Source organism: Lissotriton vulgaris, chromosome 9 (assembly GCF_964263255.1).
Source record: "Lissotriton vulgaris chromosome 9, aLisVul1.2, whole genome shotgun sequence".
Lineage (NCBI taxonomy): Eukaryota > Metazoa > Chordata > Amphibia > Caudata > Salamandridae > Lissotriton > Lissotriton vulgaris.
In genome coordinates, this window is record NC_141697.1 from 912,181,005 (window position 1) to 913,241,207 (window position 1,060,203).

At 44.8% G+C, this 1,060,203-nt stretch overlaps 2 protein-coding genes across 3 annotated transcripts; both read left to right on the forward strand.

Moving 5' to 3' along the window:
* Positions 1-58,651: 58,651 nt before the first annotated feature.
* Positions 58,652-75,813, forward strand: LOC147692500 (cytochrome P450 2C15-like). The gene is made up of 3 exons (XM_086938713.1): positions 58,652-59,073; positions 68,506-68,647; positions 75,182-75,813. The coding sequence occupies exons 1-3, from the start codon at positions 58,957-58,959 to the stop codon at positions 75,376-75,378; spliced, it is 456 nt and encodes a 151-aa protein (XP_086794839.1). The 5' UTR covers positions 58,652-58,956; the 3' UTR covers positions 75,379-75,813.
* A 285,229-nt stretch (positions 75,814-361,042) lies between these two features.
* LOC147692501 (cytochrome P450 2G1-like) lies at positions 361,043-952,677 on the forward strand. 2 transcript variants are annotated; one of them, XM_086938711.1, is made up of 13 exons: positions 361,043-361,193; positions 553,118-553,318; positions 563,088-563,250; positions 615,322-615,471; positions 616,559-616,719; positions 695,595-695,771; positions 764,695-764,824; positions 829,120-829,307; positions 877,427-877,568; positions 940,851-941,705; positions 941,747-941,920; positions 942,061-942,569; positions 950,196-952,677. In XM_086938711.1, exons 2-10 carry the CDS (start codon positions 553,142-553,144, stop codon positions 941,039-941,041), a joined length of 1,479 nt encoding a protein of 492 aa, XP_086794837.1. In that variant the 5' UTR covers positions 361,043-361,193; positions 553,118-553,141; the 3' UTR covers positions 941,042-941,705; positions 941,747-941,920; positions 942,061-942,569; positions 950,196-952,677. The 2 variants fall into 2 exon arrangements, with proteins under 2 accessions (XP_086794837.1, XP_086794838.1); XM_086938712.1 differs by lacking the exon at positions 361,043-361,193 and adding an exon at positions 361,311-361,520.
* The last annotated feature ends 107,526 nt before the right edge of the window (positions 952,678-1,060,203 follow it).

Sequence of the window (1,060,203 nt, forward strand, 5' to 3'; positions counted from 1 at the left end):
TTGTACACTTTTGATCAAAGTCCCATTCTTTCCACACCTTCTCAGAGACACAGTAGGCTACCACATCCACAGGTTTGGACAGGTAGACTGTGACTCATGACCTGTAGGGTTTTGAGGGATGTTGGCAAGTGCATGTAATTTTGCAGCAAGCTGCATTCTACATACAACAGGCATTAACCTCCAAAACTCACAAACAATATTCTTCTGCCTGGTAACGATGGGCATGTTAGTGCAACAAATGAAGTGTCAATCCCTTTAGGGCCAGACCTGCATATAGTGTTCATTTTTTGAAACAGTTGGTGGTGGATGGTTTGGCTTATAGGTCAGTTAATACTTTCAGAATCCACTTTTTTTTGAGGACATAACCCAGTAGATGATAAAATGTGGGTGAACACCCCTTAGTGTGTAAGATGATGAGGGAATAAGAATTTCCAACCCACTCAAAACTAGATATTCTATATTATTGTATGTCAATATAGTGCTAAGTTCATGGAGTGATGGCCAGAAAATCTTTATTTAACCAGAAAATGATTGTCCGCCAAATTGACAATGCTTTTGTGTCTGATTTCCTGCAGAAGTGCCTCTGATGTACAACCCTGGATTTAACAGATGGAGTGTTCTCTCTAGAAGGAGTGTTTTTTCATATTTCCAGATGTATTTCCTACCCAGCATGTTCAAATAATCATAAACTATCTGTGGTATAATGTTTAAAAGCATGGGAGGATAGTACCAGAGAATTTAGGCATGTTTTGACAGGGCTACTTATTGCTCTTCAAAGAAAATGTTGGCCAGTGACCTCAGTAACCTTGTCCATATAGTAAGATGGCTCTTGTCTAAAGCTAGAAGTGATGTTTCCACATTTGGCACATATTCAGAGGGACATGCTATAGCCTGAAAACCTAGGGGCAGATTTATGTTAACTGGCGCATCCCCAGGGATGCGCCAGTTAACGTGCGCCACAGTGCGCCACAGCTCCGCCACCCATGGTGCGCCGCATTTACAATGCGGCGCACCATGGTGCAAAAACGGCACAGATGCGTGACGCATCTGTGCCGGAAAGGTGGTGCATTGCTGGAGTTGCGTCGCAAGCGCGATGCAACTCCAGCAAGGCTCGTGGGTGCCCCATCTTCACAATGCTGCGTCAAGACCTACGCCTGCTTCAAGCAGGCGCAGGGTTTTGACGCAGCATTGGCCTGAAAGTGACTGAGTGAAATCTCATAGATTTCACTCAGCCACTTTCAGGAGGCGTTCCTGCGCAGGAACGCCCCCCCCCCCCCCCCCCCTGCGTAGTTTAGTCTGCCCTGTTCCCATGATGCACTGGGCCAGGGACAGACTGATTTGCATATAGCCAGGTTCTGAGCTGGGATGGTGCAGTGAGATAAATAACGGTGATGGATCAAGCCCTGATCTTTGGACTGGGTAAGAGTGGTCTGCTTAATTCAGACACTCTGTTCATCACCACCCCCTTTTCTGAATCGTTTTTGGCCACTATAGGTGTGGCAGGGTATACTCAGACATGAGTCCCTTTCTCACTGCACCATCAGGATTCAAGCAAGCCGGGCCGAAGACGGCTGAAATGCCAGAAACCGGTCTCCGGTAGCTTGTCTCCTTTCTGGTGAAGAATTGGCTTGGTAGTTTAGCCTGCCCTGTTCCCATGATGCACTGGGCTAGGGACAGACTGATTTGCATATAGCCAGGTTCTGAGCTGGGATGGTGCAGTGAGATAAATAACGGTGATGGATCAAGCCCTGATCTTTGGACTGGGTAAGAGTGGTCTGCTTAATTCAGACACTCTGTTCATCACCACCCCCTTTTCTGAATCGGTTTTGGCCACTATAGGTGTGGCAGGGTATACTCAGACATGAGTCCCTTTCTCACTGCACCATCAGGATTCAAGCAAGCCGGGCCGAAGACGGCTGAAATGCCAGAAACCGGTCCCCGGTAGCTTGTCTCCTTTCTGGTGAAGAATTGGCTTGGTAGTTTAGTCTGCCCTGTTCCCATGATGCACTGGGCCAGGGACAGACTGATTTGCATATAGCCAGGTTCTGAGCTGGGATGGTGCAGTGAGATAAATAACGGTGATGGATCAAGCCCTGATCTTTGGAATGGGTAATAGTGGTCTGCTTAATTCAGACACTCTGTTCATCACCACCCCCTTTTCTGAATCGTTTTTGGCCACAATAGGTGTGGCAGGGTATACTCAGACATGAGTCCCTTTCTCACTGCACCATCAGGATTCAAGCAAGCCGGGCCGAAGACGGCTGAAATGCCAGAAACCGGTCCCCGGTAGCTTGTCTCCTTTCTGATGAAGAATTGGCTTGGTAGTTTAGTCTGCCCTGTTCCCATGATGCACTGGGCCAGGGACAGACTGATTTTCATATAGCCAGGTTCTGAGCTGGGATGGTGTAGTGAGATAAATAACGGTGATGGACCAAGCCCTGATCTTTGGACTGGGTAAGAGTGGTCTGCTTAATTCAGACACTCTGTTCATCACCACCCCCTTTTCTGAATCGTTTTTGGCCACTATAGGTGTGGCAGGGTATACTCAGACATGATTCCCTTTCTCACTGCACCATCAGGATTCAAGCAAGCCGGGCGGAAGACGGCTGAAATGCCAGAAACCGGTCCCCGGTAGCTTGTCTCCTTTCTGGTGAAGAATTGGCTTGGTAGTTTAGTCTGCCCTGTTCCCATGATGCACTGGGCCAGGGACAGACTGATTTGCATATAGCCAGGTTCTGAGCTGGGATGGTGCAGTGAGATAAATAACGGTGATGGATCAAGCCCTGATCTTTGGACTGGGTAAGAGTGGTCTGCTTAATTCAGACACTCTGTTCATCACCACCCCCTTTTCTGAATCGCAGTATTTAGATAGACATTCAATACAGGTTGCTTTACTGCAAGAAACACATCTTCGTCAGACGACTGATCCTACATTTGGGAGGCAGTGGACTGCAGTGAGGAGATTTTCATCATACTCATCATATGCACGTGGCGCTGTTGTACTGATTAAGAAAACACTTTCTTTCCAGGAGTTGGGGGTGCGAGTGGACCCGGATGGGAGATATGTGCTACTGTGGGGGAGGCTTGGTTTGGATACTGTGCTATTTGTGAACTGTTACGCACCGAATGTTGATACTCCTGCCTTTTTTCTTACACTCTGGGGTCATGTTATGGCTGTGGAGGCCACGCATATTGTTTGGGGTGGTGACTTCAACTTAGCGATGCGGGCAGTGGAGGACAGGTCTGCTGGGAGCCCTCAATACAATGTGCAGGCTAGAGATGTGTTGCAAGGCATGGTGGAGGAGGCGGGCCTGGTGGATAGCTGGAGGTATGCTCACCCGGGCGGTATGGAGGGTACACACTTCACGGTGCACGCTCGTACCTGGGCACTATTGGACTATGTGTTTCTGTCAAGGGGGCTTGTTGTTGGGATACATGAGGTGTGAGGTTCCGTGACGATTGTAAGTGGTGTTTTCGACTCGCACGAATATGGTCGAGTCTGGTATCTATGAACCGCAAATGACAAGTTTAGTGGGTGTGCGCAGTTTCGCTGTGCTAACCTGAACCGTTCGTTTGTTTCGTGGGTTTCTATCTGTACCCACGGGTTCCATCTTAGATACGGCATCCATTTTGTCTCTTGCCCTCAAGTAGCCAGCGAACGGACGCTGTCCGCTTCGCGACCCTGGGATTCCCAAGACTCTTGCGGAAGACACGTTTCCTTTGAAAGTGTCTTTATGATGAGGGGGATGATACTGTAAGGCAGATGTCCCCGCTCGAGGCACATCTTGCCGTGCCGGTCTATTGTCTTAGCCGTGCATCTCATTAGGCACGTCCCTTTGATGCCTGCAGCTCGTGTTTCCCGATACCACCCCTTTTACACCCTTTCCGATCTCCCCACTGTTTCTGCCTTCCTTTGCACCTGTCCTTGTTCCTTCTTCGATCTGTTTACTGCCGATTGGAATGTACTAATGGTGGGAAGATGGGTTTTTACAGTTGGGAACCACCGAATGTTTCTGTACTTATGTTCCGGACCTTGAATACATCAAAGCGACCCCTCTTGGGGATAATGATGGGAACCAAGTTGTAAACCTTTGTGTACTATGTTAACCTATGAGAGAAAACTGTATAAAAAGGAGCGATCCACAGTAGCAAATCGAATCAGATCCCGCGAACTTACATGCTGTGCACTTCACGTGACTTCTGTGTTCCCTGCAGTAAATAAACCTCGAATCTTTGACGCCGAAGGAAGTGTCCCGTGTCTCTGTCATTTGTACGCCGGAACAGGTTACCCACGAAGGTTTCAGGTGTTGTCCCCTGGCACCGCTGGGTCCTAAATAACCCAGTCCTTCAGTTGGCGCCCAACGTGGGGCTGCATCAGTGGTACCGGTCCAAGCCCGACGATCGTGAGGAACTTCGTGTGAAATCTCCGAGGGAAGGTGCACCCCGCTTCATCGATCCTGTTGTCTAAATAAGTGGCCCGACAACTTTTCCCGCGAAGATTCCCACCTCCTGACGGCTGCAACGGACTGCTGCCCTGACTGTAGACCTGTTTTGGCGCCTGGCGTAGACCTTGGTGCAGCGAGACGATTGACGGGCCTTCCTGGTGACGCCATCGATCTTTGAGTTAAGTATTTGTGGGTCGCTCCCAGAATCCTTGGTTGTGGTTGCTTAGTTGTTGCATGGTTCCATTGCATTTGTGGTTCTTCGTACTTGGTTCTTTGTTGTAATATTTGACGACTGCAGCCGCCAAAAACCGAGGGTTTTTGCTCTTTGCAGGGACTTGGTAAATCCCGTAACCCTTGAAGTTTGTGAAACTCGGCTAGTGTGCAAGATGCCTGGTCGTAATACTTTGTTCAGTTGTTTCAGACGTTGTGGTACGGATTCCCGACTGGAGGACTCGTGTCCGATACCTCCGGTTGGAACTCCCACTTATGAGCTTTACAGCAAACATGGGTTAGGTCCGATTACCTTTAATGAATATTGGATTCGCTACACCAAAAAAGATGGTGTCCTTAGTTGGCCACCTCATGGTAGTTTCGAGACCCCGATTTTAGATAATCTTGAGGCTAAATTGTTTAAGAAAAAATCAAGGCCGGCCATGTTTGATGCCTTTCGGTTATGGCGCAAAGAAGCCAGACAGAAAGAGATCAGACAGACAAAACGTAATCAGAGAGATGGTGTTGCTACCATTGTAAAGAAAGCAGAGCAGTTTCAGCGTGATAAGGAGGAAAAGGAAAAGGAAGTTTTTGATAGGCTTCAGCGTATGACTATAGATAAATGTTATCCCGCTTTGCCAATGGAGTCGGATAAGAAGGAGGAATTAGTTGAGGATCCTTTAATGTCCTATCTTATGAAGTCGCCACCTCCGTACGCACAGGGTACCGCAGCTCCCGTGGTTCCTCCTGTACCTGCTCCTGTACCTGCTCCTCAACCTGCTCCTCCGACTGTTCCCATTCCTTTGCCTACTTCTGTTCCTACTGCTCCTCCGCTTGTACTTCCTCATACTCCTGCTCCCGCTACTGCTCCTGTTCTACTTACTCCTGTTGCTTCTTCTGTTCCCGATTCTTCTCTTGTTACTACTCTATCGTATACTTCTCCATCTACCCGACGTCGTACCCCTTTAGTTGCTGCTAACTTTGTTAATTCTCTTGGACCTATTCCTGAGTCCGCTGGTTCGGACGGTCCACAAAGACGTAGTCAGCTTCCTGGTAATAGGGAACGTGCTGCGCTGTACAATATGGTGATGGCATGGATGCTGCACCCCTATAGGAATCCTCCACGTTCGGTAGTGAATACGTTTAGTCAATTCAATATACCGACACAAAGATATGTTTTTGAAGAAATGTGCAAGGCTTTGCGTGACCAAATATCGGCTGATGCATCGGATGATGTATTAACTGCTTTGACCAACCTACAGCTCCAGTTTTCGAGCGGAATGATAGTGGGTACTAATGTTCTACGTGCTGTTGAGCAATTATTGGCTCTTCGCCCCTCTATGATGCCTCAAGCATTGTTCGTTGAGGATATTGAGAGACCGTTAGATGCGTCTGGCCAGTATCCCATGCGCGAAGTTCCACCAGTGTGGATGCCAGGTGATGCTAATGCTGTTCCTATTATCCTGCCACATTTCCAGAGAGTATGGATACATCTCCCATGGAAACGATCGGAAGTTTTACAGGTGAAGCAATCTTTGCCTGACCCTCGCAAAAATCCTGCAGGGTATTATAAGGAATTGTCGCAGCTTGTAGATGCTACGATAATGAATCTTGCCGATATCGATATGCTGTTTGGCAATGTCGTACCGCAACCGGTATGGGCCAAGATTCGTCAGGAAGATCATGCAAACGAATTAGGTGGTGATTGGGCTGCTCTTACTGCGGCAGATACACGACAAATTGGTGGGGCTAAGCCTGAACAGCTTATTACTGCTCTCCCTCAGAGAATTATTACCCTAATGAAAACACTTATGCCAGCTATGAGGGTGAACTGGGACAAGTTGTCAGCTTGCAGACAGAAGAAGGACGAGAGTGTCTCTGACTTCTTTACGAGATTTGAGGAGGCATTCATCGATCACAGTGGTCAGGATATGGGTACTGAGGGTGGTCAGCGGTTGTTTGTGGATACATTTGTCTCTAACTTATTGCCCGATTTGAGCAACAATTGAAAAATTCTGAGAGTGCGTGGGCTGTCTCTACCTCTGCTCAAATATTGGCTACGGCACAGTATTATGAGAATAGGGAGAAAGAAGAGAATGACCGCGCCGATAAAAAGACGAAAGAACTTAAAACTAAAGTGTTGTTGCAGCAGGCGTATCCTCCGCGTTCGAATCAGAATGAGTCGCAGCAACGTAATCGATCGCAGTCGCAATCTAATAGGTCGCAATCGCGAAATGACTCCTCTTCGCAGAGATCTTTGTTAGGGTACAATCAGTGTGCCTATTGTAGACAGGAGGGTCATTTAAAATTCAACTGTCCAGTCCTCAATGAGCGTAACAGTGGTAACATATCTAGAGGAGGTCGTGGTGGTTCTCAGCAGACATCACGTGGTAGGGGTCGTGGTGCTCCAAATGATCGTTCAGACAATTCGTCAAATTCCAATAATTGTTTTGATCAACGTGGATCATCGCAAGGACGATCTGCGCAGTATAACGTTGATGACTATTACGTCGATCAGGGAACTGACGACGGTAATTACTAGGACAGCCATAGACAAGGAGAGGGAGTAGTATCAGTTCCGGTTGATCAGAGAGGGCCTTACGTCGCAGTTGCCACATCGGGCGTCGTTGAGCCTTTTCTGTTGGACACTGGTGCAGCGAAAAGTTCCATCATGCATTCGAAACTCCCTGGCGCACCTTTGTCTGGCTTAACAAATGTTTCCGTTGGATTCTCTGGCGCCCCTGTTAGCAATCCGGTTTCGTGCCCTTTGCCACTTACAATTGGGCCACTGGAGCTGAAAGCTCCATTGATTTTGACCACTGGTTGTGGTGAAAATCTTTTGGGCCTGGATTTGCTTAAACGTTTGTATGCGACTTTGTACTGTTCTCCTGCGGGAGTGAAGCTTACTTTGGGTGAGAGAGTGATCTCTCCAATGTACTTGTCTCTCGATAAGCTTCCACCGGAATTGAGTTCTCTTCCTGCATCTTTGTGGGCAACAGGTCCCAATGACGTGGGCCTGCTTGACATCTCCCCTTATGTTGTTCACTTGAAATCTAATGTGCGACTGCCACGTATTCCCCAGTATCGAATCTCTCTTGACGGTGAACGGGCACTGTTGGCGATCATCTATGATTTGATCGAGAAAGATGTTATTGAGGAGACTCGGGGAAACGTGTGCAACAGCCCTGTACTGCCTATTTTGAAACGTACCGATCCTTCCAAACCACCTGTTTATCGTTTCGTTATCGATTTACGGGAGGTGAATAAAATTGTGATTCCTCAGTTCCCTGTTGTGCCTGACATCACGGCGCTACTGACTCTGATTCCAGCCTCGGCATCATGGTTTTCAGTGATCGATCTGAAGAATGCGTTCTTCAGTATTCCGATTGCTGAAGAAAGCAGAGACCTTTTCGGTTTCTCTCTTGGTGGTCGTAGCTTCCGGTTTAAACGTGCTCCTCAGGGCTACTGTGAGAGTCCATCGATATACAGTCAAGCCTTGAAGGGCCAGCTAGATGCATTTGTGTTGCCGGCTGGTGTAGCCTTAATCCAATACGTTGACGACTTATTGGTGGCTGCAGATACTCAGGATATTTGCAAAATTGCTACGGTGTCGTTGTTGCAACATCCCTGTGACTTACATCACAAGGTGTCACCTTCTAAACTTCAATATTGTTGTCAAGAAGTAACCTATCTAGGTCACTTATTGTCAAAGGAGGGAAGACGGTTGACCCCAGAGAGAATTGCAGCCATTGCGCGAATATCTGTGCCAACAACCCAAAGAGATGTGCGTGCCTTTCTAGGTATCACGTCATACTGCAGACGGTGGATTCCAAATTTTTCATTGTTAGCGAAACCATTGGTGGCTCTTACGTGCAAGGATGTTTCAACTCCTTTACCATGGACGGAAGAATGTCAGAAAAGTTTTTCTGAACTGCGTGACGCATTGTGTTCGGCTCCTGTGTTAGGTACTCCTGACTACAGTAAGCCGTTTACATTATACGTTCACGAGAGGGAAGGTTGTGCGTTGAGTGTCTTAACGCAACCCTTCGGTGATAAGCAACGTCCATGTGCATATTTTTCCTCGACCTTGGACCCGGTAGCTAGAGCATTGCCGAGTTGTTTGAGAGCAACAGCGGCAGCTGCGGTGTCCATCCGACAATCAGCAGGATTGGTCATGGATAATATGCTTACGGTGATGGTTCCACATGCAGTTGACACTCTTTTGAATCGTACGAAAACCCAACACTTAACGAGTGCGAGGTTGTCTGGGTACGAGTTGACGCTGTTGGCAAGTCATATTCAGATAAAACGTTGTAATGTTCTAAACCCAGCGACCTTATTGCCAATCAGTGCAGAGTCAGATGAAGTAGCAGCGCACGACTGTTACTTAAGGACTGAGGAGGAAACAAAAGGTCGAGTGGACCTTAAAAACACTCCTTTGGAAGATCCCGATGGAACTTTGTATGTGGATGGTTCATGTTTTAAATTGCCAAATGGTGATGTGACTACTGCGTATGCTGTGGTAACGTTGAATACTGTTGTGGAAGCTGCGAGATTGAATCAGAACTCTGCCCAGGCTGCAGAACTGATTGCTTTAACTAGAGCGTGTGTGTTGGCGAAAGGGAAACGAGTGAATGGGTTTACCGACAGCCAATACGCTTTTGGCGTCGCCCATAGCTTTGGACGGTTGTGGAGAGAGAGAGGTTTTATGACGTCGCATGGTACAAAGATTCAGCATGGACAGCTTGTGAATGATCTTTTGGATGCACTTACGTTGCCTAAGCAGGTAGCGATTGTTAAATGTAGTGCGCATCGTAAGGTGACGGATGATGTTGGCCGTGGTAATGCGTTTGCGGATGAGACTGCTAAGGAGACTGCCCGGAACCTTAGCACTAGAATGTATGTGACGAGTTCGGTTAGGTGGCCTACAGAGACTGGTATGTGTGAGGATACTATCCAAAGTGTGAAAGCAATTCAGAATGAAGCCACTGATACTGAAAAGACGAAGTGGAAAGAGATTACGGGAAAGTTGGATGCGAATGGTTGTTGGGTTGATTTGTCGGAGCATAAGAGATGGATGTTGCCAGATGCGTATGTGCTGGCTGTTGTGACCATGGCACACGGGTTAGCACATATTAGTGTGAAAGGTATTTGTAAGTTGTTGTCCCCTGTGTGGAAGAATGATGGTATTACGAAATGTGCTGAGAGATTGGTTAAGAATTGCATGATATGTATGTTGTACAATCCTGGTAAGGGAACCCCTACACCTCCTGGCCATTTTGCTCCCCCTTCATATCCCTTTGAAGTGATCCAGCTAGACTTCATCCATATGGAGCGATGCAATAACCTGAAATACGTTTTAGTTGTGGTTTGCGCATTCTCCCGATGGATTGAAGCCTACCCTCTCAAAGACAATACTGCCCTGTCTACTGCGAAAATCCTACTGAAGGAATACTTTCCTCGGTATGGAATGCCCCGAATTGTATGGTCTGATAACGGAAGTGAGTTTGTAGGGAGTGTGATGAAGAGTGTGTGTAAGGGCCTTGGAATTAATCAAAAATTCCATAGCGCCAATCATCCCCAGTCAGCAGGTTTGGTTGAAGGGTATAATGGCACCATTAAACTCAAACTAGCTAAGATTCAGGCTACGACTGGTCTTTCGTGGCCTGACGCTTTGCCCCTAGCTTTGTTGTCAACAAGGGCGACCGTACACTCCCGAGTAGGGCTTAGTCCCTATGAAATAGTGTTCGGCCGTCCTGCCAATGTTTGGGGGGTCCCTAGACCAAGTGTGTTTTCTGATCTTGAGTACCCAATGTTGATTGATTATCTTCATGATCTGACTGCTAAACTGAGGTTAATTCACCAACAGGTTTACGAAGCATTGCCGACGCAGACGGAGGGTCCAGGCCACCAGCTCCAACCGGGAGACTGGGTGGTTACACGAAACTTCGCTCGCAAAAAGAATCTTGAGCCCCGTTTCACTGGCCCTTTTCAAGTCCTCCTTGCCACGAGAACTGCTGTCCGTTTGGAAGGTCGCAAGAATTGGGTGCACGCCACCCACACCAAGAAGGTACCTATACCTTTACCGGCGGACTCGTGGTTGAGGAAAGGCATTGCTTCATCTGAAACAGAGAAATTCCAGACCTTCGTACCCTTTAGCGACGCTGAACCTGCTGGAGAATCCTCAGTGCAGCAGAACGACATTGTTGAACATTTGTCATCAAAAGACACAAGATTTGAACAATTGACTGATCAACAGAACTCTGTTCCCTCATCGGATCCATTGTTTGATGAACAGACACGTCCTGGGAAAACTCGATACTTTTTGCGATCCAGCACCAAAGACTAATACATTTTCGTTTTGTCCCTCGACATCTGCATTATCCCATTTGCCACGATCAGTCTGAACCCCCGTATAATTGTGATTGTTTTTGTAAATATTGAGTTTCGTTCCATATATGTGTTTTTGCTTCCACAGATGAGAGACTTTGTACATATTTGTGAATAAGATACCTTGCATCCAGGTGTACCGTAGGGCTGCGCGTGTACTTCCTTCTGGTTAGTAGGTCTTGACACTAGGTCAAAGACCGTCGGTTCCTGGGAACTCCTAGGGATTGACTACTGCTACACAGAACGAAGTGTGTCAAGAAACGTTGCGGACGGTCTTAGGGGATGGCGTTTTCGAAGCTGATGGATTTGGAAGAAGCTCAGGCGCAAAGATTTAAACTACAGCAGATAACTCGTACCAAATGTTTTATGTTTCAAGTGTTCCTTCTGTTTCTGGTTCTGTCTTCGTTATTGGCGGGTGGGGTGTATTACATGCTACCGTACTTCCTACCCTCTGCCATACCTATTCCTACTTCTGAACCTAAATCTACCTCCACTACATCCGCTCATTCTTTCCATATCTTACCCGAACACGAACAGGCTAGACGTGTGGAATTCCGAAATAATTCCTTTATTCAGCTCCTTCATCAGCATCAGTTAGTGGTTAACACTACTAATTGCTGGGTGTGTGGGTTAATGCCACATACCACGGATAAGGGAATTCCATATCTGGCCCTTCCTTATAGTTCCCAGGGTTCAGCTCGAGCATTTCAAGCAATGTTTCGAAGTGCACTAGATTCCAACCCTAATCGAGAGCCACATCCTTCTTACTCTGGTCCTGGTTCGTACCAAAAGCCTTTGGCTATAGCGATAGATGATTTAGATAGGGATATCTATGAACCGTCGCTTATCCCAGAAGAAGAGGTACAAGCCTATAGGGTCCTGAGTAAGGTCGAGTATAGTGCGCTCACTGGTGAAAAACAGCTTAGAAGCTCGCCTCCGATATGGGTCGTCCCCCACCTTGGTAATTTCTGTCTACTGGGTCGTGGCCGAAGATCGAGAGCTCGTCTTGGAGAGAGTGCTTGCTCCGAGACTTATATCCTGCCAATGCTCTCTTCCCCTGTGTTTCTGGCTGCCAAGGGTACGTACTTTGTCTGCCATGATCGTGCGTATACATGGTTGCCCTCCGACTTTGTGGGCTCATGTTATATCGCAAATCTGTTGCCTCCGACGTTCACTGTTGATGCAGACTATCACAAGACTAGAGTTGTGAGAGGCGTGATTAGCGAAGAGGACACTGCCGGTCAAGAGGCAGGAGACTTTTTTAAGGGTTTCCTCCCGTTTTGGTGACCTATGGTTAATAGTAGGAACCTGAGACAATTGACTCGAGTGGTGGAATCGACAGCTAATATCACTGCCAGTGCCCTTGGTAATATCACCACAGAACTTCAGGCGGATAGGCTTATGACGTTACAAAACCGTATGGTTTTAGACTTGGTCTTAGCAGATCGAGGTGGAGTATGTAAGGTGATCCATTCGAGCTGCTGTATTTTCATTCCAGATAACGCTCCGACTGTCTATCAAGCCATCTCAAAGTTGCATAAGATCTCTGAGTCCATATACGTGGACGTAGGGGATTGGACGTTACTTGGGTGGTTTTGGGGCCTGATGTCGACTTGGGGTTGGAAGATTCTGATGATCATCGGAGTTGTAGTGTTTCTGTTCACGTGTTGCCTTTGTGTGCAGTGTGGTCCTGCCTTATGTGGCCTCTGTGCTACGACGTGTATAAGACAGCCGCCTGTTACCAAAGGAGCTCAGTTGGACAGGGTTATGTTGCAGCAACATCTAGATGGTCTGATGAATATCGAGTATGATTCTGACTAGTGCTTGCCTACATGAGGGCAAAAGGAGCGTCTGAGGTTCCGTGACGATTGTAAGTGGTGTTTTCGACTCGCACGAATATGGTCGAGTCTGGTATCTATGAACCACAAATGACGAGTTTAGTGGGTGTGCGCAGTTTCGCTGTGCTAACCTGAACCGTTCGTTTGTTTCGTGGGTTTCTATCTGTACCCACGGGTTCCATCTTAGATACGGCATCCATTTTGTCTCTTGCCCTCAAGTAGCCAGCGAACGGACGCTGTCCGCTTCGCGACCCTGGGATTCCCAAGACTCTTGCGGAAGACACGTTTCCTTTGAAAGTGTCTTTATGATGAGGGGGATGATACTGTAAGGCAGATGTCCCCGCTCGAGGCACATCTTGCCGTGCCGGTCTATTGTCTTAGCCGTGCATCTCATTAGGCACGTCCCTTTGATGCCTGCAGCTCGTGTTTCCCGATACCACCCCTTTTACACCCTTTCCGATCTCCCCACTGTTTCTGCCTTCCTTTGCACCTGTCCTTGTTCCTTCTTCGATCTGTTTACTGCCGATTGGAATGTACTAATGGTGGGAAGATGGGTTTTTACAGTTGGGAACCACCGAATGTTTCTGTACTTATGTTCCGGACCTTGAATACATCAAAGCGACCCCTCTTGGGGATAATGATGGGAACCAAGTTGTAAACCTTTGTGTACTATGTTAACCTATGAGAGAAAACTGTATAAAAAGGAGCGATCCACAGTAGCAAATCGAATCAGATCCCGCGAACTTACATGCTGTGTACTTCACGTGACTTCTGTGTTCCCTGCAGTAAATAAAGTGTCCCGTGTCTCTGTCATTTGTACGCCGGAACAGGTTACCCACAAAGGTTTCAGGTGTTGTCCCCTGGCACCGCTGGGTCCTAAATAACCCAGTCCTTCAGGTGGTACATCTCCCCAGGACATACTCAAATCATTGCCCGGTTAAGGTCACGCTAGCGGTACCGGGGCTTCATAGACCGCTGTTCCCTTCCGCCCTGTTAGATCCCATATTCAAGGCAGAGCTTGGAGAGGAAATTGAGGCATTTTTCCCCAGGAATAGGGGATCAGTAGACAGTGTGGAAATGATATGGTAGGCGTTTAAAGTAACGATCAGGGGTGTCACGATATCCAAGAGTTGTGGGGTGCTCAAGACTATTGTTCGTACTCTCTCCGGTTTGGAGGCTGATTTAAAGCGTTTAGAAAATAGAATGCGGACCAGCCCTGACCCGGAACTTAGGCATCAGTTTAGGGACAAATTGTCTGAGTATGAGGAAGAGGCGGCTAGGAAGGTCAAAGACAGAGGGAAATACTGGACTGCGAGGAGGTACTGTGAGGGTGAGAGACCGGGGAAGGTGCTTGCTGCGCTCACGAGACACCAACGGTTTAGCACGGATGTGTTGGAATTGGTCATGCCAGATGGTACGCGTTGTCGGAACACGACGGAGATTCAGGAGACATTTGTGCAACACTATACGCAGTTATACACCACACAACAAGCGGGAGAGGTTCGATATGGGGGATTGATGATCTTGCTTTATGCTGGCTGTCGGACGATCATAGGGCGTTTCTCGGTAGGCCCCTTGAGGTGGAGGAAATCAGAGGCGCCATCATGTCCTTGAATAATGGAAAAGCTACGGGGTTGGATGGACTTCCTGCCGAGTTTTACAAATGCTATGCGGATATTATGGCTCCTGTACTCAGGGAAGTCTTTGAGGAGTCCCTGGAGGTGGGGGTACTACCGGGGTCCATGAGGGAGGTTGCAATCACCTCTTTACTTAAACCTGGCAAGGATCCCCTAGATGTGGATTCCTACCGGCCCCTGTCGCTGCTTAACTGAGATGTCAAAATACTGGCGAAAGTTCTGGCGGCGCGGCTCTCAGAGCTTATGCCCACCATCGTGCTGCCGGACCAGTCCGGTTTTGTGCCGGGACGTGCGACCTCGCATAACCTTCGCACTTTATTTTCTCTGATCCCGACGATAGCTCCGGACCTCCCTGTGGCCGCTGTTTTTCTGGACGCTACGAAAGCGTTTGATTCTGTGGAGTGGAATTACCTTATAGATGTATTATTATTTTTTTTTCCAATTATTTATTTAAATATGATTTTGGAACTCCTTGGAGATCCACATATTACATAGTGACAAACAAAATATAATAAAATGAAACCATATGTAAACAACTTATACTAGCAAAGAATATACAAAGTTAACGTACCATTCGTCTAATACAATTCTAAAAAACATTTGAAAAAATTAAAAATTCTGTTACAAAAAATTTCATTTGGAGGACTAAGGATAGCATCTATCAGAGATCTTGCAGATAAAATACCAAACTGAACACAAACAGGCTTTACCCAGAGACGGCGATAAGCCATTAATGCTGGACAAACTAGCAGGACGTGTATAGAGTCTTGAACTGAGACATTGCAGAAGTTACATACATTAGATATGCCGTGCCATTTGGTCAACAACTTATTCAGGGGAAGGAGATCCTGCCTAAGAAGCAGCCAAAAACGGCGTAAACCGTGGGGTATGTTCCAGGAAGCGTAAGGTTGTATTTGTCTAAATAAACAAGAATCAACAGCTTGCGTAACCCCCTTCTTTTGTATAATCAAGTTGCGATCCCTTTCGTAGCTTAGCTTCCATGTGGCTTGTTTTAATGTTAATTTTAATTGGTGCATGGAAAGGTCTAAGAGAGTGGCTTCCTCCAAGTCCAAGAGTGTAATGGCCTTCCTATAATTCTTTATAAGAATCGAATGCTCTTTTAGGGGGCCCATCAACTCTTTTGTGATTAGGGATCTTAGAGTGGCTGGTTTTCCTTTGATTAAACAGATAACCCAGCGAATAACTCCTGCTAGGCCCTGTGCCCAGCTACTTCTTAGACCGAATTCTAAGCGAAGGGCTGCTGCACTGCAACTATTATTAACCGAAGTTAAGCTTCTCAAGAGGATGCCCTCGATAGTGTCCAAGAAACCCCATTCGAGAAAGTCGATTAATTCTACGCAGTAAAGCAGAGTTGGGGGGACTTTTGCCCGGAAAGCCTCCAGCAGGTGGACAAAGTGTCTTTTGCCGGTTGATTTGTACAATGCTCTTAAGCCATTTCCCTGAGACTTTGCCTTACGGGAGCTATTTTCTATGTGGGATTTGTTGCTCAAGTTGCTGTTAACAACCTTGCCCAGGAATACATATGTTTTTACTCTTTCTAATTTTTGGCCTCCCAGCTCCCAGCTAATGTGCTCCAACTTCAATTTTTTCTGCCCCTCCATACACATTATCTTGCTTTTGGAGATGTTTATTTTCAGGAAATGCTCTTCGGAGAAAGTGTATAATGAATGCAGACGGTTGTTAAGACCTTTTGGGGTAAGGTCTAAAATTAATATATCGTCCGCATACATTAGACAAGAGATATATCTGTCTCCCAGGCGTGGCGCAATTCCTTCACATGCAGATAAAGTAAGGGGGAGATCACTAACGTAAAGCGAAAATAAGAGGGGAGCTAAAAGACAGCCCTGTTTAAGGCCATTCGCCGATGGAATGAGCTGGGATAGGCCCCTTTCTCCCCCCAACAGCACATTGCACCACGTGTTATCATGCAAATCCTGTACCAAACGTAAGAGTCTATGAGGCATTCCCAGGGCATATAGTTTTCTCCACAGTACTTGTCGGTCGACCTTATCAAAGGCCGTGGAGAAATCTATGAATGCCGCATAGACTCTTCCCTTTCTGGCTCCGATATATTTGTCGATTATTACCTGGAGGGCGGTTAAGTTGTCCATGGTCCCATGGTTTTTCCTAAAGCCTGTCTGCTCGAGTGGGAGAATATTTGAAGACTCCACCCATGCGTTTATTCGTTTGAGTAGACATCTTGTAAAAACTTTGCCGATTGCATCCAGTAATGCAATCTGGCGGTAGTTCTGAGGGGATAGGCGAGCTCCCTTTTTAAACAATGGAACCAGGATACTTCCCTTCCAGGAGGGTAGGACCTTACCTCTTAGTAAACAGATGTTAAAAATTGGGCAGAGAAGCGTACTCCATTTAGCCCTGTTCTGCTTTAGTTCGTTAATGGGCAATTCATCTGGGCCCATAGCCCCTGAACGCCTCATTTCCCCGATAGCTAAGTCTATGTCCTTTTCTGTAAAAGGCTCTAAAAGTAAACTCATTTCAATTGGCCATTCTTGGGGAGTCACCGCATTATTGCTTGCATAAAGGTTAGAGACAAAATCCCTCCATATTTGTTCCTCAATAGGGATGGGTAGAGGGCTAGTTCTCAGTCCGCACCCCTCACCTATAAGGGATCAAAATTGCCTCATTTCCCCGTTAATAGCAGCTTCTCTTATTTTTACCCATATGGCGTCCTCTTTTTCTTTACGTAGTGAGGCTAAAAGCCTTCTCCTTTTCCTTTTTAGCTTTGTTATTTGTTGTGCTATAACACCTGTTCTATTTAAATATTGGGCCCTTACTAATTTATTAATTTCTATGTTAAGCAGTCTCAGAGGGCAGGGGAATATACCAATGGACTTTTTCATATTCAGCTTTTTTGTCCCTGTTATCACTGACTTCAAGAACAGGGAGAAATTTTCAATTTCAGAACCATACCAGGAAGGAAGCTCCGATATTGCTACATCGAGCATTGCTTCCAAATTTCGATGTGCCCTTGCATTCCAGTAGCACCTTCCTGATTTAGTACCGAAGTTTGTTTGATCACTATTCAGAGTCCACTGATCACATTTAGAAGACTTTACATTCATCGAGATGAAGAGGATTCTATGATCACTTAACGGTGTATCGATCACATTGATGTCCTTCAACAACTCAAATGATTGAGTCCCCAGTATTACATAATCAAGAATTGATTCCCCTTGGTAGGATTTATGCGTGAAACTAGCTGGGGAATCCGAAGGGAGTCTCCCATTTGCAATAATCCCATCCGTTTCTGCCAACTCATTTAGTAATAGTTTGCCACGTTTGTTTGTTTTTATATTTTCAGGGAACATTGCTCGAGGAATATGGAGAGTTTCTTCTCTCATTTTGTCACAGAATAAGTTTAAGCTAAAGTTGGAGATCTTGCAGTTCAAGTCACCAACTAAAATTATAACCGTTCTTGGATCTTTCTCCCTGATACTCTGGATAAGGAGGAAGACCTTTTTTAAGATTGCATTAAAACCAACTTCTGGAGGTATATAAGCATTTATCAGAGCCAGACGGTTACCAGCTGTAGGATTACCAGACCCAAATAAAGTTACTACCTGAAAGAGGTTACTCGGGTCCAAAAAATGTTCGTAGTCCCAATTTATTCGGTTTGATAAGAGGCAAGCTATACCACCGCTGGCATGTCCTTTTTTATTTGAGGAGGCGCTACCTTCCAATGCATAATAGTCTTTCCCTATTTGAATGTTATCAGTGCACCATGTCTCCTGGAGACATATTATATTTGCCTCTAGGGACAAAAGGAATGCTGTTTTCTCCGGACTGTTTTTTAAACCGGCTGCATTCCAGGATATTATAGATAATTCTTTGCTAAAGGTGCGGATTGGATAGTTGATTACTTAAGGATTTTTCAGCGAGTACTCTGGGAAGCCAATTCCATTGGGCATTTTCCTCTCCAATAGCAGATTGATAAGAAAGCAAGGTAGGGATAACGTAGGATACTACACGGGAATCCTTAGACTTACATATTTTTAACTCTGTAATCCTTATTTATATTACCTGTTGCTGCTTGCAACAGAGAAAAGGGGGGCTTCTGTTGATTTTGGAGTTTGGGAACATTGTTTTGTCTAGTATGCCCTAACACCGGAATTACATCTATTCCTCTACTCTGCAGATCTTCTGAGCGTTGCAGAATTAGATTGGCTACTAACTTAGAATGAAACTTCACCCTAGTTATCATCCCCACTTCTGATTTTAATAGTTGAACCCTATCTAGATCGGCTGACTGTATAAGTTTCAGGTTGGCAGATTCTTGAAAATATTTAAGCAGGAGGGATCTATTCAGGATGCATTCAGCATCGAAGAGTGGAGAAAATTCCACCCATACGGTGTCAATATTTTTCTCCTTAGATTCTATTGAAGAGACACCTCTTGCGGCTGCTCCCAGAAAAGATGTTGCAAGAGGGTTAAGTAATGGAGCTACTTGGCCAAGAGGATTTTGCTCATGTCCTGAAGATGTTAGATTTTTTTTTCCAATTATATCCCTATTGTTGGTAACTTGTTGACAAAGGGTATTTATATCGGTTGTTAATAATGGAAGGGGGTTGGGACTAGATATTAATGCTGGAGTAGCCAGAGGCGGGGGGGCGATATTTTCTTTAGTAATCTTATTTTCGGGTTTTTTTTCTTTTTCAGCTGCCACCTGAATTTGATATACCTCGTTCTGTAAGGGGGAATTTAGATGTTTTCTAAAGAGGATTTTCCTCCGCCTATTTTTTTCTATCCGTCTCAATAATTTCCTTTTATTCTTTCCATTCTTTTTTATTATCTCAAACTTCCCTTTATTGCTATTCTCTTCCGGGATAGCGTCCGCCTCTCTGTCCCCTTCTCCCTGTTGATTCTTAAAAATAGGGAAGAGGTAATTCCCAGTTTTTAGCGGGTGTTCCCCATAAACTTTATTTTTCGAATCGTTAACTAAAGAACAGTTTAGGGTGGGGGAAGGCTGGGTAGCACTTATTTTTACATCCTCATGTACTCCATTTGTGACATTGTTAGCTGCTAGTGATTGATCTTTTATTCCTACCTCAACTGGAGCTAAAGAGGGAGAGGACAGCTCCTTCGGGACTGCATCCTTCTCTTTTTGGCTCCCCAACAAGACTTTTAAAATTTGGGTCACTGTGTCAAGTACACAGTCGGATCCCCCCACAAATTTTTCCAATAATTGTAAGATGGACGACAGTAGGTGTTCTAGTATATGGAGGGAATCAGAAAAAGGTTTGTCAGTCCCCTTACATTGGAGTGCATTTATCCGGGTCAGATTTAAATTTGGACTCATGGAAAAATTTGAGTGTGAGGACTTGGAAGGGGTACTGCTGTAAAGATGTAAACCGCGAAAAGGGGAAACAAGGGAACCCTACTCACAGCGGAACCAGGGCAAAGTGTATATCCAAAGAACAATGGTTCCTGTGGCATACCAATTTATAGAATATACAATGCTAAACAGCTTAAATAAGCAATATTAACTTGTAGCAGAGAAGGGTTTGGCAAGGAAAGAAGCACACGTATGCAAAATTTATAAGAAAGACTTCTTATATTTCAACTCATGAAAGTGTCCATATTTACAACAGCAACACATATACAAAAAGTTATATATACAGGAAAGTGCAGTGCGTCCCAAGTGATTTCGTGAACAAAAACAAAACAAACACAAATAATAAGTGATCTGTACAGTTTTGCGTTATGGGTATTAACACAGGGAAATGACCAAGCAATATAATACAGTAATTGCTAACAGTGACTATATGAAATCATAAATCACTGTGTTGCTGTTGTAAATATGGACACTTTCATGAGTTGAAATATAAGAAGTCTTTCTTATAAATTTTGCATACGTGTGCTTCTTTCCTTGCCAAACCCTTCTCTGCTACAAGTTAATATTGCTTATTTAAGCTGTTTAGCATTGTATATTCTATAAATTGGTATGCCACAGGAACCATTGTTCTTTGGATATGTAAAGATGTAAACCAGCATGGTTCGACATTACCGGGGTGTTCTGGTCCATCTCAGCTTTGGCCGGGTCAGTCTCTAGATACCTTTGACATAGGTCTTTATCTAGGATCATTGGAGACAGCCCATTGTTGAATGACACTTTTGTTGGTGATATATTTACTGTCTGGAGGGCATCATCATGTGGAATTATCCCAATATGCAAGTTATCTTGTTCTGTGTCTTTTTTTGTTTTTATAACTACCTCTGGTACAAGATCAATGTTGTTTTTCATTGTGGAGAATAGGGGTGGAGAGAAACCACACTCGGAGGATAATGGTGCTACTCTTGTTGCCACTGAACTATTGTCCGCAATTACCTTGCTAATTTCAGGCATCTCTCGCGAGGTATTGGGTACAATGTCCAAATGGATAGCTCCAGAATCCTTAATGTCCTCTGCCTTATTGTCCGCCCCTGTAGCTTTGTTCTTGCTCCTTTCCCAGAGATTGAAAAGCTGGCAGGTGCTTTTCAGATTAGTGGCCTGACTAAGTTTATTTCGGAGGGGATTCGATCTGGTTTTTGAGCCTGATCTTCCTACCAGTATTCTCCCAGACCTTAATTTCTTTGTCATCATCTCAGTCAGACAATGAAAAACGGTTAAGCAGTGTGGGAGAAATTGCTATTAGTACACCTAAGCTGAACTACTTGGTAGTATTTTTTTCTGAGATCTAAATTTCATGAACTACACCTATATCAGACAATCTATCTCTACAGAGTCTATATAGGTATCACAAACATTCTATAGCATTTCTCAAATGGGTCATAGAGGTCGAAACAATATGTGGGAAACCAGAAGTTAGAGGACTGGCCTAGCCTAGCCTTCTCGTGCCTCTGAGGGCCTCAGAGGGCCCGCCCTTGTCCCGGGCTTCTCCCGGGCGCTTCCCGCGCGCTCCCGCGCAGCGGTGCAGTGACCCGTTAGATATAGATTGGGTGTAGAGGGGGGCGTGGCCTACAGGGAGAGCGTCACCAGGTGGATTCGGTGAGGGAAACTGCAGAGACTCTTGGGAGTTGGAGTCCTGCAGTATTCTCGCTCGCAGCCCTGTCACCCAAATGCCCTCAGTGCAGCGTGACCAGGATTCAGCAATTCACAACAGCGTGAAGCGGGACCCGCGGAGCGGGTCCGGCGAAAGGTAGCGCCTTTACAGAGCGTTGGTGTTGAGTCATAGAGGCGCTTCCACAGTCCTTACAGAGCGTTGGTGCTGAGTCTCAGGACGCTTCCACAGTCCTTCAGCGTCAGGCACAAACTCCAGCACAGCAAATCACAGAGGAATGGTATTATGTATTATGTAGAATGGGTTTTCCCCGGATCTTTATTTCATGGGTCAAACTGTTCAGCGTCAGGCACAAACTCCAGCACAGCAAATCACAGAGGAATGGTATCCGCCGAGGTTCAAAGTCCGGGGTGTTTTCACTAATTGCAGGGGGGCGTGGCCTACAGGGAGAGCGTCACCAGGTGGATTCGGTGAGGGAAACTGCAGAGACTCTTGGGAGTTGGAGTCCTGCAGTATTCTCGCTCGCAGCCCTGTCACCCAAATGCCCTCAGTGCAGCGTGACCAGGATTCAGCAATTCACAACAGCGTGAAGCGGGACCCGCGGAGCGGGTCCGGCGAAAGGTAGCGCCTTTACAGAGCGTTGGTGTTGAGTCATAGAGGCGCTTCCACAGTCCTTACAGAGCGTTGGTGCTGAGTCTCAGGACGCTTCCACAGTCCTTCAGCGTCAGGCACAAACTCCAGCACAGCAAATCACAGAGGAATGGTATTATGTATTATGTAGAATGGGTTTTCCCCGGATCTTTATTTCATGGGTCAAACTGTTCAGCGTCAGGCACAAACTCCAGCACAGCAAATCACAGAGGAATGGTATCCGCCGAGGTTCAAAGTCCGGGGTGTTTTCACTAATTGCAGGGGGGCGTGGCCTACAGGGAGAGCGTCACCAGGTGGATTCGGTGAGGGAAACTGCAGAGACTCTTGGGAGTTGGAGTCCTGCAGTATTCTCGCTCGCAGCCCTGTCACCCAAATGCCCTCAGTGCAGCGTGACCAGGATTCAGCAATTCACAACAGTGTGAAGCGGGACCCGCGGAGCGGGTCCGGCGAAAGGTAGCGCCTTTACAGAGCGTTGGTGTTGAGTCACAGAGGCGCTTCCACAGTCCTTACAGAGCGTTGGTGCTGAGTCTCAGGACGCTTCCACAGTCCTTCAGCGTCAGGCACAAACTCCAGCACAGCAAATCACAGAGGAATGGTATTATGTATTATGTAGAATGGGTTTTCCCCGGATCTTTATTTCATGGGTCAAACTGTTGTACACTCAGCCGATGGCGAGGGTGATTGTGAATGGTGTGCTCTCCCCCCAATTCTCAATAACGAGGGGGACCAGACAGGGCTGTCCTCTTTCCCCCCTTTTATTTGCTATTGCCATAGAACCGCTAGCCTGTAGAATTCGGCAATTACATAAACACAGTGCGTTTAATTGTTTCCAGCGCCAAATAGGGATTTCGCTATACGCGGATGATGTCACGTTGTATGTGAAGGATCCGCAGGCGAGAGCTCATTGCGTTCGGAGGTATATCTGGCATACATATTAATTGGCGTAAATCTCAATTTTTTCCGCTCGCTGCAGCGGTTTGCCGGTGTCCTCTGGACTACCCCCTGGAATGGTGCGACTCGGATCTCCGCTATTTGGGCATTGTGGTGTCCCTTGACAGGGAGGAAACACTTAGGCTCAATTATGGCGTCGCTATTACTAAATTGTCGGACAATATTACTAGATGGGTGTCTTTACTCATGTCTATGGCGGGTAGAGCGTCATTAGTGAAAATGGTGATACTACCCCGCTTCCTGTACTTGTTTCAGAATATCCCCTATTACCCGGGTGCATATTTTTTTAAACTTCTCCGCTCTGAGCTGCTTCGACTGCTCTGGGGGGGTAAACAACCGAGGTTGGCATGGTCTACTTTAATACTGCCGTACGATAAGGGTGGGTTTGACATCCCGGATTTTGAAATATATTATGTGAGCGCTCAAGCGCAATATGCCTATCACTGGATGAGACCCACGCCATTTATGCCTCAGATAGCTACTGAGCAGTGGATTGCGCATCCCCTCCCGTTGGAGGGTATGGTGTTGGGGAACGTCAGTGATGTGGATACACATCCTACCACTGTGACTTGCACGGTTGACGCCGGGCGTGTGTTGCGAAGACGCTGGACCTCACATTCCTTTATTCACCGGCACTGCCTTTGGCTTATCATCCTGCCCTGTCCTTGCTACAGGAGGCAGGGTTTCAGCGCATGTGCAAACGACATGGGACACTTACGTGGGGGGATTTGTTTCGGGAGGGCACTTTTCGTACCCGTGAACAATTTTTTGGTGGAGCGGCGCCTTCTCCATTGGATGTGTTTTATTATGTCCGTCTGCGACAGGGCCTGCGGACACTGCTACCTGGGTTCCCAAGGGAGCCGGGAGTGGTGCTACCACTTCACGCGATGTTAATATCTGTCGGACGTCATTTGGTCTCTAAATTGTACAGCACCATCAGGAAACAACGGGTGGCGCCGGCTAGTCGTGTGCGAGAACATTGGAACCTCGAGCTTGGAGTGGAAATCTCTGATGAGCAAAGGGCTTACTGTTGTGGCGTAACTGCGAATATTTCTTCTAGCTGCCGCCTAAAGATCATTCATTACAAAATCATACAGAGATTCTACTATACTCCGGCTCGGAAACTCAGATTCCACTTAGCGGAGGACGATAGATGTATACGATGCCGGGCGGCGGGGGCTGATTTCCTCCACTTGGCATGGGAGTGTGGAGCCATACATGAGTACTGGGTGCAGGTTCACGACGCCCTGCAGGTTATGACTGAAAATGCAGTGTTGTTTGACCCCGTAGTGATGCTATTGGGGTACACGAAGGAGGTGCCGGCACTTTACCGTAGGTTTGCGGATATGGCTTTACTGTTGGCGAAGCAGCGAGTGGCCTGTTGCTGGGGTCGAGGCAGGGCGCCGAAATTCAAGGAATGGTTGGACGATGTCATATATTGTCAGGATCAGTACAATGTATATGCTGAAATGATGCCTGTGCGCTGTAGGCCTAAAGATTTCTGGAGCCCGCTGCAGGTTTATTTATTGACTGAGGCTGTGCGGGATACAGATTCAGAAAATGCAGAGCGGGTTGGGGTTGGTTAGTAGCGCAATGCTTAACAGACAGATAGCTATATCTTTCGAGATGCGTGCACTACTGCGGGTGGGGTTGACACTGCCCTGATGGAATGGTGACTGGATGGTCGTTGTCGGCTGCACGCCGCAGATATGGCGACTGGTTGCTGGGTGCTTTGTCAAGGGTGTTGCGGGTTCCTCGGCCATGCATGCTACCAGTGGTGGGGGAGCTCTAACCACATCGACTTTGATTTGCTGGGCTGTGATCTGCGGGATTAATATCCACAGTACTGTGATTCATCATTGACCTCTGCAATTGTATTGTACGCTACCTGCAGGCTACACTATGAACTCCTGATTATGTCTGTAACGCATTGTGACCGGGACGTGGGACAATGATTGTTTGTATCTGTTGCTGGAATGTACTTTCTTTACTCATGTGCCAGTTCTGCATGTACACCGCTGATATCACCTGTCTTCTTTCCCAATAAAGGTTTAAAAAAAAAATATATATATATATATATAGAAGAAAAAAGACACCCTAGTCATGACATCCTCAGAATTATAATAAAGTTATATCTGATTAATTTATTTGTGAATATAAGTAAGACTATCTGTGCAGGGATAAATGAAAGAACCCAGGAGATTATATTTGTTTTTTAACTAATGCAGCTGTATTAAAAAAGTGTGTAAAACAGCATTTAAAAGCGCAAACTGTCCCTTTATGAATATTCTCCGTGTTATTTCTAAAGAGGAGGAAGTTGGGTGGGTCACTCACTAGTCGCTGCAAGGGGAAGAGGGGACACGTACCTCAATAAAAACGTGGCAAATTACTTCTGCAGCTGCTGCAGCCATTCTTAAGGATTATAGGCAGCAATTCCATTACACCCTGGTGGGAACTATGAAAGAAAGCGGACAACTGGCATTGCAAGTATCAATTGTTTTCTATGATCACATGCTTCGTCTAGAGGAACGGTGTGGTGTTCTGTTAATTTGGCAATGTTAATTTTTCATTTTGCTAAAAATACCCAATCATGCTTTGACATTTAAAGTCAATTACCCATGTCCCCATTTCTGTTTTTTATGTAACCGTGTGAATATTAGGCAATATATGAAGTGATTACGTTCTGCAGAGATGATGTTCGGCAACCACTCCCTTGCTTTATTGTCAATTTGGGTGATATGTGAGTGTCTATTACAGACATTTTGTAGCGAAATGTCGTGTTTATGTTATATGCAAGAGCCATAAAAAACGTTTCTTTAAGATCACATATGAGAAATGTCAGTGTCACAGAGATTATTTGCAGTAATATTAGTGAATTGCTGCTGTGTTACAATATTGAAAACGCACATCCTATCCCTAAATATTACATGTAAACATAATTTGAATTTGGACCAGTGTGTCTGTGCACTGTCTCTGACATGGCCAACAGGGACATGAAAGAGCTGAAACTAGATCATAAATCTAAAACTGTTCCTAACAGGGGCCCCCAAAAATGCGTGGCCCAGGCCCCCAAAATCCTTAAGATGTCCCTGGGGCCATCTGTAAATATGATGGTCATTGCTACCACATGTGCCAGCACTTTTAGGCCCATCATGGAAAGGACATTTCCATTTCTCTTTGTAGTACAAGTGTGCTCACATCCCATTCCCTCAACGTGAAAAATTACCTTACTGAAAGAGTATCATGCTGCAGAAACAAACACTACATCTATAGATATATTTCATTCATACATCTCTGGGTAAATTAAGATGGGCAAATTCTGAATTGGCTGAAATTCACAGAATTCGGGGATGATTGAGCCCACAAAGCATTTTTCAAATGCAAGCTTGTGGTTTGTGCGATGCATAGTGGGTAATCTGGCATTTATTTTAACTACACTACTCCAACATGTAAGAGAAATTTGTAGTAGTCAGAAGTACTACACATGATTGCACCTACTTCCTCTTCTGTAGATTGCCTAGTGTCAAATAGAAAATATTGTTGCTTCATGTCATCAAGAATGGTACAACAAGATGAGCAGCGTGACAAAAACTACATTTTAATTAAATGCATGTATTTTTTAAACATAATATTCATTCACATATGAGGTAATAATGCCTGTCCCCTATGTTATTTAATACAAACTCATGAAAAATATGTTGTATGAACTGGGGCGTAAATAATGCCTCCCTAGCACAGTGGCCTGGAATCCTGAAGTCAATTGGGTGGTAATGAAGGAACACAACACTACCTGGCTTCCTTGAATTTGAGATACCCTCCAGGCATTTTTATCAACAGTTGGCATTGATGATGACAATCACTTCAGTGGAGGTCCTGGGGTTGACAGTGATTTGTGGTTTTCAGACCTGCCTCACACATGGTACCCTCGAAATATAGAGTGTCAGCCTGAATCACGCTGTGTGCTTTTGTCCTCCACTAGCATTTATTTTAGCTTTTAATGAGACTTTAAAGAGTTTCTCATTCCATTGCAAAGTAGTAAAGAGTGAAAGTTATTTTCTGTTAGAAAGTCTGAGCCATCTTCATTTATTTTCTACAGTTTGTAATCCAGAATTTTTCTAAGAATACAGTGTTAAGAACAGCTTGCACTTTGCGATACTTTGTGTCAAGGGGGGTACTATAGGTGGACCATGGGCAGTCCCATGCAACCAGTGCTTTAAATGGGCAGGTGCTGCCTGGTACTGAGTGCCTGCACTTTTAAAATTTGACAGGGAGAGTACCTGCACTTTTCAGCACTGGTGCACTACATTTATTGGGAGGGTATCTTCACTTCTCAGCGCTAGTGCAATACGTTGGAGGCCCATAGAAATGAATGGGAAAGTATTCCTTAATTGCGAATTCGCAATTTGCGAATTTGTAATTAAGGAATATCAAGAAATAGCTAAAAAATTGCGATTTTCTTGATACATACCAATTAGCGATTCTGAAATAACGATTTCTTAAAAATCACTATTATGTTATGTTATGTTATTGTTATTTGTTGTGCGCACAGCTACTCCAGCCAAGGAGCGTCCTGGCGCATAGACAAGGAGGAACATAACATAACAGGAAGAAAGACAAGGACTAAAAAGACAAAAGGGGGCGGCTAAAACAGATGGGTTTTTATTGCTTTCCAGAAGGTCAGAAGGTCCTCTAGCAGATGAATTTTGACCGGAAGAGAGTTCCAGGCTGATGCCGCTTTTACGCTGAAGGAACGCCCCCCCACACGGCTGAGCCTAAATCTAGGAACTACAGCAAGGGCCTGGCTTTGAGAACGGAGGGTGCGTGTTGGGACATAAAGAGAAAGAAAGCTGGACAGGATTTCGGGGCCTATACCTCTCAGAATCTTAAAGGTCAAACAGAGGACCTTAAAGAGAATACGCTTCCTCACTGGAAGCCAGTGTAGGGAGCGAAGAACACTCGCCACCGGGCAAAATCTGGGCAGGCCGACAATCGCTCTGGCCGCAGCATTTTGGACCCGTTGCAGGCGAGTGAGCTCAGCCTGGTTGGCCCCGACCAGGAGAGAGCTAGCGTAATCCAGGCGAGAGATGATAGTGGCCTGGATTACCAGCTGTCGGGTTGGGGCATCGAAAAATTTGAGGACTGGTCTTAAGCCTCTCAACAGTCCAAAACAACAGGCTGCTGTTTTTTTAGTATGTCCTACAAAGGTAAGGCCAGCGTCCAGCCAAACCCCCAGATTTTTCAGCTCCGACACCGGGGTCGGGGTTGGTCCCAGCTCAGGTGGCCACCATTGGTCACCCCACAGCTCCACTCCCCTTCCGACAATCATTACCTCTGTTTTAGTGGCATTGAGCTGGAGACAGTTTCCCGTCCCGTATTACAGAATCGCTAATTGGTATCTTGATACATATGGCCCATAGATTCTGTCATTAGGTACTTGCTGATATGCTTTGTTTGTATGCTACATGCTGTGTTATTTATGCTTTTGCTTTCTCTTGTCTGTAAAACATGGCCCTTAAATCTTGCAATAAGTATTGTTTACACTACAGAAATGATACCTTAAAACAGACAAACATCTGCAACTATGTTCTGAAGCATCCAAGTACTTTTCATCATCAGCCTCATGTACCTGCCTTTTTTTGTCCTGCTTACTAATAAAGACATGATGGTAGAAATTAGAATTGCTTCCTCAGTTCATGCTATTATCATGCACACCCTTGACAGTTGCAAGTGTGTGGCATGCAGATAATTCACTAGTTTATCTCTCTTGGGGCTGGCATGATACTGACTTATATCTTGTGTACTTCTCATGTATATTGTCAGTCAAGTCTGTGAAATTGCAGGTTTGGGTTTGTCTTTCAAAGTTTTAAGTTATTGTCTATCAATATAAGTTCTAATTCGGACCCTAACTAGTTCTTTGTTCTTCAGCGATAGGCAGTTCCTAAGCGATGAGGACCACTCCTTGGCATTGTTCTGATTGTTGTCTCAGTTAAATAATCTGCTCTTGACAATAATGTTACAAATGGTGTAGTTTATATATTAAGAGTGTTTCCCACTTTCTTATTAAAGCTTTGAACGAGAGGCTTTTCATTAAATGTTGGCAGTTTCAAATACAAATATAACAGATTTTTGGGTGGTGGGGAAAAGAGGTAGATGGTGGACTGGGCCGCTGGTAGGGGGGCCCCCTCCACATACTTTGCAGGGGGCCCCCTCAAGTTTCATTACGCCACTGACTGCCCTGGAACCTAGTACAAATGCAAAACAAAGTACGAACAAAAAGAATGCCAGCTCAAGCCAGCTAGGTGTCTACCTTCTATTCAGATCAGCGTTCAGACAAACAGAGGAGGTACTTCTGGAACCGGCCTCTCAATTACTAGATATACCAGCAGTTAAAAAACAACCCACCTCTAGTGTTAACATAGGGTTCACTACTCATCATGCTCGTGAAGAGCAATCCATTCCCAACACGGGGAACCGGTAATGACTGAAGACATGAGGGATGCATCGCTGAAGTCTGAAGAAGCAAAATCCTGCTCAATAGGGCCTGCAACGCAACACTGCAGAAGCATCTTTGGCCCTCAAACCAGAGCAACATCACTGGCCAGTGCCTTTCCAGGAAACGCTCAGCAAAACAGGCGATAACCCAACCTCAGCAACAAGGGATAACCATGTCAGCAGGAAGGTCCAACATAGATCCAGCCAACGTCTGGGCAGCAATCACTTGCCTTACTGCTTTAATGGCTGGCATCACAGAATTAAGGGAAAGGGGGCTCAACTCATCAGAAGACCACAGACTAATCACACGATAACCCTGGGGAGCTAAACAGCAAAGTCAGGTTTCGCCAGAAACACAGGAAGACACAAATACATTAATCCTTATGCCAGAGTATAAATCTAGGGAAAATGGAGCCATTTGGAATAGGGGGAACATGTTATTGTTACTATCATTAATTTTGAATATAGCCGGCTTAAGGTCAACGGACATCACGTCGATTGACTTTGTCCACATTGATGACCTCCCAGAGAGCAAAGCTACCAAGGACACTTGGAGAACACCTGCAATTGCCCAGAAAGTGCTGCCAGAACAGTCGAACTTTAAAACATGGGGAAAAAACCTTATCCCTTATTACAAACCAGACTACCCCGTACCTCTGCTTCTCTCAGATCAAACAGGAGCAATCGCAATATCACCCAAATCTACACCCTCTGGGCCATATTATCAAGAAAGGGCGATACATTATCGCCGCTTTTATCTTCAGAAAACTGCAGCTAAAGTAGTGATAAGGGGCTTGATAATATGCCCTAGAGCACAGCTTTCCAAACTGTGTGGCGCGACACGTTACTGTGTCGCGACTAAGCATGGGACAAAATCCGCGAATTCTCGCGAATTTGCGGATTTTATTGTTTTTATATTGTTCGCAAGGGTTTCTGCCAGTTCGCGAGGATTTTGTACCAGTTCGCAATTGCGAACTTACTTGTCGGCACGCAACGGTCGCGACTATGTTGTTTCTACGTCTGGTTCATCATCACAGGTTCACAGCACCCTCTGTTTCAACACTGCCACCCTCTGTTTCACCCATGCCACCCTCTGGTACATCAATGCCACCCTCTGGTTCATCATCATCACTGTAGATTATGGGGGGAAAAAGCAAGCACACCTGCCCTGCTTCAACTGACATGAATTAATTTGGGGTTGATTTATTAATGTGTCACTGTTTTAAAATTCCAGTCTGGCACCTGCTTCCTTATCTGTCATTTGCTTTCTGTTGCAGTGCAATTTTTTTTTTCCAGGACCTTTGTGGCCTACTTGTAGCTATTCTATGATCTGGCTGTGAGGGTCAGAGCAGGGTCATACAATTGTTGCAACTAGCAGCTGAACTCTGGAGGGGCCCCAGTCAGGAAGCACAACAGGGAATGGTTACTAATGATGAATTTGAACTTTTGCACCTGCAGAGTGCTTTCAGTTTAGCAAAACTCGTTTTTCTGCAGAACGGCAAATGTAATGCCCCAAACAAACTTACTTGTGAAAGTTGATTTCTAATCCAAAAGTGATCCAAAGAAAGTCAAAAGGCCTCAAATCCAAAAAAGGGCAGGCAAATGTCAACCTGAGGAGTTATTCTGATAAAAATCATCATTTTCAGAAGGTCTATGCTGCTTGCTAGTGGATTTCTTGTGCAGAATTGCAAATTTTGTAATTTCGCGAGTGCGAGATTGTTGCTGCCCGCCGCACCTACATGTTCGCAATTGCGAACTTACGCCGCACGCCGCAAAATTGTATCACCAAGAAAAAAAATCTGCTGCGTGCGAATTTGCGGATTTTCGGTAAATTCGCAAGCGTTTGCGAATCGCGAATTTCCGCAAAATCCGCGAGCGGAACGGATTTTCCGCCCCTGCTTAGTCGCGACCCACACGTAGGTGTGTCGCATGATGCGACGCGATGACGTCTGCCGACCGTGATATCGAAGCCGCCTCTAACCCCACCATCTCAGGCGTCCAAGCCACTCATTTAAACAGCATCATGGGATGTCTGGTTTTCACCGGCGGTCATTGGCTCTTTGGTGGGGACCGTCCCAGGGCATTGCCTCGTTGGGTTCCTGCGGGGTGAGGGCTGAGCATGTACTGTCTGGTCTCCGTGCCGGATGCCCCGCATAGCCGCTCAGGTTTCTTGGTCGCCCAGTGTAATTTCCGTGAGCCGTCTCTGAGGGAAGCAGGGGGCGGAGGGCAAACTTCTGTCAGCCGTGCTGCTCTCCGCATCTTAAGGACCGCATCCTAGGGCTGCGAAAGGCTAAGCAGCATCTCACTTTCGCCCCGCGCCCCTGTGAATTAGTGTGATCCTCTGCAACCAGAGGTCTCTGACTGCTTCCAGGTGGTCGTAAATACAAGACAACTGCCCCATTTTGAGTGACCCCTCTCGGACCTCAGCACGCCCACCCTGGTGATGTGAGCCATCCAGGCCTGGACAGGCTTTTATTTGGCATGCCAGCAGTGCGTCTGGACTGCAGCCTCCATTAGGTAGGATCTGGGAGGGAGTGAAGCACACGATGTGGAGAGGAGAGGTTAAAAAGCAGGGGGCAGAGGAGCAAGAGGTAGGAACGGAGCGGGGGAAAGGGCAGGTGCTGTAAAAATAAGCACATAAGATGCGAACTTAAGCTTTGCAAGGCAGCACAAAAGGTAACAAGAGGCAAAAGATGGCAAGAGAGGAAAGAGCCACAAGAAGATGGCACAAAGGCAGATAAAGTCGGCATAAAAGGAAACCAGAGGCAATAAGAGGCACAAGGAGTGACAAAAAGATGGCAGTAGAGATGTGAGGAAGAGGCAGTAAAGGTGTAAGAGGCACTAATGTTATGAGGAAGGACAGAGAGGTGCTATAAGAGGCAGAGCAAAATACATGGAGAGAGAGCAGGAGTATATGAGAGAGAGAGAGAGTGTGAGTGAGTGAGTGAGGGTGAGTGAGTGAGTGAGAGAAATGAGGTTTAGGAGCCTAGACCTTTGTCTACCCAGATGACATCACAGAAAGGGATGCCATGTAACCTTTGACCCGGTTGACATCACAGACCACTGTTATATCAGTGGTTTGCTTACAGAAATAACAGAAGTGCAGCCATCATAGGCATAATGTCAGATACCCTGGCACAGCTTTGAATGCTCAGGCACAGCCATGATTTGGTAACCACAACCATCATGTTCCTAGCAGTGGCGGCTAGTAAGGAACGGGGGTGGTGTGGCAGGGAGGACAGGGGTGTTGAAAAATATTGTTTCTAAAACCACTTACGGTTTCCACCGCCTCTCCTCTGTCTCCACTTCTCAGCTCTTCTTGACTCCAGTCGGGAAGAAACTGCAGGAAGCACCCGGGCACACAGGCTCCTGTGTGTGTGGGGTGTGTGTGTGTGTGTGTGGGTGGGCGGGGGTTGTGCGTGTGGGGGGCTGTGTGTGTGGGGGGTTGTGTGTGTGGGGGTTGTGTGTGGGGGGGGTTGTGTGTGGGGGTGGGTGTGTGTGTGTATGTGGGGGTGTGGGGTTGTGTGTTGGTGGGGTTGTGTGTTGGTGGGTGGGTGTGTGTGTGGCAGTATGCAAGTGACATCATGGTGCATGACATCGCATGAAGTAACATCACAGCGCGTTACCGTGTCCCTGAAATTTTTATCACAAAAGGTGTGTCTCCAACATGAAAAGTTTGGACAGCTGTGCCCTAGAGAATTCCCATAGAAGCCCAGGTTAGATGTCTAACCTGGTCTTCTATTGGAATTCTATAGAGCATATTATCAAGCCCCTTATCGCTGCTTTAGCGGCAGTTTCCTGCAGATAAAAGCGGCTATAATGTATTGCCTTTTCTTGATAATATGGCATCCTGTGCTTAAGGGGGCTCTGGGGAATTCACCAATGAAGAGGGCAGCATCCAACGACTAGCAAGATTGACATTCAAACAGAACTTGACCACAAGATCTGGATTTAAGGTGGCTCTCATTAATAATAAACTGCTCATCTTGCAGCCCATGACAAAACAATGGGGCACTCACCAAGAACAAACAAGGCCTCTTGTGCTTATGCTCTTGGAATGTCATTTGCCTTGCCAGCAAAACAACTGACCTTGATTTTCTTCAGCACGTTCCATCTTTTGACCTCATCCTTCTGCAGGAGACATGGCTTGCGGCACCACTCCATATACAGGGGTTCACAAGCTTCTTCGCCCCAGCTGTCTTAAGGTGTCTTGGTGGCTTGGCCCTTTACGTCTCAATTCCTTGCTCAGTGTCTCTAAGAGCATTGTATTCTAACTCACTAGCAATTATTGCAATCAAGATCAACATTCCCAATCATAATGTCAAACCTGAGGTAGTAATTATTAATGCTTACATTCATCTAAAAAGAAGACCAAAGGCTTAGTGACAGCATGTGGAACAATGATGGAAGTACTTAGGAGAGGATGAAACCTCAAACTTCATCCTTTAAAGCAACCTGAATTTGTACCTTCTTGGCTCCTCCTTGGATGACTGTGCTAGCCCAAACTTAACACTGGGACTGGGACTCCTTCGGTAATATGAACATAACCGGCAGAAAACTACTGGACGATCTAGAACATTTCAGCCTTAGGGCTCTCAATGGCAGGTTCACAGAGGATAACCTGCCGGCGGCTTCATTCCACTCCACTACTATCAACTCGAAATTAGATTGCACCTTTGTTACCCTCTCGCTGCTCCACCGTGTCCACTCATTCTGCTTAGGGGACAAAGTCCACAGAGATCACCTTCCGCAAGAGGCCGCCTTTCTTGCCACTCCGCCCACATTTAGTCGGACAGCAGAGGTACCCCGCTTCATGTTTACAGTGAATTTTAAGAGAATTAAATACTCACAATCAAACATAGAGAATCTGTCTACATCAGCAAAGAAAATGCTACAAGGATTGACGGTAACATCTACTTGCACTATAAAAAGGTGGGAGTGTGTCACCAAAAAGCTGGCAGCTACTTTTGCTTCTCCAGTCAAATCAAGGCCTCAACTAACACTCACTAGGCATGGCAGCATTCCCTGTGCCCAACTAACACAACTGAAGCAACTCATAAAGGCAATAAACAACACCCTAAGAACTCTATGACATAAACCGGGGACACTGGTCTTTAAACAATGCTAAGACTACACAAAACTTGGCTCAAGAAGTTAAAGTGGGCAAAAGGAAGATGATATGGGCCAAACTGAAGCACAATGACAGCCACTCGACTGGGAGACAGTCAACAAGTTAATGCGCCAACCTCAGAGGTATTACTTCATATATACCTGAGGAAACCTGGGCAATATTTCTGGGTGATCCCTTTAAACACCAATCAGCTGCACGTGCCTTGCGGCAAGAACCAACAAGAATTCTAAAAATAAACTCCAATGATATCTATTCAAAGCCAGCTAGTCTGACTCCAGATTCATCTCATCCTGCAGCTAGTGAACAGAACACTTCCAAATTGTTACACATTAAATCAATCAAATTCCAAATTGCAAAAGAGAGGGGGCTCCAGGCCCTAAAGGCATCCCCCCTGCCGTCTACAAGTGAGACTTAGAGTACAAAGGGTACGCATTGGCACCAGTCTTCTTACAAATTATGCTTGTGGACACACTACCAGCCTCATGGAGAGCTATTAAAATCTTGCCCATCTTTAAAAGAGGGGACATATCCTTGGCAAAAAGCTATTGTCTGGTCCTCATCGGCAACCTAGCTAATTATTTCACCAGTACACCGTTAGACTAATTAACATCTTGGGTATCCAACAACACTATACTCCTGCTGAACCAGACAGGGTTTTGTAAGCTGACAGGCACAACAGCTAACATCATGGCCATATCACTCATTATTGATGCAACAAAAGGCTCCTGGATTCCCTCTCCACCTCTGATTTACCGACTACAAGGCAGCCTTTGAGCATGTGGTCCTGGGCAAACTCTGGAGCAAGCTGGCTCACTGGAACATCCCTCAGTCCTACTGGATATACTTATAATTCTTCACACAGAATTGTGGGTTCAGGTCCAGCTGGGCACCAGAACACACCTCTCTAGACAAATACCAACAACCAAAATACGGAAGTCGGGGTGTGTTCTTGCACCTACCCTATTCAACCTCGCTTTGGCTGACCTGACGCAGAGCCTAAACACCTATAAATCCCATGGCCCAAAATGTAGGGGGCATGACACTCTCTAGCTTCCAATGCTGATAATGTGATCCTGGTGAGCCACAACCAGCTGTGGCTGCAACACCTTCTTAATACAACGTACAAATCCTCTCTTGAGAACAGATTGAATATCAACCTTGAAAAAATATAAACAATGACAACAAATATTAATAAACAAAGCACACCTTCCAGGTATTTGACCACTTCACAGATTGAGGTAGTAGAAAATACAAATACCTGGGAGTAATCATTGATAAACATTGCCTATTTGCCTGCCAATTTCAGTGTAGGGGGCATAGACACAGCCCTGCCAAATGCCTTAGACCCACAGCATATTAGAGACAAAAACCTTTTTGGTATAATATTTGTACAGTGATTCATGCAGGTCATTACACCTAAGTATGCCTCCTGTATTTGCACCTTGGTAATCTTTTAATCAACCAGGGATACCACTAAATTAAAGGATGCTTTAATGGATTATCCCATGGTTTTTTAAAGTCATAAGCTGGACCTAAATCATTGTCCTGAGAGAAGAAATATCGAAGAACTCCCTCAGGAAAGCCCCATTCTGAGGTCGAGTCTGCCCTGGTAGTAACATCCTGCCAGAGTGGGATGAGGTAGCAAATAATGATACTTGTCACACTACTTAAGTGATCCATCCTCGTCCAATTCTTGGAATTGCCTTGAATTTAGGTAACAAACAACTAGCAGCACAAAACGAACTCTTTGGGTCTCTGGTACTAACCTGCTGCCTTGCTGATTAAGCAAACAGTATTTCTCTGGGGGTACCATGCCACTTTTTGTGTTTATTTGAGTTAATAAGGGCAGGCGTTATCCACATAATGCCCCTCTTGTCTCCACTTTGTGATATTATACTCACTCACTATCACTCACTCATTCACTCTGATTAACTGTTTCATTCACATCCATTCACTCATTCATATGTAATCACTTACAGTCATTTTCACTCACTTCTTCTCTCACTCATTCTCACTCATCTTCACTCTGACTCATTTATTCTCACTCACAGTTACACTCACTTACTCTAACACTCAGTCCCGCGCACACTCTTATACCCCCTCACACTTATTCCTATTCATTCTTGCTCACCAACTCTCAATCACTTGCAGTCCTTCTTACACTCACTTATTATAAGAATTTGGGTTATTAGTTGACCAGGATGTGAGGCCTGTGCAAGTAATAGGTCCAAAAGTGTCACTTACCAGGAACCAGGCACACCATTGTAGCACTTCACTTTCTTTGGGTAGTGAAGTAGAGGAGTCTGAGGCCTACTCAGGGAAGGCGGTTCGGGCTACTAATCACCATTTACTGGCACTGCAATAATAACACCAGACATTTGATTGTCCAATCAGTGCTTTTTCTTTGAAAAAGGAAAAGTACATTTATTACACACACACTACAAAATACTACACATTACATTAGAAATGTATACATTAAGCAGATTGAATTACATTTGGTGACATTCTCAAATCTCATTAGACCCCAAAAATCACAGTCCCCCACATACACCAAATTGCAAACTACCACATAGGAGGTTGTCACTTTAAATAAAACAGACCTATTGGTTTTGTCATAAATCACCACTTCAATATGTGAGGCAAGTCTATTGGCTTTGCCAAGGGGTCACCACAACAATATATAAGGTAGGTCTATTAGCTATGTCAAAGGTCACCACGTTATTATATGAGGCAACCATGTTGGTTTTGTCAAAGGTTCACCACATTAAAAGACATAAAATCCACATTAAAAAAGTACCGTCATATAATTAAAATGAATAATCATGTTTAGATGCAACCATTATTGTCAGTAAAGCATTTAAAGATTCATCAGAAATCCCTGTCTGCAATATACTGTCAACAAAGCATTGAAAATCAACTTCACATTGTAAATTGCAAATGTAGTTATATATAGCTCTTATGACCCCTGACGAGGCATTGAAGCTTTTTTCGGCAAGTAGTAGGCTACGCTCGAACCCAAGATTAATAGTGAGTAGGATAGTGCAATTTTTTTCTTTTCTTGTGCATTCGTTGTGTTAGGTTTGTGCTCTTGATTTCCTGTATGGTTAGTAGCTTATGGAGTAAGGCTACAGTGATAGGAATAGATTTGAACACACCTTGGCAAAGCCAGTAGTTTTGTCCTGTGAGAAATCTATGCAGCGCCTCAGGGGTTACTCCCACCGTAGTAAATAAATAAAGGCTGATACCACTTAGTGGCAAACCTTAAGATAAGTTCACGTAGAAATTCTCGCAGGCTTCAAACATTTCTTAATTACCCACCTTGCAGAAAGTAGCCATGAAAACAATGTGTACGCTAGTAAATAATTTCTCACCAGAGAGGCCAGCAAGTGTTTATGTGTAATTTGGGAAAGATGCAGCCTGTCTCGTCTACCTAAAAACACACATGATAGTTCCTGTAATAACACCAAAACTCGCTTGAGTGCTTCTGTAGCACTTACATGCCAGTGAATTGCAGCTTCGATAGGCATTGTTCACGAAAGCCGTTGGAAGGTTAAATGTGACCAGGCCTTTAAGTGGGCTGAGTCTCACCGGGTCTGAGCACCGGCAGTTTTTTTCAGGGGCCCACGAAACGGGTCTCCATCGGGCTCTGTTTTGTGCCCTGGCACAGGCGGTCCGTTTTTACCAAGCTTTATAGGGGAAGGGAAATCCTTTAAAGAGAGTCATTTTCTCTCTGGATTTTCCTTCTCTTTTTGAAACTCAGGAGCAGCAACGTTGTGGTGGTGTCACCAGGGCTTTAAGTGGAAGTTTTTTTTTAATATTGAGGTAGGTACCACTGTCCAAATAGGGACCCTTGCTTCTAGTCAGGGTAAGGAGGAAACCCTCTGAGATAACCCCTGCTCACCCTCTAGGTAGCTTGGCACGAGTAGTCAAGGCTAATCAGAAGGCAATGTGCAAAGTATTTGTACCAACACTCACAGTAACACAGTGAAAACACCACAAACTGACTCCACAACATTTTAGAAAAATAAAGGTATTTAATCTAAACTACACAAGACCAAAACGACAAAAATCCAACATACACAGTTCAAGAATATGGTTGCAAAAGAGTTCTTTAGGTTGCGATAAAAAGAATCCACAGTTGCGTGAAAAGTTCACAGTTGTGCCACGCTTAGTCGACAGTACCTTTAGTTGCGACAAAGTTACAAAAGCAGAAGCTGGTGTGGTGGAAAACAAGCAATGCGTTGCTCTTGAGACCTTGGGGAGGCAATGCGACAACCCCGCTGCAGCAGTGGGTGTGTTGCAACAAATCCCAGCTGTATGGGGAGGAAGGCCACTTGTATGGATTCCGGTGCGTAGGTTCCGTAGGAAGTTTGTTCTGCCAAAGGCACGATGCGATGATCTCGTAGGGTCTGAGACGAACTCCGGGGCGACGATGCGCGATCCAGCGGATATCTCTCTCTCGCAGCTCCTCGATGCCATGGCTCTGCGACGATGCTCGCAGCAACGTGATGCGTTCCGCAAGCAAGCGGTACGGCGATCTCACCCAGCGATGACAGGCTCTGCGACGACACTCGCAGCGATGTTAGTCTTCCAGCACCGGTCTGGTGTGTCCCGCAAACGAAGGATGTGATGGCTCTGGAAGCGGCAACAGGTGCTGCGACGATCTCGGCCTTCGTAGCGGCGGGAATTTCCTCGCACTGTCGGTGATGCGCTCCGCAGCGAGCGATGCAATAACTTTTCTGTAGCAAAGTCTTTAAATCTTGGTTTCCTGCTTCCCAGCACAGGTACAACTTCCAGATGCACCACACATGAGACATGCACTGTAGGAAAGCCAGAACTCTTTCAGTAGAGCTCAGGGGAAGCTGGGGGTTAAGTCCTTTTGTTCCTGGGACTTCAAAACAGGGAGCCAGCTCTTCTCAAGCCCTTGGAGATTTCTTCAAGCAAGGGGACACAGCACACAGCACAGTCTTTCTCCTCTCCTTGGCAGCAAAGCAACAGCAGGGCAATCCAGCAGAGCAACAGCTGGACAATCTTCCTTCTTCAGTTTCAGCTTTCTCCTTGGCAGAGGTTCCTTATTGATTCCAGGATGATCTGATTTTCTGTTGTCAGGGGTCCTGTACTTATACCCCTAAAAGTCTTTGTTCTCTTTGTGCAAGTGGGCCCTGAGCCCGGTCTGAACCAGTTCTGGGTGTTCCTTGAGCACTTTGTTTTTATGGCTTCTCCTTTCCTTTCAGAGTGAGGGGCAGGGTCGTCAGCCGCCCAGCAGGAGGTGGAGCCTGCATTGTGGAAGGCAGGCACAGCCCTATTCAGGCCCAAGTACTATCTCCTCCCACCAATCAAGTTGCAAATGCAGTCATTCAGCCTAGGGCTGACTCAGCCAGCCTCCTGGGGAATCCCCAGCCCCTGTCACTCGCTAACCAGACAGTCAATACACAAACAGGCCAAGGCACACAGAAAGGTCAGACAAGAGAACAGCAACTTTCTAAAAGTGCTGTTCTCAAACACAGGATTTAAAAACAACCTTTCCTAAAAGATGTGTTATTAAATTCTGAGTTCAGGGATACCAGACTTTTATGTCCTATCTTGTTCCTATGGGAAGATCTGCTGGTAGCCACTGTAGCCAGCATCCGCCATGATAGCCTATGGAGCGAGGTAGCCTTGCAGCAGAGAAAAAACGAAAATGGCTGTAATTCACTACCAGGGCATGTCACCTGCACAAGTATATGCGTTACCTTTCACATACACTGCACCATGCCCAAGGGGGTGCCTTGGACCTTCCATAGGGGTGACCAATGTGCACAAAAAGGGAAGGGTTAGGCCTGGTCAGTGGGGACACTGACCAGGAGGACATGGCAGTTCACAGACTGCACACAGGCACTGCGGTGGCAGGCCTGAGACACTATTTTAGGGCTACTCATGTGGGTGGCACAATCAACGCTGCAGGCCCACTAGTAGCATTTGTCATCACCAGCCCTGGCACACCCAGTGCACTTTACGAGGGACTTCATGGTGATACAAATATGCCAATCATGTACATCCAATCATAAGAACAATTTACCCAGGGAGCACTTACACTCTGGCACTGATCAGCAGTGGCAGAGTTTCCAAAGCATCTAAACCAGCAAAAACGAAATCCAGCACAGCATCAAAAAATACAGGAGGTAGAGGCCAAAAAGACAGGGGAAACCACGCCAAAGATGCCAGGTCTAACACCCGCCAATTGCAGTGTAGGGGGCATAGACACAGCACTGCCGAATACCTTAGACCCACAACTTATTAGAGGCAGAAACATGTTGGCATAGGAATTTGTACAGTGATATATACAGGTCATTCCATTTAAGTATGCCTGCTGTATTTGCCCCTTGGCAATCTTTTAATCAACCAGGGAAATCACCAAATTAAAGGATACTTTAGTGGATTATCCCCTGTTTTTTTAAAGTCATACACTGGACCTAAATCATTGTCCATGAGAGAAGAAATATCGAAGAACTCCCTCAGGGAAGCCCCATTCTGAGGTCAAGTCTGCCCTAGTAGTAACATCTTGCCAGAATGGGACAAGGTAGCAAATGATGAAGCTTGTCACATTACGTAAGTGACCCATCCTTGTCCAATTGCCTTGAATTTAGGTAACAAACAACTAGCAGCACACAGAGAACTCTTTAGGTCTCTGGTACTAACCTGCTGCTTCGCTGATTAAGCAAACCGTATTTCTCTGAGGGTACCATGCCACTTTTTCTGTTTGTTTGAGTTATTTAAGGGCAGGCATAAGCCCCATAATGCCACTCTTGCTCCACTTTGTGATAGTATACTCACTCACTATCACTCCCTCATTCACACTGATTTACTGTTTCATTCACATCCTTTCACTCATTCAGATGTAATCACTTACAGTAATTTGCACTCACTTCTACTCTCACTCATACTCACTCATCCTCACTCTGACTCATTTATTCTCACTCACAGTTACACTCATTCACTCTAACACTCAGTCTCACGCACACTCTTATACTCCCTCACACTCATTCTTATTCCTTCTTGCTCACCAACTCTCAATCACTTGCAGTCCCTCTTACTCTCACTTATTGTTAGAAATTGGGTTACTAGTTGTACACAGGATGTGAGACCTGTGCAAGTAATAGGTCCAAAAGAGTGCCTTACCGGGAACCAGGCACACCATTGTAGCACTTCACTTTTTTATGGTAGCGAAGTAGAGGATTCTGAGGCCTACTCAGGGGAGGCAGTTCGGGCTACTAATCACCATTTACTGGCATTGCAATAATAACATCAGCTATTTGATTGTCCAATTAGTGCTTTTTCTTTGAAAAAAGGAAAAGTAAATGTATGACACACACACTACAAAGTCCTACACATTACATTACAAATGTATACATAAAGCAGATTGAATTACATTTGGTGACATTCTCAAATCTCATTTGACCCCAAAAATCACAGCCCCCCACATACACCAAATTGCAAACTACCACATTGGAGGTTGGTACTTTAAATAAAACAGAACTATTGGTTTTGTCATAAATCACCACATCAATATATGAGGCAAGCCTATTGGCTTTGCCAAGGGGTCACCACAACAATATATAAGGTAGGTCTATTAGCTATGTCAAAGGTCACCACGTTATTATATGAGGCAACCATGTTGGTTTGTCAAAGGTTCACCACATTAAAAGACAAATAATCTACATGTTAAAATTAGTACCGTCATATAATTAAAATGAATAATCATGTTTAGATGCAACCATTATTGTCAGTAAAGCATTTAAAGATTCATCAGAAATCCCTGTCTGCAATATTCTGTCAACAAAGCATTGAAAATCAACTTTACATTGTGAATTGCAAATGTAGTTACATATAGCTCTTATGCCCCCTGACGAGGCATTGAAGCTTTTTTTCGGCGAGTAGTATGCTACGCTCGAACCCAAGATTAATAGTGAGTAGAATAGTGCATTTTTTTTCTTTTCTTGGGCATTCGTTGTGTTAGGTTTGTGCTCTTGATTTCCTGTGTGGTTAGTAGCATTTGGAGTAAGGCTACAGTGATAGGAATAGATTTGAACACGCCTTGACAAAGCCAGTAGTTTTGTCCTGTGAGATATCTATGCAGCGCCTCGGGGGTTACTCTGGCTGGTTTGGACCCCACCGTAGTAAATAAATAAAGGCCAATACCACTTAGTGGCAAAACCTTAAAATAAGTTCACGTAGAAATTCTCGCAGGCTTCAAACATTTCTGAATAACCCACCTTGCAGAAAGTAGCCATGAAAACAATACATACCCTAGTAAATAATTTCCCACCAAAGAGGCCAGCAAGTGTTGATGTGTAATTTGGGAAAGATGCAGCCTGTCTCGTCTATCTAAAAACACACATGATAATTCCTGTAATAACACCAAAATTCGCTTGAGTGCTTCTGCAGCACTTACATGCCACTGAATTGCAGCTTCCATAGGCATTGTTCACGAACGCCCCCGGAAGGTTAAATGTGACCAGGCCTTTAAGTGGGCCGGGTCTCACCGGGTCTGAGCACCGCCAGTTTTTTTTAGGGGCCCTCGAAACGGGTCTCCATCGGGCTCTGTTTTGTGCCCTTGCACAGGCGGTCCGTTTTTTCCAAGCTTTATAGGGAAAGGGAAATCCTTTAAAGAGTCATTTTCTCTCTGGATTTCCCTTCTCTTTTTGAAACTCAGGAGCAGCAACGTTGTGGTGGTGTCACCAGGGCTTTAAGTGGAAGTTTTTTAAATATTATATACAAGCCACATAGTTGCTGCTTATTTATCTTTCGCAACTAGCAACCATTGACAAAGCCAATAGTCCTGACTTGTAGGTATGATGTTGTGAGAAGTTGGCCTGATATGTGATGTCCACTATTCTAGTGGGCACCCTGTATCAGTACAAGCAACCCTTAAGGTGATGGTTGTAAATTCAACCTCATAGACCAGCTATCCTAGTGGTAGGATGGACAAAGCAGTCTTAGGCTAAAACTTCAGAGAGCATGTGAAGCCAGCTGTTTTACCATATGTAACCCCTTGAATACCAAATGAAAGGACACCACACAGGTTATATATAAAATATATATGTATTTATTACTAACACAACCCCTTTGAACGCTTTATGAGGTCAGAGGCACAAGCATATAACAAGATACTTAATTAGCATACAATAAGTTTCACAAAATACAGTAGAGCCCTAGGGGTATTGCAAACCATATACTAAAATAGTGGTATAAGAACCACGTCACGAACAAGGAATAGGCCTAGGGCCTAGGGAATCACAGGGGCTACACTGAAGTACCAAAGGTTAGGAAGCAGGAGGCCCACGGGAAGCGGTGCAGTGTCTAAACACATACGCAGGTTCTCTTAGGAATACAATGGGAACGAAAGAATTAGAAAGTAGTTGATTTAGGACACTTCCGGATGGACTAGGAGAAAGCTACTGAAAACTAGGACACTTGGATAGTCAATACCCACAGGATCACCGGAGTACTCGCGTTACCTCACCCACAGGAGCCGGGTGCATAGGTGTCAAGTTGTGTCGGGTTTTGTCGCTGAATCCTATGGAGACCTGTGAAAAGATGCTGCAGGCGACCAGGAGACAAGTGTCCAGTTGGATTCAAGGGCGGATCGAGGATGAAGAGTACCTGAAAGCAGAGGGGACAGAGTCCGGGTCACTAGCCAGTGACCAGGAAGGAACCAGGATGGAACCAGGTGATGTCATGAAGCAATCAGGTGATGTTGTGAAGCTTGTCTCTGCAGCCACGTGGACCAGGGGATGTCGACGATGACCAGGAGCTGGATACGGACTGTCCCACAAAGGATATAGCTGTTGGCGGTGTCGGCATCCGGATTGGAGTCAACAAGCCTTGGCAAAGGCACCCCGCGCAGGAATCAAAGATGGCTTCTGTCGCAGACCAGCGAGGTCTGGGGGGCTTCTCCTTTTCAGGGACGCAGGGGCCAGCCTGGAGCAACCAGGCCAGCAGTGTAGATTCAAAGGTTCGTCGTCACAGAGGCCACTAGCCAACGGGCAAGTGACCCGACAGATGCATTGAGCACGTCTCAATCCCCAATGCACAACTTCGAGGGTGCCTCAGAAGCTGCACAAGTAGCAATGAGCAGGTTTTTCAAGATGGCCGGTCCCACGTCTATCGTTGCCTCCACGGGTCTCAGCTTTGCTGTGGCTGTGGATCGGGGTCAAAGAAGTCTGGAAGTATGGTTCTTGTCAGGCTCTGTGCTCGAGCTCCGGAGGAGAGCGTTGACAAAGCAAACCACAGATCGCTGAATGGTGTCTGTTTGCACAGGGTGGTCACTCCTTGACCACAAGGGAGATTCTTCAGTCTTCTATTTGCAGTAGAATGTCGAAGGTCCAGAGTGTTGTTTCAAGTTTCAGTTCAGGATAAATCTAAAGTCTCTTGACTCAGCTCCTACCTTTATACCAATCAAAGGGGCTGGATTACCTGCTAGGTCCCTCCTATGGGTGGGACCAGGGAAGGGGGTGGTTACACCCCTTTCCCTTTGTCCAGTTTCCTGCCAGAGCTGGGGCTGGAGTGCCCCAGCAACTGGTTTCAACCAGACTATGCATTTAGCACCGTGTGTGCCCCAGGCAGTGTCTCATTTCATTCAGCCCTCCCTGCCCCAATACACTATGGCCTGTCTGGGGTGGTGCTAGTACCTCCCAGGACAGGAAACCTATTGTCCAAGCCTCCCTCTCTGGAAGGACTCCCAGCAGCAGGAGGTCAGACTTGTGTCTGTGGCAGCAGCATCCATTTTGTGGTGCTGAGGCTCTGGTTAACTTTAACTGGGATTAACAGGAACAACATGTCTTCTCCCTCTAGAAGGGTGGAATGTTACCCCCGTCGCCAGAACTGGTAAGGGGGTAGTATTCCAAAGCGTATAACACCTTACACAACATGTTTTGATAAAGCCAAACCAAAGTTAGCATTCAACCACAAGGATTATAATGCACTTAAGAGTATATGGTATGGCTATATCATAGAACAGCTATAAGGACATGGCTCTGAAATCTGCAGACAGGCTCAGCTCATGCTAGAGCACCATCTCACATAAAACCAAGCACTCTGCCTCCAGGATTGTTAAGGTCTGCCATAGGAGTGACTTATAGGTGTATATGTGTCTATATATAAGGTTAGATATAGGTATACTATATCTAAAGCAAAGGGTGATTGCACCACCTTGCCCCAGCTGAGTGATCAGCCAGTTGTGTCAGTTTGGATGGCCAGCCAGGGGTGGCATAATACATGCTGCAGCCCCTGGTAGGCCTTGGATGCACCTATGCCCTGGGTACCTACGGTACACTATACAGGGGCTCACAAAGGTGACCCAATTCTCAATTGTAAATGTACCTAAAGTACATGGAGTCCATTTTACAGTGGGAGCAGATAGCCTGGGGCCCTGATTAGCAGGATCCCAGCCCAACTAAGTCGAAAACCAGCTAAACACTAGGCAAAAAGTTGGGGTAACCATATAGTCAGATATCCACCTTCCTACAGATGTTACTTGCTGTATCATAATTGTGGACGTAATGACAGAAACAGCAAAGTACAAGTCGGGCGGCACACTGTGCTGAACACAGATTTGTAGCTTACGTGTTTTAAGCCACGCCCTCAATTATATTGACCACACCCCTTTGACACACCCCAGTTTTTTCATCCCACTTAAAGTCCTGAATGTGACTGACTGATGCACAGACAAATGCATTCTATGCCAAGCAGCATGTAACAGAATATACATAGTAAGAAGCATTGCCCACCAGAACTGAAACAGATGAAGTCAGTGGATAAAATCATGACCAAACCAAGGAAGGCAACCCAACTGTCTGGAAATACCGAGAGCAGAGCTGCGCCGCCGGCTATCCAGGAGCACGGCAAGCAAATGGGAAAGTTGTGGCATTAAGGCTAACGCTGATGATTCTGGATCTGGGCAACCAGGTTTGAGTCTCTGCACCGACTCACCCTCTTGTGATTCTGGGCAAGTCTCCTCATGCTTAAAACAAAAAATATAAAAACCGCAAGCTCCACAATACCTTCGGGTCAAGTTGGCACTACATATCAAAATGCAGAAAAGGGACAGAAACACCTAAACCAATTCACAGAAATGAATAAGCAAGCAATGCAAGCTTTCAGGTTAATAAAGAGAGTTTTGATGCTCACATGAGGCACACTCATTGGGTACAAAACAATATTCATTTATGTTTTGTATGTGAGCAAGGTAGCTTATACACGGCATAACCTCATTACAGTAGTAGACAGGGACATGTTGACATGTCGTGTGAGGGCTCCTATGTATGGTGATGAGTATGGTGCCAAGGGTATTACTCAAACAGGAAATGCACAAAGCCTTAGAACAAGTTTATACGAATGAGTAAAAAACGTGTATTCAGGGTGAAAGATTGCAACACCGCAGCATATAGTTCATGGGCAGCAAAGCTCATTTTAACATGCCTACATGCGAATCTCGCTGCTCGGCTTGAATCCTTCTCCTCAGCATCAGCAGCATACAACACAACAGAGGTGAAAATTCCCAATCTGCACAAAGGATAAGTGGGAAGAATATGGTGTTATGAGCAAAGATGCCGACTTTGAAACTGCTGAACCCGTTTTGAGTCTCGGCGCTGTCTCACCATCCTGTGATTTTGGGCAAATCACTTGATCTCCTCCGCCTTTATATATAAAACATGGTTTAAAGTAAAAAAAAAAAGTGCTATGACGCGGCCTGTATTTAGTGAGAAAAACTGAAATGCGGCCAGCTGCCAAGAGCACGTCCATTCGCTTTGCTGACCTATTAATATATGGAACACTTATACAAATATGTCAGCCTATGTCCATTTGCGAGGAGACAAAAACACAAAAACTTTTAAAGAAAGCAATCTTAAGCGTTGTTGGAGCTGTCTTCACTAGCCCACATGAGAGGTGTTACTTTGCAGCGGCCTGAGTGACACAGGAAGATTTATGATTTAAATGTTGTGCATGCTTGCCTCTAAATTAAAATATCCAATACCAGCACACAGAAGCAGGCTTCGTGTGTTAAACTCTGGATACAGACATCAATAGTAACCTGCAGGTCACAAGTTCAAACAAGCATCTAAACAGAAGGAATGCGAAGGAGAGGGGGGAGACCTTCCGAAAACATGTGCCAACTTATGGAGTGGTAGAAAGTAATAAAAAAAAATGATGAAAAGTTAAAAGGCAGGCAGCCATGGAGAGATTATGTGAAGGTCGGAGGACTAAAATAAAATCACATGCAGTCACCAAACCCGCTTGCTCACAAATAACAAAGAAGTTCGTAAAGTGGATGAAAAGGAGTACTTGGGCTAAGCTCCACTGATAAGAAAAATACACAAAGAACAACAGGAAATGGAATGCTACAACTAATAGAAACAGAGGAAAAGTATGTGGCAAGCACATAAACAAATGAAAAGTAAGGGCAGGATTTAAGCCCCTTTTAAGATTTCTGTTGATTACAATAGATTTCACAAGCACAGCGCAAGCGATAAGCAGGCGAAACCAAAAAGGGGGAGCGTGGAGTAGGGATAAAATGATAGGAATGGATTTGAAAAGGGGGAGTACTTCGTTTTTTTGTAAGTTATGGTCGTGTCTGCTTGTTAGATGATTGGAATGGCTAAAAAGGAGCAGTAAAAGTTTAAGAAGGATGTTTGGGAGTGAATAGTAGTCAGAAAAGTTTGGGATGAGAAACAGCGAGGAAGGATGGGAAGGAGAGAATGGATTTGGATGATGAAGAGGCACAAGGCTTGGTTGCCCCAGTCGCCTATATGTTTCGCTTTGGTGCAAGAGCTACTTGCATGAGGGATACATAAAGATGCATGAATTCAGGTTGTGCTGTCACTACTACACCAGGGTCATACAAAGCAATATATTCCCATTTTACCAGAATAAATTATGTCATCATGTTAAAAACGCGCTATTGGGATTACCTTTTCTTGCCGTTGTTGAGGGCACAGGCTTCTTGCTGCTTGTGATTCCGCCCCGCTGTTCCCGCTGGTCGCGTCCCTCCCGCCGCCGCAGTTCCCAGCATATCGCGGCCGCAGTGTGGAGGGGACGCCGGAACTACAACACCCAGCACCCCCAGCGGCGGAAGTGGTCATCGGGAGCATCGCGCCAGGAGGCGCATAAAACTAAGACTTGCCCCGGCGGAGCGTGTGACGCTATTGGGATTACCTTTTCTTGCCGTTGTTGAGGGCACAGGCTTCTTGCTGCTTGTGATTCCGCCCCGCTGTTCCCGCTGGTTGCGTCCCTCCCGCCGCCGCAGTTCCCAGCATATCCCGGCCGCAGTGTGGAGGGGACGCCCGAACTACAACACCCAGCACCCCCAGCGGCGGAAGTGGTAATCAGGAACATCGCGCCTGGAGGCGCATAAAACTAAGACTTGCCCCGGCGGAGCGTGTGACGCTATTGGGATTACCTTTTCTTGCCATTGTTGTGGGCACAGGCTTCTTGCTGCTTGTGATTCCGCCCCGCTGTTCCCGCTGGTCGCGTCCCTCCCGCCGCTGCAGTTCCCAGCATATCGCGGCCGCAGTGTGGAGGGGACGCCGGAACTACAACACCCAGCATCCCCAGCGGCGGAAGTGGTCATCGGGAGCATCGCGCCTGGAGGCGCATAAGACTAAGACTAGCCCCAGCTACGCGGGACAAGCACGGGCAGGCGCCGGGCTAAGCCCGGGCAAAGGGCGGGCCGTCTGTGGCCGCCCGGGGCTGGCCGAGGCTGGGCTGGTCCACCCCCCTTGGTTCCTTCTAATCAACTCTGTACCGTGATCCAAAAGGTACTCTTGTACAGCTCACTGTTTCTTGTTGGTTGAGTTATGGGGAAAAATACTCCTGTCCAAACAAGATCTAGCCTCAGACTAAAAAAGAATGTTACAACCTCATTGCCTACTCTAACCGCGATTGGTAGGATGCTACAGAAGACAATTGGGGTGCTTGTCACCGCCATCAAGAACACAGAGAGACGCCTTTCACTCCCTCCAAACATGTGTTTGCAGCAATTACAAACTAACACTACTCTGACACAGGCAAACAATTCTATTTCAATACTCGTGGACTCGTACACAGATCTCCCCAGGACTGAAAATAACTCTAACAACTTACCTACACAAAATACTTCCTTGGGGTTACACCATATTGATAGCAGCCTTTCGCACCACCAAATCTGCATTTTGAAGATCTAAGTGCAGCTCTCTCCCTTCTACTGAACTCCTCCCCATTAGGGCCCGTACCCCAGTCTGATTGCCCTAATGTACCGGTGGGATCAGCGGTGTCGTACATTAGTGAGGGCTCCCGCCGGTCGGGTACTGCTGAACAAACAAGGGTGCAGGAGACCCCCCTAATTATTGATACTGCTATACCCGAACCGGTCAGTAAACAAGCCCAAAACCGAGCAAGTTCTAGAGACACCACAAAAAGAAAAAAGACTGAAACCACACAGAAAGGGAGGCAACAAAAAGTTTCGAAAATGACGGATTCCGCCATTCTCGAACCAGGTGTACAAGTAGATAAAGTGTTAGTAAGGCCGGATACTACTCAAAGGGAACCCACCAAAAATACCAGAGACAATTATGTAGGGAAGGCCTCTTCGGCTCCCATAGAGGAGGTTGAAGTGTCAATGGCACAGATAGAAAAGGTTGTCAAATCATTGATTCTCCCTCTCCTTGAAAGGATAAAAATGGTAAACAATAAATTGGAGAAATTCGAACAGCTAAAGCTAGACAATTTCACCTCGTTAAAAAATCTGTTAAAACTTGAAGTTAGAGGACGAATGGAGAATGTGGTGCCTCCTCCAAGGGAACCTGCTATAAACACTATAGGATTCATAGCAGGTCCAACTACTAATAAAACTACAGAGGTAGGAATCCCAAAGGGCCCTAGTACTAATAAGCAGCCGAACAAACAAACTAAAAAGTCCTCTGAAAAGACTGCTCAACACACCACACCCTGTATAGTTAACGATGCACCAAAAAATGTTGCACGCCCAAAAGACACTGGAAATACTAAAGAGAAAGACGTTAGCACTGTAAGAGCTCCCCTGGCCACGGTTGACCTACCACCCGAATCATTACCATATGTCATTGTACTCACGGGTGTCCCCGAACTAAAAAATGGGAAACCAGAATCTTACCAAGAACTAAAAAATAAGGTGACATTCTGGTTGAATAATAACAGGCCGATCCCTAGACATCTGAATGGCGAGGTACTGTTCGTTAGAAGAGTCAACTGGATAGGTAGAAGGCCAAAAGATATTCAGGGAGATGCAATTCTTGTTAACTTTAGAGAGAGTAAAGTAGTGAGCCTAATCTGCGAAGAATACCAGTATATGGACAAGGGCCCAATTTGCACGAAAGACCTCACTTATTTTTACAGCCCAAGGGCTATGCAACATTATGGGAGCCAGCAAATTTCCACCCATAAAAAGATGTCAGATGGCTTTGCCACCTATCCTTGGGTGGCCACAAATAACCGATTTGCACCACTCTATGGGTTAGATGAAGCTTATGGACTGGGAGATACACACGAAACAGGTGAAAGCACAACAACAACAGACTATACCTATGTAAATAACCACAGGTGTAACACAAGAGAAGCAGCTAACCAGGTCAAGTATCCCACTTCAATGAACAAGGGGGGAAATTTAAATTTACCAACCCCAAAAACTAAAGAGAATACAAGTGTGACTATTAAATTACTAGCCACATTTGCTAAGGATGAGGATAAGTGTAAGGCGATAATAATTTCCTGGAACATTGCCGGCATAGGGAAAAATATGCCTGATCCTGCATGGCATGATTATATCAACAGGGGGGATTTAATCTTGTTCCAAGAAACATGGGGAATAGAAAATGTTTTTAAAGTAGGGTATAGATCATTCTATATTCCGGCTAATAATCTGAATAAAGGTAGACCGTCTGGTGGCCTGATAATTTGGGCAAGAATAACATTAGGTATTGATGTCAAATAGATAGATTTTAATAGCCCGGACATTTTGGCTATAAAATTCCGGGATGGAAAAGGTTGGCCGGTCTGTATTATTAATATCTACAACAGACCACAACCGCCTAACAAAGAATCTGAAACAATAGTCCAGCTAGCCAATTTTATCTCTAGCCTAGATCACAAAACCAAGCTGATCATTGGAGGAGACTTCAATAGGAAGTTTGAGCCAGTTGTGGGGTAAGAAGATATTTACGGGGAGGAAGATAGCGCCAATAATATTCCCCGTATTGATGCAAGTGGTACTGCTGCTTGCTCAAAAGGGGCTCTGCAACTACTAAAATTAACAATGGAATACGGTTTGCGCACCTGTAATGGGCGGCTTCTGTCAGATTGTCCAAGCAATCCTACCTTTAAAAGAGGTTGTTGTGCCAGCCATTTAGACTATATATTCGTCTCTATGTGCTCATGGCCAATGCTTCAGGATCTGAAGGTGGATAATCGTATAGAAAGTGACCACCTCCCCTTAACTTTGACTATCTGTGGTACGTTATTTGCCCCCTTAAGGGAGTTAAATCTCTGTGGTGACACTCGAACTGAGGACCCCCTAGCATCCAATAATCGTAGGTCCTTAAAATGGCCTACTGTTATGGCAACACGAGTATCATTAAGAAAATCTATGATTCCTATGTAACTCTAATGTCCCCATTAGTTGATAACAATGGAGAGGGCATTTCACTAGCCGAGGTGCATGAGAATTTGATGCCACAGCTTAGAGAGATTTTCTCAAAAGGGACCCATCAAGCACATTCTGGCCAGAAAAAAATGTATTTGAAGGAAGGCCGCTGGTATAACACAGCTTGTCGTCGTGCTATAACCGATTTAATTCAAGCTGTAAAAGTTAATCAGATTAACATTTATAGAGATAAAAGAATGCAGTATAAAAATACACTTGACCTTGCAAAAAGGGAATGGGATGGTAGAGTCTGGTCAGACCTGCTTTTAGCATGTAAATCAAAAGATCAATCCTTCTTCTGGAAGCTGATTGTGAGTGGTACTAAAGATGGAAGTCCATCAAGGGATAGATTCCTTGAAGAAAGTGTCTGGGTCAAGCACTTCTCATCCCTGTACTCGTGCGGTGGGGAAGATGAAGATGAGTGGACACAAGGGAATTTACAACTAAACCTGTGCATCACTCCCCTAAAATTTAGTTTGTCTGATACCATACTAGCTATCAAAGCAGTCAAACAGGGCAAAGCTCCGGGCCCAGACAGAATACCTGGCGATCTCTGGAAACACGAAAATCTCCTCTGGGCCCCATATATCAACTTACTTAGTAATGACATCCTAAGAGGGACCCAATACCGGAGACGTGGCGGAGTGCCGAAATCGTAACCATCTTCAAGAAGGGAGACAGACTTAATCCATCCCATTATAGACCAATTAGTCTGTTAGATGTACTCCAAAAGATTTTTGCACGTCAACTTTTAAATAAGCTAAACATTTGGATTGAGAATAATTTTATTTTAACAAAATATCAGGCAGGATTCAGAGTTAACATTAGTACAGTGGATCAAGTTTTTAGATTTTTATGCTTAGTATGGAAATACATTATTATAAGGAACTCTCACCTATAAGTAGCTTTTGTGGACCTCAGGGCCGCCTTTGATTTGGTCCCGAGAGGCAAATTATGGAAATCACTAAGAGATATGGGAGTCCCTGATGACATACTACAACAACTAGTCAGGCTGCACGAGGGGAACTATGCAAGAGTAAGGTGGGGACCTAACGGGGAGTTGACGGAAAAAATTGACATAAAGAGAGGGGTAAGGCAAGGCTGCGTCATGGCGCCAACCCTCTTCTCTCTTTATGTCAATGACATCCCTGAAACCCTCTTGGGCTGCGAGCATGACTCTCCCAAGTTGTGTGGACAAGCCGTTCCGGCACTACTATTCGCGGACAATACGATTTTAATCTCTCAGACGCCTAAAGGATTACAGAATTTATTAAACAAATTTCATTCATACTGTTTGGACAAAAATCTTGAAATTAATTCCTCAAAAACTAAGATTATGTCCATCAGTCCACACAAGAGTTTTAACAAAGTTTTTAGTGTAAATAATGAGAATATTGAACAGGTCCAAAATTTTAAATATTTGGCCATTAGCCTTGATTCTAAAATGAATTGGGAATTGCAAATAGAAAAATCGAGGCTAATGTTAATACAAAACCAAGATCCTATAATAAGGAAGCACAAAAACAGCTTCCTTAAGGCAGTATCACCAGCAATTGAGCTATTTAAGTATAAAGCTCAATCGGCCACCCTATATGGGGCAGAATTGTGGGGCCATGTAGCCAGAGACTCCTTTTCAGTACAGGAAAACAGCTTTTTTAGACAACTTTTAGCTGTCCCAGGTTGTACTCCTTTAATTCCCTTATTAATTCCCTATTTGCCTCCCTACGCCCGCTGCTCTACTGGGTTTGTCTTTGGTCCACTGATGAGCTAGTGGACTATAGAGCAGCACTAAAGGAAATCTTACAGATAAAAAATATTGTTAGAGTAAGCTGGCTACTGCATATTGAAAAATGGTTTTTAAAACTAGGCTTATATAGTTTTTGGACCGATCCCGATTCTCTTACTCATTGTTCAAAAAAGTTATTGAAGGCACGATATTGGGAACATATTCACAGTTACCCACTACAAAACTCAAAAATCGGGAAATTGACACTTAAATTCTTTGATGTTAAAAGCTAATGTAAATTTGAATGTTTTATGGATGAAATTCTACCTTCAATGGCAAAGTCACTGTATTTAAAGTACTTTTATGGCATTTTGCAATTAAAAACTAGAACTTCTAAGTGGGTGTGTAAGACAGATCCTATGAGTAAATGTGATACTGATCTTTGTGAACTTTGTGATATGGGCGTTAAAGAGGATGAGGCCCATGTCCTATTTATATGCTCTGCATATCTGCAAGCAAGGAGGAAGTGGATTAAGCCTGTCTGCCTTCTTCTAGGCTTTCGGAAAATCAAAGAGGGGGAAAGAGTATTCAAAGGGGATACCTCACAGACCATAGTATTTAGTCTGAGTCGGTTCCTTCTTGCAGTAGCAATAGTTAGGAAGAAGAAAGGTCTAAAAATGTAAAAGCACGCTTAGGTTCTGTATTAACTTACAGCATACCAAAATAAAATGTATTGGTACTACAGCAACCCCCATACACTCTAGTCTGAACTGCCCCCTGTAAAACGGCCCCTGACCTCTTAAACTCAAACTCTTATCAACTGTACTTATATAATGCTGTTTTTTTGGTACCTGCCTAACATTTTTATAAAAGAAAAATATTTATTGTATTAACCCATTTTTTTTAATCATGTATTACCTCAATGATGGATTTATACTGTATTGGAAGAGTTTTAAACCCTCTATAAACCTGATCCTCCTAGCCAATTCTTTTACATATTTAAAATGCTTCAGTATCTATGCATGTCTTAAACAGCTTTTACTCGGATTACCAGTACACGATGTATATGTTGATGTTTTTAATATTGTATTGTACTCTTTTATGATTACTCAACCGAAATAAAGAATTAATGAATAAAAAACGCGCTGACACACTTACATACATTAAATATAAACGTAGCACAATACATCTGCCCATAACTGTTTTGTTAGTATGTTAAAATACAAAAAGATGTATTACTGCACCTAAGGCTTCACATATGTGTCTAACTCTAAATATCTCCGCTGTAATACAGGAATGGTAGCTTTATAATGACTAAGTATTGCTGACTGAATATTCAACATAAATTATGATGTTTTGCAAACTGGCTGCAGAGGTACTGTGAGATAAGTGCTACAATGTAAATGAAAACAACATCATTTGGTTAAAAAGTCCAGGGGCTGTGGTGGTGTCGGAGGGTTGAGACAGAATCTTGTTGCATGTAGATAACAATTTGTTGCATATAACAAACCCTGACATGACTAAATAAATTACTCAAGGTCTCGTGTACTTTGCCAAGTCTCTGGCTTCGAACTCAACTGGGACACATGAGATACATCAATTCTTGGCCCAATAGGCAATAGTCTGGTCGTCTTTCTCATCAATCTCACTTGCTTGTGTCTTAATTAAGTGGTCACCCTTTCTTATCCTAAACACCCCTCGTTTCTCCTCATGTTTTGTTGCACCACTCTTCCATACCTGGTGCCATTATTTATACATGACTAGTACATATGCTGTTGACCACAACAGTGGGCATTTTAGATACGGTTTTCATTTTTTCTTTTATGAACACTGTTATCGCATCTGCTGACTGAACCTGGTAAATTCCAATCTTCTTCAAATTCATTTTATGTATAATTGTAATGCTATCCTGTAAATGTGTCTCTCGGTGCACTTTGTTGACCAACAAAATGAAAACAAAATTTGCAAAAAATGAAGTGATCAATGGCTTTCCTACCTCTTGTTTTTCACTTGTATCCTTCCACTGTTTACATTCTGGGAACGTAATTTCTCTTTTTCCATCGGCACGCCATGTAAGTACATGCATTTTTAACTCTCTACCTCGAGTGCTGCGTCCCCACTAAAATCCCTGATCCTATTGCGCCCTCCTTGCTGATCACCTGTCAGACCCGAGGTCTCCTACAAATTCCTCTGCCTAATTGTTTTTATGTAAAAACGTAACCACCCCAATTAGCTCCTCGGTTGCCACATCCTCCAAATGCTCATTGGCGCTTATGCCAGCCACCTATCCAGTTTTTTTTTAAACCTACTTTAGAAGTCCTTCTTCAACACCTTTAGGTCACATAAAATGCAGCCAAGACTAAACCCCTGGGGTCACTGCACTCCCTGGCTGTAGAACAAAGGTTACAGCCTTTGGAGTAAGATAAAGAAAGTTCTGGGAGTCATGCATTTCATTACCCCATACACTTAGGATTACTTTTAAAATCTTTTGGAGGTGCTGCTGCACTCCTGCAGCCCCCACAATTCTCTTTAACATGTTGGTGTGCCCCTGCCACTCAGGGTCCACCTCAAGGGAGAAAACGTTGAGGTCCCGGGCCCCTTTCCTCTGCTGCAGGTAGTGCAATGGTGCTATCTCCTGTTTTCCTTGGTTATCAGGGGCTTCTGGGGAGGGGTCTCCATGCATATCCCCTTCCTGGGCAATTAATTATGAATTAATGAAGCAATACCCGGGCCCGGGCACACCCCAGGGGATACTTTGAAGACTTGCAGTGGAGCCCCATGCACCCCAGCGCTCAAGCAGGGGGTCAAAGGATAAATCCTATTCCCTTTGATATCTCAGACCCTTTTGGGCTGATATCCACAAACGTTAGAACATTTTGCTCCTGGTAGTGGCCCTGAGCTACCTGGAGCTTTTTCCGCCAGCCTCCTGGCCTCTAAAGCAGAACTCTTTGCGGGGAGCTGGATCGTCTGTCTCCTTGTGCCAGCTTTCCTAGTCTTTGTCTCTGGTGCTATTCTCTTCCTTTATGGGGACAGAACTCCAGATCTTTCCTCAACGGGTCATTAGCAGGTGTAAGGGAACCAGCCTCCCTGAACCTGGAAAGACTTCCTGGTCCTGGGGACAGCTGTAGGTAGAGTCCTTAGTCACATTGGGCATCAGGGAGTGTTTCCTTCCTGCTGTGCATGGTTTCTGCTGCCATTCAATTGCAGTGTCTACATGTGGGTGGAACGTTTTAAATGTGAGGCACCCCCGACCACTCCTAAGGTTCGACATTACCCTTCCACGCCCAACCCAAGCCGGAGAAATATGACAATTCTTGATGACCCATAAGGTGTACATGTAGGTGCTTGGGGCTTGGATATTCAAACTTGATGCACACGTTTAATCCCAGTTTGATACCTTACTGGGCTTTGTAGGCCTAAAGAAAGCAAAAACTGCACTTTAGGACAGATTTCCCCCATTTGTATAATATAGTGACACTGCAGATAAACCGGTCATCCTACTGACCTTACCTATGAGTACCCACTAATATTATAAGGCCTACCCCATGTCAACATCTAATCTTTCAGAGTCCTCTCTTCCACCAAGATACCTTCAAGGAATTACCGGGCTGTGTACGTCAGTAGACTCACAAGTGCAGTCTCTACATTTGTGCCTACATGTGTGCACATGTTCATGTGTAACTAGACCAGTGTCTCTTATCCTAGCTGTGGTACATCAGCATTATCTGAAAAGGTGGACACTGACAGTAAACAAGTACAGTCCATTAATCATGTGATTAATGTGGGTGAGACACAAATAATGAGACTCATCCACAGTAAAAAAAAGTTCACAATGGGGTGACCAAAAAGCAAAACGACTGGGTGCACTAAATGGGCATACCCATTTGCCACACATATTCATTCTCACTGACTCTGGCTCAGCCATACCTACTGGCATCAATCTCACTCATTCTCACTCACTACCTTTCACTAACTCTCATTCCCTTTCATCGACACACACACATGCACACACATACAGACACCCAAACTCACATATATGGACTTCGTCTTTCTCACACAAACACACTGTCACCCACAAGCATCTGCCCAAACAATTTTTCTTTTCTTGCCTGAGTTGCCAGGAAAGGTCTCATTCCAGCTCCTGGTGCTCCATTTGTTTTTGCATTATTAGTAAATAAAACACTATTATTTACTATTAGTATAATAAATAAATGGGCAGAAAACAAGGGGAGTGCAGTCCCAACAACGATAAGAGTTGCCCCTGTGTTTTTGGTAATGATTTTGCCATCTCTGAAGTCAGGGGTCGCAAAGACAGTGCTAGAGATTGCAAGGGGCATGCCTGGAGTCGCAGCTGCGACCCCTGTATGTTGTCCATGCTTTCTGCTAGAACAAATGACTTCCACTTACCATTCACTCATTTGGTCTGCATTTCACCAATATGCAACAATGGAAAGAAAAGCAGGACACAAATTAAAAAATAAAATCCTTTATTACAAAAAGCACTACAGGACTCTCCGCAAAAAAACAAAGAAAATAAAGAAAAATAAAATAAATACAAATTCAAAGCTCAAGCTATATTTTTATTCTGAGCCTCACCACCTCAGACTATGTAGTTTAGGTCATTACATTACAGCATGCAGTCTGAGCCTGGAAACTAAATGGTCTCTCTGTTGGTCTTCCAGCCAAGCTTCAGCAGGAGATTGATGATGTGGTTGGACTCACGCGCCACCCCAGCATTGATGATCGAGTGAAGATGGCGTACACAAATGCTGTGATTTTCGAGATACAACGTTTCCTTGACATAGCGCCAATTGCTCTTCCACACTCCACGACCCGCAACACTGAATTCCATGGCTATCACATTCCGAAGGTATGGAATGCACAGATGCCACTGGTAGCAACAGATTAATTTATTTTATGCTTTATCAGATTGTTAGACCTGACATCTTAGGTTGGTCTTCCGCCAAAGTTTTTGCCAGCTTACCTCCTCTTTTTGCTGATTCTTTTTTTGTTGGTCTTATGGCTCTGAGCACTTTACCAATGCTAACCAGTGCTAAAGTGCATGTACTTCTCACCTTAACATATTTACATTCGGTATATTCACAATTGGGATGTTTATTTTATTTATAAATCCCTAGTACAGTGCATTAACTTTGTCCAGGGTCTGTCAATTAAATGCTACTAGTGAGACTTTCTTCGTTGATATCATGACAGTTTTTTTCTTGATATATGTAACGTTCCTCTTGTAGATTTGTTTTCACAATACGAGTAATTTGTATGTCTAACTGTTGAAATGAAATCATTTTGTTTCCGTTGTTCTGAACATTTAAAAAACAAATGACTTCGTTTTGAAATAATGAAAAAATTTGTAAATAAATACTCCAGACCAAAGGAACTGGTTCATGGCCTGTTGTTCGAATTACTGTCAGTGATAAATGTGAAGACTAGACAATTTGTTGTTCGACATATCGGCCCCTTTCTATTTGTCATCTCCATGGCCAACCCCATCAGATATAAAACGAGTGGGCCTGCAGCACGATTGTGCCACCCACACAAGTAGCCCTTTAGACATGTCTCTGGCCTGCAACTGCAGGGCCTGTGAGTGCAGATTTGCTGCCATTTTGATTGCCATGCAAAACCCTTTGCCGAACCTTAAACTCCCCTTTTATTACACACTAGCAGCCCGTCCCGACATTGTCAGAGTATGAATTGCTGCAGGCCAGGAGTATATTGTTTTGTAGGATTTCGTTTTGATAGCATTTCTTATCTGTGACAGGCCTGTGAAACGCTCCGATTCACAGTGCACTGCTGATGCACTTAAGAGTGAACGTTCACTAGTGTGTGAACTCGAGTTTCCTACTTTATTTTTCCTTGCAATATTATATAGCGCGAACTCGACAACATGGCATGAGCACAATTTACATTACAGAAGAACACATTCATTTGTGGTAGGCACGGGGAGACAAAGCGATTTGCCTGGAATCACAGGATGTTGAGCTGATGCCGAGATTCGAAAGTAGCTCCCCAGCTCTAAAGTTCGCAATTCTAGAACTTGTGGCGGGAGGTGGATCTAAAAGTGTATGTCGGTGCTGGCCATCAATGAGAGAGACCTGTGCATTTTTCAAATCGGTGGTGAAAAAATATGAGTATGTTGCTGGAGATGTGGGCTGCCATGCCACCAATGTACTTACCGGGGAGGGTAAACACCCATTAATCCGCAACTTTCTTTCCGCATACTATCAATCCGCATACTTTCATTACGAAAGTACCATGATTCCGCAATGCCATTATAACTCATGGCTTTACATTTTATATGCTTTTACCACGCATACATTTACAACGAAATTCGTTGTAAATGCATGAATGGTAAAAGCATGTTTTTTTTAAATGTTTGGATAAGGTAAGTATGGGTATAGGGGTATATGTTTTGGGGTACTGAGGTATATGTTTTGGGGTGTTTGGGTATTTTAAGGGTTCAGATATAGTTCTGGGTTATTGGGTACAGGGGTAGTTTTAGGGTTTAGGGATAGGTATGGGTTTTTGGGTACATGGGTATTTTTAGGGTTCAGGGCTAGGTTTGGGTTTTGGGGTATAGGGGTATTTTTAGGGTTCAGGGGTAGGTTTGGGGGTACAGGGGTATTTTAAGGATTCAGGGCTAGGTTTGGGTTTTGGGGTACAGGGGTATTTTTAGGGTTTAGGGCTAGGTTTGGGTTGTGGGGTACTGGGGTAATTTAGAGTTCAGGGGTACTTTTGGGTTTTAGGGTACAGGGTTATTTTTATGGTTTTGGGCTAGGTTTGGGTTTTGAGGTAAAGGGGTATTTTTAGGGTTCAGGGGTAGGTTTGGGTTTTGGGGTACAGGGGTATTAAGGGTTCAGGGCTAGGTTTGGGTTTTGGAGTGCAGGGGTATTTTAGGGTTCAGGGGTAGGTTTTGGGTTTTGGGGTACAGGGGTATTTTTAGGGTTCAGGGCTAGGTTTGCGTTTTGGGGTACAGGGGTATTTTTAGGGTTCAGGGGTAGGTTTGGTTTTTGAGGTACAGGGGTATTTATAGGGTTCAGGGCTAGGTTTGGGTTTTGGGGTACAGGGGTATTTTTAGGGTTTAGGGATAGGTTAGGGTTTTGGGGTACATGGTATATTATAGGGTTAAGATGGGTTAGTGTTTAAGGGTGTTGGGGTATTTTAAGGAGTAAGGGTGGGTTATGAATATGGGGTGCAGGGGTATTTAAAGGGAGCAGGGTGGACACCCGGTTCTGGAATGTACAGAACCTGGGAAGAAAAAACAATGAAATATTGGGCACAACGCTCTCTTTTTTTCTCCGTAATCCCGCGCCACGCCCACGCCCCCAGCACACGCCCACAGCACATGATATGAGACATGGCATGAAGGGCGGAACGTACCACACGCCCCCAGCATTTGTCACGCCCGCAGCACACGCCCACAGCACAAAGCAGACACGCCCACAAGGGACTACTTTGCTGGCACAGTTCTTTTACCTTTTAAATGTATATGGTGGGCGTCTACATCGCCTATGTCCTTCTGCTGCAACTGCCCTTTCCAACGCTGTATTGGGCGTTGTGATTTATGCTGTGGTTCCTGAGATTACCCGCCTCAAAGGTTTGGGCTCTCTTTTTATTATATTAGTTTGGATATATCACCCCTAAGGAATACCCTAGTTAGCCCATAGAGCAGGGTGCTATGTAAGTAAAATGTAGGACATGTACTTTTAAGTTTTGCATGTCCTTGTAGTGAAAAACACCTACATTCATTTTTCACTACTGTGGGGTCTACGTCTCTCATAGGTTAACATTGGTAATTCTTTATTACACTTTTAAGCTGTAATTACTGATTAGAAAGGAGTGGCTCTGTCATGTTTTATGTTCTATATGTTTGGGATGGTAAAGATAAATCCTCTTTACTGTTAAAGTTGGATTTAACATTACTATTTTAGAAATGCCACTCTTACAAATTGAACATTTCTGTGCTCTTAAAGCTCTGTGTGCCTGCAGCCTCTCTCCAATACACATCTGGGGTGGGTGACAGCTTCACTTTGTGCATTCCCTTTAGACAGACACACACAAAATAGGGTTAGGTCAATCAATCAATATGGGGAATTGTAAGCTCGCTACTCACCCGTGAGGGTCTCAAGGAACTTTGGGGGGTGGGGGGGGTGGGGGGGGGGATGGCAGCTCTGTTCAGTTGAGGAGCCAGGTCTCGAGTGTCTTCCTGAAGATGTTCAGGGTGGGGGCGCATATGATGTAGATCGCGAGCTTATTCCAGGTTTTGGCCGTGATGTAGGAGAACGCTCTCCTGTCCTGGGTTTTGGCGAGGTCGGCGGATCTGAGGTTTCTCTTGGGTACGTGAAAGGAGTTCTTCTCGTTGAGGTATTTGGGTCCAGTGTTGTGGCGGCATTTGTAGGTGTGGGTGAGAATCTTGAAGGTGACTCTTTTCTCTATAGGGAGCCAGTGGAGGCTGCGCAGATGTTGAGTGATGTGTTTGTGTCGAGGGATGCCGCGGACGAGTTTGGCAGCAGTGTTCTGTATGGTTTTGTAGTTTGTGGAGCAGAGACTTGTTGATCCTGGTGTAGAGGGCCTTTCCATAGTCCAGTCTGCTGGTTACGAGTGCGTGTGTGAAGGTCTTCCTTGGTTCTGTGGGGATTCATTTGAAGGTCTTTTGGAGGATGCGATGGGTGTGGAAGCAGCTGGAGGCGACGGCGTTGACCTGTCGGGCCATGGAGAGGGAGGAGTCAAGTATGATGCCAAGATTTTGGGCGTGGTCTGTGGGGGTTGGATGGCTGCTGAGGGAGATGGGCCACCAGATGTTGTTCCATGGGGTGGGAGGGGTCCGAGGACGAGGACCTCTGTCTTCTCTGAGTTGAGCTTCAGGCAGTTGCTACTCCTCCAGGATGAGACGTCCTTCATTCCTTCCTGGAAGTTGAGGCTGGTGGTGACGGGGTCCTTGGTGAGAATGAGCTGGGTGTCGTCAGCGTAGGATACTATGCTGAGTCCATGCTGTCTGACGATGGCAGCGAGTGGGGTCATGTAGATGTTGAAGAGTGGGGGGCTCAGCGATGATCCTGGGGGCACTCCGCAGTTAATATTCGTGGCTTCAGAGAGGAAGGGTGGCAGTCTGATTCTTTGTGTTCTGCTGGTGAGGATGGAGCGGATCCATTCAAGGGTGGTTCCCTGTATGCCGGCGTTGCAGAGTCTGATGATAAGTGTACGGTGGGAGACGGTGTCAAATGTTGCAAAGAGGTCGAGTAGGATCAGGGCTGCGGTGTGTCGCTGGTTGAGGATGGAGCAGATGTTTTCTCTGGCTGCGAGTAAGGTGATGTCAGTGCTGTGATTGCTTCAGAATCTGGATTGGGAGGGATCGAGGATGGAGTTTCTTTGATGAATGTAGTTAGCATTGCTGATATTCTTGGTGACTTTTGCCGTGTAGGGGAGGGGGGAAATGGGTTGGTAGTTCTTCAGGTCCGTGGGGTCTGCTGACGGCTTCTTGAGCAGGGGTCTGACTTCTGCATGTTTTCAGTCATCGGGAATGGTGCCTTTCTTGAAGGGGGTGTTGATGGTGCGTCGAAGTTCGGACGCGATGGCGGTGGTGGCTCTGTGGAAGATGTGCGGTGGGCAGGGGTCCGTGGGGGATCCTGAGTCGATGCCTTTCATGGTCGAGGGGGTGTCCTCAGTGGTGACTGGGGTCCAGAAGGAGACTGTAGGCCGGCTGGTGTTGCTGGAGCGGGAGGTGGTATCGGCGTCAGGTGCCTGGTTGTTGAAGTGGTCGAGAGGCCCTTGATTTTCAGATGAAAGTAGGATCCGAGTTTTTCGCAGAGGTTCTGGGAAGGGGTAATGTCTGTGGTTTCCCTGGGGGGCTTGGTGTACTCCTGGATGACGCTGAAGAGTTCCTTGGAGTTGCTGGAGTTTGCAATGATCTTGTTTCGGATAAAGTTCATTCTGGTGTTTCTGATGTGATGGTGGTATGTAGTAATGGGGTACTTGGTGGTGGTGCGATCTTCTAGTGTTTTGCTACTTCTCCAATTCCTCTGGAGACACCTGCAGGTGAGTCTGGATTCCTGGAGGCCAGTGGTGAACCAGGTGGCTTTCCTGGGGCGCTTTGTGTCCGAGCTGCGTAGGGGTGCAAGTTTGTCTGCTCAGTTGAAGATCCATCTGTGGTGTTTTTTGGCTACTAGATTGGCGTCTGTCGAGGTGGGGGGATGTCTCGGTTGAGTGTGTGGTTGAGCTGTTCCTCTCTGATTTTGCTCCAGTTCCTTTGTGGAGTGAGTGTTGCTATTTTGGGGGGGTGTGTACGCAGCAGTGGTCCGTCCAGGGGGATTGTGTGTTGTGGCTGAAAAGGATGTTGTTACCTCCTACGAAGATGGGGTTGAGGGTGTGTTCTGCCTTGTGTATGGGCATTGTGATGAGTTGTTTCAGGCTGATGTTGGCTAGGTTGTCCAGGAGGGTGTTGAAGTTGGGGTCACAGGGGTTGTCGAGGTGGAAGTTCCGGTCTTCGATGAGCATGTAGTCCATGGAGGCGTTGGCGTTGAGTGTGATAAGGTCGGCAATGTTTGTGGCGAGGGTCCCGAGAATGGTGGTTCTAGGACTGTCTTGTATCTGGAAGTGAAGGTGTTCAGTGGTGGGGAGGAAGTCGTTTGTGGTGGAGGTGAAGAGTCTGAGGGAGCATTTGTGTGTGATGGTGAGTCCTCCTCCTGGGCGGTTGGGGCGGTCTTTCCTTTGGATCTTGTATCCATCAAGAATGGCTGTGGCAATGTCAGGGGCAGAGGAGGCGTTGGTCCAGGTTTTACTGAAAAAGGCAACATCGGGTGAGAGGGTGTCGAGGAGGTCCCAGATCTCAGCAGCGTGTCTGTGCAGGGAGCGCACGTTGAGGAGGATGCACTTCAGGGTTTTAGAGGTGTTGGCGTTCGGGGCGGGGGTGGTGGTCATGGGGGTGCTGGTGGTGTGGAATGTCTGGCGGCAGTGGCGGAGGAGAACTATCCATGGGTGGTGCTCGGCGCGGACAGCTGGCCGTTGTTGTTCCTCCCTGGGTTGAGTGCGAGGAGGGTAGCTGCATTGTAGCGGTTGATGGTTAGAGATCCAGTGATCCTGACACTGGTCGCGGTCGGGTTGCGGACGGGCACAGACGGGTTTGCCTTTGGTGTGACAGCGGCGCGACCGCGATAGGGAAGGGGCAGAAAAGCGCAGCTAGGAGGCGGGGCGGGAACCGGCAGGGTGGAGGGGCCGCAGGGGAAGCAGCAGCCGGAAAGGCTGGCAAGCAGGCATGGAGAACACAATTCACAACCACAAGGGCACAACAGGGGCACAAGATGAAGTAAGAGGCACAAAATCAGGCACAAATATGGAAAAATAAAGGTGGTAAAGAAACCACAATCCAGGAGTACCAACAAGGAACAATACCATAAATGGGCATAATCATGGAGACTGACAGGGACAGACTCAAACCTGTGAACGGCTGTGAGGCGGGGTGAGCATCAGTGGCACAACAGCAGAGCTGAGGAGGAAGAGCAGGTCCCTGACCAGGAGATCAGAGGTCTTGCTCTAGGTGTGTCTGAGTGTCCATCTGCATCCTGATAGTGTATTCTGGAAGGGCAGGATGGGAGGCATGGGCTGACACTAGCACCTGAATAGGCATTGTCCTATCCCCACACAAAGGGTTTATTACCCCCTGTAGTTACCCTGGAGCCAGGGCTGGAAAAAAAAACGTCTGTGCACTTCAAAGACCCTTCTTTAAAGTCACCCCCACTTCAAAGGCACAACTGGGTATAAGTAGTGTTTCTCTGAGCCCACCAAATCAGACACTTCTGGACCTGTAAAGAGCCTCTGTCAGAAAAACTGAAGTGCTGCTACATGGACTGTCACTTTGCTGGACTGCTGGTCTGGAAGAACTGCTTTTTGCTGGGCTGCCTTGCTGTCTGCTGCCCTCTGACCCTCCTGAGGAAGAGCTTGACTCTGCTGTTAACCTAGAGGGACCTGCAAAGGCTTGTTGGCTTGCCTCCTCTTTTCTGAGACTCAAGGATGTCACCCTCTGCTCCTGTGCCTGGTCCATTGGAAGTGGACCCAGGTGCTTGCTCCAGTTGAAGCGAGGCATCTCCTGTTTGCGTGTAGCAGAACCGATGGATCAACACTTGCAGGAGCAGAATCAGCACATCGCACTCGGAACCAGTGCATCACCGTAAAGACCTGATGTATTGGAACTAACGCATTGCTGCCACTGCAGTGTGGGAAGATTGAGCAATCCACTGAAAGCATTGAGAAACTCTGTGCATCACCCATGGATCCACTGCCTCTCGGTTCGGCGCATCATCTTCCGAACGAATGTGTCTCTGCCACTGCATGAGGAAAATTGACAAATGTGGGGGACTGCAGGATCAGCATGAAGCATCGCTCAGCTGCACTCCCTATCTCGCTGTTGTAACTTAGATAAAGGTACTGCCTTTAGCAGCCTTGCATGGCCCCTGTATCTGGCCCGTGCTCCATTTCGGTCAGCCAGGAACTCTTGACTTTGCCCTGGTCCAGCGCGACCAGATAACCCCCATTGGCACTTATTGCTTCTAAGCGCTACAAATATTTTTATTCTTTAAACATTTCTATCCCAACTTCTATTCATTTGATTTTTCTCATTTTCATCTTATTTTAGTTATAAAAAGCATATCTATTTTTCTAACTTAGTCTGGAGCCATTTTGTGGTGTTTTCATTGCTTTACTGTGTGTAGTGTTGCACAAATACTTTACAAATTGCTTCCTAAGTTAAGCCTGCCTGCTCAGCGCCAAGCTGCCAGAGGGTGAGCACAGGATAATTTATGGTGTGTGATTGACTTAACCTGACTAGGATCGTGATCCCTACTTGGACAGGGTGCATACTGCTGCCAACTAGAGAACCAATTTCTAACATATATTATGTCCTGGTATGGAGTTCCTTGTTGAGCACGGTTGATGTGCTCTGGTGTCATCGTGTTTGGTCAGTGAAGACTGGTGTGTTCAACATAGTATTTAGCGAAGTTTATATTGATACATTGGGAAGAATATAATTCGTCCCACTCAACATGAGATCTTTGTAGCAGGTGTTCTTTTTGAGTGGATGCATGTGCAATAGGTGAATGTCTAAATACTTGTGCACAGGACAGTTCCTCTCAGATATTGGCATCAAAACTAGGCCTGGGCCGAAAACTACGTTACGCTTGCGTAGTTTGCGCAACTGCACACTACGCCAATTGCATGTAGCACAGTGCAAAAACACGGAGCGTAGTTGGCATTTTTTGCTCGCTTGTGGTCCTCAACGTCAAGTTGGCGACGGCGAGCGAGCAAAATTACATCCCTGCGAGACTTTTTCCTCATTCGCAGTCAGCAACATCACGTTGCCGATCGTGTGCGTGGAAAATAAACCTCCCGGCGAGATTCCTAATACGGGGAGGTCAGGTTTCTTATTGCGAGTGGTCACGTATGCTCGCGACCGCTCGCAATGAAAAATTACCAGACCTCGTTGAGAAAGCTGCAGCTCGAGTAAAAATCTACTCGAGCGGCAGAAAACGACCGCTTGCACTCTGTAAGATGCCATTTGCAATGATTGCACAGTGGGGACAAGAATCCAGCACTGTGCAATCATTGTGAACTGCATTTCCCTACCGCACTACGCAGTTCACGTAGTGCTACGTGTAGCTCGCGTAGTGCGAAGTGCACTTCGCTTAGCTGCGCATAGCGCTACTACGCAAACTACGCCCAGGGTTAACAAAACCTACCCAAAAATATTCTCTGACTCACCGATTTCAGCACTTTTTCTAACATACTAAAGTCCCCTGACCAACTTGAAGTCTATTGGAATGGAACTAGATTACTAAATCATTTATGCATACCATAGGTTGCTTGACATGCCTGTGGACCTGCAGATAGATAAGTGTCAACTATTTTTAATGTCAGTTGCAGCTGGGTACAGTGTTAATCAGCCATAGGCGTATTTGGGGCGCGTACTGGATGCGTAATAGGAGTTGTATGTAATGTATAGTGTTTTACTTTACTGTTTGGTAAGCTGGTAAGTAGTGCTGATGTTAGCACAGCCATAGCTAACTATATGGCATATATGTGCTAAGTTGGATCCCCAGAAAATGTGTTGTCTAACATGTCCTCTTGAATGTCCTATGTGGGTCATCCCTTAGAGACGAGGGCATGTGTGCATCCTAGAGGCGAGTAACAATTGAGTGAGTAAGTGAATGAGCTAGCGATGGAATACTCTGCCCATCTGCAAATAATATTGTACAATACAGATTGTGGCTGACTTGTGTATCATGAATTGTTATTCTAGGGCACAAAAGTCATCCCAATTCTCACCTCGGTTCTGCATGACCCTAAGCAGTGGGAGACCTCGGATGAGTTTAACCCGGCACACTTCCTGGATGAAAAGGGGGCGTTAAAGAATTCAGCTGCTTTCATGCCTTTCTCTGCAGGTAACACATTAATTTTCAAAGTCAGTTGCTGCTGTGGAATACTGACTATTAGAGGTACACATAAAAGCACAAACTACTGAGAGATGCTTAGTAATAATATACAATGGGCCAGATTCACAGAACTAACTTAAGACAAAATCCTAAACTTACAACCATTTTGGTATTCACAGAAGGAACTGGGGGGCATATGTATCATCCGTTTTTTAGTCGCAAACGCTGCAATTCGCAAAAAAGCAGCATTTGTGACAAAAAATTCGGAAAATGCGATGTATAATTAAAATCGCATTGCAAAATTAAGAAATTGCAAAATTTGCGATTCCTTAATTTTGCATCAGCATTTAAGGAATCGCAAATTGCGATTACTTAAATGCTATGTATGAAGCACCCAAGTTGTGCAATTTCTCATTAAGAAATCAAAAATTACAACCAACTTGAAGTTGGTGGCAATTTGCGATTTCTTTCACAAATGCATTTTTTGCCATTTGTGAAGGTGCCATGTTGCGCACATACATGTCCTTAGGGCATGTATGTGCGCCATATGCGCACACATGTAAATTTCAGGGGTGCATCAGGGTGTTCCTATGACACCCTTGCACCCTTGAAATTAACTTCCCATTCATTCCTATTGGCCTCCGGGCCCATAGAAATGAATGGGAAAGTATTCCTTAATTGTGATTTCGCAATTTGCTAATCGCAATTAAGGAATATTAAGAAATTGCTAAAAAATTGCGATTTTTTACATACATCCCTTTTTGCAATTCTCAAATTGCGATTTCTAAAAAATCGCTATTTGAAAATCGCAAATGAGGGTGTTGATACATATGGCCCTTACTCATTTTGGTATTCACAGAAGACACTTACTCATTTCAGTATTCACAGAAGTTAGGAGTCCTAACTTTAGGACTCCTAAATGCCTTCATTGAATACCGAAAGTCTTAAAGTTAGGATTTTTCTCAGTTTAGGAGTAGTAAAGTTAGGACTCCTAACTTTACTACTCCTAAACTGAGAAAAATCCTAACTTTAAGACTTTCGGTATTCACAGACGGCATTTAGGAGTCCTAAAGTTAGGACTCCTAACTTCTGTGAATACCAATATGAGTAAGTGCCATCTGTGAATACCAAAATGAGTAAGTGCCTTCTGTGAATACGAAAATGGTAGTAAGTTTAGGATTTTGTCTTAATTTAGTTCTGTGAATCGGTCCCAATGTCTGTTAGTTGGTAGTCAGAGCTTTGCTATTGTAATCTTGGCATCTTCTTACATCACAGGAGCTTCCAGAACGCTAATGACTTTGCTAGGATCTCTGTTATATGTTAACGTATCTCTGAATTCACTCATCTCACAGCTAGGAGGCTCAGAAAGTTGTGCTACCTGATAGGATGTCTGAATGAAAACGTAGTGCACATCTATATTATTCTTTTTGCTTATAGACAGAGGAAAATCTCATAGCTACTGATGCTGTATCAGTTCTGTACTTGCACTGGTGCTACCTGACCTTGCCTGCCTATTTTCCACTTGGGGTTCCAAAACTGATCCCTTTACAATTTGCAAGACAAAGTTTAAAAAAAAACAGTCGGAACAATACCACGAATTCCGTTGACTAATAACGCAAGCTAGCCCAATACTATCTTGGAAGGTTTCGTGAATTATCTCTGCCTTGAGGCAATCTTTAAACAAGGCATCTCCAATGAGTAGCTTGTGAGGTATTCATAGCTGTCCAGCTACCTGTGAGTAGCTCTCCTGTGTGCATCAGAACCTACTAAATTAGAAACTTTTGGTTGGTTGAATAAATATATGTATATCGAGATTGAAAATCATGTATTCAAGAATATAGTGGGTGTATTTTCAGAACTCAACACCTGTTGTTTGGAGAAAAATGGTGGAATTTCGAGAATACCTTTACAGCTGATATTTGCGTAATAATTAGGGAGGTGTTGGAAACACTTATTACTCACTTTAGGACTGGTTCCAGTAGCATTGCATCTGTGGCTGTTATGTATTGTTGTTCATATAGTCATTCCAAATGATCACTGCTCAGGTGGCCACTAATGTAATCTTGTCTAATGTCACTTTTACACCACTAGCAATATTACTAGCTCGGGATGATATTCATTGACCAAAAGTAGCTCCTATTACATAAAAGGTTGGAGACCCCTGTTTTAAACTAATGGGGCCAAATAGTACATTTAACTGTTCAATGTGTAAAGAATATGGCCTTTAAGTTTCAGTATTTTTCTGGGTAAATATTCATTAACCCCTTCGATGCTCATGATGAGCTCAGCTTATCATGAGGCACAGTGGAGCTGTGCTCATGACGAGCTGAGCTCGTCATGACCACACCCATTTACATTAGGGCCCAGCATAGGAGAAGGATATCATCCGCAGGGATGAGGTTAAGTAATCTCCATCACCAAGAGTTGCCTGCTGAGGCTGACCTTTCTTAGAGAGGTCAGGAGAATCACAGCTTCCAGGTACAGCTTGAAGCACTTTGGCCACTTTGTGCCTTTTACAGCACAATCTTGAAATTCCTAAGATAAAAAGGTTATTATAGCCGGTTCTGAGGGGTTACTCATGAGAAAATAAAATATTTTGTTTTTGTGCTAGACAAGCCTAATTTTTCTCAGAGGTTTTTGGTGGCCCAATCCCCTCCCCTAGAAACAGATCTCCACACACGGTATAAAAATGAAATAAGTTTCAGTCTAGTTTCCCTGAAGTTGTCTAAAAGCCATAGATTTTCCTTTCAGTTCAAATCATTTAGTATCCATTTTGACATAAGTTCCTACGGTTTTTAAGATTGAACTTGCCCTATTTTTCATTTTCCTTCATTTTTGTTTCCACCTCCTTTAATTTTTTGCCTCTTTTCCTATTCAGGTAGGTCTGCTGTCATATTATCACTGATTGTCTTCTACTCATGGCAGGGTGAAGATAAAAAGCTAGCCTGAATTAGTAGGTTGCTCTTTGACCAGAGCTACCGCTCAAGTAAAATGATCGATCAGACAGGACTAGGACACACGCCAAAAGACGGCTCGAAAGGAGCCCAGATGTTTAAACAGGGAATGAACCGAAAAGAAGAATTTTGAGAAGGAGGATCAAACCAATTGCCCTGATGAGTAACTATAAGGGATGAAACACATTTGGCGGGGTCTGTTTTAAGTGTTATGGAATTGGATACTAAATAAAAAGAACTTTATGGAAAAAGACACCAACATCTGGAAATTAATTGAAAAAGAAAATATGGAAATTAATTGAAAACAAGAGTGATTACAGATACATGCAATTCAAATTGGAAAGTTTAATGTGAACACGGAAATTAGGTTGCCCTCCTAATATTGTGTAAACAGTAACATAGCATTGTTCATTAAAGTGAAATATACAAAATAGGCAGACAGTTGGTGCTGAAAGCAGGGAAGAAGAGAAAAAGTAATATAAGGGGAAGTTTTTCCCAGCAGGAAGTAAGTTTATACTCAGAGTTCAGTAGTGGGAAGGTTTATATTGGGTGAGTTGTTGCTTGTAAAAGTATCTTTAGCCCATTCCAGTAGTAGAAAGACTTGTGTTCTAATCTATACTAATATAATAAAGAGAGAGCCCAAACCTTTGAGGCGGGTAATCTCAGGAACCACTGCACCAATCACAACACCCAATACTGCGTTGGAAAGGGCAGTTGCAGCAGAAGGACATAGGCTATGCAGACGCCCACCATATACATTTAAAAGGTAAAAGAACCGTGCCAGCAAAGTAGTCCCTGTGGGCGTGTCTGCGTTGTGCCGTGGGGGTGTGCTAGGGGCGTGATAAATGCTGGGGGCGTGTGGTACGTTCCGCCCTTCATGCCATGTCTCATATCGTGTGCTGTGGGCGTGTGCTGGGGGCGGAGGCGTGTGCAGGGCGTGGGATTACGGAAAAAAAGCGAGCGTTGTGCCCAATAATTCATTGTTTTTTCTTCCCAGGTTCTGTACATTCCAGCTCCAGGTGTCCACCCTGCTCCCTTTAAATACCCCTGCACCCCATAATCATAACCCACCCTTACTCCTTAAAATACCCCAACACCCTTAAACACTAACCCATCTTAACCTTATAAATATACCCTGTACCCCAAAACCCAAAACTATCCCAAAACCCTAAAAATACCCCTGTACCCCAAAACCCAAACCTAGCCCTGAGCCCTATAAATACCCCTGTACCTCAAAACCCACACCTACCCCTGAACCCTAAAAATACCCCTGTACCCCCAAACCCAAACCTAGCCCTGAACCCTAAAAATGCCCCTGTACTCCCAAACCTACCCCTGAACCCTAAAATACCCCTCTACCCCAAAACCCAAACCTAGCCCTGAACCATAAAATAACCCTGTACCCCAAAACCCAAACCTACCCCTGAACCCTAAAAATACCCCTATACCCCAAAACCCAAACCTAGCCCTGAACTTTAAAAATACCCCTGTACCCCAAAACCCATACCTATCCCTAAACCCTAAAACTACCCCTGTACCCCATAACCCAAAACTATATCTGAACCCTTACAATACCCAAACACTACAAAACATATACCTCAGTACCCGAAAACATATACCCCTATACCCATACTTACCTTCTCCAAACATTAAAAAAAAAACATGTGTTTACCATTCATGCATTTACAACAAATTTTGTTGTAAATGTATGTGTGGTAAAAGCATATAAAATGTAATGCCATGCGTTATAATGGCATTGCGGAGTCATGGTTCCTTCGTAATGAAAGTATGCGGAGTGATGGTATGCGGAAAGAAAGTTGCGGAATAATGGGTGTTTACCCTCCCCCGGTAAGTACATTGGTGGCAGGGTGGCCCACATCTCCAGCAACATACTCATAGTTTTTCACCACCCATTTGAAAAATGAACAGGTCTCTCTCATTGATGGCCAGCACCGACATACACTTTTAGACACACCTCCCGCCACAAGTTCTAGAATTGCGAACTTTAGAGCTGGGGAGCTACGTTCGAATCTCGGCATCAGCTCAACATCCTGTAATTCCAGGCAAATCTCTTTGTCTCCCCGTGACTACCACAAATGAATGTGTTCTTCTGTAATGTAAATTGTGCTCATGCCATGTTGTCGAGTTCGCGCTATATAATATTGCAAGGAAAAATAAAGTAGGGAAACTCGAGTTCACACACTACTGAACGCGCACTCTTAAGTGCATCAGCAGTGCACTGTGAATCGGAGCGTTTCACAGGCCTGTCACAGATAAGAAATGCTATCAAAACGTAATCCTACAAATCAATATACTACTGGCCGGCAGCAATTAATACCCGGACAACGTCGGGACGGGCTGCTAGTGAATTATATAGTCAGTAGTAAATAAACAATGTTGAGAGATTTCAACATTTTGGGCAAGTATGAACACAGGTTCCCCTCAATAAAAATAGTTAGACCTTATAGAGGTGTGTTATGGTCAATTGCTACCAAGAACTGTACCCTTTTCTGTGATGTTGGAGTTTTCACTGAATGAGATTTGCATCTTTTGTTCCTCTCTTATTTTGTATTTTATGTATTTGGTTTTAGTGACTTAAAAACAAGCTCACACATGATAGTTAAGTGGATACTACAGTGCAGTGTCACCAGCTACACACCACAATGGAGATAAAAGCATAGTCATTGCTATATATTGACTATTCCTCAAACACAAATACAGTTGTCATGCACTGCTCCTCCACAGAAAAGAGAGGTCGTTCCGGCCTTATTTTTGTGACCTGTACGGCTTTCCCTGCAAGATCCTCACTACTCTACATTCTAGTTTCCTCATATTTGGCTAAGTGGTTGAGGATGAATTGCATGTGCCTTTTGTTTCCAAGTTTGCATGTTTGTGAATCAGTGTCATGTTGGTTACCTGCCCAGTGCTGGCTTAAGTCCATTGTAGGCAGCTGTCTTGCAGCAAAATACTAAAAAGCTACAAGAGAGAGACATATTGCAATGAATGTTTCAAAAAGGATCTTGTTGATAGTGAATGGTCGATGGGATGAAATAGTAGTTCTGAAAACTCTTACCCTTGAAAATGTTATCCTACTTGCATTTTGTCATTTGTTGGTGTCAGTGCTTAATTTGTAAAATAATAAGTGCCCAGGTCCTGAGGAGGGGGCCACTGCACGTTGCACCACACATTGGTCCTACCAGTGCTGCCAATGACAATACCAAAACAACTACTAACCATCTCTCTCGCCACAGTTCAGTTTATTCCAGGTCCCCAGAGTTAAAGGAAGGGCTTGGGAGGCAGGTATTAGTAATTTTTTTTATGTACATTGCATTCCTAAACAACCATTGTTCTGCTCATCTCTAAATTAGATGAGCAGCTCCACCATGGGGTAGACTGTCATAAGTGCAGTCTTGACAATTAAGTGTGGGTGCTGAGTACCGCAAACCAATTAAGCGCAGGTGCCCATCACTGAAAAACACTGGCTCAAGTTAAGCACTGGTTTGTCTATGTTTACCTGTTTTTAGACCTTTTGGGAGATATACTGCTCAGAAATGTTTACCTAGCTCAGTGTCTTTATCCCTCTCACTAGGGAAGCGGCTGTGTCCAGGGGAGGGCCTGGCCCGCATGGAGATCTTCCTCTTCCTCACCTTCCTCCTGCAGAAGTTCACCTTCCAGTCTGTTGCTGACCCCGCCAGCCTCGATCTCGCTGTCCTGAGGAGAGCATTTCGTAGCACGGGCCTTTCCTTCCAAGTGCGCGCTGTCCCCCGGCACATCACACAGGCCTGAAAATGGAACAGAGAGAACTGCTAAAGAAATCATGAAGATTACACATATAAAGATTAGCATAAATCAAAACGGGCATTGTATGAGTTGCATTGGTGCTTAACTAACATGAGTTACTGTAAGTTTTAAGCTATTTATTATGTTCTCTCTCCTTATATGTTATTCATATTTGGATTTGTGCTTCTGTTGGAAGGAAAGGGGATATGTAGTATCCTGCATTTGTGATGTAATGTATTTACACCTCCTGCTCAGCCAGTGCTTGCTCTCTGTGCTCAATAGAATGTTAAAGTCATGATGTGCCTCTGAATGTTGGGACACAGAGAGTTGGAAGTGACAGTTGGGCATGGGCTGAGCAGTATATAGGCTTCTCCTGGTGGGGCTCTCCTTCAGAACTTCACTACAAATTATATATTTATAATAAATAAAACAGTTCAACTCAAGGAACCTTGTGTATTTTCTCAGGCAAGGGAGGTATGTGAATCCCTCACTATTTAACTCTACCTTAGATGTTCTAATTGATGCCTACTTCCTTTTCTCATAAAAAGGGACACATTTGTTTCACAGGTGTTGTAGGAGGATAACAACTGAGTCCACATTCACCCAGAAACAATTGATGCTGTACAATGCAGACATTCACCCCCAGTCACAAGGATCTGGGCACACCCTCCCTCCCTATTGTCACTTTTCTCACTTTCACTTCTATGCAGTACACACAGGAGAGGCAAGGTGAGGTTACAGTACAGTATTCTTATTCATTGTAATGAAGGCCCATCGGCCATGGAGGTCTGAGTACCGCTATACTTAGGGGGCTTCGCGGTTACCGGGTCTCAGGAAATGAAGCATGAAATATGCAGCTGTGGACTTTGAGTTTCACTCACATGGGGCTGCCATCCCTCTGGATCCTGGGCTCCAAACTGCTGCTCTTCCAGTTCCAAATTGACAAATCACCTGCCTGAGGGTTTAAAGCTGTCGTTTAAAGCTGCTTCGCAGCTAGACCGGTTCAAGTTTTCGTTCCCGTTTCTTTTTCTTTTTTGATCATGGCTGTATCTTCCTCCATTCCTTTTTGGTTTTCCAAACTATTTGTGTTTCCTGTTGTGTGTTTTGATGTCATTTCCTTTTCCTGGTATTTTACTATGTAAAGGCTTCAATCCTGTTGGAGGCTGTGACACCACAAAGCCGTATTTCCGCCCTTGTTTCCTTGCTTCCTCCACTTGCTGATCCAAACACCTCGCTCCTGAAGAATCCAGTTTCCTAGTCTTCTTCAATCCCTTGAAGTCTTCAATCCTGTGAAGTCAGTAACTTTACTACCCAATAGCCAGCCTTCTAGAGCCTTAGTGGCACAATCAACAAAGTCAGCCCAATCCCGAGACTGAGATTTCTGGGTGTCTCTGAACAGCAACCTGTACTGCTCAGTTGTTAAGTCAAACCCATCAACCAGTGTATTCTTCAGGACTTGGTAATTGTTAGCATCCTCAGCTCTAGTAGTGAGGAGCTTATCTCTACCTTTGCCTTCAAAGGAGAGCCACAAGATAGCTGCCCATTGACTCTGGGGGATGCACTGGACAGTGCAGACCCTCTCCAAAGCAGTCATCCATTTGTGGATGTCATCCCCTTGTTTAAAGGGGGGCACTATCTTACTCAGGTGTCTAGTGTCTAAACTCCTGTCCTTATCTCTAGGGATAATGCTGCCACCAGTGGGGTCTGCCCCACTCAATTTCTGCTCTCTAGCAAAGGCAAGTCTCTCTTTGGCCAGGGCAAGTTCTTCCCTTTCAATCCTCAGATTGACTTCACTCATCTTAGCTTCATGCTCTCTTCTCTGAGGGGATGTCATCCCTCTGTGAGAAGAGGCCTGAGAGCCATTGGTACGAATGGATCTGTTAGAGCCTCTGGAGAGAGACCTAACTCGTCCATTCCCAATGTTAAGCCTGCCTGAGAGTGGGCATGGGGGTCCCCCAGTTCCATTCTCATGCCTGCTTAAGTTGGTCCTGGTGAGTCTACTGACTACTACCTGACCTTTGTCTGCCTCATCCCCTGACAACTCCTGATCCTCTTCCTCTCCTTCACTTCCTGTTCTATTGAGGTTGAGGTCAGGGTCCCCAAGGGTTCCCTCTAGGGGGGGGCATGTTCCCATCTGGATTAGAAGGGCCTGTGTTAGAAGCCCTCCTTGCATCATAAGTCTCTAAGAGACCTATCAGAAATGGGATGGTAGTGTTAGAACCCTGTTTTAGCTTCCTGGAGGTACACACTTGTCTCATCTCCTGGAAGCTAAGAGCTGCATATCTTGACATGACCTGTGGAGGGTCAACTGACATAGGGGGAGCCTCTGAGTTCTCTCCTTTGTCAGACATGTTTTTCTAGTGAGGTGTAAGTGGTGCACTTACCTACACTATTTGTTTGCCTACTGATCCCTTGCTAAGAGTTGTAGTCAGGGTGTGCTAAGCCCTGTTACACTACAACAGCTGGTTCAGTAGAACTCAGAGTATTCTAAGCTAAGTTATATGTACCTTGGTACTTATGTGATCTTTCAAATGATATTCTTAGGATACGTGTGGTAAAACAACAGCAAGCTCAAATCGCAACCGCTGCTCACCAATGTGGGAAGTTGGCCTGATATATAGTGCTCACTATTCTAGTGATCACTGTGTATCATACCAAACGACCCTTATTGATGATTGGTTGTAAGTCAACCTTATAGACCAGCTATCCTAGTAGCATGGACAAGAGCAGTCTTTAGGCTAGACTCTAGAGGGCGTGTTAAGCCAGCTGTTATACCATCACATATACCCCTTGAACACCAAGTGGAAGGACACCACACAAGTTGTTATGAAAATAAAAGGATATTTATTTATAACAAGTCTACCCTGAACTCTTTATGAGTCAGGGAGCTAAGCACACAACAAAACTCTTAAGAAAATACTTTAAGTTGCACAATTTACACAAATGCCCGAGGGGCACGAAAAACCATATACACTAAAAGTGGAATGCGAAATACTAGCAGGTAAGTAACAAGATCCAGAGGCTTCAGGATCGCTAGGACTACACTACTGAACCCTAAGGTTAGGAGCAGGAGGCCTAAGGAGATCGGGTGCAGAGTGTGCACTCTCACGTGGGATGCGGGACAAAATCTATGGATACTAGTATTCGTAAAGTTACTGTTATCGGACAAATCCGACTAGATAGACTGAAAACGATAAAGGATCTGGACACTTAGATAGTGAACCTACGTTGGAGCACCGAAATGCTCGGATTACCTAGCCCAGGGGCTGCGGCTGCATAGGGTTCAAAAGACGTCGGGAATCCTCGTTGAAGTCTATGGAGCCTGAAAGAAGAAGTTGCTGGCAGGCGACCAGTGAAGAAGTTCTATGTGATCCAAGCCTGGATCGGTGATGGAGACGACCTGAAAGCAGAGGGGACTCAGTTCTTAATCACTAGCCAGTGATTGTGTGGGCACCAGGATGGCACCGGCTGAAGTCACCTCGACCAGGTGAGTGGGCGACGCTGGACTCTGCAGTCACACGGGTTAGGAGGCGTTGTCGGCGACCAGGCTGGAGGTGCGAGCTGTCCCACGAAGGTATCTGCTGTCGGCGATGCTGGACCTAGGATTGGGGCAACAAACCTTGGCAAAGTCAAGCCCACGCGGTGGAGACAAGATGGCGTCTGGAGTGGACCAGGAGGGTCCGGGGTGCTCCTCTGTTGGAGGGGAGCAAGGGCCAGTCTGGAGCAACCAGACCAGCAATGCAATCGTCGTGGTTCGTCGTCAAGAGGGCCACAAGCCAGCAGGCAAGTGACCGGACAACGCGGTGAGCAGCAAAGAGCAGAAGGGCCCCACGCAGATCTCCTGGATTCTGGGGGGCTGGACTTCGGTGCTGGAGCTGCTCAGGGTTTGGGCTTCTCAAATCCCAAAGCACTCACTCGAAGATTCCTCGGCGGTCGTGCTGGATAAGCGTCGTGCAGTTTTGAAGATGGCGGGTCCCTTCAGGTCTCGTCACACCCACGAATCTCAGCTGGGCTGATGATGCAGGTAGAGGTCAGAGATGCCAGGGAATCCGGGTCTCGTCGAGCTGGGCAGTCTTGATCCAGGGGATGGACTTACAGCAAACCACGATGCTTAGATGGTGCCTGCGGGTGCAGGGTGGCTACTCCTTAGCCACAAGGGAGAGTCTTCAGAAGGTATCAAGAGTTCCTTTCGTGGAAAGTAGTCAAGATTCAGAATTATCTAATTTTGGGAAGGGGGCCCGCTCCTACCTTTATTCTAAAGAAAGGGTGTGGCACGCAACTAGGTCCTGCCCATGGGTGGGACCAGGAAGGGGATGGTTACACCCCTCTCCCTTGTCCGGACTTTCCCCAGCTCAGGGGCTGGTGTGCCCCTGGAACTGGTTTAAGCCGGCATATGCACAATGAGCACCGGGGTGCCACTTGCAGTCACCTTCTTTACAGCCCTGCCTACCTGGGATACACAAAACCCTGTCTGGGATGGTGCTAGCACCGCCCCTGACAGGAAACCCTTTGTCCAAGCTCTCCTAGCTGGAAGGACTCCCAGCAGCAGGAGGTCAGACTTGTGTCTGTGGTGGCAGCATCCATTTTGTGATGCTGAGGCTCGAGTTAGCTTTAACCGGGGTTCTCAGTTACATACATGTCGTGTCCCTCTAGAAGGGTGGAATGCTAACCCCATCACCAGAATTGGTGAGGGGTTAGTATTCCAATTCGTATGACACCTTACTCGACATGTTTTGATAAAGCGATACCAAAGTTGGCAAATAACCACGAGGATTATAATGCACTTAAGAGTATATGGTATGCGTTATCATGGAACAGCTATTAGGACTTGGTTCCGCAAGCTGCACACGGGCTCAGCTCATGCCAGAGCACCATCTCACATAATTCCAAGCACTCTGCCTTTAGGATTGATAAGGCCTGCCATAGGAGTGACTGATAGGAATACATGTGTCCATTTTTAGGGTTAGATATAGGTATACTATATCTACAGCAAGGGGTGATTACACCACCTTGCCCCAGCTGTCGTGCAGCCAGTTGTGTCAGATTTGGATGGCCAGCCAGGGGTGGCATAATACATGCTGCAGCCCCTGGTAGGCCCTGCGTACACCTATGCCCTGGATACCTAAGGTATACTGTACAGGGACTGATAAGGTGACTCAGTATCCAATTAGATATGCACCTAAGGTACATGGAATCCATTTTACAGAGAGAGCAGTAGGCCTGGGGCCCTGAATAGCAGGGTCCCAGGTCAACTACGTCGAAAAACCAGCAAAACACCAGGCAAAAAGTTGGGGGTAACCATAGTCAGATATCCACCTTCCTACAAGCGGGACACTCAAAAAATCATATGACAGTCCGAAACAGCTACCTCCCCACATTTAGGGCATGCTACCTGGCTCCCCTGTGTAAATTTCGAAAGCCTTAATGGAGAGTAGTAGGCCCTGTGGATAGTAAAGATGTGATTTCTACGGAGCCAAGAAGGTTTCACCACATCCCACAACATTCCACAGGATAGGCTCCAGAGCGTACGTAGATTATGCCCCATTATGGTTGATGACCAAAGGTCCTCTGGTAATGAGAAAGCTCCATCCCTTTCCTCCATAATCAGGTCGTACCATGCTGAAATTTTCTTTTTAGCGAGAGGTTTATCGACCAAGGATGATATTAATTGGCTGTAACCTCCTATGGGGAATTTATTTCCACGCGTTGTACGAGAGGCATATGCGTGGGACCAGCTAGCTATTTGCATATATTTAAATCTAGCAAAGTTTATGCCAATGATGTTTCTAAGACACTCCCACGGGAGCAGCTCTCCTTCTGTGAACAAATCCCCCCAAACAGCCAACCCAGCTTCCTTAATTGGTATCGCTAGACTGTCTCTCAACCAAGCGGGAGTTTCAGGGAGATCCCACGTTGGAGTCCTGCTGTTGTAATACCCTACTTTAATGGTTTTAGTTATCTGTGCCCACATTTTGGCCATTCCTTGCAGGATCTTCAACTTAATTTTTTTTTCAACTTGGGGTCCCCAAACTTAAACAAAAACCCTGAATGGCTAACCCCTTCACCTGTGAGAAGGGTGGAATACAAAGAACCGGCCCCATACTCTGATGGATTTTTTAAGAAGCACTCTGACATGTGATAGTTGAAATGCCCATGCATATATTTGGAAGTCTGGGGCCGCAATTCCACCGTTTTCTCTGTGCCTCCTAAGCTTTTTCCAGGAGATCCTCGAAAGGCGGTTACTCCAGATAAAGGAGTTAATATCCGATTGTAGTTTATTTATTAATGAGGGATCAAAATATAACGGAATTGTGTTGAAAAGAAAAGAGACCTTAGGTCAAATAGACATTTTAATTAAATTAACCCTTCCTAAAAATGATAAGGGAAGTTGTGCCCATGACATTAATAATTTAGGGCATTCCTTAGCTACAGCTACAAAATTTATCTTGGCGATCTGATTGATATCTTTGATGATGTTAATACCCAGGTATCTCAACTTATTCCCCGGGCGTATCATAATATCTGCTGGAATCTGATCTACGTTCCAAATCAACATCTCTGTTTTGTCAGGGTTGATCTCATACCCAGAGATTTCTCCAAACTCCGAGGCCAACTTTAAAACTTCTGGAAGCGCCGTGTTTACCTCTGAGGTGTATACCAGAATATCGTCGGCGTCTAGGGCCACCTTTCTCTCCCACACCTTATACATGAACGGTCTGATGTTAACATTCTCCCTTAAACTCTGGGCAAATGGTTTAATGTATAGATCGAACAAGAGTGGGGAGAGAGGGCAGCCCTGCCTAGTACCTCCTGAGATGTTCAAGGACTCAGATAGAATGCCATTCCTCCCTCATTATTGCGCTTATCCGTAATTTGTAAAATGTTATTCCTCTCTGATATTAAATTTCAATGTTGTTACATGTTTTTTCTTTTGTAGCTCCCTGTGATCTTTTGTCAGAATCCTGATGTTGACGTTCTTAAGTTTTTTTAGATTCTGTACTTTTTTTTGCAAGTGTACATACAGTTCTGCATCCAGATTATGACCATATGGATTCTCAGTTCCAATAGCTAAAATATAAGGATACTCTGTTTTTCTCAGGTCCAGAATTCTCTCACCTCCACGTTCTTTTTGTTTTACTATTTTCAAGCCAAAGTATATTAATAGTTGGCTGTTGCATGAGTGATGGTCCGCAATGTGTTTGGCCATGGGATATGAGAGATCTTTGTTCTTTACAGCTCTGAGATGCTGGAGTTTCCCTCAGCTTCAGTTTGTTAATGGTACTGCCAACATATTGCTTTTTGCACAGACACTCCAATATATATACCACGGATTTGGATTCACATGTAATGTCATCAGTGATATACTCTGTTTTCCCATTTTGAAGTTATAGAGAACGAGTGTTTTGACCATGTTCGCATGCCTTGCATTTTGAACACTTACAAAATCCAGGAGTGTTTAGCCATGTAGGTGTTTCCAGTTCTCTGATCTCCAAGTGGCTATGGGACCGGAGGTCACCTAAGGAGGCAGTTTTCCTATACGTGATATTAGGACTAGATGGTAATTTTCGCTTCAATGTTTCATCGAGTAATCTAATATTCCAGTTCTTTCTGATGACATTCTTTAGAATCTCATTTTTAACATTGAAGTCCATGATCAGGCATGTTACATCATCTTCATCTTGTTCTTCCATCGTATCTAGTAATTCTGATCTTGATTTAAGTTTAACCTTAGCTCTTGCCGTTTGTACAATCTCAAGACGGTAACCCCTCTCCGGGAATCGTGTACTCATCTCATCAAGATTCTGTTCAATGTCTGACAATTCTGAACAATTTCTCTTAGCCCAAAGCATCCCTCCATAGGGTATACTACATTTTACATTTTTCGGGTGTCCACTAGTGGCGTGGAGTATACTATTACAGGCAGTTGGTTTTCGATGCATCTTCATGAATATTTTGTGATTTTTGATGAATACTTCCACTTCTAAGAATGTTATTTGGTGTCTACTATCTGTTGATGCGAAAGATATATATATATATATATTGTGGCACTTATAATGTTCATGTTCAAATTTACTGCAGCCTATGGGGTCTGTGTCTTCATTTCCACAGCGGGAGTGTGCTGTTTGAAGATTTTGCATATATATATATATATATATATATATATATATATATATATATATATATATATATATATATATATATATATATATATATATATATATATATATATATATATCAAGTTAATTCCCAATAATCACTTCTTCAGTCTCTGCTGCACATCAACATGAATCCACTGGGGAATCTAATTGATAAAATTAGAACTGTTAGGGTGTGATCTTTTTGAGTAGCAGTGACGATAACTGGTTTGGCTTACTGATGTCATCAGTGGTGCTGATGTACTCTGGAGATAGGCCGTGGACACCACAATATGACTGGATTGTTGTCCTTGCATTTGAACTGTAGTGTCTTATAAATAAAGAATGACAAAACTCTTTTGCCTCCAGGTGGACTCCCCAGACCTGTGACATATGCATTGTAGGGTGATGAAGTGAATTAAGGTTTAGAACGTTGAGATCTTACTTACAAACTGAAGAACGAAGACGTGTATAATTACTCTCAATGTGTGGCATAGTAATTGGTCAGTACACGGGCTGGGCCGGACGCTACAACTGGCGATAAGTAGGGGATAAGTAACTTGTAGATAAACAGAACACTCCGAGGGAGTTTCCCATGGTCCAGCAAACTGCTTGAGCATGTCACATGTGCTTCTGTTGAAGTGCAGTATTGATGCTGGCACCTGTGGAGTCTGACTTGTGCAAAAAAAGAAAACATCAGAGGTTGAAGGACTGGGCTTTTCTAAGGCCCAGCGGTGCCAGGGGACAACACCTGAAACCTTCGTGGGTTACCTGTTCCGGCGTACAAATTACAGAGACACGGGACACTTCCTTCGGCGTCAAAGATCGAGGTTTATTTACTGCAGGGAACACAGAAGTCACAAGAAGTACAACGTATGTAGGTTCTAGGAGACTGCTTCAAATTGCTAAAGTGGATCGCTCCTTTTATACAGTTTTTAGTCATTACACAACATGGTGAACAAAAGGTTACAGTTCGGTTCCCACAGTAAACTTCGAAGGGTCGCTTTCATGTATTCAGGGGTCCGGAACAAAATTACGGTAGCATCGTCGGTTCCCAACTGTAAAAGTACATCATCCCACCATTAGTACATTCCATTCCGGCTGTAAACGATTTAAGGAAGAGTCAGAAAACAGGTGCAAAGGAAGAAAAAGATAATCAACAGATTAAGAAGAGTGTAAGGGGGGTGATATCGGAAACACGATTGCAGGATCAAAGGAGACGTGCCTAATGAACGCACGGCTGAAACAATAGACCGGCACGGCAAGATGAGCCTCGAGCGAGGCCATCTGCCTCTGCAGTGTCATCCCCCTCGTCATAAAGACAACCTCAAAGGAACACGTGTCTTCTGCAAGAGTTTGGGAATCCCAGGGTCACGAAGCGGACAGCGTCCGTTTGCTGGCTACTTGAGGGCAAGAAACAAAATGGCTGCCATATCTAAAATGGAACCCGTGGGTTCAGATGAAGAAACCCACGAACAAGATGAACGGTTCAGGTTAGCATAGCGAAAACGCGTACACCTACTAAACTCGTCATATGCGGTTCATAGATACCAAACTCGTCCATATTCGAGCGAGTCGAAAACAGCACTTTAATTGTCAAGGAACCTCAGACGCTCCTTTTGCCCTCATGTAGGCAAGCACTAGTCGATATCAGAATCGATCTCGATGTTCATCAGACCATCCAGATGTTGCTGCAACATCATTCTATCCATTAATGCTTCCTTGGTAACAGGTGGCCGTCTTATACACGTTGTGGCACAGAGACCACATAAGGCAGGACCACACTGTACACAAAGACAACACGTGAACAGAAATGCTACAACAACCCCAATGATCATCAGAATCTTCCAACCCCACGTCGACATCAGGCCCCAAAACCATCCTAGTAGCGTCCAATCACCTACGTCCACGTGTATGGACTCGGAGATCTTATGCAACTTCGAGATGGCTTGATAGACAGTTGGAGCGTTATCAGGAATGAAAATGCAGCAACTCGAATGGATCACCTTACATACACCACCTCTATCTGCAAGAACAACATCTAAAAACATACGGTTTTGCAACGTCATAAGCCTGTCCGCCTGAAGCTCTGCTGTTATATTACCAAGGGCACTTGCAGTTATATTAGCAGTCGATTCCACCACGCGAGTCAACTGTCTCAGGTTCCTACTATTAATCATAGGTCCCCAAAATGGCAAGAAACCCTTAAAGAAGTCTCCTAGTTCTTGACCGGCAGTGTCTTCTTCGCTAATAACGCCTCTCACAACTCTAGTCTTGTGATAGTCTGACCCGACTGTGAAAGTCGGTGGCAACAGATTCGCAATATAACAGGTGCCTGAGAAGTCACGAGGCAACCATGTATATGCGCGGTCATAACATACAAAGTATGTACCCTTGGCAGTCAAAAGAACAGGGGAAGAGGCAGTTGGTAAAACATATGTTTCAGTGCAAGTACTCCTCCCAAGCTGAGCTCGCGGACTTCGGCCAAGGCCTTTCAAACAGAAGTTACCGAGATGGGGTACGATCCAGATCGGAGACGAGCTTTTAAGCTGCCGATCACCCACTGACATGCTATACTCAGCCTCACTCAGATCTCTGTATGCTCGCACCTCTTCCTCTGGGATAAGCGATGCGTCAAAAATATCTCTATCTAAATCGGCAATCGCTCTTGCCAAAGGCTTGTGGTACGGGCCAGGACCATGATCTGCAGTGCGTGGCTCTCGATGGGGGTAGGAATCTAGTGCGCTACGAAACATAGTTTGGAATGCTCGAGCTGACCCCTGGGAACTATAAGGAAGGACCAAGTACGGAATTCCCCTATCCATAGTATGTGGCATCAAACCACATACCCAACAGTTGGTAGTATTCATCACCAACTGATGCTGATGAAGAAGTTGGACGAAGGAATTATTCATGAATTCCGCACGTCTAACCTGTTCGTGTTGAGGCAGAGGGTGAAAGGAATGTGGGGAAACAGTGGGAGTAGATTTTGGTTCAGAAAAAGAAGTAGGTAAAGCAGAAGGCAATAACGATTGTATTCCATAATATACTCCACCCACCAATAGCATGGAAACAGTCAAGAACAGCAGGAACACCTGAAACAGAAAGCATTTAGTTCGGACAACCCTATGCAGTCTAGATCTTCGAGCTAGAGTCTTCTCCACCTCCGACAACTTTGAGAATTCCATCCTCTAAAAACCGTCCGCAACGTTCTTGACGCACTTCGTTCTGAGTAGCGATTTTCAATTCCCAGGAGTTCCTAGGAATCGACAAAAGTACCGACCTAGTGTCAGGAACCTGCTAAACAGAAGGAAGTACCTGCACGGCCCTACGGTCAACCCGGATGTGAGGTTCTTTAATCTAACATTCAAGTGTAATACAAAATCTCCTAGCTGCGGAAAAACACACGTGGAAAAGAACTCACGAATTAATAGCTGCTACAATGGTTCATAATGTTCAAAATGACAATAAGGGGTAATGTGAATTTCAAAAAGGGGGGAAAAAGACAAAAAGTGCTTTATTAGTCTTTGTTGTGAGAACAAAGAAAATATCTGCTTCTCCCAGAACGAGTCTGCTCTTCGAATAATTGTTCAGATTGTGGAACAGAGTCCTGTCGATCAGATGATAGTTCAAGTCTTGAGTTTCCCAATGATGAAGGTTCAACAAAGTTATCTGATTGCACTGAAGTGTCTCCTACAGGCTGAGCATCACTGAACAGCGCAAATTTCACCGGAGTTTCTGTTTCTAATGCGGCGATACCGGCTCTCACCCACGAATCCGCTGGTAAAGGTATTGGCACCTTCTTTGTGTGGGTGGCATGCACCCAGTTTTTGCGGCCCTCCAGACGAACTGCAGTTCTCGTGGCGAGTAGAACCTGATAGGGTCCCACAAACCTCGGCTCCAAGTTCCGCTTCCGACCAAAATTTCTGGTGACGACCCAGTCGCCCGGTTGGAGCCGATGTCCAGGACCCTCTGTCTGTGCCGGCAGTGCTTCAAAGACCTGTTGATGAATTAACCTCAGTTTAGCAGTCAGATCATGAAGATAATCAATTAACATTGGGTACTCAAGACTGTCGAAGGACTTAGGCCTAGGAACCCCCCAAACATTCGCAGGACGGCCGAACACAATCTCATATGGGCTAAGCCCTACTCGAGAGTGTACAGTCGCCCTGGTCGACAAAAGAGCCAGGGGCAAGGCATCAGGCCATGCTAAACCAGTCGTAGCCTGAATCTTAGCAAGTTTCAGTTTTAGAGTACCATTGTACCCTTCAACCAAACCCGCTGACTGGGGATGATTGGCGCTATGGAATTTTTGTGTAATTCCAAGGCCCTTACACACACTCTTCATCACACTCCCCACAAACTCACTTCCGTTATCAGACCATACAATCCGTGGCATTCCATACCGAGGAAAGTATTCCTTCAGTAGGACTTTCGCTGTGGACAGGGCTGTATTATCTTTGAGAGGGTAGGCTTTGATCCATCTGGAGAATGCGCAAACCACAACTAAAACGTACTTCAAATTATTACATCTCTCCATATGGATGAAGTCTAGTTGGATAACCTCAAAGGGACATGTAGGAGGAGCGAAATGGCCAAGTGGTGTAGGAGTGCCTTTGCCGGGATTGTACATCATACATACCATACAATTCTTAACCACTCTCTCAGCACATTTAGCAATACCATCATTCTTCCATACAGGGGACAGTAACTTGCATATACCTTTCGCACTAATATGTGACAAGCTGTGTGCCATAGTCACAACAGCTAGCACATATGCATCCGGTAACATCCACTTCTGACTTTCCGACAAATCAATCCAACATCCGTGCGCATCCAACTTTCCTGTGCTCTCTTTCCACTTAGCCTTTTCAGTTTCGGTGGCCTCATTCTGAATCGCTTTCACACTCTCAATAGTGTCCTCACACATACCAGTCTCTGTAGGCCACCTTACTGAACTCGTCACATACATCCTAGTTGCAAGATTTCTAGCTGTCTCTTTAGCAATCTCATCCGCAAACGCATTACCACGACCAACATCATCTGTCACCTTACGGTGTGCACTACATTTAATAATCGCCACCTGCTTGGGCAATGTAAGTGCGTCCAAAAGATCGTTCACGAGCTGTCCGTGTTGGATCTTCGTGCCATGCGATGTCATAAAGCCTCTCTCTCGCCACAATCGACCAAAGCTATGTGCAACGCCAAATGCGTACTGACTATCAGTAAACACATTCACTCGCTTTCCCTTCGACAAAACACACGCTCTCGTCAACGCAATCAACTCTGCCGCCTGCGCAGAATTCTGATTCAACCTCGCAGTTTCCACAACCGTACTCAATGTTACCACAGCATACGCAGTCGTCACATCACCATTCGGCAACTTAAAACACGAACCATCAACATACAAGGTACCATCGGGGTCTGCCAATGGAGTGTTTTTTAGGTCAACACGACCCTTCGTTTCTTCCTCAGTTCTCAAATAGCAATCATGTGGCGGTACGTCATCTGATTCCATATTGGTTGGCAACAACGTCGCCAGGTTTAGGACATTACCGCGTTTTATTTGAATATGACTTGCCAACAGTGTCAACTCGTAACCAGACAATCTTGCACTCGTCAAGTGTTGAGTTTTTGTACGATTCAAGAGAGTGTCAACTGCATGCGGAACCATCACCGTAAGCATATTATCCATGACCAATCCTGCAGATTGTCGAATGGACACCGCAGCCGCCGCTGTCGCTCTTAGACAACTCTAGCTCTAGCTACTGGGTCCAAGGTCGAGGAACAATATGCACGTGGACGCTGTTTGCCGCCAAATTGCTGTGTCAAAACACTTAACGCACAACCCTCTCTCTCGTGAATGTATAGTGTAAACGGCTTGCTGTAGTCAGGAGTACCTAACACAGGAGCCGAACACAACGCATCACGCAATTCAGAAAAACTTTTCTGACACTCTTCCGTCCATGGCAAAGGAGTTGGAACATCCTTGCACGTGAGGGCTACCAATGGTTTCGCTAGCAATGAAAAATTTGGAATCCATTGCCTGCAGTATGACGTGATACCTAAAAAGGCACACACATCTCTCTGAGTTGTTGGCACAGTCATTCGAGCGATCGCTGCAATTCTCTCTGAGGTCAACCTTCTTCCCTCCTTTGACAATAAGTGACCTAGATAGGTTACTTCTTGACAACAATATTGCAGTTTAGAAGGTGACACCTTGTGATGTAAGTCACAGAGATGCTGTAACAATGATACTGTAGCAGTCTTGCAGATCTCTTTTGTGTCAGCAGCCACCAGCAAGTTATCCACATACTGGAGCACCAGCCGGTAACACAAACGCATCAAGTTGACTCTTCAGGGCTTGGCTGTATATCGATGGACTCTCACAGTAGCCCTGAGGAGCGCGTTTAAACCTAAAGCTACGACCTCCTAATGAGAAACCGAATAGATCTCTGCTTTCCTCAGCAATCGGAATGCTAAAGAAAGCATTCTTCAGATCGATCACTGAGAACCAAGAAGCAGAGGCTGGAATCAGAGTCAGTAAGGCCGTAATGTCGGGCACCACAAGAAATTGCGGAATCACAATTTTGTTCACCTCCCGAAAATCAATACCAAAACGGTAAACAGGAGGCTTGGATGGATCAGTACGTTTCAAGATAGGTAACACAGGACTATTACACACGTTTCCCCTAGTTTCCTCGATAACATCTTTCTCGATCAAATCATAGATGATCGCTAACAATGCTCGTTCACCATCAAGGGAGATACGATACTGGGGAATACGTGGCAATCGCACATTCGATTTCAGTTGAACAACATAAGGAGAGATGTCAAGCAGGCCCACGTCATTGGGACCGGTTGCCCACAAAGATGCAGGAAGAGAACTCAATTCCGGTGGGAGCTTATCAGATGACAAATACATAGGAGAGATCACTCTCTGACCCAAAGTAAGCTCCACTCCCGCAGGAGAACAGTACAAGGTCGCATATAACCGTTTCAGCAAATCCAGGCCCAAAAGATTTTCACCACAACCAGTAGTCAAAATCAAAGGAGCTTTCAGCTCACAAGGCCCAATTGTAAGGGGCAAAGGGCTAGAAACCGGATTGCTAACAGGGGCGCCAGAGAATCCAACGGAAACATTCGTTAAGCCAGACAAAGGTGCGCCAGGGAGTTTCGAATGCATGATGGAACTTTTCGCTGCACCAGTGTCCAACAGAAAAGGCTCAACTACGCCCGATGTGGCAACTGCGACGTAAGGCCCTCTCTGATCAACCGGAACTGATACTACTCCCTCTCTTTGTCTATGGCTGTCCTAGTAATTACCGTCGTCAATATCACGCTCGATATAAAAATCGTCCACATGATACTGTGCAGATCTACCTGACGACGAACCACGCTGATCAAAACAATTATTGGAATCAGACGAAGTATTAGAACGCTCATTATGATTCTGAGTAACACCACGACCTCTACCACGTGAAGCCTGTTGGGGACCACTACGACCTCCTCTAGCTGAACCACCATTATTTCGGTCGCGCAAAACCGGACAATCAAACTTCAAATGACCCTCACCTCTACAATATGCGCATTGATTGTATCCGAGCATAGATCTCGGCGTAGAAAAGTCATTCCGCGACTGTGACCTAGCAGATTGTAATTGCGGTCTATTCCGCTGCTGAGAATCATTTTGATTTGAGCGCGGAGGATACGCTTGCTGTAACAGAACTTTAGTTTTAAGATCTTTTGTTTTCTTATCTGCACGATCATTTTCCTCCTTCTCCCTGTTTTCGTAATATTGAGCCGTGGCTAATATTTGAGCAGAGGTAGAAACAGCCCACAAACTCTCAGAATTTTTCAATTTGTTGCTAAGGTCAGGCAACAGATTCGATACGAATTTATCTACAAACAACCTCTGACCTCCCTCTGTGCTCATATCCTGACCACTGTGATCGATGAATGCCTCCTCAAATCTCGTAAAGAAATCGGAGACACTCTCGTCCTTCTTTTGCTTGCACGCAGACAGTTTATCCCAATTGACTTTCATCATAGACCGGAGTTCCAACTGGAGGTATCGGACATGAATCCTCCAATCGGGAATCCGCACCACAACCTTTAAAGCAGCTAAACAAAGTACTACGGCCAGGCATCGTGCACACTAACCGAGTTTCACAAACTTCAAGGGTTATCGAACTATGATATCTTTGCAAAAAAAAATGCAAAACCCTCGGTTTTTGGCGATTGCAATCGTCAAATAAAACAACTAAGAACCAGATACTAAGAACCACAAATGCAATGGAACCATGCAAACAACCAAGCACCAACAACAACTAAGGACTCTGGGAGCGACCCACAAATACTTAACTGAAAGAACAATGGCGTCACCAGGAAGGCCCGTCAATCCTTTCGCTGTACAAAGGTCTACGCCAGGCGCCAAAACAGGTCGACAGTCAGGGCATCAGTCCGTCGCAGCCGTCAGGAGGCGGGGGATCTTCGCGGAAAAAGTCTTCGGGCCACTTATTTCGACAACAGGATCGATGAAGCGGGGTGCACCTTCCCTTGGAGATTTCACACGAAGTTCCTCACGATCGTCGGGCTTTGGACCGGTACCGCTGATGTCGCCCCACGTTGGGCGCCAACTGAAGGACTGGGCTTTTCTAAGGCCCAGCGGTGCCAGGGGACAACACCTGAAACCTTCGTGGGTTACCTGTTCCGGCATACAAATTACAGAGACACGGGACACTTCCTTCGGCGTCAAAGATCGAGGTTTATTTACTGCAGGGAACTCAGAAGTCACAAGAAGTACAACGTATGTAGGTTCTAGGAGACTGCTTCAAATTGCTAAAGTGGATCGCTCCTTTTATACAGTTTTTAGTCATTACACAACATGGTGAACAAAAGGTTACAATTCGGTTCCCACAGTAAACATTTGAAGGGTCGCTTTCATGTATTCAGGGGTCCGGAACAAAATTACGGTAGCATCGTCGGTTCCCAACTGTAAAAGTACATCATCCCACCATTAGTACATTCCATTCCGGCTGTAAACGATTTAAGGAAGAGTCAGAAAACAGGTGCAAAGGAAGAAAAAGATAATCAACAGATTAAGAAGAGTGTAAGGGGGGTGATATCGGAAACACGATTGCAGGATCAAAGGAGACGTGCCTAATGAAAGCACGGCTGAAACAATAGACCGGCACGGCAAGATGAGCCTCGAGCGAGGCCATCTGCCTCTGCAGTGTTATCCCCCTCGTCATAAAGACAACCTCAAAGGAACACGTGTCTTCTGCAAGAGTTTGGGAATCCCAGGGTCACGAAGCGGACAGCGTCCGTTCGCTGGCTACTTGAGGGCAAGAAACAAAATGGCTGCCATATCTAAAATGGAACCCGTGGGTTCAGATGAAGAAACCCACGAACAAGATAAACGGTTCAGGTTAGCGTAGCGAAAACGCGTACACCTACTAAACTCATCATATGCGATTCATAGATACCAAACTCGTCCATATTCGAGCGAGTCGAAACCAGCACTTTAATTGTCACGGAACCTCAAGGTGGCACCTCCGCTATGGCGGAGGAGCGTCACCCTCCCACCTCAAAACATCAGGAAAGGAATAATAAAATGATAATAAACACTGTTTATTGTCATTTTATTTTGCTTTCCTGGCGAGTCTTTGGGTCTGGTCCAGGGGGATGACAGGCACGGGGGGAGTGGTAGTGCACTAGTGTCAGTGCGCATGATGGTTTGGCCTGCCGACTCAGGCTGGCTAAACCATCATGCGCACTGAAGCTCTATCCAAACTCAGCTGCATTTTTGGTTTGGGGAGAGTAGGCACAGGCTCCCAGTCTCCCTGGGAGTGCAAATTCAGAGGGCTCAGGCCAATTCTGATTCTGCTCTCATTTCATGAGAGAAGTGTCAACATTGGCCGGAGTGGAGGATGGGAGCCTCTGCCTACAAGGAGAGGAGTGGAAGTGAGCTATCAGGGGGTCTGCAGGGGCTTTTTTTAATGTCTTAATTGTTTTGTTTTGTCCTGTGACCCCGCCTGCTCTGCCACTCCTACACAACACCGGCCAGTACTGGGAAGCATCATTGAAAATCTACACATCGGTGGCTTAGCATAAAATGAAAACGCTGCAAACAGAGGTACTAAGCTACTACGAAAATGACTGCTATATGTCATACGGAGTGATAATTCTAAAGGCAGATGCAACCATGTCTCGAAATCACTGCTTATTGTGACAATCCGGTGCAAGTTAAATTGTAATCTGATGTGCTATAAAGCAGAGATCCATCAGGTGGTTTAAAAGGAGACATTTAAGCGCTAAGCCAATTGAATATCATAATGTTATCTGCTTATCAATTAATTTGTTAATGAAAAGACAAACCACTAAAGAAAGTCATCAGATGAGCGCCTGCTGTGGAGTGGCCCCAGTGAGAGGGCCGGGGTTGTGCATGCAGAGCTATTTATAAGGGAAGCGCTCCACCACCAAAAGCTGCAGAGTGGGAACTCAGAACAACTCTACAGATCTCCATTAAAATAAAGTGGTCAAATGGAGAGCAGGGGCTAGGCCAAAGCTCTTCCAACTGTCAAGGTTGACCCTGAAGTCAAGACGTCACAAGGCTCTAGAGATGGTTTGTATGAGCAAGTTCACCAAGGTGCGTTAGAGAGAACTACGTTTGCCCACTAGTGGTTATACACTGCTGCTGCCTTCTAAAAACCACCATCATCATTTGAGACTGCCAAAAAACACAATATTAGCAATTGATGGGCTGCTTGGATAGAGACTTTTGAAGATTTCATACACGCAATCAAGGAAACAGATAACAAAAAGATTATCTAGTATCTGAAGAACATCGCTGGTGAGGGGGTAAAAGAGGCAATTCAACTGAATAGTGCCACGTTTTTCTCCTGAGTCGACTCAAAGGATATCACCAGCTGGAACTTGAAGAGGATTGCATGTACATAACAATCTTTTCTGCACACATTGGTCTGGTTCACTATAAGCGACTGAGTATTGATGCATCCTCTGATGCAGAACTTTTCCAAGATGTCAATTGACGTATCATACAGCCTGTTGTAAATGACTTCAACTATAGTGATGACGTATAAGTCTTCGGAGCTACTCAGAGAGAGCATGACAAAGCATCGTCCAGGTATGTTGTTTGCTAAATAATGCTGGTATGACTCTGAATGCTGAGAAATGTGAATTCTATATGACAAAATTGAAATTCTTTGGGCCATATCATTTCTGATGGGGTTATGACACCTGATCCAGCCAAAGTATGAGCGCTAACTAATGCTAACTCCCACAGGACATTTCTATGCTATGTTCATTCCTTGGGATGACCAGCTACTGTTCTAGATACATACAAGACTTTGCCATGATCAGTGCACCATTATGAGAATTGGCAAAAGAAAATGTATTGCTTCATTGGTCACGTGAGTGTGAGGAAAGTTTCAAGAGAATCAAACAAGCCATCGAAAATGCTACTGAAATGGCCTCATTTGATCACAAACTTCAAATAGAGGTTGTGGTTAATGCTAGCCCTGTTATGTTGTTTCCAATTCTTGCACAGCACAAAGGACAGCCAAATGCTCGAAGGCATATCAAGGCTTACGCCAGTAAACGCTTGTCACAAACGGAGAATGCTTAGTCACATGAGAAATAAAGCTTGCCAGTGGTGTGGGCTTCTGAATATTTTAATTTGTTCTTATATGAAAAGCCTTTCACAGTAGTGACCGATCATCAAGCCCTATTGACAATATTTGCAATTCTAAAGCCAAGATACCTCCTCGTATTGAGCGTTGGGGTCTGAGATTACAAGAATTCAACTACACAATTGTTCACCATCCAGGGAAAGATAAAGGTCCTGCTAGTTATTTTTCAAGAGTGCCATTAAAATGCCCTGAAACCCCATCTAAGACAGCTGAAGCCTACATACATTTTATTGTACAAATCAAACATACCATCATTTCATTAGAAGAAATTGTCACTGCTACGAGCCAAGATATTGACATGCTGAAATTGAAAGACATTATTGCTCACCAATTCTTGAAACCAGCACTCTTGACCGCTCACCATTAACAGTGAGTACTTAAAATAAAAAAATGTCAGAGATGAACTGTCTGTAACTCAGGAAGGCCTCTTGCGAGGTACACAAATTGTCATTCTGGAGAGTCTATGACAACAAGTAATTGAAGTAGCCCATGAGGGACACAGGGGAATACTTGCCACAAAGGCAGCTCTTCAAGGCAGAGTCTGGTTTCCTAATCTTGATGAAAGGGTTGAAAGAGAGTTAAAGGCCAGTCACTTATGCAACTCTCTCATTTCACACCTTACTCCTTACCTGTTAAACATGTCACAGTTTCCTAACCATGCTTGGGAGAGTATTGCTGTTGATTTCATTGGTCATCTTGAGAATGGACGTCATCTATTGGTCATTGTTGATGAATAGTCCCGTTTTCCACTGGTAGAAGAACTTTCATCCATTACTCATGAAAAAAATTATTGAAAGATTAGATGCCATCTTTGCATTATGGGGTGTCCCTGTTATCTTGAAATCTGACAATGGCCTGTCCTTCAATAGTGGAGAGTTCACAGACTTTCTCAGCCATCTCAGCATAATGCATCAGAAAAGTACTCCTCTTTGGCCCAGGCCAATAACCTGGTGGAAACAATTCACAACTACTCTAAAGAAAGATGTGCAGCATTCTGAATTAGAGAAGCTTGACCTCAAGGTTGTTTTGAATAACACTCTACGAGCTTACCGATCGAACTCTCACTCGACTACAGGTACATGCCCTGCAACTTTAATGATTGGGAGAGCCATTACAACCAAGTTACATCAATGGATCAACCTCAGGCCAAAGACTGAAAAATAAATTTGCACAGAAGAGTCTGGTTGCAAACAGAAAATGAAAATCCATGCTGACAAGCAACATCATGGGAAAGATATCATTTTCAAGAGAGAAGATCAAGTCCTACTTTGACAATTCAGAAAAAAAAATCTGATGCGAGTTTTGAGGCCGAACCCTTAACTGTCATAACCACCAAAGGACACATGGTTACTGCCTATTGTCCTGGGAGGTGCATTGCAAGAGATTCTTCTCACATGTGGCTCATCACTCACTAAACGTCAATGTCACCATACAGACTGGGTCCAGACAGTGGATCCAGCAACTGCTGGTGTTTTCGCTTCATCTATGCAGATTACTGACACTTCGACTGCCAGCTCCCAGTTCACAGTGACCCGATCAGGATATGTGATTCAAGCTCCAAATAAGGATCATTGAAGAGTTATTAGTGCATACGTATGTGTAATTATTTCTGAATGTATTTATTTATTGTAAAAAGTTGTAACTTTTTATTTAACGAAGGGGAAGATGTAGTAGTTTGTAAATAAAGAATGATGGAATTATATTGGTTCCTGATGGTCTCCTGTGACATAAAGCTTTGGAGGGCAATGAAGTGAATGCAGGTTTAGAACGTTGAGTTCTTCTTACACGCTGAAGAATAAAGACATGTATAACTACTCTCCCTGTGTGGCATCATTGGTGAGTGCCCGGGTAGGGCAGGATGCTACATGAACTATCATACATTTTTAGTCCTTTAGTTTTTCCCTACATGGTTCTGGAGATCCTTATTCCCTGCCCTGTGTTACACTGTTGTTAATGTCAATAAGCATCATGCAGGTTATTTATTTTGTGTGCAAATGATAGAACTCCCACTTTACATTGTGTCTGAGCAAAACCTTACGTAGTAAGGATAGAAGAGTTGGACGTTTCATTGAAGAGCATTCTCTAATACCAAATTGCTTCAGGAATGCAAAAATTGACTCAAATGCAGGGTATGCTCTTCCTCCAACTGCAATTTTGGCAATCTGGTCTCAGTTGTATTTCTATTTGTGAACTTGCAATCCAGTACTGGTAATGCAAGAGAAAAACTACAATAACACAAGTATAAATAGGATTGGAAGCGCTTCTCACATCTAACATGAAGAAATAGTAGACAAACAAGTTAGCCAGAGGCAAATTTCATCATGAAAGTGATCTACTTGGAGAATCGGAGTTTAGCCTTGAGGTGCAGACATCTTGTTCTATCATAGAATGAAGGGCTATGACACCCAGCGTTTCTTTACAACACACACATGATATTCTCAGGGTCATTGGTAATATCTAATAATTGAGGATTGAATTCAGTGAGAGGGTGGACTGAATTATCGACAAAGAAAGGCAAAGCAAATGATTCAGCATATTAGGCAATTCATGGCAAATCGTGTGGCACATTCTGTTACCTTACGTCTGTCAGTTACAAAGTCTGCCAGCTATAATCAGTCATGTGACCCAAGACAGGCTGCAAGCTCAAAGGGCTAATGGCAGGAAAATTTAAACTTTCTAAAAGTGGCATTTTCAAAACTGTAATGAAAAATCCAACTTTACCATTAAACAGGGTTATTATTGCAATTTCATAGATACCAAACATGATATAGCCACCTGCTACCAATTGGAAATTAATGCCTATTTAATATTATAAGGAATCCCCAATGTTATCCCATGGGAGGGGTAGACCTCACAGCAAGAAAAAAACACATTTGGGAGTTTTTCACTACCAGGACATGTACAACTTAAATGTATAGGTCCAACCTTCTAATTACAAAGCAGCCTTCTCTATGGGCTACCTAGGGCCGACCTTAAGGGTGACTTATGTGTAATAAAATAGAGTTTGAGGCTTGGTAAGTGGGTTTAAAAGCTAAGTCGTCAGGGTAGTTTAAAACAGCATTCAGGCTACAGTGACAGACCTGGGACATGTTTTAAGGTGCTACTTATGTGGATGGCATAATAAGTCCTGCAGGCCCTGGGTATAAGGAATACTATTCTGCAAGACACTTGTAAGTAAATTAAATATGCCAGTTGGGTAGATGTCAATCAAACCATGTTTAAGGGAATTAACAATAACACTTTAGCACTGGTTAGTAGTGGTAAAGTGCATAGAGTCCTATGGTCAACAAAAACGAATTTCAGCAACAATTGGAGGCAATAGCCAAAACGTTTGGGGGACAACCACCTTGAGGCTGACAGGTCTAATTGATAATCATCGATACCCTGAGAGCCAAGTATGGATAGGGTTGTATTTGGCCTATTTTCTAGAGCCATGCTCAAATAGACCCTTAGACAGCAGTGGTAAATCACTTCAACCACCAAGGTTGAGAACCCTTAGCCTCTGTCCGTCCTGTACCTTCCCCTCCCCTGCCGAATAGAGTCTGACACAGCTAATTCAGCAGGTATATTGATGTGCTCTTTCCATTTTATAATTTATTTTTTTCTTTCTGAGATTCTGGGTTGGGACCACTGACCCGATGCCGGTCAGAAGCAATTCTGCATGACATTGAAATCCGTCCCTTATTCTATCTTAGGGGCTGATCACGATGGCGGTTCTAGGCATCTCCGAGGTGCTGGTGGAAAATTTCCATTTACTCACTACTGTGGCAGTCCTCGTGTCTGCCATATTACAAAGGGCAAAGATAGCCGCCGGACAAATCACAATACCTCAAACAGCCCATCAGAACGCAGTGGAGAAACCAGCCACTCAGAGATGGCGGAAGCACAACTGTGGAGGTAAAAACTCGAATCCAGGGCACCTCCACACATTCCTGACCACCATGGATCCAGCTCTACAAGCCCTTCCGATGCTGTACCTGATCCACTACCAGTAGATAAGACGCCTCCGTGGTCAACACCGCAGGTATGTAAATAACACATCTCTGCATACAACCACAACACACAACTGTTGTGCTGAAATATGTTTCCTGTCTACATCAGACACCCTAATGGAGACAGGAACATATCCCCCAGTGTACTTACACATGTCCTGCTTATTATAAATTGACACCTCACCATGTCCTGCTTATTATAAATTGAAACCTCTGCATCGGGGTCACCCATCAACATAGAAATCACTGCAAGGTCCAGCGGTGAAGCCACAGGAAAACCTGCCCATCATGTAGTAAGAGTCCAGGCATGGCCGGCGCTAGTCAAGGGCAATGTGGGCCGCTGCCCAGGGCCTCTCATTCAGCCTATCAGCATGGGGCCCGCACTGTAGTGTAGTTCCTAGTTTCCCACTAGGCCCTGCACATTGGAATAACATAAACAGTAGTATCGACGTGGAACTGCGGATATTCCAGGCCTCCACTGACTATGCTAAACTTAATTGGGTTGTGTTACCAACTAGCTCAGAGGTCACTGGAAACTTTCTTCTCTGCATAGGAAGTGATCAGCTTCCTTGGCACAGACAAGAAGGGATTCAGCTTTCCAACAACCGTGCAACATGACAACTTTGCTCCTCAGATCAAGAGTCAATCTCTAGGGTCGTGTGAAACAATAGACATGTATTTCACTCAGTCAGTCTAGTGCAGTTTACTTTCACGAGATGTAGAGAATAGAGAGACGGGCGTTTATCAATAAAGGGTTAACATTTATTGAACAGTCTTTCTTCTCGTACAAGAGAAATGTATTGCCACAATTGCAATAATTGTTATTATAAAAAGTACGTACAGTAAGATAAGTATTGTGAAATAGAACTGTAAAAGCATTGATATGGTTTCTTAGCCATACAATGGTTTAAAAGTAATAAAACATATATACAGTCATATATACATTAGGCTAACATACTCAACTGGTGCTTCTAACTAAGCCTACCCCAGTGTGCCTGACCTAAGCCTAACACGTGAAAAGGGGAGTAAGTAAGTAGCTTTAAGTTAAGTTGGTTTTGCCAAGGTTTGTTTCAAGAATTCTCGTCTAAGGGTTTAGTCAACACCATACCTCTGAAAAGAATTATGGAGGATTGGTATCTCCTTCAGGGGTCTCTCTCGATATCCCAGTCACCCGCGAGGGTAAACCGGAAACGCCGTGGCTGGATTTCTCTGCACGAGAAAGGCAGCGGGTCTCTTCAGCGCGTCGAGGAAGGAGGGGGGACAGCGTCCGCGGGCAGCTGGATCTGCTGGATGTCTTCGCAGAGGACGGCTGTTCAGCTCCTTAAGCGTACTGCACCATAGTTCGCGCTTTAGCGGCGATAATGGTATCAGCAGCTTCACCACCACAGGATAGCAGGCTGCAGCGACAGAGTGCTAGATTTACCAACACGGGGTCGTGCAGGCAGCTGGCTTCAGTAGCTCGTACAACAGGCATTGCTTAAGGCAACGTTGGTAATATTTATACCTGACAGGTGCCGGGTTTGACGCAAGTTTGCTGGACATAAGACGTCAATTAAAGATGTCACTAGGAAGTGATAGTTATCAGTTGCTCATTAGAGTTCTATTACTAATCAAAACATAGCAAGCGGGTATTTCCAGGTTTGCTGAGTTTTTATCTTGTTGAAGAACTCGGAGTGTTATCTAGGAATATCAGATAGTGACTACTGCTCTGTCATTGCACTAATTGGTCGCAAAGGAAGTGGCAGAGGGAACTATGCTGGAATGTGGCTCTGTTCGTGTGAGGCCAGAGATGACTTTTCAGAAAATCGCACTTGAACGGTTATGCCAATATAGGGAATAAATGGATTTATAGCCGAATAGGGGCATAAGGTCACAGTATCGATCAGGAACCTAGATAAACACGCAACACCCACTCCACGGGTTAATGTCCATCAAAATTACTAAAACTAAAGCAATTAGATGCATGTGTAACATTGCCCACCCCAAAATACATAAATGCATTCGAAATAGGCGTACTTGTAATACATGAATTTAGGTACTGTACGTTTTTTAAAGCATAGTAATCATTCAAAAAATTATTGCATATGAAATCAATGAACGATTATGCAAAAGGAATTACACATGAAGTATCTCTGACAGAAGAAAAGCGAGATAAATCATCACATAAAAATGCATTGTAATAACATGTGTGCTAGAGGCTGGTGTAATGTTGTTATGTCTCTAGATGTGTTTAGAAATAGAAGTGTGAAGCTTCTGTTCTCTAAGAAAAGTTTTTACGTTAAGCAAAGAATTGTTCGTGCCAAAAAGGGTCAATATTAGAAAAATTGTCCAATTCAAAGAAAATAGATTTCCAAAGCTCTTGGCAGTTTTTGTTGATCAAAACTGAAGGCCGAATTCAGAGTTCATGGGAACACTGTGTGTCGGAAAGCTTCTAAAAGTTATTGTTTCTCTACGGGTGAGAACATTGTATCAGACAGGCTCTCAAAGAATTGGTCTACAAATTCAGGTGATAGTTCAACCAAATTAGATAGCGCTGTAACTTGGCAGGTGTGAGAATGATTGCTGTCATCGAAGGCAGGACCAGCAATGCTCACAGAACGTTGTACCTGGATGATGTTGCTTTTGTCACTCGCTCCACTGTTACCACTTGGCTGTAGTACAGGAGTCTCCACGAATGCCGTCATCAGGATTGGTAGCCGCTGGGGACAACACAATGCGTGAGCCGTTATTGGACTGAGCAAAGTATCGACCTCCATTGGTACTGCTGATGGAAGTGAAAGACAGATGTCCAACACGCATTCATCGCCGCAAAGCATACACCGTAGCACAGGTAAAATGCAATTTTGCCATATCGGTCTGAATGAAAGGAACCAGGTCATGTTTAGATCTCTCAGCCTGGCCAATCCAAGGACGTTAGTTATCCTGTCCCGGTAGCGCATTGCTAGGATTGTCTCTTCCATTCCCATGGGAGCTATGTCTGAGCCGAGGCTTGCCATAACGTAGCAGGAGGGTCAAAAATAGAATCCCTGCGACGAGTCCCAAAAATTTTGGTATGCCGCAAAAAATGGAGTGCACAAAATTAGGAAAGATTCCCAAAATTGCCTGGAAGGGTGTTAGCAGTCCCGTAAAGACTGTCTTAAATATGCCTGGGATGCTTGTTGCACTAGACATGTTAAGGAGTTGGCTGAACATTTCTACGAAATGCACGGGGCAATTTGTTGATAAAAGGTCATGAATTTCAGTAGCTGTCCTTGCAACTAGAAGATCATACGTCTCTTTAGATGACGTTATAGGCACTGTTGTCTGTAAAAGTACAGATTTCATTTTGCTTAATGTATCAATTCGTATAGAATAGAGATTCAGACGAGGCCAGATGGGAGTCACTATGTCTGGAGGCCCACTCGGAAACAATGCTTGCATACAACATTTGACCATGGACGTTACTTCTATTAGATAACTTTTCCCTGGCGTGAGGCCACAACATCTGTGATCCGTTCTAAGAATGTAACTCCCGTTCGAAAGTTGCATAAAGAAGGGCTCTATCTGAGTTGCAGGTGTGACTAGCTGGTGGCATGAAAGGTTGTTTGAATTTCTATCACATGCTCCGTGTAAATTAATACCCTGACACAAAAGTATACCGCTTAGTGAATGTTTACAATTTTCACCACTAAGAAATACATTTTTGTCACTGTCACTATAGCAAGAATGAGTGTAAGGTAATTTCCATTCGGATTTTACATATCCTTTACCCAATTGTTCATACTGGCCAGCAGGTATGTACTCAAGGCACTTTTTAAATCGGAAAGTTGTTATCGGAATTGTGATAATTCCGTGTATTATCCATTCAATGACAGGACTCTCTGACATTGTCAATGGTAATCTCTCGAGTTTTTCGATGCTCAGGATTGTATAGTCTGCTCCTTTCTGTGCCAAACTGATCTGTTTATCAGTAAGGTTAAAACTGGAAAATAATGACGTTGTGTTGATTAAACGCCAAGGCACATAGCCTGAACGAAGATTTTGCAGCGTCCAGCCTAATTCTATAATAGAGCGTAATTGAGATTGGCCATGTTGTAACATTAGCAAATCTCTGTCTATCACATCAAAGGCAGAGGATACAATATTGTCCAAAGAATATATTCTGGAAGACAGAGTCGTTAACCCATTGTCTACCACAGAAAGTGATTTCTCCAAATTAATACGATCAATTTCTCGTATTTTTTCAGCAGTTTCAATTTGCTTTACATTCCAAGCCTCGTTGTAAGCAGCATAGATACTGGTCGCTATGAAACGCTTTTGACGCTGTTTGCGTGGTCCAAGAATGAAATCGCGCAAATCAGCACCATCTTTTAATAAAGACAAGTGTTGCTTAATTTCAGCCAGTGTGGATGTTTTTAGCCATTCAAGGCAGAGTTTCCCTACACTGTATGTTGTTATAATCCCTGGATGTTGTCTCTGGGAATATCTAGGGTCTAATCTGGTCATTTTTAACCCCTGTGTTTTATTCAGGAATCTATCTTGACATCTATTTGTGTCTGTAGGCCAGATTAACCACTTTTTCCAATCAGGATGTGTTCTGTTGAAATTTAAAATGTGTGACACGGGTAACTCAATATCTGTGGTTGTATTCTCAGGTATTGGCTTCGGAATAGACGGTGTTTTAAGGTCTTTGATCTTAGCTAGGCCAAGACAAGATGTTAGGTGTATTGTGTCATTTAAAAATAACATTTGTTCAGGTATCATGCAGGTTCTAAATAGTGCTTCAATGCCTTGCACCTGCCAATCTTTTGTACCCCAAATTGTTTTCGTTTCAATATTATTTTTCCAATAATCAAAACCAAATGTCATCATTTTGCCATAAAATGCTTCTGAATATATCAATTTAGAATTTGTCAGCATTGTTTTCATGCCTGTTTTATCTAACAGTTTGTAATAAAACCTTTCTGCATCACTGGTGTTAAACCCTGAGAAGTATTTGAATTTCTCAAAAAATGCTTTAGAACTGCTTTTAGGTGGTGTAGAACAATGTTCCCATTGATTATACATAAAAACATTTCTAGGCTGTGCAGATTTATGCAAGTAATGATCCCCATAATGGGTGTAACAGAATAACTGCTCATAACTAGATGAACCTTGTAAATAATCATGATCTGTGAATCTAGCTGACATTACTAAATCAGACATCATGTCATTAATACTGTTAAAGTCCCAATCATCAGAGAATGTACTTGGTGTCACAAAGTCACTTAAGGAAACCTTTAGTTGATGAGGATACTTCAGGATTTCGACTGGACCATAGATCTCATAGTCTGTTTTCTCCCATACTACCCCACCAGGTATTGGAATTGCCGTGACATTTACTGTTGACAGTTCTCTTTTCTTCACGTGGGATGATCTGTGTGGTTTCAGGACTAGGTTGATGTTCTGACTTTCTGTGTCCATTGTAATATATTTTCCCTCAATGAATTTTCCCAAACACAGTACCATGATGAGCCAAAGCAGGAGGAAAAATACACCTAGACCGAACCAGAACTCTAGCCAAGGGGAAATTAGGTAGATTTCCCTCAGTTGATGAAAGAGTTCCGTTGCTTTTTCTTTAAAAGTCTTTTTTGTTTCTGGCATTACTTCGGGATCGTTTTGATCTTCAGAGAAGTTGTCGAAGTTGATGAAATAACCAGAGGCAGTTCTGTCAATTGATGGGATTGTTCTTTCAATCTGTCTCTCGGTAGCACTTTCTGATGCCACATCATTGTAGACTGGTGTTGTTTCTTGATGAACTGTTTCAATCTGTGTTTCAAGAGGCACGAGTTCCATGGCATTATTGCATAGTCCTTCATTGTGCACTGCAGGCTGATCGAATGTGATGAGTCTTTCAGTTTGAACCTCTTGGATTGTTGCAAGTTTGGGTATTCTGTTGTTTCTTGGGAGTCCACTGGGCCTACTGTTGATTATAGGCCACATGCTTGTGGTTTTACCAGATCGATAGACACGACTCTGTTCTCCTTTTTACCAGCAAGGGGCGGTAGCACAACTGATCTTGTTCCGGTGACTGCTAAGACAGGTACTGCTTTTCTGTAAGAAGGCCCAAATTCCTTCTTAACCGCGATCTTTTCTCTGACTAGATCCCCAATCTTTGGAATCCAGACAGGCCTTGCTGGGGCTGTTGCGGGTGGTGCCTCATCAGTGGTACTTGGCTGTTGCTTTAACTTTATGTTGCTTAATGATTTTCTTGTTTCATTCAGTTCCTGTAAAACAGCCAAACGATCCTTTACATCAAAGTGCGTTGTTTCTTCTTGTACCACTGGCATCTGACTATCGAGGTCCTGAACTCGCATTCTAATTCCGAACAATAGTTCGTATGGGCTGAAACCTTTTAGAGAATTTCTTGGCATGTTGTTAAGACTAGTCTGGACACTTATTAAATGTTTGACCCACCCAGCGCCTGAACCTAATACCTTCGCTGTTATAGATTGCTTTATGCCCCGGTTTTTTCTTTCCATCACACTTTTCCCTTCCGGGGTATGATGGACAAGAATACCGCAACCCAATTCCCATGCTGGCCATGGCCTCCCCATAAGCTCGAGAGCTGAAAGCAGGACCCTGGTCAGAATGGAACGTGGTAATTGCGTATATGCCGATATGGACTCGCAAATCTTTTATAACCGTTCTAGCGTCAGCCGAGCGCTGGAGGCCTCATTTTTTAAGTGCTTTTCGTCTTAACGGTGTACACTGGGACGCGCTTCTCTTCTTTGATTGCGCAGATAGACCGCCTTATGCTGTCTAGAAGGGATCCTGAAACTACACTGGCCTGTTCATTTCTGCGATCTCGGTTGCAGTTTTCACAATTTTGAGCAAAACATTGAATATCTATACTCATTCCTGGCCACCAGTACTCTGATTGTAATTCTTTCAGAGAGGCTTTGATTGTTTGGTGTTTCAGACCCAACCCCATGTGTGCTTCCAGTAATAGGAAGCCCCTCCGGCTCCTGTTTGGAATTACTCTGTCCCCCACTCCAGGGATTCGAGCAAAAGGAACGGAGTTTGCATCGATTACGTATGCATAATTGAGTGGATAGTTTACGGGTAGTGCTGCATAGTCGCCTTTTACGGTCGTTTTTACTGCCAGCATGGTTTCCCCGTCTATGTACTTATCTGTACGCTTTTTTGTGGCTACGGAAGCCGGTTTAGTTGCTTCCGCTATGGCTGTATTAGCCAATGAATTCCTTGCAACGTGAACGCCATCACGTCGAAGACTCTGTGCGTGAATCACGTGAGTCTTTTGTAGTTCTTTGTGTAAAAGAGCTACCTCGTTCCAGAGCAATTTATGCTTTATTGTGGCACCTGTGTCATCTTTGTAGTCGTTTTCGATCCAACTCTGCAGTTTATTGTTGTAAGAGTTGACGCAAAAATGAGAATCGCACACTATAAGTGTCGGGAATTCACGTTCTGCATTTTCGAGCGCCATCTTTAAAGATCTGATTTCAGTTCTCTGAACCGAACAGTTTCTTACAGATTCAGTTTTTGTTACTTTCGGTCTGAATTTACCGCACAGCCAACGACCTTTAATGATCGCACATGCTGCATCGTAGGTTTTTCTCTCTACGTTGAAATGCTGTACAAAGCTATCTGTATAGATTATACAGGCGTATTGTGGGAGAGGCAGAATTTCGATTGGCAGAGGATATTCTTCTTCATATTCTAAAGTATTCAGTTCTTCAAATTGCGGTGTGAAATAGTATTTCACATCTTCCGCTCCTAGAGAATCTATGCACTGTATCCATTTCGGATCCAGTGACACTGTAGGCAGGTTTACTGGGCTGAATAGCGCCTCGAAGGCGGATTCCGCTGTAAGGATATTAATCCGTTTGCCGTGTGCTAGTTCTCGTTCATTTGCTAATGCGATTTGCACTGCTTTCACAGTTCTTTCTGTGTGACTGAATGTTTTTTCTGCTTGTGTGTACAAGTGAGATTTAATTGAAATAGGTACCTTTTCTCCCTCATTAGAGGTTAGGTACGTGAATCCGCATCTTCCTGGGATGACTCGGATTACAAGATCGATCGTGTTGTCACGTGTATCTAATTTTGTTTTTGCTAACATGTCTGTTTGCAGTGATCTCAAAATTTCTGTGTGTTTTTGAGTCCAATTGATTTGTTTAAAATCAGGTTTAATTAGTTCGTAGAGAGGTTTAACCCTCTCTGCGTAATTTAGAATGTAAGTTCTTCCGAAATTCAGAAAACCTAGTATGGATTGTAAATTCTTCAGCGTTTTTGGAGCGCACTTCTCTAAGAAGTTGTCCGCTAGGCTTTTCCCTTCACTTGATAATTCGTACCCTAAAAATAGTACTGTCAGATGGGCAATTCGGGACTTCTTAAAGTTGAATTTGTAACCATCTGCTGCGAACCCAAGTATAATGGTGTTCACTCTTTTCAAGTGAGTATCCAAGTCGTCGTCTGTGAGATAAATATCATCTACGTAAGACAATGCTTCATCATCATAGATTTGTAGTAACTCTGTTACCCTAGCTGAGAATAGTCCTGGGCTGTTCTTGAACCCCTGTGGGAGTCGACAGAATTTTTTCTGTGACCCAAATGCAGAGAAAGCGGTCAAATATCTGCTTTCTGGTGCGATGTTTTGACAAAAGAAGCCATTAGAAATGTCTAATGTCGTTTTATATTTTTTCCTAACTATGTTATTCATTAGGGCTGCACTATGCGAGTTTTGTACTGCAAAAGTTTTGCAACATGTATTAAGGTGTCTGTAGTCCAAAACTAGACGATATGAATTGTCTGGCTTGGAGACAGGAAACAAAGGATTGTTCATTTGAGAGGTGCATGTTTCAATCACCCCCTGATACTCAAGTTGATCTAAGATCTCCCTGACTCGTTTTTTAGCTTCTTGCTTTATGGGATACTGCCGTTGGGCAGTTGGTTCACTTTTTAATTGGATTTTGTGAGGAGGTGAATCCTCATCCCATCCTACATGATTTTTATATAATGCAGGTGCCTGGGCCACTGCCCATTTCCTTGCATATGTGTATTTTTTGTGAATCGGAATGTGATTCGAGGAGGCAGGCATAATCACTTCTTCGCCACGAGGGCACTCCCTGACAAACTCTGGGGGCCAATCTTTTTCAGCTAACAGAATATCATAGCCTTTTGAGAGCTTATCCCAAAATAGACCCTTAATTTTCCTAGTCTTATCACCCTCTATACGCAATGTTATTTCGTATATTTTATGGGGCTCGCTAAGTCTGGCGTCGGCAGTTTCAACCTGAATGAATTCATTCGTGTCCACTGTCTCCAGATGACTCATCAAGATCTTGCGCGCTATACTGATTTCTGCTGCACTGTCCAACATTGTCAATGCCCACTCCCCGTTTTTCAACTGTGTCCTCAGTATTCTCGGCATGGTTGATTACTCTAATACTGGCTACCTTCTTTTTCTGAAATTGAGATTTTTTACTCTGAGCAGGTTCCTTGTCTTTGGACTTGGTGTGCTCTCCTGGGTCTGACCGTCCTCTTCTTTCCGAATTCTGTGGAAAAGATCGAGAGGGACGTGTATCAATACTTTGATATCTATCAGGTTTTTTCAGATTATCCCTATTTCTAAGGTTATATCTTTTCTCAGAGGGCTCCCTCTGGGGAGACTGGCGTTCTCGAGTCGGAGTTCTTTCCCTCCGTCGAGGAGACCTTCCTCTGGACTGGAAAACTTTTTCCTTGGGAGTGGATTGTTTATTTCCATCCCAGCTCTTTTTAGGAGTGTTTAAATTATTTTTAATAAATAATTTTTCAGGATTTTCGAGCAGTTGGGGCTTTACTGGTTTTACACCCAAGCTGTCTCTACCTAATTCTTCATAGCATTTTTCTATGATTTTTGCCAGCTCAACAGGATCTTTTATATTAGATCTTTTATATCTGTTTCCTTCAACTTCTGGCGGATCGCCACAGATGCTGCTTCTCCCTTTATGTTGGCTAATAATATAGCCGTGACCTGCTTGAAGTCTTTCAGTAATTTCATACCTAGATTTAAAGCGGGCTCTGGACCGAATTCATTTTGAATCTGTTTTAGCACTTCTGGTATTACCGCCATAGACGGAACACCGTGTGTTTTTGTGTAAATGGAAGCAAAGACTGTACCCCAAGTGTCGCAATCCTCCACGTGTGGTGCGATTCCCATAGGAAGGCAGATGGTCAAGATTCTGTGTTTCTCAATAGGGGTAGTATCAGGAAATACTGCCTCTATTTGAGTGATTTTCTGGGCTAACCAGAAAGGAATTTGTTCCCGTTTTACGGGTGTTTTACCAAGACATGACTGTATGTTCTGTGGTGTAATTTTATTTGTGTTCCCCTGATGAGGGGTCAGCTGTGGTGTATTAACAGCTGGCTGGACTGTTGCAGTCCGCATTACATATTGGACTAATTGCCTATGTATTTTTATTAATGTGTTTAGCTGTACTAACAGCTCTTCTCTAGACATTTTTACAATGTCAGGATGTGGTGTGTAGCTGGCTAGAACCGGCCACGTGGCTCCTGGTCTACCTAGTGGACCGAGCCTGGTAATGTGATCATTGTGTTTTAGGGCGCCATTAAACCAGAGCAGGTGCTCTTGAAATTTAAGTGGAATTTCAATCTCCTCGAAAGGAGCGTACTCTTCCGGAGGTTTCTCTATTTTGTAATAGTGAAACTCTTTTGTTATAGCGTTTACCGCTGGAAAGTTTATCCATGAATAGAATACCTCTGTCTGCCGATACTCGTGAGCCTCTATCACGAAAATTACTGTACCACCTTGTGGTGTCAGTCCGTTATCTATAAGTTTTAAAGTTATAGATTTTCTTAAGTGGACCGGGATGATAATAGCATCCGGGTCTGTGTCGAGGAGACTCGTGTCTTCCTCTATCAGTAGGGTTGCCAGTCTAACTGCTTCCCTTTCTTCTTCACTGTCTGTCATTTTTTAAAAATGCAGGCTTTGCAGAGTTGGTCTCCAAGGAGACAAAGATTAGGTGCACAATATTTTGGAACACTGTATCCTTCAACGTTGAATAAACGGTAGGGTGTTAAAATATCGATTACAAAAATATAGCTGACATAAATATCGTTGCAAAAATATCGTTTACAAAAATATCGACACCCTATACTTAAACAGGTAAGTACATAAATATTGACTCCTAAATATCGTTGTAATTAATATAGATGTAAAAAATATCGACTTTTTAAAATAATTAAAATTACATTAAATAATAAATAAATATAAGTACTATTAACAAAATACATTACATTACTTTTATTTTTTAACTATTTCAAAAAAATTTACTACACTTTTTAATTATAAACTTAATAAATGTGGACATATAAATTGATTTCACACATTACTTTATATAACAACAATAATACATATATATAATTAAAATACCCCTTTACCCAAAAACCCAAAACTGACCCTGAACCCTAAAAATACCCCTTTACCCAAAAACTGAAAACTGACCCTGAACCCTAAAAATACCCCTTTACCCAAAAACATTTTCACTAAAAAAATCCTGTACACACACCTAAAATTAATTAAAAAATTAACATAATTAATTACATAATTATTATTCAATTAACTAATTAAAATTAATTAACTATTATTTATTACACTATTTACATTTATTTAAAACATTAATTAATCTATTATTTCATTATATTTAAAAACCCCTTTACCCAAAAACTGAAAACTGACCCTGAACCCTAAAAATACCCCTTTACCCAAGAACTGAAAACTGACCCTGAACCCTAAAAATACCCCTTTACCCAAAAACTGAAAACTGACCCTGAACCCTAAAAATACCCCTTTACCCAAGAACTGAAAACTGACCCTGAACCCTAAAAATACCCCTTTACCCAAAAACTGAAAACTGACCCTGAACCCTAAAAATACCCCTTTACCCAAAAACTGAAAACTGACCCTGAACCCTAAAAATACCCCTTTACCCAAAAACTGAAAACTGACCCTGAACCCAAAAAATACCCCTTTACCCAAAAACTGAAAACTGACCCTGAACCCTAAAAATACCCCTTTACCCAAAAACTGAAAACTGACCCTGAACCCTAAAAATACCCCTTTACCAAAAAACTGAAAACTGACCCTGAACCCTAAAAATACCCCTTTACCCAAAAACATTTTCACTAAAAAAATCCTGTACACACACCTAAAAATAATTAAAAAATAAACATAATTATTTACATAATTATTATTCAATTAACTAATTGAAATTAATTAACTATTATTTATTACACTATTTATATTCATTTAAAACATTAATTAATGTATTATTTCATTATATTTAAATTACTTCCCACCCTACTCCCCTATAAACCCACAACCCGCTACGGAACTATTAATACTAAATTCAACTGAAAATACATTATTAAATAATAATATACTACTAACAATACTACTTTGACTAAAAATATTCATTAAAAACACTACATTACTTATAATTATTTAAAAAACGATATTATTGTAAACTATGTTTTTGTAAACGATATTTATTACAACTATATTAATGTTAACGATATTACTTACCTGTCTGTCGATATTCTGGTCAGACAATATTTTTGTCATCGATATTTCTTCCTGTAGATATTTTTGCAGCGATATTTAGGTTAGTCGATATTTTTACGACGATATTCCTGCTCTGTACCGAATAAACCAGAGCTTTACATAGGAATCTCTTCCTACTGAGTTCGGGTGGATTTTAACCTTTCACCCACTCCAGACGTCTATTGGAGTATTTACGGGAGAAAGGGGTCTGTGTGAAATATGCACGACTGAGTTACTCTAACTGTCTTGCGTTAGTTTATCGCCTTACCAAACGTTGGGCGCCATGTAGTGTAGTTCCTAGTTTCCCACTAGGCCCTGCGCATTGGAATAACATAAACAGTAGTATCGACGTGGAACTGCGGATATTCCAGGCCTCCACTGACTATGCTAAACTTAATTGGGTTGTGTTACCAACTAGCTCAGAGGTCACTGGAAACTTTCTTCTCTGCATAGGAAGTGATCAGCTTCCTTGGCACAGACAAGAAGGGATTCAGCTTTCCAACAACCGTGCAACATGACAACTTTGCTCCTCAGATCAAGAGTCAATCTCTAGGGTCGTGTGAAACAATAGACATGTATTTCACTCAGTCAGTCTAGTGCAGTTTACTTTCACGAGATGTAGAGAATAGAGAGACGGGCGTTTATCAATAAAGGGTTAACATTTATTGAACAGTCTTTCTTCTCGTACAAGAGAAATGTATTGCCACAATTGCAATAATTGTTATTATAAAAAGTACGTACAGTAAGATAAGTATTGCGAAATAGAACTGTAAAAGCATTGATATGGTTTCTTAGCCATACAATGGTTTAAAAGTAATAAAACATATATACAGTCATATATACATTAGGCTAACATACTCAACTGGTGCTTCTAACTAAGCCTACCCCAGTGTGCCTGACCTAAGCCTAACACGTGAAAAGGGGAGTAAGTAAGTAGCTTTAAGTTAAGTTGGTTTTGCCAAGGTTTGTTTCAAGAATTCTCGTCTAAGGGTTTAGTCAACACCATACCTCTGAATAGAATGATGGAGGATTGGTATCTCCTTCAGGGGTCTCTCTCGATATCCCAGTCACCCGCGAGGGTAAACCGGAAACGCCGTGGCTGGATTTCTCTGCACGAGAAAGGCAGCGGGTCTCTTCAGCGCGTCGAGGAATGAGGGGGGACAGCGTCCGCGGGCAGCTGGATCTGCTGGATGTCTTCGCAGAGGACGGCTGTTCAGCTCCTTAAGCGTACTGCACCATAGTTCGCGCTTTAGCAGCAATAATGGTATCAGCAGCTTCACCACCACAGGATAGCAGGCTGCAGCGACAGAGTGCTAGATTTACCAACACGGGGTCGTGCAGGCAGCTGGCTTCAGTAGCTCATACAACAGGCATTGCTTAAGGCAACGTTGGTAATATTTATACCTGACAGGTGCCGGGTTTGACGCAAGTTTGCTGGACATAAGACGTCAATTAAAGATGCCACTAGGAAGTGATAGTTATCAGTTGCTCATTAGAGTTCTATTACTAATCAAAACATAGCAAGCGGGGATTTCCAGGTTTGCTGAGTTTTTATCTTGTTGAAGAACTCGGAGTGTTATCTAGGAATATCAATAGTGACTACTGCTCTGTCATTGCACTAATTGGTCGCAAAGGAAGTGGCAGAGGGAACTATGCTGGAATGTGGCTCTGTTCGTGTGAGGCCAGAGATGACTTTTCAGAAAATCGCACTTGAACGGTTATGCCAATATAGGGAATAAATGGATTTATAGCCGAATAGGGGCATAAGGTCACAGTATCGATCAGGAACCTAGATAAACACGCAACAGCACTTATCGTATGTCCTGTTGTTTCCCTGCCAATCTAACCACAAGAAAGGTGTCTCCTTGCATTTAGGTTCCTTGGGAGGGGTACCCTCCCCGGGCCTCCCAGAAATGGCACCTAGGGGAGGGATACCTTCCTCCTGTCCCAATTGCAAGGAGACCATTCAGAGACATTGTGGGATGCCCAGTGTCCAGCATTTTAGCACCACCACGTTTTTAACTCTTAGCCCACAAGCCATTCTTACACCTATCCATTGAAGGTGTGAGAATTGCTTGTGGGCTTAAAGTAAACAAATTTGGGGGCGCCAAAATGCTGGTCCCTGGCCGACCCGCAATGCCTCTGAATGGTTTCCCTGCAAGGGGTCAACTATGTAAATTAGAGGGGCCTCGCACATTCCCTTTAGGACCAGGGCCCATGAAATCCTATAACCGGCTCAGAGTCCAGAAAATTATCCACACAAGCAAGACCAACATCACAACATCCACACCACATGTAACATAAAAGCAGCACCACTCAGCACAACATATTTGCAGCAAGAAGTCACGTGTAGATTCACTGACTACTGCAACCTCTCCTTTAGATCATCACCAACTGAATAGGAATATGAGTGTGGGGTGAGGCAAGAGTCCCTCCAAAATGACTGAAGTCATTATTGTACACAAATAAGGGTCAGTCCACATACAATGTGGAGCAGAGGAGGGCAGACCAAGTAGTGTGTGTCTGTGAACTTCACAGTAGGCCAACAAGGTGTTGGAATGAGTCAGTGAGCCCAGGTAGATGACACAGCATATTACATTCCACTGCCACACAATCACAAATCACCACAACCCCTAAGCAGACATTGATAGGCCCATCACATACCATGCAACACAGGACAACATTTCTGACTCACGCAGTAAACTCAAAGTAAGCACTACTGTGCATTTCACCTACAAGTGTACTGCTGAAATATATAGGACACCATGTGTGTATGTCTAGTACATCAACAACACTGACCACTGCCAACTCACAGAACCCCCACACACCATCACTCCACCTCAACAAAGGGAGAATCAACTACTAAGTGGTGAATGAATGCCAAAGTGGCAGGAAGAGTTCATCTTGACAGCAGGAATCTCTGACCTGACACTCAGGACAACCCACCTCCTCATACCTGCCTTACACTCAGGTGAATCAAGGTGAGTACATTAAGAAATGAAGAGTCACTCTGCAGATTAATAACCATGGAACTGTTCACACTGCATGCCAATTCCCTCAGACAGATCACACACTGAAACTCTGCCACATACGCATACCATAAGTCAGCAGCAATGTATGACAATAAATAGACTAGCCTAAAGTGGAATGCACAGTGCAGGAAAAACATGGAGCAAGCCACATAGCATTTGTGCATGACATGCAAGAGGAGGAACATATTACCCTACACTTAGGCCATAAAATCAGACATGGATGGCACAGTGATTGAAACTGAACTAAAGTAACATCTGTGCAATATCTGTGGGATAGAGCAATGCAAACTATACATTGGCCCAGGAATGATAGAAAATGTCAGAAGTCATAAAGTGACCAACCACACATTTGTGTCAACTACCTTGACATGTGTATGCCATCAGCACAACACACATAGCTATTGTCACACTCCCTGACTGTCAAGCCCAAGTATGACCTTCACACAAATGCCTCATCTACCCATCTAACATCTGCACTACTCAACACCTGTGATAAACACATATATAGGTGCAAATAAGGTCCTCTGAGGTTCCTGATAACCAATGACACACCCTGTTGTGTATCTACAAATGTCAGAATCCCACTCAGGGATGTCTGAACCAATGCTGATCACAAACCAATAGCCAAACACAAATCTCACAAACAACATCCAAAGACGGCCAAAAAGCTCAGCCAGGTGCAGGCAAACAGTGGATAGGCAATGTGACCTTTGACAGCACAGGAATACAACATTTCCACTCTGGCCAAGTGCACAGACACCATACCCCAACCCAATCATACAATCATAAAATGCAGTATCAAATGCCAATCCTGAACACTAACTGTGATCAATAGGACACATCAGCTAACACAGACATAGACACTACACCAGTTACCAAGTGAGCATGGTGTCAATGTGTAGCACAAGAATGCACATGCACACTCCTGACAAGTGACAGATCAAATATAGGAGGACATAGCACAATTGTGCACTCAAAAGAAGCTCATGAACAAGAATCCACATTACTCCATGTGACATTCACACAAGAAATGCTCACTACAAATTCAACACACATCTGAATGTATTACAATGCAAGCTACTCACACACAATGTCATGCAAAGAGAACATCACACACACATGGGCCTGTCAGTAGAAAGAGCCAACACAGGCCAAACACTGCATCCATCAACAACAAATACACAACATATGCACATACCAATTCATCACATTGCAATCTCAGCTGAACATCAGGGGAATGCACAACAGGCAAATATAAGGCAACATACTCTGACAGCAGTGCATGCATAGTAAGCACTGTGTTAACACCAAAAAAACAGTATCACACATATCTGAGTGCTCCAACATGAACTTTCACAACACAAATCATCACAGGCCACAGATCACATCATACTCAGGAAGGGTAGCAGTACCTCAACAAACAGACATACACCTTAGCTATCACCCACAGCTGCACGACTCAGGAAAACCCAGATGCATCCAACATGACTAGAGCACACACAAATTTAAAAAATATTCTTCACACTATCCCGAGAGATTGTGAGGTCATTAGGGAGGCAAGGAGAACATATAAACTAGCAAATAAGGGGAGAAGTGACAACCTGAAAAAGGAAGCCTGGGAGTCCCTCTATTCGGCTGCCTTAAGTAGGGATAGTAGTGCCTTCTGGAAGAACGTAAAAGCACCTTTGCTGAAACCAGAAGGGGGCCCTTCCATTGAGATTGCTATTTCAGAGGAACTGTGGTTTGGGCACTCTACAGAGGTCTTCAGGGGGATTGATCGGCCTGCCAACAACACCTTATCTAGTAATAAATCATTTAATACTGACCTTAAATTCACCTTAGATGAGGTGTTGATGGCAATCTCCAATACCTGTGGAGAAAAGGCGCCTGGACCAGACGGGGTCCACAGTGACCTCTTTAAGTCAAATTCTTCTCTTTGGGGTCTGATTGTTACGCAACTTTAAAAAAGGAAACCCTCAAGACCCTAGATGCTACAGGACCATTTCATTACTGGACTCAATGACAAAAATCCTAGGTCGTGTCATTTTAGTAAGACTAAAAGCCTGGGCATCTGATAATAAGATTCTTTCCGATTTACAATATGGATTTCGCAAAGGAGTGGGAACTATCGAACAGTCTCTTAACCTTTCCTTATTGGTGGGAAAATATGTTTGTGTGAAAAATGGTAACTTGTTTTTAGCCTTTGTAGATTTGATAGCTGCTTTTGATTCGGTACGACACATTAAACTGTGGGAGATTTTAGAAAGGATAGGTGTGGATCATCAAATTATCCACTTTTTAATGCAGTTTTATTGCAATGCCCAAACCAGAGTCCGCTTTGATGTTAAGGGTGGGACGACAACTCCCATTCCAATCCGTAGGGAAGTCCGACAAGGATGCGTCCTCGCACCATTCCTTTTTAACTTGTACATAAATGATTTGGAGGGCGCATTACTTGAGCAAAAGGGTGACTTCCCTAAGATCAATGGTCGTTCAATCCCTGCCCTTTTATACGCCGACGATGCGGTTTTAATGTCCAGAACCCAAGTCAGCTTACAGAGAGTTTTGACTGGTTTTAACGATTTTATTAGGGACTGAGGACTAACTGTGAACATGTCTAAAACTTACTTAATGAGCTGTGGTGTGGGGAGGAAAAAATTTTGTGAAGTGTTCATTACGGATCAAAAGATTGACACAACAAAAACTTTCTCATATCTGGGTGTTATGTTCCACGAAGAGGACATGTGGGCACAGGCAAAAAGACTTAAAACACTTAGTTTTACTAACACAATATCTGCACTCACCCAGTTCGTGAAAAGATTAGGGCTACAATCACCAGTGAAACTTTTACAAATTTATCAGGCAAAATGTACTTCCACCGCAACTTACGGGTCTGGATTCTGGAGTATTGCAAATACTAACTCCCTACAAATAGTGGAAAATTAATTTGTAAGATATTTATTGTCTGTACCAAGAACAACACCTGCTTACATATGTCATGCAGAATTGGGATTAACATATCTGAATGACATTATTAAACTTGAGCCAATTTTATTGTGGCATTGTGTATGGACTAAAGAAGAACCCACATTAAATAGGGATGTTTTAAAAAATATTTTAAAATTGGAAAAAGTTTTAAGGATACCCTGGATTCATTATGTTTCTAATTTTATGCATAATCTGGGTCATCCTGAGTATTTTACTGACCCTGAATCGTTGCACTCAGTAAGCAGGAAGGAACTGAAAAAAGAAGGTATTGCTATGCTGGATATGATGAGGCTGACAATGGAAAGTCTTAAACCCTCGGTACTAGCTAATCAAATGATTTTAAGTGTTTTTAAAATACAGACCTATCTAGCCATAGTTCCAGCAGAGTCCAAAAGGTTCTTAGTAACAAGATTTCGACTCAGTATATTTCACAGACTCACTAGCTTTGCTCATTTGAATAATTGGAGTCGCACTCTGATAGCATGTCCTTGTGACGATTGCTCATGTCAATCCACCATCCATGTAATCTTTTTTTGCGGTTTTTACTCTGAAATTAGAAAAGCATGGATTCGACCAATGTTAAAAATGATGGGACTTAGGACTTGTTGACCTGCGTACATTGCACTGCAAACCCTGGACAATGCTGATATGATCTGGAAAGTCGCAATGTTTTTGAAAAGGACGGTCGCCTATTGGAAGAGCTTAGTGTTTTAATTAAATGTGGATGTGAAGCCCGTTATCCCTGACTATATTTATGTCTTTTTAACTTTCATATATGATTGATACCAATGGAATTACATTTTTTATATTGTCATTTTGATTATATCAATGTCTGTACTGCTTTTAGGATTGCACAATTTTACAATCGAATAAAGCATCTTTGATTGATTTGATTGATTGACTAGAGGACGGTGCTGGTCAAACATATGCACTGCACATGAGCAACCATAACTGCAATCAAGTAGAAGAAAATACCACATACCAAATTGTGAAACTGTCCTGAGTGGCACATTGGTCCTGTACACAGATCATCCTCCCACAGTATAGTGTCACACTTTGAAGTGGTGTGGAAGGTCACACACTGGCAAGGCATGGGGTGGAAGATATTAGACTGTAGAGGTGTGTACATAACTATTGGACAGGTGAGGAGTGTACTGTGCAAAAACACATAGAGGAGTCACAATGTGTGGGCATCAAAAGCACCTATAGGGGATGGTATGGCTCTTCATACCGCATTCTTGTCCCAACAATGTGTCAAGTGACAGCAATGTATGAGAAAAGTCACATATAATGTCAGTTTGCCTGAGCAGGTCAGGACATTGAGCACAAACTTAAACAAGAGCCATGGCTGAAAAAAAACACGACACAGACATTACAGTGACACACTCTGCATACTCACAACTGACAGCGATAACAAGTAGGTGTACCCCAGGATTGCAAGGTCGCACCAACACACTGCACAGTGCTCAACCTACAACTCCTACATGTGCCCACAATCTGAAGCACATGTCTGATAATGTAAACAAACAGGCACTCATTACCTGGATCATACATGTGTGTAGGTGTCATGTGCAGGGGCACATACACCTCAACCCTTCTGACAAAGACAGGCCAATCACACTGTATGACTACTCAAGTGCACACATTCAAATGTACCCATGTGACTAGACTATGAAGACAGGCCTACACAAGATCACTACACATCTACACTGCTGTTCACACATCAAGAAAGATCCCAGAGATATGATGGACCCTGTTCACCCCGCAAGTTATCCTGTGGATAGAATTCCCTTCTGTTGTGGTACTGCATCCGAATATGACATGTCTACAAAATTGGAGACCGGACAATAGAATGATTAGGATAAGAGTAGATCATCACAGACAACCGTCATTGCACCCTCCAGCCTCAAAGTCAAGAAGCTCAAAATTGTCTGTACCTCTGGCAACCTCTGAAAAAGAAAATCAAGTAATTGCCAATGTAAATAAAAATAAATCGTAAATCATACGTTCTTATATAGCGCCTTTCACCGTAAGGGCTCAAGGCGCTTGCTTTGGGAACCCGTCCTGGCCTTTCCCTGGGAGATTACCCCTACTGGGCATCCCCAAGGTGAAACCAGGCATCCCATTGCAGTGGGGCTGTAGTGGAGATTAAGCAAGCTATTGCCCAGAGTTGCAGAGTGTGAACCCACGATTCAAGTAGGCACCGAGGCGAGAATTATCGAGTCTGTGGACATTTTTGAGCTCAGGCCCTGCCGCGTCGGGGATTGAACCCGGGTCTGACCTCTGCATCAGGGACTGCCTCCTCTAACCGGTGAGCCACACTTCTCCAATGTGAATGTGGTATACAGAACATGTGTCACATGAACATATACACATACATTGCGCTTTTTCATTAGCAAGGGCAACAACAAAGCACACAACATCAGTAACAGTCTTTATTACATTCTCTCTGGATAGGCATAAAAAATGCAAAACATCAAGTTCATTGGCCATTCCAATTTTCTAGGCCGCACATGTGTGCATGAGAACTTGCACATCAAATAGGTAACATAGTCCACTGCCATGGGAATCACCACAGTTCGGGGGCTTTAAATGGACAGTCCAGGCTTTGCTCTGGGAGAAATGGTGTGGGAAAGGGGGACTTGGCTTCAACTTTGGCTTTAAGTTGAACTGGGAGGAGACTGATTGTCGGGGCCAGTTGAAGGACTGGACCTGGGATAGAGAGAACTGGCTGAGGTAGAGGGATCCATGGCTGTGGGAGCCTGAGGGCTGCCTGGACCGGGGGGAGTGGTGGCACAGGGAGTTGTAGACATGCTGTGTGGAGGCACAGTGGCTGAGGGTGAATGTTGAGAGCTGGGTCTCAACTGTTCCCGATCTGATAGCCCACAAGTATCTTGGCCAGAGTGAGAAGTGAGGTGGGCACAACAGCCTCACTTCTCCCCAAAGGTGTAGCAAGTGCAGGTGCAGGTGGCTCTCCCCGTGTGGATTTGCTAGACCTGGTGGTATGCTGGGGGTGACCTTGCTCTTCCCCTGCATCCCCTGTTGTCAAGTTAAACACCCCACTTTGCTCTCTGGTCCCTACTTCACTGGGTCACTCTATCACAGTGTGAGCAGGAAGCACAGAGGGCGCTAGAGAGCAGCTACAGACCAGCTACAGACCAGCAGCAGCAGGAGTGGTGGTGAGCGGAGAGCGCCGTGGCGTGCGGTGAACAGCAAGCAGCAAGCAGGAAAACGTTGCCGCCGCCGCCGCCGCCGAGACCCGAGACCCAAGACCCGAGACCAGAACCGGGATCTGAAAGGCCAACTTGAAGGGCTGATCGAAGGGCCGCAACCCGGGGGCCGGGGGCCGGGAGTCGGGAGCCGGACTCCGTACTAAGGACCCGCCGCCACTCCAGCCATCGTCGCAGTGCCCGCTACACCCTAACACCCCAAGTCACAGCCTCATAGCCTACAACGGAGGCGAGGGGGGCGTGAACAACGTGAAGAGCGAGGCGGAGGCAGAATGCAGAGATGCAGTAAGCGGTAAGCGGAGACCTGCACCTTCACCGCACTGCACCTGCACCTGCACCCCACTGCTGTACCGCACCGCCAATCACCACGCCACTTGCCACATTCGCCCACACACTACCTGCCCCTCCCCGGCGTCAAGCAAAGGATAGCTGGCTGAAGAGCAACAGCTATAGTGGCAGTGGTACTAAACAGTGGCAGCAAACAGCGATCAACTAATCAAATGTGCACAAGCACAAGCACAAGTGCAGCAGCAGCAAGCAGTAAGCAGTAAGCGAGCTGCCTATCAGCCTTCCAACCTACCAATCCGCCAATCCAAAGTAGCCAAGCAGCCAAGGCGAGGCGAAAACTAGCGCTAGGAGTGAGGCGCGAGTGAGGCGCGAGGATCCCTCCCGCAGCCGGCAGCCGGCGGACCCTACCGAAAAGCGCGTGGCAAGAAGTAAAGAGTAAAGAAGCGACGCCAAGGAGAGCAACGCAGCCCCTCCACCGCCTGCACCCTTCTGAGCGACCCTCGCCCGGGGGCTTTGGTTTCCTCCAATCGAGTAGCAGGAACCCAGGAGCCGGCAAACCTCCTAAGCCACCTAGCCAACCACCTAGCCTACCCAAAATGAGGACCAGAAATTTGACCCTAGTCCAACCCCAGGAGAAGCCCCGGCCACATAGCTCCGCCAAGAGAAGGAAGGCGAAGCTATTTTACCCCCCAGTACTAGAGCTAGGGGGACCTTACCAAGGCCCAGGGCCCTGGGACGAGGAACAAGCAGGGGGAGCGGGAGCGACTGGGGCTACTCCAACCTTCCCGGGACAAGACATCGACTTCACTGTGGAACTACCTGCTACTTCCCTCCCACCCCACCCCCCATCTGACATCAGGGGGAAGCCTCCTAGCACCCCGAACTCAAACATGCTCAAGCCCAGGCTCAGCATCAAAGACCGCTCAAACTGTCCCGCCGGGAACACCGGGAACAGAGACATAAGAAGCTTCCTGAACCCAAAAACATCCTCTACCCCCACTTGTTCCAGTTCTTCGGACAGCCTGCTCGCTATCAAAGTAACAGGGGAAGAAGAGTTGAACTTAACACTTGCAAGCCCTCGGGCAAACAGGATACCCCTCTCACCAACAATACTTACCCTCCAGAGTGGCACGCGATCCAAACCTTTGACACTGGACACGGAGGCACTTGGGCTCACCCAACCAAACACAACAGCCCAGATTCTCCCCTCCTCAGCGGACTGCCAGCGGAGCAGCCCCTCCGCAGCTACAACGAGTACATATGTCACCTCAGACAGCTCCCATGCCGACAAGAGAGGAGGCACAACCCCCACCACCACACTAACGCACACAGAATTCTTCTATGACTCGCCGGCCATGGAGGAAGGTGCAACCCGACAATTATTCAACAGGACCCCAAAACACTTATTGAACTCACCTACATCGGGCCTCCAAGAAAATGATAAAACGGGCCCATCCCCGCCCTCGGATAGCGGCCCTGCAAATACTAATCATTTACTATCAATCAGTGAAGCCCTCGTCTCAATGACCGGCGCAGCGATAATGCACGCGGACAAGCTTGATGTGCAGATCAACATTCTACAAATAGTGGCAAATCTGATATCGGGGATAGACTCAAAACTGGACAACTTGAATGCCCTGATACGCAGAGCGCAGGACGGCACACAATTCAAACAAGAATCATGCAGTTGTAGTCCGATTCTGCATAGTCTAGAAAAGCTTCCAAATATTATGACCTCTCTAATAGAGGACCTCAAGGGTGAAGCAAATAAAAAACACGGTCTGCTGGCGGCACAAGTCTAAACCTGACAAAGGCTGAAAGTCAGGAACACCAACCAACCCCCAAGCCGCCCAGCTCAGAGTCACAAAACTTGTCAAGGAAAAACAAGAAAAAACTAAGAAAACTCAACAAGGAGAAGAAAAATAACGCATACGCCAACAGCGTTATTCACAATTGGTTACGACCCAACAAGCAGCCTACCCTTGCAGCCCCCATGCATACAGCAGAAGCCACAGGATCATTGATCGAAAATTTGCACATCTCCACCTCAGCTCAGGACCCAAGCTCGCTTGCTCCCCCCCTGGCTTCTCAACCCGCGACAGCGCCAATAACACAAAAACATGCGCATGATTCGCAGGTAACCAACCTTGTTGAAGTCAGGCAACACCTACAAGAGCCCCGCCAAACCAGATCTGAGAACCCAGCACAAACCAAGCTCACATTGAGCAAAGTAATAGCCCCCGACAATCCAAAAAGTATCAACGTCATCAACAGTGATTCTCAGAGTGCCCCCCATGGGCCAACCCCGTTTAAACCAGAGCAAGTCGTCGATAGGCAACGGAATAAGCACTGCTCCTCTAGCACAACGCCCATGGAGGCACCTCAAGTGACAATAGGACCAAACCAGCAGACAAATTCTCACCTGCCCGGGCTTAAAAAGGCCATTCCAAGCCAAGCAAAGGAAGAGGACCGGAAAATACTGTTATACCCAGAATACATCTCTCAAGGAAAATGGGACATCTTGAACCGAAGTAATCTCTTAACACTCTGCACAAATCTGCCGGGACTGGAAGGCATAAAAACCAAAGACATCGAGACCATCTCTTTTCTGCCCCCAGACACCGAAGAAAAAAACGAAACAACGGAATTAACCTTCATCAGACCAGACCTGGCGGAGGCACTGAGGAGCCAACAGCCACTACTAGAAAGCTGGGGCATAAAGATAAAGGTAAAGCCGACCCAAAAGTATCCCTTAATCTTAAAAGCATCGATTCCACACCCTAAACCGGACAATCAGGCACAGGACATGGTTGACTCTACATCCATAAACGCTCCTACTATCCATCGGCAAAAAATCGAGTCCGTTCTCCAGGGGTGCAAAGGTAGCATAAACAACAGCCCAATCGATGGCACCCCAATTAAGATCACAACAAACCTCACTCAAGGAAAACGATTGTGCACAACCAGGGGCCCCTCATGCAACGACTGGTCCTGGCTGCCATCTGCACTAAATTCCAGCTCCTAACACAGCCCGCCCCGCAAATTCAGCTCGTACATCTCAATATGCTGCCAGCGAGCGAGAAAAAAATCTAAAGAAAAAAGAGAAATTCACCGAGAGTCTAAAAATACTAATGTGGAATGTCTCAGGACTCAAAAAGCTGCTACTAAGCCCAGCTGCGGTGAAATTCTTGGAGGAAGCAGACATTATTTGCACACAGGAAACTTGGCTGACTCACCCACTCTCGCTAAGAGGATATGCAGAATATAGTAAAGCGGCCAAAAAGACCAACATATTTGGAAGACCATAAGGAGGAAAGTGCGTCTATATAAAACATGCCTTGAACATAGAATTCTTGGAAATACATGATTTGCCAGACACCCTACAGGCGGGTATTCTGAAATTCCCTAACTCGACCAACGGAATCCCACCAATACTATTAATCAACATCTACCACAACTCGCAGGAGAACACAATTAACTCGCTCACACTCGCAAATCAACTAGAAACTTTACTGCTAGGCCACCCATCATTAGACAGCATTATCCTCGGTGACTTTAACATTCATAACATAGGGGTTTCAACCAAGCAAAAACAACCCGCAGGGGGACCGAAGCACTAAATGAACTCTTAAACTCTCACAAACTGGCGACGGCCCACACATTGCTTTTAAATAACACCCCGGGAGCCTTGATCGGTCACACGTATAATAACCAAACGACGATCGATTACATCATCTTAAGCGATAACCTGCAAGACAAAATGATAAATTTCATGGTTCACCAACGTAATGATAGCGACCACGCAGCTTTAACAATAACCATGAACTTATTGGTGCAATCACGATATCAGCCGATATGTGTGGGAGCATCGGACGGCCAAGAATTAACAAAACTGCCCAGAAGAATAAAATGGGGGCAGGTAGCCACAGCAACCTTTAACAACTGGGTAAACACGTGGGCAGGCTGGCCCCCGCGTAAACACAATCAGGAGATGATAGCCACATGGGAAGGAATCACTTTGTCACTAGCGGCAGAACTTAGGGGAGGTGGAGACAATCCCAGGGCAATCCGCTGGCATCCTCCGACCACACTTGGATTCAATGCAGAAATTAAAACCAGTGCAAAGGACTTAAACAAAAAACGTAAAGCCTATAGTAAAAACCGCACAACTAAGAACAAAATCCAATTGCAAGAGGTTGCAAAGAGCCACTCCATAAAAGTGTGGGCTGCAAAGCGTAATCATTGCGAGGCCCAGTGGCTGAAAATTTTCGATCTACTGAGCCCCGGAAAATCACAAGAGTTTTGGAGTTACATCAGTCACCTTGGTCGAGGCACGAATCATAGAGAAAACGCCCTCGAGGCATCTGTCTGGGTTCGCCACGTAACAGCACTTTACCAGGAAGAAGGACTTACCATCAAGCCTCACAACACGACCCCACAAAAATTGGACCCGGCTTTAACTACTAACATAACATCCCCTCCTGGAAAAACTCTAGTGTCCAAAATATTGAAAAAAATTCGAGCAAACGGCGCACCGGGCCCTAACGGTCTACCAGGCCACTTATTCAAATCAAACATCGAATTCTGGTCCGAAAACCTGACCCACCTATTTTCTGACTGTTGGCTGTCGGGGGCTGTGCCTGACTCATGGCGAGGCTCGCTCCTGCACCCAATTTATAAAAAAAGGACCAAATCAGACCCAACAAATTACCGTATGATTGCCCTGCTGGACATAGAGGGTAAAGCTTATGCAAGTGCAATCCTGAAAGATCTCACAGACTGGGCAAGTGAAGAAAATCTCCTGCCATTCTGCCAAACCGGTTTCAGATCAGGGTCCTCGACCGCGGACAACATCACTGCACTCTCTTATCTAATCAATCGAGCACGGCTGCGTAAAAGCCTCCCCTTATTTGCCTGCTTCATTGACTATTCTGCCGCGTTCGATGGGGTAGACCGTACCATCCTTTGGAGAAAGCTGGTCCACTGGAACATTGATCCTTCCCTGTTAAGAGCGATACAATCCCTGTACCAAAACACCTGGGTAAGAATCAAACTTTCAAACGACTCCGCAACTGATAAGATAGACACGAACCGCGGTTTAAAACAAGGGTGCGTGTTGGCGCCCCTACTGTTCAACTTATATACAGCAGACATGGAGACAGCCTTGCAGGGGGCCACCTTAGTAACACCAAAGATCGGGGCAACCAAAATACATTTCATGCAGTATGCGGACGATCTCGTAATTTTGGATCACACAAAAACAGGACTCCAAAAGGCACTCACTGCCCTCGCAATATATAACAACAAAAACAGGCTGGTGGCAAACCCGACTAAATCAAAAATAGTCATTTTTGGGCACTACCCCCAAAAAAAAAAGAGCAAAATGGAGCCTTGGCCATTTAACCTTGGACAGTACCCAGAAATACTTATACTTAGGGGCTTCCTTTCACGAATCAGGGTCGTGCAGTGCCCACTTAAAGAAAGTTCAGGGTAAAGGTAAGTCCATCACCTTCGCCCTATGCAAACTACAAGCTCTTATGCATAGTCCATCAGCAACGGCCATCCAAAGAGTCCTTAAGGCCAAGCTAATGCCGGCCCTTAACTACGCACAACAGGCGTACCCAGGCAAATTAAATAAGGAGCTGGAAAAAATCCATTGCGGGGCATACAAGAGACTGTATCACCTGCCGAAATGTATAAGAAACACTCTAATCCGTTTGGAATTCGCCCTTAACCAACAAACTTTGGAAGAAATGGCAGCCCTAAGCAAATATTATTACCTCGCAACAGCGGCACGCAATAACACACTAAAGGCTGTCCTGAAATACATCTTTACGGAACCAGGGAACCCCTGGTCAGTTACCATCGAAGCTGCCATGACGCAATTGAACCTGGCGATCGAGTCGTGGAACCCAGATCTTGTCAACTACACTACCATCAAACAAGTGATAAAGAGACAAGTGCGTGCACGCTCCCGGGAGCTGGACCTGGAGTCCCTCAGGAAAAGAGCCTTCCATGAGTCCTTATGCTTGCCACACATCGCGCAAAATCCTCGAAATCATCTCACGCAGGCCGTGGGCCTCCCAGCACTCCATAAGATCCTCGCCTACAGATTGCACCCCCTGCCGCTCAATGAACTATATCACCCGGAAAATGCAGGCGCAGGAGTCCGGGATTGCAGACTCTGCAACTATAAACGAGAGTCACTGGCCCACTTACTATTTTGCTGCCCCGCCCTACGTGCACCCCGCACTCTCTACCTTAGGCCCATTCTGAGGGATGCTGGGACACGTACAGTCAAGGAAGAAATCCATCATCTATTCACCTTGAGCGTAGTAAAACAGATGGCCTCATTCGGAAAATTTATTCAACAGACCCGGCTCGAGTTGACAGCAGTAAGGGCCACGCAGGAATAGAGACCTTGCCGTACGAACCCCCGGTGGACCTCTCAGGCCCCTGACCGCGTGTGCCCGTACGAACTTTGGGAACTCCTTATAAATGCTTGTCACCAGAAACTCTGTGGCCTTTTGCCCTCACGAACTTTGGGAACTTTTAACATACGCTTGACTACTGGAATTTTGTGGTTTTTTTAAACTTTTGTAATTTTATACTTGATCTTAATGTAATGGTTTTAAGTAACCACACAATAAAAGTTATTCATTCATTCATACTTCACTGGGGTGTGGGTGGGAGTCAATGTTTTGGGTGAATCTGTCTTTGGAATGTGTTTGGCCTTAGTTGTAGCAGGCACCAGGTTCACAGCGGACAGGGCAAGTGTTTGTGGGTCTTTGGGATCAGGTGTGGGAATGGGAGTGCCCTTGGATGGTGATGATTTTGATGAATGCGATGTTGATGCCTTCTTTTGTGCCTGATGCCCCTGAGTGTCATGTGATGGGCTTTTTGTTTTGCGCTCATGTGTGCCCGTTTTGTGTTGTGGTGATGGTGTCTGTGGTCTAGTACGCTTAGAGTGCTGCTGTTGTGTGCTGCATATGGATGACTGGGTGCCTGAGGGCTCTATCACATGTTTACTCTCATCAGGTGGTGCCACTGGCAGGGTGGTTGCTGAAGGGACAGGAGCTGGACTGGGAGCTTGGGACTGCTGAATGGCTGCCCTCACTTTGGAGGACAAAGACTGGACAGTTCGGTGTAGGTCACCCACGTCAGAATGAATGCCCTCCATGAAGGCAACAACCTGTTCCTACTTGCTGCCATGATCCTGGAGGGCATTCAGGAGAGCAGTCTGACCCACACACAGCTGGTGCAAAATGCCTACTGTCTCTACACTGAGGGCAGCAAGGGAGACAGGGGCAGGGGCAGCGGTGCCGGGGGGTGGGGGGGGCAGGAGACTCTACCCTACCTAGGGCTGCATGCATGGACAGCACTTGGGGGAGCATCCTGGAGGGTGTGCACTGGGCGAGGTGTGGCGGAAGAAGATACAGATCTTAACCTTCCTGTGCCCACCAACACGGAGGAGTCACCACTGGATTTGGAATATGTGGAGGTTGGTGTTTCTGGATGGGAATCATACAGGGCTCTCCTGTCCCCCTCCAAGGCGCTGGTCCCCTCTGTGTCACTGAACAGCAGTCGTGCCAGTAGCTTCCTCAACGGTGTCTGGCCCCGTCCTTCCCTGCCCTTGGTAGATTCTGCAAAAGACAGAGACATAGGTTCAGTATAGTGCCAAACTCACAAACATCATATGCAAGCAAAGCATCAAACTTTAAAATGAGACTCCCATGTTGAACTCCTCCATGTACTTTCAGCATATGCTACATTTATGCAATCATCAAATGATGCATGGAAACATGCATAGTTGATAGTAATGCTCCATTTTGCGTTGACACAGCCAAATAGCTGGGCCTGTGCCTCCCTGTAACCACACATACAATTGTCTGTATGCATACCTACGTGCCTGTAGGTGAGGTAGCTATACATCAAAACATGTTGTCTCAGTCACACATGGAGTCTCTTTGAGGGAACACCACAGATACAAACTCCAATATGTCCTTTTGCAATGGCTACCAGCTCCTGATATCTACCATGTTGGGCTTTGAAGCACAACTAGAGTTGTCCATTGGTGTTAGCTGTGTAGATGTTACAATTTATCTTTTGTGCACAACACACATCTTTGAATGCACACTAACATGATGCTCACTGGTGTTCATTGCCAGTTGATGTCTATTACACTCACACTGCAGCATATGTCACAAGGCCACATTTTATCTGTCAATGAAGGGCCAGTGAGGACCATTGCACAATATAGTCACAAACACAAAGCACTATAGCATGGGAATGGGAAGTTAATTCAAGGCCTTCATAGGTTTTGACATGTCACATACCAACATATCCACAAGTCCCTGACAGTCCCTCATTTATCCAAGGCAGGATGGTGTCTGCTGTTGATGATGAAGTTGGTGGACTCCATAAGGACAGCTAATGTGTTACAATACCTAGGGTCTGGCATATGACATCCCTATGTTGTGCTGACTGATGACATTGAGGACACATCAATGTGCCAATAAGTCACACATTGATTAAAAGCATTAGCCACAACTTAACCATGCACTGATGCACAAGGACACCCCTCCACAATCCACACATACTGAGGGCTGACACTCCATAGTGCCTACATTTTTTTGCAATAGCCAGGTTCTGCTACATTGCATTTAAATCACAAAGTCTAACCATCCCAGTCATGTTGCCATGTGCACAAATGGCAAAGGTAAATCAGCCAATGCATCACTGCAATTATCACCATCTACCTTTCAGCACCTGTGTGCACTTGCTGTCACTATGGCAGGTAATTCCATCATGTCATGTCATGCAGCTGATATTGGGCTAATATACTTTTAAATGGTGCTGTCCTCTCTATCATTGTGGGAAAAGGGACCCATGGGGCAGGTGTGACCCTTACCAACTCACTGCTCCCTAAGTCCACATCTGTGCATGTCTGTAGCCACTAACACATCATCAGATGAGCACACTATTGAGCTAGCCACACAGCGCACACAAGCACGACAATTGTCATGGGCTACCCACTTCACAGAATGAATTATCTTGGGGGGTATCAGTGCAGACAACATTCATGCAATGTGAGTTAAAAAGAATAAATGTGACAAGGTTCATGGGTTGTTGTCACATGATAAACAAAGTGTCGTACAAATGCAGAACAGCTGCACTCAACACAGAGGCCACTTAGAAGCCATTGCATCACACTAGAGACATCACAGCGCTCCGCACTGGCTCTGGGTTGGGGTTCATGCAGTCACTCACAAGCAAAGTCACACTTTGCATAATACTCACCCCCAACTTGCTGCTGATGGGCCCTCAAGTGTCCATCCAGCTCTGGCTCTGTCACTGCCAAGATGTGGGCCTTTAGTGGTGTCATGCTCCTGCGCTTCAACCTGCCACTTCGAGGGAGCACCCCAGCATCATCTCTGCCACATTTTTGCTCAGCCGGCAGATGTCATTCCACCTCTTCTGGCAGTGTGTAAGCCGTTGGTTGGAGACCGCACCTTGCGTGCAATGGCCCTCAATCTGGCCTTACTCTGATGGACCTTAAGCTGCAGGCATGGGAGACAAGAAGAGGACGTTTATGTGACACTGTGTTGTGTATCACTGTGTGTCAGTACAGGAGAATGAACATACATATCACACTAATACATCAATGGAGAGCAGAGCCCATACAGCATGACACATAGTACACTTGGATCAAATAATATTTTAGCAGGGTATACTTGTATGATGATGGACCCACTACGTGGCCATCTCATACACATGCAGAGTGCCAGCACAGAAACCAATGTAAAAATGGCCCTTATCTGTGATGCACTATGTGAGTGAGCATGACATACAATACACTGGAAATGATGTGTTGTGGCAGACTCACTGTGTCCTACACTACACACCCCTCAATGTCCTTGACCATTGCATAGCTACATGTGTCATGGTGGGCACATTTAGGGCCATGATCTTACATTCTCACACTATTGTAATAAGGTGGAGTCCTGTCTAGAGCAATCCTCAGGCCTGAGATACCTCATTGAGAAATAAGGTTGTGAACAAAACATATGTTTCACTCAGTCCTTTTGGTGATGGGTCCTTGTAAGATTAGGCAGTTTCTGTGCAGGCCAGAGGGCCTCACACTGAGGTTAAATATGGGCCATCACAGAAATCCCATGCATGTACAATATGAATGGAGAAACAGTGCCTACACATGCGAGACTCAACACATCATGGAATCAATAGAAGGATGACATGTCCACCTCATATTTATCTGATGTGTCATAGTTGAATTACCAGCAAGAGTGTTACACTCAGACATTGTATACTCTTGTGCATAATAGACACATCTCCATAGGGTGCATTTGAAAACTGTACACACATTATTCAGTACCCTCTGGCCAAAATACATTTGTGATGTCACAAATGAGCATATGAACACCTAATGGACTATGACAGCACATAGCACACGGAATGTGTGTTTCAGACTTCGAGTGTCTCAAACCAGCAGTATAACTGCCAAACCACAGTAGTTCACTCCTATTCTTCAATGCAGTTATGGATCTGTGGAAATAAGGCTACACACCCCATTGATATGAAGTCTGCATGCTAGGCAGGGTATCACACATTTACATTATCCAGTCTCCGAACAACATGTGTTTGGCTTAAGAAAAGCTGTACAAGTGTCCATGTTGCCATCCTCTCCACATACTCAAATTCAATTTGTAATAGCCCTATCCGACAGCTTTGATGCCAACAATGGCTGCACTGCATTTGTTTGCCAATGGTTCATTTCAGTGCACAGTGGCCATCGCCGGTGGGATGTCTCAAGCTATGTTCAGCATGGTGCTGCGTGATGTCCTGTCCGCAGTGTTGACCTACAAGGACCACTACATTCACTTACCAAGGAGACATGAATTGTCAGATGTGACGGGTGATTTTTATGACCTTTGACACAAACCTAATGTTGTTGGAGCCGTTGACTGGACACACGTTGGCCTAGTTCCACCCCAGGCACGTGAGCACATCTACCGCAACAGGAAGCATTACCATTCCATTAACGTGCAAGTGGTATGCCAAGCGGATATGATTATCTCCCATGTCTGTGCCAAATTTCCAGGTTCAGCACATGACTCCTACATACTACATAACAACATCATCCCAAAATTGAATCTGCATCCGGAGAGTGCCTTATTTGTTGGTGAGTACGCTGTCAAGTAATGTGCTGTATGTGTAATATGCTGTTTTCGTCAACTGTTTGAATTACAAGATTGATCTGTGTATCTCACACCTGGGTGACTCTGCGTATCCCAACCAGCCTTGGTTGATGAGCCCACTGAGGAACCAGGCCCTCAGGGGAAGTCCGCTACAATGATGCAAATGGGAGGACACATCGTGTAGTGGAGCGTGCTTTTTGGCTTCTGAAGTCTAGATTTCGATGTCTGGAGAAGAGCGGTGGTGCACTACTCTACTCTCCCTTAAAGGTGTGTCAGATCATAGTTGCATGCTGCATGCTCCACAACCTGGCCATGCGCAAAGAGATCCCCCTGCACCTGGACGATGATGAGCAGCAGATGTCCCCCCCTGCAAATCCACACATGCCCAGTGACGGTGATAGTGGAGAAGAGGAAGGTGTTGACCTGCGTCAACAGCTCATCGACAACTACTTCCCTTGAGTGTAAGTGACATTGTACAACAGCGACATTGTGTGTTGGCTTTGATGGTAGTGGCAAGGCATAGAAGAGCTTTTTAGTTGCTGCCTGTTGTTGGCTCTCTGCTAATGGCTAATGTGTGTGGCACAGTGTATTGTTTACCACATACCTCATGTCTACATTGATGGTGTTGGTCACTGTTTTGTGTGATGGGTAATGTACGTTGTTGACTAGTGGTGTGTTTTTGCTGTAACAGCATTACCTGAAAAGTAAAGGTCATTCTATTGTGTCTTTCTAGGTTCCTTCACCCTATCAATGCCTCGACACAATCAGAGCGTGTCGTTCATTGGAATCTGACTTGACATTGTACTTACTGTGATAAACATGGAACTGACACAAAGGCATAGGTGTGTAAAGAGTGTTTATTTTAAATACGTTTTTGTGAAAGAGAAGTTATTGTTTGTGAAATTGTGCAAAGTGAGGTTATGAGTTGTAAGTGATGGTAAATGAGACAAATAGAGCAGTCACCACATTGATGTAATTGCACAGTCCAACAAACTCCTGCCATCAACATTTCAATGTGGGTTAGGATAATTAACAAAGTCAATATTAAGGGAAGAAACAAGTTACTTACCTGTAAATACTGTTATCTAGTATTGGTATCTTTCATAGATTCACATGCCTGAATCATTCCCCGTCGTCGTAGTGGGAATCCCACGGTACATAAATAACAAAGTAGTAAGTACTAGATAATACCTTTGCATAGGCTATATGGTAGCAACCATCTTTTTCTATAGCCATTAGTCTCCTTTTACAAAAAGGACCAAACTGAAAACTCAGCCAATCAGCACACAGCGCCCTCTAGAACCTTCCCAAGAGAGGCTGAGTTCCTCAGATTTTCACAGCACTTCGTAGTGTAAGGGAGTCTCCCTGAGCTCTGCTCAGTTTTCTTCAAATTTCTCAGATAAGTCTCTTTTGGATTTCTTTTTGAAGAATGTCTGATAAAAAGGGATTAGTCAGAGCCTGTAAATCCTGTGGGAAGAAGAAGGTGCATGTAGATGATACACACAAAGCGTGTATCTACTGCCTCTATCCCTGCCAAGAGGCTGAGTTCCTCAGATTTTCCCTGAGATGGGCTGAAAATTCGTTCCGCTTGCGGAATTTGTGAATTTTGGGCAACTTTGCGGTCTGCGAATCGCGCGAAATTGCCAAACAATCCGCAATTCGCGAGTTGGCGAATTTTTTTTGCTTGGTCGCGCTTCAAAAATACAACCTTGCGCGCGCTGCTTTGACTTACCGTGATTCTGAGTTCGCTGAGTTGTTTTCCTCCCGGTTTGCGTGCGCTGCGCCATTTTGGATCTGGCTGCGTGATCACGCGAGACTTTTCGACCATGAGCACGTCATGGAGTCCCGCCATCTTGCACTGCGAGACTTTGAGAACGCGAAAACGTTATAAGGGCCCGCGATCACGCATCGCGAGTAGCGAATACGTAGATGCAACGCGCAGCTGACATCAGGCGGGAGATTTGAACAGTTCGCTTTCCCGAAGTCGCAAAAATTGCAATTCTGCACAAGAAATCTACTGCAGGCAACATAAACCTTCTGAAAATGATGATTTGGATCAGAATAACTCCTCAGATTGACATTTGGCTGCACTTTTTTGTGCAAGGAGTCCATTTTTGGGGGGTGGAACTAAGTGCCCCAGAGTCTCCAACTTCCTGTTCCTGTCCAGCAGGCTCCTCCCAGTGCTTTGTCAATGTCCTGGTCACTTTTCATTTGGATCTGGAGCTGGAAGGATTACTCTTTGTGGCTGCTGCTGGATATTTGTATTTGAGGAATATTTGTTTGGATCACTTTTGGATTTGAGATTTTACAAGTAAGTGGGTGTTGTTTGTTTGGGGCATTGCAGTTGCTGCAACTACAATTTATAAACTTGTTCACAACTTAAAAAAATATATATTGTGGGTAGCCAGAGTATCCAGTAGGCCCAGGGTTAGTCATGGGTGCATGATACAACTGTTTCTGTGAGTTTTGTTGAACTTAAATATCATTTACGGCATGGATGGCATGGTATTGAATAGCTCACTGTTATAGGTAGAAGTTTGTTTTAATTTTGGGGTGCGTATTAAAGCCACACTAGCCAGTAGGCCCAGGGGTACTCAGTGGTGCCATGGACCAAGTCTTTCTGTGGGGTCTCTTGAATTTAAAAATCATTTAGGGCATGGATGGCATTAGATTGAGGTGATTTGTGTGTGTATTTCGATTTTTTGGGTGTTGTTGGGGCCTGGTCCAGGGCCTGGCCATGTGGGTGGGGGCCATTTTGAGGCCTGGTCCAGGGTCTTGCCATGTGGGTGGTGGTCTAGGGGCAATTTTTAAGCCAGGCAGTGTGCTTTGTGCCATAGGCCTCCACCCAGTCTGCCTTGCTTTCATCCATTATGCCCAAGGGTAGTCAGTGGTGCATGGACAAAGTCTTTCTGTGGGGTCTCTTGAATTTAAACATCATTTAGGGCATGGATGGCATTGGATTTGAGTGATTTTTGTGTGTATTTCGAATTTTTGGGTGTTGTTGGGGCCTGGTCCAGGGCCTGGCCATGTGGGTGGGGGGCATTTTGAGACCTGGTCCAGGGCCTGGCCATGTGAGGGGGGGGGGGGGGTCTAGGGGCCATTTTGAAGCCAGGCAGTGTGCTTTGTGCCATAGGCCTGCACCCAGTCTGCCTTGCTTTCGTCCATTATGCCCAGGGGTACTCAGTGGTGCATGGACCAAGTCTTTCTGTGGGGTCTCTGGAATTTAAACATCATTTAGGGCATGAATGGCATTGGATTGGGGTGTTTTTGAGTGTATTTTGGATTTTTTGGGTGTTGTTGGGGCCTGGTCCATGGCCTGGCCATGTGGGTGGGGGGGGGCATATTGAGGCCAGGCAGTTTTTGCCATAGGCCGGCAAGCTTGTGGGCCAGTAGGCCTAGGCTTATGAATGGGTGCATGAAACAACTCTCTGTGTGTGTGATTAGAATCGCAATTTTTATTTTGGGTCTTTCCGATTTTGGGTGTGTTTTGTTAATAATAATAAATGCCTTGTTGCAATAGTATTAATTGAAGCACGACATATGCAACATTTATTTAACAGATGTTCCTCTGGCTTCAGTGCAGACATGGCTTGCATATGGCCATGTCTGAACTGGGGTGGCGGAGTGAGCTAAAGAACAGTGATGGATTAAACCCAGATCACTTGACTGGGGGTGAGTGTTTGTATTTTCAACGCTCCGTCCATCACCCCCTTTGGTTTTTCTTTGTTCGCCCTAAGTTTGCAGGGTATGCTCAGACGTGAGTCCCTTGCTCACTTTGCCACTGGATTCAAGCAAGCCCGGCTGAAGATGGCTGGAATGCCAAAAACCGGTCCTGGGAAGCTTGATTCCGGTCCAGGGAAGACATGGCTTGGCAGTTCGGGCTGGACTGTTCCCATGAGGCACAGGGTCAGACTGATTTGCATATGGCCATGTCTGAACTGGGGAGGCGAAGTGAGCTAAAGAACGGTGATGGATTAAACCCAGATCATTGGACTGGGGGTGAGTGTTTGTATTGTCAACGCTCTGTCCATCACCCCCTTTGGTTTTCTTTGTTCGCCCTAAGTTGGCTGGGTATGCTCAGACGTGAGTCCCTTGCTCACTTTGCCACTGGATTCAAGCAAGCCCGGCTGAAGACAGCTGGAATGCCAGAAACCGGTCCTGGGAAGCTTGATTCCGGTCCAGGGAAGACATGGCTTGGCAGTTCGGGCTGGACTGTTCCCATGAGGCACAGGGGCAGACTGATTTGCATATGGCCATGTCTGAACTGGGATGGTGGAGTGAGCTAAAGAACGGTGATGGATTAAACCCAGATCACTTGACTGGGGGTGAGTGTTTGTATTGTCAACGCTCCGTCCATCACCCCCTTTGGTTTTCCTTTGCGGGGACCAAGCTGGGAGCAGCACCTCCGCTTCATTGGTCTCAGTGCCACCACGCCAAGTTAGGTCCAAGCCCATGAGTGCCGCAGAGGCAGCCACTTTAATTGCTCTTTCACCATCGACCAGTGATGTTGACGTTGACTCATCACAAAGTAGCATCCAATCAACGCAAGGTGTAACTCATCTGACGAGTGTTCAACCACAGCCGCAACGACAACCACAGGTGCAACAAGGAGAGGCGCAAGGAGAGGCACAAAGAGAGGCGCAAGGAGAGGCGCAAGTAGAGGCGCAAGTAGAGGTGCAAGGAGAGGCACAAGGAGAGGCACAAGGAGAGGCCCAACTGCCCACAATACTTGTTCCTCCAGAAGTAGCGGCACATCTGGAAATCGAGATTCATGCGGAGGTATCAGCCGAGCAAGCCACTCCTGATGATCCATTGTCTTCCAGATCCCCAGCAAGGAAAAGGTCAAGGAGGGCTAGTACAACTTCTTCTTCAAGCCCCCTTCCTTCTGATGATCTAGATCTTGATTGGCACCCACCAATTCAGTCTGAGAGTGAGGCACATCATGAGCCGACAAAGCTAGGTAAAAGGAAGGTTCCCGCAAGACTTTCAGTTATCGGTGATGACGAAGAACAAGTAGAAGGGGTGCATTCTGCTGCTGATGAAGAGTCTGACGGTGACAACCCAGTCATCACATTCGTCACTCCAGCCCCAGCGGGCATGCAGCAAACAGACATTTTTACACTATCCCGAAATGCTGCGCAGGATGTTGGCGGCGTGGCACTGGTACCACCACCAACACAGTTAACTACTACACCAACACGACCTACAGCTTCCATATTTTCTCTTCAGAAGGGCCGGCAGGGACCTCCATCCAGCTCGACCTCCATTACCTCAAGTAGTGGTGCTGTAAGTGCTCAACAGAGTCAAATTCCACCATGCCCATTCTCCACTTCATCTGGCATTGAAAGTGGCACCTCCACCACCACCACCAGAAATCTCAACTCCCCAGTTTGGGAATTCTTTAGTATTAGCAAAAAGGCAGAAAACCAAGTTATTTGTTCGATTTGTAAACAAGTAGTTAGTCGGGGTAATCTTGGTACCAACTATGGTACCGGAGGCCAGATAGGGCATCTCCAAAAACACCACAGCATCCAGTGGGAGGCGCACCTAAGTAACATCCGGAAAGCCAAAAGTAGAAATCCAAATGTAGCCATTGAGATTGCATCTGATGACGAGGAGCTGATCGTGCAGGGAGAGGTGAAGAAGCGAGAGACATTTTTTCTGGTACACACAGTACCTCTGGCAGCAGCACTGCAGTGGTAGGGCCCACACACTCTACCCCAGCAACATCTAGGTGGCACAGTAAGAGTCTGGTAGAGACACCAATGAGAAAAAGTACATCAATGAGCCTAACTGGGTTGAAGAAGTGTGGATCATCATCACATATGAAAACGGTCCAGACCACCATTAAAAGCATGTTTTGGTCGGAGGCGCTATTGGAATGCAACCACCCAACGGCACGTCTGTGTAATGCAATGCTGGCTAAAATGTTAGCGCTGGACCTTCTCCCTTTTTCTTTCGTGGAAGGGGTGGGTTTTCTAGAATTTGTGGCAACAGTCTGCCCTAAATGGAAGGTTCCTAGCCGGTCCTATTTTGCCAAAGTTGCGGTTCCAGCACTACATCAAGTTGGCTGGACGTGATTGGGGCAGCTTTGCAGAAGAATGCTGTTCACACTATCCACCTGACAACAGACATGTGGACTAGTTGCCAAGCCGTTGATTACATGTGCTTCACTGCACACTGGGGCTCTTTTGCAGGGGTTAGAGAGAAGATAGCTGCAGGTGTTGACAGTGTCATAATTTTTCAAGCATCCTGGTGTTTCTGGAATACACACATTTGTTTAAAATACATCTCACACACCAAAAGGGCCCTTGGTGTCATGCTTCATCATCGGGGTCTTCCCGCCCGGCTGCCGGACGGGGCAGTGCTGCGACAAGCGACTACGCTGGAGCACCTTTTTAATGTGGGTGCTATGTGAGTGAAATGGAGTGAGTGTCAGTGAGGTCAGGAGTGATAGGAAGGTGATGTTAAAAAATACCTGGCCTAGTGATACAAAAACTATTTAATAAACACTGGCTGGTATTATTAAAAAAGTGAAATCGGAAAGGATAAGCGGGGTTATGTGCTTACTTTCCTATGTGGGTCGACATGTTTCGGGGCTCCATGCCCCTTCGTCAGGACCGGGGTTAATGATCCCCCTGTCACTCACTAGAAAGTCGCCACAATGGGTGTATTTACAAAAAAGTGAAAGGAACTATGTGTATGGATATACAATTAATATTCTAACACACAACCCTTACTAACAAGATACTCATGTAGTATGCCTAAAAAGACAAGAGCACAGAGTTATTATTGCGCGGATCCCAAAGCGCTATTAACTAGGTACCTGTAAAGAAAGGGACAAACAAACATATAGTTGTTCTCCATTCTTAGAAAGAAAACCTGGGAGGGATCTGTACTTTTTCAATGGTAGTCATACACACACACAGAAATCACACATTCTATACATTTGTAGTAGAGAGAGGTTGGCTGTACATACTTATTATGATGAGGAACAGTGCCTCATGGGCCAACAGTAGATGGAGGGGTATTGGGGGGGTCCAGCTGTAGGTGCAATAAAAATAACACAGAGATGCATATGTAGAAGGTTCCTAAAAGGTTTAACAATGGCACCTCATATGCCTCTATTTTCTAGTCCTTTAATTCGGCTATGCCGTACTTACTCAACTCCTATATGTTTGTTTGTCAACTATATGTTTGTTTGTCCCTTTCTTTACAGGTACCTAGTTACCTATGTACCACATTAAAAAGGTGCTCCAGCGTAGTCGCTTGTCGCAGCACTGCCCCGTCCGGCAGCCGGGCGGGAAGACCCCGATGATGAAGCATGACACCAAGGGCCCTTTTGGTGTGTGAGGGGTATTTTAAACAAATGTGTGTATTCCAGAAACACCAGGATACATACAAACAGACCCCCTTTTGAGGTGGACCCTTTTTGATTATAGTTACTTGTGCATGAGGAGGACGTGCCCACCTCTGTGCCACGCGGCACTACCTCTTCCTCACCCTTGTTGATCTCCTGATAATTTTTCAAGCTACTCTGAAACATGCAACAGTAGCCATGTTTGCCATGGAGAAATCGCATACTGCAGTAAACATTTTGGAGGAGTTTAACAGTAAGGTCTTTGAATGGCTGCAGCCAAGAAAGCGCATGATTGGTTATGTTTCCAAGGATAATGGCAGTAATATAGTTAAGGCCATGGCTGATGGTGGCTATTTCAGAGTGCCGTGTAATGCCAGAAACCAGTCCCCGGAAGCTTGTTTCCTTCCCAGTGAAAGAATTGGCTTTGTAGTTTGGTTTGCCCTGTTCCCATCATGCACTGGGACAGGAACAGACTAATTTGCATATAGCCAGGTTCTGAGCTGGGATGGTGCAGTGAGCTAAAAAACGGCGTTGGATCTAGCCCTGATCCCTTGACTGGGTGAGAGTATTCTGCTTAATTCAGAAACTCTGTCCATCACCACCCCTTGTTGTTTAATTATTTTGCCCACCATAAGCGTGGAAGGGTATACTCAGATGTGAGTCCCTTGCTCATTGCACCATCAGGATTCAAGCAAGCCGGGCCAAAGACGGCTGTAATGCCAGAAACCGGTCCCCGGAAGCTTGTTTCCTTCCCAGTGAAAGAATTGGCTTTGTAGTTTGGTTTGCCCTGTTCCCATCATGCACTGGGACAGGAGCAGACTAATTTGCATATAGCCAGGTTCTGAGCTGGGATGGTGCAGTGAGCTAAAAACGGTGTTGGATCTAGCCCTGATCCCTTGACTGGGTGAGAGTATTCTGCTTAATTCAGAAACTCTGTCCATCACCACCCCTTGTTGTTTAATTATTTTGCCCACCATAAGCGTGGAAGGGTATACTCAGATGTGAGTCCCTTGCTCATTGCACCATCAGGATTCAAGCAAGCCGGGCCGAAGACGGCTGTAATGCCAGAAACCGGTCCCCGGAAGCTTGTTTCCTTCCCAGTGAAAGAATTGGCTTTGTAGTTTGGTTTGCCCTGTTCCCATCATGCACTGGGACAGGAACAGACTAATTTGCATATAGCCAGGTTCTGAGCTGGGATGGTGCAGTGAGCTAAAAAACGGTGTTGGATCTAGCCCTGATCCCTTGACTGGGTGAGAGTATTCTGCTTAATTCAGAAACTCTGTCCATCACCACCCCTTGTTGTTTAATTATTTTGCCCACCATAAGCGTGGAAGGGTATACTCAGATGTGAGTCCCTTGCTCATTGCACCATCAGGATTCAAGCAAGCCGGGCCGAAGACGGCTGTAATGCCAGAAACCGGTCCCCGGAAGCTTGTTTCCTTCCCAGTGAAAGAATTGGCTTTGTAGTTTGGTTTGCCCTGTTCCCATCATGCACTGGGACAGGAACAGACTAATTTGCATATTGCCAGGTTCTGAGCAGGTATGGTGCAGTGAGCTAAAAAACGGTGTTGGATCTAGCCCTGATCCCTTGACTGGGTGAGAGTATTCTGCTTAATTCAGAAACTCTGTCCATCATCACCCCTTGTTGTTTAATTATTTTGCCCACCATAAGCGTGGAAGGGTATACTCAGATGTGAGTCCCTTGCTCATTGCACCATCAGGATTCAAGCAAGCCGGGCCGAAGACGGCTGTAATGCCACAAACCGGTCCCCGGAAGCTTGTTTCCTTCCCAGGGAAAGAATTGGCTTTGTAGTTTGGTTTGCCCTGTTCCCATCATGCACTGGGACAGGAACAGACTAATTTGCATATAGCCAGGTTCTGAGCTGGGATGGTGCAGTGAGCTAAAAAACAGTGTTGGATCTAGCCCTGATCCCTTGACTGGGTGAGAGTATTCTGCTTAATTCAGAAACTCTGTCCATCACCACCCCTTGTTGTTTAATTATTTTGCCCACCATAAGCGTGGAAGGGTATACTCTGATGTGAGTCCCTTGCTCATTGCACCATCAGGATTCAAGCAAGCCGGGCCGAAGACGGCTGTAATGCCAGAAACCGGTCCCCGGAAGCTTGTTTCCTTCCCAGTGAAAGAATTGGCTTTGTAGTTTGGTTTGCCATGTTCCCATCATGCACTGGGACAGGAACAGACTAATTTGCATATAGCCAGGTTCTGAGCTGGGATGGTGCAGTGAGCTAAAAAACGGTGTTGGATCTAGCCCTGATCCCTTGACTGGGTGAGAGTATTCTGCTTAATTCAGAAACTCTGTCCATCACCACCCCTTGTTGTTTAATTATTTTGCCCACCATAAGCGTGGAAGGGTATACTCAGTTGTGAGTCCCTTGCTCATTGCACCATCAGGATTCAAGCAAGCCGGGCCGAAGACGGCTGTAATGCCAGAAACCGGTCCCCGGAAGCTTGTTTCCTTCCCAGTGAAAGAATTGGCTTTGTAGTTTGGTTTGCCCTGTTCCCATCATGCACTGGGACAGGAACAGACTAATTTGCATATAGCCAGGTTCTGAGCTGGGATGGTGCAGTGAGCTAAAAAACGGTGTTGGATCTAGCCCTGATCCCTTGACTGGGTGAGAGTATTCTGCTTAATTCAGAAACTCTGTCCATCACCACCCCTTGTTGTTTAATTATTTTGCCCACCATAAGCGTGGAAGGGTATACTCAGATGTGAGTCCCTTGCTCATTGCACCATCAGGATTCAAGCAAGCCTGGCGGAAGACGGCTGTAATGCCAGAAACCGGTCCCCGGAAGCTTGTTTCCTTCCCAGTGAAAGAATTGGCTTTGTAGTTTGGTTTGCCCTGTTCCCATCATGCACTGGGACAGGAACAGACTAATTTGCATATTGCCAGGTTCTGAGCTGGGATGGTGCAGTGAGCTAAAAAACTGTGTTGGATCTAGCCCTGATCCCTTGACTGGGTGAGAGTATTCTGCTTAATTCAGAAACTCTGTCCATCACCACCCCTTGTTGTTTAAGTGTTTGACGCACAGCATTAACATTATTGTTCAAGATTTCTTGAAAAAAGAAAACACAGTCAGCAAGTTACTGAACACCTGCCTAAGAATTTGCACACATTTCAGCCATTCTTTTAAGGCCCGGAAGCAGATGAGGATCATTTAACGTGACCGTAGAGTGCCAGTCAGAGGATTCATCCAGGAGGTGGCAACACGTTGGAACTCAACCTTCTACATGCTTGAGCGTCTGTTTGAGCAGTAGTTGGTAATCAATGAGTATGTCTTTCACGCACGGGGTGCTTCTATGAAAGACATGAGGCTAGAGGTGGAGGAATGGGACTTAGTTAAAAGCCAGACAGACATGCTTCGTCCTTTTGAGGTGTTCACGCGTGAAGTCAGCAGGGAGGACTGTACTTTGGGCAAAGCTATCCCATTGTTGCGCATGCTAGAGCACCAACTAAAGGCAGGGTCTTCAACCTTATGAGTTGATGCTGAAAAACAAGACGCATATCAGTTAGCGGAGAGCTTATTGAGCCACCTAGTTGACAATGTAAGGCTTAAAGCAATACATTCAGAACAACATTACATTTGTGCCACTATTCTGGATCCACAGTACAAAAAGGCACTGGCCAGCAATACATTAATTCCTTTTTCTGAAGCAGATGTTTCCAAGTACAAACATTGGCTAGCTCTGTAGGTTCGAAAAAGAGTGGCAAGAAATTGAAGGACCCACCACAAGTACTATTGAAGCAGCAGGCCACCCGGCATCAAGGTCCACTTCTGTGGCCGAAGGTAGTCACTTTCCCTCAGAGCCCTTACCAACACCAGCAACCCTATCATCATCACCTGCACCAGGCCCAGCCATAAGATTGTCGGAATTGGATTGGATAACTCATCAAGGGTTTGCTCGTTCCAGTGTTGATGCAGAGGCAACAGATGGTATGCAAAGAGGAGCACCCCTGGAGGACCTTGAGTGGATGGAGCGGGCCTATCTGGATGACCCAACAGAGGAAATCTTTGATCAGAACCCATTGGTGTATTGGTATGGGAAAAGGCCTCAATGGCCAATGATCACCAAGCTGGCTATAAATTATTTGGCTTACCCACTCGCAAGCGTGTCTTCAGAACGTGTTTTCAGTGCTTCTGGTGCCATTGCAACTTCAAAAAGGAACCGTCTCTCGCCCAAAAATGTGGAGAGGTTAACAATGATCAAGATGAATCAGCACTTCATACCACCAGATTACAAAATACGTAAATCCACGCAGGAAGAAGAGGACACCGACTTAGGTGACGGATGTTCTTCTCTGTTAGCTGACCTACTCTTGTTTCAATTCACAGAGTTTGAGGACGAGCTCTACTTCCCTGACACCTAGGCTTGAAATACTTACTTTTTTTTTTCGTCCTTATTCACTTTTATTTCTGTGTGTCTTTCTTTATTTTGCAACTTTTCGCACAACAAAACTCTAATCACACCATATTCATCATCAGCACTGTCTTCGTCTTATTTCCTTATTGAAGGTGTCGCTGTCTGCATTCCTGAAGTTCACAACTCAGTCATGCTCCTCTCCTCCTCCTCCAGACTCCCCCTATCCATTTCCCTCTAGGCAGATGGCCGGATTATGCAGAATCAAGAAACTGTCTCTTCGTAGACGAGTCCTATCAATAGAAGTGGGACTGGAATGACTGACTAGGCTGACTGTTACTTCTGAAATTGACACGAGAGGCTGCCCTGTGCCCCTTCACTTAAGAATAAGATGCTGACAAAAAGTGGAACAGCTAATGAATGATGAGATGGCATGCCCTGGACAACACTGGCTGTCTGGCTCTTATGAAAGCAATTGCTGTTTGTTTGTTGTGCATGAAATGAATCCTATGTGTGCTGTTATTATTTAATCTTTTACACACTAAATGTAACTCAAGTCTACTCTGTTTACCTTGTTTAATGCAAATTGTACTTCTACTGCAGGGGCCACTACGTTGCATTTTTTAATATGGAAAATGTCCTTGGACTCACTGTGTGTAGACTGTGACTGCATGAACAACATTGAGTTTGCCAACACCATGATGATGATGAGTCATGATGACCAAAGTTATATAATATCTTTACAGTCAGTCACTGGGATGGATGGGTCATCATCGTTGATTTACGGAAGAACTATGGCCATTTCGTGAGTGGCAAACAGGTAAACAAGTCAACAACAACCACAGCAGAACTACATGCCTGTCTAGTCGTGGTATGGAGTTGTTGTGCCAGTGTAGTGTTATGCCAGAGTCCAGACAGCGGTTCATGTAAAATTGCGGCTATGTGGCTTGCTGTATAAAATTAGATCTGCTTTGTCTGTCTGTGTCAAAGAGGTATGCTACATGGAGGTTGGTTCACTCAGTGGTGCCTACCTTGACTGTCTGCATGGTCCTGGCTTCATGTGTGCTAATTATTATCCTGGAAACAGAGACTCAGAGTAGGCACTTTAGAAATGATGCATGAATGTAATTCTGTCGCCTCTGAAAGTGAAAGTGTTATTTTTGAACTAAACACTGTACCCTATATTTTTTCTCCGGGGCGTTTTAATATCCCTTTCTGTTTTTCCATCGGCAATTACAGGCCGGCACTTACCCTGTGCAATGGGAAAAACATTAACTCAGGCTTACCATAGCAATACGCAATTCCGCATCCGCCAGGCAGGCAGAGAACAGTGTGGTCACCAAGATTGATCGACGGAGCCCCCGATGGAATGGAGGAGTACCGCGAATAAGAGGAATGGCTGGATGCATGCAATTTCCCAATTTGACTGGGACAACTACAAAATACAGTTACAGTATCCACTTCACTTGTCCTTATCTTTTAACCCCTTCAGCGCGGCGCAAATTTCCGCGCTGTGCTGAAGGTTCTAATGAGCCTATCGGCTCATGACGGAACGGTTCCGTCATGAGCACAGCTCAACCGACGCTCATGACGGAACCGTTCCGTCATGAGCATGGAAGGGGTTAAATAATGTTATTGTTGTGAACTTCCATGAATGCGACTATGTGCATTTGCTCTCTGCTTCAAATTCATCCCTACAGCTATTTGATAAGTTTCTTTGCTATTTTTAAAACTAATGTAATGTACTACTAAGTGTTTATTCTCTCTGAGGGCAGACAGGCAAGTGAAATTGCGTAATTAATGCAGCCCTGTACTGTCTAATTGTTTAGTACTAGTTAGTAAGTTGTAGTAAGTACTACTTTTCAGTAACGTAACCATCCATTTAGCAAACAACTTCATGCATGCACTTCCTTTAGGTCCCTTAAAAGATTCATGGATATCTTCGTAGCCAAAGATTTGTTTTTCTTCATTTGTTGTTTGTACATGCTGTGTTTTTTTTTCTCTCTCCAAAAAACTTTCCCCAAAACCCCCATTCCTATCCATTTTTCAAACCCTAACCCTCTTCCCCCGGGCTGTGTGGTTTTCATTGAGGTTTGACTAAATGACACCAATAATTCCACACGCTTGCTGGGGAGGATAAGGTCAAAAGCAACAGAAAATCAATTTCAAGGCAGGTCAAGGAATCCGAGGATATATTCTTATTCTGCTTGACACACACCCATGAGTATTTGCAAATCAATTCAGAATGTCATGTCCGCCATCGAGTGGATTCATCATCAACAACATCCTCCTACCTGTGACGAATGCTTACGCTGCTTTGTCCTTCAGTGCTAGTTCTTGTAGTAGCTATAATCCAAGCAACTAGTAGTTAAATTTTGATTGAATACTTTAGCATTGCTTAGGCTACAATGTATGGCACTGTTCTTGTGTACTGTACTATCGTACTGTTCTAACGCTCCTCTCAGGCCACTCAATGTCTCATTTCCTTTTTTTTCAGATGCTGCTACTGCCAGTGTGTATCACTACTACTACCACCACAACGATGCCATTTCATCCGTCCAGGATTCCATAGCCAACCTTAATCGCCATTTGCCATGCAGCCAGCCCTGTGCCTAGCCCTACTCTCAAACACGAATCACAGGTAAAATAAGCATTTTGGGGGAGGAAGAATAATGGAGAAGGAGGAGAGGAGAGACTGACGGTAGTATTAGTAAAGTAGTAGGACAATTGAATTCACTAACTCTGTCAGTGGTACTTTTGTACAAATTTGGGCGATTACTTAGACAATTTGAATCAACCAGCCAGTTTAGTTTCAAGAAAACAAACGTACAGTTACCCTCCTGCCTCCCCCACAAAACAGTAAAAACGCGTATGCTATGTTTAAGTGGAAAATAAATAATTATTTTTCGACCCTAACAAAAATAAACTATCCCACAAGACCCGACCCACCCCCCTCCCTAACCCCAACCAATGTCCATGAAATGTCCCCAAAAGTCCAAAAACCCCAACGCCTAATTCACCCCCCCCCCCAAAAGTCTTTAAAAAAGGGTCATGGGACCGTCTCTCTCTACTTTGGCCGGCGGTGTCCTGTGGCCAGGTGGTCACGCAGCTCTCTACGGAGGGCCTTGAGCAGGACTTTCTACCTCTCCACCTCCTGCTCAAGGTAGGCCACTCGCAGGGTTAGGAGGTGCACACGCGCCTTGTAGGTACTGTGGGGGGCAGCTGTTGGTTTTGCTGTCGGCGGCGACGGGTGGCTGCCGGACCACGGCGCCGTACCGCTGGAGGATTGCGCTGGCTGTATGACCCAGGGGCAGTGGAGGAGGATGCAGCTGTTGTTGTAGACTGCGAGTCATCCTCCTCCACCTGAGCCCCCAGCCGCCGATATTCGGCGACAATTGCCTCCAGCTTCCGTTGCCCGGCCCGGATAGCCAACTCCTTGCTTGATAGTTTAGAAGGAGTATCTATATGAAGAAAGAAAAAAAACTGTAACCAATACTCTTTAAGATTAACACAAAATAATTCAACAGTAAGTTGTGTCACAGTAGCACTAGCAACTTGCAAGCACAGTACATAACATTTGTGGCATGTATCTATCTAACCTCCCAGTTTGTCGGCCTCTGCTCTAACATTAGTGGGAGTTTTAGGAATTCGACTAGCACGATGGACTCACTACATTAGACTCAGACAGTACACCAGTCTTCTTCTTCTCTCTTGTTTAGCGAAATTAGTACGTAAACGGGAAGCCGAAATAATGCCAACGCAGTCAGCTTGTACCCAAAAAAAACAGACGCAAGCCATGATGACGCAGACTCACGTTACTGTTACCAGTACATGCAGGTGGGGAAGCTCTTACTTTTCTATTACGGGTGGCACTGCCCATACTCTGTTACAAGTTACAACAAAGGCTACTGCTCAATTAATTTAACTTTCACCCTGCCCTGCCCCTGACTACTACAAAATGAAAATGAAGAAGATAATACGATCATCTATCCCTTCACATGATATTTGCTTATATAAGGGATGACTTTAGGTGCTTTGTTTTTATTGATTGAGTGAACAGGGATAGGCCACACATGAATGACAGAGTTGAAAAAAAATTATTAACCTAGGTAGTGAGTGGTCCCCGTAATTGCTGGAGGAAGGCACTTGTGACTTGACTTGATAACGTGAACTATACAATATAGATACACAAATGCTGTGCTTGCAAACTACTGTTAGTCAAGGGAGTATTCTGAAAAATTACAACTTCTACTTTCCTCGGCTTTCCTACTCTGGCACGGACGTGCGGTGTTACATGCTCTTCAAACTAACACTCTTCATCCAGTGACCATCTACTCTGTCTACTCTATATACACCTATTCTATCTATGAGGAAGATACCATCCAGGCATCCATCCATTCAAAGTAAATGTCAATCGACCTTCTTAATGTCTCAACTGGACAAACCTTACTTTTTCTCACCGAAAAACACCCTTTTTATTTTATTTTGTAAACCGCCACCTATGCATCCGTGCTTGACTTGCATTTGAATTTGACCCAAAGGATATATTGCGCACACATACAGTTTCTGTTTCACCCACCCAGGCAGTCCTCTTTTATTTCTCCTTCCACCCATCCTTGCTTCAACCAGCCATGCATCAGATTCCTACCAGCCACCTCTGCCTGCATTCAAAAACACGTATCATTTGTTGCCTGTCATTAATTTAACTTGCTCGTCCTTCCTTACACCCTTCTTTTCCCTTTTCGTTCATCCCATCCCTCAAGTTCATTTCTGATCTGACTTGGCTTCTCGCTAAAACTTTCACAGCTGAGTTGAAATCAAAGTTAGAGGAGGCCATTGGTTACTCGTCAACTCCCGACGCTAATGCTATTGCTAATGCGAAGTCAAGGGTGACTGTCTTCTACCTGGTTGACAAAAACATAGTTCTAAATTTGTAAGTCTTCTAACAGTAAAGTGTACTAGTACTGTACAACATATACACCCCTGCAGCGAGCCTACTCTGCAATCTCAATAAGTATGGAATACAATAGCTTACCACTGCCCGCCACTACCGAGGCATCCCCCATAGCAGAAGTTCCTGCTGGCACTGGTGGCACTGCATCCTCCCCTGGAGTGACCACCTCCGCGCTGACCCCGGCACTGGTGGTGGGCTGGGCCGATGGTGTTCTGCCTAGAAAAGACATTTCATATTTTTAGATGCCATATACACCACTCCCTATTTTGTCTAGGAATGAAAACAAATGTTACTATAAACAAATGTAATTATTTGTGACTCTCTAGTCTAAACTAAAAATTCCCCTTTCGGAAGGGGAAGGTGTTTTTATTTATGATTAGCCAGAACATGCTACACTTTTTGGCACAACTGATGAATGCTTGCTTTTTAACACGCACCATTTTTCTCATAACAGACAGAAGCTTCCCTTCTACGAACAAGAGCAATATGTTTCGGATCATCATCACCACCAGTACTTTAAGTTCCAACCAGGTGAGGGGTCTCCCACAATTAATGTGTAAAATCAGACACTGTTCAGTTTTCAAGAGTTCACCGTTTCTCTTCTATGAAGTTGATTTTAATAATTTTTTTTATATAATGCACAATTGAAAATTAATATACAGAGTACACACATAGCTAGTTGTTTTACTTTTAATAAAGCTTTAAAACTTACATAGACTCTGTGGTTTCTGGTCATGAGTGAGTGAGCGAAAGGGTTTGCAATTTGCAAGCATGATTCCGTGACTCTGAGAGGTCGGGACTATGACTCTGTAGTCTTATGTTCTGGGTGGTATAATCATTGGGGATCATCGCTGCATTCGGGAGCTGAATAATGATGACTCTGACACATTAGCTAGTCAGTAAGGAGATTGGGGGTTCAACTTCTGTTATGACTGAAGAATGTGGAAAGTCTAACTGCGCCTATTATCGCCAATGCCCTATTTCTTGTCCATAGTGCGGTATGTGCAGAATAGTCCCTGCAACAGTAGTAGTATGTCCTCCTATCCAATCAAAAAGTAAACTTGTATCTTATTCTTGGTGGCCATTGACATTTTATTGTCGGGAATTGTCAAAGCATAAACATTAAGAAGGCGTTTATAACTTGGTTAATAAGTTTTGGATCTATGGGTGCGTACGTTTATGCAACTTGGCTTGGACTGGTGCCCTTTTTGGGTAAATGTCTTTTTAATATCTGTTAAATACTTATACATGTCAATGTATTTTGCAGCCCTGATGAAATTCCCAAGGCACGAATGGGAATGAAACGCGTTGGCTGTGCCGCTGTACGTGAAAATAAAGAATACTTTTATAAATAAGAACCGAAGATCTACAATTCTTTTTGGACTTTCTTACACTATTGACTTCACTGTGTGCGCCTCTCTGCTCTTACATAATTAAGAAGGCGTCAATACACATTATGGACAGCCCAGAGGACTGCACTCAGTGCCTAGAGCTCTTGCTGAATAGGAGCTTTGTTTAACACCTTTTGCCAACTGTGCAAGCTTAGCTACCGACTAATAATAATAAATAGTAGTAGCACAGAGAGTCATATAGTAGAGGCAGGATAATAATTTAGAAACAGTCTACAAGAAGATCAAAGACGATTTAGGAAAAAATAGAATTATGATGAACGTTTGGAATAAATAGGTGCAGTAAAAGTTAGGGAAGTATAATTATTAATATTAACAGGAAAACTTACTGGGGCCAGCAGAAGAGCCCTCGGCGGACCGATCCTGGCCTTCCTGCTCTGCCGGCGCCGCCACTGCCACCTCTGTCCTCTTGCCCCTGGGAGGAGCTGATGTACATGAAAGAAAGACACAAACATGGATGATTGTTGTCAACGAAATCAAACATTTCAAAAAAACAATAACACATTATTTTGGGGAAATAAACAACAATTGCACTAAATGTATTGACCTATCTGATGTGGTCTACTAGGATATTAGTATTGCTGGATTAGCGGACCGCCTACTTGGAAAGTTATGTAACTCACTAAACCAACTACAAAAAGGTTCTACTAGGACTGGCAGCACTCAGCAGCACGCGAAGTGACAGACACAGTTTGTCATGATTGCAGACCACTAAAAATGTCCTACTAAATAACAAGACATAATATACTCAAACTATCAATCCACCACCACTATCTCTTCTTAGTGGCAGGAGCACAAAGGAAGGACTGGACTTGAGGACTGGACTTGAGTCTCTAGTCTCTCTAGCATTACGCAGTTCTGTAAAGTACACTCATACATAATCACTCAGGCCAAATGAGCACAAAACTGAAAACAAGTAAGCATAGTAGCACCGCCACTGACTGAGCAGGCGAGCCCCTGCAATCACAGAAGCTTTTGAAACATAATTTACCTGCAATGTAATTGGCAGCATTCTTGCTCTTCGAAAAAAACATATATTTGCAATATAACATAGAGCAGAAAAAACAAAGTAGTTATTAAATATCTACTAGTACTCAGCAAGCCCAGGGATCTCGACACCAAGCAGGTCGAGCAGGTCTTGTTCCTGGTCCAGTATGCCTCACCTGGTTGTAGGTGTGCCGGACACCTGACTCCCGATACATGGACCAACACACCTTACCCCATAGCTGGCGACGCTCCCGGAGGCTGTACCCGGTACCGGGCCTGCCGCCTGCTGCGACGGTCTTGGGGAGGTGGCGCTGCACAAAGAAGACCAGTGCGGCCACCTCCACCGCACTGAAGGTCTCCCTGGGACTTACAGACTCCCCCCTTAAACGCCCGCAAGGGAGCTGGCTGCGTGGTGCTGCACTCTTCACCTTGGACTTGCCGGCTCCCTTTGCCATGGTCCTGGGTTAAAGAATGGAAAAATAGGAAAGAATAGGGGAACAAAAGTAAATAAAAGAAAAGAGAGAGCTAAAAAAAAGTAGTTATTAAAGTAACAAAAAGTAGAAAAAAACACAAAATTTAGATGTACAAAAATAGAGATAGCTAATGAGTAAAAAAGATTAAAAAAAAGTTCAAACAAACAAAGGATTACAAAGATTAAAGCAGGATAGAAAAGGCATGCCCAGAACCATAGCAATGAATGAAAAACAAGATGGCCGCGCCCATTGCAACCACGTGGGTAAGTTTGCGCAATATTTTCCCCGCGAGCATGCAAAAATGGACGTGAACACACAATTGTGCCCCGCAACAAGAAATGCACAACGCAGCATGCAACTAGCGCCCGGAAACAGAAATATGCAATGCAAACAGTGAAACATATACGACCGCATGGGTAACTTCGCGGTAGCCGCAGTGAAAAAAATCCAGCGAACTCGCAAAAATAAAAAATCCACAATCTTCCGAAAGTTTGCGAATTTTGCAAACCGCAAGTACGCTTTCGCGTGAATTTGCGTAGCGCGAATTCGCAAAATTCACCCATACTCAAGCACGAGTAAGTAAGTACAGAAATTAAATGCTTTTAACGAATACTGCAAGAGTAAACTGCTAATAGTAAATATGGACAAAACAAAGGTTATGTGCTTTGGTAAAAAGCCAAAGAGCTTTTGCTGGTATCTAGATAAAACTAAATTAGAAACAGTAAAAGAATATAAATATCTGGGCCTATGGTTCGAATCATCCTTAAAATGGAACAAACATGTAGAAAACCAAAATGCAAAAGCTTCTTCCTCTATTTGTGGTTTGAAAAAATGTAATAAAACCTACGGAGATATGTCACATAAACCCATGATAAAAGCTTTCTCAGCCATGGTCCCCCCACAAGTATTATATGGGGCAGAGGTCCTATTCCTTAGTGGTAAAGGGGATTGGAATCGGGAGGAAGGTAAAGCGGTAAAAACGCTACTGTCTTTGCCAAAGTCAGCCATGCTACAGGCAATTAGACTCGAAACAGGACTGATAGGGTGGAATACCCAGACCAGAATGGCTGTGGCTAGATTTTGGAAACGGCAATCTCTAGAGGAAGCGCAAAAGGTGTCACACTGGTGTAGTGGGGAAATACAACATAGCAATCTAAGATGGGCAGCTGAGGCAAAAAAGAAGATAAAAGAGACAATTTGTTGCCTAGATGTAGGTACAACCCAAAACCCCTTAGAAGCAGTCTTTACAAAAGAGACACTTAGACAAAAAGGAAGGGAGCACTCAAGGTCACAGGACCTAGGTTATCTAAGAAATAAAAAATCGGTAAAAAACATGATAGAAGTGTGGGAAACCGATATAGGATATCCATACCTAGAAGCACTCCTGAACTATGGATTTAGGTGGGATATTTTAAAAATGAGAATTGGCATTATCCCCTGGCGAGTGGAGGAGAAAGTCACGGTAGAAATGATGTACCCAGATGGTTTTTGCAAGTGCGGTATGGGGTCTAAGTGTGAGATAATGCACATTCTTCTTGACTGTCTCAGGTATGTTGAAGTGAGAAAACGGATTCTGCGGCCCATATTCAGAAAATATAAAACAAGAGCGAGAGCCCAAGCAATCAATTTAGTGCTAAGAATGGAATATCTAGAAATAGCTATAGCTCTGGGTTATTACCTGAAAGAAATCATTCAAATGGTCAGGGTAAAGCTCAAAGAAGTGTAGTGAGAAACCCCAGTTACCCTGTATACAATAAAAGAAGAAGAGTAACCTAGGCAGGACAAGTCCAATGGGTTTTAATACCTTTTAATCTCCTTACAGCAATGGTGGACTGCTGAAGATAAGGAACAGCCTTGACTTTAAAAGTCAAAGATGATTCGGATTTTAAGTAGAATGTTCTGTATGTTTTATACCTTTTTAAAGATTTTAACAAAAGTTGTACACTGTTTTACTAATAACTAATTATGTATAATATCCTGAATTTTATTCGATTTGGTTTTAAAGACTAAGGTCTAAATAAACAGAGTCTTTCTCTCTCTCTCAAAAAAAAAAGTAAGTACTGTATCCTAGAGGTGCCTCTCTGGGGAGGAGGGTGGTTTGCATGTGAATCTATGAAAGATACCAATACTGGATAACTGTAGTTACAGGTTAGTAACTTGTTTCTTTTCCATTATTTTGGTATCTTTCATAGATTCACATGGCTGAATCAGAATAGTAAGCAGTTCCTAGTCTGCATATACGTATATAAATAATGTTATATATATATAAACCATGCATGAATATGCGTAAAATGCAGACTCGTACATATCTACATACCCTAAAGAAAGCACTCTTGTGGATGGTGGGTAGCGCTACAACAATTTTAACACAATAGCAAACCCAACAGGACAGATCTTAATAAAAATCAGTGCGTATAATACTTGCAATATTAATAATCAACTTATAAAGAAGACATAGAGGGGTCGATTTCGATTCGGGAAAATGCGCTCTGAATAGTTGTACGGAGCGTAATTCCCGTACGAATTGTACACCTTCAACTGCCCCGTACGTACGAACAAGTACAATCCTAACACAAAGCTGATCCCCGTACGACCCGTACCAAACACCGTACAACAACAAAGTACATACGGATTGTATCCGGGTGACGCTGTACGCTACGTCCATACGTAAAAATGCGGCAGTATCCAGACCAGGAAGTACGATTCGTTCCAGCGACACTCCGTACCACCCTTCTCCTATGGGACCTGAAAACAGCCGTAAAAGCACGATCCGGTCCGAACCTTACACCGGTACACAACATACACGACATGAACCCCCATCGTCCGTGTCATCCCAGTCCTGTACGCCTACAACCTCGTACATAGAAACCGACGACGGCGCAGACGGTGAGTACAAAGTACCACAACAACGGAAGTGCACCTGTACGTTGCGTCACACGCTAGCGCATATCACCATTGCAATAGTAATACGTTATGTTATGTTATGTTATGTTATGTTATGTTATGTTATGTTATGTTATGTTAGTGCTATTTGTATTGCGCACGGCTGCTCCAGCGAAGGAGCGTCCCGGCGCACCGACAAGGTGGCGAACACAACACAACTGGGGAACAGAAATAATTTTTAAGAAATTGGGGAGTGAAGGATTTAACAAAGCTCAGAAAATAAATGAGTTTTAGCGGCCTTGCGGAAGGAGAGCAGGTCACCAAAGGTCCGGAGTTTCAAAGGGAGAGCGTTTCAGAGTGCGGCTGCCCGCACCTTGAAAGAGCGGCCCCCCACCGACTGAGTTTGAACCGAGGGGCTACCGCTAATTCTTGGTCTAGCGAGCGCAGAGTGCTGCCCGGGATGTAAGGGCGTAAAAGTTGGTGCAGTAAGGGAGGTGATAGGCCCTTCAGAATTTTGAAGGAAAGGCACAAAACTTTAACCACTTGGATGCTATGGCTCTTCTGGCTCTTCCATGTAATTTCCATTGAAATCAATGGAAACTCCATGACGAGCTGAGCTCGTCATGAGCGTCGAAGGGGTTAAAGTGGATCCGCTGCCTAACGGGTAACCAATGCAAGGCTCGCAAAGATGGACCGGCCGAGCAAATCCTAGGAAGACCTACGATCGCTCTGGCCGCAGCGTTCTGCACTCTTTGAAGTCGGGTTAACTCAGCCTGGTTTAATCCTATAAAAAGGGAGCTGGCATAGTCCAACCGCGCCAAAACCGTTGCTTGCACCACCAATTGACGAGTTGCGGCATCGAAGTATTTAAGGGCAGGGCGCAGATTGCGCAGGATGCCGAAGCAGCAAGCCGCCGTCCTTTTGGTGTGGCCAACGAAGTTGAAGGAAGGGTCCAGCCAAACACCAAGGTTTTTGATCTCCGCAACCGGAGTGGGGGTCGGCCCCAGCTCAGAGGGCCACCAAGTATCTCCCCATAGGTCCGTCCGCTTCCCAAAGATCATCACCTCCGTTTTTTTGGCGTTTAGTTGGAGACATTAATGGAGTACGTGCCGCACATACGCCATAAATGTCGGGGTACAATGCGCCACACGCTAGCGCATATCACCATTGCAATAGTGATACGTGCTGCACATACGCCATTAATGTCAGGGTAGGTTGCGCCACACGCTAGCGCATATCACCATTGCAATAGTGATACGTGCCGCACTCACGTCTCTAATATTGGGGTACGGTGCGTCACATCTGAGTGGGGGGTGGAAAAGACTCCCAGCTGTGCCTTACAGTATGGGGGTGGGTGACTATGACTCCCAGCAGTGCCTAACACTATGGGGGTGGGTGGCTATGACTCCCAGCAGTGCCTAACAGTATGTGGGTGGGTGGCTATCACTCCCAGTAATGCCCATTGCAACCACGTGGGTAAGTTTGCGCGATATTTTCCCCACGAGCATGCAAAAATGGACGTGAACACACAATTGTGCCCCGCAACAAGAAATGCACAACGCAGCACGCAACTAGCACCCGGAAACAGAAATATGCAATGCAAACAGTGAAACATATACGACCGCATGGGTAACTTTGCGGTAGCCGCAGTGAAAAAAAATCCAGCGAACTCGCAAAAATAAAAAATCCACAATCTCCCGAAAGTTTGCGAATTTTGCAAACCGCAAGTACGCTTTCGTGTGAATTTGCGTAGCGCGAATTCGCAAAATTCACCCATACTCAAGCACGAGTAAGTAAGTACAGAAATTAAATGCTTTTAACGAATACTGCAAGAGTAAACTGCTAATAGTAAATATGGACAAAACAAAGGTTATGTGCTTTGGTAAAAAGCCAAAGAGCTTTTGCTGGTATCTAGATAAAACTAAATTAGAAACAGTAAAAGAATATAAATATCTGGGCCTATGGTTCGAATCATCCTTAAAATGGAACAAACATGTAGAAAACCAAAATGCAAAAGCTTCTTCCTCTATTTGTGGTTTGAAAAAATTTAATAAAACCTACGGAGATATGTCACATAAACCCATGATAAAAGCTTTCTCAGCCATGGTCCCCCCACAAGTATTATATGGGGCAGAGGTCCTATTCCTTAGTGGTAAAGGGGATTGGAATCGGGAGGAAGGTAAAGCGGTAAAAACGCTACTGTCTTTGCCAAAGTCAGCCATGCCAGAGGCAATTAGACTCGAAACAGGACTGATAGGGTGGAATACCCAGACCAGAATGGCTGTGGCTAGATTTTGGAAACGGCAATCTCTAGAGGAAGCGCAAAAGGTGTCACACTGGTGTAGTGGGGAAATACAACATAGCAATCTAAGATGGGCAGCTGAGGCAAAAAAGAAGATAAAAGAGACAATTTGTTGCCTAGATGTAGGTACAACCCAAAACCCCTTAGAAGCAGTCTTTACAAAAGAGACACTTAGACAAAAAGGAAGGGAGCACTCAAGGTCACAGGACCTAGGTTATCTAAGAAATAAAAAATCGGTAAAAAACATGATAGAAGTGTGGGAAACCGATATAGGATATCCGTACCTAGAAGCACTCCCGAACTATGGATTTAGGTGGGATATTTTAAAAATGAGAATTGGCATTATCCCCTGGCGAGTGGAGGAGAAAGTCACAGTAGAAATGATGTACCCAGATGGTTTTTGCAAGTGCGGTATGGGGTCTAAGTGTGAGATAATGCACATTCTTCTTGACTGTCTCAGGTATGTTGAAGTGAGAAAACGGATTCTGCGACCCATATTCAGAAAATATAACACAAGAGCGAGAGCCCAAGCAATCAATTTAGTGCTAAGAATGGAATATCTAGAAATAGCTATAGCTCTGGGTTATTACCTGAAAGAAATCATTCAAATGGTCAGGGGAAAGCTCAAAGAAGTGTAGTGAGAAACCCCAGTTACCCTGTATACAATAAAAGAAGAAGAGTAACCTAGGCAGGACAAGTCCAATGGGTTTTAATACCTTTTAATCTCCTTACAGCAATGGTGGACTGCTGAAGATAAGGAACAGCCTTGACTTTAAAAGTCAAAGATGATTCGGATTTTATTTTTTATATTTATTTTTTATTTTAAAATTTTTGAAAACCTTTATTTCACAAGAGCACACAGCTATTCAGCCTAACATCCCGGAGGCAAGGCAGCATAGTAGGCAGAGCATAATAGTGCAAGTCAGGTACGGCAGGAAATTATAGGTTTATTTTATAATTTTATAACAAGAAGAAGAAGACGCCAAATGGCGCCGAAGAGTGGCAATGGGAGAAGAATACAGCAAGGAATAGAAGGACGGGAGGAGAAAGAGACCAGCAGCTCAGAAGTACAGAAGAGTGGAGGATGATAGGAGGGGGGGGGGAAGCAGGATCAATCAGTTATCGTACACAGTCGGTGTCATAGGTCACAGTGACAGGTGCTCATCCAATGAAACAGGCTCTGGTGGCAGACACACCTCACCCCGGTAAGAGTTCCAAGCGCCCCACACCCTGTTCCATTTGTTAGGTTTACCCCTGGCAACATAGACTGTCTTCTCCCGGAACATACACCAATCCATGTTGGCTTTCCATTGTACCACAAGGGGTGCCGTATTGGCCCCCCACCTCTGAGCGATGTCTCTCTTGGCCACCATATTGCCTAGGGTCACCCACTGAGTTTGGGCTGTGTTGTGATCTGTTGGCTCCCAAATGTTGAGGAGGCACCTACGAGCTTCTGCCCCAATCCCCACTCCCGACACTTCGCTCATGACCCTGTGAATCCTCCTCCAGTAGGACGCTATGGCCGGACATTCCCACAATATGTGTAAGAAGGTAGCGAGGGCACCCCAGTCTCGACGACAGAGGCCGTCGGGCGAGTAACCCATGTGTATAAGGCGGGGGCCAGTAACGTATATCCTATGCAGGATTTTAAATTGGACCAGACGAAGCCGAGATGAGATGGCAACCTCCTTAGGGGAGGACACTGCACTCTGCCAGTCCTCCTCGTCGATTTCCAGGCCATCCGCCACCCACTGATCTCGCAACCCAAGGAGAAGGTCAGTGCGGACATTAATTAGTTTTTTGTAGGACAGTGAGATTGCGCTATCGGGCATATGGCCGTCCAGCACTCTGTCCTCCAGCGGTGAGCTTTCCGGGATGTCCTCCCCAGGGGTCATAGCAGAAAGCAGGGCATGCCTCAGCTGGGCATATCGGAAGAACTCCGAGGCACCCAGCTGGTACTCAGTCTGTAGCTGGGGGAAGGTCTTGATAGTCCCTTTGGAAATCACATCCCCCACCCTAGAGATGCCAATGAGGTCCCATTTGTCAAAGCCCTTGGTGTGCCATAATCTGCCCAACATATCGGATTCATACAGAGGAGTGAAGCTGGTCAGTCTGCCCTGCCATCCCTGCACCTTGGTGATCGTACGCCAAATAGAGACAGTCGTCCTCGTGGGACCGGACATACGCCGGTCCAGAGATCTGGAGTAAAGGGCTCGATAATAATTACCACCACTCATAAGCCACCTGTCCATAGCGTAGCCAGGGCTATTCACCGGCCCATAAAACCCGTGATTGAGGGCTGCAAGCTGGGAGGCCCAATAGTACCTACGAACATCCGGTAGTGCTATGCCCCCGTCGTACCACGGGAGCGTGAGCTTCGTGATCGCCACCCGAGGGCGGCCATCCCAAAGTAGGGCCCGCTGAAGACTCTTAACTTCCCGGAAATATCTGGCCGGTACCGGGTCTTGGGTGTTTTGTAGGGCATACAGGAATCTGGGCAGGGACATCATTTTAAACAGGGCCGCTCGGCCAAGCAGGGAGAGCGGGAGCTTACGCCAACCCTCCACGTCGCGTCGAAGGCGCTGCAGTGGGGGGAGCAAGTTCTGGTCGTATCGAACCTTCGGGTTCCCAGAGATGTAGATCCCTAGGTACTTGAAGCCCTGTGTGGCCACCTGAATGTTGCAGCCTCTGGGGAGGCGCGGCGTGTCCCCTTTCAATACGTATAGGGAGGACTTGGCCCAATTGATAATCAGGCCAGAGTATCTCCCAAAGTGTCCGAGCACGTCACAGGCAACAATGAGAGACTTGTACGGGGACGTCAGATATAGGAGGATGTCGTCTGCGTACAGGGAGATACGGTCCTCAAAATCAGGTGCCCAGGTGATACCATGGAGGTCGGGGTGGAAGCGCAGTGTGGCCGCCAAGGGCTCGAGAGCCAGGGCAAAAAGGAGAGGCGACAGGGGGCAGCCCTGCCTGGTACCCCTGTGAAGGACAAAAGTCGTCGACAGGTGACCATTCACGGATACATTAGCCATTGGGCTGGCATAAAAAAGTTTCACCCAGCTAAGGAAGACCGGGCCAAAACCGAGCTTAGCTAACACTGCCCAGAGGTAATTCCACTCAATGGAGTCAAACGCCATGGTGGCATCGAGGGATGCCAGCACAGCTGGCTCCGTAAGAGTGTCCGCCCTAGCCAGGGCGCCGTGAAGCCGTCTCAAATTGAGGGCAGTGTTGCGATGCGGAATAAAGCCCGACTGGTCCGGGTGCACCAAGTCGCCAATGACCCCAACCAGCCGGTTGGCAAGCAGTTTGGCGAGGACCTTGGGTTCGGTGTTCAGGAGGGAGATAGGCCGATATGAACGACACGCATCCCTTGGTTTACCGTCTTTGTGGATGACCACAATAGTGGCCACCCTCTGGTCCAAGGGGAGAACGCCGGCGTCTCGCGTCTCCAGGAACATAGTTCGGAGATGCGGGGAGACCACATCAGGCCGTATCTTGTAGAGCTCAGCCGGGATTCCGTTGGGACCCGGCGCCTTGCCAGATCTCAAGGAGCGGATCGCTAGGGCAATCTCGTCAGAAGATATGTCCCTGTCCAGATCATCGCGATCCGCCTCTGAGAGACAGGGAAGATCCACGGTCAAAAGAAGTTCTGCCGAGTCGGCCTCTGTGCAGTCAGAAGTGGAGGTGTAGACACCCCTGAAATAGTCGGCAAAAGACTCAGCAATGGCGGAAGGGTCAGTGACAGGGGTTCCATCCGCCCCCAGGATCTCAGGCACAACCCGACTGGCCAACTCCCTCCTGTCCAACCAGGCCAACAGTTTGCCAGCCTTGTCTCCCACGTCGTAGATACGACCCTGCTGTTCCCTAGCCAGGGTCTGGGCGGCATTCGTAGCGAGATCACGGTACTCCAGTTGCTTTAGGGAAAGCACATGGAGGAGGTCTGGGTTAGGGTCAGGGTCCAGTTGGGCATCGAGGTCCAAGATCTCTTCCTCGATACAGAGGAGATCGGCATCTCTGTTCCGACGGGCTTCCACTATTAAAGCAAATGCCTCGCCTCTCAGGACGGTCTTGAATGCCTCCCACAGGGTCGCGGCCGACCCGACCGAACCCTCGTTCTCAGAGAAGTATAGATCTATAGCCTTGGCTAGTAGGGCACGGGTCTTTGGGTTACGAAAATACCAGGGGTTGACCGTTGCCGGTTGCACAGACAAAGCAATATCAAAGTCAAAGGAGACCAGGAGCGGCGAGTGATCAGACACTCCACGCGCCAGAAAACGAGCCTCAGACACGGCCGTAGCGTGAGCCGCCAAGGTAAGGATATAGTCTATACGGGACAAGCTACCATGTGCGCTAGACAGGAAGGAGTACTGACGAAGTGTAGGATGTAAGAGTCTCCAACTATCCACCAGGCCCATTGAGTCTATAGATGAGGGCAGCCACAATTGTGAGTGGCGAAGATCTCTAGACGGTTGTCGGTCCAGAGTGCCAGAGCAGACGGAGTTGAAGTCACCCCCAACAATAAGTAAGCCGTCAGGCAGAGCTAAAATGGCGCCACCAAGGTCCTGGAACGTGCTGGTCTGTAGACCAGGCGGGACGTAAACTGAAAGTAGGATGAGGGTCCTCCCCTCCCACCGCCCAGCCACCGCTGCGTACCGTCCTCTATCATCTATCGTAGTGACGTCAATCTCCAGCGGCATGGAAGCCCGAACAAGAACGCCCGCCCCCCGAGAGCCTGAAGTGAACCCCGAGTGTGCCACCATCTTGTACCCATTGCGATTGAGCGCCTTACATGAATTCCCAATCAAATGGGTTTCCTGCAGAAAAACCACATCAGGCATGTGACGCTTGAGCATTTGAAGCACAATTCCCCGTTTGATTCGGTCACCCAACCCGTTGACATTCCAACTGATAACTTTTAATTTCTTACCCCCCATCATCGTGGCACCCTCCCCTACCCGTCCCGAGGGACCCTTGCAGAATCAAAAGTACAACAATATACATCACCCGTTGCCGAAAGAAAGAAAACAAAATCACTCTAAGAGACATTCGAACTTGTCCCAAAACACCCCCCACCCTGCACCCCTGCATCAGACTAAAAAGCCCCCCCAACCAGCAGTGTGCCTGTCGCCCCATTAACTAGTCTACAGAAAGCCCCAAGAGGAGTAAGGATTCCCCGCGGACACCCCCCCGCTGCCCCCCATGAAACGACAGGAGCTCAAATTGCTATTATACTAAAAAAGAGGACGAATGTCACATATAGCAGGACCTCCAACCGCCAGTGTCCACTTGGTAGAGCCAGTTCTCACAAATCTGCACCACCAGCCGCGCCCCCTTCGCCGTTCTCCCGGTCATCGCTTCGCTGTGGTAGGGTGTTGAGCCATTCGCTTACGTTGTCCGGAAAGTCAAAAAACATTGCACGGCCGTCGTGCTCGACCCGCAGTTTGGCCGGGAACATCATCGAATACTTGAGTCCCATGTCCCTCAGTCGCCGTTTCACTCCCCCGTAGCTCTGGCGCTGTCTTTGTACCGCTCTGGTAAAGTCAGGGTAGAAATGCACCTCAGAGTTCTGGTACTGTAGCGGTCCATGCCTCCTGGACGCCTGTAGAATTGCGTCCCGGTCCCTGAAGTTGAGGAACCTAGCAATGATGGGTCGAGGTGCCGCGCCCGTCTTTGGCGGGCCACCTGGCACCCGATGCGCTCGCTCCACCGAGAAGAATTTGCTCAACCCGGGGGGAGTAAGATGGTTCTGAATCAGGTCCTCAACGAACAGGTCCGCCGATGCATCCTCCGACCCTTCCGGAATGCCAATGATACGGACATTCTGTCGCCTGGCATGACCTTCATAGTCGTCCAGTCTCCTGAAAACTTGGTCGGAGGCGAGTCGTAGGGTCCGGACCTCGGTTTGCAGGTCCGAGACGTCGGTGGTAAGGCTCGAGGCTTTCAAGTCCAGCGATTTCACCCGATCGTTGGTTTTACCCAGGTCAGCTCTGATGAGGGTGAGATCCACCGCCAATGTGTCCACCTTGTGGGTCAGGACCTCATGCTGTTTCTGCATTTCTGCTCGGATGCCCGAGATGGCCCCCATAACATCACTGAGGGTGGGCTCGGACCCATCCGGCGAGCCCGATACGGAGATGTCCTTAGTAGAGGCTCCCGGTGCAGGCGATATGCGGAGTTGAGCATATCTATCAATCCTGTTCTGCTGCACTTGGGACTTGCCTCGAACTCCTTTGTTCGCTGTCTTGTCCGGGTCGCCCTTGCCCGCCATGTTGGGTCCGATGAGACCGTGGGGCCACCACACCCAGCTCCGAGCCCAAGGTGCGCCGAGCCAAGGTTGTAGAGCAGAGGTGTAGCAAAGTCCAGCGGTAGATGGTACAGTGGTATAGGAAATTCCGCAAGTGGGGATCACCACCCAGCACTACGCATCCCAAGCTTGCGGAGTGGCGGAGACCAAGGAGACAATGGCGCTTCCTTGGCAAGGGGCATCACACGACGTAACTCAGCGTAGGAATCTCCGATTCGAACGCGGGAGGCAGTGCCCGCATCAGTGACCCGTCAGCATTCGGAATCCACCTACATGGAACAGGATTTCGAGCAGGATTATTGCGGAGGGCCGGAGGGTCTGCGGAGCTCCGAGCTTACGCGGCCATCTTGCTTGCCCGCGAAGCTCCTCCTCCTCGATGATTCGGATTTTAAGTAGAATGTTCTGTATGTTTTATACCTTTTTAAAGATTTTAACAAAAGTTGTACACTGTTTTACTAATAACTAATTATGTATAATATCCTGAATTTTATTCGATTTGGTTTTAAAGACTAAGGTCTAAATAAACAGAGTCTTTCTCTCTCTCTCAAAAAAAAAAGTAAGTACTGTATCCTAGAGGTGCCTCTCTGGGGAGGAGGGTGGTTTGCATGTGAATCTATGAAAGATACCAATACTGGATAACTGTAGTTACAGGTTAGTAACTTGTTTCTTTTCCATTATTTTGGTATCTTTCATAGATTCACATGGCTGAATCAGAATAGTAAGCAGTTCCTAGTCTGCATATACGTATATAAATAATGTTATATATATATAAACCATGCATGAATATGCGTAAAATGCAGACTCGTACATATCTACATACCCTAAAGAAAGCACTCTTGTGGATGGTGGGTAGCGCTACAACAATTTTAACACAATAGCAAACCCAACAGGACAGATCTTAATAAAAATCAGTGCGTATAATACTTGCAATATTAATAATCAACTTATAAAGAAGACATAGAGGGGTCGATTTCGATTCGGGAAAATGCGCTCTGAATAGTTGTACGGAGCGTAATTCCCGTACGAATTGTACACCTTCAACTGCCCCGTACGTACGAACAAGTACAATCCTAACACAAAGCTGATCCCCGTACGACCCGTACCAAACACCGTACAACAACAAAGTACATACGGATTGTATCCGGGTGACGCTGTACGCTACGTCCATACGTAAAAATGCGGCAGTATCCAGACCAGGAAGTACGATTCGTTCCAGCGACACTCCGTACCACCCTTCTCCTATGGGACCTGAAAACAGCCGTAAAAGCACGATCCGGCCCGAACCTTACACCGGTACACAACATACACGACATGAACCCCATCGTCCGTGTCATCCCAGTCCTGTACGCCTACGACCTCGTACATAGAAACCGACGACGGCGCAGACGGTGAGTACAAAGTACCACAACAACGGAAGTGCACCTGTACGTTGCGTCACACGCTAGCGCACATCACCATTGCAATAGTAATACGTGCCGCACATCCGCCATAAATGTTGGGGTACAATGCGCCACACGCTAGCGCATATCACCATTGCAATAGTGATACGTGCTGCACATACGCCATTTATGTCAGGGTAGGTTGCGCCACACGCTAGCGCATATCACCATTGCAATAGTGATACGTGCCGCACTCACGTCTCTAATATTGGGGTACGGTGCATCACATCTGAGTGGGGGGTGGAAAAGACTCCCAGCTGTGCCTTACAGTATGGGGGTGGGTGACTATGACTCCCAGCAGTGCCTAACACTATGGGGGTGGGTGGCTATGACTCCCAGCAGTGCCTAACAGTATGTGGGTGAGTGGCTATCACTCCCAGCAAGGCCCAGACATAGGAGTGATGGGTGGCTATGACTTCCAGCAAGGCCCAGACATAGGAGGGGTGGGTGGCTATGACTCCCAGCAAGGCCCAGACATAGGAGGGGTGGGTGGCTATGACTCCCAGCAGTGCCCAGACATTGGAGGGGTGGGTGGGTATGACTCCCAGCAGTGCCTAACAGTATGTGGGTGGGTGCCTATGACTCCCAGCAGTGCCTAACAGTATGTGGGTGCGGGGGGAGATACCTTGCATACCGGAGCTTGCCAGGAGGAGTCCTTTCATCCTGCCGACAGAGTGTCTGCTTGCCTGCTGACCTGGGGCGCTGTTGTTTGGACCTCGCCGCCGCCGCATTCCACGCCATCTACTAGCGGCCGCGGAGCGGGAGGACCACAGCCCCCAGAATCCCTGGCGTGTTGGCCACGCCCACCGTGACGCGATCTTTGGCGCCCGGAGGCGCATTTAACACCGGCACTCCCCCGGCAGAGCGGGGGAGATACCTTGCATACCGGAGCTTGCCAGGAGGAGTCCTTTCATCCTGCCGACAGAGTGTCTGCTTGTCTGCTGACCTGGGGCGCTGTTGTTTGGACCTCGCCGCCGCCGCATTCCACGCCATCTACTAGCGGCCGCGGAGCGGGAGGACCACAGCCCCCAGAATCCCTGGCGTGTTGGCCACGCCCACCGTGACGCGATCTTTGGCGCCCGGAGGCGCATTTAACACCGGCACTCCCCCGGCAGAGCGGGGGAGATACCTTGCATACCGGAGCTTGCCAGGAGGAGTCCTTTCATCCTGCCGACAGAGTGTCTGCTTGCCTGCTGACCTGGGGCGCTGTTGTTTGGACCTCGCCGCCGCCGCATTCCACGCCATCTACTAGCGGCCGCGGAGCGGGAGGACCACAGCCCCCAGAATCCCTGGCGTGTTGGCCACGCCCACCGTGACGCGATCTTTGGCGCCCGGAGGCGCATTTAACACCGGCACTCCCCCGGCAGAGCGGGGGAGATACCTTGCATACCGGAGCTTGCCAGGAGGAGTCCTTTCATCCTGCCGACAGAGTGTCTGCTTGCCTGCTGACCTGGGGCGCTGTTGTTTGGACCTCGCCGCCGCCGCATTCCACGCCATCTACTAGCGGCCGCGGAGCGGGAGGACCACAGCCCCCAGAATCCCTGGCGTGTTGGCCACGCCCACCGTGACGCGATCTTTGGCGCCCGGAGGCGCATTTAACACCGGCACTCCCCCCGCGTCGCGGGACGCGCGCGGGAGCAGCCGGGCTAAGCCCGGGCAAAGGGCGGGCCGTCTGAGGCTGGACAAGGTTGGGTTGGGCCTGGACTCTTCTGCTCTCCGCCCTGGAACTGCTGTTGACGTGCTGTGACACTGCCGACCAGCCGGATACGTAAGTTATATTGACTCTGATCGTCCACACAGTTTATTATGCCCCCTAAAAAACTACCAACGCCTACTAACACTATGGAAAATTATCTGGTGCAAGTAGTAGAAAAAATCAATCTTGATAGAAGAGCCTCCTTGGGAATAGACCCATCTGTTCAATCCCCTTTCATCGACATTGAGGATGATGACCCTTTTGGCCTTTTAATAAATAACAGCACTAATAGTGCCACCCCAGATTTGTTCTCAGACACTATTACTATTCAGCCAAGTGGTACTGTTGCTGTAGCAGAAGATCTGAGTGCCAATAAGGTACTGGCTGATATTACTATTAGCCAGGATCAATCTATCTCTCCACCAGCACCGATTCTGGGTAAACGGGAATGCCTTAGGTCAGCCAAGAACCGAGTAGCAAACCCTCCGAGGAAATACTCTGAGGAAGAGGAGCATGATTTGGCTAGTGAAGCGTATATTACACTCTCGAACGCTCAATTTAATAAATTGATGACCTTACTGGACTCAAAAATCAAAGGTGCAATGAAGCCCTTAGTTAGCAAAATAGACAAGCTAACCTCTGAGGTCAACCGTCTGGAAGGTTTACTTCTAAAATCAATAGATGAGACTGGGAAAGCATCAGAAAATGCTCTCATAAAGATAGAGGAATCTGTCAATAAATCGGTAATCGCGGCCATTGGTGGTCTTAACACTGTCACTGCCCCGGTAACGACCATCCCAATGGCAAGCAATAATCCTATCCCAGGTGATTCTCATACTGCCTCAATCCCTGTTCCTGCTGCTGAAGACACGTTTATCGAAAACGGGACTTTTGAATTAGTGGTTGAAGCGTCCCCACTGGTACTTGTCCTTGCCAATGTTCCAACTTTGGCTCAAGGTGAGAGGGAAACAGAATCATCTCTACGAAATAAATCTTTATCATGGTTAACCACCAACATGGTAATTACTCCTTGGGGAAAGCAGCAACTTTCAGAAGAGCTTGTTAAAGCGCGAAGGGTTCAGTGGATAGGGGATAGGGTAAAAAAGTTTAAAGGGGAGTGTGTTGTTCTTCACTTCTCTGACCCTGGGGTCTTGCCTAACATCCTACCAAATATCCTGCCACCACAAAGGCGAACAACTTCAATTGTTCCTTTGACTTTGGACTTCTTTTATCCAAGAAAGGGAAGCGGACCAAATTCTAGTATTCTAAGAACTAAATGGAACATTGTGACTAAGAGGGGGAGGAAGGATGTGGCCTCAGTTGACTGGGGTCTGGGGCTAGAAAATCGTTTTTCATCATTAACCAATTTAAGTGACTGTGATTGACTACCACCTAATTGTAATGCTGTGATTGCACCTGCTCATGCCTTGAGTTCATCATGCTTGGCTCATTACCCTATAACAACTAGCCCGTTGGGGCCCATGATTGTTGATCAAACTAGGGCACCGAATATTACGTCTGAAGGGCAGGGCTTAGGGGTTAATGTGCCAGACATGTGCTCAACAACCAATGGTTTGCCTACAACTCCAGTTTCTGGAAATATCCTCTCATGGAATGTAGCAGGTATATCTTCTAAAATGGAAAGTGCAGAATGGTTTGAATTTATAAATAGGTTTGACCTCTGTATTTTTCAAGAGACTTGGGCGTGTGAGACTACTTTTGCTTTGGGGTATCTAAACTTTCATGTTCCGGCCACCAAGGGTCCTAAAGGGCGACCTATGGGGGGCCTTACCATATGGATTAGGCAGTCCTTAAAGATTACTGTAAAAAATGTGGAACTCGACCAAAAAGATATTCAGCTTATACGACTGTCCAGTGATCTACCCCTCTCCATGGATGTATATAATATCTATGCCAGAGGTGGTAGTAAAGGTAGATCCGAGGTTCTTATGAGCCTTTCTAACATTCTTGAGATTGAATCTGCAGGAAAAAACATCCTAATTGCAGGTGACCTGAATAGGACATTTGAACCTCTAATCACTAGTGATTTTCCTCTGGGATCTGAGGAAGACAAACTTTGGGACATTCCCACACTTGAGTCCCCCCCGATAACCAGATGGACAGCTGATATCTTAGGGCTAAATGCCATGTGCTTGGAGCATGGGTTACGTGCCCTGAACGGCCGAACCCAATCTGACCGTGTACTCGCCATGACATTTAATAATGGTCGAAGTAAAAGTCGTATTGACTACGTTATTTGTAGTATATCGCTATGGCCATCCCTTATTGATATGGTAGTCACTGCCAGAATTGAAAGTGATCATGACCCGCTATGCGTATCACATAATTGGTGGACATCTAATGTAAACCTTCCACCGAATTGTAATCTACTTGTGCCGCCAACGATTACACAATCCAACAATATGCGTAGGCTTAGATGGTCCGGTGTTAAGACGGACCAGCAGGCCCTGGAAAAGATAGGTGCAGCTGCAGACAAAGCCATTCAGGCACTGGAAAATATCACTGATTTAGAAAATGGACAGGCTGAGGCTAAAAATGTTCACACGTCACTTTTTGACGAAGTTAAAAAAAATTTTTTAAAGCCCATACGAAACAACAAGGTTTGTCCATTTAAAGCAGCAAAGTGGTATAACCAAGATTGCAGGAAAGCAAGATCGAAACTAGGAGTTGCAATCAAAAATAACAATCTGTCTGAGACTCGGTCTGCTAGAAAGCACTACAAAAATTGTATCGCCAGGGCAAAAAAAGATTGGGACGAAGAACATTGGCAGAAATTGAGATGTGCTAGTGAAAGTAAAAATTCTAGACAATTCTGGCACATCGTCAAATGGGGACATGATAGACCTTCAGAGCCTCCTAATAACAATGTCCCTCACGACGCCTGGGTTACGTTTTTTAAAGAGCAGTACTCTTCTAGGGGTCAGCCTGTTAGTAATATTAATCAAACTTATGTGTTTGCAGACGAAGACATTTTTGTGCTAGGCGAAATCCAGTCTGCTTTGAAATCTGTCCATAGGGGCAGAGCTCCGGGTAACGATGGTGTCCCGGCAGATGTCTTCTTAGACGACACCGACCGATGGAGTAAGTACATCTGCCTTTTATTAAACCTCTTAGCCAGAGGTGCCGAAATTCCGGTTTCTTGGAGGGGTGCCGTCATCATACCTGTATTTAAAAAGGGGGATCGTGCGCAACCCTGTAACTATCGCCCAATCAGCCTAATAGACACGGTCCAAAAAGTGGTAGGACGTGTTATCATTAATAATCTGCTTGATTGGGCTGAGGAGCAGAACATTTTATCCCCTTTCCAGGCTGGCTTTCGCAAAGCAACAAGCACTGTAGACCAGGTCTTTCGCTTCCAACTCATACAATGGCGGACAGTGGTACTGGGTGAATGCAGTCTGTATGCAGCTTTTGTTGACTTGCGGGCTGCATTCGACCTGGTGCCGAGGGCAAAATTGTGGGAGGTGCTGGCCGCCCTAGGGGTCCCGTTGATTATCTTAACTCTGATTATGAGACTCCATGAGGGGACTTATGCAAAGATTCAATGGGGAGGCTATGGCTATGATACTATTGACTTCCCTGTTGAGCGGGGGGTTCGGCAGGGTTGCTCAATGGCTCCAACACTTTTTACTCTTTTTATAAATGGAATAGTTCCCCTTATGCAAGCTGAGTCTGTAGATGCTCCCTCACTTGCTGGTGCAAAAGTTCCAATTTTAATGTTTGCAGACGACACCCTTATTTTATCAAAATCCCCAAGTGGTCTGCAAAAGGCATTGTTAATCTTTGATAAATTCTGTTGTGATCATGGCTTGGAGGTAAATACAGCGAAGACAAAGCTCATGGTTTTTAATCCTAGTAAGAAATTTAAACCAAAAATTACCTTGAGTGGGCGCTGCCTTGAAGTCGTGAACTCCTTTACTTATTTAGGGATACATATCTCAAATAATAACAAATGGAACCATCACTTAGACTTAGCTACTTTAAGACATAAACAGCTTGCTGGTACCATTATCAAGGAGCACGCGAAATCCTTCACCAAGCCAATCAAACCGCCACTGATCATTTATGAGGCTAAAGTAATAGGGTCTGCACTTTATGGGGCAGAACTGTGGGGGCAAGAAAATCTCCTGGAGTTACAGAGGTCAGAGAATTGCTTCCTCCGTAAACTAACTGGTACCCCACAGAGTACTCCCCTCTTGCCACTCAGATATGAACTTGGTAGAAAGGAAATTTCTGCAATGTGTAAACTTCGACCAATATTATACTGGCGCAGATTATGGACCACCCCTGAATTAGCACAATATGCAGAAGGATTTGCTGATGTAATCAAGGCAGATCGATTTCATGTAATTAAATGGTTTACATTTCTGAAAACTGCATTAACTGAATTAGGGTTGAGCGAACTGTGGTCGGATCCTACCGGGTCCTCCTTTCCACCAAAGTTGTTTATAAAAAACCTTTACTGGGAACATGTCGCAAATAAGAGCCTTCTCAGTAATAGTAACGGGTCTATGACGATTGCCTTCCTCGAAGCTAAACTGTTTCCAATGTTTGAAATGTACTGGGATATTATATCTAAATCCCTGGATAGGAAACTGTTCTTCCAACTGAGGGCTGGCTCATTACCTCTTGGCAACTTAACATCCAAATGGAGTAATAGAGGTCCAGCAACTTGTTTAGTATGTGGGGAAGGGAATGAGACTTTGGGGCATTTTTTGTTTGTTTGCCAAGCATACTCTGTTCCGAGACGTGTCTGGTTGGCTCCTATGTGCAGGAATTTGGGGACTAAAAGCTCTATGGTAGCCTTACGAATTATTAAAACTTCGCCTCTAAACTGGATTATCATAGCAACTGCTAAATATTTGGGGTGGGCTTGGGTAATTAGGCAGAGATTGCTAGCAGTGTGACTACTCTCTGCCTAACTGCACAGGGACTGCTAGTTTATCTATTCCCTGATCCCATGCCTGGAGTTCTTCTGATGAAAACTTATTTAAAATCATGTACGTTTTTATAATATGAACTTTGCACCTTGATTTTTTATAAGTTGATGAAATTTGTTTTTTAAATGAGGAAATACTCCCTTTTTAATGTGACTGTGCTTTAAGTCATCTTGACTTTGTAATTTAATTGTATTTTATTATATGTTTGTTTGTCTGCTTTTATGAGTAATTACTCGAATAAAGCACTTTTGACTTGACTTGTATGTGGGTGGGTGGCTATCACTCCCAGCAAGGCCCAGACATAGGAGTGATGGGTGGCTATGACTTCCTGCAAGGCCCAGACACAGGAGGGGTGGGTGGCTATGACTCCCAGCAAGGCCCAGACATAGGAGGGGTGGGTGGCTATGACTCCCAGCAGTGCCCAGACATAGGAGGGGTGGGTGGCTATGACTCCCAGCAGTGCCTAACAGTATGTGGGTGGGTGGCTATGACTCCCAGCAGTGCCCAGACATAGGAGGGGCGGGTGGCTATGACTCCCAGCTGTGCCTAACAGTATGTGGGTGGGTGGCTATCACTCCCAGCAAGGCCCAGACATAGGAGGGGTGGGTGGCTATGACTCCCAGCAGTGCCCAGACATAGGAGGGGTGGGTGGCTATGACTCCCAGCAGTGCCTAACAGTATGTGGGTGGGTGGCAATGACTCCCAGCAGTGCCCAGACATAGGAGGGGTAGGTGGCTATGACTCCCAGCTGTGCCTAACAGTATGGGGTGGGTGGCTATGACTCCCAGCAAGGCCCAGACATAGGAGGGGTGGGTGGCTATGACTCCCAGCAGTACCTAACAGTGTGTGGGTGGGTGGCTATGACTCCCAGCAGTGCCTAACAGTATGTGGGTGGGTGGCAATGACTCCCAGCAGTGCCCAGACATAGGAGGGGTGGGTGGCTATGACTCCCAGCTGTGCCTAACAGTATGGGGTGGGTGGCTATGACTCCCAGCAAGGCCCAGACATAGGAGGGGTGGGTGGCTATGACTCCCAGCAGTGCCTAACAGAATGGGGGGTGGGTGGCTATGACTCCCAGCAGTGCCTAACAGTATGTGGGTGGGTGGCTATCACTCCCAGCAAGGCCCAGACATAGGAGTGATGGGTGGCTATGACTTCCAGCAAGGCCCAGACACAGGAGGGGTGGGTGGCTATGACTCCCAGCAAGGCCCAGACATAGGAGGGGTGAGTGGCTATGACTCCCAGCAGTGCCCAGACATAGGAGGGGTGGGTGGCTATGACTCCCAGCAGTGCCTAACAGTATGTGGGTGGGCGGCTATGACTCCCAGCAGTGCCCAGACATAGGAGGGGCGGGTGGCTATGACTCCCAGCTGTGCCTAACAGTATGGGGGTGGGTGGCTATGACTCCCAGCAGTGCCCAGACATAGGAGGGGTGGGTGGCTATGACTCCCAGCAGTGCCTAACAGAATGGGGGTGGGTGGCTATGACTCCCAGCAGTGCCCAGACATAGGAGGGGTGGGTGGCTATGCCTCCCAGCAGTGCCTAACAGTATGGGGGTGGCTATGACTCCCAGCAGTGTCAAGACATAAGAGGGGTGGGTGGCTATGACTCCCAGCAGTGCCTAACAGTATGGGGGTGGGTGGCTATGACTCCCAGCAGTGCCCAGACATAGGAGCGGTGGGTGGTCATGACTCCCACCAGTGCTCAGTCATGTGTGTTTTGTCTGATCCCACATGCATATCCACCCATGGAGTTGGCAGGCACCCACACTCCCCTCCATCATGACTCAATAGTGTGTAGTCATGTAACAGACCACCAAACAAATGAAGCACAAATGGACTAATAAAGTGTCATGTACATCCCGCCCATGATATGAATGTCCAGGTGGTGAAACATGTACTCCCTCATGGAAGGAACAGGGTAGAAAACCCTAGATACAAAGCACCGAAATGTGATTCGTGTTCACAAATTAGCTGCATTACAAATTGAATCATAAGGTCAAGCCTGATAACATTGTCATGCATACTGTGAAAAAGTATGATGGTCTCCCTGAAGGCATTACTACATACTACAAACCCAAGCACAGTGAGTAGCATGGATGGCACAGACTGATGTTCAGAATTCATTTGTGAGCAGGCATGGCCATTGCTGAAGGGAATGTACAAAGAAATAGGAAATCTACATAAAAGTCAACACAACAATTGTGCAACTGGCTGTAGTGAAGATCACATGTGTCACTGAGGAAGTGACACACTTTGGAACTATGTCTGTATGCAAACTGAACACACACAAATAAAGAGCAATTGCTGCAACATTGTGAAGGCACATAGATACCATGGTCCAACACATCAACATCATTAAATAAACATCTTACACAATCCCAGCACCTAAAGAAAGTACCAGAAATCCAAATGTTTGGAAAGAAAAATAAAATGCTTTATTCAGCAGCAAAGGAAAAAGATGTTAGTAATCAGTCCTGGATATTACTAGGCCAATGGCCAGTCCAAAATCACATTTGTTGTTGGGGGAGATAGTGGAGTCTCACAATCCCAAAATTGCCTGCACACAAATGAATCAAAGGGTCGGTGACCTGTGGGGGGCATCATCAGGGACAGGGTCCGGCACCGCAGGGACAGTAGGGGGAAGAGTAGGTGTTGTGGGTGCAGGGATGGTGGAATCCTCCTCAGTGGTGAGTGGTTCCGAAAAGCTGCTCACAAACACACTGCTGCACACAGCAGCCAGCTCTGCCAGAGTACCACCTGTACCCGGGGACCTCATGGGAGTGGAGGTAGAGGGTTCTGCGTCTTGCGGAAAATTAATATGGCTGCGTGTGTGATGTCTGTCCCCTCTCCCTGTGGGTGTGCCTACATCCCCCTGAGATTGGGTGCCTGAAGATCTGCGCTTTGACTTCTGTGTGGGTGTGCTGGGTATCTCTGTTGGGGTGTGTGATCTGGTGCGTCTGCGTGTATGGTGGACAGGTATGGCAGAGGGGGATGTGGATGGGTCTGAAGGAGTGGGGGGGTGATGCTGCAGGAGGGCAAGTGCTGCCGTCAGTGTTGACTCTATGGAAGACAAACTCCGACGTTGATCAGACATGTTAGCTGACATGCCCTCCATGAATGACAACAACTGTGTCAAAATTCGTGTTTGACCATGGAGGACAGTCAGTATAGACGTCTGACCAACCTGAATCTGCCGGAGTAGGTCCACAGACTCAGCACTGAGGGCAGCAGGGGAGACAGGGGCAGGGGCTGCGGTGCCGGGGACGAAGGAGACACGGGGGCAGCACGGACCAAAGGGACCCTAGCAACTGGGAGGGTGGAGATGGGTCTGGAGGAGGAGGAGACAGACAGAGTGGGCGTAGATGCTGTAGCTGCATATTCCCCCTCCTCCTGGGAATCTGAAGGAGAGCCGTCCGCATGGTATGATGTGTCTTGCTCATGGGGTCTGGCCGTCTGACTCCCCTCACCTTCTGTGCCACTGCCTCCCTCCGACTCCTCAAAGCTGGTGGCACTGTGGCTGGGTCCCTCTGTCTGGTCCGTGCTTGTGTTTCCTCCAGTTTCGGTTGATGATGCTGTTGGCAAGGAGAAAGTAAAAAAAATTATCAGTCACCTGTACACATCCTACACATGAGCACAACATGTTTTGGGCACGTTTCAAATCATGGCATGCATCATGAGTAACATGCTACATAACTCAGCACATATTTAAGACTGTTACTGTGCAGTTGTAATAGACACAACGCTCCTTGGATACAAGGATACAAGTAACAGACCACAACGTGAATGAGAGTCACAATGATGATCCACTGTATGTCAAGAGATCAGGTTTTGATCCATCACCATTCTGTTGCCCACTCTGCCACCCAAGTACAGACATGGTCATGTGCCAATCTTAATGACCCTGTGCCACAGGGGAACAGTACTGCCCGAACTGCCAAGTAATGCCATCCCTGGACCGGAAACAAGCTTTCTAGGACCGGTCACTGGCATCACAGCCATCTTCAGCCAGGCTTGCGTGAAACCCTGATCTGGATTCAAGCAAGCATGGCTGAAGATGGCTCTAGTGCCAGAAACCGGTCCCAGGAAGCTTGTTGCCAGTCCAGGGAAGGCATGGATTGGCAGTTCGGGCTGGACTGTTCCCATGAGGCACATGGTCAGACTGATTTGCACATGACCATGTCTGAGCTGGGGTGGCAGAGTGGCCAACAGAACGGTGATGGATCAAACCCTGTTCTGTTGACTGTGTGTGAGTGTTTGATTGGTACAGATGATCCCTCCATCACCACCCCCTTTTGTGACACTCCTCACAGGGGCATCTATCACCAGATCATACAGTTGCTAGCACATAACACACACAGGCTGTCAAGTGAATTGGCCCACATGTCCAAAATCCGGACAATGCGTAAGCTAATGTGCCTGCAATTGTGAATATCAAAATCATTGCAGCATTGTAGACACACCTTCAACCAGATGGGAAATGTGAACACAGTAGTGTGCACACCAAGACAAAACTGCGTTGCAACACCAATACATACATGTTGCACAAATCTATGCGGAAAAATCATCTCTGTGAGCAAACAACATAGCCTGTAAATCCACCAATGACAGCATTGTCCAGCATCACTGGGTAAGTGCATAGAGATGACTTCACATCATATATTACATACACAGCTCACCACTGACAAGGCTAAACAGGCAGGCCCATGGCACCTCTCCTGCCTAACACACCCATCACTTCGTCAATGTGAGTGATACAGCTCAAGAAGTGAAAACTCAGAATCAGGGTATCAAGGTCACCTCGTGTGCCTGTCCAGCCATATTAGTCACAAACAACCAGTAACATATTCTTGTGAATAGACACACAGGCACTGCCCAGTGTGAGTATGCCCAAGCCAAATTTTGTATACATGGACAGTGTTCACATGTAGCTAATACATGAGAAATACAAAGTATACCAGGGACAAATGCCACTGAGGCATACCCGTGCTGAACTCCATGTTGAGACTCATGATCATTCACAAAAATCATGAAGGGCAAACACAGTGCACAGGTTGCGGAACAGGTAAGGTACCAACACGTGTCACAGACCTCCCACCAACATGATGATGTGCTAAGCAATATGCATACTAACGCATTGCACCCTAGGAGTACATGTGCAAAAACAAAATACACAAGGCAGGGGACACATGTGGAGGAGGGGAAGGGATGTAAAATAGCATCAGCCTAATATGTGGATTTGAAAATACAATGCATACATTGCCTGTCTGACCGACCACCCCACCTGTGGGAGTGTTACCAGGCTTCAGAGCACTGCAGGTAGCTTGTGACACACATGACAACAAACAGACATGTACCATCCCCCCTTCTTGCTGCTGTCCCTCCTGCAACTGCCTATGGAGGCCAGGAAAAACCACTTCCAGGACCCGGAGCATGTGGGGGGTGAGGTGACGGGTGCCGCCATGCCGGCGTGGAGCTTCAAGCTTCAGCTGGGCCCGGGCAATACGGCGGGTCCAGTACCGGATGTCCTGCCACCTCTTCCTGAGGTTACGGATCCTTCAGCGAGGGCCCCCCACAGACCTGACAGCCCTGACAGCCCTGGCGATGTCTGACCAGATCTCCCCCTTCTCATAGGCAGTTACCTGTCAGGAAGACAAAGTGAAACAACATAAGTACACCTGCTCCATGTCCCAAAGACATACACTTGCACCACATTGACCATAACCACAGGGCATAGGATGCTGACAGGACTTGCAATATTGTCCATGTGAATGTGGCCTGTGAGCAAACACGAATGCACTACATGCTTTTTAAAGGCAAAAGGTGTGAAAACCACTCACTGAGCATGTAACACACTGAACAAGACATGCAACAGCAGGTTGGTGGACAGCACGTGACATGCTGTCACGTATCCCACTACACCCAAGAACCCTCAGCAGACCACACATACACACCTTGGCACACATCATCTGCTTGTCAGTGTCAACAGTGCATACAACCCTCACTTTGTACATGTCACACTTGACAAAGATGTGACACAGGCGTCATGCTAACTGTCCAAGTCATGCACACGACACTGCATACTTGTCACATCAGATGGCTACAGCTGTGGCATATGCCATGCAGCTGTGTTGCAAAACATCACATACACACTTTGCCAGGTGACAACAAACATTCACACTCTTCAATGTCCATGAGTTCAAACCATGCATTTGGCCAACATCCACACAGGTCACAAAAAACAATTAACACCAGTGAGTACATTCATCTGTCACTCTGGGGGGAACACTGTTATACCTCAGCAAATCATGTACAATAGTGAAACGATGCGCACACACACACGCAATGGTGGGGTACGGTCCGCTCGCGTATGGCACGATTACAATAGTGAAACGATGCGCACACACACAAGCAATAGTGGGGTACGGTCCGCTCACATATGGCATGATTACAATCGTGAAACGATGTGCACACACACACGCAATGGTGGGGTACGGTCCGTTCACGTATGGCACGATTACAATAGTGAAACGATGCGCACACACACACGCAATGGTGGGGACGGTCTGCTCATGTTTGGCACGATCACAATAGTGAAACGATGCGCACACACACACGTAATGCTGGGGTACGGTCCGCTCGCGTATAGCACGATCACAATAGTGAAACGATGCGCACACACACACACGCAATGGTGGGGTACGGTCCGCTGGCGTATGGCACGATCACAATAGTGAAACGATGCGCACACACACACGCAATGGTGGGGTACGGTCCGCTCGCGTATGGCACGATCAAAATAGTGAAACGATGCGCACTTACACACGCAATGGTGGGGTACGGTCCGCTCGCGTATGGCACGATTACAATAGTGATACGATGCGCACACACACACACGCAATAGTTGGGTACGGTCCGCTCGCGTATGGCACGATCACAGTAGTGAAAAGATGCGCACACACAGCAATGGTGGGGTACGGTGCGTTGTACAGGGTGCGTTCCACAGGCTGGAGTTGATGCAGGGGGCGGTGCGTTGTATAGGGTGCCTTCCACAGGCTGGAGTTGACGCAGGGGGAATGTACATTGTACACGCTCACGTATGGCACCATCACAATTCAGAGACAATGCGCACACATGGCAGTGATGTGATGTGACATGGCTGTGTGCCTTGCAGTCAGCTGTCTGGATGTGATGCCAACCTTCTTATGCAAGTCAGGTGAGGTGTGTGACTAATGTGACATATTGTCCTGCTTACTCCGACCAGCACAGCAGCTCATTTGTGTGCATGTGATGTCCATTTCACAGACAACAGGTGTATCTATTGTCATGGTGGAGTGCCAGCTAACTGCCATATGTGTCCTGGATGTATTGGCCACGCCAGAGTCAATAGTGATTTGATGTGTTGTATTATGCTATGTACATTGTTATCGTAGTTGTCTGACAGTATTTTCTCCAATTACTCCTAAATATGTCGTGCAGGGCACTGCCTCTACCAAGGCCTTTTGCAGACTTGGAGTCCATGAGGGAACGTGACTGCATCCGCCGTTACCGATTCACTCGGGAGTTGATACAGGACTTGACGGACAGGCTGGAACCACATCTCCAACCACTACACAGGTATCCAACAGCGCTGACACCCAAGCTAAAGGTGATGGCAGCCCAACATTTCTTTGCTACAGGTACGTTCCAATTCACCATAGCTGATGTGGGGGAGGGATGTCCCAAACCATGTTCAGCCGTGTCCTACGTGATGAGTTGGGTGCTATGTTGGGCCACATTGATGAATTTATCAAATTTCCTACTCAAGAAGAGTTGACAGATGTCAAGGGTGAATTTTATGCCTTGAGACAGATGCCACATGTAATTGGCTCACATGTGGCCTTGGTGCCACCGCAGGCTCAGGAACAGGCCTACCGCAACAGGAAACATTACCACTCTATAAATGCTCTGGAGGTGTGTCTTGCTAACATGCTGATTTCCCATGTTTGTGCACGTTTTCCAGGATTGTGCCATGATGCATTCATCATGAGGCGTAGCAGGGTGCCACAGATGATGCTGTAGCTGCGCAACCATCGGGCATGTCTTGTTGGTGGGTATACTCTGTTTCTCATGTATGTCTCAAGGTCATAGTATTTTCAAATGGCATCTCATGACACACTCATTGACCTGATGAATATTTGTAGGAGACGCGGGATATCCCAATATGCCGTGGCTCATGACTCAGCTACGCAACCCGAGAACAGCTGCAAACCACTGTTACAATAATGCACACAGGCAGAACAGGCGAGTGATCGAGCGGACGTTTGGACTCCTGAAGAGCCGGTTTAGGTGCCTCGATAAGACTGGCGGATCCCTCCCATACGCCCAGGTCAAGGTGTGTAGCACCTTCATCGTGTGCTGCATGCTGCACAACATGGCAGTAGAGAAGGCCGTACCGCTCATCCTGCATCCTGAGGAGCTGGAACATCCACCCGTTGAGCAAGAAGGCCTTGGCCAGGATGCAAGCGATGGGGAGGAGGAGGAGGAGGAGGATGAAATCCGGAGTCAGCTCATACGCAACTTTTTCTCTTTATGTTGAGTCACTTGAAAATAGTGTGCTAGCTTGGACCATAGAATAGCATGTGTAGCATAGTGGGTGTCCAGCTAACTGTACGCAATGTCACTTTGATATTTTTTGTGATGTGTCACACAAGTACTGATGTCATGACACACAGATGCACAATGAGTGATATTGGAATTGACAAGTGTACTACATTGTTAGTGTAGTCTACATGACCATGTCTGTATGGAAATATTCTGGACGTTAACGCTTGTGTGCCTGTCATTCTCAGGTCACCCTGCCTGTTGTCTGTCTGTGTCATCTTAGTCCTCCCGCTATTCCTCATGATGATTGCAACGTGTGGCGATTCAGCGTTCCATGCATGGACCTGTGGAAATGTCAGTTTGGGTAAGGAATACAAACAGGCCATTTTGGATTGGCATGGTGTTTGAATGTGTGGAAAATGTTCATGAGCATGTTGTGTGACCATACATACCTGTCTCATTACCATGGAGGAAATTTCATGTTTCTACACTCCCATGACAGGACAGTCACCATTATTGACAGTCAACTGTTGGGTTGTGACTCTGGTGAATACATCAATGTATATTAAATAAGCATGGGCGAATTTTGCGAATCTCGCGTTCGCGAATTTTTTGCGGATTTGCGAACTCACAATCCGCAAAATCCGCGAATTCTCGCGAATTTGCGGATTTTTTTTTGTGTGTTTGCGCGGGTTTCTGCCAGTTCGCGAGGGTTTTGTACAATTTCGCAAATTGCGAACTTACCTGTCGGGTCGCAAGTTTCGCGAACTTGTTGTTTCTACGTGTCCAGCCTGTTTGGGACACTCTTCTTCATCACTGCCACTCTCTGTCACCACTGCCACTCTCTGATTACTCATGCCACCCTCTGGCCCACCCATGCCACCCTCTGTTTCATCACAGCACCCTCTGGTTGTCCAGTCAGTGTACATTATTGTGGCAACGCAAGCACACCTTCCCTGCCTCAAGTGACCTGAATTAATTTGGGGCTGATTAATGTGTCACAGAATCTTTTTTTAGCTGGCACCTGCTTCCTTAGTGCTTCCTGATTAGTGATCTTTTGCACTTGCTAAGTGCTTTCATTGTTGCAAAATTAGTTACAACACCTGCCCTGCCCCAACTGACAATAATGAATTAGGGGCTGATTAATGGATTTGAACTTCCAGCCTGGCTCCTGCTTGTCTCCCTTAGCTGTAATTCAGGACCTTTGTGGCATATGTGTAACTATTCTGAGGTTCAGAGCAGGGTCACATAATAGTTGCAACTGGCAACTGAACTCTGGAGGGGCCCCTCAGGAAGCACTACAGGAAATGGCTACTAATGATGAGCTTGAACTTTTGAACCTGGTAAGTAGTTTCAGTTTTGCTAAGATCGTATTTCTGCAATTTTGCACTTATTCGCGGGGCGCGAAGTTGTACTGGGAAGCCGCGAACTCACGCGAACAGTGCGAGCAGTGCGAGCAAAATCCGCTGCTCGCAGATTTGCGGATTTTGCGGGAGATTCGCGAATCTCGCGGATTGCGAATTTACCGAAAATCCGCAAAATCCGCGAGCGAAACGGATTTTCCGCCCATGCTTAATATTAAACTGGCCAATGCCACATTGCTGATGGCACGTGTTGACATTGTGTGGGACATCACAACCTCAGGCTTTGTTGGGAATTGCAGCCTAACTGTGTGCAGCTGGATGTGTCTGGCTCATCCCCTCAACCTTGTGGACCAGTACAGTTGAATTTCCTCAAAACCATGTTGTGTAGGTGTGTTCCACGGTATGTTCCACATGTTCGGTCAACTGTCCTGTGAGTCTGTTTGTATGGATGCATTACCCCTTGTGCCAGTATGTCATGTCACTGTCATGTCGAAACCGCAGTGCCGGTGGAGAACACAGCTTTGCAAGCCTTCTCTGTAAGTTCAATTCCCATGATGCCAGGTATGTTGTGCTGATGACATCATAACCTTGTGCTGTAGCAAATCTCCAGTGAAGAATTGGCTTGGTAGTTTGGTCTGCCCTGTTCCCATGATGCACTGGGCCAGGGACAGACTAATTTGCATGTAGCCAGGTTCTGAGCTGGGATGGTGCAGTGAGCTAAAAAACAGTGATGGATCAAGCCCTGATCTTTGGACTGGGTAAGAGTGGTCTGCTTAATGCAGACACTCTGTTCATCACCACCCCCTTTTCTGAATCATAGCAAATCTATTGGCTTCCGTGGAACCAGTCGGGTGACGTTTATCCCAGGATCCTCTTGTGATGTGCTGCATGTCCTGGTCACTGTAGGGGTGGTAGTGTTTGTCTGCTACTCATTGCTCACAGTTAAGTTTGTTCCCACCTGCTTGTCATGTTTAGTATTGTTTTTCACAGTTGGGAGAGCCAGTGAATGGCTCCTGCAGGCCTTCCTTGTGTTTACATAATTCCCTTCCTCGTTAGATGAGCTTCTTATGTATCTTGCGGGTGATGTGTAATTTCCATTCATGACCCTCAACGTTTCACAGGGCGAACTACCCATTGTTGGCTTTGTGGGAGTAGCACTGCTACACCTTAAATTTGATCAAATTTGAAGCCGCAATCATACACTGTGACGTAGTTGATGACTGCCAGGATCTAATTGCGTTGGAGCAGCCATGTGACCATTACACAGCCTTCATTTATGTGGCAAACTCTGCTTCCCATTATGTTTGCTTGTTCAATCCTCAGATCTCATATCATTGCAAAATCTGTGATCCAAAATATGATTCTGTGGCTGTGGTCACACTGCACAGCTCTGACTTTTACAGTATATTTTTCTGAGGTATTCTGTGACTCACTGACAAGAAGTGTGGAATCCTTATGCTTGTTTAACTTTGTTTCAGATCTCCCTCCCTGCTGTTCCCATCCTCTCCTTCCCTCGCCTGATCACCCTTTTGTGTCTGTCATGTGGACTCAGACCGAGAGGCTATTGGGAGATGGACCCCTTTCAGCATCGCACCACTCTGAGGATCAAAGGTACTGACAGTCCCTGGCAGTAGTGTTGAGATAGTTTGACCAGCATTACAGGTAACATCATTGCATGACTGTTATTGTCTTCAGAGCAATGCCACTGGGCATGTACATTTTCTACAGCAGCATGGCCTCACAACAAACTAGATAGTAATGTGTATAAACTGTGTTTTACCACAGTACATTGTGCCTCATTGATGTAACGTCAGCTCTCCTGCCAGTCTGCATGTGTCATATTTGGCATTGTTTAGGTTGATTCTCCATATGTGGTTATGTGTACTGTGGCAACATGCATGCTGTTTGTAATGGGTAATGGACCATATTGTGTATGATCTACATGGTTGGGTATGTGTTGTTTAGCTTGCTACCCACAACGTTCAGGCTACACCTGATGACGCTGTGTGTCCTGTGGCCCACTTAGCCTTTTGTTGTCTCATCCTGTGACCATGTTCATTGGTGATTGTTCAACAATTTTCTTGCAGTGACCCATGGGTAACCAGACACTACTTCCTTTACATACACATGTAACTTAGTGCCTTGCAATAATACTTGTCTTTGTGTGTTACTCTAGCATGTTGTGTCAACCCTTCTGCCGTCATGTGTTCACTTCCTCCTGCTGCTTCATCCCCAGTGACAATGCTACATCGAGTGCCCCGATTCTGCAACACACACACACCTACAAGATACTCCTCCAACGATCCATTCCAGAAGCATGCCACAGCTTGTCTGTGCCACTGTTGCACCACCTCCATGCCATAGGCAGAACCGTCAACACCTGCAATGTGCACACTGAAAGACACTCTGGTCATTCCATGATGCAGGTGACACAACAGACTCATGCTGATGCCACCCTCCACACAGTGAACACCAGACAATCATCCACCTGGTATCAGGCAACCCCTAAGTGCACCCATCACAGCTTCTCAGGCTGTGTGTGCAAATGATACAGACAACACTGCGCTGCACCACATAACAGTGCATGTACAATAAACCAGGTCATGTGCCTCGTACTGCACACACGCTACTTCCACCAGCACCACTTTGTACTCTGTTATCTCATCAACACAACAGCACCACACATTGGCTTCATTACTGTGACATGGTAGTACGCAACTTCAGCACACTACTTCTACACTGCCATCACAGACAGATAGTAGACCAACCGCAGTGTACTCAACCACAATTCAGGATTATGATAGGCCAAAGTTTATGAGGTACACCCTCAGAGTCACATTCAACACCAAGGACACACTCAGCCTTGTCAGACATCTGCATATCCGGTTTTACACCAACACCCTGACCACCCTCAGTGTAACTATCATCTTCAGATCTCCAAGCCTACACACACAATTTGGCTAAGACATCTACAATGATATTCATATTCATTTATTTTCCGTAAATTTTACCCAACGTGGGGTCCTTTTGCATGCAGTTCTTAAAGTCCACACCATCACTCCCTCATGCTGCAAGTCTCTACACATGCTGGACATGACCTTCAGCTAGATCCACTCCTAGTCAAGACAGACAGACAGACACCCAAGTCTACAACACCAGCCACCTCAACTACAGAGAAACCTCTACACAGTAACAAGGGCCAGACTCCAGGAGTACTTGTACACATCCAGGGTGCATTCACAGACCTCATCCTCAACATCCCCTGCCACTGCCACATGACCGTCCACCTGAGATACCTACAATAGTCCCACAGTCAACCACATGATCACCTTCAAACTCCTCATCCACACTCAGTAGGCACTCCACAATCCCAGTCCAGAAACATATATGGATGTCTACCATCTAACACCCCGTTGTCTTAAGTCCGTCCTGCCACCCTCGCCCTGGGCCAGATTTATCACATCAACAGTACAACTGCATGCGGGAGAAAGTTTTCCTACCTCAACAGACAGTCCTGGTACTCCCTCCGTGGACACCTACACATTACCCATGACCTCTACACCTTCATGTGAATCTTCTGTAAATGTCTGTCATAGGAGTATGGCAAGCCACCAGCCACTTCAGCAGATAGTATCCATCACGGGTGAGTTTTGCCCTCAATGTTTGTAGTTAATGATATATTGTGACCTATGTGTGTCCTCAACCGGACTCACATCCCAGTGCATGGATGGCTTGAGTTAGTTCCACACTCTGGCATACTTTGACATATCCACACACATGTTTTGTTGACTCTAGATACAAAAGTTCTACGCCAATGCGTATTGTGTTTGTCATATTTATTATAAAATCTTGTGCAGGAAATGTGAGTAGGTGCTATGTGTGTACAAAAATGCCAGAAATCCAAAGTTCACAGCGGGAGATGTGATGCCTTACAGTTTGGGTCAACAGAGTCCAGCCCACAGTGCTTGGCATCATTGGTCAGACTACGACCACCAAGTGCATGTGGGAGAGTTGGACAGTCAATAAGGTTAGGCTGTTGCACATATAGGCAATATGCCAGACCAGGTGACCTGGGAGTTGCGCATAGCCCACTGCCTCTCAGTGTCTTTTCCGTGGACGATCCACCTTCCTTGTGGGACCCTCATGTGCAGGCCTTGATGATGCCTGGGACGCTCCATCGGACAATTCCTCCTCCTCCTCCCTCCCTGTGCCTGGTGTTGTTCTTTGCCTACATGTTTATAGCCTGGTGACACAGGGAGGGTGCTGCATGTTGTCAGTAATCCGATGAAGAGACTGGCTTATGTCCCTCTGCACCATCAAGAGCTCATCCAGTCTTGCCTCCATCGGTCCTTGGTGTCGTCGTTGACTGGCGTGTTGCTCGGCATGCTGCTTTTGGATTTTGTTGAGGGCCACCACTACCTGGCTGAACTCCCTGGTGTCCCGCCGGTATGCCTCCATGATGTTGTGCAGTCCAGACACAACGGGCCCTGCAGCTGGCTGGTCAGGTTCTCACCTCCGCCTTGCACCACTCCCTCCACCCCTGCCCACTCGAGCCTGGCCTGCTGTTGTTGGCACATCGGTTCGACGGGACCCCTGAGACATGGCAGTGGTGGTGTCGTCTGCCAGCTCCTGGGTGCCCGGCGAACCTTGTCCCTCATTGTTAGACTGGCTCAGTTGTGGAGTGTGGGCAGGGTTCCGAGCTGTCTGCTGGAATGTGGCGGGAATGGGTGTGGTGGTTGGCACAGATGTGTCTGATCCAGCTGCTGCAAGGGTTGGGGCTCCAGAAGGGCCAGGTTGGTTGTGGACATCCATGGTGTGTTGAGAGGCGTCACTGTTGGTGGGACCAGGGTCCTGCTGAGCCTGGGACTGGGATCCATCTCCCCCCTGGTTGGGGGTAGATTCTGCATGTTGCCCTGTGGGTGTGAGAGACAGACAATGTTAATGGCATTTCATGCAACATCATATTTTCTAATCCATTGTCGTGAGCACTGTTCCACCTGCTTTGGATTGTTGTCATTGTTCACTTGTCGGTGTGTATGTTGTGTGGTCAGATTGATATGTGCTCAGGGTTCATTGACATGTGATAGACTGTTTGCAATGACTGGCACAGCCATTGCTGTGGCTTGTGTCGCCGGTGCTACACAGATCCAGCTATGCTCTGTGTGGCACTTTTGGCACAATGCAGCGTCAATCCTTATGCCTGATTCAAACATGCACAGGTTTTTAAGTCTGCATGTGCATGGATGTGACTGATTAGATTATTTATGATTTGACTTATCAACTTTTGGGAAGTGTTGCTGAGCTGTGAGGGCCACCTACTGACCACCCCCCTGGACCGGTACACCAACTTCTGACAGAGGGCTTTAGGATGTGTAACATCTCCAAGATGAATCACCTTGTCAATACCCAGCAACATGACCCTACTTTAGAGCGTCAGCTGCGTCATAAAGCTGTATGTACGGCATTGTGTGGGAGGCCCAAGGGACGTGCGATTCAGAACCATGCATTTTTTGCTTGTATGCGTCATCAGTTCTGTTTTTGCTTTGTTGTGTTACATGACAATTGTGACAGTGGGGCACTCCATTGGCTGTCCACAGAGGCTATGTTTCTGTAAGGGGTGTGTGACAGGCCATGCTGGTAGTTTGAGTCTGATTGAGAAGTGGGCGTCCCTCCTGGTGTGGCTGTACCCCCATGGAGCATGCTGCCATGACAGTGGTTGTGAGTTCCTGTGTAAGATATCTGACCTTGTCCTGGTGTTAGTGTTTGCACTGGTCCCTGGAGGGACTTGTGCTGCCTACACTAGGACCCAGTGTCAACTACCTTGTCAGTACTTTCACACTCACTATGCATTGAGCATGGTGAATGGGTGTGTACCTGGGCCATATGGGATGTGTGAACACACCTCACATTAACCTTGAACCCTTCCACCCTTGCAGCCTTCTGTCCCTCCTCCTTGTACCCACACCCATACTGTTGGTCACTTCTGGTAGGCCTGTGCACCCACCCCATACTGTTAGGCACTGCTGGGAGTCATGGCCACCCACCCCTCCTATGTCTGGGCCTTGCTGGGAGTCCTCTGCATACACCCCCATACTGTTAGGCACTGCTGGGAGTCATAGCCACCCACCCCCATACTGTTAGGCACTGCTGGGAGTCATTGCCACCCACCCCTCCTATGTCTGGTCCTTGCTGGGAGTCCTCTGCACACACCTCCATACTGTTAGGCACTGCTGGGAGTCATAGCTACCCACCCCTCCTATGTCTGGGCCTTGCTGGGAGTCATAGCCACACCCCCCCATACTGTTAGGCGCTGCTGGGAGTCATAGCCACCCACCCCTCCTATGTCTGGGCCTTGCTGGGAGTCAAAGCCACACACACCTCCTATGTCTGGGCCTTGCTGGGAGTCCTCTGCACAAACACCCATACTGTTGGGCACTGCTGGGAGTCATAGCAACACACACACCCCTCCTATGTCTGGGCACTGCTGGGAGTCATAGCCACCCACCCCTCCTATGTCTGGGCCTTGCTGGGAGTCCTCTGCACAAACACCAATACTGTTAGGCACTGCTGGGAGTCATAGCCACCTACCCCTCGTATGTCTGGGCCTTGCTGGGAGTCATAGCCACCCACCCCCATACTGTTAGGCACTGCTGTGAGTTATAGCCACAAACCCCTATACTGTTAGGCACTGCTGGGAGTCATAGCCACCCGCCCCTCCTATGTAAATGTAAATGTGTGTGTCTTATAAAGCGCACTGCTACCCGGAGGCGTCCTGGCGCTATAGACCGCTGGGGAACCCGTCCTGGCTTTCCCTGTGAGATGTTCCCTCCTGGGTATCTCCAAGGTGAAACCAGGCATCCCCGGCGTTTGGGGGGGGCCGTTGTGGAGATGAGGCAAGCTAATGCCCAGAGTTGCCGAGTGTGATCCCTGGTTAGAGTAGGCACCGAGGCGAGAATTATTGAGTCCGCTGACCATGGTTCACAACCCTGCCATGTCAGGGATTGAACCCTGGTCCCGGGCCGTCCTCTGCTTCCGGGTCTGCCGCCTCTAACCAGTGAGCCACACCCTCCTATGACTGGGCCTTGCTGGGAGTCATAGCCACACACCCCTCCTATGTCTGGGCCTTGCTGGGAGTCCTATGCACCCACCCCCATACTGTTGGGCACTGCTGGGAGTCATAGCCACACACCCCTCCTATGTCTGGGCACTGCTGGGAGTCATAGCCACTAATCATGGGCGAATTTTGCGAATCTCGCGTTCGCGAATTTTGCGGATTTGCGAACTCGCAATCCGCAAAATCCGCGAATTCTCGCGAATTTGCGGTTTTTTTTTTGTGTTCGCGCGGGTTTCTGCCAGTTCGCGAGGGTTTTGTACAATTTCGCAAAACGCAAACTTACCTGTCGGGTCGCAAGTTTCGCAAACTTGTTGTTTCTACGTGTCCAGCCTGTTTGGGACACTCTTCTTCATCCTTGCCACTCTCTGTCACCACTGCCACTCTCTGACTACTCATGCCACCCTCTGGCCTACCCATGCCACCCTCTGTTTCATCACAGCACCCTCTGGTTGTCCAGTCAGTGTACATTATTGTGGCAAAGCAAGCACACCTTCCCTGCCTCAAGTGACCTGAATTAATTTGGGGCTGATTAATGTGTCACAGAATATTTTTTTAGCTGGCACCTGCTTCCTTAGTGCTTCCTGATTAGTGATCTTTTGCACTTGCTAAGTGCTTTCATTGTTGCAAAATTAGTTACAACACCTGCCCTGCCCCAACTGACAATAATGAATTAGGGGCTGATTAATGGATTTGAACTTCCAGCCTGGCTCCTGCTTGTCTCCCTTAGCTGTAATTCAGGACCTTTGTGGCATATGTGTAACTATTCTGAGGTTCAGAGCAGGGTCACATAATAGTTGCAACTGGCAACTGAACTCTGGAGGGGCCCCTCAGGAAGCACTACAGGAAATGGCTACTAATGATGAGCCTGAACTTTTGAACCTGGTAAGTAGTTTCAGTTTTGCTAAGATCGTATTTCTGCAATTTTGCGCTTATTCGCGGGGCGCGAAGTTGTACTGGGAAGCCGCGAACTCACGCGAACAGTGCGAGCAAGCCATAAAATCCGCTGCTCGCGGATTTGCGGATTTTGCGGGAGATTCGCGAATCTCGCGGATTGCGAATTTACCGAAAATCCGCAAAATCCGCGAGCGAAACGGATTTTCCGCCCATGCTTAATAGCCACCCACCCCTCCTATGTCTGGGCCTTGCTGGGAGTCATAGCCACATACCCCCATACAGTTAGGCACTGCTGGGAGTCATAGCCACCCACCCCCATACTGTTAGGCACTGCTGGGAGTCATAGCCACCCACCCCTCCTATGTCTGGGCCTTGCTGGGAGTCATAGCCACACACCCCCATACTGTTAGGCACTGCTGGGAGTCATAGCCACCCACCCCTCCTATGTCTGGGCCTTGCTGCGAGTCATAGCCACATACCCCTCCTATGTCTGGGCCTTGCTGGGAGTCCTCTGCACACACCCCCATACTGTTGGGCACTGCTGGGAGTCATAGCCACCCATCCCTCCTATGTCTGGGCCTTGCTGGGAGTCATAGCCACCCAACCCCATACTGTTAGGCACTGCTGGGAGGGCAATTGTACGCGCTGTATAAATCTCAAAAATAAATAAATAAATAAATAAATGGCCACACACCCACATACCACCACCATACTGTTAGGCACTGCTGGTAGTCCCCCCATGTTACATGAGTTGTTTGTATACTCACCAGGCTCCACGGCTCCTTCAATTCCGTGAACTCCCACTGGTGGTAGCAGGGCCATGACCTTCTCCTCCCAGGGATGGTATTGTGCAGGTCTGAGGGGACCACTACCTCCAGTGTGGTGTGCTTGGGTGTAGTCTTCATCCATCTTCCTCTTGACCATCCTCCGCAGATCGTACCACCTGGCCTGGCAATCCCTCCTGGTGCGCCTGATGGGTGCAACAGCATTGATCCTATTGACGATCTTCTCCCACAGGCGTGTTTTTTCAGCTATGCTGGTCTGTCTGACCAATGCACCAAACAGCTGTGGCTCAACTTTGATGACTTCATCTGTAAGGATCTCCATCTCCGGGTTTGTGAACTTTGGATTCTTGGGTGTGGTCAAGGTGTGGGGTGTATGTAATTTGGGGGGATGGTGTGTATGGATGTGGGTGTGTGGTTTGATTGTGAAGGGGTGGTGTGGGTGTGAATATGATAGGGGTGTATGTGTGAAGGTGGGTGTGTGCAGTTGGTGCATACTCAGTGTCTGTTGTTAGTCTCTTTTGGCAAATGGGTATGTTGCAAAGGATGATGAGTTGTGTGTGTGGACCCTTTTATTGGTCCATTTGTGGGTGTGGCTTATTTAGAAATTTTGATGGGTGTGTTATAAGGGGTGGGTGTGACTGGGGCCCTCTGTTTGCCTGTTTGGATGTGGACAGGACATGTGCTTTTGATGTTTTGTACACAAGAGTCATATTTTGTGGTGCTGTGCGACTCTTTTGCACCCTCCTTGTGCTGTTTTCTGGGTTCGCCTGCACTTTATGGGGGGGTGCGTTTCGTATTTGTTAAGACAGCTCGCTGATACTGGACGTTTTCCGGGAATGCGCGTGCACTTTATTGATGAGGGGTGCGGTTCGTATTTGTTAATGCGGCGCACTCATACGGGGCATTTTCTGGGGGTACGCGTGTACTTTATTAATGGGGGGTGCGGTTCGTATTAATGCGGCTCGCTCATACGGGACGTTTTCCGGGGGTACGCTTGCACTTTATTCATGCGGGGTGCGGTTCGTGCGGTTCGTATTTGTTAATGCGGCTCGCTCATACGGGACGTTTTCCGGGGGTAGGCGTGCACTTTATTAATGGGGGGTGCAGTTCGTATTTGTTAATGCGGCTCGCTCATATGGGACGTTTTCCGGGGGTACGCTGTCAGGTCTCACGGCGGGGTCTAGTCTCGAACCCTGCCTTGAGACGCATGGCTGTAACTTAAAACTACATTTCCCATGTTTCCAGGGTCAGCGCGCGCGACGCCCGTGGTGATGACGTCACACGCGCAAGGAACATTACCGGTGGAGGAAGAACAGCGCCCGCCGTTGATTCTGGTTGTGTGACGGTAAGGCTGTTCCGAGCGTTACCAGCGTATCCTTTTGGGGTTTGTTCTATTATCCGGCTGGTGAGTAATTTTGGAGCGTTCTGCTTCTGTTGGTGTGTTGCGCCTTGCGGCGCCTTCCATTCCTGGGGAGTCCTCGGCTGAGGCTCCTGTTCTTGAACTTCCCTGAGGTCTGCCATTTGCCTAGCGGCTTCTTCAGTGTATAGCTGTTGGGAGGATTATCGGGTGAGCATCTGTGATCCGTTTACTGCCATCCTAGGCTGTGGTGAATTACTGGCTTCCTGACTCACAGTGCAATTGTTCTTGTCACTCGTCTTCCTCTTGCCTAAATCCTCTTCGGAAAGGGGGAATTTTGGAATTACCTGCATGAGACTCTGATTGCCCAGAAGTGCCTTATTAACTTTGGGAGTATTGTCAAACTGAAGACGTATTCAGCTTTTCAAGGCTGCAGACTAGTATTTGCATAAGGATCCAGAACAATCAGGTTACTCTTTGTATGCAGTATCGTGTGTATGTCTGGTGAAGTAACCTGGCGATACATATCCAGTGTATTAGACAATAACTATTGTCTTTGTTTCTTTATTTTGTGCAACAGGGGCTTATGAGCTTCGCCTGGCTGGCTAACTACCATACTGACCCCTGTGGAAGCCATCTTAGACATTTATGTTGGTATGTGATTTAATACTGTTGTGTTTAGTGCACTAAAACATCACAGAGGAAAGACTGACCACAGGGTTCTTGTGTTTTAGATTAATAATAATAATAATAATATGAAATTTGTAATGCGCTCAGCTTACCCGGGGGCATCCCGGCGCAACAGACCAGAAGGAGAGACTCAGCTAATCACTACTATGGAAACAAATAGGTCTTAAGAAGTTTCCTAAATGGTAGGATCTTGGGCTCTGAGCGGATCTTGAGGGGCAGAGAGTTCCAAAGAGAGGCCACTTGCACAGAGAAACGCCTGCCCCCAGAACGAGCTCTTCTTACTCTTGCTAACTGCAAAAGGTGTTTTTGGTCCGAACGCAGCAGACGTGGGGGTTTGTAAGGACGGGCCATGTTAGCAAGGATGGGGGGGCCTTTGCCATGTAAAATTTTGTGGGCTGTACATAGCGCTTTAAATTTCACCCGCTCCTTTACGGGGAGCCAGTGAAACGCTTTGAGGGCTGGAGCAGCAGACTGCCTTCTGGGAACATCCATAAGGACTCTCGCAGCTGCGTTTTGCACCTGTTGGAGGGTTTTAAAGGTCGCTTCGGGAGCACCGAGAAATAGCGCATTCCCATAATCGAGCCTCGATAGAATTAGGCCACGTATCAACAGTTTCCTTGCTGGATCAGGGAGCAGATGTAGCACTTTTCGGGCTGATCTCAGTAAGCCAAAGCAAACCCCTGCGGTCTTCCTGGCATGAGTCCTGAAGGACAGATCTTCTTCCAACCATACTCCCAAGGACTTGATCTCCTTCTTGGGGGATGGTGGGTCACCAAGAGACCGGGGCCAATAGCTCGCAATAGTGGAGGGGCTGGAATTGCCCAGGAGCATCAGCTCGGTTTTACCTCCATTAAGCTTTAGAGCGGAGATAGACATCCAACGATAGACATTGGCAAGGCAGTCGTGTAACACCTCAGGTTGTTCCGCCAGCTGAGTGAGGCCCACCACTAGCTGAGTATCATCAGCATAACTGATGATCTTCACCCCTGAAGGGGCGACCACTCTTTCAAGTGGAGTCATATATATATTAAATAGGGTAGGGCTCAGTGATGAGCCCTGCGGGACTCCACATTGAAGAGGGATTAGGGCAGATTGCTCTGACCCTTCCCAGACTTGGTAGAAACGGTCAGAGAGAAAAGATCCCAGCCATTTCAGGGCCGTCCCTGAGACACCTACCTCTGACAGACGTTGGAGGAGCACCTGATGACTCACGGTGTCAAAGGCAGCACTCAAGTCCAGGAGGATCACTGCCACTGACCCTCCTGTATCTAGAGTGCTCCTTGCCTCCTCCACTACTGCCAGCAAGGCAGTGTCAGTTCCATGGCCGGGGCGGAAACCAGTCTGGGAATCTCCTAGCAGGTGGTTAGACTCAAGATGGTGAGAGAGCTGGCGGTTGACCAACTTCTCTGCAATTTTGCAAGATTGAGCTACAAGTTCAACTTTTTTGATTGCCAGGCAAAGCCATCCAATTATTCCTTTCCAGGTATACCGCCTTCACTTCACACTAGGGTGGGGGTAAAAGGTTACTTAGAAGTGATTTTGTACATATAGTCTGTGCTTGTCTCATGGTGCCTTGTTCTCGTTTCAGCTTCCCCTCCCAGCTGCTCCCTTCCTTCCCTTCCTGAATATCCCTCGCTCGACCATTCCTGTGTGTCTGTTCACATTCAGACCCAGGGGCTGTCGGGAGGTGGACCCCATAGAGCATTGTGAGATCCCGAGGACCATTGGACCTGACAGAATCAACGGCCCAAGAAATTTAGTCCTCCCGATTTCACGATATAATGTCCACTATGGATGATATATTGGCAGCCCTGGCGCTGGTCCAAACTGAGCTGCAAGCATCTAGGACCGAGACTGCGGCATTGCAGGCTCAAGTGGATAGGTTGAGTCGTAACCCTTTCAGTGCTGGTACTCAGCAGGCATCTTCTGTCGTAGTAGAAGTTCCCGCCCCGATACCCCTGGCCCCCCCAGAACGTTTCCATGGGGATAGCAGTAAGGTGCAGGTGTTTCTTACACAGGTGTTGTTGCATTTTTCCTGCAAGCCCAAGGTATTTAATACCAATCACGCCAGAGTAGCTTTTCTCATCTCGTATCTAGCAGGAGATGCTGCGCAATGGGCAGTACCATTAGTGAAAAGAGATGATCCTTTGTTAAGAGACTGGGAGGCCTTTCGGGCCGATTTTGAGAAGACTTTCAATCGCAGGTCAGCTACACTAACAGCAGACAGGGAGTTGTTAGGCCTGAAACAGGGTAATAGAGATTTGATATCCTACCTCAACGATTTTAGAAGGCTTATCGCGGAAACGGATTGGCCTGAAGAAAAAAGACATGCCATTTTCTATACCGGCCTCACAGAGGAAATGAAAGATGTACTTGCACAGATCGATCCTCAGCCCAGTACCTGTGAAGACATGATTAGCCTAGTTTTGAGACTAGATCATCGCCTAAGTGATCGTAAGGGTGACAACCGAAGAAAGGACCGGATAACCCCAAGATATGAGAATCCCAGAGGGCTGGAGGGGGCAAGCCAATCTAAACCTGAACCCATGGAAATAGGAGCCGTGAGGTCTCCGTTAACTTCGGAAGAAAGGGAATATAGAAGAAAGAAAGGCTTGTGTCTATATTGTGGCCGGAAAGGGCATTTCATTCGGGAATGCACTAACAGGAACAAAACAAGAACAGATTACAAGAAGGTGTCTGTGGTTGCCGCTGAACAAGAGTCGGGAAACGAGAAGGCTTGAAGGTGGAGGAAGGGATTCCTTCAAGTACGTTCATTATCCCTTCATTGGATGGAGATAAGAGACAAGAAGGTCTACATTTTTTTGTGGATGTTAGGTTGGAAGTACAAAAGAAGACGTTAACAATAAAAGCTATGTTGGATTCGGGAGCAACCGGGTGTTTTATGGATCATGCCAAGGCTATTGGGTTAGGACTTGCTCTAGAAGAAAAAGAGATTCCCGAAGCAGTGTATGCCGTGGATGGCAGAAAGTTGGATTCAGGTCCCATCTGACTTCAAACCAGGGAGCTTGGTATGACAATGGTTGCTGAACATCAGGAAAGGTTGTTTTTTAACATCATTCATGCACCTCAGTACGGAGTGATTCTGGGTCTTCCATGGTTGCGTAGACACAACCCAATCATAGATTGGGAAAATCAAACCCTACACTTCACGTCGGATTACTGTCAACAAAACTGTAACCAAGTGAAATCAGGACCTGCGTCTGGTTTAGCTAGTATACATCACATAGCCACCGCTGTCGAACAGGATGTAGAACTGCCATTTGAGTATCGTGAATTGTCGGAGGTGTTCAGCGAAAGAAAGGCAGAAACTTTACCACCGCACAGGTCTTACGACTGTCAAATTGACCTAATTCCAGGTGCTAAGATCCCAGCGGGGCGTGTGTATGCGCTTACTGAACCAGAAACGGTACATCTCCGTGAATACCTAGACAACCTTTTGAAGATTGGTTTTATTAGAGAATCCAAATCCCCAGCAGCCTTTCCGTTGTTCTTCATCCCGAAAGCTAATGGAGAACTCCGCGCTTGTGCAGACTATAGGGCTCTAAACGCCATTACAGTCAAGAATAAATATCCTCTTCCACTCATCAACGTGTTGTTGGAACAAGTTAAAACTGCAGTTGTTTTTACGAGGCTGGATCTCAAGGGGGCTTATCACCTGGTTCCGATGCGTTCAGGCGATGAATGGAAGACGGCCATCAAGACCCGTTTTGGACTTTACGAGTACCTGGTGATGCCCTTCGGGCTCTGTAATGCGCCTGCCGCCTTCCAGTTCTTCCTGGATGATGTACTCAAGAACTATTTAGATCGTTTCGTTGTTGTTTACATTGACGACATCCTGATCTATTCCAACAGCACAGAACACCATGTGGAACATGTGAAGGCTGTTTTGAGAACATTACTGGAACACCATCTCTACTGCAAACTCAGCAAGTGTGAGTTTAACACTACCTCGGTGGAGTTTCTAGGGGTGGTGCTCACACCCCATGGTCAAGAAATGTCTGAAAGAAAGATTCTGGCAGTGAAGAATTGGCCCATACCCAAGACTGTAAGGGACATTCAATGTTTCATCGGGTTTGCGAACTTTTATCGTCGGTTCATTGAAAACTTTTCAGCGATGGCATCCCCAATGACAAGGTTGTTAAAGAAGAAGGTGCCCTTTGAATGGACGGAAGATGCTCAGAGGGGTTTCGATGAACTAAAGAAGGCTTTTGTTTCTGCTCCTGTGCTGGTGCACGCTGATCCCAGTAAACCTTTTATCATAGAAGCGGATGCTTCCGATTCTGCTGTAGGAGCAGTATTGTCCCAACGTCACTCTGATACCGGCCAGTTACATCCTGTAGCTTACCTCTCTCGCACCCTGAATTCGGCGGAGCAGAATTACGTAATAGCTGAAAAGGAGTTGTTGGCAATAAGAACCGCTTTTCTGGAATGGAGACATCACTTGATGGGAGCGAGACATGTAGTAACTGTGTTTACCGACCACCGTAATCTGCAATACATGACTGCTGCACGCCATTTAACACCTCGGCAAATGCGTTGGATGATGCATTTCGCGGACTTCGACTTCATTGTCACATACCGACCAGGAAGGGATAACAGAAAAGCGGACGCATTATCGAGGCAGTTCACCAAGACGGAACCGTCCGACGCAAGGGAGGAGTCCATAATCGACCCAAAGAAGGTGATCGGCGTCACCTGTACCCAGATGTTTCTCAGAAGTGTTATCAGAAATATCCAGAAAGATGAATGGAATAAATGGTTAGGTGAACACAATGAGTGGAAGATGGTTCAGGGTCTTCCGATGAGACAGAGACAGCTGTTGTTGCCCATCCAAGCCTTAAGGAAGCAAGTGTTCCAGTGGTGCCACAGTGCACCGTGTGCGGGCCATAACCGAATCAGCAAGACTCTGGAACGAGTACAAAGACAATTCTGGTGGCCCAACATTAGGAAGGACGTGGCTGCGTGGGTGGCTGAGTGTCCTATATGTAATCAAATGAAGGTACAACACTCCAGACAAGCAGGATTGCTACAACCACTTCCCACTCCTGAGTTGCCTTGGGAAAACATTTCAATGGACTTGGTGGTGGGCATGCCGAAAGATCAGGGGTGCACTGCCATCCTGGTGGTGGTCGACTACTTAACCAAAATGGCTCATTTCATCGCCTGTAAACAGGTTCCTTCTGCTAGCTTGTTAGCCAGACTTATTCTCACCAACATAGTGAGGCTACATGGATTACCCCGAGTGATAATCTCCGATAGAGGCAGCCAGTTCACCGCAAGGTTCTGGAAGACATGGTGCAAAGCCTTAGGAATAACATCTAGCACCTCTACGAGTTTCCATCCTCAAACCGATGGGCAAACTGAAAGGGTCAATCAAACTCTAAAGCAGTACCTGAGATGCTATGTAGAGGTCACTAAGATAGACAGATTATGGCTAGCTGAAATAGCATATAACAGTGCAGTACATGGTTCCACCAAGACAGCTCCGTATTTCAGCACATATGGTTTTCATCCTAATTTCCTGCCTTTTCACCATCCTGCAACAGCCACCCCTGTCCCTGAAGTACAGGAAAGACTACAGATCATTCGTAAGACATGGCAGCATGTCAAGAGTCAGTTAAGATAGGCCAAGGCGAGGTACAAGGCCTATGTGGACAAGCACAGACAAGCAGGGCCGGTATACAAGGTGGGTGATTACGTTTGGTTATCCACCAAAAACATACGCTTTAAGCGTTATAGTGTTTTCAACCCCAAATATATAGGCCCGTACAAGATTATCAAGCTAATCAATCCTGTGGTGGTTAAACTGGCTCTGCCATCTTCCTTGCGCATCCATCCTGCCTTTCACGTGTCTTTGGTGAAACCCACGCGAATACACAGAAAACTCGTTCCTGCTGAGGTCGTCGTGGATAACGAAGAAGACTATGAGGTGAGAGGAATTGTAGACTCTAAGATATACCGCACCAGATTGTGGTATTTGGTAGCATGGAAGGGTTATGGTAATGAAGAAAATTCCTGGGAGCCTGCCTCAAATGTCCATGCACCCAAGTATGTGAGGCAGTTCCATCGACGCTTCCCGACCAAACCATGCCTCTGTCAGTGTTCTTCGGGAGAGGGATGTACTGTCAGGTCTCACGGCGGGGTCTAGTCTCGAACCCTGCCTTGAGACGCATGGCTGTAACTTAAAACTACATTTCCCATGTTTCCAGGGTCAGCGCGCGCGACGCCCGTGGTGATGACGTCACACGCGCAAGGAACATTACCGGTGGAGGAAGAACAGCGCCCGCCGTTGATTCTGGTTGTGTGACGGTAAGGCTGTTCCGAGCGTTACCAGCGTATCCTTTTGGGGTTTGTTCTATTATCCGGCTGGTAAGTAATTTTGGAGCGTTCTGCTTCTGTTGGTGTGTTGCGCCTTGCGGCGCCTTCCATTCCTGGGGAGTCCTCGGCTGAGGCTCCTGTTCTTGAACTTCCCTGAGGTCTGCCGTTTGCCTAGCGGCTTCTTCAGTGTATAGCTGTTGGGAGGATTATCGGGTGAGCATCTGTGATCCGTGAACTGCCATCCTAGGCTGTGGTGAATTACTGGCTTCCTGACTCACAGTGCAATTGTTCTTGTCACTCGTCTTCCTCTTGCCTAAATCCTCTTCGGAAAGGGGGAATTTTGGAATTACCTGCATGAGACTCTGATTGCCCAGAAGTGCCTTATTAACTTTGGGAGTATTGTCAAACTGAAGACGTATTCAGCTTTTCAAGGCTGCAGACTAGTATTTGCATAAGGATCCAGAACAATCAGGTTACTCTTTGTATGCAGTATCGTGTGTATGTCTGGTGAAGTAACCTGGCGATACATATCCAGTGTATTAGACAATAACTATTGTCTTCGTTTCTTTATTTTGTGCAACAGGGGCTTATGAGCTTCGCCTGGCTGGCTAACTACCATACTGACCCCTGTTGAAGCCATCTTAGACATTTATGTTGGTATGTGATTTAATACTGTTGTGTTTAGTGCACTAAAACATCACAGAGGAAAGACTGACCACAGGGTTCTTGTGTTTTAGATTGAGCTACAAGTTCAACTTTTTTGATTGCCAGGCAAAGCCATCCAATTATTCCTTTCCAGGTATACCGCCTTCACTTCACACTAGGGTGGGGGTAAAAGGTTACTTAGAAGTGATTTTGTACATATAGTCTGTGCTTGTCTCATGGTGCCTTGTTCTCGTTTCAGCTTCCCCTCCCAGCTGCTCCCTTCCTTCCCTTCCTGAATATCCCTCGCTCGACCATTCCTGTGTGTCTGTTCACATTCAGACCCAGGGGCTGTCGGGAGGTGGACCCCATAGAGCATCGTGAGATCCCGAGGACCATTGGACCTGACATACGCGTGCACTTTATTAATGGGGGGTGCGGTTCATATTTGTTAATGAGGCTCGCTCATACGGGACGTTTTCCGGGGGTGCGCGTGCACTTTATTGATGGGAGGTGCGTTTCGTATTTGTTAGTGCGACTCGACATTACGCAATGTTTTCCGTACAAATCATGCTTCATACGCGAGTTGGTTTACCCGTACGATTCGCTTTCTCATTTGCGGGTCTGGATCGTACTTGTTGGGTCGTACGGCATGTTTACGAATCGTACGGTTCAATTTCCGAGTCCGTACCGTACGGATCTTCAATTGTTTTTCGTACGGGTCGCAAACCTTCGGGCGTAGTTTTGGACAACGGATCGTACTACGCAATTCGCACGGTATTTTACGATTCGTACGGAAATGGCTAAGGATACGGATCGGCAGACCTTTTTTTTCCCAAATCGGAATCAAGCCCAGAATGTAATCAAACCTCTCTTAGAAGAGGCTTACCTTAAGAAAATAGGTTACTTAACACTGCCTGTCCCACAGATACATCAGCATGTTGAGATGACTCCAGGCAATAGTGCTGTGCAAACGTGTGCGTTGTCTTCCACGTAGCAGCTCTACAAATCTTTCCAGCGAGACTCCTGCATATAGGGCAGTTGATGCTGACACTGCTCTAGTAGAGTGCGCTTTCACAGTACTTGATAAAGGCCTGCCAGCCTTGTCATGGCAAAATTGAATCACACATGCTATCAATCTGGAAATAATAGCTTTGGTGACAGCATTACCTTGAAGGTTCTGACCATAAGCTACAAATAGTTGATTAGATTTCCTGATGCCCTTGGTTCTTTGCAAATAAAATGTAAGGCATCTCTTGAGGTCCAGAGTGTGCAAAGCTCTTTCCGCAGGTGTAGAAGGGTTAGGAAAGAAGGTCCTCAGAATGACTGGTTCATTTAAATGGAATTGCATAGGGACTTTAGGGATAAATTTGGTGTTCGTTCTCAGAATGACTGTTTGATCCGTGAACCTCAGGTATGGATGAGATATGGTGAAAGCCTTATTTCGCTAACTCTTGTTGTTGGAGTTAGTGCTAAGAGAAGTGCTACCTTCCATGTCAAAAACTTTAATTCTGCCCTGTATATGGGCTCAAACAGTGGTTTTAACAACTGAGCCAATACAACATTAAGCTGCCATTCCAGTGGTGGAGCCTTGATAGGTTGAAAAGTACGAAATAGACCTTTCATAAACTGTTTAATGACTCTTGTAGACCATAGAGACAAAGTATGAGGCGCTCGTCTGTCCCTTGATATGGCTGCCAGGTGAACTCAGACTGACAAGTGCGTTAAACCAGATTTTGCTAGTGAAAGCAAATAAGGTAGAATTTCCTCTGGAGCAAAAAGAAATGGGTAAATTTCTTTACATTTGCACCATACGCAGAAACGTTTCCATATAAGCTTGTAAGTTTTATTGGTGCTTTCAGCTCTAGATTTGCCAATGATGTCTTTGCAATCTTGTGGAATCTTCAAGGGCCAGATGTAGGTAATCTCAATTAACTTATTCTTAAATACCGAATTTTACTGATTCGGTATTTATGAATAGGTAAATGGGATGTAGATAATTTTTCCGTAAAAATTACCGAATCAGTAAGATTCAGTAATTAAGAATAGGTGTTTACCAATTCGGTATTAACCAATTCGGTAAATACCGATTCAGTAATTCCCATTCATTCCTAGGGACCTGGAGTCCCCTTGGAATGAATGGGAGTTACCGATTTGGTAAATACCGATTTGGTAAATACTGAATCAGTAAATACCGAATCAGTAATAGGGGGAACCTTTTCAAGGGTGGCAGGGTGTCACATATGACACCCTGTCGCACCTCTGAATAGCAATGTGAAAAAATATATTTCCTAGGCAATTATAAGATAATAATAACAATACTGCATGGAGGGCTCAACAAAAAACAGAATCCAATGTCAAAAGTACAGCATATTTTATTGTATAGTATGTACCAACTCTAGTATATTGGAGAAGAATGACATAACAAATCAAATCTAATTAAAACAGTACATAAAAACCACATAAAAAATCATCTGAAATGAAAAAATACACAATATAGTAGTAATTATCGATGCGTGTTTCGGCGTAACATACGCCTTCTTCAGGAAACTACCACACCTGTAATAAATTAAGAATATTATAAGGGAGAATTGACATTTATATAAAATGACAGCATTTCCTAACAAAGTTCAAATTCATATAATCTAATACATAGTTAATCAACATTTTTATATTATCACAATATTAAAACAAATCAGAAAATACATAGTCCTATTTCTGAGAGTACCTCCATCAGTTTTTTTGTATGACCAACATAAAGTGCATATTGCATACCTGTCTATTAGGAGTAAAACATTGCATCACCATAAATAAAAAAGTTAATTAGAGTGCTGAAAATCACTCCCATTATTAGGAATCCAAAATTTTCTCCAGCATGACATACTTGATTGCCAAAAAAGAGGGTCCTGCATTGATATCGAATTTCTAAGTAACATACCAAATAAAGATCAGTGGAGTATGCTTAATCTGTTCTAATAAGTGAAATAGGTATCAACTTACTTAAAGCAGAGAAACACAGCAAGGCATGGATCGCTCTGCTATAATTTTAGAAATGATGTAGTTCTTAGTACCTATAGTTATGAAAAGCACAAAATTGCAATGTTTAAATAATCGTAAAGTGGTTATCCTAATTATAAATATTAGTTTTCATGCTCATGTGTGATGTAAAACTTACTTGGAAAGCTACTCTATAATGATGTTGCTTTCTTTTATAATCTTCAGGGCACACAGTAAAATAAAACAGAGTCGTGAGATACGAATAAAATTATTTCTGTGAAAAAAATAGAATAATGTGTCATCAGAAAATACGAATTGACCTTGAAATACATATGCAATTCTTAAATGATTTCTACAAAATGCTATAGTTCCTATTGAGCACCAGATTCAGGCAAGACCTCAAGATTATTTTAATTGAACCTGTTTTTACGGGGACAAGCCTAATTCTGACCACCTTGAGTATAGAATAGTTTGTCATTCCAAGAGAGAAGGATGCATCATGACAACCACCTGAATCCTGGGCTAGTACATAATTCTTCTGTTAGGTCATTTATAAATCACAGATATAATGTTGACTAGAAAAATCCAAATCAGTATTTAACATTTATTAACATTTATTAAAATAGTCTAATTGCGTGTTCACTTATGTTTTATATGGAAAAGGACAAAAAGGTTTAATTTCCCCTTTCTTATATACAGCACTTCCTATTTTAGTGTGTCTAAGCTTATATCTGAGAGGTAATCATAAAAACACGATTACTAAACTGGAAACGGGTCTATGCAAAATTTGGTCATACCTTTCAATATGATAATATAAACAGGCGTCACGGAGCTACAGCCGATAAATTAGTGGCTCGAATACATCGTTATGGAGACTGACAGAATGATGATGGTCTTAGTATATAGAACCGGCACACGTATATCATTCAGCCCCGATATAGGCTCTGGATTATAGCTGTGACAACGATATAAAAATAGGACATACCTTGATTATTTTTATTCAGAGGCTAAAAGTTCTTATGTTACAATCTATAAGCTACGAGTAAGATTCATCAGGGCGCACGAATACCTGTATTTTGGATGTTTGCTGTAGCAGAGCTCCGATCTGCAAAACGTCCCGCGTCTGACGTCACAAACGGAAGTGGTCTACAAACCCTTTCCGGGTTTTCTGTGGCTATATATAGTCCACTTTTAGTGTCTATTGGTCGATTACAAACTCATTCAATAAAGTTACCTAAATATAAAAAGTGAACGAAATAATGAATGGGTAAAATAAAACGTAAGAGACAAGTGACCTACAGCAATGTGTAGATAATTGTATTATACGGGATATTAGATTTTTTTTTTTTAAACGTCTGTAATGAGACCCATAAAAAACAGACAAGAGATGTCAAAAGCTCAATTTAAACATCTGGTATACCGACAGACTTCATGGATGACCCATTAATGTATAGATTTCTATAAACCTAGAAATCCATAGCCTCTAGCGTTTAGCGTTGTATGCATATATATAATATTACTATAACGATTATATATGATATCTAGACCAGTAAACATGAAAAAAAACACGATTAACGTAAAATGTAACCTAATAAAGGGGGGGGGGTTAGTTCCGAATTATTTTTATCAAATATCCACAAGAAAGGTACAGGTCTGATTCCTAACGGTCTATTGTCGTGTGGATATTTATAACTATACCAATTATTTATGATATCTATAAATAATGAAGTAGTGGGGAATAGGATACTAAAAAGAACAAGCATCAGCAAATCCAATAGGTTTCGCCTATGTGAATAATAAAACATTTTTTGTAAGTGTGAGCAGTTGGGTGTCTGGGTTAAGGATGAGCGGTGTTTTTGTGCAGTGTCAGTGGTGAAGGAGTGTAAGTGGAGCACTAGTTGAGAGCAGAACTTCAAGAGTGCAAGAGACGCAGTGTGTGAATACAGGGTATATAGTGGGTGAGTCGTGGGTAAGAGGAGAATAAGGGAAGGGTACTAAGTTTGTGATTGCAGGTTGAGAGGCGAGTGGTGTGCCTGTGCTATTGCAGGATGAATAAGTGTTAAGGTGAGAGGTGTACCCATGTGAATTCAGAGTGAGTGGCATCTTTTGTTGAGTGCATTGTGTGGCACATTCAATTCAAACCTATTAGCATTGTCAGTGCTTGTTTTTAATGCACATCCACCACTACTGAATTCCTAGTTATATTTCAATCGCTGTGAAACAAATAGGCTTGCAATGTGTAAACAGATTTTACATCTGCAAACGGAGAGACTTTACTGCGCTTGCAGAGTTGTAATGTGGCTGTTGCTAAGCAACACACATACAGACTCCACATGTTTACTGAGAAAGATGTCATCAAACTCGTTCCAGGTATAATCTCCGAACACCATGCAATGCATGTTAAGTAATTTTAAGTTGGGCTTTCACATCATCTTTCTTGACAGCGCTACTAATTTCTGATAAACTTTGATGTGAATCTGCTTATATTTGGCAACGCCTGTTTCAATCCACGGCCTGCGTCTTCCATGGTTAGTGCAATATTTGTGTTTGCCGCCGATATAAGTCCCCAATCAAGATCACTTTGCCTGATTGAAATGCAAAACAATTGTTGAGCAGAGGGAGTGAAACTAACCCATGCTGTATTTCCAGCGGTGACTGACAGGAACAGGTTGATAGGGCGTTTCACCATATTATCCCATGACACAGAGACGTTTTAAGGCAAGGGCAAAGTGGGCACTGGCCCAGGGCCCCAGCCTTTCAGGGTGCCCCCTGGGAGACTCAGCTCTGTTCTGCAGAGTCTTACCCTGATGACCTTGAATAATTCTTAAAGGACTATTTTAAATAAGTTTTCCTTTAATTCATTTTTAATGTGGATGATATGTGAGAGCTTTTTACACACATTTTGCAGAGGAATTCTGTTTGTTTCAAGCAACATACATACAAAAAAGTTTCTTTTAGATCGAAACAGGACTTCAAATATAAGAAATGAGAGGGTGTCACAGAGATTATTTGCAGTAATGTTGGTGAGCTGCTATTGTTGCAATACTGGAAATCCAGGTCACTATTCTTGAATATTAGATGTAAACAATTTTAGAATTTGGACGAGTCTGCCCGTCAGAGACCTGACTGAAAAGGCATGAAAGAGTTGAAATTAGATCATATATTCAAAGATGTTCCGAACAGGGGCCCCCAAAATACGTTTGGCCCAGGGCCACCAAAATCCTTAAGATGTCCCTGCCTTGACATGCCAAGAAAAAAAAAATAAATAAGCGGACATATTATGGGACAGTGCACTTATGCAGTACATACAGTGCGAACACTGCAGGTGGCATTCTTTATGCACTGTGCTAGTGAGAGATCTTGCACCTGTAGAGGAAAACATCCCTGCATACACCCTGCATCAGGTACCCAGCAATATATTCATGTAGATTGTTCGGCTATTTAGTCAAATTTAAAAACAAAAGTCTGGAAAATGCACAAGAGGCCACTGGAGCCCTGAGGAGACACCCCGGGGCCTGTCCATTCACCGGTTGTTAACACCTCTCATATCAATGTCAACTGTGGAATTACCTGGATGCTTTGGTTTGCAGGTGCTAGTGCTGTGTGCCACTCTGTGTGGTTACCCTTTAAGATGCCAAAGAAAAAGTTGGTAAAAAAATGAAGAAAAAAAGCAATAAACAACACCTCCTAGATCGGCCATAATTTCGAAATTGCCCAGTGAATGCTTGAATCACTTTGTTCAAAACTGTTCTTGACTATAACTGTGCTCAGACTCACATTGGTAAAAGACAAATTGCTGGCCTTCACTGTTTTTAAAATCAAACAGCATTGTGATGTAAGTGACAAAGTAAGAAAAAATACCTGATATTTACAAAAGAAGAACACACAAACCTCTCAAAGGAGAGACTTTTTCAGTAATGCTGATGGGTATATTTATGTTTGAAACAACGCGTCGTAGCCACCGTCCAACAGCCACACCACCCCACGTCCACATATGTACACACTTTCCTTGTCAGCTTACATGCACCTCTCCAAGTCGTTCCATGATTGTACGAAGTACAAACCCACTCATGTACAGTGAAAGCTATGAACTTAATACCACCAAAATCAGATCGAATGTGCGGGGGAGCCTTACCATCCTGCATGGTGCAAGCACAATCGGCGACTGATAGAAATGTTGTGCAGCTGCCGCACAAACGTTTTTACATTTTGGAGAAAGTCTGCGAAAGCCATTTGCTCCAGAGGCGGGTTCCCAATGCCAATACACTTCATGAATATCTTGAATAGTGAAATGTTCCCTAGGCAGCCAGAACCATGCCAAAATAGCTGTCAGAAGAGAGAAATCGTATAATAGGCTCAGCGGTATTTTACCCCGCCAACATGATCATACCATCTTGCATTATGTCGCCTTAAAGCTCTCTGATACCTTTGCGTCGAGTTTGTACTAAAATTGCAAAAACAATAAAAACAAGTTAACATGTGAAGAAGTTCTTTGCTCAGGAGTACCTCGGTGTTTTTTGGCACTTTCTGCTCTGTTCGACTCTGTGTGACCCTGGGCATGAATTGGTTTGCTCTTTGAAAAGTTTCCTCTTCTAGTGCGGCTCGCACCGATTCACTTTGGTGAACCCAGTGAGGGGTCAAACACGAGGATTTATTTGTCTGCCTGTATGAAGGGCAGGTTTTGAAATATGCAACACTGTCGGACAGCGGGCGGGAGGGGGCGAAAACAAAGACACAGACAGCGGGCGGGAGGGGGGCAAAAACAAAGACACGGACAGCGGGCGAGAGGGGAGCAAAAACAAAGACACGGACAGCGGGCGGGAGGGGGTGAAAAAGACACGGACAGCGGGCGGGAGGGGGCGAAAACAAAGACACGGACAGCAGGCAGGAGGGGGCGAAAACAAAGACACGGACAGCGAGCGGGAGGGGGCGAAAACAAAGACACGGCACAACTTACCTCATAAAGGAGAGAACAAACAAACAAGTCAGGTCCCGGGCCGGCAGCCAATCACAGCGCGGCCCGGGGAATGACGTCACGGGGGTGTCCCGGGCGGCAGCCAATCACAGCGCGGCCCGGGACACACGGCAACAAGGGGGCGGGGCTTAAAAAAAGAGTCAGAAACGCCCACGATTCGCGTTCTGACCGTGAAAAAGTAATTGACAACGATGTCTTCCAATGGCTAGCCTCCATTTATGGAGCTAGCCAATGGAAGAAGGGGAGTGTTCAAGTCCCCCATACTGTAAACAAAAGCTTTCGCCCTGGGCGGAGCACCTGCTTTGCAGGTGCTACGGCCAGGTCGAAACCTAAAAAGGGATACATAAAAAAACTTTTTGGGGAAAAGATGGTACAGACTTAATAGAAAAAACAAGTTTAAACTCAAGATAATTTATATAGAATATCAACAATAAGAATCCTGGTCCGATTCGTTACAGTCTAAGCATACGATTCAGCAAACATGTCTTTATTTCAAAAAACGGAAGAGAGGGGGGGGAGTTTTGGGGTGGTTAGAGTTTGAGCGAGGGAGGGGAAGAAGGAATACGGAATCAGATGATCGCATTCTCCCAAGGTGTATCACTATTCAAGCCATTCTTGTGGGTGTCTAGAGAAAAAATCCAGAAAACTTCTCGTTTCTTTTGGATCTTAAGACCTCCTTTATGGTCTGGGATTCTGATTTTTTCCAATATTCTCCATTGGAACTCGTCTGGTTTGTGTTCTATTTCTAAAAAATGTTTCACCATAGGTGCTAGGATTTTTTTAGCCCTAATTGCTAATCGATGTTCTGTCAGCCTTGTCTGAATGGATCAAGATGTCTCCCCTACATATCCTTGTGCACAGGGGCATAGGATGAAATAAATAATATTGAACGTTTTACAGTTCCACATTCTTGTGGCCTTACTCGTGTAACCATTATGAGTAAAGGTGTTACCTTTTATAATGGTATCACATGATTTGCATTGTGAACATCTGACAGTTACTCTCATTGGAGTAGTGCTGTCTATGGTTTTCTGTATAAAACCACCAATCGTGGTTTTATCTTGAAATCTGGAGCGTACAACTATGTCTTTTATATTCTTGTTTCGCCGATGGGCAAACAAAGGTTTCGGTAGTTTGAGTTTATCAGTAGGGTTGCTATTCAGAATATGCCAATTACTGTTGATAATTTGCTTAATTTTTGCGTCCATGGTAGAATGCCTGGTCACGCATACAAGTTAAGTATTAGAGGGGGTATTTTTAGATTTAAGAAGATGATCTCTATCAAAGAATCTTGCTCGCTTGTTGGAGTCCCTGATTAATCGATGTGGATGGCCCCGATCAAGGAACTTCTTTCTCATAATAGCTGCTTGTCTGTCATAATCCATCAGGTCTGAGCAATTCCTTCTCATGCGAAGAAATTGCGAAAAAGGAATGCTCTGCTTTTGGTTCCTCGGGTGGAAACTATTATAGTGCAAGAGAGTGTTCCTTGCAGTGGGTTTTACGTAGAGATCAACTTTAAGCTGACCTTCCTCATGTATGATATAGATGTCTAAAAACTCAACTTTATTAGCATTAATCTGAGCTGTAAACTTTAGATTTGAATCAATGGCATTAAGCCACTTAAGAAATTCTTCTAAAGAGTCCGTTCCACTGGTCCAGATAAAGAAAATATCATTGATATTGATATATCAGTGCGAGACCGACTCAAAGAAGGGGGCAATCTCATTGTATATGTAACGATTTTCAAAGGCCGCCATATAGATATTGGTGACAGATGGTGTTACTGACGCGCCCATACTGACGCCTTTAATTTGGCGAAACAAACAATGTCCAAATTCCAGGATATTATCAGTGAGCACGATATTAAGACAATCTAAAACAAAAGATTTGGGACAGGGTATACAATAATTATCAATAAACCAGTTGGTAGCTTCCATAGCTCCTTCAAGGGGAATGTTGTTATATAAAGACTCCACATCTAGAGTAACTAAAAGATCTTTGGTATTATTATATGTCATATTCTCAACTTTATTTATCATTTGCCCTGTATCTTTATTGTATGATTCAATTTTTGGAATATGAGGGCGTAGGATATAGTCTATAAACTTCGATAGGGGCTCAGTATTGGTGCCGATAGTAGAAACTATGGGCCTATACGGGGGATCTACTGTGCTTTTATACACTTTGGGCATGCCGTAGATACATGCGGTCTTACCTTGGTGGTGGTTCAAATATTCAGATTCTTTCATGGTGATCTCACCATCCAAAAAGGCTTTATGGGTTAGGTCTTGAATTTTTTGTGAGACCGCGACTGAAGGGTTAATTGATATAGGGTGGTAGAAGTTTGTGTCACTCAACATAGTTCGCATTTTATTTTCGTAGTTATTGACATCCATAACTAAGATACCTCCTCCTTTGTCGCAACTTTTTTTTTTTTTTTTTGAAAACCTTTATTTGACATTTTCAACTAGATACAGTCATGGGCCTACAACCCCCTGGGATGGCCGCTAAACAATTGCAACACAATACTACGATCAAAACTTCAGACCCAGCCTCCCGGGGAGCATAGTCGCTACATCCACAATACGCACTGGTTGGAAGACATATCAAATTGGGAACAGGATACAAAAGGTTTCATTTTATAATATAAAATAGAAGGATCAGTTGCCATACAATATCTCAAGCTAGGAAGAGGGGGCGAGCGAAATAGCAGTGTGTCCAAAGTTAATTAGTTTTCATGTAGATCAGTGGCGTTACAGCAGACGACACCCGGATAAACAAGCGTACTAATACGGTTCGCGCCAACATTTATGCCCACCCCGTGGCCCCGAAACATCGCGAGAGTTGAGGCACAGATTTGAAAGCAGAGATGGACCAAACAATGAACCCACTACACTGACCCGGAAAAAGAGAAAAGAAAAGGCCAAAGAAAGATAAAAGAGAAAAAAGGCCATAGAAACAAAGAAAAAACAAAACTCCCATCCCCCAGCCCCCCACCCTGCACCCCTGCAGATGACTACAGCCTACCCCCCTAGCAGCGTGCCTGTCGCCCAAGAACCGAAACCCGAAATATAGAAGGAACGGGGAAAAAAGGAAAAAGAAATTAAACCCCACCCGAAGAGGGGAAATGGAGGAGGGCTTTATTCAACGCACTCCCGGTCTCTCGTCCCCGTCCTAACCAACCCCGCCCCGGACTCCGTTAATTCAATAAAACATTCCCGTTAACCATAATACCACAATGAACAACCCAGACAACAATCTCAGCCTTGGCCCCGTCGATTAAATTTGCTGAGTCCGTCAGGGGAAGAAAGCCCCGTCCTCAAAATGTCAAAAGGTACACAGAAGTTGGCAGAACAGGGGTCCACAGATGAAAAAAGAACGGCAAGTCCCAAAGTAGTCGTCTGGTACCAACGATGCCCCTCCCAGTCTCCGAAGCCCGTCTTTATCCCATCCGCCATCTTGATAGACCGACTGAGGAGGGGGGTCGACACAGTACAAAACAGTTCACAGTACCGATTAAAAGGATCCGAAGTGGGGACAGCATGTAAATGTTCCGACAGTTGCAAAACCGGGGATTCCAACGGATTAAATGAGTCGCCAAGCACAGTACTTTCGGGTAGCTCCACTGCGATAGGGGCAAATACAGCTTCCAGCGCCGGGTCTAAGTACGCCACCGGGGCGTCAATCGAAAGGCGAGCTGGCCGCCGGGTCTCGGGCGTCAAGCCAGGATCCGGTCTCAGTCCTATGATTCCATCCGCCGCCAACAACAGGCTGCAGGTCTGGGCTTTAACAGTCTCCTGTAGTGCCACAAGGGCCTCCAGCACCGTCCGCAATGACGGGCCACTTTGAGCCTGCTCCGTCAGCCTCCATTCTTCCTCAGGCATGGTGTTCCCCACGGAGAGGCGCCTTCTCCGGGGGAAGATTAGGCGGAGCAGGAATGAGCCATGAGGGACAGACTGTTAGCGTGCAGTAGCGCGCGGTGAGATTCCAACCCAAGGGGCGGTCTCACAAAAAATTCAAGACCTAACCCATGAAGCCATTTTGGATGGTGAGATCACCATGAAAGAATTTGATGAACCACCACCAAGGTAAGACCGCATGTATCTACGGCATGCCCAAAGTGCAAAAAGCACAGTAGATCCCCCGTATAGGCCCATAGTTTCTACTATCGGCACCAATACTGAGCCCCTATTGAAGTTTATAGACTATATCCTACACCATCATATTCCAAAAATTGAATCATACATTAAAGATACAGGGCAAATGATAAATAAAGTTGAGAATATGACATATAATAATGCCAAAGATCTTTTAGTTACTCTAGATGTGGAGTCTTTATATAACAACATTCCCCTTGAAGGAGCTATGGAAGCTACCAACTGGTTTATTGATAATTATTGTATACCCTGTCCCAAATCTTTTTTTTTAGATTGTCTTAATATCGTGCTCACTGATAATATCCTGGAATTTGGACATTGTTTGTTTCACCAAATTAAAGGCGTCAGTATGGGCGCGTCAGTAGCACCATCTGTCGCCAATATCTATATGGCGGCCTTTAAAAATCGTTACATATACAATGAGATTGCCCCCTTCTTTGAGTCGGTCTCCCACTGGTCCAGATATATCGATGATATTTTCTTTATCTGGACCAGCTCAGATTAATGCTAATAAAGTTGAGTTTTTATACATCTATATCATACATGAGGAAGGTCAACTTAAAGTTGATCTCTACGTAAAACCCACTGCAAGGAACACTCTCTTGCACTATAATAGTTTCCACCAGAGGAACCAAAAACAGAGCATTCCTTTTTCGCAATTTCTTCGCGTGAGAAGGAATTGCTCAGACCTGATGGATTATGACAGACAAGCAGCTATTTTGAGAAAGAAGTTCCTTGATCGGGGCTATCCAAATCGATTAATCAGGGACTCCTACAAGCGAGCAAAATTCTTTGATAGAGATCATCTTCTTAAATCTAAAAATACCCCCTCTAATACTCAACTTGTATGCTTGACCAGGCATTCTACCATTGACGCAAAAATTAAGCAAATTATCAACAGTAATTGGCATATTCTGAATATCAACCCTACTGATAAACTCAAACTACCGAAACCTTTGTTTGCCCATCGGCGAAACAAGAATATAAAACACCTAGTTGTACGCTCCAGATTTCAAGATAAAACCACGATTGGTGGTTTTATACAGAAAACCATAGACAGCACTACTCCAGTGAGAGGAACTGTCATATGTTCACAATGCCAATCATGTGATACCATTGTAAAAGGTGACACCTTTACTCATAATGGTTACACGAGTAAGGCCACAGGAATGTTGAACTGCAAAAACGTCCAATATTATTTATTTCATCCTATGCCCCTGTGCACAAGGATATGTAGCAGAGACATCTCAATCCATTCAGACAAGGCTGACAGAACATCGATCAGCAATTAGGACTAAAAAAATCCTAGCACCTATGGTGAAACATTTTTTAGAAATGGAACACAAACCAGACGAGTTCCAATGGAGAATATTGGAGAAAATCAGAATCCCAGACCATAAAGGAGGTCTTAAGATCCGAAAGAAACGAGACGTTTTCTGGATTTTTTCTCTAGACACCCACAAGAATGCCTTGGATAGTGATACTCCTTGGGAGAATGAGATCATCTGATTCCGCATTCCTTCTTCCCCTCCCTCGCGCAAACTCCAACCACCCCAAACCCCCCCTCTTCCGTTTTTTGAAATAAAGACATGTTTGCTGAATCGTATGCTTAGACTGTAACGAATCGGATCAGGATTCTTATTGTTGATATTCTATATAAATTATCTTGAGTTCAAACCCGTTTTTTCTATTAAGTCTGTACCTTCTTTTCCCAAAAAAGTTTTTTTATGTATCCCCTTTTCTTTTTAGTATCCTATTCCCCACTACTTCATTATTTATAGATATCATAAATAATTGGTATAGTTATAAATATCCACACGACAATAGACAGTTAGGAATCAGACCGGTACCTTTCTTGTGGATATTTGATAAAAATAATTCGGAACTAAACTCCCCCCCTTTTATTAGGTTACATTTTACGTTAATCGTGTTTTTTTCATGTTTACTGGTCTAGATATCGCATATAATCGTTATAGTAATATTATATATATGAATACAACGCTAAACGCTAGAGGCTATAGATTTCTAGGTTTATAGACATCTATACATTAATGGGTCATCCATGAAGTCTGTCGGTATACCAGATGTTTAAATCGAGCTTTTGACCTCTCTTGTCTGTTTTTATGGGTCTCATTACAGACGTTTAAAAAAAAAATCTAATATCCCGTATAATACAATTATCTACACATTGCTGTAGGTCACTTGTCTCTTACGTTTTATTTTACCCATTCATTATTTCGTTCACTTTTTATATTTAAGTAACTTTATTGAATGAGTTTGTAATCGACCAGTAGACACTAAAAGTGGACTATATAGAGCCACAGAAAACCCGGAAAGGGTTTGTAGACCACTTCCGTTAGTGACGTCAGACGCGGGAAGTTTTGCAGACCGGAGCTCCACTACTGCAACCATACAAAATACAGATATTCGTGCGCCCTGCTTAATCTTACTCGTAGCGTATAGATTGTAACATAAGAACTTTTAGCCTCTGAATAAAAATAATCAAGGTATGTCCTATTTTTATAACATTGTCACAGCTATAATCCAGAGCCTATATCGGGGCTGAATGATATCCGTGTGCCGGTTCTATATACTAAGACCATCATCATTCTTTCAGTCTCCATAACGATGTATTCGAGCCACTAATTTATCGGCTGTAGCTCCGTGATGCCTGTTTATATTATCATATTGAAAGGTATGACCAAATTTCGCATAGACCCGTTTCCAGTTTAGTAATCGTGATTTTATGATTACCTCTCAGATATAAGCTTAGACACACTAAAATAGGAAGTGCTGTATATAGGAAAGAGAAATAAACCTTTTTGTCCTTTTCCATATAAAACATAAGTGAACACGCGATTAGACTAGTTTAATAAATGTTAATAAATGTTAAATACTGATTAGGATTTTTCTAGTCAACATTATATCTTTGATTTATAAGTGACCTAACAGTAGAATTATGTACAAGCCCAGGATTCAGGTGGTTGTCATGAGGCATCCTTCTCTCTTGGAATGACAAACTATTCTATATTCAAGGTGGTCAGAATTAGGCTTGTCCCCTTTAAAACAGGTTCAATTAAAATAATCTTGAGGTCTTGCCTGAATCTGGTGCTCAATAAGAACTATAGCGTTTTGTAGAAATCATTTAAGAATTGCATATGTATTTCAAGGTCAATTCGTATTTTCCGATGACACATTATTCTATTTTTTTCACAGAAATAATTTTATTCGTATCTCACGACTCTGTTTTATTTTACTGTGTTCCCTGAAGATTATAAAAGAAAGCAACATCATTATAGAGTAGCTTTCCAAGTAAGTTTTACATCACACATGAGCATGAAAACTAATATTTATAATTAGGATAACCACTTTACGATCATTTAAACATTGCAATTTTGTGCTTTTCATAACTATAGGTACTAAGAACTTCATCATTTCTAAAATTATAGCAGAGCCATCCATGCCTTCCTGTGTTTCTCTGCTATAAGTAAGTTGATACCTATTTCACTTATTAGAACAGATTAAGCATACTACACTGATCTTTATTTGGTATGTTACTTAGAAATTCGATATCAATACAGAACCCTCTATTTTGGCAATCAAGCATGTCATGCTGGAGAAACATTTGGATTCCTAATAATGGGAGTGATTTTCAGCACTCTAATTAACTTTTTTATTTATGGCGATGCAATGTTTTACTCCTAATAGACAGGTATGCAATATGCACTTTATGTTGGTCATACAAAAAAACCTGATGGAGGTACGCTCAGAAATAGGACTATGTATTTTCTGATTTGTTTTAATATTGTGATAATATAAAAATGTCGATTAACTATGTATATGAATGTTAACTTTGTTAGGAAATGCTGTCATTTTATATAAATGTCAATTCTCCCTTATAATATTCTTATTTTATACAGGTGCGGTAGTTTCCTGAAGAAGGCGTATGTTACGCCGAAACGCGCGTCGATAATTACTACTATATTGTGTATTTTTTTAATTTCGGATGATTTTTTATGTGGATTTTATGTACTGTTTTAATTAGATTTGATTTGTTATGTCATTATTCTCCAATATACTAGAGTTGGTACATACTATACAATAAAATATGCTGTACTTTTGACATTGGATTCTGTTTTTTGTTGAGCCCTCCATGCAGTATTGTTATTATTATCTTATAATTGCCTAGGAAATATATTTTTTCACATTGTTGTTTTCCCTGTCCTAGGAATTTTGTGACTTAGAATTCAGGGGGCCTTTGATATTTACAAATTATGCACCCCTGAATAGTGCATGGGTGCACATGTGGCACACACACACGCCCTAAGGGCATGTATGTCTGCCACATGCCACTGAATAAAAAGCAAAAAATTGCTTTTTAAAAGTAATTCGTCATTTACCACCAACTAATAGTTGGTGGTAAATAACGAATCCTTAAATGTAAGAAGCCTTCACTTGAGTGCTCCCTACATTTCAGGATTCAGTAATTTACCGATTTCTTAAATTACCAATTCGGTAAATTACTGAATCCTGAAATGTGGCCTCCTGCATCTGAAAAGCCTAATACCAGTCGGTAACAGACAAAATTCGGTAATTTCGGCCATTACCGACCGGTATTAGGCTTTCTACATCTGGCCCCAAATCTCTAAATTCCAGGAATTCAGGAGCCACGCATGCAGCTGCAGAGAAGCTGGTTCCGGGTGACGCACTTGGCCCCTGTTCTTTGTCAACAGCGTTAGCGTTGGTAATAGACGAATGGGATGCGCTTCTGAGAGAAGGAAAAGCTCTGTGTACCAGTGTTGTCTGGGCCATCTGGGGGCTATCGAGAGAATCCGGCAGCACTCCCATTTCATCTTCGTGAGGATCCTGGGTATCAGCAGAATGGGGGTAAAAGCGTAAGCATAGATCCCTGACCAACAAATCAAAAGAGTATTCCCTCGAGAGTACGGGAGAGGGAACCTGCTTGCGAAGAATCAGCACTTCGAGTTTAGTTGTGTCGCAAATAGGTCTAGAGTTGGTTTCCCCCAGACTGCAAATATTTAGTCCAGTTGTACTTGTTCCAGCTCCCATTCGTGACAGCTGTCACTCGTTCTGCTCAAGGTGTCCGCCAAGGTGTTTCGAAGACCTGGGAGATGTTCCGCTGTGAGAGAAATGTTAAAGTAGCGTCAACCAGTTCCATAACTCCTGTGCATCTTGAGACAGGGTGAGTGATTTTGTACCTCCTTGCTTGTTTATATAAAACATAGTTGTGGTGTTGTCCGTTCGGATCAACACTGACGATCCCTGTATTCGAGGAAAGAAAGCTTGAAGAGATAAGAAAATGGCTTTGAGTTCCAGTCTGTTTATGTGCATCTGCCGCAGGGAAAAGGACCATCTTCCTTGTACCTGCAGTTCTTGCAAGTGTCCTCCCCAACCTTCCATAGAAGCATCTGTTGTGACGATGAAATCCGAAAGCACTGTGAGAAAAGACTGTCCTTGTCTGAGATGAGAGGTTTGAATCCACCACTTGAGGGCTCCTTTCATCCAAGAAGTTACTTTGATTACATCGTCGAAGGAGCCTGAGGTTTGAACCCATTGAGTCTGTAATTCCTCTTGAAGAGGACTCATGAGCAATCGAGTTAGAGGACAAGATCTATTGCAGAAGAGAGCATCCCCAGCAAAGATTTGTACATTCTCACTGAAACTTACTTTTTTCTGTGCAGTTTGAGTGCTAATGCCAGTCAGTCAGTCAATCACTTTTATTCGATTAATAAAAATCAAAAAAAGACACAGGGTACAAATAATCATATACAATACAATACAGCAGAATATACAATTACAATTAATAATAAGCATAGAGAGTATAAATGACATTTCATATTTAAAATGGACGCATTTCATGAGTTCAATAAAAAAAAATGTAAATGAAAGATTCCATTTAATGAATAGGCTACATAGTTTTTAATAAGGCAACGGCACTACGGGCATGTTTCAGTTATAGTATGTTTGGGCAGTAAATTGGAGCGCTTCTTATTTATGCGAACACATGCCACTAAAAAGCTCGCTACACGGAATGTTACACGTGCACTAGATAAAAGTTGTAAAAACAGGAGTGCTGGCCTGACCTGTAAAAAGCCCGCCTCCCGCAAAATAGGTAACAAATATTTTTTTCTTATTTGTGCATAGTGTTCACAGTGCTTATGCTCTTAACCAATGTTGCCTTTCTTCGGAGAGAAAAGCCTTGTTTTGGATGGTGTCTAGTTTTGCTTCCAGAAATGTCCTTATTCGATTTGGGTATATTGAAGATTTTTGAAAATTGTCCGAAAGACCCAGCTTGTGGAAAAGAGTGAGGCAGTCCTTTGTTGCTTTTTCCACTAAGCGAAAAGATGGAGCCTTTAGCAACCAGTCATCGAGGTAAGGATATACCTGATGATCTTTGTTTCTCAAGACTGCTGCCACTGGGGCCAGGAATTTTGTGAACGTTCATGGAGCCGATTTGAGGCCAAATGGAAGAACTCGGAATTGATAGTGGCTACCGGCCACTGTGAACCTCAGGAACTTCCTGTGTTTTCGATGAATAGGGACGTGAAAATTTGCATCCTCGAGATCTAATTATGTCATGTAATCACCCCTGTTGAGGCGACACAGGGTGTCTGAAAGAGTAACCATCCTGAATGTCTGACTCTTTAGATATTTGTTCAATTTCCTGAGGTCTAGGATAGGCCTCCACTCTCCTGATTTTTTGTGAATGAGAAAGAAATGGGAATAGAAACCTTTCCTCCGTTGGGAAAAAGGGACCTTTTCTATTGCCCTTTTTTAGAAGCATTACCCATGCTTCCTTTTTTAGTAAGTGAAGGTGAGGGGGTGCAATCCCCTGTGAGGAGTATTGGGCGGTTTATGGAGGAATTCCAATATGTGGCCATAAGAGATGAGATCCAGGACCAACTTGTCTGTAGTGATGTTTCTCCACTGATTGATATGCTTGGAAATCGTCCCATCATTTTTGGGAAAAGAATGAGCAGCTGGTGCCCCATTGAACTCACTGCTTCGTCCAGTATCACAGCCTTCTGATCCACCTCTGCGTTTAGCACCCTGTCTGGAGAAACCAGCTGTATTTGCCTTACTGTAGGACTGCCTTTGATACCCTTAACAGTATTGCGGCTGATAGGTCTGATACGACTGGGATCGATGATTATTTCCTCTATAATTGGAGTAGCCCCTACCTCGGGCTCCTCAAAAGGGATGTTTGCGATACTGCAGGGTACCAAGAGCCTTAGCCGTGTCTGTGTCTTTTTTTATGGCTGTAAGTGCCTCATCAATATGGCTTCTAAACAAGCTTTGACCATCATAAGCCATACCCAATATCTTGGTTTGGACTTCTGGATGGAAATTAGTTGCTCTCAATCATCCTTGACGCCGTAAAATGGCAGCTCTAGCCAACTGCGAAAATGAACGTCCGGGAGGTGTCCCAGGAACCAAATGCACTGCGTCTATCACTCACACGAGTGGAAACCTTGCTTAAACATTCGGTAAAAACAGTATTTTTCAAATCACTTTAACATTTTAGAACTGTAGTGAACATAAATTTGAACATTTAAATATGTTTTATGGCACACATCAACTTCATTGTTTGGTTGCTCAATAAAGTTTTATTGAGTATTCTTCACTGAGTTTGTTGAACATTCACAAAGTCGTGACACGAAGAGAACAAATTCAATTACACATCCCAATGCATTTAGGGCATCTGTCTGCCCTTCGTCAGGGGAATCTAAGAAATAATAATAATGTACATTACTACACAATAGGCAGTCTATTCGCGGCTGTACAATCAAGGGGGGCAGGATGAGTTAGATAAATGCTGCAAGAAGGTGTTTACAGAGCCCAATATGAAAAACCAAATATATAAAAAACCAGATGAAAGGCGGCGTTGTCTGTAATCCTATATACAACACCTGGGTACAAACTGTGTGAGTGAAGGAGACAGGCAGAGACCCGTGAACCAAACGAACCAGTCAGGAAATGAGCTGACAATGATGCGAGGGTGCGCAATGATGTGTGAGGTGGGGAGGAACAAAAGAAGTGACTGAAAGAGCAGGGAAAAGGTGCAACGAAAGTAAAGATCAAGAAACCTAGGTGAAGTGAGCTTACTTTGTGTCGGCTCAGAGATGCTTAGTCGCCCATAATGGGTAAGTCTTCCTCGTGACACTGTCTGAACATTAAAAAACAGCGGAGGAACAAAGTAAACAAAACATTACTAAGTGGCATCAGCCTACATTTCGGACACTCAATGAAGACTGAAGTATACAGAGACTCACCCGTTAGACTCGTGATGCGGTTAACGGGGGAAGAGTAAGAGAGGCGTCCCTGTAAGGGAAGATCACTCTAAGTTAAATGGGTGAAAGTAGGAGTAAAAGGGTGGAAGAATGGCGCAATGTGGAATCGGCACCCACCTCTGAAGGGAGCGCTCCGTTTCCTGATACCGGCAGAGTTGCGAGTCGTGACAGGAAATGGGTGTTTCTAACTTAACTCCAAAGGAGAAGTGAAAAGAGGACTGGCTCAGCGGGCGCCATATTGAAAGGGGGGATAATCGTGATGTCGGGAAAGAGGAAAGTGAAAGGCACCGAAAGGTGAACACCAACATATTTGCAACAAAGAAATGTCAATTATAATACATATAGCAACATTATTTAAATCAATTAAACATAAACAGCAAGAGTAGATAAAGCGATGTAAATGACAATGTAGTTTAAATCGAAGCACATCAGGCTTAGTCCAGACAATGCAGTATATAATACAGTAGAGATAAATAGTGGTGAAAATGGCAACAACAGATAAAAGAACGTCTGCCACAGAGTGTGTGCACAATCTACTGAGGTTAAATGTGACAGTCCAAACAGTAGTAATGACCACATTGCCAAATAGACATATCAGGGTTCAGAGCACTATGTGTTGCAAGTAACATAATAATTCAAATTTATCATTCAACCCAGTGGGGGTCAAGCTCTGCATGAACCAGATCCAATATGATTCTCGCTGTGAGAGAGTAAGCGCTCGATCGCGTTCGGGGTTAGGCTCATTTACCTCCAAAATGCCAAATTTTAATTGCGCAATATTATGTCTGCACTTAAGCCAGTGTTGCGCCAGTGGGGAGTTTTCGTTCTGGGTGCGGATTCGGCTTTTGTGTTCTGTGATGCGTGTGCGCAAATTTCGTTCTGTCTTCCCTACATAAAAGAGGTCACAAGGACATTTAATGTAATACACAACAAAATTGCTGTTGCAAGTTGCTGTGTATTTGAGAGATATAGGTTTGCCTGACCTGGGGTGGTTGATGGTTTTGCCTGTGATGGCGTTGTTGCAGTTGGAACAGTTTAAACATCTGAGTAGACCTTTGTGTTGTAAATTGGTATTGGGAAGATTGGCATTGAGTATTTCTTTTAGGTTGCAAGATCGCTTATACGCGAACAATGGAGGAGAGCTGAAATCGCCACCGAAATCTGGTTCAGATTGTAGTAGAGACCATCGGTTGAGGATGATAAATTTAACTTGCTTGGATTGTGTGGAGAAAGTGGATACAAACACTTCTCGGTTAGACGTTCTGGGTTCAGTTCTTTTGCTCAAAAGGGTTTCACGCGTTACTTTTGTAGTACGAGTGATTGCCTGTTCAAGAATAGTATTGGGGTAACCTCTCTGTATGTATTTATCCTTGAAGACCTCAATGGTCTGCATGCCAATATTTTGGTCTGAATTAATGCGTTTGATCCGCAAAAACTGGGAGTAAGGAAGATGCTTTTTTAGAGACCAAGGATGAAAACTGTCATAAGCAAGAGCATTGTTTCTGTCTGTGGGTTTCGAGAAGATGGAAGTTTCAATTCTACCATTAGATATGGTAATGAGAACATCTAGGAATGGAATGTGAGTTGCTGCGATATGGTGTGTGAATTGGATTCTGGGATTGATTTTGTTCAACTGGGATATGTTGCTTTCCAATTCATGGCGTGGGCCCTTCCATATAATGAGAATATCATCGATGTACCGCTTAAAAGCGAGCAAATGGTCAGTCCAGTTAGGTTGTGTGAGTACATGATCATGTTCGTACTTCATCATGAAGATATTCGCATAGCTGGGGGCTCCTGGAAAGCCCATGGAAGTCCCATTAAGTTGTTGGAAGTATCTGTCTTTCCAGTTAAAGTAGCTATGGAACAGGCAGAAGTGTAAGATCTCCATGAGGAAAATATGATTGGCTTTTAAAGCTTCAGTTCTGAGAAGGGCCCACTCTATGGCCTCCATTCCTTCCATATGTGGGATGGAGGTGTACAATGCGACTACATCAACAGTGCACAACCAGATCTGTGCATCTGTTGGAATAGTGATGTCTTTCAAGATGTTGAGTAGGTGTGTGGTGTCTTGTATGTATGTACCGCTGGCTTGTACTATCGGTTGTAAGAATGTGTCTAGGTAGCGTCCCAGTGTGTCATGAATGGAACCACGTCCCGAGACGATGGTTCTCAGGGGAGGATCTGAAAGTGATTTGTGGATTTTGGGTAACATGTATAGCCTGGGTCTGCGGGGAAATCTGTTGTATAAGTATTCCTTGGTCTTGATATCAATCCATTTCATTTCAAGAGCATTATTCAAGATGGTATCGAGTACCATCTGAAAATCATGAGTGGGGTCATTAGTTAAAGGTAGATATGTGTTGGTGTCTTGTATCATACTCTCAACTTTATTTTCGTAACTGCACTTATCCATGATAACTAGGGCACCACCTTTGTCAGCCTTAGTGAAATGTAGCGAGGTGTTTGCTTGAAGAGAGCGCAAGGCTGACTTTTCGCTAACAGTAAGGTTAGTGTGATGTTTAGGTTGGTGCGATATTTTGGCAATATCCTGCTTAACTAGTGATTCACACAGGTCAATGGTCTTGTGTGACGTGGGTGCCATGAAGGTGCTTTTTGGTTTGAACACTTGATATTCTGTGGCAGTCGAACTCGATGGTTCAAAGAACTGAGAAGTAAAAAAAGTGTCTTAGTCTGAGTTTGTGGGTAAATCTAAATACATCTATTTGTGCCTCAAGGATCCTGGCTGAATTAGTCGGAACAAAGGAGCATCCTTTGTTGAGCACATTTATTTGTTTCTTGGTGAGTTCTTTAGAGGAGATATTGACAACTAGTGTTTCTTTCTCCGGGTTGGTTTTGCTTGACCCACTTCCTCTCCTGGTTTTGTGATGTTGAGATCTAATGGTGGTTGGTTTGCTGCTGGGCTGGTGGATAAAAAAGCCGGCTGTGTAGTGGTGGAACTGTCGCTGGGTGCATTTTTATCAGAGGTTGTTCCAGTAGTTGGCAGAACAGGAGGGCGTGTCATGCGGGTATCAGTATCAGATACTACACTCTCTTCAGAGGATGTTTTCCCTGGTGGATTCCAAGTGCGTTTTTGTGCGTAGACTTCAGCCCACGAATACACTTCGTCTAACTTGTAGTCGATAGTGTCGCGGCGGAATTTACGAACTTTACGTTTGTGAATGTCTTTAGCATAACCATCAAGCTTGTTGTTAATCTCTTCTAGGGTAGAGGACCAAGTGTCAGCTTCCATGCGTTGTATAAGGTTGTTCTGCAAAATTTTAATTTCGGACTCAAGTCCCTTAAGAACTTCTGAAAGTTCCTCAACTATTAAAAGAATAAGGTCGAGAGAACACTTATTTAAAATGGAGTACCATTTATCCATAAATTTTTTGTTCATTTTGAAAAGCATGGGTTTGATGGCAAGACGTAGCCCCCGCGGGATACAGCTTGCTCGATGATATTGAATTAGTGTAGTGGCATGCAGATGCTGGTTGATCTCACGTCTCATGAGGTATTCTAGTTAGTTGATCTGCTGCTGGATGGGGCCTGAAGTGACATCGAATTTCCTGACCTCCTTGATGAGGCCGTAAATATCTGCCGCTTCTTCTGTGGAGTATACTTTAGTCTGTGCTTTATTTTCAGTGAGGTGCAAAATATCATCAAAAGTGGCCATCTTTTGGGTTTGCGACCTGTATTCTGGGTGGTGCAATTGCTGTCTGCTAGGCAGAAGTACGTAAAACAGGAAAGATGATGCAGCAGCGTGTGCACTCGCTAGTCTATTTTTAAACACTTTACTAAGTGGATTCACTTAAACGGTGTTATGTTCGCTGGCGTGCAAAAGGTGAAAGGTTCTGCTAGACCTTTAAGCTTTAAGCGAAAATGAACGTCCGGGAGGTGTCCCAGGAACCAAATGCACTGCGTCTATCACTCACACGAGTGGAAACCTTGCTTAAACATTCGGTAAAAACAGTATTTTTCAAATCACCTAACATTTTAGAACTGTAGTGAACATAAATTTGAACATTTAAATGTGTTTTATGGCACACATCAACTTCATTGTTTGGTTGCTCAATAGAGTTTTATTGAGTATTCTTCACTGAGTTTGTTGAACATTCACAAAGTCGTGACACGAAGAGAACAAATTCAATTACACATCCCAATGCATTTCGGGCATCTGTCTGCCCTTCGTCAGGGGCATCTAAGAAATAATAATAATGTACATTACTACACAATAGGCAGTCTATTCGCGGCTGTACAATCAAGGGGGGCAGGATGAGTTAGATAAATGCTGCAAGAAGGTGTTTACAGAGCCCAATATGAAAAACCAAATATATAAAAAACCAGATGAAAGGTGGCGTTGTCTGTAATCCTATATACAACACCTGGGTACAAACTGTGTGAGTGAAGGAGACAGGCAGAGACCCGTGAACCAAACGAACCAGTCAGGAAATGAGCTGACCATGATGCGAGGGTGCGCAATGATGTGTGAGGTGGGGAGGAACAAAAGAAGTGACTGAAAGAGCAGGGAAAAGGTGCAACAAAAGTAAAGATCAAGAAACCTAGGTGAAGTGAGCTTACTTTGTGTCGGCTCAGAGACGCTTAGTCGCCCATAATGGGTAAGTCTTCCTCGTGACACTGTCTGGACATTAAAAAACAGCGGAGGAACAAAGTAAACAAAAAATTACTAAGTGGCATCAGCCTACATTTCGGACACTCAATGAAGACTGAAGTATACAGAGACTCACCCGTTAGACTCGTGATGCGGTTAACGGGGGAAGAGTAAGAGAGGCGTCCCTGCAAGGGAAGATCACGCTAAGTTAAATGGGTGAAAGTAGGAGTAAAGGGTGGAAGAATGGCGCAATGTGGAATCGGCACCCACCTCTGAAGGGAGCGCTCCGTTTCCTGATACCGGCAGAGTTGCGAGTCGTGATCAAGCAAAACCAACCCGGAGAAAGAAACACTAGTTGTCAATATCTCCTCTAAAGAACTCACCCAGAAACAAATAAATGTGCTCAACAAAGGATGCTCCTTTGTTCCGACTAATTCAGCCAGGAGCCTTGAGGCACAAATAGATGTATTTAGATTTACCCGCAAACTCAGACTACAACACTTTTTTTCTTCTCAGTTCTTTGAACCATCGAGTTCGACTGCCACAGAATATCAAGTGTTCAAACCAAAAAGCACCTTCATGGCACCCACGTCACACAAGACCATTGACCTGTTTGAATCACTAGTTAAGCAGGATATTGCCAAAATATCGCACCAACCTAAACATCACACTAACCTTACTGTTAGCGAAAAGTCAGCCTTGCGCTCTCTTCAAGCAAACACCTCGCTACATTTCACTAAGGCTGACAAAGGTGGTGCCCTAGTTATCATGGATAAGTGCAGTTACGAAAATAAAGTTGAGAGTATGATACAAGACACCAACACATATCTACCTTTAACTAATGACCCCACTCATGATTTTCAGATGGTACTCGATACCATCTTAAATAATGCTCTTGAAATGAAATGGATTGATATCAAGACCAAGGAATACTTATACAACAGATTTCCCCGCAGACCCAGGCTATACATGTTACCCAAAATCCACAAATCACTTTCAGATCCTCCCCTGAGACCCATCGTCTCGGGATGTGGTTCCATTCATGACACACTGGGATGCTACCTAGACACATTCTTACAACCGATAGTACAAGCCAGTGGTGCATACATACAAGACACCACACACCTACTCAACATCTTGAAAGACATCACTATTCCAACAGATGCACAGATCTGGTTGTGCACTGTTGATGTAGTCGCATTGTACACCTCCATCCCACATATGGAAGGAATGGAGGCCATAGAGTGGGCCCTTCTCAGAACTGAAGCTTTAAAAGCCAATCATATTTTCCTCATGGAGATCTTACAATTCAATTCAATTCAAAAATGCTTTATTCGAGTATTTACTCATAAAAGCAGACAAACAAACACATAATAAAATACAATTAAATTACAAAGTCAGACATGACTTTAAGCACAAACACAGTAAAAAAGGGGTTTAAAATAACATTTACATCTAGCTGTTTACCATAAGGTGCAAAGTTCATATAATAAAGGTCATATTTAAAAGCAATCCTACTTCATATTTAAAAATTGATATAAAATTTTTTTTTCGTCAGATAGACACCTGGCATGGGGACAGAGAATAGATAAACTAGCAGTCTCTGATCAGCTAGGCAGAGAGTAGTCACCCTACTAGCAATCTCTGCCTAGTAACCCACGCCCACCCCAGGTACTTAGCAGTCGCTATAATAATCCAAATTAAGGAGGTAGTTTTAACAATGCGTAGAGCTACCATGCTGCTTTTAGTACCCAAATTTCTACACATGGGGCCAACCAAACACGTCTAGGAACAGAATATACATGACAAACAAACAAGAAGTGACCCAACGTCTCTTTACCTTCCCCACAAACTGGGCAAGTAGCTGGACCTCCATTTCTCCAATTAGATGTTAAATTACCAAGAGGTAGAGAGCCAGCCCTCATTTGAAAAAACAGCTTCCTGTCCATGGGTTTGGTTATAATATCCCAGTAGATTTCAAACATTGGAAACAGTTTAGCTTCAAGGAAGGCAGTCGTCATAGACCCATTATTATTGTTAAGGAGACTCTTATTTTCAACCTGTTCCCAATACAGGTTTTTTATAAACAACTTAGATGGAAAGGATGACCCGGTTGGATCAGACCACAATTCGCTTAACCCTAGTTCACTTAATGCTGTTCTTAATGATCTAAACCATTTGATTTTATGGAATCGATCTGCTCTGATCACATCAGCAAATCCTTCTGCATATTGTGACAACTCAGGGGTGGTCCAAATTCTACGCCAATATAATATCGGTCTAAGTTTACACATAGCCGAGATTTCCTTCCTGCCAAGATCATATCTGAGTGGCAAGAGGGGACTGCTCTGTGGGGTGCCAGTTAGTTTTCGGAGGAAGCTGTTCGCTGACCTCTGTAGCTCCTGGAGGTTTTCTTGCCCCCACAGCTCTGCCCCATACAGTGCAGACCCTATTGCTTTAGCCTCATATATGATTAATGGCGGTTTAATTGGTTTAGTTAAGGATTTCATGTGCTCCTTAATAATGGTACCAGCCAGTTGTTTATGTCTTAATATTGCCAGATTTAAGTGGTGGTTCCATCTGTTGTCATTTGAGATATGTATCCCCAGATAAGTAAAGGAATTCACTACTTCAAGGCAGCGCCCACTCATGGTTATTTTGGATTTGAAATTCCTACAAGGATTAAAAACCATGAGTTTTGTTTTAGCTGCGTTTACCTCCAAGCCATGATCACTACAAAATTTGTCAAAAATTACCAATGCCTTTTGCAGACCGCTAGGGGATTTTGATAAAATTAAGGTGTCGTCTGCGAACATTAAAATAGGAACTTTTGCACCAGCGAGTGAGGGAGCATCTACGGACTCAGCTTGCATACGGGAAACAATTCAGTTTATAAAAAGAGTAAACAATGTCGGTGCCATTGAACAACCCTGTCGAACCCCACGCTCGACAGGGAAGTCAATAGTATCATTGCCGTAGCCACCCCATTGGATCTTAGCATAAGTGCCCTCATGGAGTCTCATGATCAAGGTTAAAATAGTCATAGGGACCCCCCAGAGCTGCCAACACCTCCCACAATTTTGCCCTCGGCACCAGGTCGAATGCAGCCCGTAGGTCAACAAAAGCTGCGTAGAGACTGCATCCGCCCAGGACCACTGTCCGCCATTGAATCAATTGGAAGCGGAAGACCTGGTCCACAGTGCTAGTTGCTCTCCGAAACCCAGCCTGAAAAGGGGATAGGACGTTCTGTTCCTCAGCCCAATCAAGCAAATTATTAATGATTACACGTCCTACCACTTTTTGGACCGTGTCTATTAGGCTGATTGGGCGGTAATTACAGGGTTGGGCACGATCCCCCTTTTTATATACTGGGATAATGACAGCACCCCGCCAGGATACCGGGATTTCAGCGCCCCTGGCTATATGGTTTAGTAAAAGGCAGATGTACTTGCTCCACCTATCGGTGTCATCTAAGAAGACATCCGCCGGAACTCCGTCATTACCCGGGGCACGGCCCCTATGCACAGATTTCAGGGCAGTCAGGACCTCGCTTAGCATAAAAATATCTTCATCTGCGAACAGGTATGTTAGGCTTGAGTTGCTAACAAGCTGATCTCTGGAAGAGTACTGCTCGCTGAAGAATTTAACCCAAGCATCATGAGGGACATTATTGTTGGGAGGCTCTGGTGATCTATCATGGCCCCATGTGACAATATGCCAAAATTGTCTAGAATTTTTACTTTCACTAGCACATCTCAGTTTCTGCCAGTGGTCTTCGTCCCAGTCTCTTTTTGCCCTGGCAATACAGGTTTTATAGTGCTTCCTGGCAGACCAAATCTCACTCAATTTATTACTTTTAATTGCAGCTCCTAATTTAAAACTCGCTGCCCTGCAATCTTTATTGTACCACTTTGCTGGTTTAAATGGACAAGCCCTATTATTTCGGGCGGGTTTTAGGAAGAAGTTTTTGACTTCATTAAAGAGAGTCATATGAACTATGTTGACATCTTCATGTCCTTGTACATAGTCAATAATATTTTCCAGGGCCAGAATGGCCTTGTCTGCCGCTTCTCCTATCTTTTCCAGGGCCTGCTGGTCAGTCTTAACACCAGACCATCTTAACCTACGCATGTTATTGGATGGCGTAATCGTTGGGGGGCCAAGTAGGTCACAGGGGTTTGGAGTAATTACGTTAGGCGTCCACCAATTATGTGAGACGCATAGCGGGTCGTGGTCGCTTTCTATCCTGGCTGTAACTACCATGTCACTGAGTAATGACCATATCGATATACTACAGATGACGTAGTCAATGCGACTTTTGCTTCGCCCGTTATTAAACGTCATGGCGGGAACACGGTCTGATTGGGTTCGGCCGTTCAGGGCTCGTAGCCCATGCTCCAAGCACATAGCGTTTAGACCTAGGATGTCAGCCGTCCACCGAGTTATCGGGGGGGACTCTAGTGTAGGAATGTCCCAAAGCTTATCTTCCTCCGATCCCAGAGGAGAATCCCCAGTGATGAGAGGTTCGAATGTCCGATTCAAATCACCTGCAATTAGAATGTTTTTTCCTGCAGATTGGGTCTCAAGAAGTGTAAAAAGGCACATAAGAACCTCAGATCTACCTTTGCTGCCACCTCTAGCATAGATATTATAAATATCCATGGAGATGGGTAAATCACTGGTCAATCTGATAAGCTGGATATCTTTTTGGTCAAGTTCCACACATTTTACAGCAATTTTTAAAGACTGCCTAACCCATATAGTAAGGCCCCCCATCGGCTGCCCTTTAGGGCCCTTAATAGCAGGAACATGAAAATTCACATACCCCAATGCAAAAGTAGGCTCACACGCCCAAGTCTCTTGAAAAATACAGAGGTCATACTTGCTAATAAATTCAAACCAATCAACGCTGTCCATTTTGGAAGATATTCCGGCCACGTTCCATGACAAAAGATTCCCAGAAATAGGTATCATAGAAGTACCGGGGTTTGTAATATGCTTGTTTGGCATCCTACCCCCAGTAGCCTGGTTTGTGGTTATAACATTAGATAGCCCAGGTAAATCGACAGTCAGAAGCCCCAGAGGGCTAGTTGTTGGTAGATTACAGGCTAAATCAGGTGTACTTTTGGCACAGAGGGGCACGGTAACAGGATTACAGGTGGATGGTTGTCAATCGCAATCGCTTAGGTTAGACAATGCAGAAAAACGATTTTCCAACCCCAAACCCCAGTCCACTGAAGCGACATCATTTCTCCCCCTCTTAGTCACAATGTTCCATTTGGTTCTTAAAATACTTGAGTTTGGTCCGCTTCCCTTTCTAGGATAGAAGAAGTCCAAAGTCAATGGAACGATTGAAGTTGTTCGCCTTTGTGGTGGTAAGATATTTGGTAGGATGTTAGGCAAGACCCCAGGGTCAGAGAAATGGAGGACAACACACTCCCCTTTGAATTTTTTCGCCCTGTCCCGATCCACTGTACCCTTCTTGCTTTGACGAGCTCTTCAGAGAGTTGCTGCTTTCCCCAGGGAGTAATTACCATGTTGGTGGTTAACCATGATAAGGATTTGTTTCTTAGAGAAGATGTTGTTTCCCGTTCACCTTGAGCCAAGGGAGGAACATTGGCGAGGACAAGTACCAATGGGGATGCTTCAACCACAAGCTCGAAAGTCCCTTTTTCAGTAAATGGGTCTTCAACAGCAGGAGCAGGGATCGAGGTAATATGGGAATCACCAGGTAAAGTACTGTTACTTGCCATCAGGGGGTTTGATACAGGGGCAGGGATGAGACCACTAATAGCGTTGGTTACTGATTTGTTTAAAGATTCCTCTATCTTTGCAGAGACATTTACCGGAAGTTCCCCTATCTCACCCATGGTTTTTTGTAATAGACCTTCCAGTCGGTTAACCTCAGAAGTTAACTTGTCTATTTTGCTAACCAGGGGTTTGACCACACCTTTAATTTTTGTGTCCATCAGAGCCAATAGTTTGTTAAATTGGGCATTTGAAAGTGTAACATACGCCTCGTTAGTCAGGTCATGCTCCTCTTCCTCAGAGTGTTTCCTCGGGGGATTTGCTACTTTATTCTTAGCTGACCTGAGACATTCCCGTTTACCCGGGACAGGTGCTGGAGGGGAGGTAGAATGATCCTGACTAATAATAATATCAGACAGTACCTCATTGACGCTAAGGTCTTCAGTTCCAGCAACGGTACCACTGGGCTGTATAGTGATAGTATCCGGAAACAAGTCAGGTGTAGCACTATTAGTGCTATTGTTGATTAGAAGGCCAAAGGGATCGTCAGCCTCAATGTCAATAAAGGGAGATTGGGTAGATGAATCTATTCCCAAAGATGCTCTTCTGTCGTTGTTAATTTTTTCAACTACTTGTACCAGATAGTTCTCAATAGAGTTACTAGGAGTGTTTAACTTTTTAGGAGGCATAATACACTTTGTACACAGCTGTAGTCACAATGACTTACGTAGCAGCCTGCAGAGATGTGTTGTTATGCAGAGGCGTCGGTTCCAGATCAGCAAACCAAGAGACCAGGCCCAACCCAACCTTGGCCGACCTCGGACGGCCTCAGACGGCCCGCCCTTTGCCCGGGCTTAGCCCGGCGAAGTCCCGCGCGCGTCCCGCGTTGCCGGAGATGCAGCGCCTTTTTAAAGCGCCTCCGTTCGCGTTTAGGGGGCGTGGCCAATGCGATTGCACCTGCAAGTTGTTGTGCCTGATTCCCCCCACTCTGCGGCTGCGCCTGATGGATTGCGGCGCCTGCGGCGGGGGGGAACGGCTACAGGGCAGAGAGTCACCAGCAAGCACCCCCGGTAAACAGCGTAGAGGGGCCCAAGTCCAGGAGATAGCAGCGCCAGAAAGTTTCAACGCCAGGAAGTGTCAAGCGTCAGCAAGGCAAGTTTCTGCGAGTCCAAAAAGCAACTCTGGTTGTGCACTGTTGATGTAGTCGCATTGTACACCTCCATCCCACATATGGAAGGAATGGAGGCCATAGAGTGGGCCCTTCTCAGAACTGAAGCTTTAAAAGCCAATCATATTTTCCTCATGGAGATCTTACACTTCTGCCTGTTCCATAGCTACTTTAACTGGAAAGACAGATACTTCCAACAACTTAATGGGACTTCCATGGGCTTTCCAGGAGCCCCCAGCTATGCGAATATCTTCATGATGAAGTACGAACATGATCATGTACTCACACAACCTAACTGGACTGACCATTTGCTCGCTTTTAAGTGGTACATCAATGATATTCTCATTATATGGAAGGGCCCACGCCATGAATTGGAAAGCAACATATCCCAGTTGAACACAATCAATCCCAGAATCCAATTCACACACCATATCGCAGCAACTCACATTCCATTCCTAGATGTTCTCATTACCATATCTAATGGTAGAATTGAAACTTCCATCTTCTCGAAACCCACAGACAGAAACAATGCTCTTGCTTATGACAGTTTTCATCCTTGGTCACTAAAAAAGCATCTTCCTTACTCCCAGTTTTTGCGGATCAAACGCATTAATTCAGACCAAAATATTGGCATGCAGACCATTGAGGTCTTCAAGGATAAATACATACAGAGAGGTTACCCCAATACTATTCTTGAACAGGCAATCACTCGTACTACAAAAGTAAACCCTTTTGAGCAAAAGAACTGAACCCAGAACGTCTAACCGAGAAGTGTTTGTATTCACTTTCTCCACACAATCCAAGCAAGTTAAATCCATCATCCTCAACCGATGGTCTCTACTATAATCTGAACCAGATTTCGGTGGCGATTTCAGCTCTCCTCCATTGTTCGCGTATAAGCGATCTCGCAACCTAAAAGAAATACTCAATGCCAATCTTCCCAATACCAATTTACAACACAAAGGTCTACTCAGATGTTTAAACTGTTCCAACTGCAACAACGCCATCACAGGCAAAACCATCAACCACCCCAGGTCAGGCAAACCTATATCTCTCAAATACACAGCAACTTGCAACAGCAATTTTGTTGTGTATTACATTAAATGTCCTTGTGACCTCTTTTATGTAGGGAAGACAGAACGAAATTTGCGCACACGCATCACAGAACACAAAAGCCGAATCCGCACCCAGAACGAAAACTCCCCACTGGCGCAACACTGGCTTAAGTGCAGACATAATATTGCGCAATTAAAATTTGGCATTTTGGAGGTAATTGAGCCTAACCCCGAACGCGATCGAGCGTTTACTCTCTCACAGCGAGAATCATATTGGATCTGGTTCATGCAGAGCTTGACCCCCACTGGGTTGAATGATAAATTTGAATTATTATGTTACTTGTAACACATAGTGCTCTGAACCCTGATATGTCTATTTGGCAATGTGGTAATTACTACTGTTTGGACTGTCACATTTAACCTCAGTAGATTGTGCACACACTCTGTGGCAGACGTTCTTTTATCTGTTGTTGCCATTTTCACCACTATTTATCTCTACTGTATTATATACTGCATTGTCTGGACTAAGCCTGATGTGCTTCGATTTAAACTACATTGTCATTTACATCGCTTTATCTACTCTTGCTGTTTATGTTTAATTGATTTAAATAATGTTGCTATATGTATTATAATTGACATTTCTTTGTTGCAAATATGTTGGTGTTCACCTTTCGGTGCCTTTCACTTTCCTCTTTCCCGACATCACGATTATCCCCCCTTTCAATATGGCACCCGCTCAGCCAGTCCTCTTTTCACTTCTCCTTTGGAGTTAAGTTAGAAACACCCATTTCCTGTCACGACTCGCAACTCTGCCGGTATCAGGAAACGGAGCGCTCCCTTCAGAGGTGGGTGCCGATTCCACATTGCGCCATTCTTCCACCCATTTACTCCTACTTTCACCCATTTAACTTAGCGTGATCTTCCCTTGCAGGGACGCCTCTCTTACTCTTCCCCCGTTAACCGCATCACGAGTCTAACGGGTGAGTCTCTGTATACTTCAGTCTTCATTGAGTGTCCGAAATGTAGGCTGATGCCACTTAGTAATTTTTTGTTTACTTTGTTCCTCCGCTGTTTTTTAATGTTCAGACAGTGTCACGAGGAATACTTACCCATTATGGGCGACTAAGCGTCTCTGAGCCGACATAAAGTAAGCTCACTTCACCTAGGTTTCTTGATCTTTACTTTTGTTGCACCTTTTCCCTGCTCTTTCAGTCACTTCTTTTGTTCCTCCCCACCTCACACATCATTGCGCACCCTCGCATCATGGTCAGCTCATTTCCTGACTGGTGCGTTTGGTTCACGGGTCTCTGCCTGTCTCCTTCACTCACACAGTTTGTACCCAGGTGTTGTATATAGGATTACAGACAACACCACCTTTCATCTGGTTTTTTATATATTTGGTTTTTCATATTGGGCTCTGTAAACACCTTCTTGCAGCATTTATCTAACTCATCCTGCCCCCCTTGATTGTACAGCCGCGAATAGACTGCCTATTGTGTAGTAATGTACATTATTATTATTTCTTAGATTCCCCTGACGAAGGGCAGACAGATGCCCGAAATGCATTGGGATGTGTAATTGAATTTGTTCTCTTTGTGTCACGACTTTGTGAATGTTCAACAAACTCAGTGAAGAATACTCAATAAAACTTTATTGAGCAACCAAACAATGAAGTTGATGTGTGCCATAAAACACATTTAAATGTTCAAATTTATGTTCACTACAGTTCTAAAATGTTAAAGTGATTTGAAAAATACTGTTTTTACCGAATGTTTAAGCAAGGTTTCCACTTGTGTGAGTGATAGACGCAGTGCATTTGGTTCCCGGGACACCTCCCGGACGTTCATTTTCGCTTAAAGCTTAAAGGTCTAGCAGAACCTTTCACTTTTGCACGTCAGCGAACATAACACCGTTTAAGTGAATCCACTTAGTAAAGTGTTTAAAAATAGACTAGCGAGTGCACACGCTGCTGCGTTATCTTTTCAGCTCTAGCCAACTGTCTGAAACCAGTTGTGGCAATGTCCATAGCTATATCAATGATCTCAGAAGCAGCTCTCTCTCCCTCCGTGAGCAACTTAACAAACTCTTCCATAGAGGTATCTGGAATTACCTCTTTCAGTGCACCAATGTCAGACCATATTTTTCTGTCATAACGTGCTAGGATGGCTAAAGCTTTAGCCGCCCTGACAGAGACTGCCGCCATAGAAGAGAACCTTTTTTCAATCGTATCCAGGCGTCGACCTTCCTTGTCTGGTGGAGAGAGGATAGGCGTAGATGGATTTTTCAAACGCCTTTGCGCTGCCTGAGAGATCACTCAATCAGGCTTAGGGTGACTTGTAAGTCATGCTGGAGAGCCCTCCGGCGCTCTATATTTTTTATCCAACCTGGGAGGCACTGGAACTACAGAAGCCGGTGCCTTCATAACCTTAATCCTTTCTTGCCAGATATGGTCAAATATGGGTATCGATCTGACGGTCTTCCTTTCCTGGTTCTTGAAATCATATAGGAAACAATCCAACTGATGGACCAGCGTAGGTAAATGAAAACAGTTAGCAGCCCTGTCCATAATATTATGGAATCCTCCGATATCTTCAGGAGATGAATCCAAAGGAAGATGAGGTGGCGGTGAAGGAGTTTGCGCTATGTAATCATCCCACTCATACGCTGGTGGAGAGGGGTCTGGAAGCTCAACTTTTTCATGTTCCTCTTCCAACGTAGTAGGGTCGTCTCTGGGAGGAGGAGGAGGAAGTATGGAAGCTTGTGCCATTACCGGATTAGCCAGAGGTGGAGGTATTGGTGTTTGCGGAGCTTCCTGCGGAGTTGGAGGAGGTATAACAACATCCTCCTTAGGAAGAAACCTTTGTTTATAGTCCGCCAACATGCTCTGAAGATCCATGATTAACTCAGGAGGGAATTGAGCAGACTGCTGCCTGGGATGTTCGAAATATTGCTGGTACTGCACTGGAGGGGCAGAATATTGATGGTAGTATTGATCCTCCTCATCATATTCGTCATCATCCTCCTGATATTTAACGTGTAACTCTGAAGGAGTACGTGCAGCACTAAACTGACCCTCATCATCATCAGAGTCCTCAAACGTAACAGATGGCTAGGAGGAAGCTGAGAAATTTTTGGTGTCCTAAAGTGCTGTTACACTTATTTATTTATTTATTTATTTATTTATTTAAAAGGTTTTATATAGCGCTGGCTGGACCCAAGAGTATCAGAGCGCTTTACAGGCATTTAGGTAATACAGGCTAGGTAAAGAACAGAAATTACAGTATGTCTTAGTACATCAGGATCCAGAGACGATTAGAAGAATAGAGATATAAAAGACTTGAATGGAGAGAAATTTGCAAGGGACGGGAAGAATGCGAGGTTAGGAGAGAGGGAGAGGAGGGGGGAGGGCCGGAGAGTGAGGGCAACTAGGGATGGAGAGGGGAAGGAGAGAGCTGGGGTAGGAAATAAGGTTAATCCTGGGAAGTAGGGCAGGGGTGGCCTGAATGAGAGAAAGGGATGGGATGGGGGGGCAGACACATAAAAGAGGAGAGAGTAAAGAGGTTCGGAAGGGAAGTAGGTAGTAGCCAGTGACGATATCTTAAGGACCCCGGTATTTGTTGAGAAGTACAAGCTTGAGGTCGTTTTTTAAGCTGGAGTAGGAGGAGTTGCAACGTAGTTCTTTGGGGAGTGCATTCCAGATGGAGGGTGCGTTACCAGAGAACGATCGAGATTGTGTAGAGTTCATTTTTAAAAGAGGAGGGACAAGGACAAGAGCGTTGGTGTTCCTTAATGATCTAGAACAACCAGCTTTGTGGAGTTTGTTGGAGAGGTAGGATGGGGTATTTTGATGGATAACTTTGTGTGTGATGCAAGCAGTCTTGTGGGTGAATCTTCCTTCAATAGGGAGCCAATTGAGGTCTTTGAGGACGGGAGAGATGTGGTCAAAGCGCTTACAGTCAGAGATGAGCCTGGCAGCAAGGTTCAGGATGGATTTGAGAGGGGCAAGGTGAGCTTTAGGAGTACCGGTGAGAGTGGCATTGCCGTAGTCGATTCTAGACAGGACCAATGATTGTACCAAAGATTTTAAGTCATCAGCAGGAATAAAGGGTTTAATTTTTTTTAGATGATGTAGGTCGAAGAGAGCACCTTTGGCCGAATTTTTTATGTGGGGTGTGAGACTGAGGTTCAGGTTGACGCTGATGCCGAGAGATTTGACAGAGTTAGAGATGGAGAGAGAGCAGTTACGGGCTTTGATGTCAGAAATTCAGAGTTGAACAGGGAGAGAGTTGTTTTTGGGAGAGAATAAGATGATTTCTGTTTTTATAGGGTTAAGTTTCAGGTGGTTGCACTGGACCCACAATTGGATCTTGGACAGGGCATCGTTCAGATGAAGGACATCAGTCTGAGATTTGATCTTATAGTAAAGATGGGCGTCATCAGCATAGAGTTGATAACTGATTTGAGCTTGTTTGAGAATGAGGGTGAGGGGTTCTATGAAGAGGTTGAAAAGAGTGGGAGAGAGAATAGAGCCCTGATTACTGAAATGGTGTTGATGGACCAGTATAACATACTGGATGTTTTATTTTTGACAGTGAAATTTTCGTCATCGACGGTATCGTCGTCGGTGGTAGCATTGTCTTCGTTGACGGTGGTGCAACTGTCTACAGTGTCTTCGCCATCGACGATGTTGTCGTCGACGGTGGTGACATCGATGGTGTCGTCAACGGTGGTGTCGTCGACGGCGGTGTCAGCGACAATGGTGTCTTCGTCAACAACGATGCCTTAGTCAATGGTCTCATCGTTGATGGTGGTTATAGTCGATGTCTTCTTTGTCGACGGCTTAACTGACAGGCTTGTCAATGATGTGGTCTTGATTCTTGCTGACGGCACAGTAGTCGATGACAAGGGCAGCTTCAACGGTATAGAACCTCCAGAGCTCACCGTTGATGTGGTAAACGCCGTCGACGACAAGGTACTCACTGTGGTCGTCGTTGAAGTGGGAACAGGCGTCGATGGTGAACCTGCGCCTGATGAAGACTTGTGGCCGCCTTTACCTTTAGAATGTATTAAAGGAAACAATGGCTCCTGTGGATAGATAAGACCTTTTTGTGATAGATATACCGCACAATGGCAATGTGGGTGATTACGAGAGATGTCAAACAAGGAGGCTGCGCATACACAGTGAGAGTTTGCAAAGTTTATATAAATATGTATCGACAATTTATACAGATTATCAGCAACATTATATACAAACATATAATCACAAAAGTGATAGCGTGTCCCAAGTGAATATTACCAAAAAAGAACCTAAACTACTAAAGTGAGACATAATATTGTATAGAAAACAAGGTTTCAAGTTTACATTCAATTTGTAAGAGAAGACCAAATCATATATAAGCAATCAAAATACAACAGTTGGAAAGTATAAGCAACTGCTGTACACAGTCTGTCTCTTTTTTCACTGTCAATGACGTTTCGACCTGAATAGGATATCAGGTCTCTTCAGGACTTGTCAATGAGGGGCACCTAAGAAGTGTAATAGGTATATGTTAGCCAATGGGCCAGCCATAACGATTTACCAAAATCTGATCAGGCAATGTTAAATAGGAACTATGTATAAGAATACCTTAAAAGAGCTTGCGCTACTCAAGGAGTGGACAAGGGTGGCACCGTGAGGTGGTGGTGAAAATAAAGACTTACAGGGACCCCAGCCGGGACCTGTATGGAGTTTCGGAAAGAGAGGAGGGTAAAATGAGAAACAGACCATGAGGTCATGGAATCTTACATATGCATCACTGGGCAATAGGAGGACAATAGGCAGTACTTACCCCTGGTAAGGGTGAAGTAAGCAGGCAAACGAGTGTGAATGTCGGTCCTTAGATCCGTGATATAAGCAGTATAGAGGCGTAGGAGGAGAGGCACGGGACTGGGAAATGGATTAAAAAAATACGAGTCAGGAAGTAGCCTCTTAAATCGTACACTGAGAGGGCGTGGCTTGGATGCCGCGCAAGATGGCCGGCTAGGTACGGAGCTCCGCCGCATCGATCACCTCACGGCGTATTTTTCCCGATGTAAACGGGACCGCTACTGAGCACCGTCGCTGGATTTGGCTGGCGGAACATTAACGGAATCAGCGGAGCAGCTTTTCACCGCTTGTGGAGCCGTTCTCGCCCCTCTCCGCGATGAAATCCCTGCCCCTCACGGAGCCGCCATTTTGAAGCTCTTCCGAACATCGGAGCCTCTGCTGACAGGAGCTGTCACTACACGACGTGTCACTGGACACCAACGAACTTTCAGACACCGACTTCACTTCAGGGGTGAGATTTATATATATTGTGCAAGACGCCTTTACTGCATTTTTTCTCTCCTCTTCCACATTAGAGGACACGTCTAAATACGCAGTTTTACGGCGCTTCACCCCTGACAACTGCATGTTTCCCGCCCTAACATGCTCACTACTCTGAAATACTTTTTATCCTGAATTTCTTCCTCATGGCGCTATGACAACAACATTCTCTGAGACTTTCTGTCCGTTTCTCCTGCGCCTCAGCTACTTCAGGATGCTCCTTCCTGTGCTTCCATTTTAGTCATCCTCCTCTTTTTTGTACTCGTTATTTAGCACACTCTAATTCCCTGTCGCCTTTTCCACTGAGTTACGTCTGGGTGCTTCACCCTCTCTTTGGATTTCTGGAACATTTCACATGCACCTTTAGTCGTCTCACAGGGAATTGAGAATATATTGTCGCACGTTCATTTCTTTCTATGGTCAATTTACGCAAACCTAAATTTGTCTTCACATCATCGGGGAGTACTTCAGGAGCATCTTCATCTGGTACAAATAGAGCCACTGCATCTGCGAACATGACGACTCCAAAATCATCATTGGCTCATACTAATACCAGTAAGTCTTCCCCACCCGCTCCGGCGGGCAAGCGCCTCAAGCAAAATTCTCCTACGCCAGAAGACAATCCTTCACATTCTTCTACTGACCAAATTCTAGAGGAACTGCGTGCGCTGCGCCCATTTATTGAAAAAACGAGTACAGATATGCAGCTTTTAAAGGATAAATGGGAAAATATGGATGCCCGTCTTTCTACTGTTGAACAGCAACTTCCTGAAGTTCAGTCCAACACACAACGTATAGACTCTTTAGAAAAAACGGTCCTCTCACTCCAAAAGCATACAGAGGATTTGGAAAATCGAAATAGGAGGAATAACCTCCGTATTTACAATCTGCCGGAAAATCTTGAGGGGGATAATCCAGTAACTTTCTTCACCACTTTCTTGCCGAAACTTCTGGACCTACCACCTTCCACCTCCATTAGTATACAAAGAGCCCATAGACTAGGTGCCAGAACGGGCTCCTCCTCAAAACCTCGTGGAGTCATCATTTTATTTCTGAAATATACAGATCTTTTATTGATTCTCTCAGCTGCGAGGAGTAAAAAACAAGTGTCTTGGCAAGGTCAACGAGTATATCTATCTCAGGATGTCTCTAGCGTCACAGCCTCCAGACGTAAAGAATTTCTGGCTATGCGTCCCTCTCTGCGCGCCTTGGGAGCAAGATATGGCTTGTTTCATCCTTGTACTCTCAGAGTCACCTATCGAGAAAAGTCTTGGTCATTTCAAGAACCTGGAGAATTAAGGAACTTTCTTCTTCTACACAGTGAAGAAGGGATGGACGCCTCCTCTTCTGCTTCGACCAGTGGCTGAAATTGGACTTTTATTGTTTAACTTGTTTGTCGTCCTAATGGCTTGTCTTTGACTTCATGTATTCTCCTTACTTCTCATCTCAGTTCTTACACTCTCTTTTCGTATCTTTCTTCCCTTTATCTATTTCTGGCATCTCCTATATATCCCTCTATTTTCTTTTTCTACTTTCTGGACTTCTGCTTTTACGTCTACATGTTATGTATGTTAACACCTTTTTTCCCTTTTTTCCTCCCCAGACGGATATGTATCGGATTCCTCTCAACACCTTGTCCCATTCCATGTTCCTTTTGTGCGGTCTCGATGTGGTTCTCCTCCTGATCCTGGTCCGTACGTCTTGTAAAGCATCACCACCTCCCCACCTTCCCTATGTGTATTTTTTCTCTTTCAGGTATGTTTAATGCAGTCATCCTTTTGGATTTGTACTGTCTTCTATGCATTCTCTCTTTTCTTCCTTCTTCCTTCCCCACTGAGCTCCCTTCCCTTTTCCCATCCCTCTCCTCCTCCCTTTTCCTTTTTCATCTTCCTTCTCTACCTGTTCTTCCTTCTTCCTTTTTGAAGAGTTTTATGGTTAATACTTCTATACAGTTTGAATTATTACATGTACAGTATGTTTTTGCAATTCTTGATTTAGATCAGTTTAGTAAGTTTTCACCTTCAAAGTTGTTTCATGGAATGTGAAAGGATTTAATCACCCTATCAAAAGGCAAAGAGTACTCTCCCACTTTTCCTCTTACAATCCAGATATCGTCCTTATCCAAGAAACTCACCTATCTGACATCGAATCTTTAAAGCTAAAGCGATTATGGGTTGGAACTGTTTTATTTTCTCCTGCTTCCCAAAAAAAGAATGGAGTAGCCATTTTGATTCATAAGCGACTCCAGTGTAAAGTAGTTCTAGAAGAAAAGGATGACGAGGGACGCTGGGTCTTAGCTAAACTACTAATTAACAATATCCCACTTACGATATTCAATGTTTATGGTCCTACATGTTTTGACTCCTCTTTTTGGCCCTCCATTACAGCAAAATGTATTCAACATAAAGATGATGCTTTTCTATTGGGTGGAGATTGTAACCAGATCATTGACCCATTTTTAGACCGAAGATCCTCTGTTCGTTTTTCCCCTCATAAACCACATAAACAATTCCTTGACACTATTACCCAAACTCATCTTGTAGACTCATGGAGACTCACTCACCCAGACGTCATGGATTTCTCCTTCTTCTCTCCTCCTCATGCTTCCTTCTCTCGCTTAGACTATATCTTTCTCTCTTCATCTCTTTCTCAACACCTTATTTCTTCTTCTATAGAACCGATTGTTATCTCTGACCATGCTCCTGTTATTACTGTTTTTGACCTTCTTCCTCCTACCCCTAAATCTTCTCGCTGGCGCTTCAACCCTTCTCTTCTTACTGATCCTCTTTTTTCCTCCTCTTTTCGTTCCTTTGCTGCTGAATTTTTTCATCTTAACTCTACACCTGATACCCCACCTCATATTCTTTGGGATTCCTTCAAGGCCACAGCCCGAGGTTTTATTATTGATTTTGTCTCTAAAAAGAAGAAAAAATTCCTTCAAAAACGTAAAATCACCCTTGCACATATTAAATCTCTGGAACATCAATTCTATACTTCCTCTGATAAGATTATGTCTCCTGAATTGCTTAAGGCTAAGATTGCCTTTAACAAACTTACCACAGACTCTGCCTCCTCTTTTCTTCTCCGGACCAGCGCGCGATTTTATGGAGGTCGAAATAAATCAGGTAAACTGTTAGCTAACTATTTAAAATCTCGTAAAGAACGTACTAATATTGATTCTATCTATTCCCCCTCTAATGTACTTCTTCATACCAATGCAGAAATTTTGGAACAATTCCACTCTTTTTATGAGACTTTATATACTCCCGAAAACCCTCCCACCCCAGAGCTTATTCAATCCTACTTTGACAACATACCTCAACCAGATACTTCCCACCTTAATATTTCGGCCGTTGACTCTGATCTTACGATTTCGGAACTGTCCTCTGCTCTATCCTCCCTCACTAAGGGGAAAACCCCAGGACCTGACGGCTTCCCAGTTGAATTTTACCTACATTTCTCAGACCTTCTTTTACCTCACCTTCTATCTCTATTTCAGTCTTTTTGTTCTACTGGATCAGCCCAAGGCTCTTTCCAAGACGCTACCATATGCCTTATCCCTAAAGAGGGTAGAGACCCTAAGTTCTGTAAAAATTATCGACCTATATCTCTAGTTAATGTTGACTATAACATTTTTGCGAAACTATTAGCTCTTCGCCTTGACCCGCTCCTACCACATCTTATAGGGAAAGAACAATGCGGCTTTGTTAAAGGCCGCTTGACCTCGGATAATTCTAGACTCTTCCTTAATGTTTTAAGTAAAGCCCCTTCACTATCGATTCCCCTTGCAGCCATTTCAGTAGATGCTGAGAAAGCCTTTGACCGGGTCGACTGGTCTTTTCTTCTGGCCTCCTTAAAATGGCACGGCTTTAACCCCAAATTCATATCTTATATTTCTTTGATATATTCTATGCCCAAAGCATCTGTTCTCGTTAACGGTCAACTCACTTCCCCATTCACACTCCAACGTGGTGTCCGTCAGGGCTGTCCCTTATCACCTCTTTTATTTATTTTAGCGCTTGAACCTTTCCTTACCTCCATACGCAATAATCCGTCCATTTCTGGCTTCCCGTACGGTGAACGTCATCTTAAATTGTCTGCATATGCTGACGATATTCTTTTATTTATTTCTGACCCACCTACCTCAGTCCCCGCATTACTAGACGAATTTCAGAAATTCTCCTTGGTCTCCGGTTACAAAATAAACTCGGACAAAACAGAGATTCTTCCTTTAACCAAATTTTGTCTCCCCCACTTTTTCACGGCCATTGGCTTTGCTTGGAATTCTACAAAAATTAAATATCTCGGTGTTCTTTTTTCTAGCTCTATATCCTCCTCCATTCAACTCAACATGAATGCAGTCATATCTAGGATAGACTCATTACTCACCTCTTGGAATCCACTATTTCTTTCCTGGTGGTGCCGTCTTGACTCCATCAGAATGATGATTGCCCCTATTTTAATTTACTTATTATCCATGCTCCCACTTCGTATTCCAAACTCCTATTTCCGTCGCATTGATTCTGCGTTGTCCAAATTTCTTTGGAAGCAGAAAAAAGCCCGCATATCGCTCTTCAACTTACGTAAATCTAAACTTAATGGTGGTACCAACTTTCCAGACTTTCGCCTCTATCATAAGTCCTTTTCCCTTCGACAGGCTTCCCGCTGGTTATCTCAGGAACCCTCCCCTTTTTCTCCCCTCTGGCTTTCTGTTGAACAGGAACTACTGCTTCCGTACTCTTTCCAAGAAGTAATTCGTTTTACCTCTAAAGCCCCATGCCTTAATCCCCTTTTATTCAAGCATACTTCTTCTCTTCTGCGCCCTTTAGTTTCACCTTCCTCAGTAACGCAGGAATCCTTCCTACTATTGCCTATATGGTACAATTCACTTCTATTAATTAACAACCGACCTATTGCATGGCCCTCATGGAGAGCGAAAGGTATCATTTGGATACGTCATCTTTTTGATGGGTCCTCTCCTTGCTCATTTCCTGCATTTCGGTCTCAATTCCACTGCCCTCCATCTTTTGCAAAGAAATTCCCTATCCTTATGGAAACCATTCTAGATCGTTATTACTCTCTCCCCTCTGAAGATCTACCCACCTCATCTTCCTCTTTACTCACTGTCCTTTCTACAACTCCTAAAGCTTCCATCATTTACCGGTACTTTTCAGCCCCCAATCCAGATCGTCTCAAATCAAAATTAGAATTGTCCTGGGAGACAGACTTACATTCTTCATGGCCGACTTCTCTCTGGGACAAAATATGGGCTCGATCCTTGAAGACTTCCCGTACTGCCTCTCTCACTCAATCCCTATTTTTCTTTTACCACAGACTATACCTTTCTCCTCTTTCTATCTCTCGCTTTCAACCTGATGCTGTATCTAATTGTTGGACCTGTAATGCCCCTTCTGCGGATCTTTTCCACCTCTTCTTCTTCTGTCCTTCAACTCGTCTTTTCTGGTCTCAGCTATTCTCTCGCCTTTCTCGCATTTTCAACCTCTCTATTCAATTTTCTCCTTCTTTGGTATTTCTTGGTAGCCTTTCAGAGGATTTAGACCTCCCCCCACATTCTCGCGGTCTTTTTGACCTTATGCTGGCTCTGGCATTACAGCATATTGTCTCTAATTGGAAATCTCTGAACAAATTGTCTCTCAATTGTTGGTGGAATCTTGTATGTCACTCACACAGACTTGATGTAGCCTTTGCTTCCTCCTGTAAACCCTCCCGAAATGTTGAATTTTACTGGCTACCTCTTACTCTATACCTTGATCAATCCGCCAAAAAGAGTTATTCTCCAATATCTTCGGGTAATTTCAAGCCCCCCTGAACACATGTACTCTTGCCTGCAGTTTTTCATGATATTTTTCAGTCTCAATATTGTAATTATTTAGCTTTATATTGACCTTTTTCATACTTCTTTTTCATACATACAATTACTCATATGATGGGTTTTTTTTTACTGTACTTTTTGATTACCATTTACTGTATTTCCTATTATTGCTTATTCATCTTCTACGATAAATACCATGTTTTTGTTTTCTTCTCTCCTCCCTTCCCTCCCCTCCTTCCCTCCCCATACCTTAAAATGCTTTGTTTTTCATTGTGATATTGGCTGCTTATATTTTCTTTGTCCCATCTTATACCTTTTTTCTCATATTTGCTGATGTCACCTTATTGTAATACTAATTTTTCTCTAATAAAGCTTTCAAACATAAAAAAAATCGTACACTGAAGTAACTGGAGTAAGAGGTAATACTTACCAGGATACACACGAGGGCGCTCCTGGTATGGAAATAGTTGATGTTATCGAAAATGGACTTCTTCTCGGTAAAACAAGCGAGGCTCAGACGGTGCTGGCGCTGTGAATAAGAGTCTACAATTAATCTATTATGATTCTTAAGGTGCGAACATGAGTTCGTGGGGTAAGACCTATTGTCAGAACCTCAGTTATGGCGCGAAGATCGGGGTCGGTCCCAGTGGTGTGTCCTCTCCTCTCTGTGCGATGACAAGGATTGTCTCGCTCTGCGGTGCATTTTATGAAGCCACTGGGCTTGCCAGCAGATCACAGATAGTTACGGCGATCACCGAGTGTGTGATCGCATGATCCCGGTGTGTATAGACATAACCAACAGACCGCATTGTACTGTGACGCGAGCTACGGAGTTGCAATGGTTTAGATGTTACGTGTGGTAGCACTAGACCTTCTCTTAATTTATACTGATAGTATTCAGTAAGCGTAAATGCAATGGTTCCTGTGTAATATACATGTGTGCAAAAATCTGTCATTACCATGATAATTGCATCGTGCACAATGTATTAACCTTAAATCATTCGCGATGCTAGCCAATTAGTACTGCACAATAAATTGATCGTGGAAGGCAGCTATATCATTGTGCCAGTTTTTCGTAACTTAGTGGTTCTATTCCATGGATATGTTGTTTCCTTTCCCCGTTTACCTTTAGAGTGGCCAGAAGACTGACTTTTTCTTAGATGTTCCTTGAATCTGAGGGGATCCAATCTCTGAGGAGATTTTAGGTTATTTCTCCTTTTTAAGAGACTCTTTAGGCGCTTGAGAGGTTTTAGATTGTTTCTTCCTCTCCTCAGCCTGACCCTCAGGTGACCTGGGCCCCTTGAGTGGCATAGAGGACGTGTCGCTGTCCACATCAGAAGACGCAGATTGTCTTTTCTATCGGCCAAATTAGAAGCCTTCCTTCTCTATTCCTCAAGGTCTTAGTGGAGAAGGTGCAGCACGTTTTACAATGTTTTGCCTCATTGCTGGGATAGAGGCAGTAGATACACTTTTTATGTGTATCATCTACATGCGCCCTCTTCTTCCCACAGGATTTACAGGCTCTGAAAAATCCCTTTTTATCAGACATTCTTCAAAAAGAAACCCAAAAGAGACTTATCTGAGAAATTTGAAGTAAACTGAGCAGAGCTCAGGGAGACTCCCTTACACTACAAAGTGTGGTGAAAATCTGAAGAACTCAGCCTCTCTTGTGAAGGGTCTAGAGGGTGCTGGGTGTTGATTGGCTGAGTTTTCAGTTTGGTTCTTTTTGTAAAAGGAGACTAATAGGCTATAGAAAAAGATGGTTGCTACCATAATAGCCTATGGAAAGGTATTTCTAGTACTTACTATGCTATTTAACACCATCCCTGCTAATGGAATTTCCCTCCTGTGCTGCCCCTCATTGAAATGGGTGTGGTTGTGACGGAACCATTCCGTCATCAGCACAGCCCAACCGTGACTGATGACGGAATGGTTCCGTCACAAGCATCAAAGGGGTTATGTACCGTGGGACTCCTACTACGACGACAGGGAATGATTCAGGCATGTGAATCTATGAAAGATACCCCAATACTGGATAAACACAAGTGCCATCATGGCTGGCTCAGCGACTTGGCTTTGGTTGGTGCTTTGTCACGTGATCCTCCCGTGGTCTTTCTCGGACGTGCCCGCATACGTTTGGCAGTGGGGCCTCTGCTGCAGGCTCAGCGATGTCTGAGGAGTCATTGTCTTGCAGCTCACCCCTCTCTGTGGCCGTAACTGTGGTGGTGGGAGTATCAGCAGACTGGCCATTGGAAGAGAGTTGAGCCGTCATTTGAGCCGCATGTCTATCCCTTAGAACAGCCACAAGCTGGCCCATGAGACCCACAAGTTGGCCCATACATGTGTCCATGGACCTCAGCAGCAGGGGGAGCTCACACACTTCTTCAACAACCTGGCCCATCTGTCCCTGGTTCTGTTCATATAGACCAAGGACTCTTGCAACAGTGGCCAGGGCTTCTGTCAGTGTCTTCCTGTGATTGTCCCCCGGTTGCCCTCCCACCTGCCCTGCTGACATGGACCTGTGGCGTGGGGACCCGGCGCACCCGCACACTCTCTCTGGCATCCTCGGATTGTGTGGTGGTGTTGGTAACCACTGAGGCAGGGAGAGTGTTGCAGGCAGCAGTGGTGATGGTGGAGGCAGCTGCCGCACAGGTCATTGCAGCAGTGGTCAGCAATGTTGTTGTCGCAGTGGTGGTGGTGAGGACAATGAGGCCCTGAGATGTAGTGCGCCCTGGCAGTCCTGAGGGGCCAGGTTGTTGATTCTCCTCCGAGAAACGTAGGGAATCTGCATCAGAGAGTTCACGTTCAGGGGGGGAGACAGGCTCTGCGGGTTGGTGGTGTTTTCAGCTGCAGTTGCTTGTGCATCTCCTGTTGAACAGAGATTAAAAGGTCAATTAGGTGGAGTCCACAAGCTTGTTGTTAGACTTTTGGATGTTACATTTGATACACCAAACATTTTACATTGCAATCACTTGGTATGTCTGAAAGATAATGAGCATCATGACATGATGTTGAGGTACCTACATTACTTGTCCATAGTGTGACATGTAAATTGAAACCATGTGCCACGTACAGATTGTGTGATTACATGGACATGTCATCTACCAACTTGGTGCACATCAATTTTTGATAATATGTCATTTTTGTTTACTCTTCATGGAATCAGTTCAGCTATGCAAAAACTAGCCATTGGAATGTTACAAATGTTCTTTCATATCATGTACTTTGTTTGTTTATCAGATTGACCGTGCATGTTTTGGGTTCATATGGGCCTTCATGCTCTGACACCATGGCACTTACACATTGCATTCTGTGCTGTGCATGAATGTGCCCTGAATTTCTTTCACACGTGAATTGGTGAGGCAAAGTGTAATTTCTGTGACAGTTAAATGTGCTTAGCTCGCTGCACACTTTATGTAACTTTTGAACTATGACGAGTTGGCTGACATGCGAGGGATGGTGTGGTCATATGGCACCATGCATTTTGAGAAGGATGGCAGTGTGCATCCACTGACTACTTTATTTATTTATTTAAAAAGTTTTATATAGCGCTGCTGGACCCAAGAGTATCAGAGCGCTTTACATAGTGATGACAAATGAACAGAGCAGGTACATATTAAGTAAAATAAACAGTTAGAAATGGGCAAGATACAGTGAGAGAAGTAGTCGTTAGAGCAGATTAGAGGTGGAGCAGGGGGAGTTGAGGATAACGCTAAGGGAGAGGGTGAGGAGGGGGGAGGGTGAGATGAGAGGGGGAGAATGTGACAGAGAGAGAGTGATAGATGGGCGATGAGGGAGTTCAAGGTCAGTAAGAATTAATTAATTTAATTATTGAGGAGAAGAGCTTTGAGACTCTTTTTGAAGAGAGGATAGGAGGGGTTACATCGAAGGTCTTTGGGTAGTGCATTCCAGATAGTGGGGGCATTACCAGAGAATGCACGAGATTGGGTCTTTTTGCATTTAAGTTTGGGAGGGATAAGGACTAGGGAGTTAGTACTTCTCAGCGATCTAGTGCTCCCTGCTTTTTGTAGTTTACTTGACAGGTAAGAGGGGGTGTCTTGGTGAAGAGCTTTATGGGTAATGCAAGCAATCTTGTAGGTGGAGCAACCTTCGATTGGGAGCCAGTTCAGGTTTTTGAGGACAGGGGAAATGTGGTTGAATTTTCGACAGTCAGAAATAAGTCTGGCGGCTATGTTGAGGACAGATTTAATTGGTGCCAGGTGGACCTTGGGGGTGCCTGCCAGAGTGGCGTTTCCATAGTCGATCCTGGATAGGACAAGAGATTGTACGACAATTTTTGAAATCCTCAGCTGGAATGAAAGGTTTAACTTTTTTGAGGTGGTGTAGGGTGGAGAGAGCACTTCTTGCTGTATTTTTGATGTGGGGGATGAGGGTAAGGTTCTGGTCAATGCTGATACCCAGGGATTTTACCGAATTAGAGGTGGAGAGGGAGCAGTTAAGGGCAGTGATGTCTTTAGTCCAGAGTTGAATGAGTAGGGAGTTGAGTTTAGGAGTGAAAAGGATCATTTCAGTTTTTTTAGGATTGAGTTTGAGATGATTAAGGTGGAACCAAGCTTGGACTTTCAACAGAGTGTCATTGAGGTGAAGGATGTCATTGTGGGTTTTGATCTTGTAGTATAGTTGGGTGTCATCGGCATATAGGTGGTAACTGATTTTGGCTTGTTTGAGAATGAGAGTGAGGGGTTCCATAAAGAGGTTGAAAAGGGTCGGAGAGAGGATAGACCCTTCTGGGACTCCAAGAGCGAAAGGTTGGGGTTTAGAAAGGCAGTGACTGAGTTTAATTCGTTGGGATCTGTTCTGGAGGAAGGAAGTGAACCATTGGAGTACAGTGCCTTTAAGACCAAAGCAAACTTTTAGGGTGTTCAACAGGGTGGGATGGTGTACGGTATCAAATGCCGCTGAGAGATCCAGGAGGATTAGTAGGGAGGATTCGCCCTTGTCAAGAGAACGATGAATGTCATCAGTAATATTGAGCATGGCTGTTTTTGTGCTGCATCCTTTTCTAAACCCCGATTGGAAGGTGTCAAGTAGGTTGAAGGAGGAGATATGGTTGTCTAGCTGTGACAAAACAAATTTTTCAAGGGCTTTAGAGAGGAAGGGAAGGTTGGAGATAGGGCGTAGATTGTTCAGATCGTTAGTATCGGCAGTAAGGTTTTTTAGAATAGGGGAAATTTGACCTAGCTGTAGGGAGGCTGGAACGTAGCCAGAAGAAAGTGAGGAGTTGATGATAGCGGTCCAAATTGGGGCAATGATGTATTTGAGTTGTTGAACTAAGTGGGCGGGGAGGGGGTCATTAGAATGTGAGGACAGTGTGAGTTTGGCAATGATGTTGATGATAGTGGTTTCCGAGGTAGGAATAAATACATTCCATGAAGCGTTATTTTTAGGGAGGGAAAATGTAGAGGAAGAGTCCTGCGGGATGAGAAAAGGGAGGGGTAGGGTGGAGTCGGGGTGCGTGGGGGAGGAGGAAGTAGGTGAATTGGAAGTGTTGGGGAATGAGATTTGGATGGGAGGAGGTTGATAGGTGAGAGGAGAGAGGAGAGAGGGAGGGGGAAGGAGGTGAGATGGGCCTATTAGGTAAGGTGGGTTGGATAGAGGGAGGTTGGAGCGAGAGAGGAGGGGAAGAGAAGGATTGTTCAATGGAGTTGACTTTGTTTGAAAAGAAACTGGCAATTTCTTCACATCTATTAACAGAGGCTGCAAGTTTAGGAGGGCCAGAGAAAGTTTGTGTTTTAATAATGTTAAACAGTTCCCGGGGACGGTTTCTGGCCTGGTCAAGTTGAGACCGGAGGAAGGTGGCTTTTTCGTTAAAGATATGTTTTTTGTAATGAGCTCTGTTGGATCTCAGTAGGGCCAGGTTTTCAGAGGAGGGATGATTCCTCCAGGCGCGTTCGGATTGTCTGAGGGTCCGTCTTTCGTTATTGAGTTCAACGTTGAACCAGGATTTTGGAGGGATGTTTTTTTGTTTTTTTAGCTTAACCCCTTCCATGCTCATGACAAGGTCAGCTCGTCATGAGGCACAGTGGAGCTGTGCTTATGACGAGCTGACCTTGTTATGATCCATGGACTATTTCAATTTCCATCAAAGGGGGGGAAAACCCCTAGCAGCCAAGGTGTTAATGGGGGCAATTAAGTCAAGGGCATCAAGGATGGATTTGTTATAGTGATCAGTGAGATCATTGGTGCCAAGAGAGGGTGGGGGAAGGAGTAAGCGAGTTTTAATTGCTGATTCCAGTTCCTCAGGTGGGATGAGGTGAAGGTTACGAGTGGGTTTTCTGGGAAAAGTGTTGATAGGGGCGGGGGGAGTGGAGGGGCTGTTTAGGGTGAAGAGGATGAGGTGATGATCAGACCAATCAACCGGTGTTATGCTCGAGAGAGAGAGGCCGAGTCCTTGTTCGTCAGGATAGCATCTAGGGTGGCGCCTTTGATGTGAGTGGGGGCAAGGCAGAGTTGGGTCAGGTCAGTGATGTCAAGGGTTTCATTAAAAAGGGAGACCGCAGGGTCATCTTTTTTATTCCAGTGGATATTGTAGTCACCCAGGAAGACATTTTTGGGGTGGGAGATTGAGGCTTGGATAATAAGATCAGTCATCTCTTCTGTGAAGGGAGACAATTTCCTGGGGGGTGGTAGATGGTGTGTAGCCGAGTGGTGGGAAAGCCAGGAAAAGAGAGGTCGGCGCAGAGATATTCAAAAGACGAAGGGTCTTGGAGTAGGACGGGTGATATGTCGAGATTCTCCTTAAAGATAAGGGCAAGGCCTCCTCCTAGTTGTTTGATTCTGTCCTTCCTGATAATAGGGAAGCCAGGAGGGATAAGCAGGTCGAGGATAGGGGTGGAGTGGGAGTTGAGCCAAGTTTCAGTAAGGAAAGCGATGTCAATGTTTTCACTGAGAATGGTTTCAGAAATCTCAGTTGCATGGCAGGAGGCGGATCTACAGTTTATCAACATGCAGCAAAGGGGAGAGAGGGCAGTAGGAGGGGTGGGAGGACAGGGGGGATAGATCTAAGTAGTTGGGGGGTCTAGGAGATGTCGTTTGAGGGGGGAGTCTGTTCGAGTTAACGAGAACAGGTATTGTGGATGAGCAGGAGATGGTAGGCGGGGATGGAGAGGGGGAGTCAGGGGAGTTAATAAGAGAGTTGGTTCCCAAGATTAAGTTGCTAGTATCAGGATGTGGTGGAGAGAAAGAGTTACAGTTGCTGGGTGGGGTGCTAAAGGGGTAATCGTTCTGCTTAATTCGGGTAGTGAATTTACCGGGGAGGAGAGGGGGGTCGGTGAGGGTCGATATAATAGGGGGTTTGCTAGGGGGTGGTATGAGGAGAGTGTCAACTTGCAACGGGACGGTGCAATCTGATGTCATAGAGGTGTGGTCGGAAATAGAAGGGTGAGTTTTAAGGAGGAGAGAGATATCAATTCTGAGTGCGGAGAGTTCTGAGATGAGGGACGAAAGTAAAAGTTCAACATTAAGGAGTGATTGGGATGGAATTGAGGCGTAAAGTGTATCGGATAAATTAAAGAGATTGGTGGGGTACGGGTTATCAAGGTGGGGGGATGCATGGGGCGGAAGGGAGGGAAAGCCTGGAGGGGGGAGGGGAATGTGGTGAGGTGGTCGAACATTAATAGAGGTAGGGGATATATTAGAAGTAGGTGTGAGGGGGGAATTCAATTTACTATGGTTGTTAATAGAGGTGGTGGGTATATCAGAGGTAGGCATAGGATGACCAGCTTTTGGAGGACCAATAGGTGAGAGAGGTGAAAAGTCAGTAAGGGATGGTGAGTATGGAGACACGTTGGAAGAAGGAGGGGACAGAGGAGGGAGCATGGTGGGCGTCAATGGGGGAGGAGGTAGAGAGGTGAGGGGGGGCTTTGGGGGGATAGGAAATGAGGCGAATCAAAGGGTGAGGGAGAGTGGGAGTAGGTTGGAGGGAGGGCGTTAAGGGAGAGCGAAATATTAGAAAAGGGGGGGATAGAGGGTAGTTAGGTGAAACTGGAGGGGTAGAAGCAGGGTTGGATAGTCTTGAGGATAAGGGTGGAATGGTTGAGAGGAGATCGTCAGGCGTGGGGGTATTAGGGGATATAGGTAAGCATGGGGGAACAAGGGGTGAGTCGGAGGGAGGGGGTAGGGTACAGGAGAAAGCATTGTTAGAGAAGGGGGGTGAGAGGGGGTCGGTGGTCGATGCTGGGGGTGTGGTAGAGGTGTTGGAGAGAGAGGAGGTAGTGGGTGGAACAATCGGGGGGAGATCGACAGGCGGAGAGTGAATGGCCATAAAATGAAGATTAGAGTTTAGGGAAGAGGCCTGAGACGGTGTGGAGGAAGCAGGAGGTAATGGCGATTTAGGGGTGGTAAAGGGTGTGGAGGGGGGGTAGAGTTGTGTGAGAGGAAGGGGGGACAAGTATATTGGAGGGCTGGGAGGCATTCGAAGATAGGGAGAAAGTTGGGTATTGGGCGACATTTGGGGATTGGCAGATGTTAGGGGATATGGGGACAGGGTTGTCGTAGTAGGTAGGTGGTGGTTGAGGGAGGTCGACATGCTTGGGGGCGGGGGAGAGTGTGATGGAGGGAGGGGATCGAGGTATGAGGAGAGGAGGGGTGTCGTTATTTGAAATATAGAAAGGGACGTGGGAGGTCGGGAGTTGTTGGGAGGGGTCGATGGGGTAGGGTGTGGGGGAGGGGGATGGCGTATCAAGGGGAGGAGAGAGTGGAGTGGGAGTGAAGATGGGAGAGGAGGGTGTTGAAAGTAGGGTGGGGAGGGAAGACAGGGGGGCCGGAACAGATTGTGAGAGGGATTGTGATCGAGAGTTGAAGTGGAGCTCAAAGATGAGTAGGTGGTTTTCAGAGGCTTGGATAAGAATTTTTCTGGAATTAAAGATTGAGATATCGATATCACCCGGAAAGGAGGGTGAGGGAGACATGGAGAGTTTCACACCGTATGGGATATTGCGGGAATTAGCGATAGGGAGGTGACGGAGAAAAAGGCTTTTCCATTTGGAAGTGCGTTTAGTGTAGAAGATGTAGTTGGTGATGATGGAGGAGTTTAGGGTATTATGATGGTCTGCAAATAGGGTTTCAGGGTGAAGACAGAGAAGTTTGTGCTTGAGGGTTTTTCTACCGTGTTTGGAGAGATGAGAGGGGTAGAGGATAGACCAAGAGAACAAGCCGGATTTAGAAATAGGTGAGGGTGGTGAGACAGCGGGGGGAGGGGGGCGCGCGAGGGGGCATGATTAAAAGTATAGGTAGAGGAAGTAGGAGCAGATAAGTTTGACCAAGTAGATAATGGTACAGGATAGAGATGTGGGTGAGTGGGGGGGTGTGGGGGTGTGGGGAGAGGTTAGTTCTAGATCTAGGTAGGTTCAGACAGTATGGTGACGTGAGCCCAGAGCAGGATAAAACAGTAAGAGTAATGGGTGCTTGTCGACAGCGGGACAAAAGAGCGGAGGGTCAGGGATGACCAAGGAAACTACATGAAAACAAAATCAGATAAAAATGAGCCATATAACGGGAATTTGGTAATGTTTCATCAGATTAGATGACGGTCATGAGAGAAAGGGAAGCAGGGCAGCATATGAAGGAGGTGATGTGCAAAACAGACCGAGTAGGGAAAACAGTAAGTGGTAGAGGGAGGGGCTAGGAGAGGGGGTGGTGATGTAACTTTGATGTAACAAGGAGTGGGATATACGGGGTATATGAAAAATTAACCAAGAAGAGAGAGAAGACAGTTCGTAAAGACACAAGAATCCGAAGTTCAAAATAACATCATGGCTAAAGTCAGGGTGAGATAAATGTCCTGAGGTGCAAATAACCAATAAAGCAGCAGTAATCTGATTAAATGGCTGCCACATGGTTGTGGGTGTGGGGAGTGCTCCATCTTGCTCAGCTGTGGTACAAGGGGGCCTGATGGGAGTTCTAGTGCTGACTGCCTATCCACAAACCCTCCTCCCTGTTAAGATGGCTACCTGCCTTTATGTTTGAGGAGAGCAATGAAATGGTTGTCACATGGTTGTGGGTGTGGGGAGTGCTCCATCTTGCTGAGCTGTGGGACAAGGGGGCCTGGTGGGAGTTGTAGTGTTGTCTGACTATCCACAAACCTCCCTCCCTGTTGAGAAGGCTACCTCCCTGTGAAGTAGAACAGAGGAAGGGAATAGGTTACACGTGGCTCTTGTGTGGGGGAGTGTGCCATCCAGCTCAAGGGAGAGACAAGAGCGCATGAGAAGGCTACCTACCTGCAAGTTTGAGAAGAGCGATGATATGGCCGCCACATGGTTGTGGGTGTGGGGAGTACTTTATCTTGCTCAGCTGTGGGGCAAAGGGGCTGGTGGGAGTTGTAGTGCTGGCTGCCTATCCACATACCCTCCTCCGTGTTAAGATGGCTACCTACCTGTAAGTTTGATGAGAACAATGAAATGGCTGCCACATGGTTGTGTGTTTGGGGAGTGTTCCATCTTGCTCAGCTGTGGGACATGGGGGAGTGATGGGAGTTGTAGTGCTGGTTGACTATCCACAACCACCCTCCCTATTAAGATGGCCACCTACCTGTAAGTCTGAGAAGAGCAATGAAATGGCTGCCACATGGTTGTTGGTGTGGGGAGTGCTCCATCTTGCTCAGCTGTTGGACAAGGGGGCCTGATGGGAGTTGTAGTGCTGGCTGCCTATCCAGAAACCCCCCTCCCTGTCAAGATGGCTAACTACCTGTAAGTTTGAGGAGAGCAATGAAATGGCTGCCAAATGGTTGTGGGTGTGAGGAGTGATCCATCTTGCTCAGCTGTGGGACAAGGGGACCTGATGGGAGTTGTAGTGCTGGCTGCCTATCCACAACCCCCCCTCCCTGTCAAGTTGGCTACCTACCTGTAAGTTTGAGGAGAGAAATGAAATGGATGCCACATGGTTGTGGGCAGTGCTCCATCTTGCTCAGCTGTGGGACAAGGGGGCCTGATGGGGGTTGTAGTGTGGCAGACTACACACAAACCCCCCTCCCCGTTAAGATGGCTACCTACCTTTAAGATTGAGGAGAGCAATGAAATGGCTGCCACATGGTTGTGGGTGTAGAGAGTGCTCCATCTTGCTGAGCTGTGGGACAAGGGGGGCTGGTGGGTGTTGTAGTGCTGGCTGACTATCCACAACCCCCCTTCTCTGTTGCAAAGGCTACCTACCTCTGAATTTGATGAGAGCAAAGAAATGGCTGCCAAATGGTTGTGGATGTGGGGAGTGCTCCATGTTGCTCCGCTTGGGACAAGGGGGCCTGGTGGGAGTTGTAGTGCTGGCTTCCTACCCACATACCCCCTCCCTGTTAAGATAGCTACCTACCTGTAAGTTTGATGAGAACAATGGGCCCGATTCACAGAATGAACTTAAGACTCAATCCTAAACTTACTACTATTTTGGTATTCACAGAATGCACTTACTCATTTCGGTATTCACAGAAGTTAGTAGCCCTAACTTTAGGACTCCTAAATGCCTTCTGTGAATACCGAAAGTCTTAAAATTTGGATTTTTCTCAGTTTAGTAGTAGTAAAGTTAGGACTCTTAACTTTAGACTCCTAAATGCCTTCTGTGAATACCGAAAGTCTTAAAATTAGGATTTTTCTCAATTTAGTAGTAGTAAAGTTAGGACTCCCAACTTTAGGACTCCTAAATGCCTTCTGTGAATACCGAAAGTCTTAAAATTAGGATTTTTCTCAATTTAGTAGTTGTAAAGTTAGGACTCCTACCTTTAGGACTCCTAAACTGAGAAAAATCCTAATTTTAAGACTTTCGGTATTCACAGAAGGCATTTAGGAGTCCTAAAGGTAGGAGTCCTAACTTTACTACTACTAAATTGAGAAAAATCCTAATATTAAGACTTTCGGTATTCACAGAAGGCATTTAGGAGTCCTAAAGTTAGGAGTCCTAACTTTACTACTACTAAACTGAGAAAAATCCTAATTTTTAGACTTTCGGTATTCACAGAAGGCATTTAGAAGTCCTAAAGTTAGGACTACTAACTTCTGTGAATACCGAAATGAGTAAGTGCCTTCTGTGAATACCGAAATGAGTAAGTGCTTTCTGTGAATACCAAAATAGTAGTAAGTTTAGGATTGAGTCCTAAGTTCATTCTGTGAATCGGGCCCAATGAAATGGCTGTCACATGGTTGTGGGTATGGGGAGTGCTCCATCTTGCTCAGTTGTTGGACAAGGGGGCCTGGTGGGAGTTGTAGTGCTGGCTGACACATGCCCCTATGGAAATATTGCTAGCTACCTTTGGGGTGATTCAGAGGAAGGGAATGTTAGATCTGTGAGACATGTGTTGGGAAGAGTGTGTTGTACGTAAGTGCATTTAGTTCTAGGAATTTTAGCTTTCTAGTTGTGCAAGACGGTACATAGCAGTGTATTGGGAGACATTTGTTGATACTTACCAGCCTCCACTCCCCCGGGCATTCCTGTGAGACTCTCTGGATTCAGTACGGCAAGCACCTACTCATCCCATTCAGTGAATGTTAGTGGTGGAATGGGAGGGCCACTGTCGGTCCTCTGAGCCAGCTCATGGTTCTTGTTGGCACACTCTTTCACCCTGCTCTTGAGGTCATGCCAACTCCTCTTGATGTCACGCAGGGTGTGCAGGGTGGTCCCTACTGCATTTACTTTGTTGACTATCCTTTCCCACATTTGAGTTTTTCTTACTACTGGTGTCTGTTGGACCATGCTTCCAAACAATGTGATTCTACTCTGATTATCTCTTCTACCATGACTGACAACTCATTGTCTGAGAATTTTGGTATTTGTTTCTGTGCTGTGGGGTGTGATGTGCAAATAGGTGACAAGTGCAGGTGGGAAAGTGGTGGTGGAGATGTGAGAGGTGTGTGTTGGTGTGGGTGGTTATGATGGTGTGATTATTTGCATCTCCTTTGTGCTGTGATGTTTGGCCCTTCACTTCTGCAGTTGTGCAAAGGATGCTGGGCAGGGAAGGTTTTTTTTTATACTCAGCTATGTGGGTGTGTCCAAATGGGATATTCATGTCATGTGTGTTTTCTGGGTGGACATGGGATTTGTATTTTGTTTTGGCCATGGGGATGTGCTATTGGGGTGTGTGAAATGTTTTTGGAGCCAGCACAAAACAATCAGCCACATTTGGTAGCCTTGTTGTGTGGTTGCTTTCGACCACCATTCCATTTTCCGCGCGACCACAGCGATCTGAATGCAATGATCCTTTGGCCAGCTCTGCCATTCATCTTTTTGCGCGACCCCGGCGGTCGGAAACAACTGATTGCTCCGCTGGCTCCGCTATCTTATCCTAATTTCACTTGTGGTCATTGCGCTGGTGGATCGGCCTTTTTGGTTTGTTCAGCAGCATTACCGTCCACCGCAGTCGGATTTACGGATTTTCCGGATGTTACTGGTGGAGTTTTGTGGAATCCGACCGCCGCAGTCATGAGGAAATATAAATTTTTGGTCATGTTATGTTCCCTAGCGCGTACCCCACCGACTCCATGTATCAGCTTAAAGTGCATGTAATTTCCCTCCTGAGCCAGCTATGAAGACGCAAATACATTTGCGTCCAACGTTAACTTGTCCTCTTTCAGATCCACCATGAATGGATTAAATAGTCCGTTCCTAAGTATGCTATGCCACCGTCTTTTTGTAGTACACTTTACGTGTTTTCCTGCTCTGGCCGAGTAGGCCCTGAATTTCTGCCATCGAAGCCTCTTTCCTGGCTCCTGACTCTGACAGCCTCTGCCCAGGCTACCTCTGTACCCGTGAACTCTGACTTACTTTCAGCGCGGCCCCTCGCGCTCAGCTCAGCCTGCTTTCTGCCAAGACTGACTATAACCTTCGAGTTATCTGTTCCGCTCCTCGAGAATGCATTCCTGCCTACTAGCTCCCGTAAACATCCTCCCCAGCTGCAGAGCCAAAGGGCCGACCTGTCTCAATGCAAGTAATTCATAGCCTCTGTTACCATGCTTCCATGGAAGGCCTCGTGCCCCCACGCTTCTCATGCAGACACTTAGGCGCTTATACACGCATCCACAGTTAGCATAGAATAGCTTCTGCCCTAGAGACCTTTCTGCCCAGATAGTATGGTTCCTAAACATCAGATATCAGATATGATAGAAGTACAAGTTGATCTGACACGCCAGACTTCTGTCTCTTTCCGTCAGTGTAAATGTCAAGTCCCTTGCACCCCGTCAATCACACGTCATGCAGCTGCGCGCGCATCCAAGCTTCCGATTTCTGCTGACATTGCAACAATTCTGTTAGCACCACCCCTTGGTGCCACCACTTGCGTCACCTATCAGTGACGTTTCTAGTACACACCTCCAGTTCACGCCTCTTGATTACGTACTAGTACCACGTGTATACTGTTATCTTGACTTCTCTCAGCTGTTACGCCTCTTGCATTATTACTTATGATGCGAATTAAGTATATAAGCTATGTAATGTCAATAAAGTTTGCTCTATCCCTTCTGACACCCCTGTGGTGGTCAGAACATGATATCCTGGTCACGACCATTCCTTTTTAAGGAATAAAACCCCTAAGAAACTCTAACACCACGGACTCTGTCTTTTTTCATTCCGATTGAGTTATTATTGATTAAGTACTTACCTGCATAGAAATTAAGAGAGTAAATTAATTATTTACGTCATTTTGGCGCCCGAACAGGGACCCCTCCCCCACCTCACGCGCCGGTTGGCGCATTGCAAGCTCTGTCCCCTGCCGTCAGTTAGACGGAACCTACGCGTACCGGCAGGATTTCCTGCATCTCCCTCTGACCCAAGGAGGTGACGAAGACTGCGATCAGTGCCCAGACGAGGCGGTGAGGAGTGCGGAGGATCCCGACCAGAGCCTAGTCGAAAGAAGCAAGGTCCGAGGTGTCAAGAGGCCCACCAGGTTTTCCGAGATTTTCCGAAGTTTTCCGAGGTTTTCCGAAGTTCTCCGAAGTTTTCCGAAGTACCGAGTCGAGTCCAGTCGAGTTTTCCGAGGCCTTCTGTTTCCGTGCTTCCCGGTGAGTACCATTGCTGGGTCGTATCTAGACGGGTTTGGGTACGCAAGTCCGGTCTGCACTGTTTTTAGGCAGTGTATCTGTACTGTTGAGCAGTATATCTAGTATTCCGAATTTTTGCACTGTTATACCAGTGTATCTGTACTGTTGAGCAGTACATCCAGTATAGGGGGGTAGTCATCTATGTCTTAAATGTTCTTATGTGATTAATGTCGTGGTATGAATGTGACTGTTTAAATGTGTATTATTGTGTTTCTCGTATAAACTAGCTGTCAAGAGTATTAAGGAATAAGGATTGAGCATTCAGTAATAAGTAAGCAAAATGCAGTTTTTCAACAAGTTAAAACAGATAGGAACTAGAAAAGGGATACTGGAGGAAGAAATTCCTATTCCCCCTAGGGACACTCCAGGTAACTTTATGTACCACAAACATGGCATAGATGCCATATTATATCTAGATTTATGGGCCGATTACACCAAGCACCTAGACGAAAGACACAGATGGCCTGTTACCGGAACATGGGATGCCGAGTGCATCATGAAGGTAGAAGAAGCATTATGGAAAAAGAAAGCTAGACAATCCCAGAAAGACGCCATAGAATTTTGGCGTAAGGAATCACATAAGCGTGCTGAGAAAGCACTCCGTAGAGAAGACAGACTTAAAGAATCAGAAAAGGCCCAAGAAAACGAGTTAGTTATTGAAGGGATCCGAGTAAAAACAGAACAAATAGACCGTGCCCGAAACAATCTTGTAAACGGTATGTATCTTGCAACAGAGGGCACATCTGAGGCCCTATCAGAAATACCGAAAAACTTACCGCCACCATTAGTTCCAACTAAAGTAATGCATAAGACTACTAAAGACATATTCCTAAATTCTTATCTAGAGGATGTAGCACCAGCTTACACCAATTTGCCTGTTCGTGCCCTGCCTACTGACAGGGACGGGGGTGGCATTACGCCCCCAGATCACGCTCCGCCAGCTCCGCCACTTCCCGCATTAAAAACTGACCTGCCGAAACCACTCCGACCTGATCCTACTAAACGACAAATTCAAGTTCAGATCCAGACTCCGCAGGGAGATAATGCCCAAGCATCCGCTTCAGGAGGTGCGACTGCGGGTCCTCGGACCCCGCCATTAACACGCAGATTCAATCTCAGGGACACGCAGAGTCCTCTCACGTTCCAGTCTCCCCGCCTTGACGCATTAAAGGAAAACATGTCAGTTTGTAGATATGATCCAGTACCCGGAAAAAACGATCTAATGATATTGGCATCACTACGATTAAGATCTGCCACTGATATCTTGCTATGCTATGTAGGAATGAAGGAGCGCCTCGATAGAATATATGAGTTTGTTCAGACAGGGAAAGACCCTGACAGTATCAAGGATGCCATGGATAAACAGAAAGTTGACATTCAAGCACAGATATTACGATTTTTCATAAATTGTCTAATAAGAGAACGAGACAGGCCTGAGACAGATCAGAGTGAATTAGATGCACTAACCAAGTGGGGTCAAAATATAGCCGAAGGAAAACATGACAGGGGGGCTTGCATAGCCAGTATGTACCAGAAAATTAGAAGGGCAGTGATAACGGCACACCAGAAAGGGAATGACAAAGCTTCCTCCGAGGAGGAAGAAGAACTTGCAGAACAAGGAAGGACTACAGATACTATAGCGTATGTAGGTAAGGGAAACTACCTTAGGAAAGGCATCCGTCCGGAAAACAAGAGAGTTTTTCTCTCTGCTTTAACAAACCCGAATTCTTCTGAACATCAGTTCCAGGAAACTGATAAAAGGCTTTGAGACCGAATGGGGTACCATGTACTCAATACTATGGATGAACAGGAACTAGCCCGGTCAGCCGTGTTATGGGCCGAAAACCCAGACATATATCATGATGATACATTAGCGCAGACATTCTTGAACCTTTCCCCAGACGAGCAGAAAATAGCAGGTGTATACATGATTCAACACCTCCTCATCAAGTACAGAAACCATCATTCCGACCCAGGTCCCTTACACGAAACATTAGAAGCCCTACTCATGGATAGATGGAGAGGTTTCAGTACCAAGTTAATACAAATAATTCTAGAACAACGACATAAATATAACACCTTCATAAGTTCCGAATATGTTCCCGCTCCGCCTCCAGAAAGGAAAACGTATCACATGCAATGCCTGAGTGGCATTGAAAGTCAGAACCCCTTACGAGAAGTACACCCAGTTATGGGTGCGGATCAAGTCTTGAAGCGTGTGTATGTTCACACACCACTGACTAAGTTAGAACTGTTAGAAATGAAGAAATTAGTCCCGTGTCACGATAAAGACCCTGCAGGTTTTCACAGAGAGCTCAAAGACATGTTACTCATGGGGGATTATACGTATGATGATATTATGAAAATGTTAAAGGTACTGCTGCCCACGGGCATTTACGAGAAATTAAAGGAAAAAGATTGGGAGGTGGGGGAGGCAAAGATAGCATGGGCAGAAATAGAAGACGAAGAAAGCAAACGAATCCCAGGGTTAGGCCTTGGGGATAGGACTAAAGCATTACCCGGATTAATAGTACAGGTTTTGCCAAGATTATTGACAACTAGAAAGGAAGATTGGGACGCAATCTCGTCCTGTAAACAGAAACAAGATGAAGATACTAGTGACTTCTATTCCAGATTCGAGAAATGTTTCATTATAAATAGTGGCCTACAACCAAGTAGCGAGTCATATCCACACCTTTTTGTATCAAAACTAGTCGAGAATTCCCTACCATTAGTTAAAAATAGAGTGTACAAGGTTGAAAGTACTTGGCAGGCAAATACGCCATCCCAGATGTTACAAATGTTACAATATCATCAGAACAGAATTAGGGAAGAACAAGATCAGGAACAGAAACGTATGAAAGACACAAAGATGAAAATGTTAGTAGCTCAGACGGTCCCAGCCGACGGTCAGAGAAAAGGTGGGACCCAGACAAGTCATACTACAGCTCCCGTTAAGGGGACATGTAATTACTGTAAACAGCCAGGTCATTATGTACATGAATGCCCAGTCCTGAAACATAACATCTCAACAGGTAAAACTAAAGAAAGACCGCATCCGCCTAGACATGATCAGGTCCAGCAACAGACCTCACAAAATGTACAGCCAATGCAGAATACACAGCCTATGCATGCTCCATCTCATACAGCACAGACAGTAGCAGTACCGCAGCCACAGCCCATTGCCGCGACTCAGCAAGTTTCACAACAGATGTACCAGTATGCCCAATCTGCATATCCAGATTACCCCCGATATACATGAAACAGCCTAGAGAGGGAAGGTGGTTTGCCTCTTATTGAAATTCCTGTAGATCAAGAAGGTCCTTATGTACACAGTCACGTATTGGGAAAAGACAGAAAGTTTTTAATTGACACAGGGGCAAGTCGCACTACAATCAGTCATAATGAAGTCCCAGGGGCACCCCTCTCAGGCTCACAGAATGTTTCCCTTGGTTTTTCAGGACAGCCTATTGTACATGAAGTATCGGAACCAGTACCATTGGCTGTGGGTCCGTTATCGCGAGTTACAGATTTGTTACTTACGAAATCATGCCCAGAAAATCTGTTAGGAATAAAAACACTGAAGGCTCTAGGAGCTATAATATGCTGTTCCCCGGAGGGAGTTAGACTCTTTCTACGGGATTTCAAGGGTCATTATGTTTTACGAGATTTTGATGTCAGATTGAAACATGTACCAGATCACCTATGGGCAAAAGGCCCAGCTGATGTAGGTTGTATGCATATCACTCCATATCGTGTTACACTCAAGACAGGAGTTGTCCTACCCAGAATCAGACAATACAAGTTACCACCCGATGCTGTAGTGGCTTTACTGAAAATCATTGAAGAGCTCATTGCCCAGGGAGTGGTCGTAGAGACCGACTCCAATATCTGTAATTCACCCATCATTCCAATTCTTAAACGTACAGACCCCAATGCACCGCCAGTATATCGGCTGGTGATTGATCTTCGAGAACTGAACAAATGCATTGTACCGCAGTACCCTGTGGTCCCCGATATCTCCTCCCTATTGACTGCTATTGATTCAGAAGCAACGTTCTTTACTGTAATTGACCTCAAGAACGCTTTCTTCAGTGTACCTATTGATCCGGAGAGCCAATATCTCTTCGGATTCAGTTTAAATGGACGAAGTTTCAAATTTTCCCGCGCACCTCAAGGATTCACAGAAAGCCCCAGCATCTATAGTCAAGCACTGAAAAGACAATTAGATTGTATTCAAATGCCAGTTAACACCGCTTTACTGCAATACGTCGATGATCTACTGATCACCGCACGAAGTGAGCCCGAATGTGAACAAGCATCATTGACAGTTTTACATTTCCTGGCCGACAAGGGACACAAGGTGTCTCCTTCGAAGCTACAATTCTGTGTTCAGCAAGTTGTGTACTTGGGTCACTTGCTGTCCAAAGTGGGGAGACAGCTCACTCCCGATCGCATTCAGTTAATTGTAAATATGCCACGACCACAGACACAAAAGGAAGTGCGGGCCTTCATAGGCCTCACCTCATACTGCAGACAATGGATTCCTCAATATGCATTTCTAGCTAAACCAGTCATCCAGTTAACGACACAGGAGGCAGCGACTTCGATTGCCCTCCCTTGGACTCAGGAACACACACAAGCCTTTGAGGAATTAAAGAAAGCATTATGCCAAGCACCAGTTTTAGCGACACCATGTTACAGCAAACCGTTTACACTTTTTGTTACAGAACGTGACGGCACAGCATTGTCTGTCCTCACTCAAGATCAAGCAGGTTCACATAAGCCTTGTGCTTATTTTTCAAGTACATTGGATTCAGTAGCGCAAGCTCTCCCTGCGTGCTTAAAGTCAGTAGCAGCAACAGCGCTAGCAATCAGACAGAGTGATTCAATTGTTTTAGGTCATCAGTTAACAGTACAAGTTCCACATTCCGTAGAGGTTCTTTTAAACAGAACCCAGACTCAACACTTGACTATAGCACGACTGACAGGTTACGAATTAACGCTATTCCAGCCACACATAGAAATCAGACGTTGCAGTATCTTGAACCCAGCAACACTGTTACCTACAGTTATGACAGATCCAGTTCCGCATGATTGCATAGAGATCATTAATGCAGTAACAAAGCCCCGACGAGACTTAACAGATGTTCCATTGACAAATCCAGACCTGACACTTTATGTGGATGGTTCATGTATGAGAACAAGTACAGGAGAATTAGTGGCCGCGTATGCAGTGACCACTGAAACTGAAGTTAAAGACACACATCGTATTGATACACTGTCTGCTCAAGCGGCAGAGCTCATCGCTCTGACCCGAGCCTGTATTCTAGCCAAGAACAGAAATGTCAACATATACACTGATTCCCGTTATGCGTTCGGAGTTGTACACGACTTCGGCATGCTGTGGCAAGAACGAGGTTTCTTGACCTCTCATGGTGCCAAGATTCAACACGGTCCCCTCATTCAAGCACTGTTAGAAGCAATACATCTGCCTTCAGCCATATCCGTCATGAAGTGTAAAGCACATACTAAAGTCACAGATTCTGTTTCCCAGGGTAACGACCTGGCAGACCAGACAGCAAAACATACAGCATTGACTCACACTCAGACAACTGATACGACAAAGACAATAGGACCGACAAATTGCATGACCGTCAGGGATCCCGCACTAGATGTTATCGACATTCAGACACACGCTACTCCAGAAGAAATAAAGAAATGGATTGAACTAGGAGGGATCCAGACAGATCAAGGTTGGATGACGAAGGGAAAATCTACATGGTTTCTCCCTGACTCTATGGTTCAAGTCATGATAAATACAGCACATAGCCCAGCACACCTAGGAGAGAAAGCGATGTTAGACAGTTTACAAAATCTCTGGAACAATAAACACTTACGAGCAGCAGCGAAACAGAAAGTGCGTACTTGCATGATCTGTTGTCAGTTCAATCCAGGTAAAAGCGTCCCTGTAGAGCAAGGTGGATTTCATCCTCCCGATCACCCTTTTGAAGTCCTCCAGATGGATTATATCCAGATGGACCGTTGTCGAGGATTTAAATATGTTCTCGTAGTTGTCTGTGCTCTGTCCCGCTGGACCGAAGCATACCCAGTCCCAGATTACACTGCTCCGACCACTGCCAAGCAGCTGGTTCGTGAATTCTTCCCACGATACAGCTTGCCTCGTGTCGTGTACTCAGATAACGGTCAGCCATTCTCATCTGCATTAATGAAAGAAGTTTCTTTATTACTGGGATACCAGTGGAAGTTCCATTGTGTCCGACATCCCGAAGCCGCAGGCCTTGTAGAAAGGCATAACCAGACACTAAAGATTCGCCTTGCCAAGATATGTCAGGAGAAAGGGGTCGACTGGATAGTCGCCCTGCCAGTGGCACTATTCTACATGAGAATGGTCGCCCATTCGAGATCAGGGCTATCCCCGTACGAGGTGGTCTTTGGCAGACCACCGAATATGTGGGGGACGCCCATTCCGAAAAAGATTACTGATGTTGATTGTAATATGTTGACAGATTACCTTGCCTCCTTGATGTCTGCACTCCAATCATGTCGTTCACAGGTTGCCGCAGCCTTCCCTGACAACACTGATGTAAAGCCGCATGACGTCCGTCCTGGCGACATTGTGCTAGTTCGCAACTTCGACAGAAAGAGTCCGCTGGAGCCCCGCTGGAAGTCCCCGAAGACCGTTCTTCTCACAACAAGGACGGCCGTGAAAATAGAAGGGAGAAAGGGGTGGGTTCACACGAGTCATGTGAAGAAATTCTCTGGACTGAAACCTGATCGAGACTCGTCCACCCCCACCAAAGACTGTGTCGAACAAAAAGACTTTACAGAATCTGAACGAGAAAAAACTCCTCAAGAAAATTATCGCATGAAACTCCGATCTAGCAAGTCAGACAGTTTAATTGTTTAAGTCCTCCCCTAGGTGAATCGGTTAAATAGTTTCTGACATGTATCCCCTAGATCGAGATAGAGAGAGAGAGAGAGAAGCAAAGAAACGTACATACTGTAAATCACTTCGTAGTCACTGTATAGTGACACTATTAATCATGTTTATTCTAAGTATCTTAATTATCGTTGCGAGCATCCTTTTATCTGTCTACTACCCTATTTTCAAGCGTGAACAATCTGTCTATAATGTATCTGCTGAACACACTTTTAGTGAGTTACCTCCACATGAGCTTTCCTACAGACTCGCGCTGCGCAACAATACATTCATTAGTATGTTACATCATTCTCATCAAACTAACAATGCTACAAATTGCTGGATATGTGGCCGACTCCCTCCCTACCAGAATTACAAGGGAGCTCTGCCCCTCTTTCCGTACCCATTCACTCACAATGGCTCCTGCGGAGCATGGTTTAAGATAATTAATTCCTTAGATCCTGATATTGCTGTTTTCGATGGGGGCTGGGTTTGGGGAAATCTGAACTTAGTCCTGCTAGACGTCTGTTACCCAGATAAGGAGGGACTCCCCACTAGAATAGGAACTGATCTAGAAAATGAAGTGTATGGATTAGGTAATTATACAATTAGCCTCATGATTCTCACTGTTGAATCCGAAGCTGCACCAGTTCTACCCATTATGTCAGTATTGCCAGTTACTGGTGAATTATGTATCAAGAAGAAAGGTTCAGTACACTTAGGTCATAGTAAATGCACTACTGTGGTCGAATTCAGCGATCATGGAAAATCGTCCTTTAAAGCTACTAGTCATTCTTACTTTGTTTGTGGTCATACCGCATACATACGTCTACCTCCAGATTGGGATGGTACCTGTTACATTGCATTCCTTCTGCCACCTGTTTTCCTAGCTCCACCTGACTACCATAGAAACACCAATCTAGTAAAGAATAGACCCAGAAGAGATATCGCACTTGTCGACTACACAGAAACGGCATGGGAACAGTACACCGATTTTAATAAAGGATTCTTTTTCTTTTTAGGACCTGTCCAGAATAGTAAATTAATACGCAGATTAACTAGAACACTTGAAGCAGTAGTGAATGAAACTGCCTCCGCCTTAGGCAACTTAACAGAAGAGCAGTCCGCCATGCGGGTTGTTGTCCTTCAGAACCGTCTTGTTATTGACGTCATCTTGGCAGATAGAGGTGGAGCCTGTAAGGTCATCGGGTCAAGTTGCTGTGTTTTCATACCACAAAACGCACCATCTGTATATCAAGCTATCACCCGTCTCCATAAAATTGCAAATCAGATACATCAGAATCCAGGCACCTGGACTTGGTCCGGTTGGTTCTGGACAACGTTAACAGCTTGGGGATGGAAGATCCTATCCTTCCTAGGCATTGGCCTAGTCCTAGTATTCAGTTGCTGCCTGTGCCTGCAGTGTGGGCCAGCGATTTGTGGACTGTGTGCCACCTCTTGTATTGAACATTCCAGTTTTCTCTCAAAACGTAAACGAAAGAAAGAAGAACAAATGATGTTACAAGAACAAACTGATCGATTTATGAGGATCGATATATCATGAAGGGACCGTAGGGAACAAGGAGGGAATGAGGAAATATACATTTTTGGTCATGTTATGTTCCCTAGCGTGTACCCCACCGACTCCATGTATCAGCTTAAAGTGCATGTAATTTCCCTCCTGAGCCAGCTATGAAGACGCAAATACATTTGCGTCCAACGTTAACTTGTCCTCTTTCAGATCCACCATGAATGGATTAAATAGTCCGTTCCTAAGTATGCTATGCCACCGTCTTTTTGTAGTACACTTTACGTGTTTTCCTGCTCTGGCCGAGTAGGCCCTGAATTTCTGCCATCGAAGCCTCTTTCCTGGCTCCTGACTCTGACAGCCTCTGCCCAGGCTACCTCTGTACCCGTGAACTCTGACTTACTTTCAGCGCGGCCCCTCGCGCTCAGCTCAGCCTGCTTTCTGCCAAGACTGACTATAACCTTCGAGTTATCTGTTACGCTCCTCGAGAATGCATTCCTGCCTACTAGCTCCCGTAAACATCCTCCCCAGCTGCAGAGCCAAAGGGCCGACCTGTCTCAATGCAAGTAATTCATAGCCTCTGTTACCATGCTTCCATGGAAGGCCTCGTGCCCCCACGCTTCTCATGCAGACACTTAGGCGCTTATACACGCATCCACAGTTAGCATAGAATAGCTTCTGCCCTAGAGACCTTTCTGCCCAGATAGTATGGTTCCTAAACATCAGATATCAGATATGATAGAAGTACAAGTTGATCTGACACGCCAGACTTCTGTCTCTTTCCGTCAGTGTAAATGTCAAGTCCCTTGCACCCCGTCAATCACACGTCATGCAGCTGCGCGCGCATCCAAGCTTCCGATTTCTGCTGACATTGCAACAATTCTGTTAGCACCACCCCTTGGTGCCACCCACTTGCGTCACCTATCAGTGACGTTTCTAGTACACACCTCCAGTTCACGCCTCTTGATTACGTACTAGTACCACGTGTATACTGTTATCTTGACTTCTCTCAGCTGTTACGCCTCTTGCATTATTACTTATGATGCGAATTAAGTATATAAGCTATGTAATGTCAATAAAGTTTGCTCTATCCCTTCTGACACCCCTGTGGTGGTCAGAACATGATATCCTGGTCACGACCATTCCTTTTTAAGGAATAAAACCCCTAAGAAACTCTAACACCACGGACTCTGTCTTTTTTCATTCCGATTGAGTTATTATTGATTAAGTACTTACCTGCATAGAAATTAAGAGAGTAAATTAATTATTTACGTCAGTCAGATTTTTCGAGCAGTGCATCCCAATTTGACCGCCGCTTTTTCCGCTGTACATGTGGACTGTTTTTTTTTAAGCTACCAAGGCGGTCTGAATGCTTTTCCGTCCGCCATGGTAATCGGCCCCTTAGTTGCCTGTTTTGCTTTTTTTTTAAAGAAATCTGTTTGCCATTTTTATAATTATTTTTTTTTAATTGAAGGAATGTTACCTGAAGTTGTCTTCTTTCTTCAACTCTTGGTGATTTATAAACAACCACTTTTCACCAAGAGTGTTGAGCACTACTCTAACCCAAAGTAACAAATTCATATTCCATGAAGGTATCTAAATTCTGTTAGAAACTAACAAAAAAGACACATATTGGCATCCCCATATTTTCCAACAAAACAACTGTTGGAAAAATGACTGTGGAGACTGAAAAAAATGCAAACCCCCTAAAACTTCCTGAAAATATATGCTTTTTTGAAAAAAAACCATCGGGTGTGTTACACATCCAAGAGTAATTACTAATCTTTTTTAATTCATAATAATTATATTGAATTTTTTACTAAGTAAATATCTTGGTATTCAAATTAATACCTGGGTTCTAATACACTCCCCCACCCAATACCCCTATTTACCTCACCCAAGAGTATTTTTTGTAAAAAAAAAAATCAAAATGGTGCAGGGATGTTTAGGGGGCATCATAGGTGCCCCCCAGGGAGGAGGGCCAGGGGTCATTGAGGGGCCCGTTAGAGGCCCCCAAAGTCACTTTCCGCCAGCCTTTTTATGGTGGGTTAAACACCATGAAACAGCCAGCAGAAAGGGACATTGCAATCCCTACGGCGGTGCCTGAGCAGGCAACTCCTCCATTGTAGGGGTTGCAGTCCATCGGCCTCCACCCACCCACCATCTGCCCGCCATCCCAATGCAGCGGGCGGTCCTATATGGGCTGATGACATTGTAATACCAGCGTTGTAATGGTAGTTTCTCAGGTGAATAGTGGATCAGCTTATCCTACCTCTTTAATGGGGGGGAAGAGTGTTTTTGTGTGTGTGTATGTGTGTGTGCATGTGTATGTATGTGTCCAGTATCTCCACCTCCTTTTTAACAGCTCATCCACATTCTTGAGCTGCGCACTTTTGGTTTTTCTCTTGTGATATGCTAGCCTACATGATTGGTAGGATGGTGAATGTTGCATTGTACTATACATTGTTCCTTCTGTTATTTAGCCATGTGTCAAGGATGCTGCCTGTACTGGTGGAGATCCTTACTGTTACACCTAGATGGTGTTGCCTCTTTGTTCAGGTTCCTTTATTTCAGGGCCACTCACTCCCTGCTGGCTTATTGATGGCCAAAGTATGATGCCTTTTAGGGAATGTCTCTTGTGCCTAACAGAAAAGGTCACTGATTCTCAGTTTGAGATTTATCAATCAAATTCCTACTGTCTTCTTTGAATGCCTGCTTTCTGCTTAGACTTGTATTTTGAATTTGTGTGGCCTGGTTTCTGCTTGCTGAGATTTTGTGTTGCCATGGTTCATTGCTTGGCTGGTTCAGACTGTGTAGGTTATTTCTAATCCGCCCCATGTATCCTTACTTGGTGATGGATGCATATATGGTTTGGGATTACACAGGGCTGGCCCACTAGGTGAGTGTCCTTGCCTGGCTGTTGGGCTTTGGGGCTGTTCCTGGGTTTTATCCTGCTAAACTTGCTCCCTGCTAGGCTTGGAGCTGAGGTTCAGGGTCTCCCTGTTCAGTGAGTTTCTGTGCTATGTGGGTGTTTTTCCGAGGTAGTTGGGATCTGTATAGATTCGGGGTGCCACCCCTTTTCAATGTTGGTCATGGTTTGTGTGCCATAGTTTGCATGAATGCAACCTTGCCTTTTGCCTCCTGTGCTGTTCCCTACAGGGCATGGGGCTTCTGGTGTGGTGTTCTGACTCCTCCTTGGTTTCCGATCAGTTGTATCTTGTTTGTGTCATGCCTGTTCCTGACCCTTGTGCTATTCCAACTTAGGGCATCTGGCTTTGCCTACCCTTCCCTCATGGGTCCTTATGTTGCATAGGATGTGAAGAAATGGGGGCTCAGGACACGCTGGCTTCCCTTTTGCTCCCTGCTGGGTTGGGACTTGTCGAATTTATTAACAATGTCATTTCTACTTACCAGAATAAAACCGTAGACATCATATACAGCATTGCACTTAGCAGCAAAAGTCTACATTGGCATCCTTCTTGCAATAAAAGGTGTTCCTCTTCTTTTATTTAATGACTCTGTTATGTTTTAAAACTTGACTTCTGTTTCTTGTTTAGTCTGTGTTCACACAAGAGTGTTTCCCGAAGCACTGTTTTCCATTAAGAAGAATCTCTTCAGAACAGCATGCCACACTACAGACCTAATTACTATGTCGGATGGACGCCCACCATAGCGGTCTGGAACCGCCCAGTCATATAATTTGGATGCAACTGCCCGTAGGGCAGTCGGAAGCATCCATTTTGCTATGGCAGCTTGTGTGGCAGACAGAAAAGGCCCGCAGCACAAGCTGCCATAGGAAAATGGATGTTTGGAAACATCACAGTGCCTGCCACATGGTGCAGGGGTGTTTAGGGGGCCCCATAGATACCCCATTTCAATGGGCCAGGGGAGAGTAGGGGCGTGCTAGAGGCCCCCAAAGTCACTTTCTGCCTGCTTTTTTATAGTGGGCAGACCTCAATGAAAGGGCAGGAGGAAAGTGCCATCACAATCCCGATGGCAGAGACGAGGGCGACTCATCTGTCATTGGGAAATCATGGTGCCTTCCAATGCACTGACGGGTGGAAGCACATCGGAATCCCCCCACAGGTTTCACTCTGATTGTTCTCATCTTTATACGGCGGTCGGACTGAAACCTACAATGCTTTTTGCCCAACATCGGAACTAGGCCCTACATATTTACATTGCATGTGTTCGACTAAGAGGCACTTAGAACAACAAATTGGAGCTTTAAAAAGTAATAAAAAATGTATGATATTTGAAGAGCCCTTTTGAAAAAGCAATTGCATGAAAACTGTGTCAGTGATGTAAAGGGAGATTTACATGAACAGTGAACCAATGTCATGACAAAAAGGAATAATTTTTTGTTCCTCGTTGGACTATGTTTAAATATGTATGATTTGATTTTCTTAGAGACATAGCCCAGAAATTGGCTTTTAGGACCCCTGACACAAAGGAATTTATTCAACTGCCAACCCAAGTCAGAAAGCCAGTGGGAGTGCAACCACCCCGAACCCACAAGCAATATTTGAGTGAGATGTGTTTCAGGTAAGCATCAATCCTATGAGAAATCACAAGGATCAACCCCTTTTTCATCATGGAAAGGCACACTCAAGAATATGAAGAAACACCGAATATATTTTAAAGATTTATTTATAAAATTAAAATCCTATCCTAATGCATGTCATGTGAATAACAACTATTATAAAAATCAGCAGGATGGCCAAAATTAAATTTACCAAAAGTATGAATAACAGATAATAATATAACATATGAGTAAAATTATAGAGCTTTCTTTTTGTCAATATTTACAATCGCATCATCTCCCCTTTGGCTAACTAAACTAATATTAGCACCGAAGAAGTCTAGTTAATTGGTTTATATAGCTGAATACTAATACAGGGCCCAAGATGGCGGATTGACGCCGCCAGTGCAGAGAACGGCTACGGAGGGGTCCGGTTGTGCTGACTATGGCTGGTAGCTGGATGCACTCTTATAAGGCCGGGATTCAATCTAATTACCACTATTAACAAACCATGATCAACTTTTGACAAACTGACAAACTGTGTGGGAGCTGAGGGAATAACGCTGAAGCAAAAGCAGCGGATTACCTGCTTCACGGCATAGTATAGGCACAGCACTGGTAAAGCACCGGAAAACCTGGGAGCTGAGCGGGTTGCAGTAATGCGGAGTGGAGCCAGGCTGGAGCTTGATGCTGCGGTTGAGGTCCCTTGAGAGCCGGGTGAGAAAGCTGCTCCGGTCTATCAGATTACAGTGTCTCATCTCTGTGGCCCCTAGGGGCTGGACGACATTTTGATCGGCTTAAACTACAGGATTACTGAAGTTTTGGCTCAGGCTGGCCAGGCTCATCAGCGGCGGATTTACCCAGAATGGCGCCAAAACCTCAGACGAGGAATGCACGATCTACAAAACAGACGGGGGCAAATCTTGTGGATAAGGAAATGGCATCCACTATAGCGGCGACAGAGGCTACCACAGAGAAACCGACAATGCAGATTCCAGATGGCCGAAAGAAGATGAGCAAGCAGGAGAGACCCGGACTTAATGCCAGTAAGCCACTTCTTCGCTTACCGCTTTCTGCTAAAACTGACCTGGTACCTAATTTGGTGCCTGTTAAAAATATATTAAATCTTACTGCTAATGACTCTACTGTGTTATCGGAGGCTCCCGGTTCCCAGGGGTTACAGGGTAACATTCTTGCTAACTCAACAAACAGCGAGAAGAATGTTACAACCATCGCCTTAAAAACCACCGCCGGCACTTCTTATGATGTGATGGGACTGAATACAATCTCCCTTAAAAGCTGTCCTCCCAGCATTGATACTCAGACTCAATTAGAAGTTCAACTAGAAAATAAGACTGATGATAATGCTAATCCTAATGCTAACATCACGCCACCTCTACCGACTTCATCTGCACCTGCGTCTATACTGATAGATATGACGGAAGGTGGGGGCGATAATGAACTGATCGAAGGAGAAGTAACGGAGGTTGGTCAACTGTCAGCTGAAGGAGGAGAGAATATTGGGGAAACAGAAGTAGCAGGGGAGGCTGATCAGGTGGAACACTTTGAGGGAACTGATACGGATGAGAATTATAGTGACTTTCCTGACCCAGGCAATAGTACACCCTCGTGTCTAACTAAAGATAAAATTAATAATGTAAGGAAAGGGAGAGGTAAAGTGAAAAATTAAGTAAAAAAGATGGTAAATAAACCAAAATCTATGATGGCAAAAGTGATAGCAGAGAATAGCCCCATACGGAAATGGGTACAGGCTAAAGGTGGCGTTAAATTTATGGCCCTAAGGCTCTCAGGGAACAGCCCTACCGAGACGGGCATTATATCAAGGGGGACAAATAGTCTTGATGATAAGACACCCCCTGTAGTGGTTTTGGCTGACGGATCGGACACCGCGACTGCTACATTGGAAGAAATGGAAGATGTCTCTTCTTTTCCCTCTGCTCCACAGTTGGGAGCAATAGGGATAGCTCCTGTACCAGCTTCAGTAACTGTACTATCCGGGTTAGCCCCAGTCGCAGTAGTAATAAAAGATACTGGTCCTACGCTATTAGGGGCAGGTAATATCAACAGTATACCCTCCCTAACCTCTTCTCAAGTTGATACACCTATTGATTGGAATCTGCATGGGGAGGTTTCCTCGTCATTTCAGATGATTTTGCAATTGTTCAGCGAGCAAAAACAGGAAGCTCAGTCTCGCTATCAACAGATGCGGGAGGATAGTAGCAGGACTCAATCATCGCTACAGGAGATGTCACGTAAATTAGGGGCTATTTCTCAGGAGATGGAAGAGCTGCAACAGAGGGTTGTCTTAAAGGAAGAAAAGTCAACTTATTGTGAAACAGCAGTGAATAAACATGAGGCTCAGATCTCTCAAATGCAAATCAAACTCGAAGATTTAGAAAATTGACAGCGAAGACAGAATCTTCGAATGTTTGGCATAATGGAAGGGGCCGAAGGAGCCGATCCCAGAGCATACATTGTACAGTTATTCCAAAAGGCATTCCCTGAGCTATCAGACTGGGATTGGAACTCACAAATACAACAAGCCCATCGGCTCCCTCTGATTCAAAGAAATAAGGGTAATCAATACCCGTGCCCCATTTTGATCTGTATTGATAACTTTCTACTTCGCCAGGCGATTTCACTTAAAGCAAGACCTAATATCCCAGTCACTATCGATTCAACTGCCTTCTTTGTCAGATCGGATCTAAGCAAACTAACTATGGAGCGGCAATGGAAATTACGACAATACATTGACCCGATAAAGGAACTGGGGGGGTCAGGCTTGTCTGCAAGAACCAGCCAAGTTAAAGGTTTTAAAGAATGGTCGGTTATATTACTTTATGGAAGACAAAGAGGTTGAGCAAATGAGCATAATATGGGTAAATGGAAAGGGGAGAAAAATGGACATTGAAATATTTCTTGTCTATCTTATGAATAATGATGAAGTATGGAATTATTCTAGACACAGGGTGATCATGATTGGATTTTGGTCGTTTACTAGTTGAACTTAGTTAAATTCGAAAAATCTTTAATTTTTTCACTTTTTTTAAAAATATTTTTTTATACAAGACACTGCAAGATATGATACGTAGCTATGAGTTTGTAGTACTGCATGGCCGGCTCTTCGGGGCCTCGACTCTGCGTTTGCTGCCACTTCAATGGCATCTGGGTTAATAGGGGGACCTGTAGGTAGGAACAGAACTGGGAGGGGTTGGGACAGTACTCTGCAAGGTAGGGGCTGGGCGGTGGTATGGTTCAGGGGAAAAAAGGCATCATAGAGGCAAGTAATTTAATAATACCACGGTGTAGCAAGGCTGATTTGTTTTTGTATATTGAAATCAAGGATATGAAAATGTATTATATCAAATGTATCAATTAAAGTGTTTGGTATGGAATGTGGCTGGTTTATATAGTTGGACTAAGAGAAGTCTGGTGTCTGAGGAGCTTAAAATGTATAATCCTCAGATTGCAGTAATAACTGAGACTCATGTAGCATACAATGATAGGAAACTATTTAAACAACTTGGTTATGATACTTTGGTATGCACGGATTTTAATGCTTCAATTCAGGGGGTGGCAATCTTAAAACATAAACAGCTTAAGTTAGAAGTAAACAAAACATTGACGGATAAAGCCGGCAGGTGGGCAATTGTACAGTTAACTATCGAAGGCTGTAAATATACAATCTGCAGTATCTATGCATCTAATATAGATGAACCTAGAATTATTGATCAAATTATTGTGGAGCTGCTTAGTTGGGAAGGGGAGTGTATCGTGCTAGGAGATTTTAATTGCATTATGGACTACAATTTGGATACAACTAGAAGGGGATCATTCCAAAGAATGCAAAAGACTAGGGCTGCAATTTGGGATCTGGCGGCAATACATCAAATTAAAGACGCTTGGAGATATTTACACCCTAACATAGCTGCCTATACTTATTATTCTGCCGCACACAAATTATGCTCACGCATAGATATGGTCTAGGTCTCGGATTCTATCCTGGAAACTAGCACTATGGTAATATGCCCCAGAGTCACCTCTGACCACAACCCTATTCTTTTGACATTTGAGGTAATGACTGAAAGACAAGCTCCTCGCCCTTTTTCATTCCCTAGATATTTATTCTCGCATGCTATCTTTTTAGATCAATTAAAAGAACATATAAAAGAATTCATAGATATAAATATTCATTCTGCCTCACCAAGGATAGTGTGGGATGCATGTAAAGCGAGCATTTGACGGGTTCTCACAACAGTATATCTGGCAACAAAATAAGGAACGTAGGTGTCAAAATGAGAAAACGATAGCTGATATACTTTATATTGAAAATCTATTGCCTGAAGCTCTGCTAAAAGGGGATAACGTGGAAGCATTAAACTTTAATTTAATTGAGTTAAAATCAGCTCTAAAAAATCTACTTAGGGAAAAAAGTATTATTAAACTTAAAAAATATCAATTAAGTCAATATGAAGGGGGTGAAAGGATAGGCAAAATTTTAGCGTATAAAGTGGCTGAAGATCGAGCTCAAATGTCTATTAAAGAAATTAAAGGGACTAATAATCAAATATTCCAGGATTCTAAAGCAATTCTGCAGCAATTTGCTCAGTACTATCAAGAGCTATACACACCCGAAAGTGAGGTTAGTAATGATAAGATCAAAAAATATCTAACTTTGAATAAAGTTATGACTATTGAGACAAAACAATCAGACCAATTAACGTGGGATATCACACCGGCAGAAATCAGAATAGCTATTAATTCTTTGGCACCTGGTAAAGCTACGGGAGAAGATTCGATCCCTATAGAATTATTTAAAACCTGTGCGGAGGAATTGATACCTTTATTAGTTAAGGTCATTCAAGCTATCGGGAATGGGGAGCAAGAGCCAAAGTCCTGGAACTCGACTCAAATCATTTTTTTTCTTAAAAAAGGCAAGCCAGCTTATGAAAGAGGGTCTTATAGACCTATATCGCTTATAAACAGCGATGCTAAAATATTTGCAAAGATATTAGCAACCAGGCTGGCACCACTAATGTCACAAATGGTATCACCCCAAGAACATGGTTTCATCCCTAAAAGGGACACTACGGCCCATATCAATATGGCCATTATGGCTTTAGATGTGGGGCGGATCAAGCCAACCCCACCCGGTATGATTTTATTAGATGCAGAGAAAGCATTTGACCGAGTGGGGTGGGGCTTTTTATGGGCCACACTACAGGCTTTTGGCATAAAAGGCCAATATCTGAAGTGGATTCAATCACTTTATGATGAGCCTATGGGTGAAATCTCCTATATGGTCAAATGCTCCTCTATTTTTCCGATTAAACGTGGGACAAGACAGGGGTGCCCTCTGTCGCCTCTTTTATTTGCCCTTATAATGGAACCATTCTTGATTGCATTGCAGAGTCAAGATATGATCTGACCTGTTGTAAATGGCGCAGACTCCCATCAAAATAACTGTCTACGCTGACGATGTTGCGGTTTACTCCACTAATGTTTTGGAAGCTATGAAGGGCTTAATAATAGAGGCAGGGGAATTCGGCTTGGTTTCGGGATACAGACTTAATACTGGCAAGACCCAAATTCTTATTAATTATAAACCATCAAACTCAGTGATGGGGGTATGTGAAGTAGCTATCTATTTGGGGGTTAAAATCTCTTTGGATACTAATTTAATTTTTTCTTTAAATTACGAGTCGCTACTAAAAGAAACTGTTACTTCATTTAAGAAATGACACAAACTACCCTTAAGTATTATCGGCCGAATAAACCTGGTCAAAATGAAAATACTACACAAATACTTATATCATTTTCGTTCGGTTCCTCTACGGATAAATAATTCTTATTTTAATATATTAGATGGTATTATTAGTAGTTTTATTTGGGGGTACACGAAAGCCCGATGCGCTGTCACATTGCTTAAATTACCATTTAATCAAGGAGGATTAGGTTTACCAGACTTTAAAGCTTAATATTGGTCTACTTTTCTGATTCGCTTTCAGAGTTTGATAATCCCCGATAAATGTTTATATTTTCATAAATTTGTGTTAGGGGAGGACGCAAATATGTTCCTTTACAGGTTAAATGACCCTAATTATTTTAAACGCGTGAAATTTAAGACGGTACGAGACCTTGTTAATATTTGGCGATCTATTCTGGTTAACTGTAAAACTTCTCTTTTTCATTATAGAACCCCATTGTGGTTCAACCCGGGTTTACCGGGAATCTTCCATGACTCAGCAGGTTTAATATTGTTAGAATCTGGTATCAAAAAGCTGGGAGATTTGTATGATCACAACGGGTTTTGTACATTTGAAAGGTTGAAGGCTTGCTATAATCTCTCAGAGGGTGCCCGGTTTAAGTATTATCAAATTAGAGACTATCTAGCACGGAAATTAGGACTGTGAATATTCTGGATTCTGATTTATGGAATTGTATTTATAGAGAAATTGATAAAGGTTGGATTAGTACTGGTTATAAAACACTTATGGATTATAGAAATCATGACTCTACAAAATTAGCCGAGAAATTTGGCAAGAAGCTAGGAATTGATGTGGCTCCAAATTTAATTACCTTTTCTCTAAATAGCTTAAACCGCTCTGTCCATTCTTCCAGTCTAAAGCTGCAGCTATTTAAAACCATATGTCAACTCTACTATACACCAGACAGGATTTAAATGGGCAAATAATAATGACATCAACGAACGTACGAAATGCCGAAAATGCAATTTAAGAGCAGCTGATATTACGCATATGTTTTTTACCTGTCCACAATTAACTGAATTTTGGAAAGGTGTAACTAAAATTATGTCTGAGAAATTAGCATGTCTGATAGTATTAACAACAGTTGATGTGCTTGTGGGCAACTCTGGTGGCTACAGGTTTCATTGTGATTTATTGAATATTCTGATTTCATGCGCTAGATTAATAATAGCTAGGGTCTGGATTCAACATAACCCACCGATGGTCATGGAATGGTGGAGCCTTGTAAAGGAAATTTATAATATGGAATATTCTTTGGCAACAACAAGGGGTTTTCAAAATAAACTGAAAGTGAAAAGGATTTGGGGACTGCTAATGTCATGATGATACTACTTTTACCATTTTTCTTTTCTTGATACTATAGGTACTTAATGTTCTATGAGTTTTGCTTAGCCTTGCTGAAGGTATTGTATTGTATTAATTATGTTTTGATGCTTGTATGAAACTTTTTTTGCTATGTGCTTGTCCCTTTTGATGCAAATAAAAAAATAAAAAATAAAGTTCAGTGGTTTATAACTGCATACCTTGTCTGACCTATAGAACCACTGTTCAGTAAAATAATAGCATCTGCTAATTTTGTCTGTGATGGTAGGCAGGCCAATAAGTCCACCAAGCAAAGGCCAAATGTGCCTCCTCACAGCCTTTATCGTAGGAAGGCGATAGAGTTCTGTATGACCTCTGTCTCTAATTTCTGGTGCATAGGGCCTCATTATGATGACGGTTGGACTTTTGTCTGACTGCATTTTTAACGGTGCAAATTATAATGCGACCGTCTTGAAGGCAGTCGCAAAGCATATACTTTATATTGCGGTGTGTGCTGCGGGCTGCAGCACACGCCACAGCACAAAAAATTAACTTTTTGCATTTCTCTGCACTGTGTGGCAGGCACCATGTGGTGCCTGACAAATGGTGCAGGTATATGTAGGGGGGCACCATAGGTGCCCCTAGTGCCCATGTCGTGGGCCAGGGAGGAAGGGGGCCCGCTACTGGCCCCCCAATGTCCCTTTCCGCCTGCCTTTTCAGAACAGTTTAACCACGATGAAACAGCGGGCGGAAATGGCCATTGTAATCCCTGGGGCAGGCACCACGACTGTCGTAGGGAATACAAGTCCCGATCTGAGGTGGTCGGCCTCACCGATCACGAGCAATCTGGCGGCCATCCTAAGGTGGCGGGCGGGATTCCGCATTACGATGGTGGTGGGACCGCCACCGATGGTCTGTGGTGGCAGTCCCATCGTCATTGTAATCAGTCCCAAAGTTCTTTTCTAACTTTTCACATCCTGTTCGTAGTTTATATAACATATCTAATCATAGTTGAACCTATTAGAATAAACAATTAGCAGAAAACGTCTTGACAATCATTAACTTAGGAAGTGGCCCCTGACTAGAGGATAGGGGAGCAGGACAGGAGAATAAACTAGTAAACAAAAGAAACACCTGTCTCCCCACTTGTGCAAATTCAAAATGTCAACAGTCAAAAATATTCTTCTATATATCAGTACATTGTCATTTATTAAAGCGTAACTCCATAACCAATATTCAACAACTTGTAATACTTATAATATTGTTGTTACCATATAGTGTGTGTATTATATATATATATATATATATATATATATATATATATATATATATATATATATTCACTGAAAAAACCATAGGTTTCACACCAGTTATAGTTAGGTGGAAATTTTACTCGCATAAAACCATTGAAATTCCCACGTTATAGTTAGTTGGACTCACTTTAACTTGCGCGTGCAATGCACTGCTGATGACGTCACATATTACATCACTCATGACATGGTCAGTGACATCACTCATTACATCACTGATGACATCTCAAATGAAATATAAGAGGATTTGAGAAGTCACTCAAAATGTGCCCTAATTTTTCTTTCTTCAGCACTAATCATAATTTCTATGGCAAAATGAACCCCCTCATTTTGTTCCTTTGCAAATTAAATGTTTTCAGTGTTAACACTTTACTCCAATCAAGATGACTTCAGGTGTGCCATACTTTTGTCATAAGTAAGACTGTTAGCGCTCTAGTTGTTCTTTAGAACACTCTGGGACATTCTGTCATTGGGCTATAGTTGGGCTACATCTGGCTGATATTTGGGCTACATTTGTTTTTTTTTGTCTCTGGTGGCCATCTTTGGGCTACATTGGGCTACATTTGGGCTCTAACATATATATAGCCCAATGTAGCCCAATATATATTTTTTCAAAGTTAATTTTCGTAAAAACCACTGGAGCACATATCTTGAGACATAGCAAAGGCACATCGGGCTACCAGTCCCTACAATTTTGCCAAGTTTGGTGGAAATCCATTCAGCCGTTCGGGCTAAAAGTGGGGTCGACCGCCCTATGGAAATTACATGGGGAAAACACGTTTTGGGACCCCCCTTTTATCTCGGCCCCCGCTTGATAAATCCCCCGAAACTTCCAGGGAAGGACCGGAGCTCCGCGAGGCAAATTTGAGGAAATTTTCAGGCAGATTCGTCAACCGGCGCCAAAGTTATTCACAATAGAATTTTGAGATTTTGCATTGAAAAAAAATCCTAACTATAACTACCTACTGGCGACAGCCAGTAGGTAATATATATATATTCAAAATAGGATTTCTACTCCAGTTTCTTGTCAATGGAAATCATCCGGCACACATGGGTATCGTTCATTTCAGGCTTGTTTATTTATTTAGTTACAGCAGTTACATCAACGCGTATCGGGAGTCAAGCTCACTTGATCACGATGTATATATGTATATATATTCATCCCAAAGTGCCTGAAGCTTATGAGAGGCACCCAACAGTCCTCCGCCCTCCGAGCTTCTTGATCAGCGCATTTCTCCCTCTTGCAATTAACATACTTACCCGACGCGTTTCAGGGAATGAATCCCATCATCAGGGGCTGCCAACAGGAAACACTCGTTCAGGCATCTTTGGTTTCTTGCAAGAGGGAGAAATGTGCTGATCAAGAAGCCCGGAGGGCGGAGGACTGTTGGGTGCCTCCCATAAGCTTCAGGCACTTTGGGATGAATATTTCGACACGGCCGCCTGTGCCGTGGGGAGTGCACCATCACCTGCTTGGAATACAACCCTTCATAGCATCGTGAGGCGAGTGCTTCCAAACTGATTGGGGGCATTGCACAGAACTCCTTTTAAATGTACAGCGCACAGAACCACAAATGCAACGTAGTACAGGAGAAGAGAATTGCCTTATTTTACTTCAAACACTCGACTTTACTAAAAAGGAAAACAAATTAACTGGCATCTAAACGGACTACAAATCCCAGGAATGAAGGTATGATGCGGAACTCAGCCTGCGCCTACCAGGTGATTTGTTTTTATTAAAGATCAGAGAAACCAAAGATGCCTGAACAAGTGCTTCCTGTTGGCAGCTCCTGATGATGGGATTCATTCTCTGAAACGCGTCGGGCAAGTATGTTAATTGCAAGAGGGAGAAATGCGCTGATCAAGAAGCCCGGAGGGCGGAGGACTGTTGGGTGCCTCCCACAAGCTTCAGGCACTTTGGGATGAATATTTGGACACGGCCGCCTGTGCCGTGGGGAGTGCACCATCACCTGCTTGGAATACAACCCTTCATAGCAACGTGAGGCGAGTGCTTCCAAACTGATTGTGGACATTGCACAGAACTCCTTTTAAATGTACAGCGCACAGAACCACGAATGCAACCTACTACAGGAGAAGAGAATTGCCTTATTTTACTTCAAACACTCGACTTTACTAAAAAGGAAAACAAATTAACTGGCATCTAAACGTACTACAAATCCCAGAAATGAAGGTATGCGGAACTCAGCCTGCGCCTACCAGGTTATTTGTTTTAATAAAGATCCGAGAAACCAAAGATGCCTGAACGAGTGTTTCCTGTTGGCAGCCCCTGATTTTTTTTTTTGTAAATATATTTTTATTGCAGGAATCAGTTATAGTTATACATTGGTCAACGATAAGGCAATCGGTGATGGTAACACCGACGGTGAAGTAGCACTGTTACACGGCCATTCAGCCCACAACCCGGGGGTCGGGCAACAATGTGTACGTAGATGATGCGTGTGGGTCCTGCGGACTTCCAAATATGACCAGTTATTAATTAAAGTTTCACTCCTGCTTTTCTAAAAGATAGAAAGAAACCCCCCCCCTCCAACTTAACAAAACTCACCCAGACGTCTAGTGTCCAAGCAGCAGGTTCAAGAACCCAACAGTTTATTAGGAAGCTTATAATGCTCCCTCCCCCTTTATCCACCTCCCCCCCCACGCCATCGGTATTTAGGTAAATGATCAAAGAGCGTGTGGCAGGAGACTTTCCGCATTCTGAAGGGTATGCAGTGAACTCATTGCATTACGGGGACGCAGGCTGCTCATTTGCATCACTATCAGTGTCGCTAGGTGTGCTGTGATCGCGCAGGGCCTGCACCAATGCTTCCCATGCCTGTGCTGATTCCAACGCCCTCTCATTCTGCTGCCGCCTCGCTAGTTGATATCTCAGGGTGCTCTCCCCCTCAGCCCACTTAAGAAACTTGTTGCGCCATTTAGTGCCCGTTGGACCAACTCGTGCCTTCCAGTGTCGTGTTATTTCTCGTTTCGCCAAGAGCAGTCCCATGTCAATAAATTTACTGGTAACTTTGTTTTTAGAGGTATGTGGGAGCCAATGCAAGATCCCTACTGCAATGTCGAATTGTAGGGACCGCTCTGTAACCCTATTAAGGGTGTCCCCTTTCAATGTCCAATAGGAGGACAAAGCGGAGCAGGACCATAGCATGCAAGCAAGGTCGGCCCCAATCGTCCGGCATCTAGGGCAGGCCGCAGTGTCAGAGGCGAAGTACTTTTGTATCTTCTCCGGGGTCAGGTATGCGCGGTGTAATATATAAAAGTGGACCAATTGGAATCGAGCGTTACGCGTGCTCTTCCAGGCCCGGTGCATCAGCTGGGCCCACGTGGTCTCCGGGATGTCCCTCCCTATGTCTGCCTCCCACCGGGCCTTGAGTGCCTCCAATGGAGGCAACCGCTCATTAACCATCCTGGAGTATAAGCACGTTACAGCTTTGACCGTTCCCTCCGCCATCATGACATACTGACATGCCATAGACGTCTGTGGTTCTTCAAAACCATTCTTCCAGTGCGCTTGGAGTGCCCTCAAGACCGCCGCGTGGAGCAGGAAGTCGCCTCGGGGGACGTCAAAGCGGTCTAAAATTGCCTGGAAGTGCAGCAGCACTCCATCCTCGTACAGGTCGCCTATGACCTGTATGCCCGCGTCTTCCCAAACTCGTAATTGTGACCAATCTCCACCATGTGGTAATGCTGTGAGCATTCCCAGTGGGATTTCGGGGGCATAGGGGTGTTTCATTCCCGACTTGCGTTGTACACGGTTCCAGCATGATCTGATAGTGCGTTCCTCCTGCGTGAGGTCCCTCATAGCCAGCCTCTGCTGCAGTGCAATATAGGAAAGAATGTGTCTGGGTATGCCCAGCCCCCGCTCCTCCTCCAGACCCCGAAACTCCTGTGCTATCTCCTGGGTGTAAGTCTGCAGTTGGGCGGCCAAGTAGTATGTTTCAAAGTCAGGAACAGCTAGCCCCCCTTCCGCTTTAGGTCTCATTAAGGTCTTAAGCGCAACTCTGCGGCGGCCCGATCCCCAAAGGAAAGCCACAAGCAGTGAACTCAGGTTCCGGAAGAAGGCCGGTGGGATCCAGACCAGAAGCGTCCGAAAGTAATATAGTAGCCGGGGAAGCGCCACCATCTTTATCAGCGCTATACGTCCTGCCACCGACAACGGCAGGGTGGCCCAGAAGGACATGCTACCCTTTAGTGCCCGAACGCATCGGGAGACATTGCCCTCCAGGACGTCAGAAGGCCTGTGGTAGATATAAACCCCCAGATACTTGAGGCAGCTGGGCGCCCATCTGATCGCCCTAGGTGTGTCGGGTTGGGGCCCTCCCCGCGAACCGGAAACAAGCAAGTTTTCGACCAGTTCACCCTGAGGCCCGATATCTCACCGAAAGCAGTGAGCACTGCGTCGGCACCGGCCAAGGCCCCACCAGCATCCTCTAGGAAAAGCAACAGGTCGTCAGCATATAGGGAGATATACTGACGCCCCGACAAGGTCCGCAGTCCTCCATAGTGGGCCCCGGTGCGAACCGACAACACCAGGGGTTCTACCGCGAGCGCGAAGAGGAGCGGGGATAATGAGCAGCCCTGCCTCGTACCTCGCTCTACCGGGTATTGTTGGGAGATCAGCGGGCCCGACCTAACCCTAGCCATCGCCGAGGCATAGAGCACTGCAGTCCAACGTAAGAATCCTTCCTCTAGCCCAAAGCAACCAAGCACTCTACGGAGGTATTCTCACTCTAAACTGTCAAAGGCCTTCTCCAGGTCAATTGAGAGTATCATAGGTTGGGGGGCCTCGTCGTGGTTCCCCTCCAACAGGCGGAGCAGGCGACGGATGTTCATTGTAGTGTTACGCTTAGGGATGAACCCCGCCTGGTCTTTATGCACCAGAGAGCCCATGTGACCCAGCAATCTCGAATCCAGGATGCTGCTTAGTATCTTATAATCCACCGTGAGCATCGAGAGCGGCCTATAAGACGCCGGGTCGTTGCTCTCTCGATCGGGTTTGAGCAGGGGGACCACCAGGGCCTCACGCATTGAGCCCGGAAGGCGCCCCAGATGCTTCGCCTCCCGGTAGACTATCAAAAGCCACGGGGCCAGGAGGTCAATATAGGTGGAATAGAACTTAACAGGAAGGCCATCCAGACCCGGGGTTTTGTTTCGTGCCATTCGTTTTATGGCACTGCGGATCTCCCCTAGCTCCACGTCTCTCCCCAATTCCTTCGCCTGTTAGGGCTCCAGAGTGGAGATAGGTAAATCTCGTAGGAAGTCATCAATGGGGGTAGTGTCCGGTGTCATCCTACTCCGGTACAGCTCTTCATAGTAGCTCAGAAAACAACTAAGGATTTCGGGTTGGGTATAAACCTCCACTCCCTCAGCGTCCCGCATGGCTACCGTGGGAGAGGTGCGTCTCGTAGGGTTAGCCAGACAAGCTAGAAGCGCCCCCGATTTATCACCCTCAGCAAGTGATCTGGTCAGGTATGCCTTGTAGTCAAAACTACGTAGCCGTTCGACTTCAACAGCTACAGCTTCCTTCGCCACCGCGGTCTGTTGTTGGAGCTCAGGGCGGCCGGGCCGGAGGAGCTCCAGCTGGCGAAGTTTTCGAGCAGCTTTACCGAGGTCCTCCAGAAGGACCCGTCTCATCCCTACCTTCTTCGTGATGCAATAGCCTCTAATTACCACCTTCAAGGTGTCCCACTCCGTGGCCCTTGCACCAGTTGTACCCTCGTTCTCCATGAAGTACGCGGTGATTCTGTCTTTCAGTTCGCTCTGAAACACTAGATCCTCCAGCATCCCGGGGCGTAACCTCCAACTTGGAACACAGGGGGTACCCGGGAACCACCTAAAGTCGGCCAGAAGAGGGTTATGGTCGGAGACAGTCCTCGCCAAATACTCAGACCTCGCAGCCGAGGACACTAATTCCGCCAATCCCAAGAACCCATCCAGCCGCACATGCAGTTCATGCTTGCCGGAGAAGTGGGAGTAGTCCCGGGTATGCGGGTGCTGGGCTCGCAGGATATCCGTCAGTCCCCATTTAGTCTGCCATTCCAGTCTACCCCTGGCTACCCGGCGGGTTGGTGAGTCCGCCAGGGGAGGGTGAGATCTATCAAGATCAACGTCCACCACTGAGTTGAAGTCCCCTCCGATCAAGAGTGGCCCCGTTAGATAGTGGGCCAGGGAGCCCGACAGCGCCGCAAAGAAGGCCAGCTGGTCCACGTTAGGCGCATAAATGCTGCAGATGTTCAAATCCTTTCCCCCCAGTTTACCCGCTATGGCCACAAACCTCCCTTCCGGATCCACAGTGTGTTTAGTCACCTGCAGGGGAACCCCAGCCCGCACCCAGATCAGCGCACCCCTAGCATAAGCTGAGTATGTGGTATTGTATAATTGTCCTCTCCACCTGTGCTGTAATGCTAGTCCCTCCGCCTTCGTAAGGTGCGTCTCCTGCAAAAGCGCGATCCCTACGCACTAGGTAAGTGTGTATCTTATGTCGCCTGGACATGGAATGCAGCCTGCGCACATTCCAGGTAATGCATTTCAAAGTGGATAGGTCAGCCATTGTCCCATTGTGTCTCTCCAAGTCTCTCCCGGTCGGGCTCAAGTAAAGTCAAACACAGTAATTGCCCCGCACCGATGGCGTACCTCCCCCCAACAACAACAATGCAACTCCCAAGCATGTCCCCCCCTCCCTCCCCAGAACAGGTCCCAAACAGTGCCATCTAGATCCCATCCAAACTGTACCCAAAAAGCCAAAAACTATCCTGACGGTAGCCACCGAGGGTGTGCCTTAGGGGTAATATGGGGGTCGAGCGTCGATAGATGGTCTCCCCACCTCAGAGCTACCTAATTGCGATCGAGCCATAAGTAACGAGGGCTGATACAGGACTTATCCCCAACCCACTCCACATCCAGTTACCCAATAGTCCCCGTGAGGGCTCACCCCCCCTCCTACCACCTCCCCCTCTGCAGGAACCGGCTCACCCGAAATCACCCTTGGCCATCAAGCAGTCCTTTTGCCGTCTCTGGGGTTATCACAGGTGTGAGAAGTTGGCCTGATATATAATGTTCACTATTCTAGTGAGCACTTTGTATCAGTCCAAACAACCCTTATGGTGATTAGTTGTAAGTCAACCTTATAGACCAGCTATCCTAGTAGCGTGGATACGAGCAGTCTTCGGGCTAAACTCTCGAGGGCGTGTTAAGCCAGCTGTTATACCATCACATATACCCCTTGAACACCAAGTGAAAGGACACCACACAAGTGTTATGAAAATAAACAGTGTATTTATTTAGATCACAACAGCCCTGTACTCTTTATGAGGACAGGGTACTAAGCACACAACAAAACTCTTACGAAAATACTTTAAGTTGCCCAATTTACACAAATGCCCGAGGGGCACGACAAACCATATACTATGGAAGTGGAATGCGAAATTACTAGCAGGTAAGTACTGTACTAATAGGCTTTGGAATCGCTAGGACTACGTTACTGAACCTTCAGATTACTAGTAGGAGGCCTAGGGGACTCGGGTGCAGAGTGTGCACTCTCACGCGGGATGCGGGACAAAGTCTATGGGAGCTAGTAAAGACAAAGTTAGTGTTCTCGGGCGAACCCGAGAAGGTAGGTCGAAAACGACAGTGGATCCTGACCCTTGGATAGTGAGGCTATGCTGGGGCACCGAAATGCCGAAGTTACCTAGCCCAGGGGCTGCATAGGTCTCAAAAGACGTCGGGAATCCTCGTAGACGAACCAGGAGCCTGAAGAGAAGAAGTTGCTGGCAGGCGACCAGTGAAGATTGTTCGAGTGATCCAAGCCTGGATCGAAGATGGATGACACCTGAAAGCAGAGGGGACCAAGTTTGTGACTACTAGCCAGTAGTCAGGTGGCACCAGGAGGGCACCGGATGGTAGTCACCTCGACCAGGTGAGTGGGCGACGCTGTGCTCTGCAGATCTCACGGACCAGGAGGCGTTGTCGGCGACCAGGATGGAGGTGCGAGCTGGCCCACGATGGATGATGCTGTCGACGTCGCTGGACCCAGGATTGGGGCAACAAGTCTTGGCAAATTCAAGCCCACGCGGTGGACCTAAAATGGCGTCTGGTGTGGACCAGGAGGGTCCGGGGTGCTCCTCTTTTGGAAGGGAGCAAGGGCCAGTCTGGAGCAACCAGACCAGCAGCAGTGATGTCGTTGGGCGTCGTTAAGAAGGCCACCAGCCAGCGGGCTAGTAGCCAAACAACGCGGTGAGCAGCAAAAAGCAGAAGGGCCCCACGCAGATCGTGGAGATGCTGGGAGGCTGGACTTCGGTGCTGTAGCTGCTCAGGTTCGGGGCTTCTCGGACCCCAAAGCACTTACCAGAGGATCCCTCGGCGGTCGTGCTGGATAGAAGTCGTGCAGTTCTGATGATGGCCGGTCCCTCGAGGTCTCGTTGCACCTACGGTTCTCAGCATAGCTGTAGAGGTAGGTAGAGGTCAGAGGTGCCAGGGAAGCCGGGTCTCGTCGTGCTGGTCGGTCGGATTCCTGAGGAAGGACGTGCAGCAAACCGCAGAGTTCTTAGATGGTGCCTGCGGATGCAGGGTGACTACTCCTTAGCCACAATGGAGAAATCTTGAGAAGAAGTCGAGAGTTCCTTTCGTAGAAAGTAGTTTCTTGATTCAAAGATGATCTAATTTGGAAGGGTCCCCGCTCCTGCCTTTATCCTAAAGAAAGGGGTGGGTACGCAACTAGGTCCTGCCCTAGGGGTGGGACCAGGAAGGGGGGTGGTTACACCCCTCTCCCATGCCGGGCTTTCCCCAGGCCAGGGGCTGGTGTGCCCCTGGAACTGGTTTTAGCCGGCAGATGCGTAGTGAGCACCGGGGTGCCACTTGCAGTCACCTTCCTGTAAAGCCCTGCCTACCCAGGATACACAAAACCCTGTCTGGGATGGTGCTAGCACCGCCCCTTACAGGAAACCCTTTGTCCAAGCTCTCCTCGCTGGAAGGACTCCCAGCAGCAGGAGGTCAGACTCGTGTCTGTGGTGGCAGCATCCATTTTGTGGAGCTGAGGCTTCGTTTAACTTTAACCGGGGTTCACAGTTACATACATGTCGTGTCCCTCTAGAAGGGTGGAATGCTAACCCCTGAGACCAGAAATTCAACTTGATCAAGTTCAAATTTTTTAGGCTCAGTTTCCCTCAATTCCTGTAGGTCAGCCTCCTCTGAGACTTGATCCTCAACCTGGGGCAAGGGGGAAGGCAATGCCTTAACCCTACTGCTCTTCTTTTTGGAAGGTGTCTGGTCCATTGTTCCAGGATCCAGCACCTGTTCAGTGGGGCATCTTCTGGCCTGTGACCTAGTCACAGCAAGCACATGTGCTGGCAAGCCTAACATCTCCATGTGAGTCCTCTGTTCCACTTCTGACCATTGTGATGACTCCAAATCATTGCCCAACAAACAATCCACTGGGAAGTCTGAGCTAACTACAACCTTCTTTTGGCCATTTACCCCTCCCCAGGAGAAAGCAACAATTGCCATACTATGACTGGTAGTGACATTGCTTGCATTGGTCACCAGGAAATCTGTACCTGGCATGATCTGTCCAGGGTCCACAAAGTTAGGTGTCACCATTGTGACACTGGCACAAGTGTCCCTATAGGCCTGAGCCATTCTTCCATTTATTAAAGGTGTCTGCCTGTATTTGCCCAAAGTATTGGGACTGACATCAGGGGATATATCCATATCCCCTGTACAGACAAGGACAGCCTGAGTGAGTGTGCCAACTAAGTTGTCATACCCCTCAGAACCCAAGGTTAACCCAACTAATCCCTTGGGAGGTGCACTACTACTGCTGGCTGTACTAGGGGGCACAGGTGCCTTAGGGGCTGCAGTAGCAGGAGTCTGCCCTCCTTTCTTGGTGCACTCACTAAACCAGTGAGTTTTACTTTTACAGTATTGGCACCACCTTTTTGACTGGCCTTCTTGATTCTTCTTTTTCTGGGAAGCCTGATCCCCCCCTTCTTTGGGTTGTTGGGGACCTGTCGAAGACTTCTGGTCATTTTGTTCACCCTTAGAATCTTTACCCTTCTGGTCTTGTCATATGGTTACTACGTTTCTATATATTGTGTTAAGTTAGCATGTGCTTATTAAATGTTTAAAGGCCATATTTTCTTTCTGCTTCAGTTTTGCACACGACACCTAATTGTTATTGCAGCTTTTAACCTAGACGAAAGATGTGATTTATTTGAGAATAATATGTTATTGCAATGATATCAGTCGTGCTTGGTACACTTGGTACAACTGTCTGCACACTGAGAACTGCACACTCTCAGAATAACCTAACACAAGGTTGCTGTAGGCCTGATCCTCGCACCACGTTAGTCATAACACCAATAATGTTTGTGCCATTAGTTGGCTCTACGTGGGTTTAAGATACAGTTACAGGGAATGAATAAACACACTTGATGCTGAGCATGCTGAGAGCTGGTAGCTGTTGATGTGATCTCCTACTACTGAGAATTAGAGGTATGGGTCCGCCCTGCTAAGAACCCAGATGAGACCTTCTTAGATATAATATAATATGCTAATTAGGGTGCGCGAAATATAGGTGACACAGAATTCTATAGATTTTGCATCATAACATGTTATCACCTTTTGCTTACTATGGATTATTGACGATGCTGCTGACTCTGATTTTTATAATATGTATGTTGATATTATACAAGATACTGCGTTTGAGAATGCTGCATTGAAAAATAAACATTTCAAACTTGCACGTGTTTTCATTGCCTCCCAGTTTCGGTTTGGAATGATAATATAACGAAAGAGTGTTCATGTGTTCCACGATACCTGAGGTATTCTAAGTTCATGTTCTGGATTGTCTAAGTCATTGGGAAGTAATTACTACCGATGCAACACTGTAGCTAGCTAGGTAAGGGGATTTCTGAAACAAAGGTGAGTTGTGGGTCACCCTAACTCACCCAGGTTCTAGGTCTCTGTGCACAGTTCTGTGAGAGAACGGAAACCCTGCGACAGTCTGCTTTCTTCTGACCACCCTGGTTCTGGCCCTGGTTTTGCATAACTCTTGTTCTGACCCATCTGTCTGCCTTCTTTCCCAATTCTTGGGGAGAGGTCAGATCTGAGTCAACAAGATGCTGATGCAACAACTGGTTCTGACAATTGTTTAAAATTTGTTCTCTCATGATCAAATTATACAATCCTGTGTAATCAGTAACCTTACTGCCCAGCAACCAGCCCTCCAAAGCCTTAGTGGCACAATCTACAAAGTCAGACCAATCCTGAGACTGAGTTTTATGGGTATCTCTGAACAGCAACCTGTACTGCTCAGTGGTTAGGCCAAACCCATCTATCAGTGTATTTTTCAGGACTTGGTAATCATTAGCATCCTCAGCTCTAGTAGTGAGGAGCTTGTCTCTTCCTTTACCTTCAAAGGAGAGCCACAAGATAGCTGCCCACTGACTCTGGGGGACACACTGTACAGTGCAAGCCCTCTCCAAAGCAGTTATCCATTTGTGGATATCATCCCCTTGCTTAAAGGGGGGCACTATCTTACTCAGGTGTCTAGTGTCTAAACTCCTGTTTTCCCTTGGGGGAATGCTGCCACCAGTGGAATCTTGTCCACTTAACTTTTGCTCTCTAGCAAAGGCAAGTCTCTCTTTGGCCAGGGGAAGTTCTTCCCTTTCAATCCTCAGATTGACTTCCCTTACTTTGGCTTCATACACTCTCCTCTGAGGGGATGTCATCCCTCTTTGAGAAGAGCCCTGAGAGCCATTGGTTCGAATGGATCTGTTAGAGCCTCTTGAGAGAGACCTAGCTCGTCCATTCCCCATGTTAAGCTGGCCTGAGAGGGGCCCCAGGGGTCTCCTAGTACCATTCTCATGCCTGCTTAAGTTGTCCCTAGTTAGCTGGCTAACTACTTCTGGGCCTTTGTCTGCCTCGTCCTCAGATGGCTCTAGATCCTCATCCTCCTCTTCACCTTCTGCAGAGAGATGGATAAGGTCAGGGTCACCTGTGGTTCCCTCTAGGGGGGGCATGTTCCCATCTGGATGAGAAGGGTCTGTGTTACCAGCCCTCCTAGCATCATAAGTCTCTAAGAGACCAATCAGAAAAGGAATTGTGGGGTTAGACCCCTGTTTTAGTTTCCTGGAGGTACACACTTGTCGCATCTCCTGGAAGCTAAGAGCAGCATATCTGGAAGTGACCTGTGGAGGGTCCACTGACACAAGGGGAGACTCAGAGTTTCCTCCTTTGTCTGACATGCTGATTCTAGTGTGGTGTAAGTGATGCACCTACCTACACTATTTGTTTGCCTACTGATCCCTTGCTAAGAGTTTCAGCCAAGGTGTGCTAAGCCTTGAGGAGCTACAACAGCTGGTTCAGTAGAACTCAGAGTATTCTAAGCTAAGTTATATGTACCTGAAGTACTTATGTGATCTTTCACAAGATATTCTTAGGATACGTGTGGTAAAACAACAGCAGGCTCAAATCCCACCGCTGCCACCAATGTGAGAAGTTGGCCTGATATATAATGTTCACTATTCTAGTGAGCACTTTGTATCAGTCCAGACAACCCTTATGGTGATTGGTTGTAAGTCAACCTTATAGACCAGCTATCCTAGTAGCGTGGATACGAGCAGTCTTCGGGCTAAACTCTAGAGGGCGTGTTAAGCCAGCTGTTATACCATCACATATACCCCTTGAACACCAAGTGAAAGGACACCACACAAGTGTTATGAAAATAAACAGTGTATTTATTTAGATCACAACAGCCCTGTACTCTTTATGAGGACAGGGTACTAAGCACACAACAAAACTCTTACGAAAATACTTTAAGTTGCACAATTTACACAAATGCCCGAGGGGCACGACAAACCATATACTATGGAAGTGGAATGCGAAATTACTAGCAGGTAAGTACTGTACTAATAGGCTTTGGAATCGCTAGGACTACGTTACTGAACCTTCAGATTACTAGTAGGAGGCCTAGGGGACTCGGGTGCAGAGTGTGCACTCTCACGCGGGATGCGGGACAAAGTCTATGGGAGCTAGTAAAGACAAAGTTAGTGTTCTCGGGCGAACCCGATAAGGTAGGTCGAAAACGACAGTGGATCCTGACCCTTGGTTAGTGAGGCTATGCTGGGGCACCGAAATGCCGAAGTGATCTAGCCCAGGGGCTGCAGCTGCATAGGTCTCAAAAGACGTCGGGAATCCTCATAGACGAACCAGGAGCCTGAAGAGAAGAAGTTGCTGGCAGGCGACCAGTGAAGATTGTTCGAGTGATCCAAGCCTGGATCGAAGATGGATGACACCTGAAAGCAGAGGGGACCAAGTTTGTGACTACTAGCCAGTAGTCAGGTGGCACCAGGAGGGTACCGGATGGTAGTCACCTCGACCAGGTGAGTGGGCGACGCTGTGCTCTGCAGATCTCACGGACCAGGAGGCAATGTCGGCAACCAGGATGGAGGTGCGAGCTGTCCCACGATGGATGATGCTGTCGATGTCGCTGGACCCAGGATTGGGGCAACAAGTCTTGGCAAATTCAAGCCCACGCGGTGGACCTAAAATGGCGTCTGGTGTGGACCAGGAGGGTCCGGGGTGCTCCTCTTTTGGAAGGGAGCAAGGGCCAGTCTGGAGCAACCAGACCAGCAGCAGTGATGTCATCGGGGGTCGTTAAGAAGGCCACCAGCCAGCGGGCTAGTAGCCAAACAACGCGGTGAGCAGCAAAAAGCAGAAGGGCCCCACGCAGATCGTGGAGATGCTGGGAGGCTGGACTTCGGTGCTGGAACTGCTCAGGGTCGGGGCTTCTCGGACCCCAAAGCACTCACCAGAGGATCCCTCGGCGGTCGTGCTGGATAGAAGTCGTGCAGTTCTGATGATGGCCGGTCCCTCGAGGTCTCGTCGCACCTACGGTTCTCAGCTTAGCTGTAGAGGTAGGTAGAGGTCAGAGGTGCCAGGGAAGCCAGGTCTCGTCGTGCTGGTCGGTCGGATTCCTGAGGAAGGACGTGCAGCAAACCGCAGAGTTCTTAGATGGTGCCTGCGGATGCAGGGTGACTACTCCTTAGCCACAAGGGAGAAATCTTGAGAAGAAGTCGAGAGTTCCTTTCGTAGAAAGTAGTTTCTTGATTCAAAGATGATCTAATTTGGAAGGGTCCCCGCTCCTGCCTTTATTCTAAAGAAAGGGGTGGGTACGCGACTAGGTCCTGCCCTAGGGGTGGGACCAGGAAGGGGGGTGGTTACACCCCTCTCCCATGCCGGGCTTTCCCCAGGCCAGGGGCTGGTGTGCCCCTGGAACTGGTTCTAGCCGGCAGATGCGTAGTGAGCACCGGGGTGCCACTTGCAGTCACCTTCCTGTAAAGCCCTGCCTACCCAGGATACACAAAACCCTGTCTGGGATGGTGCTAGCACCGCCCCTGACAGGAAACCCTTTGTCCAAGCTCTCCTCGCTGGAAGGACTCCCAGCAGCAGGAGGTCAGACTTGTGTCTGTGGTGGCAGCATCCATTTTGTGGAGCTGAGGCTTCGTTTAACTTTAACCGGGGTTCACAGTTACATACATGTCGTGTCCCTCTAGAAGGGTGGAATGCTAACCCCGTCGCCAGAATTGGCGAGGGGTTAGTATTCCAATTCGTATGACACCTTACTCGACATGTTTTGATAAAGCAATACCAAAGATAGCATTTAACCGCGAGGATTATAATGCACTTAAGAGTATATGGTATGCGTTATCATGGAACAGCTATTAGGACTTGGGTCCGCAAGCTGCAAACGGGCTCAGCTCATGCCAGAGCACTATCTCACACGATTCCAAGCACTCTGCCTTCAGGATTGTCAAGGCCTGCCATAGGAGTGACTGATAGGAATCTGTGTGTCCATTTTTAGGGTTAGATATAGGTATACTATATCTATAGCCAAGGGTGATTACACCACCTTGCCCCAGCTGTCGTGCAGCCAGTTGTGTCAGATTTAGATGGCCATCCGGGGGTGGCATAATACATGCTTCAGCCCCTGGTAGGCCCTGGGTACACCTATGCCCTGAGTTACAGGGTCTGATAAGGTGGCCCAGTACCAATTGGATAATGCACCTAAGGTACACATGTCAATTTAGTGAGAGAACAGCTAGGCTGTGGGTCTGATTGGCAGGCCCACAGCCAGAGAAAGTCGTAAACCAGTGAAACAAAAGCAAAAAATCTGGGTGATCATAGGATTGCAGACCCTACTCTCCTACAACAGGGAGGTTCACACTATCAGTTTCTGAGTCCTCCATGTCCATGTGGCCTTCACCACCGCCAGGTTCTGAATCCTCAATTATGGGTCCACCTTGAGAGCTTGACATACTGGATACCATCTCCAACACCCCCCGTCGCTCTGCTGTAGTCTCCACTGTCGAGGGTCGGCCAAGTCTGCCCCGGCGATTCCGGATCCTCTTTGGCCTCCGCCGTAGGCCCACCTCCGAGGTAGTCGAGAAGGAGGACCCAGGGCCATCCTTGCCAGCCCTGTACAGTTCCAGCCAGCTACACGCTTCGTCCAGGGTATCAAAGAATCTGGTTGTGCCATCCAGGATGATGCGGAGTCTTGCCGGAAATAGCAAAGAATACTGGATGCTCTCACTTCTCAGTTCACGTTTAATCGCTAAGAAGGAGGCTTGCCTCCGCTGGGTCTCATAGGTGTAATCCGGAAAAATGTTCACCCTACTGTTTGCCACCTGATATGGTCCATTTAGTCTGACGGCATTGAGAAGCAGGTCTCTGTCTCGGAAGTGTAGCAACCACTCAACCACCGGACGCGGGGGTCGGCCTTGTTGTGGCGGCCTGGACGGCACCCTGTGCGCCCGTTCTAGGGTGTAAAAGAGGAGAGCCGCTCAGGTGCCACCACCATCCTGAGCCAGTCCTCTAAGTAACCCACCATGTCCTCACCTTCGATTTTTTCCGGCAGGCTGACCACACGAATATTGTTCCTTCTATTGCGTCCTTCCGCGTCCTCTGCTCTCCTCTCCAAAGCATCTATGCGGGTCAAAGCGTCCTTCATGGTGGCTGCTAATGTTTTTTGCGCAGGTTCTAGGGTTCCGACTGAGCTCTCCACCACCTTGACTCTGTCCGACAGCTTACCGTGGTCTGCTCTGAGCAAGCCCAGGCTCGTCGCGACTTGGGCAATATCTTGCTGGAGTGCCGACCTCGTATCAGTAATCGCCGCCAGAATCTTGTCCAGTTGTTGCTGGAGGTGTGGGCCCCCCCGATGTCTCCGGGTCCAATTGATCTTCCTTGTCCGGCGCCTCCACGTACGAGGTGGCCTGAGTATCACCCTTAGTGCTCTTCGGCTTCACAATGGTGGCCGCGGTCTCCAGCGGTGGATCTGGTGATCGCCCAGACAAGGGGGGGTCAATCGGAATACCTTCAACTCCCGTCTCAGGACCCGTATCGGCGCAGCCCGCCGACCAGTCTCCGGTGTGGCGGCAGGGGAGATCACGTTCGCTCGCAGGCCAGGAGCACAGAACTGGGTGCTCACCCAAGCGGGTCCCTCCGGCCGCAGAAAGTACAGGAGTTCAGTGATAACTGTTGGCGGATCTCTGCAGACTCAACGAGGTTGCGTGGATCAAGCAAAAATGGCGCCAGTTGTAGATGCCACGTGGCACGGGCACCGACGAGTCGTCCCCTTTGTTAGGCCGCAGTAGCAATGGGCCAGGCGGAGGTCGGCAGCACTCCCCCTGGAAGCAAAAGGGCGGAGGGGGGAAGAAGGGTCACTATCAGGCCGTAGTGCGCTGTCGGGCCTGCGATCTCCTCGAGCCACCGTCACCTTCGTCACAAATTGCAGGCCTTTCAAATCGCCATTACCGGTCTACGTAGATACGGTGGCTAGGCTGGTCCCTGTCCAGCCACTCTCCCGGCCTCCAGCTCTCGGGCCGGGCCTGGGTCCCTTCCAGCGCGGGCCAAGTGGGCCCACACGCTAACGATCCCAAGGACCGAGGTGGCGGAGGCCGATGTCATCTCGGGTATGACGGGGTGTTGGCCAGCTCCCCCCTCTCTCCGCAGCTCCGCAGCGTGCTAAGGGCCCAGCCGAGCGGCGGTCTCGATGGACACCGTTCGGGAAGTTCACAAGTGTCATTGGTCACTCAGGTAGCCGGCATCTGCATCGTTCCTCCAGATGGGAAAAGAAAAAGAAGGCTTCGCCGGAGTCGCGGGTCTCCTAGGTCCCCAGGCCGCCTCGGGACCATGAAGATGAAGCGGGCGCCATCTTGATCTCAGCGCCGCTCGCTCTGTGGGCACTCATTTAGTCCTCGTTCACCTCGATCGTGCCTTGTTGCGGGACTCCAATGACGCCCCCCGGCACAGCACCCACTTCACCCAACGATCTGGGGGGTCGGGGTGCCCTTGTTGCCCGGGAATCAGGATTAATGGCGGCTCGATCGCGGAGCCAAGCGCTCAGGCGACCTCCACCATCGGCGCCCTAGCCACGCCCATCTGGCAGCCCCTGATGATGGGATTCATTCCCTGAAACGCGTCGGGCAAGTATGTTAAATGCAAGAGGGAGAAATGCACTGATCAAGAAGCCCGGAGGGCGAAGGACTGTTGGGTGCCTCCCATAAGCTTCAGGCACTTTGGGATGAATATTTTGACACAGCCGCCTGTGCCGTGGGGAGTGCACCATCACCTGCTTGGAATACAACCCTTCATAGCAACGTGAGGCGAGTGCTTCCAAACTGATTGGGGGCATTGCACAGAACTCCTTTTAAATGTACAGCGCACAGAACCACGAATGCAACCTACTACAGGAGAAAGGAATTGCCTTATTTTACTTCAAACACTCGACTTTACTAAAAAAGAAAACAAATTAACTGGCATCTAAACGGACTACAAATCCCAGAAATGAAGGTATGATGCGGAACTCAGCCTGCGCCTACCAGGTAATTTGTTTTAATAAAGATCCGAGAAACCTTAGAGGCCTGAACGAGTGTTTCCTGTTGGCAGCCCCTGATGATGGGATTCATTCCATGAAACACGTTGGGCAAGTATGTTAATTGCAAGAGGGAGAAATGCGCTGATCAAGAAGCCCGGAGGGCGGAGGACTGTTGGGTGCCTCCCATAAGCTTCAGGCACTTTGGGATGAATATTTAGACACGGCCGCCTGTGCCGTGGGGAGTGCACCATCACCTGCTTGGAATAAAACCCTTCATAGCAACGTGAGGCGAGTGCTTCCAAACTGATTGGGGGCATTGCACAGACCTCCTTTTAAATGTACAGCGCACAGAACCACGAATGCAACCTACTACAGGAGAAGAGAATTGCCTTATTTTACTTCAAATACTTGACTTTACTAAAAAAGGAAAACAAATTAACTGGCATCTAAACGGACTACAAATCCGAGAAATTAAGGTATGATGCGGATATTTCACTCATACAAAACCATTGAAATTCCCCTGTTATAGTTAGTTCAGCTATCTATAACTCGCGCACCCGCAATGCACTGCTGATGACGTCACATATAACATCACTCATGACATGGTCAGTGATATCACTCATGACATCACTGATGACATCTCAAATGACATCACTGATGACATCACTGAAGACATCATCCAGTGAATGTGTGTCTTTCTGAAAAATAAATATTTTTTATATATGTATATCTAAAGGTTGATGGAAGAATAAATGCGTAAGTAAGTGTCTAAAGGGATTTTTTGTTGTAAAATTGATTGTATAACTGCCTTATTAAGTGTATCTTAGTGAATACATGTATTAGCGAGTAATGTTTAAATATGTAAATATCTGTATCAGTGTCTCACTTTGTCTATAAGTGGCTGCATGAGTTGGTGAGTAGCTACATGAGTGTCTATATGGGTTATTAGATGTTTTTTTGAGTATCAGTATGAGTGTCTGTATGGTTCGGTGGGGAGTATTTCTTAGCGCATAGATGCATGAATGAGTGACTCACTGTTTGTATGTGTTTTGAAGACAGCATGTGTGCAGGACTGTATGGGTGGATGAGTGTGTGTATGGGTGTGTTAGTAAGTGCATGGCTGTCTCAATAGTATATTTATGAGTAACTACATATGTTTTAATCTATTATATGTGAGTATTGATGTATATAAGTGATTATATATGAAAGTGAGAGATTGGAAGAGTTCCGGTATGAATAAGTATGTGTTTCTATAAGTGATTGTTTAAGAGAGTAAGTATGTGTACGTTTCTGTAAAAGTAAGTGTAGTGGTGTGTGTATAGCTGTATATGCAAATAAATGGATGTTTGATAGTTTATTTGCATGTGTGAGTATGTGTGTGAGTAACTCTATGGATGAGTGTCGGTGTGTAACAGGATGTAAAGGTGTATGAGTACATATGATAAGTGAGTACATGTATGAGTGACTATATAGAACTGTTGGGGAATGAGTGGATTTGTATGTAGATTTTGGAATTACTGAATAGGTTGTTCTAACTGATTTTGGTATCTCCATTGTTTTGAAAATGTTAGTTTCTATTTTTCAATGTGTGTATAAAAGGTTATATTAGGGAGAGAGGAGGTCTGCCACTCTTTCACAAGGATGATGTCATCAGTGATGTCTTCAGTGATGTAATTTGAGATGTCATCAGTGATATCATGAGTGATGTCACTGACCATGTCATGAGTGGTGTAATATGTGACGTCATCAGCAGTGCATTGCGGGCACGCGAGTTATAGTTAGCTAAACTAACTATAACGGGGGAATTTCAATGGTTTTGTATGAGTGAAATGTCCAGCTAACTATAACATGTGTGAAACCTATGGTTTTTTCAGTGAATTTCTATGTTTTTTTAAATGCAAATTCCTAACACTAACATGTGTGAAACTATGTTTTTTCAGTGAATTTCTAAGGTTTTTTAAAATGCTAATTCCTAACTTTAACGTATGTGAAACCTATGGTTTTTTCAGTGAATTTCAAAGGTTTAGTAAATGATCATTTTTAAATGTATTCATTATTATATATCTTTCTTTTTATACTAATTTCCTAAATTTGTAATATAAATTTTTATATATATTTTATTTTTTAAGTTACATTTCATATTCTTAATGTAAAATAATAGCAAAACTAAATTAAAAAATATTTATTTTATTAATTACATATTTTTTTCAATATATTAAAATAAATTCTATATAATTCCTTTTTTTTTTTATAATCGTACCGTACGTGTACGGTGATCGCACCATACGTTGTACGGTAAATCGTACTCTGCGCGTACCCGCGCACACGTTACGAATACGCTTTGATGTTACACGTCACATTAACGCTTCCGCGTGACGTTTTGTACGGCACAAAAGTTTCTAATTGTTCAAAAAACATATATTTATGTATTTAATTTACATATTAAGGGAAGACATTATCTGGGATAATCATGAAAATAGTTTTTTTAACTTTTAATAAGCGAATATTACTTTTAAAATAAATTACGCAAATCGCGGTGGTACGTCGTTCGTACTTGCAGCGTAAGAGCACAGTAAGCGCACCGTAAGCATACGCAAAGCCATGTGACTTTAAAAGAAGAGATTTGATTGGTTCATAACACTTCCTATTCCAACTGTTAAAAGACCCCTCCTATTTTAATCATTTTACTTTGACTTTCTAAGAAGAAGCTTCTCTTCTGTGAATCCTGTCAAAATAGAAGGAAGATCACCATGCAAACACCAATGGAGTCGTCTTCATCTGAGGGAGAATTCATTCCAGAAGAGCCTCAGAAGAAGAAAAAAGAAGCACTGATTTGAAAGTTTTTTACTTTACCTGAAGGGGAAAAAAAGGTTAATGCTCCGCTAGTAACCTGCAAAATATGCCAAACAGCTCTTTCCAGGGGCGATCCATCAAAAAAATACTCATTTGGCACAGCGAGTATGGTGTGACATGTGAAAAACTTGCACCCCAACAACTTTGCAAGGGCTGCAACACAGAGGTTGCAGGAGAACCCACCTGCTGCTGTACCAAGTGCATTGACCGCAGCACCACCACCTTTGGGAAGCAGTCCATACCCTCAGATTGAGCCAGATTTCGGAGAAATAAAAATTCTATGCATTTATTGCGATGAACTTTTGTGTTATGGGGAACAGTCAGTTCAGTTCAGTTCATAAGCTTTATTTGATTATTCACAAACAATCATAAAAGCACACAGAATTAAAAATGTCACGTTTAAAATGTTACAGGGCAAACAGATTACATATGGTACAAAAACTGGAACAACTCAATAGAGGCAAAATCATGGACCAGGCAATTAATTTATACAGAAGGTAGGAAGGCAATGTTAAAATTCCAGACTTTTTCTAAGGGACACTGATTTTAAAATAAAGGTTGCAGTAAAAAAGCAGATATCCGGGGTATCGAGTGCAAATAGTAATCTCAGGGCATTGGCAGTTGTAAACACAGAGTATTTCTTAAAAACAGGGTTACGGCAACACAAACGAAGGTGCATATACAGTGGACAAATGAGCAAAAAGGGCAATGTGCTCTGTTTGGTGGTACCATCACACGGACAAGGAGTTGAACTATGGGTTTTCATCCGAGGAAATGCCACCAGGTTATGGACAATGCCTAATCTCAGCCTTGTGAGAACAAACTGATGTGACTGTTTGGTAATTGCTTTGAAATACTTAGGCATGCCATAACCTTCCTCCTTGTTAGTAAAATAAAAAACATGAGTTGTAAAATGGCTACATTGAACTCTACGCCTATTGGATATGTTCCCAGAAAAACACTTTTAACCTCCTGTTTGGGTATATTGATGGCACATAGGGGGTCGCTGTGAACATTCATATCAAAGATTTCCTTATAGGACGTTAAAATATAATTTAGACAGGGAATCTGGCGGACTTTGTCAAGGCGAAGACAGTCTTGGATTATTCGCCTGGTAAATCCAGTTTCGTCCTTTGCCCAGATTGACCTCCATACCATAAGGCAGAGGTCTTCAAACTTTTTGATGCCGAGACCCCCTTGTAAAACCTTTTTAGGCGTAAGGACCCCTTTCCGAAAAAAGGTTTCTAGAAACTGGTACTCCTCATCATCAACTTTTCACAACCATAAATGCGCCTGTTAGACCTCATCACATCCCTCCATTATTCATCCACCCACACTTTCACACATCCATCCATCCACCCTTTCATCCTTCCATCCATACATCCATCCTTCATCCATCCACCCTTTCATCCTTCCATCCATACATCCATCATTCATCCATACACCCTTTCATCCATCCATTCATCCATCCATTCACCCATCATTCATCCACCCATCTTTTTACACATCCATCCATCCTTCATCCATCCACCCTTTCATCCATCCATCCTTCATCCGTCCACCCTTTCATTCTTCCATCCATACATCTATCCTTCACCAACCTATCCTTCACCAATCTATCCTTCATCCATCCACCCTTTCATACATACATCCATCATTCATCCATCCACCCTTTCATCCATCCATTCACCCATCATTCATCCACCCATCTTTTTACACATCCATCCATCCATCATTCATCCATCCACCCTTTCATCCATCCATCCTTCATCCGTCCAACCCTTTCATTCTTCCATCCATACATCTATCCTTCACCAATCTATCCTTCATCCATCCACCCTTTCATCCTTCCATCCATCCATACATCCATCATTCATCCATCCACCCTTTCATCCATCCATTCACCCTTCATTCATCCACCCACCTTTTTACACATCCATCCATCCATCATTCATCCATCCACCCTTTCATCCATCCATCCACCCTTTCATTCTTCCATCCATACATCTATCCTTCACCAATCTATCCTTCACCAATCTATCCTTCATCCATCCACCCTTTCATCCTTCCATCCATACAACCATCATTCATCCATCCACCCTTTCATTCATCCATCCACCCTTTCATTTATCCATCCACTTATCCACCCACCTTTTCACACATCCATCCATCCTTCAGCCTTTCATCCATCTATCCACTCATCATTCATCCGCCCACCTTTTCTGTGCCTCTCTCATGGGGGGGGGGGGGGATCAGTATCGCTCTGCGTCGTCTTCCTTCTTCTTTCCCGCTCATGGGAGGGCATCTCTGTGCTTCCCTGCTGGGGATGTGTCACGGGACCCACAGCTCCAGGTGCGCAACATCCATTGAACTCAAAGGGCTACACTACAGCCACCCCCCCCAGCCCCCGCCCCCTCCCCCCCCAGCTCGTGTATGTGAGCCCGGCTGTAACAGCTTCAGGGACACACACATAGTCACACCCAAGTACTTGACAGGTCTTTAAAAGACCTTTTACTTGTTAATGAGACGTTGATGTTTTTCACAGCTCTATGTGAATTAGGCCTCCGCCTTGAGCACCCTCGATCAGCCCAATGCCAGGAACTGCACTTTGCAGAATCTGCGACCCCCTTCCCAGGACTCCATGACCCCCCTGGGGGTCGCGTCCCACAGATTGAAGACCGCTGCCATAAGGGGTCTAAATCCTGTTAGATCTGTCAAATATTCCAACCCCACCTCTTTGTGAATCAGTTTGGTGGATGCCGAGGGGGGGAGACAAAGAAGTCTCTTAAGGAACAAATTCTCTGCTACTTGCAGATCCCCTTGGTTGCAATGGCCTCACACTCCTGAGCCATATAGGGCAGTTGAAGCACATCTGTGCCGGTAGACATTCAACATATCTGGGATGCGGCGGCTGCCTAGTTTAGAAGCAAAGCGAAATACTCCAGAGGACCCTTTACCCATCTTGGCCCTGACATTCAGTAGCTCCGATGCCCACGACCCACTACTACTAAAAGTTATACCAAGATAACAAAATGTATCCACAACCTCAATTCCATGTTCCCTGAACTGGAATGGTTTAAGTTGATTCACCTTTTTCCCACAGGCCATGATAAAAGTTTTAGAATTATTGATTTTTAATTTCCTCCCCTGAATAAAATCATAAAAGTGGTTCATACGTTTTTGGAGACCTATTGGGGTTCGTGAAAGAAGGACAGTATCGTCTGCATAAAGCAGTACCGGTACTGATTGGCCCTCAACTTGAGGGGCGTCAGCTTGAACCCTCTTCAGGTCGGACTCCATAGAGTTTATAAAAAGGGAGAAAAGTAACGGGGCCAAGACACATCCTTGCCTGATACCAGATTTAACCCTAATCTTCTTAGTGCATTCCCCCGCTTGCCCAAAGCGGATCTGAGCTGACAGCTCGTTATAAAGTCTAGCCAGGAAGTAAATTATAGCTGCCGGGGCTCCCATTTCGAGTAGGGTGGACCACAAGAGAGTATGATCCACCAGATCAAAAGCACTTGAGAGGTCTGCAAAGCAAAGAAATAATGAGCCCTGTTTAGCTTTGGTGTATTTCCCTATGATAAGATCTAAGTTAGTACACTGCTCAATTGTGCTGAGACCCTTCCGGAAACCAAATTGGAATTCCGCAAGAATATTATTGACTTCCGCCCACTCCTCGAGTCGCATCAATAAGACCCTGCTCATAATTTTTTATGAGGAATCCAGAAGGGAGATAGGGCGGTAGTTCTTGGCCTCTCCTCTATCTCCCTTCTTATAAATCAGTAGGATTATGGATTCACTCCAGGTAGATGGAGTACTGTCGCTAACTGATGCATTCAACACCTGGGTCAGGAGGGGGCTCCAAAGTGCCAGATCGGTTTTATACAGGTCGACCGGAACACCGTCCGGTCCTGGGGCCTTCCCCCCTTTACTCTTGCAGATGGCATTATCTACTTCTTGGAGTGTAATCCCCAAGGGTTGTTTAAGTTCTATAGTATCAGCGCTAAGACTATCCTGAACCTCCCTGGCCAGATCAAAAATTCCTGTGAAATATTGGACCCAGCTATCCTCACTAACCTGAGCTGTTAAGACTGGGAATTCCTCCTTTTGGAGGAATGGGCTGTTGACCGTACTCCAAAATAGCTTACTGTTACGCAGCTCCGCCGCTTTGGTCAGGTTGTCCCAGGCTTGCTCCCTAAGCTCCTGTTTTCTACGAGTCAACTGGTGTTTATAAGTCGCCCTGAGAAGTGTAATGGCATCCCTATCCCTGGGTTGTCTCGACAGAGCCCTCTTTAGTTCTTGTAACGATTTCATGCAGGCACCGTCGAACCAGCCTAAAGCTGCCCTCTTGGATATACCCTTAGTATTAGTAAGGGACCTTTTAATTATATCGCCTAGTTTCTCAAAATCGACGATAATGCACCGGGGGTAGCATCGTAGTCAAGACAGCGTAGTAGCACTTCGGATCCTGCACCCGCAATTTTCTGCAAAAGTTTATCAGAGTTATCCCCACACCATTTATTCCGAATACCATTTTCCCTACAAGGGGTGATCTCATCAACAATCATGCGCTTATGACTGGACAAAGTTCCCCAGATGGAGGTCGACATAGTGATGGCATTATGATCACTAATACCAAGATCAACAATGATAGGGACCGTACAGAGTGGGGCAATATGTACTGATAACAAAAAGTGATCAATGACGGAGGCTGAATTCCTCCCAACAAAAGTCGGTGCAATATTACCCTCTTTATCTGCAGCAGGTTGATGGATTAGCAAATCAATATTTAAAATAAGGGTGTTAAGAGAGTCGCCGTAAGGAGTGTGGATAAAATGGGCCCAGTTCTCCCCATTATCCCCGTCGAACCCACATACATTAGTAAAGGAGTAGGGACAAGTACGAATGTTGAAATCCCCACCCCAGATGATATCATAGAGCTTATGGGTATCTCTACAAATTTTCTTTACAGCTGTCTCAAGCTCATCTACAACACAAGTACTCGTGGGATCAAACATATTGTTGTAGTGGTTAATTAACAGAGTATCGTGACCCCCACTTTGTTCCAACCTTAGAATTTGTGAGTGGAATCCTACAGTATAATGGGATTTCACACGAACAGGGAAGTTCACAGACAGTAAAATTACGAGCCCACCTTTAGCCCTACCCATATTAGACTCTTTCGCTCGGTTGTTATAGGACACAAAGCCGTCAAAATGTATATCTGCCGCAGACCAGGTCTCCTGTAAACAGAGGATGTCAAACTGGGAAAGGGATTCCCTCCATCCCAGAGACGACACCTTCTGTCGCCAACCGGCAATATTCCAGCTTACTACTTTGAAACCAGGGAGACAAGGGGCAGGCTCTGCAATCCCAAGGACACTAGGGGGCACTGAGGGTGGTAGTGTTTCCTTTGGGGTATCCAAAGAGGCTAATGGGTGGTGGGTGTCCGTGAGGTCTGCTTCCAAGGGTAGCTCCAGGGGTTTAACGGAGGTAAGAGAGGGTAGCATCATGGAGGCTACACCCATTGGCAAACATTTTGCAGGGGATTCTACATTAATTTCAACCTTATCAGCCAGTAAACTATTACCAGTGTCAGGGAGGGAAGAACTTGGATCATGAGCTGGGGGTAGTCAATCGACTCCATCTAGGCCATCTAGACAACTGAACCGATTGAAATCACAGAAGGGGGCATACGGGGGCATCATAGCCGGTCTTACATCATATCTTCTTTGTCTACCCCTCCGCTAAACCCTAGTCCAGTCATCTCTACCTCTACCATGGTACGTGTGATTAGGTGGAAAGAAAAAGAACACTGGGAGCGTCTGAATGGTGGAGTCAAAGGATCTATTAAAACCCACACAAATATGTGAGACCGTTCTGGGGTCTCTAAAACTGACCGTTATGAAGTCCCCATTTATGGTCTTTACAGTTTTACCCAGCCAGGGCACCCTTCTGACCATGATAATTTCATTGTGGAGGTGGGCCGGGAGGGGTCTATTCCTATTAAGCCATCTGACAACTTTACTTTTTAGGGAATTAAAGGTTTCGGCTTCTCCGGCTTCCAACGTAGGGGCTCCTGCTAAGACTACCATAAAACGATTAGCTTCAGGTGGAAGGTCTGGCAAACGTGGTCTAGGGGCTCTAAGTTCTTGGGCTGGAGAACCTGTTTGGCCATCAACCGTTAACCCATTTGCATTAGCATTAGTTGGATGCGACCCAGATGTTTGCTGCGAGGGTATATTATTATTATTAGCCTGGGTGGGGACCTGGGGGCCTATGGGAGGACAGGTTGGATTTAAGGCCTCTTTTACTAGTGGAGGACCAGGGATAGTAAGGGTAGTTGGCGGGGTACTCAAATTACTAGGCTTGTGGGAATTAGCCAGTATGACAGCTGTGACTTTCTCGATGTTTGTTAGTCGGAGTTCTATTCGCTCCAATTTGGCCTCTATAGGGAATAGGACCTATTTGAATAGAGCACCCAGGCTTTCGATTGATACCTCATTGCTAAGCAGAGGTTGGGTTAAACAAATTAGAGGGGGGATGGTGTCATGTTTAAGCTTCGCTGATTTAGACTTTCTACCGGATTTCTTATTATAAGTCCTCTTTCGTTTAGAGGTGGCCCCTTCTTTAACCCCCTTAGACAAAGTTTTATTAATAGTATCATCAAGTTCAGAACAAATGGATACATTATTATCAAGGACTAGATCAATTTCTGGAAGTATTTCATTAACCAAAATGTCCAAGTCCTGTGTTGCCTGTTTGTCCACCTTAGATGTGGGAACTTGGCCAACCACATCGCTGATAACGGTATCAGTAGGCCTTTCAGGGGTTTTAGCATTAGCTATTGTTCGAAGGGAGGATCTCTTAATAGCCGATAGTTCCTTTGATAAGCGTTTTTCAAGGACATTGATTTCAGTGTCTATGATTGTATTGGCTCTAATGAGAAACTTTTCCATACCTCCAACTGTAGAACCTCCGGCTAGCGAGGTCTTACTCCTCGTTTCACGTCCAGCCATTAGCAGCCGATGATACTGGGTTTAGAAAAATGCAAGAGGGGGAGCCCGGTCCGGTCAAGACCGGTCACGAACGGGCACAAACGGGCCCGCCCTTGGCCCAGGCTTTGCCCCGTGCACCATCCCACGCGCGTCCCGCGTGCGCGGAAGTAAAATTGTCTATATACAAGGGAGGGGGTGGGGCAGGAAGAGTCGCAGGTGCGCTGGTGACTCACGCGCTCAGCCTGCTGGGACTCGCAGTCCCACACCCACTAGCCGGACTTGCTCAGGTCTCCCCAACGGCTTCAGGCAGGGATTTCACCGGTCCACAGGCTCACAAGATGCTCCACGGTCCTGCCAGGTAAATAACGCACCAAGGACGGCTACGAGCGGCCCCCCTCAAAGCGGGGGCCGCAAGCCGTTATCAGCAGCAGAGGGAGGGGTGGGGCGGGAAGAGTCGCAGGTGCGCTGGTGACTCACACGCTCAGCCTGCTGGGACTCACAGTCCCGCACCCACTAGTCGGACTTGCTCAGGTCTCCCCAACAGTTTCAGGCAGGGATTTCACCGGTCCACAGGCTCACAAGATGCTCCACGGTCCTGCCAGGTAAATAATGCACCAAGGACGGCTACGAGCGGCAATTGACCTCATAAAACGCAGGAAGCGGGAGCATCGTTGTCCTCGACAATCGTTTTTTATTTTCATTCTTTTGTTCCTGTTGGACACTTTTTGGGTTCCAGTTCCATTTTTTTGATTTTTTTTTAAAAACAAAGAAACAAACAAAAAACAATTGTTGAAAAAATACAAAAAAAAATAGAAAACTAAAACACAAAAAAACTGTTATTTTTAGAACTACTTTCACTGGTCAAAGAAAGAACTATATTTCTATGTTAGTGTATAAAGGTTTGTCAGAATGAATGTGTAGTTCCGAAATGAATGAATTAATACATTACTAGTGTATGGTGAATGTGAAAGTGAAGGACTATAAGGAAGTGCTACAGCATAAATCTATAAGGTGTTTACCTATAGTATACTGTAGTACCTCCGAAGCACTTGAATGTAACATATGCACATGAATATGTTACAAGTCCATGCTTCAATTTGCACTGCTGGTGAAACTGACTTTGTGAATTTGTATGTGTTAGGAGCAGATTTACAACCCCTTGTGCCTCTTTCACACATCTGTTGGTCACTTTTTTGATGCAGCCTTGGTGCAAAAGATGTGCCATGGTGTGTGGTATTTACAATGTGACGCATATGGAAGGTGCATCACATTGTAAAGCCCTGCGCCAGAAGGAGGCTTTCCTACACGGGATGGGGGTGTTCTGGCACAGATACACCTCCTAAAAGTGACTATGTGAAATCTATAGGATTTCATTCAGTTACTTTTGGGCTTATGCTGTGTCAAAACCCTGCACCTGATTGAAACAGGTGTAAGGATTGACACAGCATTGTGAGCCTAGGGCCCCAAGCGCATTGCTGGAGCTGTGTTGCGCTTGCAACGCAAGTCAAGCGATGCGCCGCCTTCACAACACAAATACATCATATATCTGTGCCGTTTTTGCCCCATAATACACCCCATTGTAAATACGGTGCATCCATGGTGGTGATGTCACAGTGCACAATAACTGGCATATCTCTTGGGATGTACCACTTATTGTACATCTGCTAATTAGTGTTTGAATGTAGTGAGTGGATTACTACACACTGATCAATGAGTCCCTACAAAACTATAACAGGAGTGACAGAGTGTTTGGTGGAAGTGTAAGGATAGAGACTGGGGAATTCAGCATATAAAAGGTAAATTTGCAGGTGCATAGAACAGTGCATGCATAGTCTACAGGAGTTTGAAGCAGTCCATGCACTAAGGCCCACTTTGCACCAGGAGTACTTGGGTACTGGCTGAATGATTACAATTCTGCAAGGAGAGTGTATGGCTGAATGTATAGCAGCTTTACTTTTACAACAGTGTATAGATAAGCACCTACGCTGTATGGTTCACTACAATACTGAAACAGTAATGTGAGAGTGTGTGGCGAAAGTGTAATGATACAGACTGGGAAATTGAATGTATTAAAGGCAAGTTTGCTGGTGTATAGAACAGTGAATGCATAGTCTATAGGGATTTGAAGCAGTCCATGCCTTGCCTACTTTGGTGCATGATTACTTGGAAACCGACTGAATGCTCATGTGTACTGATGTGTAACTAACGACAATACTAAAATAGCAGTAGCAGAATGTTTGGAGGAGGTGTCAGGATACAGACTGGGCAATTCAAAGTTTAAAAGCCAAGTTTGCAGATGTTTAGAAAAATGCATTTATTAGCTATAGGTGTTTGAAGCAGTCTTTGCCCTTAGGCCTACTTTGCTGCATAACTACTTGGGTAGTGACAGAATGATTACACTTCTCCACGGAGAGTGTAGAGCTGCATGTATAACTGCTACACTTTTTGTACAGTGCATAGATAAGCATATATTGCTATATGGCTCACTGCAATATTGAAACAGTAGTGGCAAAGTGTTTGGAGGGAGTATAAGGATAGAGCCTGGGTAATTAAAAGTTTAAAAGACAAGTTTTCAGGTGCATAGAAGAGTACATGCATAGTAAATAGGAGTTTTAAGCAGCCAATATACTAAGGCCTACTTTACTACTTGAATTTTGGGTACTGACTGGATGATAGGAGTTCTGCAAACAGTGTCAAGCTAAATGTGTAACTGCTTCATTTTTAAAACAGTGTATAGATAAGCACAAACTGCTGTATGGTTCACTACAATACTGAAACAGTAGCGTGAGAGTGTTTGGTGAAAGTGTAACGATATAGACTTGGAAATTTAAGGTATAAAAGGCAAGCTTGCAGGTGTATAGAAGACAGCAAGCATAGTCTATAGGGGTTTAAAGAAGTCCATGGCCTAAGGCCTACTTTGCTCCACGATTACTTTGGTACTGACTGGATTTTTACATTTCTGCCAGCAGAGTGACTAACTAAATGTATAAGAGCTTCAGTTGTAGCACACTGCATAGATAAGGACATTCTGCTGAATAGCTCAGTACAATACTGAATCAGCAATGACAGAGTGTTTGCTCAAAGTATAAGGATACAGACTGGGGAATAGAAGATATAAAAGGCAAGTTTGCAGGTGCATAGAAGACTGCAAGCATAGTCTATAGGGGTTAAAAGCAGTCCATGGCTTAAGGCCTACTTTGCTCCATAATTACTTGGGTACTGACTGCATGATGTATGTGACAAAAAACAACCTAGGCAACCCACACTGAAAAATATAATATATTTAAGGAAAAGTGGCTACAATAAATTAGGAAAATATATGTTTTTTATTTTGAAGCTTGTAAAAATACAACATATAGCACAAATAAAGAGAGAAACATTCAACATCAATAAAATCATATATCACACAATAGAAAATTAAAAATTCATATAGTGGTGACAATTAATAACAGCATATATGAAATAAGTTAAAAAACAGAAAGTGGCAAATTGAGTCTCTACGCGCGTTTCGGCGAACCAGCGCCTTCTTCTGGATTAGCCACACAAGCTCTAAAACGAGATACATTTAAAAAGGTGCATTAGTTACACATCCTTAAAAAATATGTAAACAAAACACATATCACTCTATGTCCTAACATTGTAGCCAATATGCCTTATCTCTAGGTCAAGGGTATGTATATATCTTTTCATTTCCTTGTAAATTATACAGAATCACTCTGACACTTAGATATTTATGGAGGATCACTGAAATAATATCGAGGGACAAAATATCGACTTGCCAAAATATCGTGGACAAAATATCGACAGTCAAAATATCGAGTTTGTATCTACAAACAGGTAAGTACAAAAATATCGAGTACAAAATATCGTTAACAAAAATATAGATGTAAAAAATATCGACTTTATTAAAAACAGTGTTAAATTAAATTAATATTAAATTTTAATTACTAAAATATACTTAAAACGACTTAAATTAAATTATAATAATTAAATAATAAATGAAAATAATATAAATAATTTTTTAGAATCTTATTTGTTGACCCTGAACCCTAAAAATACCCCTTTACCCAAAAACCCAAAACTGACCCTGAACCCTAAAAATACCCCTTTACCCAAAAACCCAAAACTGACCCTGAACCCTAAAAATACCCCTTTACCCAAAAACTGAAAACTGACCCTGAACCCTAAAAATGCCCCTTTACCCAAAAACTGAAAACTGACCCTGAACCCTAAAAATACCCCTTTACCCATAAACTGAAAACTGACCCTGAACCCTAAAAATACCCCTTTACCCATGAACTGAAAACTGACCCTGAACCCTAAAAATACCCCTTTACCCATGAACTGAAAACTGACCCTGAACCCTAAAAATACCCCTTTACCCATGAACTGAAAACTGACCCTGAACCCTAAAAATACCCCTTTACCCATGAACTGAAAACTGACCCTGAACCCTAAAAATGCTCCTTTACCCAAAATGTATCAATATTATTTAATTACCAATTAATTATTAATTAACAATAACAATAAAGTAAATATATTAGAACATTAGCTGTAATTATTTTAATAATTAATATTATTTTTTCCAAATTAATTACTTAAAAATAACACAAAATTATATATATTAAAAATGTACTCTAATTAATGTAATTAACTAATTACAATGAATTAATTAACATTTACTAATACAAAATATGTTCAAAATTATATTAATTAATTAACTAATTAATATTAATTAATTATCAATTAATTATTAATTAAAATATTAACAAACATATATTAATTAATTAATTATTATTAAATTACTTCCCACCCTATTCCCCTATAAACCCACAACCCGCTACAGAATTACATTACGCAATTATTATAAAAACAAAATTCATGTAATAAAATATTTTATAACATTAATACACACTATTCACACATATTATTACATAAAAATACACTATAAAATATTATATATTATTAAAAAATCGATATTTTTGCTATCTATATTTTATACAGTCGATATTACTTCATTTACCTGAAAAACGATATTTTTGTAGTCGATATTATGTCCAGTCGATATTTTGTCCAGTCTATATTTAAAACTCGATATTATGTCCAGCCGATATTTTGGAGTCGATATTTTGTCTCTATACCATTTATGGAGAGTCATACTTCTCGAAACAAACTGTTAATCAATTCTGAGTTATCCAGATATATAGCCCTCTATTTATCGTGAATCTTTTTATTTTCCATAGATCCGTATTTTTATACTAATGGACAGCTGTTTGTTTCTAATTATCCACATTTTATCGCTCGCTCGTTGTACGGTGATATTAAGTAAATTTACCATAGGTAAGTAATACTCACAGGTAATATTCAAGGTTTGCGTCACAGGTCGATAGAAAGTTCAGTTGATGTCTAGATATTTTCTGGTTAAATGATGTATTTTAAATGCTTTATTTATAAAAAGAAGAAAAAATAGAGAAAGCATTCTTTTTTAATTATTATGGCCAGTACCAATAACCTAAATCAAATAGATAACTTTTTCTAAAATTACCTCATGTACTGTGACCTGATTTGGTACATCCCGCCTGCCGGATAAATCTTGAGGGTAAGTATAGTTTGATTTTGATCAATTTTGTAGGTCTTAGAATTCTCAAATATTTAAAAGATCTCCCTGCCTGTTCAATGTAGCGGGGAAAAAAATTAAACAAAAATAGTATCAGGGTCACGTGGCTGATTTCAGTTCTCTATTTAATATTAGAATTTAAATAAAGATATCACGTCTTACCCGAAGTTTTCAGCAGGGCTCTTTAAAGTTGAAGGTTTAAAAAGGTCTCCCTGTCAACATAAAACATTGGCTAATATAAACATTTGTATTGAATGATATAGCCAATGTTTCAAGCTAGTATTCGGCATTATTTTATACCTATGGCAGCTTACCTTAAAGTTTAACAGGAGATGTTCATGGGAGGAAGCTTGTTTTAGATGCACCAAGGATAAGAGGTGGTTTCGTTTAAAAGATCTCCCTGCCTATTTGAATAAACAGAAGATAATTCAAGGAGAGTGTAATGGTTCTGCGCTTAGCTTATTAATATTTCAGTGCAGTTCTGTTTGAAAGGAACGGGATGTCTTACCCGAGTGGTTCGGCAGGGCTCTTTGTAGATAGTAGAAGGGATCTCCCTGTCTGTGAGACACAATGGCGTTTGATAAGGGTAAGTATAGAGTAGTTGAGACTTGGTAAAGGTTAAAATTACAGAAACGGTTCCTATCTAACTACCATGCTGACGGGGGCATTCTTTACCTGTAGATAGCAGCAGGGCTCAAAGAAGTCCGGCGGCGGGATTGCCGTGAAGGATGGCGGTTCAACAGCGACGAACGGCGTCTCAGTTCTGCAGGATAGCTGGATGGGAGTGACTGGTTTCCGCTATGTTTATATAGCGGGATTTGATTGGGTAAAAGGGGTTTCACCTGTGGGAAAGGCTTCTATACGAGAAATCGAAAAGGGACCATTTCTGATTCTGAAATAGACATAGAGAACAGATCTTCCTGTGGGGTATCTATTTCTATTTGTTGTTTGTTGTTTTTTGTCACATACCTCATTTTCCCTGGCCTAGGAACTTTTGTATCCGAATCTTCAGGGGGTCCTTGTTAAATACACGCGTACTGACTGCATGATTACAGTTCTGCAAAGAGAGTGCATGACTGAATTTATAGAAGCTTCATTTTTAGCACACTGCATAGATAAGGACATTCTGGGGGCGTGGCTAAGCACTCAATAGCGGCGGACGTGCCCAGGTAGAGCTCCGTGCAAAGCTCCCCTACCACAGGCCGTTTTTCCGAGACAATTGCCCTCTTTTGGCCCACAACATCAGCGAAGCTGCCTAAGGCCATCCTCGACCCTCCTGTGAAATCTGGGGCTGATTGGATGCTGCTGACTGCTCTGACAGAGGTGAAGAACAGGTGCCCCTTCGGCAGGCTCCCCCGGCTGGCGTGCGTGTTCACGCGAGTCCGGGGTTGAGCCTCGTCCACAAGGCCCGGACGCCGTGAGCTACAGCGCGAGGCCTCCAACCCTCGAGCACTGTGAAATTTCCCCAATCATCGCAGTGGCCACACCGGATCGGCTGTAGAGCCCCCTGCCACTGCTGGGACACGGTGGGGATAGCCGATAGTCCAGGAAGAGGCGACGCTGTGTGCACCTGCTGTCGGCCCCCCGGCCGGCGAGGGATTGTGCCAAAATCAAGGTGCTTGGCGGTGAGTCACCCGCGGCGTGGGATCCATTGGCTTTGCTGCATTATTAAAAACTTTATCCCCTTCAGGCGCTGACACTCCTAGGGGGTGGCCTTTCACGACCAGGCACCCCCAGGGGGAATGAGGACACTCGCTGCCTACTTGAACCAGGGCGAGGTGGTCTGCGCTCTGGATTGCCTCCTCTGGCTGGCGGGCCCACTGCAAGAAACCCATTTGACTTGCCCAGAGGTGCTCACGTTGCGCCCAGGTGGAGGGGACAACTACACGCTACAGGCTTCTCGTCATATGCGCGAGGGACTTTGATTTGGATACGCCCTGGGGTCCCCTCTGCACTCACTCATTGTAAGGTAGATACGGAAGGCAGGTATGTGGTACTCCACGGAAAATTCAATGGGCAGCACATTGTTCTTGCTTCCATATATGCCCCTAATACTGAACTAGGCCAATTCCTTTCACAGTTGTCAACGGAGATAGCTCCATGGCCTGGGGTACCTCTTTTGCTTGGGGGCGACTATAATTGTGTATTGGATATTGCCTTGGATCAGTCATTCCCCCCCCTTGCTAACGCACCAGTCAATGGGGCAATGAGGGCGCTCACAGACTGGGTGACTCAGTGGGACCTACATGATGCCTGGCGCAGTCGCAACCCTCACGCGAAGGTTTATTCGTATTATTCAGGTGCCCACACACTGCACGTTCGGTTGGACAGGTTTATGCTGTTGAGCGATCTACTTCCCCATGTCACAGACACCTGTTACCTAGGCCGCACTCACTCTGACCACAACCCCCATACCCTAGACTTTACTTGGGAGCGCCCCCACCCGCCGGTACCCACCTGGAGACTTCAACCGGATGTCTTATTAGACGCTCCATATAGGGAAGCGCTTTCAACCCGCCTTTTGCAGTATTTCGACGAAAATAATGATACTGCGTCCGCCCCGCAATTGGAATGGGATGTGTTTAAGGTTGTCACAAGGGGCCATTGCCTGGGAATGCAGGCGGGAATGCGGAAACAGATAGAAGGAGTACTGACACGGGTTGAATCCACCTTACTGGCCGGGGAAAAGGAGGAGGTTGCGGGAGACGATGAGACGCTGATGGCAGCCCGAGAGCAACACATACAACTTTTAGACAGGCTGAAGAATTTGAACTATGCTGCCCATTCGGCGCGCACACACCATCATGGAGACAAGCCGGGTAAGCTACTATCATGGCTGATACGGCGCGACACCCAGACTACGCCGGTAATGTCCATCCGTACCGCTCAGGGTGCCGCTGTCTACACCCGGAGGGCTATTCACAAAGCCTTCACAAAACATTATGAGGGCCTGTACCGCTCTCGTTTGCGGGTCACTGCAGCTGACATTTTAGAGTATTTATCGGCCTTGCCCCTACCAGTAATTACCAATGCGCAACAGGAAGACTTAGGAGCGCCGCTCACGTCGGAGGAGCTCCGAACAGTTATCTTTTCCCTCTCCAACGGTAAAACCCCGGGGCCTGATGGACTACCTGCGGAGTTCTACAAGGCCTATTCTATTATCCTTATTCCTGAGCTATTGCGAGTGTACAGGGCAGCAATAACATACTCTGCTCTCCCACCTATGCTAAACAAGGCGAATTTAATATCTCTCCTGAAGCTGGGCAGGGACGAACTCAATATGGGATCATATAGGCCGCTTGCCCTCCTCAAAACAGAATATAAGATCCTGGCTTCCACACTAGCCCAGCGACTGGTACCCTTGGTACCTGCTCTGGTGCACACCGACCAGAACGGTTTTGTGCCGACCCGCAGTACGTCCTATAACATCAGATGCCTGTTCAGGGTGCAGAGTCTAGCTGCACCCCAATGGCCTTACTCAGGATGCCTGGTGCTCGATCTTGAGAAGGCATTCGACTCTGTGGAGTGGCCCTACCTGATGCTAGTGCTGTAGAAATTTGGCTTAGGTGATGCCTTTCTTCAGATGGTGGGACTCCTGTACCAAGAGCCCGTGGTGCGCGTCCGCACAGGCAGGCTCCTTTCGGACCCGATTCGAGTGCGCAGAGGCACTAGACAAGGGTGCCCCCTCTCCCCCTTAATCTTTGCTCTCATGATGGAGCCCTGGTGGCACAGCTTCGCGCCTCTGGCGCAGACTGGGGCATCCCTCTGGCTGAGGGGATACACGCGGTGTCACTGTACGCGGATGACCTACTCCTTTACATCAGAGACCTGACTTGTTTCCTGCAGGTGATTACTGACATATTCTGAGTATTCGGTGAGGTGTCGGGTCTCCAAGTTAACTGGGCAAAATCAGGGGTATATTCTTTTGCTGCTGACACTCCGGAATGTGATATTGTGGTCCTGGGTGAGCGACTCCTTTGGTATCCAACCACTTTTCGCTATTTAGGAATTTATATATATCGTGATCCCACTGACTTGTTAGAGGGCAACCTCACAAGGGCAATCTCATCGCTCACGGCTGAGGTAATTTTTTGGAACTCCCTCCCACTCAATATCCCAAGTCGAATTATGTTGACAAAAATGATAGCACTGCCTAAATTGCTGTATTTTTATGCCAACCTTCCGGTTTATGTCCCGGCCCGAACTTTTCGAGAGCTAGAAACATTGACCAGACGATTCATATGGAACACGGGGTGGCCCGAATTGCGCTGAGGACATTATATGCTTCCGCGGAAAATGGAGGGTTAGCTGTTCCTAATCAGGAGCTCTATTACTTGGCGGGCGCAGCTGCAGTGGGTTGCCTACTGGCTGAGCGGGAGGAACCTAGGTGATACTGCCACGGATTACACTATCATGACGATTGCACAGGTCCACGCTTTATTTCATCCCTTAGCTAAGGTCCACTGCCCTGAGCAACTACACCTTGCAGTGGCGCGGAAGTGCTACGTGAGGAGCCTGAAACTCACAAGCTCCACCAAACCATATGCTCCAAATCTACCATTACTGGGGACACCCTGGGAAGGCGGCGCACTCTCGGAGAGGGCATTAAGCAGTTGGACACGAGCTGAGTTGGAGGGACTGGGAGACCTGTTTGCAGAGGGTGCCTTACTTCCATTCGAGACCCTAGTGGCCAACACAGGGCTACCGGTTGGTCAATTCCTCACACACGCAGCAATCACACACCTATTAACGCAAGCCTGGAGTGACCTTGCGGAAGAACTGCCAACCCACCTGCTGATACAGTATTTACACGTGATGGGGAATGGCTCCCACATAGTACACTGGCTCGTGCAGGCCCTACACACGCATACTCAATTTTCCTCACTACGCTTGCAAGACAAATGGACTGCAGATAGGGGTTGAGACTGGACCGATAAAGAATGGGCGATGGTGCTGGCTGGTGCGCTAAATGTTCCACGCAACTCCCGCTTTAAGATCATCCAATACTATATTGTACATCGTGCATATATATCCCCGGATAAAATAAACCGCTATTTTGGCCTTGACACAACAACATGCCCCAAGTGCGGACTAGTGGATGCGCAATGTCTGCATATGCTCTGGTAGTGCCCTCTCCTGCACGATTACTGGAAGGCAGTATTGGCCTCTCTAGCAGTGGGAACAGGGAGCAGTCTACCGCACACGTGGGAAGCTTGTTTATTGGGCTTATTTAAGCAGACAAAACAGACGAAGGTCCCGGCTAGATTTTGGGATCTTGGTCTAATAACGGTGAAACAACTTATTACCAAGCGCTGGAAGAATGGCGAACCTCCCCAAGCAATACACTGGCGTCATTCGTTTGACAATTAGGCTAAGGCGGAGAGTGTAGCCTTGCACAGGGAAGAGACAGCAGGGCTCCGCGTGTATCCCATAGCCCAGGATTGGGAAAACACCCTGGCTACTTTTCACCAAGCGTGCCTACAGGGAGGTATTGCTTAGCCACTCTTCCACCTTTAGACAGTATTCTGACTCCCTCCCCCCCCACCTACCCACCTTTCTCTCCTGCTGGCTCTAGGTAGAGATCTTTGCCGAACTTCCCCCGCTCCCCCCGTCACCTCACTATGGCTGTTGCACGCCGTGCTGGATGACTCCCACTGCTGATACAGTGACACACATGCCCGCCCTTACCCATACCCCCCTCTCTTTGTTTTGACATTACTCAGTTCCAAGTCCCCATATTCTTAGGTTCTTCCTCACAGTTTATTGTTATGAACAAACGGTTTTGAATATAGACTGCATTACAGACCGCTTTGAACTTTGCTCGGTAACTGTAGAAGTGGCCGTGAGTGAACAGCCACGGTTGTCCTCAGGGATGGGCGATTTTCTTTTGGGAACACAGCAGGGGATACACCCTGGAATTGGGCAACATTGTTTACCAATACACACAACCTCACACGCTGACACATATCGATAGTCCTGCCCTCCCCTTTCACGCTGTTCCTCTTGAATAGGACGTCACTCGCTGACTGTAATGCACTAGACTTGGCTCGCTGGCAGTACTTTCAACACACTTCCAGCACGCCCGATTCCTCTTGATTCATCAGTTACTTAACATAGGTGCCTCAAACTAGCCATTTAATTTGCGGGATGAGGGTGGAAGGATAGATTATTCTGGCAAACTGTTGTCGTTGTTATGTATTCTCATACAGCTGTGTTCAACAACCTTGTCATGTTGTTCTTACTACTTTGTGTTTATTTCACTATCACGTATGGAAAACTGATATGACATGCCATGTATATCCTGCAATACCACTGTGCTACCTATTTTCATGTATTTTCATAAAAGAAATGCCATAAAAGATATTCAAACAAAAAAAATAGATAAGGACATTCTGCTGAATACCTCAGTACAATACTTAATCAGCAATCACAGAGTGTTTGCTAGAAGTGTAAGGATAGAGACCGGGGAATTGAAGGTATAAAACACAAGTTTTCCGGTGCATAGAACAGTGCATTCATAGTCTATAGAGGTTTCAAGCAGTCCATGCCCTAAGGCCCACTTTGTTCCATGAGTACTTGGGCACTGGCTGAATGATTACAATTCGGCAAGGAGACTGTCTGGCTGAATGTGTAGCAGCTTCACTTTTAGAACTTTTAGAGAAGTGTGGCTCAATGATTAGAGCAGCAGACCCTGATGCAGAGGTCTAGCCCGGGACCAGGGTTCAATTCCCCGCCTCGGCGGGTCTTGTGCTCAAAATTCCACGGACCTGATAATTCTCGCCTCGGTGCCTACTCCAATCATGGAGTCCCACTCTGCAACTCTGGGCAATAGCTTGCTTAATCTCCACAACGGCCCCCACAACGCTAAGGATGCCTGGCCTCCACCTTGGGGGTGCCCAGGAGTGGACTCCTCACAGAGAAAGCCAGGACGGGTTCCACAGCGGTGTTCGTACAAGCGCCTTAAGACCCTTGCGGGTGAGTAGTGCGCTATACAAGTATCAATTTTATTTATTTATACATAAGGGCATAGTGCTGTATGGCTCAATATAGTACTGAAACAGTAGTGTGATAGTGTTTGCTGGAAGTGTAAGGATACAGACTGGGGAATTGAAGGTATAAAAGACAAGTTTACAGGTGCATAAAAGACTGCATGCAAAGTTTATAGGAGTTTGAAGCAGTCTATGACCTAGGCCTATTTTAATGCATGTGTACTTAGGTAGTGAGTGAATGATTACAGTTCTGCAAAGAAAGTGCCTGACTGAATTTATAACAGCTTCAGTTTTACCACAGTATATATATAAGGAAATACTGCTGAATGGCTCACTACAAAATTGAAATAGTAGAGTGATATTGATTGGTGAAAGTCTAATGATACAGACTGGGGAATTGAAAGTATAAAAAACAAGTTTGCAGGTACATAAAAGACTACATGCATAGTCTATATGGGTTTAAAGCAGTCCATGGTTTAAGGACTACTTTGCTCCATGATTACTTGGGTACTGACTGGATAATTACAGTTCTGCAAGGAAAGTGTCTGACTGAATTTAAAAGAGCTTCATTTTTAGCACAGTGCATAGATAAGGACATTCTGCTGACTAGCTCAGTACAATACTGAATCAGCAATCACAGAGAGTTTTCTGGAAGTGTAAGGATATAGACTGGGAAATAGAAGCTATAAAAGACAAGTTTGCCAGTGCATAGAAGAGTGCATGCATAGTCTATAGGAGTTTGAAGCAGTCCATGCCCTAAGGTCCACTTTGCACCATGAGTACTTGGGTACTAGCTGAATGATTACAATTCTGCAAGAAGAGTTTCTCAAACCATTATTATTATTTAATAATAAATGTATTCTTGTAACATCTCATAATTTAATAGAGCTTCTAAAATAATGTCATCAGGTATTTCATTTTTCTAGTTATCAATTTCAAAAGTCATATGATCAAACTCAATGTCATCTAATGCTTCCACAAAATCAGCATCCAAGGTTTTGTCTAGGAAATCACAACTGATATCTGCAGCACTCATTTTTTCCTCTTCATTCTCGCTGCCCATGAAAGGTATGTTTAGCTCTTCTATGAGAGTGTTACTAATATCGAAACCATCTTCCATATTGTTCTGTTGTTTTTCCATAGTGAATTTCTTATGTTGTAGGTCCTTGTACAAAAACACTTCATTTTATCATTTTTCCTATTACATAACACAAAACTAGCTTTATCAACTATTTTGCCCTTTAAAAAATATTATACAAATACCATTCTCAACTACTTTATAAGATTATATAAATATAATTATTTATATGAATGTTCAGTTTAAACATTTTCTTAAATTTTCAAACCAGTCACTCCTTATCACTATAGGAAAAAACTAAGGCCGTTATAATAAAATGCAGTACTAAAAAAGTACAATATGTCTATTCACCTTACCTGTTCCAAACTAGTAGATGTGTTGTAGTGAAATGCAAAGAATACTGGTACACTCAGTATATATTTTAATTTTTTCAAATGTCTTTAAAAGGTACAAACCATCTTTACATACTTATGTACTCCATCCATGATTTGTTACTTCATCTCTGTAGAAGCACATCCCATCAACCATTTTTAACAGTTACTTATACTTACCTTCAAAATAATAAATAATAAAAAAATTATATATTGTAAAATTTGCATCTGTGGAAGACAAAAAAATACAGTTACAATATATCTTTTACAACACAAAAGAATTTGTAAAGCATTTCATTTGCCTTTTTTGCTGTTCTCTGAATATATTAAATTTCACTAGAAACAGTGAGTTCAATAGTACTCATCACATAACAGTGGGCAAAAAAAAGACAATCAAAAGATTTTCTTAAAAAACCCATTCAACATTCTCAATAACAATCTAAAAAATAGAAATAAAATATATGTTAATTGTTTTTTTCTAACAGCAATTTCTTACATAACTATGAGATATCTCAAACAATCTTAAAATAACAAAACACTATCATTAATTTTCATACACTGCAAATAAAGTTACTTAGAAATATATGCTGACAAAATTTACAACAAATAGTCCTTAATGGTTTATATACTTTTCTTCTTCAGAAGTTCTACCATACTAATCTTCAGCATCCGTCTCCCACCTTTCTGATCCAAAACCATCGACATCATTTGCAACGTCCCCCAGGGCTCATCCCTCAACTTGACGCTATTCAACATCTACATGGCACCGTCACACAAGTGGCCCGCCATCACAACCTGAACATTATCTGCTAAGACAACAACACCCAACTCATCTTCTCCCTCACCAAGGAGCCACATACCACCGAAAGACGTCACCAACTGTATAAGGATCAACTTTCTAAATCTCAACTCGGACAAACACATACAATGACTACAACGAGTCCAAAACACTTCCACCCAATTGATCATAAATGTCCCCTGCCGCAGCCCCATCACCCACCATATGAAAGATCTACACTGGCTTCGCCGTCAACAAGAGAATCACCTTCAAGCTCCTCACCCTTACTTACAAAGTATGCTACAACACCAGACCAACCTACCTTAACAGCAGTAATCCTGAAAGGCCAAATTTTGTTCCTAAAATTTTGGCTTTAAAAATATTAGGTAAGAATTTGGTAACTCTTTAGGCAAACGTTGTTTAAAAACCAATTGAATATCATTACAATGTATCCAACCTTTCAGACATTTTAAATAAACAGTGTAATGTCCAGATGTTGTAGAAGGTCCATCATGAAAAATAATTGCCACAGCTACAAAAGTTCTTCCTGATATTGATACTTGAGTAGCTACAACATTTTTAATTAACGTTTCCAATTTTCTTCCATCAGCTCTACAACGTTGCATCATTACAATGACATACTGTCCATATCTTTGTATAAATAATGTTCATGACATTTCTCATTTACATTGGCTACACTCCATGTTTTGACTTGCTCCTCTAACTAGATTGTTAAAAGATTCTGATTCACAGTCAGGTAAAGTCAAATATGTGAATCTTTCAGTGTCTATGTTAGTGCTAAATGTAAACAAACAATTTTCACAGTCATGTTGCCATTTTTAAGAAAGGCCAAAAAGGGTTTCAATATCTATACCTTCATCTTCCAGTACAACAAGCATAAACATTAAAAATTCCTGACAATCTTGCTGAATTTTCTGCGTAAATTGAGTAGAACCAGAACATATGTCCAAAACATTTCGGATATCAGAAACACTTTGCATTTTACTTTTATCACTACTACATTTCTCATAAACAGAATACACCAAAGAACAGAATCTTTCTTCCCGATTTTCAACAATTTACTGTTGCAAAGTTTCAAGAAAAAAAAACAACATTAACAACTACATTAGCATAGCACTTGACACCAGAACTATTTTCAAACTGATAACCAACATTCTTTTCAACACTGTCCTTTTTCTTTTTGCTTGCAATCACAACTTCATCTTGTTTTTTTTCTTTCTCTACAGTTTCACTACAGATATTCTCAAATCTTCTTTTCTGACCAATCACACGCTTTTCAAATACTGGATATTGACCTAAATTGGGTGCATATTCTCTTCTTAACCTATTATACTCTTTCACACAATTTGCATCTGCACTAACCTTTGTCTCATCAAAATCAATCAAGTACAATCCTGATATAGTTCTCACTCGAGACAAAGCAACATATGCCATACCCTCTTTAAACACGGTACTTCCAATATTCACTAAAGCACTATCTACACTTAAACCTTGAGATTTATGAATGGTCACCGCATACGCCAAAGAAGTAGGAAACTGTTTTCTGCGTACATACAAATTTTTTACAAACAAAAAGCGAGCTCAACAACGACTAAATTGTTGTACTTCTGCAATTTCATCAAATATGATTTTCAAATATTCAATACCATCTCTATTTACATAATTAAATCAACAACTTTACCCATTGCTCCATTTACTAAACCGTTTTCCAAAATCAATTACGTCGTAAAATTACCCTACAGTTTACACATGCATATAAATTCTTTTCTAAAGCAGCTTACTTATTGATTTCTCTAAAGAATCCAATTTCTTCTTCAACTTTTCATTCAAAATAATAGTGATTCCTTCATGTTCTATTTTATCAATAGCTTTCAATTTTATAATTTCTTCATGTTCCAGCTTTAAAATGTCTTCATTGAATATAGAACATTCACGCAGTGTTGGCATTAAGCAGATTACGGATTTGTTTTCTGCAATTTTCATATATATTTTCTCAGGTACAATATTTTCATTTGGAAACAAACTAGAAAGTAATTGTCTCTGTAAAGCCATGTTTAGTCACTTTTCCAATTCTTATATCTTGAAGAATAGTTCCATAATCAGCATCATTTGCCTGTCGCATATTTGTAATAAGTTCCTTATTCTCAAAATATGACCAAATATTAACATTTCCAATGCTCCCCAAAGACTTACTGGTATCTTCATGCGCCAGTGCTTTAAAAACTGGTTGTCCTTTTACAGGAGTAAGTTGTAGCAGATCTCCAAAAACAATGACGCGTTTTCCTCCAAATAATACGTCACACTCTGTTTTAAAAATGTGCTGCATTCTTAAATGCACAAAGACAAGCATTAAGTTTGATACCATGCTTACCTCATCAATAATAAGAAGTTTCATTTTCTTCAAGACTCTTGAAACTTCACAACAAGCTTCTCCAGATAGGTTGTGGTATTCCAATTTGTTTTCATGCTCTACTGGTAGCATTAATAAACGATGTAAAGTAATTCCTTTAATATTGTGTGCTACCAATCCAGTTGGAGCAGTGACAACACAAGACAAATGCAACTCAGTTGTTTTCTGTAGAAAAAGTTGTGATTACTTTAATTAAAAAACGTTTGCCTGTTCCAGCTTGTCCACTCACGTACATTCGGATAGGTTGAAATGATGAGCAAGAGCACTCTTTCTTTTCATGATGTAATCCATGGTCAATCTGTTCTCTCACTTGCTCATATATTTGTTTCTGCTCAACATTTAGTTGTTCTTCCAAGTTTCCTAAGTTTGTTACATCTTCTTGAGCTTGATACATTGCTGTTTCCACCTCTTCCATAGCAGTTGCTGCTTCGTTTTGAACAATTGGTTCTCCTAGTGGACCCTGACTCAGCAGAGCAGAAGTTTGACTGTCTTGAGAACTGTCTCTAGCAATCTCAGCTGCAATTGTAGCTTCTTGCTCAATTTCGTCGTTCAACATTTTCACTTAATTAGCAAAAACAAGACATTCTATAGTATCTTTACTTGCGTTGAACGAATCTTCATAGCTCTCAAAATCTCCAAGTAACTTTAATTCTGAACGCCACGGCTTGAAAAGTTGCAAAAGAGCTAAATAGTAAAATTCCCATTTGTTAGGAGTTTCGCAACTCAGTTTACGGTGATTAATCAAATGTCCTTTTCTTTGTTTCACCGAACATCCTTCAGAACCAATCACAGCATATATACCATTATTAATGTTTTCGGTAATATTCCGTTTAAAAATATAGTTTTGCAGCACTTCATAGAGACACATGTTCTCAAGATGATGACTTCAATTTGGATAATATGTATCCAACATATTTGTTTTCACAATATCTGTACTTTCTGGCTCTTTTTCAGCTAAATATTCAATTTCTTGTACAGATTTAAGATCTCGCTAGGCTGTATGAGAAACTGCAAACTAGTGTGCGCTTTGGAACTAAAGGAGAATGCACCCCAAAATTCAGTGTTAAAAGAGGAATTAGGCAGGGCTGCGTACGGGCCCCCCTCCTATTTATCTTATTTATTAATGGAATAGATGCTATTTAAAAAAAGGTTAATGCAGACGCCCCCCAGAATAAAGTTGTCCCGGTACCGGTGTTATTATACGCCGATGACGCTGTTTTACTCTCTAGAACCCCTGTGGGATTACAGCGATTAATGGACAGTTTTTCTTCCTTTATTAAAGACAGAAAATTAGTAATTAATAAAGGGAAAACACACATTATGAGCTGTGGGGCCAAAAGTAAATTGTCAAATGGCTTTTTTATAGACAGTGAAAAGGTGCAGCAGGTTGACAAATTTTGTTACCTAGGTATTACCTTCTCTAAAGACAGGAAATGGACTAATGAATTTAACAACATTCGGAATAAAATGGCAAAGAATGCCCATGGTATCTATAGATTTGCTGCGAAGGTTGGGGATCGCCGTACAAGGGATATGCTCAAGATTTACCAGGCTAGATGTGTTACTATAGCGCTGTATGGGGCAGGAGTATGGGGCCACAGCTGCGTCCATAATTTACAGCTGGAGGAAAATGTATTCCTAAAAAATCTCCTATTTTTGCCCTCTTCAGCTCCAACTGAATTGAGTCATCGAGAATTAGCCACTAATTATTTAACTGATCTGTTATCCCTTAGGCCATTGATGATTTGGCGGTCAATTTGGCTGAAGGATGAGAAGTCCTTTAACAGATCAATTATTGAGGACTGTTTACAATTGGATAAATATCGAGAGATACCTTGGGTGAAATATGCTGTTGCCTGTTTTTCAGACATTTTTAACTTGAACATGTTAATTGATCCCAGTGCAGCATCAAGGATACCTAAAGCTGAAATGAAAAGTATATTCTTAGCATATGCGGGGAGGAAGCGGGCTTTTGCCACTGGATCTATGTCCACTGTCATGTTTTACAACAGATATAGCTCAGTGGAAGTTTTTCCTTTGTACTTAACCATGGTAACTAGGCATTCACATAAATGTGTGCTAACCAGACTTAGATTTGGTATGGCACATTATTTAGTGGCACACCCAAATATCAAGAAACATTCAATTGGGCCATGTATGTGTGATGGTGTATCCATTCAGAGCACTTTGCACTTTCTGTTGTTTTGTAAACTGTACACAAATTTTCATATTACTTTTTTGAAACCCATGTTTGTCAAATATGGTGTACGTACAGTTAAACATGCTATGACTTTAATTTTTAACTTGCAATCGGCAGACATCTGTTTTTATACTGCAACGTTTTTAAACCAATGCATCAACTCCAGGGAAAATATGCGTTTTTAATGCATTTTGATTGTTAATATTAATTCTAGAATTAGCTCATGAATTAGGAAATGTATGTGTGTTTTTAATGGATTGTTATATTTTGTTTTGTGCTTTTATGGCCATATATATGCACCGAATAAAGCTTCAGTACTTGATTTCGTGTTGCAGCAAGACCTAGACTCACCCAAATGATTCTTCTAGATTTGGAGTATAGACTTGCAGATGATAAGCGATCCGAGCATTCATATGCTCCAATTTCTCGATGAGATAACATCTTCCAACTCTATATAAATTCTTACTTAGACTCTTCTCGTGGGAAATATATTCCCACATTTCCTTCAATTCTGTCTTTTCTGATTTGGTTATGTAGGATGTTACATATCGAGCAACAGCAATAGAATTGTCCGCAATGTATTGAATATCCATGTTAGCATTCCACATGGACAAAATGACTGGGTTGTAGTCATTTATGTATTTTGACTCTTCATTTCTTCTTAAGTTGTAGGTATTTTTTTTAGACTTTCTTGTAATAGTATGTCGCAAAGATTACATAAAACTGTTCACTCTTCCTTTTGATATTATAGGACGTGGAAATCCAAAACGACATATGGTGTAGAATTTGTCCTTAGATTTGTACTTTCGACAACAGTATTTCCCACAACGATAGCTTTGGAATCGTAAGACTTGTTGTCTTAAGTCCTTATCAAGTGTACTTTTGGGTATATCACATGTAGCATATTCCTCAATAAAAGACAACACAGTATCATCTGAGTCTGTTCCAAATTTCGGATCATCTTTGATCCATATTAGCATATGTATGTGAGGAGCACCTTTCGCTTGATACTCCTTTCTCCAAAAGAAATCCAGAACCTCTCCAAGAGGAGGATTTTTTTATGGGTGATAAAAGACATCATAGCTTCAAATCTATGATTGAAATACCTGCATACATTAACTGGATCCAAAGAGCACAATTCTCCAGGTGTCTTGTAATCAATATTTAGTATATTTGGATTTGCCTCTCGAAGAAATTGAAGTACATTATCCCAAGCATATTCAGCACAGCTTAGAGTAAGGAACCATGTAGGAGTTCCTAAGTTCCTTAGCATACATTTAAGTTCTCCATGACGACGGTAACAGTACTCATTAGTACCACGCTGACATGCCATGAGATTAATTAGCTGACATTCCAAAACATTATCTTTCTGCAGTACTTTATCCATAAATTTCTTTGCCGAAACATTTTGCAGATGTACACCTGTTTTAATATATGGTTTACTGCATAAGAAAGTCAAGACAAATCACTCTTAAACAAAAGCTGAAACAAATACGGAATACATTGTCGAAATCTTGGATCTTCTGCATACAATCTTGATGTCACAGATCTGTCATCATATCATCCTCCTTTTCCTGTGGAAAACAACTGAGGAAAACAACGAGCTTCCAAGCTTTTTTCCCATACACTTCCCTTTGCTTCTTTCATTTGGAATAACTCTATAGTATTCCCCATCACTTCTTTAGAATGCAGTGGATGAACACTGTAATGTTCGTAGATTTCTTCAGTTCTGGACACATCTACTTTTTCAATTTGTCCAGATGGCAAGTAACTATGTTCTTCTACAGTTATTTCTTCTTCTCTCACATATACATTTTTATAATATTGATTATTTTTTACCAGTTACGTTGCCTTTTTACTTTCCTAACATCCACTAATTGTTGCCAGATTTTCTTACTCTTAGTAGGAACGCCATTAACAAGAATAACTAAAGGTTCATCTTCTACATTTTCTACACCAATTGTTTCAATATTTTTCTTTAAATCTAGAGGCAAATATACAACTCTTCCCTTTAATCCTCTCTGTAAATCTGAAGGAGGCAATTTTCCTGTCTTAGGCTCCATACGAACAATAGCCTGAAATGGATGCACACATTGAATAAGAATAGACTCATAAGTATTTAAATCCATCAGTTCAGAAGGAATATTTACCAACTCAAGATTTTTTATTTTTTTTTGTCCTCATTCGCCGACTCGCCACCCGTTTCTACTAACTATTCCACCAATGGGCTTTTTTATCTCATCAGCTGGTTAGAGGAAGAGGCATAAACCTCACCTGCTCTTGAATCTGGCCACCGAGATAGCCCACCATTCCAAGCCAACTAACTCAACCGGTGTGTCCACCTCCTCCTCTATTTTCAACCTGGGATAACGCATAGTGACTATCAGTGAGATAGGCGGAGGCTTAATCATCGGACAACATCATTATTTACATTATATCTCATCCTCCCCTAATCTACCTTACCCAAAACATAAAAGAAAGGGTACCCAAAACCAACGTTTTTTCTTAGTGTGATCTGAAATATCAAGCTTGACTGTTTATCTCTTAGCCAATATCCAATCAATTATTTTAGGGGTAAGCGGAGAGAGCCACTGCTTACATAGCTCTCTACGTGCTAATATAATAGCATAAAAAATAAGTTTCACATTGTCATTCATGCTTTTTTTCTCTAAATCATATCTCCCCGTTATTACTAATTCGGTGTAGTGTAGTTCCTATATTCCCAATAGGCTCTGCGCATTGGAATAACATAAACAGAAGTGTAGACGTAGGACTGAGGTCATCTAGGTCTCTACTGACTATGTTAGACTTAATTAGTTTTGCCAGCTAGCTCAGAGGTCACTAGAAACTTTCTTGAATGTTCAGGAAAGGGTTAACCGTCCTGATTTAGACAAGAAGGGATTAGTTTCTGACAACCGCATAAACATGACAACTTTGTTCCCCCAGAATAAAGAGTGTATCTCTCGAGTTGTGTGAAAACAATAGACAGCTATTTCACTCAGTCAATCGTGCATGCTTAGTTCCACCAGAGTGCAGAGAAATAGAGAGACGGGCGTTTTCAATAAAAGGTGCTATTTTATTGAGCAGTCTTCTTTCTCATGCAAGAGAAATGAATTGCCACAATTGCAATACTTAATACAAAGTAAAGTGCGTACAGTAAACGTAGTATTATGAAATAATACTGTAAAAGCATTGATATGGTTTCTTAGCCATATGATACTTTAAAATGGATAAAATATATACATACATAAAAACATTGACTAACAAACTCAATTGGTGCTTTTAAATACGCCTACCCCGGTGTACCTGACCTAAGCCTAATACGTGGGAAACAGTAAGTAAGTTTGCAGTTTTAAGTTAAGTTACGTTTTTTGCCAGGTATCGGAATCAAGAATTCTCTCTAAGGTTTTAATCAGCTCCGTACCTTGGTTATAGAATGAAGGAGGTCTCTTATCTCCCTTCTCAGGACTCGATCTCCCAGCAACCCGCGAGGGTGACTTGGGAACACCGGATCTGGATTTTCTCGGCTGGAGAAAAAGACAGCGTCTCTCTCAGTGTGTCAAGGGGAGGGGCGGTTTCCATCGGCTCTCATAACAGCTGGGCTCCCGGACAAGTAGAAGGTCGCTCTGCTCCCAACCACTGTGTGTTTGCTTAAGGCAACGTTGGTATATTTATACCTGAAAGGTGCCAGGTTTGACGTAAGGTCGGACATAAGACGTCACTAAGAACTAACAGTTCTTTCTGGACTCCAGGAGTTCTTGTGCAAATCAAAACAAAAGCAAGGGGTTTTCCCGGGCTGCTGGAGGCTTGGTTTGTTTAAAGAACGCGTTGTACTTTCTAGGAGTCTATGGGAGTAGCCTTGCCGTGTTTTGGACTGTATGGGCTATTACTAAATATGGATATGATTCTTATGCCTTTATAAGGATATTATTAGTTATAACCACATAAGGGCATGAATCGGGAATATCGAATTAGGGTCCTAGATAGAAATACAACATCGGGGCTTACCTCAATCTGCAGATTCACGACTTGAGACAAGAAATTGCTTACATCCTGCCAAAATTGTCTTATATTCGGGCAAAACACAAACATATGTAAGTCGTCCACGTTGGGGGTCTTGCATTTCGGACACTCCACTACGCCACCAGCTTTAAATTTCGACAGTCTGCAAGGAGATCAATACGCCCTGTGGATCGTAAACAAAATGTTTCGCCTTAAGTTTGCAGGTTTAACAATACTGTAAAGCATAGCCATTGTAACTTGCCATTGGTTCTCCGTCACGATCTTCGGCAAGTATTCTTTCCACAGAACCTCCGGAAGCAAGAAAGGGCCATCTTCCATATCCATTATCATCCAATACCACATGGCCACCTCCTTCTTGAAGACCCCCTCTGTTCCAAGCTTTAACTCAAAGTCATTTTGTGTCCCAATTATGCTTTCTGGATCATTTGCCCAGCTCTGAATCTGCAGATATTTGTAGCTCGAATAAACCTGTCCCCACATTTGGTGACATTGACCCCAGGTAACCAACTTGCCCTCCTGGAACAAATCCTTCCATCGCTGAAGTAAACCCGCTCTCTTTAGCAGGAGTGCCAAAGCATCCTTTGTCCAAGACGGAGATCCAGGAGAATCCCATCGTGGAGCCATATAACTAAAATACGGTAACTTTAATAATCTCCTTATCTTATACCAAATCTTCGCCAGATTCCGAAGGACCTTAAGCCCGACCTTCTTGAAAAACGTAGGTTCTGCAAACTTATACAAAAAACCAAAATCTTTATAGTCGCAACTTTTCAACATCACACTAAATATTCCTCCGATCGTTGATGTATTCAGGGTACCCGACAGCATTTAAGCAAAAAGCCCATGCATACATTTGCAGGTCCGGGGCCGCCAAACCTCCTTTACTAAGTCTCCTCCTTAGTTTTTTCCAGGAGAGGCGTGACCCCTTTGATGCCCAAATAAATGAAACTATCTCACTCTGCAATTTGGCCAGCCATTCCTTTCTGAACCCAAGGGGGATAGTCTCAAACAAAAACGTAACCTTCGGTAGGATCAATATCTTCACTAGATTGGTCCGGCCATATAGCGACAATGGTAAATTCATCCATCCCTTAAGAGTGGCCGAAACTTCTTTCTTTATCTTAAAAACAACAATTCTCTACCAACAAATAAGTTGCAAAGTCCATCCACTCATTATTATTTTCCTTTTCACTTTTTAAATACAGATCAACAGTCCTGGTCTGATTTTATAAATAATTTGGCCCTTCACCTGAAATCACCTTAAACTTTGTAATTTCTTGCTCAAAATTTTCTGTACTACAATGTTGTACATTCTGTTCTACAAAAGCACTATGCAGGTCTTCTATTAGAGGACCTAAGCTTATGGGTAAAAGACAATAAGCTATTGACAATGAACCAGACGCGGTTTGTGGCAAATTCAGGAACCCGCACCAATTTGCTAGCAATATCCACCGTAGTCGACAGGGCAGTTGTAACCTCAAGATTAGTTCATTGCTGCTTTGTCGACTTCAAAGCAGCATTTGATAGAGTCCCCAGGAAGGCCCTATGGGCCAAACTAAAGATGTGGGGGATCCGGGAGAAACTACTAGAGGGAATAATCCAGCTCCACACCAGGACGTGGGTGCGGGTGAAGTTGGGGACCGGCACACACCTCTCACGTAAAATAATGACAACCAGAGGAGTGAAGCAGGGATGTGTGCTGGCCCCTCTTCTTTTTAATCTATTTGTAGCAGACCTGTCAGCTGCCCTAGATGACATTAACAGTCACTCTCCGAAGGTGGGTGGCATGACCCTAAGCAATCTTTTATATGCCGATGACTTGGCTCTCTTTAGTTTAACCAGGGTAGGGTTACAAAGACTCCTCGATAAATTGTTTGATTATACGATCAACAACCAACTCGAGGTTAACCTAAAGAAAACACTAGTAGTTACATTCGGCAAGAAATGATATAAAGGGGGTGGTTGGTCATTCAATAATGTCAGTCTAGAAACTGGCCAGTCCTATAAATACCTAGGCGTCCACCTGGACTCAAAATGTGGCTACAAAAAACAGCGAGGAGAGATCGGAGCCAAAGCAGTGACCCTAATGCTCTCACTAGGTAAACTTGCGAAAGATCTTTCCGGTCCAACCTTAGCTCTCCTCTTGGAGGTAATGAGAGCAAAGGTTGGCCCTACTCTATCCTACGGCATTGACATTTTTTGTGGCAAAATGAACACAAACCTGAACCAACAGACAACCAAAATTTATAAAAGGGTGCTCCAGCTGCCAAAGACCGCCTCTGCGGCACAGATAAGATTGGAGATGGGGCTGATAATCTACGAGGCCTCTGCCAATGGGGCATACCTTAACCTGTGTCACAAGTTAAGGCAGGCTGAGCCAGGCACTTTAGAATCCCTAGTCTGGCAAGAAATCAGCCAGATTAACCCGGGGGGTTTGTACGGATGCCTTTTCACAGACGCCATTAAGCAATTGTCAGCAAGCGATCTGTGGGCTCTAAACCCAGGCCAGATAGCTTTCAAAAAAGCTATAAAAAAATGTGTGAGAGTGACCTCCTGTCTTACTGATAAAGCACTTTTTCTAAAAAGTAGTCATGCCTGGGCCATGATAAATTCCTACAGACACCCAGTCCCAGTCTGTTATCTGGCTAGTACATACCCACTATACTTGAAACGCGGCTTTATTGCCATCAGAATGGGCGACTGGCGTATCTTGCAGGACTTACCACCATGGCGACGTACATCGGAAGATCTTTCCTGTAGAGGGTGTGGGAAAACAGCGGAAACCATTTTGCATGTAAGTTGCCTCTGCCCAGCCCTAAATACAGAACGTAGGTCCGGACTAAAATTAGAATGGAACAGGCTGGGGGTTCGGACCTGCAGGCAAGCCATCATGGCAGCTGTAAGTCCGGAAAATACAGTGCTAAATATAAAATTTACAAAATTTGTTCAGCGAGCATATTACACCTTTAATTTAAGGAGGCCATGTTAAAGTGCTCAATCTTTTTCTCTCATCGAAATCAGTAAAAACTGGCATTATTCTCAGTAAGGTCAAACATAATCTTGCAATACTCAACACAGGCTGGTGCCTTGTTTCAATTTTTGTGATTCTAAAACATTTTATGAGACAAAATCCCTGTTTTTATAACAATTGGAAATGGATTGTGTTTTTATATCAATATCTGTGTTGTTATTTTCTAGAAGTTTTTAATCTAATATTTGGTCAGGCTGTGAACTTGTAAATTCTTTTAAAGATATGTTTTATATCTAAATAAAGATTATTATTATTAATATTATTACATTCTCTTCTACATTTCCTTCTATTAATGTATCAATTTCTGCACTGTCTTCCTCAGGACCTAACTAACCTGAATTTCATCACAAACGTTCATTACATCTGATACAGATCCATGCAAAAGAGCACTGTTCAACTTTTTTAACATTAGTGCTGGACTTTTTGCATAATACAATCTTCTGACTAATTTCATCTTTTCAGTTTGATGTACTGCTAACATCCTGAAATGGTGAAAAACACTTCAACATACTTTTTTAGAAAGACAATCCAGAGAATGACCTTGCAAACCAGTATTTTCTCTCACTCTGCAAGGCTCTAGTCCTTGCAACATTTTAATCTTTTGTTTAACACTTTTCTTAGTATAGTTACGTAAGAAATTGCGTAAAAAATCAATAGATTCACTACAAATACTACTACAATTCCAAGTGTACACTGGAGCTCTAGGACGTCTCCCTAAAACTTCATCAGCTAACACCTCTTTTGCATTTCTAGGAACAATTTTCTCTTTCTCAATAGGACAACCATTACTAACCTCATAAGCACGACCACTAGTGTCAACTGCATGCAACAAATCATTACTCTGAAAATAACTCTCTTCATTAAAAAAAGGCTCAGAACTTGAACTATGTTTCCATTCACCCAAAAAAAACTCTAAAAAATTACTTCTGTTAATTACTCTTCTCCACTTACGTTTCACTTTCATTAAATGGATTGGCTTATTTAGTGATCGAATTCTATTAATTACTAAAATTAACAACAAAAAAATCAATTTGAAAGCTTTCTCAACTACATTTTCTATACGTTTCTTCTTCTTATAAAATGCTGTTTTTCTACATTTCTTCACTTCCTTGATCAAATTCGTCAAAACTCTATTATAAAACATTCTTTTTCTAATTTCCTGAAATTGATTCTTCCTCCTTTTACTATACACTGTTTTTTACAAGATGAATTCGCATAGTTGTTTTCTTTTCTCTTGCTTTTCTTTTTAGTTGCAGATACACCATTTGTATTTTTCATATTGAGGACACTACTCCTAGTACTTGATAAGTTCTTCAAAATAATCTTCGTTCTCTTACCAGAACTTTTTTCTTTTTGTTCACACATTGTTGTTCAGGTAAATCTTGTGGATGACTTCTCTTTAAATGATAAGCTTTATTCTGTTGTTTCCTCTTTTTACTTTTTGAAGGCATGATGAATTTCTTTTGCTGCTGATAAATAGAATCTGTTATAAAAAATATATATAAAAATATAAAAAACAATTAAGCTGTTAATCTACTAAGCCCTACTTCACTGCATCAATACTTGAGTACTGACTAAAAGATTACACTTCTGTAAGGAAAGTGCCTGACTGAATTTATAAGTGCTTCAGCGTATGAGGACACACACATACAGTATGAGGAAACAGGGAAGAAATATGAAGAGAGAAGAGTGAGAATGAAGAAATAGAGAGGAGTATAAAAACACACAAATGTGTATAAGTAGACTGGGATGTCTATGAGGAAAGAGGGAAAAATATCAGAAAATAGGAGGGAGTATAATGAGAGGACGCAGTATGGGGAAAATGGGACAAATGAGGAGAGAGGGTGGAGTAACAGGAAACAAGGGGAGTATGAGGATAGAAGAAAGAGTATGAGGAGAAGGAGAGGGAGTGTGAAGAGAGAGAGGGAAGAATACGGAAAAAGAGGTGAGTTGGGGAAAGAAAGAGGGACTATGAGGACAGTGGGGAATACGAGCAGAAATAGAGGACTAACAGGACAGAGAGGGGAATATGAGGACAAGAGGGAGCATGAAGACAAAGAGCACTATGAGGAGAGAAAAGCGAGAATAAGGAATAAGAGGGAATATCAGAGGAGAGGGGACAATATAAATAGAGAGAGGTAGACTGTAAGGAGAGAGGGAGAGATTATGGAAAAAGGGGCAAGTATAATTCCTTAATGTACACAGACACTCAGTGTGATTCTAGACAAAAAAATATGAGACCATACATTTTACCAAAACACATTTACTCCACTAAAACGTTTATGTGACTGCACACATTCTATGTATATAACTATTACATTTCAGTGGACAACCCTGACTCATTTTGTAAATACATTTCCAATCTGCTGCATTATTTTTGCTAACATTACATCCAAAAAGTGACACAATAGAACAACAAAGAGGCACAAGGGGCTTGTAAATCTGCCCAAGAGTGTATGCAGCAGTGTATATATACTGACTGGGGAATTGTTAAGAGGGAAGTATGATGAGAGAGGGAGGAGTAAGAGGACAGAATAGGGAGTATAAAAAGAAGAGGGAGTATTAGGAGACAGAGGAGATAATGAGGACAGAGGGGACTATGAGGACAAGGAGCACTATGAGGAGAGATAAGTGAGAATAAAGAAAGAGGGGGAATATCAGAAGATAGGGGACAGTATAAGCAGAGAGAGGTAGACTGTGAGGAGAGAGGGGGGAGATTATGGAAAAAGGAGCAAGTATAATTCCTTAATGTACACAGACGCTCAGTGTGATGCTAGGCATAAAATATGAGACCATACATTTTACCAAAACACATTTACTACACTAAAACGTTTAAGTGACTGTACACACTCTATGTATATAACTACTACATTTCAGTAAACAACACTGACTCATTTTGCAAATATATTTCCAATCTGCTGCATTATTTTTGCGAACATCACATCCAAAAAGTGACACAATCGAACAAAAAAGAGGCGCAAGGGGCTTGTAAATCTGCCCAAGCGTGTATGCACAAGTGTATGTATACTGATTGGGGAATTGTAAAGAGGCAGGTATGATGAAAGAGGGAGGATTAAGAGGACAGAGGAGGGAGTATAAAAAGAAGGGGGAGTATTAGGAGCCAGAGGAGACAATGAGGACAGAGAGGAAATATGAGGACAGGGGGACTATGAGAACAAAGAGCAGTATGAGAAGAGAAAAGTGAGACTAAGGAATAAGAGGGAATATCAGAACAGAGGGGACACTATACGTAGAGAGAGGTAGGCTGTAAGAAGAGAGGGGGGAGATTATGGAAACAGGAGCAAGTATAATTCCGTAATGTACACAGACACTCAGTGTGATTCTAGACAAAAAAATATGAGACCATACATTTTACCAAAACACATTTACTACACTAAAACGTTTAAGTGACTGTACACATTCTATGTATATAACTACTACATTTCAGGGGACAACCGGACTTATTTTGCAAATACATTTCCAATCTGCTGCATTATTTTTGCCAACATTACATCAAAAAAGTGACACAATAAAAAAGTAACACAATAGAACAACAAAGAGCCACAAGGGCTTGTAAATCTGCCCAAGAGTGCATGCAGCAGTGTATGTATACTGACTGGGGAATTGTAAAGAGGCAGGTATGATGAAAGAGGGAGGATTAAGAGGACAGAGGAGGGAGTATAAAAAGAAGGGGGAGTATTAGGAGCCAGAGGAGACAATGAGGACAGAGAGGAAATATTAGGACGGGGGGACTATGAGAACAAAGAGCATTATGAGAAGAGAAAAGTGAGAATAAGGAATAAGAGGGAATATCAGAACAGAGGGGACAGTATAGGTAGAGAGAGGTAGACTGCAAGGAGAGAGGGGGGAGATTATGGAAAAAGGGGCAATTATAATTCCTTAATGTACACAGACACTCAGTGTGATTCAAGACAAAAAATATGAGACCACACATTTTACCAAAACACATTTACTGCACTGAAACCTTTAAGTGACTGTGCACATTCTATGTATATAACTACTAAATTTCAGTGGACAACCCTGAATCATTCTGCAAATACATTTCCAATCTGCTGCATTATTTTTGCCAACATTACATCCAAAAAGTGACACAATAGAACAACAAAGAGGCGCAAGGGGCTTCTAAATCTGCCCAAGAGTGTATGCTGCAGTGTATGTATATGGACGGGGGAATTGTTAAGAGGGAGATATGGGGCCATATGTATCAAGCTCATTTTTACTTGCAAACGCTGCGAATCGCAAAAATTAGTGTTTGCGATTAAAAATTAGTAAATCCCAATGTATGAAGCAAAAATTCATCGCAAAATAAGGAATCGCTAAAATAGCGATTCCTTACATTGCGAGAGCCTGTATTCTGAGATTTCTATAGCAATTCCTTAATTTGCGATCATTCCAGTTAGCGATAATCGCAAAACTGGAAATTGCAAAAAAGGAATCGCAATGGAATACATCAAAAATTCGCAATTTGCAAATTCACTAAAATCGCAATTTTGGAAATCGCAATTACCACCAAGTGGGAGCAGGTGGTAACCAGGTGCAAAGTATATAAGGAAGCCCACAATGCAACAGACTTTTTTCCACAATGTCTGGGCTCTACGTAATAGCGAGGAGGCGAAGACTGAGAGCTGCTGCGCAGAGGAGGAGACGCCAAAAGAGGATATTCTGTGCACGCATCACCATCTACCAGCGCACTGAGGAGGACATCTACACCTGCTACAGACTGGAGGAAGACAGTATACTAGATTTAATTGAAGAACTCAGACACTATCTTGAACACCCCACACGCAGGACACAAGCCATCCCCACTCACATCCAGGTCCTGTGTTCACTACACCTGCTTGCTTCAGGTAGTTTCCAGGGGGTGATAGCCACAGCAGGAGGGGTGTCACAAAGTGGCCTGTTGCGCTTTTTCCATGCGTTCCTCGATGCCATGGCACAGAGGATGCAACACCGCATTCACTTCCCCAACACCCCACAGGAGCTAGCCCAGACCAAGCAGGACTTTTACAATATTGCCCGATTCCCCCACGGCACAGGATGCTTAGATGGGACTCATATTGCAATATCCCCCCCTCCAACAATGAGTACGTATTCAGGAACCGGAAATGCTACCATTCACTTAACATACAGGTGGTGTGTGATGCCAAAAACATCATCACTGACATAGTAGCAATTTATCCAGGCAGTACACATGACGCTTTCATATTCCGTCACAGTGGGCTATACCGTAGACTCGCAAGAGGTGATTTTGTCGAGGGATACCTACTAGGTAAATGCATAGAAACATAGGGCACATTTCTACTGACTACCATGTGCATTACAGTGACTGACCATTCACATTTCAACCCACAGGTGACAGTACCTATGCAGTCCGGGATTTCATCATGACACCCTACCTCAATCCTGCTAATGCTGGGGAGTGTCGATTTAACTGAGCACACATTTCAACAAGAGGCACCATAGAACGAACTTTTGGCATACTGAAGAGCCGATTCCGCTGCATACATAAAAGTGGAGGAGCACTCCAATACAGCCCTGATTCATGTTGCAAAATAGTGGTAGCATGTGCCATGCTGCACAACATGGCTACCAGGAAAGGCACACCAGTGGAGTTGAGTGAATCGGAATCCTCTGATGTGGAGGGGCCTGGACCTGGACGCATGGCAGCTGGTGTAGCTGGTGCTGCAGCTGGCCGCCAGAGGCGTGATGAGATTATGCGCAACTACTTCTAGGTAAGAAATAATGACACAATGAAAAATCTAATTTGTGTGACAGTGTTTTTATTCCTTAATTGCAGGAGAAACAATGCCACACATCCCTCCTGCCAACTACTCACACTCCTAATATCATGCACATGTTTAACGCTCAGTGCTACAACTCAACCTGGAGTATATGCAAAGTCAGGTCTTAAGTTTACCTCTCTTGAAGCAAACAAAATGCGGCGCCTGCTGGTTGTTAGTGTTGCACTGCTTTATTCTAATTGTACGTAGCAGGCCTATTATTCCTGCCACTACGGCGCCTCTCCATTATGGATGGTGGGGTATTGCTGCTCCGCACTGACTGGGCATCCTCCTCACTGGGAGTCAGTACTCCAGGGCCTGTAGTGCAGACGGCCCGCAGCTCGCCAAGAGCAGATGTTGCCTGCACAACTGCTGTCGCATTGTCCTGTATGGCATGTGCAAACTCCCTCTGCATCACAATGCTGCGCCTGGTCTGGATATTAGTGGCAGAGGCCAAGCGGTTGATGGCCCGTGTATAACGGTCCATGTGCTCCATCTCTCTGCGCCCTGCAGCACGTTCTGCGCGCAGCTCTCCACAAAGCGCATGCATGGCACCCCTCAGTTCGCCTTGTATACCACTGAACCCTGCCCTCACCTCTCACTGTAATGCCTTTATGTTTTTTGCTTGCAGGCGCTGAACCTGTAGCATGTTCAATTCCAAGCCGGCAAACACAGATTCTTCAGCCTGATCTCCGAAACTGCTGGCCGTGCGATGTCTGCGCCTGGCTGTGCCTTGTGGACATTGGCTGTCTTGTGGCCTGGACTGTTGCTGTCGCAGTGTGTTTTTGGACTGCAAATTACTATTGCTGTCCTCTGCCTCGTCCTCCATTGGTGGCAGTGGCCTCACTATGTTCCTCCTCTTTCTCTTCGGAGGATTGACAGGGCTCCCCTCCCATCAGTTTCTAGCTCCTGCCCTGCGTCTCCTGAGTCTGGAGGTTACATCACTCTTCCACTGACTGTAGGATGTGTAGTTGCTGGTGCTGTGGACAGAACAGCACACATTAATCAACTGTACTCATTTGCAATGTGAAAATAAATTATTTCACAGTTTGGGGTTACATTACTTTTTCATTTCCCTTTCCTGACCGGCACATGCAAAATTTGCCTAGCGTGGCTGGTTGACACAACTTTTATTTTCATGTGACTACATCTCCCAAGATGCATTGTGTACCTGCTCTAGCATGCAATGTGGTTCCCAGGCCACTAGGTCGCTGCAGGAGGGTGTGGGGGGTGGCGTTTGGGGTGTGATGGCATGCTTCTTACCTGGTCTGGATGCTTGTTCATCTGAGCTGTCTAGGTCAGCCACGCCCGTCACGCTCTCTGGTAGCAGAGTACCCTCCACAAGTTCCTCCAGAGGTGTGGAGTCCGGCACAGTTGAGGTCCCTCCACCGGTGTTCTATGACTGCTCCAGCCTGGCAGCTAACTTCTCTTTTGAGCGTTGGTGCAGGTCGTACCAGCGCTTGAGTAGTACGTCCACACTCCAGTGTGTCACTCCCAGCGCATTCACTTTGCCTGTATGGCTGCCCAAATGCGTCTTTTCCGGGTCTCAGGCACCTTCAGGGAATTCTTCCCAAACCGCAAATCGTGATTTGGCACCATCTCCTGTATCCGTGTCTCCAGTTCTGCTTCTGAAAATTTCAGTTTTCTTTTTCTGGAACTTTCTCCTCCCTGCTGCTGCTGCTGCTCTGTTTCAGGCATTTCCATGGTGCCACTTTCAGCCATGGTGTAACTGTAGCAATGTTCAGTCTCCCACTCTCCCTCACTGTGACTCTCACTCAGAAACACTGTTGCAGCATGGGTAGGCAGTCACTTCCTGGTAGTGATGTCATCAAGCTGCACCAGGTTTCTGATTGGCTGATTTGCGAAATCGCAAAATAGCGATTTTTTCCGTTAAGGAATCGCAATTTTGCGATTTTTTGGGTTTAAAGAATCGCTTTTTGGATTCTCGAAGATAAATGGCGATTTTTTCCGAATCGCTACTTATTTCCGATTTCTTTCATACATATCGATTTGCGATTCTGAATCTGCGATTGAGTAAAAATCGCTAATTCAGAATCGCAAATCGTGACCTTCATACATATGGCCCATGATGAGAGTGGGAGTAGTAAGAAGACAGAGGAGGGAGTATAAAAAGAAGGGGGAGTATTAGGAGACAGAGAAAACAATCAGGACAGAGGGAGAATATGAGGACAGGGCGAACTATGAGGACACAGAGCACTATAAGGAGAGAGAGGTGAGAATAAGGAAAGAGGGGGAATATCAGAAGACAGGGGACAGTATAAGCAGAGAGAGGTAGACTGTGAGGAGAGAGGAGAGAGATTATGGAAAAAGGAGCAAGTATAATTCCTTAATGTACACAGACGCTCAGTGTGATACTAGGCATAAAATATTAGACCATACATTTTACCAAAACGCATTTACTAGACTAAAACGTTTAAGTGACTTCACACATTCTATGTATTCAACTACTACATTTCAGTGGACAACCCTGATTCATTTTGCAAATGCATTTACAATCTGCTGCATTTTTTTTTGCCAACACTACATCCAAAAAGTGACACAAGAACAACAAAGAGGCGCAAGAGGCTTGTAAATCTGCCCAAGAGTGTATGCAGCAGTGCATGTATACTGACTGGGGAATTGTTAAGAGGGAGGTATGATGAAAGAGGGAGGAGTAAGAGGACAGAGGAGGGAGTATCAAAAGAAGGGGGAGTATTAGGAGACAGAGGAGACAATGAGGACAGAGAGGAAATATGAGGACAGGGGGGACTTAGAGGACAAGGAACACTATGAGGGTAGAGAAGGCACAATAAGGAAAGAAGGGGAATTTCAGAAGACAGGGGACAGTATAACCAGAGAGAGGTAGACTGTGAGGAGGGAGGCTGGGAGATTATGGACTTAATGTACACAGACGCTCAGAGTGATACTAGGCATAAAATATGAGACCACACATTTTACCAAAACACATTTACTACACTAAAACGTTCAAGTGACTGCACACATTCTATGTATATAACTATTACATTTCAGAGGACAACCCTGATCATTTTGCAAATACATTTCCAACCTGCTGCATTATTTTTGACAACATTACATCCAAAAAGTGATACAATAGAACAACAAAGAGGCGCAAGGGGCTTGTAAATCTGCCCAAGAGTGTATACAGCAGTGTATGTATACTGACTGGGTAATTGTTAGGAAGGAGGTATGATGAGAGAGGGAGGAGTAAGAGGACAGAGGAGGGAGGAGGGAGTATCAAAAGAAGATGAGGAGTATTAGGAGACAGAGGAGACAATGAGGACAGCGAGGGAATATGAGGACAGGGGGGACTATGAGGACAAGGAGCACTATGAGGAGAGAGAAGTAAGAATAAGGAAAGAGGGGGAATATCAGAAGAGAGAGCACAGTATAAGCAGAAAGAGGTAGAATGTGAGGAGAGAGTGTGGGGAGATTATGGAAAAAGGGGCAAGTATAATTCCTTACTGTACACAGACGCTCAGTGTGATTCTAGACAAAAAAATATGACTCCATACATTTTACCAAAACACATTTACTACACTAAAACAGTTAAGTGACTGCACACATTCCATGTATATAACTACTACATTTCAATGGACAACCCTGACTCATTTTGCAAATACATTTCCAATTTGCTGAATTCTTTTTGCCAACATTACCTCAAAAATGTGACACAGTAGAAAAACAAACTGGTGCAAGGGGCTTGTAAATTTGCCCAACAGTGTAAGCAGCAGTGTATGTATACTGACTACAAAATTGTAGATTTAGAACACAAGTCTAATTCTAAGCAAGCAACACTATTAACTACTCTACAACTAAAAAAGTGACTGCACACATTCTACATTTTTAGTACTGCACTTTACTGCACAAAAGTGACTCACTAAACATATTAACTTACCAAATGATTTTATCACAATAGTTATCCAAATGCAGACAAACTCAAAATATGATTCTACAAACTTTAGAAGGATAAACACATTACTCTTACTTAAAATAAAATGCACCACATACATTCCCTTACAAGTTATCAACTCACATCTCAAACTGATTGGTAGATTAAGAAGAATGCCACTCACACAGAAGATAGTCTTATACAGAATCTCTCTATTTCAATGCTTGCAGCAGAACCAAAGAATGGCACGTTTTCCATCCCAATTTACACATATATACACGTTAATAACAAATCAAATTCCTTCACACATTAATTCAAAACCAAACACACATTTCTATTGGTTCAACATTTCAAACCTTTCCAACTGACATAACGTTCCACCCTACCCCCGACAGATCATGCAAAAGTCAACTGTCAACAGAGGTCAAAAGTTCAGCACACTGTAAAACACTACTCCTAAACAAGTTTAACTCTGCATAGGTACATACTTATAAGAACCAATAAAGAGAAAAGGTATCATTAAAACCAACCAACATATATACACATAAACTTGATAGATAGCTATAAAAAATATTTTTTAATTGATTTTTATTGCTTAGGTACGCTTACGGGACGATTTACAGACTTCGCACCGTATGTCGTACGTAGGTCTATGGTACTCGTATGGTAAATCTACTGTAAAAGAAATGATAGCCTATATCACTTATTTGTATAATCCCCGGGGACCCCATCCCCCGGGGCTGAAATATAACGCTGGGGACCGTGGGGGGAGCCCCAATGCCCCCACGGTCCCAGCCGGCTTCCCGCGTCCTTCGGGATCCAGCATTGCTTTTTGTCAGAGAGAGCAGCTTACATGCTGCTCTCTCTGACGAAAAACAATCTGCTACTTGAAAGAGAGAGCAGGTTTCCTGCCCTCTCTTTCAAATAGGAAAGCAGTTTGCTATGGTAGGGTGGGAGCCGCGAGGCTCCCGCCCCATTATAGCAAACAGCAGTGTCCCGGGGTAAGCACCCCTGGACACAGCAGGGGCCGGCCCTGGGAGGTGGTGGTCCCTAGGGCCATCAAAGGCTCCAGGAGGGGGGCCGTGCGGCCCCCCTCCCAACATTCAAAAACCCCGGGGGTGGTGGTCCCTGGGGCTGGGGGGTCCATCACGGACCCCCCTATTTTCTATGTTAGAGCCCCGGGGAGGTGGCGGTCCCCATGGCGTGTGGGGGGGCTTAAGCCCCCCCCCCCCCCCACACAGGTGTTTTTATTAAAAAATTTTTTTTTAAAGAAGCCCCTGGAGATGGGGTCCCCAGGAATTATAAAAAATTAGTGATAACGGCTATTTTTTAACGCGAACCATGCACGTACGTACGACGTACGTGCATGGTATGCGTAAGTCGTAAGTCGTTCCGTAAGCGTACCTAAGCAAGAAAAAATAAAAGATTGTGACCTTGAGGATCATTGTAAAAATCCCTAAGCAGCCCTAGGGGGTCAGGAAGTCCTATAGCAAATAGCAAACTTTTCCTGTCAATCTACACACTCAATCTACACACATATACAAACAAATAACAAATCACATTTATTCCCACATTAAATTAAAACAAAAAAACACACTTTTCTATTGCTTGAACTTTTAAACCCTTTCCAACTGACAAAACTTTCAACCCTTCCCGCATTCCACATTCTGCCAGTTACCATAGAAAGACTTCAGGGAACACCTAACTGAGCACACAGGTGAAAAGTTCATCATACATTGTTGCAAATCAAAACAGCAAGTGTGCTTGACTTGTCAATATACCAGCTTATCTTAAGTAATGTTCTTTTCTATCACTTTTTCTTAACCAATACATAACAGGCTTTTAAAAAACAGAAAATGGCACCCTAGTTTTACATGTAAAAAGTTTTCAAGCAACCAATCACTTCTTTGCTTTTTTCAAAACTCCACTTATCCACCATTTTAGAAAAATCTTATTTTTCAAACTGCCATTTCATTTACAGAGATCATCTGAGTGCAACCAGACCTCTCTTCAAGATGCTTAGAGTGTGGATTGTGGGACACAGCTATATTTTCTGGAATCAAAGGTGCGCAGAACAGAAAGGAATTCACAAAGACCTAGGTTTACCAAATGTAGACATTAAATGGATTGGACAGAGAGGGTGAAGTGGCACCAACTGATGCCATTGGTGAAATCCTTTTTGCATCTCCAACACCCTGACCTCATAATTGTGCACTGTGGTGGAAATGACCTGGGCACTTTGACTGGGGTAGGTCTGGAAATGTTTATGAAGGACACCTTTACTGAAGTGATGTCACTTTTCCCCCAAACTACCTTTCTCTATTCTAATATATGACAAAGGCAGAAATTGAGAAAGCTAGGAAACATGTGAATAAATCTGTTTCTGCTTTTCTCCGAGACTATAGAATGGGGTCCATTTACAACAACAATCTGCGTTTCAATATGCAAGGCATCTATAGGAGAGATGGTGTACATTTTACAGATGAAAGGAACAGAGTCTTCCTCATGAACGTTAGACTCTGCATCGGTACTTACTTGTGTAGGGACTAAAATCACCCAATAAACACAAGGGCTCTTTTTAGAGCCACCCAACATATAAACACATACACTTCATAAATATCTAAAAATATATTTATTTTTCTTGCTTAGGTACGCTTACAGGACGACTTACATACTTTGCACCGTACGTCGTATGTACGTGCATTGTACGCGTACGCTAAATCTACCGTAAAAAAAAATAGCCTCTATCCCTCATTTTTTATAATACCCGAGGACCCCATCCCCCGGGGCTTAAATATAACATTGGAGATGGTGGGGGGAGCCTCAATGCCCCAATGCCCCCACGGTCCCAACCGGCTCCCCGCGTCCTTCGGGAGCCGACATTGCTTTTCGTCAGAGAGAGCAGCTTACATGCTGCTCTCTCTGACGAAAAGCAATCTGCTTTCCTACTTGAAAGAGAGAGCAGGTTTCCTATATATATATATATCACATAGTACAAAACATTAAAAAACGTATTTCCTTTATTTTGTTATATTACTCCCTGCTATCCTTCATTGAAAACCAAATGCATTCATACCACACTCAATCTACTCAAACGTCTCATAAAACCAAGAACACTTTACTGCTTGTGTATAAACAGTGTCCAACAGAAAAAACATGGAATATTCTCTTTTTTTTAACTTTTTATAGTATATCAAAGCATACAATCTTTGCATCATAATCACATATATGGATAGTGTATATGAATAGTCACATAATCCAATTGATCATAACCAATATTATCTTCTAATCCATTAAACTTCTAAATATTTAGCCACTCGACCTTGTTATAAGGCTGGTGTGACCACGGTTAATGTCCTCTGGCCAGTCAATGATATTTAAAGATGCCAATGTGTGGTTCCGTGCAACACGGAAACTGCCGTCCACCTTCCTCAGGGCACACATGGACCATAAAAGAGTCAAGAGGATGGCTAGGGCAATAAAATAATCACCTGTAAATATAATAAATCTCAATCAATAAAGGACAATCATGTATATGTCACTAAATAAATTAAGTACTATTGAATAGGTAACGCCCCAAGTCATATATGTGAATCTTTCTCAATTCCGTAACACCAAGAGAACAAAAATCAAGTCATACCATAGAAAAAAAACATCACCCTTACAGCGTCATCTCACAGAGAATACTATATAGTTACAGCATACACCTCTGCCTTAGTATAGGTCATGGTTGAAAACCTACTCTGACGGGTAATCACCAACTTACCTAGGTGTAAGAGGACCTGCTCGCCCACAGTGTTTTATTACCTGTTGTTGCATATCACTTATCCCCAATACCCTTACACTGCATGCTATATTAATCCCGACCTACCACAGTCACCAACATGCAAGTAGTTTAATCTAATGCAATTAAATACTACATACATAGGGCTCACAATTAAAGAATGCCATTTTCTCTTTTACATGGAGTGGAAAGAAAAAAGATGAATATGTATTCGTCAGATGGTCCTATCAAACAAACGCTTACAAATAAGGGCCTCATTACGATGTCACCTAATTCGGTAAGGAACCGCCTGAACTCAGGTCGGGGGTTCCGTCTGCAGTATTTTGACGCAAACACCCATAGTGCGGTCGCAAACCTCCATTTCTCAATGGAAGCTTATGCAGCGGGCGGAAAAGGCCCGCAGCACAAGCTTCCATTGAGAAATGGAAGCTACAAAACATCCCTGCACCGTGTGGCAGGCACCATGTGGTACCTGCCACACAGTGCAGGGATGTTGAGGGTGGCCCCATAGGTGCCGCCCAGCCCCAATTTGCGGAGGGTCAGGGGGCCCTGCTAGGGGCCCTCAATTTCACTTTCTGACAGCCTTTCCATGTCGCAAAGGCCGACATGGAATGGCTGTCAGAAACCGACATCATAATCCCGATGGCGGAGCCGCTGTCATTTAATGATTATGCACTATGTTTGATGAGCAACTGGCTCCTTGAGCCCATCCGAACCACGTTGAAATCCCCCTGCAGGTTTCACTCCGACCGCCGTCATCCTAATAGAGGGGTCAGACTATAGAGAGAACAAAGGGGGGGGATGATAATCCTGGATGGTTGTGCGCTACACCAAATATCAGCAATATCAGTATTTGTTAATCTCAATATATTAGTTGTTGGGTGCCTGGGTATGAGTCATCATCCTTGCCCACAAATGATCCGTAGATCTAAAGATATTTCTAAAAACCTATCACACCAACTTAGAATATTCCACAAGAACACAATGTCATAAATTAATCCACAAAGTCAAATCAGATTGAAATAAATATATAGTTCTTTTAATCCACAGGGCTTTCTCCAAGTCCAGCCAACACGTGTTTCGTCGTATGGGTAGGTACCCACCACTTCATCAGGGCTGGGAAAGAAATAATACAAACAAATATTGTAGTCCCGCCGTACATCGGGCAATGTTCATACTTTACATGTGGTTAATTCCGGATTTATCAATTATGATGTCATGCAAGTGGGATTATTCTTTACATGTTCTTAATCCACAAATTGTTGAAATAAATTCATTTTCTTCTATATTACAGAGTGAGTATTAATGAGTAATTGAAGAGGGAAAGAAGGGAGATAGGACTCCCAAGGAGAGGATGAAAGATACCTCCACAGGAGGCAAATAGGTGCCCCACAACTCGTGAAATCAAAACATTCACCGGTAGCACCAGATTTCCCGGCATCACACCGGCACTATGCCTCACCAATTATATGTCAGCCATAAACCCACGTGAGAGTCATCGCATAGATATTAGTGCAGTAAATCCCTCATTGGGTGAACAATTTTTGACAGCATAAGTGCTCAAGACGTTATCAAGACTGAGCATCGCAACTCAGGCTTACCTGATACTTAATTCTTGGTAGGTTATATGCCTGTAAATTATCATAAAGTATAGAAATCTTGTAACCTCAATATGAATATTATTATCATCCGTATAAACAAATGAGCCGGCCCAGAAAAGTACCTTCTGGCTGGTTATAATTCCGACCCAGCCTCACACGGCTGGGTTGATAATTTCTCAAAGAACCCGGGTCTGTCCTCCTATTCACGCTGTGGGAAAATATGTATATATTGCATATTACCCTGATGATTATTAAATTATATAGACACAGCCAATTTACTAAATTAATGATCAGATTGTCAGTTTTTTTAGAACTCTTAAATAGTATCAGCATTGTATCGTAGTCTAATGTCACATTCCCAAAAGGGTATCCGTTATTACACCTATATTATTTATGTCTCTCAGTCGCTTACCTTTAAATCGGTAATTTTAATATATAGCCCAAGATGCGACCAAGATCAAATAGTAGGGATCCAATTCATTTGTGGGATCAGTTTCAGTTATTTCTGACCTGATCAATGGCACAAAAAACAATTGTTTTGTTCCTGCCTTGACAGGGACACTCATTAAGATGTGTGGCAGTATTGTATCTTGCGTCATGGTGTCGAATCGCTCTTACATGTTCAAATATCCTGTCTTTCAGGGCTCTTTTTGTACTGCCAATATAAAAGCTTCCACATTTACAGGTAATCATGTATATTACAAAACAGCTATTGCAATTTAACATTTGTTTTATTCTGAATTCTCTTCCCATGTAATTGCAAAAAGTTTTTGTTTTGTTCATAGCCATGGGACATAATTTACACGTCCCACATTTGTGAAAGCCCACGCAATTCTGCATTAGCCAATCTGGTGTTGTCTTAGGAGTTGATGGATAAGTGGGGCTCACCCAGGATTTGATGTTTTTCCCCCTTCTATAAGTAATTAGGGGCTGTTTTGCAATGTGATTGTTCAAAGATGTATCATTGTTTAATATCCACCAGTGTTTTTTCATGCTGTTTCTCAGTGTGATTGCTGCGTCATCATAGTTGGTAATAAGTCTAATTTTCGTGTTGCCACTCTTTACATTCTGTTTGTGTTGCAGTGTGGCATCCCTGGGTATACTGTTAATTCTGTGTTCTGCCTTCATAATCGTGTCTGCATCGTACCCTCTGGCTCTAAATCTAGATCTCATATTGGTCTTACATTCTGAGAAGACTCTGTCTTTGCAGCTTTTCCTACGTGCTCGTGTCAGTTCTCCAAAGGGAATGGATTGGATCTGATGTTTTGGATGTGAACTACCAGCATGTAATTTGGCATTGCATGAGGTTGGTTTTCTATATAGTTTGCTCTGTATTTTATTGTCCTCAATAAATAATGTACGATCTAGGAATTCAATCTGAGTCCTGCTTATAGAGTATGTGAGGTGTATTCCCATCATGTTAGAGTTTAGGTATTCCCAAAATTGTTTCAAACTGTTCATATCTCCAGCCCAAATAAGTAGACAGTTGTCAATGTAACAAACCCAATATATGATGGATTCGCTCCATTGTATACCACCAGGGCCCCAGATCCACTCCTCCTCAAACCTGCCCATGAACAGGTTCGCATAGGAAGGAGAGAATCTGGACCCCATGGCAACACCCTGTTTCTGTCTGTACCAAGTAGTTCATGAGCATCTCTGTGTGAGCCCACTGAGATGCTGGTCTTTTGTTAAGAAATTTCCTTGTGGCCATAAGACCTAGGTCTGTCCTGATGTTCGTATAAAGGGAGGTGACATCTAAGGTGGCCATAATCATACCATCCTCCCATGGTACATCTGAGATAATGCCTAGAATATGCGTGGTATCCTTAATATATGCTGGTAGATTTCGCACTAGTGGTTGTAGGAAATTGTCCACATATTGTGACAATCTCTCCGTGGGGCCCCCTATGCTCGAGATAATTGGTCTCCCTGGTGGTGATTGGGCATTTTTATGCATCTTTGGGAGTGTGTAGATACAAGGGAACCTCGGTTTGTCTACTTTCAAGTATGTATATTCCTCCCTACTGATTCGGCCTTCATGCCACCATTCTTTAAGGTGTGTGTTGATAGTGGTCGTCAGGGGTCCAATTGGGTTCTCCCTGAGTTTCTCATAGCATGTTCTGTCTTTGAGTTGTGTCTGTATTTTTAAATTGTAAGACTCAGTATTCATTACCACTATGTTACCACCCTTATCCGCCTCTTTGATGGTAACATTGGGTAATTTGCTCATATCCACTAGTGCTTGGCGTTCATGTATACTTAGATTATCTGGAGATGTCATCTTGCGTTTCTTTTTGTGTTTCAAGTGGTTATATAAGTCCTCAGTGACCAATTTGTGGAACATATCTACACTATTTCCACTTGGTAGAGTCAGGGTCCATCTTGATTTGTTATGTAGATCACTCGATATGGTAGTATCTGGTTCAATATCATGATCAAAGAGTAATTCATCTATGGACATGTGGTCTCTGTCATCATCCACAATAGACAAAAGTATTTCACAATCTCTAATATCCTGTATTGTTGGTATGGTATGAGTCACAATTTGAGTTTCTGTTTCCATGCTTTTATTTGCACTTGGATTAGATTCAAAATGTTTTTTAAGTTTCAATTTTCTCGTGAATTTAAACAGATCAACCCTAGAGGGATCAGACTGTAAACCTACCCTGTTGGCCGGAGGCTTTCCGCCAGACATCGTAATTAGGCCCTAAATTGGGAACTACCTTTATTGCAACCACATTACCTATCTAAGTTCTTCTTAAAATATGTAATGATAGGTTGATAAGGTTCCAAAGCGTACCAATTATTGGCAAAGATGCAATTCATTATGTAATTCATATACTGATGTTCCTACAAAAAAGTGGAAAATCTGTTTGAAAATTAACCCCTAAACAACATTTTGGAATCCACAGGCATTTCTCACTCAAATTGCTTGTTATCTCCAGTCAAATACAAATTCACCACATGTATGTAAACACATCACACTTACCAAAAGGACAAATCCTCCTCACTTAGGGGCTCATTACGATGCCTGTCGGAAAGCATTCCAACTAACTGCTTGTCGGAATGGTTTCGGACCAAATCGGATTCGGGAAGTCCGACCGACTGATTATGATGCTTCCGAACAGCATTCAGTTGCACTCCCATTGACTTCAATGGGAGCCTGTGTTCTGACCGACAACAAAGGCTCCCATTAAAGAAAAGGATGGTTGTGAAAAACTGTGCATCCTGTGTCTGGCATCCCATAGTGCCTGACACACTGTGCATGGTTGGAAAGAGAGGACCCATAGATACCCCCACGGGCCCGAACCGGAGGACTCCAGGTGAAGGGGGGCCTGCTACAGGCCCCCAAAGTCGGTTTCCGACAGCCGATCCTTGTCGGAAAAACTAGTCGGAAAGGCTTTCCGAATCCAACATCGTAATACGTCGGTCGGAAATGCGATCTGTAGACCAATACGAGTCGGCTACGACTGACTCGGTTTCTCCGAATGCCAGTTGGAACAGAGTAGGAAAGTCTGAACGGTTTCCAACTATCGTAATTGGTCGGTCGGATATGTTTCCGAGTCGGTTGGAAATGCAGGTTCCGACACACATTCGGACAAACCGAATGCCATTCGGAGCCTTTACGACTGATATCGTAATGAGGTCTTAAGTCTATTCCTGAGGTGCCTCGTCACATAGAGACCGGCAAAGGGTTTGAACGTTTGTTAGAGCCAAAAATAAATACTCACCATAGGGCCCACGTGTTTTGATAAAGCCACCACTTAACTTCCTGCTTCAGCTACTTGTGGAGTAATATTATAACAGTTTTCTAATACTCAGAGGGATCCCCATGATACTAAATATCCACTATATAGACTCCACTTGATTTCCTATTTGTCTGCAAACGTTCAGCTCTCAGCTGGTGAAGATGGAGATTGGTTTGGACAGTTTAACAGACCTGCAGTTGCTAAATTACAAACCACTTCCGTGTTTCAGGGATTGATGAAGAGTGAGTGTAGAGACCCAGAGAAGACCTAAGTTCCAAGTTCATGGGTAGGTTGCATCTAATTGCCAACAGTTATATGAACCTTCCTGAGAAATTGTGCTAGACCTGTTACTAACTAATCTAAAGGTTTGGATAGTAATTTTGACTAAAGATCAGCGGCGGCCACCATAAACAAAGGGTCGTAGGACGGGTGGGTTCATGCATGCGCATCGCCCGGGGAGGGTGAAAAATACAATAAAATTATTTTTTTAACTTACCTTTTGCCGCCTCCTCCAATATCGTGTCTCATCGTGCCGCCACTCCTCTCCCTGCCTGGTCCCAGCAGCCCCTGGGACAGACTCTCTGTCCATTCTCTGCACTGTAGAGGAGCGCGGGAATTGGTCTTACCAGGCAGGAAAAACGCCATGCTTAGACCAGGGAGCCTGTTGGGTTTCTCCAGCCCAGCTGCATTGAACAGCTGGGCTGGAGAAAACCTAAATCCACATTTGTGTTTTGGTCGGCCTGAGATGGCCGGAAAACACACATGAGCGCTTACGGAGTTTAGTGCACTAGCACTCCTCCTCCCCCCCTCCCATGCCCCGGCAAGCCTCTCCCAACACCACTGGCTAAGAGCCGGCAAAAGTAAAATAAAATGATGTAAGAACATTGTTTTATTTTACATTTGCTGGCTCTGACAAAGGCAGTGGGCGACGCTTCTCCGCCATTGCGGAGGTGCCATCACTGCTAAAGATGTTGGAAGAACAAACTATGTGGACAAGTAAGTAGAAGCTTCTTTGGATAGAGCTTATTCTGTTAATTGTTAACGAAAGTAAGAATTTATGTTGTTTACACATCACAACCTCTGGTCAAAGATTACTCTCAATCTTTGGCAGCAATTCAAATGGTGAGGATATTTCTAGGTTGTCAACAGCCACAGAAACCAGAAAGGCAAACTACTTATCAAATATTACTTTCAATAATCTGAACGTTTCCTTAGTGGCTGCTGGGGGAGGGTGGCAGTCAGGACACAGCTGTATTTAGGAGGCTGAAAGGTGGATGTAAATCAAAAATGCTGTTAATTGAAATAGCCATTTGCAAGCAATAGACTATTTGGTGGGAAGATGGAGGGGTGATACACAAATTGTTTCGAAATCAGAAGCGTGCACAGTCATTCAGACTTTGTTTAAAATATTACGAAAACCATGGTAAGCCCTGTGACAGATCAAGAAAGAGAAAGTCTGAATCATCATCAAATCAAAGCCAAACTCTAAGGACTTCAAAGGAAATTAGAGACAGCAGTCCTATGTCGATCTGTAGAACTTTCTAATGAAAGTTGGAGAGTGTATTTTACTATTTCAGGTTTAAGTGTTGAAAAATAATTAAGGACCATTGGATTATTCAAATAATATCTTAAGGATGTGCAATTCACTTTCAGTCAATTCCTCCAAGTTCAAGCTTTCTGTTGACTCCGATTCCAAGGAATCCGGCCAAGAAGAGTGTATTTCAAGAGCATATTTTTATGTTGGTGCACTGGAATGTCATCGTGCCATTTCCACTGGTTCTACTGGAAGAGATACCTCAGGGAGTGGGGAGATAATCAGGAGAATTCCTGGTGAAGAAATCATGAGACAAAGGCATGTAACTGATCATAGATCTCAAGGATTTGGATATATGCCTCACAACAGTATATTTCAAGATAATCACTTTGCAACAGGCCATCCTTCGAGAGTCAGCAGGGGATTACCTAGAATCACTAGATATACGGGATGCCTACCTACTTGCACCATACCTAAAGGAGCAACAGACGTATCCTAGGTTTTCAACAGGAGGAATGCATAGGCCGGTTCAAGTTCTCCGGTTTGGGCTCAAGGCATCTTCTTGGGCAGTTTTTCCCAAATTGTGGGTCACCAGGCAATTTTGGTGGGTCGCAAAAGTCCAAGCAATAAATAAAAATGCCTTTAAATTATGTATTTATTATGTCACATTTGATGCACTTTAAAGACAGAGGTTTAATGTCAGGCTATGTCTTCGGACAAACTGCTGTCTATTTTATAACATGGGGGATTGGTGTTTGCAACCCCTCTCACTTTGCAGTCAGAGAAAGAAAAGTAAAGTGAATTATGTTGAGGTACAGGAAGTGTGAAAGGAAGGCTGTAGGGTTTCATTTTTTGTAACACACGACAAAATGTTAACACTTGTAATTGAACTGCATACTTTAGGCAGTTATAAAAGCAAAAATTAAGCACACTTTTTTGTAATTCTGAAGTGTGATAGTAAAGATTTTAATAGGATCAAAACAAGTGAAACACTTTGGTGATGCACAAATTATAAATATTCACTGAAATACGATCTCCACTCAATGTCATTTTGTTTGCAATAAAGTTTCATCAGTAATATTATATGTCTGTTCAAATTTAGAGGACACTCCACTGTAAAATGTACTGTCTTCAAAAGCCTTTACAATACAAGACGATGCTTTAGTTACATTAAGAAAGCGCCCACCTCATGTCCGTTAAACCTACGTGGGTGTAGAAAGATTGTCTTTCTAAAAATTGGATTGTGGTTCTAAAAAGTTTGGGAAGCAGTGTTCTAGGGTGTTCACACTATTGACTCCAGTGATGCCGATTTTACATAAAGTGAGAATCCAGACACACCAATATTTGGACAATCTGCTAATTATACCTCACTCCCAAGACTGGATAGTGAAAGACATACAAAGAACTATCCAAATCTTTCAAAACTTTAAGAATGTTCATCTTCCGCTATTAGAGTTTGCTGTATATCAGCAACTGGTCCCAGATGGACTAGGGGCTTGCTGTGCTTATCACTGTACAGAAGGATGAGGATAAAACAGAGGCTGTATCCTCTAATACAATCAGGTCAAGCTTCAGCCAGGGAGTGGCTTGAGGTCCAAGCTGACATGGTATGTACACCCTTTTGCTTGTAGTATGGGGAATGAATAATGGTACAGGCATCTTTACTTCAGATTCCATGTTGTCTTCTTTTTAGGCAACTCTTAGTGATTCCTTCTGCTTGATTACTTCAACATTGGAAGCCAAAGTCTCAAGGCTTTGGGGGTCTGATTCCAGCAGCTGAAAATTTGGAAAAACAGCTCCAATAGTGGTTGCAACCTAAGACTCTGAGGAGGTAATCTGAATTCCCAATGGATAAAAGTTCAGAAGACAAAAGTGTGCAAGCTTGGCTGGCAGTTGTTCTAGGCTCGCAGACAGACTAGGATCATTGGTTAACACAAGAAGAAGGTCACTCCTCCAACTGGAGGGAGTTCATGGTGGTATGGGGGACGCTTCAGACCTTTCGGAATGGGATTCAATTTTCAGTGGTAGTCATAAGGACAATCAACTGTGACAATGATTTACTCCTATCAGCAGTTTGGAACTAGGTCGCAGAGGATTTTGTCATGTACAGAGAAGAACATTGTGAACATTGCGTTTCGTAGAGCAATTTGTTTTCAGGGTAAAGACAACATCGCAGCAGATACTCTGAGTAGGCTTTTTTCCTTCATCCTAGAACCTCAGATTGTCAACTTAAGTTTTTCTGGAGACATCCAAGAGGTTTGGTCAGCTAGCAGTAGATCTGTTTGCGGATCATCACAATGCTTTGCTTCCCCAATCTTTTCTTGATTCCATGATCCATTGGCAGTACTGGTGGATGCTCTAACAAGTCAGTGGACCAACTCTTATGTGCCTTTCCTCTCATTTCACTGAAAATTAGGCATTTGACTTTTGGTATCAATATAATACAGGTTTCAAGAAGCGAATAACTGGTGTCAGGAGAATCTTTTACCTCTTTTTCATTATTCCCCAGACAAAAAATCTTCCGTTTTTTTATGAAGGTTTCGACAAAGATTGGTCAGGAGCCATTGTAGAATTACAGTGGATGTCTATTTAATCTTTCTGAACTCCTTTACGAACAATAACAGTTATTGAGGGTTGGGTGTCCAGACTTTTCGAAGCTTTTAATATTTGAGGACCAAAGGATTTAATGGAGGGTGAGATATTTAATACTCTCAGTAAATACTGGATCCAGTATATATAGGGCTGTACTGGGATCGCAAACCAGCCCTAGCAAACACAGACCCCAATAACAAAAACACCCCCACTGGTCCAAAACCGTCCTCCACCCTTACGGCTCACCAGGGAAATGCCCAGGGCCATTACTACCAGTCGGGCCCTGAGTATATACCAGTCACCTCGGAATTCTGATCCCCGTGCAAACAAGGATTTGCTCAGGAGTTGAAAAATTTCGATCAACTTATTTTCAGCAGCTAAGAGTAACAGGAAGCTCAGGGGATCATGCTTCGCTTTATATATTGAAGGGAAGGAAAGAAAGGAACTTCGCTCATATGTGACTCACCAGCGCAATACGAATCGGGACAAGGAATGCAGAATCGGAGTAATGAATATTACTCGTATGTAATGAAGACATTTGCTTAACGATGTACGACTTAACAAGGCACAAATACACGTTATGCTATGTAATAAAATGTGTTGACTTTTACAGTGTTGCATTACATTGTGGGACGTAACCATGCCTTTTTGGTGGTATTATCTATCTATCTGTGTTTGTATACACATGTACACGCATGCATATGTATTTTTGTGGGGTGGCACAGGGCACCCTTTATTTTTGTGGGGGTAACCTTGCAAGACCCCCTTTTTAACTCCTAACTTCCCTTTACCTCTTCCATCTTTTAACCCTTAACTTCCCTACCACCCGTTACCTCTGTCTTCGCCAAATCCTAAAATCACCTTCGTGGTACAGTACTATGTGGTAAAGGATGCATTGAAAAGACTTAAACCTAAACTATGTACTTATCTGTGTGGTAAAGACTGCATGGTAATGGCCCTACGTGGTAAAGGATGTTTCCCTTCTTTACAACACCTCTTCAAGTTTCCCAAAAATAATTCACGGGCATCGTTTAGTTTCTTTTTAATTTTGCATGTTTGCATTTTTACCTGAAAAAGCTATGCACTCCCAATGTGGTGCCTGCGTTTTACATATGTTGCATTTTTGCAATCACTACTATAACGCTTATCACGGTTTTAGGGGGGCGGGGCACTCACCGGTGCTGAGCACCGGCAGTTTTTTTAAAGGGTGCCTCGAAACGGGTCTCTATCGGGCTCTGTTTTGTGTCCTGGACTAGGCGGTCCGTTTTTTTCCGGACTGCAGTGTCAGCATGCACAGGTGAGCGTTGTAGGGGAAGGGAAATCCTTTAAAGAGAGTAATTTTCTCTCTGGATTTCCCTTATCTTTTTGAAACTCAGGAGCAGCAACGTTGTCGAGGTGCACCAGGGCTTTAAGTGTAAGCTTTTTCAATAATATATACAAGACATAGTTGCTGCTTATTTATCTTATGCAACTAACAACCATTGACATACAGGCACATGCATCAAAAGAAAAAACGGTCGCAAACGGGAAGATTCTCAGAACCTGCCCCTTTGTGACCAGTATTTTTGCATTTGGGATGCATCATCCCAAATGCAAAAATCGCAATTTAAGTCATCTCTAAATTGTGATTACTTAAATTACGACTGCATTTAAGGAATCGCAAATTGAGATTCCTTAAATGCAATGCATTAAAGTTAAAAAATTGCGATTTCGCTAATAGGGGGCGCAAATTACCATGAAGTTGAACTTCATGGTAATTTGCAAACACTTTCAAAAATGCACTTTTGTGCATTTTTTTAAGTTTCATATTGCGCACACACATGCCCTTAGGGCATGGGGCATGTGTGTGCACAACATATGTGCACAGATCAATTTCAGGGGTGCCCTGAAATTGCATGCGCAATTTGCGAGGACCTATTGGTACTCGCAAATTGCGCATGCAATTTCCCATTCATTCCTATGGGCCGGTAGGGAATGAAAGGGAAGCCATTCCTTATTTGCGACTCGCAATTTGCGAGTCGCAAATAAGGAATGTGTAGGAAACGCTATTTTTACAGCGATTCCTACATGCATAGGCTTTTGCGAATCCTTAATTATCGCAATTAAGGACTCGCAAAATCCATCCTACCTTGAAGCATGTGCCTGAAAGCCAATAGTGCTGCCTTGTTGTAGGCATGATATTACTTGTTGTATCATATATCTGGATGCAATGACAGAAACAGCAAAATACAAGTCGGGTAGCACACCATGCTAAAGCACATATTTTTAGCTTATGTATTTGTAAGCCACGCCCATAATTACATTGGCACCCACCCCAGTTTTTTCGTCCCACATAAAGCCCTGATTCTTAAACATAAAACTGTCATGTCCCCAGGTTGGCAGAGGAGTTTAGCGACAGAAACCTAAGCCACTTTCTGACAGTAAATAAAAAAAAAAAAAAATATATATATATATATATATATATATATATATATATATTTATTTTTTGGGGGGAAAGAAGTATCAAACACCTTTTGGTAAAGTCCGAGCTATATAAAACTGTGTTAAACAAATAAATAAATAAAACAAACGACACCTCGGTCAGTGGTAGGGCAGAAGTCACCAGAGAGAGGCGGAAAAACGTACGGTTAAAGGTAATGCGTGGGTGATCAGGTTGTTTCCAAACGAGCGAGCAACCCCCCCCCCCCCCCCCCCCCCTTCCCACCCGCCTGAGGCCTCTCGTCCTTCCGGCCCATCGCTCCACCCTTTAGTCTGGGGTGAGCTCGTGCAAGTGTTTGAAGATAAAATCCAGCAGCTGCAGTCGGGAAGAAAGTCCGTGTTACGCTGACTGAGGTGTTGCCGAATCTGTACTGTCGTCAAAGAAGGTAGGTGCCAAGAACGTCTGATTATTGCTGTATTTCACAAACGGCGGCCAAGGGGTCATTTCCTTCTTTGCACCCGGGCACACACTGGCTAGCCCCAGTCCTTTCTCCGTGTTATACAGGTGCACGCATGGTGCAGAGAGGGGGCAGAGGTGAAAGAAAGTTCTAGGGTTCAGCAAAGGCCGATTTGAGATGCTCCGAAGGGCCTGGGACAGGGAACCAAAGAGGCATGGCGTCCGTCAATACGAGGCACCCTCATCCAGCACAGCTAAAGGGGATGATACACTACGCAACGAGCGTGCAGAGCATGGCTGAGATTGTTTTTCACGAGTGAGGGTATTCATTTATTTACCAAGATATAAACGTTTTAAGCAGAATAGCAACATAACTGTTGCATAAAAAGATCGTCTACAATGTTTATGGTGACAGACAGGGTTTTCGTGATACATGCATGATAGGTGTTGTTTGAGAGCCCAAATGCAGGCATGGCGTGTAAATGGAAAGCCAGTGAGGTTGATAGCAAGGATCACTTTTTAGATCCAAGTGTGTAAAACGGTTGTCATTTTGTCTTTTTTAAATGCACGCAAATAGAGTGAGTATGATTAAATGAACGAACCAACCATATATTTAACATTTATTTATATTGCGCCCATAAAGGAGGTATTAGCAAATGCTAATACATGTATTAAGATGCATACAGATGACTTGGGTCTTTACGAGTTAATGTATCTCCGCAGACAAGAGAACAGCCACTGTATTGCTTCTGGCCAACCCTTAACCAGGACAACAATAGACCCCCTCCGAGGGGCGAGCCCTCCCTCCAGTGGCGTAACGAAACTTGAGGAGTCCCCCCTGAAAAAGTACATGGAAGGGCCCCCTTGCCCCTCAACCAGTCAGGAGCTCTCAGGCCTGGGGCTGCCACCCATGCACAGTGCCCCACATTCTGGGGCTAATTTTAGGCCACTGGTACAAAGATCACATAACTGCATTTTATGTAGATATCTCGGTGGGTTACTGTTTTTGTCACAGAGAACCTAATGTCATAGAGGTTCATGATTAACAATCCTAATATAGAACAGCGATTTATGAACTGTCATCAAAGAGGCTGGAAGAAAAGTGCATGGTATATGTTAGGATGTTATATGTTCTTTTTATCCACGTCTTTCCTTCTCTATTCCTAATGTTGCTAAAAAGGGTTTGTTTGGGTGGATATATATTCTTATTACTAAAGCCAACCCCAACCAGTGCTTTAAAACAAGTAAAATGCATGTCGGAGAGGGGCTATGGAGAGATGGGGGCACTGTTGGGTGTGGGAGTGAGGAATCCATGGAGAAGGTGGTCATGGGGGTGGGGGGGGCAAAATATAATTGGCCCACCGGTTGCCACCAGCACTATAGCTGACCCTGGGCATCAGCTTGTGTGAGATCAGGTCTGTGCAGCTATATATGAAGAAAATACACATTCAAGTCTGTGAACTTTGAGAGGTGTAAACAAAGCGGCATGATCAGGCCCGGACTGGCCATAGCGGGCACCGGGCAATCCCCCGGTGCGCCGCAAGGGTGGGGGCCGGTTTTGAGCCCCTGGGGGCCGATTTTGCAACAAAATCGGCCGAAAACCGGCACTAGCAAAGTCCTCGGAGGCACCTCCAACCCCCCGAGTGGGGGAGGGGGCGGCCGAGCACTTTGCCAGGGCCGGTTTTGGTTCCCAGTCCGGCCCTGGGCATGATTAGCAACTTCCAAACAGATACTAAAGCCTGGACCTGGGGGATGCCAGGGCAGACACGAGACAGAAATGCGGGAGAAAAGGGGGCTGCAGGGGGGAGAAAGAAAGGGCTGCACGAGGTAGGGAGGAATGTAAGAAAGATGGATGAAGACAAGAGACTGGGGATGCAGGGATCAGGGAAAAATGCGGAAATGATATGGAAATGTGCGAAAGATGAAGGAATGGAAGAAAGGTCCGGGTTGCAGGAGGGGGCATGGAATGAATGGTGAGAGAAGGCCGGATATTGAAGGGAAGGGGAAATGCATTAAAAAAATTGAGGGAATCAGGGGAGAACTGCAGGAGAGAGTTGGAAGTAGTCAAGCGAGAGAGTTGCAGAAAAGTCCAGGAGAGAGAGATATAAAGGCAGGGGGAAAGAAACGCAACAGAAGGGGCGGCGACATAAGATCAAATGAAGAAAATAGAAAAAAGTTCCGAATAGCGAATGCAATGTCGGAGAAAGGGAACGTTTAATGAGGTAGATTGAATACAGAAGAGCGTGCAAAGTTTATCAAAAAGTTGAAAAAAAAGCCTACTTGAAGAAAAGCTGTGAACTACCTGCCATGGAGGCATCAGCACCAATGGAGGTGGCGGCTTCCTGGCTGTAGGAAGGAGTCGGCAAGGCCTGGCCTGCAGCTTTAGTGGCAGGCTCCAGCAAGCGGCAGAAGATCGGGCAAGCTTACCCAGGGGCTGGCAATAATTAAATTAAGGCCACGCGGTCCCGCTCAGCCGCCTCACGCATACTTTTGAGTGCGCAAAGTGGCATGCGCAGGAGAATGAGCAACCCCACCCTAACAGTGTAGACTGCGCAGACGCGGCCGTGCAATATTTACTATGAGGCTGAGCGAGGTGGAACTACGGCGAGGGTAACATTAGTTACCTAACTCACATCCCAGACGGATGTATGCAGTGCTAATTGGCTGCGCAGCCGCGGAGGGGGCCCCTGGTGGAGCGCGGGGCCCCAGCACCGCGGGGCTGCGGGGGCCTGTGTTACGCCCCTGTCTCCCTCCCTCTCTTCCCCAGCTGACTGCGTCCCTTTCACCTTTGAATGTGATTTGGTGCCTTAAAAGGTTGCAGTTTATTCAAACATAATATGGTTGTACATTTGCAATTTTTTGGTCATTCAACACATCCATGTTGTTGTATACTTTCATTGCCTTTGTACATTTCTTGTCATTATGTGCCCTTAGATAGCACAGTGCTACGGGGGGGGGAGCTTTTGACCGGGCCTCTGTGTCTGCGGTTTTAGGCTTCAACTTGATACAGAGTTTAGTGGGTGTCATTCAGGACCTGCCCGGGGTATGTAACTGTTACCACGCATCTTTTAGCACGAAATACTGTTACAACGAAACTATTACCACGCAGGACCCTTTACAACGAATACCTTTACAACGCATTACACTACAACGCAGATACTATTACAACGCATACCATTACAACATAAGTATAGGTAAGTTTATCTTTTTTTTTAAACATTTATTAGGGGTATTGGGTTTGGGTTTTTGGGGTACAGGGGTATTTTTAGGTTTCAGGGTTGGGTTTGGGTTTTAGGGTACAGGGGTATTTTTAGGTTTAAGGGTTGGGATTGGGTTTTGGGGTACAGGGGTATTTTTAGGTTTCAGGGTTGGGTTTGGGTTTTGGGGTACAGGGGTATTTTTAGGTTTCAGGGTTGGGTTTGGGTTTTGGGGTACAGGGGTATTTTAAGGTTTCAGGGCTGGGTTTGGGTTTTGGGGTACAGGGGTATTTTTAGGTTTCAGGGTTGGGTTTGGATTTTGGGGTACAGGGGTATTTTTAGGTTTCAGGGTTGAGTTTGGGTTTTGCGGTACAGGGGTATTTTTAGGTTTCAGGGTTGGGTTTGGGTTTTGGGGTACAGGGGTATTTTTAGGTTTCAGGGCTGGGTTTGGGTTTTGGGGTACAGGGGTATTTTTAGGTTTCAGGGTTGGGTTTGGGTTTTGGGGTACAGGGGTATTTTTAGGGTTCAGGGCTGGGTTTTGGTTTTGGGGTACAGGGGTATTTTTAGGGTTTAGGGCTGGGTTTAGGTTTTGGGGTACAGGGGTATATTTAGGTTTCAGGGTTGGGTTTGGGTTTTGGGGTACAGGGGTATTTTTAGGGTTCAGGGTTGGGTTTGGGTTTTGGGGTACAGGGGTATTTTTAGGGTTCAGGGCTGGGTTTGGGTTTTGGGGTACAGGGGTATTTTTAGGGTTCTGTGCTGGGTTTGGGTTTTGGGGTACAGGGGTATTTTTAGGGTTCAGGGCTGGGTTTGGGTTTTGGGGTACAGGGGTATTTTTAGGTTTCAGGGTTGGGTTTGGGTTTTGGGGTACATGGGTATTTTTAACATATATATTTACAAATTATTAAATAAAAATTGATATAATTATTTAAATATAAAATATTTAATAATGAATTAAAATATTTAAATAATTATTAATTACATTATTTAAAAATATTATATACTTACCTATACTTACGTTGTAATGGTATGCGTTGTAACAGTATCTGCGTTGTAGTGTAATGCGTTGTAAAGGTATTCGTTGTAAAAGGTCATGCGTTGTAAAAAATGTGTGGCAATGGTATGCGTGCTAAAAGTATGCATGCTAACATCATATATCCCCTGCCCGGGCTCAAGTGCCGTTGCCCTGGACCCTTTGCCGGCTTCTCGCTTGATCCTCAGGGGCAATGCCGTGTGGCATCGCAAGGACCCTGTGCGAGCCTTTCCTCTACACTGCCTGTGACTGTGTCCTTGTTGTTTCACTCCCTCAGTACCCCTGCCGTGAGGTATCCCAAGGGCCCTGTTGGAGCATCCCATCTACTCTGTGGCTGTGTGCCGTCATTCGCTCTATCAGTCCCCCTGCCGTGAGGCATCCCAAGGACACTCTGTGAGCCTTCCATCTACCTCTAGTAATTTCTTCGCTGTTTTCTATTTTTTTTGGGTTTCTTCCGCCATGCTACCTATGGTTTTACGACCAGAGGGAGTCCCTCTGCTCTCCCTACCCATCTTCCCTTACAAGAAACCCTTCTGCTCTAAGAACCCTACTATGTTTAGCAGGAATATGTCCACCTCCACCCCCATCAGGTGTACTCTATCGTCCAAATGATATCTCGGGGATGTCAAGTTGGGAAAACAGTGTCTCACAAACCCCCAGCCATTGGCCCTGCATAATTTCTCCATGGTGCTATTCAGTTTACGTCTTGACATCTCCACTTCCCCCAGAGCCACAGCCCCTCTCTCTGCTTTGCGCACTATAAGGTGGCCTCCCTCAAGCTCACCCCTTCTCTGGCTGCTACCATGTGAGTTGTGAACCCTTCCATGTCCTGGCAATTCCACTCAATCACTGGCCATTGTGACCGCTCAGCTCTCCTCAGGGCTTGGTCGCTCCACCCTCTGCTGCCGCTCCTGCCTGCCTTGCCTTGCCGCCTCCTGCCTGCAGTTTCCCTCGAGCTCCGCCCGCAGCTCCTTGGATCCCCGCTGCCCGCAGACCCTTGGATTTCCCGCCGCTGCCTCCCTGCCGCCCCGCCCCCCTGCGACTCCATTCGCCGCCCCGCTCCCGCCACCCAGCTGCTCCTCCCTCCCGGCTCCTTACTTATGACGCCCCCTGAGCGACCGCGCGCAGCGGGAGCACCGATTGAGCGCCGAAGGTGCGCCAAAGGTAAGCCCCTCTGCGCCCGTCCGCGTCTGGACCGCGCCCAGTGCCAGGACCCCTGGCCCCGCCGCAGCAAGACGACCCGACGGACCTACGACGCCGCAACACTCAACGCACTCAACACTGGCCGGAACCCTGCCTGCTACCAAGCCACCCCGAGACTCACCCACGGACCCTTCGCCTGCCAATCCTGCCGTTTCTCCTGCTACCGGACCTGCACTGCCACCGCCAAGCCCTGCACCGGCAGCAACCACCTGAAGTGCATCCTGCTCAACACCCGCTCCATCCACAGGCATGCCGTGGAACTCTGGGACCTACTCGACACGACAGCACCGGACGTCGCCTTCCTCACCGAAACCTGGATGAACGCCTCCTCAGCGCCCGACATCGCCATAGCCATCCCGGACGGATACAAGATCACCCGGAAAGACCGCGTCAACCAGACGGGAGGAGGCATCGCCATCGTACACAAGAACACCATCCGCAGCTCAACTAACTCCAACGAAACCTTCACCGCTGCCGAACACCTGCACTTCCAGATATACACTGACCCCAAGACCACCCTCCGCGGTACCCTCATCTACAGACCACCAGGACCACGCACACAATTCAGCGAAGACATCGCAGACTTCATCAGCCCGCACGCCTCCGCCAACTCCATCCTCCTAGGAGACCTCAACTTTCACCTGGAGAACAACAACGACAGAAACACCACCGCCCTGCTGGACAAACTCGCCAACCTCGGACTCAAGCAACTAGTGAACACCCCCACCAACTACGCCGGTCACTTGCTTGACCCAGTCTTCTCATCCAGCAAGCACATCTCCTTCAGCCACGCCACCGGACTCCACTGGACCGACCACAGCTGCGTCCACTTCAGCTTCAAAAAAACTACGACACACCACCACCCGCACCAGGTCCCCCGCCGATGCTGGAGCAAGATCACCGCCGAGCAGCTCACCGCCTCCCTCAGCCAGAACACTCCCACCAGCACAACGAACCCCAACAAAGCAGCCAGCAACCTCACCAAGTGGCTGACCGCCTGCGCCGATGACCTCGCACCACTAAAGAACCCTCCCAGCAGACACGGCAGCAAGAAAACCCCCTGGTTCACCAACAAACTCAAGGAATCCAAGAAGAACTGCCGCACCCTCGAGAAAGCCTGGCGGCTCGACCACACCACAGACAACAGGACCGCCCTCAAGCACACCATCCACAAACACCATCAGTTGATCCGTGCCACCAAGAAGACTGCACTCAAAGAACGACTGGACAACAACATCCCGGACAGCAAGGAACTCTTCAGCATCGTCAAAGAGTTCTCGAACCCCAGCGCCAGAAACAACGACATCACTCCCTCGCAAGACCTCTGCAACTCACTCGCCTCGTTCTTCCACCGCAAGATCGCCGACATACACAACAGCTTCGACGCACAGACCACGCACCCTACCACCGAACCAACGCCCGCCACCACCACCCTCTGCAACTGGACCCCGATCAGCATCGAAGACACCACCCGCACGATGAACTCCATCCACTCCGGATCACCAACCGACCCAAGCCCACACCACGTCTTCAACAAAGCTGACGCCACCATCGCACCCCATCTCCGAGACACCATCAACTCCTTCCACATAGCCACCTTCCCGGAGACCTGGAAGCACGCCGAGCTGACCGCCCTCCTGAAGAAACCAACGGCGGACCCCACCGACCTCAAGAACTACCGTCCCATCTCGCTCCTTCCTTTTCCGGCCAAAGTCATTGAGAAGACCGTCAACAAACAGCTGGCCGCCTTCCTCGAGACGAACGGATCCCTCGACCCCTCCCAGTCCGGGTTTCGGGCCAACCACAGCACTGAGACTGCCCTGATCGCAGCCACCGACGACATCAGAACCCTGATCGACAACGGGGAAACAGCGGCCCTCATCCTCCAGGACCTCTCTGCGGCATTCGACACCGTCTGCCACTGAACTCTAGTGATATTTACAACAAGGGGTTCCCATGATGCACTGGGCCAGGGACAGACTGATTTGCATATAGCCAGGTTCTGAGCTGGGATGGGGCAGTGAGATAAATAACGGTGATGGATCAAGCCCTGATCTTTGGACTGGGTAAGAGTGGTCTGTTTAACTCAGACACTCTGTTCATCACCACCCCCTTTTTTGTAAATCGTTTTTGGCCACTATAGGTGTGGCAGGGTATACTCAGACATGAGTCCCTTTCTCACTGCTCCATCAGGATTCAAGCAAGCCGGGCCGAAGAAGGCTGAAATGCCAGAAACCGGTCCCCGGTAGCTTGTCTCCTTTCTGGTGAAGAATTGGCTTGGTAGTTTAGTCTGCCCTGTTCCCATGATGCACTGGGCCAGGGACAGACTGATTTGCATATAGCCAGGTTCTGAGCTGGGATGGGGCAGTGAGATAAATAACGGTGATGGATCAAGCCCTGATCTTTGGACTGGGTAAGAGTGGTCTGTTTAACTCAGACACTCTGTTCATCACCACCCCCTTTTTTGTAAATCGTTTTTGGCCACTATAGGTGTGGCAGGGTATACTCAGACATGAGTCCCTTTCTCACTGCTCCATCAGGATTCAAGCAAGCCGGGCCGAAGAAGGCTGAAATGCCAGAAACCGGTCCCCGGTAGCTTGTCTCCTTTCTGGTGAAGAATTGGCTTGGTAGTTTAGTCTGCCCTGTTCCCATGATGCACTGGGCCAGGGACAGACTGATTTGCATATAGCCAGGTTCTGAGCTGGGATGGGGCAGTGAGATAAATAACGGTGATGGATCAAGCCCTGATCTTTGGACTGGGTAAGAGTGGTCTGTTTAACTCAGACACTCTGTTCATCACCACCCCCTTTTTTGTAAATCGTTTTTGGCCACTATAGGTGTGGCAGGGTATACTCAGACATGAGTCCCTTTCTCACTGCTCCATCAGGATTCAAGCAAGCCGGGCCGAAGAAGGCTGAAATGCCAGAAACCGGTCCCCGGTAGCTTGTCTCCTTTCTGGTGAAGAATTGGCTTGGTAGTTAAGTCTGCCCTGTTCCCATGATGCACTGGGCCAGGGACAGACTGATTTGCATATAGCCAGGTTCTGAGCTGGGATGGGGCAGTGAGATAAATAACGGTGATGGATCAAGCCCTGATCTTTGGACTGGGTAAGAGTGGTCTGTTTAACTCAGACACTCTGTTCATCACCACCCCCTTTTTTGTAAATCGTTTTTGGCCACTATAGGTGTGGCAGGGTATACTCAGACATGAGTCCCTTTCTCACTGCTCCATCAGGATTCAAGCAAGCCGGGCCGAAGAAGGCTGAAATGCCAGAAACGGGTCCCCGGTAGCTTGTCTCCTTTCTGGTGAAGAATTGGCTTGGTAGTTTAGTCTGCCCTGTTCCCATGATGCACTGGGCCAGGGACAGACTGATTTGCATATAGCCAGGTTCTGAGCTGGGATGGGGCAGTGAGATAAATAACGGTGATGGATCAAGCCCTGATCTTTGGACTGGGTAAGAGTGGTCTGTTTAACTCAGACACTCTGTTCATCACCACCCCCTTTTTTGTAAATCGTTTTTGGCCACTATAGGTGTGGCAGGGTATACTCAGACATGAGTCCCTTTCTCACTGCTCCATCAGGATTCAAGCAAGCCGGGCCGAAGAAGGCTGAAATGCCAGAAACCGGTCCCCGGTAGCTTGTCTCCTTTCTGGTGAGGAATTGGCTTGGTAGTTTAGTCTGCCCTGTTCCCATGATGCACTGGGCCAGGGACAGACTGATTTGCATATAGCAAGGTTCTGAGCTGGGATGGGGCAGTGAGATAAATAACGGTGATGGATCAAGCCCTGATCTTTGGACTGGGTAAGAGTGGTCTGTTTAACTCAGACACTCTGTTCATCACCACCCCCTTTTTTGTAAATCGTTTTGGCCACTATAGGTGTGGCAGGGTATACTCAGACATGAGTCCCTTTCTCACTGCTCCATCAGGATTCAAGCAAGCCGGGCCGAAGAAGGCTGAAATGCCAAAAACCGGTCCCCGGTAGCTTGTCTCCTTTCTGGTGAAGAATTGGCTTGGTAGTTTAGTCTGCCCTGTTCCCATGATGCACTGGGCCAGGGACAGACTGATTTGCATATAGCCAGGTTCTGAGCTGGGATGGGGCAGTGAGATAAATAACGGTGATGGATCAAGCCCTGATCTTTGGACTGGGTAAGAGTGGTCTGTTTAACTCAGACACTCTGTTCATCACCACCCCCTTTTTTGTAAATCGTTTTTGGCCACTATAGGTGTGGCAGGGTATACTCAGACATGAGTCCCTTTCTCACTGCTCCATCAGGATTCAAGCAAGCCGGGACGAAGAAGGCTGAAATGCCAGAAACCGGTCCCCGGTAGCTTGTCTCCTTTCTGGTGAAGAATTGGCTTGGTAGTTTAGTCTGCCCTGTTCCCATGATGCACTGGGCCAGGGACAGACTGATTTGCATATAGCCAGGTTCTGAGCTGGGATGGGGCAGTGAGATAAATAACGGTGATGGATCAAGCCCTGATCTTTGGACTGGGTAAGAGTGGTCTGTTTAACTCAGACACTCTGTTCATCACCACCCCCTTTTTTGTAAATCGTTTTTGGCCACTATAGGTGTGGCAGGGTATACTCAGACATGAGTCCCTTTCTCACTGCTCCATCAGGATTCAAGCAAGCTGGGCCGAAGAAGGCTGAAATGCCAGAAACCGGTCCCCGGTAGCTTGTCTCCTTTCTGGTGAAGAATTGGCTTGGTAGTTTAGTCTGCCCTGTTCCCATGATGCACTGGGCCAGGGACAGACTGATTTGCATATAGCCAGGTTCTGAGCTGGGATGGGGCAGTGAGATAAATAACGGTGATGGATCAAGCCCTGATCTTTGGACTGGATAAGAGTGGTCTGTTTAACTCAGACACTCTGTTCATCACCACCCCCTTTTTTGTAAATCGTTTTTGGCCACTATAGGTGTGGCAGGGTATACTCAGACATGAGTCCCTTTCTCACTGCTCCATCAGGATTCAAGCAAGCCGGGCCGAAGAAGGCTGAAATGCCAGAAACCGGTCCCCGGTAGCTTGTCTCCTTTCTGGTGAAGAATTGGCTTGGTAGTTTAGTCTGCCCTGTTCCCATGATGCACTGGGCCAGGGACAGACTGATTTGCATATAGCCAGGTTCTGCGCTGGGATGGGGCAGTGAGATAAATAACGGTGATGGATCAAGCCCTGATCTTTGGACTGGGTAAGAGTGGTCTGTTTAACTCAGACACTCTGTTCATCACCACCCCCCTTTTTTGTAAACTGAACTCTAGTGAAGCGCTTCAGCAACATCGGAATTCGAGAAAAAGCTCTGGAATGGATCATCTCGTTCCTCACTGGAAGAACCCAGAGAGTCTGCCTCCCTCCGTTCAGATCCGAGGCCACCGAAGTCATCTGCGGCGTACCACAAGGATCCTCACTCAGCCCAACCCTCTTCAACGTCTACATGAGCCCCCTCGCAGCCATCGCACGCCAGCACAACCTCAACATCATCTCCTACGCCGACAACACCCAGCTCATCCTCTCCCTCACCAGCTACCCCACCACCGCCAGAGCCAACCTACACAAAGGGATGAAAAACGTTGCCGACTGGATGAGGAACAGCCGCCTTAAACTGAACTCGGACAAGACGGAAGTCCTCATCCTGGGATCATCACCCTCCACCTGGGACGACTCCTGGTGGCCCCCGGCCCTGGGCACCGCTCCCAAACCGACGGACCACGCACGCAACCTGTGCTTCATCCTGGAATCCTCCCTGTCAATGACCAGACAAGTCAACGCCGTCTCATCCTCATGCTACAACACCCTGCGAATGCTCCGCAAGATCTTCAGATGGATCCCCACGGAAACCAGGAAGACCGTCACCCAGGCACTCGTCACCAGCCGACTGGACTACGGGAACACCCTCTATGCCGGAACCACAGCGAAACTTAAAAAAAGACTCCAACGCATCCAAAACGACTCCGCCCGACTCATCCTCGACATCCCCCGACACAGCCACATCACCGGACACCTGAGAGACCTGCACTGGCTCCCCGTCAGCAAAAGAATCACGTTCAGACTCCTCACCCACGCACACAAGGCTCTCCACGACCTGGGCCCCAAGTACCCCAACGACCGCATGACCTTCTACACGCCCACCCGCCAGCTACGATCGACCGGCCACGCACTCGCCACCGTACCAGGCATCCGCAGAGCCACCGCCGGAGGAAGATCTTTCTCCTACCTGGCAGCCAAGAAGTGGAACTCCCTCACCACCCACCTTCGGCGAACCCAAGACCATCTCGCCTTCAGGAAGCAGCTCAAGACCTGGCTGTTCGAGCAGTAACTTTCCCCTCCCCCAGCGCCTTGAGACCCTCCCGGGTGAGTAATGCGCTATACAAATGACGTGATTGATTGATTGATTGATTGTTGCATCTTCTCCTTGAGGCCCTCGTCATATTTTAACCAAGCATCACCCTGGTGTTTTAGTTCTGCATCATGTACCTTCTGCTCGTATAAAATGAAGGCTGCTTCACTGTGGGGTAACTTTTCTATGGTTACACAGACCAGGGTCCTGAATGCCTTTAGCCAATTTTCGATTGACCTCTCTACTCTGGGCTTGCGCCTGTCCCTCCTGTCCCCGTCCTTTTTGTCATGCGTAGTCAGGTCCAAGCCTGCCTGGCGCATCTCTAGTAATGAAAAAATGTCTATAAATTCTTTCCTCCAGATTCGCTCCTTCACAGTTAGGGGAATGAGGTTGGCCAGCCCTTGAAGCTTTGAAGTGTTAGGGAGGTCTCCTGGGGAGAGGCGGAGGTATTCATTGCCCGGTTACCCTCTTGGGTCCATGCCCTCCCCTGCCCCGTCTTTCTTTGCAGTGTCACCCTATGGAGCTGTCCCCCACCTTGTGGGGCCCCTTCGGCCCTTGTCTCACCCTTCTGTTTCTCCTCTTGGGGTTCTCCTGCCCCCCACCCTTCTTACCCTTTGGGTCCCCTTTCCTCTTTGACGTTTGCTCTGGTCCTTGGCTCACCCGACCGCCATCTGTATTCCATTGGGGACCTACGCCAAAGGGGAATCCTGGCCATTGCCACTAGGGGGCCCATGCTGCTGGGTGAGCTGGTCTCTGCCCCCATGCCTCAACCTGGAAACCCTGTTGTTCCCTTCCTTGGCCTGTCCACCATGGGGTTAGAGAGCTCATGTCCCATGCATTGTTTGATTGTTTACACCAGCTGTGTTGCCATGTTCACAATTTGCCTGGCCCCCTTCCACTGGCCTACCGTGTTGCACCCTTTCGCGCTTTCCCCTTATGCTTTTTGCAAGGTGTTTACCATTGCCAATGTCCACCGTGATGCTTCGCTCTCCGTTCCGTTCTTGAGTGGCCGCCGTGTTGGCTACTGACCCCTCATCGCTTGCTGCTCTCATCTGTGTCCGAGCCCGACAAAATCTCCAGATGTGATGCTGCTCTCTGTTGAGCCATGGCCCTGCTCCTGCCCCCTGTGCCCTTCTCCTTTCCAACAGAAGACTCCTTTAGTCTTGCCTGGTTTGATTTACCGGGGGCCGCCGTCTTGGCTGCATGCACCCTGCCCAAGGTCCCTTGAAGGGTGGTGATGAAGGGGACGCCTGCCTTGGCTTTTTCCCTTCCCCAAGGGGATCCCCTGAATTTGTTGGTCCATCCATGATTTCCCTCTCAGGGCCACCAGAACCCTGGCTTTATCCACATTGGCCTATAAGTCCGTGTCTAGTTCTGGCTCTGCATCCACCAAGGCCTCTTCAGCCCCCTCGGGGTGGGGGAGGGGAGGAGGGGGGGGCACTGTGTGCTGCTGTGCTTCCCGGAATCTTGCTGGCATCTGGGTCTCCCTGCCTTTTGCCCTTTTTAGGTTTTGACTAGCGATGCGCACTTTGTGCGCATGCGCTAAAAACCTTATGAGTTAGAGTGGGGAACAGGGACCCGCCCCACTCTCCAATTGGCTAGCTCCATAAATGGAGGCTAGCCATTGGAAGACACGTTTGTCCGTCAATGCAGGACCAGATTCGGGGGCGTTCCCGAGAATTTTTGGCTTTTGGCGACGTCAGCCGAAAGACTGTTCTCGGGAACGCCCCCGAATCTGGTCCTGCATTGACGGCACCCGGAAGAAGTCCAGGTGAGTGCTTGTTTTTTTTTTTTGCCCGTTCCCACCCCCTCTCCCGCTCTCCGTGTCTCTGGCCCCGTTCCCGCCCCCTCCCGCTGCCTCTCACGCTCTCCATGTCTCCGGCGCCTGTGAGCTGGACTCTATGTTTGCCTTTGTAGTCGCCCTCGGCTAATGAGGTCTGCCTCCTGCTCCTTCTTCACTTCACCGGCTTTGCCCCCAGCTGTCAGTGCCCTCCCCCCCCCCACACACACACACACAGATTTACTTGACACGCATTCAGAGCGGGGCGGGAGGGCGCGTGAAACGCATTGATAGATTATTGCACGTGATTGGCAGTGCTTGATCGAGTTGGACCGGCCCTCTGTCCTGGTGAGCCCTGGCTCCAGGCCTGGTCTGTCAAACTCCCATCACTCTACCCGGCGGTGACGTCTTGTCAGCTGGCTGCTACCCCAGGGCTGACTGCCCAGTGCCCAGGAAAGCTAGCTCCCTGCAGGGCTTTCATTACCATTGTTGGCGCTATCCTTTCTGCAGCGCCGAGAGACTTTTCTTCGAGGCTCCAGTGCGCTCTCTGGGTGAGTTTTGAAAGATTTTTGATGCAGTCCATTCTTGAAGTAGTTCTCAGGGTTAAGTTGGAGTTGGCGGGAACCTTCCCACGGTGGGGACTTCGAGTCTAGAATGGCTGGGTCACCATCTCTTTCCAGGCACAAGGCTTCTAGCCGCTTTCTGCCGCTAGGAGGCCATAGTGTCCCGTGGAGACTAGTGAATATTTAACGGAAACGCTGTGCAGCGACGGGGTAAGTGTGAATTTAGTTCCTGCGTTCCACTCAGGTAGTACCACACACGAGCAATATTCATGCACCAGCAGCTCATCTGTGCACAAGTGCGCCTTGGTTCGCACTCTAAGCGCTACTGCCTTCCAGGATGTGACTTGTGAGAGCTCGAGAAGGGGCCACATTAATCTTATGTAAATATTTTCACGAAACTGCAAACATATCTCTTATCGATTATTTAGTGTTGTGAAAATATTCCTTATTTGTGACCTGTGGTTATGGACCGACCGACCAGGAATCTTATTCATACTTTAGCCCCTCACCGGACAGTGTTTCCTCAAAATATTCATCAGTCTTCACAGGACACAGACGTCTCACAGCGACAGAAAGCCGGCTAGAAGCCGTGTGCCTGGAAAGCGGTGGTGACGAAACCACAGAATCATCTCCTCTTTGGGAAGGTTCGCGCCAATTCTGCCAACTATTTCAAAAATAGACTTTCCCTCTTTTCACTGTGCACTAATGCACCATAGCCGCACCAAGTCAGAAGTGCACCAGTGTGTGAAAAGCAGGACACAAACTAACAGGCTTTTCCAAGTGCGTTGTACCCATGCTCTGGGGATTCTAGCGCCTATTCAGGAAATACTGAAAGTCGAGGAGCTTGCAAACAGAGCCCGGCAACCGAGTGTGGTGGAATCTTTATGCAGCAAACCATGCTTTCGTCTCTATAGGTTGTTGACGTGTTTCACCACTCACCTGTGTAAAAGTGCGGGATGGCACGGGCATTCAACGTTTATCTCTGAGGAAACACCTGGTTTGTTTCCAAGCTCCTGTGCTCCGCTTTTCCAAGTGCTGTGGCAAAGAAAAATCAGCAGGTGTAAGTCCGATATCTCCAATCTCAAACAGTTCGGAACTCAGAAGCTGTGGGGGTCAAAGTGATAACAGCTCTATGGAGGTGACCAGGAGCACACTGTGTGCTGGTGTGTGTTTGAAGGGACCCAGCCAGGTGTTTCACTTGGTGGGGTGCCCTGTCCAGGCATGCAGTGCAGCGCCCCCGGGGGTCCCGCATTTCCCTGCTAGAGCCCCTGCATTCTCCAGTGCACGCACGCCCCAAATCAAAGCCACGTTCTCTTCATTGACCGTGCAGCGGAAGGAGTCACGTGTTCAGACACGTGACATTACAATATAAGGCCCATTGAATGGCATGCGTGCCCTGTGGGCAGTCATCGAGGTACCAGGGCTGCTGGAAGCCTGGGGACGGGCGCATCGCGCGTGGAAGTGGCTTTGAACGCCGCACTTTAAAGATTTGTGTGACACTTAGGAGACACTTTTGAAATGTCCTTCAGAGCTCATTTTTGCAGATTTTGGGCCCCTCTGTTTGTGGTTGGCCTCAATCAGGGCTTTAAGTGGTAAAAAAAAACTGGGGGTGCTCTAAAATGGGTGGGGCAAACCTCTTAGAGGGGGGTGGCCTATCCACGTAGGGGCGTGGTCTAAATCAAGATAACTAGGATTGTGTTAGGGCTGGGGCAGGATCATGTAGACTAGTTTCTCTCTCTGTGTTTCAGTTGTTCCTGGGTTACACTGCAGCCTTAACGCTCAGTGTGAAAGGTCAGAGCATGGTCGTGCTGGAGCAGGCTGCCTATGGTCATCTCTCTCCTAATCATCCCACGATGTGAAGGCTGGCACCACGCACGACACCTGCCCTGCAAGAAGGGAAATCCTGAGAAAAAATGTCTCTTTAAAGCCCCGTTCCTCCTACAACACGGCTCACCTGGCATGCTCACTACCTCCACTGCTCAGTAGTGAGCAAAATGAGCATGCGCACATCGATGTCATTGATCTCACTGCAGTCAAGGAAAAAAAAAGATTGAAAACGGACTACCTTTGGTGGCCTGAAAATAGAGCCTGATAGAGACCCGTTTCGAAGCACCCTGAAAATAACTGCCGGTGCTCAGACCCGGACAGCCCCGGCCCACCTAAAGCCCTGCACTAAACATACAACACAAACAGTGCTCTGCCAACCGTAGCTCAGAGTGAGCAGTTACATTAAGCACCTTATATAAGCAATAATGTGTTGCACGAAGTACATAAACAAATGCACTTTTAAAACTAAATGCAGGGCCGGACTGAGAACCACAACCGGCCCTGGCAAAGTGCTCGGCCGCCCACCCCTCCCCACTCGGGGGGTTGGGGTGCGAAATCCGGTCCCCACCCGTGCGGCGCAACGGGGGATTGCCCGCTGCACGCTATGGCAAGTCCGGCCCTGACTAACTGGCTGGCTGTCCAAACTAAGCCTACAATACAAATGACATATGTCAAAATAATGTAGCACACATTGGCTTTGTTTGAGTGCTAGGATTCAGGTGCCTTTTTTGTGTGTCCTTGGCAGGGCGAGTTTCATTACTATCCAGTGCTTGAAACGGGCATGTGCTCTCCGGTACAGAGTGCCCACACTTTTGTAACTTGAAGGGTAGAGAGAGAGTACCTGCACTTCGCAGCAAACAGCCGTTCTGTAGGTAGTAGGTATGTGAACGTATCTATTTCCATGAAATCAAAGGGAGTCCCCTAGCACAACAAAACTTCTGTCACCACTCAACTCCTGTCAGGTGCACGTCTTTGCTTTTCCTCATTCGCTGTCAAGCCTTTGAAGAAATGGGGGTGAGGCTGTTCAGCATTGGATTACCCCATCTCTGCAAGTGCTGTTAATGAAAGAATCGCAGGTACAGGTAAAAGGGTGCTAAGTGACTAGATCTGAAATAATTGTGAAACTGTCCAAACCTAGGCAGAAATACACTTGGTGAAAGGAACCACTCCAATTTACTTTTCATTTTCTTTGTGGCCAGTACCTAAGTGTGAAGCAGTTGTAGCAGTTGCGGGCAGAGGGAGGGGTAACTTTGGTGTTTCGGATGACGGTATGAATGTTTATTTACTGCCAGCACTTGGTTTTTCGAGTGCCTTCCCAAATGATGCTCACCACTTTATATCAAATAATACGGCGAAGGAAGCACAGTATGTATGAATAATATTTGAGGATATGTTGTTGTGCCTTTCTGATCCGAATATATGTTTTTTCCACGATTACAAGTTCCACGCATGGCATTACCACGCGAATTTTAGTTCGCATTTGTCTTTACCACGCAGCAATTGACAACGCATGATTTTACTCCGCAATAATAACGTTATGAAATATCTCACGTCCCCTTTAAATTTACATAATGATACTGATAGGCTACATGCAGTACGAAGGAAAAGATCGATGTTTTTAACAATTAAAAACAACAGATTCCCTTACATTTTATTTTTCTTTTTTTCATAATGCGCTTAAATAATACCTTAATTTACAAAGTTTTGATTCTTATCTGACCCCTGTACGTCTTTCACCATCTGCCCTTTCTTCCACCGACTACGGAAACAAGCGTCAAAACACGTCTATCAAAACTGATAAAGGACTTCTATTATGACGTGTTCTTTCCTTGTTCGTTTTGAGGCATTGTAGAGCGTTTTTTTTAAGTTTATTTATATCGGCTTGGTTTTTTTTGGGGGGGGGAGACCCCCCCAAACCCCCTAGCCCCCTCCCCCAGCCCCTAAATTCCCCCCCCCCCCAAGCCCATGCAGATCGTACTGGCAGAACGACAGGAAGGAATACCACTCACGTGGTAAAGACGGTCGTTTAAGGCATACGCGTGGGAAAGACCTTTGCGTGGTGAGTGACGCGTGGTAAACGTTATGCGTGCTATTTCCTTCGTAGTAAATGATGTTTCCCTCTGATCCGAGAAAAAAAAAAAACTCAGTCATTGAATGAAAACGCTGTTCTATTTGGAAACATTGCCTTTGGGGTCGTTTTGTGATCAGTTATGGAGGTTGGAATGCAAGCTGAAGAAAAGCTTCTTCACATGCACAAAATTAATTCAAAGGGCTTTTAGATGATCCTATGGCAGTTACCACGCAGTTTCTGACAGCTCGTCTTCGTGCAAGATGGAGTTGTGACCCTGTGACACTGCTGCTCCTGGCTTCTTCTGCTGAGTACTGAGGGCGGGGAGAGGGAGTGGTGCGAGTCCGGGGACAGCGAGACAGCTACTGAAAAAGTGAAAGCGCGGCAAGGGGGCGATGTAAAAAAGAACGAAATCAGTACTTCTGAAGTTGTTTGTGAGCATGGGCACATCGATGTTCATGCTCTCACTACAGTCGAGGGAAAAAAAAAGAAAACGGACTACCTCTGAAGACTTGAATATAGAGCCCGAAAGAGACCCGTTTCGAGGTCCTCTGAAAATAACTGCCGGTGCTCAGACCCGGACAGACCCGGCCCACTTAAAGCCCTGGCCTCAATGCACAACATCAGTAAAGTACCTGCCGGCTGTCAGTCAGTGCGAGCCACTTCCCGCTTCTCGGTGCTTCATTTGTAAATGAATGAATACTGGAGCCCAGAACTCTGCTTGGAAGCGCGCGGCCGACGCGAGTCAATGTCAGCGCGCCGAGTACCAGGCTATGCAGGCTTCAATGCACACAAGGGGTTCCCTTTAATTCTCTTCCAGACACTCTGCCCCTTTAGCTCACAATTGCAGGATTCTTTGTGACGTGGTTTCTCTTCCTCCTTTGTGTGATTCTCCTCGATGAGAATATATAAGCGTCGGTGCCCCCCACCGGCTGAAATTAAGCACTGCTGCTTCTATCTTGACCTATGCGTGTCTCTTGATCTGATGCTTGTTCCCACATCACTGTATCTTCATCCTGCGGAGCAGAGTGATTCACTCGGTCTGGGAGCTAAAACTCCCCCTCCCCCTTTCACCCGGCCTAGGAGGACACTTACTGACTCACATCCCTTTAGGAGCCGGGAGCCAGCCTGCGGCACGCACCGGGTCGGTAGGAACCCTTTCTCGCCTTGAAAACAAGCATGGATTACTTAATGAATGAAGGATACGCTGCAGCCTACGCCGAACCGCCAGGCTGAGGTCTCCTCTTTTTAGGACATGGCTGCTGATAGTTTCAACGGTGTACCTCATGTCCGCACACAACACACACAGAAGGAGGCTTTGGGGCAGCCCCCATTGGCTTCTCAGCCCTTCTATTTCTAAAGTGAGATGATTTTACATGTCTTATTTACCTCGTGGACAGAGCTCAGCCATTCAGCTAAGGGCATAATATTTCAATTACTGGGGGAGGAGTTGGCTAGGGCGGTCGACCTCGAATCTGGAGAACCCGGTTCGAGTCTCGGCAATGCCGCTGAACAACCTGTGATTCTGGGCAAATCACTGAATCTTCCCGTGCCTAAAAAAATAATGAACGTGTGTCTTCATGTAACGCAACTGGTGCTATGTAAAGCGCTCTGATACCTGATACCCGGTCAAGTTCGCGTTATATAAATCTCCGTAAAGAAGAAAAAAACGCATCTCCATTCTCAACCAGGCCTTTTCTAATTTGCAGGAGAAACGTGCCCTCAATACACAGCTATCCAGCATTAGTAGACACCTACTGGGAAATGCCTCTAGTTTCTCGCTTAGACTGTGTCCACTGCCTTACTGAGAGCGTTTCTAGCACAAAAACACACCAGTGGTGTAACCAGGCGCTTTCCTGTATTTTTCAAGTTGAATTTCAATTGTCCTGTTAGTTATTTATTCATTCATAAATATACATGTTATTTGTCACTCTCAATGGCTCGCTCTATAGGTTTGAAAGTTTTTGCATCGTCCGCAATTATTTCCACCTTTACATTGTGAAACTCTAGTCGAGGAAAGGCTGTCGAAGTTGTTCTCCCATAGTCATACTTGATTTGATGACTCTTTGTTGTCTAATGTTTGTACACATGTACTGATGCACAGCTTCTGTTTCTGCATAGGTTGTCCCCCGTTTGATCCATTCTTACATGGAATACCTCTTGCACGCGATGAAATATTAATGACCATTATGGTTTTGTGACCGTCCATTTTTTGCATTTTGACATTTCGGTGAACTTTTTAATCCCCTGTTGACGGGAAGAGTGAGTTGTTCAATAAAGAACTGGCTTTGCCAATATGCAGAGCCTATTTCTCACCAGCTTTTCTGTCCAATAATCATTAATCAGTCAATCGATTTGTAGAGCGCAGCTTGTCATCCGTGAGGGTATCCGGGCGCTGGCAGGGTCCGGGTGATCAGCCAAAGTCGATCACACGTTTTTGTCCTCCAGTTTTCCGAAGCTGCATATGTTTTGCCATCTCTTGAGAGAAGTGGGAATTATTTTGGGTTCTAGTTAAGCGCTCAGCTCTCATTGTCCAACTAAGCACTGCACTTTTAAAACTCCGCCCCACTGTCTCCTCTGATCTCAGTCACTGGAGTGAGTACTCATTTACTTGGCCTCAGACTTTGCATCTTTTCACCTGTATTTCTTCTCAGTTACAGGTTGAGCATAACCTGGTTTTGACAGGGCTTAATTTGTGAAACAATAAGTGCCAGGGCTCTCGTTAGGAGGCCACTGCAGCTTGCTCCAGTCATTACCCCTGACATGGTGCCAGTGATAGTAACAACACAACTACTAACCATCGCACTCCTACAAGTGTAACAATTTGGATTATTTCGGGCCCTCAAAGCTATAAGAATGGCTTGGGCGGCAGGTAATAGTCATTTTTAATGTACAATGAATTAATAATTACCTGTTATGTTCATCTATAAATTAGTCTGACAGCGCCACCTTGTGGCAGACTGTCACAAGCGCCGGTGTTGACAATTAAGTGCCAGTGCCAGTTTCCCTGAAACCACTGGCTCAAATTAAGCACTGGGTTTCAAAGATATTTTTTCAGACATCTGCTGCGTCACCTAAAAACAATTGACTTTTGGCTTCATCAAAGTCTTCCGAGATATGTCACCCTTGCAGGAAGTCCCTCCTCCGTGCCTGAGGCTTTGTTGACAAATATTGGTACCTGTTTCCGATTTCAGAACTTGCTACATTTCCAATTTCCCCCATAACAAGGACTAACTTTGTTATGTCAATTAAAGGTGTTAAATCCTGGAGTTCCTAAAAGGGTGTTGTTTTGCAAGGTCCATCAGAGTCCAGTGTTCTTCTGTCTGCTGTAAGATTTCTCTACCCAGGTATTGCAGTTAAGCTGATCTTACAGATGCTGTAAAGTGCGCCAGTGGTTGTAGGCCAAGATGCGCTTCTCAGACTCATTACCTGTCCAGTCTCTTTGTTGCTGTGGTTCCCAGGGGCACCGGTTTCATTACTTCCAATCTACACCGCATGGATCTTCGATTTGTGGGGACACCTTCTAAGTAATCGTTCCTCTCCTCCTAGGGCTGTGAGGGGGGCATTGATGGAGCATCACATTAAATCAGCTCCGTTTTGTATCTAAGCTGTCCTCGTGCTCGGGGAGTTCTGTTTGCTGTAAAGATGGCTGTAGGCTTGGTTTGACACAGGTTCACCTTCTTCCTGCACTGAAGTCCATAAGATACCTGCTGTGGCTGTATGTCAGAACCACACACAGGCATTTTTAGGGTTTTCCTAGCCAATGCGTACGAAGTACGCATGTGCTAGGAAAAACTTAATGATGTCTGTGTGTGGGGACTGGACCGTCCCCACTCTCTCATTGGCTAGCTCCATAAATGGAGGCTAGCCATTGGGAGAAGGCTCTGTCCGTCAATCTCGGACCAGATTCGGGGGCGTTCCCGAGAGTTTTTGGCCTTTGGCGACGTCACGCTACGTCAGCCAAAAGCCCTCAGGAACGCCCCCGAATCTGTTCTGGCATTGAAGGCACCCGGAAGAAGTCCAGGTGAGTGCTTGCTTTTATTTTTTGGCCGTTCCCACCCGCTCTCCGTGTCTCCGGCCCCGTTCCCGCCCCCCTCCCGCTCTCCGTGTCTCCGGCCCCGCTCACGCCCCCCTTCCCCTGCCTCTCACGCTCTCCATGTCTCCGGCCCCGTTCCCGCCCCCCTCCCGCTCTCCGTGTCTTAGGCCCCGTTCCCGCCCCCCTCCCGCTGCCTCTCACGCTCTCCATGTCTCAGGCCCCGTGTGATTCACTTGATACCAGCCATGGAAACGGGACAGACTGGAGGTCTCAGGGCCGCTGCAGAGAAATGGGGCAATAGCTCCTCTCCAGACTCCCGCCCCCTAACCTCTCCCCCATACGCTCTTCCATCTGTGCACAGCGCCAGGCTCCACTTTAATGGCAGCGCGGCGCACATCGTGTATAGAGGCCAGAGACGTGCTGTGCTCCTTGGGGTCTCTCCTGCCTCTCCCTCTGAGCACAGGACACTTCGCCACAAAAAATAAAATACACGTGCAGATCGCGTGACCGGGAGCAATCGTCCACCGCGACGTGAGCACTGCACACACCGATGCTGTTGATTTAAATATATCGGAGTCCACGTTGCCAGGAACGCGCATTGCTGTCGGGAATGCCCGAGACCCAGACATTGGCATCAACACCCTACAGGGCTATAAGCTGAGCAGTAACCTGCATTTTGTCCTCGAAGAGACAGAAAGCAATGACGGGTACAAATATGCAGAGCTCGTTCTGGAGAAGGGTTTAGACCGAGAAAAACAAAGCCGTCAAGTTTGTAAGTGTGTGTATCTGGCCGACAATTTTTTCATTGGCACTAAATGATTTTCTGCTCTGGAGAAATAGTGATCCAGGGTACTAAGGCAGACCACGAGGAACTGAAACACCTCATTGTTTCCGGATATTGTTGCATACCATGAAGTATTTTCCCCAATGCAGAGTACACAGCAGGCACAGCGGCCAGGACAGCCCTGGCACAAGTCTTCACCCGCCCGTGCCCAGTGCGAGTTCCTGACCCAGCTAGTGCTGTGCTTTCGAGTACCCATGGGCGTACTTTTCTGATTCTAAATGCAGCCTTACTTTCACATATAGAAAAGGTACAATAACAATCCTATATTTAGCAAGTCAATGACAACGGGTGGAAGGACACCTGAGGTCAAAGAGGACTCCAGGCTTCTACAACACAATAATAAGAGAAAAAAAGTGCAGACGCAGACCTCCACCCCCCCCTCCCCTTCCCATAGCAGCACCTTAAACTGGGGCAACCTGTCCCCAGCCTGGCTAAGAAAGAACAGCTCCACGAGGCAGTGTAAATGTCAGACAATGCGCTATATAAAAACTGTCTATCCACTCCTTTCTCCCCGTCCACCACCAGTGTTCAGACCCCGCCTCCTCCCACAGACATTGCAGCCTCTCCTGGGAGCAGCTCTTGCTCCTACTAATGGACGTTAATGGGTTTCTCCTCCAGGTCGCGCCTGCATTAGCCCAGCTTGAGCTCTCTGATGGCCGCAGAAATCAGCCAATGAAAGCGTTTTCCTTTAGAGCCACGGTCCCTGGTTCGATCCGGGGTATTTGCTAACAGATAACACCTCCGTGGCATCTTTCTGGAAGGAGTGGGGGGTAGTTGGTGTTGTTTACTCATTGCACAGGCCCTATGTATTGTACTCTCTAGGGGCTCGCAGTGTGTGGATGGGGGCTCGCAGTGTGAGGGGGTGCTCTGTGTGTGGGGGGGGGGGGCTCGCAGTGTGTGGGGGGGCTCTGTGTGGGTGTGTGGGGGGGCTCTGTGTGGGTGTGTGTGGGGGGGCTCTGTGTGGGTGTGTGTGTGGGGGGCCCTGTGTGGGTGTGTGTGTGGGGGGGCCCTGTGTGTGTGTGGGGAGGCTCTGTGTGGAGGGGCTCTGTGTGGGGGGGCTCTCTGTGGGTGTGTGGGTGGCATTTGCGAGAGATTAGGCTATTGCCATTGTAAATGACAATGCCATTTATTTATCTGTTTTCAAAACTAACACATAAATAAAAATGTTGTCATTTACAATGCCAATAGCTCTAACTTTTACAAAGGCAAAACCGTTGCATTGTAAATGCTTGTTCTTCCTGCCATTCTGGTAGTCTTGTTCTCTGGCTTTCAACTTGCAATTGGTTGCTAGGAATCCTGTAGTCAGGCTGTTGCCGGATCAGGCCCGGTTCTAGCTGGTGGGCCGGGTGGGCCAGGCCCACCCAAACATGAGCCTGGCCCACCCAAACAGGATCTTTGGCCCTCGCAGTGAGGGCTTGAAGGCAGGCTTCTTTTCTTTGGGATCTAAGTGCTTCAACCCTCCCCCGTCCTGTGTGTCAGCCCAGGCCGAGGGGCGCACACACACAGACAGTTTTAGAGATGATCGCAGCCGCAACTGAGTACTTCACAGGTCATTAAAGACCATGTATATGTTAACGAGGCTTTGTTTATTTTTCACCCGTTCATCTCTGCATGGCGAAAGGCGACAAATCCTTTCTTTGACAAGGGTAACCTTTGGTAACCTTTGCTTACTGTCCCGCTGCGTTGATATTTATTTTTATATGCAGCGCAGGAGAAACGTTTCTTTATTCCTATTCACCTTTCCTGACCCCTGCAGTGGCTTATCACATAAGGCTGTGACACAAAGTTTGACTAATGGAGTAGGTAAGAGAATGTGCTACTATATATTTTTCTTTTTAAAATTTGCACAGGCCCAGCACGACACATACGTGTGTGCTTCATTTAAACAGTTTTTATCATTATCATGGCCATGCAGGACAACAATAAGAATACAAAATGCCCAGATAACGCTGGTGATTAATAATCCTGCTGGAGAGGAATCATTTGTCTGTTAGTAGCTTTCAGATGCAGATGCACTGTATTTTATGTGGATATCTCCAGGGCTTTGAGTGGGAGGTAAAAACTGGGGGGTCTTTCAAAGGGGCGTGGCCAATGTAATTGAGGACGTGGCTTAAAAACAGTACGTTAAAAATCTGTGTTTAGCAGTGTGCGTCCCGACTTGTATTTTGCCGTTTCTCTCATTGCATCCAGGTGTTTGATACAACAAGTGACATCATACCTACAAGTCAGGACTATTGGCTTTGTCAATGGTTGTTAGTTGCATAAGATAAATAACAGCAACTATGGCTTGTACATAATTACAAAAGCTTCCACTTAAAGCACTCGTGACATCAAAACAATGTTGCTGCTCCTGAGTTTCAAAAAGAGAAGGGAAATCCAGAGAGAGAATGACTCTCTTTAACCTCTTCGCTGCTCATGACGAGCTCAGCTCGTCATGAGGCATGGTTGAGCTGTGCTTATGACGAGCTGAGCTCGTCATGAATAAAGGTAGCTCTGTGAGTCCAGCACAGGGGGGGGGGGGGAAACCTCTAGCAGCCAAGGTGTTAAAGGATTTCCCTTCCCCCAACAACGCTCACCTGGCATGGCCTCATGCCGTAACATTCCACTTGTGAGTAGTGTGAGCAGGGTACACCGACATGCCTGCTGTCGCGAAACAGATCTCTATTGGGCTCTGTTTTGTGCCCTGGCACGTTTTTCTGGACTGCAGTGACTGCGGTCACTGCAGTTCGGAAAAAAACGGACTACCTGTGACCAGCGCACAAAACAAAGCCGGATAGAGACCCGCTTTGAGGCCCCTTTAAAAAAACTGCTGGTGCTCAGACCCAGTGAGACCCTGCCCACTTAAACCCCTGGATAGCTCAGTGGCCTACTGCCTTTGTCACAGAGATCCTTGTGTTACTTGCAGTTCAGAAGTTACAATCCTAGCATAGGACAGTAACAAATGAACTGTCATCTAAGAGCTGCATACAAACATGAATGGTATAGTTAGAACTTCACTTTTTTGGTTTTGTGATATAGTTAGAACTTCCCCAGTCTTTCATTATTCTAATGTTGTTAAAATGAGTATGTTTGGGCAGATATACATTGTTATCAGTAAAGCTGACCCCCATGGAATACTCTTTAAATTATAAGGTTGTTTCCCCAGACCAAATCCTCTTAAAATATCCCGCCCACCAGTATGGATGACATGTGATTCATACACCTTGTAATCCTCATTGGATTATGTGACATTCCCTATAGACTGATTTACATACTTGTATGATTCATTGTATGTGTATAATGTGTGCGTTGTGTAAAGTACTGACACACACTATACTGATATGAGTAGCGCTATGCGACAAATGAAATGCATATGAGAGAGGGGCTACGTAAAGATAAGGGGCACTGTTGGAGGGTGGCAGTGAGGGAATCTGAGGAGGAGGTAGTGGGAGGGGCTATGGAGCGATGAGGGGCACTGGTGGAGGGTGGAATTGAAGGAATCCGAGGAGGTCAATAGGGGGAGGGGCTGTGGGGAGATGAGGGGCACTTGTGGCGTGTGGCTTTGAGGGAATCAGAGGAGGAGGTCAATAGAGGGGGGCATTGGGAGATGAGGGGCACTGTTGGAAGGTGGGAGTAAAGGTATTTACGGAGTAAGAGGTTATTGGCGTAGCCCCAAGAAAGACTTTCGCATCAGCGCTGAAGCCAGCCTTTCTGTTTTTGTTTATTTAATTAGACGTCGGGTCATAAGGGCTACTTTGGAAAATACTTTAAAGTGCGTGCTAATTATATTTACTGCTATATTCAATGTTTTAAGTTTGAAGGTGATTTTTCTAATGTTTTTACTGGGAAAAATTAAAGTGGAGCCCGATGGTGCCTGATATGGGGCTGGGACCCAAGGTCATCTGTGAGATAAGGTGCACTGGAGAGGAGTAGTGGATAATCAAGCCTGTAAGGGAGTACTTTGCAGAGTCCGTGGTCAGGTGGAGGGAGTAATGAAGAGGGATTCTCCCTGAAGGCTTGCACAGAGGGAGCCCGAGATGTGTCACTTGCCTGATACTCCCACCTCAGAAACCTCCTCTTCCCATCAAAGGGACATTACGTGGAAAAAACACTTTTTGAGAGTGATCACATTTAGAAAGAGATTTGGGAAAGAGTGCGTTTTACTGGGCCTTGTAAGACTAAGAAGAGATAAAGAAGGGCTCTGAAGCAGGCCTGCCCAGACATATATGCGAAAAATCGAGCTCGCAGTGGCCCACCCAAATGCACCCTTGGCCCACCCAAATAAAAATTCCTGGAACCGGGCCTGTGCCGGATCGTCCCCAAAATGCCTGTAGGTAGCCTCTCTCCCTGGCTTCCGACAGGCCTTTGGCTTTGCTTCACCTGGTTTCCTTGTTGGGCCTTTTCCGCCGCTCTTCGTCACACTTAAATGGGCCACTTGAGCCGGCCGGCAGACAAAGGGTTACTAGTGTCTCCTCAATGCACCGATGCACCAGCCCCACCCCTCTAAATGTCCTTTGTAGGCCCTTGGCGTCTGCCGCAAGAAAAGGGTGCTTGTTTCCCTTTAAACTTATGACGATCCAGCCACGCTCCGCCGAAACTCCCCCGCAGCTCTTGTCCTCTTTCCCTTTGCTGCCGGAGGACGCCGGTCCTCCGCTGTTGGTCTTCCGATGCAAGTTTAGTTGTGCGGGGGGAAAAAGGGGAGCGCCTACCAGACTCTAAGCCGCTGCTAGCACCAGCTGGTTCCCGCCAGATGATTCCGGTTCCTGGTCGGCGCTTGTCTTCAGCTGGTCCCCGCTTCTCACCGGGGGCAGTCCACTGTCCACTGACGCTCCTCTGGTCCTTGGGAATCGCTGCACTTGGTCCGCTCCCGACTGCCAGGATCTGCCACCCTGTTGACGCCGCCTTAGGTCCAGTACTCCGCCGATCCCAAGCAGTCCTTAGGTTAGCAGTCCTCGCGACAATTCCTTCTTCCTTTAAGCAAGGAAGAGGGGGCTGTGTGTTCCTTATGGGCCTTGCACCCTTATTTAACCCCCACCTCCGCTTGCCAGCTCGCCCCCTGATTGGGGGGGCTGTTGGCTACCTCTGGTCGACAAATCTGATTGCCCCCTTTATCGCTGGCTTCCCGCCGGGGGGTGGGGAGAGTTTCTCGCCACCGGGAGGCGTTTGCCCCAGGCCCCTATCTGGTCCGGCTGCGCCTTTCCCGGCTGATGATAAAAAACATCCATATTGGCATCTTTTCCACCCCTCTTCTTTCGGCACTTCCTGACACATAGACCTTAACCTTTCATTGAGGGCATCTCTTCTAACAAGGAAGTGGTGTTCTTACTTATATTGGATCTATTAAAATAAAAAAATTGTTGTGTTTAATACACAAGACTTTAAGCTCATGCTAACTTAAGTCAATTTTGTGCTTTCTTTTGTTAGAATGTGACATCATAATGCATCATATGATTACTGTCACTGTTGCCTTTCACTGTAATAAAGAATTGTGGGCTTACACTGAGAGGGCTGAGACTTTCCCAGTCACATTGAATGTGATGTACTTAATCAAGGACAACCTAACTGTCTCAGACCGAATAACATACTATGTAACAAGTAATGCCACCTAAATAGACCCTGGAAATGTTTGAATCTAATATAGTAGGATTGTGAGGGAATTCTCAAATGTATTCTGTAGTAAATTGTTTCTTCTTGCTTCAATGGTGCATACCATGAGAACCATGTATTTGTTAGCTGACTATGTGAAAATATTTATCTAAATTCCTATAAAAGGACATATTTCTTCGTTTAGAGAGCTCCCCCTTTCTTCTCTATGTTAGAAGGTGAATTGATGCTGGATTTTCTGTAGAACTTTGCTGAGCTCTTCTTATACTCTATAACGTATACCCTTGTATTCTTTAATTGACTGATAGTCCAGTTTATGTATTTCTGTACTAATATTCTTTGAGTAAACATTTGGACTTAAGTACTTGCCTGCCATTCTGATTGAGAATGCTTAGAGCTTCATCTTAATGTGTGAGAATGAATAGAGATGGGCCTATTGGGGAGCTCTAAAGTCCGTTAGGGACTAGACTGCTGCCAGTCCAACCAGTTGGGGTACATTGGGCAAGTAATGGGACACTGGCTTGCATGTAAACGATAGACACCACTTAAATGCTTCGACCTGAATGGATAATTTAGAGTCACAGCAGGAAAAACTGCTGCCGAGCCAAACAGTTGGTGCTCGATGGGCAAGTAAACAGGACAAAGAGTTGCATGCCAACAATTCTCCCCACTTAAATTCTTCGAACTGGGATTGGATAATTTAGAAAATCGCAGCAGGAAACAAGCATTGGTATAACAGTAGGTCTCCGCAATGCTAGATCTATTTTTTTGGTAATGTTTATGTTTCTTAGCTGTCTGCGAGCATAAGGGGGTGGCATCACCTTCAGGTAGCAGGGGAAGTAAAGACGTTGCAGGGGCAGATGGAACTGGAAGCATGAATCAAAGACATCGAGATGGGAGGGAAAGTGACGGGTGCTGGGGTAGCTGGCATATATAACAAGATTAAATAACAACCTCTCTGCTTGTGAACAAGGGCTTCCGAGCCCGAAACGCGTCATTGCTGCCCATTTTGTAAAATAAAAATTCCACTTTACCTGATCCTGTGGTCCGTCTCCTGCCTCTCCGATCTGCGCGATTGGCAGTAGCCTTGGAGTCGTCCTGCATGTCAAACACGGAAGTTGGTTTGCTTCCGGTAATGGACCCCTCCCTGAAAGCTGGCGTTTCTCCTTTCAAACCACCTTGCCAAAATCCTCACGGGAACAGTGGTGAAACGCCCCCTATGGCGGCCGGAAGATTCGAAGAAGCGAAGAGCGAAGTGAAGATTACATTGACCGGTTCTGAGGACCTGTCGTGGACTGTCTTCTATGCTACGCGGTAAGTCATTGGCAGAGCATAGGTTGGGAGGTAATCAGATCAGTGAAAGACACAACGCAGTTGCTACGATTTACAGCAACTCGACGTGTGGAATTTTCAGGCATAGTCAGCATGTCAGCGGAAACTGTTCGTGCTAGACAGATGGAGGCGGAGGATCTATTTGGAAATTTACCAGCCGTTGTGACCGGAGCTAATAAAAAATCAAACAAAAATGCTGAGAATTATGTTACTGACGTAAACACATTAATCAAGCAGCTCGAGAAAAACAGAAATCACTAAATGGTGGGAACATTATTCGCTGACTAAATATTCTGATGCAGGTCGTGTCCCTCAAGGTTTGCGTATTTTATTAGCACCCAGGTTTGACAAACCTAACCCCCTGATGCTGAAGGAGTGGGGGCAAAGTAACCTTGCAGCTTCTATGAACTTGGTGCATATACTTATTTAATATGCAGCCATAGATCGGGTGGAGGTGCTAAAAGAAATTGACAACTCAACTTAGAGATTGATACGTTTGAGGAAACAGATGTGATTAAGAAACTGAAAGAAAATATGTATGACAGGCTAAAAAAGCATGAAGATAAAATCAAGACCAGAAAAGTTCAGAAGTTCGCTAGAGACCAGGCGGATTACAACAATGGTAACATTTTCACATTTGCACGCAAGTATAACACCGTAAAGCGGCAACAATACAGTGACAAAGGCATCAATAAAGTCAACAAAATCACTGTATCAACAACAGCCTCAGCCAAAGGAATTCACGCAACCGACGATGACACGACCAGCATAGAAACTGAATCACTCAATAGTGATTTAAGCTTTGATGTGGATATACAAACAGCGCCAATGGTAAATCTGGAAGAAGAATTGGATTTTTTAGTAGAAGAGAGACTACAAACCCTGAGACCGAGACAAAGGAATGTCACAAGAAACGCTGGAATAAAAGAAGACGAGAGAGAAGAAGGAAGCATAAAAAAGAAAAAACAACAAAAAAAGACAAAGAAACCGATGTGGCACAAGAAACAATAAAAGATGACAATTCCATTATCAATCTGTCAGATGTAACGTTAACAACAGCAGAAGAACAACTTTTATCTCTCGGATTGAACTATTGTCCCCAACAACCATTCAGCTATGCATCAACGCGCATAGATGTTTTTTGCTTCATCAGAAAATTAAAATTGAAAAAATTCTTCACACTGCAAAAAATGAAAAAATCTACAGAGTCAGACTCTCTTCTCTCCGAGTCTCACTCAATTCTGCCAAATCTTGTTTCCTCGGATGTCCCTAATCTTCTAGCTGCATATGATCTTGAAGCTGCTACTGATTCTCAACCTATGCAGCAGGTTATGGATATCAACACCCAATCCAGATTAACCAAGATCAATATGCTACAGAAAGGTGCAGGCATAACACCCTTCAAGGCGAATTCTACCTTCATGCCGATGATGACAAAAGATGCTGTTGACACCTTCCATGATTGTGTAACTAATGACATAAAACAACTATACAAATGTTCAAGAGCAAAGAAAAAGAAAAACAGTCGCAAATAATGGAATACAACAGACTTATGAAGAAACTGTATGATAATACCAATATTGTGATAAAGAACTCAGTTAAAGGTGGCAATTTGGTGATCTGGCCCAAGAACGAATATATTACGGAGGCAAAAAGACAATTAGCTGACACAAACTGCTATGAAAGAACGTTTCACAAAGATTATGCTAAAGCAAAAGAGACCTTATTGAAATTACTATTTCATTGGCGTAGAGAAGGCCTAATTTCTTTTGAGGAATGCAAATTTATGAACAATTAATTCCCTGTCCTTCCAGTGCTCTATCTCATTCCTAAAGTTCACAAAGGCATAATACCTACACCAGGAAGACCAGTCATCTCGACTGTAAATAGTACCAGTGAACAGGTCAGTCAATATATTGACTTCTTTCTACAGGACATGGTCACAAGTTAACCTAGCTATGTCAAGGATACAAGCGACTTTGTGCAAAAAATAAATGACCTTGAATGGAATGATGATATGCTGTTGATTACTTTAGATGTTGAATCTTTATATACTTGCATCAACCATAGCCAAGGCTTAGCATCTGTTGAACACTTTCTTGGGAAAAGAGCCATTGAGTTTCATCAACACAATAAGGTTTTAATCAGTTTAATCGAATGGTGTCTGCATCATAATTATTTTTTGAGTTATTCAAACAATTCAGAGGGGTGGCGATGGGATCCTGCTTCTCCCCCAGCTACGCATGTTTACACGTTGGCTGGTGGGAGGAGCAGGTCCTAAATAAACAACATCAAATGTGGGTCAATGAGAAGATAGTCAGATATCTTCGTTATATCGATGATATCTTTATCCTTTGGCAAGGTGATGAGAATGAGGGTGCTTTGTTTCTAAAAGAAATTAATGACAACACCCTGAATTTAAATTTCACGTCCCATATTAATAAGCAAGAAATTGAATTCTGGACGTGAAATTATATATCAGCAATGCCAGGATAGAAACTACTCTTTTTAGGAAACCCACAGCGGGCAACACAACCCTACATGCCACTAGCCTACATCCCAAACATACGATTAATAGCATTCCGTATGGAGAAATTCTCAGACTTGAGAGAATATGCAGTACCACCAGCGATTTTGAAGCATGTGTCAAAGACATGAAGGCTAGATTGAAAATGAGAGGCTATTCGGATAGTATTTTAAATCAGGCTATAGCGAAAGCCAGCTTGCGACCCAGAGAGTCTACTGCTTCCAACTTCCAATGACATTGAAAGTTCTGACAGCAGCCGTAATAGTGGTAATTCGGTTGTCAATACTCAATGTCCTAGACTAGTTACTGCATTTAGCAATGAAGAAAACAAAATCAGAACTATCATTAACCCCTTGGATGCTAATGACAAGGGTAACTCGTCATGCACTGCCCATTCATTTCAATGGCATTTCAATGGAAATTATAGAATAGTAGTAAAATTACCTTAGCACTAAAGGGGTTAAGAGTAATTGGCCCATAGTTTTAACTGATGTAGTGCCTGGGTCTGAATTACCTAGTTCTCCTCTTATTTTTAGACCGGCCAAAAGTATGGGATCCCTCCTGGATAAAGGCAGTCCTGAAGTGAGTCCTAACACTATGTGGTTACAGCCTGCGCGTGGTTTTCACAAATGCTCCACCTGCAGAGCATGTAAATTTGGTATCAACAAAACCCATTATCAAACTCCTTTCAGCTCTCAAGATACAGCTATAGCTGGCAGTTTCAATTGCAAGACGGATTATGCTGTATATGTCTTGACATGCACCTGTGGCTTGAATTATATCGGGAGCACCAAGTTACAGGTGCCTGTCAGGATTCTCCAGCATCTTAGAGCTATTTTACACAATGATCAAGCCTATCCCGTAGCTCGTCATTTTAAAAGATTCCTTGACAATAACTTGGCATGTCTGAAATATTACGTAATAGAGAACACAGGTTAAGGCAACTTGAAAGCACCATGATACTGGAATTTGACAGCAAATGGGCGAACTGGTTGAGCAACACAGAAGATATGTACAACTTTTTATAATTAATTGTTCCCCGTTTTTTCAATCGCCATTTTAGATCTGAACGATTGCCATCAGTGCATTACACGCGCAAGTTATAGTGAGTCCAACTAACTATAACGTGGAATTTCATTGGTTTTATATCAGTAAAATTTCCAGCTAACTATAACTGGTGTCAAACCTATGGTTTTTTCAGTGAATTTCATAGGTTTTTCAAATGCTACTTCCTAACTATAACGTGTGTAAAACCAATGGTTTTTTCAGTGAATTTCATAGGTTTTTCAAATGCTACTTCCTAACTATAACGTGTGTAAAACCTATGGTTTTTTCAGTGAATTTCATAGGTTTTTTGAATGCTAGTTCCTAAGTATGAAGGATATACCTGAAATAAATATCGACATACCAATCTTACGTGCACAACCGAGTGCACGCACCCACCTATTTATTTCATGAAGATTTCCAATTTAAACCTAATGAATTTCTTCATAGACCAATGAAAAAACTTATAGTACGTTAAAGTCACTGAACCTAGGCTTTTTTTCTCCTATAAACTTTTTAATTAAATGGAGCCGAATTTTTTTTAATTATTCGTGCGTGACTGATTGTACACACCTTAATATTTATTTTGAAAAATATAACAGATTTTATAATTTATTAATTGTATACTTAAATCGAGCTGTAAAAATATGTGAAATCCGTATGTGTTTGAATTCACTTCTTTTCACGTTTTTAAACTTCAGTAAAGAACATCGCTACTTCCAAATCACGTTCGTAACTAGATAGTGTCACCGCCTACACGTCCTAAGAAGCGCATGTAAAGTCATGTGACTTGAAAACAAGACTTCCAATTGGTTCTTAGTAGTTTCTGTTCTGGAATTTACACGAAGCACTCCACCCACTTTCCTCACAATCTTTTCTACTCTGAAGAGACAACAACGTCGAGCATCTTCAGGAAAACTTTGCTGAAATGGCTGCCGTTCTGCATTCATCTTCCGAATCAGAAGGAAATGAGCGACCACCGTTAAGAAGAAAAAAGGAATCTTTCATTTGGCAATTTTTTACTTATCCCGAAGATCAAAAGAAAGTGAATGCGCCAAAAGTAACCTGCACGATATGCAATTCGGAGCTCTCAAGGGGAAATCCAAATAGAAAATATTTGTTTTCTATACACACCATGCTGCGGCATGTTAAACAAAGGCACCCTGAGCATTATGCAAAAGCATCGACAAGAGCCCTGGCAACGCTATTACCATCAGAGGTGGCCAGCACATCTTCTGGTGGAGGACCTGTATCTCCATCGAGTGCTGAGATGGACTTGAGACCATATCTTGCGAAGGTACACATGAAATGCAACCAGTGTGCAGAAATTCTTTTGTATGTAGAGCAGAGCCTTGTTCTTATTAAACTCAAAATTGAAAGTCATAAATGCCCCAAGAAAAAATAAATTTCTTCACTTCATTTTCATAGTATTACATACTGAAAAATGTAGTACAAACTTTAAGAAATCGAAAGCATCATAACACTTGTTTCCCAAAAAAAAAAAAAAAAAGGTTCTTTTCAGAACTAACTATTTCTACCAAAACATGCTCCAAGAGCATCTTATGACATGTTTTTTCGCCGCTTCATTGTAGTGCGCGACCGGGTGCGCGCACCCTCCTATCGCGTACAGGACCTGAGACTTGCATGTGAAGTCATGTGACTTCAAAACAACACTTCTAGCTGATATTTTCTTGCCGCTTTCATTTTGTGCGCGACCGGGTGCGCGCACCCACCTATCGCGTACAGGCGTCGAGACACGCATGTGCAGTCATGTGACTTTAAAACAACACTTCCAATTGGTTCTTACTAGTTTCTATTCTGCAATTTACACGGAACACTCCACCCACTTCCCTAGAAAACCAGTTTATCAAAAAAGTTTTAAAGCCTCCCCTTATGAAACATTCGACATCGTTCACATAGCAGTGTAGTAAATAGCACTAGATACACTCCGTCCCTTAATTATAAAAGACTTATCAGTATGTGAGAAAAACTTTTGTTTTCACGTGATTATGTGAAATGCTGAGCCTGTTACGGAATTTTTTTTCACATATATGTTACTATTCTCCTTCGACCACTAACACCATAGAAAATACCACCAATAGCGGTGATATTTTGTACACCGACAACGGGCGATTTCTATCGCTTAGAGCCCTTACTATTGTAAAGTTTTATTTCCTAAGTCTCTGATCTCCAACTGTGGAACGTGACTCCCCTGTGTGTCGTAATGAGGTGCTAAGAGCAGCACGTACACTATACTGTGGCTAAGCATCCATAAATTCCGCGGACATTTCTACCCTGCTATCTGCAATTATAAACATCAAAAGGAGCTACGCTGCCCCCCTTGGAGAGGCCTCACTCCCACTGCTACAAAGGCTTGGCAGTCGCCAAGATACACAAAAACAGCGTCTCGGATCCATTAAACTTCTGTGACGATCTCAATGAAAATAAGCACTAAACAATATTCAAGTATGTAGTATTCCTTCTACTTGGTTAGAGACTAGGGGGCATATTATCAAGGGGGTTTATCACCGCTTTTTTGGCTTTAAAAGCCAAGAAAGCGGAGATAAAATTATCTCCCTATTACCAAGCTGTCGCTAACACCAATTAGTGACAGCTAATAGGAGATAGCAACCATCTTGGGCCCCGCTTTACATGTCAGTGATATTTATCACTAATGACATGCAAAGTGTGTATGCCAAGATGTTAGCCACTGGAAACAGTCCCTAACATCGCTATCTCCTCGTACCAACTTTTGGAGATATTCGCGCTAAGCGCAAATATCTCCGAAAGCTGACACCTGCCATGAGCAGTTCTTAGCCATGTTATCCAATGGGAGGTGGATAACATGGATAAGAGCATTTGCTCGATAATGCATTAATATCGCTGACTTTTCAGCGATATTCATGCATTGCGGCCGTTTGTTATCGCATTTGCGATAAACCTTGCTAATAGCAAGGTTTATCTGCGATAAAAATCGCCGATGTGCGGCGATAATTTTTGACTCTAAACAAGTTAGAGACAAAAATTATCGCTAGTTGTTGGTAATAGGCCCCTAAACATTTACCGCAGCGCTGCAGCGATTTCTTCCGCAAATAAACCTTGGTATTAATGAGGTTTAACGCAAATGCGGTAAAAAACGTTGCAAAGCATAAGTATCACAAAAAAATCAGGATTATTCATAGATAGCGACCTAATGCTATTAGCCATGTTATCCACCCCCCATTGGATAACATAGCTAAGAACTACTCAGGGCAAGTCTTAGCTTTTAGAAATATTTCCGCTTAGCGCAAATATCTCCAAAAGCTAGTAATAATAGATAACGATGTTAAAGACTATTTTCAGTCACTAACATCTTGGCAAGCCCACTTTGTATCTCATTAGATATAAATGCAACTGACATGCAAAGTGCGGCCCAAAATGTTCACTATCTTCTACTAAGTGTTGCTAACTGGTGTTAGCAGCAGCTAGGTAATAGAGAGATAATTTTATCTCTGCTTTCTTGACGTTTAAAGCAAAAAAAACACAGATAAACACCTTTCATAATATACCTCTATATTCAAATTGAAGTAGGCGTAGGTCTTCACGCAGCAATCACATGCACAGTTTTGAAAGAATATGGCCCAGAAAGTCACTGAGTAAAATCTCATAAATGACAGTCAACCAATTTCAATACGTATTACTTCAGAAGAACAGTTCTTTATGATACAGGGCTCTAGAATGATAGACATATCTCGTCTTTATAAAAACCCTTCAGGTTTTTTTAACAGCTGTTAAATGGTTCCATACTCATCACAAACCTGCTCCATCATGAACATTGCCTGATCTGTCCTTAGGACGAACAACATTTGTGATGAACTTGCCGCTATGCATGCAGAACACTAACATTGTGCTTCCTTAACACGTTCTATTCACTAAGCAGAACCATGACGGAACCACTCTATCATAAACACACCTGAACCATGGCTCATAAAAGGAGTACCTCAATCATGACCATGCAAGTCCCACTAAGCCCCCCAGCCCCCTAATCTTGAGTCAGAATTGGAACTACAACACAGGATTTAAAGTCCTGCAAAGAACACCATGTAACATTTAATACCATATACACCATCGTTTTCATATATCACTTTTCCTAAACTCACTCAGTGAAATATCGCTCATTTTATTTAATCACTTTTAAACCATACCTTCTAACAATGCACCCAATCCTATGTGGAAGTGTTCAATATAAAAGATGACATTGTTTTAAGAAGGATAGAGAAATAAATAACACAATGTTGTAAAAATTTCTTTATTATATATACTTACCTAATAAAAAGAAAAGAAATTAAATTTCTTATAAAAACGTAGCACCTGTGGAAAGAAATTAAAAATAAAATTATAAAGTATATTATTTATAGAAAAAACAATACGAAACAATAAGACAGATGCAAACAAAACTGTCAGATATTATTAATTAAACTTACCTTATAAATATAATATCTGTGGAGGAGAGTAAAAAAAAATCTGTTATAATACATATTTCTGAATGCAATGTAGCAAAATAAGTAAACAACATATTAAATGATTTATTTTTGCTGTCCTCAGAAAACATTGATTTTCACTATCAAGAGTGATTTCAACATTAATCATCATATAACAGCGGGGAAAAAAAAACACAATCAAAATGATTGTGTTTAAAAAACCCATACAAAATCTGCATACATATTATAAATACTTGAAAAAAACATGTCTTAAATGTTTTCCTCAAATTCGCAATTTCTTGAGTAAGCACACTACATCTTCCACAGTTACAACCTAATTAAAGTATACCACTTATTTTTCAAGATATCTCAACAAAATCCCGTGCAGCAATCTCCTATAAAAAATGTATTTGAAAGACACAGTTTCTTCTCTCATACCTTTCCGCGTGGCCAAATTGTATAAGCTAACTCATTATCTTTTAAATACCTCTCCCAAACACTTACGTCCATATAAGTTTCTAAATAATTCTCAAAAGTACTCATTTTCTTCTCTCATATTTTTCCACGTGGCCAAATACTATGAGTTAAGTAGTTTTTTTCTGAAATTTTGTAATCTTAGTCTCATCTATTATTTTCTGTACTTTTACAATCAAAATTTGTACCATATTTTATACCATCAAACATTAAGTAAATTTGTACCTGATGTTATCAATATGCAAAACACAAATTTCATTTATAGATTTGTACACCCTTATTTACATGATATTTCTAAACTAGTAAGTTTCAGATCTTTATAGTATACATATTCCTACAGCAAACCACTCTACTGAAATTTGGGTTCCAAAAATAACAAATAAGAGTTACTTAAGGCAAAAGGCAAACGTTTTTTAAAAGTCAATTGGCTATCATTGCAAAATGTCCAGCCAGTAGCACACTTCAAATAAGCCGTATAATGTCCTGATGATGTAGAATGCCCTTCATGATAAATAATGGCTACAGTTACAAATGTTCTTCTAGAAATAGAAACTTGAGAAGCCACAAAATTTTTAATTAAAGTGGATAATTTACTCCCATCAGCTCTGCATCGTTGAAACATTAAAATTACATATTGTCCGTATCTATGGATAAATAAAGTTGATAACATTTCAGACTTGCATTGAGAACAGACCATATTTTGATGCGCATCTTTAACTAGTTTATTAAAAGGCACTTCTTTGCAGTCTGGTAATGTCAAATATAAAAATCTTTCACTGGGTATCTCAGTACTACTTAAAAATGAGCAATTATCACACTTATGTTCCCATTTATAAGAAAGCCCAAAAAGACTATCAATATCTACACCTTCATCTTCCAAAGCTGTAAACATATACATAATAAATTCCTGACAATCTTGCTGTATATTCTGAGAAAACTGATTTACTTCTGCACATATATCTAAAACATTCCTTAATTCCGAAACACTTCCTATTTCATTATCACCACTACTACACGTTTCAAATATAGAATTTAAAGAATGACAAAAGGTATGCTCCTGATTTTCTATAATCTGTTCCTTAACATTTTTCAAAAAGAAAACATTAACTACTACATTTGCATAGCAGTTGACACCACACCTATTTTCCAACTTAAATCCAACAATCTCTTCAATACTAACAGTTTTCCTAGAGCTACCAACGACAGCTACATCTTTTTTTCGTCGTTTCTGGACTACTTCAGCACATTTGTCCTCATTTTTCCTTTTCTGACCAACTATACGCCTTTCAATTAAAGGATATTGAGGTAAACTTGGAGCATATTCTCTTCTTAACCTATTGTACTCCTTCACACAATTTAAATCTGCACTAATCTTTGTCTCATCATAATCAATTAGATAAAGTCCACATAAAGTTCTAACACGCGACAGAGCAACATACGCCATACCCTCTTTGAATACAGTACTTCCAATATTTACCAAAGCACAATCTACACTTAAACCTTGAGATTTATGTATAGTCACTGCATATGCCAAACAAATTGGAAATTGCTTACGACGGACATATAAGTCTTTCACAAGCAAAAAACGAGTTGAACATCGACTAATTTGTTGAACTTCCTCAATCCCATCAAATTTTATCCTCAAAAATTCAATCTCATCTCTATTGGTATAATTCACAAAACCAATAACATTACCCATTGCTCCATTTACCAATCCTCTTTCTACATGTAAATTACAGATTTTTCTCTAAATCAGCAGTTTTAGATATAGTTTTTTGAAGAGAATCCAATTTCAATTTCAACTTTTCAGACAAAAAAATAGTACTACCTTCATGCTCTATTCTATCTTTAGCTTCCAGTTTCTTAATTTCTTGCTTTTCTAAATTCAACATTTTCTCATTAAAAACTGAACATTCTTTCAGAGTTGGCATCAAGCATATCACTGACTTATCTACAACCTCTTTACTATATATTCTCTCAGGAACATTATCTTCATTAGGAAACAGCTTGGAAAGTAATCGCGTTCGTAGAGTCTGTTTCGCATCTTCAGTTAATTTTCCAATCCTAATATCTTGAAGAATACTTCCATATTTAGTATCCTTTGCCTGTCGCATATTTTGAATCAGTTCAGTATATTTGAAATGTGACCATATATTTACATTTCCAATACTGCCCAGGCACTTTCTGGTCTCCTCATGTGTAACAGTTTCAAATACAGGTTGTCCTTTGACAGGAGTCAGCTGGAGTAGATCTCCAAAAACTATGACATGTTTACCTCCAAATAACACATCATACTCTGTCTTAAGTGTCTGTTGCATTCTTAAATGCACAAAAGCAAGCATTAAATTAGAGACCATGCTTACTTCACCAATAATAAGAAGTTTCATTTTTTTAAGGACTCTAGAAACTTCAAAACAAGCTTCTCCAGAAAGCTTCTGATATTGTAATTTATTTTCATGTTCAACTGGCAGCATCAGCAAACGATGTAAAGTTACACCTTTTATATTATGTGCTGCCAATCCAGTTGGAGCAGTAACAACACACGACAGTGTTGACTGAGTTGTTTGCTGTAAATATGTAGTAATTCCTTTAGTTAGGAAACTTTTACCAGTCCCAGCTTCTCCACTTACATATAATCGAATAGGCTCAAATGACATACATGAGCAATCTTTTCTCTCATGACGAAAGCCATGCTCAATGTGCTCTGTCACTTCATCATATATCTGTCTTTGCTCAACATTAAACTGCTTCTTTAATTCTTCTAAGTCGATTACTTCCTCTTGACCTTGCTGCATTGCGCTTTCCACCTCATCCATGGCGGTGGCTGCTTCATTTTGAATAATTGGTTGTCCCAGTGGATCTTGACTTAATGATGCCGAACTTTGACTATCTTGTGAACTATCTCTAGCAATCTCTGCTGCAATTGTTGCTTCTTGCTCTATTTCGTCATTCAACATTTGGAGATAATTGCTTAAAACAGGACATTCAATACTACTTTTAGATGCGTTGAATGAATCTTCATAACTATCAAAGTCTCCAAGTAGTTTCTCTTCTCTACGCCATGGTTTAAAGAGTTGCAAAAGAGCAAAATAGTAAAATTCTCTTTTATCAGGTGTTTCGCAACTCAGTTTCCGATGATTTATCAAGTGTCTTTTTCTTTGTTTTACCAGACATCCTTCATGTCCAATTACAGCATGTACACCTTTATCAATATTCTCGGTAACATTTCTCTTAAAAGTATAATTTTGAAGTATTTCATACAGACAAATGTTTTCAAGCAGAGTACTTCTATTTGGATAGTATGTATCCAACATATTTGTTTTCAAAATGTCTGTACTGTTTGGTTCTTTCTGGGCTAAGTACTCAATTTCTTGCACAGGTTTTAGAACACGGTTTCGTGTTTCTGCTAGGCCCAAACTCACCCAGAGAATAGTCCTTGACTTCGCATAAAGACTTGCTGATGATAATCTATCACAACATTCATATGCTCCAATTTCTCGATGAGACAGCATCTTCAAACTGTACGTATATAATTTCTTGCTCAGGCTCTTTTCATGAGAAATGTCTTCCCACATCTCCTTCAGTTCCGTCTTTTCAGATTTCGTGATGTAAGACTTTACATATCGAGCCACAGCAATAGAGTTGTCTGCAACATATTGTATGTCCATGTTAGCATTCCACATGGACAAAATGACTGGATTATAGTCATTAATGTATTTCGATTCTTCACCTCTTCTTAAATTGTACGTATTTTTAGGTGACCTCCTTCTGATTTTATGTCGCAAACATGACATCAAATTGTTGACTCTTCCTTTTGAAAGTACCGGTCGTGCAAATCCAAAGCGACATTTGGTATAAAATTTGCTCTTTGATTTGAATTTTCGCCGACAATATTTTCCACAGCGATGACTTTGGAAACGTAACACTTTTCCTCTTAAGTCCTTATCAGTGGTACTATTAGGTATGTCACAAGTGGCATACTGTTCAATAAAAGACAGTACATATGGTTGGGATACCCGACACCCCCTCTCAACACAATCCCCAAGAATGGGAAGACGGAAACGGTTCTGAACTTTTGGAAGGCGGGAGGGAGTTACCCTCTCGGCCGTATTTATTAAAAATATGAAACAAAATAAAACATTAAAATAACAGTTTCATATCACGTACAATTTCATTTACACATTACGATGTTCTTGGCTAACCTTAACACATCTCTAATACAAAGGTTCTCCTAGCCGATACTAAAACATCCTGTAAATGCATTTCTCAAAATTGAAATTGTACATCCTAACATTACGGGCCAACGGCAAGGTCGTAACCGGTGTCAGATCCCTAATACCAGAACTCCCCCCCCACTTGTGAGGGGCGGGCGCACAGAGGACTGTACCTCTGTGCCAACTTCCAATTTCCCTTGTCTTAACGGGGGCCCCTGTTTACTCGACGCCATCTTAGTGGTCGTCCGAGGACTCGTGTGAGGTGTCTAGAAGGTAGCGTAGACCCCCCTCCCACCCCACACTGCTTACCACATCTGCCGTCGCAGATGTCCTGGCCCCGGGAAATTCCCAGGAGGGGCCCGTAGCCCCTCCTCCCCAGGGAGGGGCCTTGACCGCCTTCCCTTTCGGCGTCCCCATCCTTAGAAGGGGACCGCCTCCCCGTTTGAGGGGCCAATGGCCGCCTCCCCCCGGGCGCTCCCATCCATAATGGGTGACGCCCCACCTCTAGGGATCTTCCAATTACTGCTCACCGATCATGACCTTACCGCCCGACCAAAAATTAAATACAACATTTTTTAAACTAAGAGAGAATACAACAGACAATTATACTGAGCAATTCAAAGTATAACTTCTACTAAGCACTACAATTAACTCTGCTGCAAGTACTTTGTCGAACCACATGCTGACAGATCAACCACTTTATTACATATCAAAATTTATCAACTTTATTCACAACAACCTGTAAAAGAAACAGTATCATGTCACTCGACTATATTCAGAACAAATCGCTGTCATCAGGGGCTGGTGGGTGGGTCAAAATTGGCTCTTCGTTCCGTCTCAAGCTCACGTGCAACGGGGAGGTGCAGCTTCAGAGCACAGGAACAAGAGGATGCTTCCTTGGCTTGTTGCTCCTTTTATCCTTCTTCGGGCGGGCGTGGACCCTCCTCCAATCCGCCTACGGGGCGTGGCCATCGGCGTCGGTGTCTAGGACAGCCCCCTCTTGGGCGGGAAAAGGCGCGCCCCGGCTACGCCGCTTCGGGCATACCAGCCGAGACTCGCCTCCCGCCCAAAATGGCTTCCCGGGGGGATCGGGGTACTCCACCATACGTTCGGGGGGACCGAGCGGTCGCCCCTTTCCATATGGTTGGGATACCCGACACCCCCTCTCAACACAATCCCCAAGAATGGGAAGACGGAAACGGTTCTGAACTTTTGGAAGGCGGGAGGGAGTTACCCTCCCGGCCGTATTTATTAAAAATATGAAACAAAATTAAAACATTAAAATAACAGTTTCATATCACGTACAATTTCATTTACACATTACGATGTTCTTGGCTAACCTTAACACATCTCTAATACAAAGGTTCTCCTAGCCGATACTAAAACATCCTGTAAATGCATTTCTCAAAATTGAAATTGTACATCCTAACATTACGGGCCAACGGCAAGGTCGTAACCGGTGTCATATCCCTAATACCAGAACTCCCCCCCCACTTGTGAGGGGCGGGCGCACAGAGGACTGTACCTCTGTGCCAACTTCCAATTTCCCTTGTCTTAACGGGGGCCCCTGTTTACTCGACGCCATCTTAGTGGTCGTCCGAGGACTCGTGTGAGGTGTCTAGAAGGTAGCGTAGACCCCCCTCCCACCCCACACTGCTTACCACATCTGCCGTCGCAGATGTCCTGGCCCCGGGAAATTCCCAGGAGGGGCCCGTAGCCCCTCCTCCCCAGGGAGGGGCCTTGACCGCCTTCCCTTTCGGCGTCCCCATCCTTAGAAGGGGACCGCCTCCCCGTTTGAGGGGCCAATGGCCGCCTCCCCCGGGGCGCTCCCATCTATAATGGGTGACGCCCCACCTCTAGGGATCTTCCAATTACTGCTCACCGATCATGACCTTACCGCCACAGGCCGGATAGTTGACCGGCTATCCGGACCCCCCACAAAACTCCTACTTAAAGGTCATGGCTGCACAAACTCTTTAACCAAGCTACGAAGTCTCCTATGAGTAAAGCATTCCCCTCCCGGGACAAATGGACCCCATCCTCCAGGTACATATGGTCCCCCTTGATACATCCATGAGGAATAGAATGCAATGTACATGTACGGAACAACCTACCAAGTTTGTTATTCACTTTCTTCACCGACTGATTTAAAGCTGACACAGAAATAGCCCCCCGCCACACCTTCCGCGGAATCATGTGGGACCATGCAATCGTGCACCCCGGGACCTTTCTCGCCAACCAACTTACTGTGGATAAGATTAATTCGAGAAGTACCCGTCGACCCGTGGTCACCAAATCATTGCCCCCAAGATGCACTATGATTACAGATGGCGGTGACCTTGTCCGCCCTAACAGACCCTCCATAAAATTTTGAAACTGGTCAATACAGAGCCCGCCCCTTCCGTAGAAGGTCACCCTGTACCCGTATTCCCCAGCCATGTGAATCATGTCACCTGCTTTGAATACGTCTGCGGCACGCCTCACGTATGAGTGGCCCACGACCCACACCACTCTTCCCTCAGCCGGTGATCTTTGACCGCTGGTCCCCAGGTGTCGGGTCAACTGCACAGTCCGCCCCGCAAAGCCTGCTCGCGAAACTGAAAACCAAACAGAAAACAAGAAGCGTGAGTGCACGACATTAGCTTCACAACATGTGCAACCGCACATACCTCTTATAACAATTCGAGGACCAACGCCCCAACTGTTTCACTTTATCCACACTCAAACCCCTGGCTGTAGCTTCTGTAGTAGCACCTATCCGGAATGAGTGGGTCCCAAAATCGCCCGGGTTCAATCCCGCTGCCGCGATTGCCATTGTCAACACCCGCTGAAACTGAAACCTGGTCAGTGGGGTGGCGTCGGTATGTCTCAGCAAGCTCCCCCCCCATGATGCCGCCCTCTGCGCTAAATACTCCTCCACGCATTTCACCGGGCACATGGGAGACCCTGGAATCCGCTGGACTACCACGCTGTCCCCGATCGCTCCCTGATCGCTCTTGGATCTGGCAATTGAGACTACCATTGTCTCCCCCTTAATTTGAATGTGTTCTCGACACAGACCTCCCCCCGTATCCTGCTTGTTCCTCGCTACCAGTTCGCTTACCCGCATAGCCCCATGAAATGCTAATGCAAAAGCGGCCCGGAACAGCACTGTCTCTGATTGAGATGAACATGTCGCAGGAAGTACGGACATTAACAGGGACAACCTTTCCAAACCTATCGGGTGCCTCTCATCCACTCTGCGACCCTCAAGGCGTTGCCACCCACGCAGTGCCTTCTGTACCAGAAAGGACGATGTGGGGTCCTGGATGCCATGAGCCCGTGCCATGAAAGAAATGGCGGCCCAGTGCCTATTGGCCGTAGCCACTGATTTGCCTGCCTGATGTAAAGATACCAGAAATTTCAGGACATACTCTTCCTGCCCCCAGTGCTCCCACCTAGCAGGACCCAAAAAGGACCAATAAGAACGGAACGCCCCTTCATATGCCTTCCTTGTCCTGGGTGCTAGACTCTCTCCCACGAGGTTTTGTAATCCGGGGCACCGAGAGACCAGAGAGCTTCGGGAAATGGTGCCGCCACCGAGTCCGCTGAGGGCAGAAAACCCCGGAAGGCCTGCATATGGGAACGAGAGAGTGCATCAGCTGCCTGGTTTAGTACCCCTGGCACGTGTCTTGCCCTAAAGTGTATGTTTAGTCTCATACATAGCAGGACAATTTCCTTCAGTAATCTCAAAATCCATTTGCAGCGTGCTGCCTGACTATTGATACACTCAACCACGGTCATATTATCAGACCAGAACACCACAGAGCGATCACGAAACCCCTCTGGCCACGTTTCCAAGGCCACCAGAATGGGGAACAGCTCCAGAAACCCAATGTTACCAGTGAGTCCATTATCGTGCCACCAATCAGGCCAGGTTCGTGCCGACCATTGATTGCCGAATATGGCACCAAAGCCTACACTCCCCGCCGAGTCGGTCCATAACCCCAGTTCTTCCGAGGAAACGGGTGGATCGGTCCACACAACTCGACCGTTGAAATCCGCCAGAAATGCCAGCCATATGAGCATATCCTGGCAAACCTCAGTTGACAGTCTTGTGCGGTGGTGCCCTTCCCTGAGGCCCACCATGGCTTGTGCGATAGAACGGGAAAAGGGGCGAGCCATCGGTATTACTCTCAGGGCAAAGTTAAGCTGACCCACAGCCTGTTGTAACTGATGGAGAGTTACTTTTCTTTCGCCGAGACAAGTTTTTAGCGAGGCCCTGAATTTCATCACCTTCTCTTTGGGCAAGCGGAAGCACCCCTCTACAGAATCGAGCTCAATTCCAAGAAACTCGAGTGTAGTAGATGGCCCTACCGTCTTACCGGGTGCCAGCGGCACGCCAAACTCCTTCATCAGATTACAGAATTCCCTCAGGGCCTGTGCACATTCCGTGTCCCCGGCTGCCCCCAGAAACAGAAAATCATCAAGATAATGCATAACATGCGTAAAGCCCGTGCCTCTTGTGAACGCCCATTGCAAAAAAGTACTGAATTTCTCAAAATACGCACAAGAGATGGAGCAACCTATTGGCATACATTTATCCATGTAATAGCGTCCCTGAAACATAAAACCTAGGAGACGCTGATCATCCGGGTGTACCGGGAGCAATCGGAACGCTGACTCGATATCCGATTTAGCCATCAGCGCTCCGGGCCCCAGGCGATTCAAAATGGCGATGGCCTCATCAAAGGATGCGTACCGCACCGAACAAACTCCTGGGTCAATCGCATCGTTCACCGAAAGGCCCCTAGGAGCTGACAAATTATGTATCAACCTGAACTCCCCTGGGTCCTTTTTGGGGACCACTCTCAAAGGTGAACAAACAAAATTGCCAACTGGTGATAAGTCATATGGTCCAGCAACCCGACCTCGGGCCACTTCTTTCCCAATCTTTGCCTGTACCACCGCCGCATTCTGTTGAACCGATAGTTGGTTCTTACATTGTGCTTCCCCCCGAAAATCCCCCGCCGGGATGCGGAAACCATATGAGAAACCGTCCCGCAACACCCCGGCGGAGATATGATCAGGGTATTCGTTCAGCCAAGGGATCAGTGCCATGATATCAACCGGGGTAGGTAATGACGCCCCTTGGTCTACTCTAGACCTGTTTGGCGCCTCCTCTACCTCCCGTATCACCAGTCTTGGCTCTGCACGTACTCTTGGGGTGCGAGGACTGTCCGCACCCTGCACACTCATGCCTGAACCTGCAAGAACCTTGTGGCCTGGAACACTTGCCTCTGTTAAAGCTCCAGCAGACCCCTTTCTTACCCGAGTTGCCATTATTCTTTGTGTTTTGATCACTGCTTGTACCCGCCCGAAAGGGCGCCCCCAAAGAATGGCGGGAAGGCTCAACCCCGTTTCCGCCTAAAGATGGCGACTTCGCCGTGCTCGACCTCTCAATTTTTTGCCAGGAAATGGAGTCGAAACAATCCCACGTCAGGGATGAGTCGTGCTCCTTGGACTTACGGAATATGCTATCATAACAACACCATTGATTGCCCCCGTATGTTTCATAAAATTCCATGATACGTGTCTGATAAACGGCTAATTCCACCAATAATTCGGGCCTACGTTCCCCCATAATTGCAGTGAACATCCCAAACGCTCTGGCCCAATTGGCGATCGTTTCATCTACTCTGAAACCCGCCATCTTTGCGCGCCATACACTAGGATGCAAAAACTCTTTCTGGTTTTTAACATGCTCAATCTCATAGTGATCAGTCAACAAGGAAAACATGTTCACATATTTATCCGCCCAAATCCTCTCCTTCACATCAATCGGGATATGTTGAACAACTTTTTCCCTCCTCGAGGGTACCGATCCCTCCCCCGCCATTGGCAATGGCTGCTTACCTGAACCGGTAGCTGTGACCGTTGTTGCTGCCGAACCAACGCCCGATATTGGTTGTTCCACGGGAGCCTGCGGGGAAACAAGAGGACACGGTGCCTTCACAGCATCTTTCGATTGCCGCAACTGCTTCATTATCGACCTGGCTTCCTCAGCCGTGGCCCCCTCATTATCTCTGCCCAACCATGCCGCCAACTGGGCAGCCAGCTCAGGAGGCATATCTTCTTCGTTAACAGGAGTAACCACCACGGGGAACGGTTGTCCCGCGTTCGGGACCGGAACTGGGGCCTCGATAGGGGTGACCGGGTTCGCTGGAGGTGATTCGGGAACCGGGGCCTCCCCACCCGATGCCCCCTTCTTGGCCCTTCTACCTCTCCCGTTAGGGACTACTCCCGGCAATGCTGGTCCGATGACTTTCTTTGGTCCACCCGCACCATTCATTGCCGCCATCTGCTTCTTCATGTCCGCCATGTCCTTTATCAGCATACGAAGCATCTAGTCGGTTCCGACCCTCTTCACGACCTTCTTGCCAGGCATCGTCCACGGATAATCCTCAAGGTCCTAGGTCAGGAAGCTTCGAACTCGCTGAAAGAAGAGACACAAAATTAAATTCTCAAAATTGGCTCTTCGTTCCGTCTCAAGCTCACGTGCAACGGGGAGGTGCAGCTTCAGAGCACAGGAACAAGAGGATGCTTCCTTGGCTTGTTGCTCCTTTTATCCTTCTTCGGGCGGGTGTGGACCCTCCTCCAATCCGCCTACGGGGCGTGGCCATTAAGCATGGGCGAATTTTGCGAATCTCGCGTTCGCGAATTTTGCGGATTTGCGAACTCGCAATACGCAAAATCCGCGAATTCTCGCGAATTTGCGGATTTTTTTTTGTGTTTGCGCGGGTTTCTGCCAGTTCGCGAGGGTTTTGTACAATGTCGCACATTGCGAACTTACCTGTCGGGTCGCAAGTTTCGCGAACTTGTTGTTTCTACGTGTCCAGCCTGTTTGGGACACTCTTCTTCATCACTGCCACTCTCTGTCACCACTGCCACTCTCTGACTACTCATGCCACCCTCTGGCCCACCCATGCCACCCTCTGTTTCATCACAGCACCCTCTGGTTGTCCAGTCAGTGTACATTATTGTGGCAACGCAAGCACACCTTCCCTGCCTCAAGTGACCTGAATTAATTTGGGGCTGATTAATGTGTCACAGAATATTTTTTTAGCTGGCACCTGCTTCCTTAGTGCTTCCTGATTAGTGATCTTTTGCACTTGCTAAGTGCTTTCATTGTTGCAAAATTAGTTACAACACCTGCCCTGCCCCAACTGACAATAATGAATTAGGGGCTGATTAATGGATTTGAACCTCCAGCCTGGCTCCTGCTTGTCTCCCTTAGCTGTAATTCAGGACCTTTGTGGCATATGTGTAACTATTCTGAGGTTCAGAGCAGGGTCACATAATAGTTGCAACTGGCAACTGAACTCTGGAGGGGCCCCTCAGGAAGCACTACAGGAAATGGCTACTAATGATGAGCCTGAACTTTTGAACCTGGTAAGTAGTTTCAGTTTTGCTAAGATCGTATTTCTGCAATTTTGCACTTATTCGCGGGGCGCGAAGTTGTACTGGGAAGCCGCGAACTCACGCGAACAGTGCGAGCAGTGCGAGCAAAATCCGCTGCTCGCGGATTTGCGGATTTTGCGGGAGATTCGCGAATCTCGCGGATTGCGAATTTACCGAAAATCCGCAAAATCCGCGAGCGAAACGGATTTTCCGCCCATGCTTAGTGGCCATCGGCGTCGGTGTCTAGGACAGCCCCCTCTTGTGAGGTAATATGAATTTTCATGGTCAATTGTGTCCCCTAACGTAGACCCCAACGGCTCCATGTACGTGCTTCAAGTACATGTATGTTCCCTCCACTTCCAGCTATGAAGACGCAAATACATTTGCGTCCAACGTTAACATGTCCTCTTTCAGATCCACCATGAATGGGTCGGATATTCAGTTCCTAAGTATGCCTTGCCAACGTCTTTACATGGTGCACTTTCATGTTTTACTCGCTCTGGTGAGTTAGGCCCTGATTCCTGCCATCGAGCCCTTTCTGCCTTCTGTTTCTAAAAAGCTACAGTCTGCTGCTTCCTGACCTCTGCCTTACTCCCTGTGCGGCGAGCAGTGCCTGGCTCGGCCTGCTTGCCTGCCAAGACTGTATTCTAAGCATGGGCGAATTTTGCGGATCTCGCGTTCGCGAATTTTGCGGATTTGCGAACTCGCAATCCGCAAAATCCGCGAATTCCCGCGAATTTGCGGATTTTTTTTTTTTTTTTGTGTTCGCCCGTGTTTCTGCCAGTTCGCGAGGGTTTTTACAATTTCGCAATTTGCGAACTTACCTGTCGGGTCGCAAGTTTTGCGAACTTGTTGTTTCTACGTGTCCAGCCTGTTTGGGACACTCTTCTTCATCACTGCCACTCTCTGTCACCACTGCCACTCTCTGACTACTCATGCCACCCTCTGGCCCACCCATGCCACCCTCTGTTTCATCACCACACCCTCTGGTTGTCCAGTGTACATTATTTTCGGCAAAGCAAAGCACACCTTCCCTGCCTCAAGTGACCTGAATTAATTTGGGGCTGATTAATGTGTCACAGAATATTTTTTTAGCTGGCACCTGCTTCCTTAGTGCGCCCTGATTAGTGATCTTTTGCACTTGCTAAGTGCTTTCATTGTTGCAAAATTAGTTACAACACCTGCCCTGCCCCAACTGACAATAATGAATTAGGGGCTGATTAATGGATTTTAACTTCCAGCCTGGCTCCTGCTTGTCTCCCTTAGCTGTAATTCAGGACCTTTGTGGCATATGTGTAACTATTCTGAGGTTCAGAGCAGGGTCACATAATAGTTGCAACTGGCAACTGAACTCTGGAGGGGCCCCTCAGGAAGCACTACAGGAAATGGCTACTAATGATGAGCCTGAACTTTTGAACCTGGCAAGTAGTTTCAGTTTTGCTAAGATCGTATTTCTGCAATTTAGCACTTATTCGCGGGGCGCGAAGTTGTACTGGGAAGCCGCGAACTCACGCGAACAGTGCGAGCAGTGCGAGCAAAATCCGCTGCTCGCGGATTTGCGGATTTTGCGGGAGATTCGCGAATCTCGCGGATTGCGAATTTCCCGAAAATCCGCAAAATCCGCGAGCGAAACGGATTTTCCGCCCATACCTACTGTATTCAGCCTTCAAGTTATCTGCTCCGCTCCTCGAAAATACATTCCTGTCTAGTAGTTTAGGAAAACATCCTTCCCAGCTGCAGAGCAAAGGGCCCGGCCTCACTGTCTCCATGCAAGTAATTCATAGCTCCTGTTACCATGGTAGGCCCATGGCCCCCTTGCTTTACACGTAGACACGTAGTCACATATGCACGCACTAGCAGCCAGTATAGAATAGCCTCTGCCCGAGAGACCTTTCCTTCTAGATAATACAGTTCCTCAAACACAAGATATTAGATATGATTTGGGATTAGGTTGTTCTGACACCCCAGACTTCTGTCTCCTCATGTAGGGCTAAATGTCAAGTTCCCTTCACCCTCCAGTTCCACGTCAATCACACGTCATGCTGCTGCGCGCGCATCTCTGCCACATATTTCTGCTGACACTGCAGGATTCTTCTATGGATCCACCCACCTGTGATACGTTTCAAGTGACGTTGTCTAGCACACACCTTCGTGTACGCCCCTGTGCACGCCTTGTTACGTACATGTGTTCCTATCTCGCTTCTCTCAGCTGTTACGCCTTCTGCATCTATCTCTACTGTAATGCATTGACTATATATATGATGTTCTGTTAATAAAGCATTGTACATGTCCATGTCCATTCCCTTCCTGAACCCTTGTGGTGATGGAACATGATACCTGGTTCGAACCAATTCCTTTTTAAGGAATAAAACCTTCATAAAACTCAGATGCCACGGACTCTGCCTCTTATTTTTGACTGAGTTATTCTTATTGAACTTTACCGCATAAATTAAGTATAGGTAATTTAAATTTACCACATAATTGGCGCCCGAATAGGGACCCCTCCCCCACCTTACGCGCCGGCGGTGCGTTGCAGGCCTAGCCCCCTGCCACAGCTGGACGGACAACTACGCGTACCCGCAGGATTTCCTGTATCTCCCTCAGGCCAACGGAGGTGTCTGAGGCTGCGATCGACACCCAGACGAGGCGGTGAGGAGTGCAGAGGATCCCGACCAGAGCCTAGCTGAGAGAGCAAAGTCCGAGGTATTCAGAGGCCCACCAGTTTCGAAGTTCCGAAGTGCCTACGTCACGAGTCGAGTCGAGTCCAGTCCGGTCCAGTCCAGTATCGAGTTTCCGAGGCCTTCCGTTCCGTGCTTCCCGGTGAGTACCGTTGCTGGGGACGCATCTAGACGGGTGCATTAATTTGTGCCCGGTCAAGACGGGTTTGGGTACACAGACCCGGTCTGCACTGTTTAGCGGTGTATCTGTACTGTTTAGCAGTATATCGAGTATGCAGGTAGCTAGTTTTATTCTAGTTATTGTTGTTCGTTTTTCAAAATGTTTAAATGTGTTTTAATGTCGTGGTATGAGTGATTGTTCGATCTACATTATCGTGTTTATTGTGTTAGTTGTGCCCAAGTCCGAGTAAGTATCAAGTACCAAGTAGTACGGCTGAAACATGCCGCTGTTTTCTAAACTAAGACAGATAGGAACTAGAAAAGGGATACTCGAGGAAGCTGTTCCCATTCCACCCAGGGACACTCCAGGGTATTTTATGTACCACAAACACGGCCTAGATGCTGTATTATATCTCGATTTGTGGGTGGATTACACCAAAGATTTAGCAGAGAATCAGAGATGGCCCGCTACTGGGACATGGGATGCCGAGTGCATCATGAGAGTAGAAGAAGCATTATGGAAAAAGAAAGCCAGACAGTCACAGAAAGATGCCATTGAATTATGGCGTAAAGAATCACACAGACGTACAGAGAAAGCACTCAGAAAAGCAGAAAAACATAGAGAGGATTCAGACAAAGCCCGAGAAAACGTATTAGTTGAGGAGGGGATACGAGTAAAAGCAGAACAAGTAGACCGACAACGAAACACTCTTATGAATGGTATGTATCCTCTTCTGGCCGAGGGTTTACCTAAGGCCACTCCGGAAATACCGAAGGATCTGCCCCCTCCATTGCTCCCGACTAAAGTACGTCACAAGACCACAAAAGACCTTTTCCTTTCTTACTATCTAGACGATGTAGCTCCCTCATATACTTCTGCACCTGCTCATGTACCCGTACCACCTGCTCCTGCTGACATCTCCCTACCCCTACAGCAACAGCTCCCAGGTCCGCAACTGCAGATCCCTCCAGGTCCGCTGCCCGCACCTGCTCCCGTTGCCCCCCCCCCGGTATTCAACAACTGCATCCATCAAATCCTTTTGGGACTGGCGTGGCCCAGGACCCAACCCAGCTACAGCAAGTACAGTCAGGTTATGCTCAAGCCTCCGGTTCAGGAGGTGCTACGGGAGGTTATCAAACACCCCCACAGATACACCGAAATACGATGAGAGATTTAGCAAAGGCGCGGACACCGAAAGGCGTTCCGGCCGAACTACTTAGAAGAGAGCTTACAGACTGCAGATATGACCCAGTGCCTGGTACGTCAGGCCCCATGTTACTAGCGTCCCTACGTTTGAGACGCGTTACAGACTATCTAATGTTACTACCAGGAATGCCAGAACATCTAGACAAATTGTACGATTTTATTAGAACAGGAGAAGGGCCGGAGTCTGTTGCTGAAGCCATGTCACGTCAGAAAGTTGAGACTATAGGTTTGTTAATGCGATTTTTGGTTAATTGCTTAATAAGAGAACACGATCAGGCAGGTTTTCCGCAAAGTGAGATGGATAGACTGATTAGATGGAGCCAGAATATGTCGGAGGGTAAACATGATAAGGAAAACCAAGTACATCATATGGTTAGAAAAGTCCGTAAAGAAATAATGGAAATACATGCCCAGCGAGCACCTGACGAAGATCTTGAATTAGACGATCCAACTTCCTCGCAAGAGGAGGAGGAAACAGAGGATCTAGCAGAAACTTCGCAACAGTCAGACAAAGGGACAATAGCATATGTAGGTAAGGGAAAATACCTTAAGAAAAGAATACGTCCAGAAAGCAAGAGACTTTTTCTCTCTGCTATATCAAATCCGAAATCTCCTGAACATATGTTTCAGGCTACCGATAAAATACTTCAAGAACGAATGGGGTACCATGTACTCGATTCCATGGATGAACAAGAATTGGCCAGGTCAGCAGTACAATGGGCTGACAATTCTGATAAATATAGCGATGACGCCTTAGCGCAGACCTTTTTGAACCTTTCCCCTGATGAACAGAAATTAGCTGGAATATACATGATTCAGCATCTCATTACCTTGTTTAAAAGCCAACATTCTGATCCAGGTCCCCTACCTGATATTTTAATAGAGCTACTCTCGAATAGATGGAGAGGTCTAGGTACCGACTTAATTAAAGTAATTCTAGAACATCGACACAGGTATAGTGCTTTTCTGAATACACAGTTTGTTCCAGCTCCACCCGTAGAAAGAAAAAAGTATTACATAGACAGACAGAATCCCTTGCGAGAAGTGCATCCAGTTAGGAATGATGATAATACCTTTGGACGTGTGTTTGTGTACACGCCCATAACTAAAATGGAACTATTAGAAATGAAGAAACTAGTGCCTAGTCACGATAAAGACCCTGCAGGTTTCCACCGTGAAATAAAAGACATGTTACTCATGGGTGATTATACCTATCCCGACATCATGAAAATATTGAAAGTATTATTGCCTGCCGGTATTTACGAGAAACTCAAAGAAAAAGAATGGGAGGTGGGAGAGCAAAAGATTGATTGGGCTGCATTAGAAAACGAAGAAAATACTCGAACCCCAGGCCTAGGGCTTGGGGACAAAACTAAAGCATTACCAGGATTGTTAGTACAAGTATTGCCACGTTTGTTAGCAACGAAAAAGGAGGACTGGGATGCAATCTCAGCCTGTAAACAGAAACCCGATGAAGACACTAGTGATTTTTATACCCGATTTGAGAAATGTTTTATTATTAATAGTGGCCTGAAAGCAAGTAGTGAGTCATATCCACACCTTTTTGTATCCAAGTTAGTCGAGAATTCTCTGCCCCAAGTCAAGAATCGTGTTCTGAAAGTCGAGAGCACATGGCAAGCAAACACGCCCTCACAAATGTTACAAATGTTACAGTATCACCAGAACAGAATTAGAGAAGAACATGATCACGAACAAAGACGTATGAAAGATACGAAAATGAAAATGTTAGTTGCTCAGTCAGTTCCGGCTGACGGTCAGAAAAAGGGCATGACACAGTCCAGTAATTCAGCAGCTCCTGTTAAAGGGATATGCAACTATTGTAAACAGCCAGGTCACTATATAAACGATTGTGCAGTTTTGAAACATAATATAGCTACAGGCAAAACTAAAGAAAGACCGCGTCCTCCTAGACAGGACCAGGTCCAACAACAAGTATCACAGAATATCCAGCCTATGCAAGCTTCACAACAGACAGTACAGACCATAGCAGTACCACAGCCACAGCCCATTGCCGCAACACAACATGCAACGTAACAGATGTACCAGTATGCACAAACAGATTATCCCGATTATCAGCGATACACATGAAATAGCCTAGAGAGGGAAGTTGGCTTGCCCCTTATTGAAGTTCCTGTAGATCAAGAGGGTCCTTACGTACATAGCCAAGTGTTAGGAAAAGATAGAAAGTTTTTGATTGATACAGGGGCAAGCAGAACAACGATAAGTCATGACGAGGTTCCAGGGGCACCCCTCTCAGGCTCCCAGAATGTGTCCCTTGGATTTTCAGGCAAACCTATTGTAAATGAAGTATCGAAACCAGTACCTCTTTTAGTTGGTCCGTTGTCTCGCACTACAGATTTGTTATTAACGAAATCATGTCCAGAAAACTTGTTAGGTATCAAGACACTGAAAGATCTAGGAGCTGTTATTTGCTGTTCTCCGGAAGGAGTAAGATTGTTCTTACGTGACTTTAAGGGTCACTACATGTTGAGAGATATTGATTCCAGATTACAGAATGTTCCTGCACATTTATGGGCACAAGGCCCCACTGATGTAGGTTGTATGCACATTACACCATATCGAGTCACACTCAGGCCAGGAGTAGTCTTACCACGAATCCGACAATACAAGTTACCTCCAGATGCTGTAGCGGCTTTACTGAAAATCATTGACGAGCTCATTGCACAAGGAGTGGTTGTAGAAACTGACTCGAATCTATGTAACTCCCCCATCATTCCAATTCTTAAACGTACTGATCCAAATGCACCCCCAGTTTATCGATTAGTTATCGATTTGCGCGAATTGAATAAATGTATCGTACCACAGTATCCCGTGGTCCCAGGTATCTCGTCTCTATTGACTGCCATTGATTCCGAAGCAACGTTCTTTACTGTAATTGATCTGAAGAACGCCTTTTTTAGTGTCCCAATTGATCCAGAAAGCCAATATCTCTTCGGATTCTGTTTAAATGGTCGAAGCTTCAAATTTGCACGCGCACCTCAAGGATTCACAGAAAGCCCCAGCATCTATAGCCAAGCACTGAAAAGACAACTCGACAGTATACACATGCCTGACAACACTGCCCTGTTACAGTATGTCGATGATCTACTGATCACCGCCCGCAGCGAACCTGAATGTGAGCAAGCGTCACTGACGGTTTTGCATTTCCTGGCTGACAAGGGACACAAGGTGTCCCCTTCGAAGCTGCAATTCTGTGTTCAGCAAGTGGTTTACCTTGGGCACTTGCTGTCCAAAGGGGGGAGACAGCTAACCCCTGACCGCATTCAGTTAATTGTAAACATGTCACAGCCCAAGACACAAAAGGAGGTACGAGCCTTTATAGGCCTCACTTCTTACTGTAGACAATGGATCCCTCAGTATGCATTTCTAGCGAAACCACTCATACAGTTGACAACCCAGGAGGTAGCGACATCGACTGCCCTCCCTTGGACTCAGGAACACACACAAGCTTTTGACGACTTAAAGAAAGCCTTATGTCAAGCACCAGTTTTAGCGACACCATGTTACAGCAAGCCTTTTACACTTTTTGTCACAGAACGTGAAGGTACCGCATTGTCAGTACTCACTCAGGATCAAGCAGGTTCATACAAACCGTGTGCTTATTTTTCTAGTACATTGGATCCAGTAGCCCAGGCTCTGCCTGCGTGCTTGAAATCAGTAGCAGCAACAGCTCTAGCAATCAGACAAAGTGATTCCATAGTGTTAGGACACCAATTGACAGTACAAGTTCCACACTCCGTGGAAGTTCTTTTAAACCGAACACAGACTCAGCACTTGACTATAGCAAGACTGACAGGTTATGAATTGACATTATTTCAGCCACACATAGAAATCAGACGTTGCAACACATTGAACCCTGCTACACTTTTGCCATTAAGTGAGACAGACCCATTGGCACATGATTGTATTGAAGTCATTACCATTACGACGAAACCCAGACAAGACTTGACAGACACCGCATTACCAGATCCAGACCTGACACTTTATGTGGATGGTTCATGCATGAGAACAAGTACAGGAGAATTAGTGGCCGCCTACGCAGTCACGACAGAAACTGAAGTCATAGAAACGAATTGTATTGACACCCTGTCGGCTCAAGCAGCAGAGCTCATCGCTGTGACTCAAGCCTGTATTCAAGCAAAGAACAAGAGAGTTAATATATACACAGATTCACGTTATGCATTCGGAGTCGTACACGACTTCGGTGTACTGTGGCGAGAGAGAGGTTTCTTGACCTCTCACGGAGCCAAAATTCAACACGGTCCCCTCATTCAAACTCTGTTAGATGCAATACATCTGCCTACAGCAATATCCATCATGAAGTGCAAAGCACATACAAAAGTCACAGATACAATTTCCCAGGGTAACAACCTGGCAGACCGAACAGCAAAGCATACAGCCCAGACTCAGACTCACGCAACTGATCTGACAAAGACAATAGTCCAGACACCGACACATTGTATGACAGTTAAGGATCCCGCCTTAGACGTAATTGATATACAGACACATGCTACACCAGACGAAATCAAGAAATGGATTGAACTAGGAGGGGTCCAGACAGAACAAGGATGGATGACGAAGGGAAAATCTACATGGTTTCTCCCTGACTCTATGGTCCAAGTAATCATTAACACAGTACACAGTCCTGCACATTTAGGAGAAAAAGCCATGTTAGACAGTATTCAAAACCTCTGGTTCAATAAACATTTACGAGCAGCAGCCAAACAGAAAGTGCGTACTTGCATGATCTGTTGTCAGTTGAACCCAGGTAAAAGCATTCCCGTAGAGCAAGGTGGATTTCATCCTCCCGATCACCCTTTTGAAGTCCTCCAGATGGATTATATCCAGATGGAACGTTGTCGAGGATTCAAGTATGTCCTCGTAGTTGTATGTGCACTCTCCCGTTGGACAGAAGCATATCCAGTCCCAGATTATACTGCTCCGACCACTGCCAAACAGCTGGTTCGTGAATTTTTCCCCAGATATGGTTTGCCCCGCATCGTATACTCCGATAACGGTCAGCCATTCTCGTCCGAGCTTATGAAGCAGGTATCTCTCCTGCTCGGCTATCAATGGAAGTTCCACTGTGTCCGACATCCCGAGGCAGCAGGCCTCATGGAACGTCATAATCAGACTCTGAAAATTCGTCTTGCCAAGATCTGTAGAGAGAAAGGTGTCGACTGGATAGTAGCTTTACCAGTCGCACTCTTTTACATGAGAATGGCCGCACACTCCAGAACAGGGCTATCCCCGTACGAGGTGGTCTTTGGTAGGCCACCGAATATGTGGGGGACGCCTCTGCCTCGCAAAATCACTGATGTTGACTGTAACATGCTGACAGATTACCTTGCTTCTTTGATGTCTGCACTACAATCATGTCGTTCACAGGTTGCTGCAGCCTTTCCCGACAACACCGAGGTGAAACCGCATGAAGTTGTTCCGGGGGACCTCGTCTTCATAAGGAACTTTGACAGGAGAAGTCCGCTGGAGCCCCGTTGGCAAGCACCGAAGCTAGTACTTTTAACCACAAGGACCGCGATCAAAGTCGAGGGCCGCAAGGGCTGGCTTCACTCGAGTCATATCAAAAAATACCATGGACTACCGCCAGATCTAGCCTCCCAGCCCTGCCCTCCTCCACAGACTGACTCAAAACTTCCCCTGGTCGAGAAAACTTCTTCTCAAGAATATAAATTAAAATTGAGGTCTAGCAAGTCAGACAGTTTAATTGTTTAAGTCCTCCCCTAGGTGAATCGGTTAGACGAGTTTCTGACATGTATCCCCTAGACCCCAACAGAGAGAGAGATAGACAGAAACAGCTCAAGTAACGTGAATATTGTAAATCTCTTCGCAGTCACTGTATTGTGACACTATTGATTATGTTTTTTCTAAGTCTTTTGATTATTGCTGCAAGTATACTGTTGCATATATATTACCCTATTTTCAAGCGTGCACATTCTTCCTTCAATGTCACTGCCGAGCACTCTTTCAGTGAACTGCCCCCGCATGAGTTATCTTACCGACTTGCTCTGCGCAACAACACATTCATTAGTATGTTACATCATTCCCATCAGACCAGCAATGCTACCAACTGTTGGATATGTGTCCGACTCCCTCCCTATCAGAAATACAAGGGAGTTCTGCCCCTCTTCCCGTACCCGTTCACACACAATGGTTCCTGTGGTGCATGGTTTAGTTTAATGAACTCTCTAGATTCCAATTCCATGGTTTACCAGGGCAACTGGGTATGGGGAAATCTGAACACAGTTCTGCATAAAGTATGTTTCCCTGACAAGGAGGGTCTACCAAAAAGGACAGGGACTGATCTAGAAAATGAAGTATATGGATTAGGTAACTTTACACTTAACCTCATGATTCTGAATGTTGAATCCGAAACCGAACCAGTCTTGCCTGCTATGTCCGTACTACCAGTCAAAGGTGAGTTATGTGTCAGAAAGAATGGTTCAGTACACCTGGGTCATAGTAAATGTACTACTGTGATCGAATTCAGTGATAAAGGCAAGTCTACATTTAAAGCTTCCCGTCATTCCTACTTCATTTGTGGTCATACCGCATATATACGCTTACCTCTAGATTGGGATGGCACCTGTTACATTGCATTCCTTCTGCCACCCGTTTTCCTAGCCCCTCCTGATTACCATAGGGACACCCATCTAGTACACAATAGACCACAGAGAGATCTCCCGATTGTCGACTACACTGAAACGGCATGGGAACAATATACAGACTTCAATAAAGGTTTCTTTCCCTACTTAGGTGCTGTCTTTAATAGTAAACTGATGCGAAAATTAACGAGAACCCTCGAAGCAGTAGTGAATGAAACTACTTCCGCCCTAGGTAACTTAACAGAGGAGCAGTCTGCTATGCGGATTGTTGTTCTTCAAAATCGTCTTGTCCTTGACGTCATCCTGGCCGATAGGGGCGGAGCTTGTAGAGTCATCGGATCGAGCTGCTGTGTTTTCATTCCAGAAAACGCGCCATCAGTATACAGAGCCATAACTCGTCTTCACAAGATTGCAAGTCAGATATACCAGAATCCAGGCACCTGGACTTGGTCCGGTTGGTTCTGGAGCGTGTTGTCAGCCTGGGGATGGAAGGTCCTATCCTTCCTAGGTATTGCCCTTCTCATAGTATTCAGTTGTTGCCTATGTTTGCAATGTGGGCCAGCGATTTGCAGCTTGTGCGCCACATCATGTATTCCTCATTCAAGTCCCCATTCAAAACACCGTAAGAAGAAAGAAGAGCAAATGATGTTACATGAACAGATTGATAGATTAATGAGGATTGATATATCATGAAGGGTCCGTAGGGGACAAGGAGGGAATGAGGTAATATGAATTTTCATGGTCAATTGTGTCCCCTAACGTAGACCCCAACGGTTCCATGTGCGTGCTTCAAGTACATGTATGTTCCCTCCACTTCCAGCTATGAAGACGCAAATACATTTGCGTCCAACGTTAACATGTCCTCTTTCAGATCCACCATGAATGGGTCGGATATTCAGTTCCTAAGTATGCCTTGCCAACGTCTTTACATGGTGCACTTTCATGTTTTACTCGCTCTAGTGAGTTAGGCCCTGATTCCTGCCATCGAGCCCTTTCTGCCTTCTGTTTCTAAAAAGCTACAGTCTGCTGCTTCCTGACCTCTGCCTTACTCCCTGTGCGGCGAGCGGTGCCTGGCTCGGCCTGCTTGCCTGCCAAGACTGTATTCAGCCTTCAAGTTATCTGCTCCGCTCCTCGAAAATACATTCCTGTCTAGTAGTTTAGGAAAACATCCTTCCCAGCTGCAGAGCAAAGGGCCCGGCCTCACTGTCTCCATGCAAGTAATTCATAGCTCCTGTTACCATGGTAGGCCCAAGGCCCCCTTGCTTTACACGTAGACACGTAGTCACATATGCACGCACTAGCAGCCAGTATAGAATAGCCTCTGCCCGAGAGACCTTTCCTTCTAGATAATACAGTTCCTCAAACAAAAGATATTAGATATGATTTGGGATTAGGTTGTTCTGACACCCCAGACTTCTGTCTCCTCATGTAGGGCTAAATGTCAAGTCCCCTTCACCCTCCAGTTCCACGTCAATCACACGTCATGCTGCTGCGCGCGCATCTCTGCCACATATTTCTGCTGACACTGCAGGATTCTTCTATGGATCCACCCACCTGTGATACGTTTCAAGTGACGTTGTCTAGCACACACCTTCGTGTACGCCCCTGTGCACGCCTTCTGTTACGTACATGTGTTCCTATCTCGTTTCTCTCAGCTGTTACGCCTTCTGCATCTATCTCTACTGTAATGCATTGACTATATATATGATGTTCTGTTAATAAAGCATTGTACATGTCCATGTCCATTCCCTTCCTGAACCCTTGTGGTGATGGAACATGATACCTGGTTCGAACCAATTCCTTTTTAAGGAATAAAACCTTCATAAAACTCAGATGCCACGGACTCTGCCTCTTATTTTTGACTGAGTTATTCTTATTGAACTTTACCGCATAAATTAAGTATAGGTAATTTAAATTTACCACACTTGGGCGGGAAAAGGCGCGCCCCGGCTACGCCGCTTCGGGCATACAAGCCGAGACTCGCCTCCCGCCCAAAATGGCTTCCCGGGGGGATCGGGGTACTCCACCATACGTTCGGGGGGACCGAGCGGTCGCCCCTTTCCAGTCTCATCCGAATCTATTCCAAATTTAGGAGCATCCTTGATCCATAGTAGCATATGAATATGAGGAGCACCTCTTGCTTGATATTCTTTTCTCCAAAAGAAATCCAGTACTTCACCAAGAGGCGGATTTTTCTTGTTAGTAATGAAAGACATCATAGCTTCAAATCTATGATTAAAATACCTGCAAACATTAACTGGATATAATGAACACAGTTCTCCAGGTGTCTTGTAGTTTATATTTTCTATATTTGCATTCGCCTCCCGAAGAAATTCAATTAAATCTTCCCAAGCATACTCTGCACAGCTTAGAGTTAAAAACCATGTTGGTGCTCCTAAGTTTCTAAGCATACACTTTAAATCTCCATGACGACGGTACCAATACTCATTAGTACCCCGCTGACAAGCCATTAAATTAATTAAATGAGAATCCAAAACACTATCTTTCTGATGCACTCTATCCATAAATTCCTTTGCTGAAATATTTTGCAGATGTACACCACTTTTTAAGATATGATTTACTGCATAAGACAGACCAGATAAGTCACTCTCAAACAAAAGATGAAACAGATATGGAATACATTGGCGAAACCTTGGATCTTCTGCATATAATCTAGTTGTCCGGTACTCAGATGCAGGAATCTGCATAGGTCGATCATCATATCGTGTACCTTCACCTGTAGGAAATAACTGTGGGAAACAACGACCTTCCAAACTTTCTTCCCAGACACTAATAGGATTTCCTTTCGCCTTTCTCATCTGAAATAATTCAATAGCATTCCCTATTGCTTCTTTGGAATGCAGTGGATGAACACTGTAATGTTCATAAATTTCTTCAGATCTAGATACATCAACTTTTTCAATTTGTCCACTACACAAATCACTATCCTCTTCTTCACTTACATCTTCTTGTTCTACGTATATATCTTTGTAATACTTATTATTTTGCACTAAATACAACGTTGCCTTTTTCACTTTCCTAACATCCACTAAATCTTGCCAGATTTTCTTACTCTTTGTGGGTACACCATTCACTAGAATAACTAGAGGTTCCTCTTCTACATTTTCAACACCAATTGTTTCCATATTTTTTTTAAGATCAAGAGGCAAATACACAACTCTACCTTTTAATCCTCTTAGTAAATCTGAAGGATTTAATTTACCAGTCTTAGGCTCCATTCGAACAATAGCCTGAAAAGGATGTACACATTGAATCAGAATCGTCTCATAAGTATTTAAATTCATCAATTCAGATGGAATATTTACCAACTCTAAATTATTGTGAACAGCTCTAGCAGGCATTTTATTTTCATCTAATTTATTATAACAATATTTACAAACACGTTGCTCAAAACCCAAATCAAAATAGTTTTCCACCAACAAATACGTTGCAAAATCTTTCCATTGACCATTACTTTCATCTTCACTTTTTAAATATAAATCAACTAACCTCGTTTGACTTTTGTAATGAATTCGTCGACAACAGACACAAGATAAATTTGGTTTCTCACCTGCAATTACCTTAAACTTTATTATTTCTTGTTCAAAGTTTTTAATATTTACATTCCCAACATTTTCTAACACATTTCCTTCTATAATTATATCACCTTCTGCATTATCTTCCTCGGGACCAAAATAACTTACCTCAATTTCTGCACAAATCTTCTTAACATCTAATTCACATCCATACAAAAGAGCACTATTTAACTGTTTAAGTTTAAGTGCTGGACTTTTTGCATAGTACAACTTTCTCACTAATTTTCTCATTTTAGTGTGATGCACTGCTAACATCCGGAAGTGATTAAATACACTCTGACATATTTTTTTAGAGAGACAAGCCAGAGAATGGCCTTGCAGACCTATTTTCTCACGCACTCTGCATTCATCTAATTCTTGCAACATTTTAATTTTTTTCTTTAGACTTTCTTTAGTGTACTTACGTAAGAAATTGCGAAAGAAATCAATTGAATCCTGTCGTACACTACAAATGCTACTACAATTCCAACTGTAAACAGGAGCATTAGGACGTCCCTGTAAAGCTTCTCTAACCATAACATCTTCTGCATTTCTAACCACAATTTTCTCTTTCTCAATAACACAACCATCCTTCACCTCATACGCTCGACCAGTGGTGTCAACTGCATGCAACAGATCGTTACTTTGAAAGTAACTCTCTTCATTAAAAAATGGCTCAGAAGTTGAAGTATGCATCCACTTCCCAGAAAACACTTTACAAAAATTACTCCTATTTATATGTCTCTTCCATTTACTTTTACTTTTGAAAACTCGAATCGCCTTATTTAAAATATTTATTCTATTAAGTATTAAAATAAATAACTTTCGTTTTGTCTCAAATGCGCGCTCAACAAAAGCCTCTATATATAGTTTTTTTTTAAGAAAAACAGATCTTTTTATAGAAACTTTTTTCCTTTTGTAATAAATTCGCAACGACTCTGTTGTAAAACATACGCTTCCTGATTTGGCTAAATTGATTGGTCCGGGTTTTACTGTACTGACTTTCATCTTTCCTAATTGCAGTAATAGTAGTTTGTTTAACTCCAGATGTCTTTTTAGATGATGAAATCGTTTTCTCCTTCTGAACTTCAATATTTACATTTTTCCTTCCCAAAATACTTTTCACAAACTTTTTAGTTTGCTTACCAGGAGTACTCTTCTTTGTATCCGTCCTCTCAGTCTTTGAAAATAATTCTGTAGTTTTCTTCTTTAAACTGTACGTCCGCTTGTAGAGTTTCTTTTTTTCAATTCTGGTCGGCATCTTAATTTAAAATTTTGATGAGATTGTGAACCTGTAAGACACAAAAATAACAAATATTATAGTTCAGTACTACCATATACCGTACAAATTAAAACCACACATTCATTTTTTAATAAAATACACATAATAACAGAAAATCTCTGAACAAAGTAGTAAATCCTGTAGTGAATGTTCCTTCTAAATTTATCACACTGTATATTTCTTTAAACTTCATAGACAATTTTTTTAAAAAAAATTTAAAAGCATACAAACAGTACACTTTTTTCAAAAACTATCGGTCATCATAACTGTTTTAATCTTTTTTTCTACAATCTCTTTTACACTTCATGAGAACATATCTTATCACTCTCATGAAGCACTTCATCGACGAATATATCAAGAAAACTATCATCACGAATGGTTTGCTATCACTTTTTTTTATTTATTTAAAAGTTCATAATTTAAAAGAACTTCTAACATCAGTTCATCAGAGACTTCTTCAAGTCCATTGTCCTCCTCTTCTATCAGCTCTAAATATGCTGAATCTAATGAAATGTCCATAAAATAGTCATTTTCATCTTCTTCCTCTCCAACAACCGCGTCTAATATTTCCTCCATCAGTTCATTTATAATTTCAAAATGCACTTCATTTTCTTCAAAAAAAATTTCCATTGTATTTTTTTCTATAAATTCTTCTTTTTCCTTTTAAAAAAATATAAAGACTAAATTATATCTTTGTCCACAAGTGTATAATTGAAAACTACCTTTACTAATTTTTAAACTACAGAAAATTTTATAATCTCTAACTTATTAACTCTATAATTTGTAAGATACCACATTCTTCTTGTTTTGAAAAAGAAATTGGCAATATAACTCTAAACATTGACACTGTGTTTTTTTTTAAATTAAATAATTACTGTTGATAAAAGACATTTCACTGTAAAATTTATTTTTAGATTTTCTACATATTTGAAATATTTATTACCTGTATAACAATTTTTAGAGACCCATTTCTTTTATTTCATCACTACAAAGTGCAATATAAATATATGCACTCTAAAGAAAAGGATCACACTATACAAACCATTTAATTCACTTTACAGATTACTACTTCCCACAGAGACAGTTCCATTGATATTACAACAGTATACTCACCATGTCAATGTCTTAGCATATGCAAATATGTCATACTTACCATGAACAACCACCTCATAATAAAACTCTACATTAATATTTAAAAAAGTGCCTATACATAGTATATTCACAGATATGCAGGAAAATGAGCATTACATTTAGATCCATATCATAATACCTCTCTCTAATTAAAAATGGAACACTGCCAAACATAATACAACAAGATTTTAAAAATAATGAGCACTTCACAAGTATTACTAAAACAAACCTGAAAGAATTATACTCCAATGATTTCTAAATCTCAACTCCTTGTAAAAGATCACATATCCCAAGCTCATTAAAACATAATTTGAACTGTCAATGGAGAACATCTCAAAAAACATATGTACTATAAGCAGATAGAACCACATGTACAAAATTTGAGATAAAATCATGTTCAAAACATTTACAAATTACTCTTTATTATTTTCATCACCACCCACAGAAATTGCCAAACCATAAAAAGAAACTCACCTGAAAAAAGAATATATATTCTCAATATATAACTTCGACAGGTTGATCCTTACAGGCACCAAACACTCTAAAAATAGAAAAAATAAAATTTTATTAACTTATAACAAACTTATTTCCTACACAATATACAATCATTATAGCATTGAACAAGCATAAGTAATAAGATTCCCAAAATACTCTCCATTAAAAATAAATACAAAATTTCTCATTTATAAAAGCATTCTGCCACAGATATGTCACTTTTCCTTATGTTAAAATTCATGCACCTACAACAGTAGGCTTTGAAAAGTAAAAGGCCAACTCACAAAACAAAAAAAAGCCTTATTAATGAAACATTGCGTCGCCACTGCGTCACTTTTAGCATGGGAAAAGTGACGCACTAGTGGCGCAAGGCCGTCATAAATAAAGCCCCATGTCCATACAGAAAAACTACAGGGCCAGCATTATACACATGCAAGCAATACACTTGCACAGAACCACAAAACACCAGGAGCCACCATGTTAATATATATCCTTAATATAATAAACCTCTGAGAATGGATACATATTTCCGTGGCAAACTCCTTAGCAATATTTAAGTGACTAGACTCCTAGAAAATTTATCAAGTCATTATGCTCCTCTCCACTGCATAGCCGGCAACCTAATTCTGTGGATTTCCTATACGACCGGCAATACTGCGCCGTTTCCTTTACCACCTTGGTAAATTCAAAATGGATATCCCTCCTGCCTTCGCAAACGAGCCAGACCACATACAACTATTCCTCGCCCACGCCTGTCTCCCGCATTTGGTCGACTGGCGTGGTCGACGGAACCCCATTAGAGGAAAACGATCGTCTTAGTCAAGGCTGACCGACATCAGTGTCCGTAACTACAGACCAAGTAGAAAAACCATCTGAATCCCAACTAAAACGACGACCGCTAACTTAAAAGGACTTCAAGTTATCAGTCATACACCATAGTGGACATCGCAATACTAAAGGACGCTCAGGCTTCCCTGACATCGGAATATTGAACCTGCCAACCGTCCTCGACCGCCACCAGCCTCTGATCTTTTATTGGTGGGAAAACGCCATTCAATTAGTACTTGACTTGGGGAGAATTCAAATAATGTTTTAAAGTCTGAAATCTGCCTATCGAGCTTTTCTACGCCACTGTGTGAGGGAATAACTCCAATGTCATATAGCTTTGGAGTCCGGTAAAAGAAAACTAAAGGCTGTAGCCTCCAAGAAAAACATACCCCTCTGAAGACCTATGATCCGTCCCAACTGAGTAACATACAGATTTTATACTTGTGTCTTGCCCAGTGTACTATCTTTAGCCCTGACGAAGGTGTGGCCTCATTGGCCGGTCACCGAAACGCGCGTCGGCTTGCACTTCCAGGAATACGGTGTCTTTTCCTAACTACAACTGGACCCGTATCAAAAGTCATCTGCCTGGAGGAACACTCCGATCCCTACAACATATTGGACATCTATGTGTTGCATACGCCAGGATTGAGAAATGAATGGAAGAATGAGAGTTGTGTGACTGAATATAGGGTATAGTGAGAGGATGTATATAAGATAATGTGTTTGAAGTATGAGTGGTGCTGGGCAAGTTTGAATGTAGTATAATCACTTGGTTTTCCTTATTGTCCCTTTATCAGTCTATATGTTTTTTGTGATGTTTCCCATGCATTATGGAGTTTGTAAATATGGCTCCATTTTTATATGCCTTTTGATATCTTTACTTTAAAAAAAAGGAAAAAATATATTTAAAGAAAATAAAATAATATATTTTGAATATATTCTGTTGAGTCTTTCTGGTATGACCTTGTGTGTGTAGTGTGCAGCTCTAACTCCCAGGTTAATCACCCCTTTATTTGATCAGTTTGGTACCCTCTAGTTAGGGCCCACATACCAAAAGGCAGGGTGCATTCTCTTGTTCTATTGACTGTTTTTCCCCCCCTCTGGCCTGCCTATATCAGTTAGTTACCCGCGGGGAACCCCCTTCTATTGCTCACATACAACTATTTCGACAGAGAATGCTTCTGTACTACGGCACCTTAACACTCTCATCTTTGAATACTTCATATCGATTATCTTTTCCATATTCGTATTTCACTTGTGTGCAACCTGTATTTCATTGCTTCAGCTGTGATTTCACATGGGCACTGCATTTATGTCTCAGCAATTTGGTTCCTCCTGAAGCGAATTACAATCACCTCATAAATCCATTACTTGATCATGAACAGCTTTGTTACAACGGAGGGTTTATGGCCTTTGCAGCGATACAAGGAGTTCTGGGTCATTGGAATATATTCGCAGCGGCGCAAGATTTCCTAACAGAGAGCTACATCGAAAACCCACCGAGCTGCCCTATGATGGTAAAAGACGCTCCAATAATGACAGATCATGAATGCTCCTTTCATCTTCTCAATTGGATGGCTGACATGTTTTCAGATGATAACAGTGATTTCTTGTTACAAGCACTTGCTGCCTATTTTGCCTACACAATGGACGGTTAACTCTTTCCTAACAGCGAGCTACATCGAAAACCCACCGAGCTGCCCTCTGAAAATATAAGAGGCTCCGATTTTAACAGATCATAAGTACTGCTTCACTCTTTACCATTGGATAGCTGACATACTTTCAAATGATAAAAGTGATTTCCTATTACAAGCAGAAGCTACCTATTTTGCCTAAACAATGCTTCAATAACTCTTATATAAGCCATTGACGTCCTCATTTCCTTTTGGTTCCCTATATTCTTCACGTTCTTTTCCATATTTTCTTTTAAAGAACAGACCTATTGGCTTTACTGACAGTGGACATTATGATTTCGTGCTGGCTAAATTTTGATCTTTTATATGAACTACATTTGTTTCTTCACCTACTCGATTTTCAACTTTATTTTTTTACAGTGTAATCTCAATAATTCTATTGCATATCTTATCTAAGGTTATTTCAAACATACTCGATGCAAAACTCGCTAATATATGCTACATGTGCCCTAATTAATGTGTACATTTTAAACGAGTTTTTTATAACTGTAAACGCCATTTCGCATCTCAACTACTTATTTCCGCCTCACACGCCTCTGCTCCTTTAATTTCCTATAAAATTATATTTTTAAAAAACTTTACAGAAAAATATGTTCTTTCAACAAAATTTCCATTATTACTAGTGCTGTATTTCAAATGCAATACTGCAACCTTCAAAAGATATCTCAATACAGTAGTTCTCCTCAATAGTGATTTCCGCAGCATCCAACAGATTACATACATGCACCTCTCGCCATTTTGTCGCTTTTGGCGCCTTTTTTTTCCCCCTCACATACATTCACCTCTCGCCATTTTGTCGCTTTTGGCACCTTTTTTTCCCCTCACATACATGCACCTCTCGCCATTTTGTCGCTTTTGGCGCCTTTTTTCACCTCACACAGTAACATAACACAAACTTGATAGTGCTTCGCATGTAGACAGCTGATTCATAAAGTAATGATGTATAACAACTTGCATATTCATATATCCTTCCTAAACTAAAAGACCAGAGACCTTCTTCCACTTATTAAAATATAATATACTTCCTTATAAGAGTGTACAATGTTTTTTTCCAACTTTATTCATTTTTCTTCAACTATAGCGTTTGTATTCCATGTACTACTGGCAATACCAATTACTGTGTTTTTTGCAATTTCTGTACTCATGTTACATAATGATTTGCCTTTAAAACAGTACATTTCCAAATAAACATTTCAAATATTCACGGTTTCTCTTTTAATCCATAATGTCAACTGAAATGATTTCATATTAAAAAACTATTCATGGATTCCACATAACCTTAACTGTAGACACGGAGGACCTTATTTATGAAGACCTTCCGCCGCCGGTGCCTCATTTTTTAAAATAAGAAAAAGTGACGCACCGGTGGCGCAAGGCCTTCATAAATAAAGTCCTGAATGTTTTCTTTTCTCGACCTCACTTACTGATACTAGAACCTGCAAGCCAATTACGGCCCGTGAACTCTTTCTTAGTAGGTCGCGCACCGTAAAGACAATTATACCACTGTTAACATTTTTTTTTTTACTGTTACCAAGCACCGACACAGTTCCGCTTCACTCAGAGTTAATCACTGCTCCCATGCTTCTACAGGCCAGACGCTATGTCGTATTTCTCTCCTTATCACCCTTTCATCTCCACAATAACAAACAGTTCTCCGCCAGCCACCAGAGAACAGAGTCAGATGCAGAGGCACCAAAGAGTGAAATACGACATACCCCCTGCTCTGAGAAAGCAACCAAGCGGTACTTGAGAACGAAAACATTCAGTAGCGCTTTAAAAATACCAATGCAATTATATAATTATTTTTTTGAAAACGTTCCAATCACTTTAATAGGACTATCTGTGTGTGCCTCCACAGCAAACTTCCTAAGGCCGGATTGAAGGCAAACACACAGACAATAAGATAACACAGGGCAACGGAGATGCAAAACAGAAGGGACATGAAGATGGAGTCAAACAGCAGAACTGAGAGAGATATTTTTATGCTCCGTTTCCAACCTCAATGTACGAACACATTTACTACACAAATCTCTATACAACCTCATGGTCAAAACTTTTCATTTTATTTCACTCGACCACCTCCCTCACCCCACCAGTGCAAACGACGACCAGAAACCGCACTATAATTTTGACGTCTAACAGAAACTTTGTGAATACCTTAATCATTACCACTTTAACCCCCTTCCCCGACCCTCTCGACCCACCCCCACCAGTGCAGGCCACGGCCACCAACCAGCCTGAAATGTTGTCGACTGACAAAAAGTTTACAAATTCATTAACCATTACCATTTTTTCACAACGGTATCACTAGTAATTTACCATTTCTCTCTCTTTCTGCATTGTCTGTGTCTCTGCTAATATTATTTCTTCATATCCTCAACAACTTCTCTCATTATATATAAACGCTTCAAAATTACAAAAATAATTACTCTATATTAAAAATATTTTTTACTGCGTATTCAACATTTAAATGGAAGAAATTACTTTTACAAATACAACACATTACGACAGCCATAAATTAGTTTTCACATGGAAAATCAATGATTGTTTCTGATTAAACTATATTATACGGTACATGACAAAACAAACAGTTACGCACTTACCTTTACCAATGCTTTGAACGATGTAGAACAGTGAAAGTCACAAAACAGATATTCGTTAGCGGAACTCTGAATATTGCTTTTATCACTGCAACCAAAATTCAATGGCACAGATATCCAGTCAATACACACTCATATAACTCTCTTCAACCAATCACATTTCCTGACGCAAAATTGTAAAATCAAATTTACATTTCAATTGGTTGTCCTTCACAATATTTTCAGACTCACGTGAGAGACACCCATCACCAACTGCCATCTCCGGCTGTTTCCATGGTAACACCTCATTCTGCACCTTGCTGAAGGCACAGGTCAAAAGTTCATATCTCAACGTTCTACAACAAACTAAGAAGACTGTTTTCCCTCCAGAAACACCTGCCAATCCACAACTCAGTTACATGTCTTTTTTTCACACCCAATAATACTTTTCGTTTAACATAAACATTAACATGCAACGTACTCTTCAATCTCCACTTATTATAATCAACCAATCATTTTTATTTCATTAACCACACCCAGCCTCTTCCTTTTTTTTATTTAGAATTTCAACTTGTAACTACCATTCCACTTCCAGAACCGATCGGACGACGACTACAAATCCATTAAAAATGAAGGTCTGGCTAATAGGACACAGTTATATTCACTGGAGTGAAAAATATGCAGTAAGCAGACGAATTTGCAACCTCGGCTTACCAAATGTACACATAACATGGATTGGCAAAAGAGGATTGAAATGTCACCAATTGATTCCATTGGTGAAAACTTTTATGCATCTCCCAGAACCAGACCTTATAATTGTGCACTGTGGTGGGAACGATCTAGGCACAATCACTGGGGTAGGTCTGGAAATGCTTCTAAAAGACACCTTTCGACAATTGATGACACATTTTCCTCGATCTGCCTTTGTATATTCCTTTGTATATTCCAATATATGCCAAAGACAGAAATGGAATTGGTCCAATCAACATTCTGCACAATTTGAAAAAGCAAGGAGACATGTAAATAAATCTGTATCTGCTTTCCTCAGAGATTATAGCATGGGTTCTATTTACCACAACAACTTGCGATACCACATGCAAGACGTCTATAGGAGAGACGGTGTTCATTTCACGAATGAGGGAAACACAATCTTCCTCTGCAACATCAAGCTCTGCATCGATACTTACTTATAAATGCAGAAAACACTCAATTAACACAAGGGCTCTTTTCAGAGCCACTTTATATCTAAGCACTCAAACTTCTTATTTATCTCCATTTTCACACTCTTGTGAATAGGTGTGCGCGACCGGGTGCGCGTACCCCGTTATTTTTTTCCGAAAAAAAATATATTTTTTCGCGTTTAAGGGCCTTACTACACACCCTGAGAAAACCTATGCAGCAAGACAATCTCTACCTTCTCCCCTTTCCATGTTTCAACGCTATGAAATGAACAATATATTTACTCGCAGTGACAAAATGGCGGACAAAACTTCCTGATTTCCTTCGAATTGAACGTTAACAGACGTCACGCAGCAAAAAAAAATTCCGCTCACGCGCAGCCGCTTGGGTGCGCGCACGTGTGCGCGCCTATAGATATATAATTGACTTTAACTTTAATTTTCTCAACAACTACTGAACGGATTTACACCATTCCAAAAAAAGTGTAATCTGCGAACAGGACTCTACAGTTTTGCCAAATTTCTTATAAATCCATTCAGCCGTTCGACCTGTAGCCGAGTCTAAAGGTCCTATGGAAAATAACATGGAGAAAACACGTTTTGGGACCCCCCTTTTATCTCAGCCCCCACTTGACCAATCCCCCCCAAACTTTCAGGAAATGAGCGCAGCGGACCGAGCCATCTTCTTTGAGAAATTCACAAAGATTCATCCACCAGGGCCAAAGTTATTCCAAATAGAATGTTGAGGATTTCCTATGGAAAACAATCCTAACTATAACTACCTACTGGCGACCGCCAGTAGGTAATATATATATATATATTTATGGGGACTTTAATATTGATGTAGGAGTGCTAGTCGATACCTGCTTGTCCTTAAGCTATAAAGGGCGCAAACCAAAGGTATTTAATGCACTAAGGCAGATGATGGAAAGTCATAACCTATTTGATATGTGGGATCTGTCAGGTAAAAATACTGATTGTCACACATATTTTTCTCATCCCCACAACAAATATGTCCGAATTGACTACGTTATGTCATCTTTGGAGGGTTTGGCTATTATTGATATAACTAAGTCCCCCAAAACAATTTCGGACCATAATGCACTTACTTTTATCTTTGACACTGCCAAAATGGTAAAACCAAAGACCAAATGGACCTTTGATAGAAGACTCTTGGTTAATCAGGAGTATATAGCATACATTAAAAGATGGGCTCAAGGCTTTTTTGATTGTAATAGGTTCAGTGCGTCAAGAATAATTGTCTGGGACTGTTTTAAAGCCGCATTAAGGGGAGAAACCATCTCATTCGTAGCTAATAAAAGGAAGAATGAGGATAATGTCAATGCACAGCTCATGCAAGAACTTTCTGATCTTGAGACCTATCATGCCATTCAGATAGGTCAGGGTGACTCAACTTCAGAAACCGTTAAAAAAATACTGATCCTAAAGAATGAAATTAATAACTCTTTAATCCAGAAAGCTGCCGAACCCTATCAGGTAAATAAAACCAAGCTATATGAATCAGGGGAAAATGTTGGTAGGCAGCTAGCATTACAAACATGCCAAAAACAATCATATAGTAGTATAAAGATGATTGAATTTGAGGGCAAGGGATACACATCCACGCAGGATATTGTAAATGTATTCCAAAAATACTATCATAAACTCTATCACAGTGTTGTTTCATACCCTGATGCTGATATTACAACATTTTTGAACAACTGGTTCCCTGATCAAGACTCAAGCACTATGATCGATGACGAGATTAGAGCAAATCTGGACAGAGAAATCACGCTTACTGAGGTAGAGATTGCCCTATCCGAACTTGCCAATGGTAAAGCTGCAGGTCCTGACAAAATTCCCCTAGATTTATATAAAATCTTAGGGAGTCAAATAATACCCTTTTTATTAGATTTGTTTCTCGGAGTACAGTACCACTCAGCCCCACCGGACTCCTGGAAACAAACAAATATAGTAATTTTCCACAAAAAAGGAAAACCATCTCATCTCCCCTCATCATATAGGCCGATATCCTTGATAAACTCTGATTCAAAGCTCTACGCCAAAATACTAGCTAATCGGCTGAGTAGGGTCATCAAACATCTCGTATCCCCTTGGCAACACGGCTTTATTCCCGGAAAGGGCACTACAGATCATATCCGGAGAGCCATTACCCTTTTTGATATCATGGGCACCACGGGGGCGAGATGGCGATGATTATCCTCGACGCCGAAAAGGCTTTCGATCGAGTATCATGGCAGTTTCTATGGAACATCTTGGAACGAAAGAACTATGGAAACAACTTTATTAAAGCCATTAAAGCCATATATTCCAACCCTAGGGCAAAAATTTCTATATGCAGTGCTGAGTCAGAGTTTATCGAGGTACAAAGAGGTACAAGGCAGGGGTGTCCATGTTCCCCGATTTTATTTGCCCTGTACATAGATCCCCTTATTCAAAAACTCTTGTCGACACCTTTAATCCAACCAGTTAAAGTAGGCTCATATTCCACCAAAGTCATGGCATATGCCGATGATGTGGCCGTTATAACCACCAATCCTGACGGCGCAATTCGGGAAATTGAATTAATTACCCAGGCTTTTGGCTCCTACTCAGGTTATTCCCTAAATAGGGATAAAACTATGGTATTAGCTACTAAAAATATTCAATATGAGAGTCCTCTTAAAGTTAAAGAAGCTACATATTTAGGAATATGCCTCTCTAATGAGGTGGATAAAATTAATTATCTAAACTACACCCCCCTCATTGATAAAATTAAAAAAGATCTTAAAAGAAGAGACAACCTACATCTATCTATAATTGGAAGGGCAAATTATATAAAAATGAACATCTTTCCGCGGATTCTCTACCTCTTTAGAGCAATCCCGCTGTTAGCTGGAGCTAATTTAATTAAGACCATCAATTCTACCATCTCTAAATTTATGTGGAGTTATGGTAAGATTAGAAGAGCCCTCCGTTGGATCTCGCTACCACAGGACAGAGGAGGACTAGCTATTCCTAATATAGAACTATATCTATGGGCAACATTATTTCAATCTATGGACCCTCTACTAACTGGTAAAAAAATTATCTCTTTGTCCCCAGACTCATACATCCCTTCGATCTATGAACTTAACCTTGGCGATATGTGCAAGGGGTTATTTTTAAGGCAGGTAGAGTCCTCGTACTACAAAAAAATTAAACTGAAGACAGTTCGAGATGCATGGGCTGTATGGAAAGCTATTTCCAAATACCTATCTATTCCCACTTTTACAAAATATACTCCTTTGTGGAATAGCAAGATTATCTCCCCCTCTCTTAATGATACTACCTCGCAGACGTGGGAGCGTTTAGGTATCAGTACAGTCGGTGACTTTTTAGGACATAATATCCCCATCTCTTTTGAATCTTTCCAAGAAAGATACGCCATTCCCACTTATGATATTCTCAAATATTTTCAAATATTGTCGAGCATTCGTAACGTTATACCAATAATAACAGTGCTAGATAATTTGCCACTTCTTGAATCTATAGGTAAAAAAACTACAAGGATAGGGGCTCTTTATCAGATGCTGATGGATAAAACTCCTGATGACCTTGAACGAACTGAACAATCCTGGGCTATAAAACTAGCAAACCCCAAGGTTGATATTGATCTCTCAATTGCTCTTTCGGCAAAATACTTTATAGCTTCCAACTTAAAAGCACAATACTATAGAGTTATATACAATTTATACTACACACCGGCAAAATTATTTACTTGGGGTGTCCGTGCCGACAATAACTGCCCAAGATGTAAACAACCACTGGCCAATCTATTACATATGTTCTCAGAATGCTCGGAACTGACAAGCTTAAAGACTATGATACTGGAGTTTTGGGCCCAGGTCTTTGGACACCAGATAAGAGACTCATTAACTCTGTATATATTAGGCCATGATGACTCTTTGGGCCACAATAGTGAGGAACAAGCGGTAGTTTTTCTGGGGTATGCCGTTTTTCGTATCATTCTGGCAGCACGTTGGAAAGACCCGGAACCCCCTACTTTTCGTATGTGGCTAAGTCGATTCCTCTCAATTTATAAACAAGAAACTGCAATATATGCTACTAGAGGCAGAAAAGCAAGAGCAGTTGGAGCACAGATCTGGGACCCCATCAGCAGATGGTATACTAAGGAGAGGAGCTATTCAGACTCTGCCAGTGATTAATTAATTTTATTTACTTCTCTGCTTACCCGGCTTTTTCCCTTTTGTATATTGTTTCTGTGCCAATGATACTTTAAATGTCTTTTACTCTATCTGTATTAGTTGAGCTATGACATGAATTGATATAATTTTTTTTTAATTCAGTTTTTTTCTCCTGGAATTTGTATTGCGTATGAATTTGCCAATAAAAAAAAAAAACATCATCATTTGATCGGCAATGTTGAGATGTGGAGGCAGGTTCTCTTTAAATACTCCAAGATGGCTTGTGTTTGTTGTTCTCCGCTTGTGAACAAGGGCTTCCGAGAAAGAGCGCGGACCACATGGGTTTATATATGCATATATATATATATATATATATATATATATATATATATATATATATACATATAGATATATATTCACTGAAAAAAGCCTAGGTTTCAGGGGCGTTATAATTAGCTGTACATTTCACTCGTACAAAACCATTGAAATTCCACTGTTATAGTTAGTTAAGCTAACTATAACTTGCGCGCCCGCAATGCACTGCTGATGACGTCACATAGTACTCATGACATCGTCAGTGACATCACTCATGACATCACTGATGATCCCGGGACACCGCAGGAGGGGTTTTGGTACTCTGGGCCAGGACAAGGCTCCAGGAGGGGGCCGCTCGGCCCCCTCCCAACATCTTCAAAACCTGGGGAGGTGGTGGCCCCCGGGGCTTGGGGGTGTATCACAGACCCCCACATTTTAATATTTTGAGCCCCGGGAGGTGGCGGTCCCCGGGGCATGTGGTGGGGTTCAAGCCCCCCCCCCAGTTTTTTTTTATGAAATAGAAGCCTGGGAGGTGGCGGTCCCCGGGGCTGCGGGGGGGGCTGTGATCTCCCCGCAAATGTTTTAGATAAGCCTCGGGGTGGGGGTCCCCGGGGCATGAGGGGGCCATTGAGTCCCCCAACCATTTATTTTACAAGCCCCGGGGGGTGGCAGGCCCCGGGGCTGTCGGAGCCATCTTTTGCCTCGGTTCTACCGAGGCACAAGATGGCTGCCAGCAGTTCCTGGTTTTCGAGTATTGACAGCCAATTAGCATACAGCTCGTGCTCGGCAGGGTGCGCTTATCCTAAGTGGCCATAGATATATCTATGTTTTTACTTTTGATTTTCTCAGGAACTACTGAACGGATTTACCCCATTTAACCAAAAGGCATGATTCTGAACCAAGGGCTACCTCTTTGCCAAATTTGGTGTAATTCCGTTCAGCACTTCGGGCTGTAGCTGCGATTAAAGGTTCTTATGGAAAATTGCATGGGGAAAACACGTTTGGGACCCCCCTTTTTTCTCGCCCCACGCTTGATCAATTACCCCGAGACATTCAGGATAGGAGCGGACAGGAGCGGGCCACCAGTTTTGAAAATTGTGCGAAGATTCGTCAACCAGCGCCAACGTTATTCCAAATAGAATGTTGCAGATTTCCTTTGGATAATAGGTCCTAACTACCTACTGGCGACCGCCAGTAGGTAAGATATCTATCTATCTTATCTATCTATCTATCTATTTATCTATCTATCTATCTATCTATCTATCTATCTATCTATCTATCTATCGCACATCAAGACAGTAACTTAGAGAAGTTTTCTTAACCTAACTGTGCAGCATGTGCTGTAGTTCGGCAAGTCCTGTTTAGTCTGAGTGTAACGCAAGATGCCGAAAAACGGTATGTGCATAAATATGTGGAAAGATAAACAACAGACTGCTGCAAATGCAGCATATGAATTTCAACATTACTCTGGCATGTTGGAATGGTTTAGGTGCTCATAAAAGCAACAATTGAGCAGCTACATAAAGCAGGAGCACTGTCTTAAGTACTGTTAAACCAAATAAAAGAATAGTCCTGAAAACATTTCCTAAAATGGCCACTCTGTTAGTAGTACTTTCTCCCTGCTCTCTGGGAGGGCTAAAGATGGGAAGAGGAATAATAAAGTGATTTGGGAGCCTGCAAATGGCAAGCCAATGGGCAGGTTGAAGCCCACAAAGTACATACAACAGGTCTCTTTTCCTGACAGCGCATGCACGCTGTCTAGAGCCAAGACCTAAAAAGTCTGTTTATCATTTTAACATGAATGTACCATTTTGGTGGCGGGACATACTATTAGTAGATCAGGGTAAAATGCTGTTTGAACGCTAAAGATGTTCTTAAAAGCATTTTACACTAATCATATTAAACAATCATTGGCTATGCCAATATATCTGACTTAAGAATGCTCTGTCAAGCCAGACCTAAAAATCCATGTATGTTAATGACTGCCCTTGTCCCATCTGTGCTATTGCCAGAGAAGAACGCCATGTGGTATGTTGTTATCTAAAACACTTTATTAGCATGTATGTGTCTCTGAAAATGTGTCAGCTGGATAAATAAACAAAATGATCTTTTTTGTGTGGAGGGCAAGCACTTTTTTGCAGAAGCATACAACATCTGCCCAATAAAAACTAGTATTACAGGTTTCCAACATGTGTGCGGAGCCCAACCCCCTTTTCTAGTGATTCTCATATAATTGTCTGGCAAGAGCGCCACTGTCAAACCAAACAATAACAAGCATTGGAAATGCAATAGGTCTCGCTTTTGTTTTAGAGTTAGAGATATTGGTTTTGTCAATGGCCATGTCTTTTACTTATGTGTTATGAAGTGTATGTGTTAGACCTGGCCTCCTTGGCGTGGTTTTCCCCTATCTTTTTGCCTCTACCTCCTGTATTTTTGATGCTGTGCTGGATTTCGTTTTTGCTGGTTTAGATGCTTTGGGCACTTTGCCACTGCTGATCAGTGTCAAAGTGCAGGTGCTCCCTGTATAAAGTGTTATTGTGATTGGTTATCCATGATTGGCACATTTGTATTACCAAGAAGTCCCTAGTAAAGTGCACTGAGAGTGCCAGGGCTGGTGATTCAAATGCTACTAGTGGGCCTGCATATTTACAACAAGGGGTGGTGAGGGACAGAGTCTCTGAATTAAGCAGAAAGCTCTCACCCAGTCAAGAGATCAGGGCTAGATCCAACACCGTTTTTTAGCTCACTGCACCATCCCAGTTTCAGAACCTGGCTGTATGCAAATTAGTCTGTTCCTGTCCCAGTGCATGATGGGAACAGGGCAAACCAAACTACAAAAGCCAATTCTTACACTGGGAAGGAAACAAGCTCCCGGGGACCGGTTTCTGGCATTACAGCCGTCTTCGGCCCGGTTTGCCTGAATCCTGATGGTGCAATGAGCAAGGGTCTCACATCTGAGAATACCCTTCCACGCTTAGGGTGGACAAAAATATTTACAACAAGGGGTGGTGAGGGACAGAGTCTCTGAATTAAGCAGAAAGCTCTCACCCAGTCAAGAGATCAGGGCTAGATCCAACACCGTTTTTTAGCTCACTGCACCATCCCAGTTTCAGAACCTGGCTGTATGCAAATTAGTCTGTTCCTGTCCCAGTGCATGATGGGAACAGGGCAAACCAAACTACAAAAGCCAATTCTTACACTGGGAAGGAAACAAGCTCCCGGGGACCGGTTTCTGGCATTACAGCCATCTTCGGCCCGGTTTGCTTGAATCCTGATGGTGCAATGAGCAAGGGTCTCACATCTGAGAATACCCTTCCACGCTTAGGGTGGACAAAAATATTTACAACAAGGGGTGGTGAGGGACAGAGTCTCTGAATTAAGCAGAAAGCTCTCACCCAGTCAAGAGATCAGGGCTAGATCCAACACCGTTTTTTAGCTCACTGCACCATCCCAGTTTCAGAACCTGGCTGTATGCAAATTAGTCTGTTCCTGTCCCAGTGCATGATGGGAACAGGGCAAACCAAACTACAAAAGCCAATTCTTACACTGGGAAGGAAACAAGCTCCCGGGGACCGGTTTCTGGCATTACAGCCGTCTTTCAGACACTCTGTTCATCACCACCCCCCTTTTCTGAATCGTTTTTCGCCACTATAGGTGTGGCAGGGTATACTCAGACATGAGTCCCTTTCTCACTGCACCATCAGGATTCAAGCAAGCCGGGCCAAAGACGGCTGAAATGCCAGAAACCGGTCCCCGGTAGCTTGTCTCCTTTCTGGTGAAGAATTGGCTTGGTAGTTTAGTCTGCCCTGTTCCCATGATGCACTGGGCCAGGGACAGACTGATTTGCATATAGCCAGGTTCTGAGCTGGGATGGTGCAGTGAGATAAATAACGGTGATGGATCAAGCCCTGATCTTTGGACTGGGTAAGAGTGGTCTGCTTAATTCAGACACTCTGTTCATCACCACCCCCCTTTTCTGAATCGTTTTTCGCCACTATAGGTGTGGCAGGGTATACTCAGACATGAGTCCCTTTCTCACTGCACCATCAGGATTCAAGCAAGCCGGGCCGAAGACAGCTGAAATGCCAGAAACCGGTCCCCGGTAGCTTGTCTCCTTTCTGGTGAAGAATTGGCTTGGTAGTTTAGTCTGCCCTGTTCCCATGATGCACTGGGCCAGGGACAGACTGATTTGCATATAGCCAGGTTCTGAGCTGGGATGGTGCAGTGAGATAAATAACGGTGATGGATCAAGCCCTGATCTTTGGACTGGGTAAAAGTGGTCTGCTTAATTCAGACACTCTGTTCATCACCACCCCCCTTTTCTGACTAGTGGGCCTGCAGCACTGATTGTGCGACCCACATGAGTTGCCCTAAAATGGTGTCTCAGGCCTGCCACCTCAGTGCCTGTGTGCAGTCTGTGAACTGCAATGTCCTCCTGGTCAGTGTCCCCACTGACCAGGCCTAACCCTTCCCTTTCTGTGCACATCGGTCACCCCTATGGAAGGCCCAAGGTACACCCTTGGGCAGGGTGCAGTGTATGTGAAAGGTAGAGCATGTACTAGCGCAGGTGACATGCTCTGGTAATGAATTACAGCCATTTTCGTTTTTCACTATTGTACGGCTATCTTGCCCCAAAGGCTATCATGGGGAATGCTGGCTACAGTGGCTACCAGAATATCTTCCCATAGGAGCGAGATAGGACATAAAAGTCTGGTATCCCTGAACTCAGAATTTAATAACACATCTTTTAGGAAAGGTTATTTTTAAATCCTGTATTTGAGAGCACCACTTTTAGAAAGTTGCTTTTCTTTTGTCTGACCTTTCTGTGTGCCTTGGCCTGTTTGTGAATTGACTGTCTGGTTTGTGAGTGGCAGGGTCTGGGTGGCTCCCAGAGGCTGAGTGGGCCATCCCTGGGCTGAATAGCTCCATCTGCATCTAGAGTGGTGGGAGGGGGTAGCATCTGGTCCTGAATAGGGCTGTGCCTGCCTTCCACAATGCTGGTTCCACCTCCTGCTGGGCGGCTGACGACCCTGGCCCGTCTCTGAAAGGAAAGGAGAGGCCAGGAAAACAAAGTGCTCAAGGAACACCCAGGAACTGGTTCAGGCCGGGCTCAGAGCCCTCCTGCACAAAGGGAACAAAGACTTTTAGGGGTATAAGTACAGGACCCCTGATTACAGAAAATTAGATCATCCTGGAATCAAGAAGGAACCTCTGCCAAGGGGAAAGATGAAACTGAAGAAGGAAGACTGTCCTGCTGTTGCTCTGCTAAACTGACCTGCTGTTGCTTTGCTGCCAAGGAGAGGGGATGGACTTTGCTTTGTGCTGTGTCCCCTTGCTTGAAGGAATCTCCAAGGGCCTGAGAAGAGCTGGCTCCCTGTTAAGAAGTCCCACAAACAAAAGGACTTCACCCCCAGCTTCCTTTGAACTCTGCTGAGAGAGTTCTGTCTTTCCTGGAGTGCTTGGCCCATGTGTGGTGCCTCTGGAAGTTGTACCTGTGTTGGGAAGCTGGAATCCAAGATTTAAAGAACTTTTTGCAAAGTTCATCGCATCGCTCGCTTGCGTAGCGCATCCCCGTCAGTGCGAGGAAATTCCAGCTGCCGTGATGGTCTATATCGTCGCAGTGCCTGTTGCCACTGCTAGAGGCATTGCATCCTTCATTTGCGGGACGCACCAGTCCGGTGCGGGAAGACTACCATCGCTGCGAGTATTGTCGCAAAGCCTGTTGTCACTGGGTGAGATCATCGCACCGCTTGCTTGCGGACCGCATCACGTCACTGCGAAAGTCATTGCAGAGCCATCGCATCGAGGGGCTGCGGAAGTAGATCATGACTGAGCCGTGCATCGTCGCCGCACCGGAGATTGTCGCCGCCCTGAAAATCGTCGCATCGTACCTTTTGCGAGCCGCTTCCACCGAAACCTGTGCACCGGAATCCACGCAAGGTATCGCATCCCTCCCCATACAGACCGGAGTCACTGCAACATGCCCGCTACATCCAGTGGGGTTGTCGCATTGCCTCCCCAGGGTCTCAGGAGTGACGCATCGCTTGCTTTTCAACGCTACAGCTTTCACTTGGAACTTTTGTCGCATCTAAAGGTACTGTTGGCTAAAACATAATGCAACTGTGGATTATTTTAACGCAACCCTAAGAACTCATTTGAAACCATATTCTTGAACTGTGTATGTTGAATTTTTGTCGTTTTGGTCTTGTGTAGTTTAGATAAAAATACCTTTATTTATCTAAACTGATGTGGAGTCAGTTTGTGGTGTTTTCACTGTGTTACCCTGAGTGTTGGTACAAATACTTTACACATTGCGTTTGATAAGCCTGACTGCTCGTGCCAAGCTACCAAGAGGGTGAGCAGGGGTTATCTAATGAGTGTATCCTCCTTCCTCTGACTAGAAGCAAGGGTCCCTATTTGGACAGTGGTACCTACCTCTGCCAATTAGAGACCTCTAGTTCTAACAGTATGTATGTGGTGTGTAGTGGAAGTGATGTGGATAATAATTATGTGGTATTGAGTGTACTGGAGTGTAATTATGTGGAATGGTATTTTGTGTTGTGGAATGGTATCTAGTGGAGGTTAATTATGTGGTGTGCTACTGAATTCTGTATCATGATGTGGAATTTTGTTTTGCCACCAGTTTCTTCCGTACAGTGCAGTAGAAATATTTCAGGGACATAGGAAGGCCCCAGGCCAGGACCTCAGCGAAGCACCAGACAAGGGTGTCAATTACATGTTGAATTTTTCCTTGGGAGCAGCAGAGAAGTCCACAGTCCCCACCACTAATTTCAGCGACCGAAGAAAAACTCTGTACCTGGCATTGCTGGGCGGAAAGGGGAAGGGGATAAGAAGAGAGACTTCTCAGATCAGGCAAGTCTACTTCGTAGTCATACAACTCTGTTGTCACAGCTGCTTAGTGACGTGATACCTACAAAATATATGGCGACAATTAATAGGGGCACACTATTGTACTTATCTCTATTTTGGCTTTTAAGACAATTCTCAAATGCAAGTATATTACTCTCTCTTATCTTTACCTGAACTCCTAAGACGAATTGCCTCTCTCTGATATATATCGAAAGATCGGCAGCAGTGGTGACCAACATCCGTGATGCACAACCTTTGAAAAAGTTCTGAAAGAACGAAACATGTCGGATTGCTAACGGAATAAAAGTGAAATGGATGCAAGCCTCGTTGTGATGTGCGACTCATTTCTTCTCTGCAGGGGAAGTTTGGTGAAATATTAAACGGTGTGGTTCTACCGGAGGACGCACTTCCAGCAAGCGCGCAACTGTTCGCCCGCCAGGAACCGTCTTTGTATACCGCGAAAAGCGACTCAGGGTGGACAAGCGCCGCCAAAGACTGGCTTTGGAATGGATCACAGCAAAACCTCAAAAGTAGGTAAATGCAAGTGGCACAATGAACAGAATAAAAGTGAAATGGATGCAAGCCTCGTTGTGATGTGCGACTCATTTCTTCTCTGCAGGGGAAGTTTAGTGAAATATATATATATATATATATATATATATATATATATATATATATATATATATATATATATATATATATATATATATATATATATATATCAATGCTCGAAGGTGTCCACCTTTGAGTAGCACGCGAACAGCAGCTTGGTTTATGTATAGGTGAGGGTGGGGATCCACTCGTAGACGCCGCTCTGTACGGGATCTGCCTGACGCGTTTCGAAGCTCCATTTGCTTCTCTTCAGGGGCTTTAACGGATGTGGTGTGCGCAACCGCCGACCCACTTCCCCATTTAATATATAACACACCCACCGATGGGAGGCTCAAATGAGACTGTGCATTCTGGGAAGTGTGGTCCGGGAAGGCGGTCATGCACGCCGCTTACGTTAAAGCCCCTGAAGAGAAGCATATGGAGCTTCGAAACACGTCGGGCAGATCAATTATGGAGTGGCATCTGCAAGCGGATTCCCGTCCTCACCTCCGCATAACTTAAGCTGCTGCTCGTGTGCTACTCAATGGTGGACAACCTTGGAGCGAGAAAATATATATATATATATATATATATATATATATATATATATATATATATATATATATATATATATATATATATATAATATATATATTTATTTTTTTTGTTGAGGGGACAGGGGGGTCTGCCAATAAACCATCCTGGTAGCAACGCCGACTTGGAGTGCTGTCTTTTTTGTACGTCCGACTACTTTGGAGGTTTGTGGCAACATATATATATGTATATATATATATTTCCACCAAAGCAGTCTGACAATGGAGGGCGCACTTTGCACAGCTGGTGCATGTGGCGGGGACTGACTATCCCCAAGTTTTATCCACCATCAAAGTAAAATATGCTGCACTCTCCCATATTGGATTTATAGATAAAGATTTATTTCAAGGCTATTGCTAGCTCTCTCACACCTACGCGTTTTAACCGACAGGTCTATGTCACGGTGTTCAACAATAGTCCTACTTCACTTTCTCACTTATATACTGCAATCCCCATTAGCACATTATGGTGCATCATGGGTCTGGTACTTTAAGACACCATATGATCATTGTTACTCTTAACAATTAATGTGTGTTATGAGGCAAGCAAACTTAAAGTAATAATGTAATATAATGAAAATATATCAGTACATTCATGTGTATGTGCCATCATAACTATCACCAATTTTTACATGAAGCTTTGCATGTTACATTACCAATTATTTTATAACCTGGATTAGAAGTCACTGACAGAATATATATATATATATATATATATATATATATATATATATATATATATATATATATATATAATATATATATATATATATCACTCATGATATTGTCACTGACAATATCATGAGTGATGTAATATGTGATGTCATCAGCAGTGCATTACACGCGCAAGTTATAGTGAGTCCAACTAACTATAACGTGGGAATTTCAATGGTTTTATGTCAGTAAAATTTCCAGGTAACTATAACTGGTGTGAAACCTATGTTTTTTTCAGTGAATTTGATAGGTTTTTTAAATGCTAATTCCTAACTATAACTGGTGAGAAACCTATGGTTTTTTCAGTGAATTTCATAGGTTTTTTAATGCTAATTCCTTTCTATATCGAGTTTCTAACTTTTTTTTTTTACAATTTGCTGTTTTTTGTAAGTATTCATTTTTTTTTTTTATATAATATTTTTCTTTTGCGCTCTGGGTGCGCGCTCCGGGAAGCTTTCAGGTAAGCTCTCCGGTAAGCTTTCCGGTAAGCTAACCGGTGAGCTCACCTGAAAGCGTACCCAGAGCGCTACTTTCGTTCGTGAAAAAAAATATGAATGAAAAGTTAATAATAATGCAAAACATTTCGTACCATACAAATAAAATCAGTTTTTTTATAAGGAAAATGATTATGCATTTCTGTAAAAGTTTGATGACTTCACTTCGGCGCGCAACGTAAGTGCCCTCGGAAGCGCCTACGTTCGCGCCGCGTAAACGCAGCCAGAAGCGCCTACGTTCGCGCCACGTTTGCGCCCCGGAAGCGCCTACGTTCGCGCCGCGTAAACACACCCAGAAGCGCTCTGGAGCGCGCATCGTAAGCGCGTCGGGTCATGTGACCTTAAAATAACACTTTTCATTGGTTGCTAACAGTTTTTTTTACAAAGAATGAAATCCCCACCCATTTCCTTCACTTCTTCTTTCACTTTTGTGACTGAAAGACCTGCCTTTTTGCTACAGGATATTTCTTAGTTTTACAATGGCTGCCAGACAATCCAGCAGTGAGGATGACCCAGAACTCATCAATGAAGAGCCTCCTCAACGAAAAGTTAAGGAACCTTTCATTTGGAAATTTTTTGAAATCCCACCTGAACAAAAAAAGGTAAATGCTCCAAAAGTGCAGTGCAGGATCTGCAAAGAAGAGCTGTCACGAGGTAACCCTTTGAAAAAGTACTCTTTTGGGAACTTCACAATGATCCGGCATGTGCAGAGGAAGCACCCCCAGAATTTTACCCGAGAAAGTGTCAGGGCTCTGGCACAAGAGGTTCCCAGTGATGGGGCCTCTACATCCACCGGAGGAGCAACTTCTTCTGGGAGGGGGCAATCACAGGAGCAGGTGCCAAACATTCAACCTGCATTTAACCATGGTGTCCTCAGATGCAGATACTGCAATCAACTCCTCACCTATGGGGAGCAAAGTGTCCAGCTCATGGTTTAAGCATTGGAGAACCATCGCTGCCCTTCCCACCCCTAAGTTTTTTTGGTTTTTTGCTCCTGTTGAGCAGTTTCCATTCCATGTTTTTGTTCCTGTTTAGAAAAAAGAAGAAAACCAACAGTTCTTTTCAGAACTACCTCCAATTCTCATCAAAGAGCTATATTCTTAAAAAAATGAAAAAGAGTAAGTGAAATAGAGTGCATTGATAATGGAAAGGAGAATGAGTAAGAAAGAACATAAAGGTATGAGAGGAAAAAGGAAGTGAAGTAGGAGGACTGAAAGAAGGTGAGTGTTAGGAAAGAAAGTTATGAGAAGAAGAGTAAATATGGGGAATGTTGATATTCAATGAAAATGTTGAAAAGGAACAGGAGTGTTGAAGGATAAGAAAAGATGCATTGCTGGAGTTGAAGGTAGAAGGCCTCATTTATGAAGCCATGCGTCACTTTAACGCCACCAAAGCATCACTTTTTGTGACACAACAGTCCAATAAAAAATGCACCTTATTTATTCATATTTACAAAGTGGCGTTTCTAGGTAAATACATCACTTTGTAAACCCCTGTGCCACATTATTCCTATGTCAGGTGTAATGTATGCAAAAGGGACGTATTGATGCAAGAAAGGGTCGTAGAGGTGACACAGTGAATAAACTGGAGGCCTCATTTCTGAAAAGTGACGCATCGCTACGTGAAAACAGCAATGGGTCACTTTTCTGGGCGCACTCCTTATGACATTCCAGATATGTCATATTTAATTTATGACTAATCAATTCGCAAGGAGTTACAGATACATCAGTATTTCTGACGTATCTGTAAACACAAAATTGACACATTACTGGAGTGCGTCATAAAAGTGACGCAACTCCAGTAATGCTTCCTTTCACATGGGGAAAGCACCATGTGAAAGGTCTTGCGTCAGTCTTACACCTGCTGTGAGGCAGGCGCAAGATTTTGACGCAACAGCATCCTAAAAGTGACGCAGTGAAATCTCATAGATTTCACTGCGTCGCTATTACCAAGCTTTTTGCGGGGGAACGCCCCCTCTGCATACATTATACCTGACGCAGGTATAATGTGGCGCAGGGTTTTAAAAAGTGACCGATCTACCTAGATGCGTCGCTTTTTAAATATAGCGCAGAGAGGTGCATTTTTTTACACCGCTGGTGCGATGCGTCACTTTTCTGTGCGCACTCCTTACGACATTCCAGATGTGTCATATTTAATGTATGACGAATCATGTCGCAAGGAGTTACAGATACGTCAGTATTTCTGACGTATCTGTAAACACAAAAGTGACGCATTGCTGGAGTGCGTCACAAAAGTGACGCAACTCCAGTAATGCGTCCTTTCACATGGGGAAAGCCCCATGTGAAAGGGCTTGGGTCAGTCTTACGCCTGCTGTGAGGCAGGCGCAAGATTTTGATGCAACAGCATCCTAAAAGTGACGCAGTGAAATCTCATAGATTTCACTGCGTCGCTATTACCAAGCTTTTTGCGGGGGGACGCCCCCTCTGCATACATTATACCTGACGCAGATATAATGTGGCGCACGGTTTAAAAAGTGACCCATCTACCTAGATGCGTCACTTTTTAAACATAGCGCAACAAGGCGCATTTTTTTGCACCGCTGGTGCGAAGCGTCACTTTTCTGTGCGCACTCCTTACGACATTCCAGATGTGTCATATTTAATGTATGACGAATCATGTCGCAAGGAGTTACAGATACGTCAGTATTTCTGACGTATCTGTAAACACAAAAGTGACGCATTGCTGGAGTGCGTCACAAAAGTGACGCAACTCCAGTAATGCGTCCTTTCACATGGGGAAAGCACCATGTGAAAGGTCTTGTGTCAGTCTTACACCTGCTGTGAGGCAGGGGCAAGATTTTGACGCAACAGCATCCTAAAAGTGACGCATTGAAATCTCATAGATTTCACTGCGTCGCTATTACCAAGCTTTTTGCAGGGGAACGCCCCCTCTGCATACATTATACCTGACGCAGGTATAATGTGGCACAGGGTTTTAAAAAGTGACCCATCTACCTAGATGCGTCACTTTTTAAATATAGCGCAACGAGGCGCATTTTTTTACACCGCTGGTGCGATGCGTCACTTTTTTGTGCGCACTCCTTACGACATTCCAGATATGTCATATTTAATGTATGACGAATCTTGTCGCAAGGAGTTACAGATACGTCAGTATTTCTGATGTATCTGTAAACACAAAAGTGACGCATTGCTGGAGTGCGTCACAAAAGTGACGCAACTCCAGTAATGCGTCCTTTCACATGGGGAAAGCTCCATGTGAAAGGTCTTGCGTCAGTCTTACACCTGCTGTGAGGCAGGCGCAAGATTTTGACGCAACAGCATCCTAAAAGTGACGCAGTGAAATCTCATAGATTTCACTGCGTCGGTATTACCAAGCTTTTTGCAGGGGAACGCCCCCTCTGCATACATTATACCTGACGCAGGTATAATGTGGCACAGGGTTTTAAAAAGTGACCCATCTACCTAGATGGGTCACTTTTTAAATCTAGCGCAACGAGGCGCATTTTTTTACACCGCTGATGCGATGCGTCACTTTTCTGTGCGCACTCCTTACGACATTCCAGATGTGTTATATTTAATGTATGACGAATCATGTCGCAAGGAGTTACAGATACGTCAGTATTTCTGACGTATCTGTAAACACAAAAGTGACGCATTGCTGGAGTGCGTCACAAAAGTGACGCAACTCCAGTAATGCGTCCTTTCACATGGGGAAAGCACCATGTGAAAGGTCTTGTGTCAGTCTTACACCTGCTGTGAGGCAGGCGCAAGATTTTGACTCAACAGCATCCTAAAAGTGACGCAATGAAATCTCATAGATTTCACTGAGTCGCTATTAACAAGCTTTTTGCGAGGGAACGCCCCCTCTGCATACATTATACCTGACGCAGGTATAATGTGGCGCAGGGTTTTAAAAAGTGACCCATCTACCTAGATGCGTCACTTTTTAAATATAGCGTAACAAGGCGCTTTTTTTTTACACCGCTGGTGCGTCACAAAAAGTGACGCACAGGCGGCGCAAAACTGGCAGCGCAAGGCCTTCATAAATATGATCCTGGATTTTCCTCTTACTTCGCTCCTCGGTGCGCTTCCCGGTGTGCATACCGGGCGCTCCCCCCGCGCAAATCGAATTTTTTTTTTTTTTTAAATGCCCCGCGGGACCCTATTTTAGCCCCCACATTAAACCTAGGGGGTCAGGAGGGGGTCTACCCTGCCCCCTTATGGTCAATTCCCCCCTTTGTTTTTGCCACCTCTTGTGTCTCGATTTTACCGAGACACAAGATGGCGGCCGCTCCGGACTGTTTAGAATGTTTACAAACACCCTAGAGCCAATCAGCTTTCTGCTCGCAAGTCGCGTGGCGCGCCCGGTGCGCTCCCCGGTGCGCGTACCGGAGCTCGCCTATAGATATATATATTTATTTGAACCTAAATTACTCAAAATCCACTGGAGCACATATCTTGAGACATAGCAAAGGCACATCGGGCTACTAGTCCCTACAATTTTGCCAAGTTTGGTGTAAATCCATTCAGCCGTTCGAGCTAAAAGTGAAATCGACCGCCCTATGGAAATTAAAACGCGTTTTGGGACCCCCCTTTTATCTCAGCCCCCGCTTGACGAATCCCCCCCAAACTTTCAGGGAAAGACCGGAACTTGACGAGGCCATTTTGAGGAAATTTTCAAGCAGATTCGTCAACCGGTGCCAAAGTTATTCCAAATAGAATTTTGAGATTTAACATTGAAAAAAATCCTAACTATAACTACCCACTGGCGACTGCCAGTAGGTAATATATATATATATATATATGTATATATATATATATATATATATATATATATATATATATATATATATATATATGAATGGACTCAGCACAATGGCAGTTTAGTCTTCTTTCTGGAGACGTGCCGGACATGATGGGGGGAGAGAATTGATAATGTGTCCTCTTGCTATGTTTCCTAATTATGCCATGAAGTTATTGTCTGTACAATTATTTTGGTGCTGCAATAAAAACGATGTTACAAAAAAAAAATATATATATACATATATATATATATATATATATATATATATATATATATATATATATATATATATATATATATATATATATATATATATATATATATATATATATATATATTACCTACTGGCTATCGCCAGTAGGTATATATATAGTTAGGATTTTTTCTCTATGGGACTTTTGAAAATTCTATGTCTAATAACTTTGGCGTTTGTGGACGGAATCGGCTGAAATTTTCAGGAAAATGGCACATTTTGTTTCTGAGCAGCCCCTGAAAATTTGGGGGGGGGTTTGTCAAGGGGGGGGCCAAGAAAAAAGGGGGGTCCCAAAACACGTTTTTCCCATGTTAATTTCCATAGGGCGTTTGGCCTCACTTTTAGCTTGAACGGCTGAATGGATTTGCACGAAACTTGGCAAAATTGTAGGGACTGTTAGCCCGATGTGCCTTTGCTGGGTCTCAATATATGTGCTCCAGTGGATTTTGAGAAATTAACGTTTTAAAAAATTTATATATCTGTGACAGCGTCCCAGATAGCGCTCCAGATCGCGTACTTTTCGCGTCACGGAGCTTTGCGAAGCGATGCTGATTGGCTCTCCGGTGTCTGTCAACATTCTAAACAGTCCGGAGCGGCCGCCATCTTGTCTCTCGGTAGGATCGAGAGACAAGAAGAGGTGAAAAACGAAGGGGGAATTTAATGAAAGGGGGCAAGGTAGACCCCTCTTGACCCCCTAGGAATGATGTTCGGGTTATTAAAGGGTCCCGTGGGGAAAATTAAAAAAATTGGATTTTTCACGGTAGAAGCGCTTCTCGGTTCGCAAATTAACGGCTGAATGGATTTGCACAAAACTTGGCATAATTATAGGGACTGTTAGCCCTTTGTGCCTTTGCTGGGTCTCAATATATGTGCTCCAGTGGATTTTGAGAAATTAACGTTTAAAAAACAGGTATATCTGTGACAGCGTCCCAGATAGCGCTCCAGATCGCGTACTTTTCGCGTAACGGAGCTTTGCGTAGCGAAGCTGATTGGCTCTCCGGTGTCTGTCAACATTCTAAACAGTCCGGTGCGGCCGCCATCTTGTCTGTCGGTAGGATCGAGAGACAAGAGGAGGAGAAAAACGAAGGGGGAATTTAATGAAAGGGGGCTAGGTAGACCTCTCTTGACCCCCTAGGAATGATGTTGGGGTTATTAAAGGGTCCCGTGGGGCAAATAATAAAAATTAGATTTTTCGCGGTAGAAGCGCTTCTCGGTTCTCAAACTGGTAGCGAAACGTGAATTCGCCATTTTGTGTTTCGATTTCATTAAATTACTAGGTATAAGGGGGTACGGTCGACGTATCCTGACCCCTTTTGTTTTCTGAGGGTGGCTGAGGAGGCTCATATATGTTGATACATGTCTTCCAGCGGCTGTGCGTGAGCGTTTTTTTTTTTTGTTGCGTGACGTCTGTTAACGTTCGATTCGATGGAAATCAGGAAGTGTTGACCGTCATTTTGTCACTGCGAGTAAATATTTTGTTTTAAATAATTGTTATAAATTAATCCTTATTGATAAACATTGTCTGCGCCATCTTGTCTTTTTTGCAATGCCACACTTTTGTTGAGCACGGCAGCCATTTTAGATGCCTTGACCAGACCCACTCTCTGCACGCCGCCGATCCTCAGCATGGCTCCTCACCCTCGCAAGCATCTCCCCCACGCACTGGTCACCCCCGCTCTCTCTCTCATGCATGGGCCAGAAACCTCCTCCCATGTGCGCTGCTCTTCCCTGAGAATCACACCCTGTGCCCGCCCGACACCACCCTTTCACCCTATTCACTACCGCACCCTCTGACACTCCTCTTCCTCTGTGTCCGATTGTCCAGGCCGGTCCCAGGCTATCACCTAGCCCTGCGGATGTAGTTTATGGCCCCAGCTGTAGAGAATCACCCGTCTTCAAAGGAGTTACAGTAGATCAAGGCCCCCACCCAATGAGATCCGTCACACCACACGCGTTCCTACTATCTGATAACCATCCTGTATTGTGCTTGGGGAGGGGATTCTCACTGTGAGGGTGTGTGGGACCGAGCCTGAAGCGGAAGATTCCAGGGATGCCTCTTTGTACATCAAAGTTTTTACAATTATGTGTCACATTAAAAATATATAGCACTCCAACAAAGTAGAAGGAAAATAACACTTTAATAACTTATAAATATATAGAACGCAACAAAAACAGTAAATACATTTAAACATTTTTTTAAAAAAGAAGGAACAATGGTCAGTAGCTGTGTTTTGTGCGAATAGTCCCAAGGCAGCACAACGTGCTGAGTTCTGGACGGCACCCAGGTGATGTTACCTGGGTGCCGCACTGGTTTTTGGTATCCTACAATGCAGCTCCGAAAAACGGCGTGGGGCGTCCCGGGGGGTGCGCGGGGAGGCCTCGTCAGTAGCGGTCTGTTGTGCGAATAGTCCCAAGGCAGCAGAACGCGCTGAGATGTGGATGGCACCCAGGTGATGTCCAGTAAGTTGTCGCACTGGTTTTGGCATCCTACAATGCTGCTCCGAAAAACGGCGTGGGGCGCCCCGGGGGGGCGGGGGGGGGGAGGGGAAGGGGAGGTGTTTGTGTCCGTTTCATTTGTGTAATCGTTTTATGAACATGTACATTAAAAAACTAAAAGAAATGCCAAGAACGTCCCATGTGAAAGTGAATTTTATCTGGCAATTTTTTTCTTTTCCTTCTCATGAAAAGAAAGTTAAAGCCAGGTTCGTTACCTGCCTCATCTGCAAAAAAAAACTCTCGAGAGGGACCGAAAAAAAATATTGCTATGGTAATCATACCATGCATCGGCACATGGAGAGGTGGCACCCTTTTAATTATTCTAAAGCACAACTTCGAGATTTGGGGGATAACCCCCGACCGGCAACAACATCCACCAATGACTTAGCAATAAGTGAGTCAGAGGCAAGGGAAACGGTCCCAAATCTGCAAAAGAACTTTGGGCAGATGAGATTGACTTGTGTAGCATGTGGAAAATTAATTTCATGCGGAGAGATCAGTATTACTTCAATAAATACAGTAATCAATGATGCATTAGAACTTAATATCAATTCATTTTCCGAACGTGTAATCAGTACCTGTCCCATGTCAATTCATTGTTCGAACTTATAATCAATACCCATCCCGGATCAATTCATTGTCCGAATATATAATCAGTAAAAAGTGCGACAAGTGCAACAAAATCATATCGATAATTCATTGTGTGCAAGTACCAAAAGTGTCGACAATTCTAACCTTCAATAAATACAGTAATCAATGATGCATTAGAACTTAATATCAATTCATTGTCCGAATGTGTAATCAGTACAAGTCCCATGTCAATTTATTGTTCGAACGTATAATCAATACCCATCCCGGATCAATTAATTGTCCGAACATATAATCAGTCTTATCCCATATCAATTCATGTGCTAAAAACTGCATACATATCTCATGATATCAAGGCTGAGCAATCGGGGCACAATAGTTTCATTTGTACCAGCGCCATTTTGGGTGAGGTCAGGAAGGTCCAAGTATAGTCAAAATGTCTGCACCAACTCGTGGTTGGACCGGTACCTCTTTCGGCAGTCTAAAAGTTTTCGTTGAAGGGTAGTAGAGGGGACTGGCGACATGAACCATCAGTCAAAGAGGGGTGGGAGGTAAAAATCTCTCCTACCGTGTCATACTGGTGTCCCACCGGAACTGATCAAGTTGGTAGTCTTGCAGGATTTTGGTGATTTCAAGACTGAGGCCGGCGCCGGCATGAGCGCGCCGACGTCCCGCGGCTACGTCGTGGTTGTTCCGTGGGTGATCATGGCAGTCATTCCCCATCGGGGGTCGGGGGCCCCCGTGGCTCTTATAGAATCTTCAAAGTTGAGGAGAACGTTTCTGGATGCAGGACTCATTTTCTAGTTAAACTCAGAAGCGCCGTTGCACCGCAACAGTGGACGAGACCCCCGCTGGGTGAGCGGAGCATCATTGCCTCGCAATAGTGGACGAGACCTTTTGTTGGGTGAGTGGAGCGTCGCTGTATCGCAAGAGTGGAGGAACCCTTTTGTCGGGTGAATGCAGCGTCGCTGTATCGCAAGAGTGGAGGAACCCTTTTGTCGGGTGAATGCAGCGTCGCTGTATCGCAAGAGTGGAGGAACCCTTTTGTTGGGTGAGTGGAGCGTTGGGGGTGCAGCCGAGGGGCCCCACCTGAGGGGGTGGGAGAGGCTTGTCCGCGCCGCCTCTCCCTCCCAGCGCACCCCACGCCGACACCTGGCGTTGATATCCGTGATGTCCGGACCAGGCGATAAGAGGGGGGGGGGTCGGAGGCAGAGGCAAGACATCCCCCCCCCGTGGCCTGCAGGGCGCCGCTTCAGGCCCGAACGGGGAGCTCATATCAAGCCGGGGCCAGACCAGGAGATACGAGGGGGGGGGGGTCGGTGGCATATGCAAGACATCCCCCCCGTTGTCGCAGTGATGATTTTAGAAAGAAGAAGAATCCCGTCGGCTTCGGCTCCTCTCCTGGCCCACCTTACGGGATGACCTCCCCGGCCGACGGCTGCTAGCAGGACTCGCCCTACACGTGCCAAAGGCCTCGTCTTCCGGATGGGCGTAGCCGCGAACCTGTTGCACTTCGGGAGTTTCTGGAATGGGGGTAGGTATCTGCTGATTTGTATTTATTTCATGTTACCGTTATTGGGCGTGGCGGGCGGTGGGACGGACATGCTTGGAGCAGTGGGGGGGTGGCGGAGCCTAGCTACCTCGTGGCTGCCGTAACGTCAAGCTTGGCTTCTTTCACCATTTTCATGTTTCTTATTTCTAGCGAAGTCAAAAACTCATCAGAGGCCTACTGATTTTGTTCGATTTCTTTCCTTTCCTTTTAAAGTGTGTTTCATGCTAAAGTTTCTGTTTAACAGGATACAGGGATTACTTCGTATTTTACATATGTCTTCTTTATTAGGGTTTCTCTCCGGTTGAGTCAGATGATGTACCTCTAATAAATGGTCCGGGTGGAAGTAGTTTCTCAATCAGTGGGGAATGACAGATTACAACGGGGGACAAAAGTCCGCATTACCTATCCTTCACTATCTGCAAAGGGAGACAGAATATTTCTATTCTTCTCTGTTTGTAGACAGGGAATATCTCAAACTGCAATAATCGATAAAAAAATAGTAGGATTATAACACTTTAATAACTTATAAATATATACATCGCAACAAAAACAGTAAATACCTTAAAACATTTTTTATTAAAACAGAAGCAACAATGACAACTAACAGTAGTGATATCATGGGCAGGTGATGGAACTGGGATTGTTAATGGAAAAAGATCTACAGAGAAAACTATTGGTGAATTATACTTCTCCGGAAATTTAAAACTCACAAATGTTTTATTTGTGTAATCGTTTCAGCTCAAACGGATTGTGGGACAATGTTCACAATGGAAGAGTCACCAAAAGGCATTTGGATCGATGTTGCAGCAGGCTGTCATGTATATAGTTATTTAATAAAACGTTTTACCCTATTACTTTGCTGGTGTGTTGTATATATGTATAATATTTGCATAGGGTTTGTCGTTATTTTGGGTGGGGTGGGGTGGGCGGCGGAGTCGAGCTGTCTTGCAGCCATCATGGTGTGGAGCTAAGTTCATCTTACTAGTTTCGTATTTCTCATGAGGGGTTGTTCTTAATGTTTCTATTTTAGCGAGGTCAAAAACAGATCCCATTAGTGGCCTACTGATTTTGCTCAATTCCTTTTGTTTTTTTAAACTATTTTTCACTATCTGCAAAGACTAAACAGAGTATTGCGACTCTGTGCTTGTTTGTAAATAGAGAATGAACCAAAGAGAACCAATTCTAAAACAGTAAATGCTTGGATAACAATCAATCAAATGGAGAGAGAAGCAGGCACGACGGATTACAACGAGGGCAAAGGCCTGCGTTAACTACCCTTCCCTATCTGCAAAGTGAGAGTACTGCTAAGAGAAAAGAGGGGGGGGGGAAGGGGGGGGGGCAGCGTTCAAAGCACATCAGCGTGCATAAACACGAAAATGTTTTGACCTATCACGTACTTGACATTTGACAGCATTTGATATTTGGTATTAAAAAAACATTGAAATTCACAGAAAAAAACATAGGTTATAGACCATATATAGTTAGGAATTTGCATTTACAAAACCTTATTTTACTCGCATAAAACCATTGAAATTCGCATATATAGTTAGATGCGCTAACTATATATCGCGCACCCGCAATCCACTGCTGATGATGTCACATATTACATCATTCATGACATGGTCAGTGACATCACTGATGACATCACTGATGACATCTCAAATGACATCACTGATGACATCACTGATGACATCATCCAGTGGCTGTCTGTTTCTGTAAAGTTAAAATATGTCTTACATATTGAAGAATGAGTGGATGTATAAGTGTCTGGATGAAGGATTTAGTAGGTGCATGACTGACTGTATGAGAGAGTGATTAAATGTGTCTCACTGAGTGCATGGGTTAGTAAAATAATGTTTCCTTGGGCACTTGTTTTTATCCAAGGCACGATTAATAAGTGTGATGCATTGCTCTCCATAGCATATTGTTTGTCCACAAAAAATACAAACAATTTTAAAATTGGAAAATTTGGTTTGTATGGTGGAGCATATCTCCCTAACTTCTGGTCCTGATGGGGTGGAAACATTAGTTTAGGAGGTGCTGGCAGAAGATTGGCCAGGGTTTCTGGCCAGTTCCCTGACCTCTTCCCTAGCATAGTTATTTGGATGCTTTCTAAGCATATGTCTGATCATCGTGTGGTTGCCCAAGGAGTATTTTTTGTTGGGATTCTCCCTTGACAGCTCCTGATGACAGATTAAGCAGGTTGCCTTAGGTGCATTGACTTTTTTTTGTCGTTGGGGATTGAAAAAAATTGCCAGATGATGTGCTCTTTTGGTTTGTAGGGAATATTGTCCTCTGGGAGGAATCTCCTCTCCTCCTCCTCCTCCTCCTCCTGTTCTTAATCTCCACCACTGTGAAGTTGTGAAGGTCCTTGTGGTGGTGGTGGTCCAGAAGATCCAGCAGCTGCAGCTAATGTAGCCATTTTCGACTGATATAACTGCAGGTCTACCTCTCTTAAAGCACAAAGGTAGAATAAGGAAAAAAGGTGGGGGCTTTCATCATTTGGAAAAAAAAAAGATTCTGAACCAATGAAAAGTGTTATTTTCAGGTCACATGACCAGGGGTTTCATCATTATGAAACCAAAACTGTTATGAACTAAGGAAAAGTGTTATTTTCAGGTCACATGACCGACGCGCTTACGCTACGTGCCCCGGGGCGCGTCCCGGGGCGCGCCCAGGGGCACGTAGCTTAAGCGCGTCGAATGCTTCCGGGTGCGTTTACGCCATGCGTATCATGCGGACGCGGCTACGCGATAGGTCACGATCATGTTTCCGTTTGCGACATTGGCGCTCACCGGGGCGCGCACCGGGAGCGCTCCAGGGGAATTTTTTTTTTTTTTTTTTTTTAAATTGGGAAAAATTGTAGGGACTGGTAGCCCGATGTGCTTTTGCTATGTCTCAAGATATATGCTCCAGTGGTTTTTAAGAAAATTAACTTTGAAAAAATATATATTGGGCTATATTGGGCTATATATATGTTAGAGCCCAAATGTAGCCCAATGTAACCCAAAGATGGCCACCAGACACTAAGGGTGGGCGTAAAATCCGTTTCGCGGGCGAATTTGCGGATTTTCCGCGATTTCGCGATCCTCGAATCTCGCGAAATCGCTGTAAAATCCGCGAATCAGCGGGGACGAATTTTCAGCCAAGCAAGGGTTACAGCAGCAGGTGCAAAAGTTGAACCTAATTTCTTTGTAACCTTTTACAAAAGGGTTACAAACAAATTAACTTCAACTTGGACACCTGCTGCTAATTGCTTCCTGGCGCCTCGTTGCCTACTTGCAACTATTCTCTGACCCTGCTCTGACCTGTGAAGCAGGGTCAGAGAATAGTTACAAGTAGGCAATGAGGCACCTGTCCAAGGATTTAAACCTCATCAGGAAGCACTTACAGATATAAAAAAACAGGAAGAAGGGAGAGGATGGCAAATACACCCATTTTGAGTTGTCAGGAGGGGTTAAACAAAAAGAGACCTTTACAGCACAATTTTCATATGCATTTTGCTAAAAATAAAAAGCTGTATGTTCTGTAGGGGCAACTCAGGAATCTGGCCCTTCAGAGATCTGGCCTCTCTTTCTTTCTCTCGTTCTCTCTTTCCCTCTCTCTTTCCCTCTCTTTCTCTATCTATCTATCTATCTATCTATCTATCTATCTATCTATCTATCTATCTATCTCTCCCTCTCCCATAAACGACTGCATGGGTAACTTCGCTATGCCAGCGGCTCGCGAAGACGCAAAAAGCCCAGCGAACACGCAAAAAACCCTGCGAACACCCAAAAAAACAAAAATCTGCAAATTCGCACAAATTCGCGAATTTTGCGGATCGCGAATTCGCAAAACCGCAAATTCGCGGATCGCAAATTCGCAAAATTCGCCCATGCTTACCAGACACAAACAAATACAAATGTAGCCCAAATATCAGCCAGATGTAGCGCAACTATAGCCCAATGATAGTATGTACCAGAGTGTTCTAAAGAACAACTACAGCGCTAACAGTCTTACTTATAAAGTGAGACTTTTAGTTAGGAATTAGCATTAAAAAAACCTTTGAAATTCACTGAAAAAACCATAGGTTTCACACCAGTTATAGTTAGCGGGAAATTTTACTGACATTATACCAATGAAATTCCACGTTATAGTTAGTTGGACTCACTATAACTTGCGCGCCTGCAATGCACTGCTGATGACGTCACATATTACATCACTCATGACATGGTCAGTGACATCACTCATGACATCACTGATGACACCATCCTTGCGTCAAAGTGGCAGACCTCCTATCAGCATAAAATAACCTTTGACACACACATTCAAAAATAGAAACTAACATTTTATTAAAAAAGGAGAAACCAACACCAATTACAACAACTTATTAGGTAATTCCAACATCTACATACACATCCACTCATTCACCAACAGTTCTACATAGTCATTCATATATATATTCACTCATCATATGTAGTAATAGACCTATACTTCCTGTTACACACCGGCAGTCATCCAAAAGTTACTCACACACATATTCATACATGCAAAAAAACTATTGAACATCCATTTATTTACATATACAGCTATACACACACTACCACTTTACTTCTAAGGAAACTTACACATACTTACTCTCTTAAACAATCACTTATAGAAACACATACTTATTTAAACAGGAACTCTTACAATCTCTCACTCTCACATATACTCACTTATATATATCAATACTCACATATACTAGATTAAAACATATGCGGTTACTGAAAAAGACAATAGTGAGACAGTCGTTTACTCACTAACACACACATATACACCCTCATCCATCCATACAGTCCTGTACATATGCTGTCTTCAAAACACATACACCGGGAGCACTCCAAAGTGAAATATAAAAAAAATATATATACTTTTAAAAAAAATATATTATATTAATATTCAATATAGGATTCATTTTTAGAAAAACATACCTTTCTAAGCTATAGATATTTGCGAAAAAATAACCTTAGAAATTCATTAAAAAACACATAAGTATGAGGCCCTATAAAAAGTTAGGAATTAGCAGTTAAAAAACCTATGAAATTCACAGAAAAAACCATAGGTTTCACACCAGTTATAGTTAGGAATTATCATTTAAAAAACCTATAAAATTCACTGAAAAAACCATAGGTTTCACACCAGTTATAGTTCGGAATTAGCATTTAAAAAACCTATTAAAGTGATTGTCTTTATTAACCAGTGCACATACACACTTCCACTTACGTGATCCAGGCTTGTTACAAGCCGAAACATGTTGTAGGTGTGAATAAACACCCTTGGAGATTCCTTCTGGCGTTGTGGGGCGTTTTTCCTGAGAGCATGTACATTGCTGTTTTTGGAAAGAATATATATATATATATATATATATATATATATATATATATATATATATATATATATATATATATATATATGTATATATATATGTGTATATATATATATATATATATATATATATATATATATATATATATATATATATTCTCCAATCACAAAAGCAACAAGAAATTGCTGGCGCACTCCCCTCCAGAAAGAAATGTTACCACTCCATTATCAGATGCAAAGAAACAGGTTTATTTTTCCATCATCATTCGCATGGTGTTTCGAGCTGGATGAACCATGCGAATGATGAAGGAAAAATAAACCTGTTTCTTTGCATCTGATAATGGAGTGGTAACATTTCTTCTGGAGGGGAGTGCGCCAGCAATTTCTTGTTGCTTTTGTGATTGGAGAATACACGGAAAGGGCGACCTCCGACCCTTGGGTGCACCGCTGTCCTGGTGTCCCGGCTACCTCTGAGGGGGTGTGGAACTGTACATATATATATTCACTGAAAAAACCATAGGTTATACACCATATATAGTTAGGAATTAGCATTAACAAAACTTTGAAAATTCACTGAAAAAAACATAGGTTATAGACCATATATAGTTAGGAATTAGCATTTACAAAACCTTATTTTACTCACACAAAACCATTGAAATTCGCATATATAGTTAGTTGCATCAGTGATGTCATTTGAGATGTCATCAGTGATGTCATCAGTGATGTCACTGACCATGTCATGAATGATGTAATATGTGACATCATCAGCAGTGGATTGCGGGTGCGCGATATATAGTTAGTGCAACTAACTATATATGCGAATTTCAATGGTTTTGTGTGTATATATGGTCTATAACCTATGGTTTTTTCAGTGAATTTCAATGGTTTTTTAATTGCAAATATCAAAAGCTGTAAAATGTATTCTTCTTTTAAAGGAAAAATATATTTTTAATGTATTTAATATAATTTTTTTAAGTATATACATTTTTTTTTTTCGCTACCGGTCCGCGCACCGGGTAGCTTCCCGTTAGCTCAATTTGGTGGCGCGACCCGATCCGCGCACCGGGAAACATTCCGTTAGCGCAACTGCCGCATTCGAAAACAACATCGTGACGCGTCACGTAAGCGCGACGTATCGCGTTGCCGCGTAATGCGTCTTATGATGCGCCGCGTTAGCGCACTCGGAAGTGCTCCGGAGCGCGACCCGAGGCGCGAAGCGCAGCACCCCGGAAGCGCTCCGGGCGCGGATTGGGACGCGTAACGTAAGCTTAACAGGTCATTTGACCTGAAAATAACACTTTTCATTGGTTTAGAACATTTTTTTTTCCCAAATGAAAGCCCCCACCTTTTTTCCTCACTCTGACTTTCATCTTTGTGAGAGGAAGACCTGTTTATGCTTGTTAAGTCATGGCATCTGTAGTAGCTGCAGCTGGTGGACCCCCACCACCACCACAACCACCTAGGGAGGAAGGACCACCTGCAAAGTTCCTTCCAAACCCAGAGGAAGAGGAAGAAGAAGAGGAAGAGGAGGTAGAGCCGAGGCAGTTCTTGCGTGAAGAGCCCCGGCAATCCCACCGCTTAGACCATTTTATATGGCAATTTTTTTCTTACCCTCGAGGGCAAAAAAAGGTCAATGCCCGGCTGGTGACTTGCCTCATTGCGATGCAGATCTGTCCCGAGGCTCAGACAAAAAGTATAGTTTTGGAAACTATACTATGCACCGCCACATGCAGAGGTGGCATCCAATCAATTATAGCGTTGCTGAGGTGTGTCACATCCAGGATAACCCACCAATATTATTTTACTGTTTCCCTTGGTTTTCCCCTTGTTACGCTTTCCGGAACGCTACCCGGTGCGCGGACCGGGCGCTAACCGTGCAAAAATTTGGAAAAAAAGGCTGGCTTTTTTTACATATATGGGCCTCCTCAGCCACCCTCAGAAAACCTAGGGGGTAAGGATATGCTCCTGTGCCCCCTTATACCCATTCCCAACATTGTTTATCCTCTGTCTTGTGACTAAATTCGTCCGAAACACAAGATGGCGGACTCCCGTTACGCTACCGGTGAGCTACCCGGTTCGCGTACCGGGTAGCGCTTCCACCGCGAAAAATCAAATTCTTTACTTTTTTTATTTTTTTGCCCCGCGGGGCCCTTTAATAGCCCCCACATCAATCCTAGGGGGTCAGGAGGGGTCTACCTTGCCCCCTTTCATTCATTCCCCCTTCGTTTATTTCCACCTCTTGTCTCTCGATCCTACCCAGAGACAAGATGGCGGCCACTCCGGACTGTTTAGAATGTTGACAGTCACCGGAGAGCCAATCCGCTTCTCCTCGCGAAGTTCCGTTACGCGTCTGGTACGCGAACCGGGGTGCTAACCAGGACGCTGTCACAGATATATATATTTTTTTGAACGTTAATTTCTCAAAATCCACTGGAGCACATATCTTGAGACCTAGCAAAGGCACATCGGGCAAACAGTCTCTACAATTTTGCCAAGTTTCATAGAAATCCATTCAGCCGTACAAGCTAAAAGTGAGTCCAACCGCCCTATGGAAAACTCAATGTTAAAAACACGTTTTGGGACCCCCCTTTTTTCTCGGCCCCCGCTTAACAAAACCCCCCCAAACTTTCAGGGGACGCTCAGAAACATAATGTGCCGTTTACCTGAAAATTTCAGCCAATTCCGTCCATCAACGCCAAAGTTCTTCAACATAGAATTTTCAGAAATCCCTATTCAAAAAAATCTTAACTATATATACCTACTGGCGACCGCCAGTAGGTAATATATATATATCAACACAGTCTCACCAACGTGATCCCTCCTTTGGTAACGGAAGGAAACAACACTGGAGCCGTGGCCTCTATTTTCGGTGCAGTTTAATCAGAGCACAACGTCCTACGCGTTTCGGAGCAGAATTACTCCTTCACGGGCAAGAATGTGGGTTTCAATACAAGTAATAAAGTAAAGTAATGCATCACGTGATGATAAACATAAACAAAATGCTTCGACTATATACATCTCCAATTTCATTTCAACATTTGCGTCTTAATTCAATTATTGTATGAACAACTGTTGGCTTGATTATGCCGATATCATGATTGTAATTCGACATGTGTCTCCAAGTTTACGAGATAATAATGAAAATCAAATTCAAATGAAACATTCGTGCTGTCCCATCTACTCATCAGCATCAAAATAGCTTCAACTTCAATAGTAATGATTGCAGTATAATGTGAAATACAGTGTGGGTATTTAACATGTTTTCAAAATAATATTAGAAAACAGTGGGTCCGGAACGCGAACCATCGATCTCAAAAGAAAACGATCTCTGTAGCTGTTTAGTACCTTGTGCTATATCAGTAGCGATCTCAATTTTGGCAATTTTTACTTGGTACCATCTTACTATTTGGTCATAGGGTGCTTTACAATCATGTGCAATGACCGATGGTTGTTGTACTGTACCCAAAACAAACTGCTTGTACTCACACATTGATACGAGAGTAATAAAAGGAAGTAATGCCCAAGTAAGCCCATTATTCCACACATGTAAAGCAAAGTGCATGTTAGTGAGGTAAGGCCAAGTCTTGCAAACAAATCTTGCCCCAGTGGGCTAAATCATACTACTTCTAGTCTTGATCAAAGGCGGAGTCCATAGTCAATCTTTCTTGTATATAAATCTGTAACAAATAGGAGAAGAAAAAGACAAAGCTCTATTAAAATCCCTACAACCTGAATAAAATAGTTGTAAAGTTTGATCACACAAATTCTAAAAACAGCAGTGAGAAAGTTTAGCAGAGAAAATACATTTGATTAGCTACACATTTAATCACCCTGCAAGTGCACAGACAATTCTTCTCTCCGTCCACAGATGACTTTTCGTTGTTTTTGAAACAAGCTTCTTTGCTCACCTTGTGCCATTGGCGTGATTGAAAGAGGGTGCACCACGTGTCGAGCAGCCTTCTCAGACGTTGTTATGATGGCCACGGATCATCGCAGAATGCACAAACGTTGAGCTATGGAGGTGTTTGGGGGGGACGCCAATTTCTGAAACACAACCTGTAAGATAAAAAGAAAGTTAGCATTATGTGTTGTTTCTTTATCAATGGAGAGAGGAAGTGAGAGAGTGACTGAAAAGAATATTTGCAGTTCACCTTTCTGTCACCGGTGTGTCTTTTACCACGTGTCGGGACATAATGCATCCTGAAGCTCTACATCTAAAAGATAGTAAAAGAAAGATGTTATGATTGGTAATTGTTACTATCTTAATGTGGAGTAGAATTACATCGCCCATTCACACACCTTCCCTACTGCATTTAAAAACAACTATTTGTACAGTTCGACTTAGTTAAATGGGCTTCGATTTTTTAAAAATTACTATAGTAGTAATCTTTTTATTCGGTTATGAAAGCAAGTGGTGCGAAGTGATACATTTGGTTTTGATCATCATGAGCGTCAGACATTTGACTGATTATAAAAACATTCCTGCTATTGGAAAACATATATAAACGCAATAAGATACAGTATATAGGACTGCCTAAATCACTGCGTCGACTTTTTGTATCCAGTCTGCTGCACCCCATCGACTCCCTCCGATGCGCACCCAAGCCTCATTGCTCACCTTTTCGTGGACAGGACACATTCTACATCATGCAGTCCCGCTCTGCCACCAAGAAGTCTGACATATGGTGCTGAGTCTTGATATCGATATGGGAAAGGACATACTCGTGCACCTATCTTCATCGCAGGTTCCTCACCCGCTCAGTCCTTGTGGCACCACTAACTCAGTGACCTAAGAGGCCACACACGTAGTGGTGGACCGTTGTACTCGGTGGTTTGGGCCTACATAAGGCGTCTGAACCACAGCGCTTGCGATGGGAGCAACTCTAAAATGGCGTAGAGCACGTGCGCCTCTTCCTTTTATTGGTTGGGTCACTTGTGTAGTGACGCTTGTGCTGGATGGGTGTGGTGTGGGTGTATACCAGGCATGAGGGAGTGTGTGTGTGTGTGTGCCGTTCTGACAACTAGACCTGGAACTAATAAATCAGTACAATGGAAATCTGGGCAATGTTGCGTTTTTGTTTTTTCCTGGAAGCGTAAGCGGAGTGGGCCGGCCTGACATATACCAGTGCTGCGCGAAGCTCTGAACAATGATTCTGGAGCTATGGGCATGGTTCCATTGCTAGCTATGTGAGAAATCAAGTGATTCGGGTGTCCGTTTGTAGTGCTGACGTAACCCGGGTCTTGAACGCAAATGTGTTTTTATATCTCTAAAGTTCCACAACATGGCCAACATGAAAGGTACTGGGTATCACTGACCCTATATTCATCCATAGATGCACACATAAAAGATGGTGGACATGACGCATTTCTGCGGATATTAATGTTTGTTGTACATTCAGTGGAGTGTTGTAGCTGTTGTAATACAGTGCTATGAAAGGTTGAAGTTGCAGTTTTTGGCACATGAAAGGCAGATAATATATATACGTATGTGGTCATTCAGGTACACTGTTGAACTTGGGCTGGAAATCAGTGTTCGAGGATTGGAGTTGCGTCCACATCCCGTTATTGTAATGACGTAATCTACGCTTGCCTGAAAATGTACTGTAAATACGGTGCTCATGAAAATTACGGATATAATTTTGGGTTGACTTTGCGCTATATAAATATGCTAAAAAAAAATGTTTTAAAGGAGGACTAGCCTACACTTACTGTCAGAGGTAAGATGGTTGCATACACTATTTATAGCACAATATAATGTGGTAGGGTGCAGGAGCAGCATTTTACAAACATAATAAATACAGACACAGATAGATAGTAGAAGTGGGTACGGCCACGTGTGCTTGACTCCGTTTTATTACGTTGCTGTTGGTAACAAGTAGAATAATAATCATGATATCATACACAGATATTCAATCATAAACAGTTTATGACCTGCAGTACAAAGGTAGGAGCAATATATGTGAAATAATACACAGAAGATTCTATCTTGAAGGGTTCATGAGTTGTGGTGCACTGAGGTAGGGGCGGTTTGTGTGGAGCCTGCGATGATGCGTGGTCCAGGCAGACCACGGACACCAGCCACCAAATAACAAGTAAGCGTCAGCCACCCTTGTTCCCAAGACATGAGTAAAATCCTTATGGTATGAATTAGGTAGTGACAACATACTTACTCTTTACAGGACAGGCTGCACATGTATAATACAGTCCTTCGTGATCACAAGTAAGTCCCTTTACAAGAATTCACCCAAATCTTGATATCAACACAGTACACTTAGTATTGATTGGTCCTTTTTTATACAGGTCTGTTGTTCCTTTGAACATTTTGTTGTCCCGTCGGGTTAGTGCACAACCCACAACTAGCTTTAAAGCTTTAGAGGTAAGAGAAGGAAGCTTGAGTAATGAAGGTTGGAGCTTGGCGACCACGATTCCTGTCATGTTCCTAATAGAAAGGTTTTGCTCTCCTTTTCTTTTACAGCTTTTTTGTCCTGATAAGAACTCTCCCCATTCGTGTGAGTTCGAAACGCGTAGACAATTTGTGCCATCTAAACAAAAGGATTAACCTCAAAACTTTTTTTCAACAAAAACTTTATTGATAGGAATGTATTTTGCATGGCTTACTGTGAATATTTCAATTCCAGTGTGTATGTTTGTATATTAAGCTATGAATGGCTGTGTATGTATGAGAGTGCAATTGGTTTTTTGAATGTAACAAATTTATATTTTTGTAATTGTATAAAGGTCTGTTTGTAAATATTGTGTAAAATTATATATTGTTTATAGGAGGTCTTGTAATGTATAATGAATTGGTGAATTAATAACCAAACATCTTTTTTTTGTGAAAGAAAATCTAAAAATAAAAAAACAAAAGATTTATTCAGACATAACCGTGTCACTGCACCATAGTGTATAATTCGTATGGTTCTTAAGATTTGTTGGTAAAAGTGAGACAGTATTGGCATTTCTTTGTTCAATTTCAATAAATCAAGGCTAAATTCCCTACTGCCTGTAGTATAGATACAAAGCTGAATTCAAGTTGTGAATCCTACTGTCCGCAGTGTACATTGAAGTCACTATTCAGCACAGTTATAGAAGAATGCTTTTTTCACTTATTTTATCAAAATCTGAATACATACAGTATAATTGTCTCTGTATTAAGTAAATCAAGGCTGAATTCCCTACTGTCTATAGTGTAGATGCAAAGCTGAATTGAAGTTGTAAACCCTGTTGTCTGCAGTGTAGATCGTAGGGTGGACTGCATCATCAGTAATCATGATTAAAGTGAAAGATAGAATATGTATGCAGCGTACATTTTATTATTCAACAAAATCTATAAGTGATATAAAAAAAGTTTTTGAAGGAAGCATACTAAAGGGATATTGTGTAGGTTTTGATAGGTGTTAGACTTAGTTTGGTTTGCACTGAGTTAGTGGTATCTGTAACAACAAGGTTCTGTGGAGTCTGCGATGATGAGCCTTCCGGGCAGGCCGTACTGATAGTAATGTTCTTTGTCTTGTGAATTCTGCCTTAGTAAGGCCACGTGATAATGATTTTTGGTGCACTGAGTTACTAGTGGCACTTAGCGTGTATGTATCCTAGAATAATGTCTGGTCAGGGGGAGGAGGGTACAGTAATTGGACTAATGTGTTTTGTCGATTGAATTTTGCATGAATTCCATTTAAAACGGACAGTATGTCTCACTGTGACATAAAACTGTTCACTCTTCTCTGCGATGATTTATGGTGCACTGAGTTAGTATCTTTGGCGCTGAGCCTGTACGTATCCTGCTATAATGCGTAGTGCAGGGGGGCCACGCTGGGAGCAATGTTTTTTGCCTAGTAAATTCTGCTTTAATAAGGCTACGGGAAGATGACTTGTCGTGCAGTGAGTTAGTTGTACCAAAAGAACTCCGCATGTGCGTACCCTGCGATGATTCGTGATTCGGGGGGATCGCAGTTGTATAACATCTCTTGTGTACTGGAATGCGTCATGTACAATTGTCATTATACCTGAATGGTGAGCCCTCACAATGTAGAGCGAAGGCAGTAGTCATCACTGACATCAAGAATTTTTTTTTGTCGTATCTTTGAACAAAATCCGAGGACATAAAGTACAATTAACTGTACCTTAAAAAAAAACAAGGCTAAATTTCATGCTATTCGTAGTATAGATTCAAAGCTGAATTCAAGATGTGGAAACCCTGCTGTCCGCACTGCAGATCGAAGGCAGTAGTCATCAGAGACATTGACAAATGATTTTTGTAACGTATTTTTCGAAAATCAGAACACATACAGTACAATTGTCCCTGCTTTAAATAAATCAAGGTTGAATTCCCTACTGTTCGTAGCGTACATGCAAAGTTGAATTCAAGTTGTGAACCCTGTTGTCCGCAGTGTATATCGAAGGCAGTACTCGACACAACCATTGATGAATGCCCTTTTGTCTCAGTAAACAAAATCTGAGGATACAGTACAATTGTCTCTGCCTTAAATAAATCGAGAATTAATTTAATGTTGTCTGTAGTGCTTATGCACTTCTGGTATCAAATAGTGAACTCTGTTGATCGCAGTGTACATTTGAAGGCAGTACTCAGTACAGACATAAAGGAATGTTTTTTGTTGCATCATTTAACAACATTGTCTCGGCCTTACATAATTCAAGGCTAACTTCAATGCTGTCCGTGCTGTAGATGCAAAGCTGAATTCAAGTTGTGAACCCTGCTGTCCGCAGTGTAGGTCGAAGGCAGTAGTTGACACAGACATCGAGGAATGCTTTTTTGTCACAAACTTTAATCAAATCTGAGGACATAGTATAATTGTCTGTACCTTAAATAAATCGAGACTGAATTCAATGTTTTCTGTAGTGCTTATCCGAAACTGGTATCAAGTTGTAAACTCTACTGACCGCACTGTAGATCGAAGGTAGTAGTCAGCAAAGATATCGACGAAGAACTTTTGTCACTTATTTTAACAAAGTCTGAGCACATAGAGTACAATTGTCTCTGCCTTACATAAATCGAGGCTAACTTTAATGCTGTCCGTAGTGTACATCGAAAGGTGAATTCAAGTTGTGAACCTTGCTGTCCGCAGTGTAGATCGAAGGCAGTAGTAGACACAGATATCTAGGAATGCTTTTTTGTCTCATACTTTAACAAAATCTGACGACATAGTACAGTTGTCTCTGCCTTAAATAAATCAAGACTGAATTCAATGTTGTCTGTAGTGCTTATCCGCAACTGGTATCAAGTTGTAAACTCTACTGACCACACTGTAGATCGAAGGCAGTAGTGACCACAGATATAGACGAAGAATTTTTGTCACTTATTTTAACAAAGTCTGAGGATATAGAGTACAATTGTCTCTGCCTTACATAAATTACGGCTAACTTCAATGCTGTCCGTAGTGTAGATCCAAAGCTGAATTTAAGTTTTGAATCCTTCTGTCCGCACTGTAGATAGAAGGCGTAGTCGATACAAACATAATTCTGCGGTGGTGTGGCGCTGAGTTCAAAGGTGGCCTGTATCGAGGAGGCATGTGGTCATGGCGGCAGCCACGTGGCAGGGTGAGGACCTTCACTGTGGTGGAGTCTCTTCTCATTGCAGAAGTTAACCACGCCCAAGGCGTAGCCTAATTATTTATAGTTTATGCTGACGTTGTGTATGTTGGACCAGGCCACTCCGCTTCTGCTTCAAAAGGAAGGGGGAACACAGCTACATGACCGAAATATTCCCTAGTGTCTGAGATAATATGGTTACGTCCACTGTGCAGTACACTACACGTATCAATGGTATATCTACACACGGAAAAGTTTTTGGTTTCTATAGTCAATTGTGTATAGCATTTCACTGGTAGTCTTGGCGTTGTGTACATTATTGTTGATGTGCGAGTTCTTTCCCTTATACATACTTAGTTGCCACATCTCTGAACATTGAGCTGGTGTGCTGTTGAGGGGATATATTATTTTGGGAGGGTTGGTTGTCCTGTTTTGTGCTGCCTGTGAAGTAGTAGAGGGAGAGGGGTTAGTAGGGTGGTTGTAGTGGTGCTGGCGCTGGATATTGTGATTTTGGGGCCGATTAGGATGGCGGATGGATCGCCACCGCCATGCAGGTGGTGGCGATCCACGGGAAGACCGTCCGCCACTTTTTCACTGCAGCCGCCTTGCGACCGCGGCGGAAAAGGTCTAATATGGTGGCGGTGTCTATCAGACACCCCCAGCCATATTAGGATGTGCTGTGGGCAATGCCTTTCCGTTTGCCGCCACAAAAAGGCATAAGGTCTTTGCTTTGGGGGCTCATTGCGGGCCCCCAGGTTGAAGAGGAGGTGGGGTGCACATGGGGGGTACCTATGGTACCCCCGGCGTTTCAAAGTACAACATGGCAGGCACCGCGCGGTGCCTGTCATGTTGTGCTTTGAAATGCACAACATGCATGTTTAGCATTGCGGCTGGCGGTGCTTTCAGCATCTCCCGCCGCAATGCAAAAATGCGGGATGCACCCGCCACTGTGGCGGGTGCATCCTAATTCGAGGCACGGGACCTCCACCCCTGTGGCGGATGGTCCCATCCTCCGACTTTGTCCGTCCGCCATCCTAATTGACCCCTTTGTTTGGTGTCGGAAGTGTACAATTAGAACCTCTATCACATATTGCTCTTTAAATATGGGTGTGAGTTGGATATAATTCACGCAGTACATAGTCGACGTCCTTACATTAGTTACATTTTTATGTTAATTTGTTAGTGGTAAGTGGAACTATTGCCTGTTTTATTAGTTACCATTGCAGATTTGGTTTCTTGTTGAAAATATGGGGAAGTGTTCAACATTATAATTAGGAATTGTCATTTAAAAAACCTTTAAAATTCACTGAAAAAACCATAGGTTTCAGGCAGTTTATAGTTAGGAATTATCTTTCAAAAAACCTTTGAAATTCACTGAAAAAACCATAGGTTGCAGGCAGGTTATAGTTAGGAATTATCATTTAAAAAACCTTAGAAATTCATTGAAAAAAACCATAGGCTTCAGGAGTGGTATAGTTAGCTGGACATTACACTCATACAAAACCATTGAAATTCCTCCATTATACTTAGTTGTACTAACTGTAACTCTCGAGCCCGCAATACACATATTACATCATTCATGACATGGTCAGTGACATCATCCATATGACAATGAGATACACCTCATCATACACTAGTATAACCTTTCAGCACTCACTGAAAAATACAGAGTATCATATTTGAATCCATTGACACAGTAATACAAGTATCAAAAACCTATTCAGTGATTTATAGATCTACACACACATCTAATCAATTACCTATATGTTGGACAGGCCTCGTGGCAGGCCCGACCCCTCCCCGCATGGCGGGTCGTGGACCCCTGCTCCTCCTGGACAAGAACAACCCCTGCAACCCGCCGGGGCAACCCACGGACCTTCCCCGATGGAACCCCACAGTATCGGCTGGCCCGGGTCCCTTCCAGAACCCCTGTCTCTGGCCCAGCCGCCATTTTTGGACACTACACGACCAGGCCTCGTGGCCTCGGGTCGACCTCAGCCTTAGGCCCAGCCAGGCACCGACATCGAGGCACCACCATCCACCCAGAGGGTGAAGAGACCACTTGGCAGGTCAATGGGAGAAGGAGTGGCGATGGCTCCCCTCCACCAGGTTTCGATCGCCCCCAGCCTCCGTGGGCGCTGGCTCCACCCCCCTGCTGGGTGTCTGGACTCCCTCATCCTGGACCTCCCGACCTCCAAGTGCGAGGGTCCGGACATCAAAGGGCGCCAGACCTATAACTGGAGCTGCTCCAGAGCAGGAAGGCAGTTGTATCCTGGAGTCAAGAGACACCGAGACGAACTCATCCTTGGAGGCCTGCTGGCGCTGCTGCGGCTCCTCTTCGTGAACTACCTTTGAAGGCCTGCTGGCGCTGCCGCGGCCCTCCTCGTCGTGAACCATCGTGACGGCCTGCTGGCGTTGCCGCAGCCCATCCTCGTCGTGAACCACCTTCAAGGCCTGCTGGCGCTGCCACGGCCCTCCTCGTCGTGAACCATCGTGACGGCCTGCTGGCGTTGCCGCGGCTCCTCCTCAACGTGAACCACCTTGAAGGCCTGCTGGCGCTGCCGCGGCCCCTCCTTGCGAACCCTCCAGCTCGAGGATTGTGAGCTCCACCCCTGCTGCTCCCGTACCGGACCGGTACTCAGACTGTCCCGCTACCGCTTTTCCCAAAGAGACTAGAATTGGCGGGACCCTCGAATCCGGGTCCCCACTGTATCGTCAAAGTAACCTACTTCAGAATACCTATAAAAGTAAACGTAACCTATCTTGGTGTGGTGTCCATCTGTGGGGGGGAAGTTACTTGTCTGTACGATTACCGGAGAGGGCCCTCACCAGGAGGCCTCTCCTCCTTTACTCGGCCGACCCTCCGGGTCCCCGTCTAACACTATAGATTCACTCATACATGCTGTCAATAATCAATAGAACACTATCAAATATACTTGTACACCTATATTTATATTACACACCAGAACACATCCTATTCACTTATGCAGTCATCCTTCTCACTTTTGGAAATAATGTATCATATTTACATTTACTCAGCTACACACTTATACCAATAGCACTTCATTTATTCATATTGATAGTACGATTACCGGAGAGGGCCCTCACCAGGAGGCCTCTCCCCCTTTACTCGGCCGACCCTCCGGGTCCCCTTCTAACATTGGTGGCCAGCGGTGCGATCCGAGCCGACGCATAATCGCACAGAGAGTCAAGTCAAGTCAAGTCAAAAACCACTTTATTCGATTTTGTTAAAAATCATAAAAGCATACTACAACAATATAAAATCATTCCAATATAAAATCATTCCAATTACACATTTTACAATTTCATATAATGCAATATAGTTAAAAACACATTTTATAAAAATTCCATATTGTACAATTCAATTTTAAAAAGGTCATAAAAACTTATGTGCAAAAAAGCCAGAAATATTTTAAATCATCCCAGTCCCCGTTGTTGGGCTTGTGCTTTCCTCCTCCTAATTCGAACTGCAGCCACAAGATAATTTGCCACACTAAACATTACTAAGGGAGAATCAAGCATTTGTAAGAACAGAAAAGCGGGTTTTGCTTGCAGGAACGCTTTCTCCTTCAATAAGGGTAACAAATACTTTCTCCTTGGAACTTGATAAAAAGGGCAAAACAACACAAGGTGTATGTTGTCTTGTATGGAAAAATTATCACATTCACATACTGGTGCATCCTCAAGTTTGCACCAACCCTGTCTATCACAGAGTACCAAATATATCTGGTTGAACCTAAACTTAACCAGGAGCCATCTATGAAATGGGATATTAACTAAAGCAAGGTACGGTTGGATGGCAATACATGTAAGAGTCATGTAATGAGCTCTGACCGTAGGTTTTGATAACTGGAGTTGTTCTCTCTCCAAAGACTTGAGTCTGCAAAAATTCTCTTTGACCCAAGCTAGGTCAGCTTTTTTTAAACCAAGCGGGGAGGAGAAAATCTCCGGGCGTCCAAGTTCTTTCGAGCACTTATTAATGTAAGCCAGCCAAGCAATATCTTTATGTTTATCCAATTTTAAACAGTCCAACAAAATTTTGTGGTTAAGACTTAAGTTGTTGTTGGTCCAAACTCTTATCCATAATAGAATAGGAGCCATGGAGAGGATATCTGTGATATAACAAACTCCAAGCTCCTGATGGACAGAAAAAGTGGCTGTTGATAAGGGGAGTCCTAACACAGAACATAAAAACTTATTAACCTCTGTTTGAATGGTTTCAGTTTTTACATAACCCCATAATCCAGCTCCGTATCTCGCTATAGCCAATGATTTTGCCCTATACAAGGCTAAAAGTGCACCACTTGGTTTCCCCCCCAATCTCCTTGCGAAACTTAAGATTGCATTTACAGAACTCCTTACAGCTTTGGTCTTTGCTACTACTTGAGGGGTCCAGCTACCCTTGGTATCAAAGATTACTCCGAGGTAAGTGAACACTTTAACATTGCTGATCACTTCCCCTTTGCAGTAAAAGGATTTGGTGTTATTCTTTGCTGCCCCAAAGACCATAACATGAGATTTTGCGTTGTTAACTACAAGGTCAAGAGAGGACATGAAGTCACTAAATGCATTAAGAAGTCTCTGGAGGCCCAAATGTGTCCTAGCTATTAAAGCAGCATCATCCGCGTACAGGAGCACTGGGATGTGAGTGTCTCCTGCACGTGGAGTGTCCACAGATGAAGCCAAAAGAGTTTTTTCCAGAGAATTTATGTACAATGTGAACAGCATAGGGGCAAGGATGCAACCTTGTCGCACACCCCTGCCTGATTTAAACCACGCTGTACGATGCCCCTCTTGATCCATTCTAATGGAAGCCTTGAGGTCTTTATGGAGTTCAGCCAAAATGTGAACCAGAGGGGGGTCCAATCCCATCTGTAACAGCATGCCCCACAACTTAGCTCTGTTCACTAAATCGAACGCTGTAGACAGGTCCATGTATGCAACAAAAATAGTCCCTTTTTTAGCCTTCGTATATTTAGCAATTATCATGTTCAAGTTCAGACATTGGTCCTCTGTCCCTCTGCCTGACCGGAAACCATACTGGGCATTGGACAAAATGTTATTCTCTGTGGACCATTTGTTAATTTTCTCCAATAAGACTTTTCCCAGGATCTTCATGGAGGAATCCAACAGGGATATGGGGCGATAACATTTTGGGTCATTTCTTACTCCTTTTTTAAAAATTGGTACAATAATTGAACATGCCCAAGTATTTGGAAAGCCCCCCTTAAGCACATTGTTATAAACATTCGTTAATACAGTTACCCATAGCTCTAGATCTGATTTATATAAGTCCAATGGGACCCCATCGGGTCCTGGTGCTTTGTTCTTGGCGGACCCAATTATAGCGACCTTGACATCATTTTCAGTAAAAACAACCGCGGGTTGCAGATCAGTATTACACGGTAAACAGAAGCTTTCATAAAGTAGATTGCTCCCATAAATAACTGAAAAATGGTTAAGCCAATCTGACTCCGGTATATTGGCCTCAAGGTCTGTGTTGCATGTTTTAGCAAATATGGGGTTATTTACAATGGACCAAAATTTAGAGCTGTGTTTTAAGGTGGTGGAGTCCATTAGAGCATCCCAGGCTTCTTCTTTGACAGCTTTTTTTCGTATTTTAACCGCCTCTGCGTATTTTTTCCTCAGTTGAGCTATCACTTGCCTGTTTCTTGGGGAATGTTTTAGTGCAGCTATCAGTGCAGAGTGGGCTTTTGAGCAAGAATGGTCAAACCAGCCGGAGACTGGAGCGGGTCCCCTTTTAGGGCTAAGGGTTAATTCTTTCTCCACCTTCAAGCAAATAGCCTCAAAGGCGGCAATGATATCTTTGTCCTCCCTAGCTGGGTCCCTGCAAATCTGAAATTCCACCGCCATTTCATGTTCAATGATATTCAAAAAGTCTTCAGGGCAAACTTTGCACCATTTTAAACGCCGCCCATTATCTTTACTCTTAATGTGTTTCACAGAAGTGGATAACAAGACCTCCTTCAACAGTCCAAGTGATCCATCCAGCGTTAGACACACCGGATTGTGGTCGCTAAAGCCACTTTCAATGGCGTTATAAAAAAGGACATAGTGGAGAAGCCCTGGGGACATAAAGATATAATCAATGATGGATTCACTACCCCTTGCATTGTAGGTTACCACCCGTTCATTGTGATCAGCAAAACTAGGTTCATAAAGATCATTAGCTGATAACAAATGTTCCATAGAGGAACCCTTCGGGCTATGCTCAAAATGGGGAGGGGTCGTAAGATCAGGCCCATCGGGATCTTTAATCTGACAATGTGATTCACATAAGTGAACATTAAAATCACCCATTAAAATAATTTGAACAAAAGTGGTTTGTTTTGACGTGTAATCCTCAACAAATAAATTTAAACAATCTAAAACAGAGTTTTGAGGGTCACCCTGCGGAGAATTATAGCAATTTATAAGGAGTGTTTTATTTTTGTCTAATTGACATATTTCTACCAGTTGAAAATGGTATGAAGAGCTATGAATTTCTCTCACACTCCCAGCTATATTGAGGGATACTAAGAACATCAGGCCGCCAATGTCCCTTCCCGCCACGGAACACTGTGCTTTTACAAAAAAGGAAGAATAACCATCCAGCCAAAAAGAGTTGTCCCTGGCCCATGTTTCCTGCATGGCTACAATATCGTATTCTTTCAACTTGCCTAGCCAGATTGGGTCATTTTGTTTTGCACGTAAGCCAGCAATATTCCAGCTCAGAATCTTAATGTTTCTATTACCTCCCTCTGTTGTTGCCTCCCCCACATTTGGAACCACATTACACGGGGTAAAGTTAATGGCTGAATTACAGGGGGTTGGGATGTCCATAAGGGCATCCTGTGTAGTAGCTGAATGGTTAGTTAGCACAGGATCTAGTCAGTCCATGACGACCTGGTTGTCAAGAACCGCAAATCTATTTGAAAGAGGCAGGTTGTCTGGAAGTGTATTCATTACCGGTGTGGCGACACCACTACCCCTAGCCCTTTTAGTCACCCATTCATTTCCTTGCTGCTGGAAATTTTGGTTGCCCTGGTGCCCTGGATTGTTGTTTAGCTGGGGCCTACCGCGCCCAGCCCCGGTTGGCCTGGGTGTGGGAGGGTAGAAAAAACCCAGTGGCATAGCGCGCACGCCTTTACCAAAAGGATCTAAAGGGGACGCATCCCAGAAGAGTCGGCTAGTGACATCACGCGATTTAAAATTTACTATGACACAGTCACCCGCCACACATTTCTTGGTTTTACCAACCCAATTGACCCTTCTACACATCAATATATTAGCTGAGATGTTGCTTTCACCCGTGCAGTTTGTATTGCACCACTTTTCTGTGTGGTTACGCAGCGTTGCATGATGTTCTACCTCCCCCGCACCTAATTTAGGTACGTTAACCAGGACAGCCACAAAGGGTGTTGCATCAGGAGGTAGGTGTACTGGGGGCACCCTAAACTCCTGGTCTCCCAAGGGGCATGATGGCCTAGCCGCTACAGATGTATTCAGTTGAACCTGGTTTGGTGCAGCTTGTGGTAAGGGTGTGTATCTACCATTTACAACTTTTCCTTTGACTGGTGCAAGGCTTTCTGTTGGTATGTTAATTACTGGGTTACTTGGTGGATCAATTTCTATGGGTACTGAGACAGGCGGCTGATTACTCAAAGAATTATTAATGCGTTCACATTTGATCAACAAATTGTTAACACAGTCCCTCAATGTCTCTGTAATATCTGTTGCAATTTGGATTAGGGCTGATTCTAGCCTCTCAGTAAAAAGTTTTTCCAATATTTCCATAAGACCCTCCTTAGTAACAAAGGAGGCCTGCTGCCCCCCAGGTTGAGTGTTGGCCACAGTTTCATCCACACTCCCAACCTCATTACTGACAGGTTTTACAGAAATAGGCAGTTCTGGGGAAGGCAGGACTGTGGGAGTCTGTGCCAGATTAGTCCGGCACGCTTCAATTATGACCCTCGGCTCCAGTGGTACACACCTAATGGGCGAAGAGATTGTAGTGCTACTGCTCCCAGATGTAGTTTCCAGCGCCAATGCACGTTCAGAAACTGCTATCTGGGTGGTTAATTCGTCCACTTTGGAAGTCAAATAAGTGAGGATACTGGTTGTGTATTTCGGCACCTTAGCATTAGCCTCGCCAGCCGCCGATGTGTTCAGTTTGCGCTTACCCATGGTGAAAGGGACGTGGCCCGTCCCGTCCCTGGTCGTCCTTGGACGGCCTTAGACGGCCCGCCCTCTGCCCGGGCTCCGCCCGGCGTCGCCCGCGCGCGTCCCGCGACGCGGAGGGGTGGACTGTGCTTTGTAGCGCCTCCGGGCGCGAAGACAGCGGGACACAGGAAGTTGCCGCAAAGCCCGCTGGGAGCTGTAGTCTCCAGCCGCTCCTGGATGGACGTTCGCGGCGAGACCAACAGCGTTGCCAACCCAGGGGCAAGAGCTGCGTGCTGGCGTGTGGTCCGGTAAGTGCGCCTGCTGGACTGAGACCCCCGCTCCACCGAGGGGTGGACTGTGCTTTGTAGCGCCTCCGGGCGCGAAGACAGCGGGACACAGGAAGTTGCCGCAAAGCCCGCTGGGAGCTGTAGTCTCCAGCCGCTCCTGGATGGACGTTCGCGGCGAGACCAACAGCGTTGCCAACCCAGGGGCAAGAGCTGCGTGCTGGCGTGTGGTCCGGTAAGTGCGCCTGCTGGACTGAGACCCCCGCTCCACCGAGGGGTGGACTGTGCTTTGTAGCGCCTCCGGGCGCGAAGACAGCGGGACACAGGAAGTTGCCGCAAAGCCCGCTGGGAGCTGTAGTCTCCAGCCGCTCCTGGATGGACGTTCGCGGCGAGACCAACAGCGTTGCCAACCCAGGGGCAAGAGCTGCGTGCTGGCGTGTGGTCCGGTAAGTGCGCCTGCTGGACTGAGACCCCCGCTCCACCGAGGGGTGGACTGTGCTTTGTAGCGCCTCCGGGCGCGAAGACAGCGGGACACAGGAAGTTGCCGCAAAGCCCGCTGGGAGCTGTAGTCTCCAGCCGCTCCTGGATGGACGTTCGCGGCGAGACCAACAGCGTTGCCAACCCAGGGGCAAGAGCTGCGTGCTGGCGTGTGGTCCGGTAAGTGCGCCTGCTGGACTGAGACGCACAGAGAGTAACTCCCCCCACGACACACAGCCACCATGACGACAAAAGAGAGTGGAACAACCGAAAAATTTCAGATGGAAAGGCTGGAAGAATACAGCCACAAAGAACTAAAGCAATTCTGCATAGAGCTGGGCATTGCTACCACGGGACTGAGCACGAAGGATGACCTCAAGCACGCCTTGGACTCTTGGGTGGAGACAGAAACATCCCCACCCCAAAATCGAAGCCTCGAGACCACAGAAACAAGTACCACCCCCGTGGACGAAAGAAGATCGGGCCTCTCGTCCGAAGAGGCCCGAGAACGGGAGAAAAGCCGGCTCCACGAGTTGGAGCTGGCTCGACTCCGCTTAGATGGAGAACTCAAACTGGCAGAACAAAAAATAACCCTCGAACACTTACGGCTCAGGGAAGAACGAGAAGAGAAAAAGAGCCAGAGGGAGCTGGAAGAAAAAAGACTAGCATACGAGCATGAGCGCAACTTAAAGGAGCTAGAAATTCAACGGCAGAACAAAGACCTCGGCGTCTCCGGGCACCAGAGCCCCACTTCCCCTACGGACCCCAAGGTCCACATCCCCAAGGACGTCGTCCAGGAATACTACCGGAACGATGATATCAAGCAATGGTTTAAGGCCTATGAGGTAGCAATGACCTCCCACCGAATCCCGCGAAGCGACTGGGGAGCCGGGTTATGGGGAAAATTCGTCAACGAAGGAAGAGATGCCCTGCTGCATCTCCCCGACCACGAGATGACATCCTACGACCACATGAAGGCCGCCCTCCTCACTCGCTATGGGCTCACGCCCAAGATGTACCGGCAGCGATTTCGAGACTGTAAACGAATCCCTGGTACAACCTGGGTGGAGTACGTAAACTTTTTTAGCCGAGCCTTCGAGGGATGGATCAAGGGCAGCCAGCTCACCACCTACGAGCAATTATTCGACCTTATTGTGTGGGAGCACCTCTCCAATAATTGTTTTGTTGAACTAAGACAGCACCTCCTTGATAGTAAGCTGACCGAACCTCGGAAACTCGCCATCGAAGCAGACCGATGGGAGAGCACCCGAGTCCCTCGGAGCTGGCCCAGCGAACAGAACAGAGCCTCCCAAGGGCCCCACCGCCCACGGGGAGGAGGAGGAGGCCAGGGTCGGGGCCGGGACAGCGACGCAGTGCCCCCCACTAGCAACCCCCCGCCCCCGGCCGGAAGAGGAAGCCCTCCAACGCAACCAGGGCTCCGCTCCAACGTTACCTGCCACAAATGCCAGCGACCCGGCCACTACGCCAATGATCCCAACTTCCCGAAAAATCAGAGCCCCATGAACCGCCAGATCACCGCCGTCGCCCTGGGAGAAGAGCCGGGCCACGAAGAAGCCGAAGAGTACGAGCAGTACCAGCCCGAGTGGGAACCAGCCGCCATGTCCCTGGTCTGTCTAGGGGAGAGGGACATGGTCCCGCGGGCGCCCATCCCCGCCAACACGCAGAAATACAGCCAGTGGGTCACCATCAATGGACGCCGGGCTGAAGCCCTCCGTGACACAGGGGCCAGTGTGACCGCAGTCCGCTGCCATCTGGTGACCCCTGACCAGATCCTACCCAGTGTACTTTGTCCAGTACGGTCGGCAGACAACTCCGAAAGCCTGTCCCAGATGGCCCGCGTCCCCTTCGAGTGGGGGGGGGGTGTCCGGCATGCTAAAAGTGACTGTCCGCGACGATGCCCCTGTGGGCTGCCTTCTGGGGAACGACCTCGAGAGCTCCCCCAGGTCATCCGTTGAGCGGAGGGAGCACCTGGGGTGCTTGGTCTCCCTGAATGGGTCTGTGTAACGACCCGATCCATGGCCGCCCGCGCCATCTCCAGCCCAGAGGAACAGGAGTGGCCCGAACCTCCTCCGCCGATCGTCGCAGAAGAAACCACCCCTGAGCCTGGCCCTCCGGGGTTCGGCAACGAAGAACCGGATCAACTCCAAGACCTCCTGGAGCTGGCCCAGTGGCTCCAAGAAGGTGGCCCCACTCAGGAACAGTTCCGCCAGGAACAGAGAGCGTGTCCCTCCCTCGAGGGACTCCGACAACAAGCCATAGCCCAGAGCGCAGGGGATGCCTCGGGGGCCCACTGGATCTACTGGGACAACGGGCTGCTCTACAGTGAGCAAAAGATTGCCGAGCTGGGAGCCAGCCGGGTGCTGGTGGTCCCCCTTCCGATTCAGAGACTTCCTATTGAACTTGGCACACGATGTGCCTCTTGCCGGGCACCTGGGGCAGGACAAGACATACAGCCGCCTGGTGACCCACTTCTACTGGCCGAAGATGCGGAACGATGTAGCGAACCACTGCCGGGCCTGCCCCACCTGTCAGGCCAGCGGGAAGAGCGGCCGAAAACTGAAAGTCCTCCTGCAACCCTTTCCCATCATCACCACCCCCTTTGAGCGGGTGGGAATAGACATTGTGGGGCCCCTGGAGCCCCGGACAGCACAGGGACACCGGTTAATCCTTGTCCTGGTGGACCATGCCACCCCCTATCCCGAGGCCATACCTCTCCGGACCGTGACAGCGCCCGTGGTGGGCCGAGCCTTGATGGGGATCTTCTCGCGGGTGGGCTTCCCCCGAGAAGTCGTCAGTGACAGGGGCACGAACTTTATCTCCAGGTACATGAAGTCCCTATGGCAACAGTGCAGGGTCACCTACAAATTCACGACCCCCTATCACCCGCAAGGGAACGGACTAGTAGAACGATTCAACCACACCCTCAAGGGGATGATCATGGGCCTGGAAGAGCCCCTACGTCGCCAATGGGACGTCCTGCTCCCGTGCCTCCTGTTCGCTTACAGGGAGGTCCCCCAGAAATCCCTGGGCTTCAGTCCGTTCGAACTCTTGTATGGACACCCCGTCCGGGGCCCCCTCAGCCTGGTCAAAGAAGGGTGGGAGGTGGCCCCTCAGAAGACTCCCCCTGATGTATACAAGTACCTCTTGACGCTCCGTAACCAGACCCGGCGGTTCAGGGAACTTGCCAAGGCCAACCTCGAAGCCAGCCAAGAGGACATGAAGCGCTGATATGATCAGAATGCCTCATCCATCGAGTTCGAGCCGGGACAACAGGTCTGGGTGATGTCCCCGGTTGAACCTTGCGCCCTCCAGGACAAATGGACGGGACCCTTCAAAGTGGTGGAGCGCAAGGGCCCCATCACCTACCTGGTAGACATGGAGTCACCCCGAAACACCCTACGTGTCCTCCACGCCAACCGACTCAAGCCCCACTTTGTGCGCTCTGAACTTAGCCTCCTGATGGCTACCGACAGTGGGGCTGAAGAAGACTCCGAGCCCCTCCCTGATCTCCTGAAAACCCTCGAGAAAGACGGCTCCGTGGAGGGAGTCCACCTCTCCAATGCCCTGTCCCCAGCGCAACGCCAAGACTGCCAAGAACTGCTACTACAATTTGCCGACCTGTTCTCCCTCATTCCGGGGGTCACGCCCTGGTGCCTCCACGACGTTGACACCGGGGATAGCCCCCCTATCCGATACAGGGCGTACAGGGTGCCTGATCGAGTACGCGCCTGCATCCAGTCGGAAGTCTCCAAGATGCTAGCTCTAGGAGTGATCGAGCCTTCCGACAGCCCCTGGGCCAGCCCGGTCGTGCTGGTCCTCAAAGCCGCCGCCCCGGGCGTCGCACCCCAGCTCAGGTTCTGTGTAGACTATCGGGGTCTGAGAGCCGTCACCAGGACCGACGCTCACCCCATTCTACGGGCAGATGATCTGATCGACCGCATGGGGGCGGCCCGCTACCTGAGCATCTTTGATTTGACAGCGGGCTATTGGCAGATCGGCCTCACTCCAGGTGCCCTGGAGCGATCCGCCTTCTCCACCCCGGATGGCCACTACCACTTCAAGGTGATGTCCTTCGGAATGAAAAACGCACCCGCCACCTTCCAGAGACTAGTGAACAAAGTCTTGGCGGGTCTGGAGGAATTCAGCGCCGCCTATCTGGATGATATTGCCGTGTACAGCCGCCACTGGGCAGAAGACCTCCACCACCTCCGGGAGGTCCTGAACGCCCTCCGGCAGGCCGGGCTAACCATCAAGGCCAGCAAGTGCCAGATCGGCCAAGGGTCCGTGACCTACCTGGGGCACCAGGTGGGAAGTGGCCTGGTGGCCCCCCTCCAGCTCAAGATTGCCGCCATCCAGGCATGGGAGCCCCCGGTCACCCAAACAGAGGTCAGAGCCTTCCTGGGGCTCACCGGGTACTACCGGCGCTTCGTAAAAGACTATGGCAGCATTGTGGGGCCCCTCACAGAACTCACGTCCAAAAAGAACCCCCAGAAAGTCAACTGGACTCCTGAATGTCAGGCGGCCTTTGAGAACCTCAAGTCCGCCATGTGCACCGCCCCCGTGCTCCAAGCCCCCGACTACAGCCGGGAATTCATAGTACAGACGGACGCCTCAGATCATGGCGTGGGGGCCGTCCTCTCCCAACTCAACACCGAGGGAGTTGATCAGCCAGTGGCCTTCATCAGCCGACGCCTGCTGGCCCGAGAACAGCGCTGGAGCACCATCGAGCGGGAGGCCTTCGCCGTAGTGTGGGCCCTCAAGAAGCTCCGGCCCTATCTCTTCGGTACCCACTTCCGGGTACAAACAGATCACCGACCCCTGCAATGGCTAATGCAGATGCTGGGAGAAAACCCGAAGCTGTTGCGTTGGTCCATCTCCCTGCAGGGGATGGATTTCACTGTGGAGCATCGCCCCGGCCAAGACCACGCCAACGCAGACGGCCTGTCCCGCTTCTTCCGCCTCGGCGAGGAGAGTACCCAAGAGGATGGGTGACTCTCCCTGCCTTCAGCTGGGGGGGATGCATGTTGGACAGGCCTTGTGGCAGGCCCGACCCCTCCCCGCATGGCGGGTCGCGGACCCCTGCTCCTCCTGTTCCCTGGACAAGAACAACCCCTGCAACCCGCCGGGGCAACCCACGGACCTTCCCAAATGGAACCCTGGCTCCTGAACACCACAGTCTCGGCTGGCCCGGGTCCCTTCCAGAACCCCTGTCTCCGGCCCAGCCGCCATTTTTGGACACTACACGACCAGGCCTCGTGGCCTCGGGTCGACCTCGGCCTCCGGCCCAGCCAGGCCCCGACATCGAGGCACCACCATCCACCCAGGGGGTGAAGAGACCACTTGGCAGGCCAATGGGAGAAGGAGTGGCGATGGCTCCCCTCCGCCAGGTTTCGATCGCCCCCAGCCTCCCTGGGTGCTGGCTCCACCCCCCTGCTGGGTGTCTGGACTCCCTCATCCCGGACCTCCCGACCTCCAAGTGCGAGGGTCCGGACATCAAAGGGCGCCAGACCTATAACTGGGGCAGCTCCAGAGCAGGAAGGCAGTTGTATCCTGGAGTCGAGAGACACCGAGACAAACTCATCCTTGGAGGCCTGCTGGTGCTGCCGCGGCTCCTCTTCGTGAACTACCTTTGAAGGCCTGCTGGCGCTGCCGCGGCTCATCCTCGTCGTGAACCACCTTCAAGGCCTGCTGGCGCTGCCGCGGCCTTCCTCGTCGTGAACCATCGTGACGGCCTGCTGGCGTTGCCGCGGCCCATCCTCGTCGTGAACCACCTTCAAGGCCTGCTGGCGATGCCGCGGCCCTCCTCGTCGTAAACCATCTTCAAGGCCTGCTGGCGCTGCCGCGGCTCCTCCTCAACGTGAACCACCTTGAAGGCCTGCTGGCGCTGCCGCGGCCCCTCCTTGCGAACCCTCCAGCTCGAGGATTGTGAGCTCCACCCCTGCTGCTCCCGTACCGGACCGGTACTCAGACTGTCCTGCTACCCCTTTTCCCAAAGAGACTAGAATTGGCGGGACCCTCGAATCCGGGTCCCCACTGTATCGTCAAAGTAACCTACTTCAGAATACCTATAAAAGTATACGTAACCTATCTTGGTGTGGTGTCCATCTGTGGGGGGGAAGTTACTTGTCTGTACGATTACCGGAGAGGGCCCTCACCAGGAGGCCTCTCCTCCTTTACTCGGCCGACCCTCCGGGTCCCCATCTAACACTATAGATTCACTCATACATGCTGTCAATAATCAATAGAACACTATCAAATATACTTGTACACCTATATTTATATTACACACCAGAACACATCCTATTCACTTATGCAGTCATCTTCTCACTTTTGGAAATAATATATCATATTTACATTTACTCAGCTACACACTTATACCAATAGCACTTCATTTATTCATATTGATAGTAACTGATACAATGGGCCAGATGTAGGTAATTCCTATTTACCTACTCTTAAATACCGAATCATACCGATTCGGTATTTAAGAGTAGGTAAATACGAAGGGGGCAGATGTAGGTAATTCTTATTTTAGAATTACGGAATCGGTATGATTCGGTATTTACTGATTCGGTAAATAACGAATCGGTATTTCCTATTGATTCCTATGGGCCTTGAAGCCCATTACCGATTCAACGAATCCTGCAAGGGTGAACGGGGTGTCACTTTGACACCCTGTAGCACCCCAATTCCAGGCTTGTGTGCCATGTGGCACACAAACATGCCCTAAGGGCATGTCTGTGTGTTTCATGGCACAGGTGTACATGCACAGATGTGCATGTACACCTGAATTCGGTATTTTACCACCCAATTGTGTTGGGTGATAAAATACCGAATTCTGAAGGATTTACCAAATCGGTAAAACTACTGATTCGGTATTTTACAGAATCTGTAAATTTACCGATTCGGTATTTTACAGAATCGGTAAATTTACTGATTTGGTAAATTTACCGATTCTGTAAAATAATGGCCCCTACGTCTCAAAAACCAATTACCGGTCGGTAACGGCCGAAATCGGCCGTTACTGACAGGTAATTGGCAACCTAAATCTGGCCCTTAGTGTTTTATGAAATCACTAGCCGGCTGAGGAGCAACATACATATTAACCTCGGTCTACTCTTCCTTTTTCTCTTGCTTCATTAGAACAAACCCTAACATCTCTTCTCTCACTGACCATTCTTCTACTCCAGACCTAATAAGGCAACGCAAACCTGTTATGTTATCCAGTCTTTCTTTTCCTCACGCTTGCAGTTTCGCCTGAGCTTCTTGTCCTCCCTGAACTGCGGCCGGGCTTGGCTCCGCCATTCTTGAACAGCAACCGACCGGCCGGGCTTGGCTCCGCCGGCCGGACCACAACACCCAGCAGCCTTTGGGGCCAGCGACCACGCCTGTAACGAGTGCGCCAGGAGGCGCATAAAGCACCGGCAGGGGCTGAGTCCCCTGTCTTTCTTTTCCTCACGCTTGCAGTTTCGCCTGAGCTTCTTGTCCTCCCTGAACTGCAGCCGGGCTTGGCTCCGCCATTCTTGAACAGCAACCGACCGGCCGGGCTTGGCTCCGCCGGCCGGACCACAACCCCCAGCAGCCTTTGGGGCCAGCGACGACGCCTGTAACGAGCGCACCAGGAGGCACATAAAGCACCGGCAGAGCCTTCGCCCCGCGAGGACGCGCGCGGGATGCGCCGGACGAAGCCCGGACTAAGGGCGGACAGTCTAAGACAGTCCGAGACAGGTAGAGACTGGACTGGGCCAGTTACTCTGCTCGTTATTTTCAGGTGAGACTGTTCTATTGCTCGAGGACGATCCTGGACATTATCAGGCATTGACTTTATATGCATTGTGCCTAATCTGATTATAGAGACTGAGGTACACACTTCCAGCGTATTTACACTGTGTTTCTGGGAGGGTTCTGTTTTCTGTCTTATTGGTGTGCTATGCCTAGTAAAAAACCTTCCCCGGTAAAAAACACTATGGACAACTACTTAGTGCAGGTAGTTGCTAAAATTAATAGTGAGAGGAGATCCTCACTTGGGTTGGGTGTATCTCCTAAGTCTCCTACATCAATTCTTTCAGTACCTGACCCTGTTCAATAACATAGCTAATAGTAGTTGTCCGGTTGTAATACTTGATTCTGACGACAATGCTCTCCTGGACCAGACTAATTGTGCACTTGAGGTTAGTGATAGTGAAAATGAGGCTGATTTACACCCCCAAGAGGTAAAAGCCCCTACCCCAGTACCTGCGCTACGCACCACCAGAGGAGCAAAAAAGGGTCAGCAAAAGCGGGGAGGGCTCCGTTCAAGTCGTAAGAAGCCTGCCTCCCCACCAAGCAACACTGTGGTGGAGGGTTACTTGACGAAGTCGGTGTGTCTTTAATCAATGAGCAGTTTAGGAAGTTGCTGGCTATGATAGACATCAAGATCCAGGGAATTGTAAAGCCGCTGGTGGGAAAGATAGATAAGCTCACTAATGAAGTTAAACGATTAGGGGGCCTTCTGAGTAAAACTTTGGAGGAAGTAGAAAAATTGCCTGCAGAAATGATAAATAAGATCATCATCCTGTGGTTTCACAGGTAGTGTTAGGGGAGGGTGTGCAAGGGGTAGTTTTCCCTCCTGTTGAACTTCCAGAACAGGAACATGCGAAAGGCTCGGTTGAGCTTATAGTTGAGGCTTCCCCCTTATTCCTTGTTCTAGCTAACGTTCCTAAACTGGCTCCAGGACAGGATGAAACTACATCTTCATTGCTGTCTAAAGCCTTACACTGGCTAACCAACAATATGGTAATAACAGTATGGGGTAAACAAAAACTGGCAGAGGAATTAGTTATGGTTAGGAGGGTGGAGTGGATAGGTAGCAGCCCAAAAAGATTCAGGGGTGACTGTGTTGTTTTGAATTTTTCAGACCCTGAGGTGTTAATCAACATCTTGCCCAATCTCCTACCACCACAGCGAAGGCCCACTGATATTATCCCTATTACCTTAGACTTTTTCTACTACCGGAAAGGGGGGGTTTCTAATCGGTGTACATTAAGAACAAAATGGAATGTGGTTTCTGCAAAGGGGAAGAATGCTGCTAAATCCTCTGAGTGGGGAATAAATCTTGAGAATAGGTTCTCAGCCCTCTCCAATTTGAATGACTGTGATTGACTTCCAGGGGGTAAATGTTCAGTACCATCAGCTGTAAAAGCACAGAGAATATGCTCCCTGAATGTCCACAAAGGTAATGAGGTTGCCCATTTGAATCCTACAAGCACTTTAGCGCAGACAAGTTCAGCGATATCAGTGGAGGGAGTGCCCTCTTCTTTGATTATAACTCCTGATGTTCAACTTGATTGTCCAACCGGGGTGGGGAATCTAATCTCTTGGAACTTGGCTGGGCTATGCTCCAAACTAGATTGTGGGGACTGGCTTGGCTTTGTTAATTCATATGATGTATGTATGTTTCAAGAGACTTGGGCATGTGAACCTGTATTGGTGCTAGGATATTTAAATTTTTCTGTGCCAGCAGTAAAGGGCCCGAAAGGGAGACCGATGGGGGGTCTTACAATCTGGGTCCGACAAACCCTCAAACTTAAAATAAAAAATATTGAGACTATTCATAATGACATTCAGTTAATTAGGGTAACCAGTGATGAAACAGGGTAATTAGATATATACAACATATACGCTAGGAATGTTAAGGGTGTTAGATCTGATGTTTTAATCGCATTGGGTAACCTCCTTGATAAATTTTCCCCTGATAATAAGGTGGTGACAGCAGGCGATTTTAATCGGACGTTTGAGCCCCTGGTCTTATGTGAGGTCTCCATTGGAGCAGAAGAGGATTCCCAATGGGGCATTCCTGCATTAGATCTGAAGCCAGTTACCCGTTGGACTGAGGAAATTATAGATCTGAATGCACTGTGCTTAGAAAAAGGTCTGAGAGCTTTGAACGGACGTACAGCTTTGGATAGAAAAGGCTCCATGACCTTTGATAATGGAAGACATAAAAGTAGGATAGATTATGTTATTTGCAGCTTATTGCTGTGGTCATCTGTCCGTGATATGGAGGTCGTTATGAGACCTGAGAGCGATCACAATCCTTTATGTGTGGAGCACAAATGGTGGGCAGTTGGGACAAATCCTATTTGTTTAAATACTCTTGCTCCGCCCTTGCTCATACCAGAAAATAACATGCGTAGGCTTAAATGGGCCAGTGTTGTGACCAATCAACAGGCTATTGATAACATTAATTATGAAACTGACCAAGCCATAGTTGCTTTGGAAACAACCAGTGTTTCCCCCTCTGGCCTGAAGGAAGTGGTTAATATTCATGATACCCTGTTCGCCAAGATTAAAAAACATTTCCTGAAACCTGTTAGGCGAAATGGCGCTAGAGCTAGTAAAGATGCAAAATGGTATTACGCCGAATGTAGCGCTGCACGTCTGGCTCTAGGGCAGGCAATTAAAAGGAGGGTGGCTGAAAACACTTGTCTAGCCAGAAATAATTATAAAGCCTGCATAATGAAAGCTAAAAGAGCCTGGGATGAGCCACACTGGTGTAAATTGAAAAAAGCAAGTGACAGAAAGGATTCCAGAGCGTTCTGGAATATCGTTAAATGGGGTAGTGAGAGAGTAGAGGAATCCCCTAATAATAATGTACCTCAGGAAGCTTGGGTAGAATTTTTTAGCTCGCAGTATGCTCTTAATACACAGATTACAGGGGAGGACAGTATTACTATGTCTTTTTCTCACGATAATCTTTTTAATGATAAAGAGATTTTGATTGCAATACATGCAGTGAACAGAGGACGCGCCCCTGGATCAGATGGCGTTCTCGCAGATATCTTTTTAAATGATAAAGAGCGGTGGTGTAAATATATCTATTTACTTATCAATTTTATTGCTAAGGGTGCTGAGGTCCCAGCCTCTTGGAGAGGAGCTGTGATCATCCCTGTGTTTAAAAAGGGAGACCGTGCACAGCCGGGTAATTATAGGCCAATAAGCCTTATCGACACTGTACAAAAAATAGTCGGCCGTGTGGTGGTAAATAGGCTCCTAGATTGGGCAGAGGACAACAATATTCTATCACCGTACCAAGCAGGATTTCGAAGGGCAACTAGCACAGTTGACCAAGTGTTCCGTTTCCAACTGCTTCAGTGGAAGACTGTGGTTGAACGCATGGATGAACGCCTCATCAGCCCCAGACATCACCATTGCCATCCCGGAAGGATACAAGATCATCCGTAAGGACCGCATCAAGCAAACAGGAGGAGGCATCGCTATCGTCCATAAGAACTCCATCCGCATCTCAACCAGCTCAGACGTCAACCTTGCCAGCACCGAACACCTCCACTTCCAGATCCACACCGACCCCAAGACCACACTCAAAGGCACCCTCCTCTACCGGCCCCCAGGACCCCGTGCACAATTCAGTGACGACATCACCGACTTTATCACCCCTCACGCCCTCCCTTCCGAGGACTACATTCTATTGGGAGACCTCAATTTTCACCTGGAAAAGAGCAACGACAGCAGCGCCACCACCCTTCTGGACAATCTTGCCAACCTCGGACTTAAACAAATTGTCACTACCCCCACCCACATTGCAGGTCACACACTCGACCCCATCTTCACCTCCAGCAAACATGTCTCATTCAGCCACACCACAGCTCTTCATTGGACGGACCACAGCTGCGTTCACTTTACCTACAAGAAGACCACAATCCACAACCATCCTCATCCCACCCTGCGAAGAAACTGGAACAAAATCACCATCGACCAGATCTCCTCATCGCTTCTTCTTAACCCCCCCGCCCACTCCTCAAACCCCGACCAAGCAGCCATCAACCTCACCCAATGGCTATCCAACAACGCCGACATCCTAGCACCGCTGAAAAAACGTCGAAGCAAACTAGGCCGCAAAAACGCCTCCTGGTTCAACGATGACCTTAAGAAATCGAAGAAACTCTGTCGCTCCCTCGAGAAGGCCTGGAAAAAAGACCCAAACACCAGCACCAGGGACGCCTTCAAAAACGCCACCCGCATACACCACCAACTAATCCGGTCTGCCAAGAAAGCCGCATTCAAAGACCGACTAGATAACAACGCCCACAACAGCAAGGAATTATTCAACATCGTCAAAGAATTTACCAATCCATCAGCCAACTCCAACGACATCACCCCCTCCCAAGCCCTCTGCGACTCCCTAGCTTCCTTCTTTCACAACAAAATCGCAGACATCCACAACAGCTTCGACAACCGACCCGGAGACCAACCCACCCAACCTTCCGCAGTACCTTCAACCCCCTTGAACATCCTTAACGACTGGAACCCAATCTCCACTGAGGACACCATCCGCCTGATGAACTCCATCCACTCAGGATCCCCAACTGACCCATGCCCTCACCACATCTTCAACAAAGCAGACTCCATCATAGCACCACACCTCCAAGATATCATCAACTGCTCCCTCAACTCCGCCACCTTCCCGGAAAGCTGGAAACACGCAGAACTCAGCGCCCTTCTGAAAAAACCCACAGCCGACCCCACCGAACTCAAAAACTACCGCCCCATCTCGCTTCTTCCATTCCCGGCCAAAGTCATCGAGAAAGCTGTCAACAACCAGCTCGCCACCTTCCTCGAAACCAACAAATCCCTCGACCCCTCACAGTCCGGATTCCGAGCCAAACACAGCACAGAGACCGCACTCATCGCAGCAACAGACGACATTCGAACTCTACTGGACAATGGAGACACAGTCGCCCTCATCCTCCTCGACCTCTCAGCTGCCTTCGACACAGTCTGTCATAGCACCCTTCTACAGCGCCTCAGAAACGTCGGAATCCAAGGAAAAGCACTGGAATGGATCACCTCGTTCCTCACCGGAAGAACCCAGAGAGTCCGCCTCCCACCATTCAAGTCAGAGGCCTCTGAAGTCATCTGCGGCGTGCCACAAGGATCGTCACTCAGCCCCACCCTCTTCAACGTATACATGAGCGCCCTTGCGGCCATCGCTCGCCAACACAATCTCAACATCATCTCCTACGCTGATGACACTCAACTGATCCTCTCACTCACCAAAGACCCTAACACCGCCAAAACCAACTTACACGAAGGAATGAAAGAAGTAGCCGAGTGGATGAAGTACAGGCGTCTGAAACTGAACTCAGACAAAACAGAAGTCCTCATCTTAGGCACCTCCCCATCCGCCTGGGATGACTCTTGGTGGCCAGTAGCCCTTGGAAAAGCACCCATCCCGACGGACTACGCACGGAACCTGGGCGTCATCCTGGACTCCTCACTCTCGATGACCAGACAAGTCAACGCCGTTTCATCATCTTGCTTCAACATTCTTCGCATGCTCAAAAAAACTTTTCACTGGATCCCCACCGAAACTAGAAAAACGGTCACCCACGCACTGGTCACGAGCCGCCTGGACTACGGAAACACCCTATACGCCGGTACCACCGCAAAACTCCAGAAAAAACTCCAACGCATCCAGAACGCTTCAGCCAGGCTCATACTAGACATCCCGCGTAAAGAACACATCTCTGGTCACCTGAAAAACCTCCACTGGCTCCCCGTAAATAAGAGGATTACTTTCCGACTCCTAACCCACGCACACAAAGCACTTTACGAACTTGGACCCGAATGCCTCAACACACGACTGTCCTTCTACACCCCCTCCCGTCAGCTACGATCCTCCAACCAAGCCCTTGCCACTGTACCTCGCATCAACAAAACCACCATGGGAGGCAGATCCTTCTCCTACCTCGCAGCTAAAACCTGGAACTCACTTCCCACTCACCTTCGCCTTACTCAGAACCACCTAGCTTTCAGAAAGCAACTTAAAACGTGGATATTCGACAAGTAATTCCCCACCCTTCCTCAAGCGCCTTGAGACCCTATGGGTATGTAGCGCGCTATATAAATCTCTTGACTTGACTTGACTTGACTTGGTGCTGGGAGGAGGCAGCCTTTATGCGGCATTTGTCGATTTGAGGGCTGCCTTCGACCTGGTCCCGCGGGCAAAATTGTGGCAAGTTCTACAGAGTTTGGGGGTCCCTGAGGAATTACTGACCTTGGTAATGCGATTACACGAGCTCACTTTTGCCAAAATACAGTGGGGAGGGCATGACATGGTCACAGATGAATTTCCAGTTGAAAGGGGGGTTCGACAGGGGTGTTCAATGGCCCTACCTTGTTCACTCTGTACATAAACAGCGTTGTCCCCCGTATGGTAACAGCCCCTGTAGACGCTACATCTCTTTCAGGGTTAAAAATCCCTATATTAATGTTTGCGGACGATACGCTTACTATGTCGAAAACACCTAGTGGTTTGCAGCGTGCTCTGTGTATTTTTGAGAATTTCTGTGGGGAGCATGGGTTAGAGGTGAACGCCACTAAAACCAAACTCATGGCTTTTAAACCACATCGTAGCTGTAAGTCTAACATCATCATGAGTGGGCGGCCTCTTGAGGTGGTAAACTCATTCACATACCTAGGAATTCTCATTGCAGATAATAATAGATGGAGCCAGCATATAAATATTGCCACTCTGCGACATGAGCAATTGTCGGGTGCCATTAATATGCAACATAGGAAATCTTTGACCAAACCTGTTAAGCCAGCTTTACTGGTTTATGAAGCAAAGGCTATAGGGTCGGCACTTTATGGTGCGGAGATGTGGGGCTTTGAAAATTTGAATTCTTTACAGGGGTTGGAGAATAAATTCTTAAGATTACTTACTGGTACCCCGAAAAGCACTCCTCTCCTGCCTTTAAGATATGAGCTTAGTAGGAAGCAAATCAAGGATCTAGCCAGACTACGACCAATCCTATATTGGCGAAGACTTTGGACTACCCCCGAGCTTGCGCATTATGCCGAAGGTTTTATTGATGTCATAAAGGCGGACTGTTTTCATAGAATTAGTTGGCTCAATTCACTGAAGGCAATACTGTTCGAGCTTGGGTTAAGTTCTATATGGCTTGATCCAACAGGTGCATCATTCCCTACCAAGTCTGCCTTAAAAATTATATTCTGGGAACATGTTGCTAATAAGAGTTTGAGTAATTTGAGTAATGGGTCTATGTCGGCTGGATTCCTTGAGGTAAAACTGTACCCGGTTTTGGAGTCGTACTGGGATGTTATTTCAAAACCGGGCGACAGGAAGCTCCTATTCCAACTGAGAGCTGGAGCCCTCCCTATAAGATCATTGACAGCCAAATGGGGCCCAGGGGGGAGTGACATCTGCCCAGCCTGTGGAACGGGGAAGGAAACTCTTGGACATTTTCTGTTCTCTTGTAGAGCATATTGTGTCCCTAGACGCGCTTGGCTAGCACCTATGTGTAGGAACCTTGGTACCACTTGCAGTTCCGTTGCTCTGCGCATTATATGTACAAGCCCATGAACATGGATATCAATAGCGACAGCTAAATATACTGGTTGGGCATGGGTGATCCGACAGAGACTGCTAGTCAATTAACTATTCTCTGGGTGATCAGGCAGAGACTGCTAGTTATTTAACTATTCTCTGCCTGTAAAATCTGTTTTTATAAAACCTCTTTTAGTTTTTAGAATAACAATGAACTTGGTAGATATTCAGAGACTGCTAGTTATTTGACTATTCTCTGTATGTAAAATTTGTTTCAATGAAATTGACACCGCTCGCTCTTTAAATTGTATATACTTTTTTAATGTATAAATCAAACCTCTTATGAATTCTTTTTAAATCTTTTGTAAATACTGCGAGACTTCGTTCTAACCAAATGTATTGTATGTATTTAGTAGTGCTTTGTAAATGTGTCTGATTGTAAATTTAATTCTATTTTAATACTGTCAATATTTTGTGTATGTTTGCTTTTATGAGTATACACTCGAATAAAGCACTTTTGAATTGAATTGAATTGAATTTGAATTGAATTGAAATCACTATGACAAGCATACAGTTGTCTATACAGTCACTCATGCAATTAATGAGTTTTATGTATAGTTATTTATATACAACGACTGTCATATACACTGCCTTTTATTTTTTCTACTTTGTTGAACATGTACCATTGGGAAATGCATTTGCTCATCACCACACCCATAAAGATATTCCGTCACCCAAACAACTATTATAACATGTAGTGTTAACGTCATATACCTACTGAATTAACTATTAACATATCTTTGGGCAGTCACAGATCCCCAACGAACCACACACAGATACACTCTCCCATACAAATAATCAGTTAATTAACCAATAACTAATATAGACTGTCACGTAGCTAGTAGCTAACTGGTGCAGCAGTTTACACAACAACTGACAAAATAATACAGATATACACACAGTTCAGTCACTATCCAATATATTTAGTGAGACACTATAAATTAGTCAAGTAAACAGTCAATCACACTGCTACTAAATCCTCCCTCAAGATAGGAATATATTCACTGATTCTTAAATGCAGATTGCTATATATATAATAATACATATTTAAATATCAAACCAAACCACATTCACTGGATGATGTCATCAGTGATGTTATTTGAGATATCATCAGTGATGTCACTGACAATGTCATGAATGATGTAATATGTGACATCATCACCAGTGTATTGCGGGCGCGAGAGTTACAGTAAGTACAACTAACTATAACGGAGGAATTTCAATGGTTTTGTATGAGTGAAATTTCCAGCTAACTATAACCCCCCCTGAAGCCTATGGTTTTTTCAATGAGTTTCTAAGGTTTTTTAAATTATAATTCCTAACTATACCCTGCCTGAAACCTATAATTTTTTCAGTAAATATATATATAATTAATATATACATGATGCCGCTGGTTATAATTTGGCTAGTCTTTCCATAAGGAAGGCATTTTTTTGTTATTTTAATATAATTTTGTCACTGTTCAATGAATCTTCACAGAAGTTTCCAAAAAAAAGTTCACTTACTTTGGGTACTTTATGGAAAGTGTGGGCTGATCTGTCAAGATCTGCCAAGAAAAAGGGGAGCAGGTGAGTCCCAAAACATCTATCTCCCATTTTAATTTCCAAGGGAAGCCTTGCTCTCTGATCGAAAAAAACAATACAACAACAGAACTATACCAAATTTGGCAGAAAATTTTAACTTTACTCAGAAAGCTTGCTTTTAATTATTTGGTGTAAATTAATTCAGCAGTTTTTGCAAAATTTGCATTTAAAAAGGTGTTAATCCCTTATAAAAGTTAAGATACCTGGACTGTTGCATACCATAAGAATCCGTACTAAACTTCAACTATACTGACAATTTAAAAAAGAAAATGACTCCAATCTTATTGGCTGAGGCTGCTTTTTTTACAGTGAGCCCTTGGGGTACCATGGTACCTGCTAAAGTACCATGGCTTTTTAAGATCTGATAGTCCATTCATAGCAGTGCAGCAAGCGTTGTGGCGACCATTTCAGGACTCAGGGTCCTGATCCCCATGTTGTGAAAAACATTTTTTAAAAAGGTTTAAGCGGAAAGGGTAGGGACACTTGGAGGTGGGACCCAAAGAGATCGCCCCAGAAATTAAAAAGATTTTTTTTTTCGGACTGCAGGTACCACAGTACTCTTGTGGGACCCAACTCGGCCCTCCTGTGACTGTGCACTGCCTTAAATATTTCACTACAGTATATATTCTGAATGTGAAACAGGGCACAACTTTCTGTCTAGGTATATAGAAAAGGGCTACAGATGTATGTTTTCTCTGTTCATCAAAGCATTAGTGGAATACATTGGAATGTTGAGAGCTCCATTGAAACACAATGGAGTAGCTCCGGGCTTATGAATGTCTATTACTTCATGGACACAAAAGTAGGGCTCAGTGGCACAGCAACACTATACTAATTCCTCTAACATGAAAGAAGGACTCAGATAAATTATACAATGTAAATGGGCCAGCTGTCTTGTAAGGGTACTATAACTCTCTAATTTCTCACTAAAGGGCTCCCCAAACTAAATAAGTAGGCATTTTCACATCCATGCAAGCCGGTCTAAGCCTCATCTGACTCTTAACTATATTCCTCCTACACGGCACACCTCACCTGCACCATCTACCTGTGCATTCAACACCTATTTGCTCCTAGATATGCTCACACTAGGGAAATTATTAGCTACTAATCTCACCTGCATAATATAACTTTTAGATCTGGTCATCTAGCCTAATCATTACAAGTACTAATACCCATACGCCGCAGAGATTCCATTAAGCTGCATTCTTCTTGGGTTTCCTCAGGTGAATCCATTCTCCCTCATACTCTCTAGAGCTGGCCCATGGCCTGCACCTTCACTGACCTCAACTTCCTCTTTTGCTAACTGTTCCAGTGACTTGCTGTAACCTGTCACAGTCCGTATTAGGTATACCCCTTACCCGCCAGAGACCCCGACTTGCATCTTCACGATCTAACCCCGATCCCCATTCCCTCTGCCCTTCACCCTTCTCTCTTCCTGTAGCTTCTTGCAGCCTGTCCTTGTTATTTTTTCAACTAAGAATTACTGAAGCCAAACTGGAGCTGCCAGGCCGCTATGCCTATAAAATTAAGTACCCCCCTAATCTAACTAAAAAAAATCAGCATATGGCTTAAAACATAGACTTTTCAAATCTTACCCAGAAACCTTGGGGCACTGACCCCTACTTCTCCATGAACAAAGGAGTCCTAACAAGTTACCTCATCCCTTACACAAATTATGTGCTCAATGGAGAAAAGCCCTGTTCTCACTGCTCTCGATCCCTACATCTAGGACAACTCCTCTGGGTTCAAGAGTCTTGGTTGCCTCCTCATGGGTTTACAAAGCAGAAGCAATCATCCCCAGTTACAACAATGGGATCATCCTCATGCAGTCATCTGACCGCAGCCTAGAAATATTTGAGGACATCTTCCCTCTCATCAAGAAAGCTGCAACAAGGACTGAATCCTCCTCTGCCCAAGGGCTTCCAAACTGTGTACGCATCACTAACTCAAGACCATCTCCTGACAGGTCCGATCCCCCCTCCACTACTCACCATACCACACCGCAACCTCACCCCACACGCAGAGAGGGTGCTTCAGAATCACTTGCCCAATATATTCACTCCGTCACCCTGACTACTCTAGTGACCCCACACATCCTGCAACCTATACTACGCCTGAAGTCTGAACCGCAATCTACTCCTAACACTCTATCTACAACACCCTCACCCCCCATATTGTACAAGGAAGCAGTGAGAACAAGTATAGCTCAACCAAAGAAACCCAACATCTGGAAAAGGAGCATAAGAAACATTAACCTTGATAAACTGACATCTATCAGTGACAACATCCTGCCTCCTCCTAGAGACTTGTCAGACGTCCAGGATCTTACTAACCACCAAAACACTAGTACCATTAAGAATATTCTAGATTCTATTGCACCGCTACAACTAAAAAGATTGTCTATCAAAGACTCCAAACCATGGTACAATGGTAGCCTCAATACAGAAAGATGTAACCTAGGACTAGCTGAATGATGGTGGAGATCCTCTCTATCTCTTGAACACCTCAAGCATTTGAGAACAACGAGGAACTCATACTACAAATGTATCAGAAGATCAAAAGCTAACTTCTTTAGAAACCAACTAGGCCAAGCTAGCAATCGACCCAAAAAGCTATTTGAACTTGTTAAACTACAATCAAATGGCCTACCGAACCCTCCCCAAGTTGAATCCAGTTCATCACCTAACTGCAATAGAATTTGCCTCCTTCTTCCTTAAGATGGAAAGCATAAAAATTGATTTGGAGAGGGCTTTGGAGCATTGTCCTCTCTCACCTTTCTCTAGCCTCTCCCCCTCCCTGATGGCTTTACCCACATTTCCACCTGGACACACCCTCAAAAACAACGCCTCATGGACTTCCTTCAAAACCTTTAAGGAATGCGCCATTCTCAAAATACTAGTAGCCCTGAAACCCACAAACCACTTCAGCAAACCTCCACGCCACAATTTCTTTAATGAGATCAAACCGTCGATATTCCCACTCTGGACCAAAATTGTTAATGTCTATCTACTTCAAGGCAATTTCCTTGACTGCTTAAAGTCGGGGCAGGTGTCCCCATCCTAAAAAAGCCATCAGCAGATCACACGGATCTAAACAACTTCCACCTGATATGGTCTTTTCAACTGTGGCAAATCTCCTTGAAAAATGTGTTTACGTCCAACTTTGTAACCACAATGAACAATTCTGCCTTCTATACCAATTCCAATCTTACGTAGTGGATGATGAGCTAAAAATGTTGGATCAAAATTAGTCTGGCCTCCTAATCCTCCTGGACCTGTCCACCGCATTCAATATGGTTAAGCATGACAACTTACTAGAACTACTGGAACATACAATAGGCTCATCAGAGTCCATCCTAAACTGGTTCACTCATTTCTTCAAAACAGAACTCAAGGATTCAAGGTCAATCAGTTATTATCAAAGACCATGCCAGTCACACTAGGGGGTCTCACAGGGTTCTCACAGGGTTCGTCCCTCTCACCTACTCTTTTTAACCTGTTCATGGAGCCCCTAAGCGAAATTCGGAGATTATCCATTATCACATGTACACTGAACATATCCAATTATACCTGAAAGTCTCCTACCTAGGCCTGGGCTTAGTATTACGCTACGCTCGCGGAGCGTACCTAGTTTGCACTACTACGTGCTATGCGAATTGCACGTAGCACAGTGCAAAAGCGCATAGCAGGCATTTTTTGCTTGCTCGCGGTCCTCATCGTGAAGTAGGCGACTGTGAGCGAGCAAAATCAACATCCCAGCGAGACTTTTTCCTCGTTCGCCATCAGCAATATCAAGTTACCGATCGCAAGCGTGGAAATTAAACCTCCCGGCGAGATTCTCAACGTGGGGAGGTCATTGCGAGTGGTTGCGTATGCTCGCGACCGCTCGCAATGAGAAACTACCAGACCTCTTTGAGAAAGCTGCCGCTCGAGTACAAACCTACTCGAACGGCAGCAAACGACTACTTGCACTGTGCAAGATGCCGTTTGCAATGCTTGCACAGTGCGGACAAGCATCCAACACTGTGCAATCAGTGCAAACAGCATTTTCCCTACCGCAGTTCGTGTAGCTTGCGTAGTGCACTTTGCGTAGCTACGCCTAGCACTACTACGCAAACTGCACCCAGGGTTACCCCTACACTGAAGACATCAGATTCCTCATTTTAATTTGACAGAAAACCCAAAGCTGGCCTGGCAGACAACCACCTCACACTAAACACCCTCACAACCAAATTTTTATTAATCGTGCCACCTAACCAGTCACCCATCATTGAGGAATGGCTGAAACAACTAACATCACAACACAACAATTGGCATGATACCCTGAGTTTGGTCAAAACCCGGTTGTTCACAAGCAAAGACACATTAATGTTTTTGTAGCTACCTTCTATTATTCTAACTCACAGAGTGATCGCAGTTCCAAGAATTGGGCGAGGTAGGCTCACTCATGTAATGTGACATGATTCATCATGTTCCACCTCCTCCCACCCTGGTGAGATGGTACTACAAGGACAGACTCAAACTCAGGAGGGGTTTGGCCTGAGGGAGGTTTTAGAAATTCTGAAGATGGTGGGGCAAGATGGCGGCGGCTCACTAGTCCGCTGTGAGACACTCTCCTGTGCCTGAGTCGATTGAATGGGCTAGTGGAGGGGTTAGGATCCCGTGACACCCATGAAGACACCGTGAGAAAAGCGATACTAACTGGTGCAGCAAAGGACAAAGCTAGCAAATAATTTTTTGCCCTGCAAGGGGTAAAAGGATGAATAATGAGTGGCGCCTGTTTCAAAACATCTGGAGACTCGTCGCTCTTACCTGAGCAGTCACGCTTACGACTTCACTACATCGCGTCAGCACTCGGCCTTACGGTGCTAAGGCTCTTTATTCAGCTTCACGAACAGTCTAGGAGTGCTTCTGGCAACGCCTATCCTCAAGTGAAGACGTCGATGGCTCCGAAAAATGCGGCGTGCGGCCAAGCAAGCGCTTTGTGATCAAAAACTTGCTGCCAGGCGCGCTGGTTCATTGACAGACGAAGCTGCCGGATCTGATGGGGGACAAGCCCAGCTCCAACTCCACCCAAAGCAACCGAGAGCAATGAAAAACACTAACACTCCAGGGCCGGGTCCCTCCGTGGTAGACCTGCTTCGAAAGACGCCGGCCGGAGCTGCTCCCTCCCCCTCCAAGCAACACGCAACAAGCGGGACGCTGATTGCAGCGCCGCCAGTAACTCCGACGGCGCTCCCCAACTCGGATTCGTCAGTAGCAGTAGCAGTGCCTGAATTACCTGCAGGTCTAAATCCTTCAGTAAGCTCTACACAGTTAGCTACTGTCGTAGCTACAGCTGACCCGCTATCATCGCTATTACCGCTGCAATGCTCAACTGAAACAGCAGAAGGGCCAGGGAGTCACATTGTAGAGGCAGCGGCAGCAGAAAAAACCACAGCAATTACGGTGCAGTCACAACTGCAAGCACCAGAAAACACAGAGGGGATAGTGGGGACAGACACACTAATTCAAGTACGAGTTACAGCTGAGCCTACAGCAATTACTACTAATACAGTAGCCTCCACAAATGGCACAAGCGGCGCAAGCGGTGCAACAAATATGCCCACTGATCCTCAGCCTGAAAAACACTTGACATTGCTAAATCCGGCCAACGAGGAGGATAAATTAATATCACCCTCTTCAACGCAAACACTTGCTCAGTCCCAAGGCATCTCTGCACCAGATGGGGAAGAAAACGTTGAAGAGCCAACATTGCCTGTGCCAGACTATGCTGGTGGAGCTGGAATCGCGTCTGATACAGACCTGGAACCTCTTGAATTTTATACTATTTCTGAAGGTCGCGAGGATCTAGGTTGGCACCATGACTTAGACTCTGATTTGGATTCCCTATCCGACCTGCATACCGGCTCCAGTACCAGCACTCAAGATAGCGATGCGGATGAGCTATTGGGTGAAGCCACAGCCGGAAGACACACAGTGATCAAAAAAAAGAGAAGCCATCATGGCCCAGCAGGCCCTCATCGGGAAGGCATTCCCGCAACAGCCTCTAGCTCTAAGGGGGCCTCTTCTTCTTCGAAGGGACAAGACACTACCTTAACTGCGGTAATGGACACGGTGTTGCAGGCAATCGCATCCCACAGAGAACAAACGTCTAAGGATGGTCGGAAAGCTCAACAAGCTCTACAAAAGGTACAAGGGGTGGTACGTAAACTTTCAAAAACAGTGGCAGCATCCAATGCAAGAATGTCGGACATGGAAGATCGAATTGTGGTTATTGAGGCTGAAGCAACCGTGGTGAAAGAGCAGGTTGATGCCCACGACGCTGAGATGACTGATGCAAGATGGAAGCTTGAGCAGATGGAAAATCGTATGCGTCGCAACAATCTCCGAGTACTGGGAGTACCCGAGAAAAGTGAAGGAGATAACATACGCGTCTTTGTGATCCAACTCTTTAAAGACACTTTTCCTGAGTTATCTTCATGGAACTGGGAACTGGAAGTTCAACGTGTCCACAGAACCCCCGCTACATTGCGGTCTACCAACTCGCAAAGCAAATATCCTAGGGCAATCCTGGTCTATTTTGGTAACTTTTTGCTACGTCAAACCATTGCAGAGAAAGCGAGACCTGAGGCCCATCGGACCCGAGGTGACATTTCATACTTTGTCAGGCCGGACTTCTGCCACACAACTGTGGAGCGGAGATGGCGTCTCCGTCAGCTAATCAAACCCTTTTTGGACAAAAAAGCTAAGGTCTACTTGAATAACCCCGCCACACTCAAAGTGTTGTATAATGGTCAGGTAAAATTCTTTTCCTCCGAGATCAAAGCGAAGGCTTTTTTAGATAGCCTGTCCTAATTTTTGAATCAATAGGTTTTTCTTTAAGAACTCTAAATGCAACGTTTATCTTGACTACTGTATAACCCCCGGATGGTGGGTTTTGATTTGCAATATAGAAAGAATAAGCATACCTCAAAGTCCTGAGTCTAACACCAACTCTTATTTTTTTGGATAAATCGCTTAGAATAGGACTAGAATATGCTGTTTAATCTATTATCGCTATAATGAATTTTTCTGCCAGCATTTACGGGTTCTTTCGTATGGCTCATTGGGTACTGCGGGGTTCTAGTATGATTATTCTTTTATAGCTTTGCATGTTTCCTTTTTTATATACCCTTCTACTAGCCTACACATGTGTTATTTGAAGTATATAGAATTAACGATAAGGCACGGTCACAGGGTGTCTCTCCATCACTATAGACTCTAGTTAGAGTCTACATGCCTCAAAGGGTGGTGTGCGGGGGGAGGTGGGGGGGGGAGGCCTTGGGGAAGGCCTTGGGGAGGGAGCTGAGGAGGGGGGGAGGGAAGGGGGGAAACCAAAAAAAATAAATTGGCAAATTCGGTCATAGACTACGTTGTATAAGGAGAAAAAGCCATAGAAAGCAAAACCGTATTATATACCTCAAGGAGAATGGGGGTCTTAAGCTTACCGGGCTAGTCTTTCAAGTTAATACATGGGGAGAATAAGTCTTTGTACGTGGAATGTGGCAGGCCTCAATCATAAAGATAAAAGGGCCCAGCTATTTCAATTAACACAACAAAACCCAGTTGATATATTATGTCTCCAAGAGACACATATTGCATATTCTGACAGGAATTTACTTAAACTACCTGGTTATAATCTAATGGCAGCTACATCCCAAACACCCAAAACTAGAGGGGTAGCCATCCTAGCCAAACCTATAATAGGTCCCCCAATTCGTAAATCAGCTGATAAACATGGTAGATGGGTCATAATTCAGCTTCAGCTGGGTATTACTATCTGTGCAATTTATGGCCCAAATTTAGATGACCCTGCTATTTTTCGGGAGCTCGAAATTGAATTGGCCTCTTGGTCTGGCTCCCTGGTTTTCTGTGGAGACTTCAACATCGACATAGGGTTGTCTTCTGGGAACTATCTATCTCAAAACTATAAAGGACGTAAACCAAAGGTATACAGAGCATTAGATCAGATGATGAAAAGTCACAACTTGGTTGACGTCTGGGGTCTACTCCGGGGGCCAAATGTAGATGGCTATACATATTTCTCTTTCCCCCACAATAAATATGTTAGAATCGACTATATTATGTCAAGAATAAACCAGAAGGATATTATAGAAATAATTAAATCCCCGAAAACCTTATCTGACCACAATGCATTGACCTTTACCTTTGATACGGTTAATTTACTTAAACCAATAACACAGTGGACTTTTGATAGGAGGTTATTGGTTAATCCGGAATACATAACGTATATTAAATCATGGACCCAGTCCTTTTTTGAGTGTAACCAGTTTAGTGCACCCCGTATTATAGTATGGGACTGTTTTAAAGCAGCATTGAGAGGAGAGACTATTTCATTTGTAGCCAATAAACGAAAGATAGAAAAACAATCCAATATGGAAATGATGCAGGAACTGTCCAATCTTGAGGCCCTTCATGCCTCCCAGCTAAATCTGTCTCGTAGAGGGCAAGTCGATCCTACCCTAGATCCTGGGAAAATCTTAAATAAAATAATGATCTTAAAAAATGAGATTAATAGTACGCTAATTCAAAAAGCCGCGGAAACCTATCAGGCCAATAAGGATAGACTGTATGAATCAGGGGAAAATGTGGGGAAGCAGCTAGCATTACGTACTCGACAAAAGCAATCACTGAGTAGTATTAAAAAGATAGAATTTGAGGGCAATGAGTATACTACCCCCAAAGACATTGTTAGAATATTTCAAAAGTACTATCAAAAACTCTATAGTAGTGATATCTCACACCCTGACAATGAAATTACAACATTTCTAAATAATTGGCTCCCAGACCAGACTTTTCATAAAAGTATCGATGAAGAAAATAAGATTTACCTGGACAGAGAGATTACGATCACTGAGGTGGAGATCGCACTAGCCGAGATTGCCAATGGTAAGGCGGCTGGACCGGATAAAATTCCATTGGATTTATATAAAATCCTTGGTAATCAGATAACTCCTTTTCTGTTTGATTTGTTTCTTGGAGTCCAATACCACACAATTCCCCCTGAGTCATGGAAACAAACAAATATAATAATTTTCCATAAGAAGGGTAAACCACCCCACCTGCCTTCCTCATATAGGCCTATATCCTTGATTAACTCCGACTCAAAGCTATACGCTAAAATATTTGCAAATCGACTGAGCGGGGTCATCGAACGGCTTGTATCCCCGTGGCAACACGGCTTTATACCCGGCAAAGGCACTACAGACCATACTCGTAGAGCCATAACCCTACTTGACATCATGGGCGCCGCGGGGGCGAGATGTCGATGATCTTCCTCGATGCCGAAAAGGCATTCGATCGAGTATCATGGCAGTTTCTCTGGAACATCTTGGAAAGCAAAAATTTTGGAAATAATTTCATTAATGCCATCAAAGCCATTTACACCAACCCCACGGCAAAAATCTGTATAGCAGGAAATGAGTCGGAGGTCATTACGGTCCAGAGAGGTACAAGGCAGGGTTGCCCATGCTCTCCGGTTTTATTTGCACTTTATATAGATCCCCTTATTCAAAAATTATTAATCTCACCATCTATACAACCAGTAATTACAGGGTCCTTTTCCACCAAAGTTATGGCATATGCGGACGACATTGCCGTAATAACCACTAAACCGTCTGAAGCAGTCTATGAAATTGAGACAATTACCCAAGCTTTTGGGAAGTACTCAGGGTATTCTATGAATAGAGATAAGACCATGGTATTAGCCACTATTAATACCCAATACGAAAGCACACTCAGGGTTAAACAGGCCACTTATCTAGGTGTAGTTCTCTCGGCAGAGATAAGTAAGATTAGCGATATTAATTATTCTCCCCTCATTGATAAAATTAAAAGCGATCTAAGAAGGGTAGACAGTTTACACCTCTCTATTATAGGTAGGGCCAACTACGTTAAAATGAACGTATTCCCGCGTGTTTTATATTTTTTCAGAGCAATCCCTCTATTACCTGGGGAGCACTTTATAAAGACTATAGACTCCCTCATAGCAAAGTTTATGTGGAGCTACGGAAAAATAAGGCGGGCCCTCCCCCTGCTAGCACTCCCTCAAAGTAGAGGCGGCTTAGCTTTACCAAATCTAAGATTATATTTTTGGGCATCATTACTGCAACATATGGATCCTCCTCTGACTGCTAAACCAGGAGGTCCAACCGTTATAACTCCATATATACCATCGATATATGAGCTCAGTCTAGGCAAAAAACATAAGGGACTATTTTTAAGGCAGGTTGAAGCATCTTACTATAAAAAAATTAAATTAAAGACTGTTCTAGATGCTCGTTCAGTCTGGAAAGCTATCGGCAAACATCTAGGGCTTCCTATATATACGAAATATACACCTTTATGGCAATGCAAAATTTTTCCTAATATCCCTAACGACAGTAGATTCCAGAGGTGGGAGCTCCTAGGTATTAAAACAATCGGAGATTTTTTTGGTAATAATCTCCCACTTTCTTTTGAGCTCTTTCAAGTAAGATATAATGTCCCCGCGAGCGATTTTTTAAAATTTTATCAAATATCAGCTAGTATCTATAATACCAAACCAAAAATTCTACTAGATAATATCCCACTATTTGATATTATAGGGAAAAAATCTACTAGAATTGGGGTCCTATATCAGTTACTTTTGGCCAACACTCCTGATGATTTAGAGCGCACGGAACAATCTTGGGCCTTAAAATTAGCTAACCCAAATGTAGATTTAGATCTCTCATTAGCCCTCTCAACAAGATATTTTATAGCCTCTAACTTAAAGGCTCAATATTATAGAATCATTTATAATTTATATTATACGCCAGCTAAATTGTTTGCATGGGGGCTTAGGATTGATGACAATTGTCCCAGATGCAAACAACCACTCGCAAATCTCCTGCACATGTTTGCTGAATGCCCTACATTGGCAACAATCAAAACTATGATGTTGGAATATTGGACCCAAATTTTTGGGCACCGAATATATGATTCTATAACATTGCTCCTATTGGGTCATGATGACTCTTTGAAACACAATAGAGAAGAACAGGTGGTACTTTTTCTGGGATACGCCGTGTTACGGATAATTCTAGCAGCTAGGTGGAAAGATACAGAGCCTCCTACCTTTAATATGTGGCTTAGCCGTTTCATAGCTATCTATAAACAAGAAATCTCAATATATGCCACAAGAGGTAGGAAAATGAGAGCAATAGGAAAACAGATATGGGAACCTATTACCAGGTGGTATAATGAAGAAAGGGGAAACCAGATACAGGGCATTTGATTGATTCTGATTTTGATACTATCTTCCCTTTCTTTTCCATTTTCTTTTTTTCATCTTTCTTTTCTGTATTCTTTTTCTTAATCGTTATATTTTTCCCTGAGGTAGAAGTTTGTTTATTTATATCTGAGTATTTACCTTGTAATCCATGTATACCGTATCATTCCATATTGTCTATCCTGTATACTTATGTTTCATGTTTTGAATTTGCCAATAATAAAAAAATAATAAAAAAAAAATAGAAATTCTTTATTTTTTCTGGATAAAATCCTTGGATCCAGTTTCAAAATTAAAAAAAGCCTTAGGATAAACCACAAAGTATCCTTTATCAGGTGATATCGTAGGCTTGTTTAAAAACCCCAAGAGGTATTATCGGGAGGCATATATGCAACACTATCATGCCAACATGTTTCTGCCTATAGTTAGCCAAACTGTCTTAGACATTCATCAGGGCCAAATCTATATGTCCCCACACCACAGTAACGTCAGTTCAGAGTCCCATAGAAGATGTGTAGAAAGGTCCTACCTCTCTAATGACGTTTCCAGGTGGTATTTAACCTAAAGAAGGTACAGAGGGAAATAGCAAGCAGAGATGAATTATAACAAGGGTAGCAGCTCGAAATAATTGTGAAGCTCATAATGGTATCATTTACCATTACGAGAGAAATGCAGAGTATGTTTATTGACAGCCCCAGTACATTAAAAACCTTCGCTTAAAAGATTATAACAAATGTGAAACTGTGATATTTAAAACATTCAATCACAGTACATGCTTGGTGACACACAGCACACGTGGGTAAAGGGAAACACACAGTAATTCCAGAGGTTTTTTCTTTACCTAGTATTAAAATGCTAGTTGACACATGGTCTGTTCGGGGTGGGTTTCTCCTGTTGTCACACTCTAATAGGTGTGATTCATAATAGCCAGGGAGAAAGGAAAATAAGGGAATATTGAGTGAGAAACCATACTGTTCTAATGTTTCTACTCCTTTTGTCTAGGAGACACTTTGGTATTTCCTGTCAAGACCGTGTAAGCCTTGTTCTCCATGCTGCAAACATAAAAGCAAACCTACTTCATCAAGGTAGTGCGCCCACTATGGTCCTGCCGTGCCCCAGGGAACAATAGACTGGTACGACAAGGTCGTCCGAGCATGCATCGTTATTTAAAGTCAAATGTGGAAGTTTTTTGCTCAATATTCGGAGTAACCGGTATCATCTGTGTCACGCCTCTGAGCACTGTAAACTCTGGTCATTGGGCTATCTGATGTGGCCCCGCCCACCGGGGATGTCAGTGTTCGTAAGATGTCTGCCCAAACATTGTTATCATGTCCCGGCCCGGCTCCCACGCCCGACTGATAATCCTGGGCAGGTGCTAGGTCGGCAAAGGTGGGGTTCAAGATTCCGCCCTCTCTTGGTAACACAAGGAGTAACCTCGTTGGGTCCCGTGCTGTACGTTCTTGTCATTTGACCAACCGCCGGCCGTCTCTGTTACCGGAGGGTTCTGGGGATTGAAGTTCTCCACCCAGAACCAGTCCTAAGCCAATCATTACAGAACGATATATGGTCCCTTCTCAGGATGGATGTGAACTATTGTAATATAATCAGCATAATACACGCCTGTAAATATTTCCCTAATAGAGATACACAGTAGGTATTATAAAAAGGGTTTTATTTATGAGTCTCCTCTCACTATTGTGATGTAGTTCACTTAATAACAAAGCCTGATAAAAAAAATTAGCTTACGAATATAGGATGGTTTCTGTTGAAAATCCCAGGGGGACTCCAATATTGGTATACAGAAGTATAGTGGCATCCTATTGTAGCTGCAGGGTCCAGTTTAATTAACCTACCTAAAGCACCCCAAGGTATGTCATCATTTAATCCTAGAGTATCAGAACGGAGGCGCTATATCCATCGTTGTTCATGCTTAAGCAGTGCTTTGCTTATATCTGTTTTTCTTTCCTCCAACTTCTCAATTATATATAGGCTGTCCTGTTTTCAGTATCTATTTTTGGTAAATTCTGGTAGGGTTTTTTCAGTGTTTTCAATACCTTAAAAAACAGTTGTTATCAGTGGTTACACATTTTCACGCCACTAAAAATAACAGAAAAAGTGTTTTTCCGGTGTTTATGTAACGTTTCGCTTTTATTATTGCTTGCTTTCTGCACTGAAAGAACATGGAATATAGACAGTGTACGTATAGTGTATATGAGGTCCAAAGAGATTTTTGCAAATTAATCTTATTGTAGTACACCATAGAATACTTCTTCAGTGAGTCTTTGGTCATGTGCGCTCGTGCTTTCCTTCCCATGTAAACTTCTGTGAAAAGGCCCTCTCAGCATTCATTGCCCCTTGGGCTAAGAACCGTCAGCTAAGGGGCAGAGTTGGATCACTCTTTCTTTGATGTCACATAAAGTACAAAATGATAAATATTTCTGTTTTAGTTCCTGGGCATAAGAAAACAGTGCACCAGAATGGACTAAAAAGCCAATAGCAACCCTCATTAACTCTGAAGATTGTAAGATGCTTTCAGCATACCATCTAACAAGTGACAAGGATCTCATACAGAGAATCACTTCAGCTCGGGTATCAATTTTGACAGGTCATCACACACATTTTTTATATACGTAGCTGAATCACTACAAATACAAACAATATCACTCCAATCTTTGTTGAACTTGGAAAGAACCTTTTTTGCAGAGCATAACAAGTGACACTGCATTCCATGTTTTCCAAAAATCTGGTGTCACGTTTTCACCACTGTCCCAGATGCTTGGTGATATATATATACTTGTCACCATACCTTGCATTTAATGTTTAAAGCCTGAGGTGTTGGCAATTCACCTACTATCAATACAGACCCACTAGAAACTATGGTCTGATGTAAGGGTTTTTACCATTCTCTTTGGGCAAATGTGATGACACATATTAGGAAAGATTTTTATTAAACTAGCCATTTTACCTATCAGTGAAAGAATCAAATGCAGACAAAATATTAAATGTGAGTTTGATATGTCCTCATTCTCTACAGTTTATAAAATAATTAAACTAAGCCTAAAACATGAAACTAAACCCTGCACCTTTAGACCAAAGGCCATAAAACTGAAAAAAGTAAAAGGAAGAAGAAACAATATTTTAATGGCATCCCTAAAGAACAAAACTCAAGCAGAATAATGTTAGCCAGTCTTTCTTACTGCTAGCTTGTATAACAAAGTTACATTTTATTGACCCCTTCAGTAAGAACAAAATGACTCTTTCACTTTCTTTTTCCTTTCTTTGAATGGCATTTAGATTGTGGTTGTGCAGGTGTTTTTTCAGTGTTTATATGTTTTCACCGGTGAGGGCTATTTTTCTTTCAGTGGGGTTTTATCAGTTATTATAGGTTTAAACCTAAAACCCCACAGCCTAATTATATACCACTAAATATCATCTACAGTATATTATTGTTCGGTGTAATGACTGGTCAGTTTTGTGTTATCTTTTCTACATTCGATCGTACTCAAGTGTTCAGTTATATGAACCAGTATTTTTCTAATGGTCATCCCAAAGTATAGTAGTCCGTATGGGCATTTCAGGACATATATCACATTACTTGTAATGCAGTTTGTTCGGTGTGTGATTGTCCATGGGGTGGCTAGACTAGGCCTGGGCGGTAAATTCCGCTCTGCTCGTGGAATTTGCGGAATTTTGGCAATTCTGCGTTCCGGGAAGAATGCAGATTGGCCGAAAATTCCGCGATCCGCGGCGAAGCAGAATTTTTTCCTTGTTCGTGCTTTCCAAATGTGTGTTCGAGCACACTGTAGCGACTTATCGAGATCCTTGCGTTCGCTGACTAGTTTTCCTATCCACTCACATGTGCCACAAGATTTTGGTAGCTGGCCGGGCAATCCCATGAGTGTGTGCGATCACAAACACGTCCTTTGGACGCGTCATCGGACACCCGCAGTCTAGAACAGGAAACACGCATAGCGAGCAGGCGGGACAAGTCAAACAAGACGGCCTGGCCAATTGGTGACCGCATGGGCAAGTTCGCAAGATATTTCCCCCCCCCCCCCGAGCATGCAAACAGCGCCCCCGAACAGAACAAACGCATTGCAAACAGGCAGAACAAGCAATTCCGCGTGCTCACCGAATTATGCCTAGCTTGCAGAGATTTTTTACCGTTTCGCGGAACTTTGCGTAACGCAACAAGGCAAATTCAGCCCACCCCTAGGCTAGACCCAACTCAATCAACCTACACTGTTTGGTAAACTTGCAGACACCACAACCACTACAATGTTGATGACCCGTAGGGGAGGGAGTGCCCAAGAGTGTCGATGGGGTTTCCATGGATTTTGTTTTGGGGTGTGTATGTACCACAGCAACCAGAAAGGTTTGGGCTCAGTTTGAAGGAAAACATAAGGTGTGAGATTTCCCAGCTCCCTGAGTTCAGAATGCCCGAGTGTCTCTGAACCAGTTTTGCCACAGAGTTTGAGGTGGAGGTAAAGGTCATCACACAGATTGGTCTTGAATCTCGTTTTTAGGTCTCGCCTCCGCAACGCGCATGCGTTGCAGAGGAAAGAGACCTCTTGAGATGTATGCAGCTTTCCAGGCAAAAACGTGCATGTGTTGCATTGCTTTCAATGCAGCGCGTGCACGTTTTGGCGATTTCCTTGCGAGAGCGCGCAGCACCATTTGGACATACGCTGCCTGCTCTTGGCCGCAACCCTCTCGCGCACAATGCTTGTTTTTGTGTGCATTGGCCACAACTCCCGCTTCTTCCCATCCCCACCTCACGCGCAGCCAATGCTTGTTTTTTTTGCCTCTGTCCTCTTGTGCCAAGATGGAAAGACAAATATTTTCAAACCTAACTGGCCCCTGTGTTTGTTTCACAGTCCCAAATTGTGCATGTAGCGGGACTCGAACACGAATGCACGCACGCATCCTCCCAACCGATACACTACTTCCATGTACATGTTGTGGTTAACCAATGATCTGATCGCAAATACGTACACGCATGCGCGCATCCTCGCAACCTATCACATTTCTGGTATGTGAATACCCTGTGATCTTATCCTCAACTGCTACTTATCCCGGTACACACACTAGACTGCCCAAGACAATTTATACAAAAACACCCTTCAAAGCAATGCCACTAACAGAGCACTGAACATCCAAGTGCGAGCGGTGGATGCTATAGTCCGAACCACCTTGTTAACTTTTCAAGGGCTATTTTTCGTTTCCAGCAGACTGTTTCGGGTTGCGTGGTGTAACCACTTTGGTACTGCAAGTCATTAAAAAGCATTTTAAACACATATTTCTCAAAGAGCCACAGACACCAGTATGAATTTTAGTTATCACAGTTCGTATGCATGTATTTGTGCCAACTGGCCGGTTAGCTCAGTTGGTTAGAGGTGGTGCTAATAACGCCAAGGTAGGGGGTTTGATCCCCGTACGGGTTAATAATTAACACAGGAGGATAATTTGAAGCAAAACATCCATTGCTAAACATTGAGTTAAAATATGAAAGCCATCCGACTCGGCTTACTTTCTTTCTACTTACTTATTCTGTTTTTAATAATTATGTAAACACCGCGCAATATAAAGCTACCACAAATTAAGTCAACAGCTCTACCTTTCATATTGTGTAGGCATACAAAATGCACAACATTTATACCTGCTAAAATTCATGAAAACCTAAGGAAGACATTGAGGGATTAAAAATCAAGAGTAATTAACCGCCCATTGACTTGCATTATAGTGGAGGACTTTTTAAGCGACAGAAGAGTAAGACAACAGTTTGTGTTTTAATATTCATGAGTCTTGCTCTTAAATCGGGAGTTTTTATTTGTATAATGTGTTGATATGGATCACACATGCATGCTATGGATCACACATGCATGCACATAGCATAAAGAACAAGCATTGGCATATCCAATAAGTCTCGCCTTTGGGACCTTATAAGTGTTTAGCCATGCAACACTTGATGTTGCTGCACCAAGGATATTGTGCTGCATAACTAAATACTTATAAGGTCCCAAAAGTGAGACCTATTGGCTATGCCAATGCTTGTTTTTGCATTTTGCATGCACTTAGCAGGGCCTCCCTGTTGTTATTCATGGCTTTCTTTTTTGGTATAGAGATCGTGCTTTCAGGGTAGTCCCTTTCGCGTAAATTTGCACTGAGTATTGCTCATGTTCTTTATATTTAGCAGTCTCTGTGCAAATGGGCCTGAGCCTAAGGAATTGTCATATTTCTATCTGTCGGTTTATGGTAACCCTCTAAGAATGCCATCCTCATGGTATATTCGCAGGTACAAGAAGGGCATTTTTACATTGCTCATGTTCATAGTAAATCTCAAGAATGGGTTGAGATTGTTAACCCATTCTGCAAACACGATTGCTTCTTCTCTGGAACCTCTCCAGATCAATAGAATGCTATCAATCTATCTTTTTCACAACCTCATTGTGTCTAATAAGGATCCACTTCATCTTTTGGACTATCTTCCTCTACTCTGCTCATCAAATATTTTTTTTAAATACCCTCTCCCTCCCCAAACATTGCTCTCCAACAGAAAGGGGATTTACCAATGAATTTCGCCAGAGCACCATCCTCATTCCCTCACTTTCTTGGGGTATGCAGAGACCATGAAGGGGGAAATGGGGGAGATGGCATAATTTCAGTCAGTGACAGATAAGCATCTGCAACAGCAATGTATGTTAAAAAAACATCTTTGTTTTTCTGAAAAAACTTAAACTCTTCCTTGTAAGTGTAGTGAGTAACATGGTGTCACACACAACAGATGTTTTAACTGTGCACTTAGTCTGGTTAAAGTGACAACATCTTGAAATCATTGCAGTTGTTGTACAGTTATTGGTAAAGGCTCATATGTCTGGTGCATGAAGGAGACAATGTCATACTAATGTAGGGTAATCTTGCGCTCCTGATTCACTGTGATGAACAGTTTGTGGTACATACTCTCTTTCAGTTACTAATCTAGTAATATTGATGGAGAAAGGGAACAACCTTGCCTTGTGAATGTTGGTTGCTGAAACTCATGACAGCTGATTGTTAACTCTAAGCTATGATTTAGGGAAAGCAAAAAAAAGTGCATATTTTTTGGACTTTAAGGCAATATTAATATTGGTAATGTCTCAATTTTGGTGGTTACAAACGTTATTGCATTAGTTAACTATATCAAGGATATGCTAAATATTATGAACGTTGTCTTGTGCTAATGAAAATGCCTGAATTAAGATAAAGTAGGGAGAATTCCGAATTAAATCACTTATAACTTTGCCTCAAAATTAAAGAGAGCATTACCTTTGTGAAAAGCACTTTCAGTACGCTGTTTTCCAAACTTTGCCTGCAACGTTATAGTTGATTCCTGCATGTGGGTGGATGGTAATTTTGCTGAAGAGCTAAAGTAGGTTATATAATTTGAGAGTGGGCCATCATAATGGCAATGATTTTATAAATCTGACGCATGTGATAATCATGGTCCTCAGCTCTTATATTAAATAATGATGAAAGAGTTCAGCTACTTCTTCCATTGATACCTGTCTCTAGTTTTGCTGCTAGAGTGGAGAGTTGTACTGAATCTAAAAAACTTGCTGCTCTTTCTCCTTAACTGCATGTGCACATAGATGAGTGCAGGGATTATGAAGCACTGACGTGAGACAATCTCATGATAGTTTTGGCCAAAAATGGGTCCGATGCTCTTGCAGTGGTTGATCCCTCTAAATTAGTGGAGTGAGGGCGCCGTGTCTGTAGCTAACTGTGTCTGAGATGAAAAGTCAAAGGAAGAGTGAATAAGTCCAACAAATTGTTGCTCCATACCTAAAGATTTAAAAACAAAAATTATAAGATTCAAATCAGCTCGGAATAAAGATACTTCATATTCCAAGCCAAGAGACCTAAAATGGCATGGGGGTACATAGGATAGATAGCCTAAAAACAAACACATATTTATTTGATAATAAAATTAAAGGAAGAGCCAGCTCATCAAGGGGATCATCTAAAATATTAAAAGTGATTGAAGACGCTTCTGTCAATGGGGTGGTATAACGCTTGCTGGCTGACTGGCGCAATACCAGAAAGGATTGCTTTTGGGAACATGGTAGAGTTGATGAAACTGTCAATAAGTTATGCAAAAGCAGGAAATCTTTTAGCCGGTGAGCAAAGTAAAAATCAGACTAAGATGTTTTTCAATTATACACGGTCATTGTACTTTTTCCTTAAGAGACACCAGAAATGAAATTATAATTAGCATCGACCCTCAAAATTGCCTTCTAAATTGGGGATTTTTGCTTGTTCCTGTTCAAGGTTGTCAGGCAGTGTTGGCTGGAACTGGTGCCATGTATAACCTTTTTCATAAGCGATTATTACCATACGTGTGGCATAATAGAAACACTTAAACTTGCTTGTGTCACCCCAGTATCATTAATAAGTAAACCCTTTGTGGATGCTTGGGATATTAGAAATCAAATGTCCTCCTGCTACTTAAAGTTGTTGAAATAGCTGCTGCAGTTAAGATATCCGAGATAGTTCACTCAGATCCATTCTACAATGCCTGTTTACTCATTTGAGATAACTCTTCCTACTACCATGTGTAACTTTTTTAAACCCCCCCTAGTAAATGAGTTCAAACAATAACTGCCTCATGAACTATCCTTGGGAGCTGGCACAAATGATTAACTAAGGTGCTGAACTTCTGGCTCATACATTTGTAGCCCAGAATTGTTTTTTGAACTTTAGTAGTTTGCATTGTGTATACATGCACTAATAATCACCTTTATTGTATTTTCACTGTGTGATCACATGGGGGCACATGGGGGCACTGAAATTGCATATATATTTCTTATCGCAGCATCTCTATTTTTGAACAAAAGAGAGTTCCTTGTCTTGTGTAGCTTGTCCTTTTGATTGCATAGGCAGTTCATTTTCTGTACATTGTTGGAATGAATGACATTCTAGAATGAGTCCTTAATGAACCGCTGTTTCAATTGTCACTTGACCCCGCTTCCTTTAAGGCATATAGTGTTACCCTTGTGTTTGCTTGTAGCACTTCAGCTATCATCATATATGTAGTTATATAACCGGTTTGGGGAGCGTCTATTGGGCTTCTTTCCCAGTTGGGGTGCATAAAGTGCACTTATTGACATTCAAAAAGACTTTCTCAACATTTTGGTGCGCAAGATGTCACTCTATTTATGCTTCTGGAGCTTTCATCAGTGTTAGACACCCTTGACCACTGTTCTGTATAAATACTTTACTTGTCCTGTTTCTTTCTATTATTACGCAGTTTTTGAGGACAGTCTCTCTATCAGCTATTGATATTTATTTATATGGATTTTCAGAATTTTACTAGCAATGTTCGGGTGAAATTACATCGGTCTAAGGACTCTGATCGAGACTACAAAAAAACAGAAGAGGTAGGTTCAACTATCCATGCTTAGATCAATAGATGATTGAGTCTCAATGGAATCTGAGATGGAGCTCCTCTTCCTAGGATAAGGTGTTTGTTTAAAGATCGGTATGTTTAAAGATCGTTAGAGTATTTTGAAGACCATTACATTAAGTAAGAAAGAACGTGAAAACAAATAAAAGTTTATAATATTAAGAATGATCTTTGATAACTATCTGTGCACAATCAGATAGACACAAGTTTGGCACCCTTAAACTATCCTATTTATCATTAGTGGGAGTGAGAAGCAATATCTCAGGATACCCTCTGCTTCCCAGTCTACAGCAATTCTATCAGAATGATAAGGCTCTCCTGGATTTTCTGCAGCGCTTGGAAGGCATGTCTTTGTATGCAGATGGGCGAGAACAGTTGATGACTGTTTGAGTAAAAGGCCCGTCTACCCCGAGACCCTATGGAGCCATGAAAAAGGCATGGGCAATATAAAAGTAGGGTAATTCCCATTGAATGGTGTGTACTCTTTTACATGCTTTTTAGAATGTGAGAATGCCAAAACAAAAATATATCTCAGAGCGGTAAATCATCAATGAGAATCAGAATATTGGGCTCTAGAAGGAATTAGTACTGAAGAAAGCCCACTGATCCTTTTGGACAGTTGATAGAGCTGAAACATGTCAACCTTTGATGTTTGGATCATAATATAGCCTAACCATATCCTCTCATAATTGTTTTTAACCTTGCCAAAGGTATCCACAATAAACTAATCACCTAACTATAATCGGAGAAACTTGCATTCAATTTTAATCTGAGATCTTGCAATAATAAGTGCTCCATTTACAAATCGCGTCAAGCCCACCAACTTACATTAGGTGTAGTGGGTGAGGATCCAATTATGAAGCATGCCATTGGTGGTACCAGTGGGTGAGGGTCCTTTTATATAATATAGTAGATTCCAGAGTCCTGTCCTCTAACACCTAATCCTATGGGTATGAGAAAACACAAGAAAGCCCTCTCATTGTGATCGAACTCTTAAACTATCTTCGGAAACCACCGCCGACAAAGATGTCTTACCTACTGGAGGAAGATTATGGTGGTGAGATGCACTCCTTCTTTCTCCATTATTTGTCCTTGTTTAAACTGATTCAACTTTGTTAGCGTGCAAACTTGTTTTGCGCTTAGCCTCACGCGCTACAGTCAAAAAAAATCTAGGGAGGGAGCTTTTTTACAAGTTCCGCCAAGTCGCACAGCCATACACTCTCTATGAATTCAATGAATTAATTTCAGCCATGTTTTATCTTCTTTTTAAACCATTTTATATTTTCTCAGTTAAATCCTTCCTCCTGTTTAAACTATAGATTCAATTCATTTTATCCATGTGCTTTCTGCGTTAAGGCTGTTCAAGTAAACGTCAGGGCACAGGTAGATTCCACACATCATGATGTTTATTTAAAAAAAAAACAATGCATTTCGGGATAAAACAATCAATCCCTTCGTCAGGGGAATCTAAAAAATGATACAGACAAAATAATGATATTAATCTTTAACCCAACATCATACATATTGTGCATTTCACCAATACACATACATCTCATGTTATCCCAAGATATTCAAAAGGATAAACAATATATGCCATGTTATTTGCTCTCCATTCTAATATACCAGAGATACACTAAAAAAGTCACCAATTCAGCAACCATTATCTGCAGCCATGTTAATATAAAAGATTGCATTCTGTAACCCATCCCTTTTGTGTAAAGTCATGAGAAAGAAGGAGTGCATCTCACCACCATAAACTTCTTAACAAGAATTGTTTGTCTCGATTTAGATGAGAGGCACCCACGGAAAACATGAAGTAAAAAATAATGAATTTGGTTTTACAGGAAAATTAAATATGAACGAAAAAAACTGGAGATATGTATAAGTAACTAGAAGGGACAGTGGCACAGGACTTGTGTTCCCCATTTTGATAAAATATGTGCATTAGGAGTTTATCAGCAAAGAAAGATACGTGAAAGAGAGCTAAAGGAACACTCACGAAAACTGCTGTGTAAATCGATTGCGTTAACTCACCAAGAGTCACATCGGATTTATCAAATAGAGGATTTTAAAGTTGAAGTGAAGTTACCATTGGTGATGCGGTTATGTTTAAGTAGTTCAGAGTGGGAATGTTTAATTATGGTAATCCATCTTTTTGTTGAATATGGCAAGATGCATGCTGGGAAAAGCAGGTATTTAAGCAACGTGAGTAGAAGCACTTTGGCAATGGTATATGCAGAAGATTGTAGTGTGGACAGAGGGGGACAGGAGTTTAACACCTGATGCTAATTGAGCAGGGCGGGAAGCTGGTTTAACAGGTTTTTTCCGGCGGATGAAACGCTTAGTTAAACACAATGTTCATGCTGCGGCGGGCTCGAAAAATCTTCATGCTGTAATTAGAGAAGGAACATGCTCACGGAATTCATGTTTTGGATGGGGTTCGTTTTGAAGAAAAAATGCATGTCATGGTAAGCGCAAATGTTGTCAAAGCTGTTGGGCAGTAAATAAGAGAACATGACTTTACACAAAAGGGATGGGTTACAGAATGCAATCTTTAATATTAACATGGCTGCAGATAATGGTTGCTGAATTGGTGACTTTTTTAGTGTATCTCTGGCATATTATAATGGAGAACAAATAACATGGCATATATTGTTTATCCTTTTGAATACCTTGGGATAACATGAGATGTACGTGTATTGGTGAAATGCACAATATGTATGATGTTGGGTTAAAGATTAATTTAATTATTTTTTCTGTATCATTTTTTAGATGCCCCTGACAAAGGGTTTGTTTTATCCTGACATGCATTGTTCTTTTTTTATAAATAAACATCATGATGACCCTTTGCCTTCAAAATGTGTAAGAGAAATAAGCCACATAGTGGTTCCAATCTGGACCAAAATAATAAACGCTTCACTTACACAAGGGATCCTCCCTGATTGCCTAAAAACAGGACAAGTAGTTCCAATAATCAAAAAACCGACAGCGAATGCATCAGATCCCAATAACTATAGACCAGTAACTAACATCCCTCTACTGGCCAAACTAATTGAGAAATGCGTGCAGAACCAAATGAAGCAACACATCACTAAGTTCTCCCTACTAGACGAATGCCAATCAGGATTCAGAACAGGACACAGCACAGAAACAGCGATCCTGCACATTGCTGATGACGCACTACAAGCACTAGACCAAAATCAAGCTTGCCTATTGATTCTCCTTGACCTGTCTTCTGCGTTCGACACGGTAAATCATGAGGCACTTCTGATCAGGCTACAGGACAGGATGGGATTATCCGGAAACGTCCTGAGTTGGTTCAACTCTTTCCTAAGTAACAGATCTCAACGATTCATGGTTAACCAAGCAATCTCCGCCCCATGTCCCAATGCAATTGGGGTCCCGCAAGGCTCAACACTATCCCCAGATCTATTCAACCTGTATGTCGAACCCCTCACAGACATTCTTCGGAATTCAAAGATATCCTACCACATGTATGCCGATGACACGCAAATATACCTAAAGATCGCCTCCCTTGAAGACATAGATCTAATCAATGAAACACTAAGGATGACTGTACAATGGTTAACTTCGAATCATCTGAAATTAAATGCCCAGAAAACCGAATTCTTGCTAATCTCACCTCCAAGGAGCCACCCAGAAATAAAGGAATGGACCAAATTGGTGACTGCGCTAAACTGCACACCTACCCTAGTCAACTCTGCCAAATCACTAGGAATCACATTAGATGAGAAACTCGACATGAAAGCCCACATTAATTCAATGGCAAAAAGTGCCCGCTTCCATCTGAACTACCTAAGAAAACTAAAACCTTTCATCTCAGAAGCAGTTCTAAAACTAGCTATACAATCCCTAGTAATATCCAGGATCGAATATGGATGCTCTACCTTAACTGGCCTACCTAAAACTTCCACAGCACCAGTAAAAGCCTGTCTCAACGCTGCGGCAAGACTCATCACTGGATCTAGGAAATTTGATCATATATCGCCTCACCTAAAAGCACTAAACTGGCTACCTTATGAGGCTAGAGTTCAAATGAAGATAGCATGTATTACTCACAAAGCAGTGCACCATAACACCTCAGGATACCTAGCCAAGAAAATGAAGCTATCGGGAGGAAACAGACCAGGGATAAGCGCCAAGGAACTGCTGCTGAGACCAGCCTTCTTCCGAAAGAAAAAGACTTATGACCGAGCATTCTCTGGAGCTGCCCCCAGAGTCTGGAATTCACTCCCCCCTAGCATTAGGAAGATTCAAAATATTGTAAATTTTAAACGTGAAATGAAAAGCCTAATGATGAGTAAATACCTCGCATAGGGAAGCCGATAGATCGTTGGTATGAACTGTTTCATTAACGGAAGGGTGGCCTCCACATGAACATTATCGCTAACAGGAGACTGACCCCACACACAAGCCTCGGCTATATCCGCCAAACTATATAATCTATATAACCTCTACCTCAATTTAGCGACTGATCATGGTCTCTATCACTTCTTTTTACCAATTGCACATGTGTTTGGAATATATATAGTTAGACATTCTCTATAGTCATAGTCTCTGTTATATCTTATTTATCTGTTGTATATTGATACCGAATTGGAAATGTATAACCTTCCTCGATGTTAAGCGCTCTGATACCCACGGGTCTTGTTCGCGCTATACAAAACTCTAAATAAATAAATAAATAAATAAATGATGTGTGGAATCTACCTGTGCCCTGACGTTTACTTGAACAACCTTAAAGCAGAAAGCACATGGATAAAATTAATTGAATCTATAGTTTAAACAGGAGGAAGGATTAAACGGAGAAAATATAAAATGGTTTAAAAAGATGATAAAACATGGCTGAATTTAATTCATTGAATTCATACAGAGTGCGACTTGGCGGAACTTGTAAAAAAGTTCCCTCTCTGGATTTGTTTTTACCTACTGGAGGAGCAAGATCATGCTGAGATTGCCTGGCTCATTTTTTTTAGGCAAAAACAGATTATTGTAATTCATTATTAGATGATACTTCTAAAGTTAATATGTTTAAAGTGCAAGTCGTACAAAATTCTGTAGCAAGTGACAAATGCACTGAAAAAATAACTTTGCCCTATTTCTGATTTACCATTCTTGGCAAAGTACTGCAAAACGGCATAGAACTGCAAATTAGACTCCAACTTCAAGAAAGTGAACTGCTATATAAACTTCAAGTTTCCTTTAGATCAGAACACAGCACTGATACAGCACCCATGAACGTTATTGATTAAGCTTTCAAAATCCTGGATGACGGAGTTTCAAGCTTCTTCATCCTTATAGATTTATCAGCGGCCTTCAACATGGTAAATTACTCCTCACTCCAGAATAAACCAATGGTAAGAAACTGGAGTCAGTGCATCAAAATAGCCAACTCTAACTTCAACACAGCAAAACAAAACTACAGTATTGAATAGTGTGGGGAAGAGCACAACGCTGTGAAAGACTCCATGCTCTTACCCACACTATTCAATATGTACATTTAAACACTCAGCGGCGGCTCCTCCGTAATGATGGAGACGCGTCACCCAACTGCCAGCACAGGATAAATAAAATGATAATAACATGTTGTTATTATCATTTTATTTATCACTGTTTGAGTCATTTATATCAGATAGGAGGTGAGGGGCTGGGTCAGGGCAGGGAGGAGTACTCTGCACTTATAAGTGCATATATTTGTTTAGCCGTCCATCTCAGGAATGCCAAACACACATGCGCATTTAGGTTTCTCTAACCCGACTGTTTTGTACAGCTGAGTTGGAGAAACCCCAGATGCTCTCAGGCACTGTCTGAGCATCAAACGAGGCCACTCAGACCAATCCTGGAACGGCTCTTGTGCTATGGAGCAGCGTCCGGATTGGGTGAGGAGCCTGTGACATCCACTTCCGGATTTCAGAAATGACGCAAGGAGAAGGAGGAACAAGGCAGCTGGCAGGGGGAGCAGAGTGGAGTGGAGAAGCAGGTAAGAGGCTTTTATAATAATTCTTTTTTTATTTGCCTGTCCCCCCCAGCCCCTGCCGCCCTACTGGTTTTAATTGGCTGCAGCCACTACAGTAAACACTTGTCTGCATTCTTAATCAGTTAGGCATCATTGATGACAAGTAGCTCTATTTTCAAACCTGGGCCCTAGTAGAGGTTGTATAGGTTTTGCAAATCTTCAAGCAGGTGTAATTCTGGATGACTCATCTAAAGCTAAATCCAGCAAAAACACAATGCCCTTTCATTTCCATGTCCCAACGGCCACTTACCGGCTCAAAATTATCTCAGAGAATGAACTACATTACTCAACAACAACTTAATCATTGTAGAGTTGAAGTTAAGAGTTGAAGTTAAGAGTTTTGTAAAGCGCTCGATCACCGTGCGGTTTCTAGGCGCTGAGGACGGATAGACCCAATGGGAGACAGAGGAGGCCGCCTAAGGCGAAAAGGCACGAGAAAAGAGGAAGGTTTTAAGAGCTTTACGAAAATCAATGTAGGTTGGAATGGACCTGATAGAAAATGGAAGGGCATTGCAGAAAGGGGGGCCAAGGTGGAAAACCTCATGCCTCCAAGCTTTTTCCTCCTGAAACGAGGGACGCATAAAAGAAGCTGGGAAGAGGAGCGCAAATCTCTATTAGGGACATAAGCTTTGCCACGTTTAGGTTTGTGTTCTTGGCTGCCTGCGCAACCTGCCCTGACATTTTGGACTAAGGGCATTTCAGCCCTTGCGAGGCCAGTTGGCCTGAGGGACAGTTCTGGTGTTGTGCCATGTGCACCTTGCGCAATTTGTGATTTACTTGCTAATGTGATTTCTTCACAATTGTTATTACTTACACCTCTGAATGTTTTTATGCATCATGTGTTTTGCTTCTTTCCCTTTGCTATGTGTTTCATGCTTAGGTGATTGTTTTTCCTTCTAGAGGTCCTGCTAGTAAGGTCCTGGTTCCCTGCGTGATTTTCCTAAGGTGGTTAGGGTTGCGTAGGAGGTCCTTCCCCTTTACCAGTAATTACTGGTTGTATGCTACATGTACTATTTTGATGCTACAGTTATTATATGTTCTATGTACTAGTGTTATACCGACAAGTATAATTATTCCTACAAAGTGCTAGTTCAAAAAGTTCATATCCCTGACAGTGGTCCATGTGGCCCTGTCCTGTAAATAATCCCCTGTAAATTCTGCCCGTGCCTGTTGGCACATTGTAAAGTGTGCGTTTTTATCTAATGTGTTTTGCTATAATACAAAGGCTATTTTTGATATAACCTTGTGTGGAGTTTCCTTGGTGGTGGGCCTTGGGTGTTGTTGCTGGGTGCGCGCGCAAACGCTTTACACATCGCCTCCGAAATTAGCCTTGCTGCTCGCATCACGTTACATAGAGGGTGAGCAGGGGTTATCTTGGTGTGTAACTCCCTTGCCCTGACTTGGGAATGGTGATCTCTGACTGACTTTGGTGCAAGCCTTGGCCAGCCAGGGATCCCGTTTCTAACACTGTCTTCAAACAAGTCTTTCAGGCCCTCTTTCAGCTATATAGAGGCAGTCTAGTTCTGTCATGGTTAGACTGTGGAAACTCCCTACTGGCAAGAATTTTCCAAATTCTCCTTGTCCCTCTCAAAGCAGCTTTACATGTAGACACTAGGGGCCAGATGTATGAAACATCAGATTTGCGATTTACAAATAGCAATTTTGAGCAAATTGCAATTTGCAAATCGGCATGTACAGACGCTGGCTGACTTCAAAATGTGACTTGCAAATGAGTTGCTTCCCAATTTGGAGCTCGCTATGAACAATTACCAAATAGGATGCAAAGTTTTAATGTTGTTGCAAATAGCGACCACATTAAAAAAAATTGCAAATCTGATCCCTGGTTCAGGGAGATGACCCCTGAAACAGGAAGTGTAGGATCCGAGCAGCCAGGAAGGAAGGTAGAGAGAGGTTGGAGAGCTGGAGACCCCAGGCAATGAACTTGAGGACCTGTGGTGCAATCTCTGTTCATGCACGAAGGTAAAGGTCGCAACATACCTGAGCGAGTCCCATGCCACATGGAGAACCCTGGAGCCAGAGGTTGTCGATGGTTTTGCCATCCTTGACACGTCTGTGCCTATACCATTGCAAAGTAAATGCAAACCTTTACTAATGGTAACATTTCTGACCTTGAAACTGGTGTCCATATGCATGCATGCAAAAGAAACTTAAACAGACATATCAGTATGGGAATATTCTATGTCCAAAATAGCCCTCATGGTGTATTATGGGACAAGTAGTCCTAGAAAAACACAGTGTAGTCAGTGACAGACATTATTTGAATACATTTGTACAGCTAAAGAGAATGTGCTACTCACATAATGTTTTTAATGGTATTTCCATTATCCAATAGATCCACCTGGGATGACATTGAAGGCCCAATAGATGTACTTGATGAACTGGCACAAATGGTGAAAGAAGCAGTAGTGGAGGAGAGCCTGCCCACAACACCCCATGACCACTCCAGCAGTGTGTCCTTCTCCCCATAGCCACCATCAGTAGAGTCGGAGGATGCCATATAGAAACCCACTCTAACAATGCAGCCACTCCTTATATGCCCTGCAGAACACACCGTACCCTGTCCCACCTCATTATTTCACATCTATTGAGTCAGAGGTTCGTAGTTTATTGTGGAACGATGGTCCGCCCCGAATTGCACTGGCCAAATTAACCAAGAGTTGGTATGATGGTGGGATTGCGTTGCTGGCCATTTGGCATTATTAATGGGCTTCACAGCTAGTGGTTCTCAACCATTGGATGCACCGGCCCATTATGGATCCATCATACAGAATGGTTAGGCACAATATGTTGCCCGGCACTTATCTCAGAGCGCTGTATGGTGGATCAAAGTTAGAGCCTAGGTTTACTACTACCTCGACAACTGTCTCCATTTGGCATACGGCAAGCTCGGCTGGAGAGGTAAACTTACGCAGGCGACCCCTTTGTTGGACTCTGGTCGTCTGGGTCTGCTTTGGCATCAGCCTGTTTTTGACAAATGGGATTTGATTGGACTATCGAGGTTAGGAGATATTTGGGTGGGTGGTGCCGTTACTCCGTTTGGTGACCTGCAGCGGAAATTCAATTTGCATATGAACAAAACGTTCCGTTATCTTCAAGTGCGAAGTGCACTATCTAAAGTGCTCTCCAGGGGCGAAGTTCTAACGGTGTCTTCTCCTCTTGAAGACAGGCTCCTGCATGATTATCTCCCTGAGAAGGCCATCTCTCTAACCTATCGTAAGTTCCAAAATAACGTGCCCGACCTTATGGTTAAAGTTCGGGCTCAGTGGTGTTCAGACGTGGACGATGTTGATGATGAGGACTGGAGGGAGTCCCTTACTTCATATCGAGAAATTGCGATCCGGTCCCGGTTTAAACTAGTCCAACTCAAACTACTTCATAAGATCTATTATATGAGTACGGTCCTGGTAAAAATGGGTCCCATTAGTTCCCCCCATCTGCCTGCGAGGTTGCGGCCAGGTGGGTACATATCTACATCAATGGTAGGACTGCCCGGCCCTCCAGAAATACTGGGGAGAGATTATCGCGACTCTGTCCCAGATTTGCTGGAAAGAAGTTGACAGTTCCCCGAGACTCGGCCTTTTGAGTATTTGGGAGGCCACGGACCTAACGAGGCTGGAGAGACTGTGGATCTCCTTGGGATGCATGGCGGCCAAGCGTAATATTGCCAGGACGTGGAAAGGTGGAATTGAATTGAAATACTCAGAGTGGGAATCCGATATGGTTTGGTGTATGCAGGCTGAGAGAGCGGTGTACGAGAGATGGGGTTGCCCGGGGAAGTGGACCAAAATCTGGGCCCCATGGAATGAAAGTAGAGGTTAATTGTGCACCCCTTTTAGAGATACTTCCCCACTCATGATGGATACGGAAACAATATAATCTAGTGCCCTGTGACAGCAGCTCCACTACGATGCCCGAAAATGATGCGAGTGCAAGAAGAGCTCCCCACCCTTCTATATGGTTTTGTATTGAATCTTAGCTGCATTTTCTTTATCCTGGTTTTGCAATATCACAACTGCTTTTGTTTATGTGTTTTTGTTTGTGTTATTATTTGATTTGTTTTCTTAATAAAAAAGATTTATAAAAAAAAAAAACAATGCAGCCACTCGTCAATTCTTGATAGCAGTGCGCCACTGTGCATGCCAGTAGGCACAGTCACACTTCGGAGGCTTCTGGGGGTCCAGCGACTGCAGAACTACAGGCGGTGTATGGTGGGCTTGAGGCGTGATGCTGCAGGTTCAACGACTGCAGCACAAAAAATTTAAAAGGGTCATCTGAAAATTGCAGACAATGCAACAGCGAATTACTGTGAGGTTCAACACAGTGGCCAACTAATTTGCAGACCATCAGGCCAGCATGGACACAAAAATGGACAGACTGGAAAGTGCCCTTCAGAAACTGTGCACTGATATGTCAGAGGACAGGAACACGCCTTGACGCGGTGCTGCGCTCAGTTTTAAAGTAAAAACAAAAATAAACAATCCGAATGCGGTGTCCCTGAAGCGGGCACCACGTTCACTATGCAAGTAAAAAAAAACATTAAACAGAGCGCGGTGTCCCATAAGTGGACGCCGTGCTTATTATGAAAGTTTAATAGAAGTAAAATTTAAAATGATCGCGGTGTCCCTTAAGTGGGCACTGCTCTCATTATGCAATTACCAAAAAAACAGCCGCCACTGTCCCCATCAGTGCCAATAACAAAAAAAGTGCTCACCCACTAAATAAAGTAGGCCTTGTAATGAGCCAAGTAAAATGTCCAGTCGTTATGGGCGGTCACAAATTGAGACATGGCAGTACCAAGGCAGGACTTACAAGCCTGTTTATAAATCAGAAGCCACCATTTAAGAAGGATATGACATAAAGCAAATGACAAATATGGGTGGAGAGTGGGCGGGGCTGATGGTGCATACCCTAATATACAATGCCTCGCAGAGCGAGCAGTGCATGGGTGCTGCTGTTAGGCTCTACCTAATAAAAAACAAGCATTGGCATAGCGAATAGGTCCGCTTTTGGGACCTTATACGTAGTTATGCAGCACAATATCTTTGCATGGCTAAACACTTATAAGATCCCAAAGGTGAGACCTAGTGGCTATGTCAATGCTGGTTATGTTTCATTGCTAATATCATATTCAGAGTTTCACAATCTCATGTGCAGAATTGAAAAAATTTCAATTCCAATTATTCATAACATCTCTAACACTCATTTGTCTGAAATGTAAAAAAAAAAATGTGCTAACAAACATTGTCAAAGTCAATGGGCCTGGCTTGTGTGTTTTTTCTAATGGTGATCTGTTGGTGTGTGATAAGTTTGGATGTACATACACCTACAGTGGCACTCACTTAAATAGTTCAAAAACCCACAGATTGTCCCTGCATATAAGCTGGGAGTCATAATCCAATTTACCAGGACAAGGACTTCCAGAGCATGCCACAAGATCATTTTGCTTCCATGAAGCAGAATTAGGATCTGGCTTGGAATGATGTGATACAAGCTGCCTCCCTGGACCCCACAGTGTCCACTTATCATACAAGGTTCAACCGTAGTCAGAGCAGAAGTCTGCTGCAGTAGCAGTTTAGTTTAGGCTAGAGCTGTAGAGTTGTCATGATTACAACCACATGCTGATCTCAATGCTGTTAGATTAAAGGAAATTGTATAAAAGTTAGCCCTCTTCACTGGAGGATTGGCATATAAAAGTTAGCCCTCTTCACTGGAGGATTGGCAAATGGACACTTCTGGCGAGCAATGCAGTAACTGTAGATGCCACAAGAGCACCAACAATATCCACAAAAAAAGTGATCGAATTACCTTGCTAGCCCAGTAACAATATCTTCCCTACTTTAGGGGCAGCCTTAATGGCAAACTTTTCACAGCATATTTGAGACTAGTCTTGCACAAAGATTGTTGTTACACCTGCATTGGGTTTGTAACTGTTAACAGATTGTGAAGACAGTAGAGATGGTGGGACAAACAAAATGGCTTTAGATAATGAAACTAAACTGCCAAAGCAGGTGGTAGAATTTGGGCCCACTTTAAATAATGACAGTTATGGATAAAGGCACCTAAATGAGTAATTTCTTGCAGTAGATCGCTACATCAGACCACTGTCACAGTGAGGCAAAGTTAATTACCTTCAGTAGATTACTCCACTGACCATAGACCGTCTGTCAACTGAAAATGAGCAGTGCACTTTGTCATGGCATGAACTTCGAGAACCCAACCTTTCTAGCAATGGGTGGATAGAGTACACACAAATGGCTGTAAGGCTTTGTTATAGTTCAGAACCAAGAGAAGCCTAAAGTGTATGAAAGTAGCTGAAAATTACTTCTACAAGAACATAACCCTTTATAACCCATCTCCACGATTGCCTTACCTTGCACCATGGTACCTACACCCACCTTAATTACATGAGCCTTCGCAGCTTTGAACTACATCTTTCACCAAATTATGAAGTCACTCTATTCTCCCTGAGCACCAACATCACCCTCAACAATAAAATAAAGACTGCCTGGTATTAGCTCTCATCTAAAAAGGTGTGCAAGTATCCTCCAGAAATTCATCAGAACTGCTGCTCAAGCCCAGATACGTTGACACCATGTAGGGCTTAATTTGTAAAATATTAAGTGCAGGTGCTCAAATGTTTTAAGGAGTCCACACCCACACACCTCTGGCTCCACCCACTGACTCCACTGACTCCACTCACTTACTCTATTGCCTCCACCCACCCACATACAGAACTTGCCACCTTAGATGTCCTAATGAAAGATTTCACCCTAGTAGACGTTTGGAGAAAAAAATACAAAAATAAATCAGGCTTCACTTTTTACAGCAAAAAATACAAGAACTACTCTAGAATAGATCATCTTCTAGTAGATCAGCACTTCCTTAAGGATATTAATTACCTTTCCTTCACACCTACAGGTTTATCAGACCATGCTGTACTGGAAATGGTAATTGAATTGAACATAACTTCGTTAAAACCTAGGTGGACACTGGAGAGATCACTTCTATTAGACAATCAATTAAAAGAAGAAGTTAATGAAAAAACATCAGATTTCTTCACGATGAATTTAGGATCTTCCTCCCCCCAGGTTGTATGGGAAACATATAAAGCCTATTTGAGGGGAGTTCTAAGCTCCCTAATGAGTTATAAGAGAAAGAGCATAAAAATAAAAAGAAGGGAAGATTTGGCAGTAATAAGAAAGGATCAAGAATTACAGAATGCAATTTTAGAGAACTCCAGCAGAGCACACTTGATAGAGAAGGAACTCATCGATTTACAGCTTCAATTAAAAGTATCGGATGAGAGAATTCTTAAAGAAAAATGGGAGTCTAGCAGATTAAAGAATTTTGAGTACGGAGAAAAATGTGGAGCCCTCTTAGCTTGGAAAGCCAGAGAAGAGAGAACTAGAAATAACGTCAAAGCCCTATTACAAAGACAGACAGGAGAATTGTTGGAAACAGACATAGAAATCAGAGAAGAAGCAAGATCTTTTATGAGAAGTCTCTATACTGAGGATAAAGATCCTAAGGGGGAAGATTTAGAATCCTGGCTGATAACAAAACATCTGCCGCAAATACCCGAAACGGATAAGGTATACCTGGAAAGTGAGATAACAGAAGGGGAAATCCTGGGTCAATTGGAGAAAATGAAAAGAGGGAAAGCGGCAGGCTCAGATGGGTTGCCAGTGGAGATCTACTTGGATAACAAAGACCAATTAATATCTCCATTAAAGGAACTTTTCAACCTTTTACTGATTCAAGGTTTCTCAACACCCCCCTCATGGGGAGAAGCCATTATAACGCTTATACCAAAACCAAATAAGGATGTTAAAAGAATAGAGTCTTTTAGACCCATTTCTTTGCTGAACACAGACATGAAGATTTACTCTGGTATCTTAGCAACTAGATTATCGAAGGTTATTAAGTCTATAATCCATCCTGATCAGAGAGGCTTTATCCCAGGGAGACAGTTAAATGAACTAACATTTCAAGCAATAGGAGCTATAGACTACGCTAACGTTAAAAATCTCCCACTGGCCCTGGTCGCCATAGATGCAGCTAAGGCCTTTGATCAGGTCAATTGGAAGTATCTATGGGCCTCTATGGCGGCATTTGGGTTCCCTCAAATCTTCATAAAGGCGGTTAGATCCTTATATTACAACCCAAAGGCAAAGGTTTTAGTTAATGGAATTCTATCTGAATGGTTCGATATATCCCGAGGTACTAGACAGGGCTGTCCCTTATCCCCTCTTTTGTTCGATGTCTATATGGAGCCTTTTGCTTGTGGGATTAGAGAGGACAATATTATTCAACCTTTTTTGCTCGGAAATCTGCCCCTGAAGGTGGCGTTGTACGCAGATGATCTTCTTTTATATACTTCCGACCATTCAGTAGCAATACCGAGGTTATTTTATTTATCGGAAGAATTTGGGAAACTGTCAGGTTACCAGATAAATAAGGAGAAAACTGAGATCATGGGATGGAATAACAACACACCTATATCAGGCGCTAATCAGAAAATGAGGTACCTGGGAATCTACTTAACCCAATCATTAAAAGATATTACATCACTCAGTTGGAATATGGTGGTTAAAGATATTAATAAAACATTAATAAGATGGGGAAACCTGCCCCTGAATATATACGGTCGAGTCAACCTCATTAAAATGACTATTCTTCCAAAATTGACTTTCCTATTCAACTGTATCCCCTTATCATTCTCACTGAAAGACATTAATACCTTACAGGGTAAAATTGGATCATTTATATGGGCCTGTAAATCTACAAGAATTGCATGGAAGAAACTGAGGAGGGGTTTAAGTATAGGAGGGCTAGCCCTCCCAGATCTTCTGTCATATTGTCATGCATTTCATTTCAGAAATTTTAGGCTTCTTGCAAATAAGTTAGATGCATCATCACAGGGCCGCTTGTTTCAAGCCTTATTAATGGACTTACCTTATGACCATGATTATTTTTTGTTTAAATTCGGAGACCAGAAATTTTCAAAAAAAATTCGCCTTAAAATCCTATTGACCGCACTAAAAAACTGGGGGTTCATCAGGAAGATATTTGATATCCCATATTACCATACATATACCCCAATATGGGACTCTCCTGGTACACCTTTATGCCTCCAAGATCATCTGTCACAACCTTTGAGAAATGCTGGGTTAAACACATGGGGTGATCTCTGGGGGGATTCGGGCCTGGTGAACTGGAATTCTTTAGCACAACTTACTGATGGGCAGTTGACTAGGTTCAAATACTATCAACTATCTTCCTGATGGTCCAGTCAAAATATGCAAAAAGAGAAAGACACAGATATTCTTGACTCTATAGGAAGGAGGGGGAAATGGGTAAAAGAACTCTCATTTTGGTACAAACTGTTGATCAAAGAAGAGGAGAGTAAAACCAATTCAGAGGTTATAAATGTATGGGGACATTGTATACCTGACACCCCGATGAAGTTAATAAAGTATGGTTAGATTCCTTTTTTTTGTCATCGAGGCTAATTAAGCCAGCAAATTTAAGACGTAACCATCTATTTACGGCTTATAGAGTATATTGGACTCCGGCCAAACTGCACAAGATCACACGAAACAACTACTATTGCCCCCGATGTAAACATAATGCAGCTGACGATATTCATATCTTTCTAGAATGTCCAGTCATTCAAGACTTCTGGAAAGCGGTAATGGATTTTTTGTGTGATGTACTCTCAACGACTATTATTTGTTCCCGTAGACTTGTTTTTTTCGGTTTATCGAAAGATTATGATATCAATAGTCTGGACTCACAGTTTATTTTTTATATAATAATTATTGCTAGGAGACAAATTTGTATGGAGTGGAAGTCAGTGTCTCCTCCTAGTTTTGCAGAATGCCTGAAGTATATAATGGAAGTCTGTTAAATGGATTTGGCTGTTCGAAAAGAGAACACTGAGAACGTTTGGTCTAAACTGGTGGTCTGGATAAATAGGTGAACGGTCCTGTGATTATGCCAGAGGTTGAGTCGGTCCTGTCCTCCACCAGGCCTAGGGTGCCTAATATAGGCCTGGAGGAGTAGGATAAGGAAAGCAGCCTACCTCTGGGACTTCCCTGTATGCTATGATACTGTCTCCATGGCGGACTCGAAAAATAACAGTATAAGAGGCAACGGTGAGACCCATCTAGAGCAAATATATTCTGGTGGCAAATATGAGGACAAAAAAAAAAAAAAGAACTGCTGCTCAAGCCCAGATACGTTGACACCATGTAGGGCTTAATTTGTAAAATATTAAGTGCAGGTGCTCAAATGTTTTAAGGAGTCCACACCCACACACCTCTGGCCCCACCCACTCACTCCACTGACTCCACTCACTTACTCTATTGCCTCCACCCACCCACATACAGAACTAGTATTGCTGAATATGCCATAACAAGGGTTAGACCAAAATCTACAGGTTGAAAGGTCAGGAAATGAGCCATGTGCATCACCATAAGGATGCACTACAGGACAGTCTATACTCTGTACTGTGCACCTGTGGCTGAGGGCCAGTCACTAGCCACATGTCATTGAAGCACAGATGGGCCAATGTGACACAGCAAGATCCTGAGGAGGTGCCTGTCACCCACAGGGTTGTAAGTCTGAAAACACCACACATCGACCCAGAGAGGTGGAAGACAGAGCACCACACACCCATGACATCTCAACTCCACATCCCAGGAATGCCATCAAGGCCCCATTAGCTCCTGTATACACAGGCTGTCAGGATCTGACTTGCAGAACCCCTGCAGGTGCTCGGCAGAGGGTAGATAGCCATGGGAAGGACAGAGCTCCCAACTGAAATGCAGTGCTGCAGCGAGCGGACCCAGGTAAACTCTGAAATGTAGGCCCTGCTGTTCCTTTCTGATGATGCTTATTCTGGAATGTCACTTATTCACACCTGACTACCCTACCCTTCTCCGTAACTGCAACCGGGCCTGACGCTCCAAAACAGAAGCATCAATCAATGCAATGTACTTGCAAGAAAGCAGGAACGCTGGCTTGCAGTAGCAACATTCGATCATAACGTAATGTCTTGCAACCGCTGCACCCTAAATACAGCAACAGCCTTGGCCCTACCACAGGTAACAAGACGTGATTCATTGTGATATTATATATAATATTTATACAATCTATGATTTTTAGGTGAGCCACACCCAGACCTCATAGACAAAAGTTGCAGTTGAGCTCTTTTTGCAATTGCTGCTCATATTTAATTTCCTGCTAAATAAGGTCCTCTAAGTTGTTTATCGCCACGCAATGTCCGGTTTTGTTTATCAATTCTCCATATGGACATAAACAAAACATTCCAGTCTCCTCTAACCATTCCAAGCTTCAAATCGGGTAAACTGTGAGAAACAGTAGTGATGAATGTTTGAGGCAACAGCAAACTAACCCTCCCCCTTCCAGCCTCCTGATAAATTCCCAAGTTAAGCAGCTAAAAATTACTTGAAACAGAAACAGTGCTAATCCATCCCTTTGCCGAATGATGAAGTGGCCAGGCACCCAGAAGATAACTGTGGGTGCGCTAGTGTAAATTAAGTGAAAGGGGCACAAAGTGTGTGTGAAAAATGTGTGTGCGAGTCATAGTGGTATTGTTTTATTGGGACAAAACACAAATAATATAGTGTGCATTGTGTACATTCTGCTGTTTTAATTAGATTCAAGCTCAAAAGAACAATTTTTCAATGTGATACTAGCCCTTGTTTTTGGAAAAAGTCAATCTCATTTTAACTTCATCAGTCGCCATGAGTCATGGAGCCTGGAGGTTCTCCAAGCAGCTTGCCTGAAGAGTGTAGTATTCATTTGATGTTGCCTTGTGTTGACGGGGAAGCAGTGCAGATGGAAACTGCCACATGAAATGAATGAATGCAAACATTTAAAATATCTGTGAGTGTTCACACACACGGCCTGTCTGATAATCCTTCAACTGCGTGATTTACATCTAAGGTTACTACAAGAATGGAGATGTTAGAGCCAGGGGTCCTACAGTGGACCAATTTGCGTTAGAAACACAAACATAGATAACCTGCAGGAACTTCTGTCCATATGTGTGTCACTGGGTTTTGCCTTAAACTTGTACTGCAGCTGCAGACAAGTGCTGTAACCTGCCCTTTTTCATTTGCATATTCTGCAAAAAGAAGAACATGCTGGTTTACATATGCGGAAAAGCCCTGGCACTGGCAATTTTCTCTGGTAACTCATAAATTGGGAGGTCAGGTGTGGCAGAGGAAAGGGGCCATTGAGTCACGAGGTGCTGAGCGCAAAGAAATTGGTGAAGAGGACACAAAATAGTAAATCTGTTCCAAATTAATTATTAGCAACTTGTTGTAGTACTATCTACTACTCACTTACCATGCGCTGGGTCAGGCGAGACCTAAAAAAAGAGGCTAGGGAACCCGTTGTCCGCCTACTCTCTAGTCACCTCCATCCAACCAAAAAAACAGACCGCAGTCATAGAATGCACAGCAAATGTGAGATAAGAATAAGATTTATAGCCTTGTTCACAGCATTAAACCACAAGCACTTGCCTTAAGTGGCCCAGATTAAAGGCAAAACGAGTTCCTGAACAGATTTTAAAATGGATACCAGTATATTTAAATAGTACTTAGTCCCTACTCTTGGGGAGTGGTAAACACAGCAGGGGGCTTACATGCCATGGACAAATTAGGACATAGAATAGGAGAGAGACAATAGAGTCAGCAAATGGGACGCCTAAAAATCAGATATACCTTGTTTTCAAGGAAAGAGCACTGGCACTGAGGTCTGGGTAGCAGGCCGAAGTGCACTCTCAGGAGTTGAAAACTAACATCTAGTAGCTAAAAAGGTGGCAAAATGTGGGGGAACAACAGCAACAAAAGCACAGTTTCCTACACCAGGGAATAGCCTTCTTTAAAATAAACTAAAAGTGGGTAGCCCAGTGGCACTCCAGTGGCTTCTGCATCAGAGTGCAGTAAATATGAACCATCATACCCTGTTCGTTAAACTGCTGGTGGTAGCAGACAGTCCTCAGTTACACAGCGCTTGGAGTTGGCCCATTCAACTTCTGCATACAGTCTCCACTGCCACTTTCAAAGATCCAGCCTTTGTGAAAAAGCACACAGGCAGACGAGTATTCTCAGTGGCGGCAGCAAGGCTATGGAATACTTTCCCAACAGATCTACAGGAGGCATAGTTATTGAAATTTAAGTGGCTTCTAAAAACATGGCTTTATCCTCCATAGTGCCTGTTGTAAACACTATGGAGGCATATTCCATAGCATCAAAAGCCCATGGGTGAACAACACGACCTATAAATATCAAAAATACATACGCACAAACATTAACTTGCATAGGCGAGGACATACCTGCATTTTCTGGTTCCACTGATATTCTTTAGACCATTCTTCTCTAAGGAGTAGCTCTTGAGCTACTTTTAGCTCTCATGCTACCTGTGAGTAGCTCTCTTGTGTGCAGCCTGGCTTACTATTTTGGAAGAAGTATATATATTCAAAGTTGACATTTGAGTGACAAATCATACAGCGTCTGAGAGACTTAGGACCTTGGTACCAGGGAAATTACAGCCATGGCTCTTATGCATTACCCATATAGAGGTATTCTAAAAATGATAACACCTGTTTTTTACACTACTGGTGGCAACTCTGTCTGTGGCCCTGAGGTGATCTCTGCTGGTAATCTTGCATGTGGGTAGTTGCTGATGTAATCTTTTCTGCTATGCTCACTATTACAGTAGTAATACCAATAGTAAGAACAGGTGATCAGGGTAATATTCAGAGAATATAAGTAGCTCATAACAGAAAAGGCTGGAGACACCTGTTGTAGAAGGACCCATAGTTACCGGTACCTGGCTGCTGCATGAGTTCCGGTCTACCCTTTGGTGTAATTTGATATAATGTAGGTGGATTTGTAGAGCGCTGCTTGTCACCCTGAGGGTAACCAGGCACTGGGGTGGTATGATTTAAAGGGAAAAGCAGGAGTTTTCCTGCTGGCTTGACTGCTCAGGACTGCCTATTGACTTACCATAGCGCAGCCAGCACTAGGTGAAAAAGCCCCAAAACATCCCTTTTTTCCATTTGAAAGCTTCTGTGTCACGTGGGAGGAGTTCTGTGTGTGATACTCCCTCTGTGTCAGGATTTGTTATCTTTTCGCCTGCAACTATTGTTTGTTGTATTGTTTACGAAGCACTTGTACGACTCCTTATGTATTTGCAGTTTAGTTTAAGTTTCACATTTACAGACGTTTCTTTTCAGCTGAAAGGTAAGCTATAAGGCCAGTGGATATGTACTTCAGAGGAATATGTGATGTTACAACGCGATCAAAATGATCGCGGTACGTAACATTGCAGTTTTTACAACGCAAGTCGTTACAACAACTTGCGCTGGAGGGCGCTGGACTTAGGAGTAGTAAGATTTACTTTTCCAACACCAGTCTACGTTCAGTAGGGAAGGTGTTGGAATAGTAAATCTTACTATTCCTTAGGTTATAGTGCCATCCAGTGCAAGTCGATGTAACGCTTGCGTTGTAATGGCAGCGTTTTAATTGCATCGCGATGTAATCACCGCGATGTAAAGGATGTTTCCCACTTCAGAGAGGTAGTTTATGCCCGAGGAAAGCCCCAGATGTGCATTGCTGACACACTTGCACAGTGATATGCCTTTCTATTCACCAATACACTTTTGGGGTCCCTATAATTAAATATATAATATTTAAGAGGTCCACAGATTCCATTGCTTAAACAGGTCTGCCATATTGTAAAGCAAATTGCCTAACTAAAAATAAATAAAATGTTTATATTTCACTGTAAAATGTGACTTTGGACTGTCGAATTTCCCTAACATCGGTTTGCAGTTAGCATCAGCCATGACCGAATGCACAGTAGACCAATCGCATCACTGTACACTCACTTCTGTATTCATTGGTAAATATCTAATGACAGGCACTAATGTATACTTAAATACAATGCTTAGTATAAAATACATGAAGGTGTACGCAAAAAAAAAAAGGAAACACAAATTGCATGTTCCAATACATGCTTACAGAAAGACTTCTACGTTTGTTGAAACACAAGTGTGTGCACCAGGGTCGTCGGGCTGGGGCAGAGAATATTATGCCTGCCCACCAAAATAAGAATGGACCCCATGGGGGTCTTAAATACCTTAAAAATGGCCAACGTTTTCAAATTGAGGCAGTTCGCAGGTGTGAACTCATATAGAAACTGTACAAGTGTTTTGCAATGTATGGAAGACTGAATGGCTTTGAGCTTGCTGCAGACAATGTTTGTCTTACTAACAGGTAAATCAACAGAAAACTGGACCCAGGAGGCTGTAAAACAGGCTGACAAACAGCCACAAAACGGCCCAAAACATTTGTGTGCACAACAATCCAAGCATAGTTATAGAAAGAATAAAGTGCACAAGAAAACAGAAACGCCGGCGTTGGTGGGGATCAGTGTGTGTGGTTTGGTTTGTGTGTAAATAAATAGCCCTATACGTAACAGCAAGTCTAAGATGATAGAAGTGAAACTGATGTATTTGTGTACAGGAATCAAAATCTGTCTACAGAGTCAATCGCACATCTGTACACACTACTGTAAGCACTGTAGCACAAGTGTGTGGGGAAAAAATGGTGCAGAAAAACAAACGTGTCCTCTTCCACCCGCGGGAGTATGTGCATGCGTGTGTGTGTACAAAAACACAAGGGTGTGTGCAGAACAGCACTACGGTAAATGAGAAGCATGTGTGTGAATACAGCAACACAAGCATGCGCAGAGGTGCAACTAGAGCCATATTTAGGTGGAGAGGCCTACTAAAAATTTCGGGGGGGGGGGGGCTTACTCCTCCAACAATAGGCAGAGTGGCGATGAAGGGGTGAAAAAACAACAAAGCCTCGTTAACACGTAAATGGTCTTTTAAAAACCTGTGAAGTACTAGGGTGCGGCTGCGATAAGCTTGAAAACTGTCTGTGTGTGTGCCCGGGAAGCTGTCTCAGCCCGGGCTGACACACATAACGGGGAGGCTGAATTCCTTTGAGTCCTATGAGTGTTGTGAGCCTGAGCATTCACGGAGATACACAAGTAGGTGCGGGTAAACAGGACTATAGACAGTAAAACAGAATGTAAACAATTCAGTGACAAAATAGTGCAGCCACAATCAGAAACAGGTGTACAGCTCCCCTTCCCTAACTCTTAACCAAGCGCCAAGAATGACAAGAAGTAAGGAGATGCTGTCTGCAAGTCAGATAGATACACGTTTCTGTGTCACTGGTGCCAAGCACAAAACAGAATAATTCAACCCACATGCTGAAAACAGAGTGTAATAGAACTTTTAAGATGCAACTATTTAGAAAAGGAACATTTAGTAGTTCATTTTATACACAACACCAGTAGTCACTGTAGGCTGAGTGGTGCTGCTGCGGTATGGCCAGGGACTACCGCACATCCCCCTCCCCCGCCTTGTGTAAACCAACATTTATTAAAATTGGACATGACAAGGGGATTTCTTTGGAGGCGGGTGGTCGTCAACCCCCCGGCCGTATTTATTAAAAACATACAAATCAAATAAAATTGAAATAAACAATATTTACACAATTATATTACGCAGAAAAATGTACTTGACATTAGATTACAATTCATGTACACAGATATCAGATGGCTAACCTTAACGTACTTCTAATACAAAGTATCCGAAAATAATATCAGAATCATAATCACACATTAATGATTTTCTGCGAATCCTATTGGGCCTAAGGCAAGGTCGCTAACTGGTGTCAGATCCTTATCAATCAGCTACGCCCTCCCGTAGGAGTGCGCATGCGCAGAGGGCCCATTTACCGAGAGGGTACCCCCCCGTTACCCCCTTACACTCCATGAACCCCATTAACAAATGGGGGACCCTTGCACTCTGCGCTGTTTAGTGATGTCATTGTGCCCTTGCGGGGTGGCTAACCAGCCTAAAGAAAGCGTGACTCCCCCCTCCCCGTACCCATCCAGCCAACCGGATGTACAGCCGCTGTAGTTCTAGGGGAGACCACTTGTCCCTCCCCCTGGGCGACCCCATTCAAGAATATCACCGCCCCCTAAGGACTTTAAATTGACTGCTCACCAATCATGACCTTACCGCCACAGGCCAGCGTAGTTGCCCAACTATCTGGCCCCCTCCTATCCTCCTACACTGAAAGGTCATGCCCTACCTTAACACCCCCTAGCCAAGCCACAATGTTCTCTAAAAAGATCTCATTGCCTCCTCTAGTCAGATGGACCCTGTCTTTTAAGAAGCACGGTTCCCCCCTGATACACCCATGCGCTATGTTTTGCAGCTGAGATGACCTAAACATTTTCTCAATTTTATTGTTGATCCTCTTTACCGAGTGATTCAACGCTTTTACAAAATCTCCTCCCCTCCATTTGAATCTGGGTATCATCTGGGACCAAACTATGGTGCAGCCCTGGCATGTCTTAGCTAACCAGCCTACCTCGGAGATTATCTCCTCGATCAAGACCCTTCTCCTCAAATTTACCAGATCGTTCCCGCCCAAATGCAAGATCACGACTGTGGGCGGCGGACTGTGTCTGTTCAACAGATCTGTAACAAACCCCCTAAACTGACTGAGGCAGAGACCCCCTTTACTATGGAAAGATAACTTGAAACCATCCTGCTCAGCTCTCTGTCTGTAGTTACCTGCAAGAAAAACAGATTTCACGAGCCGTACATACGAATGACCAATAATCCATGCAGCTTGTGCTCTTTTGTCCTGTGGATGTGGCCGCCATTGTGAAGAATCTTGCTGTTGATGTGCTGACCGCAGTTTCCCTCCTGCATGACAGGTTCGAGAAACTGAAATATAAGCAAACAAAGAGGACAAGCATCAGTCTACAGTTGTCTTGACACTTTCACAACATGTGCAACCGCACATAGCGCTTGCAACAATTAGAAGCCCATCTTCCAATTCTTTTTACACTGTTGCTGTGCAAACCTCTAGCTGTTGCCTCAGTGGCAGCCCCTATCCGGAATTAATGTATTCCAAAGTCTTTTGGATCCAAACCAGTCCCATCGATAGCCATGGCCAATACCCTTTCAAATTGGAACTTGGTGAGCGGGATACCGTCAGCATGCATTAGTAGTGTCCCCCCTGCTGTACTATTCCTCTGTTGGAGGAAGGCGTCTAGGTGCATCACTGGGCAGCATGGGTTGACTTGCGCCCGATGATTTACGAACCCTTCACCATGGGCTCTTTGGTCATTTTTAGATTTTTTAATGCTTATTAGCAGTGTGCTGCCCTGCATCTTTGTGTGCTCCAGCTGAAGCCCACCTAGCACATCCTGTTTGTTGTGCGCCACTAGTTCCCCTACTCTAAATGCCCCATAGAAAGCTAGTGTAAAGGCAGCTCTGAACAATAAAGCTTCTCCTGGTGAGCTACAAATGCCATCCAGGGCAGTTAACAGTGATGGCAGCTGCTCTAAACCTATGGGATGCCTTGTGTCTGGGGTGGGCCCCTGGAGGCGCCGCCATCCTTTTAGAGCCTTCCTCATAATGAAACTATTCATGGGGTACCTGGTGTCCTTGATCTGTGCAAAGAAACAAACTGCTGCTACATGACGCCTAGCTGTCGCCGCAGAGCGCCCCTCTTCATTCAAAGCATCTAGATACTGGAGGAATGCCCCTGACTTATGCAAGCTATCCACCCAATCCTGTCCCAAAAAAGTGGAGTAAGAACAGAACGCCCCTTCGTAAGCTTTCCTGGTCCTGGGCGCTAGACTAGCTGCCACGAGGTTCTGTAGTTGGAGGCACCAATCTGCCAGAGTGTTTCCGGGAAGTGTGTTGGTGTCGCCTCCGCAGATCGTAAGTGTTCCCTGAAAACCTGCATCTTGAAGCGAGAGAGTGCATCAGCTGCATTATTTAGCACACCCGGGACGTGTTTAGCCTTAAACTGTATGTTCAGTTTAATGAACAACAGCACTATCTCTTTCAACAAGTGGAGGATCATTTTACACCGAGCAGCTTGTTGATGGATGCATTCTACCACTGTCATATTGTCTGACCAGAAGATCACAGATTGGTTATGCAGCTGATGAGGCCAAATGGTCAGAGCCACCCAAATGGGAAAGAGTTCCAGGAAACCTATATTGGCTGTTAGAACACTTTTTACATTATGTAGTCCCTGCAGAGCCCCCTGCCAGAATCCTGAAGCCATACAAAAAACCTTCCTGTAACATCCTAGCAGTGGCATGGTCTGGGTACCTATTTAACCAAGGAGTCAAGTCAAGTCAAGAAATACTTTATTTGGTTCAATTTCAAAAACCACAAAAGTACAAAAACACACAAAAAGGTCCACAAGACACCAGGCAGCATAATGACATAAAAATACAATATAAGAAAGAAGGGAATACCCAATTTAAAAAATGCTGAAACATGATGTCAAAATTTAAAAACGGCAATATCTACAACATTCTATGGTTAAAAAAAGAGCATGAGAAAATGTAATTTAAGACTTGATTCAAGTAACAGGAATTAATATTTACAGTAATTCATCTAGGACCAATTGATCTTTTTACTGAGTCCCACCGCTATGGTTAAAAATCTAGCTACATTGCAAATTTCCCATATATCTGATAGTAATTGAAGATACAATAAGGCTGGCTTAACTTGCCTAAACCCTTTCCCCTTTAAAAGGGGTATGATAAACTTTTTCCTAATATCTTTAAAATAAAAGCAGAAAAACAGAAAGTGAACAGTATCCATGATCGAACAGCCATCACATTTACACAAATCTAGATCAAGGGGCTTAGTCCAACCAGGACGGCCAGAAATCAGCAGGTGAATTTTGTCTAATCGGAACTTGGTTAAAAGGTATCTATGATTTGAGTTGTTAACAACCTTTAGGTAAAGTTCCAGATCATGTCCAGAGGATACAATCAATTGATGAGTCCTGACAGATGGCTTTAACAGCTCCAATCCTTCTCTATCCATCCCTCGGTTCAACAAAAAAGTATTTTTGACCCACTTCAAATCACCTTTCACTAAATTAGATGGTTTGTTAAACAGTTCAGGCTGGCCTAACTTTATACATAGTTGTTGTACATATTTCAACCAAGGGATCTTGTCCCAATGATCTAGAGTAAGGCAGTCCTTAAAGATTTCGTGGTTCACTTCCAGTTCCAGATTAAGCCAGACTGAAGTCCATTTTAGTAGGGGGGCCATAGCGATTCGATCTTCCAGATAATCCACGCCGCATTCCTGATGTACTATGAAGCTGGCCGTGGATCTTGGCAGGGAGAGAATCATTTTAAGGAAGTTATCTTCCGTTGCCTGAAGCATTTTAACTGGCCTAAAACCCCACAGGTCTGCGCCATACATGGCAATAGCAAAACACTTAGCAGCATATCCCTTTAATACTGCCTCCAGGGGTTTCACCCCTAATTTACGCGAAAAGCCCAGCACTGCAGAAATAGAACGTGCCAGGGCATTTTTTTTCTCCAACAGTTGGGGGTGCCATGTGGAACAATCATCAAATACAACCCCCAAATAAGGAAATCTGGAGACTCTTGTCAACTTGTGCCCATTGCATTGCAGTGCCATTACATTTTTCTGGGCCTTGCCTTTCTGGCCCACCACCATAACATGAGATTTACCATAATTGACACTTAAATCAAGATTTATCATAAAATCATAAAATGAATTTAACAGACATTGGAGACCTACTGCAGTTCTGGCTAGGAGAGCAGCGTCGTCCGCATATAATAATGCGGGCAATAAGAACTTCCCTGCCCTCGGGATGTCCTTACATGCTGCTCCTAAAACGCCACCCAAGTCATTTATGTATAGTGTAAAAAGCAGGGGAGCTAAAATGCATCCCTGCCTTACACCATTAGTGATACTGATTTTACCCGTTACCAAGGAGTCATCGCAGAACGTCAATGGGGGAATGTGTTACCGTTCTTTCCTTCTCTTTATTCCTGTTTCTTCCTCCCTCTATTTCCTGAAAATGAGTTCCCTTTCTTAAGGCATTTTGTTTCTGGGTGAGAGGGGTGATTACAAATGGAACATGCATGTTTGAATTTACACGTACCTTGGGCCCTGGTGCATGTCCGTCTATTAAAATCCCAGCACACTCCTTTTCGCCCACCCCCGTTCCCTTAACCCGGGGTCGTGCCCCCCGCTTGCAGTGGCCAAAACGGCTGAGGTGCTTGGGAAGTGTGACCCTTGTTCCAATTTTGGACCGCATTGCCTGGCTGCCCTGGGCAGCCAGGCAAACTGCTCAAACTAAGCATGGGCGAATTTTGCGAATTCGCGATCCGCAAAATTCGCGAATTTGTGCGAATTTGCGGGTTTTTGTTTTTTTGCGTGTTCGCGGGTTTTTTGCGTGTTTGCTGGGTTTTTTGCGTGTTCGCGGGGATTTTTGCGTCTTCCCGAGCCGCTTGCATAGCGAAGTTACCCATGCAGTCGTTTATGGGAGAGGGAGAGAGAGATAGATAGATAGATAGATAGATAGATAGATAGATAGATAGATAGATAGATAGATAGATAGAGAGAAAGAGAGGGGAAAAAGAGGGAGAGAGAGAACGAGAGAAAGAAAGAGAGGCAGGATCTCTGAAGGGCCAGATTCCTGAGTTGCCCCTACAGAACATACAGCTTTTTATTTTTAGCAAAATGCATATGAAAATTGTGCTGTAAAGGTCTCTTTCAGTTTAACCCCTCCTGACAACTCAAAATGGGTGTATTTGCCATCCTCTCCCTTCTTCCTGTTTTTTATATCTGTAAGTGCTTCCTGATGAGGTTTAATTCCTTGGACAGGTGCCTCGTTGCCTACTTGTAACTATTCTCTGACCTTGCTTCAAGGGTCAGAGCAGGGTCAGAGAATAGTTGCAAGTAGGCAACGAGGCGCCAGGAAGCAATTAGCAGCAGGTGCCCAAGTTGAAGTTAATTTGTTTGTAACCCTTTTGTAAAAGGTTACAAAGAAATTAGGTTCAACTTTTGCACCTGCTGCTGTAACCCTTGCTTGGCTGAAAATTCGTCCCCGCTGATTCGCGGATTTTACCGCGATTTCGCGAGATTCGCGGATCGCGAAATCGCTGAAAATCCACAAATTCGCCCGCAAAACGGATTTTACGCCCACCCTTAGCTCAAACCATGAGATTGAGTCCACCCGAACCCAGGTGAGTGAAGGGTCAAATTCCTTGGCCTTCCTAAAATTCATGTCATAGTCTTTCCAACCTCACCCCCATATTTATCATGAGTCATAGTGACCCTGCTCTGTTAACACACCTTTTCTGCTTGCAAATTAGGTAAACGTTCAGCTATTATGGCCATAAATACTGAGAATGCCCTAATCCAATTGTTCAGGGTCTTTTCCACCTTGAATCTGGACATTTTAACCCGCCATTCGCTAGGAAGCATCCAATCCTTCTGCTTCCTGGCATACTCCATTTCCCTATTGTCTACTAGCAGAGAAAACATATTGACATAAGCACCTGACCATATCAATTCTTTCACCTCCTGTGTTACGTGCCTTGCTAAATGCTCCCTCCTAGAGGGTCATACACCAGCTCCAGGCAATGGTAGTGGCACCTCCTTACCTATTTCCCCAGCTCCCGCTGGCGCCGCCATCTTGTCTTTATCAGCTCCACTCTCCTGGTGCGCTGATTGGGCTTCAATAGGAGTACTTGGCCCTGGGCCTGGCACCGCGCTTGGAGCAGCTACAATCTTCGCCACCATCTTCTGCGCCTCTGCTAATGGGTCCTCTTCTACTTCATTTGCGCCCACTGAAGACGTTAACATTCCCCCCTTTCCTAACCAAGGGAGAACTGCCTCTATCTGCACTGCCAGCTCCGGTGGAACCTGATTAACTGGCGCTGGCGTTAACCCCGGGAGGGGGACCACTGTTTTTGGGACAGGAACCCCCGGGGATGGTATGGGGCTAGGTGTGGGCACCACCAGGATTAGACCTGGAACCAGCGGGATTGTGGTTGGAGGCACTGAAATTGGTGTCGGCACCGGCGTGGCAGGCGCTGGGATCACAGGTATACTTGCCGGAGTCTGAGGAATAGGTATAGGGATCACTGGTGGCACTAGGCTCCTGTGGGACCCTCCCCCGAAGGACCTTCCCCCAAAGGTTGCTTTGGATCTTGAGCCTTCCCCTTCCTAGCTCTAGCCCGCTTGGGGAGTGGGCCCAATTCCCCCCTGGGTTGCAGGGGCACTATCGTTCGCTTGGGCCTGCCTGCTGGCCCAGTCTTTTCATCCAACCTCTGCCTGAGATCCGCAACGCTCTTCCCTATTTATTCCACCTTTCCCCATCTCCTATTCATTGTTACCATACTACGCATCATCCCTTCCAGCATATGTTCCATGCGGGAACGCTTTGCGCTACGTTTACTGGCCATCTTATGTAAGCCAACAATTATCAGGTGACTCACACCCTGATCCGCAATTACACTGCGAGCACAATGTTATTTACCACCTACAAGGGGACCTATCCAGGCCCTTACCTGCGCAAGTTGGGGGTACACAGACTGGCCGTAAGCACCACGCAACTGGGACCACGCCACACCAGCTAGCCTGGGTGTTAGGCGAGCAAACTCTAGTTGACGGCCCTCAGAAGCAGTGAAGTGCAGGCCTGCCTGTGTCCCCTTCAAGCGATGTCCACTGCCTCGCTCCTTGTCCTAGTATGCAAAGCACCCCTTATGTACTCCTACGATGTATAAAAAAAGATTGGCATATGTTGTGGACACACAAGCAATATAACTTTATCCAAATCCTGCAGTTGTGGTATTCACCGAATCAATTCCTGGGCACCACACACCTTTACCTTGCTAAGTAATCCCACTTAACACCACTACAATTTTAAAGCTAGAAAGTATGCATATTTATATGGCAAAAACCCGACCCAAGGGTATCAGAGCACTTTACATGCGCACCAGTAACAATACACAAGTGTTCAAGGCACAGAGAGATTAAGTGATTTTGCCCAAAAATACAGGATTTGGAGGCGACCTTCCTTTGTATACACAAACTATTATCTTATTGGGATGTTGCCCTGATATGCCCCCAAAAAATCCCCCAGACCGTGTGGCCTCCTACTCCCAGATTCGCAAAATTAAATCAATCCCCCGAGCCAGCTCCAGCAGGTGTCTAGCACTACGAAAGGCCCGCTTTTAGTACAACTTCTATGTCCGGTACATGAGCCCACATGCGCCACACACCGCACTATGTCGGTAAACCCAAGACACCGACACGACTACTGCTCTCGATTACCAGTCGTTAAAGGCTGTCCCGTCTCTCGCTAGCTCCCCTGACCAAAGGGTATCAGAGCACTTTACATGCGCACCAGTAACAATACACAAGCGTTCAAGGCACGGAGAGATTAAGTGATTTTGCCCAAAAATACAGGATTTGGAGGCGACCTTCCTTTGTATACACAAACTATTATCTTATTGGGATGTTGCCCTGATATGCCCCCAAAAAATCCTCCAGACCGTGTGGCCTCCTACTCCCAGATTCGCAAAATTAAATCAATCCCCCCGAGCCAGCTCCAGCAGGTGTCTAGCACTACGGAAGGCCCGCTTTTAGTACAACTTCTATGTCCAGTACATGAGCCCACATGCGCCACACACCGCACTATGTCGGTAAACCCAAGACACCGACACGACTACTGCTCTCGATTACCAGTCGTTAAAGGCTGTGCCGTCTCTCGCTAGCTCCCCCGACCTGAAACTTAAACTGTGCATCCGCGATCAGAGCACGTGAGAGGTAGCGCTTACCTCGGCAGGACGCAGTTCAAGGCGCTTAAATCCAAACCAGTCTACCCCAAGGGAGCACCACAGGGGTGCTGCCGTACAAGCGCTCCTTACCGTAACTCTTCGTTGCGCCCGTTACCGGTGGCCCCAGGGGTGCGCCGCACCGCCCCACTCACGCTGCACGGTGGAACACGACAAACTCCCTCGCAGCATACCGCAACCAAGGATTCGGTCTCCGGGCGCCGTCACTCTTCTCCTCTTGCCACACGCTCACCAGACCGCTGAACCAACCTGCAGAAAGACAAAAAAGGAAATCTCAGCGCGATTCTCGACACTCTCCGCACCTGGAAAACAAAGAAAAGAAAAAGATGACAGCCTCCTAAAAGGCTGAGGTAGGGCAGGCCTGGGAGTGCGGGACCAAAAGAACGCCTCCGACGCTCCCCGGTCTTTTTAAACCCCAGTGAAGTCAGACCATTTCTAACTGGCCTGACCCCCAGTTCTCCCTTTATCGCTTCCTGATCACCTTGGAGCCTTTTCACCAATCGATGGTGAGGCGCGCTCACCACGTCACGATGACGTGGCGGGGCGTGCCCCACCATGGATTGTAGGCGAGGGGGAGGGGGGCCGGTGCCCCACCATACCAATCGGGGGGGGGCGATACCGGCCGATACCTGATGTCTGTCTTTGCTGTGGGAGCAGTTGTGCAGGTATTTGTGCATTGTGCCTGCCTGTTGAGTGTTGTCCCACTATTTCCCCCTGTGGGTGCTGTACACAACTAGAAGAAAAAGGAGAGTATCTGCGGACTCTTGGACATCAGCTGATCCGAGCATTTGAAAGTGAAAGTGAAAAAGCTGCGCTGCTCTCACGCAAAGCCCCTCTTGAAATGTCATCCTTGCGTCCTGTGTTTTTCACTTGCGAATATGCCTGGTTCATGCTGAGGAGGTGTGTGCCTGAAAGACCTCTATAAACCTGCCAGCCCCCCTGCAGTGGGAGGGCTCAAGTATCAGGTACACGGTGTGCTGGCACATACCTGTACAGGCTTAGGACCTCCTGCGGGGACAGTCACTGCTGGCCCCACCCACTCCCTTGCACCCAGTTTCCAGCACACTTCCACTCAGGGTTGGAGTGGGACCACAAATATCCCCGGTACACCCTAAAAAAGCACCCCATCATGTCTGCGGACTGTGACCCATCATGAAACCTTGCTTGATGTGTGTCAGTGGGCTACGTTTTGGAAACATTCATAGCAAATTCAGTGCACGGACAATGGGAGGGAGAGGGGAAGAAGGCACAGACAACGGGAGTGCGGGCTGGGGAGGGGAGGAAAAGGCACGGACAACAGGAGTGCCGGCGGGGGAGGGGTGAGAAGGCACGGACAATGGGAGGGAGGGGGGAGTAGGGAAGGCAGTAGGAGAACCTCATTAAAGAAAATAATGCTCACAGTTTTAATAACATGTACTGTGTTACACTCGAAGTAAAGGGGCCAGTAGGCATGAGAGGCTACAAATGATGACATGGCTGTAATAAGGAGGGTCTAACAAGCCTATAAACGAATCCAAAGGCAGCATTTACGAAGGACCAAGACACAAGCCAATGAAAAAGATGGGCGGGCAGTGGGGGGGGCTTCCCTCATGTACTAAATTACAGCGGATCTTCACCAGAGCAGCGCTTGCACGCTGAATCTAGGCTCGACCTAAAAAGAGGTACAGTTGGGCTGGATACAGGGATTCTCCCCTGTGCCTCCCATAAGTACAACTGTATCTGCCAGGGGAACCGGGAGAATCAAGATTTCTTCAACTCTGTTCTTCTATGGTGATGATAAATAGTGCAATCTGTGCAGACTCCAGATTGAAGTCATATGCTTTGCCCCAGTGTATCTGAACCACCCAGGCCCTGTGTCTGTTTGCTCTTTTTCACACTTTATCAATAAATAAACTACATTCTATAGCAATAAACAACACAACTTAACTTCTGCTCTCAGGTGCAAAAAAGGGGAGAAGCTGGATTGATTAGCCCTGGATAAGTAATGGCCTGAGATTAAATGTCTTTTTATAGTTCAACTTTTTCGCCATATTTCTTTGCGAAGGTAGCTAGTTTGTTTTTAATGTTTACTGGTGGCAGAAGTAAAGCAAAGCTAGAGGATTCATGTAGCTTCACTCCATTACAAGTTCAACGTTACTCTTTTAGGTAGATGAATATGTGAAGTGTGTAAACCAGATTTTGGTTTTATATCATTCTTTTTCTTGGATGATTTAATGTATGATTGTAGAGTATGCAACTGTTTTCTTTTTTTGTTTGCCTGGTTTAAAAAAAACATATGACAAGCTAATTAAGGATGATAAGCATACTATTCATTCCCTGGTCCTACCCTATACTTTGGGCATCTTGTAATTTTACTGAAATACACTGAATTAAAGGATTCTGCATATTGGTCTGGAAAATCAATGTTTTTTTCAGACTTTCAGAGTACACGCTTTCGGTGCAATTTTAGATAGCACTTGATGTGAGGATGGCGTGTGTTGGCACACTGTGAGAGGAGTAAAGAAATGTTGGATGGTGTTATGGTATTTGCAAGGGATAAAGACATTGGGGTGCTACTGTAATCCTCTTGTTCATTCATCTCTTACAGGTGCCATAACACACAAAGTAAACAATGGATTTAGCCTCCACGGTGGCCTTGTGTTTCTGCATCTTTTTGGGGTGGCTTCTTCTCACTTCCTGGAAAACCCATCAGAAGAGACAGCGACTGCCACCCGGACCCACCCCTCTACCTCTCTTGGGCACACTGAGGAAAATTAAACCTCACCTGTTGTACGAAACATACATAAAGGTAAGAGACTGACTGAACTTTTCTGTGCATCATGGCCGGCCCTAGGGCAGTGCGGTCGGTGCAACCGCACGGGGTGCTGACCTTGCATGGGCGTGCTGTTTGCTAGTTTATATTGTTCAGAAAAGCACCTGCTGCCGCGTTCCTGGCCTCCAGCAATTTTCAGGCAACAATTAATATGTCATGAAAACTCCGGTGAATAATGTTCTTCCAGGCGAGATCGGAGATTTGTCTAGTAGAAGTTTTGACTCCTGGAAGTTTTGATCCATGGTAAGGTAGAGCAGAGGGTTAATAGCCTGTTGCAAAGAACATGTACCATGCAGATCACAAAGTGAATGCAATGTAAACATTCAGTGAATTACTGCTTTTGTCAGTGACTTCCTTTTGTTAGTTGCAGTTTACAGTGAGCTATTAGGTGTCAAAGAACTGCGTGCAGACTTCAAAGTATAGATTAGAGCGTTTGGATTTTTTCATCAGACTATCTTTATTCTAATGTTGCAAAAATAATTCATTTGGATACAAATCAGTTCTTGTTATTGAAGAGAGCCCCAATCCATTGTGTTACATTTTAAATTCAGAGTTTGTGCTTCTCCAGACCAAGTACTGTTCAACTATACTGCCTACCTGTATAGATAATATGTGAATCCACCCCTTGTTGTTCTCTGTTTTATGTACATTTCCTATACACTGATTTACACACCTATGATTGATAGTCTCTGTGTAATGTGTGTGTTATGTAAAATGCTCTGACACCCTTCACGTTTATGTGTGACGCTATAGAATGTATTAAATGCCTCTGAGAGAGAGTGGTTATGAAGACTGTTAAAGGGTGCTGGGGAGGGAATCTGTGGTGGAGTTGGTCGTTGGGGTGCCAAAAAACATTGTCGCACTGGGCGCCACCAGTGCTAAAGCCGGCCCTGCTGTGCATTACCAGAAAGTGAACGATTCACAACAGCTTCATTAACATAATGAACAGGGATCTGGTGGAGATGCTTTTTCTCCAGGGGCTGAGGTATTACTTTCTCTTTAGAAGGTTTAATGTTATTTTCTCTCAGAAGAGGTTTGTTGTTACGTTGTTTCAGGTTGTACATGCAGGGCATCGCTATGTAATCATCAGCTAATTTCTCTTGGGAAACCAAAATCCTTGAAACATCACCCAATGAGGCAACATTGGGACCACTTAAAGGCACGCACAGCTCAGAAAATATGAGACATCAATTTTGAGCCATGAGCTACACTTTCTATATTGATTGACATGGAAGTAATTCAAAGCTCATTAGTATTTCACCTTTCTGCTTGCTTAGTCTCAGACACTCCCCGAGTTTGCTTCTAGTGAGCAGTCTATTTTGCTTAAATAATTTTCGTTCATTTTACAGACCACTGCAGTCATGCTTTGTCCTTGATCCAGGCCTTTCAAAGTATAACATCACTCCATGCCACTCCTGCTTTGCTAGGTGCAAATACTCATATCTATAGTCTTCAACCAGATTCTGCTGCTGATGTCATGTTGTTGTGTAGTTCCTACAAATCTGTAGGACCTGCACGCTTGTTGGACCACATAAACTTTGGCTCGGGTGCCTAGACTGATTCCGGGCACCCCAGCAGTAAATGTTGACCTAGAGACCAGCTAGCTCACTATGCCACAATAAGCCCTTCTAACCTTACCATGAAGCGAATCATTTCTGACAACCCTGACCCCTCAGGGATCGTGGAAACAGATCAAAACCTTTTGCTCAGTCACTCATGCTCAGAGAAGTATAGAGGATACAAAGTAGGAAGTTTTCAATATATTTATTGAACCAAAGTTATTCTCGTTGAGAATACATGTGACATAACATAACATGTGTATTTGTAAAGCGCACTTATCACCCATGGGTCTCAAGGCACTGAATAAAATATGTTTATTGTTACCCAACTCAATGGTACTCATTTTATCAACCTCAGATGGATGAAAGGCTGAGTGGACCCGCCGGGATTGGAACCTGTGACCATGAGGTCGGAGACAGGCCCCTGCATTGGATGCATTAGTCCACTACGCCTCCAGACCCGGCTATGGGTAAACATAATCAGTAGACAGAACCATATGAAAGTGATTACAAGCACCAAAAGCCTAAATAGTAGATACAGTTCTACCATGGTGCTAAAACAGTGTATATATGTGCAGGCATATAAACAAGGCAATAATCAGGCGTACTCCCACTATGCAAACACTATGCAAACCCTACTCTAAGTGGAGAAGTGTGGCTCAATGGTTAGAGCAGCAGACCCTGATGCAGTGGTCTAGCCCGGGACCAGGGTTCAATTCCCCGCCTCGGCGGGTCTTGGGCTCAGAATTCCACGGACCTGATAATTCTCACCTCGGTGCCTATTCTAATCATAGAGTCCCACTCTGCAACTCTGGGCAATAGCTTGCTTAATCTCCACAACGGCCCCCACAACGCTAAGGATGCCTGGCCTTCACCCTGGCGGTGCCCAGGAGTGGACGCCTCACAGGGAAAGCCAGGACGGGTTCCACAGTGGTATTCGTACAAGCGCCTTGAGACCCTTGCGGGTGAGTAGTGCGCTATACAAGTATCAATTTACATTTACATTACATAAGTGTACCTAGAGTGTGTATACGTATAAAGTCAAGAATCCCCCCATGGGATAATACAATCCCATTACCTGTCGAGAGAGAATGTAAGAGCCCATCTTGGTCACGGACTGGACACCCCCTCATGGAGATGTAAGACAGCTGCGTGAAGTCTCGGCATGCAGGAACCCTCGGTGTCAACTGAAGTGCCGCCTCTACTAATCTATCGGGATGCTCATTATTTATAATAGAAAGCAGCCTTGTGATGTACGTCATAGATCAGCGATGTTATGGATATGTAGATAGCTCTGTCGCCCGTGGGTAAAGATAGAACAACATTTGTACATGTGCGCAAAGAGGCCTTGTACATGAGGTTCGAAGCATCGTGATAATGTTGTGCAAAGCTAGATGTGTAAACAAAGTTGTTTCAGAGAAATGCATTGTCGTGCATGCAAATATGTGCAAAAGTTCACATCAGAAATGTTATTGTGAATAATAGGACAATGTAAGAAATTAGCAGCTTCACTACATGGGCCTAGCCCGTTAACATAACACCCACTCGTCAGACTAAGGGTCGCTATATAAAAGATGTCCTAAAGCCAACACGCCATAATAAAATTGAACAAAAAAGTCTAAAACCACTTTTAAAATCATCTAAAAGCAAGCTTCCATTTAAAGTATTCATAGAATGCCTTAAAAGTCATTATACTATTTGAAATGTCAAGCACTCAGAAATCCATGGTGCCTAGAAAAATAAAGCAAAAGCTATTTTGATCCTCTTAGAAAAGCCAATTTTTTATGTGTTCAGAGCGGTAGGCACAACATTGCTGTAGCCCACAACCACAGATGACATTCCCAGAGGTGCACCTCGAAGCAGGTTTATGGAGCAAGGTGATTCTGTCCAGGTATCAGAGCAGCCGCTGAGGGAGGGACTGCATCCTGTAAGTGTATCGTAGAGCCGGTGGCCATTTTACTAGGAGCCAAAGCATCCCAGGGTGGCTCGAACAATGCATTTATCAGCAATGGAATTTGCTGGAGACAATACCCATGGGCCTTTAATGCGCCATTGCCCAGTGTGGCAACCGATTGTGATCCTAGGCATAGATCCAATATGCATTCATGGCTGCAAAGCAGGCAGTGGAATGCAGGTTGTACGCAGTAAAGCTAAGCAGGCCTGAAAAACAAGGACCAGTGCTTATTTAGCTCTCGAAGCTGCTTATGCCAAGGCAGTATACCATGCCCTCACGGTACTGCAGCACAAGCAGTCATGTCTGCATTCCAGGTTGACCTGGGACGTCCAATCAGGATTCCTGCCACAAGTAGCTGGACAAGCGGTAGCCCTCCAAAAACAATTCCCAACACGGAGTGTATGAAAGACGGTATAACTCCCAACATTGTCTGAAATGTGCTATCCAGTCAGGAGCCAATGCATTTAAAAAGTGCACTATTCTCATGGTATCAGACATATTAAAGATACAGTGAACCAACTCCCCAAAATGCAGCATGAAGTTTGTGTGGAGAGGTGTCTGTATTTCAGACAAGGACCTGCAACCTGGAGATCAAACGCCTCTCTGGCAGAAGTTAAGGCCACATCCCTTTGAAAAAGCATGGCTTTCAGCTTGCTCAGAGAATTAAAGTGTATGTTGGGAACATTAATCGGAGGTCATAGCATTGCCTCCCTAACTGTGCGGGCAGGTGGAAACAGTACTTGTGTACCACAAGTGACTATGAATAGGCAATGCCCAGTTCCAGTCCACAGCAACCTTGATCATTCTGCATCAAATACAGTCGGAACCAGTAAGGAAAACTTCAGTGTCCCAATTGCTGCATCTAAACCTGAATGGTAATTCCCAGTACTCGTGCACATAACCTTCCCCTAATGCTTTGTATCTGCCTACCTGTTGGTATTAGAGACAATATTGCAATTGGAAAGTCGTGACCGGCAGGGGAATGTAACTATGGATTATTTAGTTTGTGGATTGTGTCTCAGCCACAGTAAAAGGTAATTGGTCTAACTTTTCAACGTGCAACATGGTATATTTTGCATCTCTTTGTGCCATTACTATCTGCCTTTCTGCAGAAAACAGATTTGCACTATTGATGGCCAGAACGTAGTGTTTGCAACGTCCATCTCAGTATCACAATGGACCGTAATTGTGATTGTCCATGATGTAAAACAAACATGTTGTGCTGGTCCATGATGTAAAACAAACATGTTGTGCTGTATAATGTCAATTGCAGACTATACTATGTTGCCCAGTGAATGCATTTTGGATGATAATGTGGTCATACCGTTGTCAACCACAGTCAAAGCCTTTTCTAAATTAACCCTGTTGATGTAGCTCAATCTCTCAGCAGTTTCTTGTTGAGAATTTCCCACAGCTCATTGTATATTCCATACAAGAAGAACTTTTGACGTGGGTTCCAGGGACCTAATAAAAAAATCCCTGAGATCCTTTTCATCAGAAAGCCGGAACAAGTGTTGCTTCATCTGAGAAAGTGTTGAGGATTTTAGCCAATCGAAGCATTCTAGGTTTGTGTAAGAAATGGTGACCATAAAGTTGATAACAAAATATGTCTAAAAAATTAGATGTACCATCATATAATTCATCATTAGGCAATGCAGCTGATTGCTCTAGATCAGCAAACAAATTATGCACAGTTTCAATGTCCTAATCATCAAACTACTAGAGTTGATCATATCATTTAAAGACATTTTAAACAAATAGAGAATTTGTAAAAGTTCAGTAGGACCAGATACATCACATGACCCCCTGTCCCATACTATTCCTTCTGGAACTGGAATTGCTGTAATGTTCACCAAAGACAGGTCCCTAAGTTCACGGTGCGATGATGCATGTGGGTTCAGAACCAAGTTCTCAAGTTGTGCTGCAGAGCTTTCTTGGAGATAGTGTCTATTCAGAAGTAGGAAAACAACAGTTACCAAACCAATCTAGAGGACCAGTAAAGTAATCCAATTGTAATCCAGAGATGATTCCATGATACAACAATGTATTTTTCAGCCAACGATAGAGAGTATATACTCGTAGCCTGAACGGGAGAGTGGGGGTGGCAGCTCAGGTTCACTTGAATCTGATGAGAAGTTGCCATATTTTTGAAAGTAGCCTGGTGCCACCCAGTCTATTCTTGACAGCTCAGCAAATTTTGTAGAACTGGAAGATGACATAATCTGTGGCATAGTCACATAGACGTCATCAATTTTTCAAATTGAGATATCTGTACCTGTTGACTGTGCAGTAGCAGCTGTTTAACAGTAAGAAGTTTCAATTCATTGTTGTTTACAGCTTATCTTTGAAGAGGGGAATCTTCTGTTATTAAAGCTTCCACCTGAACTTAGTGAACGGTAGCAAGAGGCGTGCAACAGCTATCTAGGAGTCCACGTGGCCTACTGTTGAGAATCGGCCACATAGTGTGGGTTGATGAGATCATCAGAGACAAACCTTTTGTCTCTGTGACCGGCAGGGGGAGGAAGTAGTACAGTTCTAGTACCTTCGACAGTCAGGACAGGTACAAGCGCTCTGTAAGATGGCCCATATTCTTTCTTGTCCACAATTTTCTCTCTGACCAGGTCCCCAATCTTCTGGACCGAGGCAGGTCTTGCCGGTATAACCTTGACTTCTCCAGTGGTGGTGCGGTTTACTTGGATGTTGCTTTGTGCGCCCCAGAGGTCATTGAGTTCCTGTAAAACAGCCAAACGTTCATTCATGTCAAATGGTTATTCCGCCGATACTGCGCTGATATTATTGAGGTCTGGGACCCACATTCTTACAAAAAAAGAGGAGTTTGTAAGGAGTACGACTCCCCCCCCACCCCCAGGGATTTTCTTAGCACATTATTGAGTGCCCCCTGGACCTCATATAGGTGATTGACTCAACTGTCATCCGAGCCTAAAACCATTTACCATTGCTGTTACAGAATGCTTTAAGTCACAAGTTTTCCTCTCAACTACCAAATTTCCCACTGGATGGTAAGGGGAGGAGCAGCGCAAGTCCACACCCAAACTTCCCATGGCTTCTTTTTTTTGTTTTTGTTTTTTTATAAAATGTATTTATTGTTTTGCAATAAAAGCAACACATCAACAGTAAAGCATACAGTGCATTATCTTCCTTGTTCTGACTTGGGTTACAGCATCAGAAGCAAAAACACGGACAGAAGGGGCACACAATCAATGTTGTATATAATACATTACATTACTGAACTGAGAATTGGGTTGGCCATTTAGGCACAAGACACCCCCTCCGGGCATTTACACTCACTGGCTGTCACTTTCTTGTTGGTTTTCCTCATCCGTCCCGCCTTACCCCGTTTCTGAGGCACTCCTATCGGACTTGCTCCCCACCGTTAACCCTGTATTACATGATTCACACCATTCTGTCAAGTCTGCTTGTAATTTGTCATCTCTACGTGTGAGCTTCATATGTACTTCTTCAGCTAGTGTCCACTCACGGACATCTCCCATGCCTTCTTTGTAAGCCCGAGAGCTAAACGATGGGCCCTGGTCGGAATGTAGTGTGCCAATTGCTTATGTCCAGATGAAGACTCGCAAATCCTTTATAACAGTTTGAGGGTCAGCCAAGCGCTGTGTCCACACCTACAGAAATCTGGAGCATGAATCCACTGCTACTTTGTAACCGACATTGATACATTCACTGCTGGATAGAATAAAACATACGTGGGAAACTAAATTGATGGTCGGGAACGTTCATTTTAATATCATCAAGAAAAGTTTCATTTTGGTATGGTGTGATGACCTCTCCTCATTCTTTTGTCCAATCAAAATTGGGGATCCTTACACTTGCAACATTAGGGGGTGGTAAACTGACCTGGAAAATAGTATAACTAGGGTAGGCTTAGTTAGTTAATTTGTCTGACTTGTCCGAATAGCTGACCTGCGCACTCAATAGGCGATCGGGAGCAGAGGTGCTGGCGGAGCCCTCTGTCAGAAGGTTCGAAACCCAGATCGGGGTTTGAGAGCTGAAGTGCTGGCGAAGCACTTTGCCGGAGACATCGATAACTCTTTCCGGGTTCTGGCTGTTAGCTGCAGAGAGGGAGTAACGCAGGCAAGGCAACTTTAACTGCGAGTGCTGGTCTTTGCCCTTGGTGGTGTGGTCCTGTCCTAATCCAATTTGGCTTTACTTGTCCTGATTCTGATCTGCACCTGCTTGCCTTTATGGTGCGTGCACTTTCGGGGTTCTGTCCTTTAAACTGACCCGTGGCCAGGGTTAGTTCTCTACACCATTCTAGGTAAATATCAAATGTGGGTATGTCATTGTATTGTTTCCTTCTCTCTTCCCACCCTCTTGTCAAAAGCGTAAAGTCTGCTTTATAAAACTCTACATATTTTTATTCTAATCGCTATTTTCCTAATTGAGAATTTATTATTATTCAATGCTTGGATTACGACATTTTAAATGATTTTAGATAAAAATTTCAAACTTTTCCCGAGTCGTGGTTATTTCATGAGTGCAAATGTTATTATACTACCTATTATTCTAACACCTTTGATCCCTTAGGACTTTAGGTACAGATGACGAGGATTGGTAAGTCAATGGTATAGGTCCTAATGTAATTTATAAATCACTGATTAGAGTAAGTGCACAGGTTACCTGATGAAATCTCATCATATGTTGTTTATGGGCCCAGGTGAGTATGGTAGTCTGAGTCGGGTGACCTGCGCGCTCTATCAGTAGTGTACAAACAGGTCGCGCATCACAGAATTGTAAATATATACAGGGCTTGCAAATGGAGTTTCTGATTTGTATGTCGTAACAAACATTTAAATAAGTTAAGGTGCCCCTCAGGATTTCTAGCACCCTACTACCATGGGTGCAAAAAGACACTGAGACCTCAAGGGTCCAAGTATACCAAAATGCGACAAAGTGAATCCCGGCACTCTAGAGTATTTCAAAGTTATAAGTATTTAACCTTGATAAGTTTTTGTACCCATATGGCAAGGATCTATTCACTCACAGGTAAACACCCAGAGATAGAGTTTGACAGAATTCCTTAGAACAAAATTACGTCAATTTATTTGATACAAAAGAGGTTATACATATAAGCTAAAAGTATCAATTATAGCAATTTTAGACAGGATCGAATACACTCAAGATAAATCCCAACATCCTTGTAGATGGCATAACAATTCTTTGGGAATGACGTGCATCAATCCAAGTGAGCAAATACAGATACAGCCGACACTTGTTTCCTCACATCTAGTGACTTCCTCAAGGCTTTTTAACAAAAACGTCGCAGGTCCTGGAATGAACGGTATGTTGATGAACTAGTCGTGCGGATCGCTCAATCATTCATGTTGGCACTAAAGAATGAACAAAGCCCGTTGTCATTTGTATAAGGGCTGGTACTGGCTGCAAGACAATTCTTTGGGCAGCTCTCTTTAAGAATAATTAAGATCCATTTCCTAAGTGGTAGTCAAAATTCCAGGATATAGTGTTGTTGAAGTGAATAGTAAATCTTGCAAGCTATGATAGGCCCCTATCGATATTCTGTTGTTTATGCACGCCATCCTCCATTCAGGAAATCAATTTTGACTACCACTTAGGGAATGGAGCTTAATTATTCTTAAAGAGAGCTGCCCAAAGAATTGTCTTGCAGCCAGTACCAGCCCTTATACAAATGACAACGGGCTTTGTTCATTCCTTAGTACCAACATGAACGATTGAGCGATCCGCACAACTAGTTCATCAACATACCAGTCATTCCAGGACCTACAACGTTTTTGTAAAAAGCCTTGAGGCAGTAATTGGATGTGAAGAAACACGTGTCGGCTGTCTCTGTATTTGCTCACTTGGATTGATGCACATCATTCCCAAAGAATTGTTATGCCATCTATATGGATGTTGGGATTTATCTTGAGTGTATTTGATCCTGTCTAAAATTGCTATAATTGTTACTTTTAGCTTACATGTATAACCTCTTTTGTATGAAATAAATTGACATAATTTTGTTCTAAGAAATTCTGTCAAACTCTATCTCTGGGTGTTTACCTGTGAGTGAATATATCCTTGCCATATGGGTACAAAAACTTATCAAGGTTAAATACTTGTAACTTTGAAATACTCTAGAGTTCCGAGAGTCGTTTTGTCTAACTTTGTTCTATATTAAACAATATCATTTTTGTTATTTCCTTCAATAATAAACTAAGCATTACTCCTTCCTCAGCTCAGTAAGGAGTATGGCCCAGTGTTCACTGTCTGGATGGGGTCTGCACCAGTTGTGGTACTTTGTGGATATGACACAGTGAAAGATGCACTGGTGAATCATGCAGAAGAGTTCAGCGGGCGTCATATTATAAAATCTGGGGAAAAAGTTATCGGAGGATACGGTAAGTGCTATGAAAATGTCATAGCTGTGCTGAAGGAAGTATTATGACAATAATGTGGCTTCTTCTAAAAACATATTCTGATGATTATTTCTTCCTGCTGATTCCTCACTGTATGAGTACTACTTCCAGTCCTCAGACTGGTACAGAAAACCCAGAATGGGCCAGAGCGCCACCAATTTGAGCCAAATGGCTCACGTTGTTACTTCGCTTCTGGGTGTGACATCAGTGGGGTATCTTATGCACAAATCAGCGCACTGAAATCAGTTTCAAATTTTCTGTGCCTCACTGACCAGGTGTACAGCTCTCTTGTGGCATTTAACTGATTAAAGTCTCATCTTTCAACAGTGACTAGATCCAATGTCTCCTAAAAGGAACACATGCATCAAGCCTTCCAGATTGTCTCTGTCGGTTCCCTACGACAGATATATACGACGGGCATGTAAGCGCTGGTTCCCCAAATAATATATATTTACACAAAGTTTGCCCCAAGGCTCGAGAATGCACTCCACAGCAGCGAGTCTTCCAGACAATTTTATTTGGGGAACCAGCGCTTACATGCCCGTTGTTTCTGTGTCTGGCCGGTTTCAGAGCCCCAAGCTCCTTCTTCAGAGACATGCGCTGCAAATAAGCGGGTATTTTCATGGCAAGTGCTGCATCTCCATGTGCTTAGTCTTCTTTCTACCCTCCAGTGGGTTTTTCAATTCGCATTTATGTCTCTCAGGTGAGTTCAATACAGCTAAGCATGCTGGTACATGTAGTCTCCTTCGCAAAATTTTAACCTTTTAAACTTGAGCATGCTGCAGTAAGGAAAGATGCACGAATATCGGCTACTGTGAAGCCCTGCAACCTCTGAAAACAATCACCTGTCTTCAGACGAACCTTTCTTGGTAGTGGCAAACAGATCGTGTTTTGGGGTAAATTAAGTTACTGCCCCTCTCTATGAAAAGAACCCTCAGTGTTTTGAAAATTGTCCCAAACAACTGTAAATCAAACAACAAGCAACGTCTAACAAGCGGTGACGAACCCTAGGAGGCGGTGCACGAACAATAATTACTGACGGGAACGTGACGTAAGAATAGAGGAAAGAACAGCCAAAAGAATGACAAAAGCAGAGAGCATGTTCCAAAGAGGTACGAAAACAACCAAAAACGTGGAGGAGGCTGGCAAGGCAGCATGACCTACGGTCACTACAAGCAAACAGCTTTTCATGCAATTAGAAAAACTAATGCGCAAGGAAATATCTCGAGGGTGGGAAATCATTACCCTAGAGAAATATGTGGAATGCAATATGGTACCGAGAGGGCTCCGCATATTCACGCTCCCAACCCATCCGGACACCAAGCCTGAGATGCTTGAGGAGTAATAATATGGACTGCTCGAGAAATATGATGCTAATCATCATAAAGTATGCGAGAAAGGAAATAGAGGAGCTTCATCAGAAAATATCAGACATTGAGAGCCAAATAACAGCAACTAACGAAGACAGTGGAGTAATTAAAAAACTTAGAGCTGATATGGAACGGAACTTGGACAAACATGAAGACGAAGTGCAAAATAGGAAACAACGCAAATTCCGTAGGGATGAGGATGATTATGAGTTTGGAACAATCCTCACATTTACGAGAAGATTTGAAGTCTTCAAACAACAGTGGAACACTAACACGGACCAAGTAACCGGACAAATAACGAGTGGGTCGGAATCGGACCTGAGTGTGGGGGAGCAGAGACCAATAGGCTTGAGAAAGTTCTCTTTTTTAGAGGAAATGAAGCTGCTCTATCAGGAGCAGCAAACACCCCGGGGCAACACAAGAGGTCACGGGCAGGGACGAGCAAGGGGAAGGGGATTCTTTCCCTCAAGAAATCAAGACGAAAAACAAGAAGAGGCAAGTGACAAAGGAGGCAGATACAATCTGAGAACCCGAACAGTGGTGAGAAGATAAATGTCAGCAGCCGGACAACCCCAGATTTAGTCATCAATTTATCGAGATACAATCTAACAAAAGCTGAAATAAAACTCCTCAACAAAGGACTCTCATTCTGCCCTGAAATACATCAAGACGACTATTGATACCAAAATAGACCCCTACAAATACATAAGAAAATGAAAACTAAAGAAATTCTTTGTGAAAACTCCACTGAATAGGCCATTTGCTCAAGATCCTGGTACACAAGTGGAATACTCAGGGACATACAAAATAGCAGAATTACCACAGCTTCGAGTTCCATATGAATTGGCGAATGAAATAACAGATTCACATATATCCAACATTCAGATTCTGGAAGAAATGGGAATATAAATAGACAGACAAATAGCCACTGGATTAAAAAAGAAATCCAAATTTTGCCCTGCCCTTCACCCAGGCAACAAGATCAATATTTTTTATAATCTAGTAATGGGAGATCTTGATAAAATGCAAAATAACGTCAATCAAATGAATGAGGAGAATTTTACCCAAAAAAAACGCATGGCAATACAAACTCTCAAGAACAACAACACCATTGAGATCAAACCCTCCGACAAAGGCGTAAACATAGTGGTGATGAAAAAACAGCATTACATGGAGGAGGCCATGCAACAACTAAATGAAACCAGGAACTATATAGTTTTGTTAAGGAATCCCATCCATGGCCTTATGATGGATCTGAGTAAGAAATTGGATTTGTGGCAATCAAAGGGACTGCTAACGGAAGATGAGAAGACATTTCTAATGGTTGACAATCCAATCACTCTGACCATATACTTTCTTCCGAAAGTCCACAAGACATTGAACAAGCCACTAGGACGGCCGATCATTCATAGCTGTGGCAGTCTATATGAAAACATCTCAACTTATGTAGACCATTTCATAGCCCCAATTGTTCCTGCGCTCAGCTCGTACATAAAGGATACTGGCAATTTTCTGTGCATACTTATGAATACCCAGTGGCAACCCACCTACCTGCTAGTGACAATTGATGTGGTGTCATTGTACACCTCTATTGACCACGAGATAGGGATACAGGCAATCCAGTACTTTCTCCAACAACGACCAATCAATGAGCTGGAACACTCGAAGATGCTGATCGAGATGATAACGATGTGCTTATATAACAACGTATTCCTTTTTAACAAGAAGATCTACGAACAGTGTTGCGGTACAGCTATGGGAGTTTCCTTCTCTCCAAGCTATGCTAATTTCATGATGGGGTGTGGGAGAGGAGCATAGCTTGGAGAGAGGAAAACGACCACCACATGCCAAACGTAGCGCTATGGTTGCGCTTTATCGATGATTTTTGTTCCTTTTGTGGAAAGGAACAGAGTCGGAGTTTCACATCTTCTTTTCAATCCTCAATACTAATGATGTGGGACTAAGGTTCACATGCACAGTAAGTGCCAAGGAAATTGAGTTCTTGGACACCAAGTTCTATGTTAAAGACAACAAAATACAAACCACTGTTCACAGAAAGAAAACAGCTACTAACAGTCTGTTGCATGGACTTAGTTTTCACCCTCAAAATTTAAAAAAGAGCATACCGTATGGTGAACTATTACGGATGAGAAGAAATTGCTCAGAGGATTTGGAAATGGAAAAGAAATTTGCAGAAACCAAAACACGTTTCTTACAACGTGGATATAAACACACAGATGTAAAAAGAAGTGAAACTAAGGCAAGGAAGAAAATGGTGTGCAGTTCCTATATTCCCAATAGTCTCTGCACATTGGAATAATATATACTGTAGTTTAGACGTAAGACTGAGGTCTACTAGGTCTCTACCGAATATATTAAACTTGATAGTGAGTGCCAGCTAGCTCAGAGGTCACTAGAAACTTTCTGGAATTCACAAGAAGGGATTCATTTCTGACAACCGCATAAACATGACAACTTTGTTTCCCAAGAATAAGAAATCAAATCTCTAGAGTCGCAGAAACAATAGATAACTATTTTACTCAGTCAATCGTGCATGCTTCGTTTCACCAGAGATGCAAAGAAATAGAGAGACGGGCGTTTTCAATAAAAATTATTTATTGAACAGTCTTTCTCAAGCATGGGAAATGAACTGCTACAATCATAATACTGGTTATAAAGTACAAGGCATATAATTCGAACAGTATTTTAAAGTAGTACTGTAAAAGCATGATATGGTTTCTAAGACATAAAGTGCATAAAATGTATAAAATACATACAGTAATAAATAATGACTAAAAGTACTCAACTGGTGCTTCTAAAATACGCCTACCCCGGTGTACCTAACCTAAGTCTAGTACGAGGGAAGAAGTAAGTGAGGAGTAGCCTAAGTTTTAGTAGGTCTCTGCCAGGAATCTATTCCAAGAATTCTCTAAGAGGTCTAATCAGCTCCGTACCTTGGTTTTAGAATGAAGGAGGTCTTGTATCTCTCTCTCAGGACTCGATTTTCCCAGATACCCACAAGGGTAAGCCAGAAACACTGGAGCTGGATTTCTCGGCAAGAGAAAAAGACAGCGTCTCTCTCAGTGTGTCAGCTGGAGGGTCGGCTTCCTTCGGCACTTGCTGCTGCAGGGCGTCGGGCAAGTAGATAGTCGATCTGCTCCAAACCACTGTGTGTTTGTCTGGGCAAACCTAGACATATTTATACTTTGAAGGTGCCGAGTTTGATGCATGTTTGGACTTAATAACGTCACTCAAAGGCTAAATTCTTGGAAAACGCTAGGAGTTCTTGGAGAACTTAATATTCAAGCAGGGGGAAGTCCCTAGCTGCTGAAGGCAGGTTTTTCCAAGAAATTGTTGTTGATTCTCGAAACTTAGTGGAAGTAGCCATGCCGTATTTGGGCTGTATGGCTTAGGCCAAATATGGTAGTGATTTCTATGCCTATATAAGGATATGATAAAGTATACCTATATAAGGGCATGAATCGGGAAAATTACACTCGGGTCCTAGATTAATTTACAACATCCACTCCACGATCTTAAGCTCAATAAAGCTAACCTAATAAGTACTGAACATATCTAAAACTAGTGTTTACAATCCCACCCCAAAATACATAAAAATGTACTTGAAAGGGTTGTACATGAGAAAGAAATATTGAGCATTTCTACAGTACGCATTTTAAGGAAGTGATGACATTCTAAGCATATAGTATGGTATCTAAATATGCAAACCGAATGAATTATGAATTTACATTTATGAAAATGGCTCTTAAATACAGAAAGAAAGGTCGAGACCATTTCATAACATAACATATTATGGCAATTTTTATATGAGGACAAGGCCAAATACTTTCTCAAGGCAGTGTTCAAAAAGGAAAAGAATTTCTTGTTTTTTAAGAATAGTTGTACTTTAAGCAGATTAGTCTGTGCCAAAAAAGTTCAATGTTTTGGAGAGAAAAAATTCGAATGGTTATGAAAAAATAGTCCCAAAGTCTTTGTTTTAAAAAATTGAAGGCCGAATTTCAGAGTTCAGGGAACGCTGTGTGCATGAATCAAAAGTTATTCTCGGTGTCAGGAGAAAACATCAGATCATCAAGGCTGGCAAAGAAATAGTCTACCAAAATAGGTGAAAGTGGAACTACTTGATCTAGCAGATCAAATGTGCACAGATAGGAAGCATTGCCGTCAGTGCCAGGTGCCGCATTAGCAGTGTTCATATCAGATAGTACCTGTGTGCCTGTTGATCCTCGTATCTCACCCTCAGTTAGACTTACTGGTGAGACCTCAATGAATGCTGTCATCAGGATTGGTAGTCGTTAGGGACAACACGATGCATGAGTTGTTACAGGACCTAGCAAGGCGTCAACATCCGATGGCAGGACTGATGGAAGTGTAAGACAGATGTCCAACACGCATTTCTTTCCGCAGAGCAGGCATCGTAGAACAGATAAGATGCAATATTGCCAGATTGGTCTGAACGATAGAAACCAGGTTGTGTTCAGATCTCTTAAATGAGCCAAGTCGAGAATCTGTGTAATCCTCTCACGATACCTCATGGCAAGGTGGGCCCCTTCCATGTTGGTCTGGGTATCGTTGGTTGCCGGACTTGCCATATCAGAGCAGAAGGAATAAAAATAGAATTCCTGCTACGAGTCCCAAGATGAGAGGCAGGCCGCCGAACATAGAGTGCACGAAATATGGAAAAATGCTGAGGACTGCTTCGAATGGTGTTAAGAGTCCCGAAAAAATCGTCTTAAATACAAGTGCGGTGCCACTGGTATCAGACATGTTTAAGATTTCACTTAACACTTCTGCGAAATGTACTGGGCAGTTTGTTGATAATAGTGCATGTACATCTGCAGATGTTCTCGCAACTTGCAGATCATACGTTTCTTTAGACGAGGTCAGTGGCACAGATTTTTGCAAAAGAATGCCTTTTATTCTGCTTAAAGTATCAATTCGTATAGAAGAGATATTCAGTGAAGACCATAATGCCGTCCCACTGTCTTGTGCGTTGGATACAATACTTGCATACAACAACTGACCATGGACGATACACTAACGAGATAAAGTTTTCCTGGCATCATGCCACAGCAGCTGTGATCATTCAACATTTTGTAACTGCCATACGATAGCTGCCTGAAAATGTGTTCTATCATGGTGGAGGGAGTATCGTGCAGGTGGCAAGAGAGGTTATTTGCAGAACCGTCGCAGGCTCCCTGTAAATTAATACCTTTGCACAAAAGTGTACCACTTAGTGAGTTCTTACAATTTTTTCCACTAAGGAATACCTTTTTTCCCTTGTTCCAACATTTGTGTGTGTAAGGTAAAGTCCATGTCGACTTAACCCCTTCCATGCTCATGACGGAACGGTTCCGTCATGAGCGTAAGGTGGCCTGTGCTTATGACGGAACCGTTCCGTCATGGTTCCATAGCCCCAATGGAACGTTCAGCACCGGAGCAAAATTTGCGCAGCATAGAAGGGGTTAATGTAATCTTTGCCCAACCTGTCCACTACAGAGAGAGCTTTCTCTAAATTAATACAATCAATTTCTCGTGTTCTTTCTGCAGTTTCCATTTGCGTTATTTTTCAAGCTTCGTTGTACGCAGCGTATATACCGGCGTATATGAAACGTTTATGCCGTGGTTTGCGAGGCCCCATTAAGAAATCTCGCAAATCATTGCTTTCTTTAAGTAAAGATAAGTGTTGTTTGATTTCCGGAAGTATGGATGTCTTTAGCCACTCAATGCATAGTTTTCCTACACGATAAGTTGTTACTATCCCTGGATGTTGTCTCTGGGAGTATCTTGGATCTGGCCTGTTCAGTTTTAACCCTGTGTTTTGTTCAGGAATCTATCATGACAGTTATTGGTGTCTGTGGGCCAGATTAACAATTTTTTCCAATCAGGATTAGTTCTGTTTTGTGTTAAAATATATGGTACGTCTACCTCCTTTTCTGTAGTGTCATTACTCTCATGAAGTGGGTTTAGGTAAAGACGGTTTATTTAAATCTTTTATCTTAGCCAGGCCAAGACAAGAAGTCTGTTGAACAGTATCGTTTAAAAACATTATTTGTTCTGGTATAATGCAGGCTCTGAACAAGGCCTCTAAACCTTGTACCTGCCAGTCTTTCGTGCCCCAGACAGTTTTTGTCTCAATGTTGTCTTTCCAAAAGTCGAAACCTAATGTAGACAGCTGAGCATAAAAGTTTGCAGAATAAATTTGTTTAGTGTTGGTCAACATTGTTTTAATTCCTGTCTTATTTACACTTTTGAAAAAAAAAACTTCTGGATTTGTAACATTAAACCCTGAGAAGTACGAAAACTTTTCATGAAATGTTTTTGAGCTCCCTTTTGGTGGCGTGGGACAATGTTCCCATTGATTATATGTAAAAACATTCCTAGGACTTGCAGATTTGTGCAAATAGTGGTGGCCAAAATGAATAAAACAATACATTTGTTCATAATCTAATGACCCTTCTAAATAGTCATGTTCAGTAAATTTTGCAGACATTTCTAAATCTGACATCATATTATTAATAGTCTCAAAGTCCCAATCATCAGAAAATGTGCTGGGTGATACAAAGTCACTTAAAGAAACCTTGAACTGGTGTGGAATCTTCAACAGCTCCACCGGGCCATAGATGTCATCATCAATTCTATCCCTTGCTATACCACCAGGTATAGGAACGGCTGTGATGTTTACTGATGACAGGTCTCTCTTTTCACGATGGGATGATTTGTGAGGTTTTAGGACCAAGTTGATTTTCTGACTTGCTGTGTCCATTGTACTGTATTTCCCATCTATCATTTGTCCTGAGCTTAAAAATAATATCAGCAGGAGTAGGAGAAAAAATACACCTAAAGCAATCCAAAATTCAATCCATGGTGAAAGCAGATATATTTTCTCAAGTTGATGAATGAGTTCCGTTGTTTTTTCTTTGATAGTTTTATTTGTTAACTTTTCTTCGGGTTCACTGGGATCCTCAGAAAATTTATCAAAGTTGATGAAATAGCCTGAGGCAGTTCTGTCAATTGTTGGAATTGCATCAGGATTGTTATTAATCTTTGGAGCTGCTTCTTCCTTTGTCATATTGGTATAGTCAGAGGCTACATCATTGTAGACAGGTGTTTCTTGACGAACTTTTATTTGGGTCTCATGAGGCAGGAATTCCATGGCTTTGTTGCATAGTCCTTCTTTTCTTACTGCAGGTTTATCAAAGGTGATAAGTCTTTCAGTCTGAACCTCTTGGATAGTAGCAAGATTTGGTCTTCTGCTACATCTTGGCAGTCCACTGGGCCTACTACTTATTATCGGCCACATGTTGTGGTTTGACCAGGTCGATGGACACGACTCGGTTCTCCTTTTTACCAGCAAGGGGCGGTAGTACTACTGATCTTGTTCCTTGGATTGCTAAGACAGGTACTGCTTTTCTGTAAGAAGGTCCAAATTCCTTCTTCACCGCTATCTTTTCCCTGACTAGATCCCCAATCTTTGGAATCCAGACAGGTCTTGCAGGGACAGGTGGCTTTTCCTCAGTGGCTCTTGGCTTTTGTGTTGTGTTACTCAGACTTCTTCTTGTTTCATTTAAGTCTTGTAAAACAGCCCAACGATCTTTGACATCAAAGGGTTTTTGTTCCACCACTGAAGTTTGACAATCGAGGTCTTCGATTATCATTCTAGTACCAAACAGTAATTCATAAGGAGTGATTCCCCCCAGAGAATTTCTTGGCAGATTGTTAAGACTACGTTGGACACTTATTAAATGTTTGACCCACCGATCACCCGAACCTAACACCTTAGCTGTTATGTATTGCTTTATGTCACAGTTTTTTCTTTCCACTACCGCATTACCCTCAGGATGGAAGGGACTAGAATACTGCAATGCAACGCCCAAGCTAACCATAGCCTCCTTATAAGCTCAAGAGCTAAACGCAGGACCCTGGTCAGAATGTAGCGTGCCGATTGCGTATGTGCCGATAAAGACTCGCAAATCCTTTATAACAGTTCTGGCGTCAGCCGAGCGCTGAGGCCAAAACCAAATAAATCATGTCCTAGTAGTTGTGGGACCGCATCTGTCTGTAGGGACGTCTGCGTGTAGATAGCCAAATGCTGTCTAACAGTGGTATCTCAACTGGGCTGGCTACACTGTACTCAGGTATCTGGTGGTTGTCAAAGCTATGATATCTGTAACAAGTATTGCAGTTTATTCCAAATTCGGATGCTCATTCCTGGCCACCAGTACATCTCTTCTAACTCTATAAGAGATTCAAGATCCCTTGATGTGTCAGACCCTCTCCCATGTGTGCTTCTTGAACCAAGTAAGCTATCAGCTTCCTGTTTGGAATTACTCTGTCCCCCACTCCAGGGATTCAAGCAAAAGGAACTGAGTTTGCATCAATTATGTATGTATACGTGAGTGGATAGTTTAGAGGTAACGCTGCATGATTGTCATCCATTGAGGCTTTTACTGCTAATAGCGTTTCACCATCTATAACTCTTTTTGAGCGAGCGATTGTAGCTACGGAAGCCGTTTGCACAGCTGCCTTCATGGCTTCATCAGCCAATGAATTCCCTGCAATGTGAACGCCATCACGCTGATGACTCAGTGTATGAATCACGTGAGTCTTTTGTAGTTCTTTCTGCAAAAGAACTACTTGTTCCCAAAGCATTTTATGCTTAATTGTGCCACCTTTGAATTTTTGAACCCGTTTTTAACCCAGTTCTGCACTTTTTCGGTGTAAGATTCAACACAGAAATACGAATCGCACACTATGAGTGTGGGGAATTCGCGATCGGTATTTTCAAGCGCCATCTTGAAAGCCTGTAGTTCAGCTCGCTGAGCTGTACAGTCTCCTAGAGATTGAGTTTTTGTGACCATAGGTCTGAATTTGCCTTCGCACCAGCGATCTTTAACAATCGCGCACGCAGCACTATAGGCTTGTTTGCCCCCAATTCCAGGCTGTGCTGATCCGTCTGTATATATTATACATCCGTAATGTTCAAGAGGCAGAATTTCGGTCGGCAGAGGACATTCGTGTTCGTATTGGAGAAATTCTTGTGTTTTCAAGCTGGGGTCAAAAATGTATTCAACGTCTGTTGCAGCAAGAGAGTTAAACCATTGTATCCATCTCAGATGTAAAGCTTTAGCATTTGGAATGCTTGCTTTCATCACTGCCTCTAAGGCAGGTATAGGTGTAACGATCATTATGTGTTTACCCTGCGCGAGAGCTCTCTCTTTTGCTACTGCAGTTTGAACCGCTGTCAGAATTTTCTCAGTAGAAGTGAACTTCATTTCAGCTTGTGTGTACAAGTGCGATTTGTATGCTATTGGTACAGTTTCTCCCTCATTAAAGGTCAGGTACGTGAATCCGCATCTTCCTGGGATGATTCGGATCACAAGATTGCAACGTTTTCGCGTGTCTGTAACTGTGTTTTTGCTAACATGTCTGTTTGGACTGAACGCAGAATTTCTGTGTGTCTTTGAGTCCAATTAGTTGGTTTGAAATCAGGTTTGATTAGTTCGTAGAGAGGTTTATCCCTTTCTGCGTAATTTAGAACGAAGGTTCTTCCAAAATTCAAGAAACCTAGAATGGACTGTAAGTTTTTCAGCGTTTTTGGAGCTTGGAGCAGCGCACATTTTTCTAGAAAGTTTGCTGCCAGGCTTTTGCCTTCACTTGATAACTCGTATCCTAGAAATAGGACGTTGAGGTGGGCAATTCGTGATTTCTTAAAATTGAATTTATACCCTTCAGATGCGAACCCAAGTATTATGGTGTTCACTCTTTTCAAATGCCTGTCCAAGTCGTCATCTGTAAGATAGATGTCATCAACATAAGATAATGCCTCATCATCGTACGTTTGTAGTAACTCTGTTACCCTGGCTGAAAATAAACCTGGACTATTCTTGAATCCTTGGGGGAGACGGCAAAATTGTCGCTGTGTCCCCATAATTGAGAAAGCGGTCAGATGCCTGCTTTCGGGTGCAATGTTTTGACAGAAAAACCCATTTGAAATATCTAATGTGGTTTTATATTTTTTGCGCACAATGTTATTCATCAGTGCTGCACTGCGTGCATTTTGTTCTGCAAAAGTTTTGCAACAAGAGTTTAAGTGTCTGTAATCCAATACTAGACAATATGAATTGTCTGGGTTGGAGACAGGAAACAAAGGATTGTTCAGTGATGAGGTGCATGTTTCAATCACCCCTTGGTATTCAAGTTGATTTAAAATCTCCCTGACTTGTTTTTTAGCTTCTTGCTTAACTGGGTACTCCCTTTGTGCAGCAAGTTGATTTTTTAACTGGACTTTATGGTGAGGAGAATCCTCATCCCATCCTACATGATTTTTATATAATGCTGGAGCCTGAGCTACTGCCCATTTTCTGGAATAAGTGTATTTTTTATGAATTGGAATGTGATTTGAGAAGGCTGGCATAATTATCTCTTCGCCATGTGGGCACTCCCTGACAAATTCAGGCGGCCAGTCTTGTTCAGCTAGAAGTATAGTTATGTCTCCCTCCATCCGGAGTGTTACTTCATAAAACTTGTGGGATACAATAACCCTGGTGTCGGCAGTTTCAACGTGAATGCATTCATTCAAGTCCACTGTCTCCAGATGATCCTTCAGGATCCTGTGAACTATGGTGACTTCTGCTGTGCTGTCTAGCATTGTTTGAGCCCACTCCCCGTTCTTGAGTTGTGTCCTCAAGATCCTCGGCATTTCTGATTTTTATGCTTGATACCTTCTTTTGGGGAAATTGAGCTTTTTTACTTTGGTGAACGGGTTCTTTGTCTTTGGACTTGCCGTGTTCTTCCTTGTGTTCTGACCATCTTCTTCTTTCCGATTTCTGCGAGGAAGTCTGAAATGATCGAGAGGGACATGTATCATTATCTTGATATCTGTCAGGTTTTTTTCAAATTATCCCTATTCCTAAGGTTATACCTTTTTAGAGAGGGCTCCCGTTGGGGAGACCTACCTCCCCTTTGGAGAGATCTTCCTCTGGACTGAGAACGTTTCTCTCTAGGAAGAGTCTGTTTAGTGTTTTCCCACTTCTTTTTAGGAGTAGTGAGATTGTTTTTAATAAACACCTTTTCAGGATTTTCTGTTAATTCAGGTTTTACTGGTTTCCCACCCAAGCTATCTCTTCCTAATTCTTCATAAGATTTTTCAATTATTCTAGCAAGCTCATATGGTTGATCTGTTATATCTGTTTCTTTTAACTTTTGGTGGATTGCCACGGATGCTGCTTCACCTTTAATGTTAGCTAATAATATGGCTGAGACCTGTTTGAAATCTTTCAGTAATTTCATACCTAGATTTAAGGCCGGTTCTGGACCGTATTCATTTTGAATCTGCCTCAGAACGTCTGGTATTACCGCCATAGACGGTACACCATGTGTTTTTGTGTAGATTGAAGCAAAGACTGTACCCCAAGTGCCACAGTCCTCCACATGTGGCGCGATCCCTATTGGTAAACAGATTGTCAGAATTCTGTGTTTCTCATGAGGTGTACTATCAGGGAATACTGCCTCTATCTGAGTAATTTTTTGAGTAATTATTTGAACTAACCAGAGCGGAATTTGTTCCCTCTTTGCGGGTAATTTACCAATGACTGATTGTATAGTCTGTGGTGTTTTTTTATTTGTGTTCCCCTGATACGGGGTGTACTGTGGAATTTTTATAGCTGGTTGGACTGTTAAAGTCTGCATGACATATTGAACCAATTGTCTGTGTATTTTAATTAACTGTTTCAGCTGAGCTAACAGTTCTGGACCTGTCATTCCGTTAATGTCAGGATGTGGTGTATAGTTCGCTAGTACCGGCCATGTAGCTCCTGGTCTACCTAGTGGACCGAGCCTGGTAATGTGATTTTGATGTTGTAGGGCGCCTTTAAACCAGAGCTGATGCTCCTGGTAAGTTAATGGAATTTCAACATCCTCGAAAGGAACGTATTCCGCTAGAGGTTCCTCTAATTTGTAGTAGTGGAACTCGTGTGTTACTGCATTTGCTGCAGGACACATAATCCATGAATACCTCTGTCTGCCGATATTCATGTGCCTCTATAACAAAGATTACTTTACCACCTCTTGATGATACCCCATATTATATAAGTTTTATAGTTATGGTTTTTCTTACATTTGCCGGGATGATTACAGCATCCGGGTCATTTTGTTGGAGGTTTGTGTCTTCTAAGACAGCTTGAGCTGCTGGTGCAGCTACCTCGTCGTCAGACATTATTATTTTACTGACTGAAAAGTTTTCAGAACAAGTTTCAAGGAAACAAAGATTAGGTGCACAATATTTTGGAACACTTTATCCTTCAACGTTGAATAAACCAAAAACTAATACACAGGATTTTCGTCCTACTCAGTTTTGGTGGATATTATCCTTTTACCCACTCCAGACGTCTATTGGAGTATTTTACGGGAAAAAGGGGTCTGTGTGAAAAGCACGGCTGAGTTACTCTAGTATCTAGCGTTAAATTATCACCTTACCAAACGTTGGGCGCCATGTAGTGTCGTTCCTATATTCCCAATAGGCTCTGCGCATTGGAATAATATATACTGTAGTTTAGAAGTAGGACTGAGGTCTACTAGGTCTCTACCGAATATATTAAAATTAATAGTGAGTGCGAGCTAGCTCAGAGGTCACTAGAAACTCTCTCGAGACCGGGAAGAAGCAATCTAAAATAAATGAGTATTTGGACTATGGCACAGGGTTTCAATTACCTAAGACTGACAAAGAAAAAATTGAAGAAATACCATGTTGGATTGAAATCCTTCTGTCTATCAATAGCCTACCCGCTGGTAAAGCTACGGGTTTAGACGGAATTCCAACGGAATTCTACGCTAAATTTCATAAGCAATTAAAAGAAATTATGACCAAACTTTTAATACAGGTATTTCAGGGGGGGGCATGCACCGGAATCTTGGAACAAGGCCAAAATTATCGTCTTTCCAAAAAAAGACAAAGATCCGACTGAACTAGGGGCTTACCGTCCTATTACCTTGATAAATAATGACGCAAAAATGTACTCCAAATTATTAGCTACTCGACTAGCCCCGGTTATCCATAAAATAATCTCCGTCAGGCAGCATGGATTTGTTCCCGGTAGATCCACCACAGATCATATTCAGAGGGTGATCACACTCTTTGACATGGCGGATGTAACAGGAGACCCTATGGCATTAATTCTCTTAGATGCCGAAAAAGCTTTTGATAGGGTCTCCTGGGATTATTTATGGACCGCCATGTCAAAGAATGGGATTGGGGAGGTATTTATCAACGCGGTACGTAAGATGTATGTCAACCCAAAAACCGTGGTCTCGATTAATGGTGAAAATTCCGCTTCAATTGAAGTAACAAGAGGTACAAGGCAGGGTTGTCCGTGCTCCCCGCTGTTATTTGCCATTTTTATTGATCCATTCATCCACAGACTGGAAGAAAATACATCTATAACTCCCATAAAGACATCTAATGGTGATACTAAGTCTTTAGCGTATGCTGATGATATTGCTATCGTGACAGCCGATCCGAATAAATCTGTGGAGGAAATGGAAAAAGAGGCAAGTAAATTTGGGGAAATCTCGGGGTATAAACGAAACCAATCTAAAACCCAAATTATAATAAATAATAAATGTAATTTTGTGGATGATAGAGTAACGGACAAAGCAATATATTTGGGTGTCAATCTCACTGCTAATCTAAATAACTTGGTTAAACTTAATATGGATCCCCTAATCAAACAAACCGAAAAAGGCTTAAAAAAACTACATAATTTACATCTAACAATCATAGGAAGGTGTAATGTAATAAAAATGTTATATCTTCCCAAATTTGTGTACTTTTTCTGCACTATTTGTTTGAATTTTGAACCATTATTATTTAAGGAAATTGATAGAATTTTCTCCCACTTTATTTGGAACTATGGGAAAACTTGTAGAGCTAATACATTTATCACCCTACTGATAGATAGAGGTGGCCTGGCACTCCCCAACTTAAAAATGTACTGGTGGGCAACAATTCTTAAATACAGTAATTTATTGCTTAAGATTAACCATGAGGATACTACAGAGAGATCAGTCCCATCGCCTCAGGAACTTATTCTGGGTAGTTTGCCAGGCGCACATTTGTGGCGACTGACGTATGACTGCCACTTTAAGAAAGTGCGGTTTAAAACTTTATCGGGAATTTACGCTGCCTGGAGCCAGATTCGTAAACATTTAGGACTAGGCCGATTTTCGTATTACACAACTTTTATAACTAAACAAAATCTCCCAGAGATTTTCTCGGATTCATGTATGACACCGTGGATTAGACTTGGTATAGTACAAGTCGGCTGTCTTTATGAGCCAGCTGGCTTTATGTCATTTGAATCTCTAAAAAAATAAATATGGCCTGGAACACAGGGACTTTTTTAAATATCTACAGGTGAGGGATTTTATCATGAAAAAGGGGGGAGGAGGTATGGATATGCTTGAAAATTATTTAATAGAAATAGTTGTACAATGTAGTAATGTTAAAATTAGGGTACTATATAATAATCTAATGACTGGCGTTCCGGATGATATGGATAAAAATATACTAAAATGGCAGGGTAAACTTGGGCTATCAAGTTTAGCTATACAGAATTCATTTCAAATGTCCCAATCGCTATTAATGTCCTCAAAGTTATATGCCCAATTTTATAAAACCTTTTTTTCATTATATCATACTCCTTAACAACTAGCTAAATGGAGCACCGGTAAAGGAACCTTCTGCCCCAGATGTTTGATGCCAGGCGTAGACTTAATCCATATGTTTGCCACTTGTGGGGCATTATGCGCTATTAGAAGATAGATATCTATCTTTCTCTCTGAAGTAATGGAGACTAAAATAGAAATTACAACTGCAGAAATAATTCTGGGGCTAGATAACGAGAACCATCCGGATAACATAAAGGGTTTTTTGTTTGTTTCTATGGCCGTGTTTCGAATTTGCCTAACATCTGGGTGGTTAGATAAGGTTCCACCATCCTTTCAACAGTGGCGGGCTCGACTACTCTCGACTTATAGTCTGGAGAAAGCAATTTATGGCAGGAAAGGTTTAAAAAAAAAAGAGGGGTTTAAAAATTTGGTACCCATTAACTCATTGGATGGATGGTCTATGATAGACGGCTTAAATTGTTTATCTAATGTATTACTGTGATTATTAATTGTCTTGTTTATCTGGTCCCAAATAATTACTCGCTATGTTCAGTTTAAGAAGGGAAGGGGAAGAAAAAAGGGGGAAAAAAAATAATATATATATATATATGTTACATGTTCAAAATATGCGTATATCGGACTATGTATATATTTATAAAACTATTTGCCTGTATTGGAGGGTGGGGGGGGCCGGTGGTGGGATAAAATGTTAAAATCTCAATAAAGAACTGTTTTAAAAAAAAAAAGAAACTTTCTCGAATTCACAAGAATGGATTCGTTTCTGACAACCGCATAAACATGACAACTTTGTTTCCCAAGAATAATAAAATAAAATCTCTAGAGTCGCGGAAACAATAGATAACTATTTTACTCAGTCAATCGTGCATGCTTCGTTTCACCAGAGATGCAGAGAAATAGAGAGACGGGCATTTTCAATCAAAAGTATTTATTGAACAGTCTTCTTTCTCAAGCATAGGAAATTAACTGCTACAATCGTAATACTGGTTATAAAGTACAAGGCATATAATACGAAACGTATTATAAAGTAGTACTGTAAAAGCATGATATGGTTTCTAAGCCATAAAGTGCATAAAATGTATAAAATACATACAGTAATAAATAATGACTAAAAGTACTCAACTGGTGCTTCTAAAATACGCCTACCCCGGTGTACCTAACCTAAGTCTAGTATGAGGGAAGAAGTAAGTGAGGAGTAGCCTAAGTTTTAGTAGTTCTCTGCCAGGAATCTATTCCAAGATTTCTCTAAGACGTCTAATCAGCTCCGAGACCTTAGTTTTAGAATGAAGGAGGTCTTGTATCTCTCTCTCAGGACTCGATTTCCCAGATACCCGCAAGGGTAAGCCGGAAACACTGGAGCTGGATTTCTCAGCAAGAGAAAAATACAGCGTCAGCTGGAGGGTCGGCTTCCTTCGGCATTTGTTGCTGCAGGGCGTCGGGCAACTAGATAGTCGGTCTGCTCCAAACCACTGTGTGTTTGTCTAGGCAAACCCAGGCATATTTATACTTTGAAGGTGCCGAGTTTGACGCATGTTTCGACTTAATAATGTCACTCTAAGGCTAAATTCTTGGAAAACGCTAGGAGTTCTTGGAGAACTTAATATTCAAGCAGGGGGAAGTACCTAGCTGCTGAAGGCAGGTTTTTCCAAGAAATTGTTGTTGATTCTCGGAACTTAGTGGAAGTAGCCATGCCGTATTTGGGCTGTATGGCTTAGGCCAAAAATGGTAGTGATTTCTATGCCTATGATAAAGTATACCTATATAAGAGCATGAATCGGGAAAATTACACTAGGGTCCTAGATTCATTTACAACAAAAACAAGAGCTGAAACACTGTTGAGCAAAGAAGAAAGAACTGAATACAAAAGAATTGAAAGAGAGACTCAAGAAACCAGCAACCAAAGTAATCAAACAGCATCAAAGGAAGACCAGCCACGGATGATAATAACTTTCAGCAAAGAAAGTTACAAAATCCAACAGATACTTATGAAATAATGGCACGTACTTCAAAAGGATCCTGATACAGGAATTAACATCGGAGAACGCCCATTAGTCTCGTACCGAAGAGCACCAAACCTTTCAGACCATCTGGTGCGAAGTCATTTTTAAATTAAAAAAACTGAATCCTGGCTCCAAACCACAATTAAAGGCTTCACAAAATGTATAACGTGTAAAGCCTGTAAAATAGGCCGCAACATCAAAAGTCTCAAAGATCCAGCAGAAAAGAATTTTTAAATTAGGGACAACATAACTTGTGAATCATCTTTTGTGGTCTATATGCTGCAATGCTGCTGTAGAAAACAATATATCGGGAGCAAGGTATGTTCCCTAAAGAAACGGATATTGGAGCACATTCGTACCATACAAAATGGGGACCATACGTATGCCATGGCCAAACACATCATCATCCACCAAGGAAAAACTTGGCTAGACGTCAAATACTCCGGCCTGGCAACCATCCCACAGCACGAACGAGATGGGAATCGGACATAGAAGCTTAGAAGATTGGAGTCGAAGCTCATAATGAGATTCAGAACAAAACAACCGCTAGGTCTGAACGGAGATGAGGAAATGTACATCCATTTATAGGAGACAGACTGCCAGTCAGACACGGATCAGCAATATCCCAAACCAAGATAATATCCTCTAGAACAAAGAATGGATAAAAGACAACTGAGAGGACATTGATAACCATCTGAGAATATCCAAATGTGGACATAATGTAAAGACTTCCTTCTTAACATGACCAACCAAAATAACAACTAAAGTATTTTGTTTATTGCACAACTGTAGAAATAGTGATACGTCATCAATGGCCATATCAATATATATAGATATAGGACATGTATTCCAGAGGGTGGTAAGTGCACAGCGGGGGCCAAGGGCACTCAGCCCTAGATAAGCCAACAGACACTTAGTCCCAAGTTACCTACACAATCAATTTAAAGCTACCGCGACATTGATCTAATCATTCATGGCGCTGCCATGAATTGAGTAAGCGTTGTTTGTCTAATTTTAGAGAAGCGCGAAGTGTTAGGTAAAACAGATATAACCCTGTTGTCTGACACCACCACCATCAGAATGCAGAAGCACGTAAATATCATCGCTCAATAAAGTTTATTGAAACAAACACTACATGGCCCAGCATGCACCACAATTAACATGAGGGTGTAATTATATAAATAGTGAAACTGAAAAGGGACAATTGTTAAACACTGCAGTGAACAGGAACTTCGGTTCGAAACTCGTATAAGGAGTTTTTCACGATCTGAAATAAACCAACTGTGAAACTACCAAGAAGTGAGCCGCGACAATTCTTTTTGTGTGGAATATTGACGAGACACTGCCCTGGTCTCGACGTGGGCACCGACTGATCAGTGCTCCCTCTGCTGCAGGACAAATCGAGTTAAAAAAAAAAAAAAATATATATATATATATATATATATATATATATATATATATATATATATATATATATATATATATATATATTACCTACTGGCGGTCGCCAGTAGGTATATATAGTTAGGACCTAGTTACCATTGGAAATTCTGAACATTCTATTGGGAATAACTTTGGCGCCGATTGAGGGATCTGCCTGTAATTTTCCTTAAATTTGCCTCGCTACGCTCTGCTCCTTCCCTGAAAGTTTCGGGGGGATTCGAGAAAAAAGGGGGGGTCCCAAAACGTGTTTCCCCATGTTAATTTCCATAGGGACATTCTGACAAGGCTACAGCTCGAACGGCAGAACGGAATTACACCAGATTTGGTAAAATGGTAGGGACTGGTATGCAGCAGTGCCTTTTGTATGTTTGGTGTAAATCCCTCCAGTAGTTTTTGAGAAAATTGAATTTGAAATTTTTCAAATGGCATTTTCTATGGGACCTTTAGACACGGCTACAGCCCGAACGGCTGAACGGAATTACACCAAACTTGGCAAAATGGTAGGGACAGGTATGCAGTAGTGCCTTTTCTTTAATTGGTGAAAATCCCTCCAGTAGTTGTTGAGAAAATTGATTTTGAGCAAATTATATATCTATATGCGCTCAACATTCTATTGGGAATAACTTTAGCGCCGATTGAGGAATCTGCCTGTAATTTTCCGAAATTTTGGCCAGCTCCGCTCCGCTCCTTCCCCGAAAGTTTTGGGGGGATTCGTCAAGCGGGGGCCGAAAGGGGGTCCCCAAAACGTGTTTTCCCCATGTTAATTTCCATAGGGACCTTTAGACACGGCTACAGCCCGAACGGCTGAATGGAATTACACCAAACTTGGCAAAATGGTAGGGCCCGGTATGCACATGTGCCTTTTCTATGTTTGGTGAAAATCCCTCCACTAGTTCTTGAGAAAATTCAATTTCATTTTTTTAAATGGCATTTTCTATGGGACCTTTAGACACGGCTGAACGGAATTACACCAAACTTGGCAAAATGGTAGGGACAGGTATGCAGTAGTGCCTTTTCTATATTTGGTGAAAATCCCTCCAGTAGTTGTTGAGAAAATCGAATTTGAGCAAATTATATATCTATATGCGCTCACCGTATGCGCACGGTACGCGTACCGTACGCGCGCGTACCTTTACGTGCGCGAGCGAGTTTCTGATTGGCTGGCAGTGGACTGTCAACATTCCAAACTGTCCAAACCAGGAAGTGTTGGCCACCATCTTGTTTTTCAGGAGAACTGAGGCACAAGAGAGCCCAAAACAAGAGTGGAAAACACAAAAAGGGGGCAGGGTAGAGACCCCTCAACCCTCTAGCCCTTCCCAGGGGGTCCCAGAAGGACCCCCCAGGGCAAAAAAAAAAAAAAAATCGAAAAAATCGAGGGGTACGCACACCGTACGCGTGCGGTACGCGTACCCCGCCTGAGAAGGGCTAGGGGGTCAGGGGGTCTCTACCCTGCCCCCTTTTCGTGTTTTCCACTCTTGTTTTGTGCTCTCTTGTGCCTCACTTCTCCTGAGAAACAAGATGGCTGCTCAGGTGGTCCCAGAAGGATAATAACATACATAAACGTTATCCGATAATAGAATTAGCATTTACAAAACGTTTGAAATTTATTGAAAAAAATATAGGTTTCACGCCTGATATAGTTAGGAATTAGCATTTAAAAAACCTTGCAAATTCACTGAAAAAAACATAGGTTTCAGGTCTTATATAGTATTATAGTTAGGAATTAACATTTAAAAAACCTTGCAAATTCACTTAAAAAACCATAGGTTTCAGGCCTTATATAGTTAGAAATTAGCATTTTAAAAACCTTGCAAATTCACCTAAAAAACCATAGGTTTCAGGCCTTATATAGTTAGGAATTAGCATTTAAAAAACCATTGAAATTGCTCCTATATAGTTAGTTGTACTAACTATATTTCGCACACCCGCAATCCACTGCTGATGATGTCACATATTACATCATTCATGACATGGTCAGTGACATCACTGATGACATCACTGAGGACATCTCAAATGACATCACTGATGACATCTCATTTGACATCACTGATTTACATATTGAAGAATGAGTGGATGTATAAGTGTCTGGATGAAGGATTTAGTAGGTGCGTGACTGACTTTATGAGTGAGTGATTAAATGTGTCTTACTAAATGCATGGGCATACTTGGGCATTTTTTAAACTAGACAAAAAGTCTGCTGTATATATCGGGGAATAACATGTGAACAACCTTTTGGGGAGCGATTCTGCACACTTTTGCCCCCATAATTTCCTCTAGGTAGGGCTAGGAGAAAACTTCACGAGCATAATCGGAAATGAGCAGTTTAAGGGCTCATACTGTAATAAGTGAAAAGTGGAAAACCAGGCACAAAAACATTTGCAATGGACATTTCTCGACCATTTGCAGTGGATATTTCTCGTCTTACACCAGTTTAATGCGACAATATAGTGTTCTTCTTAGAAGACTTGCACTATCTCCCATGCATGCATATATCAGCCCTTGCCCACAGGTTACAACCATACCAAATCTCATTGTTGTGGAATTCATTATTTTAGTTTCTGCAGAGTAGATCCTGGACACTGACTTGACCCTTCCAAGTGCTTTGTAAACTGATAAAAGCTTGAAGTGGTTTATGTTTTTAAATAACATGAAGCATTTACAATGCAAGTGGGCCAGTTTTCTCTTCTGTACTGTACCATATGCTCTTTACCCCTCCACAGTTGTCTTAAACATACATACAATCACTATTAGGTTTTACATTATCACTAAATACAATTGCATCAATTCTTGTTTACCATTTTCCAGGGAGGCTGGCCTACAGTGCATCTAGCAGTGCCAGAAGGGCTGGTCTGAAAAATGAGTATACAGACCCCGTTTTATGGTCTGGTGGGCCAACTTTTGCTATGGATTTCCCTGATATTACCACAAACACTCCCTACAGCAAGCACAAATACCACAAGAAGAGCAAAAACATAGCGTGAATGGAGACGGATAGGACACCAGACAGGCAAAATCAGCAACGTCTTCAGGCCAGGCTAGCAGGTGGCAGCTGAGGGTGGGAGAAGTCTGTGGGCAGTTTTAAGATAATACCACCCGGGACCGTCCGTAACCCAGACCCACTTACCGGAGGTCAAGGAGAGGTACCGCCGGAGTCCGTACTCAGTCAGTCAGCTGAGCTCACTCACTCACTGTAGTGCCGCTGCGACGTCGTGACTCTCACTCATGTCACGTGCCGCCGTCGGGCTGTGCTGTGGGGCTGGGCCTGGGCTTCTAAAGGTCTAGCTGGGGCTTCTAAGGTCTTCCATGGGAATGTGCTCCCTCAGGAGAGTGGTCTGGTGGACTGTTCATGAAGGCTGAACCTGGTTCCCCAGAACCAAATTCGGCAGCTCTGGCGTAGTGCCACATCCCCCAATGAACACCATACTATCCCACTGAGACACCCACACTGCCTTCAGCTACAACCCAGTTGTGCCAGGCTATGTATACCTGGATGTGGCTCAATTCAAATTATGCCCAAGAGTGATATGCTGCCCGGAAAAAAAAAGTACCTTCCTGGAAAAAGCAAACCCTCATATGGATGCAAGATTAAGTAAAGCATGTGAAATGTAAGTAGAACAACATGGCTACTTTAACACTTTTATACTCATTATCCAGAAATCAAGAGTGTTTTTTACTGAAACTTTAAGCACCACTACAGATCCCTGGAGGGACCAGTATCACGGTCCATTGCTTATATCCTATTAACCGTGACCAGTATGGTTTAAAAAGACTACATTCCTAAACACAGAGCCGTGGTACGCATTTTATAAACTAAAATAAGGAAAAAAGCGGATAAGGATCACATTAATCGGTTTCCACTCCACCCATCAACCAGGTATTGCAGTACCTCCAGGAATGGTGCACCTCATCACCCAGGGAAAACAATGCCGTTCAAAGAAAGAGGAGAAAACAAAAAGCAGTGCTTCGCTGGCAAACTCTGTAAAGTGGCACTACTGTGTTTGGGTGTTAATAAAACTAATCTGGCCACTTTGTGAACGCTCTGTAATGCTTTAGTTATTTATTTTTCGTATTTTGAACCCTGAGAGTGCACATAAGATGATCAGAAGGACAGAGTTTGAAACATATGGGTACAGATGGGTGGATGTCAGGCAGTGGAATACATGTATAGACTTTTTTTCCTACCTACTTCATCTGCTCCATCTGATGGATGCCTGTGGTGCAAACTTGTGCAAGAAATGTGGTCTCAATCAAAGTAAGGTCATCAAAACTCAAACCTAGCCCTGAACCCTTAAAATACCCCTGTACCCCAAAACTCAAACCTAGCCCTGAACCATAAAAATAACCCTGTACCCCAAAACCCAAACCTACCCCTGAACCATGAAATACCCCTGTACCCCAAAACCCAAACCTAGCCCTGAACCCTAAAAATACCCCTGTACCCCAAAACCCAAACCTAGCCCTGAACCCTAAAAATACCCCTGTACCCCAAAACCCAAACCTACCCCTTAACCCAAAAAATATTCCTATACCCCAAATTTCAAACCTAGCCCTGAACCCTAAAAATACCCCTGTACCCCAAAACCCAAACCTACACCTGAACCCTAAAAATACCCCTATACCCCAAAACCCAAACCTAGCCCTGAACCCTAAAAATACCCCTGTACCCCAAAACCCATACCTATCCCTAAACCCTAAAACTACTCCTGTACCCCATAACCCAAAACTATATCTGAACCCTTAAAATACCCAAACACCCCAAAACATATACCTCAGTACCCTAAAACATATACCCCTATACCCATACTTACCTTATCCAAACATTACAAAAAAATCATGCGTTTGCCATTCATGCATTTACAACAAATTTCGTTGTAAATGTATGTGTGGTAAAAGCATATAAAATGTAATGGTATGCGTTATAATGGCATTGCGTAGTCATGGTACTTTAGTAATGAAAGTATGCGGAGTGATGGTATGCGGAAAGAAAGTTGCAGAATAATGGGTGTTTACCCTCCCCCGGTAAGTACATTGGTGGCACGGCGGCCCACATCTCCAGCAACATACTCATAATTTTTCACCACCGATTTGAAAAATGAACAGGTCTCTCTCATTGATGGCCAGCACCGACATACACTTTTAGACACACCTCCCGCCACAAGTTCTAGAATTGTGAACTTTAGAGCTGGGGAGCTACGTTCGAATCTCGGCATCAGCTCAACATCCTGTAATTCCAGGCAAATCTCTTTGTCTCCCCGTGCCTACCACAAATGAATGTGTTCTTCTGTAATGTAAATTGTGCTCATGCCATGTTGTCGAGTTCGCGCTATATAATATTGCAAGGAAAAATAAAGTAGGGAAACTCGAGTTCACACACTACTGAACGCGCACTCTTAAGTGCATCAGCAGTGCACCGTGAATCGGAGCGTTTCACAGGCCTGTCACAGATAAGAAATGCTATCAAAACGTAATCCTACAAATCAATATACTACTGGCCGGCAGCAATTAATACCCGGACAACGTCGGAACGGGCTGCTAGTATGTGATAAATCCCATATAAGTGATATTCAAGTAGTACATGTGACTACTTTAATATTCATGAGCGTGAATATACCTATAAAATAATCAAGAAAACAAATGTCATCTAGAATACTACAATAGAAATACATGTGTAACTGACTGTATGGGAGACTGAGTGGATTTTTTGAGTGGCTGTATGAGTGTGTCAATCGGTGTGTGAGTTGCTGTATCGGTGAGTGAGTGGCTGTGTAAGTAGGTGTATTGGAGAGTGAGTGGGTGTATGAATGGCTGTATGAGTGAGTGAGGGTGTGTGTGAGTGTCTGTGTGAGTGAGTAGGTGTGTGAGTGGCTGTATGGGTGCGAATGATTTTGTAAGTAGCTATATGGATATGTGAGTGGCTGTAGTGGTGAGTGGACATGTGAGTGGCTGTATGAGTGAGTAAATGGGTGAATGAGTACATTATTTGATGTGTCAGTGGCTATATTAGTGTTTGGCATTGTATGTCAGTGTCTGTATTGCTGTGTACCTGGGTTTATCAGGATGTGTTCCTGGGTGTGTCAGTGGGTGCATTGATTTGTGGCTGGGTGTGTTAGTGGGCATATCTGTCAGAACCTCCAACTAATTCTCTTCAGAATCGGAATGGTGTACAAAGGGGTCCACCTCCTGTTAGCCCCAACTTTGAGAATAATCAAACAGAGCAAAGGGAGAGCAGGCGAGGGAGAGGGTACTGGGAAGAGGAACAGCAGGGAGTTTGAAATCTGCAAGAACAAGGAAACACACATTAACCTTGCGCATAAATACTACTCTCAGGCAAGGTAAGTCTCACTTGTTCATATATATATATATATATATATAAAAAACACCAATTCGTTCCACAGAAGGTGCACGCTTATTTCGGTCGGTGCCAGACAGCAGGGATGAACGTGTCCCCACAAATAATCTTTCACCAAAGTAGAAAATAATGTCTGCACTCATCCATTGCTTTATGCTTGGGTTTTATTCAAGAGACTCAAGGAGCCCCATTCACCTACGCGTTTCGACCGCAGGTCTTGATCAGAGTGTTCAAGACCTGCGGTCGAAACGCGTAGGTGAATGGGGCTCCTTGAGTCTCTTGAATAAAACCCAAGCATAAAGCAATGGATGAGTGCAGACATTATTTTCTACTTTGGTGAAAGATATATATATATATATATATATATATATATATATATATATATATATATATATATATATATATATATATATATATATATATATATATACATATATATATATACATATATATATATATATATATATATATATATCAGTTCCACAAGTGCCCAAGACTTAAGGATGCACTTTCCCTTGGTAAAACTCAGTTATGAGGCAGCAGCGCAGACAGCAAAACATAGGCACAATCAATTTGCCTTACGCGTTTCAAACAGCATTTCTGTCCTTGATCACAGGCATCGAGCGGCAGTCAAATGAAAAGGCACAAAGACTTATATCACAAGTACCTTTAATGGCCCCAGGTGTAACCTCACTTAATAATCAAGGATGTATTATGGGAGCAGTAGTCTTTTGCATAAAGCCTCAGTTTTTTATAAAAGTTTGAACTGTCTCTCGTAATATATATTCAAAATTCCAAATCAAGAAGTGTTGGCAGCCATCTTGTGCCTCAGTAGAACCGAGGCACAAGAAACCTGAAAAAGAAACGCGAAAAATAAGAAAAGAGGCAGGGTAGAAACACCCTGACCCCCTAGGCCTGCTTAGGGGGTCCCACAAGGACCCCCAAGGCCAAAAAACAATTAACTTTTTTTTTTAAATCGCGGGATGCACGTTTTAATGTTAATTAGCCTCCGGGGCCACATCCCGAAGGCTTTTTAAAAATACTAGCAGCCCGTCCCGACGTTGTCTGGGTATTAATTGCTGCCGGCCAGTAGTATATTGATTTGTAGGATTACGTTTTGATAGCATTTCTTATCTGTGACAGGCCTGTGAAACGCTCCGATTCACAGTGCACTGCTGATGCACTTAAGAGTGCGCGTTCAGTAGTGTGTGAACTCGAGTTTCCCTACTTTATTTTTCCTTGCAATATTATATAGCGCGAACTCGACAACATGGCATGAGCACAATTTACATTACAGAAGAACACATTCATTTGTGGTAGGCACGGGGAGACAAAGAGATTTGCCTGGAATTACAGGATGTTGAGCTGATGCCGCGATTCGAACGTAGCTCCCCAGCTCTAAAGTTCGCAATTCTAGAACTTGTGGCGGGAGGTGTGTCTAGTGGAGTGGTGTGGCTCACTGGTTAGAGGCGGCAGACCCGGAAGCAGAGGACGGCCCGGGACCAGGGTTCAATCCCCGACGTGGCAGGGTCATGAACCAGGGTCAGCGGACTTGATAATTCTCGCCTCGGTGCCTACTCAAACCAGGGATCACGCTCGGCAACTCTGGGCATTAGCTTGCCTCATCTCCACAACGGCCCCCCACAAACGCCGGGGATGCCTGGTTTCATCTTGGAGATACCCAGGAGGGAACATCTCACAGGGAAAGCCAGGACGGGTTCCCCAGCGGTCTATAGCGCCAGGACGCCTCCGGGTAGCAGTGCGCTTTACAAGACACACACATTTACATTTACATTTATGTCGGTGCTGGCCATCAATGAGAGAGACCTGTTCATTTTTCAAATCGGTGGTGAAAAATTATGAGTATGTTGCTGGAGATGTGGGCCGCCGTGCCACCAATGTACTTACCGGGGGAGGGTAAACACCCATTATTCCGCAACTTTCTTTCCGCATACCATCACTCCGCATACTTTCTTTACGAAAGTACCATGACTCCGCAATGCCATTATAACGCATGGCATTACATTTTATATGCTTTTACTACACATACATTTACAACGAAATTTGTTGTAAATGCATGAATGGTAAACGCATGTTTTTTTTAAATGTTTGGATAAGGTAAGTATGGGTATAGGGGTATATGTTTTGGGGTACTGAGGTATATGTTTTGGGGTGTTTGGGTATTTTAAGGGTTCAGATATAGTTTTGGGTTATGGGGTACAGGGGTAGTTTTAGGGTTTAGGGATAGGTATGGGTTTTGGGGTACAGGGGTATTTTTAGGGTTCAGGGCTAGGTTTGGAATTTGGGGTATAGGGGTAATTTTAGGGTTCAGGGGTAGGTTTGGGTTTTGGGGTACAGGTGTATTTTTAGGGTTCAGGGCTAGGTTTGGGTTTTGGGGTACGGGGGTATTTTTAGGGTTCAGGGCTAGGCTTGGGTTTTGGGGTACAGGGGTATTTTAGGGTTCAGGGGTAGGTTTGGGTTTTGGGGTACAGGGTTATTTTTATGGTTCAGGGGGCTAGGTTTGGGTTTTGGGGTACAGGGGTATTTTTAGGGTTCAGGGGTAGGTTTCGGTTTTGGGGTACGGGGTATTTTAAGGGTTCAGGGCTAGGTTTGGGTTTTGGGGTAGAGTGGTATTTTAGGGTTCAGGGGTAGGTTTGGGTTTTGGGGTACAGGGGCATTTTTAGGGTTCAGGTCTGGGTTTGACGGTACAGGGGTATTTTTAGGGTTCAGGGGTAGGTTTGGGTTTTGAGGTACAGGGGTATTTATAGGGCTCAGGGCTAGGTTTGGGTTTTGGGGTACAGGGGTATTTCTAGGGTTTTTGTATAGTTTTGGGTTATGGGGTACAGGGTATATTTATAGGGTTAAGATGGGTTAGTGTTTAAGGGTGTTGGGGTATTTTAAGGAGTAAGGGTGGGTTATGATTATGGGGTGCAGGGGTATTTAAAGGGAGCAGGGTGGACACCTGGAGCTGGAATGTACAGAACCTGGGAAGAAAAAACAATGAATTATTGGGCACAAAACTCGCTTTTTTTCCGTAATCCCACGCCCTGCACACGCCCACGCCCCCAGCACACGCCCACAGCACACGATATGAGACATGGCATGAAGGGCGGAACGTACCACACGCCCCCAGCGTTTGTCACGCCCCTAGCACACCCCCACAGCACAACGGAGACACGCCCACAGGGGACTACTTTGCTGGCACAGTTCTTTTACCTTTTAAATGTATATGGTGGGTTGTCTGCATAGCCTATGTCCTTCTGCTGCAACTGCCCTTTCCAACGCAGTATTGGGTGTTGTGATTGGTGCTGTGGTTCCTGAGATTACCCGCCTCAAAGGTTTGGGCTCTCTCTTTATTATATTAGTATAGATAGTGCGATGGGGCCCAATCCCCCTCCACACTGCCCCAGGGACCGCTACCCCGGGGCAAAGTATGTATTATAGGGGGAAAATGGCCCCCTGCTGCCCCGGGGAGCGTCACCCCTGGGGCTTAAATGTATAATGATGGGGGCCTCTAAGGCCCCCGAGCCCTGGGGACCGCCACCCACTGGGGCTTCTTTAAAAAAAAAACCTGTGTGGGGGGGGCTCAAGCCCCCCCACACACCCCGGGGAGTGCCACTTCCCCGGGGCACTACATATTTAAATTGGGGGGTCCGTGACGGATCCCCCAGCCCTGGGGATCACCACCCCCCAGGGCTTTTAAATGTCAGGAGGGGAGCTGTGCAGCCCCTCTCCTGGAGCCTTGTGGTGGCCCTGGGGACCGCCACCCCCCAGGGCCGCCTCCTGCAGTGTCCCAGGGTGCCTACCCCCAGGACACTGTAGTATACTAGCCTGCCAGGTACCTCCAGTAAGCACCACGGAGCGGCGTTGCAGAGTGTTGTAAAAAGGGGCGTGGCCTCTGAACACCTCTCTGCAACGCAGCTCCCTGGCCAATATTGTAGGTACCTGATGGGCTAGTTGGCCCCTAGGGGACCTCTGGATTGAAGAGGAATAAATTCCCCAACTTAAAACGCGCCACAGGGCGTGTTTGCACACATGTCACCTCAGGCCCCACCCCCTTTCTTCACTATTGAGCAAAATATTCCTCTAAAATCAGCCGAACTACGAATTCCGATTTACTCACCTGTTATCAGGACAGACCTCAGTGCTGCTTCTTTCAGCCCACAAAAGGGGTTGGTGATGGACGGAGCTTCTGAATCAATCAGACACTCGCACCCAGTCAAGAGATCTGGGTTTAATCCACCACCGTTCTTTAGCCCACTCTGCCACCCCAGTTCAGCCCACCACTGATCCTGAAAAGTAATTCTAACCATACTTACAGTAACTTGAAGTTCCTTCCATAGGCTAACATTGACTGATTTCACTTGGAAATTCTTCTAAGTGTGGAGTTTTGGAACTTTAAAAAATTCCTCTAAATTCAGCCGAAGTACGAATTCTTATTTACTCACCTGTTATCAGGAGAGACCTCAGTGCTGCAGCTTTCAGCCCACTACTGATCCTGAAAAGTAATTCTAACCATACCTACAGTAACTTGAATTTCCTTCCATAGGCTAACATTGACTGGTTTCACTTGGAAATTCTTCTACGTGTGGAGTTTTGGAACTAAATTCCTCTAAAATCAGCAGAACTACGAATTCCGATGTACTCACCTGTTATCAGGAAAGACCTCAGTGCTACATCTTTCAGCCCACTACTGATCCTGAAAAGTAATTCTAACCATACTTACAGTAACTTGAATTTCCTTCCATAGGCTAACATTGACTGGTTTCACTTGGAAATTCTTCTAAGTGTGGAGTTTTGGAACTTTAAAATATTCCTCTACAATCAGCTGAACTACGAATTCCGATTTACTCACCTGTTATCAGGAGAGACCTCAGTGCTGCATCTTTCAGCCCAGTACTGATCCTGAAAAGTAATTTTAACCGTACTTACCAGTAACTTGAATTTCCTTCCATAGGATATCATTGCCTGCTATATAAAATATAAATAAATAAAAAAATATATAAAATAAAAAAATATATATATTACAATTTCGATATTTTTAAAAACATTTTTTATTCAATTTATATTAAAAATATGTAATGTAATTTAAAAAATAAAATATCTAAAAATACATACTTTAAAACAATGTAGTAAATCAGTATAAAAAAAATATAACAATTAATACATTTAAAAATTATCATTTACAAAACCTTGAAATTCACAGAAAAAACCATAGGTTTCAGTCACGTTATAGTTAGGAATTAGCATTTAAAAAACCTTAGAAATTCACTGAAAAAACCATAGGTTTCACACATGTTATAGTTAGCTGGACATTTCACTCATACAAAACTAAGGGACCTGGGTATTCCGGGGGAAATTTTACCTCAGATCATTAGGCTGCATGAGGCTAACTTTGCCATGGTCAGATGGGGTACAAATGTTGAATTGACAGATCATATAAATATAAATAGGGGTGTAAGACAAGGGTGCGTGTTGGCCCCCACACTGTTCTCTTTGTAAGTGAACGATATTCCAGGTTGCCTCTTGGGCTGCAAACATGATTCTCCGAAGTTGGGGGGGCTCATGTACCTGCACTCCTGTTTGCAGACGATCCCATTTTAATATCACAGACACCCAAAGGACTACAAAACCTACTTAATACTTTCAGAATTTACTGTGAAACCAAAGGACTGGAGATTAACTCATCTAAAATCAAATATATGGCAGTCAATCCGCATTAAACTTTAAAAAAAACTTTGACTGTTAATACAGAAAGGATTGAATATGTGCACAATTTTAACTACCTAGGCATTACTCTAGATACTAAACTAGATTGGAAACCCCAGTTGGACAAAAGCAAAACAATTCTTATTCAGAACATAGTTCCGATAGCAAGGAGACACAAGAGTAGTCAATCAAAAGCTGTCTCCCCAGTATTGGAGCTATATAAATATAAGGCACAATCTGCTTCCCTTTATGGAGCAGAATTATGGGGTTACATAATAAAACATACCTTTATGACACAAGAGAACATCTTTTTTAGGAAATTGATAAGTATTCCAAGGCACACACCCATACTCCCTCTTACAATGGACTTACACATCCATCGTACTGACGACCACGTGGCTCTACGGCCTATATTGTATTGGGTCTGCTTGTGGTCAACACACAAACTTGTCCATTACAGAGAAGCACTACAGGAAATCCTGAGAGTATAAAACAATATGAGGTTGGCATGGTTGCCCCATATCGAGGATTGGTTCACTAAGTGGGGGCTGAGACACTTGTGGGAGGACCCAGAAGGCCTAACTTTGAGTTGTAAAAAAGTGCTAAAACTAAGCTACTGGGCGTTTACTCAAAACTGCCAGTTAGATAACCCCAAACTAGGCACCCTTTCCTTAAGGTATCTTACTATGGAAACAGGTAGTAAATTTGAGTCCTTTATGGATGAAATTTCACCAGGTCTTGCCAAATCCCTGTATTTAAAATGTTGCTATGGCATCCTGCAAACCAAAGCAAACACTACAAAATGGGTGTGTAACACAGGAAAGGAAAATGGTGGTAGCTGTGAACTTTGAAATATAGGCGCCAAAGAGGATAAAGCAAACATATTATTCTTATGCCCTGCTTATATCCATGCTAGGAGAAAACGGATCAAACCAATTTGTTGCTTTTTGGGATTCAGACGTTGCAGTGAGGCGGAAAGAATACTGCGAACTGATACTATCCAATCTATTGTGTTTAGTATAAGCAGATACCTTTTCTGTGTAGACCTAATAAGGAGGAGAAAGGGTTTTAAGTGTTAGCTACTTCTGTGATCAATCTTGTGCAAAGAAAATAATAAATAATGATAATTTTCAAAAGGTATGGCATGGAGTCCTGCACGTAATGCCGATAGTCTTAAATATATTTTAAGAAGGAAATAGCATCATGCTAAAACTGCGTTCAAATGAATTGATAATACTGTAATTTTGCAATTATGATATTCCTGATGGATGTTCCATGATTTTAGATTCTAAAATTGTATTTATTGTTTTAATTACTAGTAATAACCTTCACTGGGACTTCGATGAGTATTTTTAACTATGTTGGAATGGATGGGCGTGGGATTGAAGATTTGTTTTATGATTGTTTTATATTGTATGTATCTTTTATGGTTTTTTATAATCGAAATAAAGATTATTGAATTGAATTGAATTGAATTGAATTGAGTATCGGTGTGTAACAGGATGTATAGGTGTATGAATACATATGATAAGTGAGTACAAGTATGAGTGACTATATAGAACTGTTGGTGAATGAGTGTATGTGTATGTAGAGGTTGGAATTACTGAATAGGTTGTTATAACTGGTATTGGTATCTCCACTTTTTTTGAAAATTGTAGTTTCTATTTTTGAATGTGTGTATCAAAGGTTATATTACGGTGAGAGGAGGCCTGCCACTCTTTCACAAGGATGAAGTCATCAGTGATGTCATTTGAGATGTCATCAGTGATGCCATCAGTGATGTCACTGACCATGTCATGAGTGATGTAATATGTGACGTCATCAGCAGTGCATTGCGGGCGCGGGAGTTATAGTTAGCTGAACTAACTATAACGGGGGATTTCAATGGTTTTGTACGAGTGAAATGTCCAGCTAACTATAACGTGTGAAACCTATGCCCTTTTAGAAGCCAATTTTACCCTCAACAAAGACAAATGCTGGAGTTCTGGACTTTTTGGTTCCGTCCAGAGGTGTCAGGGTACAACACCCAAAGACCCCGGAGTTCCACCTGCCTTGGTGCACAAATGAACAGAAACACGGGCTTCTCGATGGTGGCGTCAAAGACCAAAGGTTTATTACTGCAGGGACACAGAAGTCACAGAATCTACACACGGGCAGAGACTAGGAGCCTGTTCGATTTGTACAAAGAGGGTTGCTCCTTATATACTGTTTTTTATGCTAGGGGCAAATTCTTTACATGTAATACATTCCCAAAACCTTTGTGTCTGAAACAATAAATATTTGGTGTTACACAGGAACCGTCGATAATATCTGAGGCCAAACATTGCGAAAAGAGGGGTTCCCACTAGTTTGTCACAATTCCTTGTCAATATTGCATTCAGGACCCGGACCGCCTCATCGTAAAGTTCGTTACCTCCCCCTAATAAAGATTCAGAAAGAAAGAAACAGTGCCAGGTGTGGAAGATAGGAAAGCGGGATAAGGGGTGCTTATGGGTTGTAAATGGGCAAGGCTACCGGCTTCGGCCGCCTAATCATGATCAGGTACAATGGACACGAAGACCAGTTTGGCAGGACTGGCCTCGGGCAGAGGAGGCAGCCTTTGTCGAGTCATGCAGCTACAGCGTGATCTGGTTTAAGGTGCACGTGTCATGTAAGAGGTGAATCTCCGGCTAAGGCTACGTGTCCTTAATCAAAGTGGAGTGAATGAAGTGATCAGAGGCTATTGCATATGTGAGGGCAAGGAAACACAAAATGGCGGCCATGATCTAAGATGGATGCCATGGGTATATCAGAAATATGTCAATGGAAGGAGTGCTCTTGCTCGTAGCGTAGCGAAAACACTAGGATATACTAAATAGATCATTTGCGGTTCACTGATACCAATATTAGGTATTTCCGTCGAACTTGAAAACACGGGTTCAAGTCGTCACGGAACCGTCACGGAACCTCAGACCCTCCTTTTGCCCTTACATAGGCAATTACTCAGTCTATGTCAGAATCTAGTTCTATGCTCATCAGGTCAGTGACATGTTGTTGTATCATCATCCTTTCTCGTGTCTTTTCTCCAAACGCAGGTGGTTTTCTGAGACAAGTCGCAGCACAAAGACTACACAGAGCAGTACCACACTGGATAATCAGACAACATGAGAATAGGAATATTAGGATGACACCAATGACCATTAGAACCTTCCATCCCCACGCTGAGATCAGAGTCCAAAACCACTCCATGAAGGACCAGTTTCCTTTGTCTACATGTATGGAGTCTGAAATCTTGTGCAACTTAGAGATCGCCTCATAGACTGTTGGAGCATTATTAGGAATAAAGACACAGCAGCTCGATTGGATCATTCTGCATACCCCACCTCGATCTGCAAGTATAACGTCTAGAACCATACGGTTCTGCAACGTCATGAGCCTATCCGCCTGAAGCTCAGCTGTCAGATTGCTAAGGGCACCAGCAGTTTCAGTAATAGTAGATTCAACTACCCGTGTTAGCTGACGTATGTTTCTACTATTGGCCATAGGTCCCCAGAACGGAAGGAAGCCTTTGAAGAAGTCTCCGGCTTCCTGACCAGCGGTATCTTCCTTGCTGAAGACACCTCTCGCTACTCTTGTTCTGTGGTAATCAGGTGAAGCAGTGTATGTCGGAGGCAATAATCGAGCAATATAACATGATCCTGAGAAGTCGGCAGGCAACCATGTATAAGCTCTGTCTCGACAAATGAAATAAGTACCCCTAGCAGTAAGAAAGGCAGGGGAAGAGTTAGCCGGAAACACATAAGTCTCTACGCACTCACTCCTCCCTAGCTGAGCTCTCGGATTTCTCCCATTACCTTGCAAACAGACCTGACCTCGGTGAGGTACGACCCAGATTGGAGTTGAGCTTTTACGCTTGCTTTCTCCTAAACTAAGGCGATACTCTGAAGTATTCCAACTTAAATATACTCGTAATTCGTCTCTAGGGTATGATGGAGTATTATTGACGTCCTTGACCATGTCAATAATTCCCTGGACTAAAGCTTTGTTGGCAGAGTTATATTTAGTGGAACGCGGTGGACGTGGAGGGTAGGTCTCAAGGGCATAAGCAAAGATGGTTTGGAAGGCCTGAAATGATCCATTATAGCTGTAAGGCAAAACCAGATAAGGAATACCTTTATCCATAGTGTGGGGTATCAAACCACACACCCAGCAGTCTGTAGTGTTAACTACCAGTTGGTGTTGGTGCAAGAGCTGTACAAAAGTGTTGTTGATAAATTCTGAGCGTCTGGCTTGCTCATGTTCCGGAAATGAGTGAAAGGAGTGTATAGAAGAAACAGTAGAAATAGCAGGATCAAGGGGAGGTACTGTAGAAACTGGCACAAAAATCAAATTTATGCTAAAGACGATTCCACCCACCAATGTTGCTAAAACAATCAAAAATGTAACGGCACATTGCATCAGAAAACATTTGCTGTGAAGAATTCTATTAAGTCTGTTTCTGCGAACATAAATCACATTTTCTCGTTGCAGCGCAGGAAGCTCCATCTTCTACAATCCGCTCGCGACCACTGATGATGTGTACGTAGATGAAAATGCCTCTATCAGCCCTGGGAGTTCCCAGAACCAACAGAAAGATCGACCTTGTGTCAGACCCCTGCAAATTCAAACTAGGCACACAGCCACGACCCTACGGCTACCCAGACGGCAAGGCAATTTTAAAAAAATAAACAATAAACAATAGCAAACTTCCTGGCTGAGGGCAAAAGTTCAATATATCAAAATCACAATATGCAGTTGCCTGCTTTATTTGTCCTTTTTATGGCTTCTAAGGTTGTATCTCTGCTTCGCTGGTACTGTCTGATCGGAAAATAGTGTATTACTAGCAGCTGTTGCAGAGTTTAAGTTCGCAGATAACAAAGTTTCTTTTGATGCTGGAGACAAATGTTCAGTGTTCAAAGGAGTCTTTTCAGGAGGAGAGTCAAGTTTCAAAGTGTCAGTAATCAAATCGGCATCGCTGAAAGGGATAAATTTCGGAGTGATTTCAGATTCGGAGGCACCAATTCCCTTCTTCACCCAGTCGTCGTAAGGCAGTGGCAACGGAACACGCTTTACGTGAGAAGCGTGAATCCAGTGTTTACGGCCAGCGACACGTACGGCTGTCCTCGTTGCCAGCAGGACCTGGAAGGGGCCGATGTAGCGAGGCTGAAGATTCTTTGTCCTCGCGAAGTTTCTGACCACCACGTGGTCGCCGGGTTTCAGCTGATGCCCTGGACTCTCCGGAGGTTTTGGCAAAGCATCGAAGACCTGTTGATGAATAAGACTCAATTTAGCAGTCAAGTCGTAAAGGTAGTCTATCAACATAGGATATTCAATGGAGCAAAATTGCTTAGGCCTTGGCACACCCCAGATATTTGCCGGGCGGCCAAACACAATCTCGTATGGAGAAAGCCCTATTCTAGAATGCACTGTTGCTCTCGTTGATAACAAGGCCAAAGGAAGTGCGTCTGGCCAAGCTAAACCTGTGGATGCTTGTATTTTGGCTATCTTAAGCTTGAGAGTGCCATTGTAACCCTCGACTAAACCAGCAGATTGGGGATGGTTTGCACTATGGAATTTTTGTTTCAATCCTAGGCCGGCACACACACTCTGCATAACTTTCCCTATAAACTCACTTCCGTTATCTGACCATACAATCCGTGGCATTCCATACCTAGGGAAAAATTCCTTGAGAAGAATTTTGGCAGTCGATAGGGCAGTGTTGTCTTTTAGTGGGTATGCTTCTATCCACCTGGAAAAAGCACAAACTACCACCAGGACGTACTTTAAATTGTTGCAGCGTTCCATGTGAATGAAGTCTAACTGAATCACTTCAAAGGGACAGGAAGGAGGAGCGAAATGACCAGCTGGAGTTGGAGTTCCCTTGCCAGGATTATGCATCAAGCACACCATACAATTTTTCACCACTCTCTCTGCACACTTACTGATTCCCTCATTCTTCCAGACCGGAGCCAACATCTTACATATCCCTTTAGAACTTATATGCGCTACTCCATGCGCCATCGTCACTACTGCAAGCACATATGCATCAGGCAACATCCAACGCTGCTGTTCTGTCAAATCAATCCAACATCCATTCGAGTCCAACTTGCCCGTACTTTCTCTCCATACACGTTTCTCTTCCTCAGTCGCTTCTTTCTGAATCTCTTTCACACTTTCCATAGTGTCCTCACACATTCCAGACTCAGCAATCCATCTTGCAGACGTAGCAACATACATTCTACTCATCGTGTCTCTAGCTGTCTGTTTAGCAGTTTCATCAGCAAAGGCATTCCCACGACCAACATCATCCGTGATTGCTTTATGAGCACTGCACTTCACAATCGCAACTTCAGTCGGCAAGGTTAGAGATTCCAACAAGTCGTTAACTAGCTGACCATGTTGGATCTTAGTCCCATGGGACGTAATGAAACCCCTTTCTCTCCACAACCGGCCAAAACTATGGGCCACGCCAAATGCGTACTGACTATCTGTAAACACATTCACTCTTTTTCCCTCAGCTAAAACACACGCTCTCGTTAGAGCTATTAATTCTGCAGCTTGGGCAGAATTCTGACTCACTCTTGCAGTCTCTACAATCGTCTTCAAAGTCGTTACCGCGTAGGCAGCAGTCACATCACCATTCTCCAATTTAAAACATGACCCGTCCACATACAGCGTACCATCTGGGTCGGATAGGGGAGTATCTTTCAGATCGATACGTCCTTTTGTCTCTTCCTCCGTTTTGAAATAGCAGTCATGTGGCTCGGAATCACTCGACTCTTGATCAGTCGGCAACAATGTTGCTGGATTCAATACATTGCATCTTTTGATCTGAATATGACTCGCTAGTAATTTCAGCTCGTAACCAGATAATCTCGCACTAGTAAGGTGTTGTGTCTTCGTTCGGTTCATGAGTGTATCCACTGCATGAGGAACCATGACCACTAGCATATTGTTCATTACTAAACCAGCAGATTGTCGAATGGAAGCTGCAGCTGCCGCTGTAGCTCTCAAACAACTAGGTAACGCTCTAGCTACCGGATCTAATGTTGATGAAAAATACGCACAAGGGCGTTGTTTATCACCAAATTTCTGCGTCAGAACACTCAACGCACAACCTTCTCTTTCGTGAACGTAGAGCGTGAATGGCTTGCTGTAATCAGGTGTACCCAATACAGGAGCTGAACACAATGCTTTTCGTAATTCAGTAAAACTCTCTTGACATTCATCAGACCATGGCACCGGACTCGGAACATTTTTCCCAGTCAAAGCTACCAATGGTTTCGCTAAAAGAGAAAAATTTGGGATCCACTGCCTACAGTAAGAGGTAATACCTAGGAAGGCACGTACTTCTCTCTGTGTGCGTGGAACACTCATCTGTGTAATGACTTTTATTCTTTCTGGGGTCAACTTCCTTCCCTCCTTTGACAAGAGATGACCTAGGTAGGTTACTTCTTGGCAGCAGTATTGCATCTTGGAAGGAGACACCTTATGATTCAAATTAGACAAATGATGCAATAGGGAAATTGTAGCTGCTTTGCAAGTTTCCTTGTCATCGGCGGCCACTAAAAGATCGTCTACGTACTGTACTAGGGCAGAACCTGGAGGAAGGACAAAAGAATCTAGCTGACTTTTTAAAGCTTGACTGTAAATTGATGGACTTTCACAATAGCCTTGTGGAGCGCGTTTAAATCTGAAACTGCGACCTCCTAAACAGAAGCCGAAAATATCCCTACTTTCTTCGGCTATCGGAATGCTGAAAAAGGCATTCTTTAGGTCAATAACTGAGAACCATGTGGCTGTGGCAGGAATCAATGTTAACAAGGCAGTAATGTCTGGCACTACAGAAAACTGCGGAATTACAATCTTATTAACTTCTCTAAGGTCTATGACAAACCTATAAACTGGAGGTTTTGTAGGGTCAGTTCACTTCAGAATCGGTAATACAGGACTGTTACAGACATTTCCTCTAGTTTCTTCAACTACACCCTTCTTAATCAAGTCTTGCACAATCAATAAAAGTGCACGTTCACCTTCACTCGATATTTTATACTGGGGAATTCTTGGAAATTTCACATTTGCTTTCAAAGTTACTACATACGGTGGAATTTCTAGGAGACCTACATCATTAGGACCAGTCGCCCAAAGAGAATCAGGGAGTGAACGTAGCTCCGGAGGGACATTGACAAGTACATCGGAGAGGTGATATTTTTACCCAATGTAAGCTGTACTCCTTCCGGAGAACAGTACAATGTCGCATATAGTCTTTTTAACAAATCTAAACCAAGCAGATTTTCATTACAACCTGTCGTCAAAATCAGGGGTGCTTTCAATTGGCACGGTCCAACAGAAATAGACAAAGGACCAGATATCGGGTTGTAAACAGGGGCGCCTGAAAAACCTACGGAAACATTTGTTGAGCCAGACAAAGGTGCGCCAGGGAGTTTCGCATGAATGATAGAACTTTTTGCGGCACCAGTATCCAACAGAAACGGTTCGACTACACCTGATGTTGCTACTGCGACATAAGGCCCACTCTGATCCACTGGAACTGATACTACTCCCTCTCTCTGTCCATGGCTGTCCTAGTATCCATTTTGCTGAAAACCCTCATCTACTTCACAATAATCTTCAACAAGATATTGTTGAGATCTATTTTGCTGAACAGATTGTCCATTTCGCTGATCAAAGTGATTGGAGGGACGATCATTCGTTTGTGGAGGCATAGCACCTCGTCCTCGTCCTCTAGAATTCTGCACAAAACCACCACGACCTCTCTGAGCTGCTGCTGCATTATTTTGCGCTAAGATCGGACATTCATTTTTATAGTGACCCTCTTTCTTGCAGTACGCACACTGATTCCATTGATATTGAGGTCTTGATGTACTATAATCTGTCCTTTGGTATGAGTTTTGCTGCGTATTAGCCTGATTCGCGCGAGGCGGATACGCCTGTTGCAAAAGAACTTTAGTTTTTAAATCTTTCGTTTTCTTTTCTGATTTCTCCTTTTCCTCTTTATCCCTATTTTCGTAGTACTGTGCAGTCGCAAGTATTTGCGCTGTCGTAGATACAGCCCACGCACTTTCTGAGTCTTTTAATTTATTGCATAATTCAGGTAACAAATTATGCACAAATTTATCTACAAACAGTCTTTGCCCTCCTTCTGTGCTCATATCCTGACCACTATGATCTACAAAAGTCTCTTCGAACCTCGTGAAGAAGTCCGAGACACTTTCGTCTTTCTTTTGCCTACATGCTGACAACTTGTCCCAATTAACACGCAATGCTGGCATCAGAGTCTTCATTAGATCAATTATTCTACCTGGCAGATTAGCAATCAAAGGTTCGGGTTTCGCACCACCTATTTGTTGATTATCTGCTGCAGTGATAGCTGCCCAATCACCACCTAAAGCAGCCTGATGATCCTCTCTACGAATCTTAGCCCACACTGGTTGCGGAACTACATTACCAAACAACATATCAATGTCGGCTAAGTTCATTATACAAGCCTCAACTGTCTGTGTTAATTCCTTGTAATATCCGGCTGGATTCTTACGCGGATCTGGCAAGGCCTGTTTCACTGCTAACACTTCTGCTCGCTTCCATGGAATGTGTATCCACACTCGTTGGAACTGTGCTGGAGCAGCCGCAATACCAGCAACCGCATCAGCTTGGATAGCTTCGCGCCAAATCGGAGGAACCTCCCTCATCGGATATTGGCGACTTAGCTTCATTTTACCTTTCTCTAAATCTCTCGGTGAACGAAGAGATGGATCATTCCTAAAACTTAAAATGAGTTCCATCGCTTGCTTTATATTCTCACCCACTATCATTCCAGCAGCAAATTCCTTTTGAACCCTAATTAAATCTTCCAAATCTGATTCGACATCGTCTTCTTCTATCTCTTCACGTAACAACGAGCACATCTCATCAAAGACGTATCGTTGTGTTGGTTCTCCCCACTGCATAAATGTGTCTAACACATCTCTCGTACTATATCTTCTACCCTTCGAAATCCATCTGAGAGCCGTGGAATCTAAAACTCCCCGTTCCTCAGTACTCGGAAGCTGACTCCGTCTCTGTACAGAGTCAGGAGTAGGAGTCTTAATCAAAGTTTTATATATAGGAGACAGCATATTAGTAACAGAATCAGTGATTCTTCGACGAACAGAAAGTGGAGTTAGCACACTCGCAGACATAGAGAATGCAGTGGAGGTAGGAATAGATGAGGAAGCAGTAGGAGTATCGAGGAAAATAGTTTCTGGAGCAGTAGGTACAGAGGTAGGTATAGGGGCTGGCAGTGTAGGAAGAGGAGGAGCTGTAGGAACATTTACATTCATCACAGGAGGTACAGGAACTTGATTCTGAGGGATAAGAGCAGGAGCACCAGGTTGTCCAGCAACCGGTAATTGAACATTCGGGACAGGCGGAGCCGTAGCACCTTGTGCATACGGTGGAGGTGACCGTAATAGATAAGATAGCAAAGGATCGTTTTCGGAGTCCTCCAGTATCTTAGCCATTTTCGATGGCAAGGCAGGATAGCACTTGTCAATCGCTAGGTTATGCTCTCTAATGGCTACATCTATGGCCTTCTCACACTCGTTAGCCTGCAACTGTTTAGTCGCTTGCTCTAGAGTTAACTCTTCTTGTTCTTTCTGCTCTTTCTTCAACCTTCTCATTTCTCTCTGTTTGGATTCTTTCCGCCAATAACGGAAGGAATCAAACATTGCCGGCCGGGCTTTCTTCTTGAATAATTTCGCTTCTAAGTTGTCGAGAATCTCTGGTTCAAAACTACCATGCAGTGGCCAACTAAGGACACCATCCTTCTTACAATAGCGGACCCATATCTCATTATAAGTTATAGGACCCACGCCATATTTGCAATATAAATCATATAGGGGAGTCCCAATCGGAGGAACCAGACAAGAGTCCTCCAATCGCGAGTCACTGTTGCAACTAAAACAAGACAACATTTTCCGACTTACCATTTTCAGTCCAGAACACAAAAACAAACAAACACGGAACAAATATGTGCACTCGAACCAAGAACTTAGGCCTACCAAAAACGAACTGATGTATCGATACCCAAAACTAAACCAAATAGATTATCGTATCTAGAACAACCAGTGATAATCTGACAAAACCAAACCAAACCAAGAACCGATCAAGGATTTTTAACAATCCTCACAAAGTAACCAGCTAGCTATCACTAAATACTTAACTGAGTCACTGAAGACGTCACCAAGGAGAAACCCGTCACGTTTCGCCGTACTAAGGACTGCACCACTTCGGGTCCAAGACAGGGCGACGGTCAAGGCAACGGCCCACTGCAGCCGTCCTGAACGGGAAACCCTCGTGGAAGAGAACTTCGGGCCACTTTTGCGATATGCCGGGATCGATGAAGTGGGGCGCCTCCCTCAGGAATCTTCACACGAAGCTTCTCGAACTCTTCAGGCTTTTGGACCGGTACCGAATGACGTCGCCCCACGTTGGGCGCCAATTGGAGTTCTGGACTTTTTGGTTCCGTCCAGAGGTGTCAGGGTACAACACCCAAAGACCCCGGAGTTCCACCTGCCTTGGTGCACAAATGAACAGAAACACGGGCTTCTCGATGGTGGCGTCAAAGACCAAAGGTTTATTACTGCAGGGACACAGAAGTCACAGAATCTACACACGGGCAGAGACTAGGAGCCTGTTTGATTTGTACAAAGAGGGTTGCTCCTTATATACTGTTTTTTATGCTAGGGGCAAATTCTTTACATGTAATACATTCCCAAAACCTTTGTGTCTGAAACAATAAATATTTGGCGTTACACAGGAACCGTCGATAATATCTGAGGCCAAACATTGCGAAAAGAGGGGTTCCCACTAGTTTGTCACAATTCCTTGTCAATATTGCATTCAGGACCCGGACCGCCTCATCGTAAAGTTCGTTACCTCCCCCTAATAAAGATTCAGAAAGAAAGAAACAGTGCCAGGTGTGGAAGATAGGAAAGCGGGATAAGGGGTGCTTATGGGTTGTAAATGGGCAAGGCTACCGGCTTCGGCCGCCTAATCATGATCAGGTACAATGGACACGAAGACCAGTTTGGCAGGACTGGCCTCGGGCAGAGGAGGCAGCCTTTGTCGAGTCATGCAGCTACAGCGTGATCTGGTTTAAGGTGCACTCGTCATGTAAGAGGTGAATCTCCGGCTAAGGCTACGTGTCCTTAATCAAAGTGGAGTGAATGAAGTGATCAGAGGCTATTGCATATGTGAGGGCAAGGAAACACAAAATGGCGGCCATGATCTAAGATGGATGCCATGGGTATATCAGAAATATGTCAATGGAAGGAGTGCTCTTGCTCGTAGCGTAGCGAAAACACTAGGATATACTAAATAGATCATTTGCGGTTCACTGATACCAATATTAGGTATTTCCGTCGAACTTGAAAACACGGGTTCAAGTCGTCACGGAACCGTCACGGAACCTCAATGCGAGTTCCATCAATCTACTCTCAAATTCTTTGGACATGTATTCTCTAGAGCCGGGATGAAGCCCGATCCCGAGAAAGTGATAGCACTAAATGATACCAAGAGTCCTCAAGACGTGAGTGACATTCGATCTTTTCTGGGCATGGCGAGTTACTGCGCCAGATACATAAAGGATTATGCCACCATAAGTCACCCGCTACGGGCTCTTACAAAACAAGGACAGCCATTCTTCTGGACCCCCCAGTGTGAGCGGGCGTTTCAAGAAATCAAACGAGCTGTTGAGTCAGCGGATAACCTGGCATATTTCAGCCCCAAAAGACACACAGAAATAACTGTTGATGCCAGCCCGGTGTGACTGGGTGCAATACTGGCTCAGTTTGACAATGTGACAGACCAGAGACATATTGTGGCTTATGCCAGCCGCAGTTTATCGGACACGGAAAAGGCGTATTCCCAACCCGAAAAAGAAAGTCTTGCAGTTGTATTGGCATGTGAGCACTTCCATGTTTTTATTCATGGCAAGCATTTTACCATGGTGACTGATCATCAGGCGCTTGTCACCATCTTTGGAAATCCCAGAGCCAAGATGCCACCTCGAATTGAGCGCTGGGGTTTGCGTCTGCAGGAATATACCTATACAATAATACACAAGCCGGGAAAATCAGCAAATCCTGCTGATTACATGTCGAGGCACCCTCAAGCATCTCAGGCCTCAAGTCCATCGTTAGCGGAAGAGTACATCCATTTCGTAGTGGACCACACCAGGCCACCGGCGGTTCCATTAGAAGCAATATGTGAGGCCACCAGGCAAGATGACATCCTTCAAAAGGTAACGCGTCGATTGCGGACCAATAGGTGGAGACATGACAGCGAGGAGGAAGGGCAAGACCCTCAGATTCGCCAAGAGATGCAGGCTTTCAGGTATGTAAGTGAAGAACTATCTGCTACCTCAGAAGGGCTCTTACTGAGAGATCAACGGATTGTCATCCCGAGACAGATGCGGCAGGGTGTTATCAATTTGGCCCACGAAGGTCACCGTGGAGTGGTCGCAACAAAAAGAGCACTCAGAGAGCGAGTGTGGTTTCCAATGCTTGATCCAATGGTGGAGCTTACACTAAAAGACTGCCCCCAGTGCCAACTGGTCAGCCACGGAAATCCTCCAGCTCCTCTACAAATGACCAAATTACCCAGTGGGGTATGGCAGGATCTAGCCATGGACTTTTATGGACCCCTTCAGTCAGGCAAATATGTCCTGGCAATAATGGATGAATATTTGAGATTTCCGATTGCACAGTTTGTAGCATCCACCAGTGCCGCTAGCACCATAGCTGTATTGGATGAAGTGTTTGCTGCCTGGGGTGTGCCTAAGGACCTCAAGACAGACAATGGCCCTCCTTTTACCGGGCATGAGTTTGGGGAGTTTGCGAAGCACCTCAACTTTAGGCATCAAAAAGTCACCCCTCTATGGCCTCAGGCCAATGGCACCATAGAGAGGTTTATGGCAACTTTAAAAAAGACTTTTCAACCAGCCACTGTAGACAAAAAAGGACTTTCAAGTGGCTCTCAATGAGGTCCTGAGAGCGTATCGAACGACACCCCATGCCACCACAGGAAAGTGTCCTGCCACACTTATGTTAGGGCGACCAATCAGAACGCGGATCCCTATCTGGGAAGGAGCCCTGCGACCAGTGTCACCCGTACGTGCCCATCAGGAGGTAGTGGTGTCTGATCAGGCAGGCAAGAACAAAATGAATTCCTAGGCTGATGCTCGGAGAAGAGCCAAATCTCCATCCCTTCATGAGGGACACTGTGTAGTGGTCAAGCAGGAACAGCAGAGAAAGACGGACTGCAAGTTCAGAGCTGAACTATTGATGATCACTCAACAGAAAGGTACGATGGTGACTGCAGAGTCCGAGAACAAACAGATCACCAGAAATGTATCGCATTTCCAACGGTGTACTCCAGCTACAAAAGAGGCTCTCAACAAGACAATTGAACAGCAGAATACTGAGAGGCCCGATCGTGCAGCTGCAGTGCAGAGACCTGAAACTCAAGCAGAAGCTGTTTCTGAAGGTGGAGGTGAGGACCTCCGACCTCGACAAAACATTCAACGACCTGTACGACTGATAGAAGAACTATGATCAAGTCAGTTTGTTTCATTTGTTAACAAAGGGGGAGATGTAAGAATGTGTAGTCTAGTAGTTGGGCGTGGGTGGAGCTAGGGGGCCAGAGGAAGAGGAGGAGTAACGGCAGGAAGGGGTCAGATAGAGTAGGGACAGGGATGAGAAAGGAAGCAAGGAATAAAGCTCCTGATAAACATCAGTACGTGTCTGTCATTATTGTAAGCAAGACACTACATGTCCCATAGTATACAAGTCTTTCAAACAATATAAGGAAGGTGTGTAAGCACTCCACTGCCTCTCTATAGTAACTTTGGTAGTGGCTGTTCCCCACATCTGCTGTCCAAAAGTCTCTTCTCCCAGTTCTCACCCTCCATCCAATGTACAGTATGTTGTACGTGCACAGCTATGTAAAATTAATTCCAAGTCTGGAACATTAAATCTACCCTTCTCCCTTTCATGCTTCAGCGTGGCAAGTTTACCCCTGCTTCTCTTGAAAGACCCAATCATTTCCACCAATAGTTGATCCAAGGCCATAAACTCTTTTTGCAGCAGCAAATACTTCATAGCTCCCTAAAGCACATACACGCAGCGCAGAAGGAAAACCATTTTGGCTAGAGCCACCCTTCCAATGACTGACAATCGCAATGTGGTCTAGAAACCAACCAAAGAGCAAAGACCATCTGTTACCCTGACAATATTCAAATTGTGACTCTCCGCCTTGTTCAACGTGAGTCAAATCCCAAGATATCTAAAGTAGGTCAGTACCCATCAAACATAAATTCTCTGCAGTGAGTCTAGCACTTGGCCTCAAAGTCCTCCCATTGTGTACTCTTTGGACTTAGTATGATTGACAAATAGTCTCAAAACCTCTCCATATTCGGAAAATACGTGCAAAAGAATCGGGGCAGAGTACTCTGGTGACCTGAAATAAAGCATTGTGTCGTCCAGATATAGCTACACAAGATTTTGGTTGATATATTAAGGTCATTGTAAAATGACTCTGCAACATATGTTAGAAAATATTCAAATGTCTTTTAAATTAGTGCTCTCAGCTGTGCTACCCACACATTAGTCATGTTTATTTTCTTCATACAACACTATACCTCATGCAATACATCTTTGTAATGTGACAGTGGAATATCTATTTGTATGCAAGCTACTATATTGTTACAACATACCACAGGAGCCAATTTGCTGATCAGGCAACAGCACATATGTGCAAGGAGATATGACATGATAATGTTTGTCAGTCTTTGGAATACTTGCTATGAAGGCATAACTTACTTTCTACCTGTGTTGAACAATGAAAACACTGATCTCCTTGAAGAAATGCTGTGGAGAAGAGAAACGAAATCCCTGAAGTATGATGCTGCACGCTAAACCAGTCATAAAGCCATGTACTTAGATGTGGATCTCTTCTGAGTTCCAAAATCATAAATAAATAAAACTTGAAGAACTTGAAACTTGAAACATGTACTACACTTTTGCATCCCTATGCCCATATTCCTTCTACAAAGCTTGTACAAGTAGAAATGGCAAAAGGTATCATTCTTAAACCCGAATCTAAATATGGCCTGAAGCAAATGGCGTAAGTGCAGTTTTTTTAAAAGGCATGGCAAAGAGTAAAGGAGCTGGTCAGATGATCCGTACTTCTCATTAGAACAATCCTGTTTTGCAACGGGATGAGTGTTAGGGCAGAAATGCTCCCTACATGCTTCTGGAGAGTGTGTTGTGTGCCCTCGTTTGGACTGTTGACAAAGTCGCCAAATGTCACTGCAGGCTTTGTGATTTTTGTGCTTCAGTGAATACGACTATCATGTATCCCCCTGTTAAATTAAATGAGACCCCAGAGTAATGCAATGAGGCCTGAAGGGAAACCTAAAGTGACTACTGTTCTCTTGCAGGGCTAAGACAGACTAGCAGTGCTTATTGTATTGATTTATGACAGAGGGCATCTACTATCCGGCCAAAGGAATCTATCTTGGCATTTCCTTGAGTGGATGGGCAGCTTAAAATAAAGGGCTGAAGTGAGGTTGTCCTTGTTCTTCATCTTTTCTGAGAGCAGTTCCTGGAACGCTTCTGAACATTTCCCCAGAGATCTCCTGTAGCCGAACTTCAGAATTCTTTGGGTGGGGGGTAGTATATGCTCTCCTTATTTGGAAGCAGGCCTTGGATCCTTCTTGCCCTTTCCGCCAAAAGTGTCACTGTAGTCCAATTTCAATAGGAGGGAGATGGTGTTACCAAATCCTTCCCTTTCAGGATTGGCCTCCAGCACCCTGTTGTGGCACTCTCAGATCCACCAATGATTACTGATTGCTTAGGAGTAACAAAGACTATGGCTGGATCTGTCTGAGTGAAATAAACCAAATCAAGATCTGACCAAGACCATTTGCAGAACGCATTCAAGGGAATAGCATTCTATATCTCTGATTGGAGGCTCTCCCCAAAATAGGCACATGACGCAAAAATGATTGGTCAAACTTAGAAAAATGACTGAGCATTAGCCCTGCTCTTACTGCCAGTAATGCTCAAGAGCATGACTAACAGGTAGATTCATCAAGCCGAAATCGGCTCGCAAAGGGCCAGATTCTGAGAATCTGGCCCTTTGCGAGCGCTATTTTTGCATTTGGGATTCATCATCCCAAATGCAAAAATCGCAAATCTAGAAATCGCTAAATTGCGATTAATTGCATTTAAGGAATCTCAATTTGAGATTCCTTAAATGCAATTCATGAACCATTTAAAAATTGTGAATTCGCAATCTGGGGCCGCTATTTACCGCGAAGTCTAACTACGTGGTAAATAGCAAAAACTTTGAAAAATGCACTAAAGTGCATTTTTCAAAGTTTCATGTTGCGCACACACATGCCCTAAGGGCATGTGTGTGTGCAGCATATGTGCACACATCAATTTCAGGGCTGCAACAGGGTGTCCTTTGGACACCCCTGCACCCTTGAAATCACAATCTCAATTTGCGAATCGCTAATTGCGATTAGCAAATTGAGAATGTCTTCCCATTCATTCCTATGGGCCTCAAGGCCCATAGGAATGAATGGGGAGATATTCCTTAACCCCTTCGATGCTTGTGACGGAACCATTCCGTCATGCCTCACGGTTGGGCTGTGTGGATGACGGAATGGTTCTGTCACGACCACACCCGCGAATGGAATGTTCAGCACCGGGGGAGAATCGGCGCCGCAGGCAAGGTGTTAATTGTGACTCGCAATTTGCGAGTCGCAATTAAGGAATTATTAGAAATCGCTATTTTTGAAGTGATTTCTTGATGAATAGCATTTTGCTATTCCTTAATAGCGAATCGGTATTTTTCGCTATTAAGGAATCGCAAAATGTGTTCTTGATGAATCTGGGGGTAAGAGTCACACATCAGGATGCCTATGAAAATACCTGAGCTTCAGCTCTCGAGTATTTATTTGCCAGCTCCCCTCCCTCCAGGTTGGGACCAAAGCTGGATCAAGACCCCTGCAAGGATACCTACAGTTGCTGGAACATGACGTTTTGTCTGCCCTTGGCCACATCTGCTTCCAGTGACACATGACCAACTTTGAAGAAGGGTCACATGTATGCAAGTACTCACCAACAAAAGCCAGGGCTGATGACTAACCGGGAAGTTCACGTGGCTCGCAAGCTTTAACCGAAAGAAAGTACCAATTTACAAACCTGACCACCAATTGCGAATATAAGTGTTCATATTAATCAAAACTCTCCAGTAGTTTAGATTTCTTTTCTTCTGTTTATTTTCCTATTTCCATAGTTTCTTCAGAAATTAAAGTTCTTATTTGGATATTCTTCAACCACAGGGTAACCACCTTTGGTTACCCTGTGGTTGAAGAATATCCAAAACAGCACATTGTAATATGGCTGGCGGTGTCACACAGACACCACCACCATATTGCAGCATTTTCCGCCCCCCTTGCGACCGGGGCGGAAAAGTGGCGGACAGTTCAAATATGGCAGGGGGTAATTTCTGCAGGGATGGCGGGTTGATCGCCCCCGCCAGGCCAGTGGTGGCTACCGCCGGCCTGGCGGGGGCGATCCGCCCGCTATCCTAATGGAACCCTTAGTATTTAAACAGAAGGCTTTTATCTGCCAGGGGTTTATTTTGACAGGTCAAACTGCGGTTTTTACACTACAGTGGCAGGAAGACAACAGCTACAGTCAGGCTACAGTGGAAAGCCTGAATCCATGTTTGCACTGCCATTCTAGTGGCAGTGCAACCATGGCTTCAGACCTAGACAAGTAGGTGCTGCAGTCCAGTAGTCATAGGAATATAGAGGTAAGTTAAATATGCAAATTAGGACTGAGCACAAGCACTGTATTGCTGGGTAGCAGGGTAAAAATGCACAGAGTTCTAAAGCCGGCAAAAACAGATAGGGAAAACATTTGTGGATCTAAATAAATAGAGCAAACATTTGTGGATCCACCACCCAAAGATGATCATTTCCTACAATTTCCCCACCACTGACCTTGTAATAGCTGTTCTTCAAGGCTGCAGTTAGTACACTGAGAATTTTTTTTTTTAAACCTACAGTAGGATGTAGATATTGTGAACGCCCTTGTACCAAACACAATAGGAAGTCGGTTTGTGTTTGTATGGAGTGTATTATATTGTGAAGCTCATATTTTTTTTCCATAGGATTTCCTTAAACGCAGTTGCATATTTTTGTGTAGTATTGAGCTGTGTGAACAGATTGATTCACTTGTCTTTTTTTAAAAAAAAATTAAAGCACTTTTTGAAAGTAAAAGCACTGGATGGACATTGATTTATTGTTATTATCTGTGTTGCTAAGTTCTCAGTGTCTGACACACACCAACTCCCACTGTAAACGTTGGGAAGCTTTGCTTGACTACGCTGATGGTCAAGTGCTAAAATCTGAAGCTGATACTCTGAAGTTGGTACATTAGTAAAGCAGCCCAGGGCACCAGATGGAAATAGCCCCAATTATCATAATTGCAGCCCAGTATTCTCTGTTTGCCCTGGGACTCAACAACAGTTCCCACAATGCACAGAAACACAGACACCACCTCGAACAGTGCCAATGATGCAAGGGAATGCACATGTGAAGGATTCTTATTATTATGACTTGCTCCACAATGGTAGATATGGGTGGTAACAATCTAATTTCCTGAATCCTGTATTTACCCATAATCCTAAACAATTAAATGATTGAAGAATTCAGAGGAACATTTTAACTTTGGCATGTGAGTTGATAAGCTGTTAAAGCCCACGTGTACCAGCTCTAAGGCCACCTACCCAGTGTATATTCCCCTGTTAGGCAGGGAATTCTGAATGATGCTGCTTTGAGTAAAACTGCAAGATCACTTTCAGTTACTTACGGTTACACTTCAATGCCTGCCACCACACCGAGCGTCATGATAAACCAACTCACATTTTTCTACATTTTCAAATACAGACCCCCAAAGTTTTTTTTGTTTTTTTTAGTGTTCAGGGCAATATTCCTGACACACAGTTTTTTCCCCCACACACATGGACATTGACCATTTTTCTGGCCTTGCCTTTCAAGCATGCCATTCCCAGGCAAGAAAACTATTTTTACATGGCATTGGAAGCCCACTGCTGAAATCAACGGAACACGTGAAACAGTGATTTAGCACCTCAGGTCTTTTTTAAAACTCCAGGACCACATTGGACTGGTTAGATTGTAGCTAAGTGACAAAAGGTATACATGGCAATCCAACTCTAAGGAAGCCCATAGTCTGACAATGAATCAGTAATGGTGACCTAGCTGTAGATTTCCTTAAGTGGTTGAAACACATGCCTTCTAAAGAACTCAGCGGGATGTTGCCTGACAAGAGTTTACTAAGTCCCGACCTTTTTTTTGCAGGCATCACTAACAACAATGGAGTAGAATGGCAGACAATGCGTAGATTTGCCGTCAGTACACTGCGCAACTTCGGGATGGGGAAGAGATCCATGGAGGAGAGGGTGCAGGAGGAGGCGCGCCACCTTATCAAGTATATAAAAGACACAGATGGTAATTGTCCAAAATAAAATGTGGAAAATATTTACAAGCTTGGTACATACGAATATAAAAGGATGCATGTGGGCAGAACCCAGATACCATCCAAATACGTAGTGCTTGGATCTTTTATTGTTATAATCAAGAAAGTGGACACATAACTAATTAGGGAACTTTATAGAATAGATCAAAGGTATAGGTGATGTGTCTCAGATTGGTGTACGATGTAACAATAAATTCAGACAAGACTCAAAAGTAGAAGTTAACCCCATGGGTGCTAGAGGGCGATGGGAGGGGACCTCTAAATACACAGACATGGTAGATCCCTTCAAAAGCTAAGAAATATTTGGCAGCAATACCATGGGAAAACAGAATAACATGTCACAGACAATAATTTTATAATGTAATGCTATATGATGTGGCTAGTGAAACAAACAAAGGTAATCCTTCCTCTGCAAGAACTGTGACCTATACCAGTGTCCAACATGATAAACGCTGTATTAAACAATTGCAATTTGCACGAAGGGAGTCCTAGACATATCAGACCAGATGAAACCTCAAAGAAATCTCTCTGAGGGTTCAATATATGCGCTTTTTGCTTAGAAGGGATCCGTTTCGAAACTGGGATAGACGAGCCAGTCTGATCCTGCATTAAATGCTTAAATTACTGTAGATTGTAATGTGGAATGGAAAGCAAGGATGAAAAGCACAGATCGGTCACATCATTTATAAGGTCCTGCTGACTCTTGTGAGCTAGTCCAAAATACTGCAGACCACTGTGAAAGAGGAAAACTCCTATAGAATAGAAAAGTATAGTTGAATCCCATTGTCGTTCTCAGATAATGCATGGGTCAAACACAGCATTGAACACATCCCTATGTAGATAGATGGAATTTACAGTGGAAAGCTATGTGGAAAAGACTGTTGAGATAACACAATTTGCCAGGTTAGAACGGGCAGAAATAAACATATTGCAGCTGGGTGTAAGTCTGGGAATTTTGGTTTCTATCTCTGGAAGAATCTGAATGCAGTTTCAAAACTGATCTGTGACGGTGGTCTTGGAATAAAAAGATCCCTTTTTGTCAATTTGTTACTCTTATAGGAAAAGCCTTTGATCCAATGATTCTCATCCAGAGTGCGGTTTCCAATGTCATCTGCGCTGTTATGTTTGGGGAGCGCTTCGACTACAAAGATCAGAAATTCCTGCAGATCCTGCACGCCGTTGATAAATATTTCCTTTTCATCCGTTCTTTTATTGGACAGGTATGGATAAATTCAGGGCCTCACTGTAGGAGCTGTTTTTCTTGATTGATCATAAGATCAACTGGTAATATTTCGTTTTCAAATGTATTTTTCTAATAATTTACATTTTGATTCAAGAGATGTTTATACACCTTCCAACAAAGGAGAACCATTGATTGGTTTCTTGGTAAGCATGGGAAGTAAAGTGCTGAAGGTCCAGGCAGATGTAGTTACATTGCTTCTTGGGATAGATATGCTTTCAATATTCTCCCCAGAAATTAAATTTACTGGACTTTTATTCTTTTTTCAGGGCACTACAAATGCTTTTTGAGGATGAACACCTAACTTTAGAAGGTGCACTGTGATCTCTGATGGGGAGCTAGGCTTAATGTGGTAAGGGGTGGGGTGCTACGCGGTGTGCAAGGATTCTTGGTGAATCACTACCATGTTTGGTAGATGTCTAACCTGTAGGCCTCTACTAAGAGACAATTAAAATAGTCATAAGGAAAGACCTCCCGAAGAAACTGAGGTTCCTTAACATCCTTCCACATTTCTAAATGGACACTGAAGATCTCTCATTTTGCATGCTAATCCGTTTATGTGGTGCTCTTCAAAGTTAAATGACACCTGCTTGTCCCCTGGTGAAGCACATCCACCTACACAAACTGGACCAAATTACATTTGCAACCATTGTAAATTATCAGGTAATTGTGTAAAATAATATTTGACAATTGCGTTGATTTGTTTAATCTCTCTAACTTGTGGCATGTGCTCTCATAACCTGGTCCTCGTAGACTTTACTCATTTTTTCCTCTTTACCAACGTATTGTAAAGAAATGTGGAATCATCTTATTTACCTTGAGATACATAGCCAAACAACAAACAACCTTACCTCCGTCGAAAAAAAAAAAAATTGAAAGCACTAAGAAGGAATTAAAAACATAAAATAACTTGACCACGCCAAATTCACATATGTGCAGATGGGAAAGTGACTACAACAGAGTGAAAGAATAAGAATACGACTGGGAAGAAACATATTTGTTCACGAATGACGCAGTTTCTGCTGAAAGCGACTGGAGGCAAACACTAGTGTCACGTGTATGTTTGTTTTGTAAAGAGACTGACAACTAAATGAAAGAAATGGCCTTTAGTGCAAAATGACGGGATTTACTCAAGAACTTCAATGAAAGAAAAAGAAAGCGTTAGTTTAATAAAAAGTGAAAACAATATGAACATATTAATAGGAAAAAATACTTTAAAAATAAAACTAACTGAACTGTGAGATGGGATATTAACACAGAGTAAAATGGCTTCCAAAGATTGGCCACTCTAGCACAGTAAAACCCAAAGAAAAGCATCCGAATTAGAGGACATTTGTTTAAGTTTGAAGTGTTATATCTGTGTCGTTTCAAAGAAGGGGGGAAAATGTTTTAAGAATGACTGAGGTACTTTTTGGTTTATATTGTACATTATGCTATTAAAGCAAATATTAATTTTCCTGAAAATGGGGACATTAGTCCCAAAATGCATAGAGTTGACTAACAGACGTTGCTATGATTGTAATTGGGTGTTGACGTTTCACCAAGAAAGACAAGGGGGCAGATTTATGAGTTCTGGCGCATCTCTGCAAATCAGCAGGGATGCGCCAGAACTGATGCGTCACGCAATTCCCTTCTTGCGGCACCACAGATGCGCCGCATTTACGATGCGGCGCACCATGGTGCAATGAAGGCCAGATGCGTGACGCATCTTGTGGTGTACGGGCGGCGCATTGCTGGATTAGCGTTGCAAGTGCGACGAAACTTCTGCAATGTACAGAGGCCACCCATACATAACGTGGTGCGTCACTCCTTACGCCTGCTTCAAGCAGGCGTAAGGATTTGACCCAGCAGCGTCGTAAAACTGACTCAGTGAAATCTTGTAGATTTTACTGCGTCAGTTTTACGGGGCTTTCCTACGAGGGAACGCCCACCCTGCGACAGAACGCCCACATGCAACCTGACGCAGGTTTCATGTGGCGCAGGGCTTTACAACATGACGCATCTGCATAGATGCGTCACGTTGTAAATAGGTCGCAGGGATGCGCCACGTTTCCGCGCCGTTGCGTGACGTAACGGCGGTGTAAACGTGGCGCAAGTCCGACATGAATCTGCCCCAAGTTGTTTATCGTTAAGAAATTGTGGTGAAAATTAAAAGAAACGTGAATGGTAGTTTACCGAATCGAAATCAGCAAAGTACTGATTTAGCGAAAATTGGACTGAGTTTTTTTTAACCTTAGCCTGAAGGCGTGAGCTCTTCGAATCTTATGAAGGTTGTCTACAATTGACATACACTTTATATTTTCTGCCACATTAATTATAATTGAACATTCAAGGGAATGGGAGCTCTGTTAGGCATTATCTCAAGCAGTAACGTTTACAACTAATGTTGTTTTTGCTTCAATACAGTTTATCTTTGCCTTTATTTATGTTTTATTTCTGTCATTGTGAGAATGAGTACTATAACTGCTGTGCTGTGCGCCTTCCATGCTTGTAAATGACCTTTTGTGGAGGACTAGCTAGGCTTGCTTCTTGGTGCTATTATATTTATTTATTTATTTTTAACATTTATAGAGCGCGACGAATACCCTAAGGCGTCTCGGCGCTGTGCGAATTCTCACATATGCGCCCTTTCTATTGGCCGTGTTAATGAATAATGTTGGATGTTGGGACCAGTCCTCTTCCTTTCCATAGCAGGAGATCAAAAACTATCTAGTGACTCCATCAGTGTGCTGTGAGTCCTTCTACTGTTTGTACCAGCGTATCGGTAAGAAGAGGACGGACTGACCTTGATGCAATTCAATGCTCGTTGATCAATCAAAGTGCCAAGGCAATGCATGTCCCCAGACTTCATTGGCCCATATTGCTGGCAAGGGCCCGGCCTAACTGCGTGTGTTGCCTCCATTCACTGGGGAGGCATCCTCAGCTGCAGAGCCATCCTCTGTTCTAGATTAGGAACAGCGTGGAACGTGTCCCGGATAACTTAGAAGAACTTGAGCCTGGACAACATGTCTGTTGTAATGTCTTTCATACAAGACCATATCAATCTATATGTAGCTTTTCTTCATCCTTTGTTCCTTTTCCCCCCTTCACCTGTAAACCACAATGGAATGTTCCTGACCGTTGAATGTGCTCTGGGATTGGGTTACTACTCCAACTAGCCTTTGACTTTGACTAAAGAGTTGATGGTGTGACTAAACTTACTAAGAACCACGAGGATTTGGTAACTCATCACACTGGTGATGATTGGCTTTGAGGGGACCATAACACCCCCCCCCCCCCACCCCAATTTGATATACTCAGTCAAGAGCCATAATTAATATATCGGCGCAGATTTAGGCTGATGATAAGGAACTGTTCCAGCGCAGTGTCCAACCGGTCATCAGAGATTTGAGGCTGAATGCCAATTCTTTTACAATTTACTACGAACAAACTGTATGTCGAGTTTATGGCATCTTACAAGGAGCTGCCTGCGTAACATCAAGGAGGTGGCACACATTGCACTGTCAATACACCAATTGGAAAAGGGTCTCAGGGAATGTTTAAAGACCTAGCGCGGATACACTCCCCATAAAGAACAGTTACTACACACACCTATCCACGAGTCTAGAGAAGTAAAAAAGAATCTGAAAGAGTAAGAAATCTCCTTACTACCAAAAGAAAGCTTATTTAGTGTCCTAAAGCGATTGAAAGTCCTAACCACAAGGACAGATTCCCATCAGCCACCAACGGTGCCATGCTTCATCATATAGGATAGGTGTGTATAGTAACACATTGAACTGTGTCTGCGTTGCACTGTGAGCGCTCAGGAATCCTAACAGTTGCAACATTGTGGGGCAGATACACAAGCCCCTTGCGTCATTTTTGCGCCTCAGTTGCATTACTTTTTGTGACGGCGCAGCAGCGTAAAAATGCGGCCCATTTACAACATGACGCATCTAGGGAGATGTGTCACTTTGTAAATCCCTGCATCACATTAAACCTGCGTCAGGTATAATGTATGCAGGGTGGGCGTTCCAACTCCAAAAAGCCTTGTAGAAGTGACGCAGTGAAATCTACAAGATTTCACTGCACCACTTCTAGGATGCCACTCCGTCAAGTTCTTACGCCTGCTTGAAGCAGGTGTAAGGAGTGACGCAGCACAATGGGGATAGGCATCCCCCTGCTTTGCTGGAGTTGCGTCGTGCTTGCGACACAACTCCAGCAATACGTTAGAATTTCTGACGCATCTCTCAATTGTTGCGCCATGGTGCGCTGTATTGTAAATACGGAGCATCCATAGTGGCGCAAAGGATTCTCAAAGTGGCGTAGGAAAAGTGATGGATCTTCACTGATGCGTCTCTTTCTTGTAAATCTACCCGTGTATTGTTACATCGTAACTGTCAGGGCCATCGCGCTACAGCAGAGATGTTATTATTAATCAGTGCTTACATTGGAGGCTTTACTGTTCCGTTAACGCTCTGTGTCATTGGTCTGCGTGTGCTGTCTGCTAAAAGCAGTTTCATCAAGGTGTGGAGACTGGGCTACCCAGGGCACAAGTCATAAAAAAAGAAGGAGGGGCACTAACCGAGTTAGGCAGTATGCAAGTGAAATCATGATGCATGCCATCACAGCGTATGATATTTTCAAAAAAACAAGGGAACCCAAAAGGTATAAGGACTTTGAGTGACAGTTTTATATTAGAACAGTGGTCCTTAGAACAATGGTGACTAGGATAAATATAGACTAGAATCAGTGCTATAGTGTCCAGCCCGACATTCAATTTAATAAATCAATAACATCAATTGATTTATTAAATTGGATGTCCGGCTGGACACTCACAATACAGTACTGATTCTAGTCTATATTTATCCTATTCACCACTTTCCAGTTTAAGGACCACTATTCAAATATATCACAGTGCATGATGTCACCACAGGTGACTTTGCAAATGACATCACAGGAAGTGACCTCACTGGACTTGACATCACAAGAAGTGATATCAGATATTAAGATCTCACACATGTTTATCAGGTGTATCAGGAGTACATTCAAGCCCATTATGAGATTTAACAAATGAGATTTGGGGTTGGGATTGTGCCAAAAAGTGGCGCAATCCTGGCACAAAATCTGTGCTCAACTAATACATGTATTTATTTAAACCCTGCCACAAAGAAATTGGCAACAAGGAGAAGCATGGTAGTGTAGATCTGTTATGAATAGCACCTTAGCAGCTATGGAACGTCCAGCTCCAGTGCTGGACGTTCCATTGCGCAGGTGCAGTTCGAACGTTCAACGGCCGACGGCACCACTCCCGAGGTAGTGGTGCCGTCAGCCGACGAACGTTCGAAGCACTTAAGGGGTTAATTGGTTGCAAAGTCTACATTTTAAAATATTTGATTGGGTTAAGGCATCTGCTGTGAAGGTGCCCAGTAAATCTCAGGGAATAGTAATAATGGTGAGATAACTCTGGTAGTTAATGTACTTGCTGGAGAGATTTGTGTTTTGTGAAGTCCCAGATTTGAATCAAAGTAGTAGAGAAGGTAAATGGGTCGACTGCAAAGCACATCATCTAACACACAGATGACAGATTTAAATGTTATGTAGATAGGCAAATGGGTTACTGCTTTTAACACAGAGATCCCTTTTGTTACCTGCAGTTCATAAATTGTAATCCTTCTAAGAGACCACAGTGAGGTATCAAGGACATGTGACTCCTACACCTTGTAACCCTCACTGTCTCATGTAACTCATCTTGTAGATTGCTTTACTCATGTACATGATTTATTCTCAATGTATAATGTGTATGTTACGTAAAGAGCTCTGACACCCTGCATTGGGTTGCATAGAGCTATTAAAGAAATAAAATTGTGCTATTGAAATAGTTATTTGTGTAAATACTGGGACAGGCAAACACATCTGACATTCTTACAGTGCATGCATCTCTTATATACAGGGACTGAACAAAGGAAAAAGCTGCCTCTCTTAAGTGCCTGTATAGAGATAACAAGCTGTGTGGCTTTGTTTCCCCTCCTTGGCATTTACATTTAGGAGTGAGGTTCCTAGCCACCACCAGTCAGGAAATTCAAACAAAAGAAGGCCTTATGGCCCCTTAACTTCGGCCTAGCTGGAGGGGGAAAAAAGTTCCTCGCTGCCTATACGATGCTGCTGGGAATCAAAAGCAGACAATGTGCAGGTGCTGCTGAAGGTGTCCCAGAGTCTGAAACTTACACCACGACACATTTCACATATTTCTGTGGGGCCCAACTTCCTGGAAGGGGGGACGGCGTCCACCCTGTGAAAAGAGTTGGTGGATGCTGTGTACCTGTACGCACCCCCGACTCATGCCCTGGGGCTGCCCTCACTGAAAGGAAGAACAGTTCTGTGCTGTAAGACTGTTTTGAATGAGAAGAATGCTGTCTGTGAAATAGATTTGGTGATATAATATAGTGGCAACCCAGTGTGGCGTTGTCAGTTGAGTGATAGGAGCAATAGGGGAGCCGCCTTAGAATGCTGATGATATACTTAATTAACGCTGAGGACAGAGCTGTCACAGTTGAAACTGCTTGTGTTCCTGAGGCAAACGGGGTGCACAGCATCAGAGTAGCGAGTGAGGCGTAGAAGCTACTTGGGTGAGGGGGTCAGGCGGCTTCTTGTAATCTACGTCATGAAATTAAGGCTGTAAGCAAGCGAGACGAAGGCAGGATGACCAGAAGATGAGAAGCGAAAACCAGAACAGGCCAAACATAAAAGTAGAACTAAAGCCTTCAGCCTTACTTCGATGTCTGGCCTGTCCTCATTTTTGCTTTTACGTAGCCTTCTAAAAATAATAATAATAATGATAATCTAAAATATATGCACATGGTATGCTTACAGAACATTAGCTATGGCAAGATTTATAGCTTCTACCCTGAGTCCCCCTGCCCTCCTCACCTTTTTGTCTCCCCTCTGCTGCAGCATGTCAACTGAAACAGGTTAGTTATTTAATGAAAGCATACCTTTCAATTCGTCTTTGCTGGCTGAATTGACGTTTTGTCCAAAAAACCTGGACATGTATTTAAAATTATGGAAAGCGTCGACGGGGCGTGGCTTGCGCGCCGCTGCAGTATGGCGTGGTGCGCTTGAGCTCCGTGGCGAGTTGGTCCCGTCGAGCGTTTCTCTCCGTCTCTTCTTGCCCTTCTGACCGGAAAAAGCATACACCAGCAGCGGAACATGTGGTGACCTCTACGACGCTGTTTTTCTGCTGTTTTAGCCATCGGAGATATGCTTTCTGCCTCAAACCTCACAGGCGCTCGCATTCCTGAAGAGCGGCCGCCATTTTGCCGCGCATGACGTTCCTGTCATCTGACTTCAGAGGCGCCGCCGCGGATACAATTTTGCAGTGTCAAGTGTCCGACTAAGGGTTTCTACACAAGACGTCTAAACTGGTAACATTTATGCTTTTTTTTTATGTTACTCTCTTGCTTCTTGGCTGGTTTTTAAGCTGCTCACAGTTTATTTTTCTCTCAAACTGTTCATGGAGGTGTTCATACCGCTTCATTGAGGTGATTTCCTGCTCGACTATGCTCATACTCGAACCGCTAGATTAGCTTAGCGTGTTTTGAGCGTGAACTGCCACTTTTTTCACTGTATCTGACGATTTTGCGCAACTTTGGTGTTATAGCCTATTCCAGTGGAATTCTGTTAGGCTCCTACTACAACACTGTCAATATGAATCGGTCCTCGAACAACAAAGACTCTAAGGACCCGGGCACATCTTTGAAAAGACTTAAGTCAGTCTCTCCGACGCCTGAATCTCCTCTGGCAGACAATACTTCCACATTGGACACCATATTGGCGCGCCTTAATGAAGTTCATGATATTGCACAGTCAACTAAAACTAACACTGACTTACTACAAGTGGAAGTGTCTGCTATCAGGAATGACTTTAAAGCCCTTTCTCTTCGTGTATCAGCGACAGAAACACAAATAAGTTCCGCAGAGGATGGTATGCAAAAGCAATCCAGGTCCCTTTCTCAACTGGAGCGCTCTATGGCGGCGGTGCGCAGAGACCTCACGGAGCAGGAAGACCGTAATAGGAGATCTAATCTGCGTATTTTTGGCCTACCGGAGGACTCAGAGAAATCATCCTCCTCTATGATTGAGTTCTTATCTCATTGGATTCCGGATACACTTCAATTATCTTTCCACAGAGATTTTGAGATTGAAAGAGCACACCGTGTTCCAACGTTCCGTTCTAAGGCAGCCACCCAGCCAAGAGCAATCATTTTTAAGCCCTTACGACATCAACATACTGAGCTGATTCTGTCTCATATGCGCAAGATTAAACAACTCAACTGGGAGGGTCATCGCATATCCATTTCCCAAGACTTTGCCAGAGACACAGTCATAAGACGGAAAGGTTTCTTGAACCTTCGAAAACGTCTCACCGACTTGGGCATTCCTTTTTCCTTTTCTGGTCCATCCAAGTTTCGCATTACATATAAAGGGCGTTCCAGAATCTTCGATGAACCGGCGGACTTGGCAACGTTCTTAGACAACCAGGAGGAAATAGAAATGGAAATTCAAAGAGCAACTTCGCAGGCTCATGGTGCCTCAGGAACCTGATTTGTTTTTCTCTCTATTTCTGGTTGTGTCTTTTTCTGGATAGATACCTCCTCTTTTTTTCCAGCTAAGTTTACACGTTGATCTACTCCTCTGCTATTGTACGTCCTATCTCTTTTCTCTCCTCCATACTACTTTTGAATCTCTCCTTCTTTCTCGTATCCGACCTCCCCGTCTTTTTCTCTTGTTTATCCTTCGAGAAGACTTTTTTCAGATCCTTTCAATTTTTTCTTCTTTCTTTTTAACCGACTTATCTGGCCTCTTTAGTTTTTGTACCTCTTTATCTTTTCCTTTTTCCTTCCTCTTACCTATTTTTGTTACGGTGTGTTTCATTTATATTGTTGCTGTTTAAACTTACATTTTACCTGCCTTTTTATAGCTATTGTTTGCAGATTTATTATCTGTAATTAATGTATTATTACTTCTTTCACTAGCATTTTTTCTTACATTTGCCTTATACTAGGTATCATGATATTATGGCTGTGTAGAATTCTCCTTATTCTTTCCGCTCCTTTTCATCTTCCTTCTCTGTTTCTTCCTCGTCTCTATATGCTGTTCTCATGCACCTCTTTTTTTTCCCTTATACAATTCCACTTTATAGTATAGTTATATGCAGGTGTTTTTTATTATTAATATACGGTTTCAGTGCATATTTGTTACTGTATTCACAAAATGATATATGTTATTTAGGCTGTTTCGTACATAATTAAGCTTTTATTACATTTTATATTATTGTTATTTAATATATGATCTTGTTCTCGCTGTGATATTGCTAATCTACTCTGAGTTGTACTATTCTTCTTATAGCAATTTAGTAATTCATTATCACAATGTATTTCTATTAGTATGTTTTTTTTTAATTGTTTTTTTATCTCATTGACAGTTGTTTTTTAATAGTGGGCTATTCTTCTTTACCAATTTTTGCTCCTAGTACGGGTCTCCTACTCGCCTCTTCCACGTTCTCCCTTGCATGATATGGGTCTCTTTTAGACCTCCCCCTCTGCCTCTTCTCTTTCTCTTTTCTAGTCTTTCTTCTCCTCTTCTGTCTTTTCTTTTTTCCTGGTTCTCCCACATGGATGCTCCCGTAACATCTATTTTGATTAATGGTTGGTCTACTATATTTTTGAACTTTGCCCTTTCTCTGTTATCAATGTTGTCTTCGTTTGTATCCCCTTTTGTTATATGCCAGGTTAAAATGTATTATCCCTTAATGTTAAGGGTTTGAATCATCCGGTGAAACGATCTAAAATCTTAGATTATTGTAAGTCTCTCTCGGCAGACTTAGTCCTCTTTCAAGAATCTAAGATCACTAGTAGAGAAGCGTTATTCTTAAAGAAAGAATGGGTGTCGGATGTGTCTTGTTCGGATGCTTCTGGTAAACGCAATGGAGTGGTTACGTTAGTTTCGAGGAATTCAGGTTTATCAATTCTCTCTTCTGAGCATGATTCTGAGGGTCGCTGGCTTTTATCTAAATTGTCGGATGGACAACATGATTTGTTTGTTATGAATATCTATGCTCCGAATGTTGATAACCCAGCTTTTTGGAAATCCATTGCTAAAAAATTGCACGACACCCCACATGCTGGCAATCTCATTGTTGGTGGCGATTTTAACTTACCAATGGACCCTTTATTGGACAGGAATTCAGCATTTCAGTTTCGTCCGCCTAAAGCACACAAACAGATGCTTAACATGTGTTCCATTGCTAAATTGCATGATATTTGGCGTCTCCATAATCCCACTGGCAGTGACTTTTCTTTCTTTTCCTCCCCTCATTCCTCATTCTCTCGTATTGATTATCTCCTAGTTCACTCTTCTCTTGTCTCAGCTTCTTCTTCTCCGCTTATACATCCCATTGTCATCTCTGATCATGCTGCGGTCACTTTTACGCTATCATCCTTTGCTCCGAAACCACGTGGTCGTTCCTGGAGACTTAATACGGAAGTGTCACATGATTCTTCCCAGGTGGAAGAATTTTCAACGGATATAAACACTTTTTTCCGTGAAAATGAGGATTCTGTATCTTCTCCAATAACTTTATCGGACTCTTTTAAGTGTACTTTCCGGGGCCAAGTTATTGCATGCATGTCCAAACGTAATTTAGCGATTAAAAAGGAACTTACTGATTTATCTTCTGAAATCAAGACTCTGGAGGCTTCCTTTAGACATACCAAAGATCCGACTACCCTGCAACAAATTAAGCTCCTAAAATATAAATATAATACAATTGTCACTAAAAGAGCTCATATTGGTTTCCAAGCACAGAAGTCCAAAAAGTTACTTTTAAAGAATCGGGCTGGGAAACTTTTGGCTGCTACCTTAAAATTCCAAGATTCTTCTTATAAGTCCTCACAGATCTCTTCTATTAAAGACCATACTGGCTCTCAAAAATTCCAAACTGAGGAAATTCTTGAAGTTTTTCGCGATTTCTATAACAAATTATATACCCCCTCTAACCAAGCTTCTTTTGACAAGTGCCAAGATTTTTTAAAATCGATTCCGATTCAATCAGTATCAGAAGAAGATCGCTCCACTCTGAATGAACCTATCTCACCTGAGGAAATAGTTTCTGCTATCAAGGCCACCCGTTCGGGGAAAGCACCTGGCCCAGATGGATACCCGATATTATTTTATAAAATCTTTCTCCCGTTGCTTGTTCCTAAGTTACAAGCTGTCTTTGACGCTTTTGTTCGTAATGGTTCTGTTTCTGGTACGGCTGCTGAAGCCACCATAGTAGTGATCCCGAAAGAGGGGAAGGACCATTCGGATCCTAAGAATTTCCGCCCTATTTCGCTTCTCAATATGGAAGCGAAGATTTTTGCTAAAATCCTGGCTAAACGTTTAGAATCTTTTATTCCCAATCTAGTTCATCCCTCCCAAACTGGTTTTGTTAAGGGTAGGCTGGCAAGAGACAATATTCGCACTTTCTGTCATATTATTGGGGCGGCTAAGCGATCCCAACTACCTGCCGCGGCCTTGGCCCTCGATGCGGAGAAGGCCTTCGATAAGGTCTCTTGGCCTTTCCTTCGAGCTGTCTTATGTGCACATAACCTTGGGGAGTCTTTTATTAACATGGTAATGTCTTTATATTCCCAACCTAAAGCTAATATTAGAGTTAATGGTACTACATCTTCTTTTTTTAATCTTTGCCAGGGCACGAGACAAGGATGTCCCCTATCCCCTCTCTTGTTTTTGTTATCTATTGATCCTCTCCTTCGGCTGATTGATTTACACCCTGATATCAAAGGGTTTTCTTTTGGCCCTCATTGTCTTAAAACTGCAGCCTACGCTGACGATGTTCTCATTTTCTCGGATGATATCGCGTTAGCCATTCCTGCTATTTCTGACACCATTTCTTTATTCTCTAAGGTATCGGGATATACTCTAAACAAAGATAAGACAGAAATGTTCCCTTTAAATGCCTACTGTTTTCCTGCTCATATGGGTTCGGCTGGCTTTAAGTGGCAATCTACCCATCTCAAATATCTAGGCATCTATTTCTGTTCCACGCTACATACCACGGTTGCCTATAATGAATCTCAAACTCTTACTAAAGTTCGTCGTCTTCTGGATACATGGTCTCCAAAACATATCTCATGGTGGGGTCGCCTACAAACCCTTAAAATGATGATCACGCCGATTATCAATTTTGTCTCATCCATGCTTCCGATTAAATTATCTGACTCTTTTTTTCGGGAAATCGATGGTATCACCTCCAAATTTTTATGGAGCGGCAAACGTGCTTGGTTAGCATATAAACATTTACGTAGACCTTGTGACATGGGGGGTTGTAATTTCCCGGATTGGGAAAAATACCAGACTGCTTTTTTGGCCTCTCAAGGTGCCTTATGGTTTTCTCCCCCAACCCGTCATATTCCTTTATGGCTACTCATAGAACAGGATTTAGCTGCACCTTTACCAGTTGCCTCTTTTTGTACTACTTCCACTCTGCATATTCTGTTTTCCCGCTCTATAATTATTGATACAATTGTCGCAATTAAGAAAGTAGACAGAAAGATGGCATTTCCTCTGCACAAAACTAGATGGTCTTCCATTTGGCGTAATTTCAAAATTAAACTTAATATCACTCCCACCCTCATGTCTTACTGGGCTACGAAGGGTGTCTCTCTTGTCCAACATTTGTATAGTGATTCTGGTGAGCCCTTACCTTTCTCTACCTTAGCGCTCAAACACTCTCTAACAAATCTAGACTTCTATACCTTTCTTAAAATCAAGGTTGCTGTCTCAAAAACTCGTCTTCACCCCTCCTCCTCCATCATCTCGCTGTTCTGTATTTGGCTCAAAGCGGGTCATGTTGCTTCCCACATATATAGGTTTCTATCCTCTACTTCGCTTCCTGATCAGACGGTTGCACAGCAAAAATGGTCGCGTCATTTTGATCACAATATTACGGATCATATCTCATCCGAAGCTTGGCAATCCATTAGCAAATTGGCGCTCCGGAATAAAATAGCTCCTTCCTTAATACAGTCCAAGTTTTTCTCGATCAATCTACTCCACTGGACACCTGTACGTCTTCATTCCCTCAACCTTAAAGAGGATGACCTCTGCTGGAGTTGTGGCTTGGAGGCGGGTGATTTTCCACATATGTTCTATAACTGTTCCTTACTTAAACCTTTCTGGGACCTTATTCAGCAACATTTGTCTCTTATCTTTGACATTGAGCTCCAGCTCTCTTTTCCTTTAGTTATATTAGGTCCCTGGGCTGCTCTTACGCCTCTTCCCCTTCATCCGTTGCAATTACAATTGTTAGACCTTCTTTTATCTGTAGCGGTCAAAATTATCCTTATGGAATGGAAATCTTTCTCGTCTGTCTCCTACCATACGTGGTGGGCATGGGTTTCCTTCTTACGCAGTGCTCACACCTCAGTAGATCTAGCACACCTGTCGCCTTCCATCTCTAATGGGGTTTGGGCAACCCTGGATGACTATATGGAACTCTCCTCGAAAGGTGTAGTCCCTCAATTTCCTGTTGTTCTGTCTACTTAATTTTTGTCTGGTAGTTGTGTTACATTGGGTTATTCCTGTGGGATTCCTTCTTCCTTTCTCCATCTTTCCTGTCCTCTCATCCCGTTCTTTCTTTCTGCTGCTTTTTCCCTTTCTTTCCTTCTTTCTTCCTTTTGTTCTTATTATCTTCCCCTGCCCCTATCCTCATCTTAGAGACTGATATGTTCTGCGTTCTGAACATTGTAATCCTTTATTGGCTCATATCATTAACTTCATATTGATTGCCTTTTTTCCATATTTACTTACATTGAGTTTAGTTACTGATCAAATGTTATCCATGTTTTTACGTTCTACTCATATTGGAATGTATCACCTCTTTGTATTTTGTTTGCTATTATTTGGATCATTATTTCTCTCAATAAAATCTTGTTAAAATGAAAAAAGAAATTATGGAAAGCGTCAGGACACTGGGACAGTCCTCTGAAAACGGGACTGTCCCCGAAAATCCAGGATGTATGGTCACCCTAGACGATGGGTACTAGCAAACATTTTTATCGGGCTGCTAGGTTTGGTCTTTGGTGTGACTGAGGGCCACTGATGCCAGTGTGAGTGGGTGTGAGTGTCTGAGTGAGTCTGTGAGTGGGTGTTTGAGTGTGTGAATGGGTCTGTGACTGTGTGCGTTAGTGTTTTAGGTGGGTCTGTGGATAGATGTGTATGTCTGAGTGGATCTGTGAGTTGGTGTGGGAGTGTTTTATGAGGTCCCCAAGTGGGTTTGTGAGTGTCTTAGTAAGTGTGTGTGTAAATTGGTCTGTAACTGGGTATGTGAGTGTCTTATTGGGTTTGTGAGTGGGTGTGTGAGTGTCAGTGGGTCTGTGAGTGGTTGTTTGAGTATCTTAGCGGGTCTCTGAGTGAGTTTTTGAGTGTCTTAATGAGTGTGAATTGGTCTGTGACTGGGTGTATGAGTGTCTTAGTGGGTCTGTGAGTGGGTGTCTGAGTGTCTTAGTGGGTCTGTGTGTCTGTGTATGAGTGTCTGAGTGGGCGTGTGAGTGGGTGCATGAGAATCTGAGTGAGTCTGAGGGTGTGTGTCAGTGTGTGAGTGGGGTTGTGCGTGAGTGCATAAGTGTCTTAGTGGGTGTGGGAGTGTCTGAGGAGGTGCGTAAGTGGGTACGTAACTGTCTGAGTGGGAGTATCAGTGGATGTGTGAGCATCTGTGTAGATCTGTGAGTGGGTGCATAAGTGTTAGAGTTGGTGTCTGAGTGTCTGAGTGGGTGCATTAGTGTCTGAGTGGGTGTGTGTGTGGGTGCATGAGTGTCTGCGAGGGTCTTTAGATGGGTGTGAGAGTGTCTGAGTGGGTCTGGCATTGGGTGGGTGAGTGTCTGAGTGGGACTGTGAGTGGATACATAAGTGTCTGAGTGGGTCTCTGAGTGTCTCAGTGGGTGTGAGCGTGTCTGACTGGGTTTATGATTAGATGTATGACTGCTTGAGTGAGTGCATATATTTTTTTAAGTGCTGGCCAAATTTCGAATGTGCTGTTAAATCCAATAGAGGGACACTTTGATCATCACAACAGATCCACGATTCCTCACACATGAAAAAAAAATTCCCGAACATTTTCTCACCTATTAGGAGTTCCTCACAGACCCCTCCATTGCATCCAAGGGACCAGGGTACCTCTACTCTGAACCTTTCTATTACTTTGTTGATTGATTTTCACCTCCCACAGCCGTTCCCCGATTTATAAAATGGCGGTTGCAACTTTCTGCTCAGATTGCTGCTAACCAAACACTGAAGTGCTGTTGGCACATGGAGGCGCGAAGCATCGCAAAGGATTCATGTCCCTAGATATCTCTATTTCTTTTTCCATTTATATCTCAAAAACTATGGACCGGATTTACACCAACTCAAAATAAGCACGCTCGGGGGGCGTGGCTTCGAGGGCGAAGATGGCGGACGCGGCTCTGTAGAGCTCCTGCCGGCCCGATCTTTATCCGCTAATTTATCCTGGCCCTACCTCCTCTTCCCCCATCTCTGCTAGAGCAGGAGCTTGCTGGAGTCCGGCGGATCCCAGTGGTATGCTTCGTTGAGCTCCAGACGCCCGCTGGCGTGACCATCGAGGGCCGTCCATCCTGGGCCTACTTGCCGCGTGGCGAGCCGGGGCCTCGATTTCTCGCCTGCCCGCTGGGGCGCCCTGAGGCCGGCCGGGCGTCATCCATCTTAGCCCGCGCCGGCGGAGTCACTGGAGCTGAGGACAGGGGCTCGTGACCGTGCCCGGTGGAGTGGGGTCCTGGCACGTCGATGGTGTGGGCCAGAAGCGTACCCTGATCAACCCGCCCTGACTCTCTCGTGGGGCTGCGGCGTGTCCGGAGACGGAGGACCGGGTGGCGCCGGTCCGGCGATCCAGCGTTGAGCCCTCGCCTGGTGGTCCCGGCGCCTTGGTGGAAAAGGGGCCCCTCATTCCAGGGTCTGCACTATCTCCCGACGACGTGGGGCGAGCTACACCCGCGTTCATCCCGCCTGCTGCTTGCTTCTGTGAGGTGACCCATAGCGGATACTTTCCACCGAACTGCCCCACCGGTGGCCATGACGAGAGGCAGAGGCGGCCTAACCGCGGCCACAACGGGACCCATCGACAAGTTCACCGGCCCAGGGAATGGTGCTGGGGCGGCCGGAGGGAGTCAGACGACAGGCCCGGACAATGCAGCGCTGCTCACGGCCATCACGCAATCCCGTGACATGTTGGACGCGAAGATCGGTGCGGTGGGCGCCGACGTGATGTTGCTGCGCCAAGACCTCCGCAATGCGGTAGCTCGCATCACAGAGACAGAAACCAGGGTCACAATGGTGGAGGGCGATGTAGATGCCCTGAAGAAGAGGGTCGCCGACCTGGAACAGACGCAGCGGGGCCTAGCGCACCGGGTGGAGGACGCTGAAGGGCGGGCACGGCGAAATAACCTACGCTTTGTGGGCTTTCCGGAGGGATGCGAGAAGGGGCCTATGGACGAGTTCCTTTCCCGGTGGCTGGAGAGCTGGTTGCCCCCAGACGTCCTGTCAAGCTGTTTTGTGGTGGAACTAGCCCACCGGGCCCTGACACAGAAGCCTCCGGCTGGGGAGCGGCCTCGCCCGATCATAGCCCGGATCCTGAATTACCACGATAGAGATGTCATCCTCCGGGAGGCGAGGCTCAAGGACACCCTACTGTTCGATAATTGCAAAATTATGATCTTCCCGGACTATACAAAGTTGGTTCAACAGCAGCGGCACTCCTTTCTGGCGGCCAAGGCTAGGCTCCGGGGCCTAAAACTCCAATACTCGTTGCTGTACCCGGCCCGCCTCCGTGTCATCTATAACTCGAGGACCCACTTCTTCGACACCCCGGAGGCTGTCTTTGCCTGGACTGACGAGGCGGTTCGGCTTCGCCCACATGTTCAGCCGGGGCTCCACTCCGGCTCTTCCCGCAGTTCATCTCAGGAGCGGGGCGATCAACGGGCCAAGGGGAAGCGGCACCGCAAGTCCCGATCGAGGCGGAGATCCCTGTCTCGAGACCCTCTTTTGGGAGACACACAGCCAGAGACGGATCATTCTGGCGGGGGTCGTGACCCCTGTCCATTGTCCCTTGACATCTACATCTCTGTTGGGGCCACCTGCTGCGACGGCGGATTGCTGCACGACAGTCCGGACCGGGTCTGGTGCAGTATTACCTGGCCTTTACAGGCCTGGCTGGGACTCCTGTGGACAAATGCACTGTATTTTGCGATGTTATTGCTGATGCTTATTGATGGGGGGGAGGGTGGGGCATGTTTTGTGGGCTGCCTCCTCCTGTTGGGGTTGGGGAGGTTTTTTTGGGTGTGTGCTCGGTGGGTACTGAGGGGTTAAGTGGGATCCATTGGCATGCCTAGCTTTTGGTGCTCTGTTTTGTGCCTGAACTACCGTATGCCGCGACAGGTACTTCATTGTTTCTTGAGGTATTGGGGTGGGGGTGGGGGGTCTGGGATGGTTTGGTGGGGTGTTGGGGGGGTTGGCTTTGTGGGGGGTATGGGTATTGGGGTACTATTCGTTGGGGTGCACGTGATCTTTCTGACCTATGCTACTGTGGGGTTTGGGGCCTGGGCCGGGGGCCGGGGAGTGTGGGGTTGGATGAGTCGTGATGATGGCTGACGTCCCTCGCATGGCGCCTACTGGCGCCTCTATGCATATTCTTAGCTGGAATGTCCGGGGTCTCTTGGATAAGATAAAACGGGGGGCGGTACTTCGCTGGGTCAAAAGGGATCTTGCTGATGTGCTCATGCTCCAGGAAACACACATGCTAGGTACGAAGGCCCTCAGTCTCCAGCGCTTTGGCTTCCACCAGGTGTTCCATGCCGGGTTTGCCAGGGGTTCCAGGGGGGTGGCCATTCTTATCCATAGGCGCCTGGCGTACACTCACGAACGTCAATGGCTTGACCCTCAGGGGCGCTTTGTGTTTATCCAAGGGAAAGTTGGTGCGGAGCCTGTGGTGTTTGGGTGTGTGTATGCTCCCGCCCCCTGCAATGGGCCTTGGCTGAGCGGTTATTTGATTTATGGGCTGAACTCCCTGATTCCTTGGCGGTGATTGGCGGCGATTGGAATGATGTTGTGAATGTGGCTGTAGACCGGCAGCGGAGGCTTGGGGTGGCACCTGTCCCCCCTCCTACGCGGTTGGGCGCTATGTTGGATGTGCTGGGGTGGGCAGATGTATGGAGGCATCTACATGCAGAGCGCCGCGAGTACACATACGTCTCTGCGGTTCATGGCTCCCTTTCGCGCCTGGACTATGTCTTCGTCCCGAGGGCTTACCTTGCCAGAGTGAAGGGGGCGGCAATACGGCCTCGCGGGCTCTCCGACCATTCCCCAGTGGCGGTCCAGATAGACCTACATAGACCGCGCCAGCCCTTCCGGTGGCGGATGTCCACGTGGCATCTGCAGTGACCTGACTATTCCCAGCATCTTCGTGGCGCTATTGCCCAGTACTGGCAGGATAATCTCGATGTGGGGGTGGACGCGGTGACTGTCTGGGAAGCCATGAAACCGACACTGCGAGGTATTGATCTGGCTTGGTGCGCGTCGGCTCGCCGGGCTCGGCTGGAGGGCATAGCCGCGGCGGCGGAGCGGGTGGAAGAACTAGAGGCTCGCCACAGAGATGCGGCGGATGACACCACCCTACGACAGCTCCTGCAGGCGCAGCAAACCCACTCGTCGGTCTTGTTGAATGAAGCTCGTCAGGCGTGGCTGGCCACCCGTAGCCGGGTATTTCAGTGGGGCGACAAATCATGTAAGATGCTCCATCGGCTCTGTCAACAAACCCTGCAGCCCCTTATGCTCCCAGGCCTCGTGGATGCTGCGGGTGTGGCTATTACAGACCCGGCCACCCTTGTCGCGAGCTTTGCGCACTATTATAGGTGTCAATATGCCTCCCGGGAAACTCTTGCCCCCGCTGCCATCGCAGACTATCTTACATCGGTCCCCCCAGCTGCTGTGTCTGATGAGGTGCGTGACGCTCTCGAGCTCCCCCTGATGGCTGAGGAACTTGGAGACGCACTGGGTCAGTTGAATGTGGGCAAAGCACCTGGACCAAGCGGCTTCCCCAGTGAATTCTATAGAAAATTCCATCTGCAGCTCGGGTCGCATTACCTGCGCGCATTGGAGATGGCGCGTGAGCAGGGCCGCCTCCCACCGGACTGGCGGCATGCCGAGATCGTTGTGTTCCAGAAGCCGGGAAGGCCCCCAGACCGTCATGACTCCTACCGGCCTATCTCCCTTATTAACTTCGAGGCCAAGCTTTTGGCCAAAGCGCTCGCGAATCGCCTGCTTCCCCACGTCGCTGCCCTTGTTCATCCTGATCAGGCTGGCTTTATGCCACGCCGGGCGACGCGGCACAACATACGGCGGGCGCAGGCAGCGATTGATGCTATCGGTGCTTCAGAGGATCAGGCGGCGTTGTTGCTGGCCGACATTGACAGCGCCTTCGATTCAGTCAGCTGGACCTTCCTCTTCACCCTTCTGCCGCTGCTGAACCTCGGCCCGGTCTTCATCTCACACGTTCGCTTGCTCTACACGGAGGTTACTGCCTCGGTGCGGATCTCGGGGGCGGCCTCGGCACGATTCCCGGTGACCCGGGGCACACGTCAGGGGTGCCCGCTTTCCCCTTATCTTTTTGCGCTGGCCATGGAGCCGCTAGCTGGCAGGGTCCGCACCGATGCGCTGTATCGGGGCTTCGTCTGGAGCATGGACCACACGGACCGCATCGCCTTATATGCGGACGATGTGCTGTTCTTTATGACAGACCTTCGAAATACGGGCCCTCGAGTTCTGGAGTTGATGCAGGGCTTTGGCCAAGCATCGGGACTCTTTCTTAACCCGCGCAAGTCGACTCTTTGGGTGCTGGGCGGTGGTGCAGTGGACTTTCCATGGGCTGCGTCCCTTCGGATAGCAGTGGAGGGAGTGAAATACCTGGGTGTTTTCCTCTCTGCCTCGCCCACGGAGGTGTGGGGCCGGAACATTCAGCCGGTCTGGGACCGGGTCCAGCTGGACATCAAAACGTGGACGCGTATGCCTCTTAACATTTACGGTCGGTCGGCCATTTTCAAAATGGTGGCCTTACCCCGTCTCCTTTACCAGCTGCAGAATCATCCCTACCCGATTGATCCGCAGTGGTTTCGCAGTGTTGATTCGGTGTTGGGCAGGTTCTTGTGGGCTGGAGGTGCCTCCAGAGTGGCGCTCCGTACTTGCTTCCTCTCTACTTACTGCGGCGGCTTGGCTACCGTGGATATGCTGTCCTACTATCAGGCCTCCCATCTCCTGGTGCTCAATGAGTGGTGGTATGGGGACCGCCGTGACTCGGCCTATGCCCTAGAGCACTATCTGATGGGCAACGCCTCCCTTCACACACTGCTGTATTCGGCCAGGAGAAGACGGTTGCTCCCGCGTGTTACCCAGATAGTGTTTGCTGTTTGGCGGAGGGCCCTGCACCGCATGGGATGGTGGGGTAAACTTACGGCGGAGACTCCGCTGTGGCGTAATGGCCTGCTGCCGGCGCTGGCGTCGCTGCGGGGCTTCGACGGCTGGGACGCAATAGGGGTTTCGTCCTTGGGGCATGTCCTCTCCGGCACCACTCTTAAATCCTTTCAGGAACTCAGCACTGAGTTTGACATGCCCAGGTCCCAGTTCTTTCGCTACCTCCAATTTCGCCACGCTCTTACTCCTAGCCTGGTTGGGCTGGAGCAGCTCCCGGACTTCAGTCCCATAGAGGCAAAGCTGTTTATGGGTGACTTGGGTGACAAAAAAGTCTCCCAGATCTACCGCTCCCTGGTTACACACTGCTCCCCCTCGCTCGCAACACTGAAGGCCTTATGGGAGGCCGATGTCGGCCCCTTGGATGAAGACGACTGGCGCGAGGCCCTTGAATCCCCCCGTGGGACTGCCATTGCAGTCCGCCTCCGCTTTATTCAATTCAAATATCTGCATCGTGCCTATTTCACGAGGGAGCGTCTATGGCGGGCGGGCCTGATTGCAACCCCGGAATGCCTGAGGTGTGGTTCGGAGAGGGGCACCCTCCTTCATACTGTGTGGTCTTGTGAGCGGTTGACTCGGTTTTGGGCCGGGGTTTGGGATTGCCTGTCCGAGGTGCTGGGGTGGGATCTGCCCCGTACGCCTAGGTTGGGCCTTCTGCACGTTTTAGAAAATATTGGGGGCAACATCTACAAGCGCCACCTGTTACTGTTGGGGCTGGTGGTAGCGAAGAGGGACCTGGCGCAGGCCTGGAAGAGCGAGCGAGCCCCTCCTCTCAGTGCCTGGAAGGCGGGCCTGGACTTCACCATGGGACTGGAACAGCCGGTTTTCGAGGCTCGGGGATGTCCCCGCAAGCATTTCAAAATATGGAAACGGTGGGCGGACTATAGGGGCTTGCCCCTCGACCCTCCTATGGACATGGACGATGCATTGCCTCAAGATGTGGACCCTGCACCCTAGGCCGTTGGCCGGCTCCACCTATGTACATCTTCTCTTATGGTTGACTTACGATCACGTGCACAGGGTTAGGGTGGGATAAGGGGTGGGCGGTAGATGGGAATGGGGGGAGTTTTTGGGGTAGTTGGGTGGGATTGTTTCCTTTGTTTCTTCTTTTTGAAATTTCGCTACATACGTGGGGTTCGATGCTATGCCATTAATGTGCCTTTTCATGCTCACTGTTGACAGTCTCCTCCTGATTGTGGAGGATTGTGCTTACACTTGATTGAACCTCTAATAAAACTGGTTTTGAAAAAAAAAATAAGCACGCTTTCTGGACTGAGATCTAGCTTTCTTCCAAATCTGGTGTAATACCGTTCGGGTTGTAGTCATGTCTAAAATCCCTATGGGGAACTGCATTGGGAGAATGCATTTTTTGGGAGCCCTCTTTTTCTCGTCCTCCGCTTGATGAATCACCCCTGAAGTTTTAATACAGCAACTGAACTCAGGTGTGCACTGATTTCGTGAACATTCCTCAAACGGGGCCAAAGTTATTGCCGGTCGCTAGTAAGTAGTTCTAGTTAGGACCTAGTTTCCATAGGAAAAGCCTTTTTTTACTTACCTGTAACTGTGGGGCAGTTTGATGAATCTTCACGAAAGTTTTCAAAAATTGCCCTGCTGTGTCTAATTGTGCATGGTAAATTTCGGGGTGATAAGTCAAGCTGGAGCCAAGAAAAAGGGTGGCTCGAAAAAAGTGTGTTTTCCATGTTAATTCTCCTAGGGCTTTTGAACATGACTACAGCTCTAACCACTGGACAGAATTGGTCCAAAAAGAGTGCTTTTTGTGATTTGGTAACAATCTGTTCAGTAGTTTTTGAGATGTTAAAAGAAAAGCAAAGTTGTATCTCTAGATTTGAGAACCCTTTGCAAATCCTCTTGATCTCATGCAGAGATCTGACTGGCTGCCAACACACAACCAAGAAGTGTTGGCAGCCATTTTGTGTCTCTGTCTCAGGTGAATCTCAAAGAAAAAGCTAAATAAAAAGGGAAGGGGCCAGGGCAGGAATACGCTGACCCCGTAGCCCTGGTGCTGGGGTATCCCAGGGACTCCACCAGGGCAAAAAAGCATTTTTTTTTTACAATTTTGGTGTGATTCATGAATTTGTGAAAAAAGTGAAAAAGTAGCAAGCGCTGTTCCTTGTACATTGTAGTAGTGGAGCCCCCGAGTGGGCGAGGTCCCAGGGGCATGCATTTTTATATCTAAAATGGAGGTGGACATATGCAACTTTGACAGCTCGCACCAAGTGAGAGCAAACAAAACTCTGCTCCCGGGAGTCAGGAAAACAGATGACAAATTTGCTCCCACACGCAGGGACAGCATTCACCTATGTGTGTGAGCAGTATTTATTTATTTATTTATTTTGAGCGATTTTTAGAGCGCGCAAATACCCAAGGGTGTCTCGGCGCTCTAGTTGCAGAGCTCTCAATTGGGAAGGATAGGTTGAGATCAAAACAACCAAGTTTTGAGTTTTTTCCTGAAATTGAGTAGTGTCGGAGCAGTTTTGATGTGGAGGGGCAGCGTATTCCACAGTTTGGCTGTGGCGATGGTGAAACGTTTGTCACCCCAATTTGCTCTTCTTGTGCGAGGGACTCTTAGCAAGTGGGCTGAAGATGAGCGTAGCGTTCTTGAGTGTTCAAGCGGAAGGAAGGCTTGTTTTAGAAATAGTGGGCCTTGGTTGTGGATAGCTTTATATGCTATGCATAGAGCCTTGAACTTGATCCGACTCCTTACTGGCAGCCAGTGTAGCTGTCCGATGTACGGGGTGATGGATGAAAATTTAGGGATAGATAACAGGGTCCTGGCTGCTGCATTTTGCACTGTCTGCAATTTGTTGAGGACCTTTTGTTGTGCGTTTAGTAGCTAGGCATTACAGTAGTCTGTTTTAGAGAAGACTAAAGTGCTGACTAAGGTTTTGCCTGCAGACAGGGGTAGATAAGGGGTTAGCTTTTTGATCCTTTTTAAAGTGTGGAAGGAAGAGGAAACCACCGAGTTAGCATGCTGTTGCAAGGACATCTTGTTATCAAAAATAACTCCTAGGTTGCTACCTTGGTCACTGGTTCTGGAGGTTGTCCCATCTGAGGTGGCCACCATTGCGGGGACCATGAAGGTTGCAGCCTACCGAATGTCATCACTTCTGTCTTGTCAGAATTTAATTTAAGACAGTTGGATGACATCCAGGAGCTTATTGCCTTCATTCCGTCTTGGAAGTTGGCTGCCACAGAAATGCCGTCATTGTATACGGACAACACCAGTTGGGTGTCGTCAGCGTAAGTAGTGAGGGAGATTCCATAGGATTTTATTACCCTCGCTAAGTCCGAAACATATATGTTGAAAAGTGTTGGACTTAGCGAGGATCTCTGCGGTACTCCGCAAGGCAGAGAGAAGGTCTGAGAGATGTATTTGCCTATCTTCACTGTTTGAGGGCGGTTGGACAAAAATGAGGCAAGGAGTTTTTTGGCTTTGTTTTTTATTCCTATGGCCGCGACACGGTCGATCAAAGTGACATGATCGACCGTGTCGAAGGCTGCGGAGAGATCCAAAAGTATTAGTATCGCAGAGCCTCCGTTATCCATTGTGGTCCTTATCTCGTCCGCTGCTTTTAAGAGCGCTGTCTCTGTTCCGTGGCCTTGTCTAAACCCAAACTGGGTGTCGTCCAGTAGGTTGTTGTCATGTATGTAGGTCGATAGCTGAGTGTTCATGATTTTTTCGAAAATCTTAGCAGGGAACGGGAGACATGCGATGGGTCTGTAGCTGGCAGGAAGGAGAGGGTCTAGGGTAGGCTTTTTTAGAAGAGGTTTGATGATAGCCTCCTTCCAAACAGAAGGGTAGATGCCAGTTGCGAACATTGCATTACAGATGGTGGTTAGAGAAGGGGCAATGGATTCAGGGATGAGATTGAGAATGCCAGGAGGGCAAGGATCAATGAGGGAACCCGATTTGGTTAGAGCAATCAGGGGTTGGATGAGTTCCTGCGTGGTGGCTTCAAAAGCTAGGAAAGCTGGAGCGTTATCAGAGGTAGGATTCAGAGTGGGAGTGGGAGAAGGGTCAGGGGAAAAAGTGGTAAAGATGGCTTTGACTTTGTCTTCAAAGAATTTAGCCAGAGAGTCGGATAGAGCTTATGATCCTTCTGGGAGCGGGGCGAGGGGATTAGACAGGTGAGCGACCACCTGAAATAGTTTACCTGTCGAGTTTTTGGCCTGATTGATTTGATTGGTGTAGTAGATGGTTTTCTCCGCTGATATGAGTTTTTTGTAGTTGGATAAAGCGTTCTTGTATGTGATTTTGTCCGAGGGATTGAAGTGGCCGCGCCACTGCCTTTCTAGGTTCCTACAGTATTGTCTCAGGAGCGGTTCAGTGAACCAAGGGGCAGAAGGGAGTTTTCTACTCCGGTGTGAGGTTTTGATGGGTGCTAACTTATTGCAAGCTGTTTTTAAGTTGTTCAGGTAGTTAGCAGATGCTACTATGGGATCCTGCTCGTTTGGAGTTGAACTGTCCCGCATTATCTGTGTAAGATGGTCAAGATTAATGTTTTTCCAATCTCTGTAGTTGGTAGGAGAAGGAGGTGTAGAGGGGGAAATGCTGGAGTTAGTTAGGATGGAAAAGCATATGGCGGCGTGGTCCGTCCAAACTAGTGGGGTCACCCTAGAGATGGATATCTTTGGGTTGTTGGTAAAGAGTCCGTCCAAGGTGTGTCCCGCCTTATGGGTGGGTTCTTTAACAATTTGCAGGAGACCAGCTGCAGCTAGGTCGTTGATTAGCATTGAAGTATCGGGGTCATCAGTGGCTTCTAGATGAAAGTTGAAGTCACCCAGAATGGTGAAGTGTGGGGATCCGACTGAAGCCTCGATTAGGTTATCTACTAACGAGAGAAATTTGGATCTGGACCCAGGAGGGCGGTAGATTAACATGCCTTTGAATGACGTTCTACCGGAGAGGCCTATAGTAAAGAACAGTGCCTCGCACTCGGAGTAGTTTGACTCAGTTGTTGTTATTTTGAAGTGATCTTTATAAATAATAGCTATTCCTCCACCCTTTCTTTTGGGTCTATCTAGCTTACATACACAGTAGTTGCTGGGTGTAGCAGCTCTGAAATCAGGACCGGAGGAATCGTCACCCCATGTCTCTGTAACAAATAGCAGGTCTAATTTATGTGCGTCAATGAATTCGGCAATTTCAATTTTGTGTTTAGGCAGGGACCGTACGTTTATAAGTGCTGCTGACACTTGACGGGGAGAGGTTATGTGAGGAGTAGACATATCCTTTGTGCATGTGGGACATTTGAGTGGTCCTATGCGGGGTTTGTGTAGTTGAAGTGGGGTAAGGTGTGAGCTGCCTCTGCTACCGGTCTGATGCTTAGGAGTTGGGCGGAAGTGTAGGTTTGTACCAACGAGTTTTGAGTGGGCTGGGAGAGTAGTGGAACAGGGGGGGTGGCCCTGGCCCCGTCCTCGGCGCGGACTGGAGGGAGGGAGGTGTCCGGTACTACGGAAACATTGTGGATCCCCCGCCATCCCTAATGTAGCAGACTGGGTGCCCCTGGTGAGCACCAGGCCCCTCAGGAAGAAGAGGGCAGGCCTTGGGGGAGGGGGTCCCTGGGGCCGAAAATGGCCTGAGAATGGGGGGACGCATGCCCCCCTTCCCCAATATGTTTTGGCTAGGCCATGGGGGATGGGGTTCCAGGGGTGGAAATTGGCCAGGTGAAGGGGTCCCCAGTAAGTTTTGTCCAGGCTCTGGGGATGGCATCCTCAGAGCAGAAATTGGCCTGGGAAGGAAGCGGCCCAGCCTCCGTCCCCTGCTGTAAAAAAAATCCTGGGCTTGCCAAAGGCAAAGCAAGTGTGTTTTCTAAGTAATTCCACATTGAAAGATGACCTGAAATGCTTTGTGGAGGTAAATGCATTGTTGATCAATTGGAGCACAATCTGTAGTGACTGTGATGGGTAGGTTTTTCTTGTCCTTTCCTGGTGAGAGCAGAGTCCATAGTTCTCCCTTTGAATTACTACAAGTATGTATATGTGCAAAATCATCTGGAAGCTCCGTCCGTTTGGCCCCGCCCGTCCACCTTAGAAGTATGCACAGTTTGAAGGAGAACTTACCAAAGGCCCCTAGTGCATTTCCTGCTGACTTTGGTGACGCGTTTTTTGATGTCAGGGAATATGAGGACATTACCACCAAATATATTATTTCTTTATTGTTAAGAGGAAGTACACTTGTTTGGTGGAGATTTACTTCTTTGTAGTTTAGTTGTCTTCTCCATTGGAGGATTCATGTTATCACAGATTTCTGGATAAAGACGACAAGGAACAATCACATTGCTGATCTGCATGCAAGGTTGCAGGAGACATTTCCAAATGCATTACGCTTATGTAGTGTATAATACACACTGGACATTTACTCAATGAGGGAGCACTTAGTAATTAACCAATAGAAATTACTCCAGTTGGGTGGATATTTTGTGAAAAACACTCTTGTTGGATAAAGGGGCAGGCAAGGTTTCATTCTGGCACAGTCTCTCACACAGCTATTGACACACCCACACAGAGACTTAGGGCCAGATGTACGACCTTTCCATTTTGCGAGTTGCAAATTGCGTTGTTTTTCCACACGCAATTTGTGACTCGCAAAATGGAATGTTCAACAGTGTCTCAGACACCTTTTGCGATTCCCAATGGGGGCTGCAAACAACCTACCTCATTCATATTCATGAACCAGGTCGCAATTTGCGACGCATTTGGAATGGCCAGCAGTCACAGGATGGTGGCCTCCTGGGGTCAGCAAACTACCATGTCAGTGACTGCTTTTTAAATAAAGCAGTTTTAAAAAAAAAAAAAAATGCAGCCCCTTTACCTTAAAGGAAATTGGGACGCATTTAAAAAAGAAAAATGAAACATTTCTGTTTCATTTTTCAAGAGTAGGCAGTGATCGGTAGGACCACTGCCTGCCCTAAAACAATATTTTTGCTGCCATTCACAAAGAGGACGGGGTCCCGTGGAGACCCCTTCCTGTTTGCGATTGGCTTACCACCTTTTTGAAATAGGTGGTAAACTGTGTGTGTTTTGCAGCCGCAATTGCGGTCACAAAACAATTGTACATAGAAGTGCGACTCACTATTAGGAAGGGGCGCCCTTTGCTGCCCCTTCCTGATAGCGAGTCGCAAACCCTATTATGTGAGTCAGTGTAAGGTTACCGATTCCCAAAATAGAGTTTGCACATTGCACATACCTATTTTGCGGTCACAAGTGGGCCAATTTTCGATTTGTGACTGCAAAAAACAGTCGTACAACTTGCCCTCAGACACCTACCCACACTCCCATTCTGCCACTCAAAGACCCACACAGCCATCCACATACACACTCACTCAGTCACCTGCACATCCACTCACACCCACAAAATAACTCACAGACCCACAAAGCCATACATACCCACTTAAAGACCCATACAGCATCTCATGCACCCACTCATAGACCCACACAGCCACTCACACACCCACTCACTGACCCATACAGTGACACACACCCACTTACTGCCTCATATAGCCACTCATGCACCTACTCACAGACCCATACATGCACTTACAGACCCACACATCAAATCACACACACATACAGCTAATCACATACGTGCAAAACCACTAACACACCAACTCACAGATAATTGTAGCCACTCACAAACAACTGACACATCCACATATCCACTCATACACACACTCACAGGCCCATACAGCCACTCACACATCCAGAAAACTACTTACACAGCCATAAACACACCCATATAGCCACTCACACACCCACTTATAGATCCATACAGCCACTTACACACCCAATTGCTGACCTATACAGCCACTCACAAAACCGGTCACACATACAAAGAGCTACTTGTGCACCAACTCACAGATCCATACAGCCACTCACATATGCACTCACTGACTCATACAGCCACTCACACTCACTCGCAAAGATTACAGGTTATAGTTAGGAAATAACATTTTAAAATACTTAGAAATTCACTAAAAAACAAAGATTAGAGAGACATTATTGTAAGGAAATGATATTTAAAAACCATAAAAATTCACTAAAAAATAACAAAGGTTACAGGAACTTTATAGTTAGGCTCAGATTTCTCTCGTACAGATCCAGTGAAATGTACCAGTCGTTATTACCTGAGCTAACTATAACTTATGCCTCTGCAGTGCACTGCTTATGAACTCAGGTATTACATCACTCATGACATGGTCAGTGACATCACTCATGACATCTCAAATGACTATTGATGACATTACTGATGATATCATCCACCGAACCATTCACATACCCATACAACCACTCACACACCAATTCACTCATCCATACAGCTACTCAACCACCCACTCACTCACCCATACAGCCACTCACATACCCACTCCTGGATACAGTCACACAGACACTCACTCACTCATACAGCCACTGATATACCCACTTACCTGTACAGCCACTTACAAAGTTCTATGCTGGCACTTTCATACACACGTACAGACCCACACAGACACTAACAGACCCACACAAGCACTCCCACACCCAGTCACAGACCCACACAACTACTCAGATACTCATTCACAGACCCATAGAATCACTCACACACCCATTCACCCACCCATACAGCAAATCACTCAGCCACTCACTCATCCATGTAGCTTCTGATGCACCCACTTATTCACCCATAGAGCCACTCACACATCTACTCACACACCCCTTACAGTCACTAATACACCCCTTACAGATCCATACAGCAACTCACACACCTACTCACAGACCTATACAGTGACTCACACACACGCTAACAAATCCGTACAGCACTCACAGATCACCACAACCACTCACATACTGTAGGAAAGTACCTCTTTTTACATGGTCAGCATCCACCTTTTGCCAGATGCATGATGTGATTTAGAATTGTAAGGGCACTTGGTCTCTGCTAACCAGGTTCCCATTGCCGGATCTCATTCCCAAAAATGGTACCACAATTGGCAAAACTTCAGATACCCCTTTAAGTCCTTAGTAGGTGGTACCACTGGCACCTAAGGCATGGGTACTAAAGAGGGTCCTCTGGGGCTGCAGCACTGGTTGTGCCACCCCAGGGTTCCTTCACCCAGACAATGCTCACTGTCATTGCAGACTGAATGTCTTGGTGCTGAAACATTTGCACAACATGGCACATAGGCCTGTGTGCCATGCCTCTGATGCACTGCATAAGGTATAGGTAAGTCTCCCCTACTGCAGGCCTTTAGCCCTAAGGAAGGGTGTACTATATCCTATGTAAAGGCATATGAACAAGAGCAGATATGCCCCTACTATGTCAAGTCCATTCTGTGATGTTGTAAGTGACCAGGAAAGCCATAAAACGTATGTGGGCTGGATACTTGTCAACATGTGTTTTGTAGCTTAATAGTGGCTTCACTGATTTCCAAGATGTTTGATACCAAACATCTTGTCTTACTAAATACTCACTGATGCCAGTGTTGGATTTATTAATAAAATCTCACATAAGAGACACCCTTTTAGAGGTTTCCCTGAAAATCTACCAAGCACTGGTGTGGTCTCCAACTTGTTACCACCAGACATGTTTCTACCTCATGGGGTGAGAGGCAGCGCTCTCAGAGGACAGAGACAAAGCTTGCTCTGGTTGGAGGTGCTTCACACCTCTTCCAGGACAGGATTCCCTTCCTGGGTGTGAAGCTTCAAAGGTGATGTCACCAAGCCCCCTTTCCTGTTCCACTTTTGGCGGGAGTAAAGGTTGGAAAATTAGTTAGATTCGGAGTAGGAACCTGTAACGACCGGATTTTCGGACCAGATAGAATCAGCTTGCCAAGACACAACTAACCCAGCCGAAACGTAACTACCTCCCTCCTTAGGACCTATTTACAACAGGTATCTGTGTTCCTACCTAAGGATGGGGAATTAGCAATATACAAGCTCATATCATCAGAAACACCACTAAATCTATAGGGATTACTAGGAATACTCACTGATTACTAAGGACGTCCATGCCCTACACCACACTCATACCTTATAGTCTCGCGGCAACTCAGACCCAGTCTATGCTACCCTCCTACTCATAGTGAAGGGGGCAGTTCCAATAACTTACCATTACACACTGACCACAATCAGTGCTCTCTCAAGCCACAATCCTGTGGGTATACACACTGTGTCCTCCCAGTGCTCTCACTATTTCATACATACACAAGCCACAATCTTGTGGGTATACACACTGTGTCCTCCCAGTGCTCTCACTATTTCATACATACACAAGCCACAATCTTGTGGGTATATACATTGACTACAATCAATGCTCTCATTAACGCCGCTTTCCCTAGAGGCGATCTCACTACACACCGTATCCCCCCGGTGCTCTCTCAAACCACAATCTTGTGGGTATACACATCGACTACAGTCAATGATCTCATTAACGCCGCTACACAACGACGATCACTTTCCTATGAATACCTTCAGCTCTCTCTCTCTCTGTTGGGAAGTTTCTCTCATACACCTAATATCTACTGGGGATGTAATTGTTATATTTTATGTGGTACACAAGAATGGCCAAATCACAGTATGCAAAAGTTATTATCAAATACAAGCTCTCCTCTACTCCCTTATTCAGTTACAATTTACCTGGACGGGAGTTGCATCCTTTCACATAACAGCATCTGGCTAGAAGAAAGGTTAGCTTTATTGTAAGAACAACATCTGCACAGCTGTTCATTAAGAACTGGGGTTCCTTTATTCACTAATAACATCAATAATATAACACTACAATATCACACATAGCCTGAAAAGTAAAAGGGGAATAAACACATACACAGATCTGCGGGGTCTCTTTATTATAATGGAAAGCTTTATTACTATAACACCTCCACATGTAACTGACAGGGACTGTAGATAGCTAAAAAGGGAATGGATTATACTGCACACCGCTGAAAGAAAAAGGATTAGCAATACAGTAGGGAATCTAGCCTAGGAAATAAAAGACAAGATTAATGTTTAAGTGTTATGCAAACTAGTTTAGAATACCTCACCCTATTAGAAAGGAATGTTTCTCTCTCTCTCTGGTGGAATCAGGGCTCTCTCTCTCCCTCCATCACCACAGCTTCACTCCACAGGCTCAACTGCTCCAGCTGGCAGCTTCAACTCCTCCATCTGACTGGTAACTGCTTTAATGCATCCTGATAAACTGTCAGCTCCAGCTGACAGTTCCAACTTCATTCCAAGATTCATCTGACTGCTCTCTCCAGCTCCAGCAATCATCTGCCTTCTCTCTCCATTCCAGAAAACCAACTGAACTGAACTGTTCCAAAGACCAACTGACCGGTCTCTTTTCCAAACACCAACTGACTGTTCTCTTCAGCTCCAAAAATCATCTGACTTCTCTCTGTTCCAAACACCAACTGACACTCCTCCTCTTCTGCACTTCACTAATATAGAATGCTCTACTCTAGTGGAAAGTTCCAGCAGAAACTACCTCCCACCGAATTCCTGTGCCAGCTCCAAGGCTCTCCGCGCAAACGCAGTGGCCATCTGCATGTTACGTCTGGGCCCAAGAGACAAACACATTCTTTTCGATAAGATCCAGTCTCCGCTGGTTTTCCCCTAGCACATAACAGGATTAACTATAAACATCACCATTACCCTGCAAGCATTTCAGTCTGCAGGGACAGAAAGCAAAATTGAGTCTCTCTGGTTGTGGGCCTCGTAGGCCCGAAAAGGACTTAACTCTATCAGAATACATACACAAATCATACCAATATGTAATATAAAGTCAGAACTACAGGATCCACCCTCTACTATAGGTAGGATGAAGAAAGGACACATAATTATGTCAAAGCCAATAGGCAATAGATGGATTAGAGTCAAGAATAAGGGATCTATCATCATATAAAGCAGCTATCCTCAAGTTTATGCTTCTAGGTCTGAAAAGAGGCTTAAAAGGACCAAGACAAGCTAAGAATAAGGATCTAGGATGGTAGCAATCTTAAAGTCACCATCACTCAGAAATAGAGCCAAAAACACGGTCAGAACAACTATGTGGAGAGTACAAAAAAGGGAAGGCAAGGTTAAAGTAGACAAGCAGGTAGGCTTATCAGAAGGTTATGTTATGTTATGTTATTAGGGTTCTTCTATAGCGCAACGGCTACTCCAGTAGGAGTGTCCAGGCGCTTTAGCGAAGAGGTCCTTTAAGAAGAGGAAACATAACTGCAGAATAAAAGGAACAGCGAAGTTAACTGGTAAACAGCCAAGTTTTTAATGCCTTTCTGAACGACATCAGACTAGGGGCCTGTCTGAGAGAAATGGGAAGCTCATTCCAGGCGCGCGGGGCCAGGTAATGAAAAGAGCGCCCCCCTTGTCTGGTTCGCTTGATGGTCGGAACAGCCATTTTAGACAAGGAGGCAGATCGCAAAGTTCTGCTCGGCTTGTAAAGAGCAAGGCGCTTCCTAATGTACCTAGGGCCTGAGTCATGAAGGGCCTTGTAGGTCAGCGTCAGGCTTTTAAAGAGAGCCCTCTTGGCTATAGGAAGCCAGTGCAGTTCCTTCAACAAGTCAGAAGCACTAGCTCGTCTAGGGAGTCCATAAATAGCCTTGGCAGCTGAATTTTGGACTACTTGAAGTCTCCTCACAAGATATTTAGGGAGTCCTAGATAGAGGGCATTTGCATAGTCCAAACGCGACCCGACAAGTGCTTGGACAATGACCCTTCGATGGTTCATAGAAATCAAGGGGAGGAATTTCCTGAGCATCCGCAGGATCCCGAAACATTTCCCCGAAAGACAGGATATTTGAGGCCCAAAGGTTAACTCATTGTCAACAATGATACCTAGATTTTTAGCCTTGGTACTTGCATTAACCGGTGGAAACAGGTCTTGTGGCCACCAACTTTTCCAGTTTGGTTCAGAGACACATCCAAAAAAAAGCAGCTCCGATTTATCGGACTTGCGTTTTAAGCCGTGTCTTTTGAACCAATCAAAGACTGCTTCTAGGCAGCCTCTGATGCGGATCCCATCGAACACCTCATTCTTGTCGTATGTGAACAAGAGCTGGGTGTCGTCAGCGTAAGATACGATCTGAGCGCCGAACGACTCCGCAACCTCTGCAAGGGGGGCCAGAAAGATGTTAAAGAGCAGGGGGCTAAGAATAGACCCCTGAGGGACCCCCACTTCCAGAGTTGCCATAGCTGCGGAGTGAGGTGGCGCCCAGATCGTTTGTCGACGGCTAGCTAGAAATGATTTGAGCCAGTTCCACACCGTCCCCCGGAGACCACAATCCCAGAGTCGAATTAGGAGGGTATCATGGGGAACGGTGTCGAACGCCGCCGACAAGTCCAACATGACCAACATGGCCTTTCCTCCAGTATCCAGGACCTCTCTGATGGCAGTGGTGACTTCAAGTAGCGCGGTCTCTGTGCTGTAATTCGCACGAAACCCAGATTGAGTGGGGTGCAACAGATTGTTATTCTCGATGAAGTCAGAGATAGATCTGTGCACATGTCTTTCCGCCACCTTTGCCAGAGCAGGGAGGAGAGAAATAGGCCTGTAGTTGGCATGTATGATGGGATCCAGAGCTGGTTTTTTTATGAGTGGAAGGATGAGAGCACTCTTCCAAGCCTGAGGGACTACGCCAGAAGACAATGAGGAATTAAGAATGGAATTGATGGGGCCATTTAGCACAGGGGCTATTTTGTTAAGGCAAGAGACCGGGCAAGGATCTAGAGGAGAGCCCGACTTCAAGCTTGTCAGATGGTCTAATGAAGCAGCAAGGCTCAGCTGCGGGAATTCCCAGAGGGTGGGTTGTGAAGAGGAGAGGGCACCAAGAGCAGCATCCTGAGGCTGTTTTGAGTAAATGGCAAGAGAGGCTTGAATAGATGTTATTTTATCTACAAAATAATGTGCCAGTTCAGTCAGCCAAGGTTCTGAGTGAGACTGAGCAGAGATGCCTAGGGACGGAGAAGTAAAATCCTTGACAATTTTAAAGAGTTCCTTACAGGAGTTTTCAGATTCGTCTATCCGACGTTCAAGATAGGATTTTTTTCCACTCCAAATCATCTTGTGGTAAGATCTAGTTAAGTTTTTAAATTTTTCTTTCTCAAGAGGATTGTAGTCTTTCCTCCAGGCTCTTTCTGCTCTCTTGCAGTTTTGACGGGCTTCTCTAAGCTGAGATGTGAACCAAGGAGCAGAAGGACGTTTGTTTCCGGGTTTAGCGGCTTTCTCAGGCACGAGATCCGCCAGTATAGTCGTGAGCCAGTCAGTGTAATGAGCTAGATCGATTTCCACATTACCTGACAAGGTGCAGGGTGAACATGACATGGCCTGTAGTAGCATCTCATTAGAGGGCAGATGAAAAGGCCTGGAAAGTCGTTTAGCAGAGGTAGTGGGATTTGGTCTAGGGGGAGGGGTACTTAATAGGAAAAAGGAGATTAAGTAATGATCCGACCATAATACTGGCTGAGGAGCAAGTACATTAATAGGGACGGTGGAAAAAACTTGGTCCAGAGTATGGCCCTTATTATGCGTGGGATCATGAATGAAAGGTAGTGTTAAGCATTGGTCGTACTCACAGAGGCAATAAATGAGACACAATCAAGAATGAATCTGAGACCAATATGTAAAAATAACATTGATATTTATATCAATTTTAAGACCATAAACACAGTTCTTGGATAAATACTAGTTAGGAATTTTCAGAGTTCGATAAATATATCACTTCTATGTGCAATTACGCACCATAGAAAACAATGGAGAAAAAGCAGAGAAATGGATAGAAATGCAGGCAATGCTATAAGGAAGTTCACCTTCTCGTCTTAGATTGATGTTGGAAGCAGGTCCAAAGTTCCAGCAGGAGAAGTTCAGGTGCGTCCTGGATCAGCCAAGTGCAGAGTGCTGAGGTCTTGGAAGCTGGTGCACAAAGATGAAGGGGGCTGCTTGAAAAAGCACTGCAGAGACGGACTTAAAGGAAAGTCTGGTGGGTTTCCTTAGAGGGAGGAGGTCGCAAGGGCCTAGAGACCATGTGAGCAGAGCTGGTTGGTTGGTGCTGGGGCCGGTCAGGCCGGGTGCAGAGCTAACAGGTTAGCCGGGTGTCATGCATCTCGAGGTCCTCGTGGGTCAGGAGCAGGCAAATTGGAAAGGCAATCTGAGGACAGCTGGGCCACTCAGGAAGTGGGTCTTCGATGTCCCGACATTTCTCAAAGGGAGCTGGCTTCTGATACTTTGAGAGTCCGGGGCGGACTCTTCTTCTTGGTTTTTACCATTGGAGGTCCTGTACCCATGGTATAGTTACGCCGCGGCTCCGGTAGGTCCTACTGCCACAAAACTTGGTGAAGCAGCAGTTCAGACTCTCTGAAGTTGTTATACTTTTTCTTCCTTTGGTGCTGCATTGAGGTCGTTGGGGAGCAGCAAGTAGACAAACCGGACTTCATGGGATTGGTGCCTGTGGTGTTCAGGGAAGGGATACCTTCACTCCAAGGGAGCTTCATGGTGATTTCTGGAAGGCTGAAGGTGCTCTGGGGTTCATGGAATCCTTTCAGGTTTCAGAATGACACAGCAGCAGACATTGTCGAGTCCTTGGAGAATCTAGCAGGGTTTGCTGCCTTTTTCTTCCGCAGCAAGGCTTCAGGTCTAATGCAGTCAATTACCCTTGTCCTGATATTCTCTAGTAGGTTAAATCTGATGTTTGGGTCTTGGGGTGTCACCTACATACTGAATTTAGGGGTGGTAAAAGGGTAGTCAGGTAGTAGCCAATGGGCTACTTACCTTTAGGGTGTGTACACTCTCTAGTGACCACTTCATCTGGGAAGAGGCACTCACCTAGCCCCAATATGAGGTTTTCTTAACTTCTCAAGATGGTGGGATTTCAGGAGAGGGGTTCACATCGCCTGCCTGCCCTAAAGGTGGTGCAGGCTAAGATTCTCCTAATCTAACATATTGTCCCACTTTCCTCCTGCCAAAAGTGGAGCAGGAAATGGGCTTGGCCTCACTCACTATCTGGAGTTTCTTGGTTCATTTGTTTTTCAAAGGCAGCATTGTCTTTTTAGCAGCTGTATGACTGACAGAACAACGCATGCCTTAACAACACATGCTTAAAGAACATGGTCTCAACCACAGCCACACCTTTACCACACATGCCTTTACCACTCATGCCTTTACAACGAATTTGGTTGGAAAGGCATGATTGTTAAAGGCATATGTGTGGTAAAGTTCAAACCCCAGCCCTCTCGCCCCTAAAACCCAGCCCTCAATCCTGCAAATTACCCAGCGCTACCAACTCACCAGACACCCAACCCAGAGCCCTAAAACCTAGATCTCAGCAATAATAGCTTCCTGGACCCCATCCTGAGTCCTAAAACTGACCCCCAGCCCTAAAAGCTACCCCTTCTCCCACCCTGAGCCTTAATACCTAGTCCCAGCCTTAATACCTATTCTGCCCCAGCCCTCTGCCCTGAGCCCTATCATGCCCCCAGCCGTATAAAATGATGTTCCCCCACCCTGAGCCCTAAAACCCAGGCTCAGCCCTAACAATTACCCCGATCCCAGCCCCCCTGCCGCAAGCCCTACTACCGCCTCAGCCCTAAAAAAATACCCCTTCCCCCACCTTGAAACCTGAATAAGAGTAAAAAAAGTACTCACAAAGCTGAAGTTCTATCCGTTGACTGCAGGAAGTGGCCAACACCCCCACACACTTGCTACAATGCTAGACCGCTAACTGCTTTTACGACGTATATGCATGGTAAATTCATATACGTGGTTAAGGCAAGTGTGGTTCCATTTGCGATATAGCAGCATGTGAGGCTTAATCTGCTTTGATAATGCCATTTCCCCCTTTGAAGCTTCCTGCCTAGGAAGGCCATGCTGTCCTAAGTTTAAGTTCAAGTTCAGAAATTTATATAGCGCACTACTCACCCAGAGGGTCTCAAGGCGCTTGGGGAGGCGGGTGCATTTACTTATCGAAAATCCAAGTTTTTAGTTGCTTTCTGAAGGAGAGGTGGTTTTGAGTAAGGCGGAGGTGGGTGGGGAGAGAATTCCAGGTCTTGTCCGCTATGTAGGAGAAGGATCTTCCCCCCATGGTGTGAAGAACATCCGCCCAGCGCAAGCTTGGTCTCTGTCCTCTGAGAGCACTTGCTGTCCCCCAGGATGTCAGAAACATGTCTGGTAGTGGCAGGCTGGTGTAAACAAGTCAGGAGCCACACCAGTGCTTGGTAGGTTTCCAGGGAACCCTCTAAAAGGGTATCCTGTGTGAATTTATTAATAAATCCCACACTGGCATCATTGAGGATTTATTAAGACTAGATGTTTGGTACCAACCACTTTAGGAATCAGTGGAGCCATCATGGAGCTAGGAAACTTGTGTTGACAAGTATCCAGCCCATGTATACTTAATGGCTTCCTTGTGCACTTACAACATCTCAGAATGGACTGAACATTGTACGTGCATATCTGCTCATGCTGATATGTCCAAACATAGGATATAGTGAACCTTGACTTAGCGCTAACTGCCCATAGTAGGGGTGGCTTACCTATATCCAATGCAGTAAATGAGAGGCATGGCACACTGGGATGTGTGCCATGTCGAGCCTTCAAATTTCTCTGCACGAAGACAAGCAGCCTGCAATGGCAGAGTGAATACCCTTAGTGAGGGGTCCCTGGGGGTGCACAACCAGTGCGGCAGCCCCAAGAGACCATCTTCAGTACCATGCCCTAATTAACAGGGGTACCATTTATTATGGACTTGCAGAGGCAACTGAAGTTGTGCCAATCATTGGACAGTTTTGGGGAAAGAGATCTGGCATTGATGACTGGTAAGGAGGGACCCAGTACACTTGCAGTTTGAAATTACATCAAGCAAAAAGTAGGTGTTAGCCATGTCAAAAGAGGCCCTTTCCTACAATGGGTGTATGGGTCAGTGAGTGATTGTGTGGTTGGCTGTATGGGTGAGTGGGTGACTGTGTAAGTTTATGGGTGAGTGAGTGGGACTGTGAGTGGGTTGATGGGTAAATGAGTGACTGTATGAGAGGCTGTATAGATGAATTAGTGGCTATGGGTAAGTGAATGGATATGCCAATCGCTGTATGGGTGGGTGAGCAGATCTGGGTGAGTGAGTGGCAGTATGGCTGAGTGAGTGGCTATACGAGTGAGTGGGTGTGTGAGTGGTTGTACGGGTGAGTGAGTGGTTGTGTGAGTGGCTATATGAATGAGTGAGAATATGTATGAGATGTTGTATGGATGAGTGACTGTGGGAGCCTGTTGGAGTGAGTAAGTGGCTGTGTGCATGTGTGTATGGGTGAGTGAGTGACTATGTGAGTGGGTGTGTGGGTGAGTAATTGGGTATGTGAGTTGCTGTATGGGTGAGGGAGTACTAGTATGAGTGGCTGTATGGGTGAGTGAGTGTTTATGGGGCAGTGAGTGGGTGTGTGAATTAGCATATGGTTCAGTAAGGGGCTGTGTGAGTGGGTATATGGGTGAGGGAGTGAGTGTTGGAGTTTCTGTATGGGTGTGCATAGGAGGCTGGCTCTCTATATAGTGTACTATGACGAAGTACACTGTGCAGAGAGTCCAGTGGATCCCTTGCTGGAATACAGAAGCAAAAGTAGATAATACTTGCACTCTTTTTGTGGTAGTGTGGACTAGCAGTTAGGCTTTTCAGAGGGTAGTGCTAAACATTTGTTGTTCTACAGAGGCAATACAATCGAAACGTACTCAAGTCAAGTCAAGAATAATTTTATTCGGTTCGAAGAATTGACCATAAAAGTATAACGTACATACAAAATTAAATGAATAAAATGTGCCTATTAAATTTTTTCATCAATACATCATATGACTCAAATACTACATGCTGAGTTTTTTTCCATATTTTAAAAGATTCAAGGTTAAAATTCATAAAAAGCAAACAGTCATTTCAAAACGTTTTCTTTTTCAAAAATGCAATTCTAATAAAATGTAATACTGTAGCGCAAATAACTTCAGAGGACAGGGATCACAGGTAGCGGTGGGCGTAGTGCGCGTAGCAGGGCTACGCGAAGCTCCGCGAAGTGGGGTCCCCGCAACGCCCACCGACACACTTTGCGTAGCCCCACTACGCGACTCCCGCCTCCCTCCCGCCTTCTCCTACAATCGTATTGTTAGGATTAAATACAGTAAAATAAAAGAAAAAGAACTTACTTGGATGCGGCGTCCCGGGGCTCGACTTCTTCAGACAAATGCGCGGGCGCCCGCGCATGCTCATTTGTCTAAAGAAGTCGGCGCGTCAACAGGAAAAGGAAGCTCCGGGATGCCGCATCCAAGGTAAGTTCCTTTTCTTTTATTTTACTGTATTTAATCCTAAAAATATGGTTGTAGAAGAGGGCGGGAGGGAGGCAGGTGGCGGGCAACTTCGCGCCGCCTTGGAGTGGGCGTAGTGTTGGCTACTACGCCTACTTTGTGAAGTGCGAAGTAGGCAGCACTACGCCCACTCCATGGGCGGAGCGAAGTGCTACGCCCACCGTTAATCGCAGGAGATGGAAACCTTCCTGATAATTGCGGGGGCAACTTTTTCTTAAAAATGGCATAAGGAAACTTGTCCTTGGCTCTTTGTAAAGTGCGCAAAAGAAAATAAAGTGCAGGGTGCTTTGTTGTGCTAAACCTTCACAGGTGCAAGGAGTAAGGTTGTTGCACCAGCCAACCTGTTTAGGAATGGCCACTAAAAAGTGCAATGTGCAAAGCCAAAACCTAGTCAATAATAATCTGTGCTACGAGTTCGTAGTAAAGGACAAGTAAAATTGTTGTTGGAAAAGGTGCCGATCTTAGAGGGGATGCGGCCCTAGTTGCTGCCGGGGGTTGTTATGCTCAGCAAAATATGCATTTTTTATGATGAGTTTCATATTAATGTCAATGCTCGATGGATTATCGTAGTAATGCGCTAGGCCTATTTCATTAAATTTTCGTTTCACGTAGCAAAGCCATGAAATGGCCTCATCATTATCCAGCGTCATACAATCCTTAATGATTGCTCTTGTGAGATTTAAATCTTCTGACAACCAGACTTTGGCCCAAAGCATCAATGGGGCAATGTTAATCACATCTGAAATGAAGCTCATCCCTACCTCAAGATAAAAAATGCTGACGGTGCACTTTTTGGGACCATCAACAATCGTTTTTAAAAGTTATTTTCTAATATTTGCAGTTGAGTGCTTTTGTAGTCTCCCCATACTCCCGCAAAACATTTTTTTTTACATAGGGTGATCAGTTCCATTATTGGTTTGTGGCCTAACTTACATGCACAATGAAAAAGGTCTTCCACGGCACGGTTTGCATTCAGCACCCGTGATGTGATAAGAGATACTCAAGAATAAATCCAAGAACAGTTTATTAAAATTTTTAAAAAATGTATCTAATTTTTCAGACCAAGAACTTCGTTCTAAGGTAAGTACTTTTTAAGTTATGATTTTTCAGAGCTAGCAAAATCAATCACTGTTGTATGCATTTATGCACAATAGAAATCAATGTAAATTTTTTTTTTTAAAGCATATACAATCACACAGTGGGTTCTCGAGGTTCACCTACTGGATTCAGAAATTAGCAGGGCCAGGTCCAATGTCGCAGCAGTGGAAGATCAGGAACGTCGCAGATTCAGCCAGGAGCAGGGTGCTGATGTCGTTGGTTTCAGGTGCTACGATAAAGGAGGCCACCTATAAACATGTTGCATGGAGGGTCTTAAAGGTAAGTCCAGGGAGTCTACTTTAGAGAGCAGGTCGCAAGGGCCTCAGGACCATGGAAGCACAGCTGGTTTATCATTGCCCAGGCTGGACGGGCTGGGTGCAGAGAGGATATGATTGCCCAAGCATCATGCGTCAAGAAGGTCCTTGTGCTCAAGGGCAGGTAGGAAGAAGGGATGATTCCCGGACAGCTGGGCCAATCACAGAGCAGGTCTCAGGGATTCCGAAGTCCCTCAACGAGTGTCTGCATCCTGGGTAGGTGGAGTCTGCATTGGGCTCTTTCTTTTTGGTCATTGGTGTATGGGTTCCAGTATCCTGGGTATTGACATGGCTCCGGTAGGTCCTGGTGTCCTCTCACTTGGTGGGTCGACAGATCCGACCTTTCATAGCTGATTTACCTCTTCTGGGTGGGGTGTTACGTCAGAGTTGACGGGTAGTAGTAGAACGGTAAACTGGCATTTACAGGTCGGTGACTGCAGGCTGCAGGGGAGTAGCTCCTCCACTCCAAGGGAGGTTCTCGGCAGTTGTTAGAAGGCTGGAGTTGCTCTGGGGCTCTTGGAGGCCTTACAGTTGCAGGATAAGACAGCACACCATGATTGTTGAGTCCTGGCAGCATCCTGCAGGATTTAGCACCAATTTTCTGCATCAGGTCTTCGGTTCTCGAGTCAGCAGCTCTTCTTTGTCCGTTGCTCTTTTTAGGTCCATCAAATCTAAGTTCAGGGTCTGGGGATGCCACCAAAATACTAAGGAACAGATTTACAACCCCTTTGCGCTGCCAGTTTGTCTCTTTTTATGACACACTGGCAGCGCATTTCTCTGCCCCATATTTACAAGGACAGGAAAAACCACTGTGCGTGGCTTTTCCTGTCCTTGTAAATATGGCCCCTTTGCACTCAGCACTTTGCGTGAAAGTGGCGTTCCATGGGTATTGCTGTGGGTGTTCCCACGCAGCCCCCATGGAACCAGACACATTTCCAGATCTACGAGGAATCGTAAACCTGGAAAGGCATCAGTAGGCTACGCCACCCTAGAGGTGGCGTAGCGAGGTGCAACGAGGAGAAATGTTTTTATTTCTGCTAATTTTTCTTCCTCTTTCAATGCGTCCTGCATTCTACAGCATGAATTGGAAGAGGAAAATGCCTGTACTGATTGTTTTCGTGCAGGAAGTTTTCCCTAGCTGCACAAAAACAATCCCCCCATGACGCAGGCATCCTTGCACCATGGTGCAAGGGTGCCTGTGCCGGCGCATGGCAGCTGTTTATGCGCCAGCGCAGGGGAGAGCACAGGAATGCGACATATCATTGTAAATATGTTGCATTCTTGTTCTCTGAAAGTGGCACAGCGTGGCACTGCCAAAGGGCTTGCAGTGCTGCGCTGCAGCACTTTCTTTTAGATCTGCCCCTGTATTTAGGGGCATTAAAGGGGGTGACAGGTACTAGCCAATGGGCTACCTACCTTTAGGGTGTCTACATCCTCTAAGTTACCACTTCCTGTGGGAAGGAGCACTACCCTAGCCCTGATAGGTTGATTTCTTACCATCACAAGATGAAGGAATTGGAAAAGTAGAGTCCATGTCACCCTGCCCTACCTTAGGAGTGGTGCTGGCTGAATGTGGGCACAACCTCTAATCCAACTAATATTCCAATGTGTCCCCCTGCCAAAAGGGGAGCAGGAAGGAAGGGTTGGCATCCTCCACTATCTGGAGATGCCCGGGTTGTATTTCAAAGGTGGCATCACCTTTGAAGCTTCCTGTCCTGGCAGGCCCTACAGGCGTGGAGGAGGTGTGAAGCACCTCAGCCCAGAGCAGGCTTTGTTCCTAGTCTCTGAGAGCACTGGCTCTCCACACCCCATGAGGTCAGAAACATGCCTGGTGGTGGCAGGCTGGCTAAGACTAGTCAAACACCACACCAGTGCTTGGTAGGTGTTCAAGGGACCCTGTAAAAGGTTATTCTGTGTGCATTTACAAATAAATCCATCACCGGTATCAGTGAGGCTTTATTAGGAGATGTTTAGTACCAAAAATCCTAGGGTACAGTAAAGTCGTCATGGGGGTAGGTCACTCATAATGATAAGTATCCAGCCCATGTACTCTCTATGCCTTCCCTGTGCACTTACAGTATCTAAGAATGGACTTAGATATTGTAGGGTCATATGTGCTGGTATGTCCACACATGGAATATAGTGCATACTGTCTTCTTAAGGCTGTAAGGCCTACAGTAAGGGTTGCTTACCTACAGTTCATGCAATGTCTGTCGGCATGGCACACAGGGATGTGTGACATGTCGATTCTTTTCTCTGCACCAAGACATGCGGCCTGCACCAGCAGTGTGCATAGTCTTGGTGAGGGGTCCCTAGGGTGGCACAATCTGTGCTGCAGCCCTAGTGGACCCTCTTCAGTCCCAATGCCCTAGGTACCAGGGCTATCATTTACTAGGGACTTACAGTGGTTGCTGAAGTTGTACCAATTGTGCTACAGTTTTTGGGAAAGAACACTGGTACTGGGAACCTGGTCAGCAAGGAACCAGTACACCTCGGTCAAAGTTGCATCAAAAACTAGGCAAAAGAATGGGGGGTACTGCAACAAAAACCCAGCTTTCCACACTGTGTGAGTGGCTTTATAGGTGGGTGTATGCTAGTATGAGTGGCTATATGGGTGAATTGGAGTGTGTGTGAGTGGTGAGTAACTGTGAGTGGCTTTATGGGTAAGTAAGTGGCTGCATGGGTGAGTGGATGTGTGAGTGAGTTGGTGTATGGATGATTGAGTGACTGTGTGAGTGGCTCTGTGGCTGACTGAGTGACAGTGAGTAACTGTGTGGGTGAGTGTGAGACTGAGGCACTGTATGCGTGAGTGACTGGGTGGGTTAGTATGTGTATGGGTGAGTGAGTGGGTATATGGGTGAGTGAGTGGATGTATAAATGGATGTATGGATGACTGAGTATGAGTGTGTGTATTGGTGACTAAGTGACAGTATCAGTGGCAGTATGAATGATTAGAGAGTGTATAGGTGAGTTAGTGGCTGTTTCAGTGACTGGATGAGTGAGTGTGTGTGTCAGTTATATGGGTGAGTGCTAGTATGATTGGCTTTATGGGTGAGTGAGTGGCTATGTGTGTTGCTGTATGGATGAGAAAGTGGGTGTGTGAGTGGTTGTATGTGAGAGAGAGTGGCTCTGTGTGTGACAGTATGGGTGAGTAAGTGGTTATATGAGGGATATACCGGTATGTGACGGGATGTGTGAGTGGCTGTATGGGTGTTGATCTGGAGGTCTTATTGGCTTTATTACTCTTTGCCTTGGTGTGCGTCTTCATAATGTAAGTTTGTTGAACAACACAAAGAGAACCTATTAGTAAATTACATTACTCCAATAGATGGTGTCATTCGTCTGTATAAAAAGAAGAAAACATAAATGTTAGTAAGTATTACATTTTACAAAATTAAAAGATACATATTTAGGTTTTGAAATTTATAAGTTCATATTATTAACAAAACAGTAGATATTTTTTATGCTGTAATAGTATCTTAATTTACATGAAGGCCTTTCAGTTTCCCTTTTTTACTGTTCTCAGCTTTTATAGCTGTACACCATAAACAATGTGGTGTATACATATTTGTTCTTGAACAGTGGTTAAAAAACAATCATATAGATTGTAGAAAAAAAACTCAGACCTGAACAGTATTTCACTACAAATAAACAACACTTTGCATTGCACTCACTACAATTATTCAATCAATTCTTTTACCTATAGTTACTGAACTAATCTAAACAAACACATCTTAAAAATAACTCCTTTATTATTAAAGGTGGTACTATGTGGCTAATAGATACAATGGGTACTGGAATGATGGAGACCCTTATAAAGACATCACCCCTAGTAGGCCGAATGATGTCGTAAGTGCTCACGATCCACATACAACAAATACTGTATACCCTTTTTTAACAGTAATCATTAGAACTTTGGTTGAAAAATTGAAAGTTAAGAATTTGGAAGCTCAAAAGGCAGTTTTTTAATTTTATTTATTGTTGCTGTCATTATTTTCCGTCCAACCAGTTTCACTCTTTAAATAGACAATATAGTGTCCAGATGTTACATTAGGTCCTTTGTGAAAGATGCTAGCCATTGCAGTATAATTTCTTCTAGAAATAGATATTTTTCCATCCAGCTTGAAAGTTTGTAATCTCTGTTTTGAATTTACTTCCATCTGCTCTGCATCATTGTAAGATTAAATTAAGATATTTTTTACTTCTTCATAAATGTAATATTGACAAAACTTGGGATCGACAATTTGGACAGGTATTGGTTTGGTTAGGCTTTTTGATCACTCTGTCAAAAGACACAGATTTACAATCCAGTATGCTAAATAAAGAAATCACTCTGAATCTATTTGTGTAATTGACGTTAAAGAAAAATATTCACACTCATGGTTCCGTGAGTAATTCAGTCCAAATTAGTCATCAATTCTTATTTCTTCTTCTTCTAAATCTCCAAGGATGAACATTATAAACTCCTGTGCATCTTGTTCAGTGTTCTGGGTAAATTGTACTGATCCACTACATCTATGAGAACTCAAATGTGTGAAGCGCAATGTATTGCAGTCCTATCACTCTGTAAATGTTGCAGCAAACCACACAGTGCAGAACATAACCTCTTCTGTTCTTTCTGTTCCATTGCATTTACAAGATGTGGTAACTGACGGAGTACATTGAGAACAACATTTGCATAGCAATTGACACCAAAAAACGTTTGACAACTGGTAACTTAGTATATGTCCCTCATTCTCCATTTTTTTATTCTTAACAGATTCTTGTTATCTTTCTTTTCAGCAATATTAGTAGAATATTTGTTAAGCTTTCGCTGTAGGAAAATTATCCAGTTTTCATAAATGGGATACTGCCCTAAATGAGGAGCATGAGGAGCATATATACTTCTTTAACCCATTGTGCTCTTTGACACAACTTGCATCAGCACTTACTTTGGTGTCATCAAATTCAACTAAACACAAACCGGATAATGTTCTAACTATTATTAACACTACATTTGACATACCTTCTTTAAACACTTTACTTCAAATATTAATAAAAGCTGCACCTACAATTAAACCTTGAAATTTACGGATAGTCACAGCATAATCAAGAGTAACTGGAAACTGCTGCCGCAGAACATACAAGTCTTTTACAATCCAAAAACGTACAATACACCTACTAATCTGCTTTACACCATCAATCACAAAAACACTATTTCAAAAAAAGTTGACGCAGCTTTTCGGTGATCTTTGTATGTTTCACTTTCTTCAGGGCATAAAAATAGTTTCATGAATCTAAATTCAAAAAGGGTCATATCAGATCTCCAGTCATGATAGTGCCAATTCAACATAAGGTGTAATCACAACATTTTACTCTAATGCTTAACTGGGATACACTGAATCTTTATTAATATCAAAAGATCACCGAAACTCTGCGTCGACTTTTTTTTAAATAGTGTTTTTATGTGTATGTAATAGAGTGTAACCCACTGGGTAGGCATCATTAGGCAGTTGTCCTAACAAATTGGTTTTAATACATATTGATCAATCCTAGAATTAAATAAAACGTTTTTAAATTTTCTTATATGAGTGTTGAGTCTGATATATATCCTTTGTGATAATGTTTTGTAATTTTTTTCCAAATCTGAGTGCCGGATTCGTGTAAATTGCATTTGGTAGCCACCACAAAACAACTGCCATTCCAGTATCCTTACTGTAGCACTGATACTTGGTCCAGGTGTAGGTTTTTTGGCCCCTTTCTTATAGAATATAGGAACTTTTGTGTTGTTGTCTTTTTTGGTCATCATTCAGCTATCCAACTAACTGTTCGAAATCAACACTTTCATGTCTTGCTTGTTGTATTACAGTTTCTACTTCATTCTTGACTTTAGCAGCTTTATTTTCAGTAGCTGTTGTCCAAGAGGATCTTGACTCAGTGGTCCAGAACTTTGACTGCTTTGTGAACTGTCCTTAGCTATCTCAGCAACAACTGCTTCTACCTGTTCAGTCTCATTATTTCACACTCTTAAATAGTTTGGAAACACTGAATGCTGTCTTTCAATGAAAGAATCTTCGTAGTAGACCAAACTCCCTGAGTAATTCTGATTCAGAGAGCCAAGGTTTTGAAGAGTTGTAGAAGTGCCAAATAGAAAAACTCTTTTATCAGGAGTTTGGCAGCTACGTTTTCTGTGGTTGATTAGACCCCTTTTTGTTTGTCAGACCAACCAACCATAACAACGAACAACAGCTTATTTTCCTTCATTTACGTTTTCTTTTACATTGTTTCTATATCTGTAGTGTTGAAGTATTTCATAAAGCCACATGTTTTTAGATGCAGACTCCTTAGATAGTATGTGTCCAACATATTTGTTTTCACAATGTCTTTACTTTTTGGCTCAAACTCTTCTACGTTCTGAATTTCCGGAAAATAGTTCTACACTCTATTTCTCATTCTTGTGAGCCCTTGACTTACCCAAACAATCCCACTTGACTTTGAGTACAAACTGGCTGAGCTCAACTGGTTACAGCATTCATAGGAAACTAATTTCCGTAGAGAAAGCCTTCAAAGTGAAGCTGTGCAATTTCTTGGTTAGAGACTTTTCAGCAGAAATGTCCTCCCACATCTCCTTTATCTCTGTTTTCCCTGATTTTGTTATGTAGGAAGTCACATATTGAGCGACAGCTATGGAGCAGTCTGCCAAAAATTCTATATCTATATTAGCATTCCATATTTTAAGAATTACAGGATTATAGTCATCAATGTATTAGGAGGCCTCTGTTCTTCTGAGATTGTATTTTTGGTGATTTTTGAGTCAGTGTATGCCTCACTGCAGATAAAAACTGTTCACTCTTCCTTTGGAAATCACAGGTCTTGAAAATCCAAAATGGAACCTTGTGTAAAAGTTTATTTTAATCATGTACTTTCGACGACTGTACTTGCCACATCTATGTGTTTGAAAATCAGAACTTGCTGTTTCAGGCCTCTTTCACCACTTTATTTTATGGTGGCGCTTGCAACATACTGCTCAATGAAAGAGAGTACAGAGTCATCACTATCAGTTACCAATAATACACATCTATTATCTAAAAGAGCATGTGAATATGAGGAGCAGCACTTGCTTGGTGCTCTTTATGCCATAATAAATCCATTACTTTGCCAAGAGGAGGATGTGTTTTGATGCAGATAAAAGGCAGCATGGCTTGAAACCTGTGGTTAAAATATCTGCAAACATTAGCAGGATCCAAAGAGCAAAGTTCTCCTGCTATCTTCACATTGACGTCCTTAATGTTTGAGTTTACTTCTCTCAAAAACACAAGTAAGTCATCCCACTTGTTCTCTGCACAACTGAGTGCCACAAACCAAGTAGGTGCCCTTAAGTTTTGCAACATACATTTATACATTGTCTCCATGAAGACGATACCAATACTCGTTGGTCCCATTTTGGCTTGCCATCAAATTAATCAAATTGTATTCCAACTTTTTATCCTTACCAGGAACTTTGTCAACAAATTCCTTTGCAGAGAGATTTTGTAGATTAACTAATGTTTTCAGTATGTGGTGTACAGCACATGATAGTAAAGACAAGTCGCTCTCAAATAATAGCTGGAATATGAATGGAATGCACTAGCGAAATATAGCATCCTCTGAATATAATCTGGGTGACCTGTACTCAGCTGCTGGTATTTGTAAAAGGCAGTCATCATACCAGCCACCTACTCCAGGGAGAAATAGTTGTGGAAAACAGCTAGCCTCTAAACTTTACTCCCACACACTCATTGGAGCTCCTTTCACTTGTTTAATTTGAAAGAGCATCACCAATACCTACCATGGAATGCAGTGATGTTGTGTAGTTCCTAGCAATCCCCAGGACACGCTCGTTTTGGATTACCTAAATTGAGGGTTTGGTGTCCCAGCCGCTTCCAGACAATCCAACTGTCAGCCGTTAGACCAGCTAGCTCCATAGTGCCACTACCACCCCCTTGTATCTTACAGTGGTGTAGGCAGTTTCTGGCAACCACTGAACATGACAACCCTTATTCCTCAGGGATTGCGGAAAACAGTACAGTACTCTTTGCTCGGTTACTCATGCTCACTTATTCTCAAAAAATACACAGGATGGTGATTAGGATGTTTTCAATAAGGATTTATTAGTCCAGCGTTAGTCTTATTAGCTGCCACAGTCAGGAGACAGAAGAATACGAAAGAGATTTCTAAGCCAATATAGTAAATAGTAGATACATTTCTGCCATAGTGCTAATAAGATGAAGATAAGCAGTTCAGATAAAAACAGTAGCACTTGCATATTCCAAAAATGCGTGCCCTAAGTAATTTGCCTATATGTACCTAGCCTAGATCTGTATGTATAGCATGTATATGTGTAAATGTATGTATGTATGTATGTAGCCAAGAAACCCCTAGGAAAGAACCAGCCCCCTCACCTGATGGTTGAGAACGAAGGACCCCGTCTCAGCTTTGAGGATGACACCCCGCAAGGCGTGTCGAAGATTCAGCATGCAGGATCCTGTGTCAGCTTGGAAATAATTCCCCTCTAATTCGCAGGGGGAAATACGGGTTTTATTTACTAGAGAGGTCACTCAAGAGTTTCTTCTATAATAGATATATTTTGAAAACACCCGTAAATGTTTTGAAAACACTCATAAATGTTTTTCCAAACAAATGTGATCATGCACAGCTGGCTGTTGGCCAAAGATGAAAAAAAGTGGTGACCCTTATACAGAATAATTCTACCATGCCTGGGGACATGTTTATGTACGTCAGGTACAGGGATTTGATGGAATACTAAGAGCCTGGTGTTGAATAGACAGGAGAAAGCTACTAGGTCATGTGGATAGGACAATGTATGAAAATAGGGGTGTACATGACAGAACTAGCCTAAAGGACATCACAGTGGATATATACTGTAGTGTTCATATATTTCTTTTGATTTGGTCTATCCACTTTTCTCAATCTGTCTACTTAATGGTAATATTTCATCCTCTATACACCTTACATCTCCAACATAATAAATATTATTTTGTTTCAGGTATAGTGTAGCTTTTTAAAGTTTAATATCATTGACTACCTCTTGCCAGATTTTTTTGTTTTTGGAAAGCACTCCCATTTACTAGTATGATAAATGGCTCATTGATATCTCTCTCTACACCCATAGTTTCAATATTCCATTCAAAATCTAAAGGTAAGTAAACAAATGTTACTTTAAGGCCTTTCTGTGTGTAAGTGGATGACAGCTTCTGTGTCTTTGGTTCCATATGAATTAAAGTCTGGAATGGGTGTGTATATTGTATCAGAATTGATTAACATGACAATACTTACCTACATATAATTTGTCGTATTGACAAATCAAAGCACTCCTCTATAAATTAATATAATACAAATTCTTGTCACATCTATGTTCTCTTGTTCAGTTCTCGAGAGCAAAATAACATTGCAAGTTTGGCTTTTGTACTTAGTGTGTCTACAACAAATACAAACACATTTTGGTCTCTGTGAAGAAACTGTGTTAAACTGTGCAATATCTAGTGTAAAGTTATCAATACTAATACCTCTATCCTGTTCCTCTACACTTGCTCATACCAACTCCTCATTTTCCCTAGATTTTTCTTTAGGACCATAGAAATTAAACTAAACATCTTCACAAACGTTTTCAACCTCTACTAGTGTACCATGCAATAACACTCCATTCATTTCTCCTAAACATAAAGCAGGTGTTTTCACAAAGTAAAGTCTCCTAACAAAATTACTCATTTTAGATTGATGAGCAGCCAACCTTCTGAAGTGATGAAAGGTGCTTGTGTATACTTTCTTGGATAAACACACCAGTGAATGCACCTGTATATGAGTATACTTCCTCACTTTGTATGGATCTAATCCTTGTAAAACTGCAATTTTCTGTTTAATACTTCTATCTGGTAATTGACATAAAAAATGAGTTAACATATCAATTAATTCCTGCAGAACACTGCAAATACTGCTACATTTACATTTGTATACCGGGTCATGTCTACTCCTTTCTTGTGCTTCTTTAGCTATCACTTCCTCTACATTCCTAGGAACCATCTCCTCTTTTGCATTGGCACCACCATCTTTCACCTCATAACATCGACCAGTTGTTCCAACTGCTTGAACTAATGTGTTCTCTTGGAAGTAGCTTTCTTCATTAAAGAAAGGCTCAGTACTGGATGTATGCTTCCATTGACCTCTGAAAATGTAACAAAGATGACTTCTATTTGTAAGTATTTTTTGGTCTTCTCTTCAAAGAGAACACTGTTTTATCCAGTGTTCTCATTTTGTTCATTATCAAAAACAATAGTTTCCTCTTCAGAGCAAATGCCTTATCAACTATAGTAACAATATGTTGTTTTTGTATGACTGCTTCCCCTTTTATGTTGCCTCATACATTGTACCAAATTCTTTATTACCCTACCACGGAACATTCTTGCCCGTATGTCCTTAAATTGTTTCTGTCTTCTTGTTAAACCAAGTGTTTTCTTACATGATTTCTTTGTTTCGATCTCACTTACTCTTTCACCTTCCTTAGTCGATTTGAAGCTTTGCTTTTTATTGCCATGTCTTTGCACACTTTGCAGTTTTCCACATACTTTTTAAAGAAATGTCTTAGTTTTTTTACCAGTAACTCTTTTTGCTTTAAGCACATTCTCTGCATTATGTCTATTTTCACTCTGACTTGTAAGGAGATAGTATTATTTTCTCGGGGTCTTTCTTGTTTTTGTCTGTTTTGACATTCTTACTGTTTATTTCTAAATGCAGATAGATTTATAAAAAGCAACACAAAAAAAATAATATATATATATAGGTTAGCATCACATAGTTTAAGCAATTAACATGCTACATAAATAGTTTTATCACTGCATAACAACCACTATAAGTACGTTACTTTGCATGTATAGATACGTTTATCAGTGTTTGCATCAGTGTTTGGCTGGGGGTGTCAGTGTGTGTATCAGTGTTTGCATGGGTGTCTCAGTGGTTGCATTAGTGTTTGACTGGGTGTGTTAGTGCCTTCATCAGAGTATGCCTGTATGTCAGTGGCTGTATTACTGTTTGGCCTAGTGTGTGAGTGTCTGCAACATTGTGTGCATGCGTGTTAGTGGCTGTATTAGTAAGTGGCTGGATGTGTCAGTATCTGCATTATAGTGTCTCCCTGGGTGCGTATGTAGCCGCAATCGTTTTTCACTGGGTGTGTAAGTGGATGTATCAGTGTGTCCCCATGAGTGTGTAAGTAGCTGTATTAGTGTTTGGCTGGGTGTATGTATCACTGTATGCGTGCATGATCAATGCTTGTATAAAAGTGTGCCTGTATGTCAGTGGCTGTATTAGTGTTTGACTGAGCATGTCGGTGTCTGCATCAGTTTGTCCAGGAGTGTGTCAGAGGGTGCATTAGTGTTTCCCAGGGGGCTAAATTACACACAAGAACAGGAGCTTTTGCCTTTTTTATTCTACCTGCAAATTCACGATATTCGCAGAAAGTATTTTGGGGGGAGAATGCTTTTTTTTGTCTGGCGGGGTCCTCTGGGATTCCAGGATCAACTTTAAGGGGTTAGGGTATTCCTACCCTGCCCCCTTTTCTTATGGGGCTTGTCTGAAGCAAGTTTGAGATGGCTGCCAACACTTCCTGGTTGAAGTATTGGCAGCCAATCAGAGCTCTGCATTTCCCTGCACAAGCTCATTATTTTTCACGAAGTCATTGGGGCCACAAATGTCACTAACTATATTTTCTCACATTTTTCAACAATGGTTTTACACAAAATAACAAAAAGCACAATCCGCTGACGAAAAGCTAGCCTTCTGCCAAATTTGGTGTATTTCCGTCCAGCAGTTTGGGCTGTAGACTTGAGAAGTAACATGAGAAACACACTTTTATGACCATCTCCTTTTTCTTGTCTCCCACTTGATGGATCACCCCAAAAAGTGAATTTCTAAGGTTTTTCAAATGCTAATTTCTAACTATAACGTCTCTGAAACCTGTGGTTTTTTCAGTGAATTTAAAAGGTTTTTTAAATACTAATTCCTAACTATGCCTACAAAGGTAGGACATGTGCAGAAAGAGGAAGAAGGGCGCAGAAAGAAGCAAGAGAAATGCAGAAAGAGGCAAAGGAAGTCCAGAGAGACGAAGAAAGGTAGAGAAAGAAGCAAGCGTTGTGCACAAGAACCAACAAAGGAGCAGAAAGGGGCCTTGTTGCAAAGTCATCCTGTACCCCCAACTTTTTGCTGATGGGTACTGGTGGTAACTGACTCTGTCTAACCAGGCCTGCTGCCAGTGCTAAATTGGGGGATTAAATCCCCTTGACTACTGGGGGTCCATGGGGGCCAACTAGCCCACCAGGAACCTCTACTATGCGCCAGGGGGCTGCGTAGCAGAGAGGTGTAAAAAGGGCCGTGGCCTCATTACACCTCTCTGCATCGCAGCCCCCTGGCGCATACTGGAGGTTCCTGGTGGGCTACATGGCTCCCAGGGACCCTCAGTATTCAAGGGGAATTACTTCCCCCTCTGCAAACGCGCCCGGGGGTGCGTTTGCAGAGTGGTGCAGGGAGGGGGCGTGGCCTTCTCCTCTTCCCGTTCTTTTATTATTTTTAGGTTTTTTAAGAAGGGGGGCTGTGTAGCCCCCCTTCTTTTTCTTTTTTTTGGGCCCTGGGGACCACATCCCCCAGGGCCTGATGCCCAAATATTATGATTTTCTTTTTCTAAACGGGAAGGGGGCTGCGTGGCCCCCCTACCGTAGATAATTCCAGGCCCCGGGGACCCCATCCCCCAGGGCATGGCATAATTTGTTTTATATTTTTAAGGAGGGGGCTGCATAGCCCCCCTCCTCAGGCCACTTAAGGCCCCGGGGACCCCATCCCCCGGGGCTGGCCTGCCTCCTTTTTTTAAATTTAATTTTAAATATTTAGGGAGTGGGGCCCCGTGGCCCTCCTCCCGGTCCACTTCTGGCCCGGGGACCCCATCCCCCGGGGCCTGGCCCTCTCCATTGGGGACCGTGGGGGATCCCCAAGCCCCCCACGGTCCCTGCCGGCTTCCCGCCTCCTGCGGGATCCGGCATTGCTTTTCTACATAGGGAGCAGCTAACATGCTGCTTCCCATGTAGAAAAGCAATAGGCTTTGGTTTGCTATGGTAGGGCAGGAGCCATAGCAAACTACATTGTCCCGGGGGTAGGCACCTGTTATGGCTGGATTTTCTGATTAGATGGGATCAGCCCCTAGGGGCCCCTCCAACCCAGCCAGAACGTAACCACATCCCTCCTCAGGACCATCTATCCAGGCACCTGGGTACCTACCTGAGGATGGGGAACTCGCAATATACAAGCTCATATTATTAGAAACACCACTAAATCTATAGGGATACTAAGAATACTCACTGATTACTAAGGATATCCATGCCCTACACCACACTCATACCTTATAGTCTCGCGGCCACTCAGACCCAGACTAATCTACCCCAGGGCAGATATGACACACAATCCGGTGTGTCTACACATGGGCCTGCAGAACCCAATGCTCTCTTTTCCAAACGGTTTACAATCCGGCAAACCTAAACGCTGGTAATCCCCCCCAACGCTCTCACTTACACAAGCCACAATCCTGTGGGTATACGCGCTGGTAATCCACCCCAACGCTCTCACTAACGCCGTATATCAACGACGACCACATTCCTATGATCACCTTCAGTTATATGTTGGGAAGTCTCTCTCTCCCTATTCACTAAGGGCTTGCTACTACAATATTAGGAGTTAGCCAATTAATATAATGTACCTCTTATCCTTGGCATCAAAGGTCCACTCGCTCCCTATTTATATGATCACCACTTACCTGATTGGGGTTACTCATCCATTCATATAAACAACAACCACCTAGAAGCTACATTTACCCTGATTGAACAAGAATACAAGGCACATTTCAGTTCACTAATAAACTGGGGTTTATTAACAATACAAACACCTACACAGATCTGTATTATAATAGACACATCCACATGTAACTGACAAAGACTATAGATAGAACACACCGCTGCAAGGAAAAGGATTAGCAATACAATAGCTTAGGGAATAAAGACAAGATTAAGATGCAAGTGTAAAGTAAACTAATATGACAGGACCGATATCACCTGATTAGTGTGAAGTCTTGTTCTAGCTGTCATCTGGGTTCCTCTCTCGTCTGTGCCTTGGCTCATCTCAGACTCTCTCTCCTGCACTCTTGGATATACCTCTGCGCTGATCACTTTGCACTGGACTCCTCTCCCCCACGAACTGTCTCCACCTTCCAGCTTCAATCTAATGGTTTCTGCCGCTCTGATGCTCTTCATTCCACTAGCTTGTTCACTCTGTTTTAATGTCTCTGTACCAATGTCCAATTAACTCCAGCTGCTCCCACAGGTTAGTCCACGATCTCTCCTCCGTCTCTTCTAAAAGGCATTACTTCAGACTCCAGCTATTCACACCTCCTCCTGATAAGTAACTGCTTCTGACTGCTTCCTTCAGTTCCAGCTCACTGACTGTCTGTTTGTCTTCTCTCTGTTCCAAGCATGTCCTGTCTCTTCTCCTCTTGCAATTCCACTCCTCCAACTCTACCAACATTCTCTGCTCCTTCAATTCAACTCAGCTCTCTCTAGCTTGAACCCTCTCTCTCTCTCCTACTCCAACAGCTCCTCACTCTTCTACCACTCCAGCTTGACTCCTCTCCGCTCCGCCAACTCCACTCGACTGCCTGACTCCGCCTCTGCACTTCACTGATATAGAATGCTGTTTCCTCATGGAAGGTTCCAGCCATCAGCCTGCCGCCCACCAGATCCCTGCACCACTTCGCATCAAGGACACACACCCAGCTGGCCAGTCTTTTGTGGTGTCTTCGACACAGAGAATAATACAGCCTACCGATAAGGGCTGGCCCAGACCGGTTCTCTCCAAGTGAACAACAGCTTTAACTATAAACTTTACCTTTACCCTGAAAAGCCTCTCAGCTCCATCAAGATGGAGTCCCTCTAGTTCTAGGCCTGTAGGCCTGAAAGGAATGAAATACCCCTTAGCTCTGTCAGAATACCTACATAAACCATACCAATGTGTCTACTATAAGCAAGTATGTCAAAGCCAATAGGCAATAGACAGGTTAGAGTCAAGAATAAGGGATCTATCATCATATTAAGCAGCTATCCTCTTCTAGGTCTGAAAGAAAGGGCTTAAAAGGGCCAACACAAGCTAAGAATACCTATCCTAGATGTGAGCAAGATTAAAGTCTATATCACTGCTAAATAGAGCCAAAAACCCTGCCATTACAGCACCCTGGGACACTGCAGGAGCCGGCCTTGGGTGGCGGTCCCCAGGGCTACCACAAGGCACCAGGAGGGGGCTGCATGGCCCCCCTTCCAACATTTAAAAGCCCTGGGGGATGGTGGTCCCCGGGGGTGGGGTATCCGTCACGGACCCCCAATTTAAATAGGTAGTGCCCCGGGGAGGTGGCGTTTTTTTTTTTTTAAAAGATGCCCCAGTGGTGGCGGTCCCCGGGGCTGCGGGGGGGTCGTGAGCCCCCTGCATTCATCATGTTAAAGCCCCGGGGGGGTGGCGGTCCCCAGGGCTTGGGGGCCTTAGAGGCCCCCCATCATTATACATTTAAGGCCCGGGGGTGGCGTTCCCTGGGGCTGCGGGGGGCCCTGTGCCCCCGCTATAATACATACTTTGCCCCGGGGTGATGGTCCCCGGGGCAGTGTGCATTGGGGGCGCGCAAGTTATACTATAACGGGGGAATTTCAATGGTTTTGTATGAGTGAAATGTCCAGCTAACTATAAAGCCCCTGAAACCTATGGTTTTTTCAGTGAATTTCAAAGGTTTTTTAAATGCTAATTCCTAACTATAATGTGTCTGAAACCTATGGGTTTTTTCAGTAAATTTCAAAGGTTTTTTGAATGCTAATTTCTAACTATGCCTACAGAGATAGGACATGTGAAGAAAGAAGAAAAAACGCACAGAAAGAAAAAAAAGAAATGCAGAAGGAAGCAACAGAAGTCCTCAAAGACGAAGAAAAATGCAGGAAGAAGCAAGACATGTGCAGAAAGAAGCAAGAGAGGAGCAGAAAGAAGCCTTGTTGTAAAATCATCCTGTACCCTCAACTTTTTCAGACGGGTACTGGTAGTAACTGAGTCTGCCTAACCAGTCCTAGAGCCAGTACTATGTTAAAAGAAACTTAGAATACAGTGAAAACTCCTACATACACTAGGGAACACTATGTTTTGGGGTCCCCTTGTGATTAGCATGACTTCCTCTGTAAGCCCCTAATATATAATACGGCAGAGGGATTAAAATACCTCTTAAAATGCGCCACAGGGTGTTTGCACACGTCACCTCAGGCCCCATCCCCTCCCTTCACCACTGTGCAAACACGCTCTGTGGCCATTTTAAGTTGGGAGATTATGTCCCCTTGAATCCTGAGGGTCCCTAAGGTCCAACTAGCCCACTAGGTACCTCCTGTAAGTGCCACAGAGCTAGGTTGCAGAGAGGTGTAAAAAGGGACGCGGCCTAGTCCACCTCTCTGCAGTGCAGCGCAATGGCACTTATTGGAAGCACCTGGTGGGCTGGTTGGCCCCAGGGGTCCTCAGAATTGAAGGGAAATTATATTCCCAACTTAAAACGCGCCACAGGGCGTGTTTGCACACGTCACCTTAGCCCCCGTCCCCTGCTTTCCCCACTGTGTAAACATGCCCTGTGGCAGTTTTAAGTTGGGAGATTAAGTCCCCTTGAATCCTGAGGGTCCCTAGGGTTAAACTAACCCACTAGGTACCTCCAGTTAGTGCCACGGAGCGGTATTGCAGAGTGTTGTAAAAAGGGACGTGGCCTCTGAACACCTGTCTGCAACGCAGCTCCCTGGCACCTACTGGAGAAACCGGGTGGGCTAGTTGGGGAATGAATTCCTCTTCAATCCTGAGGGCCCCTGGGGGCCTATTAGCCCACCAGGTACCTCCAGTATGCGCCAGAGAGGTGTTCAGAGGCCACGCCCCTTTTTACAACACTCTGGAATGATTTTTAAAGCCCCAGGGGTGGCGGACCCTGGGGCTGGGGGGCTGTGAGCCCCCGCACATAATTTTAAAAAGCCCCAGGGGTGGCAGTCCTCTGGACTGGAGGGCCCCTTTGGGCCCCCGATCACAATTCATACAATCCCCCCGGGATTTGGCCCACCCAGGGGCTTATTATTAACGAAGCGCAGGCTTTTTTTCCCCGCGGCCGGATCTCCTGCGTGGATTTTGCCGATTTTCTTCTTTTTTTTTTACATTTTTGGGGGCCTTGGGGGTCCTTGTGGGATCCCCTGAGCAGGCCTAGGGGGCCATGGTGTTCCTACCCTGCCCCCTTTTCGCGTTTTGCAAAAAAAAAACAGTTTTCTTATGCCTCGGTTCTACCGAGGCACAAGATGGCTGCCAACCCTTCTTGGTTTGGAGTGTTGACAGCCAATTACCATAAAGCTTGTGATCGGGACGGTGCGCGCATCCTGCGTGGCCATAGATATCGAAACATTTTTCATTTTGAATTTCTCAGGAACTACTGAATGGATTTACACCATTTCTTTCTGAACCAAGATTTACCTTTTAGCCAAATTTGGTGTATTTCTGTTCAGTAATTCGGGCTGTAGCCGTGTCTAAAGTTTCCTATGTGAAATTGCATGGGGAAAACACATTTTGGGACCCCCCTTTTTTCTCAGCCCTCGCTTGATGAATCACCCCGAAACTGGCCATGAGTTTTGAAAATTTTGCGAAGATTCGTCAATCGGTGCCAAAGTTATTAGGAATAGAATGTTGCGATTTTCCTATGGAAAATAGGTCTGAACTATAACTACCTACTGGCGACAGCCAGTAGGATATATATAGATATAGATAGATAGATAGATATACACACACATATATACACACACACACACACACATTACCTACTGGCAATCACCAGTAGGTGGTTCTAGTTAGGACCAAAGTTTCCATAGGAAAAGTGTTTTGCCAATAACTGTGACACCCCTTGACGAATCTTTACAAAACCTTCACAAAACGTTCCCTTTTTTGTTCAGGTGCTGTGTTGAAAGTTTCGGGATGATCGGTCAAGCAAGGGCCAAGAAGAAAGGGGGTCCCAAAATGGGTTTCCTCATTTGGTGTAAATCTATTCAGTAGTTTCTGCAATATTTCACTTAAAAAAAATATTGATATCTGGGGGTGCGAGTCCTTGCAGTGGACTTGTGAATCCTACTAAAATTTGATTGACTGACAACACTTCAGCCAGAAAGTGTTAGTAACCATCTTGGGACTCAGCTTGAAGCTGAGTCCAACAGAATTAGTACAAAAATAAAGAAAAGGTGTCAGGGTAGGAAAACCCTGAGCCCCAGATATGGAGGGAGTTCCACAGGGACCCTGTTGGGGTTTATAAGCTTTTTTTGTCAGGGATCTGTGAATCCCAGGCTTGAAACTTATAGAGAGTGCTGCGCCGCCCCCTGCAGCCTTGGGGACCACCACCTCCCCTGGGGCTTTCATTTTCAATAATTTGGGGGCCGCCCGGACCACCTAGCCCAGCACCTCCCCTGCAATTAATTAATAATAAATGCAGAGGGCCCTGCAGTCCCCCACAGCCCTGGGGACCACTACCTCCCCAGGCTTTCACTTTTTATAATGGACGGCCGTGCAGACCTCCCCAGCCCCTGAGACAGCCACCTCCACCTCCCTGGGGATTTATTAAAAATAAATGTGGGTTGCCCATGGCCCTCCTGCAGCCCTGGGGCTGACAACCTCCCCTGGGCTTTCAGTTTCAATAATGGGGGCTGTGTGGACCCCCGAGCCCTGGGGACTGCCACCTTCCCGGGGCAATTACCAGGATAATGCGGGGTGCAGTGCAGCTCCCTGCAACCCCTTGCATCCATGGGGACCACCACCTAACAAGGTCAATTTGAAGATGAGCAGGAGGGCCATGCAGCCCCCCCCCCCCTGGAGCCCTAAATGGTTTTGGGTACTGCCATCCCCCCAGGGCCAGCTCCTGCAATGTCCCTGGGTGCCCACCTCAGGTACATTGATGTTTGCTATCACTTGATGGGAGCACCACTCCTGCCAACCCATAGCAAACCCTGTTGCTGTAAGCAAATGCTGTTGCTTACTAGAAGCAGAGCAGAATTGATGTTATACACATGGAGCTGCTAATGGAAGCTGCATATTAGCAGCTCCCTATTTGTCAAAGAAATGCCAGCTCCTGCAGGAGGCGGGGAGTGGGCAGAGACCTGGAGGGACTTCAGGCTCCCCTGTAGTCCGCAACATTTAAAATGTGAGTACCCTGGGTGGGACCAGGCCACCCACACTACAGAACTGGCCCCGGAATGTGGTTTTCAGGGTTCCAAGATGGGTCTTCCGGACCCCTCCCTTCATTAAAATAAAATAAAAAAGGGGCGGTCCCCGGGGGATGCGGTCCCCGGTTCCAAAATCAGACTTTCTTGAGGGCCAACTTCCCTCCTGTTACCTCCAGTAAGTCCCACACAGTGGGATTGCTAAAAGGTTTTCAGAGGCCACTCCTCCTTGCACCACCACTCTGCAAACGCACCTCCTGGTGCACTGCGGATTGGGTGATGAAGTTGACTTTACTTCTAAGGGACCTTAGGGGCCAAGTAGCCCTCTGGTACCTCCTGTAAGTCCTACACAGCAAAATTCCTGAGAGCTGGTCGGAGATCCAGCACCCTTTCTTCACCACTCTGCAAACTTGACTACTTAAAAAGCATAAAAATTCACTGAAAAAGCCTAAGGTTTCAGGTATATTATTGATCGGAACTAGCATCTAAAAAAATCTTAAAATTCACTGAAAAAAACAAAGGTTACAGGGACATTATAGTTAGGCTCAGCTTTCACCTGTACAAAACCAGTGAAATTCAGCATTTCTAGTTAGCTGAGCTAACTAGAAGTCGTGCCCCCACAGTTCACTGCTTATGACCTCACATATTACATCACTCATGACAGGGTCAGTGAGATCACTGATGACATCTCAAATGACATCACTGATAATATCATCCACAGAATCACAGATGCACCCACTCATACCCCCATGGAACCTTTCATACACCAACTCCCATACAACCATTCACAAACCCATTCACAGACCCATTCTAGTACTTACACACCCACTCACTGATTCATAGATCTACACACACATCCACTCACCCATATAGCCACTCATACACCCCCTCACTCACTAATACAGCCACTGATGCTACTCATTCACCCATACAGCCATTCACAAACCTGGTGAATCACCCGTAAATCAACCATACAGCCAATAACTCACTCATATAGATAAACACACATCTACGCCTTTACTCATACAGATGCTAGCACATACTCACTCACCTGTGCAGTCACTGACACAAGCACACACTCACCCATACTGGCACTCTCACATTCACTTATTCACCTAAACAGAAACTCATATTTTCCATCACTCATCTGTACTGCGTTTTTCATACCCAGTTACTCGCTCATATACCACTGACTCATCCACCTCCTCACCCACACAGCCATAAACACACATTCACTCATACAGCCCCTCACACATGCACTCACTAACCCATACAGCCACTCCCTCATCCATATAGGTAGTCACGCACCCTCTCGCCCATCCACACTAACACTCAGACAACCATACAGATACTCAGACAACCAATCACTCACCAATACAGCCACTCATGTTCCCACTCACACACCCTTGCAGCCACGTAGACACCAACTGACAGACTGATATAGAAATTCACACAACCAGTCACTCACCCATACATTCAGAGAGACACCTAATCACGCGCATATACAGTCAGTCACGCACCCACTGAATCATCCATGTAGGCACTTGTACACCCACTGATTCACAAATACGCCTTCATTTTTATAATTAACACTCTTAAACTTTTTTAAAACACTCACATTCACCGGATGATGTGATCAGTGATGTTATTTGCGATATCATCAGTGATGTCACTGACCATGTCATGAGTGATATATGTTAGTTCATAAGCAGCACAATGCAGCGGCACGCATTATAGTTTGCTCAGCTAACTACAACTGCTGAATTTCACTGGTTTTGTAGGAGTGAAATCTAAGCTTGACTTGAACGTCCCTGTAAATTTTGTTTTTTTCGGTGATAGTATATTATTCGTCAGAATGTCAATATTTATCAGGAATGTATTTATTCAATAACATTTTTAACTATTGATTTTAACTACCAATGTTAAATCAAGTTTATCAACATGTCGTGTAGGTATGCTTAGTATGTTTTCAGTTTTTATGACTGTTTGTCTTTCAATTTGCACTTGCCACTTTAAAAAAAAGTATTCTAAGCGTTTGCCATGTGATCAAGGCCTGCACGGGCTAAAACGCGTAATGGCTGACTTAATAAACCGATCATTTTTGCACTTACTGTGAAGTCTGTTCCCCTTTTTTTCCAGGCTTGGTGGAGAGGAGCTGAAGAAGAGGACATATATATATATATATATATATATATATATATATATATATATATATATATATATTCAATGAAAAAACCATAGGTTATAGGCCATATATAGTTAGGAATTAGCATTTACAAAACCTTATTTTACTCGCATAAAACCATTGAAATTCCATATATAGTTAGCTAACTATAAGCGCTAACTATATATCGCGCACCCGCAATCCACTGCTGATGATGTCACATATTACATCATTCATGACATGGTCAGTGACATCACTGATGACATCACTGATCAAAACAACCAGTGATTGTATGTGTCTGTAAAGTTTAAATATGTTTCACATATTGAAGAATGAGTGGATGTATAAGTGTCTGGATGAAGAATTTAGTAGGTGCATGACTGACTGTATGAGTGAGTGATTAAATGTGTCTCACTGAGTACATGGGTTAGTGACTAAACTGTCTTAATTCGTGCATCAGTATGTTTGTTGTTGTGTAAGCTGCTGCATGTGTTGATCAGTAGCTATAAGAGTGGCCATATGGGTTATTGATTGGTTGCCCAAATATTTGAATGGGAGGCTGAGTGTGTGTGTGGGTGGCTGGGAGGTGCGTGACTCTGTGCATAGATGTGTAAGCAGTTGATTCACTAGGAGTATGAGTTCAAGAGTGCATGTGGAAACAGCTATATGGGCGGTTGACTGTGCATGGGTGTGTTGGTGAGTGAATGGATTTCTCATTGCTACATGTGCAAGTAAGTACATATGTAAAACACAATACATGTGAGAGTTGAGATATATAAATAACTGAACATAAGACCCAGTGAATGTGTGAGTGGCTGTATCGATCACTGTGAGCTTGTATCAGGGATTATATAAGAGAGTAAATATGTGTTATTATATGTTTGAATAAGTAAGATGTGTATAACTGTATAGTTGAGGAAATGGAGGTGTGATTGATTCTTTGCATGACTGACTAGGTGTGTGAGTAACTCCATGGATGAGTGACAGTCTGTGAGTGTCTGTTTATACTGAGTGTATGTAAGGTTATATTAGAGTCTGAAGAGGTTCATTGTATTATCACATGAGTGATGTGATCAGTGATGACAAATGAGATGTCATCAGTGATGTCATTTGAGTTGTCATCAGTGATGTCATTTGAGATGTCATCATTGATATCATTTGAGTTGTCATCAGTGATGTCATTTGAGATGTCATCAGTGATGTCATCAGTGATGTCACTGACCATGTCATGAATGATGTAATATGTGACATCATCAGCAGTGGATTGCGGGTGCGCGATATATAGTTAGCGCTTATAGTTAGCTAACTATATATGGAATTTCAATGGTTTTATGCGAGTAAAATAAGGTTTTGTAAATGCTAATTCCTAACTATATATGGCCTATAACCTATGGTTTTTTCATTGAATTTTCAAGGTTTTGTAAATGCAAATTCCTAACTATATATCCACTATAACCTATGGTTTTTTCTGTGAATTTCATTGGTTTTTTAATAGCAAATATGAAAAGCTTTAAAATGTCAAGTACGTGATAGATAAAAACATTTTCGTATTTATGCACGCTGATGTGCTTTGAACGCTGCCCCCCCCCCCTCCCCTCTTTTGCCTTTGTTAGTACTCTCTCTTTGCAGATACAGAAGGGTAGTTAACGCAGGCCTTTACCCCCGTTGTAATCCGTCGTACCTCCTTGTCTCTCCATTTGATTGATTGTTGTCCAAGCATTTACTGTTTTAGAATTGGTTCTCTTTGGATCATTCTCTATTTACAAACAAGCACAAAGTCGCAATACTCTGTTTAGTCTTTGCAGATAGTGAAAAATCGTGTAAAAAAATAAAAGTAATCGAGCAAAATCAGTAGGCCACTAATTGGATCTCTTTTTGACCTCGCTAAAATAGAAATATTAGGAACAACCCTTCTTGAGAAATACGAAAATAGTGAGATGAACTGAGCTCCACACCATGAGGGCTGCAAGACAGCTCGGCTCCATCACCCATCCCGCACAAAATAATGACAAACCCTATGCAAATATTAAAAATATAGACAACACACCAGCAAAGAAATAGGGTAAAACATTTTATTAAAAAACTATTTACATAACGTTGGTTTATAAGATGATGTCAGTAGTGGACCGATGTGTGAATAGATCGAAAACAGCACAAGGCTCCAAGATCCGGATAGCAAGCTCCTGGATGTTGGGTGCCATAGTTTAGAGTTCTGAATTTCAGCCTTTTTCAATGCCTGTGCTTTGTTGAATCAAAATGGCGGCTTGACACAAAGCTGACTCAAGCGTTGTTACTGATGCTATGCAGACCAAAACTGGTTTTCAGTTTGTACATTTTTCTAGATTTTTCAATCCAAGTTTGGTTGACTTTGTAGAACGATGGCTTCAGATTTTCAACATACGGTGTGGTGGCGCTGACTGGGAGGGGGCGCTTCGCTCCTGCCCCCTCCCCAAGTAAGATTTTCATACGTGAAAGTACGTTAATGGTTTTGGTCCCCGAGATGCTTCGATGTCACTACCATTCTCAAATAGCATAAGTTCTGGATGTTGGGTGCCATAGTTAAGAGTTCTGAGCAGCGCTTGTAACACTGTCTGAAGCTTATTTCCTCCTACTGCAGCTTCACTATTCTCAAAGTAAGTGAGTGTCGTTTGTGGACCTGACTGCATTAGAAAACAATATGATATGTTACCTTCCTAAACAGCTTGACGGAGGCCCCTGAGGGGCGCTGTGATGGCCTTGGACTCGGAGAAGACGCTTGGCTCCGACACCCTCCCCAAGTCTTATAGCACTGGTGTAGCCTGAGATCGCCCCCGACATAGGCGGCCGGCTCCCGGGGTCCGGCGGTACTTTTTGCCTTTTGATGACTCTTCAATTCTGGACCTTGTCCCACAATCCGTTTGACCTGAAGACAAGCTGTAGTGAGGCGCCCCTTTATCGTTTTAGTTGCCATTCCGCCCGCTTTTGCTACACTGTGCCTCTTCCGCCATTCAGCTGTTTTCCGCCCGCTCTTGCGACTACAGCGTCTCGCTCACCATGTAGTTGAGATGCGCCCGCTCTAGCGGTGCAGCGATAGGCGGCTGCCACAGGACTCTCAAAATGGCGGCCGGCTCTTCGGTTTTGGGCCTGGTCCACTAAAATGGCCCTGGGACACCTTGGAACTCGGACGCTTGTCTGCTAGGGCTTGGATCCCATTCTCGAAAAGCGTCCCCTCAGCCGTGAAGATTCTACAAAAGTCTTGGGGGCCTCCGACTCCCGCAGGCTTCTGGTGGGGAGCGGCTGCCATGATTGCTCGTGGAATGGCCACGACGGAGCTACGAGATGGTAGTGGTCTCATGCTGACGCCAGCTTTAGTCTGAAACATCCAGAAACACTGTAGACTACCAATTCGATCAGTTCCGGTAGCGCCCCAACATGACCCGGAAGAGAAGAACTTGCCCTCCCCTCTTTGACTGATGGTTCTTGTTGCCTGTCCCCTCTGTTGTCATTTAACAGAACTTTTTGGACTGCTGAAAGGGGTTGTGTTCTGAACGCTGGTTGGTGGAGACATTTAGACTATATTCTTGACCTACGTTGTCGCGTAATGCGTTTTATGACACGCCGCGTTAGCGCACCCGGAAGTGATCCGAGGCGCGGCGCGCAGCGCGTAACGTAAGCATAACAGGTCATGTGACTTGTTAATAAAACTTTTCATTGGTTCATTTTACTTTTGTTAATTTAATGATGAAAAGCTTGGTCATATGACCTAAAAATTACGCTTTTTATTATTTTCGAACAATATTTTTTTTTCAAACATATGTTATAATATTCCAGGCTAATGTACTTTCCCGGAAAATTTACAACTGTCTGGCAAGTAAAATATATTCCTTTTTCGAGAAAAAGGGCGTTTCTTCCTTCCATGACGGAGCCGTTGAGTAAAAGAGATTCGGCCTGCTGTCTTAGTCGCCGATACGCCTGATTATCAGATTCTTATCGATCACTTTATGTTGCAGACATGAAAAACACAACTGCCCTTGACCATTTATCTTTACTGCGTTCCTACATATTATACCTTTTATCCGTCATGTAATTGGACTGCTTTATTTCACTTGCCTTTTACTGATTCGAAAACAGTCACTAAAAGTAAAAACTTTACAAATGAAAATACTACTACCGTGTTTTGTTTTAAAAACCTTTATTGTGAAAATGTCAGTATACAAATACGGGCCTATAACCACGTGGGCCGGCCACGGAGCAAACTCAAATCGTATATGATGAGGAGACATTTACACTGTAGAAGAACGTAACGAGCGGGCCATTAGGTGACAAGAACAAAGGTGTCTAACAGTTGCGGTATCGGTGGACGTACATTTTGTAATTAAAATACGACAGGGCCACTTACAATAACATTTTCTAGATATACATTTGCGGGCAAAGAGTTACGAGTCCCATTTATACCGGCGCCATTTTGGGCGAGGCCGGGCAGGTCCAAGATATAGTCAAAATGTCTCCACCAACCATCGGCCAGACCAGAACCCCTTTCGGCCCTTTATGTTACAAGATGATGTCTTCCATTCAGAAAATATTGGTGGCAGCATTTTGAAAGGAAACAGAAACAGCCGTTCTCCTAGTGAGTTTCACATTGTTACATTTAGGAAGAATGTTGAAGAGTAGTATGTGGAAAATCTGAAGCCATTTTTCTACAAACTCTCAATCAGACTTGGATGGAAAAAAAAACCTGAAGAATGTACAAACTGAAAACCAATTTTTGTCTGTATAGCACCAACAGTAACGCTTGAGTCAGCTTTGTGTCAAGCCGCCATTTTCATTCAATCAATAGCGTCCCCCTGCACACATTCAGGGACCTGGTCGTGTCTTCAGATGAAACGCATTGTAGGAAAAGAAGCAGAAAGGAAAAGGAAAAAAGTTCCGCCGGACCTAGTGAAGCTGCAGCAGGTGCAAATAAGCTTCAGACAGTCTTACAAGCACTGCTCAGAACTCTCAACTGAGGCACTCAACATCCAGGACTTGCCATTCGGATCTTGGCGCCTTGTATTTTTGTTTTGTTTTTGATGGAAGGGAAAGAACAAAAAACAGACATTGAAAAAGGCTCAACAGTGCAGGGCGCCTTGTGCTGGTTCCGACCTATTCACACATCGGTCCGCTACTGACATCACCTCATAAACCAACGGGGCACCCCACGCCGACTTTCGGCGCAGCATTGTAGGATGGACACACCAGTGCGGCAATTTGATGGATACCACCTCGGTGCCATCCAGATCTCGGCGCGTTCATTCATTCAATAGCGTCCCCCTGCACACATTCAGGGACCTGGTCGTGTCTTCAGAAGAAACGCATTGTAGGAAAAGAAGCAGAAAGGAAAAAGCAACAAGTTCCGCCGGACCTAGTGAAGCTGCAGCAGGTGCAAATAAGCTTCAGACAGTTCTACAAGCACTGCTCAGAAATCTCAACTGAGGCACTCAACATCCAGGACTTGCCATTCGGATCTTGGCGCCTTGTGCTGGTTCCGACCTATTCACACATCAGTCCACTACTGACATCACCTCATAAGCCAACGGGGCACCCCACGCCGACTTCCGGCGCAGCATTGTAGGATGGCCACACCAGTGCAGCCACTTGCTGGACACCACCTCGGTGCCATCCGGATCTCAGCGCGTTCGAGTCACTGTGCCGGAAGAGTGACCGGAACTCAGCTGAACACGCCGTCTTTCGGCGCAGCATTGTAGGATGGCCACACCAGTACGGCAATTTGCTGGACACCACCTCGGCGCCATCCGGATCTCGGCGCGTTCGAGTCACTGTACCGCAACAGTGACCGCAATTCAGCTGGACACGCCGTCTTTCGGCGCAGCATTGTAGGATGGCCACACCAGTGCGGCAATTTGCTGGACACCACCTCGGTGCCATCCGGATCTCGGCGCGTTGTGCTGCCTTCGGCCTATTCGCACATCGGTCCGCTACTGACGCCGCCTCACGTGCCAACGGATTTTCTACGCTTTTTGTAGCCCTATGTCGCATAACAGGTCATGTGACTTGTTTATAAAACTTTTCATTGGTTCATTTTACTTTTGGTTTCCTAAAGATGGAAGGCTTGGTCATATGACCTAAAAATAACACTTTTCATTGGTTTAGAACATTTTTTTTTCCCAAACGATGAAAGCCCCACCTTGTTTCTGGATCATTCAGACTGAAGCTGGCGTCAGCATGAGAGCACCACCATCTCGTGGCTCCGTCGTGGTCATTCCGCGAGCAATCATGGCAGCCGCTCCCCACCGAAAGCCTGCGGGAGTCGGGAGCCCCCAAGACTTTTATACAATCTTCACGGCTGAGGGGACGCTTTTCGAGAATGGAGCCCAAGCCCTAGCAGGCAAGCATCCGACTTCCAAGGTGTCCCAGGGCCATTTCAGTGGACCAGGCCCAAAACCGAAGAGCCGTCCGCCATTTTAAGAGTCATGTGGCAGCCGCCTATCGCTGCACCGCAAGAGTGGGAACAACTCAACTACATGGTGAGCGAGACGCTGTAGTCGCAAGAGCGGGCGGTAAACAGCTGAATGGCCGCCACCTGGGGAGGCCCGTTCACGCCGCCTCCCCCCCCCCCCCCCCGGGCTGCCGCACGCCAATTTTCGGAGCAGCATTGTAGGATACCAAAACCAGTGCGGCAGTTTACTGGACATCACCTGGGTGCCTGTCGTACATGTTGTGTCAGCCATGTGACACTGGACACAGACCGCTACTGACGAGGCCTCCCCCCGCACCACCCGGGACGCCCCACGCTGTTTTTCTGTGCTGCATTGTAGGATCCCTAAACCAGTGCGGCACCCAGGCGACATCACCTGGGTGCCGTCCAGAACTCTGCACGTTGTGCTGCCTTGGGACTATTCGCACAACAGACCGCTACTGACGAGGCCTCCCCCCGCCCCACCCGGGACGCCCCACGCCAATTTTCGGAGCAGCATTGTAGGATCCCTAAACCAGTGCGGCACCCAGGCGACATCACCTGGGTGCCGTCCAGAACTCTGCACGTTGTGCTGCCTTGGGACTATTCGCACAAAAGACAGCTTCTAACCATTGTTGCTTTTTGTGTTAATAAATGTTTAAATGTTTTTAGTTTTTGTTCTGTTCATTATCGTTAAAAGTTAATAAAGTTTTATAACCTTACTTTGTTGGAGTGTTATCTATTTTTTGAAAAACGGGTGAATGGGGCCTTGAATCGGGTTATTGTCATGTGTGGGCTTTGGAAGTGTGCTGCTGCAGGATCGGACATTTCAAACTCAAATGCACGTTCTTTTTCTTACCTTTCCGAAGCATGGAGCGCAATAGCAGGCAGAGAAAGGGTGATGCACGTGTTGAACACTACCTGACCTGGCAAGTTGCTGGCAGTGCCCCCCCGCCCGCTCCTGAAAGAGGGCACACACACACCGCCGCCCCGAGTACTTCAGAAATCTTTAAAAGACCATGCGCTTGTTCATGAGGCTTAAATGGTTTATCACCTCTTCTAGAACCCCTACATCGACCCTCTGACGTTTCATGGAAAAATTACCATGTAACACAATACCAAGCCCTATCAGCTGAAACCCCCAAGGAATCGTGGGGCATATTATCAAGGGGGTTTATCTCCGCTTTTTTGGCTTTAAAAACCATGAAAGCGGAGATAAAATTATTTCCCTATTATCAAGCTGTCGCTAACACCAGTTAGTGACACCTAAAAGGAGATAGCGACCATCTTGGGCCCGGCTTTGCATGTCAGTGATACTTATCACTAATGACATGCAAAGTGGCGTGCCAAGATGTTAGCGACTGGAAACAGTCCCTAACATCGCTACCTTCTATTACCAACTTTTGGAGATATTCGCACTAAGCGCGAATATCTCCAAAAGCTAACACCTGCCCTGAGCAGTTCTTAGCCATGTTATCCAATGGGAGGTGGATAACATGGCTAAGAGCATTAGGTCGATAATACATGAATATCGCTGACTTTTCTGCGATAATAGCAAGGTTTATCTGCGATAAAAATCGCCGATGTGCGGCGATAATTTTTGTCTCTAAACAAGTTATAGACAAAAATTATCGCTAGTTGTTAGTAATATGCCCCCGGGTTTTTGCTTGCAGAAATCGGGAGGCGGGAGACTAGCACTGAAATCAGTACTCACACGCCTGAATCAGGAGAATTGGCATGTCTGAATTCTCTACAGCTGGGGCCATAAACTACATCCGCAGGGGTAGGTGATAGCCTGGGACCAGCCTGGCATCTAAAATGGCTGCCGTGCACGACAAAATTGTGGCATTCGAAAAAAGGCAAGATGGCGCAGCCGCTGGAAGAGATATATCAACATATATCAGCCTCCTCAGCCACCCTCAGGAAACATAGGGGATTAGGATATGTCTCCCGCACCCCCTTATACCTAGTACTTTAATTAACGAAGCACAAAATGGCGAATTCCCGTTTCGCTACCAGTTTGCGGCCCAGTTCGCGGCCCGTGAAGCGCTTCTACCGTGAAAAATCATTTTTTTTTTATTTTCCCCACGGGACCCTTTAATAACCCCAACAACATTCCTAGGGGGTCAAGAGGGGGATACCTTGCCCCCTTTCATTAAATTCCCCCTTAGTTTTTCACCTTTTCTTCTCTCTCGATCCTACCGAGAGACAAGATGGCGGCCGCTCCGGACTGTCACGCAGCAAAAAAAAAAAAAAGCTCACGCACAGCCGCTGGAAAAGATGTATCAACATATATCAGCCTCCTCACCCACCCTCAGGAAACATAGGGGATTAGGATACGTCTCCCGTACCCACTTATAACTAGTAATTTAATTTACGAAGCACAAAATGGCGAATTCCCGTTTCGCTACCAGTTCGCGGCCGCGCTTCTACCGTGAAAAATCATTTTTTTTTTATTTTCCCCACGGGACCCTTTAATAACCCCAACAACATTCCTAGGAGGTCAAGAGGGGGATACCTTGCCCCCTTTCATTAAATTCCCCCTTCGTTTTCCACCTCTTCTTCTCTCTCGATCCTACCGAGAGACAAGATGGCGTCCGCTCCGGACTGTTTAGAATGTTGACAGACACCGGAGAGCCAATCAGCTTTCTGCGCGCAAAGTTCCGATAAGCGAAAAGTAAGCGGACCGGATCGCTGCCCAGAGCGCTGTTACAGATATATATCTTGGTTTGAACGTTAATTTCTCAAAAACTACTGGAGCACATATATTGAGACCTAGCAAAGGCACATCGGGCTAACAGTCCCTACAATTTTGCCAAGTTTCGTGCAAATCCATTCAGCCGTTCGAGCTAAAAGTGAGTCCAACCGCCCTATGGAAAACTCAATGCAAAAAACGCGTTTTGGGACCCCCCTTTTTTCTCAGCCCCCCCTTGACGAAACCCCACCAAATTTTCAGGAGCTGCCCAGAAACAAAATGTGCCATTTTCCTGAAAATTTCAGCCGATTCCATCCACAAACGCCAAAGTTATTAGACATAGAATTTTCAAAAGTCCCATAGGGAAAAAATTCTAACTATATATACCTACTGGCGAACGCCAGTAGGTAATATATATATATATATATATATATATATATATATATATATATATATATATATATATATATATATATATATATATATATATATACATATATATGAGGTATGTCCAGTTCTCAGCAACTGTAGCGCAGCGCAGTTAGCCACACCGACAAGCAGGAACCAGCGAGACCCAAAAGTGGTGCAATATGATTGTATTTAAAGTTTAGCCCAGCACCAATCCGCCATGACGCGTTTCGGCTAGAGATAGCCTTGTTCACATGACAACGTCACGAGGGATGACCACCCCTTTTAAAAATGCAAGTAGTGCCATCACATATCATAGAAAGCGAAAACATACTCAGCTTTCGAAAAAACTACAAACATTTGTAGAATCACTGCATAAATGCAAATTACACAAAGAAAACTTTCACATTTTGTAAAATGGAATTCCGTCATCAAACACATGGCATTGGCTAATACTTAAACTTCATAATTTACAAAAGGTTAAAAGCCAATAAATAGTTATAAATAATCATGATGCCATTAAAAAATTTCTCTACAAAAGGTACTCGCATATTTAACTTCTTCAAGCATAAAATGAATAGTGAGTACACAACACTTGTATAACGCGGGCCAAATGTCATGGTTACCCTAAAGTGCAAAATTAGTAAGAGGCTATACTGCCCAAGTGGGCTGTCATGTACGAAATTCCACAGTTTTCAATCATTTGTGCAAAATAAGCATTATCACGTACATTTGCATGTAGATGGCTGTAAAGTGCTACATTTAAAGTGAAAAAGTGCAACAAGAAAAGATAAATCATTATTCTTACACAAGTTTTAAAAACACAGGTCAAAAAGCGAGGGTCCAGGGTTCATGTTATTTACACGGCTACAAGAATTATGGTTATCAGTTGGTATTGCAGAACTAAACCATATTCATTGAGGACAAAGTGCAAAGTGCTAGACAACAAGGGTATTCTAAAAGTTATAGATGAGTATAACAATCCTCTCCCATGTTGAGACCCTGAGGTGCTTTAGTATCGAGGGATATTATGTAGCGGGTCTCCAACTTTCTGAGTAACGCCTCCCTATCGCCACCTCTTCTTTGGGGGGAACACAATCTATAACAAAATATTTCAAAGCAGAGGCATCTTTCCCATGCATTAACTCAAAATGCCTAGCTACAGGATATGTAGGATCAGCATGCGCTATTGCACGTAGATGTTGTAAGATCCGCTTATGGACCTGCGGTCTTGTGCTGCCTACATATCTGAGCCCGCATGGGCATTCCAAAACGTAGACCGCAAACTCTGTTTTGCAGTTTAGTTTTTGTTTGATTTTAATGGGGGAAGGGGATAAAGGTGTAATTACCTCACACTTGCTCACCCCATGTTTGCATGCCTTGCAGGTGGAACAACGCAAAAATCCCTTGCTGTCCTCTAACCATGTAGATGTGATTACTTCTGGGCTACTAGATACCAGGCTATCTTTCATAGATCGTGCCTTGCGGTATGTGATACTAGGGTGTTTGGGCAGAGTGGCACCTAGTATAGGATCATTCAAAATCAATGACCAATTGTCCTTGATTATTTTCTGAATCATCCTATGCTGATTACTGAACCTGATAATTAATCTGGTTTCCTCATCAGGTCCACTAGTAGAGGCAGCAGGTTGATTAGAATCTCCTAAGCCTAGGAGTTCTAGCCTATTGATTTTGTTGGCCCTAGCAATGGCATTATCCACGATAGCTGGTTTGTAGCCACGTTGAAGGAAGCGTTCCCTACATTGTGACTGGGCCACACGGCATTGTTCTTCACTGCTGCAGATTCTTCTGACACGCAGCATCTCCCCATAGGGGATGCTGCGTATCAGATGTGCAGGATGATGGCTATCCGCATGCAACAGTGTGTTCCCTGCCGTGGGCTTACGGTACAGTTTAGTTTGGAGAGTTTCTCCCTGAACATATATTTCAACATCAAGGAAGATGACTGATTGAGCACTGATGGTGCTAGTAAGCTGGATATTGAGATTATTATTGTTAAGCATTTGTATGAAATCTCTCACCTCAGTCTCAGTCCCATCCCAAACAAAAAACAAATCATCTATGTATCTAGACCAGAGTTTCACCTTTGTATTCATGGTGATAGAATGTTCCCCCATCAGGACCTGCTCCTCCCAGTACCCCATGTGCAGACAGGCGTAACTGGGAGAGAAGCAGGCCCCCATAGCTACTCCTCTGGTCTGAAGAAACAGTTGTTTTGCAAACAAAAAGATATTGTTCTCTAAGCACATTGAGATCATCTCTATCAGCATTTGCGAATGTTCATTAAAGCAAACTTCCCTTTTTTTTTTTTTTTTTATATATACGTTTACTTACCATGCATGGTAAAGGTATGCGTGATAAAAGAAGGGGTGGGCGTAGTTCGCGAAGTAGCGCTACGTGAAGCTACGCGAAGGGCACTTCGCACTACGCGAACTTCACGTAGCACTACGCGAGTTGAGTCATTATTGCCACCTATTGCCATCTCTCCTCCTAATACTGCTCCATCAGATACCAAACAGGCCCCCAGGATGATAACAACTTATAGTAAACAGGCCAGACAAATCAGGTCTATTATCAAACAACGGTGGCCGATCCTGAAAACGGATTTGGTTTTAGCACCCAGGCAACCTGATGGTCCCACCATAACATACCGTAGGGGCCCCTCTCTCAGGACCCAGATCTGCCATGACTTTCCCGAACTGGGCAAAAAGGAAGAATGGTTGAAATCCCGGCCGGGGTTCAAACGTTGCTCTACTTGTAGAGCTTGTAAATTCGGAATAAATACTACTCAATATTCCACACCTTTTAGTCCTACCATGACCAACATAGTGGGATCGTTCAATTGTAAGACGGAATTCGCAGTTTATGTCCTGACATGCACCTGTGGTTTGAGATACGTTGGCCGTACTCGTCTGCAGGTGCATGTCAGGATTCTCCAGCATTTACGTGCCATCGTTAATAATGATGGCACGTATCCAGTGGCCAGGCACTTCAAAGCCATATATAACAACAACTTGCAGTGCCTGGCCTATTATGTCATTGCCTCATTCCCCAAGCCACGAAGAGGAGGGGACAGGGATAAGATCTTGAGGAAGCTGGAGTCACACTTTATCTTAGAATTGGACAGCAAATTCCCTAATGGACTGAATACCACTGATGATCTTTATGTGTTTCTTTAAATTGATAATATTCGCTTTCTAGTTGGGTAGGTTGAATGAAGTGCTTTGCCTTCCGTTTCTGTATATAAATTAATAATTTTTTCTTTTTTTTGAATCTCTATAAACAAATCTGTTGTTATTCCAATTTTGTTTCATGGTGACTGGTTTTTTCTTTACAAATCCCAGTATTTTCTACTTTGGGAATCACTTTTTACTTTTTTCTTATACATTGTTTTATGAGGACATAGACACAAACAGTGTGTACATTTGGTTTTCTTCCATCAATTTTCCTGTTGTGTATTATGCTAACATATGTGTTTGTGAGCAATCAGTATTACAGTTGACCATTATTGCATTTATGCAGATATTCAAAACCAAACTGCTGTTTTAATCATTTTTATCAATTGGAATATATTTATTTATATATTTATATATTTATTCCTTGGTCCATATACCTCGCTTATTTTGCACAATTAGGTCTATGTAAACGTAAATATAGACCTTCATTTTATGTAATTGTTTACATATTGCGATGTTTGCACTTATTTGATAAGCATTTTTTGCACAAAATTGTCCTCTAATGGCACTGTTTGAGTGACGCTTTGCACACTATTAAAAGGTGCGTTATTTGCACATCTGGTTAATATGCTTATTTTGCACAGGTAACAATTATTATGGACTACAACTAATATTCTAAATAGAAGTTTGTTTGGTCAGATGCATTTATGCTGCTATATGAAAACGGTCTATTTTCTATACATTGTTTTAACATTTTCAATGTATATCTATTTGCTCTATTTATTGCATATCAGAATTTAAATAATATTGATTTTTATTCTGCCTTTGCACTATGCACTTTAAAATGTTTGGAAGAGGTACTTGGAGTGTGTCGTCACTTTCCATCTACACGTGGTTTAAATGAAAGACAAAAATGCATCTGTGAGAAAAAAACTGTGGAACAAGTACTATTTAAGTGATGGATATTTCATTTACTGACTGTCTGTGAGCAAGGGCGGATGCCCGAAACGCGTCAGATTTTGGAAACTCTTACCTAAATAAACTTCAGAGAGCATGTAGGAGTGCCGCACGAAAACTTCGGTAGAAACCTCTGAGGAAGATAGCAATTGAAACGCGTCAGGTGATTCGAAGTTTCTGCATATCCCGCCAACCCACGTGTGCAGTTTGTACCCAACAATAAAGGTTACGGGTCAAAACCTTCTCTGTTGCTTGAGTGCTCCTTCAATTTGGTGGCGGACCCAGGAGCATGAATTCATAGCGGCAGCCCAGCCGCGAAGGTGCACCATCCTGTCTAAAACGGGGGCCATGAGATGGGATGATACCTACCTCGACTGTGGAGCAGCGGAGCTGGATCAAAACTGCAACGTTGGTGGAGGCTCATCCAGAGTCTAGGGGCTCATACAGAGCAGCAGTTAAGACAGTGCGTTCATTTATGGACTTTAAAGACTTCAACATCCACAATGCTGAGAGGCGTGAATAGCCCAATCATAGAGCATGTAGGAGTGCCGCACGAAAACTTCGGTAGAAACCTCTGAGGAAGATAGCAATTGAAACGCGTCAGGTGATTCGAAGTTTCTGCATATCCCGCCCACCCACGTGTGCAGTTTGTACCCAACAATAAAGGTTACGGGTCAAAACATTCTCTGTTGCTTGAGTGCTCCTTCAATTTGGTGGCGGACCCAGGAGCATGAATTCATAGCGGCAGCCCAGCCGCGAAGGTGCACCATCCTGTCAAAAAACGGGGGCCATGAGATGGGATGATACCTACCTCGACTGTAGAGCAGCGGAGCTGGATCAAAACTGCAATGTTGGTGGAGGCTCATCCAGAGTCTAGGGGCTCATAGAGAGCAGCAGTTAAGACAGTGCGTTCATTTATGGACTTTAAAGACTTCAACATCCACAATGCTGAGAGGCGTGAATAGCCCAATCAGAGAGCATGTAGGAGTGCCGCACGAAAACTTCGGTAGAAACCTCTGAGGAAGATAGCAATTGAAACGCGTCAGGTGATTCGAAGTTTCTGCATATCCCGCCCACCCACGTGTGCAGTTTGTACCCAACAATAAAGGTTACGGGTCAAAACCTTCTCTGTTGCTTGAGTGCTCCTTCAATTTGGTGGCGGACCCAGGAGCATGAATATATATATATATATATATATATATATATATATATATATATACACACACACACATATATACATTTACTTACCATGCATGGTAAAGGTATGCGTGATAAAAGTAGGGGTGGGCGTAGTTCGCGAAGTAGCGCTACGCAAAGGGCACTTCGCACTACGCAAAATTCACGTAGCACTACGCAAGTTGCGTAGTAGCATGTTTGCACTGTGCAAGATGCGTTTTCAATGATTGCACAGTGCGGACAAGCATCCGGCACTGTGCAATCATTGAAAACGGCATCTTGTACAGTGGGAGCTGTAGTTTTCTGCTGCTCTAGTAGATTATTACTCGAACGGCAGCTTTCTCAACGCGAACTGGTAGTTTCTCATTGAGAGCGGTCGCGAGCATGCGCAACCACTCACAATGAGAAACCTGACCTCCCCGCGTTGAGAATCTCTCCGGGATGTCATTTTGCTTGCTCGTGGTCGCGAACATGACGTTGAGGACCGCGAACAAGCAAAAAATGACCGCTGCACTACGCTACGTTGCACTACGCGTGTTCGCACTGTGCTACGTGCAGCTCGCGTAGTGCGAAGTTGCGCAAACTTCGCAAACTCCGCGAGCGTAGCGTAGTGCTTCGCCCAGGGTTAGATAAAAGCACCAAAAGATGCATGTGATAAATGCATGTGTGGTAAAAGCTGTGACATAAAGGCACTGTGTGGTAATTGCTGCGTTGTAAAGCTGTTTCCCTTTTTCAACATCATGCAGGATAGCCCATTATAGTAAGGACTGCAATGCAAAAGGAGAAAAAGGAATAGTTTACAGTGCTATTGTACATTAGTTGTCACTGGCTTCCCAGACACTAAAATGAACATCTGTCCCTGTATACTCAGTGGAAGAAACATAAGGCATGATTTTGTTAATAATTATGAAGCAGCTAAAATGGAACTTAAAATACTTAAGATCCCAGGGCTAAAATTATATTGCGCCATTGTCATCCTTAAAGTGCAGAAGAATTGCATTCTTCCATGCACTAATCTGGCGAGATTCTATATACCACTTGACTATATTTTGTTTTATTCTACCTATGCTGTTCTATATTTCCCCCTTACAATCTTTGTCTCTCTGTTTCATTTCTCTTCTCCCACTCATTCCACCTCACCCTTTCCCATTTATCTTCTATTTTACGCCTTATCTATGAATTAAAACTCTCCATTTTTTTATTTACAGCTTTATAATGCCATTCCAGTAATCATGGACTACCTGCCAGGACCCCATCATAGGATTTTAGAAGAATCCAAGAGCTTGAAAACCTTTATTCAAGAAAAGATTGATTCACACCAACAGACCTTAAACTCAGAATCTCCTCGGGACTTCATAGATTGCTTCCTGATGAAGGCAAGCAAGGTAACTGAAAATATTTTGCGCATCTCATTGGTCTTTCGAAGATAGCAGGGTAGGACATACTGTGTGGCTCTTTTACACTAAATATGTGGAAAGAGTGACATACAAATGAGTGTAGCCACCTCCAGAACATCACTGTGCCACATAACCAATGTCCATTTAAACATGTCTGAGAAATTGACCTGCTCTTCAGCACGGTTTGGATTCTCACCACTTTGCCTTTATCTTTACCATCGCAGTTTGAAGGTAATCATCTTGCAGCAATCCTGGGTCTGGAATTTAGATGTAAGTTGATGTTATGTTATGTTAATTAAATTTGTATCGCGCGCAGATACTCGAAAGTGTCCCGGCGCATCACCAAGGGGGGGGCCATAGTCAGGTATTATGCAAAAAGATGTGTTTTCCTGTTCTTCTTGAAAATCAGCGGGTCCTGAGTAATCCGCAGGCGGAGAGGAAAGGCATTCCAAGCCACTGCCGCCTTCCAGGCAAAAGAGCTGCCTCCCAGGCAAAAGAGCTGCCTCCCAGCCTCTTTCATTTAAAGCACGGAACCTGAGCGAAATGCTGAAACGGGGAGCACAGCTGTTGTGAGTGGGCATAGAAGGAAAGCCGTTTTTGTAGGTAAGTATCGCCAAGACCATGAAGATCGCGGTGGGCCAGGACTAAAACTTTTAATTTGAGCCGCACTTCCATCGAAAGACAGTGCAAAGAGCGTAGATGACTACTCATGCTCTTCCTGGAAGGAATCTCGAGAAGAAGTCTGGCTGCCGCATTTTGTACCACTTGTAGCTTTTTTAACAGATAGCCCGGTATGCCCACCAGAAGAGTGTTGGCATAGTCCAATCGAGACAAAATGAGGGCACAGGTGACCGTTTCTTTTGCCTCCCTGGACAGGAGAGGAAGACATTTCCTTTAGGTTTTCAAAAGGCCAAAACATGTCCTCGCAAGTTTCTTGATGTGAGTGGAGAAAGGCAAGTTCTCCTCAAACTACACCCCCAAGTTCTTGGTGGGGTTGCCTGTTGCGGTGAGTAGGGGGAACTCCGGTGGCCAGAGAGTTTCCTTAAAATTGGGAGGGAATTTACCAAATAGGAGGCTCTCTGACTTATCCTCGTTACACTTCAATTGCGCACCAGCCAACCATTTAAAAATGGAGGACAAACAATTCTGAACCGAGGAGGCAGAGTATCCATTCTTATCCAAGGTGAAAAGAAGCAGAGTGTCATCATCATAGGCTATAACCTTAGCCCCAAGGCCCTCTGCCAGGTACATGAGGGGTGTAACATAAATATTAAAGAGAAGGGGGCTAAGGGAGGACCCCTGAGGAACACCAGTGGTCACTGGCTGGAGAGCGGAGGAGGAGAGCATAAGCCAAATCTGTTGGACCCGTCCTTCCAGGAAGGACCTAATCCAACCCCAGGCGTCACCCGAAACCCCAATCTCGGCCAGACGAGAGAGAAGGAAAGCGCGTGGGACTGTATCAAATGCCGCAGACAGGTCAAGCAAAATCAATGCAGCCCTCCTGTCGGAATCCAGATACTCCTGTATTGCCTCCGAGACCCCCACCAGTGCCGATTTGATGCTGTGAGATGCCCTAAACCCTGACTGGGTGCAGCAAGCCCTCCCTCTCAACAAACTCAGTGAGCTGTTTATTCACCACCTACTCGCACACTTTGGCCAAGCCAGGCAGGAGAGAGATGGGACGGTAATTCACTGGGATCAGTGGATTGAGGGATGGCTTTTTTAAGAGTGGCAAAATCTTTCCAAGCCTCTGGAACGCAAACTTCCTGGAGGGACAGGTTGATAATGCCATTTACTTTGGGATTGATGGTCTCTGCAACTGCTGCCAACAGTCTGGCCGGACATGGATTAGAAGGCGAGCCTGACTTCGGGCCCTTAAGAATTTTGAGGGAATCTGAGAGGTCCACAGACCTAAAGGCTTGCAGAGAGTGAGCAGGGTCAGTGGATGAAGACCCTAGATCAGCCCCAATGTCATTGTTACAGGGGGGAAAAGCCACCTGAATGGAAAGAATTTTAACTCTGAAGAAACTGGAAAGATTTTCACACCAGGCGACGGTAGATGGGGATGCCCTGGATTGGGCAGTAGGTGACATAAAACTTTGGACACTTGCAAACATTTCTTTTGCATTGTTTTTGGCAGAGTCGTTGCGAACTGAATAGAATTGCCTTTTGGCCTGCGCTAAAGCCTGATAGTAGGTTCTTTGTTTAAGTCTAAGATTTCTCTTAGCATCAGGGCAGTAGTCACTACGACGACATGCACGTTCAAGGATCTTGCAGTCATGTTCAAGCATTTTGAGGGCAGGGGTAAACCAGGGTTTAGATGGAGACTCCCTAGACAACCGCCGACCAGGGTACGAGGCAAGTGAATCAACTGCATTAGCAACCCAGCTAGTAACTCCAGCAAGTTGGCCCTCGAGGTCCCCCCAGAGATTGGGCCTGATATAGTTGAAACTTTTGATATAGTTGTCACTGTGGGAGCTGCCAGGATAGATGTTGTCACTTTAGAAGAAAATCTGATTAATGCTCTAATGAACAGAGGATTCAGAAAAGGGGGTGGTGATGAACAGAGTGTCTGAATTAAGCAGACCACTCTTACCCAGTCCAAAGATCAGGGCTTGATCCATCACCGTTATTTATCTCACTGCACCATCCCAACTCAGAACCTGGCTATATGCAAATCAGTCTTTCCCTGGCCCAGTGCATCATGGGAACAGGGCAGACTAAACTACCAAGCCAATTCTTCACCAGAAAGGAGACAAGTTACCGGGGACCGGTTTCTGGCATTTCAGCCGTCTTCGGCCCGGCTTGCTTGAATCCTGATGGTGCAGTGAGAAAGGGACTCATGTCTGAGTATACCCCGCCACACCTATAGTGGCCAAAAACGATTCAGAAAAGGGGGTGGTGATGAACAGAGTGTCTGAATTAAGCAGACCACTCTTACCCAGTCCAAAGATCAGGGCTGGATCCATCACCGTTATTTATCTCACTGCACCATCCCAGCTCAGAACCTGGCTATATGCAAATCCGTCTGTCCCTGGCCCAGTGCATCATGGGAACAGGGCAGACTAAACTACCAAGCCAATTCTTCACCAGAAAGGAGACAAGCTACCGGGGACCGGTTTCTGGCATTTCAGCCGTCTTCGGCCCGGCTTGCTTGAATCCTGATGGTGCAGTGAGAAAGGGACTCATGTCTGAGTATACCCTGCCACACCTATAGTGGCCAAAACGATTCAGAAAAGGGGGTGGTGATGAACAGAGTGTCTGAATTAAGCAGACCACTCTTACCCAGTCCAAAGATCAGGGCTTGATCCATCAGCGTTATTTATCTCACTGCACCATCCCAGCTCAGAATCTGGCTATATGCAAATCAGTCTGTCCCTGGCCCAGTGCATCATGGGAGCAGGGCAGACTAAACTACCAAGCCAATTCTTCACCAGAAAGGAGACAAGCTACCGGGGACCGGTTTCTGGCATTTCAGCCGTCTTCGGCCCGGCTTGCTTGAAAAATGTGGTTGCGCCGGATTGGGTGAAAGTCACAAATTCAGGCCGACCGCGATGGAGCACGGGCCTGATACAGGGACCTAGTTAGGCCCACTGAACAAAGTAAGTAAAGTCCTGGTTTGCCGAGCATTGCGAGGATCTGCCTCGAAGCTGTGTTGCACAGTTAGGGCAATGCGTGGGTTCTTCGGAGCTGTGAGGCTGAGATGCAGAGTCTGGCATTGTGGTTGAGGCTGCAGAGGATGAGTCACGCAGTGGTGGTTCTGTTGAGGCTGTGCGGCAATGCGGGCCTTTGCGACGGGTCCAATCCACATAGCAGTGACAATGCATCAGTTCTGCTCAGCGTTGTGCCATACAGCAGAGGAGATTCTGCTGGATCTACAGAGGCTGGCAGAGCCCCTTAAGCTCACTTTCAAGGGTTCAGGACTAAAGTGGTACCATCTGGCAGGGTAGACTCACAGATGGCAAAGTCCAGGTGCAGGTGCAACATTGTTAGAAGCCTGTTTTGTCCCTGAGGATTCAGATCAGGACACCAGCCAACCAGCCCTTGGGGTCACTCTGGTTGATGGGTTCAAGAGATGCAGGTCCAGTCGTACTCACCAAGGCAAGTGGGCATCAGGTAGCACAGCCGGGCAGCAGTCCCTTCAGGTCAGCAGTCTAGCAGAGTGGCAGTCCTTTCAGCAGCACATCAGTCCTTCCTCCTGGCAGATCATCCACAGGTCCAGAAGTGTACTGAAGTGGTGGTGTGTGGGGTCCTCTAAATATACCTAGTTGTGCTTTTGAAGTGGAGAGAAGCTTCTAGAGGCCGCCTTTGAAGTGCACATATGCCCTGCCTTCCTGGTTGTGACTCCAAACTAACTACAGGGGGTATGCAGCCCTTTGTCTGGAGACAGGGCACAGCCTATTTAAGTGTAAGTAGGGCTGGACCCAAATCCTCCCTTCCATTGTGCCAGTGATTGGCCATCCAGGCACACCTAAGCTCTCCATTATGTTAGGCTGTCTAGGAGGAATAGACAAAGCCCAACTGTAAAGTACCTCCAGTCATGTGACCAGAAACAGGCTGCATGACCAAATAGCTAAGGCAGCCTACTTTTTAAAAGTTACATACAAAGTGGTTGGGCACTTTACCTAGCTGGGTTGGGCCACTATTAATTCAAAAACTTACACTGAACCCAGACTGTATTTATTCAGTCAACACATTTTTCTGAAGATCTAGTAATTGCCATCATCTTGTGGTTTCTTTTTACTTCTTAATATTTGTATACATTTCAGAGACACCTAAACATATTAGTTAAACCACATTTCGGTGTAAGGCACACTATTTACAGCCCTTTGGAAATAAACATGTTGTCTGATAAAAATTACATTGAATACCACTTTACAAAAATAAATCAAATGCATTTCACATCTAAAACATATATCAGACTTGAACACGACTTCACATCTTTCTGAATGCAACTTGAACCAGTCAAATGATTCCAGTGGTGTTGAGGTTTATATTATTATTATTATTCTGAACCTCTTTCTCAAATCCTCCTATAGGGATTATCAAATGCGCTCTGTTAGAGTAGGCTCCCAATGTATCTTTCAGGATTGCCAACAGGCGGTTTTTGCAGTAGCTGAAATAACACCCCAATATTGGTCGTCAACACGTTTCAAACCTCTCATCAGGACCCTGAGTGGTTGATTCTATAAGATAATTAATAAAGTGAGCGTTGTGTACCCGTTTGCATTTCTATGATTTTGTGATTGGGCTGTAGTGTCTGGTCTTGTGAGTTATAAATAATGTATTGCTTTGTCTCCCCATGGTTCCAAATATTGCCCGTAATAGTGAGTTCTTTAGCAGATTCAACTTGTTTCTTCCTTTTTTTTTGGACAGTATTTTATTCGTGTTGTTGCCTTCAGAATTATTTCTGTAGAAATATGAGAAGGTATTTAACCAAGCATAAACTACCAAGTCCAGCTTCTTACCTTCGTTAACGTTTACTTCTGTGTGAGCATTTTATTAAAAACCTTCTTTTGGAGCCTTAGTCTAGTTTATATTAACTCACTGGCATATGTGGCTGTCTGCCGTGAGGCCGATTTATAACATTGCATCCATTTTCAATATGCTTGCTTATTCTAAGCTTGAGCTGGAATCCTGCTACTATGTGACTATTTAAACGCTATCCTTCTATCTTTCGACATCAATCTTTTGGTTTTTTTTAAATCTTGCAGAGCCATATTTCGTAATTAATCTGACATATTGCCTTGGAATCCAGCTACAATGTAACTTGTTCACCTTTAGTCGCAGCCTTGCAATTCTTCAGCAGTGTGACTTAGGAAACCTTGTTTCTTTTTAGGTCGAGCAGCCCTACCCTCAATGCGTGAGCATTGAAGGTGTCTGCTTCAGACCTTTTGTGGCCCGTATTTAGGAATGTGGACAGCTACCAGACGCGCGCTTTGACGAGGTCAGATTTCACCTCGGGAGCGAGCGTCTGGTAGCTGCGCATGCGCGGTGCAAAGCCCTTGCTCACACACAGACACAGGCAGCCCCCACCCCTCTGCATGCATGCACGCACGCACAAACACACACACAGGCGCGCGCATGCACACGCAGGCATACGGCACACATACAGGCACACATACAGGCACACTATCCCCTGCCTCGCATTCTCTCTCAATCACACACAGTCACGCATGCGCACACACATACCCTCGCGCACACACACGCGCACACACTCCCCCCCCTCCCCCACCCCCCCAGGCATACACACAGGCACGCACGCACTTCACATCAGCCCTGGGCCCCACTCACCGACTGCGCTCTTCTGGCGGGGCTCCTCACGGCGCGGCGCGTCTCCTCATGTAAATCGGGGCTCCCTCAGGTCAGAGGAGCCCCGCAACAGGTGCCACACTCCTCCTTCTCCCCGGCCCCCTCCTGGGGACCCGGGCTACCCCGGACGGCAGGGCGCTCCATGCGCCGGCAGCTCGCGGACCTCGGGAGGCGGGACTTCCGGTCGGCCGCGAGCGGATTCGCCAGCCGGCCAAGAGCTTCCGGGTCGCCGCGGGCAGCGCAGCGGCGCCTATTTAGATTAAGGTCGTTAACACACCACACACAGCCTGAACCCGTAGCACATTTTTTTCACCACAATGTGTTAGCAGAGGTGCCCAAACCTAAACTTAAAGCCTCAATCATCTTAAAATAAGTCTGGGGTCTTCGACCACAAAAATGTTTTTTTAAAGAAGGCTTACTGATTGCAAAAATCTGCAGAGCGAGGTTCATGGTTTTGCCCAGGGTCACGGGGGAAGCGGCAGTCAGCGCCGTGCTTGCTCAGGCGATAACACTGGAGTGACATGAAAGAATGAACTACTGACCACACAAATGTAAAAGGAATATAAAATGTACTTTTTAATTTCTGAACATGAATGCATTTTAGGTAACTAGCATCTGTAAAAGAAAACACAGGATCTGAAATAATGTGCTTTGTGTGTTTACGATTCAAGGGACTTGTGTCTGCCTTAACAAGCGCCTTGTTAGCTTGTGTGTAGCGTCGAGGCACTTAAAAGATCAGTCAAGCGACATTTTCGGCTCTCACAGTGCGCCTGAATGATTCATCACAGCGCAACCCGCGTTATTTACACAAAGCAGCGCCTGCTCAGGGGTGAGCCGCAGGGACAGTAATGCATCGATGGGTGGACACCCGGCCGCAGGCCTGTGGGGGGGACCCTGCCGGGGCTGAAGAAAGGCGACACTCGGCCCGGTGCTGTCCTGGTAACAGGATCCGACGCAGCTCAGGGGCAGGAGGCGGGCAGGGGGCCGGGCCCCGGCAGGGGAGCGGGGCAGGCCGGTCTAGCAGGTGAGGCCACCCCGCCCTCCGCACTGCTCCCTCCAGGCTGCATGACTGCTGCAGGACGAGCCTTCCAGCCCCAGCTCGCCTAGGGCCAGTGACCCGGGCGGCAGGTGGACACAATGCGCGTGGCCCTTTCAGAAAAGAGGGGGGTCAAACGGAGCTGTGCTCTTAATCAGACATTTATGCTGTGCGTCCTTTCCTCCAACATGCATATCATGAAAGGACACCCCATTCTCACGATTACCCATAATAATATTCATCCTTCAGATGGCCATCTCCGACCACAATGATACTGCCCAACATGCAACCTCAAAGCGCGCATGATTCCCACCAGCGTCTTCTACAGGTCAAGATTTCCTAGAAGAGGTCTCTATCTGTGGATACTCCGAAACTGTGTATTCAGCCATCCCTACACCAAAGAACTCACCCATCTCTTAATAAAGACCCCATCTCTCCATTTAAGCATCTTGACCTGTACCTATAGGTGATTAGGTTTATAGCGGGTGCCTTATACGATTCATAAATAAAATATGCAATCTCCTTATCAACCAAGAACAAATTAGTGATTTTTTTTATTGAAGAGTAACCACTAATATGATGCCTGGAACCAGTGAACTTGGGAAAGTTCTATGCAAGACGATGTACCACAGGCAGGATGCAAGAAGTGCCTATACAGGTCAAAGGTCACATGATTCAGATCAAGTCAGTGACGTTATTCCACCAAAATCACAGGGAGAGCAAGAGATTGGTAACACCCGCTCCTTGACCACTCATAATCTCATGCATCACATCACATGACCTTTGTCCCTGATGGCATTTACAGAAAGTGACATCACAGAGGTCATTGACTATGATGAAATTGCAGAGGTTATAAATCACATTATGCCTGGGCCCTGGGGTACGGGATGGTGTGGAAAAGTGGACATACCTCGGGAACTGTGGGCAAGGCATACTGGGAAGATGGCTACCTCAATGCTGGAAGTGCCTGGTGCACTAGGGCCACTAACACAGTGTACTGGTGACCACGTGATGTCAAGGGCCGTCTACACAGTAGAACAAGCATTTGCAATGCAATAGGTCTCACATTTGCTAGAGTTTAAGCAATTGGCATTATAAATGACAATGCAATTTATTGTTCGGTCATCCAGTGTGCCCTCTATTGCTGGAGCAAACGTTTATTTTTCTTGCTAATCTTAAAATGTTATCTGCAGCCTCGGAGACCCTGGTGTCACCGGGGTTCTCTGGAGAAGATTCCTTTCCAGAAAAATGCTCATCTGTCCGTGTCTTGTGATCTTTACAAAAATGTGGAAACGCCCTTGCCATAAATGTCACTTCGGTAACCACCTAACTTTTGCAAGACTACAGAACAAAACAAGCATTGGCAAAGCCAACAGGGTGTGCCTTTGAGACCTACCAATGCTTTTGTTAATGCTTTACAGAATGGGCATTGCAGACTTGCCATAAACTTGTAGTCATTCTGTATAGGGTGGCAAAAAATAATTTTTAAAAAGTGCTAATACACATTTTCAATTGTGCTTTAAAAAAATATATATTTAGCCATGCAATCCCCATCCTCTCTCGAATCCCAGCCCCCCCCCCCCATGCTCCATCCTCACACCCACTACCCAAACAAACAGTTCAGTGAGTTGGGGCTTAAGACGCAGCAGTTCATGGCTTGTCCCGCGGCTCCTTGAGTATTTACAATGTGAGGACCCCTGGGCTGACGCATTGGTTCTATGCTACCCTCTAGTGCTCACAATGCTTCGCATGGAATCGCAATTATCATTATACAAGGCATTGCTCCCTGCATTCCGTAGAGAGAGTACTGAATGACCAGGTATTCTGAAAACTTTGCAACCCACTGACAGGCACCATGTGAAACTTGCTTTGCTGTGTCTGCTGCTCTCACCCTTTCCCTTGCAGCGGCCTGTGAGGAACACCGTGAGTCACCTCCGTCGCAGCCCCCCTCCACGCCACTGTTTATATTTAACTATGGCGGGCCGTGCACTGCCCTTCCCCTGCTATCATCTCCCACAGCATGTCCCTGTTTATTGTTTACGGCGGCTAGTAGTGCTGTTAATGGGACAGTCCCAGCAGTTTATGGCACTGCGTGAAAGCTTGCACGGTGCTTTGATAAATCACGTAAATACAAAACATGTTGCATTACAAATGCTATAGGTGTCACATTTGCAAAAGGTAAAAGTATTGGCATTGTAAATGACAAAGCTAATTATTTGGCTATTTTCAAAACCAACACATAAATAAAAATAAATGTCATTTACAATACCAATAGCTCAAACTTTCCTAATGCGAGACCTATTGCATTGCAAATGCTTGTTCTTAATGTCGCGTCTTACTTCCTGGATATTTCTTTAGCTCTATGGAAATGCTGAATGCCTTTGTCAGACTTATGTAATTGAGAGCCTATTTCGGTCCCATAGCATACTGGTCATTGTTGTGTATAAGCAAGCGCGTTCTTGTGCCAGATTTTTATTTCATCTAGTTGTTATGTTCTGTTCTGAAACACGCTTCTTTTTCAAATGTTTAGTTTCTTAACCCAGTTCATTTCGCCTTCACTTCTTTAAACAGAGTGTATTCTTAGAGTGTTTTTTTATTCGTTGTGGCAGCCTTCTACTGATTAGTTATTAATGGTGTGCATTGCCTCTTTTTTATGTCTTGCTGAGCCAGCGCATGCGCTGCTCGGAGAGACATTCAGTAGGTGATTTTTCAAAGTGCGACAGACTGGCCTAGCAGTTGCATTCACGGGAGCGTGCACAAGCGCAGCCGCCATCTGTCTCCTCAGTCACGGGTCATTCAGTTGCTTGTTCCTTTCTTTCATGGCTCATTAAGCCTTACAGCATGCTCCTCCACGCCATTGCTCTCTGCCCTCACTACCCCCTCCCACGCAGCCCTCACTACCCCTCCCACGCAGCCCTCCTCCTCTGTAGCAACCCCCTTCCCTGCCTAGCCTTTCCTCACGACCAACGCATAAACACACAACGCACACACAGCCACACACACATAACCGCACACACAACCACACACACACAACCACACACATCCACAACCACACCGACAACCACTCACAACCACACACACACACAACCACACACACACAACCACACACACACAACCACACCCACAACCATACACACAACTACAACCATACACACAACCGCACACACACACAACTACACACACACACACCACCACACACACACAACCACACACACACACACACAACCACACACACAACCACAACCACACACACACACAACCACACAAACACAACCACACACACACACAACCACACACACACAACCACACACACACAACCACACAACCACAACCACACACACACACACAAACACACACCCACAACCACACACACAACCGCAACAACACACACAACCACAACAACACACTCATTCACACAACCACACACACAACCACACACAACCACACACACACATAACCACACCCACACAACCACACACAACCACACAAACAACCACAGACACACACAAACACACACAAACACACACACACAACCACACACACAACCACACACAACCACACCCACAAACAAACACACAACCACACACACACACAACCACACCCACAACAAAACACACAACCACACACACAACCACACACACACAACCACACACACATAACCACACACACACAAAACCACACACACACCCCCACACACAACCACAACCACACAAACAACCACACATAACCACACACACAACCACACACACACAACCATACACACACAACCAACCACACACACACAAAACCACACACACACACAACCACACACACACACAACCACGCACACACAACCACACACACACAACCACACACACACAACCACAACTACAGCCACAACCACAACCACATACAACCACACACACACAACCACACACACACAACCACACACACAACAACACACACAAAGCCACACACACAACCAAACACACATCTCACAAAAACACAACCACACACACACAACCACACACACCCACACCCACACACACCACACACACACAACCACATACAACCACACACACAACCACACACACACAACCACACACACACAACCACACACACATCCACACACACAACCAAACAAACAACCACACAAACACATAACCACACGCACACAAAACCACACACACAACCACCCACACACACACAACCACACACACAAAACCACAACCACACACACAACCATACACAACCACACAATCACACACAACCACACACACACAACAAAACCACACACACAATCATATACACAACCACACACACAACCACACACACAACCACACACCCACACACACAACCACACCCACACACAACCACACACAAACACAACCACACACAAACCACACACATACACACACAACCACACACACACTCAACCACACACGACCACACCCACAACCACACCCAACCACACACCCACAACCACACACAACCACACCCAATCACACACCAACAACTACACATACAACCAGCAACACACACACAACCACACACACACACAACCACAAACACACACACACACAACCACACACACACACCCCAGCCACTCACTGGCTATCAGCCTCCTCTCAGCCAGGTAGCACGATCACGATCAGTTTCACTTTCACGCGATCCGTTCCACTTTCACGGCTGCGTTCGCCATGAAAGTGTTCGCGTTTCTAGTTTTATTCAGCATTCACTCTTGTTTCCTAGTGCTTGGCAATGCAATCTCTACAAATTTAGGCAGCCTGCACGTCTCCTGTTAACCATACCACTCCATGCATTGTCTCCGATCCACATAGAAATCAGTGGTACAGACAAAGGTAAACAGGTTTCTTATCCTTCCTTCAAGCAATAACCAGAATGCTAAACTGCATTTGTGCCCCACTTAGTTTTAAACAGCAAACAGTTATTCTAATTGTTTTGTTTCACAGAGGTTGTGTCTTAGGAGAAGGGCAATGGCACTCGCATGGCATTATACGCTAGTGTGTCCAAAAGAGTTGTTTAAAAAAAAAGTTTTAGGAAAAGTTGACTCTTTTAGAAATTCTGATTCCACCAGAATCCGAGTACTCCACAACACCCTGTTTTTTTGGCTGTCAGCTGTGAAAAGGAGACTAATATTGCCCCCATTTTTATTATTCTGTAGCCTTGGTTCAATACTGGGGTACTTTTTTAATCTTACAGTTACTAATTCAAGTTAGCTTTGGCTTATTTGCAATGCAAACTTTATCTCAATAAGTTGCTGTAACAAGCTGCATGTCCACTATGGAAGCCCATTCATTTGCTAATTATTTTCCACATAAGGTTGCAAGACCATAAAGAGGAGTTTTCAGGATTTTGAATAGTTTCTCGTATGAAGATGTTACTCTCTCCTGCGCACCCCACTCCTGTACTAAGGTTACGAGTGACCTGGCACCCGCCTTTTAGAGTTTCTTGCATCCACCCAAGTCTGGCCTGGCACTGGTGCGTCCCAGCCTAGCACACACCGGGTGATGATCTTTGCACCTCCTTCTAGACCCCAGCTCACTACTGTTTGCAGTCTGTCACTCACCACTCACCTCCCTGGCACTCACCCTTCACACCTCAGGCCCGGCAGTCACTCCTCGCACCTGGCACTCACCCATCTCCCACTCTGGCACTCAGCATTAACTCTCGGTGACACTCAACTGTCACCTCCCTGACACTCAACCTCTACCCTCCTGGTAGTCATACTTCCCCTCCCTGGCACATATCCTTCACTTCCCTGACACTCACCCATATCTCTCCTGGCATTCACTAATCGCCCCCTTGGCACTCACCCTTCAGCTCCATGGCACTAACCCTTCTCCCCCCTGCCTGGCAGCTACCCTTCACCCCTTGCACTCACCCTTCCATTCCCTGGCACTCACCCTTGACCCTCCTGACTCTTATGTCCCACCTCCATAGCACTCAACCTTCATCTCCCTGGCACTCACCCTTCTTCCCCCTGACATGGCAATCAACCTTCACCTCCATGGCACTAGCCCTGCACCCTCCTGGCCTGGCAGCTACCCCTCACCCCTGGCACTAATACTTCCGATTCTTGGCACTCACCCTTCCCCTCCCTAGCACTCTCCCTTGACCCTCCTGACTCTTACGTCTCATCTCCCTGGCACCCACTCCTTACCTCTCTGGCCCTCACCCTTCACCCCCATGGCCTGACAGTCACCCTTGTCCCTCCTGGCATTCACTCCTCACCTCCCTGCCACTCACCCCTGACCCTCCTGGCACTAGCCTGGTTTCTCCCAAGAACAAAAAATAACAAGCATTGGCATAGCCAATAGGTCTCGCCTTTGGGACCTTATAAGTGTTTAGCCATGCAACAGTTGATGTTGTTGCACCAAGGATATTGTGCTGCATAACTAAATACTTAGAGGGTCCGAATAGCGAGACCTATTGGCTATGCCAATGCTTGTTTTAGTTTCTTTCTTGTTACATAATTTCGAATTGAAGATATTTCAGAGGACGGATTCAGTATAGCAGGCCTCTTCCAATTTCCTGTTGATGGGGTGTTATAGCATATTTTTGGGCATCTTCTAAAATAATCTCATTATGTTGAATGATAATCCGTAATTTCATTAAGGCCTTTGGTAACAGTGTTAAAAAACATTATCAAATGTTCCTCTTTCTGCATCAGGGTGTCTTCAAGATCTCCTCCTCTTGAATTAGGTTGAATTGCCCATAGTACTGTCTATTGGAAGTCTTTCTCAATATGTCCATTTGTAATTAAATGATTTACCAACCAAACTGCCATAGTTTTTTTTCTTATGCAAGACTTGTGCTGGGCTATTCTTTGTCTTGTTTCTTGATTGGTTTTTCTGATGCAATTTTTTTTTACAAGGGCAAACAATTGCATACACCACATTTTTCCATTTTATGTTGTCATTCTGAAATATTGTACCTTCCATTGTTTGGCTACATGCCATACGTTACCCTACATTTGTGGTGGCATTTTAGAAGTTTCATGTTCTATTAAGTTCTTAAACTTGGCTTTACCACTTTTTGGGTGCTGCAAGCTCGTACTAGGTGTTTTCCCAGCTTCCTTTCTATTTCATTGCAAATAGTGAACATTTATATCCACATTCAATTCTTGATCAAGTGCCAATTGCTGCAAATATTTTTCTTGCAAATATTTTTCTAGAATGATTAATCTGTGGACAGATGCTCTGCCTTCCTGGCCGTGGCTCCAGACTAACTACAGGGGGTATGCAGCCCTTTATGTGGAGAAAAGACACAGCCTATTTGAGCGTAAGTAGGGCTGGGCACAGCTTTTTCCTCCCATCCCGCCAGTGATTGCCCATTCAGGATCAACTAAGCTCTCCTTTGTATGTGGCTGTCTGGGGGAATACACACAACCAAAAAATTAAAGTACCCTCAGATATGTGACCAGATACAGGCTGCAGGCACCAAATGGCTAAGGCAGGAAAATGTCAACTTTCTAACAGTGGCATTTTTAAAATTGTAATTTAAAATACAAATTCCCCATAAATTAGGATTTTTCATTACAATTCTAAAGACACCAAACATGAACTGGTGTAATTTCCTTGTAATAAGCTTGTAATTTCCAAATGGGAACACCATTTGGAAATTACGAGCTTATTTAATGTAATAAGGTAGCTCCAATGTTCTCCTTGGGGGTGGTAGGCCTTGCTGTAGTGAAAAACGAATTTAAGAGCTCTTTACTACCAGGATATTGAAAATGTAAAAGTACATGTAAAACTTTTTAAATACACTTCACCCTGCCCTGCCCAGGTCTTAACCTAGGGTTGACTTTGCCAGGTCAAAATGGTAGTTTGAAACTGTTTATACACAGGCTGCCAAGTCTGGCCTGAGGCATGTTCAAAGTGCTACTTCGAGTGGGTTGCACACCAGTGCTGCAGGACCACCAGTAGCATTTAGCTTACAGGCCCTGAGCACAGGTAGTGCCATTCTGCTAGAGACTTACAAGTAAATTAAATTTGCCAATTTGGGTATAAGCCAATTCTACTATGCTTTAAGGAGAAAGTGCAAGTGCTTTAGTCCTGGTTAGCAGTGGTAAGGTGTGCAGAATCCTAAAACTGGGCTGCAGTGACAAAGACATTCTTAATGCAGAATTCCCATTAGAAGAAGTGACAACAACTATCCTCAGCATGCCTTTATACAAGGCTCCAGAATCTAATAATATTCCCTCAGAAATCTATAAAGCAGTAGTAATATAGTTTCTAAGACATTCAAACTACTAAAAACATACCACCTCCTGGCATAAAGCTCCTAAAATTATTTTCTCGAAAAAAGAATGCATGTATTTTCGTCATCGTCCACCCTAGAAGTGACATCCGCTGCACCTATAAAGGCACCACCTAGGCGTGCTGACATCAGTTCTTTTCTTTCCGTTCCAGCAAGTGGTGATGCAGAGATAAGCTATCCCTCAGTCTCTGTTTGACTGACTTTTTTCAACCATTTTTGAGGTTTGTCCTCCTGGTCTGTAGAATGTCATCTAGAAAAGTGGGATTCAAGCCGTGCTGAGCCTGTCACCCATTAATATCAGTGACAGACCCGTACCTTGTCTGCCTGTGGTGTCTGGAGAGCTACCCTGACCCAAAGTCATGCTCTGGCATGCGTCTCCATGTCACTCGAGATCCTGGTCAAGAGGAAGGTCCCAGAAGTGGTCGCGGAGAATGTGGTTGTCGTCTCACCCCAAGTCCTAGGGACCCTCAAGTTAGTCAAAGCAAGTGAGGTCTTCAACTTCTCCTTGTATGTCAGCTGACCAGATGAGGGAGAGTCAACATTCAAGGCATTTCCTGGAGCCGGACTGACCCCAGTCCAACTAAAGAGGTATATGAGTCAATGAGCCTCATATTTGAACAGCCTGACCGCTCCGGGAAGCCTTCGGGCCCATGGGGTTGAAATGGACCCCTTCTATTTCCATGCCGGCAGCTTCAGCCCCGGCTCCATAAGACCCCCATGGATCCAATCTTTGATCCAGCCAAGTGCATGTCGTACCAACTGAACCTTTCCTGAGACCGGTCCCAATACCGACGCTCCTGATGCCACCAAATCTGATCACTGACTCGATACGGTGCCGTAGGGGCATCGCCCAACACTGGTGCTGACAGGAGCCTTGCCTCCTAGACTGAGCCCTATTCCCTTGGGTTAGGACTTGGGGAACAAAGGAATGGGTCGCTACTCGCTGGACCCTTTAGAATGCCAGCCATATGAGGAATACCCTGGCATGGACTGGTGTGAGGATCTGGATGAAGCCAGTGTTTGGATATCTCTAAAGATACTGATATGCTTTTTCCCCCTACCTGGGCTACGGAGGAGGGAGTCTCATATGCAATGGTGGTGTGGAGGGTGACTGATGTCCTTGACCTTCAGTTGCCTTTAGTGGCATTCAAGACTAACATCTTGACAGAGGTGCTGCAACCGGGCATCTCCACATCCAAACAGATACTCCCGTTCAATGACACCCTCACTGACGTCCTTTTGAGGACTTGGTCCAAACACAACACAGGGACTTCTGTGAATTGGATGATTCCCCGCCACCCTGTCCTGCTCCATGGGATCCAAACTTCCACACCCAACACCCTAACCTGGAGAGCTTGGTGGTCCAAGCATCAGCATCCAATGGGTCATTCACTAGAACACCCCCCAGCTGGAAAGGTAATCCAAGAGGCAGGCCTGATTGGGGAAGAAGATATTTTCTTACGCCAACCTGGCTATGCGGTCTGTGAACACCACATACATGTTGGACTGTTACTCCCACACTCTGTGGGACACGATTGCACAAGTGTTGTCACAGGTCATGGCAGAGGTCCTGGCCGTACTATCTCAGGCTGTTGCTGATGGTGGAGACACACTAAAGTTCACTCTCCGCTGTGGGCTTGACACAACTTATTCACTGTGCAGAGCCGTTTCATCGATGGTGGCCCTAAGCCACCATTCCTGGTTGAGGATGACTGACTCTTTGGGGAATGTATGGACATGGCCTTCTATGGCACCCATCTCTTCTAAGATGGGATTTTCTATGGCCCCCATCACCCCAATTCTGCCTTTTTATGGCTACAGAAAGCACTTCCAACCATGCCAATTCCCTCGCAGCCACCAAGCTGTACATGCTCCCCAGTCTCTGCGTAGTGAAGGGCGGGGTACCCACAGTGGGTCAGGTAGCCAGCGAATTAGTCAGTCCAACACCCTCTTGGAAGCCTCCAAACCCTTCTAATCTGCCACTTTACCACATGGGCATCCAGTTAGCAGCAGGATTAGCCATCAACTGCCCCTCTGGCAGTCCATTACATCGGGCTGGTGGGTTTTACAAATTGTTCAAAGGGGCTACTCCATCCCCTTCGCAACAACCCATCCCACCATGCAACCATCTTAGGACCTGCTGATGACGGATTATCTGTCACTTCTCCGCGAGGAAGTAATGGATGTATGTCGTTACAACGCATACTTTTACTCCGCATACCATTACAACGCGGTATTTACAACGCATACCGCTACAACGCATAGCGCTTTGGGGTGCTGGATAGTGGTAAGTATAATTTACTATTCTAACTCCAGTCCCCGTGGACCCTAGGGAAGGTGTTGGATAGTAAATTAAACTTACCTCTTATCCTAGAGCGCCCCCCAGCGCAATGCGTTGTAACGGTATGCGTTGTAATGCCTGCGTTGTAGTGGTAGTGCGGAGTAAAAAATGCGTTGTAACAGGTGCATACCGGAAGGGATGGCTTTCTCGGCCAAGGGAACTGTAGAAAGCTGGTCCTGTGTCAGAAGTATGCTTTGGTTGCTATTTCCTTTCACAAACCATTGTTGTGGCTTCCAGTCAGGGTTTTCGCAGACAGATCTTGGTACAGATTCTGGTTTTCACTCCGAACACAACCTCACCTTGCAGCTGATGGCAAGGCAAAGACGTTGGGGAGGGCTGCAGCGCTGAACCGCATCACCACAGTTTTACCACCAGCTGAATATCACGCTGAACTGAACCACGCGGTAAAAACGCCGAACCGCCGGCCCCCAGCTTCCGGCAGCCGCAGCTGTCCCCTCCAGCTCACACGCTGCCCCGGCTGACTCATCACGGCGGGTGGGCCCCGCATAGCAACAGTAAGCTGGGCCTCCCCCCGCAGCCTTCCCTGTAGCGGCGCCCGCTGCATCCATACCCACAACCATATCTACAACCATACTAGTAGAAGGGTTGGAGTGGGGTCTATGGGGAAGCATACTACAAACCTCAGCATGGAGCAGGTGAGCCTTAGCAACTCCCTGACAGGCACCAGCGCAGAAGGGGACTCACAGTAGTGGCAAGCGCAGCTGCCTTTAGGTGGTGACTGCAGCAAGTGAGTGCCCTCGGCGGGTCCACGGAGGCGGCCTGACTTGGTCAGGGGGAGCCTGTGACCTGCCCTGAGAACCCCACTTGCCCTAACCGCCCCCCACTGACAGTTTTATTGATTCATCTGCTCTCTACTACCTTCACCTTCACCTCTGCCTTGACCTTTCCAGCTCAGGTGGGGGACAGGAGGCACCCAGCATCATCAAGGCAGCATTAAAGGCTCCAATGATCCCACTTTCGCCATTAGCTTCAGCACCATCTAAAATGGGCATTGGCAGTCCTCGCATCCCCCACAAAGTAAGAGTGGAGAGATTGGAGAGAGTGAAAAGAGACAAAAAGTGACAAAATGGCAACAAGGGACTTGGACTTGGACTCGAAGCAGTTGCCCAGTAGCCGGAAGCCAACCCCAGCAGTACACCTGGCACATGGGGTCCAAAAGGAAGGGCGATTGCCGATGACCCCGGAAGAAATCCTCATGAGCCACCTGCCTAACAAAGGGACAACAACAAGGACCACAAGGAGCAAATCATTAACAGATCGCCTAAACGAAATGCCTCAAGAGGTAGACCAAATGGGCTCGATTAGAAACTTCCTTATTAAGAAAAACGACCCCCAGTAGTGACTTCGGCACTACACAGGACCATCTCTCCTCTGGCCCATGCATGGCTCAAGACAGCAGCACTAATAAACATAGCAGACGACTGCCCGATCATATCCGCAGACTCAAGGACAAGACCTCCCCCTGCAAGGAACCTAGGACCAAGCAGGAAACGACCAGTGCAGCCCACGAGCATCCCTACCCAAAGCAACCAGAAGGCCTATCCAGGAGTGGACACATCACAGAAAAGGGGCAGGACACCACAACCAGCAAGACTCTCGAAACAGCTATGTCTAAAGGTAGCTCCACAGTAATGACGACGGTGCAAATCCAACAGCCCAATGTCCTCGATCTAGACCCTCAGACCACAGAGACTAGTGAGTCCCAATATGAATCTAAAGAGCCAAAACCAACAATCTCCCGGTCCCACCCAGTCCCCTGGCCTTAGTGTCCCCTGTAGCTGGGGAGCTTACAGCCTCGTTCTTTCATAACCTTGGACAAAAGATCAAAAGAACCCTTGATCTAAGCCCAAAGCTGTCGTGGCCCTCAGCGTCCCCATGGGCCCCCAACTCAAAAGTCTTAGAGAAATCATCCTCGATTGAGATAAACATCGCCACTAATAAGGCCCTCCTGTGGCAATCAACCAAGATGGAAGTGCAAATAGATCTTTTAAAAGCAATTGCAGGGTGCCTAGTTTATATAAGCTCCAAGGTGGAGGACCTAGACAACAGGATCTTCCAATATGTTGTTTCCAACCAGGGCGACTGCTCCTGCGCTGCTCAAATCTCATCAAGAAGTGGGCCTTCCTTCCCGAGGTTCTAGCAGAAATAGTTGAGTTAGCGAAAGGGCGTTTGGAGGCACTGACTTTAAACAACACAGACGATCGAGCGATGCACAACAGTCACATCCCGAAGGCGATACAACCAGCAGGGGTTCCATCAGGACAGAAAAACACAGCCGATAACGGAAAAAGTGCAGAGCACACAACAATAATCCCATCAGCAGCCCTGAAACACCCAAAGACACCCAAAGTTCAAACTTTAGGGCCAGCAACGCCATCGAAACAGACTTGCAGGAACACACCTCATGCACAACTGACACATACAAACCCTCCTTATCAAGGAGAGCAAAAAAGAAGCTGAAGAAGCAACAGAAAAAGACAAATCAAAAAGTGAGACAATTGCAGTCATCGAAGATCAATCAACAGCCCTTACAAGGGGACAAAAAAGTCACTCAGTTTTACCTAATTTTCACTGATAAAAACTGGGGCTATAAGGTCCCCCGGTCTCCTCGCTTTTGGAAACTCAGCATAAGCCAACCCCACCACTAAGCACCTCTAGTGCGAAGGGCCAAGTCATTAGTAAGGCCAAATCACCCTATAGACAACGATCCAACAGCCAGAATAAGTCAATTTCCTTCAGAATTGCTCATCCAGACAGCCTTGGCAATATCAACGCTACAGTCGGATACCCCAAATCCATCACAATTAAGCTTGGGGCTTCAGCCTGCCATCAGGGGCAATATGGCCAAAGCAAGTGGCCCCAAGCAGGACCTGCCTCAATCCATCAAGGAAGCACCAGCACAGGATCAACCCCAGTAGAGTCAGCTACAGAATGGGGAGAAAGGACCCAAACTGTGGGCGCACCAGCACTCGTACACTGAGATTCCTCAGTATGGGACAGCCTGACATCCTGAACCAGAGCAACATTTTATGTATCTTCCAACACCTGGATACCCTAGACAAGATAAAAACAGGGGACCTAGATTGGGTGAAATTCCTGAGCACGAAGGGGGACACACATGGTGACTCATCAGTTGTGGGCCTGATGAACAAAGAAATACAATAAGCCGTTGTGAACAACTCCACCCTACTCGCAGAATGGGGCATTGAAGTTCAGATGTTGCCGCATCCAAAATACCCACACATCCTTGACCCCAGACACTGGGGGCAAGGTCGCCAGGTCGGTCCTGCGCGGGACAAACAGCTCAGGATCTTCGGACAGAAGCCAGATAGGCCAAAGGGACCTAATGTGTATCATAATCTCATACCAAAACAACCATCGAGTTATACGCACCACCTCTTCTATCGCTGATCAAAAGGGACTCGTAAGAAGGAGGCCACAGTATTCCTAAACGCGACAAAAGTCAGCCTGTCAGAGGAGATGCTGGGCCAAGATTAACATACAAGCAGCAACTAACTATAATTTCCTGGAACATAGCAGGGATCAGTAAAATCTGCAAAAATGAAAATCTGAAGCAGTTCCTGGAGAGCGGGGGCATAATCTGTTTCCAAGAAACAGGGGCCTTGTCCTGCACTCCTTTGGCAGGGTACTACCAATACCAGGTCCCAGCCATAAAAAGAAATCTTTTCGGCCATCCAACTGGGGGTTTATCAGTTTTTATAAAACATGAATGTGCCCTCGCTGCCACAGATATCAATTCAAACTCCCCTGGGCTGCAAGCCCTACAGATCAGAGGTTTGAGTTTCAATAAACATCTAACGCGCCTGTTGGTAATAAACTGCTATATCAATCCCGCCACAGACCTTCATGAAAGATCAGCTGGAGGCATTGGCACAGAACCTAGAAGACCTGCTAAACAAACACAAATCATAGTAGGTTGTTCTAGCCGGGGATTTTAATCTGAAGGATCTTGACAAAACAGAATCACCCCCTCGGGGATCAGGCAGAGCAGCTCCCCTACACAACCTTCTCAACAATAATAAGCTGACATCAACCTACGTACTGAAAAAAGTACGCTCGGTCTCCTGGCATCCTCAGCTCACTTTTCGGGACGCTTCAAGAATCGATTACATCATGGCTAGCAGAGAGATGGAGGCCAGAATGAAAGACTTTGAAGTCGAAGATCAGAAGGAAAGTGATTGTAGGCCATTAAAAGCAGCATTTCAGCTGGACGTTCCGCCAGCTACCATCTACCAACCCATTGAGGAGACAAGTGGGGAGGAAAAACACAGCGTCCTGAGGAAGATCAAGTGGTCAGACAAGACCGGGAACTCACTTCAAACATGGTTGAGCCAGACACAGGAAGGGAGCCTGCTCGCAGAGCTCTCACCCATAAAAGGATGGGAGAACAATATTGAGGACCTACAAACCAAGCTCGGGAAATCCAAGTCCCAAAACCTGAGACCGAAAGGGCAATTGCGACCAGGAAGCACCTGTCCAAACAACGATAAGAACACAAAAGGCTTCTGCGTAAGGCCCTCGCAGAAAAGAAAAGAGGGGGAGTCAAATAGAGGGACCATCAATTGCATCGCTGAGGGCATCTTTAAGGAAGAAACTATATGAATACAAAAAAGCAAATATGGAAAGCGAATGACTCAAAGTCTTTTCCTTGCTCAAACAAAAGAATCCAGCAAGACTCTGGATTCACATAAACCAGCTGAGCAATCTAGGACCCTCAAGATAAAATGGAGTCACAGAAAAAGATTGGATGCTATATGTGAAGCAGCTATATGTAACAGCGCTTACCAACAGAGACCTAACAACTGGTAGGGCGGACCCAGCCGAGTTAGCTGAGCTAGCTAGCACAAAGCCAGGAGTCATGAGCCCGAGCCCAGGCAAGGTCTCCACAGTAACAGATCCCCGGCCGATGCTCATGGCCTCATTCACCAGCCTGGATAAACACCCAACAGGTCATCAAAACTATCAAGAGCATGAGGAATGATGGGGCCTCTGATCCTAACGGGATTCCAGCACCGGTCTTTAAGCTGGCACCAGAGTTGTGGGCATCACTCCTAACCCCGCTCTTCAATTACACCTTCTCGACTGCCATAACCCCTGAGTCCTGGAGGGGTTCCATATTGGTCCCCATTTTTAAAAAAGCCTAAAGCCGTCGAATTATAGGCTCATTGCCCTGCTTGATCTGGAAGCCAAGGCATACGCCTGCCTACTATTGGACAATCTGGAGAAGTGGGTCGAAGAAAGAAACATAATAGCCTTGCACCAGACTGGCTTTAGGTCACAGGCATCAACCATGACAATGTTCTGGCGCTAGTGCACCTTTCAGCTCAGGCTACTCTGAAGAACCATCCCCGCCCTTCTGCTGTTTCGTGGATTAGAGTACAGCCTTTGACAAAGTAGTCAGAAAAAGATTATGGTGGAAGTTAGAAAACTGGGGTATTCCATCAAATCCCCTGAAGGCAATAAGATCATTATATGAGGACACTTGGGTGTCCTCATATAATGAAACGCACAGTTTCCCCAAAAATAATCACAGAGAATGGGCTGTGCTGGCCCCCATCCTCTTCAACTTATACACAACGGATTTCGGGGAGGCTCTGAAGGAGCCAGTTTAGTAGCCCCAAGATTAAGAAGTGTGAGGCTGCCAGTGTTACAGTATGTAGACGACACAGTCATAATGGTCCACACGAAGGTGGGCCCATAAAGAGCCCTGAACACATTAAACAGTTTTAACATCATTAATAACCTTATAGTTAACCACGGAAAAAGCAAGGTCATCATTTTTGGGTCCTACCATCTGAAAAAGAATGTACTGTGGCAATTGGGAAACGTGCAAATTATTTTGGTGGCTTCATACAACTACCTAGGGGTCGAGTTGACGGAACAGGTCAAGGCAAATGTACACCTAAAACAGCAGAGCTCTAAGGCCAGCAAGGTTACACTCTATGAAAACAGCTAAGCAAGCATTTGATCAGTCTGTCCGCCATCCCAATTCTGACAGTTTTAAGACCGAAGCTCCTTCCAGCAATTAACTACGGACACCTTGCCTCCCCCGGGAAATTGGACGCTCTCCTCAATTCAGCCCAAGTGAAGGCATACAAGTCAGTGCTATATATACAGAGGACAACAAGAAAAACAAGGCTAAGACTGGAGTTAGGCCTGGCGAGGCCAGACCGGATCTGCCAGGGGAGATCATAAAGCTATATTTAAGGATATTAAGGGCACCGGCTAACTCCCTAAGAAATCATCTGAGATCTATCTTTGAGGGGCCAGGCTCGGCCTGGCACACTAGACTAGGAAACGCAATCAAAGTACTGAAGATCGAGGAAGAAAGCATTCTGCGGCTGGACATCCCCTTGAATGCCTGGAAGAGAGCTGTTAACAAACAAGTGCGCAAAATCTCCTTTGATCTAGACCTTATATCTCTCCGCCGAAGCTCTCAACTCGATCCTTTGAACAATTCCTATACGGCAGGAAAAGCACAACCCTACCTAAGTGAGGCCCTCACTATACAGGCCCGAAGTAAAATCTTATTCATGAGGCTGACCACGCTTGGGATTGCGGATTTCAATCCTGCATGAGCCCGAAGAGGGGAATCCATAATCTATAGACTGTGCCCCTACAAGAAGGAATCCTGGTTGCATCTTTTATGCTGCTGTTCCAACCTCAACAACGAACGCCGGCGACTTCTGCGCCCGATCTGTATTGATAAGGGTATAAAGTCGTGCAGCGAAGCATCAGCCTTGTGCTTGTCAACCACTAACACAATGGCTCTAGCAATACTGGGGAAATGTATCCATCAAATCAAGATAGCCTTAAAAGTCGCCAACGAAAGTAGCAAAACCCTGGGGAAGAGCATGGTAAGCTCTGCGGATGAAAGCTGATGGGATCTCTGAACGATGCACCAATGACAGTGCCCCTCTTGCATGCTCCCCAAGAGAGCATTTCCCCTTGAGAGACACTCAGTGCGCCACAGGGGGCTGTTCAAGAGCTCCGTAATGTAGATCATCTTCAGGGCACAAACGGGGGCTACAAGAACTTATCCATAAATGCTGGGGAAAGGCCGACTACGTGGGACTCTGGGAGGGTAGTCAAATTTTACCTCAAGCAGAAGTTTTAATTCATTGTTTTTAGCTTTTATATACTGATTGTTTTTTTTTACTGTAATGATTTTAATTAATTATACAGTTAATAAAGTATGTATGTATGGTTACTATTCCTGCTACTTTCTGGTTCCCAAAAAGAACAAAGGCCTTCGTCCTATTCTTAGGCCTCAACTTCATCCTCAAGAGGAGAAATTCCAAATGCTCATGTTGCCTCAGTTCTTGTCTGCCTTGGACCAAGGAGACTGGATGGTAGCATTGGAGTTGCAGGATGCCTACTTCCACATTTGCTTTCTGCCTGCCCACTGGCACGATCTGCAAATTCCAATAGTCCACATGTATTTTTCGTTCACTGTGCTCCCTTTTTGGCTTTACCAGTGCTCCTCAGATGTTCACCAAGATGATGGCGGTGGTTGCAGCTCATCTGCAGAGATCAGTGGTGCCAATCATCTCTTATCTCGAGGACTGGCTGTTGAAGGCGGCCTTGTGCAGGCTGTTGTCTCCCATCTCCAGACTACATCTTACTCCCACTGTAGTTCACTATCAACATGCCAAAGTCACACCTGCCTCCCTCTCAGATGCTCCCTTTTATCAGAGCTGCTCTTGACACAGTGCAGTTTCAGGCTTATCCTCCTGAGCAATGAGTCCAGGATATTCAGGGCATGATACTGATGTTTCAGCCTCTATCCTTGACTTTGGTGAGGCAGACACTGAGGCTGTTGGGACTCAAGGCCTCCTGCATACTGTTGGTAACTCATGCCAGGTGGCATATGCAGGCTCTGCAGTAGCGCCTGAAGTTTTAATAGGGACAGCATCAGGGAAACCCTTTGAGCATGGTCCAGTTCTCGTAGAGAACTGTGAAAGATCTGCAGTGGTGGCTAACAACCTGCAATTGAGTCAGAGGTAGACCCCTCTCCCTTCCACAGCCAGATCTCACAGATGGGGCAGCCATCTGGGAGAGATGGAAATAAGAGGACTCTGGTCTATTCAGAAATTCGGACTCCATATCAACCTGCTGGATCTCTGTGTGATCCAACTGGCACTGAACGCCTTTCTACCCTCCATCAGGGACATGCTGGTACAATTGTGCATGGGCAACACCACCGCCATGTGGTACTACAACAAATGGGTGGAAAGCCTTTGTCAAGAGGACATGGCTGGAATTGAAGGGCAAATCCCTGGTGTTTCAACACCTGTCGAAATCTCTGAACGCCAGAGCAGACAAACTCAGCTGTCAATGCCTAGTGGATCACTAATGGCATCTCCACTTGTAAGTGGCTTAAGCTCTCTTTCAACAGTGGGGAGAACCTTGGTTGGATCTGTTGGCCTACGCCAAGAACACGCAATGTCAGCAGTTTTGCGCGCAGGAGTTTCCAAGGCGGCTCTCGCTCTGAGGTGTTTTTGATCTCGAGTGGAGCACAGGTATCTTGTACGCCTTTCTGACATACAACTCCTGCCCAGAGTTCCCAAGAAAATCAGGAACGATCCGGCCCAAGTCATCCTTGTGACTCTGAATTGGGCATGGAGAGTCTGGTATCCTGAGCTACTAAGCATGGCCATCGATCCTCGGATACTGCTGCCCCTTCGGGAGGATCTTTTGTTGCAGCAGCAGGGGAGAATTCTCTACTGAATCTGTCCACTCTGCCTTCTTTCAAGGAGATTGAGCTGCGACAATTGACAGCCTTCGACCTTCCTCTCCAAGTCTGTAATTTCATCTTGGCAGCTAGGCTTCCCTCCACTAAGACTGTATTCACCTGCTATTGGAAACAATTTGTGACATTGTGTGTAGTAAAAGACATTGATCCCCTTTCTCCCCCCCTTTCTGAAGTCTTACTCTTCATTCCTTCCCTTGCCCGTCATTGTTCATTCTCCTATTGTAAATAGATTCTTAAAAGGTATTGTACATCTCTTCACTCCTTCACCATTTATTATGCCTCAGTGGGACCTTATGCTGATTTTGACTTTTTTATCATGTGCTCCTTTGAGCCTTTCCTTACTTGTCCCCTCAGGATTCTGACAATCAAACCAGTCTTTCTTGTTGCAATTATATATGCCTGTAGAGTGAGTGAACTGCAGGAATATATCATCGCAGCTGCCTTACCTCTCAGTCTATCCTGACAAACTGGTGCTTTGCACAAGGGCCTCCTTTCTTCCTAAAGTGGTAATCTCATTTCATGTTGGCCAATCCATCATCCAGCCTACTTTTTACGCTCCTCCACATCCCTCTAAAGAAGAGGATTGACTCCACCATCTGGACCCAAAAAGACCATTGTCATTCTACTTTAATCGCACACAAGAGTTTTGGGTGGACAACCAGCTCTAGTGAGGTATGTTGGTGCTAAGAAAGGTCGGGCTATTCAGAGTGGACCATCTCTAAACAGATCGTCCTCTGCATTAAAAAAAACTGCTACGTGTTGGCCAAGAAACAACCTCAAGAAGGTTTGCATTCTCAATCCACTTGGGCCAAATCTGGGATCACTGCATTAGCTCACGTAGTTCTGGTTCTGGACAGGTGCCAGGCGGCAAAATGGGCTTCCCTGCACAGGTTCACCAAACATCACTGCCGGAACAGTCAGGTCCGTTGGGATGAGCAGTGTGCCCGTTTGATCCTGCCAGACTTCCTTGTTCGAAACTGGTCCTCAGGCTAGAAGTTTCTATCAGTTGAACAAGTTACTTACCTTTGGCAACACCTTATCTGGTAGAGACTAAATCTAGTCGCAGATTCCTTACTAACCACGCATCCTCCCCGCTCCGCAAACAGCTTTCTACAGACAGGGCTGATCCCATTCAGGGCCCTAGTTTTCCACACCAGTGGTCAGTGTTCTTAAAAGCTCCAGCCTTCTGGCTTGGAAAGTTGTGAAAAGAAATTTACGTTAGCTTGCGTAGGTGGTGCCTAGACAGGTGCCACAGATGTCACTTCCAATGTAGACAATGCCGACAACTCATTCAGAGTAGAACCATGCCACCTATCGGTAGACAGGGGTACTGCTCACGAAAAATCTTCTGTATCCATTCTGATGCATGGGAAATTCAACGGCAATGAATCTGCTGCTAGATATAGGGTCAGATGTAGGAAGGCGATTTGCGATCGCAAACGCTGAAATTTGCAGAATTTCGGCGTTTGCGATCGCAAATTAGCAGTGTGCAATGTAGCACACAAAAAAAAACCCTAGTAGAATAAGGAATCGCAATATTTGTACCTATTTTGCGATTGTGATTCCTTAAATGCAATGTAAGAAGCACAAAAGAAAGTGCGATTTGGCCTTAAGGAATCACAAATTACCACCAACTGGAAGTTGGTGGTAATTTGCGATTTCCTTTAACCCTTTCGATGCTGATGACGAGCTTAGCTCGTCATGATGCGCAGTTGAGCTGTGCTGATGACGAGCTGAGCTCGTCATGAATACATACTAAGAGCAATTTCCAGCACAGGGGGGGAAAACACCTAGCAGCCAAGGTGTTAAAAAAACACTTTTTTGCTTTTTTTAAAGTGCCATGTGGCACACATTCATGCCCTTGGTGCATGTATGTGCTCCACATGTGCACCCATGCACATTTCAGGGGTGCAACAGTGTGTCCCTCTGGAACCCTGGCACCTTTGAAATTGCACACGCAATTTGGGTACTCGCAAAATGCGTATGCAATTCCCATTCATTCATATGGGCTTCTAGGCCCTTAGGAATGAATGGGAACGTATTCCTTGATTGCGAATCGCAATTTGAAATTCACAAATAAGGAATATTAAGGAATCGCAAAAAATATTGCAGTTTCTACCTACGTGGCGTTTTGCGAGTCCTTAATAGCGATACCCTAAAAATCGCTATTAAGGACTCGCAAAACTGCTTTTACCTACATATGGCCCTTTCAGCCTGATTCATGAAAACCGAATTCTGCGATTTTTAAATTGCGATTTACAGCGAATCGCAATTTAGAAATCGCAGACCGGCATTCATCAAAATTAGCGAGAAAATAAAGCGAATCGCACGCGGCCGCAAAAAGCGTTAGCGATTTTCAAAAATCGCAGATAAATCGCAATTTCCGTCAACATCCGTGTAGGAATTGCGATATCGCAAATTGCGAGATCGCAAAATGCGATCTCGCATTTAGCGAGATCGCAAAAACGGGAAGTCGCATTTCGAGCACAGTGATGACATCACAACCAGGAAGCTGCCAGTTCCCACCCCCATTCAGAACAGTGAGGCTGATCTCGAGGCTGCATCTTACAGAGCTCCTTCCAGGACACCTCCAAACTTCCAAATCCTTTACTTTTGTGCCTGCAGCAATGGCAGAGGATGCAGCAGCAGGGCCCAGCGACACCGGGCACAAGCGGAAGCTCAAATTCTCTGAGCAGGAGTTGGAGCACCTGATTGACGGAGTGGTTGATAACCACCCAAAACTTTTTGGAAAGGACTCCAGGAGGGTGCCTGAGGCGGAGAAACGCCGACTCTGGCTTGGGATAGCCGCAAAAGTGAAAGCTGTGGGCGTGGCACACAGGTCGCTGGAGGAGCTGAAAAAGAGGTGGTACGACCTCCGAGGTTGTGCCAAGGAGAGGGTGGCAGAGAGGCTGAGCGAGACCCTGGCTACTGGAGGTGGAGATCCTACAGTCTCTCCCAACACCCCCTTGGAGGACCGCGTGGAGAACACACTCGAGCGAGAGGCGTGCATAGGGGTAATCAATCTGGGCTCCTCCCGACCCACCCAAGACAGCCAAGGTAAGTGAAATGTGACTGCGACCCTGTCCCCTAACAATGACCATGACCCTATAGCCTCCCATAATCATCCCAAGTCATGCAATCCATGCACAGTAGGTCATTCCCAAAAGCATTGTGGGACATGTAGTCTGCCCACAATGTACAAGAGCCTCAATGCAGCCAGACATGTCCCAAAGTACGCAATGCCACAGCCAGTCAGGGAATGTCAGCCAGCATGCATGTAGCAACTGCACGTGTGACAGATACATGCAATTAATCTACGTACCACTTCCCCCACAGGTGGCGCTGACAACAGCAGTGACAGTGACAGGCTGCTCATTGACGAGGCACCAGAGGATGTAGAGGAGGTGCCAACAGCCAGACATCCTGCACCTTCAGGCGCTGCACCTATCCCCGCAGGCAGGGCACCACCATCTGCACCATCAGGCGCTGCACCTATCCCCGCAGCTAGGGCGCCACCATCTGCGCCAGCACCATCAGGCGCAGCACCTATCCCCGCAACCAGGGCACCACCATCTGCACAACACCATCAGGTGCAGCACCTATCCCCGCAGCCAGGGCACCACCGTCTGCGCCAGCACCATCAGGCGCAGCACCATTGACAACCACAACTCCACCACCAGCGGGACCCTCTACATCTGGTGCTGCTAGTGCGGTGACAGTGCGCACACCCACTGTGGCCAGCCAGCACAGCAGGCATGGCAGGGCTCGCCAGCAGAACACAGCACGTAGCGGCAGGAGGGGGATGGCTGTGCGCGTGCCAAGCCTCAGCATAGAGCGTCGGATGCTGCGCATTCATCAGTTGCAGGCACAACGGCAAGGGGCAATACAACTGCAGCTCCACAACTTTGGCCGCAATGTCGCAAATGTCTCCGACAGGATGGAGCGCATGACAACAGCCATGGAGGCTAACACTGCAGCCCTCATATTACAGCGCAACACCGCCCGCCGACGCCACCGCAAACTACTTACGCGGCTATCAGCCTACACCCGCTCAAACTATGTAATTGGGAATGCCACCTCCCAGCTTTCACGACGGTCCCTGGCTATGCAGCAGCAGATGGTGCAATGCTGCGAGGATGTGGCACGAGTCTTGGAGCAGGTCACCAGTGCCGTACTGGCACTCCATCCTACCGGGCCAGGCAATGTCTGTGGGGACGACACCAGTGAGGGCACCTCCAGTGTCAGCAGCCTGTCTGCCTCACAGGTCGGCGTGTTACGCCGCAGCTCCAGGCCCACTCCAGGGTCACGTGCCGTCCCAGAGGAAGAGCCAGAGAGGCGATTGGGTGCTGCGCGCCGGAGGCGCACTTGACTTTCATGTACATTGGCTGGGACATGCTGAAGATACAAGCATGTCCTGTGTATTGTTTGGAGCAGTATGGCACAATACTGCTTGCATGTAAAGAATAGAAACATTACATTATTATTGTGCCTTCAACAATAATATTTATTCTAGCATCATACATCGGCCTCCTGTCATTATTTCCATTAGCATGCAATTGTGATTTGTTGGGTGAGGGGAGTGGGTGCACTAGAAACTGTTCATTGTGATGTGGTTGCGGCGTCTGTGTCCTTCAGCTGGGTTCTCCCCGCGTGCATGACGCACATGTGCAGGTGGCCGGTCATCCCCTTCCGACTCACTGCCAGAGATCTCTACAGGTATCCGGCGCTTGGTAGCAATGTTGTGTAGTATTGCACACACAGCCACAATGCGGCAGCACACATCAGGACTGTAGTACATGGCCCCACCAGTCTTGTGCAGTATGCGGAATCTGCTCTTCAGTAGCCCAAATGTCCTCTCAATGCAATTACTTGTGCGCATGTGTGCTACATTGTAACGCCGTTGCTGTGCTGTAGCAGAGTTGAGGTATGGGGTGAGGAGGTATTCACGGAGGGCGTAGCCACTGTCACCTGCATGAGAGGAGCAGAGGGTGAGTGCCTGTGCAGCGCAGCTACTTCATCGCAGTGTAACATTGTGGGCCAAGTGTACTTACCAAGTAGGTGTCCTTCACCAAAGTATCCCCTGGCCAGTCGTGTGTGGAGGCCGCAGTGCCGGAATATGAAGGAGTCATGTGTACTCCCCGGGTACTGTGCCACTATGTCCGTGATGTATGTCTTAGCATTGCAGACCATCTGGATGTTGAGGGAGTGGTAGGACTTGCGATTGCGGTACATGTACTCAGTTGCAGCTGGTGGGCAGTTGTGGATGTGGGTAGAGTCTATGCATCCTATCACATGTGGGAAATGCGCAACATTGTAGAATTGATGCTTGGTCTCATCCAAATCCTGTTGGCTGGTGGGAAATTTGATGTGGGGGTGTAGCTGGGTCAGCATTGCGTCAAGGAAACTCCCTAGGCAGCGGGACATGGTGGGCTGGGATATCCCCCCAGCGGCCGCAACTATGCCCTGGAAGCTCCTGGAGGCCAGGAGGTGCAGACTACACAATACCTGGACATGTGTGGGCACGGCATTGGTCCGCCTTGTTGGGTGCTGCATCAGGGGGTCAAGGTCCTGAATTAGCTTGATGATCATTGGCCATTCAGGCGGTACTTTGCGTATATTTGCTATCTGGTTTGGCCCAGCAGGGTGACCCGCTGGCGGAATATCCTGTCCTGGATTCTGCGTCTCCTCCGTGCTGCTCGCTGTAGCCTTCGCCGCCTGACCACCACGTAGAGTCCTGGCATTCTGAGACTCCTTATGCTGATGCTGCATCTCCTTAAGTGTGTTTGGTCAGGCCTGCACCTGTTACTGATTGGGCAACGGATTTTCAAAAAAAAATTTACAATGACTTTGATGGTTACCACCTGCTTTGGGTTGTCCCTAAATTGCGCCTCGCAAACAGCGATTTAGGGTTTTTTCGCAATTTGCGATTTTTCATGATTACCGATTGCGATTGTATTGCAAATTCGCTATTTTATTAGGAGAATCCGTGGTTTCTCGCAAATTCCGATTTGCTAATGGTCTACTGCCGGGATTCTGCAAATCTTTTAGCGATTTCGCAATTCTGTGTTTGCGATTTCGCTATTTTCTTGCAGAATACCGATTTATGGAATTGCGCTCGCAATAGCATTTTCGCAGCTATTGCGCTCGCAATTTTGCTTCATGAATCAGGCTGTTTGTCTCTACCAGATAAGGCGTTACCTAAGGTAAGTAACTTGTTCATTAATCCCAATATATCAATTGTGTCTCCTTCAATGGTCAATGTTGATGATGTATTGGTCTAGTTGCACTACAATACCTTACTTTAAATAATATTGAACAGGAGGCAAATGGATATGGCAACATCTCTGGGTATAAACTAAATTTCCATCAAATTCAAATAACTTTTGCTGGAGGGGCTATCTGTACAGATGTACATGTAACATCAAAGGCCAGATATGTAGGAATAACCATCGCACACACACTGAATCTATGTTTTGCACAGAATTATATATTTTAAATAGAACACAGTAAGGCCTCATTGGTTAAACGGATGCTCCTCCCAATTTCACTAATCAGCCAAAAGAATTTGATTAAAGTGAATATCCTCCCGAAACTTTGCGCTTTACCGCTATATGTGCCCAATAGGTATTTTAGGCAACTGGGTGCTATTATATCAAATGTCATTTCTGGAAAAAAAATTGCATGTAGGTTTATTAAATCTTTAAAACTTCCCATTAGGGGGCGTGGCCAAGATGGCGGGGTGAGCGGACGCTTCCTCCCGTAGCTCCTCCGGCCCGGCTCAGCTCGAACCCCGTTTTCTGCGCTTCTCTCCCCCCGCTGCTGCTCAGCGGCCGAGAGGAAGGTGCCGGAGTTCCTGGTGCACACATTGATACCACTTTGGCTCCCATCGCCTCGGAGGAAGCACTTCAAAAGTTTGTTTAAAGATCGCAGCACGGAGGAGAGCCTAGGGGGCGGAGCGAACTGCAGTGCTGTCCAGGCGCCTCGGCTGGGCCTGGTGCTGAAAGCTGACGATCCGGAGGGGATCGGACCCGCCGTGCTCCAGGGAATAACAGAGCCCTCGGCCGGTGTCTTGGTGGCCGGTGTCTTGGTGGCACAGTCGACTTTGGATTTGAGTTGGCGCTTTGGCCCTCCACTAGCGACGGAGATACACAGTGCGGTGCGGGCCCCGGCCCCGGGGGCGATGGCCGGGGGCCTCGGCACGGGGGCCGGCCTATATGGGCCCTTCGGTGGAACTGTGGGACATTGGCTGCGGACTTTCTTTGATCGCTGTATCCCGGGGGGGGGCGCTGGTGGTCCTGCCAGCCCGGGCCGCTCTACCTGGCCCCGCCCTGCCGCCATCTTGCCCCTGGAGAGCTGGCGTTGGGGACCCCAGTCCGTGCCTCTGGCTGGCGGGTGCTTGCTCTCGCCTCTGCTACTGTTCTAACTTCCCGAGAGACGCGCTGCGGAAGGACCCTTGCTTTGGCTCCCGGTTGCCGCCCTGGTCGGGTGTCGCGACTGGCAGTGCCCGGGCCGGACCGCCATTTTGTCGCTTGTGACGCAGCACTCCTGCTTTCAGTGCAGTCTCCACATCTGGCGCCCACGGGCGACTGGGCACCCCTGAGGCAGTCGGACTTGAGCCTTGTCCACTGCAGCAGCCACGATGTCTGGGAGAGGTGGCTCGAAGAAGGGGGATCGCACCCTGCCGAACATGCTTGGCAGGGCCCAGCAGTTGCGGGATAGAACACAACCGTCGCCGGGATCCTCCCGGGCCTCGGCAGATGTGGCTGGGGGCGAACCACCGGTCACGAGGTCCTTTATGGAGGAATTATTTAGTTCCCTCAAGGAAGACTTTCAGACATTGAAGAGGGAAGTGGCCAGCGAAGTCCGCGAAGTGCGCAGGGAGGTAGAGGGCCTTGGCGAGCGAGTCGAAACTGTGGAGACGGCGGGCCAGCGCCGAGATGAAGAGATAGTCCATCTTCAACAGGACGTTCTCCGCCTCCGGGAGCAATGTGTCGAGCTCCAGGCCCACTCCGAAGACCTCGAGAATAGGTCCAGGCGGAACAACATCCGGGTGCGGGGTGTCCCATCCGCGGACGAGGGGACCGATCTGGTGGCCTATCTGCAGGACTTGTTCCGTGAGATCTTAGGGGAAGATGCAGACTTCCCGGTCCGCATCGACAGAGTGCATAGAGTGGGCCGACAGCGCCAGTCATCGGCGCCCCCTCCGGACATTTTGGCGTTCTTGCCCGACTTTCCTTTGAAGGAGCGCATCATGGCGGAGGCCCGAAAGAAGCAGCCTTTAACTTTCAGGGAGCGGCCTGTGGCACTCTACCAAGATCTGTCCGCCGTCATGCTGCAGAAGCGCAGGTCCTTCAGGATCGCCACTGACTTTCTGCGCGAACACGAGACACCCTACTCCTGGGGACACCCTTTCCGCCTGATCTTTAGATGGAACGGGGCGCTACACCAACTGCGCTCCCTACAAGACATCTGCGGAGTGTTGGGACTCACGGCCACGTAGGAGGACGGGGCTACGCCGACATGGAGGCGCCCAGAGAGATGGAGCCGACGGAGGTCGACGAGGAGACAGTCACCGGCGAGTGCAAGTCGCCCTGATTCCCCCACCATCAGGGCGGATATGGCGGACGCTTTGAGAACAGCGGCCAGGAACTTGCACGACGCCAATGGCGTGGCCATGACGGCCTGACTTCACTCCGGGGGGAGAGATTCTTAGCCTCTGCGATGCTGAGTTGGGGCCGGGAGTTGGGAGGGAGCGGTTGGAGGTGAGTGGCTGAACGTCCACTTTGTTGGTTTCTACGGACTTGCCCGATCGGGCTTGACTGAGACAATGGGGTGTTTCCATTTGTTTTTGTTTTTGGCTAGTTGCCATGAGTGTGTTTTGGGAGGGTGTAAGGGTTGTTTTGTTGTTGGGGGGGTCCTGTCCGATGTTGCCCATGCTCACGATCGGCCTGCTCTGGCCTTCCCCGCGCGCCTGCCCCATGCGCCCTGCCTGCTGATCCCTTGCTTGCTGCATAGCGCTTCTGTTCCCCGGGTGGAATGCCGTCCTTAAAGGTAGTGACCCTTAATGTTAAGGGTCTGAATAACCCCGTGAAACGTAGAGCGATCCTATCCCTGTTGGAGGGGACGCAAGCGGATATATGCCTTCTGCAGGAGACCCATTTACTACCCAAGGATTGCCATAGGCTGTGCTCTGCCAAGTTCCCCACTCAGTTCTTCTCCTCAGCAGCGACCAAGACTGCGGGCGTAGCCATTCTTTTAGCTAGCTCCTTTAGAGGCGAGGTTCTGTATAAATATGCCGAACAAAAGGGGAGGCTTCTTGCATATCGCATGCGACTAGGGGGAATAGCTTTTACGGTTGGCTCCGTTTATAGCCCAAATGATCACCAGGATCGCTTCCTGGATTCAGTGTTGGTGGACGTCACTGCCTCGCCCGATCGTCACGTTGTCCTAGGGGGAGACCTTAACATCGTCTTCGACTCGGCTATGGACAGGTCGGCGCAACGCTCCCCGCAGACGGGGAAACTCTCCCGCGCGGTGAAGGACCGGATTGTGGAGATGGATTTGCACGACCTCTGGCGCACTATGCACCCCACCGATAGGGACTATTCCTATTTCTCCCATGCGCACCGCACTTACTCGCGGCTGGACTACCTCCTGGTGAGTGGCCCACTCCGCACTGCCGCCATGGCGGCGGACATCGGGGTCCTGTCCCTGTCCGACCATGCGCCAGTTTCCGGCGTTTTCAAATGGCCAGCGGCCTCTCCCTCTCGGGGGACGTGGCGGCTCCGTGACACTCTTTTACATAAGAAGTCTGTGGTGAAGCGCGTAGGAGAGGTCATTCAGGATTATTTGGTTCACAATGGCAACTCCGACACGTCTCAAGCAACGCAGTGGGCTGCCTTGAAAGCGGTCCTCCACGGGGAATTTATTTCCATCTCCTCAGCCGAGAATAGGGAACGGCAGCGTAAGAGGGACGAACTGACTGCGCAGGTCAGGGAGCTTGAGCAGGTTCACCGCCGCGCGGGGGCTCCTCGAGTTTGGAGGCAACTGAAGGCGGCGAGGAAGCTCCTGTCCGCGCTAGACCTGGATAGGGCGGAGTATGCCGCTTTGCGCCTGAAGCATGCCTTTGACTCAGGGGGGGACAGGTGTGGTAAGCTCCTGGCCCATCGGCTCAGGGTGGCACAGCAACGTAATGTTGTGAAGGAACTGGTGGGTGCGGACGGGGTTACTGTTTCTGGCGACGCGGGGTGGCGGAATCCTTTCGTAGCTTCTACGAAGCATTATATGCTGCGGAGCCCTCCTTGCCGCGGGATGCCGAGGACTATTTGGAGTCAGTGGCCCTCCCGGCGCTAGAGCCCGCCCAGGCGGACCACCTAGAGAGGGACATCCATGTGGAGGAAGTCATCTCCGCTATAGCGCGACTGAAGCACGGTAAGGCCCCGGGCCCGGATGGCTACACGGCCTTGTTTTATAAGACCTTCTGCTCCGCTGTGGCACCAATCCTGGCTCGACTGTTCAACTCCTTCTCCGAGCCTGGCGCTATCCCACCGGACCTTCTTAACGCGACGGTTTCGGTCATTCCGAAACCCGGGAAGGATCGGACCTTGTGTGGTTCGTACAGGCCCATTTCCCTTTTAAATGTTGACCTCAAACTATATACGGGGATTCTAGCGTCCAGGCTTGGTCTACACCTACCGGGACTGGTGGAGGCGGACCAGGCTGGCTTTGTACCCGGTAGGCAAACGGTGGACAACACTAAGAGAGTGACGCACGTACTGGAAAAGGCCTCACGTGTCCCGGGGGAGCGGATGTTGCTATCAGTTGATGCGGAGAAGGCCTTTGACAGAGTTCATTGGCCGTACCTTGAGCTGGTACTCAGGAAACTGGGCATCGGTGAGAAGTTCCGCACCATGGTCTTCAATTGTTATAAAAGACCATCGGCGTCGGTGCGGGTCAATGGGTGTAGCTCTGGTAGTTTTGCCATCGAACGCGGTACGAGACAAGGTTGCCCCCTCTCGCCGCTTTTGTTTGCCCTCTACATGGAGCCGTTTGCCCAGAGGATTCGCAATAATCCTGACGCTATTGGGGTTAAGATGGGCCACTATGTCCATACTGTCAGCCTTTACGCGGACGATGTCCTGCTGACCCTGGACGACCCCAGGAGGTCACTCCCTGCTTGCGTCCAGGAGTTAGATGCCTTTGCACGTGTGGCCGGCTTTAAAATGAATATGGCCAAGTCGGCGGCATTGGACGTGTCACTAACCACGAACACCAGGAGAGACCTTCAGCGTCTTTTCCCCATGCAATGGTCCTCGTCTACGGTGCCATACCTGGGGATCCTGCTGGCGCCCTCGCTGCCTGAGATGGTGACAGCCAACTACACTTCCCTCGGAAGGAAGATCAAGGAGGAACTCGGCCGATGGAGTAAGGGCCTGCTTTCGTGGCTGGGCCGTATCGCGGCGGTGAAGATGACGGTGCTGCCCCAGATCCTGTACCTCTTTCGCGCTCTACCTCTCCAGCCCCCTGTGGGTTGGATACAGCAAGCGCAGGCTGACATCTCCCGCTTCGTTTGGCAAGGCCGCAGGCCGCGGATGAAGAGAGTCCTCTCCACGCTTGCTCCGGAGGCTGGGGGTCTTGGTATCCCGGACCTCCGGAAGTACTTTCAGGCGGCGCAAATCAGATACTTGGTGGAGTGGAGCAGGTGGGAATCCGACAAACACTGGCTGCCGCGCTTCCCAGCGTATGTTTTGTTAGGCCTTCCCAATGACCTGATGTACCCGTTGAAATCTCGCAGGGGTAGACAGATTGCTATTGCGCTAGGCTCAGCGGTCCAGAATATTCTTGTCCACTGGTGCACCGCCACTGTCCCCTCCATTACTGGTTGGCTACATAGGCTCTGGCAGGTATTGGGTATGGAGAAGATGTCGCTTACAGTGGCTGGGAATGTAGATCAGTTCGAGGAGCTATGGCAACCTTTCCTGGCACTACTGTCCACAGAATTCCGGGAACTCACCTGCCCGAGGTACCTTCGTCTTCTTAGGCTGACGCCACCGCCGACTCCGGCGGGTCAGAATGAATAGGGGATAAGATCTTGGGGGACGGGGTGCGGGCTGTTTGGGGCGAATTATTCTAATACGGGCCATTGGACGGGGGAGTTGGGGTGTTGTTTTCTTTTTCCTTTTTCTTTTCGGGGGTGAGGGGCTCGGAGGGACTGGGTTGTGCTTTGACGGATCACTGTTAGCTACTCGTGCTCAGCTTTGGGTGGGGGGTTGGGGTACATGAGAGGGCTATGTGAACTGCCTATTACCTTACATTTGATGTCTTCCCTTCTGGACCACCAACCTCCCTTTGGACCAACGCTTCTGAAACACGCTTCTTTACTTCACTGTACTGTATGTAACCTTAACCTCCTATTCCCCTTCCCCATGTTTCTTTTGTCTTAATAAAAATGCTTTAAACCTAAAACTTCCCATTATCAGAGGAGGCAGGGCCCTTGCAGACTGTCACTTATAATACTGGTCGAGCCTTGAGAATAATTTTAGACTTTTATATAGTGACAATTCAATCAACTGGTTTTGTAAAATATCCTTAAACAATAGCCCAAGCAGTGAATGGGATAAATTAACCAGTAATAAATTCCTCAAACATTATCAGACTAAAAAAGAGCAGGAAATTGAGCAATATTTGGAACAATATTAAAATAATTTTTGGATCCCATTCTTGTTTTTTAGGATTTTTCTTTACAATAATGAGCTCAAATCCTTCTCAGACTAACATGCTGAATTCTCTTTACATCGAAATACATGTTTTAAATATCTAGAAATTATATCCTTTCACCTCAAAATGATGTTAAGATAATAACCCTACTGATCCACCATGATTTTGCAAGGATGCTTTTTAGCTTTAATCATTTTTTTATCTCAGTCAAATACTCTTGCCTAATGCAGCATCAAACTGATGATCTAGAGCTATGGGCAAACAGCTGGTCAATGGCATTACTAATTAACTCTTCATCAGGAATATACCATAGCCTTGCTCTTTTTTTTGTCAGATCATCAATGCAATTAGATTTTGAGCTCAAGTGTATCACACTATGTTTGAGTTTTATTTTATTCCCTCTAAATTTAGCAAAAGGTATAAAACGCCTAATTGTTGTATACAATGCCGGTCGGAGGCCGCAGACAGTGTACATGCATTTGTCACTTTCCCCAGCCTAAATGAATATTGGACCTCTATATTGTATAGATTTTAACTTATGCAACCTTCTACAATTACTCTTACCCCCAAAATGACTATGTTGGGCACAAAAACAGAAGATTAGGTTTTCTATGCAATAATAATCTCTAAGCTGTTAATCGCTAAGAAGTGGAAATCAGAAATTGCATCTTCCTGTGAGGAATGGTGGAGGGAACTTCTGCAGGTGTAGGAACTTGAACATTAGACAGCTAAAATACGAGACTTGACTGTTAGGTGCCAATAAATTTTGAGGAAAGTGCCAATCTTTATTTTAATGAGTGATTACTTGGGAATCTGTACAGGTATATGATATGGAACATCAGCTAGCCAAAATGCAAGGCTTAACAATAAATTACCAATGAATCTGGTGTGAATGTGTTAATAATTAATTTAGCACATCTGTTTTTCTAACTCTTTTAATCTTTTGTACTCTGATATAATTTCCCTTTTTGTATTGTAGGCTCCTATAATTAAAAAAAGCAAGTCTGAGATTTGTATTATAAGATTTCTAAGAGTTCTCACTGCATGGCAAACATAGGGATGCTTCCTTAAAGATTTGTCATCTATAGTCTGTGCTTCCATTTGTTTCTCAGAATCAGATTACTATTTAATCTGTAAACCCCTTCCTTAAATTTCAATTAAAGCACAACTTTAAAATTACAATTAAAATGTCCTTCATTACATTTTACATTTTTGTCAGCAATCTAAGTACACAAAATATTTAATAAAGGTGTATAACACATGGTCATTTAAAGCAGAATCATAGAAAGGGCATCGTACACCAGTTTATTTTAATTAATCTTTTTATGGTGGCCTGTAGAATTTTGTTCTATAACACCTAGGTCCAAGCTAATACTATAGCCAAATTCAACTACCACAAGCTTGTTTTATGTTTTTTTCAATACTACATTTGTCCCCCCAATAAGCATATCGAAAGATTGTGTTCTAATCTCTTACTAGTGATCTATTGTACAATTGACATAAGTTCCCTCCAGAACTGCTCACTCACTGCACAGTCTCAGACCATATGAAAGAAATGCGCTTGTCCACTGGAATACATCTGGCATTAATCTGAAGCCCTGGATACATGTTTGTGGGCCGGATATGTCTGGCGGAGGTAATTAAACTAGGCAAAATCTTGGAATACCTTTGACCGTGTTCATATATTCAGATATGCTGCACCATTTCTTCTCTTTTAATGCCATATCAACATTCTCCTCCAATCAAACCTCACTGAAGAATTGTCGACATGAAATGCAGAAGCCAAGGCATTATTAAGTATGTCACTGCAAGTCTCACCAAACCTGATAATCACAATGTTGGCTGGGCCCCATTTTTGGTGGTTCAGAGTTTTTTTCACACCAGGCCATTCTGTCGCCCTTGTTAATGTGTTAAGCAGGATGAACTAGCCCACAACCAACTCCCACTCCCCTCTAAGTGAGTCATAAGGGAGGAGGATCTTGTTGGAGTACAGTACTCCCGTTTTACCAGTCCCTGTCTTCATCCATGGCTGTTTGTCATGTGGTTTTACAACCTCTTAAAATCTAGGGATGAAAGAGGAATCTCTGATGCAAATGCTGGTGTTATAGCTTGCCATTTTAGGAACCTTTGCAAGTATTTTTTGGCTGTACTCACTTATCTTGGATAAGTATGAGCGGAAAATCCGTTCCGCTCGTGGATTTTGCGAATTTTCGGTAAATTCGCGATCCGCGAACTCCCGCGAATTTACCGAGAATTCGCAAATCCGCGAGCGGCGGATTTTTCCGGGGGCAAAAGTTGAACCTGTTGTAACTATTTTAGGATGGCGCCGGCAAGCTGCCAGCGCCATCCTAAAATAGTTACTAAGTTAGCTTCAACAGGAAGCTCTAATAGATAAAATCGAGCAGGTGCTCGATTTTATCTATTAGAGCTTCCTGTTGATGCTAATTTAGTAAGTATTTTAGGATGGCGCTGGCAGCTTGCCGCCGCCATCCTAAAATAGTTACAACATGCCCTTCCTGTAGCGTCGTCGAGGCAGGTGTGCCTTCTTCACAAATCAACCGTGGAAAATCAGCTGTGATGCTGGATAGAGGCTTTTGCATCTTTGACTTTCACGAGCACAATACCCGTGCTGTTCTTGTGACCAGGGGTTTCTTTCTCTTCATCTGCTGAACTGATCTTTCTCTGACCTTTTATACACACAAGAAGCATGTTGACCGCGCATGGTAGCCCTGCCCGTTTGTCCCCGCCCACACACTCGCGGTTTGCACCGTCTGCCCGCCATTCACCCACTATGATGGACAGCTCACTCAAGGGACCCCTGCGCCCGTCGGGGCGATTGCATAGTAACACACACATGGTCGCTCGAAGTAGTTGATGCTCAAATTCAGTGACTCATTCATTAGCCCAAAAACAATCGGTAACACACACATGGTCGCTCGAACTAGTTGATGCTCAAATTCAGTGACTCATTCATTAGCCCAAAAAAAATCGGTAACACACACATGGTCGCTCGAACTAGTTGATGCTCAAATTCAGTGACTCATTCATTAGCCCAAAAACAATCGTGAGCGTCGTCGAGGCTGGACAGGTGTGCCTTCTTCCCAACTCTACCGTGGAAAATAAGCTGTGATGCTGGATAGAGGCCTCACAAGAGGCATGTGCACTCGCATGGAAGCCCCGCCCCCGCCCCAAATCCGCAGATCCGCAAATCCGCAAAATCCGCGGATTTTGCGGATCCACGATCCGCAAATCCGCAAAATCCGCGGATCGTGGATCCGCAAAATCCGCCCATGCCTAATCTTGATTGATATTGGCTAACTGCATGTTCTCAAACATTGCCTTGTGTAGACTGTTACTCCCCTCCGAGGGCCTGATTAATATATGGTCGGTGTATACTGGCCTATTCGTAAACCTTTTTTATGCGATGGGTCGAATGTATTAATTTGGCTGTATTTAACGCATTCGATGATTATTGGCTGTGTTAAATACCTCAACTTTCATAAAATTTCAGTAGGTCAGACCGGCCAAAATTTAACAGAGAAAATCATATGGTTTTTACAGTACTATGCATATTTTGCTGTGCTAGGCCCCAAAATCCACGTTATTCCCCTCAATCTCGTAATTGGTGTTGTTTATCACAGTCAATAAATAACATACCCTGTTGTGTGATTATTTATCAGGCACAATAAATAACACCTACGCTAGTAACCATGACCTAAGACTTTTATCACAATTGGCCCTGGGTTGGGTTCTCTACTCATCCATCTTCTTGACAGCACTAATTGGGGAGCAATGAAATAAACTTTTAAATGTGGTTCCACCAGTCTGCCCTCATCAATCGGATACATTGTTTTACATACATCTATCAGTCTCCTTGTTTTGTCGCATATCAGTTCAGATACAAGGGAATTTAGGTTGAGGTTGTTTTTTTTTTTAAGGGCTTTATGAGTGACACATGTTTTTCACTCTTTATTTGGGTTATATTGTTATCACTCTGTCTATTCATGCCACTGGTTTGGCGTTCTCTCCTACCCCTGCTCCTCCCCCTCTTTTCTTTACTATATATCTGACTTTGGATTATTATTTTTCTTGTTTTATGTGTTACAATTCTAGCTGGGTTGCCTATCTTGTACATTGCTGGTTTTACTTTCTTACCTTTTACTCTTCACTCATGTCTTGGTCTGCACACTTTTCTGCTCGGTTGTTATTATATTCTTTTCTGTCCTGCTCTCAGACTTCTAGTTTAGTTCTCTATCTTGCACATGGAGAACAAGCAGTAATAACTTTGTTTAACAAACTATAGTTAGTTTACACAGTTTTTCCAATGTAAAACTCCTAGGGAGTTTATTGCAATTAAAAATTTGCAGCAGTTGAAATATGTTGGCAAAAGTATCATTTGCCACGGTGTGTTTGTGTTTTTTACTGTCTTTTTACAGTGTTTTTATGTATTTTTTGTGACCATGCTCTATTTAATGATTTTAGGCCAGTTCCGTTGTCTCTTCTATTAACACGTACATGTGTAATGTCTGTCTGCATATACTATATGTTTGTCAATGTCTTTTTAACTGACTGATTTATATACGTTTTTTGAAACGTTTGCAGCCCTGAAGAAGCCCATGTTTGGGTGAAACCCGTTGGTTGCATCTGTCTGTCTCACTATCAAGGAAAAGCATTACAGGAACTATGAAGCATACCTAGACTCATGATATACGTCACAATATTATCCGGAATTTGATTCTGACCGTTATTGCCTCTAATCCTGTTGCTTATTTGTAAGTCATGACCAATTGACAGCTGGCCATTTGAGGAGGGCAATTTGGATGTTATAACATACTTCTGAATACTTTAGGTGGTGCAGTGACTAGGACTTCCACCTTGTATCTCAGTGTAGGCCTGCCCAACTAATATCACATTGGGCCTTCACTTTTGTCCCTACATCACTGCTTGGTGGTCTATTAGTAACTAATCTCCCCTCTCTGTCTGAGATATGAAAAAGTATTCTACCAACTTCGACTGTAAACATAACTTGAACTCTTCACTTGGCCAGTTGGAACCATGTCATGACGTGTTTTCATGGGGGGATGTTGAATTCACTGGCTACTACCAGGTACCCCTTCCATCTCTTACAATTCTTCATATGTAGCCCAGTCCTGCCACACCAAACTGGAAAACCTTCAACCAGGAATTCAGCATTCAGATACATAAGTCATTCCTTTCTGAAGTCTTAGATAAGTTTCTCCACAAGTTGAGGGGGTGAGCCACAAACCAGTAGATACTCACTTCCCAAACATGCGAGTCCTCCCCTATCTGCTAGATGGCACCTCTTAGACGCTAAATATGAACAAAAAGAGAGAAAGGGTATTTAAGTATGTGTATGGAGGAAACTCCTGGTCCCCTGATAAATACTTTCAAAAACAAATGGAGGAGTACCCCCGTGAGGCTATTGAAAATAAGCCTCTGGAATCAAATGTATTGTGGTGCACGTAGTGCCCAACCAACCAAGGACACAAGTAGTCCTTTAAGAAGTCCTTGGTTGGTTGGGCACTATGTGCACCACAATACATTTGATTCCAGAGGCTTATTTTCAATAGCCTCACGGGGGTACTCCTCCATTTGTTTTTGAAAACATCTTAGACGCTCCCATGCTGTGAAATATTGTCTAACACTCCTGCTCTCCCTTGCAGCTTGTTCGTTAACAGGTTTATCTGTCACATGGGCCTTTTTCTGCTTCTATCTTGACATAGTCACTTTCTCCCAGGTTCTGGCATTCTTTATCACATACGAGGAGCCCGGTTGACCTCAACTAGTTCCAGAACTCATCAGGTACGATGAAGAATTGTGTCGTTTTGCCTTTCACTATCTGGCGTTTAGCTTTTGGAACTCAGAGGTGTAGCCCAGGAATATGTGTATCTCATTTCCATCTATCATCCTTAGGCCAGGTCACTGGGAAAGCTCTAAAATCCAGTCTCTGTCTCTAAAAGTAATTAGGCTTTCTAGTATGGCCCTCAGTGGGATCCCTGGGATAGGAGTGTGCTGCAAAACCCGGCATACTTGCTCTACAGCAGGGATCTCGAACCTTTTCTTTAATAAGAGCTACTTATGTTCAACGCAAATCCTCCCAAGCTACTAATAATATTAGAGAAGTAATGGTAAGCACATAATACAAGATTACATTAGTGGCCACCATATGCAAGATTATCAGCAGTGATCACCTCAGTGATGGTTGCCAGTACTAATGTAAAAAACATGATTTGTCAATGTGGAATGCCTCTATGTGGGTTATACATACAGCCATAGCTGCAATGCCCCTAGCGCCAAGTTAAGATAGTAATAAGTCTCCCCAGCACTGTTTGAGTTTATTACAAAAATATCAGCTTTAAATATATATTGGAAATTCAGCCATTTTTCCCCACACATCAAAGTATGAATTCTGAAAATATACACATTTTCATCTCCGATACACTCTTTTCAATTTTAGTACACATATATTCAACCAAGCAAAAGCTTCTAATTGGGTTCAATGAGCTGCATACAGGAGAGCTATGTACAGATGGCAGGAGAGCCACTAGTAGATTCCGAGCTCCTCGTTAGAGAAGCCTGCTTTACTGAAGAGTTTCGATGGGCCACCATTGTACACATTTGCAATCAGCCACTCTTCCAGAAACAGTCCTGTGCTGGTTCCTTAAGTTCTTTTTGGCAGGCAAACTATATGAATGTTGTTTCGATGTGAGCAGCCTGTAGTGGCTTCTGCTCTTGTTTGCAGGCTCTGTACTGCCTCATGTAACATATGCACCTTTGTTGGTACTTTCACCATCTATAGTCTGTATTTTGCCACCATAGATTAATTCTATCTTCCTCTATCCTACAGACACCTGGGATCACCTTATAGTAGACCCACATTAATAGGGCATCTCTCTCAGGCGTGTCCCAGTTGGCCTCTCATCTCGAACTCGAACTTGAACTGATTGTGAGTCTTTAAAATTACGTAGTTTGGGGAATTTTGGTCTTACCAACCCAACCCACTTTAACAGTTACTTGTTCCCTAGTTGATTGCAAGAACTTGCCCTTAGCTTGATCGTCACTCCCAATCTTATAGATGCTTTTGCAGCATTCAGGGGCAGACTGGCCACACCTTTATATATGCACCTCTGTGAGTTGATCATTTAAAGTGTTTCCGTAGAGGGTTTCGCGTTCCCTCACTCCTTCCAGGTAAAGCAGCATAACGGGAACGATGAAGCTCAGTATGTGTTCCATAACCTGGTATACCTCAACATTCAGAGAACCGGTATCTAACTGGTCCTATTGTACACTTGGGGGTCTTGCGTTAGGGATGCTCCACACGTTCGGTCAGACTGCTGCCTTGCAGGAGACTCAATGCTCCCCTTTTTCAGGAAGGGTCTGGGGTGATCATCAGTGATGGCTCTAGTAAACTTATTTGGGTGCGCTTTCCGCAGCATTCAAGATGCCCGTGTAACAGTGCAGCACATAGGCCCAGTGGTCCCCCATGTATGCACTGCCCCACATGGTCCTTTCAGAGATGGAACGCAGGAGGAGTATGCCAGCCGGAGGGGGGCTGGGAGCTCCACACACCCAGCACAGCATAAGGTTTTTGTTAGACGGACCGGGAGGGTCGGCCGAGACTACGGGGAGAGGACTCCGGGGAGAGCCGTCTCCAACGATTGTACAGATAAGTAACTTCCCCCCCACAGACGGACACCACACAAGGTTGAAGTTTAACGAGATTTTATATGCAATTCTTAGGTTACGATGATATGATACAAGGAGGTCTGGACTCAGGGGTCCCCTCGGTTCTGGTCTCTGGTGTAGGAAAAGGGGTAGCGGGACAGTCTTGTTACCAATGAGTGGAAAATAGCTCTCAATCCTCGAGCTCGGCGTTCTAGGTGATCGGGCCGCGGCGGAGCCAGCAGGTCCCGAGATGGACGAAGGAAAAACGACGGTCCGCGGCGGAGCCTGCAGGTCCCGGTGAAGATGACGGTTACAACGGTCCGCGGCCACGCCAGCAGGTCCCGACGACGATGAAGGAGATGAAGGTTGCGAAGGCTGTGGCAGCGCCAACAGGCAGGACGGTGATGCACAAGACAGAGCTACGGCAGCGCCAGTAGTCCGCCTAGGATGAGTTCCTCTTTACGTCTCTCGACTCCAAGATACAACTGCCTTCCTGCTCTGGAGCTGCCCCAGTTATAGGGCTGGTGTGCTTTGATGTCCGGACCCTCGCATTTGGAGGTCGGGAGGTCCGGGATGAGGGAGTCCAGACACCCAGCAGGGGGGTGGAGCCAACGCCCGGGGAGGCGATGGGCGAGCGGCACTTGGTGGTGGAGAGCCATCGACACCTCCTTCTCCCATTGACTTGCCAAGTAGCCCGCTCACCTCCTGGGTGGATGGTGGTGCCGGGAAGTCTGAGGCCTGGCCAGGCCCAGGGTTGAGGTCGGCCGGGGGCCAGGCGGCCACGTGGGGGAGTGTCCAAGATGGCGCCCCAGGATGGGCGCGTAGGCTGGCAGTGGATCGGACCCACGAGGTTGACATGCTCGAGGGCAGGGGTCCCTGAGGGGACGGAGGACGTGCAAGGGTGGTGTGTAGTACCTGCGTGACCGGGCTCAGGCCTGGTCGGGCCGGGGGAGAGCGGCCTTTCATGTGGCCTGTCCAACATGCGTCCCCCCCAGCTGAAGGCGGGGAGAGTTACCCATCCTCTTGGGGACTCTCCTCGTCGAGGCGGAAGAACCGGGACAGGCCATCCGCGTTGGCGTGATCTGGCCCAGGCCGGTGTTCGACTGTGAAGTCCATACCTTGTAGGGAGATGGACCAGCGTAGTAACTTCGGGTTTTCCCCCCGCATCTGCATCAGCCATTGCAGGGGTCGGTGGTCGGTCTGTACCCGAAAGTGTGTGCCAAAAAGGTAGGGCCGGAGCTTCTTGAGGGCCCATACCACAGCGAAGGCCTCCCTCTCTATGGTGCTCCAGCGCTGTTCCCGTGGTAGGAGTCGCCGGCTAATGAAGGCCACCGGTTGATCAAGGCCGTCGGTGTTCACTTGAGACAGGACTGCCCCAATGCCATGGTCGGAGGCATCCGTCTGAACGACGAACTCCCGGCTGTAGTCGGGGGCCTGGAGCACAGGGGCGGAACACATGGCGGCTTTCAATTGTTCAAAGGCAGCTTGACACTCTGGGGTCCAGTTGACTTTCTTGGGCTGGTTTTTCGACGTGAGTTCTGTGAGGGGCCCCACTATAGTCCCATAGTCTTTCACGAACCTTCGGTAGTAGCCTGTGAGGCCCAGGAAGGCTCGTACCTCGGTCTGGGTGATGGGGGACTGCCAGGACTGGATGGCGGCGATTTTTAGCTGCAGAGGGGCCACCAGGCCGCTTCCCACTTGGTGCCCGAGGTAGGTTACAGACCCTTGCCCAATTTGACATTTGCTGGCCTTGATCGTGAGGCCAGCCCGCTGTAGGGCTTGTAGCACTGCTCGGAGGTGGTGGAGGTGCTCGGACCAATGGTGGCTGTACACAGCGATGTCGTCTAGGTAGGCGGCGCTGAATCCTTCGAGCCCCGCCAGGACCTGATTGACGAGCCGTTGGAATGTCGCTGGGGCGTTCTTCATGCCGAAGGGCATGACGGTGAAATGGTAATGGCCATCGGGTGTGGAAAAGGCAGAACGTTCTTGCGCCCGGGGTGTGAGGCCGATCTGCCAGTAGCCCGCCGTCAGGTCGAAGATACTGAGGTAGCGGGCAGCTCCCATGCGGTCGATCAGTTCATCTGCCCGGGGGATGGGATGTGCGTCTGTTCGGGTGACCGCATTCAAGCCCCGGTAGTCGACGCAGAACCGGAGTTCTGGTGTGGTGCCGGGGGCAGCTGCTTTGGGGACCAGTACTACAGGGCTGGCCCAGGGGCTGTCTGAGGCCTCGATGACCCCGAGTGTGAGCATCTTGGCTACTTCTTCTTGGATGCAGGCCCGTACCCGATCTGGCACGCGGTAGGCCCGGTGGCGGATAGGGGGGCTGTCCCCCGTGTCCACATCGTGCACACACCAGGAAGTGACACCTGGGGTGAGGGAGAACAGGCTGGCGAACTGTGATAGGAGGGCTTGACATTCCTGGCGTTGCTCTCTAGTGAGGGCCTCCGAGAGTCGGACCCCATCCACGGAGCCGTCTTGCTCCCGAGTCCGTAGGAGGTCAGGGAGGGGCTCGGAGTCTTCTTCAGCCCCAGTGTCTGTGGCCATCAGGAGGCTGAGTTCTGTACGCACAAAGTGGGGCTTTAGTCTGTTAGCGTGGAGGACCCGGAGTGGGTTCCGGGAGGATTCCATGTCGATGAGATAGGTGGCAGGGCCCTTGCGCTCGATTACTTTGAAGGGCCCCGTCCATTTGTCTTGTAGGGCGCATGGTTCGGTGGGGGACATCACCCATACCTGTTGGCCAGGTTCAAATTCAATGGATGAGGCATTCCGGTCATACCACTTTTTCATGTCCTCTTGACTGGCCTCTAGGTTGGTTTTTGCCAGTTCCCGGAACCGCCGGGTCTGGTTGCGGAGGGTTAAGAGATACCGGAAGACATCTGGAGGGTTCTTTAACGGAGGCATCTCCCAGCCTTCTTTGACTAGGCTGAGCGGCCCCCGCACTGGGTGTCCATATAGCAGTTCAAATGGGCTGAAGCCCAGGGATTTCTGGGGGACCTCTCGATAAGCGAAGAGGAGGCACGGCAGCAGCACATCCCACTGGCGACGGAGGGGCTCTTCCAACCCCCCGATCATCCCCTTTAGCGTGCGGTTGAACCGCTCAACGAGTCCGTTCCCTTGAGGGTGATAGGGGGTCGTGAATCGGTAGGTGACCCCGCACTGTTGCCAGAGGGATTTCATGTATTTAGAAATAAAGTTCGTGCCTCTGTCGCTGACGACTTCTCGGGGGAAGCCCACACGGGAGAAGATCCCCATCAGAGCCCGGCCGACTACCGGGGCTGTCACAGTCCGCAGAGGGACAGCCTTAGGGTAGCGGGTGGCGTGGTCCACTAGCACCAAGATGAATCGATGGCCTTGTTTTGTGCGCGGGTCCAGGGGCCCCACAATGTCTATTCCGACCCTCTCAAACGGGGTAGTGACCACAGGAAAAGGTTGCAGGGGAGCCTTTAGTTTGCGGCCGCTCTTTCCACTGGCTTGGCACGTGGGGCAAGATCGTCAATGCTGGTGCACATCGTTCCTCATTTTAGGCCAGAAGAAGTGGGTCACTAGGCGACTGTAGGTTTTATCTTGTCCCAGGTGTCCTGCCAGGGGGACATCGTGGGCCAGGTTGAGCAGAAAGTCTCTAAAACGGAGGGGCACCACTAATACTCGGTTGGCCCCCAGCTCGGCGATTCTTTGCTCGCTATACAGCAGATCATTGTCCCAGTAGACCCAATGAGTACCGGAGGTATCTCCTGCGCTTTGGGCGAGCGCTTGCTGGCGGAGTCCCTCGAGGGAGGGACAGGTCTTCTGTTCTTGGCGAAATTGTTCTTGCGTGGGCCCCCCCTCTTGAGGCCACTGGTCGAGGTTAGCGAGGTCGGAAGGTTGAGCTGGTTCGGGGGGAATGTCACGGTCGGTGGTTTCGGCTGGGGCGACCGGGGGCGGTGGTGCCGGCCATTCGGGTTCTTCTGGGCGGTGGTTGGCACGGGCGGCCATGGACCGGGTGGTGACGCACGCCCAGTCCGGGACGCCTAACATCCCCAGGTGTTCTCTTCGCTCCACGGCTGCCCACGGAGAGCTTTCAAGGTCATTTCCCAGGAGGCAGTCTACGGGGGCATCGTCTCGGACCGTTACTTTCAACATGCCGGAGACCCCTCCCCATTCGAAAGGGACGCAGGCCATCCGACACAGACTTTCCGAGTTATCGGCTGATCGTACAGGGCAGAGAATGTTCGGTAAATACTGTTCTGGGGTCACCAGGTGACAGCGGACGGCTGTTACACTGGCCCCGGTGTCACGAAGGGCTTCGGCCCGGCGTCCATTGATGCTCACCCATTGGCTGTACTTCTGGGTGTTAGCGGGTAGGGGGACCCGCGGGACCATGTCTTTCCCCCCTAAGCATGCTAGAGCCATGGCGGCTGGCTCCCACTCTTGATGCTCTTGTTCGTATTCTTCCTGCTCCTCGGAGATCTGTTCTTCCCCTAGGGCCGCAGCGGCCACTTGGCGGGGTCTTGGGCTCTGGTACTGCGGGCAATTTGGGTCGTTTGCATAGTGGCCGACCCGTTGGCATCGGTGACACGTGACATTGGTTCTGTACCCCGGTCGCGCCGGGGTGCTGCCCCGGTTGGCCGGGGGGTGGTGCTGGTAGCGGGGGCGACCGGAGCGTTGTCTCTTCCTCGTCCTTGGCCCCCTCCTCCTCCTCTGGGTCGGTGCTGACCATTGTTGTTCCGGTTCTGTTCGTAGGACCCATTCCGGCCCACTCTGGTGATCTCCCACCGGTCAGCTTCGGCTGCGAGCTGCCGGGGATCCGTTAACTTGCTGTCGAGGAGGTGCTGGCGGAGTTCAATGAAGCAATTGTTCGACAGATGCTCCCATACCATCAGATTGAACAGTTGTTCGTAGGTCGTGACGTTGCTTCCTCTGATCCAGCCCTCGAAGGCTCGGCTAAAGTAGGTTACATAGTCCACCCAAGTTGTACCCGGGATGCGGGTGCAGTCTCGGAACCTCTGACGGTACATCTCGGGTGTGAGGCCATAGCGGGTGAGGAGTGCCGCTTTCATATGGTCATAGGAGGTCATCTGGTGGTCCGGGAGCTGTAGCAGGGTATCGCGGCCCTCATTGAGGAATCTCCCCCATAGACCGGCTCCCCAATCGCTTCTATCGATCCGGTGTGCAGTCATAGCGATTTCATAGGCCTTAAACCATTGCTGGATGTCGTCCTCTCGGAAATACTCTCGGACAACATCCTTGGGGATGTATACCTTTTTCTCTGTGGCCCCTGAGGTGTGGGGTCGCTCGGGCACCCCTACTTCTTTATTTTGCTTGCGCAGGTTGATCTCGGCTAGGTTCCGTTCGTGTTCGTACGCCAGTTTCTTTTCCTCGAGCTCCCTTTGTCTCTGTTTCTCCTCTCTTTCTTCTCGGAGACGCAGGTGCTCTAAGTTGATTTTTTGTTCGGCCAACTTAAGTTCAACGTCCATTTTGAGCCGGGCCATTTCTAGCTCGTGTAGTCGGGTTCTTTCTCTTTCCTGGATCTCGTCTTGCGAGAGACCCGTTCTTTGCCCTTCAGGGGCCGTGGTGGTTTTTTCTGCGGTGCTTTGATCGGGGGTTCCGGCAGCCCCGGTCTCTGCCCAAGATTCTAGGGCATGCTTAAAATCGTCTTTGGTGCTTAGTCCGGTGGTAGCGATACCCAGTTCGATGCAGAATTGTTTTAGTTCACGATGGCTGTACTCCTCCAATTTCTCCATTTGGAACTTCTCGGTTGATCCGCTTTCTTTAGTTGTCATTGTGATTTCGTCGTGGGGTGAGTTACTCTCTGTACGTTATGCGGTGATTCGGATCGCGCCGCTGGCCACCAATGTTAGACGGACCGGGAGGGTCGGCCGAGACTACGGGGAGAGGACTCCGGGGAGAGCCGTCTCCAACGATTGTACAGATAAGTAACTTCCCCCCCACAGACGGACACCACACAAGGTTGAAGTTTAACGAGATTTTATATGCAATTCTTAGGTTACGATGATATGATACAAGGAGGTCTGGACTCAGGGGTCCCCTCGGTTCTGGTCTCTGGTGTAGGAAAAGGGGTAGCGGGACAGTCTTGTTACCAATGAGTGGAAAATAGCTCTCAATCCTCGAGCTCGGCGTTCTAGGTGATCGGGCCGCGGCGGAGCCAGCAGGTCCCGAGATGGACGAAGGAAAAACGACGGTCCGCGGCGGAGCCTGCAGGTCCCGGTGAAGATGACGGTTACAACGGTCCGCGGCCACGCCAGCAGGTCCCGACGACGATGAAGGAGATGAAGGTTGCGAAGGCTGTGGCAGCGCCAACAGGCAGGACGGTGATGCACAAGACAGAGCTACGGCAGCGCCAGTAGTCCGCCTAGGATGAGTTCCTCTTTACGTCTCTCGACTCCAAGATACAACTGCCTTCCTGCTCTGGAGCTGCCCCAGTTATAGGGCTGGTGTGCTTTGATGTCCGGACCCTCGCACTTGGAGGTCGGGAGGTCCGGGATGAGGGAGTCCAGACACCCAGCAGGGGGGTGGAGCCAACGCCCGGGGAGGCGATGGGCGAGCGGCACTTGGTGGTGGAGAGCCATCGACACCTCCTTCTCCCATTGACTTGCCAAGTAGCCCGCTCACCTCCTGGGTGGATGGTGGTGCCGGGAAGTCTGAGGCCTGGCCAGGCCCAGGGTTGAGGTCGGCCGGGGGCCAGGCGGCCACGTGGGGGAGTGTCCAAGATGGCGCCCCAGGATGGGCGCGTAGGCTGGCAGTGGATCGGACCCACGAGGTTGACATGCTCGAGGGCAGGGGTCCCTGAGGGGACGGAGGACGTGCAAGGGTGGTGTGTAGTACCTGCGTGACCGGGCTCAGGCCTGGTCGGGCCGGGGGAGAGCGGCCTTTCATGTGGCCTGTCCAACAGTTTTCTACCAATGGCGTCTCCTCAGCACAGAAGCGGCATCCACTGCCTTCGGGGTTCCTGGTTCCTGTGGGTACACCAGGCACCAAGGCTCTTTTCAGCGCTGCCCTGGGGGTTACCTCACTCATGTTGATCCCTTGGTGCTCCGTCGTGCAACGCAGCTTTAGCTTTGGGCCTGGCACATGTCCCCACTGACTCTCACTGAGGCAAGCTAATTGGCTCCTTTGCTGTCCTTGGCTCTCCTTCTCCTCTCAGTCCTCAGGATGACAGCAGCCTGATGCTGCTGTGATCCATTGGCAGTGCAAGGGTGCCTCTGACGCCTCCATTTCCCAGGCATGTGCTCGACTGCACGTTAGCCTCAATCATATCCTTCTGTAGCATCAGTGGAGTCCCTGCAATCCCATGGCACTGATATGTGACCAGTTATGCCCAGACATGGGTCCTGGGCTCACTGTGCCACTGGAATCAAGCTATCCTGGCTGAAGAGGGGTGAAACCCCGAAACCGTTCCTAGGATGCTTGTTTCCAGTCCAGGGAGGACTTGGATTGGCAGTTCGGGCTGGACTGTTCCCATGAGGCACAGGGTCAAGACTGATTTGCATATGGCCAGGTCTAAACTGGGGTGGCATGGTTAGCAAAAGAATGATAGATTTAATCCAGATCTCTTGACTGGGGGTGAATGTTTTGATTTATTCTGCATTCCGTCCATCAAGTGTGTGTCTTTTAGTAATATGTGACCCAGCACGCCCAGATTGCTCCTTGCATCTAGGAGCGGTGTTGGAGCAGAAGACATGGTTTCACTGGCTGTAAATCAGGATACTAGAATGAATGTGGTTTCAGGCCTGGAAGCAACACAGTAATGCATCATATACCACTGTGTGCTCACCCATGTTCCCGTTCTTATCAAATCACAGTAGTATGTTTGAAAAGTGCAATTGCGCTGCCTCGTTTATAACTCTCACAACGAAATTCCTTTTATTCGTTCTAACTACTGTCGCAGTGTAACAGATGTGGGTGGAACACTGATTTTTAAAGAATGGACTAATGAAGGGCCATATCTTTATTCAACAACCAAACTCCCTGCGGCCCACCCATTGACCCTTACAGTGCTTCTAGCAACTGCTAGAGGGTGGAACAGCCAATGCCACTGTGAAAGTACACCTTCTAGGTCAAATCAAAAGTTCTGACAACACATGAGTAAGGAGCTTCAAAAGGAATCAGTGACTGGTACATGACCTATATTCATATTTTCCGCTGTGTTGATCTTGCCAAAGTAATCAATTCATCACACACAAATTCAAACCCATGCGTAGATGCACAACCTCCTTAGGCTTTATAGCCTTCAGGGCCAGGCAAATTATATTTTCACTGCATTTGTTGTTGAAAGACAGGAATAGCCACTAGAAAGGTGTAAACCCGGGTTTTTGAAATTACACACTGCCTCAAGGCATTTATTCTCATAGAATACTTCTTGCCCACATTTAGGATTTTGGAGTTTTTCCACCTTTAAGATATCTTGCTCTTCTCACAAATGCTAACAAGATTTAAAGTGCTAAAGATGCAGGTTCTAAATGTATCTTTCCATCCCATACATACCAAAAGAGCATAGGGTTTGTTTTCTCCTCCACTTTGGGTCATCAAGATAGGAACGAACAATCTGGTTCCACTGAAATCCATTGTGCCGCACACATGCATACATCCAAGAGAAACAAAAATGTGCTCTCTTGCTAAGATTCACCCATTACATGCCTCAGGCCTTCCAAGAACACACAGGCCCAGTCTGCCTACACAAACATAAATCTCTTTCTTCAGTATTCCACCAGAAGCCTACCATGGAAGCCCATCGAAGCCACCTTCACCCAACATTTCCTTCTGGATCCCCATTAGTGCCCTTTTCCTTGCCAGGGTACAAATCACCCTACAGGTCCTAGAAGGCAGTTATCATCATATCAAGTCCTTGGAAATCTCATTCTAGTGTCCCATTTGTAACTCACAACCCTAAGGGAAGTTACTCCTGCAGGTACTCCAGAGTGGGCAAAAAACGCCGTATGAGCCATTACCAGTGAACAAATATTCTGCAGCATTCCTCCCATCACGCTTTGCATGTATTATCCAGAGTCTCGAGGATCAAGTCCAGTTTAATGACCAACTCCATATTGTTTTCTGTAAATGCTTTGAAATCTGTTAGATCAGCTTTCTAAAGTCCTCCTTAGGCTTCCTCTTTTGGTCACTACAGTTCCCTATAGAATCTGGACTGCAAGGTACAGCACGTGGAAATTATCAGGGTGCCCATTTTAAAGCCCACTGACAAATTTCAATAATTTGCAATAGAGACAGAAAACCTGGACAACCTTGTCTTTTCCCTCCAGGGCCGGCTCTCCAAGACCGACCCTCCTCCAGAACCCCCAGACGGACTGCACACATCACCCCAGCCCTGGTTAAGCCATGGTGAACAGGGTATCTGTTCCCCTCCGGATTGTCCTCTGGCCCTTTGCAATAACCTCTGCCTCTAAATATCTCCCAGTATTTACTGGGCAATGCACCTTTTCAGTGCCCCATGCTTACCTCTGCCAAATTAATTTACAGATTCTAAAGCAAAGCAGCCCTATTAATGTTGGAGAGGCAAGCTTTAAAATGTTGTCCCAGGCCCGCAAAAACGTATGTCATCCCTGCCCACCATCCTAAGCGGAGATACCCCGAATGGGGATATTCAGACGCTATAGAAATTAATAAATATCAAATATCAAATACTGTGTGGGGTGGTTTATTCACATCATTTGCATGTGTGCCCATGCTTAGAGAGAAGACTTAGCAGGACTCATAACAAAGCACCAATTATCCTGCCACCATCACTCCTCCTTCCCCAGGTTGTGAATGGATCCAGCTGGCTCAGGGTCACCCAGCTATTGTGTCCTAATTGGAGATTAAATTTCAAGCAGACTGCGTCTCAGCCGAGAGCCTGAAGTCTATACAGCTAAATTGGGTAAAATGAGTATTCAAACTGTTGAAATATAAGATTAAGACAAGAGAAGAGAACACATTTATAAATACTGAGAGAAGAAACGTTTTGGGAGGATAGTGTGATCCACTTTTCAAAATCTGTCTGAAGATTGTAAAGAATGAGAACCCTAAGGCGTCCTTATTATGAGGTGCAAGGGTAAGAAAACTGTGAACATGAAGAGGAGCAAGCTTGCTTGAATGTGTAGATAAAGTCTGATTCAAAAGAAAATTAAATTAGCCTAGTCTGAAATGGGTAATATACAGAGAGTAAACAAGATGGTGAAAAATCTTAGGAATCAAATGGAGAAAAGAAATAGTACAGTAGTTAAACGCAGGGACAGAGAGGTAGAATATGTACAGGAAGCCCTAAAGAGGAAGGGATGTGCCATAAGAAAGAGAAATGTGAAACATGAATATCAGAAAAAGTATTAAGACTACAGTAAACAAGCATTGGCATAGCCAATAGGTCTCGCCTTTGGGACCTTATAAGTGTTTAGCCATGCAACAGTAGATGTTGGTGCACCAAGGATATTGTGCTGCATAACTAAATACTTATAAGGTCCCAAAAGTGAGACCTATTGGCTATGTCAATGCTTGTTTTACTTCCAATCGTGTGTGTGTGGTTGTGTGTGTGTGTGGCTGTGTGTGTGTGGTTGTGTGTGTGTGTGTCTGTGGGTGTGGTTGTGGGTGCAGTTGTGGGTGTGGGTGTGGATGTGTGTGTGTGTGTGTGTGTGTGTGGATATGTGGTTGGATATGTTTGGATGTGGTTGTGTGTGTGGTTGTTTGTGTGTGGTTATGTGTGTGGGGTTGTGTGTGTGATTGTGTGTGTGTGTGGTTATGTGTGTGGGGTTCTGTGTATGGTTGTGTGTGTGTGTGTGGTTGTGTGTGTGTGTGGTTGTGTGTGTGTGGGGTTGTGTGTGTGTGTGGTTGTGTGTGGTTGTGTGTGTGTGTGGTTGTGTGTGTGTGTGGTTTTGTGTGAGTGGTTGTGTGTGTCTGGTTGTGTGTATGGTTGTGTGTGTGGTTGTGTGTGTGTGGTTGAGTGTGGTTGTGTGTGTGGTTGTGTGTGGTTGTGTGTGTGTGTGTAGTTGTGGTTGTGTGTGTGGTTGTGGTTGTGGTTGTATGTGTGTGGTTGTGTGTGTTGTGTTTGTGTATGGTTGTGTGTGTTGTGTTTGTGTATGGTTGTGAGTGTGTGTGTGTGGTTGTGTGTGTGCTTGTGGTTGTGTGGGTGGCTGTGTGTGTGTGGTTACGTATGGTTGTGTGTGTGGTTGTGTGTGTAGTTGGGTGGTTGGGTGTGTGGTTGTGTGGTTGGGTGTGGTTGTGTGTGGTGGTGGGTGGTTGTGTGTGTCTGTGTGGTTGTGTGTGTGGTAGTGTGTGTTTGTGTGTGTGGTTGTGTTTGTGTGGTTGTATATGTGTGGTTGTGTGTGTGGTTGTGGTTGCGTGTTTGTGTGGTTGTATGTGGGGTTGTGTGTGGTTGTGTGGTTATTGTTGTGTGTGTGTGGTTGTGTGTGTTTGTGTGTGGTTGTGTGTATGGGTATCCTCAAACACCGCCCTTCATTCTACTTATATTCCACCTGCCCATAGAGCAAGGACATTTCCCAAACTGCAGCATATGGAGGGATTTATTGATGGGTTCTGATAGTTTATTAAGAGTCCACTGGGTGATCAACACAAAAAGAGAACACTACTACACTCTTAAATAACACAAAGTAAGTCAGAGTATAGAAAACTGAATCTTGCATTATATGCTTCATACGTGTGGCATGCTAAATTCCCAAGCAGCAGGGAATTACCAGTGAGCCCATCCCAAAATACCCTGCCACTCATACCCCTTGCATGGAAGGGCTCAAATCTAGGATGGTGAATTGGAGATTGTAAGGGGATGATTTTACTGAAGCACTGCACCACATTATAAAGAAGAGGCTGTACAAGAGGACTTGGGCGTAACCCCGTAGCCAAAGACTGGGATGCAATTCTGGAGGAAGTGAAGGCCAAGGTTCAAGAAGTTGAATCAGAGTAGCTGTCTGAGTAGTAGCTCTGTGAGGTTTTTCAAACTGGCAAGACCTTAACGTTATCAGAGAACTATTTGCAAATCTTCTAGGGCAATTTGTTTCCAATGGGAACCATCCATTAGCACTAAAAACAACAAAGTGAGGCTCCTTTGCTCTTCACAGAGACAGGACTGCATCTTGACACGAAGGTTAGTGACACACACCTGAGTCACTCCACTGTCAGGTGCGATACATGTGTCGTAATCACTTCAACTTTCCTGACTCTTCGTAGACACCTCGAGCGGAGCCAAAGATGTCATTATTTCATAAAGCAAGGCAAAGGTGGTACAGGAGTGCAAAAGTCTGCTCGAGGCACAACCACAAGCACCTACCAGAGCAAATATTTACTCGGACCTTTTATGCAGCGTGCAGACCAAGGTTTCGCAAAAATGTATACGGTGTGGTCTCAGCTGTTCACCATCCTTTGTCCATTTCACAGGGTTTCCGAAGAACAACTGTGTGCAGAGTATGAGAGAATTGGTGTGACGTATCGGTACAGCTGCAGCTCTGCGCTATAAAGTCACTGCCAGGATTAGAATGAATCCCGGAAAACACGACCAATGAGGGCTCCAGTACAGGTGTTGGTACCTGGTCTGTGGGTAAACATGAATTTGTAGAAGCCTGAAGAGGATCACATCAAAAGCAAGAACAAGCATGCTACTCAAATGCAGATATTGACACAAAACAGCCTTCAATGTCGGAGGGTGCAGTATCGAGTCCTGCTGATAGCACCACAGAACGGAATACCAGACCTGTATCAATGAAAATAAATGCTCCACAATTCTGCAGCCTCGAAATGTGTAGACTTGAAGAAGAGTTATGTTACCTACAGGATAACAATGAAAGACTATAAATAGGTCGTCAAGTTACTTCCTTACAGAGCGCCCCTGCGCCATCGATCCGACATACGCGCAACGAGAGTCCTCTACAGTTTTAAATATCGTAAAGGTCCAGAGCTGCAGTGCTTGATTACACTGAAGAATAGATGCCAGTACCGTGAACACTACTAAACAAAACTGAATTGTCTCACACAGAGATTTAAACTGAGTGTGAATTCAAACAATTTTTTCGAATTAATCACTATTTATTTGTCATCTTTTTTTTAGAAGTTTTTTTGTTGGTTATTATTCACCAAAAGTACACAGGAAATTACAAAACAAACATTACATACATCAATTTTGATAAAAATGACATTAGCCTAAAAAATGTGCATAAATGACAAAACAATCTATAAGTCGTGGATGATCAACATCAGCACTCCATTCTCGCACTCACACACAACACAAACATACAAGTCAATATTTACAATTCCAATGTCACAAGATAGAAATTTAAATGTACACCAAAGAAACTTGTTTGATTTACTCAAAAGTTATTAAAGAATATCAAGAATACAATTTAGTGAATAGAGATCTTATGGTGTAAACATACGGTCTACGCGTTTCGAACCCCTGACAGGTTGGGGGGTTCTCATCAGGACCTCATAACTGTGGGGGGAGAGAGAAAAAACGAGACCTGGGTCACTAAATGTGGAGATATAGTGGAACAGACTACTAGCTGCCCTGATTGACAAATGCCTCTTACCTTCGCAAAGAGTGGTGTGCACTAATTACTCAGAAACCGGACGTTGACAACTGAAAAGAGGGGCACAAAAAGACCAATCAGAACCATGAGTTTATACTCTCAATGAAGCCAACCCTAGAAGGTTTTAAGGGGACCATACACTTACTTTACTGCTGCATAAAAGTCTGTGTTTTATCTGTGAAAAAATTAGGGAAAATAACTTTTTAAAGATGTCTGTGGGCCCAATGGTGAGACGATGGAAAGAAAAAGACGCTGAGCTTACTTGTAATTGCTCTGCATGGAGTAGACTGCCAGGATTGAATCGTGGACCTATAAAGGCGAAAGGTGCCTGTGAGACGCAAGTTTAAATTTTCTTCTTAAAATGAAATGAGGATTGCAATTGAGCAAATAAAAGCACATATCCGGGCTTACTTGGGAGTTGTTGTTAGTCCACTGCGTTAAAGTTGAAAGTCCAGGGCAGGGTCGGGGACCTGTGGAGGTAGGGAGCGCTTGTATTAAAATTGATGTTATGTCGGCGTGTGAGCTCGTGTAGTACGCATAGAGTGGAAAACGCGCTTACCTTCGAGGGGATAACAATCTCCTGTATACGTTGTCCGCGTCTAAGTCGCAAGCAAACCGCTATCTGGCTGGCGTCCTGTTTGTTCGTTAAATAGTATTATCGCTCCGCTTCCGCGAAGTGGAGGATCACGGGTATTGTAGTTCCGATGGTGGGCGGAGCCTCGGACATCAGCACCGGTCGATTATGTTCTGACTTATGGTGTTTAATTCATCTTTAGTCGATAAGTGGTTTATTACAAAGATCATGGGCATTGTCTCGCAGTGTTAATGTCCCGCTTAGTCAAGGCTGTGGTTGATTGCGAGGGTCACGGTCTATGTGATTTCGATGGTGGGCGGGGCCTCGAACGTAAACATAGGACGAAGATCTTCCGCCTTGCAGAGTTAGGTAGCTGCTTTGTCAATACAATAGTTTTTTGCAAGGATTTGTCCTTTTATCTGTTCGAAAATACAGGATAATACAAGTGTAAAAAAGGTTATGCTTAGTCAAAAAAAGACCTAGGGAGGTTCAAGGCATTTGTAAAGAACCCAAACGGCAGGTTGATTCAAGGCATTTGTAAGGAACCCAAACGGCGGGTTGATATGTTGAAAATACCACATTTAATTGAGAGCATGGAATTGAATGGTAAAATGGTCCTTGCAAATGGGGGGCATGCAGTGCCATGTGAGATACATGAGGGTCAAGGCTGATAATGAAGAGATGTGAGAATCAGTTGAGCTTAAAAAGTTCCGATATTTCATTAAGGCCATCGACTGCAGTATTAAACTTCAGGATGAGCATAGCTTCCCTCTTTGTCAGCTTTGAATCCAAATCTCCTCCTCTTTGGTCTCTGTCAACCTTTAAGATTACTGTCCATTTCAGGTCAGATTCCTTATGAGCCATAGTTTGCCAGTGATTGACCAATGGCGCGGTCAAAACCTTCATTTTTATTCGTGATTTATGCTGTGTGATCCTTGTTCGGACTTCTTGATTGGTTTTACCAATATATAGGAGGTCGCATAGGCATTTTATGCCATATATAACATTGCGTGATCTGCAGTTGGTAAATGAATTGTGTCTCCAATAGATGTTCCTGTGTTGGAAGACTGATCCTTCTTCTGTTGTAGCACAGCATAGGCAGGACCCACATTTTTTATGTCCAACAACTGGAGGTAACCCAGCATAGGCTCTGACTGATAGCATCTCTTTTTGTGGCATCGCCGCTCTGACCAAATGATTAGCTAGGCTTCGGGTTTTTTTTAAGGCGAACAATGGTTTGACATTAGGCGATGTATGTAAATTTTTTACTAGATGCCAGTTCGAAGATACTGCCTTTTTTAGTAAGTTAGAATTGGGACAGTACGTTGAAACAAAGACAAGCCTGTCTGTTTCCTTTTTTGTTTTCCTTTCTAGCAAACTTTCTCGCGGAGTCCACCATGCGCGTTTGATTGATCTTTTCAATAATTTTTTGGGGTACCCACGTTCCAAAAGGTTGTTCGTCAATTTGGTGGCATTGGCCATGAATTAATCTTTAAAATGGCAAATGCGGCGAATTCGAAGGTATTGCCCGTATGGTAGATTATCTTTCATACTTCTTGGATGGTTGCTTGTGAAATGCAACAACTTGTTGCGGTCTGTTTCTTTCTTGTGTAAAGTTGTCACAAGTCCTCCATCTGCTGGGTACACTGCCACATCCAGAAAGGGCATTCTATACTTAGAATAGTTCAAGCTTAATTGGATTTCTTTTGTTCTATTGTTGAGCCATTGATGAAATTCTTTAAGTCGTTCTTCTTGGCCTGTCAACACAAAGAACACGTCATCGATATATCTACTCCAATATTCGATGAATGGAAGGAAGGGATTGTTTTTGTAGACAAATGTTTCCTCATATGAGGCCATAAACAGTACCGCTAATTCCGGGGCGAAAGGGCAGCCCATCGCGACTCCGCTTGTTTGGTAGTAGAAGTCCCCATCAAAATTGAAGTAGTTTTTTTTCAATGCAAAGCTGGCCAGTTTGAGGATGAAGTCAGTTGGGACTCTATGTGGTCTTACTCTTGTGTCTAGATAGTATTCTAACACATGTAGTCCTTCGTCCTGAGGGATTTGGGTGTATAATGACACCACGTCCATTGTAACCAGAAAATGGTTATGTTCTTCAAATTTGATTTGACTTATTTTATTGATGAAATCCGTGGTGTCTTTTAGAAAGGATTTCACTTCAGTCATAAGTGGTTTCAGAAAATGGTCGACAAATTTCGATGCAGGCTCCATCAGGGATTCGCACCCAGAGACAATTGGTCTCCCGGGTGGTTGTGTCTCATTTTTGTGTACTTTTGGAAGTACATAAAAAAGTGGAATACGTGGATGCTTTATTTTCAGATATTCTGTTTCCTTTTTTCCTAAAAAGCCTTTTTCAGAGCCTTCATCAATAATTGAGTAGAGTTGGTTCTTTAGCTCTCCAGTAGGGTCACAGTTTATTTTCCTGTAACAGCTTTGGTCATCCAACTGCCGTTTGACTTCTGTTACATACAAAGACTTGTCCCAGAGGACAAGTGCGCCGCCTTTATCGGCTTGTTTGTAAATGCCACGGTACTGGCATCTATTCTGTTGTTTTGTGATTGAGAGGCTTGGCCTTACTGTGGGAAGCCCACACCCAGTGTTGTTTTTCCATTGATTACACTGAAGAACAGCGGCCGGGAGTCAAGAAGCAAAAGTGATCGCGGGGGAAGCACGAGAGTGATGCGCGCGCAGCAGTAATCACGCCATATGTGATTAACAGCGCAGTGAGCCATCAGAAATGAACTTGCACCGGACTTCCATACCTTACTCAAAGGATTAAAAAAGACAATAATGTTAAAAAATATGTAAAATGAAGTGCATCTCGTTTTTACAAGTACTACTAATCCCAGTATGCAAAGTGGCTCGAGCACAGGAGCAAGGCCAATCAGAAGGCTCAATACTGAAATAAATGAACTGAATCACATGGGAAACGAGTTTGCATCTCATTACACGTAACAGCCCAGGAAGAAGAGTCTTTGAGACTCGAAACGCGTTGGCAAATGTAAATCAAATTGGGAGCGTGGCTGCAAGGTGATTTAATAATCCGGATGGAAGGTGAGCTGCGTGTGACCTCCTGAAGCTGTCAGGCTTTTGTATGAACATATATATATATATATATATATATATATATATATATATATATATATATATATATATATATATATATATATATATATATATATATATATATATATATATATACATATATATTTATATCGCAAACAACACTCCTTCCACTTCTACCAAAGCCTCGGCAGCGAAGAAAGAGAAACGAACCACTTCTTTTTTCCAGGCAAGATGTTTATTCGAAACCTAGCAGCAGTCAACAGATGACGCGTTTCGGGCTTAGGCGCCCTTGTTCACATCATATATATATATACACATACATGTATGTATGGTATGAAATATTTACATATACTTGACTAAAGGAGTTGTAATGACATGCATGTACAGCTACTCACTGTAGTAATTCTGACACCCTTAGCTATTCTGTCACCTTAGTTCAGTGACAAAAGTTCTCTTCTCTCTGCTCGTCTGCATAAATGTTTTGTCCCATGAGCAAGATAAAGAGAACTGAGGCATACAAAGCTGAGCAGTAAGTGTAAAAGGAAGGAAAAGCACCCTGGGTGCTGGCAGAGCAGCAGATAAACTAGAAATGTTCTGTAAAACACCAAATACGAATTGACACCTCTAGCTATGGGTGTAGAGGAGCAGAGTTACTACAGGGATTGCTTATAATTGAGGTTCGTTATCCAAGATATATATAATTATTCTATACTGTATATTTGGTTGGCCACCGGAATATTTCATTAAAGGGTATAATGATATATTTTTACGTCACCAAGCAATGCTATCTAATAGGAGTGAATGCTGTGATAATCCTGCCCTTTAACCTTTATGAATTGTTTTTATTATTTTTAATCTGTTATAAGGGCTGTATAGTGGCATTATGAGATGATACTTGAGCTACAGTTTGGATTATTGAGAGTAATTCCTGATGTTTCAATTTTATCACGTAATATTCTGAAGAATTTTATCTGATGAGGTTTACTTATTTGTTGTATTAATGTGTTTTTATGGATGATTGTAGTCAAAAGTCAAAAACCACTTTATTCGATTTAGTTAAAAATCATAAAAGCATACTACAATCAATTTAAAAAGGGCAATTCAATTTCATAAAAATTACATACAGCAATAACAATTATATACACAGTTTAAAAACAGCTAAAAAAAGTAATTATTAGCAAAATTTTGCAGATACAAAGAACACATTCCATCCACCAGTACAAACCCCCATATTACATTTGCAATCGCCTCCTCCTAATCCTAACAGCAGCAACAAGGTAGTTAGCCACGCTAAACATAACCAGAGGTGAATCTAGCATTTGTAAATACAGGAGAGCTGGTTTTGCCTGAAGAAAAGCTTTGCCCTTCAATAAAGGCACCAAATACTTCTGTCTAGGCATAATATAAAAATGGCAAAACAGCATTAGGTGCATATTATCTTGCAGGGAAAAATTATCACAATTACACACAGGTGCATCCTCCTGCTTGTACCAACCATGGTTGTCACAGAGAACCGTATAAATCTGATTAAACCGAAATTTGACCAGAAGCCACCGGTGGAAAGGGATGTTTACTATGGCGAGATACGGTTGAATAGCTAGGCAAGTAATAGTCAAAAAATGGGCTCTAACTGTAGGCTTAGTAAGTTGGTGTTCCTCTCTCTCCAAGGTCTTCATTTTAAAGAAGTTAAGCTTGACCCAATCTAAATCAGATTTTTTCAAACCCAGAGGGGCGGAGAATATCTCAGGACGACCAAGTTCCAAAGAGCACTTATAAATGTATGACAGCCAAACAATATCTTTAAATTTGTCCAGTTTTAAACAGTCCATCAGTACTTTATGATTTAAACCTAAGTTGTTATTGGTCCAAGTCCTAATCCATAGAAGAATAGGTGCTATTGAAAGGATATCGGTAATGTACCCTAAACCAAGCTCCTGATGAACTGAGAATGTGGCTGTCGATTGTGGGAGCCCTAGTATAGACCGGAGGAACTTATTTTCCTCCCTTTGGATGGTTTCACTATTCACATAGCCCCACAGACCAGATCCATACCTAGCTATTGCCAAAGTTTTTGCCCTGTACAAGCTTAATAATGCACCGCTCGGCTTCCCTCCAAGTCTCTTTGAAAAACTTAAAATTGCATTTGCCGAGCTCCTCACCGCTTTAGTTTTGGCTGTAATTTGAGGAATCCAGCTACCCTTAGTATCAAAAATTACACCAAGGTAAGTAAAAACTTTGACATTAGTGATCACTTCACCATTACAATAAAACGGTTTGGTGTTGTTTTTGACAGCCCCGAATGCCATAACATGGGATTTAGAATTGTTTACCACTAAGTCAAGTGAGGACATAAATTCACTAAATGCATTTAAGAGTCTCTGCAGGCCTAAATGTGTCCGAGCTATTAAAGCAGCGTCGTCCGCGTACAGGAGAACGGGTATGCGAGTATCCCCTGCACGCGGTGTGTCCAAAGTAGCAGTTAAAAGGTTTTTCTCTAATGAATTTATGTATAGAGTGAACAGCATGGGGGCAAGGATGCAGCCTTGCCGTACACCCCTGCTCGATTTGAACCAAGCTGTGCGATTTCCTTCTTGGTCCATTCTAATCGATGCCTTTAAGTCTTTGTGAAGTTCAGCCAGAAAGTGTACAAGAGGAGGATCAAGACCCAATTTTAACAACATGGACCACAGCCGGGCTCTGTTAACTAAATCAAAGGCCGTGGACAGGTCCATAAATGCAACAAAAATTGACCCCTTTGTTGCCGTTGTATATTTTGAGATTATCAAATGAAGATTTAAACATTGGTCCTCTGTACCTCTTCCAGAACGGAACCCGTACTGGGCATCTGTTAGAATGTCATTATCCATCGACCACTTGTTAATTCTCGCCAGCAATACTTTACCCAGGACCTTCATGGAAGAATCCAACAAGGATATAGGGCGGTAGCATTTGGGGTCACTTCTTTGACCTTTTTTAAAAATAGGGACTATGATTGAGCACACCCAGGTTTTTGGAAAACCCCCCTCAAGAACACAGTTAAAAACATTGGCTAATATCTCTGCCCACATCCCTGGGTTTAATTTATAGAGACCCAGAGGAACCCCATCTGGACCGGGGGCTTTATTTTCAGCTGAACCTTTAATCGCAACCTCCACTTCAGTTATACTGAAATTTAGTTTGGGTAGTGAAGTTGAAAGACAAGGCATAAAAAATATCTCAGCAATATCATTACTCCCGTATATATTAGAGAAATGATTAAGCCACTCTGCTTCAGGAATATTTACTTCAAGATCTATATTACTTGATTGGGCAAATAGAGGATTAATAAATATAGACCAGAATTTAGAACTTTGTTTGAGGGTAGTGGAATCCATTAAAGAATCCCAGGCTTCTTCTTTAATGACCTTTTTCCGAGTCTTTACCGCCACAGCATATTTCTTCCTCAATTGTGCTACCAGTGACTTGTCTCTGGGGGATTGTTTAAGCGCTTTCAACAGAGCGGAGTGTGCCTTGGAACATGTATGATCAAACCAACCAAAAGCTTGGGCAGGACCCCTCTTTGGTCTAGCTGTGAGCTCTTCTTCCACTCTAGCACAAATAGCCTCAAAAGCGGTAACTACCTCTTTCCCCCCCATGTCTAGATCCCTACATGTCACAAGTTCCACTGCCATTTTTTGTTCAATTAGGCCTAAAAAATCCTCAGGACAAACTTTACACCATTTTAAACGCCTTCCCTGGTCTTTACTCTTTACATCCTTCACAGAGGTGGCCCTCAAGGCCCCTTTGCTTAGACCAATGGAACCGTCCATGACTAGCGACACCGGGTTATGATCACTAAACCCACTTACTATGGCATTATAAAACAATACATAGCGGAGAAGACCCAGGGACATAAAAATATAATCAATAATCGATTCACTTCCCCTCGCGTTATATGTAACCACACGATCATTTAAGTCTGAAAACCCTGGTTCAAATAAATCATTGGATGATAACAAATCTTCCATTGCTACACCCTTAGGGCTGTGCTCGAAGTGTGGCAAAGTCGTATGATCAGGGCCAGTATCATCCTCAATCTGGCAATGTAGCCCACACAAATGAACATTAAAATCTCCCATCAGTATGAGTTGAACAAAAGTGGTTTGTTTAGACATATAATTAGTTAAAAAAGAAGATAAACCTTCTAGAACAAAATTTGGGGGACCCCCCTGCATAGAATTATAGCAGTTTATTAGAACTATCTTATTTTTGTCTGCTTGATGGATTTCCAGCAACTGAAAATAATATGAGGAGCTGGGGATTTCCTTAACACTGCCTGCTAAGTTGACTGAAACTAGAAACAACAGGCCCCCTCTATCCCTTCCCGCCGAGGAACTCTGAGCTTTGACAAAGAACGATGTATAGCCATCCAACCAGAAAGCATTATCTCTAGCCCAAGTTTCCTGTGAGGCCACTATATCACGCTCTTTTAGCTTTTGAAGCCAAATCGGGTCTTCCTGGATGATTGTAAAACGTGTATGGCTTTGTAGCCGAGATAAAATTACTACTACTATATAATTATTCGGTTGTTTTATATTTGCAGAAAGAGCCTTGGTTCAGTAATGAAAATCTGGTGGCTTCAACCTTTAACATGTTTACTGCTGGGACAGAAACTACGACAGGCAGCATCCAGTTCAGCCTCCTGGTGATGGTAAAATACTCACAAATTCAATGTAAGAGACACACAAACTATCTCAGTACAGCCAGTTGGTTATGGTAAAATACCTGCATGTCTTGAGCAACAGATCTCAATTCCTAATAAGACAATTGTGGTGATGGTAAATACATATGTGTTCTTTTTTAATTCTGCCAAGAATTTTCCATAATAAGAAACAAAGTGTCATGTATATACTATCTAATGTATGTTTACATCTGTAATAACTGATAAAAACACCACCAAAGGGGAAACAGCCCTCATCAGTGTGTCCACATATGAACAATGATAAACACCTGCACAACCACAAACTAAAAAGCCATCAAATAAAGGAAAGTTATAGAGAATGAACCAATGTTATTTATTCCTAAATTGGCCAGCACAATCTAACTTGCAACAAGAAAGACTGGTCTAGGATTATTCTGCTTGAGGTTTGCTGTTAATGGATGTCATTATGGGCCCAATGTAGGTAATTCATATTTACCGACTCTTAAATACCGAATTTTACCGATTCGGTATTTAAGAGTCGGTAAATATGAAGGGGGAGATGTAGGTAATTCGAATTGAAGAATTACTGAATCGGTAGGATTCGATATTTACCGATTCGGTAAATACCGAATCGGTATTGCCCATTGATTCCTATGGGCCATGAAGCCCATAGGAATCAATGGGCAATACTGATTCGGTATTTACCGAATCGGTAAATACCGAATCCTGCAAGGGTGCAGGGGGTGTCACTTTGACACCCTCTAGCACCCCAATTCCGGACGTGTGTGCCATGTGGCACACAGACATGCCCTGAGGGCATGTCTGTGTGTCACATTGCACAGGTGTACATGCACAGATGTGCATGCACACCTGAATTCGGTATTTTACCACCCAATTGGATTGGGTGGTAAAATATCTATTCTTAAGGGCCTGTGACACTCTTAGGAGTGTCACCTACATGTGGATTTACCGAATCGGTAAAATAACGGATTCGGTATTTTACAGAATCGGTAAATTTACCGAATCGGTAAATTTACTAATTCTGTAAAATGATGGCCCCTACATGCCAAATCCTGAATACCGGTCGGTAACGGCCGAAATCGGCAATTACCGACCGGTATTTTCTCTCCTACAGCTGGCCCTAGATATTTTGTGCTTGAATTAATGGTGTAGGGTTTCATTTTGAAGCATGTTTTAAATCTGATCTAAAAACTTCATATTTGAACTTGTTTCAGTATTTACTTTTGCCACTGATAGGTGGAATGGCTGGCTCATAAGAATCTTGGCCAGTATTTATCAATACATTTACCAACAGACACAGAATGAGTAAAACTCTAAAACATCAACTCCCTTTTTAACAAGTCAGCATTGATAGTAGGTCAACCGCCAAATACACCAAGCTTTAAACCTTCATTCCAAGAGAGGCAGTGACAGGTACTTTTGAAAAGAATGCTGTCAGCATGCACATGGGATAGTGGTGAAAATATGGTACAATTCTTTCCATTTACCAACACATTTCAAAGCTACAAGGTGTGAAGTTGTTATGTATAATACCTTCAACTAATTCTGGTCTGTTAAAAAGTCAGAACTGACAAAGTGAAGCATTTACCTGGCAGGCACTCAGCAGCAATGAATGGCAACACAACAGCAGCACTACTACCTTAATGTAGTCAGGCAAAGAGTGCAGTAAAGCAGTGGCAAACATGATTAAAGCCTCATGTTTTGGTACTTCCGAATGCAGGGCTACAAATCAATTTGTTGTAAATCAAAATGTTGAAGGATTCACAAGGTATTATGCTGGTGGCAGGATTGACCAGTACTACAATGTCACAATATTCGGTAAGGAGGAGGCGAATGACCCCTAACTGTGTATTAGAATGTGTTTTATTGAAACATTTGAATATAGCACTCTGACATTTGAATCCATTAATAGCCCCATGAACCAGACAGGGTCATGACACAGTGAGTATGAGAGGTAATGAGATGTGAGTGTGAGTGAGAGTGCAATACACGGACTTTGTATGTTAAAGACAGTTCAACATATGTCCATTGTGCACACTGCTTTTGGGAAAACGCTGCATAACATGCATTAGTTCTCCTTTAAGTTAAATATGTGTTTGATAACAATTACTGCAAATACAACATATTTTGTAAACACTAGAAAAACTGGGCTTTGTCTTTTCCAGGTTAGGTTGCTGAATAAGCCATGAAAACCACTGATTTCAAAAGGTTTGGAAAACATTGAGAAAACACCAGTAAAATCCACAAAGAATAAACACTGAAAATTGGACAGCCTAGACATGTACAAAGTACACAGGCAAAATGAGCTAACTGCCATTTAAAAAGTCTTTAGTTATGGGGTTTCGATGATGCTCCAGTGAAGATTTAGGCCATTATCTCTAAACCAGAACTACACTTTTGGCAGAGTTCAGATATTTACAATTAAGATAAAGATAAACAAATACTAAAAGGGCTTTTTAAATGATATACTCCTACTGTATAATCTGATGAACAGTTTCTGAATGTATTTTTCAAGGGCCAATCATAATCAGCATGAGGAGAGGTTAAGCAAAGGTTAGAAGGGGTAAGATGGAATGAGGAAGGAAAGGAAAAAGGAATGGAAGGGCATATGATAGTTAATGGCCCAATGGTAGGTACCCAATGCTCATCTATAATCTGAACAATTCACACTTCAGGATGCTGTAACATTTATGCAAAGTGATTGAAATTGTGTTTAATAAGTGGTGAGAAGGGGACGGGGAAAAGGGTAGAAAAGGAAGAAGTAAAGAAAAGTAGAATTACTCTCCAATGGTTTAATGGTGCATGATTAGCAAATGCCCAAGGCACATAAATATCTCTAAAATTGGAACTTTCCTAGTTTCATTGAAGAGGAAATCAAACATTTTATCAGAGACAATGAGACAATTATAATATGAAAATTCCTTTATAACTAACTCTACCAGTAAGAAGTAATGACACAAAGGCTTTATGATGTTACCTGTTTTTAGAAAGCAACCTCTTCTGTAGCAAATGTGTAGCTTCAGGGATGTAATATTTCACCAAATGGTTTGATAGTATCCAACATGCCACCGACACCAACGCAACTGAGGAGCCAGACAGGGAAGATAAACGGATTGTATACCTATCCCAAAGAGCTCTCTCCAGCATTGAGACTAAAGTTCTTAAGAAAGGTATGGGCTTTGTATCCACACCAAAGAAGGATAGATTCCAAATGAATTGCAAGTTACACCATTTTTTCCGCAAAATCCGCTTAAGATCCTTTTTCCTTGACAAACCTGCACCGCAACAACTAGATTCAGTTTTACATACCCCTTCTAGGTTTACACCCTCAGCTGGGCTGATACCTAATGAACTTTTGACCTTTCAACAGGTGGTACTAAAAGAAGTTGACAAATGCACTGAGGGACCCACGTTTCAAACATGTTTAACTGTGAGCTAGAGGCAATAAAATCACTTGCCAATGACACCCAGATTGCGATAAAGCGAGCAGATAAGGGGGAGCATTTGTAATCATGTCCACTGGTGATTACAATACTGAATGTCTTCATCAGCTGGTCAATTGGACCTACTACATACTGATCAACCTTGATGTGAGGGAGATTGAGTACTCAGATCTCTGCATTGGTATCCTCTGCTGAGACCGAAGGATGGATTGTCAAGAATGAGGATGATTTCCTGTTCGAAACCAGCCCCAGAATCCCGTACTTCTAAATCCTCTCAAAAATTAACAAAGGAATTACCCCCTCTCCATGCAAACCCATTGTGTCAGGGATAGGTTCACTTTTGGAACCTCTTTGAAAATTTTGTGATCGCTTCTTTCAGCCACCAGTAACCAAAACACCATCATTCCTAAAAGACACCAGGGACATACATAATTTAATTGAACAGACCAACAACACTAACCAGACTGACCTGTTGGTGATTTTAAACTTAGAGGCCCTGAACACCAACATCCCCCACCTTGCCACCCTGGAGGTGGTTTAAAATACCCTACTATCTGAAGAATGGGTATGTACCACACAATGAGTTTCATCATAGAATGTGCCATATTGCGTCTCACAGAGAATTTCTTCCAATATGAGGACCAAATATACCACCATCCCAGGGTACCTCTATGGGAAGCATGTTTATCCCAAGTCTGGCCTGCCTCTACATGGCCAGCTTAAAAAAAAACCAGATCCTGTATACAACCAACCTGTACACTGCCAATATTTTACTTTGGTGCAAATATATATACGATATTCTGATATTCTGGAAAGAAGACAGAATTAAGTGTGAGAATGTTTGCAACTGGCTGAATGCACTCAATCCCTACTTAAAGTTCACGAAGAACATCTCAGACAAGTAACTCCCCTTTTTAGATCTCCTGAACACCATCATGGAGGGCAGACAGAAACAGTCTGCTTTTATACAGCAGTCACCGCCAAAAAAAGTGCTGAGGGACAACATCCCATTTGGTCAATTTCTGTGGCTCCACCACAATAACAAAAAACACAGTTGATGAACAGAATGTAGAACAATGTCATACATTCACCCCAGTACAAGGATCTGGGCCTAAATCCATCGTTTTTTTGCACTCCACACCACCCTGGTCCAGACCGAACTACCAAGCCATGTCTTTCCCAGACCTGAATCAAACGATGGATTTAGGGCCAGATCCTTGTACTAGGGTGAATGTATGACATTGTTCTACATTCTGTCCATCAACTGTGTTTTTTGCAATTTTCACCCAGAGTGGGCTGGGTATACTCAGACGTGAGTCCCAGGCTCTCCACACCACTGGAGTCAAGCTATCCAGGCTGATGAAGGCTGATAGCCAGAAACCGGTCCTTGGATGCTTGATTCCGTTCTGGGAAAGACATGGCTTGGTAGTTCGGACTGGACTGTTCCCATGAGGCACAGGGTCAGAGCTGATTTGCATATAGCCAGTGTCTAACCCAGGGTGGTGTGGAGGGCAAAAAAACTATGGATTTAGGCCCAGATCCTTGTACTAGGGTGAATGTATGACATTGTTCTACATTCTGTCCATCAACTGTGTTTTTTGCAATTTCCACCACAATAACAGCACCACACAAGACTTTGAGGTACAAGTACAATATCTGGCCAAGAATCTGGTGGCACAGGACTATCCACCACATGGTGTGAAAACAGCATGCAAGAGGTCAAGAAATAACAATGGGGCAGCCCTGCTGGAACCATGTACCCACACACAGGAAGATGTGATAACACGTGTCACCACATTCACACCCAGTTTCAGCAAGATACAAAAATTCATCAGAAAACATTGGGTTATCCTTGAGATCTGACATTTCCCAGACACAGGTTTGCCTATAAATGCACAAGCAATTTAAAAGACATGATTGTCCACACAAGACCACGGCAACCAACTAGATCTGCACAAGGCCCCCTGTGGGATCTTTGCCCAGATTTGGGGTCACTTTCCCTGTAGGTCATGTTCGGTCTGTTCCCTCACTGAAGCCACTAAGGAAATCAGGCTTGACACAACACACATTTGGATCCAAAAGATACACAGAAACTGTAATCCCAAAAAGTGTGTCTTTATCATCACATGTTCATGTAACAAACAATATATTGGGATGATAACCAGATCTGTCAAGGTGAGAATCATGGAACACTGCAGCAACAGCCACTGCAAGCAACTGACCACTAAAATGAGCACATCCTTTATCATCCTAAATCCCACCCCTGGCAATACTTATTGGACTATACTAGAAGCCCACCAACATATAAGCAAGGGCGCACTGTTCCGAAGAGAGCAGAATTTGATATTCTACATCTCGTCTCGACCCATAAGGTCGGCCTCATTGATGATATACCATGTAGTGAATTGGATGACTGACCTCCTGCTCCACTACTACCTTGTGATGCACCTTAGTTGGCCACCTATGGACTGAGACATCTAACATACATTGGGCCAGATATACAACTCTTTTTTTGTGGTCGCAAAATGTTATTCAACCCTTTTGCAACAGCAAAAAATGGTGGGGGTTTGTACCAACGCTATTTTGCGAGTCACAGACTCGAACAATAATGTTTGCGACTCTCTATTAAGAAGTGGGGTGCCAAGGGCGTCCCTTCCTAATAGTGAGTCCAACTAGTATGTACCATTGTTTTGAAATCACATTTGCAGTCGCAAAACATTTACTTCAAGTAGGTGGTAAACTATTTGCAAACAGGAAAGGATCTCCAGGTGACCCCTTCCCCTTTGTGAATGGGTGCTAAAATATTTTTAAGAGCAGGCAGTGGTCCCAGGGACCACTGCCTGCCCTTAAAAAATGAAACTCAAAAGTTTCATTTTTTTCTTTTTTAAATGCATTCATTTATTCATTTTCCTTTAAGAAAAACGGGCTGCATTTAAAAAAAAAACTGCTTTATTGAAAGAGCAGTCACCGACATGGTAGTCTGCTGAACCCAGCAGGCCATCATCCCTGTAAGTGCTAGCCATTCCCAATGGGGTCGCAAATTAATTTTGTCACATGTAAATTGATGAGGCATGCAATTTGCGACCCCATTGGGAATCGCAAAAAGTGTCTGAGACACTGTTGTGCATTGCATTTTGCGAATCGCAAATTGCGAGTCGCAAAGCGACGCACTTTGCAAGTCGCAAAATGTAAGCGTTGTACATCTGGCCTCTTATGTTCTATTTGATTTCAATGCACAATATACCTATGTTTACTGTAATTTTGATTTTGGTTGGTTGTCCTCCGAAACAAACACTGTTTGCCCTGACTCATATGATTACTGAAGTCAGTGGTACACAATGACACTTGGAGTATTGGTTTATACTGATCCTTTCTTCCAGTGAAGAAATCCCCTTCCTTGTTATTATATTGTCTGTTTAATGAGTTGCTGATATGATGCCTGTTAGACCTGGCCCTTTTGACAGGGTTATCTCCATTTTGCCTCCTATTTTTCTGACCCTGTTTTTGTTGGCTATAGGATTCTGGGCTCTTTACCACTGCTGGCCAGTGCTAAAGTGCATATGCTCTGTGTATAAATTGTGACAATTATTAGCATATTTGATTTACTGGTAAGTCCCTACTAAAGTGCACAGTGTGTGCCAGGCCCTGTAAATCAAATGCTACTAGTGGGCTTCCAGCACTGGTTGTGCCGCCCACATGAGTAGCCCTGTAAATATATCTCATACCTACCACTGTTGTGTCTGCACACGCAGTTGTGAACTGCCATGTTGTTTAGACAATTGCACCTGCTTGCCAGGCCCAAACTTTCCCTTTCCGTACATGTTAGGCACCCCTAAGGTAGGCCCAAGGTACCCACATGGGCAGGGTGCAGTGTATGTGAAAGGTAGGACATGTGCTAGTGTATGTGACATGTCCTGATAGTGAAATACTGTGCATTTCATTTTTCACTGTTGAAAGGCTATCTGTCCCATAGGCTTATCATTGGAGTTGCACTGTAACAATTTTACACATGTAATTTGCAATAGGGACAAGATAGGAAAATTAAATTTAGACTCTCTGAACTCAGAATGTATTAATGCACCTTTTGGTGAAGGTGTTTTTTTTAATCCTGTCTTTGAAAATGCCACTTTTAGTAAGTGAGCATTTTCTTACTTTACCATTCTGTGTGCCTCTGCCTGTTTGTGTATTCAGTGTCTGGTGTGTGAGTGACAAGAGCTCAGATGTGAATTCACTCTAGACAGTCACTGGGGGTTGAGGTGTGCCCTGCCTTGCCTGTGTGGCTCATTGCATGTCTAAATTGATCTGGGCTGCATTTAGAGTAGTGGGAGGAGTTGTGATTACACTTGAATAGGCTGTGTCTCAATTTGCACAATGCAGACTCCGCCCCCTGTGGTCATACTGCACCAGTGGGGGAAGAACTGGTTTGGACTGGGGTAAGAGACCCTTGTCACAAACAGAACAAAGACATTTCGGGGTGTAAGTATTACACTTAAAACCCCAAGACTTTAGAATACTTCAAGGAACAAAAGGACCCTGCCAAGAAAAAGAGCTGAAGAGCTGTAAGGAGGAGTACTGCCCTTTGCTGTGTGCTGTGTGGGGTTGGTCTGCAGTTGCTGCTTCTGTCTGTGGTGGAGGAAAAGGACTGATTCATTTTGCCCTGCTGTGGTATCCTGATTGTGAAGAATCTCCAAAGGCCTGTGTGTGCTGGCCTCCTGTTTTGGGAAATGTCAGGGACATAAAAGATTCCCAGAAAAGATCCTTGCTGGATCTTTAAGTGACCTGCCTGGTAAGGACAGCTGGAGGAGTTGTGTGAGGAGCTCTGTCCTTAATTGGTGTAGGGTAGGACGGCCTGTAGTGGTTGTCCCTGTCTGAAGCAGGAGAAGGAATGTACTTTGCCCCCTTTTCTTTGTAAGAAGAATGCTGTAAAATAAGCTGAGTGTGAAAGTGCATGAAGAGCACTGTGTGCTGCAGAAAGCACGTGCGGAGCACTATGTAAAGCATGCTCCAGTGCTGGAAAAGCACTTCCTATGATTTCCAGCCCATGGTAGGCGCTTCTATACTTTATTAAAGGAGAGGTGAGCAGCGCGCGGTGACGTGGGCTTCTCCTACTAAAAATAAAGGAAGCGCGGGCTGCTCGTCCCAGGGCCGCACCACAGAAGACCCCCGTCAGGAGGAGCCGCGAGGTACGCAGAAGGAAGGATGGCGGGGCCTGCCAGTGACTGGAAGTCGGAGACAGTCCTATCGACACCCCGAGGGAATGGTGGTGCATGCAGCGCTCCTGTTAGGAGGTGGAGCATTTGGCAGCCAGATGAGACTAGGGCTGGCGAGGCCCCATTATGCTGCAGCCTCAACAGGAGGGGAGGGTTCCGAGAGGTCTCCCCAGGTGTCTGTCTCCTTTGTTTTCTGAGCGGGGAAGAGGGGGGTTGGAGAGAACAGGTAAGGTGTTGTTTGCTCCTGGACCCCCTCCACAAAGCTCCCACTTGCGGCCGGTGCCCAGGCCGAGACAGGCCACTTCATTTGCTCCTTGCACGGGTGAGCCAGCCAGACCTCCCCGCTTCTAATGGCAGCCTGAAAGGAGCATGGCCATCGAACCCCTGATAGAGGCTCAGAGGCATTTGGGCCCACACTAGTGTGTTAATCACTGTATTACAGGGATTAGGAGCGCAGAGGCTGCTCCTGGGGTAATGGTGATACGTGCAAATGAAAATAATGTTGTGTACAATATGTTTTACCTGGGGAGCAAGGTGGCCTTGTGCGTGGCAACTTATGTGAACAACTTATGACAGGATGAGGATGGCCTAATGGTGACAAAGTGATCATGATGCATATATTATGACCAACCTGCCCTATGACAAAGTGGTGATGGTTTATGATCCATGTGAAGGAATGACAAGTGTCTAGTGGTACAGTGATACATGTAATGATGGTCTTGACCTTATGTGCATCTTTGTGACAAGCGCCTAGTGGTGCAGTGTTTTATGTGGTTATGGTCCTATGTGGTTTATCTGTCTTCTTTATGACAAGCGCCTAGTGGGGCAACCAATTATGTTATGTGGTCTAAATGTGTTTCATATGCTACTCAGTGATTTATGGTCTAATGTGCCTTGTGTATGTGTAAGTATTACAAAGGCTATTTTTATATGACCTTGTGTGCAGTCTCTTTTGTGGTGCACCAAGTGCAGTGGTCTTCAAATGTTTTTATGTCCCCCTCCAGTGGGAAAAAAGTCATCGGACCCCCCTCAGAATTATTCACAATTGTTTTATTAAATTGGCAATGTTTAAATAGGTCTATACGTATTTAAAAATTGTAGTTAAGTTCTGTTACTGTTTTAAAAATGCAATCATATACATGATTGCCAAACATACTGTTTTGGTCTGGCAGGCCTCACTAACATGTACAAGTATACACATTGTGACTATCAGAAATGGGGGTGGAGAGTTTGAAGAATATTTGCAGTCCCTTCCCTTTTGACACCTTCCAGACAGGATATAAATAGCAAAAGATATTAGTGATGGCCCATTTCAGTGCTGCTTGGTGGCGCTCATTTTTTCATCTTAAACAAAACACTGTTATCAGTATAATGCTTCTTTTTGGTCAGAGCCTCGTGCCCCCCTGGGATCACTTGAGACCCCACTCAGTTTGAAGACCCCTGGCCTAGTGTGTTACTGGTGAGTGTGTGTGTAGTGCAAATGCTTTACACATTGCCTCTGGGATAAGCCTGACTGCTCTACCAAGCTACCAAGGGGGTGAGCAGGGGTTATCTTGGGTGTGTAACTTCCTTACCCTGACTAGAGTGGTGAGTTCTGGCTGGCTTTGGCACATGCCCTAGCCAACCAGAAACCCCATTTCTAACAATGTTTGATTTGAAGCCACTGCCATGACAGGCAATCCCTCACCTGTGGCTCCTGTAATTTGGCATTCACAACATCTACCGACCCACACAGGGCTTATGATGTGGATATCTAGGTACAATGACCTCAGTTTGTCACCCTACTGACATTACTCTTTTGGGTTGAGGCAACATTGTCCCTCCCTAACATCGCGCCCTCACCTAATATAGCGCCCATTTCTCCATGAAGTACCTCTCTTGAGTGTACTTTTATTTTATATTTAGAGTGGTTAAATATTAAGAAGTTATTCTCACATCCACTGTTACCCCCTGTCCCTGTAATGACTTCGTAGCAAGGTAGAGGCTTCCACCTAACCCTTCCAAGTGGTATTCCACCCTCTTCCAATATGGTGACCGCACCAGGCCGCCTTCCGATTGCACAGGCTTCGCGTTCCAGGCGTTACGGGCAGGCGCAACTGCTCACAGCTGCAACTAATATCCCCAAGTACTTATTCCTGCCTCGTTTTCCGGACCCTGACCTCTGAGGTGGCAGAGACTAGGTAGGTTTGCATCCTCACTTTTCAGAAGGACACAGTAAGTATTATTGACTCTCCCTGCTTTGGAGACTCAGCCTAACCGCTCTTGAAGCCTCTTCCGAAACCTCTATTCAAAAGCTAACCACATTTAAAAATTCCTGTTCACAGTTGTGTCTTCAGCCAACTAAAATTTAGCTTGGTACCTACATTCACGAGGAGGCCCTCTACCTTCCCTAATTGGGTGGATGTAACCTAACAACGCTGTGCTTCTTTCTATTATTTTATGGTGACTTCATGTGTGTCATTTTGTTTGTTTGGTTTTAAGCGGTCTTCACACTTGCGATCTTGGTGCCTTTACTATAAAGGACTGACTCACAAGCACATGTTTTTTTTTTCAACAGCCGTACTCCTTCAGCTGCCTATTACTCAACTTTATGGTATCTGTCTAAACTGTTTTTATATTTCCACTACAGGTCGTTGTTTTACCATCACTAAACGTATAAATCTTTCTACTTCAATGTGATGATAGTAATTGGATAAATACATATTAATAAAGATAATATTCGCAATCACTCTGTAGATTCACTGTGAGCTCAAAAGCATCGAACGCATTATGCATGGTGATTAATCAGCCCACAGGATAGAGATCATGCAGCAGAATACATACCCTGTCTCGCCATTGGTCACCGGCCATAGTTTGAGCTATTTGCACAAAGAGTCTCATGCGTAACCCTGGGCATAATACTCTGCACCACTCATGGAGTTTGAAGAGTTTTAACAACTCCGCCTTTTGCGTAGAACACTAAGTTGCAGAAAAACTCTGCATTCCGCAGCTGAGCGGAGGTTTTTTTGTTTGCGTGCACAAAATGCGTTTTTGCGCATGCAGGAGCAACTTACCAGGTGCCTGTGATTGCTGATGAGATTTCCCAAGCCGCTCCGGAGCGCCACGAGATTTGCTAGGTGGCCGCATGGTCCTGCGAGAATTTACGATTGTGAAAACGTCATTCGGACGTGCCAACGGACTTCTGGCTGAATATGTGTGAAGAATGCGATCCCGAACACGCAGAATCTAATGCAGCTGCAATCTGGAGACGGTTCTCTCAAGCAACATCAAAACCTTCTTGAAATGACAATTTGGATTAAAAAAACACCTCAAATTGACATTTGGCTGTACTTTTTTGTGCTAGGAGTCCTTTTTCTTTTCTAACTTTTTTTTAAGAGGAAGGAAGTGCCCCAGAGGCTCCAACTTCCTCTTCCTGTTTAGAAAGCTCCCCCCAGTGCTTTGTCCATCTCCTGGTCACTTTTCAATTGGATTTGGAGCTGGAAGTATCACTCTTTGTGTGTGCTGCATCATATATCATTGGATTTGATTGAGGACTTTTGAATTTGAGATTTCACAAGTAAGTTGGGAAATTGGTGTTTGTTTGATTGGGGCCATGCACCTAGATTTATTAGTACTTTCCTTTTTTATTGATTGTGGTGGGTTCATTGTTTTTTAAATGTATTGTGGTGGATGGCTTGTAGCATCAGTAGGGGCCTAGTTGTTTCTTTGTAAGTAATAGTTCTTCTTTTATAAAGGAAACATGTTGCACAGTTCACTCCGTTTTCTCCAACTTTTGAAAACAATTTGCAATATTTATTTATTATACTATGTAGCCCTTTAATCTGACAATAGGCCCAGAGCTACTCATGGGTGCATGAAACAACTATTTATGTGGTGTTTGTTGAATTAAACATCATTGAGAGCATGGACTGCATTGTATTAAAATAACAAAATTTGATTTTTGGGGTGTTCACTTTTTAATTTTTTTCATGTGTGTTAAATCAAATGCCTTTGTTGGATGTGTTTGGTTGTAGCTTGCAAACTTTTTTTAGCCCTGTAGATTTTCGTTTTTGGCATTGTTGCATAAAGAAGATGTGTTGTTTAGCATGCCTCCTTTGTCTGGCGCTTTCTCTGTCTGGTTGATGAGAGTTTCTAGATGGTTGAGTCAATATGGATGTATCGGTTTGTGAGCGAGTCTGTGACTGGTATAATGAGTAAGTGATGTATGTGCCTTTTTTATTGCTCTTCCTGTTCTTGGGCTGATGTTACATGAATTAGTTATAGTCCTCATTCAATGAAGTATGGATTTTGTTCTTTGCATATTTGACAGATATTTTTCTATAAATACAAATAATAACAAAATAATTTAAATATAATTAGCTGTTCTGTGGGCATTTGCTATTTTTGGAACTGTTTGGTCTTCTACATTATTGGGAACCACCCTTTCATGTTGTTATATACATGTCTCCTTTGTCTGGCCAGTGTGTGAGTGTGTTTGTAACAGTGGGGCATGATTTGCCTTGACCAAGTCTCAAACTTGTGTCCATGGGCCATTCTGCAAAGTCTGTGTCCAACCATATAAGCCTGCTTGAGTTCATTGTTTTCCAGGCCTCCTGCTTGTTGTTGTTGTGTTGTGAATGACCATGTGGCTGTCCACCATTTTGTGGAGGCAGTTAGTGTGCTTTTGCCGTAGGCCTCCATGACTTTCCTTTGTTCCTCTTGACTTATTGCTTCTTGTGGTAGCCTGGCCATGTGGCTGGTGGCTATTTTGTGAAGGTAGCCAGTGTGCTTTAACCATAGGCCTGCATTGTCTGTCTTCCCTCTGTAGGCTTATTACTTGTTTTTGCCGGCCATGTGGCTGGTGGCCATTTTGTGGAGGCAGTTAGTGTGCTTTTGCCATAGTCCTGCATGTCTTTCCTTTGTTCCTCTTGGCTTATTGCTTCTTGTTGTGGAAGCCTGGCCTTGTGGCTGAAGGCCATTTTGTGAAAGCAGACAGTGTGCTTTTGCCATAGGCCGGCATTGTCTTCCCTTTTGTAGCCTTATTATTGCTTGTTGTTGTGGCCTGGCCATGTGGCTGGTGGCCATTATTTGAAGGCAGCCAGTGTGCTTCTGCCATAAGCCTGCATGCCTTGCATGGCCATGTCCTCTTGCTGGTTGTTGTTTTGCATGCAATTTTGTCTTTTATTCAGCAAAATATGTAGCACAGTTCACTACATTTTCTCCATGTTTTTAATAAATTTGCAATATTGATTTGAATTGATTCACTATGTGGTATAGTCTGCCAATGGGTTTTCCAACTAATACTAGGCCCAGAACTACTCATGGGTGCATTAAACGGTTACTGTGGTGCCTGTTGAATTTAAAAACATAATTTAGGGCATGGGTAGCACTGGATTAAAAATACAAAAAAAATGTGTGTGGTATTTTTATTTCACCACGTTTTTTTCATGTGTGTTGTTAAGTTACTTGTTGGATGTGTGTGGTTGTAACTTGCAATCCTTTTTAGCCCTGTGGATTTTCGTTTCTGGCATTGTTGCATTAAAGATGTGTTGTTTAGCATGCCTCATTTGTCTGGCCAGTGTGTGAGTGTGCTTGAAATGTGGCTCATCATTTACCTTGGCAGAGTCTCCCCATGTGGCCAGGGTCACTTTGGAAAGTCTGTGTCCATCCATACTCCATTATAGGCCTGCTTGAGTTCATTGTTTTCCAGGCCATCTGCTTGTTGTTGTTGTGTGACCTGTGGCTGGTGGCCATTTTGTGGAGGCAGTTAGTGTGCTTTTGCCATATAGGCCTGCATGTCTGCCTTCCCTTTGTTCCCCTTAGCTTAATGCTTCCACTGTCATTTGTCAGCTTCAGCTCCTTGAGTGATGCACACTGCCAAACTGTTACATTTGTATTTTTGTTGTTCTTCTTTCCTATCTTTCCTGAGTGTACTACTGTAGTATACACAGTAACACAGACCACCATGAAAGCCCTTGTTGTTGTTGTCAAAGTCTCACAAATGGTTGCACTGTAGTGTTAATTGTTTTAATAACTGAGTTAATAATATAATAACACTAACAAGTGTGACCACATACACTAAATGATATTATATTTGTTTGTACTAGTAATTGAACCACAACAATGCCCCTTTTCACTGATGTTCGTCTTGCTTCTTTACTTTAGGTGCACAACAGCGGAGGAGACAACATCCACCATTGTGCTGCCAAACAGAAGGCCTGGACCCTGCGCACAGCCTCACGTGACATGTGACCACAGACAAGCATCTCTTCAACTTGTGCCACTGCATGCTAACTGACATCTTCAAGATGGTCCCAAAGAAAGGTACCAGGTCCAGTATCAAGAAAGGTGCCAGTGAGAAGAAGAAGGCACTGCCACTTACCACCACTGGTTTTTCTCCCAAGACCTTTTTTGGGGAACCAAATATTGCGCCTGCAGCAGCGGTGTCCGGGGAGCAATCTGGGAGCAGCACCCCCACATCAGTGGATCCACCCCACCAACCTAGGCCCAAGCCCATGTCTGTCCCAGAGGCAGCCAGTCTAATCATGACCACGGCCACAAGCAGTAATGTTGAAATTGACTTATTGTTATCTCAAAGTAGTACCCAATCAAATTTGCAGGAAACTCAGTTAAGTGGGCAACATTAGCCACAACCACCCCCAATAGTAGTTGTTCCTCCCAAAGTAGGGGCAGTTCAGGAGATCGAGCTTCCTGCTGAGGAAGAAGAAGAGCAAGCCACTCTTTCAGAAGATCCATTGTATTTCAGATCTCCAGCAAGGAAAAGGAGGATTAGTCCATAAACTTCTTCTGCAAGCCCCCCTTCTGATGAGCTAGACACAGCTTGGATCCCACCTCAGTCCTCAGTCTGAGAGTGAGAAATGTCACGCGGCGAGGGGAAAGGAAGGATCGAGAAAGCCTTAGAGCTATGGATGTAGATGTAGAAGAGGAGGATGATGATGATGAGCCAGCCATCACAGACATTAGCCCCGCGCCAGTGGAAACCAACATTACCTCATCCCAAATTACTGTGAGGGATGTGGCATGGATACAACCTACACAGATACCACCAACAGCACCTACAGCTGCCATATTTACAAAGTCCCGGCAACGACCTACATTCACCACAACAACCACCTCAGTAGAAGTAGGTACTGCAGAGAGTCAAACGTCACACCCACCTACCAGTTCAACCAAAATTGGAAGTGGCACCAGCAGCGTCAGAAAGTTGGCCTCCCCAGTTTGGGACTTATGAGGGTTATTGATCTCTGGTTGGTATAAAACGTCAAAGGAATATAGTTGGAGTTGGACAGCCCATCACTCTATGTGCGGTGGCTCATTTCTGGCCATTCCAGCAAAGAGAGAGATCAACGGCTTGTGGTCAGTTACCACCTGGCACTTTTGCCCACAGAGATACAAGTGAAAGGGCATGCAGGTCTATCGAATCACCAGAGCCTCACGCTCAAACGGGGCATACTGCGTCTCTGTGTCAGAGAGGACCCTTATGGCATAAGTAGTGGGGACCCACAATACCTCCTGTTTCTTCTGCAGTAGGACCACTGGGCTTGCATCCAATACCAACTCGGTTCTGCATTTGGGGTCAAAGTATGCCATCTTGGCTTCCTCAAGAAGTGCTCCCTTCACCATTCTGAATGCTTTGTCAGTCCTGTTGTCCCATGTCCAAGGGCAGTCACACCTGGTCAGAGCTCAGAGGTGTTCCGATAGGGTAGCCAGGTTGGGGTGAACCACCCACAGTAATTGACCCATCCCTATGAAACTTCTCACCTCCAAAGTGTTTTGTGGGACAGCTAATGTGCGTATTGCATCTACCTTCTACAATTTGTTGCTCGAGATGCGGTATCCTAATGCAGTAAAAAGGGGGACCCCCTCTGAAAGACAATTTGACGGTTAGGGAGAAGAGGGGAAGAAAAGTATACAAACACAACAAGATAATCTCCCTCAAGACCTAAATTCTTCTCAATGGATTTAATCCACCTATATCCAGTGAGCACCCCAACCAAATAGGTAACCCACTTACACAAAATCTAACAACAATAGTAAAAATATATTTATTTTATTTCATTTCTTTTATCAAAAATGTTTTCATTAATTATACATATTTTTTAAATACTTATTTTCATTTTCAACATAAATTCTAAATACATAAATCAACACAACACAATAAATGCAAATAAATAATGAACCCAGGTAGAGAAAAACCATACAACTTCACAACAACCATTCAAAACCTACTCACACACACCCAGACACACCATCACATTCATAACATATCTGGGGCACACAGCTACAGAATAGCAATGTAGTTGGAAAGACCAAAGACAAGAACTGCAAGGATGCAGGATGGTCTCAAGACAATGGTCGATGCGTTTCGGTGGCTGAGAGATGTAATGCCACCTTCATCAGGACCTGCCAGATATAGTGCCAGGGCCACTCCACCTGGGAAAGAAATACCACCACAAGGACAGTTCCAAATGTCTTATATTTCACTACAGACTGCTGTTTCTAAGTGATAAGTCTGAAGATCAGACGCTTCTTAACCAGTTGATAACAAGCACCACTCTCAAAATCCTGAGGCAATTCAACACTGTTTCGTTGTTTTAATTCTTCTAGTAGATACTCCAAAGGGTATTACTCCTGGAAAAAGTCTTCAGAGGGAATCTATATAACAACCGTCCATCAGTGGGCAAAAATTCTCATGCGTGGGGCATCAATATTCATAAAGAGAGCCTAAGTAGTGCAAGGAGCCTAGATTGCCCCAAATCCTCCAACGTATCGCCTGCTTCTAAGTTTGCCGGTTGTCTAAGTTTAACTTTTGGCTGTGCAGGGGACCAGCATAACTGACGGCACGTCTAATCTTCACGGCGACCTCGAGAAGCGGTATCCAAAGAACTCCACAGTGCTAGTATAGAATGAGCACTTCTGTCTGTGAAGGGTAAACCCACAGCCCACCAGTCTTTTCAAGGTGGCCCTCAGCCTCCTGGGGTGATCCTCAACTGTGTCAGAATAAATCATGTTCAGCACACTGACCAACCCTGATAGGGTTTCTCTGATAATGTCTTGGAAGACCTCTGCAGTGGATGAGATTCCAAACTTCAGGCGTTTGTATCTGAGGAGGCCCATGTGGGATGAAAACGTGATGATATATCTGCTCGCCTCCTCGAGCTGGTGAAAGTTGAGAGTAGAGCAATTGAATGTGGTTGTGTAGAAGTGTACGTGAGAGAGATGCGTGTTAGGTTAAATGAATGAAAGGAATGAAAGAAGGGAGGTATGAAGACGTGTTAAACCAAGGCTGAAAGTATTAGGCAGATCGGTTTTGGGAACCACGTGAGCAGGGGATAGAAAAACTGAGGAATGGTTTATTGTCCCGTCAGTTAAAGGATGCATACAATTAATGTGACGAAAACGCATGAGTAATTACAGAGTATATTTGAAGTTCTGTTTATTAATTTGTTATGACACCAAGCGGTCCTATTGTTAATATTGGCTGTTTCGTTTGTTATTATAGTGACCCGTGACGAAGGGCACCAGTGGCCCGAAATGCATTGGGTTTTGTTTAAATAAACAACACTGCCTTAGACGAAATTGCTTCATTCGGGTTTTTGCAAGAGGTTCGGATGGCCCAGCTTAAGCATAAGAAAACTAGAAAATTGGCAAGCATCACACCACGTGTGGAGGAAACATGTTGGAAAAAGAACTGAACTAAAATGTTTATTTTATGGGTGACATGTGGAATAATTGGATGAATTTGGAACAACTAGATGACAGCCCATGTGGGCGCTCTTAGCTGTGCGTTTGGAGGGGGAGAGATCTATCCCCAAATAGAGTACACGCTGTATTGCCTTCTTCGGGAGTCACATGTCTACTACACACAATCTTATTGCTCCCAGTCATTTGGATTTAGGAGCAATCACAAGAAGTGATACCCAGGGGGTTGGTCCAGTCACTTTTCCAATTACTCTCAGTTGCTCGAACTGCTCAAGTTCTTTTTCTACGAGTGGACCCTTATGTGTCGGAGGGCTATAGGTTTGACTATTATGTCAATGTGGAGCTTTATTGTTTGGGCTTTAAGGCATCCTAGGCCTTGTAACTGTTGTGGGAACTCCTCAAGGATGTTTCTTGCATGTGAGTTCTACACCTGCTGGTCAAAGGAAACCAAGCCTAAGTCCTCTGCTGTATGGCATCCAAGGAGGGTGTCTGTATCTCTTTTGGTCACATGAAACCTAGCTTGCATTGTCTGCCCTTCACTTTCGGCTTTCACACCAATTACTCCTCCCAGGGGTAGCTGTACTGTTCCCTCATAAGTGAAGATTCTATCCTTGGTGGGTGCCAATTTTGGTTGCAGCTTGAGCTTGCGGAACTGTGTAGAGCCATCACGATCACTGATGTGCCCGTGCTGATGAGGGCGGTGATTTGGGTTTCACTGGCCTGCACCATGTACAACGGTGGGGGCATTCTCCAGTGGTTTTCTCTTCCCGCAAAGGACACTATGAAGACGTCATCATTGCCATCCTCCTCAGGGTGACCCATGGACTCCGGCCGCCATGCCGAGTGCCACTCCTCCTAGTTGTCAAGGGAGAGCTGGTGGAAGCTAGGATACCCTTGCCTCTGGTATCCTGTGCTTTTGCCCGGCCCGCCACTGCAGCTCACCTTCGTGAAGAGGTTCATAATGCCACACTTCAAGCAGGATTTCCCTTGCTCTGGGCACACATCGGGTGCCCGATGCATCTGTCCACAGTTTCTGCACACTTTATCATGTTGTTTGGTAGTGACTGAGCCGTGTTGCCTGGAGGGTGCGGTTGAATGGCATCAATCTTTTTCATCATTGACCTTGACTGCCCAGGCCCCAGTCAGCAGGACAGTGCCACTTGCTAGTGCCATTTGCATGTCCTCAGCCCTACTGTCTACCATTTCATGGGAGCTTGTCAAAATCAGGATATTGTCAAGGGAAATGCTAGGTTGACGGAGAATGAGCTTAGCGTGCAAAAATGTAACCCTGGATCAGTTGGGCTTTGATCTCATCTGGCTGTTCAATGCCAGCGCATGTGCTTGCCAGCTTGCACAGGCACGCATAAAAGACACCCACTGAAGTTGTCTTCTGACTGGTGGGCTTGACGCAATACGAACCTCTCATAATTGGGGTTGAGTTGAGGATCAAAATGCATATTGGGGAGCCATGGTGGCAGCATCAAGGTCACCGACTCTGTCTGTGTTGGTGAGGTGCTCAGATAGATCATACAACTCTGGGCCGCCCATGTGGATCATCATGGACCTCTTCAGCGCTACATTGGTCTCACATGTGGCACGAAAATAGTGGTTGAGGTGCCCTATAAATTGACACCATCATGGAGTGGCTGTAGCAGGGTCAATGAGCTGGCTAAACGGGGGCAGCAACAAGATAGGAGTATGCGCGCACCTTTGGGGCACAGGTGGTGCTGCATCTTGCTGCTGGTTCAACGTACTAGTTCTTTGCAATGCCCAGCTATTAGTCAGTACTTCAAACTTGCACAAAGATTGATTTCAACCCTTTAGTCCACATTTTATTTCTTGATATTCCTTTATTTTGTCGTATGCACACAAAAGAGAAACACCGCACCAGTGCTTTGTTGCACTGTCAGTGATGCGTTCCGACTCCCAACTCCCCTGACAAAGGGCCTTATGGCAAGTATCCAGTCCATGTCTCCCAGCACTGAGTGCAGGCGTCGATGCTCCACCCCTGGTATAGAAAGACAATGGTCCTCAAACCAATCCTTAATCAGCATACATTAAATTACGTTATTTACACATTTCAGAGCTGGATGTGCAGCAGCCAAATGTACGTGGAAAATACTGAGTTTATTCCGTTGAATAGTGGTGTTATTCTTCTTAATTTCAAAATACACAATAACAATTTTATCAAAGGTTGCTCCAAGGGGAACGTGCAAAGGAGAGAGTGCTCAAAAAGTGGTTGTTGGGAAAATAATTCCCGGGGTAGAGTGAAAAGGATTTGGAAAGGTTAGAAGTGAGATTGATTCAGCATATCAATCTTAATGGCCTGGCCCAAAGTATTTTACATGGTCTATTTACATCATTTTTACAATCACAGATTTTTATCATGTGAGGCACGTCAGGGATTGGTGTTGGTAGGGTCCAGGTGAAGGGGTATATGGTTGTTGATGTTTCGACTCGGCTTGTGGCACGTAGGATGGTTAGAACCTTGGCCTGCAAGTCTTCCTCAGGACAGGTGCCTCAGGACAGGGGGGCAAAGGGGCAACCAACTAGTGGTTCACATGATAACAATATGTACTTTTTAAGCACTCTCCCCTTTGCCCGTTCCCCTTAGAGCAACCTTTTATAAAATTGTTATTGTGTATTTTGAAATTAAGAAGAATAACACCTAAACGGAATAAACTCAATATTTTCCGTGTACATTTGGCTGATGCACATCATTTTCTTCTTTTTCCCTGTAGGATTTGTTTTCTACTCAAAGAGCGTGATAAACAATTTGCTCTCAAATGTGTAAATAACGTAATTGAATTTACTCTGATTAAGAATTGGTTTGAGGACCATTGTCTTTCTATACCAAATTGTACCCAGGTCCACAAACTACTATTGGGTTACCCCCTTACTTGTAATGGAGTACAACAGCAACACAGGCAGTCTCGCCATTACTTGGGATAGATGGGGGTGGGGGCAGGTCTCGAGTCGGGGGTAAACGCAGGTACACGGCGTCCCCCCACTATTTTCACAGGGTCGGCGCTGTCCCCTCTGCCAAGAAGTTGGGCCCCACCAAAATATGCTGAGCTTGTGCCAGTGTAACTTTCAGACACCGGGACACATTCTGTAGCACCTGCACATTGCCTGCTTTCCATTCCCACCAGCAACGTGCAGGCAACGAGGGAGTCTTTTTTCACCTCCAGTTGGGCCAAAGTTAAGGGGCCATCCGGCCTCCTTTTGTTTGTATACACTGACTGGGGGCCGCCTGGAACCTTACATTTAAATGTAAATGCCACAGAAGGCAACAAAGGCACACAGCTTGCCTTTTCTTCACAGGTACTGAAGAGAGGCATGCTTTTGCCTTTGTTCTGTCCCTGTATATAAAATGCAGACACTGTGAAAGCAGCGTGCATGCGTTGCTCTCGTCATACGAGAGCTTCTTGGAATCAATACAGATTCCAAAGCTCTCTGAGGCGGAGTTGAAGCCCCGCCCATCTTTTTAATTGGTTTGCGTCATCTTGCATGCAATATGCTGGCTTCTGATTGTAAAGGAGGCTTCTTAGTCCCTCCTTGTTGCCACCTTGTCTCCTTTTGGTCCCCCCCACCAAGATTTGATCTTTTACCGTGGCAGTACACACACTGCTTCATTAGTCTGTGTGCACTTTTTTCTTTACATTCGGCTTTGGCAAAGTCAGCCGCGTGTTTATTTTCGCATTGCGCTTTCACTTTAAGCGCGATGCGAAAATCAACTTGCGGCTGACTGCGTTACCGAGCTTGTTTTTTATTTCAGCCACGCCAACCATGCAGGATGATTTACTGATCAATTTACTGATCTCAGCAGTCTCAGCAGCGGCACCCCAAGCAACACAGCAGCAGCAGCCGACAGAGGTGGGCTCCGAAGCGCCGTGGGTCCCCCTGAGCCTGGTACCCCCGGAGGAGAGCGGCTGCGCGCAGCACAGCAAGGACAAGATGCAGATGGAGTCCCTGCTGCTGCCTGGCCTGGGCTTCCAGCAGCAGCACGGGGTGCCATCCCTGTCCCCTTCATTCGGCAGCACCTGGTCCACGGGCTCTAACGCGGTGGAGGAGAACAGCAGCTTCTTCCAAGGGGTGCCCCCGGTGAACGGGGCCCTGCTCTTTCAGAACTTCCCGCACCTCAACCCGGTGTTCAGCGGTGGCTTGTCCCCGCAGTTCAGCCTGGCGCAGCAGCACCACCACCACCTCAGCAGCAGCCGCCCCTGCAGCAGAGAAGGTCCCCCGGGAGCCCCAACCCCGGAGGGCCGTACGCCCCCAGATAAACGCCTACAACCACCAGCCCATCATGGCCAGCAAGCCCTCCACCACGTCCAGCTGGAACACCAGCAGCCACCAGAGCGCCGCCTGGAGCAGCCAGTCCAACCCCTTAGGTAGTGTCCCCGCCGGCCGGGACCCCCCCAGGGTCGTGAACGTCAGGGTGGGTGTCGGCGTGGGGGTACCTTCCCCGCTGCACCCCATCTTACCCTTGAAGAAACCCTTCTCCAGCAATGTCATTGCGCCTCCTAAGTTTCCAAGAGCCGCCCCGCTCTCCTTCAAATCCTGGGTGGAAGAGAATGCTTTCATGACGGAGAATGGCACCCCCTTACTGCCTTTCCAGGTAACCATGCGCCTCGTGATCCTCACAACTTTTCGTGGTAGACGAGCAGTTAGCTAGCTGCAATGTTAACCATTTTTTTGCGTGGTTATATTTTAATGCTGGATGCCCTTAGATATCAATGTGGTAGTGTTTTCCACGTATTTTGCTCTTAAAAGGAGGATAGACAGAGAGCAATTTAAAAAATGGAAGAAAGGCATGCTTCCATTGTCTATTTAGCGAATTACATTTTTGTCACTGTTTCCTACTTGTGCTTGTTTTTTGGAGTTCCACCATTGCTTGTAAAGGATACAGCAGAACAACAACTTTGATTTTTCACTCCGTAATTATAATGCTGTAGTCTGTCTTTCACTCTCTTTTAAAAGTGCTCAGTGTGCTAGTTCGAAACACCATGTTTCCCTTTCTCAGTATGCTTCATCCCTATTTTATTTGATCATGCCAAGATCTGCCCTTATGACTGTTTGTCAGTTATGTTATTTTCTTGTGTAATCAATACAATATTCACATTCGTCTCCAGTGTCACAGGACATTTTATTGTAGCAAAAGAGTTGAGTAATAGTTCAAACCTGCCCCTCCCAGATTGGTACATTGCCAGGCTCTCAGTCCATTAGCATTTGCTTGATTTGTACGCATGGCTAGGCATTTGGTAAGTGTTATAAAAAATGGCTGAGTTTAATTTTCCTCTAAGGAGAATTTGGCTCACTTTGCTCATAGTCAATATACTTTGAGGAGAAAGCATTGGTTTTAGGACTGTGGTAGCATTGAAAATTGTTAACAGCCTACGTACATTCTTTTTACCTTACTGTGTTGCATAAAATGTTCAATGCATGTAGTGCAAGCTTAGCTACAGTGTGTCAATATGGGTGGTTTATAGAGGGTAATACAGAAGAATGGTTTTGGGATACTGAATCTAGAGAATAAAGAGGAACATTTCTAGTGGATTCAAAAACTGTTCTGGGTCATGGTTTACAGGGGCCTTTTGAGGTATTGAGTAGTGACGGGGATGGGTAGGAGTAGGAACACTTTGGGGTTATTCGACATCCAGTTGATTACTCCTTTGCCTTGTATTGCTTTTAAGAAACGATTTTCAGCTCCTTGCAGACTTCCTCAAGGTATGGAACTGTGCACATCTGGTCTGGGATTGCATTTCAGATACTAAGGTCTTGTGGATATAAACTGGTTGCATTATGTTGTGACCTAATCCTTTCTAGAAGATATGTTTATTTTTTATTTAAATCAGATTCTTGGAAAATGGTGTATCCAAGATTCTTATTTGATTTTTGTTAGACATTATGTACCATGAGATTCTTGCTGCCGGTGCTTGGCGTTCTGTTGTTGGTGTGCTGCGGCCTGCCACCCTCCAGTGGACAGAAGAAGAAGGAAGTGAGTGAGTGAGGAGGGGAATTCAGCCTCCTGGCACTGAGCTCTGACAGCTTAAGACCCGGAAGTGATGGTCTCAAGGCACTGCGTCAATACAAGGTGCTCCAGGGCACTTGCTTACGTGAGTGATCTCTGTGGTACACCCTACTAAAAGCTCCAGGGTGCTCTCTGCATGAGCTCCATTGCTCTGGCTATCAGTTGGGCTGTCTGCACTGGATGCATTTCCGCTGCAGCATAGTGCTTGGTATGTTTTACATGCAAGCGCTCCAAATTGTGTTTAGAAAATGGTGTGATTTTACCTTTTTCCCCTCTTGAAACTTTTTTCACTCCAATGCAAGTTAATGGACAAAATACCTATCATGTAGTACATTTCCTTAATCTTCCTCACGGGTGTCCCCAAATGTCATTTATTTATACCAATAACGTGGTTCTGTTGTCCTTGTGACAGTCAGTAATTTATCTAATGCTTGCCTTGATCGTCTGTTGCCAGGTGGTCTAGCATGTCATTAAGCCATGTCTGATTTGGTACTAACTGGCGTCTTTGTACACATTTGCTTAAATTTGTGCATGCTAGAGTTTTACCCACTGAATTGCTTTAACCATTAGGTGGACTCTTAAAACTAGCATAATTCAATGGTACATTTAGGAACCAGGTTTTTAAACCCAGGGGCGCCAGGGGCACGCCCAAAGTCTTCGGATTCACCTGTCTTGGTATACAGAGACACAGAATACTTCTGGGTGGCGTCAAAGACCAAATTTATTAGCTGCAGCTAGTAACAGTGTTCCTAGAAGTACATCATGGTGTAAATTCTCAGGAGACTGCTCAATTTTGTAAGGCAAAACATCTCTTTTTATACACAATATTCACAAACATACACCCACTGCGCAAAATCTAACCAATAAGGTACATTCTCAAACAAAGTATCACATGACGAAAAGCTCAGTTTGCAATAACCCAACCCAAAGTTAGTTATTAGGAATGTCCCAAATTCAATCTCCACAAGCCGGACAAACCCATAATTGAAAGCACAATGCATGTAATAAAGGAGCATAGAAAAGGAAACAATGACAGATAACGAGCAAGATAAGGCATGTCTAAGGAGACTAAAAGTTAACGATGTCCTGAACATTGATTGGCAATCTCAGACAACGATCAAACCAGGGAAATTGGCTTGGCAGGGTCAGTTTCAGGTGAAGGAGTCAGGTCCTTACAATTCACCTTAAAGTCAAGAAAGGACCTAGTTAATGTGTACCAGTGCGAAAAGGCCAGGTTGCTTCATTCGTTCAACCGCATTCATCGGCCTACGTGATGGCAACACAAAATGGAGGCATGGACAAAATGGAACCCATATTCGAGACGAAGTCTCTGAATACGTAATGAACTCGCTAGTTAACGTGACAAATTCACTCTATATTAGCCGAACTCACGAACTACGGTACGACATCACCAAAATTGTGACAGAACCATAACTTCACAGAGCAAGATCAGTTTTACAGAACCTCAGACCTCCTTTTGCCATTACGTAGGCAATAGCCCTAAACTCACGTTAATCTGAATCTAGGTCTATATCAATATTCATTAGATCATCAAGGTGCTGTTGGAACATCATCCTGTTACTCTCTACTTCTCTCGAGACAGGTCTCCGCACACACATGGTAGCACAAACACTACAAATGGTGGGACCACACTGGATACAAAGACAACAAGAGAAGAGGATAGCTAAAACCATACCAAGGAACATCAGAATTTTCCATCCCCATTTGGACAGTAGTCCCCAAAACCATCCAGTCAATGACCAGTCTCCTTCATCTACATGAATAGAGTCAGAGATCTTATGCAGTTTAGAGATGGCTTGGTACACTGTAGGGGCATTATCTGGTATGAAAACACAGCAACTAGATTGGATCAATTTACATACCCCTCCACGATCTGCAAGTATGACGTCTAACACCATACGATTCTGCAACGTCATAAGACGATCCGCTTGAAGCTCAGCTGTAACATTACTAAGGGCACCTGCAGTTTCATTTATGGTGGCCTCAACCACTCTCGTAAGTTGTATATTCCTGCTATTGGCCATAGGACCCCAAAACGGTAGGAAACCCTTGAAAAAGTCTCCTACTTCTTGTGCTGCAGTATCTTCCTGATCGAAGACACCTCTACCATATCTTGTTCTATGATAGTCCAAAGTAGTAGTGTATGTAGGGGGAAGCAAAAACGCCACATAACATGTTCCTGAAAAATCAGGTGGCAGCCATGTGTAGGCTCTGTCGTGACAAACAAAATATGTGCCTTTAGCTGGCATGAATGGAGGAGAAGTCTGAGATGAATAAACATAGGTGTGAACACACACACTCTTACCTAGCTGAGTTCTCGGATTTTGACCACTACCGTGCAAACAAAAGTGGCCTCGATGGGGTACAATCCAAATCGGGGGAGACCTTTTTCGTCTCTCTTTCTCTGTCAAACTGGTACTATATCCAGTCACGTTCCAAGCAACATAAGCCTGCGCCTCATCCTTAGGGATAGCATTATATGCATCAATATCTCGGATCATATCCACTATTCCCTTTATCAAGGCACTGTTACTCGGATTGTCTTTCACGGAACGTAAGGGATATACCTCATTCGCATAGATGAACATAGTCTGAAAAGCCCATACAGACCCATTGAAAGAAAAAGGCAAAACCAGATATGGCATAACTCTATCTGTCGTATGAGGCATAAGACCACAGACCCAACAATTAGTGGTATTTACTACCAACTGATGCTGATGCAACAGCTGTATAAACGAATTGTTGACAAATTCTGACCTCCTTGTCTGTTCATGTTCAGGTAACATATAAAATTGGTGCAAAGAAACAGTGGTAGAAGAAAGCATAGGTTGGGAGGTGGGTGCAGATATCGGTGGTGTAGCCAACCCACACAAGCTAATGTGATACTTAAAAACACAAAAGAACACAATATAATAAAACATTTGTTACGGATCAATGTACAAAATCTTATCTTTAAATATATTCTCTTAATAACTCTCTCAGTTACAAAAGACTCCATCCTCTAACGTGCTGCTCACTGCAATTTTCCTTCTTCACTTAAGTGTGCGTCCAGGCGTCCTAGACGTCCCTAGAACCACAGACCTTCCGTCAATATGCGGGTCACCCCTTAAGAACTTATACCGTGACCCTGCAGCTGAACCCGGATGGTGGTTCGAAAAAGAAAAAGACAAAAAAAATCTCTTGTCTGAAAGAGTGTAATTCACAAAAAAATTCTAATGTATTTGTCCATTCTAGTCCTTAAGTTGTAGCGTTCTTTACCAGGCACAGTCTGATCCTGGAAAAGTGTCTCTGGGTGCGTAGTATCAACTCTCAAATGCGGTGGCACAGCCTCTTGCAAAACATCGTCATCTGCACGTTCCGACTGAGTCCATTTCAAATGTGCGTCACTAAAAGGCACAAATGTCAGAGCCCTTTCACTTTCCGAATCGGCAATACCATCCTTGACCCACTGATCGTATGGCAAGGGTAAGGGAACCTTTTTACAGTGGGTAATGGCCATGCACCCAGTTTTTCTTGCCAAAAACCTTGACAGCAGTCCGAGTCGCCAATAGTACTTGATATGGACCAGTCCACCTCGGCTCTAGATTCATTGTCCTTTGGAAATTTCTCACAAGAGTCCAATCACCAGGTTGAATCGAGTGACCTGCATCCACAGAGGCTGAAGGTAAAGTATCATGCACCTGTTGGTGAAGAACACGCAATTTAGCAGTCAAATCATGTAAGTAATCAACCAACATAGGGTACTCAATATCACTGTATTTATTTGGCCTCGGCACACCCCAAACATTTGCCGGGCGACCAAAAACAATCTCGTATGGGCTAAGTCCCACACGAGAATGTACTGTCGTTCTTGTGGACAAAAGTGCCAGTGGTAGAGCATCTGGCCATGTAAGACCAGAACTCGCCTGTATCTTGGCCAATTTAAGCTTAAGAGTGTCATTGTAGCATTCAACCAAACCAGCTGACTGGGGGTGATTCGCAGCATGAAATTTGTGCCTGATTCCCAAAACTGCACACACTTTCTTCATAATCTGACCCACAAATTCACTTCCGTTGTCACTCCATACCATCCTTGGCAATCCATATCTAGGGAAAACTCTTTAAGCAGCACCTTGGCTGTAGATAAAGCAGTATTATCCTTGAGGGGGTAGGCCTCTATCCATCTCGAAAAGGCACAAACAACCACAAGGACATACTTTAGGTTGTTGCATCTTTCCATGTGAATAAAATCTAACTGTAGCACCTCAAACGGATACGTTGGATGAGCGAAATGAGCCGCTGGAGTTGGGGTTCCCTAGCCAGGATTATGCATCAAGCAAATCATACAGCTTTTAACCAGATTCTCAGCACATTTAGGAATTCCAGCATTCTGCCATACTGGAGCCAACAACTTACATATCCCTTTTGAACTGATGTGAGCCAATCCATGCGCCATCGTAACCACTGGAAGCACATACGCATCAGGCAACAACCATCGCTGGTGTTCTGACAACTCAACCCAACAGCCAGTCGAATCCAACATTCCCGTAGTCTCTCTCCACACACTCAATTCTTTCTCAGTAGCTTCTGCCTGAATCGATTTCACACTTTCTATTGTATTTTCACACATTCCTCCTGCCATAACCCATCTAGCAGGACCTGCAACATGCATACGACTCATCACATCTTTTGCAGTTTCTCTCGCTACTTCATCCGCAAACGCATTGCCAAGACCAACATCATCCGTAACCTTCTTATGTGCGCTGCATTTCACAATCGCAACTTGTGTCGGCAAAGTAAGTGACTCAAGAAGTTCATTCACTAATTGTCCATGCTGAATTTTTGTACCATGGGAAGTAAGAAATCCTCTCTCTCTCCACAAACGCCCAAAACTATGAGCCACACCAAATGCATATTGGATATCAGTATACACATTCACTCTCTTTCCTTTCGACAACACACATGCTCTTGTCAGTGCAATCAACTCTGCTGCTTGAGCTGAATTCTATGGTATACGTGCAGTTTCAACAATCGTATGCAAAGTCGTAACCGCATACGCTGCAGTCGTATCGCCATTCGGAAGCTTAAAGCATGAGCCATCTACCCATAAGGTACCATCTGGATTCAAAAGAGGAGTATCTTTCAGATCAACTCTACCCTTTGTTTCCTCCTCTGTCCGGAGAAACAATCATGCTGTTCCTGAGCATCTGTCTCTACAGAAATCGGCAACAATGTAGCTGGATTCAATGTCTTGCACCGCTTTATGTGCACATGACTAGCCAAAAGCGTCAACTCATAACCTGACAAACGTGCACTAGTAAGATGTTGAGTCTTCGTTTTATTCAATAAGGTATCCACTGCATGTGGAACCATCACAATCAATGTATTATCCAATACCAGACCAGCAGACTGTCGGATAGAAACAGCCGCTGCCGCTGTAGCTCTCAAACAACTAGGCAACGACTTAGCTACCGGATCTAAAGTAGCTGAAAAATACGCACATGGGTGCTGCTTGTCTCCAAGCTGTTGTGTCAACACTGACAACGCACAACCTTCTCTCTCGTGTACGTAGAGTGTAAAAGGCTTACTGTAGTCGGGAGTACCCAACACCGGAGCAGAAAACAATGCATCAGGCAATTCAGAAAAACTTCTCTGCAATTCGTCAGACCAAGGAAGAGGGTTTGGTGTATCCTTAAGAGTAAGTGCCAACAAAGGTTTCACTAGCAAAGAAAAATTCGGAATACACTGTCTACAATACGAAGTGATACCCAAGAAAGCACACACTTCTCTCTGTGTGCATGGTACAGTCATTTGAGCAATCGCTTGTATACGTTCTGGGGTCAATCGTCTTCCCTCCTTCGACAAGAGATGACCTAAGTAGGTCACTTCTTGGCGGCAACACTGCAACTTCGAAGGTGACACTTAATGATGGTCAGACAAATGCCGTAACAAAGAAAGAGTAACTTCTTTACAAATCTCTTCATCATCAGCAGCAACCAACAAATCATCCACGTACTGGATAAGAGTCGCACCAGAAGGCAAGGCAAAAGTATCAATCTGAGTTTTCAATGCCTGACTATAGATGGAGGGACTTTCACAATAACCTTGAGGAGCACGATTAAACCAGAAACTTCGGCCTCCTAAAGAGAAGCCAAAAATATCCCTACTTTCTTCAGCAATTGAAATACTAAAGAAAGCGTTCTTCAGATAGATAACAGAAAACCAAGCAGCTGAGGCAGGGATCATAGTCAGTAAAGCAGTAATGTCCGGGACAACAGGAAACTGTGGCACAACAATCTTATTGACCTCTCGAAGGTCGATCACAAACTGATACACAGGTGGCTGGGAAGAGTCAGTACGCTTAAGAACAGGCAGAACAGGACTGTTACACACATTACCTCTCGTTTCTTCAATCACACCTTCCTCAACCAAATCATAGATAATCGCTAAAAGACCTCTTTCACCATCACTAGAGATCCTGTATAGGGGAATGCGAGGTAGCTTAACATTCGACTTGAGGGGTACAACGTAGGGAGGAATCTGCAAAAGGCAAACATCATTAGGACCTGTAGCCCAGAGAGTATCAGGAAGAGAACGCAATTCCAGTGGAAGCCGATCTTTAGACAAATACATTGGAGAAATCACTTTCTTACACAACGTAAGATGCACTCCCGAAGGAGAACAATGTAATGTTGCATGCAATCTTTTCAACAAGTCCAAACCCAACAGATTCTCACCACAACCTGTCGTTAGAATAAGGGGTGCTTCCATTTCACGAGGCCCAATAGAAAGAGGCAAAGGACAAGAAACCGGATTAGGAACTGGGGCGCCAGAAAATCCTACTGAGACATTCGTCAAGCAAGACAAAGGTGCGCCAGGGAGTTTAGAGTGCATGATAGAACTCTTTGCTGCACCAGTATCCAAAAGAAAAGGTTCTGCCACACCTGATGTAATTACTTCAACATAAGGTCCACTCTGGTCTACGGGAACTGACACTACTCCCTCCCTTTGTCCATGGCTGTCCTAGCTATCATTAAAATCAGCCCTATTGCTTTCAACATAGTAATCATCAGTGTAATATTGAGCAGACTGAACAGACGGAACATTCTGTTGATCAAAATAATTCATAGAATTCTGAGGGGGAAAGCAACGTTCATTCTGGGGAAATGCACCACGTCCCCTACCCCTAGGTACTTGCTGAACACCACGACCTCTCAAACCAGACACACCATTTGCACGCTGTAACAGAATCGGGCAATTATTCTTAAAGTGGCCTTCCTCTCTACAATAAGCACACTGATTAGGGCCTAGCAGGAGTCGCTGAGGAAAAGACTCAGGTTTCTGCAACAATCTCTGAAACTGTGGGGGTTGCTGAAACTGGGAAGGTTGCTGAAACTGACGCTGATTAGGGCGAGGCGGATAAGCCTGTTGTAAAAGAACCTTCGTCTCCAATTCTTTAGTCTTCTTCTCTATTTTATCCCTCTCATCTTTATCTCTGTTCTCATAGTATTGTGCAGTAGCCAATATCTGGGCCGAAGAAGAAACAGCCTATGAACTCTTTGAGTCCTTTAACTTATTAGAAAGCTCAGGAAGCAAATTAAAGACAAACTTATCTACGAACAACCTTTGACCACCTTCTGTACTCATGTCCTGACCACTATGATCAATGAATGTTTCCTCAAACCTAGTGAAGAAATCAGACACACTCTCATCTTTCTTTTGTTTACATGCTGCTAACTTGTCCCAATTCACTCGCATAGGAGGCATCAAGGTTTTCATTAAATTAATAATCCTACTGGGTAGATCTGCAACTAAATGCTCAGGTTTGGCCCCTCCTACCTGCCGACCATCTGCAGCAACAATACTAACCCACGTATCTCCTAACTCTACCGCATGATCCTCGTGATGGATCTTCGCCCACAAAGGTTGAGGGACTACATTACCCAACAACATATCTATGTCATCTAAATTCATAACACACGCATCAACTGTCTGGGACAACTCCTTATAATAAGACGTGAGTCCCTTGCTCACTTTGCCACTGGATTCAAGCAAGCCGGGCTGAAGACGGCTGGAATCCCAGAAACCGGTCCTCGGAAGCTTGTTTCCAGTCCAGGGAATACATGGCTTGGCTGTTCGGGCTGGACTGTTCCCATGAGGCACAGGGTCAGACTGATTGACTGAGGTGGCAGAGTGGGCTAAAGAACGGTGATGTATAAAACCCAGATCTTTTGACTGGGTGTGAGTGTTTGATTGATTCAGATGCTCCGTCCATCACCACCCCCTTTTGTACCGCCTTATAATAATCAGCAGGATTTTTACGGGGGTCAGGCAAAGTCTGCTTAAGAGCCAGGACCTCAGCTCTCTTCCAAGGAACATGTACCCACACTCGCTGAAAATGAGCCGGTACTCCCTGAATACCCTGATTAAGATTAGCCACAACTTCCTCACTCCATACAGGGGGAACCTCTCTCATCAGATACTGCTTCCCTTTTCTCCTAACAGAAGGGTCAGGTTCAAACAACGACTGAGAAGGAAGTCTACACCTAAATGCAAGAAGCGTCTTTACCGCTTCCTCAACATCGGGACCCACTATCGTCCCTTTAGCAAATTCAAACTGAACATTAAGTAGTTCCAATGGAATTGGACCCAATTCATTATCTTCCCATTCTTCACGGAGGAAAGTACACATAACATCAAAAACATATCTTTGTTTTGGTGCCTCCCACTGCAGGAAGACATCCATAACTATTTGTAGACTATACTTGGAGGCATTCGAAACCCATCTACAAACAAGGAGATCTAACACAGTCCGCTCCTCTGAACTAGGGAGCTGACTACGCGTTTGTTTCCGTAAAGAAACAGGGGTCATATTCAGTGACCCAATGAAAGGAGACAGAAGGCTAGTAACAGTCTCAGTCATTCGTTGCCGAGCAGAAGGAGAAGAAGTTGACATGAGAACAGGAGACAAAGTGTTTTGAGGTGACAGAGACGTAGGGTCAGTAGCAAAGGAAGTCGAAGGCAAAGGAGAGCAAGGCAAAGAAGTTTGAGGCAGAACTGTTAGCAAAGCTGGCGGCACTAGAGGGGGCTGCGCCGGAGGAGGAAGAACCAACTGTGGAGGAACAGGTGGCTGGACAACAGGGGGTTGAACAACTGGGGGTTGCGGAGGTGCCGTAACACTCTGCACATAAAGGGGTGGTAATCTCAACAAATGCGACATCAAAGGATCCTTTTCAGGGTCATTAGTCACATTTGGAAGAAGAGGTGGCAAAGCCGGATAACATTTGTCAATGGCCATGCAATGTTGTCTATCTGACACCTCAATCGCACGATCGTCTTCGTCGTCTTTAAACTGCCTAGCAGCATGTATTATCAATATATTTTTTTCTTTCCTATCTCTCTTAGCTTGCTTAATTTCTCACTGTTTGGCTTCCTTACGCCAGAGGCGGAAAGAGTCAAACATCGCCGGCCTGGCTTTCTTCTTAAATAGCGCAACTTCTAGATTGTCTAAAACATCTGATTCGAAACTACCATGTTTGAGCCATTGTTAGACACCATCTTTCTTCGTATAGCGGACCCATATTTCATTAAACGTAATGGGACCCACGCATGCTTTGAATAGAGCTCATAAGTTGGAGTTCCAACCGGAGGTATCGGACACGAGTCCTCCAATTCGGGAATCCCTGTTACAACCACAACAAAACCATTTCCTAAATTTGCTAAGACCAGGCATCTTATAGCTCACTAATCTAGCTTCAAACTTCAAGGGGTTATCAAAAACGATATACTTGCAAATATACGAGCCCCTCAGCTTTGGTATTTGCAAAAACCAAATCAAAGAAACCCAAGAAACAAAACAAAGTCGTGGGAGCGACCCACTTATACTTAACCAAAATGTCTGTCTCGCCACCAGAAGACGTCTAACGTCTCGCCTTACAAATCATCACACAAGGGTCCAAGACAGGGCGACAGTCAGGGCAGCAGTCCTTCGTAGCCGTCAGAAAGGGGAAGCCTCGCAGCAAAAACCTTCAGTCCACATTCGACATGCAGGGGTCGATGAAATGGGGGCCCTCCTCCAGAATTTCCTCACAATCTTCGGGCTTGGACCGGTACTGCTGAAGTCGCCCGACGTTGGGCGCCAACTGAAGAACCGTGTTTTTAAACCCAGTGGCGCCAGGGGCACGCCCAAAGTCTTCGGATTCACCTGTCTTGGTATACAGAGACACAGAATACTTCTGGGTGGCGTCAAAGACCAAATGTATTACCTGCAGCTAGTAACAGTGTTCCTAGAAGTACATCACGGTGTAAATTCTCAGGAGACTACTCAATTTTGTAAGGCGAAACATCTCTTTTTATACACAATATTCACATTACAAACATACACCCACTGCGCAAAATTCTAACCAATAAGGTACATTCTCAAACAAAGTATCACATGACGAAAAGCTCAGTTTGCAATAACCCAACCCAAATTCAATCTCCACAAGCTGGACAAACCCATAATTGAAAGCACAATGCATGTAATAAAGGAGCATAGAAAAGGAAACAATGACAGATAACGAGCAAGATAAGGCATGTGTAAGGAGACTAAAAGTTAACGATGTCCTGAACATTGATTGGCAATCTCAGACAACGATCAAACCAGGGAAATTGGCTTGGCAGGGTCAGTTTCAGGTGAAGGAGTCAGGTCCTTACAATTCACCTTAAAGTCAAGAAAGGACCTAGTTAATGTGTACCAGTACGAAAAGGCCGGGTCGCTTCATTCGTTCGACCACATTCATCGGCCTACGTGATGGCAACACAAAATGGAGGCATGGACAAAATGGAACCCATATTCAAGAGGAAGTCTCTGAATACGTAATGAACTCGCTATTTAACATGACAAATTCACTCCATTAGCCGAACTCACTAACTACGGTACGACATCACCAAAATCATGACGGAACCCTAACTTCACAGAGCAAGATCAGTTTTACAGAACCTCAACATCTCATGACCGTGCAGTGGTCTGTGTGAAAAGTATTGATGTTTTGCATAAGGTCCTCCATGGTTTTCCACACTTTTTACTGTTGCGTAACACAACACACAATTGCACGCACTACACACTTTCAAGATTGCTGTGTACCTTTGGTAAGGTGCTGTAGGTTGTATTACATACCATATTTATCTCTTTCTGGTTGTTATGTAGTGCTGTGTTTGCTGTTCTATCAACTGGGCACACTCTGAACCAACTACTTCCCAGGAGCCTTGTGCACATCATAGTGCCAGTGAGTTATGTTTGACGTGTACTGTTGTACAGTAATGTGTGAGTATTATTTGTTCCTGATATACTGTTCAGATGGCAAATGCTTAGTCAAGTACGTGGCTTGAAGTTTTTGCTGTATGCGTGGCAGTGCCAACATTGTTTCAGACATGTATTGTTGTCACTGGTTTTGAATGTTATTTGTTTAGATGTGCAGTCTAGGTAGCAAACCCCCATTCGACTACATGGTTTGAAGTTTTATTGTGAAATTGAGGTAGTGCGAACCCTACAGCCACAGTGTTTGCAATGCAATAGGTCTCGCATTTGCGCGAGTTTGAGCTATTCACATTACAAATAACAATGCCTTTTATATTTTGTTTTTTAAACTTAAATAAAAGGCATTGTCATTTACAATGCCAATAGCTTAAACTTGCGTAAATGCGAGACCTATTACATTAAAAATGCAATAGGTCTCGCCTTTAATTAAGTTAGCCTCTTGAGCGCTCATGACGAGGTCAGCTCGTCATGAGCCACGCCGCTCCGGTGCTCATGACGTGCTGAGCTCGTCATGACCGCGCCCGTTAGATGGAACGCTCGCACGCGGGGCTAATTCCCCCGCTGTACTGAGCATTCCATCTAACGGGCGCGGTCATGACGAGCTCAGCTCGTCATGAGCACCGGAGCACCATGGCTCATAACGAGCTGACCCCCAGCACAGCAGGGAAATCCCGCCAGTGGAGAAGGAGCTAAAGCCATTTGCTTTGCTATACAATATCATTAGCAAAGCAAATAGCTTTAACGTAATAAAAGGCGAGACCTATTGCATTTTCAGAGCTTGTTAAAGGACTTGTGCGCTGGGTGGGAGGGACACGACTCACCCTGACAGTCTTCGCGTGCTTCTGAAGCTCTCACTGTCTCGTCACCCCGACAGGCCACATGCTCCTCTGGTTGACCTCCGAAGCAGGATGCTGTACAGCCTCTCACCTCTAGGTGGCGCTGTGACACTTTAGACGTGCCTCGGGAGCCTCTGCAGATGGCAACTCTCCGCGAGCACCATCGGAGCAGCAAGGGAGATCACAGGGCAGCCTCGGACCTGCGCTGAGCATCCGCAGCCAGGGGTGCCATGGCAGCTGTGCGCCGGTGTACATACAAGCTGGAACTCCCTGAAACGCATGAGTAAGCAGCGCAGTTTAGCAGATCACTGGACACGGACACTGGTAACGGGGTATCGACGAGTGACAACGAGCAACCACTCAGCATTAATGTATACCTCGGGCAGCGACCGGCCCTCCGGTTGCATAGGTGCTCCAAAGTATAGTAGAGGCCAGTGGCACTCTACATATATGGATCAGCGTGTCCTGTAATGCAGATTGTTGAATTGAAGCATAGCACCTCCCTTTATTACCTTAACACTTGATTCTATTTGTCCTTAATCCGTTGCATGTTTGCAACGTTTTTGGAGACTTTAATATTCGGTTTGATGTGCGTTTGGCAAAAAGAAACTGTGGCAAACACACTGTCAAAAGGTTACACTGTCGAATAACTCGATTCCATGATTCAAGCTGGTTTGACGGTAGTGAAAGTTTCTCTCTTTGTATTGTTCGAAAAATGCTCCTATCGCCACTTCTGTGGACTTGGCGCCACCGTGTGTTTGTCATAGAAACTGGTTCAATGAGCATGTTAAAATATTAAAACAAGTGATCCTTTTAGCCCGAATAAGGGCTTGTGGGATATTGTATCGTTTACGCCGTGCTTAGTACCTCGTTGTGGGATGCCACAGCGCTGCGCAAGCACCAGACAGACACATTGCCACAGTCGGGTTCGCATGTTTGCGCGGGTTTGTATTGCCTGCTCGCCACTCAGTAATTTTTTTTAATGGGTGGTCAAATTGTTTTTTTTATTTTATTTTACGACTATGTAACACTTTAGTAGAGCAAACTGAGCAACAAGTGGGCAAGCAGAAACGCCTTTAGTTAGAATACCTACCTTTTCCTTGCCCCTTAGAACTGTATTTACTTGCTTCTCAGCTTCGGGTATAATTTATCTTCTTTGATGTGGTTATAAAATTATTGTCCTATACATTTTTAGGTAGGAAATATGGCCGACCCTGGAACTGAGAAATCGGGTTTGAGCCTCGGGTCAACATCCTGTGCTTCTGGGCAAATGAAGGCATCCTTGTATACCTTCGTATCGCTCTGCTCTGCCTGATTTTTAGTGGTTAGATGTTTCCTCTCTCAGATTTACTAGGTGTGGAAGCAGGGGCGGCTCTAGGCTCATGGTGGCCCTGGGCAGGGAGCGTAGGTAGTGGGCCCCGGAAGTTGGAGTCCGGGCGGGGCGGAGCCCCTCCCCCCCCCCTTCCCCCGAGCCCAGGGACGTGTTTGGAAGTGGAACAGAGCCGGAGGCCGCCAAATCCCTGCCAGGGGTCGCCATGCAAATATGTATCCATCCTCAAAGGATTATTATATTAAGGATATATATTGGTGTGGTGGTCCCTGGAGTTTGGTGGCCTTGTGCAGGTGCACAGCTTCCACACGCTTAAGGCCGCCCCTGTGTGGAAGAACCTGACCTGACTTTTCAGCCTGAAAAACGTCAGTAATAATCGCATGAGACTGACTGCAGCTGCCAAGTCTCATGTGTTTTTTCTAACAGGGGGAAACTTATAGTACTTCTCCTATAGGGAAAAAAATCTTCCCCTCCCACAAGCCCTCCCATGCACAGGTCCCCGCATACATTTATCTTCTGTTCAGAGCAGTACATAGACAGTAATTCCCCTTTCCTAAAGGTTTTGCTGGTAATTGCATGGTACTGGGGTGAGTTTACCACATGGAAACACTGGACTCGCACAGTCATCAGTCACTTAAAGAATGAAGGCAATGTAGGTTGCAGTCACAAGGATCTCTCATAATCACCGGGATTCTGTAGAGATGTGTTGATGCAGGACGCTGACAAGGGCCACTTCAAATTATTTGACTTTGGTAGAGATACCACTCTGCAGGGTGCTGGTGAACTTGCCTCTCACAATCATTGGGCTCTGGTAAATATGAGGTGATGGAGACACATGAGTCAGTTACAATCTCCGGTAACTTGTAGAGTTGTGGTGAAGCAGGGGGAAGCAACATTAGCCTCGTAATTATCAGGCACTGAAGGGTTACCACTCTGCTTACAGGACAAATCACGCTGGCTTCAGGGTCTGCAGACAAGGGAAAGTGTAAGTCAAGCTAAGCAGTCAGTGGCTCACAGTTCCCAATCTAAACAGAGTTGGGTGTCACCACCTACTCATGGCAAGGCCCTCACATTAAACTCAGTCTCTGGCAAAACTGGGCCATTACTGTGCAGTAAATCCAGGGTCACTGATATTATGCTGTAGGGGAGGGACGTTATGCGGCAGGGTTGACCAAATTATGTGGCAAGAAAAGCCAAATTATGCAGCATACCGTGGCACCTTTTGTGATAATATTTTTAGAGTGGTTATTGGCTCAAAGTCGTGGTTAGACTCATTTCCGTGGGGTGTGGTGGCGGGGGGGGGGGTTGAAACGAATCAACACAGAGCATTTTCCTTCTTGTTAGCAGCAACACTATTGCAACTATCAATAGCAGAAATTATCACTTTTGTGGATTTCAGGTAAACAGATTCGTGCTGTCACCACCAGGTAGAATATATGCTTTCTGGTTAGGGGCCACCTTGACCTGCTGGGTTCAGTTTCAGACGACTGCAACAAAACGCCCTTTCTGTGAATAGTGATTCAAGTTGGACTGGAGGGAAAGGCAGGGAGACAGGAGGTATCGACCTCTGGCAACTGCTCACCATATGGCACCCTCTGCAACTTTATGAACTACATTGGCAGGATGGGGGATGCAAACAATATATACCCTATCACACATGTTACAAAAGCACACTTGGGCACACTCTACATACAATCATTGGGATGAGGGAACCATGTCATGCTTTGCGGATTTACCAAGGAGAGCCTCTAGAGTTCTCACTGAAGTACAGATAAAATACCTATACAGCAATAGTATAAGCAGATGCCACCAACCCAGAAAAGTGCCATCCCATTCCTGGAGATGGTGGCCACTCGGGCAAAAGCAGCCCTACTTTGGGTGCATCCCATTGTTGAAGTTTTTTTTAATGTGCAATTTTGTGTGACAAACTATTTGTGCAAAGTCGTGATTTTAATGATTCATGACACCATTTATTTAAAATGGATGCGGTTTCTAGTGTTGTGATCGGCCTGCTCATGTTGATTCCCCTCCCAATCAAGTTACCCACTGCGAGTCTTCTCTCCCCACAATTTCCTGGAGCACAGATTGCTATGACACAAAAGGGGATATTTGTATTAGAAAGAATGTATTGTGAATTAAAGTTTCTATGGTGTACCTGATGCATACATTTGAGGGATTTCCGCTGGCCGTTCTGATGCAAATCGCAGAGGAACATGATTCTATGAGCTATTGTCTGAGAAATGTTTCATATTATATAGCACATCCCCGAAGTGCAGTTGCTGAGGAAATGAGTGGAGTATTGTTCTCTTACCTGGAGAAATGGGTTAGTGCTAAAATAATTTAATAATACACAATTGTTTGTGATTTGCCAATATGATTTAACCATGACCATACCGTGCTGAATTTGCATTTTTATTAATTGGTATGCATACATTGTGTAGACAAGATCCTGTGTTATGAGGGATTGGGGGTAACTTCTTTTCCTCCCGAAACTCCGTCCGATTATTTTGAAATTTTCATTTACTGACTTAGGATGCTGTCCATTCTCTTTATGAGTCTGACACTTGGAAAGGGGAGACCACTCGGTCACCCCGAACGTATGGATGGGTGCCCCGATCCCCCGGGAAGCCGTTGCGGGCGGGGGGCTTGTCCCGGCCGGTATGCCCATAGCGGTGTGGTCGGAGCACGCCCCCGCTGCCTAAAAAGGTTGTCCTAAACACCTGCCCGGAAGTCCAAGCACCTATGGGCAGGATGGGGTCGCGGCCCCGCCTTCCCGCTGCTGGATAAAAGGCGCGGGAATCCAGGGAAGCGTCCTCTTGTTCCTGCGCTCTGAAGGCTGCACCACTCGTCGCTCGTGAGCCCTCAAGGGAACAAGCTGCCGTTTTTTGAACGTGTAATCGTTGTTTTTTCTGTTTCAGTCGTCAAGGCGTAGCTGGAGTACGAGTCGCTACTGGAAAACAGGCAGAGATAAAGCAGAACGCAGATATGCCTGGCAAGAAGAGTGGAAAGAGCTCCGAGATGGAATGAATGCTGCGCACATTGGTGAGCCAAGTGTCGGCGATGGACAGAAAATTCGGTAAAGTAGACCAGCTGGGTCGCGGCTTAGCGGCCCCCCCGGAAACAAGTGGAGGCCCAAGCGGGGCCCTCAGGGCAACCTAAGATGATCGTGGGGCCTGCTTTGCCAAACATTACCCCAGGGGGGGGTAAGGGGAAAAAGAGGAAGGGGAAAGCGGGTCCTATCAAGGCCCCAGTCCCGATGGAGGTCCCACTGGTCCCAGTAGCACCAGCGTCCAGCCCGGTACCCACACCGGATGGGGGATTGCCAATCCCTGTGGTTATCACACCGCTGGATGACAACCAAATGCCTCCCAAACTAGCGCTTCAGTTGGCGGCTGTGTTACCCTGGTTGAAGAAGGGAGCGGGGGGATCCGCGGCTGTGGAAGACCCGGCCGAAGAAGCTAGGCTGATTATAGAGCAGCTAAGGCAGACAAGGGGTGCTGGGACAGCGAACGTGCCTTCTATTTCTCCATAGGTGGCGAAGGTGGTAGTTGTCGAAAACCAGAATAAGTCGACGGACACGGCTGGAGGTGCGGCGGAAGCCGGTAAGAGATCACTCCCAATGATGGGGGAGGGCGCGGTACCCTCAAGGCGGGAAAGCTTGGTGCAACATATTCCCGTAGCAACTAAGGAACTGGTGTGGGCTAATAAATACATAAACATGTTTTCATTGTTGACTGATCATCGAGAGTTAGAATATGCCAAGACTCAGAAGGATTTATGGCACCCCAGTGTATGGCGGGCAAAAATGGCAGAATTCAGGGTCGAAGAGTCTATGATGAACTGGATCAGTGCCTTTTCTATTTTTGTAGCAATTATCGCTGAACAAACACCGGAACTGTTGAGTGACCTGGCTTGCCACCAGAGCAGGATCACGGGCTTACATGAGAAGTATGGAGGAGAAGAATGGAAAGGGTATGACATGGCTTTTAGAAAAGCGAAAGAGTTTAATGAAACACTGACTTGGGATTGTTTGGATACTGTATCGTGGCATGCGCAGCTCTTGCGGGATTAGCGGGTGGTTCAGGGTCGAGCGCAAACGGCTCCAGGGCCTTTCCACAGAAACAGCCTCAGCCCTTTCGACCAAGCTACGGGGGGGAGTCTCAGCCTAGATCGGGCGGGAACGGAAATAAGCGAGGAGTGTGTTGGGGTTTCAATAAGGGAACGTGTAACAGGCCGCAAGGAACGTGTAGGTTCAGGCATGCGTGCTCTAGTTGTGGTAACACCTCACACCCCGAAACTAGCTGCCGATCCAGAGCCAATGGTACCGGAGGAAAAGGGGGTACCAAGCAGGATTGATACGGTGCTGCGGAAGTCCACACCATCGGCCGTAGATATCCTGGCTTTGACCCCATGGCTGAACAAATACCCTGATCATGCGTCCACTGGGATCCTGTGAGATGGCTTCTCATATGGCTTCAGGATCCCGGCGGGTGATTTTCGGGAGGCCCCCTCATGTAAGAACCAACTGTCAGTTCAGCACAACCCGACGGTTGCCGCCACAAAGATCGCCAAGGAGGTTGGCTTGGGGCGGGTAGCAGGACCTTTTAGTGACCCACCAACGGCCGATTTTGTGTGTTCCCCATTAGGGGTAGTGCCTAAAAAGGACCCGGGGGAGTACAGGCTCATCCATAATTTGTTGGCACCAAGGGGGGCTTCCGTCAATGAGGCGATTGATCCTGACATTTGCAGTGTGAGGTATGCATCTTTCGATGACGCAGTGGTAATGTTGAATCGCTTAGGCCCCGGTGCATTGTTAGCAAAATCGGATATTGAATCTGCATTTAGGTTGCTTCCGGTGCATCCCCAAGATCAGCACTTGCTGGGTTTTACGTTTCAGGGGAAATACTACATGGATATGTGCATGCCAATGGGTTGTTCAATTTCGTGTGCCTATTTCGAAATGTTTAGCTTGTTTCTGGAGTGGGCGTTCTCGAAGGCCGCAGGGCACCAACATGTGATGCATTATCATGATGACTTCCTGTTTCTCGGCCCAGCGGGCTCTCGGGACTGTGCATGGGCATTGCAGAATTTCTGCGTGCTCATGCGGGGTTTCGAGGTACCGTTGGCGCCAGGTAAGACGGTGGGGCCGACTACCTCCCTGGAGTTTCTGGGCATCGAACTAGACTCCGTGGAGGGTTGCTTCCGCTTGCCGGCGGAGAAGATCGCCAAATTCAGGGCTTCCTTGTTGCAGTGTCTTCGGAACGAGAAAGTGACACTGCACCAATTACAGCAAACAGTGGGTCAGCTTAACTTTGCATTAAGGGTGATACCGATGGCTCGCCCTTTCTCACGATCCATTGCCCAGGCCATGGTTGGTCTTAAGGAAGGGCACCATCGCACGAGACTGTCAGCAGAGGTTCGCCAGGACATGCTCATTTGGCTGGCATTCCTGGCGGACTTCAACGGCCGAGTAGTCTGGAGCAAAGCCCCGGCCTCGTCGGCGGAACTAGGCTTATGGACCGACTCGGCGGGCAGCGTGGGGTTTGGCGCGATCCTTGGAAACCGTTGGTCGGCCCAAAGATGGCCAGCATGGTGGGAAACAAGCGGTTTGACAAGTAACATTGGCTTTCTAGAGCTCTTCCCCATCTGGGTGGCTCTGTCGGCATGGCCGGAGGAGTTCAGAGACCGCTCAGTGGTATTTTGGTCCGATAACATGACTGTGGTTGAGTGCATTAATCAGCAGGCAGCACGCTGCAAATGGATATTGCGATTTTTGAAGGAAATTGTGTTGAAATGCTTGAGATTAAACGTACAATTCAGGGCATGGGAGCATAGATGGGGTCAGGAGGGGTCCTTTACCCAATTTTTAGTGGCACTTCATGAGGAGGGCCGGTCGGCGGCAACCGCAAGTCGATATAAGGCCGCCATATCATTTATGGCTCAGCTCCATGGGATCAGGGACCCAACAGACTCCTTTCTAGTCAGGAAGGCGCTGTGCGGCTGGCGGCGCTTAGAAGGGTGCAAAAAGGATAATAGGCACCCAATAGGATTTGACAAGTTGACCTCCTTGTTGGCTAAATGGGGGGGCGGCACCCATTACGGATGGGTCGCCCAGGGGGAGACGGCCATAGGCCCCTCCCAGGGGGAGACGGCTATATGCCCCTCCCCAGAATTTCCCGGGGGCCGGATATCCGCTCCGGCGGAAGAGAGTGCGGGAAAAGGAGGGGGAGTCCACGCTGTCCTTCTTACGGATACCCCGCACGGGAACTCGGACGACCTTAAGATGGCGTCGAGTGAAAGGGGGCCCCCACGACAAGGGAAGTTAGTTGGCTACGAGGGTAAAGTCCTCTGCGCATGCGCCACTCACACGTGAGGGCGGGAATTTGGTGATAGGGATCTGACACCGGTTAAGACCTTGCCGTTGGCCCCTAACGTTAGGATGTACAAATTCGTATGCAATGCATTTGTCATGATGTTAGACTCGGTTAGGAAATCTTTGTATTAGAGATTTGTTAAGGTTAGCCTGAATACCTGTCTTCATCAAATGTAATGGAAGTTGAATTTGTACATGATACATGAAATGTTTTTAATTTAAAGTTTTACATTTTGTTTCATATTTTAATAAATACGGCCGGGGGGGTCGTGAGGCCCCCCTGCCTTCCAAAAGTTCAAACTGTGTCTGTCTCCTCCCATTGGGATTGGTGGTGGAAGGGGTGGCGGGCGTCCCGGCCCATATAGAATGTGAGAGATTCAATTGTCTAACTTCGGGTTTATTTTGACTTTGTGACTTGTATTTTCGCCTTCGTGGAAATTCATGCATTATTTTCTGTATATTTTTATAAATGTTTCTGTATTAAACCTCTTTAAACTTAACTTCTGATCTAGAAACTAGTTTTTGAGTGGTCTCAGTTTTAGATACTCTGCTAAATTGTTGATAATTTATTTATTTCTGAGAAGGGAGAATAGTCTCTTGCCAATAGAGCAAAAAAAAAAAAAAAGACTCTAGAGCCAGATTGCCCAAGGTAAAATTAGGGTGCGCAAGATAATAGGGCTCAAAAATGTATTGAGGTGTAGGTAGAATCTAGAATGACATAATCTCGTAGAGTATTGGTCAGTGGAACTATGACAGAAGTCAACTGCACCACAAACATACCGCTTCAGCCAGAAAGTAAAACATGATGAGCATATTGACATGTTCATATTGTACCAAAGACGATTTGACCCTATAATGCTTATATGATTCCTTTCAGTATTTATTTACATTTGTCTCAGGTACCCTTTTTTTGTTTCACTGTCTTAAGTTATCTGCTTGATTGTTATGCATGTTTTGTTTTAACTCTTTTTATTGATTTCACACAGTAAAAACAGTAAACAATAAACAAGCAAGCAGTACGTGAATTTATTCTGAGAGGGTGAGAGACTCCTGTCACTTATCATGATAATACATTTAGAGATAGCAATATGTACGGCTGAACTGAGATTCCAGACACACAGAATGACTAGGCGACAAGTGCACATTGGGGCCAATGCATCAAACTAAATATACAATGAACATTACAGGTATGCATGCTTGGCTTCCATTGTCACATCACCATGGTACAAAGGGCACAAACATCACTCCTCTTCATCAGAGTCCTCCATCAAGCCAGTCTCATCCTCATCTGTAAGTTTATGAAGAAGAAGCCCCCTCAACATGAGCGCATCCGGTGCACCCTCATCCATACAGGCAATGCGCATATGCATCTCTTCAGCCAGCCCCCATTTAAGGAGGTCCAGCTGCCATGAAGACACTAATAGTGCTCAGCTGCCCATCCAACCGATAGTCACCCTCCTTTTGCCCATAACAGTGCAAGCTGAGCCACCCTATATTGGATCTTCTGCCCCCTGGACTTCACCACCACTCTCAAGAGGCAGGTCAGTGGAGTCAGAGAAATCACAATGTCTGTCACCTCCCTTAAGAAACCCTGGACCACAGCACATGCTCAGGCCAAGTGCATAAAAGTGGCTTCCAGCTCCCCACATTGTACACATCGCGCCTCCCTCGAGTGGTCGATCCTGTCACATGCCTAGTTGTCACATAGATCTGGTGTAGAAAATCAAATGAAGTAACTTGAATCTATGGTTGCATGAAGCCTTCCTCACTAATGCGCATGCACTCACCCAATCAGCATTCTCAAAAGGCTCCCCCAACTAACGCTCCCAGGCCCCTCGTGAGGCATATTTATTTTATTTATTTTATTTTAATTTCTTCTATAGCGCAGGAATCAATCCCGTAAGGGTATCTCCGCGCTTTGCCAGCTGTAGAGTTATCAGGTAGTGCATCCTAAGAAGTTAGATAGACAGAAATGCTTCTTGATAGAGAAGGGTCTTTAATGTCTTTCTGAAGGACAAGTGGTTGGTGGTCGTTCTTACGTCGGTGGGAAGTTTGTTCCATAGGGCAGGTCCAACTGAGGAGAAAGCTCGGTCTCCTTGTCTAGATTTCTTTGTGGCAGGGGGTTTTAGAAGGGCTTGGTTGCTTGAGCGGAGAGACCTACTGGGCTGATACAGCTCCAGGGATTGAGACAGATATTTAGGACTTGCTCCATATAGGCATTTGTGAACCGTGCAGCAGATCTTGAAGTTGATGCGCTGCCGTATGGGAAGCCAATGCAGTTCTTTCAGCAAGGGCTTAGAGGGAGTCCTGGCTGGTGCACTCATGACCAGTCTTGCTGCTGTATTCTGGACTACCTGCAAACGACCTACTGCATCTGCGTTTGCTAATGTCAGCAGGCCGTTACAGTAGTCTAGGCGACTGGTCACCAAGGCCTGTACAAGTGTCTTCCTATAGGTGGCAGGGAGATACGGGAAGACACGTCTAAGTAGGCCAATGGTGTGGAAACACAACCCTGCGATGTAGTTGGTGTGTTCCTTCAGGGTCAGCTTTTGGTCCAACTTCACCCCAAGGTTCTTTACATGAGGTTTGGATGTAGGTACTGGGCCAAGATCTATTGGCCACCAGTCTGGGGACCAGAGGATGCTTGCCTTGCCAAAGAGCATGACCTCTGTTTTTGTCACGTTACATTGGAGGCAGTTCACCGCCATCCAATGTGACACTGCCCTCATACCCTCAGCAAAGTTCTCCTTGACTTTGGGGCCAAGGGAGCTGAAAGGGTAGAGGAGCTGGGTGTCATCAGCGTAGGAAACCGGTAGGAACCCATATTTCCGCACAATCTCAGCAAGGGGGGCCACATATACATTGAACAATGTAGGGCTAAGGCATGAGCCCTGTGGCACCCCCTTCGTGAGCACCCTTGAGATGGAACGAAAGGGGCCCAGGCTGATAGATTGTGATCTCCTGGAGAGGAAACTCTCCAACCATGATAGTGCTAAGCCTCCAATTCCTACTCCCTGCAAACGGCTGAGAAGGATGTTATGGGACACGGTATCAAAAGCTGCGGACAGGTCCAACAGCACTAGAATCATGGAACCAACTCAGCGCTTGGACGCCCCTGGGCAGCAATCGCGCTCAATAAATTTATTTTCATTTCATTTCATTTCATTTCACCTCTGTCCTGTGACATTTTGATCTGATCTGTCACAGAGAGAAGGGCCGATTCAGTGCTGTGGTTGGGCCTGAACCCAGATTGAGATTGGTCCAGGCCCCCTGTCGCCTCAATGAAGCTGGAGAGGGTGGTGTTAACGTGTTTCTCTGCCAGTTTGCTGATGAAAGGAAGGAGAGAAATCGGGCGGAGGTTGGAGAGTTCTGACCAGGGCAAGGTGGAATTTTTACGTATGGGGTTCACTACCGCTTCCTTCCAGGCTAGTGGGAGTTGACCCTCGGCAAAGGAGAGATTGAGCAATTTCTGAATAGGGGGTCCTAATATCTCGTTTAGAGGGGAGATTAGTTTGGCGGGTATCAGGTCAGTAGGAGAACCAGTCTTTATTTGATTGATGAGTATAGTCAGGTCTTTGATGGTTATTTCTGGAATTACATGAAGAGTTTTTCCAGAGGTCAACATTGGGAAAATTTCAGGGGCCTCAGTTTCCAAGGGATCTGAAACTGCAGTGATTTTTTTATATATCCCTTCTATTTTGTCCTCAAAGAACTGAGATATTTCATCACATAGAACTTGGGTGAAGGTATCTGGGCTCTCACACACTTCAGGGTTGGTGAAGGTCTGAATGATTTTAAATAGCTCTCTTGTAGAGTTGCCCGCCTCTACAATTTGGGTGGTGAGGCTTATTTTTCTTGCTTTTTTTATATTTGGAGCAGGTACCATGTCGACCCGGATCACTTGGTAAAATAAGTAAATGAGACTCCTCCCTCTCTCCCATTGAAGAATGCTATCTAACATCAGGGAGGGCTGAGGGGCCACAGGGAATCCAGCCCAGACCTCCTGTGCAATGCTTTCCAGCTTGGCATAATGGAGGAAGTGGCCTGGTACCACTTCAAAGGTCATCTGTGCCTCCTGAAACGTGATGAAGACCTCCCTGGAGTATAGGAACTCCGCTACATGGCAGCTCCCCGCCCTCCGAAGATCCATGGACATATCCCCATCAATTGATCTAAACTGGGCGAGGTCCCAAAGATGAAGCTCCCTATCAAAGGAGGCCCTGTGTAACACCTTTCCCACCACTTTCTCCCAAATATCCGCAGTCTGTGTCACCATGTACAGGACCGCACACTCAGATTGACTCCCTCGCATCAGCAAGCACGCCAGTGTGTCAACATCAACATGTCAAGGAATAATCTCTTCTCCCAATATGTGGGTCTGCTAGCCACCTCACCGCATGCTGTAGGTTGGCCGCATATTAATAGTGCAGTGCGTCCGGTATAGCAAGAATTCCCTTCTGCATATCACACTTGAAGACCGATATTGTAACTCTACTATGCCGCCCTGCCCAAACTAAGGAAATAAGTAAGCTATCCAGTTAGCTAAAGAATGGTGGGCGGATGGAAACATTGCATTTTGGACCAAGTAAAGTCAGCGTGGAAGAAAACCAATCTTGGCCACTGCTGCCCTGTCTATCACCGACAGGGAAAATCTATTCCAGAATGCCACAGAGGCCTTAAGGCCTGCTACAACTCTATCTTCATTCAGACGCATGTACATATCCTCAGTGTGGGCTACCCATATGCCCAAGTATCTAAAGCAGGAAACAGCGTTTACAACGCTGTCATCACATCGCGTAACTATTACGATGGGGTCGTTACAACAACTGTGTTATTAGAACGTGATGCCTTTACATCGTAAGGCATTAAATCGACTTGCTGTAGGGCGCGCTCTTACCTAAAGAATAGTATAATTTACTATGCCCCTCCCAACCTTCAGAGAGGCTGCCTCCAGATTGTTATAGGTGTTTAAATTGTATTATCAAATTCATCGCAATTTTCTTTCCCTTCTCAATTTCAAGAAAAGTTATATATGTGAACAACGTTCTTACAAATAGCAACACTTCTCATGGCCGCTTCAGCTGTTTCCTGTTTGGGTGAGAGAGCGTTGCGGTCGGTGCTGTGGCGTCATGGAGCTGCTGCTGATCCCTCCGGAGAGCAAGTGAGTAGACGCTGCGGTGCTATGAGAGTTTTGGTAATCCCTCCGGGGGCCTGAGACCATGACCGCGGTGTGATTCACGCCTGCTTTTCTGCCCGCATCCAAGGTGAGGCGTGGAGAGGTTCTGCAGTCGACTGCAGGAGTCCCGCAGTTTGGCGCTGCGGCACTATAGATGAGCGTGTGGGTAGGAGGGACGCCACCGACACACAGGCTCCCCGCTACCCCTGCTGCTACTGATACCTTTTGGGGCTTCAATTCAGCTGCCTCGCCTGCCCGCCCGCCCGCCTAGCCCACAAAGCGGGGGCCCTTTCACTGGCAAGGAGTTACTCGCAAGGAGTTACTGGAGGCTGTAGGCAAGGAGCTGTGAGGAGCTGCACCATTGACTCAGCGCCCCTTTGATTCAGGGCACTCTACTCCACAGTGCAGGGGGCTTTACCGGTGCAAAGAGGCATAAAGGTGAGCACAGCAGGCGAGTGTGTACTCTCATATTTCAATGATATCAATTAACTATCAACTACTATTACACCCGCCAGGGACAGAGCAAGAGCAGAACTGATTGGGAACATAAATAGGAGAGAAGCTGTTGGGAGTTGTTGAGAGCTGTGCTGAGCGGTGCTTTAAGTGACGCTCAGTGGTACTTCTGGGTCGCTGGGAGAAAAAAGCCACTGGAATTTGAACCAGCATCAGACCCAGCTGCTTTGTGTCTTTCTCTGGCTTTCTCCTGCGGCATTATCTCTGCTTATCTCTTTTTATCTGCTGATCAACAGCTACAGTTGCAACACCAGGTGTTTGTGCTGCAGGGGGGCATTTTATGAGCACAATATTATTGAATAATCAATTGAGCGGAGGTGGTGGTGAGGCGAAAGTTTCTACCTTGTGCGTGAGATGACTTCTAGAAAATTACGCTCTGAACGTGTACTTACCTCTTCTCCTAGCTGTACAAGTAAACTGAGGAGATCATATAGCAGAACCAGAAATCTACAGCACCTTTGCTATAAATCTCACCCAAACATCACAGGTTTCTTTCAGAAAGTTCCCCGAACTGCTCCCGTGGAGGCAACATTGGGGAGAGAAAGTTTGTTTTCCAAGTTCGCCATAGTAACGCCGCCCCTCCCGTCTTCAGGGGAAGCTCGGGAAAACCCTTCTGGTCCTGCGGGGAGATTGATAATGCCCTGTGAAGGGGCCAGGGCCCTGAAAAGATCAGGCGCGGAAGATGGCTCAAGTTGTTTTTCACCTGACACCTCTTCACGTGCAAATCTGGGTAGTGGTTTATGTGTTAACCATTCAATCCAACGGTCCCAACAGTCTCAACAGAGCCAACACATCTTTTTGAACCTATCAAAAATGGAGCACTCTGTTGTCGGTAAATCAGTTGCATCGGGCGCTGCCTTGCACACAAAGATGAGTTCAGATAATCTTCTTAGCCAGCACAGTCAGCAAATCATCTCTGTGAACAGGGAAAAACCAAACAGTAAGACTGCGACTGTATTTGTTGCCCCTATGGAGGAGGGGAACACCGGCAAGGGATCCAGTGATGAGGGTGCGCTAGGGTGTGCTAGAGGATCCCGGGAGGATGCCTGGAGGGATGTCCCTGCAATGGTGGATAAGGCTTCAGTTTGTGGAAAATTTGATTCAAGGGAAGACTTTACACTCCCAGACATTAACATTGAAGCTCAAACAAGGGGCTGGGGAGCCCCTCACGCTGTGAAGGATGGTTATCCAATGAGCAGTCTGAGGGAAAAGAACACTCCTATTGTAAGCTCCTCCCCAAAGCATCTCTCTTTGCCTCTTTTATATTGTAGTACAAGTCTCTTGAACGGTAATTCTCTGGAGTCTGTCTATGATGCTCATGATGTATTCCTGCCTTGTTCACAACCAAAGGTGGGTAATGAGAGGGATGGTGTGCCTTTGGAATATTTTGTTTGTATCGAAAGACTATTAAGTTCCATTCTGTCTTTACTGGAGAAATCTGTCTTAAGCAAAGATCAAATGCTGGAAATGATCTCCGTAATGTTGTTTGAAGTGCAAAATGTAACAAAATTGGACACCATTATTCCCCCACTAGTATACCTGCACGACCTGAAGAACAGACAAATGTCAGGCCCCCCTTACTCGTTCCCCGGGGAGAGCAGAGAGATGTGTCTGTACAAGCAGGAACACCTCTCTCCTCATTGTCCCCGACTGAACCTTTCTGTAATCTTGAAAATGAAGAGCTCTGTTTAAGCTCACTCTTTGAGGAGGCTGCAGTGGGTCCCCCTTTGGGAAATGTCACACTAAAACCTTATCCTTTGTTCATTAAGGGAAAAAAGGGGGCCAGTGGAACCATTGAGGAAGCAGAGAAAATAAAGGGTTATGTTGGGCAAAAAGGTTGAGGAGAGACACAGGGGGAGGCCCCAACTCATCCACCTTACAGTCCCAACCCCCGAATTCTTCAGTGAAAATAGGATCAAAAGCAGGGAAGAGGGGAGCCTGCAACAAACCGCAAAGGGGGAAATAGGAAAAAGAAACAAAAAAAGGACAAGACGATTCCCTAAACGAAAAGTGTCAAAATTGCATTTTCCACAGACCCCAGATAGCTAGAGCATTGTTCAGACTATAATAGAGGAGGGTGATCCTAAGCTGCTGATTGGGGAAGGTGTACCCAGGAACCCCGTTACAGTACAGCTGTCTCCTATTGGGAGAGTTGGGGCTACTGGAACAGCAGCAGCTCCATCAAGTCTTCCCCTGCAGTCTCTGCTAGTACCTCATCCTCTTCAGCTCAGTGAGGAGGCGATCCTTTGGGAAGGGGAACAGTACTGGGAGGTGGGGCTCCTATATATCAAACATGGTCCAAAGCTTTGGGGGCTAGACAAGATGGTAACCTAGAGGTGGGGCCTCAAACGCAGATTAAGTCCAACGTGGAGGTACAGGTGGTTAATAATGGTGATAGGGTGCCTCTATGGGTTCCCCAAAGAGATGCTGTAAAGAAAGACAATGTGGTGCAGAATGCTTCCTCGCCCATAGTGGTTCTTACTTGGTTATTTGAGACTGAATCCGATCCGATAAATAGAGGAATTATTCTCAAACTTTTTTCCGAAATAGAGGCACTGAAGCTGTTAGAAAGCAGGGATATTTTAAATTTATTTATTTATTTTATTTAATGTATTTGTATAGCGCGGCTGACACCTTGCAGGTTTCCTGGCGCTGGAGAATACTCTTAACTGAGGAGAACAAGAACGGGTGGCAGGCGGATGGAGTTAGGGAAATAGCCAGGTCTTGATACGTTTCCTAAAGGGGAGGAGTTGTGAAATTTGGTGGATGTCAATGGGCAGACTGTTCCATAATTTAGCCGCTGCGACCCTGAAGGATCTGCCCCCAGTTCTGACTTTGTTATATTTAGGCACTTTTACCAGACAGGCTGAGGCAGAGCGCAGGGTTCTGTTAGGAATGTACCAAGAAAACAAGGCTTGCAGAGGTCTGGGGCCGACTCCATGCAGAGCCTTAAAAACTAGGCAAAGGGCCTTGAATGCCACACGCTGCTTCAGAGGTAGCCAATGTAGCTCAGCTAGGGCCGCTGTGGCCGAGGATCTCCTGGTCCAGCCAAGAGCTAGCTTAGCAGCGGCCGACTGAATTCTTTGAAGCCGATCCAGCAGCACAGCTGGAGACTCGAGTAACAGCGCGTTACAGTAGTCGAGGCGACTAAGAATAGTGCACCTGACTATCAATGCCCGAGCATGTGCGGGGAGGAGAGGCATAATTTTGCGCAGGGAACGCAAAAGGGCTGAGCAAGTCCCTACTGTTTTTGCAACCTGGGTTTCCATGCTAAGCTTGTTATTGAGCATGGCCCCTAGGTTGCGGACCGAGGTTACTGGCAGAGGTTTATCCGGTGTTTCTGGAGGCCAGAAATCGCTCGGGAATGGGCGAGGTATTCTATTTCCAGCGCAAAACAGAACCTCAGTTTTGGAGGAGTTAAATTGTAAGGAATTTTTGTGCAACCACCCAGCCGTCTCTCTTAGGCAGTCATGGAAGGATGTTAAAGGGATAGAGTCTTCTCCCTCCCAAGAGAGAATGAGCTGGGTGTCGTCAGCATAGTTGATCGTTTTTATCCTGTGGGACTTTATTAACGTGATCAAAGGTTTAAGATACACGTTAAAAAGAATGGGACTGATGGAGGAGCCCTGGGGAACTCCCTGGGGCACGGATGCAAATGCGGATTGGAATGGGGGGAGGGATACCGCCTGTCTCCTGTCCCGCAGGTAGGAGTGAAACCACAGCAGAGCCATGCCATCCACACCGGCCTCACCGAGTCTCTCCAACAGAGTCCTGTGGTTGACCGTGTCGAATGCGGCAGACAGGTCTAGCAGTATCAAAGCTACTGCCTGGCCCCTGTCTGCACGCATACGAAGATCCTCCATGGCTGTCAAGACAGCTGTTTCGGTGCCGTGGGCTGGGCGAAAACCGAATTGGAGGTCATCCAGGATGTGGTTCTGTTCCAGGTGAGTGGAAAGACAGGAGCTGACCCATCGTTCGGTGACTTTTGCTGGGAATGGCAGGAGGGAGATAGGCCGATAGTTTGACAAACAGTCAGGACTTAAGGAGGGCTTTTTCAGAAGCGGGGTAACAAGAGCCTGCTTCCATAGAGTTGGAACATATCCGCAATGCAAAGATTGGTTGCAGATTCTGCGCAGAGTGCCGAAGAGTTCGGTTCCAAAGCTTTTCCAGATTTTAGGAGGTAGAGGGTCAAGAGGGGAGCCCGAGGTGATTCCGAGCGCCAGTCTTTCAAACTCGGTTTCTGGAATGGGGGGGAATTCCCGCAACCTTACCATGGGGGGGGGGGACCTAAAAGCGTCGAGTCGTAGCTAGTGGTGCTAGCTCCCGGGCTATTGGGGCAGCCCAACGAGGGGGAGGTCTTCAGATTGTGGACAATGGTGTTGATTTTATCTATAAAAAATGCTGCAAGATTGTCACAGAGTGCTTGTGTAGGTGGCAGAGTCATTGTGGCACAGTCTGGGTGGGTTAGATTTTTAAGGATCTGAAAGATACTTTTAGAGCTGTTGGAGGCGTTGGCAATGGTTGAGCAAAAGTAGTTGGCTTTACTTTGCACAATAGCAGTTTTATATGCCCAAAGGTTATCTTTCCAGAGAGATTTGTTGGTGTCGGAGTAGCCTTGCCTCCATTTTCTCTCCGATTGTCTGCAGACTAATTTGAGGGCTCTCAAGGAGTCGTCAAACCAGGGGGCTGGTACTCTGCTCTTAGGTTTGCACTTTTTCTGAGGGACGAGGGAGTCCGAGGTATTGGAAATCACTGTGCAGAGGGTCTTGTAGTTGTCCTCCACAGATATAGAGGGGGAGAAGCTGTTTTCCACATTGAATACAGGGCCGGCCGATCTTAATTTGTCCAGAGCTTTCCAGTCTCTGTACAGAGCATCGGGAAAGGTGCTTTGTGGCGGCCTGCTGGCTCTGCTACCAGTTATGTGGAATTTGATAAGTGCATGGTCGGTCCAACACATAGGCAGGATGTCGCTTAGGTATACTAGCTGAGGGGAGGAGAAGATTAGGTCAAGTAGATGCCCTGCAGAATGGGTGGGTTTGTTGACCAGTTGGGAGAGTCCCATACTTTTACAAGAAAATGTGAATATTATTCAGCATGAGAATGTTTCCTTCTCCAGAGTTACCTTCTTCTCCTTGTTAGTGGACAATTTGGCCATACAGAACTGTGAGCACTTTTTAAAACGAGGGCTAGATATAATATCTGTATCAAATTCTGAGGAATATTCTACCATGTGTGTTACAATTTTGCACCCAAAAGCTCTGAGGGCCGGTAATTCTGTGGTGTTAGACGCTATGGGCCCTGACTTTGAGTACCCTTTGGGTAACGCCAAAAATATCATGGTCTCACTGAATAAAAAGGGACGCTTAATAAATCTGGTGCCTGATTCTGTATTTGCGCGTCAGGTCCCTAACACAGAAGATGATTTAGCCCAGTGGAGTTGGGTAGCAAAGGGAAACATCCTTTACAACCCAACTGTTACTCCGCACTACCATTACGACGCAACTTTTACAACGCAAGTCATTACAACGACTTGCGCTGGGGGTGTTCCAGGATACGGAATAGGTTCATTTACTATCCAACACCTTCCCTACTATCCACGGGAACTGGAGTTGGAATAGTAAATTAAACTATTCACTATCCAGCGTCCCCCAACACAAGTCGTTGTAACCAGGGCCGGACGGGCAGTTGTGTGTGCTGCCGAGCTAGGGAATAATTTCTCTGTTGTTTGGGCTTATTTCGTTGATGGGGACGTGCGTGTGCTTTGAAATAAAAAAAGCAAAACGAATTTCACTTTGCACACACAGGTCCCCATCAACGAAAGCATCCCTCTGCTCGGCAGGACACACAACTGCCCGGTAGCCAGTCCGGCCCTGGTTGTAACGACTTGCGTTGTAAAAGTTGCGTCGTAATGGCATGCGTTGTAACAGTATGCGTTGTAACGACGTACATCCGGTAGCAAAAGCCCTGAATGTCAACTGTCCAGATGTAGAAGGAAGAGCCCCTCTGAGGTAGCCGGGGTATACTGGAATATAGCTGGCTTGGGTCACAACGAGAAAAAATGTAACTTCTTAAAATCTTTAAATCCTCTGAATATATGCCTACAAGAGACCTGGTTGTGTAAAGATTTTGATTGTGATGATTTTTTCACTTTCTCTTGTTGTGCCAAGCACTTCTAAAGGGGAAATTCTAGGGGGGGGGGGGTCTCCATTCTGCTTAAGAATTCGATTAATTGGAATCAGAAAGTTTTTTACCATCCATCAAATCTCTGTATTTGCCTGAAGCAGGCATGTTTGGGAGAGTCTGGCAGGCCCACCTTCTTCCTAGTAGCAAATCCCTATATCCCCATGGGAAAAATTCCGAACGTCTATTGAGCCCCCATTAATGAGATAGCTACCATGGAAGAATGCCTATTAGTGGGAGATCTAAATGCAAAAATTCCAATTCTGCGCAGGAAATTTATGGTAACCCAGATAAAGAGGAAATCTGGCATATTCCTGACTTCTCTTTACCGGATAAAATAAAAACTGATAAATGGGGATTCCTCCTGCTTGATAGCATTAGAAGTGCAGACTTGGTCATTCTAAACGGGAGGATGCCAGTCGATAAAACAGCACAATTTACTTTCGCACACAAAGCCTATTGGACTATGTAGTTGTTTCCGATCAAATGTTTGGGGCCTGTGAAATTTAGAGGTTTCCCAGTCAGTATGGAGTGATCACAGTGTAATAAGCTTGACTTTGGCCTTTAATCTACCTGCACTGAATCAAGGGCACTTGTGCCAAGGCTCAGTGGTTTTTAATAAAGCTAATGGTCGTTCATTTTGGACGCAAAAAAATACCACAGAGGTAGGTGCGATTGTGAAGAAAACTTTTTCAGAACAGCAGGGCCATGTTTTTGCTAATATTATACAATTCTTTGAGGCCCAAATGAGGGTGCTGAAAAATTTAAGCTCAGATTCCACTGGTCCCCGTAGGGTAAATCAGGGCACCCCTTTTCTGAAGGCACTAAATCAAGAAATTAACCATTTAGTTCGAAAACAACATCAACAATTTTCCACGGGTATGCAACAAGAAATTAATCGCCTTAAGCGAGTTAGAAGCCGTTATAAACTCAGAGTAAAGAGAAACGAGATGGATGCTAAATGGATTTGGTTGAGGGAAGCCAAGAGAGCCAAAGATTCAAAAAAGTATTGGCCCTTGATTGCAGAATACTGTGATTCTAGACAGAGGGCACTCCCCATTCCGATCCCAGAAAGTGAGTGGGTGGACTATATTTACACAATTATTTAAACTTAACAGCTCAGTGCTTTTTCAGATGCCTGTAATAGAGGTCTCTGTCTTCATTGAATATGGTCCCCCGTCAACGGATGAAGTGATAGGCTATATAAAGAATGCCAGAACCTCCAGCACACAAGGACCGGATGGTATCCCAATGATACTAATTAAAAAAGAACCAGCTGCATGGGGAGCCTTTCTGGCGCCATTGTTTAACTCCTGTTTTCGAACGATTAGTATTCCCTCCTCTTGGAAGGGGAGTATTATAGTTCCGTTGTTCAAAAAGGTCACCTACCAGCTTTATACAGATTGCGCTGCTGGATGCTTCGGGCAAAGTATTTGCAAAAAGTATACTTCAGCATTTGCAGCAATCGGCCCATGATCAGAAAATCTTACCACCAGAACAGGCAGGTTTCAGAAAGAACCATGCAACACTGGATAACATCGTGGCTGTCCAGCCCATCGTAGAGAAATATCAATCAATCAATCAATCAGTGACACTTATAGAGCGCGCTACATACCCGTAGGGTCTCAAGGCGCTGCGGGGGGGGGGGGGGGGGTGCCGCTACTGCTCGAACAGCCAGGTCTTCAGCTTCTTCCTGAAGGAGAGGTGGTCTTGGGTCAGGCGCAGGTCGGTCGGTCGGGAGTTCCAGGTCTTGGCGGCCAGGTAGGAGAAGGACCTTCCTCCTGTAGTCGCTCTTCGGATGCGGGGGACGGCGGCGAGGGCGTGGTTGGCTGATCGGAGGTGGCGTTTGGGAGCGTAGAAGTTGATCCGGCTGTTGAGGTAGCTCGGGCCTTGGTCGTGTAGGGCTTTGTGTGCGTGGGTGAGGAGGCGGAAGGTGATTCTTTTGTTGACGGGGAGCCAGTGAAGGTCTCTCAGATGTCCGGTGATGTGGCTGGTTCGTGGGATGTCGAGGATGAGTCTGGCTGAGGCGTTCTGGATCCGCTGGAGTCTCTTCTGGAGCTTGGCGGTGGTACCGGCGTAGAGGGCGTTGCCGTAGTCCAGTCGGCTGGTGACGAGGGCCTGGGTGACGGTCTTCCTGGTCTCGGTGGGGATCCACCGGAAGATCTTCCGTAGCATGCGTAGGATGTTGAAGCACGCCGAGGAGACGTTGTTGACTTGCCTGGTCATGGAGAGGGAGGAGTCCAGGATGAAGCCCAGGTTGCGTGCATGGTCTGTCGGTTTGGGTGCGGTGCCCAGGGCGGGAGGCCACCAGGAGTCGTCCCAGGCGGAGGGGGAAGAGCCCAGGATGAGGACCTCCGTCTTGTCAGAGTTCAGTTTCAGGCGGCTGGTCGTCATCCACTCGGCTACCTCTTTCATCCCTTCGTGCAGGTTGGCTCTGGCGGAGGCGGGGTCGTTGGTCAGGGAGAGGATCAGCTGGGTGTCGTCGGCGTAGGAGATTATGCTGAGGTTGTGTTTGCGTACGATGGCCGCGAGGGGGCTCATGTAGACGTTGAAGAGGGTGGGGCTCAGAGATGATCCTTGAGGGACGCCGCAGATGACTTCGGAGGCCTCTGACTTGTACGGTGGTAGGCGGACTCTCTGTGTTCTTCCATCGAGGAAGGAGATGATCCATTCCAGCGCCTTGTCCTGGATTCCGATGTTGCTGAGGCGCTGTACTAGGGTGCGGTGGCAGACCGTGTCGAATGCCGCGGAGAGGTCTAGGAGGATGAGGGCCGCTGTTTCTCCATTGTCCATCAGGGCTCGGATGTCATCGGTGGCGGCGATGAGGGCGGTCTCGGTGCTGTGATTGGCTCGGAAGCCGGACTGTGAGGGGTCGAGGGATCCGTTCGTCTCGAGGAAGGCGGCCATCTGCTTGTTGACGGTCTTCTCGATGACTTTGGCTGGAAACGGGAGGAGCGAGATGGGGCGGTAGTTCTTGAGTTCGGTGGGGTCCGCTGTTGGTTTCTTGAGTAGAGCGCTGAGTTCGGCGTGTTTCCAGCTCTCAGGGAAGGTGGCGGTGTCGAAGGATGTGTTGATGATGTCTCGCAGGTGGGGTGCGATGACAGCGTCGGCCTTGTTGAAGACGTGGTGAGGGCAGGGGTCGGTCGGTGATCCGTAGTGGATGGAGTTCATCGTGCGGATGGTGTCTTCGGTGCTGATCGGGGTCCAGGCGTGGAGGGTGGTGGTGGGGGGTGATTGTTCGGTCATGGTGTGCGTTGGTTGGTTGTTGAAGCTGTTGTGTATGTCCGCGATCTTGTTGTGGAAGTATGAAGCGAGGGAGTTGCAGAGGTCTTGCGATGGGGTGATGTCGTTGTTTCCTGCGCTGGGGTTGGAAAGCTCTTTCACGATGTTGAAGAGTTCCTTGCAGTTGTGTGCGTTGTTGTCCAACCGTTCCTTGAATGCTGTTTTCTTGGCGGCGCGGATCAGCTGGTGGTGCTTCCGGGTGGCAAGCTTGAAGGAGGTCCTGTTGTCCGGTGTGGGTTCCCTTCTCCAGACTTTCTCGAGGGCTCGGCAGTTCTTCTTGGAGCTCTTGAGTTCGTCGGTGAACCACGGGGCTTTCTTGCTTCCGGGTCTGCTGGGCGGGGTCCTCAGCGGGGCGAGCTCGTCCGCGCAGATGCTGATCCACTTCGTGAGGTTGTCGGCGGCCTGGCTGGGGTTCGCTGAGCTGGCAGGAGGGTGCTGGCTCAGGGAGGTGGCGAGCTGGTCTGCTGTGATCTTGTTCCAGCTTCTGCGGGCGGCCTGTTCCTGGTGGTGGTGGGTCGTCGTTCTCTTGAAGGTGAAGTGGACGCAGCTGTGGTCCGTCCATTGAAGCTCTGTGGCGTGGCTGAAGTCGATGTCTGTGCTGGAAGAGAAGACTGCGTCGAGTGTGTGTCCGGCGAGGTGGGTGGGGGTGGACACCAGTTGCTTGAGTCCCAGGTTGGCGAGGTTGTCCAGCAGGGTGGTGGTGTTGCGGTCGTTGTTGTTCTCCAGGTGGAAGTTGAGGTCCCCCAGGAGGATGTAGTCAGCGGAGGGGAGGGCATGCGGGCTGACGAAGTCGGCGATGTCCTCGCTGAATTGTGTGCGTGGTCCAGGGGGTCGGTAGATCAGGGTGCCTCTGAGGGTGGTGTTCGGGTTGGTGTGGATCTGGAAATGCAGGTGTTCGGCGGTGGTCAGGGTGTTGTCGGTGCTGGTCGTGAGACGGATGGTGTTCTTGTGGATGATGGCGATGCCTCCTCCCATCTGGTTGGCGTTGCGGTCCCTCCGGACGATCTTGTAGCCCTCTGGGATAGCGATGGCGATGTCGGGAGCTGAAGAGGCGTTCATCCAGGTCTCCGTGAGGAAGGCAACGTCAGGGGCTGTGGCGTCTAGGAGGTCCCAGAGTTCGATGGCGTGTCTGTGGACGGAGCGGGTGTTGAGCAGGATGCACTTGAGGTGGGTGCTGCTGGTGTTCGACTTGGCGGGTGCTGGTGTGAGGCAGGTCCGGATGCAGGTGAATTTGCAGGCGTGGCAGCTGAAAGGTCCGTGGGTGCGTCGTGGAGTGGCTTGATGGCATTCTGGGAGTCGGCCGGAGTTGAGAGCGATGAGGGTGGCGGCGGAGTACGTCAGGCGGGTCGGTCGGGGTCTTCGGGGGCCAGGGGTCCTGGCGCTGGTCGCGTTCCGGTCGCGGACGGGCGCAGACGGGCTTACCTTTGGCGCGCCTTCGGCGCACAATCGGCGCGCCCGCTGCGCGTGACCGCTGCGCGTTCGCACGGTCGCCATATAAAGGCGAAGTGCGCGGGTGGGCGGAGCCGCTGGGAGGCGGGAGCGGGGAGGGAACAGAAGGAAAAAAGGGGCGGGGTCTGCGGTGGTGGCGGGAAGCGGGGAGCAGGGAGGGAAGACGGAGGGCGGCGAGGTAGGCAGGCAAACAGGAAGGACGCAAGCTGAAAAATAAACAGGCACTAATGGGAAACAAAAAACGCTAACACGGGCAAGAATACAGTTGAACAAGCACAAATGGCGGACAAAACAAAAACTAAGAAAAACGCTAACACGGGCAAGAATACAGTTGAACAAGCACAAATGGCGGTCAAAACAAAACAAAGCAAACGGCAACAGAGTCAGCCGGCGGCGAGGCAGGCAGCGCGGCAGGGACAAGGCTGAGGGGCACACGCAGCAGCTGGTGGCCGTGCGGCGCGGGGGTGTCCCACAAGTATACGTCTTCTCACAAAGCATGTTAGTCTATGCAGCATTTATTGATTTCCCCACGGCATTTGATAAAGTGGATCGTCAGACGCTGTGGAGAAAGCTTTCCCATCTTGGTATGCCATACCACCTCTTGGGCCTTATAATAGAATTACAAGTGATGTCAAGTGATGATGGGAGGCTTGCTGGGGTTATCTTGTAGGATTAAGACATATAACGGTCTTAAGCAGGGTTGCCTGTTGGCCCCTCTTTTGTTTTCCTTTTAGATATATATATATGACCTCCCTGGCAAATTAAACTCAGTGAGGGGGGATACCCCTAGAATTGGTACAATGTCCATTGGTTCTCTACTATATGCAGATGATGTTGCAATTTTCGATTTAACTCCTACTGGCTTGCAGCGTTGTCTAGATGCCCTGGCCAAATATGCGGAGGACCATCTTCTGAAAATCGCCATTGCTAAAAGCAAAATTTTAGGTTTTCGCAAGAAAGGTCTCAGAATAAAGAAAGGGTATAAGTGGTTGTTGGGGCAGGAAGAACTTGAATTGGTCAATTCGTATCGGTATCTGGGGAAGGTTTTTTCAAAAAACAGGCGAGACTCAGAGCATAGCAAACAGTGTGTTGGTAAGGCTGCCACCCAGGCTGGAGCTTTAAACAGATTTTATAAAACTTGTGGGAGATGCCATTTTAATCATGTTCTGTCAGTATTTAAGGTTAAAATCCCTCCTACATTAATATATCCAGTAGAAGTACTGGACGGGAATTACTGGCTTGCCCTTGATAAGGCTGAAGGCCGTTTTTTCCGCCAAATTTGTAATTTAAATTCTTTGGCTGCCCCACATGTTCTACGCTTGGAATTCAATCCAGTCTCTTCTTATACTTCATCCTTGGCAGCGGTCCTGAGGTGGGGGAACTCCCACTTTTGGGGGGATGAGGGCACCCTCAGGGCAGCCTTGAAGATGGAAATCTTTGTTGAACTAAAAGATAAATCAGGTTTCTTCAGATCCTTTGCCTATGCAAATGACTCATTTGGGCTTAGTTTAAATTGTGATTCACCCATGCCAAAGGCTGTTCTACGCTTGGAATTCCATCTAGTAGTTATAATGGGGTTTACCCGTAGCCCTCAGAACCTGGGTCCTAAAGTGATACAAGAATAGTGGTTCTGTTGGGATTGAGGCAATTTCTTTGTGTGTCTATATAAATAGTGAGTGACTTCATAAATTATAGGAAACCATTCTACCCATAGATCATAAAGACACAACACCATTTCTTAGAAATTAAGTACTTTTAGTTATTTTGCAGGTATTAATACCATGTATGATATAGCTGTCCAAAACAAAAAGCAAGGATAGAGAATCGTACATATAGTGAAACCATTTCAGTGACTGGAAGTAATGCGTGTCGCGTGGTTTATACAAGGATCAAAACACATAATATAAACAATACTGGAGAACATAGAAAATCATCTGTCCATATGTGTTACATTGGTCACAACAAAATGTATTCTTTTGTTCAAAATGTTGTAACTTTTCGTGGACGGATTGATGTGAGTAACGTCGACGTTTCGACCCTAAGAAGGGGTGCACAGTTAATTGCATCCGGGGCGGGTCTTCATCAGGACAAAGAGGGCCGGACAGCCTGGAATTGAAGAAAGTAATAGCGTTGACTTGATGCTACAAAGGTGTCAGCCGACACCTATCTTCGGTTTCTTTGAATTGATCTTCCAATGGATGAATATAGTTGACTTCACCAGCCGGTGAAGTATGTGTGGAGCGTCGCACAGGTGATCACTTCATAAGCTTGCAAGAAGACGTCCTAATCGATCCTCTTGTGACGATGCTCTGCTTTTTTTATTTGGACAGCTATATCATACATGGTATTAATACCTGCAAAATAACTAAAAGTACTTAATTTCTAAGAAATGGAATTCCATCTAGTCTCTTTTTATACTTCATCCTTGGCAGCGGTCCTGAGGTGGGGGAACTCCCTTTTTTGGGGGGATGAGGGCACCCTCAGGGCCGCCTTGAAGATGGAAATCTTTGTTGAACTAAAAGATAAATCAGCTTTCTTCAGATCATTTGCCTACGCAAACGACTAATTTGGGCTTAGTTTAAATTGTGATTCACCCATGCCAAAGCCTGTATTGAAGTCATTCCTAAAGAAGTCCGTAAGCACGATTAGTACGGTAAGAGACACAGCCTTAAGTCAACCTAAAGCCCACAATGAGGTGATCTGAGTGAGTGTGACGGAGAGTAGACCCCAGCCCTATCTTTCATGGAATGTCCCACATGGAATTAGAAGGTTGATACTACTCTTAAGAACCAACCTGTTGCCCTTGAGAGAATTGACAGGCATTTGGGAAAAAACTCCTAGAGAGGAGAGAATCTGTGAATTGTGCTTTTCTCAAATTCAGGATCTTAATCACGTGCAATTTGTGTGTCTGGAACTTCTAAGGTCAAGGCACATGTTTTTTAAGACCCTCATTTATCAAATCTAATATTCATTCTGATCAGGGGGCACAATCTTATGTCTTGTCCCCACCAAATTAAATGGTTTGCCAAAGAATATTTCAATTTTTAAAAACATTTCTGGCCATTTATTAGGAAATTCTTAAGGAGTTTAGTTGGCATGAGTAATATTTGTTGGTTGGCCGATGTAGAGTTTTGTATCCTTTACAAAGTATGTTTTTCTTTCTTTTCTCTGTTTTTATTTATTGGTGTATTTTAAAAAAAATGTATTTAAAGTATGTTTTTTACTGTACTGGTGTACTTTTGTGGACCTCCGCAGGAGTTCCGTAACAAATAAAAGCTAAATTGAATTGATGTGAAAAATACAAATTAAAAAAAGCTCAGACTATTCAAATAATAAAGACCTTAAAGGAAATTATATTTGGAGTTCCAGACACATGTTTATTCCGGGTCAGATTCTCTCTTTTAGTAGAAAGTTTAGGTCAAAACTGCTTGAAGCCATTGCCTGGAAAATTAAAATTCTTGTCTTGCTTTTGGTCTTCCAGCCAAGGTTCAGCAGGAGATTGATGATGTGGTTGGTCCCGGGCGCCTTCCCAGCATTGATGATCGATTGAAGATGACATACACAAATGCTGTGATTTTGGAGATACAACGCTTTGTTGACATAGTGCCTATGGCTCTTCCACACTCCATTACTCGGGACACAGAGTTTTATGGCTACAGTATTCCAAAGGTATGAAATTCATTTGTGCAATAATATTTTTGGTGTCAGGAGGTCCTGCAGGAGGTCAAATGATTGGTTATTGATGCAGTGCAATTTAGATAGTGTTGTATTATGTTATTGTAAATGTAAATTGTATTTATGTGGGCATTACTACTGACAAGGCATTAAATTGCTTTGTAGCGAGTAGCACACTAGTCCGTAACCCAAGCATAGAGGTAAAAAAGTAGTAGGTTGGTAATATATGTTTCCTTTTCTGTGTAGAATTAGTTGTTATTTTTGTACTGTTAAGCTCTCAAGCATTTACTCTTCTATTTTGAGTAGGAATGCATTATTTGAAGGTTATTAATACATGGAACATGTAAAATGTTATTGGGAGTGGTTGTGATGTGTGCCTGTTAGCGGGATGAATCGGATAGAAAAGAAGGAAGAGTTTGAAAAGCATGTTTGGGAGCCAATAGGGGACAGAAAGGTGTGGGTGAGTGAGAGAGTGGAGGGAAAGGAAATGTGTTTATTTTTTTAAATTTTATTTAATGTATTTTTGGTGTATTTCTAATATTTTATATTTATTTATTTTTGTATGTATATATGATTTTATACGTTTTTAATAAAAAGTAAATATATTGATTGTATATAGACATACACACATCTAAATATATACATATATATGAAGACCCATAAGCTTTATAGATAGGCTCTCATTGAGATGTCGGGCCAGACATTGTTTCTGTTAGGGAACCACATACCGAATTACTGCATACTGAATTAGGATGCGACCGCACATGGTGCTGTTGCAAACTTCCAGTTTACAATAGGAGCTGGTGCGGCAGTCCGAAACTGCATTCAGCACAAGTTCCCATTGTAAAATTGAAGTTTTTGCACAGCCCTGCACCGTGTGCAGGCACCTCATGGTGCCTTGCATATGATGCAGGGATGTGAAGGGGGGCAGGGCCTCAACTGGATGGCCAAGGGAGGAAGGGGGCCCTGCTAGAAGCCCCCAAAGTTGCTCTCCGACACCCTTTCCATGTCGGAAAGGCTGACATGGAAAGGCTGTCGGAACCCGACATCATAATCCCGACGGCGAAAATGCCATTCTATAGGGATTATGAATGCCTTCCAATTGACCAACAGGCTCCTTGAGCCCATCGGAACCCAGTCGGTTTCCCCGGCCTGTTTACACTCCGACCACCGACATTATAATTCGGCCGTCGGATTTTATATCTACCATGTCGGTCAGAGGCTGATTAACCAACATCGTAAGTAGGCCCATAGTCATATTTCTGTCTAAGTATGAACCAATATACATATATATTTGTATTATATACATGGTGTAGTATTTAAAAAAATATGGAAAACGAGTAAGAAAAAACAGCCACATTTGACAATGCTTATACCCAGAGCCAACAACTGAGTTGCACCTTACAATGAGTTATCATTGTATACCAACTTTACAGCAATTCCTGTCGTAAAATATAAGGAATGAAAAATGGGTATGAAGGAAAACCATCTATTTCTGAACGCTCAACTGACCAGAGGCCTCCTGACCATACAAAAGTCAGCAGCAAAGCATACCCTCAACCCCCCACCCTGCACTTGCATCACCCTGCACCTCAATGAACTCCAGTTGCCCCAATCCACGAACAAGCATTCTTCAAATTCCTCATGGACATATACACAGCCTTACACAATATTTGCCCCACGTCCCTCAACAACTGCATAAACTTCCATAAACCTATCAGACACCTTTGCTCGGCCGTACTCCTCCTCATATATACCCCCTACATACACATGAGTTACCAGCCCCCCATTAGAGTGGAGGAGTGTCCCCACCCCAGCTGCATTGCAGCAAAAGTGTAAAATAAAATGGCAGCAAAACAGATTACCATTTTATTTTTCACTGGTCCCAGCCTGAGCTGTGTTTGAAGGCAGGGCCATTGCCCAAACAGCATTGGGAATTGGAGAGGGGAGCTTGCTCAGGCTCCAGAAGGATTTGTGCGGACTACAATCAATATGAGGAAGCATGGTAAAGGTAAGTACATTTTCCATTCTATTTTTGCCAATTTGGCCCACTGACAGCCTTGATTCCAGAGCCTAGTCACGATCCATTATAAAATCTGTTAACATTCCATGACTGAGAGCTTTTGAATTTGAGCCTAAAGACATTGTGATTTATTACAGTGCCTGGTACTGGTTTAGCGCTCGGCTCGATGGCCCTCTAATGTTGAGGGTCACCGCTCACCAATGCAATCTACCTTGCACAACTGAAGTACCTCCTCAGTAAAGAACTAAAGACCTGGCATTTCACCTAGCCCTTCCTCAGACAAATACACATAGCGTACCAATGTACACAATAAACTGAGTTTAAGAACAGTTGTTATTTGCACACCTTCGAATTTGTGGTTACCCATTGTAGGAAACAGGCTCTTTATGTAGTATTTAAAAACTAGATGTACTGTGCAGACTCCAAGTATTCCAGTACGAGTGGACAGGGGCTTACGCTAGCAATCCCAAGGTGTTCTTTTACGGGGCAAGGTGGTCGAGCTGTGTTAGGTTTATCAGAGAGAAGTGTTAGACATAAACAAATACACATACACACAATAGTCAATAAATAAAGCACACAACTCAATAAGGAGAGCCACACCAATTTATAAAAATAACGCGTATCTTTATATATATTGCGGCACAAGAATCAATACGCTCACGTAAGTACTTTTTTCAAGTGAAATACATTTGCATTTAAACAGTTGATAAGTAGTGCATTTTTCAGAGGCTCTGATGTTATCCTATGGAACAAAAAAACAAAAATGGCATACACAATTTTTGCAGTAACTTATGAGACCAACCTCCGGGACTTGAGGTGAGAATGAGACAAGGTCCAAGGCAGCACCAGCATGTCACCTCCAGTGGCATGAGGGCAACCAGGTGCAGTGGTGCAAAACATCATTGGGTGCCCAATGCACGTCTACAGAGATCGATCCTCGTGAACAGATGATGCAGTGTTGGACTGGGAGACAGGTTGGGATGAACCAGCAGAGGGGCTCAGACCTCATGATGCTCGGGGACGGGGGATATCTTTGGTCCTCTTCTCCATGGGCCAGGAGCAACAGGTAGAGAGGTGAATTTTGGCATCAGGTTTTCATCACCAGGAGCGGTCATGGTAGATGGGGCATGTGAACAGATGTGGCAGGCGACGTCCACAGCGGGGTAACCACAGGTGGGCTTTGGGTCTGGAGAGTCGGGGGAACACATTGGCAGTGTTTGGCCACTTCAGCTTGGGCTAGTCAGCTCGGTGCAGTGGTGCTTTCGGGAGTCAGGTTTTCTCAGTCTTGGAGGATCACAGCTTAGTCTTCGACACCTGCAAGATGCAGGGGAACAGTTCCACTGCTTCATGGGAGTTCCTGTGTCTTTGGAGATGCGTTGGCAGTTCCTCCCAAGCTTTGAAGGATCAACAGCTTGCAGGGCGAGATGACTCTGGCGCTATTGTCGAGAATAGGCGAACAGGCCGGCAGGGCTGATGTCAAGTCATTTGCTTCTTCTGCAGTCTTTAATTTCATGGCTCTTTGGCCTGTCTTCTTTTGGGTGGCAGGATCGGATTCTTTGGTGCCAGAGTCTCACCTAAATAGTGAATTTAGAGGTATTAGTGGAGTGCAAGGTAGTAGCCAATGGGCTACCTACCTTGAGGTTAGTACGTCCCCTTTATGACCACTTTTTGGGGAGGCGGTTTTAACCCTATCCTAGAATTCCTGATTTTTCCATCACCAAGGTGGCTGACTTTGAACAATTGCCCCTTTCCCCCTGTCCAGGTACCAAATGGCTCTGGACAAAGGGAGTTGGCTTCTTCTCTGTATGCCCTTTGAAGCTCCCCTGCCTTGGAATGCTAATCTGCAGGTCATCTGGTGGGAGGAGGTAAAAACACCCCCTGCTTGAGCAGACTTGGTTTGTGGCCCTCCTGACAGCAAAGGCCCTCACCCTTGAGGGTCGGAAGCTCTTCTCTGGAGGCAGGTTGGTGAAAACCAGTCAGTCAGTACACCAGTAGCTGGTAGGTGGTTTTCAGGGGGCACCTCTAAGGTGCCCTCTTTTTGCATGTATTACTAAATCAAGGCCCTCACCCTTGAGGGTCGGAAGCTCTTCTCTGGAGGCAGGTTGGTGAAAACCAGTCAGTCAGTACACCAGTAGCTGGTAGGTTTTCAGGGGGCACCTCTAAGGTGCCCTCTTTTTGCATGTATTACTAAATCAGACACTGACATCAGTGTGGGTTTATTAATACAAAATGGGACCAAACATCCCAATTTTCAGTGAAGCCAAAATGTAGCTCGGGAGCTCGTTTTCACTAGTGTCCAGCCCATGCTTTAAAATTGCCTCCTTGATCAGTTTTACTGCCAGTAATGGAACTGACCAGCAACTGGACATATCCACTCATGCAGATATGCCCGCACATGCAGTACGGTGCACCCTGCCTTAGGGCTGTAAAGCCTGCTGTAGGGGTGACTTACTTATACTTCATGCATTTTCGCCAGGCTTGGCTCACAAGCTGTGTGCCATGTCGTATTTTCACTTTTGTCTGCAGTGGCAGTTTACATGATCTTGGTGAGGGGTCTCTTAGGGTGGCACAATTTGTGCGCAGCCCTTGGGGACCCTCTTTAGTACCTCAGGCCCTAGGTTCCAGCGGTACCATTTACTATGGATTTTCAGAGTGTAATAAAGGTACTGCCAACTGGATTAGCAAGTGCACAGTTTTGGAAAATTGATCTGGCGCTGGGGGCCTGGTTAGCAGGAACCCAGTGTGCTTCCAGTTGATAACACATCAACTACCAGGCAAAAAGTGGGGGTGACCATGTCGAAAAGGGCACTTTCCTACACGCATACTATCATGCACTTCAGAGGGCATTCTTCAAAACATCTTCTTTCAGGCATACTGGTTTACATTTGGAATCCACAAATATAAAGAAATTCAATTGGTAGTAACACATGTGTTGCTAGTCTGTGTTCCCACACATCTCCAGATGAAATTTTGTACCCAATATGCAGGGGCGTAGCTTAGTCAGTAAGCCTGGGGGGTTGTGAGCTTTAGATTTTCCAACAATCAGGCTGCCATAAAATGTTAAACAACATTACACAACAAGCTAGATGCATGAGAGGTGTTTAAGTGGCAGTGGAAAGAGAGAGGAGTGCGGATTGGTAGGAATACTAAGAGAAAAAGCACAATATTTTGTAAAATAATAACCAACAGTTTTTAGGACTTTCAAAACAGAGAGGGAGAGAGTGTGTGCGTTTTTGTCAGTGTGCATGTAAATATTGCTGGTGAAATCCAACAGACATCTCATCATGCTCTACTGCAAGCACATGTACCCAACAATTTATCGGAAAATCAATTTGTTAGGGTGGTGTAATACCCCAAACATCCCGCCATGAAGCTACACCTCTGCCAACATTTGTGGCTGTGTTTAGTGACTGTGACACAAAATAACCAAAAACACGATCTGGAGTCATCAAATTTCACACAGCAAAATAAACACTTTTTTTTAAATGTAGGTAAGTGTGGAGTTTGGGCCCTAGCTTAGCTGCCACTTAGACAAACTAACCATGCATAGACATTTCGGAGAACTAGACACTTAAAGGAGCCCGAAGTGGTGTGATTTGTGTAATTCTTACAGGTTGTTTTTTTCCTAGAAGACCTAGCAAACCTTAAACTTAGGCTAAAACACACCTTTTCCTCACTTTTATGTGAAGCAAAGGTCCGTAATCTAAGGGGATCTGCAAATGTCCTACCACCCAGCGTTCCTATGTGTCTCCCGTTAACATGATATGGGCCTTGTTCCAGTGACAGGAAATTGCCCACAGCATAACTTGGACAGCTCATTTTTTTCCACTCAAAACTGACTCTTTTATTTTCACTGTGTTTCAATGCGGGTTAGCTGTGTATTTTGGAAACACACCCAACCCAGAGGACTACAGCTGTCTCTTATAGAGGTTCACAGCTAGGAGGAAAAATATTTAAGGAGAAAAAATCTCTGTTAGCACCCTGTGTAGATCTTGATTGATGATGTAGATTGTGCTGATAATAATCAGTGAGCACCAAGCTTTCCCTGAAATGAGGATGGCAAAAAGAGTAAAGGAGATTAATAGGTTCTGTGTCGGATTATCCAAAAGGAAGTTGTTCAAAAATGCTTAAAGGACAAATAACAATTAAAATTGCTAAAGATACACTAAGTAGCCAAAAAGGAAACATTTGTAAGGAATGATCAAAATCTGCTGAATAATATGAGGAACAAAATTGCATAACAAGGGGGCATTGAGCATCAGGAAAAATCACAGAACAAAATGCTTGCAACACATGTATATATATATATATATATATATATATATATATATATATATATATATATATTTTTTTTTTTTTTCTTTTTCCGCCGTGAGGCGAATCGTGTCTGTTGGAGGGGCAGGGTGTCTGCCAATAAAACACTTGTAAAATCAGATAACCAGAGTGCTGTCTACTTCCGGCGTACAAGTACAAGCTGAATTGTTGTGCAAAAAAAAAAAAAATATATATATATATATATATATATATATATATATATATATATATATAAATATAAATATATTACCTACTGGCGGTCGCCAGTAGGTATATATAGTTAGGATTTTTTCTCTATGGGATTTTTGAAAATTCTATGTCTAATAACTTTGGCGTTTGTGGACGGAATTGGCTGAAATTTTCAGGAAAATGGAACATTTTGTTTCTGAGCAGCCCCTGACAATTTGGGGGGGTTTCATCAAGGGGGGGCCGAGAAAAAAGGGGGGTCCCAAAACGCGTTTTTCCCATGTTAATTTCCATAGGGCGGTTGGCCTCACTTTTAGCTCGAACGGCTGAATGGATTTGAACGAAACTTGGCAAAATTGTAGGGACTGTTAGCCCGATGTGCCTTTGCTAGGTCTCAATATATGTGCTCCAGTGGATTTTGAGTAATTTAGGTTCAAAAAAAGATATATATCTGGGCGGAGCCTAACCACACATCTGATCTGATTGGCTGTCAGCACTTCATCCAAGAAGTGTTGGCAGCCATCTTGGGACCAATATACATGATAGCACCTCATTAAAAAGCATTGTAGTTAATAGAGGGTTTTAGGACTTTAGTTACATTATAAATCATTTGTTGATGGTACCATACTCGTTTTAGGAATTGTGGTGGGTTCTAAGGTGATTTTACCATGTGAAAAAACCTTCTGCTGTGATATCATGAATATTGTTTGAAAGAAAACTAATATCTCATGATTTTCCCACAGTGGTTTGGAAGGGGATCTATAAGCTAAACTGAAAGCATATTTTCTGTAAATTCACATTATCTTTCTCAGTCATGTGAAAATGAAGTCTGACATTCTCAGTAAAACATGTACATCCAACAAGGACAGAGACTGTCAGTTGATTCCTTTGTGTTCTACTGCAGCCTCCTAGAGTGTTCTAAAGAACAACTAGAGCGCTAACAGTCCTACTTATTACAAAGGTATGGCACACCTGAAGCCATCTTGATTGGAATAAAGTGACATCTCATTTGACATTACTGATCACATCACTGATGATATCATTCATGTGATAATACGATGAACCTCTTCAGACTCTAATATAACCTTAGATACAATCAGTGTAAACAGACACTCACAGACTGTCACTCATCCATGGAGTTACTCACACACCTAGTCAGTCATGCAAAGAATCAATCACACCTCCATTTCCTCAACTATACAGTTATGCAAACTTTACTTATTCAAACATATACTAACACATATTTACTCTCTTATACAATCCCTGATACAAGTTCACAATGATCCATACAGCCACTCACACATTCACTGGCTCTTATGCACAGTTATTTATATATGTCAACTCTCACATGTACTGTGTTTTACATATGTACTTACTTTGACATGTAGCACTGAGATATCCATTCACTCACCAATACACTCATGCACACAGTCAACCGCCCATACAGCTGTTTCCACATGCACTTTTGAAACCATACATCTAGTGAATCAACTGCTCACACATCTATGCACAGAGTCATACACCTCCCAGCCACCCACACACACACTCAGTCTCCCATACAAATACTTGGGCAACCAATCAATAACCCATATAGTTACTCATATAGCTACTTATCAACACATGCAACAGTTTACAGAACAACAGACATAATGATGCACAAATTAAGACAGTTTAGTCACTAACCCATGCACTCAGTGAGACACATTTAATCACTCACTCATACAGTCAGTCATGCACCTACTAAATCCTTCATCCAGACACTTATACATCCACTCATTCTTCAATATGTAAGACATATTTTAACTTTACAGAAACATACAGTCACTGGATGTTGTCATCAGTGATGTCATCAGTGATGTCATTTGAGATCTCATCAGTGATGTCATCAGTGATGTCACTGACCATGTCATGAATGATGTAATATGTGACATCATCAGCAGTGGATTGCGGGTGCGCGATATATAGTTAGTGCAACTAACTATATATGGAATTTCAATGGTTTTGTGTGAGTAAAATAAGGTTTTGTAAATGCGAATTCCTAACTATATATGGTCTATAACCTATGGTTTTTTCAGTGAATTTTCAAGGTTTTGTAAATGCTAATTCCTAACTATATATGGTCTATAACCTATGGTTTTTTCAGTGAATTTTCAAGGTTTTGTAAATGCTAATTCCTAACTATATATGGTGTATAACCTATGGTTTTTTCAGTGAATATATATATATACATACATATTTAAACATATATCATCTGTATATCTATATAAATACAAACATAAATGCATGCATACATATACTTATATGCATACAGATGCATGTTATTTACATGAAAGTTGAAAAAACACTAATAAAAGCAAAGCTAAAAAGCCACCTCATTACAAACAGAATGGCTTTAACTTAAACGAGGGCGAGATCTATTGCATTTTCAATGCTTGTTTACTTTGGTTCCATCAAGAAGGCATTCAGATGTGTCACACATTTGCCATAAATTCTGAATGTTAGCACTCTAGTTGCACATTAGATCACTGTAGTAAAGCTACTGCTCACCAGGGACGTCTGCTGCTGGTATTCAAAGTGCATGTTTCAGTCTGCATGTCAGAATTTTTTTAATGAAATAGAAGAGGATTTGAGAAGTCACTCAAAATGATCCCTAATTTTTCTTTCTGAAGCACTAATCATACTTTCTATGGCAAAATTAACCCCCTCATGTTGTTCCTTTTTAAATTGAGTGTTTTCAGACTTACCACTTCATTCCAATCAAGATGGCTTCTGGTGTGCCATACTTTTGTCATAAGTAAGACTGTTAGCGCTCTAGTTGTTCTTTAGAACACTCTGGGACATTCTGTCATTGGGCTATACTTGGGGTACATCTGGGTGATATTTGGGCTACATTTAGGCTCTTTTGTCTCTGGTGGCCATCTTGGGAGACTGTATGTCAGAATTTTTTAATGAAATTGAAGAGGGTTTGAGAAGTCACTCAAAATGTGCCCTAATTTTTCTTTCTGCAGCACTAATCATAATTCATATGGCAAAATATACCCCCTCATTTTGTTCCTTTTTAAATTAAACGTTTTAAGAGTTACCACTTTATTCCAATCAAGATGGCTTCAGGTGTGCCATACCTTTGTAATAAGTAGGACTGTTAGCGCTCTAGTTGTTCTTTAGAACACTCTGGGACATTCTGTCATTGGGCTATACTTGGGCTACATCTGGGTGATATTTGGGCTACATTTGGGCTCTTTTGTCTCTGGTGGCCATTTTGGGAGACTGCATGTCAGAATTTTTTAATGAAATAGAAGAGGATTTGAAAAGTCACTCAAAATGTGCCCTAATTTTTCTTTCTGCAGCACTAATAATACCTTCTATTGCATAATATACCCCCTCATTTTGTTCCTTTTTAAATTAAATGTTTTAAGAGTTACCACTTTATTCCCATCACGATGGCTCCAGGTGTGCTATACCTTTGTAATAAGTAGGACTGTTAGCGCTCTAGTTGTTCTTTAGAACACTCTGGGACATTCTGTCATTGGGCTATACTTGGGCTACATCTGGGTGATATTTGGGCTACATTTGGGCTCTTTTGTCTCTGGTGGCCATTTTGGGAGACTGCGTGTCAGAATGTTTTAATGAAATAGAAAAGGATTTGAGAAGTCACTCAAAATGTGGCCTAATTTTTCATTCTGCAGCACTAATCATACTTTCTATGGCAAAATATACCCCCTCATGTTGTTTCTTTTTAAATTAAATGTTTTAAGAGTTACCACTTTATTCCAATCAAGATGGCTTCAGGTGTGCCATACCTTTGTAATAAGTAGGACTGTTAGCGCTCTAGTTGTTCTTTAGAACACTCTGGGACATTCTGTCATTGGGCTATACTTGGGCTACATCTGGGTGATATTTGGGCTACATTTGGGCTCTTTTGTCTCTGGTGGCCATTTTGGGAGACTGCATGTCAGAATGTTTTAATGAAATAGAAAAGGATTTGAGAAGTCACTCAAAATGTGCCCTAATTTTTCATTCTGCAGCACTAATCATACTTTCTATGGCAAAATATACCCCCTCATGTTGTTTCTTTTTAAATTAAATGTTTTAAGAGTTACCATAGATATATATATATATATATATATATATATATATCCTGCTCCTGGGTCTGCCACACACAAAGAGGGAACACTCGAACAGTTGTGAAAGGTATGACCCTTAACCTTTATTCACTCGGTATGAACTGCGCACGCATGCAGGCAGGATATGCAGTACCTTCGCTATGCCTGACGCGTTTCAAAATTATTCTTCCTCAGAGGCTTTACGTCGAAGATCACGTGCAAACTACCATATGCTAGTTAGGAGCATTATGGAAGTTGAAGTCATAAGTCCTCAATGGACGCACTTTCTTAGCTGCCGCTCTGTATGTGCCCAAGCTCAGAATGAGCCCCCACATGCGCCTCAGTCCTTATTCAACACAACTGTTCCACGTTGAGATAGGCAAAAGTCCATTCTCGTGGCCCCCATGTTACACCGGGTGGTGCTCTCCTCGCGGCTGGGCTGCCGCCATTACATCCTGCTCCTGGATCTGCCACACACAAAGAGGGAACACTCGAACAGTTGTGAAAGGTATGACCCTTAACCTTTATTCACTCGGTATGAACTGCGCACGCATGCAGGCAGGATATGCAGTACCTTCGCTATGCCTGACGCGTTTCAAAATTATTCTTCCTCAGAGGCTTCACGTCGAAGATCACGTGCAAACTACCATATGCTAGTTAGGAGCATTATGGAAGTTGAAGTCATAAGTCCTCAATGGACGCACTTTCTTAGGTGCCGCTCTGTATCCTAACTAGCATATGGTAGTTTGCACGTGATCTTCGACGTAAAGCCTCTGAGGAAGAATAATTTTGACAATTTTGGCAGACCCAGGAGCAGGATGTAATGGCGGCAGCCCAGCCGCGAGGAGAGCACCACCCGGTGTAACATGGGGGCCACGAGAATGGAATTTTGCCTATCTCAACGTGGAACAGTTGTGTTGGATAAGGACTGAGGCGCATGTGGGGGCTCATTCTGAGCTTGGGCTCATACAGAGCGGCAGCTAAGAAAGTGTGTCCATTGAGGACTTATGACTTCAACTTCCATAATGCTCCTAACTAGCATATGGTAGTTTGCACGTGATCTTCGACGTAAAGCCTCTGAGGAAGAATAATTTTGAAACGCGTCAGGCATAGCGAAGGTACTGCATATCCTGCCTGCATGCGTGCGCAGTTCATACCGAGTGAATGAAGGTTAAGGGTCATACCTTTCACAACTGTTCGAGTGTTCCCTCTTTGTGTGTGGCAGACCCAGGAGCAGGATGTAATGGCGGCAGCCCAGCCGCGAGGAGAGCACCACCCGGTGTAACATGGGGGCCACAAGAATGGAATTTTGCCTATCTCAACGTGGAACAGTTGTGTTGGATAAGGACTGAGGCGCATGTGGGGGCTCATTCTGAGCTTGGGCTCATACAGAGCGGCAGCTAAGAAAGTGCGTCCATTGAGGACTTATGACTTCAACTTCCATAATGCTCCTAACTAGCATATGGTAGTTTGCACGTGATCTTCGACGTAAAGCCTCTGAGGAAGAATAATTTTGAAACGCGTCAGGCATAGCGAAGGTACTGCATATCCTGCCTGCATGCGTGCGCAGTTCATACCGAGTGAATAAAGGTTAAGGGTCATACCTTTCACAACTGTTCGAGTGTTCCCCCTTTGTGTGTGGCAGACCCAGGAGCAGGATGTAATGGCGGCAGCCCAGCCGCGAGGAGAGCACCACCCGGTGTAACATGGGGGCCACGAGAATTGAATTTTGCCTATCTCAACGTGGAACAGTTGTGTTGGATAAGGACTGAGGCGCATGTGGGGGCTCATTCTGAGCTTGGGCTCATACAGAGCAGCAGCTAAGAAAGTGTGTCCATTGAGGACTTATGACTTCAACTTACATAATGCTCCTAACTAGCATATGGTAGTTTGCACGTGATCTTCGACGTAAAGCCTCTGAGGAAGAATAATTTTGAAACGCGTCAGGCATAGCGAAGGTACTGCATATCCTGCCTGCATGCGTGCGCAGTTCATACCGAGTGAATGAAGGTTAAGGGTCATACCTTTCACAACTGTTCGAGTGTTCCCTCTTTGTGTGTGGCAGACCCAGGAGCAGGATGTAATGGCGGCAGCCCAGCCGCGAGGAGAGCACCACCCGGTGTAACATGGGGGCCACAAGAATGGAATTTTGCCTATCTCAACGTGGAACAGTTGTGTTGGATAAGGACTGAGGCGCATGTGGGGGCTCATTCTGAGCTTGGGCTCATACAGAGCGGCAGCTAAGAAAGTGCGTCCATTGAGGACTTATGACTTCAACTTCCATAATGCTCCTAACTAGCATATGGTAGTTTGCACGTGATCTTCGACGTAAAGCCTCTGAGGAAGAATAATTTTGAAACGCGTCAGGCATAGCGAAGGTACTGCATATCCTGCCTGCATGCGTGCGCAGTTCATACCGAGTGAATAAAGGTTAAGGGTCATACCTTTCACAACTGTTCGAGTGTTCCCCCTTTGTGTGTGGCAGACCCAGGAGCAGGATGTAATGGCGGCAGCCCAGCCGCGAGGAGAGCACCACCCGGTGTAACATGGGGGCCACGAGAATTGAATTTTGCCTATCTCAACGTGGAACAGTTGTGTTGGATAAGGACTGAGGCGCATGTGGGGGCTCATTCTGAGCTTGGGCTCATACAGAGCAGCAGCTAAGAAAGTGCGTCCATTGAGGACTTATGACTTCAACTTACATAATGCTCCTAACTAGCATATGGTAGTTTGCACGTGATCTTCGACGTAAAGCCTCTGAGGAAGAATAATTTTGAAACGCGTCAGGCATAGCGAAGGTACTGCATATCCTGCCTGCATGCGTGCGCAGTTCATACCGAGTGAATAAAGGTTAAGGGTCATACCTTTCACAACTGTTCGAGTGTTCACTCTTTGTGTGTGGCAGACCCAGGAGCAGGATGTAATGGCGGCAGCCCAGCCGAGAGGAGAGCACCACCCGGTGTAACATGGGGGCCACGAGAATGGAATTTTGCCTATCTCTACGTGGAACAGTTGTGTTGGATAAGGACTGAGGCGCATGTGGGGGCTCATTCTGAGCTTGGGCTCATACAGAGCGGCAGCTAAGAAAGTGCGTCCATCGAGGACTTATGACTTCAACTTACATAATGCTCCTAACTAGCATATGGTAGTTTGCACGTGATCTTCGACGTAAAGCCTCTGAGGAAGAATAATTTTGAAACGCGTCAGGCATAGCGAAGGTATAGCATATCCTGCCTGCATGCGTGCGCAGTTCATACCGAGTGAATAAAGGTTAAGGGTCATACCTTTCACAACTGTTCGAGTGTTCCCTCTTTGTGTGCGGCAGACCCAGGAGCAGGATATATATATATATATATATATATATATAATATATTATATATTATATATATATATTATATATACTATTATAACGAGAGAACACAAACCTTTGAGCCAGGTAAACTACAAAGGTAATGCACCAATCACTACACCCAGTACACCATTTGAAAGGGGAAATGAGGCAGAAGGACATAGGCTATAGATATGTACACCATATACATTAAAAAAGCAAAAACGCCAAGAGTGGTAAAGTAGTCCCTTGGGGGCGTGGTCGTGGGCATCTCAAACAACAAATGTGGGCGTTTACAGGGCCGGGCCAAGTGCAAATAACAAACATAGGCCAAGCGACTTCACAACACACTTACATATGCACACAGAGCGGAAATGCGCTTTCACTGAATTTAGAACGCACAATATGCAGACAGAGCGGAAATGCGCTTTCAATGAATTTCTAACAAACATTTGCAAATCCCAACACATACAGCAGAAATGCACTTTCAATGAATTTAAATTCACACATACAGCGCGGTAACACCAATATGCAAAAACAGCAGAGGTGCGCGCTATAAGAAATATACACACATTCGTTGCAGTTACCCAGACAACATTGACGCCTTCGCATTAAAAACTGGGCGGGCCTTCCATCGACGAGGAGTGTCAAATGACGCCACACAGGGGGCAGGATTAATCGCATACTACACCAATCACAATGCACTAAAGAAACACACACGACTTCGGCTTACCAAAAAGAAAGTCTTTAACCATTGGCCATTGACCAAAGACGTCACAGGGGGGTAAACACGAACAAAAAAAGCCGACATTTCTTAACAGAGAAACTCAACCGACTGCGCATTTACGTGACTTTCCTCACATCTTGCGGACAAGATAAAACGCTTACAATAAGACATACGAATAACGAAAATAACACAACTGCCCATAATCACTGGAGCACTGCCAGGACTTCACCACACAATTGACAAAACGGAAGGAAAACTTCTTTGAAGGGATACAAAAACGAACACACGGAAAGAGCCTTTGAAAGAAGAAAAAAACATTAAACAGGTGACACAATACTTTCCTCACATCTTGCGGACAACATAAAACGCGGAAAACAATACATACAAATTAAAAAAATAACACAAGTGGGCCAAATCAGTGCCACAATGGAAAACAGGGAAGACGTTTTAATGTAGGATGACGCGTTTCACTCTGCAAGAGAGCTTGTTCACACAGCGCGCCAGAAACAGGGAAGTGCTTAAATAGTAAACAAAAACAAAGGGCTGAATGAAAACAACCAATGCTACACGCCTTCTCACAGTAATAAACACAGTAGATGGACTATAAAGTAACGAAATGAAGAAACAAAGTAACAAAAAACATATGACGTTAAATGCTGAATATGCACGGTCACAAACATTTACATGTTATTAATCAAGAAAATAGTAGCAAGTAGTAATACTATGTACACGGGGGTTATTTACAAAAGGAAGGAATGTTTACAACCAACAGTGATGGCAAGTGCCTGATATTACCCTCCTAAAGCAATGCTGTTCGAATGAACAAGAAAGAGAAAATGATGACATAGTGCCAAAATAACATTGCCAAGCCTAGCTTATAATTAGCAGCTAAGTAAATGCCCTGTGCAGAATATTACAAACATACTAAATGAAAAAAGGAAATAATCATGTGAATAGGACCACAGCAAAATAGATGTACACAATAGAGAAATAAACCAAAATCAGCCAAAGCAACTGATCAAAGAAAGCAAGAAAAAAGTGATAATAAAGTAAAAATAAATATAAAGGGGAAAATAAAGAAAAAGTATGTAAAGCCACAGCTGAGAAAAATATGCTAGACAGAACAAACTATAATCGAATGGCATAAAACTTTGCAGATAGGTGTCAAATCGAACAAAATAAGCACAATTCAATATTATTGAGAGGAACACCTAAACAAAGTATATACATGTGAAGGCTGACCAGCCGGCCAACCACTCAGTGATAATCTACGTCACATCAGAAAAAATGGATAAATAAAAAGAAATAAAGTCATCACCCATCACAATACAGTTCACAAGAAATTGCTCAGATCTTCGGTCAGGTTCAAACCATTAGGTGCCTTGGTATCTAAGGCAAGAATCAAATGAGATTCTTTCTGCCGAAGAAGTTTCATCCTGTCACCTCCCCGTCCCAGTTGAGGTACTGAGCACAGAACTGTGTATTCGAGATCCCTCAATTTTTTATCATGTACAGCTCGAAAATGTCTAGCTACGGGATAGTTGTTGTCGCTGTTGACAATTGCACGGATGTGCTGCAAAATCCGTTGGTGTACCGGAAGTTTAGTACTTCCGATGTACTCCAAGTTGCACGTGCATTTGAGTTTATATACAACATATTCAGATCTGCATGTAAGGTATTCTCGAATGGGAATAGGTGTGGAGCAGAATGCGGTGACATAATGCGTACTGTTTTTGGCAAAAGTGCAGGCTCGACATGAAGTACACCTGAAGAACCCAGTTTTGGTGATCAGACTCTTTTTAGGTGGGTCTTCGGGCATGGGTCTATCAAGAGCGTCTCACATACTGGGAGACCTTCTGAATGTGATATTAGGACTCATAGTAAGTATAGGTCCAAGAATAACATCCGTAAGGATTATAGGCCATTCAGAAGAAATGATACCCCTGATTTTGTGCTCCTGGGTGCTATAGTTAGTGATTAGGCGTACATTGCATTCAGCGGTAGAGATGTTAGGAGTCTTGGGCATCAATAATGTTTTTCGCTCAAATGCACATGCTTTATGTAGAGCCTTGTCAAGGATAGAATCAGAGTAACCCCTATGGATGAAACGTTGTTTAGATTCATTAAGACATTTCTCAAGGGAGTAATTTTCACTGCATATTCTGCAGACACGAATGAACTCCTCATAGGGGATGCTCCGGATTGTATGGGCAGGATGAGAGCTGTGAGCATGCAAGATTGAATTGCCTGCAGTGGCCTTTCTGTGCAGGCAGGTTTCAATTCGATTGTTTTTGATGAATATGTTAACATCTAGAAATTCTGCTGAGTCAGTCGTGATGGTAGAAGTGAATTTAAGAAAATATATATATATATATATAAAACACCAAGAGTTGCCCCACTGAAGCAGTCGCACATGAGGGTGTTCGCTACACAGCTGCCGTAGGCGGTTGCATCATAGCGCTCCTGCCGTACTTCGTTGTCAAAGCCAAACGCGTTTTGAGTTATCAAAACCCTTGATCACTGGCAGGCAATTCGTCAGCAATAGTGCACAGACATAGTAGATTGTTTTCAGGATCTCCATTTTATTATAATCACAAGCCCCGCCCATGTAGGCATTTTTGATTTCTCACATGGCTTTCTGGTACAAATAGTCCATCAGTATTAAGCCAGGCTTGAGTCCTGTCAAATAAAACCACAGTGGGTCACTACAGAGTCCATAAAAATAACGCACCATTGATAAAACAATTAAACTGAAATAGTTCGCAGAAGTGAGTAGGTTTGCTGTATTGCACCCATGGCTCCGGTCCCCCTCGTTTCATACCAAGTCCATAAGTGCAGGGCTTGAGAATCCGCCATCCACGGCGGCGGGACAGCTCCGCGGCTGGACAGGCCGCTAAACATAAAACACCAAGAGTTGCCCCACTGAAGCAGTCGCACACGAGGGGGTTCGCTACACAGCTGCCATAGGCGGTTGCATCACAGCGCTCCTGCCGTACTTCGTTGTCAAAGCCAAACGCTTTTCGAGTTATCAAAACCCTTGATCACTGGCAGGCAATTCGTCAGCAATAGTGCACGGACACAGTAGATTGTTTTCAGGATCGCCATTTTATTATAATCACAAGCCCCTGGAACGAACGAGTTGGGACCCTGCCATTGAAGAAGAGAGTTTTGTCTCTCGAAACGCGTCTGGCAAAGCAATTTGTGTGAGGACATTTGTGACAGGGAGCCTGCTGGCAAGCCGCCGGTATTAAAATGAAGTTTTGGATCCATTTTGTGTGGTCTTTTCCAAATGGGTTTCCTGCATTGTTGGATTTTGTAACAGCTGGTCCCGGTCGTGGAAAGAGACCCACTGCTAATGCAGGTCCAGGCTGACACCAATCTGGCTCAACTATGGAACGAACGAGTTGGGACCCTGCAGTGGGGCCCCAGTGACACTTCATCAGCAACTACAAAGTGGGGCAGGCACCCGCCCCTTATGTACTTCATCCCCACTTGGACTTGATATGGTTCTAATTTGAACAAAGAGACGCATCCACTTGGAATTTATTTGGCACTACGGATCCCATAAAGCCACAGTGGGGGACACGCCCAGTGAGGCGGGAACTGTTTAAATATGTGCATTTGAGAAGGCGTCCCTTTGCTACTACAAACCTATGCCATTGAAGAAGAGAGTTTTGTCTCTCGAAATGCTTCTGGCAAAGCTATTTGTGTGAGGACATTTGTGACTGGGAGCCTGCTGGCAAGCTGCCGGTATTAAAATAAAGTTTTGGATCCATTTCGTGTGGTCTTTTCCAAATGGGTTTCCTGCATTGTTGGATTTGTAACGGCCGGTCCTGGTCATGGAAAGAGACCCACTGCTAATGCAGGTCCAGGCTGACACCAATCTGGTTAAACTATGGAACGAACAAGTTGAGACCCTGCAGGGGGCCTCAGTGACACTTCATCAGCAACTTCAAAGCGGGGCAGGCACCTGCCCCTTATGTACTTCATCCCCACTTGGATGTAATATGGTTTTAATTTGAACAAAGAGACGCATCCACTTGGAATTTATTTGGCACTACGGATCCCATAAAGCCACAGTGGGCAACACGCCTGCTGGCAAGCTGCCGGTATCAAAATGAAGTTTTGGATTCATTTTGTGTGGTCTTTTCCAAATTGGTTTCCTGCATTGTTGGATTTGTAACGGCCGGTCCCGGTCGTGGAAAGAGACCCACTGCTAATGCAGGTCCCGGCTCACACCAATCTGGTTCAACTATGGAACAAACGAGTTGGGACCCTGCAGGGGGGCCCCAGTGACACTTCATCAGCAACTACTAGGCAGGGCAGGCACCTGCCCCTTATGTACTTCATCCCCACTTGGATTTGATATGGTTTTAATTTGAACAAAGAGACACATCCTTTTTTTTATTTTTATTTTTTATTGGTCAGCTTGAAGAACACTCAAAGAAAATACAATAACCGGTGATTAAATCCAGGCCAACATAAAAGAATCCATTTACAAATCGTTGTAAACTATAACATCAAAATACAATAAGCAAAATATAGAAGAGATGGGGAAAAAAAGAAAAAATACATTGGGAAAAATAGGTGTGGGTTAAACTAACGAGAGGGTATACAGGCATCGAAAACCAAATAACAGTAATAACCCTACAAACAATTAATTATTCAACCAAAGCCTGAAGGGCCCCCAAATCTTCAAACCGTTTTCGCGCCGCCTTTTACCCCCTCTCAAAAACACTGCTGATTCTAAGTTATAAAGGGCTAATATCCTTGCGTTCCAATTTAGAAAAGTGGGCGGAGACGGGTTGATCCATTCTGAGGTTATACATAATCGAATAAGTGACATAAAAATACACAGGAGCGCTACCTCATGAGAGGACCTAAACACAGACATATCTAATTCACACCCCATAATGACCAATTCTGCAGATAATACCACCGGTAGTTTAAGAGATATATTAATAAATGATTGAACATCTTGTAAAAATGAATCTAGCTTAGTACATGAAAAAAACATGTGTGTATCATTAGCTGCCAAAAAACCACATCGCGGAAACCCATGGACAGTGATGCCTCCCCATTTCGATATTTTAGTGGGAGTAAAATACAAATCAAATAGGGCCATATAGCTTTGAGAGCGTAAGATCCCAGAGATTAACACAGAATTAGAATGTTCCAATGCATACACAACATCCAGACCGCCCTTCCCTAACTTAGCTTCTAATTTTGCATTCTGTATAACAAGGTCGTCCGGAAGTGCCAGCATTAGATTTTGGTACAGATCGCCAATACGAGCCCTCCTTAAGGTCAGGTCCATCAGTGAGCTTCTAAACAGCGCAGCTGGAACAGTGTGAAGACGCTGAGTTAAGTAACTGCGTACCTGAAGATACTTAAAAAATTCATGAGCATCCAATCAATACTTATCTTTTATAAATGAAAACTGAGCTATATTACCATCATGAGCTAGATCACCCAGTACATTAATACCCAGAGAGTTCTACCTAAATGTAACAGAATCTTGAAAGATAGGCGGCAAAAGCCTAGCCGCAGTCAGGGGTGTATTGTTGCAATAATCTTGACCTTTGTTTTTTTGTAGTAACTGGGTTCTAGAACTGAAAGAAGAGTCCCATTGGCATCTGCTCCTTGACCAATCTCAAAAATAGAGGGACTACATGCAGGTGGAAGTGGCCTCGTATGGCAAATAATGGGACAGCCAGATGCTGTACAAGAGCGGCCCAATTATAAAACAATAAATTAGGGACTGACCACCCACCCCTATCTAGTGGAAGACACATCCATTTGGCAGCCCTATGCGGAGAATGATAACTCCACAGGAACCGATTGCAACATCTTTGCGCACTAGAAAGACTAGACTGGGCAAATTCCAAAGGAATTGTCCTAAATATATACATAAATTTTGGCAAAACCAACATCTTCAGTACATTCCTCCTGCCAAATAAGAACAACTGAAGGTTATCAAGCCTTTGCAGAGTGGAATTCACAGTATCTATAATGGGCAGAATATTCATTTCCGGTAGTTGTTCAACTGCAGCGGTGATCTTAATACCCAGATACATAGCACTTAGCACAATTGGGGCGTCGGAGATTCCCATGGCCGATGATTGAATAACCTGGTTTTTTTTAACATTAAGTTTATAGCCTGAAAGTTGTCCAAAGGCTACTGCCAGATGTTTAATTTCTGTGAACAAGAGTGACACATTACTAGTGAGAACCACAATATAATCAGCATATGCCAGCGCTTTGAAATCAACCGTATTAATCTTGACCGATTGGATGTTCCCAGAAAGCTCTATCTTACTGATAAAGGGGTCAATGTATAAGGCAAATAGAAGGGGTGAGCAGGGACACCCCTGCCTTGTACCCCTACCGATGTCAAAAGGTTTTGAGACAGCCCCTGAGATTGACAGGGTTGCTTGGGGGGCAATGTACAATGACTGTAAGGCTTGAATAAAATTTGGGGAAAACCCCTTCCAATGCAAAACCTTCCACAGGAAACCCCAAGCAACCCTGTCAAACGCCTTTTCTGCGTCTAGGAAGATTGCTCCGAGCGGAGACTGTGTGACTTGGGCCCAATCAAAGAGAGCTATGACCCGGCGAACGTGGTCCGCAGTGTCCCTACCGGGGATGAAGCCATGTTGGCGAATAGAAATCAACGGGGAGACTACCGATGCTAATCTAGAAGCCAAAATTTTAGAAAAGATTTTGGAGTCGGTATTGATTAATGAAATCAGTCGAAATGAAGCTGGATCTAGGTCAGGCTTACCTTTTTTTTTTAACAGAATAAAAGTTGTTAAGCCCCAGGAATCTGGGATCCTACCAAGCTGAGCTTCCCTAAGAATTAATAAAAGGTCCTGCTTAATCTCAGCCTGGAATGTAGTATAGAATTCCAAAGGGATAGAATCGGGACCCGCTGCCTTCCCGCTGGCCAAGGAGTTTAGCGCTGTATCTAGCTCTTCACGTGTGATAGGCGCAGAGAGAGCCTCGTTATTGTAGTCCTAAATTTTCGAGGTAGTGAGCTCCTCTATGTAAGCACTAAACCCAAGGTCAACTACTTGGTCACTAACCTCCTCAGTATACAAAGATTGATAAAAATCTGAAAAGACTGAAACCACTCCTGCCGGGGTATCCTGGATAACCCCCTGAGAATCCCGAATGCTACCAATACGGTTATCCAGGCCACGCCAGCCCGATCGTTCACCGTACTGAAACATCATTGAGCGATATTGCAGATATTTGGACGCAAGGTCCTGGCCAAAGAACTCCAGCAACAAAGCTTTAATTCGGGCAACATGCGACTGACTAAGGAGTATGTCACTGCCCTCTCTAATCATATTGGTCAACTCAACTTCTGCGCAGCGCAATTCCTCCATCCGCCCACTTATTTGATCTTAAATTTGCTTCTGACGAAAAGAGGAGAAGCTTTTAGTCTCGCCGCGTACCGCAGCCTTAAGTGAGTCCCAGACGATGTTAGTAGGAGCCGAGCCCCTATTAATAATCAAGAATTCTATCAACCAGGGCTTCATGTGATCTATATAGGTTGGTTCTGACAGTAGCTTTCCTTCAAACGCCCATAGTCTGGGTGGTCTAGCAACACCCGTCATTATACAGTTAATAATCAAAAGGTTGTGATCTGAAATAATTCTAGGGGACATGGTAATTGATGAGGTGCCAACCATTTCATCTGAAACAAAAAAGTAGTCCAACCGGACCATTTTCCTATGGGGGGCGGAAAAATACGTGGAGCCGTCTGTTACTACAGTAATGAACTCCAAAAGAGAGAGTTTCCCAGGGACCAGAAAGGACTGGGAATCAGATACTTATCTAAAGTAATTCCTTTCTGTGTATTACTCTTTTAGTTAGTGACCATGAGGCCTACATATTTAGATCAATGACATTTGATTTGTAACTGTGACACTAGACAAATATTAGTACTCCACACTAGAATATCCTTTTTGTTACTCTCAAAATTAATTTTCATAGGAAAGCAGTTATACTCAATAAAACCATATTTTAAAATTGCATTCAATATATACTTTGATTGGGTGCTCTGGTACAATCTTATATATGCTATCTAACAATTCCGGTTTACGGTGTCTATCTCAGAGTCACACACAATTTGAAGTCATATACTTTCAAAATTACAAATTAAATACTAAACAAGTACATTTCATATTCATTAAAAAGTCCCACTGTCAACGCGTTTCGGTGCGTTGGTTACAATTATGGCACCTTCCTCAGGACGGACGGAGTTTAAAACCAAATTTTATACTTCTTTTTGAAGTATAGGGATTGGTGTCCTTTCTATGGATTTTCAGGACGACTGTATCACCTCTTAACTTTGTGATTTTAAGCCACTTGCATCATAGTCAGTGGAGTCATAGAATTTATTAAAAAGTCTGGTTGACACATATTCAATGGTGTCTTAAAGCAGGTACGTCTTCAAAAAGAAGTATAAAATTTGGTTTTAAACTCCGTCCGTCCTGAGGAAGGTGCCATAATTGTAACCAACGCACCGAAATGCGTCGACAGTGGGACTTTTTAATGTATATGAAATGTACTTGTTTAGTATTTAAATTGTAATTTTGAAAGTATATGACTTAAAATTGTGTGTGACTCTGAGATAGACACCGTAAACCGGTATTGTTAGATAGCATATATAAGATTGTACCAGAGCACCCAATCAAAGTATATATTGAATGCAATTTTAAAATATGGTTTTATTGAGTATAAATGTTTTCCTATGAAAATAAATTTTGAGAGTAACAAAAAGAATATTCTAGTGTGGAGTACTAATATTTGTCTAGTGTCACAGTTACAAATCAAATGTCATTGATCTAAATATGTAGGCCTCATGGTCACTAACTAAAAGAGCAATACACAGAAAGGAATTCTTTTTGATAAATAAACTACAGTAATGAAACCATAAGTCCCTCATAAGATGTTCTTGCACAAGAGCTTGCAATGCTCTATAAACTCTGGGTTTATAGCCCACATAATTCTGCCCTCCAAGAATATTAAAATTGGGTGATAGATCAATATTAAAGTCGCCACAAAAGCAAATGGGTTGAGGCCAGAGGGACAGTTCTACGTTTAAATAATCTAAAACTGCAGGGTCATCCAAATTTGAATTGTAAATGGTGCAAACCGTCAAAGCCGAGCCATTAATCAAAAGCTCAGCAATCGCCCACCTGCCCCCTGGGTCTTGAGTAGTTCTCAAACAGGAGCCTGCACCATGCTTCAAAAGTATAGCTACACCTCTTATCATAGAGGACTGACGTGAGCAGGCTCCCAACTCAAACCCCGGAATTTGTAGACATTCCCTATTGTTCCAGGGAACATGAGTTTCCTGTAAACACAATACCTCCAAATGCAGAGTCTGTATAATCTGTGCCAATAGAGCCCACTTCTTCCCATCATTTAGCCCGCACACATTCCAAGAGGCTATAGATAATTTACCCGATGCCATTAACAACTAAAAAAAAGAAAAACACAATTTTGAATATTGTCTGATTTAATCCATGATTACCTTGATATAATTATAAGAAAGTATTCCTCAAGCTTAATTTTTTGATGCGCCCCAACCCCAAACCCACCCTCCCCAAACCCTCACCTCCCTCATGAATGCCCCCCCCCTCAGACTTCCACCCCCTACACAAGGCTGGAACCGTAGTTCCGGTGATGGAGAAGCTGGAATAAGCGAACCCCCCCCCCCCCCCCCTAGAAACGCTGCAAAATAAACAGAATCTGAGCCAGAGACAGATATATGTCATCACAGGACGTCAAACAGTTGCTGAGAAGACAGAAAAGAAAATTTAAGAGCACAGAAACATGTTCAACAGCAATTGTATGTTTTCACAATGAATCTAGAAATGATTTTGCTTGGATCTTAGACTCAAAAAATTTAGTCTGGCCCTGGTGTATGATTTTAAGTTTGGATGGAAAAAGGAGAAAAACCTGTGCCCCCTTCGATTGAAAGGGGGCAATCAGTTGACGGAGCTGCCACCTCCGTTCTACCGTGGCTGGACTAAAGTCCAGCCTCACAAAAAATTGACAGCCTTTTTCAGACCTTTGCCTATCGGACCTGGCTAAATCATAGATTTTATCTCTGGCTAAGAAATTATGTAGACAAATTAAAATAGCACAAGGTTTGTTCTGTGCTTGCCCTGAGCGCTGCTTTAGTTTAAAGGGAAAACGGTGGGCACGTTGGATCTCCACCTGTCAGTCCCATTCGTTTACCTCTGGAAATGCTTCTAAGAACAAGTCCACAACAAACTGGCGAGTGTCTGACCCTTCCGTACCCTCCGGGACCCCCAAAATTCTTAAGTTGTTGCGACATGCCCTGTTTTCAATGTCAACCAGCTTAGCTTGAATGTCTACCCTTTGTGACTGAATTTCATCCAGCGTAGAATTTTGAGTCAATAAGTCATCTTCCAATGAAGAAATCCGAGTCTCTGCCTCCGTGATCCTGGTGGCAATGTCTGTGCAAGTCTTGATAACTCTGTGCAGGGAATTTTGAACCCTACGACAAGCCCCCTGTGCTCGGGCACTTTCTTGCCTTGTCTCCTCTCGATGAGCCATTATAGTTTGATAGATAATATCTAAAGAGATTTCCGTTGGGGGTGAGCCTGGGTTAGATCCCAACATAATTGGTGCTAGCGCTTGAGAGGCAGGCTGAGCTGAAAAAGAGTAGTCCCAGGCTAGCGAGCCTAAGTTAGCCCCAGAATCATGGGGTGCCTTCCGAACTGTAGGGAGACCACTAGAAGTAGCAATGGAATTCAATACTTCATTAATGCGCCAATCACCCAAATCGCTGCCCTCATCATCAGTCCAATCTTTGTCTAGCCCGTTGTCGTCTACTGAAGATCCTGCGTGCTCCGATACTGAATAAAAATTATCACCATCTGTATCTGTTTCAGAGCTAGCAGATGCAACTAGGAGCTGTACATGCTCACTGTGGGGGGCTAGCAAATGAGGATTAGACGTAGAAACTGAGGGGACTACATCTTCCAGAATCCCACTTGCTTGTAATTTCAAATCCAGTATTGGACCGATAACTGTTGTACCCCTGGGGAGTGTGTCTGAGGACTGTGGTTGCTCAATTTGGACAATTTGTACTGGCTGTTTATCCACCACAGTGTTTTTGCACCCAGCCGTAGGAGAGGAAGAGTTAACAAGAGTCAAATCCTTACCGGCTGTAGCTGTAGCTGTTGTTGATGTTGTTAATGCTGTGCCGGGGGCAGCGTGCTCTGCAGTAGCCATACGGTGAGCAGCAGGGCTCTGGGTGACCTTAGCAGATGAGCCAGCCCGAGTTTTAAACATTGCAGGAACCGGGGGTGTTAGAGGCTTCATCAATTTAACAGTGGCAGCTTTTTTCGAAATATCGCTCGATGGTACTGCTGCTGGAGGTGGCATGGAGTGCGCTGGTACCAGCGCTGAGGCAGAAGCCGCCGCCGGCATCGCTCCGGTTTTGGCCACGGCTCCCGGCAGATTCTTCAATTGATTTTTTTGGGAGCATCTCCACAGCGGTAGTCGATCGGGCGATCCGGCCCGGCTGTCCCCATTGAACGTGGTAAAGTGTGGAAAGGCGTCAACCAGGATAGCAGCACGCCGGCGGGACTCCACATGGAAAGACAAAGCGATGTACACAAAGCAACCAGAGCATCCTCTGGAAGCCGTCTAAGAAAAAAGCACTTTATCAGAGCCTCGTGAGCGCCACATAGAAACTGGCAGCGGTTAGGAGGGGAGAGGAGAACGCCAACACCAGCTCACTCGGCTCGAGTGCCGGCCGCCATCTTGCCCCCCTGAACAAAGAGACACATCCACTTGGAATTTATTTGGCACTACGGATCCCATAAAGCCACAGTGGGGGACAAGCCCAGTGGGGCGGGAACTGTTTAAATATGTGCATTAGAGAAGGCGTCCCTTTGCTACTACAAACCTATACCATTGAAGAAGAGAGTTTTGTCTCTCGAAAGGCGTCTGGCAAAGCTATTTGTGTGAGGACATTTGTGACTGGGAGCCTGCTAGCAAGCTGCCGGTATTAAAATGAATTTTGGATCCATTTTGTGTGGTCTTTTCCAAATGGGTTTCCTGCATTGTTGGATTTGTAACGGCCGGTCCTGGTCGTGGAAAGAGACCCACTGCTAATGCAGGTCCAGGCTGACACCAATCTGGTTCAACTATGGAACGAACGAGTTGGGACCCTGCAGGGGGGCCCCAGTGACACTTCTTCAGCAACTACAAAGCGGGGCAGGCACCCGACCCTTATGTACTACATCCCCACTTGGATTTGATATGGTTTTAATTTGAACAAAGAGACGCATCCACTTGGAATTTATTTGGCACTACGGATCCCATAAAGCCACAGTGGGGGACACGCCGAGTGGGGGGGGAAACTGTTTAAATATGTGCATTAGAGAAGGCGTCCCTTTGCTACTACAAACCTAAGCCATTAAAGAAGAGAGGTTTTTTTTTATTTTTTTTTAATCCTTTATTGTAGCATTCAGTAAAAATACAAGTATGGGCCTACAACCGCGGGGGCCGGCCGCTAACAAAATTAAAATCTCCAATATCACCGTACAACACAGCTCATCAGCCGACAGTCCCGAGGTCCGGCAGTGATTCAGGATAAGGCTTGTATTTAGAATGCACAGATGGGTTCCAGGATGAGACAGAGGTTTCATTTTATATTTTATACGAGAGGATCAGGTGCTATACAATCAAACAGAATGCGGGGGACAGGGTAAAAAACAGGATTTGCATGAAGTAACCACTATAATGGAAAATTGGCGCCAGAGCATTGAGATCTGTACGAAAGAAAACAAAATATACATTCCATATTGCTCCGGCACTTAGAGCCCGCCCACCCAGGAATCAGGATATCATAAGAGCATAAGCACGAAATACGAGCACACAATAAGAGTCCAGTTGATTCATAGCTATACTGATCCTTAAAAAGGGGTAAGGAAGAAAGAAAGAAAGGCCATAAAAAATAAAAAAGGCAAAATAAACCCCCCCCCTCCAACCCCCCACCCTGCACCCCTGCATATGGCTATAGCCTGACCCCACAAGCAGCGTGCCTGTCGCCCCTAATAACAAAAACCCCAAAGGTAGGAGAAAGAACGGAGGAGGGCATATCCGTGTGGGCTCCCGGCCCCTTTAGACCCCCCGCCTGAGACAGCCACCCCCTATCATTAAAAACAAGTTTAAGACAACAATATAGATGAAAGTAGAGGGTACCGTGTGACACCGCCCAGCCTCTCAGAGAAAAACAATTACAAGTCCAACATTTATAAACGCCATGCCAACCATTCCCGACCCAGTCGATATCAACCTTGGCCCTTCCGAACAAGAACACGAACCCCTACCAGCGAGACCCAAAGGCACACAAAGAAGCAATAAAGAGGCAGAGAGTCATCAGAAAGCAGTCCATGGCTACCGGCAGGCAGTGAGTCCACAGGAATTGTAGACGCAGACGGACTCTCCCTCCTAGTTGAACAGACCCAATGTGTCTTGCACAGGAGTCGCAGCGTCACCAGGAAAGGAGAAGATGACAACAAAAGAAATATAAAGTCACAAACAAAAGTCTCCGGGGGGGGGCGCGCCTGACGTTATCTCCAAAGCCGGTGGTGGTGGAAGGTTCAGCAATACCATGACATCCTCGGGAACACAATCTCCCAGGGCACCATCCGATTGATCCAACGCGTGTTTCCTCACGGGGCTCTCGCACGGAATCAAAATGGCCGCGGTATGAATGGCTGTAGATTCCGGTTCTAGCGATAGGGCGGGGCCCGGTTCCACCCGGAGCATCGCAGTTAAACGCGTGTCCAATTTGCTCACCAAAGTATCCACATGTGAGCGAAATGCCCAAAGTTCTGCCAGTATTGACCTCAGTGATGGCTCATGCACCGCTCAATTCATAGTTTCATGCCCAACATCAGTCACAATCACCTCCCCGGAAGAATCTGGCATCCTCGGAGGGGACAGACAGGACCACGAACGTGCAATTGCGAGGGGTGACCAGTCTTCGTCCGCAGCCACGGTCAACCCGGTGAAGGCCGCAGGCCAGAGACCCCGAACCACCGAACCCCGGGGACCGTGAAACGGGGCCGCGGGACGGGGGCCCCCACCCACAGCCGGCAGCAAGCTGACTCACCCCTCGGTCGATGCTGAGCGATGGAAACGATCGCTGCCAATTTCGGGCTGAATTAAAGCCTCCACTCCGGTCGACCGGACCCAGCCCGGTCCTCCTAGCCGATGTTGTTGCACTACAGCCCGGCTGTGAAAGTACTCCAGGCCCCGGCTTCACCGCTGGAGTAGGCCCCAAACTTCAACTCGATGGAACTTCGTCTAACAAGCCGATAAAAGTATCGGGGTTTCACCATCGGAGTGTGGAACAGTTCATGCACACAGAGACTAGACGTAAAGTCAGGATAGCGTACAGGATATCGTGGCGGGTTATGGAGGTCGGCGGAGCCGGGAGCCTAAGCAGCCATCTTGCTTGCTGACGTAGCTCCTCCCGAAGAAGAGAGTTTTGTCTCTCGAAACACGTCTGGCAAAGCTATTTGTGTGAGGACATTTGTGACTGGGAGCTTGCTGGCAAGCTGCCGGTATTTAAATGAAGTTTGAGATCCATTTTGTGTGGTCTTTTCCAAATGTGTTTCCTGCATTGTTGAATATATATATATATATATTCACTGAAAAAACCATAGGTTTCACACTAGTTATAGTTAGGTATTAGCATTTAAAAAAACTATTAAATTCACTGAAAAAACCATAGGTTTCACACCAGTTATAGTTAGCTGGAAATTTTACTGACATAAAACCATTGAAATTCCCACGTTATAGTTAGTTGGACTCACTATAACTTGCGCGCCTGCAATGCACTGCTGATGACGTCACATATTACATCACTCATGACATGGTCAGTGACATCACTCATGCCATCACTGATGATGCCATCCAGTGAATGTGTGTCTTTCTGAAAAATAAATATGTTTTATATATGTATATGTAAAGGTCGATGGAAGAATAAATGTTTAAATAAGTGTCTAAAAGGATGTTTTTTTAAAAAAATTGAAAGGATAACTGGCTTATTAAGTGTATCTTAGTGAATACATATATTAGCGAATAATGTTTAAATATTTAAATATATGTATCAGTGTTTCACTTTGTGTATAAGTGGCTGCATGGGTTAGTGAGTAGCTACATGTGTGTGTATATGGGTTATTAGATGTTTTTTTAGTATCAGTATGAGTGTCTGTATGGTTTGGTGGGGGTATTACTTAGCACATATATGCATCAATGACTGACTCACTGTATGTGTTTTTAAGACAGTATATGCGCAGGACTGTATGGGTGGATGAGTGTGTATATGTGTGTGTTAGTGAGTGAATGACTGTCTCACTAGTGTCTTTATCAGTAACTACATTTGTTTTAATCTAGTATATGTGAGTATTGATGTATATAAGTGAGTATATGTGAGAGTGAGAGATTGTAAGAGTTCCTGTTTAAATAAGTATGTGTTTCTATAATTGATTGTTTAAGACAGTAAGTATGTGTAAGTTTCCTTAGAAGTAATGTGGTAATGTGTGTATAGTTGTATATGCAAATAAATGGATGTTCAATAGTTTATTTGCATGTGTGAGTATGTGTGTGAGTAACTTTTGGATGACTGTCGGTGTGCAACAGGATGTATAGGTGTATCACTACATATGATGAGTGAGTATATGTATCAGTGACTATATAGAACTGTTGGTGAATGAGTGGATGTGTATATAGATGGTGGAATTACTGAATTGGTTGTTGTAACTGGTATGGGTATCTCCATTTTTTTGAAAATGTTAGTTTCTATTTTTGAATATGTGTTTCAAGGGTTACATTACACTAAAAGGAGGTCTGTCACTCTGTCACAAGGATGGTGTCATCAGTGATGTCATGAGTGATGTCACTGACCATGTCATGAGTGATGTAATATGTGACGTCATCAGCAGTGCATTGCAGGCGCGCAAGTTATAGTGAGTCCAACTAACTATAACGTGGGAATTTCAATGGTTTTATGTCAGTAAAATTTCCAGCTAATTATAACTGGTGTGAAACCTATGGTTTTTTCAGTGAATTTAATAGGTTTTTTAAATGCTAATACCTAACTATAACTAGTGTGAAACCTATGGTTTTTTCAGTGAATTTCATTTTTTTTTTTTTTTAATTATTTTTATTATTTCCATACTTTGCATAGTTTACACATCATACATTTATACATTTCATATTATACATTTCATATTAATTGCCTATGAGGTAAAACATAGGATCGGCAATAACGACTCATTTGATATATGTACAAAAAAACAATAAGGGAAAAACAAAAAAAAAAAAAACAAAGGGACAGCCCTTAATCTTACTGAGGCCCAATATTCTCTTTCCATCTAGTTATGGGTTCCCATATTTTTAATCCTCTCATTTTACCTCTTATCCCTTCTCGGGAATAAATAGGTTTCTCCAAATTATAAGCTGCCAATAAATTAGCCAACCAGGTTTGCATGATAGGTGGATTTTTATCTAACCAGGCTCTAGCTATAGTCAGTCTATAAACTGCAGCAGCCACAAAGATAAACCCTTTATGTACTATACCTCCATCCTGATCTATCCCCAACAATAATATTGATGGTGTGAGGGTTATGCGTAGCTTCAATGACCTAATTAGAAATCGTTCTATATTTTCAATCAAAGTATACAGTTGTGGACACGTGGCGAAAACATGAATTATATCCGCCTCTGGGTGATTGCACCTTGGACAAGTGATACCCGTAGTACCTCCCCATTTAGCTATTCTCGCTGGGGTAAAATATAAGAAGTACAGCGTTTTATAATGCTGTGATTGTAAAGGTGCCGAACACAAAACCGTACGCGCAAGCTCAAGTGACTCTTGAAATAATTCTTTTGGAATACTCAGTTTAGATGCCCATTTGTTACTAAATTTTTCCATATCATCTGCTTTTCCTTTCACCAAGCATGCATACAGGCTCCTAATTGTACAGTCTGCAGAGATTTGTATTTTCTCTAAAATTTCATTACTCTGATATCCTGCAGGTCCTCCTTGTTTATTGCCCAAAAAGCTCCTAACCTGAAGGTATTTAAAGAAAGATCTCCTATCAATATCATATTTCGTCACAAGATCTGTAAACTGTAACATCGCTTCAATCCCTCTGAGGTCCCCAATCTGTACAATTCCCCTTTCAGCCCAGCCAGCCATTGTACTATCCGCAAATATTGCTGCAGGCAATGACCTATTCTTGTATAATCTAATATATCTATTAAACCTACCAAGGCCTGACTTCTTTAAAAAAACATTCCAGATTCTAACAGCAGCATTTAGTGTTTTAAATCTGGTCCTTTTGTAGTACCCATACTCCGTACAGTTTAAGAAGCAATTTTCTGCTTCTTCGCCCAAAACAGCCTTGTAAATTTCTGTCGACATACTTGTAACTTTTTGCGTCTTACCTCCTCCCCCAATTAACCCCTGCATATACTGCAGGGCAGCAGCCACATAATACATCCTGAAATCAGGCCCTCCCCACCCCCCTTTTTCTCTCGGCAAAGCCATAAATCTATAAGCCCTTCTGGTCTTGCCTTGTGCCCATATGAATTTATTCAGAATAATCTCTAGTGAGTTAAACCACTTATTCTCGAAAAAAAGGGGAATAGCTCTGAAAAAATAAAGGAACTTGGGAAGAATTAACATTTTGATAACATTTGTAGTTCCTACCAGAGACAGATGTAGATTGTTGAGCCTTTCCAGGTCATTTTTGACTTTTGCCAATAGGGGGGCGATATTATTTCCCACAACATTATCCAGGTCTGACGAAATAGCCACCCCTAAATAAACTGCCGAGGTAACCACACGTGGATAATTACAGTTAGAATATCCATTCTCTACTATCTGGGTCTTTGCTTTATTAAGACTATAACCAGAGATTTGCCCAAATAACTCCGCTTCCCGTTCAACTTCACCAATTGACATATGAGGGTCAGGAGTAAGTATTGCTACGTCGTCTGCATAGGCGAGGGATTTGACAACGCAACCATTCAACCTAACTGGCGTGATCAAAGGATTGCCTTCTAATCTATAGAGCAGTGGTTCTAAATACAGGGCAAACAGCAATGGGGATGATGGGCACCCCTGTCTTGTCCCCCTTCCTATATTAACATCTGCTGAATACCCTCGATTAACTCTAATTCTGGCTATAGGATCATTATATAGCGCCTGTATAGCCCTAATAAATCCCTCGCCTATCCCAGACCACCTCATAGTTTGCCATAAGTACTTCCAAGAGACCCTATCGAATGCCTTCTCGGCGTCTAAGAAAAGTGCTGCCATAGGGTCTCCCAGGCCACCTGCCGCATCGAACATAGTTAGAACCGTCCTGGTATGCTGCGTTGTCCCTTTACCAGGTATAAATCCATGTTGGACAGGGCTTACCAAACTCTCAATGACCCCTGACAGCCTTGTAGCTAGTATTTTAGAGTAGACCTTGACATCAGCATTCATCAAGGTGATCGGCCTATAAGATCCTGTGTTTTTTGGGTCCTTCCCCTTTTTTAGGATTACAATAATATCTGCTCCTCCCCAAGATGGGGGAGCCCCATCACCTTTTTGTGCTGAAATCATAATATTAAACATATCATTAATCAATACATCTTTAAATACTTTATAAAACTCCACCGGAATCAAGTCCGGCCCTGCAGCTTTACCTGATGGTAGGCTATTCAATGCGGTGTTAAACTCATCTAATTGTATTGCCATCTCAAGTTCTTCTCTTCTGTCTTCAGACAATTTATAGGTCTCAACTCCCCTTAGGTACCTCTCTATATCAGTAATACTCTCTTCCTTCTCTGGGGTATAGAGGGTTGTGTAATACTCCCTAAATACCTCTCTCACTTGTTCTGTCTCGCTTACCATGTTACCCTGGCTATCCTTAATTTCTTTAATATCCGAAGTGGCCATTCTCTGTCTCGTGCGGACCGCCAAAATATGTCCTACCCTCTCACTTAGTTCATATGCGCTCTCCTTTTTGGACAGATAATTATTTGCCTCCTTCTCTACAATGCCTTCTACTGCTTCTGCTTTCACAGCTATAATTCTGAACAGATGTGATTCCACTGGAAGATTCTGTGTTAAGGCCAAAGCAAGATCTTCTTCCTCCTTTATCAGTCTCAATCTTACCTCCTCCAATCTCGCCCTCTCTTTCTTCTGTTTTGCTAGGACAAAACTAACTGTCTCCCCCCTTACTCCTGCTTTAAAGGCGTCCCAGACGATTCCTGAAGTGGCAGATCCTCTATTAATTTCCCAATAAAATTTTATCCATTTTTCCATATGACCTCTATATGCATCGTCTGTTAGTAATGATCTTTCAAAAGTCCATTGTGTCCTGATATTCTGACCCTGTCCTAGTTTGAAAGTTAAAATCAACGGACTATGATCTGATACTATCCGAGGTTGTTTCTCGATTTGAACTTCCTGGAGTATTGTACTAGAAATTAAAAAATAATCCAACCTAACCAAAGTCCTATGTGGGGCCGAAAAAAATGTGCTACCATCTACCTGTTGTTGTGATTTAATCCAAGGATCTACCAGGGAATTATGTGAAACCAGATCTACTAAAGCTTTATATACTTTCTTCTTCCTACCACCATAATGTCCACCCGCCTGCAAACAAGAGTTATCTGGAACATGTATGTTTAAATCTCCGCAACATACTATTGGCTCTGGCCATTGAGCTAATTCAATGTCCAAATATTGTAAAACGTCAGGATCATCCTCAGTAGAACCATAGACTGACGTCAACGTAAAGGTCTTTCCTTTAAAGCAGATTTCGAGGATGACCCACCTTCCCCACTGATCTTCTTTCTTTCTTTTAACCGTTATCTCCCTAGTCTTACCCAAAACTGCTACTCCTCTTGTTTTTGTCCCTTGTTTAGTGTTGGCCAATAATCTAAAACCAAGTTGTTCCAATAGGTAGCCTCTTGTACCTTCAATATGTGTCTCTTGCAAACATACCAAGTCCAATCTCAGAGATTTTAGCAACGCTGCCACCCTCAACCTCTTGTTAACACAATTGAGACCACAGATATTAATTGAGGCGATCCTACACGTCATCATAATGCCACAATTTCCTTATATGAAAGACTGATCTTTTTGTATACCAGATACTCTGGAATTTGTAGGATGTGTAACTATACTGAGGCAAATATTGTGTACCGTGCATTTGTACTTTTTTTTCCCCTCCCCCACCCACCCCCCTCTCTCCCGTCTCCTCAGTTCCCACCCCTCCCACCCCGGTCCCCCCTCCCTCTACGGGCAAATAGGTCAAAAAGACCTATGTGTGGCCGCTTTTGAATTGCGTCAGTCGCTTCCACTCTCAGCCTAATCTCATCACTAGCTGAGTCCCTGGCTCCTCTTATCATTTAAAAAAGCTATACTTGTAGTGAAAACCCGTCTATTATATCCTTACCAGCAACTCAACCCCCCTTCCTATTCTTCAGCTCTTCAATGAACTGCTGTGCTTTAATTTCGGAGTTGAACACTCTTATTTTCCCTTTTGTTACAACTTTCAGTTTAGCAGGGAAAAGGAGGTATGCCTCTGACCCTAATGCCTGAAATGGTGCAATCAGCTGTCTGAGCCTCCACCTTCTCACCACCGTCACGTGGCAAAAATCGGGCCTAGCGAAAAATGCGGTACCCTCAAATACCCTCTTGCTATCTGGTCTAGCTTTGGCGATAATCTCTTCCCTCAGCAAGAAGTTCCCTACATTTACCAAGATCGCTCTGGGATAAGAGCCCTGACCATCTTTCCTGGCCCCCTGTTTCAATGTAAAGGGATATCTATGCGCTCGCTGTATCTCTTTATCCCACTGCCAATCTGACTCTGGGAAAGCCCCCTTTAACATGTTCACCACAAAGCGCCTTGTGTCCTGCCCCTCAATCCCTTCTGCCACACCCAAAAGTCTAATGTTATTTCTTCTTTGGCGATTTTCAAAATCTTCCAACTTCCATTGGAAATCCTCCGAAAGTTTTTCTTGATCTGACTTAAAAGATTTGAAGTCGCCCATCTCATCTTCCAGCTTGCCTGTGCGTTCTTCAGCCTCTGTTACTCTTTCAGCTAGTTCATCATACAGTTTATTCATTTTCCTCATTGTATTTTGAATTTTTTTAGCGTCCTGTCTTGCTCTACGGCTTTCTGCTCTAGCCTCCACTTGCATCTGCTTAAGGGTATTAAACAGGAGTTCAACTGGTAGCTGATGCGCTGTATCTGAACCTGCTGGGGGGGGGCCTGGGTTATTATCATCCACATCCTGGTATGACTGTGATGTCGCTGAATAATCCCATAATAACTTCTTCTGGGCCGCCTCAAACCCCCCTGCGAGCTGTCTAGATAGCTTCAGGGACTTCCTTTTAAGGGTGGTATCTTTATCAGTACTTGAGTCCGAGTCTGAGTGTATACCCTCCTCTGAACTTCCAATACTTGTTTGCTCAGGGTCTGACTCCTCATTCAATGAGAAGTAACAATCTCCCTCTGCAGAGCCACCTTCGGCCTTACCTGCTCCTTCACCAGCTCCATTTTTGCTCGCCAGGCTGAGGGTGCTCCCCCATGTTTTTAAGGGCTCCATGCTCGCTAATTTCATTTCATTTTCCACCATCAACAAGGCTCCTAGCATATCTGCGTTGCCGAATTCAACCGCAGGCTGGCCTTGACTTTCCTGATTTTCCAGAGTTTCTCCAACCTCAGTGAATTTCAAAGGTTTTTTAATAGCAAATCTCTATAGGTATGAAAAGTATTATTTTTTATAACGAATTTTATATTGAATAATTATGTAATAATATTTTTTATATTTTTTATTTTTTATTTTTTTATTTTTTTGCCCCGGAGCGCTCCCGGTGCGCGCCCCGGTGAGCGCACCGGAAAGCGCAGTTTTTTGGCGCGCACCGGTGAGCGTCCCGTTAGCGCTATTGCCGAGAAAGAAAACAACATCGTGACGTTTCGCGCAGTCGCGTGATGCGTCATATGATAAACTGCGTAAGCGCACCCGGAAGCACGCGATCGCATACGATCGCGCAACGTCTCGACGCGCTTAAGCTACGCGCCCCGGGGCGCGTAGCGTGAGCGCGTTGGGTCATGTGACTTCAAAATAACACTTTTCATTGGTCCAGAACAGTTTTTTTTTCCAAATGATGAAAGCCCCCACCTTTTTTCCTTATTCTGACTTTGTCTTTTGACTGAGGAAGACCTTTTTGGAGTTCTATCTCTACTCTTTACTAGTTTGAAATGGCTACATTAGCAGCAGCAACTGGAGGATCTGCCCCACCACCACCACCACCACCATCTAAAAGACCACCAGAAGATTACATTGGTGGTCAAGAGGATGAGGAGGAGAATGATGAAGAGGAGGAACAGAGAAGGGAATTCCTGCCTGAAAATAAACAGCCCTACCAACCAAAACCGCACTTTATTTGGGAGTTCTTCAAAATCCCAAGGGGTTTTAAAAAAGTCAACGCTGCAAAGGTGACTTGTTTAATTTGTGAAGCTGAGTTGTCCAGGGGGAACCCTAACAAAAAGTATTCCTTCGGGAATCATACAATGATTCGCCACATGATGCGTTTGCATCCAAACAATTATTCTAATGCAGAGTTAAGGTATCTCTGCAGTAAGCTTCCCCCTTCAACGACTAGACCCTCAACATCAAAACAACTCACTCCATCGGGTCCGGGGGCAAGAGACACATTGGCTACTATTCAACCTAAGTTTGCCGATTACAAAATCGTGTGCAAATATTGTAACAAGACACTTTGCTATGGTGAGCAAAGTATCGAACTTATCATGGTTGCTGGTGATAACCATAAGTGTCCAAGAAAACCCTAAATGTTCCTGATTTTTTTATTGCTCCAGTTGAGCTATTTACAATTCCCTGTTTTTTGTTTCTCCCCTTAAAAAATACAAAAAAAATATAAAAGTGTTCAGAAAAGCCAAAAAAAGAAAAAAATGTTCACAAAAACAATAAAAAAAATATAAAACAACAAAAAGAAGAAAAAAAACAGTTCTTTTTAGAACTACCTCCAATTTATTTAAAAAATCCTACATTTTTTTAAAACTGTAATTCTTTTTTCCCTATGGTACGCTCCCCGGTACGCTCCCAGGAGCGCGTACTGGGCGCTCCCCCCGCGCAAATCGAAAAAAAAAATATTTTTTTTTTTGCCCCGCGGGGCCCTTTTATGGCCCCCACATCAAATCTGGGGGGTCAGGGGGGTCTACTCTGCCCCCTTATGGTAATTTCCCCCTTTGCTTTTTCCACCTCTTGTGTCTCGATTTTACAGAGACACAAGATGGCGGCCGCTCCGGACTGTTTCGAATGTTTACAGACACCCGAGAGCCAATCAGCTTTCCGTGCGCAAGTCGCGCAGCACGCCCGGTGCGCTCCCCAGTGCGCGTACCGGGGCGCTGCCATAGATATATATATTTTTTCGAACCTAAATTACTCAAAAACCACTGGAGCACATATCTTGAGACATAGCAAAGGCACATCGGGCTACCAGTCCCTACAATTTTGCCAAGTTTGGTGGAAATCCATTCAGCTGTTCGGGCTAAAAGTGAGTTTGACCGCCCTATGGAAATTAACATGGGGAAAACACGTTTTGGGACCCCCCTTTTATCTCGGACCCCGCTTGACTAATCCCCCCCAAACTTTCAGGGAAGGACCGGAGCTCGACGAGGCAAATTTGAGGAACTTTTCAGGCAGATTCGTCAACCGGCGCCAAAGTTATTCCAAATAGAATTTTGAGATTTTGCATTGAAAAAAATCCTAACTATAACTACCTACTGGCGACCGCCAGTAGGTAATATATATATATATATATATATATTACTTAATGATTTGTGGTATGGATCAGTGAAGTAACTGATCAATGGAGACTACAGCACTAGCACTTTTTGATGTCATGTACTGTTGGAAATGTGCACTGTCACTTTAGCTTTGACCGTCATAAAAAATCTTTTTGCACTTGCACTTTAATGTAATAGGAAGGAATTATTCGCAATAAAATATTGTGAATGAGGACATCAGAAAACAAATGAATGGGGATTTATGCGATTAAGAAATGAGTTAAATATTGGAAATGGGACAGAAATATGCAAGAAATTAGTTTTCCTGCAAAAAGTGTAAATTTCCGAGTGTTTTAATAAAAAACGCAACCCTTTTTTAACATGTTTTAAAATGGCCGCCATTTTTACATTGAAAAAGAACTATGCGGAATTGTAGTCCTTTGTTAATGTCTTTCATTGGTGTGGCTATCTTTTTTTATTTCAAATCTTTTTTTTATTAAAGTACAAAAACATAACAGTACAAATAAAAGGAAGGACGTCATACAATAATTAGCTCGCAAGATAGATACAATGAACAATGCATGGATAATTACATTCAATGTGGACAGCAGGAAATAAGAAGATGCCAGTAACATAGCACATCCGTGGGAAATACACCATCAAGTCATATAATTGTCAAGCAGAGGAAGCATTGTTTCAGATATCCATACATACACTTTCTGCCTCTTGGAGCGGAAGGAACTAAGAAGACAAAGAAGACAAAGAGGGAAGAAGAGGGGGAGAGGTTAGACAAGGAGAAAGGAATGACAGCAACAAGGTTTGTAGAAATTGCTTGTGTCCGGACATCCGTCATACCTGTCGGGAGTAATGCCCAATGTAGCAGCAGCGGTCAGGTAGAGACATAGCAAGCCCTTTGTCAGTACATCTAAGGTGGGTCATAACAGAGTTCCAAGGAATCAAGCAAACTCCAGAGTTTGGTGTGAGGCTTTTGCCAGGGGGAGGAATGTAAAAGGTCATTATCCGCACCCCTCAATGAAGCTAGCCATTCTTGCCAGTGCACAAAGGAGACGTCAGAAGCGTTCTTCCACTTGCTTAGGATAATTTTGCAAGCCAGCGTTAGCATAAGGTCTAGGAGGTATCTGTCATGTTCCCTAGTAATGTTCGGATCAATCGCTCCTAGGAGAATATATGAGAAGTCCCTAGGTGGACTGAAGTGGAAGGTGCGATGGATGTAGGCATAGATCTTATCCCAGAATGTTTGAAGCAACGAACAATAAAAGAACATATGCACCATGTTACCCACGTGTGCTTTACAGTGCCAGCAAAGGGGACTGTCCAGAAGTTTGAGCTTGAAGAGTTTCTCAGGTGTCCAGTAGGATCTATTTATCAACATAAGTTTGGTCTGGGATAATATCGGGGATATTTTATTGTAGAAAGGGGTGAGATGATTCTTGTCCCAATCAAAAACCAGGTTAGAGTAGTTTGTTTCGTTTTCCCAATCCCTCTCACACTTTCCATGCATTTTCTGTTGTGACGGTGATACGAGTTTATATATTTTTGATACCATGTGGCCTTGTGACATAAGATGAGCTAGCTTGGTGGATAGAGTGGGTTGCTGCAGGACAATGGCTCTGGCAGAGACAAGTGCTTTAAGGCGTAGAAACCTGTAAAAGTTGAGCGGTTGGAGATCAAATTGCGATTGTAAGGTGGCAAAAGATAGCGGGGAAGTTCTGTCATAAAGGTCCCGCATCAAATTCAGACCCTTGTTAGCCCAATCCTCCCAAAAGAGGATTCCGCACTCATCCTTTATAGCCGGGTTAAACCAGAACGATGCTAGATTTGATTTGGCGAATTTTATTTTAGCTTTACAGTGTATCTCAAGGCTAAGTAGAGCCCGCCTAGTGTTGAGAAATATATATTTTGATTGAGTAAAGGCGCGGGTTAGAGCCGGTGGTTGCCTGTCAGACTCCTTTTCCTTGCAACAGGGTACGAGGCAAGGTTGTCCCCTCTCTCCGTCACTCTTCCTCTTGGCAATTGAGCCCTTCCTTTTCTATCTAAGGAACAACAAATTAATTAAATGAATTAACGAATTAATTAAACAAATTAATTAAAGGCATTAAAGGCATAGACTTCAATGGAACCGTAGTCAAAATTTCGGCTTACGCAGACGATGTCCTGGTAGTGTCCGAAAGGGCGGATGAGGCCATCCCGGCATTGTTGTCCACTATTGCAGAATTCTCAGCAGTGTCTGGATATAAACTTAACAAAGACAAGACTGAAGTAAAGCTACTTAGTAACATCGGAGATAGGAGTGTCCTTGGCGATACAGGCCTTTGTTGGCAACAGAAGAGTTTCAAATAGCTAGGGATTGACTTTGAGAAGGACTTAATCAGTACGCTCAAAATTAATGAGACCTCTTTATTTAAGAAAATATCCTCACTCCTGGATGGCTGGTCCCTGAAGTTTCTATCCTGGTGGGGTAGGGTGGAGACCCTCAAAATGGTGATCACGCCCCTTGTAAACTATTTAATCAGCATGTTACCCATGTTGCTTTCGGAGGATTTCCTCTCCAAGGTACATAAACTCTTTACTAATTTTATTTGGCAGGATAAGAAACCGAGAATTTCCCTGAAAAAACTTCAACTGCCAAAAGACAAAGGGGGTATAGGTCTACCTAACTTTAGATGCTACCAAACGGCATTCTTGTGCAAACAAGGAGCAAATTGGTTCCTTAACCAACAAGAATACATTCCTGTGTGGGTTCATGTTGAAAAATCCATCATTTACAACCTGCCACCCTCCGCTTTATTGGTGTGGCTATTTTAATGTTTATGCAATGGCGTTTCGATATCATGAACAAGGCAGTGTATGGCTGTCAAAACGCATTGATGTGATCATCAATGAATAAAGAAATTGAGTGATCTTAACCCCCTCAGGACACACACACACGCACACACATACATACATACACACATACATATACCATTCACCAACGACCCCGCCACCGCCAGAGCCAACCTACACGAAGGGATGACAGATGTAGCCAAGTGTATGATGAACAGCCGCCTGAAGCTGAACTCGGACAAGACGGAGGTCCTCATCCTGGGATCCTCGCCCTCCGCCTGGGACGACTCCTGGTGGCCCCCTGCCCTGGGCAGCGCACCGAAACCGACAGACCACGCACGCAACCTGGGCTTCATCCTGGACTCCTCCCTCTCCATGACCAGACAAGTCAACGCCGTCTCCTCATCGTGCTTCAACATCCTGCGCATGCTACGTAAGATCTTCCGGTGGATCCCCACCGAGACCAGAAAGACGGTTACCCAAGCCCTCGTCACCAGCCGACTGGACTACGGCAACTCCCTCTACGCCGGAACCACTGCCAAACTCCAGAAGAGACTACAGCGGATCCAGAACACCTCAGCAAGACTCATCCTCGACATCCCCCGACACAGCCACATCTCCGGACACCTGAGAGACCTGCACTGGCTCCCGGTCAACAAGAGAATCATCTTCCGTCTCCGCACCCACGCACACAAAGCCCTACACAACCAAGGCCCAAGATACCTCAACAGTCGCCTCAACTTCTACACTCCCACACGTCAGCTTCGATCAACCAGCCATGCCCTCGCCGCCGTCTCCCGCATCCGAAGAGTCAACACAGGAAGAAGGGCCTTCTCCTACCTGGCCGCCAAGACTTGGAACTCCCTCCCGACCCACCTCCGCCTGACCCAAGACCACCTCGCCTTCAGGAAGCAACTCAAGACCTGGCTGTTCGAGCAGTAGCGGGCCCCCCCTCCCCAAGCGCCTTGAGACCCTCCGGGTGAGTAGTGCGCTATATAAATGCTTGATTGATTGATTGACATATACATACACACATACATATACATACACACATACATACACATACACACACACACACGCGTAGACGTTTGCTTCCTGCTCATTATACACGTGATCATGGAGCTTGGTGCTCCAAAATGCATTGGGATGTTGTTACTGCACTTGTTCGAATAAACAGGCTTTGTGCAACTGGAGCCACAGCGTGTTCTCTTTATTCAGCAGCCATACACATGCTGAGGAGTGGGTCATGGGTGTTTGGGTGCAAGAGAGGAAGAGAGGTTCGCTACCCCACTGTGTGCTCGCCGCATAACAGAGACTTGGAGCTCAGCGAAGAAGTAACGGAGTGCTTGGATATATATATATATATATATATATCGCAACGCACTTCCAAACAATTGCGTTCAGAAAAACGGCAAGCACTCCGATGTCGTGATCACACAAGTAGATTTATTTCCAAACCCCCTACACCCCCGACAGACGCGTTTCGCTCACAGGCTTCGTCCGTGTCAATATTGTGCAAACTTTCTCGTCATTTTAAACTATCCGCCCTAGTTAATCATCGAAATAGATGATTGTACATTACTCTTTTCGTGGCGGCCATCTTGTAGTATGTTAATACAAGGTATCTCATACTGTTCCAAAATGGCGACAGATAAAGTGCTAAGTGCAAAAATTAAAATGTTTGACAATAACAATTATTACCATGACGTGCACACATTATACATATTTCATGTTGGATACCAAATATTCACATTTCAAACACTTTCGGTTACTCTTTCGTTATATGGGGGTGTATCCCCAATTATTTGTGTTTCACACATCTGTGTAGAATTTCTCTGTACATATCGTATATTACATCATAGAGCCCTATAAGTTCTATATACATATTTACAGTTTTTACATACACAGAGCCTGGCCGGTTTGTTCACGGCCCTTCTTTTTGTGGAGCCCTGTATGGGCTAGTAACCAGAAACAGTGTAGTATCACTATTTACAAGTATATATATATCTATTTTTCTTATATTTACATGGCATTATGGGGAGTGACAGACATATTTACAAGGCTTCAGTTTGTTGCTGTTTGAATCTTATCCAGGAGTTTTATTCTAGCTAGCTGACATAGTCTTATTATCAGTGCTCAAGAACATTAAACTTTAAAGGTGTACCCACATTTCTGCATCATTATTGAGACCCCACGGTGTCATGGTCTTGAGGTCCATGATTTATCTAGATTCCATGATGCGGAGGGCTTTCTCCCTATTCCCCCCCCGCTCTGATTTGGGAATCTGATCTATGCAGTAATACATGAGTAAATCCCTATTGCTTTGATGGTGTTCAGCAAAGTGACGGGCTATCGGATAGGTCTTATCATTGTTCACGATAGCCCTCATATGTTCTAGGATTCTCATTTTGGCTGGTTTGATGGTACTTCCTATATATCGTTTTTTGCATGGGCAGACCAAGCAGTCTACTGTATATTCTGAATTACAATTAAGATGTTTAGTGATCATTCTGTTTGGTCTGCCCTCACCCGTTCTTCCTGGATATTCCTTGATTTTTCTACTGTACTTACATGCCTTACAGCGTAGGCATGGAAAAAAACCAACAATCTTGTTGGTAGTCGGGGTCACTATTTCAGGGGAGTAATGGCTGTGGATTAGATGATCCGAGAGTGACTGGCATCTCCTATAGGTTACCATAGGTCTATCTGGTAGATATTTTTTCAAAACATTATCAGTTTGCAATATATGCCAGTTCTTCTTAAAGGCCTGGACCAGTTCCCCGGATTTGCTGTTAAATGTGGTTATCATTCTGACCTGATCATTATCTTTTCTCGACTCCTTTACCACCAGGAGATCCCTCCTATCAATGGTGTCTGCTTTTACGGTCGCCTGTTCCAAGATGTTACGGGAATAACCCCTCGCCTGAAACCTATTACTGGCTTCTTCCTGGGCATTCTTAAAATCATTTTCCTCTGAGCAGTTTCTTTTGAGTCGTAGGTATTCACCATAGGGTACGTTCCTAACCAGACTCCTAGGATGATGACTAGCCGCATGTAAAACGGCATTCCCTGCCGTCGGCTTCCTATAGAGTCTGGTGTGGAGATGATCATTTTCCACAAACACCTCTAGGTCTAGGTAACATACGTTTTTTTCACTGATTGTACAGGTGAATTGTAGATTCAGGTCATTATTGTTCAGTGTTGAGACATACTCCTCAGCCGAGGCCCTGTCTCCCCGCCAGACAATAAACAGATCATCAATATATCTGGTCCACATCAATATCCTCTCATTCCACTTTTCGTTGTTGCCTCCCCATGCCTCGTGCTTCTCCCACCAGCCCACGAATAAATTCGTGTAGCTGGGGGAGAAGCACGAGCCCATTGAAGTGCCCCTAATCTGTTTATACAGTTGGCCTGCAAAAAGGAAGTAGTTGTTAAACAGACAGAATCTCATCATACACAATAGCATGTCACTGTGCGTTCGGTATTTGGCTTGTTTTTTCTCCAAAAACCACTTAGTGGCACCCAGTCCTTTCTCGTGGTCTATGCATGTGTACAAATTAACAACATCAAGTGTTATTAACAACATATCCTTTTCCCAAGAGACATTGTCCATGATGCGTAGGAAGTCTTACGTATCTCTTACATAAGAGGGCAAGTCCTTCACGATTGGTGCTAAATAGGTGTCAATGAAACGTGAAGTGTTTTCTAAGAGTCTGCCAATTGCCGAAACAATCGGCCTCCCTGGTGGTCTCTTGGCATTTTTATGGATTTTTGGCAGATGGTAAAACGTGGGCAGCATGGGGGAATCACAATATAAGAAAGAAAATTCTTCAGGGCTTATCATGCCCTCATCTTTCCATTGATTCAAGAGTTTCTCGTAGGCAATGGTACTGTTCACATATTCCTCTCTTTTTACTGTGACATAGCATTCCTTGTCTCTTAATTGTCTATGTGCCTCCTGTTCGTAATTCTCCTTACTAAAAATGACAATGTTTCCGCCCTTATCTGAGGGCTTGATCTCAATTGTCTTGTCATCTCGTAAGGATTTAATTGCTGCCCATTCCTTCCTTGTTATGTTTGATGATTTAATATCTATTTTTTTATTTGCCATTTTCTCCAGATCTGGCGTTATCGCATCATTAAACACATCGATTGCATCATGTGGTGTATTTGGCAGTTTTCTTGATTTATTTTTTAAGTTGCTCGGATCTCTGGCTTGTTCAGGGCAAAGTTCGTTCTGTGTCATTATTTCCTGCTCTTGGTTTTGTAGTTCTTGTGTTGCGGTCAGCAAAACCTCCAGGAGATTGTCTTCATTTGCATCAGCTATTGCCGTTGTTTCTAACATGTCTGAGCTTTTTCCTTCCTTCGCTCTTTCAGGGTTCTGTAGGAAGATTTTGTTGAACTTTAATTTCCTTATGTATCTGAACAAGTCAATTTTGGCGTCCACTAGATTGAATTCGCTTGTTGGAGAGAAACTTAAACCTTTTTTGAGTACATTGGTCTCATCCGCCGTCAAAGTCCTTTTTGACAGGTTGATGACGTTGTTATCTTCCTTGGTATTCACTTTCTCCTTCGATTGGAGGCACTCCGTGTGACCATCGGGGTGGTGGTACCCTGAGAACCTCCCCTTGTGCCTCCTCCCCCGCCTCATCCTCCTCTTTGATTTTGTTGGGGCGGATGGTTCCTTAGTTGTGGTCTTTGGCGGGTTTCCTTCATTACCTGGTACTCGTCGAAAAAAGGTTTCACTGTCTCCTTTTCCTTCGCTGGCGGGGCTGCATTTTGTTCCCCGTCTGATGTTTCCACTTCCGATTCCTCAGTATCTATGGCTGTTGCTTGTGAGGTACCTTGGGCTAATCTCTTGCGTGTGGCGTCAAATTTCCGTGCGAACGTCAGAATCCTACCTGACAAATAGTCTTGCTCATCCCTCTGGAATTTAGTCTGTTTCCTTTTGCATATTCCCATCTCATATTCCTTGAGTCTCTTTCCCATCGTTGTGCGTAATTCCTCACAGGCTTTTGTGTCTTTATCCTTCGCAATTTCCACTTCTAGGTCTGCTATATCTTTCAAGCATTTATCACGGTCGCTCCAAGCATATTTGATGAGTAATCTGACCATCCCCTTAGATGACTCTGCCGTGTATTCTGCCCAGTCTTTTAAAAGGGCCGGGTCCGGGTTCTCATAAGAGGGGATTGTATAAATGCGTAGACCTCGGGGGACTCTATTGCAGTCTATGTATCTCTCCAGGGAGGTGGCCTCCCACCACTTCCTTACTTCCCGTTCTTGTAGCCTTTCTAGTTTTTGAAAAAGGCTTTTCAGGTTGGTGGTTTCGTTTGTCGGTAGGGCAGTACTTTGAATGTTCACTGGTTTATCTCTTACCGACATAAACATGACATTGGCAGCGGCCTCCCTCTCCCCTGTGAGTTCTCCCATTGTTTCCATAGTGATAGAATGTGCAGTCTTTTAAATAAACAGTTCGCGGAGCGGTGGCATATCACACGCTTTTCAGGGGGTTTGGAAAAGATGGTGTAACACCATGCGGGACAGAGGATATGAGAAATGTCACTTACAAGGGCTAACACGGGTTCGCATCCGCCACTCACCGCAAACCTTGGCGACGTCCGTCGAGCACCCACGCAATGTCGGCGTCCTTCGGTCGTCCTCTCTCGGTCCGCGGGTGACGGAGGTTCTCCAGTTGCCTTTTCTTTCCCAATCACCCGGAGGTTGGCATCCGTTCCTCCGTTGTTATTATCCACTATTGTCCTCGGGGCAAGCGGCCAAATTAATTACTTCACAGCTCCTTCACCGCCGCCGCTCCACAGTGTCCCGGGTGCTCCAAGCCAGCGCTGGTGAGGCGCTTAATTATTTCAACGCACTTCCAAACAATTGTGTTCAGAAAAACGGCAAGCACGATGTCGTGATCACACAAGTAAAAAAAAAAAAATATATATATATATATATATATATATATATATATATATATATATATATATATATATATATATATATATATATATATATATATATATATATATATATATATGCTTCAGGGAAAGCCGAAATGCATCAGGAAGGAGAGTGTTCCTGCCACTTTTGAAATGCCAAATAAAGCGCAAATTTGTTCCTGAAACACGAGGCGTCAGCTTTCTTTTTTTTTTATATTAAATAATGAGAGGCTCCGTTCCCGTCTGACTGATGCCGCCCTGTCAGGGTCTTGGTCTCCTTTCAATTCGGAGGATCTTGAAGTTCTGGAAACAGTTTTTGAAGACTGACCCGCCTCCTCCACTCTGACAATGGATTACCCAAAGATAAAGACAGTAAGTGTAGGAGTGCAAGGGAGTGAGAGGGGTATTTCACCTTCTCGGGACATTTGCTTTGCATGAGACATTGGAAGAACTGGGTGGCAGGCACTTAGTAAATTTTTAACATTGTGCAAGGAAATACAATGAATCCTTCAAAATATTCTGGTAGTAGATGGTTTTGGCCATGACATTTGGCAAATTGATATTTTATCCTTGATATTCTGATATATACCATAGTGTTTGCCGGTCACCAGGGAATACTGTGCAATACATATTCTGTAGGGCTCAGGCATGTAATTTGAAATGTACATTTCTTTTATGCTTATCATCATTTGTGTATTCCCTTGAACGGTTTCTCTTACAATCATGAACTTGCAACATTGTTATTTTAGGGCACAACAGTCATCCCAATCCTCACCTCAGTTCTGCACGACCCCAAGCAGTGGGAGACCCCTGAAGAGTTTAACCCAGCACATTTCCTGGATGAGAAGGGGGCATTGCGTAATCGAGCTGCGTTCATGCCTTTCTCTGCAGGTAACAAATTATATTTTTGTTCTGGGCTGCCAGGCAGCACAAGGTATCTGGATTCGAAAGACCTATTTCTAACATACTGTGAGCATCCAGTCCATCCATTGTTTATTATTGGTTGGCTTTATTGTCACTCATTTGCTTGCTACTTATTCAGTGGCTTGCATTCCTTTTCTTATGTTTGTCACTCTTCTAGAGATTAACCTCTTTACCATTCTTTTGAATGGCTAACTTGAATCCTGTCACCGCCCACTTTAGGGAACTACTTTTTTGTTTTTTGGTTAAGCGCTCCATGAGAGTGCGTGTGTATTCCAACTCTATCACTTGTGTACTTCTCCCTCCAAATACCAGTACTCTAGCCCCGGTGTTGGTCTCTGCCTTGTGTTCTGCTTCATATCTCTCTTATGTGCATCTCCCCCAGACTACCCCACACTATGTATTATTCTCTCCTTCATGCACTGCTTACTCTCTCATATGCTTCTCCCCTATGTCCACAAGCTCTATGTTTTCTCCATATTGCCCTTTTTCCCCACCCCATCTTGCGGTCTCTCTCATGTGCTGATTTTCCCCTCCTCCCTCCATCAGCTCCCTCCACCCACTCCTCAGTTGCGCTACACCTGCAGTCCTTTTAAAAAATGTATTCGGTGCTTTCATACTTTAAAAAATATATATATTATTTACTGAACCAAGTGGAAGCCCGCCATGTTGTTTAATTAAATAAAAAAATAAAAATTGGTTCACAGAACGATTCAACCTGTGACAGTTGTCACATCATGGTTCAGTTTTTTTTTGGTTTTTGTTGCCAATGCAATGCTACATCTGCAAAAAGCATTTTGCTTTTTGCCCATGCTGTACTGCACCAGCATTAGCAAAACTGCTTTGGCAAACCCAAAAGGTCCAAGGTGAGACTTCCTGATTTTGCCAAGTCTCGATAAGAACTTCTGCTTCTTGGCGATACTTTCTAGCGGAAGCCATTTTCAGCTCAAGATTTACACATAATGAAGGGCACACTGTTCAGTGGGGCCAGATTACACACATTTTGCACTGATGCAAGAATGGACCAGGTGCTATTTTGCACCATTTCTGTTGCATTATTTAATATAGCAGGGAGAAAACAAAATGTGTCTCTTATCCTATTCCATGAATATTTAGCATCAATTTAAATGCACATGGCTGATTTTGAGTTTAACGGCAGCTGAGTACCTTGTTCACCAAACTCAAGATCCGCCATCCAATTCTGAGTTGGTTGGATAACAAGTTTTACATCAACGGAGCAACATTTACTCTGTCAATATAAAATTTATTTTCACAGCCCGACGATGTAGGGGCCATCCGAAGTGAGCCACCTGACCATCTACCCTATTTATAGTGGAGGGTCAGATGGATTCTTTTTTTTTTTTTACTGTTCGTCACTGCCAGGTGTCATATGCTGTTGAGGGGGATGTATGACGTTACAACGCATACTTTTACCACGCCTACCATTACAACGCGGTATTTACAACGCATACCATTACAACGCATAGCGCTTTGGGGTGCTGGATAGTGAATAGTTTAATTTACTATTCCAACCCCAGTCCCCATGGACACTAGGGAAGGTATTGGATAGTAAATTAAACGTATTCCCTATCCTAGAGCGCCCCCCAGCGCAATGCGTTGTAATGGTTTGCGTTGTAATGACTGCGTTGTAATGGTAGTGCGTGGTAAAAGATAGACATATATGCCAGTCTGGCAGATATCTCTAAAGTTGGCTGGCAGAGTAAAGGCAGTAAAATCTTCTGTCACCCAAGTTCAAGTTCAAGTTCAGGGATTTGTATAGCGCACTACTCACCCAGAGGGTCTCAAGGCGCTTGGGGGGGGGGGGGGTGCATTATTTATCGAAAAGCCAGGTTTTAAGTTCCTTTCTGAAGGAACTGTGGTTCTGCGTAAGGCGGAGGTGAGTGGGGAGAGAATTCCAGGTCTTGGCCGCCAAGTAGGAGAAGGATCTTCCTCCCATGGTGGATCTGTGAATGCGCGGAACTGCGGCGAGGGCTTGATTGGAGGATCTTAGTTGGCGGGTGGGTGTGTAGAAGGACAGTCATGTGTTGAGGCATTCGGGTCCTAGTTTGTAAAGGGCCTTGTGTGCGTGGGTGTGGAGACGGAATGTTATTCTCTTGTTGACGGGAAGCCAGTGGAGGTCTTTCAGGTGACCGGTAATGTGAGCTTGGCGAGGGATGTCCAATATGAGTCTGGCTGATGCGTTTTGGATGCGTTGGAGTTTTTTCTGTAATTTGGCTGTGGTTCCGGCGTAGAGGGTGTTTCCATAGTCCAGTCGGCTAGTGACCAGTGCGTGAGTGACAGTCTTTCTTGTTTCAGTGGGGATCCAACGAAAGATTTTCTTGAGCATACGAAGTACGTTGAAGCAAGAGGATGAGACGCCTTAACTCCGTCTGAAAATCCTAAATCAGGCCTTCTGCCTAGACTGGTACAGTGGGTGAAATACAACATTTTGGAATGCGACCCCTAGGGCTTGCCAGTGGTTAAGACTATTTGCAAGCTTTTGTCCCATCACCTTTTGGGTGTTCGATTGCGTATAGCATGCCTGGAAACCTAAGACTGGTGTAGCATTCCAAGCCCTATTGCCAATGTTTGTGGAATCTAAAAAGTAGTAAATTTGCATCCATTGAAGGAGTATTTCTATGGGTGCTAATTTGCTACTTGATTAGTAAACTGGTCACTAAGGGGCATATTATTTACAAACAAGTGGCACAACGCAGCGCAGCAAGCAAAGTTGCTGTACTGCATTGCATCACCTGAAAAGAAATTAACTGTGTCATCTGGTCCAAGGGTGCTGGCGTTATGCTTAGGATAGTTTTTGTGCAGGAAGGGTGACCTTCCTGCACAAACACTATCCTTGGAGGCTTTTTCCTTTTAGTATGTGTGCTGCAGAATGCAGCACATATGTAAAGAGAAACTAACTAGGCAAAATAAAGATATTTCTTCTTGTTACGCCAGTCTCAGGCAAGCGCACCATTTTGGAGCAAATGCATGTCACTATGTAAATATGGGTTGGCTTCAAAATTCATGGATGGATGCATGAGAACACCCATGCACCATGCATGGAATGCCTACCTATTGCAAAGCAACTCAAGGTAGTACAACGTTTTGTGCTCTTGTTTTACTTTTCTTACATAGCCACGCAAATCTACTGTTGTAGTGTTTGTGAAGACTGAAATGGATTTTGCATTGAGGCTGCGTCAAAAAAAGCAACCCAATGCAAAATGTTTGTAAATTTGGGTCTAAAGATATTTAAGTTACTGGTCCAAAAACTGAACAAGTTAAAACCTCTTAGTGAAATCAGGATGACATGAAAAATCAACACAGACATAGAGCTGACTCAACTAATGGCTGCAAGCCACCAAGCCAAGAACATACTTATTTGGGGGGGGGGGGGGTGCCATGCCCTAAATACACCCCCCCCCCCCATACCACAAAAGCTACGCCCCTGTGGCTACCAGAGGGTGAGGAGCCTAGAAATGGGAACAGGTATAGATGTAAAATGTTAATTTTAGTTTGGCATGAGACTAGGTATTTTCAAGGTGTAGCGAGGGAAGTGTCATGATTTAAGGACTGGGACAACTAGGACAGAAAAGATGGTGCTGGTCAGGACCACTGGTATAAGGCGATTGTGCGGCTGCTGAATCTTTTTGCATGATTATAGATTTGCTGCATTTGTCACATAATCCTTCATCTGCTGCATAATCTTCTGATTTTAACTAAAAACTAAATTGTTTCTACCTTAAACAGTTCAAAAGTTGCAGAAAGCGCAGCAACACTTGCCACACACCAGAAGGTCCTTTGCAAAGGCCAACTGGTCAGATTTCTGTTGCTTATTTCTGTATTTGAGTGCTAAACTGGTACTAATGAGGTACAACCAATGCCCACACAGTGTTCACAAGTCTAAAAATGAAAAAGTAATGAACTAATACTATCAGATATTGTGCTACAATACACTGCATAATTTTTTTTCCCCCACATAATTTACTCAACCAGGCTACATAATTTGACACTCCCCTGCCCCATAATTCGAGTAGCCCGGGTAAAGGTCAATCCACACCTGGCTACGACTCAGTTCTCAAACAGTGAGAATGATTCTCTAATGAGCCAGGATTGCTTTACTTAGTGATAAAAATGTAGTCACAGGCATCAAAACCACTATGTTTTCTTGGCACAGAGCAAAACTCAGTGTTTTAGAGTTATAAGTATAATTCTTGTTTCACCTTTATCCATAGAGCTTTGCAGAATTTTTTTAATAGAATTATTGTTGCCAATTTATTTTGATTGTTCATGTATGCCTTCCCATCTGAGTGGAATTACAGTACTATATTAGTGGTGTCATCAGTGATGTCACTGACTATGTCATGAGAGATGTAATATGTGAGGTCATAAACAGTGCATTGTGGGGGTGTAAGTTATAGTTAGTTCAGGTAAAATAACTGCTGAAAATCTATGGTTTTGTGTGTGTGAAATCTGAACCTAACAATAATGTTCCTTTAACCTTTGTTTTTTTCAGTGAATTTCCAAGGTTTTTTTAATGCTTTTTCTTAACTATAACGTCCCTTTAACCTTTTTTGTTTGTTAATTTCTAAGGTTTTTTTGTTTTTTTAATGCTATTTCCTAACTAAGACGTCCTTGTAACATTTGTCTTTTCAGTGACTTTCTACGTTTTTTTAAAATGTATTTCCCCACTATAACGTCACTGTAACCTTTAGGAGTGGGTGTGTGAGTGGCTGTATGGCTCAATGAGTGGGTGTGTGAGTGGCTGTATGGGTCTGTGATAGGTGTGAGTGGCTGTATAGGTCAGTGAGTGGGTGTGTGAGTGGGTGTACAGATTGGTGAGTGGGTGTGTGAGTGGCTGTATGAGTCTGGTGTGTGAGTGATGTATAGGTCTGTTAGTGAGTATGTGAGTGGTTGCTTTGATCAGTAAGTGGGTGTGTGAGTGCTTGTGTGAGTGAGTTGGTGTGTGAGTGTTTGTGTTGATCTTTGAGTGGGTGTGTGAATGTGTGTGTGGGTCTGTGAGTGGGTGTGAGTGGTTGTGTGGTTGTGAGTTGTTGTGTGGGTCTGTTAGTGGGTGTGAGTGTGTGGGTTTGTGACTGGGTGTGTGAGTAGCTCTGTGGGTGTGTGAGTGGGTTTGTGAGTGGCTGTATGGGTCTAAGTGGGTTTGTGAGTGGCGGAATCGGTCTGTGAGGGGGTATGTGAGTGCCTGTATAGGTCTGCAAGTAGGTGTGTGAGTGGCTGTATCGGTCTATGACTGGGTTTGTAATAGCTGTATGGGTCTGAGTGTGTGTGTGTGTAGCTATGTGAGTTGGTGACTAGATATGTGAGTGGCTATATGGCTACATGGGTCTGTGAGTGGGTGTGTAAGTAGCTGTATGGCTCTATAAGTGGGTATGTAAGTGGTTGTGTAGGTATGGGAGTGGCTGTGTGAGTAGTTATATGTGTCAGTGAATGGGTGTGTGAGTGGCTGTATGGCTCTGTACATGGGTGTGTTAGTGGCTCTGTGGGTTGGTGTGGGGGTATATGAGTGGTTGTGTGGGTCTGTGAATGTGTGTGTGACATAGCTGCCAAGTTTTCAGCTTGCTTGTGTGTGACATATCCAGCATTTTAGTGTGCTAATATGTGACATTTGAATTTCTTTTGTGTGACACTTTAAGTAACACTTTTAGAAGTGCTGTGTAATAAGATAAATGTCGGGCCCCTTAAGTCCAGTGTAAATGAAAAGGACTGTTGCAATGTTCCTGAAATGTTATGCTCTTCCCCGAATACAAAGTACTCCATTTAAGAAGCCAGGACTGGCAGATGGAGTCAGTAACCCTAGAATCTGGCCCGGCAGCTATTTTATTGATCTACCACTTCTCCTTGCCCACCACCTCACATAGTTGTAGTTTTACATTTTAAGTAATTGTCAAATAAGCTAGCACTTACCAAAGTTGTCCCATGGACTGCGTCACATAAATCTTGTCAGAACTTAAGGGCCAGCAGCAGAAGTGGCAAACTGCTGCAGCTATCAGTAGTGTACTAAAACATTATAATGTATAGGAACGGTTGTTGAATGAGCAATTGGAATGCTTTGTAGACTTTGTAGTTACACTTGACAGGGCTGCTAGCCCAAGTGCGACCCGGCGGATTTTGTTAATTGTTCCTACAGTGCCTCATCACACATTCACAAGGTTGGAGGAGCTATAATGCATGACTAATACATTTTAGTGCAGTGATGCGGACACCAGCACTAAAATTAGTTAGTGTAACCCCTGATGCATGGTACTTGGCAGGGCTGGGTGGCTGTCCATGTTTACTTCCACGATAATAAGAGTTTGTCATCAAGACAAGGTCAGTGTGCATGTACAGTAATAGCTGTTTCTATTGCCAAAACCTTGTCTCTGTTGATCTTTCATGAGCTTAGTGTATTTTTCCAGAGCATAGCAACCACTTGCTCAAGTATCTACTTCCCAATTAAAATAACTCACTGCAAATTCATCCACATGTGTGGGGGCAGGCAATTGTAGTCAATGGACTTTTAAACATGAACACAAAAACGTCAAATGAATTCTAGTGTTTCTTTCTTTTCGTAAAACTAAATTCAAATTTAGTCAGGCAGCAATCCCCCTTCCTCAGGGAACCGAAATGATGGGAAGTTGGTGCAGATAGCTCTATTTAAAAGTGCGGAAAAAAGGTACGTTCATCCAGCAACAGAAGGTTAAAGCTGTTTCCTTAATTGGCAGTATGTTTTGTACCACTTTAAATGCATATGTGCCCACGGAAACAGCAGGGTGAGAGAATGGATTGTCTGTGTGCACATAGCCAATAGTACTACTCTGAAAGGGAAGCATTGATCTGACCTGTCCCATCTATTTTTACAGTTTTTTTTACCAGTTACTACCGTTGAGCAGCAGTCCGCTTTTATCAGCTTTACCTGCATGCTTGAACTTACACAAGGGGAGCAACCCATTATTACATAAGGCAGGTCTGGCATAAGGTAGTGCCTGTTACATGACCTCATGGCGATAAATGGCTAATCACTGTGTAGGGATTGCAGCATTGGAGATGTTAAATGATTTACAGAGTGTGTATTTCAGCTGGTGCGTAGCTGTATGCATTTTGTATTTTTCTTGTTTTCGTATTCTTCTTGGAGGAGTGTGCGCTGCCAGTAGTTTCAAAAGCACGCTTAACGGCGGGCATGCATGTCTCCAAATGCAGGAGGCACAAAAATATGTATAATGGGATAAACACACAGTCACCCGTTTTTTTTTCACAAAAAGAATGGCCCATAGATGTAGCGAATTAATAATAGTTTTGTACAGATTATTGCGTGAAGTTCAATTCTGTTGCAATTCTAATCGTTTGTTTAGTGCCAGAAGCAGGCACAGCGAGAAGGAGCTGTATAAGGTACTGTGCATCGCATCTGCTACAGGTGCTCCCTGAAGCACACTACATTTAGCAGTCACAGCTTCTCGTTAGCTACTTCAGGAAAGTGTATCTTGAACAAGTGTTAAACTGTAATCTAGGCCAAGCGATTTCATCTGGATAAAGGATAAAAGATTGCAAGAGAGGTGTTGCCAGATGTCATGAGCAGAAAGGCTTGGAGCTCTGGTAGCACCCCTGTTTGTAACTGGAATACACCAACGAGTGAGGGGAGCATGTCGTGGGATGGACCCTGTGTGCTGCAGTGATTCCCCTCTGCTTGGCATAGGCTAGTGGCACATGGCCCGTTCTCCTTCCTAGCACGCTGCACCTCCCATGCCCATGACGCTGTGTGGAAACCGCACCACTGTGGGCATCCTTCAAGCAGCCGGCAGCTCCCACTGCCTCTGTTTACGTACCAACACCTAGGTTGCCTCCTTCCCTGCCAGCACTCTCCTTCGACATAGCAGTCTGCGATTTTGTATGTAAATAAGTGGGCGGGTGAGTGAGTGTGCTGTTATGTGACTGGCTGTATGGGTGAGTTACTGCTTGTATGAGTGGCTGTATGGATGAGTAAATGGTTGTGTGAGTAGCTGTATGAATGAGTGAGTGGGTGTGAGTGGCTCTATGAGGAGTGAATGGGTTTGTGAGTACTGGTATAGGTCAGTGAATGGGTATGTCAGTGGTTGTACGGGTGTGTGAGTGGGCGTACAAGAGGTTGTATCGGGGTGTGAGCAGGTGTGTGAGTGGTTTTGTGGATGATGTCATCAAGTGATGTCATTTGAGATGTCGTTAGTGATGTCACTGACCATGTCTTGAGTGATGCAATTTTTGAGATCATAAGCACTGCATTGCTGGGGTGTAAGTTATAGTTAGCTCAGTTCACCGTAACTGCCAAATTTCACTGGCTTTATGCATGTGAAATCTGACCATAACTATAATATCCCTGTAACCTTTGTTTTTTTCATTGATTATGAGGGTCGCCAGTAGGTAGTTATAGTTAGGACCAAAGTTTCCATAGGAAAAGCTTTTTTTGTTTTTTCAATAACTGTGGCGCCGCTTGAAGAAACTCAATTACAATTTCATAAAACTTCCCCCGTTCAGTTCAGCTGCTGTGTTGAATGTTTCGGGGTGATCCATTCGAGCGGGGGCAGAGAAAAAGGGGGTGTCCCAAAATGCATTTTCCGCATGTTAAGTCTATGGGGATTTTTCATTTTTTGAACACGACTACAGCCCGAACTGCTGAACGAAATAACGCCAAGTTTGACAAAATACTAGCTAGATGTTGAATCAGAGAGCATGCTTTTTGTCATTTTGTAGAAATCCGTTCAGTAGTTTTTAAGACATCTATTTTAAAAAATATAGATATCTGTGGATGCAAGTCCTTGCAGTGGACTCGCAAATCCTACTAAAATTTGATTGGCTGTCAACACTTCAAAACCAAGAAGTGTTGGCAACCATCTTGGGACCCCTCTTGAACCTGAGTCCCAGAAAAAAAGTTTAAAAAAAGAAAAGCGAGCAGTGTAGGAATACCCTGACCACACCAGATTTGGTGGAGGAGTCCCTTAGGGACCCTTCCGAGGACAAAAAAAGCATTTTTTTTACTTATTTTGCAGCAGACTTGTGGGTGGATCCGTGACAAATTTTTTTTTAAAGCGAAGCGCAGGCTCTCGCGATTCTTTTTCTATAGGCCACCAGGGGTAGGTTTAAATTTGATGCGGGCCCATTTAGGCCCCTGCTGCACAAGACACTGCCACCTCCCTGGGGCTAGACATATTGAAATGTGGGGGACTACCCGGCTCCCTCACAGCCCCAGTGACCACCCCCACCTCGGGGCTAGACATATTGAAATCCGGGGGGCCACATGCACTCCCTGCTGCCCCGGGAACTGCCACCTCCTTGGGGCACACTGTATATGAAAGAAATGTGGGGGCCTCCCCTGCAGCCACAGGGACCACCACCTCCCTGGGGCTAAATTAACTTAAAATGTGGGGAGGGGCTACGGCCCCCCCGCAGCCCCAGGGACTGCCACCTCCCAGAGGCACTTAACATTAGGAATGGGTGGGGCCCATCTGGCTCCCCACAGCTCCGGGGACCTCCATTTCCCAGGGGCACAAAAATAATAATAAGGGGGTCGGTTGCGATCCCCGGACCCGGGGACCACCACCTTACTGAACAAAGGAAGAGGGTCCACGCAGCCCCCCTAGTGGAGTCCTACATGGATCGGGGGACTGCCACCTCCATGGCCGGCTCCAGCAATGTCCCGGGGTGCACACCACCAGGACATTGCAGTTTGCTACCAAGCTACAGCAAACCGGCTATGCTTTCTGCAAGCTGGAGCAGAAAATGCTCTTGCTTGCTTAAAACAGATCAGTGTCGGTTTCCCTGTTTGCTGAGAAGCAAGCAGGGAAACAGACATTGCTTTGGGACCCAGGAAGCAGCTCCCTTGATCCCAAAGCAATGCCGGCTCCAGCAGGAGGCGAAGAGCCAGCCGTGACCGCGGGGATCTTCAGGTTCCCCCGGCAGTCCCCAACATTTGCAGTGGGTAACCTGGAACCCACCCCAAAGGCAGTGCCCCCAGGGGATAGGGTCCCCAAGGCCAAAATCGGCCCTTGAGGGGTTGGGCCACGTGGCCACCCTTGCTTTAAAAAGAAAATTAAAAAATATGGGGCAGGCCCGTGATGGTGGCGTCCCCGGGGCCGAAAATGGCTGAAAGGCGTGCCGCATGGCCCCTCCCTTTATTTGATAATTTTTTTTTTTTTAAAGACGCAGGCCCCAGGGGATGTGTTTCTCGGCCCCCTTACCTTTCAATAAAATACAAAAAAAGGGGGCAGGCCCCGGAGGGTGGGGTCCTGGTGCTGATCTCAGCCTGAGAGAGCGGTTGCACAGTCCCCCTCTCTGGTTTTTTTACTAACATTTTTTTAAAGGGGCAGGCCTGTGGGATGGGGTACCTGAGACTCTAAACAGACCAGTAAAGGGGGGCCTAAAACATTGTATTTCTTTCTTTTTTTATTTTAAAGCCGGTAACCACTGATGACATCATCCAGTGACTGTGAGGATTTAAAAAAAGTTTGAGTGTTAAATATATATACCAAGATGTAAAGGTGAATTAGTAGGTATATAAGTGCCTGATTGGATGATTCAGTGGGTGTGTGACTGACTGTATAGTGAGTGATTAGGTGTCTCAGTGAATGTATGAGTGAGTTACTGTTTCTTGTTTTTAAAAGTTTTATATAGCGCTGACTAGACCCACAGGTATCAAAGCGCTTTACATGAGAATCAGCGAGTTACAGGTTACATAGTTACATCAATTAAATCAAAGACTCATGGAGGGAGGAGGAGGGAAGAGGAGGGAAGGAAGCAGAACGGGAAAATGAGGAAAACTATGTCAGATGACCGACTGGGTAGGTGACGGCTGAGGGGGTGAAACCAGGGCCAGACTCCTCTTTAGTTGCATATGACAGCTCCACCGGGCATTAGCCAAGGTTGCTCGTGCACCGAGGTATCAGGACACTTTACATGGGGATCAGCGAGTTACAGGTTAACATAGTTACATCAATTAAATCAAGGAATCGCAGAAGGAGGAGGAGGGGAGGAAGGAAAACACAATGGGGAAACAAGGAAAACAGTGTCAGATGTCCGGCTCTGTAGGTGACAGTCGAGGGGGTGAAACCAGGGCTAGACTCCTCTATAGCTGCTTATGACAGCTCCACCGGGTATCGACTATGGTTGCTCATGCACCTAGGTAAGTACCAACAGTTTTTGTATGTGCCCAGGGGGTATCGTCAAAGGACTATCGAAAGTTCCATTAGGAATGGGCCATGTAGATTCCAGCTCCGTGGAATGTACCATGATCAAGGTTTCCAACTGGGGTGCATCGTCATGGACAAATTGGCAGCACCCATCCCGGAGTTACTGGGAAGCTAAGAATTGCTGCTGGGATAATATGCACTTGATAGCAGTCCTAAATGCCATCTTGAGGTCAGGCATGGGTGGTTGCCCAGGAATTGCTCTCACATTAGTTCTACTTGCCGCTTCTCCTAAAGGGTCCGAGGGGGGCCGCGCATATTCCGGACACTTCATCAGGCACTTCACTGGGTGCATCATGTGGAGATTCCCTTGCTGGACATTTGGAGGGCCATCTTGGGGTCAGGCGGCACAGAGAGGGCTAACCTCGCCACTCAGTGCAACCCCTCTTCTCGCTATGACACCCCACTGGTTTGGGGGAATGTAGGAGATCGCACCCTAGTGTCACGCCACTGTTGCACTCGCCCCCTCTGTCGCACTTAGGTTCCACGCTGATGGTGATTGCTGACTTCCCTGGGACGCTTGTTTCTGGTCCCGATAGCGGTCATATATCCATGCGAGCCGGCGCTTCTTTCCGATCTCCAGCTATTCAAGATTGTTCACTACCCCGTCACCGGTAGCTTGGAGCCTGTCTTCTCCACCCGGGCACTCTCGGTCCCACTCTATGCCATTGTCTGCAAGTCAGTCGGTATGCGTGTCTCTCAAGACCGCGCACTCCCACCAGTACTCCCTGTGCTCACCATGCGCTGGATGTTGATAACTGGGCTAGTCCTGAATACGCCGGTGCTCCACGTGGCCACCGGGGACTCGGGCTCTTCCCTGTCGCTTTATTTTACATCGCCCCGGGCAGCCGCCAGGTCAGTCGGTATCCGTTAGTCAGTTGGTGTTCAAGTGGTTATATGGGTGTTTGAGTGGGTATGTGAGTTTCTGTATGGGTGAGTAATTAGTTGTCTGGATACCCCGGTGGGTGTCTGAGTATCTGTGGGGGTTGTGAGGGTGTGTGTAACTGCCTGTATGGATGAGTGAGTGGGTGAGTCAGTGTCTCTATGGGTTAGTGAGTGTGTGTGTGAAGTGCTGTATGGCAAAGCAAGGGTGTGTATGGCTGTGCCAGTGAGTGAGTGCTTGTGACAGTGGTATATGGATGAGTAACTGGGTTTGTGAAAGGCAGTATAGTTGAGTGATGGGTATGTGAGTGGCTCTATGGGTGAGTGAGTGAATATGAGAGTGGCTGTATAGGTGAGCGTGTGCTTGTGTCTGTAACTATAGGTGAGTGAGAACGTGTTAGTATCTGAATGAGTGAGTGATTGTGTGTAACTATATGAGTAAGTGGCTGTGTGATTGACTGTGTGGGTTAGGGAGTTGGCATGTGAGTAACTCAATGGGTGACTGACGTGGTGTGTGAGTGGTTGTATGGGTTTATGAGTGGATATGTTAGTGGCTGTATTAGTGAGTGAGTGGGTGTGTGAGTGCCTATATGGGTGAGTGAGTGGATGTGTGTGTTGATCTATGAATCAGTGAGTATCTGTGTTAGTACTGGAATGGGTGTGTGAATGGGTTTGAGAATGGCAGTGTGGAAGTTGGATTGGGTGTATGAAAGGTTATGAGGTGTGAGTGGGTGCATCAGATATTCTGTCGATGATGTAATCAGTGATATCATTTGAGATGTCATGAGTGATGTTACTGACCATGCCATGAGTGATGTAATATGTGAGGTCATAAGCAGTGCGCCACTTGTTGTATTTGTCACCTATTTATTTAAAAAGTACATTAACCTTATTTCAAGATATTTTTGGTTTTCACAACGATGTTGTGATTGTGGAGGACACACAGCGAATACTGTGAGTGGATGTGTGAGTCTCTGATTGTATCAGTGACTAGGTGCATAAGTCTCTGAGTGGGTCTGTGAGTGGGTGTGTGACTGACTGTATGGGTGTGTGAGTGGGTGTATGAGTATCTGAGTGGATCTGTGTGGGGGGTTTATGAGTGTCTTAATGGGTCTGTAAGTAAGAGCATAAGTCTCTGATTGGGTGAGGAAATGGGTGCATGTATGAGTGTCTGAGTGGGTCTGTGACTGAGAGGGTGAGTGACTGGGTGGATCTGTGTGTGAATGTGTGAGTCTTTGAGTGGGTGAGTGAGTGGGTGTGTATATATATATATATATATATATATATATATATATATATATATATATATATATATATATATATATATATATATATATATATATATATATATATATATATGCGCAAACTCCCAGGAATGCCACTTCCAATCCCAGCGCAACCCAGGACCAGCGAGGCAAGCAGTAGAGAGACCACAAGTCAAAATTCACAGGTCTTTTATTGCAGGAAAGGTTGGTAGGCAAGAGGGCATATATATATATATGATTGAGTCTGTGACTGGGTGTATGAGTCTCTGAGTGTATGAGTGAGTGACTGAGGGCATAAGTCTCTAAGAGAGTCTGTGACTGAGTGTTTAAGTGACTGTATAGGTGTCTGAGTGGATCTTTGAGTGGGCATATGAGTGCCTCAGTGGGTCCGATTGAGGGAGCTGCCGGTGCTTCACTGCGAGTGCCGCTCTGTAGCGGTTGTAGCCGAGGAAGCCCTTCAGCAGCGGCAGGAGCCCCGGAAGCCGCAAGAAGCCACAAGAAGTGACCTGATTACCGAGAGTGCCTCTCAGGTGCCTCTCCGGTGGCAGTGGTGGCAGAAGCCGCGTAAACTTTCAGCAGCCCCGAAAGACCCGAAAGGAGGCAGAAGGCCGCGAGTGTCTCTTCGGTGGCGGCAGGAGCAGCAGAAACCCTTCTGCGGGAGCCACGAGGGTCTTACTCCGCGCCTGAGGGAGCCGCGAGCCAAATCATTTAAATCATTTTTTTTCTTCAAAAGTGGCAGAAGCTGCAACATCCCTTGTGCTGCGGTAGGAGCTGTGAAAACCTTTCTGTAGAGGAAGGAGCCACGAAAAGCTTTCCCTACAGTGCCGAGAAATCTGGTCAGGAATCCGATCTGGTTTTTCCAGTGTTCCAAAGCTCGCAGAGAGCCCAAGTCAATGTGCTGAGCTGTGCTGAAGGTGCATTGAGTAGCTCTCCCTTGCTTTTCCCTTTGTAGCACTTGTGACATCTGTGGCGAGCTGAGAAGAGATCGGGTGACTCTACGGAAGGGACATACGGCAGGGTGCGAGCAAGGCCTGAGAGGCAAGTTTTTTGGCCGATCCAGTCCTGGTCTTGCAGGAGCAAGAGTGTGCGAGCGGGAGCGGAGCAGAGCAGAGCAGAATGAGAGCGGCAGCACAGCAGTGGCAGCACAGCGGTAGCGGTATTTGGCGGGATCGGTTCGGATCAGTGAAACCACAACACCGGTAGCCGCAACTGCAGTCTGCAAACCCGCATCCCAGAGGCCGCAGGAGAGCTTTTTCTGGCACCGTTGGAGAGCTCTGGTACCGTGGGAGAGTTATGGTGCCTTGGAGCCTAGGCGCTAGCAGTTGATTGAGCCCCAGTGAGGTGCATGGAACTTGAGGCAGCGTTTTGTCACGTCACCTTCGGCAGGGGAGGTGAGTGAGTTCTGCTCGTATTCAGAGAGCTGGTGGTGCCTGGTAGTGTCTGAAGCTCGGCTTGTGCTTGGCTTGCGACTCCAGCTGCCACCTCTTGTCCACCTTGTCTCACTTCACCTGTGCTGCTGTGTTTGCCAGGAGAAATAGTGTTACGTTAGCAATTGAGACCTTTGCTGCTGTTCTAGTTCTGTTCTGTTCTAGTTCTAGTCCAGGATTTTCTACGCTCCTTGAAAGCCCGCTGAGAGCCCGTTTCGAGGGCTGCAGATGCTGGCGGATGGTGATTATATGTGGAATCTGACGAGCTGCTGAGCTAAGTTTCGTACCTACGGACTACTTCAGCCCATCACTACACGCCACGTCGCTGCCTGGTCGACGTCTACAGGGGGTCATTTTTATACTTCAAGAGCATTTCTGCGGTTCAGGTGGTGGTAGTGGGTGAGAGGCGTAAGTATCTATCCTATGCGCAAGATAACTTCAAGGAAATTACGCTCCGGTCGCGTACTTACCTCATCTCCTAGCTGTATAAGAAAATTGAGGAGATCATATAGTGGAACTAAAACTTTACTACATCTTTGCTATAAATCTCAATCAACTATCACAGGTTTCTGTCACGGCTGTTGATCCTCAGGGTCGGAATGATGCTCTAATGGGGTCCACCTCCAGACGTCCCCGCACTCTAGCTAAAAACCTCAGAGTGCAAGGCAGTCAGGCGAGGGAAAATATGGGTCGAAAACAGGAACATCCGGGACAGGGACCTGAAATGACAAGAGGCATACGTTAACTAAATCCCCCGTTATTCTAATCTTCAACTCACTGTTGTTAACACGAACCCTCACCTGATAATGCTCAGGATATGGCTCTTCCCCTGTTTGTACCCCTTCTTCAGCTAAAGGTAGAACAACAAAACAATGGTTATGGCTCTCTTGTAACCCCCTACGTTTTAGGTGTATGTACTCTGATAACCCAGCATCCATTCACTCACCAGTTGCCAAAGAAAGGGAAGTAGTAATGAGATCACCGAAGGAATTAAGGAAGGAACAGGCTCTTCCCCCGCTCTTTATCGTTAGATAGAATCTCCGATGTTCCTGATAGAAATGATAAAGTAACCAAACTGAAATACAGCCAACCGGCTTTTCACTCTAAATGAGTTATACGGAAACAGTGTTTATCACAACCGAATTAGGAGGGGGCAATCCGACGTCTCCTATTCGCGGTAAATACTTTATCAATGAGCTCATAGTCCCGGCGTGCAGTGGAGGGGGAAATCCAAGCGTCTCCACATGCACGCCCGGAAAAGTAACAAGAATAACACAAAGGCGTGGAGGGGGCAATCCGGCGTCTCACACGCAAAGAACAAACAAAGCACCAGCCGGTGCCGAGAACACAGTTCTTGGCTATAAACGTGAGCGAACCGAAGGGGGCAATCCGGCGTCTCCGGGTTCCTCACGAATTAACAACAACAGTTCCGCAAGTGCGCTGAGGGAGCAATCCGGCGTCTCACGCGCCTTGCGGATGACTCACGCAAGATCAGTCAATACCCGTCTCGCTTCCAGCTTGCTCTACAGCCGCAGAGCAAAAGACGAACCTCACCTTCCCAGCAGATCCGCGGGGACAGGGCGTCCGCCAACAACAGCATACCATTGGACAAATCACGAGCACCTATTACAAGGTCCCACATGTCTTTATACACTCTGACAACAGCCCCCAAGGTGCAAAGCATTCTGGTAGGTGTAGTTCATCATCTGGGCAGGCACATTTGTCAGACCCTGACAGTATGCCCCCCCGCCCTGTGCCTCCTAGCACCTGGCTTCCCCGGATTACGGGCGTAGAATGAACGGATCAACCGAGGGGCATGCACTTCATGACTGGGCTCCCAAGAGTCATCCTCTGAGCCGTATCCCTTCCAGGCGACAAGGAACCACAGCTTCCCCTGACGGAGCCTCGCGTCCATGATGCGACGCACTTCGTACTCCAGTTGACCATCTCTCAGCACCGGCGGGGCAGCCTTGCTCCTTATAGAACCAGCCGGCTTCAACAGGCTGCTGTGGAACACAGGATGTATCCTCATGGACATGGGCAATTTCAATTTGTAAGCCACGGGATTGATTCTTTTGATGACCACATACGGACCAATGAAACGTGGGTGAAATACGCTGCGATAACGGAATCGAATGTTCTTTGTGGACAACCAAACTCTGTCCCCAACCTCATACAGAGGACTCTCCAGTCGGTGCTTATCCGCCCATTTTTTGTATATGGTCTTTGCTCGGACAAGAGTTTTCTGTATTCGTTGATGTGACTCTAACAAGGCCTTCACATGGGCGGCCACCGTAGGGTGGTTCTGGATTTCCTCTGGTATGGTCAACGGAAGGGTGTTAGCATGAAAGCCTGTATTGGCCTTGAACGGTGTTTCCCCAGTTGAGCTATGCCATGCATTATTATAGGACAACTCAGCCAGCCAGAGAAGAGAGACCCAGGAATGGCTAGCTTCTTCCGAATAGCACCTCAAGTACTGTTTTAGTGTCTGATTCAGTCTTTCGGTCTGTCCATCCGTCTGAGGGTGGAAACTGGTGGATAGTGCGTCCTCCACCCTCAGCGCCTTGCACCACATACGCCAGAACCGCGCCACGAACTGTGGTCCCCTGTCCGAGATGATCACGCGAGGAATTCCGTGAATCCGGACCACCTGTGTCAACAGTAATTGAGCAGTTTGACTGGCAGTAGGAAGATTTTTGCATGGAATAAAGTGTCCCATTTTAGTCAAACTGTCTACCACTACCATGATAGCGTTGTAACCTTGGTCCATTGGCAACCCCACGATGAAATCCATGCTAATGGTGTGCCAAGGACGGGACGGAGTGGGTAGTGGTCTAAGTTTCCCACGACACATGGAATGAGCCCCTTTTGCCCTTGCACAAGTATCACAGTGTCCAATCCACTTTTCTATATCTCTTGACATTGTCTCCCACCAGAAGTGTCGCTTTACCAGATGGATGGTTTTTGTCACCCCTGGATGCCCGGCCAGCACTTCCCCATGACACCAGTTGAATGCCTGAAGCCGTAGATCGTGAGAGGGAAGAAACAATTTCCCTCCATGCAAGGGGACCCCGTGTTGGAGACTTCGGAGGCGGTTCTGGCTCACCCACTTCTGCCATTGCACTTGGTTTCGTTCTTTCCGCACTTGTTCTATAAAACGATCAGCCGTTATTAAACAAACCACTTTCTCGGGTGCGATGATCGCTTTTATTTGTTCTTTTTCCGATATCTGGTCTCCCCCTAGTCTGGAGAGTGAGTCTGCTTTCTTGTTTTCGGTTCCAGGCCGAAAGGTGACGATGAAATTATATTCCGCGAAAAACAGCATCCACCTCATTTGCCGTTGCGATAAGTGACGAGCCGTTTTCATGAACAACAAATTCCTGTGGTCGGAATAAACCGTTATGGTGTGTTGTGACCCCCACAGGTAATGTCTCCACTCTTGGAAGGCTCGTTTTATTGCCAACAGTTCTTTTTCGGATATTGAGTAGTTGCTTTCAGCGGAGTTCAATTTTCTGGACAGGAAGGCAACTGGATGTAACTGGCCTGTTTCTCTATCCCTTTGCGATAGGACGGCTCCTACTGCGACATCAGAGGCGTCCGCCTCCACTATGAAAGGTAAGTCCAGTTGTGGATGTTTCAGGATAGGGGCAGAAACAAACGCTTCCTTCAACAACTCAAACGCCCTCATGGCTTCGGTGTTCCACTGAAAGGGAACTCCTTTACGTAATAACTTGGTGATGGGTGAAGCCAACAAGGAGAACTGTGAAATAAAACGTCTGTAATAATTGGCAAAGCCAAGAAAGCATTGCACCTCTTTCACGCTCTTTGGCACTGGCCATGCACTCACCGCATCAACCTTCCTCTCTGCCATGTGAAACCCTCTAGGTGTGAGTATAACCCCCAGAAATTCCACTTCCTCTACATCAAACTCGCATTTACTGAGCTTACAGTAGAGCCGGTATTCCAACAGCCTCTGTAACACCAGGAGAACATGACCGGTGTGCTGGTTACGTGAATCAGAATAAACAAGGATGTCATCTATATATACGATGACGAACTGGTCCAGGTATTCCTTCAAAACATCATTAAGGAAGTACTGGAATGCCGCCGGGGCATTGCAAAGCCCGAACGGCATTACCAGGTACTCGAAGAGACCATATCTGGTCTTGAAGGCCGTCTTCCACTCATCACCGCTACGGATCCTGACCAAGTGGTAGGCACCACGGAGATCCAACCGTGTGTAGATCACTGCCTCTCTCACCTGGTCCAGTAGTACGGGGATGAGGGGAAGAGGGTACCGGTTCCTTATGGTCTGTTTATTTAACTGGCGATAGTCAATGAGGGTACGCAACTCCCCATTGGCCTTCGTCGTGAAAAACAAAGGAGACGCTGCCGGTGAGCGGGAAGGTCTAATGAACCCTATAGCACTGAAGTGTGTCAGGTATTCTTGCAGATGTTTGGACTCAGGCTCTGACAAGGCGTACACCCTGCAAGAGGGAACAACAGCGCCTTCCACCAAATCTATTCTACAATCGTACTCCCTATGGGGAGGGAGTACTTCAGCCTGTGCTTCACTAAACACCTCACTGTACTCGTGGTATTCCCTAGGTAGGACGGTTACTTTTTCCACCGCAGTGGCTATGTGTGTTATCTGGGCCAAGGCTATCGTATGTGAAGAAGGGGTACTCATACAAGTGGTCTGACATTCCTCCGACTGAAAGCTCACAGTTTTTTCTCTCCAGTCTATGGAAGGGTTGTGTTTTTCTAACCATGGGATACCCAGTATTAGCTCGTATTGTGGAGCCTCGATGATGTTCAAAACGATACTCTCAGTATGTTTGACAATACTGTTCTCCAGAACCAATACCACCTCTTCAGTACGTTCAACGATAGGACCAGATTTCAGGGGGGTACCATCTACTGCCAACACGGTTTCTGGATTTTTTGTAGTCACTCTGCCCAGCCCCAAACGGCGCACGAGGCCTTCGTCCACAAAATTCCCAGTAGCCTCTGAGTCTATCATGCTCCACACTGCATGTTCTTTGCCCTGGCTCAACAATAGGGAGGATAAGGCAATATGTGTTATAGGGGCCTTGCCATCAACCGAGGCCAACGATGTGAGTCTCCATTCTTTTGTCTTCTGCCCATCACTCACGGAAGGACTCTCATCACTGGTATCGAGATTAACAGTGGTAAGAGCCACCTTCTTAGCTGAGTAAAAGGTTTTGGACCTTTTGGGTTTGGAGGGACACTCCTTAACGTAGTGTCCCTTCTTCCCGCAATACATACATAGCCCCTTTCGGCTTTAGTAAGAGGGGATCGGATGGCCCCAACATCCATTGGTTCTGTTGAACTGTCTCCAGCCCGTGGAACCGGCGGAAGTAAGTGACTCACCGAATCAGAGGGCCTATCATGTTTCCTTCGGTCGCCTCCCCGCTCCCCTATTCTATGGTCCAGGCGCAGGGTGAGATTGATTAAATCAGTACATGTTGTAGGTTGGGGATCAATCTGTACTATGATGTCTTTTAACTCATCGGACAGGCCCTGGTAATATAACGCCATCCTTTTGTCTTCTGGCCAGCCTGTCTCCGTCACAAGACGATTGAAAGTAGTCATATATGACACTAAATCCTTCTTCCCTTGTCGGAGCCCCAATAATTCCTTATCTGCACTTAGTGTTGTCGCTCTCCGATCAAACACCCGTTCAAACTCTCTACGGAACGCTGACCAGTCATTTAATATGGGATCATCGTTCTTAACAAAGGGAACAGCCCAATTCGCTGCATCCCCAGACAAGTATGAAATGGCGAACGCCACTCGGGACATATTATTGGGGAACGAAGCCGGCCTACACGAAAAATGAAGGGTGATTTGGGTTAGAAAGGCTTGAATTCTCTGAGGGTCACCAGAGTATCTCTCTGGACTGGCTAAAGGTATTGGAGGAGGCACCGTTACTTGAATGGTGCGACCTCCTGGTGCTGCATCGAAAGGATTAACCTGTTGACGATCTAACCTCTCTTTTAAGGCAGTGACCTCCAACTTGGACGACGCCAGTTCCTGCTGTACCAACAACAGAGCCTGAAGCACGTCGTCCATAGTTGCCATAGCTTGAGCCTTCTTCCGACCAGGAGGTAATAACAACGTGGGCTCGTGATTCTGTCACGGCTGTTGATCCTCAGGGTCGGAATGATGCTCTAATGGGGTCCACCTCCAGACGTCCCCGCACTCTAGCTAAAAACCTCAGAGTGCAAGGCAGTCAGGCGAGGGAAAATATGGGTTGAAAACAGGAACATCCGGGACAGGGACCTGAAATGACAAGAGGCATACGTTAACTAAATCCCCCGTTATTCTAATCTTCAACTCACTGTTGTTAACACGAACCCTCACCTGATAATGCTCAGGATATGGCTCTTCCCCTGTTTGTACCCCTTCTTCAGCTAAAGGTAGAACAACAAAACAATGGTTATGGCTCTCTTGTAACCCCCTACGTTTTAGGTGTATGTACTCTGATAACCCAGCATCCATTCACTCACCAGTTGCCAAAGAAAGGGAAGTAGTAATGAGATCACCGAAGGAATTAAGGAAGGAACAGGCTCTTCACCCGCTCTTTATCGTTAGATAGAATCTCCGATGTTCCTGATAGAAATGATAAAGTAACCAAACTGAAATACAGCCAACCGGCTTTTCACTCTAAATGAGTTATACGGAAACAGTGTTTATCACAACCGAATTAGGAGGGGGCAATCCGACGTCTCCTATTCGCGGTAAATACTTTATCAATGAGCTCATAGTCCCGGCGTGCAGTGAAGGGGGAAATCCAAGCGTCTCCACATGCACGCCCGGAAAAGTAACAAGAATAACACAAAGGCGTGGAGGGGGCAATCCGGCGTCTCACACGCAAAGAACAAACAAAGCACCAGCCGGTGCCGAGAACACAGTTCTTGGCTATAAACGTGAGCGAACCGAAGGGGGCAATCCGGCGTCTCCGGGTTCCTCACGAATTAACAACAACAGTTCCGCAAGTGCGCTGAGGGAGCAATCCGGCGTCTCACGCGCCTTGCGGATGACTCACGCAAGATCAGTCAATACCCGTCTCGCTTCCAGCTTGCTCTACAGCCGCAGAGCAAAAGACGAACCTCACCTTCCCAGCAGATCCGCGGGGACAGGGCGTCCGCCAACAACAGCATACCATTGGACAAATCACGAGCACCTATTACAAGGTCCCACATGTCTTTATACACTCTGACAACAGCCCCCAAGGTGCAAAGCATTCTGGTAGGTGTAGTTCATCATCTGGGCAGGCACATTTGTCAGACCCTGACAGTTTCTTTCGGTAAGCTCCCTTGACTGTTCCTGTGGAGGCAATATTGGGACAAGATAGCATGCATTCCTAGTCTGCCTCAGTAACATCGCCCCTCCTGTCTACAGGGGAAGCTCTGGGAAACCCCTATGGTTCCACAGGGAGTTTGAAAATGTCCCAAGAAGGAGCAAGGAGCCAGATAAGATCAGGCACAGAAGATGAACCAATTAGCTCTTTACCGGATATATCTTCAAGGACAAACTTGGTTCCTGGCCCTTGTGGTAACGATTCAATCCAATGGTTCAACAGTCACAACATAGCCTATACACCCCTTCGAATCCATCAAAAATGGAGTTTCCTGCTGTTGGTATACCTGCTGCTTCGGACGCTGATCTGCACGCAGTCATGGGTTCGGATCATCCTCTTAACCAGCAGAATCAGAAATCCACTTCATTGAGCAGAAACAAATCATCCAGTAAGATCGAGGGTACATATGTTGCCATTATGGAGGGGAACATCTGCAAGGGACTTAGTGTAGAGGGTGTGCTTGGGGGTGTTGGAGGAACTAGGGAGGATGCCGGGAAGGATATTGTTGCAATGGTGGAAAAGGCTTCATTTAGTGGAGAACCCAATTTAGGGAAGACTTTACACTCCCACACATTGACACTGATGTTCAAACAAGGGGGTGGGGAGCCATCAACATACACCCTGCGAAGAACTCTGTGAAGAGCGGGTATTCAATGAGCAGTCCGAAGGAAAAGAACATTCGCACCATAAACTCCCCCCTCAGGCGCCTCTCAATGCCCCTATATATTGTAGTGCAAGTCCCCTGAATGATAACTCTGTGGAGTCCGTCTACGATGCTCATGATGTTCATGATGTATTTTTGCCTTGTTCACAACCAAAGTTGGGTAACGAGAGGGATGGTGTGCCTTCCGAATTCTTTGTATGCATTGAAAGACTCTTAAGTTCTATTTTGTCTTTATTGGAGAAATCTGTTTTTAGCTCAGATCATATGCTGGAAATGATCTCCGTAATGCTGTTTGAAATACAAAAAGTAAATAAATTAGGCACCATTATTCCCCCCTCCATTATACCAGCACGTTTGGATGAACAAATTGATGTTAGTCCTCCTTTATTGGCGCCCTGTGTAGAGCACAGAGACGTGTCTGTTCAAGCAGGTACACCTCTCTTCTCATTGTCCCCAATAGAATTTTCCTGCAACCTTGAAAAGGAAGAGCTAGGCTTAAGTTTACTCTTTGAGGAAGCTACAGCGGGCCCTCCTCTGGGACATGTCCCACTAAAACGTTACCCTTATTTATCAAGGGGAAAAGGGGGGCCGGTGACGCCATTAAGGAAGCAGAGAATATTGAGGGTTATGTTGGGCAAAAAGGCGTGGAAGGGACAGAGGGGGAGGTCCAAAATCCATCTGCCCCTCAGGCCCAACCTCCAAACCCCCTGGTGGACTTGGGAACGAAAGTAGGGAAGAGGGGAGGGCTCGTAACAAACTGCAAAGGGGAAAACAGGAAGAAGAAACAAAAAAGGAGAAGACGATTACCTAAACGAAAAATGTCAAAGTTACACTTTCCACAGATCCCAGATAGTCAGAGTGTCGCTCAGACTGCAACGGAGGAGGGTGGTTGTCAACTACTTATTGGGGAAGGTGCACCCAGGAACCCAGTTGCAGTACTTCCGTCTCCTTATGGGAGAGTTGGGGCTACTGGAGCAGTAGCGGCATCATCAAGTTCTCCGCTGCAGTCCCCTTTAGTACCTCATCCTTTTCTGCCTAGTGAGGGGGATGATCCCTTGGGGAGGAGAAATATATTGGGAGGTGGAGACCCTATATTTCAAACATGGCCCACAGTTCGGGGGGTTGAACCTGATGGTAAACTAGAGGTCGTGTCTCTCACACAGATCGAGTCCAACGCAAAGGCACAGGTGCTTAATAATGGTGATAAGGTGCCTCTATGGATTCCCCAAAGAGATGCGGTAAAGACAGTCAATACGGTGCAGACTGCTTCATCGCCCATAGTGGATTTCATCTGGCTATTTGAGTCTGAATCTGATCCGATAAATAGAGGACTCCTTCTCAAAATCTTTTCTGAAATAGAGGCATTGAAGCTGTTAGAAAGCAGGGATATTCTAAATGTGAATATTATCCAGCACGAGAATGTTTCCTTTTCTAGAGTCACCATCTGTTCCTTGTTAGTGGCCAACTTAGCCATACAGAACGGCGAGCACTTTTTAAAACGAGGGTTAGATATAACTTTTGTAGCAAATTTTGAGGATCATTCTACTAGGTGTAGTACAATCCTACTCCCTCAAGATCTGAGGCCGGCGTAATCCCGTGGTGTTGAACACTATGGGCCCCGACTTCGAGTTTCCTATGGGCAACGCTAAAAATATTACGGTCTCATTAAATAAAAAGGGCCGTTCAATAAACTTGGTGTCTGATTCTGTAGTTGCGTGTCATCCCCCTGATAAAGAAGATGACTTTGCCCAGTGGAGTTGGGTAGCAAAAACCCTGAATACCAACTGTCCAGAGGTAGAAAGAAGTGCTCCTCTGAGGTAGCCAGGGGGGGCTACTTCTGTCCTGGAACATGGCTGGTCTGGGGCACGATGAAGAAAAATTGAATTATTTAAAATCTTTAAACCCTCTGATTATATGCCTACTAGAGACTTGAGCGTGCAAAGATCTTGATTGTAATGGGTTTTTTACTTTCTCATGTTACGCTAAGCATTCTGAAAGGGGACACGCTAGTGGGGGGGATCGCCATTTTGCTTAAGAACAGTATTAATTGGAATCAGAAAGTTTTTTACCATCCATCTAATCTCTGTATTTGCCTGAAGCTGGCATGCCTGGGAGAGTTTGATAGGCCCTCCTTCTTCCTGGTGGCAAATCGCTATATCCCCCCAGAGAAAAATTATGACCATCTGTTGAGTTCACTTTTTTATATATCAATGAGATAGCCACCATGGAAGAATGCCCTCTAGTGGTATTAGTGGGAGATTTAAATGCAAAAATTTCTAACTCGTCGCAGGTAATATATGCTAACCCAGATAAGGAAGAAATTTGGCACATTCCAGAGTCCTTTTTACCGGATAAAATAAAAACGGACAAGCGGGAATTCCTCCTGCTCAATAGCATTAGAAGCGCAGATTTGGTCATCCTAAATGGGAGGATGCCAGTCGATAAAACAGCTCAATTTACCTTTCAGTCTTCTCGTACACAAAGCCTATTGGACTATGTAGCCATTTCGTATCAAATGTTTGGGGCCTGTGAAAATCTAGAGGTTATTCCATCAGTATGGAGAGATCATAGTGTGATATGCCTGACTTTGGCCTTTAACCTATCCGCACTGAATCAAGGGCACTTGTGCCAGGGCACGATTGTTTTTAATAAATCTAATGGCCGTTCATTTTGGACACATAAAAATATCGTTGAGGTAGGCGCGTTATTGAAAAAAACTCTTCCAGAACAGCATGGTAGCCTTTCCGTTAATATTATGCAATTTTTTGAGGCACAAATGAGGGAGATAAAAAATTTAAGCTCAGTACCCTCTGGCCGACGTAGAATAAATCCGGTTCCCTCTACCCTGAAGGCTTTAAATTACGAAATCAACAATTTAATTCGGAAGCAATATAAACAATTTTCTATAGGTGTGCAACGGTAAATTAATAGCCTAAAGCAAGTCAGAGGCCGTTACAAAATTAAGAGTAAAGAGAGATGAGATGGATGCAAAATGGATAGGGTTGAGAGAAGCAGCGAGAGTTAAAGATACAAAAAAGTATTGGCACCTGATCGCAGAGTATTGTGATTCTAGACAGAGGGCTCTCCCCATTCTGATCCCAGAAAGTGAGTGGGTGGACTACATTTCATCACTATATAAATCTATCAGCTCAGTGCCTTTTCAGATGCCTGTAATAGAGGAGGCTGTCTGTGTTGATTATGGTCCCCCGTCAAGGGCTGAAGTGATGGGCTATATAAAGAACGCTAGAACCTCCGGTGCACAAGGACCGGATGGCATACCAATTATGCTAATTAATAAGGATCCAGCTGCATGGGGAGCCCTCCTGGTGCCACTATTTGCCTACTGCTTTCAATCGATTAGTATTACCTCATCTTGGAAGGGGAGCATTATAGTACTGTTGTATAAAAAGGGCTCAAAAAGGTCACCTACTAGCTTTAGACAGATCACGCTGCTGGACGCTGCGGGCACATTATTTGCAAAAAGCATACTTCAGCATGTGCAGCAATGGGCCCACGACCAGAACATCTTACCGCCAGAACAGGCAGGTTTTAGAAAGAACCACGGAACACTGGATAACATTGCGGTCGTCCAGACCATTGTGGAGAAATATGTTTTCTCAAAAAACATGTCAGTCTATACAGCTTTTATTGATTTCTCCACGGCGTTTGACAAAGTGGATCGTCAGACGCTGTGGAGAAAGCTCTCTCATCTTGGTATGCCATACCATCTCCTGGGCCTTATAATAGAATTACACACAGACACTTGGTGTCAAGTGACGATGGGTGGCTCGCAGGGGCTTTCCTGTAGGATTAATACACATAACGGTCTCAAGCAGGGTCATCAGTGATGTCATGAGTGATGTCACTGACCATGTCATGAGTGATGTAATATGTGACGTCATCAGCAGTGCATTGCACGCGCAAGATATAGTGAGTCCAACTAACTATAACATGGGAATTTCAATGGTTTTATGCGAGTAAAATTTCCACCTAACTATAACTGGTGTGAAACCTATGGTTTTTTCAGTGATTTTAATAGGTTTTTTAAATGCTAATCCCTAACTATAACTGGTGTGAAACCTATGTTTTTTCAGTGAATATATATATATATATATATATATATATATATATATATATATATATATATATATATATATATATATATATATATATATATATATATATTTGGAAATGTTGTTGCCAGGAAAATAAAGAAAGTGGAGATCAATTATGCCCTTGAGTGCCTGTGGAATTCGTTTTCTGTTGGGAAAAAACTGCTATGATTTTTGCCGTAGCCACGAATCGCACTTCCTCAGAGAGCCCTGTGTGCCAGAAAATCAAGCCACCATGCCGCGGAAGGAGCACCACCCTGAAAGAACCGGGGGCCATGCGGTCTTGACTACGGGCCGAGAACATGGGACAGCAGCGTATGGATTCTGCACGCATTCCACACAGCGAGAATCATCAAGCGCTCCTTCATAACTGCCAAAGCCTCTGAAGAGAAGTGGGGACACTTCGAAACGCGTCAGGCATCCAGGGCAGTTTGAACAGTCAAAGGATATTGTTGTGCTGGAGGCGTGCTTACCATTCAAGGCTCCTTGTGTGCAGCTGAGGTCCGGGTGCTCCTTTGTACGTTGGGTACTTCGGAGCTGGAATATTTACGCAGCGGCCCATGCCGCGGAAGGAGCACCACCCTGAAAGAATCGGGGGCCATGCGGTCTTGACTACGGGCCGAGAACATGGGACAGCAGCGTATGGATTCTGCACGCATTCCACACAGCGAGGCCCATCTGTGGGCTTGAAAAGTTACCAACTGAACATTAGCGTGACGTGAGGCACTACAAGTCCCATAAGTCCCATCTAGGGCGTGCATCTAAGCAAGAAGGGGTGTGGTGCCTCAAGCGCTCCTTCATAACTGCCAAAGCCTCTGAAGAGAAGTGGGGACACTTCGAAACGCGTCAGGCATCCAGGGCAGTTTGAACAGTCAAAGGATATTGTTGTGCTGGAGGCGTGCTTACCATTCAAGGCTCCTTGTGTGCAGCTGAGGTCCGGGTGCTCCTTTGTACGTTGGGTACTTCGGAGCTGGAATATTTACGCGGCGGCAAATGCCACGGAAGGAGCACCACCCTGAAAGAATCGGGGGCCATGCGTTCTTGACTACGGGCCGAGAACATGGGACAGCAGCGTATGGATTCTGCACGCATTCCACACAGCGAGGCCCATCTGTGGGCTTGAATAGTTACCAACTGAACATTAGCGCGACGTGAGGCACTACAAGTCCCATGAGTCCCATCTAGGGCGTGCATCTAAGCAAGAAGGGGTGTGGTGCCTCAAGCGCTCCTTCATAACTGCCAAAGCCTCTGAAGCGAAGTGGGGACACTTCGAAACGCGTCAGGCATCCAGGGCAGTTTGAACAGTCAAAGGATATTGTTGTGCTGGAGGCATGCTTACCATTCAAGGCTCCTTGTGTGCAGCTGAGGTCCGGGTGCTCCTTTGTACGTTGGGTACTTCGGAGCTGGACTATTTACGCGGCGGCCCATGCCGCGGAAGGAGCACCACCCTGAAAGAATCAGGGGCCATGCGGTCTTGACTACGGGCCGAGAACATGGGACAGCAGCGTATGGATTCTGCACGCATTCCACACAGCGAGGCCCATCTGTGGGCTTGAAAAGTTACCAACTGAACATTAGCGCGACGTGAGGCACTACAAGTCCCATAAGTCCCATCTAGGGCGTGCTTCTAAGCAAGAAGGGGTGTGGTGCCTCAAGTGCTCCTTCATAACTGCCAAAGCCTCTGAAGAGAAGTGGGGACACTTCGAAATGCGTCAGGCATCCAGGGCAGTTTGAACAGTCAAAGGATATTGTTGTGCTGGAGGCGTGCTTACCATTCAAGGCTCCTTGTGTGCAGCTGAGGTCCGGGTGCTCCTTTGTACGTTGGGTACTTCGGAGCTGGAATATTTACGCGGCGGCCCATGCCGCGGAAGGAGCACCACCCTGAAAGAATCGGGGGCCATGCGTCTTGACTACGGGCCGAGAACATGGGACAGCAGCTTATGGATTCTGCACGCATTCCACACAGCGAGGCCCATCTGTGGGCTTGATAAGTTACCAACTGAACATTAGCGCGACGTGAGGCACTACAAGTCCCATAAGTCCCATCTAGGGCGTGCATCTAAGCAAGAAGGGGTGTGGTGCCTCAAGCGCTCCTTCATAACTGCCAAAGCCTCTGAAGAGAAGTGGGGACACTTCGAAACGCGTCAGGCATCCAGGGCAGTTTGAACAGTCAAATGATATTGTTGTGCTGGAGGCGTGCTTACCATTCAAGGCTCCTTGTGTGCAGCTGAGGTCCGGGTGCTCCTTTGTACGTTGGGTACTTCGGAGCTGGAATATTTACGCGGCGGCCCATGCCGCGGAAGGAGCACCACCCTGAAAGAATCGGGGGCCATGCGGTCTTGACTACGGGCCGAGAACATGGGACAGTAGCGTATGGATTCTGCACGCATTCCACACAGCGAGGCCCATCTGTGGGCTTGAAGAGTTACCAACTGAACATTAGCGCGACGTGAGGCACTACAAGTCCCATAAGTCCCATCTAGGGCGTGCATCTAAGCAAGAAGGGGTGTGGTGCCTCAAGCGCTCCTTCATAACTGCCAAAGCCTCTGAAGAGAAGTGGGGACACTTCGAAACGTGTCAGGCATCCAGGGCAGTTTGAACAGTCAAAGGATATTGTTGTGCTGGAGGCGTGCTTACCATTCAAGGCTCCTTGTGTGCAGCTGAGGTCCGGGTGCTCCTTTGTACGTTGGGTACTTCGGAGCAGGAATATTTACGCGGCGGCCCATGCCGCGGAAGGAGCACCACCCTGAAAGAATCGGGGGCCATGCGGTCTTGACTACGGGCCGAGAACATTGGACAGCAGCGTATGGATTCTGCACGCATTCCACACAGCGAGGCCCATCTGTGGGCTTGAAAAGTTACCAACTGAACATTAGCGTGACGTGAGGCACTACAAGTCCCATAAGTTTCATCTAGGGCGTGCATCTAAGCAAGAAGGGGTGTGGTGCCTCAAGCGCTCCTTCATAACTGCCAAAGCCTCTGAAGAGAAGTGGGGACACTTCTAAACGCGTCAGGCATCCAGGGCAGTTTGAACAGTCAAAGCATATTGTTGTGATTGAAGGGGTGCTTACCATTCAAGGCTCCTTGTGTGCAGCTGAGGTCCGGGTGCTCCTTTGTACGTTGGGTACTTCAGAGCAGGAATATTTACGCGGCGGCCCATGCCGCGGAAGGAGCACCACCCTGAAAGAATCGGGGGCCATGCGGTACGGGCCGAGAACATGGGACAGCAGCGTATGGATTCTGCACGCATTCCACACAGCGAGGCCCATCTGTGGGCTTGAAAAGTTACCAACTGAACATTAGCGTGACGTGAGGCACTACAAGTCCCATAAGTCCCATCTAGGGCGTGCATCTAAGCAAGTAGGGGTGTGGTGCCTCAAGCGCTCCTTCATAACTGTTAAAGCCTCTGAAGAGAAGTGGGGACACTAGGAAACGCGTCAGGCATCCAGGGCAGTTTGAGCAGTTAAAGGATATTGTTGTGCTGGAGGCGTGCTTACCATTCAATGCTCCTTGTGTGCAGCTGAGGTCCGGGTGCTCCTTTGTAAGTTGGGTACTTCGGAGCTGGAATATATATATATATATATATATATATATATATATATATATATATATATATATCAACAAACACACGTCCAACGCATATGGAAGCGCCGACAGATGCAACGGACTTCAGTAGTAAGCTGTGCCAAAATTTAGAAGTTTATTCTGTGCTCGTGCTGCCCATGACTCGTTTTGGCCAAACAATGGCCTTGATCACATGATCACGCTGCGTCTTTTGTGAATATTTAAGACCAACAGTTGCCTCACATGGTCATTAACGTCATCATGAAAAAAGAAAACATACTTAAAGGAGTATGTGGCGATGTACACAAGGTACATAAATCAAGTTAATTTGTAAACAAATCATTTGCAAAATTGATAATGTAGGTGATTTTAAAAACACATAACATAGATGTCACACTGGAACACCACATGTTTTTTTGAGTGTATTGGAAGATGTGGGGGCACCTTTCAAAGGGGATTATTCACACCAGAAATGTGAAGAGTTCCCAAGGTTGTTCATTACGTCAGACCACATAAAGCAATTATAGTCTATATAGGCAAAAACAGTCCCGTTACAAATAATTTGGATGTGCAAATACACAGAAATACAGTACTAGATATGTAATTGTGTGCAAGTCCACTAGTATTCCAAAAAGGCTTTGCGACTAACATCAGCATCCTATATATGTGCAAAGATGCAAAATTGGTACAGTACTATGGTATTTTGTAATTATGTGCAAAAATGCTTTAAACAATACAGCTGTGCAAATACTAATGCTCCAGTACTCAGTATTACATAGTGTACAAGTTCTAAAATATGGCTGTGCAAAAACGCATATATATATTTTGATATAACCTCAGTTTTCTCTGGCTTCCCAGCGCTTCTTCAACGGTGCGAGACCCCTGGCACAGCCCAGCCAAAATCAATTTACAAATTCCTTCTTTACAGCAAAGGAAAGTGGGTCACACTCACCTAAGGTTTTGGATAACCCTTTATACGATTATTTCTATTTACAGGATGAAAGCCACAGCAATGCGTTTCGGTCACAATGTTGGGAACAAGGACTCGGTGGAAGGAATTTGTAAATATATATACGTATTACCTATGGACCATGTTTCCATAGTAAAAGCGTTTTTTGACTTGCCTATATCTTTGGCTCCGTTTGACGAATCTTCACAAAGCCTTCCAAAACAAAATGCTCCAGTAATTCTTCTGGTGCATTGAAAATTTGACGGCGATCTGTGAAGTGGAGGGCGATAAAAAGTGGGGGGGTCAAAATAAGTATGTTTCCCATGTTTTTCTGTAGCTCTAGTCGAAGCTGCTGCCCGAAGCACTGGACAGAATTACACAAACTTGCCAGAAAGGATGATTTTGTTACGCAGATAAAGCTTTCAGTTATTTGGTGTAAATTGGTTCAGTATTTGTTGAGAAATGTATGAAAATAAAGTTAGTGAAATCTGTGGCCGTGGGTCCTTCACTATTAATTTCGAAAAATGCAAGCTTGTGCAGAGGAATGCAGAGCTCTGATTATCTGCCAAGACTTCAACTAGGAAGTGTTGGCAGCCATCTTGGGACTTGGCTTCAGCCAATTGCTAAAAAAAAGAAAAGTAGGCAGGGTAGGAAAACTGTATATCACAAATCCAGTCCAATGGACAAAGGAAGTGGCACACCGGATCAATGCACGTATATTTCTAGTGCGAGCAAACAACATGTTTTGTTCGATTTGGCCTTTGTCAATATATGTAGAGTGCTCAGCTCACCTGAGAAATACAATCCAACCATCACAGACTTAGAAGCACACCTTTGAGGGAAAAGCAATTCAAACAATTCAATAATTAAATGCATGGAAATGTTATAAATTAAGGATAGACAACATGCAGATAATATTACTGAATAAATTGTCATTAATCAGATGACAAAATGATTTTTATGTTGTTTGTCAAATGACATAGTAACAGACTAACTCATTCATGCATACTGCAATTCATTTGTATCCATATCCAATTTCTCAATCATTGTATAATGTTCGGAAAAGAATGACTAATTCTATTGTTTGCTGTAATTCATAGGCGAACAAAATCTAAAGTAACTCTCATCTCAGCTTTTTCACCCAAGTCCAAAAAGTGCGTAAAAAGGGAAATACTTAAAAAGACATGCCTAAGCCCAATAGCGTCAGAAACATACGTGCTCAGAAATAATTAGATTCTATTAAAGCATAATAATCATTATTCAAAATGCTATTACGCATTTAGAGCATTTATGGACATTTTAACTGCTTAATCCTTAAATCAATGCATACTTTAATCGTAATGTATAGCTGCACCGTAGTCAATGATCCTGAACCACCTTTTAACGGGCAAGGGCCCAATTGTGAGGGTTTTGATCATGTGTGTTCTAATTATGTGTCTTCCAAGGGAAAAAAATATATATCATTAAAATCATGTATAGCAGTATACGGTTAACATATCACTATATATATATATATATATATATATATATATATATATATATATATATATATATTATATATATATATATTCACTGAAAAAACCATAGGTTATAGACCATATATAGTTAGGAATTCGCATTTACAAAACCTTATTTTACTCACACAAAACCATTGAAATTCCATATATAGTTAGTTGCACTAACTATATATCGCGCACCCGCAATCCACTGCTGATGATGTCACATATTACATCATTCATGACATGGTCAGTGACATCACTGATGACATCACTGATGACATCTCAAATGACATCACTGATGACATCTCAAATGACATCACTGATGACATCACTGATGACATCTCATTTGACATTACTGATCACATCACTGATGATATCATTCATGTGATAATACGATGAACCTCTTCAGACTCTAATATAACCTTAGATACAATCAGTGTAAACAGACACTCACAGACTGTCACTCATCCATGGAGTTACTCACACACCTAGTCAGTCATGCAAAGAATCAATCACGCCTCCATTTCCTCAACTATACAGTTATACAAACTTTACTTATTCAAACATATACTAACACATATTTACTCTCTTATACAATCCCTGATACAAGTTCACAATGATCCATACAGCCACTCACACATTCACTGGCTCTTATGCACAGTTATTTATATATGTCAACTCTCACATGTACTGTGTTTTACATATGTACTTACTTTGACATGTAGCACTGAGATATCCATTCACTCACCAATACACTCATGCACACAGTCAACCGCCCATACAGCTGTTTCCACATGCACTTTTGAAACCATACATCTAGTGAATCAACTGCTCACACATCTATGCACAGAGTCATACACCTCCCAGCCACCCACACACACACTCAGTCTCCCATACAAATACTTGGGCAACCAATCAATAACCCATATAGTTACTCATATAGCTACTTATCAACACATGCAACAGTTTACAGAACAACAGACATAATGATGCACAAATTAAGACAGTTTAGTCACTAACCCATGCACTTAGTGAGACACATTTAATCACTCACTCATACAGTCAGTCATGCACCTACTAAATCCTTTATCCAGACACTTATACATCCACTCATTCTTCAATATGTAAGACATATTTTACCTTTACAGAAACATACAGTCACTGGATGTTGTCATCAGTGATGTCATCAGTGATGTCATTTGAGATGTCATCAGTGATGTCATCAGTGATGTCACTGACCATGTCATGAATGATGTAATATGTGACATCATCAGCAGTGGATTGCGGGTGCGCGATATATAGTTAGTGCAACTAACTATATATGGAATTTCAATGGTTTTGTGTGAGTAAAATAAGGTTTTGTAAATGCGAATTCCTAACTATATATGGTCTATAACCTATGGTTTTTTCAGTGAATTTTCAAGATTTTGTAAATGCTAATTCCTAACTATATATGGTCTATAACCTATGGTTTTTTCAGTGAATTTTCAAGGTTTTGTAAATGCTAATTCCTAACTATATATGGTCTATAACCTATGGTTTTTTCAGTGAAGATATATATATACATACATATTTAAACATATATCATCTGTATATCTATATAAATACAAACATAAATGCATGCATACATATACTTATATGCATACAGATGCATGTTATTTACATGAAAGTTGAAAAAACACTAATAAAAGCAAAGCTAAAAAGCCACCTCATTACAAACAGAATGGCTTTAACTTAAACGAGGGCGAGATCTATTGCATTTTCAATGCTTGTTTACTTTGGTTCCATCAAGAAGGCATTCAGATGTGTCACACATTTGCCATAAATTCTGAATGTTAGCACTCTAGTTGCACATTAGATCACTGTAGTAAAGCTACTGCTCACCAGGGACGTCTGCTGCTGGTATTCAAAGTGCATGTTTCAGTCTGCATGTCAGAATATTTTTAATGAAATAGAAGAGGATTTGAGAAGTCACTCAAAATGATCCCTAATTTTTCTTTCTGAAGCACTAATCATACTTTCTATGGCAAAATTAACCCCCTCATGTTGTTCCTTTTTAAATTGAGTGTTTTCAGACTTACCACTTCATTCCAATCAAGATGGCTTCTGGTGTGCCATACTTTTGTCATAAGTAAGACTGTTAGCGCTCTAGTTGTTCTTTAGAACACTCTGGGACATTCTGTCATTGGGCTATACTTGGGGTACATCTGGGTGATATTTGGGCTACATTTAGGCTCTTTTGTCTCTGGTGGCCATCTTGGGAGACTGTATGTCAGAATTGTTTAATGAAATTGAAGAGGGTTTGAGAAGGCACTCAAAATGTGCCCTAATTTTTCTTTCTGCAGCACTAATCATAATTCATATGGCAAAATATACCCCCTCATTTTGTTCCTTTTTAAATTAAACGTTTTAAGAGTTACCACTTTATTCCAATCAAGATGGCTTCAGGTGTGCCATACCTTTGTAATAAGTAGGACTGTTAGCGCTCTAGTTGTTCTTTAGAACACTCTGGGACATTCTGTCATTGGGCTATACTTGGGCTACATCTGGGTGATATTTGGGCTACATTTGGGCTCTTTTGTCTCTGGTGGCCATTTTGGGAGACTGCATGTCAGAATTTTTTAATGAAATAGAAGAGGATTTGAAAAGTCACTCAAAATGTGCCCTAATTTTTCTTTCTGCAGCACTAATAATACCTTCTATTGCATAATATACCCCCTCATTTTGTTCCTTTTTAAATTAAATGTTTTAAGAGTTACCACTTTATTCCCATCACGATGGCTCCAGGTGTGCTATACCTTTGTAATAAGTAGGACTGTTAGCGCTCTAGTTGTTCTTTAGAACACTCTGGGACATTCTGTCATTGGGCTATACTTGGGCTACATCTGGGTGATATTTGGGCTACATTTGGGCTCTTTTGTCTCTGGTGGCCATTTTGGGAGACTGCATGTCAGAATGTTTTAATGAAATAGAAAAGGATTTGAGAAGTCACTCAAAATGTGGCCTAATTTTTCATTCTGCAGCACTAATCATACTTTCTATGGCAAAATATACCCCCTCATGTTGTTTCTTTTTAAATTAAATGTTTTAAGAGTTACCACTTTATTCCAATCAAGATGGCTTCAGGTGTGCCATACCTTTGTAATAAGTAGGACTGTTAGCGCTCTAGTTGTTCTTTAGAACACTCTAGGAGGCTGCAGTAGAACACAAAGGAATCAACTGACAGTCTCTGTCCTTGTTGGATGTACATGTTTTACTGAGAATGCCAGACTTCATTTTCACATGACTGAGAAAGATAATGTGAATTTACAGAAAATATGCTTTCAGTTTAGCTTATAGATCCCCTTCCAAACCACTGTGGGAAAATCATGAGATATTAGTTTTCTTTCAAACAATATTCATGATATCACAGCAGAAGGTTTTTTCACATGGTAAAATCACCTTAGAACCCACCACAATTCCTAAAACGAGTATGGTACCATCAACAAATGATTTATAATGTAACTAAAGTCCTAAAACCCTCTATTAACTACAATGCTTTTTAAAGAGGTGCTATCATGTATATTGGTCCCAAGATGGCTGCCAACACTTCTTGGATGAAGTGCTGACAGCCAATCAGATCAGATGTGTGGTTAGGCTCCGCCCAGATATATATCTTTTTTTGAACCTAAATTACTCACAATCCACTGGAGCACATATATTGAGACCTAGCAAAGGCACATCGGGCTAACAGTCCCTACAATTTTGCCAAGTTTCGTGCAAATCCATTCAGCCGTTCGAGCTAAAAGTGAGGCCAACCGCCCTATGGAAATTAACATGGGAAAAACGCGTTTTGGGACCCCCCTTTTTTCTCGGCCCCCCCTTGATGAAACCCCCTCAAATTGTCAGGGGCTGCTCAGAAACAAAATGTTCCATTTTCCTGAGAATTTCAGCCAATTCCGTCCACAAACGCCAAAGTTATTAGACATAGAATTTTCAAAAATCCCATAGAGAAAAAATCCTAACTATATATACCTACTGGCGACCGCCAGTAGGTAATATATATATATATATATATATATATATATATTTATATATATATATATATATCGAACACAGATTCCCAGTGAAGCCAGTACTCGCTCGTGAGTAGGTCGTTTCTAGGGTTCCGGAGGCCCAATATTTTTCTCTCCAAACATTCTCCCATCAGGGAAATACGTAAAACGACACACCAGGAGTTGCTGTGCAAGAAAGTTTTAATTGGCAGCAAAAACAAACAACGCGTTTCACCTCACGGCTTGTTCACGTTTGCTGTAGACTCCAAAACCTAGTCCTTTTACATTGTCAGTTAGTTGTCACAAAGATAGGACTACTCGTGTACACCATTGCGTGAAAACATAGCGGACATATTGGAACAGAAAATACATTGTTAAATGTCCAATTTATCAAGTATTTACACCGTTAATATCGAGCGGTCACAGATTCAAAGCCATAAGCAATGTGTCATTGTTTAACGTAAAATAATAACATAGAACTTAATAGTTTAAACCAAGAACATTTTGTGGTCTGTCAGCTCATGTCGAGCTAACCTCCTGCAACTCTGCCCTAGTGGGCACCCAATGTAATTCACTATTAGTAGTGCGACAATAAAGTCCGTTTATCCACTGGACAAGATTCCTATGGAGGTGCAAAAAGATACGTTGCATCATAGGCAATGCATACAGGGACTAGGCCCAAGTGGGCACGATCAGAGTATTTACATTTGTATCAACAAGTATCATAAAAAATGCATTGAGGGGCTAAGCCCAAGTGGGCATAGTCTGTGTGTTCATATAAGTATCAGCACATAATTTCGCTAGTGACCTCCTATATTGTGAATTGTCACACACATCAAAAAATTGAGCCCCAGTGGGCAAAGTCCGCATAGTTTCAATGATTGCAGGGTATTTATATCAGTTCTTGGCCTGTTATAACATATGGTTGATTGTTAATCAGGCTTTACGTTACTTCAATCTTCCAAGTGTAGTACCATACAAGCTGACATTTCTGTACATTATGGTTCCAATGTCCAACCTCGTAGAAACAGATTCTGTGAATTTAGAAGACATAGAAAAAGGTTTTTTAAAAAGGGGATTTAAAGATTTAAAAAAAAGACGACTTTAAGCTAAGCAGTTAAATATTTACATATTTATAATGTTCTTCAACAGTTTTGTACAGACTCGTTTCCATTTATATTTCATCTATCAAGGTGCACTGACAGTTCCTCATGATTATTCAGACCTTGAGGAAACGTAGTCACGAAGTCGATGATATACCTGGATTCCATCTTTCTAAGGCATGTAGTTCTGTCCCCACCCCGTACCCCCAGATCAACTTTGTCGAGTACCACCATTCTTAGCAAATTTTCATTTTGGAAGTGTTGTTCGAAAAAATGCCTAGCTACAGGGTATTGCACATTATGATTTTTGATGGCCCTGAGGTGTTGTAGCACTCTTTCTTTTGCTTTCAATGTGGTGCTCCCTATATACCACTTATCGCAAGGGCAGATGAGTAGGTATACACAATACATGGTGTTACATGTTACATTCTTTTGTATAGAGAACACTTTCCCAGTGCTGGGTACTGTTACCTCTTTGCAATTAATGCTGTTCCGACATGCTTTACATTATCTACAACACTTAAAGCCTGGTGTCTCAATGGGTTTGTTGGTACTTGTCACTGAATTCGGACTGAGCTCATCTCTTAGGGATTTGCTCTTTCTGAATGTGACCTGAGGGTTATGACTTATATATATGTTTATACAAAGGCTCTGCAATAGGAAAGCACTCAACAGCAGTGAGGTAACAATCCTCTCTTTATTTCATAGCGATGATGATCAACTGTCCGTAATTTTGCTTGTCTGCCCGACGCGTTTCTGAGCTGTTCGCTCCTTCCTCATGGGCAATCTGGCATCGCGGTGTTTGTGAGGCTCGAGACATCCCATCCATTGGCTGCCTTTTGTAGTAACAGTCTCGAGTGTAATGGCTTTAGTAGCGCATTGATTTCTGGGACCTGTAGTCTTAAACGACACCTTTCATTAATGCATATACACTCACTCAGCTCCACTGAAGACTCTAGACCATACAGAACACTCCCAGACTCATCCTGGACCTCCCCAAACGAACCTCCGATGGCTCACCATCTAGAAGAGATGCCAGTTCAAAATCCTCACTCATGCATACAAAGCCCTGCATGACCTAGAACATGCCTACATCAACCATCGACTGAACTTTCACTAACCCACTAGACACCTGTGCCCCTCTTCAGTCTCCCTCGCACACACCCCCTGCATCTGTCGTAGCCACTCCTTCTCCTACATCATGACCACGACCTAGACCTTAAACAACATTCCCCTCCAGCTCCGTACAGCCTCCTCATGGGCAGACTACAGAAAGAGACTCAAGACATGGCTCTTTGACGGAGACACAGCACCCAGATACCCTTGGGGTGAAAGTGTTGTGCTTTACAAATGCTGTTTGATTGATTGCGATAGTGCCCAGAGATATAAAATTGCATTTTGTTGGCACAGTGTGTTGTGTTTCATTGTAGTGTGTATTAAAGCGCTTTTCTTTCTTATAAATGTAAGTTCTCAGCTGGGCATTCCATATTGTATTGTTGTGTGTGATTGTTTGGCTCTGATCTCGAGGCTCCCCAAACTACCTCCTTGAAAGCCTTTAGCTCCTCACAGTGGCTACACAGAGTCAAGTGCACAAGGTGTTGTATTTAGCCCAGTTTGCAGACCCATAGTACGACAGACAATGGGACATCCAAAACAAAGTATCTCCAAACCCACAATTGAGGCCCAGTAGCCCCTGCTTGCCCTACAGACCACTAAAACTGGGTCTCATAATTGTCAGCAAGCAGTGTGAGATCATGCAGAAGCCATTCTCAACTTTCAGCAGAAAAGCAATAGGTCCAGATGTATATGCTGGTACCTGTATATTACTAAGACAGATAGTGGGTAAACCTTGACATCACAGGGATTTGTGTTTGGATAGAGAGTAGAGAGCTGCCAGGAAAGTCCTTGTGGATTTGTGTAAAGGGCCAGTTGGGGAAACTGGGTTGGGAGTGGGGGAAAAATTGTGATTGATTCAGGGGAAGGTACCATGATAGGAACCCAATGTGTCAGCATCTCGTGGCCCCTTAGCACTGGTTTTCCACAGAAATGTCCTGTCTTTGTTCCCAGATGTGCTTTTGACTGTTTGCCAAAGGCTGTTACCACCTCTGATTTCTAGGGCATTTCTGTCACTGATTCCAACAGCTATTCTCTTCGACCGGTTAATTTTAGCTGAGACTTGCATTTCAGATGTCAGAATACTGCAGAAGAGGAGCAGGCCATGTAGTCTGAGAGAAAGATGCTCAGATTAGGTTACCTAGAGCAAGTGCAAAGGTGGAGGGAGAGACAATAACATTGTGCCCAGGAGAAGAGAAAAAATGTGGAGAATGGCAAATAGAAAGGGAGGTGTATGAAAGGGAAAAGAGTTTTGAAGAAGAGAAGCTTAGGATGTCAGCAAAGGCAGATACAACTCGTAAAAGTGATTGCACTTTCACACTCTACTGCTAAGTTCCAAGGGAGCTTGTGCACATGTAGGTGGAGGGACAAGATATTTTACTGGGCCGCAGCACAAGCGGCCATGTAAATGAGCTCTTTCCGACATCCAACTCGGCGGTCGCTTTGAAAGCAGTGGTCAGACAGACGACTGCTTATCGGGTCGTCTCCTGACCCCTGTGATATCAGTTGGCAGACCGACGGAACGCGATCAAAATGAGCCCCAAAGTGCCATGCAACTTCAGTCCCCAATGGCCCTTTTCCCTAACTGCAGATTTTTCATCAGCTCAAAACTGATTCTACATAAAGATCCAGATAAGCGTATCCTAGGACATTGAACCCACATGATTTATATGTTGGGTTATCTTGATTTGCCCATAAAAGAGTGGTTCAATTTCATTGGCACAAAGATGAGAGGGTAGGTACAGAGAAGATAACCATAAATTATCTCCAACATTGTTATAATGTTAGACTCAAGATGGATGTCAGCATATTTATTCATTGTGGTCAAGAATCATGAACAGTGTCTTGTTCCTTTCACCTCAAGGTCTGAAGATGTTCAAATCAATCCGTTGCAGCAGGTATTCTTCGATTTCTAGAAGGATAAGTAGTAAAGACTCTTGAATGAAAACCATAAAGACAACAGAGAGACTTGCATGAAACTATGGACAGTGTTATTATAGGAACATTTGCCTGAAGCAAACTAGTAAGACCAGTTGCTTTGGGTATAGTTGCTTGAACATTGTGGATACTGCTGCAAGCTCTGGTTAACTCACTCAGTCTGCCCGTTGGTCTGGGATGAATGCCAGATGATAATGTTATATCAATATGTAGATTCTTGCAGTAAGCCTTCCAAAAGTGTGTAACAAATTAAGGACCCTTATCAGAAATTAGATTTGTGGACGTCCATGTAAATTAATTTTCTTGTGTAAAAAGATGTGAGCTTCGTCTTGGTTAAAGGCAAAGTTTTTAGAGCAGTGAAATGAGCCATATTCGAAAAAGAATCTGCGGTCACCATTACAACTTGATCTTCATCTGAATGAGGCAGGACAGATATCATTTGTCAAGCCTCAGGAGGAGGAACAGACAGTGGCTTATGCAAAACACACAAGATGATGGATGGAATGTTGCACATTGGCAAAACATTCACCCCCAGTCACAGATCTGGGGTTAATCCATTGTTATTTGGCTCAACACTCCACCCCAGTTCAGACGTGGCCATATGCAAATCAGTCTTGACCCTGTGCCTCATGGGAACAGTCCAGGTCGAACTGCCAAGCCATGTCTTCCCTGGACCGGAATCAAGCATCCTAGGACCGGTTTCTGGCTATCTGCCGTCATCAGCCAGGATAGCTTGACTCCAGTGGCGTAGTGAGGACGGGACCCACGTCTGGGCATACCCTTCCCACATAAGGCAAACAGCAAAACACCCAAGATGATGGACGGAATGTTGCACATTGGCAAAACATTCACCCCCAGTCACAGATCTGGGTTTAATCTATCGTTATTTTGCTCACCACGCCACCCCAGTTCAGACATGGCCGTATGCAAATCAGCCTTGACCCTGTGCCTCATGGGAACAGTCCAGCTTATGAAACCCTGGTTGGGGAGTAATGTAATTATAATCAATAAATATTAATTAATATTCATTATTTAATTAATTATTCATTATGTTAACTGTATGAATAACTTTATAAGTGAGTTACGTTTTAGGTGTGGGTTGTGGGGATTTGCAGGGGTATAGTGTGAGAAGTAATTTAATTATAATTAATTATGAACTAATATTAATTATTTAACTGATAATTATGTTAATTGATTTTTTTTATTACGTTAAGTTTTAGGTATGGGTTAATGGGTTTGTAGGGGTATAGGGTAGGAAGTAATTTAATTATAATCAGTTAATAATGTTTTATTACTATTAGTTATTTAATTGATAATTATGTAAATTGTATAACTAATTGTATTTTTTATTAATACCTTTGCTGTGGGTTTTGGATTTTGTAGGGGTTAAGGGTGTGAAGGATATATTTATAATAATTAATGTTAACTATTAATTATTATTTAATTGACGATTAATTAAGCATATTTTACAATTAAGACTTTTTAAAAGTTATATATGAGGTGCAGGTTGTTGTGTTTGCAGGGGTAAAGGGTGGGAAGTTAATTAAATATAATGAATTTATTATGAATTAATTGTCATTCATTGTTTAATTGATAATTATGTAAATTATGTAATTTTTTCAAAATATATATTAGGTGCATGTTGTTGGTTGAGTTTATAGGGCTAAAGGGTGAGAATTTAATTAAATATAATTATTTTATTACTTAATTTTAATGGTTTACTTGATAATTATCTCAAATGTGTAATTATTATAATTATAAGGTATATTTTTGATGTGTGCTGTTTACTTTGTAGAGCTACAGGGTAGGAAGTTAATTAAGTAATAAAACACGTAAAATAGTTATGTATTATTTAAAAAATGTGTATGTTTTATGTTATGTGTTAAATGTGTTATGGCTTTGATTGCAAATAAAATTATATTTGTTGGTTGTTGTTATTGTGAAAATATTAATTATATTTCTATTTATTTTTTAATTTAAAATATTTATTAAATATTGTAATACGTCTGTAATTTGTTTTGTGAAAAAATATATGTTTTAGATTAAAATATTCATAGTTGTTGTTATTTAATGGTGTTGTTAAAATATGTTATTTGTTTGAAGTGAACTACTCTCTGGGAATAGTAAATGTTACCTCTCCTGAGTCTAACATTTTCCCTAACTAGAGTTGGAATGGTAAATTTTACCCATCCGTAATCCAATACTTTCCCTACTGTTGTAGCGACTGGAGTAGGAATAGTAATTTGAACCCCTCTTGAGTCCAGTTATTTCCCTACTGTTGCACCGACTGATTGGGAAGAGTATTTTTGACCCCTCCACAATCCAATACTTAACCTACTGTTGCGCAGACTGGAGTGGGAATAGTAAATGTTACCCCTCTGCAGTCCAACACTTTCGCTACTGTTGCAAGGACAGGAGTGGGAATAGTAAATTGTTACCCGTTCTGAGTCCAACACTTTCCCTACTATTGCACTGACTGGAGTAGGAATAGTAAATTTTACCTCCTTGAGTCCAACATTTTCCCGACTGTTGCAGTGACTGGAGTGGGAATAGTAGATTGTTACCTCTCCTGAATCCAATGTTTTGCCTACTGTTGCATGGACTGGAGTGGCAATAGTCAATTTTACCCCTCCACTATCCAACACTTTCCCAACTGTTGCCCAGACTGCAGTGGGAATAGTAAATTATTACCCCTCCTGAGTCCCATCCTTTCTCTACTGTTGCAGAGACTGGAGTTTAAATAGTAAATTGTTACCCCTCCTGAGTCCAAGGTTTTTACTACTGTTGCAGCGACTGGAGTGGGAATAGTACATTTTACCCCTCTGCAATCCAATAGTTTCCCTACTGTTGTAGCGACTGGAGTGGGAATAGTAATATGTACCCCTCCTGAGTCCAGTGCTTTCTCTGCTGTTGCACAGACTGGAGTGGGAATTGTAAATTGTATCCATTCACAAACCATCACTTTCCCTACTGTTGCAGTGAATTCAGAGGGAATAGTCATTTCTAGCCCTCCTGAGTCTAAGGCTTTCCCTACTTTTGCATATACTGGAGTAGTAATAGAACATTTTACCCCTTCTGAGTCCAGCTATTTCCCTGCTGTTGCAGAGATTTGAGTGGGAATAGTATATGTATTATTTGTATAATGTTATCGTTTTGTTTATATTGTTTACATTTGTATTATTTTGTATTATGAAGATGTGTCTGTGTGTATAATAATATATTATTTTTATTTATTAATATTTGTAATATGTAATATATTTTTAGTAAAATGTAATTGTTTATTTTGTTTATTTATGTGTAATTAAATTGGTATGTTTTTAAAAAACAAAACAAGTTTATCTTACAGTTTGCAATTTATTGTGTGTGTATATAAAATAAATACAAAATAAATAAATATATACACATACATATTATTTTTAAAAGTTTACAAAAAATTGTAATAAACTATAATGATTATTTTAATAATAATTTTAAATTATATATGTTTAACTAAACATACACATATATGATACAGTCAAAAGGGAGGGTTTTCAGTGAGTAGGAAGTGGTTGCGCTCAGCTATATTTGCGTATGTGTGAAATTAAGTGAAATTAAGTTCAAGTGAATATGGTGCTAGCCAGGTAGGGGTGACCCCTGTAACCCATATGTGCATGTAGGGAAAACCTACAACAACCTAGTACTCCTAAATCCTGGTCACTCAAACAATGGTGTATTTTAGAAAAAGATCACTATAACGTAAGTCCATGAGAAAATTCTTTGCATAAGAGTTGTTTCTTGTTCTTTTTAATTTCATTTGCATCAAAAAGCAATCAGCACCTCCCACTCTCACTACTAGGCAAGGCGGCCCTTTTTAAAATGATGACCCTGCCCCGGTTCCTCTATGCCCTAAAATACTCGGCTGATTCTGTCCCAAACTCTTACTTCAAGGAAATTGAGGGGTTCCAACGGGACCTATTATGGAGCAGGAGACCGCGCATAGCTTTATCAAAACTCACGCTTAGCTGGTATGACTGCGGAATCAGGCTACCCGACGTTAAGAAATACTACTGGGCAGCACACCTCACAGCAATAAGCCACGGTACCTACGGACGTCCAGACGAACCGGGGATCCGTATGGATCGCTGGATCTTTCCGAATAGGGCCTACACTCGAGTACTTTATTCCAAACCAGACAGATATCCACCTACTGGACCTACCAACCATACAGTCAAGATCTGGCATGCTGCAAACAAATCACTAGGCTGGAACAGTAGGTTGACCCTTGCCACACCCTTATGGGATTCACAACATCTAGGAGATCTGGGTAACTCCAAGGGTTTCGATAAATTGGACCGAATTGGCATTTCGCACATTAGGGACCTATGGGGCGCAGGTGGTGTGAGGACTTTTGACACTCTCCAAAGTCAATACTCACTGGAAGACTCTGAGCGTTTCCGCTATCTGCAACGCCACGCATTACCGACAGCTCTGCCCGGTGTCTCCTCTCCACCAGACAGCTCCCCACTCGAGGACAGGTTGCTTGATGGCCACCCGTCCGAAAGAGCAATCTCTCGAACCTACCAAAAACTTATCAACAATATGGGTGATCCTCTAATACCCCTGAGGGAGAAATGGACTGGAGACGGCATTGAATTGGATGACGAAGTTTGGCAGACAGCGGTCTCCTCCCCCAAAGCGGTTGCAATTCCGGCACGGCTCCAGCTTGTGCAACTAAAGGTCTTGCATAGAATCTATGTAACAGGTCCCCAGCTGGTACACATGGGTGGGCAGACGGACGGATCGTGTAGACGGTGATGCACTCAACTAGGCACATTCATACACATTATATGGCACTGTGAACCTATCCAGGAATATTGGCGTAAAATACATGCAGGCATGAGCGAAACTCTGGAGGTCGAGATTAAGCCAGAAGCGCCCAGATGCCTTCTTAACATCTGGGAACCGACCGACCTAAACACATACACCACACAATGGGACACACTCAGATGTATGATTGCTAAAAGTAACATTGTGCAGCTTTGGGAGGCACCGCACGCATCCACCATTGCAGATCGGGAAAAAGACTTTGACTGGTGCATGCTGAGAGAAAAGACTGTATATACGGCCGACGGCTGCCCCCGAAAATGGTCCAAGATATGGGCCCCTTGGAATTCATATTGTGGAAACATTTGTACCCCCCCTCGCGACCAGGACTATGATGACCCCCCTCTCGCCGTGATTTCCAACGCATTATCCTATAGTATCTGTATGTATATTTGTTTTTGCTGTACCCTTTGTATTGACCTGAGTGGAATTGTACCATGTTATCGAATCTGTTTAATAAAAATGATTTTATAAAAACATTTTTTTTAAAGCAATCAGCACAAAACAACCAGCCAACACGTGTTTCGTCTAGGAGGAGACTCCCATGACTTCTTCAGGGCTATGATTCTGAAAGCAAGGCGACATAATCGAGATGCCGGTGATAATTCCAACCAGGCAGGTCTGTACGGCAGGGTGTGTGAACGTGATCAGTCTATGAGGCGATCTGGTCACAGTGGTATTAAGATTTACTAGGAGCCACGGTTGTGCACACGGGTATGTAAAATGGTGAACGATTTGGGTCAGTGTAACATACTAAATTCCCTGGCTCACGTCCAGTCCACGTAATAAAGGGATGGCAAGGGAAAGACACGGTGTGTCCCCGGTGTCAGTGATTCAAGGAGTAGTGGGAAGCGTCATCCGTGGCTAGCGTCCTAAACTTTCCGGTGCGTTTTGGCTGCGAACCATGACCAGATGCTCTATGCTCCTTAATGGGGTTAAGCAGCAGTACAGCAATTTAATATTGGTATTTGCTGTCCTTCTTAATATATGCGCTTATTTTTTTGTTCATATTATGTTTGCACCTTATGTTTTTTCTCCTGAATGTTTTGCATTGTGCTTGTGTGTTTTCTGAACAAAAGCAGCTCCTACAGATTTAATTATTGAACTCAGACAAGCTTCCCAAAAATGCACCAAGTGGGCCTGAGGAGAGACTTCACTGCTGTTTATGAATGGTCCTCCTCTTTCTTCTTCAATGTCTAACCTCTCACCTCTCTTCATCACTGTCTCTTCTGTAAACTCTCTCTCTACGCACCCCCTTTACCTTCCAATCTAAGTCACTGACTCCCCCTTACACCACCCATCTCTCAATCACTGAATCTCAAACCCACTTTCCTCTTTCCAGCAATTTGTTTCTTTTCTCTTTCTGGCCCTCCCCAACACTGTATCCATAAATCCTTGTCCAATATATCTCTCATCTCACCCCCCCCCCTTTGTCTGCTCCCTCTTTCCTGTACATAGCAAAATGTCCCTCTCTTATAGGTTTTGTCTACTCCACGACATGTCCATTTTCTCTTTCACTCCCCGGCTTCATCACTCTGTTGTCTTTCACTCTTGACTTCCAGATAAATTGCAGCAGAGCTGCCTGTCCGTCACTGCATTCTTCCATTTCCTCCTCTCTCTCCAGACCAGCACATATTCCCCCTCTGAATCACTGTCAACTCTCCCTCCCCTCTTCCCAGCACACCTTTTCTCTCTCCACCAATGTTCTCTTCCTCAATCTGATCTCCCTTTTATCAATGCATATGAAACAATGATTGCCATAGCAGATCCAAATATAACCAAAGCTGAGTTGCAACGTACATGTGATATATTTTTTTAGAATTTTATGGGACACAACATTTATACACATATAGGAAGTGTGGAGTCTGAGATCTTTTTAAATTAAAAGTAAATGATTCAGTGTTGTTCCCGCCTAAAGATATGTGGGTACTGGGTCCTGAAGGGTAGAGGAGAGGTGGGCAGAGGAGACAGTGTAGAGGGGCATTGTGCCCGGTAGGCTAGAGAGAGAGATGCAGGTATTAGGCAGAGGTAAGATGCGTAGGCAGAGTGCCTGGTTTGGAGTTTGGCAGACTGGGTGTTACTACCCTGGAGTGCGGATCTCGGGAGATAGCTGGGGTCGGGGGCAGTCCCCTGACATGTTGTTCCTCCAAAGGGGGTAGAGATAGGGTAGCAAACATATATGGGAATACCTACCTAAGCTGAGGATGCCTGAGGCGTTCTTTTGCGCCATTCCTTGTTTGTTTCTCTGCTCCTTTCTCCATAAACGTGTACTCTTGTGAGGATACAGCAGTTCTTTTGCCTACGAACACACCCCTTATCATGTGGAAGACGCGTACCTATAAAAACCCCACAATATCCTTTCCACCCAAATGGAGATGGACCAATGGGAGAGTAGTGAGACCATGTTTCTGGCAGGCGCTACTCTTGGTCCCTCAGTAAAATAATTAGCGCCAGCTCTGTCTAACATTCAAACAGAGGTCCAGGTACTAAGACAAGAGAACTAGGGGGCATATTACCAACAACTAGCGATAATTATCGCTAGGTTGGCTTAGCGGTAATAATTTTATCGCCGTGTAGCGACGATTTTTATCGCTTAGGAGCCTTGATATTATCAAGGTTTATCTCCTAAGCGATAAAAATCGGCCGAAATGCATGAATATCGCTGAAAAGTCCGCGATATTCATGCATTACCGAGCAAATGCTCTTAGCCATGTTATCCACCTCCCATTGGATAACATGGCTAAGAACTGCTCAGGGCAGGTGTTAGCTTTTGGAGATAATCGCGCTTAGCGCGAATATCTCCAAAAGTTGGTAATAGGAGATAGCGATGTTAGGGACTGTTTCCAGTCGCTAACATTTTGGCACGCCCACTTTGCATGTCATTAGTGATAAATATCACTGACATGCAAAGCAGGGCCCAAGATGGTCGCTATCTCCTACTAGCTGTCGCTAACTGGTGTTAGCGACAGCTAGGTAATAGGGAGATAATTTTATCTCCGCTTTCTTGGCTTTTAAAGCCAAAAAAGCGGAGATAAACCCCCTTGATAATATGCCCCTAGACCCTCAAGAATGAATTACAGAGTAGAAGTGTTGGCTCGCCCTGGGGTCTCTCCTTGGGAACTGAGCCCAAAACAACTTGTCCTGTGGTTCTCCCATCCACCTTCTATTTTGATAGAACGCAAGAATGGGGAGGGGGTCCCCCTACTAACATCATAGTGGTAACCCCTGTACCCGTTCCTTTGACCACACCAGAGAGGTTCAGTGGAGAAAGTAGAAAATACTGTAGTTTTATGAATCAATGTCACTTACAGTTCATGTGCAGGCCTACACCGTTTCAAATGATGCGACCAAAGTGGCATTTATTATATTCTAATTGGTGGGAACTGCAGCTCACTGGTCTATATCTCTATTGGAGACTGATGACCCTCTTTTATGTGACTTTCCTGCTTTTCAGGAACAAATGAGGTTGCTCTTAGATAAACACACCTTTATGCAGGCCAGTGATACTGAACTGTTAAACCTCCGACAGGGAAGAAACGCCTTGCAACTTTATGTCACGGACTTCAATCGGTTAGTGGCAGGAACCTGTTGGCTGTTGACCTCTTTGTTCTATTGAGGGATCAATGATGAGCTAAAAGACGCGTTATCTCAGCTAGTGGATCCCTATGAGGAGTGTACAGACTTTATAGATGTGGTGGTAAAGATGGACCGTCATTTACATGAAAGGTAATGGGAGAAGGGGAGAAACGATGCTCCTCCGGTGTTCATGTACAAAGGGGATAGAAAAGAGGAGAGCAAAACATCCCCAACCAAACCAATGCAAATTGGAAGTTATCAGGGGGCCACTAACCAGAGAAGAAAGAGAGGCATTTAACCTCTGACTTTACTGTGGCAGGGGGGTCATTTCGCTCGGGAATGCCTGGCTCGATCTAAATCTCCCCTTCTTCGAAAGACCATTGCGGTCACACACTGGGGGATCCCACGAATAGCGCAGGGAGTGGGGCCTTCAGCGGTAAGTCAGGAGAGGGTGACATACACAAAAGTAGACACTGTCTTCCTAGCACTATGGTGGCCTTAGTTCCTCAGCACTTCACCATAAGTGTTACCATGGTGTTATACATCACTGACCAGGTAGCCCAATCGGTCCTAATGGATTCAGGAGCTACAGGAAATTTCTTGGATATCTCCTTGGCGAAATCTCTAGGTCTCATTTATTTATTATTTTAATGTGATTTTATATAGCGTGAACATTACCCGAAGGTGTCCGAGCGCTTTACAAAAGAACCAGTTGCGTTACATAAGGACTTTGGATTACATAAGTTACATAAGAGATACAAACAGAAAGAATTGCAAATGTACAAGTTGTAAAGTCACTCAAGGAAGAGATACAAACGGATCCAAACGGATAAACTGTAAAATCACATAGGAATGGTAGTAAGTACAAAGGTCTACTACATATACTAGTGGTTAGAGTTCCATATATACAAATTGCAAATTCACTCAGGATTACATTTTAACAGCGATTAGGCATGGAAAATTATGTATTACATATTCACAGAGCAGAAAATTCTTGCCATCGTTCTGCCAGGTGTTCAGGTGGTGCTGCACTTAAGGGTGGTGGTGTTGGGTCCGGAGGGACCCTGACTTTGAGATGTCCATAGATGGTGGTGGGGGAAGCAGCATGCTGGATCCCCGGGCCGATCTTGAGGTCATGGTGGGCTTCATCTTTTGGATAGAGGAGGGCACTTCAGGTCGTATAAGAAAAGGGAACGGGACAGAAGGAGTGGGGTATAGGGAAGCATCCCAGTGAGAAAAAAAAAACAATGAGAGAAGGGTGAAGAGTTTCCAGAGGTGCTCCATTAAGGCGACCAAGAGACTGAAAGACAGATCATTCAGGGTGTCTGCCCCTCCTTTTCTCTCCCAGCCACACCCCATTGGACAGGTTGATCCGAGGTATCAGCTAAAGGACGGGTTGCTGTACAAAAAGGAAAAGATAGTTATGCCCATTGAACGTAGAGATCAGGTCTTATATTGGGCTCACTCCTCTTCTCTAGTTAGCCATCCAGGGGTTTACAAAAGCCAAAGACATCTGTGAGAGATTGTTCTGGTGGAAAACCATGGCCACAGATGTGCAGACTTATGTTACCTCACGTCTTATATGTGCAGTGCAAAATGTCCTTCATACCATGCCAGCAGGGCTATTACAACCCTTCCCTGTGCCTCCCTATCCATGGCATACAGTGAGCATAGATTTTATCACCGACCTACCCAAAGAAGAAGGAAAAAACCCACCATCTTTGTAGTAATAGATACATTCAATAAGGTTGCGCATTTTGTGCTACTTCCCAAGATTCCTGCGGCCAGCGATCTAGCAACAGTGTTTATTCAACAGGTCATTCGGTTGCACAGGGTTCCCACAGTTCTTGTTCCAGACCGAGGTCCCCAGTTTATTTCTAAATTCTGGCGAGAATTTTGTTCCTCCCTCCAAATGGATCTTCGATTGTCATCCGCTTACCACCCGCAAACGGATGGACAAACAGAGCGAGTCAACCAGACCATGGAACAGTATTTGCGTTGCTTGTTAGCCGCTTTAAATGGTAATTGGGTAAAGGCTTTGCCGGTGGCTGAGTTTGCGTATTACAACAGCATGCACTCTGCGCTAGACATGTCGCCCTTCTTTTGTGCCATGAGTTTCCATCCCATTGCTGTCCCTATCCAACCCATATTTAGGGTCCCGGCAGTAGACTTTCTTTGCATGAGTCTCAAAGAAATCTGGAAAGATGCACATAAGCAATTGGATTTAGCAAAGGAAAATATGAAAAAGAGGACAGATCGACATCGACGCCCGGCTCCGACTTATGCCCTGGTGATATAGTATGGTTGACCTCAAAGAATGTGCGTATAGAAGGAAGCATCTGCCCAGTTTTATCGGCACTTTTAACATTACCCGAGTCATCAATCCCATAGCCATGAAATTAGAGATGCCTGATGAATACCAGATCCATCCAGTGTTCAGCACCTCCCTCTTCAAGCCTTATGTGCCTTCCACTCACCCTCTAACACCACCACCCCCTTTGGTGATTAAGGATCATGAGGATGATGAAGTGAATGGCTTTATGGATTTCCGGTGACGTAACAGGATCCTCTACTATCTGGTTGACTGGAAAGGGTTCCTACCTAAAGAAAGGACCTGGACCACCTATGTTCATGCACCTCTTCTAGTGAGGAGATTCCATGCTCGTAACCCTGCCAAACCATGCCGGATTAGACAGCCTTTGCTGGGGTACTGCTACCACCCTGGAGTGCGGGTCCCGGGGTAGCAGGGGTTGCGGGAAGTCCCCTGACATGTGGTGACAGACTACCCAGGCTGCACCTCATTTAATTTCCAATTTTAATGATCAAGACCTGTGCACAAATCATCCGGCACTTGTCGCCCTTAAGTGCCACTGTAATTCTGATTCCAAACTTGATGAGAACAAGGGGGTGCACCAGGAAACCAAATCCAGTCCAGTATGTTGTATGAAGAGATTCTTTATTCCAAATTTACTTACAATAAGTGCAATCCAGTCAAGTCTTTCATTCCGAACAAACACTCACGGAACTTCATCAGGGCTTTAGATTAGAGTAGGCTAATATGCCTTAAACTTCCTTAATAATCCAGCAATAACCGTCAGTATAAATGGGCAATCTCAGTCCTGATGTCTGCCACCATGATAAGTGTCCTTTCCCGTGTGGCTGCGGTTCGATATGTGTTCTATATGGGAGCACCTACCTAATCTAAAGATGTATGAGGCGTTCTTTTGCACATTCCTTGTTTGTTTCTCCGCTCCTTTTGCTGTAAACTCTCACTCTTGCGAGGATTGGGCATTTCCTTTGCCTACGAACATGCGCCCTATCATGTGGGAGACATGCGCCTAACAAAATGTGCGTCTCCCGGCACAAGATGCTTGGCTTTATTGAATCCCTTCCTGGTCACGGAGTCAGGCCCAAACAGCTTCCAGGCCTTGAGGGTGGGCGGCGATCTGTTGTGATCACCCAATTTCATGACGGTAACCGCAGGAGCATTTCCTTTGGCTTTATTGAGCTTTCTTTGTTTTTTCATTCATGTGTGGTGCCTCACTTCTTGAGAGAGGACTGCAGGAGCGGTGCCTCTAGAACAACAGCTTTCTGTCTTGCCACACATGAAACCGCAGGAGCGGTTACCTCAGAGTATAAATCTGTTTTCAAACACAGCATTTCTGCCTTTAATTGGATTTCTTGTTTTCTTTACATCTCTACTAGCTTGGGCACCTGTCCCCTATGATGTGCAATAGGGGAAGTCCCCTCCTGAGCTCCTTTTCTTTCCAGGGATAATCTATTGACAGGGAGTGGTGACACCTTCAGTCTCAAGACCTAAGACCAACCCAATCTCGTGTTCTAATTGTTCCCATGAGTACTCCTGTGGTCCTGCTGTCTTGACGACTAATCCCAAATTCATGTCATCCTTCCCTCCCCTTGAGACCAATCACCTGTGCTTCTTGATTAGCGTGGAGGGTTGGTCTGGAGGGGAGAAGGAGGACTATCTCCGTTACCACGGCCCCCTGGCGTTCAGGTGAGTGGAACCTTGACTCTGGGTTACTCCGTCACAGGCGTGACAGATAACCCGTCCGCGGTATTACGAGTCTATTATATCATATGGCACTTGTAATACGGCGGGCGAGATATCTGTCACATTTGTGATAGAGTAACCTTTCCACCAAACTCTAAATCAGGCCCAGAGTGTCTAAAGAAAATGAGGAGATCCTCAGAGTTCAGCAGGGTGAAGTTTATGTTATGAGAAGGTGTCACTTTACAAGATCAGTCTATTCCCTAAGGGTAGTTTAGAAGATACAAAATTGTAAGTTTTAGACATTTTTATTTAAAAAAACACTTCCTTTCTAAAGAGAGATATTTGTCCTGAATGGAGGTGTATTCTTTTGTTTTAGCACGAAAAAATACTCCAGTGGACCACGTAGTGGTCAGTTGAGTGATTATAAAAACTGTACCTGTGATCTAGAGAGAAAAGGGTAGGGGTGATAAGACTAGTGGTATTATAAGGTTGTGACTAGTGCAACCACGTGTGTAGGGGAAACACTAGTTTCTTTATATTACCCTCACACACCCTAGTGGTGTCATGCTTCATCATGGGATGGGACACGCCGCTGTGCGTCACCAAGCGCTTTACAAAACTCCCTAAATAAAAATAAAATTGGCTAATCCTGATTATCAACACAGCCAAGCGACTATCAGACGCCATACTTGTTAAGATAAAAACAAGTGAAGATCATCTATTAACAGAAATCAAAGTTACACTCTATAAAAAGAAACTAGAAGAGGTTAATAAAGAAATCACAGAACATAAGGACTTTCTCATGCAGAATAAGATTTCAAAACTACAAAAAGATCTAAAGAAATTTAGTCATGAGAAGGTCTACTCCTATATTAAGGATGACTATAAAAGTCAAGATACTTCAGATTCTGCATCCACACGAAGTAACCGATCAGGATCGTCGGAATCAGATCAAGATGATTGGTCGAGCGATGGTTCAAATAAAGGCTGGCGTAACAAACAACAGAAACCACGAGGAGGTGGTAATAACCAGAGATATGGACATCCACAGATGTACCCTTGGCCAGGACCCTTTGGTCCAATACCATATCATGGCCCACCACAATATCCAACAGGCCCATTCTTTCAACCGGATTTTAACCAGCGTTTTTTAGGACAGGGCGGAAGAAGAGGCAGACGCGGACGGCGGACTTGCATGGAGGGAAAACCGCCATGAAAACCGTGGCGGAGAAGAAACTCGTACTATGCTTGGCGGGACTGCAGTAGTTCCGTCAAGTACATTGCGGCCTCAAGACTGCTGCAACACCACCAGGGAACAGCGGTTCCCTGGCAGCTGCGGCAGGGCAATGGAGGTCTGACCTCCCTAATTATAAAAGAACGGTCGCAAGACTGCCACACCCCCATGAGTCTGGCGGTCTGTGGACCACCAGACTCGTAATTGAGCCCTAAGTACTGTGACTTATGTGGTTTTGTTGAAAATGCATCACAGTTTTGGCTTCTTGTATCTTCATAATTAGTGCAAGGTACCAAGAAATGTAAATTTTTTCTTTGAGCTGCAGACAGCATTATTTAGGTCTTCCAGCGTACACCACATTTATATGTTGTTACCTGCTTGTGACTATAGGCTATGGTTGCTCTGAGTGTTGCTGCTGTATTATGGCCATTGTAGGCAGCCGTCTTGTTATGCCACATATAACGGCTCACTATTACAACAAGTGGCCTCAAACAGTCTTTCCCTGAACTCAAAGAATCCTTGCACTGAAGCAGGTTGCTTTTAGTGTATTTAGGGCCTAATTACAACTTTGGCGGTCTTCCTACTGGACCACTGCAGTGGGGGTCTGAGGAAGACCGTCAGGCCATTGGCATTCCAACCCACAAGATTACAACAGTAATCCGGGGCTGGGGGTGTGGCAGCAGGTATGTTTGGCTCATAGAGAGCCTAAAAATCATACTGCCATTGTGACAGCGCCTTCAGCATGTATTTTCATGATGTGGCATGCACCATGTTGTTCATTCCACATAGTGCACACACCACCGTGCCCTTTTGGAGGAGCACATATAGAGGCCAATTTACCCAGGCCCATGTGGTGGGCTCTTTGCATGCCTTTCTGCCAAGCATTTCATGGCAGGGTCCGCATCATGAAATGCTTGGTGGAAAGTCAGGTTGGAATCTGCTCGGCAGTGCGGACATTGGCACCTCTGCGATTCCCGGCTGCTTTCCCCACTGCCGCGGTATCCTGGCAGTGACGGCGGTCTGGCGGCAGTCCCACTATCACCTTCGTAATAGGGTGGGAGGTCAGAAGAGAAGGCTGCAGCCGGCCCACCATCCATAGGTATGGCGGTTCTAGCACCAGATGTGCGTGCTTTGATTGGAAAGAAATTGGGTGCTTCCACAGAAATAGTACTTGCTCTCCACTCAGCTGTGATAATTTTGTTTATTTATCCATATGCCTGAGATTGTATTTGCAGCTACAACACACAGTACATTGTAATACTACTAAAGCGACTAGAAGAAAAGAAAATGTATTGTGTCTTTCTCTGACTACAGCACAGATGGGAGGATGGCCGTCATTATCTTTAGACTTCAGAGTGTAGCTTGGTGTTTGAAAGTCCCTGGCTACACTAATCCACTTGAATTTGGAAATCTACCTTGGCAGTGCAACTGTCGCCTAATCTTATGTGATTAACAAAAATGAGCTTTCATAGTGTAATTTAGAGAGGGGCATAGGCTCCTCCCACATTTTGGTTACCCTGAGTACTGGATTTGATTGGGCCAAATGCATGTGCTTCCTCTAAATAGACTGCTTGTATTGCACTTTTTACCTTGTGGCAAAGTTTATACTCACCAGTAATGAGTTGATTATGGTGGCAAGTCTATCATCGTGGCTATCAGCCTGATCTGCTTGTGATGAAATCATATGATAGAGGCAGTAGACCTGAGATATTGTGAAAAGCATTTGTTAAAGTCAATTGGCATTTGGGTGGATTTTATTGCTCTGAATTAAACCCCACAATTTTTTTTTTTCTTATATGGAATCCCATAGATTACCTTACCAGTCAAGGATTTGAGTGTTGGCTACCGTCTCTGACAAACCATAAGCATAGAATATTTGCACCATGCAAATCCTTGTGAAGACATGTTAGGAGAGCTAATGTTTTGCTTTGTCAACTGTTATTTTTTATACTTTTGCGATTTTATGACTGTATGCCAGATGGTTGTCTTGCGGCAAGCCTTACACTCAGTGCAGTAGGCCTGAGTTGGTTATGGTGACAAGCCAGAGATAATAGCTATAGGCTTGATTGGTGTGTGGGGAAATGTTATTCGCAATGCCATTAGTCTGGCCTGTTTATTATAAAAAGTTACTACAGAACCAGTAAGCCTGGCCTTTTTATTGTGAAAACGATTTACAAAAAGGGGGTGGTGATGAACAGAGTGTCTGAGTTAAACAGACCACTCTTACCCAGTCCAAAGATCTGTCCCTCACCACCCCTTGTTGTAAATATTTTTATTGTGAAAAGCATATGGTAAATCCAATATGTCTCTGACAGTTGATTGATATCACATAGTGTAACATGCCAGTGCAAGGTATTTGATTACATGTAATATCACAGATTGCCAAAGTACTAAAGGGTTTTGGTGTTGGTCACCCACTCTGGCAACCCCTGAGAGTAGAATTTCACTTTGAGGATTCTTGTTAGGGTTATGTATCATGTGAAAACATTAGTACTGGCTAAAATCCTTATCAGTTCCCTGAGAAAAGGTAAGTCATATTCCTTAGGTGTGATATGTGTATAATGACAAGTTATGACGAAGCAAGTAGGTCGTATTTACTGTGAAAGCATGTGTTAAAGGCAATACCCCTTCGATGCTGATGACGAGCTCAGCTCGTCATCAGCCACGGGTGACGTGTGCGGATGACGAGCTGAGCTCGTCATGTAACGCGGTTAATTGAAAACAGCCGCACAGCGCAAAAATCACCGCAGCAGCGATGCGGTTAAGGGTGGATTGTTATAACACTGAGCTAATGCCTATAGGCAGGTATTTTGTACATGGACTCTTGAAGACTACTGTTGTAGGCAAAGGCTCTGTTGTTGGTGACCCACCTGAACAAATCAAGGGGATAGATAATTTGCACACTATAATCCTTATTATGCTCTATTAGTAGAGATTTTTTGTTGTTTTGACAACTGCATTCTAAACATATTTGTAATTTTAATATGATATGCGTGATGGGTCCCTTGTTGGAAGGCTTATGAACCAACACAGTAGGTATGAGTTGGTTACAGTGACATGCCAGTAATAAAGGTTATACATGTGATTGTTTATAATGAAAATGTACGATAAATGCAGTAGGTCTGACATATTGACTGTAAAAAGCATATGTTAAAGTCAATAGACATATCAGGGTAGATTATTATTACTCTATATCAATGCCTACAGATAGGTATTTTGGTATATGGAATCTCACAGTTCATCATAGTAGACAAGGGTTTCGATGCTGGTTACCCCTTCTGACTGACATGGGTATAGAGGGTCAGTACTGTCAGAATTATTTTTAGGCCCTCTTAGGAGATATTATGTTGCTTTGCCAACTGTAATTTTGTACACTATGTCATTTTATGATTGTATGCCTGATAGTTGTCTTGTGAGAAAGCTTATGCATATTGCAGGAGGCCTCATTTGGTTATGGTGATAAGCCACTGATAACAGTTACAGTTCTGATTGGTTTATTCTGAAAAAGATTTCTGATGCTATAGGTCTGATCGATTTAGAAAGAAAAGTTATAATAAATGCATTAGGCATGACATATTGATTGTGAAAAGCAAATGCTAAACTCAACAGGCATTTAAAGACGGGTTGGTATTTCTCTGCATCACACCTACGGATTGGTATTTTGTTACATGAAATGTCACAGATTACATTTGTAGGGAATGATTTTACTGTTCTTACTACCTCTGACAAACCCTAGGTGGGAGGAGATTTGCGCTATAACAATTCTTGCTACAATCTCTTCCATGCTGTCTGCCAAGATCTTGTATTATTAAAACAATCATTAAATAATACATACATGCATTTATATAAATATTTAACCATATAGTTATCCAGAGGACGTTTGAGTCTGCTCTGTTCCGCCATTGGCACGTCTGTCATTTACACTCTGCCTCCATTTATGACAGAGAACTGCATGGGGTAATTGCTTAGTCCTCATCAGTTACTAGCTATTTTGCCTTGTGAATGCCAGCAGTGTTTGATCATTTTCCCTTCGAACAGGGAGAGAATGTTTTTTGATGTTTAGCGACTGTTTCTGTCGCAGAGAAAACGCACCACCACAAAGAGCGCCGTGAAGTTTCTCCGTTTTTGAACCACAACTGCCTGTCTTGGAAAAACCGAAGCCCAGGGGAAATCGGCCGCCGCCTGACACCGGAGTCAGGTAAGGGTCCCTTGCAGTCCCATAAAAGATTGGGAAGCATATTGGGAGGTAAACAGACCTGGTAACGGAAGACAAGCACGTCCCAGGAATACCAGTGATGACCCCACCTACCTTCGCGCAGAGAGCTGACTGCTGCAAACAACACGAAGCACTGCAGCAAACAGCATGCCGAGTCAACCACGAACGAGGGGACTGGCAATGCTGTAAAAAACTTTGACTGCAAATTGAAAATGACACTCTGTGGAACTGTGGCTCAACACCCCCTCCGTGCAGCAAATGTGTAATTAACAGACTTCAAACACCAGTGGGACTCCAGGTACCATAATGCCCAGCAAATCGCCAGTGGCGTCCATCATAGGCGTGGCATAAATGTGAACAAAACCACCTGAACCCACTTTCAAATTCGAAACTCGCATGGACTGAGGCAATACCTTTGAAGAAGTTTTTAGCCAAAACGAAACGCGTCAGGTGCCGCACACTGCTAATAAAATGCTGCTTGCAATCTGAATACCATGTGCGTCTCCTTATCTCTTCGAACAGGGAGAGAATGTTTTTTGATGTTTAGCGACTGGTTCTGTCGCAGAGAAAACGCACCACCACAAAGAGCGCCATGAAGTTTCCCAGTTTTTGAACGATATTTTAAATACATATATATATATATATATATATATATATATATATATATATATATATATATATATATATATATATATATATACATATTATTTACAAAACATATACAATAGTTTTAGCGCAGGATAGCGAAAGGGTTAAATTTACTGTAACGACTCCAGTGAGTGCAACAGTAGGGAAAGCATTGGATAGAGTAGGGGTAAAAATTACTATTCCCACTCCAGCAAGTGCAGCAGTAGGGAAAGCGTTGGATAGCATAGGGGTAAAAATTACTATTCCCACTCCAGAGAGTGCAATAGTAGGGAAAGCGTTGGAGAGCGTAGGGGTAAAAATTACTATTCCCACTCCAGAGAGTGCAACAGTAGGTAAAGTGTTGGATAGCGTAGGTGTAAAAATTACTATTCCCACTCCAGAGAGTGCAACAGTAGGGAAAGCGTTGGATAGCGTAGGGGTAAAAATTACTATTCCTACTCCGAAGAGTGCAACAGTAGGGAAAGCGTTGGATAGCGTAGGGGTAAAAATTACTATTCCAACTCCAGAGAGTGCAACAGTAGGGAAAACGTTGGATAGCGTAGGGGTAAAATTTACTATTCTCACTCCAGAGAGTGCAACAGTAGGGAAAGCGTTGGATAGCGTAGAGGTAAAAATTACTTCCCAATCCAGAGAGTGCAAAAGTAGGGAAAGCGTTGGATAGCGTAGAGGTAAAAATTACTATTCCCACTCCAGCGAGTGCAACAATAGGGAAAACATTGGATAGCGTAGGGGTAAAAATTACTATTCCCCCTCCAGTGAATGCAACAGTAGGGAAAGCGTTGGATAGCGTAGGGGTTTAAATTACTATTCCAACTCCAGTGAGTGTAACAGGTGGGTAAGCGTTGGATAGCGTAGGGATAAACATTACTATTCCAACTCCAGAGAGTGCAACAGTAGGGAAAACATTGGATAGCGTAGGGGTAAAAATTACTATTACCACTCCAGAGAGTGCAACAGTAGGGAAAGCATTGGATAGCGTAGGGGTAAAAATTACTATTCCCACTCCAGTGAGTGCAACAGTAGGGAAAGCGTTGGATAGCGTAGGGGTTTAAATTACTATTCCAACTCCAGTGAGTGTAACAGTAGGGTAAGCGTTGGATAGCGTAGGGGTAAAAATGACTATTCCCACTCCAGAGAGTGGAACAGTAGGGAAAGCGTTGGATAGCGTAGGGGTAAAAATGACTATTCCCACTCCAGTGAGTGCAACAGTAGGGAAAGCGTTGGATAGTGTAGGGGTAAAAATTACTATTCCAACTCCAGTGAGTGCAACAGTAAGGAAAGCGTTGGATAGCGTAGGGGTAAAATTACTATTCCAACTACAGTGAACGCAATAGTAGGCCAAGTAAATACTTCTTATTTAAATATAAATAATATAAATAGTAACACCAATTGCAAATTAATTACAATATTTTACAATTGTGTTAAATATATTAAATAATCAATTTAAAATACAAATAAAAATTATTTAATAATAAAAATGACCTACTAATACTAATTATTTACCTAATAATAATGAAATAATTAACCATTTAAAAGTATTTTGAAAAATTAACTCAATACATTTTTTATTCAATAATGTAATTACTTACAATTAAATTACTTCACAAGCTATTCCCCTAAAAACACACAACCCACTACAGAAATTAGTTATGTTAAAAGTAACATAATTATCAATTAATCAATTACAATAAATTACAAAACATATTTTAATGAATTACAAATTAATAATTAATTTACAATTAATTCTAAAGAAATACCAATAATTAAAATAACATATTTAAATAAATATAATGAAATTACTTCCCACCCTATTCCCCTATAAACCAACAACCCGCTACAGAAAATAAATTACTAAAATTAACATATTTATCAATCAATTAAATTTAATTACCAATTATATTTTAATTAATTGCCAATCAATAATTTATTATCAGTTAAGTCTAAATAAATACCCACAAATTAATTTACATATTTAATTAATTATAATAAAATTACTTCCCACCCTATTCCCCTATCAACCCACAACCCGCTACGGAAACAAAATTATTAACATTAACATATTCAACAATTAATCAATTAAAATTAATTATCAATTATATTTTAATAATTGCCAATTTTTAATTATTTAACAAATAATTCTAAATAAATCCCAATAACTGAAATAACATATTTATTTTATTATAATTAAATTACTTCCCACCCTATTCCCCTATAAACCCACAACCCGCTACAAAAAATACATTACTAAAAATAAAATATTTATCAATTAATCAATTAAAATTAATTAGCAATTATATTTAAATTAATTACCAATTAATAATAATTTAACAATTAATTCTAAATAAATACCATTAAATAAAAAACATATTTAATTATTTATAATTAAATTACTTCCCACCCTATTCCCCTATAAACCCACAACCCGCTACAATAAATAAATTACAAAAAATAAAATATTCATCAATTAATCAATTAAAATGTATTAGCAATTATATTTTAATTAATTACCAATTAATAATAATTTAACAATTAATTCTAAATAAATACCAATAAATAAAATAACATATTTAATTAATTATAATTAAATTACTTCCCACCCTATTCCCCTATAAAACCACAACCTGCTACAGAATTATATTACACAAAAATTAAATATTAATATTAACTTACCTTAAATTCGATATTTTTGTTGTCTATATTCTGTCTAGTCGATATTATGTCCATTCTATATTTTTAATTCGATATTATTGCTATTCTAGTCGATATTAATTTTTTCTAGTCGATATTTTTGTAGTCTATATTATGTCTAGTCGATATTATGTCTATTCTATATTTTTAACTCGATATTATGTCTAGTCGAAATTAAAAACTCTATATTTTGACTAGTTACCAGGATTTAGATCTGGGGTCCAATGATTAAGTCTCTCGTCACCTCGGCTAGCACCATCGTCCAATGAGCGGGTGCGCTTGTGGAGTTTTTGTGAGTATTTGGAGGCAAAGTGATGTTGCAATACGAGAGCGAGTAAAGGCATATAAAAGAGCGAATCCCCTTCCTGTTTCTTCTCTTCAGCGAATGCGGTCCAGGACACTCTAGGGTGGAAACGATGGTAGAAAGTGTGAACGAGGCAAATGAGGACAATACACTGTTTAAATAACTGTGCAAGACCGCCCACTGCTATGTTTAGTTTTGTTATTGCAAGCATATGTCTGCCGTATTGAGGCGGCAGCATTTCTTTTCTGCCTGCTTTCTTTTAATTTACCTTGTACATGTTGCTGAGTTTGTGCGTGTTTTATTTTGGTTGCGTCACTGGGTGAACGCAAGAATGAGTCAGTGGATTGATGAATGGATGCCTGAGTGCAAAGATGCATGACAGCGTGCACATATGATCACTTACTTAGTGCCTAAGCCTATCAATGACACAAAAGGTGCATTTATTCATAAGGCAAACTTATTCACGTTGCCTGTGGTTGTTGAGTCTATCAGCAGATCTAGGTTGTGTCCTGTTTAGCAGTACGTAACAATCTATCTTGCTCTCTGCTTTGTCTCTCTCACTAGGGAAGCGGCTGTGTCCAGGGGAGGGCCTGGCCCGCATGGAGATCTTCCTCTTCCTCACCGCCCTCCTGCAGAAGTTCACCTTCCATTCAGTCGCTGACCCCGCCAGCCTCGATCTTGCTGACCTGAGGAGAGAATTTCGACGCACAGGCCTGTCCTTCGAACTGCGCGCTGTCCCACGGCAGATCATATAGGGCTGAAAATGCAGGACAATGGAACAGAGGGAACAAATAAAGGAATAAATGAAAATAAATCCTGTAAATAGTAGCATAAACCAAATGCTCATTATTTGAGGGACCATGTTAGGTTTCTAATCCATGGTGAGTCAAACTTTGAGTGGTGTTCAATTTAACATTTTGAATAAATTACAGATTTGTAACAACTGAAGCATATTTGAACTTGAAGAACATTGTGTTTCTTTTCAGCTAAATGCAGGATATGCAGAGTTTTCTTCTTCTCTTTTAACTAAGTGCATGCCATTGACTGCCTTCACTCATTGGTTCCTGGGACATTGTGGGTGTCCCCTCTCCCTGCATTAGTAAGACTGTGCATTGAAAAATGTTCTAAATAAATATCGAGGATCAAGACGAAATGGGAAATTACTTTATATGGTCATGGAATTCCAAGGTGACATGGCAATATCCTTTAAACGTACATCAGTTAGTATTTTATTCCGTATAATACATGGTCACAACTTCACTCTTCCCAGAGACCTCTTTAACCCTTGGTATCTTACTTGGTCATATGATAGGAAGAGCATGTTTGCAGACATGAACAACGAAAGTGGAATCAGTAGTGTGAAATTAAACCCATCCCCCCCCAAAAAAAGTAATTTGTTACAAGCGCATATTAGAATCAGTTGAAAAATTCAATAAAATTATTTTGAACTTAAGAATCAGTTTCAGGTAAACCAGATTGAAAAGGGCTGTAGCTCAGACCTATAGAGAATCTTTTTTTCTGTAATGAACTATGTGCACACTATAAAAATGTCCTAAATCCCCCCGTTCTGCCGATCCTTTTTAATTTTAGAAGCAAATAGAGCATTTGAATGAAGAGCCAGGCCTCTTTTTGTTGTTTAACCGCATCGCTGCAGCGGTTATTTTTCCGCTGTGCGGCATTTTTAGAAATACCGCGTTACATGACGAGCTCAGCTCGTCATCAGCACACGACCACTGTGGCTGATGACGAGCTGAGCTTGTCATCAGCATCGAAGGGGTTAAGCTGAAGCACTAATTATGATCGGCCTTTCACCTTAGCTGCTGGTTCTGTCACCAGACATTATGACATCACAACTCAAATGTAATAAGTTATTACAGTTGAACAGCTTAATCATTTCCTTATTACAGGGGACTAGAGGTGTCACAACTCAACTGTAGCACAGAGATTATATTGGGATTGCAGGCTTCCATGTATTATATATGGTCTTTCTGAAGCCAGGTGCGGGCAATGGACTGGAGCCTACCAAAATAAGACAGACCCCTTACCTCCAATCATGGGACAGAAGAGCATTTCTTTCCTGGACAGTCCATAAAGGTTCATTCAGGGTAATTTTACTGCTTTAAATTCCAACCCAAAACAAGCTGTACAAATATGATAATGTACTTGAATGCCTATGCCTTCGATGAGTGTTCTGTAACTGGACTAATTATTCTAATTACAGGGCTGCATCTGACTTCATGCTTCTTCGGAAGAAGCCTGGAGTCAGATGCAGTAGAGACACAAGTATTTAGACCTGGATGGATGCGACATAGAAAGATTTCTAAGTGATCTGCTCAACTACAATTTAAGGAGTTGGATGCGACCCTAGGGAGCCCAACGAGGACTAGGAGGCGATCTTACAGAGCCCTTGATCGACTTCTGCTCGGTTACGTAATTTCTTTACACTCACAAGGTGTTGAGTGTCTCCTTGCTTCTTCTGTTCTGAGGGAGATCCTGTTAAATGTCTGAATGCAACACTTGAATTTAAGGTTCGAAATGTTGATGATCAGCATTATTGCTCCTGCCCTACATGAGTAAAGTTGGACAATAGGAATTGGATCCCTGTACCTTCTCAACTGAAGCAAGTGTTTGCATTGTACCAAATGTACCAAAAACGATTGACAAAAAGAAAAATGTTTTTTTTTTTCACATTGCTGCAGTACCGCACCTATTATCTCTTTGCAGGGAGCACCCTCATTGGATACATTCATTGTGAAGTGGTGTTAACTGTTGCAAGACAATATATACTCCATTCATTGAGTTTTTGAACTCACTCCGTGTACCTGTTTAATTCAACTGTTTCAATGTAATTTATATACTCATGTAAGGACCACCGCATAATCTCCATCGAATCCGTGAAATTAATATACCTGTCAGTCCGACAAAAAACACATTTGTGTTTGTATTATTTTTGATGAGTGCTAGCCAGGGCTACTGGAATTATACAATTATGCACCCTTGGGGTTTTCCACATAATTATGTACTTGCCACATAACGCAATTTTGATCAACTAAAATACTGCACATAAAACTCAATTCACCTTCTGATGCTTAAAGAAAACTTAGCTGGTCACCTTACATCAATTTATACCTGTACTAGCAGCCCGCCCCGACGTTGTCCGGGGGCAATCAGGCTTGCTGGTATTCCACCCGCCGACATGTAATTGCACTGGTCCCGTACTTTTAAGCAGAGTTTTGGGCACTGGTACTTATTCCTAACTCTACTTAACCCCAGGCTCACTTCCATTCCCACGTTGTCCAGGGGCAATCAGGCTTGCTCCCAGTCGCCGAAACCCAGGCTCCCAACCACCTCCTCAGCCCAAGTTCACCGCCACCTTCAGTGCCCCCAATCATCCGCACACGCCCTGCTCCCTAACACTGTGGCCACGCATCCGACGTTGCAAACGAACAAAGCCAGTATACACTCCCCGCTGCAACGCGGAAGTTCTGGGCCCAGAAATCCAGCAGTTAATCAACTTGTCATTAAGTACGGGAGAGGTCCTGAGGGACTGGAAAAGGGCACTCGTGAGACCGCTGAGGAAAAACACCACCATTCCTTGGACGGAACTCACCAACCTGAGACCTATTTCTCTCCTTCCCTTTATGGGTAAAGTGATAGAGAAATTTGTTAATAGGCATTTGTCCAATTATGTTGAGGAGACAGATGGACTGGATCCATCCCAGTCGGGTTTCAGGCCGAGGCATAGCACCGAGACCACCTTGTTGTCAGTCGCAGACGATTTACACATGTTCCAGGATAAAGGCCATTCTGTTATCCTGGTTCTGTTGGATCTGTCTGCGTCGTTTGACACCGTGTCACATGACATCTTGACCACCAGGCTTATTAACATCGGCCTGGAAGGTGAGGCCCTAGCGTGGTTGAGGAGTTTCCTGACAGACCGCACCCAAACTGTCACCTTGGGCGCCTATCGGTCAGAGGAGTTGGAGATCTCGAAGGGGGTGCCACAGGGCTCTTGCTTGAGCCCTACTTTGTTCAATATCTACGTGGCCCCCCTAGCGAACATCATGAGGTCCCATGGGTTTATCCCTGTCTCGTATGCGGACGACACCCAACTCCTCTTCCCTTTTACACACTTTACCGATGAGGTCAGGAACTCCTTCTCCCAGGGGATGAAGGCAGTGGCCCACTGGATGGCATCTAACTTCCTGCAATGTAATGTTGCTAAAACGGAAGTGATGCTGTCGGTGAGGCCAAACTCCTGTGGTCCCCCAATTGGTGGCCGCAGGATTTGGGACCAGTCCCGGAGCCTAAACAGGTGGTAAAAAATCTCGGTGTGTGTCTGGACCAGGAGCTATCCCTGAAGCAACACAGCAACCAAGTGGTGGACTCCTGTTTCCATGTCATCGGTATGTTGAGGAAAGTGTTTCCCTTGCTCCCTGACTCTACCAGGAGGACGCTAGTGCAGGCCTTGGTGTTGAGTCATTTAGTCTACTGTAATGGGCTGCTTTTATCAGCCAATGAGGGAGTAATTGCCAGATTGCAGGTGGTCCAAAATACTGCGGCCCGCCTTGTTCTAAACCAGCCTCCTTGCACCCCCTCCAAACCCCTCTTGAACACCCTGCATTGGCTTCCTGTCAAGCAAAGGGTGAAGTACAAGACTTGTTGCATAATACACAAGTGTCTTCAGAAGAAAGGCCCTGGATATTTGTTTAATAAATTTCTCCCCTACAAACCTTTGCGATCCTTAAGATCCAGTGAACAAGCTCTGCTGCAGGTCCCGAGAGCAAAAAAGACTAGACAGGGTGGTAGAGCCCTCTCAATTGCGGGTCCAACACTGTGGAACAGCCTCCCAGTTTCCTTAAGACTCTGTAAGGAATATCTTCCGTTTAGGAAACAATTAAAAACCTTTTTATTTCAAAATTATTAGATAGGACATGTACTCACTGTCTATGTGCAGGAAGGATGCCAAAGGCGCGGAGATACTCCTTTGGGAGGTGATCCTAGCGCGTTATAAACCCGCAAATAAATAAATAAATAAACGCTAACGTTTACTTGTCATTGCGCTCCAGTCCGCCTTACTTCACCGCTCCTACCCGCGGTTCACGTACCTCAGGCCGCTCCAGTGTGGCTAAGTTCTCCGCTCCTCCCCGCGCTGTTGTCCGCCGCCGCTGCAGTCCAGTCCTCCTTACTTCACCGCTCCTCCCCGCGGTTCACGTACCTCAGGCCGCTCCAGTGTGGCTAAGTTCTCCGCTCCTCCCCGCGCTGTTGTCTGCCGCTCCTCCCTGCGGTCCTGTCCGCCGCTCCTCCTCGCTCTCCCGTCCTCCGATGATGATGTCAGCACGTACGTGGTTAGCGCACACGGCCGGCGCTACTTCGAAGGGACTACTTTTTTTTGTACATTTTTTAAATAACGTATATATTTTTTTTTATATAGCCTATGTTCATCTACTGGACCTCCCCTTTCCAACGCTGTATTGGGTGTTGCGATTGGTGGTGTACTTTTCGAGTTTACCTTGCTCAAAAGACACAGTTCTCTCTTTATAATAGTAGTATAGATTCTGCTCAAAAAATGTTAGTTTATGGAAGTGCTTTTGTTTAGAGTGGGAACCAAAAACCTTTCATATTTAAATATATATCAGACATGGTCGAAAGTATGATGCAAACTCTGTCAGGATTGTGTTTTTAACAGTTGTTTCCAAATCATGTTTATAGAATGGGGTTTTCAAAGCAGGAGTTGTTTCCTCCAGGTAATTATAATTTAGAATTCAAATTATTTCAAGCCTCTTCCCTGGCTGAAGATCCCTAACTAGGTCGATTGCCAGTGGCCGAGATTAATTTGAGCTTTCCATCCTTTACTTTCTTGTTTTTGAGTTTGAAGCCCTAAGCATGCCGGGAATATCCTGATGAGGGTCTCAAGCTCACTGTGCCACTGGAACCAAGCTATACCTGGTTTAAGAGCCCTAACTAGGGCGATACCTGCCTGAGGAGCCCTAGCCAGGGCAAAACCGGTTGCTTTTGTTTCAATTCAGGGAGGACCTGGCTTGGCCGTTCGGGGTGGACTGTTTTCATGAGGAGCAGGGACACAACTGATTTGCATATGGCTGGGTCCAAACTGAGGTGGCATGTTGAGTGTTCAATACATAATTCAAACAAGTAATAAGAAGTTAACTGGAGTGTCTTGAAATGCTATGATTCAATTTGATTTGATGTAGACAACCCTGATAAAACAATCTTTCTGATGCCGATAAGAATTGAACGTTTTTCCTTGACAAATAATGCCATTACCCAAATGTCACTCTGAAATAGACATACGGATGGCTATGTGGCTGGAAAAATGCCATTACCCAAATGTCACTGAAATAGACATACGGATGGCTATGTGGCTGGAAAAATGTATATTGCACATGGGAAATGCATTTTGCAATAAATTTGGAGTTTTCCACCACGATTTCACAGAAAATAATTTGCTATTGAGGCTTCAATTTCAGCTCAAAAACATTTTTGACCACTGTATGATGATCATTCTTTTGAATCCACTGTTTCTAATACGAAACTGAACATCCTCATCTTTTGTTGTGGATCATTTATTTTTCAGTTGTCACCAAACGTTTGATTTACTCTTTTGCACATTTGAAATCCATTACTTTTCTTGTCAAATTTTTGTAAAAACGACCTTCTGGTAGAACACTTGTTTATTCATATTTAGATCACTTAGGATAAGGCACACCAAGGAAACATTGCCATTTTGAACATTTGCTAGAATTACTTCCTTTCTCTTTGAGCATCATAACTCATAAGAATTGTGGCTGTTCCACTGAATAGACACTGACACTATGGACTGATATCCATATTTTGAAACTAACATGTAAGAAACAGATAATTTATGATTGTTTGCATGATACAAAATAACCAGAAAGCAAGTTTTGCCTTATTGTAAGACGGGTTCTAACTATAGTAGATATATGTACATGGAGTAAAGTATGATGTATTACATTCATTTTGAAATGTTAAGTTTAGAAACCGTAAAACGTCTGTTCACTGCATCATTTATAATAAAACTGCACACCTCTCTAAAGCATGGTAGAAATCTCACAACACTGTTCAGAAGCATCATGAGGTATTGTTTCAGTGGGTCCAGTTTTCAGAACCTACCATGAAAGTGCCAGTTAGCTTCAAAACTACTTAAATATGCTGGTAAAAATTCTCTCGGGTTGCCAACCCGGCATGAATTGAGGTTATCCGGCCACACTGCGGAGCAGGCTGTTGCGGCTGTTGGGAGTGCTCTGGAGACCGCCGCGGTATCGGCGCTTGCGCTGTGTGGCGGTCGCGATGGCAGACAGCTGCATGAGATGAGGGGGCGAGCTGACCTGACGATGCCTCCCAAGGCAGGGAGAGGGGAAGCCCTTGCCCCGATGGATACGTCTGGAGCTGTAAAAAAATTCTGCAATCACTGAAGCATCGAGTGAAGGCAAGAGCAGCAGTAAGGAGATACCTTGGGAGAGAAACGAGAGGGAGCTTAAAGAGAAATCCTGTGTAAGCGTTTTATTCTCCTGTCATTTACCTCGGGAAAAGAAAAGAAAAAGACATAACATAACCTGTTAGACAAACCGGAGAGTGATAGTACAGGACTGGCGGTAGAGATGGGTAAATCGGTAAATCTTTTTACGACTCATGGAACAGTGGATACTCGCAGTACTGTGCAATTGGCTGAGGGTGAAGCTCTGATGGAGGTAGGAGTGGTGGTGAGAGCCAGGGCACTGCTTTCCCTGTCATACCCAACCCCGTTAAAACCAGTACAGGACCTGATGTGTTGGACAAAGGTCTGAGAGATAAAGCCACGGCGAAGGATGGACAGAGAGACACTCTCCCAAACGTTGATAGCCTATGGGCAAGAAGCAAAAATGATATCCAGATTGCAAGTAAGGAAATTGACTCTGGGGATAACTTCTATTTCCTATCAGACCACTTGGACTCTTCAGACAACGAGGTAGAGTTAATTCTAAAATGTTGTGCAAGGAGTGGTTCCCATTGTAGTGGGCACAGTGAGCTAAGCAGCAAGCCAGCCCTTGAACAGTGCGTAAGAAACATGAGCTGGGGGATGGGGCTATGCAGGCAATGGGCAATGATGCCCTGCTATGGGACTACTCTTTTTCGGCAGAACTAGGGGTAGATAGTGGGCACATCCCTGAAGTCCACAAAGAGAGCATGGTAGAAAAACCTGAAGAGATTTCAGTAGCTCTGATATATCAGACTGTAATGACCCACAGGGAAGAAACACGCACTGAGAGTCAACGGACCCAAGGTGCTTGCCGCAAACTTGGCTGGTAAAGGGATAAAAAAATGTATTAGACCAGATTTTTGCCACCAGACGGTGGAGAAAAGTTAGCAGCTACATCAGATCATTGCTCCATTTCCGTAAAGTAAAAGCAATCCATAGCATGATAAGCATAATGAGGATGAAAAAGCAAAGACCTATGTTGCTACACAACAGGAGTCATGAGCAGGGGAAAGTAGCTTAATTTGATGGGGGATAGGGCGATTAATTCAGGATTATGCATTTGTTCCTTTAATGTGTGACGGCTAAATAACAAGGTGAAAAGACAAAGAGTAGCCACAGAGCTACGTGTGATTCACCCCGACCTGGTCTGCTTGCAGGAAACACATATACAATGGGGCAAGCGGAAGAGCCTAGCAGAATTAGGGTATACAGTATTGTCATGTGCACATCAGCCTACAATGACCCGGGGTTGGCAGTGTTAGCTACGCGGGGAATCCAGGGACCAGGCAGAGCGTTGGTGACAAACAAGGTCAATGGGCTATCATGGAATGCATTATGGGGGTGGGTACGTTTTCTTTATGCAGTGTATGGTTCTAATTTTGACGAGGTGTCAGTTCTAGAGGGGATTACTGTGAAATTGGCATCATGGCCCACCACACTTATTTTATGTGGGGATTTTAATATACACCTGGCTTGTCAGGATTTACAGCCAGGCATACAGAACTGTAAAGGTAGGAAACCTAAGGTGTTTAAGACACTACAACATCTGTTGACCGATCATGGATCGGTCAATGTATGGACACACTGCGGGACCCGGCCCCAGACCCAGGATATACCTTCTACTCCCTTCCACACAAAAGTAAGTTAGGTTAGACTACTTTTTCATATCACCAGCATTACTTGCAGGAGCCAAGATTCAAGTTTTCCCTAGGATCACTTCAGACCACTGCCCACAGTGGTGAATATTTTAGTTTTTAACACCTGCATGGCTCTGAGAACCTTTTCGCATGATAGAAGGCTTTTGTTGGATGCTGTGTTCATTGACCACATGAATAACTGGTTAACCATTTTCTGGGACTTAACCGCGACTCAACCTCATGTGGGTATGTGTGGTATCCCTTAAAAGCTGAGTTTAGTGGGGAAGCTCTGAGTTACGGGTTACAAAAGCAGAGACAATTAAAATTAGCGGTTCAATATTTATACACAAAACTTAAAATAGCTGAAGATAATCTAGTGCAGGGAATATTGGCAGGTAGTGACATCACAGGATTACAAACCTACGTTGCTCGATGTAAAGCTAACGTTAATCTATATTGGAGCAGGGACAATGCCCTTCAACATCGGCTTAATAGGGAGAACTGTTATGAATATGGTGAGGCCACGGGTCGCTGTCTCCCACAAAGACTTCGCTCTGAAGAATCGGCTGAAAAAATTGAGGTTATAAAAGCTATATAGTGCAACCGGTTAGACACGCCTCGAGAGATCTTAGAAGTCTTTCATACCTTTTTTGAGGAACTATATACAGAAGATGATGTTGGGCGCAGGCAATGGAGATAGTGCTGCTAAATATAGTCAACGAGCGGCTGGGTCAGGAGAAGGAAGCTATTTCGGATAGTCCCATCACCATGGAGGAATTGGAAGAGGTCATAAATATATTAGCTAGTGGTTACCTTTGGAGGTCTACAAGACCTTTTTTCAGGAGATTAAGGTGAATAGGCTGGCAGTTTTTCATGCATCGCAAAGCAGGGGAGCACTGGCATCCTGGGACCAGGCTAATATTATTGTTTTTTAAAAAAAAAGGATAAACCAGCAGACCTCCTGGGATCCTATCAACCCATATAGTAAATTATGACGGGAACATTTACGCAAAGATTTTGGCAACTTGGCTGGCCAAAGTCATTTCCTCGTTAGTTTAAAAAAGGCAGGATGGGTTTATACCCACTAGGGGTACTGTCAATCATATCAATAGGGTTGTGACCCGGTATGCTATGGCAAATGTTAAAGGCAGCACATGTGGGCTGATTCTATTAGACGCCGAAAAGGCTTTTGACCGGGTTGCCTTGGACTTTTTGTGAATGGTTTTGCAGCAGCTGGGGTTTGGCCCTGGTTTTGTTACAGCTATTCAGGTTTTGTACCGATCCCCATGGCTAGAATATGTATGATGGGCTAGAATCTGAACCAGTACGTATTACTAGAGGTCGAGACAGGGATGCCCCTGTTCCCCACTGTTGTTTGCCTTATATATTAAACCTTTTTTAAATATGTTGGAGCGGAGCTCTGGATCAAACCGATCATATCTAGACAAGACCAATTTTGTGTTTTGACTTATGCTGACGACATAGCGGTTGTAGCATCTGACCCTGCGGTAGCTATGCCAGAAATTGAACAACTGGCACATAGGTTTGGTTCCATCTCAGGTTATGAACTCAACTTTCCTAAGACCCAGATTATCCGTATGAACCAAGCCAGCAATAATGATCCTAGAATAGTCAAGGAGTTGACATATTTGGGTATCAGGACTAGGACATGTCTGAGGGAATTAGTCGAGATCAACTGGGGGGCAATCTTGGCCAATGAGAAACAACTTCTGGAGAGGTGGGAATGCTTACATATCTTGCTGAATGGAAGATGTAATATCTTGAAAATGAACTTTGTGCCTAAAGTTTTATATTTTCTTCAATCAGTTCCACTAGAACTGTCTCGTGATCAGCTACAACAGCTGCAATCAATCTGTGCTCGATGTTTAGAGGCCCTGGGGAAACCGTGGAGAGCAACGTGTTTTTTGGCTCTTCCACGGGAGAAAGGTGGGTGGTCAGTTCCAGACTTCACACTATATTATTATGCATGCATATTTCAAAACATGCGGATACTGTTAACAGGAGAGGAGGTTGGTAACATTGCAGAGGCCCCCTCTATATGTCAGATGGTTTTGAGAGCAGAAGCTAAGAACTGTTTATTCAAAATGTTGGAAGGCAGCTATTATAAAAAAAAAAACATTTTAAGCTCATAGTCACAGGCTTTAACATTTGGAAGGTGGTGCGAAAGAGTTTCCAGATCAAAGGGGTTTTATATTACACACCCACATCCGCTACAACCTTACTGCCAGCCGTTTTCTGGGATCAGATAGTTGACAGTTGGAGATGTAAAGGGATTACACAAATCTGTGATTTCTATGAAGAAGGGGGTCTTTGTTCCTCCTTTGCAATATTGGCTGATAAATTCCACCTACCTAAAAAACTATTTTTTAAGAACTTACAAATCCATGACATCCTAGGTAAACGGCAGAGGGTGATAGAACCAAACCTGCTATCAAACAAGCTATCAGATGCTGGCTAAGATTGGGGTATTATATAGTTGCTTATTGGAGACAAGTAGGTATGACCTTGACATGCAAAATCTTAAATGGGAGAGTCGCCTGGTGGGGGCAAGCTCTCTCAGTGGAACAGTTGATTGATATAGCTAGGAAGATCTTGATGTTGGGTATGTTAAAAGCACAGCATTTTAAGACTCTATTCAAGTTGAATCACACCCCTGCAAAGATGTTGAAATGGGATGGAGTAAATGATGGAAAGTGTTTTCATTGTGGAACAGATATGGCAGATTTAGTGCACATTTTTCATACATGTGAGAAATTGATACAGTTTGTGGGACATATTGAGAGATTCCTCTCAGAGGGCGAGAGAAAGATATCGACGTCTATAATGCTCTTAAGAATTGGGGAAGAACTGAGGCTCGGCTATGCATCTCGTTCATGTGGTCAGCAGGAAGCCCCTTCCTTTGAGATGTGGAGGGTCAGATTTTATAGTATATTTAATCTGGTGTATAGCCTATATTCAGTTAAAGTGCTACAAATGTATAAGTTGGGTATGCAGGTATGGGGCCCAATGATAGAGCATATGAAAGATTGAAGTCTTATTACTATGCATAATGCTTTTTATGTCTAGACATGTATTTCATTATATATAGCCAATCTGCTATTAACTTAACTATGAACACCCCCCTTTTTATTTTTATTATTAACCCTGATGTTTATATGCTGTATCAGATGTTATAATATGATATTTGTACTGATTTATTCTTGCTATGGATTGAAAATAAAAATAAATGAAAACATTATTTGTCATATTGAAATAAATGGCAAACCACAAAAAAAGGTAGATTTCTAAGACCTCCTTCAGAAGGCTGTGTACTGACTATATACAACCAGGTGTTTAATCTCCAGCAACAACTCTAAAGAAGGAATCATTTTTTACTATCAAGCACACCTCTGGACCAACACAATGAAGGAAAACACATCTCAAATAGGTTGTCAATTTTATGAAGTTTGAGTGTTAACTTTGTGCCACACATTTCAAAGGAAGGACAACTAATATCATGAAGACAATTTCATCTGAGTCCCACTACCTTTGTTGGGTGCCCTTTGGTGATATCATTTACAAAAGTGACTGGCATTGGGCATGTTGTGTTGCATAATGTAACATTGCTACCTGGAAGGCAGTCCAGAGGTTCTGGATGGGCCTTCACAATAAATTACAACCTATTCTTATATATTAATAGTATAGTCCATTTTAAAACCCAACGCAGCATGCATTTCCCAGTGTGGCCTACTAAGGATGTACATTTACTGTAACACATGAACAAGGGGGGACTAGGGGCAAATAAAGGTCTGGCACACGTGCCCCATGGTCTGAATTATCATTCACAAGGTGTGTTGTTCCTAATAGAAGGAGCGAGATCAGTTCAGAAATCCAAACAGAAGGGGGGTGGGAAACCCTTCTGTACTCCCCCGACAAGCTCTTTCCGTCTGAGGGAGTTCGATGGCAGTTTCCCACTGCCTTTTTGTGCTGGTCTTTCCGGCACAAAAAGGCATAGGGAATCAGCTTTAGGGGCCCCCAGCACGGCCCCCCTGGGAGCAAGGCAATCAAATGGCAGCCTAGGGTGCCCCTACGGTGCCCCCCCAAAGAACCTTGAGGTGCCTGCCACTGGGTGCAGGGATGAACTGCACCCCTGCTCTTTCAATGAGAGCATGAATTCTGTTCTGAATGCATGTTACCATTGAATGGTATAGGCATTCGACTGAACAGGGTTCGGTCGCATCCTACCTGCAGGCCTGTAACCGACCACAGGAGGTTGATCGGTTACAGTTCCTGTCCGATGTCAGAGGGACTTCGGTCTGTCCGACATCGGAATCGACCCCTTTATGTAAAATAAGGCAAGGACTGTCAAGGTTACATATATTTGTTACACATTACATTTCCCTTATAAGACCCTATTGGCAGGAAAGCAACTATTTTCTGTTGTGTCTTGCACAGGGTCATGCCAATTAATTATTATGGGTTAGTGACTACTGACCTTGAATTATGACTGCTATAAAATGTGTACCTTTGATCAAGGCTACTAATATATTGTCATTGCCTGTGCATGGGGCTGTGCATGAACTCACCCATAACGGAGATCATTATGAGGCTAGTAAATGTAATTTTGTCTGAGTCTAAGTGAGATATATACAAAATCCATAGTGTGCTGTGCTGATGCAGAATGAGTGTATGCTTTACCTACGCATGATGCATTTGACAGTGTACAGGTGAATTCAGCAGACCAACCAAGGCCAATATGGATACAAAGCACAATAGTGCATAATAATAGGTCATTGTACAAAAAATGTTTTAGGTTGAATGAAGTTTAACTTCACATTTCAACTCAATTGTACACAACAACTGTCCTACTTATATTTTGTTATGCTGTAAAGTTACCAAATGGCCCTCAGCACAGGATACTGAATTCATGTATATGCTACTTACTAGATAGCTTATCATAATCACTGCAGGAAATTCAATTACTTTAAAGGGGAATGTATATGCACTTAACATTTATCTAAAGCTAAACAATTAAAAAGGATACTTGTGGTAACATTGTCAGAAAGCGCTTACATACCAACAAGCCGATCCAGTTATGTAGCGACATGTACAGTATGACACAATATACCAGTGGCGGCTGGTGACATTTAAAAGTGGCGGGGCGTAAAAAGACAGGCCTATGACATCATCCTGGCAGCCCTCCATCAGTGACCTCAGACGCGTCGGCGTCCTTCGTCGGCCGCGCGCGGCGTCCCTCGGCGGGCCTGGAAGCACACAGTAATGACATTTCCCAGTGCCCGTCGTCCCGTCTGAAACCTATAGTTGGGAAGCCGCGGGCACAGGGCCCCCCGTGCGCCGGCCTCTATTGAACCCGAGCTGCCGGGGGCTGTGGGAAAAACAGCTTCGCATACATACACCATACCCTGACGACAGATGGACGTGTCAGAAAGGTAATGGCCCACCCTCGACCAGAGCAGCAAACCACCAGGTCTACAGGCGGCGTGAAGTCACCCTGCACCCCAATACTCTCTACTCACACTGTGCACGGCCTGCTGTGGGAGGGGGGGGGGGGGGGGGGGGGGGGGGGAGTCAGTCGTGCCTGGTCATTTCTACCTAGGTACCGGTACCTTTAAATAATAAATAGGCTCAGAAACGACAAGCCTACAGTATGAAACGCGGTATTAAAAAGTTATCACTAACAGTACTGGTAGGTATCACAGAATCATGGCTCCGCTCCGGCCTCTGAGCGCAATACCAAATGATTATTAATTAAAATAAGAATTGAGAGCATAAGCGGCTCTGCTGGAGTCGCGAGCTGCCTGGTGTTTCCTGAACTCGAGGGGTCTCTCTAACCGCATGACTCCCCCGACAGACACGGGACACGGTATGCGCAGCGCGGTGTGGATTGGTGCGGCGTGTATTGCCGTGAACAGGTACTTTATATACTGTACTAATAGGTTATGCAATGGATTGCAAAGAGCGGTTGTGCTATTGCATGTTAAAGTACTGTATAAAGATTTGTGCTAGTGGTATGGTCCGATATGGTGTGTACTGTCATGTATGACTATGCTATGGCATGTCATTCGTTAAGTGCAGGTACCCACCACCCTTCTGCAGCTCTCTGTTTGCCCCACCCCAGGATCTTACTGCCCCTCTGTCCTCTCTGCTTGAAACGGGCACGAGCACATGGCACTTCCATGAACAAGGTTCACTAGAGCCACAAATGGACCAAAAACACACGCGCGCTCCTGGTGCAGCGCAAATGTCTACAATAGACCCCGTCAGAAATATTTACATATTGTTGCTGTTGTAGTGAAGAATCTGGGGGGGGGGGGCCCATTACAGGTGCCAAAGGCATTCTGTACGTTAACCCAGTGATCCGGGGCCCTGCACTTACCTTAGACTCCGCTTCCCGCCTTCAGGTCCTGACTCCCGCGGCGCCGTCCTGTTTGAAATTCCGTGGTGTTGACTCGTCGTGACGCAGCAGGAAGGCTGCAGGCAGCCTCCCCTCCCCTCCACAACAGCACAGCGCTGTGATAGGTTCGGCCGGCTGCCCCCTACTGACGTCATTTCTCTCTGTATGCTGCAGCACAGCAGCATACAGAGAGCAGGGAGAGTGGGAGGGGTTACGCGAGGGCAGGGGGGAGCGGCTTGCCTACTGTGTAAATACTGTCTGTTTGGGTAGCCTCTCAGGCAGCCCAAACAGACAGTATTACGAACAGTGGGCAAGCCGCTCCCCCCTGCCCTCGCGTAACACCTCCCACACAGGAACTTCTGTTTTCTCGTCATGCGGAGAAGGCAAGGCAGAAACAAATGGTAGTTATTATCATTGGTAATAACTACCTTTGTTTGCCTTCCCGCACGGCGAGAAAACAGGGGGGGCGGCGCCCAAACGCCCCCATGGACCAGCCGCCACTGCAATATACAAGCATCTGCTCCCAGAGAGCATGGTGGGACAGTCTGTCCAACAAATTCTGGTACATTGGGTGGATGTTTAGTCACATGTGGCAGACTTGTTGGTCCAACTGGGGCTGGAGGTAGCATGAAAAGTTATGGTTTGCAAGTGTAAAATGTGTTGATGTATTCAATAAAAATAGGAGCAACAAACTTTTATGTTGTGCATGTAATGTGCTAACATCGTATAGTGTGTATCATTACAATGGAATTATTCAATTGTTTCATACATATTAATATAAAAAATGTATTGATTTGTGTGCAAGTGTTAAAGTAATCAGCAAGTTGGCTATCTATGGTGTATTGTATGACATATTGGTAAACCGTACAGGATGAGTTGAAATAGGTCCTGTCACAATGCTGTAGGATTCCTCGAAATTTGCACGCCGACTCGGGGTCAAACTCTAGGCACCACCAAGATTGCTTGTCATTATAACACAGACTCTTAGAATGGTCTGGTTAGGGAAGAGTTTTTGGGAAGGGAACAGCTGGGAAGGAGATGTGAAAGAGAAAAAAAAAACCTTAATCTTCCTTTATTCTCAAACCCTCCTATAAACCCCCTCCATCTTAGTTATTCAATTAGTACCTATAAAGGGGATGTCAACTGTGATGAATCCAGCCCTTGTATTAGAACTTTGAAGTACAGAAAAAATGAACTAATATGCACAAGCGACAACCAGGGTATATAGTTAACACTCTCAATAAACATCGAAACTTGATCGGGCCCTATGCTGTTCTGAAACCTGATACACACCACAACCTTAGACTAAGTCCTTAGTCCCTATAAGTGTTCTGTTCCTTTCTTTGAGGGCTGGATGTGGTTTTTCCTCACTCCATATTGAATGCATTATTACTGGAAGAATCTCTAGTTATATAGTTCAGAGATACCCTCTGGACCGGCTCTCAAAAAATATGCCAACGTGTTCTGTACGTATCCTTGTAAAATAGTCAACAATTACGTATGTGAGAAATGCAAAAGATGCACCCTGAGATATTCCGGCAAATAAGGCAGATGTCTTCTGAAAGGATCCAGAGTCCAACACGTGGAGTACTACCATCAGATTCACATGTGTTAGTATGGCATTGGACCATCCTCTTGCTGGATGTAGACTTGAGCTAATCTTCTCCAACAAACCCAGGATACTCTCCTTGAGTCTGTATTACAGAATCACCTCCTTCTCGCTGAGATGTATAAGAATGATTCATTGTTTGAAAATACGCCCCCTTCTGCCTTTGCTATAGCTTTCGTTGATGCTGACCAGCACCCAGTGCTGTATAACTACCTCCATGACTAAAAAGAACTTGCTTGGGTGTGTTAAGTGGGACGTCTACTTAAATTGATGTCCTTGTGTCATTGCATGGGTCTGCATTGATCATGCGTAGCATTTTGATGCATTGACATTGCTGCATGACGCTGTCTCACTCAGTATTTCTTTTGTAAAATCCCACAGTGTTACTGTTGCATTGCAATGTGCATGGGAACTCCCATCATGCATACATCAATCGCTGTGGCACACAGGCCGACACAGTGTAGCACTTGCACTACGGAAGTGGCGAAAAACAGCTTGAGTTGCCTACTACTGCCTTCTTAAATTTGACTTAAGCCCTTGTGTTGCCTTGTGTGACACAAGGGCAACACAAGGTTTTAGTAAATCAAACCTAATTCTTCAATATGAGTGCATGAGACATTGACACTCAGAGCCATATTTACGACTTTAGTGGCACAGGGCAGCACAGCAAGTCACATTGCTGCACTGCCCTACATCACAGGGAAAGGGCAGGGAGGTGCTGTATTTATCCAATATGGTGCATTCCTGTCATTTTCCTTTGTGCTGGCACTGATTTGGCAGCCTAGTGCTAACACAGGCACTCTTGCACCATGGTGCAAGGGGCTCTGTGTTGTAGGCAGGATTGTTTTTGTGCAGTAAGGGGCACCTTCCCAGACGAAAACAATTCTGAGAGACTTTTTCCATTGTCTGTGTGCGCTGCAGAATGCATCACACATAGAGAGAAAAAAATAAACATATTTCTCCTCAATACGCCTCCCCTGGGAAGCTTGTCTTATTGGCACATTCCCAGTTTTACAAGGTCTTGTATATCTGGGAATGCATAAAAAAAACATGGGAGTTGTGTGGGAACACCCACACAACACCAATGGAATGCCTACCCAGGGCAGAGTAACCCAACACAGTGAATTGCACTGTATTGCAATACTCCATATTTTTGGAGCTACTTAAAGCCATGCAAGGTGGCTTTGCGTGGCTAAAAAATATGACTTAAGGTTTGTGTCTCACTCGCACCACGTTGTGTGAAGCAAGATCAATGCAAACTGAGCCACAAATGTATGGCACTCACATTTCACCTATAATCTCAGAAACGGCTAGATGAAAATTCCTCCAATCCTTAAAAGCAGAGGATGATGATAAGGCCACCATGCCAATAAAAGTTAGTTAACTTTTGTTTAGCCGTTTCAAGGTTTTGAACCATTCGACCGCTGTGCACCTGCTGTGGCATGCTCCTGGGCTGGATTTAAGCACAGTTTTCCCTAAGTTTGTGTAAAGTCATTAAGGAATTCCTTATGGAGTGAGGTGTCAACCTTAAGCACAGAGACAAAATATATATAGATATTGCACTACCTGACTGTCAAGACAGGGTTGTCATTTTTTTAAAAAAGTAATAATTTCTTTCTGTTAAGTATCAAATCTAGCTAGTCAGTGCTAGCAATGGTTCACAATGCTAAACATCTCTAAGTAGAGCTGTGTGCGATCTGGTGTCAACCGTGCACTAAGAATCTCTACATGCTCATGGGACACTGTACCACAGATGCAGATGCAGGAGGCAAACTAAAAGTCACTGCAATGGCATATACATATCAGGAACTTGGGTGCTCTCTATAGACGTTGGCCAGGGCACTGTACTGGGAAAACTCATTGGAAGTTGAGGCTGATGATCTTTGAAAGTAGTGTGATGTGATAGGTGCCCCAAATTGCAACCAGTGAGTGAGCCAATTTCTTGTAATAGAATTATATGTATATTTAAAAAAAAAAAAAAAATTGTCCTCATACATGCCACCAGCAGATATAACCTCAAGGTGGGATCACACCGTGCAACTTGCACACTTAAGTTACTTGGATTCCGCCCTCGATGGAATGTGCAAAGCATACAGGGATCTCCCAGAGGCAGGCTATTTCTTAGTCCAACTCCCCTTTCGACACGTTACCTGGGAGGACCAGGCCAATAACCACTGGCATAATCATTGGACTTTGGTTAACTTTCGGCACAAGTTCTTAAAGCTGACCACACTTTGCTAGCGCTTTCGTCACCACACAGCAAGTCCGACTGACTTATCATCATGACATTCCTCAGGCAGTCTGCAAATTTTGGAGGTGCCTCCGACTTCCACTCTCTACATATTTCTCTCCTTGCGATTACAATTACATAGAAGATAAATTGAGTGGCTGGGTTGTTCAGTATGTACCCTATGGGGAGCCCCAAAAAAATTAATCTAGGACAACATGTGATTGATGTTAACAAAACCTCTTCTAAAAAACCACACACCTGTCTCCAATAACTGATGATTTGTGGACACTCTAAAAACATATGTAGGTCATCAGCTGCTCCCAGCTTACACTTTGGGCAACAGTAACTCTCTGCTGATAACATATAGGGTGTATCGGACTCCGGCCAAGCTCTCCAGGTTGTGTATAGGTGGTTCCTTCTGAGGTTAGCTGGTTTGATTGTTTTTTGAGATATAACAAATGCATCAGTCCAAATTTTCCTGATCTCCTCTGGGTTACCTACTATATCACTACTACAAAGGTTGGATATCTCGGACGTTAAAGTGTCATTAGCCCCAATCAGAATATTGTACCAGAAGGCAACCTCTCGTTTCCAGACACCACCTCTGTTCATGAGATCTAAAAATTGAGGCTCCTCCTGCGACCCCCAATCTTGTCTCCCCCACCATGAGGACAGCTGATAAAACTTAAATCTTGTTAAGTACCCCCCAGTTAAGTTGACTAATGAGTCCCAGTCCAGCAGTTGGAAGTTGGTACTAAGGTCTGCCCACTTTACTACGCCTGCCTCTCTCAATGGGGTTGCCAATCTGTCTAGGAGGCAATCCGGAGTGCCGGGTGAGTCCCAGATTGGAGCATGCATATTATAGTAGGGGATTTGCGAGACTTTCCGAAGGTACAGCCAGGTTCTTAATGCAGCCTGCAGAATTTTCAAACGCACCTTTTTGTAAAATTTTTGATGTCCAAATTTGTAAAGAAAAAAGTCTGTGCTGAGTGATTGGGCAGATAACATTGCCTGGAATAGGCGACCATGCGAGGAAGAGTCAAGTCTGTTAGCCAAAATTCTAAAATTCTTAAGCTGGAAGACATAGCAATACATCAGGAGTTCTGGTAATGCAAGGCCGCCCAGCTTTAACCCCCTACTCAGTTTCCTCCAAGCGATTCTGGGAGATTTAGTGGCCCAGATGAATGAGCCAATTTTACCTTGTAGCTTGGCAATGTCTTTGAGGTCGAAAGATAATGGTATGTTGTTGAAGAGGAAGGTTATTTTAGGGAGAATGATCATTTTTATGAGGTTCACTCTTCCATAGATGTTCAAAGGGAGAGTCGCCCATCTTGATAGTGACTTACTGACTTCCTTTACAACATTCTGCCAGCTGGTTTTGGCGGTATCTGCTAATTTCTGAGTAAGCTGTATCCCTAAATACCTCATTTTTTGTCTAGCGCCCTGTACTGGGGGGGGAAGTATTCCAGCTCATGATTTCGGTCTTCTCCTTGTTTATTTTGTAACCCGATACCCTCCCGAATTCTTCAGACAGTTTAAATAATAAGGGGATCGATTCTGTAGGGTTGGTGGTGTAAAGGAGAAGATCATCTGCATATAATGCAGTTTTAAGTTCAACCTCCCCCATTTTAAAGGGCAGAATATTAGGATCTGATCTCAGAGAGCATACAAAGGGCTCGATGTAAACATCGAACAGTAAGGGAGACAAGGGACATCCCTGCCTAGTGCCTCTGGCGATGTTAAACCAGTCCGTTATGCCCCCATTGATCAAGACTCTGGCGCGAGGTTCCTTGTAAAGGGATTTAATTCCCTCGATGAACAAGGATGGGAACCCTAGCTTAGCCATGGTCTCCCAGAGAAAAACCCAGTTTACCTGGTCGAACGCCTTAGCGGCATCTATCGCTACAATTGTTAGAGGAAGGCGCCTTTCTTCTGCGAGATCTATTGCCCCCAATACCTGAAAGGTAAGTTCGTTCAGCTGTCTACCTGGTATGAAGCCTCTCTGATCATGGTGAATTACTGACTTTATGACTTTTGCTAGCCTTGAGGCTAGTAACCCGGAGAAGATTTTCAAGTCAGAATTCAAAAGAGAAATCGGCCTATAGGATTCTATCCTCTGGGGGTCTTTGTTTGGTTTAGCTATTAATACGATCGTAGCTTCAAGCCAGGAGGTAGGTGTATTTTCCCCTTGAAGGAAAATTCTGTTAAAAAGTGATACGAGGACGGGCAGGATTGCTTCTAAGTTGTCTTCGTACACTTCTGATGGTAGGCCATCTGGGCCTGCCGCTTTCCCCTGACTCATCTTCTTCATTTGCACCATCACTTCTCCTTCTGTGATCTCACTAGTTAGTAAACTCTTAGCCTCATCGGGTAGTTGAGGCAGATCTATCCGGCCCAGCCAGGAATCCACTGCCTCTAATTCAATGCCACCGGCCTCTTGGTAAAGGTCCTTAAAGAATCCTCTTGCTTCCTCCCTGATCAGATCATCCCCTGTTAACTTAATCCCAGATGTTTGATGGATAAGCAAGTCTATGTTGTTCCTACTCTTCTCTGCCCTCGCTTTCCAGGCAAGAAGGGCTCCACATTTCTCCCCATACTCAAAGTTCTTCATTTTGCTAACCTCCCATCTGTCCTTGATAGCTTTGTCGCTTCTTGCCTGGAATTTGGATTGGAGATCCAGGAGTTCTTTTTCTAACCTTGGGATACATTCCCTGTCCGTTCGGACTGCTAATTGCAGCTCCAGTTCCTTCTTTTTGATTCCTTCGAGGTCTTGGGTTTCTCTTGTCATTGATGATTTTCTTTTAAAAGACATCATGGAGCTCAAAATACCCCTCAAGTACGCCTTGAAGGAGTCCCAGACGAGTTGTTCTGTACCGAATCCTGTATTAAAAAGGAAGAACTCAGTTATGCTTTCTTTGATCTTGGACAAAGTCTGATTTTCCAACATGAGGGTTCTGTCCAGGGTCCATCTGGCCACAGTGGGCTGAAATCTGAAGTTCACTATAAGTTCTATCACTGAATGGTCAGAGATACCTAGCGGTGTATGGGTTACTGACACTAAGTCGGGGATTAAAGAGCGGTCTAACAGGAAATAGTCAATTCTTGAGTAGTGTTTATATTTTTTGCTATAGAAGGTATACTCTTTAAGAGCACCATATTTAACTCTCCATGCGTCTAGGATGTTAAAGTCTTTCATAATATTTCTTAAAATACGGAGGGAGTTTTTTGGAGTCGAATATTTTACTCTAGATGTACGGTCCAACATACTATCAAAAACCAGATTAAAGTCCCCTCCTAATATTACTGGCGCAACTTGTAATAGAATTTGGGGGAGGTGGGGTTCTGGTCATTTTTCTTCAAAAATGTTTTCAAGGTTTTTGCTGAACTGCAACACAAGAAACCTCGAACCAAGCTGTACCCTGCTGTTGAGCCCATAACTAGGGCAAAAACGATCCTAGGTTTCTTGTGTTGCTGTTCAGCAAGGACCTTGCTTGGCAGTTCTGACTGGACTATTCCTATTGGAGCAGGGTCGAGATTGATTTGCATATAGCTGGGTCCAAACTGAGGTGGAATGGTGTGCACAATATCAAAGGATTGGGATGGGTCCGAGTGATTATCAGTGGCTAAGATTATTTCAAGCATTCCATCCATCGCTGTTTTGTATACTTATGATGGACACTTTGGGCAAGAACTCAGCTCTCTCCTGGCTCAAGCACAGAGGCAGCAAACCGAAAGCTGTGATGAACAGATTCCAGCTCTTAGCTTCCTACCTTTTCTCCTCATCATCTCCCAATTCATCAAAAGGTGGGTGGAATCAATGAGAATCCTGATCTTAGTCCACCCTGTGGCATCCATCAGACAGGTTCCTTGACTCAGGTGGGCTACTGCTCAACCTGAGGGACGACTTTTTTTTGTTTATGCAAATATTGAATAACTGGTTATTATTCACTATTATTATGTATTATAAAGAAATGGTAAGCATACAAGAGGGTGGAGCCCTGATGCCTACGAGGGTGAGCTTCCACTGGTTAAAGAGATAAGGGACATAAGAAATGAAGCAGTAGATCTGGGAGTCAGGCGCACCTGGCCCAGTGGTTTGCAAGTCTGTGGTTGTGGGTTGTAGTGCCACATGCATTCTCAGAATTTCCTCTGGAACACAGAGCTCATACACTACTGGCGCTGAAGCACGTCAGATTTCACCGCAGAGGTTACATAGAGATGTTGGTAGAGAGACGACATGAATGGACTGGTTTGAAAGCTGCTTGTCTGGTTTCATGCGATGCACAGTTGTAGTTTTCTTTATCGAACGGGGACGGCTTCTCTCAACCCTCTATGTTGATCTTGGGTGAGACTAGGTTGAATGTGCACATCTCCACTCTTGTCAAAACTTTATGAGTTGGATGCCCTCATGACAGCTAGACTTGGGTTATTCATTCAAAATATTAAATTAAAAATATTGTATAACATAAAAATTGTGGCAAGAATATTGTGACATATATATCATTGTCTTTAATATTGTTGTCAAGAAATATTGTTTTAGGCGTATTTAATAATGACGTTTTTAATATCTAAGCAGTTAATATCATTACTTGTAATATCATTTGTAGTGATAGCGTGTAATATATTGAATTTTTGTTTATAATTTTTATAGTGATTTTTTTATAAGATTTTTTTGTAATTTAATTTGTTTTCTTTTTTTTATTTACTATAATAAAAAGTTGTAGGAGCGAGATGTTGGCTGTAAATCGGCGTGGTTGAACGGCTGCGCTGTGGACGAAGGGCAGTGGCAGTGCACTTAGTCCGCTCACGATTTCAATTTGAACAACAGCAGCATTTTTTTTTTTAATGACCTTATTTAAATATTGAGCATTGCTATGTCTTCTTTTTAAAATACATTTGGGTGCGTGAGAGTGGGGCCACGCTTACCTGTGCTTGATTGCTTGGTCTCCCTGCCTCGGTCCGACGCGGCGGTGCCGTTGTGCGGAGGGCGGGGGAGACAGAGCCAGGTGCTTCCTGTTGGGGAGGGCAGTGGTCTCGTTGCTGAGAGGGCTCTGCCTTAAATTCCACATGCCACAGCGTCCGCGCAGCTAGCGCGCTGCTGGCGCACCAAAGGCGCATCTAAGGCAAGCCCGTCTGTGCCATACTGCGGCCGGGGCAAGAGGCAAGAACCCCTGCTGGTTTTGGGTCAAGGCGCCACTATAGCTCCCAAAAACTCTGCGTTCTCTGCCCAACGATGGACACCAATTGTAAGCATAGTATTAACGTGGAGAGGGAGATCTGGCAATGTAAGTACTGCTCAGTTAGGGCGCCAGAACAAGTAGACAGCAGGGAGGGAAGCCCCGTACTCAGGTTAGCGTTAATTAACTGCAGGTCCTTGAGAAAACATAGGATTGAGATCTATGAAAGGACTGATTTCTCCTCTACATACTTGGCTGCCATTTTTTAAGACAATCCGGAACTCTAATCACAACTATAAGCCTATGCCCACTATCTCTGCTCTTTATCCTATTTAACTCTCATCTCACAAACAACTCCCTCATATCTGCTACATCTCTCCCTATCATTTTCCTCCTTTTCACCCCATTTTCTTTTCTTTCTTTTCTTCAACCTCACTGTACCCACCCCTTGAACCAGTTATCATTCACTGTATCCTATTTCATACTATTTTATTCTTACTTAGCTTACTTTATCTACACCTCCTTCAGGCGTGCACTTTATACATTTCTAAAATGTAAGTGTTAAAATCTAATTCTATTTATTCTGGATTAGTGATTTCTTTGCTGTGCATTCCAACTGGCTCTATATACTTTCTATCTTTAATTCTTTATCTACTGGATTGTGTATTTAGTTATGTCCCTCTTCCACATAGCATGTTACTTTCTTCATATATTTGTAACTTGTCATACATTTCAATGTTAAGTCTTCTATTTTAGACTGCTTATTATGCATATAGACATTGTGCCCTCCTTCACTTTGCACTTTATCCTAATGTGTAACCTGTCGTTATATATTCTGCCTTATTGTATATTTGATGTGCCTTTTATATTTTGTTACATTGTTTTTTCTAAGTTCTTCCGTTTAGCTCTCCCTCATGTCCCATCACTGTAATCTGCCTCAATTTTTTATTCAAATTGTTCTCTAGGCTATATTTCCACCTCCTGTCTGCACTTCTATGATCAATACGATCCAATCTGCTATTCATCCCCTTTCTCCCCCTCTTCTCCAAACCATGCCTCCACTCATTCTTCCACACTCAATCTTAACCCCTCCCTTCTCGAAACTCGGCCCAAACTCTTGGTCCACCATCTACCCTCTCATCTCTCCAAACACGGTAAGAAAAATTTCAAACATAAACTGCTCTGTCTCCACCCAGAACCCTTATTTGCTGATCACCATAACAGCCTAAACTCCTCACTTACCACCGACTTCGTCTTCTTCACTAAACGTCCATCTAAATGGAAAAGCGTATTCTTACGCTACCTCACTATCTCTAATTCACGTAATATCCCTTATGGTCTAAAACTCTCCTCCACACCATCTTCATCCTTCCCTGGAGAAGTAGATATCTCCATCTTCAAATCCGGAACCATACTCATCCAAGCGTCTGAAAACCATCTAGACATCTTTGAACAACACTTTTGCAATATATCCCAAACCCTCACCCAATCCCTGAACCCTGCCATCTCACCCCCTCTACCCCCCTCATCACCTCCCATCACATCCCAGACATCCTCACTTCACCTCTCTGATTTATCCCAACTCGTTTCACCTTCTTCTCCCTTCATTTCGCCCTCCCTCCTTTCTCCTCTTCCTGACCTCCCCTCTCCCTCTCTTACTCTCAACAACGTTTCCCTCTCCCAACCTCAAATGACCTCCCCCACTTACTTCTCCAGTATGAGTTCAGATCCCCCACTCCCTCACCCCATTGCATCCCCTCTCACTTTCTCACCCCCTCCCCCTCACACACTCATAATGACAATTTACACCCCATTGTATCCCCTCTCTCTTTCTCCCCCTCCTCTCCTTCCCTCAATCAAACTGACTATTCTCAATCTCTACTTACCTCTCTCGCTCTCAATATTATAACCTGCTACGACTCCCTTATCTCACAAAGTTCTAGTGTACATGCCCCCTCTCCTTCTCCGCCACCAACTCTCCCTCACCCCTCTTCGAGTACTTCACTTCCTCCAATCCGCCGGTTACCTTCACGCCTCCCCTTGCTCCCCGACCAATAACTAATGCTCTAGGCTCTGTCTCACACATCTCTCCTCTTGACCCCCTCTTCCACAACCCTCCCCATTGCACCTCACCACTCATTCCCTCAATGACACCTCCAACATCCCCCACTTACCCCCTGGTCCCCCCATTTCTAACTACAAACTCTCTTCCACACTCCTCCCACCCCTCGACTGCCTTACCAATTCTCCCTCTGCCTCTTACCTCCTGATTCCCCCATGCTCCATTAATAATCTCCCTTCTATGCACCTTCCCCCCTTGACTCTCTTTCCACTTCTCTCGCTGCCACATACCCCTGGCACTACCCCCCTCTTTACACACACCTCACTCCTCCCTCCCCACAACTCTCATACCATCTCTCCTTCTGGCTCTCATCCCCACACCCCCTTAGCAGCCTCCATGTACCCTCCACAATCACCTCCTCTCACCTCCCTAGTCCCTTCGACAATCCTCAAGTCACCACTTCCTACTTCCCTTGTACCACTTTCTCCAAACTGTCAGCCCGATATGTATAACTTTACTCCATTCTCCTCGTGTTCACTTCTGCCCCACAAAAATTATCCTCCCCGCATTCTAATCCCACCCCCCTCCACCCTCCAGGTTTTCCCCCCATCCTCCTCACCTTCCCACCCCACCCAACCCCAACACTGTCAACTTCCCAATAAATACAGATCCACCACTCCTATCTAACCTAATCCTCAAGTCAACAGGTTCACCACTTCCTACTTTCCTTATGCCACTTTCTCCAAACTGTCAGCCCGATAAGTATAACTTTACTCCATTCTCCCCGTGTTCACTTCTGCCCCACAAAAATGATCCTCCCCCGCATTCTAATCCCACTCCCCTCCCATCTCCAGGATTTCCCCCCAACCTCCTCACCTTCCCCCCCCCCCATCCAACACCTACACTGTCAACTTCCCAATAAATACTGATCCACCACTCCTATCTAACCACGCATGGGCATCCCCCAATATTGAACTGGTCCTCACATCCCTAGTTTTAGAACTCTCCTCCCTTAGAAGTGACACCTCCCTCCTTACCAATACCATCTCCACACACAATGACACTCTCCGCAACCCATCCACTCTTTGTCCACTTAACACTATTACCTACAACAACACGCCTCCCCACTTTAAGAACGACACAACCAGTTCCTTACTCACTCATCCGTCCTTAATTGTCCCTCCCGACATGGACAGAACACCCTCACCGCAGCATCCTGGTACTCACCCAACAACCTCAGAAGTTAATATTCCTACAAACTCTCCCATCTCTCCCTCCCCACCCTTGCCCACCTCTCCCCCTATACATCAGTCTAATATCCCAGTCCTCTTGGGAACTAGCAGACTCCCCCTTCCTCCGACCTCCCGAGACCTCCCCAACAACTTAGACCTATCACCCCCTGTCCCCCTCCCAATCGCCTGACCCCACTCCCCTATGTTGCATGCTGATTAATTGCCGCTCCGCCTCATGCCATGCCACTGAGATTGCAGAAACCATTCTCAGCGAAAACATTGACATCGCATTCTTAACTGAAACCTGGCTCACTGCCCACTCCACTCCCATCCTCGACTTACTTATTCCTCCAGGCTATTTTATCATTAGGAAAGATAGAATTGAACAAACAGTAGGAGGACTCGCCTTAATTTTTAAAGCTGGACTTAACATCTCACTTGTCCCCCATCAAGATCCTTCATCCTTTGAATACCTCTGTGCCGATCTCATTATACCCGACGCCCCCTCCACCCGGTTGCACACGATCTACCACCCCCGGGTAATAATATCCCCTTTACGGAAGAGATGACTGATCTTATTATCCAAGCGTCACTTTCACACCCCTATAATCTTTCTCGGTGACTACAACATCCATTGGAACAAAAAGGATGACCCTGCGGTCATATTATTTAACGACACCATGGACGTCACCAATATGACCCAACTCGGCCATTCTCCCACCCATAACAAAGGTGCCACCCTCAATGCTATTATGACCAGCTATGATCTGGCCTCCCTATCTAACATACTTCCGGTAGACTGGTCCGACCACTACTTAATCCTTTTTACCATGAAGAGACCCTTTCCTCGCCTCACCCCCATTAGCACTTTACCAACGAAACCCACACGCAACCATCACCTCATTCCCCCTGGACAACTGGAATCCACAATTAAGAACCACTTACTTCTTCCCCCACTCTCTAACAGCACCACCGATCTAACCAAGCATGATAATAACTCTATTCGTGAAGCCCTCGATCAAATTGCTCCAATCAAATTCAAACAACAAAAAAAATCCCTCCTATGTCTTGGTTAAAATCTGAACTAAATAATCAAAGGCAGACCCTTAGACACTCTGAACGGGTCTGGAGGAACCATCCAGCCATTGACAATCTGGCTCTACTCAGAGCTGCTAGAGCCCAATACAAAAAACATATCTTCAATGAAAAAGCCTCCTTTCTCCGGACTCAGCTCGATCAGGTGAGAAACCGCCCTAAAGAACTCTTTAACATTGTCAAAAAACAAACTTCCACTGGCCCTCCCAAGATTTTAGCCTCTACCGACAGATGCGAAGAAATTGCAAGCTTCTTTACTAACAAAATCAACTTGATCGAACTATCCTTCTCTTCCCTCCCGCCTTCACTCCAACCTCCCCCATCCAACACACCCTCTCCACCACCTCTAACTCATCTTTGTTCACTCTCTTATCACCTCTCAAGCCCTCTCAAGCCCTCCCTGCTCTCTCCCAACCAGATCCCGTTCTGGAACAAAACCCCCCGGCTAAAAACAATGCCTCTTGGAGCGACTTTAGTCCAGTATCCGAATCTACGATCACTAATATCATTAACAAACTCAAACCTTCCTCCCACTCCAAAGATCCTCTTCCCGCCCATCTGGTTCAAGAACTTAATTCTATCATCGCACCTATATGGACCAAAATCATCAACTCCTCTCTTTCCACTGGCTGCGTCCCCGCCTCTCTTCAACTTGGTCAAATCACACCCATTCTAAAAAATCCCACAACCGACCCTAATGACCTCAACAACCTTCGCCCTATCTCAAACCTTCCATTCCTCTCTAAAGCCCTTGAGAAATGTGTCCTATTACAATTAGAAAAACACATCAACACCTACAATCTCCTTGATATTTTCCAATCTGGCTTCAGAAAGGGATGTAGTACTGAAACTGCTATGATAAACATTACAGACGACATCCATCGCTCACTAGACAAAGGGGAATCCTCAATACTTATCCTCCTTGACCTCTCTTCTGCTTTTGACACTGTGCACCACCCCACCCTTCTCAACACTCTAAAAGTTCGATTTGGCCTTGAAGGTAATGTTTTCAATTGGTTCTCCTCATTTCTTCATAATAGATCACAACAAATCAAGCTCAACCACTTCCTCTCTCAACCCCAACCCATCTCACTCGGCGTCCCTCAAGGACCCATCCTCTCCCCAACCCTATTCAATCTGTTCATGGAACCACTCACTCTCATCCTCAAACAAGCTAATATCAGCTACCACCTCTACGCTGATGACACCCAATTATACTACAAGATCTTTCTTCTGGCTAACTGACTAACATTTACCCTTCATGAACTCTACTCACCCTTTCCTATGGTAGAATATGCATACACACATTGGTTTTATTATGTGATCTGTTTATATAAGTATACATAAACAGATTAGTGCATTATCCCAGGATTTATGGTGGAGCGCAGGGTCAGATGTGGAACTAGGAATAATTACGGAAACCCGATCGAAATCGGGTAATTGAGTAGATATAATAAGTAACTTCGTTGAATTTGAGTACAGTTAACGTGCTTTATACTATATGCATCACTAATATAAAGATGCTTGATATCGGATTACTGGTATTTGTTTTGCCCGCACACATGGGTAGCAGCGTGCTTATACATCTAGGATCAGTACGAACATACTACAAGATGGCGCGCGCATACAAGCGTACTTAAGGACATTCCAAGATGGCGCCCATGCTAGACGCCAATGCTTGGAATCGTCGGACGATAGAAGATATGCTGCGAATTAGCTGAACACAGGTAAACTTGTAGCAACGTTGGCTTGGGTCATATTGAGACTTTGATTATTGGAACGGTACAAGATATTGAATGCCGTTTCCTTATATATATATTCTAGGTAGTCGTGATATTTGAAGAAACCGATATTTGGTGAGTGTTGAAATACTTTGTTTACTTTAAGTGGCAGTAATATTTATATGGGCTATTTCATTAAAGCCATTATTTTGACACAGATAGCCGTATACAGAACCAAGAGAAGACAACGACCCTGTGTACAATATATTTGAATACTTACCGTTGGTGAGTATATGTAGTCTCACAGGATTAACTTCGGGAGTGTGTATATGATTAGCCTTCCTACTTTTTGCTTATTTACAGACAAGAGGACATTTTCCGCTTACTAATAGAGGCGATCTTTATAATAGCAGTGTAGAAGATAAGGGGAACCTTATGCATATAATTAAGTAAAATATTTGCATTTGTACTTACAGTTTTGATTAGGAGTATGTACTGAGTTAGACTCTTATACCCACCCGATGGTTAACTATATTATTTATGGTACATGGACCGTAAATTGGGGAGTAACATGTGCTAATTTTGTTGTTTAGAATACAGAGGATAAGTGAAGTCAAAGAGATTATTTATTAGTACAAACCAGACGATATTTACTGGGTGAGTGTTATAGGATACACGTTTTTGTATTAATTCCAACCAGCAGTAAATTCTGATTGTAATATATTTATTTTGACTCCAGTGGAAATTATAGGTGAATGGAGAGATAAACATTGTTGGCAAATTGCTGGATGAATTTGTGATGAGAATACGAAGGTAAACCCAATTTATTAGTAACATAGGGGGTGAACGCTAAATTTTTAGCTGGCAAATAATTTCTGTTAGGATCCCACTGTGGAATACTCAGTTACTTTTTGATATTAGTGACAGTACTCTAGGTATACATTATTCTGATATGCCTCTGTTTTTTCAGATTGATTAGTTGTTTACGTTGTGAGGACCATATTAGAATGAGAGAATACTGAAAGATACAGAGGTGATAATTTACCCATACCTTGTTTATATATCTTGGTGGTAGGGTCTTCTTCTTTTTATCACATACATGGTGGATATTAGGACTGGAATGGTTTTTCGACTATTTATTTTCTTATTTCAAACTCTTCACTCTGCAGGCTTATATTTTACTAGATGGTGGTTGGTACTATCCCACATCTATATCTAGCTATATGAAAAATATTTATACTGATCATGGGAAATGTTTTGTTTGATTACAGCCCTGAAGAAGTCGAGGTATTATTTAATGCACGACGAAACACGTGTTGGCTGGTGTAATCAACATTCGAAATAAATTACAAGGACTTCATATACAGAAAGTGGAATCTTTTGTGCATTGACCTTGGAAACTATATTCATTGATCCGACTCCTGAGGATTGGAGTTGCTTGCCATATATACGTTCGAATTGTATGAGTGAACTGTGGGTGTGCTCAGAGGTCATTGTACATACTACAAGATCAATTCCCATAAAGACATACTTCACCTAAATGACACCTTGACTAAAGTTCAAACCTGGTTCCATCAGAACCATCTCAAACTCAACCCGAAAAAAACTGAAACCATACTGTTCTCCCCCAAAAACAATTCCCTTCCCATCCAACTCTGGATCAATGACATCAAAGCTCTTAACTGTTCACTCTCCACTTCTAATTCTGTGAAATCCCTAGGCATCAGTATTGACCAGAACCTTAATCTCATCCCCCACATTAAAAATGCAGCAAAAAAAGCTTGTTGTCCAATCGCTTGTCCTTTATAGGATCGACTATGGTAACGCAACTCTGGCCGGCACCCCTAAAATCCATCTTGCCCCGATCAAATCTGTCCTCAATCTTGTGGCAAGACTCCTCTCTGACTGTAAAAAATTTGATCACATCTCCCCCGTCCTCAAGAACCTCAATTGGCTCCCAATAGAAGGAAGATCCACCTATAAGATCGCTTGCATCACTCACAAAGCTCTCCACCAAAACACGCCTTCTTACCTTTCAACCAAACCGCACAAAGCAGGATGTTCCAGGTCCCTGAGAAGCACTAACTCCCTTGTCCTTATCCCTCCTAGACTCAAATGTCAAAAGACCCAATCCCGTGCATGATCTGGTAACGCTCCCACAATTTGGAACTCTCTCCCCAAGGATCTTCGCTGCAACCCCTCCTACTCTCTCTTCAAAAAATAACTCAAAGTACTTCTTCTCAACAAATACTGGGGTACCTAATGCTAACTCTGATGATTACACTGTCATTTTATATATTTGCTTTCATCATGTATATTTGCTTTCAATGTTTCTATTTTTTTCTGCACAATCACTCGTTTATCTTCACCTCCTTGTAAAGCGCTCTGATACTCTTGGGTCCAGCAGCGCTAAATAAAACCTTTTAAATAAATAAATTGAAATAAATATGACATATTATCAGAGGTCAAACTGATGTTATGTTTCTCACTGAGACATGGCTGGATGTTGACTCCGCACCTGAAATTTTGGAGACACTCCCTAGTGGCTATGGGATCATGAGAGTGGACAGAGTGTCAGGAAGAGGAGGGGGCATCGCAATTATCTATAAGCATGACATTCAGTGCTCCCTGGTACCTGCTGGCATAGATGATGGGGAGGCTGTTTTTTTAATATCAGGCTAGCCAATAACCATGTCATGAAGGGGCTATTGATCTATCGACCCCCGGGACCACACTCACGTTTCATACCCAGTATTGTTGACTATCTCATTCAACCAGCTGTCTGGTACGAAAGGTTACTGGTACTGGGAGATTTAAACTTACATTTTGATGATGCATTCGACTCTGGGGACCATGATTCGCGCCAGGAACTTGAAGTGCTGCAAATATTTCTAAAATCGGAACTCCCAACTCATAAATTGGGCCATCCTCTTGACCCTATCCTTGCCAACTGGGATGCATTGGAAATTAGGGGGCCTATTAGGATGTTGTGCGGATTGCCCCCGTCAGGCTGGCGGTAGCAATCCGCACAACATCCATACTCGTTTTCCCCCCAACATATTAGTATGGCGGGGGGACCTCGGTGGACGGAAAGACTGCCGCCGCTTTTCTGCCCTGGCCGCCTTGCGGCCGGGGTGGAAAAGGAATAATATGGTGGCGGTGTCTATTAGACACCGCCAGCCATATTATGATGGTTGTTTACAGGTGCCTTTCCACGGCGGCGATGCCATCACAGAAAGGCATGCGGTCTTCACTCTGGGGGCCCCCTGCTGCCCCCCAGAGTGAAGGAGAGGTGGGGGGTGCACAGGGGGGTACCTGTGGTACCCCCCTTCATTTGCATTTACGAAGTGGCAGGCACCACGCGGTGCCTGCGCTTTGTAAATGCAAATGCTGAAATGCATTTTTAGCATTGTGGCGGGTGGTGCAGAGAGCATCGCCCGCCACAATGCAAAAAATACAGGATGTGCCCGCCACTGTGGCGGTCACATCCTAATACCCCCCACGGGACCCCCGCCCTTATGGCGGGCGGTCCCGCATACCGACAGGATGGCGGGCGGACAAAGTCCGCCCATCATCCTAATGACCCTCTAAGCCTCTGCTTCCGGTATTGTGGTCAGACCATTTTCTGATCACGTTTGTGATAAAGCTGCCCCTGCAAAAAAAGCAGGAGAAAGCCCGGTCTGAAATAAAGATAAAGAAGTGGGCTGGCTTTTTTCAAGGGGCTTTTAACCTGACCTTATTAAGGGATGGTCCGCCTTCAGGCTGGGATGTAAATGGGGTGTGTAAAGATCTCGAGGGGCGTATAATTGCCTCTCTCGACTGCACCGCACCCTGGTCAACCAAAATGGTGGCTAACAGATGTAAATCAGCCCCTTGGTTCAGTGAAGTGTTACGGGCTGCCAATTCAACTTGTAAACAACTAGAAAGGCGCTGGAGAAAGCACTTTTCAGTTGACCTGGAAGCTGAATACAAAGTCAGCCTTAAACACTACCATTCGCTCATTAGAAAGGCTAAGGCAGCTTACTTTAATACTAAGATCCAAACAGCGGAGAACTCTACAAAAGAGCTGTTCAAGATCTTTAAAGGGATATCCTCCTTGGCATCTGCCACAGCGCCTATTGCGGGCTCTGTAGAGTCATGCAATCTAGTTGAATATTTTGCAGAGAAGGTTGAAAAGATTTATTCTTCCTTTCCTGACTCTGCTCGTGAGGATTAAAGACTTGATAAGGAATGTGTGGCTGTGTCTGAAATACAAGGTCTCCATAATTTCACTGTGCTCTCCCAGGACATGCTTAAAAAGGTGACAATCTGCATTAAGTCGGGCTCGCCTAGGGACCCTGCTACTCCGAGGGTGCTTAGAGGCAGCATAGATGTACTCGAACCTTTCCTGTGACATCTTTTAGAATTGTCCTATAATTCTGGAGTGGTTCCGAATATGTGGAAGGAGGCCGTGGTACTTCCTTTACAGAAAAAAACACATATTAGCGCCGATCAGCTCGATAATTTGCGGCCCATTTCCCTGCTTCCTTATTTTGGAAAGGTTGCTGAAAAGATTGTAAATACTCAGCTCACCGCACATATCTGTACCAACAACCTTCTCCATCCCTCCCAGTCGGGCTTTCGGACTTTGCACTCCACAGAATCGGCTCTACTGTACTCCACAGAGATCATTAGGAAGCATGTGGACGAAGGACAGACAGCGGCCTTAATTCTTTTAGACTTGAGTGCCGTGTTTGACACTGTTGCCCACCATACCTTACTTCATGATTTAGCGAGAGGGGGTGTTATGGACGGAGCACTAAAGTGGATGGAATCCTTTTTATCTGAGCGTAACTCCACTGTTATGCAGGGCAGCTTCTATTCTAGAAACATCAAGCTGACCCAGGGGGTGCATTAGGGCTCTATTTTGAGCCCTACTTTATTCAATCTCTGTGTCGCCCCCTTAGCTAAAATCTCAGATAAATTTGGGATTAATGCCCTGTCCTAGGCTGATGACACCCAGCTAATAGTCTCAAATTTTGTATCCTGCCTTCAAGAACTGGCGGGCTGGATGGCAAACAACTGCTTGAGGTTGAATGGCAGTAAAACCGAGGTACTGGTAATAGGAAAAGCCCCATCAGTATGGTCCTTGGCGTGGTGGCCCCAGTCACTGGGCCTCACCCCCATACCTTGCGAACAAGCCAAGAATCTTGGGATTTGGGTGGATAACAAGTTGTCCTTCGACTACCATATCGGACGGGTGGCAGGCGCCTGCTTTGGTATTTTGAGGAGACTTCGGAAAACCCTTGACGCCCTCCCCACGGAATCGAGGAAAATTCTTGTTCACGCGCTGGTAACCTCCCGCCTGGACTACGGCAATCTTCTGTACCTAGGTGCTACTGTCAGATGCCTGCAGCGTCTGCAATGCAATCAAAATGCAGCAGCAAGATTAACTCTCATGCTCCCTAAGAGTGCTTCAGCGACAAGTGCGCTGGCTTCCTTGCACTGGCTCCCTATCAGGGAAAGAGTAAAATTCAAGGCTTTGTGTGTGAGCCATCAAATTTTACAAAGAAAAGGACCCGCATTCTTGTATGGTTTTTTAACTCCCTATGCACCTACTAGATTGCTACGGTCCAGGGGAACAGGCAGGGTGCAGGTCCCCAAAATTAAAAGAGCCAGGATGGGTGGACAATCGTTTTGTTATCTAGCGGCCCAGTTGTGGAATTCACTTTCTCAGGCACTACGGCTGGAGTGTTCTGAACCCATCTTTAGGAAGGTCTGAAGATGCACTCATTTCCAGCTTCTTAATTACTGCCAGTTTGTTGGTTGCTGCTGCTGTTTTCCTTTCGTTGATACCCTAGTGCGAGGACACACTGGCCGCGTGTAACCAGGCGCTTTACAAATGTAACTATTATTATTATTATTATTATCGGAGATAAGGGTGGGATGTTTTTTAAAATAATATATTAGTGTACATATTTTAATGTTTATATTTAAGTTTTTTATGTTAATACAAAAAAACAATTGCAGAAAAACATTTAAAAGGTTAGGAGCAGGATGTTGGGTTTATAGGGGATAACGGTGGGGAGTATTTAAAAAAATATATGTATTAGTATTTTTGGATGTGTATTTATTAAATTAAAAAAATAAAATCTAGAACTCTTTTTGGAGTGGGGTGTTGGGTTAATATTGGATAACAGTGTGCATATTTTTTTAAATCATTGAAACAATTTAAATATATTATTTTAGAATTGTAATTTTGTTAATTATTTATTAGAAGCTATTTAGAATTGTGAAACAAATTTAAAAAACATTTAAAACATTGATAAATATTTGTTAATTACAAAAAAGTAAATGAATGTATTCTCAAATTAATAGTGTTTTGTGATATTTGATGAGAAGTTATTCATATTATTTTCTAAACAAATTATTTTTTTATTTTAAAACATTTTTGAACATTTTTAAAAAATTTGAATAAAAGTGTTTTTGAATGTTCTCAAATAGAAAATAAATATTGAACACTTTAAAATTATAGCAAATTTGAAACTTTTTTATTTCGGTAGAAAAAATTGATGGAAATATTTTGATAATTTGTTTATAAAAAGGAAAAAGATCAAAATAAATATTAGGACATTGCTTTGTGTTTATGTACATTTATTAGTTCTATTGAAAAAAATAGTATGTTATATATTTATAAAAGTATTTTTTACTATATTATTGAAATTATTTATATCATTTTAATTACATTTGGATTATGTTTTCAAATATCGTACTATGTTAAAGGATGTATGATAGTACAACGCGATCATTTTGATCGCGGTACTTTACATTGCAGATTTTACAACGCAAGTCGTTACAACGACTTGCGTGGGAGGGCCCGGATTGAGGAATATTATAATTTTCTATTCCAACTCCACCCACGTAACAGTAGGGAAGGTGTTGGAATAGAAAATCACAATATTCCTTAACCAACAGCGCCATCCAGCGCAAGTCGTAGTAATGACTTGCGTTGTAATGGCAGCGTGGTAAAGGTCGTGCGGTGTAAACACCGCGTTGTAAATGACGTTTACCTATGTTAAATATGTTCATACATAAATATTTTATCCACTAATCTATGAAATATATTTAAAGCAATAGACGGATAATAAAAATTTAAGATGATGAGGTTTTATTTCATTTAGAATACAGTTGCTTTTATTACATGTTTACATAGATGTTTGTTCAGCTTGTTGATATTGTGGTGGTAATTGTAAATGTTAACTTTATAGTGTGCTATATTTTGGATCTTTTCTTTAGTAGTAGTGGGGTTATTGTACATTTTGTCTATTTAGTCCCCAACATCTTTATTGTTATACGTTATATGGGAGTGGGAATGGTGAATGTTGCCTCTTTAGTGTCCTGTACCTTCCCTGTGTTAAGTTAGATTGGGGTGGGAATAGTAAATGTTGCCACTTTAGAGTCCAACACCTTCCCTGACTTAATTTATCTTGGAGTAGGAATAGAATATTTTACCCTTTTACTGTCCAAATCCTTTTCTCAGAAAAGTTGCATTTGAGCAGGAATAGTAGATGTTGCCCATCTAGTGTCCAACATCTTCTCTGATTTATTTTATTTTGGAGTGGGAATAGTATATTTAACCCTTTTAGTGTCCAAAATCTTCCCTCTCATAAGTTTTATTGTAGTGGAAATGATCAATGTTGCCTTTTTAGTGTCCAGCACTTTCCCTGAGTTAAGTTAGATTGGAGTGGGAATAGTAAATGTTTCCCCTTTACTGTCCAAAACCTTCCCTGACTTAATATATCTTGGAGTGTGAATATTATATTTAACCATTTTGGAGATCAAAAACCTCCCTCAGATAAGGAGTATTGCAGTGGGAATGAACAATATTGCCTCTTTATTGTCCAGCACCTTCCCTGTGCTAAGTTACATTGGAGTGGCAATAGTAATTGTTGCCCTTTTAGTGTCGAACACCTTCCCTGACTTATTTTATCTTGTAGTGGGATTAGTATATTTAACCCTTTTAGTGTCCTAAACCTTCTTTGAGGTAAGTTTTATTGCAGTTGGAATATAGAATTTAAACTATGTAGGCCCTAATTACCATAGGTCGGTGGTTCCGCACACCGTATTAAGATGCAACAGCACAAGGTGCGGTTGCAAACTCCCATTGCTCTATTGGAGCCTTTGCTGCGGGTGGTTTCCTCCAGCAGCACAAGTTCTCATAGAGAAATCTGGTGCCTGCCACACAGTGCAGGGATTTACAGGGGGATACTATAGGTGCCCCCACCCGGACCACATCCAGAGGCTGTGAAGGAAAGGGGACCCTGCTAGGAGCTCCCAAAGTCGCTTTCCGACAGGCTTTCCATGTCATAAAGCCCGACATGGAACGCCTGTTGGAGACCAACATCATAATCCCTGTGGCGCAAACGCCGTACTTAAGTGATTATGTAGCAGTTTCCGACTTGCCGATGGGTTTCTTGAGCCTGTCAGAAGCCAGCCGGAATGACAGGATCGTTTAAATTCCGACCGCCTACATTGAAATTAGGCAGTCCGGCTTTGAATCATGGATGTCGATCAGAAATCCTCAGACATCCTAATGCGCCCCTAAGTGCTATAGATATGTGTTTACTTTGTTTGGAGTGAAGTGGGACTTATATGTGCTATGTTTGTAGTACTAAATAATTTTTTAAGTAGTTTTTGCATTGATATGGTAGAAAAAGATAGCGTTTGCAATTTATTATTATTTTAAAAATAATAAGTATTAGAAGAGCACAATATCACATTTTTTATTATTTTTATTTTGAAGAAAAAATACTTATTACAACTTTTTCATATTTTTGGTATATATTTATTAGAAAGAAAAATTGTAAGATTTTATTAAAAATATAACAAGTTTTTTTAATAGGTGTTACATAATTACAGAACAAATGTTTCTGAATACGTTTTCAATAAAATACATTTTCGTATTTTTTTAAACATTGTAAATTTTATATACATTTTCATACTGTTTTTCTGATAACTTTGGCGCTACATGTGCGCTAGCGCTATCTGTATTACAGAAGTGGGGGCACAAGCTTCTGTGGCCCCTTAAATAATACCAAAGTGCCCTGAGGGCACGCATAGTGGGCTTACATACCCGTTGAGCTCCCTGGGGACTTTCTGTAATACGGCCCCAGATGACCACGAGTGGTCCTTTTAGCTTTTAGGCTCTATCAACCTAAATCTTTAAAACTGAATATCTCTGGTTCAACTGATAGTATGTTTGTCATTCTGGTGTTGTTTTAGTCATATAATTTACTCTGTGCTTTTTTAACTGGGTTGGGATTTTTCTTGTATAGTGTTTTCACTTCATTACTGTTTGTGTGCTGCAGAAATACTTTACACAGTTAACTGACTAGTTTTGTGCCTAGCTCCCAGAGAGATAAGCACAGGTTAATTTAGTGACAATTGTGGTTCACCCTTACAAGGAATGTGATTGTTTCCTGAGTGGGGCTTCCACTGCCATCAACCAATACCTGTGTTTCTTGCTTTGGAGGAGAAGTAAATGGCTACCAGCAGTAAGAGCTGGAGTGGCACTCTGTTCTCAAAATCTTTCCAGTGCTTTAAGCAGTGGCCTTGTTGTCGGTGACAAAATGAGTTTTATCATGGTACCACTTTTAATCTGGCTTGGACTATCTCCTGAGCCACTTTGACTCACTTCAGTCAACCTCATTTAACAATCAACTTGTTTTCTGAACTGGCAGGTTAAAGCCTGGGGAAATGCAACATCATGTTATGACCATTTCTATTCAGTGGGCCAAGCCAGCTGAACATCATTACATCTATCCCTTTCTTAAATGGAGAGTGCAATTTTTAAAGTACAACAACATTTGAAAGCCAGAATTTATTTAATGCATCTTTAATCTATATATATTTACTTCAGCAATGCATATATATACTTTCTTCCATGTATTTGGATCTATATATTTATAACTTTGCTGCTAATTCAGCATATCCAATGCACGTCCCTATTTCTGACCCTATACCTCTCTCAATATATCCTCTATGTCAACTCTCTGACTCATCGCAATGCCATTTACTTGGACCTATGTATTTATTACTTTTCTGCTAATTTAGCATATCCAATGCACTTTGCTATTTCTCACCCAATACTTCTCTCAATATATCCTCTACCTCAACTTTCTGACTCATCTCAAACCTCTCTCTACTACTCTTTCCAATGCGGTATCCTATTTGTCACCCAATACTTCTATCAATATCTTTAATCTACATATACTTATGTCTTTTATGCATCTATATATTTTACATGTACTTATGGATCTATATATTTATTACTTTTCTTCTAATTCAGCGTATCCAATTCACTACCCTATTTCTGACCCTTACCTCTATCAATATATCCTCTACCTCCACTCTCTCATTCATCTCAAACCCAATACCACTACTATGAACCCCAAAATAACCCTTTCTAGACTCTTCCCTACTCTACCCCTCCTTGGATCATCTCCTACCTCTTTTACTATACCGATACCCCAAAACAAGCCTGTCTGAACCCTACCCTCTGACTTTTCCCCTCCACATCCCTTTTACTCATCCCAAGCCTCCTCCTACTGCTATGACCTCCAAAACAAACAAAAGAAAATATACAAAAATAAGAATAAAAAAAAGTCAAGATCCTTCCCTCCTCTATCCTTTTCAATCCAAATAACAGACTAACATGTCCACTCATATTTGACTATACTAATCCTTTATAGGTTCCAGAGTGGCTTCAGGGATAACAAGTGCTATATAAATGAAAACCTTTTTTCCTCTTCTATCCCTCCGCTATCCTTCTCAATCCAAATAACTGACTAATATCCAACACTCAAATTACTTTCATATTTCACTATACTAATTCACCACTAATCCTTTATGGGTTCTGTAGTAGTGTGCTACTCACCAAAAAAGTGCTTCAACACCCCATCAGGATTAACAAGTACTATATAAATGCAAACCTTTTTTCCCTATTTTATCCCTCCACTATCCTTCTGAATCCAAATAACTGACTAACATATCCACCACTCAAATTACTTTCATATTTCACTATGCTAATTCAACACTAATCCTTCATGTGTTCGGAAGTAGCGTGCTACTCACCAAAAAGCACTTCAAAGCCTTGTCAGGGGTAGCAAGCGCTATATAAATGCAGTTACAATACAATACAATAAATATTTTAATATAAATCAAATAATTTATTATATGTTATAACATTATTGAATATATAATTTACAATTTTTGCATTCATTTTTGGAACATTGTTCTACACATGTTATATTTTTTACATTTTTAAACATTTTAATAAACATTTTGTAAATGTTTTTGCTATTTTTCCCATTGATTTTTATAGGGAGATAGGGCTTGATTATGAATTTGGCAGTAACACAACTGCTGTTGAAGCGGTCCAACCACCCTATTATGATGCGTGAACTCCCATAGACAAAAGACCGCTGTGGTACTGCTGCCACCGCTAGTAAGTCCCAACCGCATCTGCGGCAGGATAGGCCAATACATCTTTCGGACGGCGGATTGCCAGTTCCCCACCCACACAATCATGATGTGCATTTCCGCTGATGTGACTGTGTCGTTAAGCCTCCACAACTGAGCTGGCGGAAAGGGAAGTATAAAAGGCACAAACTCACCTTTACTTACCTTTACTTGAGCTGGCCCTCAATGTGCTGTAGCTGCTACTTGATAACAACCAACACCGTTGTGGATACAACCAACAGTAAACCATATACTTACCTGTTCCCATTGACTCCTCAGCAAATAGTTTGTCTTGCATGGAAATACAAAGGCATATGGGGTCCCTGGCCTAAACATATTATGTGGCCCCTTGTTCCCAAAAATCGGAATGTACGATCCAAGCACTGCCCCATGATGCCTTCTTTGAGCAGGTCAATGACACTGCACAGTCCCCCGTCGCCAATTTTAATGTGTATAAAAGTAAGAGTCAGAGATACTGATGTGTACATTGTACATTGATTGGAGTAATATAACAGCACCTCCCCATCAATATCCACGTAATTCATCTCTGTGACACTCTCATATTCACCACTTGCTAGATCCTGCTGTCATATCAAAGAGCTTTCTGGACAAATGTGTCATTAAACTTAAACATACGCTCTCTGCTAAATATCTGTATTAGACACTCACACATCAGCCACATAAAAACTAAATGTGATGTAAATAATCGAAGTGAGAATGGGGGGCGTGGCCAGGTGCCGGCGAAGATGGCCGCCTGACTCGGGAGCTCCGCGGAGCCGAACCTTTACCCCACGTAAATCCGACAATAATACGACAATTCCTACACTCCCTATGTAGCGCTGACTCGGCGTGAGGCAGAGGAGCAGATCGATCTAACTCCGGTCCTGCTGCCTGTCTCCGGTGCCGCGCTGCATCCCTGTCACCTGGGACCGGACGCCGGCTGGGAGCGCTGGTGCGGTGCGGGCAGCCCGACGCATCAAGCGAGGCCCCGGCTTAGCAGCCTAGTCAGGACAGAGTGGAGCCCGGCTCGGCCTGTACTGAAACCTACGGCTTGCATCTTGGGGCCCAAAAGGTGAAGCGCTGCAAGTGTGGGGCCACAGAATTAACCCTGAATTAACGCTAGCCCCCAGTGTCAACAGTGGGAGCCAGCGAGGAGGTCGACCTGGTGGCACATGAGGAGCGTGTGTGGCCTGGAGGGGAGACTGGATGCTCGGCAGTGACATCAGCCGGGGACGCTGTGGAGGCTAGAAGAACAGGGCCAAGTAGGGGGCGGCACCCACGAGCCTGGAGTGGGCACAAAATAGCGCAGGGGCCCCACGGACGATGAGAGGAAGGCCTGAAGGGCCGAAGAGAGTGCAGTGACGACCGGACATGGAGGCCCTGGCAGCTCCTTGGGCCATGTAAGTGGACCTCCTCGCTGGGGACAGTAGTATATATCAGCCACGGAGGTAAGGACATCGTGGGAGCCCCAACCAGGTTGGAGGTTGGCTAGAGGGCATTGGTGCACCTGGACTGCACATCTTTGACGAGACTGCGGCCTGAAAGATGGTGCCGGGGGCAGAAGCGGAGTGCGTATTGGTTGGACGACTAAAAGCCGAGAGCCCGCACCGGTGGTGCGGGGGCCGGCCCGGTAATTTGGTGGCCTGAGTGATAGCACGGGGGAGAAGTCGAGATCCTGGTGGAGTGCCAAGTACCAACGGTGGCAATAGGAGGTACTCCCGGACGGGCCTGTGTGCACTACGTGACTGTGGCGGACTGCGTGGGAACACAGCCACCATGAGGCCCAAACAAACTACGAATACGCAGTCTAACAAATTGGATAAATATACGGTCCAGATGGGACCGCCGCAGGCGGAGGGTGCAGCAGGGGACCAGTCCGGCCCGAAAGAACAGTCGCTGGCTTCCATCATGGCGGCCATACAGTCACTTGGCGCCAACTTGGAGACGAAAATCGACAAGGTCTCCATCGAGGTCAACCTTCTCCGCGCAGACCTCAATAAAACTTTGGAAAAGACTAAAGCCAACCAAGCTGATATCAAGGAGCTCCAGACATCAACCAGGGCCCTGGAACAATGCGTAAACGATCTGGTACACCAACACCGCCAAGTTGCCCTGCGGCTGGGGGACCAAGAAGGGAGAGCCCGCAGGAGTAATATCCGCGTAGTAGGTGTACCGGAGGATTTGGAGGGGCCTAGCGTGGAACTCTTTCTGGAGGACCTGATCCTCAACCACCTAAAGCCTAAACACCTGTCCAACATCTTCACCATAGAAGGGGCACACCGTGCACCTATCCCTAAACCAGGGGCACCTCCCAGAACAATAATCGCAAAAATCCTAAACTATAGGGATAGAGACACCATTTTGCAGACAGCCAGTCAGGCGAGGACCTGCAATACGAAAATGCCACAATTAGTTTTTTTCCGGACTTTACCCTCCAGGTACAGCGAGAGAGGTGTTCCTTTGCAGACATAAAGGCAGCACTGAGGGAGAGAGGCATCAAATATATGATGTTTTTTCCTGCAAAGCTCAAAGTCCTTGCTGGGGGCAAATCCTTGTTCTTTACTTCACCATCAGACGGGCAGGATTGGATTGACCGGGAGTCGTCAAAAGCTCGGGACCAGGCTGGTGGTGAGAGCTGGAGAGATAATCAGGCTGCGTCGACGGCCGAGAGATCAGATGTGGATGGACAGAGTCAACACTCCTGGAGGTTAACATTGGTCACCGGCTGAACATTGAGGGTGACGGTCCTGCAGATGTGGACCTCTACAAAATGTAACGTACTGCAGGAGTTGATGCTTGGGTGTGGGTCATGCTTTCTCTAGTGAATCCTGGGTGGGGGGGAGATATTGCCTCCTGCAGGGATGGGGGCTATGTTCCGACTGGCAGACATTGTTGATGGCCCTCCCCTCTCTTCTTTGACTCCATGGCCCATATAGTCCCACGATGGGCTGGAACATTGCCTAACTGGGTGAGGTGCAGACTCAAAATAGATTGAACTTAATCTCTATGGAGTGTAGGCTTTAATGGTGCACTGGTATTATCTATGGGTGGGCATGGGCGGCGGTTGGAGCTGGAGCCGGCGCACGCTCCTCTTGGAGAAGGTTCATCGGGAAGGGAAAAAGGTTTTTTTTTGTTTGTTTGTTTCTTCCACTTCCAGGTTGGGTACCGGGCGAAAGGAACTCTGCTAATTGGGGATGTGGGTAGTTCAAAGCCTACGGAGCAGGGAAGCAGAGTGCGGGGGTTTGTTGCAGTTGGGGGGGACAAGTAGGAGGGTGGGGGTAGGTAGGGAAGGTCACACAGAGGAGGGTTGGGGGTTAGGTTGTTAAGGTCACACCGAGGTAGGGCACATATTCTGGAACAGCGAAGCAGGAAGCACAGGAATGAACTGGCAAACAACAGTGTCCATGGCTACGAAGTGGGATAAAAGTCTTAAATTGATTAACTGGAACGTCAATGGTCTGGGGGACAAACTTAAACGGCGTATTGTTCTACAGTTTGTGAAGAGACACCCATGGTGGTAGACCGTACAGAAGTAGATCCCCTAGGGCGCCTTGCGGCGATTTTGGGGAAATGGGAGAGTCGTAGACTCAATTTAGTGACGGTCTATATTCCACCGGGTCTCCAAACGCAATCCTATCATGATTTGTGAGAGATTCTACTGTTCCTCCCGGAGGGGCTCCTCCTGGTAGGTGGCGACTTCAATGCGGTTGTCTCTGGGCAGATAGACAGGCAGCCAGCTAGAGACATTGGGGCAGGACAAAGATGGCTTCCCAACCTTCTGGAGGCATTCGGACTTGTCGATCTCTGGCGCATCCTGCACCCGACACAAAAACAATACACTTTCCTATCAGGTCCACACCGTACTTTCTTGCGCCTAGATTACCTCCTTGCGCCAATGCACCAAGAAGCGACGATCCGTGAGGTCACCCACCTGGCGCGAGGCATTTCGGATCACTCCCCTCTCTGGGCACATATAACACTGAGCGACCGGAAGGTTGGGTGTGTGGCTCCTATTGCCGCCTGGCATATAAAGAGCGAGGCTACCAAAAAGAAACTTACTCAGTCGATCGATCGCTACTTTGAAGAAAATGTGGGGACCGTAGATTCAGGGGTGGTCTTGTGGGAGACCTTCAAGACGGTGTTGAGGGGAGAAGCACTCTCGGCGATAGCGGGCACCTAAACCTTCTTTGAGGTAAGTTTTATTGCAGTTGGAATATAGAATTTAAACTATTTAGGCCCTAATTACCATAGGTCGGTGGTTCCGCACACCGTATTAAGATGCAACAGCACAAGGTGCGGTTGCAAACTCCCATTGCTCTATTGGAGCCTTTGCTGCGGGTGGTTTCCTCCAGCAGCACAAGTTCTCATAGAGAAATCTGGTGCCTGCCACACGGTGCAGGGATTTACAGGGGGATACTATAGGTGCCCCCACCCGGACCACATCCAGAGGCTGTGAAGGAAAGGGGACCCTGCTAGGAGCTCCCAAAGTCGCTTTCCGACAGGCTTTCCATGTCATAAAGCCCGACATGGAACGCCTGTTGGAGACCAACATCATAATCCCTGTGGCGCAAACGCCGTACTTAAGTGATTATGTAGCAGTTTCCGACTTGCCGATGGGCTTCTTGAGCCTGTCAGAAGCCAGCCGGAATGACAGGATCGTTTAAATTCCGACCGCCTACATTGAAATTAGGCAGTCTGGCTTTGAATCATGGATGTCGATTAGAAATCCTCAGACATCCTAATGCGCCCCTAAGTGCTATAGATATGTGTTTACTTTGTTTGGAGTGAAGTGGGATTTATATGTGCTATGTTTGTAGTACTAAATAATTTTTAAAGTAGTTTTTGCATTGATATGGTAGAAAAAGATAGCGTTTGCAATTTATTATTATTTTAAAAATAATAAGTATTAGAAGAGCACAATATCACATTTTTTATTATTTTTATTTTGAAGAAAAAATACTTATTACAACTTTTTCATATTTTTGGTATATATTTATTAGAAAGAAAAATTGTAAGATTTTATAAAAAATATAACAAGTTTTTTTAATAGGTGTTACACAATTACAGAACAAATGTTTCTGAATACGTTTTCAATAAAATACATTTTCGTATTTTTTTAAACATTGTAAATTTTATATACATTTTCATACTGTTTTTCTGATAACTTTGGCGCTACATGTGCGCTAGCGCTATCTGTATTACAGAAGTGGGGGCACAAGCCTCTGTGGCCCCTTAAATAATACCAAAGTGCCCTGAGGGCACGCATAGCGGGCTTACATACCCGTTGAGCTCCCTGGGGACTTTCTGTAATACGGCCCCAGATGACCACGAGTGGCCCTTTTAGCTTTTAGGCTCTATCAACCTAAATCTTTAAAACTGAATATCTCTGGTTCAACTGATAGTATGTTTGTCATTCTGGTGTTGTTTTAGTCATATAATTTACTCTGTGCTTTTTTAACTGGGTTGGGATTTTTCTTGTATAGTGTTTTCACTTCATTACTGTTTGTGTGCTGCAGAAATACTTTACACAGTTAACTGACTAGTTTTGTGCCTAGCTCCCAGAGAGATAAGCACAGGTTAATTTAGTGACAATTGTGGTTCACCCTTACAAGGAATGTGATTGTTTCCTGAGTGGGGCTTCCACTGCCATCAACCAATACCCGTGTTTCTTGCTTTGGAGGAGAAGTAAATGGCTACCAGCAGTAAGAGCTGGAGTGGCACTCTGTTCTCAAAATCTTTCCAGTGCTTTAAGCAGTGGCCTTGTTGTCGGTGACAAAATGAGTTTTATCATGGTACCACTTTTAATCTGGCTTGGACTATCTCCTGAGCCACTTTGACTCACTTCAGTCAACCTCATTTAACAATCAACTTGTTTTCTGAACTGGCAGGTTAAAGCCTGGGGAAATGCAACATCATGTTATGACCATTTCTATTCAGTGGGCCAAGCCAGCTGAACATCATTACATCTATCCCTTTCTTAAATGGAGAGTGCAATTTTTAAAGTACAACAACATTTGAAAGCCAGCATTTATTTAATGCATCTTTAATCTATATATATTTACTTCAGCAATGCATCTATATACTTTCTTCCATGTATTTGGATCTATATATTTATAACTTTGCTGCTAATTCAGCATATCCAATGCACGTCCCTATTTCTGACCCTATACCTCTCTCAATATATCCTCTATGTCAACTCTCTGACTCATCGCAATGCCATTTACTTGGACCTATGTATTTATTACTTTTCTGCTAATTCAGCATATCCAATGCACTTTGCTATTTCTCACCCAATATTTCTCTCAATATATCCTCTACCTCAACTTTCTGACTCATCTCAAACCTCTCTCTACTACTCTTTCCAATGCGATATCCTATTTGTCACCCAATACTTCTATCAATATCTTTAATCTACATATACTTATGTCTTTTATGCATCTATATATTTTACATGTACTTATGGATCTATATATTTATTACTTTTCTTCTAATTCAGCATATCCAATTCACTACCCTATTTCTGACCCTTACCTCTATCAATATATCCTCTACCTCCACTCTCTCATTCATCTCAAACCCAATACCACTACTATGAACCCCAAAATAGCCCTTTCTAGACTCTTCCCTACTCTACCCCTCCTTGGATCATCTCCTACCTCTTTTACTATACCGATACCCCAAAACAAGCCTGTCTGAACCCTACCCTCTGACTTTTCCCCTCCACATCCCTTTTACTCATCCCAAGCCTCCTCCTACTGCTATGACCTCCAAAACAAACAAAAGAAAATATACAAAAATAAGAATAAAAAAAGTCAAGATCCTTCCCTCCTCTATCCTTTTCAATCCAAATAACAGACTAACATGTCCACTCATATTTGACTATACTAATCCTTTATAGGTTCCAGAGTGGCTTCAGGGATAACAAGTGCTATATAAATGAAAACCTTTTTTCCTCTTCTATCCCTCCGCTATCCTTCTCAATCCAAATAACTGACTAATATCCAACACTCAAATTACTTTCATATTTCACTATACTAATTCACCACTAATCCTTTATGGGTTCTGTAGTAGTGTGCTACTCACCAAAAAAGTGCTTCAACACCCCATCAGGATTAACAAGTACTATATAAATGCAAACCTTTTTTCCCTATTTTATCCCTCCACTATCCTTCTGAATCCAAATAACTGACTAACATATCCACCACTCAAATTACTTTCATATTTCACTATGCTAATTCAACACTAATCCTTCATGTGTTCTGGAGTAGCGTGCTACTCACCAAAAAAGCACTTCAAAGCCTTGTCAGGGGTAGCAAGCGCTATATAAATGCAGTTACAATACAATACAATAAATATTTTAATATAAATCAAATAATTTAATATATGTTATAACATTATTGAATATATAATTTACAATTTTTGCATTCATTTTTGGAACATTGTTGTACACATGTTATATTTTTTACATTTTTAAACATTTTAATAAACATTTTGTAAATGTTTTTGCTATTTTTCCCATTGATTTTTATAGGGAGATAGGGCTTGATTATGAATTTGGCAGTAACACAACTGCTGTTGAAGCGGTCCAACCACCCTATTATGATGCGTGAACTCCCATAGACAAAAGACCGCTGTGGTACTGCTGCCACCGCTAGTAAGTCCCAACCGCATCTGCGGCAGGATAGGCCAATACATCTTTCGGACGGCGGATTGCCAGTTCCCCACCCACACAATCATGATGTGCATTTCCGCTGATGTGACTGTGTCGTTAAGCCTCCACAACTGAGCTGGCGGAAAGGGAAGTATAAAAGGCACAAACTCACCTTTACTTACCTTCACATGTCCCATACCACCATGGAGCTGGCCCTCAATGTGCTGTAGCTGCTACTTGATAACAACCAACACCGTTGTGGATACAACCAACAGTAAACCATATACTTACCTGTTCCCATTGACTCCTCAGCAAATAGTTTGTCTTGCATGGAAATACAAAGGTATATGGGGTCCCTGGCCTAAACATGTTATGTGGCCCCTTGTTCCCAAAAATCGGAATGTACGATCCAAGCACTGCTCCATGATGCCTTCTTTGAGCAGGTTAATGACACTGCACAGGCCCACGTCGCCAATTTTAATGTGTATAAAGTAAGAGTCAGAGATACTGATGTGTACATTGTACATTGATTGGAGTAATATAACAGCACCTCCCCATCAATATCCACGTAATTCATCTCTGTGACACTCTCATATTCACCAGTTGCTAGATCCTGCTGTCATATCAAAGAGCTTTCTGGACAAATGTGTCATTAAACTTAAACATACGCTCTCTGCTAAATATCTGTATTAGACTCTCACACATCAGCCACATAAAAACTAAATGTGATGTAAATAATCGAAGTGAGAATGGGGGGCGTGGCCAGGTGCCGGCGAAGATGGCCGCCTGACTCGGGAGCTCCGCGGAGCCGAACCTTTACCCCACGTAAATCCGACAATAATACGACAATTCCTACACTCCCTATGTAGCGCTGACTCGGCGTGAGGCAGAGGAGCAGATCGATCTAACTCCGGTCCTGCTGCCTGTCTCCGGTGCCGCGCTGCATCCCTGTCACCTGGGACCGGACGCCGGCTGGGAGCGCTGGTGCGGTGCGGGCAGCCCGACGCATCAAGCGAGGCCCCGGCTTAGCAGCCTAGTCAGGACAGAGTGGAGCCCGACTCGGCCTGTACTGAAACCTACGGCTTGCATCTTGGGGCCCAAAAGGTGAAGCGCTGCAAGTGTGGGGCCACAGAATTAACCCTGAATTAACGCTAGCCCCCAGTGTCAACAGTGGGAGCCAGCGAGGAGGTCGGCCTGGTGGCACATGAGGAGCGTGTGTGGCCTGGAGGGGAGACTGGATGCTCGGCAGTGACATCAGCCGGGGACGCTGTGGAGGCTAGAAGAACAGGGCCAAGTAGGGGGCGGCACCCACGAGCCTGGAGTGGGCACAAAATAGCGCAGGGGCCCCAAGGACGATGAGAGGAAGGCCTGAAGGGCCGAAGAGAGTGCAGTGACGACCGGACATGGAGGCCCTGGCAGCTCCTTGGGCCATGTAAGTGGACCTCCTCGCTGGGGACAGTAGTATATATCAGCCACGGAGGTAAGGACATCGTGGGAGCCCCAACCAGGTAGGAGGTTGGCTAGAGGGCATTGGTGCACCTGGACTGCACATCTTTGACGAGACTGCGGCCTGAAATATGGTGCCGGGGGCAGAAGCGGAGTGTGTATTGGTTGGACGACTAAAAGCCGAGAGCCCGCACCGGTGGTGCGGGGGCCGGCCCGGTAATTTGGTGGCCTGAGTGATAGCACGGGGGAGAAGTCGAGATCCTGGTGGAGTGCCAAGTACCAACGGTGGCAATAGGAGGTACTCCCGGACGGGCCTGTGTGCACTACGTGACTGTGGCGGACTGCGTGGGAACACAGCCACCATGAGGCCCAAACAAACTACGAATACGCAGTCTAACAAATTGGATAAATATACGGTCCAGATGGGACCGCCGCAGGCGGAGGGTGCAGCAGGGGACCAGTCCGGCCCGAAAGAACAGTCGCTGGCTTCCATCATGGCGGCCATACAGTCACTTGGCGCCAACTTGGAGACGAAAATCGACAAGGTCTCCATCGAGGTCAACCTTCTCCGCGCAGACCTCAATAAAACTTCGGAAAAGACTAAAGCCAACCAAGCTGATATCAAGGAGCTCCAGACATCAACCAGGGCCCTGGAACAATGCGTAAACGATCTGGTACACCAACACCGCCAAGTTGCCCTGCGGCTGGGGGACCAAGAAGGGAGAGCCCGCAGGAGTAATATCCGCGTAGTAGGTGTACCGGAGGATTTGGAGGGGCCTAGCGTGGAACTCTTTCTGGAGGACCTGATCCTCAACCACCTAAAGCCTAAACACCTGTCCAACATCTTCACCATAGAAGGGGCACACCGTGCACCTATCCCTAAACCAGGGGCACCTCCCAGAACAATAATCGCAAAAATCCTAAACTATAGGGATAGAGACACCATTTTGCAGACAGCCAGTCAGGCGGGGGACCTGCAATACGAAAATGCCACAATTAGTTTTTTTCCGGACTTTACCCTCCAGGTACAGCGAGAGAGGTGTTCCTTTGCAGGCATAAAGGCAGCACTGAGGGAGAGAGGCATCAAATATATGATGTTTTTTCCTGCAAAGCTCAAAGTCCTTGTTGGGGGCAAATCCTTGTTCTTTACTTCACCATCAGACGGGCAGGATTGGATTGACCGGGAGTCGTCAAAAGCTCGGGACCAGGCTGGTGGTGAGAGCTGGAGAGATAATCAGGCTGCGTCGACGGCCGAGAGATCAGATGTGGATGGACAGAGTCAACACTCCTGGAGGTTAACATTGGTCACCGGCTGAACATTGAGGGTGACGGTCCTGCAGATGTGGACCTCTACATAATGTAACGTACTGCAGGAGTTGATGCTTGGGTGTGGGTCATGCTCTCTCTAGTGAATCCTGGGTGGGGGGGGGGGGAGATATTGCCTCCTGCAGGGATGGGGGCTATGTTCCGACTGGCAGACATTGTTGATGGCCCTCCCCTCTCTTCTTTGACTCCGTGGCCCATATAGTCCCCCGATGGGCTGGAACATTGCCTAACTGGGTGAGGTGCAGACTCAAAATAGATTGAACTTAATCTCTATGGAGTGTAGGCTTTAATGGTACACTGGTATTATCTATGGGTGGGCATGGGCGGCGGTTAGAGCTGGAGCCGGCGCACGCTCCTCTTGGAGAAGGTTCATCGGGAAGGGAAAAAGGTTTTTTTTTGTTTGTTTGTTTGTTTCTTCCACTTCCAGGTTGGGTACCGGGCGAAAGGAACTCTGCTAATTGGGGATGTGGGTAGTTCGAAGCCTACGGAGCAGGGAAGCAGAGTGCGGGGGTTTGTTGCAGTTGGGGGGGACAAGTAGGAGGGTGGGGGGTAGGTAAGGAAGGTCACACAGAGGAGGGTTGGGGGTTAGGTTGTTAAGGTCACACCGAGGTAGGGCACATATTCTGGAACAGCGAAGCAGGAAGCACAGGAATGAACTGGCAAACAACAGTGTCCATGGCTACGAAGTGGGATAAAAGTCTTAAATTGATTAACTGGAACGTCAATGGTCTAGGGGAAAAACTTAAACGGCGTATTGTTCTACAGTTTGTGAAGAGACACCCATGGTGGTAGACCGTACAGAAGTAGATCCCCTAGGGCGCCTTGCGGCGATTTTGGGGAAATGGGAGAGTCGTAGACTCAATTTAGTGACGGTCTATATTCCACCGGGTCTCCAAACGCAATCCTATCATGATTTGTGAGAGATTCTACTGTTCCTCCCGGAGGGGCTCCTCCTGGTAGGTGGCGACTTCAATGCGGTTGTCTCTGGGCAGATAGACAGGCAGCCAGCTAGAGACATCGGGGCAGGACAAAGATGGCTTCCCAACCTTCTGGAGGCATTCGGACTTGTCGATCTCTGGCGCATCCTGCACCCGACACAAAAACAATACACTTTCCTATCAGGTCCACACCGTACTTTCTTGTGCCTAGATTACCTCCTTGCGCCAATGCACCAAGAAGCGATGATCCGTGAGGTCACCCACCTGGCGCGAGGCATTTCGGATCACTCCCCTCTCTGGGCACATATAACACTGAGCGACCGGAAGGTTGGGTGTGTGGCTCCTATTGCCGCCTGGCATATAAAGAGCGAGGCTACCAAAAAGAAACTTACTCTGTCGATCGATCGCTACTTTGAAGAAAATGTGGGGACCGTAGATTCAGGGGTGGTCTTGTGGGAGGCCTTCAAGACGGTGTTGAGGGGAGAAGCACTCTCGGCGATAGCGGGGCACCGCGAAGAACGTGAGGCACAATCGCTGACCCTAGAAACTGATCTGCAGGTACTTGAGGGTAATGTGCAGAGCGATGGGAGCCCTGACACGATACACCAGATTCAATTGAAGGCTGCAGAGTACAAGGACCTTGATACTGACGCTGCCAAGACACTGGCGAGGGACAGAGAGGGTAGGTTATACGATCAGGGAGACAAGGCGGGCAAATTGATAGCATGGTTAGATAAGAAGCAGCAGGCTCAGAAGGTGGTGGCTGAACTTAAGACGGATGCAGGAACTGTCCTTACGGAACCACACAAGATTGTCCAGGAGTTTGCGTCACATTATAAACGGGTCTACACTAGGAGATCCCAAAAGTCAGAAAGAGAGTCGGCGGCCTTCTTGGACGACATTGTCCTTCCTTTCCTCTCCGAGGAAGAACAGGAGACTCTAGAAGCACCCCTGACCGTGGAAGAGATAGTGAAGGCCATTCATGACCTTCGCCCTGGAAAGACTCTTGGGCCCAATGGTCTACCTGTGGAGCTCTACAAGCTCAAACCTAACAGTCTTGGTACGCATCTGAAACGGATGTTCGACGAGAGTAGGGAGCTAGGTAGCCTGCCTCGGGATCAGCGCATCGCTACCATCGTTGCTATCCCCAAGGTGGGGAAACCTAAAGAGTCATGTGCATCATATAGGCCGATATCATTGCTCAATGTAGAGCCGAAACTCCTGGCCAAGGTCCTGGCCAACAGGATCAAGCCGGTCCTCCATACCCTACTACACCAGGCTTTATGCTTCACCGCAATACGGCACTGAACCTAAGACGTCTCCATGGGGTGTTGGGATGCTGCCACCGGTTATGCATGGATGCAGTGGGGATGTCCTTAGACGCAGCAATGGCTTTTGACACACTAGAATGGTCGTACATGATGGCAGTACTTCAAAAGTTGGGGTTCGGCCCTAACTTTGTCAGCTGGGTGAAACTCCTTTACACAGAACCATTGGTTTAAGTCGTTGTCAACAATAAACTCTCAGAGGCCTTACCACTGGAGAGGGGAACGAGGCAGGGATGCCCCCTATCAATCCTTCTCTTTGCTCTGGCTCTTGAACCACTGGCAGCGTGGGTTAGGCAGACCCCTCTCTGCAGGGGATACGGTGGACTGGCGGTTGGGAGGGTAGGATTTCGCTATATGCGGATGACATCCTCCTGTACCTTACGCGGCGCCGCACGAGTCCCTAAAGGCAGCACTAGATATCTTTCGGAGTTTTGGAGAATACTCCGGCTACAGTATTAACTGGGGGAAATCTCTCATCTATTTCTTGCACTGAGCCCCCCCACGGACACAGGCTGATTGCCCGATCCAAATAGCCAGCGACGGCTTTACATATCTAGGTATATACATCTCTAAAGACCGTGCCGCAAGATATGAGCGGAACCTCTTGCCACCCTTACAGCGGCTCCAGATAGATGCCGCCGTCTGGAAGAACGTCCAGTTATCTCTGCTTGGCCGTGCTGCCCTATTTAAAATGATGGCGCTTCCACGATTCCTATATGCCCTCCAAAATCACCCGGACCTAGTCCCGCAAAAAGGCAACCCAGAGGGACCTTCTCTGGATTGGTACGCCTCGTATTTCCCTCCAGAAACTCACGTTGGGCTGGTTTGATGGGGGGATAGCACTCCCGGATATCAGGAAATATTACTGGGCGGTGCATCTGTCTGTCATTAATCAGGGTACATACTGTGCAGGGAATGAACCAGGGTACGAGATTGACAAATGGCTTCTTCCAGGAGGAAACTTCGAAGCGGCTCTCTATTCCAGACCGGGAAGGTACCGACTAACAGGGCCAACCAAACACTCTGTCCAGCTGTGGCATATAGTCCACAAGAAACTGGGCTGGGCTGGCAGACTTACCCAGGCAACCCCACTGTGGGCTTCAGAGAAGCTAGGCACTCTTAGCCACAGAAAAGGATTTAGAAACTGGGATCTCATAGGCATTTCTTGTATCAAGGATTTATGGGGCCCAGAGGGAGTACTCACATTTGATACCCTTCCAGCACACATATGATCTAGCCCGGAAGGAACACTTCCGTTACATGCAGGTCCGACATGCACTACAGGCCAATATTCCTCCTGGACGCAACTCCCGGAGTCCTTGCCACTAGAGGATAGATTACTGGATGGCCACCTCCCAGAGAAGGCCATATCGCTCACATACAAAAAGCTCATTAATCATACCCCGGATCCATTACTAGCCCTTAGAGCGAAGTGGGAGGCAGACGGACTCGAGATTGACGATGAAGAATGGCGCGAAGCGCTAGCGTCCCCCAAGGAAATAGCAATATCAGCTAAATAGCGATTGATTCAGTTGAAGATCCTGCACAGAGTGTACATCTCTGGTACCAGGCTAGTCTTGATGGGGCGCAGCGATGTAGGACTCTGTCGTAGGGGGTGCGGGGAGGTGGGAACCTTTTTGCACATATTGTGGGAATGCCGGGAGGTACATGCCTATTGGACACAGGTACTTAACTGTATGAGGGCTGTGTGGGGGGTGGAATTGCATCCTGATGCGAAGAGGTGCCTCCTCCTTAACATATGGGAACCCTCAGAACTCCCAGCGAACGACAAACTATGGGCCTGGTGATAGCAAAGAGAAACATCATGAGGATGTGGGGGCTGCCACACCACCAACACTTGGGGCTTGGCAGAAAGATATGAACTGGAGCATGGTTCAGGAAAAGATGGTGTATGTGGGTAGGGGGTGCCCGAGGAAGTGGGTAGCTGTGTGGTCTAAATGGAATGAATACAGCGGAAAATATGTGAGCCCCCCACGACTACGACTGTTGATGAGCTAATTGATTGATGATTATGGTAATGTAAGAAATGGATTTAGACTTATGATAGATATTGATTCGCCAGATGTTTAATTCATGTGTATTCCTGAATATGTATAACTTATAATGCTGCTATGCCCTGTGTATGACCGCTTTATGTTGTGTTTGTTCTTTGAAAATAAAAAGAATTATAAAAATAAAAAAATCAAAGTGAGCATACTAAGGTCACAAATTAAACACTCTGCAGAATAGGCTTGTCTCTAGCCAAGAGTCCCCTGAAGGGCTGGGCTTTTTGGACTCAATCCACATTGCACATGTCTCAAAACCTCTATGTACACAGATCCTGTGGCTTGGAGTATATTTGGGACAACTTGGGAGGGGTGCCGGAAGGAGTGGGTACTTGGAGGGAGAGGAAGTGACTTTGAGTGATGTGCTTGGGTCTGTTGCAGGTGCAGGTGTATGTGAGTCAGGTGTATGTGCTGCAAGGCTGGGTGTGTCTTGTTTATCTGATGTATGTTGGTTGCTTGATTGCATCTGAGTTTTTTCAATGTGGAGAGTGTGGGTGGTGTGTCTATGGATGTTGCTGCAGTGGTAGTGTTGGATATGGGTGTCATGATTGGTGATGTTGTGCTGACTGTGGGGGGAATCATCCTTTGCAACGTAACTGGTACAGCGCGGTACCGTTACGACGCAGCTTTAACAACGAAAGTCGTTACAACGACTTTCGCTGGAAGGGCACTCCAGGATAGGGGTAGTTTAATTTACTATCCAACACCTTCCCTACTATCCACGGGGACTGGTGTTGGAATAGTAAATTAAACTATTCACTATCAGCGCCCCCCAACGCAAGTCGTTGTAACGACTTGCGTTTTTAAAACTGCGTCGTAAAGGGAAGCGTTGTAACGGTACGCGTTGTACCGTCATACAGCCGACTGTGGGTGTGTCTATGGATGTGCTGACGGGTGTGCATGTGGTTATGAGTGTGTCTGTGGTGGGTGGGAGTGCAATGGAGGGTGTGTGGTTGTGTGCATGCATATGTGGTGTCCCCTGTCCTGTGTGGGGATGTGATGGGTGAGCGGTGAGAGTATATGGGTGTTGTCAGTGGTATTTGCGATGGTGGTAGGGGTGCTTGTGAACGTGGTGGTGTGTGCGGTGTCTATATTTTTGTATGCATGTTTGCCTTTTTTGTGATGTTTGTGCGTGGATTTGCTGCTTGTGTCTCTATGGGTGGGTGTGTGCAAATATGTGCGTGTGCTTTGGACAGGTTTGGGAATCGGGTATTTGAATGGATAAGAGGCAGGGGAACGAACACAAGATTGGGGGGATGGGAGGCTGCAGATAGTGAGGAGGTCAGAGCCTAAGAAGATCTCTTTAGGACACACATGGCACTGTGAATGCCTTCATGTAGGTTACTGTCTGCTGCAGATGGCTGCCTTGCACCAGGATGGCATTCAGCAGTGCAGTCTGACCCATAGAGATGTTCCTCAGGAGGTCAATTGCCTCCTCACGCAGCACAGCGGGGGACAGGCTGAGGTGTCTGGAGCGAAGGATATGTGTCCCATCTTAGGGGGCCGGGCATGGGCAACTGGATGGGATACAACTGAGAGGGTGGAGCTGGAACGTGGGGTGGGAGACAAGAAAGATGATGGTAGATTTCCTGTGGGGTATGCCACTACTCGGGAGTATCCACTGGAGGATGACTGATGACTCCAATGAACTTGAGCTTGCCTTCTCTGTGGCACTCCACGTACCCTCTCGGCCACTGGGTTTCTCTTTGCCGAAAGTACCATGACCACTCTGGTCAGCTACTTCCCTGCCAATGTTGACCCTCTCCCCTTCCCTTGCCTGAGATGATGCTGCAATGTCAATTTAAATCACTTTATTGCGTCTGTGGTAACACACACACACACACAACCACACACACATAAACACACAACAACACACACACACACAACACACACAACCACACACACAACCACACACGCACAACCACACACAGACACAACCACACACACACACACACAACCACACACAACCACACACAACCACGCATACAACCACACACACACGACCACAAACACAACACGCAAACCACACGCACAACCACACACACACAACCACACACAACCACAACCACACACACAACCACACACACAACCACAACCACACAAAACCACAACCACACACAACCACATGCACAACCACGCACACACAACCACAACCACACAAAACCACAACCACACACACACCACACGCACAATCACACAACCACACACACAACCACAACCACACACACAAACACATACAACCACACACACACACAATTGCACAAACACAACCACACACACACAACCACACACACAACCACACATGCACACAACCACACATACACATAACCACACAGAACCACAGCTACACAACCACACAAACAACCACACACACACACAACCTCACACACATAAACACACATGACCACACACACATAAACACACACAACCACACATACAATCACACACAACCACAACCACACACACACACAACCACACACACAGCCACACACCTTCACAACCACAACCACACACACACAACCACACCCCCGTAAAAAGTAACACATTTAAGGCATGGAAAAGTATTAAGCTCTCTGAATTCAGCCACAAACTGCACAGTATGCAGGAAATCAATACATCGAATCCTGAAATAGCAGCCACTATTTATATTAACCGGCTTCGGAACATATTGGACGATACGGTTCCTACCAAAAAAAGATCTACAAACAGAACATCCAACTCAGCCCCTTGGTTTAACGAGAGTCTTAGACTAGAGAAACAAAGCTGTAGACGACAGGAACGTAAGTGGCGCAAAAATTATCATCCTGATGAAAAAACCTGCTACAAAGAAAAATTAAATAAATACAAACAAATGATCATTTTTCATAAAAGTATTTATTACATTAACCAAATTGAGACAGCACAGGATTCAATCAAACAACTATATCAGGTTGTCACACATCTAACGGGGCAAGATAAATCCACCACAAGAGAAGCTTCTCAATCTATGTGTGACGATCTGACAATCTATTTTCAAGATAAAGTGTGTAATATTTATTCTAAATTTAATAAATATTCCACTTCCGCCACCAGTTCTAAAATAGTCCCAGATCACATCAGCCCTACTAGTGACAACAAAAATAGATCATTTTTCCAATCCTTTGACCAGGTAACGCCGGAACTAGTTAGCAAACTTATGTTGACTATTAATTCTGGATCCCCAGACGATCCTTGTCCCCCTTCAATTGTCAAATTAGCCCCCGACATCATCAGTCACACACTCACAGACATTTTTAACGCCATGTTCAAATCAGGTGTCTTTCCATCGATATGGAAAAAGACGGTAATTAAACCTCTCCTAAAAAAAGCTACTCTTGATCCTTCCAATGTTACTAGCTATAGACCTATAGCATGTCTCCCTTTTCCAGCAAAAATAGTGGAAAAGATTATGAATACCCAAATTTCTGATTTCATAGATCTTAACAACTAGCTTGATGATTCACAGTTCGGATTCAGAAAGGGTCATGGCACAGAGAACGCCTTGAATAAGGCATCCGACGAAATTAGAATGATCATGGACGGAGGAGGTGCCGCGGTGCTTATATTACTAGATCTCTCCGCAGCCTTTGACACGGTCGATCACGCTATTTTGATCGACCGTGTCAGGGAAACAGGAATATCAAAAAATGCCATCTCCCTTCTCTCTTCCTTCCTTGCCAACCAGGATCAATCAATCTGTGGTCTTGGGCAATTATTCGTCTTCTCCATTTGCTCTTCCCTGTGGTGTCCCACAAGGATCCTCGCTAAGTCCAACGCTTTTTAACATCTATGTAGCAGACTTGGCGAGGATCATCAAAACACACCGCCTAGCAGTAACATCTTATGCTGACGACACTCAGCTCGTCTTGGCGATTAACAACAATGGACTGGAAGTAGCCACAAACTTCCAACAGGGAATGCTTGCCATCAGCAAATGGATGAACGAAAATTGCTTAAAGCTGAACTCGGACAAAACCGAGGTCATGGTTTTTGGCAATCTTACCCCTACATGGTCCCCTATTTGGTGGCCACAAGATCTTGGACCTCCACCCATTCCAACTAACAAAGTCAGAAATGTAGGGATAATCTTTGACAACAAACTATCATTTCAACAGCACGCTAATACAATAGTCTCTGCATTATTCTTCACCATAAGAATGATCAAGAAACTTATGCCATATCTTCCTACAAATACAATAAAAACCTTGGTAATGTCCCGAGTTGATTATTGTAACGCCCTTTTGATCAATGCTCAAGAAAAGGTTTTAAATAAACTCCAGCTAATACAAAATGCTGCTGCCAGACTCATTACTGGAACACCCAAATTTAAGCCAATATCAAAAACTATTCGACAACTTCATTGGCTACCAGTGAGACAAAGAATCAAATTTAAGGCTTTATGCATAGCTTTTAAATCCATCCATGCTAAAGGACCAAGGTTCTTAAAACACTCTCTCTGCCCCTACAAACCATCAGGTACATTACGATCCTCTTCGGCTAATCTCCTTGAGATTACAAAAACCAGGAAATCAACATGGGGCGACAGATCCTTTGCAATTGCCACTGCCAAATTGTGGAATTCACTGCCAAACCCAAAAGAAATACTGCAACTCTAATACCCCTTTGTAAACAAGTAAAAACATGGCTGTTCAATCAATAAACTCATACTCAGTGATTACTCTATCCATGCGCCGAGACACCTTCGGGTATTTGTGCGCTTAACAAATTCTATTAAATAAATAAATAAATAATTACAACCACACACACAATCACACACACACAACCACACACACAACCACACACAAAACCACACACACATAAACACACACAACCACACACACACAACCACACACACAACCACACAACAACCACACACACAACCACAACCACACACAACCACAAACACAACGCACACAACCACACACACACTACCACACACACACACAACCACACAAAAGACACACACACACAACCACAACCACACACAACCACACACACAACCACACACACACACAACCACAACTACACATACAACCACACACACACACAACTGCACACAAACAACCACACACACAACCACACACACATAAACACACACACATAAACATACACAACCACACACACAACCACAAGCACACACACACCCACACACACAACAACACATACACACAACCACACACACAACCACAACCACACAACCACACACACAACCATACACAACCACACATACAACCACACACACATAACCACACCACACATACAACCACGCACACACACACAACCACACACAAACACACACACAACCACACACACAACCACACACACACACAACCACACACACACAACCACAACCACACATACAACCACACATACAACCACACACACACACACACACACACACAACCACACACACACAACCACAAGCACACATACAACCACACACACACAAACACACACACAACCACACACACACAGCCACACACACAACCACACCGTCAGTGAAAACTTTCACGAGGCGCAGACACCATCAGTTATCAGTGCACGCTTAAACCGGGCACAAACACCACCAGCCGTCAGTGCATGCTTTTACCGGGCACAAACACCACCAGCTGTCAGTGCACCCTTTCACCAGGCACACACACCACCAGCCGGCAGTGCCCACTTCCACCAGGCACACACACCACCAGCCATCAGTGCACAATTTCTACAGGCACACACACCACCAGCCATCAGTGCACACATCAATTGTTAACGCATCCACAATTAACTATTTTAGCAATCGCAGTATGGCGCACTTTACTTTTAAACAAATTCATCTAAAGCACAGCATGTCACCATTGCGACAAAAATAAATACACATTTTTTTGGCCTACAATTTATAGACTTTTGTTGCAATTGGTGTTGCAATATTTACCAATGCCGATAGCTCAAACGTAATTAATGTGAGACCTATTGCATTGCAAATGCTTGTTCTGTTTTTATAGGATATCAAACCGAGAGCTGATTCGAAAGGCAAAAATATGCTGACTGGTTCCCCAAATGTGAGGGTTGGGAGTGCACTCACTGCCTTACCTAAACCGAAGCCCAAAATAAAGGTACACAAACTACTTGTTATTAGGTACGGTTGTGTTTCGATTTAGATACCCGTACATAGGTTTCCTGAATCATGCCCTTTTATAGGCACAACTCACATTGCCCTTATTTAGGCATAGAATCCCAGTCCTTATTTAGGCATCAGCCATGCTATCCAAATACAGGCATGGCCACCAACATCCGTCCATCCCAAGTCACAACAAGTTCTTAGAAACCAGACCCTTAAGCCATGGGACATTCCCAGCTTGGATTATTGATTTCTCCAAGAACTCATTTATTATGCATGAACAACTATTCCTTAGGGGTTGCATTCATGACGTCTTCTCTGCCCGACTTTACGCCAATGCTAGCATTCCTAGGCACCTTCCAGGTATAAATATACCTTCACTTACCATGGCAAACCGCGGCTTGATTTGATACGGCTCGTCACGGCAAGTTCAGAAGGAATTTGAGTCCCCGCCTGACGCACTGACCAGACGCTGTTATCCTGCTCACAGAGAATCCAGCTTCCAGTGTCCTAACTCCATTCGCGGGGTGTTAGGGACTGAGACCCGGAAAGAGATTCCAACCTCTCTCATTCTAAGGTATGGTGCAGACTAGAACCTAGAGGGACTTCTGCCAAATACAAACTATAGCTAAACTATACTATAGAAAACAGCACCTACTTCTTACCTCGTATTACACTTAGGTTAGGTACACTGGGGTAGAACTATTTAGAAGCATCAGATGAGTATTCACATTTTAGCCTGTGTTATTTATGTATGTTTATATGGATATATGTCATAGCTAAAAGACCATGCTATTGCAGTATTATTTCTTCTTACTGCTCACACTGTACTTATTATATTTCGCATACTGTCTTGCGATTGTAACAGCTTATATCTCTTGCACAAGAAATAAGACTGAGTGAAACTGTTATCTATTGTTTCCACGATTCTGAGAACTGTTCCAATTCTAAAGGGAAACAAAATTGTCATGTTTATGCGGTTGTCAGAAACTAATCCCTTCTTGTTTATTCGAGAAGTTTCTAGTGACCTCGATAGGAGTATACTGACCTTAGTCCTATGCAAAAACTATAGTGTATATTATTCCAATGCGCAGAGCCTACAAGGGATATAGGAACTGCACTACAGTACAAGTTTTGTTTATCTAAATATTTTTTTTCACAGATTTATTTAACGTAAGTGAGGCTTCCATTTTATCATATCTGGAATTTTCACAGCCCTCTCAGTTAAAAAGCCAAACGTCCTTTTTACTCCCAATGAATATTGAACCACTTTTCCAAAAAAGCTGACTATGTTTTCAGAGAATTTTGTTTACCAATGAAATTTAATTTGTATATTTGTTACCTAAAATGCATGCAAATTGTGCTGACCGCGGAATAAGGTTACCCTCTCAAATCCATGCACACAGAGCTTAAAACTTCAGGATTTCACAAGAGGAGCTCAACTAATGCCGCCAAGGTTCCAGGACTTGGGGAGGCCCCACTTGGGAATCAAAAACTCACTCCAGCAGAGTCAGGCAGGGCCAGGCTGGGCCAGTTGCAGCAGGTCAGCTGGGCAGTTACAGGGAGGCCCCTGAGATTGTTGTGTATCTGGAGCTCAGAATAGGAGGTCAGTCACCTGCCTCTTAGAGTGACTCTAGTAATCAGGGGTTCAAGAAGATGGTCCTCTCTCTTTCAAGCAATAAGGCAGGGCTCAAGAAGTAGGGCAGTTCTCTACGGAAGGAGGAGGAGGCAGTAGTCTGGTAGCAGCAGGGCAGTCTTCTGGTAGTAGCAGGGCAGTCCTCTGGGAAATAAGGCAGGCCCCAAGTAGCAGGACAGTCTCCTGAAGTACAAGGCAGTCCTTCTGTAGTCTTCCGCAGATCCAGGAGTATAATGAAGAGTTGGTATGAGGGTCTAATATTTATACCTGTTGCCAGTCTTTGAAGTGGAAGAAATGTCTAGACTTCCCCCACATCTGGCTCTGGAATTTCCTTTCTTCTTCAGCTCAGTCTCCAATGGGTCTGGGGTGACAACAGACTGGTGTCAAGTTCTTTATAAGTGTGCTGAGGCAGCCCCTTTGAAATGCAATTGGGTTAGGGACCAGCTCTGCTCCTCCCACCCTGCCAACACCCAATCCCTTTGCCTCACTGTCTGGAAGGAATACACAAAGGCCAACTGCTGACTGCACCCAGTCATGTGACCCAGAACACAGGCTGCAGGCACCAAATGGTTAGGACAAAACAAATGCCAACTTTCTAAAACCACCCCTGTTTGCGTTCAAAAAAGAAAAAAGTGTGGCAAACCATATTGTCAGAGCAGCCCTACCCTGGGAACCAAAATCAACACTAAGAGGGATGCTGGGACGACCTCCAGTAGTTGGACATCACAAATGCGGTAACTCTACCTGCTGTTCATCGACAGAGGGAGGATCTGTATTTACTTTTGAGAGAATACATTGGAAACATCTAACCTTCACAAACTGTTTGACAAAGAACATAGTATATGGAATCTGGTGTCCATGCCCAAAACTGTACATTGGGAAAACTACACAGGAGGCACGACAGCGAATAACTCAACATAAATCCAGAATAAGACGCCAGGTCCCTAATGCACCATTAGTTCAACATTGGACCGCTTATGGACATAACGAAGATGATCTTCGTTGGACAATTATTTCGAAACTTGAGAATGATACACGAGGAGGAAATTTAGATTCAAGACTGGCACAACGGGAGGCTTTCCTCATAATGAAATTTAACACTGCCACCTCAGGGTTGAATGAAATCTCAGAAATCTTTAGAGGCAATCTCTGAATAAGAATTTTTTAGGAGTCCTACTGTCTTCTTCTGAGCCTCCTTTACTGCCTGCCGCTACACCACGAAATGATTCTCCTGATGCTTATCAAGTATTGCATGTAGAGGGAAACTACTGCAACCATAATGCCTCTGTCTCTGCGAAATCTCGCTTTGTTTGGTTTGCTAGTTTATCCCCTTAATTTTGCACTTCCATGCATAAAAAGGTTTCCTTAAGACCGCTTGACCAGGACTATGCCATTTATAACACTTTTATTGTTGTGGTTCCACGTAAAACGGACTAAGCAATCGAGTTTCCAAATGCGAGCGTTTCCCCTTTAAATATAAACTAGGTCACATGACCAGAAACAGATCCGTGCGGAAGGACATACTGGAGACACCGTGTTTTGCGCTACAACATTTAGCCTGTGAAGTAAGTGGAATATTTTAAACAATACCGACTGCGTAAACCGGGTAGAGCTCTGCAACCCGGCGTCTATTGCAACAAAAGATTTGAATGAAGCACCCTTTTCTAATGCACGGATGTTTGTTACAGGGCATCTTGGACCTGCGGCAGCCTGAGTAAACCGAACATTTACTGAGATACACGCCAATCGTTAAGCGCCTCCCGGTGAAGCATTTCCAAACCCCACACCGGGTAGGTGATCTCATTAAGTGTAGCGGACATTCTCCAAACTACGTTGTCAGGGGAATTTACCAACCACAATGTATTTTACCTTCCTTACAGACACTCCAAGCGACTTCCTGAGCTTGAGAGGTGAGTGTTAACGCATTGTCCTGAGGTCCCGGTTAGCAGTCATAAATAGCATAAGAAACAGTATGTCACTTGTGTTCGTATCTTTTGTGTTACAGTGTCCACACATCAAACTTCTTACACCTACCACGAAAGATATCCTACCTAGGAGGTTAAGGTAGGTTGGTCTAAGCCGGCTGGTGGCTGCTCTGGTTAGTGATCTAGAACGTGATAGATGATGGAGCCTAACTTGGTTTGTTTTTTTGTTTTGTAGAAACTATAGTGATCCTGAGGAGAACCCCGTAAATCAGGGAGTTCGAAACGCGTCGATCTTATATGGTCAACTGTCAACAATATGAATAGATTATAAGGACTGGATTCAAACTGATTATAATTTTTCTAATTTTTATTACTTTTGTAAATCTAGGATTTATTCAATCTTACTAACCGTTTGTATTGTAAATATTTTGTGTTGACATTGACCTATACCTCAGAGGTATTGTTTTATGGTTTTGTTTTTGTTTAAGTGTGTGAATGTGAATAGAGCGACTGTAGTGAGAAAGGTTTAGTATGGGTGTGTTGTCAATGAAATAAGAAGTTGTCCTTCACTTGTTTTTTGTAATTTTTGTATATATTTGTATATTTTGTATATTTATACTTGCATATGCACAGAAATGTCTTTGAAAAAATGAAAAAGCTTTCTGATTGAAAAAAATGGTTATAATAAATCAGCAACAAAAGTGATATGAGACTGCCATGTTTGATTCATAGCAGTCTTTGTGAGGTCAACCAAAAAAAACTGTGTCCAGTACTGGCAGTAGTGTTGTTTTGTGAGTTTAATTAGGCTTAGCCTTACTGTTGAGGAGCCAAGACCCAGTTTTGTTCCTACAACTTTCTAAAAGTGGCGTTTTCAGAATTGTGACATAAAATCCAGCTTTACCATTTATTTTTGTGTTGTTTTTTTAAAGAGGGGTTTAAATTACAATTCTTTAGACACCAAACTTGCCCTTCCTACCTGTTCCCAATTGAAAGTTAGCACTTTTTAAATGTAATAAGGTAACCTAATTTTATCCTATGGAAGATGTTGGCCTTGCAGTATTGTTATGTTAGTGCTATTTGTATTGCGCACGGCTGCTCCAGCGAAGGAGCGTCCCGGCGCACCGACAAGGTGGCGAACACAACACAACAGGAAAACAGAAAATATTATTAAAATGGGGGAGTTGAGGTTTTAACATAGCTCAGAAAATAGATACGTTTTAGCGGCCTTGCGGAAAGAAAGCAAGTCGCCAAGGGTCCGGAGTTTCAAGGGGAGAGCATTCCAAAGTGCGGCTGCCCGCACCCTAAAAGAGCGACCCCCCGCCCGACTGAGTTTGAACCGAGGGGCTACCGCTAATTCTTGGTCCAGCGAGCGCAAAGTGCGGCCTGGGATATAAGGGCACAAAAGTTGGCGCAGTAAGGGAGGCGATAAGCCCTTCAGAATCTTGAAAGAAATGCACAGTATTTTAAAGTGGACCCGCTGCCTAACGGGTAACCAATGCAAGGCTCGCAAAGTTGGACCGGCCGAGCAGAACCTAGGAAGACCTACGATTGCTCTGGCCGCTGCATTCTGCACTCTTTGAAGTCGGGTTAGCTCGGCCTGGTTTAACCCTATAAAAAGGGAGCTGGCATAGTCCAGCCGAGCCAAAACCGTTGCTTGTACCACCAGTTGACGAGTTGCGGCATCAAAATATTGAAGGGCAGGACGCAGATTGCGCAAGATGCCAAAGCAGCACGCCGCCGTCCTTTTGGTGTGGCCAACAAAGTTGAGGGAAGGGTCCAGCCAAACACCAAGATTTTTGATCTCCGCAACCGGAGTGGGGGTCGGCCCCAACTCAGGGGGCCACCAAGTATCTCCCCATAGGTCCGTCCGCTTCCCAAAGACCATCACCTCCGTTTTTTTGGCGTTTAGTTGGAGACAGTTGGACGTCATCCAACCAGCCACCGCCCTAAGTCCTTCTCTGAATCTTGGGGCATCCACCCCAGAGTCCCCGCTGATCGTGACCGCTAGCTGGGTGTCATCTGCGTACAACACCATGGTCATACCACAGAGCTTCACAACCTCAGCCAGCGGCCTCACGTAGATGTTAAACAACGTGGGACTCAGCGAGGAACCCTGCGGGACCCCAAGAGACAGAGGATGACATTTGGACTGATAGGGCGGGGACGCCACACAGAAGTAACGATCCCTGAGAAACGAACGAAACCACTGGTGTGCAGTGCCGATCACCCCTATCTCCTCAAGACGCTGCAGGAGAATATCATGGGAGACCGTGTCAAAGGCGGCGCTTAGGACTAACAAAACAAGCGCCGCCGTTTGACCTGCATCCAGAACTACCCGCAGGTGCTCGACCATAGATAGCAATGCTGTCTCCGTACTGTGGCCGGCCCGAAAACCATTCTGGGTGTCGTCCAGAATGTTGGCACGCGACAGATGATCAGTGAGGGCGGTGTTAACATGCACCTCCGCGAGTTTGGCTGGCCACGGGAGAAGCGAAATCGGGCGGTAGTTCTCCGATTTTGTAGGGTCGAGAGATGGTTTTTTCAAAATGTGCATTACTACCGCATGCTTCCATTTCAAAGGCACCTGGCCAGATGATAGCGACATGTTGATTAAGTCGCAAACCGGGCGAGCAAAAGTCTGGTCTCTGAACATTGGTGGCTTGAGCGGGTCGACCGGCGACCCAGACTTAACTCGGAGAGCCAGGGCCGTGTAAGACTCCAAAGAGAGATAGGGGAGAGAGTCTAGCACCACCTGATCCGGCAGGATGGGTGGCCCCATACTGGTTTGTGCAGTGGTGGGGAAGGCCCTATAGATGGTCTGGACCTTCTCCAGGAAGAAAGCCGCCAGCGCTTCACAATGGGTATTGGAGCTGATGGAATTACCGGCAGGCTTCCTTGCCACAAGGTCTTTAAGGGCCTTAAAGATGGTTTTAACAGGATTCCCACTGCTGCGAAACTCCAGAGCGTAATATGCAGCCCGGGTTCTACAAACCGCGCGGTGATAAAACGTGACCGCAGCCATATACAGGGTTTTTTTGCTGCTGTCATACCTCTTCCTCCAGTCTCTCTCTGCACGTCTGCAGACACTTTTCAGAGCCCTCAGATTGCCATCATACCAGGGGCTAGGGGCGCGGAGGCCACACTTACTAGAAACCATCGGGATAAGGGAGTCGAGGGCCCTGGTTACCCATCCGCAGAAATGGTCATAACCAGATTCCACGTTCTCCACTGCACCCAGTGGATCGTCAGTGAGAAGGCGATGGAGATCTTCCGCCTTTAGTTTGCTCCAGCGCCGTCTGGGCATGGCTCGCAGTGGCGCCTTAAGTGGGGCTTCTTTGAGAGGACAGTAAATACTCACGAGCGAGTGGTCTGACCAGGTCAGGGGGAGGGGGGGGGGCCACTGTAGCCCCCTCTAAGTTGGAAAAAAAGGGGTCCAGAATGTGGCCACCACTATGAGTGGGGTCCGAGACCAGCTGGAACAGTTGAAGGGCCTCGAGGTCCGCCACCATCCCTCCCACTGAAGAAAGACACAGAGTGTCAAAATGGAGATTCAAGTCTCCGATGATAGAAAAATTGGCAGACCCTACTGCTAGTGAACTGACTGCCTCAGGAAGAGCCTCCCGAAATGCCACGGAACTACCAGGTGGGCGATAAATCAGCAACCCTGACAAGGTAAAATGCAATGTAACTGCAACCTTGAACAGGGCGCTTTCGCAACCCGTGATGTTCTGCACTCTCCAGGCGCAAGGATAACAAGATTTAACTGCAAGAGCGACTCCGCCCCTATTAAAAAATGAATATAAGAGTTTTCACAACCAGGACATTTAAAACTTAAAAGCATATGGCCAACTTTTTAAATAAACTGCCTCCTGCCCTACGGGCTGTTTAGGGCCTACCCTATGGGTGACTTCTATGAAATAAAAAGGAAGGTTTAGGCCTAGCAAAAGGTTTATTTTGCCAGGTCAAAATGGTAGTTTAAATTGCACTACAGGCTTCAGTGGCAGGCCTGAGACATGTTTCAAATAGCTATCTAACCGGGTGGCACAATAGGTGCTGCAGGTCCACTAGTAACATGTCATTTACAGGTCCCAGGGGCATATAGTACCACTTTACTAAGGATTTATGAGTAAATTAAATGTGCCAATTGGATGTACGTCAATATTACAATGTTTAAAGGAGAGAGAGCACAAGCACTTTACTACTGGTTAGCAGTGTACAGAGCCCTAAAAGCCTATAGTAAATAGGTTACTAAAACAGGAGGGGAGACGAAAACATTTTGGGGATGTGACCCTGCATAGAGGGCATAGTCCAAGAGATACTGTTTTTATTATTTGTGCTCCTTTGCCTAATATACTCTTAAATTCCAATTCAATAAGCCTTTCTACAACTAACTCCCCAACAGTGGCGACAGCTGGCAGTCAAGGTTCAGTCGAGGTTATAAAGGGACGGTGACTTTGTTACAGAATGATACATTAATCACACCCATTAAAATCCAATGTGTGATAACAACTTTATATTTCAAAAAGATTGAAGACTTATTGCAGAGAATGGCAGCATGGGATGAAACCTCAAAAATGACTCAGAGGGGGGCGTGGCCAGGCGCCGATGAAGATGGCCGCCTAGGACCCGAGCTCCAGCGGGACCGCTGCTGTCCCCTTATAATCCGGCATCAAATCCTTGCTGGAGCGCCTTCCCATCGGCGCCCCAGCTCCCTGAGGTGAGGCGCTACCTCTCCGCGCCTCGAGCAGAGTCTGAAGACCCAGCGGGGGCGAATTGCCACGATCTCTTGTGCCGCGGCGGGCCCGGGGACGCGGCCTGGAGCCCGAGGACCGGGAGCTGCCGCACTTGAGCCCCCGGCTTAAGGCCTATCTCTGGGACTGGGCTGGAATGGGACCAGCTCTCCCGTGGGCGGGGCCCGAATTGGCACCGGACCGCGCCGCTGCCTGCAACCTGTTGGGGGCCCGAAGGAACATACCGGAGGAGGGGCGCGAGAGCCTGAGGGGGCGCCGCCTGAGACCCGCCTGGCACCATCACCGGCCCCGTGTGAGCGGTAAGCCTACAGAAGGAAGAAGGCGATCGGCGGCAATTAGCCACGCGTTCACCCCTGATGCAGGAGGGGGCCACATAACAGTTCCTAGTGGGGGCCGGACCGGCGGATTGTGACGCCATAGGCCTGGCCGGGCAGAAACCCTGAGAAGTAGGCCGGACATGTGAGCCCCTGGCCTGGAGGTGGTGGCGCCAAAAGAGACGAAAGGGTCTGCACAGATTGTGTACATCAGCGAAGGAGCTGCCGGCACCCGGTTGCGGAGGAGTGCGTAGGTGCTCTCGGGGGCCCGGCCCAGGAAGAGGGACGCCCTGGTCATCTTGCCGGCTTTGGCGGGCTGGGCAGTTTTGCCCCGTGGGTGAGATGGCCCTAGCTGCTGTTGGCGGGCTGAAGCCCGGAGCGGCGATACACACCAAGGCGAACAGTGGCGGAGTAGGCCTGCCACTCGGATTGGACACACTGACCTGGCGAAGGAGTGGTGGTAAAGTTGAAAACCGCAACCAACGTTCCACAGGCCGTTGGCCCAGAGATTTGACGGCGAGGGCCCTGATATCCGACATGCGGCCCAAGGGGGGAACATCAACCCAGACCAACAAACTCGATAAATATGCAGTGCCGGTTGGGCCGGTGCAATCCGGAGCGGCTGCAAAGGACAAAACTGACCAAGCTGAGCCCTCCTTGACTTCCATCATGGCCGCTATCCAGACGCTGGGCACCAACCTCGAGACAAAAATGGACAAGATCTGCATTGAGGTTAACCTGCTACGCGCGGACCTTGGCAAGACCACGGAGAGGTCCAAAACCAACGAGACTGACATAAAGGCGTTACAGACCTCGGAGAAATGGCTCGAAGGTAGGATCAACGAGCTCGTCCACCAGCACCGCCAAATGGCCCTGCGACTCGATGACCAGGAAGGGAGGGCCCGAAGGAGTAATATCCACGTGGTTGTGCCGGAGGGAACAGAGGGGCAAAGTGTGGAGCTGTTTCTGGAGGAGTTAATCCTCCAACACCTGAAGCCAAAGAGACTCTCTAAAATCTTTACCATTGAACGTGCTCACCGTGCCCCGGTCCCTAAACCTAAGCCAGGCGCCCCGCCAAGAACGATAATCGCCAAAATATTGAACTATAGGGACCGCAATGCCATCCTCCAAGTGGCAAGACAACATGGCGATCTGCAATACGAGGGGGCTACCATCCGCTTTTTTCCAGACTTTACACTGCAGGTCCAGCAGGAGCGGCGATCCTTCATGGGATCTTCATGGGACTGGGAGTAAAGGCGGCGCTCCAAGAACGTGGCATCAAATATATGATGTTCTTCCCTGCGAAGCTCAAGATTATTTGGGGGGACAAGTCTCGATTCTTCACCTCACCGGAGGCGGTCCAGGAGTGGCTCGACTCTGCAGCACCGGAAACACAGGCAGGACAAGATCGCGACAATTGGAGAGAGACCAGGGCTGCTTCCCCCGGATCTGCGGCGGGTAGGTCGGAAGGAGATGAGCAGAGCCAAAGGTCATGGCGTTCTAGGTCGAATAGTCCCCGCTGGGGCTCATCCGGAGACACAGAAGCACGATGAGGACTCATGACGCGGACCCACGCCTTACCGAACTGTAATGTATAATGCAGATATTTGGGTTATGTTTTGTGCTACTGCTGTGGGAAAGCGGAACCATCCGCTCAGTGCTTTTGAAACTGTGTGACTCATCCTTGAGTGCTCCACAACATAGGGGGCAGCTGGAGTTGGGGCCGGCCCATGTTCTCCCTCACAGAGTTTTCCCGGGGGGGAGGTTCCCTCTCTCCGGGGGTGGGGTTGGGCGAAAGGCGCTCTGCTAATTGGGGCAGTGGGTAGTTTGAAACCTACAGAGCAGGGAGCAGGGTGGGGGGGGTTTGTTCCCAGGGGAGGGAGTGTACAACAGATGGGGCTGGGCAGGAAGAGGGTTATGGGTCTATTGCACCATGTACCAATCTCTCCTTGTTTTGTTTTGAAATGTTTGGGGGGGAGGCGGGTGGGGGGGGTCGGGAAGTTTCTACGGTCACTCATTGCTACATTAAACAGAGTCGAAGGACGCACCGGAATGTACATACAGGCCTTCTCACACAGTAATGGATATGGCTAGGAGATGGGATAAAAGTCTGAAGGTCCTTAGCTGGAATGTAAACGGGCTGGGTGACAGGCTCAAATGGACTATTGTATTGCAATTTGTTAAACGCCACCTCCCTGAAGCAGTATTGCTGCAGGAAACGCATCTCATGGGTAACACGTGCCAGGCCCTCAATAGATGGGGTTACACTCTGGCGGTTCACTCCGGCTTCACCTCCGGCTCCAGATGCGTGGGAATCCTGCTGCGCCGTTCCCTGCCCCTCCTCATTGACCACACAGAGACAGACCCACAGGGCCGATTTGTAGCATTGTCAGGAAGGTGGGAGGGCCGCAGGCTAAATCTGCTTTCCACTTATATCCCACCTGGTCTGCAAACTCAATCCTACACAGACCTGGGTAAACTTCTACTATCCCTCCCTGGTCAGCTGATCATCGGGGGAGATTTCAATGCAGTGGTTTCGGGAACCTTAGACAGACACCCACCCAGAGATACACCTCAGGGACAGAGATGGCTGGCAGATTTCCTAGAGGCCTTTGGGTTGACAGGCGTGTGGCGACTGACACACCCCGCCGACAGGCACTTCACCTTCTTCTCCGGCCCACACCACTCATTCTCCCGCTTAGACTATATACTAACTCCACTTCAGCAAGACACGGTCATACGAGACCCCACACACCTAGCTCTGGGTATCTCCGACCCCTCACCAGTTTGGGTACACATCACGGTCGGGACTAGACGAGAGGGCTGCATAACGCCTATAAACGCCTGGTATCTCAAAGATGAGGAGCTCAGGAAAACGCTGACCCTCTCAATAACCCGATACTTAGAACAAAATGTTGGGTCAGTAAGCTCCTCAGTAACATTATGGGAGGCTTTTAAAACTGTGCTTAGGGGAGAGGCCCTGTCGGCAATCGCCGGCCGTCGCAAAGACAGAGAGGTGCAGATTAACTCAGTTGAATCAGACCTAAGGGCGCTGGAAGAGGCGGCACGCTCTGATCGGGACCCAGGAACGCAACATCGGTTGCACCTTAAAACTGCGGAATATAGAGAGCTGGTCACGGAGGCGGCTAAAACCGTGGCTAGAGACAGGACAGGTAGGATATACGACCAAGGCGGCAAAGCTGGCAAACTTATTGCATGGCTTGATAAAAAAAAGCAGGCGAATAAAGTTGTACCAGAAATACAGACAGCTTCCGGGGCAGTGGTTACGGAACCCCGTGAGATAGCAGCTGAATTTGCACGGCACTTCCAGCAGATTTATAGTAAAGGGTCAGACCGCCCGGAAGAAGACTCTGTAGCCCTATTTACAGACATTCGGATGCCGTGCCTATCAGACGTTGATCGTGACGCCCTGGAGGCTCCACTCTGCATAGCCGAACTCGAGCCTGCAATCAAAAACCTTCGCCCAGGTAAAGCTCTTGGACCTAACAGTCTCCCAATTGAGCTCTACAAGCTGAAACCGGACGCCCTTAGTTTACACCTTAAACACATGTTTGAGGATAGTAAAGCAGCGGGATCCTTGCCGCGAGACCAACGCCTAGCCACTATCGTGGCTATACCAAAAGAAGGGAAACCGAGAGAGTCCTGCTCATCGTACAGACCTATTTCACTGCTTAACGCAGAGCCGAAAATACTAGCCAAAACTCTTGCCAACAGGCTTCAATTGGTCTTGCCCAACCTGGTCCACCCGGACCAATCAGGCTTCATGCCCCATCGAAACACGGCGCAACCTTCGTCGCCTTAATGGTGTACTGGGGAGGTGCCACACTTTACAAGAAGACGCGGTGGTGATCTCACTTGACTCCACCATGGCATTTGACACCCTAGAATGGCCTTATATGATGGCGGTGCTCCGGAAACTGGGCTTGGCCCAAACTTCATTGCATGGACCTGTCCCCTATATACGGAGCCACTAGCCCAAGTGGTAGTTAACAACAAGGTCTCTGAGGTTTTTGCTCTGGAGAGGGGGACCAGACAGGGCTGCCCGCTCTCCCCCCTCCTATTTGCACTCTCTCTTGAACCACTTGCTGCTTAGATCAGGCAAGACGTATACCTCAAAGGGATTCGCTGGGCGGAAGGCTGGGAGGACAAAATCTCCCTATACGCCGATGACATCCTCCTCTACCTATCCAGACCCCGGAGGTCCATCACGGCGGCACTAGATATATTTACGAGTTTTGGGAAGAACTCCGGGTTCCGGATCAATTGGAGTAAATCCCTCCTCTACGTCCTCCATGGTAGCCCCCCCTGGGCGCCCAAGTAATTGCCCAATCACCGAGGCGGAGTTCGGTTTCAAATACCTGGGAGTCTTTGTCTCCACAGACAAGACTAAGATGTACGAAAAAAATCTACTACCGTCCCTCAGGAGGCTCCAGCATGACTCTAACACCTGGAAAAAACTTCCTCTCTCACTGCTAGGCCGCGCGGCCCTTTTTAAAATGATGGCCCTACCGAAGTTCCTCTACGCCCTCCAGAATTATCCGGACCTGGTGCCGAACTCTTATTTTGTAGCAGTAGAAGCGGCACAGCGAGACCTCCTTTTGTCAGGTACACCTCGAATAGCGTTGCATAAACTCACATTGGGATGGTACGACGGAGGGATAGCTCTCCCAGATATCCGCAAGTACTATTGGGCCGCACACCTTTTGGCGATCAACCAGGGAACATACAGCGACTGGAACGACCCAGGATACGGGATGGACAGATGGCTACTCCCCGGGGGGGTACTACGAAGCCGCACTCTATTCTAAACCCGGTAAATACCCGCTCACAGGACCAACGAAACACTTGGTGCAAATATGGCATATGGCGCAGCGGAAACTCGGCTGGTCTAACACTATTACCATGGCCACTCCGCTATGGAAGTCTGAAAAATTGGGTAACTTGGGGCGAACAAAGGGGTTCCGTAACTGGGACCTTATCGGTATCTCCCAAATTAAAGATTTATGGGGTCCCGACGGGGTCAGATCCTTCACATACTTGCAGGAAACAGACAATCTAGCACAAACTGAGTACTTTAGGTACATGCAAGTCAGACACTCCCTCCAGACTAACATACCGCCAGGGACCAAACCCCCACAAGCCTCTCCACTCGAGGACAGACTTCTAGACGGGCACATGCCAGAGCACACCATCTCACTCACATATAAAAAACTGATAAACAACCCCCCTGATGCACTCCTTTCCCTAAAGGGGAGGTGGGAAGCAGATGGGCTTGAGATTGACGAGGAGGAGTGGATGAGCACGCTGGCCTCCCCTAAGGAGGTGGCAATCTCGTCTAGACTTAGACTCAATCAACTCAAAATACTGCACAGAGTTTATCTCTCATGCACTAGGCCACAGTCGATGGGAAGAGGGGGGAAGGGCTCTGCAGGAGGGGTTGCGGTGAGAGGGGCTTGCTCTTTCATGTACTATGGGACTGCCCAATGGTGCAAAGATACTGGAGACGTGTGGTGTACTGCATGCAAGAAGTATGGGGGGTAGAACTACGACCAGAGGCCAAGCGATGCCTCTTGAACATTTGGGAGCCCACAGACCTGCCTGCGAAAAGGAAGCTCTGGGTCACGCTGGAACAAATGGTGGCAAAAAGGAACATCACTCGATTATGGGGTGCTCCCACTCCTCTGAAGCTGATTGAATGGAAAAAAGACATGGACTGGTGCATGCTGCAGGAAAAGGCTGTATACATGGCACGGGGGTGCCCTACAAAATGGGTGGAAGTGTGGTCTTGCTGGTACGACTTTAGAGGTAACATCTGTGAGCCTCCCCAGACCCATCGTTCCGGTGCAGAGACTATAGTTTGAGACTTTTGTTCTCCAAAAGCCGCATTGCCAAATGCTGTGTAACTCACTAGTAACGCATTTTTCTAGTGCTGTAGTTGACTCGAAAGTACAAATGCAATGGCTGTCTTTGTTTTATGTATCTCTGCAAATAAAAAGAGTTTAAAAAAAAAAACGGACTCAGAGACACACACAAGATACCATTCCTTAATACCAAGATAATGACCACTGCTACCCTCACATGAGTTAACTATATTATCAAGTATGTTAAGGTACTCTGCGGGACCAAAAGTTGCAGACATAGGGGCATATTATCAAGACAGGAGATAAAATTATTGCCGCTTTATCGGCAGAAAACTGCAGATAAAGCGGCGATAATGGGCTTGATAATATGCTCTATGGAATTCCAATCGAAGCCCATGTTAGATGTCTTTACATCTAACATGGGCTTCGATTGGAATTCCATAGAGCATATTATCAAGCCCATTATGGCTGCTTTATCTGCAGGTTTCTGCCGATAAAGCGGCGATAATTTTATCTCCTGTCTTGATAATATGCCCCATAGTTTGTAAAAAAGCTTCCAAAAGAGAGAGCTGTTTTTTTTACATAGGTTGAGAAGCTACAACAGATTACCTTAGCTATTCTAGTATCTTCTTTGAGGATAAGAGAAACTTAATTGTTCTCCAACAACTGAAAACTTGGTTATGGTCAGTTATGTCCCAGAAAAGACTGAATCATGCAATATGCAACATATATAAAGAAATGATGGAATCATTTGACATGCAGACAATAGCAAAATAATTTGTCCTCTACGCTGAATGGTGGAAGAAAATATTTGGTTTTTCAAAGAAAAGTTCAGGATTTTATTATACTGTCTGCAGCAAAAAGAATGGTTTCTGATTATTTCACGTGGTTTATGAATGTCGCTAAGAAGATTTTGTTTATTTTTACTTTTTTCTCTCTCACATGGTCTGCTTGGTGCATGAAGATGCAAGGTTCATATTTTTTACATATTTTCTATTTACTATCCAGAATGTAATTAACAATAAAGCATAATTACAGACTGTGGCAACATGCTCCTCTTGCTATTTCACTTCAGAACTATGCAACTGTATACATTTATTAAAACCTGCCGGCTCTCAGACAACAGACATTTTCTATTGGTTCAATCAAAAATCCCCAAGGGCATCCTTGTCCCACGCCCCCCTTGAAGATCTGTCCCCACCCCTATCCCCCTCCCCAGAATGTATTGTCTCCTACAACCCTGCTGACAGCCATGCCTAAAGAGCCCAAAATCTGCCCTCAGGGTATGCCAAGTGTTTAAACTTCAAACCAAGAGGAGCATAGAAATGAGAGGAGAGGTCGCCGATGGAAACAGTGCAAGATTTAGTAAGGGAACAAGAAATTAGAGTTTGGACTATTCCCAATGGCAAGAGCAGCAGGCAATCCATTGCATCAAGTTGTAGACGTAACCATCACACAACTCCAAACATTCCTCCTACATCCAGGAAGCCTTCCCGCCTCCCAGGAGAGGACAGGAGTAAACAAACACCACACAGTTGAGTTCACAAGGGGACCTGCCCTCCCAGGTGCTCTTACAGCAAATAACTTTCAACTGTAAATGTTAATCTACGTTAAACCAGCTAACACGAGTTTATCCTCAAACAAACATGCTCTCCCTTGAAAATACATTCTGAAAACAAAATCCTTTACAAGCAATTATTTGCTGATACTTGACTTTCCTGTAATAGAGAGTGCCTGGATGGGTGGCCGCTCTTATTCTTTTCTGGACCCTAAACGGAGGAATTCTCTCCCTGAAGCTCTCAAATGCTGTACCTCCCTGTCTACCTTCCGCAAGGAGCTAAAAACACTGGGGCATATTACCAACAACTAGCGATAATTATCGCTATGTTGGTTTAGCGGCGATATTTTTATCGCCGAGCTGCGGCGATTTTTATCGCTTAGGAACATTGCTATTATCAAGGTTTATCTCCTAAGCGATAAAAATCGGCGGAAATGCATGAATATCGCTGAAAAGTCAGCGATATTCATGCATTACCGAGCTAATGCTCTTAGCCATGTTATCCACTTACCATTGGATAACATGGCTAAGAACTGCTCAGGGGCAGGTGTTAGCTTTTGGAGATAGCGATGTTAGCGACTGTTTCCAGTCGCTAACATCTTGGCACACCCACTTTGCATGTCGTTAGTGATAAATATCACTGACATGCAAAGCGGGGCCCAAGATGGTCGCTATGTCCTACTAGCTGTCGCTAACTGGTGTTAGCGACAGCTAGGTAATAGGGAGATAATTTTATCTCCGCTTTCTTGGCTTTTAAAGCCAAAAAAGCGGAGATAAACCCCCTTGATAATATGCCCCACTGTTATTCTAGGCCACACTTCTTGGTCGCTGAACCTGTTCCTAAGCACTGGGAAACCTTACAGGTAGCTATGCACTATACAACAACTAACCTTCGACTGAGCAGAAAGAATAAAGGTCAACAATGAATGAAGGTCTGAGTCAGTGCTTAATCTGGAAAAGAATATGGGGCATATTATCAAGGAATGGAATTAAAATTATCGCTGCTTTAGCGGCAGGAAACTGCAGCTAAAGCGGTGATAATTGGCTTGATAATATGCCCTTGAGAATTCCAACAGAAGCCCATGTTCTGGTGTTAACATGGGCTTCTATTGGAATTCTCTAGGACATATTATCAAACCCAATATTGCCATTTTAGCGGCAGTTTCCTGCCACTAGAGCGGCGATAATTTTAACACCGTTCCTTGATGATATGCCCCATAGTGTCTTTGCCTTGCCAAGTACCATGCATCAGGGGTTAGACTAATGCGTTTGGGTGCTGGTGTCCTTATCCCTGCACTATAATGCATTAGTCACATATAATAGCACCCATGGACGTCCCGTTACCAGGTTTCACAAAAGCAACCAATGCGTTTTAGTTTTCTGTGGCAATAGTGCCTGCTGCTCCATGGGATGCTGCTGCAGAACCTCTGACAGACTCTATCACAAATTTGAACTGGCCCTGCTGGGAGGGGTGAGTGCTGGCTAGCTTTTTTTGTTTTACAGTAACGTACGGCCAGGTGAAGTTCAATTCCCCATCAATCAAGTCCCCTGCCTGGCCACCCAAATTCTCTGTGAAGGCCACATGGCCAGTGATTCATGCTCATGAGAAAGACACAACACCCTCATTATCCAGACCGTCAGGTGGCCTTCAGGATCAAAGTGGGAACCCAAAGCAAGCCTGGAAAATGTTGTCAGGCCAGCCCCTGTACAGTGTATAGCGAGTGCAAAGAGCAAGCCTGACCACAAAGGAGGGTTTTGATGGTGTTATCCCCTCCAAGAAGATTTTGGGGGGAAATGGTGCATTCTACAACACATTTTTCATTATATATTTAATTGTATTAGGTTTTAAAGCATAGTAAATGATGACCGTACTGTGAACCAGGATATGACAATCTTTGTTAGGGCTCTTTCATGATCCCTTCACTATCACCCTCCATCTCTCTATAGCCCTCTCCCACGTGTATTTTATGTGTTTTATAGCACCTCTCATACCAGTGTAGGGTGACGGAGCACTTTACATCACACACACACATACAAAGACAATGAATCATACATGTGTAAATCCTTTCATAGAGAATGTTACATAAGGCAAAGGGTGGCCGCAAGGCGTGAGATTCACACGTCATCCTTAATGGTTTGCATTTTTTAAGGAGTACTTGGTCTGGAGAAGCACAAACTCGGAAAATAACACAGTGGTTAGTGTTGACTTTAATAATGAAAACGTATTTCTACCCAAACATGTATTTTTTAGCAACATCAAGATTTAAAAGACTGGGAAAAAAGCATAATTTTTTAACCTGTACCATGCAGCTTGCATGCAGCTCTTTTGTGGCAGTTCATCGCTCACTGTGCTAGATTACGATTGTTACTTATGAACTTCACAGTAACAAAAGAATCCCTATGACAAGAGTAGCAACCCATTGAGGTATGCACATAAAATGCTGTTCTTTCATATACATGCTACATGTTCTTTGCGGTAGGCATTTTAACGCTCTGCTATACCTTAGATGAGTCAAAAAGGCCACTAGACAAAACATCCATCCAGGGCCGAAATGGGAACCCAAAGCACGGCTGGCAGTTTAATAGGACCAGTCCCTGGTGAAGCATTGCCTGGCTCGGAAAAAGTGTATTTATAAAAATATGCGTCTATTATATAACACTCATTAACACATACAGGTATCCCCTAGCCAGAGATACACACAATACTTTTCAATAGAAACAGGTAAGTAGCACAGTGGTCACCGGGGAGGGGGTGGGGGGACCAAGCCATATACTAAATTAGTGGAATGCGAGCCATGACTTGAGACAAAACTGTACCCAGAAAACGTAGAATTGTCAGGGACACAAGGAACCACCTGAGGTAAGTAACCAGGAGCCACACAGAGGTTGTGCGCTAAGTGATAACACCGCCGTGTGATCAATACAAGTCAATGGGTAAGTCACAGTTGCAATTTTAAAGAAGAAGGACCCTTCCCAGGGGAGCCTCAAGAAACAGAAGGTTGGAGACCCACCCCACCCATGGATACCTTAGGAACCAGGATACCTGCCCCAGGCAAGCCGGTGCATTGGTGTGAAGTGGCGTTGGAAACCGCTTGTTGATTTCAATGGAGGACTTCAGAAAGCTGTTGCTGCTGGAGAAGGTGAAAGTGTCCGGTGGAACCCAAAGGTGGATTCAAGATGTGAAGAACCTGCAAGCAGAGAGGACAGAGTCTATGCCACTCAGGAGTGACCAGGAGGCAAGAAAAGAATGCCCACCAATATCCGGTGCTGCAGGGGAGCTGACAGTGACCTTAGAACTTCAGCTGTGTGGACCAGGTAATGCTGTGGAAGGCCAGGAGCTGTACACGAGCTGTCCCACATCAGATGTCGAGAGTTGAGGGGTTGCTGTCCGGCGTGAGTGCCAACAAGTCTTGGCAACTGCAACTAATGTGGAAGTGGAGAAATGTGCAGTGTCTGGACCAGCAAGGTTAAGGATACTCACCACAAGCAGGGGAGTCAGGGCAGGCTCCAAGCAATCAGGGGAGCCCAAAGAATATGAAGATGACCCTCAAGAGGACCCACAGGCTAGAGGCAATGGAGTTGCGAGAGGACCTCGAGCTGCTCACCAAAGATGCAAGCCAATGATGCAAGAGATGTGGTGATGATGAATATCTTGGTCACTAGAGATGCTTGCGGTTGGGGCTACTTGGAGCCCGAAGATTTTGATGAAAGGAAGCCAACAAACCTTAGCAACTGCAAGTCAATGCGCTGCACAGGGTTTTGGTTCCTTTGGCTCCGACGAGGGATACTGGCCTCAAATAAAGAACAAGGGATTCAGGCCTCGAGGGATATGAAGAACTACCTCCTGTGTTGCTGTGCCTTTTGGAGTCCATGGGAGCTCAGGATCAGCAGACCGGTCAGCTTAGTTGCAGTGCCTGCAGATGCAGGGAAGAGACTCCTTCACTTCAAGGGAGATTCCTTCAGGTGACTTGGATGCCCACAGGCCTGGGAAGGTTCCTGTGTGTTGCACAGGCAGCCAGATGGGACCAGGAGCAGCAGGAGTCTTCCTAGTTGCAGCCTTGATGCCCAGAGCAAAGTCCAGAGTGCCCCAAAGATCGAACAAGAAGTGGTGTCTGAAATGAATCTTGTCCCACGAAGAATCTAGTGACCCACCTACAGGTAAGCCCTTAAATACCCTGAGGAAAGCGTTGGTACGATTCAGGGGTCCCTCCCAAAGGAGGGCTGGACAAGGGGAAGGATACTCCCTTGTCCTTTGTCCAGTTTAGTTTGAACTGGACTATGCATGGAGGGCACCAAGTGTGCCCTGCACGCAGACTATGTGGCACTGGCAAGCGCTCCCACCCAGCCCCAATAGACTAAATCCTGTCTGGGAGGTGAGCACACCTCCCTGTGAAAGCATGCCTATTGTTCTGCCTTCCCCTGCCAGAGCTTTGCACAGCAGCAGGAGGGCACAAACGTGTCTCTGGCCGGCAGCAGCCCTGGCGTGCTGTCCAGGTCTGGAAGACTGGTACCAGAAGTACTGAGAGCCTAACGGAGGGCCTTTCCAGTGCTTGGAATCATACCCCCCACACTGTTTACTGTGTGAGGATATGATTCCAACATGTTTTATACCAAACATGATAGGATTCGTTGTAGCCAGTATAGAGATGATCACTGCGTAATGATGCTGTGCCCCTCTATATGTCATATGGCTGCCTCATTTATAATTCGGGAGAATGGACTCTGTAGGTCGTAGGGGTGTCCTGCTCATGCAGGAGCACCCTCACACTTAGAACTAAACACCCTGCCTTCAGGATTGCAAAGGTCTGCTGTACGGGTGACTTATAGGTTTTAAGTGCAGTGACCTTAGATATAGGGAAACCTATATATTTCGTAAGAGGTTTTAGCACCAGATTTCACAGGCTGCAATGGCAGGCCTGTATAGATAGTTTGAATGGTCTCCCATAGGTGGCATAATACATGCTTCAGCCTATGGGGGACCTCTGGGGTACCTTAGTACCATATACTAGGGACTGGCAAGGGTACCCCAGTATCCAATCAGGGATATACCTAAGTACTTACCATTACTATTTAGGGGAGAAAGCACAGAGACTGTTGTACTGATTAGCAGAATCCCAGTCAGACTAGTCAGAAACAGTATTACATCAAGCAAAAAGTGGGAGTAATCATAAAAGCAGATCCTACTTTCCTGCAGGGGGTCTCTCTCCACAAATACATTGTTTTTATTTATGAATATATACATGAGCAATGCGTGGAAAAGGCATATGTTGTAAAAGAATATGTGTTTCATAAAAATGCAGGGGGGAAAATACGTTGTGATGACATGCAGAGTATTTCCCTGAGTTGTTCCATCATACAACCCGCCAATTTCTCCTGGAACGCCTTAAACTCAGGATGGGGTTGGAGGGCACAGTTCTTGAATAGTTTAGATCCTTCCTCCAAAACCGCACACAGAGAGTCCTCATCAACAGTAATCTATCCGCCCCTTCTCCGGTCACAGTAGGAGTTCCCCAAGGATCAACCCTCTCACCTACCCTCTTCAACCTTTACCTTGAACCTCTCACCGAGGTTCTACGTGCCGCTAATATCTTCTACCATATGTACGCCGACGATACACAAAACTACATAAAAATCTCTTCCCCTGAGGACATTTTCTCCCTGAATGAGGCATTGAAGCTAACAGTCCACTGGCTCACCGCCAACCAGCTTAAACTCAACGCAAATAAAACTGAATTCCTTCTGATCTCTCCACCCAAACCCAATCCAGACATCCAGGGATGGAGCAAGACAATCTCAGCACTAAACTGCCCTCCTACCATTGTTGACTCGGCGAAATCCCTTGGAATAACCCTGGACGGCAGCCTGAACATGGGTGGCCATATAAAGTCGATGGCCAAAACGGCTAGATTCCACCTGAATTACCAAGTAACCTGAAACCCTTCCTCGATGTGTCCGACCTTAAAACGGCAGTACAGGCACTAGTCATTTCCAGATTACAATATGGATGCACTACTCTTGCTGGGCTACCCAATAAATCTCTGGCCCCATTGAAAGCCTGCCTCAACACCGCTGCCAGACTACTAACTGGCTCAAAGAAATTCGACCACATCTCTCCCCACCTCAAAGCGCTGAACTGTCTTCCCCTAGAGGCCAAAATCCAATTTAAACTGGCCTGCATTACTCACAAAGCTCTTTATAACAACTACCCTGCATTCCTAGCACACAAACTTGTGGTATCAGGTGGACCCAGAAACTCCCATTCTCCAAAGACCTACTGCTGCAACCTGCACGCTTCCGGAAAAAAAAACCTACAACCGTGCCTTCACTGGGGCTGCGCCAAGGATTTGGAACTCTCTCCCACCCGCCATCATAAAACTTCCGTCCATGGCAAACTTTAAGAAGGAGACAAAAATCTTCTTAATGGGTAAATACCTTGCCTAACGAACACATTGCATTATTATCTTTCTATGGACAAGACCCATTTCTGCACTCCTGGGCATTCCCCCAAGAGCTGAGACTATATACCTTCCTGTACAATGTATCTACCGGTTTTAATTTCCCTCCAACATGTAGCCGGCACTTTGACTACTTGTTTCCTTGCATTATGTATCCCTATTTTACCCAGTTGATCCCTCCCTTCCCTTTGCTTTGTACACCACCCCTTAATACTGTAAAGCGTTCTGATACCCTCTCGGGTCTGGTTTGCGCTTTTTAAATAATTAACAGCGCTTCATCTGAATCAAGCTGCACCAGGCAACTCTCTTTAGTGTTAGAGGTAAACTGGTCATAACTGTCCGATGTCTGTCTCCCTCTTGGCACTCGCCAATCACCAGCCCTGGAAGTCAGCGACATTATCACTTCACAACAGGCGGCACAGCATATTAATGGTGATGAGAGCTGTCACTGCCAGTGCCTGAGAAGTAGGCCATGGACAGTTCTTCAGTCTACAGTAAAGTACGTAATTATTGTACCTACCTAAGGGCTGTGCCATCTTTGACACACATTCTGCCGGTCCTAAGTTGAAACCGACATCCTTTTTCAACATTATACTTGTAAACTCAGACTTTGAATTGTTACTACAAGTCCAAGGAGTGGCCTCAGGTGGGTCCAGGTGCACCTGGAGGAGGAAGCATCTGTTCTGATTTCAAAGGGCACTACGTGAAATCTTCTCGGATGAGCAGGTGCGAGACACGCGGACCCTGAAACAAGGGTAGTCAACACAAGCAGGTGTATTCAGACTTTTAATTTTGTGTAATTGACACCCATTCTGCCTGACCTAAGCATGCTTTTTAAATCTGCATAATGTTTGGACGTGTAAACTCAAACTTTTAATTGAAACCACAAGTCCTTAATTGCAAAATGATGTTGGTTTAAGGTCAGAGCTCCCAGAACGTGTCTCACTTGAGCACGTGGCAGATACATATAATACCTTTTTATATCTGAAAAGGCAGGAGCACCAGCTATGAACTGGATTCATTGGGAATGTGCAGTGTAGCAACGAAGATGGAAAAACAAAGAAAGGGGAGGGGAGGAGAGGAGAGAAGGGCACAAGAAGAAAATAAAGTTTGAGAGGAGGGAGAAGGCAAAACAAAAAGATGAAGGTGAGAGATAAAGAGAGAGAAGGAGTTGGGGCTGAGGGCATGAGAGAGATAAGAGGGAAAATAAAAAGTTCAGAAAAAAACACTATGCTCTAGGGCCTCCGATTTTGACTTCTTTTGCTTAACCACAACTATAATGGGCAGCTCAGTAGTTGAAAGGACATCACCTGTCCGAAACCGACACAACTCCATCCCACATTCTGAAAGGATTGTTGAACAAAATGTTCTTCCCCCACACATAAGCTGTGCAAGGGAATTCCCCACCAAGTACAGAAGGTTCTGCGACTCACATAAACTCACACCTCAGATATACCACCCGTTACCTTCCCCAAACCTCAAGAGTATTAATCTCTTGACGCTCATGACGAGCCCAGCTCGTGATGAGTCACAGTGGAGCTGTGCTCATGACGAGCTGGGCTCGTCATAATGGCTGCACGCTGCCCACGTGCAATTAATTCCCTGCCTGTGCGGGTGAATTAATCAGTGGGCGGGGTTGTGACGAGCCCAGCTCATCATGAGCACAGCTCCACTGTGACTCATGACGAGCTAGACTCGTCACGAGCACCACAGCGGCGTGCCCCCCCCCTCCTCCACCCCCCCACCATGGGGGAATTACCTCCGCAGCGAAGGGGTTGACTAAGTGGGCAGTACAGTATAATAAGTTCTGTTCAAGAAAGGTGCACTTGTCCCATTTCAAATAGCTGGTGGAGGAACGTGAGCTCCAGAGAAGGCACAGAGGAGTTTAAAAGACCATGGTTGCAAGGACTTTGAACTCCCTTCCTCAGCATCTCAGGCAATCACCATCTCTGCCTCAAATCAGGAAGGACCTCAAGGCATGGCTCTTTGACTGAACAGCAGACCACCCCCTCCTCCGCAGCACCCTGAGACCCTTATGGGTGAGGACTCACACTCTACAAAACCCTGATTCATTGATAAATACTGATGGACCATAAACTGTGAGCCACGAACGCATGCATTTGTGCAAATTCTATATCTACATCATGTGGGATGGTAGAAGAATGGTTAGTTGACTCTGTAAGATGCTCTTGGAACATGTAGGTAAATTTAGTGCTACACTTAGGGGCAAAGGGGAGTCCATGATTAGGAGGGAATTTATCAAGAGAAAATGGGCGTAAGCCCTACACTACCCATACAAAGTAACCCGTAATGCCAGATTTAAATACATTTACTTAAATTTTCTGCACAGGGCTTACCTAACTCCAAATAGGATCAGTAAAATAACCTTGGGGTATAATCTTTGGGTGCCCAAAATGTCATAAATCACAAGCTGTGTTCATACACATGAAGTGGATATGTCCAGATACCACTAGATAGAGGCAGGGAGTCACTTAAATACTCACTAACATACCACATACATTTGTTTAACATATAGGTGTGCATATTAGGGCTTCTTATATGTTCAAAAGCGAGTACAGCATACCAAAATTCTTGACTCTAGCCCTTCTCTTGGCCATAAGAGGTATTACTTCATCATGGAAGGCTGGCCAGATGGGGCAAGGCTATGCTATAAGGGTCTGAAGCAGAAAGTGATGCACTGCACAAGGAAGAAAAAACAGAGGACTGAGAAAACACCACATAGCTAGGCAATAGAAAGATTTGGTATTGACCATCTCCAAGGCGTTAGAAATTATAACATGCGACTGACGTCCTTGTTTAAAATTCCAGTGCTTATTTAAGCTATTTACATTATACACTGGGAATGTTTTAGACAGTTCTAAGACAATGGGTTGATGTATATGCCAACATAATGGGCCGCTTGCCAAATTTAGAAACGGGTGGACCATGGTTTGATGATGGGAGAGACTACTCTGTCCCCGCCATGAACAAACATCTCCCATGGCCTGATTGAGTGAGGGCCACTGGAGAATTGACTCTATGCCCCCAGGCCAATTTAGATGTGTGGACTTATAGCCGTTTACTGTCCATCACCACCAGGAAAACCGCTTTGGAATTTCCTTGTTTAAAAGAATGTTTTTTTAACTTTGACTGAAGGCTCCGTTGCATTTGACGGAGCCTTTCATCAAAAGTTACAATGCACTGACAGGAACCCCTGTGATGGCAGTTCCTTCCAATGCGGAAATGTCCGTCGGCCTGACAGACGTTTCTAAATCTGTCAGGCAGTATCTTCATCAGGCAACAGAGTCATTTTCTCCTTCACCCCGGCAGAGAAATGGGCCATCCACCAAGAAATAAATTAGGCCTGTTGTTTGTTTCTAAATTGGCTACACTGTTTATTAGGGACAGGTATGGTGCAGTTGACAGAGCGGCTGACTCCGAGTATAGGGCTCACGGTTCGATCCCCAGCGCTGGTGGCAGCTCAGCTCAGCACACTATGGGCCAGATGTAGGTCGCCAAATACCGGTCGGTAACGGCCGATTTCGGCCGTTACCGACCGGTATTTGGGATTTGACATGTAGGGGGCCTCATATTTACAGAATCGGTATATTTACCGATTCGGTAAATTTACAGAATCGGTAAAATACCGAATCGGTAAATATACCGATTCTGTAAATTCATATGTAGGTGGCACTGTAATCAGTGCCACAGGCCCTTACCGAATCGTTATTTACCATGGAATACTATTCTATTGAAAATAACGAATTCCAGTGTACATGCACATCTTTGCATGTACACCTGTGCCATGTGGCACACAGACATGCCCTAAGGGCATGTATGTGTGTCACATGGCACACAAGCCAGAAATAGGGATGAAACAGGGTGTCAAAGTGACACCCTGTCTCCCTTGTAAAATCGGTAAATTTACAGATTCGGTAATTACCGAATCGGTATTTGCTATGGAATCCTATGGGCTTCAAGGCCCATAGGAATCATTGGCAAATACAGATTCGGAAGTCCTGAACTCACATTAGTCACCATTTTTCATGGCGTAAATATTTCATAAAGGTTTGAAGAAACACAACTAACCCACTGTCATGCCCACTAGACTGTAGAAGATTTTTGTGGGTTTATAGTTTTGTACATCGTTAACAAAGTGCATTATATATTTTGACACTTGATTATTCATGTATACACTGATATAGAACTGGTCATTTTGAGACGAATTCTTTATAATGCGTATGTGGTTTTTTTCTGGTGTATGTTAACTAGCCCTCAGTTTAAATGAAACGCCATTTTTTACAAGATGGAAGTCACCCCTGTCACTCACGTTTCTTCCCCTTCGCTCCTTCTCTCCTCACAAACTCCATAGTACGCAGTCATGCTGAAATGTTCTGGTTTATTTTCAAGATGTTGTCCTGCTCTTGATGACCTTTTAGTCACAGCTTGAAATATACCAAGAATTTTCCATTAGTTCAGTGTAGTCCATTCATTCACATAACCAAATATTGTTTATGTATCTTGTCATGTTCCTGCAGCTCTAGAAGACATTAGCATTGAAAGTGCTGAATAGTTACTGATGTAGTGGGTTAGTGCTCAGGTGTTATGGCAATGTGACGTTTACTTTTCATGAGCTCCTATTTGCTAATGAAATGCTACCTTTGCTCACACTAAAGTGAGTTAGCAGATTTTCTAATTTACTATGAAAAAGTAATGTATAAAAACCCTCGATTGTGGGGTTGAGCCAGAAGACTTTCCTGTTCCACTAGGGATGCTGTTTGTTTCTTTTCTAGTTTTTCTGCTCATTTGGACTTTGAATAATTACAGATTTTTGTATTTCCTGTATAACTCAGCATTGACTGCACCTCTTTATTTCGGTAATAAAACCCTTTAACTTTCCATTGATCTAGAACTCGGTATTAAGTAGGCCCATATAATTTATTAATGTTACTGTATTTTCCTCATTGAAATGATTTTGAGGTGCCGTAACTTTGGGACACATTGCTGCATTAAATTGAGTTTTAACACTGTTTCCGTTCTAGTGAAATGTAGGAACTCTGGCTATGGCGAATTTGGGGTGCCTACCGTTTGTGTACCTTCTTGGTCCTACAAGGCCAATGGACGATACCCAAAATATTTTTCCTCAAGTCTCCACATTCTAAAAACTTAGACCTCCCCACCCCAACTCCTCTACTTTTTACCCTCCAGACCGGGCTGGCGCCCAGACTAACATCCATGCTCTTTGCTTCCAATTGGGCACATAGGGAATCTTGATGCACAGCTCAACATCACCTAGGAACACTGCTTGCTACTGCTTGGCACCCGAGGTGTCAGAGCCAAAGTCAGGAAATTGATCAGAAAGCTGGGAAAATTCATCTGGAGTTGCTGTAATCGTCCTTTGATAAGATGGCAGGTAAAAGCTATAAACCTGGTAGCAAAGAATAGCAGCAAAGGACCACAGTCTGTGTCAATAGGTTTTGTCCCGTCTTCTACAGCTACTATGCACCTTTCTATCACTACAAGGTTCCACAGCATTGACAGCCACCTCTTTACCCCAGTGGACTGCGTTGGTGTCTTTTGGTGCCAGCAGGGTTAGCATAATGTGTTTGCCTCTCTTGGAATGGATGGAGAGCCAGCTACAACAGATGTTGCTAGGAATACAAGTTTTGGGGTACTGGGGATTGTAAGGCAGTTTCAATTTATCATTTCACAGAATTTCCACAGATTTGGCCATTAGCAGAACAGTCGCACAATAGTGCTGTCCTCCCCTACATCCTCTCCAGTGCCAAATAGATTTCTGCTTACTCCACTGGCATGAGTTACCAGTAGGCATTCATTATCTGGGGTTTCCCTACCAGAGGCACATCTACATGTTCAGCACATACTAAGGATGTGCTATTTCCTGTCCTCATCCATCGGCTCATACCAGTGTACCACTGCCCATGGACAGTCGTTCTTCCTTCTCAACTCCTAGTATTCAGGAGTAACATCACCCACTGCAACACTGCCCATTTTACTTCCTGCCCTATGTGGTCCTTGCGACTGGAGGAGCTAGTTCTGTCTCTATGAAAGTAATGGGACCCCCTCTAAGGTACTAATTCACAGGTCAGGGAGAAAAGGGGAAAGAAATATAATGTAGCAACTACTCAAAGCACAAACTCCCTCATAACCGCTCTATTTATTTGAGGGTTTTAGCCTCTTAAATTTTATCATGGGCATAACAAAACACAAATTTTACTGTTACTTATTTCCATTCACTTTTTTATTTGTCATTTGAATTATTTTTTTTTGTTATATCTTTTAAACATTATTATCATTAAAAGTACAAAAAAGACATTTCTTGTATACACAATTTGGCAACATGAGAAATAATTCACAAATTCATATAATGAACACAATATGACCAGTTAGAGAACAAACAACAATCAAACCACACATGCATACTTCAAACACATTCACACCACAAATAATCTGTGTACGTTGTCGCGTTTTGTTGGTTCTAGTCTAATGCCCAAATACAGGGTCACTACAAATTGTAGGATTTTATATAGACATGGTCGACGCGTTTCGGTGGCAATAGATAGCAGTAAGAGTCACCAGTGTTCTCTACACCCTGGTACTTCTCAAGTTGAACCAATGCTGTAGCCTATCGTAGTTTTCACATAGACGGCCTTCTTTGGAACAATGGTTACTTATCCCACAGGGTTCTCTTATGGCTCGGATATTCCTAAAGTGGGTTGAGTGTAAAATCTCTCATAATTCCATTTTAGGCAGCATAAACTTAATTTCCACTTAGGTGTTTTATTCTCGGGGTAACGTTTGTTATCTTGATTCCGTGAGTATGAGTCTATTTTTCTATTGCTTTTTCTCCCTTCAAAAATGCAGTCTTTCCTGCGAGTTATCAGTAAGGATCGACAGTGATGGTTATTCAATCTGCAGAATGTATCTCATCGGATTTACCGGAATAATTAAAATGATCGTAGGAATTGCTGTCTTCAAAGAATAGATCCTAAATTAGTTGACTTGGCTGTCCATCAAAGTTCCGCACACGTCTCCTTCGGATAGTTCTGTCTCTACCTTCCTCCCAACCAAATGATCATACAAAGGGAGTGTTCAATATTCCATTAGTAATAAAGTGTCACTGTGTTTCACCTTTTGAACTCTGAAATAAATGCAACAGTACCACATTGTAGTACATACTGATGCTTGTGATAGCAAAGCTTCCCCTCAGCGGATAAAGGGTAATTTGCCCTCTTGCGATTATCCGGACTTTACCACTCGGGGTGAAATTGTCAATATCTTTTAAGTATCAGGTCAGTGGCCATGACATGGATGGTTTGAAATGAGAAAAAGTATTTTAAGCAGAGTAAACACACCTTGACTATGGGTACAACCCGGAAGTTATGCCTGATGTTTAATTCTTGGAGTGTCTCCATGAACGTCAGGGTGTAATTGAGTGGGACCGTCTTACAATTACCAAAGTAGGCTAGCCGTATCTCCATATAGTTAATGGAACTGGATGCCCATTTTAGTGGGAAGCATGACCCTAACTCCTCTTTGGGTGTGATAGGTATAAAGCTGCAGCCCATCTGAAGTTAATTTGAAATCCCAAGACTTCTTTATATTTTGTCAATTCATCTATAAGTGGAGACAGAGACTACAGGTGGTCAGAGAGCGATACTAGACTATCATTCACATACTTTGTGAATTTAAAGTAAACTGCCCAATTTTCACCGCTGTCACTCTGTTGTTGCTGTGTATTCAGTTCACTAACAGTTCCACAGGAAAGCAAAGAGGAGGAGTGACAGAGGGTAGCTCTGTTAGCCCCCAGTTTCAATAAAAAACAGCTGGGGGCTCATGACACTCCCTCCCTCCGTAGTATTAAGTGAATGGCCATCAGCCCTTCTCCCTGGTCCAAAACCTGGTGCCTAGCCCAATAGTTCACAATACCCACTCTAGAAACGTCCAGCTAACCCAGTCAAAAGTCTTCTTGGCATCCAGTGGGAGAAGGATGAGGTCCTTGTGCGTGAGAGACACATTTTCTATCAGAGGAAATGCTTATTTGGTGTTTTCTCTTCCATGTCTTATGCGTCCCGGTCAAAAAGGTGGGGTATCCACAAATTTAGGTAAAAGTTCAATATGTCTCTGGAAGACCGCAGAGCGTGGGTTCTTTTCCGGATATTGGAATCACCTATATAAGAGGTTAAGTTTCTCACATGGTGTTCATAACCTTACCATTTACAATCATCCAATTAAAGATGTTGGTGAGAAGAGGAGCAAGCATGCCCCCAGATTTTAAAGAAAAGAACAACAAAGTCATCTGGCCCCGCAGCCTTAGATTTAGCGTGGAGATGCGATTTGTGACTTCTCTGACATTTAGCAAATCTCCAGGCTTTCAGCTGGAGAGGCATTTAATTTTCTCAAACTCAAGAAGTCTAAATTAATCATTCCATTCACTCTTGTATGATTTCTTCTAGATGTTCCAAGACAGGTGACAATTGTCAACCTTATATATAGGTCGTGTGATAGGGGTCAATCTTGCAGGGAGGGAAGACCTTCCTCATTGTTATTTTGGGCCTTTATTATAACAACTGTTAGTCCCTTGCACTTTAGTTAAAAGAAAAGAAAACATATCTCCAGTTTCACACCTGGGTTCTTTAATAGCATATTCATAATCTTTACAGAGGATAAACCAGGGTTTTTGCTTTTCCTCTTGTTCTCTCCAAGACATAATTTAATTTGTCCACCTCAGCCACCTACACCTTGAATCACGGCTGGCCATTTTATTACCTCCTGTTTAGCCTTTCTGTTTGATCATGAGTAGGGAGAATTCTCCTTTGTCAATATGTATGATTTAAAGTGCTAGGATGTTGCACCACAGTCAGAAAGACTTGGTCCAGTGTCTGCTACCCTCTATAACTAGATTGAAAATGGCGGCATGCACTCTACCGCCACTCAGAGAATCTCAGACCATCTGGTCTTCAAGTAACTCTCTTGGTTGGTGTTGAGAGCATCAAGAGTAGCAAATGTTTACTTAGGTGTGTTCCAATTAACACTGCAATCCCTCCTTCCTTTGTGGTATCATAGAAGTATTGGGCCTCACTCTTTGTTTTGAGCCATGAGACAGTTAATGATGCATGGAGAAGGATACTGAGAAGGATGCAATCCAACAGTATTAGGTGGATCCAAAAGAGCGCCTGGACCAAGGGCAGAGGGCAGCAGTTGTCCGGTGAGAAGAGAGGATTTTCATGGAAGGAAAGAAATCTGCATGTATCTTAACAAATGTATTAGGCTAATGACTATTTTTAAGGGTATAATGTATGTGTCCAATAATAAATTGTTGGTTGTAGTCTCTGTAAGTGTAGGTTATATCTGATTAAAATTTATCAAAGAAAGGATTCTCAGCCACGTCTGTTAGCAGCTCTATTAGATGTGCTACACTATCTATAAAAGTGCCTCAGTTACTATGCTTGTAATCCTTAACTAGTTCTTTGCCCCACTAGAAGCACTGACATTGCTTCTCATTTATTAAGATCCCCTGAGCACAAGGGGAGGAGTGAACATGGATGCATACAGCCCCACAGCCCTCCTGGCCTTTACATGCGGCCCCCTGGCCAGCAGCTGCACTGCGCCGCTGCTTATTCAACTCAGCACTAACATTAAACAAGCACTGGCGTTGCCAATAGGTTTCGCATTTGGAAAGTTGGAGCTATTGGTTTTGTAAATGACATTTTATATTTATATATCGTTATTGGCATTGTCAATAACAATATATAAATATACAATGTCATTTACAAAACCAATAGCTCCAACTTTCCAAATGCGAAACCTATTGGCAACGCCAGTGCTTTTTTTTACCTCAGACGTTGGAGCGAGTGACATTGTGTTTTACCTTTTTTGCTATGCCACATGTGTTTTTGTGAGACCACGCCTGATGCAGATGGTTTCTTTGTAGGCTAAGCTGGCCTGCTAATGAATGAGCTGTGAAGGCGGGACTGTTCGTTTTAGTAAAAAGGTGCCTCACGTGAAACGGTGGTGAACCCAGGCCTCCAGACATGTTGCGTGAAGAGAGGGGACTCCTTTATCTGCCCTGAGAATGCGTCTTAAGAAATGGCCGCTTTATAAAGTGAGCTCTTAGAACAGCATTGTTTGGTGAGGGCGTGCTCAAATGATATGGTAAAGACGATGTTGTTTCTGTAGATGGGTGCGAGCCCAGCCTGCCTTTAAGGTGGGCTTGTTCAGGAAGACGAGCCCTGGAAGTAGCAATTTCGTTCAGTTGGTAAGAAAGATAGCATGACATTTAAATTAATTTGAAGGTGAATGAGAGTACAGAGACGAGCTGTACGAAGAGAGATGTGTGTGTGGCAAAGAGAGAGGCTGTTGAGTTTGTATTGCAATTCGCACAAAAGTGACTGAGAACATGTGGCTTCAATTAGAGAGCTTTTTTTCAGACCTATCACTCTGTTCGTAGCTATCTGTCAAAAGGCGCACAATGCCCTGTGACCGCAGCTCTGTAGTAACGCTGACTTCAGCATTTTACACCCATCGCGCGAGATGTTTTATGTGCGTGGAGGGAAGCCGGATGGGGGCGGGAGAGCCTGGTGGGGGGGCGGGAATGCGAGCGAGGGGAGGCAGGCGGATTAGGAGGTAAGCCGGATGGGGGCGGGAGAGCCTGGTGGGGGGGCGGGAATGCGAGCGAGGGGAGGCAGGCGGATTAGGAGGGAAGCCGGATGGGGGCGGGAGAGCCTGGTGGGGGGGGGCGGGAATGCGAGCGAGGGGAGGCAGGCGGATTAGGGAGATGCGCGTGCTTGTGTGGTCACGTGACTCACATGCACTGTGGAAAAACCGCAGTGGTTTCAGGAGTCGATTGAGCACTTGAATTTTCGCCTATTACATTCGCAAGCGAATGATAATAGGCGAAACCTAAACAAATGTTCCTTTAACAGGCAGGTTGTTTACTTAAAGGTTAATTGAAGTTAAAGAAAGAAAGTAACTAGGGTGTCCCACACCGCTTAACTTTAGGAACACTTTCATTTTTAAAGACATCTTGCAGTAAAAGTGTAAAAATATGACTGTCTCCTCAAAATTTAAAAGGAATTTGATTGGCATGCAGAACTGTTTCACCTTAGTACATTAGATTATACCAGGGCATTGAGAAGCCTTTTGTTTTAAGTAATAGTTTTCAAACATGAATTTAGAAACATTCATTTTTCCCCCAACCCTGACAACAATGGCAACAGTTAACTAAGAAGCACGCTACTTGTTATGTGCACTCTTTGGGTGGCCTGCATTCCTATTATACATCAACATTATAGTTTATTAAAATCGAATACAGGAGAAGGTTTTGTACAGTGCGCATCCTGAAGTCACGTATTTTAATGTCCTCTTATATGAGATAAGGAAGAAAAAGGAGGGAAAGTGAAATAAAGCAATTGCCTAAGATCATGCAATTTGGTAGCTTGGGAAAGGTGATATTACACCCAGGTTTTCTGGTTTCACATTACGCAATTCAGACGCTAGGTGTATATGCTTTGCTTCCCATACACCACCATACTGCCAGTCACCCTCCCGCAAACCCGACCGCCACCATGTTGGCATCAATGCGGCCCTCTGTCACGTCACAAATCAAACTTTTTGGCCCCAAGAAAAATGTATGCGAGTACCCATGTTTTAGAGGGTGGATTCCGTCACCATTACCAGCGGCCGAGGGAGGCTGAGAGATGTTTGTGGTGATAAGTTGTGCTCCAGAACCTCGTCTACTAGCAGTTTGTAAAATGTAATGCTTCAGGGTTTTTCCCTCCTTCTATCACCTTGGCCACATTCTCCCAGTGACAATTGCTCAGCAGGAGTTTATCTTTGGGTCTTGTCACTGCCCACCTTGCACCCTGGCATGTCCTAATGATGCATCAGGGCCGGCCCTAGGCATGTGCAAAGTGTGCACCTGCACAGGGCCGCCAAACCCCAGGGGCCGCCACGACGAGGATCGAATCGGAAGGATCAATGATACATCGTGGCACTGGCGGCCCCCTGGCAGGATTTGGCGGCCTCGAGCTCCGACCCCGGCTTCCAATACTAAGTTCCAAGTACGACAGTCACAGTTCCAAGCCCTGACACAGTGAGTCACCCCCCCCCCCCCCCTCCCCCTCCTCCCTTTAACTTCCCTGGCCTCTGGCTCCGAGTCCGCACCGACCTCGTTCCTGATTGGGCAGCAGGGGTGCCGGGGTGTTTCAAATCATCATGACTGTCACCGGCTGGCTGGCACAGACACCGGAAGCCAGGATAGAGTGATCTGCGGCAGCGCGCAGACTCAACCTAACCTGCTGCTTGACTTCCCCGCGTGCGTAACTAACTTGTGGGACTGGTGGCGTATGACTCTCTCTGCACAGCCCAGCCATTTGGTGGTCGTCGACATCGGAGTCGGACAAAAGCTGAGCGGCCCCTGAGCTAAGACTGAGAATAAAGTGAAGAAGTGTGAACGCACCTGCCAAATAGATCCATTCTCTCAGATGATTGATAATGGTATTTCTGCACAGTGTTTGTGGCACTGACTGACTATCGCGACGCGTCATGGCAAGCAAGCGAGTCATTGAAGATAGGTAGCCGGGCGTGAGTGTAGCTGTTAATGCTTGAGGTCGGAGGGGCGAATTTACTGCACTGCAGCCGGGAGTTTTGCCGCATGGAGGTAGGCCGCCCGCTGTCTGTCTTCCAGTGGCAGCGCCGACCACTGATTTCCTTTAGGCCCCTCTCCGTCTGTGTGCCTGCAGGGCCTATAATAAAGGTGGAGTCGGGGGTACTATTTTGCATTAAATTAAGCGGCAGTATATGGCTCGAGTCCCAGCCAGCGGAAGGCCTAATCATTGCCGAGTATTACATTTCGGAATCACTGACACTTTCTCCGAGGGGCAGGGGGCCCGCCGCATTCAATTTGCCGGTGCCGCATCCATTGACTCGTAGGCCGCTGTCTGTCTTCCAGTCAGTGGCACTGGCCGCGGGCGTGGCCTCCCATGTAAACTGGTGGTGATTGATTTCTTTAGGCCCCCTGCTCCGCCTGTGCCAATAAAGGTGGAGAGAAAGGGTATTTCTGCACTATTAAGCGGCAGACAGTTGAAATATGGCTCCAAGTCCCAGCGACTCCTGGGGGCCCCTAGAGCTCGTAAGACACCATATTCAATATGGCATCGATATTACTGTTTCCGGGCAAAGAGCCACCGATTATTTCTCTGTGGGGGGTTGTGGGGGTCCGGTGCCCCTGTCATGGCCCTGGCACTGCAGCTGTCTGTGCGCCCAGTCCCTCATGTCATGTGTCACAATGCCCTCCTCCTCCTAAATTGTATCGTTCTGAGACGAATCTGGAAGGGTAGGAGCAGCCGCAGGTAGTGGTCATCTAACGACTTTTCTGGACGTATTATTAAAACACCTTCCTGAGCTCCGCCCCGTCCGGACCCCCTCTTCCGGGGCCCCCACCTACGCTCCCTGCACAGGGCCACCATGAGCCTAGAGCCGGCCCTGGATGCATGAATGCAGGTCAAAAATGCATGAACAGCGAGTGATTCACTCCTTCAAACAAGCATTGCCAAAAACCAATAGTTGAGGCTAGCTCATAAGTGAATGTGTTTCTTCACCTACTGGTGCTCTAAGCACACTAAATCTATATACTGAATGTTTATGTTATTACATCATGCAAATGCTTTCAGTCGTGTTTCAAACTTGCACACCAGTTGTATTTTGTTTGTTGCGGAACACTGCCTGATGTAGGACATTTTGCATTGACTGTCTAAATGTGCACATTGAATCTGCCTCACCTGCAACTCACAACACTGTAGAATACCACTCCACTTTCAACCACATCCATCCTGCCAGTCAGCTATAAAGTACCCTGGGATCTGCAGCACCACTCTCTTGAGCCGGCCAAGTGACATGTACACTTTGCAACTCTCGTCTCAGCTGTCTTAGACAGCTAGTTGGAGACCAAGTATTGGCCCAAAGGGCCTGAAGGGGCATCCTGCCAGGATGCTCCATCCAAACCTGGTGCTGCTCTCATGCTGGTGAGAGTCGTGTCAAGATTAGTTACAGCAATTTCTTGGACAACAGTACCCTGAGTCACCTGCATTTAGAGGGATAAAGAGACCTGTTTCACTGGAGGTCATAGAGCAATTTGGGAGATTGAGAGGGCAACCAGGAAAGAATTCACGGAGCGAAACCAGGGTAAAGGATAAGTAACAACAGGCCCTCATGCTCTGGAGGAATAAACTCCAGAAATGCAACTCCAGGACTGCATTATGAGAAACCAAAATCTACGTTCTGAGTCTGCATCAAGGTCCACATGGAGGAGGGAATTAGAGGGTAGGCTGTGAGACTGAGATGGCACCAGAGGAGACTGATGGATGGACGAGACAGGTAGGGACAGAGTGATGAAGTAAGCATGCATCACATGACAGGCGCAGATGAGCACATCTCTGAAGGGGCACAGGCATGAAAAAGCAGATTACTACTGCTATTTGGTAGCAATGTTGTTATGCCTCTGGAGTGTTTATCTAACTAACCAGGACGGTGAACAGAAAAACACTAGAACAGAGATTGTGTGTGCTGTATGTAGGATGTCACCGTTGGGACCCAGAAAGGGCATAAAGCAAGGGGTAAGAAGGAACTCTCCAACCATTGTGGGCCATCTTGGAATAGAGAAATTATAAATCTAACTGACAAAAGAACAGCCAAGAACTCCAATTGCTACCACCCATAGCAGACTTGAACTAAGGTGAGGGCAAAAAGAAACAGGCAGGTATAGAGAACTGTGGAATGACAGAGGAAAATAAACAATTACCTTAGGATAAAGGGAGGAAAAAAGAAAGGAAAATATTGGAGTGGAAGGAAACTGGGTAAAATGAATGTGTTGGGGAGAGAATGAATGACAGAGGGTGAATGCAAGACTGAGGGAACTTGCACAGAGACAGACAAAAAACAAAATCAAGAAGAAGAAGCAGAGGCCTTGCAACAGGATAAAAAGGAGACCCATAAGCATGCTGAAAGTTAGATGGCGCCTTAAGTGTTGTGAAATGGAGACTTTAAGCGGGCATCTTGGATGCAGGCCATCTCCAAGTAAAACGCAATAGGCTGACATCTTAGGGTTAGGCTTAGACTCGCACCAGTGTCCTCACAAAAATCTTTACAAAAATCTTACTACAGAAAAACAAAAAGATAAAGGAAAATGGATTGCTTTAACTTTATGACTGTATTGCATACATAATTAAATGTCTTATAATTGAGTGTCCCATTTAGAGGTAAAATGGTTCCTCATACACTCCAATAGAAGGACTCCAAAGAAGATTGACTGATGCATAAAACAACCAAGGGAAGAGTTGAGGAGCCAGGGCTACCCTATGTATCTTTTGAGGCACGAGTAACAATAATCCACAGAAAGCTGCACTTGCATACCAGACCTAAAAAAACATACACCCTGCATTTTACTCACTCTGTCAACTAGGTCAGTATTGTAATTACCAGGTTTTACACTGTTTAAAAGTATTTTCAAGTATTTAATGTAAAAATGTTTTTGCATTTCTCTGTTACTGCGTTAATCTTATATTGTATTTTTGAAACGTGTACATGCAGTCAGGAGAGCACAGTATATCACAAACCTCATGCAACATGTCAGATTTCCTTTTAGGTATCGCCAATTATTGACTTTAATTTCATATACCATTCTTGATTCCCCCGCCATTACTTACAAATATACATAACAATATTAAGAGCATGCAGTTTCTTAATTACCTGTATTCTAGTTCATATTCATACATTAAGTATATAATTTGTAGTCCATTATTTCATGCTATGCAAATGTTTATAAACACACAGATTACGCCCTAAACATGGAACTGTCTGCTTTGCATTCACAGACAAATTGCTGTAGATGTTTGTTCGGCTTACGTATGAATATATATATATATTTTTTTTTTTCTCCAACGTCGCTTAAAACAGTTGTTTCACCCACAACAAAGAGAGGGTAGTGGACCCAGGTTCTTGTGCCAATCCAATTTTTCTTTTATTATAATTCGACCAGCCAGTCCACCATGACGTGTATCAACCACTATCGGGTCTTGATCACATGACGCGTTGCCATAGCGGGGTAGACGTTATAAAGTGTTCAAACAGGAAATGGTGGATAAACATAGTAAAGTTACTTTCCAACATAGTGCTTTAACTTGTGCAAAGCCGCAAACTCATGATACAATAAACATTGTCAAAATGCATGTAACAATATTTAAATGTCAGTTACATTTTTATAGCAGCAAAATTTTTCACATAGTGTGCAAATACGCGGTTGTGGAGCAAGCCAACATTTTCTATAATGTGCAAAATTGCAAATTTCAATATAATAGCAGCCAAAGAATACGGCAACATAATACTCACAAACTGTGCAAAACATTGCTTAATATATAGCAGCATCTTAAATATTAACAGCAAATATGATCCCCTGTAGTGCAAAATGTGGTATAGCAGCATAATTGTCACATAGTGTGCAAATACGCAGTTGAATAGTAGCAGCAAAAGCATTAAAACAGCCCAACATTTTCTATGATGTGCAAAATTGCAAATTTCATTATAGCAGCAGCAAAAGAATACAGCAACATGATATTCACATAATGTGCAAAATATGCTTGATAAATATCCGCATCATAGTTTTTAGCAGCAAACATGATCCCATGATGTGCAAAATATGGTTAACCCAACGCAGTAGCAATAAATAAATATATATAATAAATATATATATATATAATAAATATATAAATATATGCACACTAACAATCTAAATAAAACCATCATTTTTCTGCAAATTAATTGTCATATCATATTACATTCTTGATCTTTCTACTTAAGTGATGGGCTATGCTTTCATAATACTGCATGCTGCACAACTGATCAAATTAAAAGCATGTGCTATTAATATTCGATTTCAAACCATATCCAATTTCTTTCGATACACGCCCTCAGCTAAACTGTAAATAGGTATAATTCCTAAAAATCATGCATATTTGTTTATTATAAATAAATATGCCCCAGTGAGTATTCTTCCCAATTGTATCCTCAGTTAATATATGTATCCCATTTTTCTTTCCTGATAAGTCATCACACTCTATATTACAAACATCAACTATTAAAAAGTGCCCAAAAAAATAGTGCATCCCCTGATCCTAATGTTGTAATACCACTAACAAAGGTCTAGCAAGAATTGCTGTCCAGTGTTATTGCGGCCAACCCCCCCCCAAGAAAGTGTAGCATAAATCATAAAATGTAATATTCAATTGTCATATAAAAATGTATTCGGTATCCTATATACATATACATATGAATATATATATTGGACACATAGTTTAAATTATATATATATATATATATATATATATATATATACACACACACAAACACACAAGACTTTGTATTGTACGATAACACATATATCACTTTGTAATCCGAGAGGGGCAATGAAGTGCTTGCCCACACAGGTAGCACACTACTCCGTGTATGATGTGTGGTTGAACGGATGAGGTCTTTGCATTGATCCAATATGGGAAGCGATTCCTTATTGTGTGTGATAACTACCCAGGTATGATTATCATGCTATAGAATGCAGCCCTTAGCAGTGTTATGGATGAAGATATACACAATGCACACAATACTTTATAAATGAAACAGGTAAATAGCACAGATACACAGTGGTCACCAGAGGGAGACCAAACCATATACTAAAATAGAGATGTGCAAACCACGACTCAAGTCAAGACTATACTCAGAAGACGTAGAAGTGCTGGGGACCCAAGGAACCACCAGAGGTAAGTAACCAGGGATCCCACGGAGGCCGGGTGCAGAGTGGGAGCACGACCGCGGGCTCCATACAAGTCACTGGGGAGGTGGCAGTTGTAATTTTAAAGAAGAAGGACCCTTCCCAGTGGACCCTGAAGAAACCCCGTGGAAGACAGAAGGTTGGAGAGCCACCCCATCCGTGCATACCCCAGGAACCAGGATACCGACACCAGGGAAGCCGGGTGCATTGGTGTGAAGCAGCATCAGAAACCGCAGTCAAACTGAATGGAGGACTTCAGGAAGATGCCGTTGCTGGAAAAGGTCAAAGTGTCAGGTGGAACCCAAAGGTGGATTCAAGATGAGAGGTACCTGCAAGCAGAGGGGACAGAGTCTATGCCACTCAGGAGTGACCAGGCGGCATGGAAGACGAATGCCCACCTATGTTGGGTGTTGCAGGAGAACTGACGGTGATCATGGAGGTGCAGCTGTGCGGACCAGGCGACGCTGTGGAAGACCAGGAGCAGTTCAGGAGCTGTCCCATGTCGGATGTCAAGAGTTGAGGGGTCGGTGTCCGTCGGGAGCATCAACAAGCCTTGGCAACCGCAACCAACGTGGAAAGCAATGAAGGTGCAGTGTTGAGACCAGCAAGGTCCAGGTGACTCACCACAAGCAGGGGAGTGAGAGCAGACCCGGAGCAATCAGGGGAGCCCGCTGAATTCAAAGAAGACCCTCAAAAAAACCTACAGGCCGGAGACACTGGAGTTGCAAGAGGACCTAGAGGAGCTCACCACAGATGCAGGCCCACGGTGCAAGTGATGTGGTGAGAATGAAGGTCTTGGCCACAGGAGATGCTTGAGGTTGGGGATATTTGGAGCCCCAAGATCTTGGAAGAAGGAAGCCAACAAGCATTTGCAACGGCAAGTCAACACGGTGCACAGGGGTTCAGTTCCTGCGGATCCGAAAAGGGATACTGGCCTCAAACTTGGTGAGAGGACAGGGCAGGACTCAAGGGATGTGACGTATCACCATCTGCGTTGCTGAGCCTTTCGGAGTCTGTGGGAGTCCAGGTTCAGCAGTCGGGTCAGCTTAGCTGCGGTGCCTGCAGATGCAGGGAAGGGTCACCTTCACTTCAAGGGAGATTCCTTCAGGTGTCTTGGATACCGCCAGAGGCCTTGGAAGGTTCCTGTATGAAGCACAGGCATGAACTTTGCAGCAGATGAGCAGGGCGACGAGATCAGGAGCAGCAGGTGTCTTCCCAGTTGCAGGCTTGATGTCCAGAGCGAAGTACAAAGTGCCCAGACGGTCGAAGAAGTAGTGGTATCTTGAAATGATTCTTGTCCCACAACTAATCTACGGACTCACCCTCAGGTAAGCCCTAAAAATACCCTAAGGAAAGGGTTGGGATGATTCAGAGGAGGGGGAGGGGTTTGACAGCGGGGAGGATACTCCCATGTCCTTTGTCCTGCTTTGCGCCAGAGCAGGAGGCAATGGCTTCCTGAGCTGGTTTGAATTGGACTATGCAAAGAGGGCACCAAATGTGCCTTTCAAGCAGACTGAGTGGCGCTGGCAAGTGCTCCCACCCAGCCACAATACACTAAATCCTGTCTGGGAGGTGGTCACACCTCCCTGTGACAGGATACTTATTGTTCTGCCTTCCCCTACTCGAGCTTGGCTCGGGAGGGCAGAATCAAGGCTCTGGTCAGCAGTAGCCACGTTGTGCTGTCTGGGTCTAGAAGACTGGCACCGCAAGCACAGAGGGCCTCCCGGAGGAGCTTTACAGTGCATGGAATCATACCTCCCACACCGTTTACGGTGTGGGTTTATGATTCCAGCATGTTTGATACCAAACATGACAGGGTTCGTTACACCCAGTTTACAGTTAGCCATCTCATAATGACGCATGGCCACTCTATATATCATAATGGCTGATGCACTTACAGCCGGGAGAATGGACTCAGACGGTTGTAAGGGTGTCCTGCTCATGGAGGAGCACCCTCACACTTAGAAACGTGCACTTCAGGATTGAAAGGCCTGCCTTAAGGGTGACATATAGGTTTTAAGTGCAGTGACCCCAGATATAGGGAAACCTATATCTGTTGTAAGTGGTGCTAGAATCAGCTTACACAGGCTACATTGGCAGGCCTGTAATCACAATATGAGTGGTCTTTTATGGGTGGCATAATACATGCTGCAGCCCATGGGAGACCCCTGGTGTACCTATGCCCTGGCCACCTCAGTACCATATACTAGGGACTTATAATAGTACACCAGTAGCCAATCTGAGATGTACCTAAGTACTCACCATAACCAATTTAGGGGAGAAAGCACAGAGCCTGGGGTCCTGATTAGCAGGACCTCAGTCAGACTAGTCAGAAATAGCATAGCACCAGTCAAAAAGTGGGGGTAACCATAAAAGCAGATCATGTTTTCCTACACAGGGCCACGAGGGTTATGTATGAATTTACAGTAGTATGTAATACACAAGCTATGCGGAGATCAGGCCATCATAACTCACTTGGACACAGGCAGTTGTTATTAGTGTTTGCCAATATAGGAGTGTGCTGATTGGGCTGTTGCATATGTGTGGACTGTAGACAGTACTTGAAAGAATGATTATAGTTCTGGGTCGTTGGTGTAGTCATCTTGAAAACAGACATATTTTCACCTCTAATCGGAACTGTAAATGTTCCTAGATGCTTCAATGTTTTGGCTGGTAGTGAGTTCCAGAGCTTTTAGGTCTATACAGAGAAAGTGATGGCTTATATTTCTTACAGTAAAGCTTTGGAGGCTGGAGTGATTCAAGCCTGGACAGCAGGGTTAATTTAGATTTTATTGCTTGAACTTCATTTGTAGGGATAATGGTCCTTTTCCTTGAGAGGCTCTTTGGATGATGCAACTGCCTTGGAATTTGCTGATGTAGCTACAGGAGGCCAGAAGAGAGCAGGACTGGATTCCTGAATTCCCTGGGGTTGAGGTGGGAAAGTGTTTTAGCAGCATTTAGATTAGTTTCATTTCATTACATGTATTTGTTTCAGCCAAAGGCCATACAAATAAGAGAAATTGAAAAACAAGAACAAATAAAAAGAGACAACTTTAAAAATATTTAAAGTTTGTCCAAAACAAGGATAGATTAAAAGAATACATATATTCTGCCCAATACTTATGTGAGGATCATGTAAGAGCAGTGGGAAATTGTTATTGGCACAGTTAATAATTCGATCTAGTCAGTTTCCAAAACAGAGGATGCAAAGAGCCACTTTAAAAAACTGGGAGGGTTTTAAAAACAACATCCGTTTTTTTCCTCCTTGAATATGGATATTAGATATAGGTCAAATATCGCAGTTGACTTAATGAGAAAATATGACTGGAGTAAGTGGCTGGTCAATGATTCCCATTCTGATTACACTTGGGCCAGATAGTGTTTTTTGACACTCTGAATGGAGATTGTGCTTGGGTCGGTCCATTAATTTGTACACCCAATGTTGACTATAGTCTAGGATACACGGACCTGCCAAAGGACCTTTATGTGCCCTTGAATAGCAGGAATGTCCAGGAGAAGGTCTTAGTAATGAGACATGGTCTTATGCATCCACAGCCTGACCAAATGCAGGATATGCCTGATGGGAATCATGATGCAATGCTCAAAAGACCCACCTTGAGCCTTATTAGCTGCATTTTGGGACCCGGATGTAGATGTAATGCTCTGCTGAATAATTTATTCTCCTTTACTTTGAGGCTCTCAGGCTTCCTACAACCCCATAGTTCTGCCCCATATGATCCATTCAAGATCCCCTTTCTTTGAGGCATTAATGGCAGGTTCAAGGGATCGGTTGCCAAAGTAGTTGAATAAGTAGATGATTGCAATCGCATTTTGACTCAACAGGACCTCACCAAGCACAAGCAAGGCTGCCATTGCAGGCTGTGTATCTTGGTGCAGAAAAAATTAAAAACACAACATGTCACACATCTCTGTGTTCCACGTCACTAACACTGCATGTAATATTTGTAAGTTAACTCTACTGCAGGCCTGACAGCTCTAAGGAAGGGTGCAAATATTACGTGAGCGGGCATACATGCATCAGCAGATATGCCCATGTGCTGGTCAGTCCTATTATTGCTAGTACAAATGACCAGGGAAGCCATTTAAAACATGTGCTGGACACTGGTGAAAATGAGTTCCTCGGCCACATGATGGCTTCACTGAAGATAGGGATGTTTGGTATCAAACATCTCGTATTGATAAACCCGCACTGATTTCAGTGATGGATTTACCAATACATGCACCCAGAGGGCATCTTAGAGTTGCCCGCTGAAGGCCTACCAGTTTCATGTGTGCTCCCTGACTGGTTTCCGACAGCCTGCCACCTGAGACACTGTTCTGACCTCCTACGGTGAAAGCCTCTGCTCTCAGAAGACCAAGAACAAAAAGCTGTCCTAGAAAAGGGAGTAACACCCCCTCCCACCGGATGACCTGCTGATTAGCCTTCTTACGCCGGCAAGCTTCAAGGAACTGCTGCTTTTGAAATACAAATCTGGCTCCCCCTCACATGAGAGGGAGCCAATCCCCTTCCTCAGAGCCCCTTTTGCACTTGGACAGGTGGCAAAAGTAGCTAGTCAGGTAGGCATGCCACCCTCCGGCTAGTACTACCCCTAAGGTGGGTTAAACTGAGGTAGATGGGATTTTTCTGAAGTAGCCATCTTTGTGATGGCATACTTAGAAATTCTCGGACACACTTATGCCCATTTCCTACCGGAAGGGGTCACATAGTGGGCATATTGACCCCAAGGGCCAGTAGCCCAGTGGCTACTACCCTACACTTCCCTAACCCCCCTAAATTCAGTATTTAGGGGAGCCCCTGGCACAAAAAGAGTAGATCAGGTTGACTTGAAGAAAGAAGACAGACAAGAAGAGTCGCACAGCAAGAGCAGAAGATCCAGCAACTGATTTGGCACTCACCCTGTCCTGCCTGCTGACTTCGCCTATTGCACCAAAAGCAGACTTTTCCTTCAGCTGCTGAGTCCCCAAATCCCGGGAGACCTGCAAGCCTTCACCCAGGAATCAAGATCTCCTGAGGGAAAGCGGTACTGTCCCCTGTATCCTACAGACAGCAAAAGCAAGATCAAGAGGACTCTGCCCCCCAAACCCGATGCAGCCAAGCACCACTATACCCGAACCCTCCAGCCCATCTTGAAGTAGGCCAATGATGTCAGCATGGTCCTCAAGCTCTCAAAGCACTATGGAGTGCCTCCTTGTGGACTTCCCGACGTTGCCTGCAGCCTCTGTTGGCAGGCTCTCTCAACCGCAAGTGTTACCGGACAGAGAAACCAGACACCCCAAAGACCCTCAGCGCCTGGAAGCCCTCTCCTAAGAAGAGGACCAAAGCTGTCCCCACGTACCCCAACATTGTAAGAACTGAAGCCTCTCAGTTTCAAAAGACTGGCCCTCCAGTTCCCTCCTGCAGCCTCTTTCTACCACGACCATTCTCTATTGAATGACATTGAGCACATGGTGCTGTTCTGCACCCAGCGCCCTAGCGCCACTGGTGGCATTCTGCTGATGCTGCCTTAGGCCTCGCCCACCACTCACATTAATTGCTGGAGAAGTGCCCTGTAAGTTGCTGACAAGAACTTATAAACTGCATATGATTTACCGGCCGTAGGTTAACATTGCAGAACTCAGAAATCCCACTGTCAACTTTTTTAACTGAAAAGATGTATTTAAAAATGCACTTACCTGGGGAGGAGCCAAGACGGCGGCCAATATGGCCGCATAGACGCCCAGCTCCGCCGCTCGCCCCCCGCAACATCCTGCCCACGATCCTGCATCCCAGCCGTGGCCCCGTGCAGAGGAGCAGAGGTAGAGCCCGACCGTGTGACTCCGGTCCACGCACCCCCCGGATGACCGAGAATCGTCGTCCTGAAGTTTCTGGCCTTCATTCCGGGTGAGCCGGGACCTTGGGTTGCGTCACAGCCGCCTCGCAAGTGATAAACAACGGCCCAGATCGGCCATGATGGTCCGGTGCCCCGAGTGGGAGACTGAAACTACTTTTTGTCGCAGCCATTAAGCGAGTCGCGGCACCGGACCTTTGAGCTCCGCGACACAGGTTTCCGGCTGGTACCTGTGACTTTGGGAAAGATAAGCCGCGAGGCAGAGTTGATTGCCCGGACCGGACTTTGGCCGAAGTGCGGTAAGAGGCGAGTGACGCTGTGTTTGAGTGCGGGCTTGAGTGTGTTTCTTCGCAACTCCTTCACAAACTGCACGTTGTTTGTCGGAGCCGGACCGCCGCTGCGACAGATCTCTCTTTGTTCCTTGAGACCCGAGGCCCCGAATATACTGGCAGAGGGGGAATGGCGCTTACAGTGAAAGATGTTTGGCTGGCCATCAATGACTTGCACACTGCCCTGAAGGGTCTGTGGATGGATGTGCGTGCCTCGCAGTCGGCCACCTCTCCTGCCATGGAACTTTTGGGCGCAGACGTATGCAATGAGGAATGTAAGCCCGACTTATCCCTGGTTGTTGCAGCTGAGGACTCCCAGGAGTGTGTGATGCTGGATGGTGGGACTAGGGAGCACAATAACCGAGACTGTGCATCTGCTACCCTTTCTGCTCTCCTACCGGCTGATCTGTCTCCTGACCATCAGCGCCCTGCCTTACCGCGGAAGATTGGTATGTCCCGGAGGAACGCTCCTGAGTTATTGCTGTGGTCTTTGTCATGGACCTGTGTGGCCCCTTCTGGTATTGTCGGTCTATTGCGACTATTTATGCACGCTTTGGGAGGATTGCTGACTTTTTCTCGGACTGGTCAGGGCTGACCACTGCCTGTTCACGACACTTCTTATGTGACCTTGGTGCCGAAACGGAACATTGCTTGAACTGGAGACCTTGGGGGGCTGGGATGACCGTGAATTAATGCTCACGCTCCTTCTTAGTGGGCTTACGCTTTTTGGGGGTGGGGGGGAGGGGGGTGTGCCTGGGGCTGGAGCTAAGTCCCTCCTCCGTTATTTCCCACTTTTGGGGTTCTTCTTGGGGCGACAGGCATGCCTATGGGGGGGGGGGGGGGCGTGGCCTTCCGCTGGTATGCAGGGTGGGGGGTTGGGGGATGGGATGAGTTTTATGTTCCTTCTTTGTTTCTATGGCCCTCTTTTCTTTCTCTTCTTCTTACCACGTTTCTTTTCTGCTTCTATCTAAATTTCGGGCCTCTGTTTTTTGGGCGACAGGCACACTGCTAGGGGGGGGGGGTAGGCCGTAGCCTCTGCATGCGTGCAGGGTGGGGGGTTGGGGGGGCGGGGTTTTCTGTTTTGTTTCAGTTTCTATGGGCCTTATTTTTCTTCTCTCTTTCGTGGTTCTTCTCACTTTTTCTTTCTTTCTTGGGTCAGTATGGTGGCTAGGTGTAGCGCTGCTTATCGTTTCTGTTGTTAGTCTTACCGCTAACATTAGTTAAGATGTTCCACGTTCATGGGGTGGGTAATGACCAGTATGTACTGTGAATATATATTATTATCCTGATACGTATCTTTGTATGCTGATCGTCCGATTGTTACCCTTCGTTTTGTTGATACTCTGCTGCGATCATTGCCCACTGTGTGCTTTCGGTGGATTGAATGGCGTCTGATCCTTCATATCTAAAACTTTAAAAATTAACCTAATTTAGCCTGTTCTCAGCGGTCACTTTTCCCATACGTAATGTTTCGAACACTTGCTGCTTTTCGTCTCTGGGACTGCTGGGCTGTTTTAAACTTGCTTTTTGTGCTACAAATTGATTTTGAGGCCGGCCAGAATGGTTGTGGGCCCGTACCTGTATGCTTATGTTGCACAATAAAGGTTTCAAAAAAAAAAATGCACTTACCTAAACGATTTCCTTCTGATGCCTAAACATATATAAAGATACTTGCTATTTTTATAAATTGATGTGGATCTCTGTTTTGAGTCATGTGTCTCATTTATTGACCATATGTAAATTTTCAGTGGTCTGGCACTCCTCTGTGTTAAGCCTAAGGTTGCTCGACCACACTACCCCCCAACAGAGCACCTTGGGATTGCCATAGCAAGCCCTCTGTCCACTCAAAAGGTAACCCCAGGACTCTTTATATGACAAATCAGAACAAGATATATCATGTAAAGAGCCAGCCTACTACAGTTTTTTTTTTTTGAGGCAACAACTTTCAGACCACAGAAGGAGCTGATACATTAAGCGTTCGGTCTGTGACAGCGTTGTCAGCGAAGACCAATGGAAGTTTATTTAATCCTATTTTGGGGACGTCAATATCCAGATCCAAAAGAGTTTTACCCAGATCATTTATAAAGATGTTGAAAAGCAGGGGGCCAGCATGCACCCCTGTAGGACGCCCTGCTCAATCTTAATTTCAGGGTTACACTCCCCTTTCCTGCCAGAGCAAACTCTGGCTGTGTTGTTTTCGTATATGTTTTGGAGGTCTGAGATTAGTTTCACCAGGACACCCTGGACTTCCAGGGATGTCCAAAAGAGTGGCTGGTCCACCAATTAGAAGGCTGACTTTAGGTTAATAAATACCATATAGAGAGGGCACTTTTTGATCACTGTGTATTTCAAGTTCAGAAAAAGCCTCATGGCTTGGTCAAATGTACTCTCTAACCTTCAAAATCCTGCTCGATGATCAGACAGGATTCGATTTTCCTCAACACAATTATCTAGCCGTTTCAACAGCTGCTTACTGTAAATTTTCCACATAGCATCTAGGAGTGATATTGGTCTATAGTTGGTAGGATCGCTGCAGCTCCCTTTTAAGGTCAAATCCTACCAGACAACACAGCTGCCTGGTTGTGAAAAGACTTCTTGTGGCATTCTGAAAGCTACCCTGGGAATGCGTTCTGCCCATTGCTTACCATTGGCTTTGTGGTTTGCAACTCACATTCTCTGATTTCTATTTGCTGGCTTTATTTGTTTTAGGTGGTACAGCATGTCTTTGTCCCTCCCATGGAGCAAAGCTTGTTCATCATTGATTCTTGTATTATTCCACAATTCCTCGCTTTCTGTAAACAGCCCTTTAAATGTTGTTCTCATCTTGTCAAAATTGCTGTGCCATTTAAAGACCGATGTCAAATGCCAGGTTGTCTTTCATGGGAGCTTGGTGTTTACTTTTCTTTCTCTGACTTCAAAGTGAGAGAATTTATATGACAATCTTGCCAGGTACTGTGAAAACATTTTTTCTAGCACATCAAAATTCAAATGTCTGTAAATAGACAATGCAAATATTTCAGAATGTATCAGAATGAGGAAAGCACAAATGAAGCACATTTTTTTGCAATTCATAAGTGTGGAGTAATAGAAATATTATAATATGATCAAAACAAATCAGTAGACTAGGTGATGCCACTTCCACACATTATTGTTTGTGCACTGCATAGTTTTATCAGTAAAACTGTATGTGCAAATGTAATGGTGATTTCAATTGAAAATATGTTGTGCATTGGCAGTGCCCTACCACACCATGCATAGTCCACAGTACACCACTCCACTCTACTCGAAGCCACTTCAGTCTAGTCCACTCTACCCTCCGACACTCCATGCCGCAATATTCCACTCTACACCCCTAACTCTATGACACTCTACTTTACTCCACTCTATGCCACTAACATGTATGACACTCTACTCCACTATATGCCACTATACTCCACTTCACTCTAGGTCACTGTATGCCGCTCCACTCTTTTACTTTACATCACTCTATGCCATTCTATGATACACCACTCTACCACATTTTATTTCACTCTACACCCCTCCATTCTACTCCATGACACTCCTGTCCATAACACCCCACTCAAAGCCCCATTTCTAACTTTTAACTATGCTGAACAGCAGCCAATCTGGTGTACAAAATGACTAAAACACAATGGCAAAGCCAATAACTCTTGCATAGGCGAGACCTATCTTTGCCAATGCTTATTTATGTATAGGAATTATTATCGCTATGTTTAATGAAGACTGGAATTGCTGATGGAGCTATATAGCATTAAACCCTGTGGATAAGCTGGGACCCACAAGGATAAATTGCTTAAAACAAAACGCTGCAGGAACCTTTCCTAGGCCTGGGAGCTTTTCTTGGCTTCTGACTGAATGTTGCCAGTTGTACTTCGTCTTTTGTAAATTCTTAATGATAAAGGAAGTGGCTGCGCAGAGCTTCTGATGTGAGAACACTGGTGGCTTCTTCACATGGGTTAGTGAAATCAGTTGGTGAGGGTTGGGTCAAGAGAATCGAGGACGGAGTCTCCTCAGGTCATGTGATTCTTGTTCGGAGCTTACTATCTAGGTGATTTATAATTTTTCCCTCACTGGCCATTCTCGCCACTAGGCTGGCAGATTTAAGTTGGTGCAAAGAGGAGAAATGCTTAGCCCAGTCGCTGCAGTTGATCACTGATTCTAGGTTCTTCTTTGACCCCTCAAACCCCCATCTGACCAAGTTCCAAAATGTGGTGGATTTTTTCTCTCCGATTACCATCTCCTATGACATCCATGCTTTGATTTGAAGGTGTGCCTTAATTTTAATTAGAAACCTCTAATTTGTCGAAGGTGTTTTAGATATTTGTTTCCTTCCTTAGATGTGTGCCTTTATGATAGGGCACATGACAGCACTTTCTTCTGTTTTAGGAAATTTTTGTCAAACCACTCAAGCGATGTGCATTTTGTGTATGAGGAAACTAGCACCTCAGGTTTGACTGCACGGTAGGCCACTTGGGTGTGAGGTGAAAGCATGACACATCATTGTATGTACACATTTTTCCACCCGATCCGCTTTTTTTAGGTCTGGTCTAGAGAGAGCTTTAGCTGTCTCACCAGGCTTATGTTTTCCGACCCAAACAAAATCATAATATAAATGCACATATATCTATACATACAAGGGCGTTTGGTCAGTCCACTTCATCCACTGGTCTGTTCAGTTCACATTTTGTTCCTGCCCACTAAAGCACACAATATGGAGTAGTGGGCCAGCCCACTTCAGCCACAATCTTTCTTAACTGAGAGTGGATTTTGATTGTGCATTTCCATGTAAATGTTGTGTCCACTTCAGCTCCCAACGCTTGTGTGCCAATCTTTTTCATTTCGTTTTTTTTACATTATTATTATTATTGTGATGGGTAATTGCTTACGTGTTTTTGTAAACATTTGCACATAGTACACCTTTAGTAGGTGGCATTTTCACCTTGATTACTTTTAGTAACCATTCCATGTTTAAAAAAACAACATAAAAAAGCCTTCCAATTGCAGACTTTATGCCTTTGCAAATGCTTGTTTGAAGGACGTGTACCCTTCGAAGCCCTTAGTCTTTGCTTGTTGACCGTGCAACTTATCTGAACAGGGAGACCATGTTTTGAATATACGTACCTGAAAGTCAGACAAAAAGTGTAGAAAATGTTTCTGCGTAAAAGCATCCAGATCCGTGGTACTCATAGTACGGCCAACAGGCCGACAGCGGCCCAGCAGGCCTTCATTGACGGCCCACGGACCTTGCCTTGCAGTTTCTACGTTTCAAGTGAGGCCCACAGTAAACACAGAAGATGACCGCAGGAGCATACGTAGTGAGTACCTATCAAATAGATCAGGGGTCTCCAACCTTTTCTATAGCAAGAGCTACTTTTGATCCGTGAAAATCATCGTGAGCTACTAAAGGCCGAGTAATGTGCAGATTATTTCCAAAGTCCCCCACACACCCAGCTTCACTAACTAGGGATAAAGAGATACTCATTAGTGCCGGCAATGCACAATATGAAACCAGAGAGCTTATATTAGTCCCGGCTTTCCTCTTCAACACATTGTTTGCACCTGACCTCTGCAGTAACCAGCGAAGAAGACTACAATCATAAGAAACCAAACAGACCTGCAGTACTGTTCACAGCTGCCAGCGTACTAAAAACCATAAACTTCACATCTGCCTCTCACACCTTCTCAGCCACCAAACTATTATGTTCCATAACTCTGTAACTGCACCTTGGTAGTCATCAAGCAACACATGGAAACACTTACCACATAGAATCATAAATTAAAAATAACACCTTTCTAACCACACAGCCTACCTACATGGATTATGTAGGTAAGTGCTTCAGTCCCCTACATAAGGGTAGTAAGTAAGCATATGACGATATAAATGCTGCAATACAATTATTTTATTACATAATGCCTTTTTCTAAATTCACACACGCTGGGACCTTGAAATGCCTGAGTTCAGGGTGTGCGCTGTACAAAAATGCCCCCTGCCAGACTATGCATTTGCTCCATGTAATAATTACTTAAGCCACAAGTATGGTGCACATGAATTGTCACTTAGTTATTATTAAGATAGCATTGTCATCATGGATGGTAGGAGTACATAATTTCATGCTCAAAAGCTATTACTTCTAATAATGCCTCTCAATGTAGTGATATGATCTAATGTTCACGTGAAATGCTCCTGCATGTAGGAGTAATAAACGCAGTGTTTTTTAAAAAGACTCCATCATATTTCTGTACGACTTTTGTGTCACTATTTACATTATTTGCAAGTCTTCGCTCACGGAAGGTATGGGCCACAGGTCCTTCACTTGGCCCATGCTCAGCTCTCCATGTTATTTATTGGCCCCATTTACAACAGAAAAATATGGCCTCTGCCGGGGTGAGCTACTTTTTTTAAATGGGATCAATTTAAAGTGAAGTGTCAAGACTTTAATGCTCATTGGGTCATAAAATTAACACTTCATTTAATTTTTCTTTCTTTATGTCATTAAGATATTCACTAGGTATGCTCCTGCGGCTATCTTCTGTGTTTACTGCCGGCTTCTGTGATGTCACGCCACTGTCTGAAAGCTTCCCAAAAGGCCCTTAAAAGTCAGCTGCAAGCGCTTTCACAGCTGACTTTTAAAGGGCCTTTTGGAAAGCTTCCTGTTTGGACAGAGACAGATAGAGGCAGAGACAGACAGAGATAAAGACAGGGACAGATAGAGACAGATATGTAGATAGATAAATAGATAGAGATAGATAGATGGATAGATCGATAGATAGATAGAGACGGAAAAGAGATAGAGACAGACAGATAGAGATTGACAGACAGAGAGACAGATAGAGACAGAGAGATAGACAGATAGAGCTAGAGACAGATGGAGAAGGAGCGATGTAGAGAGAGATGGAGAGAGAGAGAGAGAGCGAGATGTAGAGAGACATAGATAGATAGAGGAATAGAGAAAGAGAGATAGATAGTGTGCATGCCAGGTGTGGTGGCTCAGTAGACTAATGCGTCTGCTGCAGGGGCCTGTGTTCAACCTCATAGTCAGTTTTTTTTGTTTTGCTCTAGCCCCCCCCCACCCCCCCCCCCCCCTCCCCAATAACCCCTCCCCCACTGGTGCAGCCCTCGGCCACAAACTACACTGTAAATATGGCCCGAGAGAAAGTTTGTGAGTACCCATGATCTAGATGCAGTGGAAAAGGGCACTGCCACTGTTTCCAAATGCTATTCGAGAACATATTATTGCACAGTACATTTATTGGCTAATTCACAAAAACAACCCTGTGCCTTCAAAAGAAGAGGGACGGCAATAAACATCAGGCGCTTGCAGTTATTAAAAGCATTTTTTAATTTATTTGCGAGACATTGTGGACGGATTTCACTGATTCGGTTCGTTTGAAATATATGCATGAAAATAGATAATTCGGAAGGTTTTCTTGTGTAGATCGTCCTGAAACATCGCAAGAAAGGATGAGGCGTTGATACTTCCCTCAAAGCGACTTTCTCTGGATGTTATTGCCATTCACAGGAAGAGGTGAAGCACCGCAGTCAATGTCTCTTCAATCCCACGTCTGACCAGAAGATCGCAGCGCAGCCCCACAGAAAAACAACTTGCATGATAACTGTTCGAAAAGTCCCGAATTATTCTCCAGAAAGTCAGTGCATTTTGACAAGGTAACACAACTACCAGTGCCCTGTGCCACGGTTACATTTACCAGTTACAACAAAACAGTTCCTCACAGACCACGGATCAACGGTTATTTCATAAATGGAGAGCCCAAAAAATATCTCCACTTATGTTCAATTATTGAACCATTCTTACTTATTTAATCCTTGTGGAAAAATTGCTTGAGTTTTCCTTGTTTGGGTTTAATACATACAACTCGAGAGGTTATACCAAATCATTAATCGTTACCTATATCAAATATTTATCTTTGAGGGTAACAATGAAAAGAAATAATTACATGCATATTTACATTTTGGACAGTGATAATCCTTTAATAAAGACGGTACACAAATGTAAGTCAGACAGAATAAATTAATACATTCTACACAGTAGACATACTAGACATTACATACATTTGACAAAGTATACATACAGGACATTACATATGTCTTGTTGGACTGTGTCAGTTATTCCATGTGTTGGATCTTATATGCCATATTAAATTCTAACGTCGGGACCCATCATCTTTGTGTCCTCGACCCTTTATAGTGTGAGGTCCTGGAGAGGTCAGAGTACAAAAATGAGGATTCTTGGCTAAGGCATCTTAATAATGCTTAGGAATCTAATACCTCTTCATAATAGTTGAACAGGGTAACTCTTGGCCTCAGTAAAATATGTGCTGACGCGTTTCGACCTTCATGGTTGGACCGGAAATAATTTTGATAGGTCTTCCTCAGGGCTCGGGGTACTTTTGTAGGAAACTTGACTGTTCCTAAGAGTGTGTTTGGAACCCAACTTAGATGGAGATCTATCTGTGAAGGAGGATGTAGACTTGGTGTCTTCACGTTTTTCTTTTCTTTGATTCTTTATTTCTTTTTTCTTAAGATTTCAGCTCCGGTAGTTTCTATCCTTTACGGCGAGCACCAGAGCCGCCAGACAAGCTTCTTCACCCGAGACTCCCTTAGAAACTACCGAGGCTGAAATCGTAAGAAAAAAGAAATAAAGAATACAAGACAAGAAACATGTGAAGACACCAAGTCTACAACCTGCTTCACGGATAGATCTCCATTCAAGTTAGGTTCCAAACACACACTTAGGAACAATCAAATGTCCTACAAAAGTCCCCCCAGCCCTGAAGAAGACCTATCAAAACTATTTACGGTCCAACCACAAAGGTCGAAACACGTCAGCACATATTTTATTGAGGCCAAGAGTTACCCTGTTCAACTATTATGAAGAAGTATTAAATGCCTAAGCATAATTAGGATGGCTTAGCCAAGAATCATCATTTTTGTACTCTGACCTCTCCAGGACCCCACACTATAAAGGGTCGAGGACACAAAGATGATATCGACATTAGAATTTAATAGGGCATATAAGATCCAACACATGGAATAATTGGCACAGTCCAACAAGACATATGTATTGTCCAGTATGTCTACTTTGTAAAATGTATGTAATGTCTATTATGTCTATTGTGTAGAATGTATTAATTTATTCTCTGTGACTTACATTTGTGTACCGTCTTTATTAACGTATTATCACTGTCCAAAATGTAAATATGCATGTTATTGTTTCTTTTCATTGCTACCCTCAAAGATAAATATTTGATATATGTAACTTACCTGGCACACGAGTAATGATTTGGTATAACCGCACGAGTTGTATATATTAAACCCAAAAAGGGAAAACGCTAGCAATTTTTCCACAAAGGATAAATAAGTAAGAAGGGTTCAATAATTGAACATAAGTGGAGATATTTTTTGAGCGCTCCATTGATGAAATAACTGTTGATCCATGGTCTGGGATTATATTGTTGTAACTTATCTTTGATTCCACCCTCCTCAGTCCGAAACTGAATCACTCCCCTACAGGAGACCCCACGGTTACATTTACCTTCATCAAGGAAAAAAGCATTAGGTTGAACATCATAAGGGCTCCAGTTAGAGTGCTTCATGCGGACCACTGCTTTTGTTGTCGGATTTAAAGAGAATATTAAGAGAACATTTTTTTTAATTTCCAATACAAATCAGTTCACGATTATGAAATACAAAATACAATCAGACCCAAAATCGGAAGCAACATGATTGAGGATACCAGATAACCATGTCACAAGGAGATACGATGCTGCAGCCCTGGGGTGTTCTTATATAAACCCTCGATTTCAGTCATTATCAGTAGCGGCCAGTATTGCTCGTGGGTGGATAGCGGGCGCAAGGGGTCGTGGGTTGTGCTGGGGGGTCATGGGGGGGTTCCACGGGGAAATGTAAAAAAATTAAATTACACTTACCTTTCCGTCGGGCCCCGTGTCTTCTTGGCTCCTTCTCTCTTGCCTCCGACAGTAACAGGAAGCAAGCAGCTAGGCTTCCTCCCCATAGGCAATCACAACGCTTCAAGCAGCGTTGTGATTGGTTGGGACGCCGCCCAGCCAGGGGCTAATGGGGTGGCCATGATCTTCTTGCAGGCTGCAGCTTGCATGGAGAAGGGCAGAGTGTGCATGACTGGTTTGGGCGGCCCGAGAGAGCCAAACAAACAGTCTTTGCACACTTAGGAGTGGGCAAACCACTCCTCCCCTGCCCAGCTCAAAGAGCAGAGCAGTCCCACCCACCCGCAATGCGCAAAGGAAACAAAGTGGTAATAACTTAATTTAGT

Excerpts from the sequence above, each read along its gene's own strand:
- LOC147692500 (XM_086938713.1), top strand. The coding sequence starts at position 58,957 with ATGGCGTACACAAATGCTGTGATTTTCGAGATACAACGTTTCCTTGAC. Across the intron at positions 59,074-68,505 it reads ATGGCTATCACATTCCGAAG|GGCACAAAAGTCATCCCAAT; the intron begins GTATGGAATGCA and ends TTGTTATTCTAG. Across the intron at positions 68,648-75,181 it reads TTTCATGCCTTTCTCTGCAG|GGAAGCGGCTGTGTCCAGGG; the intron begins GTAACACATTAA and ends CCCTCTCACTAG.
- LOC147692501 (XM_086938711.1), top strand. The coding sequence starts at position 553,142 with ATGGATTTAGCCTCCACGGTGGCCTTGTGTTTCTGCATCTTTTTGGGG. Across the intron at positions 553,319-563,087 it reads TGTACGAAACATACATAAAG|CTCAGTAAGGAGTATGGCCC; the intron begins GTAAGAGACTGA and ends CTCCTTCCTCAG. Across the intron at positions 695,772-764,694 it reads TCCTGATGAAGGCAAGCAAG|AAAGAGCCTTGGTTCAGTAA; the intron begins GTAACTGAAAAT and ends TTATATTTGCAG.